General features: G+C 39.5%; 13 protein-coding genes, 2 long non-coding RNA genes and 2 pseudogenes across 32 annotated transcripts; 10 read left to right on the top strand and 7 right to left on the bottom strand.

The window, feature by feature from the left end:
• Nucleotides 1-32269: 32269 nt before the first annotated feature.
• On the bottom strand, nt 32270-32856 carry LOC129551932 (peptidyl-prolyl cis-trans isomerase A pseudogene; annotated as a pseudogene).
• Nucleotides 32857-91836: 58980 nt separating this feature from the next.
• Nucleotides 91837-194113, top strand: GSAP (gamma-secretase activating protein). 5 transcript variants are annotated; one of them, XM_055420702.2, is made up of 31 exons: nt 91837-92026; nt 102356-102432; nt 104174-104230; nt 106137-106206; nt 106481-106534; nt 112212-112300; nt 116702-116771; nt 117962-118011; nt 121183-121287; nt 121519-121578; nt 122756-122799; nt 123934-124019; nt 134008-134085; nt 135713-135790; nt 140445-140537; nt 140664-140881; nt 155184-155253; nt 155785-155867; nt 159299-159352; nt 172055-172183; nt 173240-173298; nt 173980-174011; nt 175743-175804; nt 179525-179620; nt 182139-182209; nt 182680-182774; nt 188313-188432; nt 189247-189308; nt 190845-190946; nt 191119-191218; nt 191616-194113. In XM_055420702.2, exons 1-31 carry the CDS (start codon nt 91918-91920, stop codon nt 191705-191707), a joined length of 2565 nt encoding a protein of 854 aa, XP_055276677.2. In that variant the 5' UTR covers nt 91837-91917; the 3' UTR covers nt 191708-194113. The 5 variants fall into 5 exon arrangements, with proteins under 5 accessions (XP_055276677.2, XP_055276680.2, XP_088690239.1 ...); XM_055420705.2 differs by lacking the exon at nt 172055-172183; XM_088834113.1 differs by lacking the exon at nt 134008-134085.
• Nucleotides 194114-194219: 106 nt separating this feature from the next.
• Nucleotides 194220-360161, bottom strand: CCDC146 (coiled-coil domain containing 146). 3 transcript variants are annotated; one of them, XM_055420695.2, is made up of 19 exons: nt 359970-360160; nt 326783-326952; nt 243420-243502; nt 237920-238129; nt 232944-233001; nt 230903-231079; nt 228272-228345; nt 227186-227413; nt 226077-226263; nt 212244-212339; nt 211165-211335; nt 207766-207854; nt 207513-207677; nt 206056-206280; nt 204251-204479; nt 200604-200732; nt 199935-200072; nt 195879-196127; nt 194220-194574 (listed from the first exon to the last, which is right to left on the bottom strand). In XM_055420695.2, exons 2-19 carry the CDS (start codon nt 326939-326941, stop codon nt 194371-194373), a joined length of 2871 nt encoding a protein of 956 aa, XP_055276670.2. In that variant the 5' UTR covers nt 326942-326952; nt 359970-360160; the 3' UTR covers nt 194220-194370. The 3 variants fall into 3 exon arrangements, with proteins under 3 accessions (XP_055276670.2, XP_055276671.2, XP_055276672.2); XM_055420696.2 differs by lacking the exon at nt 212244-212339 and having other exon boundaries at nt 359970-360161; XM_055420697.2 differs by lacking the exon at nt 200604-200732 and having other exon boundaries at nt 359970-360161.
• Nucleotides 194235-215165, top strand: LOC148778322 (uncharacterized). Its single transcript, XR_016036956.1, has 3 exons — nt 194235-194356; nt 194929-195115; nt 213398-215165. It is a non-coding gene; the product is annotated as an uncharacterized LOC148778322 (long non-coding RNA).
• On the top strand, nt 287492-293830 carry FGL2 (fibrinogen like 2). The gene is made up of 2 exons (XM_055420707.2): nt 287492-288209; nt 290462-293830. The coding sequence occupies exons 1-2, from the start codon at nt 287594-287596 to the stop codon at nt 291169-291171; spliced, it is 1326 nt and encodes a 441-aa protein (XP_055276682.1). The 5' UTR covers nt 287492-287593; the 3' UTR covers nt 291172-293830.
• Nucleotides 360162-360376: 215 nt separating the features above from the next.
• FAM185A (family with sequence similarity 185 member A) lies at nt 360377-436425 on the top strand. Of its 3 annotated transcripts, none has more exons than XM_055420716.2 (8): nt 360377-361044; nt 366485-366594; nt 372037-372129; nt 377842-377980; nt 395574-395615; nt 407696-407791; nt 412029-412163; nt 431072-436425. In XM_055420716.2, the coding sequence occupies exons 1-8, from the start codon at nt 360615-360617 to the stop codon at nt 431182-431184; spliced, it is 1158 nt and encodes a 385-aa protein (XP_055276691.2). In that variant the 5' UTR covers nt 360377-360614; the 3' UTR covers nt 431185-436425. The 3 variants fall into 3 exon arrangements, with proteins under 3 accessions (XP_055276691.2, XP_055276690.2, XP_055276692.2); XM_055420715.2 differs by lacking the exon at nt 431072-436425 and adding an exon at nt 427976-428729; XM_055420717.2 differs by lacking the exon at nt 431072-436425 and adding an exon at nt 423456-427771.
• Nucleotides 436426-443703: 7278 nt separating this feature from the next.
• Nucleotides 443704-681880, bottom strand: FBXL13 (F-box and leucine rich repeat protein 13). The gene is made up of 21 exons (XM_055420161.2): nt 681616-681880; nt 662595-662698; nt 661788-661878; nt 650782-650849; nt 649770-649924; nt 648302-648411; nt 646159-646323; nt 602635-602730; nt 600111-600243; nt 569615-569667; nt 564898-564998; nt 550770-550899; nt 524244-524342; nt 523574-523691; nt 523312-523474; nt 514824-514943; nt 513964-514090; nt 479015-479098; nt 458204-458338; nt 452831-452994; nt 443704-443887 (listed from the first exon to the last, which is right to left on the bottom strand). Exons 1-21 carry the CDS (start codon nt 681829-681831, stop codon nt 443704-443706), a joined length of 2616 nt encoding a protein of 871 aa, XP_055276136.2. The 5' UTR covers nt 681832-681880.
• Nucleotides 451849-536439, top strand: LOC148778323 (uncharacterized). The gene is made up of 4 exons (XR_016036961.1): nt 451849-451900; nt 452819-452949; nt 458019-458093; nt 534444-536439. It is a non-coding gene; the product is annotated as an uncharacterized LOC148778323 (long non-coding RNA).
• Nucleotides 550003-590137, top strand: LRRC17 (leucine rich repeat containing 17). Its single transcript, XM_055420714.2, has 4 exons — nt 550003-550829; nt 572300-573205; nt 583205-583360; nt 589414-590137. Exons 2-4 carry the CDS (start codon nt 572434-572436, stop codon nt 589809-589811), a joined length of 1326 nt encoding a protein of 441 aa, XP_055276689.1. The 5' UTR covers nt 550003-550829; nt 572300-572433; the 3' UTR covers nt 589812-590137.
• A 160-nt stretch (nt 681881-682040) lies between the features above and the next one.
• ARMC10 (armadillo repeat containing 10) lies at nt 682041-730962 on the top strand. Its single transcript, XM_055420718.2, has 6 exons — nt 682041-682327; nt 708422-708570; nt 711708-711842; nt 714871-715047; nt 728751-728822; nt 729953-730962. Exons 1-6 carry the CDS (start codon nt 682189-682191, stop codon nt 730202-730204), a joined length of 924 nt encoding a protein of 307 aa, XP_055276693.2. The 5' UTR covers nt 682041-682188; the 3' UTR covers nt 730205-730962.
• LOC148778324 (COX assembly mitochondrial protein homolog) lies at nt 709384-709797 on the top strand. The gene has a single exon (XM_088834149.1). The coding sequence runs from the start codon at nt 709438-709440 to the stop codon at nt 709690-709692; it is 255 nt and encodes an 84-aa protein (XP_088690275.1). The 5' UTR covers nt 709384-709437; the 3' UTR covers nt 709693-709797.
• A 1360-nt stretch (nt 730963-732322) lies between the features above and the next one.
• On the bottom strand, nt 732323-789037 carry NAPEPLD (N-acyl phosphatidylethanolamine phospholipase D). Of its 6 annotated transcripts, none has more exons than XR_008685226.2 (6): nt 788687-789037; nt 756261-756567; nt 741386-742032; nt 738426-738540; nt 733056-734137; nt 732323-733012 (listed from the first exon to the last, which is right to left on the bottom strand). XR_008685226.2 is itself a non-coding variant. In XM_055420712.2 (6 exons), exons 3-6 carry the CDS (start codon nt 756549-756551, stop codon nt 734009-734011), a joined length of 1182 nt encoding a protein of 393 aa, XP_055276687.2. In that variant the 5' UTR covers nt 756552-756567; nt 761711-761774; nt 788486-788662; the 3' UTR covers nt 732323-734008. The 6 variants fall into 6 exon arrangements, 5 of the variants coding, with proteins under 5 accessions (XP_055276687.2, XP_055276686.2, XP_055276683.2 ...); XM_055420712.2 differs by lacking the exon at nt 788687-789037 and adding exons at nt 761711-761774; nt 788486-788662 and having other exon boundaries at nt 732323-734137; XM_055420711.2 differs by lacking the exon at nt 788687-789037 and adding exons at nt 785479-785622; nt 788486-788557 and having other exon boundaries at nt 732323-734137.
• Nucleotides 789038-831238: 42201 nt separating this feature from the next.
• On the top strand, nt 831239-859038 carry PMPCB (peptidase, mitochondrial processing subunit beta). 2 transcript variants are annotated; one of them, XM_055420722.2, is made up of 14 exons: nt 831239-831377; nt 832440-832577; nt 833295-833381; nt 833761-833890; nt 835851-836049; nt 836443-836522; nt 839283-839395; nt 840210-840353; nt 843152-843312; nt 844307-844392; nt 844475-844563; nt 844724-844799; nt 844890-845785; nt 858585-859038. In XM_055420722.2, exons 1-13 carry the CDS (start codon nt 831270-831272, stop codon nt 844952-844954), a joined length of 1476 nt encoding a protein of 491 aa, XP_055276697.1. In that variant the 5' UTR covers nt 831239-831269; the 3' UTR covers nt 844955-845785; nt 858585-859038. The 2 variants fall into 2 exon arrangements, with proteins under 2 accessions (XP_055276697.1, XP_088690301.1); XM_088834175.1 differs by having other exon boundaries at nt 844890-845037.
• On the bottom strand, nt 843307-875538 carry DNAJC2 (DnaJ heat shock protein family (Hsp40) member C2). 3 transcript variants are annotated; one of them, XM_055420721.2, is made up of 18 exons: nt 875276-875538; nt 873036-873137; nt 870027-870102; nt 861839-861937; nt 860753-860894; nt 859328-859408; nt 858085-858150; nt 857671-857762; nt 857472-857593; nt 856936-857085; nt 851111-851199; nt 850969-851038; nt 849390-849574; nt 848641-848741; nt 848416-848523; nt 845546-845700; nt 845234-845297; nt 843307-844487 (listed from the first exon to the last, which is right to left on the bottom strand). In XM_055420721.2, exons 2-18 carry the CDS (start codon nt 873066-873068, stop codon nt 844435-844437), a joined length of 1686 nt encoding a protein of 561 aa, XP_055276696.1. In that variant the 5' UTR covers nt 873069-873137; nt 875276-875538; the 3' UTR covers nt 843307-844434. The 3 variants fall into 3 exon arrangements, with proteins under 3 accessions (XP_055276696.1, XP_055276694.1, XP_055276695.1); XM_055420719.2 differs by having other exon boundaries at nt 873036-873226; XM_055420720.2 differs by lacking the exon at nt 843307-844487 and having other exon boundaries at nt 845146-845297; nt 873036-873226; nt 875276-875537.
• Nucleotides 875539-879097: 3559 nt separating this feature from the next.
• PSMC2 (proteasome 26S subunit, ATPase 2) lies at nt 879098-892976 on the top strand. The gene is made up of 12 exons (XM_055420723.2): nt 879098-879258; nt 880959-880996; nt 881517-881598; nt 882719-882818; nt 887711-887842; nt 888241-888313; nt 888692-888787; nt 889463-889627; nt 890456-890543; nt 892226-892428; nt 892524-892620; nt 892708-892976. Exons 1-12 carry the CDS (start codon nt 879189-879191, stop codon nt 892863-892865), a joined length of 1302 nt encoding a protein of 433 aa, XP_055276698.1. The 5' UTR covers nt 879098-879188; the 3' UTR covers nt 892866-892976.
• Nucleotides 892977-898425: 5449 nt separating this feature from the next.
• On the bottom strand, nt 898426-936151 carry SLC26A5 (solute carrier family 26 member 5). 2 transcript variants are annotated; one of them, XM_055420237.1, is made up of 18 exons: nt 936000-936151; nt 933654-933793; nt 930431-930541; nt 929192-929358; nt 928191-928355; nt 922988-923140; nt 919438-919520; nt 914929-915076; nt 913921-914034; nt 912862-912939; nt 912084-912179; nt 911776-911882; nt 904882-904951; nt 903721-903813; nt 902608-902715; nt 901753-901953; nt 901091-901145; nt 898426-898610 (listed from the first exon to the last, which is right to left on the bottom strand). In XM_055420237.1, the coding sequence occupies exons 1-18, from the start codon at nt 936149-936151 to the stop codon at nt 898426-898428; spliced, it is 2226 nt and encodes a 741-aa protein (XP_055276212.1). The 2 variants fall into 2 exon arrangements, with proteins under 2 accessions (XP_055276212.1, XP_088688358.1); XM_088832232.1 differs by lacking the exon at nt 912084-912179.
• LOC129552058 (ragulator complex protein LAMTOR3 pseudogene) lies at nt 899506-900591 on the bottom strand (annotated as a pseudogene).
• Nucleotides 936152-965984: the final 29833 nt, after the last annotated feature.

Raw genomic sequence — 965984 nt, forward strand, 5'->3', positions numbered from 1 at the left:
TTTACGAAGAAGGCTGGGCAACTTTCCAGATTAATGGAGATTGAAAGCAATAACAACTAAGTGCAGTGAGTAATCCTTGATTGGATTCTGAATTAGGAGAAAGGTTGCCATAAATATCATTATTGGTGAAGTTTGACTATGGGCAGTATATTAGATAATAATGTAATATTGTATTAATCTTGAAACCCATGATCATGTAAAATAATAACTATAAATACATACACAGATAGATGGGCAGAGAAAGAGAGAAAGCAAATGCTAAAGCAAGTGTGACAGACTGGTAAAGCTGGTGAAACTGGATGAAGAATATCAGGAATTGTATGTCCTATTTTTACAGTTCTTATGTAAGTTTTGTAAATTACTTAATACGAAAAAGTTCAAAAATTACATATCTTGTTTTATAGAAAGTAATTGATTTCTTGATGCAACTAGTTAACTTTTTAAATAGAAGTTATTTAGAAAAGGCTTACAAGTCCAAATCACAGGTATAAGTCCTTCCTTAGCAACCTGTCAACTTGTCATAATTGATGCATTATTCTCATGAATGTGCTTAAAAGAAGTAATGAGAGTGATGAATTCTCTCTCATCCTTTTTAATATGTGGTTCCTCCAGGCTAGCATAATGACATAGATAGATCTGCAAGTAGAAGCTGCATTATTAATGTGACCAAATCGATGATTAAGTAGGAAGCAGCAGTTACAATGAACAATTTTGAAGTTTTTTAATGTATTTTTACCTTTTTACATATGAATATGTAAAAGTTGGACCTAGCAAAAAAATAAACTTCTTTTGGGAAAAATAAATCTCAATGTAGCCACTGATTTTCAGGGAAGATCATTAATATATATGTTTTAAAGAATCATTTTAAATATTTTAGATTTGTTATCTTTGAGAATCTAAGATGTCTCTCATATAACGTTCTCTGAAATCTGGAAACAAATTAAATCTTACTTTTTAGTATTTGGTATTTCAAAAGGTAAAAGAGAGTCTTGAATGTTTGATTGTTTCCTCCTCTATTAGGAATGAGAAATTCTTTGTGTGTGACAGTGAAATTATGCAGTTTTCAAACAACACAAAAATTGTACTGTTATTTGGATTAGCATCACTTCTGTATTCTCAACTTTGTGTGCATGCATTCATTTTAGGATATAATTTTAGATTCTATTTTTCTTTAAAAAACAGATATTCTTTAGAAAACTAGCAAAAAGCAAGTGCCAATTTATTTCATATATTCTCCAGTTGAGAGTGGCCACAGGATCCAAGAGGCCATGTGTCATGAGGTCAGTGTTGTGGGGACTGAGGGGCTTTTGTAAGCCCCTGGTTGGTCTGGCTAGATTTCCAGGGTGAGTTAGAACAGTCTTTTATATCATGGGATACCTTTCCCAGGTTGTGCAATGTAACCTTTAAAACCAAGCAAACCTGTTGCTCAACTACTTCAGTCCTGTTTCTTCTGTATCCAAATCAGGTTATTTCCATACAAACATGGTTCATTCAATAGGATATTTATACCACCTGACAAGAAGGACTGGAAAAATTTCTGTGGACTTCTTGAATTTTTTAAAAAATTAATTTGAAAATATGCTGTATGCCAACTGGGGCTTGGAACGCACTCTGAAAAGCAGGCTTTATTGTCTGGATAAAATTCAGGTTCAACCAAGAAAAGGTGATATCAGATGTAATTGTTGTTTATGGGTGGCTCTCCCCCTTCTCCTTTCTAACCACCCGGGCTACCACTGGGCTATCCTTTATTTCTCATCCTAGGACTATGCCACAGGTGTGGCAGGTGTGGCACTGCCAAGAGCCACTTCCCACCAAGACCTAAGACCAGGTCACTGGAGTAGGAATGGACATGCATGTTCTTGTTCTGGGGCAGAAGGTGGGAGAGAATGTGAGAAGAGTATATGAATCGTCCTGAAAAGAGAGCATACTTAATAGTTTTAATCGTTACAAATTTCTTTAGTCTTTACACAGTGACTTTAAGAGTCAGTCATCTATTCCCTTTGAAGTAGATGATTCATTTCTTATACTTTGTGTTCTGCCTTCCAAATTTATTTTGAGAAAAATGTGCATCAACCAAGTTTGAACTCAGTTTAACTGGTACTTAATTTGTTCATTCCACAAGTATCAATCCCTCAAAGAAATATAAAACAATGTGATCACAAGAAATGAATTTGAAAATTTTATTTTTAAAAAGAGGAAAAGAGATTGTGTGTGGTTCTGTGCTGTAACTTTCCACTGTCAACATCTGAAACTTCCAGAGTTGCTGTTACAAAAGCTGCTCTTGCATAAGGCTCTCTTCTTCACTTTATTCTATAGTATTTCAAGCCCACAAATACTTTGCTGCATTATGAGGATATTTCAATGTTTACCCCATGTGAAAATACATATACTATTAATTTCATCCAGGTATTCCACAAACGATTACTGAAGGCCTTGTTGTTCGGTTGCTCAGTTGTGTCCAGCTCTTTGCGATCCCATGGACTGCAACACACCAGGCTTCTCTGTCCTTCACCATCTCCCAAAGCTTGCTCAAACTCATGTCCATTGAGTCAGTGATTCCATCCAACCACCACTGTCTGTGAGCCATAGATACAAACATGAAGCCCCCAGCCTAATAGGAGAAATTATATACAGAATAATTATAGTCACAGAAATGTTAGAAAAAATACCTACAAAGTGCAACTGGGACTGGACAATGGAACAGCTAGTTGTGCCAGAGAATCAAGGAATGTGGTAATATTTTATCAAGGTCTTAAAGGATGACTAGAGATTCACCCAGTGGGTCCACCCAGTGGGAGTAGGCATTCCAATCACAGGGAACATTGTTTGCAAAAGCACGGAGGCCTGAAATGCAAAATAAATCCTGAAAGTGGCCTGGAATCACTGGAATTTAGGGTACAAAAATTAAGAATAACTTCCTTTCACTAGTTGGCTGGCTCTCTCTCAGCTGCCTCTCACATTATCCTCTTGATTTCACTTTGGCTTCTGCTCCCAATACAACAGAGCTCTTATTAGCACTCAGCATCTCTAGTCATTGAGGGTAATTTCTGAGCTAGTTTATGAGCATCAGACTCCTTTCATGAAAGGGACACACCTTGTGCCTCTGCATATATTATTCTCTTTAACAAAACCAGTCCTGCCCAGTCTAATTATTCCCCCTATTTGTTGGGGTTTTCAAGTCAAGTCTACCCTTGAAGAGTAAAGGTTTGTCATCATTTGGGATAATTAACTAAGGAATAAAATGCAAATCCTGGAAATAATCCTGAGAAGTATTCCAAAATGCTTCTAAAAAGTATTTAGAAATGCTAGCATCTTTATAGCCTTTTAAGATGGTTCTTTGGAGAGAGATACATCCAGAAATAATAAGGCAAAACTGTGGAATTCAGTGGTGGGAGGGGAGGGCAGTGTGGAGAGTTTAGATGAAATAATATTAGTGAATAGACATTTATGGTTCATTGTAATAATCCAATTTTACATATGTTTGAAACTTTTAATAATTAAAAGTTTAAAAAGTCACTTTATATTATAGTCATACTTTATCTGTTTTATAGGTTGGGAAGGAATAATCATTTTCATAAACATCAAGATATATGGTACACTTTAATGTCATCAGTTCATTACTTCCTCCACCCAAGTTGACAGAATCTAAGTTCTCTATAAGGACCTCTGGTACCTTTTGCTATAATTTTTTTTAATATCTATTCATATATAGATAAATAATCTTTTATCAATTTGAAAGATAAGTAGGAAACTAAGTATGTGCTGTAAATCCAGTAGATTGTTCAATCACGAAATCATGCCCAACTCTGTAACCATGTACACTAAAAATTCTTTTACCTCAAAGAGTATATTACTTCTTATTTTAGCTTGTCATTTTTTTTTAATTTTACATGACAACTTCACTATGAACACTAGTGAAAAATATTATCAAATGTAAAAGTAGTTATTTTCCCCTCTGTTATTTCAAGTTATATTGATTTATTTGCCCCCTTTATGATGCCCTCCTCACCTATTAAAAAAAAAATAGGTGAGAACTGCAGGCATTCTTAGAGAATACAAATCATGTTCAAATCAGACCCTATTTCAAATTGCCTAGCCTGTAAAGTAGCTTATAGATGTCTTCAGCCTACATTCAGAATATAAAATGTTTTGTTACAGGAATGGTAAAGTGACTCAGTAGGAGAACCCACAGACTCCAGAGCACAGGGCGAGCTCGCCATCCAGCTCACCTTTCTACCCCGAGAGCCTTTGGAGATGGACGATGACCGCGAGCAAGGCTGTGCTCTTCCTGTTCAAGTCAGCCCTGAACTCACAGTCTGTGCGTTCTGTCGTGGTTCTCCTTGCTCCAAATCCAGCTAAATCAACACACTCCTGGCTCTTAACTTTTCCATTTTATAAATCACCTCTACAAATTTAAATTTACATATTGTCTAGAACACTTTACCTTTAGTTGATGGTTTCCCGAAGTGTCTCACACCTAAATCTCTGGGAGTGCTGCCCCCACCACAGACGTTCTGGATCAGAAACTCTGGAGGTGGGGCCTGGGAATGGGACTCTAGTACACGTTAATGACTGACAGCTAAGTCTTTGGAGGAAGTTTTCATTTGGCTATGGAATGGCAGGACCAAGAACAATAAACCACCTCTCTGTTCCTGCCCACCCCTCATCTTGAGAAGTGTATTTCCTCAAGTTGTAAAATGCACTGTTGATTTAACACCTTTTCATGCAAAAAAAACAACAACAACAAAAAAACACCTTTTTGGGTAAAATTTTAGAAATAATTGCAAAAATATCCATCAGTTCTAGAAATGGTGACATTACACCTATATTTACCAGTTGTCAAGTCACTTAATAGTGAGCTCTTTTAAAGTACATGATTAAGAATCACTTAAACTTGAAATTTTTATTTTCAAATTGTGCGTATTTTTGGTAGTTCAGGTGGTAAAGCACCTGCCTACAATGCAGGAGACCCGGGTTCGATCCCTGGGTTGGGAAGATCCCCTGGAGAAGGAAATGGCAACCCACTCTAGTATTCTTGCCTGGAAAATCCCATGGACTGTAGCCTCAATCCACAGGGTCGCAAAGAGTCGGACACAACCGAGCGACTTCTCTTATGCCAATGAGAAGATACTACTGAGGCAAGTTGTGCTGTTTCGCAGTAGCAGTCTTCAAACTGTACCTATGCCTAAACCATGATATAAATACTTTGCAAGAAATATGAAGGCCAGAAAAAAAGAGTTTTAGAAGAATTAGGATTCTGTATATTTAGTTTCTCTTTGCACTCCTTAATAGTGATCTGAAAAAGAAATTTCTGGAGAGAGGACCAAGAAAGACAACCTAAGAGACTCCCGAGCCACCCTCCTCCCACGGATGCACTAAAAGTTGCACATGGAGCAGATACCGGTGAAAGATCCAGAAACTAGCCAAGCAACTCCTACACGCTGGATACCCACATAAAAACAAGCAGGAGAGAATGAGACATTCTCTCACCATAAATCTTACTCCTGGAATGAGCCATACAGTAAGGACTAAACCCCCACCTCCCAGTTTTCCCTTCAGTGAAAGGCTGGCACCCTACATGAAGCACCCTGAGTTTTAGGACTCCCATTTAACTAGTTCCCCAAGCACCTAGCTCTGAAAGCTGATAGGACTTACATTCACAAGGCCATAGCAAACAAAAATAATATTGTTAATAAATTGTGTTGAAAAATTGGATGCTTATCTAACATCCCACACAAAAATCAATTCAAAGTGGATTAAAGACTTGAAAACAATGATTCCATAAAATTCCTTGAAGAAATCATAAGGGGGTAAGCTTTTTGACACCTGGGCTTCCCCAGTGACTCAGCAGGTAAAGAACCCACCTACAAGGCAGGAGATACAGGAGACATGGGTTCGATCCTTGGGTCGTGAAGATTCTCTGGAGGAGGAAATGGCAACCCACTCCAGTATTCTCTCCTGAAAAAAACCCCATGGACAGAGGAGACTGGTGGTCTATAGGCCACAGGGTCACAGAGTCAGACACAACTAAGTGACTAAGCATGCATGCAAGCTCTTTGACATTGGTCTTGACAGTGATTTTTTTTGGATTTGATACCAAAAGTAAAGTTAACAAAAGCAAAAATAAAGAAACGAGGTGACATCAAACTAAAAAAGCTGCCCAGCAAAGGAAATCATCAATGAGATGAAAAGGAAATCTGTGGAGTGGAAGAAAATATTTGCACACCACATATTCATAAGGGTGCAGAATATACAAGGAACTCATAGAGCCCAGTAGCAAAAAAGGAAATAACCCAATTAAAAAACAGGCAAAGTGTCTGCATAGACGTTTTTCCAAGGAAGACATACAAATGGCCCACAGGTACATGAAAAGGTGCTCAGCAGCTAAATGCAAATCAAAATCATGATAAGGTATCACCTCACACCTAGAATGGCCATCATCTAAAAGACAAGAGATAGCAAGTACTGGCAAGGCTGTGGAGAAAAGAGAACCCTTGTGTCCTGCGGGTGGAAATGTAAATTGGTTCAGTCAGTATGGAAAACAGTATGGAGAGTCCTCAAAAAATGAAAAACAGAACTGCAGGATGATCCAGCAATCCCACTTCTGGGTATATATCTGAAGGAGCTAAATCTCTATCTCGAAGAGACAGCTGTACTCTCCTCTTCATAGCAGCAATATTCAGAGTAGCCAAGATGTGAAAACAACCTAAGTGCCTGTCCTCATGTGAATGGATAAAGAAAATGTGGTTTTATATATACACATACACATATAATGGAATTTTATCCTGCCTTAAAAAGGAAGGATATGTTGTCATATGCACTGATAAGAGTAAAGCTGGAGAGCATTATACAAAGTGAAATAACCCAGACAAAGACAAATACTGCATGGTATTACTTATATGTTGAATCTGAAGGGAAAAAAAGGGTCAAACACATAAAATCACAGAGTAGAAAGGTAGCTTCCTGTGGCAAGGGTGGGGAGCTGGGTACAGTGAAGGAAATAGGGAGAGGTTGGTAAAGTGTTGTACAAAAAAAGATAAATAACATCTGAGGATCTAAGTATAACATGACTATGGTTGTTATCAATGTATTTATTGTATGACTGAATTGGTAAAAGAGTAGAACTTAAATGTTCTCACCAAAAAAAAAAAGATGTGAGGTGCTTGATATGTTAATTAACTCAATGGGACCAATTATTTTACGATGTATACATATATCAAATCATCACATAGTACACTTTAGATGCTTTATAGTTTTATCAATTATACATAAAAAAACTGAAAAAAAATTTTTTAGCTGATCTGCCTGAGGATACATTTCCACCTCTTCTTTCACATAATGCTTCCCTATTATCTTATTTTAAAGAAGCAAGGCCTTCTCTTACTCTAATCTTTCCATAGTGTACCTCTGTAACCCACTGGGATAATATAGAATAGATATTGGTATTGTTGTTGAGAAAGGGAGTCACACTAAAGAATTAATAATACATCCTTTTCCTAGTTTTACTGTGTTTTGCATATATTTTTCTAGTTTGCTTTTAGTAAAATAAGAGGAAGATGTCAATTATTTGGTGCTAGGTTTCCCCTGATTTTTGGCATATGTTTCTAACAGAGTGCAAAGAATTGAGGGCATTGCTGTAACAAAACTCCCTTTATTCCCACCTTTTTATTTACATGAACAAATTTTTCTCAACATCTACATTAATAATAAAACACAAAATGGTGGGGAGACAATACTGAGGTTGAAGCCTATCTCAATTTAGTCATAAGTAATGCATAATTATCTCTAAATTGATAGCTGACCTAATTTTAGCAAAAGTTAAATGCTTGACCTAACTTTAACAAAACCATCCAGTCCTCATCCAGCTCATTAAGAGACATATTTAAAATACAATTTTGTTTTTTCTATTTAATAATCAAAATTTATAATATCTTTATGAATAGTACACTAGTAGTAATAGAAATGATAACTCAGTCCAGAATAATTTTTAAACACAGCTGCATGGTCACTGATATAAAAAATGCAGTTTCAACATTTATGCCTTTTGTTGTGATAATTAAGACAATTGACAAAAGACAATAATAAAAATATGTCATACTAGGATCAAAGTTTTTAATAGAAGCAGAATGAAAGTGCAAGTTCAAGGAGAAAAAAAAAAGATGCAAAATCTCATTATTAAAGAACAGCTTGTTCATGTATTTTTTAAAAAATAGATGTTGTGGTACTTAGATTCCATTGGTTATATTTTTTACAGTGCTGTATTGCTTTTTTAGAGACAATATTTATAATACACTGGAAGTTACATCCTTTGCAACTATTTTAACTTGGGATGAAAAATTTTAGATGTCAGCTTAATAATATGCAAGAGAATACAAAGCTCTGCAAGATTCTTTCGGAAATGTTTGCAAGTAAAAAGTTTGAAGACCACTATTTTAGAAAACTGTCAGCGATCAATGTGTAGAATGGAATAGAATAGGGAGAAATTGGGCAGGATACCAGTTAGGGAACAATTGATTTTTTCTAGACATAAGGAATTTGAACTGTATTAAGTTTATAGTCAGGGGCTTCCCTGGTGGCTCAGAGGTTAAAGCGTCTGCCTCCAATGCGGGAGACCTGGGTTCGATCCCTGGGTCGGGAAGATCCCCTGGCGAAGGAAACGGTAACCCACTCCAGTATTCTTGCCTGGAGACTCCCATGGACGGAGAAGCCTGGTAGGTTACAGTCCACGGGGTCGCAAAGAGTCGGACACGACTGAACGACAGAACGGAACGGAAGTTTATAGTCATGGAAATGAAGATAAACTTACTGAAATCAAAAGCTACTATGAAATAAGAATTGTTAGTGTCAGTCCCTGCTTCATTTCATCTTAAGTTTTAAATATTGTCAAAACTGAATTCCCCAGTGTTTTCCACCTATGGCTTCTGCACTACTTGGTCTTGAGCTCTTTCCTATCTTCTCTTCCCCGCCCTCCTCCTTCCTCCCTTCCTTTTCTCCTCTCTTCTTTTCTTCCTTCACCCATTGTTCATTAGATACCCTGCAAAGTGCTGGGACTTCTGAAACAGCTAAAATCCCAAGTCCCTCCCCTATAGTAGGGAAGCTTACAGCTGAGTGTGGTGGTGAGAGAGATGCCATTTGTGGCTCACATAACCCCACCTCTCTCCCGTTTGTAACACGCTGAAGGATAGGGAGCATAAGGGTCCATTTCCCAGATTTCCTGTGTGGTCCAGCCTCTACCCTAGCAGACATATGAATGTCATATTTGGAAAACAAAAGTGAGACAGAGGTGGCACATCTGCTGTGTCCAATAGCAGGCAGGGATGCGGAGGATCTGGTTTTCTCTGGCAATGTAGTGGAGGCCCCAGGGTCTGGTACCTACTTCTGTGGGTGCCAGGGACATCAATTTTGATGACGTGGACCTGGACTGACGCCATGTGCCTGGAACCAGCAACTGGGGCTCCCATTTCCTTGTTCCCCAACTTTCTGGTCATTGCCCACTTTTCTGATCATGGCACAGGCAATAGCTATCTTGGTTGACAATCATTCCTGGAAGCTCAGACTGGAGCCTGTTTCCCCAGACTTTCTAACAATTTTACTAACATCCAGTTCATTATATTAAATGTCTTTAGTTTCAATGAGCTAGAGTGGCTTCTTTTATTAGTACCCAAATTCTGAATGACACAAATGAAGCCCATCATTTCTCCCAGCCTCCTACCAGCCTCTTGTATTGTTTCCTAGGTCTCTTCTTGTTGTCAGAGCTGTTACTCTACAAGCCAGGGATAACCCTAGAATGGATACATTGTTGCCTAAGTTGCTGCTGTTCCTCTCCTGTGTATTTTAATTCTCAGAACTAGTCTCTGACATGACTTCTTGTTGATCCTCTTTTTGGTGAACTAGAGTCTCTCTTGCCCTATCCTCGTTACAGCTGTTCATGAATAGATCTGAAAGGTGACTTTGGAAGTATTAAACACTTACAGACTGTTTGTTTCTCTGTCTCTGTGTTCCACCCACCTGCTTGGGACTCCTTTACTTCCTCTTGTGCCCTTTGGACAGTATGCCTTGCTCACATGGCTGCGCCTTCATGGTGTATATTTCTATAACTGGATAATTAAATTTCTTTTAGAGCACTGATTCTGTTTAGCTCAGATGATAAAGGATCCACCCGCAATGCAAGAGACCAGGGTTCTATCCCTGGGTCGGGAAGATCCCCTGGAGAAGCGAATGGCTACCCACTCCAGTATCCTTGCCCGGAAGATTCCATGGACAGAAGCCTGGTGGTTTAGGGGCTTCCCTGGTAGCTCAACTGGTAAAGAATCTGCCAGCAATACAGGAGACCAGGGTTCAATCCCTGGGTTGGGAAGATCCCCTGTAGACGGGAACGGCTACCCACTCCAGTATTCTTGCCTGTAGAATTCCGTGGACAGAGAAGCCTGGAAGGCTACACAAAGTCTGTGGGGTCACAAAGAGTAGGACAGGACCGATCAACTTTCTGTTTAGTTGACCTAAGAAGTTCCCTGGAGAGCTTATTTAAAATGCAGATTGCCCAACCCAACTCTGATTCTGTATGTTTGAGGTGTGTCTGGTAGTCTGCATTTTAAACAAATGCAGCAGGGCTCTCTGACCCACCCTGACCTTGCATTGCACCTTGACAACTCTCTGATGTCAACCCCACTTTGAGATCAGAGAGTTGTCAAGGTGCAATGCAAGGTCAGGGTGGGTCCATTCCATTCCATTCCATTCCATCGCTCAGTCGTGTCCGACTCTATGCGACCCTGTGGACTGTAGCCTACCAGGCTTCTCCATCCATGGGATTCTCCAGGTAAGAATACTGGAGTGGGTTACCATTTCCTTCTCCAGGGGATCTTCCCGACCCAGGGATCGAACCCGGGTCTCCCGCATTGGGGGCAGAAGCTTTAACCTCTGAGCCACCAGGGTGGGTCAGAGAGCCCTATTGAGAAATCTGTATGCAGGTCAAGAAGCAACAGTTGGAACTGGACATGGAACAACAGACTGGTTCCAAATAGGAAAAGTACATCAAGGCTGTATTTAGTCACCCTGCTTATTTAACTTATATGCAGACTTTTATGAGAAATGCTGGACTGGAAGAAGCACAAGCTGGAATCAAGATTGCTGGGAGAAATATCAATAACCTCAGATATGCAGATGACACCACCCTTGTGACAGAAAGCAAAGAACTAAAGAACCTCTTGATGAAAGTGAAAGAGGAAAGTGAAAAAGTTGGCTTAAAAAGTCAACATTCAGAAGACTAAGACCATGGCATCCAGTCCCATCACTTCATGACAAATAGATGGGAAAACAATGGAAACAGTGACAGACTATTTTTGGGGGGGGGGGTTCCAAAATCACTGCAGATGGTGACTGCAGCCATGAAATTAAAAGACACTTGCTCCTTGGAAGAAAAGTTATGACCAAGCTAGACAGCATATTAAAAAGCAGAGACAGTACTTTGCCAACAAAGGCCCATTTAGTCAAACCTTGAGAGTCCCTTGTACTGCAAGGAGATCCAACCAGTCCATTCTAAAGGAGATCAATCCTGGGTGTTCATTGGAAGGACTGATGCTAAAGCTGAAACTCCAATACTTTGGCCACCTCATGCGATGAGTTGACTCACTGGAAAAGACTCCGATGCTGGGAGTGATTGGGGGTGGGAGGAGACGGGGACGACAGAGAATGAGATGGCTAGATGGCATCACCGACTCGATGGACATGAGTTTGAGTGAACTCCGGGAGTTGGTGATGGACAGGAAGGCCTGGCGTGCTGTGATTCATGGGGCTGCGAAGAGTTGGACATGACTGAGTGACTGAACTGAACTGAACTGATGGTTTTTTTAGTAGTTATGTATGGATGTGAGAGTTGGACTATAAAGAAAGCTGAATGCCGAAGAATTGATGCTTTTGAACTGTGGTGTTGGACAAGACTCTTGACAGTCCCTTGAACTGCAAAGAGATCCAACCAGTCCATCCTAAAGTAAATCAGTCCTGAATATTCATTGGAAGGACTGATGTTGAAGCTGAAATTCCAATACTTTGGCCTCCTGATGTAAAGAACTGACTTGTTGGAAAAGACCCTGATGCTGGGAAAGATTGAAGGTGGGAGGAAAAGGGGGATGACAGTGATGAGATGGCTGGATGGCATCACCGACTCAATGGACATGAGTTTGAGTAAACTCCAGGAGTTGGTGATGGACAGGGAGGCCTGGCATGCTGCAGTCCATGAGGTCGCAAAGAGTGGGACATGACTGAGCAACTCAACTCATTATCACTCACCCCACTTTAGTGGGTTAGAGCAGAGACTGGGTCCTAGCTCCTTCTCTCTTCCATGTACCATGAAGAATGAGGGAAGAGAGAGGTTAAAGGTAGCCCCTAGGTTGTAAATTTGGATGAGTAAGATTATGATGGAATACTGATTCAAACAGGGAAATGAAGAAGGAAAGCTGGTTTGTAGGGGAAATAATGAATTCCATGTGAGACATGTTGGTTTTGACATCCAATTGAAGATGGTGATTATATTGTTGGCAGCTTGTAATTGATTGATGACTCAGGTCTTGAGGTTGAGTAGTGAGATAAATTCTCTGTTGGGTGAACTTCAGAGAATTGCTGCTGTAACTAAGTTATTTCTTTAATGTGATGCAACCATGATTGTCCTGAAGATGACATACATCTATTGGTGTCATTCCCAATATGACATGGAGTCAGATGCAATGTATATTGTGTTTTCTGTTGGATTGTAGAATAGGAAAAGTGAGAGGATTCATGGTGGGAGACTCAGTGTTATATGTTGCTTGCTGCTGCTGCTAAGTCACGTCAGTCGTGTCCAACTCTGTGCGACCCCATGGACGGCAGCCCAACAGGCTCCTCTGTCCTTGGGATTCTCCAGGCAAGAATACTGGAGTGGGTTGCCATTTCCTTAGGAGATGCCTAAGGCCTAGCTCTTTCCCTTAGAGCTCTCCTCCTCTCCCTCAATCCTTCCTTTGCTTTACCCCAGCTAACTGACAGATATATCTCTGTTTTATAATTTGGGGGAGGCAAAATTACGTAGGATAATTGTAAGAGAAGAGAATAAAACCCAAAACTGCAGTTATTATTGTAAATGTTTCAACTCGGCACAAAACTAGGTAATATGAAATAATGCTTTTCCTATAGATGTCTCACAGGTCTATGTCTAGGCTCCATCCAACCTATTGTAGAAGTTCTTTTTCATCACTCCGACTTAAAGCCATTATTTAAAAGTGGCTTTCAAGCTCTCTTTTCAAGTGAAATCTTTTGTAGAAATAGTATATCAGAAATGTAACTGTACTTGACTGAGTTCAAATATATACCACTTATTCATTCTCAAGTTGTTGCCTAAGTTTCATGAAAACAGTGAGGTTATTTTGATGAAGATAAAAATTTTAAACTAGGATATATGGATGACGGTTGTATATGAGCAAACAGATTTCTTTCCACACACACACATATATATATGTATATAATAATATAGTTTAAAATCCTGATTCATTCAGAAAAGTGGATTCAAATTGAACACTTAAAAAGAAGTTTTGAAATTACAGTACACTATAGATAAACAGATATGGTACCATAACCCTAACTCTGAAATCTACCCTAAAACGATTTGACCTTGGCAGTGGGTCAGTCATAAATAGTCATTGAACACTTAGTATGTTCTAGATACTGAGACTGCATTAGAGAAAACAGACACATGGAATTTATAGCCTAACCAGGATAGTCACTAAACAAATAATTCTAAGTGATTATAAGTACTCAAATTGCAAGGTGAAAGGAATTCTAAGTATGCTGGGGATGTATGACAGGAGACCTAACCTTGTACAAAAGTGATCAGAGATGTTCTTCTTCTTCTTTTTTTTTTTTTTAGAGATGTTCTTCTTAAGGGACATGATGTTTAAGTTGAGACATGAAAAGTGAATAGGCAAAGGGGAAAGCAAAAAAAGTATTCCAGGTAGATAAGCTACTATATACGATAGCCTAAAGGTGGGAGAATCATAGTTTATATGAGAAACTAAAACTTGTCATGGCTTTTCTCCAATAAAGCTGGAGAGATTATTGAGCTGTTCATTAGAGGCTGTAGAGTATAAGACTTTCTAGCCAATGCAGTGGAATAATTTATAAACTATTAATTGATATGTTTTTAGTGCCTGTGCTATATTAACCATCAACCCTCCACCACTTGGGCTATGGGCAAAGAAGTATTTCCTGAAGATGTAAAAAGAATACCACAAAGAAAACAAAAAACAGAAACGTCAAATTTTGACTTTTAAATCTAAACAACAAAAAAATAATAGTAAGAGGTCAGAAACTAGAAGACATGGGGCACTGTAGTTGCTGAGTAAGATTGTACAGGGCCATCATAGGGTGCCTAAAAGGACTGGCAGAGACTTAGAGATAAAGATGACCTCCAGCAGGCTGTGGGGAGCCGCCAGGTACTATCCCACATGGCCAGAAAGTGACACATAAGAGTAGGTTGACCTTGAGGGTACTGGGAATGCAATGCAAACACTGATGAAGCAAGTGACTAGAGGGGGAAGGATCGGGGATCATCATGTTGGGGTGGTGTTGAAGTCCATCAGTTAATATTTCCTATATCATCCTGACATATCTATGTTAAATATTTGGGCATTATTTGAAAGATAATGGAAAGCCGCTGAAGGATTTTAAATAAAAACCTGATTTTATATTGTCTCTGTAGCTGGGTATAGAAAATGATTTGAAGGAGGTGAGGCTCATCTGGAAGGATGTTACAGTCATTTAGGTAAGAGATGATGGTAGTCTGTGCAAGAATGGTAGCAATTGGAATAAGAAGAAATGAACAGCTCACAGACATCTGTTTTAGTTGGCTCAGGCTACTGTAATAAAATACATAATAAATACTGGATGTCTTAATAGAAACGTACCTTCTCACAGTTATGGAGGCTGAAAGTCTCAGATCAAGGTCCCACCAGGGCTGGTTTCTGCTGAGAGTGCTCTTCCTGACTTTCAGATGGCCACCTTCTTACCATGCCCTCAAAGGGAAGAGAGATCTCTTTCCCTCTCTTCCTCCTCTTATAAAACCACAGTCCTAGATAGAAGAGGGCAGGAGGAATCAAAGATGACACTTAGTTTTCTTGAATAGAAATGATAGTAATGTTTATGAAGATTAGGATCACTGGAGGTAGAGAATATTTGGGGAAGAAATATCTGAACCTATTGTTAAATATTAAACAGCAGAGACATTACTTTGCCAACCAAGGTCCATCTAGGCAAGGCTATGGTTTTTCCCGTGGTCATGTATGGATGTGAGAGTTGGACTGTGAAGAAAGCTGATCGCCGAAGAATTGATGCTTTTGAAGTGTGGTGTTGGAGAAGACTCTTGAGAGTCCCTTGGACTTCAAGGAGATCCAACCAGTCCATTCTAAAGGAGATCAATCCTGGGTGTTCATTGGAAGGACTGATGCTAAAGCTGAAACTCCAATACTTTGGCCACCTCATGTGAAGAGTTGACTCACTGGAAAAGACTCTGATGTTGGGAAGGAGTGGGGGCGGGAGGAGACGGGGACGACAGAGAATGAGATGGCTGGATGGCATCACCGACTCGATGGACATGAGTCTGAGTGAACTCCGGGAGTTGGTGATGGACAGGGAGGCCTGATGTGCTGTGATTCATGGGGTCGCAAAGAGTCGGACACGACTGAGCGACTGAACTGAACTGAACTGAATGTTAAATATATTTATTTTGAAGTACTATGAGATATCAGAAAGCAAATGCCAAGAGAGTAAGTTGATTGTATGGGTTTGGAATTCAGAAAAGACATCCGGGGTACAGTTGTTGATTTAGGACTTATCTCTCTACAGATGGTCAGTAGCCATGGGAGTGGGTGAGAGCCCATAAGGCAGTGGTTCTCCATATTATACATGCATCAGAATCACTTGGTTAGCTTGTTGAGACACAGATCACTTGGCCACACCCCCCAAGTTTCTGATACCCCTATGCTTTCAGAGGCATATGAACAGTTTAAGACTTTTGAAATTTTGACTCTCAAGAGAGCTCATAGCAATTTATATTTCTAATCAGTTGAGTATGAGAAAGCCTACCCCACTGTACCCTTTATTTCATTCAATATTGTAATTCTTTGATGTTAGGGGCAAAAAATGTGAATTGCAGGTTTTTGGTGGTGGTGTTGATTTCTTGGCCACTCCACACATCATGAGGGAATCTTAGTTTCCTGACTAGGGACTGAACCATGCCTTCTGCAGTGGAAGCTTGAAGTCAACCACTGGACCACCAGGGAAGTCTCTAATTGCAACTTTATTTCACACATCTTGGGTATTTTTAAATTTTATTTATTTATTTTTTACACATATTGGGTATTTTTTTAATTGTCTTTGTTTTATTTTTTTTTAATTTTTAAATTTTATTTTTTTTAATTGGAGGCTAATTATTTTACAATGTTATATTGGTTGGTTTTGCCATACATTGACATGAATCCGCCCCAGGTGTACATGAGTTCCCCCTCCTGAACCCCCCCACCTCCCTCCTCCTCTTATCCTCCCTCTGGGTCATCCCCGCACACCAGCCCCGAGCATCCTGTAACCTGAACTGGTGATTCGTTTCACATATGACAACATACATGTTTCAATGCCATTCTCCCAAATCATCCCACCCTCACCCTCTCCCACAGAGTCCCAAAGACTGTTCTATACATCTGTGTCTCTATTGCTGTCTCGTATACAGGGTTATCATTTGCATCTTTCTAAATTCCATATATATGCGTTAGTATACTGTATTGGTGTTTTTCTTTCTAGCTTACTTCACTCTGTATAATAGGCTCTTGGGCCAAAGAACTAAACAGACATTTCTCCAAAGAAGACATAAAGATGGCTAACAAACACATGAAAAAATGCTCAACATCCCTCATAATCAGAGAAATGCAAATCAAAACCACAATGAGATACCATTTCACACCAGTCAGAATGGCTGCTATCCAGAAGTCTACATGCAAGAAATGTTGGAGAGCGTGTGGAGAGAAGGGAACCCTCTTACACTGTTGGTGGGAATGCAAACTAGTACAGCCACTATGGAGAACAGTGTGGAGATTCCTCAAAAAACTAGAAATAGAACTGCCATATGATCCAGCAATCGCACTCCTGGGCATACACACCAAGGAAACCAGAATTGAAAGAGACACATGTACTCCAATGTTCATTGCAGCACTGTTTATAGTAGCCAGGACATGGAAACAACCTAGATGTCCATCTGCAGACGAATGGATAAGAAAGCTGTGGTACATATACATAATGGAGTATTGCTGCTGCTGCTGCTGCTAAGTCACTTCAGTCGTGTCCGACTCTGTGTGACCCCATAGACGGCAGCCCACTAGGCTCCCCCGTCCCTGGGATTCTCCAGGCAAGAACACTGGAGTGGGTTGCCATTTTACTCAGCCATTAAAAAGAATGCATTTGAATCAGTTCTAATGAGGTGGATGAAACTGGAGCCTGTTATTTATTTATTTTTTAATTCTGTCAGTGAGCAACATTGTCCAGTTTTGCCTCCCCCCAAAAAAATTCTTGGTAACGTCATCAAGTGGTATTATAGGATGCCTCTGTGACGGTGAACATTTTTTTCCCCACATTTTAAAATGCTGTTTGCATGTCTTTCAGTTTTTGGTAAAAAACTTTCTGTTTTTACATATTTATCTTTTAGCACATCTATCTATTCTTTGGCCCCGTCAATACACCGTCACATTTTGTGACTGGCATATTTAGGAGATAACTCACATTGATGAAATGTACCCTAATGTGTGTGGATCGTCACAATTAGGCAGGTCTTTAATATTCATCTCTATGAATATGATGAAAATACTCTGCTACTGATACTTTTCCAAGTTGAATAATACAAAAATGTGACCTAGATGGTGCTGGAAACAGTTTCCATGTAGGGTAAGTAAAACCAAGACAGTCATTCTGACTGACCCTAGGTTGTCCTATAGCCGATTAAGGAGGTAGGGCCCAGAAAGTCTTCCTCTTCGTCTAAATGTAGATCACACTCGAGTGGCTCTGGTAAACTGGCCATGACCTAATGTTCCATTTTACACAATCCCACTGCATGTGAAAGCCAGCCCACATGCTTAGCAATTAAGCTACTGATGGCAAAACCAGATCCTGCTAGGAGCTCAGCTATCTTGTCTCTGTGGCTCTTCCAGTCAAAACTGGGTTTACTTTTCTGACAACCTCTTTTAGTCAGCCATGTTAGATGACTTGAAATTGTGCTTCAATGTATGCTTCAAACAGTTTCTGACTTTCCTGACCTGCAGCCTCCCTTGTTAATTTGTCATAACATCTGCCCAGGCTCCCTGTCATCACTTCCTTTGGCACTTGACAGTCTCAGTGCAGTGAAGCTGGGATTAGGTCTGGTTTCATGGCTGTGAAGCAAACGTTCCTGCAGTCATCATCAAGTTGCATTTCTTAACCCCCTACCCTAGTGTTAGTTAATCATAGAGATACTTTCTGGCTCTCTGAAGTGAAGGATAGTTGGCAGATTTTGCAGAAAGTGAACAGAGACATGGCCTCATAGCAAGGCCAATTCTTTCGAAATCCAAGGGAAATTGGATTTTACAATTTATTTTTACTCCAAATGGAGATTTGGAGATCCTCTACCTTCTTAGATGGAGAAAGAACAGAACATAGTGGAATGGGCTTGAATTTTGAGCTTAGCAGGTCAGTCCTCTAGCTGTATGATCTTGAGCAACTTTGCTTATTTCTTAGAACTTGTTCCTTCATTTGTGAAGTGGGGTAATACATTTCTTACAGGGCTGTTGTGAGAATGTGGAAACATGTAAAACACATTGCAGGTGCTCAGATGTTAGTTCCCTTCCCTTACTGACTAGTAATAGCTATGAATTTGTGAAACAGGTTGTCAGTACATGACTACGATTCAGAAAGTAAGTTCTTTAATAATAGCCTGAATCTTGGTTAATACTGACTCAGCCACAAGGGCTTGGGTAATTATTTTATTGCCGTGAACTTCCTTTGGCACAGGGCCCCACCCACCCCACATGAAAATGAATACTACTGAGCAGCCAAGTGTTTCTCAGTTGTAAGCATTCTCAACACAAAGGTGAACAAAAGAATTTAATGACCAGAAAGCAAAGAACTGCTATTGAGTATTGCATGTGAAGAACAAGAATCCCAATAAATCCAAGGACTCTCACATGCCATGTCCTTAGCATGACTGTCTTCCCTTCTCTTTTTATAGTCCACAATGATAGGAGGAGACAAAGAGGTAGATACAGAATGTTCCTGTCTGGGGCTCATTGAAAGCCTCTAATGCAGCTTCCTGCCAGACCGTCGCTTTCTCTTTGCTGGAGATTTTTCACAACTACAATAACACTGTAACTTGAACTTCTGAAAATCACAAATTAGATAGAAGCTGGCTGGGCTTTAGATCCCACCTATGCAGAGGGAGATGAACCATCCAACTTAGACTTGAGATATGCTGATCACTATCAACCATATCAGTTACTAAAACAGAATCTCTAATCTTTATGAGCAAGACATGCTGGACTCATAGTCTCTTGGTGGTTGTGTTTACTCCAAAGAACATATTCTTATAAATTTAAAAAAATTTCATTCTTTTGATTAATTTGGGCTATTGTCCACACAACCTTCCTTCTAATCCAAATTCAAGAGATATAATTATTTGAATATATTTTACTTTAAGCATACTGAATAAAGATATGAAAATCAGAATTTGTATAAAATATAATGTAATTTAGAGGCTGGTTATTAACTTTATATAAAAGAGTCCCTTTTCTAGTTGAAACTTCATTAGCTCAATGGGAAAGACAGGCAGGGCTACATGGGAAGAGCTCTAATCTAGATCCTAGGGCCATCACCAACTAGTTTTATCTTGTTAGTTATATCAGATAATTATTTGGCCCTCAAACAATTTCTTAATATTGGAAAGTTTAGCAAGATATTCTCCATTGTTTCTCCTGTAAATTCGAGTTACAGGAACTCATTTCTTGTGTCAATCAAGGCCCAGATTTCTTTCTTGGACATTGAGTTAGGTCCAATAACTCTTATGGAATTCTTAGTGGAGTCAGGAATTTCCCAAGCTCTATTTCCCATAATTCTTGAGTTCTACCATTAAGCATCACTGGTAATCAAGTTCTAAATATTTTAACAACAGCAATATAACATTAAATTTAATGGCCTATAGAGAAAAAAACAGTTCAAATTAAAAACGTGCTAATATGTTTCATATGATAATAAGCTTATTCAGTAAACTTGCAAAGTTTCTAACAATGTTATATGTTACAACTAATATCTGTATCTATTTGTTTCTAACTAATGCAGTATTATGTTTTACATTTGTATCTATAAAATCCATTGAGCAGTGCCTTTCCCATTTGATTAAAATGTGTGCAGGTTGACACTAGTGAGATCACTTTCCTTTAAATCACACCTGCCATAATACATGATTTGAGACCTAAATTTAAATTCATACTGTGTTACAATTCCCTTGCCTTTTTCTGATTCATTTAAGAAGGTTGATAGTATTACTCAAATTTTTTAACATTTGGATAACTCATTATTTAAAACAAATTTGAGAACCGAAACTCCACTAATCATTAGAATGACTTTAAAAGTGACTCACCGAGTTTGGTGGTCAGCCTATTTTTTAAAAACTTGGTTTGAATGGAAAATTGAAAAAGCAAAGGGCTATTAATAATAACAGGAGGTGGGTGTATGAACAGGTGTAGTAGATTGTGGTGAGAGGAATGTGAAATTGCTGCATTTCTAAAGAACCACATCCCCATCCCCATTTTTTTTTGTCACCTCTTTCGCCAATAGTGGTTTTATGATTCAGAAAAATATGTACTGAATATTGAGACTACACCATCAGAATATTTTTCATTCAAGAGGCTGAAAAGATTTCAGTATAAAGTTTTAGTACTCAAAAGTAAGAATGAGTATTACTTGTTTTAACCTGAACTTTATACCAATAAAGGAGATCAAACATTTTCATAAGTATTTATAGTGACCATGACCAGAAGGTCCTTCATTTCCCGCATCCATGCAGTTATCAGGTCTTACTGGCTCTGTGTCCCACACATCTTCAGTTTCATCCTCTTTTCTCTGTCTTTACTGTCACCACCTACGCTCATGCCATTATCATTTCTTATGATTCCATCAGCTCCCAACTATTTTATTCCAATATTGATTCTGTGAAAAACTACTGACCTTAAAAATACAAGTCTAATTATAGCTCTCTTCTGTTAAAAAGGTTTCAGTGAATTCCCATTGCCTTAAAAATAAAATTCAAACCTTCAGCATGACATGGAAGATTCTTTATGATCTGACATTTGTGCTTCTGTTCAGCCTTATCCTCTCTGTTGCACCGTCCAACTTAACTTCTTGGTCATGCTAAACCAAAATTTAGCTCCCTAAATGCACCTTGTTTTCTCACCATACTTCTCTGCACGTACTGCTCCTCTTGCTTGCAATGGCTTTCTCACTTTTTCATCTGGGAAACTCTTACTCGTACTTTAAGACTCAGCCACCATCTCCTGTCTTCACCTCTAATCACTCTTCCAGTTTGGTGTTCCTCCAGTACGTTCCCGTAGGTGCCCCACTGCCTTCTTCGTTCTGCTCTGAATTATACCTCATCACAGCACTGTAGTACAGTTGTCCATGTACTATATTGAGATCTCTTAGAGGAAGAGGATTGTATCTTGTTTATCTCAGTACTTGGCATAATGCCTGGCACAGAGTAGGCCTTCTGTAAATGTATGTTAAGATAACCAATGTATAAATACCCTGGGAAAGAAAAATTCAACATGGAGCAGCTTAAAAATGGGATAATTATGACAGTTGTTCAGATTGTTTTCAGTGCCATTGAAAGTGCTATGTTTTACAATAGAAAGGCTAAAAAAGTGTAAAAAACTCACAGTAGACTTTATTTTTACTTGACTAGAAAGAACCACGTTAAAACCTTTCTTGATACACTTTTGTTTTACTTAGAAGCTTTTTTCCCCTCCATAATTTTGTTAATTCATAATTCCCTTTCTCAAACTGCAGTTGTCACTGGCATCTTAAATCTGTGAAACCTTAACAATCCTAGTTAAAACAATAGAGGTAACTATTGTTTGCACTTCAACAACCACTCTCTAGAGTAACTAGAAATTCTTCTAGTTGTATTTTCACAGTGTAATTCTGTGAAAAACCCAAGTCCCAAAACAATGTACTTTTATAGGGAGAAACAGTAGGCACAGCAAGGATGAATCTTCATGAACTTGGGCATCCAGGAAGTATTATCTTATTATTTTTTTTAAATATGATGATCATTCTAAGAACTTAATTTCTACATAAGCAACCCATGCCAGTATTCTTGCCTGGGAAATTCCATGGGCAGAGGAACCTGGAGGGCTACAGTCCATTGGGTCGCAAGAGTTGGACACAGCTTAGTGACTAAACCACCACCATCAAGATACTGAAAACGAAAGTTGAAGCATGTAGCTTTCTCCCACAACCAAGTGATGGAAATTATTATCTAAGCTCCAAAGCACATAATATACCTTCTGGGGAGTTCAAACCAAATTCAAGTAAGTTAAGAATGTTATACAAGGTTAATGCATGTAATGAATTCTGTGTAGATTAAAATATTGTATAAGGTTCAAAGTGTGTAATATTGTGTTGAACAATAAAAATTTTCAATGTCAAAAATAAATTATTTTTAAATTGTCAGCACTGTATCTGCCAAATCAAGGATGTCTGCAGGACAGATTCCGCTTCCTGGTAACACGTTTGGACCTGTTGATCCATACTTTGATTAATCAGTTTCCAGTGTTTCCTAACATATTTGACATCAGTATACAAGTAAAAGTATGAAAATATTTGTACAGCATATTCAAAGCTTCTTGTTGCCTAGAGGTATCTCAAATGTGGCCTCCTAATGCTTAGTTCTCAGTGCCACGCCCTGCCCGAATTACTGAGAGGTTGAAGAGTTATGTTGGGTACCCCTTCATTGCATCTCTTTGCAGTGCCCACTAGGTGTGGCCCAGTCTGCAGTAGAAAGCATTGAATAGTGTTTGGAGACAATGAGATGACAGTAACTTTTGGTGATGGTGTAATAAGGAAGAGGGGATGGTGGGAGGAGAAATCCGAAAATGTGGAGAAGTATTTGGTAGGAAGCAGGGAGGGTGACTGCCTAAAGCACCTCCGTGAACAGCCTGAGCCCTGAGTGGTGGTGCAATTGAGGTCCTAATTTGAGGTCATGTAAACGACCTCAAAGGTCGTTGTATCTCTGAGGCCTGGCACAGAAGCTGACATAGTGAAAATCACTCAGTTGTGCCCGACTCTTTGCGACCCCATGGACTATATGGTCCATGGAATTCTGTAGGCCAGAGTACTGGAGTGGGTAGCCTTTCCCTTCTCCAGGGGATCTTCCCAACCCAGGGATCAAACCCAGGTCTCACACATTGCAGGCGGATTCTTTACCAGCTGAGCCACAAGGGAAACCCAAGAATACTGGAGGGGGTAGCTTATCTCACCAGCAGATCTTCCCAACTCCGGAATCAAACTGGAGTCCCCTGCATTGCAGGCAGATTCTTTACCACTGAGCTATCAGGGAAGCTGACATGAAAAGTGCCTAAAAAATGTTCGTTCAATAAATGAAATACAATACCAAAGTGTTGATTCCAGGAGTGGCCTCAACTCTACCTTGGGGGGAATAGGGTAAAAGTAGTTCCTTATCTGTCCCACGCATGAATACTTAACCTCTCCTTCCTCCTTCTCCTCACCACACCCTCTTCCCTGGAGAATTCTTTATCCTTAGGGATCAGACTCTTTTTCTATAACCCTCAAAAAATATTTCCAGATTTATGTTTTCTTTCCTCTCTCTCTCTTTTTTCCCCCCATGATAACGTAAAATGAAAGAAAGGAAATACTAGTTGGTTTAAACCAAGTAAGGGTGTGCAAAGACTTCTAAGGGATAAGAAAGCCAAAAGACAGAATTACTGGATGGACCCAGCTTCTGGATTTCAACTTCCTTCATTCTCCTTATAACTGATCTGCTCGAGGACACCCCCTCACTGCACTCCTTTCTCCTTTCTCACCTCCCCTTGCATAATCTCTATCCACTCCACCTCCCACATTAAGAAAAAAAGACTTCCCTCCCTCTGAGGTGTTACAGATCTTTGCCTTGGGGTAGAGGAACTTCTGAAGTGCCAGGCAATTCAAATTATTGCTGTGGACAGTGAGCAAGAGGAATAATTATAATAATCCTTTTGAAACTCAAGAGGTTTTCACTTCTTTACTTTCCACAAAATTAAAGGAGAAATTAATTGAGTGGTCAGTCGGTGACTCATTAAAGATAAATTTTAATTATCTATTACTACGTGATTTTAATTATATAACTCTTAGAGGTTCAAATAATTGTAGGTTATTGCTATAATAAAACTCCTTTCAGCCCCATCTTCTTATTTATGTGAATAAGTTTTTTCAGAGGTTCGCCAGTGGTACAGTGGCTGGGACTCCACACTCCCTGTGCAGGGCTCCTGGGTTCCATCCTTGCTTGGAAAACTGGATCCCACATCTGAAACTAACTCCTGACACAGTTAAATAAATTATTTTTTAAAATAGAAAAGAACAAAATATATGTCTAAATTCTGGCAATATGTAATATTAGCCCACAGATGCATGTTGTTGTACAGTCTCTTAGGTTGTGTCTGACTCTCTGTAACCCCATGGACTGTGGCACACTGGGCTTCCCTGTCCTTTACTGCCTTCCGGAGTTTGCTCAAATTCATGTCCATTGAGTCGGTGATGCTATCTAACCATCTCATCCTCTGCTGCCACAAATGCATACACTAATTGAAAAAAGGCCTCTTCATGGTAGGTGGTGGTAGTGGTGGTGGTGGTTTACTCACTAAGTTGTGTACAACTCTTGCAAACCAATGAACTGTAGCCTGCCAGGGTCCTCTGTCCGCGGGATTTCCCAGGCAAGAATACTGGAGTGGATTGCCATTTTCTTCTCCAGGGGATCTTCCCAACCCAGGGATTGAACCTGGGTCTCCTGCATTGCAGGCAGATTCTTTACCACTGAGCCACAGGGAAGCTCCTCAGGGTGTGTAGAGGGTGTTGAAATAGGTGAAGGAGATTAAGAGGTACAAATCTCAAGTTATAAAATCAATAAGCCACAAGGATGTAATATTCAGAATAAGGTATATAATCACTAATACTGTAATAACTTTGTGTGGAGAGAGATGATTCCTAGATTTATCATGGTAATCATTTTATAATGTATGCAAATGTAAAATCACTATGTAGTATACCTGAAATCAACATAATATTGTACACTAACTGTATTTCAACTTTAAAAAGTAAAACCTCATCTGCTTCAGGGGAGTATCAATAAATAATGACTAAAACTTTTTTAATCAACAAGTAGCAATATAAGTATGTTATTTGGACATATGGAGGTAAAAATAGAAGTAGTTGCCTGTTGAAAATAGGAAGTGGTGGGAAGGCACGTAATAATTTGTTATATGTCTTCTATGACAATTTGATGCTGTTTAAACCATAAAGAAGTCTTCCCTGGTAGCTCAGACGGTGAAAAACCCGCCTGTTCACCTGCAAAGCAGGAGACTTGGTTCGATCCCTGGGCTGGCAAGATTTGCTGGAGGAGGGCATGGCAACCCACTCCAGTATTCTTGCCTGGAGAATCCCCATGGACGAAGGAGCCTTGCAGGCTGCAGCCCATGGGGTCACAAAGAGTCAGACATGACTGAGCAACTAACCACGCAAACCATAAATATGTGTAACTTTAAAATTAGAAAAGCTAATAAAATAACACATGCTTATCATACCCTTATTGGAGTAGTAAATAAATAACAGAATCTTGAATTAATACACAAAAAAAGGAAAAAAGACCTATTATCTCATTAAAGCATATATTTATAATAAAATTTTAACTTTGCACATTTAACACTTATTTGTGTTATGTTCTTTGATCATTTTAATCTATTTATTAACTGTGAAAGTGAAACAGAAAGTGAAACTGAAAGTGAAATTGAAGTCCCTCAGTCGTGTCCGACTCTTTGTGACCCCATGGACTGTAGCCTACCAGGCTCCTCCCTCCAAGGGATTCTCCAGGCAAGAGTACTGGAGTGGGTTGCCATTTCCTTCTCCAGGGAATCTTCCCGACCCAGGGATCAAACCCAGGTCTCCCACATTCCAGGCAGACGCTTTAACCTCTGAACCACCTGGGAAGCCCTTTCATTTATTAACTGTCAGTTCAGTTCAGTCGTTCAGTCGTGTCCGACTCTTTGCGACCCCATGAATCACAGCACGCCAGGCCTCCCTGTCCATCACCAACTCCCGGAATTCACTCAAACTCATGTCCATCGAGTCAGTGATGCCATCCAGCCATCTCATTCTCTGTCGTCCCCGTCTCCTCCTGCCCCCAATGCCTCCCAGCATCGGAGTGTTTTCCAGTGAGTCAACTCTTCTCACGAGGTGGCCAAAGTACTGGAGTTTCAGCTTTAGCATCAGGCCTTCCAATGAACACCCAGGATTGATCTCCTTTAGAATGGACTGGTTGGATCTCCTTGCAGTCCAAGGGACTCTCAAGAGTCTTCTCCAACACCACAGTTCAAAAGCAGCAATTCTTCGGCATTCAGCTTTCTTCACAGTCCAACTCCCACATCCATACATGACCACTGGAAAAACCATAGCCTTGATAAGACGGACCTTGGTTGGCAAAGTAATGTCTCTGCTTTTTAATATGCTATCTAAGTTGGTCATAACTTTCCTTCCAAGGAGTAAGCGTCTTTTAATTTCATGGCTGCAATCAGCATCCACAGTGATTTTGGAACCCCATAAAATAAAGTCTGACACTGTTTCCACTGCTTCCCCATCTATTTCCCATGAAGTGATGGGACCAGATGCCATGATCTTTGTTTTCTGAATGTTGAGCTTTAAGCCAACTTTTTCACTCTCCTCTTTCACTTTCATCAAGAGGCTTTTGAGTTCTTCTTCACTTTCTGCCATAAGGGTGGTGTCATCTGCATATCTGAGGTTATTGATATTTCTCCCGGAAATCTTGATTCCAGCTTGTGCTTCTTCTAGCCCAGCGTTCCACATGATGTACTCCGCATATGAATTAAATAAATAGGGTGACAATAATATACAGCCTTGACGTACTCCTTTTCCTATTTGGAAGCAGTCTGTTGTTCCATGTCCAGTTCTGACTGTTGCTTCCTGACCTGCATATAGGTTTCTCAAGAGGCAGGTCAGGTGATCTGTTATTCCCATCTCTTTCAGAATGTTCCACAGTTTATTGTGATCCACACAGTCAAAGGCTTTGGCATAGTCAATAAAGCAGAAATAGATGTTTTTCTGGAATGCTTTTGCTTTTCCCATGATCTCTGGTTCCTCTGCCTTTTCTAAAACCAGCTGGAACATCTGGAAGTTCACGGTTCACATATTGCTGAAGCCTGGCTTGGAGAATTTTGAGCATGACTTTACTAGCATTAACTGTAATGATAACTAAATACAAAAGAAAAAGTAACACAGCTTTATAGAACCAGAGAATATATCAATTTGCATGCAGATTTTTATTGAAAAAAATTGATAATGATCAATCAAAGATTTTTCAAACATCAAAACATGGCACAAGGTCTTTCCTGATGGCTCAGTGGTAAAGAATCCACCTGCCAGTACAGGAGACATGGGTTCAGTCCTTGATCCAGGAAGATCCCACATACTGAGAAGCAACAAACCTGTGTGCTATAGCTATTGAGTCTGTGCTCCAGACCCAGGGAACCGCAACTACTGAGCCCACGTGCTGCAACTCCTTGCCCTAGAGCCTGTGATCTGCAACAAGAGAAGCCACCAGGATAAGAAGCTCATGCACCGCAAGTAGAGAACAAAGTCTGAGCAGCAGCAAAGACCCAGCTCAGCCAGAACAAAAGGAAATGAATAAATAAATAATTTTAAATGGTCAATTAAAAGAAACATATCAATAGTTATGATACTCCAAATCGCATCTTTTGCCATTATTTAAATTTGATGAAAAAATTTATATGCAAATTTTAAAAGATATTAGAGAATATAAAGTTTTTCAAAGTTATTTTAGGGATATTGTAAGCAAAGTCTTAAACACTGCTGTTTTAGGAGCCAGGCCCCAAATCTTGGGACCAAATAAAATCCTATGTACTTTTTTCAGTGGTTGGAGAGAATCCATGTTTAGTATTGTAATAAATGGTCTTATTTTTCACTTTGGCAGTGAAGCAGATACTAAAGAATGCTGCAAGAAAATCTCAGTAATTAACTGTTATTCAGATAGGAGAAAATGTCTAGGGTATTTAGCTTTAAATAACTTCTAAATGCAGATGATTCACAAACTTATAATTCTACCCCAGACCTCTTTCCTGAGTTCTAGATTTACATTTCTAGCTACCTGTGACATATTCACATGGTATCTTCTCACAGGCAATTTGCCAATGTCACGTCCACAGTTACAGTTCTGGCATCATGATTACCCTCCCTGGAACTCCACACTGGTTTCTCCTCTCAATAAACATCCTTTCCATCAGCATGTCAGGCACTGTCATCCCTTGCTTCTGTCACAGTGACAGCTGCCACCACTGATACTCCTAGATTACTTTTCCCCTAAAATGGGAAAAAAAGAAATGGAAAAAAAAATTAAAACACTAGGTGATTTCTTCTGTCTTCTTTGAGCATTAGAGAGCCTCTTTCTTTTTCTTGGGCCAGAACTAAACGCTTCTGGAGTCTCTCTGTCCAGGACCAGGTCCCAGTTCTGGTTTCAGCCTTCCCTGAGTCCAGACTAGGAGATACTGGAAGGGGAAAAAAGAAACCAAAACACAGGAAACTCCCTGCTGAATTAGCAGGGTTTCACATTCTCATCTTCTTTTCCAATCTAACTACTGCATTTCTTTTTAGAGCAGTCATTTATTCTGTCCATGTTATACCTCCATTCAGTGGGAAAGACAGGAGGGAGTCACTTACCCTCAACTAGAACCTCTGTATTCTGCATCTTCACTTCTTTTTCACAAGCATTTTCCATTTTATAAAATAGTTAATAGGCACCCACCACACCCTTGATCAGACATTTAAGCTGCTTTCATTTTCTCCATATTATAAACTATACTGAATGTATACTTAGAACTCAGGAAAATCTCTTTTTGTGGAGCTTAGGTCTTCCAAGCAGATTTGTATTATAATGAGACTTCTATTCACCATCAGGATCTCTCTTATATTAAATGAATCTAGTAGGTATTAATTTATAAACAAGATCAAGGAACTCTGTTATGGTGCAATAGTTTGCATTTAGGGGCAAATGTTGTATGTGACCTTTAATACCACAACTGTCTTTTTGTAATGTAATTTGAGGGTGTAGAAGTGGTCCAACTGCAAGTTTGACCATTTTTGGTAAGACCCTCGGTTGCTGGATAGTGCCATAAAAATCAGTCTCCCCCTGACTCTCTCTGTCTCTCTTGGGAAGCCTGGCGCAATAGGATGCAGGTCAGCATTATGTGTTACACCTTCTGAAACCTAGACAAAGCCCTGCTTTCCTCTCCTGTGAGTCTGAGGCAGCCCCTGTGATCTTGAGAGACATCCAGATGCTCCCAGTTCTCTCAACTGTCAGGATGCTCTGCTTCTGTTGCTGGAGTGGTAACAGTTACAGACCTTACTCTCTCGGGGTAGAGATTCTCATCTTTCCCTTCCACTGAGTCAGCCAAGGGCTAGAAGTGGCATAAAGCTTGCTTTTTCTTTTATCATATATCATGATTCTGTATTGCCCATGTAAGGACTCACTTGATAAGAGGAAAAAGAACCAGATTTTAGTTCCCACTTGAGTAGTAGGAAATTTCTCTGATTTTCTTCTGTCAGATTAATCTCTTATATGGTTAGATTTCTCTCCAGAAAGATGGTACCAACTTTTCATTTCTACTAATCATATATGAAAATGCCTGTCTCACCATACCCTTGCACATAATTATAATTTTTAATATTCATTAATTTGACAGAAGAAAGGTGGCAGTTTCTTACTTTAAATGTGTATTTCTTTAATTGCCTGTGGAATGGAACATTTTCTGATATTCATTGCCAGTTGAATTCCTTTTGTGAATTTTCTATTCTTGTTTATTGCTTGTCTATTTCTCCACATTTTTTTGTTATATTTTCAATGATTTAACACTTTATATTGATCATTCAGAAAAATCAGAGTGAAAATATAGAGAGTATAGGTGGTGCTGCTGCTGCTGCTGCTGCTAAGTAGCTTCAGTCATGTCCGACTCTGTGCGACCCCATAGACGGAAGCCCACCAGGCTCCCCCGTCCCTGGGATTCTCCAGGCAAGAACACTGGAGTGGGTTGCCACTTCCTTCTCCAATGTGTGAAAGTGAAAAGTGAAAGTGAAGTCGCTCAGTCGAATTTGCCAGACAATGCAGGAGACATAAAAGCCATGGGTTCATTCCCTGGATCAGTAAGATCCCCTGGAGGAAGTCATAGCAACCCACTCCAGCATTCTTGTCTGGAGAATCCCATGGACAGAGGAACCTGGTGAGTTACAGTCCATGGGGTTGCAAAGAGTCAGACATGACTGAAGCGACTGCGTGCAACGCAATCCTGGTCTCCAGTTCTGATCATTTTGCTGCATTGTTTATTCTGTGGTGGCAGTTTCCATTCATAACTGAAATCTAGAAGGACGCCAAAACTCTTAAGTTGAGGTAGTGGTCTAAGTTTTCTTCTTCCAACTCTTTGATCAAACAGGTTACCAATGCTCTTCTTCCCGCTCTGCCTGCCCTCTGGTGGAGGTGCCAAAGAGCAGACTAGGAGTGCAAGCCAGCTATAAAAGGGGTTGGGTGTGGGGGGAAGACCCAGTTATGCCTAAATGGCAAACCAGCCCCTGAATAATTAAAGAACCAGTGTTTAACTTAATAAACCTCTGTTCCTTGGCTTCTCTAACCTCAAATCGTGTCCCCACTATAGAATCTATCATAAGGCAGTTATTCCCAAACTGGTACTTCTCCATAGATACTGCTCTGCAACTTTGGTTTTGTTGACCTGATAACTCTCGCACAGGGAAAACATTTTCTTTCCCAATTTTATATCTGGAAAAAACCCAAGTTGGTGAATTAGCAAGAGCTAGGAAGTGAGGGTTCCGTTCCCAGCTCTGTTGTTGTTCCAGTCATGTCCAACTCTTTGCAACCCCATGGACTGCAGCATGCCAGGTCTCCCTGTCCCTCCCTATCCCCCAGAATTTGCCCAAGTTCATGTTCATTGCATTGGTGATACCGTCCAGCCATTTCATCCTCTGATGCCCTCGATCTTTTCCAGCATCAGGGACTTTTCCAATTACTCTGCTTCAGATGACCAAAATAATGGAGCTTCAGCTTCAGGATTAGTCCTTCCAGAGAATATTCAGGGTTGATCTCCATTAAGATTGACTGGTTTTACCTCCTTGCTGTCCATAGAACTTTCAGAAGCCTTCTCCAGCACCACAGTGTGAAGGCATCAATTCTTTGGCATTCTGCCTTCTTTACAGTCTGTCTCTCACAGCTGTATGTGACCACTTGGAAGACCATAGACTTGATTATATGAACCTTTGTTGGCAGAGTAATGTCTCTGCTTTTCAACATACTGTCTAGGTTTATCATCACTTTCCTGCCAAGAAGCATTTGTCTTCTGATTTCATGACTGCAGTCACCATCCACAGTGATTTTGAAGCCCAAAAAGAAGAAATCTGTCACTGCTTCCACCTTTTCCCTTTCTATTTGCCATGCAGTAATGGGGGCGGATGCTGTGATCTTAGTTTTTTTAGTATTTAGTCTTAAGCTGGCTCTTTCACTCTCCTCCTTCACCCTCATCAAGAAGCTCTTTAGTTCCTCTTCACTTTCTGTCATTTAGAGTGATATCATCTGCATATCTGAGCTTGTTGATGTTTCTCCCTCCGATCTTGATTCCAGCTTGTAACTCATCCAGCCCAGCATTTCTCATGATGTGCTCAGCATATAGGTTAAACAAACAGGATGACAGCAGAGAGCCCTGACATACTCCTTTCTTGATCTTGAACCAATCAGTTGTTCCATACAGGGTTCTAACTGTTGCTTCTTTTTTTTAATTGTTTAGTGTTTATTTCATAATCATAAATTTAACTTTGCAATCCAGCTAAACTTGGAGGGGGATGAGGAAAATATGGAACCCAAAGAACTGTAGTGAGAGCACAAAGATTATAGGATATTTCGAGCAGATGGGGGTGAAGGGATGCTCTCCTGGGGTACAGAAGGAGTGGTCTGGTGGTTAAGTAAAACACAAGTAAAATTTATTAGATTTGTCCAGTCAGTAATGGTGATCTTCTTGCTGGTCTTGCCATTCCTGGACCCAAAGCGCTCCATGGCTTCCACAATATTCATGCCCTCTTTCACCTTGCAAAGACCATATGCTTGCCATCCAACCACTCTGTCTTAGCAGTACAGATGAAAAGCCGGGAACCGTTTGTGTTTGGGCCAGCATTTGCCATGGACAAGATCCCAGGACCTGTATGCTTCAAGATGAAATTATCATCATCAAATTTCTCGCCATAGATGGACTTGCCACCAGTACCATTATGGCGTGTGAAGTCACTACCCTGGCATATAAATTCCGGAATTGTTCTGTGAAAGCAGGAACTTTTATAACCAAATCCTTTCTCCCCAGTGCTCGGAGCACGAAAGTCTTCTGCTGTCTTTGGAACTTTGCCTGCAAACAGCTCAAAAGAGATGCAGCCCAAGGGCTCACCATCAACAGTGATGTCGAGGAACACGGTGGGGTTGACCATGGCTAGACAGCATGGGAGGCTCCCGGGTGGCGGCATCTGCAAGGCCTAACTGTTGCTTCTTGACTCACATACAGGTTTCTCAGGAGACAAGTAAGATCGTCTGCTATTCCCATCTCTCTGAGAACTTTCCACAGTTTGTCATGATCCAAGGCTCCAAAATCACTGCAGATGGTAATTGCAGCCATTGCAGAAATTAAAAGACGCTTACTCCTTGGAAGGAAAGTTATGACCAAACTAGATAGCATATTAAAAAGCAGAGACATTGCTTTGCCAACCAAGGTCTGTCTAGTCAAAGCTATGGTTTTTCCAATAGTCATGTATGGATGTGAGAGTTGGACTGTGAAGAAAGCTGATCACCGAAGAATTGATGCTTTTGAACTGTGGTGTTGGAGAAGACTCTTGAGAGTTCCTTGGACTGCAAGGAGATCCAACCAGTCCATCCTAAAGGAAATCAGTCCTGAATATTCATTGGAAGGCCTGATGCTAAAGCTGAAACTCCAATACTTTGGCCACCTCATGCAACTAGTTGACTCACTGGAAAAGACTCTGATGCTGGGAGGGATTGGGGGCGGGAGGAGAAGGGGACGACAGAGGATGAGATGGCTGGATGGCATCACCGACTTGATGCATATGAGTTTGGGTGAACTCCGGGAGTTGGTGATGGACAGGGAGGCCTGGCGTGCTGCAATTCATGGGGTCACAAAGAGTCAGACACGACTGAGTGACTAAACTGAACTGAACTGAAGCATTCAAAGGCTTTAGTGTAGTCGATGGAACAGAGGTAGATGTTTTCCCTTGCTTTCTCTGTAATCCAGAAAATGTTGGCAATTTCATCTCTAATTCCTCTTTCTTTTCTAAACACAGCTTGAATGTCTGGAAGTTCTTGGTTCATATAATGCTGACGCCTAGCATACAAAATTTTAAGCATGATCTTACTAGCATGGGAGATCAGTGCAATTGTCTGATGGTTAGTACATTCTTTCACACTGCCCTTCTTGGGAATTGGAATGAAGATTGACCTTTTCCAGCCCTGTGGCCACTGCGTGGTCTTCCAGATTTGCTGATATAGTGAATGCAAAACCTTTATGGCATCAACCTTTAGGGATCTGAATAGTTCTACTGGAATTTCATTACATCCACTAGTTTTATTAACAGCAGCACTTCTTAAGGCCCACTTGACTTCACACTTCAGAATGTCTGGCTCTTGGAGACTAACCACACCATCATAGCAATCCTGTTCATGAAGATCTTTTTTCTACAGCTCTTCCGTGTATTCTTTCCATCTCTTCTTGAACTCTTCAGTGTTTACTAGGTCTGCACCATTTTTATCCTTTATTGTGTCCATCTTTGGGTGGAATACACGCTTGATGTTTCCAATTTTCCTGACGAGATCTCTAGTCTTTCGCTTTTTTGTTGTTTTCTTCTATTATTAACCATTGTTCATTGAAGAAGGCCTTCTTGTCTCTTCTGGCTGTTTTTTGGAACTTTGCATTTTAATTGAAGGTATCTTTCTCTCTCTCTCTTGCTTTTTGCTTCTCTTCATTCTTCCACCATTTGTAAAGCCTCCTCAGATAACCACTTTGCCTTCTTGTTTTTCTTTTCCTTGGTTCAGATGGTAAAGAATCCCAGCTCTAGTACTGCCAGTTAGTTGCATACTCTTGGACCAGTCCCCTGAACTCTCCTAGTCTGGGTTTCTTTATTTGTAAATTAAGAACAATGTTACTAATGGGTCTATTGTGAGGATCAAATGAGGTAATGGTAGTAAAAGTGCTTTGTAAACAATAACCGCTCCACACATCTAGGGTAATACTAATAGTGTCCACAGCTCTTCTCCTTCTGAATCAATGTTTAACTTGACTTAGTTGCCTTTGTATTTTAAAGCAAGAAAAAAATCACTTTATCCTTTTAATCTTTAGCAAATAAGTGAAGCCTTTGGGCTTAGATCCGCAGAAGAGGCAAATTGCGTGTCCTGATGTGACCCAAGGCTTTGTGTGTACTCTCTAGATCTCACGTTCATTTTGCTTTTAATTATAGCATTACAGAGTGGAAACTTTAAAATGACACCTTTTAGAACTAGTCATTATTTAGTGACTCTACATTTCAAAAATATTTCTCATGTCTTTAAAATAAATTGTCAAGTTCTTTTATTATTCAGTTCAGTTTAGTTGCTCAGTTGTGTCCAACTCTTTGCGACCCTATGAACACCAGGCTTCCCTGTCCATCACCAGTTCCCAAAGTTTGCTCAATCTCGTGTCCATTGAGTCAGTGATACCATCCAACCATCTCATCCTCTGTCATCTGCTTCTCCTTCTGCCTTCAATCTTTGTCAGCATCTGGGTCTTTTCAAATGAGTCAGTTCTTCACATCAGGTGGCTAAAGCTTTGGAACTTCAGCTTCAGCATCAGTCCTTACAGTGAATATTCAGGACTGATTTCCTTTATGATGGACTGGTTGGGTCTCCTTGCAGTACATGGGACACTCAATAGTCTTCTCCAACACCACAGTTCAGAAGAATCAATTCTTCATCACTCAGTTTTCTTTATGGTCCAACTCTCACATCCATTCATGACTAGTGAAAAAACCATAGCTTCAACTAGACGGACCTTTGTTGGGAAAATAATGTCTCTGCTTTTTAATATGCTGTCTAGGTTGAGCATAGCTTTTCTTCCAAGGAACAAGCATTTCTTTTAATTTTGTGGCTGCTGTCACCTTCTGGAGTGATTTTGAAGCCCAAGAAAATCAAGTCTGTCACTGTTTCCATTGTTTCCCCATCTGTTTGCCATGAAGTGATGGGACTGAATGTCATGATTTAGTTTTTTGAATGTTGAGTTTTAAGCCAGCTTTTTCACTTTCTTTGTTCACTTTCATCAAGAGGCTCTTTAATTCCTTTTCACTTTGGGTGGTATCATCTGCAAATCTGAGGTTACTGATATTTCCTCTGGAAATCTTGATTCTAGCTTGTGCTTCATCCAGCCCAGCATTTTGCATTATACCTGGCATAATGCCCAGCATTATTATTACCTTGGCCTAAGTATAAATTTATTGACAGAGTGATGATAATGGTTTTTAGTTTAGTTTTATTTTTTTAAATATTTCCTTGAAATTATAATAATTTAAAAGATTTACTTATTTAAACATATTACATATTTATGTTAAATTTAAATGTTTAAATTGGTTTTTTGTTTATTTATTTATTTAATTTTATTTTTATTTTTATTGGAGGCTAATTTTTTTACAATATTATATTGGTTGGTTTTGCCATACATTGACATGGATCCGCCCCAGGTGTACATGAGTAAATGTTTAAATTGTATATACACTTTGTTCTGTGTGGCTGAAGATAAATGTGAAAATATATAGAATTTAAAAAAATTTTTTAATTTATTTAATGTTGGGAGAGTGTGTAATTTCCTTGGTTCTGTCTTGCTGCAACAAAGATTTGAAAATGCAGACCAGTGTCATAGCTCCGTTATGGCTCAGAGTTTTGTTCAGTAAGCAAAGAACAGTACACCCTGGAGGCGTGAGGGCTGGCCGACCCCAAAGAAGAGGCCTCAAACCGTCTTGGCTCCTTCTTTTTATAGGTTTTGTTTCCTCCTCCCTGAGCCTGCCCAATGCAAATTAGGCCTAGCCAGGAAGGGGGCGTGTTTGTTTCACCTGAGATTCTCACTCCGGTCTGCAGATTTTCTTTTGTTCTATTTTTCGCGGACTTTTCCCTTTCTTTGTCTTTTAGCCACCGCCATTTTGGACTCCTTTTTCCTATTCTAACTACCTAACATTTAATTCGGAGAAGGCAATGGCAAGCCACTCCAGTACTCTTGCCTAGAAAATCCCATGGACGGAGGAGCCTGGTAGGCTGCAGTCCATGGGGTCGCTAAGGGTCGGACACGGCTGAGCGACTTCACTTTCACTTTTCACTTTCACACATTGGAGAAGGAAATGGCAACCCACTCCAGTGTTCTTGCCTGGAGAATCTCAGGGATGGGGGAGCCTGGTGGGCTTCCGTCTATGGGGTCACACAGAGTCAGACACGACTGAAGTGACTTAGCAGCAGCAGCAGCAGCAACATTTAATTATTTACTTTTGGCTGTGCTGGGTCTTCATTGGTGTTCTGGTTTTTCTCTCATTGCAGCGAGCAGGGGCACTCTCTAGTTGCAATACAGGTACAGCTTCTCATTGCAGTGGCCTCCTTTGTTGTGAAGTAGAGACTCTAGGGCACATAGGTTTCAGTAGCTGTGGCACATGGGCTCCATAGTTGGGGCTCCCAGACTCTAGAGCACAGGCTCAACAGTTGTTGCCCTTGGGCTTAGTTGCTCTGCGGCATGTGGAATCTTCCCAGACCAGGGTCGAAACCATGTCTCTTGCATTGGCAGGTGGATTCTTTACCACTGAGCCACCAGGGAAGCCCTGGTGGAATTATATAACTTTACGAATACCAGACCACCTGACCTGCCTCTTGAGAAACCTGTACGCAGGTCAGGAAGCAATAGTCAGAACTGTACATGGAACAACAGACTGGTTCCAAATAGGAAAAGGAGTACGTCAAGGTTGTATATTGTCACCCTGCTTATTTAACTTATATGCAGAGTACATCATGAGGAATGCTGGGCTGGAAGAAGCACAAGCTGGAATCAAGATTGCTGGGAGAAATATCAATAACCTCAGATATGCAGATGATACCACCCTTATGGCAGAAAGTGAAGAGGAACTCAAAAGCCTCTTGATGAAAGTGAAAGAGGAGAGTGAAAAGGTTGGCTTGAAGCTCAACATTCAGAAAACAAAGATCATGGCATCTGGTCCCATCACTTCATGGGAAATAGATGGGGAAACAGTGGAAACAGTGTCAGACTTTATTTTTGTGGGCTCCAAAATCACTGCAGATGCTGATTGCAGCCATGATTAAAAGACACTTACTTCTTGGAAGGAAAGTTATGACCAACATAGATAGTATATTAAAAAGCAGAGACATTACTTTGCCGACCAAGGTCCGTCTAGTCAAGGCTATGGTTTTTCCCATGGTTATGTATGGATGTGAGAGTTGGACTGTGAAGAAAGCTGATCGCCGAAGAATTGATGCTTTTGAAGTGTGGTGTTGGAGAAGACTCTTGATAGTCCCTTGGACTGCAAGGAGATCCAACCAGTCCATTCTAAAGGAGATCAATCCTGGGTGTTCATTGGAAGGACTGATGCTGAAGCTGAAACTCCAATACTTTGGCCACCTCATGTGAAGAGTTGACTCACTGGAAAAGACTCTGATGCTGGGAGGGATTGGGGGCGGGAGGAGACGGGGACAACAGAGAATGAGATGGCTGGATGGCATCACCGACTCTGTGGACATGAGTTTGAGTGAACTCTGGGAGTTGGTGATACAGGGAGGCCTGGCGTGCTGTGATTCATGGGGTCGCAAAGAGTCAGACATGACTGAGTGACTGAACTGAACTGAACTGACGTTATATATGTTATATTATATATATATAACTATTATATAACTATAATATATAACTGTATTCCATATACTATAACTATATAATATATGGAATTATATAACTAGAATAATTGGGAGTTCTGTACTCCTTTCCCTTCTATGCACACAATCTGTCCACCCTCCTGCATCATACTAGAAGAAAAACAGCAAAGGTAGTTATCTGAAAAGAGAAAACTGTCAAAGGTACCTGGTCTGAGTCACCATTATTCTTGCCTCAGTATTCACAATCGCCAACTATCTGGTTTTCCAGCTTCAATATGTTCATAAAATAGCAGCCAAATGATTTTGTTAACATCCAGGTCAAATAATGCCACTTATATGTTCAGAAACATCTGATGGCCTTTACTGCTCAGTCTTCTTTTCCTGCCCACCCCTGCGCTCCCTCAGTCCAGCCACACTGGCCTTCTTGACCCCCAGATCCACTTCAGCCTTGACCTGAAAGATGCTTCCCTCAGGTATCTGCAGGAGTGGTTTCCTCACCTCCTTCAGGTCTGTTCGCCTTGGTGGCAACTTCCTTGTCATCTCTTAAAATTCCAATTCTCACCCCACCCCTATGTTCCTTAGTTTTGTTACAGTTATTAGTGAATAACATAACAATATGTTTACTTATTTCTTTGGTTTATTATCTATCTTCCCCTCACTGTAAGTCCCAGGAGTGCAAAGAGTTTTTTGCCTGTTTCGTTAACTGTTGTATCCTCAAAACACAGAAGAGTGCCTGGCTCTTAGTAAGTGCTCGATAAATGCTCAATGAATGGATGAATAAAACAAAAATAAGTCATGATCTTACTTGATTTGCAACACTTACTTGAAAAATTGCAAGATTTTCATTAAAAACTTTTTAAAAATGACACAGAAGCTTTGAATATCTCCTGAGGATGAGACCTATGACTATAACATCCAAAGCATCAGTGTTCTTTTCCAACTATTTTGGACAGTCTATGTCTCAAGAATTAAGATCTCCTTTAATCTATCACTGTCAAGTCTAATGTAAGTATAACTATGTAAACCACTCCTAATTTGTCATGAAAGGAGGGAAGAATTATAATGAAACATCTGCCCTTTGTTTTCTTTTTTTTTTACTTTTTAAAAAAAATATTTGTTTATTTTAATTGGAGGATAATTACTTTATAGTATTGTGATGGTTTTTGCCACACGTCAGTATGAATCAGCCATAGGTGTACATGTGTCCCCTCAACCCTGATGTCCTTTGTTTTCTTTGGCTCTATAATTTCCTGATGATCTTAATTTTGGCCATCCATTTTCTGACTTCCGTTTCTCTCTTATTTCCACGATACAAATATTAACAAAGAATCTTGCTTGGATTTCTTCTCTCTCTTGGCATGCTCTTATCCATTTTTATGGCTTCTGTTACCTCCTTTTTTAGATTGCTCTCAAATGTGGAAGTCCAATCTTGACATTTCTTTTCTTTTTTCAAAAAATTTGTTTGTGTATTTATTTGGCTGTGCTGGGTCCCAGTTGTGGCAGACGGGATCTTTAGTTGCAGTATGTGGGATCTAGTTCCCTGACCAGGGATAGAACCTGGGCCCCCTGCATTGGAAGTTCAGAGTCTTGAAGTCCCCAACCTTGGCATTTCTTATTGGCTCCCAGTTCTACATTGTCCAGGGTAGTTACATTCATCTGGCCATCTTTCAAGTTCTCAAACCTCTCATATCTAAAGTCACATTTACCTTTTTCCTTTGAAACTCTTTCCTATTCCAGTAACCTGTTTCTATTAATGACTCTGCATTCTTCCAAGTTTGGAACTGTTTCCAAGTATTATAATCATTTGTGACTATTCTTTTTTCACATTGTCAGGTGTCAAGCCTTGCTGCTTATACTTTTACAATATCATTTTAAGCATCCTCTTCTTTGCTTTCAGTAGATCAGGGATGGGACCTGAGATTCTGCATTTCTAATATGCTTCTGAATCAAGCTGATGGTGCTGCTGTATTGACTGCACTTTGATAAACAAGGTCCTGCTCTAGGCTGACAGTGGCCACCTGACCTAGTTGCCCACTTCCCAGCCCATGGCCAAATCTGAGACTCAATTCTCTTTCAAAAATAGAGATCAAATATTGCCTAGTCTTGCTTGAAAAGAAAAAAGGTCTTTTCTATGTCATAGAAGATTTGGAAAGTTACAGAGTCAGAAGATAAAAAATTCAAATCAGTCATATGGTCATTAATACTTTGAGATATTAATATATATGTATTTCCTTTTAGTTGTTTCTATATTGAAAATATATGTTCAGGTTTTATCTGTGTTTTCCAAACCCTAAAAGTATTGTTTACAGCTTTCTTTTGTTTCCCAGTATAAAAATTTGCTAAGTGTATTGAATCCCCGGACTTACAAAATAGAATCTGCCTTTTCTATATGATAAAATGCTTAATGCTCCTTTGTTCAATCTCCCTTACAGCTGGGAACTGAGGACTTGGTACAGCCAAGCAGATGCATCCTCTAGGCTTTGATTCAGGACCTGGTGACTCAAAGCAGCAGGGATGACGCAGAATCCATTCTGGCCAGGGCACAGCAGTGATGGCAGCTGCATCCGGTTTCCAGTGGCAGCAGAGACAGCTGTTCTGGGGCAGTGTGCAGTGTCCGGCATCTGAAGACTTGGCAGTGCAAGCCATGGGGTCAGTGCTTGGCAGCTGCCGTGATGACTTCACAGGAACAGCTCTGCAGGGTGTGTTGGGTGTGGTTCTTGCCCCGTGGTTTGTCTTCCCACCTTTACTTCTTAAATTAGTTTAAAAGCTGAATTAATTTACTGGCAATGAGCACTAATGATATTAATATTAACTAACTCTTAGATACTAACAGTAACTGACTCTTAGATTTTAACAATAACTAGCTTTGGATAGTGCTTACTGTGTGCCAGGCAGATTTCAAAGTGCTTTATGTATATTATATACTGGTATTGTTTCCAATTTACAGATGATGAAATGAGCTGTCGATAGGACAGGTTACGTGTTCAAGGTCATATGGCTAAATAGCAGCTCTGCAACTCTAATTTAGTCAGTCTTAACCTAGCTCTTAAGAGGTCTGATACATATAACATTTCATATCCTAATGTTTTCATATAATAGAAATTTTGTGAGCATTTCCATGTTCCTCTGAATATTTACAGTAGTTGTATACTGTTCACTTATAAGGCTGATTTATGATTCATTTAACCAACTTACTGTTGTTAGACATTAAGTATATCCTGGTGGCAAAACTTTTATTTCTTGTTTCAGTTAATACCCTTGACTGTTTCTCTAAGATAAAGTTGTCTGAGTGAAATGCTTGGTCGAAGGGTATTCTGATTGCCTTCCAGAAATATTATTCCAGTTTACACATACAGCAGTGTGTGGGAGCATCCTGTTTTCCTTGAGACCTTATTAGCACTGAATATAATTAACATTTTTAAATTTGTAGTACTGAAAATGGTACATAGTTTTCTTTTAAATCCAAAATTCTTTAAATATTTAAAAATACAACAACAACAACAACAACAACAAAAATACATTTATTGACCATTTGTTCAGAGTTCTTTTTGTGAATTGACTGCCTCCATCACATGTGGGACAAAGTTGAAACTTAGACGGCAACTCAAGGCCTTTCTACTCTGACCCCAACTACTTTCCTAACTAATTCTCCTAAACATTCACCCAACACACCAGTGGGAATTATTTTGTGTTAGTTGAAACCATATGAGGATACTATGTCTGTGGACCAAAAGTGATTGACTATTGGCAGTTTTATGTGGTTAAACCTTTTAAATCTCCAAACATTTGTTCTCCCACTAGTATTTTCACAAATGTCCTCTGCCTGTCTCGGCTTGGTGAAATCCTTTGTGTTCCTGATGAGACTGAGGTCACTGGCATGCTCCCTGCTCCTTTGCCATGCGTACCCTGTTCACGTCTCACTGTAGCTGCTGCTGCTGCTAAGTCACTTCAGTCGTGTCCGACTCTGTGCGACCCCATAGGCGGAAGCCCACCAGGCTCCCCCGTCCCTGGGATTCTCTAGGCAAGAACACTGTAGCTGAGGTTACTGTAAATCACCCTTCTTCAGAATTTCCACTCTGTGTCTTTCCTGTAAGAGCTGTAGGATGGTCCCAGGGTACTGCAGCTGAATAATGTTTGCATCTGTGTGGCAGAGGCCAAGCCCTCTGCTGCTTTTTGCCAGCAGAGACTCTCTTATTTATTTTGGCAGCCACAAAGCTAGCAGAGTTTCAGGCCCATAGCAGATATACAACAAATATCTGTTGACTTGAAGAACCAGTAACACTAGGGCCCAGAAAGTGTCTTATTAGCCACATATTCACTGTGATTTCCTTCCACGTTAAGTAAGGAAGAACATGTGTAACACTCTCTAATATCTTCTAATCTGACTGGTTCATATTGTGTTTGAAATCAGTCCTCCTTATTTTGAATCCTCCATCCTTATAATATTTTTCCTGTATTTTCAGATGTGATCATTGTATTGGAAATCATTGATCATTCTATTGTAAGCAAGATTCTCAAGGATGAAAGAACACAGTTCTCTTGCTAGCTAAATAAGTAACCTATGTACTTATTTTTTTCCCTTTTAACCATATTCACCTTTTTTTCTTGGGTGAACTTTCAGGAACTTTTAGTGACTTCCAGGAAATACTAATGCTAATACTAAAGTTACTATAACAAGATTCAGGATTATCAAAAGTAAAAATGTTTTAAAATAAACATTAAAAGCATTTAAACTGAGCCTTAAGACAAAGGCTTCTGTTTATAAAAGAGATACATAGTGCATTCAGTTTGAATTGTACTTCAGGAAGAAAATCATGGAATCATATAACTTTAAAGGTAGAGAAGAACTCCCAAATGTGTACTCAATGTGTGCTGTCTGGTGCAAAAATCCAAGTGAGAGTGGAGGAGAGAAGATAACTTTGGCTCCATATTCCCCCACCCAGTTTATTGTCAAATGATGTTTCAACCTTTGTTCATCTCTTACCTACATATCCTGCTCTTGCCATTCCTTGAATAAGTTCAAGTAGAAGCAGTGTCAATGCCAGGCCTTGTGTTTTTTTGGTGTTTTTTAATTTTTATTTTATTTATTTATTTTTGGCTTTGCTCAGTCGTCGTTGCTGTGATGGGTCCTCACTGCTGTGCATGGGCTTCCTCTAGCTGGGGCAAGCAGGGGCTTCTCTCTAGTTGCGGTGCATGGGCTTCTTGCTGCGGTGGCTCCTCTTGTCGCCGGCTCTTGCGAGCTCTAGAGCATGGGCTCAGTACTTGTGGCACACAGAACTGGTTGCTCCGAGGCATGTGGAACCTTCCTGGACCAGGGATTGAACCTGCGACCCCTGCATAGGCAGGCAAATTTTTAACCATTGGACCACCAGGGAAGTCCTCCTTTGTGTTTATACTCAGGAGGGACTGGGTGCCCTGACATTGGCCTTTTCTTTCCTGCTTGGTCCTTGGAATATGTGTGTTCAGCCTTTTGCCTTTTGTAAGTGGGCTCCTCTAATCAGGGAGCTGGTTCAGTTACCAGACCCAAGGATCCAAAAGGTCTGTTTAAGATTTAAAATAGGGGATAGGATGTTACAATGAAGAAGACAGATATTAATAAAAGCAGCTACTGACAAGAGTATAGAGAAACTGGAACCCTTCTGTACTGCCGTGGGAATGAAAAATGGTACAGCTGCTTTGGAAAACAGTCTGGCAATTTATCAAATAGTTAAACATAGAGTTACCATATGATTAAATGATTCCACTTCTAGGTATACAGAAGAGAAATGAAAATATATGTCCCCACTAGTGCTTATGCTTGTACATGAATGTTCTTTGCAGTATTATTCAGAATAGCCAAAAAGTAGAAAAAAAAACTAAATAATCATTAACTAATGAACAGATAAATAAAATGTGGAATGTTATTCAGCAGTTAATAGGAATGAAGTACTGATACATGCTACAGCATGGATAAACCTTGAAAAGAGGCTGAGTGAACGAAGCCAGTCGTAAAGGGCCACACATTGTGCTATTCTATGTGAAATTTCCACATAGGCAATTCTCTACAGATAGGAAGTAGATTAGTGGTTGCCCAGAGTGCTGGCTAAGAGGGGTGGGGTTTCTTTTTTGGTATAATGGAAAGTTCTAAAATTGATTGTGGTGATAGATATACAAGTTTGTTAATATACTAAAAGTCATTACATTATATACTTTAAATAGGTGAATTGTACAGTATATGAATTTTATGTTAATAAAGTTGTAAAAAGGAAAGAATGTGTGTTCTTTTCTTTTAATTTTGTTTCCTATTACTTCTCTGACTAGCTGGACATTCCCAGCGTATTTTCACATTTGCTTTGCCCTTTAATTCTGCTTGAAGTCCAGCCAATAGCTAATGTAACAGGGTAGAAGTTTAACTCACACTACAGCTCAGACGCAAAGAGAAAATGGAAGTTCTTTATTTAGTCTGTAATTAGTCTGGCTTTCCTCCTGAAGCCCAACTAATGGATAGTGGGAAAAATGAATGGCATGTTTTGTTACCAGTCTCTGGGAGGCTGCTGGTAGGGAAGGGAAGGCAGGAGCTCATCTACCTGCTGCTAACACGTACTCTTCTTGCTGCAACTAGATCTACTCAAATGACCAGAGGACAGTGTGGTGCTCCATATGTATGATTCTGAATTCTTGTCTTGATTCTTGATTCTGTGACTTACTTTGGCCTCTGTTTTTTATGTGATTCAAGACTTGCTTTGAACTCTGGTTGTGTGTGCTCTGTAACTCATGATGGCTCTTCTGATTACTGGCTCTGTTTTGAACACAGGCTCCCGGTCAGTGCCTGTGACCTGGGTTTGCTGTAGCTGGTCACAGAGATTCATTGTTTTATTCTTCTAGTCATGGCTTCTTATGCCACCTCTATGATCAGTAGGAGCTCAGGTGATGAAATGAGCATTTTGTGGTTTTCCGAAGCATTAGAGCTTAATAGAATAGAATGTGTGAGTGCGTGCTAAGTCACTTCAGTCGTGTCTGACTCTGTGACCCCATGGATGTAGCCCGCCAGGCTCCTGTGTCCATGGGATTCTCCAGGCAAGAATATTGGAGTGGGTTGCCATGCCCTCCTCCAGGGGATTTTCCCTACCTAGGGACTGAACCCATGTCTCTTATGTCTGCTGCATTGACAGGCAGGCTCTTTACCATTAGCGCCACCTGGGAAGCCCCAATAGAATAGAATACATGCACGTATTCCCTTCTTTTGAAACTGTATTTAAAAGCACTCTAAAGTGTTTTAAATAACATTTGCCATGTTTTTGTAATTTTGTGTTAATGATGCTATGAGTACTTTTTTTTTTTTTTAGTAATCTTTCTCTCTTTATCTACATCTATATCCATATTTTTCTTTGGCAAGAGGGCTATTGCAATTTGAATGGAGGGAAGTATAGAATAGTACTATATTCGTTGGCCTGGAGGGAGATAGCCTATGATGTCCATGTGTTTTTTTGTTGTTGTTGTCCTTGCAGTATTATTTTTAAATTTATTTTTCATTGGATGTTAATTGCTTTACAATGTTGTGTTGGTTTCTGCCATAGAACAATGCAAATCAGCCATAAGTATACATATATCCCCTCCCTCTTGATTCTTGCTCCCAGCACTACCCATGCCAACCCTCTAGGTTATATGTACTTTTTTTTTTTTAATTTTATTTTGCCACCTCATGCTACGAATTGACTCACTGGAAAAGACTCTGATGCTGGGAAGGATTGGGGGCAGGAGAAGAAGGGGACAACAGAGAATGAGATGGTTGGATGGCATCACCGACTCGATGGACATGAGTCTGAGTGAACTCCGGGAGTTGGTGATGGACAGTGAGGCCTGGCATGCTGTGATTCATGGGGTCACAAAGAGTCGGATACGACTGAGCCACTGAACTGAACTGAACTGATGTACTTTAAAAATTGTTTCAACTTGGCCAACCCAAGTCAGTGATGTGACGGTTTGGAAAGCAGTTTGAAGTAATATATTAATGGAAAAAAGTGTGTGTATAAGTGGACTCAAGCAGTTCAAACCTATATTGTTCAAAGGTTAACTATTTACTGGCTATTTTGAGAAATTTTTTTTCTGAAAATTGTTATGTTATATAAACAACCAAAAGCAAAAAGGAAATAAAGAGCCTCTTGATGAAAGTGAATGAAGAGAGTGAAAAAGCTGGCTTAAAACTCAACATTCAAAAAACTAAAATCATGGCATCTGGTCCCATCACTTTATGGCAAATAGATGGGGAAACAATGGAAACAGTGACTTTATTTTCTCGGGCTCCAAAATCACTGCAGATGGTGACTATAGCCATGAAATTAAAAGATGCTTGCTCCTTGGAAGAAAAGCTATGACCAACCTAGACAGCATATTAAAAAACAGAGACATTACTTTGCCAACAAAGTTCCATCTAGTCAAATCTATGGTTTTTCCAGTAGTCATGTATGGATGTGAGAGTTAGACCAGAAAGCTGAGCACCAAAGAATTGATGCTTTTGAACTGTGGTGTTGAAGAAGACTCTTAAGAGTCCCTTCGACTGCAAGAAGATCCAGCCAGTCAATTATAAAGGAAATCAGTCCTGAATATTCATTGGAAGGACAGATGCTGAAGCTGAAATTCCAATACTCTGGCCACCTGATGGGAAGAAATGACTCCTTAGAAAAGACCCTGATGCTGGGAAAGATTGAAAGCAGGAGGAGAAGGGAACAACAGAGGATGAGGCGCTTGGATGGTATCAGTGACTCGATGGACATGAGTTTGAGAAAGCCCCGGGAATTGGTGATGGATAGGGAAGCCTGGCGTGCTGCAACCCATGGGGTCACAAAGAGTTGAATCGATTGAGGGACTGAACTAAACTGATAAACAACCAAAAATATTTGAAAATTGATATTCATTCAGGACTGAATAGTGTCCTACAGTCTGAGAGCCAATGCGAGGATAGTCTTTTTTTTTTTCTTACCAAATAATATATTGTATGGGGAAGGAAAATTCAAATTTAAAAATATTTAAGAGACTTCCCTGGAAGTTCAGTGGTTAAGACTCCATGCTTCCTCTGTAGGGGGCATGGGCTGATCTCTGGTCAGAGAACTAAGATTCCACATACCACATGGTGTATGGCCCCCCAAAAGCTAAACATTTAAAAATATATAACATATAAAAGCAATTTTTTTTGGCTGTGCTGTGCGGCATGCAGGATTTTAATTTCCCAACCAGGGATTGAACCTGCACCCCCTGCAGTGAAAGCATAGCTTTCACTTAACCACTGAACCACTAGGGAAGTCCTGCATATTGAGTTCACAAAAAGACAAACTTGGTTAAAATGTTTGATTACTAAATGAATAGGGATTTGAGAATGTACTTTTTTAGTAGTTATTTATTTATTTGGCTGTGCCATGACACATGGGATCTTAGATCTTCTTTGAAGCATGCTGGATCTTTAGTTGCAGCATGTGGGATCTAGTTCCCTGACCAGTGATCAAACCCAGGCCCCCTGCATTGGGATCATGAAGTCTTAGCCACTGAAACACCAGGGAAGTTTTGAGAATGTATTTTTTTGGAGAATGTATTTTATAAGATCTTTTATTCAATAGAAGCTATCTATGTGTCTATTATGTACCTATATGTAAATTTAAAATTCACGGATATATATGTAAAGATATAAAATATATATGCATTTATAAATAATAATAAATGCATGTATATATTCTTAGGTATATTACCTAAGATTCAACCGGACATAATTTTCACATTATTACTTAATCAAAATCATACCTGTTAATTCATAAATTATACCTGTTATTTCACACAAAAAATGAAAGATTGATAATGACAATGTAAAACAGGTGTACTCTTTTGAGTATTTATTACTTATTCAGATATTCAAAATTATTAAGTAGGTATAAAAAATGCCCAAGTCATTTCTAACAACACTAAAGCAGTTAAAAGTGATACTAATAAAACATATGAAATTACATAGGTCACTAGACCTAAAAAACTGTTATAATGGTAGACAAAGAACAGCCAAGCCAGAAAAGGAAAATTTGGAAATGAGAATAGGGAAAAGAAGGACTGAGCTAACCAAAGCCCTGGAAGGATCACTGGCAATCAGCATGGAAGAGAATAACAGGAAAAATGTGCTTATACAAGTTAACCACTGATTGCAAGGACTTTATGTACTGTTCTTGCACAGCTCATACCTCTCATTCCATTTGTATTGATTGGGATACAGATTAGACAGACTGCTGTATCCAAAGGGCCCAACATAAAATGACAGCAGGTAAAATCCAGGGTCTGTAAGGTGGCTTGACTTAGGCCTCAGTGTCTGGGCCCGAAGCTCCCTCTATTTTGTGGCTTTGCCATTCTTTAAGATGTTGCCTTTATCATTCACACCACTGAAAATGGCTCATTACCATACCAACTGAGTCCACATTCCAGCCAGTAGGAAAAGGAAAAGAGGGCAGAGAAGGCTTTATGAAACCTGGCATGGTTATTAGAAAGGGAAATGAAAGAGAAAGACACCTGACAGAGTGTCCAACACAATTTAAGAATAGTTCGATTTGGAAATTTAAACGGTCCTGGTAGGCAACACTGTATCTTTCTAGGAAAAAATTATCAATCTCTGAGGTACCCCCATCCATCCTGTTTCTCTACTGAAGGTTCCTGGTGTAAATGGAAGAGGGATGTGGTTTATGTGTCCTCATTGATGTGGGATGAATTGGCTCACCAGTTTCAGCAGGGCACAGTCATTGAGATGATCTCTTTCCAGGTCACTGTGTAACAATCAAGGACAAACTCCTCTGCCCCTGGTTTTACTTTCACTTGTTCAACACAGTGATTCCTGGACCAGCAGCCTCAGTACCACCTAGGAACTTGGGAGGAATGCAAATTATTGAGTCCTAATCTGGACTGTGAAGAAAGCTGATCGCCGAAGAATTGATGCTTTTGAACTGTGGTGCTGGAGAAGACTCTTGAGAGTCCCTTAGACTGCAAGGAGATCTAAAGGAGATCAGTCCTGGGTGTTCATTGGAAGGACTGATGCTAAATTGAAACTCCAATACTTTGGCCACCTGATGTGAAGAGCTGACTCATTTGAAAAGACCCTGATGCTGGGAAGGATTGGGGGTGGGAGGAGATGGGGACGACAGAGAATAAGATGGCTGGATGGCGTCACCGACTCAATGGACATGAGTTTGAGTGAACTCCGGGAGTTGGTGATGGACAGGGAGGCCTGGCATGCTGTGATTCATGGGGTCGCAGAGAGTCGGACACGACTGAGCGACTGAACTGAACTGAATTGAATCTAGACCTACTGAATCAGCAACTCTAGGGGTGGAGCCCAGCAACTGTGTTTTGACAAATACTCTAGGTGATTTGAGGCTTATTACAGTTTGAGAGCCATGATTTAATGCAATTCACTGAAAGGACAAATCAGAATACATGTTTAACTGACTGACTCTGTTTTTGTCTCGGTCTCTCTCTTGTTTTTACAATTCCCTGGATCTAAATGAAGTAAGCTTTTTGTTTACTAATGTAATAGGCTACTACTGTAAAGCACCAACTTTCAGAACAACATCCCACAACAAAACAAACCAACAAATAAAACTTGTGGGAATGGGCTCTTTGAGTTTGGTTGGAATAAGTTGCTTGGAAAATAACCTGTATTGTTGCATGATTCTATTTTGAGTACCAGAAGCTATTACATTTGCCTTTGCATTCCTTCTTTAAGATACATTAATTTCCAGCTCCCTCCCCTGCTGGATACCATGAACTGACCTTGCCAAGTTGTCCTGTTCTCAGAGCAGTAAGAGAAAAGCATATTATTTTTTTAAGTATTGCATTAACCAGTTGCACATACTCACTTTTGCCAGGAGTCTACACCTAAATTTGATGAGAATGATGAAGAGGACTGGCTGCCTGCTCCTACATACTCCACAGGAAGAAGTAGTACAAGGCAACAAAAGCAGAGAAATAGCCAAAATAGAGAATGTTTAATTCTGGCTCTGTTTCTGTCCCAGCATTCTCAGTGAAGTGCAGAGTTTCCCCAGATTATAAAATAGAGATAATGTTATGAATGCAACATTACATAAAAAGGCATTTGTTTTGATTCATTCTGTGCATAGGAGTAATCATTTGTCTTCCTTCTCAGTGTGAGTTAGAATTTATACTGTCTGAATAGAAAACAGTTCAGTTTTCATTCATTTAACAGTAGTATGTTTCCTTCAGAAAGAATTCTAGTAATGCCTAGTAAAGAAACAAAAAAATGGAATATTAAACTTTTATAATTATTTAAAAACAATAACTCTATGCTACATTAATATGGTTGTAAATTGGAAAGTTGTCATTTTTGTGAATTGGGGATTTAGAGAAAAAGATGATTCTTGTTTCCACCTAAGCTCTTCTCCATATCTAACCTTTTGAATAATTGTTTTAGAAATGTAAATTGCTCACTCCCCTATTTGGGGGCTTCCCATTGCATTTAGTACTCTTGCCTGGAGAATCCCAGGGACGGGGAAGCCTGGTGGGCTGCCTGTCTATGGGGTCGCACAGAGTCGGACACTACTGAGGTGACTTAGCAGCAGCATTGCATTTAGAGTCCTCTTCAGTTTTCAGGGCTCCACAGGTTCTGCCCCTGTGCTCTTTTGTGTTCCTCCCCAGCGTCACCTCAGGGATTCTCTCCTTAGCCCCCACACCCAACTCCTGCCCTTTGTTCATTTTGGCTTTCTTGCTTTTTCTTGAAGGAACCACATTCTTTCCCACCCCAGAGCTTTGGGATATTCCCTTTGCCAGGAATGTCCTTTCTCTAACCCTTCACAAGGTTAACTCTCACTTACTCTTAATTTCTCAAGAGAATTGTCTCTTAATCAGAAATGTCTCTTCCTATGTAATTTTAGGAGTCTCTCTAACTAACCCTTTGCCTTCATATTGATTGTCACAATTTGTAGTTATGAGGTAATTTGCTGCTTTTTACTGTCTAAATTAGATTATAAATCCTGTACCATCAGAGATCTTTTCCATTTTGCTTCCAGCATAGTGCCTTGCACACAGGAGGTGTTCAATAATTTTTTTTTCAAACCGTTCACTTTTATTTATTTACTTTTGGCTGTACCTCGAGGCATGTGAGATTAGTTTCCTGACCAGGGATCCAACCTGTGCTCCCTGCATTGGAAGGTGACATCTTAACCACTGGACCACCAGGAAAGTCCCTAGGAGGTGTTCAATAAATATTTGATGATTAGATTACCAAGTACAATACAGCAAAATTGACAATGTAGTTTGAAATGTAGATGATAAATTATCCATAAATTTTAACATTACAATGAGTTGAATTTGATTGTTCACAAATGGGTTGAATTTCAGAATTTGCAGACTGGTTATTTGACACTCAGATTACATTTCTCTAACGGAAAAGCTGTCATTGTCAGTTCAGGTCTGCATCCACTGAAAACAACAGTTACAGATCTTCTGCAAGATCAGGACCTTGGTTTCCAATCAGGATTCCTGGTTTTCAGCCTGTACATAATTTTTAAGGCCTTTGTTTTTGTGAAATTAAGATAAGAATGACAGGTTCAAAAGGTGATTTTTAGTTTTCTTCTCTCTCAGTGTCTCCTTCATGATCTGATTGTTGGCACAAGGAGAAATATTGCTGTCAAGCTGTGCTCAGGATAAGGGATAGCCTTAAGAAGCCAGGCAAAAGGATCACTTCCAGAAGTAGTTTGGAAGGAGATTTGTCAGCACACCACTGTAGCTCCAGGAGTAGAAATCTGTTTGTGTGTAAGTGAACGAGGGGTAGGCAGTGGGGGAGGAAGAGGACGACTGCTCCAAGGAGGGGGTGGCCCTGGAATCGGTCCCTTGTGCCGTATGGCTGGAGTATCACACTCTTTAGTCACAGTGGCAGCTGCACAGCCCTAACTACCATCGGAGTGCTGGCTCTCAAAGACCTCGCCAGTGGCACGAAACGGCCAACCCACACGTGCAGCTGTATTACTGAAAGGGCCTAATATTGCAGCTCTCTCCCCTTGAGGTCAGTTCACATCAAACTCAGTTTTGTTTTCCAGTCTGTCCCACACCTGTAGAAGCACAAGCTCACAAAGGCCTAAGTGGCTAAAAATTTCCTGATCAGAACAGGAATTTCCACTAGAAACACGCCTGACAGGTATTCCTCCAGCCTTGTTTGAATCAGTTAGTCAGTTCAGCCGCTCAGTCATATCCAGCCCTGCGACCCCATTGACTGCAGCATGCCAGGCCTCCCTGTCCATCACCAACTCCTGGAGCATACTCAAAATCGTGTCCATTGAGTCGGTGATGCCATACAACCATCTCATCCTCTGTCGTCCCCTTCTCCTACCACCTTCAATCTTTCCCAGCCTCAGGGCCTTTTCCAGTGAGTCAGTTCTTTGCATCAGGTGGCCAACGTATTGGAGTTTCAGCTTCAACATCAGTCCTTCCCATGAATATTCAGGACTGATTTCCTTTAGGATGGACTGGTTGGATCTCCTTGCAGTCCAAGGGACTCTCAAGAGTCTTCTCCAACACCACACTTCAAAAGCATCAATTCTTCGGCACTCAGTTTTCTTTACAGTCCAACTCTTACATCCATATATGACTACTGGAAAAACAACAGCTTTGACTAGAGGGACATTTGTTGGCAAAGTAATGTCACTGCTTTTTAATATGCTGTTTACGTTGGTCATAGCTTTTCTTCCAAGGAGTAAGTGTCTTTTAATTTCATGAGGTCACCATCTGCAGTGATTTTGGAGCCCAAGAAAATCAAGTCTGTCACTGTTTCCATTGTTTCCCCATCTATTTGCATGAAGTGATGGGGCTGGATACCATGATTTAGTTTTTTGAATGTTGAGTTTTAAGCCAAGTTTTTCACTCTCCTCTTTCACTTTCATCAAGAGGCTCTTTAGTTCTTCATTTTCTACCATAAGGGTGATGTCATCTGAATATCTGAGATTACTGATATTTTCCTGACAGTCTTGACTCCAGCTTATGCTTCATCCAGCCTGGCATTTTTCATGATGTACTCTGCATATAAGTTAAGTGAGCAGGGTGACAATATGCAGCCTTGACATAGACATACTCCTTTCCCGATTTGGAACCAGTCTATTGTTCCACATCCAGTTCTAACTGTTGTTTCTTGACCTGCATACAGATTTCTCAGAAGGCAGGTCATGTGGTCTGGTATTTCCATCTCTTGAAGAGTTTGCCACAGTTGGTTGTGATCCACACAATCAAAGGCTTTGGCATAGTCAATAAAGCAGAAGTAAATGTTTTTCTGGAACTCTTTTGCTTTTTTGATGATCCAATGGACGTTGGCAATTTGATCTCTGTTTCCTCTGCCTTTTCTAAATCCAGCTTGAACATCTGGAATTTCACGGTTCACGTATTGCTGAAGCCTGGCTTGGAGAATTTTGAGCATTATTTTGCTAGCATGTGAGATGAGTGCAATTGTGCGGTAGTTTGAGCATTCTTTGGCATTGCCTTTCTTTGGGATTGGAATGAAAACTGACCTTTTCCAGTCCTGTGGCCACTGCTGAGTTTTCCAAATTTGCTGGCATATTCAGTGCAGCACTTTCACAGCATCATCTTTTAGGACTTGAAACAATTCAACTGGAATTCCATTACCTCCACTAGCTTTGTTCATAGTGATGCTTTCTAAGGCCCACTTGACTTCACATTCCAGGATGTCTGGCTCTAGGTCAGTGATCACGCCATCGTGATTATCTGGGTCCTGAAGATCTTTTTTGTATAGTTCTGTGTCTTCTTGCCACCTCTTCTTAATGTCTTCTGCTTCTGTTAGGTCCATACCATTTCTGTCCTTTATTGTGCCCATCTTTGCATGAAATGTTCCCTTGGTATCTCTAATTTTCTTGAAGAGATCTCTAGTCTTTCCCATTTTATTGTTTTCCTCGATCTTTGCATTAATCACTGAGGAAGACTTTCTTATCTCTCCTTTCTCTTCTTTGGAACTCTGCACTCAAATGGGTATATCTTTCCTTTTCTCCTTTGCCTTTTGCATCTTTTCTTTTCTCAGCTATTTGTAAGTCCTCCTCAGACAACCATTTTGTCTTTTTGCATTTCTTTTTCTTGGGGACGGTCTTGATCCCTGTCTCCTGTACAATGTCACAAACCTCAGTTCATAGTTCTTCAGGCACTCTATCAGATCTAATCCCTTGAATCTATTTGTTTGAATACTCACCTCCTTTACAGTCAGTCCACTTCATATTTGGACATGTCTCATCGTTACATCTTTCACTTCCTTATACTGTAATGAAATCTGCCTCCCTGCACTTTCACCCCATTTGGCTTTGTTCTGCCCTTGGGAACTATGTGGAATATGTCTAATCGGTCTTCAACATGATCGTTCTTTAGACGTTTGAAGACAGCTGTCAGACCCTCTTCCCTAAATTCTCTTTTTACCCAGGTAAAATAGCTTTCAGATCTTTCAGGCATGCCTTTCATAAATAGTGTATTAATGTGGAAAATATTTGAGCAGTTACCCTAGGCAGAGCTGAGTTCTGTCAATTTGTTTATTCAATTATTTATTTTCTTTGCACTTATTCCCACTAATAAGTAGAATAAGCATAATAAATCCAGTAAAGAAGAGGTACACTAGGGAGGAATCTAACCACATCAGGGGAGTTCAGCTAATGTTGTTTTAGGAAGTCATGACTGATGAATGGTTAGTTGTTAACAAGGTGAACAGGAGAGAAAGTGCGTTTCTGACAGAAGGAGCCATAGGTACAAAGGCCCTGTGTGTGGGGCCTGTGATGGAGGCATCACTTATCCTCTTGATTTAAGTTCTGTATATGTGAATATAGATTAAAATAACATCTTCCCTTATTGTCTCTATGGAATCATTCATAATAAGGTAATCCGTTAACCCAGTCAGGACTGTTCACTGTTCCACCAACAGTCATTCCCACTTCTGGCCTTTTCCTTCTGTTCTTCTCTTTCTAGAAAGGTCTCTTCTTTTCTGTATATCCAGTTCTTACAATCTTTACAGTCCATCTCCAGTTCTGCTTCCTCTGGGAAGTTTCCCTGGGCTCAGCCTCAGGTCTGTTTTGTGATATTATGGTTAAATGCAGGACTTTGTAGTCCTGGGGCTTTGAGTCTGGGTTTGATTACTGACTACTTGGTGGCCTTAGGCAAATTACTTAACTTCTCTGACATTTGATTTCCATATCTGTACAAAAGAGGTAATGAGAGTAATTGCTTCATTAAAGTACTGGTGAGGATTAAGTGAGATTATATGTATATATATCTGGAAGCCCTTCCTAGTGGTTTTTACTTCCTTGTTCTGTTCTTGTTCAGTCGCCAAGTCCTGTCTGACTCTTTGTGACTCCATAGACTGCAGCACACCAGGCTTCCTTGTCCTTCACTATCTCCCAGGGTTTGCTCAAATGATGCTATCTAACCATCTTATCCTCTGCCTCCACCTTCTCCTTTTGTTAATAAGACTGACTCTAAGGCTATAGGAGTAGGGAGGAAGCCATTTGCTTTGCTCCTGGGTATTTGAAGTCTCTGGTTCCCCAGCTATCTTTGCTGCCCACCCAGTGGAAGTACTCTCGCAGTTAGCCCACAGCTACTGAGCATGCACACAGAGCCTCTGAGCTATTCACTGGCTGATCTACTTACCTTATAGCAGCCCAGGTGCAATGCCATCGTGCACAACCAAAAGAGCCCAGGAAATTACAGACGGAAGTTATATTCATGCTTTAAATGGCAAGTAAAAGTATTTATCAGAATGTCATATCTAAGACTTTCTTGATTTAATAATTCTTTTGCAGAATCTTATTTTATAAATATAGCCTGGTGATTTTTAATAACAGAAAAGCAAATTATTTAATTAATGAACAAACAAGTTTTTAAAGGACTTAAATTCAATGCTGCTGCTGCTGCTGCTAAGTCGCTTCAGTCGTGTCCGACTCTGTGCGACCCCATAGACGGCAGCCGACCAGGCTCCGCCGTCCCAGGGATTCTCCAGGCAAGAACACTGGAGTGGGTTGCCATTTCCTTCTCCAATGTGTGAAAGTGAAAAGTGAACGTGAAGTCACTCAGTCGTGTCGGACTAGTAGCGACCCCATGGACTGCAGCCCACCAGGCTCCTCTGTCCATGGGATTTTCTAGGCAAGAGTACTGGAGTGGCTTGCCATTGCCTTCTCCATCAAATGAGGTTGACTAGGTATAATTCTAGTACTATCTTTAAAAAGATAGCAACATATTTGTCAAGACTGCAGTCAAAGTTTTAGTGGAAGAATATTGAATTTTTGTCTCAAAAAAAGGAATGGAAGTATGCCAAATTGATTAAGTCCATTGATTTAAGATTTTGTCTGTTTACAGACTGCAGACAATTGTGATTCAACATTGTGAGTAATTTTCTTTGTAGAGTTAAAAGAATCTGCAAAACAGAAACTAAATCAGTGCTGCATTTGCATTTTAAAGTGCAACCCCTTACCAGTATCACTCTGCATTTATTTCATACTTAAGATATTTCTCATACCTTGCTAGGTCATGGACTATAAAAGACATTTTAATGCATGTCTAGTTCTGCAATCAATCAAGCTAATTTAAACTATCCTCTAACAGGTGAGGTAAAAGATTAGTATTAAGGTCTGGGATTAACAAGTGGAAATAACTCATTCTCTGAGATCCTCAGGGACACAGTGCAGTTCAGGGTTTAAGGCTCAAAGAAAATCTATTTTGAGAAAGGCATGAGTCAAAAACTCTGTTGTGGACAGCTTTGTGTCCTATTAAAGATTTTATCTTTAACTTTTGTTCCCAAAATATCATCTCTTTATTGTGATATAGCACATCTTTACCCCACGGCCCTCAGTTCTATCAACTGAATTTTTCTGCCCTTCCCTTTGTGAAACAGAGCCTCCAGTCCCATTTACTTCGATTATTGTTTTGACAGATACTAAAACCAAGATCAGTATGCCTGTTTTTCTGATGCAACCATTTTGAATGTAAGTATTCAAACAGTATGTAAACTCTTACTGAAGCACGTAGTTCAGAATTTGAAGCCCCAATTTTTGTTGGTCCACGTTCTTGTCAACATTTATTGTTGTCAGTCTTTTGAATATTAGCCATTTTGGCGGGTATATAATGATGTCTCATATAGGTACTCACTGGCATTTCCTAGTAACTAATAATGTTCAGTACTTTTCATATGCTTCTTGGTCATTCATAGGCCTTTATTTGTGAGATTTCTCTTTAAATCTTTGTCTACTTTTTTATTAGATGGCTTATGAATCTGTTGGTGGTATTGGGTATCTCTGTTATTTTGATGTGTGGCCTCATCAGATATACCACAATTTTTAAATTTTAATCCATTCGCCTGTTAGTGGATCTTCCCTGGTGGCTCAGACAGTAAAGCATCTGCCTACAATGCGGGAGACCTGGGTTCGATCCCTGGGTTGGGAAGATTCCCTGGAGAAGGAAATGGCAAACCACTCCAGAACTCTTGCCTGGAAAACCCCATGGACAGAGGAGCCTGGTAGGCTACAGTCCATGAGGTCACTAAGAGTCGGACATGACTGAGCGACTTCACTTTCACTTTATGTTTTTGTCACTGGGTTGTAGTTCTTTATATGTCCTGGATACCAACCCTTTGTCAGATATATGTCTGTGAACCCATTTCTTCTCTGATTTCATACATCTTGGCCTCCTTCCTGTAGCATAATTGAACCAGTGTCAAGTATTGTCTACGTATCTTGTCCAAAGACCCTTATAAGTCTGTAAAATAAACACCTGCTAGGTGGTATCCGTCTTTAATGCCATAGGAAGGCAAAAGTGGAGTTTCAGAAAACTATTGAATGTCAGGGGCTGTTTTTGCTATTTGTCAGTCTATAGTATCAATGGTTATTTTCAGAATGGAAATTAGCATTTTTACTTTCAGTTCAGTTCAGTTCAGTCAGTCAGTCGTGTCCGACTCTCCGCGACCCCATGAATCACAGCACGCCAGGCCTCCCTGTCCATCACCAACTCCCGGAGTTCACTCAAACTCATGTCCACAGAGTTGGTGATGCCATCCAGCCATCTCATTCTCGGTCGTCCCCTTCTCCACCCGCCCCCAACCTTTCCCAGCATCAGAGTCTTTTCCAGTGAGTCAACTCGTCGCATGAGGTGGCCAAAGTACTGGAGTTTCAGCTTTAGCATCAGTCCTTCCAATGAACACCCAGGATTGAACTCCTTTAGAATGAACTGGTTGGATCTCCCTGCAGTCCAAGGGACTCTCAAGAGTCTTCTCTAGCACCACAGCTCAAAAGCATCAATTCTTCGGCAATCAGATTTCTTCACAGTCCAACTCTCACATCCATACATGACCACGGGAAAAACCATAGCCTTGACTAGACACTTCCAAAAAATAATTTCCTCTAGTTTTTTTTTTCTGTTTTGGTTATTATACATATCTTTTTATTAATTTATTTGTTTTTAGTTGGAGGATAGTTGCTCTAGAATGTTGTTTTGGTTTCCGACATACATCACCATGAATCAGCCATAGTATACCTATATGCCCTCCCTCTTCAGCTCCCTTCCCACTAGTTTTCTTTTTTTTTCTGTTCATAAAGTAACACAAAGTAAAATAAATGTAAGAATAATTGTAAAAAAAATAAAACTAATGTTTTAATGTTACTTTATTCATAGTTATCTAGGGGAAAAAGTAGCTAGTGCTATTTGTGATTTCATGGTAATAAAGTTGATAATGATCTTGCAAGTTTGTGAAGACATCTTTTCCCCCCTCAAAGTACTTTCACACCTTTTTTCAAATCTTTAAAATCAAGAAATAAACTTTAGAATTAATCTTTAAGAGAGGAATTAATACTGCAACTCGTGTAACTATTATGGTAAATTATTGTATTCAGTATTTGTTCTTTTTTTTTTTTTTGAGTCTCAAACTTAACTTTATTTATTTATTATTGGAGGCTAATTATTTTACAATATTATATTGGTTGGCTTTGCCATATATTGACATGAATTCGCCCCGGGTGTACATGAGTTCCCCTCCTGAACCCCCCTCCCACCTCCCTCCTCCCTTTATCCTCCCTCTGGGTCATCCCTGCACACCAGCCCCAAGCATCCTGTAACATGCATCGACCCTGAACTGGTGATTCGTTTCACATATGACAACATACATGTTTCAATGCCATTCTCCCAAATCGTCCCACCCTCACCCTCTCCCACAGAGTCCCAAAGACTGTTCTATACATCTGTGTCTCTTTTGCTGTCTCATATACAGGGTTATCATTTTCATCTTTCTAAATTCCATATATATGCGTTAGTATGTATTCAGTATTTGTTCTTAAAACCAAGATGCAAGTGAAAATCTTAGCATGTTAAGGTACTTTTGCACCATGCATTACCACACTGATAGTAAAGCAAAAGATTAAAAACACTTCAAGCATCCCCCTATAGGAGACCAATTCAGATAAACTGTTCATGCTTATGGTGGAATACTTCCCCTTTTGTGTCTCCTCCTACTGAATATATCACTTATGTTGTTTTATTTTTTCTTCATTATTTCATAACTATAGAATTTTACAGATAGAAAGTACTTTGGGGTCTTCTGACTCTATCCCTTCATTTAATAGAGGAAGAAAAAACAGATACTTAAAAAAAAATGTCCAAAACAATAGAACTCACAATTTTGGAAGTTGGGACTAGACATAAGTCTTCTTTTGATTTCATAATAAAATCTTTTCATAATCTGAATAATCTTTTGATTTCATCTTTCTCCTCTGTTATCAAACCCTATCAGTTCAGTTCAGTCGCTCAGTCGTGTCCGACTCTCCGCGACCCCATGAATCACAGCACGCCAGGCCTCCCTGTCCATCACCAACTCCCGGAGTTCACTCAAACTCATGTCCACAGAGTCGGTGATGCCATCCAGCCATCTCATTCTCGGTCGTCCCCTTCTCCTCCTGCCCGCAATCCCTCCCAGCATCAGAGTCTTTTCCAGTGAGTCAACTCGTCGCATGAGGTGGCCAAAGTATTGCAGCTTCAGCTTTAGCATGGATTTGTGCTTTAAGATGACACTTATATTTACCCTTTTCTTTCTACTGTGTTTGCCAATATGGTGTCTAATTATATCTAAACTGGATTGTGACTCAGACTGATCTATTTTCCTCAGGTCCATCTTGCACTCTTTTGTCTCACTGATTTGCCTAATGTAGACCTTGCATCAGTTATCCTTGTACTCCAGAAACTTCAATAATTGCCATTGAATCATGTCCTAAATTCTCAAGGATCCCATCCTTCCTCTGCATCCTTATTTCCCATTTCCCCCAACCTGCACCTGCCCATCGAAATGGTCTCACTGGGCCCTGGCTGTATGTGAACTCCTCTTGCGGTTCCTGCATTGGCTTCTTACACTGGTAAACTGCCTTCTCTTCTCTCCATTTAGCTGCTTACTTATAGTTCATAGTTCAACATCTAGCTCACGCTGTACCTTCTCCAGTTTTCTAAATTTTCTCAATTGCAGTGATTTCTAACCCCTACATATACACTACAACATCCCACTTAGCAACTGATTCCTGTACTGGCTTTATAACTGATAAAACCCAACATCTCAGTGGCTTAATGTCATAGATCTATTTGTTGTTCAGTGAAGATGGTGTAAGTGTTCGTGTGTTGCTCATGTTGGTGGTAGGGGTGCTGTGCTTTTCACAGCTGTTTAGTGGTCCAGGGTGATGCAGGCTCTGTCCTACTGAATGCAAAGTTCCCAGAGTTGCCCAGGCATTGGAGAAAGAGTGGAGAAGGTAGACCTGCTTCTTAGGCACCTCAGTCAAGTAGGGACAAGTCACCACTTTTGGTAATGAGAACTAATCACCTTTGCTGGGAAATGTACCCCTTGACTGGGCAGCTGCATCCTTGGAACTACTGTACTCTTACTGTGTTGTTTGGTGGGAAGCAGGAATCTCAGAGAAGGGAGTAACCATCTGGCTTTGTTACAGTGTTATCCTGTACTGATTTTAATTGCTTGGTGTCTTTGTATTCCCAGCTGGATTTTACACTATAACTAAAATTCCACAAATGTATATAACAAAAGGAGAGTCTGGCACATAGTGTATGCTTAGTGAATGATTGTTAAATAACAGAATAATTTATGCAGTCTTCTTTTTCTTTGAGTTTCTAATTCCTAAATTAAACCAGAAAGAAAAACAAAATAACAAATCTCTAGAGGTTCTGTCTTTGTCTTTTTAAAGAACACATTTGCATTGGATTCTTCACAGGCAGAAAGTGAAATTTAGCTGAGTCCTGTGTGTTAATGGCTCAGTCGTGTAGGACTCTTTGCGACCCCATGGACTATAGCCCGCCAGGCTCCTCTGTCCATGAAATTCTCCAGGCAAGAATACCAAGTGGGTTGCCATTCCCTTCTCCAGAGGGTCTTCCTGACCCAGGGATTGAACTTGGGTCTCCTGCATTGCAGGTGGATTCTTTACTGTCTGAGTCACCAGGGAAACCTTAGTTGAGTTATCTTCATTTTAAGAATAATAAGATTCTGTCCAGCTTCAAAAACTGTTTTCAGTTGGTGTACTGTGTTTCTCTTTCTTTTCCTAAACCTGTTCTGTTATTGAAAAGTTGACACATATAAAAAATAGAGTGAATGTTATAACTAAACCCTATGTATGTGGTCATGTATGGATGTGAGAGTCGGACTGTGAAGAAAGCTGATCACCGAAGAATTGATGCTTTTGAACTGTGGTGTTGGAGAAGACTCTTGAGAGTCCATTGGACTGCAAGGAGATCCAACCAGTCCATTCTAAAGGAGATCAATCCTGGGTGTTCACTGGAAGGACTGATGCTAAAGCTGAAACTCCAATACTTTGGCCACCTCATGTGACGAGTTGACTCACTGGAAAAGACTCTGATGCTGGGAAAGGTTGGGGGCGGGAGGAGACGGGGACGACAGAGAATGAGATGGCTGGATGGCATCACCGACTCTGTGGACATGAGTTTGAGTGAACTCCGGGAGTTGGTGATGGACAGGGAGGCCTGGCGTGCTGTGATTCATGGGGTCGCAGAGAGTCGGACACGACTGAGCGACTGAACTGAACTGAACTGAACTGATGTACACACCACCTGCCTTCAGTGATGATTGAGGATCCAAACCCTACATTTTAGACATACCTTTAAAATATATATTTTTTTAAATTACAGTTCTTCTCTCTTCCTCACTTTTTTCTTGGAATTTATTTATTGAAGAAACCAACTCATTTGTCTTATAATGATTCTCACGTTCTGAGTTTGGCTGAATCCATCCTTATGGTTCCTTTCACAGTTTAGTGTACCTCTGTCCCCAGTATTTCCTGTAAACTGAAGTTAGGTCTAGAATCTTAATCAGATTCTGGTTTGATTTTTATCAGAGATGAGGTTATGTATATCCGTCAGAAAAGACATAATGTCTCATTATCTGTTTTTTTGCTGTTAATATTTGTCAGTGGGTTAAAGAGCTGTCACCCTCATCCATCCATTATAAAGTTCTCCCTTAGCTTTCACCTTTGGTCTTGGCTGCCACTGATGATCATTACCTAGATCCATTATTTCATTATGCACATCCTGTGCTTGTTTACAATAAGATCTTCCAGAATTTTGAAATGTTTTATTATTTTTTCATTTTATATTATTAAATATATTTTAGAGATTTAAACCCCACCGCCATCATAAATGTGGTAATTGAGATCTGTTTGACACAAAGTATTTTCACATACACTGTCTCACAGATACCATCTAATTATCTCAAAACACCTTGGTGCTAAGCTGGCTCTGTGACCTTGGGCAAAGGTCCTCATCTTAGAGATGAGGAAAACAATAATAGCCACCTTGAGATAATGGCATCACCGACTTGATGGAGGTGAGTTTGAGTGAACTCTGGGGAGTTGGTGATGGACAGGGAGTCCTGGCGTGTTGTGATTCATGGGGTCGCAAAGAGTCGGACACGACTGAGCGACTGAACTGAACTGAACTGAGGATTATTATGAAAATTAAACAAGTTCAATGTATTTAACTTAGAATAGTGCTCACCATATTATAATGAGTGAAATAAAATTTGCAGTTGTTATTGTTATGTTGCTATTGTCAAAATTTCTTTCAATTTTAATCTATTATGTTGCAGTTTTAACTAATGTTTCTTTGACATTTTTATTTTAGTTTTTATGAAGATTAATAGAAACAATTTAATTACTATGTTTCCATGTAGTTTCATAGCCTCTGATCTCCCAGTCATAACCTTTATTAACTTACTTGTGATAGCAACTTAGCTTTTACTGTTGCTTACTGTTAAATATTATTTAAATGCTCTGTTTTCTTCATTTATAGACCAATGAACAATCATTTTCTAGCCCCAACCACTCCCTCACCCCCCCTAAAAAAATTTTTTTTTAAAGATAATATTTAACTTGTACTATTTAGGCTATCTATACCATGTACCTATATCATTATGAGATTAAAAAAGCAGCATGCTTTCACTATTTTGTATGATAAACTTTTAGCACATTTTAGAATAACCCTTAATGAAATCGTAGTATCAGCGCTTAGAGGGTTTTGGAGAGCCTTTCATTTTCAGGTGAAGAGGCTGAGGATTCACTGGGTTAGATGACTCATCCCGATTGTCCAGCTGCAACACAACCAACCAGTGGCAGAGCCAGGACTGATATCCAGACCTTAAGTCAAAACCAGCCCAGGTCTCCAAACTCTCCGTTATGCTGCACGATGCTCAACTATTTTTACTGTTCCTCCATTAATGCTCACCATACCTTTCTACAGGCAACAGTATTAATATTTAGAGTTAAAACTGCATGCTTGAAGACACAAATGTCTGTGGAAGTTAGCAATGTAGAACCCAGAAACCCCTCTCTGTTTCGTGACAGCTGAGTGATAACAGATGGTAAATGTACGTAAGACTGAGTATAATGTGTATGTACATTAAAGCTTAGACATAAAGAGAAAGGACAGCTCCTTTCCTCCGACTCTGTGGAAAGGTGACACACTCGTGACACATAGTCATATATGAGGATAGAATTACAAGGCAGATTTTAGGTGATTTTTTGTTTTTATTTTTGGTTTTACCTTTAATTGTGGAGAATTTTAAATATACACAAAAGTAGACATAGTAGTGTAATGAATTCTTATATTCCCATCACTCAGCCCCAGTCTACATTAACCCATTAAGGTCAATCTTATCCCATTCCTTCCCTTATCCACTCCCTGTTTTGTGTTATTTTTTAGCATATTTTTCTAGAAGACAGAAACAGTTTTTTTTTAAATATTTATTTTAATTTATTTATTTGGCTGTCCTGGGTCTTAGCTGCAACATGCAGGATCTTCATTGCAGCATGAGGGAACTTTTTTTAGTTTCGGCCTGTGGGATCTAGTTCCTTGACTAGGAATTGAACCCAGGCCCCCTGCATTGAGAGCTCAGAGTCAACCGCTGGACCACCAGGGAAGTCCCCCAAAACGGTTTTAAAATAATTACCACATGACCAATCTTCATGCCTAAAATTTCTTCCTATATTAACAGGCAGTTGGTATTCAGTTTTCTCATTGTTTCATTGATACAAACATCAGCTTTCTTAGTTTGTTTTTTGAATCAGAATCTAATCCCTCACACTTATTATTTCTTTATATGTTACCTCTCTGTTTCTTTACTCTTTGCAATTTACTTGTTGAAGAAAATAGATTTTTTTTTAGCCTGTCACTTCGCTCATAGTCTGGACTTCGCTGCTTACGTGCCTGCAGTGTAGTTACAAGACAGCTTAAAACATTAAAGAAAGGTTTGCCCGTAATTATTATCAGGTTTCACCAGTTTGGTGGTAATATCTTGGGCACCGATGATGACAACCAGGGGTCTGGGCTTTGATCCTGCTGGCTGTGAGTGCCTGGTGACAGTGTGAGGTGGGCTTCTTCAAATGAGCAGCTGTGGCCAGACTGAGAAAGCTTGGCTAGTGCCCCAGTCCCTTCCTCCTCTCTAATCTGAATTGGGCAATTTTTACATAGTTTCAGAGCATCCCTTACTTTTCCTTCACAGGAGTTGTCACAATGTGTAATTGTAGTGGTCTTTAAAGATTTATAGTCAGAAAAGTCAGGGGTGCATGGATGTAACAGTGTATATAACTAAATTCTTTATAACACACAAAGCATGGTTTCTAGCTCAGCATGGGAAAATATAAATTTGACAATTCATGATAATCTTGGAACTTTTTTCTCCTGTGATTAAGCACCAAGTCAGATTCCATTCTTCCTTCCTCTTCTTTTCTTCCCAGGGTTGACTGTATTCTTAGGCCAGGTCATCCAGTGTATATGCTGTTCTTAACTTGGATCTCACCTTTAACTAAGTTTATCTGAGTTGGGGGCTATTTCTTCAGCTTTCATTTTTCCCAATTTCCTAGGCTTGTTGTAAAAACTCTATGGTGAGTCAGTCTTTCAGACAAGAAGAGGAGATTCAGAGGATACAGGAGTAGACTATAGATGCTAAGGGGCCCTGAGAAGGGTGCTGGCATCTTGTCCCCAAAACTGAGGAGGTAATTTCAATACCCAGATTTACTTAGTTTAATCTCAGGTTTGGCCACACCCAGCTAATAGGACCTGGCCAGCAAGGACTGAACGAGTCCTGGCAGATGGGCTGTGGCCACCTTTATAGAACCTTGCACATGCCAGGGTGCTGTGAGGAAAACTGTTGAGAGGTTTTAAGCCTCTCAAGGGTTTGAGGGCAGTGGCAAACTGCCAAGAGGCCCAGCTAATCAGGAGAGACTGAGTATGTGGACTTTGAGGCCGGAAGCATGGCAGGGACCAAGGCCACCAGAGTGGATGCCAAATACCGCTTGTGGTAAACTGTACCTGCTGGTGCGTGTTCGTGACCCACCAAGGACTGCATGCACAACATCACCACAGATGTCTCCAGTGCTGGAAGGTAGTTAAAATTTCTTGGGGAAGTTGGCTCATTCTCAAGAAAAAGGGAAGTAGAAGGAGGAGGAAAACTTTGAATCATAATGAATATTTGTGCTGTGCTTTGTTGCTCAGTCATGTCTGACTCTCTGCGACCGCATGGACTGTAGCCTGCCAGGCTCCTATGTCCATGGGGATTCTCTAGGCAAGAATACTGGAATGGGTTGCCTCTCTTGATGAATATTTAGTAGTTTTAAACAAAAAGGAACTGAGCTATCTTCAAGTGGCAACGTTAATTTTTTTTTTTCAGTCAGCAGAAAGGGGACTAAAAAGCTAAGTTTGAAAAAGATAGATAAAGGCAAATTCCAGCATGTCTGGGTGACTATAAATTTTATTTCTTTTTTAAAAAAATATAAATTTATTTACTTTAATTGGAGGCTAATTACTTTACAATATTGTAGTGGTTTTGCCATACATTGACATGGCTCTGCCATGGGTGCACATGTTTTCCCCAACCTGAACTCCCCTCCCACCTCCCTCCCCATCCCATCCCTCAGGGTCATCCCAGTACACCAGCCCTGAGCACCCTGTCTCATGCATCGAACCTGGATTGGCGATCCTTTTCACATATGATAATATACATGTTTCGATGCCATTCTCCCAAATCATCCCACCCTCACCCTCTCCCACAGAGTCCCAAAGACTGTTCTATACATCTGTGTCTCTTTTGCTGTCTTGCATGTGGGGTTATCGTTACCACCTTTCTAAAATTCCATATATATGCATTAGTATACTGTATTAGGGTGACTATAAATTTTAAACTCACTAGACAACTTGGATTTATGTGTTAATTTTTAAATGTCTGTCTTCACTATAATGTAAGTTTCATGAGGGTACAAACCATCCCTTTTATTCTTCTGCATTCTTAGCACCTAACCCAGTGCTCAGCACTTGACAGATACTAAAGAGGAATTTACTGTATGAATATTAGGCCCACACATCTGAGCTCCTTCCAAAGTACTTGATACAGAGCAAGCACATAATAAATGATCTTTTCTCTTCCTTCCTGGAATAATATATATTTCTTTGGGCACAGTCCATCTTGCTATTGAAAACCAATTCTGCCTTGGGTGGCTCTGAAGGTAAACCGGCTTTGGTATTGTATACGGGAGCTACTTAAGAAACTGAAGACACAGTGTTTGTGTTTTCTAACCTTTTTCTATAGCCAAAGGGTGCACTGGATATAGCAATAGCTGTAGCTACAACTATAAAGGGTCTTACCTGTGGAAGATGCTGAATACTCCATAGTAATTTCCCCCCCACAACACAGTCCTAGCCTCTTGATTCCAAAATTTGCTCTCCTTTCCCTCTCAGCCTGAGATTGGATCTGCTCTGATTTTCCTGTCCTTTTCTGTGCTTTTTTCCTCTCCTTTTTCTTGTGTGCTTTTCCCCATTTACACACCCAAGCTTCACCCCTTTACAGGGTAGAACACCCAGCCAGACAGGATATCCTGGATGCTTCACATTTCAGGAAGTCATCTTGTTCTTTGGAAGACCAACAACACATTTTATAAAATATTTCAATACATGACTTAGTATCGAAATTTTCAGTTCGATTCAGCTGCTCAGGCATGTCCGATTCTTTGCGACCCCACAGACTGCAGCACGCCAGTCTTCCTGGTCCATCAACAACTCCTGGAGCTTACTCAAACTCATGTCCATCGAGTCAGTGATACCATCCAACCATCTCATCCTCTGTTGTTCCCTTCTCCCGCCTTCAATCTTTCCCAGTATGAGGGTCTTTTCTAGTGAATCAGTTCCTTGCAGCAGGTAGCCAATACTGGGGTTTCAGCTTCAGCATCAGTCTGTGCAATGAATGTTCAGGACTGATTTCCTTTAGGATGGACTAGTTGGATCTCCTTGCAGTCCAAGGGACTCTCAAGAGTCTTCTCCAACATCATGGTTCAAAAGCATCAATTCTACGATGCTCAGCTTTCTTTCTAGTTCAACTGTTACATCCATACATGACCAGTGGAAAAACCATAGCCTTGACTAGAGGGATCTTTATGGCAAAGTAATGTCTCTGCTTTTTAATATGCTGTCTAGGTTGAGCATAGCTTTTCTTCCAAGGAGTAAGTGTCTTTTAATTTCATGGCTGCAGTCACCATCTGCAGTGATTTTGGAGCCCAAGAAAATCAAGTCTGTCACGGTTTCCATTGTTTCCCCATCTATTTGCCATGAAGTGATTGGACTGGATGCCATGATCTTAGTTTTCTGAATGTTGAGTTTTAAGCCATTTTTTTCACTCTCCTTTTTCACTTTCATCAAGAGGCTCTTTAGTCCTTCTTCACTTTCTGCCATTAGGGTGGTGTCATCTGCATATCTGAAGTTATTGATATTTCTCCCAGCAATCTTGATTCCAACTTGTGCCTCATCCAGGTCAGCATTTCGCATGATGTACTCTGCATATAAGTTAAATAAGCAGGGTGACAACATGCAGCCTTGACATACTCCTTTCCTGATTTGGAACCAGTCTATTGTTCCACATCCAGTTCTAACTATTGCTTCTTGACCTACATACAGATTTCTCAGGAAGCAGGTCAGGTAATCTGGTATTCCCATCTCTTGAAGAATTTTCCACAGTTGGTTGTGATCCACACAGTCAAAGGCTTTGGCATAGTCAATAAAGCAGAAGTAAATGTTTTTCTGGAACTCTTTTGCTTTTTTGATGATCCAATGGATGTTGGCAATTTGATCTCTGGTTCCTCTGCCTTTTCTAATACCAGCTTGGACATCTGGAAGTTCACGGTTCACGTATTGCTGAAGCCTGGCTTGGAGAATTTTGAGCATTACTTTGCTAGCATGTGAGATGAGTGCAAGTGTGCTGTAGTTTGAACATTCTTTGGCATTGCCTTTCTTTGGGATTAGAATGAAAACTGACCTTTTCCAGTCCTGTGGCCACTGCTGAGTTTTCCAAATTTGCTGATATATTGAGTTCAGCACTTTCACAGCATTATCTTTTAGGACTTAAAATAACTCAACTGGAATTCCATTACCTCCACTAGCTTTGTTCATAGTGATGCTTCCTAAGCCCACTTGACTTTGCACTCCAGGTTGTCTGGCTCTAGGTGAGTGATCACACCATCGTGATTATCTGGGTTGTGAAGATCTTTTTTGTACAGTTCTTCTGTGTCTTCTTGCCACCTCTTCTTAATATCTTCTGCTTCTGTTAGGTCCATACCATTTCTGTCCTTTATTGGGCCCATCTTTGCAAGAAATGTTCCCTTGGTATCTCTAATTTTCTTGAGGAGATCTCTAGTCTTTTCCATTCTATTGTTTTCCTTGATTTCTTTGCATTGTTCACTGAGGAAGGCTTTTGAACCATGGTGTTGGAGAAGACTCTTGAGAGTCCCTTGGATTGCAAGGAGATCCAACTAGTCCATCCTAATGGAAATCAGTCCTGAATATTCTTTGGAAGGACTGATGCTGAAGCTGAAGCTCCAATACCTGATGCAAAGAACTGACTCATTGGAAAAGACCCTGATGCTGGGAAAGATTGAAGGTGGGAGGAGAAGGGGATGACAGGATGAGATGGTTGGATGGCATCACCAACCTGATGGACATGATTTTGAGTAAGCTCTGGGAGTTGGTGATGGACAGGGAAACCTGGTGTGCTGCTGTCCATGGGGTTGCAAAGAGTGGGACAAGACTAAACAACTGATCTGACTCAACCAGTAAGAAGAAATTTATGAGCTCAGTTTTAGACTTGTAAAATATGGACCCCACTGTATAGTATTCCTGTACTTGCCTGCAGCTTGTTAAGTGTGCTGATTCCCTCAGCAATTCACCTAGAGTTCAAGTGGGTTGGTCTAAAACCTTTTAATTTTCTTTAGTTAATTCTTTGCATCTGTTAAGTTTGAGAAAAATTTCCAATGTACATAGCAAGGACTAGGAGGGTGAAGACATATGACAAGTAGGGACATAAGTGGCAGAGAGCAGAGACAAAGAAATTTTTGAGTGAAAAGGAATTTAATCCAGCACCTTTGTTCTTTCCCCAGTACTAATGTATCTGCATGAATGCTGATATGAAAAAAAAGAAAACTGGATCTTTCCTGGCAGTCCAGTGGCTGACTCCATACTGCCAGTGCAGCGGGTGGGGGTGTTCGATCATCCTTGCTCAGAGAACTGAGATCCAACATGCTGTGCAGCCTAGGGGTTTGGGGGGAACCTCATGGAATTATGGAAAATCGATAATATTGTTGGCAGCAAAAGATATTGAGCTATCCAAAAAATACTGAAAATGTTGGTCAAGCTTGCCAAACAATATTAGTTAGTCATTTCAATGACCTTCTTTTTGTTGTGTCTTACTACGATGCAGCACAAAGTGACGTATAGCATCAAATGTGTGACTAAGCTGTAAGCTTTATTTGATTAGAACAGTAACCTGCCTCCCTCTGAATACCTATTCGTATCTTTATATAGTCAGTGTTCATAGGTAGTTGTATATGAACATGTTATCTTCTCAACTGTAAAATGTTAAAAAGAACACTGCATAGATAAGGCCACTCTTTATTCTCATTTTTTGGAAATTCAGGGCAAACCCCTGTTAGAATAGTAGGTTACCCTTGTCATGATCTCTGCCTCTTTTAGGAATTTTATTTCTGCCCCATTCCACCTTGAGTAGGAGAATTTCACACTTCAGACTTACTCCACTTGGTAAAGAGCAGCACTTACAGAAAGGAAACCCTGGAGCTTTGTACAATGAGACCTCCGCCCACCCACCTTCACCTCTGAAGGCATTCAGTCATCTCTCATTCCCTGCAGTCTCAGGACCAGGGGAGGAGAGCTTTCTCCTTTCTTTGGGTGTGTGCCAGTGGCAGGTAGGGAGAAGAGTAGGGAGCGGGAGTGGGCTGGTGGTGCCTGGAGACCTCAGCGGGGGCTTGAATGGCCTTGTGGAAGCTGGAGCCATCTAGGCCTTCTGGTTCAAGATCATGCCCCTGTGTCCATTCCTTAAAATTGAGAATATTAGGCTAATAATTATTAAAGGAAACAGTTTTGTAGTATGAATCTATTCTTAACAAAGCACAAGAAAGAGGATTCATAGCGTGGGCTTTCAGGCTGTTGTAGTCTCCTCTCCCCAGAATCTGTGGCTCTGCTGTTTCATGTCAGCAATCTGGCTTGTGGCCAGAGACAGCATAATTTCCAAGCCTGTTGCTCTGAAAACTATTGTCATTCAGAAAAATTCCCCCTTGCTTCTTAAACTAGTACTTCCCAAATGTTGGATACTTTGAGAGGTTTGCAGACTAGCAATCATGTCATTTAGTTTTGTATTAGCCTCTCTTCCTGTGATATTATGCAACTAACTAAAAGCATTGTGCTAGCTGATCGGTACTGATGGAATTCAGCATTGAAGGACCTTGACTCTATTACTCAGGAAAATTAAACCTTGGTTCCCCAAGACTTACACTTCTATTCATCATTTCCTCTCTTTAGATGTCCCTGCAGAGTTGAGGACATCACTGAAGAATGAAAAAACAGTGCCTTCTGAGTTTCCCACAACCCATTTTTGTGAATCAAAGGAAAATGGCACTGATAAGGAGAGACAGGCTGTATTAGAATTATTTGAGTCCTTAGCTGGATTTCCTCTGCTTCAGTCCCTTCCTTTGTGTCTGCCTATCCGTCTGCGAAGAGGGGATAATTACACCTGTTCCTTAGAGGGATGTTACAGAGATTCGTTTTAGAAGCCTGTAAAGCTTTGTGAGCGTAGAGAGGTATAATTACGAGAAAAATATATTGTCATTGCAGTGGTCCTGGAAAGTCTTAATTCCAGTCATTAATATATCGATGCATATGTATTATTCATTTTCATTACATAGAAGTTGGCTCTTCATGCTCCATTTTTCCTGATGCATGTATGTCTAAGAGGAGGGCATTGGGAGAATGGATAATCAGCCAAAACTGTGGGTTTTAAAAGATCCATTTTCTTTTCACTCACTCATGTTCAGGCTTTAAGCTAAAGGAGATGAATTAAAGAAATGGCATGAAGAAAGTGGCAATCCTGAATGCCACTGTGCAGATTCTAATATTTTTCTAGCTTACAATCAAAAGGGATCACTTGAGTCAGAAAAGATTTCTTCAGGTCAGAAATGTTTATTCTGGAAAAAAGCATCCTGTGTAAGTCTTGGCAAATCACCTGAACCATTTTAATTGATAAGTTTCCCTAAAGATTTGAAAGAAAAAGTCAATGGACAGAATTCCTGTAATGGCAGTTGTTGATTATGCCAGAGGCAAGGCTATCACAGATATATAGAAAATGCTAGTTTCTTCCCAAACATCATTTAGCCTATTATTAAATTTCCATTGTCTTTTAAGGAGGAAAGCAACAGCTGTTTCCTGAACATTGTTAAAATTGCAGTAACAATGCTAAAATTGCATCAACAATGTGGTCAACTGAGGAAAAGGGCAAACAAATCCATCCTAACTCAGAAACCCAGAATGGAATGATTGCTCTTTTCTTCTATCCCACAGTACTCATCCCTCAACTCTCATTATGCAAATCCACAACAAATGTTGGTTAAATGCCTCCTATGTGGTGGAATGGCAGTTCTCAAGTGTGGCTCCTCAACCACAGCATCATCTGAGATCTCTCATTAGAAATGCAAATCAGAAACTCAGGCTGTGGAGCCCAGGGATCCTTATTTTAACAATCGCTGCAGGAGATGCCCATGCCCATTACCGCGAGGTAGGCTGGGCTGTGCATCATGTGGGCAGTGTGTCCTATGGGCGGTGCAGGTAGTGGCTGATCACCGGGGGCAGAGCCCATCCCTCGCACTCCTTACAGGGTGCTCCTCTGTCTGAGCGAGCTCTGAACTTGCATTTTGGGAGGGAAATTATTCTCTGGGATTCCGGTCTCATTCCAAGTAAAAAGCTCACACGGGAGCTATTCCAACTTTTGGTTAATACTGCGTACAATGAAAACCAAAGCTTTTCTCTACTGCTCTCATAACGTCGCTTACAGAGGTGGAGGAGGGGCCCATGATGAAGGAAAAAACGGATGCAAAGGCCTAAAAAGGACTTAATCCTTACCGTTACTATCTCTTATCTCTATTATTCCCTACCACAACTCTTCTCCCCTTCTCTTAACTTCCCCATGTCTAGCATGATCTCCAGTGAACATTGGGAGAGGTGAAAAAGTGACGGGGAGAAATGTTAGAGAAGGCTCAGAGAGAGAGGATGGCCAGGCCAGTCCCCTGCCTGCCCATTCACCTGGGATTCTCATTCCAAGGGGCCAGTTGCACGTTGCTAACCATAGCGATCCAGTATCCAACGCCACTTCCTTCTCCCTCTCCTCAGACAAAAAGCAGTTTCTGGAAATAGAACCTGTCTTTCACTTGAACAGGATGTGACTATGATGTATGTTCCAGTTTCAGCTCTTGGTGACCTGACTCTCAGTAGGAAGCGCCATCCCCACCCCAGGCTTTGGTGGAGAGTGGTGGACAGTGTGGCCAAATTCCTGAGGCCCATAGAGCACTTCAGTCCTCACACAGTCTTAGCAATCAGATTCAGGGGACCAATCATACTTGGAATCAATATTCCCTACAAGAAACCTTCCCTTAGGAAGCCTTTGATCTTTGCAACATCAAAGAGAGACTGGGAGAGAGCAGACTTTACTTTACACCTATGGTTTAAAATTAATATGTAAATATATGAAAGAGAGAGGGGAAATTGAGTAGATCCAGCTGTCTGAGGCATCTGGGTCTTTATTTACTCCAATCTATGTTTTTTTAATGAGATGATTATTTACAGAATACACTGCAGACTTCTGAAGGACAGGACGGCAGGGTTGGATTCCATATCATCAGTACACAGGGAGTTAGGATTTTCTTAACAATGAAAGAAACTTCAAAAAAGGCATTTTTTAATTTTCTTTTTTCTTTCAATCTTTTTTTTTTTTTTAAGATGAGGACATTTTAAAGAAAAAATTAGCAACATTGCTTGAATTTTAGAAGGGATTAACTAGCCCTAAAGGATTCTCAGGCATTTATCCAGTTCAGTTCAGTTCAGTCGCTCAGTCGTGTCCAGCTATCCACGACCCCATGAATCACAGCACGCCAGGCCTCCCTGTCCATCACCAACTCCTGGAGTTCACTCAAACTCATGTCCATCGAGTCGGTGATGCCATCCAACCATCTCATCCTCTGTCGTCCCCTTTTCCTCCTGCCCTCAATCTTTCCCAGCATCAGGGTCTTTTCAAATGAGTCAGCTCTTTGCGTCAGGAGGCCACAGTATTGGGTACTAGAGTTGCACTATTTCTCTTAAGCCTCTCTCCACTTATATACTTAGTGACAGAGGTTGGTGTGTGAATATCCTTTTTAGATTATCTTATTGCTACTACAGTTAATAATCATAGAACTGTTTATAAAAAGCGACTTTGGGGATTATGGTCCAACTTCTTTTATTTTACAAACAAGAGAACCAAGTCCAGGAAGTTTGAGTGACTCGACCAAAGTCATGGAGCCACCTGATGCCAGGGCTGTGGCAAGAATTGAGGCTTCTTGACTCAGTTGAGTACTGTGTAGGTCACCCTTTTGCTTTTTTTTTAAGTTAAGTTTTTATTGGACTATAGTTGCTTTACGGTGTTGTGTTGGTTTCTGCTGTACAGCAAAGTGAATCAACTATACGTAAGTGTGGTGGTGGTGGTGGTTTATTCGCTAAGCTCTTTGCAACCCAACAGGCTCCTCTGTCCGTGACATTTCCCAGACAAGAATACTGGAGTGAGTTGCCATTTCCTTCTCCAGGGGATCTTCCGCACCCAGGGACCCAACCCAGGTCTCCTACATTGTAGGCGGTCTCTGGCATCGCAGGCAGAAAGTGTTAGTAGCTCAGTCATGTCCAACTCTCTATGACCCCATGGACTGTAGCCTGCCACACTCCTCTGCCCATGGAGTTCTCCAGGCAAGAATACTGGAGTGAGTTGCCATTTCCTTCTCCAGGGGAATCTTCCTGACCTAGGGATTGAACCTGGGTCTCCTGAATTGCAGGCAGATTCTTTGCCATGTGAGCCACTAAGGAAGCCCATACATATGCATATATTCCCTCTTTTTTGGATTTCCTTCCTATTTAGGTCACCACTGAGCATCGAGTAGGATTGCCTGTGTTATACCTAGAGACTATCAGACAGACTGAAGTAAGTCAGAAAGAGAAAAACAAACACCGTTTGCATGTGGAATCTAGAAAAATGATACTTAGGAACTTATCTGCAAAGCAGAAATAGAGACACAGATGTAGAGAATAAACGTATGCTTTTTTTTTTTAATACCTGAAATTCTTCACCCTCTTGAAATTCAACTGAGCATTTGACCAACCTGGTGTAGATATCAGGCTTTTTCTTAAGCAGCAAGTTTTGATACTATCAGAGAATACCCTGACTGAGAACTATACTGTCTGCTCCCAAGGGTGGACACAGATTAGATGGGTGTTTGGAAGGATGGAGTCTGTGAAGGAAAAGGTGGAGCATTACAGGCTTCAGGCCGCCATTAGTACCAGGCATTCCGTGGTGTTCAATTCCACGCAGGACAAAAAGATACCTCTTTTACACTGGCTTGTATTTTTCTCTCTAGTCTCTCTTCCAGTGAAGACCCAGAGACCAGCCTTCACTATAATGACATAGATACAGATCATCTTTTTAAAGAAAAATTCTGCAGTGTGAGGGGGTATAATCTCAAAATTTGGAAAAGGTTTGGATTTTTGAGAATGAAGAGGGTTTAAATTACATATTTCAAAAAACTAAATGAACATATGGGGGAACATTCATGGACTCTTCAATAAACTTTTTTTTTAATTACCTGCAGATCTCACTGCTTCTACCTATTAAATTATTTTTGTATATAACAGGGATTTTAAAGAGGACTTATGCCTTGTCATTTTAGTGATTAAGTGCTTGGATTCTCTTTTGAATGCGCTGGGCTTGTTTCTGTTTCTCTGAAGTAATCTGTATTATTAGCATGCACACAAAGAAAGGATCAGAGGCTTCCTTTTTTTTTTTTGGCACAGTAAAATCTTTTTCAAAAAGATTTTCTATGATATGAATTTTTTCTGTCAAGTCATGTTCCCTTTGTATATTGTGATTCATGGTAAGGGGAAAAAAAAAGCCATCACCAAAATTTAAAAAGAAGCTACTTAATGAAGAAGATCTTCAAGCAGTTAATGAGTCAGTGTGTATTCATAGAACTTTGATCAATGCTTTTAGGGACTATTTTGTACTGAGAACAAAGACACTAAAGAGATAGGCCACTGGGAGGAAACTGGAGGGAGGGAAAAGGCTACCACGGAGCGCTGGAATCAGGAAATTCCCAGCCCTAATTACCAAAGCCCAGTGGAGGGGACAGTAGCAAGAATAAAAACAAAAACAAACCCAGAACCACAAACAGGTAAAAATTCTTTCATTTTAGATCACTTACAGCATATTTTCACTGTGGAATCTTGTCCAAGAAAAGAGGTTTGTCTGATTCAACATCTGAAAGACAGCCTGTCATGTCCCTTCCCCCTATAGCTGACACTTACTGGAATCCACTGAATTGGAGCTTCACATAGTACGGCAAGAACATTTCATTTTCATCAAATTTATTTTCCCAGGAACATTCAAAAGAGCACACTAAACCACCGCTTTTCGAGATGGTAATTTATTTACGTAGTTTTTATTTATTCAAGACCCTGGACTGGCTGAAGCAGTCCCTGCAGGAGTTGCCCCTCCAAAGGCGGTGACAATAGGCTTCTGTGGAGGGAATTGCAGCTTCAGTAAAGGCAGCTTTCAGGGAAACAGGAGCTGCGGGCTCTGCTGCCAAGATTTTAATGAATTGCTTCAGATATTCTCTCTAGTGGTTTCCACTGTGCTTAGAAATCTGAAGGAAAAAAAATCTACGTACTGAACACATGGCAGTTGGACATTAAAAATCTGCTGCACACACAAATATCTGTTATACATTTCTTTTTAAATGGGTAAGTGTTGTTAATGAAATTCAATGTGTGCATTTTTAGTGAAAATGTTTTTGTAATATATATTTATTCTTTTTATGTATTTATTATATTTATGCCATCAGTTTCCCTATGAAATAAAGTCATCTGATTGCTCTGAAAAAAAATGCTTAATTTAGGAATTTTTTTTTTTCCCCTGAGAATAGTTAATGGAAGATTCCTATTAAGGAAAAAAAGATAGTCATATAAGAGGTGAAAAATTTTTCATCATACTTCTCCTTTTATTTGACTGTGGTTTCTTTTCAGCTAGTTTTGAAGAATTCACTTCATAGAGCACAAGAACTACTAAGTTTAGTAGTTTTCTTTGCGTTTCTGTCAATGCAATCTAATTAGAAACCTTCACATCTGATAATTCACTGTTTTAAATCAAATCCATTCATGTCACTATTTAAAGTTTGCTCTTAAGACAATAGATGGTATTTCTTTCTATAGAAAATAATGAGACTTTTGAAACACCAATCATTCTGATAGCATTTATGCTTTTTAAAGTATTTTTCATCTTCAAAACAATCACAAACTTACAGAAAAGTTGAGAGTATCACTGAATTTTTTTTTTTTTTCTTAATCATTTGGGAGTAATTGCTGATCTGATGGGCTTCTCAGGTGGCAAAGTGGTAAAGAATCCGCCTGCAATGGAGAGAGACATAGGAGACATGGTTTCCATCCCTGCGTCGGGAAGATCCCTTGGAAGAGGAAATGGTAACCCACTCCAGTATTCTTGTCTGAAAAATCCATGGACAGAGGAGCCTGATGGGCTACAGTCCAAAATGTTGCAAGGAGTTGGACACTACTGATCGACTAAGCATGCACAAACGCTGATCTGATGTCTCATTATTCCCAAATATTTTGGTATGTATCTTCTACAAACAAGAATGTTCTCCTACATAACTACAGTACAACAATCAAAATGAGAAAATTAATTTTGAAACATCACTACTTACTAATTCTCAGACCTGTTCAAGTTTATTCAGTTGACCCAATAATGAACTCTATTTTTTTTATTGAAGTATAGTTGATTTACAATGTTGTATTAGTTTCAGGTGTAGAGTAGAGTGATTCAGTTATAATTTCATATATATGTCTTCAGTTCAGTTCAGTTTAGTCGCTCAGTCGTGTCCAACTCTTTGTGACCCCATGAATCACAGCACGCCAGGCCTCCCTGTCCATCACCAAATCCCGGAGTTCACTCAAACTCATGTCCATCAAGTCAGTGATGCCATCCAGCCATCTCATTCTCTGTCGTCCCCTTCTCTTCCTGCCCCCAATCCTTCCCAGCATCAGACTCTTTTCCAGTGAGTCAGCTCGTTGCATGAGGTGGCCAAAGTATTGGAGTTTCAGCATTAGCATATATATATATATATATGTTATTTTTCAGCTTCTTTTCCATCATAACTTCTTATATTGATTGTAGTTCCCTGTGCTATTCAGTTGGTCCTTGCTGTTTATATATTGTACACATAGTACCGTGTATCTGTTAACCCCAAACTCCTAATTTATCCCTTCCCTCTTCCCCTTTGGTAACCATAAGTTTGTTTTCTGTGAGTCTATTTCTGTTTGGTAGATAAGTTCATTTGTATCACTTTTTTTAGATTCTACATATAAGTGATAGCATATGCTATTTGTCTTCCTATGTCTGACTTCACTTATTATGATAATTTCTAAGTCCATGCATGTTGCTGCAAATGGCATTATTTGATTTTTTTTTTTTTGTATATTTGTGCCACATCTTCTTTATCCATTCATATGTCCATGCATGCTTAGGTTGCTTCCATGTCTTGGCTATTATAAACAGTGCTGCTATAAACATTTGGGGTGCATGTATCTTTTCAGATTTTCTAAATATATGCCCAGGAATGGGATTGCTGGATCATACGACCTCTATTTTTAGTTTAGTTTTTTTTTTTTTTTCTTTTTAGGAAGCTTCAGACTGCTTGCACCAATTTACATTCCCACCAACAGTGTAGGAGTGTTGCCTTTCCTTCACATCCTCTCTAGCATTTAGACCCAATGATGAATTTATAGGGAAGTATCCAGGTTACAGTCTTGTGGAGCATTTAGCTGTCATGTTTCTTCAGCCACCTGCTGTCTGGAACAGTTCCTCAGTTTTCCAGTGTTCTTCATGACTGTGACACTTTCAAAGATAACAGTCCAGCTATTTTGCAGAACGTTCTTCTATTGGGTTTGTCTGATGTTTTCTCATGATTAAAGTTATAATTTTTGGAAATGATTTTATCCTATAATTTTTGTTTTTATTATTACCGATATTGTTTAGTTTGATCCCTTGATTTCGGTGATATATTTGAGGCTTAACCAGTATTTTGTGGAGTGGTACTCAGAAACTAGATAGATATCCTGTTCTGCATCAAACTTTATTTATGTGTATTACAGTGTGTGTGTGTGTATATGCCTGCTTTATTTGATTTGTTACATTAATTAAACAGGGAGGCTATTATACTGCCGTGAATCTAATGCTGTGGCAGCCTATGTAAGCAAATCAGAATCTAAGCCCATATATCCCTCAAGATTATGAAATCAAAACCTAAGGGTTACCAGTCACAAAGAGCCAACCAAGTTGAAGCAAGAGCCAATCAATAATTTCCTTATGTTGTTCCCTAGTGGAGTGGTCTTAACCAGTTTCAATTTGCTGTTGCCCAATTCAAATGGAATTTTGTTCAAATAAACTCTTACATTTTTAATATGCCTTTTATCTTCTAACAGTTCACAATCCTTTATTATAAATATTATTTAGATGCTCAAATTGTCCCAGGTGTAGCCAGTGGGAACCTCCTTCACACTGGCTTCTATGTCCTGACATGTTGCCATCATTCTTGGAGCACATTCTTGCTTTCTGGCACTAAGAGATGTTTCCAGCTCATCTTCTTTCTTGTACCAGACAGGTAAACTGGCATTGGAAGTATTGCTGCTCCAAGGCTTTCAATGGATGGAACTAGTGTATGTGTGTGTGTAAGTCTAACACATACACACCTTTATATCACATCTACATTTCTATCTATCATCACCATCATCTCTCTAAAGAAAATTGTAAGTTTACACTAATACTTCCAAGTCCTGTCCAATACTCCAGAGTTTGCTGCTGCTGCTGCTGCTGCTGCTAAGTCACTTCAGTCGTGTCCGACTCTGTGTGACCCCATAGATGGAAGCCCACCAGGCTCCCTCATCCCTGGGATTCTCCAGGCAAGAACACTGGAGTGGGTTGCCATTTCCTTCTCCAATATGTGAAAGTGAAAAGTGAAAGTGAAGTTGCTCAGTCGTGTCCGACCCTTAACGACCCCACGGATTGCAGCCTACCAGGCTCCTCCATCCATGGGATTTTCCAGGCAAGAGTACTGGAGTGACTTCTCCGACTACAGAGTTTACTTAAGCCTTTTTCTCTTTTCTGGTGACACCCCTGCCTGCCAATGAGAAACATGACATATCATTCTTAATGTATTTACTTATCTGATACAATCCCCATGGCAAGTAGCCAGTCTCCCATCTCGGCTGCCAGACCCATCCCTGTGCAGATGCCCTCCCCAAATCACCTGAAAGCTGATATCCCATATTGAGCAACCACTCCCACCTATCTGCCCAGCTCACCTTGATTGGATTTTGACACCTCATGCTGGGTGACACCTTCCACCCACCCATGAATACCCTCTTCATCCTGCTTGGGCCCCAGATATAAATCTTGCCCGACATCCTGCCCTCAACTCTAGCTATGTGAATGCTTTGCCCCACCTGATGGTTAGAGGATGGAATTGTTTGGGATCAGAAGGGGAAAGGGCTTTGAAGGAGGAAGGGAAAAGAATAAGGAGAGAAAAGGAGGAAGAAGAAGGGAGGGAGAAAGCACATCTTTGTTTAAATAAATCACAAGTAAGCAAAAATCCCATGGATGGAGGAGCCTGGTAGGCTGCAGTCCGTGGGGTCGCTGGGGGTCGGACACGACTGAGCGACTTCACTTTCACTTTTCACTTTCACACATTGGAGAAGGAAATGGCAACCCACTCCAGTGTTCTTGCCTGGAGAATCCCAGGGACGGGGGAGCCTGGTTGGCTGTCGTCTATGGGGTCACACAGAGTCGGACACGACTGAAGTGACTTAGCAGCAGCAGCAAGCAGATTAAGTTTCTGTTAAAATGATACAGTTGAAATAAGAGAAAACTCTAAGAAGCCTCTTAGAAATGGAGTGCTTTCTGACTGAGGTAGAATGTAACAACATTTTCCCCCCCGGTCGTTACAAGTAATACCAAAGTCCAGATGTTAGAGATGGTAACCCAACTTTCACATGATTGTATACTTCTTAGATGATCTTTTTATATTTTGTACATACCACTGTTCTTCCTATTTGAGAAATAGTAATTCCACACAAAGATCATGGCATCTGGTCCCATCACTTCATGGGAAATAGATGGAAAAACAGTGGAAACAGTGTCAGACTTTATTTTTTGGGGGCTCCAAAATCACTGCAGATGCTGATTGCAGCCATGAAATTAAAAGACGCTTACTCCTTGGAAGGAAAGTTATGACCAACCTTGATAGTATATTAAAAAGCAGAGACATTACTTTGCCAACAAAGGTCCGTCTAGTCAAGGCTATGGTTTTTCCCATGGTCATGTATGGATGTGACGAGTTGACTCACTGGAAAACACTCTGATGCTAGGAAAGGTTGGGGGCGGGAGGAGAAGGGGACGACAGAGAATGAGATGGCTGGATGGCATCAGCGACTCTGTGGACATGAGTTTGAGTGAACTCCGGGAGTTGGTGATGGACAGGGAGGCCTGGCGTGCTGTGATTCATGGGGTCGCGGAGAGTCAGACATGACTGAGCGACTGAACTGAACTGACTGAATTCCACACAGATGATCTTTACTCATCAGCTAAACTTTAAAAGGGAATTGGGGAAGCATTCTTGCTGTCAGAAGTATTTAGCACCGTTCTGATGATTTCACCCCAATTCTTCCCTATGCCCTGATTAAATCAGGTATAATTCCTTTAGAATGGGTTCCAATTGTTGTCTAGTCCATCTTGTTAAATGTCAGTCTCTATATCCCTTCTAATCATAGGGCTATTATTGTCCAGAGCATTTCCTTACAAGATCTATGTCAGTCTTTTCAACAAACTGCAGGGAAATTACTCTCACACCACCAATGTAAATGATAGGCAAGCAGATTTAAACAGTTATTGTATCAATCACTGCTGTGAAACAGTGTCAGCTCTCTAAGAAAACCTGTAAAAACATATACGATGTCCCTAAGCATACAGCCATCTCCACAACACACAGGACAAAGATTTGCACATAATATCAGGAAGATGTTCCTTAAAGCTTGAACAATAATTTTATTACCAAATTCAGAGTGAAGATAATTTTTAAAAAATTTAAACTAGCTTTTTAAAATTTTTTAAACATTTAAAATTTAAACTAGCTTTTAAAATTAAAAACATTCATGTGTGGCTAAAGTTTTGAAAAAACTTTATCTAATTATATTTCCCAGAGTTAACTATTGTTTTAACAGTTGAGACAATCTTTAGAATTCCATTTGTAAATGGTAAGAAATAGGACTATGTCTTTTGTCTCTTTTTAAATACAGAGAAATAGGATTACTTTTTTAGATGAAGAAGTGTGTTGGATGTCAATGTGCTTCACTTTCTCGTTTAGGACAGAATTTTAACATGACTGCAAAAACATACTGTCATAACAGAATTTGGAATTGATTTAGGTACATACAAATTATCCACCTTGAACATCTTGTATATTTTTAAGAATTCCCCAGAAAAGCCACATCTTTGTTCATTTCCTGTTGTGTAGATCTCTAAATTTGCTTAAGCCACATTCAGTAAAACAGTGTAAAGTATGAACACAAAGAAGGAAATCCCTTTATTTCTTTCAGGGTCAGTGTGTTGTGATATGCACAGAGTAGGTGTACCTTGCAAGGAGTCTCATAATTCTGAACCACTTGTCTCCTGTTTCTTGGAGTGAGATCTCTACTTCTGCACCAAATCCACACACACTTGGAACTCAATAACTCAGTCACAAAGAAAGAAAGAAAACAACTCTTATCTAAAGCATATAGTAGCTAGAACACTGCGTCTGAAACTTTAACAGGCACGTGAATGATTCAGGGTCTTGTTAAAATGCAGTCTGATCCACGCTTTACCTCTTTTCTTGCCCGTATTTGCCTGTCCTATCTGGCTTCCTGGTGGCTCAGAGGGTAAAGCGTCTGCCTGCAATGCAGGAGGCCCGGGTTCAATGCCTGGGTCGGGAAGATCCCCTGGAGAAGGAAATGCAACCCACTCCAGTACTCTTGCCTGGAAAATCTCATGGACGGAGAAGCCTGGTAGGCTATAGTCCATGGGGTCGCAAAGAGTCGGACACGACTATGTGACTTTACTTCCAACTTTCACTTTGTGAAGTGTTAGCACTTTACTCTTTGTCCATGCTCTGCTTTCTAAAAGTCCTGGGCAAAGATCCTTTTCTGTTTCCTAAAATTTCCTCCCTTTAGTTTCTGATTTCTGCAACTTGCTGCTAGAACTTGTGGTCCATGGTCTGGTTCTAATTTATGGAATCAGTACTCACCCCCATTTAAACTTCTCTCTGGACCGAGACTTTTAGTTCTGTGATGCCACCATAGCTAAGCCATCCAAGCCTTTTCCTACCTGGCCCTCTCTCTGGTGAAAGTAAGGTAGCAGTACACAAATGGAAAGATCCTTGCATGAGGTAGCAGGACTTTGCTATTCAAAGTGTCAGCTGCGGACCACCAGCATCGGCATCACCTACGAACTTGTTAAACTGGAGACCCCAGCCTGCTGAATCAGAATCTACAGTTTCACAAGATCCTCAGGTGATTTGTATGCTCATTAAATTTAGAGAATCTCCACTTGGGGTGCTTTTAGCAGAAATAACTAAGAATTCAGTCCAAACTGGCTTACATAATAAAGGAGATGTATTGGCTCCTATAATAAAAAAAATCTGCTGAGTGAGTTTTAAGTGTGATCTGATCCAGAGGTTCTTAAGTTATTAGGGCTCTGAAACTAACTTTTTGCTTATCTGGGTTTTTTCCTCCAGCCTACTCCCTTAATATTATTTCATTTTATGTTAATAAGAACAATACAAAAATATAGGACATTGTGTCCTAATGTGTTCAAGACCTATTATGACTGTAGGATTCTTTGGTGGAAGTTATGAAAATTGCAAAATGATAGGCCTTTAAAATTGAGAGCCTTGGCCTCAAATAAAATAAAAGTCTGATTCGATTTTGTTTAAACAATAGGGAAATTTGTTATCTCTAATATCAAGAAGGCCAGAGATAGGGCTGGTATCAAGAATGAGAGGCCAAGGCCCTCTTTCTCTGCAGTTCTCTGGGCTCTACCCAGTTCTATCTGTTGACTCCCTCTTCAGACTGGTAGCAGGACTGGTGAAGTTCCAGGAATCATATCCAGGCCTTGAAATAGATAAAAGCTTTTATAGATTTCTCATGACTTTTTTTTTCTTTTTTTTAGGAATAGAGAAATCTTTCCCAGAAATACCATATTAGAGGTTTCCTTACAACCCATTGTCCAGATTCGGATTTCATGACAGAGACCTCTAGTTGCTTCTAAATATCTGTTCTCCCCATTCCCTTTAGTAATATTATCCTGATTTTTATCAGCGCTTATGACTAGTCACTTAAATTTAAATTAAATTCCTTGTAAATTATTTCCATATAAGTGTAAATAAAAATGTTATGTAGAACTTGTGGGAAGTATTTTTTAAAAGGAAGGCAGCATCCTCTTTTATCTTTCATTCTGATTTCTATAATGCAGACATGATGGCCGAAACTTTCACATTCACCTTGGACCATGATGACAAAGACATATTCAAAAATCTGGAAGAAGCCTGGGTCCCTGATGATTTCAGAGACCTGCCCTTAACGAGCATTGGACTACCTACCTCCAGATAGGTGAGAAAGTAAGACCTGTGTCTTTAATTCACTGTTAATTTGGGTTTGCATTGACTTCTGGTGAACCTAATCCTGACTAGTACACATGCCCATTCCCAATCAGTCACTGGCAACAGGAACTGTCACCACCTGACTGGGAGCAAATGGATGGGGCAGGGGTCGTGATGATTACCACAGCAAATACTACTTAAAAATATATTAAGTACTTCTGGTAGAAACAGATTACTATACGAAAGCAGCATTCTCAATATCTACACAAGAAGCCACCTTATCGTAAGTACTTTATCATCTTAGTTACAAAACTTAGATTATTATTTCCTAGAAACTTCAGAAGAATCTTCAGTTCAGTCCAATCTCTAAGTTGTGTCTGACTCTTTGTGACCCCTGGATTATAGCACTCCAAGCTTCCCAGAGCTTGTTCAAACTTATGTCCGTTGATTCGGTGATGCCATCCAACCATCTCATCCTCTGTCATCCCCTTCTCTTCCTGCCCTCACTCTTTCCCACATCAGGGTCTTTTCAAATGAGTCAGCTCTTCACATCAGGTGGCCAAAGTATTGGAGTTTCAGCTTCAACATCAGTCCTTCCAATGAACACCCAGGACTGATCTCCTTTAGAATGGACTGGTTGGATCGCCTTGCAGTCCAAGGGACTCTCAAGAGTCTTCTCCAATACCACAGTTCAAAGCATCAATTCTTCGGCACTCAGCTTTCCTAATAGTCTGACTGTCACATCCATACATGACCACTGGAAAAACCATAGCCTTGACTAGACAGACCTTTGTTGACAAAGTAATTAGGCGTCTTTTAATTTCATGGCTGCAGTCACCATCTGCAGTGATTTTGAAGCCCAAGAAAATCAAATCTATCACTGTTTTCCATTGTTTCCCCATCTATTTGCCATCAAGTGATGGGACTGGATGCCATGATCTTAGTTTTTGAATGTTGAGTTGTAAGCCAGCTTTTTCACTCTCCACTTTCATCCTCATCAAGAGAATCTTTTGTTCTTTGTTTGCTGCCATTAGGGTGGTATTATCTGCATATCTGAGATTGTTGACATTTCTCCCAGCAGTCTTGATTCCAGCTTGTCATTTATCCAGCCTGGCATTTTGCATGATGTACTTTGCATAGAAGTTCAATAAGCAGGGTGACAATATACAGCCTTGATGTACTCCTTTCCCAATTTGGAACGAGTCTGTTGTTCCATGTCTGGTTCTAACTGTGGAGGAAGAGGAACCTTACTTATGCATTACTTAGATTCTAATGGGTTTTCTGATAACCTCTATTAATTTTCATGAAAAAATTATCAGCTGTGCTTTCAAAGGATTAGCCTCCAAACTATGAGGTTTGGATTTTAGTTGATTCATTTCTACTTAATTTCACCCACTTGAACTTACAAATAAAAATGTTCTTTTAGCACATTTATTGCTCCAATGAATGCCAGTTTCAAACCTAGTATCTATAGTCCTTTCCTTAAAATCCTTGCAATTTAGAATTTTTGGTTAGATTTGTTAAATAGGCCATTTTCTAACTTCTTCAAAATCAACATATATAGTTTCCCACTTTCAGAGGTTCTTTCTTGATTAGGAGAATGGTGTGAAACTTTCAATTTTAACATCTCTATTAGATAAACTATTTTCATTTACAAATGAATCACTCATCCCACATTTCCAATTCCTTTAGTTTTCTTCAACTCTAAAACTCAAGATGAAACTACAAAGAACCTAGGCTATTTTGAGGAAGTTATATGGTTCAAATTCTGTGATTTCTCACTGTGGTCCCAGAATTCCACTCCAGTTAGGGTGTGGTATTTGTATAGCTAGGAATCCTCAGGCTGAATGATAATTTGAGTCTTCTAAGTCACTGGACTTAATCAACACAAACACCAGTTGCCGTGGACCTGTGTTCTGATCCCAACCTTGTGGTTAACTACTAGCTTTGCTTCTTGAGACCATTCACTAATTTCACCTTTTTAAGCCTGTGTCCTCATCTATAAAATAAAGGTCTTGATTATAAGATCTTTAAATCTCCAACTCTATCCTATGCTCTGATATTAAGAAAGATGATGGTTAATTCTTAAAACCCCCCAAAAGCAGAATATTCCTACTCTCTCCAAAAGACAGTTCCAGTACCTAATGATTCTGAGGCAGCTTTCTTTTCTTTTTTTGGAGGTAATATATAAAGTGTGTAATGTGAGGTTTAATGTAAATATAAATTATGAAATGATTCCCACAGTCAAGTTAACATCCATCAAAGAAGAAGCTTTTTAACTAAAGAAATAGGACATTATCCAGTTCTGCCTTCTCTAGAGCTGAAGGATAATCCATCAGCATTCTTTTCCTATTTACCTTCCACAGATTGTAAACCAGTAAGTCACCTTTCAGGGCTTCCCTGGTGGCTCAGGGGTAGAAAATCCCCCTGTCAATGCAGGAGGGTTCCATCCCTGTGTCTAGAAGATTCCCTGAAGGAGAGCATGGCAACCCACTCCAATATTCTTGCTTGGAGAATCCCACAGACTGTGGAGCCTGGTAGGGTTCACGAAAGAGTCGGACCCGCCTTAGTGACTAAGCAATTAAAAAAACCTCACCATTCACTAGGCTTTTCCTTAGTGAATTATCTCCAAAGCTCAGCTATTTGTATACTGTTTTTATGATGTTGGCTGTATCTTTCTGGTATCTTTGTTATTATTTCTCAGCTTCTTTATGGGTTTTTTTTTTTTTTTTTTTGGTGTTTTTTGCCATACATTCACATGAATCAGCCTTGGGTGTACATGTGTTTCCCATCCTGAACTCTGTGTTCTTTTTTATTTAAACTTATTTTGAGGGAAATTTTTATATAATCACTGCTTGATGAGGACTGTAAAATCAATCTTGCTTCACAAAAATAGAGGTTAACAGAAAAAAAAAAAATCAGAAACCTACTGAGTTTTTAAAATAGGAAAGTGAAGACGTTTCTGTATGACAAAGGCAACCTACTCCATTTACTATGAAAGGTTCAGTGTAGTATCTCCCCATGATTTTAGTGGTCTCACTTTTATGCACTCCCAATATTATCAGCCTGAGTAAGCATTTCTGTTAAGAGTTTCATGCACTTTAAAGGTAGGATGATTTTCTTATGAATATGGTGGTGAGAGTGGAGAACTACCAGATATCAACCACCACCTCAACTGGAGAAACAGGTCTGTATGGGAAAATAAAGAGTTTCTTTCATCTTTGTTTACAGAGGATGTTTTCAAATCTTAGCAAGCCTAAAAAATCACCTTAAAAAAAAGTGAAGCTGTTAGTTGTTCAGTCGTCTCCAACTCTTTGCAACCTAAGATCTGGTTTAAATGCACATTTTCTGTGCCTTGCCCAGGTCTAGATTAGAGCCCAGGAGTCCACATTGTAAAACAGCTTCCCAGATGACTGCAATGCAGGTATTTTCAGACCTTCACTTTGAGAAACATGTCACAGAGCTCCTTAGTCTGTTACTGCATTTACTCATTCTTCAGTAACGGACGAGCAGCTTCTGGGTGCTGCTGCAGAGAAGTGTGCCAAGAGGCAAGATTCAGTTCATGTCTCCATGTGGTATTTGACTGTCAAATGAGGTATACTAGCAACACTTCTCTCGGAGAAGGCAATGGCAACCCACTCCGGTACTCTTGCCTGGAGAATCCTATGGATGGAGGAGCCTGGTGGGCTGCAGTCTGTGGGGTCGCTAGGGGTCGGACATGACTGAGCGACTTCACTTTCACTTTTCACTTTCACACATTGGAGAAGGAAATGGCAACCCACTCCAGTGTTCTTGCCTGGAGAATCCCAGGGACAGGGGAGCCTAGTGGGTTTCCATCTATGGGGTCACACAGAGTCGGACACGACTGAAGTGACTTAGCAGCAGCAGCAGCAACATTTCTCTAGAGGTTCAGGGTTAGGAAGGTCACTGGGAACTGAAGCTGTGAGAAGACTTTGTGGATCCAGTTTGGAAGGCTCTGGTGATTTTTTTTTTTTTTGAGAGGGAAGATGGTGGTATCAGAGAGTTTCTGGAGTCAGGCCAACCTGGAACTGAAGGTCTAGGTGAAAAGGCTGGAAGGGTCAGGTAAAGCATAGGCACTTGTTCCTGGGGTCGACTTTCCTCCAGGTCTTTACATAGGGACATGAAGACAGCTTTGAGGGAGAGTAATAACTTGGCATTCATGTTCAGGATGGACTGGATCTGCAGTGCCAGAGGTACAGCAGGCAGTAGTGACAGGACACTCTCAGTTGGAAAGAAACCTGAGTGGCAAGGTTAAAAACAAAACAAACAAAAACCAATACTGGACTTGTTTGTACTTGTATGGTGGTGAGATGGTGTCCAAAGTGACAGGTGACCCTGGAGGAAGGAGAGCACTTTTAAAAGACAAAGTGCAAAGGGAGCCTTAATTCAGCTTCGTTGAGGCAGTGTATGGAACAATCCGGTATACAGGCAGAGGACCTGTTTGTGTTGAGCCAGCTGACCCTTCCAGTGTGTCTGCATCTCTCTTAAAATAGAATCATCTTCTTCACACACTCCTCGCTGCTACTGACTACCTCTGTTCAGTTCAGTCGCTCAGTCGTGTCCGACTCTTTGGAACCCCATGAATCACAGCATGCCAGGCCTCCCTGTCCATCACCAACTCCCGGAGTACACTCAAACTCATGTCCATCGAGTCAGTGATGTCATCCAACCATCTCATTCTCTGTCGTCCCCTTCTCCTCCTGCCCCCAATCCCTCCCAGCATCAGACTCTTTTCCAGTGAGTCAACTCGTCGCATGAGGTGGCCAAAGTATTGGAGTTTCAGCTTTAGCATCAGTCCTTCTAAATCAGTCCAGGACTGATCTCCTTTAGAATGGACTGGTTGGATCTCCTTGCAGTCCAAGGGACTCTCATGAGTCTTCTCCAACACCACACTTCAAAAGCATCAATTCTTCGGCGCTCAGTTTTCTTCACAGTCCAACTCTCACATCCATACATGACCACGGGAAAAGCCATAGCCTTGACTAGACGGACCTTGGTTGGCAAAGTAATGTCTCTGCTTTTTAATATGCTATCTAGGTTGGGCATAACTTTCCTTTCAAGGAGTAAGCATCTTTTAATTTCATGACTGCAATCAGCATCTGCAGTGATTTTGGAGCCCACAAAAATAAAGTCTGACACTGTTTCCACTGTTTCCCCATCTATTTCCCATGAAGTGATGGGACCAGATGCCATGATCTTTGTTTTCTGAAAGTGGAGCTTCAAGCCAACCTTTTCACTCTCCTCTTTCACTTTCATCAAGAGGCTTGAGTTCCTCTTCACTTTCTGCCATAAGGGTGGTGTCATCTGCATATCTGAGGTTATTGATATTTCTCCCAGCAATCTTGATTCCAGCTTGTGCTTCTTCCAGTCCAGCGTTCCTCATGATGTACTCTGCATATAAGTTAGATAAGCAAGGTGACAATATACAGCCTTGACGTACTCCTTTTCCTTTTTGGAACCAGTCTGTTCCATGTCCAGTTCTAACTGTTGCTTCCTGACCTGCATACAGGTTTCTCAAGAGGCAGGTCAGGTGGTCTGGTATTCCCATCTCTTTCAGAATTTTCCACAGTTGGTTGTGATCCACACAGTCAAAGGCTTTGGCGTAGTCAATGAAGCAGAAATAGATGTTTTTCTGGAACTCTCTTGCTTTCTCCATGATCCAGTGGATGTTGCCATGATCTTAGTTTTCTGAATGTTGCGCTTCAAGCCAATTTTTTCACTCTCCTCTTTCACTTTCATCAAGAGGCTTTTTAGTTCCTCTTCACTTTCTGCCATAAGGGTGGTGTCATCTGCATATCTGAAGTTATTGATTTTTCTCCCAGCAATCTTGATTCCAGCCTGTGCTTCTTCCTAAATAATACTAATAAAACACCGTCACCCTGAAATTGGGTCGAATAGGCCCAAGTCGCTACCCGCTTTGGCCCTGGCGATGAACCTGAAACTTCTCAGGTGAAACAGCTAGTATTACCTCTCTCTAGCCAACCGGTGTCTGAACTTTGTTGCACAGTGGACTTACCTGGACATTAAAAGAGACAAAAAAAAAAAAAAAAGAAAAAACCAAACCCTTAGTCCATGGGGTCTCGAAGAGTCGGACACGACTGAGAGACTTCACTTTCACTTTTCCTTTCATGCATTGGAGAAGGAAATGGCAACCCACTCCAAAATTCTTGCCTGGAGAATCCCAGGGACGGGGGAGCCTGGTGAGCTGCCATCTATGGGGTCGCACAGAGTCGGACATGACCGAAGCTACTTAGCAGCAGCAGTGCCCGCATGTAACGTGCAGCATAATTTGGAAACCATCGGTCCAGCCACATCTCCACAGCTTTTTTTTAAATTGGAGGCTAATTACTTTACAATATTGTAGTGGTTTTGCCATACATTGACACCCGCAGCTCTTAAAAGACCAAATCCTCCTTCTCTGCCTCCAGCCTGGAGGGTGCCAGCGGCGGATCTGGGGCCGGGTGGGGTCTGGTGCCCGCGCCGCAGTCTCCCTTCCCCCCAGCCGGGTGTGCAGAGCTCGAGGCTCGCGTGCGCGGCGGGGCCGGGAGGAGGCGGTGCTGGGGCCTCTCGGGCCCGGGAGGCGGCGGAACCGAAAGCAGCGGCGGCGGGGGGTGGGGGACCTGGGGCGGGGAGAGAAGGAGGGGCGGGAGTCGGGCGCGGTGGTACGCGGAGGGCCGGGCATGCCGGCGGCGCGGGGCCCCAGAGCCGCTCCGTGGCCGCGTCCCGGCGATGGCTCTCCGTCTGATCGCCGACTTCGATCTCGGGAAGGACGTGCTCCCGTGGCTGCGGGGGCAGCTGGCGGCGTCGGCGGCCGCCGGGGCCCGCGGCGGCGGCCCAGGTGCGGTGGGCGCGCGTCCGGCCGCGGGGCGGGGCGGGGGGCGCGTCCGGCCGCGGGGCCCGGGGGGCGTGGAGGCGGGACAGTCATTCATGTCTAGGGCTTCTCGGCCTGCGCCCAAGTGGTGAGCACCGACCCAAAGCGGCAGCCTGTGCCCCCTGCCAACCTGTGAAGTTTGGTCCTGAAAGGGGAAGGGTGCCCTCTTTAGAGTCTGGGCTTTGTCATCCTCACCCCGGGCCGCTGGGTGAAGGTTGGAGGGGCAGCCCCTGGGCAAAGTCTCGGCCGAGCTACATTGCTTCTTCTGGCGAGTCTTTCATCTTCTGGCTTACTGTTTGCCCACAGTAAGTCACCTTAAGCAGAAAGGCAGGGGACACTAGTGGTACCCTAAGCATCATCTCATCAGGCAGGAGAAACAGCTGCCCAGGCTCTGCTCCCCTGGCGCAAGGCTTCGGGGAGTGGGAGAAGGTGGTTCTCTATGCTTCATTCACATCTCACTTGTTTTAAAAAGATTTGTCACCCGGGTAGGGGCTCTAGCAAGACTAGGGGCTGGAAGGTCTCTATGAGAAAAAAAAGATGCTCAGGTGTCTTGCCCTACTTTCTCAGGGTGGATTGGAATACATTCCCCGCAGTTGAAGCTTTGGTTTTCATGTCTCAGAAATCCTTTGATTTTGAGGGAGTGAAAAGTGAGTTTTGAGACTTCCCAGCATTGATCAATTGAAACTTTAAAGAAGGGGAACTCCGTGATTTCTCAGGTTGTTTTGTAAGAAGAGAAGTTTGCTTCACATAATGTTGCATCTTCAGGACTTAGGTTCAGGTTCTAAGCAATGATACCCTGGAATCCCAGTTGTGCACAGGAGCTAGCCGCTTCAGTGTATTTCCCCCACTTCTGGTTTTCCTTAAGCACTGTAGACTGCTGGAAGGCATTTTTGGGAAACGGCTATCAAATTACCAGTATCTACAACTCCTTTCCCCTCATCACTGGACAAAGTCTTCTGTCCTGTGGTTTCAGAAGAATATTTGTAGGGTTCCTTGTTTTGGCATGTTGGCTCTCTTGGTTCCAAATAGAGTCATCTTTGTCTAGCTCAAGACTTGAGTTTGACTAGTGAGTTTGACTAACGACTAGTGTCATTATTAGTAAAGGCTCACTTTGGCTGGGTAGTGGGTGGGGGAGTAGGGGGGCTGGGGTTGGGAGGTGCTGCATTTTAAAAAGTCTCCTGGATGTCTAAAGAGTTTCTGAAGATTTGTGCTTTTCAACACAAAGTGGTCCTTTCTCTGGCATGTATACTCAGTCATGTCCGACTCTTTGTGACTCTGCCAGGCTCCTCTGTCCATGTAATTTTCCAGGCAAGAATATGGAGCTGGTTGCCATTTCCTATTCCAAGGGATCTTCCCAACCCAGGGGTTGAACCTGTGTCTCTTGAGTCTCCTGGATTGGCAGGCAGATTCTTTACCACTGCGCCACCTGGGAAGCCCCTTTTCTCTGGACCATCTCCTTATATAGCTAAGTGGCAGGTGCTCGAGAATGAGAAGTTAGATGAAGTGTGAAATGCCACAGTCATATGTCTCAGTAGTGTGTTGTGACTGAAAAACTGTGTGTAAACTGGTTAGATTTTGGCTTCCATTCATCTGTGTCTTTCATTCATCTGTGAAGACACATAGACTTGTGCATTGCTGCTGCTGCTAAGTCCCCAGACAGCAGTTACCCTTGGGTCCTCAGAAAGTAAACTTACTAGAAATACCAGCCTTTTCTCATATTGGTAGCATTTTGCTCCTTCAGAACAGCTTGGCAAAAATATTAACCCTGTTATCCTAAAAGACATTGTTACTTCTGAAAATCACTAGTGGTGGCAGCTTAAAAAACCCACAAGTTAATTCTTCTTCTGCTGTAATTTGTAGCTCTGGCAGAGGAATCTGGAATTCTGTTTTATCTCTAGCACGGCTCTGACGCCACACGTTTGTGTAAATTATTTTCATTTCAAAGTCTCGGCTTTTCAAATGTAAATTATGAATAATTATACCATTGTAAAGTCTCCTGTCTGCACACTTGCTCTCTAAATTTGAAGCCTTAATGTTTTTACATAAATAAATACAGTTGAAGATTTCTTAGTGGTGCTAAGTAGGACTCCTGATGTATGACATTTTTCTGGCAAAATAGCCAGAGAACTAAGCTAAGTTAGCCAGGCAGAAATTCAGTAGGATGGCATTTTAGTCAATCGGGGTTAAGAAATAAGGAGACCAGATTTGTTCACTGCCTCTGTTCCTGGTTTTGGGTTGAACTTTGGGGAAATTATTTCTCCTGAAATAAATGAAGAAAATATTTGTTCTTAAAAAAAATTAAAACAGTTATACAACATAATATTTTAACACGTGTAAGCTATAAATAATATAAAAAGAAAACCATGTGCCTGTCTTAAAAATAGAACAATAGCAAGACTTTTGTCGGTTCTTGGGTCTCCCTCTTTGATCCTATTTCTCTTCATATGCCTCATCTATATGTTGTTGCCTACAACCATTTAAACTTTTATATTTTGACATTCCTTCAATTGTATTTGTAGTTTTAACCTGTATCTATCTCCCTAAGCGAACTATCATTTCATTTTCTTGTTTGTGAACTTTTAAGTAAGTGAAAGAATATCTTATGTATTCTTTCTGCCTTTTTTTTCCTTCTCAATATTGTAAAATTTATCCATGTTGACTGGTATGTGATGTGTGATGAGTTGCTTCAGTGATGTCGGACTCTTTGCAATACCATGGACTGTAGCCTGCCAGGCTCCTCTGTCCGTGGGATTCTCCAGGCAAGAATACTGGAGTGAATTGCCATGCCTTCCTCCAGGGGGTCTTCCAAACCCAGGGATCGAACCTGGATCTCTTATATCTTGTGCATTGGCAAGTGGGTTCTTTACCACTAGTGCCATGTTGACTGCTATAGGGCATTACTTTTCACTGCTGTATAGTATTCCATTTGTGTGCCTATACAATATGATAAACATGGAGATGCAATGCTTAGATCTTTGTTTCAAGGAAGGGCTTGTCCCAAGTGCTGTGAATATGGTAGCAGAGCCCTCAGCTGTCAGCATCTTCAGGGATGGCCTCGGCAGAGGGCTGTATCACCCAAGTTTATGCCCCTTTAGGTATGCCCTCCTCTAATAAGGAGTTCAGGTAGGATATAAAAGCCTGGGCATTTTGACTCATATGGGACAACTGAGACAATCCATTTCAGTTCTAGAGCTTCCTTGATGGAGGACCCCAATGTCATCTGAGGCCACTGGACCTTTATTGCAGCTTGACTTCTTCCCCTTGCCCCAGTCCTGCTTTCTTCTCCTTCCTATTACAGACATCAATCCCACTAGCACAATCTAGTAAATATCCTGTGTACTAAAGTGTCTCAGGGTGTTTCCTAGGGAACCCAGCTTACTTACCCTTTTCCTGATAGTGACATTTGGGAGGTTTCTGGGGTTTGCTGTTATAGTCAATGCTTTTACTAACCTTGTGTGCATCACCTGGTGCAAGTTTCTCTAGGATAGATGTCTGACAGTGAGGTTGCTAAGTCACAGGCTATGCACATCTTCACTTTTCCTGCGTGCTCAATTGCTGCACTTGTGTCCAACTCTTTGCGACCCTATGGACTGTAGCCTGTCAGGCTTCTCTGTCCATGGGATTCTCCAGGCAACAATGCTGACATGGGTTGCCATGCCCCTTTCTATGGGATCTTCCTGACCCAGAGATAGAACCTGCGTCTCCTGCGTCTAAGACATTGAAGGCAGATTCTTTATCCCCGGGGTTACCTCCTGGGTAGTACCAAATTACTATCCAAAATACCTGTATCATTTGTGTTATCAAAGTATTTTTGGTACTTTATATCTTTACAAGCTCTTGATTTTTCCAGGTGTTTAATTTCTTGTCAGACTGGTGGGTCTAAATAATACTTCTTTATGGTCTGAGGTTGAACATCTCTATATACTTAACTGGCTGTTTGTGTTTCTTCTTCTGTAGGGTGTTCATCCTTTTGTCTATTTTTCTGTTGTGGGTTATTTTTTTTTTCCATATTGATTTTAAGGCATTCTTCATTCTGGATTGTAGTCCTTTGTTTATCATATATGTTGCAAGTATCTGTTGTATTTTTTTCAGTTTGTCATTACTTTTGCTAAATAAGAGTTCTTGATTATAATGTAGTCTAATCTGTGAGTGTTTTTCCTTTATGGTTTGTGCTTTTGGGATATTTTAAAGAAACTTAGAAGCCATGAAGACATTTTTATATTAATTTCTAAAAGCTTTAAAGCTTTTATTTTTGAATTTTGTTATTTTTAAAATTCATCTGGAATGTATTTATGTGTGTAATGTGATGTAGGAATCAGATAGGGGAACACTGGAACCTTTAGAAGTAGTCTTCGTATCTGTTACTTTTAAGCTGGGTGGTCATTACATGGTTTTATTTTGTTATTATCTATAGCTTGCATGTAAAAAATATTCTTTTGTAAACTTCATTGTTTTTCTATGTTAATAGCTAGTAGTTCTATGGTCACTAACCAGATAGCCCTACCTTTTCTCATTGACAGCAAAACTACTTCCTTTACACATCATGTTTCCGTATGCGTGTGAGTCTTCTTTTCTGGGTTTTTAATTTTGTTCCATTGGTCAATATAAGGTGAAGACATCTTAATAACTATCTTTCTGTTAAGTCTTGGTAACTGGTGAAATAAGTCTCCTCACCTCAGTCACTGTTGGGGTCCTCTTGGTTATTTTATGCTCCTTGTTCTTACATTTAGATTTTGGAATCAGCCTATCAGATTTCACCAAAAAGTCTGTTGGATTTTTGAGTTACATTGAATCTATAGATCAGCTAGGGGAGAAGTTGCATCTTTACAATATTAAATCTTCCCAACTATGAACAAAGTATATTCAGTTCAGTTCAGTTCAGTCGCTCAGTCGTGTCCGACTCTTTGCGACCCCATGAATCACAGCATGCCAGGCCTCCCTGTCCAACACTAACTCCCAGAGTTCACTCAAACTCATGTCCATCGAGTTGGTGATGCCATCCAGCCATCTCATTCTCTGTCGTCCCCATCTCCTCCCGCCCCCAATCCCTCCCAGCATCAGAGTCTTTTCCAGTGAGTCAACTTGGCGCATGAGGTGGCCAAAGTATTGCAGTTTCAGTTTTAGCATCAGTCCTTCCAATGAACACCCAGGATTGATCTCCTCTAGAATGGACTGGTTGGCTCTCCTTGCAGTCCAAGGGACTCTCAAGAGTCTTCTCCAGCACCACAGTTCAAAAGCATCAATTCTTCGGCGATCAGCTTTCTTCACAGTCCAACTCTCACATCCATACATGACTACGGGAAAAACCATAGCCTTGACTGCTGCTGCTGCTGCTGCTAAGTCACTTCAGTCGTGTCCGACTCTGTGTGACCCCATAGACGGAAGCCCAACAGGCTCCCCCGTCTCTGGGATTCTCCAGGCAAGAACACTGGAGTGGGTTGCCATTTCCTTCTCCAATGTGTGAAAGTGAAAAGTGAAAGTGAGGTCAGTCAGTCACGTCTGACCCTTAGCGACCCCACAGACTGCAGCCGACCAGGCTCCTCCATCCATGGGATTTTCTAGGCAAGAGTACTGGAGTGGCTTGCCATTGCCTTCTCCATAGCCTTGACTAGATGGACCCTAATAGGCAAAGTAATGTCTCTGCTTTTTAATATGCTATTAGGTTAGTCATAACTTTCCTTCCAAGGAGTAAGCGTCTTTTAATTTCCTGGCTGCAATGATTTTGGAGCCCCAAAAAATAAAAGTCTGACACTGCTTCTACTGTTTCCCCATCTATTTCCCATGAAGTGATGGGACCAGATGCCATGATCTTTGTCTTGTGAATGTTGAGCTTCAAGCCAACCTTTTCACTCTCCTCTTTCACTTTCATCAAGAGGCTTTTTAGTTCCTCTTCACTTTCTGCCCTAAGGGTGGTAAACAAAGTATATAGCATGTTATTCATTTAGAGCCTTTTTATGACTCTTAACAAGTCTTAGAATTTTCTCCATGAAGATTTGCTAGATTTACTCCTGGGCTATTATTAGTTTTTGTTGCTCTCATAAATGGTACATTTAAAAACATTATATAACTATTACTAGTATGTATCAATATAATAGATTTTGTATATTAATTTTTGTGTCTAATGCTTAATCTCTTCTTGGGATGTATCAGATCCTCAGGAAACTTAAGAAAAAGTCTGTGGTATGTGAATATTCTGAGGTTTCAATGTCACATGTATGTAAGACCAGGAAGAATGTGGTTTCCATTCCTGTCTCCTTGTCTGCTTCGATTAGTACTAGATTTGTGAATTTGTTAGAATTTAGTAATATTCCAGACTGATTATTCTTTCTAATATTGTAATTATTCATCTTTTCCAGGGAAGTGATATATTGTACCAGGTGACTGCCTCAAGGGTAGTGCTTTTGTTGTTGCCTCCTCGATACCCCCAAACAGATTTGGGGGCTAGAGGACTGGCTTTGTCACATTATTTTTGTTTATTGTTTCGGTTGTCCCTTGCCACTGTCCTTCCGGTTGACTGTTCCTCCCCCTACTTTCCTAGTCTCCTTTTCTGAATCTCTTCTCTCTTTATGGCTTCAACACCCCACCCTTGATTTTCCTCATTTTATCCAGAATATGAAATATAAATCACATAATGATGTTTACTTCATAAGTTTAGGAATTAGAGTATCTAGTCATGTTGAGCAGGAGGATTTATGTGAGTTATTTACAGAATAGAAATGTTGTAGGTATAATCATATTTTAACACTTTTTGATCTGTGTTTTAGAAACTAGTTCAAATTTTTGTATAAGGCTGTGAGACTCCCCATGCTCCCATAGTCATTAGAAAGAAAAGAAATACTTTTATATGAGATTTATCTTATTTCATAGCAATTGGAAACAAAATCTGCATACTTTGTAAACATCTTCTTTTAAAGTGAAATCACTGGTGTTTAGCAAGGATATAAGCTGGATGAGACTATGTGGCAAACCACCTTAAATTTCACATGAGCTGTGACTTTGCCAACACCTTTAGTATCTAGTTATTTTTTTTATAATAGATTTATGCAAGTATCTATCAAAATGCTACATTTTTTCTTCATGAACTCTGATTTAACTAAACTGTAAAATTAAACCACATTTCCTCATTTGAAATTGCTAAACTTCCTCCTCTGGACTTTCCAGTGATGAACTGTGGGAGAATAGTCAGAATGAATAAGCAAAGAGGTTATTGAATAAATATTTTAAAAGGGTGTGTCTAAAACATGAGCAGCTAATCTGAAGAGGAAGGGCTAGCGGGTTTATAGTGTGTGGTGAGATGCCAGTCTCTGGATTTCCAGTATTGCCAAATTTATCTAATGCAAATGCCCTAGAGATGAGAACCATGTGCTTAACTGCAGGATTATTTAAGACTGCAATCATTGCTCCCTAACAGACCCATGAAGGCATAATTTTTAGTTCCTTCAAATCTGTATATCATGATTACATTGTAAGCTGGTTATAATTGTGCTGTCTAATAAATATTGTGTAGTGTATATTAAAAAGCAGAGACATTACTTTGCCAACAAAGGTCCATCTAGTCAAGGCTATGGTTTTTCCCGTAGTCATGTATGGATGTGAGAGTTGGACTGTGAAGAAAGCTGGTCGCCGAAGAATTGTTGCTTTTGAACTGTGGTGCTGGAGAAGACTCTTGAGAGTCCCTTGGACTGCAAGGAGAGCCAACCAGTCCATTCTAAAGGAGCTCAATCCTGGGTGTTCATTGGAAGGACTGATGCTAAAGCTGAAACTGCAATACTTTGGCCACCTCATGCGCCAAGTTGACTCACTGGAAAAGAGTCTGATGCTGGGAGGGATTGGGGGTAGGAGGAGACGGGGACGACAGAGAATGAGATGGCTGGATGGCATCACCGACTCAATGGACATGAGTTTGAGTGAACTCCGGGAGTTGGTGATGGACAGGGAGGCCTGGCATGCTGTGGTTCATGGGGTCGCAAAGAGTTGGACACGACTGAGTGACTGAACTGAACTGAACTGAATGTATATTGTAAATATGTACTTCAGTGGTTCTCAGTTCTATCTGTCCATTAGAATAACAAAGCGAATTTAAAAACACACACAGGAGATAGTAGGACCTTCACCAGCTCAAAAAAATCAGAATATTTGGGGGCAGGATTTGGGGATCTATGTTCTTTTAAAATTTCCCCTGATGATTCTAACACAACCAGTCTTGAGAACCACTGATTTAATGAAATAAGCATATATCATTTGTTGTAATCTGCACTTGTTGAAGATTTATTTTCCTCTTAATATTATAGTGATTTGAAAATAGGTGTGCTTTTGCAAGGAAACAGGATTTTCTTAGCAAGATTATTATAAAGCAGTTTCTTATCTTAGTTAAAACCTTTTAAGTGTACTTTTGAGAAAGTCCCAGCATCCTTATAATCTGGAAAGAAAAAAAAAAAACTTTACAAAATATTGACACATTCCATTCCAGGAGTTTTGAGTCATATGCAGGATGAAAAATAACTCACAAAAATTCTCTTTAGATGTCTTCAAAATCTACCTTAAAGGATTTTTCAGTAATTACCCATTTTCCTATTATAAGTAGGATAGAGGAAACAGTTCATTCTGTTTACCTTTTCTTTGCTATTCAGCAGTAAGCTAACTGAATCATACTATTATCCTAAGAGACCAGGGAATTACTTTTTTTTAACCATTGTGAAGTGTTTCTGATGCCTCATTAGACATTGAAAGTTGTATATACACGTATATAAGCAACACTTGCCCCTCCCTTTGCTGTGTCTGCAGAAAATCCATGAAGTTTCTTTCTGTGAAGAGTTTGGAAGAGAGATCGCAGGTTGATTCCTGGGTTCTCAGTGAACCTGCTCTTTGCCTATGTAAATGTTTTCCACTGCCAGCTCCAGTGCAGGGATTGAGCTCACCAATTATCCTGATTTTGTATCTTGATTTTTCCTTTTTAATCCGGAATACAGGCTGAAATTTGCTCTGATTTATAGGGTATTTTGCATATTTTTTTCTGAATATTGGTATTTGTCATAATCAACATGATATTTTAACATCTAAAAACACTATTGTGTGGGTAAGATGAATCAAGTTTAAGCAATTTATTTTGAGGAAATTGGGGAAATATGCATTTCTCTCTGATTAATGATGATAATTATCGATGCTGTTTCTAACCAGTGTTTAAATCCTTTAACTGTAGAATTCAGAGGAATATCCTAAAATTTTAGAAGAAAGGTGATGATCAGTTAACTTACAAGTTAAATGTTTTGTGTAAACAATCTTTATATCCGTCATTGAAGATGGCCTTCATACAGAAAAGTATACAGATCACAGTGCACAGCTCAGTTAATTTTCACACAGTGAGGCAACTCTCTAGAACCAGCACTCAGGAAGAAGGAGAACATTAATAGACCTCAAAGAGCCCCTTCGTACTCTTTTTCAGCTGTCCTTCATCTAGCACCGTAGATTCTTTTTGCCAGTTTTTGAAACTTGTGTATAAATTAAATCATACAGTTTGTGCCTTTTTGGGGCGGAGTGAAAATATGAGTTTCTTTTGCTCAATTATTTATGTATGTATGTATGTTATAAGAGCTTCCCTTGTAGCTCAGTCAGTAAGGAATCTGCCTGCAGTGCAGGAGACCCGAGTTCGATCCCTGAGTTGGGAAAATCCCCTGGAGAAGGAAATGGCAACCCACTCCAGTATCCTTGCCTGGAAAATCCCATGGACAGAAGAGCCTGGTGGGCTACAGTCCACGGGGTCGCAAAGAGTCGGGCACGACTGAGTGACTAACACTTACTTATGTATGTTACAGCAAGTTAATTAATTCTTATTATATAACATTCCATTGTTTGGATATATCATGGTTTATTAGTTCTTTGCTTGATGAATATTTTGGGTTTCCAGTTTTGGCTATTATAAATCATAGTGCTGTACATGTCATATGTGTCATTTGCCAAACTATGTATAGACTTCTGATGAGATATAAGTACACAGACAATTGTTGAGCCGTATATATTCAGCCTTAGTAGATTCTGCTAGTTTTGTCCAATGTACACTTCCATTAGCAAGATTTCCTTGAGATACTTGCTAATCACTACTTTCCTCTTCCTTAAAGGTCATTACTAATCTGATCTCCAGTAAAATAGATTAGCTTTGCCTGTTTTTAAGCTCTATATAATGGAATTATCAGTGTTCTTTTATATTTGGCTTGTAAAATCTAACCCAGATGTATTTTTGTTAGATATGTTTTTAAACATCTCCTTCTAGATATTAACTTGTGATTATTTCTGTTTTAGGTGTTTCAGAAAACAATTATGAGTGCTTACGTGTACAAAATGTTGAAAGAAACAGAAATATTATTTATACCTATAAGGTAAGTCTATATTCTTTTTTAAATTGTGGTAGAATATACATAACACAAGGAGGGCATGGCAACCCACTCCAGTATTCTTGCCTGGAGAATCCCCATGGATAAAGGAGCAAAGCATTCATGGGATGGCAAAGCATTGAACACAAAGAACAGCTAAGCACACACACACATACTTAACATAAAATTTACTCTAACCATTTATATATATATTTTTTCAACAGAGTTTTAAACTTTATCTTTTTAAGGTGAATAAGACTTGTTGGCATTTAATCTTTAACATATGACTTTTTTTTATTTTGTGAGATTAAATAGGGTAATTGAAATTCAGTCTTATATAATATTTTTTCTTTTGTAAATAAAATAATGCTATACCCAATGTCTGATACAGTGCTCAAAGGTTTTGAATAAATGAACAGTTTCATCCTCTAGAGGAAAAATGCCAAGTAAGAGATATTTAAACTTAATCAATATGTTAAGTTTTTATCTTTGAGAAAACATTAAACATTTTTACTGTACCTCATCTGTTCGGATTTCTGTATACTCAGAGTTTTGAGGCATTATTATTTAACAGTGTGTTTCCAATGTTAACTGTTCTAAGAAAATAAAATTTGACTTCGTGGATAACTTTAGTGTAATAGTGAAACATGAAAGAATAATTGCAGTGGCCAGTTTGCTTTGCAAGTTGTATTACTGTACATTTTTTACTTAAAAAAGTTATTTTACGTTGTATCCATGAGGATGCTACATTCAAGGAATTCTATGATTCATGAAGTTTATGGCTGTTGTTCAGTCACTTAGTCATGTCTGACTCTTTGCCAAGCTTCCCTGTCTTTTACCATCTCGCGGAGTTTGCTCAAGCTCATGTTTATTGAGTTGGTGATGCCATCAAACCATCTCATCCTCTGCTGTCCCTTTCTCTTCCTGCCTTCAGTCTTTCCCAGCATCAGGGTCTTTTCTAATAAGTCAGTTCTTCTCATCAGGTGGCCAGTGTATTGGAGCTTCAGCTTCAACATCAGTCCTTCCAATGAATATTCAGGGTTGATTTCTTTTAGGATTGACTGGTTTGATCTCCTTTCAGTCCAAGGGACTCTCAAGAGTCTTCTCCAACACCACAGTTTGAAGGCATCAATTCTTTGGTGCTCAGCCTTTTTTATCATCCAGCTCTCACATCCATACATGACAACTGGAAGAACCATAGTTTTGACTGTATGGACCTTTGTCAGCAAAGTAATGTCTCTACGTTTTAATACACTGTCTAGACTTGTTATAGCTCTTCTTCTAAGGAGCAAGCATCTTTTTATTTCATGGCTGCAGTCATCATTCACAGTGATTTTGGAGCCCAGGAGAATAAAATCTGTCACTGTTTCCATTGATTTGCCATCTATTTGCCAAGAAGTTTTACTTATAAGACTATCATGGACTTATTCTACCTACTTTCTGTATCCATCGTTCATATTCTTTTACAGAAATAAATGAAAGTAGAAAAAGATTTGCTCCTTCACTATGCTGTGTCCCCTGTGACAGGCTCCCTCAAACACACTGAGCTGTATGTTCTTGGTTCCCTTTCACCGCTTGACCTGTGTTGCCATCGGAAACGTGTTCAGTCCTTCTCTGACTTGGACAGCAGGCTACCTTTAGAGTGCTTATTGCTAATACTGGTTGAATTATTGCAGATTTCTTTTAAAACTAGTAAATTCCTAAACAGTGACCTTTTATAAACATCTAGTTAATTTTTTCTTTTCAGGACGATAAGGGAAATGTCTGCTTTGGACTGTATGATTACCAAGCCAAACAAAATGAGGTAAAGTCATCATAAATTGTACATTCATCTCCAGTTACTTTACTGCCTTTAGTTTTCCTTTTTTTAAGATACAAGTTTATTTTATATTTGTCTTCCTTCTCTTTTCCTTTTATACTATCTTTAAAAAAAAAAGTGTGAAGACTCCTGGACCAAATGTCAACTGTAGTCTTTTAGTCCTTTGAGATTTAAGCTGAATAGTCCAAACCAATTATCCAGTATTCTGTAGGAATGTAGGAAGTCCAGTGGCCTCCCTAGGATGTGTGTTTCCCAGAAGCTTAGGATGTCAGAATGACCTCTGACTCTGAGTTCTGCTTCTACAGAACTTCACTGATTTTCTTCTTGTTACTTCTCAAAGATCCAGTTATAGAACCAGCCTCTTTTTCTTAAATTTCCCCAGACAGCTCATGTAAGATATTGGTTAACGTGTCAGGCTTGTCTAATTCTTGAGGCAAATGGGAGGGGATTCCTTTGTGTCTATGTAAAAATAATTTGTAAATATCAAGAGACTGAGAAGTCTATAAATGTACACTGTCACAGAGTCATTCCAAAACACATTATTACATGAAAAAGCAAGTTGCCAGAGTAATGCATTCCATTTATGTTTTAAAAAACTTGAAAGAAAATGAGATAATATATACGTGTGTAAATATATTAAAAACTCACTTTGAATGATCTGAAGGATTACAGAGTAAATTACAAAATGTTTCTTTTTCAAAAGGGGTTGAGATAGGGTGAATATAATGGAGAATTTAGACTTTTTATTTGGTAGTGTTTGTATGTTTTAAACACTTATTAGACTATGTGTGTTATTACATAATTAAAAGGATGACGCAGTTACAATTAAGTATATACATTCTTGCCTCTTCTTACTTATAAATAAGAATCCCTCAGAGCAAGAGTAAAGGAAACCATAATTTACCACGTGAATTCAGAGCCTTCTTATTAACTCAAAGTTTACTTTTCCTGATTTCTCGACATTTTTTAATCAACTTTTGGCCATTGCATTCTAGTATGTCTTCAGTGCTTTTTTAGTCTGCAAGTACTATTTACCTTTTTAATAGTTCTGCTAGTCACTGTTTCTCTTAACTTGTTCTCTCCTGAAGTCTAAGATTCTTTCTTTCCTTGTAGCCTGAATATGTTTTAACAGAGTTTGCTTAATATAACTGATTGTCTCCATTTCCTCAGTCTGCACCTCACATCCTCCTTCTGCATGACCATTTTAATTTTCTTTGATATTCCAGGAAATAGAATCTTGCAACATTTAAACAGCAAGAAAATAAAATACAGGTTAAATAAAAATAGCAGATCACTTTGCCAGTATTCTAAATATGGGCATCCTTTAGGAGATGCCCTTGTGACAGTCTCTTAGACATAGTTAATGATGTCATAGTTATGTAATTTGATTAAAGTGTTAACTTGCCTTCATAATCCTAATTGCTTACCCTTGAGTGCTTATTATGTGTGGCAAACATTGTAGTAAGTATTCTCTTATGGATTATTTAATTTAGCACTTCTAAGGATCTCCCAAGATAGGTAGTAACATGATTCCTATTTTGCTGATGGGAGGATAGAATGGTTGAGTAACTCATCCAAAGTCACACAGCTAGCAAGTGACAGAATTAGGATTTGAGCCTGGGTCTAGCTTGACTTCAAGGTCTATGCTTTTAACCACTACACTGTGTTGTCTCATGGTTAAATTTCTGTGCCAAACATGGCCTACAATAGCAAACTTTTTTCTTTAAAAATAATCTGAAACTTCTCAGTACAGATAAACTGGTTCATTGGTGGTCCTTTAATAAAATGCTTGCCACAGTGATACTTGCTAAAGAGCTGAGTGGGAATTTGCATTCATAAAATTGTTATTTAACATGAAACTCCAAATTAAAAAATACTTCTGTTTTTATAGCATCTGTATACATTTGAGAAAGATTTGCAAGTTGTCAGTTGCTCAGTCAACAGGGAGAAAACTTTGCTGGGTAAGTTTGCTACAAGTCAAGAAGTAAGCTCTATTTTTTGAGTTTTAAAGTATTGAATTTTTACAATAGTTGATTATGCTGGGAAAAGATGTACTTTTGAGATAAGATTTGAAATAAAGAATCTGTGGAGTCTACCTACAATAACATATTTTACTTTAATCATCCACTGACAGATCCTTTGAGCCCTTACTTATTCTGGGTATTATCTGGTAAACTTTAACAAGCCACTGCATAGATCATTTGCTAATGGATTTTTTTTTTCTTTTTCCATTAGCTGCAAGTTTAGTTCAAGCTGCTAAAGAAGGAAGGAGTAATGAGCTTCAACCAGGTAATGAAATTACACTTTTTAGTACTTGTTGATAGATGAAGATTTATTGAACTACTAAATAAAACTACAAGCCTATTTACAAATAGCTTTAGCTTAGAATAAAAACGCAAAGGTCATGTCAGGCATGTTCTTTGCATTTTTTCCAAGTAAACAAGAAAGTACAGAAAAAAATATAACAGTGAATAACAGAAATATTGATAATCACGATGGTGTGATCACTCACCTAGAGCCAGACATCCTGGAATGTGAAGTCAAGTGGGCCTTAGAAAGCATCACTACGAACAAAGCTAGTGGAGGTGATGAAATTCCAGTTGAGCTATTTCAAATACTGAAAGATGATGCTGTGAAAGTGCTGCACTCAATATGCCAGCAAATTTGGAAAACTCAGCAGTGGCCACTCAGCAGGACTGGAAAAGGTCAGTCTTCATTCCAATCCCAAAGAAAGGCAATGCCAAAAAATGCTCAAACTACCACACAATTGCACTCATCTCACACGCTAGTAAAGTCATGCTCAAAATTCTCCAAGTCAGGCTTCAGCAATACGTGAACTGTGAAATTCCAGATGTTCAAGCTGGATTTAGAAAAGGCAGAGGAATCAGAGATCAAATTGCCAACATCTGCTGGATCGTGGAAAAAGCAAGAGAGTTCCAGAAAAACATCTATTTCTGCTTTATTGACTATGCCAAAGCCTTTGACTGTGTGGATCACAATAAACTGTGGAAAATTCTGAAAGACATGGGAATACCAGACCACCTGACCTGCCTCTTGAGAAACCTATATGCAGGTCAGGAAGCAACAGTTAGAACTGGACTTGGAACAACAGACTGGTTCCAAATAGGAAAAGGAGTACGTCAAGGTTGTATATTGTCACCCTGCTTATTTAACTTATATGCAGAGTACATCATGAAGAACGCTGGGCTGGAAGAAGCACAGGCTGGAACCAAGATTGCCAGGAGAAATATCAATAACCTCAGATACGCAGATGACACCACCCTTATGGCAGAAAGTGAAGAGGAACTCAAAAGCCTCTTGATGAAAGTGAAAGAGGAGAGTGAAAAGGTTGGCTTGAAGCTCAACATTCAGAAAACAAAGATCATGGCATATGGCCCCATCACTTCATGGCAAATAGATGAGGAAACAGTGGAAACAGTGTCAGATTTTATTTTTTTTGGCTCCAAAATCACTGTGGATGCTGATTGCAGCCATGAAATTAAAAGAAGCTTGCTCCTTGGAAGGAAAGTTATGACCAACCTAGATAGTATATTAAAAAGCAGAGACATTACTTTGCCAACCAAGGTCTATCTAGTCAAGGCTATGGTTTTTCCAGTGGTCATGTATGGATGTGAGATTTGAACTGTGAAGAAAGCTGATCGCTGAAGAATTGATGCTTTTGAACTGTGATGCTGGAGAAGACTCTTGAGAGTCCCTTGGACTGCAAGGAGATCCAACCAGTCCATTCTAAAGGAGATCAGTCCTGGGTGTTCATTGGAAGGACTGATGCTAAAGCTGAAACTCCAATACTTTGGCCACCTCATGCGATGAATTGACTCACTGGAAAAGACTCTGATGCTGGGAGGGATTGGGGGCAGGAGGAGAAGGGGACGACAGAAAATGAGATGGCTGGATGGCATCACCGACTCGATGGACATGAGTTTGAGTGAACTCCGGGAGTTGGTGATGGACAGGGAGGCCTGGCGTGCTGTGATTCGTGGGTTCGCAAATAGTCGGACATGACTGAGCAACTGAACTATAACTATATAACTGAAATATTTAAAAAGGCAGTTAGCACCTTCAGACTAAACAGGTGCTACAGGCAGAAAGAAGCTGGTACCAAAGGTCGGGAAGAGGTTAGTATTTGAGCCCAGATAGTTTGAGGGATGATCCTAGGAAACTCCATTAAAGGAGTTTTTAAACAGAGACCTGAAAGGAGGGGGGCAGCAAGCATGCATCTATGCAATGCAAGAGATCCCAGGCTTGATCACTGGGTCAGGAAGATCCCCTGGAGGAGGGTATGGCAACCTACTCTTGCCTAGAGAATACTGTGGACAGAGGAGCCTGGCAGACCGCAGTCCATAGGGTCGCACAGAGTCGGACACCACTGAAGCGACTAAGCAGCAGCAACATGGGGAAGCACGTTTCTGGCAGAAGGAACAGCCAGCATGAAGGCCCTGAGGCCAGAGTGCTTGTAGACTCTCTGACTGTTCCAGGATAGTGAGATCAGTGAGTCTGGACTGGAGTGAACAAGGGCAGAGTGCTGGGAGATAAGGCTAGCAGGAAATGAACGTGAGCTGCAGACAGATCATGGAAGCCCTTAGGAGGTCTTTTGTTCAGCTACAATTTCAGAAATTGTGTGACCAGAAAGTACTATAGGATCTGTTTTAATGATTAGTCCTTTGAACAAATATTATGCAAATATTTTGCCTTTTGCTGAAGGCTAATTTTTTGTTTGTGAATAATTTGATAAGCCAGTTGATTATAAAATGTAGTTTGCCTCAAGGTGTTAACACTCTGTTGCTTATCATGAGATTTTTCCATTGCAAATGAGACAGACTATAATGTATCTCATATAAGCAAGATAGAGTTCTTTGGTTTACAAACTTTATGACAAAATTTTTGTCAGCATTGCTTCTCTTCTTGGCCGAGGTCATGCAAACTTGTTATATACAGGAAATGGTTTTCCATAGGAAGCCAGGCACAGCTGCCCCTTTCACCCTTCCTGGAGGTATTATGTTTTCCCTAAGGCATAGCAGGTCCCTGTGGGCAGTGTCTTGGGCCCCACTGCTGCTCCAGGACCCCAGGAGCCTTTGTAGTCAGTTAAGTGCTGCAGATGATCCATGGAGCTGCTTTGATTCCAAAGTTCTAAGAACCAGAGCTTCTAAACAACCAGACTTGACTGAACTCTTCCAACCTTTTCACTATTTCACAATATGTACCTTTACCTGCATCAGACCAGGTTCTTTCTTTATCTTGCTCTTCACCCTTCCTATGCCATGCCTATCCTTGTGCTTTTTTTTTTTTTAATTTAAATTCAGTTTAAACATTTCTCCCCTCACCTCCTACCCTCTGGTTTCTGCAACCACCAATCTGTTCTCTGTATCTATAAACCTGGTTTTGGTTTTGGTTTGATTTGGTTTTTAGATTCCACATATAAAAGAGATCATACGGTATTTGTCTTTTATTTTAGTTGATTTACTATATTGTGTTAGTTTCTGGTGTACAGAAAAGTGATTCAGTTACACACATATGTATTTTTTTTTCAGATTCTTTTCTATTATGGGTTATTATAAGGTGTTGAATATAGTTCTCTATGCTCAACACTAAGAACTTGTTACCTATTTTATATATAGTAAGTGTGTATCTGTTAATCCCAGCTCATAATTTATCCTTCCCTAACCCTTTCCCCTTTGGTAAAGTTTGTTTTCTATGTCTGTGAGTCGGTTTCTTTTATGTAAATAAGTTCATTGGTGTATATATATATATATATATATATATATATATGTTTGATTCCACATATAAATGATTTCTTGATATTTGTCTTTCTCTGACTTAACTTCATTAGGTCCATCCATGGTGCTGCAAATGGCATTATTTCATTCTTGATATGACTTGCTTCACTTAGCATAATGCCTTGAGGTCCATCCATGCTGTCCCTTTTGGTCCTGCTGCTCGGCTCCCTAGAGCATCGGTGTCCTGCCGGGTCTGTCTTGCCTTTCAGTGGTGTACTCCCAGGTTCCACTGATACCTGGATTCTCTGAATTCTTAAGACAACTTTAAGCACTTCATGGAATCACTGTGGATTTTAGGGCTGAAAGTGATTGTGGAAATAATCTGATTCTGTAGTTTTTCACTTTATTTTTTAAATAACAAAACACTGGTAATTCCCTGGCAGTCCAGTGGTTAGGACTTGGCTCTTTCACTGCTGGGGCCCGGGTTCATTCCCTGGTTGGGAAACTAAGATCCTGCAAGCTGCGCTCAGTGTGGCCAAAAAAAAAAAAAAAAAAGCAAAAATAAACTAAAAACAAAGCACCAAGTCCTAGGAAAGCTTTGTGACTTATTGAAGTATAAATATCAGGTTAGTGATAGATTTTAAACTAGAATTCATATCTCTAGAATCCTATTCGAGTGCTTCCCGTTACACTGTGAAAGCACATGGTATGTTATTGAGAGGCATTTCTGTTTGTCCAATTCCTCTTTTCATTAAGCTACTTATATTAAGTATCTGGGCTGCCCTAGAGAAATTAGTGTAGGAAGATGAATTCTGCCCTGCCCTCGATAAGCCTCCCATTTTAAAGGTAAGTGATTTTAGCTGATAATCTCACCTGGGAACAGATTCATTGACAAAAAAGCTGAATATGGGTGATTTGTTATTTTTCCAATGAGAAGATTCCCCCATCTTCCCCCTAAAAAGCTTTTTCCCCTAGTTGGAATATATAAACTTTTGGGGCAAGAGATGAAATAGTCAAATATCAACTTGTACTATTTACTGTATTAAATTAGTTATATATACTTAAGACAATAAGGAAAATTGCTTTTTTTTTTGTCATTCCCACATTTCACAGTCTATTTTTCTTCACAAGTATCTTTGACATCAATATTTCTTATTCTTAGAGCTATTTTTGAGTCATCAAGCAGACTCCCAAAGCATCTCACTTTACCTTGTCTCAGGTATTAGAAGTATACAGCCCTCTTGAATCGTGAATGACCTGTCACTGGAATTTTTATTCTAAGTACCCATCGACCAAACAACATTTGCTTTTGATTTTTTGTTTGTTGTTGTGTATTTGTGATCCCACATAATAACTCACTCACTGTTTTGCTTTCAGTAAACTCTAAAATGTATTTTTATAGAAATACCCAGTTCTTGAAAATGTGAGGCAATATCCCAGAAAATATTTTATATTCTTTACATTTTTTTCTTCTTGACATAAAACAATACTGTTAGGTTGCTTTCTTAAATAGTGAAAACTGGCATTGATTCAATTCCAGGCTGCTGTGCCATCCCCAAGTTGTAAATTATTACTCAAAGTAAAGTCATTGAGAAAGCACATGAGAATATTAGAGCTGTTTTAAGAACTCAAATATAAGGCAACTCCTTTTCTGAGGAGGGAAACTCTTGGTCTAAATTTGAATATCTGTGGTAACCCCATTCTAGCCTGTGTCCAAAGCTTCCTCCTAATTACTATCTTTAATGACATTTGCTCAGATGTGACATAAGGAAATAAGTGAGTCTGTATCCATGCAGCTCCACCCTTCCTGAGGGAAGCCCAGTCCCTGACCTAGTTGCTGTCAACCCGAACACATTCATTCATCAGAAATCTTTATATTTTCCTACACAAATAGTATTTGCCATTGTGCTACAGAATTGTAGTTACACTGAACTGAGATGTATTTGTTTAGACTTAAAAGCTGAGAGGGCCCATGAAGTGATGGTAAAAATAGCTGAGAAATGGGTGGGAACTTGTTTCTCACTCCATGTACGTTGACTTCTCCTTTATGATGTTTTCTGTATCTATTTGTGGTTTTAAGAAGTCTCAATTTTAAGATAACTGCTTTTGTTTGTGGAGTTACTAATACAGTAAGTAATGCATTTTACATTTTCAAAGTTCAGGCCTATGTGGAAGAGTAATGTGTAATATTCTGGATTTTGCTATTATTAAAAGCATCCTTTACTTTATAGGATCAAAGTGCTTAACTTTGTTGGTTGAGATCCACCCCATTAACAATGTGAAGGTTTTAAAAGCAGTGGATAGCTATATTTGGGTACAGGTAAGTGAGCATATCTTTATCCTTTATCTCTTTAATCAAAAGGCATGAAACCTAGAGACAGTGGTGTTAAAAGTGTTTTCATACACATTATGACATTTAATCCTCAGAATAATCCAGTGAATGGGTATGGCTGGAACGAACACTTCTTCCCTCTCAAACATGGAGATCAAAATTCAAACCTAGCTCTCTGTTTCTATTACATCATGGTTGTTTGATATAATAGATGTTTTTACATGATAAAATATTGACTATCAAAACACATTGAAAGGAACTTTGAAAATGGCTTATCTAATGTTTCATAGAGTTGACAGGTTAAATACCTGTGTTTAAATGACATAATTAATCCCTGAATTTCTCAACTCTATGCACTGATGCAGAAGCACTGTGTGTATAACACAAACAGACTTAGATATAGTCAGTCCTCATTACTGGTACATAGAATTTGCAAATTCTGCTACCCACTAAAATTCATTTGTAACCCCCAAATCAGTCGTTGGTACACATGTGAAAATTTGTTGCCCAATGTACATGTTCCCAGCTGAGGCAGAACAAGGTGACCCTGCCTTTCAGATTCAGTTCTCAGACTATAAACAAACATTGTTTTCATAGTCAACTTAATGCCATGTTTTTCACACTCTTTGGCAGTTGATTTCATGTTTAACATGTCCTCCAAGTGTATTGTTGAAGTAGTGTTTCATGTTTCTAAGTGCAAAAAGGCTGCTATATACTTTACAGAGAAAATATGTGTGTTCATTAGATAAACTTCAGTTAGGCATTAGTTTATAGTGCAGCTGACTGAGTTCACTGCTAGCAAATCAACAGTATCTTTAGTTGTGGCACGCCAGAGCTTTTGATCATTGATGCAGCATACGGAATCTTTTTAGTGTGCACACTCTTCGTTGCAACATGTGGGTCCTGGTTCCCTGACCAGGGATCAAACCTGGTCCCCCTATAATGGGAGCGTGGAGTCATAGCCACTGGACCACCAGGGAAGTCCCACAATGTCTTTAAATAGGGACACACATCAGACCAAGTTTTGTTTTATTTTGTTGACAAAAATGTTGTAGCTAGAGGCTCATAGGAGCTTTTATCACTATTTCCCTTGGGAACAGTGGTTCAGAGTTCAGTGTTTGTGGTGAGCTTATGGAACATAGGGCTTCCATGGTGGCTTAGAAAGTAAAGAATCCTGCAATGCAGGAGAGTCAGGCTTGATCCCAGGGTTGGGAAGATCCCCTGGAGAAGGGTATGGTTACCCACTCCAGTATTCTTGCTTGGAGAATCCCATGGACAGAGGAGCCTGGCGGACTACAGTCCATGAATTCACAAAAGAATCGAAAACAATTAAGCACTGATGCAGGCACGATGGAATGTAACGATCACTGAGAACAAGAATCGATTACCCTCGTTCCTGCTGGGTTGCATGAGCATTACCTTGTGTAGCCTCCCACTACCCTACCTGTTCTCAGCCTCTGACCTTGGGTCTCCCCCTGGCAGTCTGTGTTGGGAGAACGGGTTGTCTCTCATGTGCCTGGTTGTCCACTGGCAGCCAGTCCTTGCAGTTGTGCATTTCGCCACTACTCACTCCTGGCTTCTCTCTGGGCCGCTGCTTGCTGCCAGACGGGGCCGGGCCTGGAACTTCTAAGCTACATTCCCTCCCCCAGGAATCCACTCTGTTTATTTACACTGTCCTCAGTGCAGGGGTGACTGTGGGACACTTCCCTTTTCTGGCATGTTCTTTTGGTTTCTTTACCATTTTTATCCAGGGCTGTGTAGGCAATGATGATGTTATTGAAGGATGGGTAATCAGAGTGTAGGAAGGAAAAAGGTCTTACAAATATATAGTTGCATAACACTCTGAATATATTTTAAAAATACTGAATTGTATTATGAATAGTGAAAACTGTGAATAGTGAATGTTGTTATGTGTATTTTATCTTAATTAAAAAAATTAAAAATGCAAGGTGCATGATTGCACCCCCACCATATGAAGTAGACCCACACTCATCTTGGTCCATCCAGTCCCGAGCCCTGCTCCCTGCTCTCATGCTCAGGCCTCTGAAGAAAGAAACTCCTCCAAGCTTCCACCCATGGCAAATCCCCACCTTCACCCTCTCTCCATTCTGCTCTTCTTTAGGGAAACACCATTCGTTGTCCACAAAATTTGGTCCTACCCTGTGACCTATTTCCTTTTTCTTTCCAAAACACCCATGATGATTTCCAGTGGTACATTTTCCCTCTACCTGTGCAGCCTTCATGAAGAAATTTCTTCAGGACAGTAGTGAGTGGAGTCCGGATCTCAATCTGGGACCCTTGTAGAGTTCCCCACCGGCATGATTGTACCTTCCAGATAGTTCATTGGATAATTACATGGACACTGTCCATGTCCACATGCCTATAGTATGTACCTTCCATCAATGAATATTAATGATCACAATCTAGCTTTATATTTATAAAAATAATTATTTTTCTAATATAGTCTATATAGATTCCTACTCACAAAGCAAACAAAACAAAATCTCCAAAATCGTTGCGTGCTTTTGTAGAGCTGTGTCTGAAGCCTGTCTTATGTATATTCTCACTTGTAGGCCTTGCTCTAGGGTTGCCTCAAATTAGAAAGAAAAACAACCACCTGAGTGGAACTTTTAAAATCGTGATTGCTTCACAGAGTCCAGGCAAAGGTTTAAAACTGGTCATCACCTTAGTTTAGGTCATAGCCCTAAGCCAGAGGGTCCTGGTCACCTCTGGAGACCCAGGGGACACCAAATCTGTAGTTTTTCCTTATTTTGAGGCATTGAGTATTTGCTCTTCCATTATCTGCGTGAAAACTCATCATTGCTTCTCCACAACTCCAGGACACAAAGTATACTTTTTGATGTACACAGTTTCACAAATCAGCAGAAATAAGTTCTATATTCTTCTCTCAGCTGAATTTTGAACTGCTTTCTATTTTACAGTTTTGAGTTTATTGCTGTGAAGAATGTGTGTGTGTGTGTGCTTAGTTGCTCAGTCGTGTTTGACTCTTTGCTACCCCATGGCCTAGTAGCCCGCCAGGCTCCTCTACCCATGGGCTTTTTCCCAGGCAAGAATACTGGAGTGAGTTGCCATTTCCTCCTCCAGAAGATCTTCCCTACCCAGGGATCAAACCTGGGTCTCCTGCATTGCAGGCAGATTCTTTACCTCTGAGCCATTGGGGAAGCCCTGCTGTGAAGAATGGTATATAGTTAATGCTTTGTTTTTCTCAAAGGGAAATGACTACAAGCAGTTTTAAAAGTTAACCAATTCTAGGGACTTCCCTGGTGGTCCAGTGGTTAAAACGCCAAGCTGCCACTGCAAGGGGCACAGCTACAATGCCTGGTTGGATAAATAAGATCCTGAATGCCGCAGTGTGGCCAAAAAAAAAAAAAAGATAAATCTTTTAAAAAGTTGACGAGATCTATTCTAATTTGGCATTATGAAAAGTTAGGATACCATGTAACATATTTTGTCAAAAATTTCCCTAGTCTTTAGAAAGGCTGTAGGCTGTAAAACAGGGACTTGAAAAGTTCTGTTCTTTTATTATGCTTTCAAGTTTGGAAGGAAAACCCAAAATTAGCCAGTGGACCTAGTGAGCTGTCTTTCATGTTGCAAAGTGAAACTTCAGATTTATAGTTACTCTTATAATGATGAAGGAATTAAGTCACTGGAGTCATCCCATGGCCAGGTTCCCCTCATTATCACAGCTGATGGTGTCAGGCCTTGTGTTTCTGGCTGCCTGCTTTGTCCTGTGGGCTGACAAATAAGGGCAGGCACGGAGGAGGAGGAAGGGCTGGATCAGGCCTTTTCTTCCAGTGGCAGTCATTGAATACTTTGAGGTAAATCTTCCACCACATGCCACACTGTGACTCACTGTCCTTTCCTGGAAAGTCCCTGGTTCTGTTGTGCTTTGTCTCTCGGATGTGAGACTTTGGAAGTTGTCGTGGAGAGTTTGTTTACTTGACTCTCAAATTAAACACTAGGTTTAGCTGCTTAAGAAATTGTTATCGATCCCTCTTTTTTGGTGTTTGTGAAATGGAACTTTCTGTTCAAATGTTGTTTATTGATATTGTTTTTGATTGACTTCAGAATCACACATTCCAAATAGGAAGCACCTTCCCTAGGAATGGCTTACAGTTTAGCCTTACTGTTTAAAGGAATTGTGTCAGACCTGCCATCAATCCCCTCCTGTAAAACCGAGCTCCTGAAAGTTTTCCTTTTTCTTCCTTGTTTCCATCTATAGTGTGTGTGTATGAATGTGATTTGCCTAAACTATTTTGTGGTTCCCACTCCCTTCTATGGTATGTGGTAGCACAATAATTGAACATAACTTTTGAAATAACTGTGTAAGCAAGGTAGTTGCCTATGACTTTAATTTCCTTTTTACAGTTCCTCTACCCGCATATTGAAAGTCGCCCTCAACCAAAGAATCATCTGTTACTACTTTCAGAAGAGAAATGTAAGTGTATCTTTAGGTTTTCCATGGGGACTTCGTGAACAGCATGTCTCCTAGTGAAGCATAGAAGGTGATGAAGCTTCTAACTGTCCACTCGCCAATCCAAGAGTCCACTGACTTTGATGTGCATTGGAGATCTCGGGCTCCTGTGGAAGGACTTTCTCTCTGCCTCACTTGTTCTCTTGGGTTCTGTCTCCATATGTGATGGGCTTCTGCAAACATGGATTTCCAGGTTGGGCACACGGTAGAATGTTTGTAGAACAGTCATTTTTGTCTTCTTTAGTCCATCCTTCTTTAGGATGTCTATCACAGTTGAAACTATAATGTAAGGAAAAAGGCTTGGATGGACAGAGGGAGCGGTATTAGAAGCTAGAAGAAATCCATGGCAGAACTCGAGGATACATAGTGACTTGGTCAAATTCAGGTAGAGGGAGATAAGATTGGGACATCCTTTAATGATGATTTCAAGTAGAAGGAGGGACAGAGAAAGGACAAAATTCACTGATGCATCTTATCTAGGAAGCCATCTTTCTTGTTATGAGGTGAAGCAGCTGATTTGTAATTGGAGGGACAAGACTGAAGATTTGGTTTGTGTTCACTTCCTATACTCTTGCCCAATTATGTATCTCACATTTTTGTAACTAGAACCAACAGAAGATACATATGGCTCAATGTAAACTGGTTACGGAGAAAAATGGTCCATCTATACATCAATAAAGTGTTTATAGTGTTCTGTTAATGACCCCTGTAAAAGTACCTCCCCTAATATCTGGCATAATGAGTTTTCTATATGATGTTTTCATATAAAGAGGTATTTGGTATTTGGAAATTGAAGATAAACCCTGCCAAATGAGCCCTTATTAGCCCTATATAAGACTGATGGTATTGGGGAGGGAAACACTTGTTCAGCTAACCCAGGGGAGTAGCAGAGTTAAATGCTTCATGTGTTGTTGGTATTGGGGAGCAGAGTAAATGCTGGACTAGACAGACTGTAAAGGGAGGGTGGAGAAAGGTGGGTTTCTGTTTTGAACCTTTTTGTGAGATTGCCATCTGTGATAATACTATTTTTCAGCCATTTGTTTAATCTGCTTTGCTTTTATATATATATAAAAAGTTCATAACTGTTGGGTTGAAAAAAAGTACTCATATTTTTCATGAAGGTTAAACTGTCTTTCTGTTTTCTTTTTTAAAAGATATTGAACAATTTCATATCCAAGTTGTCCAAGAAGATGGAAATCGAGTGGTAAACATTTGAAATTCCTTTTGCTTCAGAGTTTTTCCCCATAAAGAGTAGCATTTCTAGACTATTAAGGATGTATTAATGTTATGGAAATATTCTACCTTACTTGATGTCTTTCAGGTTATAGATTGGTTGTTATAGCATGTGAAATAATATAAGATACACGAAGGAGTTGATTATCTCCTTCATACCTATCTCACCCCCACCCCGCCAATCAGTCTCCTGAGATAACTGATGACAGCCTTGTGTGATGCTTCCATGCCTTGTACCTTGCTCAGGATTCAGTGCACAGTTACTGGGATTCAGCTGCTTTTACTGCAATCGATTCATAGTATAAATATTAATTTGCTGCCTTTGCTTTTGCTTAATATATCAGGGGTATCCCTGTAGGTTTCCAAACAGAGATATGACTTCTTTCTCTTAATTTGTATACATGTATACATATTCATGCATATAATAAATGAGATAATAGCATATAAGCTGAGGTTCTATACAGTTCAGTTTTCTTTTCTTTTTTGCTTGTTTTCCACATCCCCCTTGACTCTTTACCTCTAACTTTTGTTCACAACCATGTGTATTGTGTATCTTTTCATACTTTTCTCCATACCTCTGTGTCTCACATCCCCACCCTGATACACCCAGGGGTTTGTTTATTATTCACTCTTTCCTTATTCAACTTTGTGGAATTACTGCCAAGCAACCTAGAGTAGCTTAGTTCACTGTCTTCAGAAATGCAAACAGTCCCTGGCGTGGATGTACACAATTTTGTCACCATTCTTCCATGGATGGATATTCACTTGATTGCCCTTTCCCCCCTTTTATTTGTTTACGTTACAAATCGTTTCAAATGTTTTTAACTTTATATGTTTGGTACACATGCTTCTTTGGGTTAAACCCTCAGGGATGGATAAGTGGGTTGATGGTTATATGCATTTAATAAACTTCAACACATTTTGCCAGATTAGTTTCCAGAAGACTTGTAACAATTTAGTTTTGCAAGGAAAACATAAAAGTACCATTTCCCTCTATCCATACCAGTAATAGATGTATTTCCCTTTTTAAAAAATCCAGTTTGATGGGTTTAAGTTGTTACTGAGCAACTGAACTGAACTGAACTGAACATTATTATTTGAGTTTGTATTTCCTTTAATATTGTTGAATTTGAACATTTTCTACACTTATTGGCTATGTGAATTTATTTTTCTGAAAATTGTTTAGTTATATTCTTGTGTATATTTTTGCTAGGTTGTCTTTTATCTCAACAGTTTTTGTGATGTTACTGATATTAAAATGATTTCCTTCAATATTTAAATAGTCTACATCAGAATACTCTTTCTCTGATTTTAATTTTAAATTATGTGAACAAAATTGAAATGAGAAATGGCATTTGTTAATTGTGTATCTATGATCGAAAGCCTAAAATCAAGAGGCCTGGCTGGGAAATGACCAGAAAATGTATGACTAGAGCTCTGGGCCCCAGATGGATGGGAGGGCAAAGACGAGGCCAGTGGTTGGAAGTGGTCAGGCCAGAGAGGAAGGACCAAGGTGCAAAATCCCAAAACCATCAGTGAGGATTTGGAGATAGTTAAATAAACAGATTGGAGTCAGGAACTGGAAATGGATACAGACAGAGGACTGCTGGTAAGAAGAGGGGTTGGGAGTTGTGAGAGACACTGCCAGGAGAGTGAGGCCAGGAGGCACTTGTCAGAAGCCCAGGAAGGATTCTTCTGGCCAAGATGATACAGCCCCAGCACACCTTCCTCCGCGTGTGCCCTTCTGTGAGGCACTGCTAACATCCCTATATAACAACCCTGTACCAACCTAGAACCCCTCTAACAACCCTAACATCCCTATATAAAAGTAGTGGTATTATATTTATCCCAGCATTTTCAGGAAATACAACCATGTAGACTCACACAGGTGAGGTAACTCTGGAGAGGGAAGAACTGCTATATGAACCTGGGTTTCCATCAGATGGAAACAAGATGGGTTTCCCAAAGTTAAGAGTCAGATAAGTACTCTTGGATCTTTTTCCAGCAAATGTGATGGAACCAGGCAAACAGAAATAGAGGTGTATGATTCTGCTTGCCCTGTGCCTCCCTTGAGTTCCAACTTAGCCTCAGGGGAGAAATCCCATTTGAGATTAGAGAGGGTTTAGGTACAAATATGGACCATTCTGATGGTTCATCAGACCATCAAAAAAAGGTCCATCCCTTTTTTTCCTCATTCTCCTACATCAACTTGTCTTCGTTCTTTACTTACCTGTCCCAGTATAGATGACTTTTGCTTGTTGAGCATTTTGAGGAAAATGAACTCTTAATTCCTTGTATTACATTTAGCATTTCTTCATCCATTTACCCTTGCATACCTTATTTCCTTTCCCTTCATTTGACAAGTATTTCTTGAGTACTACTGCATACTAGAAATGGTCAAGTCATTGAAAACATAAAGGTGTTGTAGAAGAGTGCATACTCATTGGGGTAGACTTATAGCATTAATTAAAGTATAAATGTGATAGAAGCGTGCCAAGGTGACATAGAAATACAGAGATGGGGAGCTTTGCCTTCATATTGGGAGGTGAAGTTAGGCTTTGTACAGGAGGCAATGCCTCAGCTGGATCTTGAAGGGTGAATAATTAAGTATTGCTGAGAAATGGGCAGTATCATCATAGTCATTGTAGAAGATGGACAGGTTAGGACCATGACCAAAGCCACATGAAGGGTTTATGGCAGGTCTAGGATTCTTGCGCAGTACTCCCCTCTCCTAGGCTTGAGTCTTCCCTTGTCCTCACAGTCAACCTTTGGTAGTAAAGCCCTCTAGACTGCAGATACTTGAGTGTGTTATGTCCAAAATAGGAAGCTTTGAATCTTCTATTTGCCTAGCTGTTGATTTGTGATAGGTGTGGCTTTGCCTTCAATAGCCCCAGCCTAACTAAGAACAAGATTAAAACTCTTTATTGAAGAGTGTTGTGAAGAGCAAGTAATGGAATGATACCTTAAATCTTTTTTGGGAAGAGTTTCTATGTGTATGTGTTGGAAGTAGGGGGCAACTAAAAATTAACTGTGGAAATATTTGCATGTATTATAAAGATAGAATATTCAAAATAATTATGAAACCCAGATATGTTCTCCTTTAAAACAGTTATTTATTTCTAAAATCTCTTTGCCTCCTTAGGTAATTAAAAATTCTGGCCATCTCCCAAAAGAGAGAGTAGCCGAAGATTTTGTTTGGGCTCAGTGGGATATGTCAGAGCAGAGATTGTACTATATTGTTCTGAAGGTAAAAACTAGTCCACTGGCTCTCTTTATTATGGGAGTGTTTTAATTTTGACATTATCATTATTGTAATTTATTAATTACTTCATTTTCATTGATGAGAGCAGTCAGTCAAAGTTTATTACAAATAATGAAGATTTTCATTAATGTTTGCTGTTTGGTTGCTTCCTTTTCTCTCTCTCTTTGGTGATTTTTTTTTCCCTTAATTTGTCACTTACTCTGTTTTCTCTTTTAGAAATCAAGGAGTGTCTTAAAATGCATCCAGTTTTATGCTGATGAGCACTTTAACTTAATGGTAAGTTTGGAAAATGACTGGGCAATATGGTGAAATTTTATACCCATTTTGTGATTTGTGTGAAAGTTGTTCAGTCATGCCTGACTCTATGACCCTGTGGACTACACAGTCCATGGAATTCTCCAGGCCAGAATACTGGACTGGATAGCCTTTCCCTTCTCCAGGGGATCTTCCCAACCCAGGGATCGAACCCAGGTCTCCCACATTGCAGGTGGATTCTTTACCAGCTGAGCCACAAGGGAAGCCCTTATACTAACCATTACTCTTTTTTAATGAAAGTTATCATAAAGAGCATTTTAGCATTCTTGATCACGTATTAATAGCTTGTAAGAGCAAGTAAAATAGTTCCTGTCAGCTCAAAGCTTCAGCTTTATAGTAAATGCAATTAATATAGCTGATTAGAAAAGCACAGACAGGGAATTTCTGCTAAGTGAATGCTTCACAATAAAGAAACATAGTAAGAGTGAGGGTTAGCAGGAGATAGTATTTAGTAGGAGGTAGTATGTGGTAGGTGTGCTCAGTAGTACATGATTACACGTCATTTGATCCAAAAGGATGTGTGAGGATGGTGGATTGAGTCTAAAGTCGATGAGAGGATATAATTTAATTAGTAAAAATCTAGAATCACTCCTGGAAAAGTATTTGGAATGTAGTGAGAAGTATCATTGTAGTGAGGAGTCATAAGTATCTTTATCTGTGATAGAACATTATTATTCTTCCTGGCTAGGATTAATATTGGTGTCTAATGCAGATTGACATCATACCATGATAAGAATTTCATTTACTTCTCCTGCCCCCCCCCCCTTTTTTTGACTCACACTCATTCTCTTTCTAAAGATTCCATTCCCTAAACAATCATCTGTGTCCTATAAAAGCCTACTCCTTGCAACTGACTTATTACACAATCCATCTACGGTAGTCAAATCTGAAGCAAAATCTTGATGTGTATTTATGATTGATAAATATACATCAAGCTTGTGATTTGTGTAGACTCCAGAATATTCCCAGTGGACTTTCTCTATGTAGATTTGTGAAATAACCTCTGAAGATAATGCTAGTTAAAGGAGCTCTTCATCATTATGTAAGCACAGTGTCGTCAGGTTTGCTCTGGTTTCCAGAACTATCATCACTTAACTAATGTCATCTTTTGCTTTGTTATCACCTGATTTTTTGACAGTTTGAAGCACCCTTGGATATATCATTAAGTGTCTCAGGATTCAAGTAGGTTACTCCTAAATTATTATTGTTTTTTATAGACATTTCTGGACAGAATGATTATATTTAAACATAATCAGTGATATACTGCTAAAAGGATAATTTGATGTTCTGTTTGTGTGAGGGAGTGTTTGTAATCTTTTCTGTTCCTGTTTTCTATAGGGAATATAAACAATGTTATCAAGTATGAACACAGGGTTTTTCCATGTAAAGGCAGTCATATTGATTTTCTTATCCATTTATTTCTATAGGGCATCTTCAGTTTTTTGATCTGTGGAAGTGCTCTGTAATTCAATAAAAAGATTCAGAGTCAGGGTCAGAGAGCTCTGTGTTTAGAATGAAGCATCTGAACCCTTTTCTTGTTGCCATCAAAGAGGATGTCTCAGGTCAACTCACTTAAAGCTCAGCTGAGTCTATTGCTTTTTTTCCCCCCCGTTTTCATTTTTATACAAAAGGCAAGACTTTTCCCCCCAGACTATTTTACATTTAGTAAAAATAGGAGATACTTTTGAAAAAATAGAATCAAGGCCATAAGTGCAAAGAAATGAAAGTCTTCCTGAATTAATGATAATTGCAAAATGCTACATTTCACTAGCTTTATTTTATCATATATGAATATTCAGTTCTGTTTATTTTGAAATGTAGCATCAACATTATTCTAAGATCAGACAAAAGTTGAAATATTGCGTATCCTTTTCCCTATTGCCAGGACCGTGCCATTTATGTACCATGTATTTTAAAAAATAATTTTATTTATTTATTTTTTGGCTGTGTTGGGTCTTCATGGCTGTGTGGACTTTTCTCTAGTTGTGGCAAGTAGCTTCTCATTATGGTGGCTTCTCTTGTGGGGCACAGACTCTAGGGCATGATGGCTTCAGTGGTTGTGGCATGAGGGCTCAGCAGTCGCGGTTCCTGGGCTCTAGACCACAAGCTCAGTATTTGTGGCGCATGGACTTAGTTGCTGTCTGCAGTGTATGGGATCTTCCTGGACCAAGGATTGAAAATTATTGTTTTACTTATTTATTTTAACAAAAAGACATATTATCTACTTAAATTTCTCAGAGACATGTGGATAAATTATAGTGGTTATGTCTTTTATGAGGGAACTTAATTGTAAATTCTTATCCTTTATGTTCTTAGACTTGTCAACTTTGGATATAGTGATCTTCAAGACCAAGAAGAATTATCCGAACACCTGACCCTATGTGTTTTTACCAACCATACAGGTAGAACCGGGTTGTACTTGTCAATTTATTTAATTTTACTTGAGTTCCATATATTTAGCCATTGTTCAGCTATATGGATCCTGAGCATAAGTGTTCATGTGAATATTTATATACCAAATTAACTTCTCCACTGTAATTTTATACATTTTCTGTCTGTATAAAAGAAGCCAGAGTCCAGCTATTGTTCTAAAAGTTTTTCTTTGCATTGTTTCTCTAGTAGAGGGGATGGGTTCATATTTAATCAAGCTACATTTTCTCACCTGCTTCATTGTAAAGAAACAACATACAATGAGAGGGATGCTTTTTGTGTCTGGCTTACTGATGTTGAAGTTCTAAACCCATGTGATTAGCTACTTTCAGAGCCATGCTATAACCTATGAGCTGACAATCAGATCTTCACATACAAGTTATGAGCGTACAGTATTCCATCTCTTAAGACCTGTTTATTATAGATAGAAAATAGGGAGGGGGGAAAATAATGCCTGAAAATGAGAGGAGAGGAGTATGATTACATTCAATGAATCTTATGAAAAAACTGCTCATTAACTTTAATAATCATCTAAGTAATCAACTCTAATAACTAAATCTAATAGCCATATTTAATACTCCAACTTGAGTGGACAGTTACTATTAGAGTTAAGTAGTGCTTGGACTAAAATTACATTTATTTGAAGCCATATTATGTGGTACTCATTCATCTGACACTTATGGAGCATTAATAGAAAGTTACTACTTAGTACGGATGTTGGACATTAAGTAAGTGAACACATAGTATTTGAATCGAATCATGGTACATTTTATGAATGAGAATTATAGGAAGCCATAAGAGCTTATAGTGGAGGTTTAATAAAAGATACTGTTATAGTATGTTCAAGTATGTTCTACTTCAGTCAATGCATTCTTAGTCCTGAAAATTGCTTCCTTTTCCTCCTCACTCTTTCAAAATGCATCCCATAGTTTTCTCTCCATTTAGGGTCTCCTTCAGGCCCGTAAGTCCCTCTATAAACCAGTCTTGGGGAATTTAGGGCAGGAAATAATATTTCCCTTGATACTTGAAGGATGTATGTGAGCTAAGAACAGGGTGACTAGTTGCAGTTGAGTGAGCAATAGGATAAGTATTGGGAGAGAGAGCTGAAGAGGAAGGCAGGGGCCAGGCCATGTAGGGCCTCGCAGACCATGGGAGGATTTTAGCAAGAGATGAGGGTGGCTTCTCTTGTGTTGTTGGAAGAGGGTGTTTGCTATGACCAGTGCGTTCTCTTGGCAAAGCTCCATTAGCCTTTGCCCTGCTTCATTCTGTACTCCAAGACCAAATTTGCCTGTTATTCCAGGTATCTCTTGACTTCCTACTTTTGCATTCCAGTCCCCTATAATGAAAAGGACATCTTTCTTGGGTGTTAGTTCTAGAAGGTCTCATAGGTCTTCAGAGAACCATTCAGCTCAGCTTCTTCAGCATTACTGGTTGGGGCATAGACTTGGATTACTGTGATATTGAATGGTTTGCCTTGGAAACGGCAGAGATCATTCTGTCTTTTTTGAGATTGCATCCAAGTATTGCATTTCAGACTCTTTTGTTGACTGTGATGGCTACTCAGTTTCTTCTGAGGGATTCTTGCCCACAGTAGTAGATATAATGGTCATCTGAGTTAAATTCACTCATTCTAGTCCATTTTAGTTCACTAATTCCTAAAATGTCAATGTTCACTTTAGCCATCTCCTGTTTGACCGCTTCCAATTTGATTCATGGAGCTAACATTCCAGATTCCTATGCAATATTGCTCTTTACAGCTTCGGACTTTACTTACATCACCAGTCACATCCACAACTGGGTGTTGTTTTTGCTTTGGCTCTGTCTCTTCATTCTTTCTGGAGTTGTTTCTCCACTGATCTCCAGGAGCATATTGGGCACCTACAGACCTGAGGAGTTCATCTTTCAGTCTCCTATCTTTTTGCCTTTTCATACTGTTCATGGGGTTCTCAAGGCAAGAATATTGAAGTGGTTTACCATTCCCTTCTCCAGTGGACCACGTTTAGTCAGAACTCTCCACCATGACCCGTCCGTCTTGGGTGGCCCTTGGGTAGCTCATAGTTTCTTTGACTTAGACAAGGCTGTGGTCCCTGTGATCAGAGTGGTTAGTTTTCTGTGACTGTGGTTTTCAGTCTGTCTGCCCTCTGATGGAGAAGGATAAGAGGCTTATGGAAGCTTCCTGATGGGAGAGACTGACTGAGGTGGAAACTGGGTCTTGTTCTGATGGGCGGAGCCATACTCAGTAAATCTTTAATCCAATTTTCTGTCAGTGGGCGGGGCTGTGTTCCCTCCCAGTTATTTGTCCTGGGCCAAACTATGGTGGAGGTAACAAAGATAATGGCGACCTCCTTCAAAAGGTCCTGTGCACACACTGCTGCACCCAGTGCCCCTAACCCTGCAGCAGGCCACAGCTGACCCACACCTCCGCCAGAGACTCCTGGATACTCACGGGCAAGTCTGGGTCAGTCTCTTGTGAGTCCATGGAATTCTCCAGGCCAGAATACCAGAATACTGGAGTGGATAGCCTTTTCTTTCTCCAGGGGATCTTCCCAACCCAGGGATCAAACCCAGGTCTCCTGCATTGCTGGCGGATTCTTTACCAACTGAGCTATCAGAGAAGCTCAAGAGAAGACACAAGAGAAGACTCTACACATGGACATCACCAGATGGTCAACACCGAAATCAGATTGATGATATTTTTTGCAGCCGAAGTTGGAGAAGCTCTATACAGTCAGCAAAAACATGACTTGGAGCTGACTGTGACTCAGATCATGAACTCCTTATTGCCAAATTCAGACTTAAATTGAAGAAAGTGGGGAAAACCACTAGACCATTCAGGTATGACCTAAATCAAATCCCTACAAGTATACAGTGGAAGTGACAAATAGATTCAAGGGATTAGATCTGATAAAGTGCCTGAAGAACTATGGATGGAGGTTCATGACATTATACAGGAGGCAGGGATCAAGACCATCCTCAAGAAAAAGAAATGCAAAAAGGCAAAATGGTTCTCTGAGGAGACCTTACAAATAGCTGAGAAAAGAAGAGAAGCAAAAGGCGAAGGAGAAAAGGAAAGATATACCCATTTGAATGCAGAATCCCAAAGAATAGCAAGGAGAGATAAGAAAGCCTTCCTCAGTGATCAGTGCAAAGAAATCAAGGAAACAATAGAAAGACTAGAGATCTTTCCAAGAAAATTAGAGATACCAGTGGAACAATAAAGGACAGAAATGGTCTGGACCTAACAAGCAGAGGATATTAAAAAGAGGTGCAAGGATACACAGAAGAGCTATATAAAAAGATCTTCATGACCCTGATAATCATGATGGTGTGATCACTCACCTGGAACCAGACATCTTGGAATGTGAAGTCGTGTGAGCCTTAGGAAGCATCACTACGAACAAAGCTAGAGGAGGTGATGGAATTCCAGTTGAGCTATTTCAAATCTTAAAAGATGATGCTGTGGAAGTGCTGCACTCAATATGCCAGCAAATTTGGAAAACTCAGCAGTGGCCACAGGACTGGAAAAGGTCAGTTTTCTTTCCAATCCCAAAGAAAGGCAATGCCAAAGAATGCTCAAACTATTGTACACTTGCACTCATCTCATGCAAGTAAAGGGTCAAAAAAAGGGAGAAGGTTTAGGAATTAGATCTGGACATAAATATACAAAGGTTATGTGGAACATCCAAAGAAAAAGGAAACAGTATGCGGAGAGAAAAGGGAAACCAAGTGAGATGTTATAGCAGCCAAGAGCTGAGGGGGTTTCATAAAAAAGAGTGACTTTTAGTAGGTGGTGAGAAATGGAGCCTATTGGGTATGGCTGTGTGGAAGTTACTGTGTGTAGTTTGTGCTGGGTGACTGAGGTAAAATCTTGATTGTGCTGGGTGAAATCTCATGTGAGAATTGAAAATTATAGCAACATGTGCATGCATAAGAGAGGCAGCAGCTGGATGGGGAAGTGGGATTGTGGAGGTATTATTTTTTGAGATGGTAGAGACTGTAGTATGTTTGAATGCTTATAGGATATTTAGTGGAAAAGAAAAGATGACAATATACAGCAGAGAGAAATAACTAGTAGAGTGAATTTGCTTAGAAGGTGGGATGTAATGGGATCCAGAGCTCATGTGGTGCCCCCAGGGTTGGTTCTTCCCTGCTGCTTACTTTAAATCTGTTGGATATAAACAATCATTTTAGGCTTTTATTCTGTGAAGATTTTATTCTGTTTTATTTTATTCCCACAGGAATTTCTCACAAATATTAGTAGTTTATAAACAGGCTATCTATGACATATCTTAAGATATGTTAAGTCAATTTGGCAAAAGATGTGAAAGAGCCTGATTTTCCTTTCTCAGTGATGTCTAGGAGCCTTGCTTTTCAGTCAGCTTTGAAACAGAAAAAATAAGCCTGTTTCAAATGGGATGCTTTCAGATTTAAGATGAAATAAACCAAGACAAGCACCCTTTTTATTTTCAACTCATAAATTGTCAGTTCATGTATTTCCTAAATTACTTTTCAAAAACAACTTTTGAAACTTTGTGATTAAAACAAACAAATACCTACTTCAGCAAATGAAGAAAGGGGCAAATAGTCTAATCCCTATATGGCTCCCTCTATAATAAGGAGCTTAGTTTTCCACTGGTGTGGAGAACAGAAAACATGGTTCGTGAAAGAAATGCCAGTAGACTCAGGACCTTTTGCACACTCTACTTATTTCAACTGTTACATTCATGCTGATGCTGTAATAACAGTTGTTTTTCAGTTGTTCCATATTGGTCATTGAGAACTACTTTGTCCTTTCACCATCACTTCTTACATTCTTGAAAGCATCTTTGTCCTGAATTTTTCTGCCCTAAGAAATGAAATCTGCTACCTTTCAGAGATGTAAATGTTAAAATCTTGATGATGAGGCTGATCATAAGAATTAGTGGTGGGCAAAAGTGCTCTGTTAATGTCAGACCACTGATAAATTAGAATTATGAGTTTCTATAGTTTTTTCTAATATATTTTTAACAATAGGAGAATGAATCAGGGACTTTCTAAAGCACTGTAGGCAAGACTGCACACCCTATCTGAGTTGCTCAGTTGTGTCCGACTCTTTGCGAGCCCATGGACTATACTGTCCATGGAATTCTCCAGGCCAGAATACTGGAGTGGGTCAGTCAGTTCAGTCACTCAGTCATGTCAGAAACTTTTTGACACCATGAACCACAGCACTACAGGCCTCCCTATCCGTCATCAAATGCCGGAGTCTACCCAAATCAATGTCCATTGAGTCGGTGATGCCATCCAACCATCTCATCCTCTGTCATCCCCTTCTCTTCCCACCCTCAATCTTTCCCAGCATCAGGGTCTTTTCCAATGAGTCAGCTGTTCACATCAGGTGGCCAAAGTATTGGAGTATCAGCTTTAGCATTGGTCCTTCCAATGAACACCCAGGGTTGATCTCCTTTAGAATGGACTGGTTGGATCTCCTTGTAGTCCAAGGGACTCTCAAGAGTCTTCTCCAACACCATAGTTCAAAAGCATCAATTCTTCAGCCCTCAGCTTTCTTTATAGTCCAACTCTCACATCCATACATGACTACTGGAAAAACTGTAGCCTTGACTAGACGGACCTTTGTTGATAAAGTAATGTCTCTGCTTTTTAATATGCTATCTAGGTTGGTCATAACTTTCCTTCCAAGGAGTAAGCGTCTTTTAATTTCATGGCTGCAGTCACCGTCTGCAATGATTTTGGAGCCCCAGAAAATAAAGTCTGACACTGTTTCTACTGTTTCCCCATCTATTTCCCATGAATGATGGGACCAGATCCATGATCTTAGTTTTCTGAATGTTGAGCTTTAAGCCAACTTTTTCACTGTCCTCTTTCACTTTCATCAAGAGGCTCTTTACTTCTTCACTTTCTGCCATAAGGATGGTGTCATCTGCATATCTGAGGTTACTGATATTTCTCCCAGCAATCTTGATTCCAGCTTGTGCTTCCTCGAGCCCAGTGTTTCTCATGATGTACTCTGCATATAAGTTAAGTAAGCAGGGTGACAATATACGGCCTTGACGTACTCCTTTTCCTATTTGGAACCAGTCTGTTGTTCCATATCCAATTCTAACTGTTGCTCCTGACCTGCATACAGGTTTCTCAAGAGGCAGGTCAGGTGGTCTGGTATTCCCATCTCTTGAAGAATTTTCCACAGTTTGTTGTGATACACATAGTCAAAGGCTTTGACATAGTCAATGAAGCAGAAATAGATGTTTTACTGTAACGATCATGCTTTTTTGATGATCCAGCTGATGTTGGCAATTTGATCTCTGGTTCCTCTGCCTTTTCTAAAACCAGCTTGAACATCTGGAAGTTCATGGTTCACGTATTGCTGAAGCCTGGCTTGGAGAATTTTGAGCATGACTTTCCTGGCGTGTGAGATGAGTGCAGTTGTGTGGTAGTTTGAGCATTCTTTGGCATTGCCTTTCTTTGGGATTGGGATGAAAACTGACCTTTTCCAGTCCTGTGGCCACTGCTGAGTTTTCCAAATTTGCTGGCATATTGAGTGCAGCACTTTCACAGCATCATCTTTCAGGATTTGAAATAGCTCAACTGGAATTCCATCACCTCCACTAGCTTTGTTTGTAGTGATGCTTCCTAAGGGCCTCTTGACTTCACATTCCAGGATATCTGACTATAGGTGAGTGTGAGTGATCACACCATCATGATTATCTGAGTCATAAAGATCTTTTTTGTACAGTTCTTCTGTGTATTCTTTCCACCTCTTCTTAATATTTTCTGCTTCTGTTAGGTCCATACCATTTCTGTCCTTTATTGTGCCCATCTTTGCATGAAATGTTCCCTTGGTATCTCTAAATTTCTTGAAGAGATCTCTAGTCTTTCCCATTCTATTGTTTTCCTCTATTTCTTTGTATTGATTACTGACAGGGATCAAACCCAGGTCTCCTGCATTGTGGATGGATTCTTTACCCACTGAGCCGCCAGGAAAGCCCAAGAATAGTGGAGTGGGTAGCCTATCCCTTCTGCAGGGGTCTTCCCAACCCAGGAATTGTACCAGGATCTCCTGCACTTCAGGCAGATTCTTTACCAGCAGAGTTGCCAGGGAAGCCCAAATCGGACTTTCTGAAGCACTAAAGGAAAGACCGCACTCCCTATCTTGAGAGTCAACCCTGAAGTGGTACCTAGAATGCTCTGTGTGTTCTGAGTCCACGGTGGCTATAATTCTTTCTTGTGCACCACCTACTGGGAGGTGGTGAGGGGTGAAAAGTGTAACTTCTCCGTCCTGCACATTTAATTATGAGTTGCCCTTCACAAGTTCCCAGAATTAGGCCTCTGTTTAGCATTTTATAGAGCTTTTTACAATGAGATAATTTCCCTTGGAAAACTTTGTCCATAATAGCTTTCATTGTCCAAATGGTTTCCCCCAGGCTAGCCAACTTTGAGATTTTATCTTCATCATTGATGAATATTCATTAAACATCACTGGATACACCATTAAGAACATGCTTTTTTTTTCCCCCCCAAACTCTGACTTCCCCCAACTCATAAATAGCAGCAAAATTATTCTGGAGTAATAATAATAGCAGCTAACCTTTATGACTACATATAACTTTTTTGCCAGAGCTTTGTACATATTATCTCATCTGACACTCAGAACCATACGAAGGAGGTGCTATGTTTTCCTTATTTACAGATGAGGAAACTGAGGCTTAGAGATTTCAATTAATATGATTCAGGCAAATTTAAAAAATACTGATGCCTGAGTATCAGTCCCAGAGATTCTGATTTAGTTGGTCTCAAATGGAGCCTAGGTATCTGTGAGCTCAGGAAGCTTTAATGTGCTTTCAGAGGTGAGAACCAGTGCTCCAGAGTTGTGTTGTCCAGTATGGTAGCCACTAGCCACGTGTGGCTATTTAAGTTGTTAAAATTAAGTAAAATTTAAAGCAAGTTTGTCAGTCACGGTAGCTGTCTTTTAAATGCTCAGTAGTCACATGTGGCTCATGGCTACCAGATTTAGAACCAGATTTAGAACATTTGCACTATCAGAGAAAATTCTAGGAGTGGGATAGGTTTGCAGACCCTGTGCACAGTCCGTTTCCCCTTGCTCTCTTTTTTCCCCCTTTGGGATTGAGAAGGGTGACTAAGCTACAACCTGTGTGGAGATACTTCCTATGAAATCTGAATATGGCTCTCAATGTATGTTTTTACGTAAGTTTATTCTACATCTCATGTTAACTTTCTTCAAAACAAGGGAAACAATAACCTTGATTCTCTAAAGAATGGTGTGTAGAGATTTTTTTCTAGAATGGAGATTATAATCTTCCTTATATTGTTTACATTTCATGCTCATTCCTCAGGACAGATTCCTAAAAGAACAGTTGCTGGGTCAACAGATGTGAATATATTTAATTCTCTGCAAAACTGTTTTTCAGAGAGGTTGTACTAGTTCACCTTTTCATTACTATTATTTGAGATTGTTCTTCCATTGGCAGAATTGATTATGATTTTTAAAACTTTGTTAATTTTAAAGGAAAAATGTGGTACCTTATTTTAATTCTTATTTCTTTATTATCAGAGAGAGGCTGAAGTTTTAACTCTTGTCTGCTAAAAATGTCTTTGTCCTTGTGATCATAGAACATAAAAGAACAGGATAAACCAGTAGGTTTACATTCTATAGTAAACATATAGAATGTTTACTATATGAAAATATTCAGAGTGGTACATGGGACTTTGGTAACTCTTAATTACTATTTTTGTTTATGCTTTAGTGTAGCATTGTTTTATTCTTAGTGAGTCTTCTATAGTTTTAAAGAAAGGTAATATTGTGTGGTCATTAAGCATAACGGTAATTTAGAATCTAACAGAATTGTTACCTTTTTTAATCTGATAAAGTTACTCTATTTTGTCATTTCATGTTGAAAATATTGCAATAAAATGAATTTCTAACAATATATTGCAATCTTAAAAATCATTCAAAGAGTCAAAACTGATAAATATTATAACAGAATGCTTAAATATGTCCTGAAATAGCCTTCTTAGGGAAAATGGACCTTTTTTCCCTACCATGATTTTTAACAAAGGAACTCTAGTGGAGTATGGTAGAGGAAATGATTCACTGAAGTAGAATAATAATAGAGTTCACATAGCTAGTTAATATTCGCTCTGGGAATAGAACCAGGTTTGTCAAGTTCCTTTCCGCCCTAGAAATCTCCTATTTCAGGTGATCACATAAATGCTAGCATTAGAATAGAATTATCAGTCTGAGCATAATGCCCTCATCTGTAAGTCACTGATGAATTTACCCAGATGTACAGGTGGCAGCAGCTGCTGGACGTGATGGACAGTTTTACACATTGAAGCGGTTGGGCAGGCTGAGGTTGTTCTGAAGGGGTGGGCTAAGTGAGGGCGGTCAGGGCTCATCAGTCTATCCCAGGAGCTCTCCTGTGACCTTGGGCCATGGACCTCAGTGACCCAAATACAGGTGGGAACAGGCTCACACACCACTTGCTCTCATAGCCTCAGTTTGCCTTCCATTGTAAATAAATAATAAGACTGGAAACTTTCTGTAAAAAGGAGACATATTTTTGATCAACTGGGGTCCATAGCTATTAGTAATGGCTGGAGAACTACTGAAAAAGAGCACAGGGGAGGATATGTATATAAGGAGAATCTCATGAAGCTTTGTAAACTTCTCCAGACTCCCATGATTTCGTATATGGAAGTCTCTCTTCATTTTCCTAGGCTTCAATAGCCTACCACAATATATTGCATATAGTGTATGCTGAGTAATTGTTGAATTGAAATTTCTTAGCAACTTGTTAATAGTTAATTTCTAGAATTTGGGAATAATCTATGAGGTAAATTGAGGCAGAACATCTAAAGGAATGGCAGTAAGGTTAAGTAGCTTAGGAAACTTTATTTGTCTGTGATTCTTTTAAGCTTTACTAAATACTTTCTTCCTTCTAGGAAGTTTGTGTGTATGTTACTGCCCGAACTTTGACTCTTGGGAACAAATCACATATTCAGTGTTTTACTTTCATAAAGGTACTTTTCATTTATTCTTTTTTTTAACATAATCATTTTTTCCAAATAGCAAAGTATATAGATTTTAAAGTTTTACCTTAAGTTTGTTACCTTATAACAAATTTGATCAGTACATCATATATCTGTATACCTATATAATACATATTTCTGGGCTTCCCTGGTGGCTCAGAGGTTAAAGCGTCTGCCTCCAATGCGGGAGACCTGGGTTCGATCCCTGGGTCGGGAAGATCCCCTGGAGAGAGAAGGAAACGGTAACCCACTCCAGTATTCTTGCCTGGAGAATCCCATGGACGGAGAAGCCTGGTAGGCTACAGTCCATGGGGTCGCAAAGAGTCGGACACGACTGAGCGACGGAACGGAACGAAAGAAATTTATGAATGATGAGTGTTGTTAGCTAATTATTTTTATATTATTTTAAAAATAATATTGTGTAATATATATTTTTTCCTGACCTATATCTTTTTACCAGGCCTATTGATCGATGCAAAGGGATGTATTTGCTGATAGTGTGTTTTTGATTTTTATATTATTACTAATTGAAAGGTACCTATAGATTTAGCTTACAAAGGTACATAAGGTTTTAGTTTAAAAAGTTTCTACCACCTTAGACTTTAACAGCTCTTAGATCTAAGATACAATTATTTCATTTCATACGTCTGTGGCCCAAGAAATTGCTATGTCAGTAGTCAGCCTGGAGGAGAGGAGTAAAGTGTCCAATCTTTTCTAGTTCTGTAGTTGACAGCAGAGTGCCCTTTAATAGTTTTAAAATTGACTTTTAATAATTTTAGCCTGAACCATGCTAAAGAGTATTTATTCTGCTTGTTTAGTTGCTTAAAATTAGTAGTTATGTATAATACTGTGGGTAGACTTAAAATTATTTAAAATTAGGATTTAAAAAAAAATTATGCCAGGTCACACCAGATTTTATTCTGTAGCCATGCCTGATGTTACATTCAGAAGTTAGAGATCAAAGTAAAATATGTTTAATAACTTAATAATGAAGAAAACAGAAGGAAATTCAGAAGACCTATATGCATGCTTTAATAATACAAGTTTGATATTTGTGGAATGTTTTCATACCTTTTTCAAATGGTTAATAATTAAAGGCAGTAAATAGAACTTTTCTGAAAGTCATACTAAGAGCTAATAACCATGATTAAGAGTTAGAAGAATGGAAAGTGACGCCCAGTACTACCCTGAGTGTACTAGATTAACAGTGGGCTTCCTCAGTGATTCAGAGAAGCCTTCAAGGGCCTTAATGACTGCAAGAGTGTGGCAGTGAGCCTTGAGGCATGAGGGCCAAAGAGCCACCTGGTCTTCTCCATCTCTTGGATTCTTAAGTAAAGTTCTTCAGATCCTTCTGTCCCAGCACAACCCACCTTTTAAGCTCTAAGATTATGTGTAAGCCCAGAACCACTGCTGGCTTGTGACTACACTCGGGTGATCCGTCTTCACTGCTGGCTTCTGGAGAATGATGGGGGAACCATGAGTTCCAGGACCCTGAATACACTTGCTTGGTCAGTTTCACAGTTAGTGTGGAGAGTGTGATGTGTAGTCACTGCCTTGGGTGGAGCTGCAGCTCTCTGTCTCTTACCATCCTTTCTCTGGCTTGGTGTTCTCTCCACAGGGCACAGCAAAACCTTCACTACTACTCTTGGGAGTGTTGACTCACGTGTGACGAAGGGCATTACTTTTCTCAACCTTGGTGAGTGAGCAGCACATGTGTCTCTCTGCTCTGACCCTACCTTCTGGTACGTTAGGCCTTGTTTTTCTTTGCACCTCATTTTCTCATGCCTCTTGGGACTCAGGTTGTAATGACTATGTCTGACCTTTTTGAAGCCAGATAGGGGAAGCTTTTCTCTGGATACAGCCCCACCACCACCAAAATGAGCTTTTTGAAAGGAGGGGCAGTGCGGGGGGAATGTATCTCCCTTCTTAGAACCTAGGATGTCAGTGTTCCTGTGTTTTTAGTAGCAATCCTAAAAGATAATTTGTTAGTATAAAAATGATGACAGTGAATGAGATGTTTCTTAAAAGCCTATGAGAAATAATACATCATGTGGTCCCTTGATTTTAGAGACAAAAACCCTTGAGAAATCATCTGTTCCCTGCTGCTGCTGCTGCTGCTAAGTCGCTTCAGTCGTGTCCCTGCTACTAATTACTAAAAGCTTCTGAGTCCAATAATCATTTATAGACAGGTCAGCTTGAGTGAGTTGTTTTTCACTGAGTAAACATGGTGAAAGGAACTTGAGTATTAGACTTAAGTATAATAAGTGAAAAAAATATATATTAAGTGAGTCTTTAATCAAGCCAATAAAGAAGGGATTTATTGTGGCTCCCAGTGGAAAGCTGCTTTTCCATGACAGTTGGGATGAGTGAACACAAACTGATTAGTTAGTACAAGACTAAACAGAATCATTGCTTGCCTGCATATGGGACATGGCACAGTATTTTTAAAAGAAAAACTTCAGGTTTAGAGCAGATGGGTTCTTTAATATTTTCTTTATCCCTGTTTCCCAGTTTGCCTACTATCATAGCAAAAGCTTGTAAAGGAACTGGGCAAAGAAAGAACCAAAATGATAAGAAAGTTTATAAATTATTTTTTTGGTCTTTTAAATTGAAGTGTAATTAACTTACAATATTATATTAATTTTGGGTGTACAACAGTGATTCATTATTTTTATAGATTATACTCCACTTAAAGTTATTACAAAATAATGACTATGTTTCCTTGTCTGTAAAATATATCTTTGTAGCTTATTTATTTTGTACATACTTTGTACCTTTTAATCTCCTACCCTTATTTTGACCTTATTCTCTCTCCTCAGTGGTAACCACTAATCTGTTCTCTATATCTGTAAGTCTGCTTTTGTTTTGTTATAGATAATTGTTTTATTTTTTTAGATTCTTCATATAAGTGATACAGAATATTTCTTACTTCTCTATCTGACTAATTTCACTAAGCATAATACTCTGTAGGTCCATCCACATTGTTGCAAAAAAAAGATTTTTATTTTGAATGATATTGTTGATGAGGGGTGATAGCCTATGCTAGGTGGGCCAATATGTGGCAGTTTTAATATGAACTCTGAACCTGTGGGAAATTGTTTTTGAGAGGCCTGATTCTCCTGCATCCTGTGGTAAGAGAGATAAATGTAAGATTTCCTGGGTCTGAGACTTGATTCTTATCAGTAAAGCTATATCAGTATCCCATCTCTAGAGTGATGTGGGAAACTTTCCACTAAAAAAAAACTTCCCATTTTGCAAGGTCAAATGTATGCTTCCTTTTTTTTTTAACCCCTAGGAATGACTCTTGATAAGGGCAGCCATGATTTAATCTATGATCTTTAGAGTGTGGAGAGTGCAAAAATAGTAGAGCTTTGTAAAAATAGGCTATCTTACATAAGTTGTCTTTCTTTCTTGAAACAGATTTTGTTACATAGGCACAAGTTTGTACCCAAGATTAAAACTATTCTAGAGGTGACTTTTATGACAACAGTATTGCTTTTTGAGTGAGGTCTTTTTGCAATTTATTGTGTTTAATTTCCCTGAAGTGTCACCCTGTTAGAAGGGGCTTATATTGATTTAAATATTAAAGAATAGAGTTTTGAGGGAAGTTTTTCAAGAACGCCAAACCACCTATATATAAGAGAGATATATTTATACATTAAAAAACTATCTTTTCTCAAATTAACACTATATTCTAAGTGTTTTGCTTAAGTTTTCTTCATCTTTACAGCAGTTCTTCTTGGTGACGCTATCTCTATTTTTAGTTCACTTCAGTTCAGTCGCTTAGTCGTGTCCAACTCTTTGCAACCCCGTGGACTGCAGCATGCCAGGCCTCCCTGTCCATCACCAACTCCTGGAGTTTACTCAGACTCATGTCCATTGAGTCAGTGATGCTATCCAACCATCTTATCCTCTGTCGTCCCCTTCTCCTCCCGCCTTCAATCTTTCCCAGCATCAGGGTCTTTTCCAATGAGTCAGTTTGCATCAGGTGGCCAAAGTATTGGGGTTTCAGCTTCAACATCAGTCTTTCCAGTGAATATTCAGGACTGATTTTCTTTAGGATGGACTGGTTGGATCTCCTTGCACTCCAAGGGACTCTCAAGAGTCTTCTCCAGCACCACAGTTCAAAAGCATCAATTTTTTTGTGCTCAGCTTTCTTTATAATCCAACTCTCACATCCATACATGACCACTGGAAAAACAATAGCCTTGACTAGACGGATCTTTGTTGTCAAAGTAATGTCTCTGCTTTTTAATATGCTGTCTAGGTTGGTCATAACTTTTCTACCAAGGAGCTAGTGTCTTTTAATTTTGTGACTGCAGTCATCATCTGCAGTGATTTTGGAGCCCCCGAAAATAAAGTCAGCCACGGTTTCCACTTTTTTCTCATCTGTTAGCCATGAAGTAATGGGACTGGATGCCAGGATCTTAGTTTTCTGAATGTTGATAGCTCAGTTGGTAAAGAATTCCTACTTTACAGATAATGAAATGGAAACTCAGAAAGTCTGTGTTGTGTGCTAAAACTTCTTTTAGTGTCTCTTATCAGGGGCACTGCTTCCCTTGTGGCTCAGCTGGTAAAGAATCCACCTGCAGTGTGGGAGACCTGGGTTCAACCCCTGGGTTGAAAAGATCCCCTGAAGATCTTAGTTTATTGCTACAATAAGAAATCACCACAAATTTATCCCTTAAATAAACAACACATTGTCTTGTGGTTCTGGAGGTTAAAATTCTAAAATGAGCAAGTCTTAAGGCATCAAGGTAGGGGCAGAAATGGTTCCTTCTGGAGATTTCAGGGAAGAGTTGATTCTTTGCCTCCTCCAGCATCTAGAGGCTAGCATCTCTTGGCTTGTGATCACATCACTCCAGTCTCTTTCATCATCTTATGGTCTTCTCTTCTGTAGTCAAATCTTCCTCTTCTTCCTTATAAAACCATTTGTGATTACACTGGGTCCAACTGGGTAATGCAGGATACTCCTATCTCAAGATCCTTAATCACATCTTCAAGGTCTCCTTTATCACTTGAGGTGACATATTCATAGGCTCTGGGGATTACCACATGAACATCTTTGGGATGTTCAGCCTACCACAGGTACTGCTGACACTTTTGGTGAGACAGTAATTTCTGTGTGCACACCAAGGGATTTGACATTCTTGGAGCCCACTCATTCATCATACGGCAGTATAAATCTCCCCTCTGCCTCAATAATTGTGACAACTTAGAACACCCTCATGTATTTCCAAATGCCCCCTTTCCCAGGGACATGGTACTGCCTTAATTAACTGGTTAAGTAAGTGGTAGGATGAGGAGTTAATTTAGGTCATGATGTCTTTCCATTGTGCCCTACCATATCATGATTTGTGTTTTTCTACTTAAGTGCTACCACAATGATAACATCACAACTACTTATGCTAAGTTCTTTAACATCACTTAATCCACAGTGACTTGAAATTATAAGTCAACTGTTTGTAGAGTTTTACATCCTCTTTCCATTCCCTTCCACAGAATACCTTTTATGCAAATAATTAGCGTGTATTTCTTTACTTCTTAGGGAGAAAAAACAAGTCCAGCTGGTTCACTTATATTAATAATCTAAATGCTTCATCTGCATGAAATTCACTCCTACTATATGAATTTTTCTGTTTCTCTAAGATCCTAGAAAAATTATTGGCAAGGACTACTTCTATCCTGCCCCCTTCTCCAGAAACCTATTTTGTATACCTTGCCTCATTCCATATACAAAAATTCTGTTCTTTGTACAAAAATATCTCATGAAGGGACTGTGAAGGTGTGAATTCTAGGCAGCTTCTTATGCAAGGAAATAAATTAGTACATCATGAAGTGTCAGAATGCCTACAGAGATTGTTTTGATGAATATCAGTTTAAAGGTTCTTTAGAGAAAATGCTGCTGATGATGATAATGGTGACAATGAGCAGTGGGCAAACATAAGAAACTAAATTTTAGAACTTCCCTCACATGTCAGAAATTATGAAGGAAATTCCCATGATAAACTATTTCCAGTCTGTCATATTAAGGAATAATTCATGTTGCTGGATAATTTTTTAAATTCTGATTTGTTCTCAGAGTTCATTCAGATTCATATAAAGCCACAATTCATAAACAAGATTACAGATATAAATTAAGATAACTATAGCTAAATATCTGAAGAAAGCTATAGGGAGAAATAAATGATATTAAACGTACTGACATCAGACAACTTTTTATTACATGGGTCAAAATTTCTGTGTTTTAAGAGGTTCAAAGAAAAATAGGGATACTGTAAAGTTGTTGACTTTAATCTGTACTGTACAGCACTTGCCACTTGGAGCTGACTTAAATTTCTCTTCCATAGACTATTATGTGGCCGTTTACTTACCCGGTCATTTCTTTCATCTCCTTAACATTCAACATCCAGACCTGATCTGCCACAGTCTATTTCTGACAGGTATGTCTGCAGTTTTTCCCTCATGAACATGGTCTGTTTGGGTTCATTTAAATGTTAATATTTATATTTGGGGGAGTGGGATTCTTTTATTTGCTGATCTACTTTTTTTTTTATTTTTTTGGCCAGAAAACAGTGAAGTGATTGATATGCTACCTCATAGTCCTTTACAGTCACTGTCAGGGTCTCTGGTCCTGGATTCGTGTTCTGGAAAGCTCTATAGGGCGTTCCTCAACCAGTCATATTTATTGGAGTTCCTGTGGAGCACCCGGCTGGACTGTGAGAGGATGGCCTTGCTTCACTGTGTGCTCTCATGTGGCCAAGACCCACAACAACTGGAAGCCAAGGTGGGAATATAGCTTATGTTTAGAAATTTGCAAATGGACAACCCCAGAAGGCAGTGGCACCCCATTCCAGTACTCTTGCCTGGAAAATCCCATGGGCAGAGGAGCCTGGTAGGCTGCAGTCCATGGGGTCCCAAAGAGTCGGACACACCTGAGCAACTTCACTTTCACTTTCATGTATTGGAGAAGGCAATGGCAACCCACTCCAGTGTTCTTGCCTGGAGAATCCCAGGGACGGGGGAACCTGGTGGGCTGCCGTCTATGGGGTCGCACAGAGTCGGACACGACTGAAGCGACTTAGCAGCAGCAGCAGATGCATATGTTTAGTGGTTGAAATGAACAGAAGTTAGGTTTATTTGGTGACAACTGAGGTTTATGGTTTTCCTCCTGACTTGAAGGTATTCTTCCCTTGTACTCTCCTTTTTTATATACACAGACCTCATACTGTGAGGCATGTCTGTTCTTTTCACTATTCTCTTTTCCATATTGTGAGTGAATATTAGCTGTATCAGTAACATTCCAAGGAAGTGCTCGGTAAAATAGAGAGTTTCTCAAATATCTACTTTTTCTCCTGGTCTGTATTTTGTGTATATCATCAAAAGGACTAAATCTATTTATTACACTTTAATTAGAGATAGCTCACATTTATATTTCACATTACAGTTTATGAAACACTTTCATACATCGTATTGCTTAATTTTACAGCTATTTGATGAAGTTGGAGAAACCCTTCATTAGACTTGATTGGGACCAATGGGTGGTTGATCAGTTGAAAAGACGATATCTTAAATATTTTATAATTTTAACCTAAAACATGTAGATGTACATTTATTTCCCTATCTTTTGATGTAGATTAAGGCCCATTCTTTGTCAGCTAATTGGAGTTAAAAATTATTTTTCTTACATAAAACCACTACTAATGTCATAGCTTTATCTGTACCTGTAAAGCTCTTCCAGTTACTTTCTTTTTCTTTTCTTTTCATTTTATTCTCTAAGGAGGTCAATAGTTTAAAGATTCTTTCAAAGCAGTTTGTACATTATCAGGCAGTTTTTCCTATTACAGTTGTCTCACATCTAGTTTTTTAATAAGTGTTTTTAGAGACATACCTTGGAGTCTTTCCCAAACATTCAACTTTATTTTTGTGTGTGTGTGTCTGAAAATATCTTTATTTGACCTTTACTTATAGCAGGAAGTGAGATTTATATTGAGAGTTTTGAGGGGAATAACAAGAGAACAAATGATGATAAGGACCATTACCAGCAGCCGTGCTAGCATCCCAGGCTTATAACTGCTGGGGAAAGCTGCTTCCTTCTTTAATGATCATTTAACTGAGTATAGATATGAAGTTGATAGTTACTTTCTCTTATTTAGAAAATAGTAGAGAAGGACCCAAGGCAAGGGAGCCCTCTAAGTGACTGAACGGGCGGAGTTATGGAGAAGGACTGGCCAAAGAGACCTTCTGATCACCAGCTACAAGTTCAGCAAAAGACTCTGATAGGGCCATAACTCCTGTGGTAGAGGCAGTCCGTGTCACTGCACACTTGGCGCCGACAGGGTCCCTGAAAGCCAAGCAGCTGCACCATCTTCGTGCTCAACCCTCATTGGGGCAGAGCTGCCACAGGCAAAAGAAACAGTCTTATGTTTGTGCGCACAGGGTCGCTTCAGTCGTTTCTGACTCTTTGCGATACTGTAGACTGTGGCCTGCCAGGCTTCTCTGTCAGAGAGGGTGTTCTCCAGGGAAGAATACTGAAGCGTATTGGCCAAGGCTGGTTGCCAGACCCTTCTAGAGCACTGTATTTCCTACTACCCTAGCCGCCAACCCCCCTGAGTACCTGGTGCTGCCAGAACCCCTGTGACCTAAGCAGCTGCACCACCTCCACACCTGGCCCTCACAGGGGCAAACCCAAGCCCTCCAGGGCAGCCTCAGGAGCTAAAAGTGGAAGACCCACTGTGTAGAGGTGGAAATAAAAGCACAATTGAAACCCAGGGGCAGTGTAACTAAGGAAGGAGATCCAAAACCTTCCCACCAGTTGTACAAGCTGCAGATTAAATCCATACAATCAACTAAGCAGACTCTGTGTCTATGGAATATATAAAAGGCCATTGAGAGTGCCCACAAAAGTCGACACACTAATTCTGATAGCTATGGACATTGGAGGCAAGAACACATAGGAGTAGGACCAGATTAGAATCTGAGCAGCCCCTACAGCAGGTCAAAAGATCAGCACAATGTTGGATAGCATCCTAGGAAGGGGACTCTGACAGCTCTTGAGTTTTTCTGACTCAGGAAAAACATTTATTGCTATTATTTTTTGACTTGTTCTGTAGATTCTTTTGGATTGTTTTTTCTTTTCCCCCCTCAGTTGTAGTTGTTGATTTTATTGGCACTAAGAAACCCAATTAAGCTTTTGAGCTTTTTATTCCCCTCAGTCACATTTTTTGTTGTTGTCATAAACCTCTGCTTCTACATTGGGCTTTTGCAGTTCTGTGGAGTTTTCCTCTTTTATTTTCACTTTTCCCTTTCTTTAATTTTAATTTTTTAAACCTATTATTATTTTCTCTACATTTATTTCTTTGTTTGCTTTTCCTACTGTTCTTTTCCCCTTGCAGTTAATCTTTAACATATATAAACATTTGTATGTTACATTTAACATATCTACATTTAACATTATCTACGTCTGTTTAACTCTGCATATCTATTCTTTCTTTCTTTTCTTTCTCTCCTTTCCTCTCAACATATTTGTTACTTTTATTTTCATTGCTTTATTTCCCAATTGGTACTTTGCTTTAGTTTTATTTCCCAGTTGTGCTTTAATTAGTGTTGTTCTGGTAGATATAATTTTTGGTTTCCTTTGTTTACCGGGTCAATCTGTTGTACTTTATTTTTGTTGAACTGTTCTGATTTTGCTTATGGGTGTATATGTATATGTGTATATTCAGTCACATTTTCTATTCTTGTTATAAACCTTTGCCTCTACAGTGGGCTTTTGCAGTTTTGTGGAGTTTTCCTTTTTGTTCACTTTTTTCTTTCTTCTTCTGTTTTTTTCTCTTTTCTCTTTTTTATATTTTTAATTTTTTAAAACCTATTTTTTTCTACATTTATTCCTTTGCTTGACTTTTCTTCTGTTCTTTCCCCCTTGCAGTTAATCTTTAATTTATATAAATGTTCTTCATCTACCTCTGTTTAACTTTGCATATCTATTCTTTCTTTCTTTCCTTTCCTCTCAATATATTGTTAGTTTTGTTTTCATTGCTTTATTCCCCACTTGGCACCTTGCTTTAGTTTTGTTTTCCAGTTTGTGCTTAAGTTAGCTTTGTTCTTAACTGGTAAATATAATATTTTATTTCCTTTGTTCACCAGATCAATCTACTGTACTTTATTTTTGTTGGACTGTTTTCACTTTGCTTATGGGTGTATATGTATATTCCATTATTTTAATTATTATTTGCCTGATTTTCTAACTGCCATTTGTCTGGGGTTCATCTTTGGTTTCTTGTTTTTGGATATTTGTTTTAATCTCACTTAATGCCATAACAAACCATTTGTGGAATCTTCATTCCTGACCAGAGATTAAGCCCTGAGCATTTGGAGTGGGAGCACTGACTCCAAGACCCTAGACTACCAGAGAACTAAACCTCAGTTGAGTTGAGTTGAGTTCAGTTCAATCGCTCAGTCGTGTCTGACTCTTTGCGACCCCATGAATCGCAGCACGCCAGGCCTCCTTTTCTATCACCAACTCCCGGAGTTCACCGAAACTCATGTCCATCGAGTCAGTGATGCCATCCAGCCATCTCATTCTCTGTCGTCCCCTTCTCCTTCTGCCCCCAATCCCTCCCAGCATCAGACTATTTTCCAGTGAGTCAACTCTTCGCATGAGGTAGCCAAAGTATTGGAGTTTCAGCTTTAGCATCAGTCCTTCCAGTGAACACCCAGGACTGATCTCTTTTAGAATGGACTGGTTGGGTCTCCTTGCAGTCCAAGGGACTCTCAAGAGTCTTCTCCAACACCACACTTCAAAAGCATCATTCTTCGGCGATCAGCTTTCTTCACAGTCCAACTCTCACATCCATACATGACCAATGGAAAAATCATAGCCTTGACTAGACGGACCTTGGTTGGCAAAGTAATGTCTCTGCTTTTTAATATGCTATCTAGGTTGGTCATAACTTTCCTTCCAAGGAATAAGCGTCTTTTAATTTCATGACTGCAATCAGCATCTGCAGTGATTTTGGAGCCCCCAAAAATAAAGTCTGACACTGTTTCCACATCTATTTGCCATGAAGTGATGGGACCAGATGCCATGATCTTAGTTTTCTGAATGTTGAGCTTCAAGCCAACTTTTTCACTCTCCTCTTTCACTTTCATCAAGAGGCTTTTGAGTTCCTCTTCACTTTCTGCCATAAGGGTGGTGTCATCTGCATATCTGAGGTTATTGATATTTCTCCTGGCAGTCTTGATTCCAGCTTGTGCTTCTTCCAGCCCAGTGTTTCTCATGATGTACTCTGCATATAAGTTAAATAAGCAGGGTGACAACATACAACCTTGACGTACTCCTTTTCCTATTTGGAACCAGTCTGTTAACCCTAGGGAGAATCATATAGTGAGAACTCACACAAAGGAAACTACTTGAATACAAGGCCCAGCATCACCCAACCACCAGTTGCACCCTGTGCAGGATGCCTCATCGAAACAATAAACAAAGCAAAAATACAAACCCAATCATCAGCCAACAGGATTACCACCTCACTCAGCCTTGCCCATCAGAGGCAAAACAAACAAACAAACAAACGAACAGAGCTCAGCAGAAATCTCACCCTATACAAAGCTCACACAAACCACTGGACCAACCTCAGGAGGGCAGAAACTAAAAGGAAGAAAGAATTCAACCTTCTTCAAGGAAAGAATTCAACTTTCCTTGAAGCCTGGGAGAAGGAGACCTCAAACACAATAACTTAAAAAAAAAATGAAAAGGCAGAGAAATACTGCGCAAATGAAGGAACAAACTAGAAATACAGAAGTCCAAATAAATGAAGAGGAAATAGGAAAATTACCTGAAAAATAATTTAGAATAATGATAGTAAAGATAATCAAAAACCTTGAAAACAAAATGGAGAAAATGCAAGAATCAATTAACAAAGACCTGGAAGAATTAAAGAATAAACATACAGGGACAAACAACTCAATTACTGAAATTAAAAATACTTAGAATCAAGAGCAGAATATCTGAAGCAGAAGAACGAATCAGTGAGCTGGAAGATAAAATGGTGGAAATAACTTCTGAAGAGCAGAATAAAGTAAAAAGAATGAAAAGAACCTAGGACAGTCTCAGATTTCTGAGACCATATCAAATGCACCAACATTCTAATTATAGGGGTTCCAGAAGAAAAAGAGAAAAATAAAGGGTATGAGAAAATTTTGGAAGAGATTATAGTTGAAAATTTCCTCAAAATGGAAAAGGAAATAGTCAGTCAAGTCCAAGAGGCAAAAAATAAAAAAATGTCTAGAAACAAATGACAATGAAAACACAACTCAAAACCTATGGGGTGAAGCAAAAACAGTCCTAAAAGGGAAGTTTATAGCAATACAATTCTACCTTAAGAAACAAGAAAAACATCAAATAGATAGCCTAACGTTACACCTAAAACAGGATAAACCCAAGGAGAAACACACCAAGATGTATACTAATTGAATTAACAAAGACTAAACACAAAGAAAGAATATTAAAAGCAGCAAAGGAGAAGCAAAAAGTAATATACAAGGGAACCCCATATGCTTAACAGCTGATCTTTCAGCAGAAACTCTGCAGGCCAGAATGGAATGACAGGATATATTTAAAGTACTGAAAGGGAAGAATATACAACCAAGATTACTGTATCAGGCAAAGATCTCATTCAAAATTGATGGAGAAATAAAAGCTTTTCAGACAAGCAAAAGTTAAGAGAATTCAGTGCCACCAAACCAGCTTTATAGCAAATGGTAAAGGGACTTATATAGTCAAGAAATACAAGAGAAGAAAAAAAGATCTACAAAATCAACCCCAAACAATTAGAAAATGGCAATAGGAACATATATATCAATAATTACTTTAAATGTAAGTCATTAAATGCTCCAATCAAAAGACACAGACTAGCTGAATTGATACAAAAACGAGACCCACATATATGCTGTCTACACGAAACCCATTTCAGACCTAAAGACACATGTAGACTGAAAGTGAGAGGATGGAAAAATATATTCCATGCAAATGGGAAGCAAAAGAAAGTTGGAGTAGCAATCCTCATATCAGACAAAATAGATCTTAAAATAAAGAACATTACGAGAGATAAGGAAGGACTTTACATAATGATCAGGGGATCAATCCAAGAAGACGTAACAATTGTAAATATCTATGCACCCAATATAGGAGCACCTCAATACATAAGACAAACACTAACAGACATAAAAGGAGAAATTGACAGTAACACAATAATAGTAGGAGTCTTTAACACCCCACTCACACCAATGGACAGACCATCAAAACAAAATTAACAAGGAAACACAAGCTTTAAATGATACAATTAGATGAGATGGATCTCATTGATATCTTTAGGACATTCCATCCAAATGCAGAAGAATACACCTTTCTCTCAACTGCACATGGAACATTCTCCAGGATAGATTACATCTTGGATCACAAATCAAACCTCAGTAAATTTAAGAAAATTGAAATCTTATCAAGCATCTCCTCCAACCACAATGCTATGGGACTGGATATCAATTACAATAAAAAAAAATTGTAGGAAACACAAGCACATGAAGATTAAACAACACGTTTCTAAATAACCAACATACTACTGAAGAAATCAAAAGGGAAATAAAAAAATGTCTAGAAACAAATGACAATGAAAACACAACTCAAAACCTATGGGGTGAAGCAAAAACAGTCCTAAAAGGGAAGTTTATAGCAATACAATCCTACTTTAAGAAACAAGAAAAACATCAAATAGATAACTGGAAAAAGAAGAACAAAAAATACCCCAAAATTAGTAGAAGGAGAGAAATCATAAAGATCCGAGCAAACATAAATGAAAAAGAAATGAAAGAAACAATAGTAAAGATTATTAAAACTAAAAGCTGATTCTTTGAGAAGATAAACAAATTTGACAAGCCCTTAGCCAGACTCATCAAGAAAAAGAGAGAGAAGAATCAAATCAACAAAATTAGAAATGAAAAAGGAGAGGTTACAACAGTCAATGCAGAAATACAAAGGATTATAAGAGACTATTATGGACAACTATATGGCAATAAAATAGATAACCTGGAAGAAATGGACAGATTCTTAGAAAAGTTCAATCTTCCAGGGCTGAACCAGGAAGAAATAGAAATTATGAACAACCCAGTTACAAGTACTGAAATTGAAGCTGTGATCAGAAATCTCCCAAAAAACAAAAGCCCAGGACTAGATGACTTCACAGGAGAATTCTGTCAAACATTTAGGGAAGAGCTAACGCCTATCCTTCTAAAACTCTTTCAAAAAATTGCAGGGGAAGGGACCCTTCCAAATTCATTCCACAAGGCCACAATCACCCAGATACCAAAACTACACAGACACCACACAAAAAGAAAACTACAGGCCAATATCACTGATGAACATAGATGCAAAAATCCTCAACAAAATTTTAGCAAACAGAATTCAGCAACACATAAAAAAACTCATACACCATGATCAAGTTGGGTTTATTCCAGGGATGCAATATACAGAAATCAATTTGATATACCATATTAACAAATTAAAAGATAAAAACCATATCATCATCTAAATAGATGCAGAAAAAGCCTTTGACAAAATTCATCAACCATTTATGATTAAAACACTTCAAAAAAGTTTGAGGAGTACATAGAAGGAAACTAACTCAACATAGTAAAGGCCATATATGATAAACCTACAGCAAACATTATTCTCAGTGGTGAAAAACTGAAAGCATTTCCCCTAAGATCAGGAGCAAGACATGGGTGTCCACTTTCGCCACTATCATTCAACATAGTTCTGGAAGTCCTAGCTACAGAAATCAGAGAAGAAAAAGAAATAAAAGGAATCCAGATAAGAAAAGAAGAAGTAAAGCTCTCACTGTTTGCAGATGACATGATAATGTACATAGAAAACCCTAAAGATAGTATCAGAAAATTACTAGAGCTAATCAGTGGATTTAGCAAAGCTGCAGGATACAAAATCAATACACAGAAATCACTTGCATTTCTGTACACTAACAATGAAAAATCAGAAAGAGAAATTAAATCAATCCAATTCACCCCTGCAACAGAAAGAATTAACTATCTAGGAATTAATTTACCTAAGGAGACAAAGCAGTATGAAAAGGCAAAATGATAGATACTGAATGAGGAATTCCCCAGGTCAGTAGGTGCCCAGTGTGCTACTGGAGATCAGTGGAGAAATAGCTCCAGAAAGAATGAAGGGATGGAGCCAAAGCAAAAACAATACCCAGTTGTGGATGTGACTGGTGATAGAAGTGAGGTCTGATGCCATAAAGAGCAATATTGTATAGGAACCTGGAATGTTAGGTCCATGAATCAAGGCAAATTGGAAGTGGTCAAACAGGAGATGGCAAGAGTGAACATAGACATTCTAGGAATCAGTGAATTAAAATGGACTAAAATGGGTGAATTTAACCCAATGACCATTATATCTACTACTGTGGGCAGGAATCCCTTAGAAGAAATGCAGCAGCCATCGTGGTCAACAAAAGAGTCTGAAATGCAGTACTTGGATGCAATCTCAAAAACAATAGAATGATCTCTGTTGGTTTCCAAGGCAAACCATTCAATATTACAGTAATTCAAGCCTATGCCCCAACCAGTAACACTGAAGAAGCCGAAGTTGAACGGTTCTATGAAGACCTACAAGACCTCTTAGAACTAACACCCAAAAAAGATGTCCTTTTCATTATAGGGGACTGGAATGCAAAAGTAGGAAGTCAAGAAACCCCTGGAGTAACAGGCAAATTTGGCTTTGGAGCACAGAATGAAGCAGGGCAAAGGCTAATAGAGTTTTGTCAAGAGAACGCACTGGTCATAGCAAACACCATCTTTCAACAACACGAGAAAAGACTCTACACAGGGACATCACCAGATGGTCAACACCGAAATCAGATTGATTATGTTCTTTGCAGCCAAAGATGGAGAAGCTGTATACAGTTAGCAAAAATAAGACCAGGAGCTGACTGTGGCTCAGATCATGAACTGCTTATTGCCAAATTCAGACTTAAATTGAAGAAAGTAGGGAAAACCACTAGACCATTCAGATATGACCTAAATCAAATCCCTTATGATTATACAGTGGAAGTGAGAAATAGATTTAAGGGACTAGATCTGATAGGCGGAGTGCCTGATGAACTATGGATGGAGGTTCGTGACATTGTACAGGAGACAGGGATGTAGACCATCCCCATGAAAAAAGAATTGCAAAAAAGCAAAATGGCTGTCTGGGGAGGCCTTATAAATAGCTGTGAAAAGAAGAGAAGCAAAAAGCAAAGGGGAAAAGGAAAGATATAAGCATCTGAATGCAGAGTTCCAAAGAATAGCAAGGAGAGATAAGAAAGCCTTCCTTAGCGATCAATGCAAAGAAATAGAGGAAAACAACAGAATAGGAAAGACAAGAGATCTCTTCAAGAAAATTAGAGATACCAAGGGAACATTTCATGCAAAGATGGGCTCGATGCACAACAGAAATGGTATGGACCTAACAGAAGCAGAAGATATTAAGAAGAGGTGGCAAGAATACACAGAAGAACTGTACAAAAAAGATCTTCATGACCAAGATATTCACGATGGTGTGATCACTCACCTAGAGCCAGACATCTTGGAATGTGAAGTCAAGTGGGCCTTAGAAAGCATCACTATGAACAAAGCTAGTGGAGGTGATGGAATTCCAATTGAGCTATTTCAAATCCTAAAAGATGATGCTGTGAAAGTGCTGCACTCAATATGCCAGCAAATTTGGAAAACTCAGCAGTGGCCACAGGACTGGAAAAGGTCAGTTTTCATTCTAATCCCAAAGAAGGGCAATGCCAAAGAATGCTCAAACTACCGCACAACTGCACTCATCTCACACGCTAGTAAATTCATGCTCAAAATTCTCCAAGCCAGGCTTCAGCAGTACATGAACCATGAACTTCCAGATGTTCAAGCTGGTTTTAGAAAGGCAGAGGAACCAGAGATCAAATTGCCAACATCCGCTGGGTCATGGAGAAAGCAAGAGAGTTCCAGAAAACCATCTATTTCTGCTTCATTGACTATGCCAAAGCCTTTGACTGTGTGGATCACAACCAACTGTGGAAAATTCTTCAAGAGATGGGAATACCAGACCACCTGACCTGCCTCTTGAGAAACCTGTATGCAGGTCAGGAAGAAACAGTCAGAACTGGACATGGAACAACAGACTTGTTCCAAATAGGAAAAGGAGTATGTCAAGGTTGTATATTGTCACCCTGCTTATTTAACTTATATGCAGAGTACATCATGAGGAACGCTGGGCTGGAAGAAGCACAAGCTGGAATCAAGACTGCCGGGAGAAATATCAATAACCTCAGAAATGCAGATGACACCACCCTTATGGCAGAAAGTGAAGAGGAACTCAAAAGCCTCTTGATGAAAGTGAAAGAGGAGAGTGAAAAGGTTGGCTTGAAGCTCAACATTCAGAAAACTAAGATCATGGCATCTGGTCCCATCACTTCATGGGAAATAGATTAGGAAACAGTGGAAACAGTGTCAGACTTTATTTTTGGGGGCTCCAAAATCACTGTGGATGCTGATTGCAGCCATGAAATTAAAAGATGCTTACTCCTTGGAAGGAAAGTTATGACCAACCTAGATAGCATAGAGATCCAACCAGTCCATTCTAAAGGAGATCAGTCCTGGGTGTTCATTGGAAGGACTGATGCTAAAGCTGAAACTCCAATCCTTTGGCCACCTCATGCGAAGAGTTGACTCACTGGAAAAGACTCTGATGCTGGGAGGGATTGGGGACAGGAGCAGAAGGGGATGACAGAGAATGAGATGGCTGGATGGCATCACCGACTTGACGGACAAGAGATTGAGTGAACTCCGGGAGTTGGTGATGGACAGGAAGGCCTGGCGTGCTGTGATTCATGGGGTCGCAAAGAGTTGGACACGACTGAGCAACTGAACTGAACTGAAGGAGACAAAAGAACTGTACACAGAAAATTATAAGACACTAATGAAAAAAATCAAAGATGACATAGACAGATGGATAGATATTCTGTTCCTGGGTAGGAAGAATCAATATTGTGAAAATGACTGTTCTACCAAATGCAATCTACAGATTTAATGTGATCCCCATCAAAGTACCAATGGCATTTTTCACAGAACTAGAACAAAAAGTTTCACAGTTCATATGGAAATACAGAATACCCTGAACAGCCAAAGCAGTCTTGAGAAAGAAGATTGGAGCTGGAAGAATCAACCTTCCTGACTTCAGATTATACTGCAAAGCTACAGTCATCAAGACAGTATGGTACTGACACAAAAACAGAAATACAGACCAATGGAACAAGATAGAAAACCCAGAGATAAACCCATGCACCTATGGGAACCTTATTTTTGACAAAGGAGGCAAGAATATACAATGGGGCAAAGACAGTCTGTTTAACAAATAGTGCTGGGAAAACTGGACAGCTACATGTAAAAGAATGAAATTAGAACATTTCTTAACACCATACAAAAAGATAAACTCAAAATGGATGAAAGTCCTAAATGTAAGACCAGAAACTATAAAACTCTTAGAGGAAAACATAAGCAGAACACTCAATGGTATAAATCAAAGCAAGATCCTCTGTGACCCACCTTCTAGAATAACAGAAATAAAAACAAAGTAAGCAAGTGGGACCTGATTAAACTTAAAAGCTTTTGCACAGCAAAGGAAAGCACATAAGCAAGGTGAAAAGACAACCCTCAGAATGGGAGAAAATAATAACAAATGAAATACCTGACAAAGGATTAATTTCCAAAATATATAAGCAGCTCATACAACTCAGTGCTTGAAAAACAAACAACCCAATCAAAAAGTGTGAGAAAAACCTAAACAGACATTTCTCCAGAGAAGACATACAGATGGTTAACAAACACATAAAAAGATGCTCAACATAGCTCATTATTAGAGAAATGCAAGTCAAAACTCAATGAGATATCACCTGACACCAGTCAGAATGGCCCTCATCAAGAAATCTACAAACAGTATATGCTGAAGAGGGTGTGGAGAACAGGGAACGCTCTTGCGTTGTTAGTGGGAATGTAAATTGATACAGCCACTATGGAAGACGGTATGGAGATTCCTTAAAAAAACTAGGAATAAAACCACCATATGACCCAGCAATCATACTCCTAGGCATATACCCTGAGTAAACCAAAATTGAAAGAGACAGATGTATCCCATTGTTCAGTGGAGCACAGTTTACAATCACTAGAACATGGCAGCAACCTAGATGTCCATCGAGAGATGAATGGATAAAGAAGTTGTTGTACATATACACAGTGAAATATTACTCAGCCATAAAAAGGAATGCATTTGTATCAGTTCTAATGAGGTGGATGAACCTGGAACCTATTATACAGAGTGAAATGAGTCAGAAAGAGAAAGATAAATACCGTATTCTAATGTATATATACGGAATCTAGAGAAATAGTACTGAAGAACTTATTTACAGGGCAAGAATGGAGAAACAGACATAGAGAATAGACTTATGGACATGGAGGTGGGGGAGAGGGTGAGATGTATGGAGAAAGTAACAAGGAAACTTACACTGCCGTATGTAAAATAGCCAACGGGAATTTGATGTATGGCTTAGGAAACGGAAACAGGGGCTTTGTGTCAGCCTATAGGGGTGGGATGGGGAGGGAGGTTAAAAGAAAAAAAAAGAAAATAGTATTTAGTCATCTGTGACATCTGTTGTAACCAGTCAAAAGTCTGCTGTCTGATTGCTGCTCCTTTTCAGATACACATTTTAAGATTTTTATATCATCTTGCATATTCTGTAGTTTCGTTGCAATGTATTAGCTGTGGATTTGTGTTATGTATCTTCTTCAGGATTTAGGGTTCTATTGCAAACTGGTCTAATGATTTTTCGTAATGGAAAATTCTCTACCAATATGTCTTTGACTATTATCTCTCCTTCATTCTATCTGTGATTTATTTCTGCAATCCTTATTAGCTGTATTTTGGAGCTTCTTGCTTTGTGTTCCTTGTCTCAATTTCTCTTTCATCTTTATACCAACTCTTTGTCTCTTTGAGTTGTATTTTGAGCATTTTATTTTTTCAGCTTTTTTTTTTTTAATTGGAGTATAATTGCTTTACAGTGTTGTGTTAGTTCCTGCTGACAACAAAGTGAATCAGCTATACATATACTCACATCTTCTCCCTCAGGAACCTTCCTCCCACTTCCTATCCCAGAACTCTAGGTCATCACAAAGCACTGAGCTGAGCTCCCTGTGCTATACAGCAGGTTCCTACTAGCTAAGCACTCAACTTTTACTGACCCACCAGTATTCTTTTTGTATCCATATCTCACTTGTCTGGGGTAATATTTTATTAATATTTAAAGATTTAAATATTATTTAAACATCTAGTTGTTTAAAGATTTAAATAATATTTAAATATTATTAATATTGTTAATATTTAAGACAACTAGCATGAGTATGTTTGGAAATAAGAACAACTTATTGGCAGGATCAGAAATGCGAGAGGCTCCATGGCTAATCAAACCTCATAGCATCAGTTCTAAGGTTCAGAAACAAAGAGTTTTGTTTCTGCAGCAGGATGTTATAGAGGTTGATTGAGAGAATCGTAGATATAACAGGGATTATACTGTCTTTGGGAAGACAGCATAGCCATGCTGACAACGATTAAATGGTGTGACTGTGCTGAAATTCAAACCCAGGTCTGCTGCCTCCAAGCTCAGTTGTTGAGTTTGGTTTTCTCCTGTATCCATAGCTCTTCATGCCATGATTTTGCTGTTATATATCTTACTCTAGCAAAAACAAATACTGGATTCAAGAAGACATATTTGAATCCCAGCCAAGGGCGTTTATTAAAACGATGTATGAAGAGGACTTCATTTATAGTGCTGTTGTACCCACCCAGCTTTGTGTTATGTAGAAGTGAGTGTATTCCTAGGCAATCTAAAATAAATATCACACTTTAAAAGATTCATACATGTCTTGTACTTCTTTGGTAGTGGGAGGGCACGGTTTAGATTTAAATACCAACGGAATTGTCTTCTTACTTTTTAAAGATTATTCAGTGGATTTCTGAGAACATCTCTGCCTGCCATTCATTTGACCTCATTCAGGAATTTATAATTGGTAGGTGTTTCTGATGGTGCATGTTAAATTGACTCTGTGATCCTTTTGCTTAAGGGAAAGCAGTAAATTGATAAGGCCTCAATATGTCAAAATGTTGGGTAGGAGCATTTTATTTTTAAACTCTATTGTAGTCAGCAGCTAATTAAACTTCATTCTCTTGTGGTTTTGCAAGAGGCTGTGACTCTTCAGAGACTGATAAAATATAAGACATGATCTTAATTCTATAACCTTGTTAGTGATTTTTTTTTCCAGTAAAAAGTAATGCTCAGCATTGTGTTGGCTGGTTCTGTGTGAAGTAATATAATGTCATTTGGACAGATGTAAATGTCAAATAATTTTTGAAATTGTTCTCAGTGTAAAAAGTAGAACCTGAACATTTTAATCAGCAGACAGAAGCATGATGATTAGCCTTTTAAGAATGAAGAATAAGGCAATGAAAACTTTTTTTGGTTTGCTTGTTTTGGTGAATTACAAAGTCTACTACCTGTTCTTCATATTAAAACATGTCTCCCCCTCCCCAAACTTACTCAGCTTCTTCATATTGGAGCATTTATCCAGAGACAAGTAACATGGATAAACTTTTGCCGTATTCCTCACTGCTCACTTGGGATACAGTAAGTTAACACTTTATATATTCCTTGTGTAATTAAAATTGATTCACAGTTGTGGGTCAGTTGTAGGACATCCTTGTCTCAGTAACCAAGGCCATGATTTCATTTCTATTTTGACTCATAAGAATCTGAAAGTGAAAGTCACTCAGTCGTGTCCGACTCTTTGAGTCCCCGTGGACTATACAGTTCATGGAATTCTTCAGGCCAGCATACTGGAGTGGGTAGCCATTCCCTTCTCCAGCAGATCTTCCCAACCCAGGGATCGAACCACATTGCAGGTGGATTCTTTACCAGCTGAGCCACAAGGGAAGCCCAGGAATACTGGAGTGGGTAGCCTACCCCTTCTCCAGCGGATCTTCCCAACCCAAGAATCAAACTGGGGTCTCCTGCATTACAGGCAGATTCTTTACTAACTGAGCTATCAGGGAAGCCCCCATAAGGATCTGAATTGGGGATTTCTGGCAGAAGAAAGACAGTGAATCATTACTGTTGGCCAAATGTATTTAACATAAAACTCTAGAATTGAAGGAGAAGATATAGTGTATGTGTTACCCTTCCTACTACCATGCAGAATGAAGCTTCTATCATCTTCAAATTGTTTTAGTTTTTAAAGATTTTTTAGCAGCGGGAGTAGATGAAAATAAATCTTATTTTATAAATGAGCAGCAGCTGGACCACTGCTATTATTCAGAGCCATTCTATTTACTTAGTAGATTAGCACCTTCATAAGCTTTTCCCCAGTCTTAGGAAGAAAAGCTGTGATAACTCTAGAGTGTCAAGATCAGTTAAAGTCAGTAATCTTAAGCAAATTCACCCCATTCATTGTTTTCTTCCTGTTGGTCCAGACTCCCTTCCTTTTAGTTGGGAAGAAGTGTTTCAGGAGAAAACATTGTTCATTTTCTCTTGAATGTGGTTCAATAAACTGAACTTTGTTGGATCAGAAGTGAAAACCATGTACAGGCTGCCCCTGAAAAAGGTTCTGCCTCTCTTCCTTTCATGTTTAGATGTTAGAACTACTGTGTGCTTACTCTTGAGGCAGAGGTTTGTATCAACAAAGCATTTAGAAAAATAAATTTATTTCAGGAGACACTGGAAAATAAGTACTAGGATAAACTGTAACACTTCCCATTTTGTTTTGAAACTATCTAAATTTAATCCTTTAAAAAGGCCTTTCAGATGTGTTTGATTTTTAATTTTTTTGGTGGTGGCCCTGTCATGCAGCATGTAGGATCCTAGTTCCCCCTACCAGGGATCGAAGCTGTGCCCCGTGCAGTGGAAGCATGGAGTCTTAACCACTAGGGAAGACTTAATCACTAGTCTTCCAGACAGTGAAGTCCCGTGTTTGATTAATTTCTAAATTTTTGACATGCACAATGGAAGTGTTTTCCCAAAGGCCCTTTCTTCTTGTCTCTCACTGTTAGAGTTGTTAAACTTTCATGCCTCATCGTGAAGTTAGAAGGTCTGAGCTTGTTTCTTCTCCAGGTCCTCACTGTTTGAAGAACAAGGGTTCTTCAAACGTGCAGACTCTGTGGTAAGGTGGCAGGAAGTTTGCAGGTTAACCCCCACCTCCACCCTGGCCAGAAGCAGGAAATGTACATTTCAGCTTCCTCCCCTCACCACCAATGCTGGCTGTCACTGTCCTGTTTTCAGTGTCTGGGAGACTAAACAGGACCTCTATTTCCCAGGGTTGAGAAAATGTTAGTTGGGATGTTGTGTGACTGTCACCCTGACAGACAGTTCTTCACATTGTGTTTCTCTATTTTGTGGGGCAGAGGAACTTTGTGGACATATAGAGTGATATCAGGAAGTCCTACAAGAAATACAATATGAAAAATATGAAAAAACCCAGTTAAACCACTGCACAGAGTTTATTTTAGGTGTACCACGTTGCTTTAAAGATCTTGCAGTTAGAGTATGTTACCTGAAAGGTCTCTTCTAGTTCTGAAATGCTATGATCCTATGATTTGATTTTAGCATTGAGCTGAAACTCCAATACTTTGGCCACCTCATGTGACGAGTTGACTCACTGGAAAAGACTGATGCTAGGAGGGATTGGGGGTGGGAGGAGACGGGGACGACAGAGAATGAGATGTCTGGATGGCATCACCGACTCTATGGACATGAGTTTGAGTGAACTCCGGGAGTTGGTGTTGGACAGGGAGGCCTGGCATGCTGTGATTCATGGGGTCGCAAAGAGTCAGAAACGACTGAGCGACTGGACTGAACTGAACTGAACTGAATCTGCATATATTCTTAATGCTATACCTTTAATAAATACTTGCCACAATAGAAAATTTTAATTCATACTTCTATTACTACATACTTCTATTACTATATGGAAATAGATTATTTCTGTAAATAGCTGAATTGGATTTTTTAAGATACTAGAAAATATTGTGCTCTTACACATAGATAATCCTGAATTATGCTTTGCAGACAATGAGGCCTGTTGTGCCTATTTTAAGATGCTATTTATAACCTAAGACTGTAGTGAAATTTCTGTTCCTGAGTAGTGATAAGTAAAGCACATATAGATTCTTAAAACAGGCTTTGTCCTATCAAGTGAAGATCTCAATTGCTTGAATGTTCTGGAAATTTATTTCTCCATCCCTGTGATGCTATTTTTCTCAGGAATAGTGTATGTCAATGAAACCCAGGACATATGAGTTCTAAACAAATACCAGATTCTATTTCTATTTTCCTGTATATCATCTACTTTCTTTTTAGGAAATGAAAGAGGAATTGAGTAGTTGAGAGATTAATATATACATAACAACAAGAAACCACTCTTTTCAAAATAAGTGGCAATTTTGGCAGTTTATCTTTTTGGTTAAATTTCTGTTGTAATGCTCATGAGTTAGAAGAATGTTATTATTTGGATTTCCTGATATGAATTGCCTCTTGCACATTTCCCGTGGTGATTTATGGAGATCTCTTACTTCTGAAATTATGCTGGAGAATGAAGTGCACAACAGTTTTCCACTGAAGTCAAAAAAGAATCCCATTAGTGAGATGGGGATCAACTATAATATATTTAAATGAAGGGGAAGAGGGAGAAAGGAGTGAAAAAAAAAAAGAAAGTGTCCACCTTATCATTATACTTAATGGGGCAAATGTAATTTGCCTCCTTTGTTCTTAAATGGAAATGTATAAATAATACATTATTCTGTGTTTCTTCATAGTAGTCTTTCTTATTCTTTCCGTTAGTGATACTGTCAACTATCATAATCCTAACTTTACAGAATATTTCCTTCCTGAGGTAAGAGATAGGCTATGCTCACTAGTATTTATAAACCCCAAGGTTTATTTAAAGTAGAGGTTAGCAAACTGGGAGCTGCCCTCAGCTTCTGTGTGCACACAAAACACTTCCTGAAGGCTCGGGCTGGTGGTAGTGATACGTTTAGCGGTTGTGTATGTGTTTCCCCCCTGCACAGGAAATTCCTGGAATAACCCTTGTGACAGAAGAGATTCCGTTGCCTCTTATGAAGGTAAGTGCTTACAGAGAGACAAAAGCCCGGGCCTGCGTGGCTTCCTTGCTGGCCTCCACGGTCACCTGCCCCAGATGTCATGGCAGTTCCAGAAGGGACTGAGACTCCTGGGAAGGGTTGGGGGAGGGGGGAGGCAGTCCTTCCTAAGCGGCAGTCTCTAAGGATGGCATCAGGGCAATTCTTAGGAGTACTCTTTAAAGAGGGAGGTTTTCTGAAGACAGAGAATATGAAGGATGTAGAAGTCATACTTTCCCCTGTGCTTGAAGCCAGTCCACGCTGGAGGAAGTCCTGTACATTTTCAATCGAGGACCCGAGAGCTGTGGTTTTTTTTTTTTCCACTTCATTTACTTTGTCACCCCCTCAACACACACACACCACAGAATCTTCAAACCATTAAGTAACCTGTGCTGGGATTATTTAGTTTCCTTCTGGTTCTGAGAACCCGCTTTCTGCTTCTTCAGTGACCTGTTCGGGCTGTCTCTGTGGCCTCAGCGCACCTTCTTCCTGCCCGCCGAGGACAGCGTTGGTGTCTCTCTACAGTCTGGTGGTTTCACGGGAGTTTCTAAGACAATGGGGAGGGTGGGGTAAGGTGGTTGAGTAGAAAAGAATGTGTATGTAGTTAAAAACTGGGGAGTATTTTAGCACAGTTTCCTTGAAGCTCCTTTGTTGTTTTTGGCACTGCCTCCTGTTAATTATAGCTTGCTGTGTGCTGGGAAATCTCAGCTTTTGGCAGCAGGCAGCCCAGTATGCCTCTTGGTATTTACATTTGATTCTTTTGAATCCATGAAGAACAGGCCAGGCCCAGGAAGCTGGGGGGAAGCTGTGGGCGTTTGAGGTCAGGGTGATGCCCTGGGGGTGAGAGGGGGCCAACTGGGGCAAGTTTAGTAGTTCTTGGTTTTGGACTTCAAGCATCCTTTAAGTGGAGATGGATAAGAGAGGTTTCTAGGCAGCAATGTGAGACAACTTTGAAGAGCTACAGAAGCAGGGAAATGATGCAAAAGAAAGGTTTGACTAATAGCTTAAAAGATTCTTATTAAGAACCTCCATCCTTTCATTTTATTGTTTTTGCTTTTACCACTAGTTCAACAAATCCAGAATGTGTTTAATGGACACACAATAAACCAGTGAAGGAATTTTTAGAAGAGAGCAATGTCACCCACAGTTCTTTAATTTCTAACCTAATTGTCTATTTGCCCCGTTTCCTCTTGTCTTTGTCATCGGTGTGCATGTTTTGCCCAGTATTACTGTCCATCTAGTGATATTTAACAAAGATTAGGAATTATAGTGTATCACACACATTTTCATGTTTACATGAACTTCATAGTTTTCATAATTATGATTTCTAATGACTCCATAGGTTTCCACTGTGTTGCTATATCTTAGTTTACTTAATCATTCTTCCATTTTGAGACAGTTTGTCTCTAGCCCCACTGAAAAAATTATTTTTGCTATTAAAATACTTTTATGCTATATTAAATACTTTTATGTAGGTTTTTTTGGGGGGTGGTGTGTGTGTGCGTGTTATGTGATTTATTCCTCTAAGGTTAAATGCCCAGGAATATTACTGAGTGAAAGGCCATGACAATTTTTAGAGCCTTTGATTTTTATTGCCAAACTCATATTCAAAAAATGTGATAATTTACAGTATTACAAGGGATTTATGAGTTTATCAGTTTTACTATAACCTGACCAACATTGTGTATTTTCATTTAAAAAAATTAAGTATAAAAGACTAATGGGAAGGTTCTCAAGATTTTTACCCATTGGTTTATTCTAATACAATTTGTCTTTGCTTGGGAACAAGCTAGCTTATTTTTGCAGTCTCTAACTTTGTGTGTGTGTGTGTGTATAAATTTTTTTTTATGTATTTCATTTTTTCCTTCTTTGTTATTCACTTTGCCTTTTCCTCACGTTTTTCTACTCTCCCCTAATTATCTTTAGCATTTGGCTCTGCAAAGAGTTATTTCCCATTAACTGTTCCCAAACATGCTTGGGAGTTCTTCCAAGACGCTACATGTTTTCATATACGAGTCAGAAGTATTACATAGGACAAGTTTGAACTGTAGATCTCTTCACTGTCCTTTCCATGCAAACATGATCCATCAGGGAAGCCATAGGAATGCTGAGGGATTTGCCCTTGGACTCAGGAGAAGATGGTACTGGGTTTGGTTTGGCCAGCTCCTGCCCCTCTCCCCCATCCCCATAACTTATCGAACCTTTCAGTTCACAAGACACTTGGCCCTCACGACTCTCATTTGTTTCCCCGTCTCTGCTTGCATAATACCTCTCACTATAAGCAGCTGCCTTTGACCTACTTCTACCGCAGGTCCCAGTCCAATTATATTGCACTGGATCTTGTTGTAGTAGCATATCCCCACTACTTTTCCTCCCTCCCTGGCCCGTTATGTGACCATTCTTGCAACTTCACTGATAGGAGTTGGCTCTGATCACCCTTAACCTGAATCACAAGTTACCTTTCGAAGGTGTGCTTGCTGCTGGATTTTCCTTGAGGCCTGAGGGACCCCTGTCTGCTCTGAGCACACTTGCTTCCATTTTGCTTGTAAGATGACTGCCCTGATAAAGAGTCTGGAGAAGGAAGGACAAAATGAAACTAGACGAGCACTGTCCTTCTGGTCTTCGTGCAAGTAATTTTAGTGTGAAGTGGAGTACTTTATAAATGTTTAATATATGGACATCGAATTTAATTGGTTTATACCAGTTTATCATCTGAAAGACAAAAGGTTTCCTTTATAGAATGGTTTCCAAAATTATTTTTAAAAATGAAACAAAAAATATATTAAAACAAGATCTGCGCCTTAAAATCTTAAAAGGAACGTCATCGAGAATGTACTTCCTAAGAATGATTTAATCCCTTACACAGGAAGTCATGTAAGAATTAAAAAAAATAAGTAGAAACAATAGCTTACTTGAATATCAAGAATGGAGAAATGGAGTATTTTTATTAAAGTATTTTTAAGCCAGACATCTTTAGTTTCATTTTATACAGTAAGGAAGGCTTTAATTTAACCATTTGTGTTGTGACTATTAACTATCTGACCCAGAGACTGGGAAGGAGAAGGACCTCAAACCCTTTCCCAGTTATGGCCACTCCAAGTGAGGGGGCTGCTGCAATGTCCATCAGGGGTCTGGATGCCCCTGAGCAATTGGAGAAAGAGTGGTTTTCACTTGATTATGCTTCTTCTCTTAAACACTTAAAAACTGATTAAAAATTACTGTTTTAATTGGGGAAAGAATGAACATAATTAAGCTTTCCAGTCAGTTCAGTCACTCAGTCGTGTCCAACTCTTTGCAACCCCATGAATCACAGCATGCCAGGCCTCCCTGTCCATCACCAACTCCCGGAGTTCACTCAAACTCACGTCCATTGAGTCGGTGATGCCATCAAGCCATCTCATTCTCTGTCGTCCCCTTCTCCTCCCGCCCCCAATTCCTCCCAGAATCAGAGTCTTTTCCAGTGAGTCGACTCTGCATGAGGTGGTCAAAGGATTGGAGTTTCAGCTTTAGCATCAGTCCTTCCAATGAACACCCAGGACTGATCTCTTTTAGAATGGACAGTTGGATCTCCTTGCAGTCCAAGGGACTCTCAAGAGTCTTCTCCAACACCACACTTCAAAAGCATCAATTCTTCGGCGATCAGCTTTCTTCACAGTCCAACTCTCACATCCATACATGACCACTGGAAAAACCATAGCCTTGACTAGACAGACCTTTGTTGGCAAAGTAATGTCTCTGCTTTTTAATATGCTGTCTAGGTTGGTCATAACTTTCCTTCCAAGGAGTAAGCGTCTTTTAATTTAAGGGCTGCAGTCAGCATCTGCAGTGATTTTGGAGCCCCAAAACATAAAGTCTGACACTGTTTCCCCATCTATTTCCCATGAAGTGAGGGGACCAGATGCCATGATCTTTGTTTTCTGAATGCTGAGCTTCAAGCCAACTTTTTCACTCTCCTCTTTCACTTTCATCAAGAGGCTTTTGAGTTCCTCTTCACTTTCTGCCATAAGGGTGGTGTCATCTGCATATCTGAGGTTATTGATATTTCTCCCAGCAATCTTGATTCCAGCTTGTGCTTCTTCCAGCCCAGCGTTTCTCATGATGTACTCTGCATATAAGTTAAATAAACAGGGTGACAATATACAGCCTTGACGTACTCCTTTTCCTACATGGAATCAGTCTGTTGTTCCATGTGCAGTTCTAACTATTTCTCAAGAGGCAGGTCAGGTGGTCTGGTATTCCTATGTCTTTCAGAATTTTCCACATTTTATTGTGATCCACATAGTCAAAGGCTTTGGCATAGTCAATAAAGCAGAAATAGATGTTTTTCTGGAACTCTCTTGCTTTCTCCATGATCCAGTGGATGTTGCCAATTTGATCTCTGGTTCCTCTGCTTTTTCTCAAACCAGCTTGAACATCTGGAAGTTCATGGTTCACGTATTGCTGAAGCCTGGCTTGGAGAATTTGGAGCATGATTTTACTAGCGTGTGAGATGAGTGCAGTTGTGCGGTAGTTTGAGCATTCTTTGGCATTGCCCTTCTTTGGGATTAGAATGAAAACTGACCTTTTCCAGTCCTGTGGCCACTGCTGAGTTTTCCAAATTTGCTGGCATATTGAGTGCAGCACTTTCACAGCATCATCTTTCAGGATTTGAAATAGCTCAACTGGAATTCCATCACTAGCTTTGTTCATAGTGATGCTTTCTAAGGCCCACTTGACTTCACATTCCAAGATGTCTGGCTCTAGGTGAGTGATCACACCATCGTGATTATCTTGGTCATGAAGATCTTTTTTGTACAGTTCTTCTGTGTATTCTTGCCACCTCTTCTTAATATCTTTTGCTTCTGTTAGGTCCATACCATTTCTGTTGTTTATCGAGCCCATCTTTGCATGAAATGTTCCCTTGGTGTCTCTAATTTTCTCGAAGAGATCTCTGCTGCTGCTACTGCTGCTAAGTCACTTCAGTCGTGTCCAACTCTGTGCGACCCTACAGACGGCAGCCCACCAGGCTCTGCCATCCCTGGGATTCTCCAGGCAAGAACACTGGAGTGGGTTGCCATTTCCTTCTCCAATGCATGAAAATGAAAAGTGAAATGAAGTGGCTCAGTCATGTCGAACTTTTAGCGACCCCATGGACTGCAGCCCACCAGGCTCCTCCATCTATGGGATTTTCCAGGCAAGAGTACTGGAGTGGGGTGCCATTGCCTTCTCCAATGAACTGTATAGTCCATTGAATTCTCCAGGCCAGAATATTGGAGTGGTAGCCTTTCCCTTCTCCAGGGTATCTTCCCAACCCAGGGATCGAACTTAGGTCTCCCACACTGCAGGCAGATTCTTTACCAGCTGAGCCACAAGGGAAGCCTGAGGACTCGAGAATCTTTTCACTGTGGCCAATGGAGAAGTTGATGACAAAGACTTCAGGACTCTCCAGATCTAGAATATTCTGTCTTCCTGTCCTCACTGTGACTCTCAACTAGAAGCTCCAGGGAAGAATCTGCTTCCAAGTTCATTCAGGTACTTGGCAGAATTCAGTTCCTTGAAACTGTAGGTTTGAGGTTGCCAAAGCCTCGCTGCCTGTGGGATGAAGATTGCTTTCAATTTCAGAAGTCTCTTCACTTCTTACGTGGCAATCTTCTTAATATCTTCTGCTTCTGTTAGGTCCCTACCATTACTGTCCTTTATCGAGCCCATCTTTGCATGAAATGTTCCCTTGGTATCTCTGATTTTCTTGAAGAGATCTCTAGTTTTTCCTATTCTGTTGTTTTCCTCTATTTCTTTGCATTGATCGCTGAGGAAGGCTTTCTTATCTCTCCTTGCTATTCTTTGGAACTCTGCATTCAGATACTTATATCTTTCCTTTTCTCCTTAGCTTTTCACTTCTCTTCTTTTCACCGCTATTTGTAAGGTCTCCCCAGACAGCCATTTTGCTTTTTTGCATTTCTTTTCCATGGGGATGGTCTAGATCTCTGTCTCCTGTACAATGTCATGAACCTCCATCCATAGTTCATCAGGCACTCTGCCTATCAGATCTAGTCCCTTAAATCTATTTCTCACTTCCACTGTATAATCATAAGGGATTTGATTTAGGTCATATCTGAATGGTTGAGTGGTTTTCCCTACTTTCTTCAATTTCAGTCTGAATTTGGCAATAAGGAGTTCATGATCTGAGCCACAGTCAGTTCCCAGTCTTGTTTTTGCTAACTGTATAGAGCTTCTCCATCCTTAGCTGCAAAGAATATAATCAATCTGATTTTGGTGTTGACCATCTGGTGATGTGCATGTGTAGAGTCTTCTCTTGTGTTGTTGAAAGATGGTGTTTGCTATGACCAGTGCTTTCTCTTGGCAAAACTCTATTAGCCTTTGCCCTGCTTCATTCTGTACTCTAAGGCCAATTTGCCTGTTACTCCAGGTGTTTCTTGACTTCCTACTTTTGCATTCCAGTCCCCTATAATGAAAAGGCTATCTATTTTGGGTGTTAGTTCTAAAAGGTCTTGTAGGTCTTCATAGAACTGTTCAGTTCAGCTTCTTCAACGTTACTGGTTGGGGCATAGGCTTGGATTACTGTCACACTGAATGGTTTGCCTTGGAAATGAACAGAGATCATTTTGTTGTGTTTGAGATTGCATCCAAGTACTGCATTTCGGACTCTTTTGTTGACCCGATGGCTACTCCATTTCTTCTAAGGGATTCCTGCCCACAGTAGTAGATATAATGGTCATCTGAGTTAAATTCACCTATTCCAGTCCATTTTAGTTCACTTATTCCTAGAATGTCTGCGTTCATTCTTGCCATCTCCTGTTTGACCACTTCCAATTTGCCTTGATTCATGGACCTAACATTCCAGGTTCCTATGCAATATTGCTCTTTATGGCATCAGACCTTGCTTCTATCACCACATCCACAGTATTGTTTTTGCTTTGGCTCCATTCCTTCATTCTTTCTGGAGTTATTTCTCCACTGATCTCCAGTAGCATATTGGGCACTTACCGACCTGGGGAATTCCTCATTTAGTATCCTATCATTTTGCCTCTTCATACTGTTCCTGGGGTTCTCAAGGCAAGAATACTGAAGTGGTTTGCCATTCCCTTCTCCAGTGGACCACATTCTGTCAGACCTCTCCACCATGACCCGCCCGTCTTGGGTGGCCCCACACAGCATGGCTTAGTTTCATTGAGTTACACAAGGCTGTGGTCCGTGTGATCAGATTGACAAATAAAGCTTTTAGTGAGGCACAAAAGACAGCTTTTTCCTTGACCCTTCCAGTGCAGATGGCCACCATCACTTGAAGAAAAGTTTTCTTAGCGATTCAAGGTGTCAACACAATCACAGCACAACAACTTACAGTTTTTAAAAATGAGAATTGTTGCTTTGACAAGTGTAGTATTACCAGAAATGTCAAATGGTTATGTGTGAGATATTGACTTTCCAAAGTTTAGTTTGTACATATGCAATCTTGTGATGTAACTGGAAATATATATTTCATCTTCTTCCATGATTCCTGGCACAGAACTCCTAAAATCTTTGTGATTTCCTAAGTGATAAGAACTATAGGGAGATCTTTTGTTATAATGTTTAGTGTTCCAGTTCCTGAAATAGCTGCAGAGCACAAAGGTGAAAAGAAGGTCTTATTATTCCTAACAAGCCCCTTTCAGCCACACCTGAGTTTGTCAATGAAGTTACTTTTGGAAAGCACCTAAGGGTGGAGCTGGTTGCCAGTAGAACCGACCATGTGATTAGAAGGTTGGCCCTTTCAGCCCTTTACCAACACCACTTTCCAGGGCTAGAGTGGCTAGAGATAGAGTTCAGCCACCGATGACCAATGGTTTAATCAATTGTATCTGTGTGATGGAGCCTTCATAAAGAACCCTAGTTGAAAGGTTTCAGAGTTTTAATGGGTTGGATGAATATATGGAGGTGCAGGAGTGGGGGTGGTGCACCCGAAGAGGACATGGAAGCTCAGAGCCCATTCCTGCCCTACGCATCTCTTCAGTCTGGCTATTACTGAGTTGTATCCATTTATGATCAACTGGCATATAGGAAGTAAACGGTATTCCTGAGTTCAGAACCCATGAAGGGGGCGCTGGGAACCTCGGATTGATAGGCAGTTGGTCAGAATCACAGGTAGCGACCTGGACTTGAGATTAGCATTTGAAAAGCGGGGGGCAGCCTTGTGGGACTGAGTCTTCAACCTGTGGGGTCTGAGACTGTCTCTGGATAATTGTAGGACATCTTGCTGGCACTGGAGAATTGATGAATGTGGAGGAAAAAACACGCACATTTGGTGACCAGAAGTGAAGAATTTTGTGAATAGACTGTTGGAGAGAAGAAACACAAGTTATTCCTATATAGTGTATTTTTAGAGGCAGAGAATTATGGCAAGTTCAATTAAGATTGTAGAAACATAATTTTATAATGGTCCAAAGAAACACAACTTGTTAGAGACAGCACACCAGGCTGGAAAATTTATTCCTGTCATTATCTGTAGAGGTGGGAGTACCTTCAGTTTACTTTCCAGATATTGAAATTGAGGAACAGACTTGATCAAGGATTCCTGTTTTTCTTTCTCTTCTGCCAGTCATTCAACTGTGCTGCTTTTGTTCAGAGTTTGGTTGAGAACATAATGTTTAATTCTTAAGGTTGAGAGTAGGAAACTATCTTAGTGTGGGCTTTCTCACGATACATGCTGATCATGAGATGTAATAGTTTAGAGCCATATTTAGGAAGTTACATTAAAAATTACATGAGTACTACCCAGCTGGGAAGAGAAGAGAGATATTTTTACTAAATGTTGGGAAGAAGAAAGTCCACTGGTAAATAGAAGAATTTGCACATACAACATGCGGTCTTCCCGGCAGGAAGCCTCAGGAGTTAAAGTCACTGTCCTCTGTATGGATGGCCCTGCTTAGAGCATCTTGGCTTAGTATGGTACCTTGCTAGCTTTATGGACACATAGATGTTTCTATTTTATTCTGTTTATACTGGAGGTAGTGGGCCACTGTGTTTCTCTGGGCTGCAAGTAAAAGCTGATACTGAGATAGTATCCACTGAAGAGCCAAGTTTTATGCTTTACCTCTGCTAGTTGAGCCCTGGCATGAAGGGTAAAGTTGGCTTCCTCTTTTGTAAAAGAAGATGCTGGTTAATCATCAGATGTAGGTTCTAAGCCAGAGGGCCTTTAAGAAATGAGAGGCAGATGTTTTTTTTTCCTGGCAGTAATTTGCAGATGAGCCAATAAGTACCACAGTGTTTTTTGTTTTTTTCCTTTCTTGGTAATTGTTTTTTAAAGAGAAAAAAATCAAATTTATTTCTCACATAAATGGGAAACAGTCTCTTAATATAACCCTTTAGTCCTTTTGTTCAATTAATATTAGTTGTGGTGGGCTACATTTGGTAATTATTTCCCGTCATCCTAAAAGTCAAATTAAGATTATTTCTCAAGAAGAGACTTGAAATAATTCTCCTTCCTTTAAAATCAAAATGTAAAACTGTCCCTTGTATAGGGAAATGCTCCTGGGTCATTCCTTAAGGATCTGATGGCTTCTAACACCAGAGTATCCCAGAAGTAGCTAAACTCATGGGTTTTTTCTTATAAAGCACTTTTGTGTATTTGAAAGCATTATAAGCTCTTTTCAAGAAGCTGGCAGTGTGCTTCTTAGATTGTTGTGGCTTTTCCTTTCCTGTTGTCCCTGATGAATATGGTGCTTAGAACTCAGCTAGTGCCATAAATGCTGGCTGACAGAGGAGTGTCTTTCTGTGCTCCCAGGTTGGCTGGTAGGGTGTGATTGTATAGCTCCCATGCCCTCTTCCCCCCAAGTTATGTAACGACAGCTGACATTTTACCTTGGTGCTTCTTTTACTCTCTGGGTCAAGGAATGTGCTGGTGTTTACTTTGGCATTTGAAGATTCTTTGAAGGTTAGATTGAACCTCCTCTCTAACCCTGTCTCCTGTTATGTCACAACACAAGTGCAAGTCTTCAGGCAGGTGGTTTTTCATCAGCCTTTAAGCCAGAGATGTAGATGAAAACCTTCGAGAGTGGGTAGGAGACTGACATGACCTGGATGTGCTCAAGCATGTTCTCAGCCCAAGCTGAACAGTAGACTTGCCTGGAGAATGTCTAAAACTCACGGGGCCCAGGTCACAGCCCACACCAGTAGGAGTCTAGGAGATGGGACCCAGGTGGTTACTGAGGTTGGCAGTCATATCCTAGGGGCAGATATCTTCACTGCAGAGATTGAAGTGCTGTGGGTTGTTTTCTCTACTTTTTCTAAAGCTCTGTCCATGGTCTGAATCTTTGCTCATTTCATAGGAGCTGCACCTGTAACATCCTCTCTTCACCCTTCACTTATGCATCCATTTTCATCTTCTGGGTCTTATCTATTTCCCAAACTTCCAAATGGGCTTCCCTGGTAGCTCAGCTGGTAAAGAATTCACCTGCAGTTCAGGAGACACCGTTGGATTCCTGGGTCGGGAAGATCCCCTGGAGAAAGGATAGGTTACCCACTCTAGTATTCTTGGGCTTCCATGGTGGCTCAGACCTGGGTTCGATACTGGGTTGGGGAGATCCCCTGGAGGAGGGCATGGCAACCTGCTCCAGTATTCTTGCCTGGAGAATCCCCATGGACAGAGGAGCGTGGCAGGCTACAGTCCATGGGATCGCAAAGAGTTGGATATGACTGAGTAATGATCTTTGTGAATTTTCATAGCTTAAAAAATTGCATCCGTATCTAGTAGATACCAAGTAGTGACATATGCCATTAACTGTGCTCTCTCAATATCTGTATCATAACATCCAGCCCAGTGACCTCCTTTAATGACCTACACATATTAAATAGACCTACAAATATTAAAATGTTTTTGGGGCTTCTGGTTATCCTTATTTAAATGTAAGTTATTGTTTTAAAACTTAATGTTTCCTTCTACCTCAGTAGTTTTAAACTATTTTAAGCTATGGATTCCTTTGAAACTGATATAAACTGTAGACCTTCATCCCAGAAAAGTGCTCATAAGAACAATACTCTGTTTTACATACAATCATTAGACTCAGGACCGCCTCTGAAGCATGCCCTTGGACTTGTTTTATCTGCTTATTCTCAACTAAGACAAGGTTATGAGGAAAGGGATTTTTTTTTTTAATGGGGCGAGGGTGAGAGGAAGGTAGTTCGGGAGAGATCTTTTCTTGGGAACCGCAGTGTGAGAATGAAAATAGGGTCTTCTGACAGAAAGATGCCTTTGGCCTGAGGGGAAGAGGGTCTTGCACAGGTAGGACATCATCATTCTTTCCTCCCGTCTCATCCCGGGCAAGGTTGAGTGGACCGAGCAGTGGGACTCCAATGCAAAGCAGGCAGAACTAATTGTACAACTGACCACTAGATGTCACCACAACACCAGTTAATTTGATGGCTTTGGGCACTAGTTGCCTAAACTCAGATGTAGAATAGCTGCAGCGAGAAAAGCTGCAGCGACTTCCTGTCAGGGTCCAAATTCTGTCAGCTGTCTACAGGGTTTGCTTTCATTATTGTTCTTTCAATATAAAGGCGACAAAATGGTGGACAAAGATATATTCACTATCCATGTATGGACAAGGAAAGAAAAGAGAGATAGGTCAGGTGGAGAGTTTCTGATTTCCTCTGGAAATAATTTCTTGGACATAGCTCTTCCTGTCTCTGTGAAAATGGGTGTTGACTGGACAGGCCTTTCAAGCTTCTAAAATAGCAAGTTCGTTTTGTTATGTAACTCACTTTCCTGATACCGGTATCCATTTGAAGCCACTTGTGACTGCGCTTTCAATAAAAATTTGGGTGATGTGCTATTACTTAACAAAGGGCATTTTTCTTGATGGGGCATTTTTTTTTAAGTTCTCTTTTTTTTCCCCTTGTAATACAGCCAAGTCTGTTGCCACTGTAGGCATTAAGCTCACTTTGTTTTCCTGGCCACACATTGCACCCTTGATCCCAGTCAAATCTTTTATAAATGCATATATTTTGGCAAGATAATAGGTGTCATGAATCTGTCTTCATTAATTTGCAAAAACAATTTTTTGTCAGGATATCCTTTAACATTAAAAATGTATTACTATAGCATTTTATTTTAAAATGAACACAATGAATATTTTTTGCTTCGGGCTAGTACAGTGATATCAGTATGTCAAAAACCTAGAGGGGGATGGTTGCCAGCTAACTCCATTTTGAAGTAGTTGACAACTGAGTGTGAAAGGAGTTCACTTCACCTTTCTGATTCTTGAGTTTTGAAAAAGACCCTTTGGAAGTAAATAAACTTAACTGGAAAGTAAGCCTATGCTTCCATGTGCTCCAAATCTTGTGACCATTCTGTTACTAATCATGACATTGTTGATATAACCTGAGTCAGAATGGGTCTCTGGGGAGGAAATGACTTGATGTGTTCAAAGCAGGCTTCCCTGCTCAGCCCTCACCCAGGGGGAGTCACACTGGTTTAGGGAAGTGAGCAGCTCTCTCTGTGTGTAAAAGGAGCTCGAAAAGAAAGGGAGGGAGGCAAGCCTCTTTGAGTCTGTTTTAGAATTCCTGTCGGGACAAGACTGCCATCCCTTGTGGGAAGTATCTGCTCAGAAATGCTGCCTCATGAGAGCTTTGTAGCAAGGCCTGCATGGGCTGTGCTATGTAGTTCAGGCCACAGGACCTGCTTCTCGAGCCCACTGATGTTTTTGTCTCTTACAGATTCATAGCTTTAAGGGCTACTGGGAAAAACTGAACTCCAACCTGGAATATGTTAAGTACTCCAAGCCACACTTACACTATAACAACAGCGTGGTCAGAAGAGAGTGGCACAACCTGATCTCAGAAGAGGTGTGTGTGGGTTCCTGAAAGGAGAGCAGGAAGCCCTGCAGATTAGGTTAGGTGAGGCCCTTAGGTCATAAGGCTGGCTTCGGTCCAGCACTCTCTGCCATTGCCAGGCCCTGTTCATTAGTGCTGCTGGTCCCCAGTAGGCAGACCAAGGTGCTTCTGTGACCTTTTTCTCTTCAAGAGGAAATTAAAGTGCAAAAAGGTTAAGGGACACAAAACACATTCAGAGTAGAAGTGAGATTCACATTTGAGTCTCAGATGTTTTCTTGCATTACTTACATAGTTAAGAAGTGATTTTAAAAAATCTCTAAGTTCCCAAATTTGTGGTTGCTAGGAGTTAGGGAGGGCTTCCCTGATGGCTTAGTGGTAAAGAATCCGCCTGCCAGTGCAGGAGACGTGGGTTTGATCCCTTGATGGGAAGGATCCCCTGGAGGAGGAAATGGCAACCCATTCCAGTATTCTTGCCTGGGAAATCCCATAGACAGAGGAGCCTGGCGGGCTACAGTCCATAGAGTGACAGAGAGTCAGACACGACTGATCAACTGAGCACAGACAGGTTAGGAATGGTTGAAAGCAAAAGAGTGAATATGACCCCTATAAAGGGGTAACACAAGGGCGATCTTGGGGGTGATAGAGCAGTTCTGTATCTGGATTATGGTTGTACATTGTCATATGTGAACCTATACATGTGATAAAATGACAGAACTGTATGCTCGCTGATTTGGGTATTGTACTATTGTTGTTTATATAAGATATGAACACTGGGAGAGACTGGGTGAAGTATATGAGCTCTCTCTGCAGCATTGTTGGATATAGTTGTAGTGTTATTGTATTGATATATAAAATATAGTTGGACTTGCAGCTCCCTGAAAACTTGTAATAGTTTCAGAATAAAGCTTTTTAAAGCCAATTTTTAAAGAATCTAGGTGTTATGATTACCTTGAAAGAAAGTCTCCTTTTTTTCTGACCTCTTAACTATATTGTATTATGACGTTAATGTGAAAAATGTCACCCACAAAACCTTCACCTTCCATACCTCTGATGTATTTTCACTCCTAGAAAACAGGAAAAAGAAGGTCTACGGTGTATGTGAGAAATATTCTTGATAATGCAATAAAGTAAGTAAAATGAAGGATTATTATAGCTGTAAGATGGCTATCTTTTGTAATTACTTTGCTGGCTGCCTTTCAGGGAAGTAGCTTATTACTTTTGTTATATTCTCAATGAGATGATGCTGTTAGCAGCCACCCGAGCCCTGTTTTGGAGATTGGAGCTAGAGTTTCTTGTGGGAAAAGTTTATGTGTTAAACCTTTTAGATTTGCATCCTGGGGATGGATGACTCAGAAGGAATAAGTGGTAATGAAAGCTCTTATTAATAGAGCACTTTAGAGGGGTACAAGTAGTGGGTTGATTTTAAATAAGAGTTAGTCGGCTGGTGAACCTGCTCTTATTTTGAAAGCATGTTTTCTGAGTAGGTGAGTCATCTTGGAGTGCTGCAAGCATAGGCCCCCTTCCAACCCCTGTTCTATTTTCTGTTCCCATTATTTCCAATAACTGAGAGCTGCAATTGTTCTAAATTACCGTCATTGTTTGCACTAAAGAGTTTTGAGATTTTATAATTGCTTAATGTGGCTTTTGCCAAGTTGATTAAAGTTTTTGAGGTTTTCAGCAGCCTGAGAACAGTTTCTGCAGTGGTTTTATGGGTTTTTAAACGACAATATCTTTGTATGGTATTGTGGGTTTTTTTTTTTATTATTAATGTTTCCTGTGTGAATAACATTGGCTAATTTTTCTTGTAGGGTGATTTCTAACCTAGAAGCAAAGAATTTGGGTAAGAAAATACCTGTAATAAGGCTTTCTGGATTTCAGTCAGTTGTTTGTTTGTAACACCATTCTTCCTCCCACTGTGGGTTGGCAGGGAAATCACTTCCACTAGCTCAGTGAAGGCAACACCCTTTACTATCTTCCTGTCAGAGCGACTCCCAGTTTCTTCCTTGTCTATCTTGGCACCAGGTCCTTTGGGAACAGCTGTTGAATGTGCTTTTGCTGTCGGACTCCCTGTCTGTAGGTTTTGCTCCTATTTCCCTGTAGAACTGATCTAATTAACATGCTCGCTGACTGTACTCGCAGGGTGTACTTGCCTTGGCCTAGAGCTATTCTCTCTCCAGCTAGCTATCTGTGGGACTCTTTCACACCTCTTAAAAGTCAGCCTCGCTTTTTTTTTTTTTAAGCTGTTATTTTTCTGTTGTTTTATGGGCTTGGATGTTTAGGTATACACTGGGTGACCCTAATGGAAATTGTTTTATACAGTGATTTGCTGCACATCCTGCAGCTGTGCACACAGCCCACGTGAGCAGTGAAGTCACTGAGCAGCCCTGGGGGAACAGGTCGTCCCGGCCTGAAGCCAGGGCTCTGCCACCAACCCCAGGCAGGATCAGTCAGCCAGGGGTGTGAGCATGCTTGCAGGCTCCCCTTCTTGCGTCGCTCAGGGATTTGTAGTATGGGAAGTGTGACTGGTCTGGCTGAGGTTTCTGTGTCCTCTGCTCCCACTCTGGTTAGAGCTTCTGCTCCTGTACTTCAGGAACATTTGCATCTGTTACTAGTCATTCTCTCTTGATGCACTTTAGAGAACTCGCTGCTTCCTCTCACATTCTTTGTTTGTGCTAGTTTCCTTGGAAGAAAGTCACTGTCAGAAGTGAACATTCTTTGTGAACTGTGGGACAACCGTGAAAACTGCTGGGCTCTAGTTTTGAATTTTTCATCATGAAGGTTGTGTAGGATCCAGTTAGGATCTATCCCAAGGGGTCAAGAAGCATCTGTGCCCTCCTGAAAGGAGTCCTCAGCTCCCTGACCAGGGCAGTTCTACCTATTGACCGGCACTGTGACTCGGGTTCTAGCAGAGGAAGATGGGGCATGAAGGTGCTCTAGGAGATCTTCCTAGAGACAGCGTTTGCCTGCCCCTCCAGCCTTGCTGGCACAGTGCAAATCACGGTGGAGAAAGTGCCATTTGGTTTAACCTTACATACCATTTTTCCATCTCAGTCTAACTACATTTTCAGTCCAATAACTTGTGCCAGCTATTATTTGCCGCAGTAATTGACTGCGGTGACTGGTCCCCTCAGTAATTCTATAAACTACAAGCTGGAGTCAGAAAGAAGGGAGTCACTTGATCCTTCCACTCAGTCCCCCTTCCTGGGTTTGTCACTCCTTAGGTTTAAGAGAGGACCTGAGATGTTTAGTCTCCTGTGAAGCAGAGGATCTCAGTGACAAGTCTCACATTGAAGAGAACTGAAGCCAGAGGGCACTGGTGTTGGGAATGTGTTCCTTGTGTTCTCTCTTTCAAGCTGTGCCTCTCTCTGGTTCACAGTGCTCCCTGCATATCACCTGAGTGAAAAGTTGCAGCGTGTAGGACAAGGTCACACTGATTGAAAAGTTTTCATCCCATCAGGAAAGTGTTATATTTTCCCAATGACTCAGAGAAGGGAAGCCCAGACTGAGGCCTCTTCCTTCTGGTCATTTCCTAAAAACCACCCTGCTTGACTATCGCTCCGTTTAATTTCAGAGCCAAGATTAACACCCCTCTTCCAGGAGGAAGACAACCACCAGCAGCTGCTTATCGGGCTGGTAAGTGGGACGTTTGGTGCTGGCAAACAGTGAGCTCCAAGGAAAGGGGAGAGGGCTAGATTGTATTTCTCATTCTGATCTTGTTTTTTATCTGTCAACACATGGTTGTTGCCATCCACTCACTGTAGGCCCTGTGTGTTCACTAGTAAGGAACACATATATGATTTCTACCCTCTTGGTCTTTATAACACAAATTAATCAGTCACCCCAATAAATGTATAATTATAAAGCATCATAAAGAAATGTATAGCACTGAGAGTATTTAAAACAGGAAAGACCAGCATCTCTGTGGCCTTTGTATTTGGGTTTAAAATACAAAGGAATAAAGTATTCTTTCTCAAGAGGTCTTACCACTAGGAAGATCAAAGATGTAAAGCAAAATAAATTAATTGAAGAGCAGAATTAGCAAATAAATCCAAAATCTTAAAAAAAAACACAACTAGTTAAACATCTAAATCTGAAAAACATCTTTAACTGAAAAATTAATTTAAAAAAATTTAATAAAATATTTTAATGCTGTGCAGGCCTAGGAATGGGATAATCTATTACCTTAGATAAGGCTAGTTTAAAAATATGAGAAAAATATGTGTAAATACATAGCCATACACTTAAAAATTCTAGTTAAACAATGTTTCCTTGGCAAATAGAAATTACAAACTTGAGCCAAGGAGAAATAGAAAACCTGAAAGTATAATAACCATAAAATAATTTGGAAAAAATGTCAAAGATTATCTCAAAAAAAAGGCCCCAAGTTATCTAATGAGTTAGTTCTTTCAAACTTTTAAAAACCAGATTATTCTCATATTATGTAAAATATTTTTGAAGAAAGATGGGAAGCTTTATACTCACTTTAAAAAGCATGATCTTTAAGCCAGAGTCTGACAATGACCACTTTTACTTCTGAATATAGATACCACAAGCTTAATTAAAATACTTTCCAATACGCTGTTTGAAAATACAACTTGGCCACATGGGCTTGTTTCCAGGAAGGCTTAATATTAGAAAATATATTAATGTAGTTCATCATATCACTGAGTCCAAGAGGCAAAAATGATTCTATGAGTGCTAAAAGTTGATGAAAGTATAATTCCACTCTTGGAATTTTAAACAAAGTTTAGTCTAATACTAGTAGCCAGCATCCTTCTTAATCTCACTTTGGAGGCATTCCTATTAAAATCAGAAAGAAGCTAAGTATACTTCCTATTTTCACTAAAATTTTACATTATTCTAAAAATTCTAGCCAATGAAAGAAGAAAAAAGAGTAAAAGGAGATGGTATAATTGTCTAATGAAACAACAAAATAATCAACTGGGAAAATGGAAAATAATAAAATTTTAAAAATAAAGAATAAAAATAATAATGTAAGTTAGTAAGCTGACAATGCTATATTTATTTTCATTTTATTAGAATTAACCAGTTGGAAAAGATGGTGAAAAACAGTATATAATTTCCAAATCCTTAGCATCTAGCTTTAATGAAATTACAAACAAAAAGCCAATGAAATTTCTGACAATTGACTAAGTGACTCACTTAACAAAATAAGAAAGAGTGGGACCAACATTACAAGATACCTAAATGTGCTTTTAATCTGCAATAATTGGAAAAATATGGCACTAACACAAAGATAGGAAATTATGATTTAATTTTGAATATTTGGTGAATGATAAATGAAATATTTAAAAATAAATGTGAAAAGAAATAATTTTTAGTCAGTTGATCAATCAGTGGTTGACAATTTTGAAAAGTCAATTAAATTAGGTTTTTCCCACCCCAAATATCACTTTATACCATAGAAATATCAGATTAAGGAATCTAATATAAAAATTAGTATAATGTATATATTATTTAAATAAAATTAACATGTAAATATAAAAAATTAAACTTAATAACTTGAATAAAATAAGTAGGCAATTAAATAATACTGAGAAAGCTTTTCAAGTGTATTATTGAATGTAAACATATTGGAGAAGATTGATTGAAATCTTGAAACAGAACAACAAAAAGGCAAGCAATAATATTTAGAAAAAAATATTTGCCACATAATGTGATTAAAGGATAGCATTTGGCATATAAATAAAGCTTATAAATCAGTAAGAGAACAATATACCAGAAAGGAAATGGACAAATACTGTTACCAGTGAATTTTCAAAAGTTAATTTAGGCTGAAAATATCTCGAGTTGGGGCAGAGAAAGAAAAACAATACTTAACATTGCTATAACCAAATGACAAACAGAATAAGTAGTTTTTTGTTTGTTTCTGCCTATCAAATTGACAAAAATTAAAAATTATATTAGGAAGGGTCAGAGTATGGGGGATTTGACAGTCTCATGCAATGGAATTTGAAATTAGTATTAATATAACCTCAGTAGAAGGCATTTCAGCAGTATTTCTGTAAGTCTAAGTACAGGACCCAAGAAATTCCATTTCTAGGAATTTAGCCTGACAAAATAATCAAGGATATGACAAACAACCCTTGTATACAGATTTTTTGGTGGTATTATTAATAGTAATAAATATTCCATGCGTATATGAAGGGAATAAATAGTTCAATTATAGTATTTTTTTATAAAATTGGTTACTGTACAACTATTTAACTAGTGTGATAAAGAATATTTAATGACAAACTATTAAATAAAAAAGCAGTTTGTAAAATATTAGAATGACTATACACACTGGAAAAAAGGAAAGTAAAAATACTGAAATGTTAATGTAAATGGTAGGATTATGAGCAATGTAAGTTTTCATATATATGATTATTATAGAAAAATTAAATGACAAGAATATGCATCATATTTTATGCAGAAAAAGATAATGTTTTTTTAAAAAAGCTTAATCATTTAATACATGCAGGAGACTGAAATTATATACCACTCTGTCTTGGCCCAGGATGCCATGGGCTTAGTTTTGCCTAGGGTGTCTGTTGTAAATCTGTTTAGATATTAATAGAAGATACATATATACATGTGTGTGTGTTGTCAGTTGTACAATTCCCATGGTGTTTATTGGTACAAAGATTTCTCTAGCCAAGAGGATCTGTTGCTAAGCAAGGCATTTAGACAAAAGAGACAAGAAAAGGTAGAAGGTAAGAGAAAAGCAAAAAGCTGGGAATGCTGCACTAATTGGGGAGCCCCAGGAATGGACCTAACAGTGCGGCTATAGAAGCAAGCCCATTTGGAGGCATTTGAATAAATTTTTCCATACCTTTGCATGTCAGGGCACTGCGTGGAATTGTTTTAGCCATTGTGCAGAGGGAGGTACCTGGGACATTTCCTTTTTATTCCAGCCTCTGTCCTTCCAAACATCCAAACCCTGTTCCTTCCCATTAGCATAGACTTTCCATGTTTAGAGTTGCTCCTGTTAGTTCTCCAGAGCCAGGAAGACTTCAATCCTTTGGTAGATCCCAAAGCTTTTGACTACTGAGCCTGGTGATTTCCACTGGCTAACTTCACTGGCTACGTTGGAGAATTCTTAACAGGACTGGCAGCCTGACTCTCAGCTGCTCACCGGGCTTTGGGTGTACCATAAGTCATTCCTCTTGAGGAAAATGGTAGTGCCACCTGATTTATGCCCATTAAAGGAAAATCATGGGTTATACATTTCTGCTAGTGGGATCTTCAGGTCCAATATTTTTCATATTGATAGTGAATGTTAATAAATGAATTCAAACCAGTTGCAGGTATGAGTGGGTAGGTTGTGACTTATCTACATTCTGTTTTCAGATGGTGTCTGAACTAAGAGACCATCTTTTGAGACATCTACAGGGTGTAGAGAAGAAAAAAATTGAACAGATGGTTCTGGACTACGTTTCGAAACTGGTTGGTTTTGCTTTATCTTCTCTACCCATGCACCCCTCCCCCAACCCATCTCCTTGGTCCCCTGGTGTATAGTTTCCAGTGGTTCAGTATGTTTTTCATATTAGGATTTTGGATCTCTCCTGTCCTCACACCTTTATATATGATGCTTTAGATTGAAGAAGGGGGAAAAAGAACAAAAAAACAAGGAGGACATGGCCTTGGAAGTGGTTTATTTTTCCCTTCCAGTAGTGGTTATATATGCTTATGGAACAGTGCATATATATGTTTACGTATGCATGGAACAGTGATGAATTCAGCATGGGTGCCAAATGTTCATGTCATCTTGGCATTTTCTAGCTCCTTGTTAAACTGTAGGTAGTAATTTCTGTACATGGAGGTTTATGCATACATGAGAGAACTTGAACTTCAATCCTTAATTAGCTCCAACAGCCAAATTAGGCAAGATTCCAGCTCAGTTATATAAATACTACCACATTAGAATCTACAGGTGAGATTGGCAGCTCATTTACCGAGTAGCCACTCATTGAAATTGTGTGATCAAACTTAATAACACTGGTCCTTGTGTAAACATAAATGATGAGGCTGGATTGAAATTTGAGCCTGTCTTGGTATCTTTCAAAATGCATGTGGAACTGAGGCCTGACCCTACTTAGAATCTAGAAATAATATGATAGATTAAAAATTTTTAAGTATTTAAATATAAAGAAAGAGAAAAAAAAAAACTCCAATACTCCATTTCTCTAGTTTGGATAGGACTAGTGTGTAAATATGAACAAATATTTTTGCATTGAACTCCAGAAGATTTAATTTATTGGATATGGCCCTGATTTAATTTCATGTTCAGTTTTTATAGTTTTCCCCTTTTATTGCAGTCACTAGTATCTGTTTTTAAATGATATATTTGAATTTCTACAGCAAAGTTTGACTTTTATAGTTTTTAATATATTAGGAGAGGTTGGTATTTGCATATACTAATGTGTACAAGCAGGGCATTGGAACTTTCTTAAATAATAATTCTTTGCGATAGAAAAGGAACTCACTTTACAAATGTGTTACTGATCTTTCTTATGTTGATACTGACTTTATTTCACTGTCCTTTTTTAAAAAAATTTTTTTTGTTTATTTATTTTTGGTTGTGCTGGGTCTTCATTGCTGTGCAAGTTTTTCTCTAATTGCGCCAAGTGGGGGCTACCCTTTGTTGCAGGGTATAAGCGTCTCATTTTGGTAACTTCTTGTTGCAAAATGCAGGCTCAAGGGTGCATGGGCTTCAGTAGTTACAGTGTGTAGGTTCAACAGTTGCTATCCCCAGGCTCTAGAGCACAGGCTCAATAGTTGTGGCATACGGGTTTAGTTGCTGTGCAGCATGTGGGATCCTTCTGGACCAGCGATCGAACCTGTGTCTTCTGCACCGGCAGCAGATTCTTTACCATTGAGCCACCAGGGAAGCCCCCTTCTTAGTCCTTTCATAATGCACAGTGATTTATCATATCATGTATCATCTTTCTTTCTGTTGACTTTAAACGTCCTCTTCCAGAGTGTTAGGGTTTTTCTTCAAGCATCAGTCTTCCCTTTAGTTAATCATATTAAAAAAAAAAAAAATGTGACACTAGTTTGTGCTAACAGCTCCTAGAACTAATAGGACCAGAAATGGTAGCAATGTAGTCTCAGAAAACTGAGACTTGGTGCCCCCTGCCTTTTCAACCCAGCAGTCACTGACTGATGCCAAAGCTGCTTGCCCTGCCCAGAAGCAAACATCTGCGTCTCCCAGTCCCCTTCTAGGAGGGTGACTGGATAGCCTTTAAAATAAATCCTGGGAAGTTGCTGCAGAACCTGATTATATTGCTTGTGTGTTATCTTACATGATTTCAGCCAGGGAGAAACTGAGAATCTATATCATTGAGAATAGTGTCTGTCTGTGCTCGTATGGAAACTGTTCCTAATTTTGCTCCCTGTCCTTTGCCTACATGTGCAGTGCATAGATTTATGGTCCTGATAACAATTCCTTGAATACTGTTGTATTGCTGACAAGCTAGTAAAATACAGAACTTGACTTGAAACTAGTTTTACTTCACAATCCATGCTTAGGACCTCCATTCTGTTCAAAATTGCCTTTCCTCTGTTAGCTGTCTACCGTGTCACCCTTGTCACATAACAGGCCTGAGGCAAAACCCTGTTGCGCTTGACCTTCACTGATGGACAAAGGCCTGTGATTGAGGGCCTGTGTTGTGAGTGGTGGGGCCGGTTAGTGGTGGGGAAGCCCAGCTGGGGCACTACCCACGATGACAGTGGATGCTCTGTTAGATGTGGCTGCACATTTTCAGTCTTTCCATTTTGAATTCCAGTGCTTCAGAATTGACCTCTGAAAGGCTGGTTCTATGTCCAGGCACAGCCTGAATGCCAGCTGCCCTGAATGCCAGCTGCCTTGAATGTGCCTGTTAGAGCTATGGAAGCAGAGCTGTAGGGGCTCCTGAGGGGAAAGGGTGTGAACGGAGGTTAACAGACTCTCTTTACCCTCTAGCTGGATCTCATTTGCCAAATACTGGAAGCCAGTTGGAGGAAACATAATCTTCACCCCTGGGCTCTCCACTTGTACGCAAGTATTTCTTGCTGTGTTTTATTCTGGTGTACAAAATGCTAAACAACTCTGCTGCCAGTATTAGCAAAGCCTTGATTAAACTTAGTAGATGAAGGTAACTTTCACAAGTTCTTACACCATCCATCCTAGTTCCTAGTTAAAGTTATGTCCCTGCTGCTTCACCCATCCTCTCTCTTTGGTATATGCTTGGTGGGGAGGGAGGGGCTCATAAGCTCAGTACTGCCAAAAAGGGGAGTTTGAGTCAACGCAATTTGTCATTTATGTGCCTAGCGTCTCGTTAGATTCTAGACATTATTACAACAATGGTCATCATCATATCTGTGAAGCTTCCCATAGGGTATTGCCTTTCACGGATAGCATAAATTTCATCTGCACGTGGCACTCAGAGCCGCTGCTTATGTGCAAATGGGGTTTTGGAAATGAGCTGCTTGGCTGAATTGCTGCTTTGTTCTTTGACCTGCAGCAATAGACAGGCGAGTGCTGCTGAATTTGCGGTCTTTCACATCATGACCAGGATTTTGGAAGCTACTAACACTTTGTTTTTACCCCTGCCTCCTGGTAAGTCTTGGCTTTTTGTTGTTGTTGTTGTAATAAATATGTTCTTTCTTCTGGACTTTGGCACATTATGAGTTTTAAGAATGAGACCTCCTGAGTCTGAGAAATTTTTGGTCTCATGTCACTGTAAGAGATGGGTTGGAGGTTCGTCTCTCCTGATCACATCTCCTCTGATTTTTTTTTTTTTTAATATTTATTTGGCTGCAACAAGTCTCAGTTGTAACGCATGCGATCTTTAGTTGCAGCACACCTGATCTTTAGTTGGGGCATTTGGGATCTAGTTCCCTGACTGGGGATAGAACTCAGGCCCCCTGTATTGGGAGCACACAGAGTCCTAGCCACTGTACCACTAGGGAAGTCCACCTTGTATATTTTAAAGAGCAGATTGAAGAAGGCCAAGAGAATAGCCAAGTCTAACTTCTGTGGAAACTTGCTGGTGCATGCTTTCTCAGTAGATGTGGGAAGCTTGGAGTCAGCTACTGTTCCTTTCTGGAAAGATGAAGTACTGGGCAGGGGAAATGGGAGAAATCTTTTAGGAGGGTGCAGACTGCAGTGATGTAATCCATCTCCTCTTTCCTGGGGGAGGATTTACGGCCTCCTGCTCCCTCTTCTTGAGTGTCAGTAACTATTACCTGGATTCAAGGCCCTATGGACGAGGGAGCTATGGTTAACCAGAAACTCTCTTCTGATTATTAAACTGTACTGTAGCTTGTCACCAACTTTAGGGGGCCAAATCTGGTCCCCTTGCAACTGTCTAGGATATTTTGAACCAGTGGGAAACTTTCGTTGGTGTCTCCAGGCCTAGTTTATCTAATCAAGAAAATTAACACTCAGAAGGAAGTGGACCTGGCTGTGTTTCAAAAATTGAGTTGATTCTTATGTGTTCCTTGGAAACTGAAAACTTCCCTTGGGATTTTGAAACAGGACCAAATCAGGTCTCAAAACACTCTTGGCACGTGTGTCTGCAATCATTCATTTAATTGGTTGTTTTTTTAATTCAATCAACAAACATTTGTTGAGCAATTACATGCCAGGTACTGGGCTGGTAATTAGAGCAGTTCCAAAAATTAACAAAAGTCTGCTAGGGCAAATATGCATACAAATCAATATTCATTTTAAGAAACAAATAAGCTCCTGTTTGCTCTAAACTGCTTAACTTATGCTGAATATGTTTAAGTTCTGATGAATTTTAAGCTTATGGTAGCTATCACTATGTAATATATATTAGCCAATTTTATTTAATTTGTTCTTTCATATACATCTATCCATCCATTCCTCATTAATTTGCTCCTTTGTCCATTCATTTTCCACTGACTGTATACGGTACCCATTTTTGTGCCAGGTACTGTTTTAAGTACTTTACATAAATTAGCACATTTAATTTTCATAATGATGCTAAGTGATAAGAACTTAAATTGAACCACATTAAATTATTTCTATACAATCAGCTTTTGACCAACAAAGGCACTTTCATACAGTTCCATTTAATATTATTCCCATTTTATAGATGGTGAAATTGAGGCACAGAAAGGAAGTAACTTGCCTAAAGTCACATAGCTATTAAGCAACAGAGCAGTGCTCAAATCCAGGGAGTTTGGCTCTAAAATCTATGCTTCTAACTACTATTCTGTGCTGCCTCTTGAATTTTATATTCCTCTTGAATTTTATATTCCAGTTGAATTAGTTGATATTGAAACATTAGCTATTTATGGTAGCAGAAAATCCCCATAGCACATCTCAGCTTCTCGGCATTTGTGAAGTATCTGATACAGTCTGGAATCCATTATACTTTCTCTATCCATACACCTTATCTTACAAGATCTGCTTGTAGTAGAGGCACAAAAGGAGTTTCTTGTGACTTTGCAGGGATCTGAAAGTGACGGTTCATGAGAAGAATGATAGGTTTTAAATGGAATATGAATTGTGAAGTACCCTCTAGAAAGAATGAAAGGATTTCATGAAAGTTATGTATGGTTTTCTGGCTTAAATTCTTAAATGCTTGTCTTTAACACAATAGACCTGGTAGAAGAATGTTCACCATGGATATCTAAGCTCCTTTTAGAAATAAATAAAACTGACTCACTGGGGATAATATTCTATCTGGGAGATCATAAAAATCCACTTTCTACGGAGCATTGCATTTCTTCACAGAGATGGATAAAGACAGAAAACAGAAAAACGTTACCCATAGTGACTGAGAATTATTACGAGTAAGACTTAAATGGCTGGTGTCCATGGATCAAGTAAGGAAGAGCAGTTTCTCTTACTTTATTTTTCTGAAATGTTTTTCTAATATGAAATGGCACTGGATTGTGTGTGTGTGTGTAAATGCAGGTTATTTTTTTGTGTTCATATGTAAATGAGCTTGCTTTTCAGGCCCCCTGGACTAATGAGAACTGTTTGAGTTCCAAGTACAGGAACTTGTAACTGGAATTAAAGATAAAAAAGTGAATGGGGACCACAGAAGGGAAGTCATAGTTTAGAGCTGGAGCATTTACAATTTAAAAGGGACCTGTGTTCCCCTTACTGCCTGGAGAAGGCCCAGAGTCCTAAAGGATGAGTACTAGAGTTGGCTGGTAGAAGAACTCTCTCTTTTGGAACTGATGTCTACTTCTGCCCAGTTTGCTCTGTTGCTTAAAGCTGACATGCTGAGAGGAAGCCAAGAACAGGCTGTTGAATTTGGCACTGTGACCTTGGGAAAGAGGATGAAAGGGCATGAGGGATCTTTAGGACATGGATGTGGGGCTAGAGAGGGATTTTGAATCCAGAGAACTATAAGATCAGTAGCCTATTATAAACTCTTTTTCAGAAATAATCTCATAACTTTTTTAATCTGGGGAAGACTGTCCAAATCCATTTGAAAAATCTCATGTTGTTAATTAGCTAGTAGAATCTTTTTTTTTTTTTGAATCAGGGCATTTGGAAGATTCATCCCATTGTTGGCCCATTAACATTTGCTCGAGGGCAGAGTCTGAACTTTCTCTGACCCTCAGTGTTGCCAGAACATGGTACTCAAGTCTCCCTCTGCTCGTGGGATTCATGTGCTTGGAGAAAGAAGCTCTACGACCTCTCTGAATCCAAGTCCCAGCTGTCTTTGGCCATCATGTCTTTGTCATGTGTGCCTTTCAGGCTAGGCAATGAATCTTCGTCGTTCCCCACCCCATCTAATCAGTTTCCAAGCCAGTTCATATCACATTGGCCTCCAGTCCCCTCCCTCCCTGTCACTATCAGTGTCCGCGATCCCTCCTGCACAGGTCCATGCACTGGCCTCCCAGCAGGCCTTCATTCCCCTGGTAGCAAACTGTCACTCCTGTCCATTCTTTGCCTGCAGAGAGTGTGCTTAGTCTCCCACTTGTGTCTGACTCTTTGTGGCCCCATGGACTGTAGTCCACCAGGCTCCTCTGTCCATGGAATTTCCCAAGCAAGAACACTGGAGTGGGTTGACATTTCCTTCTCTAGGGGATCTTCCTGACCCAGGGAGAGAACCCCCATCTTCTGTGTCTCCTGCACTGCAGGCAGATTCTTTACCTACTGAGCCATCAGGGAAGCCCATTCTTTGCCTGTTGCTATGTTAATACTCCGAAAGTAAAATTCAGAACCTCCAACCATCCTGCCCAAAAGCTTCCAGTGCCTCCCCAGAGTTTACTAAATGATCGATTCCTTGCTGTCATTCAGCATTCAATCCCTGACACCTACATTCAGAGCACCCTTTACTTTTCCTTCGTAGAACTGGTCATTAAAAAAGTGTATGTTTATTTTGTGATTATTTGATTGTCAGTCTTCCTCTTAGACTGGAAAGTGGATGGGAGCAGCAGACATGTCTGTTCTCATCACTGCACACCCAGTCCCTTTGCCTGTTTGTTGAATAAATTAACCTTTCCAGCCTTCTCTCCCACCTTTCCTCTTACACACCTGTTCTAACCCAACTGGATTGTTTACTCTTTCCTGAATGTGCCACATGCTTTCTCGCCTTTGAGCCTTTGTTCATATTATTCCGTTAATACCAGTTATTGAGGCAAGATAGCACGGTTAAAAGCCTAGACTAAAATGCTACAGCCTGGGTTCAAATGTCAGCTCTGCCACTTCCTATTTGTATGATCCTGGGAAGGTTTCTTAGCTCCTGTGAATCTTGGCTTCCCAATTTATAAAATAAGGAGTGAGTAGTACCCATCCCATGGTGTTATATGAGAATCAAGTGAGCCTGTACATGGATGAAAGACCTCAGTACACGTCTGGTATCAGTCACCGTTGTCGTACCATGTGCCAGGCTCTTCATAGACCTAGCTCGAGTCCTCACAGCAGCCCTGCAGGAAAGGTGCTGGTGATTCTGTTTGATGGATGGAGAGACAGACACCGCGAAGGCTTAGTTACCTGTAGCTAGTAAGCAGCAAAGCACGATTCTGGCCTCTGTTTACCCAGACCCACATGGCTTTTGCTGCTTCTCCAGTCTGTACGTTCTCTCACATCATTTCTACTCTCAGGAGTGGCATCAACCCTTCAAAGCACCTCTCACCTGACATCCAAGAGGGCTTTTCTGTTTCTCTTCCAGTCTGATATCTTCTTCTCCCATGGATGTTGTGTGTCTGGGTTAGTGTTAATAGTGGACTTAGAGCTCTAGCTTTGTGAGAACTAGGGTAGCCCTGCCCATGAGACTTAGATTTGAGAGTGCCTTCTTACTATTTCCTATAGATTTGCTATATAACCATATCATTTTAGTTTTTCTTTTCTATGATTTAGTTCAAGTAGACCCCAAAAGCCTTTCTCCAGGGCATACCCAGAGTTTAGTCATAAAAAGCATTCCCTTCTGGTCCAAATATTTTCCCCTTCAACAAAATGGTCCCTGGCCATCAGGGCATGTGGAGTTTGAAGCTCTTCTTTTAATTTTTCTATTTTGCAATTTTACCATAGAATTATAGACCTATTAAAAGTATAAAAAAACTACATAAAAGAGCTGTATAAAAAAAAGTCCATTTTTATGCACTCTTCTTCACTTTGGCCTAGGAAGACATACAAGGTGGAGGGAATACATGTTTATTAGGAACTTACTATATACCATACTTAGTTGTTATAATACAAAGAAGGAACCTTGGACCTTTTTTTTAAAATTTTTATTTAATAAATGGTACAAAGCACAATGCCATAAACATTAACAGTTAAAATTTCACCAAATAAAAAAAACACTATAGAATACACAGTTACAAAATGCTACATTATTTTACAACTGCCTCAAGCTGCAAAAAGAAAAAAAAACCCAATGCCATACCTAAGTTATCCCTCTCTCAAAATAATGCCATTTATATTATAAACCCTGAGCTCCCCATCAAAAGATGGGAGCTGCTTTTGTTAATTCATATATATATATGACTGTATCACTTTCTATACACCTTGGACCTTATCTTCAAGGGTCTTCAAGAAGCATTTATTTGACTCTGGGCACCAAGCAGGGAGCTGAGTGCTTTATTGCCATCACCAGATTCATTTCCTCTGGGAGACTGGAGATGCTGACTGACTGTGTTTATCATCCTGGATCTCTCTTCCCAGGTTTTCACACTCTGCACATGATCCTTGGCGTCCGCTGTCTGCCTTTGCATAACCTGTTGCATTACATTGATCATGGAGTGTTACTTCTCACAGAAGCAGCTGTCACAAGGCTCATGAAAGGTAAGGCCTCTGAGTTTGCCTCATCCCAGCCCCAGCACCCCCAGGGCTGCCTTTGTGGGTGTGCGGCTGTGTGGTCATTCCAGGCCCTGCCACACTCAGAAGGGCCCACACACAGTTTAATGTTCTGCCTTCAGTCTGTAGCTGAAGACGGGCTCCATGATTCCACAGCTGGGCCTGCTGAGTACAGTTCGTTTCCCGTAACCATCCTTGGGCCAGTGTGCCTTAGCCCTTCAAGGGCTTCTCAATCCACACACAATTATTAGATCCCTTTTCTGTACATGAGAGTACTTGAGTATAGGAGACTGAAGGCTTGTTTCTCAAGAAAAATCTCAGGCAATGGCTTGCTTTCAGCTGATTAACTCTGTCCTTTCAAAGTAAGACTTGGAATGCAAGGAAAAATGAGAGATACAGTACCTATGGGAATTTGAACTTGAAAAAAGGTCTGTAGTATAATGACTATTAAATTATTCGACTGTGGTATTTTATAGATGAGTTTTGTTAATATATATTGAAGTATTTGCCATTCCTTAAGGTGCCTTCTGTTTTAAGTTAGCAAAATTGCTTTTGTGACTGGCAGCCTGTTTCAGAACCCTGTTCCATGATATGTAGCAGTGACTTCATTAAGAAATCCCTTTTTTATTCATAGAGACACAAACTAATATTTTCATAGCGTTGTTAGACTTGTCTTGAAAACAAGGTTAGGACATGTGTTATCAGGATGAAGCACTGAAGTATTAGCTTGCTCAGGTATTAAAACGGAGATTTCTGTTTTGTTTTGTTTTATTTTGTTTGCCAATTTCCAACTTTCTTGTAGATCTGGACAATACAGAGAAAAATGAAAAACTAAAATTCAGCATCATTATGCGGCTTCCTCCGGTAAACCTGAAGTATACTTTATTTTCTAAGCCTTGGCATGTACCTTCTTCAATTTTTTTCTTGCAAGAACAGCGTTTACTTGCTTTTGGGTTGAAGTCAATTGAGTTATTTCACGCTTCGGCCTTTTCCAAGAAATCCCAACTGTCCCCACCCCTCTGTCTGCTGCCCCCGCTGGGCCTACTGAGTACTTGCCCCTCTGGCTGTGTGTGCTTCTTGGCAGAGACCACCTGGAACGTTTAACCATTTTCTCCTCTTAGGAAACCACAGTAATACTTACATCTGTGAGTCTGAGGGCAGGCAGAGGGGAAACACATGCTTTTGGCATTTAAACTGATAAGAAATTTAAATACAGGTGAGGTCAGAAGGTTCTGGAACTGCATTTCCTCCCACTGTTGTTCCTCCCATGGCAGGAAGACATTCCCGGGTTGAAGGAAAGATGAGAAACATGAGCGAAAGGGTTAAACAGGCACTCCTTGTTTTGGTGGAGGATATTAGCTCTCTGAGTCAGAAATGCTGTGAAATTAAGAAATCCCACTGCAAGGTTTCAGAGCCTCTAACTCTGTGGACTTTCTGGCCCCGAGAGCCTTGGCCAGCTCTGTGCAGTTTACATACCTTGAACACTCATATCTCTAGCATGATCCTCCCACCAAGGGGTGTCTGATGCCTTTCGGGACCTAATCATCTTGCTTTGTAATGTCTTCTCACCTTCACAGGCTTACCGAAGCAAAGGCAAGAATAGAAAACAAAGCATATTTTCCATGGCTAGATCTCTCTGGGGAATATCTCTGAACATTTAGTTTGGTTTCTGAATGTGTTTTATTTTTTTCCCCTTATACTCTTAGGGAATTGAAATTTTTGGGCAAGACATTTTCAGAGTCCATGCCTACAACCTTTAGCTTCATATTAAAATATCACTTAGGGTTGGCATGCACATACTCAGTTTTGAAGAGTAACAGATGAACTCCATTTCAAAAAAAGAGTTTGGCAACATCTGTGCACAAATTGCTTTCCACAGAGTTGCATTTAAGGGAGTGTTTATTCAAAATTCACAAGCACACCTCATAGGAAATGGCCTTTCTCCAAGGTCATTAACCATAAAGATGACATCTTTTAGACTGACTAGCTGGAATACAGCTTGTAAAATTATGAGCAGATATAAGGTAAATTTACTTATTGCTGTGAGCTATAGGCTCCTCTCTATATTTTTCCATATTTTTATTTTTTATTACTGACAATTTTTTTTTAGTGTGGAAGGTACAGAGATTTCCTACATGCCCCCATCCCCGCACATGCATGACCTCCCCCATTATCAACAGCCCCCACCAGAATGGCCCATCTTTTACAATGGATGCACCTACACTGACATGTCATGATCATCGAAGTCCATAGAAGTAACACTAGGGTTCATGCTTGGTGTTGGTCATCCTGTGAGTTTGGACAAATGTATAAGGAGATATAGCCCTCATTGTAGTATCATACAGAGTATTTTCACTGCCCTAAAAATCCTCTACATATTTTTTTAATTTGCAAAAATAGCTTACAGGTCAGAAGATCTGTCGACTTTGGGATCATCCTGTTAGTTCTAATATGATTTCCCGGAACCACGTAAAGCAACTGCTTCAGAACTACAACAAACAGGTGAGTCTGTGGAGCAGAGACCTGCTCGATGTCTTTCTGGAGCTTCTTTGTCCATTTTATGAGTGGCCTTTCTTGGTGCTGAAGTATGGACAGCAATTTATGGTTCTTACCACTGTAAGTTCGTGCTTTTTTGGAGAATCAACTGTCTTGACAGCCGTTTTTTCCCTTTTAGCCCTGGAGTTCTGTAATGGACAAGTCGTCATTCAGTGTAGAATTTCTGCCTCTGAACTACTTCATTCACATCCTGACAGACATCGAGTCCTCCAATCCAGGTAAGTCACTCCTCTGTTTCTCAGAATTTGCCTGTTTTCCCTTGTTACATCCATCAGTCTCTGTTTACTTCTGTGTACCCTTTTTTTGCCAAAATGTCCCTTACTGGTAAGTAGGGTCTTATTGCATTTGGTTTTAATTAGCAATATACAGTGTACTACCTAAATTACCAAGGGAATAACCACCTTTCAGGTTTTAAAAAAATTAAGAGTTATAACCCATTTGGTTGGGGTGAATGGCCTTTCTTGGTGCTGAAGATTAATAAATTTTAACAACACATCCTCAGAATAATACGTTTTACTAGGATATAAAATAACTATGATTTCAGTGAGTTGTAGGCACAATATTATAAATGTTCTGTGACCTCATAGTAACTCTTTTCTCTGTTTTTCCTTTCAGCTCTGTATGCTTTTGAAGGACATGACAATGTGGATGCAAAATTTGTAGAGGAAGCAGCTCTGAAACACACTGCAATGCTTTTAGGGTTATAAAGAGAAAATACAGTTATATCTACTTCCAATATTTTAATCTTGCTTATTAGCTCCATTCTCATTGAGAATTCTTTAGCAATATTTTAAATTGGTAACCAGAGTACCTTGTTGAGTCATCTGAAGGTCAGTTTGATACTTTGTTCAGCTAGAACTAAACCACGTGTTTTACCCCATTTTGAACAGCAGATGAACAGTCAAGTGTAGAGAAATGACTGATCTTCCTAGTACTCTCATAGGCCAAAAGTTAGCTTCTATTATACTCTGAAATAAAATATGCTTTAAAAATGTAGGAACAGTGAGTGCTTAGAAAAACAAAAATTAGATGTGTCATTGAAGTGAGTATGTGACAAGCAGAAAAATTAAAAGTTGCAGAAAAACTATCAGAAAGAGGATACTTTTTAAAAAAACTAAATTTAAACAAAGTGATATCTATTAATTCCAGTACAGAATAATTTGTAGAATACAACAATCTGAACATACATAGAGTAGGATATGTCTTTGTGAAGGTTCAGATGAAACTGTATTTAATATTGTAAAGTGTTTTTTTTTTATATTTATGAAAGTTTGATTTAGCAATACCTCATCATTTAAAAAAAACACTGAAAGTTTTAGCCTGACTCCTTTGTTCTTTGAACTTTGCCTTTTCATTCCTATCAAGAATCATGAGTCCATGAACATGTTTCCCCAACCCCATGAAGCCTAATGAGTTCTCCCACTTTTTTTTCCCCCTTTCTCTTCTGCAGTGACATTCTGATCATAATATAGTTGCTTCCTGTAAAAAAGCCCATGACCCTTTACTTTTGTCTCTTTACACTCTTTCCCTCAGTGAACTTGTAAAATTTTAATGATTACGAACATCACTAGCTGGTGTAATAATTCAGCTTTTCTAAAATCATCATTGTATTCTAAAAATTATCCTTTCCTACAGAATTTCCCGTTTTGGTTAAATATTTCATGGTCACTGAGGTTCAAAATCAGCAAGGCGGTGCTGATTTTTCTTCCTGATAAGGTCACTATTTTTCATTTCCTACGCTTTCCTTTTCTCACCAAGGTTGTTTCTGTGGCTTTCTGAAGTTTAATTCATCTGACGCATATTTGAGATAAACACTAGTTTGATCCTGTCACCACTTTCCTCATAATCCTTCAAGCACTTGGCATTTATTACAGGATAAATTCCAAACTCCTTGACATTCAATATCTCCCATATCCTGGCCTCATACACTTCCCTAGGACTAGTGTTCCCTTCATACCACGCTGATTCACTGGGCCTAGAGGACAGCTTTCGTCTTCTTACTTCCAAGTCTTGCTCAAGTTATTTCCCCCACCTGGAATTCCTCTCCACTTATTAAAATCTTATTTATGCTTAAGGGCCAGATAAATAGTTGCATCTGAGTGATCGATCCCTGGCCACTCCAATGCACAGTGGTATCTCACTCTCCAGACCTGTTGCATTGTTGTAATATTTAAGCATTCAAACCTTTCTGATTTTTAAAAATTATTTTTCCTTTCGATATTGTTAAACCTCTTATGTGTTTGTTTTTTGAATCCCTAATTACTGATCCTACAGCACAGCAGCTGTGTGTAAGTATGCAGTATTTTCTGGCATTAACCACAGCTTATACAGCATCACTTATAGGCACTCCCAAGGAATTGCTTTTTAATGATTTCATGAAGCAGTCAGGTAGGTTCAGGACTCCTAGATTGAGGAGGAGATTCAGTCTATCTATAGATCCAGTCTATCAGGTGGGGGCTTGGCACAGATTTTGTTTGATTTAGCAAAACAAACGAATGTGGTATTTCTCACTCCCAGAGTAGAGAAATTAAATCTGTAACTGATATCAATATGAAATTACAGTAGTTTGAGCATATTAATGAGTGAAAAGCCACAGGCTTCAAATCTACTTGTGTACTTTTATATGAGAACGTAAACAGAATCATGAAAGTATGTTTGGGTGCAGTACAATAGAGAGTAATGAAATAAGTGAAACTGGCCTCATTTTCAACTCTTTCACATGCAGAGTTTTAAATTTTTCATTGAAATTTTGAAAGATTTGGCATCAGAAGAAAGTAATCACAAGTATATTTGCCTATAATATTGTGGAAAATCTAGTTTATAAGAAAGGTAAAATAGGGCATGATTGTTTTGCACAAAAGGATTCTTTATTTGTAAACAGAATCATTTATAATGTCACTTTAAAAAAGTCAAGGTCCCTTACTGCTTTTCACTCAGTTTAGATTTACCAACATCAGCTTCCAATATAGCTATTTACTTAACAAAGTGAGTTATGCCCCTTTGGGACATAACTTGGGATATTTTTCTTTTAAACCATTTTTTCTTTCTCTTTAATGTGAGTATATTGAACAGGATCTCCTTTTCTTTCTGTAATAAAGACCACTGCCAATTTCTGTGCTTTGTTGAAAAGGTATTTATTTTTATTGCGTTTGTATAGCACTCTGACTACTATATGTTTCTGAAATGTAATCAAGAGATGGAGTGAAAAAAATCGATGAGTGTGCAAGGAAGGAAGTATATGTTGTTGTCTGTTGGGTAACTGTGGATACTGTGTTTGTAATTTAGGGCTGTTTGCTGACGTTTTCCAACTGTGGATGTGAAGAAGCCTGGTTGAAGTATCTCCTTCAGAAGCCTGGGTTGGTTCACATGTTCAGATTTCAATCGGCTTTGTAACAGGTTTCCTTATGTGTCTTATGTTGGCCCCAGGTTCACTGGGTTTGAAAGGAGCCAGAGCGCCATACGGTTTTGGCAGAGGAAGAGTGGCCTCTGCCTCTGGGATGTAGGCATTTGGACGCTGCTCCGCAGTTGTGTAAACACCATTGGGCAGCTGGCGAGTTTCAGCTTCCAAGAACTCCTGCAAAGAATGATTTATCCTTTTCAGTTTTTGAAAACAGTGGTTAAGTCGCTTCATCCCCAGGGCCCATCAGACACAGCTGGGTCTGAGCACCCGTTGGCTATGCTGGCCAACATTCCAAGGGACAAAAGGGTGTGAGGGTAGAGTCACCAAACACACACCCCCCCACACACATTTCCTCTCACTACAACGACCCATGTTGCTCAAGCATCACTCTGTTCCTGGGGTTTAGGGTTTACCATAAACTGGTTGATAGGGCCTAAAGTCACCACATTCCAAACTCAGTATCTTACGTTAAGCACTAGTTATTTCCATGTCTGTGATGAAGGCAGGATAATCTATTTCCTTTGGTAGGTCACTGGTGAGCAAGTGGTACAAAGGAAGAGATAAGGAGTAAACAGAATTAGAGGAGAGAAGTGGTCAGCAGCTTGCTTTGAGCCTCAAGATTCTGCCTGTGTTTCTGGAAAACGGGAATCTCTTACAGCATTAAAAAGAACTTGGAAAAAATGGAGACAAGTAAATGACAATTGGGACACCACAGGTAAAAATCTGAACGCCTTCGAAAATACAATCCTAGGCAGTGAGTGTGAGAATGATAAGTCAGACCCTATTTTCAAGAATTCTTGGTATGTGTTTGGGATACATATTTTTCTTGGCTTAGAGAGTGAATAGTTATCTTCTGGGGATGTCTGCCCCATAGTCAAGAGTAAGTTGTAGGTCTCTTTTGAAAGAGATGCCTAATTCCACTCTAAGATTATTAAAAGTCACGGGAGTAGGAAAAAGAACCGGACACACAGCTCCTAGGTGGGTTCAGTGATACAGTTAGGTCATTGGTGGGAGAAGAAGGGTGGCACTGGAGTCATCGGTTCTACACCAAATGCAGAGTCTTCAGAAACCTGGGATGAGCATATGCTTGAGGCCTCACAGTATGCTGTGGTGGCCACAGCAGATGGACATCGAAGAGTAAGGTATGGTCTGAGCAGGACTGCAAAGACAGAGACTAGAGATCTAAGATAAAACCAATGCCAGCATGGTCATTGCTATGCCAGTGGGAGGCCCTGGCGTGGGACTTGGTGCTTGCCAAATGTTCTCCAGGGAATAGTCTGACGCTTTGCACTGTTGTACTTTGACTACTCACATAATAGCTTAAAAAAGCAAAACTTCTCTCTAATGAGTTGTTGGGACTCTGTGTGCTGTGGAGCAGAAAAATTTCATGTATTTTGGGAGGATTGACAACTCCTGAAACAGCCCTTCCTGGCACACTTTACAAATGCAATGTAGACAATACAGAAGCCATAACTTACCCGAGACTTTTCAGTGATGGCCAGGGCATACATTTCTTCATCTCGAAGTACTTTCAACCATTCTCTCTCAATCTCTTTATTGAGGGGAAGACCCTTTTCCATCCTGGAATTGCAAGTGAAGATGAACTCTTCCTTCTCCTTGACTTCCTTTTGGAGTTCAATGGCCATAGCTTGTTTCATGGACAGCTCAGCAACAAGAGCCATCATTTTTTCAGTAGCATCTTTGATCTTTTTCTGGTAGCCATTCATCTAGGATTAAAAAGCCCAAGGCTTTATCTATGTATATACTCCATGAAGACAGGCTACTGGCTGTCTGTGATAGTGGGTGTCATTCTTGCCTGAAGAAGGGAGAGGTTAAGTGGGAATTCAGAGAGAGTAAGCACTGGAGGAGACCTCAGAGATTCAGCCCAACACTCTGGCGGTGAAATAAGGACAAGGAGCAGGGAAAAGAAAGAGATATGTTCATCTAGTCAATGGATTTCCAGGTGGGTAGAATTGAGGGGAATAGTTTAGTGTCTCCATATTTAAGAGGTGGTAAGAACAAGGGAAAGGATATCCTTGATGTCTAAGTTTTGACCTGATTTTGCCTTCTTACTAGTTTGCTACTTATCCAGGGGGAGAATCTGATAGAATGGAACTGTATTAGTTACAGGGTATTAACACTGGCTTAAATAAGATAATCAGCATCTGTGATGATTTTTAATAGAAGCTATTACCCTTCAACATGTGTGTTTTATTGATCATAGTTCCAAGGATGCATCATTATGAGGTCATAAGCAAGCATGAGCTGAACTGGCCCATCTGGACAGTAATTTGAAATGTAATATTCCTAGCTGTGTGTGTTTACATGCATGTACTTAACTTTTCATATAAGCTATTTATCATTGAATTAAAGAATCAACTAAGTGGAAAATTTGATTTTAAAGGACAGAAAAGAAGTAAAAGTTGGAATTGGTGGTTCCAATAAGCTTTCTGGCCCACTGCATGGCCTTTCAGTGGCCTTTAGCCCTGGTGGGGCAGTAAGAGATGACTCCTCCCACCTGCCAACACTCACTGTATTACTTTGCCTTAGTATTTCTTCATATCCTTTCACTACTGACATCATAGTATAAATGTATTTGGTTATAGCCTGTGACATCTCACAGGAACATATTCTTCATGGGGACAAGGTCTATTTGTTTTACTCATAATGTTCCCAGTGCTTAGAATATAGGAGGCAAAATTAAAACTGAATGTTTGTTGAATGAAGGAATTAATACGTTCTTAGTGGTTGGCTGTAGTCCGTGGGGTCACTAAGGGTCAGACACGACTGAGTGACTTCACTTTCACTTTTCACTTTCACACATTGGAGAAGGAAATGGCAACCCACTCCAGTGTTCTTGCCTGGAGAATCCCAGGGACGGGGGAGCCTGGTGGGCTTCAGTCTATGGGGTCACACAGAGTCAGACACGACTGAAGTGACGTAGTAGTAGTCTATTTTAATTGCTCAGTCCTTTGAACTAAGGTAAACTGAGACACAAATATGAGCTTCCAAAAACTACACCTTACTTCAAAACACTTTCTTCCCTAGAGTATATACTGGTCTATCTGTACATTTGTTTACAGAAACGTTGCTGCTGGTGATTTAACTTTCCTCTGAAAATAGAATGACCAATTATTATGTGCTAACTTTGTTTCTTTAATGGAATAGGGAATATACTTTTTTCTGTGTTGCGTGGGCTTCTCATTGTGGTGGTTTCTCTGTTGTGGAACAAGGGCAAGCAGGCTTCAGTAGTTGTGGCACACAGGCTTAGTTGCCCCATGGAATGTAGAATCTTCCCAGACCAGAGACTGAACCCATGTCCCCTATAGTGGCAGGCAGATTCTTAACCACTGGACCATCAGGGAAGTCTGGGAATATAAATTTTTATAACTCTTCTATGCTGCACCAATTTTCAGGAAGCATAATTTGAATAAAAATGATAGGCATTCAAAGCTTCAATGATGAGTCATTATCTCTTTTAAATGTCATTAATTAATCAGTCATTGCACACGAGTGTGTGTATGTATAAGTAATCAACCTCTCTTCTCTGTAAAAAAAAAAAAAGGATGGTGTTATTCTGGGTTCTCTAAGTCTTTGCTGAAATTTCCCATTTTCTGTTCATTTGGGAAACTTGTAAGAGGAACCATTAGCTCTCCAGGAGAGATGAGAGATGAGCTATGCCACCTTGCTGAGCACTTGCAAGGGGCCAGGTCATTTCTGCTCGACTGTGTGATGCTTGCCACCATGTTAGCTGATATCACACCCATTTCACAGATCAGTAAACTGAGTTTTAAGATTATGTATATTTCTCAAGATCACTTGCTAGTGTTGGTAAATCACAGATCTGGGATCTGAATGTCTTATCTTCCAACTCTGCCTGCTATGAAGAGGTTATTTTAAGTGGAGGAGGATGAAAGCCAGGTAGAGAGCATGGAAGGTGGGGAAAGGAAAGGGAGATGAATCATGAGGATAGGACTCAGTTCTGTTGGAACCTTCCTGGTCACGTGTATGGTCTCGACAGCTCCTATTTGTGTTACTCTGGCTTTCCAGTTGACTGCTGGAGAGGCTGCCATCAGCTTTGACAAGCAAGCCCTCAGCAAAACCAACTGCCACCACAAAAAGGGAAATTCATTTTCCAAAAGAAAGGAAAGCGACATTTAAAGAAACTCCAGATATGCTAATTCAGGCTAAGTTTATGAGCTTAAAAAAGTTTCTTAAGGTTTCTTATTTTATGAGGCAAAGCTGAGATTTGCACAAGTGCTGCAGTCCATTAGTGGAAGTGGTTAGAGCGGAAGAGAAAATACCAAATAAAAGTGGCCAAGAACGCTTCAGATTTACAATAATTTAGTGTGCCAGAACTGTTTCTCAAACAACACTGTCAACTTATTCAATAAATGTTTTTCTAGAGGTAAGTACATGCGAAGCATCCGGAAAACTAAGAATAAGAAAGAACCACTGCCCTCAGGAGCCCACAGTGGGAGGACTGGTGTCACTGTTATCTGTGGGATCTTCTTAACTGTTTCCTCCCTTCTGCAACGTGTGGACATTGGGTCCTTTGCCCTTTTGCACATAGCAGCTCGAGTAACTGTTGCTGACTGAATAAAACCCTGAGCTGTCACAGAAGGATTATCCAAGGGGCTGGGGAGGCCAGGCAGGCAGCAGACCCTCTGACTCCAGACAGTGCAAAGTTCTGCTGCAAGCTAATCACCAGCCTCGCTGCTCTTGGTGTAGCTTGCAGAGTCTCTGCCTGACCTCCAAGCTTTGGCTCAGAAGCCCTGGTATATTAAGCCTAGGGAATCAGGAAGCTCAGTGCTACTGGCCTTTCCTCACTAGTGGGGCCTGGTGGCAGCTCCACCCTGTGGTGTTGTGTGATTGTTGTTCTCTTTAATGGTTCCCTTCCATTCTGGGGGGCTTCCCTGGTGGCTAAGTGGTAAAGAATATGCCTGCCAATATAGGAGACGTGGGTTCAATCCCTGGATCAGGAAAATTCCCCTGGAGAAGGAAATGGCAACCTACTCCAGTATTCTTGCCTAGGAAATCCCACAGACAGAGGAGCTTAGCAGGCTACAATCCATGGGGTCGCAAAAGAGTCAGACACGACTTAGAGACTAAACTACAACACTATTGCTGGGATCTGGCTGCTTCTAGATTTAGGCAATTCCCATGCAAGTCGCTGGATAAGTGAGGCCCTCCCTTCACAAGGAGTAGAAAGGATTTAACATGGCACATGAAATATGAAGATAATGATGGTCATTTTTGAGTACGTACTCTGTTAAGTGAAATTTGTGTACTGTCATTGAAAGGCTTAGAATTTCCCATTATAATGAGAATTCATTCAGGGAAACAAGACTGAAACTTACCTTGGGCAATTCTCTAAGAGTCATCTTTACAGTATAAATTTTAACTCCTTGTATTTCTCTAGTCATAAAGCCTAACCTCTTCAGGGCTTTTCTCAGTAGATGAAGCCATCTATGGAAAATGGAGGGTGATAGAGGAGGAAGCGCAGAAGAGAGAGGGCAGGGACTCGGGCAGACCTTCTTGGCTAAGAGTAGTGTGTCCTGCTTGTAGGCCTGCGTCTTGCTGTAGAGCCTGTCTGTGAGCCGGGAGACCTGTTCATAGATGAAATCCTTCTCCAGCAACTTCTCCTCCTTCTTGGCCAGCTGTAGTTCCAGCTACAGTCAAAAAGAATGTCAAAGGGAGAAAAAAAAGTCAAAATCTTTCATAATTAGAGTACTGTTCCCCCTTTTCCCCAACGAAAACCCCTTGCCTTCATAACTCCAGAAGGTCTTTAGAACTGGACGAAGTCCAGAGTTACCCTCTCCAACCTCCTCCATCCCCTCCCCTCACATGCGCTATGGATTCTTCCTCCCCATGGCAAAAAACGGACCTCTCAGCTCCATCTAGCTCCCATATTGTCATTCCTCTGATATGCTCCCATCAGGAAGACTAATTCATTTAAGATGCCAAAATTGCTCCTATGGGCTGTGAGACAGAGATGGGTATCTTGAAAGCACTCAACTTTTGCTTCTTTTGGCAACATCTAAAGTCAAGCTTAGATTTTGTTACTAAATTATGATGAAAGGACTGTATTAGTGACTAGAATCATGAGGGATTAATCTGCATAGCATGAAACAGAACCACAGATATCTGTGACACTGATCAACAAAGGGATAACAGATGCTATTTTAAGAAAAGACATTTACCGCGTCCATTTTTTTGATCATTTCTTCCTCAGTCATATCTTTCCCTGGAAGTAAGCGTGTTCTGTTCTCACCCTCAGGGTTTATAAACTTTTTCTCCAGGTCTTTTATTTTGTCTGTACACTGTGAAAACTATTAAACAAGAAAGAAACATTAACTGTGCTCAGTAAATCTTACAGTCACATAGCCCAGGGTCTTTAGGGTCCTTCCAGACAAAGTTGGAAGGGAATTCTTAACAACCCTTCAGCTGGGACTTGGGGTGAGACAGTATTTCTTCTCACCCATGGTTACATGGGGAAGATGCCTGTTAATTGACTCTATTATTACAAAGCAAGGTGGTGACTTCTGGGGCATCAAAAAAAAAAAAAAGACTTTATAACCAGTCCTTTTATTACTTTCCATTTGTGTTATATTCATGAGATACTGTGTAGCTCCAGAGCTCTGACTATACACACTTGATCTCTTCATTGCATACGTTACAGGGGCCAAGGTAGACAGCACACAGGGCACATAACACACTAGACTCCAGTTTAAATCCCTTTGCTGGCAATAGGCTTAATGGCCTACCAGAGAAGAGTGAAGTTCTTATTACTAGGTGAACACAGTGTACAGTCTGTGAGGAATAGCCTGAACTATGTATTTTTTTTGGTAAACATCCAATATGTTTTTTCATGTATCAACTATATTTGTTGACCTTGAGACTTTGGAGGTAGATGAAAAATTACAGAAACTCCCAAGTGGGAGTGGCAGCTAAACCTAGCTATTTTATAGGGAGAGATGTTGAACACGATGAAAACCAAGAGTCATCACTTTTAGCTTTTCTGCTGAAAATCTGTATAATCTCAGGCAAATCATTTATCTTCTCTAAACCTTAGTTTACTCAACTGTCAAATGGGAAAATAAGTCCCAAACTCATGGGATTGATCCATTAAAAGAGATAATACATATAGAGTACTTGACAACATGTCCAAGAGAGATATAGGTAGAATTTAAAATTTTTAATTTATTCTTGTCCTTATAACAAAAAAGAATTTCAAATGGTGACATGAATATTTTTTTTCTCTCTCCACACTTCGTAATTGCCCTTAATATGGAGTTAAAGTATCCTTGTATGTGTAATTAAGCATTTGTTGTATTTGTTATTAATAATATTTAATATCTCTATGGCTAATTAGGGAATTAAATAGGAAAAAATATATGGTACTTGCTTATCAAAGTGGTACCTTGATTGATCTTATTTTCCCATGGGCTTGAAGAAAAACTGTTTCCTTTTTCTATATAAAATGCTGTTCTTACGTCCTAAAATAGTTCACATGACTTCTGAGAACCCTAAAAAGAGGCTATCATTATAAGTAAAATATTGTAGGAAAATGTGACTCATGATAATCCTTGGATTAGACTGTTGAACAATTACAAACTGTTTCAAGAAACCAAAAAATTCAAACCTTAAGAGAATTCTGAAAATGATACAAAAAAGAGGAAGATTGGGGAAAGAAAAAAATGATCACAAAACACTGTCACTGTAACAAACAACAGGACATGACGGGGATCTGAAATTACGTGGCAGGGGCTTGCCTGAAGTTCAAAATTTCACATCATATCCCTCAAAGGGCCCAAGTAATCAGTGCTGAGTATACAATTAAATAATTAGATGCAGTCTGAAGACTAATGGGAAACGTTCTATTCAACTGTTCTTTAGCTTAGAACTAACTAAGATTGCCCCTGGGGGGCAATCTGGAATGGTGAGGCTGTGGAAGGGAGATGGTGGCAAGCCTGTGAAATGGAGCTGGGCTGGGGTGCTGCATGGGTCAGTACACCTGGGGGACTGTTCCCAGTGGTGGGGTGGTCCTAAGAACTCTACTTGTCTGATACCTAATTTGAATTCCTTTGCATTTCTTTAACGTATCCTCTCGCACTGGTGTCCCAGTTCTTCAGTAAAGTCAGTTTACAGACACAGACCTCACAGGAACGGCCTTGTGTCAGTACAGGCGGAAAGAGGAGTGTGACACAGAAGTGGACCGGACACCATGTTTGCGATCTGAGGAGGGGATCCACCAAATGAACCACTGATTGGAGGCAGGAGTCAGTTTGTGGGAGACCTGGGGGAGGCCTGGGGGCTGTTGCAGCCAATCCATCTGACTCGGGGCTGCACTTATTGAAGTGAATGGGAGAATACATAGCTAAAGAGACACTGGAATCCAAACCTTAGCGTATTTGTGCAAAATGAAAGATCCTTTTGTCTATAAAGCATATTACACATTCAAATACCATGAGATAGTAGATGCATCATCATCCAATTTCATAAAGTCCTATAAATTGCCATGACATGATTAAAAAAAAAGACCCAGAATTGTATCTATAGCTTGAGCTAATGAAATCATTTGCCTGTATACCTAGAAAAAGACCAGAAGGATCTCATATAAATTTTTCATAAGTTTAATAGTAATTATATCTTAGGGATGTAATTTTTTCTTTAACTTTTTAACATGTTTTACAAAACTTCGTAAGTGGAATTTGTCTTAATTTTATAATCACAAAATCTGAAAGCAAATGTGACTTTTTAGAAAACATAGGTTAAAATGTGTTCCTGCTACATTAAATCAATGGGAAAAATTTAGCCTCAAATGTTTTAGTTTTTTTTTTTTTTCTTCTATTTTCACTAAGAAAAAAAGTACAATTATTACATAAGAAGAAAATAGCTTTATATTAAGGGTTTTATTTATTGGCTATTTTGTGTTTATGACTTTATTCTACTTTTAAAAAACCACATCAAAGTCCAAGTTATTAAATTACAGGGAAATTACAGGTGCTAACAAGGAGTCTATATATGATTATCAATGTATCAGAAACAAAAATCTTTGCTCTAGAGAACAAGAGTATCAAAAACAAGAGAGCTAGACGGTCTGCAAGATCTTCCAGTAGGCATCAAAACATAATTATGTGGGTAGTGGTGGAAGCCTGTCATCTTCCCAGGTGGTGCAGTGGTAAAATATCCACCTGCCAATGCAGAAGATATGGGGTTCAATCCCTGGGTCAGGAAGATCCCCTGGAGAAGGAAATGGTAACCCACTCCAGTTTTCTTGCCTGGGAAATCCCGTGGACAGAGGAGCCTGGTGGGCTACTGTCCATGGTGTCAGCTATAGTCTAACATAACTGATCACACACAGCAAAAGCCTGCATTACTGAAGTTTTGAGCTCTGAAGAAGCTGAGCTAGAGTTAAGGAAAAGACTCTGATGCTGGGAGGGATTGGGGGCAGGAGGAGAAGGGGACGGCAGAGGATGAGATGGCTGGATGGCATCACCGACTCGATGGACATGAGTTTGAGTGAACTCTGGGAGCTGGTGATGGACAGGAGGCCTGGCATGCAGTGATTCATGGGGTCGCAAAGAGTTGGACACGACTGAGCGACTGAACTGAACTGAAGTTCCAAGAAAGGCGGAAAGTGATTCACCAGGGATTGAAAGACAGTCTATAGTTCAGATGTCTGAAGCACAGATTGTACCCTGACATTTAACTCATGAGTTCTCCTAGGTACCAGGAGTAGCATGGCTTGATTTACAAGAAAGAACTTATATGACATACAAACAAAGGAGGGAAGAAAAAAAAAGGCAAATGATCCCAGGAATTTTGTCATGAATATATTTCCCACCTGAATCTGGAGCACTGCTAAATCAGCATCCAAAGCATTCTTGACTGGCAGTAATTTCTGGGTCACGTGAATCTGTCTTTGCTTCTCAGCAATCTTGAGTTTCAGGAATCGGATCTTTTCCTCCAGGACATGTAGTTCAATTTCTCCATTTAGCTTCATCTTCTCTTGGATATTTATTTTTTCATAAAAAATGCACACTTCCTCTTCCCGCTCTATCAGCTGAACACCACTACGGTCAAATTGAAAGGCAGAGGCTGAGAGGATTTTGAGGCCACTGTTTTACTAGCATTGTGGTTCCCTCTGGATTTGGGTGCAAAATAACACATCAACATTGCATAATTCCAGAAGACAATGGATACTCACTGTTGGCTTTCTAGTTAAACTCTTACATTTTGAAGTTTTCTGGGCATGAGACAGAGAGGGTTGTTCAGCATCTGGACACTGAACTAACTATGTTGTTGGCTGGCTGTAGTATATCTGCAAGTCCCAAAGGTTCTCTCGGGGTGGGAAAGAATGTCACTCCCCACACATGAACAACGTGATCCCAGAGTCTGATTTTCTGCAGACCCTTTTCATGGGCCAGACTCGCCAGCCAAGATCTGGCCAGAGGTACCCAGGCAGGCAGCCAGGGAATGTGTTTCTTGCAGCTATTCTGCTCTCTCGTACTTGCCAGACCCACTAGGCTCTTTCACAATTAAATATTTCTGATGCATATTTCCCCATAAGCAAAATCCTGTCTTTTGAAATCATGCCAGGGGAAAGACCCCTCCTGAGGAGACTGGGGAAAAAATAAAGTAAGAATTTACTAATTCCAGCCTCACAGAACTGACCAGGGTCTGGAACACACTGCCTACATGCTTTGATTTGTGCCAGGAGCCACATAAGAAGAATTTTTTTTCCCAGAGAGAACAGCTGCCAGGCCTTTGAAAGTTTTGTTCATCAGGACCCTGAAGTTCTCCTCTGATACTGTCTGCATCTATTATCCCAGAGTTATCCCATCTATTATCCCAAAGCAATCTTTCATTGCTTTTTCTTTCTTTCTCTCACCTCCCTCAAGACATGTGTGCACAGGGTTATATTTGGTTAATCTTAGCTCTGTTTTTTGTCTCACATGCTGTTCACTGGGTCATCTCCTGAGCTTCTTTGATCTCTTGACATCAGAAGCCAGGTGCGATGCTTTATCACCTTTCTTGTTTTCAGGGCCCGGCACTTACACAGAACACAGCCTTACACAGAACAGCAGACAATCAAGGTTTGATGGGGAAAAAAAATACATAATGCCTGACATAATTACTACAAGGTTTTAGAGTCTCAAATGCCAGATTTCTTAGAGCACAAGAAACTTGGGAATACTGTTAAGTAGTAGTCAATTAATATGATTATAGCTGGGAGAAATAATGCTTCAAGGGTAACACCTCTTGAAGGTGATACTTGCTGAGAAAATGTACTGGGTGAATCATTTAATAAATCTGTCCCCAAAGTGAATACAAGATCCAAAGACTTCTTATTTATATCAATTATTCTGAAATAATTTGATAGTATCCTAAATGGTAGCCTGAGAAAGGACTGTGATCTTTAAGCGAGCAGCTTCCCAAACCCTACTCTTGCCTGTCTCTCTTATGAGGACAAAGTGTCTCATTTTCAAGGAAAGCATACAGCTCCCCTCCCCGCCCTGCAGAGGCTAATGAGATCTAAGTGTCAAATGTCCCTCACTGTTCACTGTCAAGTCTAGATAGAAAAATGGGCAGCATTTCTAAATCAGCTCTCTGGGTTCTTTACTCTGACATCAAGTTCCTGGTTTTCACCTTTCATTTCGACGCTGAACAGCTCTTTCGTATTTCTTCCGAAGCTGTACCATCTCCTCTTCAATCATTGTGATCATGTTGGCAAGTCTGTCGATGTTATTTAACTGGGCTTCTTTCTTCTCTTTCATTTCTTGAAGTTTTGCTACAATTTTGCACACATCGTTTTGCATGCTTTCTCTGATGGTAATGTTGTTGGCATGCTTCAGCATAGAATTTTGTAGCTTTCTTTAAAAATAATGGGAAAATGGGTATGATTATAACTTCCTTTAGTTTCTTTAAAAGCAATGAAGACTTCAGAAAGATAAACTATCAAAGTAGCTCTTGCCTTAGTATGTTCCTTGAAATGACAATAGTAATAGTAATGATGATGTTCATCATGTCATACCCTTTAGGAATTTCTGTAATTTTCCAAGTCTCCAACTTCCTCTATTCTGGATTAGGACATCTTTCCTTCGTGCCCCAAGAATCTGCTGCTCCCCTTTATCAAAGCAAGAGACTACAGTGATTCATTTACTGCTCTCTTGTCCCCAGGGGACTCTGCTGTCTTGAGGGTGAAGGTGGTTATATCTGACAATCCACTGGACCTAACATAGTGCTTGACTTAAAATGACATCAGAATCAATGCCGAATGAATGCCTGGCCTCTGTAAATGACATTTGCTTTCATGTAGGATGAGAACCTGATTAGGATGTTAGTTTTGCCTTTTCATACCAGTCCCCTCCCAGCTCTACCCTCATCTCCCTTCCACTACCCCCCCACCCCCAACAAGAGCCTATTTTGTAATATCTTTAGAAAAGAAAACCGGGCAATAGTGGCCACCAGAAAAAGTTCAGGTTGAATAGATTCTATGGATCAAGGACTAAATACAGGTGGGAGAGTCCACCAGATCTTGTCACATGGTAAATAATAAAGTTTAAAAAACAACCACTGGATTAACTCATTTAATAACAAAAAGTCCTATATAAAGGACTATTTCTATGGATTAAAAAAAGTGGGCCCAGAGAGCTAGGATTGCTTGCCCAAGGTCACACAACTAGTAAGTGGCAGGACTGGGATTTGAGTCCAGTAAAGTCACCTCTCTTAACAGCTCTGCTATCCTGCCTCCCACAAGCACATTAGATGCTTCAGGACTACAATCTTGGGATGCTGGTTAATTAACATTTAAATGCAGACTGTCAAATTTGTGCTTTTATTTCTAGATGAATAAATGAAAATAAAATGAGAATAGTTACAGATTTAGTTTTCCCCTCACTTAAAAAAAATACAGCTCCCAAGTAGAAGCATAAGGAATCACATTCAAATGTTTAGCTTGTCAGCTCTAATGCAAGGTATGTGAGCAAGGGTTTTTCTAGCTTTGTGGAAGACTTGTTTTCTACTTCATCATCCCCAGGGTATTTTATCATTCAGTGACTCAGAAGAGAAACTTTTGAAAGGACAGTAGTTACTGTAAGACTTACCTTTCTTGAGTAACTGCACTATTTCTTAAAATCTCCAGTTCATTCAATGACATTTTATGCCTTTCTTTTATTTCATTGACTTTCTGGTGAGCTTTGTGAAGTAAGTTAATAAATTTGTTTCTTTCATTTCTAATAGTGTCATACAGTTTAGCAAACTCTCTGAGTCTGTGAAAACACAAAAAATTTTGAAACTTGTGAAATAAATGTTTCCCTCTTTAAACTAACTAGATAAGTCCTTGAGTAATTCTTTTACCTCCGATGAATTTCACGTTTTTTCTTCCTGTGTATCTGGATTTCAAGGTCCTTTGCTTTGATCTCCCTAACAATGTTGGTATATTTTTGCTGAAATATAAAAGTTAATTGTGAAATTTTTAAAAAGTCCACCAACAGCATGTGGATATTCCCAACCTCACCCCATCTCATAAAGTATCCAATAAAGACCATTCTATCTTCATCAGCTGGGTTGTGCAGATCACAGGGAAGAGGCCAGGTTAGGGGCTGAAAATTACCTGGCCAGCTGAACTGAATTGCATTTATTAGGACAAAGTGTTCGTTAAAGGACAGAAAGATCCAGAGAGGAGGGAAAAAGGAGCCTGCTCAGGTTGGTTTGAGGAAAAGTTCAGGGAACTTTTCAAAAGCCAAAGAATGATTACAGAAAGCCTGATTGGGTTGGGTGAGTGAGGAATTTGTGAACGATAGTTGAGGGAGGGGGTTTGGAATCAGGTTTTGTTTTTGTTTTTGCCTTTAATTAGAGGATAATTGCTTTACAATATTGTGTTTCTGCCATACATCAACATGAATCAGTCATAGGTACACATATGTCCCCTCTTGAACATCCCTCTCACCTCACCTCCCACTCATTCCACCCCTCTAGGTTGTCATAGAACTGTTGTGAGTTGAAGCCTCGATTTTTGGTGAGAGACTGAAGTCATAATTTTATTTTTATTTATTTATTTTTGGCTGTGGTGGGTCTTAGTTGTGGCAGTCAGGATCTCTGTTGCAGTGCGAAGGTTTCTCTCTAGTTGCCCGACAGGGGCTCCAGAATGTGCAGGCTCAGTATTTGGGGTGCAAGTGCTCTAGGGTGCAGGCTCCGTGGTGCATCGGTTTGGTTCCCTCCCACCCCAACCCCTCCCATGTGGAATCTTCCTGAACCAGAGCTCAAACCTGCGTCCCCTGCATTGGAAGGTGGATTCTTAACCACTGGACCACCAGGGAAGTCCCTGAAACCATGATTTTAGACCACCTTTCCATTATTTTGTACGGTGGGTGTTTTTTCCTACTGAATGAAGTGCTATGCTGAAGCAAGTCCCACAAGGAGGTAAGATTCCACACAAATATTTTAAAAGACAGCAGTTATTGTTTCCAAAGTCCTCAAGATATACCAAGTGCTAAATGAACTAATTACATCTTCAAATCTAAAGATGTAGTGTCTCTCATCTAGGGTGAGAAATGTATTCAAAGAAGTACAGAATTTTGCTAGTAGAAACCAGTTTCTGCTGGCCTTAAGGACTGTGAGAGCAATTCACATATGGCGTGAGTGATATAAAAGAAACTAGGCATCTAAGTAACTGTGTCTATGAAGAATTAAAGAGGTGTAAAATGTAGTCATGCACTCCCACTTGGAGGTGATAGCAACGTTGACTTTCTTTGTCCCTTCACCTTTTATCTTAGGGATGTAGGTGAGAGGTGAAAATAAATAATAAGATTGACTGTTCCTTATGGAAAGTATAGTGTATTACCTTTGTTTAACAGATTAATCCCCAATGCTCAGAATACTTTGGGGAAACAATATTTTTCCTTTATTGATTTCCATATTTCAAGAGAAAGAATTGATCTCCTTTGAGAGCAATTAGAGAACTAAATTAGCCAATTTAGTCATGAGATTTGGCAGACATAGATTAGTCACACATGGGTAACACATGTATCAGGTTTTGAGGTTAATTTAAAAATTGTCTAGTTCATGAAACACCCATGTTCCTTGTAACAAGTATCCTGCTCCTTATTTTGTTCCTCTTCCTCCTCACTCGGCCACGCGGTTCCCTCAGGCTGCCTTCTTTTCCCCATTCCTCCCTGTCCACTGTCTTTCCTTTCTTTACTGAAACCCTTGGACTCTACTGGGCTTTGCCTGAGCTTCTGGGACAAGGATTCAAACTGTTCAATGGGGATTAAGTGACCTTCACCACCTGACCTCTCCTCTTGGGTCTCACTATTTGACACACTTTCCCCATCCTCCCATGCCCCAACCATGCTAAACTTTTAGTTTCTCTCTCTCAAATATTCTGGGGTGGTGGGGGAAGTGGCAATAAACAGTTAAAGGGCAGTTTGAATAGTTGGCTGTGGGTTGTGTGATGCAGGTCTTTATCTTAGTTTTCTCTCATCTGTATTTCCCCTCATGGCTCACTAATGCTTTGTTGTGCATTCTTTCCGAAAAATAAGAAACGCTACCCCGTGTGAATGCTCGCTCAGACACTGGAGTGGGTTGCCATTTCCTTCTCCAATGCAGGAAAGTGAAAAGTGAAAGTGAAGCCGATCAGTCATGTCCGACTCTTAGCGACCCCATGGACTGCAGCCCACCAGGCTCCTCCATCCATGGGATTTCCCAGGCAAGAGTACTGGAGTGGGGTGCCATTGCGTTCTCCGCAGAATTAAACAAAGCTGCACTCAGAAACAGCCAGCATCTGGGTCACATGGTAAATTTAGGTATTCTACTTTAGTAACATGTCGTATCATTTTTAAGAAGAGTTATATATTTATTTTCGGTTTTTGGGGTGGTGGGTCTCCGCTGCTGTGTGTGGGCTTTCTCTAGTTGCAGCAAGTGGGAGCCTCTCTTTCTCGTGGTGCTCAGGCTTCCTCCTGCGGTGGCTTCTCTCGTTGTGGAACGCCAGCTCCAAGTGTGTCGTCAGTGGTTGCAGCACTCGGGGTTAGTTGCTCTGGGGCATGTGGGATCTTCCTGGACCAGGGATGTCTCCTGCACTGGCAGGTAGATTCTTTACCACTAGACCACCAGGGAAACTCCATAATAATTTTGAAAATAGGGTCTCTGGACACAATCCTTATGTGGCATAAATGATTGTAATGATAGGATTTTAGCTATGATAGAAAGATTGGTTTGCTGTTGTTTCATTGTTGATTTTGTTTGGGGATGTTGCGCTGGGTCAGCTCTGGTGCTTGGTCAGGAGCCCAGGAAAGGCATAGGGTGAAGCAGTTACTAAAGGTAACTGTCCTCACATTGGTTTAAGTGATGCTGACTCGATGAACTTGGGAAGGAGAGGGTCTGATGCTGTGGCTCCTGAGATGTTCTGGGTAAATCGTGATGGGCTATGGGATGGCAGGAATCACAGACACCTGTGCCTTTGTCCTGTCAGCCGTTGCCCCTGGAGCTACCCACCTTATTCTTCCTGAAATTGTCATCTGTTCAAATCCTCTGCTCATTGTCATTGATCTAATTCTTTTTCCCTCTAGATTGTTGATTGTTGCCAGCTGAATCCTGGGACTGTTTTTCAATGCATAGTTGAGTTTTGTTTACGGAAGCTGTGTAGTCACTGAACTTGAAGGGGACTTAAAGTCATAGTTTTCTAGTGAACATTGTATTAACATGAGGCTACCCTGGACTGTTGTGGTAATTAATGAATGGTTACAAAAATGCAGTTACCTGAGCTTTCAGGAAATCCTTGGATTTTTGCTCCTTCTCATCAATTTTGATTTGAGTCATACGGACAAGGTTGAATACCAGTTCTTGAATGTTTTCTTGCTCCTTTAAAAGCTTGTTTTCCTCAGCAAGTTGTTGTTCTACTAACTTAGACTCAGCTTCTGATAGGATTTTCTTTTGGAAAAACACAAATATTATAAAGTTTTTATTTGAAGGAACACACTAAGGCCCTTGGACTTCAAGAAGATCCAACAAGTACATCCTAAAGGAGATCATTCCTGAGTGTTCATTGGTAGGACTGATGTTGAAGCTGAAACTCCAATACTTTGGCCACCTGATGCGCAGAGCTGACTCATTTGAAAAGACCCTGATGCTGGGAAAGATTGAGGGCAGGAGGAGAAGGGGACGACAGAGGATGAGATGGTTGGATGGCATCACTGCCTCAATGGACATGGGTTTGGGTGAACTCCGGGAGTTGGTGATGGACAGGGAGGCCTGGCGTGCTGTGGTTCATGGGGTTGCAAAGAGTTGGACATGACTGAGTGATTGAACTGAACTGAACTAAGGCCAGTATCTCAGACTACTTTTAAAATCTTCTGTGTAGAGTTTATTTTATTAAAACACAAAAAGTAACTCTGCAGCCTTTGCACCAAGTATTTATCTTATTAAAAAAATGTGCAAACATGATAGCATAGAACTTTTTCTTATTCAGACTGTATTTTCAAGTAAAGTTTTGAAGAGAAATAAAAGCATATTTTACTTTGACAGTGGGTTTGAATAAACAAAATTTGAAATTGGATATTGGTAAAATAATGCATTTATTATTTATTTTGAATCAGTAGGCTTTTTTACTTTAAACTCTCATGAATTTGTATAATTTTTTTTGCCAGCTCAAACAATTTGTTTCCTCCTCCAAAATTTTAATGTGAGTTTGAGTGGTCTTGGAGATAAAGAAACAGACTCATATTAGGTAGGATCGTACTCTCTTTGACTTTTCTACTAATGAGGTTTCATGGAAAACAGTTTAAAACACAGTTTTGCATTAGTCATTCTTAGAAACTTAAGTGAAAGTTGATATTAACCTGCTGGGTTAAATTCCTCTTAGCTACTTCAACTTCCTTGTGGAGTTCTCGCCTTCTCTCAGATAATGTAGAATCATCTTTAGGAATAGCTTCAATCTGGAAATCAGAATTTAAAACAGGTATTATACAAGAAAGAAATTTTCAGTGTCCTGTAGTCAACCCCATCATGAACCTTTTGAAAATGGTGGGCAAATTATGATTCTCACAGGAAACTTTTTATTATGCTAAATATTCTTTGTAAAGTCATGGCAAATTGAAATATGAAGATTTGCAAGAGATTTGTAATTCACCAGCTGCAAATATCCTACTTATTCATTTGGAAATAAAAACCTTACTACTAATAGTTGCTAACATTTATAGAGCATGTGTATGTGTTAAACAAAGTTCTAAGTGCTTATGTGTATGTTGCTGTTGCTAAGTCGCTTCAGTCGTGTCCGACTCTGTGTGACCCCATAGATGGCAGCCCACCAGGCTCCGCTGTCCCTGGGATTCTCCAGGCAAGAACACTGGAGTGGGTTGCCATTTCCTTCTCCAATGCATGAAAGTGAAAAGTAAAAGTGAAGTCGCTCAGTCGTGTCCGACTCTTAGCGACCCCGTGGACTGCAGCCTACCAGGCTCCTCCATCCGTGGGATTTTCCAGGAAGGGTACTGGGGTGGGGTGCCATTGCCTACTCCAGCTTATGTGTATGGTCTTATTTAATTCTCATAATAGCACCATTAGGTAGGCACTATTATCTCCAATTGTGCAGATGAGAATGAGGAACAGAAACACTTAAGCACCTTGCGTGGTGGTAAACGTGTAAACCCAGGCACTTAGACTCGGAGCCCATGGTCTTAACACTGTATTTTACCACCTCTTTAATGATTCAGCACTCTGGAAACATGTATTCAAATGATATTTTTTATATCAATACTTACCTGAATTCATTTATGAAACACTATAAAGAAAAATAGGAATTATTAAGAACAGAAGAGCTGTCTACTCTGTAGTAGCCTGAGTACCTGGAAACTTGTTATACAAAAGAAAACTCTCTTTTTTGTTGATACTTGAGATTCCACCATTACATTTCTATTGTATTGGCTTGTGCTTTTGTCCTCTGTCAAAGTACTTTGAAGAGAGAATATCTTAATATAAGATGTTGTTCCCTTTTTAGCAATGAACTTATCGGATTCTTTACGATGGAAAAGAGAGCAGAGAAAAAGAGGACACAGGGCAGCTGACGGGGAAGGAGTACCATCCAAGGATTCAAGAAGGGTTACATTGGGGTGCTGACTGCATACTTGACTCAGAGAAGATTTAGAGTTGGATCTTCGCATCAAAAGCTCATGACTCCACTCTGATGTGGTTTATTTCCTACTGTGACAGCACACACTTCTAGGCACCAAAGTTGAATATTGGCTAAAATTTGTCCCAAGAAGAGAAGATCATATTCTTTTAGTGACTTAAACGTCACTAAACAGGATCCTTCTGAAGTTCACACTGATCTTTTAAAGTAGCTGAAATGTGTCTTTGGATGCTCCACACCCACGAACCTGTGCATTTTCAGTAGCATTTTTTTGCCCACAGAGGCCCAATGACATCCTTCTTTCCATGGTCTCTCCTACTGCAGAGAGATAGTTGCCGAGAAGCACATACTAGACTTAGGAAAATAAGACATGGTATTGTGAAATCCATGTAACAATATATAGAATTTGTGATTTGGATGAGCAGATAATTCCTACAGCAGGTCAGAAAATGGAGAGCTCCATATAGACTTGAATAATCAAGGAAGGTTTCAAGGAAGAGTTGAGAAGCCAGCGAGGAAGACTTTGATTTTTCCTTCTGGAAAGTAGAGTTAATTCTTCCTGAACAGATTGGAGTTCAGCAAGTATCTTGGTCCCTGACTATTTCTCTGCCACTGATGCCCAGGAGCAGGCTGCTCCAAATGTTGCTCCCAAGTGCAGGCAAATCTGTACATGTACGCTGACAGGGACTAGAGAATCTTATACAGTTTCTACAGAAGATACGATGAGAGCAAACTCATCAACTCCTCTGTCAACTAAAGGCTCCTGACAAGTTTTCCTGGATTCAGGTCTCAGGCATTTTAAATTTTTTCCAATGTTTTAAATTACAAACAATACTAAAGTGAATGATAATGATACTCATTTTTGAACTCTGCATAACTGCTTTTTGACATTTTCTCAATTCTCCAGAAACCCAGCCCTCTAGTTTCAGGAGGGAATTACGTGTGCTTTATTTGTGAAAGAGGTTAACAAGGTGAACCATTGGTAGCAGAGCTTCCTGGCTGCCTAGCCAATATCTATCCTCCACTTTGACCTTACTAACAGAACCCCAGTTTTGTTCAGAGCTGCAATGTATCCAAAAATATACAAACTCCTTCAAAGTTGGAGGTGATGATAAGAGCTAGGGCAGGCCAATAAAATGTAAGTGGAAATCTGGAGGGGCTCCTGGAAAAGTGACTCTTTTAGAAAGACAGTGTCAGCCAAGTCAGCTGCCATATGCATTTTGCTCTCTGCCCTTCCTCACTTCTGTATGATCTTATGCCCAAAGGCCTAATGGCCATTTTGTAACCTTGGAGAAAAAACATACATGTGAAAGATGACAGATGAGAAAGCTCAGAGGCTCTGGACTTTTCATTACGTGAAACTGCTTGGTGTGTGCCTATCTTTGGATTTTTTTTATTATTTGAATGAAGCAACCCCTATTTACTTAAGCCACTGTAATTGAGTGTCTATTTGTCCTTGAAGCCAAATTTAAAACCTGATTGATACATCTCTTCCAAAGGAAATCTTCCTAAGGTAATCTGGGGAATAGGCTGGAATTACGCTGAAGTTTCCACTAATGGAGAAGAGAAAAACTGATCAACTATCAAAGTTCTAATATTAAGTTCTAATACCGAGATAAAGTAATGGACCATTATTTTCGAGCCCCCAAGCTGTATATATAGTATATTTTGTAAGCGTATTCATTTTAGTTATTTATTTGATTTTTATAGAGTAGCATTTGATATATTTTTTAAAACTATGTGTTTATTGTATCAAAAAATGAAAAAAGTAGGTAAAGTAAGAAATTAAACATCTTCACTCCCACTTCCACATTCAGATGCTACTCATCAGGAGGCAGCATTAATAGTTTGGTGTCTGTTTTTCCTGACATTGTGAATACATGAACAAACATTTACTTTCATAAAATTAAGAAATTAGGCATGTTCTGTTGTTGTAAACATCCCATATCAGTGAACTTCAGTTTCTTTAAGGCTCTGTTGTTTTTCTAAACTATTTCAAATTTTCATGAGGTCTGTGGAATTCTGGGTGAGTCTCTACAGTCAAAGGCCTAAGAGAATCAGTTGTCCCTAGGGGGAAACGAATTTTGAAGAATAGCCTGAGCCCTTCATGCTTATCTTTTATCTTTTTTGTTTTTGGCATGCTTGCAAGTCTGAAATGTTCAGGCTGGGAGTGACTGGCCTGACCCACTCCTATTTTCAAGTACTGCCAGTCAGCGTAGGACCATGGCTGGGCTAATTATAAGTCATAAGTTCAAAGAGGAAGTTTAGTCTCTCCATGAAACTAAACTAGAACAAAAGCATAGACTTTTCTTGAAATCAGTGAAGGAAAAGGGCTTTTATTTTCATTTCTGTTCTACGCTATTTGAGTGTTATTTTATGAACTTAATAGCTAGAAGTCCAATATAAATAGCATTTCTTTACTAAAATACAAACAACTTGTGAGCATTCTACCACAATTTCTTCTTTGGTCAGGAGAAATCCCTTATTTGTTTCAAGTAAGATAAGTCTATAGTGGCAAACCTCATCATCAGAAACAGCACGCAGTTAGCTTTATAGTACTCTCACTCTTAAATATAACTTGATAGCTAAGGATTACCAGATAGATGAGAAAAATTTCTAGTAAGAGAGAGAAAAAATAAATAAGAACACAAAACACACACACACACACACACACAAAGAAAAATGTAATTTGCAGAGAAAAGAAAAAATAAAAAGCTATTATTAATATCTTTGACATTAAAAAATGATATGAAGTATGCATAAGGGTACAATAAAAAATAAGCATTAGGAGAAAAATAGCTCATGGAAATTTAAAATATAACAGAATGGAAGAAAAAGTGGAGGAAATTTCCCTTGTAGCAAGTCAGAAAAACAAAACAGTGGAAAATATGAGGGAAAAAAAGACAAGAAGATTAAAAGGATTCTTTGAGAAGGTCTAACATCTGGATAATAGAAGTCCCAGAAAGAGAATAGTAAAATAAAAGTGGACAAACTTGGAGAAATTATTTAAGATGGTGTTTCAGAAATGAAAAACGTAAGTCTCTTTATGCAAAGAACCCATTCTGTGTCCAGTATGATGGTTAAAAATAGAAGCCTCACAAGTGGGAACTTCATTGTGAAATTTTATATTTTGGGAGGCAATAAAAAATCCTACAAGTTTCCAGCATGGGAGAAAAGAAAAACTAGTTTCAAACAAAGAATCAAGCATGAGAACGGCACCAAGTGTCTTCAGTTCAGTTCAGTTCAGTCGCTCAGTCGTGTCTGACTCTACGCGACCCCATGAATCACAGCACGCCAGGCCTCCCTGTCCATCACCAACTCCTGGAGTTCACTCAAACTCATGTCCATAGAGTTGGTGATGCCATCCAGCCATCTCATTCTCTGTCGTCCCCTTTTCCTCCTGCCCCCAATCCCTCCCAGCATCAGACTCTTTTCCAGTGAGTCAACTCTTCGCATGAGGTGGCCAAAGTATTGGAGTTTCAGCTTTAGCATCAGTCTTTCCAATGAACACCCAGGACTGATCTCCTTTAGGATGGACTGGTTGGATCTCCTTGCAGTCCAAGGGACTCTCTTAGTAGTACAATAAAAGACAATTGATCTATACCTTCATTATGAGGAAAAATAATTTCCAATTAAAATGTTATATCCAGTAAAATTATTAATTATCTGTTAAACTAAAGTGAGGATAAAATATTTCCTGATATGCAAGGTGTTCTGAAAAAGGATTTTCTGACACATCGGTCTTAAAATATTACTTTCCATTCACCTTTTCTCAGGGAAAGGTGGACAATATCCCCTTCCCACAAAAAGAGAGTTAAGTCAAAAAAGAAATAGAAGAGACTCATGGAATACGGGATCCAGAATAGGAGAGAGATAAAGGGAGTCACCAAGATCATGGAGTAAGGCTCCTCAGCTGGGGAGTGTACATGTAGAGAAGTGAGACCCAATTTGCAACAGATCAGAAAGCTGAGAAGAGAAAAGCAGCTTCTAATACCTGGCAGTTGACCTGGCACTCACAGCCGGGCCTTGGTGTTCTGCTGAACACAGTTTCACAGAAAATCACCATCAGACAAGACCATTCTATGATCATAGACAAAAACACGACCACTTTGTATTTGTCTTTGGTCACAGATACAAGCAAGAACATTGTCCAAGCCACAAAATATCATGTATTCCCATCTCCTGGTCTTCCTTGCCTATTATAGCTTTAGCCTCAATCTACTTTTTTCTCTTTCTGCCATAAAATTTATTAAGATACTCAATCATAAGATTACCCTTGCTTTCTGACAATATTCAAATCTAAGGCAAAGTCCTCTTTTCTTAAACCATCCCCCAAAACCATAACACCAGCCCCAAATCTATGTGTCCTTTCTAATAGGCTACACTGAGATACCCTACTATTCTGCCTGTTGTGTAGTTTCCCTTGCTTCAGTGAGTAGTAAACTCAACTCATTCAACCATAGGTGTGTTCCTACTAGTTTCTGGCTAGAGATTACTGAAAAGTCTCAGAAGTGATTTCTATAAGAAGATTAAATGAATAGACTACCAAATGTGTTTTAACATGCTGAGAGGAAATTTACACACTAACAGGACAGTTTGGGGTTGAACTAATGATAAGTACACAGAAAACTACAAATAAAAACACAATGTATATAAATATTGGAGAATGCAATTTTGTAAGTAATTATCTAATGTGACTCAGGTGTGAATAACATTCATAATAATGCAAATATGAAACTTCAAAACTGTTAAAATTATAGCATAAAGCTATTTAGTATATGGAGGGACAAGAAATAGGTATGTACAACGGACAGGGTATAAAATAAGCTTATCCTCATTTTTATAGTGAGAAGTAAAAATAATCAGGTCTAAAACTGAAAAATGAAGGAGCAGCATTATTCACATATTACTTAAATGATGAAGATGGATCACAAGAATTAGCTAAAGGAAGAGGACTTAATTAAGAATAGGAAATAAATGGTGTATGTGCTATCATCTATCTTTCTATACCTGAGGCAGACATCACTAATCAACTATAGAGCTGATAAGTCAGTGCTGAGTCTCAGAATCCTTTGCAAAATGTTCACTATAGGGGGCTACCACCAGCTGAAGAGAATTGGCACTTGCCTTCCTTGGACCATATGATCTTTACAATTCCTTTCAGTTCTTTCATCCTATGATTATATAAAATAAAGAACATTGAATATCTTGAGTAGGTGACACATGAAAGTATCATTTAAGTTTTTTTTTATTTTATTTTTTTCATTTAAAAATATTAGTAGCAAAATGGATAGTAGATTGAACCTGGAAAAAATAGAACAAAGGGAGAATAGCTGGTGGCAGTGGCAGTCATTCAGATGGTGCAGAGTGGATACTGAAAGGCTTTCCTGAGGGTTATCAATAGGGCTTGAAAGTGCCATCCTCGCCATTGGAATGAAATAGCCATATTCAAAGTCTTATTCTGATTATAAAATTTTCTTTAGCCTTTGAAAAAGTTTATATATATACAGGAAGAAAAGCAACAGTTGTTTCTTGGTAGCGTCTTCTTGGAACCACATACTTTCACACCTGTAATCACTTTATTCCTTGCAATAAACCCAGTTCAAAGGTTGAAAATGCCAAACATCAGCAGCTGTTCAATGAATCTAGGATTTAAGCCTGACTCTGCCTGACTCAGTTCCAGAAAAACATCTATTTCTGCTTCACTGACGATGCCAAAGCCTTTGACTGCGTGGATCACAATAAACTGAGGAACATTCTGAAAGAGATGGGAATACCAGACCACCTGACCTGCCTCTTGAGAAACCTGTATGCAGGTCAGGAAGCAACAATTAGAACAGGACATGGAACAACAGACTGGTTCCAAATAGGAAAAGGAGTACGTCAAGGTTGTATATTGTCACCCTGTTTATTTAACTTATATGCAGAGTACATCATGAGGAACGCTGGGCTGGAAGAAGCTCAAGCTGGAATCAAGATTGCCGGGAGAAATATCAATAACCTCAGATATGCAGATGACACCACCCTTATGGCAGAAAGTGAAGAGGAACTCAAAAGCCTCTTGATGAAAGTGAAAGAGGAGAGTGAAAAAGTTGGCTTGAAGCTCAACATTCAGAAAACTAAGATCATGGCATCTGGTCCCATCACTTCATAGGAAATAGATGGAGAAACAGTGGAAACAGTGTCAGACTTTATTTTTGGGGGCTCCAAAATCACTGTGGATGCTGATTGCAGCCATGAAATTAAAAGATGCTTACTCCTTGGAAGGAAAGTTACGACCAACCTACATAGTATATTAAAAAGCAGAGTCATTACTTTGCCAACCAAGGTCCGTCTAGTCAAGGCTACGGTTTTTCCCGTGGTCATGTATGGATGTGAGAGTTGGACTGTGAAGAAAGCTGATCGCCGAAGATTTGATGCTTTTGAACTGTGGTGCTGGAGAAGACTCTTGAGAGTCCCTTGGACTGCAAGGAGATCCAACCAGTCCATTCTAAAGGAGATCAATCCTGGGTTATCATTGGAAGGACTGATGCTAAAGCTGAAATTCCAATACTTCGGCTACCTCATGCGAAGAGTTGACTCACTGGAAGACTCTGATGCTGGGAGGGATTGGGGGCGGGAGGAGAAGGGGACGACAGAGAATGAGATGGCTGGATGGCATCACTGACTCGATGGATATGAGTTTGAGTGAACTCTGGGAGTTGGTGATGGACAGGGAGGCCTGGCGTGCTGTGATTCATGGGGTCGCAAAGAGTCGGACACGACTGAGCGACTGAAGTGAACTGAACTGCCTGACTCAAAACTGATGCTCTCCTCCATATAGTTAAATCGTCACAATTGCCTTGAACGCTGGAAGGGAGTCACTAAGAGAAATGCAGAGTCACTTCCAAGTCAGAGCAGAGAGATGAATCTTCTAGAAAACTACAAATAAAGGAAAAGTGCTGTTGGAAAAAGCAGTCTCCTGCCTGCAGCCTTTCCACCCCAACTCAGCTACAAAAGAATGGGCTTTGGCCCTAGAACTCTTCCTTATGAAGAGATAGGGAATCCACACAGCCTGTACTGGGTTTATCACTTTGTGTGGGAATATCTTTCCCTGTTTCAGGCACAATGAGAACTCCTTGGTTCTGCTTAAGCCTATATGTCAGTGGCCCTCAGGCACACCGCCAGCTTTCAGTATTTCAGACTCTACAAGAAGGATCAACGTTCCTTTCACCGTACTGGGACAATCGTGAGCATAGGCCAGTCACCCTGAGTTGGCCATCAGGAGACTGCTGGCCGCTGGGGACCAAAGTTCATGACTGAAGCCGATCTTCCTCTGTCTCTTCTTTGCGTAGGTAGTGTTGTTCCATCCAGTGTTTTCCTTGGTGACTCCAACACCAAGATGCCACGGGCCCCCTCCCCAAGAACGGTGAGTGGTGCATGGCATTCTGCTTCCCTGGGGTTGATGACCTGTGTGGTACACGACTTGATGTGTACATACAGAAGATGACTTAGTTACTTGGTTAGAGGATTTTGTTGTTGTCACAATCTTGAGCATGTTTTTATTTTGAAAGAAAATAACCTACAAACATAATATTCCAACCCTTAAAACATGACAATGAATGTCAAAGCAAAATCCCGAGTCATTGAGGGGACTGTGTTAGAATGTAGATAAGGGGTTTTATGTCTCTTCTATATCTCAGTGGAAGTCAATAGGAGCTATGAGTAAAATCAGAAGTCTACTTTAATGTGTAGTTTGATTTCCTGAAAGTGTGATATCTTTAAGAAATTCTTTACATTTCAATTTGTCATGGTTTTCCCTAACCCTAGCAAAGTCTCTCTCCTTATGGTAGACTGGTCTTTTTCTTTTTTTAAAGCCCAATAAAAATCATATATATTTCATGAAACTGCATGATCAACTGTATTTCAACATGCACAAACAGAGCCCATTGTACTTTAGTAATATAGGTAACATGGCACTTAAGGCTTTTCTTAATTAAAAGCCAAAAATCTTATTTGCATTTCTTTGAAGGAAAAGACTGTAATAAGGATAAAGTAGTGGGCTTCCCTGGTGGCTCAGAGGTTAAAGCGTCTGCCTGGAATGTAGGAGACCAGGGTTCGATCCCTGGGTCAGGAAGATCCCCTGGAGAAGGCAATGGCAACCCACTCCAGTACTCTTGCCTGGAGAATCCCATGGAGGGAGGAGCCTGGTGGGCTACAGTCCATTGGGTCGCAAAGAGTCGGACACGACTGTGCGACTTCACTCACTCACTCACTCACTCTCAAGGATAAAGTATTGGCAAAGTGATGAACCAAACAGAGAGGAAATTCTAATTATAGACTTTAGAATTCCGTTTAAGATGTATATGTGTGTCGCTTTTTTTTTTTTAACATTTTTCACATAACTCATTATTTATTTTGGATATATTTCATTTTAAAGTATAGTTAATTTACAGTGTTATGTTAATTTCTGCTGTACAGCAAAGGGGTTCAGATATATAGAGAGACATTCTTTTTAAATATTCTTTTCCATTATGGTTTATCACAGAATACTGAATACGGTTCCCTATGCTATACAGTAGGACTTTATTGTTTATCCATTCTATATATAATAGTTTGCATCTGCTAACCCCACATTCCCACTGCATTCCTCCTCCATCTCCTCTCCCTTTTGGCAACCACAGATCTGTTCTCAATGTCTGTGATCCTGTTTCATAGATAAATTCATTTGTGTCATTTTTTTGGATTCCACATAGAAGTGATATTTGCCTGTATTTTCTCCCAGTTCATTGGTTGTCTTTTATGGTTTCCTTTGCTGTGCAAAAGCTTATATTTTTGATTGGTTTAGTCGCCAAGTTGTGTCCAACTCTTGCAAACCCATGGACTATAGCCCGCAAGGCTCCTCTGTCCATGGGATTCTCCAGGCAAGAATATTGGCGTGGGTTGCCATTTCCTTCTCCAATATGTTTGATTAGGTCCCCCATTTCTACTTTTGCTTTTATTTCTATTGCCTTGGTTAACTGACCTAAGAAAACATCAGTACAATTTATGTCAGAGAATGTTTTGCCTTTGTTTTCTTCTGGAAGTTTTATGGTTTTGCATCTTTAAGTCACTTTAGTTTATTTTTGTGTGTGGTGTCAGGCGGTGTTCTCTTATAACTTCATGAATTTTTATGAGGTTGTGTTCAACTTCCCCAACACGACTTACTGAAGAGACTGTCTTTTCTCCATTGTATATTCTTGCCTCCTTTCTCCAGGATTAACTGACCATAGATGTGTGGGTTTATTTCTGGGCTCTCTACTCTGTTGCATTGATCTATATGTTTTTGTACCACTACTATGTTATTTTGATTACTGTATCTTTATAATATTGTCTAAAGTCTGGGAGGATTATGCCTCCAGCTTTATTCCTTCTGGGCAGGCCCACCTTCTACCTGCTCATGCCGAGACTTGGCAAATGCTTCAGGGAGGAAAAAGGCTACCTGTACCTGTTCATCTAGGAAGTGTTTATACTGTTATAGAATTTACTTCCACAACTCTCATACGTCTTTTAAAAATATGTGATTTTTAGTTTATTAATATTTTTTCTGGTTCTTATGACAGGAACCATGGTCTACTCCAATGCTTTATGTCTTAACTGGAAGAGTTACATTTTATATTCTGTTTATGTGCCCTTCTATTTTAAATTTTCTGGTAAAGACAAACTTAACTCTGTTTAGTGTTTGTCATATTTTAGAACCAATATTGTGACTGTTATCAGCTTATAACTGCTTTTGAGATCACCAATACGTATTTCTCTACGTGACAAGCTATCTTACTGCTCCCATTCAACTTATCTTTCTTTCCACTTTTAAGGAGAATGTTTTGTTGAGTCAGCATTAGCAACATATTTAATAGGCTAACTTCACTTACTATTGGAATCACCATAGTAGATTACTAAAAGCAATGATAATTATTTCCTATTATTGTTTAAAGAAATCTTACTATGGTTATTTGCTTAATAAACAAGGATTGTTTTATTAATAAAAGCAACATTTACTGGTCTTAAGAACCTTCTTTCACCACATCTAGGTTTCCACCAATTCTTGGAATAAATATTTTAACTGCTCATCACTGTAGATCTCATTGTGAGTGAGGAGGAGTACCAGAAAGTCTGTGTCTATCCAAAGTTCCAACTTAACTTTCTAATGTGCAAGGCTGAAGTGGAATAGCTTACAGTAAGCCAGTACTTTGAGTAAGAATAACTTGAAAAATTGGATTAAAAAATACATTTGAAAGTATAAGAGTTGCAAAGATCTGGAGTCTTCAAAGGTTCTAACATTATCTAGGATAAAAGAATTTATACTGGACTCTAATAAGTCAAGGAAGAATGATGTAATCTTAAGGGTAGCCACTGAAAGACTGAAAAGAGAGTGCAAAACTAATGCATATCAAAAAATGGTGAAAATAGAAAAATTCATCTTTTTGATTAATTTGAAAGAAGAAAAGACAAGAGAAAAAATGGTACAAAAAATAGATAAGACAGAGAAAAAGCAATAGTAATACAGCAGCCATAAGCCCAAATGTATCTGTGCATGCTCAGTCGTGTCTGACTTTTTGTGACCCCATGGACTGCAGCCCGCCAAGCTCCTCTGTCCATGGGATTTTCCCAGTAAGAATACTACAGTGGATTGCCATTTTCTTCTCCAGCAAATGTACTTTTGGACTAAATACAAGAACTGAAAGGCAGAAAGTTTCAGACTAGATATTAAACAGTATATGCTGTGTATGAAAGACACACCTGAATAAGGACACAGAAGGAATGAAAGTAAATGGATAGATGAGGAAATAACCATGAAAACAACAACAAAAAAGTAGTGTAGTTGTTGATGTAGAAAATGTAAGTTTTTATAGAAAAAAAACATTTTTAGAGTTTAAAACTTTACACAGTTATAAAGGAATCAATCTACATGTAGGAGTTTTAATAAAACTATTAAAAATAGATGAGAAACATAAATGCTATTGTTTTAATAATAAAAATAATAAACATTCAGTTTGTTTTGTAAAAGTGTGAAAAGCACTTTTCACCCCAATGAGATATAAAAAATTCATGAGTGCCACCTGACAGCAAGATCAAGACCTAGTCATTTAGAACATTAATAACTCTACCAGTTATTTTCAAAATTTAATAAAAATTGGTCTTTCAATCATGATAGCGTAGGTTATTGAATCAGAAACAAGCCTAACTATCATTACCCAAAGGCATGAAAGCTTATCTCTTGCTCTGACAAAGGGTCTGGCCAGTCAAGGTGGTTCTCCAGGACCACAGTTGGCTCAGTATTCCTGGTTGCATTCATTTATAACATTTCCATATCATCATTGGAAGTCACCACAATGGCCATGGGAGGGGGGAAAGGGGCTAGAGGTTCTCACACTGCTCTAGGATGGAAGGAACATGTGTCATTTCTGCCCACAATCCATTGACCAGAACCAGTGATATGACCCTGCTCAATGGCAGAGGGTACAAGGAAGTATAAACCTTCTATATGCCCAGGAGAGGAGAATTAGGCTTATAGGTTAGAATTGGAAGTGTCTACCATAGCTGGAAACTCCTGTTTACGTTTCTGAGGTCATGAACCTCTATAAGGTCATGGACCATGACAATCCTGAAGAAAACAGGTATATACGATTTTTGTACCCCCAGCAGCTTCATCTCAGAGACTGATCTCTTTTTCACCAAAAGAAGCACTGGCCAAGGCCTGGGGATAGGGATGTAGTCTTTTTTATGATTCACTGCCTCTCAGCAGTGCTTGGTCGATTACATTAGCACAGGAGGTGCCATGTGAGAGAGGAGGGAATCAGAGACAATGGGACCCAAATCCCTCCATATGGAAGCACAGAGGTAGTAAGAAGGTAATAGCTATGTTGAATATTCTCTAGCTGTAGTACACCTCTGATACACACAAAATTATTCAGGGAGCTGACACTGGGTTCTGATGGGCGTTGGCTAATTGGAGGTGCAGGCTGGCTGTCTGTCTGTATTCACATGATCTGGTCTTGTTTCTGACTGTTGTAGTCTTAGTAACAGCATTCTGGATCTGACTCTTTGAAGTCTTTCAAACTTAGCGGTTCACTTGGTTCTACCGTGAAGTGAACCCATTAGCTCTTCCAGAACTGGATGGCCTAACTGCCTCCCATGGCCAGGCTGATGCGTGATCCCAATAAGACATTTCTCTAATCTTGGGATAACAAAAAGATTGAAACATACTGTACGACTGGGCCTCTATAACAGATTTGATGCATTTTAAAGCTATCTTTTATCTGTTATTTTCCTTTCCCTCTTTTCCTACTGACAGCAAAAACAAGTTCTTGAAATATTTTTGCTTCAAAAAGATGGTACTAAGGGTATTTCCTGGCTGTCTATGGTTAGGACTTTGTGCTCTCACTGCTGAGGGCCTGGATTCAATCCCTGGTCAGGGAACTAAGATCCCACAAGCTGCACCAATGCTTCCCAAAGGAAAAAAGAACAAACCAAAAAACAAAAAGATGGCACCGAGCTTGTAAACCAGATAGCAGTGTTCAGCACCCACCTCTAACAGAAGCCTTTGATGCAGTGCTTGAGTTTGATTGAGTGCATCCCAGGACACTTTCAAGAGTAGCTCCATTTTTTTTAAATTTCGAAAATCTCGTTCTTTCTCTCTTTGCTTACGAGAAAGTTCATCGTGGTAGTTATGCTTGTCAATAAGACAATTTCGTAAATTGAGATCCAGGATCCCTCTGTTTCAGGTAAAAAGAGAATATGAAAGTGATTTGTCATCAACTGCCCTTTTTCAAGGTAGCATGGTCAGCAGATATATACAGAACTATTTTCATGTTAGAATCAAATTTTAAGTAATGCCAAAAGCATTTTGTTTGCAAGTTCTTGTCAGTGTCACAGTCATAAAAACCCAAATGGAAGAGCAAATTGGCAGAGACAGAAGTTCCTAGTTTCTCTGAAATTTTACTTAAAAATGGAAATTAACACTCTCCTAGAGACTCACATCATGGAATTTCTCCCTTTAGGGAAAAATATTATGATTACCTCAGAAATGCTGTAATCTGCAGGGAAAAAAAAAATCCTTCAATTATAGCACACTCCAATGATACAATTTTCCAAAGGTACATTAGAGAAACTTTAAAAAAAATACAATAAATTGTGTCCTTAAGATTTGGTCACAAGAAATCGAGGACAATGAAGAATAAAGGATAGAAAAATACTTTGAAATGCTTTATTTAATAATATATTTTTATTAATGGTAAAATGATTTAAAATTCTATAAAAATGTTTACTGCTGCTGCTGCTAAGTTCCGTCAGTCGTGTCTGACTCTGTGCAACCCCATAGGTAGAAGCCCACCAGGCTCCCCCGTCCCTGGGATTCTCCAGGCAAGAACACTGGGGTGGGTTGCCATTTCCTTCTCCAATGCATGAAAGTGAAAAGTGAAAGTGAAGTCTCTCAGTCGTATCCGACTCTTAGTGACCCCATGGACTGTAGCCTACAAGGCTTCTCTGTCCATGGGATTTCCCAGGCAAGTACTGGAGTGGGGTGCCATTGCCTTCTCCAAAAATGTTTACTAAGTGAATATAAATCTGTTTGAGATTATTTTGAATCTTAGAAATCAAAGAAATATTTAGATGACAAAGCACATTAATATAACAAACCTTTCAGTTAGTGAACTTGCTTCATTCTCTCTAGTTAATTCTAATAGCTTGACCAATTGGTTGTATTCTCGCTCCTTAATTTCAAGTAAGGCCCGTTTGCCTTCGACTTCCTTTATTACATCCTCCTTCTCTTCCATTACAGCATTAATTTTGGTTTCAACTTTCTTTAGGGAATCATTTAGCTCTTTGAGTTCATATTCCAAGACAAGTTTTTTCTTCTCCATTTCTCTGTGGGGATACATGCACACATATATATGTATGTACACAACACATTCGCACAGACACATTTGCTTTATTTTGAGCCTTGAATGTCTTCACCGGTACTTTCTAACCAGGCAACAGCAGGTCTAGTCATAAATTCAGAAGTGAAGTGAAGACCACAGATGAGTGGGACTGAATGGGTATCTCCACTGAGGGTAAGCATTTGTCCAGCTTCCCTACTTTCTCCCCAGGTCCCTGGTGCTACCATCTCTTGGGATTCAACCCTCATCCTCCGAACTGACCTAAACTTCTCAGCATTGGTACTGGTGGGGCGTGGGTTTTAGAACCACTACTGCTGTATGTCTCCTTTTCCCCTCTTCTCCAGACTTTCCTATCTCCACTTATATATCTTTTCTCGTTCCTCTAAACTTTGAGAATTTTCTCTGTGATTTCTGCCTCCAGTCTACTCTAAATGTGTAGGGGCTTATGCACATGGATAACTGACAAGTGAAGAATTACTGTTTTTTGGGCTTCAGGCTGGCTGACATATCTAGACCATGAAATTCTATGCAGTTCAAACAACTTATTCCCTATGCAGTTCTGTTAAAGTCAGTTAGAACTCTCCATCGAGACACGATTTATATATTAGAAAGAGAATATTGTCCCAAAATTAAGACATAAATAAGTGTTAGGAATGACAGTAATGGGCTGCACTACATTCTTTTAAAGAATCTAGACAACCTAGAGAGAGCCAAAGGCAGATATTCCTAAAATTATAGCAGTAATTTGATATGTTCAGTGGCTAATATTCTTGTTTTAGCATGCATGCATAACTTGGGGAAGTGTGGGCCAGAGGGATAGAAAATAAAAAATATTAAACCATACACTTTTTTGCGTGTTGTTTTTTCTATCTCTTTTCCAATTTGTACGGGGATGGATTGATGGTGGACCACTTCATCCTAGTAAAGAAATGGAGCCGTGTTAAATGATGTACTCTTAGACGAGAAGCAGTTAAGCAAATTAAATAGGAGAGAAAGGAGCTACAAGGTGTAGAATTTTTGCTATCTGTCCTGTTCCCTGCAGTGTGCTTTAATTATTCCATTTAATTCTCATAATGACCTTTCAAGATGGTTGTGGTTACCATTTGAAAGAGGAGCTAAATGACTGTAGCGAATGCTGTGGGTGCTCTGCCCAGGTTCACTTTACAGAGATACACCCATCCCTCAGAGGTTTTGAAGGCTGCTAATAGCTTATGACCAACCTTGATAGTATATTGAATAGCAGAGACATTATTTTGCCAACCAAGGTCCGTCTAGTCAAGGCTATGGTTTTTCCCATGGTCATGTATGGATGTGAGAGTTGGACTGTGAAGAAAGCTGATCGCCGAAGAATTGATGCTTTTGAACTGTGGTGCTGGAGAAGACTCTTGAGAGTCCCTTGGACTGCAAGGAGATCCAACCAGTCCATTCTAAAGGAGCTCAATCCTTGGTGTTCATTGGAAGGACTGATGCTAAAGCTGAAACTCCAATACTTTGGCCACCTCATGCGACGAGTTGACTCATTGGAAAAGAGTCTGATGCTGGGAAAGGTTGGGGCGGGAGGAGAAGGGGACGACAGAGAATGAGATGGCTGGATGGCATCACCGACTCTGTGGACATGAGTTTGAGTGAACTCTGGGAGTTGGTGATGGACAGGGAGGCCTGGCGTGCTGTGATTCATGGGGTCGCGGAGAGTCGGACAGGACTGAGCGACTGAACTGAACTGAACAGCTTATGCCGGAGAAGGCAATGGCAAGTCACTCCAGTACTCTTGCCTAGAAAATCACATGGACGGAGGAGCCTGGTAGGCTGCAGTCCATGGGGTCGCTACTAGTCGGACACGACTGAGCTACTTCACTTTCACTTTTCACTTTCACACATTGGAGAAGGAAATGGCAACCCACTCCAGTGTTCTTGCCTGGAGAATCCCAGGGACGGTGGAGCCTGGTGGGCTGCCGTCTATGGGGTCGCACAGAGTCGGACACGACTGAAGCAACTTAGCAGCAGCAACAGCTTATGCTTGTTCTCTCCACAGAGCGCCATGGCTGTGCAGAGTTGCCTTGGCGGCGGGCAGGGGGGCGGGGGGTGGTGGTAGGGGGACGGAAGGAAGAGGGGCACAGGCTGTGAATGATGTGGAGGGACAGCCCCGAGTCAGGGTGGAGTAACTTCTGCGGTGCGATTCTTGATCTGAGTTCCCCATGGGATCAGGTTGGGGGTCTCCTGAGACCATGGTTTTGCCTGACTTCTTCTGCAGCTCTGTCCTGTTTCCCTCACTCACCTATCTGATTCTCCTAGAGCTTTACCTCCCTGAATACGCATCTTAATCTCTAAGGCTGAGGCTGAGAGAAGGTAAACGATTTTCCCAAAGTCACATAACTTCTAAGAAGCAAGGCCAAGATCAGAAGCTAACTTTGTCTAACACCGCTTTGCACTATGCTCTGTGGATTCATGGAAGATTCACTTTTAGCCTCAAGAATGGTATGTACATACATGGCAGGGTTTGTGGAAGAGCCCCTTCCCACCTGAGGATCATGCTGGACTTTGGGACCTGGGGTAACACAGATGCTTGGGGCTTGAAGACATCTCTGCAGTGTGGTATATTTCTTGGGTCTTGCTCAGTCCTGAGCAGATCTAAATTTTGTGAGGCTAAAACTTGTACAATTTGGGGAGTTCTTTTTAAGAGAAAGAATCACAAGTTACAAATGCTAAATTAGGTTCAGGGACTTGGAGGCAGTTAATGCCTGTGAAGGGCTGAAGCCTTAGCTTCACCGGGTTCCTTGTAAATCCATCTCGGCTCAGTGTCCATGTTCTAGGTGGCAGCTGGGTATGTCTTGGCTGACTGCTTCATCTCTCAAGGAGGTCAAAAGTGAATCCTAATTCTAAGCCAAGGCATCTCAGATGTATTGCTTTAAAAAATAACTCCAGGTTACTTAAATTGTTTCAAGACCTGTTGCAAAATATTTCAAAATGAAATGAACTTTAATTATTTCTTAAAACACAAATATGTTTTAGGAAAGAGTCAGGCATGACTGAGGGACTGAACTGAACTGAAAACATAAATATGGGTCTTGTATAATGATCACAGTGATAGGGAAGTGAAGTGGAATCAAACAGGCAGACAAGGATAAAGTAATAATATATAAAGAGGTTAGGACATTTGGTTGCTCTTGAAGGAAGTGATTGTGTTTGTGACACTGCTTTCTAATATTGGAAAATGCCTGACGAGGTCTAGAGAGACCTTTTCTCCCAGTCAGGGCTCCAACTTAGAGTGATGCTACTGAATATTCAGAAATCTTTCGTGAATCCCCAGGGCCCAGGTTTAGTTTGATAGGATCAATCACAACTGCATAACATTTCAGTTTGTGTGTTTTGGTTTTTGTCAAACCTATGTAGTCAATGCAAAAGTGCAATGATACCCATGCATTTTTATGTCCTTGCAGATACAATGTTTATATATGTATGAGCTGAAGTAGCACACCTTTAAGGTAACCTGATATTCAAGCAGTTCTTCTAGCTCCTTCTGCTCCTTTAGTAATTGCTTTTGCTTAGATGTCAAATCTTCCCGTAAATTTTTAATTTCTAATTTCTTCTGCATTACTTCCTTACGTAATTCTTCAGTGCTTTCTCTCAATATTCTCATCTTCTTCTCCATTTCCTTTAAAAGGCATGAAAATCATCAGGTTATACAGAGTCTGAGCAAGCATCTGTTTGGCTAAAAATCAAATTAAAAATTTTACTTACCATTTTGATTATACTTGTTTGGAGCTTCATAAATGATTTCTTACAGAGTTAAATGCAACTTTTGATTTCTGACCTCTTCAATAAACGCATAGCAATTATACTATATGTGTTAAACGTTTTATATTAGATTTGAACTCTTTTTTTAAAAAATTAATACTCTTTTCTGTCTTCCTACATTTTAAATGTTTCCTTTTTCTCAGTTAACGTTTATTTGATACCAAAAAGCATTAGTAAACATTTCCAGGCTTTTTTCTAGTAGCTTTGTGATTTGACAAATCAGATAAAAATAATGGTTGAATATCTAGGCTATGGTTAGTCTGAGTCACACATGAGAATTAAAGATTAGGGAGTTCATATTTGGAATGTCCCGTCCTTGACATTCCTTAATCCCCCACTCTCCTTAATACTACTTCTCTAATTCATGCACCTTCTCCTCAGATGCCCTCTGCCTCAGACTCCTAACAGGGCTTTGACTGTTTCCCGTGACTGATTATCTGAGGAGTGTTTAACTTACGAGAGAGAAGCCTTCTTGTACGCAGGAGGGCCACACATTACTAAAGACTAAGGGGAAGGATCTGCTTAGCCTTCTCTGGCCTTATTGCATATGGCTCTCTTCCACTGCTGTTCCTAGAGGGTAAAATTGGTGAGTGATCCTATGATGTGAAACTAAAATTCAAAATACTTTTTCCCATAGAATCTCTGTTGAAAATGGTGGTTAGGAATACTTATATGATAGTATACAATATATACATATATATGCATATATATATATATATATACATTTTTACATTCATATATAATATGTATATTCATGCTTATATATGTAATAGTATCTTACTCTATGTTTAACAGGTTTTTGTGCCTTGGAATTAAACCACCAACAACATACATTTTTAATAAAACCATTCAGAGGGTGTAATGCAGTCCCATTTAATGTGATGTGTGCTGATCTTTCCATTTACTTTCTATGATAGATTGCAAAAGAAAGGGACATAAATTCCTCCTATTCTTGTTTGCATGCCTCTTTGCAATATGGCTATGTCATATTTAGATGTAGGAGTACCTCTGCCCCTTGATTCCAGATGTGGCACTACGACTTGCTTGGACCAATGTGATGTTGCCAACAGTGATTTAAGCAAAGGCTAAAAAACTGCTTGTGTTGAGGTTTGCCCTTTCTTGAGACTATTTGTCTCTTTCTTGAGACTGGAAACCCTTCCATCATCATGAGACTAACCAGTGACATGTGACCTTAGACCAACTACACCAAAATGACCGACACGCAAATGAAGCCATCCTACCCCAACTGAGCCAGCTCAGGCTAGAAGAATTCACAACTGTTGAAAATAAGAAATGGCTGTTGTTTTAAACTAGTATGTTTTAGGGAAGTTTGTTAGGCATGAATTACTAAGTGATACATCTGTATAAAAATTTCTTATAATAAGCCTGAGACATTAAGGAAGCTAAGAGAGTAATAACTACAGCAAAAATAATGTTTTTAAGTGCCAACCATATAATCCTTTTTTCTTCTGAAAACAAAGCAGATATTGTCCAACCAAACACAACCTAAATTAGATGCCAAGTAGCTAAATCCTGTAATAGGCACACTTATGCTTATTGCAAAAGTTATACAGGTATTGCTTTCTTCATCATCCATAGTTAAGACTTCTGGGTCTTTCAAATGTTTCAGGATATGGTTTCTGTGATAAACATTAATATTTATCAAAAAAGTTGTTTTAATCCAGCTGTATTTAACAAAGTCTAGATCATCTAAGACTTACTCCTGGCTTAGGTATCTTCTCGAATTCCTTTAGTATGAGGTTTTTTTCTTCCACTAAGCTGCAAAAAAAAAAAAAAAAAACAACTTTGACAAAGTACAAAAAAGTAAACTATTTGCACAGTAATAATTTTCTACTTTCTCTTCTCAGAATGCAGTCTCAGGCGTGTTTGTTAGCCTGGTGTCCATCCTTGGTGATGGTCTTACTGACTCCCATAGGCTCATGTAGGGGCGCCCTCTCCAGTCCTCCCTAACACTGTACACACACCCATCAAAGGAGTTCTCTCACCACATTGTAACTGCTTGGGATCATGACCTTCCCTCCAGACTCACGTTCCTTCCAGGCAGGCTCTGGACTTTTTCTTTATATTATTTACAAGAAACCAGTACCTGTCTGGATTACTGATACAGCCTTTACTGGTTCCATCTAATTAGCAGATCCCACTTGCCAGTAGGTCTAAAGAGGCATGCATACCAGGTTTATTTTTATGAAACTATATTTGCAATAAAGTAAATGAAGATTTTTGCAATAACTATGTGCCACACAGAATTTTATAGGTTAGTTGTGTGGACTGTAGGCTGAACCTGAGTTTCCTCAGAGTTTTGAATACTTATACCTTTCCTTTTAGAAAGAAAGAAAGTGTGCGACCTCATGGACTGTCACCTGCCAGGCTCCTCTGTCCATTGAATTCTCCAGTAAAGAATACTGAAGTGGATAGCCATTCCCTTCTCCAGGGAATCTTCCCAACCCAGTGATCAAACCTAGACCTCCCACATTGCAGGCCAATTCTTTACCATCTGAGCTACCAGGGAAGCCCTTTCCTTTTAGAGCTTGTGTATTTAGTTCAGTTCAGTCACTCAGTCATGTCTGACTTTGTGACCACATGGACTGCAGCACGCCAGGCCTCTCTGTCCATCACCAACTCCTGGACTTTACTCAAACTCATGTCCATTGAGTTGGTGATGACATTCAACCATGTCATGCTCTCAACTTGTGTATGTATTGCTATTTTACTTCCAAGCTGTTGATCCTGCACCTCAACCATGTTGCCACCAGGGGGTGATAGTGTGCTGCCATCCCTGGGTTGCAAAGCCCACCCGAGTGTCCCTGAATTTCAAAATGGTGACATGAGACTCTCCCACAAGATAAGACTTAGTCTCTTCTTTAAATGTAAAATGTTTTTTTTTCTTGAGCAAACGTAAAATGGCTAATTCTTTTGAACATTTTAAGTTAATTAAATTTCAAGCATACATTTTCCTCTTTTTCATTAAGAAACATTGAAACTGAGGAGTTAGGCACCTCTTCCAAAGTCACCAGTCAAGGCTAAACTGACTTTCAAACTCAGCTCTATCTGACTCCAAGGCACTGTTCAGTATCAAGCTATACCTGGAATACACTATTATTGAAATATTTCACTGTTTTTTAGAATTTAGATTGCTTTAGAGTTTTTGCTTTTATGAATAATAGGCATCTTCATGCATTGTCTTTTTTCTTGTTTTGGATTCTCATTTTTGTGTGGCATTACTGGGATGAGAAAAGTTATTGTGTGTGTGCCTTTATATATATATAAACCTCTAACCTTTCAAACTGACATTAAAATCTAAAACTGACACTTTCAGCTTTCCTGACTTAGGGCTGTTTCAGCATCAAAGCCCCTCAGGATTCATTTCATTTCCACAGCAAGAGTCCTAAGTGAAACCATGTCATCAAAGGATTTTGGTTTTAAGGACTTGTAGGTGAAGAAGCAATGATGGAAGGCATGTGTGCTGCCAAGTGCACGAGGCATCATCCACCATCAGGAGTAGAACCAGCTTGACTGGGTGGAAGTTGTAAGAAGGTCGATTTCTTATCCAGTATAAGCAACAGCCATCTACGAGTCAGGCTGTCTAAAGCTGGGCTGCACTGCTATGGGAGGCTGTGAGCCCCCATAGCACACAATGAGTGGTTACTGAGAGAAGGTTTGGGTGATTCTGAGTATTCAGGGCTCTTTGGAGACCAACAGTTCTCAAACTCTGACAAGAATAAGAATCACATAGGAAGTATGTGAGCAACTCAAATGTTACCTTGGGTGGGAAGGCCTGGACAGAAAGTGGAGTCGTTAGTTTCAGAGTTGAATCTGCCTTTTAAACATGGATCTCAGGTGCTTCTCTTTCAGTTATGAGGACTATACTATATGCAGCAAAACCTGTTCTAAGCTCTTTCTGTTCTTGGTTGCCACAAGAACATTTTTTTTCTTTTTAATGTTTAGAAGGAAAAATCTGTTCCAGCTGTGAGTTTTTTTTTTTTTTCTCACTACTAATCCTGATGATCTGTGGGTCCCTCTGTCAGTCTAACTTTCTGGAATTCCAGAGACATCACTAAAATAATCTCTCTGCTCCTTTCTTATCAGATCTGTTTTTTGGTTCCAACTTTGCTATCGCTATTGGACTAAGAATGGAAAATGACTGCTAAACCCCTGGGTGAGCACCCGACAGGGAACGAGCCACGGCAGAGGAAGTAGTCACTAAGGCCATGATCACACTGCACAGTCCTTCACACGTGCAGCACACGTGTCCCCCACTCCACGTCCACACCCACAGCAGGCAGCACTGACCATGTTTCGCCAACCGACTAAGACTTGTCAGGATATTTCCGATTTAGCATGAGAGACTCAGCTGATTTGCTGTCCAGATCTTTAGGATTTCTAGGAAGCAGAGAAGCCCCCCAAAGGTAACAAAGTAAAAGCTAGAAAAACCTTGAAAAGAATACTGTAAAGTCTTTTCAGGGAAAGTTTCTAGAAAAATAATGACTTCTACTTTGTTTCAAGTATAAGTTCTCAACAGTAGTTATTTAATCACTTCATTATTTATTTGTGTTTACTTATTGAAGTAAGTTCCATATTCATTCCTGAACTGCATAGTTCCCAAGATATCAGTGAGTGTTAATCCAAAGCCAAAAACTATTGCAACAGATTTAATTATTAACCAACCATGTAATTATACTTCCCTTAGCACTTATTAAGGAGTTTATATTATTTGAAAACATAAGAAAATCAACTAAATTATAGAGGAAAAATCTTTTCTCTAGAATATTTAAACAATATATTGTTCTTACTAGTTGCCAATGATTCAGAACTTCCTGAAGATGTTGGGGTAGCGGAGTGCTAGTTATTTGGACTTCTGTTATTCAGGCCCAGAATAAAATGAGATTTTTGTTGTGCTGATCTGAAAAATATCATCTGTATATTTGGATGAATAGTTTTTTTTTTTTTTGTTCTCTCACTGGCTTGGTTTCTTTATTTTTATGTGGGGATGGAAATATCTACTTTCTTCCTAGGGAGGAAGTATTGCATGAATTTGTTTCCGTACCATGTAATACTAAGTTGTTAAGCCAATGAAATACACAGCCTGTAAGTCTTTCCTAGTATTTATTTTGATATTACCATTATTTTTATGGAAATAAGTTTGTTAATTCTTGAGCTGCTAATAGTTGAGGATGCAGGGAAGTCTGCCTAAGCTAAAGTATTGCATGTTAACAAACCCAAAAATAATACACAGAAAACATTTCTGCAAATGTTCACTTTAAATGTTCTTGTTTACTGTAGATCACTATGTACAGTCCTCACCCCCACCCCCATCCCAAGCAACTCAATGAACAATTTGCCTGTCTATACCTAAAAGGCAAGAGTTCTCGTCATTTTTTTCCTTTCCTCTTGGCAGGAATACTTGGAAATTTTAAACAATTTAAATATCAACTGACTTATGTTCCTCTTACCCTTTCATGGAAATGTCAAGCATTCATATTTTCAATACTAATGAACAACTACCAATTGTTTTAATTTCATTATTTTCTCAACTGAAAGAGTGCTTACAGAGCACAGAAATAGCTAAGCTTTCTTTTTATAGATCTCACTGGTGAGCCTGAAACAAGTTTAGATTGAAGGACAAAGAAGAACTCAGATTTTTTTTTTCCCCTGAATATAATTCTCCTGATTAAGCTAATCTTCATCCCCCAGTTGAAATAATAAGCCCCAAAGAGAGGATTCAAAAACCAGGGCGAGCAGAGTCCTCCAAAGGTCACTCAAATCATTCCCTTATCTCTTAGCAGGAAGACTGAGTTCCATCACTCTGTAGGGAATCTACCTACTCTTAAAAATAGCCAGAGAAAGTTCTGCCACTTTAAATGGTAACACATTCTAGGAGAGATGGTTTGGCTTTCTCTCTGATGGTACCCAGGCACAGCACATATCACAAAACCTGGACTGCAGTGTTTTGAAATTCTATCTAACTAGTGTGATTTGCTGAACAAACTCTTTCACTGACTTGCTACTCACAGGAGGAATGTTAGAGGAGATTCTAGGAATAGCATTTATCCCTTCCAGCAACACATTTCTGCTTTTGGTCACTGAATGACATCCCTCAGATTTGGATAAGCAAATGTGTCTTCCAAAAGGATATCACTTTTTCCTTGACCTTAAGGAATAGTCTAGTAATAGGAGAAGAGGGTTGACTATGTGGTCCCCGTCCTTGTATTAGAAGAACCAAGGGAACCACAGGCTTGTTTGGAAAGTCCTCATGGGGCACTCGCCATGCGGACACGGGATCCGGCACCACAAAAGGAAAGGGGCCACCGCCAGAGCTGAAGAGGCCAAGAGTGTAAGCCAAGTCCTTGTTCCGTGGAGTGTGTTCTTTGGTTGCAGCTCCCGATGCTTATAGTTTTCCTGACACACGGAAACCACTACAGGGATCTCCTCTTCCTAAGAGCATCTTCCTGAAACCTGAGCTTATTTTTCTAAAACTTTGTAACCTTCTTGTTCAGGGACTGCCTGTTCTAGGGAATCAAGGAAAGAACTAGGCTTGTAGTTCTCTTATCATTGCTATCTCATAATCCCTGTACCTAAAATTCCTTCTTCAGTTAGTCCAAGTTTTTTCTCTTAGTTTATGTGGAAGCAGCTTTGCTGGCATCTGTCTTCAGTGAACTTGAGAGAATCGTGTACTTACCTATTCAGTCTGTACTGATTATGGAACTCTCGTTCCTTCACTGCATTGTATTCATTTTGATACTTGAGAAGTTGTTCTCTCATTTTGGAAACTTCGGTGGTGAACGCCTGTGGAAAATCATCAGCTTGCTGCAGGTGAAACTGCTGCTCTTGTATTTGCTCAGTGAAACGTTTGGCATCCTGTAGCAGTTGGACCTCTGATTCTTGTGTGCTGGATCCCATAAAAACAGAGATTTGCATAATGAGAAGTGCATACCTTCAATACCCTTAGTAGCTCCTGTGTGGGGTCTGGTGAGGTGTGGAGGGGGTATGTCCACACTGCTGCCCCGTTCCTTCCATTCCTGGGTTCACTTCAGTTCAGTGGCATTTCTGTGCCAAGTATTGCACTAGATATTAAAGGCAAAAGGAACTCACAATCTAGCCAAGGGGAGCAGTCATGAGTAGGAAGCTGGAGTACCAGCTGACAAGTGCTGCCACTCGTGTCTAGATCAAGACGGTAGGAGATGACAGAGAAAGGATTAGTTGGATGGGAATGTGATATTTGCACTTGACTTTAAAGAATGATCATGACCTTCCAGGGGGTGAGAAGAATAATACCGAGAAGAGTGGGTTCTCCCTCCAACTGCCCTAGCAACCCTGGCTTTCTTGAATTCTTGGATTCTCATGACCTGATTAAAGGAAAATCTTTTCTTCCTTAGTGATAAGAAAAAACAATTAAATTTTCTAATGACACTTTACCAGGAAACTAGGAAGAAAAATTCTTCTGTAAAATTATGAACTTAATTTACATGTTTCTGATCATAACTTCAATGCCAGCTACAACTGAGTGTGAATGTCACAGAAAAGAGCAATTCCTACAATTCCAAGTATATTCTATGGCTTTGGCCTTATCTTGGGAAGGGGTTAAGCATGTTGCTTGAGGCAGAATTGAATGAGCATAGAAACTGGACTTGTTGGAATCTCCAGTGTCTTCAAGGAATCACTGACCTCTGGTACAAGCTAGTGTCAGATCCAGCTTTATCAGCAGATTTCTTCTTTCTCAGAAATCCTTCCTCCTTGCCTTTGCTATCTCTCCTGTTCAGAAGCAAGACCCTGCCAGTTCCTGTTTTAAAGGCAGCACTGTGTGCATGCTCCCCACCAACTTTTCTCACTAGGAGAACTCTTCAGGGTTCTGTTCATTTGCAGAGATGCCCAATGACTTAATCAAGCCTGTCTCGACTGAAGTTACCAGCCCCACCCATTTTCTCAGCCTTTACTACATCATTTACTTAACAGCAAAACATTTATTGGGATATAAGATGTTTCAGGTACTGTGTTAGGTACCAAATAGCAACAACAGCTATAAAGATACACATGTAATTTTCATTCATGGATGCTAGAGTTATTTCTTACATTTCATTTCCTTGTGTATACTGTATATATATGAAGTTACCTGATATCCTTAACGTGAGTGTTCAACTATGGAATTGTATTCTCTTGGGCCATTGAGCCCATTTTCCCTCAGAAAGTAGGCAAACACAGTGGTTATGGTTCCAGCCAGAACACAAATGGTAATTTACACACATGAACTTGAAATAGAGCATCAGCGGAAAAGAATTTAACAACTCTTGTAACATGATTTCTATGGAAACCTCATTCAATTTCAGTTCAGCATTTCCGGCCTTTATCTGTCCTGCTGCAGCCCCAGCACCAAGAATGAGGAGTCTGCATCTTCATGTCTTCCCTACCCACCAGGCATTGGGGATGAGAGAGTGGTGGGTGTTCGTTGTAATCACAAAAGAGGGAACACTTCTGTGTTCGGGGGTCAGAAGGAGGTAAAATGTGGTAGCAGAAGGGAATGGTTTTGCGACACTGCCTGGAAGAAGCGAGAAAAAATGCTATGGCCTGGGTCCTGCATGACTCTCACTGGAGTCCAGGGAGCTAAGTTTTGAGCCAGGCAAGGAGGCAGCCACATCAGCACCACACAGGACTCTGTGCGGCTCTAGGTTAGAGCTATCCAGAGGGTGAGAAGTGTTTCAGTCTGCAAGGAGGCTCAGATAACTGTGTGGAATTTCTTGCAGTAAAGTGGTGTGAAATACGTTGAAAAGATCACCCCAGACTTTCCATCTAAATCCTCCAAGTTCCTGAGTCCTGAGAGCTACGTGTTCAGTTCAGTTCAGTTCAGTCGCTTAGTCGTGTCCGACTCTTTGCGACCCCATGAATCACAGCACGCCAGGCCTCCCTGTCCATCACCAACTCCCGGAGTTCACTCAAACTCATGTCCATCGAGTCGGTGATGCCATCCAGCCATCTCATTCTCTGTCGTCCCCTTCTCCTCCCGCCCCCAACCTTTCCTAGCATCGGAGTCTTTTCCAGTGAGTCAACTCTTCGCATGAGGTGGCCAAAGTATTGCAGTTTCAGCTTTAGCATCAGTCCTTCCAATGAACACCCAGGACTGATCTCCTTTAGAATGGACTGGTTGGATCTCCTTGCAGTCCAAGGGACTCTCAAGAGTCTTCTCCAGCACCACAGTTCAAAAACATCAATTCTTCGGCGATCAGCTTTCTTCACAGTCCAACTCTCACATCCATACATGACCACGGGAAAAACCATAGCCTTGACTAGATGGACCTTTGTTGGCAAAGTAATGTCTCTGCTTTTTAATATGCTATCTAGGCTGGTCATAACTTTCCTTCCAAGGAGTAAGCGTCTTTTAATTTCCTGGCTGCAATCAGCATCTGCAGTGATTCTGGAGCCCCAGAAAATAAAGTCTGACACTGTTTCCACTGTTACCCCATCTATTTCCCATGAAGTGATGGGGCCATATGCCATGATCTTCATTTTCTGAATGTTGAGCTTCAAGCCAAACTTTTCACTCTCCTCTTTCACTTTCATCAAGAGGCTTTTTAGTTCCTCTTCACTTTCTGCCATAAGGGTGGTGTCATCTGCATATCTGAGGTTATTGATATTTCTCCTGGCAATCTTGATTCCAGCTTGTGCTTCTTTCAGCCCAGCGTTTCTCATGATGTACTCTGCATATAAGTTAAATAAGCAAGGTGACAATATACAACCTTGATGTACTCCTTTTCCTATTTGGAACCAGTCTGTTGTTCCATGTCCAGTTCTAACTGTTGCTTCCTGACCTGCACACAGGTTTCTCAAGAGGCAGGTCAGGTGGTCTAGTATTCCCATCTCTTTCAGAATGTTCCACAGTTTATTGTGATCCACACAGTCAAAGGCTTTGGCATAGTCAAGGAAGCAGAAATAGATGTTTTTCTGAAACTCTCTTGCTTTCTCCATGATCCAGCGGATGTTGGCAATTTGATCTCTGGTTCCTCTGTCTTTTCTAAAACCTGCTTGAACATCTGAAAGTTCACGGTTCACATACTGCTGAAGCCTGGCTTGGAGAATTTTGAGCATGACTTTACTGGCGTGTGAGATGAGTGCAATTGTGTGGTAGTTTGAGCATTCTTTGGCATTCCCTTTCTTTGGGATTGGAATGAAGACTGACCTTTTCCAGTCCTGTGGCCACTGCTGAGTCTTCCAAATTTGCTGGCATACTGAGTGCAGCACTTTCACAGCATCATTTTTCAGGATTTAAAATAGCTCAATTGGAATTCCATCACCTCCACTAGCTTTGTTCATAGTGATGCTTTCTAAGGCCCACTTGACTTCACATTCCAAGATGTCTGGCTCCAGGTGAGTGATCACGCCATCATGATTATCTTCGTCGTGAAGATCTTTTTTGTACAGTTCTTCTGTGTATTCTTGCCACCTCTTCTTAATATCTTCTGCTTCTGTTAGGTCCATACCATTTCTGTCCTTTATCGAGCCCATCTTTGCATGATATGTTCCCTTGATATCTCTAATTTTCTTGAAAAAATCTCTTGTTTTTCCTATTCTGTTGTTTTCCTCTATTTCTTTGCATTGATCGCTGAGGAAGGCTTTCTTATCTCTCCTTGCTATTCTTTGGAACTCTGCATTCAGATGCTTATATCTTTCCTTTTCTCCTTTGCTTTTCACTTCTCTTCTTTTCACAGCTATTTGTAAGGCCTCCTCAGACAGCCATTTTGCTTTTTTGCATTTCTTTTCCATGGGGATGGTCTTGGTCCCTGTCTCCTGTACAATGTCACGAACCTCCGTCCAGAGCTCATCAGGCACTCTATCTATCAGATCTAGTCCCTTAAATCTATTTCTCACTTCCACTGTATAATCATAAGGGATTTGATTTAGGTCATATCTGAATGGTCTAGTGGTTTTCCCTACTTTCTTCAATTTAAGTCTGAAGAGAGCTGTGTGTACATGCCGGCGTTTGGGATCAGTTGTGGGAAATGGAGTTCCTGTTATAGGGGTGAGGGTGAGAATTTGGTTTGGGGCTGGGGAGGAGCAGGAGACAAAGCTGAGGTCTCTGGAGGGTGGTTAGGAGCCAAGGATGTAGCTGAGTGTGTATGAGGTGGAGCCTAGGGGAGGGTCCAGAGGGATGCAGCTCTGCTCTCCTTCACTCCTCCCCCAGGCTCCCATCCTCAAAGTAGCCAAATACCTGGGCAAGCAAAGCAGTAGGAGTAATGGTTGGATATGGGGGAGGGGGAGGGGGAGGACGGAGTGTCTATTCACTCTGTCTCTCCTCGGACTTTCATGAAGACGTCATGCAAAGCTATGAGGCAGGAGGTGGGGAAAAGGAAGAAGGGGACTTGGGAGTAGCAGCACTACAGGATTTCCACTTCTTTCTTCAGTCTGCTTCCCCCTTGAGTCCCCGTGGCTGACTGCACATGCTTAGGAGACCTTGTTGAATTACTCTATTGTTGCCTAGTCTTCTGACCTCTGCTGATTAGAACTGGGCTAAGGTGAGTGGCTGGGGTAGAAGGAACAGCTGAGAAGTAAAGACAGAAATCTTAGCAGACGTAGACTGGAGTTGTTACAGAACCTACACCTCTTGAGTGGTGACGGTAGGGAGGAGAGACTCTTACAGGAGTGTCCTGTAGCAGAGAGTGTCAGTGCCGCAACAAAGTCACCTAGGCCCGCTCTAGGGTCACCAGTAGCTTTGGTGGACAGTTGTCATATCATACAACAGTATCTGTGTGCCTCTGCCTGAGAGCTTTCTCTGGCCATTGGAACTTATGGTTTCTAAGAGGGTAAGCTAGAAGCGTCAGGAGCTCATCTCTAAGCAATCCTAGATCAACGGGAGATGGAAATTAGTGAACAGATATACCAGTGTTCTCACCCTTCAGCGGGAGAGTTCTGAGGCATGTTCTGTAGTCACTCAGAGGGTCCTCAGTGAGACTGAGCCCCAGTTGTCTGCAGTGTTAACCTGAAGATTAACACATCCCTGGCTGAATAACTTTCTTCCCCATGTCACTTCCCCACTCCCTCATGATAATTTTTAGTATCACTTCTTAAATCACTTGAACTCAAATCTTTGTCTCAGAGTCTGCTTTGGGGAAAATGAAAAATAAGACGGGTCCCATTTCAAGTGAGAAGTAGAAGCATGAGTAAATATGTCTCCACATTGGTAAATAGCATACCTCATTACAGTATCATGCAGCAAGGTGTACTTGGCTTTTAACTCTGCCATCCTGGTTCCAGGAAGTTTCCCCAGAGCATGTAACTAGCAAAGAGAACACAAGACCACTATTATCCATAATCCTCTTTATGCTTTAAGCAAAGATAAAATGGATATGTCATAAAATCTTTCAACTAAACATTAGGAAACACGCGGCAACAAGGCATATTAGAAAGGTGGCAGGTGTTCAGAGAAAATGGTTCTAGTTCTATTCCGCTGAGTTCCTGGAAAATCTTTTACCTCTCAAGATGAATACTGTGATTTCTTCATCTGTAACCTGAGGGAAGGAATTGATTTAAATTCTTCCAACTCTAAAAAAAATTTCATATATCTAGCTTTAGCAAACAAGGTACAGAGTATAAATTACTAGGGTGGCTATTTGTAGGTTGAAAGAACTAATAATTATTGAGCATCTATTATGAGCAGCTGTTGTACATCAGCTATTTCATTCTTGAAAATGTTTTGTGAATAGGGTTTTTTTTTTCCTTTCAAACTAAAGTTTAGAGAGCTTAAGTAATGTGTGTAAAGTTACAGAGGTAGTTAACACCAGTCGTTGTTTAGTCACTAAGTCATGTCCGACTCTTTTGTGACCCTGTGGACTGTAGCCCGCCAGGCTCCTCTGTTCATGGAATTTCCCAGGCAGGAATACTGGAGTGGGTTGCCATTTCCTTCACCAAGGGATCTTCCTGACCCAGGGATTGAACTCGTGTCTCCTGCACTGACAGGCAGATTCTTTACTGCTGAGCCACTACAAATGTCCCCAAATGTATTCATATGCCACCTTAAATATAATTCATATGTAACTTTTTAACTGTTGAGTTGTTTTTGATAGGTTGACCTAATATTTGATTTTATAAACATTTAATTAAACACATTTATTTTGGTTCTGCAGTTTTCTTTCTGTGTTTCTGAGCCAATATATAATTTATTTTGAATCACAAACATTTTCATTGGCTTCAAAAAAGCGTGCAGGCCATAGGTATTGTGCCTTTAAAGTCTAATTGGTTAAAAAAATTCACATATGGGCACTCTTAAAGGAGACAAGTAACTGGGAAAATGTTATGAAAAGGTTAAGTGTGTGAATGTGGGCTTATATGATTATGTGTGTCCTAGGAAGCCCACATGGGAGCCAGCCTTGTAACTAGCAACAAACTAGCCTAGTGAGATAGTCACTGAAGTTAAGCCATTAGGTACGGTAATCATAGAATCATATGTTTAAAAACACATATAGTATTTTGTTTTAAGGCTGTAAAGACCACTGCCTCCCATCCATTGCCCTGCACCATGGAAACAAGTGAACTGACATAGGGCCTGCCCCACAGTACTCATAGTTTGAGGCGATAGGCACAAACGAAATTACTGATTGCTTAGAACTACACTCAGTAGTTTTACTGTTCATAAAAAAAAGTGTATATGATATCTTGTAATTATTTTCTTTATGTTGTAAGTTAAAGCAAATAAGTAAAATTATAAATTAGAGACCCCTTCCATGGGGTGGATCTTCTAAAATGGTGGTGTGAAGTGGTTGATGAAGCCCCTCTCTCAAAGAAACATTGATCAAGCTGATCAAAATTATCTAAGACACCCATTTATGGTCTCTGGAAATTGACCTAAGGGCATGAAAGAAATTGAGAGGTATTTATTTAATAAAATCTACTGAAACTCAGAAGGGTAAGGAGACTGTGGCATTTACCCCATGAGCTGCATCCGTCACTCTTAGCTCCCTCTTGTATAAGAAGCATTCTGGGCAGGGTTGACAGTCAATGAAAATCCCATTGCTCCACCTTTCTATTGCTGAAGATGTATTCCAGGGGGTGGGGCAGCCCCAGAAAGCTGCTGCACTTTACTTCCCCCCGCCCCAGGCTCTGTATGTGAAAGAGCTTTACTGGGTAGGTGACTGAAGCTGTTGAGGAATGCCCATCCCCACTCCCCAATCTCCTGCTGTACAGGGAGATTCTGGGTAGGCTTGGCAGCCTAAGAAGATCAGACTCCTCAGCAGATGCTGATCACCTCCTGCCTGAGGATGCTCACTTGATTTGAAACAGTGTAGACTATTCATGCCCCAAAGAATTGTCAAAAAGAATAGTTATCACAATAATTAACAGTAAAAGGAGGCTAATAGCTTAGTGATACCAGTGGAGGCAGACCAGCAGAAGTTTAACAAAGAAATTGGGGCCAGAAAGAGTCAAAGAGGGCCCTGCTAATATCACACTTGATTCAGGTGGTCCAGAAGGCTGCTGAAAAGCTTAAGGCTGTGACCTGTGAGGAGGAACCAGAGAGGATACTTCCAAGGTCCCTGAGCTAAAGGCGGGGCAGATATGTAAACTCCCTGAATCTTGAAAGCAGTCCTCAAGTCACACACAGATTCAATGGAAAAGAATGAAACCTTGAAATGGTTACTGGCTCAGGAGGCTTAAATACAATCTCTGACCAACCAGTGGTTGATCAAGCTTTGGAGAAGCCCCCACCCAAGAAGCCAAGCTTAACAACAAAAACAAGGAAAGGTTATCTACACAGAGACATCAGAGGCCGCACAATAACAAGGACTAAACAGCAACAAGAAGAAGGCTGGAGAGGATCAGAATCTGGACTTGCCCCCATGTTATCCAAAATGTCCAGTTTTTCAACAAAAAATCATGAGATATGCAAAGAAAAAAAGTCAGAAACTGCTTTGGGGTGTGTAAATGTTGGACTTAAAGACTTCAAAGCAACTACTATAATATGTTGAAAAAATGAAACAAAATCACATTTAAAGAATTAGAAGAGATTATGATGACAGTTCATCAGATAGAGACCATCAATAAGGTATCGATCTAGGTTAAGAACTAAGATATTTTAAAAATGATGTTCTTTAGGTAATAAGAATGTATAGTTTTTATATTTTTATTTTTGCTTATCTATATTTCATAATTTTCTCCAAATGGATACATACTACTTTTAATAACAAAAAGTTAAAATATGCTTGAAAACAATTGCTATAAGCAATAGGAATTCAGAACAGAATTTCAAACTGGAGAATACTGTGATCAGATCGCAGTGGCAGACACAGCCAAATTCTAGCTCAGACTTATTGAAAACTCAGCTAAATTTTCCCTAACTTGAGTCTCATCTGAAACAGCAGTAGTTTGAAGCCTGATGGCAGGTCAGCCATGGATGCCTCTTGGCAGGTTTTATGACCATAGAAAACGCAGGAAGGTGGACAGGTTTCTTTTCCTATTTGCTATTTACATCACTCCACCAGCCAGATTACCTTTGGTATCCAGAATCTGGAGGAAACCCGACAGGGCAACACTTGTGATATGTGTTTGTAGTTTCTGCATAACTTGGAAAAGGTTAAATCATAGATGTTCAGAAAAAGGACTGATAAGCTATCTTACTATGGTCTACTCTACTAAACACGAATCTCTCTTAAAAAGAGTTGGGCTTCCCTCGTGGCTCAGTGGTAAGGAATCTGCCTGCCAATGCAGGAGACAAAGATTCTATCCCTGGTCCAGGAAGATCCTACTTAGTGTAGAGCAGCTTAGTCCATGCACAACTGCTGAACCTGTGCTCTAGAGCCTAGGAGCTACAACTACTGAACCAAATGCCCTGGAGACTGTGCTCCACAAGAGGAGCCACCAAAGCGAGAAGCCTGCACACCACAGCTAGAGGAAAGTCCCCACAGCAATAAAGACCCAGCACAGCCAAAAACAAATTGAATAAATAAATAGAAATAAAAATTTAAAAAAGAAAAAGATTCAGTTCTAGTGGATGAAATTATTTGTCTGTAAACATAAACCTGGAAAAGACAGTTGCATTTTCACCCTGCCTGACACAACTGGGTACAGAAACCAATTTTGTCATGTTTTAAAAATGCATGCTCTAAGAAATAGAGCATAAAGCCCAATCTGAAGTTGTCGAAGGGTATATACAACAAAAGGTTAGATAGAATGTCAGAACTTCATAAATATGATTTCACAATAGATTCTTGTGTTACTGAATCGCCTTGTTGGTAATTGAGATTGGAAGGAAACATTTACTCTAGAGCTAAAAGTTTAACAAGGATTCATGATTCATAGATGACATGTAATAATATGGAAAAAATTTCAAAAATTGAAATTTTAGGACATTCCAAGGAAACTAATAGCTCAGTAAGAGCTTTTACCAAGTGGACTTATCTGGAAGGGGGTCAGCATGGGGAAACAATTAGGTGTCTGTGTGGGTGTCCGGAGGGCAACCAAGGTGACCATGGTTATTAACCTACTCTATTCTTGTTGCTTCTTTGACATTACCTACTGGTGGTCTCATCCTGAGAAACAGCTGCCATGCTTTGGGAGGTAGGATAAATATTTACCATCCCTCTCTCTCTCTCACCCTCTCCCTTTCACTGCTAGAAATAAAGAACATAGCTATTAAATGTAGCTCAAATGCAATCAAACTCTCAACAACAATTCATCAGTCATTTTGTTTGACTTCTCCCCTTGGTTGTCATATCAAGTTTTAGCTTTTCTGTACACCTACTGGAAAAGACCCTGACGCTGGGAGGAATTGGGGGCAGGAGGAGAAGGGGACAACAGAGAATGAGATGGCTGGATGGAATAGCTGACTCGATGGACATGAGTTTGAGTGAACTCCAGGAGTTGGTGATGGACAGGGAGGCCTGGCGTGCTGTGATTCATGGGGTCGCAAAGAGTCGGACACGACTGAGCGACTGAACTGAACTGAACTGAACTGAACCCTTTCCAAGGCATCAGTTATACCTGCTCGCCTTTCTAATAACTGCTGCTTCCCCTATTGCTGGCTCAACACATACGAGTCAAGTACATTACAAGTGGACTTTGGTTTGAATTCCAGCTCTGCTACTTTTTAACCCTGTAATCTGGAGTAATATTTAATCCATCTGTACCTCATTTATAAAAGAGAAACAAAAATAGCCCCATTTCATAAAGCTGTGAAAGTGAAAGTTGCTCAGTCATGTCCAACTCTTTGCGACCCCATGGACTATATAGTCCATGGAATTCTCCAGCCAGAATACTGGAGTGGGTGGCCTTTCTCTTCTGCAGGGGATCTTCCTAACCCAGGGATCCAACCCAGGTCTCCTGCATTGCAGGCGAATTCTTTACCAGCTGAGCCACAAGGGAAGCCCTCATAAAGCTGTAGTGAAGACCAAGGGAATCAATGTACATAAGGTATTGAGTATAGTGTCTAGAAGGGCTTTATCAATGTTAGTTATTTTATTATTATTATTATCATTAACATTATCCTCAACCTATGAATTTGCTCGTCTATCTTATAAAAACAAACAAAACATACCTTGAATGCTATGCTCCCATTCAGGTACCCCTTTCTTTGTCTCCTTCTCTTTCATTTCAGTTCTTTCTCAGCAGAGTTGGCTCTGCCCTTTAGCTCCACTCTCTCCCCTTCCAGTCACTCACCAATCCACAGTGATCAGGCTGCCGCTGTATCACCAGATTGGTAAACTGACCGATGATTTCCTTATTTCTCTGGCTGATTTTGATATTTTTCTCATTATCAATGTTTTTCAATAATTTGTTTAGGATATGCCTTGGTGTGGTTTTCTTTGGCTTGAGATTTGTTCCGTCTTTTCAACCTGTGGGTTTATCAGTCCAGTTCAGTTCAGTCGCTCAGTCGTGTCCGACTCTCCACGACCCCATGAATCACAGCACGCCAGGCCTCCCTGTCCATCACCAACTCCCGGAGTTCACTCAAAATAGTTTTCATCAAATTTGGAAAAAATTTCAAGTGTTATTTCTTCAAATATTTTTTTTCGGTTCCCTTTCCCTCTCCTTCTGTGATTCTAATTAAGCATGTTGGACCACTTGATGTCCGTCCACAGATCACTGATGTTCTGTTCATTTTTGTCCTCCAGTCTTGTTTCATTTTGGATAGTTTCTATTGTGATATCTAAAACCTCACTCATCTCCTTTTCTTTTGTATCTAATCTGCTGGTCATCCTGTCCAGTGAACTTTTCACCTCAGATGTTGGGTTTGGGTCTTTTTATAACTTCTGCCCTCTCATTACGCTCATGCTCTCCTCTCCCTTTCCCCCTACATTCAAAGTGTGTGGAAAGCTGTTTTATTGTCCTTGTCTACTAATTCTGTTTTTGTGTCTCCATTATTGGTTTTTCTCATTATAGGTCATATTTTCCTGCTTCTCTGCATGCCTACTAATGTTTGATTGGACGACAGACACTGTGACTTTTACACTGTTGTGAAATGGATTTGGGGGGGGGATATTCCTTTAAATATTTTGGGACTTTGTGAGTCACAGTTAAGTTACTTGGAAATAGTTTGATTCTTTCAAGGCTTTCTTTGAAACTTTGTTGAGGAAGTCTAGAATGATCTTTCTTCCTGGGCTAATTTGGCCCCGCTCCTGAATCAATACACTTCTACTGTGTTAAGAGGTCTTCTAATCTCCTCATGAACAATATTCTTGGCTCTGTGTAAGCTCCAGGTATTGTTCTATCCCAGTCTCTCTGGGAGTTCTTTCCCAGCCTCAGCACTGTCCTCACATGCATGCACTGATCAGCATTCCTCAGCAGATTTCTGGAGTGCTCTCTTTTTCTCTCTCTCTGTGAAACTCTCCCTTCACCTGACCTGCATAATTTAGCCAATCTGGCCTCCCTGAACCCCAAACTCTATCTGTCAAATCAGCAAGGCCAGCTGGCTCTGTTCGGAATCCCCTCCCTCTGTTATCACTTGGAGAAACACTCTCATAAGTAGTAAAATGGGGCATTTATAGTTCTCAACTTATTTATTTACCTATTCCAAGGGATCACTGCCCTGTGCTACTGTCCAAAGTCTGGAAACCATTGTTTCACCTGATTTGGTCCATCTTTTAGTTGTTTAAGGTAAAGAGGGTAAATCTAGTTTCTGTTACTCCATCTTGATTAGAAGTGGAGCCTTCAGTTCAGTTCAGTCGCTCAGTCGTGTCTGACTCTTTGCGACCCCATGAATCACAGCATACCAGGCCGCCCTGTCCATCACCAACTCCCGGAGTTCACTCAAACTCATGTCCATCGAGTCGGTGATGCCATCCAGCTATCTCATTCTCTGTCGTCCCCTTCTCCTCCTGCCCCCAATCCCTCCCAGCATCAGAGTCTTTTCCAGTGAGTCAACTCTTCGCATGAGGTGGCCAAAGTATTGCAGTTTCAGCTTTAGCATCAGTCCTTCCAATGAACACCCAGGACTGATCTCCTTTAGAATGGACTGGTTGGATCTCCTTGCAGTCCAAGGGACTCTCAAGAGTCTTCTCCAGCACCACAGTTCAAAAGCATCAATTCTTTGGCAATCAGCTTTCTTCATAGTGACCTCTTAATTATTAAATTCAAACATCCCTCTGTCCTTTTTATACTTGATAATCTTATGACATTCATTACTATTGACTTCTGACAGTTCATTGTTCTTGAACTCTTTCCTCTGGTTCCTGTGGCATATGGTCTCATGGTTCTCTCCTAATTCTTCTGTTTTTTTTCTCACCAATTTTTTGAAAGTTGGTGTTGCCCATGCTTTTGCCATGAACTTTTTTCTTTTTAAATTTATCCATTGTACCTAGTCTGAACTACCTGTATAGTCTGAACCTGCCTGTATGCCAGTGACTCTCAAACAGAGGAGCCTGCAGGTTACTGTTATTGGACAAACTAGGACTTTGTTTGGGCAAGAGCCATTCAAGACTATGGGAATTAAGAGTTCTGTTCAGTCACTCAGTCGTGTCCAACTCTTTGCTACCCCATGGACTGTAGCCTACCAGGCTTCTCCATCCATGGGATTCTCCAGGCAAGAATACTGGAGTGGGTTAACCCATTTCCTTCTCCAGGGGATCTTCCCGACCCAGGGATCAAACCCGGGTCTCCCGCATTGGAGGCAGACGCGTTAACCTCTGAGCCACCAGGGAAGCCCATGGGAATTAAGAGTAGAGAGCAATAAACATCTTCCTCTAACATTTAGAATACATGATTTACTTAAATGATATAATATCAACAATTCAAATACCATTTTTTAAGAGAGAAATTTGATATTTTGGGGCATTTCATCCATAGATTCTGTTAAACTAGATATGTCAGATAGTTTCATAGAATAGACAGAATCTATTTAGTGCTGTGCACAAGTCTTTATCACTTCTTTTTGAGAGTGTGGCAGTAGACAACTAAGCACTTTCCTGACTTCAAGTTGTGTCCCCTTGAATCTCCTTCTAGCAGCCAGCAGAGTACTCTATCTAAAATACAATTTTCCTACCTTTCCCCAGGGAGCGGTCAATCCTACTGAGGCATAGCCAGTTGGGGAAGAATGCCTGTGCCTTAAAATACAACTTTTACCTTGTTTAAAACCCTTCAAAGGATCCTATCACTTGCAGGGTGAAGTCTAAGTTCCTTTACTTGGCATACAAGGGCCTTGGTTATCTGGAGATCGCCATCCTCTCCAAACTTGGCTCTTCTCCTTATAAACCTGCTGTGACCATTTCATTCCTAGAACATGTCCTGAGGTTGGCAGAACGATGCCTCTCCCCCAGTCCCAAGATGTCCACATCATAATTCCTATTAACAGAATGGGAAAGACTAGAGACCTCTTCAAGAAAATTAGAGATACCAAGGGAACATTTCATGCAAAGATGGGCTTGATAAAGGACAGAAATGGTATGGACCTAACAGAAGCAGAAGATATTAAGAAGAGGTGGCAAGAATACACAGAACTGTACAAAAAAGATCTTCACGACCCAGATAATCACGACGGTGTGATCACTTACCTAAAGCCAGACATCCTGGAACGTGAAGTCAAGTGGGTCTTAGAGAGCATCAATACAAACAAAGCTAGTGGAGGTGATGAAATTCCAGTTGAGCTATTTCAAATCATAAATGATGATGCTGTGAAAGTGCTGCACTCAGTATGCCAGCAAATTTGGAAAACTCAGCAGTGGCCACAGGACTGGAAAAGGTCAGTCTTCATCCCAATCCCAAAGAAAGGCAATGCCAAAGAATGCTCAAACAATTGCACTCATCCACATGCTAGTAAAGTCATGCTCAAAATTCTCCAAGCCAGGCTTCAGCAATACATGAACCGTGAACTTCCAGATGTTCAAGCTGATTTTAGAAAAGGCAGAGGAACCAGAGATCAAATTGCCAACATCTGTTGGATCATCAAAAATGCAAGAGAGTTCCAGAAAAAACATCTATTTATGCTTTATTGACTATGCCAAAGTCTTTGACTGTGTGGATCACAATAAACTGTGGAAAATTCTTCAAGGGATGGGAATCCCAGACCACCTGACCTGCCTCTTGAGAAACCTATATGCAGGTCAGGAAGCAACAGTTAGAACTGGACATGAAGCAACAGACTGGTTCCAAATAGGAAAAGGAGCACATCATGTATATTCTCACCCTGCTTATTTAACTTATATGCAGAGTACATCATGAGAAACGCTGGGCTGAAAGAAGCACAAGCTGGAATCAAGATTGCCAGGAGAAATATCAATAACCTCAGATATGCACAAGATACTACCCTTATGGCAGAAAGTGAGGAGGAACTAAAAAGCCTCTTGATGAAAGTGAAAGAGGAGAGTGAAAAAGTTGGCTTAAAGCTCAACATTCAGAAAACTATATCATGGCATCTGGTCCCATCAATTCATGGGAAATAGATGGGGAAACAGTGGAAACGGTGTCAGAGTTTATTTTTTGGGGGCTCCAAAATCACTGCAGATGGTGATTGCAGCCATGAAATTAAAAGACGCTTATTCCTTGGAAGGAAAGTTATGACCAAACTAGATAGCATATTAAAAAGCAGAGACATTACTTTGCCAACAAAGGTCCGTCTAGTCCAGGCTATGGTTTTTCCCGTGGTCATGTATGGATGTGAGAGTTGGACTGTGAAGAAGGCTAAGCGCCGAAGAATTGATGCTTTTGAAGTGTGGTGTTGGAGAAGACTCTTGAGAGTCCCTTGGACTGCAAGGAGATCCAACCAGTCCATCCTAGAGAAGATCAGTCCTGGGTGTTCATTGGAAGGACTGATGTTGAAGCTGAAACTCCAATACCACCTCATGTGAAGAGTTGACTCATTGGAAAAGACCCTGATGCTGGGAGGGATTGGGGGCAGGAGGAGAAGGTGACAACAGAGGATGAGATGGCTGGATGGCATCACCGACTCGATGGACATGAGTTTGGGTAAACTCTGGGATTTGGTGATGGACAGGGAGGCCTGGTGTGCTGCGATTCATGGGGTTGCAAAGAGTTGGACACGACTGAGTGACTGAACTGAACTGATGTTACTTTTTATGGTAAACAGGACTTCGCAGATACAGACTTTAAGATGAGGACATTATTGTGGATTATCTGACTGAGTCTGGTCTAATCACATGAGTCCTTCAGAGCAGAGAATGTTTTTTGGCTGAGTTAGAGAGATGAAATGGAAGAAGAAGGAAAGATTGAAAGTGCAGAAGGACTTGACCTGCCAGAGGAAGTGGACCTCAAGACAAGAAATAAGGGCTGCTTCTAGAAGCTGGAACAGGAAGAGAACCAGATACTCCCCTAGAGCTTTCAGAAAAGAATGCAGTCCTATCAACATCTTGATTTTAGCTCATCAAGACCTGTATTGGACATCTCACCTACAGAATATAATAAATTTGTGTTGTTTAAGCCACCAAGTTTATGGTGATTGGTTATGAGAGCAGTAGAAAACGAATACCATCTCATACCATGTCTTTGTATGTTGTATTGCCCTAGCTTCAATTTCTCTCTCCTGTCCACTTGGAGAATTCTCATTCTTCTTTTGAAACATCTCATTTGTCAGCCTCTGTAGCTGACTTCCATTTCCAGGCAGATTACTTCTTTCTCTCTACTGCTTCTTTAAATTTAGATGCATATCTTATTGTACACTCGGTAAACCATTATCAACGTATGTTTAAATATGTCGCCCCTGTTAGGCTGTGTACTCCTTGATGATAGAAACCCCAGGGTGTTCATCTCTAAGCCCCAGCACATAGTTTGGTATCTTATAAGTTCTCGGTAATATTCTTCACACTGTGTTGACTTAAGCTTATCTTAAAACCAATGATGTGGCTGTAAGAAGGCTTGTTCATTCATTCACTTCCACTCCAACTTTCCCATCAGAGAGGGCAGGTGTAAAAGGAGGACAAGAGCAGGTAACTTGGCCTCAACACAAGACTTCAAAGAGCAGAGAGGGTGCCATGCAACACAGGCTGCCTCACCCACAGCTCCCCTGCTCCCTTCTGTGTGGTTGGCAAGACTCACAGGACGAGCAGAGAGCTCCGGGACTGTTTCCCACAGCTGTCTTGTTCCTCCTTTGGTGGCCGACCACAGGAATGCGGGGGAGGCCACAAATGGCAAACAGGGCCTCCCAGAGTTAAGGTATCAAAGGCAGTGGACATTGTGGGTGAGTAATGCAGGTGGCTTAGCTCTGTGTAAGACTTTACAGTTAAGTTACAATAATTTTAAGATAACATGCACAGCCAAATAAATAAAAAGCATGTCTAAGCACATACATGCTAATGAGTGGCATTCCTTTAAAATACATTTGTCCCAGTGAAACTGCAGTTGCTTGGAATTTTAACAATCATTTATCCTTTGTTTAAATGATTTTCCCCCTACTTCGAAAGATCATGGGAAAAGATGATAGCAGGTTGGAGTGGCTGTGAGCCCAGGAGGCAGGAAATGAGCCAGATTAAAATCCAGATTCCTCTTTCCGAACTTCAAAGAGCAAACTAATGGTTAAGAGTAAAGAAGCTAACTGGGCCAGAGTCCTGAGGGGTATTTACATGAGAGTCAGAACATAATGGAGTTAGGAAACAGAGTTAAAACCACGAAGGACTAAAATCACAAAAACAGGAACTAGAAGAGTAGGGGTGGGGGCAGGAATGGCGGTGGGGGGGCGGGGCAGGAAGACCGGTGTTGACTGCTGACTCTGACCAATCAGTTTTCATCCATTTACATGAAGGGGCCCCACCTCTAGGGCACCTTTACAGACCTGGAGTGCCTTTAGGCAGGGAGAGATCGAAAGTGGAGCTGGGACTCATCTCTCACACAGGGGTTACAAATGTATAAAAGATGATCAAGTATTCATCTCACTATGCAGATCACAGAGTACAGCCCTTGCACTGCTGCTGTCCTAAGGAGCCATCACTGTAAGCGTGGGGAGCCTGGAGCACAGTGGCCTGGGTCTCTGGACCTGGCTACTCTCTGCTACTGCTCCCACCTTTCAGGCTCCTCTTTATGCTAAGGACTCCTCCCCTCTCACCTGGCTGGCAGCCAATTCCTCCAGCTCTGGGCTAAGAGGTTACAGATAAAGGATATAGCCACTTCCTGCAACAAAGAAACTTGGGACCTTTGGTACCCACCTTCCTGTTTTGAAGATGCATTTGCCCACACTGCTCTTCCCGGTGTTCATAAATAACAGTGAATTTACCAGAGAGGCATCTGGGAAGCCCCGGTGCCAGCTGAGCATGCTCTGTGGCAGCATCCTCCACTTCCCCTTCTGGCAGGCAGATTGTGATGGACAGTGAAGCTTTTCGCTGCTAACCAAAGAAGTGTTCTTTGGAAAAGAACAAAAACCCGAAGTGACAGCTTGCAACTTCCTCATTGATAGCATGAAATGGAAACTCGGGAGCAGAATATGAGGATGTTTGAGTTGCATTCTTGCTAATCTCCTGGTAGGGGAGCTTTAAATCCTGGCAGCGTATTTGGGCAAGCCGTTTAAATTTTGTTCATTTTATCCCAAAGTATTTTAATCTTTTTGATTCTATTGTAAGTGGAGTTGTTTTTGCAGTTTCCTTTTTGGATTGTTTTTCTAGTGTGCAGAAGCCATTTGATTTTGATGAGTAAAATTATTAACCATGAAAATATAGGCCAATGCTTAAAACCTGCTGTAAGCTTTCCTATGTGTTCTACAGATGTTTCTGTTAAGGCAGACTCTCTCTCACTCTTTTATTCACTTGCTATAGCCCAGATATCTAGAACCTGCTGAACAGTAGAAATATTTCATGAGTGATGTTACTATAGCTCACACATTCCTCAATTAGAGTGCTTATCTTGTAATGTTGAAATCATGCTCATATGTCTGTCCACCAGATGGAAAGCTCTCTGAAGGTGGAAATCAACCTGATGTCTCAAGAACCTAGCACACAGCAGGTGCTCAGCACCTGCCTCAAGAATCCATCAGCATCTGGCAGATAGGGGTGTGGCATGAAAGGTTGCACATATCAGTAAAATTATTAACCATGGAAATAGAAGGCGATACTTAAAACTTGCTGTTTTATTTCAATATATGACCTGTCCTCTCCATGTACACATGTGAATTGGGCCAAAAGGATAAAGGACATCACTGAAATAATATAAAAGAGTCAATCTAGAAGGAACACCAACAGCCTGAAGGGTGTGCGTGCGTGTGTGTTGTATGTGTTTGTGCATGTGGGCGTGAGTGTATAAAAGTGAAGAGGATATAAGCTGGTATTATTTGTGGAAGATCTATAGATTGGTTGATTGTATGTGGAATGCACCCTCCCTATACAGGTTGGCAAACATTTTCTCTTGACAGCTTGTCAGTGGGGGAAAGTCCTCAACTCAACCTGCTCTACTTCCAGGGATGCATAGCTCAGCCCATAATTACTCAGACTTCTGTAGACTGTTAGGTCAAATTTAAGTACCAGAAATATTAAAATCCATGAATAAAGCATAAAATCCAATACCTGAATGTTTGAATCCTAACAAAAATTCTTTAAAGGAAAAGATAATAGAATTTTTATAACTAAATGGGTATTATAATGTGTTACACTTAAACTGAAAGTTAGATCCTCAGAATCTTTTGTTATGTACTTATATGAACCAATTAGTCATTTTATACATTTCTTGAAATACTATAACTTGAATGGTAACCAATGGATAGCAATTGCTCATGGTAATTATATAACAGCCTATTCTGGGATTTCCTCAGAAAAGGGTGGAATATTCAGAAATTAACACAGTTTGCCAAGAAGTCTATTTTTTTATGATATTTGAAGACATAATTTTTAGTTTTGAAAAAAGAAAACCATATAATGTCACCAAGTATAATTTTAAAACTTTTTTCAGTTGATACCAACTTTGATACCCAAGCAAAGTAAAATAAAAATACATGAAAAAAAGTTTAAAAAGTAGATTTTAACAAACATTTAACCAAACACAGCTGTTTCTGGTTCACTAAGTCAGTGATTACAAAATATTTTACTGTGCTTTCTGGCAACATAAAGAGCCTCATTTCATGGAAATGTCACATTTCCAGTTATCCTTGATAGGTTGTAAAATTTAGGGATTGATAACTATTTCTCCGTATTTCTTAATCAGGAAAAGTAGGTAAGATACTGCCTATATCTCTTAAAATATGTGAGATGGACCTTAATCCATGTCACAACAGTGTATTTTACTCCAAACACTGCAAACTAGCAGTCCCAGGTGGTGCTGGAGGTAAAAATTCCACCTGCTAATTCAGGAAATGTAAGAGACTCAGGTTCAGTCCCTGGGTTGGGAAGATCCCCTGGAGAAGGAAGTGGCAACCTACTCCAGTATTCTTGCCTGGAGAATCCCATGGACAGAGGAGCCAGGTGGACTACAGTTCATAGGGTTGCATAGAGTCGGATATGCCTGAAGCAACTTTAGCACACAGCAGTCAAAAGTATAAATCTGCAGATATTTTTAGTATTTTTTTGTATGTACAATTTTAAAAATTAGAAAATTAGCTGGTAACATCTAAAAATTTGTAGATTTTGCCATTAAAAACTGAATTTCCAGCTTCTCTTAAAAGAACTTTAGATTTGATGACACTGGATTCATATTCCAACATTACAATAGTCAATTGGCATTTAGCAGAGACTGACTTTCAGAAGTAATAAAAGAGGTTTCCCCCTTTTAAAAGGAGCCCAGTCTACCCTACCCTTTCAATGTATGTACAATGTACTAACACCTAGGCTGTTTCACTTGTTACCTTTACAGACCTTGTAGTAGCAGGCATTTAACATTGGGACACTGCTTTGTTTTATGTTTTATTAATATACATACACAAACACACACAAGTATATCATCTGAAGTTTAAAACTTAATGCTTTAAAATTTCTGAGATTTTCATACTGTTTTTCCATTTTAGTTTCTGATAATTTTATGAAAAGATTAAATAAACATTCTGATACTTTTGACTAACATTTAAAAATATTTAAATTGAGATATTTTATTATTTGGATATTGAAACATATTTTATTCAGTTTATTAAAAACTTTATACACCATGGGAAAAAATTAAGCTAAAAAGGTTCTGAGGAGAATGTGAAAAAATGTGTCAATTGGCTCAATTTTGGAGAAGGGGGCTGAAAAACAGAAAACATTCAGTTAAAATAAAGAGCTTTTCCTTATCTACAAACATTATCCTAGCAGCTAAGGATCTTTTTGGCTTTGTACATTAAGCTTTGACAAAATAGTAAATTATAATTTGTAAGAAAATTGCAGATAAATTCTGAACAACTTACCCTGACAGTTATCATTTTAGTTGAGGTTTGAGCCAAATAAGAAGTAAACACTGAGTAATGTAGTCAAATGAGAAAATTATTTCCAGGCAAGTCAAGCAGTGGAACCCTAGGGATTCTAAGAGGGGAGTCATTGGAACAAAAATATAGATTCAAAAAGAGCATAATTTATGACTTATGAAAGACTGAAAATTCCATTAAGGTAGGGACCATACTCATCTTTCCCATCACTATGTTTCCAAGGTCTAGTCCATATGGAGCTCACAAATAAATACATGCTGAGTAAGTGAAAGGAAACACACATGTGAGTGCTTAGCAAATAGCAGTCACTCAATAAGTATTTATTAAATAAATGGGTAAATCATCAAATGAATTTATTCAATAAATATCAATATTTCTGAAATAGAACCATACCATAGTGAAAGTTGCTCAGTAGTGTCTGACTCTTTGCAACCCCATGGACTATACCATTCATGGAATTCTCCAGGCCAGAATACTGGACTGGGTAGCCTTTCCTTCTCCAGGGGATCTTCCAACCCAGGGATCGAACCCAGGTCTCCTGCATTGCAGGCAGATTTTTTACCAGCTGAACCACAAGGAAAGCCCAACAATACTGATAAAAATATACAAAAAGTACAAATTAATAATTCTTCTTTTTGACATTTTTTATTGAGAGATTGTTATGTACTATGTTAGGTGCTTTGTGTATGTTATTTGGTCATCACAATAACCCTATGAAATAAATATTCCAATCTAAAATTTAAAAATAAAACTGAAGATGCTTCAGAAACTTGAACAAGGTCACAAAGCTCTTAGGAGGAATTTGACCACAATCCTATTCTGTTACTCATTTTTAAATGAATTAGAGAAGGTCAGGAATAAGTAGCATAATCTTGCTGATAGCATGGAGATAGTGTGAAACACATCTAGAGAATTAAAGGTAGTCCAGGTTGGCAGACATAAAGGACCATGTAGGGGTGGGCAGTATTTATAGAAGGACACTGTGCCAAATTGATGCTGTGAGGACGCGTAAGAGGAAGAAGATGATATTAGCTAATTTGAAATCACTTATAGTGTGAAACCAAACAACAGTAGTCAAAAATAATTATAAAAAAGGAGAAATGTTATTATGTAATAGTATGAATATAAAGGTAACTATTATAACAAAAGCACAAGCCTTCCTAAAATCCAGATGCTCTGCTATGTATAAAAAGAGACATTAATAAATATAAAGGACAAATAAACTTTGAAATAGAATTATACTATAAGAAGAGAAAAGAGGCAAGGAGCTAGGGATAAAAGCAATAATTGTTTGAATACTTTGTTTTATAGACATGATTTAGAGCAGTATAGTACCTTAATTATAAAATTAAAATCATTTCCTAAAAGCTGAAAACAGAATAAATCAATCAAACATAACTATGTATCCAGTTGTTTCATAACTGCATAATAACTTTAAAAATTATTTAAAACAGAGAAGCATGAACTGACTGGACAGCTAATATAGCAAGAAATTTTTATTAGTTGAGGAAATATGATAATGGCATCATGGTTACATTTTAAGGGAGATTTTATCTTTTAGAGATACATAATGAAATATTTATGAACAGAATTGCTTTGATATTAGGGATTTGCTTTACAGTAACCAGCCGTTCAGTGATATGGGAAATGAATGAGGGATGAATTGATGATTGCTGAAGCTGTTTTGGGTTCTTGGGGGTTCATATATTATTTTCTTTACTTTAATGTAGGTTTGGAAATTTTCTTTAAAAGGTTATATATATTTCTTGATAATCAGAAGTATCAAAATTTAGATATCCAAGAGTGTTGACCTAAAATACTTTAAAGGTCATTAATTATTCCAGTATTATTATAGTTTTAATGTATATATATAGTAATTATATGTTATGAACTTCCCTGGTATCCTATATAATTATATCTTATAATAATCAAAATTAAAATATATATTTAATCATCCATATAGTCAACATTGGGCTTCCCTGGTGGCTCAGATGTTTAAAGAATCTGCCTGCAGTGCTGGAGACCTATACCACAGAATTAGAATATACTATATTGAATATACTAGAATATACTAGACTATTTTAAACTAGAATATACTAGTTTAAAAAGAAAGCATAAAGGAATAAAATTTCCTAGAACATATTACAAAGATACTTTGAATATGTTCTGATATTCTTATCAAACATAGAGACTACATTCTATTCTACAGAGGAAAAGAGATACAGCATTGATTGGTATTTCATCAAAGTGGTTATTTATTTATTTTTTACAGAGAAAACCCTTATTTTAAGCATTTTGAGAAGTGCTGTGTGTTCATATTGAGAACAATAGAAATGTAATTAATATACAGATGAATAAAATATTAGTTATAATTGTAAAGAAATCTGGAAAAATCTGTAAATCTAAACTATAGTATTTAGATTGTGCATAATAACAATATATGCCAGAAAAGTATAATAGGAGCCTGGAATATGTTATCTCAATTAATCTTCTGATAATCCTAGGAAATAGGTATGTGTCAGAGAGTCTGTGTTCTAAGGAGAGAAGCAAGGGTTCAAATTCATGATGATTTCAGGGTTCATCTTCTTTTCACTATTGTACTCTGTCTCCTGCCATGTTGGCTAGAATCAGACAACAACAGTTACAGACTTAGTACTAACTATTGGTGTGGACCTAACAGAAGCAGAAGATATTAAGAAGAGGTGGCAAGAAAACACAGAAGAACTGTACAAAAAAGATCTTCACGACCCAGATAATCACAATGGTGTGATCACTCACCTAGAGCCAGACATCTTGGAATGTGAAGTCAAGTGGGCCTTAGACAGCATCACTATAAACAAAGCTAGTGGAGGTGATGGAATTCCAGTTGAGCTATTTCAAATACTGAAAGATGATGCTGTGAAAGTGCTGCACTCAATATGCCAGCAAATTTGGAAGACTCAGCAGTGGCCACAGGACTGGAAGAGGTCAGTCTTCATCCCAATCCCAAAGAAAGGCAATGCCAAAGAATGCTCAAACTACCGCACAATTGCACTCATCTCACACACTAGTAAAGTCATGCTCGAAATTCTCCAAGCCAGGCTTCAGCAATATGTGAACCGTGAACTTCCAGATGTTCAAGCTGGTTTTAGAAAGGCAGAGGAACCAGAGATCAAATTGCCAACAGCTGCTGGATTGTGGAAAAAGCAAGAGAGTTCCAGAAAACCATCTATTTGTGCTTCATTGACTATGCCAAAACCTTTGACTGTGTGGATCACAATAAACTGTGGAACATTCTGAAAGAGATGGGAATACCAGACCACCTGACCTGCCTCTTGAGAAACCTATAAGCAGGTCAGGAAGCAACAGTTAGAACTGGTCATGGAACAACAGACTGGTTCCAAATAGGAAAAGGAGTACGTCAAGGTTGTATATTGTCACCCTGCTTATTTAACTTATATGCAGAGTACATCATGAGAAACGCTGGGCTGGAAGAAGCACAGCTGGAATCAAGATTGCCGGGAGAATTATCAATAACCTCAGATATGCAGATGCCACCACCCTTATGGCAGAAAGTGAAGAGGAACTCAAAAGCCTCTTGATGAAAGTGAAAGAGGAGAGTGAAAAGGTTGGCTTGAAGCTCAACATTCAGAAAACTAAGGTCATGGCATCTGGTCCCATCACTTCATGGAAAATAGATGGGGAAACAGTGGAAACAGTGTCAGACTTTATTTTTTTGGACTCCAAAATCACTGCGGATGCTGATTGCAGCCATGAAATTAAAAGACGCTTACTCCTTGGAAGAAAAGTTATGACCAACCTAGATAGCATATTAAAAAGCAGAGACATTACTTTGCCAACAAAGGTCTGTCTAGTCAAGGCTATGGTTTTTCCAGTGGTCATGTATGGGTGTGAAGTTGGACTGTGAAGGAAGCTGATCACCGAAGAATTGATGCTTTTGAACTGTGGTGCTGGAGATCCAACCAGTCCATTCTAAAGGAGATCAGTCCATTCTAAAGGTGATCAGTCCTGGGTGTTCATTGGAAGGACTGATGCTAAATTGAAACTCCAATACTTTGGCCACGTCATGCGAAGAGTTGACTCATTGGAAAAGACTCTGATGCTGGGAGGGATTGGGGGAAGGAGGAGAGGGGGACAACAGAGAATGAGATGGCTGGATGGCTTCACCGACTCGATGGACATGAATTTGAGTGAACTCCGGGAGTTGGTGATGGACAGGGAGGCCTGGCGTGCTGTGATTCATGGGGTCGCAAAGAATTGGACACGACTGAGTGACTGAACTGAACTGATTGAGAATTTATTATCCCTTGAGTACTAATATCAAGCTGGCACCATATTTTAATTATGGAACTCTAGAATTTCCATTAAAATCAGAAATAAGGTAGGGAAGAGTTATAGGTGTGAATCATTAAATATAAATCAGAAAATATGTACCTGCATTTATACAGAAAATGATGTGTATATATGGCAAAGAAGGAGAAATATTCATTACTTGCAGCTGATATAAATGCATTTATACAGAAAATGATGTGTATATATGGCAAAGAAGGAGAAATATTCATTACTTGCAGCTGATATAAATGCCTACATGAAAAATAATTTTATAATGCAGTAACCATTTATAAAATAAATTTATAAAAATATAGGTTTCCAAATTAATCTGACTTAATAGTTTTAAAACATATTGAAGAGATCTAATTCATAACAACAATGGGAAAGATAAAAAAATATGGAAATACATTTAACAAGAAATGTGAAAGCTCTATACGGAAAACTATACAAAAGTGTACAGGGAAATATAAAAGAAGATTTGAACAAATGCCCCAGGCTGATATCTTTTTAAAAAGGCCAGTTATCCCCAAATTAGTCACTAGAATTTTTGGAACTTAAATGATTGCCCACTCCTAGGCATATACCCTGAGGAAATCAAAATTGAAAAAGGCACATGCACCCCAATGTTCATTGCAGCATTATTTACAATAGCTAGAACATGGAAGCAATCTAGATGTCCATTGACAGATGAATGGATAAAGAAGTTGTGGTACATATATACATTGGAATACTACTCAGCCATGAAAAGAAATGCATTTAGGAGTCAGTTCTTAAGAGGTGGACAAACCTAGAGCCTATTATACAGGGTGAACTAAGTCAAAAAGAGAAATATAAATATCAAATACTGACACATATATATGGAACCTAAAAACATGGTACTGATGAATTTATTTTTAGGGCAGCGATGGAGAAAGAGACATAGAAAACAGACCTAAGGACATGGGGGAAGGGGAGGAGGGAGAAGGTGAGATGTATGGATAGAGTAACATGGAAATTTACAATACCATATGTAAAATAGATAGTGGGAATTTACTGTATGACTCAGGAACTCGAACAGGGGCTCTGTGACTGGCTGGAAGGGTGGGATGGGGAGGGAGTAAGGAGGGAGGTTCAGGAGGAAGGGGGCATTGGTGTAACTATGGCTGATTCTTATTGATGTATGTCAGAAAGCAACAAAATTCTGTAAAGCAATTATCCTTCAATTAAAAAGTTTTTAAAAAGAATGCCCTAAAAAGATTGTACAGTGAGAATAGTAAGTTATTTAAATTTTATAAAAGTAGGACTTTTAAGTGTCCATTTTCCCTTTCAGATTTAAGATGCATTCTAGATCTACGGTATTTAAACAGTAGCACTGCTGCTGCTGCTGCTAAGTCGCTTCAGTCGTGTCCAACTCTGTGCGACCCCATAGACGGCAGCCCACCAGGCTCCCCCATCCCTGGGATTCTCCAGGCAGGAACACTGGAGTGAGTTGCCATGTCCTTCTCCAATGCATGAAAGTGAAAAGTGAAAGTGAAGTCGCTCAGTCGTGTCCGACTCCTAGTGACCCCATGGACTGCAGCCTACCAGGTTCCTCCGTCCATGGATTTACCAGGCAAGAGTACTGGAGTGGGTTGCCATTGCACCTTCGAATAGGAGCCATATCAATGTAAACAGAAAACATTTTGCTTATGGATAGGTTCAAGTCAGTGCAAGGAAAAGGTAGAATTCATTAACACATTATATTGTAAGAACTAATCAAACATTTTGGGGAAAGAGATAGCTAGGCTTCTATCTCACACTTTAAAACAAATCCTAGAGTAGTAAAATTCAAACACAAAAATTAAAACCATAAAAATAATAGAAAATATGCATGGCCTTTAGATGATTGTATTATTATGAAGCAATCATAAGTAAAAGATTAACTGATATAAAAATGAAACATCTAAAGACTTCCATATATTTAATTACCACAACTGAAATTCAAATGTCAAAGTTGAAAAAAAGTATGCAAATATTTGATATACAAAGGGTTAATAATACAAATTTATTTTTTTATTTTTATATTTTTTGGTTGAAAATTCTTTATTTGCTTTAATTCTTTTTTTAACTTCTTTTTAAAAATTTATTTATTTTAATTCAAATTTACTTTAAAAAGAACAAATACGGTTTTACAAATTAAAATAAAAATATCATGTTAGAAGAATGAAGATAATGAAAATGTAAGTTGCTTAAACCCAAATGACTAATAATTATATGAAAAATTGCCTAATTATATAAATCCTGTGACAAAACAATTCTACTCCTTGATAAATGCCCACAGAGGTGCATGCACAAGTACACCAAGAGACAAGAATGTTGAAGTTGCACTATTAGTAATATATGAAAATTAGAAACAACCTCAATATCCACTGGCAATATATTGTATAAATAATATTGTATAAACATACAGTGGAAATAGACATGAGAAAATATGAATGATTCTCATAAATATAACATAGAGTGAAATAAACACAAAATCATTTATAGGATTCTGTTTCCATCAAATTTAAAAATGGGTAAAACAAAAGTATGGTGTTTAGGGATTCATGCTGAGGTGGTACAACTGTTAAGAACAAAAAGAAAGTATTATCATAAAAGTGAGGACAGTGGCTACTACAGGGTAAATGACAGAATAGGAGGGGAATTTTGGGGAGCTGGCAGTATTTTTTTTTTTTTTTGTCTTGGATGGTGGTTGAGTATTTGGTTTGAATTGTATCTCTATATTTTGGACACTTTATGTACATTTCAGACTTTTAAAAGATTAAATTCTATGTAGAAGATGGTCTAATTTTTCAAAAGTTATACACACACGCATATGTATTTGGAAAGATGATTTGAAATATCTGAAAATGTTAATAAAAGTAGAATTTACACCGTACTCAACAACAACCAAGAATCCAAAATGGACAAAGTATCTAAATAGACATTTCTCCAAAGAAGAATACAAATGGTCAATAAGCACTCAATATCACTAATCACAAAATCAGAACGAGATACCCCTTCACATCCAATAGGATAGCCATTATCAAAAGAACAGAAAATAACAACTATTGGCAAGAGTGTGGAGGAACTGGAACCTCTGCATGGATGATCAGAATATAATATGGTACAACCTGATGTAGAAAACAGTATGGCAGTTCCTCAAAAAGTTAGAAAACCACCCAAATGTCCATCAATATATCGGCAGATAAGATGTATAAATTGGAGAAGGCAATGGCACCCCACTCCAGTACTCTTGCCTGGAAAATCCCATGGACGGAGGAGTCTGGTAGGCTGCAGTCCATGGGGTTGCGAAGAGTCAGAGGTGACTGAGCGACTTCACTTTCACTTTTCACTTTCATGCATTGGAGAAGGAAATGGCAACCCACTCCAGTGTTCTTGCCTGGAGAATCCCAGGGACAGGGGAGTCTGGTGGGCTGCCGTCTATGGGGTCGCACAGAGTCGGACACGACTGAAGCGACTTAGCAGCAGCAAGATGTATAAATATAGTGGAATATTCAGTTCAGTTCAGTTGCTCAGTCATGTTTGACTCTTTGCGACCCCGTAAACCGCAGCACACCAGGCCTCCCTGTCTATCACCAAATCCCAGAGTTCACCCAAACTCATGTCCATTGAGTCGGTGATGCCATCCAAACATCTCATCCTCTGTCATCCCCTTCTCCTCCTGCCTTCAATCTTTCCCAACATCAGGGTCTTTTCAAATGAGTCAGCTCTTCGCATAAGGTTGTCAAAATATTGCAGTTTCAGCTTCAACATCAGTCCTTCCAAGGAACAGCCAGGACTGATTTCCTTTAGGATGGACTGGTTGGATTGCCTTGCAGTCCAAGGGAATCTCAAGAGTCTTCTCCAACACCACAGTTCAAAAGCACCAATTCTTCGGTGCTCAACTTTCTTTATAGTCCAACTCTCATATCCATACATAACTACTAGAAAAACCATAACCTTGACTAGACTGACCTTTGTTGACAAAGTAATGTCTCTGTTTTTTAATATGCTATCTAGGTTGGTCATAACTTTCCTTCCAAGGAGTAAGCGTCTTTTAATTTCATGGCTGCAATCACCATCTGCAGTGATTTTGGAGCCCCCAAAAATAAAGTCTGATGCTGTTTCCACTGTTTCCCCATCTATTTGTCATGAAGTGATGGGACTGGATGCCATAATTTTTGTCTTCTGAAGGTTGAACTTTAAGCCAACCTTTTCATTCTCCTCTTTCACCTTCATCAAGAGGCTCTTTAGTTCTTCTTCACTTTTTGCCATAAGGGTGGTGTCATCTGCATATCTGAGGTTATTGATATTTCTCCCGGCAATCTTGATTCCAGCTTGTGCTTCTTCCAGTCCAGCATTTCTCATGATGTACTCTGCATATAAGTTAAATAAGCAGGGTGACAATATACAACTTTGACGTACTCCTTTTCCTATTTGGAACCAGTGTATTGTTCCATGTCCAGTTCTAACTGTTGCTTCCTGACCTGCATACAGGTTTCTCAAGAGGCAGGTCAGGTGGTCTGGTATTCTCATCTCTTTCAGAATGTTCCAAAGTTTATTGTGATCCACACAGTCAAAGGCTTTGGCATAGTCAAAGAAGCAGAAATAGATGTTTTTCTGGAACTCTCTTGCTTTTTCCATGATCCAGCGGATGTTGGCAATTTGATCTCTGGTTCCTCTGCCTTTCTAAAACCAGCTTGAACATCTGGAAGTTCACGGTTCACGAAGGGTGAAGCCTGGCTTGGAGAATTTTGAGCATTTCTTTACTAGCGTGTGAGATGAGCAATTATGCGGTAATTTGAACATTCTTTGGCATTGCCTTCCTTTGGGATTGGAATGAAACCTAACCTTTTCCATCCTGTGGCCACTGCTGAGTCTTCCAAATTTGCTGGCATATTGAGTGCAGCACTTTCACTGCATCATCTTTCAGGATTTAAAATAGTTCAACTTGAATTCCATCACCTCCACTAGCTTTGTTCATAGTGATACTTCCTAAGGCCCACTTGACTTCACATTCCAAGATGTCTGGCTCTAGGTGAGTATGAGTGATCACACCATCATGATTATCTGGGTCGTGAAGATCTTCTTTGTATAGTTTTTCTCTGTATTCTTGCCACCTCTTAATATCCTCTGCTTCTGTTAGGTTCATACCATTTTTGTCCTTTATCGAGCCCATCTTTGCATGAAATGTTCCCTTGGTATCTCTAATTTTCTTGAAGAGATCTCTAGTTCTTCCCATTCTGTTGTTTTCTTCTATTTCTTTGCGTTGATCCCGGAGAAAGGCTTTCTTATATCTCCTTGCTATTCTTTGGAACTCTGCATTCAAATGGTATGTCTTTCCTTTTCTCCTTTGCTTTTCACTTCTCTTCTTTTCACAGCTATTTGTAAGGCCTCCTCAGACAGCCATTTTGCTTTTTTTCATTTCTTTTTCTTGGGGATGGTCTTGATCCCTGTCTCCTGTACAATGTCACGAACCTCCATCCGTAGTTTATCAGGCACTCTGTCTATCAGATCTAGTCCTTTAAATCTATTTCTCACTTCCACTGTATAATCATAAGGGATTTGATTTAGGTCATTCCTGAATGGTCTAGTGGTTTTCCCCAATTTTTCTATTTAAGTGGAATATTATTCAACCTTAAAAAGGAACTATATTATGATACATGCTATACCATGAACAGAACTTAAAGACATTATACTGAGATAAGCCAGATGTAAAGGGACAAATATTGTATGATTCTGCTCATAAGAGGTACCTAGAATATTTATATCCATAGAGACAAAAGTAGAACAGTGGTTATTAGGAGTGGGGCAGCAGAGAAGGGGGGTTTATTCTTTAATGAGTACTGAGTTTCGGTATGAGTTGATGAAAAGGTCTCGAGATAGATGGTGGTAATGGTTGCATAGTAATGTGACTGTGTTTAATGCCACTGAACTGTACACTTAAAAATGATTAAAATAGTGAATTCCATGTTATGTATATTTTACCACAACAAAAAGTGATAGAAAAAAATAGATTTAAAAAAAGAAAAAAATGGTGGGAATGTAGTTTGTACATTTTCTTTTTTTCTTTTATTGAGGTATAGTAATAGTTGATTTACAGTATCATGTTAGTTTCAAGTGTTCAACATAGTGATTCAAATTTTTATAGATTATGCTCCACTTAAGATTATAGGATATTGCCTATATTCCCTGTGCTTTATGATATATCCTTGTAGCTTGTTTATTTTATACATAGTAGTTTGCCCCTCTTACAACCCTACCCCTATCTTGCCCCTCCCCATTTCCCTCTCCCCACTGATAACCAGTAGTTTGTTTTCTATTTGTGAGTTTGTTTCTGTTTTGTTATATTTGTTCATTTCATTCTTTTTGTTAGATTCCATGTGGAAGAAATGCTTTCAGCTCTTCACCCATGAATATGAATGTTAGCTGTGGGATTATCATAAATGACCCTTATTATATTGAGGTATGTTTTATCTATATTCATTTTCCAGAGTTTTATCATAAATGGATGTTGAATTTTGTTATTACTTTTTCTACATCTATTGAGATGGTCATATGATTTTTATTCTTTTATTTGTTAATATGGCATATCACATTGATTTCCAGATATTGAATCATCCTTTTATCCCTGAGCTAAATCTCTCTTAATCATGGTATATGATCTTTTAATATATTGTTGAAATTGGTTTGCTAATATTTTGTTAAGAATTTTTGCATCTATATTTGTTATTGATGTGTTATGTGTTGTTATTGATATTGTCCTATAATATTCTTTTTGTGTAATTTTCTTATCTCTGTAGAAATTTTGTATCAGGATGATGCTGGCATTGTAGAATGAGTTGGAAATGTTTCTTCCTCTGTAGTAATTTGGGACAGTTTGAGAAGGATAGGTGTTAACGCTTCTCTAAATATTTGGTATAATTCATCTGTGAAGCCAAGTGGTCCTGGACTTTTGTTTCTCGGGAGGTTTTTTCAAAAATTATTTATTTATTTATGGTTGCACTGAGTCTTGGTTGCTGTTCTCAGGCTTTCTCTAGTTACAGCAAGTGGGGGGCTACTCTTTGCTGCAGTGTGTGAGCTTCTCATTGTGGTGGCTTCTCTTGGTGCAGAGCATGGCTTCCAGGGCGTGGGCTTTAGTAGTCTCGGCACATGGGTTCCGTAGTTGTGGCACACTGGCTTAGTTGCTCTGGGGCATATGGAATCTTCCTGGACCAGGGATCAAACCCATGTTCCCTGAATTGCCAGGCGGACTTATCCACTGTACCACCAGGGAAGTCCTATTGGGAGTTTTTAAATTATTAATTCAATTGTATTACTTCTAACTGGTCTGGTCATATTTTCTATTTCTTCCTATTTCAGTCTTGGTAGATTGTACATTTATAGGAATTCATCTATTTCTTCTTGGCTGTCCACTTTATTGGTATATAATTGTTCTTGCTGCTGCTGCTGCCAAGTCGCCTCAGTCGTGTCCGACTCTGTGCGACCCCATAGACGGCAGCCGACCAGGCTCTGCCTGGGATTCTCCAGGCAAGAACATTGGAGTGGGTTGCCATTTTCTTCTGCAATGTGTGAAAGTGAAAAGTGAAAGTGAAGTCACTCAGTTGTGTCCAACTAGTAGCGACCCCATGGACTGCAGCCCACCAGGCTTCTCTGTCCATGCAATTTTCTAGGCAAGAGTACTGGAGTGGCTTGCCATTGCCTTCTCTGATAATTGTTCTTAGTAATTGCTAATGCTTCTCTGTATGTCCGTGGTGTTGGTTGTAGCTTCTCCTTTTTCATTATTGATTTTATTGTTTTGGGCCCACCTTTTTTCTTGATGAGTCTGGCTAAAGGTTTATCAATTTTGTTTATCTTTTCAAAGAACTATTAGTTTCCTTGATCTTTTCTATTTTTTAAATCTCTATTTAACTTATTTATGCTCTCATCTTTATGTGTTCTTTTCTCTTACTAACTTTGGGCTTTGTTCCTTTAGGTGTAAGGTTCTAGTTCTTTTATGTATAAGGTTAGGTTGTTTGACATTTTTCTTGCTTCCTGAGAATTTCTGTATTTTCTAATTTTTTCAATAATGAGCAAGCATTACATTTGTAATCAGAAAAATTTTCTATGAAAAGAGATTAAAAACAATTTTTTTTCACATGTCTTCTAGAATGTAGCTCTGGGCAGGGTAAGGCATAAGATGTCTTTTAAAAATTATTATTCTAAGAACTTATATTTTAAGCCAAACAACACAAACAAGCATAAAAAACAAGTGGAAAATTGTAGCAATAGATTATGTTTTATATAATTAAAAATTGTAGCGATGGATTATGGATTACATACATATGTAATATATACATAAAAGTATAAGAGAAATTGAATCATATAGCAAGACATGTGGACAGCTCATTTGGTAACTCCCAGTTATTTTGAAATATAAGGAAACTATTGCTTTCTAAAACATTTAACTAGGAAAGTTTTAATGTGGGTGGACTTTATTTTTGCAGCATATTTCTATAGTCTAGCTACAGTACTCTTGCCTAGAAAATCCCATGGATGGAGGAGCCTGGTAGGCTGCCGTCCGTGGGGTCGCTAAGGGTCGGACACGACTGAGCGACTTCACTTTCAATTTTCACTTTCACACATTGGAGAAGGAAATGGCAACCCACTCCAGTGTTCTTGCCTGGAGAATCCCAGGGACGGGGAGCCTGGTGGGCTTCCGTCTATGGGGTCACACAGAGTCGGACACGACTGAAGTGACTTAGCAGCAGCAGCAGCAGCAGCTACAAATTAAGAGTACTGGAGAGATAAGTTTTGAGTAGATGGTGTGGAATTGGGAGACTTCAGCAGCCTTGGTCAGGCATGGGCAGGACATTTAGTTGTTTTGAGACCTCCTTGCTCATCTGTAAAATGAAGCAGCTGGTCCTGATAACATGTAATGTCATTTCCTGAAGTTTTACAGCATTAGAAAAGTGTGAAATAGTTGTTTAATATTAAAGTTCACTTAATAAACTAAATGCAGTTTGTTTTAGATATTTTATATTAATTACTGGAATACATATCTAGTATATTCAACTTCCACATGATAATGTTATTATTCTGTTTGCTATAGTACTGGTATTTTAAAATATGAAAAATTCAAGAAATCACAGTGAATTAAATTGTTATGAAAGCAAATAACTCCACAATAAAACTCCTTTAAACATTGGAAGTTGGGTATGTTGGCTAAACATTTACATTGTTTGTAAAGTAAAGCTGTTTGGAACTTCTGTGTCCTAAAAGTTTATTTAACTTCATTTATATTAATATAATAATATAATCTGAAGCAATTATTAACACAACTGACCACTGTCAAAATGATGGATAAAGCATTTATCTTTGATGCCCTAATGCTTGAATGCAGTCATGTCCTCTAACTTCGTTCTCTCAATACCCATTCCGGAAAAAAAATCCTATAAAATTAGCTTTCAGTTCAGTTCAGTTCAGTCGCTCAGTCGTGTCCGACTCTCCGCGACCCCATGAATCACAGCACGCCAGGCCTCCCTGTCCATCACCAACTCCCGGAGTACACTCAAACTCATGTCCACAGAGTCGGTGATGCCATCCAGCCATCTCATTCTCCGTCGTCCCCTTCTCCTCCCGCCCCCAACCTTTCCCAGCATCAGAGTCTTTTCCAGTGAGTCAACTCGTCTCATGAGGTGGCCAAAGTATTGGAGTTTCAGCTTTAGCATCAGTCCCTCCAATGAACATCCAGGATTGATCTCCTTTAGAATGGACTGGTTGGATCTCCTTGCAGTATAAGGGACTCTCAAGAGTCTTCTCCAACACCACAGTTCAAAAGCATCGATTCTTCGGCGATCAGCTTTCTTCACAGTCCAACTCTCACATCCATACATGACCACGGGAAAAACCATTGCCTTGACTAGATGGACCTTGGTCAGCAAAGTAATGTCTCTGCTTTTTAATATACTATCAAGGTTGGTCATAACTTTCCTTCCAAGGAGCAAGCGTCTTTTAATTTCATGGCTGCAATCAGCATCTGCAGTGATTTTGGAGCCCAAAAAAACAAAGTCTGACACTGTTTCCACTGTTTTTCCATCTATTTCCCATGAAGTGATGGGACCAGATGCCATGATCTTTGTTTTCTGAATGTTGAGCTTCAAGCCAACCTTTTCACTCTCCTCTTTCACTTTCATCAAGAGGCTTTTGAGTTCCTCTTCACTTTCTGCCATAAGGGTAGTGTCATCTGCATATCTGAGGTTATTGATATTTCTCCCAGCAATCTTGATTCCAGCTTGTGCTTCTTCCAGCCCAGCGTTCCTCATGATGTACTCTGCATATAAGTTAAATAAGCAAGGTGACAATATACAACCTTGACGCACTCCTTTTCCTATTTGGAACCAGTCTGTTGTTCCATGACCGGTTCTAACTGTTGCTTCCTGACCTGCATACAGGTTTCTCAAGAGGCAGGTCAGGTGGTCTGGGATTCCCATCTCTTTCAGAATGTTCCACAGTTTATTGTGATCCACACAGTCAAAGGCTTTGGCATAGTCAATGAAGCAGAAATAGATGTTTTTCTGAAACTCTCTTGCTTTCTCCATGATCCAGCGGATGTTGGCAATTTGATCTCTGGTGCCTCTGCCTTTTCTAAAACCTGCTTGAACATCTGGGAGTTCACGGTTTACATACTGCTGAAGCCTGGCTTGGAGAATTTTGAACAAAATATTTAAACAAAATACTCTGGTACAGACCCCACCATAATTCAATTTCTCTCCCTCTTTCCCCCTTGAGTCTCTTTTCTTTGTTTCTTTGCATCTTTATCCCACCACCTTCATCTCTCTGGGCTCCACTACATTCCTCTGCACTATATTTCTGTTTTCTGTGTTTGGGTGGGAATTAGCAGGAAAATTAGAGAAGATGAGCCGCATAATAAGCAGCAGAAGTTAGCTAACTGTGGAGCAGAGAGGAAGAGCAACTTAAACTCAGCCTAGATTCTCCAAGTCAGGCTAAATCCCTCTTCTGGGTCTTGCCTTAGAAAAGAGAAAAGTAACCCGCCCCCCCAATCCACATGCTTGTAGTTGCTAAAGAACAACTTCTGCTTCATAATGCAGAATCAAAGATAAAACAGGAGGGAGAAAATAGGGAAAACAGCACATATAAAAGCAAAAGTTTTCATATGTTTACCTTCTATGCTCTTATATTTTCAGTGCTACAACTGTATCTTTATTCTGTGCATTCTGCAGAATCCATACTTTATTGAATTAATAAACCCTATGCTCATTAGGGCTTCTCAGGTGGCGCTAGTGGTAAAGAACCACCTGACAATACTGGAGACATAAGAGACGCAGGTTCAGTCCCTCGGTTGGGAAAATCCCCTGGAGGAGGGCATGAAACACAACCCACTCCAGTATTTGTGCCTGGAGAACCCCATAGACAGAGGAGCGTGGCGGGCTACAGCCCATAGGGTCCCAAAGGGTCGGACATTACTGAAGCAACTTAGCATGCACATGCTTATAAAGTAAAATTTAGACCTAGGGAAGCTATACATGCTGTTTGTATAAAACATGGCTTTCTTTTTAAAATCCCTTTCATTGCAAACACTTGTTTTTCTCTGCTTTGTAAATAGATCATTTTGGAGTGGTAGCAGTTATGGAGGTGGGTTAAGAGGCAGAGAAATAAGCCTAATAATGAAAAGAGAAAGTTCTCTTCTCTGCCAGGCAGTGTATATATCCAACATAGCCATTATTATATACAGACACTGTGCAATCTTTGTGGTCTAATTTGAAAAGAATGACTCTAAAAGTGGCTATTTTCAGAGTTAGCGAAGGGAGAAGCCAATGCCATGGCATTGAGGGAGGGGGTTAAGGGGTGCAAAAGACCTTAGTGTGCTTACTGACCCCCTCTCTAATGCCAAACATGCTGTCTTGGCCCAAGGCTGTCTCTGATTTGAACTACTTTGCAGCTTAAAGCTCCATGAAGTGAGGAATGGGTCTGTTTTTTCACTTTTGTCATCCCCAGGGTCAGTACAGAGCACGACTCAATAAATGGAAAATAAGGACTCATTGAATGAAGGAATAACTAAAATGAAGTAGATCTTTATAATTTTTCCATTGGAATTAATGATTTAATCAAAGGACCATCTGCACTTATAACTTTCTTTGCTATTACATGGCTTCTAATGATCCAACCAGTCCATTCTAAAGGAGATCAACCCTGGGTGTTCATTGGAAGGATTGACGCTAAAGCTGAAACTCCAATACTTTGGCCACCTCATGTGATGAGTTGACTCACTGGAAAAGAGTCTGATGCTGGGAGGGATTGGGGGTGGGAGGAGGTGGGAACGACAGAGAATGAGATGGCTGGATGGTATCACCAACTCGATGAACATGAGTTTGCGTGAACTCCGGGAGTTGGTGATGGACAGGGAGGCCTGGCATGCTGTGATTCATGGGGTCGCAAAGAGTTGGACACGACTGAGCAACTGAACTGAACTGAGTCATAAACTATTACACCTGAAAAGGACCTTGAGCTCTCTAATCTGACCTCATATTACAAATGAGGAAAAGTGACAAGAAAGTGGGAGTTTGCTCCCTAAGATCATGGGTTTCTTCTACCCTAAGGCTCTTTTCACCCGTCATGTCATGATGTTTTTAAGATGATAATGGTAGTAAAAATGGACACTTACTTTAAGCCTATGTTTAGACCATAACTGACTACAACTTATGCATCTATTTTGTCATCTTTTTGTGCAACAATTGTTAAAGCTGAACTTTAATATATATAAAGTATCAAAACACATGCCATATCATTGTACATGTAAACATGATTGAAATAAATACACAAGCAGAGGAAGCTGTGGTAAATAATGGTTGACACTTTAAGATAAGCAAAATAAGGGCCAAGCAATTTTACATTTGTTGATAATGATCAAGAAATGGTTTCTTATACTCTGAAAATTTTTCACTGCAAACAACAGGATATGACAGAAATCATCGATAACATCAAGCCAATAGCAGAGAAAGAAACTCAGTAAGACAGACTATATCTCAGAATGTTATAGTTTGAATCATGTTTAAAAAGATTTACTTAGAAGAATTTGGATGATAAGTTTTTGGTGTGTTCAAATGTTTACTATTAAATTACTACATTTACTCCATTTCATAAATTTTCTTTAGTTACTAGCACAGTGGAAATCAGCTTAAAATGAACATTTATTGAGCATTCATATACTGAGATGTATTTCATAAGATAAACTTGAGTCTTTTAAAAACAAGTTTTGAAGAAAATAAAGAACAAGAATTCAACAAATATACATTCAACATGAAATTATTCAAGTGGCATGGAATTACTTTAATAGTTTTGCTTTTCCATAATAATTGTTTAAGATGCACACTATGTTTATGAATGAACTGAAACAAATTCCTAAGCTAAATTTTATTATTCAGTTTAAATTTATATAGTTATATAATATAAATGTTATTGCATGATATTATATACAATTATATAAAATATAATTAGACATATGTAATATGTTATATATTATATAAATTCATATTTATATATTATTTTAAAATGCCTAGTAAAGATAAAACAAATAATACCCTAAGGAACACAAGTGATAAAACAGATAAAACCAAATTAACACTAAACTTGAAATGGCTATATAGACATTTCCAAGAATTTAAAGCCTTGGATTTTGTAACAATATACAGTGAATCTTAATTATTCATGTACTGTGTGTTTGCAAATTTGCTTACTTATTAGAATTTATCTACAACCCCAAGATAATACCTGTGGGCTTTGGGGACCGTTTGCAGACACATGCAGGGCCGTGAAAAGTTTGAGTTGCCCAGCACATACATTCCCAGCTAAGCTCAGAGATCAACACTGCTGTCTTGTTTCAACTCTCACACTGTAAACAAGTGCTCTTTTTGTGGTCTAAGTGCAGTGTTTTTCAACATTTTTGTGGTGTTTTTTTAATTGATGTTTTCACTATTTAAAATGGCCCCTGAGAATAGTTCTGAGGTGCTATCAAGTGTTCCTCAGTGCAAGAAAGTTGTGATATACCTTAAGGAGAAAATACATGGGTTAGAAAAGTTTCCTTCAGTCATTAATTATTGTTCTCTTGGCCATGAATTCTGTGTTAATGAATTAATAATATATGTTAAATAAGATGTCTTTAAACAGAAACATATTTAAAATAAGGTTATATATTGATCAGTTGACAAAAATATTATGACCAGAGAGGCTCATAGAGACCTAACCCTATATTTCCCCTAGGAGCAATGGTTTGGTATTTGCTAATTCAGTGTTTGTGGTGACTTTAGAAAATATAACTACCATAAATTATGAGAAACAATGGGAAGACGCACAAAAAAACACAATTTCATTTTTTTAATGATTTCTTTCTTCAGTTCAGTTCATTCGCTCAGTCATCTCTGACTCTGCGACACCATGAACTGCAGCACTCCAGGCCTCTCTGTCCATCACCAACTCCCAGAGTCCACCCAAACCCATGTCCATTGTGTCAGTGATGCCATCTAACCATCTCACCCTCTGTCGTCCCCTTCTCCTCTCACCCTCAATCTTTCCCAGCATCAGGGTCTTTTCAAATGAGTCAGCTCCCCATATCAGGTAGCCAAAGTATTGGAGTTTCAGCTTCAACATCAGTCCTTCCAATGAACACCCAGGGCTGATCTCCTTACGGATGGACTGGTTGGATCTCCTTGCAGTCCAAGGGACTCTCAAGAGTCTTCGCCAATACCACAGTTCAAAAAAATCAATTCTTCTGCACTCAGCTTTCTTTGTAGTCCAACTCTCACATCCATACATGACTACTGGAAAAACCATAGCCTTGACTAGATGGACCTTGGTTGGCAAAGTAATGTCTCTGCTTTTTAATATGCTGTCTAGGTTGCTCATAACTTTCCTTCCAAGGAGCAAGCATCTTTTAATTTCATGGCTGCAGTCACCATCCGCAGTGATTTGAGGAATATAAAAGGAAACTCAAGATCAATCTCTAATACAAGATACAAAAATATATTTTGTTTCCTCATTGGTTATATGAAGATTTTTAAGTCTCTGGAAATTTAGAAAAATGACGACAAAATTAGATGCCACGCCCCATGGATCTCTTGGATCCTCCATGATCCCCTTCTTGGTGTGGGATACATAGTAAAGAGATTTTGTTGATAAGGTATTAACAGATGGACATATCAAGACTCCCATAGAATATTCGTTTTATAAAATTTTAACCTGAGAATCCCTGGATACCCCACTGAAGACAGGCCATTAGTACATCAAGTGATTATATGTTCTGTAGTCTTATAAAGCCCCACTCCAGTACTCTTGCCTAGAAAATCCCATGGACGGAGGAGCCTGGGGGGCCGCAATCCATGGGGTCGCTTAGAGTCAGGCACGACTGAGCGACTTCACTTTCACTTTTCACTTTCATGCATTGGAGAAGGAAATGGCAACCCGCTCCAGTGTTCTTGCCTGGAGAATCCCAGGGACGGGGAGCCTGGTGGGCGGCTGTCTATGGGGTCGCACACAGTCAGAGATGACTGAAGCGACTTAGCAGCAGCAGTCTTATAAAGAGTGGACCTTTGGATATTTCTGTTGATCCAGAACCCCTCTAAGGACCCACATAGTGGATCTTTCATGGTAGGTCCATGCTGGAGGGATTCCTAGTCTAAATCGCTTCATCTATGCTAGTGTGAAGTACTTGCAAGACGTAACAAAGAACCTACCAACTGTTATTCTAGCTTTAACCAAAATCAGAAAATTCTTGATCTCTCTGTGGGTTGCTGAAATCAGGCTTTTGTTTAAAGTTCTTTCCATGAGATATACAATGATCCTTTAAGGAGTATTAAAATAAACAGTATTTATTGTTGACATTTCAATTCAAGTAGTTTAAAAAGTGAAAGTTTTAATTTTTATCACGAAAGCATGCACTCCCTAAAGAACCATTTAATAAGTCATAAACTACAAATATGTTAAATTAATAGGTGTAATATCAATGAAGGGATCTCAACATTACAAATATAATAATTATTAAATTTACTTACTCCCTTTGATAAAAATAGAAACATAAAGGGTTTCTTCATTTAAAAATAAACTACATTAAGGGAAATAAAAATGTGCTTTTGGAATCTGATCCAGATACAGTAAATGCAGATCCCTTCTTGAATATACTTTGAATAAAAAAAAGAAAAGAAGTTTGAATATGTTGTGAGCATGGACTGATGAAAGCACTTTTCACATAGGGCTTATAAAAACATATCTTCAGTTCAGTTCAGTCGCTCAGTCGTGTCCGACTCTCCGCGACCCCATGAATCACAGCACGCCAGGCCTCCCTGTCCATCACCAACTCCCGGAGTTCATTCAAACTCATGTCCACAGAGTCGGTGATGCCATCCAGCCATCTCATTCTCTGTCGTCCTCTTCTCCTCATGCCCCCAATCCCTCCCAGCATCAGAGTCTTTTCCAGTGAGTCAACTCGTCGCATGAGGTGGCCAAAGTATTGCAGTTTCAGCTTTAGCATCAATCCCTCCAATGAACATCCAGGATTGATCTCCTTTAGAATGGACTGGTTGGATCTCCTTGCAGTATAAGGGACTCTCAAGAGTCTTCTCCAACACCACAGTTCAAAAGCATCGATTCTTCGGCGATCAGCTTTCTTCACAGTCCAACTCTCACATCCATACATGACCACGGGAAAAACCATTGCCTTGACCAGACGGACCTTGGTTGGCAAAGTAATGTCTCTGCTTTTTAATATACTATCAAGGTTGGTCATAACTTTCCTTCCAAGGAGCAAGCGTCTTTTAATTTCATGGCTGCAATCAGCATCTGCAGTGATTTTGGAGCCCAAAAAATCAAAGTCTGACACTGTTTCCACTGTTTTTCCATCTATTTCCCATGAAGTGATGGGACCAGATGCCATGATCTTTGTTTTCTGAATGTTGAGCTTCAACCCAACCTTTTCACTCTCCTCTTTCACTTTCATCAAGAGGCTTTTGAGTTCCTCTTCACTTTCTGCCATAAGGGTAGTGTCATCTGCATATCTGAGATTATTGATATTTCTCCCAGCAATCTTGATTCCAGCTTGTGCTTCTTCCAGCCCAGCGTTCCTCATGATGTACTCTGCATATAAGTTAAATAAGCAAGGTGACAATATACAACCTTGACGTACTCCTTTTCCTATTTGGAACCAGTCTGTTGTTCCATGTCCAGTTCTAACTGTTGCTTCCTGACCTGCATACAGGTTTCTCAAGAGGCAGGTCAGGTGGTCTGGGATTCCCATCTCTTTCAGAATGTTCCACAGTTTATTGTGATCGACACAGTCAAAGGCTTTGGCATAGTCAATGAAGCAGAAATAGATGTTTTTCTGAAACTCTCTTGCTTTCTCCATGATCCAGCGGATGTTGGCAATTTGATCTCTGGTGCCTCTGCCTTTTCTAAAACCTGCTTGAACATCTGGGAGTTCACGGTTTACATACTGCTGAAGCCTGGCTTGGAGAATTTTGAGCATGACTTTACTAGCGTGTGAGATGAGTGCAATTGTGCGGTAGTTTGAGCATCCTCAAGGAAAAGCAGTCCTCAAGGAAAAGCATCCTCAAGGAAAGCAGTCATGAATATTCATTGGAAGGACTGATGCTGAAGTTGAAACTCCAATACTTTGGCCACCTGATTCAAAGAACTGACTCATTAGAAAGACCCTGATGCTTGGAAAAGATTGAGGGCAGGAGGAGAAGGGGGTGACAGAGGATGAGATGGTTGGGTGGCATCACCGACTCAATGGACGTGAGTTTGGGCAAACTCCGGGAGATAGCAAAGGACAGGGAAGCCTAGGGTGCTACGGTCCAGGGGGTTGCAAAGAGTCAGACATGACTGAGCGACTAAAGGACAACAGCTTTTATAAAAATGATTTACTATTCACGGTTGATGTGGTAGTTTAGGCATTCTGAAAAAAAGTTTATGAAAAGCACATGAACACACTGAATAATTTCCATAAGAGTAACAAAAATAAAAGATCAGAATTTGGGGATGGGAGACCATTCTGGATAAAAATATCGATGATTCTTGTCTAAGGGCTGTGTGTATGAACAGAAGAGCTTACTAGCTCTTCATTGGGGACCGCTTTGGGCTTTTTACTTAAAAAGGTAAGAGAAACCCAAATAAGACGGTAGGTATTGCTAGGGGGCACCAGAGGGCAGACAAACTGAAATCAGAATCACAGGAAACTAGCTGATCTGATCACATGGACCACAGCCGAATATGGTCCACTGGAGAAGGGAATGGCAAACCACTTCAGTATACTTGCCTTGAGAACCCCATGAACAGTGACAAAGGGCAAAATGATAGGATACTGAATGAGGAATTCCCCAGGACGGTAGGTGCCCAGTATGCTACTGGAGATCAGTGGAGAAATAACTCTAGAAAGAATGAAGGGATGGAGCAAAAGCAAAACCAATACCCAGCTGTGGATGTGACCAATGATAGAAGCAAGGTCCGGTGCTGTAAAGAGCAATATTGCGTAGGAACCTGGAATGTTAGGTCCATGAATCAAGGCAAATTGGAAGTGGTCAAACAGGAGATGGCAAGAGTGAACGTCGACATTCTAGGAATCAGTGAATTAAAATGGACTGGAATGGGTGAATTTAACTCGGATGACCATTATATCTACTACTGTGGGCAGGAATCCCTTAGAAGAAATGGAGTAGCCATCATGGTCAACAAAAGAGTCCGAAATGCAGTACTTGGATGCAATCTTAAAAATGACAGGATGATTTCTGTTCGTTTCCAAGGCAAACCATTCAATATTACAGTAATCCAGGCCTATGCCCCAACCAGTAATGCTGAAGAAGCCGAAGTTAATCGGTTCTATGAAGACCTACAAGACCTCTTAGAACTAACACCCAAAAAAGATGTCCTTTTCATTATAGGGGACTGGAATGCAAAAGTAGGAAGTCAAGAAACACCTGGAGTAACTGGCAAATTTGGCCTTGGAGCTCGGAATGAAGCAGGGCAAAGGCTAATAGAGTTTTGTCAAGAGAATGCACTGGTCATAGCAAACACCCTCTTCCAACAACACAAGAGGAGACTCTACACATGGTCATCACCAGATGGTCAACACCGAAATCAGATTGATTATATTCTTTGCAACCAAAGATGGAGAAGCTGTATACAGTTAGCGAAAACAAGACCAGGAGCTGACTGTGGCTCAGATCATGAACTCCAAAAACATATCTTACTACTTTAAAATTCTAACATATATTGGTGTTAATTTGTTTAGATATGAAAAACAAGTGGGCATAATGTGTCAGTTTTACATTGAGAGTGGATATGGGATAGAACGTTCTGACTGCCATCATCAGTAGATGATCCTAGAAGTCAGGACAGGCTGAGCATGAGAAAGTCCAGAATGGTATCATAGCAAGAGGGAGAAGACAGAGTCAAGGTCAGAGGGTGGGAATTTTGTGCAAGATGAGGACAGGAAGTCAGCTCTTCAAGATTTTGGTCATTTGATGGCTGACTCCTTGAAACCATCTCCCCTGGTCTTTTTGTGACACTGTACTCTTCTGATTCTGATATTTTACAATCCTTTTGGTTCCTGTGGTTTCAAATTGACATCCATTTCCATTCTGTGTTGTTTGTAATACTTAGATATTCAACTGTATATTAGACATTTCTACTTTGTCTTGTCACTCTATTCAAAACATAAATATTACTGCTACACTCTCCCCAATTTACTACTGCCTCTCGACTCTCATTGCCATAACATTACTTAACTTCAATTGAAGTTGTATTTCATGTGCTTTCTCAACTCTTCCTCTCCTTCCATTTTTCATCCCTTATCAGATTCTGTAGCTTCTATTACTATTTGCTAAAAATAGCTAAAAATAGGTGGCTCAGTGGTAAAGAATCTGCCTGCCAATGTAGGAGACTCAGAGACATAGGTTCTATCCCTGAGTTGGGAAGATCCCCTGGAGAAGGAAATGGCAACCCACTCCTGTATTCTTGCCTGAGAAATCCCATGGACAGGAGGGACAGAGACAAGCTATAGTCCATGAGGTCACAAAGAGCTGGATACAACTTAGTGACTAAACACACACACACACACACACACATATAACAAACAATAGCTGCTACCCCTTCACCACCCCTTCTGCCACCATGCCACCTTTCATGTGCAATAGCATTTCCTACTGGCTTCTAGCAGAAGATTCATTCTTAAAAATTGTTCTAAAGAAAAAAAAAAGATTCCCATTATCAATCATAATTTTAAAAATACAGCATATATTATTTAGTTTTTGGCCAGCTATAATGCACGCTAGCAAATGACTGATGATTTTCAGATCCACCTGACCTGGAACTCTATTTTGACACAACACTTATCAACATCTAGTCACTCATGTTCCAGAAAACACACTTTGGGAAACAATGACTTGGACTATTTAAATGGTCTCTAAACTGCTCTCCTTACCTAATCTTTCCCTTTCCAATACACCTACAGTTTCAATGATTAACTTCTCTCAGATGCTTAACTGATTAAATTATTCCTTTGCTCAGAACTTTCAGTGAGTCCACACTTATCTAAGCAGTGATTTAAATAGCAGGCTCTCCACAACATGGTACCAGTATTCCTTTCCAGTATTATCTCCCTGCCCCCCACATAACAGGATGGCATAGGAGGAAAGATATGAACTTTGGAGTCAGACCAGGTTCAAATTCCAGCTCTGCCTCTTGTCGTTGTTCAGTAGTGTCTGACTCTTTGCGACCCTGTGGACTGAAGCACGCCAGGCTTCCCTGTCCTTCACCATCCCCTGGACCTTGCTCAAACTCATGTCCATTGAGTTGGTGATGCCATCCAACCGTCTCATCCTCTGTCATCCCCTTCTCCTCCTGCCTTCAATCCCTCCCAGCATCAGGCTCTTTTCTAATGAATGGGCTCTTTGCACCAGGCGGCCAAAGTATTGGAGCTTCAGCTTCAGCATCAGTCCTTCCAGTGAATATTCATAGTTGATTTCCTGGTTTGATCTCCTTGCTGTCCAAGGGACTCTCAAGAGTCTTCTCCAACACCACAGTTCAAAAGCATCAATTCTTCAGCGCTCAGCTTTCTTTATAGTCCAACTCTCACATCCATACATGACCAGTGGAAAAACCATAGCTTTGATTATATGGACCTTTATTGGCAAAGTAATGTCTCTGCTTTTTAATACACTGTCCCATAAAAAGTATGAAACTATAGGCAAATCATTTATTTCTTTGAACTCTTTGCTCATCTGCACATTCAGGAAGTAATTTTGTGGATGGGAGGATGTACTGAAACAGTATTTGTGAAAGCTTCTTGAACAACTGTAGCAAACTCTCTTGCCCCCATGGGCTATAAATTTGCCAGTCAGGTTGAGCCTCTTTAATGTGGTATAGTCAGTGTCTGCCCCTGGTAAGTGAACAATAATCTTTTAAAATTAAGAACTCAGAATCCCACCTATTAATGTCAATAAAAATGATTAATAAAGCAATTTTCTGCCTTTATTTTGGGTATTTTCTATGGTCCTGAAGGGACAGGAGCCAGTTCCCATAGCATATCCAAACATTTTAAGTGGAACTATAACACTGGCTTTTGGCTAAGTAGGGTTTGCAGGGCCCAGGAATCAACAGCAGTGCCTGGAAAGCAAATCCCTGATTCACAGGGATGAAACAAAAGCGCAGTGCAAGAGTCAGAAAGCTGTACTTTTGTTAGATTTAGAAAAGCTGAAAACTGCTTAAGATTTCACTTGAAAGTTCGACATGAACAAAATGCAAAGTCCTCAATACTCCTTCCTAAGAAGGAAAGGGGATTTTTGTTTGATGTTTGCAGCCTAAGTGCCTGGAATAGTGTCTTGCATGTACGGGATGCTTAGTTAATATAGGATGGCTGGATCCATCTTTTATATGCTCTAGTGTACATATCTTTATGCTCAGAATATACAAATCTGAGTATTTAGATCTGTAATACTTGACTGGACTTGACTGACTAAATGTGTAGATTAAAAAAATATATACTTATTAAACCCAGCTGTGCCAGGCATTAGTTGCAGCACACAGGATCTCAGTTCCCTGACTAGGGATCGAACCTAGGCACCCTGCATTGGGAGGGTGAAGTCTTAGCCACTGTACCACCAGGGAAGTCCCTAAACATGTGGATTTATAGTCAATTCAGTCAAAGGTATTTAATAATGTACCTTAAACTAAACATTGTTCCCCTGTATTTCTACTTTATATTTTAATCTATTATTTATATCATCATCATTCTTATTCTTTTTAAAATTCCCTAATCATTCATTTATTTCTCCCCTCACAATAAGGGAGTGTCACAGCTTGAAAGTGGGTGAGGAGAGAGAAATGAAATTAGGAGATTAAATATATATATATTTAGTCAAAAAGTTAAGAGTGTATCTAAAATTTATTTGAATATATTAAATGGAATAAAGAGAAAAACAAGCTTAATTTTTTAAAAAGCTGGAAGAAGATGGAGGAAAATGAGACCTAAGTGTGTATAACATGTTTGTCAAATTTGTTTAGAAAGAATGTTACATTTTATACACTGCATTTTCCCTTCAGCACTCCAGCACTCAAGGTGTTTATAACTATCATTCCTGTAGGAGGGAAGAATAGCCAAACACCTCCTTCACAGTTACAGGAACCAAGATTAAGCAAAGCTGATGATAGATCCAATAAAAAGTAGATTCAGAGGTAGAATCTAGGTCTCCTGAGTATTCAGGAATAAATACAGTTTGTAACTGTAAAGTGAACCTGACACATTTAGAGAACATGAATAGTTAGGTTGAATAGGAGAGTTTGGCTGGGATGAAGGAGTACATAGAAAAAGAATAGGAAATCGGGTTAAAGAAATAAATAAGAGACAGATTATAGAGTACTGCAAATGATAATAGTAAGAATTTAGATTTTTAGCCATAATTTTGAAATGATTTTTAAAGCCATAAAATCCTTTTCGAATAAATCTTGTTTTAGTTGCTAAGTCATACCTGAGTCTTTGTGACCCCAAGGACTGTAGCCTGCCAGGCTCCTCTGTCCATGGGAATAGCAACCCACTCCAGCATTCTTGCGTGGGAAATCCCATGGACAGAGGAGCCTGGCAGTACATGGGGTTGCAAAAGGGTCAGACACAATTTAGCAACTAAGCCACCACAAACACCAATAAGAAATCTTGTGTGAGATGCCAATATGTAAAACAAATTAAAAGGAAGTGGTTTCTCCAATAAAAGCTGTTCCTTCTTCGTGCCCTCAACCTCTCAGGAGAAAAGTTTGAAAATGGTGGGAAAAAAGTTTGAAAAGTATGAAAAGTCAGGAATGCAGACATGTTTGGGGCAAAGTAGTGACATAGTAAGTGGCATGGAGACCAAGTGGAGGGCCCACTGTGGCGGCAGAAAGCACGAGGTGGGACTGGCAGGGCTGCCAGGAGGAAGGGAAGGCAAAGATGCTCGAGACAAAGAAGGAGCAGAACACGGATGGGACTAGCTCACAGATTCACTTGGGTGGTTGTGGAAGGACAGCACAGTCACAAAACTGCCGAAGGGCAAAGGAGGAGGCTGCTGGCTTTGATGAAAGACAATGATGTACCTTACAGTGTTTTCATCATTTAGACATTTCTCCTACACTGTGTGACTATCAAAGAAATAGAAAGCAGAACTTTGTTTCTTGACTGGTTTTCTTCCCTTTTCAAATAGATTAAACAAAAGTCCACTGCAAGAGTCAGAAAGTTGAGCTTTATTATATTTAAAATTGTGTTTAAGTGCTTGAGATTTCACTTGAAAGCCCAGTGTGAAGAAACTACAGGATTCTCGATGGCTTATGCCAAAAAGAAAAAAAGAACCATATCCATTTTGGTAACATTTCTGTCCTTCACACAATCTGGATAGCTAGCACATTCAATTTTATCTTTAAAAACTATTCCCCCCACTGGGGAGTTAAGTATCATGAAATGATTTAGTCCAAGTACAATTATTTTCTTGTGCTTCATAAAATAAACAATGAAAGTGAAACTTGTTGAATATGTGCATCTGACTGGCTGCAGGAATTCCAAAGAGGATGATTTGATTGAGAATAAATAACAGTTTTGGCAAACTGAGTTTGATGAGGACAGTGTCTTCCTCCGCGTTTCTGAGACTTGTGATGCAAAGAGCTCCCGCCCTTTCCTGAGAACGCAGAAAGCCTGACTCAGGCCAGCAGCTGGCAGCTGCCGCTCTTAAAACAGCTCCAGCCCGGCACCCTTCCCTGCTGGGGTGAGTGAGCGCCGCCGCAAAGATGAAGCTGGCGAACTGGTGCTGGCTGAGCTCAACTGTCCTTGCTACTTATGGTTTTTTGGTTGTGGCAAACAATGCAACAGAGGAAATTAAAGATGAAGCAGCCCAGGATGCCTGCCGGGTGAGACTAGAAAGCAGAGGGAGATGTGAGGAGGAAGGCGATTGTCCCTACCAGGTGAACCTGCCCCCGCTGACTATTCAGCTCCCCAAGCAGTTCAGCAGGATCGAGGAGGTGTTCAAAGAAGTTCAGAATCTCAAGGAAATTGTAAATAGCCTGAAGAAGACTTGCCAAGACTGCAAACTGCAGGCTGATGACAATCAAGCCCCGGGAAGGAGTGGATTGCTGTTACCGGGCACAGGAGCCCCAGGAGAAACTGGGGACAGCAGAGTGAGAGAATTAGAGAGCGAGGTTAACAAACTGTCCTCTGACCTTAAGAATGCCAAGGAGGAGATCAACGTGCTTCAGGGTCGCCTGCAGAAGCTGAATCTTGTGAATATGAACAACATAGAGCATTATGTTGATAGCAAAGTGGCAAACCTCACATTTGTTGTCAACAGTTTGGATGGCAAATGTTCATCTAAGTGTCCCAGGCAAGAACAAATACAATCACTCCCAGGTATGTATAATAATGTTTTCTTATCATTTGTTGATGATTGTTCTATAACTCAATAGGATCTATAAACATTAACCTGAGAAATTATGTTAAATAAAGGACAAACTAAAACTTAAGCCTTTTATTCATCTACAAGGGAAACTATTATCTTTCTAAATGTGACCACAGCAAAGAGATAGGACCTAATTACAAAAAGAGTCATAATGAATTCTGTATCCATTTTAAAGCACTTTTAAAGATCTTATTTGCTGACACCAGAGCTACACACAAACAGAAATGGAATATCTTAATGTTTCAGTGACTTTAACTTACTTATCTGTTCGCTAAAGTATTTGAAAACAATAGAGTTAAGGCAGTGTTTGTGATTGTACTCTGTTCTTCGCAAATCAGTTTTTTTGTGGTTGGGTGATTGCTCCTTATACAGCAACAAGAGACCTTTGAAAGATTTTAGCGAGTAATCTGCAGTTAATAATCCCAAACATCTAGTGGAAATGGGAGATTTTATAGAGCGGATAAAAATAGTTATATGGCTTCATGTGTGTGCAAAACTTTGTACTTTGAGACCTAGTGGCACAAAAACTATTTTATGCAGAGCTTTGGCATGCTACTAAGGAAAGGAATACATTCTTATTTCTTCCTTTCTTTTACTAGAATTCAAGCATATAGCAGTAGAATCCATCCTCTCCATCCAGATTATTTGAATCAACTTTAATAAATACATGTTAAAGACCACAAACCTAACTACCCACTATGTCCAAGAAAGAACTGCTGGCTGTGGCACTGGTTCCCCCAAACCCTGGTTTTCCACATGAGTTCCTGGGACCCTTGCTGATGGTCTTCTGAAAGCCGTCTCTGCATGAGTGTGACATTGAAGGGGTGTGGTGCCTGCGGCAGAGATCGCGTTCCTTTGAAAGAAGCACCTCATGCATGCTCCACTCCCAGAGAATCAACCCGTGAAGGTGTTTGGGAGTTTCAAGGGCCACTGTTGCTAATACTCCCAGCAGTCTGTATCTAAACGGACCGACCCTGCACATTGCAAGGCAGAGGTTCATGTCGTAGGTGGCATACCTGGGTGTGCATTAGATTGGTACTGCATGGCAATGTGTAATGACAAGAACAAGATTCTGCTATTTTTCTACTAAAGTTTTGGGGAACTGTCTGAATATTCTGAGTTCTAAATACACATGAATAGATTATTTGTGGCTCATAGTGGCTTGTATTAATGTTTTAAACTTGCCTGATCTGGCAAGGATTTTTATAAAAATTATTTTGGAGTAAATATCTCTAGTGGTTCCTACAGAGCCACATTATTGATTATTACACTTATCCTGAATGTAATCACCTATGGTTTCCTTCTAAAAACCAAACATATGAAATGCTGAATATTTTCCTGGATAATAAATTCAGAATAAGAATATTCATATATTAGTGAATTTTTTTTTAACTTGAGCTTCTTTGTCAAGCAAGTAAGATAAATGGAAATGTTGATCAATGCTGTATTTTAGAATTTTAATAAATCGTTTGGAATAATCTTGTAAAATGACCTGAAAGTGGAGTATATCAGCCTCTTTAGGTGAAAGGAAATAGAAGCCTGTGCATCCTCTGTATGCATAGAATGCAATTCTAGGAGAGTTGGAATCATCTGAATTTCAGGACTAAGGAATGAAATGATTACAAGGACAAGCTTTTCTCTGTCCTGGCTCTGACATTTAAAGATCCTATGAAGTTGAGCAAGCCAGTGATCCTTTTTGAGCCTAAATATCCTTTTTCACCAGCAGATTAGTAATACTACCTATATCATAAAGTTCACATGCAGATCAACTGTAAAAATGTCACCAAGTCTTTGGCAGAATCTCTAAGACACAGGCAGAGCCCTCACTAAATATCATTAAATTACTAAAACTATCACTTTTATTTCTTGTTATTAGTTGTTGATATTGTCAATATTATTAAACCAAGAGGGTGTTAGAGAACTTTGCCTGCTTTATAACATCAAGGTCTTGTTCTGAGGCTTTAATAAGCATTTGCTGGACAGGGAGGCCTGGTGTGCTGTGATTCATGGGGTCGCAAAGAGTCGGACACGACTGAGTGATTGAACTGAACTGAACTGAAACAGGTTCAAGTAATTTAGCAGAGCAAGGTTTCATTGTCACTGTTGATCGAATTATCAAACTGCTTTTGTGCATATCAATAATTCTTTAGATGCTTAGTTTTTATTAACAAAATCCAATGCCTTTCTTTTCTCACTCCTTCAGTTCAACAACATCTTATATATAAAGATTGCTCTGAATACTACACGATAGGCAAAAGAAGCAGTGAGCTCTATAGAGTTACACCGGATCCCAGAAATAGTAGCTTCGAAGTTTTCTGTGACATGGAGACCATGGAGGGAGGCTGGACAGTGCTGCAGGCACGTGTTGATGGAAGCACCAACTTCACCAGAACATGGCAAGACTACAAAGTAGGCTTTGGAAACCTCAGAAGAGAATTTTGGCTGGGGAACGATAAAATCCATCTTCTGACTAAGAGTAAGGACATGATTCTAAGAATAGATCTTGAAGACTTTAATGGTGTCAAACTCTATGCCTTGTATGATCACTTTTATGTGGCCAACGAGTTTCTCAAATACCGTCTACACATTGGTAACTATAATGGCACAGCTGGAGATGCCTTACGTTTCAGTAAACATTACAACCACGACCTGAAGTTTTTCACCACCCTGGATAGAGACAATGATCGATACCCCTCTGGGAACTGTGGGCTCTACTACAGTTCAGGCTGGTGGTTTGACGCCTGTCTTTCTGCAAACTTAAATGGCAAATATTATCACCAAAAATACAGAGGTGTCCGAAATGGGATTTTCTGGGGTACCTGGCCTGGCATAAGTGAGGCACAACCTGCTGGTTACAAGTCCTCCTTCAAAGAAGTCAAAATGATGATCAGACCCAAGCACTTTAAGCCATAAATCACTAATGCTAATTCTTATGGGTATTCATTATCCCATAGGGCAATTAATTCCTTCAGCACTTTGGAATATGTTTCAAACTCCTTTTCCATGGCTTAAAATTTATCTCTGAGCAATGGGTTCTTATGCCACATAGCATTTGAAATAAAGCTGAAAAATATGCCTTTTAAAGAAGTCCTTTGTCACTATTCTGCTATTATCCAAATAAACACTTGCAAGCCATTGGGAATATTAAGAATCACACATTAGACTTATAATTCTTTTAATTTCTCTTATTTAAAAAGTTTTATATTACTTACATTACTCACTCTAATTAAAAAATAATTGTTTTTTTCAACAGGCTAGATTTTACACAAGTGACCTCTATTTTGACACATCTTTTCAGGCTATAGTTATTGAGTATTTATTTGTCTCTAAATACCCTGTTCCTCATTATGAGATAAATTTACTCAGTTTATAGCATTTACGACATTTTAGTTTCCAAGAAAGGAGAAATATATATAATTAAACCTGCTCATGTACTGTTTGTGAAATGTAAAATTTTATCATTGAAAATATTTTAAAATGTGATAGTATAATGTCCCTCCAAAAAGCATTCAGAAAATTAATTTAACCTTAAAGACCATGATTTAAAGGTAATTCTTTTATAGTTTATAACTCTTTAGATGTTTGATGGTAAAAACTGCCCTAATATAAAAAATATCTTCCTTTGCTCTAATGCATAATAGTTTTTAATTTAAGACTGCTCACTGCTGTGTGAAACTACTGGTAAACTTTCTTTTGGAGAAGTAGGTGTGGGTAAGGAATGAAGCACTTATTTAGAGGCTATAACATTCTGAAAGCCAATTTTAGATCCAAAGCATTAATATTATTAAGTGATTCACTTTATACAAAGCTAAGTTTATATGACAAATAGGTAAATCTTCATATTTATAAAAAACTTGAATTTGAAATATATAGAAGAGTAGTTCAAATATGTATTTCAGCCCTAACTGGTGTATTGCTTACTTTGCTATCAGAAGATTCAAACATAGGTGTTTTTTTTTTTTAACAAAAGCAGCTAGAACGCTTATAATTCATTAATTCTAAAATGCAAGAATCATATTTAAAGGATTAGAAAAATAATTTGTTAAACTTCTCTATTATAAAAAGGAATCATTTCAGAAAGAACAGCAGTATTCTACAGCATGTTTTTAAAATGCTCTAGAATAACATTTGAAAGAATACACAATACTGTATGTGAGTCATAGACATACAGTCAGTCTTAAATTTCTAGTGTCTTTTTCTACTAAGGTAGCCAAGTTTTCAAAAATAAATTCACAAAAATGCAGCTTTAACTATTATTTGAAAATAATGGAGAATAGTATCGTTAGGTAAGAAGTTAATTTTTCAAGTATTGCCTTTTTATAAATAATTTGAATCAAAAAGCAAGACATTCTTTTAAAAATATATAATGTACAAAGTTCAGGTAAACATAATGAAAAATTATGTTATTATTAATAATTATTAAAATGCCAAAACAAGGGAAATGCAAATAGAATTAAGTGATTACCAAAATGTAAGATATCATTGTAGATTTTAACAACTTCATATCTCTCAATTGGATACTAAGTGTAAATGTTGTAACTAATTTATTCTTTACTTCTCTGTCTTTTCTGAGTTTTACAAAAATGCTAAGAAGATTTTGATATTATACAATATAATATTTCAGATAAAGGCATTTTTACTTACTATATGTAACTACTAACACGTGTATAAATTTAGGCAAATTTCTGAGATGAAAAATAGATTCCTTAAAAAATACAGTTCTAAAAAAATAGCTCACATAGCAACTATCCACTGATTTTAATAGGATGCAGGTATCATTTCAGCAGAATTTGGCAAATAATTCGTTAATCTACATAAATACTCAAAAGCCTGTCTATCTTTCCACTTTATTCAAAGAATCAAAATTTTATTTTCTATTATACATTTATGGCACCTTTCTAATAACAAATTCTATAACACAGAAATACCTTTTTGAAGTCAGTTCATGTCACTTATAAAATATATTTTAGATTTTTATAATCTTTAGCATATTGATGGGAATAGATTATATTTGAGAGAGTTTTTTGCCCTAGCAAAACTATTCACTAGTATCATGAGCTAATGTTCACAAATGTGGATTGACTACTAACAAATATTTTAGAGTCTTGTCTTGGTTCCATTTTAATGACTAATATTTGTTATCTGAGGTAACAAATTATTTCTCATCTTTATCATACTTTGAAAATATTGACTAAGATTAGGTCTTTAGAAATTCCAAATGGAATTGGTTCACTAATCACTGAGAAAAAAAATCAAATTTTTCTGATAAGTAGTAATGCTCCAAATGAAATGATGACACATTTATCCAATAAATAAAAAGCTTAAATATACAAGACAAAAGAAATCTGAGTAACAAATTTGCTGCTCCTTATTTCTGAATGTCTACCCAAGGAAAGTGTAGAAGGTTTAAAGGTAAAAAGTGATGGGTAATAGCGTCATGATAAGCTTTTGTTTAGAATTCTTATTTCCTTTATGTATAAAAGGAAATGTTTATATGTTTATATAAAACATAAAAATAGGTTTTTGTCTTATGTCTTTTAAAAACGTTGTAAAATAAAAGATTTAATCATCACATCTATTTATTTCTTCGATTTGGAAACATTAAGTACTATTGTTTGTAAAATAATTTCTATATATTTACTCTTAGCTGAAAAGTTGCATAATGTTTACCTAATTAGACAGTACCTTTGACTCACTGACGACTTTAATGAGAACTATTTCATTAAGGGAAGACAGGGGCAAATACAGGAACACCATTATCTTATTTTCCTCTTGCGTACTGTTGACACATTTGAAATATGGACGTTTCGGTTTCATTTTTGTGGCATCTAACCCCGTCTCCTCTTTCTTCCATCATTCATGTTGCTGCTCAACATCCTCTTAGGATAATGCAAGCCCTTCCTAAGTGTGGTCTGTGCCCTCAGTTTGAATCTATTATAACCTGTCCTCCACATCACTGCCAGAGGAATGATTCAAAAGTACAATCCCTGGTGGTCCAGTGGTTAACATGCATGTTCCCAATGAAGGGGGCACAGGTTTGATCTCTGATTGGGGAAATAAGATCCAGCATGCTGACTAGCGCAGCAAAAAAAAAAAAAAAAATATATATATATATATATATATAATTCTGATCGTTATTTTCCTGCTTAAAACCTTTTAACAACTCTTTTTATACAATGAAATTCAGCAAATAAGCTCCTTCATTAACTGATTTCTGCCTATCCTTTCTGCCACTGTTCACACTCCTGCCATACTGAATGCCTCGTTCTAGAATAAACCATGTTCTCTCGTATTTTCATTTCTTTGTGTTGTTGTTCCCTTGGTCGAGGTAGAATGCCATCCTTAACCCCCACTGAGTTTTGTTTTATTATCCATGATTAAGAGCAGGGATTCAGAAGCCAGAATTAAGTTTGAATTTCAACTCCATTATTTGCAAACTGTGTGAGCACAAGCAAAATCACCTAATCTCATTTTTTTTGGTTCCTTCAATTATAAAATAGGAGTTACAGTAGAATCTGACAGAGTTATTAAGAGGATTAAATGAGACAGTGTATATAAAGTACCTAGAATATACATATGTATTATCATCATTATCATCTTTCTAAATAATTATCTTTTCTGGGCAATCTTCTCTGATGACATCAAGGGGAGTTTGGTGCCTATTCCCATTGGTTTTATACCATGCTGTATATTCCTTATTATCCATTACATTATTCAATAATTGTCTATGTTCTACTCTGAAATCAATCTGTTAGACTAGAATGTAAAGGAAATTTGAGACAGAAGTGTTATTACTCAAAGTGTTTCATGAATATGTTACCACAGATGCAGAGCTATAGTGAAAAGAAGCCAGAGTTATAAATGGGGAAGGAGTGGGTATCATCAAATCTGAGAACTTAGGAGATTGTGAATACAGGTTAGCAGTGATTGACTTCAGGGGAGGATATGGCAAGACAGGATCAGATATACTATAGGGTTGGGTACTTAAAACAGTGGCAAACTTTTAGAAGGGGTTCTGGGAACGTGCTTCTGGGTATATTATCATGCAGAGAAGGATAGTTTTACCAGGCCAGTGATTGTTCTACCTGGCTGAGTTCCTAAAGAAAAAAAGTATTTTACATACTTGTAATTTTGAAATTAATTTTAATCATAAAAAATGCATGAATGCTTTAATTTCTTAAACAATCATCACTTAGACTAAAGACCCCTTTGCAAACCATCTTCAGCTCCAATCTCCCCCCTTGCCCCAGAGGTAACAAGCAGAGTTGACTAAATCCAGACTTGAATTTCATTCTGCACATTGCCAAATTGTAATGTTTATTGAGTGATAGCTTTGTCAGGTTTCTTTTGTTTATTGATTGGGACGAGTGGAAAGTAAGAATAGAAGTGAGGGAGGGAAATGGGGTGTACTTGGAGAACTCAGAGTCCCCTGAATTCCTAAATGTGACTGAGCCTCCATTGCTCCTTGAAGCAGTTCCTCCCCCACATTTAATAAGGTTTTTCTTGCTAAAGGCACTGTTGCTTTCTTTCCTGAGGGAATAATCTTTCAATAAATTTTTATATAATTGTTAAATGTTACTTTCCATTTACAATCATTACCAAATATTGGCCATGTTCCCTGTGTTGTACAATACATGCTTCAGCCTATCTTATACCTAATAGTTTACACCTTTCAGTCTTCACCCCTATATTGCCCCTTTTCCTTCCCCAATGGTAATGACTGGTGTGTTCTCTATGTCTGTGAGTCTGCTTAAATCACACATATAAGTGATATCATGAAGTATTTGTCTTTCTCTGACTTTTTTCGCTTAGCATAATACCTTCCAAGTCCATGTTTCTGAAAATGGCAAATTTTCATTTTAATGGCTGAACAGTATTCTATTATATTTATATACCACACATTTCTTTATCCATTCATCTATTGATGGATACTTAGGTTTTTTCCATGTCTTGGCAATTGTAAATAATGTTGCTATGAACATTGGGGTTCATTTGTCTTGACAGCTACATTAAAAGAATGAAATTAGAACATTCTCTAATACCATATACAAAATTAAACTCAAAATGTATTAAAGACCTAAATGTAAGACTAGACAACTTATAGAGGAAAACATTGGCAGGATACTCTTTGGCAAAAGTTGCAGCAATATTTTTTTAATGTGTCTCATAAAGTAACAAAAATAAAAGCAAAAATAAACAAATGGGACCTAATTAAACTTAACTTTTACACATCAAAGCAAACCATCAGCAAGATGAAAAGACAACCTACTGAATGGGAGAAAATATTTGCAAATGATCTGACCAAAGAGGGCTTAATAGTCAACATATATAAACAGTTCATACAACTCAATATGTATATAAAAAAAAAACAACCCACAAAAAGCCCAACTAAAAAATTGGCAGGAAATGAATAGACACTTTTCCAAAGAGGAAATACAGATGGCCAAGAGGCACATGAAAAGATGCTCAATTTTGCTAATCATCAGGAAAATACAAATCAAAACCGCAAAGAGATACCACCTCATACGTGTCAGAATGACAACCATTAAAAAAAAACACACACAAATAATAAATGTTGGCAAGGATGTGGAGAAAAGGGAAATCTTGTATACTATTGGTGGGAATATAAATTGATGCAGCCACTGTGGAAAACAGAAAAGAGTAAAAATAAAACTACCATATGACCCAGCAATTCTACTCCTGGGTATATAGCTGACAAAAACAAAAACACAAATTCTGAAGGAGTGATGTTAATCCTCCTTTAGGCTCTTCCAATCCTCCTTTAGGCTCTTCCATCTCACTCCTCAGTATCTCCAGATCTATAACCAAGGTAAGACGTGCCCTCCTGAGAATTATAAAGTCAAACTGCCAAGAAGCTTTTATACAACTTGGCTAATTTATATCAGCAGACATTTGGGGAACACACATAAAGATAGATTTTGAGGTTTTTGACCAAGAAAGAAAGAAAAAAATACCAGAATTTCATATGTGACTGAATTCATTGACAGAGGTATATTTACCAGAAATTCTGTATTCAGTAGGCTAGTTGGAGCAGATGTATTTGGTTCTAATTGTTTGATTAGTGAAAACAAACCTTGATTCAATAGCAGCTAATAGTAACTGAAGTTGAGAAATCAAAAATGTCTTGGAAATAAAAGACTTACGAAGAGAGAAATGTTGGAGTGGATTTTGCTGTAATTCATTGTTAAAGTATTTATTGAGTGTCTACCATGTGCTAGATAGTCTTCATGGAAGACAAAGATATACCAATGACTAAAACAGACAAAATTCCTGTGGCTCAGACAGGTAAAGAATCTGCATGCATGCAAAAGACCCAGGTTTGATCCCTGGTTTGGGAAGATCCCCTGGAAGAGTGAATGGCAACCCACTCCAGTATTCTTGCCTGGAGAATTCCATGGATAGAGGAGCCCAGTGGGTTCCAGCCTGTGGGGTCACAAAGAATCAGACACAACTGAGTGACTAACAGTATACTTGGGGAGTTTATATTTAATCAGAGGAGATGAATAAACAATATATGATAAGTGCCATGAAAAATTAAGCAGGGCAAGAGAGATAAGGAGTTTCAGAGGGAAGGTGTTATTTTATATAGGGAGGTCTGAGGAGACCTCCTTGAGGAAGTGACATTTGATCAGAGACATAAAAGATAAGGAAGAACAAGCCAGACAGACAACTGGGAGAAGTATGTTCCAAGCAAAGAGAGCATCAGGTACAAAAGTGCTTGGTGAATTTTAGACTCAGCAAGGAGCCTGGAAAAGCACGCAGTCTGGGGAGGAGGGGACTTAAGAGATGAGATCAGAGAGAGCTTGGGGAATTGGGCTTAAATAAGAAATGGGGGTGGGGACTGCCAACTCATGTGAGTCATGGTAAGGATTTTGCCTTTTGAGTAGGTAAGAGCCATAAAGGTTTTGATTCCAGGAGGTAGATGATCTCATCCAGTTTTAAAAGGATCACTCTTGTAGCTGGGCTTCCCTGATGGCTCAGCTGGTGAAGAATCCACCTGCAATGCTGGAGACCCCGGTTCAATTCCTGGGTCAGGAAGATCCACTGGAGAAGGGATAGGGTACCCACGCCAGTATTCCTGGGCTTCTCTGGTGGCTCAGCTGGTGAAGAATCTGCCTGCAATGTGGGAGACCTGGGTTTAATCCCTCCGTTGGGAAGATCCCCTAGAGAAGGGAACAGCTACCACTCCAGTATCCTGGCCTGGAAAATTCCATGGACTATATAGTCCATGGGGTCCCAAAGAGTCAGACACAACTGAGTGACTTTCACTTTCTTTCTTGTAGCTGAGGGAAGAGTACAGTTAGGAGAGAAGAGTGAAGCATGAACACCAGGTTGATGGTGTTTGCAATAAACTTGGAGAGTGATGGGGTAAAGGTGTGGACAGTGGAAAGATTTAGAGGTATCATAGACAACTACAGTATTTTAGTCTGAGCAACTTGAAGTAGAGAGTTGCTGTTAACTGGGATGGGGAAGATTACAAGGGGAGCCTGTCTGGAAAGTGTATGTGGGGGTGGTGGGGGAGGGGATGGGGATCAGCAGTTTTTAATATCTTAAGTTCAGATCTATAACACATTCAAGTGGATGGCATTTGGATGTTAGTGTGATGTTCAGGGAAGATATGTAGGTTGCTAAAACATAGCTGGTCACGAATCCGTGGGACTAGATGAAATAAAATAATAAACAGATGCACGTGAAGCGAAGACTTTCAGAGAAGAAGCTGGAGATAAGGAGGAACCAATATAGTTGCATCCCATCTGATCACCATGTGTCATTTGAGAAGTCCCAGGGTAGCTTCCTTATGAAGAGGGCAGAGATTTATTCCTAGTGGAACAGATACTTTCTCTGGATTATTGGAGATTTGGATGTGCTTTTTCTTGCTTCTGTCTGCCACACTGTTGTTGGCTTACTGGATGTCTCAGAAGCCATTATTTTACTGTGGATTTCTACAAGTCGTTGCTTTTGGCTTAAGCAGTCATTTCACTGTGAAGGGAGGAGGAATACCATATTGAGATATTACACAGTGCATCATCCAGGAGACGCCACCTTCTGAGGGTGGAGGGTTGTCATTCATGCAGGATATGGTGTAGGCATGTGTGTGTACACATGTGTATATAGCAAAGGAAATATGACCTAGGCTACAGACAACAAAAACATTCTTTGTTGACAGTGTAATGCCCAAATTTGAGGAATCATGTATGGACATTTTAAATCATTAGAGCACTAGTTTGCTATGATTATAAACCTTTAGTTAAGAGGAGACTTAGTTTTATTCCTTTTTATTTTTGAGACGTTAGTGATCTTAAAATTTGTTTTTTTTCACAAATATTTTCTGATAGTTTTCCAAGTCAGATGTAACCTAAGTCTTGTATTTCTAATAGCTTTCAACGTGCTTACAACAGAATGGTTATCAGTGAATGTGACTGGAAGTTTCCACTTAGGTTGGGTCCAGCAGCAGATAGAGGGTCAGGAAGACCCCCTGGAGAAGGAAATGGCAGCCCACTCCAGTATTCTTATCTGGAGAATCCCCATGGACAGAGGAGCCTGGCAGGTTGTAGTCCATGGGGTCACAGAGAGTCGGACATGACTGAGCAACTAAGCAGCAGCAGTAGCAGCTGCAGATAGCAATGAGTATAGGTCTCTGCATATGGGGAGGCTCCCCTTGTGGTGTGTAGATGCATGCACACGTGCACACCCCACATGTACATATAAGATACACATGCAGGCTTACATACGGAATTTGTGACATGCATGCTGTAACACACAAGGAAGTCTGTCCATTGAAATAAAATAGATATGCAGCTCTTACATGTAATCCGAAGTCAATGCAACAAAAATCACAATGAGCCAATAGCTAGCTTATATAATATAGCTTGTTTTATATAAACACATACAAATAGATTGCCATAACATTGAGCTTTAGGCAGCTTCTTTAAATCCTTGAAACAAATTCTATGCTCTCAGTGCTGCTGGTATTCCTTGAACTGCTCCTTCTGCGCTGCCTCTCTTCTCATCCACAATCCCGTAGCATGGCTCCTTCTACTTGGATCTTTTTACTCCTTTGCTTTGTTTACTTCTCTGTCAGGTAAGCAACCTACTGTCCTCATCATTATATTCAATTCTCCATGTGCATCTTTGCTCACCTAAAGTCCCAGGAGGGAACTCAAATTAAAACCTAGCTAACTTGTGATCAGTGTCCTCCTGGACTTCACATAGTAACTCAAAAAGATCTTTATTATTTTATTAGCTATTTTCAGAAGGAAATCTACACTATAATGCTGAGAATCTATACTCTTCTTTTGAAAGTGAAAAAAAATCACATTTTAAAATAAACAGCTTTTTTGTGTTTTAGCCCCTTTTAACAACTATTACATGTATCATTCAGTTCAGTTCAGTCACTCAGTCGTGTCCGACTCTTTGAGACCCCATGAATCACAGCACGCCAGGCCTCCCTGTCCATCACCAACTCCTGGAGTTCACTCAAACTCATGTCCATCAAGTCGGTGATGCCATCCAGCCATCTCATTCTCTGTCGTCCCCTTCTCCTCCTGCCCCCAATCCCTCCCAGAATCAGAGTCTTTTCCAGTGAGTCAACTCTTCGCATGAGATGGTCAAAGTATTGGAGTTTCAGCTTTAGCATCAGTCCTTCCAATGAACACCCAGGACTGATCTCCTTTAGAATGTATAGTTATTATTTTAATCCAGTAAATACTTATCATTTGCCTACTGTCTGTATAGCATGGTGCTATATGCTTATTAAAGTATTCTGAATAAGGTTTTTTCCAAATAATAACTTTCTGAACTCTCAGAATCTGAGTTTAATTTCTAGCATTCAGGATTTTCTCTGAGTAATTAAGGATGACACTATTAATATGCATTGCTTCTCCATTACAAAAGGCCTCATACAAAAGTCCAGCAAATTTGAAATCATGGAGAATCTGAAAACTTTCTCACTTGATATCTCTGGAAATTGGGTTTCTCATCTTCTACAAGAGGTAAGTACTTTGTGCTTACATAGTTGTGAAATCTTATCAAAGAAGGGATTCAAAACTGTTTGCTTACATTTATTTCTCATTCAGTAATGAGTATCATAATTTTTCAGTCAATTGAATTAATCTGTTTTACTTTTTGTTTAGAGATTTTGCTTCTAAATGCTCATAATAATAAGCAACTCTCACTTGCTGAGAGCCAGCCATGTGCTGGACACTTTCCTAGGAGCATTTCCAGTGTTATTTCTGTTTGGTGTGATTCATGCCACAATAAGGAGGTAATGTTTTACACTTACTAAAGTCTTCCCTGAAGGAGGGGAAAAAAAACAATCTTTGTTATCTACAAGCTATGTATCATGTGTGGGCCATTATCTATTTTCAGCTCTCTTGGCCTTCTTGGTGCTTTTCTCATGAAATGGACTAATTTTCTATGATAAATTACCTGGGATAATTCCATGGTAAAGTTTTGGGTTGGCCAAAAAAGTTATTTTGGGTCTTTCCTGTAAGATGGTATACAAAAACTTGAATGAACTTTTTGGCCAACCCAATACATACATTGTAAGCCTCAGTTATCACCCCTGTCTGACTTTTTGTGTGAATCTACAAAACAGAAAATGATTCCAAATAAATCTCAACTTAAGGTGAAATAACTCTCTTTGTATCTTCCAAAAAAACAATTACATAATATTCTGTTGACAGGAGATATTTTAAAATATATATATATTTTCAAGGGTGTTAAAGTCCTTACTTAACCTAGTAGTTAAAAATTATTTACTTCCTGTAGCTAAGTCAGAATTTATAGCAATTCTGACAGAAAAGGCAAGCAAGTTTCTGTACTCTCCAAACACTGTTTTACTTCCATGGTTACGTGGCAGGATTCACTAAGGAAAACATTCCATTTAAGTACAAAGCACTTTGTAAGTTCTTTGGGAGCCAAAAGATTTCTCTTGTAAACACTAAAGTTTTTATTTTCATTTGTTATATAATTCTTTTCAAATGCACATATCATTTAGATGAATGGTACTGGTGATGGTGACTTTGAAAATTTCTATCCTATAACAAGTTAGTGATTAAAAATCTAGAGACACACGGGGTATATCATGGGTGATGTCATTTGGATGGTTACGGGAGTTATGGTATTTACGTATGGTATTTATGGGGTTGATATTTAACAGGCTGAACCACTAGAGGAAAGGTTCTCAAACTGTGTCCCTGGTCACCCCAAAAGGTTCTGCAGACATATTTCATGAATGCTAAAGGAAGCGGGGAAGGAGAGGATGCAGGAGAATATATGATGCATGAAACACTGTTCACCTTGAATAGTTCTGGTTTTACTTTTATCTTGAATCTTGGGGCTTCACCTTCAATTTCACTTAAAAGATTTTGTTCTGTTTTCAAAAAATATTGTAAAATCATTGCCTCCCCATTGCATATCCCTTTTGGGGCTCAGTCAGCAAAAATAAAACTAAAATAGATGCACAATAGTTCTAACTTGGTATGATATTTCCAACTTTAAACATTTAAATATCTGAGAATTTTGGTGGGCTTGATGTGGAAAATTCAGAAGAAATTTCTCCTCTTTAGAGTGCCTTGTAAAATAGCCATTCAGTAGTGTGATTATTTTGGTGGAGGGCTTTACTAATTACGATATACATCTATTCCTTTGAAAGTCTATGACCATACCACCCTGAATGAGCCTGATCTCATCTGATGTCAGAAGCTAAGCAGGGTTGGACCTGGTTAGTATGTGGATAGGAAAATGGCATGGCTACACGTGCGACAGTGTAAGAATTTGCAAGGAATATCAAGAAGAATAACAGGCTTCCTGCTTTCAGAGTTTCTAAAGCTACTATAGATTAGCTTTTTTTTTTAAAAAAAAAAAAAAAGGAAAAAAATTAAGTGGCATGTGGTACAAGCACATGCAGAGAAGTTACAGCAACAGAAGTGTCTCCACTTTGTCAGGAAGTGCCATGCTTTAATAAGGTGGAATCTGAACTGTCCTGGGGGAAAATGGATAGAATTCTAAAGCACTGAAATGTGGAGGAGAGCAGTCCCAGGCTGGGTAGAGGATGAACAAAAGCAGGCTGGAAAACGAGGAGCTAGTTAGGAAAACAGTGATACGTCTAATTTGACTGAGCGTAAGGTATATAGCAGAGAACAGTTAAAAAAAAATAAAATAAAATAAAGGAAGAAAGAAATGGTGGATGAGACTGTAGAGGGATGTGACTATAAATTCACAGAAGTAATATTTGATCTTTATGTTAAAGCAGGAAAAAATTCACAATCTGAGTATCTACAGTCTCCCCCCACCACCTATTGACTGGTTTTGTGTCTGAATCTGGGGTGATGTTGGGACACTGGGTGGGGAGGAAAGCTGGAAGTAACTCTGAAGATTGTTTTATAAAATAATGAAATGGCCAAAGATATCAAGGGAAAGATGGGTGTAGATATGAAGAGGAAAACCCAGCTGGGGATGGGAAAATAAAGTTCCTGGAGGAGTTCTTAAAGTGGAAACAATAGGGGTATATGTGGTAGGGAGAGGCTTCTGCTATGCTGAGGAAGTTTCAGGCAGTTTTGCTGTATGACATGTGGTGGAGCTCCCTCCTCTCTCCCCGAAGGAAGCTTCAGCGTACTCACATTGCTTTCTACGGCTTTCTGGGACAGATCTGTGTTTCCTTTGGCTGTGCTGAGATGGGTTTTAGGGTGGGAGAGAGGCGGCTCGATTGAATTCAGTTCATAGACTTTCTGCACAGAGCATGGGGGCTTTCCCCAGCACCTCGAGGGACAGGGGCCCTAGGGCTAGTGGTGACAGGAGATGAGTGGAAAGAACAGGGGACCTTCAACTCTGCATCCACCATATCCAACTCTGTCTTACATATTGTGCTTCCGTGTAAGATTTTTTTTACTGGGAAACAAGTAATAAAAGCAGTTTAAAAGGAGGGTGAAAATCAAAATAGTAGGCAGTTTGAGGTGCCTCTGAAGATGAGAAATGTACTATTGGTGTAAAGTGAGGCTCAGGAATTGAAAGTGTGTGACTAGTGCATGCAGAGCGGCAAATCTGACCCATTTTTTACTGAACCATTTTTCCACTCCCTGCGTCTCCCAGCCACCGTGCCCTGCCAATCAGAGATTTTCTTTCCAAACCATTCAAATTTAAGATAGTTTGAGCCTGTCCATTCTTAGATGTGACAGCAAAATTCCTGTCTTCTTAATCTGTGGTTCAATATTTGGTAATTCTTATACCCACTTAATTCATATCTCTGATGCCACTCAGATATACCTATTTGCCCGCACCTAGGTATGCATGGGCTGGGAATATGTAAAGAACTTTTGCCTCAGAAGATAAGTCCAGAGGTTCTGGACTTGGCATGAGGTTCTGAGCTTGCTGTCATCTCCTTTCTGTTTCCCCTTATATCAGCATGCATGCTAGATAAAATAAAGGTTAAAATATGATGACTCAAACTATCAATATGCTAGGAGAAAACACAGGAAATAATTTATGATAACAGAGTACCAAAGGTCTTCTTGAGTATGGCATAAAATCTTGAAGTTGTAAAAGAAAAAGTCCATAAATTTAAGCACATATAAAATAAATTTTCACATGGAGAAAAACCATCTTAAGCAAACTCAAAAGAAATCCAAAATCAGAGAATAAGATTTCTGCAATGCATATTATGCACAAAGGCCTGTTTTCTATATGTATAAAGAGTTTCTATGAATCCCTAAGACAAAAACTACACACAAAAAAAATTGAAAAAAAGATGTGAACAAAATTTATCAAAGAAAGAAACAAACAAAAAAACCAAAGTACAATAGGACTTTGTATTAACCAGCTTCTGTAAATTTGATGCTTTAACATCTGCCCTGCATGCCTATGCCAGATATGCCTTGTTCTAAACAACCTGATAACGTGCCTGCGTCACCTTGCCTCCCTCATCGTCCTCCTCCCCCACATCGACAGGCGTCTTCCTCCTTGGAGGAAGACACTTGTCAAATGGAAACCAACCAATCCAGAGTCCACACCCTCACCAATCTCCTTCACTGGGCCCTCGTGCTCAGGTCACTGTACAACTGTCCTAATCATCCCAGTGCCAGGTGCCAAACAACTCAGGACATCGTCTACGCCCCAGAGTCTGCTGAAATTATTAACACTAGCCAATCCAAAGCTGCTTATCCCAAATCACCCATTCCTTCCCAGGGAAACCACAATAGAAGCTCTTATGTACTGTTCCTCCCTCTCCTCTGCTTCTGATCAACCTGGTGCTTCCCCATGTACCCCCCCATATTATGGCATGCCCCCTTTTTTTTAGGAACTGTGAGTAATAAACTATCATTTCAATGACAATTGTCTCCTGACCTTTTGGCCTTCCTATACCTCACATTTTCTATTAATACATCTTATTTATTTATGTATTAGCCATGCCTCAAAATTGTAGGTTCTCAGTTTCCCAACCAGGGGTTGAACACAGGTCACAGCAATTAATGCACCAAATACTAACCACTAGATCACTAGGGAACTTACAATATACTATATTTTAAAAGTCTTAAATGTATGAAAAGAAACTATTCATCTTAAGATAAATGTAAATAAAGACTATGATTATATAATCTTTTCTCTCATCAGAGTGACAAAGGTTGAAAAGTCACACAGTGCACAGAGCTGGTATGAGTAAAGATATATTTATTGTTGAGGGGAACATAAATGATTACAACCTTTATGGAGAGCATCTTGGCAGTAAAAAAAAAAATTTTCTTAATATACGAACTCATGACCTGGCCATTCTGCTTCAAAAAAATTGAAAATAGGATCTCAAAGAAATAGCTGGACACCATGTTCATAGCATTATATTCGTAATATCCAAGAAGTGGAAGGAACCCAAGTGTCCACTGACAGATAAATGTATAAATAAAATACGGTATTTTGGGTTGGCCAAACAAGTCTTTTGTGTTTTTCATAAGATGTTATTGAAAACCTGAATGAATTTTTTTGCCAATCCAGTATAAATGGAATATTATTCAGTCTTAAAAAGGAGGGAAATTTAGTCACATGCTATGACATGGATGCACCTTGAAGACAGTATGCTTAGTAAAATAAGCCAGTCACAAAAGACAAATACTGTGAAATATAAGGTATCTAGAGTAGGTAGCACAGGGGTAGAAGAATCTGCCTGCCAATGCATGAGACATAAGAGACATGGGTTCAATCCCTGGGTTGGGAAGATGCCCTGGAGAAGGAATTGGCAACCCACTCCAGTATTCTTGCCTGGAAAATCCCATGGACAGAGGAGCCTGACAGGCTATAGCCCACGGGTTCACAGAGTCGGACACAACTGAGTGACTGAGCACACACATATGAATGAGTAGTGAAATTCATGGAAATAGAAAGCAGAATGTGGTTGCCAGGATCTGGGAGGAGGGGCAAATGAGAAAGTGTCACTTGATACAGAGTTTCAGTTTTGCAAAATGAAAAATTCTGGAAATTGTTTGCACAACACTGTGAATATACTTAGCACTACTGAACTATACATATGAAAATGGTCAGTATGGTAGGTCTACTTTTCCACAGTTAAAAAATTTTTTTAAATGAACAAATCCATTGATCCAGCAATCCCACTATTAGGAATTTGTCCTATGATTATTTCAGTGTGAACTGATATACACATGAGGTTATTGACTCTATCATTATAATAGCAGAGGATAGAAATAATCCAAATTAATCCAAATTTTATAATAGAAATTGATTATATTATGCTCCATCCATGCACTGAAACACTATGCAAACATTAAAAAGAATGTTACAATTGTATATATGTGTATAAAAAAGGAAGTATGAATATTATGCTACCTCTTACTTATTTGTGTACAGATTTCTGCAAGACTCTCTAGGAGACTGTGAATGATGGTTGTCTCTGGGGAAGTGGACAGCAGACTGGAATGGGTGGCAGATTGGCTTAATTTTTACTGTGTACTATTCTGCATCTTTGAATTTTGTACTACATCATATTTTTTGTGTTAAAAAATGGTTAAAAAGAAAAAGATACTGATCTCATGGCTAAAAATCTTTAATACCTGGCTCTCTAATACTCTATTCTTTAATTTCCTGGCTTCTGACTCACTGGCTTCTATCTCACTACTTTACTGCTGACAATGGCTTCTATCTCACTGCTTAATTGCTGAGATCCTGATCTTGTTTGCCTAATGAAAACTATAATAATTGCCTTGTTTTAGTGGACTTTTCTGGTGTTCACTACTTCTATATGTGTGTGTGTGTGTGTGTGTTCATCACTCCATGGGCTGTAGCCTGCCAGGCTCCTCTGTCTATGGAATTCTCCAGGCATGAATACTGGAGTGGGTAGCCATTCCCTTCTCCAGGAGATCTTCCCAACCCAGGGATCAAACCCTGGTCTCCTGCATTGCAGGCAGATTCTTCACCATCTATGAGTCACCAGGGAAGCCCTCACTACTTTACTAAAGTTATCTGTAAGTCCAGTTGCTGAAGAGCGAAATTCCCAATCACACACGTCTCAGCTTTATTCCCCAAATAGTCTACCTGACGGACAAAAGTACCATCTCCCCATCCACCTATATAAAATAGATTTTAATCAAAAAGGGCATTTTAATTTTAATCCTTAAGCTTTCATCTTTAGCGCCTAATATATTCAAATAGTTCTTGGATTTTTAAAGATCCTTTTATCACAAGATGCACATACTCTACTGAGAACTACAAACTTGATGTTCAAAAGCCATCTTTCTCTCTCAAGAGATGTCTTTCTCAAAGGAGAAAACAATACAGTAAGTATTTCTCCTAATCATTATTTTAAAAAGCAACATCTGTTCACAGTGACAAAAAAGAGCATCTGATTTTACATTATTGTTTTAAATATTTAAATAAACTTGCTACAAAATAGCTAAAGAATCAATGAAAAATAGATAATTAAAACTTTGTTAAATAGATAATTAAAATAAACACACAGTCAAGCATCACACAGAGACTAGGTTCTTGTGTCAGTAAAGGAATCAAAAAAGAGAAAAGGAAATCAAGAAACATAAACCCAACAGATGAAGGAACAGATGAGCTACAGAGGGTAGAGTGCTCACTGCTGTTTGCCTCTGGTTCCGAGGCCTGAGTCCGCCATGTGGTGGATGCTCAGGAAAGGTTTTCAGAATGATAAAAGGGAGATTATCTTACCTGTGGGCTTCGCTGGTGGCTCAGACGGTCAAGAATCTGCCCACAGTGTGGGAGACCTAGGTTCGATCCCTGGATCAGGGAAGATTTCCTGGAGAAGGGAATGGCTACCCACTCCCATATTCTTGCCCAGAGAATTCCAAGGACAGAAAAGCCTGGCGGGCTACAGCCCATGGGGTCACAAAGAGTTGGACATGACTGAGCAATTAACACACACACAACTTCACTTACAGGAGGCAGAGGAACTGCCAATTCCTTTCAGTTCCCAATTTTTAACATTCTCTGACTCCCACTTGCCACTGATCACACGTTCAGATGGCAGAGTTTTTTTTTAACCACACCCCAGATTCATGTCCAGAATCATCTTTGAAGGTGCCAAGGGTGAGGATACCCTAACATGGGATCTTCTTTTATCTTTTCCTGATACAGTTTTTACTGATTGAATTGGGGGTGTTAATCACTTTGTGAAGTGGAATATGGCTTCTATTCCCATAATCCTAATGTAAATTTCCAATCTTTATAAATAGACATGAGCCATGTTAATACCCCAAATGTTTAGTGTATTCCAAGCATGATCCATGATCTTCTTCCATAGTGTAAAGATTTTTAAATTTCTATCTTGCTCTTAAAGTAAAAAACAAAACACTTTATGGGGAAAATGGAACCTATCTGTATTGTTTAATAAATTATTAGTCTGTTGAAAGTTTCTTGACAGCCAAACAAAATCCTGAAGAATTATTCTTGCAAGCCTACCTAGATGTTTGAAGGGAAAGTAAGAAGATTCTAAAAACTATAAGACTTGCAGAAACATTTTTAAAAGAAATTTATAGTTTTTTTTTTTTTTTTTTTAGTGCATATCCTCTAAGTACAACTGTTAGGTGTGATAACTCAGAAAGGATAGGAAAACAGAAGAGAAATATTTAAATGGAAAGTTAAAATATTTATCTTTATTTTTTCTTTTAATATACAGTTTACTTTAAAAGTAAATTTGTAAAATCCTAAAATAGCAGTGTTTAAATGTGTGACTGTCAAGTGAAGCATGTCAGGTGAAATGTGCACTGGAGACAGGAGACTAGGTCGCATGCCTGGCTCTGTATCTGCCTCGCGGTGCAAAGAGGGCAAGCCTCAGTCTTTCAGAGCCTTTAAGTGGAAATAATGGTATCTCAAACTTCTTTATGGGATTGTTATGAAAATTAAATTACATATTTGAAACTGCCTTGCCTGTAAGCTCCTTGGGAAGGGAGGATATCTTACATTTTCTTTTTTGTAACCAGTTACTTGATTAATTAGTTCATGTGTGAAAGAAGTAGAAAACATTATCTCAAGAAACTCATCAGTAACTCAAAGATCCAACTTTGAAAATGAAGGAAGCTTTAGTAGCATCAGAAAAATCATCAGTACTTTCAGAAATTTATAAAATTCTTATTTAAAATTCTAAACTTTATTTAATCTGTTACCAGCCTTATGAGAGCAAAGTGAATACAAAATAAGAAAGTGCCTTTTGAACATGTGAAAGAGATCATTTTAAAGGTAGGAAATTATGTAAATGATAGTAACATCTTTTTTTATAAATATGCAGTGGTAGACTATGCTGTTAAATATACATAAGAAGCAATTTTCATTCTTTTCAGAAAAGCCATCTGACTACCAAGAACTTGCTATGTCTGTATCTTCGGTCAAGGGCCTTCCCTGGTAAGCTCAAGACTCACATATTAAACACTTCCTTCAGAACGTTGCTTATTCTGAATTTTCTGTCACTTACAATACCATAATCCAGCCACTTTCCTAAATCACAAATCTAAACATCAATGTAGACTCCTTTCCCTCACTCCATCCATATCCATTCAGACAGTTAATTTAGCATTTTGTACTTCCTTACTATCTCTCCTATACGTATTCTCTCCTTTCCATCGCCACTGCTTGGTTCGGTCTCCACATCTTATCTTGATCACTGAAATGGCATTCTGGTTGGTGAGATTGTGGGAATGGAAAACAGGAAAATTTAAAGGATATTTAAGAGAGAAAATCAACTGACAGAATACAGGATGAAAATTAGGTTTGGGAGGAAAATAACAAATTTAATTTAGAGCATGTTTAGTTGGAGGTAACTTGGAATCATCCAGGTGAAGATATTCCAAGTATGTGCATATATCAGTGTGGGCAAAGCTTAAGATAGAAGAGTAGGTTCATAGTGGACACCATGGATTTGGACGAAATATTCTCTCTCATGTCCTTCTGCTTCTGAAAAGCTTTTTCCAGATCATCTCAACCAACAGTGTTTGTTTCTTGCATTTAGTTCTAATCACACTGTTTGGACCTTTGGGTTCTCAACCATCCATTGCCTTTTGTTGATGTTTACTACAAGTTTCCCAAATTAAACTTCTAAAGAATTGCATATTGTGTGCGTGCTCAGTGTGTCCAACTCTTTGCAACCCTATGGCCTGTAGCCCGCCAGGCTCCTATGTCCATCGGATTTTCCCGGCAAGAATACTGGAGTGGGTTGCCATTTCTTCCCCCAGGGGATTAGTACCCTTTAAAATACTTTATGCCTATGATTGTCCATGACATCTAGCACTGTGCAGCACATAGGAGTTTCTCACAAGAGAGGAGGAGCTGAAGGGATAAATTTGAGTAAATTTGAGTAACTTTAATAACAGTGGTAATAAATATTTCCTAACACAGAGCCTGACACATAGTGGGTGAATTAATATGTTAAATAGATTAAGATTTAACATCTCTCACTGCAATTCAAAAACTTCTTGCTATCTCAATTCTTTTCCAATTGGACATGCAACTAAAACTTGATCACAGATATATTATACATTTTTAAGGAGTCCAACAGTTGATAATTTTATATAGAATCTGTTTCAGTGAAAAGGTCACTTATCAACAAGCCTAATCCATCTCAATCTATACATCCACAATACTTGCACACCCTACACTCTAACAGAGTTTTGTATTATATACAGATTCACACTTTTACTTCCTTAGTGTTTTCCTCCAGTGTTCATACTGCCTCGTGTGTCTCCCAAATGCTCAGGGCTACTTTTTCTCTATCCCTTGGTTAAATCAGGTCAAAGACTTAAAAATGATTGGCATAAAAATTATTTTTAGGAAATAAAAAGAGTTGCTGACTAGTTCTGATGAAAAGCAAAAGAGCCAAAAGGCTCAGGCAAGATACACTCATGTTTTGGTTTTGGCTCTTGGCATTCAGACAAGAATGATTTTATGACTTCCAAAGCTTGGAAAAGTTAATATCTGACACACTGACTTTTGACAACCAAGTTGACCCTTAGAAATCAGTGCTACTTTACATAACCACGTACTGATTCAAAGTAGAAATTTTGACTTGGGGAATACCATGAAAGCTATCACTTAAATTAAGCCTGAATGTGCAGCAGACATGATGCTTTGAACAAAGAGACACTAATTTTAACAATATTTTTAAATACTAAATATTTACTACTTATCTCTGTGCAAGATCTTGAGCCAGGTGCTATTTAACACATGGTCCTTGCCATAGTGTTAGAGGAGGACAATTGCTTATAGCTCATCAGAGTGTATATTTTGGTACAGTCTTTTCAGAAAGTCATTTGAAAGTATTTCCCAGTGAGTATGACCCAGTGAGTCAGTGCTTCCCATCAGGTGGCCAAAGTATTGGAGCTTCAGCTTCAGCATCAGTCTTTCCAATAAATATTCAGGGTTGATTTCCTTTAGGATTGACTGGTTTGATCTCCTTCCTGTCCAAGGGACTCTCAAGAATCTTCTCCATGACCACAATTGGAAAGCATCAATTCTTTGGTGCTCACCCTTCTTTATGGTCCAACTCTCACATCTGTACATGATTTCTAGAAAAACCATAGCTTTGTCAGCCAAGTGATGTCTTTGTTTTTTAATGTGCTGTCTAGCATCTTTTAATTTCATAGCTACAGTCACCATCTGCAATGATTCTGGAGCCCAAGAAAATATAATCTTCCACTGTTTCAACTTTTTCCCCATCTATTTGCCTTGAAGTGATGGGACTGATTGGCATGATCTTAGTTTTTTGAATGTTGAGTTTTAAGCCAGCTTTTTCACTCTCTGCTTTCACTCTCATCAAGAAGCCCTTTAGTTCCTCTTCGCTTCTTGTCATTAGAGTGCTATTTCTCCCGGCAATCTTAATTCCAGTTTGTGATTCATCCAGCCTGGCATTTTGCATGATGTACTCTGAATGTAAGTTAAATAAGCAGGGTGACAATATACAGCTTTGATGTAACCCTTTCCCAATTTTGAACCAGTCTGTTGTTCCATGTCAGGTTCTAACTGTTGCTTCTTGGCATATAGGTTTCTCAGGACAGGTAAGGTGGCCTGGTATTCCCATCCCTTTCAGAATTTCCCCCACTGTGCTGTGATCCACACAGTCAAAGGCTTTAGCATAATCAACGAAGCAGAAGTAGATGTTTTTCTGGACTTCCCTTGCTTTCTCTGTGATACAACAGATGCTCACAATTTGATCTCTGGTTTTTCTGCCTTTTCTAAATCAGCTTGTGCATCTGGAACTTCTTGGTTTATGTACTGCTGAAGTCTTGCTTGAATGATTTTGAGCATTACCTTGCTAGCATGTGAAATGAACACAATTGTATAGTAGTTTGAACATTCTTTGACATTGCCCATCTTTGGGATTGAAATGAAAACTGATCTTGAGTTTTCCAAATTTGCTGACAAATTGATTGCAGCACTTTAACAGCATCATTTTTAGGATTTGAAATAGTTCAGCTGGAATTCATCACCTCCACTATCTTTGATGCTTCCTAAAGCCCACTTGACCTCACACGCTAGGATGTCTGGCTCTAGGTGAGTGGCTACATCATCATGGTTATCCAGATCATTAAGACCTTTTTTATACAGTTCTTCTGTGTATTCTTGTCACCTCTTCTTAATCTCTTATGCTTCTGTTAGGTCCTTGCCATTTCTGTCCTTCATTGTGCCCATCTTTGCATGAAATGTTCCCTTGGAATCACTAATTTTCTAGTCTTTCCCATTCTATTGTTTTCCTCTATTTCTTTGCATTGTTCGTTTAGGAAAGCTTTCTTATCTCTCCTTGCTATTCTTTGGAACTCTGCATTGAGTTGGGTATATCATTCCCTTTCTCCTTTGTCTTTCACTTCTTTTCTCAGCTATTTGTAAGACTTCTGCAGACAACCCCTTTGCCTTCTTGCATTTCTTTTTCTTGGGGGTGGTTTTGAGCACTGCCTCCTGTACAGTGTTACAAACCTCCATCCATAGTTCTTCAGGCACGCTCTACCAGATTTAATCCCTTGAATCTATTCATCACCTTCACTGTATAATAATAAGGGATTTGATTCAGTTCATGGCTGAATGGCTGAATGGTTTTCCATACTTCCTTCAATTTGGGCCTGAATTTTGTAATAAGGAGTTCATGATCTGAGCCACAGTCAGCTCCAGGTCTTATTTTTGCTGACTGTATAGAGGTTCTCCATCTTCAGCTGCCAAGAACATAATCAATCTGATTTCAGTACTGACTTTTTGGTTATGTCCGTGTGCATAGTCGTCTCTTGGGTTGTTGGAAAAGTGTGTTTGCTATAACCAGCATGTTCTCCTGACAAAAATCTGTTAGCCTTTGCCCTGCTTCATTTTGTACTCCCAAGTCCAAACTTGCCTGTTACTCCAGGTAACTCTTGACTTCCTACTTTTGTATTCCAATCCCCTATGATGAAAAACACATGTTTTTTTGGTGTCTTTGTGTGTCTTCATAGAACTGGTCAACTTCAGCTTCTTCTGTTTAGTGGTTGGGGCATAGATTTTGATTACTGTGATGCTGAATGGTTTGCCTTGGAAATGAACCAAGATAATTCTGTTGTTTTTGAGATTGCACCCAAGTACTGCATTCTGGACTCTTGTTGGCTTTGAGGGCTACTCCATTTCTTCTAAGGGATTCTTGCCCACAGTAGTAGATATTTGAAGATATCAACTAAAGTTGAATATAAGCCTAAACTATGACACAGGAACGCCAGTCCTAGGTACACTCCCAAGATGAATGACTTCATAAGTATAAAGCATGCACCAGAATGATCATGGTACTATGATTCCATTCATATGATTTTTAAAAGAGGCAAAACTAATATGTAGTGATAAGTCAGAAAAGTGGCTAACTTCGGTGGGAGCAATGACTTGGAAGAATTTCAAGGGACACCACTGAGTTGCAGGAAATATATTTTCATGTCAATGTAAATATGGCATGAATGAAGAGATAAATTCAAGAAATAGTTAATGGAGATATTTAAGGAATCACCGACTCAATGGACATGAGGTTGGGTGAACTCCGGGAGTTGGTGATGGACAGGGAGGCCTGGCATGCTGTGATTCATGGGGTCACAAAGAGTCGGACACGACTGAGTGACTGAACTGAACTGAACTGAACCTTCAAACTGATAAAGAGAACACAGTAGGAGAATTAGGATTGGGAGAATAATGAATTTAGTGCTGAACATGTTGGTTAATGGCATACGTATAAAAGTGCTATACCCTGAGTATTTGTGATGTTTACTGAATATATGTTACACCTTAACAAAAAAAATTTTTTAATGTTTTCAACAGGACAAGAAAAGTCTGTAGAGTGTCAGTCCTCATCATTAGGGCAGCCATGGCAGGGCTGAGGAGCAGGTGTCCAGAATTAACCCACACAATACACTGATGTGACTTCGTTTCCAAACACCACTTTGAACATTAATCCCAGAGAGTGAATTTAACACAATGTAGTCCCTGCCCTGTTAAGTCTTACTGTTTAATGTGATCATAATATCAGTGAGGAATTAAATCTGCTATGCAAAATATTGCATGATGAGAAGATATTCAATAAATATCTGTTAATGATCCTGTACCAAGTGAAAGGTACAGCCTACAAATGCCATAAGAATTGACAGGTTAGAGAAAATACTGTGCACTGGCTGCTCAGATACAGTTTCTTGAAGGACGTGCGAACTAAGCCAGGTTCTAAAAGGTTAGGAAACAATGCTGGGTTGCAAGATGTGGCCTCTGCAAGTGTCTGATCTGATTTCTTTTTAGTGGGAGCAGCATAGTCTTTCAAGAGGCAACATAAGTAGGAGGATTATGGACAGCCATGACCTTGCATCATGCTTTGTGAATATGTTGCTAGTTTCCTAGCCATCTAAATATGGGAGACTCCATACTAAGAGGAGTAACATTAACAGAAGATCATGAGGGCCTATGTGAACTGTTAGATTGCAAAAGTAGTCTGGGCCCAAATCCCAGAGTGCTATGACTGTGGAACACATTCTGTACGCAATGTTAGACGAGAGCATGACATCCATGTTTTACAATTAAGTAGCTCTGGGCCAACTGATGACTAGCATTAGCAACAATAAATGTGTAAGCAGCTTCTGGTTCTTTCAATGAGATGGATCTTTAGAAGTGGATTTCTTTTTTTTATTTTTATTTTTTATTTTTTTTTATATGTAATTTATTTTTTATTGGAGGCAAATTATTTTACAATATTATATTGGTTGGTTTTGCCATACATTGATATGAATTTGCCCCGGGTTTACATAAGTTCCCCCTCCTGAACCCCCCTCCCACCTACCTCCTCCCTTTATCCTCCCTCTGGGTCATCCCCGCATGCCAGCCCCGAGCATCCTATAACATGCATTGACCCTGAACTAGTGATTCGTTTCACATATGACAACATACGTGTTTCAATGCCATTCTCCCAAATTATCCCACCCTCACCCTCTCCCATAGAGTCCCAAAGACTGTTCTATACATCTGTGTCTCTTTTGCTGTCTCGTATACAGGGTTATCATTTGCATCTTTCTAAATTCCATATATATGTGTTAGATTACTGTATTGGTGTCTTTCTTTCTGGCTTACTTCACTCTGTATAATAGACTCTAGTTTCATCCACCTCATTAGAACTGATTCAAATGTATTCTTTTTAATGGCTGAATAATACTCCATTGTGTATATGTACCAAAGCTTTCTTATCCATTCGTCTGCAGATGGACATCTAGGTTGCTTCCATGTCCTGGCTATTATAAACAGTGCTGCAATGAACATTGGAGTACACGTGTCTCTTTCAATTCTGGTTTCCTCGGTGTGTATGCCCAGGAGTGTGATTGCTGGATCATATGGCAGTTCTATTTCCAATTTTTTGAGGAATCTCCACACTGTTCTCCATAGTGGCTGTACTAGTTTGCATTCCCACCAACAGTTTAAGAGGGTTCCTTTCTCTCCACATCCTCTCCAGCATTTATTGCATGTAGACTTTTGGATAGCAGCCATTCTGACAGGTGTGAAATGGTATCTCATTGTGGTTTTGATTTGCATCTCTCTGATTATGAGGGATGTTGAGTATTTTTTCATTTGTTTGTTAGACATCTTTATGTCTTCTTTGGAGAAATGTCTGTTTAGTTCTTTGGCCCATTTTTTGATTGGGTCATTTATTTTTCTGGAATTGAGCTGCAGGAGCTGCTTGTATAATTTGGAGATTAATCCTTTATCAGTTGCTTCATTTGCTATTATTTTCTCCCATTCTGAAGGCTGTCTTTTCACCTTACTTATAGTTTCCTTTGCTGTGCAGAAGCTTTTGATTTTAATTAGGTCCCATTTGGTTATTTTTGCTTTTATTTCCAATATTCTGGGAGGTGGGTCATGGAGGATCCTGCTGTGATTTATGTCGGAGAGTGTTTTGCCTACGTTCTCCTCTAGGAGTTTTATAGTTTCTGGTCTTACATTTAGCTCTCTAATCCATTTTGAGTTTATTTTGGTGTATGGTGTTAGGAAGTGTTCTAGTTTCATTCTTTTACAAGTGGCTGACCAGTTTTCCCAGCACCACTTGTTAAAGAGACTGTCTTTTCTCCATTTTATATTCTTGCCTCCTTTGTCAAAGATGAGGTGTCCATAGGTGCGTGGATTTATCTCTGGGCTTTCTATTTTGTTCCATTGATCTATATTTCTGTCTTTATGCCAGTACCATACTGTCTTGATGACTGTGGCTTTGTAGTAGAGCCTGAAGTCTGGCAGGTTAATTCCCCCAGTTCCATTTTTCTTCCTCAAGATTGCTTTGGCTATTCGAGGTTTTTTGTATTTCCATATAAATTGTGAGATTATTTGTTCTAGTTCTGTGAAAGATATCATTGGTAGCTTGATAGGGATTGCATTGAATGTATAAATTACTTTGGGTAGTATACTCATTTTTACAATATTTATTCTTCCAATCCATGAACATGGTATATTTCTCCATCTATTAGTGTCCTCTTTGATTGCTTTCAGTAGTGTTTTATAGTTTTCTATGTACAAGTCTTTTGTTTCCTTAGGTAGATATATTCCTAAGTATTTAATTCTTTTCGTTGCAACAGTGAATGGAATAGTTTCCTTAATTTCTCTTTCTATTTTCTCATTATTGGTGTATAGGAATGCAAGGGATTTCTGTGTGTTGATTTTATATCCTGCAACGTTACTGTAATCATTGATTAGCTCTAGTAGTTTTCTGGTAGAGTCTCTAGCGTTTTCTGTGTAGAGGATCATGTCATCAGCGAACAGTGAAAGTTTTACTTCTTCTTTTCCAATTTGGATTCCTTTTATGTCTTTTTCTGCTCTGATTGCTGTAGCCAAAACTTCCAGAACTATGTTGAATAGTAGTGGTGAGAGTGGGCACCCTTGTCTTGTTCCTGACTTGAGGGGAAATGCTTTCAGTTTTTCACCATTGAGGATAATGTTTGCTGTGGGTTTGTCATATATAGCTTTTATTATGTTGAGGTATGTCCCTTCTATTCCCACTTTCTGGAGGGTTTTTATCATAAATGGATGTTGAATTTTGTCGAAGGCTTTCTCTGCATCTATTGAGATAATCATATGATTTTTATTTTTCAGTTTGTTAATGTGGTGTATTACATTGACTGATTTGCGGATATTGAAGAATCCTTGCATTCCTGGGATAAAGCCCACTTGGTCATGATGTATGATCTTCTTAATATGCTGTTGGATTCTGATTGCTAGAATTTTGTTAAGGATTTTTGCATCTATGTTCATCAGTGATATTGGCCTGTAGTTTTCTTTTTTTGTGGGGTCTTTACCAGGTTTTGGGATTAGGGTGATGGTGGCCTCATAGAATGAGTTTGGAAGTTTCCCTTCCTCAGCAATTTTCTGGAAGAGTTTGAGTAGAATAGGTGTTAGCTCTTCTCTAAATTTTTGGTAGAATTCAGCTGTGAAGCCGTCTGGACCTGGGCTTTTGTTTGCTGGGAGATTTTTGATTACAGTTTCAATTTCCGTGCTTGTGATGGGTCTGTTCAGATTTTCTATTTCTTCCTGGTTCAGTTTTGGAAAGTTGTATTTTTCTAGGAATTTGTCCATTTCTTCCAGGTTATTCATTTTGTTGCCATATAATTCCTGATAGTATTCTCTAATAATCCTTTGTATTTCTGTGTTGTCAGTTGTGATCTCTCCATTTTCATTTCTAATTTTATTGATTTGGTTCTTCTCCCTCTGTTTCTTGATAAGTCTGGCTAGTGGTTTGTCAATTTTATTTACCTTCTCAAAGAACCAGCTTTTGGCTTTGTTGATTTTTGCTATAGTCTCTTTTGTTTCTTTTGCATTTATCTCTGCCCTAATTTTTACAATTTCTTTCCTTCTACTGACCCTGGGGTTCTTCATTTCTTCCTTTTCTAGTTGCTTTAGATGTAGAGTTAGGTTATTTAGTTGACTTTTTTCTTGTTTCTTGAGGTGTGTCTGTATTGCTATGAACTTCCCCCTTAGCACTGCTTTTACAGTGTCCCAGAGGTTTTGGGTTGTTGTGTTTTCATTTTCATTCATTTCTATGCATATTTTGATTTCTCTTTTGATTTCTTCGTTGTTCAGCAGCGTATTGTTCAGCCTCCATATGTTGGCATGTTTAATAGTTTTTCTCCCATAATTGAGATCTAATTTTACTGCATTGTGGTCAGAAAAAATGCATGGAATGATTTCAACTTTTTTGAATTTACCAAGGTTAGATTTATGGCCCAGGATGTGATCTATCCTGGAAAAGGTTCCATGTGCACTTGAGAAAAAGGTGAAATTCATTGTTTTGGGGTGAAAATGTCCTATAGATATCAATTAGGTCTAACTGGTCTATTGTATCATTTAAAGATTGTGTTTCCTTGTTAATTTTCTGTTTAGTTGATCTATCCATAGATGTAAGTGGGGTATTAAAATCTCCCACTATTATTGCATTATTGTTAATTTCCCCTTTCATACTTGTTGGTAATTGTCTTACATATTGCGGTTCTCCTATGTTTGGTGCATAAATATTTATAATTGTTATATCTTCATCTTGGATTGATCCTTTGATCATTATGTAGTTTCCTTCTTTGTCTCTTTTCACAGCCTTTGTTTTAAAGTCTATTTTATCTGATATGAGTATTGCTACTCCTGCTTTCTTTTGGTCTCTATTTGCATGGAATATCTTTTTCCAGCCCTTCACTTTCAGTCTTTATGTGTCCCTCGTTTTGAGGTGGGTCTCTTGCAGACAACATATATGGGGGTCTTGTTTTTGTATCCATTCAGCCAGCCTTTGTCTTTTGGTTGGGGCATTCAACCCATTTACGTTTAAGGTAATTATTGATAAGTACGATCCCGTAGCCATTTTCTTTATTGCTTTGGGTTCGAGTTTATACACCCTTTCTGTGTTTCCTGTCTAGAAAAGATCCTTTAGCATTTGTTGGAGAGCTGGTTTGGTGATGCTGAATTCTCTCAGCTTTTGCTTGTCTGTAAAGCTTTTGATTTCTCCTTCATATTTGTATGAGATCCTTGCTGGGTACAGTAGTCTGGGCTGTAGGTTATTTTCTTTCATCACTTTAAGTATGTCTTGCCATTCCCTCCTGGCCTGAAGAGTTTCTGTTGAAAGATCAGCTGTTATCCTTATGGGAATCCCCTTGTGTGTTATTTGCTGTTTTTCCCTTGCTGCTTTTAATATTTGTTCTTTGTGTTTGATCTTTGTTAATTTGATTAATATGTGTCTTGGAGTATTTCGCCTTGGGTTTATCCTGTTGGGGACTCTCTGGGTTTCTTGGACTTGGGTGATTATTTCTTTCCCTATTTTAGGGAAGTTTTCAACTATTATCTCCTCAAGTATTCTCTCATGGTCTTTCTTTTTGTCTTCTTCTTCTGGGATTCCTATGATTCGAATGTTGGAGCGTTTAACATTGTCCCAGAGGTCTCTAATATTGTTCTCATTTCTTTTGTTTTTCTTTTTTCCTCTCTGTTTCATTTATTTCTACAATTCTATCTTCTAGCTCACTTATCCTGTCTTCTGCCTCTGTTATTCTACTGTTTGTTCCCTCCAGAGTGTTTCTGATCTCATCTATTGTATTATTCATTGTATATTGGCTCTTTTTTATTTCCTCTAAGTCCTTATTAAACCTTTCTTCCATCTTCTCAATCCTTTTCTCCAGGTTATTTATCTGTAACTCCATTTTGCTTTCAAGATTTTGAATCATTTTCACCACCAAAATTTGAAATTCTTTTTCATGTAGATTCCCTATATCTTCCTCTTTTGTTTGTGTTGGTGGGCATTTATCTTGTTCCTTTACTTGCTGGGTATTTCTCTGCTTCTTCATCTTGCTTATAATGCTTTGCTTGGGGTGGCCTTTCCCTCTTCTGGCCATTTGTGGAGTTCTCTTTATTATGTAGTTTCCTTGCTGTGTGTGGGGTTGGACAGGTGACTTGTCAAGGTTCCCTGGTTATGGAAGCCTGTGTCGGTGTTCTGGTGGGTGGAGCTGGATTTGTTCTCTCTGGAGTGCAATGAAGTGTCCAGTAATGAGTTATGAGATGTTAGTGGGTTTGGAGTGACTTTGGGCAGCCTGTATATTGAAGCTCAGGGCTAGTTTCCTGTGTTACTGGAGAATTTGCGTGGTATGTCTTGCTGTGGAACTTGTTGACCCTTGGGTTTAGCGTAGGTATGGAGACGTTTGATGAGCTCCTATCGATTAATGTTCCCTGGAGTCAGGACTTCTCTGGTGTTCTCAGGATTCGGGCTTAAGCCTCTTGCCCCTGGTTTTGGTCTTATTCTTGGAGTAGTCTCTAGACGTCTCTATCTGTCATTTCCAAGGTGGTTCCCTCTGTTTTAGCTTCTGTCTGCTGGTATCTTCAGTGTCTAACTTCCGCCCTGATACTAGGGGGTGGGTGGACACTTTTTAAGGCTCAGTTGTTCAGTCCTGTTCTGGGAAGGGAGGAACGCTGCAGTCGATTATCTCTGGCGTCTGTGGGGAGTGCTCGCAGTGTCTCGGCCACACTGGGTTTGCCCCCGCTCACAGCACGTATGCTGTCCCTGTCTACACTGCACAGGCTCTAGGTTGCTCTGCCGGGAACTGTCCGAGGCCGGCACCGAGTTGTATGCACTTCCCAGGTCTGAGCGGCTCAAGTTCAGGTTCTCAGGTACTCCACAAAGGCGCAGACTTGGTTGGGCCTGCGTTTTGTGCCTTCCCCAGTCCGAGCAGCTCAGGGGACCAGGTGTTTGGTGAGCGCGGTCTCTGCGACTTATCACCTCCCCAGTCCCCGCCACTCAGTTTTCTGGGTGTACAACCGGTGCACCTTCTCAGGGGGATATCGACCGGCCCGAGCCCAAGAAGTCCTGATTAGCAACAAGCCTGTCTGCAGTTTGTATCGGATGCCTTTCTGGGGCCGCGGTTGCCCGCTCCGGCTCTGGCTGCGCTCCCTGCCTGTCTCGGCGGGGAATGGGGGATGGGCCGACCGCAGCCGGCTCCCTCTGCTCAGTCCTTTATTCTGTGAGCGGGGCTGGCCGAGTCTTTGGTTAGAGCTTTCCGCCTTTTCGTGGGGAAGCTATCCCACAGTCTGCTTTGCTCTCCCCAGTTCTCTCAAATTGTTCTCGCGGCATTCAAGCCCAGTCCTCTCTCTAAGCAGTTCAGCCGGCTCCTCCCTGCCCAGCCCCCGCTTGCTAATGGCGTATGCAGGCGTCTGCACTGCTTCTCCGCTGGTACTTACCGTTTGGCGGGTAATCTGTGGGTTTTAAAAAAATCTTAAAAAAAAAAGAGGGTTATGTGGCCCTCTGAGCTTCCAAGGCTCGCCACAGATTCGCCAGTGAGAATGTTTCCTGGTGTTTGGAAAGTTCTCTCTTTTTAAAGCCTCCCTTCCCGGGACGGAGCTCCGTCCTTACTTCTTTTGTCTCGCTTTTTATCTTTTATGTTTTTTCCTACCTCCTTTCGAAGACAATGGGCTGCTTTTCTGGATGCCTGACGTCCTCTGCCAGCATTCAGAAGTTGTTTTGTGGACTTGACTTGCGTTCAAAAGTTCTTTTGATGAATTTGTGGAGGAGAGAGTGGTCTCGCCGTCCTATTCCTCCGCCATCTTGTTCCTCCCTTCTAGAAGTGGATTTCTGACTGCTTTCTTTCAGAACTTTTTTTATTCTGCAGATTCAACTTCTGTTTGGATAATTTAAGGAGGAAGGCTTATATATAATAGGTTAAAAAATTGTAAGACTTGGGAATCTTTGACTTGTGAATCTTAGAAAATAAAACTGGATGCCATTAGGAATAACCTCAGGGGTGTTTATTATGGGAGTAAAGTTGTTTGAAGCCAATAATTCACTCTGCAAGATTTTGCTGGCAAAGAAAAAAAGAGTTCTCAGGCAGTAAAATCATTGGTGTAAATAGTACTCAAAACAGTTGGACAGTTCTTTGACCTTATAATCAAAGGTATCCACTGTATTAGAGGGGTCATGCCCAATGATTGATAGCTATACTTTGTGCATACATTAGTATTAACAGATTCTTGAAATATTTAATGAATCATTACCTTGAAGAGCAATATTCAGGAGAAGTTGTCCTAAGTTCTCCTTTGACATTACAAAGCAAACATTTCCTATTTCTTTATCTGTAGCTTAAAAATTTTTAATAAACTGTTCCCTTATTTGATAGAATTATTAGGAATAGTGGTATGAAAGTAGAAATACTATTTCAAAGTTAGACATATGATGGATTTTAGCAGAAATAGAGAACCCTGATCATTTGAAAATATTAATAATAGAGATATAAACTCATCATTATAAATATATAGATAGAAATATATATAAATTTGTGTAGAATAAATATATTTTTGTGCCTATTTCCTATTTCTGAGAGTAATTAGAAGCAATGACAGTCCAGTAGCAGTGAACACATCCAGCACTGAGATCTTAGTTTTCAAATATCGTTCTCTTCTGAAAAGGGAACTAAAAATCCTTTGAGAAATGGCTGATCCTAGAGTTGGAGCAAAGAAAATGCAAGCTGAACCTGCAATGACAGAAAGTTAAAAAGTACATAAAGAATCTTAGGAACATGTCAAAAGGATAAGTGAGCCTTCTTGAAAGAGTTACATTGACCAAATCTGGGACATTGAAGTATCAAAATGAATAATAGCAATGATGGATTATAACTCACTTAGTAGAATAAGAACTCATAAGTTCACCCTGATGGATGGATGGATGGATGGATTGATAGATATAGGAAAGAAGAGAACATTCTACCTTACAGTAGGAAGCCAACTAATAAATGTAGAAGAAATGATGGAATAAGAAACTTGCCATTTTGCAGCCATCATCATAATAATTAATTTTAGCAAGAATCACCAGAGATGTAAAACTAGTAGGTGAAAATTTTAGCAGAACAGGATACTTAAATGGAGGTGATGTAATCCCAGCTAAGCTACTTCAAATCCTAAAAGATGACACTGTTGAAGTGCTGCACACAATATGTCAGTAAATTTGGAAAACTCTGCAGTGACCACAGGACTGGAAAAGATCACTTTTCATTTCAATCCCAAAGAGGGGCAATGCCAAAGAATGTTCAAGCTACCATACGTTGTGCTCATTTCACATGCTAGCAAAGTAATACTCAAAATCCTTCTAGATAGACTTCAGCAGTATGTGAACTGAGAACTTCCAGATGTGTAAACTGGGTTTAGAAAAGGTGGAATAACCAGAGATCAAATTGCAAACATCTGCTGGATCATAGGAAAAGCAAGGAAATTCCAGAAAAAAAAAAATCTGCTTCTTTGACCACGCTAAAGCCTTTGACTGTGTGGATCACAACAAATGGTGGAAAATTCTGAAAAGGATGAGAATACCAGACCTGTCTCCTGAGAAACCTGTATGCAGGTCAAGAAGCAACAGTTAGAACCAGACATGGAACAACTAACTGACTGATTCCAAATTGGGAAAGGAGTACAAGTCTGTAAATTGTCACTCTGCTTATGTAACTTATATGCAGAGTACATTATGTGAAATGTTGGGCTGAAAGAATCACAAGCTGGAATCAAGACTGCCAGGAGAAACATCAACAACCTTAGATATGAAGATGATATCACTCTAATGGCAGAAAGTGAAAAGGAGCTAAGGAGCCTCTTGATGAAAGTGAAAGAAGAGAGTGAAATGGCTGGCTTAAAACTTACCATGTAAAAAACAAAGATCATAGCATCTGGTCCCATCACTTAATGTCCAATAGATGGGGAAAAAATCAAAACAGTTACAGATTTTCTTTTCTTGGGCTCCAAAATCACTGCAGACAGTGACTCAGACATGAAATTAAATGTGCCTGCTCCTTGGAAGAACAGAAGATTAAAAGGCAGAGATAACACTTTGCTGACAGAGGTTCACACAGTCAAAACTATGGTTTTTCCAGTAGTCATGTAAGGATGTGAGAGTTGGACCATAAAGAAAGCTGAGTGCCAAAGAATTGATGCTTTCGAATTATGGTGCTAGAGAAGACTCTTGAGAGTCTCTTGGACTACAGAGAGATCAAACCAGTCGATCTCAGTCCTGAATATTAATTGGAAGGATTGATGTTAAAGCTCCAATACTTTGGCCACCTGATGGGAAGAGCCAGCTCACTGGAAAAGACCCTGATGCTGGGAATGATTGAAGGCAAAAGGAGAAAAGGGCACGGAGGATGAGATGGTTAGATAGTATTACCAACTCAATGGACATGAATTTGAACAAACTCCAGGAGATAGTGAAGGGCAGGGAAGCCTGGTGTGCTGCAGTCCATGGGATTGCAAAGAGATGGACACGACTTAATGACTGAATGACAACAAAGAGGATACTTAAATAGTCTCAGATTATCTCCCCATCCGTTCCGTTCCGTCGCTCAGTCGTGTCCAACTCTTTGCGACCCCGTGGACTGTAGCCTACCAGGCTTCTCCGTCCATGGGATTCTCCAGGCAAGAATACAGGGCCTTATTAATTTCTAGAAGTAAAACAATTAACTTTATAGAAAAGAAAGCTAGAAGTCACCACCTTACCCAAGTGATAAAAGCTGAAAACATGAGTAATGGGACAAACTGACATCAGGTGTTCCTGATATGTGGTTTATGCTGCTGCTGCTGCTGCTAAGTCACTAAGCTCGACAATGCTGCTGCTGCTGAGTCACTTCAGTCGTGTCCGACTCTGTGTGACCCCATAGATGGAAGCCCACCAGGCTCCCCCGTCCCTGGGATTCTCCAGGCAAGAACATTGGAGTGGGTTGCCAAAAGCTCAACAACAGTTGTAGCAATTATTAAAAACATTTACACCAACAAAATATTTGGGTGGGGATTTACTTTTGCTTCTGGTTTAAATTAAACTCTGATTTTACCCAAAGATTTTTTTAGCTTATTTTTATTATTACTATCAAATTTCTTAGATGTTTTATTCAGTTATATTCATGTAAACTTAGGAATCCAGAATTCATCAGTCATCTAAACTCTTTTCTCAAGTACAGCTCTCAAAATTGACAAGTTGCTATGTGGTCAGTTACTATTAAAGAAAACACTTTCCTCATTTTTGGGTATTTCCTAAATGTTCATCTTATTTTTTTTTAAATCAGACAAAAATGTAACAAAAATCATATTTCCTGTTTTGCTCCTCTGCTAATAGAAAACAGTATATTTCAGTGCTCTTCTGAAGTAACTGCATTTAGTTAACTAAATGTATATTCTGTCTATCATTATAAGACAAGACCTTTTATCTTCATTTTATTGAAGTAGTCTATCCAATAATGAAAGAAATCTCTCTTAATTAATTTACCAACAGAATGTGCTTAAGTAGTTGCATGTATGTAAAGATTTATTATGCCTTCAAAGTATCAGAACTTATGCTACTACATTAGTCCAGGATTATATGATAGGCTTTTGGAAGAGATGGTAGGGACTATTTTAAAGAGTTTCAAACCGTATGTGTCACATACAGATTACATATGATAAATTATTTTGATAATGATATTAACTTCATCTGAATTTTTAAGTAGGTAAGGAGGCAAGTCTCATTGGTGTAATTTATAAAGAGAGTAATAAATAAATATATATGTACCTCATGCAGACAAATGAAAGCTGGAGTTGTAGATAAATCAACAAATCGCTCATCTTGGATATTAATTGTGGGTGCAATGGCATAAATGGGGTCTTCTTGAGCCCTTCCACTTTTCTCCTCTTCCTCTTCTTGTTCTGTGTCTGTGGTACTGTCTTCCATTTTTCACAATTCTAAAATAAAATCATTCCATATTTAGCTATTTATGGATATCTTGAGTTATAAAGTAAAATTAATGGAGGATTGGATAATAAAAGCAGTTAATCTATTCAATGAAATTATAGGTCAGGAAACTTAGCTGCAATCACACTACTATAAAAGGCTGCTTTGTTGCAAAGATGCTCTCCATTGATACACTCAAAGCAATACTTCTGATTTTAAAGAGTAGATTATTAATTGGAAAAAATAATTAGTAACTAGAATTTAGGTTCCATGAAGGCAGAAAATAAACCTAATTTTGTTCACCGAGTATTGTAGTAGGCGCTCAATTACTAGTCATTGATTGGATTAATAAACAGAACCTTTATCATCAAAATATAGCACAAAGTTAGTTCAAATTATTTTTGGAAACATAAAAAGCAACAGCCTGTGGTGTCCCACTCTGCCTTGGGCAGGCACTGGTGCATAAGGCCACCGGGCTAATTGCTCGATGCCCACACTGCCTGCTGCCGCCACTGCTCAGGCCTGTGTGCTTGTGTGCCCTGACACCTGGCCGGTCTCTGTGCTCATGTGCATATGCTCAACATGTGCATCAGACTCCACTTACAAAATAGAAGCTCAAAATAAAATTACTAGGTATTTCAAGCCGGTGACACCAGAACATTAAGCCAAGTACTTGCCCCTCCCAAAGCTGGTCATTTTATCACTGCACAGGTCACACATCCTTGAATCCAGCCCTGTTTATTGACCATTGATTTGCTCATGTAGTCAAGTGGACCTAGAGTCATTTCTAGAAGGACCCCTGTGTTGGCTAGCAAGGTCTCTATTGGTTCACTTTGGTGGCATTGGGATGGCTGCTCCGCTGAGAGCTGGTAAGAGGCCTCCATTGCATAGGAGAATGACAATCTAATCTGCTCTTTTGATCTCTGCATATGTGAATGTGCATGCAACAGAAGAGCATACCTGCTTTCTTCTCTTACTAGACAGGGTAACTTCAACTGTCATAATTTCTTTTTGTTTTAATTTTTTTAAAATTTTTATGCAATTTTTAAAAGTCACTCTCCATTTTCACTTATGACAAAATACTGGTTATATTCCTCATGTTGTATAATACATCCTTGAGCCTATGTTACACCCAACAGTTTGTACCTCCCTGCTGGTAATCACTAGTTTGTCTATGTATTTATAAGTCTATTTCTTTTATATTATATTCACTAGTTTGTTGCATTTTTTAGATTCCACATATAAGCTATATCATATAGTATTTATCTTTTTTCATTTTGACTTATTTCACTTAGTGTAATGCCCTCCAAGTCTATCCATGTTGTGACAAATGGCAAAATTTCATTCATTTTTATGACTGAGTAGTATTCCATTGAGTAGTATTCTACATCTTCTTTATCCATTCATCTGCTGATGGACATTTAGGTTGTTTTCATATCTTGGCTGTTGTAAGTAGTGCTGCAGTGAACATTGGGGTGCATGTATTTTTCTGAATTAGTGTTTTTTCAGATATATACCAAGGAATGGGATTGCTGGGTCACATGGTAGTTCTATTTTTAGTTTTTTGAGGAAGCCCCCATTCAGTTCTCCACAGTGACTGCACCGATTGACATTCCCATCAACAGTGTAGGAGGGTTCCCTGTTTTTCCACATCAATGCATGATTATGTTACTTGTGGTCTTTTTGATGTTAGCCATTCTGACAAGTGTGGTGATATCTCATTGTAGTTTCGATTTGCGTTTCCCTGATGATTAGTGATGTTGAACATCTTTTCATGTGCATTTTGGCTGGCCGTCTACATTTCCTCTTTGGTAAAATGTGTTTTCAGGTCTTCTGCCCATTTTTTGATTGATTGTTTTATTTGATGTCGAGTTGCATGAGATATTTATATATGTTGGATATTATCCCCTATTGATCATATCACTTGGATATATTTTCTCCCACTCAGTAGGCTGTCTTTTCATTTTGTTGGTGGTTTTCTTTGCTGCACAAAAGCTTTAGGTTTAATTAGGTTCCATTTGTTTATTTTTGCCTTTATTTTCTTTACTTTAGAAGAGGATCCAAAAATATATTGCTGCTTTATGTCAGAAGAGTGTTCTGCCCATGCAATTGTAAGGTTTTGTTGAGCACGTATTGCCTCTCACATCTATGTTATACCTACTCTGATGATAGGGATCCTCCTTCCTTTAATATGGAAAATATGCTCTAAAATATGAATCTAGATGGCATGGTAGGCTCTGATTCCTGAATTTATTAAAGTGGTCACAGGCATATCACTGATTCATTGTTTTCTCCTCTCTAATATGGAAGTGATAGTAGCTAATTTTTCTGTTTCATAAAGAAAATGCATATTAGATGTGATAATGCCTCTGGACTTTCTTCCACTCTACTATCTCCGGTTTTCTGCCACAGCCATTAATTGCACATGCACTTGCCTTCCTCCTCTTGCTGCAAAAACACTTCACAAGTATAGCATGCACTTCCATCATGAAGCACCAAATGTCTGGTTGTTTTTCTTAATGTGATATTAATAGTAATTGATATTGTTTGGACTGTCCCTCCTTTAACACAAACATTTTTAATGCCATAATACAGTTTTTAAAAAAATAGAACCTGTTATTATTAAGGTATCACAACCTTAGTCAGTTTATTGTTTAAGTCTTCAGGGAACTAGAAATGGCTTGATGACATATCTTGATTTGTGTTAATAAGCTAAAATATGTATGTTCAATCATTTCATGGATGAAAAATGTTTAGGGCTTTCCCAGTAAAACATTTTCTTCAGAACATCAGGTCATAACTGTTATTTTCAGCTTTTTCTTTTAGCCTTTTCTTTAAGAAATATATTAAACATAACCATAGTAACTTCAACAAATAACAATTCATGAGTAATTTTGTTTTATCTAAGCCCTTTCATTTCCCCTCTCCACTCTACATATTATTTTGAAGCAAAACCTAGACATCTAGGCTTAATAATATATACTGAAGAACTTCCTAAATATCTCTGTAGAGATAGTTCTCATTTCATTTCACAGCTGCAAGGCACCCCTTTGCATAGGTATGCCACAAGCTATTCAAATAATCCCTTATTTATAAATATATGGAATGTTTCCAGTTTTCTGCTATTACAGTTTTGCAAAGTAAAGTACACCAATTTATTTAAAAGTATATTTTCAAGGCTCTTGGAATCTTTATAATCTAGATGGCATTAACCTGCAAATGGAAGCTCAGGCTATCTTCTCAGAGCATGGCACCTTTAAATATGGGACAGCTTACCTGGGCAACGAAAGAAGATGTCATGCTGAATGTGCACAAATTCCTGAGTCTGTTGATGTTTTCAGGCTCTACTATCTTGAAAACATTCTAAATATTTTATGGCAGGTAAGACATTTTACATAGGAAAGCAACTAAAGGACACTAATGGAATTCTGATAGACGTTATCAGACAAACTTCAACCATTAGAAAAGAAAAGGAGAGTAAGAAATTAAAAAAGCACAATAAAGGCAAGTGCAAAAGTCTCATGTGAATTAAATACAAAACAGTAATCAATCTAGTTAAATATAATTAAATATAGAGAAAGGCTTTAAGTAGACATCAAAGTTTAACAGACAAAAAAATATTCAATGATTAGTTAATATAGCAAAGCCCATTGTACTAGTATTATCATGCTGCAGTCAACATGAATTGAGAGCCATAAATAAAACAACAATATATACTCATAGGCCACAGTGATATAAACAAGAGAATATTTATAAAACTTCTAAATGACTGGTGTAAGAACTACATAGCTATCAAGTACAGTGATTCTAGAGCCATATATCTCCATAATACCTAAATCAATTAAGCAAACATTTATTGAGTCATTTTATGAAGATCAAGAGTCTACAAAGGTGCAAGCGATTTACAATCTAAAGAGGAAGGAATTCAGGGAAATAATTTCTGTGTCATACAAGATAAGGTACAATCAGTCAGTTCAATTGCTCAGTCATTTTACATTCTCTGCGACCCCATGGACTGCAAAATGCCAGGCTTCCCTGTCCATCACCAACTCCCAGAGCTTGCTTAGACTCATGTCCATCAAGTCAGTGATGCCATCCAACCATCTCAGCCTCTGTCATCTCCTTCTCCTCCTGCCTTCAATCTTGCCCAGCATCAGGGTATTTTCCAGTGAGTCAGTTCCTGGCATCAGATGGCCAAAGTATTGGAGCTTCAGCTTCAACATCAGTCCTTCCAATGAATATTCAAGACTGATTTCCTTTAGGATTGACTGACTTGATCTTCTTGTAGTCCAAGCGACTGTCAAGAGTCTCCTCCAGCACCACAGTTTGAAAGCATCAGTTCTTTGGCACTCAGCTTTCTTTATGCTTCAACTCTCACATGCATACATGGCTACTGGAAAAACCATAGCTTTGACTAGATGGACCTTTGTCAGTAAAGTAATGTCTCTGCTTTTTAATATGCTGTCTCGGTTTATCGTAGATTTTCTTTCAAGGAGCAAGCATTTTTTAATTTCATGGCTGCAATGGCCATCTGCAGTGATTTTGGAAACCAAAAATATAAAGTCTGCCACTATTTGCATTGTTTCCCATCTGTTTGCCATGAAGTGATGGGACCAGATGCCATGATCTTCGTTTTTTGAATGTTGAATTTTAAGCCAACTTTTTCACACTCCTCTTTCACTTTCATCAAGAAGCTCTTTAGTTCCTCTTTGCTTTCTGCCATAAGTGTGGTGTCAGCTGCATATCTGAGGTTATTGATATTTCTCCCAGCAATCTTGATTCTAGCTTGTGATTCATCCAATCCAGCATTTCACATGATGTACGCTGCATGTAAGTTAAATAAGCAGGGTGACAATATATAGCCTTGACATACTCCTTTCCCAATTTTGAACCAGTCCATTTTTCCATATCCAGTTCTAACTGTTCCTTATTGATCTGCATACAGATTTCTCAGGAGGCAGGTAAGGTGATCTAGTATTCCCATCTATTTAAGAATTTTCCACAGTTTGTTCTGATCCACACAGTCATAGACTTTAGTCCATGAAGATAAAATAAACCTAAATAAAAAGCAATTTTCTTAGAAATGTAGCTAAGGTGTAAAAAGAAACTTGTATCCTAGAATTTAGATTTTAATCTATATGTATTGGGAGCCATTACATTTTTTGCAGAGATGAGTTATCTGCATTTGTAAAGATGTTGCTGGCAGTGAGAAGAATGGTCTGGAAAAAGTGTGAATTTGAAGGCAAGGAGACAATTTAGAGGCTCTGAGCCAGTCCCTATGCTGTGGATAGCAGATGGATGCCATAGTGAGCAAGACAAGTCCCTGACCTCAGGGGGGTTAACAGACTGGTGAGCAAGATGGCAATTAATCACAGAATCACAGAGATGAATATAAAAATTATGAGTAACTGAAAGGGGTGCTGTGAAAGCATGGATGCAGAAGCAGGGTTATGGGGCAACTACATGCTCCCAGTGAGTGCCATTCGTGGGGACAGTTCTGCCGTGAAGCAGCCCTGACTGGAAGGTTAGGCACTGAGAGCAGTACCGAGGCAGCACCGTGCTACACTGCAGGAGCGGAGGAGAGCGGCCGTGGCTGCGTGAGGCTTTCTAGAAGGGAACGGACATGCACTGAGCTTTGACACAGAGAAACGAAAGGCCACTAAAGGAGGAGAGAAGAAAAGGAAAAGCTTTAGTCCCAGTGCAGAACAACACTCAACTCCTCTATTATTCACACCTCACCTCGGGGCGAAAAGACCGAGCCAAAACAGGAAGCTTCCCAAAGAATAATTAAGCAATAAACATTGCAGGGCATGCCTTGTTTTGTAAGATACACCACTACTTCCTCTTCCCTAAAGCTAAAGAGGTGATCATTTTGTCTTGATTTTGAACTGTTCAGGAAATTTGTCTTGACATTTACAAGAAACACAGGCAAAAAACTGAAAACCCCGCACACCAGAGAATGGGCAGGATACACAAATGATATGACTTTGAAGAAAATGGCAATGCTTGTTTCAAAATAGATGTAGCAGGAAACCACCATATTGCCTTTTGATATCACTGGTCACTAAACAGGCATACATTTTGCTTATCTTAGAATAGTGAGGTGTATTGTAAAGTCAAACATAGTATTTCTTTGTCCCACACAGAACCTGGGCATTATTTTTCGTAATTTAGCATTTTTAATTGCCCTGGAAACATAATCACATGCTCCTTTCCCCATCACCCACTGCTATAAAAGGTTAGTTACATGAACATTTCTATAATAATTCAGAGCTAGACCCCTTGGACGACAGGAAAAGTCTGGGACACCTAATTTTTTGTTGTTTCAGTTTCCTATATTTATTAAAAATCATAGAAGTGTCAAAATGGGGTTAAAAAACTGTGGTATATTTAAAGTTGTAGGGCAAGTGCCTCTCAATCCTGTCAGTGTATCTCTGTGATTACACATGTATTCTCTTTTGAAGGTAACATTAAAGTCTACACTGAAGGCTTTTCTTTCTGAGAGGCCTCTGGTCCACAGTGTGACAGGCTCAGAATACTGAGCAGCCAACCCAACACGCAGCCTGCAGTCACCTTGGATCCAATTAATTCAGCAATAACAACAACAGGATCATTATCAGATATTAAGACACTGGCAGTCTTAAATGCAACAGATACAATTATTGAGCTTATTCATGTTTCGGTACTTTATGTACAATTATACAATACCCATTCAGTTCAGTTCAGTTCAGTTCCATGCAAAGACAAGATTATACTTGAAACGTTTTTTATTAATAACATATAGATACAGATTTCAGGTCATGTTTTTAAGAAGAGGGAATAGAAAATCTTTGTCATTCAAAGACCCAGCAAATCAAACCACAGCTTCTTTCTGTTCCTAAAAAAAATGAGAAAGAAAAAGAGCCACTCAAAAAAGAATCTTGAAAAAAAACCCACAAAAAACCACATTCTTGCACAGAAAATAAATAAATAAAACCACTGCAGTCAGTAGCGAAGAAGACAATGGCAACCCACTCCAGTACTGGAAAACCTGGGGGAAACCCCATGGATGGAGGAGTCTGGTAGGCTGCAGTCCATGGGGTTGCTAAGAGTCGGACACGACTGAAGCGACTTAGCAGCAGCAGCAGTCAGTAGATAAAATCTGGTTCATAAAGTGTTAAACTAACAATATGGCTTGGGCATCCTTTAATTAAAAGCATTTCATACACTTAAAAGAAAACAATACTCTTGAAAGAAAGCTCCAGTGCATACCTAAACTTTAAATGTTCACAGTATTAGAAAGTCTTAAATGATAATATATGCATGTGTAATCAATGAGGAGGGCTTCCCAGATTGCTCAGTGTAAAGAATCTGCCGGTCAACGCAGGAAACATGGGTTTGATCTCTGGGTCTGGAAGATCCCCTGGAGAAGGAAATGGCAACTCACTCCAGGATTTTTGCCTGGGAAATCCCATGGACAGAGGAACCTGGCGGGCTACAGTCCATGGGGTTGCAAAAGTCAGACATGATTCAGTGACTAAACAACCACCACGACCAGTGAGGAACCTGTTAACTTCCCATGATCATAGAGAACCCAGGACTCTTACAGGATGAGCTCCCTTCTCTGGGATGGAAAGATGCTGAGAGAGCTCTAGCTTCACTTCCAACTCATTTCACAGTCCTATCACCGCCTCCTGCACACTCCCACCCCAAACACAGATACAAGAAAAGCTATCCTTTCTTTAAGCTTTCTTAGAAATCTGCACTGCTAAAAGGAGCTCTATGTTACTCATTTCTGAGTGGATATAACATATTGGGTCGTGATGGTGAGTACCATCTATGTAGGAGAACTGTCATAGAAACAGTTCTACACAGATGTGAAACTGACATGATTTTTGTCTCTAACATATCCTCCTGATTGCCCCCATCAGCGAGCAGATACTCTTGCCCAGTGGTCACTTACCTGTGCACCTAATTACAAGAACATTTATATAATTCCTTACTGTTTAAACAAAACTTCCCCTCATGTTGTTTTACTTAATCCTTACAACAGCCATGTTCCGTAAGAATAATTATCTCCATTCATAGGTGAGGGAATTGAAGGTCAGAGAATATAAATGATGTGACTAAGATCAGACAGCAATAAACGACAGTATTTATTCAAACCCATGTTTACTGCTCTAAATCCCTTACCCTTTTGCATTTTACTCTGTGGGACACTTGCCATGGTCTTAGCAAAGCCCTTGCCCCTAGGCCTCCAGTAGTGGAAAGCAGGATCAAGAACACAGGCAGGCTGATGGAATTCAATTTCTGTCGCCACAAAGATGTAAGGCTAGGATGCCTTTCGGAAAGAGCAGGCCAGTAGAGTATAAATCGAAACAAATTAATTCTTGTAGAGGAGTGTTTGTCAGTCCGAAAGGCCTTAAGACTGATCTGTGTAAAACCATGGACTATAGAACTTGTTGTTATAGTTACAAACAAAAGGAATTCCTTTACATATACGAAGTGTGACAAGAAATGCTGGATCTTACACCTGCAATAATTTACAATCAGTCTATAAGTCCAGTCAGGCTTCAGAAATTCAAAGAGTGCCTGAGAGGTCCTATTGATTGCCCTAATAGTTTCCAAATAATTTAGTATTAAGGAGAGACTGAGTATCAAAGCCTGTGGGAGGTATGAAATGCCCAAGTATTTCTGGGCATTTCTGACATCTTCTGCCATCTTCTGCCAGTCTCCCAGAAGGTCTGTTAAATAGAGATTCTTACACATTTGCATACAATCTAAAATCTTCACATTGTAGGCCATTCCTCACTCTTGCTATGAAAATGTCCATGGTTTTCAAATTCTATTATCTTTGTTTGAATTAAAAAAAAAATGATACCAGAAAGCACATTCATAGCATTCCAACATTTGTCTATCCTGTCTAATCAGACCATCGCCTTGCATACCTCTTCTGTCATTGACACCTTTTCTCTTCCCCATGTCACAGTCAGGAGAGACTGTGGGTCTGCATGGGTCTATTTCCTTAGCAAAGATGTTCATGAAATGTGGGAGTGTCACTGCCTCTGATCTGCAAGAGCCCAGGTCTCTCCCTTCTCCCTTCTCCTTCTCTCTGTCCTCCCCCTTTTCCTGTTATTTCATCTAAGACTGGGATTAGTGTCTTTTACTTAGTCTACCAGGAAGACAGCATGGGCTAAAGGATCGACTACTTGGAAGTTCCTCAGTGTGGGCTTATCTCATTCCTCCCCACTTCCTGTATAACCTTGGGCAAGACATTCAGCCTGTAAGTGGGTGTTTCCTTAACTGAAAGATGATTTAAAAGTTGTTGCGAAGATAAAATGGGACAGTGTATGTGAAGTCTCTGCCCAGATTCAGCATATAGTCAATAAATGGGAGCCTCCTCCCATCTCTGCCTGGTTCCTCTGCTTTCATATACAATATGCCTTGGATTATTTTTATAGGAAAAAAAAAATAAACAGAGGTCAGCCTGGGACTGGACCAAATTATTTCAGGAATCTAAAGTCTGGAAAAGGCGACCTGGGTCCTCTTCAGCATGATTTTGTCCCAGAGCTCTCCTTAGGATTTGGTATGAGAGTCCTGGTAAATCTAATCTTCAAATCCCACTGTGAGATGTTTAAATCTAGGATAAGAAAGACTATGTAGGATATTGGGTACTGGAGAAGCAGAAAGGGAGCAACTAAAAAATTTAAAAGTCCTTAAAAAGAATATGTGTCAACTCTTGAGTCACAGAAGAGCGAACTTTTTTTTTCCCCTAGATTTTATTTGTATTCATTTTTGGCTGCACTGGGTCTTTGTTGCTGTATGTGGGCTTTCACTAGTAGCAGAAAGCAGGATCTGTTCTCTAGTTTGGGTGCACAGGCTTCTCATTGCAGCAGCTTCTTCTGTTGCAGAGCATGGGCTCTAGGTGTGTGGGTTTTAGAAGGCATGGTGTATGGGCTCAGTAGTTGTGGCTTGTGGGGCTTAGTTGCTCTGTGGTATGTGGGATCTTCCTGGACCAGGAATCAAACCCATGTCCCCTGCATTGGCAGGCAGATTCTTAACCACTAGACAACCATGGAAGCCCTGTGGGAAGAGCCAACTTTACAGACAGTAAGTAAAGCAAGCTAGTTCCTTCTCCCATATTTAGAAATTTCACAGATTTCTGTTTTCATTGCATGAGTATTTCCTATTCACAGGTTTCCTCTGGTCCAAAGCAGATCTCTCCTGTTGTCTTCCTCTCCCCAGGCAGCATCTCTTACTCAATTTCTTTCCTTCCTCTAAAGGCAAAGGTTTTTACATTGCGTATTATAGGGTTAGAAAAGCTGAGACATTAATTGCTAACAAAGGTCCGTCTAGTTAAAGCTATGGTTTCTCCAATTGTCATGTATGGATGTGAGAGTTGGACCATAAAGAAAGCTGAGCGCTGAAGAATTGATGCTTTTAAACCATGGTGTTGGAGAAGACTCTTGAGAGTCCTTTGGACTGCAAGGAGATCAAACCAGTCCATCCTAAAGGAGATCGGTCCTGAATATTCATTGGAAGGACCAATGCTGAAGATGAAGCTCCAATACTTTGACCATCTGATGGGAAAAGCCAACTCATTAGAAAAGACCCTGATGCTGGGAAAGATTGAAGGCAGGAGGACTAGGGGACAACAGAGAATGAGATGGTTGGATGGCATCACTGACTTGATGGACATAAGACTGAGCAAGCTCTGGGAGTTGGTGATGGACAGGGAAACCTGGAGTGCTGCAGTCCATGGGGTCGCAAAGATTCAGACTCAACTGAGCGACTGAACTGAACCAATAGGGTTAGAAGAATATTTAGCAAGACAATCTTCCTACTGTATATTGGAAGAGGAAATTAAAAATAAAATAAATCAAAACACCCTCTTTCTGAGCTGGAGAACAAGAAGAGGTGATGAGGAATCAAGCTGGCATGGTCCCCTGAGGCACTCTGTCCACCCATGATCAAGCTCAGGAAATATGACAGTGAAACTTGGACTTTCCAGGACATCAGAGGGATAATGTGCCTCTCTTGCCAAGTAGGACTTGGGGAAAGTGGCAAGTTTCCAGAGCCATCATCAGTCCTACCCTTTCATGTGATAAAGCAGAGAGGGTTGAAGAGATTTTAGAGTGGAGTAGGAGAGGTGTTGAGGTTGACTGGGAGTGCTGCACCCCAAGAGCCCTTGGTGTTATGATGAGAAAATGTTACTTCAGAAAGTTCTGTGGATCATACAATTGAGCGTTAAATGGGGATATAGGATTCTCAGAAGATGCCAGCATGGAGGCCCACATAGGGGACCCAGATGGATGCACATCTCAGGAGGAATCAGCATGGTCAGACACCACTAACTAGACAGCCACCCTGAACTATAAAGCTGCCTAACAACCCTGAACTTGGGTCTCATGCTCAGGAGTAGGAGAGGAATGGGGAAACATGAATTCAGTAAATTTTTTTTTAAAAATTCAACTTTATTGAGGTATATAATTTATGTTAAATGAAACTCATTGTAAGTATACATTTGATGAGTTTTTACAAATACGGACAGGCTGTGATCACTGCCGTGAACATTCCCCTTGCTCTAAAAATTTCCTTGTGCTCCTTTACAGTCAGTGCCCCTTCCCTTCCTGTCCCCTCCATCTCAGGCACCTGGAAACCACCAGTAGTTTTGCCTTTTCTAGAATTTCATGTATGTGGAATCATATGTTTCTGGCTTCTGCTGCTGCTGCTTCTTAGTCGCTTCAGTCATGTCTGACTCTGTGTGACCCCATAGATGGCAGCCCACCAGGCTCTGCCGTCCCTGGGATTCTCCAGGCAAGAACACTGGAGTGGATTGCCATTTCCTTCTCCAATGCATGAAAGTGAAGTCGCCCAGTCGTGTCCGACTCTTAGAGACCCCATGGACTGCAGCCTACCAGGTTCCTCCGTCCATGGGATTTTCCAGGCAAGAATACTGGAGTGGGTTGACACTGCCTTCTCCATTTCTGGCTTCTATCATTTAGCATAAGGTTTTTGAAGCTCATCTACATTGCAATGGATATCAGTATTTCATTTCTTTTATTGCTTAATGATACTCCATTGTATAAATACACCATGATTTATTTGCCATTTTCCAGTTGATAGATGTTTATTTCTCTTTCCTGGCTATTATGAATACAGTTGCTATGAATATTTAAGTACAAGTCTTCATGTGAATGTATATTTTGGGTAAATACCTAGGAATGGAATTTCTGGGTCAAATGGTAAATTATGTTTAATTCTATAAGATACAGTCAAATGGTTTTCCAAGATGGCTGTACCATTTTATACTCCTCCGAGCAATGTATGAGGGTTCCCACTGCTCTGCATCCTTGTCAATACTTGGTATTGTCAATACTTTTAGTTTTAGCCATTTTGGTAGGTTTGAATAGTATCTAATAATTTTGTGGTTCAATTTGCATTTCCATAATGACTAATTATTTTGAGCATTTTTTTGTGGGCTTAGTTGCCATTTATATATCTTCTAAGTTTAAGTGTATGTTCAATTTTTTTTTTTTGCTCATTTAAAATAGTTTTTCTTATCATTGTAAGAATGCTTTGCATATTCTGGATACAGTCCTTTTTTATTTTTAATCGGAGGATTGGATACACGTTGCTTATTAATGTCTTATAAATATTTTCTCTCAATCTTTCCTAGTCTCTTCATTCTGAAGAGCAAAACTTCTGAATTTTGAGGAAATCCAGTTTATAATTTTTTCCTTAATTCATGCTTTTTGTATCTTAAATCTTTGCCAAACTCGAGGTCACAAGATTTTCCCTATGTTTTCTTCTAGAACTTTTATAGTTGAGCTCTTCTATTTGCAAATTTTAACTATTTTTGTGTATGCTATGTTGTAAAGGTTAATGTTCTTTTGGAGGAGGGATGGAGAGCCATATGGATATTTAATGCTTCAGCACATTTGTTGGGAAAAGTATCCTCTTCCCATTGTTGTATTATAATTATAGTAGCACCTTCCTCAAAAATTAACTAACCAGATATTTTTAGGTCTATTTCTATAGTCTCTATTCTGTCCCATTGATTTAAATGTCTCTTCTTACAGTCATACAACATTGTGTTGATTATTGCAGTTTTAAAATAAGTCTTAAAATTAAGTAGGACAAGTCCTCAAACTTAGCTCTTTTTTCAAAATTATTTGGCTATACTTGGCATTTTACATTTCCATTTTAGAAGTAACTTGTCAATTTCTATTTTTTAAATAGAATTTAAAATAGAAGCCAGCTAAAATCTTTGACTGAACAATGAATCAATAATTAGTGAGTGATATGCCATCTTGAGTCTTATTTTCCTTGAACATGGTATTTCACTCCACTTAGATCTTCATTTTCTCTCAGCAGTGCTTTATCGTTTTCAGAAAATAGGTCTTGTATCTATTTCATTAAATTTATCCCTAAGTATTTCACATTTTGTATTTTATTGTAAATGGGATTGTCTTTAAATTTCAATTTCCAAATGCCATTTTTAGCCCTTAGAAATAGAATTGATTTTTGTTATTGACCTTGTTCTTGTAAACTTTTTAATTAATTCAGTTAGCTTTGTATAATAGTCCTTAAAATTTTCTCCTTAGATGATCACATCTACATATAGACAATTTTACTTCTTTCTGTCCAATGTAGATGCCTTTCATTTCCTTTTATTACCTTATTATAACATTTAGGGCCTCCAGAACAATTAAATGGTGAGAGTGCACAACTGTGCCTTGTTTGAGATCTTAAAAGGAAAAAGCATCCAGTCTGTTATGGTCAAGTATGGTACTGAGTGTGTGTTTTTCATGAATGCCTATATTGGGTGGAGGAAATTCCTTCACTTCCAGGTTTATGGAGGGTTTTTAATCAGGGCTGGGTATTGACTTTTGCTAAATGTTTTTTTTTTCAATCCATTAAGATGATCATATTTTCCAACATGATGCTGGAACAACTGATCTTTAACATCCTTATGTAAAAAAATATTCCTCACCTCATACTCAAAAACTAAGTTGAAATGAGGCATAGGCCTAAATGTAAAACCTAAAAGTAAAAAACTTCCAAAAGAAAATGTAGAGGAAAATCTTTGCAACCTTGATTTGGAGAAAGTTTTCGTTTTTTTTGTTTTATTTTATATATTTTTGTTTTTAGATGGGTGAGTTTTATTTTGTGTGAATTATACCTCAATAAACATGCGACGAGTTGACTCACTGGAAAAGATGCTGATGCTGGGAAAGGTTGGGGGCAGGAGGAGAAGGGGACGACCGAGAATGAGATGGCTGGATGGCATCACCAACTCTGTGGACATGAGTTTGAGTGAACTCCGGGAGTTGGTGATGGACAGGGAGGCCTGGCGTGCTGTGATTCATGGGGTCGCAGAGAGTCGGACACGACTGAGCGACTGAACTGAACTGAACTGAAACTTGACTTTAAAACAAACCAAAGCAAACAAAAAGATCTAAACATACACAGAATACTGAACTGTAAACTATTATAACAAAGGGAAAAAATTTAAAAATAACCAAAAATAAAAAAATAGATTCTCCACAAAGGAAGTAAATTAGACAAATAGAAGACTTCTCATTAGCAAAAACCATACTTCTCCAGAGTACTGAGAGACAGTGATTGTGTGCATGTCACTGAGTCGTGTCTGGCCCTTTCTGACCCCATGGACTGTAGCCCACCAGCCTCCTCTGTCCATGGAATTTTCCAGGCAAGAATACTGGGGTGGGTTGCCATTTCCTACTCCACTCCAGGGAATCTTCCTGACTCAGGGATAGAACCTGTGTCTCTGAGTCTCCGACATTGGCAGGCAGATTCTTTACCACTGAAGCCACCTGGCAAGCCCACTGAGAGACAGTATATGTCAACTAAGTTATTACTTAAGAGTGAGGGTAAAATAAAAACACTTCATAGTCTGAAGAAATTACTCAGAGACTCTCAAAAATAAATCTAGAAGGAAAGAGATGAGCAAATAAATTGGTAAACTTTGCTAAATTTTAAAAATATAAATAGCAATAATAATAACTACTTGCTTGGCTTCAAAAACAAGGTGGAACTGAAAAGCACAGGACAATAAATGACATGAAAGATGGAAGGGAAAAGATTTATGTTAGAGAATTCTATTACTTGAGATGAAGATAGAAATATTGATTGATTAGACATTTGCTAAGTCAAGTCAGTATGTGAAAAATTTATGGATAATGATTAGAAGAAAATAGCCTTTCAAATTACTGCAGAGGCAACAGGTGAACAAAGAAAAACATTGAAACTAAAGACATGAATGAAGAAAAGCAGGAAAAGCAAGAACAACAAAAAAGGCACAAAAAGGCAAGGTTAATAGAAAACACAAAATAAGATGGTAAGAATAAGTATAAATGTAAAAGTAATTACAAAAAAGTAGGTAGATTCAACTTACATGTTGATACAGGTTCTTGAGTTAGATTTAAAATATCTGTCTATATTCTGTTTATGAGACTCAAGTCCCAAATATAATGTCATGGGTTTGAAATAAAAGGATGAAAATATTATTATTAGATTAAAATATTCATCAAGATAGAAAGCAGTACTAGGGATAATGAGGTATATTATTTAATGACAAATATTTTATCGAGAAGTAGTATTAATCCTGACCCTGTACACAACTAACAGTATTGCCTCAAAATATGTAAAATATAAATGGAATTTCTACTCAAAGTATATGTTAATGGTACTGCAATGTGAATGGTTGCAACACTATTGCTGCTTTGTAGAAGTGCAATGAAGAGTTAACATATACAAGAACTCTAGCCTAAAGTGAGCTTTTGAAGTTTTTCTCTTATAAGTTAACTTTCTGTTTGCAATAAATATTATCTTAGACACACACACACACACACACACACACACACACACTGCTTTAATTTATACCCTGAGAATCTTCTTCAGATATTTGTAAACTAGAAATTTCTGGAAGATGGCGGAGGAATAGGACGGGGTGGCCACTTTCTCCCCCACAAAAAAACAAAAGAACATTTGAACGCTGAGTAAATCCCACAAAAAACTTCTGAATACCGGCAGAAGACATCAGGCACTCAGAAAAGCAGCCCATAGTCAACGAAAGGAGGTAGGAAATAGATAAAAAGAGAGACAAAAGAGGGAGGGACGGAACTCCATCCTGGGAAGGGAGGCTTAAAAAAAAAAAAGAGAGAGAGAGAGAGAAGTTTCCAAACACCTGGAAACACTGGCTAGTGGAACCTCAGAGGGCCGCATAACTGGGAGACAAAAGACATAAATAATTAAAACTCACAGACTAAGTGCCCAGAGGAAACTCTCAGCGGAGAAGCAGCGCAGACGCCCGCGCCCCTCACTAGCAGGTGGGGGCTGGGCAGGGAGGCACCGGTGGCGGAGGTTAGAGGGAGAACCTAAGGCTGCGCTTAGAGGGAGAACAGGGCTTGAACGCCCCAGGGCAAACTGAGGGCTCGAATTTAAGATACCAGAGCAGAGGTTGCAGCTGAAGGGTGAGAGGGCTGGAAAAAGCCTGCGAAAAGCCCCAAGCCAGCCCCGCCCACAGAACCGGGCGCTGAGCGGAGCGAGCCGGCAGCGGGCGGCCCTTCCCCCAGCCCCCGCCGACGCAGGCGGGGAGGGCAGCCCGCGCCTGGGCGGGGGCAGCCGCGGCCCCAGAGAGGCTTCCCGTGTCAAGCTGCAGGCAGGCTTCCTTGTTGGCCAGGACTTCTTGGGTTTGGGCCGGTCGATATCCACCTGAGAAAGTGCGCCGGTTGTACTCCCAGAAAACCGAGCGGCAGGGACCGGGGAGGCGATAAGTCGCAGCGACCGCGCTCGCCAAACGCCTGGTCACCTGAGCTGCTAGGACCGGGGAAGGCACAAAACGCAGGCCCAGCCAAGTCTGTACCTTTGTCGAGTACCCGAGGACCTGAACCTGAGCCGCTCAGACCTAGGAAGTGCATGCAACCCAGAGCCGGCCATGGACAGCTCGCAGCAGAGCAAACTAAAGCCTAAGCAGCATAAACAGGGAAAGCACACACACCTCGAGCGGGAGCATTCCCAGTGTAGCTGAGACACCACGAGCACTCCCCACAGACGCCAGGGATATTTGTTAGCTGTTCCTCCCTCCCCATATCTGGACTGAATAGGAGAGCCGGGGGATAAAAAAAAAAGTGTCCACCACCGCATCCTGGTGTCAGGACGGGAATTAGACACTGAGGAGACCAGAAAACAGAAGAGCTTTTTCAACAGAAGGAACTGCCTTGGAAGTAACAGAGGGAGAAGCCTTGAGCCTACTGCAAGAATAAGACTGAAAACCAGAGGCAGAGGCTTAAGGCCAGATCCTGAGAACACCAGAGATCTCCTGTTCCAGAGAACATTAATTGATAGGTACTCATCAAATGCCTCCATACATACACTGAAACCAGGCACCACCCAAGGGTCAACAAGTTTCAGTGAAAAACATACTACGCAAGCTATCCAGCAACACAGGAGAATAGTACTGAGCTTCAATATACAGGCTGCCCAAAGCCACCCCAAACCCACTGACATCTCAAACTCATTACTGGACACTTCATTGCACTCCAGAGAGAAGAAATTCAGCTCCACCCACCAGAACATTGACTCAAGCTTCCCTAACCAGGGAACCTTGACAAGTCACCCATCCAACCCCACACACAATGAGGTAACTACATAATAAAGAGAACTCCACAAACTGTCAGAAGACGGAAAGGCCACCCCGAACACAGCAATATAAGCAAGATGAAGAGGCAGAGAAATACCCAACAAGTAAAGGAACAGGATAAATGCCCACCAACACAAACAAAAGAGGAAGATATAAGGAACCTACCCGATAAAGAATTTCGAATTTTAATTGTGAAAATGATTCAAAATCTGGAAAGCAAAATGGAGTTACAGATAAATAAACTGGAGAAAAGGATTGAGAAGATGGAAGAAATGTTCAATAAGGAATTAGAGGAAATAAAAAAGAGTCAATATACAATGAATAATACAATAGATGAGATCAGAAACACTCTCGAGGGCACAAACAGTAGAATAACGGAGGCAGAAGACAGGATAAGCGAGCTAGAAGATAGAATTGTAGAAATAAATGAAACAGAGATGGAAAAAGAAAAAAGAATTTAAAAAAATGAGGACAATATTAGAGACATATGGGACAATATTAAACGCCCCAACATTCGAATCGTAGGAGTCCCAGAAGAAGAAGACAAAAAGAAAGACCATGAGAGAATACTTGAGGAGATAATAGTTGAAAATTTCCCTAAAATGGGGAAGGAAATAATCACCCAAGTCCAAGAAACACAGAGAGTCCCTAACAGGATAAACCCAAGGCGAAATACCCCAAGGCACATATTAATCAAATTAACAAAGATCAAACACAAAGAACAAATATTAAAAGCAGCAAGGGAAAAACAACAAATAACACACAAGGGGATCCCCATAAGGATAACAGCTGATCTTTCAGCAGAAACTCTACAGGCCAGGAGGGAATGGCAAGACATACTTAAAGTGATGAAAGAAAATAATCTACAGCCCAGATTACTGTACCCAGCAAGGATCTCATTCAAATATGAAGAAGAAATCAAAAGCTTTACAGACAAGCAAAAGCTGAGAGAATTCAGCATCACCAAACCAGCTCTCCAACAAATACTAAAGGATCTTTTCTAGACTGGAAACACAGAAAGGGTATATAAACTCGAACCCAAAACAATAAAGAAAATGGCAACGGGATCATACTTATCAATAATCACCTTAAACATAAATGGGTTGAATGCCCCAACCAAAAGACAAAGGCTGGCTGAATGGATACAAAAACAAGACCCCCATATATGTTGTCTACAAGAGACCCACCTCAAATCGAGGGACACATACAGACTGAAAGTGAAGAGCTGGAAAAAGATATTCCACGCAAATAGAGACCAAAAGAAAGCAGGAGTAGCAATACTCATATCAGATAAAATAGATTTTAAAACAAAGGCTGTGAAAAGAGACAAAGAAGGAAACTACATAATGATCAAAGGATCAATCCAAGAAGAATATATAACAATTATAAATATTTATGCACCCAACATAGGAGCACTGCAATATGTAAGACAATTACTAACGAGTATGAAAGGGGAAATTAACAGTAACACAATAATAGTGGGAGACTTTAATACTCCACTTACATCTATGGATAGATCAACTAAACAGAAAATTAACAAGGAAACACAAACTTTAAATGATACAATAGACCAGTTAGACCTAATAGATATCTATAGGACATTTCACCCCAAAACAATGAATTTCACCTTTTTGTCAAGCGCACACGGAACCTTTTCCAGGATAGATCACATCCTGGGCCATAAATCTAGCCTTGGTAAATTCAAAAAAATTGAAATCATTCCAAGCATCTTTTCTGACTACAATGCAGTAAGATTAGATCTCAATTACAGGAGAAAAACTATTAAAAATGCCAACATATGGAGGCTGAACAACATGCTGCTGAATAATGAACAAATCATAGAATAAATCAAAAGAGAAATAAAAATATGCATAGAAATGAATGAAAATGAAAACACAACAACCCAAAGCCTCTGGGACACTGTAAAAGCAGTGCTAAGGGGGAAGTTCATAGCAATACAGGCACACCTCAAGAAACAAGAAAAAAGTCAACTAAATAACCTAACCCTACATCTAAAGAAACTAGAAAAGGAAGAAATGAAGAACCCCAGGGTTAGCAGAAGGAAAGATATCATAAAAATTAGGGCAGAGATAAATGCAAAAGAAACAAAAGAGACCATAGCAAAAATCAACAAAGCCAAAAGCTGGTTCTTTGAGAAGGTAAATAAATGACAAACCACTATCCAGACTCAACAAGAAACAAAGGGAGAAGAACCAAATCAATAAAATTAGAAATGAAAATGGAGAGATCACAACTGACAACACAGAAATACAAAGGATTATTAGAGAATACTATCAGCAATTATATGGCAATAAAATGAATAACCTGGAAGAAATGGACAAATTCTTAGAAAAGTACAACTTTCCAAAACTGAACCAGGAAGAAATAGAAAATCTGAACAGACCCATCACAAGCACGGAAATAGAGGAAGTAATCGGAAAGCTTCCAGCAAACAAAAGCCCAGGTCCAGACGGCTTCACAGCTGAATTCTACCAAAAATTTAGTGAAGAGCTAACACCTATTCTACTCAAACTCTTCCAGAAAATTGCTGAGGAAGGAAAACTTCCAAACTCATTCTATGAGGCCACTATCACCCTAATCCCAAAACCTGGTAAAGATCCCACAAAAAAAGAAAACTACAGGCCAATATCACTGATGAACATAGATGCAAAAATCCTTAACAAAATTCTAGCACTCAGAATCCAACAACACATTAAGAACATCATACATCATGACCAAGTGGGCTTTATCCCAGGAATGCAAGGATTCTTCAATATCCGCAAATCAATCAACGTAATACACCACATTAACAAACTGAAAAATAAAAATCATAGGATTATCTCAATAGATGCAGAGAAAGCCTTCGACAAAATACAACATCCATTTATGATAAAAACCCTCCAGAAAGTGGGAATAGAAGGGGCATATCTCAACATAATAAAAGCTATATACGACAAACCCACAGCAAACATTATCCTCAATGGTGAAAAACTGAAAGCATTTCCCCTAAAGTCAGGAACAAGACAAGGGTGCCCACTCTCACCACTACTATTCAACGTAGTTCTGGAAGTTTTGGCTACAGCAATCAGAGCAGAAAAAGACATAAAAGGAATCCAAATTGGAAAAGAAGAAGTAAAACTTTCACTGTTCGCTGATGACATGATCCTCTACACAGAAAACCCTAAAGACTCTACCAGAAAACTACTAGAGCTAATCAATGAATACAGTAAAGTTGCAGGATATAAAATCAACACACAGAAATCCCTTGCATTCCTATACACTAATAATGAGAAAATAGAAAGAGAAATTAAGGAAACTATTCCATTCACTGTTGCAACGAAAAGAATTAAATACTTAGGAATATATCTACCTAAGGAAACAAAAGACTTGTACATAGAAAACTATAAAACACTAGTGAAAGTAATCAAAGAGGACACTAATAGATGGAGAAATATACCATGTTCGTGGATTGGAAGAATAAATATTGTAAAAATGAGTATACTACCCAAAGTAATTTATACATTCAATGCAATACCTATCAAGCTACCAACGATATTTTTCACAGAACTAGAACAAATAATCTTACAATTTGTATGGAAATACAAAAAACCTCAAATAGCCAAAGCAATCTTGAAGAAGAAGAATGGAACTGGAGGAATTAACCTGCCAGTCTTCAGGCTCTACTACAAAGCCACAGTCATCAAGACAGTATGGTACTGGCATAAAGACAGAAATATAGATCAATGGAACAAAATAGAAAGCCCAGAGATAAACCCACGCACCTATGGACACCTTATCTTCGACAAAGGAGGCAAGAATATAAAATGGAGAAAAGACAGTCTCTTTAACAAGTGGTGCTGGGAAAACTGGTCAGCCACTTGTAAAATAATGAAACTAGAACACTTCCTAACACCATACACCAAAATAAACTCAAAATGGATTAGAGAGCTAAATGTAAGACCAGAAACTATAAAACTCCTAAAGGAGAATGTAGGCAAAACACTCTCCGACATAAATCACAGCAGGATCCTCCAAGACCCACCTCCCAGAATATTGGAAATAAAAGCAAAAATAAACAAATGGGACCTAATTAAAATCAAAAGCTTCTGCACAGCAAAGGAAACTCTAAGCAAGGTGAAAAGACAGCCTTCAGAATGGGAGAAAATAATAGCAAATGAAGCAACTGATAAAGGATTAATCTCCAAAATATACAAGCAGCTCCTGCAGCTCAATTCCAGAAAACTAAGTGACCCAATCAAAACATGGGCCAAAGAACTAAACAGACATTTCTCCAAAGAAGACATAAAGATGTCTAACAAACACATGAAAAAATGCTCAACATTCCTCATCATCAGAGAAATGCAAATCAAAACCACAATGAGATACCATTTCACACCAGTCAGAATGGCTGCTATCCAAAAGTCTACATGCAATAAATGCTGGAGAGGGTGTGGAGAGAAGGGAACCCTCTTACACTGTTGGTGGGAATGCAAACTAGTAGAGCCACTATGGAGAACAGTGTGGAGATTCCTCAAAAACCTGGAAATAGAACTGCCATATGATCCAGCAATCGCACTCCTGGGCATGCACACAGAGGAAACCAGAATTGAAAGAGACTCATGTACTCCAATGTTCATTGCAGCACTGTTTATAATAGCCCGGACATGGAAGCAACCTAGATGTCCATCTGCAGATGAATGGATAAGAAAGCTTTGGTACATATACACAATGGAGTATTTTTCAGTCATCAAAAAGAATGCATTTGAATCAGTTTTAATGAGGTGGATGAAATTGGAGCCAATTATACAAAGTGAAGTAAGCCAGAAAGAAAAACATCAATACAGTATACTAACGCATATATATGGACTTTAGAAAGATGGTAACCTGAACCCTGTATACGAAACTGCAAAAGAGACATAGGCATATAAAACAGTCTTTGGGACTCTGTGGGAGAGGGTGAAGGTGGGATTATTGGGGAGAACGGCATTGTAGCATGTATATTATCATAAGTGACCAGTCCAGGTTTGACGCATGACACAGGATGCTTGGGGCTGGTGCACGGGGATGACATGGAGGGAGGATATGGGGAAGAGGAAGGTGGGAGGGGGGTTCAAGAAAGAGAACACATGTACACCCGGGGCGGATTCATGTCAATGTATGGCAAAACCAACCAATATTAATGTAAGGTAATTTGCCTCCAGTAAAATAAATTAAAAAAAAAAAGATATTTGTAAACTAGATGATTTCTCAAGGTGTTCAATGTGAGGGAAATTTGACTACATTAAGTAACCAGCTTTTTCTGGTACATCATCTGCATCAAAACAAATAACATGGGATTTCAAATGGGATTACCTACATATTCATTAACTATTTCTTAGTATTATAGTTATTACTCTAGATTATTGAGTTTATTAAGATTTTGTAAGAAGAACAGAAGTTGTAAGATATATTTATTTCAAAAGTTTATAATTAAGTTAGCAAATTCCTAGGGCACCCCTCACTTAAAGTGAATTACAGAATCCTCTCTGTAGGTTACTTTTTTTTTCTGAAAAGTCTCTAATGCCCTCTGCTGTTCATTTATTGAATTTTTTGTTGAAGTATCAGATGGTACCCTGTATGCTGCTGCTAAGTCACTGCAGTCGTGTCCGACTCTGTGTGACCCCATAGACGTAAGCCCACCAGGCTCCCCAGTCCCTGGGATTCTCCAGGCAAGAACACTGGAGTGGGTTGCCATTTCCTTCTCCAATGTGTGAAAGTGAAGTCGCTCAGTCGTGTCCGACCCTTAGCGACCCCATGGACTACAGCCTACCAGGCTCTTCCATCCATGGGATTTTCTAGGCAATAGTACTGGAGTGGCTTGCCATTGCCTTCTCCGGGTACCCTGTATACGAGACAGCAAAAGAGACACAGATGTATAGAACAGTCTTTGGACTCTGTGGGAGAGGGTGAGGGTGGGATGATTTGGGAGAATGGCATTGAAACATGTATATTATCATATGTGAAACGAATCGCCAATTCAGGGTCGATGCATGTTACAGGATGCTTGGGGCTGGTGTGCGGGGATGACCCAGAGGGAGGATAAGGAGAGGAGGGAAGTGGGAGGGGGGTTCAGGAAGGGGAACTCATGTTCACCCGGGGTGGATTCATGTCAATGTATGGCAAAACCAACCAATATAATATTGTAAAATAATTAGCCTCCAATAAAAAAATTTTTTTAAAATGAAGTATCAGATGGTAAAGGGAGAAGGAAATGGCAACCCACTCCAGTATTCTTGCCTGGAGAATCCTGTGGACAGGGGAGCCTGGTGGGCTGCTGTCCATAGGGTTGCACAGAGTAGGACATGACTGAAGCGACTTAGCATGCATGCATGCATGCATTGGAGAAGGAAATGGCAACCCACTCCAGCATTGTTACCTGGAGAATCCCAGGGACAGAGGAGCCTGGTGGGCTGCCATCTATGGGGTCGCACAGAGTTGGACAAGACTGAAGCAACTTAGCAGCAGCAGCAGATGGTAAAGAATCTGCCTGCAATGCAGGAGACCTGGGTTCGATCCCTGGGTCAGGAAGATCCCCTGGAGAAGGGAATGGCTACTCCAGCATTCTTGCCTGGAGAATTCCATAGACAGAGAAGCCTGGAGAGCTGCAGTTCACAGGGTTGCAAAGAGTCAGATGTGACTAAGTGACTAACGCTTGTAGTTGATAATGTGTTAATTACTGCTGTACAGCAAAGTGATTCAGTTATACATCTATATATATACATTATTGATATATATATTCTTTTCCATTATGATTATCATAGGATACTGAATATAGTTCTCTGTGTTTTACAGTAGGATCTTGTTATTTATCCATTCTTATATAAAAGTTTGCATCTGCCAACCCCAACCTCCCACTCCATCCCTCCCCCTTGGCAGCTACCAGTCTGTTCACTATGTCTGTGATTCTGTTTCTGTTTCATAGATAGTTTCATTTGTGTCATATTTTAGATTCCACATATAAGTGACATCATATGGTATTTGTCTTTCTGTATTTGACTTACTTCCCTTAGTATGATAATTTCTAGCTGCATTCATGTTGCTGCTAATGCCATTTTTTCATTCTTTTTTATGGCTGAGTAGTGTTCTTCTGTTTATATGTACCACATCTTCTTTATCCATTCATCTATTGATAGACATTTAGGGTTGTTTCCATGTCCTGGCCATCATGAATAGTGCTGCTATGAACATAGGGGTGAATGTATCTTTTTGAATTATAGTTTTGTCTGGATATATGCCCAGGAGTGGGATTGCTGGATCATATGGATAATTCTTTTCTGAGGAACTTCCATACTGTTTTCCACAGGAGCTACACCAATGTACATCCCCACTGTCAGTATAGGGTTCCCTTTTCTCCACACCCTCTCCAGCATTTGTTATTTGTAGATTTCTTAATAATGACCATTCTGACTGGTGTGAGGTGGTACCTCATTGTAGTTTTGATTTGCATTTCTCTAATTATCTGGGTTCGATCCCTGGGTCGGGAAGATCCCGGGAGAAGGAAACGGTAACCCACTCCAGTATTCTTGCCTGGAGAATCCCATGGACGGAGAAGCCTGGTAGGCTACAGTCCACGGGGTCGCAAAGAGTCAGACACGACTGAGCGACGGAACGGAACAGAACGGACGGAATTATTAGTGATGAGCACCTTCTCATGTGCCTACTGACCATCTGTATTTCTTCTTTGGAGAAATTTCTATTTAGGTCTTCTACCCAGTTTTGGATTGCATTGTTTATTTTTTTTGTTGAGTTGTGTGAGCTGCTTGTATATTTTGGAAACTAAGCCCCTTATTTGTTGCATTGTTTGCAAATATTTTGGAAACTAAGCCCTTATTGGTTGCATTGTTTGCAGATATTTTCTCCTAGCCAGTAGGTTTTCTTTTTGCTTTTGTGACAGCCTGCTGTGGCTGTCCACAGGTGCTTTTTGTGACTGATATCACTCAGAGCATCTTGTAAGATGGAAGACAGGTGCTGATTTCATTCAAGTGTCATCTGTCATTCATAGGGTGTAAGAGTTGTAGAGCTCTGAAACTAATAAAACCTAACTGGCATTTTTTAAATGCTGTAATGAAATTACTTATAACAATACTTATCCTTGTATGTGACCTTACAGTTGTGAGTTATTGGATGTTCAAGCAGAAATCTTTTAAGTTTCCTATTTCTGTAGCACGAGGAAAGTAAATTTCCCTTTTTTAAAACTTGAGAGAGATCCCTTTCTGAATAGATTCAGTCCACAGAACTTAATGTGAGGACCGTTTCCTATCATCCACAAAAAGCCTTGAATCTTCACGACTTTGTAGCCTGAGAGCCTTGGGAGCTGATGATGGGAAGGAAGGAAGTCCTCCAGGAAGGACTTTCTGTAAATCACAGCAGCTGGCCCCTGTGAAGGGGATGGAAGACACATGGAAGGGAATCTCCTGAGGGTGATCAGGACCTGGTGTACTTCAGCCAAATGCAAAGTTTAAAGAGCCCTAGGCGGACCAGGACTCCCAGCTGCAGGGGCCCCACCCTCCCTGCCCCAACACTTTAAAAGACTCAGCCACTCAATGAGAGACTCTCCTTTACTTCGCAGAATGTATTGTCCAGTATAGAATGAATTTGTTCCATTAGGCTGTCTGGAGTATGTTAAGTCTTCATCACAGAATGAGGTGTCAAAATTAATCACTAGGCTAGCTTATGAAACAGCTGCTTAAACCACGGCTTTAACTATCAGAATAGTTAAATATAAAATATCTCAGACAGAATTTCATCATGCTATATTAAATTGTACACTTACTGAATATTAATTATTAAGTAAAATATTCATGGGCATTTAGATGGTAAGAAATCCTCTACCTATTTAATTATTTGAGTCAGTCTTAGGAAACAATGCATGCTAAGAAATGCATCTAAATTGTTTTATTATAAATATAATATATATTCACTATTGAAGACTCACAAAAAAACTTAGAGATAACCATTGTTATCAAGCTGTGTTTCCCTATAATTGTCTCTATGGAATATATTTTTAAATATAGTTTTATGTTAAAATTCCTGTTATTTTTATTATAGAGCTGAGATCATACACTATACATACAATTTGATATTCTACTCACGTCCCTTAACATTATTGTGAGATAACAGAACAATATATAATCTATTAGTCTCTGCCCTTGGCTCCCAAAAAAGGTCTCCTGAGCTCTTATAATTTCCTGGGTGATAGGAGTGTCTTTTGTTTTAATGAAGTGCCTTTGGATAGACTCCTGGATGAGGTCTGGTCACTAGAAAAAACAAGACATGATTTGAAGGTTGGAACTACAGCTCTGCCCTCAAGTTTCTTGAGAAGGAAGGACTGAAAATGGAGTTGATAAGCCTACATGATGCAGCTTCCATAACAGTCAGACTGTATGCAGTTTGGAGAGCCTCTAGATTGGTAAACACATCCACACCAGGAGAGGAACACATCCTGACTCCACGGGGATAGAGGCTCCTGCAGTCCAGACCCTCCCAGGCCTCACCCTCTGTGCTTCTTCATCTGACTGTTCATCTGTATCCTTTACTAATCCTTTAGTAAAGTGGTAAATTCAAGTATTTTCCCAATTTCTGTGAGCCACGCTAGCAAATTAATTGAATCTGAGGAGGGGCTTGTGGGAATCTCCAATTTCTAGCCGAATGGGATAGAAGTTGTGGGTAACCTGAGGACCTCCTACTTGTGATTGGCATCTGAGGTGGGTGGGAGCAGTTTTGTGGAATTGAACCCCTAACCTATGGGATCTAACATTAGTGTCAGAATTGAGTTGAATTGCAGGACATCCAGCTGGTATCATAGAAATTGCTTTTTGTTGAGGGGAAAACCTCCACACATTAGATGATTGGAAGTGTCAGAAGGGAAGTTATGTGAGTGTGGTAGATGTGAGTGTAGTTCTTCCATACAAAGAAGGAGAATTATAGGTTTTTCTTTATGTTGTAGAATATTTCACATATAATTGAACAGTCTTCAAAATATAATTTTAAGTTATTGCATAATATTTCAGATGTTCACAAATTATGTAACACCCTCCTATATTTGGACATTTAAGTTGCTTCAGTTCTTTATTATCATAAGTAATTCTGTAAAAAAAATTCCTTGAATGTAAGTTTTTGTGAATATCCCTAATTGTATGTTTACGTACAATTTCTAGGTCGTGGATACACACATTTTTAAGGTGCTTTATGCATATTGCTAAACTGAACTCTGAAAGTTTTAAGAACATACTCCTATCAGCACTGCATGTTCATGACTGCAGGAATGGCTTTTAAAAAACTGACTGTGCAAAAATATTTTACAAGTAAACTCTAAATATGGGAGGAAGTTATATACAACTTTCTATTCATTTCGTAAATACTTTTTTTTTCTCCAAAGGTGTTAGGAAGATAGAAGGACCTTTTAGTAGAGTGGTGAGAGGGTCAGACCTTCTAATTGTTTCTTAATCTTTCAAAACTTGTTTCTTCATCAATAATGTAAGCATAACAATACTTGCCCTGCTAAACACAGAGTGTTTTGTGAGGATACCATGAGATGATACATGTGAACATGCTCTGAAAACTATAATGTCATAAAGGTGGAAGGTGGTACTTTTATTGGTTATTATTGATATGTGGACAGACTTGCTACATGACATCAGACTTATAAAAGTATCACTAACTTTTTAATATCTTATGTTAAACTTAATGTACATAATCTCCATTTTAAAGCTCAGATGATCCAAAAAGTAATGGTTTTGGTCAGTTTTATTTTATTTGAAAATAGTAAAGCAATGACTTTTGCCACATAGACAATTATTGTTCAGCTGCCAATTCCACTGACTTGGTGTGCATCAGAAAAATCACCGTAACAAAATTACCATACCATAATGAAATCATCTATTAGGGTTTCCTATTTAATCTAAAAATATTTGCCATGTGTAAGTTGAACGGTTCTATGAAGACCTAAAAGACCTTCTAGAACTAACACCCAAAAAAGATGTCCTTTTCATTATAGGGAAATGGAATGTAAAAGTAGGAAGTCAAGAAACACCTGGAGTAATAGACAAATTTGGCCTTGGAGCACGAAATGAAGAAGGGCAAAGGCTAATAGACTTTTGCCAAGAGAACACACTGGTCATATCAAACACCCTCTTTCAACAACACAAGAGAAGACTCTACACATGGACATCACCAGATGGTCAACACCGAAATCAGACTGATTATATTCTTTGTAGCCAAAGGTGGAGAATCTCTATACAGTCAGCAAAAACAAGACCAGGAGCTGACTGTAGCTCAGATCATGAACTCCTTATTGCCAAATTCAGATTTAAATTGAAGAAAGTGGGGAAAACTACTAGACCATTCAGATATGACCTAAATCAAATCCCTTATGATTATACAGTGGAAGTGAGAAATAGATTTAAGGGACTAGATCTGATAGACTGCCTGATGAACTATAGACATAGGTTCGTGACAGTGTACGGGAGATAGGGATCAAGACCACCCCCAAGAAAAAGAAATGCAAAAAAGCAAAATGGCTGTCTGAGGAGGCCTTACAAATAGCTGTGAATAGAAGAGAAATGAAAGGCAAAGGAGACTGTTCTATACACCTGTGTCTCTATTGCTGTCTCGTATACAGGGTTAAGGTTACCATTTTTCTAAATTCCATATATATGCGTTGCTGCTGCTGCTGCTGCTAAGTCGCTTCAGTCATATCTGACTCTGTGCGACCTCATAGACGGCAGCCCATGAGGCTCTGCCATCCCTGGGATTCTCCAGGCAATAACACTGGAGTGAGTTGCCAGTGAAGTGAAAGTGAAGTGAAAAGTGAAAGTGAAGTCACTCAGTCGTGTCCGACTAGTAGCGACCCCATGGACTGCAGCCTACCAGGCTTCTCTGTCCATGGGATTTTCTAGGCAAGAGTACTGGAGTGGCTTGCCATTGCTTTCTCCGATATATGCGTTAGTATACTATATTGGTGTTTTTCTTTCTGGCTTACTTCACTCTGTATAATAGGCTACAATAGAACAGTCTTGGGAATCTGTGGGAGAGGGTGAGGGTGGGATGATTTGGGAGAATGGCATTGAAACATGTATATTATCATATGTGAAACGAATCACCAGTCCAGGTTCAACACATGATACAGGATGCTCAGGGCTGGTGTACGGGGATGACCCAGAGGGAGGATATGGGGAGGAGGGAGGTGGGAGGGGGGTTCAAGAAGGGGAACACATGTACACCCGGGGCGGATTCATGTCAATGTATGGCAAAACCAACCAATATAATAGTGTAAGGTAATTAGCCTCCAATAAAAAAAGGAAAAAAAATGAAGTAAACATTTCAAGTTGAAAAAAAAAAGAAAGGCAAAGGAGAAAAGGAAAGATATACCCATTTGAATGCAGAGTTTCAAAGAAGAGCAAGGAGAAATAAGAAAGCCTTCCTCAGTGATCAGTGCAAAGAAATAGAGGAAAACAAGAGAATGGGAAAGACTAGATATCTCTTCAAGAAAATTATAGATACCAATGGAACTTTTCTCAAACATGGGCTCAATAAAGGACATAAATGGTATGGGCCTAACAGAAGCAGAGGTATTAAGAAGAGGTGACAAGAATACACAGAAGAACTGTACAAAAAAGATCTTCACAACTCAGATAATCACAATAGTGTGAACATCACTTTGAGCCAGATATCCTGGAATGTGAAGTCAAGTGGCCTTGGGAAACATCATTACAAATAAAGCCAGTGGAGATAATGGAATTCCAGTTGAGCTATTTCAAATCCTAAAAGATGATGCTGTGAAAGTGCTGCACTCAGTATGCCAGTAAATTTGGAAAACTCAGCAGTGGCCACTGACTGAGCGCCTTCACTTTCACTTTTCACTTTCATGCATTGGAGAAGGAAATGGCAACCCACTCCAGTGTTCTTGCCTGGAGAATCCCAGGGACGGCAGAACCTGGTGGGCTGTCATCTATGGGGTCGCACAGAGTTGGACACAACTGAAGCGACTTAGCAGAAGCAGCAGTGGCCACAGGACTGGAAAAGGTCAGTTTTTATTCCAATCCCAAAGAAAGGCAATGCCAAAGAATACTCAAACTACTGCACAATTGTACTCATCTCACAAGCTAGCAAAGTAATGATCAAAATTCTTCAAGCCAGGCTTCAATAGTATATGAACCATGAACTTCCAGTTGTTCAAGCTGGTTTTAGAAAAGGCAGAGGAACCAGAAATCAAATTGCCAACATCTGTTGGATCATCAAAAAAGCAAGAGAGTTGCAGAAAAACATCTATTTCTGCTTTATTGACTATGCCAAAGCCTTTGACTGTGTGGATCACCACAAAGTGTGGAAATTCTGAAAGAGATGGGAATACCAGACCACCTGACCTGCCTCTTGAGAAATCTGTATGCAGGTCAAGAAGGAACAGTTAGAACTGGACATGGAACAACAGACTGGTTCCAAATAGGAAAAGGAGTACATCAAGGCTGTATATTCTCACCCTGCTTATTTAACTTATATGCCTAGTACATCAAGAGAAATGCTGGACTGGATGAAGCACAAGCTAGAATCCAAGATTGCCAGGAAAAATATCAATAACATCAGATATGCAGATGACACCACCCTTATGGCAGAAAGTGAAGAAGAACTAAAGAGCTTCTTGATGAAAGTGAAAGAGGAAAGTGAAAAAGTTGGCTCAAAGCTCAACATTCAGAAAACTAAGGTCATGGCATCTGGTCCCATCACTTCATGAGAAATAGAGGGGGAAACAGTGTCAGATTTTTATTTTGGGAGGCTCCAAAATCACTGCAGATGGTGATTGCAGCCATGAAATTAAAAGACACTTACTCCTTGGAAGGAAAGTTATGACCAACCTAGATAGCATATTAAAAAGCAGAGACATTACTTTGCCAACCAAGGTCCGTCTAGTCAAAGCTATGGTTTTTCCCGTGGTCATGTATGGATGTGAGAGTTGGGCTGTGAAGAAAGCTGAGCACCAAAGAATTGATGCTTTTGAACTGTGGTATTGGAGAAGACTCTTGAGAGTCCCTTGGACTGCAAGGAGATCCAACCAGTCCATCCTAAAGGAAATCAGTCCAGAATATTGATTGGAAGGACTAATTTTGAAGCTGAAACTCCAATAGTTTGGCCACCTGATGGGAGGAGCTAACTCATTTGAAAAGACCCTGATGCTGGAAAAGATAGAAGGCAGGAGGAGAAGGGAATGAGATGGTTGGATGGCATCACCGACTCAGTGGTCATGTGTTTGAGTAAACTCCGGGAGTTGGTGATGGACAGGGAGGCCTGGTGTGCTGCTGTCCATGGGGTCGCAAAGAATCAGACATGACTGAGCGACTGAACTGAACTGAACAACTAAGTTGAGTGCATTCTCAACATGCTTAAACCAATGCCTTTTGCAAGGTTATTCCTGTGGGATTTTATTAAAAAGACAGTTTGAAGATCAGTTTGAATAATTATGATGAAGTGAAACACAAAGCCAAGGACAGTGGGAACTTGATGAACCTAAAAGCTTGCACCTATCATGCTGCTGCTGCTGCTAAGTCGCTTCAGTCATGTCCAACTCTGTGTGACCCCATAGACGGCAGCCCACCAGGCTCCCCCGCCCCTGGGATTCTCCAGGCAAGGACACTGGAGTGGGTTGCCATTTCCTTCTCCAATGCAGGAAAGTGAAAGTGAAGTCGCTCAGTCGTGTCCGACTCTTCGAGACTCCATGGACTGCAGCCTACCAGGCTCCTCTGTCCATGGGATTTTCCAGACAAGAGGACTGGAGTGGGGTGCCATTGCATTCTCCGCACCCATCATGAGTGAGCCTTTATAAGGAGGGAGATGGACTAGGACAGAAAGGAGGAAAGGATAACTTAAGAAAAACACTGTATTTTTAAACAGGTAATGGCTTGCGAAGAACTCTGTGACTTGAGCCCCTGAGGACTTTAACTCAGTTCATTAGGATTTTTAGATATAAAACTAATATAAACTGCAACTTTACTGCCTGTGTACCGGTGTTTACATCCACTATCTCATTTGATCCCTAAAAAAAAAAAAAAAAACAAAAAACAACCTTTGAGGCAAGACAAAGAAGGTGTTATTGACTTAATTTTAAGCGCAAGTAGTTAAAACTCAGATACATTCAATGACTGGCCCGAGGTCATTTAGAGTCTGAAAGGAGACAGGACGCTAATGCTATTCCTATATTTGCTCTCGAAGAGGGAGTTTCCTTTGAGAGCACTAATGAGTCTTTTACCTCTTGCAGGAGTATTCTCCATCCCAGGGTAACCCGCATTAATTTAATGACGCTTGGAGCTAACCACTCACTGAGGGTACTCCTATTTTAAATCACGTTCTCACCTTTAAAAGCGCAGTTTCTTAGCTCTTCTGTTCGTCCTGATTCTTATTTAGGCTCCTAATTTTTCTCAGTGGATGTTCCTCCGTCTCACTCCAAAGCTCCACCCTCTTCGGAGAAGTCGCGTCTTTGGTATCCAAGGAAACCAAGCAGCCTGGCCCATCTTTTGATTTCCTCGCTTTCCATTGGCCAGGGCCGGTGTAGATCCCCACCCCCAACACCGTCCTCCAATGGCTAATGGGCTTGAGGGAAAAGCGCAGGCCTTCCGAGTTCCGTCCAACACCTGCTCTAACTACCCTTAGCTTCCTGCGCATTGCCTTCTCGGAAATGTAGTTTCTCAGTTGCCCGAGCCCTTCAACATCTGGCCACCATTGGAACTACCTATCCCACCGCCCTTTGCGAAAGGGGCGGGAGTAGGCGAGGGGTTCGGGTCAGGATGGATACTTAGAACTTTAAAATTCCAGTTTGCCGCCCAGACCCGTGTAGCTGACGTTTACATTGCTGAACGAGGTGTCCAGTCTTGCTGTTGCTTCAGCAAACCCTCTTATCAAGTTCCTCCCTTTTGGCTTGGTCAGCACAGCGGCAAGCCGACTGGACGTGGGGAGACTAACCCACTTGATAAGAGGGTGGGGGAGAAAGAGGGGCACGCCATGTTCCCCTTCTCGGGATGGGGGCTGGGCTGCCTCCGGCTCTGTCTGCTCAGAGTGTGGACCGGCGACGCCACCGGGCGCTGGGCATGTGGGACATGTCAGTCCCGGCTGTACGGCTCAGGTGGGTCCCAGCCCGAGGTCTCTAGGTCTGACCCTGCGCGCGGGATTCTGAAGGAGTGGGCGCTGCTGGTGAGCCCTTTTGGCCGGCTGCGGGCGCGGCTCCCATGCCACCTGACCGTGAGGCCCCTGGACCCCCTCACCTACCCAGACGGCGATCGCGTGCTGGTCACAGTGAGCGGAGTGGAGGGCGGGGCGCGGGCCCTGGCCGGCCTGCAGGTGAACTACGACGAGGCGCAGAAGGAGGTGACCATCGTGGCTGATGTCATCGACCACCAGGCGTCCGTGGAAGTGAACGCGCCCCTGAAGTTTGGCAAGTGACTGTAAAACGGGTTTGGGGCCCGGGGCACACCCTGTGAACTTCTGAAATTAGGCCGACGTGCATTTTTAATTTGTCCCTTTGGATCTGACTTTTCAACGTAATTTACTCTTGACCCCTTCAGAAGCTATGTCTTTTTTTTCTGTTCTGCTTTGGGTTTCTGAGGAGCAGTTAGGAATTAAGTTTTAAGTTGTAGCAATTTTATAAATCTAATAGAAACATTATTTGGAATAACCTAAGCCACATAACCTTGGTTGGCAATATAATATCTCTGCTTTTTAATATACTATCTAGGTTGGTCATAACTTTCCTTCCAAGGAGTAAGCGTCTTTTAATTTCATGGCTGCAATCAGCATCTGCAGTGATTTTGGAGCCCCCAAAAATAAAGTCTGACACTGTCTCCACTGTTTTTCAATCTATTTCCCATGAAGTGATGGGACCAGATGCCATGATCTTGTTGACTCACTGGAAAAGACTCTGATGCTGGGAAAGGTTGGGGGCGGGAGGAGAAGGGCGCGACAGAGAATGAGATGGCTGGATAGCATCACTGACTCTATGGACATGAGTTTGAGTGAACTCCAGAAGTTGGTGATGGACAGGGAGGCCTGGCGTGCTGTGATTCATGGGGTCGCAGAGAGTCGGACACGACTGAGCGACTGAACTGAACTGAATTGAAGCCACATAACATTTTTTTGTCCTATCGTCCTTTGACACTTTGTTCCTATTTGTATTACTGCACTTTGTCCATAGCAAAGTGTTTTATTTTTCAGGGTTAAAGTATCTGGGTAATCCATTGAGTGGCATGGCAGGCCGTCCACATTTCCCCTTGCTCATGGCCTGGGGTCTGTTCCCCAAACAACCTTGCCTATAGTATGTTCCATGTAATCTGGACCAGTGTTTGGTTTCTAATAGGCACCCGGCTTCTTACTGGAAACATCAGCATTCATTTTGGCCTAAGTAAATTATCTGTGAGTTGCAGACTTTGAAGAAAAACACATAGTTAGATTGTCCCAGAAAGGTCAATTGATAATGGCGGCCAGATATGTTTTCTAGGTGTTTTGAGTTCCATGTTATTTCTCACATGGAAGCCACAGTTTCTGCGACACTTCTCTAGGAAAGTCTTCCCAGGTTCTCTGCCTTCCTAGGACGGAAGGAAGATACTATTAATGATCATAATAGCAGATAACACTTCTAAGATAATCTTTTCTAATTACAATTGCACTATATTATCAACACTGTTTTTGTCACCATTTTCGATAACAGAATTGAAATACAACAAGTTTGTTGACCCCCTAGTGGTAAAGAACCCACCTGTCAATGCAGGAGACTAGGGACAGTGGTTCAGTCCCCTGGATGAGAAAGATCCCCTGGAGGACAGCATGGCAACACACTGCAGTACGCTTGCCTGGAGAATCCCATGGACAGAGGAGCCTGGTGGGCTACTGTCCACAGTGTGGCAAAGAATTGGACATGACTGAAGCAACACAGTACATCACAAGTTTCATATACTGACTATTTAGTATGGGTGAACAAGTAGAGGAGATCCATGCCCTCATGAAACTTAATTTCTAGTGGGATAGATCAAAAAATATGCCTGTAGTCTCTCAGATATAAGGTGGTGGAGCTGAGATTTGAACTGACTGAAGTCTGCTGAATAACTATAACTATGCTTTATTGCTTCTCAACTTTTTTTTAAACTAACCTAGATGAGTAAGAGACCCTGATCTCAAAATATAAAAGTCTACAGTGGGGAGAAAAATTTGCTAATGCATTAGATAGTACAAAATAAACTGAATATTGAAATAGAGATAAGCAAAATTTTATGGCAGCTCAGATAAAAATGAACTACCCAAACCTCATTATTTGTGATTCCTCTTTTTAGAGCCAGAATCCCATTTCCAATTTTACTGTTTCAGTGTATGTATTCCACAGGCCCCTCAAATCAACATAGTTGTTTTCTTCATACTCAACTCATGTTCCTCCAGTTTGTCTATAACTGTTTCAATGAAAGCGTGAGAATAGCATTCAGTTCAGTCAGTTCAGTTGCTCAGTTGTGTCCGACTCTTTGCGACCCCGTGAATCGCAGCACGTCAGGTCCCCCTGTCCATCACCAACTCCCAGAGTTTACACAAACTCATGTCCATCGAGTCGGTGATGCCATCCAGCCATCTCATCCTCTGTTGTCCCCTTCTCTTCCTGCCCCCAATGCCTCCCAGCATCAGGGTCTCTTCCAATGAGTCAACTCTTCACATGAGGTGGCCAAAGTATTGGAGTTTCAGCTTTACCATCAGTCCTTCCAGTGAACACCAGGAGACTGATCTCCTTTAGGATGGACTGGTTGGACCTCCTTGCAGTCCAAGGGACTCTCAAGAGTCTTCTCCAGCACTACAGTTCAAAAACATCAATTCTTCGGCGCTCAGCTTTCTTCACAGTCCAACTCCTATATCCACACATGACCACTGGAAAAACCATAGCCTTGACTAGACAGACCTTTGTTGGCAAAGTAATGTCTCTTTTTTTTTTAATATGCTATCTAGGTTGGTTGTAACTTTCCTTCCAAGGAGTAAGAGTCTTTTAGTTTCATGGCTGCAGTCACCATCTGCATAGATTTTGGAGCCCCAAAAAATAAAGTCTGAGACTGTTTCCACTGTTTCCCCATCTATTTCCCATGAAGTGATGGGACCAGATGCCATGATCTTAGTTTTCTGAATGTTGAGCTTTAAGCCAGCTTTTTCACTCTCCTCTTTCACTTTCCTCAAGAGGCTTTTTAGTTTCTCTTCACTTTCTGCCATAAGGGTGGTGTCATCTGCATATCTGAGGTTATTGATCTTTCTCCTGGCAATCTTGATTCCAGCTTGTGCTTCTTCCAGCCGAGCATTTCTCATGATTTACTCTGCATAGAAGTTAAATAAGCAGGGTGACAATATACAGCCTTGATGTACTCCTTTTCCTATTTGGAACCAGTCTGTTGTTCCATGTCCAGTTCTAACTGTTGCTTCCTGACCTGCATATAGGTTTCTCAAGAGGCAGGTCAGGTGGTCTGGTATTCCCATCTCTTTCAGAATGTTCCACAGTTTATTGTGATCCATGCAGTCAAAGGCTTTGGCATCGTCAGTGAAGCAGAAATAGATGTTTTTCTGGAACTCTCTTGCTTTTTCCATGATCCAACAGATGTTGGTGATTTGATCTCTGGTTCCCCTGCCTTTTCTAAAACCTGCTTGAACATCTGGAAGTTCATGGTTCACGTATTGCTGAAGCCTGGCTTGGAGAATTTTGAGCATGACTTTACTAGCGTGTGAGATGAGTGCAATTGTGCGGTAGTTTGAGCATTCTTTGGCATTGCCTTTCTTTGGGATTGGAATGAAAACTGACCTTTTCCAGTCCTGTGGCCACTGCTGAGTTTTCCAAATTTGCTGGCATATTGAGTGCAGCACTTTCACAGCATCATCTTTCAGGATTTGAATAGCTCAACTGGAATTCCATCACCTCTACTAGCTTTGTTCGTAGTAATGCTTTCTAGGGCCTACTTGACTTCACATTCCTGGATGTCTGGCTCTAAGAGATTGACACACCATTGTGATTATCTGGGTCGTGAAGATCTTTTTTGTACAGTTCTTCTGTGTATTCTTGCCACCTCTTCTTAATATCTTCTGCTTCTGTTAGGTCCATACCATTTCTGTCCTTTATCAAGCCCATCTTTGCATGAAATGTTCCCTTGGTATCTCTAATTTTCTTGAAGAGATCTCTAGTCTTTCCCATTCTGTTGCTTTCCTCTATTTCTTTGCACTGATCTCTGAGGAAGGCTTTCTTATCTCTCCTTGCTATTTTTTGGAACTCTGCATTCAAAAGGGTAATGTCTTTCTTTTTCTCCTTTGCTTTTCGCTTCTCTTCTTTTCGCAGCTATTTGTAAGGCCTCCTCAGATGGCCATTTTGCTTTTTTGCATTTCTTTTCCATGGGGATGGTCTTGATCCCTGTCTCCTGTACAGAGCACGAATCTCCGTCCATAGTTCAGGCACTCTGTCTATCAGATCTAGTTCCTTAAATGTATTTCTCACTTCCACCACCACTCAATATCTAGCTTTAACTTCTCTACCCACCTGTTGAGGGTATAGTATATTTAGAATCTGTTTTCTTCTCCCCATGCCTGTCTTTACTGCCTGAGATCAAATTTCAGTGGCCTGAGATCAAGCCACTACTTAATGGCTAAAAATTTGCCAGTTACATTTGCATATTGTCTTTTATGTTTTTTATAGTAATCCAAATCAAAACATTACCTTTATAAAGACTGCCATATACACAATTGTAGAAGCTGATCTTTATACCGTAACTATTGGAATTGTAGTGTTAGGCTCCAGTCGTTTGTGTTGGGGGCAACATTACTTCGCTGGTCTGGTTTAAGGAAAATCATCAATATTTGAATTAGGTATTAAGTATTGGTGTTTTAAATTTTTATACAGAGACATCTCAGGTTACATATTAAGTTGAATTTAAGGTTAAAGTTGGGCTTCCCAGGTAATGCAGTGATAAAGAATCTGCCTGCCAGTGCAGGAGATGTAAGAGACTTGGGTTTAATCCCTGGGTCAAGAAGATCCCTAGGTGTAGGAAATGGTGGCCTGCTCCAATATTCTTGTCTGGAGATTTCCACAGACAGAGAACCTGGTGGTCTGCTGTATGTGGGGTTGCAAAGAGTCAGAGACGACTCAGCATGTACGCATACACACAAGGTTAAACTTTCAAGCTAAGGATGACTTATTTTCTAAACTTTTTTCATGTATATTACTGTTATCCACAATTTTGAGGTTTTAATATTATTCAGTACTAAATTTTTCAGAGTTGTTCTACTCTTTTTATTACTTTAGATTACCTTGTGATACAGCTGCATGATAATATGAAAGGTTAGAGGTAGGATTTGAAAACCTTAGTCATGATCATGTACACTGATACATACATTTCTTCTACAGTATGCTTTAAATTTGAGGGAGGTTTGGAAACAAATCTTTGAACTTTAAAAGAGAATTGTCTAACTGACGTATCCAGTTCACCCTAATGATGTTAAGTTGCTGTATTCTTACTCAAATTTGTGTGTGTGTATTTTCTCAGTGAGAAAGAGGCTTCTATGATCTCTCCCAGGTGTGCCTATAAGAATTTGGAATCTTGGACCTCCTTTGCTTACCTCCTATGTTACTTCCTTTCTTTAGATGATAGAGGCCAACAGAAATAACTGCTTTTTAAAAACTGGTAGAAAAGGGCTTTACATTTGGTCCTGCTGTGGTGGAGGTCCCTTACCTTTAGAGAGAGACTACTGACAACTGTGTTCTTTCCAGAATTCTGTGACGTTATGAACATGACTGAGGAACTGAGTTTCTGCGGGATACTTAAATGCTTTGGAGCCATTAGCCATAGTAACTTGGATTTTCTTTTTTCCATTTGTAGATTTGAATATCCAGTCATCAGGGTCTGGCTGTGTAAAGGTCCAAAATATTGAGTGTGATAATTGCAAAATTGAAACTGAGCAGGGGACGAGCATCTTACAGTCTGTTAAGGTATATGTATTTTTCTAATTTTGTTTTAATCTTATTTTTTAAAACACTTTAAACTGTGAACCATGGCATCTAATGAAGGCTGTTATTCTGAACATCATTTACTGAAAATATTGAGTATCATTTATTCATCACTTAGAAATTCCTTGTAAAACTTTTGTTTTAAAATCAGTTTTGTTATGACACTGTAGAGGTTCTAGCAACTTTGGAGATTTTCATCATATTACATTTAGATTTCATTTCAAACTGTACAGCAAAACTCATAATACATTCTTATTATTCTTAGATCTTAACAAGTTTTAGAAATTAAAGAATGATTTTCTTACATTTATTAAGGAGTAAGGAAAAGTCTTTAAGAATTATAAATATGCTTAAAATATTGTTAATCAAAATTATAATGTACTAGGTAGCCCATTACTTAAGGATTAAGTAGGTATTTTGCTAAACAACAAAAGCTTCATTTTGTGCTGTAACACTTTTATATTTAATTTTCTTAAAGTTAGATTTGTCTCAGCTCTGCTGCTGCTGTGTCACTTCAGTCGTGTCCGACTCTGTGTGACCCCGTAGACAGAAGCCCACCAGGGTCCCCCGTCCCTGGGATTCTCCAGGCAGGAACACTGGAGTGGGTTGCCATTTCCTTCTCCAATGTGTGAAAGTGAAAAGTGAAAGTGAAGTCGCTCAGTCGTGTCTGACCCTTAGCGACCCCACGGACTACCTACAGCCTACCAGGCTCCTCCATCCATGGGATTTTCTAGGCAAGAGTACTGGAGTGGCTTGCCATTGCCTTCTCCGTGTCTCAGCTCTAAATGATTTCAAATGCATATTGATAAACTTAGCTTATTCTTACTGGTACTTCTTATATTTGCATATTCAAAACTCAATACTTTTGTGAACTTTGTTAGTATTGTTGAAGAGAAGTCAGTCATCTCTGCTTCATAACTGCAAAACATTTTCACTTTTAGTTTCATAAGCACTAATTAGAATGATTAATTGGATGCATTAGATTTTTTTTTACATTATTTGTTTTGTTCCAGCCACCTTTGTTTACACACCTACCTTTGTCGTCTGTTCACATGTGATCCTTTTCAATACATTGAGTTGCACAAATATCAAAAAAGATTACATACCCTTTTGGAAAAATGAGATGGTTCCAGTTCTTGTGAAAGATTGCATATTGCGGTTTTCATGTTGAATGACTAACTGGATGAGAATACCATGGTTACTTTTTGTTCTTATAAACGTATTGTTCACTCATCAATGCTTGAATTTCAGAACACTCATCTAGAATATTGTCCCCTGGAGACTCAGAGTCTTAGATTTTCAGTTTCACAATCAAAGTTAGAAGCAACTGTACTACTGTACTGCTGTCTTTGTCTTTGCAATCATCTTTCGATTCATCTGAAAATTCTGAAATACCTATTTTGTAAGTTTTTCTTTTTTCTATCATTATGTGCATAACATGAAAAATGATTTTTCAGCTTTGGCACTACTGCCATTTTGGGCTGGATAAATTTTTGTTGTCAGGGGCTGACCTATGCCCTGTAGGGTGGGTAGCAGTATTCCTAGCTTCTGTAAACAAAGTGCTAAGAAACAGTCCTCATTTAGGACAGTGAAAAATATCTCCACACATTGTCCTCAGGGGGGCAAAATCACCCTTAGTTAAGAATCACCATTCAAAACTTCCCTAGTAGCTCAGTCTGTAAAGAATCCGCTGCAATGCAGGAGTCCTCCTGTAATGATGGAGACCTGGGTTCAATTCTTAGGTTGGGAAGATCCCGTTGAGAAGAAAATGGCACCCCATTCCAGTATTCTTTCCTGAGAAATCCCATGACAGAGGACCCTGGCGGGCTAGAGTACATGGGGTTGCAATAGTTGCACACAACTCAGCAACTAAACCACCACCACCAAACACCATTCAAAGCAAGGTTATCATTCTTCTGTTGTCTTATTCTTTTAGACATTTTCTGTCAGAGTTAGGAATAATTGAAAAATGATATTGAAATAACTACTCGGATAATGAAGTAGCAAAATGTTTTGAGACATATGAAAAATAAGATTACTAAGATCCCATAATGTATTTTAGATTTACAAAGGAGCCCAGTGGACCATTACAGTAATTTTAAGATAGAATATGCTTATCCTATTTAAAAAATTAGTAAATCTTCTATTTATTTTTTTAGGATACCTCTTGCTGCTAAGTCACTTCAGTCGTGTCCGACTCTGTGCGACCCCATAGACGGAAGCCCACCAGGCTCCCCCGTCCGTGGAATTCTCCAGGCAAGAACACTGGAGTGGGTTGCCATTTCCTTCTCCAATGTGTGAAAGTGAAAAGTGAAAGTGAAGTCACTCAGTCGTGTCCGACCCTTAGCGACCCCACAGACTGCAGCCCACCAGGCTCCTCTGTCCATGGGATTTTCTAGGCAATAGTACTGGAGTGGCTTGCCATTGCCTTCTCCGAGGATACCTCTTAGAAAGAATAAAAGTCATGATACATCAGTCCTGCAAATAGAATGTGTTAGTGGCTCAGTTGTGTTGTACTCTTTGTGACCCCATGGACTGTAGCCACCAGGCTCCTCTGTTCATGGAATTCTCCAGGCCAGAATATGGGTTTGGTTGCTGTTTCCTTCTATAGGGGATCTTCCCCTCCGAGGGATACAACCCAGGTCCCCTGCATTGAAGGCAGATTCTTTACCAACTGAGCCACCAGAGAAGCCCACAAATAAAATAGTTAAAAAATATTCAAAAATTAAATTTGGGTTCACTGAATCTTAGTGATTGTTAGGAGAATTGAGTTGAGAGAATCATTCTTGAGATCTCAGAATTTAACTGACTAAAATTCACAAATGGGAACGCTTCATAAAATACCTGGTTTAAAGCTTTAAATATGGTATAATATTATTTCTAGTTAGTGATTGCCTTTAAGTTTCTCTTCCACTCATTTTAAGGATTTGAGATATATTTGATCTATGTAATGAGATGTTTATAGCAATAATAATAGCTACTGGTGGCTCAGTGGTAAAATCTGCCTGTTAATGCAGGAGACGTGAAAGATACGGGTTCTGATCCCTGGGTTGGGAATATCCCCTGAAGGAGGAATTGGCAACTAACTCCAGTATTCTTGCCTGTGAAATCTCAAGGACAGAGGAGTCTGGTGGGCTACAGTCCATAGGGTCTCCAAAGAGTCATACACAACTTAGTGACTGAACAAAAACAAACAAACAACAAAACTGTCTACTGAGTTCTTATTATATATCCAGAAACTTAGCTAAGCCTTCATTTATTCCATGAATTGTCTCCTTTTTATCAAGGAAGAAACTGTCAGAATCAGAGACTGAGGAACCCATTTAGGTTCCCATAGTTAATAAATAGAGCTAAAATTTGATTGGGTCTTTCTGCATTCCAAGCTTATGCTATTTTCATCTTTCTTTATTGTCCAAGCAAAATGTCTAGCAGTAGTACATTTTTTCAGCATAATTAGGGAATAAATAAGTAAACTTTTCAAGCAAGTCTCTTACCTCATTGAATGCCACATACTTGCATTTTTAAAATGCAGTAATAATACAAAAAAATAAAAAAATAAAATGCAGTAATAGTAGTTTATATTATACTAAATAGCTTCTGACTTATTTAAACATTTTAACTATTCCATAATATTTTTGAGCTTTAGACTTCTTTGAAAATAGGATGATTATTTACTTGGAAAAAATATACATGTATATGGAATTTTGCTTACAATTTCATAACTTTTGCAGACTCTAGAATGTCATGTAAGTTTGGTTAAGAACTCTTGTTGTTGTTCAGTCCTGTCTGACTCTGTGACCCCATGGACTGCAGCACACCAGGCCTCCCTGTCCTTCAGGTATTTTGGAGATAATCTTTTTTAAAGTTCATGAGTTACTTGTCTGCTTGATAAAGACTGTATTCTTAAATACAATTGGACTTCTGACTCATGTTTCTGTGGGCATGAAGTAGTCTACCATGCTGTAACATAAATGAACTTTTTAAGAGGGGTTCATTTTGCCCTTTTTACTGAATTTTTTGAATTTCATCCCTGGGCTGTTTTTACCTAAAGTTTTACTGTTGTTTTTTTTTCCTCTGAGTAAAGCAACCAGAAAGTATATGATTGTTTTGAACTTTTTCCCCTACTTTTTAGATACTTTTCTGTTGTTTGCTGTCTTTCATTCTCTGGTATTTACCTGTTCTTTTTCTCTTATACTTGTGGTAGAACTGAAGACTTATCCAGATATTAAGGTGAAGAAAGGTACTCTGAAAAATAGATCAAACCATCTAACAGCTCACACACAGCTGTAGTTTAGTTTTCATTTGCGTGGGTGACTCATTTCTATTCATTTACTGTAGGTTCCTTTCGTCTTCTGGCTCTGTCATCTATTAAAGCCTTATTGTGATACACACTCGCCTGATGGAAGGGCCAGAGCACAGAGAAGGCACATCAGTTCTTCTAAAAGCACAAGCCTGGGTATTAAACATAGCATTTCCACTTATATTCTATGGGCAAGAACTCAGGTGGCGCTAGTGGTAAAGAACCTCGCCTTCTAGTGCAGGAGGTATAAGTTTGATTCTGTTAGTTTATAATTTGCTGTTTTCCAGTATATCACCTGATAAAGTTGTTTAACCTTTTTGATTCTTGAATTTCTTTCTCTGTAAACATAATATCGGAGAAGGCAATGGCAAGCCGCTCTAGTACTCTTACCTAGAAAATCCCATGGACAGAGGAGCCTGGTAGGCTGCAGTCCATGGGGTCGCAAAAAGTCTGACATGACTGAGCGACTTCACTTTCCTTTTTCACTTTCACACATTGGAGAAGGAAATGGCAACCCACTCCAGTGTTCTTGCCTGGAGAATCCCAGGGACGGGAGAGCCTGGTGGGCTGCCATCTATGGGGTCACACAGAGTCAGACACGACTGAAGTGACTTAGCAGCAGCAGCAGCAAACATAATATGCATCACTCTGAGTTGTGAGAATTAAATGTTAGTTTGTGTAAAGTAGCGAACACTGTTACTGATGCAAAGAGAATGTTTGCATAGATATTAGCATAGATGTCATTGTTATTAATAATATTCATATTAATAATGATGAACAGTAACATTGATTATTGTTATCATCTTCATCATTTATGTTTAGTTAGCCAGTCACAGTGTCTTTGATTCCCACCCCTTTGTTCATTTAAGCTACTGAAACCCCTGAGTGTCTTTTTTTTTCCCTTTAGTCCAAACAGCTTTATTTAAGCCCTTTAACAGCAGTTGACATTCTTTTCTCACAGATGTTATTATTCAAAGCAGTACATTTCTATTTCATTCCTAGTTCCTCTGTTACTGCTTTATTATCATTGTTTAATGTAGAAATGTATAAAATGTTAAATATTTATTAGTGTAAGTCAAATTTATGTTCTTTTTCTATATGTGTATTTTGTATTTGTCTTTCAGAGTCAAAAATTACATGTTCAAACAACAGGAGGTAAAGTGATCTGCCTGGGAACAGTTTATGGAGATATAGATATCCGTGCATCAGATAAAAGTGTAAGATTGAAATTTTCATTTTTAGTAGTTGCAGTTTTGTCTCAGGTTGGCTCACATAGAGTGTAGATTCTACAAAATTTGTGGTATAACTTCCCCTTTTTAATGCATTTTAGTTTATTAGTAAATTTAAGTTTGAAATAGAGATGATTTAATATTATACAATTTAATTTTAAATTTGTGTTTTAAAACTTTTGTTATTTAGTTCCTTATTTGGAATCAGTAATATCTTTAAATACTTAATACTTGTTTAAAAATTTTTTAAATTGAAGTAGAGTTCATTTACAGTATTGTGGTAATTTCTGCTATATAGCAAAGTGATTCAGTTATATACACATATGCATTCTTTTTTATATTCTTTTCCATTATGGTTTATCCCAAGATATTGAATATAGTTCACTGTGCTATACAGTAGGACCTTATTGTTTATCCATTCTGTATGTAATAGTTTGTGTCTAACCCCAAACTCCCAGTGCCTTCTTCCCAAATATTTAATGTTTAATTCTGATTCAAAGAGATTTTTTTTTTGATTGTGGGTTAAAATTATTCATTAAGTAATACTATGAAGAAGTGAAGTGAAGTGAAAGTTGCTCGGTTGTGCCCAACTCTTTGTGACCCCAATGGACTATACAGTCCATGGAATTGACCAGGCCAGAATACTGGAGTGGGTAGCCTTCCCTTTCTCCAGGGGATCTTCCCAACCCAGGGATCGAACCCAGGTCTCCCGGATTGCAGGTGGATTCTTTTACCAGCTGAGCCACAAGGGGAGCCCCAAGTAATACTATAATTGGAATTAAATTTTTCTTAGTGTTCAGTTCAGTTCAGTTCAGTCGCTCAGTCGTGTCCGACTCTCCACGACCCCATGAATCACAGCACGCCAGGCCTCCCTGTCCATCACCAACTCCCGGAGTTCACCCAAACTCATGTCCACAGAGTCGGTGATGCCATGCAGCCATCTCATTCTCTGTCGTCCCCTTCTCCTCCCACCCCAACCTTTCCCAGCATCAGAGTCTTTTCCAGTGAGTCAACTCGTCGCATGAGGTGGCCAAAGTATTAGGTTTGAGTATTTTTTTTTACCCAATACCTGTTTATTTTGCCTTTAGGCAATTGAAGGATATTTCAAAACTCAACTTTCTTCAGTGTTTCCCACAAGATGGTGCCATTAGATAGCATTACTGTTTCCAAACGCTTTTGTTTGCCATTGGAATTTTCATTTTTATAAGACAGTTTGCATTTTTCATTCAACTTTTGTTGCTGCTTTCTGTGGTTTAACATAGTATTAAGAATAAAGGTATGATTTTGAAGTATAAATTGTCAACACTTTTTCAGCATAATCAGTAATATACTGAATCTTTTAGAAAAGTGTAAGCCACCTTTTGGGCTTCCCAAGTGACGATAGTGGTAAAGACCCCTCTCTGCCAATGCAGGAAGCATGAGAGACTCCAGTTTCATTCCTGGGTCAGGAAGATCCCCAGGAGGAGGGCATGGCAACCCACTTCAGTATTAATGCCTAGAGAATCCCATACCCCTGGAGGGCATGGCAACCCACTCCAGTATTCTTGCCAGGAGACCCTGGTGGTCTGCAGTCAGTGGGGTTGCAGAGAGTCAGACACGACTGAAGTGACTTAGCACACAGGCACAAGCCACCTTTTGGGGCTTCCTGGTGGCTCAGCAGTAAAGAATCTACTTGCAGTACAGGAGACCAAAGAGACATAGGTTCAATTCCTGGGTCAGGAAGGTTCCCTGGAATAGGAACTAGTAACCCACTCCAGTATTTTGCCTGGAAAATTCCATGGACAGAGGAGCCTCTCAGTTACAGTCCATGGGGTTGCAGAGTCGGTCACGACTGAGCACACAAGCCATCTTTTGTTTTACACTTAGATAATTTGCATGGCTCTTTCGTCATAAATTTGTTCAGTTCTATACTCAACTTTATCCTCAGATGACTGGTAGAGAGGAACTGGAATCCTATATGTAGATTATTGTTGGCATAATTAAACAAAGCAGGTTATCACACTAATTATTCCACCTTTTTACTTTTCATCACCTTTTCCTTAGAACCTGTGGGAGACTGTTTAAACCCAAACATTCAAATATATCTTTTTAAAAAGTGTTGAAAGACACTGCCTGGCTTTATGTGGCAGTTTTGAGATGGCATTTAGCTTCACCTCTCTGATTGTCAGAGAAGGCAATGGCAAGCCACTCCAGTACTCTTGCCTAGAAAATCCCATGGATGGAGGAACCTGGTAGGCTGCAGTCCTTGGGGTCGCTAAGGGTCGGACACGATTGAGCGACTTCACTTTCACTTTTCACTTTCACACATTGGAGAAGGAAATGGCAACCCACTCCAGTGTTCTTGCCTGGAGAATCCCAGGGACGGGGGAGCTTGGTGGGCTTCCGTCTATGGGGTCACACGGAGTCGGACGGAGGTACAAAAGGGAAATTGGACAACTGCAGTTGTAGAATAGTACATACTGATGTTCAGATGTAACTATCAAAGATTTAAATCATCATAATTATTTACTGTTTTTAATATTTTGGCCACAGTTTCCACTCATCATTTATCTTTTCTGTCAGCTTTCATGGTTTATTGAATATTCATTTATTCCTACTTTCTGTTTTTTTTGTTTGTTTCCTGCCTGAGTTTTGTGTTGTGCTAACAAATCTGTTTTGATATTTCTTTTAGTTTATATTATGTATAGTGTTAATTTTTAAGACATATTTCTAAGTTTGTGGGGCTTTATATAAAAAATGCTTATAAAATATATTATTAACTTTTAATATACAGCTTTCGTGGAAATGTTTTGGATATTTGAGAGATAGCCTAGTGAATTGGTTAAGAGCACAAAATTGAGCATCAGCGTACTTGGGTTTGAATCCTGGCACAGCCACTTACTAAGCTCTTTACTTTCAGATTAGTTATTTAACCTCTATGTATTTTGGTTTTCTGGAAAATGGAATAATAATAATGGTGTTAACTTCAGATGGTTGTCATGAGGATTAAATGAGTTAAAACATACTATAGATAAACTACTTAATACAGTGTCTGGCATAGCGAACTCTGTTGTAGTGTTGATGACGATGATGTTGATAGAGGTAAATGAAATACTGGAAAGGTAATTTGTCAAGTCCTAACCCTCCCAGTTAACTTGACTGAGACTCTTTCATTATTGAAAACATAGGGATGATGGTTTGTATTTTTTTTTTGCTCAAGAAGATTGTGAGAATCAAGTGAGCATGATAAATACTCAACAGTATTCTTTATGTATCATTTTATAAATTTCAGTATCCTAAGTTTGATACAGAGAAGATAGAAATCCATTTTATCTGATTGTTAAATGAATTGATGATATAGTTATCATTTGACCTTCCTTTCTTAGTTTGGACTACAAGGCCACAATTTTCCCTTAAAACTTCATTTTAATTTGATAATGTTTATTTATAATAACTAGACTTTATGAGAAAAAGTTCTTTTTGTGTAGGAAGGCAGATTAATTTATAGCAATATCTCTCTAAGAAAGGTATTTTTGAGTCTGCTTTTTGTTCTTTCTTTAAATAGCTCCTTTTCTTAACAAGCAAGCTGTACAGTTTAAATGAGTCTATTTTTTACTGTTTGTGCTATTACCATTAATATAAATCAGACCTTCAATATTTAAACTTTGGTGCCCTAAGTTTAATTGTTCCAGTTAGTATCTGATACAATGCATTATATATGGCCCTCAGTGAATTTTATATTTCTTTAAAGTAATTTTATTGATTGGTTAAAATATTATTGTGGTGGGGAGAGTTGTATTTTTGCTTGCTTTCATTTGCTTTGAGGATATTTTTTTAGCTTCCTACAAGGGTAAAATATTTAGTGTTTAATGAACAAAGTAAATTTTTAGCTTTTTCATAAATATATAAGGAATGTCTTAAAGGCTTGATTTGATTGTGGGGAGAGTCTAATCAAAAATTCCTCCTTTGCCACTTCATTTAAATTTCAAATATTCTTTCAATATTTATCTTTTGGTATTCCCTAAAACAGCCTCACTGTTTATAAAAAGTTAGAGTATTCATACTTGTCTGCTTTATGGAAATACTCGGAGAATTTGAAGCTATGCATAAAGCAACTTTTCATAAAGAAATTTTGTAGATAAAGGATAATTTTTTTAGAAATATTAAACGTTTACTGTTACACTGAAGAATGCAAAGCATGTGTAACCTCACAGATCTGAATGTATGTAAAATATCTGTCCTTGTTTGACAGATTTATCGAAACTAGATTTAAAGTAAATCTGTGAATCCATAATTAGTGAAAAGAAACTGTAGTAGATAAGAAGTAATTGGGTGTATTTAACATATCTAATAAAAGTCCATTAAAAAAGAAAATTCTATACTTCAAATCCAGATGGCAAAGTAATTCTAGTGTACTTACCATAACAACCTCTAGGTACTTTTATTTCTCTTTTCATATTTTAGTATTCTTGAAACTCAATTCTTATTAGATAATATTTTGCACTCAACAATTTTTGAAGGAAGTGTTAAGGTTGAATAATACTGATGCCAATGTGTTGAGAAACAAAAATGTTCTGTCTTTAAATACCTCAGTGTAATGCTTGAATCTGACCCTGGGCAAAACTGTGGCATGCCTTCCTGGTGATTTAGTTTTTATGTCAGCAATTTTATATTAACAATCACTTTATGCTTATAAAATATTTGCTTAAAATACTATAAAGATAATCTGAAGTTCTTATTTAGAATCTTCATTAATTAGATATCTTCATTTTACTTTGTGCTCAGTATTTGAGACATAAATGCCTACTAAATTTTGTTAGGGAAGCTTAGACGTAAATATAAAAGTATTTCCATTTTGCTCAATGTAAAACTACTGACTTTTGATGTAAGGGGGAAAAATTCTAGAAATAATAGTTTATTTACTGCATTAACAGATGAGAGGAGAAAAATCATATCATAGTCCAATAAAATCGATAAAGTATATGCTAAAATTTTAAACCCATTCATGATTTAAACAGGAACAGCAACAAAACAGATATGAAATAAAAGGGAACTTCCTTAGTCTAACAAAATGGAATCTAGAAGATCTCTATAGCAAACATCATACTTAATGATGCAGTGTTGTAAGCTTTCCCTCTGAGAACAGGAATTAGATAAGGATGCTTACTTGTAACCTCATCACTTCTATTCACTGTTGAATTGGAGTCCTGAGCTGGATAAGCCAAGACAGAGCAAGAAAAACAATATGAGAATTGGAAAGGAAGAAATGAAACTATCACTTGTAAACAATGTAATTATACATATAGAAAAATTATTTTAATTCAGGTAAATTATTATAATTAAGTGAGTTTAGTGAGGTTTTGGATTTAAGGTCAAATACAAAAGCCAATTAGATGAAATTATGTTTAAAAAATACCTTTTATAATGATATTTAGAAAACATAAAATATGAATAAATTTAACAAAATATGAAGAACTCTACATAGAAAATGTAAAACATTATTAGGAGAAAGTAAAGAAGATCTAAATAAATGCAGGAATATAATGGGTCTGTTCCACAGAGAATACACTGTTGCTCGTAATCATGTAATTAGAGCTGGGGAGTTGAAGTCAATAAGTTGATTGCATGCTGTAAATATTAGTTGCTAACTAATTCTGTTAGTACCATTTTCACTTTTTATTAGCCTTCATTTTATACTGATTTGAATCTTTCTCTTACTAGACTGTGACTGTAGATAAACTACAGGGAAGTTCTATTAATATATCTACTGAAGATGGTTTGCTGAAAGTCAAGTATCTTTATACAGAATCATCATTTCTGTCTTCTGCTGCTGGGGATATTACATTAGGAAGTGTTCATGGTAAGATGACAAAGGCCTAATACATCTTAGATATGCCATGTAACAAATTTTAAGAGATGACTCTATTTCTTTGTAGTTGAAGGAGGATCTGCAAATTAGGAAGGTGTCCCTCTAAATAATTAATTACAAACTAATCATCTTTAAAAACCCACAAAATAGTGACTCATAATGTTCTGAATTTTATTTTGTCAAGAAATTGAATATCATGTTGTTATACATGAAGTTAAAAATAATTCTGATTTTTAATGCATTTCCTTGTAAAATAGAACAGACAACAAAGAAATGTGTGCAGGAATATTCAGAGGAAAGCATGATGAAGTGAAAGCAGTGTTAAAAATTAAAGATGGGTTCTGAGTGTTTTATGTTATGATAGGAAAGCAAAGGACGAAATAAATTAATGAAACATTTGTGTGAGAGATTATAGCAATTCAGTGATACTAATTTTGGCTAAGTACTAGCACCAGATCCTCTCAGTGCCCTGCCATTTTCAGTGTTCTTTATACAATCTTACAACTTTCAAAACATGTCTCTGCAGTTAAATAATGTTACTTAGTTAACTTTTGTGTTATTGAAAGAAGAGAACATAATGGTGAAGTATTATGACCAACCTTGATAGTAAATTAAAAAGCAGAGACATTACTTTGCCAACCAAGGTCCGTCTAGTCAAGGCAATGGTTTTTCCCGTGGTCATGTATGGATGTGAGAGTTGGACTGTGAAGAAAGCTGATCGCCGAAGAATTGATGCTTTTGAACTGTGGTGTTGGAGAAGACTCTTGAGAGTCCCTTATACTGCAAGGAGATCCAACCAGTCCATTCTGAAGGAGATCAATCCTGGATGTTCATTGGAGGGACTGATGCTAAAGCTGAAACTCCAATACTTTGGCCACCTCATGCGACGAGTTGACTCACTGGAAAAGACTCTGATGCTGGGAAAGGTTGGGGGCTGGAGGAGAAGGGGACGACGGAGAATGAGATGGCTGGATGGCATCACTGACTCTGTGGACATGAGTTTGAGTGAACTCCGGGAGTTGGTGATGGACAGGGAGGCCTGGCGTGCTGTGATTCATGGGGTCGCGGAGAGTCGGACACGACTGAGCGACTGAATTGAACTGAACTGAATATGGCAGAGGGCATGCTGGTATTTAATGTCACTCAGCACCCTTCTTAATTTCCACATAGCGGATGATTTAAGTCCAGGCATGTTTTCTGAAATATATATGGATATTAATAGAATTAAGAATCTCTTATCCTGGCAGGTAGTGTGTACACATCTGCTAAATGCCTTTTGGACCATTTTCCAGGAGTTACAAACAAACTTTTGCTGTACATAGTCCACACTCATTTAACTTCTATAGGAAAGCCGAATATTGTTATCTATATACTTTGGTGAAACTTCCAGATTTTCATAATCAACATGAATTATTAAGTAGTATTAGAAAACCTGACTAGTGCTAACCATGCAGTATAGCAAACTGGCAAGAAGTCTTACAGTTAAAAAGAAAACTAAAAAAATGAGTACTTAAATGCTTGAAATAATTCTTGAACCTCGATTGCATAGTTAAACCTTGTCAATCATTCTTGTAGGCTGAAAGTATTATTTGAGACCAGAATAGCTTGTGTCCAGTAAGTAGCTGCTGCTGCTGCTGCTAAGTTGCTTCAGTCGTGTCCAACTCTGTCGACCCCAGAGACGGCAGCCCACCAGGCTCCCCTGTCCCTAGGATTCTCCAGGCAAGAACACTAGTAGAGCTGCACCTAAATAAAGCAAATAGTTTTCTTACTTATTCATCAGGTTTTGTTTTTTTTTCTTAACTCAGTTGTGCCTTGACTAGTTCTGGTACTTTGTAACTCCATATTTGAACAATGACTTATATGTAGGCATTGCATTTCTTAACTGTCAGTTGTAACTAAAAGTGCTGTACTTAATATATTAAGTAACTTTTAGTGGAAAGTCAATTCCTTACCATATTACATGTTGATTAACACTCAGGATAAGAACAGCTCTCTTCTCTGCAGTACTTTATATCATGTTTATTCTAAATTCATTAATGTTTAATTTTTTTTGTTTTAAATTAGTCAAAAATTGAACTTGGTACAATTTAACATCAGTAGTTTGCATGATGGTAAAACAAATTTACTTTTTTGAAACAGTCCTCAAAATACTCTAGGTCTCTTGATTAGTTACAGTGGCTGATATGGAAATAGATGGCTAGGAATAAAAGAGTTCATTCTTTAGCTTTTGTAAAGTGTTTTTTATTTACTGACCTCTACTTTAAAGTCAGGTAACTTTTCTTGGGTTGTTTAAGTCTAATCAGACCTGCATCCTCTTTCAGACTTTGTCTCTGGTTGGATTTTTGAAAGGAGACTGTAAGATGGAAATTCAGAGTGCAGCAGATTTACCAGGGAGGCCTCTGGGGCCCAGTGCTATACAAAGGAAGAAAGCCTGGTTTCCACAGGAGAGATTAAACTTGATGAGTCTCAACAACCCCAAAGGATGCTGTGAAGCTGAGATGGTCCTCAGAATTGTTTCAGTTTGGGATGAGGGGAGGTGGACCTTTATGTCCCCAGTCCTAGATGCAGGCTGCCCCTGAAGCAGTATGATCCAGGATCAAAATGGCTCTCTTCAGCTAAACCAGTTCCCTAAGAGGGCAGACAGCTGAGGACTGTCTGCCAGCAGGATTCCCAGTAGATCAGAAAACAAGCCCTTCAGTTACAGAGGGGATTCTGGATGACAGCGTACAGCATCCTCTACCTTTATATGTATTGATTCACGCAGTACCTTTTTGACCACCTATTGTGTGCCAGATTTTCAGGCCCCAGGGGTATGAAGTTGGGCAGGAGATGATGTCTGTCTTTAAAGAACTCATAGTCTAGTGGGAGGATTGAGTGTCATCTTTCTTGTTTATAATACTAGTAGAGCAGAAAGAAGTAGAAGGGAAAATTGATCCAGTTGCCACGGTACAAAAGGTTCCATTTGTACAAAGGTTGTGCAAATACAAAAGGTTGTTCAGCCCTGCTTTCTCTATCTAATCCATGGCTCTCACTCTACTCGGTTTTCCAGTGGTAGTCAGTATAAGAAAGAGAGAGATTTGAAAGGAACCATTTTTGTTTTTTAGTCACACCCAGTGCCTGCCTACTTTTTAAGTCACCTTTCAGAGAGGCCCAATTTTTTGCCTTTCCCTTATATGCCATACCTAGTTCCATCCTTGTCCCAAGGGATTATATGCACATGTTCCTTGAGTCTGGAGTGTGAAGATGGGATGGGTACAGAAGAGTAGCCAATGTGCTAGCCCTACATCCTAATAAGTTTAAAGATAGAGTCATGACTGGGGGAAGGAAGTCCCTATGTTCTAGCTACTGGAGTTTAGTAGGGAGAGATACCTCCCAAGGACCACCCTAAGCTGGAATGCTAAATATATGTTGCAGTGAGTTCTTTGTTGTAAGTGATGATGGTCATATAATGCAAATTAGATCCATATTTTGGTTGTATTTAAATTAACTAGCTTGGGGATCTTTTATGGGAAAATAGATTGCTGCTTCTAAACATCTTACAGAAAACAAACTCATAAGAATATATATATTCTAAGACCTGCCTGTTCAGGATTTGTTTAGTTTGGCTTCTTTTTCATAAGGTAGATTTTGTTTTTAATTCCAACATACAAATGTTGTAAGAGCCTTTTATACCACAAACATCATAACAATAACTGTCTTCAGATATATGAATTTGGAGCCCTTGTGTCAGTAGGGGTGTGTGTGTGCACTAAATTGCTTCAGTTGTGTCTGAATCTTTGTGACCCTAGGGACCATAGCCTGCCAGATTCCTCTGTCCATGGAATTCTCCAGGCAAGAATACTAGAGTGGGTTTCCTTGCCCTCCTTCAGGAGATCTTCCCGACCCAGGGATCGAACCTATCTCTCTTATGTCTCCTGCATTGGCAGGCAGGTTCTTTACCACTGCCACTGCCTGGGGATCCCATCAGTAAGTGGGTGGGTGTTTGTGTGAAAGCGTGTTGAAAGCAAACATTTATTGTGTGCTTCAGTGAGTCTGCTTCTTTTCCTTGCTGGGTAATTGGCTGTTTACAAATGAAGAATACAAAACTTAGAAATGTCTAATTGTTTGCTCTCAGTTATAAGTTATTAATGGAAGAGCAAGTATTCAATCCAGATTTCTTGACTTTTAGGGAGATGTTTGTACATAGCCATGGTGAATTTCTTGATTGCAACCCAAATTCTATCATCGCTTTGAGGCTTCCTGGGTTGCTCTACAGATGCTTCCTCTAGGCAAACGACACAATAACACAGATGCACTGCTTCAGATAGGTTCTAAATTGTAAATTCCAGTTTCAGGGTCATTTATTATGCCTTAAATGAGTTTTTGGTGTTCCTTAGAGTGTCTGGGTTCAGCCTAGCTCTGTGGAGCCAATCAGGTACCCAGTTCATTTTATAAAAGTGTTGCTGCTATCTTCAGTGTGTGACTTCAAAGGGTTCCTTCCATAAAGGAAGAGGGAGCTTGAAATTTATTTTTTATCTATGTATTATTTTTGTTCATATACTCTGATGCAAACCAGTACTGCTGAATACTTAAAAGACGATGCTCAGTAATGAAGAAAGGGAAAATGAAAGGAGTAATAAGTCTTTCCTGGCCTTACAAATTGACTCCTATATGTAGAGAAAAGAAAAAAAAAATCTGTCTTAAAGGTTTTTTGAAATGAAAATTTTAAGAATAGCTAGCTGTATTTGCTTAATAAGAAAATGAGTAACTAACTAGTAATATTTACTATTCATAATGTTGCTGCTGCTGATAAGTCGCTTCAGTCATGTCTGACTCTGTGCGACGCCATGGACGGCAGCCCACCAGGCTCCCCCGTCTGTAGGACTATCCAGGCAAGAACACTGGAGTGGGTTCCAGTTCCTTCTCCAATGCATGAAAGTGAAAAGTGAAAGTGAAGTCGCTCAGTTGTCTCTGACTCTTAGCGACCACATGGACTGCAGCCCACCAGGCTCCTCCTTCCTTGGGATTTTCAACGCAAGAGTACTGGAGTAGGTTGCCATTGCCTTCTCCATTTGTAATGTTAAATACTGCACAGTTGCACTCATCTCACATGGTAGCAAAATAATGCTCAAAATTCTCCAAGCCAGGCTTCAGCAATAAGAGAACTGTGAACTTCCAGAGTTCAAGCTGGATTTAGAAAAGGCAAAGGAACCAAAGATCAAATCGCCACCATCCGTTGGATCATCAAAAAAGCAGGAGAGTTCCAGAAAAAATTCTACTTCTGCTTTATCAACTATGCCAAGCCTTTGACTCTGTGGATCACAACAAACTGTGGAAAATTCTTAAAGAGATGGGAATACCAGACCACCTGACTTGCCTCCTGAAAAATCTGTATGCAGGTCAAGAAGGAACAGTTAGAACTAGGCATGGAACAACAGACTGGATCCAAATCGGGACAGGAGTACGTCAAGGCTGTATATTCTCACCCTGCTTATTTAACTTATGTGCAGAGTGTGTCATGAGAAATGCCAGGCTGGATGATGCACAATAACCTCAGATATGCAGATGATGCCACCTTTATGGCAGAAGAAGAACTAAAGAGTCTCTCGATGAAAGTGAAAGAGGAGAGTGAAAAAGTTGGCTTAAAAGTCAACATTCAGAAAACTAAGATCATGGCGTCTGGTCCCATCACTTCATGGCAAATAGATGGGGAAACAATGGAAACAGTGACAGAATTTATTTTTGGGGACTCCAAAATCATTGAAGGTAGAGACTGCAGCCATGAAATTAAAAGACGCTTGCTCCTTGGAAGAAAAATTATGATCAACCTAGACAGCATATTAAAAAGCAGAGACATTGTTTTGCCAACAAAAGTCCATCTAGTCAAAGCTATGGTTTTACCAGTAGTCATGTATGGATCTGAGAGTTGGACTGTAAAAAAAGCTGAGCGCCGAAGAATTGATGCTTTTGAACTGTGGTGTTGGAGAAGACTCTTGAGATTCCCTTGGACTGCAAGGAGATCCAACCAGTCCATCCTAAAGGAAATCAGTCCTGAATATTCATTGGAAGGACTGATGCTGAAGCTGAAACTCCAATACTTTGGCTACCTGATGCGTAGAACTGACTCATTTGAAAAGACCCTGATGCTGGGAAAGATTGAAGGCAGGAGGAGAAGGAGATGACAGAGGATGAGATCGTTGGATGGCATCACCGACCCAATGGACATAAGTTTGGCTAAACTCTGGGAGTTGGTGATGGATAGGGAGGCCTGGCATGCTGCCATCCATGGGGTTGCGGAGTCAGACACGATTGAGTGACTGAACTGAACTGAATGTTGAATCACATATTAAGTATGTATGCCTTCTAATACAGAAGAAACTCGTGTATTTATTGATTCAACAAAAATTCCCTAATGTTCTGGCACTGAGAATCTAGTGGGAGAATAAGTACTTGAATAGTTTGTGTTCAGATGTAAAGTTTTATGAGTTTACTATCTTTTGATTTTCTTCTAAGTTGTTAAAAATTATATTCTTTGTATAGTTGTTGTATTCCTCTATTTGAATATTTGTGATTTTTAAATAATTCTGTATTTATATGTATTCTAGTAAATATATTTTTAGAATATTTGTAAATATATAGTATCCTGACTCAGAAAAGCTTCCTTGAAATGGTTTGCTGGGATTGATTTTACTTACAATTTAAATAAATTAATTGGGTTTATTATATAGGAGTACTCATGACAGTCATTTTAGTGTTTTATATTTAACTTATGTTATTTTTTAAAATAAATGATTAATGAATAAAACTATTTAAAATATTTAGATTCTCTGTATAACTGAGGATCTTATTTTAGGCTCTTTGGGAACATACATTAATAAATTGATGACTGTTAGTTCCCATTTTTCTGTACTTCAGAAGTCCTTTGTTGTCAAAAGATTTAGCAATATATACATGCTGAATGTTTTCTTAAATAACTTTGGATTTTAGAAACTTTCACAAAAGTAAACGTTACATAAACTATGCAAATACAATTGATAATTTTGATAGCACTCAAAACTTTATAAAGAAATGTTTCAGTTTTTCTCTAAGAAGAACGTACAAGCTCTGGTAAATTTATAAATCTGCCTTATGAATTTAGAAACTCAGAAATACAAATTCTAAAGGAAAGAAACTTTTATTAGATTAAATGGGATTCTTCATAAGGTCATGAAAATGCTTTGTTCTAATTTTAGTTTCTGTTCTTAAATTCATTAAGTTTGATTGTCATTTGACACATAATTTATGTTAATGTTGAATCTGGACACTTAAAACTTTTTTATATGAAATTATAGCTTGCTTTGTGGTACAGATAGCATAGATTTTTTCTTTTCATGATTTAGACATGTGATAAATATGCTGCTATTCCATGCAGTGTTTGGACTCTGCTCATTTCCTTGGAGGGACTGGACTCCTTCCTTAAAGGTGATAATGCCATTTTCAGGGTATAGCCTCCAAGCTTCCACTAAAGGAAGAGAGATCATAGAGGATCATGTGAGAAATTTGTTAGCCAGAATGTTTTAAAATGACTTTAACTATAGAATTCTGAGATAAAGAGCTTAGTGTGTTCTAAGAAAGGAGAAAGGCACACAAGTATTAGTGGGTACTGGCATCTGTGTCACATTTTATATTTATAATTTTTGTTCAGTCACTAAGTCGTGTCTGACTCTTTGTGAACTGCAACATGCAAGGCTCCCCAGTCCTTCATGATCACCCAGAGTTTGCTCAGGTTCGTATCCATTGAGTCGTTGATGCTGTCTAACCATCTCGTCCTCTGTTGTCCTCTTCTGTTGCCTTCAGTCTTTACTAGCATCAGGGTCTTTTCTAGTGAATCGTCTGTTCATGTCAGATGGCCAGAGTATTGGAGCTTCAGCTTCAGCATGTGTCCCTCCAGTGAATATTCAGGGTTGATTTACTTAAGGATTGATTGGTTTGATCTCCTTGCAGTCAAAGGGACTCTCAAGAGTCTTATCCAGCACCAAATTTGAAAGCATCAGTATTTAAAATTGCTCTTTCTCAAATGTCTGTGAGTTCCTCCTCTTTACACACCCCCTTGGTATTCTCCAGCATTTCATCCTGTTTCATTGTTCTTTCAGTTCTTTCTTTTCCTTGGACATCTTATACACTTTTGAGTCTCAACTACCATTGTATTCCAATAATTCAAATTTATATCTCTAGCCCTGACTTCCAACTTAGACATCCATCTGCTTAGTAGACAAAGCCATTTGGATCTTTATAGTCTTCTCTGATGACTTCATGTTTCTAACTTCTTTTCTCCTATTTTCCCACACCCCCAACCTCATCCATATTGTATTCTTCCTCTTTTATTTCCATTTACAGATTCTAATATTACCATATACGTTATTTCCTAAGCTAGAAATACAGAAGTAATCCTGAATTTCTGTCACCTTCCACATCTAGTCAACACCAAATTTAGATAGGTTTTAGGTGGCTCAGTGGTAAAGAATCTGCCTACCATTGCAGGAGTTGCAGGAGACACAGGTTTGATCCCTGGATTGGGAAGTTCTTTTAGAGGAGGAAATGGCAGCCCACTCAGTATTCTTGCCTGGAGAATCCCATGGAAAGAGGAGCCTGGCAGGTACAGTCCATGGGTTTGCAAAGAGTCAGACATGACTGAGCTGCACAGGCACAATCACCTAAATATTTCTTTCAGTCTCTCCCATCTTTTTCTTCAAAATTGCTACTCTTCTCATTAAGATGCTTGTCAGCTCTTGCCTCACCTCTAGCAATAAATTTGCTTCCAGTCTTGCCTTCTTCAAATTCATCGTTCTAACTATTGTGTGACACTGCAAGTGCTAGTCGTTCAGTCATGTCCAACTCTTTGCCACCCCAAGGACTTTACAGTCCATGGAATTCTCCAGGCCAGAATACTGGAGTGGGTAGCCTTTCCCTTCTCCAGGGGATTTTCCCAACCCAGGAATCGAACCCAGGTCTCCCACCTTGCAGGCAGATTCTTTACCAGCTGAGCCAGCAGGGAAGCCCAAGAATACTGGAGTGGGTAGCCTATGGGTCTCCTGCATTGCAGGTGGATTCTTTACCAACTGAGCTATTAGGGAACTATTATATGGTTGTTTATTAGAAAAGCACATTGAACATGGCATTGTCTTACCCAAACCCTTTCCTGCTCAGTGACTTAGCTAACATACTCCCTTTTTTTGACCTTATGCTTTGTGTTCATACATTCATACCTGTTTTATACTTCTGAGTTTTTGATCAGAGCCCTTGATCATACTGATCGGTTATAGTCTTTCTAAAATGTTTTTCCCAGCTTTATTTATCTCATTTACTTTTAGTAATCTTTTCATACTCAGCTAAAGCAGCCTTTCTCTATTTCTGGCCTTCCAATGACCCATAAATTTTTGCCTGATTATAAACTCCTCAATAGCAGGGATCATGTTTTATATACCTCTGTATGCTTTGCATTAAGCCATGTGCTTGCAGGTAGAAAATATTTTCTTTCTGCTCCCCCAATCTTCCCCTTAAAAAAGAAGCACAAAAAGGATTTAACCTTTATGGATATTTTATTTCTCTGTTTGGATAATGAGAGTATGTGTGCTATTTTTACCAAAATCTTTTTAGTGAAGAAAAATAAACCATTTTTCTTTAAATTGATAGCTAATTCTTCCTGATCCTATTAGAATGAAGTGTGGCTAGTTAAGGAGAACTGTTTATTTTCTCAAACATTGGGTTTTGTGGAAAAATTAAATAACTTGAAAGAAGAGTAAGCACACATAATTATTACAGATCATATGGCATCTGCTTTAATGAAAGGAAAGCTTTTACAAAGATCTACTCCTCTCAGATACTTGATTTGTTTATTGTTTTCACCGTCTGGTGATGGAAAAAGGTAAAACCAAATTACAGAAAACTGTGCTAGTAATGTCCATTCGGTTGATATGTGTACTTTAAAATATTCTGTCTTCTTCCACAAAGTATTTGAGGTAAGAGTTCCATGTTGTGTATTTTTATGACCTTGAAATATTTCTGTTTAGGGTAGAGATTTTCTAAACAGTTGGATGAGTTGAGAATATTTTTTTGTTTATTGTTTTAAAAGTCCTTTAGCACTAACAAAAATATTTTGATATATTCCTTATATTTACAGATATTGTTTATTTCCATAGTTTTATTATTCCTTTATGCTTTCCCTGTACAGAACTCGATAACATTCAAGAGAGATGTAGTTTGAGACTGTATCAGTTCAGTTCAGTCACTCAGTCGTGTCCGACTCTTTGTGACCCCATGAATCACAGCACGCCAGGCCTCCCTGTCCATCACCAACTCCCGGAGTTCACTCAAACTCATGTCCACAGAGTCGGTGATGCCATCCAGTCATCTCATTCTCTGTCGTCTCCTTCTCCTCCCACCCCCAATCCTTCCTAGCATCAGAGTCTTTTCTAGCGAGTCAACTCATCGCATGACGTGACCAAAGTATTGGAGTTTCAGCTTTAGCATCAGTCCTTCCAATGAACACCCAGGACTGATCTCCTTTAGGATGGACTGGTTGGATCTCCCTGCAGTCCAAGGGACTCTCAAGAGTCTTCTCCAGCACCACAGTTCAAAAGCATCAATTCTTTGGCGCTCAGCTTTCTTCACAGTCCAACTCTCACGTCCATACATGACCACTGGAAAAACTATAGCCTTGACTAGACGGACCTTTGTTGGCAAAGTAACGTCTCTGCTTTTTAATATACTATCTAGGTTGGTCATAACTTTCCTTCCAAGGAGTAAGCGTCTTTTAATTTCATGGCTGCAATCAGCATCCGCAGTGATTTTGGAGCCCCCAAAAATAAAGTCTGACACTGTATAGATTCTGCTATAATTTAACTGACTTCCCTGGTGGCTCAGACGGTAGACCGTCTGCCTACAATGTGGGAGACCCAGGTTCAATCCCCGGGTCAGGAAGATCTCCTGGAGAAGGAAATGGCAACCCACTCCAGTATTCTTGCCTGGAAAATCCCATGGACAAAGGAGCCTGGTAGGTTACAGTACATGAGGTTGTAAAGAGTCGGACACGACTGAGCGACTACACTTTATAATTTAACTAGTCCTCTCTTTTTTTTCTTTTATGAAACTAAAACTTTTTTTTTTTTGGCTCTAAAACCATTGTTTTCTTTTATCACACTAACTACTGACTGACTGTTCACTTTTATCACACTAACTACTGACTGACTTTTTGAAAAAGACCACATTTTCTATTTTTGTTTAAAAAGTAAATTTTTACTGCATTCCTTGGAGACTAGTTTACTAAAGCTCCTTTTGTCTTGCTGAATGGGTGAACTCACTAACTAAATGACTGACTATGTCATTTAGTCAGTCATAGAACTATGTCAGTTTTTATATTGTTGTTGTTTTACTAATAGTTAAATCACAAATAGCAGAGGTCTGCTTTATCTTATTTTTAAGGTGGTCATAAGGTGACAACAGTAAAGAGAATTCTGAGTGTCTGACACTAGCTTAGTTTTCCTAAAGATTAGGAAGGAATGAATACTAGATGGTTTTCTTGTGTTCTTCTCATCTTGAAAGTCTTCTTTGACTCCTTTGGTATAGGACAAAGTCAATAGACTAAACACTCTATGATTCTTCTACAAATTTGTTTTTACCTGTTTTTCCAAGCTAAATTTGAACATGGGCAATATGCTAAACTCTCAAAATATAATGCTAAGTAAGAAACACTTAATCCCTGTCCTCATGCTGCTGCTGCTGCTAAGTCACTTCAGTCGTGTCCGACTCTGTGTGACCCCATAGACGGAAGCCCACTAGGCTCCCCTGTCCCTGGGATTCTCCAGGCAAGAACACTGGAGTGGGTTGCCATTTCCTTCTCCAATGTGTGAAAGTGAAAAGTGAAAGTGAAGTCGCTCAGTCGTGTCCGACCCTTAGCGACCCCATGGACTGCAGCCTACCAGGCTCCTCCATCCATGGGATTTTCTAGGCAATAGTACTGGAGTGGCTTGCCATTGCCTTCTCCGCCCTGTCCTCATAGATTGGCCTAATTGCTCTAACCTAACTGATGAGCATGATTTAAATATAGCACGGGTAGTTACGCCTTTTTACCATTGCTTACATACCTTTTCAACAAAATCATTCCCCCTCAGCATCAAATTTTACTCATATTTCAAACATAGACTCTGATGAAATCTCCAATATGATTTTTTCCTTGTTCATGCCACATCATTTTAGTCTGCTTCCTCAGAATGATTATGGAACCTAATACATACTATTCAGTTACAACATTAACTTAAAATTATTGATAAACACTCATTTTTAACTTTTCATGTATGTATCTCCCTAGATAGCCTATAAGGTTTTGAATTGCCAGTCTATCCTCTGCACCCCCTGCAAGTGATTTGTGTCCTTCCCATATACAAAATACACTCCCTTCCTTTCAGCGTTCCCAGAGTCTCATCCTATTGCACATCTGCTTAGAGTCCAGAATGTCTACACCAAAATCAGATCCAAATGTAGATGAGCTTCCTTGGGTATAGTTGTTTAGGTCTAACTCCTCAAGTATAGTTCTCAATCTTAAGACCTGTTCTCTGACCTCCTCAAGCTATACATACCACCTGTACACTAAGCATACGGAGATGGGATACACACAGGATAATTGCTATAGACTTTCCTGTTCTAAGGGGAGAAAAATAAGGGAGTCATTCGTCCATAATGGTTTTGAAATTTAGGTAGGAAAACATTGGAGGTTCTTTGATTAGATCTCATGGCCTTGTGATAATTCTTTAGGTTTCCAGGCTTTGCCGTCTGAGCTCTTGGTTTCTTCCTTTGAGTCATCCTTCCTTTTTTATGAAATATAGCATCTGTTTGCAGCTGAGGAATTTTCTTAGTCTGCTTTCTGCCAGCAGAATTTTGGGACTCCAGTGGTCTCATTTCACTTTGTACTGTTACTGTCCCTTTTGGTCGAAGTTAGCAACGTGTTTGCTGATATAATTCTCACAAATTTTGTCAGCCTTCTATTAATCACATTGGTGTTTATTGCATTAGATGAAGGCCACATCCAAGAATGTTTTCAAAATGTGGACTTCTGCAGAGAAATTAAGATATGGTGCTCGCAAGCTTTCTAGGGGACCTGTTGCTTGATTGAGAGGAGCTGTGAGATACCCTCAGCCGGTTTAATGGACTTTTTGTATAGCTTAATTAATACTGTGAGGTATCACTCTTAATCTTTCTGGAGTCTTGACAAAAGATTTTACGGTCAATCCATCAGTTTCATTTTTAGGCCATGTTCTGGCAGTACACTGAATTCAAACTGTGTCAAAGCTATTCTTAACTTTCTCACCTTTTGCCATCTTGAGAAGCTGAGAATTTTCAAAATGATTCTTGTCCTGATTCTTTTTTTAAACAATTGTTTCTTAAGTTTATCTTACTTTGTTTGCATTTTACTGACGCTGCAAGAAAAAATAGGCAGCACCTACAACACTTTGACTCTGCTTGGCCATCTTCTTAGCTAGATCATTCAGTTCATTAGGCACATTTCCTACTTTCCACATTACTGAATGTGATAGTATTGCGAAGTTTCTAATACTGCTTAACAAAGATCTGCCTTCTTCCAGTTTCCAAAACACTTTTTTCACTTCCATTTAAGCCCTTATATGAGAAGCACTCAAAGTCCAGCTTTCTACTAACACACTGTTCAGGCAATTTAGGCTTTCTCTGCCATGCTCCTAAAAATCCTTCCAGCCTGTGCCTACTGCCAATTTCCAAAGCTGTTCCCATATTTTTAGTTATTTATTGTGGCATCACCCCACGTCCAGCTTTCAACATCTTTTCTAGTTACCTCTTCCTTTGTAACATATTTAGCAGCTGAAAACAGCAAACACTTATTTTCTTATACTTTGGGTGGTCCGGAATCTGGTATCACTTAACTGGGTCTTCTGCCTCAAGATCTCTCTTGAGGTTGTAATCAAGGTATCAGGTGGGGCCATGGGTTTATTTGAAGGTTCAGCCAAAAGTGAATCTGCTTCCTAGTTCACTCATGTTGTTGTTAGCAAGATTCAGTTCAGATTCTATTGGCTGGGGGCCTCTTTCATAAGGCAGTTAGACAACATGGCTAGCTGGCTTCCATTGCAGCAAAAGAGAACTGGCAAGACAGATGCAAGAATCGTTTGTAACCTAGTTGTGAAAGTAACATCTCATTGTCTTTGCCCTTATTCTCCTTTTTAAAAGCATCAGTAGGTCCAGCCTCCATATGAGTGAAGGAGCTCATACATGGGCATGAATACCAGGAGGCAGGGATCATTGGAAGCTATCTTAGCAGCTTTGTGATCCTTGGCTACTACTTGCATGTGAATCTGCATTTACTGGGTTTGAAAATTGGAAGAGTATCTAGAACACACCAGTGAAATAATATTTACTTAACCATGTAACAGGAAGATCTGCACATCCTTGTAAATTACTGAAACTTGAAAATAATTTTATAAGCTTAACTTCACACAAACCAAGTTTTACTCCTACACAAGTCTATCTCTTGTTCATATGCTTACGTGAAGTATGATGAAAGATAAAACTTTTTTAGAGAAATTTTTACAGTCAAAACACATTTAACTGTTGGACAAATGAATCAAGCATCTCCTTTGTTTTTCTTTTTCCCAGGTACTGATACATGTCAGTATTTACAAGATACATGAAATGAAATAAATGATTTTACTCATCCTAGATTAATTCTGAGACGAAATTTTATTCTTTTACTCTTCTTTTGTTGTTTTTGTTCAGTTGCTAAGTTGTGTCTGACTCTTTGTGACTCCATGGACTGTAGGTTGCCAGGCTCCCTATCCTTCACTGTCTCTCAGACTCATGTCCACTGAGTCGGTGATGCCATCCGACCATCTCATCCTCTGTCGCCCCTTCTCCTCCTGCCCTCAGTCATTCCCAGTTTCAGGGTCTTTACAGTGAGTCAGCTCTTCGCATCAGGTGGCCAGAGTATTGGAGCTTCAGCTTCAGCAGCAGTCCTTCCAATGAATATTCAGGACTGATTTCCCTTAGGATTGACTGGTTTGATCTCCTTGCAGTCCAAGGGACTCTCAAGAGTTTTCTCCAGTACCACAGTTCAAAAGAATCAATTCTTCAGCACTCAGCTTTCTTTATGCTCCAACTCATACATCCATACATAACTACTGGAAAAACCATAGCTTTGACTAGGCAGACCTTTGTCGGCAAACAGATGTCTCTGCTTTTGAATACATTGTCTAGGTTTGTCATAGCTTTTCTTCCAAGGATCAGGCGTCTTTTAATTTCATGGCTGCAGTCAGTGTCCACAGTGATTTTGGAGCCCAAGGAAAGGAAATCTGTCACTGTTTCTACTTTTTCCCCATCTATTTGCCATGAAATGATGGGACTGGATGCCATGTTCTTAGTTTTTTGAATGTTGAGTTTTAAGCCAGTTTTTTTCACTCTCTTCTTTCACCCTCAGCAAGAGGCCCTTTACTTCCTCTTTGCTTTCTGCCATTAGAATGGTATCAGCTACATTGCTGCTGCTGCTGCTGCTAAGTCACTTCAGTCGTGTTCGACTCTGTGCGACCCCATAGACAGCAGCCCACCAGGCTCCCCCTTCCCTGGGATTCTCCGGGCAAGAACACTGGAGTGGGTTGCCATTTTCTTCTCCAATGCATGAAAGTGAAAAGGGAAAGTGAAGTCGCTCAGTCGTGTCCGACTCTTAGCGACCCCATGGACTGCAGCCTACCAGGCTCCTCCATCCATGGGATTTTCCAGGCAAGAATACTGCAGTGGGGTGCCATTGCCTTCTCCACTACATATCTGGGGTTGTTGATATTTCTCCTGGCAATCTTGATTTCAGGTTATGATTCACCCAGCTCAGTATACCACATGATGTACTCTGCATATAAGTTAAATGAGCAGGGTGAGAATATACAACCTTGATATACTCCTTTCCCAGTTTGGAACCAGTCTGTTGTTCCATGTCCAGCTCTAACTGTTGCTTCTTGACCTACTTCACAGGTTTCCCAGGAAGCAGGTGAGATGGTCTGATATTTCATTTCTTTAAAGAATTTTCCACAGTTTGTTGTGATCCATACAGTCAAAGACTTTAGTGTAGTCAATGAAGCAGGAATAGATGTTTTTCTGAAATTTTCTTGCCTTTTCTATGACAATTTGATCTCTGGTTCCTCTGCCCGTTCTAAACCCAGCTTGTACACCTGGAAGTTCTAGTTTCATGTACTGCTGAAGCCTGGCTTGGAGAATTTTGAGGATTACCTTGCTAGCATGAGAAGTGAGTGCAGTTGTATGGTAGTTTGAACATTCGTTGGCATTGCCCTTCTTTGGGACTGGAATGAAAACTGACCTTTTTCCAGTCCTGTGGCCATTGCTGAGTTTTCCAAATTTGCTGACATATTGAGTGAAATACTTTAAAAAGCATCATCTTTTGGGATTTTAAATAGCACAGCTTCTTTTACTCTACTTGTTTCTTACCATTTTCTTTATTTACTCCTTTTTTACTCTTCACTATAGTTTTAGAATTATGATAGTGCAGTAAATATAGGTGGTATAACTCTAGGAGTAATTATCCCTTAAACACACGTGAAGAAAAATCCTGCTGTTTTTGATGCTGGAGGAAGGCACTGGGAAGAATGGTTTCAGAGTTCAATGTTTATTCTAGAAAATAGGTTTTCATTGAAAGAAGGGAATATTTGAAGTTTTTTTTCTTTGTTAGTCATATTTCAATTATTTATTATTCCTGTCCCAAACCTTTTAAACTCTTGGTAGAGAAATCACTGAAATCTCACAGATAGGTATGCCAAACTGACCTGAAAAATAACAGTAATTACTTTTTTCCATGGATTATTTTAGTGTTATTTGGTTCAAAACTTGGCTTTGTGTGGTCTGATAAATATTGTGATGTTTAGGTTGAAAATGTGTAGTCAGTACATTTAAGTAGTGGTTTTTTTTTTTTTTTACATTTTTTTAACTTTTAGAAGAATCATTATTTGTCTTCCATGTTTCCCAGAAAGTGCAGGGGTTTGTTTTTTTAGTTGTGCTGTAGTAGATTAAGTTAGAGTGGAAGAAGAGAGTTTGTATAGATGCCTAAAGCTATTTTGTAGTTGCGCCTAAATCCAACCAGTCCATTCTAAAGGAGATCAGTCCTGGGTGTTCATTGGAAGGACTGATGCTAAAGCTGAAACTCCAATACTTTGGCCACCTCATGCGAAGAGTTGACTCACTGGAAAAGACTCCGATGCTAGGAAAGGTTGGGGGCGGGAGGAGAAGGGGACGACAGAGAATGAGATGGCTGGATGGCATCACCGACTCGATGGACATGAGTTTGAGTGAATTCCGGGAGTTGGTGATGGACAGGGAGGCCTGGAGTGCTGTGATTCATGGGGTCACAAAGAGTCGGACACAACTGAGCGACTGAACTGAACTGCGCCTAAATCTCTGACTAGGATTGTGATACTGAGAAAAATCATGAATGACAATAATAATATTATTAAATATTGTGGATATCTAACCATGTTTTAGAACATTATTAATACATTTCCTTTCTAGATTATCCCTAATATGTAAAGTTGTCTTTTTCTCTCTTTTGCAGGTAATATTACATTACGAAGCAAGATGGGTAACATCACAGTAGGTATATGCTAAGTGGTTGTTGGTAAATTTTGTATTCTTTTTAAAATAGCTATATTTGTGACATATTATTAGAGTACATAAAATCTACAATTTAGCCGATGAACCTAATAGTATCCCGATATACCTGTCAGATATAGGCATACCCAATATATGAACTGAGGATGAGATAGTTAGATGGCATCACTGACTCAATGGGCATGAGTTTGAACAAACTCCGGGAGGTAGTGAAAGACAGAGAAGCCTGGTGTACTGCAGTCCATGGGGTCACAAAGAGTCAGACATGACTTAGCGACTGAGCAATAATAAATATATGAATGTGTGAAATTATTTCTAAAAGTTCATTGATTCATCATCCTATAAATACTATATAATTATAGGTTTGCTGTCAGAATACTGTTAGAATTCTAATTTCAGCACTTTCTATTCATGGAAAATTATCTAACTGCTCTGTACCTAAGCTTCTACCTCTGGAAAAAATAGAAATAACAGTAAGTACCTATCAAATGGGGTTCTTGTAAGGATTAAATGAGATATTTAAGTACTTTAGCATAGCATCTGACATATGATAAGTACTCAATAAATAATAGCCGTTTTAATTTTTGTTATTGTTCTAATCCTAAGCCAGAACTAACTAACCCTAACCCTAGTGGCTAACGATCCTTTAGACCTAATCACCACATGTGATGCTATGCCTATGGGAATAAAAGTTCAGATTCCCAGATAGCTTAGATAGAGCTCTTCTCTTTCCCTAGTTGCACCTGCTTGCCTGTTAGGTGAAGGCACATTCTGAGCTCTAAGAGCGATGGTTGATTTTTAGACCTTAGAGCATAGGGGTCAGGGGTGGGAAACCAGGATCTTTGTTGAGGAGCTAGGCTTATTGCCAGTATGAATGCCTCGGCTTCCTGTTTTGTCCTTTTGATATTTTACGTTTTCTTTTGTGTGTGCTGATTGAAATGGTAAATATACTCAATAATCCTTTTCACTATCACATCTGGATTCTCAGACTTAAGGTGCACATCCCTTTTTAAATTTTCTAGACATTGTAACCTTTATGTTCAGTGAGGGATAAATAGAAGATAAAGGCTTCCTAAGTGATAGCTGTAAATCATTTTAACTGAAAACATGACAGGGTTTAGCTTTGTCCCAGAGAGAAATCAAAATTCACTGCTGACTCTTCAGTCCATTCCATCAGAGGGTGCATCTGGGGTTAGTAGGAAAGTTTCTAGGGTGAAAAAAAGATACACTAGTAAAAAGCTGAGCTATCTGGTGGGGGAGAGAGTCCTAGACATGGGTAGAGTTTGTAGCAGTAAGGGAAGGGGAGGAAAGAAAGGGAATATTTCAAATTGGAAGGCACAGTGAGTTTCACTGCCCACTAGCAGGCCCTTTAGGCAGATGAGAATTTGAGAAATACTTATATGATAATGCTAGTAGTATTGTTGGATGGAATTGTGGGAATGTAAAGGGAAAACCATTCTTTCTAAAATTGGAAATAAATGCATTATTCAGTTCAGTCGCTCAGTCGTGTCCGACTCTCCGCGACCCCATGAATCACAGCACGCCAGGCCTCCCTGTCCATCACCAACTCCCGGAGCCCACTCAAACTCATGTCCACAGAGTCGGTGATGCCATCCAGCCATCTCATTCTCTGTCGTCCCCTTCTCCTCCCGCCCCCAACCTTTCCCAGCATCAGAGTCTTTTCCAGTGAGTCAACTCGTCGCATGAGGTGGCCAAAGTATAGTGTCAGACTTTGTTTTTTTGGGCTCCAAAATCACTGCAGATGCTGATCGCCGCCATGAAATTAAAAGACGCTTGCTCCTTGAAAGGAAAGTTATGACCATCCTTGATAGTATATTAAAAAGCAGAGACATTACTTTGCCAACAAAGGTCCGTCTAGTCAAGGCTATGGTTTTTCCCGTGGTCATGTATGGATGTGAGAGTTGGACTGTGAAGAAAGCTGATCACCGAAGAATTGATGCTTTTGAACTGTGGTGTTGGAGAAGACTCTTGAGAGTCCCTTGGACTGCAAGGAGATCCAACCAGTCCATTCTAAAGGAGATCAATCCTGGGTGTTCATTGGAAGGACTGATGCTAAAGCTGAAACTGCAAATGCATTATTACCCATACTGAAAAAGAATAGCAACAGCCAGGATGAAATGAACAGTAATTTACATCTTTGAAGATGGTTTCACACTGTATAACTGTGTAAGTTTTAAGGGCTTCCCTGGTAGTTCAGCTGGTAAAGAATCCGCCTGCAATGTGGGAGACCTGGGTTTGATCACTGGATTGGGAAGATCCCTTGGAGAAGGGAAAGTCTACCCACTGCAGTATTCTGGCCTGGAGAATTCCATGAACTGTAAAGTCCATTGGGTGGCAAAGAGTTGGATACAACTGGGTGACTTACATACACACACACACACACACACATACAAATTAATCTGGATGGGGTAGGGAGAGTGGGGAGTGTCTTTCTGTTTCCTCTTTCATTTTATTATCTCTGAGACAGTAAGTAAGCCACAGTGTTTTAACCTTAATAATAGTGTTCATTTCTTAAATTCCTTTAGTTCTTTGAATATCTCTATTAAGACTTTGGAAGAAAGTATGTTATGTCACTGTTTATATTGGTCTTAAAATTGTGTTAGCATTTGAAGACAGCCCTGAATATGGCGAAAACTAGTCCACATATATTTACCAAGTGCCTGCTCCATAGCAGGAGCTCATGTAGATACTGGGGAATATGTTGGTCAAAAGATATTGTTTTCATGCTTACGTTTGGGCTGAGAAGAAAGACAGTAAGTATGTGAATGACAAAAGATAATTTCACATAGTGTAATGAATAAATAAGAGAGGGTAACTAAGATCATGGTGTCTGGTCCCATCACTTCATGGGAAATAGATGGGGAAACAGTGGAAACAGTGTCAGACTTTATTTTTTTGGGCTCCAAAATCACTGCGGATGCTGATTGCAGCTATGAAATTAAAAGACGCTTACTCTCTGGAAGGAAAGTTATGACCAACCTAGATAGCATATTAAAAAGCAGGAGCATTACTTTGCCAACCAAAGTCCATCTAGTCAAGGCTATGCTTTTTCCCGTGGTCATGTATGGATGTGAGAGTTGGACTGTGAAGAAAGCTGATCACCGAAGAATTGGTGCTTTTGAACTGTGGTGCTGGAGAAGACTCTTGAGAGTCCCTTGGACTGCAAGGAGATCCAACCAGTCCATCCTAAAGGAGATCAATCCTGGGTGTTCATTGGAAGGATTGATGCTGAAGCTGAAACTCCAATAATTTGGCAACCTCATGCGAAGAGTTGACTCACTGGAAAAGGCTCTGATGCTGGGAGGGATTGGGGGCAGGAGGAGAAGGGGACGACAAAGAATGAGATGGCTGGATGGCATCACCGACTCGACAGACATGAGTTTGAGTGAACTCCGGGAGTTGGTGATGGACAGGGAGGCCTGGTGTGCTGTGATTCATGGGGTTGCAAAGAGTCGGACATGACTGAATGACTGAACTGAACTGAACGAATGTAATAGAGCAGAAAGAAAGCTGTCTCGTTTAGCAATCAGGAGAGTCTGTAGAAGAGATACTTGAATTAAGGTCAGAATAATGGGGAAAAGGGATGTAAAATTCTGGATGCACAGCTCCATAGATATAGAGGACAGCCAGTGCAAGCGTTTACGTGGAATGAGTTTATCAGTTTGCAGAGAAGATACATTCACAAAAATTGAATCTTTCATAAGCAAAGTGTCACTTTTCATTTATATATATCTTTAATTTCTCCTACCTTGTTTTATAGTTTCCAGTGTAGTGGTCTGAGATATCTTTGGTTAAATTTGCTTTTTTGACCCCATTATGAATGGAATTTTAGAAAGTTTCATTTTCTAATGGTCTGTTGCTGGTATATAAAAAAAAATACAACCGACCTTTATTCATGGACTATGTTTCTTGTGACCTTGCTAAATTTATTTATTTATTCTAAATAGTGTATTTTTTAGAATCCAGAATTCTTTTCTAGGTAGGCAGTCACTCCATTTGCAAATTAATACAGTTTTATCTCTTTCTTTCCAATCTGTTTTCCTTTTTTTCTCTTTTGCTTTATTAGGCTAGGAAGGTTCTACATCTCAATATTGAATAATAGTGGCAGATTGTTCCCAATCCTAGTATCCAGTATTAGAGGGAATACATTCAGTGTTTTCCCTTTTAAGTATGATGTTAGCTATGCAGGCTTTTTATTTTTTATTTTTTTTTGTAATTAATTAATTTTTTATTGGAGGCAAATTATTTTACAATATTATATTGGTTGGTTTTGCCATACATTGACATGAATTCGCCCCGGGTTTACATAAGTTCCCCCTCCTGAACCCCCCTCCCACTTCCCTCCTCCCTTTATCCTCCCTCTGAGTCATCCCCGCATGCCAGCCCTGAGCATCCTATAACATTATGCAGGCTTTTTATAGATACTCTTTATCAGACTGAGGAAATTCTTTTTATTCCTAGTTTCCTGAAAGTTCTTTTTTTTCTTTCCTTTGATCATGAATGGATGTTGAATTTTGTCAAATGTATTTTCTGTATTTATTGAAATGATTGCTTTTTCTGTTCTTTTTTTACTCTGTTAATGATCAACTGCATTGATTTTTGATGTTAACTAACCTTGTATGCATTGGAAGGACTGATGCTAAAGCTGAAACTCCAATACTTTGGCCACCTTATGCGACAAGTTGACTCACTGGAAAAGACTCTGATGCTGGGAGGGATTGGGGGTGGGAGGAGAAGGGGACAACAGAGAATGAGATGGCTGGATGGCATCACCGACTCGATGGACATGAGTTTGAGTGAACTCCGGGAGTTGGTGATGGACAGGGAGGCCTGGCGTGCTGTGATTCATGGGGTCGCAAAGATTCGGACACGACTGAGCAACTGAACTGAACTGAACCTTGTATTCCTCGGATCAACCATACCTAATCATGATGTAGTATCCTATTTATGGCAGAAAGTGAAAAGGAACTAAAGGGTCTCTTGATAAAAGTGAAAGAGGAGAGTGAAAAAGCTGGCTTAAAACTCAACATTCAAAAAACTAAGATCATGGCATCTGGTCCCCATCACTACATAGATGGGGAAATCATGGAAACAGTGGCAGACTTTATTTTCCTTGGCTCCAAAACCATTACAGGTGACTGCAGCCATGAAATTAAAAGATGCTTGTTCCTTGGAAGAAAAGCTGTGACAAGCCTAGACTGCATATTAAAAAGCAGAGACATTACTTGACTGACAAAGGTCTGTCTAGTCAAAGCTATGGTCTTTCCAGTAGTCATGTATGAATGTGAGAGTTGGACCATAAAGAAAGCTGAGCACTAGAGAATTGATGCTTTTGAACTGTGGTGCTGGAGAAGACTCTTGAGAGTCCCTTGGACTGCAAGGAGATCAAGCCAGTCAGTCCTAAAGGAAATCAGTCCTGAATATTCATTAGAAGGACTGATGCTGAAGCTGAAGCTCCAGTACTCTGGCCACCTGATGCGAACCAAGAGCTGACTCATTGTAAAAGACCCTGAAACTGGGAAGGACTGAGGGCAGGAGGAGAAGGGGGCGACAGACCAACCCAATGGACATGAGTTTCAGCAAGCTCCGGGAATTGGTGATGGACAAGGAAGCCTGGCGTGCTGCAGTCCATGGGGTCACAAAGAGTTGTACATGAGTAAGCGACTGAACTGAATTGATCCTATTTATACATGTTGGGTTGAGGTTACTAATTTTTTTTTTAAGATTTATTTTATTAATGGCTGTGCTGGGTCTTCGTTGCTGCATGTGGGCTTTCTCCAGTTATGGCAAGCGGAGGCTACTTTCTAGTTGCTGTGTGTAGGCTTCTCATTGCAGTAGTTTCTCTTATTGTGGAGCACAGGCTCCAGGGTGCGTGGGCTCAGTATTTGTGGCTTGTGGGCTTTTTGAGTACAGGCTCAGTAGTTGTGACGAATGGACTTAGTTGCTCCATGACTTGTATCTTTCCAGACCAGGGGTTGAACCCATGTCCCCAGCATTGTCAGGCAGTCTTTACTACTTAGCCACCAGGGAAGCCCAGTTGCTAATATTTTGTCAAGGATTTTATATTCATGTTTTTGATGAATGCTGATCTGTGATTTTTTATTTTTTAAAATCTGTAGGTTTTGTTATTAGGATTACACTATGCTTATAAAATGAATATATATATTCATATATAATCTCTGTCGATATGTGTGCACAACAGATGAGAGGAAAAGGAACACTTAGTGGGATGGGAACATGGATAAACATGAACAAGCAGTTCAGAGAAGAAATATTGTATATACGTGTACAGTGTTGTTTCACCTTACTGCTAATCAAAAGTATCTAAGTATAAACCATCATGATTTAAAACACTGATAATGTCCATTGTTGGGAAAGTTAGGGTGAAACAGGGATTCCCATCAATTGTTAGTTCAGATATAAATTGATCATTATGTAAGTCAGTTTGTAAATGTATATTAAAATTGGAAGCATCTACATTTGCTTTGTTCTAGCACTTCCTCTTTTACAACTTTATTTCAAGGAGAGAATCTGGTAAGGATATAAGGATATATATATGAGGATATAAAGATATGTACATGATATATGTATATATCATCTCTGTTTTTAATAGCAAAAGAAAGTATACATTTTAGGTTGTTCCCAGTAAGAGAATAACTAAATATAGTATGATACAGTCATAAAGTGAATGTTCTTCAGCCTTTAACAATATAATTACTTAGGTCTGTAGTATACATCATAGAAGGATATTCCTGACATTTAATTTAAAAAATAGCAAAACATTGTACTATTATTTCAAAATATGCTTTCATATTGAGTATTAAATCAGAAAAAATGAGGGAGGGAAGGAGAATGAGAGTGGAAGTAAGAGGAGAGCACAGCAGAATTCATCCAGAATTTATATAGAAATCAAAGTTGTTTGGATCCTGTTACAGGTTTCTTCCTTTGAATATATCTTGACCTAAGTCACTGATTTGTGGGAATAGATCCCATTTTTACTGACAAACTGAGCAGGACATGCCATACAATTTAATCAGAAGCCCACTTGAGCTCTTTTGTAAGTCAAAAGTTAGCATTGCTGATTTTTTGTTTCATAAGAGCATACTGTGTAAAAGATTAAATATATAAACAAATAAGCTGACATAATCTTTATGCAAGTCATTATAGTACTAGTTACTTACTGTGATATGCTATTTCTCACTTTAATAGATTAGATGGAAACAACTCTGTTAGTGCTAGAAAGTAATAAGCAATCAGGGTCAAAGAAGAGTCAGAACTGCCGAGACAACAGTTTTTTTCATTTCCGTAAGCAAGAGTTGTGTACCTATCTGAACATTACTGAAGTCTTAGAAAAAAGAACTGATTTTACTAAACTGATTTTACTACACTGATTTACTAAACTGATTTTACTAAATTTTACTAAATTTACTAAATCTTTGTCTTAAATAGAATCAAATATAACATTGTGATTTTTTGTGGGGATGGAAGCTCATTTTCTTAAAATGTTTTGTTTTAGGAGCAGCAGACTTTATCTGTAAAGAGCCATATAGTAAAATTTTTGGACTCTGTGAGCCACATAGATTCTATGAATAATCCGCAGCTTTCTCATTTTGATATTCTAGCAGCCATTGACAGTATACAAACAAATGGATGTGTCTGTGTTCCAGTAATACTTTATTAATAATAAGAAGAGGTGGACTGTAATTTGATGACCCTGCTATAGAATCTAAAGACCATTGTTGTTATGATTTTGGAGAAATGTTGGGTCTGGTACCTTAATCCCAAAGGTGACAAGTGGGTAATGTTTATTTGAAATTTATTGATTGGTTGATTTTTGTTTTCCTTAAATCAGAAGATTTGTTGGACAAAGTTGAGGCAGCTCAGAAAATCAAGACAGCCTAATTAAAGTCACTTCATAACTTGAGTTTTGAGAAATTGAGATCAGTAGAAGTAAAACAATTACAAAGAAACAAAAAGTGATTTAGGTACCTGAGAAGGAAATTTGTTAGTCTACCAGAGGTTTCAAAATATTGGAATGGATGTAGAGAAAAAGCTATACAATATTATCAAATTGGAATATTAAGAGACTAGAGATGATACAGGTATTATATTGTCTGATTTCAGGAAAATAGATTGTGTTATCTCCATGATTCCTTTTAAGAAGAATATGTGTAATTATGGTCCTTTAAATCTAGTTTAGATAATATAATTGATCTGCTTCTTAGATAATGTCCTCAATCACTTGGATTTTATATATACATTCTAACCTACATACAAACTGAGAAGGCAGTGGCAACCCACTCCAGTATTCCTGTCTGGAAAATCCCATGGACGGAGGAGCCTGATAGGATGTAGCCCATGGGGTCGCTAAGAGTCAGACACGATTGAGTGACTTCACTTTTACTTTTCACTTTCATGCACTGGAGAAGGAAATGGCCACTCACTCCAGTGTTCTTGCCTGGAGAATCCCAGGGATGGTGGAGCCTGGTGGGCTGTGGTCTGTGGGGTCGCACAGTCAGACTTGACTGAAGCAACTTAGCAGCAGGAGCAGCAGCTACATACAAAAACCCTGTTCTTCCTAATTTCCCTAATACATTTAGAGCTCTTTTAAAAGCTGACGTTGTATTAAAAAATTGATTATGTATATAAAAATCCTAATTTTCCCTAAGCTTATATTTTTTTAAATAGTATCTTTCTTCTGGAATACCTGGTCATCTTCCATTTTTAAAAAATCAGTAGGAGAAAGCAGGACTTGATAGTAGATAATGATGGATAAGGAGGCCTGGCGTGCTGTGATTCATGGGGTCGCAAAGAGTCAGACACGACTGAGCAACTGAACTGAACTGAACTGAATGGTGGAATAGAAGTTGCTCACCCAGCCTTACTTTGCCTGTTCTATGTTCCCTCTTTTGGAAGGCACTGCCAGAAGCTGTGTACTGGAAATTATATGTTTTAAAAAGGGATATTTTCATAGTTTTTTTTTGAGGGAGGGCTGGTAGTAGCAGTTGCCTGTGTGTTTCTTATAAGCCCAGCCTGCTATAAGCTACCTTCCTAACACAGAATACCTAGGGGCAGGACATTAATTTAGAAAATTTTCCTCAAAGTGACCTTAAAATTCTGCCTTTGCAAATCCTTTACATCCTGTATATAAAATTTGTTCCTTGTTCTTGAAATTAGTGTAGCTTTGGAAGTATAGAAATCTAATTGCGAAATCATTATCTTTTGTGTTGCTGTTCCTTAGTTATCTGCATGTTGAAATGAGGTAAAATTATAAAAATTCAGAAGAACTTTCTGAATGTGTGAACAATTTCAAGAGAATTCTCCCTTTAACTCAAAGAAAATAGAAAAGTTTGTAATGTTAGCCTTTTGAGCTTAGTTGTTATTCTTTGCTTAATAGCAGAGTATATATTACAAATATCTATTTATTTGGTTATATGTAGTGTTAGCTGGTAGCTGACATCAGTTTTTCCTTTTTGTGTGTGTAATTTTCCAGGAAGACTCAGTGGTCTCTGTCAGATGAACAAAATCTTTTTCCAAAGTTGTGGTGATAGAAAACTCTCTGTGGGATTTTATTTATTCCAGTCAGTATCTGTACTAGTAATTTTTGTTCATTTAATCTCTAATGCTTTTTTCCTTAAGGCTTCTTCCATGATCTATAATGGAATTTCTCTGTTTTGTGAATCTCCAAAAAATGAAATTCTATGAATGAAGCCTTAATTTGACTCTTGGTAATTAATTTTTAGTTCCATTCATTTGTATTAAAGTGAAAAGTGAGGTTGCTCAGTCCTGTCTGACTCTTTGCGACCTGATGGACTGTAGTCTACCAGGCTTCTCTGACCATGGGATTCTCCAGGCAAGAATACTGGAGTGGGTTGCCATTACATAGCTTTTAAAATGTTACCTTTGCTTTCTCTTTTGAAAGCACATCTTGAATTTTAATTTTTTTGACAGCCTCCAGTGGGTAGGCCAGTATTAGAGCTCAAGACTGATAACATGAGTGTATAATTTATTAATGGGTTAGGATATGATTACTTAGCTGTTGTTTATGTCCCATGTGAAGAGAAAAAGAAGTGAAAAGCATTGTTTATGAGCTATATAAAAATCTTGTGGGTTTCCCCTAGAAAAAGCAAGAAATTAAATATTGTTTCAAATATTTTACTTTGTTCAACTTGGGGTAATACAAGTTGTATTATTTTGTAGTTTATTTTTATTTTTTTTTACCATAATATATTTCTACTTGGCTTCTTTAGGATGCAGTAAGCAGTTTTTCTTTAGGATGCAGTAAGGCAGGAGAAGGGGATGACAGAGGATGAGATGGTTGGATGGCATCACTGACTTGATGGACATGAGTTTGAGCAAGCTCCGAGTGTTGGTGATGGACAGGGAAGCCTGGCGTGCTGCAGTCCATGGGGTCACAAAGAGTCGAACACTACTGAGTGATTCCATTGAATTGAATTGATTGAAGACGTTTTTATAGGAGTTTCTCTTGGTATCTGAGGAGAGAAATATTCATCTTTGTCCAGCTGCTGCTGCTGCTGCTGCTAAGTCACTTCAGTCATGTCCGACTCTGTGCGACCCCATAGATGGCAGCCCACCAGGCTCCCCCATCCCTAGGATTCTCCAGGCAAGAACACTGGAGTGGGTTGCCATTTCCTTCTCCAATGCATGAAAGTGAAAAGTGAAAGTGAAGTCACTCAGTTGTGTCCGACTTTTTGCGACCCCATGGATTGCAGCCTACCAGGCTCCTCCGTCCATGGGATTTTCCAGGCAAGAATACTGGAGTGGGTTGCCATTACTTTCTCCACCTTTGTCAAGCAACTCCATGTCATTTATCTCCAGTGGCTTAACTTCCCAACTTCAGTGTTCACTTGTGACACTTAAAAATTAAATACATTGGATCTGATAAACGGCATTTTGAATATAGGTTAGAGATAAATTATAAATTATTTTGAAGTCACATTTTAAACTATTTATTCCCAAGTTTTTGTCTTTTTTAAAGTCTTAAACATTTATTTTAAAGAAGAATGATGGTTCCTTTGTGAGTATACAAATTTTTTTCTTCACATTTTGTAAAAAGTGTATAATTTTTGGCATTATTTTCACCATACTCCCTAATTTGTTTCTACCTTGAAGTAATAAAAGCACCTAATAAAATATGCTTTTTTATGAGATCTGTCTAAAAACTATGCTTTGATCTTCAAATAGGACAATCAAATAGACAAACAGGACAGTCGAATAGAAAAAGTTCTGTGGGAAAGGATGAAAAAGGAGAAGCTACACAGCACCGACTTTTCACCACAGTTATCTTACTTCTTTATCTGACTGTCAGCTTTCCCTGAAACTTGAAATGTTGGATGATTGAAAACTGGGTTCAGTGATGACAAAGGGAAATCTGAGTGTCAAACCAGAACCATCTTAATTATGATTTTCTTCCGTTGACTTAAAGATAATCTGTCCAGTTCCCAAACTTGAAATATTTAGATATAAATGAACTTCACCCACTTTTCATGTCATTCCTTCCCTTCCACATCTCTCTAAGAAATGCAGTAAAACCTTATGTATTGTAGTCTTTCACTGTTAGCTGCACTTTTTAGTACTCGCTCATTTGCTAAAAGGAGAAAATATAAGAGTTTTCTTTTTATTAACTTTGCTACTACTTCTATGTGAGTGTGAGATAGAATTCTTTAGTAAATATTGAAAGTTGATAATAAGCTAAATGTGTCAATGATGCTTAATTGTTTGGGTTGTCATTACTTCCATAATATCTTTCCTATGAATTGGATTTTAGATTAAACATGTTTAGAGTTAAGTTTTGGAGGTTACTGCAGACATAGGGATTTTCTTATTAGTTACCTAAGTGTAGATTTGTAGACCTCTGATTCTGTTTTCATTTTTAAAGCAAAAGATGGTATGGTTACAAGGAAAATAGAAAACCTTCAGGACTCTTAGCTCCTTATCCTAATGCTGAAGTAGAGCCTTTTATTTCAAGTTTATAATTCCAGTTACTCAGATAAGAATGATTATGCTTATGGTTCTTCCTCCTAGATTCGTCTTCTGGATGTCTAAATGCCTTGGCTCAGCAGGGTGCCATCGATGTTTATGTCAGTGAGCTGGGAAAAGTGGAATTGAAAGTCCATAAAGGTTAGCCAAGTGGAATGTTTTATTTTGACATATGATATTAGGAAGATTTTATGTAACACTCAGGAAGCAGATGGTCAAATTATCTTATTTACACTGACAGAGATTTCAATAAAATTTTTCTCTATTAGAACCTGATTTAAAGACTGGAATACTGGCCCTCTAGACCAATGATCTTTGAAACTTTTGGAATAGATGGCCATGAAGACTATCTTTTTTTTTTGTATTACAAACATGATGTTGTAATTTATTGACTGTTATTTTGGAATTTTTCAGTTTAATGTCTGAAATAAATACTCTTTGGAGGAAAAGAGTTCTCATACATTCTTTTGGTAGCTTTCCTGCTCCCTTGTAAGAGGACTTTCTCAGGCCATTATGCTAGAGTAATACTTTTAAAGGTATGATCCTGAAATAAATGTGTCACCAAGAAGGTCCTCTAAAGTGATTATTAACTAAGTCTCTCGTAGCAGGGGTCGCGAACCCCTGGGCCACGGACCAATAGTGGTCCCTGGTCTGTTAGGAATTGGACTGCACAGCAGGGGGTAAACAAAAGACCAGTGAGCAAAACTTTATCTCTATTTACAGTCATTCCCTATCCCTTGTGTTTTGGCCTCATCTCAGGAAAACAAGCTCAGGGCTCTCACTGATTCTGCATTATGATGAGCTGTATAATTATTTCATTATATTATCACAATGTCATAGTAATAGAAGTAAAGTACACAATAAATGTAATGTATTTGAATCATCCTGAAACACCACTGTCTGACCCCGGTCTGTGGAAAATTTATCTTTCACAAAATCTGTCCTGGTGCCGAAAAGGTTGGGGACTGTTGTAGTATCAGACTTATGATGTGTCTCTTTCTGTAATCTTATTTCTAATACAAATAGCTTATCCTAAGAGTTCAAGGCTTTCATGAAAAATTGCATACTTTTTAATCACCTGAAGGCTGAATATACAAGTCTTTGTGTGCATGCATGCACATAGATGTACACGTGCCTGGTGATAAGTGACTTGGGTACTTGAAGTTGCTTAGCTTTAGGGCTTAAGTGATCTGGGTTCGGCAAGTTAAGAACCATACCTCTATATAAAATCTTTTTTTAGAGAAAATCTGGAAGCTCTTGCATATAGGCGAGAACATGGCTATGTTTATAACAAGGAAGAAACCTCCATAGAGACCAGTTGTTCCTGTTGTTAGTAATTTCTTTGTCATGTTGGTTTAGTACTTTTTTTGTTCAATGAGACTCTCTTCTCAGTATCAAAATGAAACTACAAGCATAAATATGTGAAACTGAAGTTATTACTGATACACAGGTATTATTTGATTTCTAAAGATCACATTTTTTCCTTTTAAATAAGATAATATTATGTTCTCACTAAATTTCTAACAGCTTCAGTAATACTATTTAGGATATTTTGTAAATGTCAAAAAATTCATATACTTGCATTCTTGTATTGTGAAGACCTAAGGAGAAAAACCATTGCTACATTTAATGTAACCAGTAACAGAGTAAAAACATTTTGGATAGCTCTTACATGGAAATCATTTACTATTTTGTATGAATGGGCAAAAAAGTAAAAGCAAACAAAAAGCATTGTTAATCTTCATCCACTTGAAGTATTTTTAACTATTATTTGGATTGTTTTTCCAGTAACTTACTGAAATAGCACATGATATTGCAAGATTTGATTAGAATTACAATTTTATGTTTTCTCCTCTTGGGACCATGATACTGGCAGGAGCGTAAAGATAACTGGAATCAAAGTTTTCTGTCTTAATTCAAGTCTCTTAATTCTCACTAGACTTGGGAGCACTAACTTTCTGGAGTGATGGAAAGTTTTCACAATTTTGTTGCTTACTAGTTAGTAAAGACATCTGGAATCCTTTCCAGTTCCATCACTGTCTTGCTGAAGGGTTTAAGAGCCAACCACTGGAGTCTCCTCTGCTGTCCTTTAAGCCCCTGTAGTCATTTTGCCAAGTGAAAAAAACTGTCACAATGCTTATTTCCTCTCTTCCTATGAAAGTTAACATGGTGACCTTATGAGTTCATTTGAAAAGGCTATGTTTATGCTTGAGAGTCAGAGTTGCATCTGGGTACTGACTTTTGCACTTAAAATTTTTCCTTGATAAAGCCTTTAGTCTTAACCATATAATATCCCTTCAATAAATGATGCTATTGTTAGTATTCACTTTTTAATTTTTAAAAAATGGTATTGATGTCAGTAGCCATGAAGCACTTTTTGAAGTGAAAAGAGGTTGAAGATATAATAGGTGCTGCCCTTTCTAAAGAAGATAGAGTTAGAGATGGCACTTAGGGTAGAGCTTTCAAAAATCGTGAAACTTCATTCACAGATAGGAATGGAGTTTTTATAGTGATAGTTTTTGCTCTTTAAGGGTGTGGAGAGATAAGGATAGAACTCTTTGCATCAGTTAACATTTTTAAGACTCCCACAGATTTACAGTCCCTTTATTTAAGCAAGGAGATCCAACCAGTCCATTCTAAAGGAGATCAATCCTGGGTGTTCATTAGAAGGAATGATGCTAAAGCTGAAACTGCAATACTTTGGCCACCTCATGTGACGAGTTGACTCACTGGAAAAGACTCTGATGCTGGGAAAGGTTGGGGGCGGGAGGAGAAGGGGACGACAGAGAATGAGATGGCTGGATGGCATCACCGACTCTGTGGACATGAGTTTGAGTGGGCTCCGGGAGTTGGTGATGGACAGGGAGGCCTGGCGTGCTGTGATTCATGGGGTCATGGAGAGTCAGACATGACTGAGCGACTGAACTGAACTGAACTGATTTAAGCACAGAAAAAAAATATATTTTTAAAATTATCACATTTGATGTATTTAGAGATAAAGTTTTAAAACCTTTAGTAAAGGTTTTTTAAATCCATTATTTTCTACATTTTAAAGTATATTTGGTAGAAGAACATGGATCTTCTATTTATCCTGACATTTTCCTAGTTTGCTTTTGAGTTTTCCTAAAGCCCTCATAATATGTTTTTATGGGCAGCTCCTATTTAAGTAGCTGACATTGAAACTCTGAAAAGCAATTTGTTTTTTAAATAAGATAAACCAGTTGTAGTAATGTGCTTTGTTCCCCCCTTTTTGAGGAGTAAATACTAAACTTCATCAGTTTTAACTCCAGATTTCCAGCTCCCATTAGAAAGGCTGCGAAGATACAGAATTACTTAGGGAAACATAAGCTGATGTTAACCAGACTGGAAAGCACACAGTGACCCGTAAACAAAAGCCTTCTAGAAGAAATCTTTACAACATTCACAACAGTTGTCATCCTGACCTTCTTTGTGGACAGAGATGAGGTTACTGTTTTATGGGACGGGCCTTTTATTTATTTGATATGTGAGACATGGAGAAAGAAAACTCTTGAAATGAGAATGTACTGGTGAATTTTCATTGCAACCCATGTAATTGTTTTGAAAAATGACTCCTCCTTAACAGGTGTTTTGTTGTTGTTTTGGTAAGATTGTAGTAGAAATAAAGTTGAGTGTCTTGCTTCAAGTACCCCAAAAGAAGTCTGTAATCACTAAAAGAAACATTAGTGAGTTTAAATCTAAATATTCCTTTTTAAATTTTTGTTATTGACCCTCCCCTCCCCCACAAACAAGGTACTATTGAAAGCATAAGAGCTCAGGGTTCTAGTTATGTTATAGTGATCAGTGAGATCACAAGTCTGGGAATACAGTGAGGTAGCAGTGTATGAAATACTGCAATGATTAACAGCACTGGTTTGTTGTCATTGCAGTGGATCTCGATTCTAGCAATAGCTATCGTGGAAACTTGAGCAAGTTCTTACCTGTAAAATTGGGAATACAGTAATACCTCATAAAGTTGAGAGGGAAATTAAAAGATAATATAATGGTGTCTGGCTCTTAGTAAATGCTCAATTAATGGTAAATTCTGTCTGTAAGCTGCATGTCTATTAAACTCACTTTTCCGGTACTGGACAAGCTAAGACTATTGGCAAAAGAAGAAATAGTAGTTCCTGATGGCCTAGTGGCTCATATTCTTGACAAAAGATACTGTGATTGCCTTGGGAATAAGAGATGTTGACCACCTGAGAGTGAGGAAAAGATAGTGCTATTTAAATCAAATATACTGATGAATAAAGACAGACTATTGGGAGCAATGCTATTCTTTAAATAATTTTTATAATAGTCTCCAGTACTTTTTATTTCTTTGCATTAAATAAACTCTCCTTTAAATTTATCACAGGCTCTATTCTTGTCAAGGTTGCATCTTCTCTTCAAGCTTATTTACAGTTATCAGGGAAAGAGATTGATGTGAACTCAGATGTCCATGTTGAAGAAATGAATGAAGCTCATAGAGATGATGGTGTGATAATTACTGGTAAGGAGACTGCATTTTGCTATGTAAGATGAATAGTCATTGTCCATCTATAAGTAGAAATATGCTATACTTAACTGCAGCTTTAGTCTTTTATTCTTTCTGTTTGACACATTTTTCTTCCAGCTGCTTATCAGTAATACAATTGCAGGCATTTAGTCCTGTTGTTGGATAAAGTAGATTTTAAAAACTTTCCTGTCAAAGAGATTTCATTTATATAGTCATCCATCAATATAAATTTGAGTTGCTTCTACCCCTTGTCTACTGTGAATAATGTTGTCATGAACATAAGTGTGCAAACTTAGCCTTTAAAAGGAAGGCAGTCTTGTTACATGCTTACAACATCAGTGCACCTTGAGGACACTATAGTAAGTGAAATAAGCCAGTCACATAAAGACAAATAATGTCTGATTACGTTTACATGGGATATGTAAAGAATCAAAATAGAGAAAGAGGAAAATGGGGCGTTGTTCAGCAGGTATAAAGTTTCAGTTTGAAAGATGAAAAAGTTCTGGAGATCTTTTGCACAACAATGTGAATATACTTAACACTACTAAACCGTAGATTTTAAAATAGTTAAAATGATTATAATTTGATAAAATGACTAATTTTTGATTATAATAAAGAACAAAATAAAATGGTAAATTTTATTTTCTGTGTTTTTTACTGTAACCAAAAATCTCTTTTTTTTTTTTTCTGGCATAGTTGCTTTCTAATTCTTGGTCTTAAAAATCAACTACAGTTGACCCTTGAATAACAGGGAAATTGTGGTCATTGGTCCCCCACCCCAGTGCAAAGTCAAAATTCCACCTGTAACTTTTCAGTCAGTCCTCCATATTAGTGGTTCCACATCTGTAGATTCAACAAACTGCAGATCATATAGTAATGTCATATGTATTATTTTTAAAAAATCTGTGTGTAAGTGCATTCACATAGTTCAAACTTGTGTTCTTCAGTTTGAACTATAAACACATATATTATATTGTAAGCTATGCAGTTAACTTTGTATAATTGTAATAAATAAACAGGAGTTTGGTGTGGTATTGTGCACATTGTAAACTTGATCTTTTAGTTTGACAAGTTCTTAATTCCAAAAATGTGTAAAGTTTTTCTACATTTTTTCTAATTACCTTTGGCTATACTGATAGCTGATACTGCTTCAAAAAAGATTTATGGTCTGGAAAATACATTTATATAGTAAAAAAAAGTAATAAGTAATGCTGGTAAACTTCTCCTTTACATCTTACCAGAGTGTAATTGAGACAGACATTGAAATCACCATGAGGTTTTGATATAATTATATATATATACACAAGATTATTTTAAATTGCTGGGCTCTTAATTTCAAATGCGTTTCCAATATCCCGCATTTGCACTCTCCTCATGGTTGCTGGTTTTGATATCATATTTATGTGTGAATGATTCCCTATCTTTATTTTATGTTTGTCTTTATTGGTGAGCTTTCCTATTTGTAATTTGTTGCTAGTTGTGGCCTTTTCTTTTCCACCTAGAGAAGTTCCTTCAGCATTTGTTTCAAAACTGATCTGGTGGTGCTAAATTCTCTTAACTTTTCCTTGTCGATAAGGCTTTTGATTTCTTCATCAAATCTGAATGAGAGCCCTGCTGGGTAGAGTATTCTTTGTTGTGGGTTTTTCCACGTTCATCACTTTAAATGTATCATGCCACTTCCTTCTGACCTGGCAAGTCTCTGCTGAAAAACTCAGCTGATAACCATATGAGGATTCTCTTATATGTTGTTTGTTGCTTTTCTTTTGTTGCTTTTAATATTTTATCTTTAATGTTTGCCAGTTTGATTAATATGTGTCTCAGTATGTTCTTCCTGGGATTAATCCTGTAATGGACTCTCTGTACTTCTTAGACTTGAATGTTTCCTTTCCCGTGTATTCTAAACTATTATCTCTTCAAATATTTTTCCTCCCTTTCTCTCTCTCTTCTCCTTCTGGGACCTTTATAATGTGAATGTTGGTGCATTTAACATTGTCCCAGAGATCTCTGAGTTTGTCTTTGTTTCTTTTCATTCTTTTTTCTCTATTCTGTTCCATAGCAGTGATTTCCACCAATCGGTCTTCGAACTCACTCACTCATTCTTCTGCCTCATTTGTTCTGCTTTGATTCCTTCTAGTGTATTTTTCATTTCAGCTATTGTACTGTTCATCTCCATTCCTTAAGGCTTCTACTTCTTTATTAACCATTTCTTGTATCCTCTCAGTCCATGTACCACTCATTTTCTGAGATCTTGGACCATCTTTACTATCATTTCTGTCAATTCTGGTAGTTTGCCTATCTTCACTTCACTTAGTTGTTTTTCTGTAGTTATATCTTGTTCCTTTGCCTGGGACATATTTTGCTGCTATCTCATTTTATCTAACTTTCCATGTTTGTGGTTTGTTTTTCTCAGAATTATAGTTCTTCTTAGTTCTATTATCTGCCTCCTGGCAGGTGAAGTTGGCCTCAGGTCTTGAGCAGGCTTCCTGGTGGGTGGAACTGGTGCCTGGCCACTGGTGGGTGGAGTTGGGACTTGTCACTCTGGTCAGGGCCGTGTCAAGGAGTGTATTTATAGGAAGCTCTTGGCTCAGGACCAAGAAACGGAGTAGCCCTCATGGTCAACAAAAGAGTCCACAATCCAGTACTTGGGTGCAAAACAACGGAATGATCTCTGTTTGTTTCCAAGACAAACCATTATAATATCACAGTAATCCAAGTCTATGCCCCAACCAGTAATGCTGAAGAAGCTGAACAGTTAGTTCTATGAAGACCTACAAGACCTTATAGAACTAACACCCAAAATAGATGTCATTTACATTATAGGGGACTGTAATGCAAAAGTAGGAAGTCAAGATCTGCCTGGAGTAACAGGCAAATTTGGCCTTGGAGTCCAAAATGAAGCAGGGCAAAGGCTAATAAGAGTTTTGCCAAGAAAATGCCCTGATCATAGCAAACACCCTCTTCCAACAGCACAAGAGAAGACTCTACACATGGACATCACCAGGTGGTCAACACTGAAATCAGATTGATTATTTTCTTTGCAGTCAAAGATGGAGAAGTTCTATACAGTCAGCAAAAACAAGACTGGGAGCTGACTTTGGCTCAGATCATGAACTCCTTATTGCCAAATTCAGGCTTAAATTGAAGAAAGTAGGGAAAAATCACTAGACCATTCAGGTATGACCTAAATCAAATCCCTTATGATTATACAGTGGAAGTGAGAAATAGATTTAAGGGACTAGATCTGATAGACAAGAGTGCCTGATGAACTATGGACATAGGTCCATGACATTGTATAGGAGACAGGGATCAAGACCATCCCCAAGAAAAAGAAATGCAAAAAAGCAAAATGGCTGTCTGAGGAGGCCTTACAAATAGCTCTGAATAGAAGAGAAGTGAAAGGCAAAGGAGAAAAGGAAAGATATACCCATTTGAATGCAGAGTTCCAAAGAATAGCAAGGAGAGATAAGAAAGCCTTCTTCTGGGATCAACGCAAAGAAATAGAGGAAAATAATAGAATGGGAAGAACTGGAGATCTCTTCAAGAACATTATAGATACCAAGGGAACATTTCATGCAAAGATGAATGCAATAAAGGACAGAAATGGTGTGGACTTAACAGAAGCAGAAGATATTAAGAAGAGGTGGCAAGAATACACAGAAGAACTATACAGAAAGATCTTCATGACCCAGATAATCATGATGGTGTGATCACTCACCTAGAGTCAGACATCCAGGAATGCAAAGTCAAGTGGGCCTTATAAAGCATCCCTATGAACAAAGCTAGCAGAGGTGATGTAATTCCAATTGAGCTAATTAAAATCCTAAAATATGATGCCCTGAAAGTGCTGCACTCAATATGCCAGCAAATCTGGAAAACTCAGCAGTGGTCACAGGACTGGAAAAGGTCAGTTTTCATTCCAATCCCAAAGAAAGGCAGTGCCAAAGAATGTTTCAAACGACTGCACAATTGCACTCATCTTACACGCTGGCAAAGTATTGCTCAAAATCCTCCAAGCCAGACTTCAAGAATATGTGAACCGTGAACTTCCAGAGGTTCAACCTAGATTTAGAAAGTAAGGCAGAGGAACCAGAGATCAAATTACCAACCTCCGCTAAATCATCGAGAAAGCAGAGAGTTCTGAAAAACATCTACTTCTGATTTATCAACTATGTCAAAGCTTTTGACAGTGTGGATCACAGCAAACTGTTGAAAATTCTGAAAGAGATGGGAATACCAGACCACCTGACCTGCCTCCTGAGAAATCTGTATACAGGTCAAGAAGCAACAGTTAGAACTGGACGTGGAACAACAGACTGTTTCCAAATTTGGAAAGGAGTACATTGTATATTTTCAACCTGTATATTGTATGTTGTAACCCAGCTTATTGAACTTCTGTGCAGAATACATCATGCGAAATGCTGGGCTGGATGAAGCACAAGCTGGAATCAGGATTACCAGAAATATCAATAAACTCAGATATGCAGATGATACCACCCTTATGGCAGAAAACGAAGAACTAAAGAGCCTCTTGATAAAAGTGAAAGAGGAGAGTGAAAAAGTTGGCTTAAAACACAACATTCAGAAAACAAAGATCATGGCAACTGGTCCCATCACCTCATGGCAAATAAATGGGGAAACAGTGAAATGGTGGCAGACTTTATTTTTTTGTGTTCCAAAATCACTGCAGATGGTGACTGCAGCCATGAAATTAAAAGACCCTTGCTCCTTGGAAGAAAAGCTATGACCAACCTAGACAGCATAATAAAAAACAGAGACATAACTTTGCCAACCAAGGTCCGTTTAGTCAAACTATGGTTTTTCCAGTAGTCATATATGGATGTGAGAGTTGGACTATAAAGAAAGCTCAGTGCTGAAGAATTGATGCTTTTGAACTGTGGTGTTGGAGAAGACTCTTGAGAGTTCCTTGGAGTGCAAGGAAATCAAACCAGTCAATTGTAAAGGAAATCAGTCCTTAATATTCATTGGAAAGACTGATTCTAAATCTAAAACTCCAATATTTTGGCCACATGATGTAAAGAACTGACTTATTGGAAAAGACCCTGATGCTGGGCAACATTGAAAATAGGAGGAGTAGGGGACGACAGAGGATGAGATGGTTGAATGGCATCACCAACTTGATGGACATGAGTTTGAGTAAGCTCCAGGAGTTGATGATGGATAGGCAAGCCTGGCGTGCTGCAGTCCATGGGGTCACAAAGAGTCTGACACAACTGAGGGACTGAACTGAACTGGCTCAGGACAACTTTATGCAGCCTATCTGCTGATGGGTATGGCTGTTTCTCTAGCCCCCACCACACCCCACACCCCTACCCACCCCCCAACCCCGCCATTAGTTGTTTGTCCTGAGGTTTCCCAGCACTGGAGCCTGTAGGCTTTTTGGTGGGGTTAGGTCTCAGTGTCAAAATGTTGACCTCCAGGAGAGTTCACGCGGATCATGATTGTTCACTGGGGCGTCCGCTACTAGTGTCCTTGCCTCCACAGTGATCCACAGCTGATCCCTGCCTTCACTGGAGCCCCTTAAAAGTCTACCAGTTGGTCTGGCCTAGGCTTCTATGGAGTCACTGGTTTTTCCTGGGTTCAGTACACATGAAACCTGTGTGCACTCTCTGAGAGTGGTTTCTGTGTTTTCCCAAATCCTGTGGAGCTCCTGTACTGCAGCCCTGCTGGCATTCAAAGCCAAATGCTCTGGGGGTTCCTCCTCTTGATGGCAGACCTCCAGACTGGGGAGCCTGATGTGGGGCTCAGAACTCTCACTCCTATGGGAGGACCTCTGTAATGTAATTATTTTCCAGTTTGTGGGTCACCCATTCAGCAGGTATGGAATTTGATTAATTGTGAAAGCTCCTCTTATACCATCTTGTTGTAGCTTCTCCGTCTTTGGGTATAGAATATTATTTTGGGTAAGTTTGAATCTTTTGTTGATGATCGCTCAGCAGTTAGTTGTGGTTTTGGTGTTTTCATGAGAAGAGGTGAACTCAAGTCCTCCTGCTGCACAATCTTGTCTCTAGCGCAGAGGACACTGAAATGAAAGTGTGTATATGCATGTATGCTGCAGGCTTACCCATGAGATATTCTTGAGAAAAAGGAAGTATTTGTGGTGGTGGTGGAGGCAGTGGGGTGTCTTCTTGAGATCAAGTTTCACAATAATTAACAGCCACTATATTAAATCTTGGCAAAGAGTAGAGATTATTTGTGGGGAGGGAGATTTTTTTTCCTCAAAAGTAAAGGAATTTATTTAATGATCAAAAAAAAAAAAAATCAAGTTTCTGTCCTAGATATTCATTTTGTATATCATAAAAGTTAAAAAGGCAGTCTTAAAATCATAAAATATTAGCAAAAAGTGTAGCAATAGTAAAAAATAACACCTGTACAATTTCAGATTAACTCTGTGCTTAATGGTCAGACTCTTGGTTACATGGAGAAAATCTGATGAAAATTTTAAGTGTTAAATGTGGCAAGAATCAATTTCTTGTGATATGATATCTTGAATTTGATAAAGAACCAATAGAGTTACCTTTTTTGGCCCTCTTAATGTAAAGTAATAATACAAATTTATTTAATAATGCTCTGAATGATAGCATAATCAAGTTATTTTGCATGTTAGAATGTTTGAATTATGAATTTTTTTCACTTTTCATTCTGTAACTCATAAAATCATGCGTTTCTGAAATTTAGATTTAAGTTCCTTTTCTCAATCCTATTCTTGTCATTTCAGCCTTTAAAAAAAAGACCGCATTATATCCTCTAAGAATACTTAGTAGTCCTGTCATTAGATGAAATCATTATTTGCAGACCTGATATCTTTTATTAGGTTCTTGCCCGTTTCCATTCCACTAAACAGGTACCACTTCAAACTTAACATATGTAAAAACAGATATTATTTTTTACTAGGCTAGTTCTTCCTCCTCCTGTCGTCTCTATTTTCCTTTTTTTGGTCATTCACTCAGCAAACATTTATTGAGTCAGGTACTGCTAGAAATTAGGAGTGCAAAGATAAGGTAATAAAGCGTGATCTCTCTGACATATGGGAAGCTTATGACCTACTGAAGCAAGATAGACAAACCAATGAATATAATAAAGTGGAATAAATGTTGTAATACAGGTATGTGTGTGGTATAGTGAGAGCATGAAAGTGGCATGTCTAAATTATATTAGCATTGTGAATTTGAGGAAGTAAGACAAATTCAATATAGTAGAGTGTGGCGAGTGAGGGGCAGAGTGGTATAAAAGGAGGCTGGAGAGTTCAAGAGGGATCAGATCATAGAGGGCTAATTTGGCTTTTATAGCAAATGCATTTCAAAGGCACTGCAAGGTTTCAATCTGAAGTTCATATAATCGGATCTGTGTATTAGAAAGATCACTGAACTTCCTAGTGGTCCAGTGGTTAAAATCCACCTGGCAGTGCAGGGAACATGAATTCAAACCGTCGTCTGGGAAGAGTCCACATGCTGCGGGGCAACTAAGTCCATGCATCACAACTAAAGAGTAGTGCCTCTCACCGCAACTAGAGAAGGCCCCTGCACAGCAGTGAAGACCCAGCACGACAACAACAACAGTATAAGAGGAAAGATTACTGAATGTTGAGTGGAGAAATATTGGAAAGGACAGTGGTGGGTGAAGGAAAAGAAAAGTTAATGATAATTAACTGGTTATCACGGTAATTCAAGGGAAAGAGTTTAGTGGTCTGGGCTCCACAATGATCTATTTTAAACCAAACAAGTGAATAAAAAGCCTTAAATAAATTTTGGTTGAAAAACATAGATACAGGTATACCTCATTTTATTGTACTTTATTGTAGTTCACAGATACTGTGTTTTTCACAAATTGAAGTTTTGTGACAATTGTGCGTGGAGCTTGTATATTGGTTCCATTTTTTCCAGAACATTTGCTTTCTTTGTGTCTCTATATCTCATTTTGGTAATTATCACAGTATTTTAATTTTTAAAATTGTTATTATATGTGTTTTGGTGATCTGTGATCTTTGATGCTACTGTTAAAATTGTTCTGGGACACCATGATGATCCCCCTATGAGACATTGAACTTAATTGATAAAGGTTCTGTATCATCTGATTGCTCCACCAATTGGCTGTTCACCCGTCTCTCTCCCTCTCCTCAGATCTCCCTATTTCCTGAGAGACAACATTATTGAAATAGGGTAGGGAAAAATTGTAGGGAAATAACCCTACAATGGCCTCTAATAAGTGTTCAAGTGAAAGGAAGAGTTCTAAGGAACTCTTGAAGTGAAAGGAAGAGTTCTAAGTGTTCAAGCGACAGGAAGAGTTCAAGTGAAAGGAAGGAACTTTCAAGTTAAAGGAAGACTCCTTGTTCAAGTGACAGGAAAAGTTGCATATTTCTCACTTTAATCAAATGCTAGAAATGATTAAGCTTAATGAGGAGCACATGTTGAAGCCAAAATAGGATGTGAACTTGGCCTCTTGCACCAAACAGGTAAAGCAAGTTATGAATGCAAAGGAAAAGTTCTTGAAGGAAACTAAAATGGTACTTCAGTGAACACATGAATGATTAGAAAGTGAAACAGCCTTATTGTTGATATGGTGAAAGTTTTAGTGGTTTGGATAGAAGATCAAGCCAGCCACAACATTCCCTGAAGCCAAAACCTAATCCACAGCAAATCCCTAATTCTCTCCAATTCTACAAAGGCTGAGAAGGATGAGGAAGCTACAAAAGAAAACTTGGAAGTTAGCAGACTTTGGTTTAAGGAAAGAAGCCCTCTCCATATCATGAAAGTGCAAAGTGAAATAGCAAATGCTAATGTACAAACTGTAGCAAGTTATCCAGAAGATCTAGCTAAGGTAATTAATCAATGTGACTACACTAAACAATAGATTTTCAGTGTAGAAGAAACAGCCTTATATTGGAAGAAAATTCCATCTAGGACTTTCATAGCTAGAGAAGTCAATGTCTGGCTTCAAAGCTTCAGAAGACTTTATTAGGGGCCAGTGCAGCTGGTGACTTAAAGTTGAAGATGGTGTTCATTTTCCATACCAAAAATCTTACACAGCTTCAGAATTATGCTCAACTTACTCTGCAGGAAAGACTAGAGATCTCTTCAAGAAAATTAGAGATACCAAGGAAACATTTCATGCAAAGATGGGCACATACAGAGCAGAAATGATATGGACTTAACAGAAGCAAAAGATATTAAGAAGAGGTGGCAAGAATACAAAGAACTATACAAAAAAGATCTTAATGACCCAGATAACCACGATGGTGGTATCACTCACCTAGAGCCAGACATCCTGGAATGTGAAGTCAAGTGGGCCTTAAAAAAAAAAAGAAAAAGCAACAGAATTCCAGAAAAACATCTACTTCTGCTTCATTGAATATGCTAAAACCTTTGACTATGTGGATCACAACAAACTAGAAAATTCTTCAAGAGATAGGAATACCAGACCACCTTACCTGCCTCCTGAGAAATCTCTATGCAGGTCAAGAAGCAATAGTTAGAACTGGACTTCAAATAACTTCAAATTGGGAAAGGAGTACATCAAGGCTGTATTTTGTCACCCTGCTTATTTAAATTGTATGCAGAGTACATCATGTGAAATGCCAGGCTGGATGAAGCACAAGCTGGAATCAAGAGTGCCAGAGAAATATCAGTAACTTCAGATATGCAGATGACACCACCCTTATTGCAGAAAGCAAAGAAAAACTATAGAGCCTCTTGATGAAACTGAAAGAAAGTGGGCTTGAAAACTCAACATTCAGAAAACTGAGATCGTGGCATCCTGTCCTACCTCTTCACTGCAGATCAATGGGGAAATAATGGGAACAGTGACAGACTTTATTTTTTGGGGCTCCAAAATCAATGCAGATGGTGACTACAGCCATGAAATTAAAAGACACTTGGTCCCTGGAAAAAAACTATGACCAACCTAGACAGCATAATAAAAAGCAGAGACATTACCTGACCGACAAAGGTCCATTTAGTCAAAACTATGGTTTTTCCAGTTGTCATGTACAGATGGGAGAGTTGGACCATAAAGAAAGCTGAGTGCCAAAGAATTGATGCTTTTGAACTGTGGTGTCGGAGAAGACTCTTGAGAGTCCCTTGGACTGCAAGGAGATCCAACCAGTCCATCCTAAAGGAAATCAGAATATTCATTGGAAGGACTGATACTAAAGCTGAAGCTCCAATACTTTGGCCACCTCATGTGAGGAACTGACTCTTTGGAAAAGATGTTGGGAAAGATTGAAGGTGGTAGGAGAAGGGGAAAATAGTGGATGAGATGGTTGGATGGATTCACCAACTCGATGGACATGAGTTTGTACAAGCTCTGGGAGGTGGTGATGGATAGGGAAACCTGGCATGCTTCAGTCCATGGTGTCACACAATTAGACAGGACTGAGCGACTGAACCTAACTGATTCTGCCTGTACTCTAGAAATGGAACAGCAAATCCTGGGTTTGTTTTGCACATCTGTTTATAACATGGTTTACTGAATATTTTAAGCCAACTGTTACTACCTACCACACAGGAAGAAAAAAAAAGAAATTCAAAATATTGCTTCTCAGACAATGTACCTGGCCACCTGAGAGCTGTGATGGAGACATACAATGGTGTTAATATTGTTTTCCTGCCTGCTGATACAACATCCAAGTTGATGTAGAGTAAATTCAACTTTCAAGTCTTACTGTTTAAGAAATAAATTTCATAAGGCTCTAGCTGCCAAAGATAGTGATTACTCTGATGGATCTGAGCAAAATGAACTGAAAATCTTCTGGAATGGATTCACCAGTATAGATGTCATTAAGAATATTTGATTTCATGGGAAGAGGTCAAAATATCAACATTGAAAAGAGTTTGGAAAAAGTTGAGTCCAACCCTCATGGATGACTCTGAGGGGTTCAAGACTTCAGTAGAGGAAGTAACTGCAGATACAGTGGAAATGCAGAAAGCTTGAATTATAAGCAGAGCACAGAAAGATACGACTAAATTACTGTAGTTTCATGATGAAACTATAATGGTGGAGGAATTGCTTCTGTGAATGAGCAAAGAGAGTGATATTTTTGAGGTGGAATATAGTCCTGGTGAAGATGCTAGCAGACTGTTGAAATTATAACAAAGGATTTAGAATATCATACAAATTTAATTGATAAGGCAGGAGCAAGATTTGAGAGGATTAGCTCCAATTTTGAAAGTTCTACTGTGGGTAAAATGGTGTCAAACAGTATTGCATGCTATGGAGAAACTGTGAAAGGAGTCAGTCAGTAGCTCAAATTTCATTGTTATTTTATTTTAGGAAATTGCCATATCCATTCCAGCCTTCAGCAACCACCACCCTAATCATTCAGCAGCCATCATCATCAAGGCAAGACCCTCTACCAGCAAGAACATTATTAATTGTTAAAGGGTCAAATAATGAGCAATTTTTAACAGTATTTTTTACTTTACAATTTACAGATTTTTATTATACTTAAAATGTATCAAATTTTAAATTATGATTATAAATGGATGCTATGAGGAAGATGTATGCTTACCTCATTCATCATTATGAAGCTCCTTAGTCCATTTAATTATTTTTTGTGTTATTATGTCTTATACTCTAGCCCCCGCTTCCTGAACCAGGAAGGACCATATTGCAGAACAAAGTTTATTTCCTGCTTACAGCCCAAGACTCAGGTTTCTTTTGGCGAGTGGCACTGTGAGATTGGGCCCCAAATGGATCTGTAGGTGGTCTCTGATATTAGATTAAATCCATGAGAGTGGTAATGCAGAGAGATTTCAGATAAAGATTTCAGCAGTCTTTTGTAGAGAGAGCTGTATGAACAAATTATTGGGTTTATAAAAACCTTTATGTTTCATCTTGATTTCAAAACTGGTGCTCAGAAGTCCACAGATGTCATTTATGAACTGGATGTAATAATTTAAGAGGTCTTGAAAAATCAAAACAGATTGTTTTTTCTGTAGAGATTTCCAGTCTGAAACCCAGTTGTGGAAATAATGAGCAGCTTTATATGGGAGTTGTTATTATAGGCAGCTGAGCTCAGCTCTTCTGGACCTTCCTTACAGAGTCTGTGAGGCATAGAAACAGAAATACCCTCGCTGCTAAGAGGTCTGGATTATATCTGTAGCATGATTTCTATAAGAAACCATGCCAGTAAACTTTAGTCCCTATTTGATTTCCTGCTCCATGGTCTCCTTTGTTGTTGCCATCACTGATAAATAAATGTATGTTGTATAATTCTTAAGGTGATTTATAAACATGTGCTATTCTAAGGTCAAAAGAAAACCTGGAACTCTTAGGCTAAAACACTTACTAAAGAGTTATGCACAGTGTATTCTTTGGGATATATTCTCTAATCCTTTTGAGATCCTTGATTCTAAAGTTTTGTGCTCTACCCATATATGGTAGGGCTTCCCTGGTATCTCAAATGGTAAAGAATCCGCCTGCAATGTGGGAGACCTGAGTTCTATCCCTGGGTTGGGAAGATTCCCCTGGCATGACAAGGGCATGGCAACCCACTCCAGTATACTTGCCTGGAGAATCCCCATGGATAGAGGAGCCTGGTGGGCTGCAGTCCAGGGGTCGCAAAGAGTCGGACACAACTGAACTACTAAGCACAGCACAGCACGTATATATAGTAAATTGGATAGGTGGTGAATAACTTAGGTTAGATATTTCTAGAAATAAATTGACTTGTCTATTAGGTTTTAAACTGGATTCACCAACTTAAATTTGAAACCTCCCCATTGTATATCAAGCCATTCTCTAAGACCAGAAGTGCATGTGGTACAAAGTTCTTTTGTCTTAAAAACGCCCCAATTTAAATGATTAGAGAGTATTAGAAATAAAGTATGTTGTCAGCCAAACAATTGTTTGTTTATTGTCTGCATGGTAGGGAGAGTGGTATTAAATATTACTGGGTTCACTTTATTTTAGTCAAACTGTAAATGTAAAGCATGATAAAAGTAAGTTCATTTGGGATCAAAATAAAGGTCAGAAAAGAGTTCTCAGCTTGTTTGTATGCCTGAAAATTATATATTTAATAGTATTGTGATTTCTATTGGAAAACTAGTTCATTGGTTGGAAAAGAGGTTGAAATGAGACTAAGCCCACAGGATGCCACTTTTAAGAGCTAGAGACAATATTTTCTCTCCAAACAAGAAAAAAAAGTCTAGTCTTTTGATATGACTCATAGGAATAACTTTTTTTTAGAACACACACGTTTTGGTTTTCTTCCAGTTTATAGGATTTGGAGAAACGTTGATTTGTCTAGTCATGTAGATGTGCTTCAGGATGACAAGAAAGAAATTTGGTAACATTGAAGAATGCAATAGGTTTATGTCTGGCTGCTTAAAAATACTTTGACAGAGAGTTAATGTAGAAACTGCCTTCAGATTATTTGTGCTTTTATGGTATTTTTATTTCTCCATTTTGTTAAAGTTTAAGATCCTGAGAGTGTAATAGATAGACATCAGCTTTGTTTGTTAAGGTTTACCAAAAAAGGAAGCTCAGGTTTTGTTTCTATTCATCTACAAACTTTACCTGTTAAGGACAGATTGTAAATGTTAGATTTTTCAGGCTACATATGGTTTCTGTTGTGTATTCTCTTTTGTTTTTTATAACCCTTTAAAAATGTAGAAGCCATTCTTAGCTCTTAGGCTATAAAAACAGGCCTCAGGCCAGATTTGGCCTGTGGGTCATAATTTGCTGACTCCCTAGAATAGAGATCAAAGTGCAGACCCCAGTCTTAGAGCATGTGAATTCTGTGTGTGATGCCTAGGTTTGTTTCTTTTTAAATTGTTTTTGTTTTTAATGTTTATTTTGGTCATTCAAGAAAGACTGAACTGTAGACAAATCTTACGCTGAGGAAATTCTTCCCAATAATGAAGAAAAAAAGATTTGTGCACATAGAAGTATAATAATGTAAAATTTAAGAAACAGTACAGCCATAGAAAATTTAAGATAGCAAATAAAAACACAAAAACATGTTCAATATCGCTAGTCAATCGTGAGATATGAATTAAAACCAGAATGAGATGCTACTACATACCTATTAGCATGGCCAAAATAAGAAATACTGATAATATCAAATACTGGCAAGGATGTGGAGAGATTGGGTCTCTCCGGCATTGCTGTTGGGTGTGTAAAATAATACAGCCACTCCTGAATTCAGTCTGGCATTTTGTTAAAAAAAACTAAGTGTGAAACTACCATATGATCCATATGACATTCCTGGGCATTTACCTTGGAGAAATGGAGCTTAGTGTTTCGCATAAAAACTTGTACACAAGTATTCATAGCTTTATTTGCAATAGCCCAAAATTGGGAATGACTGAAATATACTTCTACCAGTAAATTGTCACACACACTGTGTGATAGGTCCATACAACGGAGTACTGTTCAATAATGAAAAAGAATGATCTATTAATACAACTTTGCTAGAACCTGAAGACTGAACTGAACTGAAAGGCATTATGCTGAGTGAAAATAGCCAGACTAAAACTGAACTTCTAGAAATGAAAGCTGCATAATCTGAGATGAGAAATACAGTTGGTGGAATTAGACACAGAATAATATTTCTTGGGCAAAACTGATTAATTGTATACTTGCTCAAAGCCTAGTCTACTGTTGACTTTGTCATTATCCATGATAATTGAGAGAAAATACAATGATGGGTAGCATTAAAACTAGCTCAAAAATACTTTCTTGTAGAAATTTGTTAAGATGTCCTGGGTTGCACTTTGTCAAGGGAAGACTGTAAACAGTTTAAGAATGTTGACAACATTAAAATATTTGGTTATGTGCTTGTGTTTGGTATTAGAGCTTTTGTTTGTGAAATACATAAAATAATAGGATTTCAAAGCAATTATTTTCATGCTGTTTCTTAAGTGTATATTTTCTTAGCCAGCTGGTAAGCTTTTTGAGGATATTAGCATGTCTCTACATTGTTTAAACCTCCCTAAGATACTTAGCATGGTGCTTCCCACTTCGGGTGGTCATTAGTGTTTATAATGTAAAAGAGGGAATCTTCCAACTGTGATGCACTGGAATTTAATTGGTTCTTAATAACATAGCATCAGAATTGTTGCAGGAAAGGGGACCCCTTCCAGGGCCCAAAACTGGGCTCTTGTCTAACACTCGGAAAAGAATTGTCCGAGGAGACACGTGCTGACAAAGCAAGAAATTTTATTGGGAAAGGGCACCCGGGTGGAGAGCAGTAGGGTAAGGGAACCCAGGAGAACTGCTCTGCCACATGGCTTGCAGTCTCGGGGGGTTTTGTGGTGATGGTGGGATTAGTTTCCCGGTGGTCTTTGGCCAATCATTCTAATTCAGAGTCTTTTCTGGTGGCGCAGGCATCCCTCAGCCAAGATAGATACTAGCGAGAGGGATTCTGGGAAGTGAACGGACACCTGGTGTCTCCTTTCAGCCTTTCCCGAACTCTTCCGGTTGGTGGTGGCCTATTAGTTCTGTATTCATTATCAGGATCTCCTGTCATAAAACAACTCATGCAGATGGTTACTATGGTGCCTGGCCAGGGTGGGCGGTTTCAATCAGTGTGCTTCCCCTAACAGAAATATCCCTCTGAACCCAATGTAAATAAACAAAGTCAGTTACAGGGCTTGGAGTGGGGAGTGGTGGGGTGGGTGGCAGGCAGAAGCTCACCTTAGCCAGTATGCTTAAGCCTATTTTTAAACAAGAGACAGAAATTTTGCCAGTTACTCCTTACAGCCCTATCTTTGTCCATGGCTAGTGCAGATTAGATCAGGTTCATTTTGGGTTAAATAATGTGTTCTATTCTGTTCTGTTCTGTTCAGTCGCTCAGTCGTGTCCGACTCTTTGCCACCCCGTGGACCGTAGCCTACAGGCTTCTCCATCCATGGGATTCTCCAGGCAAGAATACTGGAGTGGGTTACCATTTCCTTCTCCAGGGGATCTTCCCGACCCAGGGATTGAACCCGGGAGGCAGACGCGTTAACCTCTGAGCCACCAGTAACACCTCTCAATTAGGTATTTGGAAATCAATCAATCATATAAATGTCCAACTTGAATATTTATATACTTGGGTAAATTTGAACATAGCAGATTTTTGAGAAAAAATGCATAAGTTTAAAAGCATCCTGAGAATAAACTTTTTTCCCAATTAATGGAAGCCAAGCCACATGGGGATAGAATAGTCATTTCCCATTTCTTGGTCAAAAAATATTGCCTGATTTTCATTGGCAAAGGGAATTTAAAAAGGAACAAAGTTTCTGCAACCCCAAGTTCCAATCCATGTTACAAGATTTTTGTAGGAAAGAATTTATAAACTTTACAAATTAGAATTAAGAGTCTCCACAGATTCAACCCAAAGTTCAGAGCTTTTAGTAAATTACTTATTGGCAAGAGAAAGCTCTTTTCCAGCAAGCTAAATGGAACTTTATAAACTGTCTTGCTTGTGAGTATTTTTCATAAGCTAAAATCACTTGTGTGTTGTTTGTTAGTAGTGATAGCACTGTGCATGGTCTATTTTGCTGCAGAAGGAAATAGGTAGATTTGGCTTCTCTTTCCATAAGCAAGCAACTCATGATTGGGGAGGTAAAAGGTCTTACTTTTTTAAAGATTTTACCTCCCCAATCATAAGTTGCTTGCTTATGGAAAGGAGGAGAAGGGGGTGACAGGCAATGAGACGGTTGGATGGCATCACTGACTCAATGGACATGAGTTTGAGCAAACCGCAGGAGATGGTGAAGGACAGGGAAAACGGGCTTGCTGCAGTCCATGGGGTCACAAAGAGTCAGACATGACTGAGCGACTGAACAACAAAAGATCTAATGTATTTGGGAAACCCTTACTATTTTTGACACTTTACTATTGTTGCTAAAATGTGTAAAAAAATAATAGTTCTGATTATTCCTGGTTGTTTTAACAACTGGTATTCAGAATTACCAAAGAATTGATGCTTTTGTACTGTGGTGTTGGAGAAGACTCTTGAGAGTCCCTTGGACTGCACGGAGATCAAATCAGTCAATCCTAAAGGAAATCAGTCCTGAATATTCATTGGAAGGACTGATGTTGAAGCTGAAGCTCCAGTACTTTGGCCACCTGATGTGAAGAATTTACTCACTGGGAAATACCCTGATACTGGGCAAGATTGAAGGTAGGAGGATAAGGGGATGACAGAGGCTGAGATGGTCGGATGGCATCACCGACTCAAGGACATGAGTTTGAGCAACCTCCGGGAGATGGTGATGGATCGGGAAGCCTGGCTTGCTGCAGTCCATGGGGTTACAAAGAGTTGGACATGACTAAGCAACTGAACTGAACTGATTCAGAATTACCAGTTCTTTCCTCTATGTTTGTTTCAATTACTAGAAAAGAAATTCTATACTATAGAAAAACTGTTGGTTATAGATACCTTGAAATCATGATCTATTAAATGCAGTACAGGCACCAAAAGATGAAGAGATTAAAATTGACAAAATTGTGAATCCCTTAATAATGAAGATTAGAGGAAAAAGAGAAACCTCATAACGCAAAGATTCACCAGTTGAATGAGAAAGATTTTAAGCAGTTTCATGAGAAATTGGGATATGATGATACTGGAAATACGGCAAAAGAAATGGAAGGAAAAATCTCCAGAGGAAGTCATTGAATACTCAACTGTCTTTTGGGAAAGATGCAATAAAGAAATAGACAAGATTATGCCTCAGATCAAAGGGGAAAGGCAAGAATTCAGAGAGTTTGTATCAAAGAAAGATACAAAGTCTTGACACAAAGACTGAATGGTACAAAGTATCTTTTCAGCAGGTGGAACCATCAAAGGAGAAAACTAGTAGAGAAGAGTTTGTTTCCTTGATTTGTGTGCTTGGATTCAACAAAGAAAATGTATATGATGAATTGAGACAGTGTATTCACAATATCCCTCAATTCAGATTTGACTGGTTTCTTAAGTCCAGAATTGCAGTGGAGCTCCAGAGGTATAACACCTTAACTACCTTGATTGAAAGAAAAAAGAGAGCTAGAAGACTAGAGATGGCAAAAAAAAAAAAAAAACAGGTGAGCACAATGATTGCCATAGCCTATTAGCTTGAGAGTTTCCAGGCTGTAGGGCAAGGAGAGGAGTAACACAGGCAAAGCCCAAGAGATTCACCACATGGTAGAGAAAAGGGCTGCTAGAGGTAACAAGAGAAAGTTCCAGAGAGAGCCAGTTTATACAGGGTGCCCATGACTATTTAGCAAAGTATGGATCAGCATGTGTGTAAGGAAACCACCTGAAACATGCTACAGTATGAACAAACCTCAAAATAATTATGCTGAAAGGACCTATTTTTTAAAAGACTACATAGGGTACATATTGTATGAGTCTATTTATTAAAATCTTAGAAAATGCAACTAATTCATAGTGACACAAAGTAGTAATTGTTGAGAGATTGGAAGAGGTGCAGATACGACAGGCATGGCAGGGCAGGAGGGAAATATTACAAAGGGACACAAGGAAACTTTTGGGAGTGATGGATATGTTCATTATCTTTTTTTTAATCGAAGGATAATTGCTTTACAGAATTTTGTTGTTTTCTGTCAAACTCTTGAGGATGGTTTTTCAGACTTTTTCATATGTAAAAGCTTATTACATTACATACTTTAAATACATGCATTATTTAGTCAGTTATACTTAAATAAAGCTCTTTTAAAAACCTGCATACAAAAATGAATAAATAAAAGAGTAGTTTCCCTTTCCGTGTTGTTTTGAGGAAAAGAAAGGAGAGAACAAGCCCAGGTAACCTCTTTGCAACTCTTCCAGTGCAGGCTATCTTTACTAAGATTTTGCTGTTTAAAACGTTTTTTAGTTTTAGAGATATATTGTTAGGCTACATGTAGTCAGTATCGCTCTTGTCAATCAGGATATAACTTTATGCAATTTTGTGTTTCAGGATTCCTGAATCAAACAAGCAAACATGAAAAATGGATTAAGGCTGATGCCCCAAAAGGAACTGTACGTTTTAGAAGCCAAAGCTGGTTTCAGTCCCTGAAGCTGCAGGACTGAATGACTTGAATTATATTTCTAATTTTTAACAATGACTAGTATATCTATGACTACAAAAAAGCAAATACTGGTGTTCATACAAATATTGAAAACAACAAATTGGAATGTCTTGGAGAAATCTTTTCAAAATTTGTACTTCGCTGTTAGTTTTCTTTTGTAACAAACTACCACAGACTTACTGACTTTAAAAAATACCTGTTTGTCCTGGGATCTCCTGGATGCTGACACTACCCAGCACTAGCCCCAAGGCCTCTACAGTCAATCACCTCATTACCTGGTTCCATCAACCAATGGCCAGCAGCCTCTGCACAAGGAAGCACCTGGCAACCAAATGGATCAGAGGCCAACCAAGCCTACCAGACCACCTGCACAGTTTGCCAAAACAGAAAGACCCATGCCCTCATAGGGGGAACTCCTAAGGCATATAGCTTTTGATGAGAGGAGAGTGCACTGCTGGAACACAGAAGATCACTTCTTCATGATTGGAAAACATAACCAACATGTCAGATACATAAAAAACAAAAACAGCTAGTTAGGCAAAATGAGGCAACAGAGGGCCATGTTCCAATAAATGATTGAGAGAAAAACCACAGATGAAGAACTAAATGAAATGGGAGATATGAAATCTAACCAAGAAAGAGTTTAAGGATATCATCATAAAAATGACCAAAGAACTTAGGAAAAGAATGGCTGCACAGACTGATAAGTTAGAAGTTTTTAACAAAGAAAAAAAGACCAACCAAACAATAACTGAAATGAAAAATACACTTAAATCAATCAGTAGTAGACTAAATAATACAGAGGAATGGATCTGAAGCTGGAAAACAGAGTAGTGGAAATCAGTGATGCTGAAGAGAAACCAATGAATAGAAATGAGGACATTTTAAGAGACTTCTGAGACAACGTCAGGCTCATTTTTATTTGCATTTTAGGATCCCCACAGAATAGAAAGAGGCTAAGAACATAATTGAAGACATGATAGCTGAAAACTTTCCTATCTTGGAAAAAACAAAACCCAAAATTAGTCAAAGGGAAGAAATCATAAAAATCGGAGCAGAAATAAATGAAATAGACTCTTAAAAAATACAATAGAAAAGATCTGTGAAGCTAAGAGCTTGTTCTTTGAAAAGATAATCTGAACTGATAAACCATTAGCCAGATTCATCAAGAAAAAAAAGATCCAAATCAATAAAGTCAGAAATGAAAAAGGAGAAGTTACAACTGATGCTACTGGAATACAAAGGACCATAAGAGACTACTGCAGACAACTATATGTCAAAAAAGGGGACAACATTGAAGAAATAGGCAAATCCTAAAAATGTATGCTAAAAGGAATCAACAGTAGACTCCCAAGACTGACTCAGAAGAAGTAGAAAATATGAACAGATCAATTATAAGTAATGAAATTGAATTAGTGACAAAAATTTCCCAGCAAACAAAAAGTCCATGACCAGATGGCTTCACAGAAGAGTCCTACCAAACATTTAGAGACTAGTTAGCATTTATGCTTCTTAAACTATTCCAAAAAATTGCAGAGGAAAGAACACTGCTGAACTCATTCTACATGGCCAGAATCACCATAAGATCAAAGCTAACAAAGATAATTATACACATATACAAATTATAGGCCATTTTAACTGATGAATACTGATGTGAAAATACTCAACAAAATATTGTCAAATCAATTCCAACAATACATCAAAAGGATCATACATGGTGATCAAGTGGGATTTATCTCAGGTATGCAAGAATTTCTCAGTATACACAAATCAATCAATGTGATACACCACATTAACAAATTGAACAATAAAAACCACATGATCATCTGCATAGATAGAGGAAAAGGTTTTCACAAAGTTTAGCATTCATTTATGTTTAAAAACGCTCTAGAAAATGGGCCTAGAGGGAACATACCTCAGCATAATAAAGGCCATATATGACAAATCAGTGCAAACATCATACTTAGTGGTCAAAAGCTAAAAACATTTACTCTTAAGATCAGAAACAAGACAAGGATGCCCCCTCTTGTCAGTTTTATTCAGCATAGTTTTGGAATTTCTTGCCACAGCAGTCAGACAAAAAAAAAAGGAATAAATGGAATCCAGATTGGAAAAGAAGAAGTAAAGCAGTCACTGTTTGCAGATGATATACTGTACACACAAAATCCTAAAGATGACACTGACAAAATTACTAGAGCTTATCACTAAATTTGTAAAGTTGCAGGATACAAAATTAATACAGAGAAATCTGTTATTTGCACACTAAAAATGAACTATCAGAGAAATTAAAACAATCCCATTTACCATCTCATCAAATATAATAAAATACTTAAGAATAAACTTACCTAAAGAGGTTAAAGGTTTGTATTTGAAAAACTGTAAGACACTGATGAATGAAATTGAAGGTAATTCAAACAGGTGGAAAGATATGCCATGTTCATTGATTGGAAAAATTAATTTTATAAAATGACCATACTAACCAGGGCAGGTTACAGATTCAATGCAATCTCTATCAAAATACCAAGGGCACTTTTTTCACACAATTAAGTATTTCTAAAATTTGTATGGAAACACAGAAGACCCTAAATAACTAAATGATCTCCAGAAAGAAGGAAGCTAGAAGAATCACATGCTCTGACTTCAGACTGTACTAAAAAGCTGAAGTAATCAAAACAGCATGGAATTGGCACAAAAACAAGGGTGTAGATCAGTGGAACAGAAAAGAGCCAAGAAATAAACCCACACACTTATGGTCAATTAATCTGTGACAGAGTAGGCAAGAAGATAGAAAAAAAACAACAATCTTTTCAATAAGTGGTGCTGGGAAAACTGGTCAGGTACATGTAAAAGAATAAAATTAGAATATTCTCAACACCATATGCAAACACAAATTAAGGATGGATTAAAGAATTAAAAGTAATAGCAGAAACAAAACTTCAAGAAGAAAGCATAGGTGGACCACTCTGACATAAATTGTAGCAATATTTTGGATGAGCTCTCCTAAAGCAAAGAAAATGGAAACAAAAATAAACAAATGGGACCTAATTAAATTTAAAAGATTTTGCACAGCATAGGAAATCATCAACAAAATAAAAAGACAACCTACTGGATGGGAGAAAATATTTGCAAATGATACAGCCAAAAGAGGCTTATATCCAAAATATATGAACAGCTCTTACAACTCAATGTAAAAAAAAAAAAAGATTAAAAAATGGGCAGAAGATCCAAATAGACATTTTTTTCCCAAACAAGTCATACCAGTGGCCATCATCACTTGAAAAGATGCTCAACATCATAATAATCAGAGAAATTCAAATTAAAAGCATAATGAGATATCACCTCACATTTGTCAAAATAGCTATCATCATAAAATACCACAAATAAAAAATATTGGCAAGGATGTGGAGGAAGGGGAATCTTCTTATACTTAGTGGGACTATAAATTGGTGCAGCCACTATGGAGAACAGTATGGAGATTTTGGAAAAAAAAAAACACAAAACCTAGAACTAACATAAGACCCAGCATTTCTACTCCTGGTTTTTTATCTGAAGAAACAAAAAACACTAATTTGAAGATACTTGAACACCAATATTAATAGCATTTACAATTGCTAAGATATGGAAGCAACCTAAGTGTCCATTAACAGGTGAATGAATAAAAAAGATGTGGTATATATAAATACAATAAGGGACTTATCTACTGATCTAGTGGCTAAGACTCCACACTCCTAATGCAGGGGCACCAGGTTCAATCCCTGGTCAGGGAACCGGATCCCATATGCTGCAACTGAGAGTTTGCATACTGCAATGAAGATTGAAGATCCTAGATGCCACAGCTAAAAGCCAGCACAGTCAGATAAATAAACAAATATTTATATGCAATGGAATACTACTCAGCCATGAAAAAGAATGAAAATTTCAGCAACTAGGATGGACCTGGAGGGTACTGTGCTAAGTGAAAGTAGTCAGAGAAATATGCATACTATATAATGTCACAGGTGGAATCGGAAAAATATAGTTAATATAATTTTTAAAAAAGAAACATACTCACAGATAACAGAGAACATGCGAGTGGTTACCAGTAGGGAGAGGAAAGTGGGGAAGAACAGGATATGGGTAGGGGATTAAGAGGTACAAACTGCTATTTATAAAATAAGCTGCAACATGGGATATAGCCAATATTTTGTAATAACTAAAATGGAATATAACCTTTAAAAATTGTCAATCACTATGTTGTATACTTTAAACTTACATAATATTATATATCAACCATACCTCATTAAATTTTTTTTTTAATATGAGTTATTAAGCTAAAGAAAACCCTGTTCATCAGCTCACTGTTCTGTAGATCAGGAGCTCAGTGTGGTTAGATTCTCTGCTCATGGTATTGCAAGTCTGGACTTAAGGCGCTGGCCAGACTGAATTCTCCTCTGGATGATCTGAGAAATAGTCTACTTCCAAACTTACTCATATTATTGGCAAACTCCAGTTCATCATGACTGTGTGACTGAGATCTATGTTTCCATTCTGTCAGTTGGCAATCATTTAAGCTTCTAGAGACCACCTGCAACCCTTCTCATGTGGCTCTCTCCATTTTCAACCCAGCAATAATGCAATTAGTCCTTCTCATACTTTGAATATCTGAGTTATTTTTCTGCAACCAGCTTGAGATAACTGCTTTTAAAGAGCTCAGAGGATTAGGTAAGGCCTACTTAGGATAATCTTTGTTTTGTCATCTAATCTAATGTAATCATAAAATGGTATTTCATCATATTCGTAGTTTCCACTTGAAGAAATTATACAAAAATAATAGGTAATAGGGGGCAGTTATTTTAAAATTCTTTACCAGGGCTCTTGTATAAAATGTTTTCTACTTAGCACTTATTATGACAACAATATAAAGTTAAGCTGTGGCTACATCACAAATACATACACAAATAAAAGACATCACAAATATAATGCAATTACTACTGATTCTTTTTTTTAACGTAATTTAAGGCATAATGCATTCTGGTGGTGGGGCAGCATTCAGCTACTTTATAGCCTGTTGTATGAAGATAGATTTTCACTTTTACAGTGACATACTATCTAAGTTATTTTATGAATTTTCTTTCTTTCAAATGTTGTTTTCCCCGGAAGATTTAAATTATACAATACTGAATAGATGTTATCTATTGGATTGTATTTCTATGCTCTTTTAATTTCTGATTTTCTAATAAACCTTTCCAAATATGACCTGTAATAGTCTCTTTTTGTTAATATTTAATTTATTTGGAGTTCTGTTTTTAACTTTTTATTTATGAAGCAAAAAGTCAGCTTTGTCAGGTGTCTCAAAGTCTCTTTTTAGTTCATACTTCATAAAATTATAATTTGTATGGTTTTGGACAACACTCACATGTTAGTATGTTTGATGTGGTTGTGGTGTGTGTGTATTAAATTATTAAGTAGAGGGAACTGGGAGGCAATAAGGCAATTTTTATCATCTTTTCCACCTTCTGCAATTATATAAATATTTTCACGACTAAAAGTTTATGAACTTGGTCAACAATAGCCAGAAAGGTGAGCATAAACAGCAGTCAACTGTATTTACAATTATTAAAGGAATGGTACATATTTGGATGACAGATTCAAGTCCAAACTGAAAGGTAAAGTCACATATTTTACTGTCTTGAACACGGACCTATATATTTCAAATGCTTAAGATCTGAAGACCTCAGTATCAATAATATGGATACCTTGAGTAATTTGCACCCAGAACTTAACAATTTCACCACTTGTTCAGTGCACTTCTTAGTCCCCTTTCATAGCCAACTTTTTCTAACCCCTACCCTTTTTCTTTCATTTCTGCTACTATAAAATCTGTCTCCCCATAAAGAACAAATGTGTCTCTTGTTTTTGTTTAGAACAGGACCTTACTCAGAGAACTGTGGAGCAAGCTTTGACAGTTAAATACCCTGCCTGGTTTCTAGAGAAACATAATGGGTGTGTTTCTCCTTACGGTGATTTTACCCAGGCAGGCATCATTCCTTTAGAAAGCAGTTGCATCTTGCATATCTTTCCAGTTATGCACTCAAAATAATTAGGGGTCAGAAGCCAGTTTCTATGCAGCTGCCAGAATCTCCAAATTTAATTAAAAATCACCCTCTGGAACAGTCATCTTATGTCTCAAGTTGGGTGTTAAAATTTCCTACTCAGTTGATTCTGCAGCAGTCCACTTCCAGGAACCATTTCACAGCTAAGTGATACTGCTTATTTCAAAAACTTTCAAAACCAACCTAAGAAAGGGGAGAATTACTAAAAGCATTTAGCTAATTTTAGTTCAGTTCAGTTCAGGTGAGTCGCTCAGTAATATCCGACACTTTATGACCCATGGACTGCAGCATGCCAGGCTTCCCTGTCCATCACCAACTCCCGGAGCCTACTCAAACTAATGTTCATCACGTCGGTAATGCCATCCAACCATCTCATCCTCTTTGTCCCCTTCTTCTCCCACCTTCAATCTTTCCCAGCATCAGGGTCTTTTCCAATGAGTTGGTTCTTCAATTACCTGGCCCAAGTATTGGAGCTTCAGCTTCAATCCTTCCAATGAACATCCAGGATTGATCTCCTTTAGAATGGACTGGTAGATCTCCTTGCAGTCCAAGGGACTCTCAAGAGTCTTCTCCAACACCACAGTTCAAAAGCATCAATTCTTTGGTGCTCAGCTTTCTTTATAATCCAACTCTCAAGTCCACACATGACTATTGGAAAAACCATAGCTCTGACTAGATGGACCTTTATTGGTAAAGTAATGTCTCTGCTTTTTAATATGCTGTATGGTTGGTCATAGCTTTTCTTCCAAGGAGCAGGCATCTTTTAATTTCATGGCTATAGTCACCATCTGCAGTGATCTCCGAGCCCCCAAAAATAAAGTCTCTCAGTTTCCACTATTGCTGCATCTATTAGCCATGAAGTGATGGGACCAGATGCCATGATCTTAGCTTTCTGAATGTTGAGTTTTAAGCCAACTTTTTCACTGTCCTCTTTCACTTTCATCACGAGGCTCTTTAGTTCTTCTTCACTTTCTGCCATAAGCGTGGTGTCATCTGCATATCTGAGGTTATTGATATTTCTCCCGGCAATCTTGATTCCAGCTTGTGCTTCATCCAACCCGGCATTTCGCATGATGTGCTCTGCATAGAAGTTCAATAAGCAGGGTGACAGTATACAGCCTTGATGTACTCCTTTCCTGATTTGGAACCAGTCTGTTGTTCCATGTCTAGTTCTAACTGTTGCTTCTTGACCTGCATACAGATTTCTCAGGAGGGAGGTCAGGTGGTCTGGTTTTCCCATCTCTTTAAGCATTTTCTAGTTTGTTGTGATCTACACAATCAAAGGCTTTGGCGTAGTTAATAAAGCAAAAGTAGATGTTTTTCTGGAACTCTCTTGCTTCCTCTATGTTCCAACGGATGCTGGTTCCTCTGCCTTTGCTGAATCCATCTTGAACATCTGGAATTTCACAGTTCATGTACTGTTGAAGCCTGGCTTAAGAATTTTGATCGTTAATTTGCTAGCTTGTGAGATGAGTGCAATTGTGCGGTAGTTTGAACTTTCTTTGATATTGCCTTTCTTTGGGATTGGAATGAAAACTGACGTTTCCAGTCCTTTGGCCACTGCTGAGTTTTCCAAATTTGGAAGCATATTGAGTGCAGCACTTTCAGGGCATCATCTTTTAGGATTTGAAATAGCTCAACTGGGATTCCATCACTTCCACCAGCTTTGTTTGTAGTGATGCTTCCTAAGGCCCACTTGACTTCACTTTCCAGGATGTCTGGCCCTAGGTGAGTGATCACACCATAGTGGTTATTTGGGTCATGAAGATCTTTTTTGTATAGTTCTTCTGTGTATTCTTGCCACCTCTTAATATTTTATGCTTCTGTTAGGTCCATACCATTTCTGTCCTTTATTGAGCCCATCTTTGCATGAAATGTTCCCTTAGTATCTCTAATTTTCTTGAAGAGATCTCAAGTCTTTCCCATTCTGTTGTTTTCCTCTATTTCTTTGCATTGATCCCAGGGGAAGGCTTTCTTATCTCTCCTTGCTACTCTTTGGAACTCTGCATTCAAATGGGTATATCTTTCCTTTTCTCCTTTGTCTTTAGCTTCTCTTCTTTTCTCAGCTATTTGTAAGGTCTCCTCAGACAACCGTTTTGCCTTTCTTCTTCTTGGGGATGGTCTTGATCACTGCCTCCTGTACAATGTCACGAAACCTCCATCCATAGTTCTTCAGGCACTCTATCAGATCTAATCCCTTGAATCTATTTGTCACTTCCACTGTATAATCGTAAGGGATTTGATTTAAGTCATACCTGAATTGTCTAGTGGTTTTCCCTACTTTCTTCAATTTAAGTCTGAATTTGGTAATAAGGAATTCATGATCTGAGCCACAGTCAGCTTCCAGTCTTCTTTTTGCTGACTGTATAGAGCTTCTCCATCTTTGGCTGCAAAGAATATAATCAATCTGATTTTGGTATTGACAATTCTGGTGATGTCCATGTATAGTCTTCTCTTGTGTTGTTGGAAGAGGGTGTTTGCTATGACCAGTGCATTCTCTTGGCAAAACTCTATTAGCCTTTCACCTGCTTCATTTTCTACCCCAAGGCCAAATTTGCCTGTTACTCCAGGTAGCACTTGACTTCCTACTTTTGCATTCCAGTCCCCTATAATGAAGAGGACATCTTTGGGGGGTGTTAGTTCTATAAGGTCTTGTAGGTCTTCATGGAACCATTCAACCTCAGCTTCTTCAGCATTACTGGTCAGGGCATAGACTTGGATTACTGTGATATTGAATGGTTTGCCTTGGAAACAGAGATCATTTTGTTGTTTTTGAGATTGCATCCAAGTACTGTGTTTTGGAATCTTTTGTTGACTATCATGGCTACTCCCATTTCTTCTTGCCCACAGTAGTAGATATACTGGTCATCTGAGTTAAATTCACCCATTCCAGTCCATTTTAATTCACCGATTCCTAAAATGTAAATGTTCACACTTGCCGTCTCCTGTTTGACCACTTCCAATTTGCCTTGATTCATGGACCTAACATTCCAAGTTCCTACGCAGTATTGCTCTTTACAGTATAAGAATTTACTTCTGTCACCTGTGAATCCACAACTGGGTGTTGTTTTTGCTTTGGCTCCGTCTCTTCATTCTTTCTGGAGTTATTTCTCTACTCTTCTCCAGTAGCATGTTGGACATCTACTGACCTGGGGAGTTCATCTTTCAGTGTCATACCATTTTGCCTTTTCATACTGTTCATGGGGTTTTCAAGCCAATACTGAAGTGGTCTGCTATTCCCTTCTCTAGTGGACCACGTACTAAGAAAGGGGAGAAATACTAAAAGCATATAGCTAATTTTAGGGAACTGTATTAAAAATACCTTATTAAAAAGTAAGACTTTTTAAAGCTTTTCAAAATAACTTTCATATCTTTTACCTAAAGTTTTATCTTTACTTTGTACTTGTGGGGTACAAAAGACAGTAACCCAATTTAAGGGACGAGTAATGGAGGAAATAGGGTAAAAGACTGATCTAATATTACAAACATTGTGGCATAACAGAGTTCTTTCTTGGACCCTATAAACCTTAGTGTTACATAGTATGAAGTAAATAATCATACACTGGCATGTGATCATTTGAATTCTGTTAAAATCTAAAGAGAGTTATTATCTTTTACCCTAATGATATAAATTCATAGGTGAAAGCTTATTAAAAACTACATGTAGATACACAACCAGTAACCCATATCTCCTAGCATAAAGTTGGAAGCTTTTTTGGTATAGCATAGTTTAAAATTTTCTCCATAGTGAAAATTTGATTAAAAGAAAATCTTTTTTTTTTTAAGTTACCTCCAAACTTTCTCCATAGTGGCTGTACCAACTTACATTTCCACCAGCTGTATGGGAGGGTTCCCTTCTCTCCATTCCCTCACCAGTATTTATTATTTGTAGCCAGTGAAGTGATACTTCATTATAATTCTGATTTGCATTTTTCTAATATTTAGTGACATTGAACGTTTTTCCATGTGCCTGTTGGCCATCTTTATGTCTTTTCTTGGAGAAATGTCTATTTAGATTTACCCATTTTTTTGATTGGGTCTTTTGGTCTTTTTTTGATATTGCTCTATATGGGCTGTTTGTAAATCCCTTGTCGGTCACATCATTTGAAAATTTTTCTTTCATTCTGTTGTCTTTTCATTTGTTTAAAGCTTCCTTTACTGTGCAAAAGCTTTTAATTAGGTCCCATTTATTTTTTATTTTATTCCCATTATTCTAGGAGATGGATACAAAAAGATCCTGCTATGATTTTTGTCACAGTGTTCTACCTATGTTTTCCTCTAGGAGTTTTATAGTACTTAGTCTTACATTCAGGTCTTTAACCTACTTTGAGTTTATTTTTATATATGGTGGTAGAGAATATTATAATTTCATTATTTTACATATAGATCTTCAGTTTCCCCAGTATCACTTATTGAAGAGACCATCTTTTCTCCATTGAATCTTTTTGTCATAGATTAATTGACCATAGAGTCCAGGTTTATTTCTGGGCTTTCTATTGTTCCATTGATCTCTAGTTCTGTTTTTTTGTGCCAGTACCATACTGTCTTGATTACTGTACCTTTGTATTATAGTCTGAAGTCAGGGAGCCTGAATAAAAATATTTTTTTGTTTAGTTCTATGGAAAATGCCATTGGTAAATTGGTGAGAATTGCATTGAATCTGTAGATTGTCTGTAGTAGTATAGTCATTTTAACAATATTGATTCTTCTAATGCAGGAACATATTACATCTTTCCATCTGTTTGTGTCATCTTCAATTTATTTCATATTATCTAGCACTCCCATCGGAGAAGGCAATGGCAAGCCACTCCAGTACTCTTGCCTAGAAAATCCCATGGATGGAGGAGCCTGGTAGGCTGCAGTCCGTAGGGTCGCTAAGGGTCAGACACGACTGAGCGACTTCACTTTCACTTTTCACTTTCACACATTGGAGAAGGAAATGGCAACCCACTCCAGTGTTCTTGCCTGGAGAATCCCAGGGACGGGGGAGCCTGGTGGGCTTCCGTCTATGGGGTCACACAGAGTCGGACACGACTGAAGTGACTCAGCAGCAGCAGCAGCAGCACTCCCATAAAAAACTATAACTTGAAAAGATACTTGCACCCCAGTGTTCATTGCAGCACTATTTACAATAGTCAGGACACACGACAGGAACTTAAGTGTCCATCAACAGATGAATGGATAAAGAAAATGTAAAATGTATATAGATATGTATATACACACACACCCCCAGAATATTGCTGCTGCTGCTGCTAAGTCGCTTCAGTCGTGTCCAACTCTGTGCGACCCCATAGACGGCAGCCCACCAGGCTCCCCCGTCCCTGGGATTCTCCAGGCAAGAACACTGGAGTGGGTTGCTTCAGTTGAGTTGCTTACTCAGTCATAAAAAGAATGAAATAATTTGGAGCAACAAGGATGGACCTAGAAATTATTACACTAAGTGAAGTAACCCAAAGACAAATATCATACCACTTATATATGGAATCTAAGAAAAAGATACAAACAAACCTATTTACAAAATAAAAATAACCCCACAGACAGCAAATTTATGGTTACCAAAGGGAGAGGGTGATGGGAGGAGGGATAAGTTAGAAGTTTGGGATTAACATGTACTCACTACTATATATAAAATAGATAACAAACAAGGATCTTCTGAAAAGCACAGGGTACTGTACTCAAGGGTCTGTAATAACTTAGAAAATAATCCAAAAAGAATATATATGTATGTGCGTGCATGTATATAACTGAATCACTGTGCTATACACCTGAATTAACACAGCATTGTAAATCAGCTATACTTCAGTAAAAAAAGATCTTTGTGAGACATTGCAGGGACAGTGCAAATTTGACTAAAAGGGACTGTTTCTTTTTAATTTGCCTCTGACTGTTAAGTCAAATGTTGAAATGAGTCCTGGGTTAATTGGCATTTAGATCTCTCTTGTTAAGTGTCTAGAAATTACTAGAAAGCTTTGTTTCTTTCAAAAATGTATATCTATATCATTTATAATAAAGCCTTACAGATCCTTAATGTCATTGCTCTCACTCAAAACCCTTACTGTTTTATATAGCCTTCTGCTTTCTTTTCTAAGAAGAAGCTTCTAAATTTCTTGTGAAAAACATCACATCTGTCAGGATTGTTTTGTATACAACTGTAACCATAGATTTGATAGTCTCATCAAAACAATTGGTTTGATTAAAGTAAATTTAAGTAGAAAAGTTACATAGTAGCAGTATTTAATTTGGCTTTTTTTAATCATGATTGTTAGATAGAAGAACTCATAGATGTATTTACAAACACATAGCTGGAATAAAAATCTGGAAATGATTTCCAGCTTGTTTACACTGTTCAGATCCAGCTAGTAAAAAAATACTTGCATTAAATGAAATTGCCAGATTCTAGATTTTTTGTTCTTGCTTGAGGTTGAAGGTCATACTGCTTCCTCTTCACTACTGTATGTTGACTCTTTTGCGGTCAATTCTGAATCTTTAAGTGATGTATTTTGTTGTTCTCTAAGAGACTTGCCTTCAGAATCATAGCCAAACCAAAGTGGAGGGTTAGAAGCGCTATATTCCTGGTGCTGAACTATAGATGACATTCTTATAGCTGCCTCCCTGTAATAACAGTGATGAGCATTAGCTAGTTGAAAAAGTAATTGCTAGTGCAGAATTTTCAAATTAGACCACATTTGGAGTCAAAGAACTCACTGTCACAACTCAAATTCACATCTCTTTTGCGTTCCTGAGGGGGAGGGTGTGGGTAAATTGTGCTAATAATCAGGATCCCAAAGCTTCAGTAGCTCAGTAGTTCTCTGGTTCAGTCAGTTCAAAGATTAACAGATACTGAAATGGGTAAGGAAATAGCATGGCCAAGGCGTGGAAACACTGAAGGCATTCTGTAGCTAGGACTCTTAAGTGAGCTTTCTGCTTGTTATTTGAGTTTCTTTGATGGAAGTATCCTAACTAGGCAACCTGTGAAAGTTAGCTGTGCACCAGAGCAGGAGCTCCTAACCTAGAGTCCACAGATCCCTGTTGGATATGTGGATGAACTTCAGGGAGGGCCCAGGGATTCCTCCTTGAAAATTCATGCAGTTTTATATCTACTATGCTTTTTTTTTTTTTTTTGAGGAGAGGGTTTGTGACTTTCATTAACGTCTCAAAGGTGTCCATGACCAAAATGATTAAAAATATGTGTTAGAAAGAAGGAAGCAAAGAAATCATCATAAAGTTATTTGGGACCCCAGTTCCAACATGGGGTGGTGGTGGTCTCCACACCACTTAACAGTTCTAAGATACCAGCTGGCCATCCTATAATTCAGCCCAATTCTGACACTATATATCCAGGTATAGCATTAGATTCTGCAAGTTAAGGGCTCAGACCCACAGACAACCTTCCAGAGTCAATCTCAAGTCCAGGTTGTTACCTGGGCTTCTGATCTACCACCTTGAGCTGCTCACAGAAAACAGAGACATTTACTTACTGAATCACTGGCTCATTAAAGGATATTACTCAAGAACAACCAGGTATCAGAGCTGCATGGGTCCAGATATGGGGAAAGGATGCCGATCTTCCTTGCTCTCTACAGGCATACCACTCGCCCCAAATCTATGCATTCAGCAACCTGGAAGATCTTCAGCCCGTTCCTTTTGGGTTTTTATGGAGGCTTCATTATGTAGGCATGATTGATTAAATCATTGGCCATTGGTGACTGAGTCAACCTCCAGTCCCTCACTTCTCCCCAGAAATCAGAGGGTGATTTTTGAAATCATCCTGAAAATGTTTCACTCCTCTATTCATGGTTGATTCCCTTGGCAACCAGCCCTCATCCTTAGGTGCTTTCCAGAAGTCACCTCCTTAACACAAACTCAGTTGTAGTAGAAAGGGACTTGTTATGAATAACAAGACACCCATATTTCACCTTGTGGCTCTGAATCAGTTTCAGAAACTGAAGACAGGAGACCAAATACTATGCTAAAAGATTCTTCCATTGCTCTTATCACTCAGGAAATTCCAAAGATTTTGGGAGCTGTGAGCCAGAAACCATGGAGGAAGACCAAATATATATATAAAAGATAAGTTTTGATCCTCTGAATGACCAAGTATATATGTCCTATAAAGCACAATATTTCAACATCAGAAAAAATATATATCTAACTTGAAAATAATGTCATTTCCAGGATAGAAGGATTTTTCTGGGAAGTTGATTTGAATGGTGAGATTGGCACTAGAAAGGATATAAGTAACTGGCAACTTCTGTAGGAACAGAGATAAGTAACAACGTTTGCCCATGTGGGGGATTCTTTGCTTGCTATTACTGTATATTACATTCAGTTATTAATTGCATAAGTTTGGAAACTGAGTCATTGATATGGAGGCTGATGTCATATACTTTAACTTAAATTTGTGTTCAGTGGCCATATGAGTTCTGGTATGGCTATGAAATTTACAAAAAAGCTGAGATACATCAGTTTTTAAAATACCGTTTCACTTCAGTCAAATCTTAGATAGTTTAAAATAACTGTAAGCAAACTCAGCAGAGAGACAGCCAAAGCATTGCCAGTTCTGTTTCTTACCACATTGCTTTTTGGCTACTATACTTGCACTGATAAAACTTATAAAAGTTTAAAGAACAGTTTAAGGAAAGAGCAGTTGTTATACTAATTTCTAGTTCTGAGCCATGTGCATTAAAACTTAGCAAACAGATGTATTCTCTTTAGAGAAATATTTATTCTCAAATTTGAAGATAAGTTTATAGTTCAATATCAATATAAAGTTTTGCATTCTGCTAATTTTTTAATCTTTTTTAAGAAGTGTGATTCTATATTTTAAATTTCTTATATAATCTTTGTTATGTCCTCTAAGTAGAATAGTATCATGAAAAAAATAATATCTTTAGCTTTCTCTGTTTTCTTCTGAAGATTTTTCTCCCTTTTCAATTCTATGTAGTTGACAAGATTGCCATGTGTTTTAAAGTGTTTCCTGTGAATTTCTTTTTTTTTTTTTAACCTCAAAAACCTGCCACAATATAATACCAAATGCTGGGGGACTCAGAAGCATGGTTAAATGGTTAAAGCACTATCCTGGGCAACAGAGATCTGTTGTTACTTAGCCTTCAGCCTGTCTCTGCCTATCTCAACTTTGCCTGTCTTTAAAGACTCCAACCCAACTGTTTCCTCCTCTAAACTTTCATAGGAAGTTGACCATAGAATTAGTTTCTTTCCAGTACATAGTTTCATGGTATTAACTGTTTATAATTTTAGACTTTGTTATTTTTCTTTCCTTTAAGAAGGTATTTAAGGGCATATTACATTTCTTTGTATCTCCTGAAATACAGCAGTAATAGCGAAATCAAGAGACTTCAGTAGTTTACTCAGGAGCCCTTTAGCTGTCTTGTCTTCTGTTGGTTTTTGGTCTAGTTTGGTTTGGTTTAAGTTGCTGTTTCCAACATCCTAACAGCAGAGCGCTGGACACACATACTATATTTCATAGTTATTGATAATGATTTAATGCCACTGATGATAACAATACTACTGAGTTTAGGCAACAAGGTCTTGACCTACAGGAAAAGGACATGCTTGGGAGTAAAAGATTTGTAAATAGTTGAGCAAATTATTTATAACCTTTGGCCTCAGAAGAGCAAGAGTTTTTGAGAATTCTAGTTAACTGGTAAGAGGATAAGTACTCTTAATGCTAAGTTTGTTCAGTCGCTAAGTCATGTCTTACTCTTTGTAACCCTGTGGATTAGAGCCTGTCAGGCTCTGTCTGTGGAATTTTCCAGGAAAGAATACTGGAATGGCTTGCCATTTGCTTCTCCAGTATTAAGTTTGGGGATACATAAATACTGGGTAATAGAGTTTCTCAAATGACTTATAAGACCCAGTAAGATAGATGGTAGGTAATGTGATATAAAAAGTTAGCAAGTAAAGGGAGTTTGAAAAAATAACAAGAAAAAGAAAGTTGGGGATTTTGACTCAATATAGACAAGAAAAATAGGGAATAAATAGGAAAACTACTCATTAAATGCACCATCATGTGACAGAATAAAAATGAACTGCATATTAAAAAATAAAAAGCTGTATATTGAGCCCTGGCCATGGATGAAGTACACAGTGGTACAAGCATTTCTTAGATCTGCAATTCCATACCGCCTCTACTTTAGCTCTTAGTGATAAGCACTGCTCTGCCTTTTACCCACAGTCAGCTTCACTGAAACTAAACATCAGAGGGTCTCCTGACCATTTAAGGTGATCCAGACAAGAGAGGAACAAAGGATCAGCTCTGAGACCCCTCTTCTCCCAATCACAAATGCCGGGAGGTTAAGGCTTCCTCAAGTCTAGAATGTCTCTAGGGCTAACTTAGTCCTACATATTTTACCAGCAAGCATGGTCCTGGGGAAAACTGAAAAATCTGAATCTGTTTAGGGCAAATTTGGCATTAGTTTTAGAGTCTGAATACTAGTGTAGACTATTTCCTAGTCTGCTTCCTCTCCACCCTTTAGAACATCTTTAGGCCTTACCACCTCATTAGGACTTTTGTCATCCTTGCATTGATTGACTGACTCCTAAGACACAGGACGTAACCAAGAGAACGGACCAGCATGGTGACCACCAGTGAGTTTCAGGGTTACTTTTCACCACATTCTGTGTAGCTGTGTGTTTGCACATCAGAACTTTTGAAAAGTATCAGGAAACTTGAAAATGTAGAAACTGAGTGCTCCTGCTAGAAACATGCTTGTCTGCTGGTTTGTCTCAAACGCCCCCTCTTTCTTTTCAATAGCCTGATGCTCTAATCTATATGGGAACTGGGAAATATTGAAAAGAAAATGTCTACTTAGGAATCACTGTGTGTTCTAAGTTCCTTCAAGTGCATATGGAATCCTTTGAGTACCTGCTACTCAGACTTGGCCTGAGCAATACCAAGACCTGGTAAGAAATGATTTGAAAACTGAAGCGGTCTACTGCAATGGTTAGTCATTACACATTTAACTTGGTGAGAGAGGTTTCTTTGGATCAGAATAGAACAAACATTTTCAAACATGATATGTCACAAACAGTTGTATTACATTAGAGGGTTTAGTTTGTAAATGACTTTTGTTTTTCATAAATTAAAAGGGATTAAGTTCAGTTCAGTCTCAGTCATGTCTGACTCTTTGTGACCCCATGACCACAGCACTCCAGGCCTCCCTGTCCATCACCAACTCCCGAAGTTTACCCAGACTCATGTCCATTGAGTCAGTGATGCCATCTAACCATCTCATCCTCTGTCGTCCCCTATTCCTCCTGCCTTCAATCTTTCCCAACATCAGGGTCTTTTCAAATGAGTCAGCTCTTTGCATCAGGTGGCCAAAATATTGGAGTTTCAGCCTCAACATCAGTCCTTCCAATGAACACCCAGGATTGATTTCCTTTAGGATGGACTGGTTGGATCTCCTTGCAGTCCAAGGGACTCTCAAAAGTCTTCTCCAAGACCACAGTTCAAAAGCATCAATTCTTTGGTGCTCAGCTTTCTTTTATAGTCCAACTTTCACATCCATACATGACTACTGGAAAAACCATAGCCTTGATTAGACGGACCTTTGTTGACAAAGTAATGTCTCTGATTAAAGGTTATCCCTATATAAACATTACTGCCCTCAAATTTCCTTCTAGTTAATTGAGTAAGCCAAAAGAAAGGAGAATTTGGAGCCTACATCAAAGACTGCTTATAATCAGCCTTTTATTTATGCATCAGCCAGTAAAGTAGGCAGAGAGTACTTATCTTCCCTTATTGATCAAATCTCTTGAATGTTAGGGCTTTAGAAAAGCTTGAAAATCACTAATCTAAAGACAAAAGAGGAACATAGCAATGATAAGACCTAGGTACAAAGTATGGCTCTTTTATTTATATGACTTTAGGCATGTTATTTAACCTGTCTAAGGTAGTTTCCTTATTCATTTTTATGGTAATAGAGTATTTGTGAGTATTAGATAATAAAATAGGATTTAGCACAGTACATGGCAAATAATAATAGTTAAGTAATATTATTTGTTCATATTGGTAATAAAATTCAGTAGGTCCAGATTACAAAGGCCTTTCCACAAAGACATTCCCATGAGCTGGAGAGGAGAACTCTGAGTTTTATTAAGATTTTCTAACAATGCAGATCTCTTAGAGTATTTAGGTGGTAATTTATGCTGCCAACAATTGCTAAATAACGTCTTCAAAGAATCTCTTTACTGCTGTTCGAAGCTCTGACAACCATCTAGATTTTCTCTGCTCATCTCTCTAATGTGTAAAATTTTGGATTCTAGACCCCAATAATGTCTTTTGCTCTTTGCCAGTTATAGACTTAATGGCTCTTCTGCTTCTTTGTGGCTCAGACCCTCCTGGATTGTGGAGACCATCGTTTGGGTCTTTCTCTGGCTTTCCCATTATGCTTTTCATTTATTCCTTTGCCTATCTTGCTTTCCTCACAAAGGTCTAAGTTGAAAGACTTGTTGAATACAACTGTTTCAAATGTACACAGCTAGATTTTCTTGTCATATTTATAATCTCAATTATTAAGAATTTCTCCTTGAATTAAAGGAGAATTATGTCTCTTACGGGCTTCCCTGGTGGTTCAGACAGTAATGAATCTGCCTGTAATTCAGGAGACCTGGGTTCAATCCCTGGATCAGGAAATCCCCTGGAAAATGGAATGGCAACCCACTCCTTGTGGACTACAGTCCACGAGGTTGCAAAGAGACACAGCTGAGCAACTTTCATTCACTTATTATGTCTCCACGTGAGACTTCTGGAATCATTTCCTGGGATCCCTTCAGGCTCTGAGGTTGTAAAATGACAGAATATCTCATGCTAGAAGCTCTCCTGCAAAGGACCTATAGATAATTTGCTCATTGACCAAAAGTTTACTACTTCCCTGGTTCAGAAAGGGTGGACTGAATAGACCTCTTTAATTTGTAAAGCTGGTGAAATATTTTCAGATTCCGTTGAGTATGGAGGAATTTGTATATAGGACAATTTCTTCTGAGGGCTATAACTAGATTTTATATGATTTCATACATTTTTATGTTCAAATGGAGTCAGATGTGTGGGAATATTTTGCTTTGTGATTCAAAGTCAGAAAACCTCTTCCCAAGAAAAATCTCATCCATCCTAATTTCCAGATGTTTCATTTCACTCAGATGAAACAAAGCTCTCACTGTTGAGGGAGCAAGAGCAAACAACTGCTTTTTTTAGACTGGACATAGGTAAGGGATTAGATACCATCATGAGCTTGTGTCTTAAAGGGTTCATATACTCTGCAGCATTTCTAGCTCCATCCAAGGATCCCATGGGTCTAAGTGAAGAAGAAAATGTTCTAGTCTTTAGATCTAAGCCCAAACAGCAAAATGAGGCCAGACCTTACACTTCTCTAATCAAAATTTTGAAACCCAAGTATCTTGGGACCTCTTTGACTGGCAAGTAGCATCCTCTCCTGGAAGCTGGATGTCAAGACAGATGCTCCTGGAGCCTTACTAGCCTAGCCACCATGCTGTGGGACAGCCCTCTCCATTGCTAGACAAGTATAGAATCAGAAAATTCTAGGCCTCTTTCTTACTGGATCTTAGCAGGAGTGGAGCTACAAGGGAAACTGAAATGGTTTGGCCTCTTTAGACAATGAGATGGGCAGACAAGCCAGCTCCCCTTTAAGCATGAGGGCCAAGTCTCTGCTCCTGGCTGATAGGGACAGTCAGGCCTGGTGGTAGAAAACAAAATAGACCTTTAACTGTCCTGGATTGGGTAAAGGAATTTTCCACAGATTCAGCTAGTTAACTAGCATTTTGCATTGGTTGGGGGGGACCAACCCCAGCTAGTAGTAAAATCTTTGTTGTTTATTTTCTTTTCATATTTTTTTTTCAATCTATGGACCTTGCAAGAGGAGTGGGTAACCATGTTTGGTTTAACAGGGACCCTAGCTAAGTCTTCCATTCATTCTACTTAACATTCTACATTTCAGAAGTTTAATAATATTACCTCCCCGAAATAATGATTGGCAAAATATAGTCAAAAGACTAAAAACTAAACTCCTTTGTGTAATACATTATCCATTGACTATCATCTTACCCAAAGGTGACATCTTGGCTGTTTTATGATATCACAAGGTCAACAGAAACTCCTAGGATCTTATTTCATGGTGTAATACTCTGAGTTAATAATATTCATGTCAGTCATCTCCAGACCTATCAAGAAAGGTTGAGTCTCTATTCTTCTTCAACCAGTTTTCAAGAACCTGCCCTCTTTTTTCTGATCCATTTTCAGTTGGCTGCCTTCTCCCCTGGCAAGTCTAGGCCCAGTGGGAGTGCTTATTCTATAAGAAATAGCTTTGTTTTTGTTTTTTCATTTCATTTTAGCACACATATCCTTAGATCAGGAATCATTTTCTTCCTCAGTTATCAAGTGACCAGATCTCATGGTTCAGCTCTTGCCAGGGCTGTTTAATTAAGAAAGTTCCTCTGTGAAATCTACATGCTTAGAACACATTATGTACTTTGTACCTTGATAATATTAATTCTTAGTATTCATTTTTCCAACTTTCAGAAAAGAACCTGACCTTCAGGGACTGGTCAAGAATTCTCATATGAATTCTCCCCGGGTTACTTTATCAGGTCAGTTAAAATACTTTCACGTTTTTATTTCCAGTCAATAGAAAAAAGAATTAGCAACAAAGAAAAAAACTGCTTTCTATCTAAAAATTATAGGGTAACACCTGATACCTTCTATGTTTATAGATTTCTTGTTTACCCAGCAGTTATTTCATTGGAAACATTTTGTAAATTGAGGAAATAGGCATTTGGCCTGTAGCACTTATCAGAATACCTTACTCTGAGCTTTAGATCTTAGTAAAATAACAAATATAGCTTTGGGGAAGATGGGACTCTTAGGATAACTGTTAGTAATTTGCTGTGATTCATGGGGTCGCGGAGAGTCGGACACGACTGAGCGACTGAACTGAACTGAACTGAACTGAATTTGTACCTAATTGTGAGCTAGCTCAAATGGTAAAGAATCTGCCTGCAATGCAGGAGACCCGGGCTCAATCCCTGGATCGGAAAGATCCTCTAGAGAAGGGAATGGCAACCTACTCCAGTATTCTTGCCTGGAGAATTCCCATGGACAGAGGAGCCTGGCGGGGTACAGTCTGTGGGATCACAAAGAGTCAGACACAACTCAGGGACTAAACTACTATTACTATGTCTGATGATTTTCTTAACCCACAGGGGAGATTAACTGAATGGTATTATTTTGAGAGGAAGTAGAGGAAGACCTAGTGATTATTCCTTGAGAAGCAGAGTTAGGGCTTTGGGCATCTGCACAGTCAAGGAAGCACTAAGAGTAGAAGGGTTACTGGAAAAGGAATATAAAACCACAGAGACCATTTTAGAGGTCAGCTCAATATATTGGCTTCAGTTAGGTGAAAAATAAAAACTTCCTAACTCTGGAAGACACTATGTATTCTATTATAAATACTGTGGTGACATAATCTGTTTTATCAGAAAGTAGTTCACAAAACTTTTCATATTCAGGTACATACTTACTTGGAAATAAGTCTGCAGTACTGCATCTTTAGGATCCGGAGTTGTTGGCAGCCCATTTCAAGGTTCTCAAGCATTTGGTCGGTAAGCAGGATACAACCAGAAACATCCAAAACATGCAGGTAATGGCATTTTGCCGATAACATCTCCATTGCTGAGTCAGTAATCTGGACATAGAACCAAAGTAACTACTGATTATTTCAACCAGCTGCATCCCAATTAAGAACAGTATATTGGGCTGTTATAACAAAATACCACAGACTAGTTGGTTTAACTAGCATACATTTATTTCTCAGAGTTTTAGAAGCTGAAAAGTCCAAGATCAAGTTGCCCACAGGTTCAGTGTCTGGTAAGGGTCCTCTTCCTGATTTGTAGATGGCTACCTTCTTGCTGTAACTGTACATGGTGGAATACTGGAATGGGTTGCCATGTCCTTTTCCAGGGGATTTTCCCAACCCAGGGATTAAACCTGGGTCTCCTGCATTGCAGACAGATTCTTTATCATCTGAACCACCAGGGAAGCCCGAAGGGAGCTCTAGTTTCTTTCCATTCTTTAAGGACACTAATTGCATCGTGGGGGTACTACCCTAGTGACTTCAATCTAAACCTAGTTACCTCCCCAGAGCCTCACCTCCTAATACTGTCACACCAGGGATGACGGTTTCAACATGTGAATTTTGGAATGACATATACTCAGTCCATAACAAATATAGTCAGAACCCTTGCATATTCTCTTATGTGGTGAGCCTATAACTCAGGTCAGTGACTTAGTCTGTTTCCAGAACAGTAAAAGGTGTCTTTCAAGTGGCACTAATAGAATTTGTGATTTTGCTGTTATTTTTATTTTAGAGTTACCTGTTTGGGATGGGAAACTTCATCAAAATTTTCCTAGTAATACTTGTCACACCAGTATGAGCAACTTAAAAAATTCTGCTGTAACAGCATTTGGCTTTAAATTTGAAATCCACTCTAAGGCATCATCAATTTGAGAAGCATAAGTTTAATAACATCACATGTTACAAAACTGTAATATATGTATTACATGAATATATATATATATATATATATAATGTATATTAACCTGCAGACAGAATCAACTTGCTATAAGAAGGGATCTGGACATCTCTGATGGTTTGTATATGGAATAATTGGTTCTGGAAAGGGACTAGTAGGTGAGAGAGATGTTTGTAGGCAGCAGAGGAAAGAAGAGCAGAAGCCACAGAGACTACATGAATCTCACACTGAGAATTTCTGCTAAGGGTTCCAACATTTTGAGGGTTTGTACAGATGTTTTGTAGAAGTAATTCAACTCCACTTCTTAGATTACTTCACTTACTCAAGGTCTAGCATTTGAATTAATAGCTGAACTGAGACTTGTTGCAGAATCAACTAGATTACTCTCCCCAAAGGAATTTTTTTCCAACTGGATTTAATTTACTTTAAATGTTTGAACATTCTAAAAAACATGCCACGAGGCTAAGCTCTTGTTTTTTACATAAAATTTAGAGAATTATACAGAAACCCCCTTTAATTTGAAATGTATACTTTTTATGTTTGGAAAGATAGATGTCATCGTCTAAGTATGCCCTGTTTCCAGAACATGCTCAGGACCAAGGTTTAACATTGCAACTGATTCTCACATAAGTGCCTTCAGACATTCCTGCCACACTCTATGGGTCTCTGAGGATCTGATATCATTGGGAGCAGGAGTTAGCCTGCCCCTAATGAATTGTAGAGAAAAGGAAAGACAATGAGATGATGGAAAAATCCCAGAGAGGTAGAGCTCAGACTACTAGGTTTTTTTGATACCGGAGGAACTGAAAAGGAGCCCACCATTTCCTGTAGATCAGAATCCCAAGTGTTCAGTGACTGAGGTGATATTTTTGGAACTTATGGGATCTGGAAACTGGAGGTCGAGGTGACTGGCCACATTCTTAACCTCCAGATACAAGGTCTTGATCTCAGTCCTATTGAGCAGAGATTATTTTATTCCCATTTTAGTGCTGGGTAGGATGAAGTCACAGTGCTACTCACTAAACATTAGGGGTGAACTGGTTATAGGGACCTACCAGGAGGTGTATAAGATGCCCATTCAAGATTAGTTCATGGACTTTTGGGAAATGTAACCTAGAATGATAAGCCAGACACTGAAGTGTATTATGGCTCATCAGAAACAATGGAACTGAAATATATGAGACAGAACCACAGCCTTATGATTTCTGAGGCTGTGGGGAGTGTTCATATTATGGTCATTACATCTTCTGAATCAGAATATTAATTTCACCTACATAGATGGTAAAGCTCAATGCTTTTCCTTTACATTGAAATTCTGAAATAATCTACTCTCCTTCCTTTTTCTCAGTCTAGATCTTCAGTGTAGAGTGATGCATTTTATAAAATGTTATTTGTATGATCCTCCTTAGTTTCTAGGCTGTAAGACAACGTCCACTGCACATTTTGTAGAAGGAACTCTGTTGGTTTTTCCTTACAAAAACAAATCAAACACAAATCCTCCGCCTCAGTTCTTGTTCTCTTTAGAATCTTTCCTTTTCTCATTCTCCTATTTCCCTCCCTTATTAGTGGAGCCTCTTAAAAACCCAGTCAACATCTGTGCTTTCTTTAGAGCAAGGGCTGTTCCCAGTGAGCCATGTGTTACCCATGTGTCTATGTGTCCGTGTGCAGTGAAAGCAAGGACCCCGCGAGCTGTGACTACCCAAGCTGCAGAGGGTTCATGGTCACTGCTGTCCTGAATACCTTGCTCCAGCATACTTCTAGAACCAGATGATGCTGACCAGAAATACCGCTGGTTTCCCTAGTTCTAAAGGCTGTTGAACAAAGAAGAATTTTATTATAAATTTTCGAGATCAATTTTGTCATGATTGACCATAGCTTTCCCACCACTGCCTCCTCCTTATTGTGGGATGGTTAATGATAGAGAAATCAGGAGATTCTAGCATCACTACTTAACATCACTACACATCACTACCCAGACTGAACAACTGAGAAGCTGAATTTTTAGACCAGTTAGAATTCAAGGAGTCTTGAAACTTCAGGTGATACTTTAATGTGTGCAACAGAAGAGGACAAAATTGTTAGTAACTTAGCAATTTCTGAGGATTTTTTGAGAGATATTTTAGTTTTCTTCCCTTTGGTATTTTACTTCCTCTAAGGTTTTTTCTGTTAATTTGTTTTGGTCTTTATCTTCTCCTTTAGAGGCTCTTTTCCTAAGTGTGGCCTCATGTCCTTGACTTTCTGCTCATGATTAATAGTGAAGAGCTAAAAACTGATTGGACTTCCCTAGAGGCTCAGCAGTAAAGAATCCACCTGCAATGCAGGAGATGCAGGTTTGATCTCTGGGTTGGGAAGATCCCCTGGAAAAGGAAATAGCAACCCACTGTGGTGTTTTTGCCTGGGAAATCCCATGGATAGAGGAGCCTGGTGGGCTACAAATAATGGTGTTGTAAAAGAGTTGGACATGACTTAGCAACTAAACAAAAACAACAACAAAAGCTGAATAGAAGGTCTGAGTGCATAATATGGGCCTTCTCTTCTTTCAGCTTCAATGGGCTAAATGAGTTATTTGTTGGAAAACCCACAGATGTCAGTATTTTTCAGTGTTTCATCTTGGACTAGTCAGAGTCCCCAGAAAAAAGGATTCCAGTCTCCTGCCTGGAGGGAAAGGTCTGGCAGCCAAATTCTGGATGCTGTGTTGGAAAAGTGCTGAGTATCTCTGCATTAAGCATTTAGTCACTTAATTCCCATTTTCACTTTTGTATCCAAGCTCTCAGTTTTACATGATGTCTCCCAGCCTAGCAACTTTCTGTTTTATTGTCTGTAGAGCAGACAGTAGAGAGATTTTACGCCCCTCCTCCATCGGAGGACATTCAACAATATATGGAGAAATTTATTATTGTTATGACTGGAGGTATGGGGGGCTAGGTGCTACTGACATGTACTGGATAGAGGACAAGGATGCAGTTAAACATCCTACAGTGCAAGAAACAATCCCCCACTATAAAGAATGATCTTGTCCAAATGTCAGTAATGCCACTTTTGAGAAATCTGGCTCTAGAAAATATCTCAAATCTGGTGAGGATGAGGAGGAGCAGTTGCCTGTAAGCATAGCATAGGGAAGGAGATCTATTGATGTACCTACTTCTCAAGAACTTTCAACCCAGTCTTCCCTATTTTAGCCATCCTCTTAACCCAGTTATAGAAGTATACTGTATTGCCAAGTTTGAAGGTTATGGTGTAAATCGATTCTTTCCCCAGCTTTCTCTACTATTGGTTTAGGATTCAAAGTTGTCTCAAATTAATTCATCTTTTTTCAGGTTTCCAAAATTTTGTTGCTTTTGTCTCCTACTGTTTTCCCTATCATTGTGGGCCCTCACCCTTCCTCTACAGTTTTGGTAGCATTTCAAGAGGGAACAAAATTATCAGGGTATATTTAATCTGCCATATTAATCCAGAAGCAGAGACCTCTATTTCTTGACCTGGTGATATTATCCATAGTATATTAAGAGAAAAGAAAGTAGGTTACAGTGTATTTTAGAAAGTATGATTCTATTCTTTAAAAAGCAAGGCAAACCTTCTTTAACTATAATCTCTGTACATAGAAAAGAATTCTAGAAGAGTAAGTATAAAATGCCAGTGGTTACATCCTGGATGGTGGTATGACTTTGAATTTTTACTTTCATAATTTTAATATATGCAGTCCAAAGATTTTCAATGAGTATATATTCCTTTCAAAGACAGATGTCAAGAAAAATTGTCAAACACTTGAAAATAAGACAAAAGATGGTTGCCTACCCTTTCAGCATTTACTGGAACATTATTTTAACAGGTCCAACTGAGAAATTCTACAAGGAATTATGCCATTTTTTGGGCATTATTATCGATTAGGGCTCAAATTCTACCTGTTGTATTTTTGTCTAAGAGAGATGCAGATTATTTCTGGTAGAAACTATAGCTCCAAGGTTATTGATTTGTTACCTTGTAGGACTTTAACCAATTTTGGATTTAACCTAACAATCATGTTCCAACATTCTTTCTTCAGTTCCTGTAAATACTTAGTTTGGTCAAATGCTGTATGAACTGACTTTATCATTTTGCTGGTTCTCTCATTAGTGAATTAAATAAATATTTGACACATTTTTATATTTGTATGAGAATTGTCTTTAACTTTTTCCAGGTACTACTTTTACACAAATGAAATCATAAAGCTATTTACAGTTTGGGGAAGAAGAACTCTTGATGAATACCTCAGGTATGTCAAAGAAAAGTTCTATTATGAGTCCAACACCTAATTGCTACCCTGCCTGTGTTCTTTGGCAGTACTTCAATCTGACATGTCTGAGCTTTAACTCCTGCACATACCTTTGGACAGCCAGCAACACTGAGAGATGTGAGATTAATACAATAAATGGCCAATGCTTTAATAATTATATCTGATAGTTGGGGGCAATAAGAAACATCCAGATGTTCCAAGGTCAGTGAGCCTTTGCAGAATACCTGCAAGAAATTCCAAAGTTAGTGGTTTTCTTTTTTTTTTTTCTTAGTCTTTATTCAAATTTTATGCCATCTTACCCCGTGGCAGTTTATTTAGTATGCATTTCAGTTCTTGAGATGTAAATGTGTTACATTTTGTTGCAAACAAAGAAGCCTTTATGTCCAAACTCTCCTTATAACAAAAGATACTCAGACACCACTTAACAGTTCAGTAATTTTCAAATTCCTGCTAACAGAATTTGGTTTTCTATCACTAATGGAATTTTACCCATATGGTTAGTAATTATTAGAGTTATATTCAGCTCAGTGAGTAGAAGAAAAGAAATCTGGAGATAAGAATTAGATGGCAAACTCTCTGGGGTTGACGCTAAAATATAATGGGAAAAGCACAGTTTTGGAATCAGACAGACTTGAGTTTTAATTTCATTCTAGCATTTTATTAGCTTTGAAACCTTAGCAAGTCACTCAATTTTTCTGAGCCTCAGTTTCTTCACGTTAGGGAAAATAATATCTACCCTCCAGCGTTGTTCTGGAATGCCAAAATGTTAATCTAAAATTTCTAGGGCTAGAAAAGGTCTGGAAATCATTGAAATTTCTTCCCTTTATCTTGGTTGTTCTGAATTTTTATTCCTACTTTCAGTAAAAGGAAAAAAAGCCTATATTAAAATTTACATACAGTGTCATTTGAGAGGCACTGAAACATATTGATTAGTTCTTAGGAAAGATTGAGGGGAGGAGGAGACCGAGTATGAGATAGTTGGATGGCATCACTGACTCAATGGACATGAGTTTAAACAAATTCTGGGAGATTGAAGGACAGGGAAGCCTGGCATGCTGCAGTCTGTGGCATCACAAAGATTCAGACACGACTTAGCGACTGAACAACAGCACTCCATATTTATTATTACTGAAATTTGCATATGATACCAGTAATAATAAAGATGCACGTTTGTGTTGTACTTTGGAGAAAACCAAAAGATATTGGTTATTTTACCCTAAGTCATCATCTTTTTCTGACCACAGTAACCATCGGTGATTCCTCTTTCATCTGACCTCATACAAAACTTGTCTTTTTCAACTGATTCAGCACTTACAATACTTGACTCATTCCTGTTTTGTAGCTCAGTTTATATGGAGATCTGTTTTCTCTAGCAACTAAGTGATGTCAGATATTGGAAGGGGCAGCTGGTAAGAAGATATTGAGGTCCCTGTTATTGGAGCTAATCAAGCATAGAGGGCACAACTAGGGAAATCTAGCTTTAAAGGATTGGAATTAGTCTTAAAACTCAGCTCACATTCAACAAGTTTTTCAGTTAGAGTGCAATAAGTCTCTCAGAGGTACTGTCTGGAACTCTGCTTGCTTCTTGTACCCCTTTCATAAGCATCATATTTAGACTACAGTAAGCAATAAATACTAGCTGCTTACTCAATCTGTGAGTATCTTCAAGGATATAAAGACTTGTGTTTTCATAACACAGGAATTCTTATGTTGCAAGGGGTAGGATAACATTGTTTTCTATTTAGAGAACGGATAGAGTTCAAGGAACTAGAGAAAATGTAAAGCAAGAAGGAATAATTGAACTATAAGAAAAACTTATTAAAAGATGAAACAAACTTCAAAGGGAAATTCAAGTCTCTGCATGTCTGCAGACTCTTTTCAGAAGCATCTGTCAGTGTCTTAGACTGCTTGAATCAGTTCTGCTTTAAGCCTTTTTAAAAGCTTTGATATTCTTTGAAGTTAAACTTTCTCAGAATTTTTAAATTAAAGAACTTATAAAAATGATTAACAAGGCCTATGATGCATTCGTGGTAGCATTCTCATTCAGGGAAAATCTGAGGCACAAAGATGAGTCCAGGGCTTTATTTTTGGCATAAATCAGTGCAGATCTAAGAAATAAGTCAGAACTTGTTCTCTCTTACAATCCATATTTTCCGTTAGAGACTGTAAGTTGTATTAAGTACTTAAGCCTGCAGGCATGTTTTTCAGCATAATCACTCATTAAATTCCATACCCCCCTGACCCATAAGATTATTTATGCTCTTCTGGCTACAGTGCTTCAGAATCACACATATATCAATGCTGTTGATTTGCTTATCTTGGAAAATGCTAGACTGAGTTTCTTCAAAGTAAAAATCTTTTATAATGAAAATGGAGAAAAAGTGCAAAAATTGTCAAGTTTGACTTTTATCCCATGTATCAACCAGTTTTGCCATGGGTTAGCAGTCTTGAGAAGGAAATGGCTACCCATTTCAGTATTCTTGCCTGGAGAATTCCATGGAGAGAGGAGTCTGGTGGGCTGTAGTCCATGGGGTCGCAGAGTCAGACACAACTGAGTAACTAACATTCACTTTCTCAACAGTCTTTAAGACAACTTCCAAATCTCTTAGTGAGTTAAATAACTTCTTTGTATTTCATGAATTGAATCACTGTGTGGGGGCTTAATGAATGCATTCCTAAATTGGATATGTGGAAGAGACTGAATCTCACTAACATTTACCGATTGTGACAATAATGTGCTTCTGTCAAAATCCTAATTTAAACCACCTCAAAAGGTGTCAGCTCCCAGTCTTAAAAAGCTCACTTCATGGTGCATACTTGTAAAACCATCTCTTGACTATTTGCCTTATTAAGTTCTGATTAATACTGCTACAAAATTCTGTGTGGGAGTAGGATAGAGTTTTCTACTTATAATTATGGAGAATTCTTTTGCTATCATGAACCATTTTCTATAATGAAGACTATTTTGGGCTAGTTGAAATACAACTTCCTCAATTCTAAGTTATAAACTGAATCCAAAATTATAGTCTCTTATAATGCTTTGTCCCCATTAGGCATCAGAACAGGTAGGAGTGGTGGTTGCCTGGGCACACTGAGCTGTGAAATCTGGGCCCTGGCACCAAAACGAAACTACCAGAGCCTAAGTGTCCACCACCACCCCTACCACCCCACTGATAAGATGCCTCCCCTGCATTCGCTTTCTCCCTGCCAGGGAAGCTAGGCTTAGCTTGGGCTCAGCGTTACAGGGTTATACCACTTTAGAGGAGCCTACTGTTTTTAAATACGAAGAGGACTGTGAAAGGGAGAAAGGGCAAGGCCAAGACCCAAAACAAATATTTCCAAAGATACTTTCACCATGAAATTTCTGTCAGTTATATAGTGATTTGAGGGAATAAGCCATAGCTTCAAACCAGCTCAAATGTACTTTATTCCATGAAGTTTTTCCCAGTTCCTCATTCTGGAAGTAATGACTCTCCAAAATTTCTGTAGCTTTAAATTTTTTGTCCTTCTCACTTTCCACTTATATTATAGCTATTTATATAACTGTATTATCTTCTGCATTGACTGTAGCTTGTTGAGGGCAGAGACCATGTCTAAATTGTCTTGTGGCCCCAACATCTGGTATACAGATGAAGTTCAAGATGAGAGTTTCCGAAGAGAATGGAAAATGTCTCTCATCAAAGGAGTGAGGAGAATGAGCTCCCATAGATTCCACTAAGCCCAATCCTACCTGGCATTCTGTTCAGTAACTGCTAGTGAATAAGAATAGTTAAGAGGACAGAGTTTGGGGTCCACTAGCCTAATTTCAAATCCTGCCACTTAGAAGCTCTGTCTCTCTAGATAAATTATCCAACTTCTCAATGTCTGAATGATCTCACTTGCAGCGTGGGAATAAAATGGTATAGTAATATGGCACCTACTTCATAGCGTTGTTAGGGGGATTAAGTGAATTAAGATGAATAAAGGAATTGAACAATGCCTGGAACATAGCAGTTAGTAAATAATAGTAATATTATTTGTACCTACTGATTCTCTATGGTTATGATTTCAAAATTTTTAAAATCATCACACCATAATAAAAATATTTTGAGCATATACTTTCAAAAATTATAAATTAAATGTACTTGTAAATTATATAGATACTCAAATATATATTATAAAGTATATAAAACTAGAAATAAAATATATGAGATAAAACTAAATCTTAATAGAAGTTCTAATATTTTCTTGTCACGCAGAAATAGATTATCTTGTTCACTTGCCAGAGTAAATGCTTTCTCTAGAGAAACCTACTCAACAGTATGCCTTTGGTTGTCAGTAAGCCTTAATGACATACTGGCTGTACAGACTCTAGGTATTTGGTATAAACAAGGGAATTACTTTTAAAGTATCCAATATGACAAGTACATAAAAAGATGTCAAATGTAAGAAAATTATAAACAGGTTGAGTGAGTGGAAGAAAATGCATATTGGAAGGAAAATCAAGAAAGATCAAAACAAAGTACCTCTGAATTATAATTTGAAATTAGGACTGTTTAAAGAAAATCCTAGCTTTTCATCTTCAAAAAAAAAATGAGCTAAGTTTGGACTACCCAAAGGTCAGTTAGGTATTTTTTTGTGGCTTGAAATATAACTGATATTTTTTTCCATTTTTAAAAAATAAAAAAGGGATATCGAGTGGCCCAGTTACCTGACACTCCAGCAGCCCTGTGGGACCAGAAGGATGAGGAAATTGCTTTTTTTTTTGCTTTAAATGATTATTAATAATATTTTTTAAATTGAAGTATGGCTGGTTTAAGTGTTGTATTGTGCTAATTTCTGCTGTAAAGTAACTCAATTATGCAATATATGCAGTAGTTTTTGTACTCTTTTTCATTATGGTTTATCCCAGGAGATCAGCTGTAGTTTCCTGTGCTATACAGTAGGACCTTGTTGTTTATCCATCCTATGTATATTAGTTTACATCTGCTAATCCCAAACTCCCAGTCCTTCCTTCTCCCAGCTCCCTCCGCTTTAGCAGCCACAAGTTTGTTCTATATATCTGTGATTCTGTTTCATAGATAGTTTCATTTGTGCCATATTTTAGATTCCATATATAAGTGATATCATATGGTATTTGTCTTTCTCTTTCTGACTTACTTCACTTAGCATGAAAATCTCTCCATGTTTCCACAAATGGCATTATTTCATTCTTTTTGTGGCTGAACATATCCCATTGTATATATGTGCCACATCTTCTTTATCTATTCATCTGTCAGTCGACATTTACTTTGTTTCCATGTCTTGGCTATTGTGAATAGTGCTGCTATGACCATAGGGTACATGTATCTTTTTTAATTAATAATTTTATCTGTGTAAATGCCCAGAAGTGGGATTGCTAGATATTATGGTAGTTCTTTTTTTTTTTTCAGTTTTCTAAGTGACCTCCATAATGGTCTCCATAGTAGTTGTACCAATTTACATTCCCACCAGCAGTGTAGGAGGGTTCCCCTTTCTCCATACCCTCCCCAGCATTTGTTATTTGTAGATTTTTTTTTTTTAGTGATGACCATTCTGACAGCTGTGAGGTTGTACCTCATTGCAGGGTTGATTGGCATTTCTCTAATTATTAGTGATGTTGAGCATCTTTTCATGTGTCATCTGTATTTATTCTTTGGATAAATGTCTATTAAGATCTTTGGGCAGGGAAATTACTTAAGTTATAGTAATCAGCTTTAAAGAATTGATGGGTTTCTATTTGCACAGTCAGCCACTCGATTTCTTATTTTTTCTCCTTCTTTCCCTAGAAAATGGCAACTCAGAACTTTAAGGACAAAGTCACTGTGTCCTCCTGTGGCCTCTTCCATTTAAGAATCTCTATTGAATGAGGAGTTCATCAACCATTATTGATGCTTTGATCTCCAATTTTGGTGCATAATGGAATAAGAGATGATGTAATCAAGGGAGGTTACTGGTCTAGAAGAAAAACAAAGGGCCAGGAATTTGAAGTTATGTCTGTGACCTTGTTACTTAACTTCAAATTTCCTCATCTTTAAGAGGAGAATGAAAACAACTGTCTATGTCTCAGGTTTATTGGAAGGTAGAGAAAAAATGTGTACTCCTGGATCCCTTAGCAGACGTAATAGCCTATGTAAATGCTGACTTTTTGTCTGTCAGCAGTGGAACCAGAGAGGCTGTAGAACAATCCTGCCTGTCAATTAAGACATGAGAACATCACCTTACCACCTTCAATGTGCTGGAGGGTTTGAGATGAAGAAATATCATGCACACAATTTAAGTTCCGTTCCATTGAGTCGCTCAGTCGTGTCCGACTCTTTGCGACCCCGTGGACTGTAGCCTACCAGGCTTCTCCGTCCATGGGATTCTCCAGGCGAGAATACTGGAGTGGGTTACCATTTCCTTCTCCAGGGGATCTTCCCGACCCAGGGATCGAACCCGGGTCTCCCGCATGGGAGGCAGACGCTTTAACCTCTGAGCCACCAGGGAAGTGGAAGTTAACAAAGAGGATTATTAGAAGTCATAACATAGAAAAATCACAGCTCCTGTGAGACATGCTTCAGTTCATGTAAGGTGAGGTGCAGTGAGTCTAGGCATGCTGCATAAAAGAGAGATCAAAAACGAATTAGCCACTTAGGCTTAAGAAGCATAAACTCATACTATTGTAGGAAAGTGAGATTCTGACATTTCTTTTTCCTGCCCTTTTATTTTTGCCTTCAGATAATCTGACTTTTGGCAAGTTTTAGCTTACATAGGATAAACTAATGTTCCAGGGACAGCTTAAATTGAGAGGCCTCCAAAGGATTAGCTTCCTTTAACATATTCTCTTATAGTTCTTTTCTGTGGATGTTGAACATCCTGTGGATGTTGAACATTCTGTGGATGATAACAGATGTGTGCATTCATTTAATGAATCCATCAGCATTTCAGTTGTTGGAGAATGGTTCTCTCCAGTGGGAGTAGGCAAGAAGCCAGGACTTGTGTGGGGTGTTCTGAGTTTCAGCTGTTTATCAGACATGAAAACATGGTACCCAAGACACCATTATGTCTTGAACAGTAGAGACTGTGGGAAAATGACAAGCTGTCAAATCCCACATCCTTTGAAGTGCTGGCAAATTTCTAATTCTACTGAATTGCCTCAACAATTGGAAACACACTAGCATAAGGAGCAGTGGAGAATTCTGAGCTTATTTCTTTTGCTCATAGCCTTTGAAAAGAAAAGAAAGCCTAGGTATCTGGGTAGGAGTTTGTCTGTGACTCAGTTGATTTCAGGTGCCTTAGGTCTTGATGAAAGTGAAAAAGGAGAGTGAAAAGGTTGGCTTGAAGCTCAACATTCAGAAGACAAAGATCATGGCATCTGGTCCCATCCCTTCATGGGAAATAGATGGGGAAACAGTGGAAACAGTGTCAGACTTTATTTTTGGGGGCTCCAAAATCGCTGCGTATGCTGATTGCAGCCATGAAATTAAAAGACACTTACACCTTGGAAGGAAAGTTATGACCAACCTAGATAGTGTGTTGAAGTGCAGAGACATTACTTTGCCAACAAAGGTCCATCTAGTAAAGGCTATGGTTTTTCCAGTGGTCATGTACGGATGTGAGAGTTGGACTGTGAAGAAAGCTGAGCGCCAAAGAATTGATGCTTTTGACTATGGTGCTGGAGAAGACTCTTGAGAGTCCCTTGGACTGCAAGGAGATCCAACCAGTCCATTCTAAAGGAGATCGATCCTGGGTGTTCATTGGAAGGACTGATGCTGAAGCTGAAACCCCAGTACTTTGGCCACCTCACGCGACGTGTTGACTCACTGGAAAAGACTCTGATGCTGGGAGGGTTTGGGGGCAGGAGGAGAAGGGGACGACAGAATGAGATGGCTGGATGGCATCACCGACTCTGTGGACATGAGTTTGAGTGAACTCCAGGAGTTGGTGATGGAAAGGGAGGCCTGGCGTGCGGTGATTCATGGGGTCACAAAGAGTCGGACACAACTGAGCGACTGAACTGAACTGAACTAGGTCTCTAAAGAGTATTTTGTTCTAGTATAAATCCTAGGAGACTGTTCTTGGCATGGGTAACCAACCATGAAGCATCAATTTCTCTAACAAAGCTCATACTTATTCCAGATTTTGTGGGAGGTGCTTTTTCCATAAGGTTTCAGATACACAATTCTTAATTCTACCAGAGGGATTCCTTAGTTCCTTCTTCTAAGACCATGTAAAATTATTTTGAACCTGGGATCTTCTGCTATCTTCATCATAGACTGTTTAGTCAGTTACTTCCTAATAATAACCTATGTTCAGTTCAGTTCACTTCAGTTGCTCAGTCGTGACCAACTCTTTGCGACCCCTTGAATCACAGCATGCCAGGCCTCCCTTTCCATCACCAACTCCCGGAGTTCACTCAAACTCATGTCCATCGAGTTGGTGATGCCATCCAGCCATCTCATTCTCTGTCGTCCCCTTCTCCTTCTGCCCCTAATCCTTCCCAGCATCAGAGTCTTTTCCAGTGAGTCAACTCTTTGCATGAGGTGGCCAAAGTATTGGAGTTTCAGCTTTAGCATCAATCCTTCCAATGAACACCCAGGATCGATCTCCTTTAAAATGGACTGGGTGGATCTCCTTGCAGTACAAGGGACTCTCAAGAGTCTTCTCCAGCACCACAGTTCAAAAGCATCAATTCTTCGGCGATCAGCTTTCTTCACAGTCCAGCTCTCACATTCATACATGACCACTGGAAAAACCATAGCCTTGACTAGATGGACCTCTGTTGGCAAAGTAATGTCTCTGCTTTTTAATATGCTGTCTAGGTTGGTCAAAACTTTCCTTCCAAGGAGTAAGCGTCTTTTAATTTCATGGCTGCAATCAGCATCCGCAGTGATTTTGGAGCCCCCAAAAATAAAGTCTGACACTGTTTCCCCATGTATTTCCCATGAAGTGATGGGACCAGATGCCATGATCTTTGTTTTCTGAACGTTGAGCTTCAAGCCAACCTTTTCACTCTCCTCTTTCACTTTCATCAAGAGGCTTTTGAGTTCCTCTTCACTTTCTGCCATAAGGGTGGTGTCATCTGCATATCTGAGGTTATTGATATTTCTCCCGGCAATCTTGATTCCAGCTTGTGCTTCTTCCAGCCCAGCATTCCTCATGATGTACTCTGCATGTAAGTTAAATAAGCAGGGTGACAATATACAACCTTGACATACTCCTTTTCCTATTTGGAACCAGTATGTTGTTAGTGGATAAGATAAAGAATTTTCCTGAGTGGTATAGCCAAGAGATAAAGTGTCCAGACGTCTGGATGCCCCATCTTCCCACATGCAGGAGATTTCAGAGCTTCCACTGCACCAGAGGCCAAGAATTGTGGCCATTTTGGAAATGGATCTTCTGTTTGTTGCTTCCCTTGTAATCAATAGACATAGCTGTGTCCCTGGGGAAGAGGTGGAGTTATTGAAATCCCATGCTTTGATAATTCTTAAATGGTTTAATCTTGGAAACCAAATATAAAGCAATGTTTTTTTTTAAACATTGTTGCCATGTGGAGACAACACATCTAATCCATCTTTGGCACTGTAAGTTATTCTGTGTGGAAGGCCACTAAAACTGATTTTGGTTTAGTACTAGGGGGTGAGGTCTATGAACTGATGAGAATGAGTGATGAGAGTCTGGTATAAACAACATTTATAACTATTCAGAAAGTTTAGTAATTCAAAGTAAGAGTTTAAGATCAGAAAAGAGTCACTGGAGAGGCATTCAGTTCTTGTTTTTAGGTCAAGAATGAATTCAGGATGAGTGCTAGGGCAAAACAAGAATCCAGTTTTTCTTAACACTTGCAGAACAGGCTGGCCATAGGCAGTTATTAAGGAGGAAGACACAGATAGGACTGTTGGGGAATGAGGTGAGTACTCCTAGGCCTTTCCAACCTGAGTAGACATGTAGATGCTCCACACTAGTTGTAAGTGTTTCAGTTTTCTAACACAGGCAGTCCAGGTTACAGGACTGAGAACCCTGAATCCTCAGTCTCCAGCTGGACTCAGCCTGGAGCAGACCCATTCAACTTACTAAACACTCCTGGGCTGAAAGCCAGATGAACAGTCACGGATCTTGTTTTGCTGTTCTCCCAGCTATGAAATAGCTTATAATTTGCCCCATATGGCCCCACTTCCCCTGTCCCCTATTCCTTGATCTCTCCTATTTTCTCCCCTTTCTGTTTGTAAGTCAAGATAAATCTGTTACTAAAGGTCGAATAAAAAGTAAAATCAAAAGTTTGTAAGTCAGGATAAAAGAGGTCAAAACACCCTGAAGATTTCCCTGAAGGGGAAAAGGAACTTGTTATCTCAAGTGTCCAAGCAGTTAGGGCAAAATTAAGGATCTCAAAAAAGAAGAGTCCCTAAGAGAACAATGAGGGATGTGGAGGTTCTAGCACCTCCACTGCTGGTTTTACCGAAAACCAAAAGTTATCAGATACCTTTGTGATCATCAGAGAATATGACATTAACCTAGACTTTATTTATTATTTTATTTTATTTTTATTGGAGGCTAATTATTTTACAATATTATATTGGTTGGTTTTGCCATACATTGACATGAATCCACCGCGGGTGTACATGAGTTCCCCCTCCCGAACCCCCCTCCCACCTCCCTCCTCCCCTTATCCTCCCTCTGGGTCATCCCCGCACACCAGCCCCGAGCATCCTGTAACCTAGACTTTAAATGGGCTCTTAAAATTCATCAGCGGTGCCATTTGCAAGATACCAGTAAACCAGCTTGCAAAGAATATAAACAACAAGCTAGACAGAAAAGACACAAGAGAATAGATGAAGCTAAACCACTACCATGTGCCTCTTACCTCTCTTATGTGGTTATAAGTCCTACCCACTGCATTCTGGTTAGAGGGTTTTAAAAGATGGATAGCCTTCTCTGTTAGAGATACTTTTTTTCATTAAAAAAATAAAGAGGAGGCCATGATTGGGTTTGAAAAACAGTGACAGTTACCTACATTTGAATCTTCCCCTCTTCCCAAAGCCATAAAATCTATTGAGAGGACAAATAAAACTACATAGGACCCATGCATTCATCATTACTAGGACACAGAGAACACCTCACGTTACCTGTACATAGAGTAAGAACAGAAACAAACTCCAGCAGAGCTCCCTTAGCCACCGTGACTCTGTGGGTAAAGAGAGTGGGAGAGCCGGTGCTTAAGACTGTCTTCAGAGTAAAGGGATGACGAGACCTGAGAGGATGCACGGACAAAATCACTCCCAAGAAAAGAAAGTGTGGCGGTAAGTGCCAAAATGCTGAATCAGACTTGGCAGTTCGTAGCCCTGGATGCCTGACTTGGCTGTGGAGAAGGGCTTGAAAATGAGGGTACCACAAACCTCCCAGGCAACCAAATCAGGATCATGGTTGTTGTTGCTATTGTTCAGTCACTCAGTCATGTCTGACTTTTTGTGAACTCCGGGACTGCAGCACGCCAGGCTTCCCTGTCCTTCACTGTCTCTGGGAGTTTGCTTAAACTCCTGTCCATTGAGTCGATAATGCCATCCAACCATCTCATCTTTTGTCTCCCCCTTCTCCTGCCCCCAGTCTTCAATCCAGAAGCATCCTTAACCAAAGCTTGACCCTGTCCCATCTAAACCATTACCATTCTATGGATTTGCTATCCAGATAGTCTCCCATTCATTCTCTTCTATTGCTGTTCAGGCTGCCATCTTCTCTCCCCTGGACTATAACAAAAACCTCTTAACATATTTCTACCTTTAATGGTGATAGCAGTTCTTTCTCCTCTCTGATCTTCAATCCATCTTCTATATTGCTTATTAAAGTGATTTTCTAACAGATAGGCTCTCATTGTCATTCCCATGCTGGATTAAGTATCTCAACTGAATCCTTCTGTAGCTTCCTTTATCACTGCATAATGGCAAGAATTGTCACTCTGGAATAAGACATATTATACTCTAGCTCACATACTTGCTTGTTTCAGTATTTGGGTTAGGATTCATAACCTCTCTGAACTTCAGTCTCCTTATCTGTAAAGTGGAATCAAAAGTATTACCTACCTTATAAAGTAGGTAATTATTTTATGGGAAATACTTAGAACAGTGTCTGGCATGTGGCAGATGCTAAATTAATGTTAGCTAACAATGACTAAGTGGTACTGGATTTTTCTAAGTCTCTTTATTCTACTAGACCCAGCCTCAATACTCTTTAAAGATTTTAGAATGATTTCCCTTTTCAAAAACAGATTATCTCAGTGTCCACTACATAGAAAGTCCAGTCCAAATGTTTTCAGTTCAGTCACTGAGCAAACTGTCACATTTTCATAAAATGAGTTAATCTGAATTAGATTATTGTCTTACATGAGGGCATGGAGCTCTTCATTCAAGTTGAACTTAATCATCTCCAATTTTGTAATTGCAAATAAAGTTCTAGTGTTGTACTAAGGAAACTGAAGATCTTTCTGGAAGAACATGACCAAAGAAAGTACTTGAACTTTGGGGCAGCCACATGCCCCATCTATATAATCACAGCCAAGCACACTGCAGAGAGCTCACAACAGCCACAGGTGCCATGCTCAACAATGACCGCCTACCTGCCCAACTTACCTATGGGTCTCTGCTCTTGGCTCCAGCGACTTTCAGTTCCTGACTTCATTGCTGGGCCTCAAGATCTGATTCAGAGCCCACTGTGCATTGGTCATCCCTTTTTGGATGCTACTAATTCAGCAAATATCCAGGGATCCAGAACTCGTGTTCCAGACTTCCAGTTTCCAGTCTGTCATGGAAGTCTGGAACTTATTAGTCCCTTCCTCAAAATAAGAAAAAAGCTGAGCAAACTGAAAATCAACTCTCCTTAGATCTGTCAGATAATTGAGGTCATAAAACAAATCACCACTGTCAAAATTGGAGAGTCAGGCAAATACAAAGAATTAGGGCTTACTAGGAGTGGAAACTTGTGGCTGGAGCCAGTACCAGTAGGAACACTGAAAGGGTAATTGACTAATAGCTGGAAACTGAGAATGGAATAGCCTGAGAGAAAAATTCCTGGTGGGCCAACCTTAGTGGGCCTATAGACTTTTGTGAGCTTTACCTCTAGGAGGGCCTCTAAGTTCTCACAGCAAAGGCTTAAGGGGAGGAATAAAATATTTAGTAACCATTTTGAAATAATGCTCTGGACATATGCAAGGCTGGTTCAAAATTCAAAAATCAACTAATGTAATTCATCACATCAATGGCCTAAAGAAGAAAAACTATATGATCATATCAAAGATTGTATTTGACAAAATCCAACACACATTACTAAAAAACACTCTCAACAAGACTAGGAATAGAGGGGAACTTCGTTCAACATGATAAAGAACATGTACGAAAAATCTATAGCTAACATACTTAGTGAAAAGAAACCTGTGGTTTCCTCGTAAGGTCAGGACTGAAACAAGGATGTTTTTCCTTTTCACTCCTATTTTACATCATACTGGAAGTCCTAACTAATTCAGTAAGAAAAAGAAATAGAAGGTATACAGATAGGGAAGAAAAAAAAAAAAGCCTGTGTTTGCAGATGGTATGACTATTAGCTAGAAAATCGCAAAGAATTAACAAAAAGCCAAAACAAAAAAAACATACCAACTACTAGAACTAATAAGCAATTATAACAAAGTTGCATGATATAAAATTAGTGTACAAAAAGGAATGTTCCATATGTCCATTTTGGCCCTGTAGACCTTCCTCCTCCAAGATTTGACAAGCCTTGCTCATCCATAGGTGGGCAGTAAGAGGGCATCATGTGTGAACATGATGCACAGTGTTATGAGATTGTAACAGAAGTAGATATGGAGTCAGGCTGAGTAAAGATGGAAAAAAAAAAAACCATCTGGGGGCTTAGGGCACATACATGTTGCCAAAAGCAAAAGGGTTAATTCAGTGCCTAAGTGTGTACATCAATATCCTGAGTATTATACTAATTTAACTGGGATGTTGGAAAATATGTCTAAAATCATAATCCTAATGAAAAACAATGATCCATTTCCTTTTTACTTTGTATATTCTCTTATAGCATTCTCAAGAATAGTAGTAATTAATTATGTAGTGTCATGGAATTGCTTAATGCTCTTATAAATACATATGTTTAATCAATTATAATTTAGGTGCCACTAAAAATGCACCCAGGGATCAAACCCACATTATCGCGCATCACAAGCAGATTCTTTACTACTGAGCCACGTGGCAAGGCCCCCAAAATGCACTGGTTCATTCATAGGAATAAAAATTTTTTAATTGTTTCTTTTAAGAGCATATTCGAAACATCTTACCATAGGAAAAGGAGTCTTGCCATTTACATAGATACTGAATTTTTAAAAGTATAAGCAAAAGATAATTCTTTTTTTTAATAGACTTTATTTTTTAGAAGAGTTTTAGGTTCGCAGCAGAATTAAGCAAAAGTTACAGAAATTCCCCTTATATCTCCTACCCCCACACATGCATAGCCTCCCCTATTATAAACATGCCCCACCAGAGTGGTATATTTGTTACAATTGATAAACCTGTATCAACACATTATAATCACCCAAAGTCCATGGTTTACATTAGGGTTCCCTCTTGGTGTTGTACATTCTATTAGTTTTGACAAATATGTAATGATATGTGCTCACCATGATAATATAAATACAGAGTAGTTTCACTGCCCTTAAAATCCTCTGTACTCTACCTGTTAATATCTTCCTCCTCTATAGATTTTGATCTTTTTACTGTCTTCATAGTTTTGCCTTTCCAGAATGTCATATAGTTGGAATCATACAGTACTTAGCCTTTTCAGATTGGCTTCTTTCACGGTAATAGCTCCTCCATGTCTTTTCTCGACTTGGTGTCTCTTTTCTTTTTATTGCTGAATAATGTTCCATTGTCTGGATGTTTATTTATCTATTTACCTATAGAAGGACATGCTGGATGCTGTCACATTTTGGTAATTATAAATAAAACTCCTATAAACATCTGCATGCAGGTTTTTTTGTGTATATATACTTTTAGCTGAACTTTGATGCTTTGAAGGATTTATCGCCCATTCCTCGAAACAAATATGTCTAGTCAAGGCTTCCAGTATACCTCCCACATTTGTTCATTGATGTAGTGAATTCTTGAGATATTGTACAGTGTGTCCAGATGTTTCACATTCTTTCACTTTGAACGGGAAGGACGGACTCTTCCGAGTTGACTTAAATTGAAGCAAGAGGGCTGGGCCTCTGCCTCATAGTATCAGCCAGCAACTGGATTAGTTCTGATCCAGGGAAAAGACCTACCCTGGGATGCAGCAGCTCCTGAGGAAGGACTCAGCTGGAGGAGTGAGTACCTTATCACTGTCCCCCCCAGCTCACCAGCTGAAACCGTGGAACTCAGGTTGGGACTTTAACCCATGATCTTTAAACCAAGGTGACACACCTGATCTCAGGAATTAAAGAATCTCAGGTTCTTGATGTCTCATTGCAGAAAGAATTCAGTGAGAGACAAAGTGGTAGGTAAGAAGCACATTTATTTAGAGAGAAACAGACTCCACAGGCAGAATGTGGGCCATCTCAGAAGGTGAGAGCAACCAAAAAGATAATTCCTTAACAAACTAATTTTTATTCACCTTGAATATTGACCACAATTTATTTGGTATTAGTTAGTTAGTTAGTTCAATCAAACAGTCGTGTCTGACTCTTTGCAACTCCACGGACTGCAGTACGCCAGGCCTCCCTGTCCATCACCAGCTCCCGGAGTTTACTCAAACTCATGTCCTTTGAGTTGGTGATGTCATCCAACCATGTTATCCTCTGTTGTCCCCTTCTCCTCCCATCTTCAATGTTTCTCAACCTCAGGGTCTTTTCAAATGAGTCAGTTCTTCGCATCAGGCGGCCAAAGTATTGGAGTTTCAGCATCAGCATCAGTCCTTCCAATGAGTATTCAGGACTGATTTCCTTTAGGATGGACTGGTTGGATATCCTTGCAGTTCAAGGGACTCTCGAGAATCTTCTCCAACGCTACAGTTCAAAAGCATTAATTCTTCGGCGATCAGCTTTCTTTATAGTCCAACTCTCACATCCATACATGACTACTGGAAAAACCATAGCTTTAACTAGATGGACCTTTGTTGGCAAAGTAATGTCTCTGCTTTTTAATATGCTCTCTAGGTTGGTCATAACTTTTCTTCCAGAGAGCAAGGGTCTTTTAATTTCATGGCTGTAGTCACCATCTGCAGTGATTTTGGACCCTAAAAAGTAAATTCTGACACTGTTTCCACTGTTTCTCCATCTATTTCCCATGAAGTGATGGGCCCATATGCCATGATCTTAGTTTTCTGAATGTTGAGCTTTAAGCCAACTTTTTCACCCTCCTCTTTCACTTTCATCGAGAGGCTTTTTAGTTCCTCTTCACTTTCTGCCATAAAGGTTGTGTTATCTGCGTATCTGAGGTTATTGATATTTCTCCCGGCAATCTTGATTCCAGCTTGTATTTCTTCCAGCCCAGTGTTCCTCATGATGTACTCTGCATATAAGTTAAATAAGCAGGGTGACAATATACAGCCCTGACGTACTCCTTTTCCTATTTGGAACCAGTCTGTTTGGTATTAGGCTAAACTAAATAATATTATAACATCCCTATGCTAGGAAGGATTGGGGGTGGGAGGAGAAGGGGGCGACAGAGAATGAGATGGCTGGATGGCATCGCCGACTCAATGGACATGAGTTTGAGTGTACTCCGGGGGTTGGTGATGGACAGGGAGGCCTGGCGTGCTGTCATTCATGGGGTCGCAAAGAGTCAGACACGACTGAGCGACTGAAATGAACTGAACTGAACTGATACACAATTTGGACATACTAAATATATGCACACATTGACATATTCATGTAATCTAACAACCACTAAGATGTATACATATATTTAATTTACACACATATACTCAACAATTGGGCTTCCCTGGTGGCTCAGCTGGTTAAGAATCTGCCTGCAGTGCAGAAAACCTGAGTTTGATCCCTGGGCTGGGAAAATCCCCTGTAGAAGGGAATGGCTACCTACTCCAGTATTTTGGCCTGGAGAATTCCATGGACTGTGTATAGTCCATGGGGTTGTAAAGAGTCAAACACGACTGAGTGACTTTCACTTTCTCCTTCATTGCAGGCAAGTTCTTCACCATCTGAGTCACCAGGTTAAGGGAATGTAAAAAGCAGTTAGACTAAATAATTTTATTTATTCCACTGGTTCTATTCAAACTTAATAGAACAAAACTTCTAATATATTTGTACCATAGCATCTCAGTTAAAGGGGCTTCCCAGGTAGTGCAAATTGTAAAGAATCTGCTGCCAAATGCAGGTGACACAGGAGATACGGGTTTGATCCCTGGGTTTGGAAGAGGAAATGGCAACCCATTCCAGTATTCTTGCCAGTAAAATTCCATGAACAGAGCAGCCTGGCGGGCTATAGTCCGTGGGGTTGCAAAGAGTTGGACATGACTGAGCGACTGAGCACACACACATATCCCAGTTAAACCAATTCTTTTGCCAAACTTGACGGTCTGTTATTTAAATTTACAAAATGCTCAGGGGAAAAAAGTTTCTTGAGAAATGCCCAGCTATGACTATATCAGACATTGCTTCCAAAATGAGTGTGTCTTTCAAGAGTACCAAATAATTTTAGTTTAATGTGATCATTGAATGTCTAATGTGCTCAGGAAAAAAACTAAAGTTGGGAAAAGTAATTAAAACCAGATCCTAAAAAGTTAATACATCTGAGGCTCCAGATACTCAAACTTCATGTGCTGTGGTTTCCAGTAAAACTGAAATGAGGTAATTTTTTATTCTTATTATGTTCATGACTCTTGCAAAACCAAGCCAGAGTAAAAATGCATATCTCCTCCTTTTTCTCATTAAATCATTATGTGGTTTTCAATGTCATATGCCAAAAAGAGAGTCCCCTACCTTCTAAATAACAAGAAATTTCCTGATAAATTTAGGATAATCTAAACATCTCAATTTAATCACATTTTTTCAAATCTAGATAAGGAATTGTGAAATTGGCTTATGTATCACTTTCTTCTCCTCCCTCTTTATTTCATCTCTTTTGGAACTTAATAATTGGGAAGGAGGAGAAAGATTACCACATGCCCATTAGTGTAAACCTTGAAACCTTGGAAGAGGTAAAAAGAGACTGAAAGTCACTGCATTACAGTGTGAGCATACAGACACACATACACACACACCACATACACTCCAAAAGCAGGGAGGAGAGGAGAAAAAAAGGGATGATGAGAAAGAGAAAAAAAAATTTTTTCATGAACTTGAATAGAACAGTCAATCTTGTGCTGTTCTATTCAAGAACAATTATCTAATAATTATTAGATACTAGCCAATCTTGTGCTGTTCTATTCAAGAACAATTATCTAATAATAATTAGATAATTAAATAATTCTGTATTTCCATGCTCCTGTATTCCCCATCTTTTGTTTTCTTTTAGATCACTGAAATCAATATATCAATAAAAGACTACATTTTTAAAAGTTATACCAAACTCAGCTATATGATCATACAGTTAGCATATAAGTAACCTTCTTCATCTAAAAACTCAGACCACCTAAAAACAGTATGATCTTCAGGCTCCCAAGAGGGAAAATAAAAAGGCCATGGCAGGAAGCACTGGCTTCCTGATACTTAGCTTCAAACTTTGGTCAGCACTCTCTTTCATTACAAGAAGCACTTTTCAATGAATAGTGATGGGTATTACGAGGTCATGTATGTCATCACCATAGGGGGTTTTAATACTTCTGAATGATTAGTAGTTATTGATCAAATGTAATGATCACCATGAAGGAAATATAACCCGATATTAGAAATGTTAATACCGTTTAATTTTAATAACCTTTATTCTGTTGCCTTATTAAAGACCTTTTGAATGCTTGACTAGATCATATTCATGAATAAAGTTTTATGTAAATTCATGTTTAATCCTTAAATGAAATGCAATACATAAGTCATGGTTTAACCTTAGAGGAACCTCTTGGCTTTTTCTTCTAGTAGGTTACACACATGATAACCCTTTTTGTTATTGTATAGTTACATTCTTGCCCTATGCAAGTTGTTGGTCCTCTCTGCGATCTTTGCTTTGAAAAATAGTGTTTGTTCTTTTTACGTACAGTTGAACGTACTACTAGGTAGATTTCTTAGGAACCTGCTAGAAATTTGGCAGCCAGGATCTGAAACTGGGAGAAATTCACATTGTTTGACATTAAGTGTGAAGTCGCTCAGTCATGTCTGACTTTTTGCAACCCCATGGACTGTAGCCTACCAGACTCCTCCATCCATGGGATTCTTCAGGCAAGAATACTAGAGTGGGTTGCTATTTCCTTCTCCAGGGGATCTTCCTGACCCAGGGATCAAACCTGGGTCTCCTGCACTGCAGGCAGACGCTTTACCCTCTGAGCCACTATTGCCTCCTAAAGGAGACTTTTTTTTTTTTTTCTTTCCCTTCCCTTCTTATTAAAGGAGACTTCTTATCGGTGTTACATTTTCCTGTTCAGTACCATTACATTGTCCCGATACAATGAAGTATAGTGAAAATCATTTGAAAACAATTTTTCCCACTAGGTTATGTTGACCATCAACCATTTAGAACAGCAGTTCTCTTTCTACTCTTCATTTCTGTAAAATTAGATTAGTTTGCTGAGAAGGCATAGGACTTTAGACTGTTTAAGCCCTCTGGGCCTTAGTTTCCTCACTTGTAAAATTACAGAGATGGTTAGATGATTCTAAGATTCCTTCAGCTTCAGAATGGTGAAATTCCATGCTAAAATCTAGAACACCATTTGACCTGGCACTCTCTGTAGCCCAACAGTTCCTATAATGTTTTAACACTCTCTTATTATGTTAGAACTTCTTGAAAAGTTCATTTCAAATTCATGGAAGACAGCTTAACTTCAGGTCTGCCATGCTCTGGTAGACTTTTCAGCTAATATTTGCATTATCTTTCTTCATGTGAGATGACTTCTTTTATGTTAATAAGAGTTTGTATTTAAATTATTTTTCTGAGTTTAATACCAGATTTTCATAAATACTGGGGTTTTTGAACTCTCAGGATACTTTAAATGGGGTTTCCAATGCATTTAACAGTTTTCCACATTCCTAGATTATTAGTTCTGTTTAAAAATGCTATCTTCCACTATTTTACTAATCAGTAACCAGATTTTGCCCTAGTTCAATACAAGTATGATATATAACTTCAGTTGTCTTCTTTTAACAGCAAATTGAGATGCTTAATATTGTGATAAACACCATGTGTGGCTTGCTTACAGTAACTACTTTATGACTTCCTATCTATCACTCAACACCAGGTCTAGGAATTTACTTCTCATAAGTTCTTAAAGTACCATTTGAGTATATAATCATTTATCTTATCCAATTACTTATCTCATGCTTTCCATCCTGGCAAAGTATACTACCAATTATGTTTGAATAACTTAGTCCCTAATGGTTAAGTATCTGGTGTAATTTTTCAGACTCCCCCAATTTTCATGGTTAGATGATATAACAATTCTTTCTACAGAACATTTCTATTATATTAATATGAAAAGACTTTTACCACATTGAAGTTGATTATTCTCCAGATAAAATGTCAGCCTATCCCTATCTATCCAATGAGTCTGACATCTGGAAGGGAGAGAGTAGACAGGGAAACATGGGAAAGCAAATCCTCTCAATCACCTCGTGCTGTGGAGACCTGACTAAAGGCAGAGTTGATCCTGGCTCAACCAAGATCACATACGTATTACTAGTTTCATTCCACTTCTTTTTTTTCCTATTGTTACCCACAAAGGTTATTCAATTTACACTTAATTTTCAATCTTAATTCTTTAACAGCAACAACAAAAAAACATAATTATCTTACCTGGATTCCAAAATCGGTGATTCTATCACACTCAGACACAGAAAGTTCCTTTAATTTTCTATGTCTGGAAAGTGTCATCAAACCCTAAAAATGTTTAATATAGAGATTATTTGATGATATATTAGTATAGAAGGTGTATGTCCAATATGATAACAACAGTTTATGGAAACTAAAAATATTTAGCTTCTGTTTTATATTTCTTTAGACTTAATCCTACAATCACTTTGGTTAGGAAACATTATTAAATAAAATTTTCAGGTTATCTCTAATGTTTTACAAAAAGTATTACAAATCCTAGAACCAGAAAACTTCTTATCTTGCCTCCTATTTTCAAGTAAATTTTATATGAATCAATGTAAGGAAATCCTCAGATGCCTAAGTTTACAGCTTTATTTTATTTGAAGACATTTCATGTGGCTAATGAATCTATTTATCAATAAATTCTTATTTATGCTTAGCCTAAAATCTGAAAATCTTTAGCTCATTTTATTATATTTAATTGCTTCGAGGGAGAAGAAACACATCTTTATATAAAGGCCCATAGACAGATAATTATTCGCTAGTAGTTCATTTCTTTTTTCAGGCTAAAAGTTTTGTTTCTTTTTATTTAAAAAAAAATGGATTTCACTTTCAGCCCTTCACTTTTTTAATGTGTAGTTTTGTTTGTGCTCAGATAATAAAGAATCTGCCTTCTATTCAGGAGACCCAGGTTCAATCCCTGGGTCGGGGAGATCCCCTGGAAAATACTGGCAACCCACCCCAGTTTTCTTGCCTGGAGAATTCCATGGACAGAGAGGCATGATGGGCTGTAGTCCATGGGGTGGCAGAGTCAGACACAACTCAGCGACTCACTTTCGCTTTCACACTCCTTGGCTGGCCCATTTCTCAGCACCTGTTCTCCTAAACTGGTACAACACTGACTGTTGTGCCTTATAGATGCCATCCTTCTGTTTTGCATTCAGGATCATGTTACTTTTCTATTTCCTAGATATGCTTCCTAGACTATGAGGACTAGAGCAATTTCTCCTCCTTTTATGGTCCCAGAGCTGGCTGGCAGGGAAAACTGCTGGAAATGGTATATGATTTGTCCTTTTTACATTTTATTTTCAGGACTGATTTACCTTTTAATCATAAAAACCACATTTGGACTATAATTGAAAATGGGTCATGCAAGTATTATATGCTGGGGTTTTTTTTATCGATTTACATATTAGGCCTTTCATTTTTCAAAAACAAAATGCATATCAAAGAGAAGAGTGCTTGAAATTCTGCTTGATTGAAGTCACTGTTAAATTACAATTTCTAATGTCATTTAACTGTTCTGTACGCCACACAAAAATAAAATGACCCCATTTATTCTTTTAATTTCATTGCAAATGTGGATTCCTTTCCTAGGAACACATTTTCTGTCTCATTGTTTTAAAATAAAGAATGGGCAAACTCGGTGATGCCATCACATGTGGTCTGGGTTCCAGATGTGGATGCTGTTTTATTCATGTTAAAAGAATTGGAATTTAGATACTCTCCAAACAGAAACTAAATTGTTTGAACAAAAATATCAAGTAAGTGATGCAGTTTTTCTCTTTGTCCTATGCTTGATAATAGCTAAACATGTTTTATTATTCTATGTGGAATTTGTTTTATGAAACTATCTCTAAATAGTTTCTCTGAAGTTTTCACTTTTTATTGCTTCTATGTAGGCCATGTTAGAAATTTTTAAAACGAACTATAATGAAGTATACTTGCTAAGTATGACATTGAACAGACTATGGACAGATAATAAGAAGCCTTGGCACTGAAATTTATAAATTCTCCAAATTGGAAGATGTTCTCTGAAGCAAATGATGGTTCCAACATTTTACAGTCTTTCTTTATACCTTAGAAGTCTTGAATCTCAGGTCTAGGCAAAATTCATTCATTCTTAATTTATTATTCATTTGATAAATATTTAATTAGCATGTATTATATTGATCAGACTCTGGGATAGAAGCTGGGAGTATAAAAGTCAGTGAGGTGCAGTGTCTACCCTCAAGGAGTTCATAGTCTGGCACTGAAGACACACTTAAAAGAGATAGTTACAGTCCTGTGAAGGTAAATATTGTGCACAGTGATTAAACCAAAGAGGAAAGATGAAGCCACTATTTTGTATGAGAGAAGATTGGGGGAGACTCATGAGTGGGGAAGTGTAATTTGCCAAGTAAACTACAGAGGGAAGGACATCCCAGGCTGAAGGAGCAGAATGCGCAAAAGCATTAAAGTATGAAATAGTATGGTGTATGTATGAAGCTATATAGTATGGCATGATTAGATTTACATGGATTTTTTAAAAATTATGTGAAAAGCTGGTCAAAGAATTTTTCTTAGGAAGAAACTACAAGGTTTTGTTTTTGTTTTGTTTAATCCCTTGTTAATTGTTTGAGGGAGGAGTCCTGGGAGTTGGCTGTGCCAAACTTACTTCTGGGAGGAATGGAAAGAGGAAAGTGGGAAGATAAGACAAAAATAAGAAGGAAAGTGGATACTTAAATTTCCAGGGTATTTGTAGTATCATGAAAATGTAAATCCTCCTTCATCTCCTTCAAAAGTAGCCAAACCCAAGAATGCTTTGCAGGAAAGGTTCTGTTTCATTTTGCCAAAACTTAGAAGGGACTGAATTTTATAATCAGTTAAAATGCAAAGGAAAGCAAATATGTGGTAGTCTGGAGAAGTCACTAGCATTGCAGGTTATATGAGAATACAGTGTATTAGGAATTCATAGGTATCCTGGGGAGCGCTTTTCTCCTCTACAGGCCATGAAATTGAGGGACCAGGAGTCCCTAGTGGAAAAGTGGCTTATATTATAACTCTGATGGCTTCTCAGGTGGCTCAGTGGTGAAGAATCTACCTGCCAATGCAGGAGATGAGGGTTTGATACCTGGGTCAGGAAGATCCCCTGGAGTAGGAAATGATAACCCACTGCTATATTATTTTTAATTTTAATTGGAGGATAATTATTCTATAATATTTTGATGGTTTCTGCCATACATCAACATGAATCAGCCATTGGTATTCATATGCCAAACTGCCTTCCCACCTCTCTCCCCATCCCCCAACTCCAGTATTCTTGCCTGGGAAATCCTATGGACAGAGAAGCCTGGAGGGCTACAGTCCATGGGATTGCAAAGAGTCAGACATGACTGCATGACAAAACATTCATAGCTCTGGTATCATGTCTACAGAATGGAGTGTCAAGACTTAACATTTGAAAGGAAGCGGGCACCACATCATGAGGGCCTTGAGCATTACTCTGGAATATAGACATTATCCTATGCAACACTATTAAAACTTTCCCTCTTCAGGGAATAAATGACAATAATGCAAAAAGGAATGAGGATGTGTTTCAAAGGAGGTATAGGGACCACAGGGCAGGGAGTGATTTATTTTAGTTGGAAGGAGGAGGTGTCAGTCTAGAAGAGACTTTCATGGAGGATGAAGAATTTGAATTAAGCCTTAAAGACTGGGTAAGATTTTGACAAGTAAAGTAATAGGAACAGTGTTTCAGACCAAGAAAGCAGCATGAACAAAGGCTTCATTTGGAAAGTGTGAGTTGTTTGGGAAGTAGTTCAGTCTGGGGTCACTGGGAGTAGTGGGAGGGAATACTGCACACTGCCAGGAAGACTTGTGTGTACACCAGATAGTTGGGAGCAGACAAAGCCTTTGAAAACTATTCTTTTTTCCCCCAGTTTTACATCTGGAATTGTTTAGCTGATGTAGATACACATCAGCAATGAACTAGTTACAAATGTTGAAATAGTTTGTGTGTTTGTATATACTTACTATATGACTGAGTCCTACTATTCCAGGCTGAGAATATCACTGATGTAAACAGAAAACATACCTCCCCCAACTCTTTATTTTGAAGATATTCAAATCTATAGACAAGTTCAAAAAATGGTATAATGTAAGAATATAGTTTATATGTGTATATGTTGTTGCTGTTGTTCAGTCACTAGGTCCTGTCTGATTTTTGCGACCCCATGGACTGTAGCCTGCCAGGCTCCTCTGTCCATGGGGTTTTCCAGGCAAGAATACTGGAGTGGGTTGCCATTTCCTTCTCCAGGGGATCTTCCTGACCCAGGGATCAAACTCATGTATCTTGCACCTCCTGCATTAACAAGCAGATTCTTTACCACTGAGTTACCAGGGAATGTATATATATATTTAAATTCATATGTGTAGCGTGAACCATTTGAAAATAAGTGTCTGCTATCATGACACTTTACTTCTAAATATTCTATATGCATCTTCCTAGGACATTTCCCTATGTAGTTATATAGTCTTATGTATATATAATATGATACCTAAGATTAACAGTAGTACCATACTGTATAATATAGTCAATATTCAGATTTTCTTTTTATCCAATCTCCAGAGTTCATGTATTGCATTTGGTTGTCATGTCTCTTTAGCCTTTCTTTTTTTTCTTTAAATTTTACCTTTTAAGATCCCAGGCCAGCCATTATATAAAATATCCTACATTCTGGATTTTTCTGATTGTTCCTTATGATTGGATTCTAGGTAAACATTTTCTGCAAAACTACTACCTAGGTACTGTTTCATTAGAACTGTATTTTTCCTATTTATTTAATAAATAATCCATGATGTGATCCTTTGAGACCACATGAGTTCCCTGTTTCTCAACATCCTTTCAGTCCATGATTTGAGCATTAATTGATGATCCTTGCCTAAATCAGTTATTTTGTTAAGAGTTGCAAAAATATTGAGTTTTCTGATTCTGTCTTTCCTTCTGAATGTAGAATCCGGTATTCATTTAAACCTTTTTTCCATTATTCTTTCTCTTACTCCCTGCTGAATAATTTGGGAAGTATTTTGAATAAAAGATTATTTTAGATATAACAATCAATTGTCCCACTTAATTTTTTGTGTCACTTATTAACAACCTTTTTTATTGAGATATAATTAACATATTATATTAGTTTCAGGTATACCACAGAGTGATTCAATATTTGTATATATTGTGAATTGATCATCACAATAAGTCTCTTTAAAATCTGTCACCATATATAGTTCCAGTTTTTTTCTTGTCATGAGAACTTCTAAGATCTACTCTCTTAGCAATTTTCAGATATACAATACATTATTATTAACAGTAATCACCATGCTGTATATTATACCCCATGACTTATTTATTTTATAACTAAAAGCTTATACCTTTTGTCCCTCTTCACCCATTTTGCCCACAGACTTAACCCCACCTCTGCCAATTACCAATCTGTTGTCTGCATTCATGATGTTTTTTGAGATCCCACATATAATTGAGATCATGTGGTATTTATCCTTCTCTGTCTGACATTTCACTTGGCATCATACCCTAAAGATCCATCCATGTTGTCACAAATGGCAAGATTTCCTTCTTTTTTATGGCTAAATACACACACACACATATAGAAAACATTTTCTTTATCCAGTCATCCATCAATGGACCCTTAGGTTGCTCCCACATTTTGGCTATTGTAAATAATGCTGCAATGAACAGGGGGGTACATATGTCTTTCTGAATTACTGTTTTCATTTCCTTTGGATAAATACCCAGAATTTGAATTGCTAGATCATATGATAGTTCTTTTTTAAATTTGCTAAGAATCCTCCATACTGTTTTCCATAGTGGCTACTCCAATTTACATTCCCAACAACAGTGCACAAACGGCCCATTTTCTCCGCATTTTCACCAACACTTGTTATTTCTTATATTTTTGATAATATTTATTTTAACAGGCAAACAATGTTTCAATTTTCCCACATTCCTGTTAAGTGTGTTTACAAAATGGAGTTACTCTTTTGCTTAGTGTAATTATGTTGTTTGTTGGCAAAAGATGACACATTGAGGAAAATAAAAAACATCAGTATTTTGCCCTGTTATAAGACTATAAACATTTGGTCATAATTTAAAAAGAACCAAGTTTTATATATGAAACCGAACTGTATGAAATCTTGTTAATCAGTTTCACAGTCTGAAAGATTTAGTCTTTACAACTTGGATGTGGCTTTTTTTTCTGAGACACGGTACTTTCAGAAGAAGTCTAGGCATTATAGAATACTAACATTAGAATAAAATATAATGTAATTTATCTGATAGCCACAATGCCACAAACCACCCTTGTTTATAGTATGTTTCAGTTTGGGAACTGTCAACAACTTAATAAGGCACACGAGAACAGTAAATAAGCACAGATAAATTTTATAATCTGTTCTGCTTTGATTAAAGAAAGTCTCTAGAAAAAAATCGTATAAAATTACATAAGATTGCATAGTTTGTCCAACTTTTAATTCATTTTTTCTTGAATATTCTTCATAAGTATAGCTTCTAGACTTTCAAGATTAAAACACTAATACAAGCCTCTCTTCCATAGTTATGAGATAAGACTTTATAAAGTAATGGTAAATATATGAAAATATGACAAATTATTAATAACTGCATTATTAAAAGGAGTTCATACAAGTTGGCAGAAATATTGAGACCCCCAATATATAAATGACTAAAAGAATATAAACATAAAATTCACATAAGAAAAAATTCAATCACGATGATAAATATACGGGGAAATTATATTACTAGAATTTTTTAAATGTAAAATCAAATGGCAATAAAGTTATAATGTATATCTATTTTTTGTTGAAATTAAAACAGCCAATATTGGTGAATGAGTATAAGGTCAGCCTACATATTTTTTTAGTTGATGGCAATAAATATTACTACAACTTATTGGGAAAGCTTTTTTTGTATTTCTTTTCCATGGGGATGGTCTTGGTCCCTGTCTCCTGTACAATGTCACGAACCTCTGTCCAGAGTTCATCAGGCACTCTATCTATCAGATCTAGTCCCTTAAATCTATTTCTCAGTTCCACTGTATAGTCATAAGAGATTTGATTTAGGTCATATCTGAATGGTCTAGTGGTTTTCCCTACTTTCTTCAATTTAAGTCTGAATTTGTCAATAAGGAGTTCATGATCTGAGCCACAGTCAGCTCCTGGTCTTGTTTTTGCTAACTGTATAGAGCGTCTCCATCTTTGGCTGCAAAGAATATAATCAATCTGATTTCGGTATTGACCATCTGGTGATGTCCATGTGTAGAGTCTTCTCTTGTGTTGTTGGAAGAGGGTGTTTGCTATGACCAGTGTGTTCTCTTGACAAAACTCTATTAGCCTTTGCCTGTGTGGATCAGAATAAACTGTGGAAAATTCTGAAAGAGATGGGAATACCAGACCACCTGACCTGCCTCTTGAGAAACCTGTACGCAGGTCAGGAAGCAACAGTCAGAACTGTATATGGAACAACAGACTGGTTCCAAATAGGAAAAGGAGTATGTCAAGACTGTATATTGTCACCTTGCTTATTTAACTTATATGCAGAGTACATCATGAGGAATGCTGGGCTGGAAGAAGCACAGGCTGAAATCAAGATTGTTGGGAGAAATATCAATAACCTCATATGCAGATGACACTACCCTTATGGCAGAAAGTGAAGAGGAACTCAAAAGCCTCTTGATGAAAGTGAAAGAGGAGAGTGAAAAAGTTGGCTTGAAGCTCAACATTCAGAAAACAAAGATCATGGCATCTGGTCCCACCACTTCATGGGAAATAGATGGAAAAACAGTGGAAACAGTGTCAGACTTTATTTTTTTAGGCTCCAAAATCACTGCGGATGCTGATTGCAGCCATGAAATTAAAAGACGCTTACTCCTTGGAAGGAAAGTTATGACCAACCTTGATAGTATATTAAAAAGCAGAGACATTACTTTGCCAACCAAGGTCCGTCTAGTCAAGGCTATGGTTTTTCCCGTGGTCATGTATGGATGTGAGAATTGGACTGTGAAGAAAGCTGATCGCCGAAGAATTGATGCTTTTGAACTGTGGTGCTGGAGAAGACTCTTGAGAGTCCCTTGTACCGCAAGGAGATCCAACCAGTCCATTCTAAATGAGATCAGTCCTGGGTGTTCATTGGAAGGACTGATGCTAAAGCTGAAGCTGCAATACTTTGGCCACCTCATGCGACGAGTTGACTCACTGGAAAAGACTCTGATGCTAGGAAAGGTTGGGGGCGGGAGGAGAAGGGGACGACCAAGAATGAGATGGCTGGATGGCATCACCGACTCTGTGGACATGAGTTTGAGTGAACTCCAGGAGTTGGTGATGGACAGGAAGGCCTGGCGTGCTGTGATTCATGGGGTCGTGGAGAGTCGGACACGACTGAGCAACTGAACTGAACTGAACTGAACTGATTGGGAAAGCAAGTGACCAAAACCAGAAGAAAACGTCCTGTTCAAAGAAGGGAAGATTTGAGGGGGAGAAAGGTTAGTAAAAACTTTGGGGCAGGTTTCTTGTCTTATTCCTATTTCTACACTGAAACCAAGAATTACTGCCTTAAATATAGTAGGGACTAGATAATTAAGTACCAAAAGAAGGAGGAAAAAAGAATGAGTGAATAAGTAAATAAAATGTCTCAATATTAAAAGTAATTTAGAATAACTTGGGGGAAAAAACCAATTCATGGGTGCATTATTAAATTCTTATATAGATCAACAAAGATTTACATAAAGTATTAACAGCATGCATATTTCCTTTATGAGACCCACAGCAGTTCTGGGAGTTTACTGTCTGTTCCAAATAAACTGTAACAGCACAAAAACACCAATATTCAAGCAAAATATTAAGCTTTGTATGTTAACATATACAAGTATGTATGTATATGAACAATTTTGTTTAGCAGAAATCAATATATCCTTCTCTGTCTTCATGTTACTTGGTCCATCTGTGAAGTGCAACCTTGCTTTCTGAAACATCACTTCCCTTAGTTCTCATGACATCACTCTTAACTCTTTCCTTATCTACTGCTCTGGATGTTCATTTTCAGCTTCCTTTTTGGGTTTATCTTCCAAATCCACCCAGAAAGTATCCAAGTTCCCTGGAGCTTTGAAGTTGACCTCTCTTCTTCTGTCTCTCATCCATAACTTCAGGCACCTCAGCCTTCTCACAGCTAGCCCAGATCACTCTTCTCAAATTAGACACCTGAACGTGCCATAAGCACCTGAAACTTAGCACTGTTACTTTCCAAGGACTAGTATTCAAACTGGAAACTACAGTGTTTAATGAGTTCTTCCTACTGCTGATTCTGATTTAAGCAAGAAGTCTGGTTAAAGTTGAATAATTCGTGGTAGACTTTTCTTCGACTTAAGTACATTGTTCCTTTCTCTGCATTTTACAACTTTTATGACTCTCTCTTTGTCTTTTTTTCTTAATTGAATATGGTTAATTTATAATGTTGTGTTAGTTTCAAACGTACAGCAATGTGATTATGTAGTCTTTTTCAGATTTATTCCATTATAGATTTTTAGATATTGAGTATAGTTCCCTGTGTTATGAAGTAGGTCCTGTTGTTTCCCTATTTTATATATCAGTTCAGTTCAGTTCAGTCGCTCAGTCGTGTCCGACTCTTTGCGACCCCATGAATCACAGCACGCCAGGCCTCCCTGTCCATCACCAACTCCCGGAGTTCACTCAAACTCATGTCCATCGAGTCGGTGATGCCAGCCAGCCATCTCATTCTCTGCCGTCCCCTTCTCCTCCCGCTCCCAATCCCTCCCAGCATCAGAGTCTTTTCCAGTGAGTCAACTCATCGCATGAGGTGGCCGAAGTATTGCAGTTTCAGCTTTAGCATCAGTCCTTCCAATGAACACCCAGGACTGATCTCCTTTAGAATGGACTGGTTGGATTTTATATAGAGTAGTGTGTATATGTTCATCCCAAACTCCTAGTTCATCACCCCCCTACCCCGCTATCCCTTTTGGTAACCATAGTTTGTTTTCCATGTATGACTGTCCCTATAGTGCCTAGATTTCTCTACCTGGGAAATCTATAAATATAATCCATACAACTTAGGATATTTAATATCTGACTACAGGATGTTGGAAAACACATCCTAAGAAATAAGATGGAATGTAGTATACAAGAGTCTAGGATGACTGACAATTTTGATGTAATTATTGGAGGTGTGAAAAGTGAAGTCACTCAATCAACTCAATGTCCAACTCTTTGCGACCCCATGGACTGTAGCCTACCAGTCTCCTCTGTCCATGGGATTTTCCAGGCAAGAGTACTGGAGTGGGTTGCTATTTCCTTCTCCAGGGGATCTTCCCAACCCAGGGATCAAAACCGGGTCTCCTGCATTGTAGGCAGACACTTTACTGTCTGAGCCACCAGGGAAGTCCATTGGAGGTGTAGATGATGATAAATCTATGAAGAACAAAAGGTCCCTAACAGCAAACGTAGGAAGCCTCCTTTCTTGTTGCTTTTTTTGAGGATAAAATGGGATCTAAATGATAGAGGGGATGGAGTTAGAAGGTATTGTTGAAAATGTTTTGGGTAAATTTTCTGCTTTCAGTAATGCTTATATTGTAATATACCTAATGCCTATGATTACTTGTCAGGCGTGCTGAGAAACAAAACAGACAAAAGTGAAGATTCTGAAGTCAAATGAAATCTCTGTCTTCTATCTGTCAACCAGGACAAAAAGAGCTCTTAGTCTAGAGAGAAGTGTCCTGGTACTGGATTGAAATGCATTGAAACAGAATTCAGCATCTTGCATCCAAGTCCTAATCTTTCTCTTCTTTCTTTGCCTCGTAATGCTACTGCTATGTCCACAACTGGTCAAATAAATACCTGGATTTTATCTGTGTTTACTCCTTGCCCCACTGCTCCGCATATCCAATTAATTAACCACCAAGCCCTACCTACACTACCTCTAAATATCTCTTATACATGCCTCTTCTGCCACTATGGTCAGAACCTCATTATTTAAGCTGTCATCACAAAAGCTCATCCTTCTTAAATAGATCTTCCTGTTATGTCTCTGTACACAAATCGTTTTGAGTCCTACTCTGAATTTTGCATTGGCTCCCTTTGTATATAGCACATATTCTGAATTGCTTTGCAAGGCACCCAAGGCCATATTCATTCTATCCTCCACCTGTTTCTCCAGCCTCATCTCCTGCCACATCCTCTATCTCAGGCCATGCTCTGACAGTACAAAGGTACCTGTGGATCCCCAACTCATAACCTTCTCTCATGTCTCTATGCCTTCCTCCCTGCTTCTTCTATCACTAAAATGATCTTCTTTTCTTCAACTTACAAACACCTACTAAAGCTCTTAGTCACACCTCAAAAGCTGAAGAGCGTCTCCTGACTCCACCACAGAGACAACAGAGACAGAAGCACTCACCTTGCAACTCATTCTTGCTGCCAAGATGCAGTGCAGTGCACATAACTCCATAACAGCAAATATACCTCATTATGTCATAGGTCTGATAAATTATTGCTAGTTTCAGTTCAGTTCAGTTCAGTTGCTCAGTCGTGTCTGACTCTTTGCAACCCCATGAATCACAGCACTCCAGGCCTCCCTGTCTATCACCAACTCCCGGAGTTCACGCAAACTCATGTCCATCGAGTCAGTGATGCCATCCAGCCACCTCATTCTCTGTCGTCCCCTTCTCCTCCTGCCCGCAATCCCTCCCAGCATCAGAGTCTTTTCCAGTGAGTCAACTTGTCGCATGAGGTGGCCAAGGTATTGGAGTTTCAGCTTCAGCATCAGTCATTCCAATGAACACCCAGGATTGATCTCCTTTAGAATGGACTGGTTGGATCTCCTTGCAGTCCAAGGGACTCTCAAGAGTCTTCTCCAACACCACAGTTCAAAAGCATCGATTCTTCGGCGATCAGCTTTCTTCACAGTCCAACTCTCACAGCCATACATGACTGCTGGAAAAACCATAGCCTTGACTAGATGGACCTTTGTTGGCAAAGTAATGTCTCTGCTTTTTAATATGCTATCTAGGTTGGTCATAACTTTCCTTCCAAGGAGCAAGCGTCTTTTAATTTCATGGCTGCAATGAGCATCTGCAGTGATTTTGGAGCCCAAAAATTAAAGTCTGATACATTCTGAAAGAGATGGGAATCCCAGACCACCTGACCTGCCTCTTGAGAAACCTGTATGCAGGTCAGGAAGCAATAGTCAGAACTGGACATGGAACAACAGACTGGTTCCAAATAAGAAAAGGTGTACGTCAAGGTTGTATATTGTCACCTTGCTTATTTAACTTATATGCAGAGTACATCATGAGGAACGCTGGGCTGGAAGAAGCACAAGCTGGAATCAAGATTGCTGGGAGAAATATCAATAACCTCAGATATGCAGATGACACTACCCTTATGGCAGAAAGTGAAGAGGAACTCAAAAGCCTCTTGATGAAAGTGAAAGAGGAGAGTGAAAAGGTTGGCTTGAAGCTCAACATTCAGAAAACAAAGATCATGGCATCTGGTCCCATCACTTCATGGGAAATAGATGGAAGAACAGTGGAAACAGTGTCAGACTTTATTTTTTTGGGCTCCAAAATCACTGCGGATGCTGATTGCAGCCATGAAATTAAAAGACGCTTGCTCCTTGGAAGGAAAGTTATGACCAACCTTGATAGTATATTAAAAAGCAGAGACATTACTTTGCCAACCAAGGTCCGTCTAGTCAAGGCAATGGTTTTTCCCGTGGTCATGTATGGATGTGCGAGTTGGACTGTGAAGAAAGCTGATCGCCGAAGAATCGATGCTTTTGAACTGTGGTGTTGGAGAAGACTCTTGAGAGTCCCTTATACTGCAAGGAGATCCAACCAGTCCATTCTAAAGGAGATCAGGAGGAACAAGATGGCGGAGGAATAGGACGGCGAGACCACTCTCTCCTCCACAAATTCATCAAAAGAACTTTTGAACGCGAGTAAAGTCCACAAAACAACTTCTGAATGCTGGCAGAGGACGTCAGGCACCCAGAAAAGCAGCCCATTGTCTTCGAAAGGAGGTAGGAAAAAACATAAAAGATAAAAAGCGAAACAAAAGAAGTAAGGACGGAGCTCCGTCCCGGGAAGGGAGGCTTTAAAAAGAGAGAAGTTTCCAAACACCAGGAAACATTCTCACTGGCGAATCTGTGGCGAGCCTTGGAAGCTCAGAGGGCCACATAACCCTCTTTTTTTTTTTAAGATTTTTTTAAAACCCACAGATTACCCGCCAAACGGTAACTCCCAGCGGAGAAGCAGCGCAGACGCCTGCATACGCCATTAGCAAGCGGGGGCTGGGCAGGGAGGAGCCGGCTGAACTGCTTAGAGAGAGGACTGGGCTTGAATGCCGCGAGAACAATTTGAGAGAACTAGGGAGAGCAAAGCAGACTGTGGGATAGCTTCCCCACGAAAAGGCGGAAAGCTCTAACCAAAGACTCGGCCAGCCCCACTCACAGAATAAAGGACTGAGCAGAGCGATCCGGCTGCGGTCGGCCCATCCCCCATTCCCCGCCGAGACAGGCAGGGAGCGCAGCCAGAGCCGGAGGGGGCAACCGCGGCCCCAGAAAGGCATCCGATACAAACTGCAGACAGGCTTGTTGCTAATCAGGACTTCTTGGGCTCGGGCCGGTCGATATCCCCCTGAGAAGGTGCGCCGGTTGTACACCCAGAAAACTGAGTGGCGGGGACTGGGGAGGCGATAAGTCGCAGAGACCGCGCTCGCCAAACACCTGATCCCCTGAACTGCTCGGACCGGGGAAGGCACAAAACGCAGGCCCAACCAAGTCTGCGCCTTTGTGGAGTACCTGAGAACCTGAACTTGAGCCGCTCAGACCTGGGAAGTGCATACAACCCGGTGCCAGCCTCGGACAGTTCCCGGCAGAGCAACCTAGAGCCTGTGCAGTGTAGACTGGGACAGCATACGTGCTGTGAGCGGGGGCAAACCCAGTGTGGCCGAGACGCTGCGAGCACTCCCCACAGATGCCAGAGATAATCGACTGCAGCGTTCCTCCCTTCCCAGAACAGGACTGAACAACTGAGCCTTAAAAAGTGTCCACCCACCCCCTAGTATCAGGGCGGAAATTAGACACTGAAGAGACCAGCAGACAGAAGCTAAAACAGAGGGAACAACCTTGGAAATGACAGATAGAGACGTCTAGAGACTACTCCAAGAATAAGACCAAAACCAGGGGCAAGAGGCTTAAGCCCGAATCCTGAGAACACCAGAGAAGTCCTGACTCCAGGGAACATTAATCGATAGGAGCTCATCAAACGTCTCCATACCTACGCTAAACCCAAGGATCAACAAGTTCCAGAGCAAGACATACCACGCAAATTCTCCAGTAACACAGGAAACTAGCCCTGAGCTTCAATATACAGGCTGCCCAAAGTCACTCCAAACCCACTGACATCTCATAACTCATTACTGGACACTTTATTGCACTCCAGAGAGAACAAATCCAGCTCCACCCACCAGAACACCGACACAGGCTTCCATAACCAGGGAACCTTGACAAGTCACCTGTCCAACCCCACACACAGCAAGGAAACTACATAATAAAGAGAACTCCACAAACGGCCAGAAGAGGGAAAGGCCACCCCAAGCAAAGCATTATAAGCAAGATGAAGAAGCAGAGAAATACCCAGCAAGTAAAGGAACAAGATAAATGCCCACCAACACAAACAAAAGAGGAAGATATAGGGAATCTACATGAAAAAGAATTTCGAATTTTGGTGGTGAAAATGATTCAAAATCTTGAAAGCAAAATGGAGTTACAGATAAATAACCTGGAGAAAAGGATTGAGAAGATGGAAGAAAGGTTTAATAAGGACTTAGAGGAAATAAAAAAGAGCCAATGTACAATGAATAATACAATAGATGAGATCAGAAACACTCTGGAGGGAACAAACAGTAGAATAACAGAGGCAGAAGACAGGATAAGCGAACTAGAAGATAGAATTGTAGAAATAAATGAAACAGAGAGGAAAAAAGAAAAACAAAAGAAATGAGAACAATATTAGAGACCTCTGGGACAATGTTAAACGCTCCAACATTCGAATCATAGGAATCCCAGAAGAAGAAGACAAAAAGAAAGACCATGAGAGAATACTTGAGGAGATAATAGTTGAAAACTTCCCTAAAATAGGGAAAGAAATAATCACCCAAGTCCAAGAAACCCAGAGAGTCCCCAACAGGATAAACCCAAGGCGAAATACTCCAAGACACATATTAATCAAATTAACAAAGATCAAACACAAAGAACAAATATTAAAAGCAGCAAGGGAAAAACAGCAAATAACACACAAGGGGATTCCCATAAGGATAACAGCTGATCTTTCAACAGAAACTCTTCAGGCCAGGAGGGAATGGCAAGACATACTTAAAGTGATGAAAGAAAATAACCTACAGCCCAGACTACTGTACCCAGCAAGGATCTCATTCAAATATGAAGGAGAAATCAAAAGCTTTACAGACAAGCAAAAGCTGAGAGAATTCAGCATTACCAAACCAGCTCTCCAACAAATGCTAAAGGATCTTTTCTAGACAGGAAACACAGAAAGGGTGTATAAACTCGAACCCAAAGCAATAAAGAAAATGGCTACGGGATCGTACTTATCAATAATTACCTTAAACGTAAATGGGTTGAATGCCCCAACCAAAAGACAAAGGCTGGCTGAATGGATACAAAAACAAGACCCCCATATATGTTGTCTGCAAGAGACCCACCTCAAAACGAGGGACACATACAGACTGAAAGTGAAGGGCTGGAAAAAGATATTCCATGCAAATAGAGACCAAAAGAAAGCAGGAGTAGCAATACTCATATCAGATAAAATAGACTTTAAAACAAAGGCTGTGAAAAGAGACAAAGAAGGAAACTACATAATGATCAAAGGATCAATCCAAGATGAAGATATAACAATTATAAATATTTATGCACCAAACATAGGAGCACCGCAATATGTAAGACAATTACCAACAAGTATGAAAGGGGAAATTAACAATAATGCAATAATAGTGGGAGATTTTAATACCCCACTTACATCTATGGATAGATCAACTAAACAGAAAATTAACAAGGAAACACAATCTTTAAATGATACAATAGACCAGTTAGACCTAATTGATATCTATAGGACATTTCACCCCAAAACAATGAATTTCACCTTTTTCTCAAGTGCACATGGAACCTTTTCCAGGATAGATCACATCCTGGGCCATAAATCTAACCTTGGTAAATTCAAAAAAGTTGAAATCATTCCATGCATTTTTTCTGACCACAATGCAGTAAAATTAGATCTCAATTATGGGAGAAAAACTATTAAACATGCCAACATATGGAGGCTGAACAATACGCTGCTGAACAACGAACAAATCCTAGAAGAAATCAAAAGAGAAATCAAAATATGCATAGAAATGAATGAAAATGAAAACACAACAACCCAAAACCTCTGGGACACTGTAAAAGCAGTGCTAAGGGGGAAGTTCATAGCAATACAGACACACCTCAAGAAACAAGAAAAAAGTCAACTAAATAACCTAACTCTACATCTAAAGCAACTAGAAAAGGAAGAAATGAAGAACCCCAGGGTCAGTAGAAGGAAAGAAATTGTAAAAATTAGGGCAGAGATAAATGCAAAAGAAACAAAAGAGACTATAGCAAAAATCAACAAAGCCAAAAGCTGGTTCTTTGAGAAGGTAAATAAAATTGACAAACCACTAGCCAGACTTATCAAGAAACAAAGGGAGAAGAACCAAATCAGTAAAATTAGAAATGAAAATGGAGAGATCACAACTGACAATACAGAAATACAAAGGATTATTAGAGAATACTATCAGGAATTATATGGCAATAAAATGAATAACCTGGAAGAAATGGACAAATTCCTAGAAAAATACAACTTTCCAAAACTGAACCAGGAAGAAATAGAAAATCTGAACAGACCCATCACAAGCACGGAAATTGAAACTGTAATCAAAAATCTCCCAGCAAACAAAAGCCCAGGTCCAGACGGCTTCACAGCTGAATTCTACCAAAAATTTAGAGAAGAGCTAACACCTATTCTACTCAAACTCTTCCAGAAAATTGCTGAGGAAGGGAAACTTCCAAACTCATTCTATGAGGCCACCATCACCCTAATCCCAAAACCTGGTAAAGACCCCACAAAAAAAGAAAACTACAGACCAATATCACTGATGAACATAGATGCAAAAATCCTTAACAAAATTCTAGCAATCAGAATCCAACAGCATATTAAGAAGATCATACATCATGACCAAGTGGGCTTTATCCCAGGAATGCAAGGATTCTTCAATATCCGCAAATCAGTCAACGTAATACACCACATTAACAAACTGAAAAATAAAAATCATATGATTATCTCAATAGATGCAGAGAAAGCCTTCGACAAAATTCAACATCCATTTATGATAAAAACCCTCCAGAAAGTGGGAATAGAAGGGACATACCTCAACATAATAAAAGCTATATATGACAAACCCACAGCAAACATTATCCTCAATGGTGAAAAACTGAAAGCATTTCCCCTCAAGTCAGGAACAAGACAAGGGTGCCCAATCTCACCACTGCTATTCAACATAGTTCTGGAAGTTTTGGCTACAGCAATCAGAGCAGAAAAAGACATAAAAGGAATCCAAATTGGAAAAGAAGAAGTAAAACTTTCACTGTTCGCTGATGACATGATCCTCTACACAGAAAACCCTAGAGACTCTACCAGAAAACTACTAGAGCTAATCAATGATTACAGTAACGTTGCAGGATATAAAATCAACACACAGAAATCCCTTGCATTCCTATACACTAATAATGAGAAAATAGAAAGAGAAATTAAGGAAACTATTCCATTCACTGTTGCAACGAAAAGAATTAAATACTTAGGAATATATCTACCTAAGGAAACAAAAGACTTGTACATAGAAAACTATAAAACACTACTGAAAGCAATCAAAGAGGACACGAATAGATGGAGAAATATACCATGTTCATGGATTGGAAGAATAAATATTGTAAAAATGAGTATACTACCCAAAATAATTTATACATTCAATGCAATCCCTATCAAGCTACCAAAGATATTTTTCACAGAACTAGAACAAACAATCTCACAATTTGTATGGAAATACAAAAAAACCTCGAATAGCCAAAGCAATCTTGAGGAAGAAAAATGGAACTGGAGGAATTAACCTGCCGGACTTCAGGCTCTACTACAAAGCCACAGTCATCAAGACAGTATGGTACTGGCATAAAGACAGAAATATAGATCAATGAAACAAAATAGAAAGCCCAGAGATAAATCCACACATCTATGGACACCTCATCTTTGACAAAGGAGGCAAGAATATAAAATGGAAAAAAGACAGTCTCTTTAACAAGTGGTGCTGGGAAAACTGGTCAGCCACTTGTAAAATAATGAAACTAGAACACTTCCTAACACCATACACCAAAATAAACTCAAAATGGATTAGAGAGCTAAATGTAAGACCAGAAACTATAAAACTCCTAGAGGAGAACGTAGGCAAAACACTCTCCGACATAAATCACAGCAGGATCCTCCATGACCCACCTCCCAGAATATTGGAAATAAAAGCAAAAATAAACAAATGGGACCTAATTAAAATCAAAAGCTTCTGCACAGCAAAGGAAACTATAAGTAAGGTGAAAAGACAGGCTTCAGAATGGGAGAAAATAATAGCAAATGAAGCAACTGATAAAGGATTAATCTCCAAATTATACAAGCAGCTCCTGCAGCTCAATTCCAGAAAAATAAATGACCCAATCAAAAAATGGGCCAAAGAACTAAACAGACATTTCTCCAAAGAAGACATAAAGATGGCTAACAAACACATGAAAAAATGCTCAACATCCCTCATAATCAGAGAGATGCAAATCAAAACCACAATGAGATACCATTTCACACCAGTCAGAATGGCTGCTATCCAAAAGTCTACATGCAATAAATGCTGGAGAGGATGTGGAGAGAAAGGAACCCTCTTACACTGTTGGTGGGAATGCAAACTAGTACAGCCACTATGGAGAACAGTGTGGAGATTCCTCAAAAAACTGGAAATAGAACTGCCATATGATCCAGCAATCGCACTCCTGGGCATACACACCGAGGAAACCAGAATTGAAAGAGACACATGTACTCCAATGTTCATTGCAGCACTGTTTATAATAGCCAGGACATGGAAGCAACCTAGATGTCCATCTGCAGACGAATGGATAAGAAAGCTTTGGTACATATACACAATGGAGTATTATTCAGCCATTAAAAAGAATACATTTAAATCAGTTCTAATGAGGTGGATGAAACTGGAGCCTATTATACAGAGTGAAGTAAGCCAGAAAGAAAAACACCAATACAGTATACTAACACATATATATGGAATTTAGAAAGATGCAAATGATAACCCTGTATACGAGACAGCAAAAGAGACACAGATGTATAGAACAGTCTTTGGGACTCTATGGGAGAGGGTGAGGGTGGGATGATTTGGGAGAATGGCATTGAAACACGTATGTTGTCATATGTGAAACGAATCACTAGTTCAGGGTCAATGCATGTTATAGGATGCTCGGGGCTGGCATGCGGGGATGACCCAGAGGGAGGATAAAGGGAGGAGGGAGGTGGGAGGGGGGTTCAGGAGGGGGAACTTATGTAAACCCGGGGCAAATTCATATCAATGTATGGCAAAACCAACCAATATAATATTGTAAAATAATTTGCCTCCAATAAAAAATAAATTAATTACCTAAAAAAATATATGCATAACATAAAAAAAAAAAAGAATGTAAAAAAAAAAATAAAGGAGATCAATCCTGGATGTTCATTGGAGGGACTGATGCTAAAGCTGAAACTACAATACTTTGGCCACCTCATGCGACGAGTTGACTCACTGGAAAAGACTCTGATGCTGGGAAAGGTTGGGGGCAGGAGGAGAAGGGGACGATGGAGAATGAGATGGCTGGCTGGCATCACCGACTCGATGGACATGAGTTTGAGTGTACTCCGGGAGTTGGTGATGGACAGGGAGGCCTGGCGTGCTATGATTCATGGGGTCGCGGAGAGTCGGACACGACTGAGCGACTGAACTGAACTGAACTGTTTCCACTGTTTCCCCATCTATTCCCCATGAAGTGGTATACGTTGGAGAAGGCAATGGCACCCACTCCAGTACTCTTGCCTGGAAAATCCCACGGATGGAGAAGCCTGGTAGGCTGCAATCCATGGGGTCGCTAGGAGTCAGACATGACTGAGCAGCTTCACTTTCACTTTTCACTTTCATGCATTGGAGAAGGAAATGGCAGCCCACTCCAGTATTCTTGCCTAGAGAATCCCAGGGACAGGGAGCCTGGTGGGCTGCCGTTTATGGGGTCACACAGAGTCGGACACGACTGAAGTGACTTAGCAGCGGCACTTAGGTTCAGCAGTTTACAAGTCTTCACAGCACTATGAGGAAAGTAATAACTCCTGCATTGAAGAGAAGGTGATGGAGGCGCAGAGAGGTTCAGTAACTTGCCCGAGCTCCCAGAGTGTGGTGACGACAGTAAGGATGTGCAGCTGCGCCCTGAGCCCCTGATTTCAGTAATTCTCAGCCGTGTAGTGCCGTTACTCTTGGTGTTCTTTGGCCCCTAGGCTGTACCTTGAGCCCAGGAGTGTGTATGTGAGTTCAGTACTCCTAGACGCTGTCACAGCCTGTGACAAACAGCTGACAGTGCATACGTATGTGTGAATGAATGAGTAATCTGTTTATAAAATTATCTATTTTTATGAACTCTCATAATTCTTGAGTGGAATCTATTTCCCTTTGTTATTGTGAGGCTTCTCTGGTGGCTCAGATGGTAAAGAATATGCCTGCAATGAGGAGACCTGAGTTCAATCCCTGGGTTGGAAGGATCCCCTGGAGAAGGGAGTGGCAACCCACTCCAATATTCTTGCCTGGAAAATCCCATCAACAGAGTAGCCTGGCAGGCTACAGTCCATGGGGTTGCAAGAAGTTGCACACAACTGAGTGACTAACAGTTTTGTAATTCTGTGAATCATGGTTTACATTTAATATGTTTCTTTCTGAAGCAGTCAGTGTATTCAGTATTGCTTACACATTCTTTTAGGAATAAAGAACAAAACTTTTATCTGAAAATACATTTTATCTAGATTAACACATCCTCTTTCTAAAATCACTGATAACACTCTCTTGTACAATGTCCATGAAAATATATCTTTAACCTCACAAGTGACCTTTTACACTCTGGTTAGCAATTACAATTTTGTAAAAATAATTTACCTTTTCTATTTAATTATTTTTATTTCTATTTACTTGATTATTAGTATGGATTTTGTAACCATACTTTTTAAAATGTGCCAACCTTTCCAACCTAATTTACCAACCTACAAGTCTAAAAGAAAGCAGGCTTTGATCAATACACAGAAATAGGTCCTCTATGTGTTTGTGGAGGGAAAGAAAATAAGCATCTCTGTTTCCTGGAAATAGAGTAAGTCACCTTGGGTCTACTTGCCTCCTACCTGGTGGAGGTTGAGAGGAAAGTTATATCAACCAAAGATTCTCCTGGAGGGAAGTGACAAGCTCAAGTTGGTCACTTCTTTTTTGCAATGATTTTAGTAGGCATTTTTCTGGAAACGGGAGAAAATTGACTACAAGCTCTATGAGGAAAACCACTATTGATAGTGATGGGACCAGCAGATTCATATAAGGCCACTGGCTGTGAAGAGGGGCCTGGAATGGACTAAGGAAAGGTCCAGCCCCATAGGAAAAAGTTCAATAGGGCAAACTTCTTATGTGTGTGCTTTTTTTTTTTAATCCAAGGCAAATCCATTTATCTCTGAGTTATTCTTTCTTTTAACTCCCATTCTTTCTGTTTCTTAAATCTTAAGTGGTTTCCTGTGCTTCCCGCTGTAGGAGTTGTGGTGCACTACACCTCAGCCTTAATTTGTGTTTGTGTTCCATGCAGATAGGTGGTCTCTTGAAAGCATATCATCAGGTTAAGACGTGCAGCTGTAAGCATTCCCACTCCAGCTCAGATCGTAGCTGAGAAGATGTGGCATTTTGAAAAATCTTGTGTTTGGTTTAGAGGAAGAAAATGGTACCAGATCCATTCATTCCCTTACTCACTGCTTACTGATCAAATATTTTACACACCTTTTATGTATTAGGTGTTATGCTGGGCATCCCAAAGATGGGACAATCCAGGTTCTGCCCTGAAGAGTCTTACAATGTTGTAAGGAGGCAGGCATGGAAAAAAATATTAAAATACATTGAGTGACTCAAAAATATATTGAGCTGATTGCTTTATTGGAGACATTATAAAGTACAGTGGAAACACAAGGTGGGGAGATCCTAAGCTTTGCCTGGGAATTGCCCAGGAATTCCAGGGGAGCTTCACACAGCTGAAACTTGAGGGATGAGCAAGAAGTCAGCAGGTAGACAAGAAGAAAGGGTGTTTCAGACAGAGAGAAGTACTCACAGAAGTGAGAAGAAAAGAAGAGCAAGACATGTCTGAGGAGCTGTAGGAGAATCATTTCTGTGTCTCTGGAGCTAAAAATGAAGGTGGAAGTTATATGGAAGTAAGGCTGCGTAGGTGGGCAGGAACCACCTTAGTAAGTCTTGGTCCCCCATACTAGACTGTTCAGATTTTATACTGAAAGCAATGTAGATCTCCTGACGATATATGAACAAAGAAGTGAAAGACTCAGATTTACGTGCTGGAAAATCACGCTACAGCAAAGTGAAGAATGGATTGAGGACAGTGATGCTTAAGGCAAAAGAGGTTAGTAAGAAGAATGATGCTTGAACTATGGCAGTGACAGCAGGGATGGAGAGCAGGCAGGGGGACAGAATTGAGAGACGTTTAGACTACACTTGGAGAAGGCAATGGCACCCCACTCCAGTACTCTTGCCTGGAAAACTCCATGGATGGAGGAGCATGGAAGGCTGCAGTCCATGGGGTCGCTGAGGGTCAGACACGACTGAGCGACTTCACTTTCACTTTTCACTTCCATGCATTGGAGAAGGAAATGGCAACCCACTCCAGTGTTCTTGCCTGAAGAATCCCAGGGATGGGGGAGCCTGGGGAGCTGGCATCTATGGGGTCGCACAGAGTCGGACACAACTGAAGTGACTTAGCAGCAGCAGTAGTTCAGTTCAGTTCAGTTCACTCACTCAGTCGTGTCCAACTCTTTGCGAGCCCATGAATCACAGCATGCCAGGCCTCCCTGTCCATCACCAACTCCCGGAGTTCACTCAGACTCATGTCCATCAAGTTGGTGATGCCATCCATCCATCTCATTCTCTGTCTTCCCTGTCTCCTCCTGCCCCCAATCCTTCCCAGCATGAGAGTCTTTTCCAGTGAGTCAACTCATTGCATGAGGTGGCCAAAGTATTGGAGTTTCAGTTTTAGCATCAGTCCTTCCAGTGAACACCCAGGATTGATCTCTTTTAGAATGGACTGGTTGGATCTCATTGCAGTCCAAAGGACTCTCAAGAGTCTTCTCCAGCACCACAGTTCAAAAGCATCAATTCTTCGGCGATCAGCTTTCTTCACAGTCCAACTCTCACATCCATACATGACCACGGGAAAAACCATAGCTTTGACTAGACGGACCTTGGTTGGCAAAGTAATGTCTCTGCTTTTTAATATTGCAGCAGTAGTAGACTACACTAATTATTGTTAAAGATCTCACACTGGCTTCTTTCTATTCTTATATATTACTTAGTCTTTGAGGTTTTTTTTTTTTTTTTCGCTAGATCTGAAATGATCTTATAATAATTACAGTTAAAATTAATATGGAAAACATGCCAATATTCAATACAGTTCAGTTCAGTTCAGTCACACAGTCGTGTCTGACTCTTTGCTTTTCCATGGACTGCAGCATGGCAAGCTTCTCTATCACCAATTCCTGGAGCTTGCTCAAACTCATGTCCATCGAGTTGGTGAAGCCATCCAACCATCTCATCTTCTGTTGTCCCCTTCTCGTCATGCCTTCAGTCTTTTCCAGCATCAGGGTCTTTTCCAGTGAGTCAACTCTTCTCATCAGGCAGCCGAAGTACAGAGCTTCGGCTTTAGCATCAGTCCTTCCAGTGAATATTCAGGACTGATTTCCTTTAGGATTGATTGGTTTGATCTCCTTGCAGTCCAAGGGATTCTCAAGAGTCCTCTCCAACACCACAGTTCAAAAGCATCAATTCTTCGGCACTCAGCTTTCTTTATAGTCCAACTCTCACATCCATACATGACTACCGGAAAAACCATAGCTTTGACTAGATGGACCTTTGTTGGCAGAGAAATGTCTCGCTTTTTAATATGCTGTCTAGGTTGGGCATAGCTTTTCTTCCAAGGAGCAAGCATCTTTTAATTTCATGGCTGCAGTCACCATCTGCAGTGATTTTGGAGCCAAAGAAAATAAAGCCTGTCACTGTTTCCATTGTTTCCCCATCTATTTCCCATGAAGTGATGGGACCAGATGCCATGATCTTTGTTTTTTGAGTGGTGAGTTTTAAGCCTGCTTTTTCACACTCCTCTTTCACTTTCATCAAGAGGTTCTTTATTTCCTTTTCACTTTCTGCAGAGTGGTGACATCTGCATATCTGAGGTTGTGTATATTTCTCCCGACAATCTTGATTCCAGCTTGTGCTTCATCCAGCCTGGCATTTTGCCTGATGTACTCTGCATACAAGTTAAATAAGCAAGGTGACAATATACAGCCTTGACATATTCCTTTCCAATTTGAAACCAGTCCATTGTTCCATGTCAAGTTCTAACTGTTGCTTCTTGACCTGTGTATGGATTTCTCAGGAGGTAGTCTGGTATTCCCATCTCTTGAAGAATTTTCCACACTTTGTTGTGATCCACGCAACGAAAGGCTTTAGCATAGTCAATGAAGAAGAAGTAGATGTTTTTCTGGAATTCTCTTGCTTTTTTTATGATCCAACGGATGTTGGCAATTTGATCTTTGATTCCTCTGTCTTTTCTAAATCCAGCTTTAACCTCTGGAAGTTCATGGTTCACTTATGAAGCCTCGCTTGGGAATTTTTGAGCATTACTTTGCTAGCATGTGAGATAAGCACAATTGTGTGGTCATTTGAACATTCTTTGGCACTGCCTTTCTTTGGGATTGGAATTAACACTGACCTTTTCCAGTCCTGTGGTCACTGCTGAGTTTTCTGAATTTGCTGGCGTATTGAGTGTAGCACTTTCACACCATCATCTTTTAGGCTTTGCAGTAGTTCAGATGGGATTCCATCACCTCCACTAGCTTTGTTTGTAGTGATGCTTCCCAAGACCCACTTGACTTTGCACTCCAGGATGTCTGGCTCTAGGTGAGTAATTACACCATCATGATTATCTGGGTTTTTTAGATCTTTTTTGTATAGTTCTTCTGTGTATTATTGTCATCTCTTCTTAATATCTTCTTCTTCTGTTATGTCCATACCATTTCTGTCCTTTATTGTGCCTTTATTGTTTCTATCCTTTATCGAGCCCATCTTTGAATGAAATGTTCCCTTGGTATCTCTAATTTTCTTGAAGAAATATCTAGTCTTTCCCATCTGTTGTTTTCCTCTACTTCATTGCATTGTTCACTTAGGAAGGCTTTCTGATCTCTCCTTGCTGTTCTTTAGAACTCTGCATTTAGATGGATATATCTTTCCTTTTCTCCTTTGCCTTTTGCTTCTTTTCTTTTCATAGCTATTTGTAAGGCCTCCTTAGACAAGCATTTTGCCTTTTTGCATTTCTTTTTCTTGGGGATAGTTTTGATCACCACCTCTGTGCAATGTTATGAACCTTCATCCATCGTTCTTCAGGCACTCTGTCTATCAGATCTAATCCATTGAATCTATTTCTCACTTCCACTGTATAATCCTAAGGGATTTGATTTAGGTCATACCTGAACGGTATAGTGGTTTACCCTACTTTCTTCAATTTAAGCCTGAATTTGGCAATAAGGAGTTCATGATCTGAGCCACAGTCAGCTCCTGGTCATTTTTTTTTTTTTGCTGATTAGATAGAGCTTCTCCTTCTTTGGCTGCAAAGAATAGTATCAATCTGATTTTGGTATTGACCATTGATAATGTCTATGTGTAGAGTCATCTCTTGTGTTGTTGGAAGAGGGTATTTGCTATGACCAGTGTGTTCTCATGGCAGAACTCTGTTAGCCTTTGCCTTGCTTCATTTTGTTCACCAAGGTCAAACTTGCCTGTTACCCCAGGTATCTCTTGACTTCCTACTTTTGCATTCCAGTCCCCTATGATGAAAAGGACACGTTTCTTTTGGTGTTAGTTCTAGAAGGTCTTGTAGTTCATCATAGAACTGTTCAACTTCAGCTTCTTCAGCAATAGTGGTTGGGGCATAGACTTGGATTACTGTGATGTTATATGGTTTGCCTTGGAAACAAACAGAGATCATTCTGTTGTTTTTGAGATTGCACCCAAGTACTGCATTGCAGACTCTTGTTGACTATGAGGGCTATTCCATTTCTTCTAAGGGATTCTTTCCCACTGTAGTAGATATAATGGTCGTCTGAATTAAATTCGCCCATTCCAGTCCATTTTAGTTCACTGATTCCGAAAATATCAATGTTCACTCTTGCCATCTCCTGTTTGACCACTTCTAATTTACCCTGATACATAGATCTAACATTCCAGGTTTGTATGCAGTATTGTTCTTTACAGCATCAGGCTTTACTTCCGTCACCAGTCACATCCACAACTGGGCGTTGTTTTCTCTCTGGCTCAGCCTCTTCATTCTTTTTGGAGCTATTTCTCTGCACTTCTCCAGTAGCATATTGGGCACCTACTGACTTGGGTAGTTCATCTTTCAGTGTCATATCTTTTTGCCTTTTCATACTGTTCATGGGATTCTCAAGACAGGAATGCTGAAGTGGTTTGTCATTCTGTTCTCCAGCGGACCTCGTTTTGTCAGAATTCTCCACCATGACCTGTCTATCTTGGGTGGCCCCACATGGCATGGCTTGTAGTTTCATTGAGTTAGAGAAGGTTATGAACCATGTGATCAGTTTGGTTAATATTCAGTTGGGGTTACTTACTTAATTTATTGTTTTACAGTTCAATTTGAAAATAATTTGGGTGCTACCAGCAATTCAAGAGTCTTTATTGCTGTGAGGCCTTCTAAAAGTATAATACGCCTTTAGGAGACTATGCTGTAATGTAGCAGAGATGAGATATCGTGTTCAGTTCAGTTCAGTCGCTCAGTCGTGTCCGACTCTTTGCGACCCCATGAATCACAGCACGCCAGGCCTCCCTGTCCATCACCAACTCCCGGAGTTCACTCAGACTCATGTCCATCGAGTCGGTGATGCCATCCAGCCATCTCATTCTGTCGTCCCCTTCTCCTCCCACCCCCAATCCTTCCCAGCATTAGAGTCTTTTCCAGTGAGTCAACTCATCGCATGAGGTGGCCAAAGTATTGCAGTTTCAGCTTTAGCATCAGTCCTTCCAATGAACACCTAGGACTGATCTCCTTTAGAATGGACTGGTTGGATCTCCTTGCAGTACAAGAGACTCTTAAGAGTCTTCTCCAGCACCACAGTTCAAAAGCATCAATTCTTCGGCGATCAGCTTTCTTCACAGTCCAGCTCTCACATCCATACATGACCACGGGAAAAACCATTGCCTTGACTAGATGGACCTTTGTTGGCAAAGTAATGTCTCTGCTTTTTAATATGCTATCTAGGTTGGTCATAACTTTCCTTCGAGATACGGTGTACTAGGAACTAAAGAATGCTAACTTATTTAGAAAGACATGTAGAGAAATTAATCTCACCATGTGATTTATGTTTTCTTAAAAAAAAAGAATGCATCAATAAAATAAAACCTATTGCTATTGCCTTGAAATGACCTACGTTGAGAGTGTGATTATCTGGTCATTATGGATAGCATGACTGATGTTTATTATAAATAAAATTACATCCAAAATATCTTAAAAGATACTATGAGCTTATGTTAGGAAGTTGCAGCTATTGTCAGAAACATCAGTGATTTCTTGCTCAGCATCTACCCACCCAGGCACAAGTATGGAAGGAGGAGCATCCGAAGCTGAAAGTACAATATGTATAAATATCCCAAGGTAGGAAAGAATTTGGCATGTTTCAGGAGCTAAAAAGTGGCAGTGGGGCTGGAGGAAAGGGAATGAGAGGAGCAGAGACATGAATGATATTGGAGGAGTCAGCAGTGATCTGTTTAATTAATGGTAAATGTTCTTTAAAACTTTGGTCTTTCTCTGATTTTATTTCTGTTTTATTAGACATGTTGCATTATCCTCTCAACATTCCGCACATGACTGCACTCTTCTGGTTCTCTTAAAAACCTTTTTCATCTTCTATCTTTAGTATACTCTGTGGATTCATCTTCTTCCCACTCTTTAAATACTGGTTTTCTGTTGTGTTCTTCCCAGGTACACATTTCTCCTTACTCCCTACGCTCCCGCAGGATCTTTGCCACATACAAACCTTCATGCTGATGACTTCTAAAAATCTGAGTCTTCCTTCAGGATCTCTCCCCCAAGCCTTTGTCCTGAATATCCCACCCACTCTAACTCATTCTAATAAAACCGAAACCACCTTTCCCTCAAAACCTGTTACTTTTCCTGCATTACCTAACTTTCTTTGAAGTAGGACCTCCATCCACCCAAAGTCAGATTTGGAATCATTCTTATCCTTTTGACCTCGAGGCCTTATCTTCCCCATCTAGTCAGTCACCAGACTCTTTCAGTTTTACCTCCTAAGTAGTCTTGACAGTGTTCTTTCCACACTACTACTCTAACGTAGTTAAAAAATTCATCTCTTTCTTTAACTACTGAAATAAGTCCCACTGCTTTCCCCTCCAGTCTATCCCCCAGAGAATTTGTTGTTGTTCAGTTGCTAAGTTGTATCCTACTCTTTGTGACCCCATGGACTGCAGCATGCCAGGCTTCCCTGTCCTTCACTCTCTCCCAGAGTTTGCTCACACTCATGTCCATTGAATCAGTAATGCCATCCAACCGTTCCATCCTCTGTTATCCCTTCTCCTCCTGCTCTCAATCCTTTCCAGCATCAGGGTCTTTTCCAAAGAGTTGGCTCTTTGCTTCAGGTGGAGAAAGTATTAGAGCTTCAGCATCAGTCCTTCCAATGAATATTCAGGGTTTATTTCCTTTAGTATTTATTGGTTTGATCTCCTTGCAGTCCAAGGGACTGTCAAGAGTCTTCTCCAGCCCCACAGTTTGAAAGCATTCATTCTTCAGCATTCATTCTTCTTTATGGTACAGCTCTCACATCCATACACGACTACTGAAAAAACTATACAGCTTTGACTGTATGGACCTTTGTCAACAAAGTGATGTCTCTGCCTTTTAATATGCTGTCTATGTTTGTCACAGCTTTTCTTCCAAGGAGCAAGTGTCTTTTAATTTCATGGCTGCAGTCACCATCCGCAATGGTTTTGGAACCCAAGCAAATAGAATAACCCAGATAATCTAAAATGGGAGGCTGACCATGACTGTGACTCCCCTTCTAGGTGCTACTTCATCATTGATTCAAGTCCAGAGTCCTTGGCATAGCGTGACATTCCGTTGGTAACATCTCCTTTTCACAGTATATTCTAGCAGTACTAAGCTGCATAAAATACCCTAAATAGGCAAGCATAGACTTGCTTTTGTGTTAGACTGGCTGAGTTAATAGATCCCTTTCTCTGCATCCTCTATCACTCCATCTTCCATACCATATTTAAATGAGTCACACTCTTCCAAATTGGGCTGCAGGGAACAAATCTTACTCATATTTGGTATTGTAGAGCTCAGCATTTGTTCCTTCATTCAGTGAGTATCAAGCATCTACTACCCTCAGGATTCTGGGAAAACAACAGTGAACAAAATTAAGTCTCAGCCTCATGGGTGTTACATTCTCATGAGGGCACGCCAGGAGATGGCCTACACAATGGACACTTAGGGTGAACATTTTTCTAGTGCTGATGGTGAAAAATTTTGAAAATCAGGCAAATGAAAGAGTCTTCTTAAACCACTGTCTAAGCATATGTCTGGAACACAGCTCTGACTCATTTTTCCTTTAAACAAGTATGGGTGGTGACTGAGACAACCTAAGCAGCAGCTTTAACTGCCCTAACTGGGGATCCTGTGGTCTTCAGTAAGTGATAATTCTCCTACCTAGCAGAAAACATGTTCCCATAATCATGGAAATATAACCTTATATTCAAACAATCCTCTGGGGTAATAGGGAATGAATAACATCCCGCTGAATTAGACATTAAGAAAAAGCTATAGAAAATTAAAGATTTTTAAAGATACCATAAAATATCATCACATTAGTAAGCTATTTCCTTCACTTGCAAATCCTATTCTCTTTATATTAGAAGATGAAAATTGATATCCTTCCTCTTTCTGTAAAATATGCTTATTAGATAACTTCCTAAACAACTTTTATTCTTGGATGATGTAACAGATTAGTCACTATTTTTCCAAAAAGGAATGGCTGAAAACAATAAAATTATTAAAAGGAATGTATAAAGTTTGAAGTAACTGTTCTCTTCCTTGCTGTCCCCATTTAAATTAGTTCTCTCAGTTAAATATATTGCTTGATTTCTAAATATCTATAGTTTTTTCTTTGCTGATTAACTTCCTCATGAGCATCCATGATTTTCCAAACATAAAATCCCATTAGCCGTGCAACCTTAAAGGCTCTTCTACCTTCGAGTAGTAAATTTCACTGATTTCCCTGCTTATTTCTAGAGCTCTTCTACATCTCTGTATAGCTGTTTTGCAGATGACTCAAACTAAACATGCCTATTTCCCCAACCTGTAGCAATCCTTCTTCTCCCACTGTGGAAAGGACACAGCTCAGTAAGGGATACCACCATATATACAGCCACTCAAGCCAAAAATCTGGCATCATCCTTGATTTTCTCCTTCTCTTCCTTACCTCCATATTCATTCTGTCTCTAGTTCCCATTGATTCTTTCTCCAAATGTCTCTCAAATCTGCTGTGCCAGCCTTACTACCATCTCGCTGGTTCTAGCCCTAAATACAGACTCTCATAATTTTTCACCTGGTTTACTGCTTTATAATCAGTCACTGACCGTTTATGCTTAGTTGCTCAGGCATGTCTGACTCTTTGTAACCCCCTGGACTGTTGCCTGCCAAACTTCTCTGTTCATGGGATTCTCCAAGCAAGAATACTGGAGTGGGTTGTCATTTCCTTCTCCAGGGGATCTTCCTGACCCAGGGATCGAACCCAGGTCTCCGGCATTACAGGTGGATTCTTTACTGCCTGAGCCACTAGAGAAGCCCTATTCCCATGTCTATCCAGCAGATAGAGTGATCGTTTCAAAATTTGAGTTTTAATATTTTGTGGCCTAATTGACAATACCGAATGTCCTTCTGTTGCCAGCAAGGCAGAGAACAAACTCCTCACTGTGACTTCTGGGCCCCTCATGACCTGGCCCCTGCCTACCTGTCAAACGTCATCTCGCACCACTGTCCTCACAGTCGCGCTATATCCAAGTGTGCAGATGTCTTTAGTGCCACCATTCTTTCAACCTCTTTATCTTTGTGCAAGCTGTTGCTTTGACCTGTCACATACCCCTTCTCCTTCTCTTGTAAAAGAAGGTCTTCTCTGACTTTGACTCAGGTTAAGTTTCCCTTCTGTTTGTTTCCCGCACCCATCTCGTTTTATGACCATTGTTCCACACCTGTCTTCCACTAGAATGTAAGGGCTAGGAGGAGGGGCCGGGTCTGTTTTGCTGATTCCGGTACCCTTAGCACTGAGCACAATGTAGTCAGAATAAATATTTGTTAACTAAATATATAGTATGATTCAAACTGAAAACTCACTATTGAAAAGAATTGTGAGTAAACATAATTATTAGAAAACATAATCTATTTTTTCCCAAAGGTATAAATGGTCACATTTGACCTCTGGACAGGGAGGCCTGGCGTGCTGTGATTCATGGGGTCGCAGAGAATCGGACACGACTGAGTGACTGAACTGAACTGAACTGAATATCTGTAACATTCCAGAGTTTAAATCCTAAGTGTTAAATCTGTAGTCATATTTGCACTTCATCAGACCTACAGTCCAGGCTGGTGTTAGCTGCCCAGTTTGACATCTGGGCTGACTCATTTTAATTTGACTGTTTGAGGTTAGCTTCCAGAGCTGTTGTACCTTGTGTTGCCAGTCATTTGCCTTTTAGATCTGAATTTAACTGACTTGAAGAAAGAAAACAATAGCCTTCAGAAGACTAATTTTTCCATCTTTTAGCAGAAAACAACTAACTTTCTTCTCCACAGGTGTTCTTTCAGATTGTTTAATTTTTTACCAGAAAATAAAAACAGTGAATGGGACTTGAGGCTATATCCCTAAATTTTAAACTTATCCTCAGTTGATAAAAGTTTTAATATATGATCTTTGAAAATAAAAACTGAGTTTTTCACAAATGCTAAAACCTAGGATAGACCTCCTTTCGTTAATTCAGCAAATGTTCACCAGATCCTTCAGGTTGTGAGGAGTCCTGTGATGGAATTATATTTTGATGTAATTTATAATGTGCTTTGATCCTTCTCATTACCCTGTGATCCTTCAGACAACAGCTGGTTGTATGTGTCAGGGAAGGGTTTTTACAGAACATCAGAGTAGAAAAACATCCTGGACTTGTAAGCTTAAAATTCCAAACCCTGAAAGACTTGGAGCATGACGTTTTTAAAAACCATGTAATCAGTTGGAACATGTCTTCCACCCCCAGATTAGATAAGTAATCTATGCCAAGAGAAAAGACAGGGAGCAAAGAAGAGAAGAGGGGAGAGGAGAAGAGAAGGGAAAGGGAGAGAGCAGCGCAGGAAGGAGGGGAGCTTGGAGGAAGAAGAGGGGAAAGGAGAGCCAGAGGGAAGCAGAAGGATGAGATGCTGGATACAGGGCCCACTTCAGACCTCGCTGGACTCTATCTCCTGATAGGTTGGCAATATAAGAGTACAGGAGAACTCATTCTATCTTTCCCTGGTATGCTTGTGAAAAGCAACAAGGGATCAGAGTTTCCCTGTGGTCATCATTGTACCAGCTAAAATCTAATGAGGAAAATAAAAACAACTCTTGTTTAAAACGGAGGAGATACAATCGTGAAAGAAAATGGACTAATAGGTATTAGACACCTTAGGAACCTAATGGAATGAGGACAAAATCTAGATATTAGCAGTAGCAGGAAGCCAGTACCACGCCTATTCTGGGAGGACAGTGGAAAGAGATGGTGTTTCTGACGGTCCAAGGTCATGTGGGAAACTGGAACCACAACAATCCTGACCAAAGGGAGTAGATCACAAAAGAAATGCAGCTGATAGTAATAATGCAGGGAAAGGTGGACAAAAACCCTGGCCTCTGCCTGCTTCTGCCCCTCCTGCTGTTCACAGATACCTTACAAGCACCAAACCCAGATGGAATCTAACAGACATAAGTCAGCCACTCTGTAGGAGAGTAAGAAGGGTGAGGCATGGGTCTGAGGACAAATGCGCCCAGATGTAAAAGTGGGAAAACGTCTGCAGGGGGTGTCTGGGACTATGGACCTAAGAAGGCCTCACAGAGTCCCCACACCTCAGGATGACCCAGAGGGGCCCAGAGCAAGGCACGTATGACAAAGGAGCCCCAAAACTTGAGGGGCCCTTGGAGCTGGGACAGGGAATATACATCTGGGATTTCCCTGGAAGGAAACCAAAGACCAAATGGGCCGTCAGACACTTCAGGGGATTCCACCTTGGACAAAAGACAGCACTGAGAAGACCAGGCTTGATTTCACCGTAATGAGTTGACTACATGTAACTATCCCAGCCTCCCCGTCTCATTCTACATTTAGACAACACTCCAACACTCCTTAGTTGGTAAAGAAGCTGCCTTCAATGCCAGAGATCTAGGTTCGATTCCTGGGTTGGGGAGATCCCCTGGAGAAGGAAATGACAAACACTCCTGTATTCTTGCCTGGAGAATCCCATGGACAGAGGACCCTGGCAGGCTACAGTCCATGGGGTCGCAAGAGTCAGACACAACTTAGCAACTAAACCACCACCACCACCAACACTCCAAGTAAGAGGAGAGAATAGCAGAATGGAGGCCAAATCTAAATTCATTCTTAGATAAAGAAGAGAAAGAACTGTACCAATAAACAGACACAGTTCTTTATTTAAAAGAGCCTACTGAATGTGTGGGGAAAGATGGACAGATAACATGGGTATCAGTAATGTGGTGAGAAAGAGGTCATGGTAAAGGACACACTGAGGCTGCAGAGGTACACAGAGAAGTTGCTCTGTTTGCCTGTACGGTAGGACTTCTCAGAGAAGGCCTCAGAGACAGTGGTGTTTGATGAGACTGAGGGATGACTAGGGATTTAGCAAGCAGATGGGGCAGAGATCCTCACCTCTGTTGTCTTCTGTCCCTCCTATTGCTCGGATATCAAGAGAAGCCAGCATATTTATTATCTAACTGCCGTCCATTAAAGTCTTTCAGAAACATGACAAATCTCTGGATTTATCTTCATTTTGAATGGAGCAGTGCTGGAATGATAGGATGGGTGTGACCTGTGTTTCAACTCTAATGAGTAGCTACAGCAGCTTGCAGGAAATTAGTTTCTTAAAATACATCCTTTTATAGATTTGAAGAGGCCATTTTTAGATTTCAGTTTTGAACTAAGGACTTGGATCTAAAAGCACTAAGGTAGTCTTTTGGAATGTGTAATCCACAATGAAAATATATTTAAGCCATCTAAAATATATCTTCACAATGAGAAAATGTCCATAGTTGAAACAAATTTCAGATCTAATAGTCTGATCTGTCAGGACTTTCCTGCAAATATTGTATTTTGCCAATTTTTGAAGAAGAAACAAAACCATTGATTTACAAATAACCTCAACCATCACTATCCCAGAAAAAAATTTCCCAAACTTACCCTTTATAATCCAATAATTTAAGAAACAAATAATTGTTGTTCTCTCCATTGTTTACAAAATGGAAAATGATTGTGTTACAGAAAACAATAGAAGTCTTTTTTTTTTTTTTTACCTCATTAGAGATGTCTGTTCCAGAGAGATCAACTGATACCAATGAAAAGATGTTTGCAATAAATTCAACTCCTTGGTCAGTCAGATGTTCACAATTTCGTAAATTCAAGTAGTTTAAATTATAGCACCTGAAAAAAGTAGCATGAAAAATTACTTTAAACTTTTCATCACCCTGTCAAATAGCAATTTCTTTGCATATAAATCATCTGGGGAAAGCAAATGCTATTGAAACAAGGATTTTATTTTTCTCATCATAATGTTAATGTTCATAGTAAGCTTAAAAATGGAAATAATTGACAATACACAGCTGAGTAAAATATTTTTTCTGTGATTTCATTTCATATTGCAATTTCTGATAAGAAAAAATTATTTCATGCATGCAAAAAAACTCATATAAATACCAAGATGAATAACCAGTAAAAGGACAAAGTTAAATCTCTCACTTTTCGTTACACATTTACTACAAGAATTGGACTTCACCCTGTACTGTACACAAGACCTTTGACAAGTGAAGAGGATCAAGAATAAATTCACCCACTAGAATATCCCTTGGGATACACTGGAGTAAAGGTTTCCATAGAGACAATGTCCTTGAAAAGGACAGGTAAGTCACCCAGGTACAGCTATTTAGAACTTCTTGAGTGATTCCATCTCAAACTTTCTCCAAGGTGAAATTAGTAATAAACAGAGATAGAAAAATATTAATCTATGACTCCAACATCTTATTTGGTTTAACTGAATATTGGACCAGCTTCTAGGCATCCCTGATGTTTCCCAAATGGCTTCAAAAGTCTATCTCTGATCTCTCATATTAACAGATATACAGTTACTAATAATATATGTAATTTTGTTTTATCATACCGTTCTGGTAGTTTTGCAATGGAGGCATCACCCAGGTGGATACAGTTACTTAAGTTTAATTCTCTTATCTTTGTGCTTGCAGGACCATCAAGCAATTGTTTTAGTCCCATATCACCAATTCTGTAGGAAAGAATAAGGAAAGCTCTATGTGTGATTTTATGTGTAAATATGTATAGTACTATTAAAATAAGAGCTATTACACCCAGTACATTCCAAAAGAGCAAGGTAATATCTGTATCTGTTATTTTGTCCACATTTGTAAACCAAATTTGGTTATATAGATTTTACTTTAATATAAAATATATAAATAATAGTAATAGAAGTATTAATAAAAATGCTATTCCTGTTCATTCGTTCATTTAATTAGGTGGCATGACTATTAATAAAACAGATGGCCTGTAAGGTTTCTTCCCTGAAGTTAAAATCTGATCATGTTAAATCGTGCCTGTTGCAATCTCCTGCAAAAGAAGAAGACCAAAACTTAGGATAGGGAGAACCAATACTTACAATCAAACTACTAACAAAATCTTGGAGGAATTTCCACTAAGTACAAGTCAGTTTTGCTGGACTAGAAAAAACCCAGTAAGTTACATATAGATCCTTTCTGAAGCAGACAAAGCCTGATGCTGTGAGACCACCTTGACCTCATTCTTCCCACACTGTCCTTAATCAGAGACACCTGTGTGTCAGTGCCCCCCCCCCCACCCTGCCATAAGTCCTCACTTATAAATGATTCTCTAAATTATAGTCAACAAGAAACACACTTTTAATAAAATGACAACAAGAAGAAAATTGTGAAGTAGCATTCAGTTCAGTCGCTCAGTCATGTCCAACTGTTTGCGACCCCATGAATCACAGTGCGCCAGGCCTCCCTGTCCATCACCAACTCCCGGAGTTCACTCAAACTCATGTCCATCGAATCGGTGATACCATCCAGCCATCTCATTCTCTGTTGTCCCCTTCTCCTCCCACCCCCAATCCCTCCCAGCATCAGAGTCTTTTCCAGTGAGTCAACTTGTCGCATGAGGTGGCCAAAGTATTGGAGTTTCAGCTTTACCATCAGTCCTTCCAATGAACACCCAGGACTGATTTCCTTTAGGATGGACTGGTTGGACCTCCTTGCAGTCCACAGGACTCTCAAGAGTCTTCTCCAGCACCACAGTTCAAAAGCATTAATTCTTCAGCGATCAGCTTTCTTCACAGTCCAACTCTCATATCCATACATGACCACTGGAAAAACCGTAGCCTTGACTAGATGGACCTTTGTAGGCAAAGTAATGTCTCTCCTTTTTAATATGATATCTAGGTTGGTCATAACTTTCCTTCCAAGGAGTAAACGTCTTTTAGTTTCATAACTGCAGTCACTATCTGCAGTGATTTTGGAGCCCAGAAAAATAAAGTCAGCCACTGTTTCCACTGTTTCCCCATCTAGTTCCCATGAAGTGATGGGACCAGATTAAATAAAATTAACACAGGAAAGGCAATTCAGTTAAAATACTATGCTAGTAAAAATATTAAACAAAACTAACAGGGTAGTTTTATATTGATTAGGATTAACCCCCAATGAAGAGAATATGGATAGGTGTGGAATTTGGAGATCATATTCTTCCCTGCCATGAAATTATGTACAGTGAAATGGTGTAATAATGTGGCAATTTAAAATATGTGTGTGTGACCTAGCAACTTACGAATATATGTTATGTGTTAAAAAAAAACCTACTATCCATAGAAATTAACACAACATTGTAAATCAACTATACTTCAATAAAATAAATTTTTAAAAAATCAGATTGGTCTTGGATTTCTTCTCTGCAAGAGAAATACCAAACATATAAATATAACAGTATAAACAGTATTGATAAAATATCAATTATAAATATATTTTCTGTTACAGAGGAAAAATTCAAGGCCAATCTGATTTTTTTTTCTGGTAATTTGATTTTTTTTTAACATTTTAAATCAATTTATTTGCTTTGTAACATTTATAGGCAATTCCGGGCTTCCTGGGTAGCTCAGCTTGTAAAGAATCCTCCTGCAATGCAGGAGACCTTGGTTTGATTCCTGGGTCAGGAAGATCCCCTGGAGGAGGGCTTGGCAATCCACTCCAGTATTCTTGCCTGGAGAATCTTCATGGACAGAGGAGCCTGGAGGGCTAGGGTTGCAAAGAGTCGGATACAACTGAGCGACTAAGCACACACACGGGCAAAATCATGTTTATGGTCATTGTAAATCAAATCTTACTCTAAATTTTGTTTGCCTTTGAATATGGATTACAAATTTCTGAATATTAAGTATATATCCTGGGTGTTCATTGGAAGGACTTATGCTAAAGCTGAAACTCCAATACTTTGGCCACCTCATGCGACGAGTTGACTCACTGGAAAAGAGTCTGATGCTAGGAGGGATTGGGGGTAGGAGGAGACGGGGACGACAGAGAATGAGATGGATGGATGTCACCACCGACTCGATGGACATGAGTTTGAGTGAACTCCGGGAGTTGGTGATGGACAGGGAGGCCTGGCGTGCTGTGGTTCATGGGGTCTCAAAGAGTCGGACACGACTAAGCGACTGAATTGAACTGAATCATAAAAAACTAAGTCATCCTACAATCTTTTAAAAAATTACCTTTTAACCAAATAATTCTTAAAAATACTACTATGAAGACAAAAATCCAAGTCATGACTTTTTATGCAACATATAGTGTTAGTCGCTCAGTCATGTCTGACTTTTTGCAAAACCATGGACTGCAGCCTGCCAGGCTCCTCTGTCCATGGAATTCTCCAGGCAAGAATACTGGAGTGGGTAGACATTCCCTTCTTTAGGGGATCTTCTGGACCCACAGATCGAACCCAGGTCTTTTGCATTACAGGCAGATTCTTAACCATCTAAACTAGCAGGGAAGCCTCTTTATGCAAACATAGTATAGCATAAATACAAACTGAAGGAAAAATAATTAGGAATTCAAATAGAACATAATTAAGGTACAATTTTATTAGACTTGGCTTTTGACAAACAAAAATGGGACATAAAAATTAACGTAATTTAAATTCCATGGACTATTAAAGTATATTCAACATGATAAACTACTTAACCATCAACCTTCCCATCAGCCTTACCCCTAAATAAAGACTCCAAAAGACGGAGGTCACATTTTTTGTACCATGATGTTATAAAACTAAAAATTAGTAACAAAATTATAATTAGATATAAACTACTTAGATATCTGAATACATTTTTAGTAAATAATTCTTGGACAAAGAAAGAGAAACTCAAGTAAGTATTATAAAACTATATATCTTTCCAAAATTTATGTATTTAACATAATTTCAATTAATATCTCAATAGGATTTTTTTCTGAAATGTGACAAAATTATTCCAACATTCATTTGGAAGAATAAACTGGCAAAATATCTAATAATTTAAAAGAAGACAACTCATGAAGAGAGTTTCAATCTGTTAGAATATATTTTGTTGTTGTTCAGTCGCCCAGTCCTGTCTGACGCTTTGCAATCCCATGGACTGCAGCATGCCAGACTTCCCCGTCCATCACTGTCTCTCTGAGTTTGCCCAAGTTCATGTTTATTGCATCGGTGATGCCATCCAGCTGTCTCATCCTCTGATGCCCTCTTCTCTTTCTGCCCTCAATCTTTCCCAGCATCAGGGACTTTTCCAATGAGTCATCTGTTCACATCAGATGACCACAATACTGGAGCTTCAGCTTCGGCATCAGTCCTTCCAGTGAATATTCAGGGTTGATCTCCGTTAAGATTGACTGGTTTGCTCTTCTTGCTGTTTGAGGGACTTTCAGGAGTCTTCCCAGCACCACAGTTCAAAGGCATCAATTCTTGGCATTCTGGCTTCTTTACGGTCCAACTCTCCCAACCATATGTGACCACTGGGAAGACCATAGCCTTGACTATATGGACCTTGTCAGCATAGTAATGTCTCTGCTTTTCAACACACTGTCTAGGTTTGTCATTGCTTTCCTGGCAAGAAGCAATCGTCTTCTGACTTCATGGACTTCCCTGGTAGCTCAGATGGTAAAGAATTTATTAAGGTATAATAATAATGACAATATTAACACTTCAGTTCAGTCGCTCAGTCGTGTCCGACTCTCCGCGACCCCACGAATCACAGCACACCAGGCCTCCCTGTCCATCACCAACTCCCGGAGTTCACTCAAACTCATGTCCACAGAGTCGGTGATGCCATCCAGCCATCTCATTCTCGGTCGTCCCCTTCTCCTCCCGCCCCCAACCTTTCCCAGCATCAGAGTCTTTTCCAGTGAGTCAACTCGTTGCATGAGGTGGCCAAAGTATTGCAGTTTCAGCTTTAGCATCAGTCCTTCCAATGAACACCCAGGATTGATCTCCTTTAGGGTGGACTGGTTGGATCTCCTTGCAGTACAAGGGACTCTCAAGAGTCTTCTCCAGCACCACAGTTCAAAAGCATCAATTCTTCGGCGATCAGCTTTCTTCACAGTCCAACTGTCACATCCATACATGACCACGGGAGAAACCATAGCCTTGACTAGACGGACCTTGGTTGGCAAAGTAATGTCTCTGCTTTTTAATATGCTATCTAGGCTGGTCATAACTTTCCTTCCAAGGAGCAAGCGTCTTTTAATATCATGGCTGCAATCATCATCTGCAGTGATTTTGGAGCCCCCAAAAACAAAGTCTGACACTGTTTCCACTGTTTTTCCATCTATTTCCCATGAAGTGATGGGACCAGATGCCATGATCTTTGTTTTCTGAATGTTGAGCTTCAAGCCAACCTTTTCACTCTCCTCTTTCACTTTCATCAAGAGGCTTTTGAGTTCCTCTTCACTTTCTGCCATAAGGGTAGTGTCATCTACATATCTGAGGTTATTGATATTTCTCCCAGCAATCTTGATTTCAGCCTGTGCTTCTTCCAGCCCAGCGTTCCTAATGATGTACTCTGCATATAAGTTAAATAAGCAAGGTGACAATATACAGCTTTGACGTACTCCTTTTCCTATTTGGAACCAGTCTGTTGTTCCATGTACAGAGTGTTTATTAAGTGCCAGACACTATTCTAAACATATGAATTGATTTATTTTATCCTCACAACAATCCTGAGTATATACTCTTTATTTTCCCCATTTTTACAGATAAAATACTGTGTAAGATTAGATAGAAGACAGATGAATGACTGAAACAAAAAATAGCCTGAAAACACACATTTATATACACACACACACACATACTGATGTGTATCTGTGTTTATATGTATGTATATTATAAATTTATATGATAATCCAGGAAGCATAAATATCAATAGAAAGGATTATTTCACATAATGGCCAAGTTGATGAGTTAATGCAGTCAGTCGTAAACCTGGCTGTGCATCAAAAGCACCCATGTTGCTTTTTTAAAAAATATGTAAGTTGGTGTTCCATCCTTAGATATTCAGATTCAGTAGCTCTGGGATAGAGCTTGGGCATGTGTAGTTTTATTCAGCTTCTTAGGTGATTCTGATGCTCTGGAATTTTCATTTTAAATCATAAATATTTTTAAAATGTAGCTTTCTATTACTGATTCCTAATATAATTGCACTGTAGTAAGAGAATATAATTTGTTGATACCAGTACTATAAAAGTTGTGAGGACTTGCTTTAAAACTTTATACACAGTCCATTTTTTGAAGGATTGATATGTGGTTGAGAAAAATATATGCTTTGATTCTCAAATTTCCCATTTTAAGTGTATCTTCTGTAGATGAATTTTTAAAAATCTAATCTAAAACGCTAATATTAAATCTCCCCTATCTTGTTATACTCTATTACATTTTTTCTTTTTATTTTTTCACTCTGCTATCATATCTTCATTTATCTTCCAACTTTGTACTTCTCTCTTCACTGAGTTCTAATCTGCTGATTAGAAATCCATTTTATTTCAATAACTATATCATATTTTTTTATTTCTAAAAGTTATTTTTTCAAGTTGTTGTTGTTCAGTCATTAAGTCATGTCTGACTCTTTGCAACCCCATGGACTGCTTCACACCAGTCTTCCCTGTCCTTCAGTATTTCCTGGAGTTTTCTCAAACTCTTATCCGTTGAATCAGTGATACCATCAAACCATCTCATCTTCTGTCGTCACCTTCTCCTCCTGCCTTCAATCCTTTCCAGCATCAGGGTCTTTTCCAAAGAGTTGGCTCTTTGTATCAAGTAGCCAAAGTATTAGAGCTTCAGCTTCAGCATTAGTCCTTCCAGTGAATATTCAGGGTTTATTTCCTTTAGGATTGACTGGTTTGATCTCCTTGCTGTCCAAGGAGCTCTTTGAGAGTATTCTATAGCACCACAGTTCAAAAGTATCAATTTTTTGGCTCTCAGCCTTCTTTATGGTCAAACTCTCATATCCATACCTGACTACTAGAAAAACCATAGCTTTGATTATATGGAACTTTGTAGGCAAAGTGATGTCTCTGCTTTTCAGTATGTTCTGTAGGTTTGTCATAGGTTTGTCACATTTTCTTCCAAGGAGCCAATGTCTTTTACTTCCATGGCTAGTCTAGTTATTTTTATCATATTTTGTTGCCTGCTCATATTTCTGGTTCCATTATCTATTTATTCAAACATTTTATACATTGTTACTTAATATTCTATGACTGATTCTTCTAATATCTGAATTACTCAGCTCAAATTTATTTTGCATATCTTTGTACACTTGATGACTCATATCTTCATACATTTAATGGTCTTTAATTGTGAACATCTATTTATTTGATCTTAACCTATGGGAATCCTGGATGCTTAAAGAGAAGATGCTTTCCTTCAAAAAAGTTTGGAGATAACTTCTTCCAGGGGCTTGGGTACTATCTACTTGAGACTATTTTGTCCTTTTTGAAGGGTCCAAACACTGCAGAAGTCTCATCCTGGCTTCCCTTTACTAAAATCGATTCTCTCAGTGCCAATGTTGAAATGAACATTTATGCTATAGCAGCTCCACCTTTTATGTTTGCTTGCCCTTCACTCTCCATCTCAGAGAGTCTGCTCATCAAGAGGATGGTGATGAATCATGAACTGGATGTTTTCCTTACTCTCTGTAGGCTCAGCAATGTATTGAAAGTATGTTTCATCAAAAATCTAAATTGTTTGTATTAATCCTTTGAAGTGTTTTGTCAACTATACTGCTAGAAGCATAAAAACCTCCATTTATTTAAAAAATTAATTAACTTACAGAAGCCTGAGTGAAATATATGAGTGCAATTTAATTTTATTTCATGTTAATACAAATAGGATTAACTGTTATGTTCTTAGTTGCTCAGTTGTGTCCGACTTTTTGCGACCCCGTGGACTACAGCCCACCAGCCTCCTCTGTCCATGGGGATTCCCCAGGCAAGAATACTGGTATGGGTTGCCTTGCCCTCCTCCAGGGGATCTTCCCAACCCAAGGATAGAACCCAGGTCTCCTGTACTGCACATGGATTCTTTACTAGCTGAGCCACCAGGGAAGTCCATTAGCTGTTGTATAGTAGCTTCCATATTGTGCTTCCATCATGATGCCAGCTTGTTCATGAGGTTACAACTACAAGCTATCAGCTGGGGCTTTAGTCATCTGCAGGATTTACTGACTGTGGAGGATCTGCTTCTAAATTCACTTACATGTCTGTTGGTAGGAGGCCTCAGTTCCTTATGGCTATTAACTAGAGGCTTCATTTCCTAATCCAGGTTTTCCCATTTCAAATCCTGTCTTTGCCTTCCGTCCCAACCCTCAGTGCCTCCCCATTTTAATAATAGGGACCATGGGTTAAGATTTTGTTTAGCTTAGCTTATTACTCTGACTTGTCTTATGTTATCCAAACTATTAACCAATTTTTTTGTAAATCACATGCTGTTTTGTTATCTTCTGGCCCCATAATATTTTAAGAAATTTACATAGGAAAGAGGCTGAGTTATCAGTTGGGGAAGAAATTTTAGCAAGAATTTTATCCTTGCCCACCTGAGAATGCCAGGTTAGAAGCCTATTTGTAACTCAGGTGAAAGAAAACGGTTTCAGTAAGAACTTGCCATCTGTGAGCAGATCCACACAGAGGAAAAATCTAACTAGTACCCAAAAGTAAACACTTCAGTAAGATTGGTTCTTCATAGGCAAGTCAGAAAATCCATTTGGGAAAAAGACCTGTGAACTGAACTAGCTGTGAGAACCTTCACTATGAACTTTCCATTTGGGAAAAGGACTTATGAACTGAACTAGCTGTGAGAGCCCACAAATGTTCTAGTGAATTCATTTAATCTTACAAGAGCCTGTGATTCCACATATCCTGAGCATTCCCTGATCATCTCCCTGTGCCCACATATAATTAGTCTGGGTTGGGTGCCCCTCCTTTGTTTTACCACAGAACTCTGCACTTACCTCTACTTAGATCCCTGACTTTCATGTTTACTATACTAACCAATGAGTATCTTGAGGAAGCTTGGAACACTGTAGATAATCAGTGTTTCTTGACTGAATGACGGTTTACCTTACACAGTTTGCCAGATTCAACACAGTGAGTTGCTTCAAAGGTGAGAGTGATTTGAGGCTACCATCTGTTATTCCCTTGCAGTCTACCATGTAAATGTGCCTGATATTTGGATAACTCTTGTCTATAAGTTTGAAGCACGCATCAGTAATCCTTTTATTTCCTGTTTAAAAAAATAAAAGAAAAAGTTAAAGATTGTATTTGAATCACCACAAGATTAAAAGTAAAAATTAATGCTAAACTACTTTTTAATATCTCACACCTTCAAATCGGATTTTTTTGATGTCACAAGTAGAAAGAGCTTTGAAAGTACTATCGGAAATATGTGGTGCACCAATGAAAACTACTGATGAAATACGATGGCATTTTTCAACTAAAGCCTTTAGAAGGAAAAAAATAAAAGATAAATCAGATTATATAGAACACATTTATCAAAGAAGTCATGAGATGATTTTTTTCTCTCAGTCTTTTCAAAAACGGACACATTAACTATTAAGTTGTCCTATTGTCAAAGAAAATGGGAACTTTTACTTTTTCCAATATACTTTACTACACTTACATTTGAGTAATACATAGGAATCAACTAAATGATATCACAAAAGATAGGAAAACATGAGACAATGGAATGCTGAAAGAAATCAGAACATTTAGAAGTTTAACATGTAGAACCAGACTTAAGGTTTATGATTAAGCTTACATATGATTTTGTAAGATTTGATTGCAATATTATTGAAATAAAAATATCCTAAATGTGAAATGAAGTTTCTTAGGGTATTTAAAGATTCAAATGTTCAAATGTGTGTATAAATTTCATAATTATATAAACATCAACTGCAATGAAAAGTCCATTCATATTTTTCAATAATTCAAGCCACTAGAAAATATGCCTACCAAATGAGACTGAGAAGAAAATGTAGTTTCCAAATACCTACTTTTACACAGTTGTCCGTCAGAGTTGGCATGTCATTGATAGTCAGATGCATTATCCCACTGCAGCTGTTTGCAATGTTCCTGAAGCCTTGGACTGAAATCTGAATTGTACAAAGTTGGTGAAAATGATGGGAGAACCCATTAGCATCACCTCTAATAAAACCCAAACATAGTAATAACCAAAGATGTGTTATGATTGGTTTACTGTGTTTTAAAATTGAAACCATAACATCTTGCAGACATAAAAAGGAAACACATATTCTAATCTTGATTTATTTTAATTTTTATATGTATGTTTTGTGAAATGATCACCATGGTAAGCCTATTTAACTTGTTATTCTATTTTGTATTGAAGTAAAATTCCTATAACATAAAATTAGTCACTTAAATTCTCTTAACTAAGGAGAAATATCAGTAACCTCCGATATGCAGACGACATCACCCTTATGGCAGAAAATGAAGAATAACTAAAGAGCCTCTTGATGAAAGTGAAAGAGGAGAGTGAAAAAGTTGGCTTAAAGCTCAACGTTCATAAAACTAAGATCATGGCATCCGGTCCCATCACTTCATGGCAAATAGATGGGGAAACAGTGGAAACAGCGGCTGACTTTATTTTGGGGGGCTGCAAAATCACTATAAATGTTGATTGCAGCCATGAAATTAAAAGACACTTACTCCTTGGAAGGAAAGCTATGACCAACCTAGACAGCATATTAAAAAGCAGAGACATCACTTTGTCAACAAAGGTCTGGTCAAGGCTATGGTTTTTCCAGTGGTCATGTATGGTTGTGAGAGTTGAACTATAAAGAAAGCTGAGTGCTGAAAAATTGATGCTTTTGAATTGTGGTGTTGGAGAAGACTCTTGAGAGTCCTTTGGACTACAGGGAGATCCAACCAGTCTGTTCTAAAGGAGATCAATCCTGGGTGTTCATTGGAAGGACTGATGCTAAAGCTGAAACTCCAATACTTTGGCCACCTGATGTGAAGAGCTGACTCATTGGAAAAGATCCTGATGCTGGGAAAGATTGAGGGCAGGAGGAGAAGGGGACGACAGAGGATGAGATGGTTGGATGGCATCACCGACTCAATGGATATGGGTTTGGGTGGACTCCGGGAGTTGGTGATGGACAGGATGCCTGGCATGCTGTGGTGCATGGGGTCGCAAAGAGTCAGACATGACTGAGCGACTGATCTGAACTGAACTGAAGTAATCATAATTTTGTATAGTCACTTCTATGTAGTTTCAAAACATATTTATCACCCTAAAAAAAATCCTTTTACTTATTAAGAAGTTGTTCCCTATACACACCTTCCCTAGCCCCTGGCAATCACTAATCTGTTTTCTGTCTCTATGGATTTACCTATTGTAAATATTTCTTACAAGTGGAATTATGCAATATGTGGTCATTTTGTGTCTAGTTTCTTTCACTTGCCCTGATGTTTTTGAAGTTCAAAATATGGTATGTGTCAGTACCTTATTCCTTTTTATGGCTGAATAATATTCTATTTTATGGATATACCACATTTTGTTTATCTACTTATCTGTTTTAGATCTTTTGGATATTTTGAATAGTGCTGCTGTGAACATACATGTACATCTATTTGTTTGAATACCAGTTTTAAATTCCTTTGGGTATACACCTAGGAGTGAGATTGCCAGATCATATGGTAATTCTACTTTTAACTTTTTAAAGAACCACCTAAATACTTTCTACAGTGGCTGTACTATTTTGCATTCTCACCGGCAATCTACAAGGGTCCTAATTTCTCCACATCTTTGCCAAAATTTAATTTTTATTTTTTCATATTTTTCTTTTTCAAAAAATTTCCTGAGTTTGAAGTAGTACTTCATTGTAATTTTGATTTGCATCCCGCTAATGACATCTGCTCGATGGACACGAGTTTGTGTGAACTCCGGGAGTTGGTGCTGGACAGGGAGGCCTGGTGTGCTATGATTCATGGGGTCGCAAAGAGTCGGACACGACTGAGTGACTGAACTGAACTGAACTGAATGACATCTGCATTGCAGGCAGATTTTTTACCATCTGGGATTCCACCAAGGAAGCCCAAGAATACTGGAGTGAGTAGCTTATCCCTTTTCCATCAGGTCTTCCCAACCCAGGAATTGAACTGGGGTCTCCTACATTGCTGGCAGATTCTTTACCAGCTGATCTACCGGCGAAGCCCAATGACTAATGAAATTGATATCTTTTCATGTGCTTATTAGTCGTTTGAATGTCTTCTTTAGGGAAATGTCTATTCACGTCCTTTGACTATTTTTTAATTGGTCATTTGTCATTTATTGAGTTATGAGTTCCTGTATATGCTGGATTCTAGAGCCTTAGATATATGACTTGGAAATATTTTGTTCATTCTTTAGGTTGTCTTTTCACTTTTTAATAATGTCCTTTGATACACAAGTTTTTATTTTGATGAAGTCCATTTTCTCAGTTTTTTCTTTTGTTGTTTATGCTTTTGATGTCATATCTAATAATCCATTGCCAAATCTAAGATCATGTATATTTATTCTCAGTGTTTTCTTCTAAGTGTTGTCATTTTAGTTCATATTTAGGTCATTGGTCCATTTTCAGTTAATTTTTGTATATAGTATGAGGTAGGGAATCTACTTCATTTTTTCATGGATAATCCAGTTGTCCAGCACCAGCTGTTGAAGAGAATATTCTTTCCCCAACTGCATGGTCTTGGCACCTGTGTTGGAAATCAGTTGGCCATAACAGTATAGATTAATGGACTCTCAATTCTACATGTCTGTCCTGTGGCAGTACCACACTGTTTTGATTACTATAGCTTTGTATGTTGATTTCTTTCAGCTATCATTATCTACATTAATAGAAGCAACAGTGGTAGAGAGTGTTCAAAAGTAGTTACTGGTCAAAAGATCAAATATATTTCCCAATGAATTATCTTAAAATAACATTGTTATTTAGACTTCATTTCCTAACAAATGGTCATGGATGGGCAATAAGATGATGCTCTGATTCAGTAATGGGAAAGTAAGACTCTTTCCAAAAACAAATATCAGGGGAACTCTCGTACCAAGTCATCTTCACAGTATAAAGGGAGATAGAGGAATAGCAGCTGTATATATTATGATCTCAATGTTGTTTTAAAAAATATATGTGTCATAGACAAATAGACCAAAAACTAGAAACATTTCAAAATATTGTTTATCTTTGGATGCTGAGCTCATGGATGATTTTTATTTTCTTTTATGTTTCTTTTATGTTTTAAAAATCTTATTTAATGAGCATATAATTCTTCTGTAATCAGAAAAAAATTAATAAAAGGAAAGAAGGAAATTCAGTCCTCTTCCTCACACAGTAGGCTTGTAGTCACATACCTAAAGAAATCTAATGTATGCTGAAAATGAGTATCTACTGAAGACTTCTGCTTCAGGACATAGTCCTTTTAACTTGTTAAAAAGCCAAGCCTCTAGGTGATATCTGGCCTAAAAGTGTCCTGTTAGATGATTTCAAAGACTTCCTGGTAAAGCTCAGGAAAACATTTGTTGAATTCCTCTTACTCCTACTCCTTAGTCATGGACTGGAAGAAAAAGTTTCTGATCATAGGATCCAAAATGTTCCATGAGAGGCTGTGGTTAGCTCTAGGAGCCTACTAGGGCTCATAATAGCTATCATTTAAGTAACGCTTATTGTTTACCAGGTACTTTTTAAGGCAGTTTTCATATTGTTGTTCAGTTACTCAAACATGTCCAACTCTGCAATTCCATGAACTTCAGCATGACAGGCTTCCCTGTCCTTCACTGTCTCCTAGAATTTGCTCAGATTCATGTCCATTGAGTCGGTGATGCTATCCAACATCTTATCCTCGGCTGCCCTTTTCTCCTTTTATGTTCAATCTTTCCTAGCATCGGGGTATTTTCCAATGAGTTGGCTCTTCGCATCAGGTGGCCAAAATATCAGAGCTTCAGCTCCAATATATTTTCACATAACTGGTCTGTGTCATCCTCACAACCATCCATTATGATGTGGATCCTAATGCTACTGTGTTAGTCTGGGTTCCCCAGAAAAACAGATCCAATAGGATATAAGTTCAGTTCAGTTCAGTCGCTCAGTCATGTCCGACTCTGCGACCCCATGAATCGCAGCACACCAGGCCTCCCTGTCCATCACCAACTCCCGGAGTTCACTCAAACTCACGTCCATCGAGTTGGTGATGCCATCCAGCCATCTCATTCTCTGTCCCCTTCTCCTCCTGCCCCCAATCCCTCCCAGCATCAGAGTCTTTTCCAGTGAGTCAACTCTTCACATGAGGTGGCCAAAGTGTTGGAGATAGGAGATGAGTAGATAGATAGACACACAAATAGATGGAAAGGGAGGAAGGAAGAAAAAGCATGCATACGTAGTTAGATAGAGTTCTTATAAGGAACTGGCTCAAACAACAATAGAGGCTAAGATGTCCCAGGATCTGCAGTTGGTAAGCTGAAGACCCAGGAGAGCTGAAGGTATTGTTTGAAGACGGGCAAAGACTGATGTCCTAGTTTGAAGACTGTCAGGCATGGAGAGCATATTTTCCCTCTCAGCCTTTTTGTTCTATTCAGACGCTCAACAGATTAGATAAGATCCACCTACGTTGAGGAAGGTAATCTGCTTTAGTCAGTCTACTATTTAAATATTGATCTCATACAGAAACATCCTCATGGACAAACCTAGAATAATATTTACCCAAAAAACTGAGCATCCATGGCCCATTCAAGTAGACACAATAAAATTAACATCACGGCTTCCTTGAATATTTTGGGCTTTGGCTTTTCCTAGACTCATGGTTAATGCTCTTTTTGCTCTTGCTGCTTTGTCCTGGTTGATCATCTAAGCTTGCCTGTCCACAGTTTTATCCAGATCGGCATCTTTGAGATCATCCACCCCATCTGGCACCACTAGCTGTTTGACTCATACACAACAAAAAAGAGCCCTAAGACCTTATTTTTGCCTCATATTTTCAAGTTAAAACACAAAGTCTCAAGTCTTAAAATTTTAATTCTAAATATTTAATTAAGGAACTTAGTCAATCATAAAAGAAATCAGTCCTGAATATTCATTGGAAGGACTGATGCTGAAGCTCCAATATTTTGGCCACCTGATGCGAAGAACTGACTCACTGGAAAAGACCCTGATGCTGGGAAAGATTGAAGGCAGGAGGAGAAAGGGACGACAGAGGATGCGATGGTTGGATGGCATCACGAACTCAACAGACATGAGTTTGAGCAAGCTCCAGGAGTTGGTGATGGCAGGGAACCCTGGCGTGCTGCAATCCATGGGGTCACAAAGAGTAGAATATGACTGAGCAACTGAACTGAACTGAGTGTCCTAAACTTAAAGTTTGAAATTGGTAGGGGAAACATTCCATTTTTTAAAATATTTTAGTGAAGTATATAGTTGATTTACAGTGTTGGGTCAATTTCTGCTGTACAGCAAAGTGATTCAGATATATATATTCTTTTTTGTTCTTTTCCATTATGATTTATTACAGTGCATTGAATATAGTTCCTTGTGCTGTACAGCAGGACCATGTTGTTTATCCATCCTATGTATACTCATTTGCATCTCCTAATCCCAAACTCCCAATCAAAAATTCCATTTTTAATGCTTGTGTATGAGTATTATTTAACTTGTATAGCCTGAATTTTATTATTTAGACTGTATAACTTAATTTTTATTATTTAACTTGTGTAGCTTTGTGACCAATCATGTTTTTCAGCACTGTGAAAGTTCTCACAGAGTATATGTGATTATACTATGATGTGAAAGGTCTCATAACTGACTGCTCACACTTAAAAGACATACTGTAAAATGTCTGGAGGCAGGAACAGTAAAAGAAGAGAGGCTGTTCTAAAGAGCTGAGACTTCTATAGACTGAGGTAGCCCTAGGAGATGAAGAAATGGAGACTTAGATCTCTTGATCGATTTTCTCTAGATTACAAATTGGTAGAGCAAGAACACAGATGTGCAAATTCTTAATCCGGTTCTCCTTCCGATTAACATTCTTCAACAATAACATCCAGTAAAACTGTTCCATCCCAGCTTCCAGAGCTCTTCAAACTTCGTCATTCCCGCAAGAAAGTCATCCAACTTCTCCAATACTCAGTGGACCTGTCTGCTCTTTGTCTGACCTTGTAACCTTTCTCCACCTCTTTCTCTTTTCATCTAATCAAGCCTTAGCTATTCTTCAAGTCCCAATGACTCCAGCCCTATCCTGCTACCTTTCTTCTCTCGTCCTTACAGGTTTATAACTATTTTAGCATATAACATTCCTATAATCTGTGCATGTTTTATATCCCCCAAGGAGATGATCTTATACTCTTTTTCTTTTAAACTTCTTACTGTGTTGAATAACTATTAGGGGATGGATGAATTAAATTTAGGAGTAAGACAAAGTCTGGGAAAAAGTACAGAATTTGGCTACAGACAAGATTGAAAATGATTCAAAGTTGAAGGTAAAGCACAAGCAGAGGCAAAGCAGTGGGAGCACTTGGCTTAGATGAAGTGGCAAGATCACCCTTGGGATGAATAAGAAAAGCTTGGTAGAGAGGGAGGAAAAACTAATGGAAGACCCATAAGACAAAAATTAGGTATTTCATATTGTACTGCCATGGATTCTTGAATAAGTTTTCCATAAATACTCGCAGGGAAAAGTCCAGGGGAGATAAATTAACATTATAAATCTGGAGAACAGAGGACAGGGAAAGAATGCTGGGCTTGGAGCCAGCAGAGAGCTGGGTTTGAGTCTGTCTCTTTCTCACTTATAACAAAAGGCAGTTCAACCTGTCTGAGGTTTAGTTGTCTCTTCTATAAAATGGGTATAATAATACTTATTTTAGGAGATTCTTGAGAAAACAGAGTCATGTATATAAAAGTGGTTAGTTAGCATAATACCTGGTATGTGTTTCGAATACCAGTTTTCCTGTTGCTGTTCTTCTGTGCATATTATGAGCTCACTGAAAAATAAAGATTCAAGAACTAGAGGTAAAAGACCTTGAAGGATCATTCTACTGTATCCCTCATACCATAAGTATGAAGAAATGGTATTTAGAGAAGTTGGGTGATTTGAGGATTTGAGAATAGATTCCTTATCTATTCCTCATTGTGTGTCCCCAGTGCTGGACATGGTGCCACACAGAGTGGGTACTCCATAAGTGCTGCATTAATGAACGAATGTTCTTAAGTCACACAGTCAACAGCAGGGCCAAAGCTATGAGACCATTTCTCCCCATAGTGAATAACTCCAGATCCAGGGATGGGAGCAGTTGTTTTTCACAACACTTCTAAATTTCTCCCCTTATCTCAGCCCTAGTGTATTTCCCTGCTTCCCCAGTGGCTAACCAGAATCTGCCTGCAATGCAGGAGACACAGGTTCAATCCCTGTGTTAGGAAGATCTCCTGGAGAAGAAAATGGCAACCCAATCCAGTATTCTTGCCTGGGAAATATTATGGATAGAGGACCCTGACAGGCTACAGTCCATGGGGTTGCAGAAGTATCAGATATAGCTTAACAACTAAATAATAACAACAACAAGTCTATTACCCTAACACTTGTATCTCCAATAATGGCTTCCCCAAAACAAGTAAAAAACTTTTTCTCTCTTGCTGTCTTGGAAACATATTCATGGCAAGATTTCCTGAACAAGGGGGAAAAAGTGATAGCAGAAATCAGCCACAGCTGAGTGGTTCCTTGTAATGCAGCCAAAAACTGGGTGCTATCAACCAATAAGACTGTATCCAGGAAAGGAAGGAGGAAGGGCAGGGAGGCCTCTGAGAAAAGCTTTTCAGTTTTGTCCTGGCATGAAATGCTTAGTTCTGTACATAGTTTATTTTAGAATATCCAAAAAGATGCTTGGCTAATATTTTATGAGTCAAATATTCCTGCCAGAATCTTTTAGGCCAGCCAACTATTAGTTGTCCTTTCTCTTCACTGAAGTAATGAGGATACAAGCCTAAAATTAAAGATTCCTCTCTAAGAGAGAAAGCAAACTATTTCACCATGATAAAATACTGGGTTTTGCCACATCTGATATCTGTGCATTTTCTGTACAGGATTCTTATAAAATTTGGGGTCGGATCTCTTTTTACTTTTGAGGTAATTTTGGCTTCAGTTTGGACAACTGGAGCCCTGCCACACTGCCATTTTCTGGTTAAGCTCCCATTGGTTGGGAACTTGGGGAAGTTGGCCACACCAGTGGTGTTCCAGTCTCAAGTCCCAGCAGACAGCTACTGCTGCTAATGGGGGCAGAGAAGCCTTGGTGCTCACAGGGAAATTCTCTCCATCTGCCTTTGGCTGGGTCTCAGCACAACAGGACAGAGTGGTCTGTGAAGGAAATGAGTTCTCAGTGAGCCACACGAAAAGAAGACCAAAAGTGCTGAGCAACACAGTCTAGCTCAGATCCCTTCTCAGTGAGGATCACATCTTACCGAACTCCCATTTTCCAGTCCTTCTTTACAAGATTGTCTCTGAATCAGTTAGCTCAACAACACAGAAAAAGAGATATATGTAGGGTGAAACCCTCGATGACAGAAATACCCATCTAGGTAGACATGGCCCATGTTGTGTTTCTGTACCATTTTCAGCTGTTCCTCTCATTCTAACCAGCACTATAACCAATGGCTAATGAGTAACATGATGACTTCAGTCATATCCACATATCCTTCATAATCTCTTGATAACCTCAAAGAAGCCTGGCTTAGCAAGTGGCATGAACTGTTGGGAAGAAAGATTTCTCCCAAAACATTATGGCACATTCTGTTTTATTGCATTCAAATGTGCCAGAGGCTTAAATAGCAACACTTCCAGGGTCTGTATTAAGAGGGCTTGACAGGCTTTCAAATATTATGTCCTCTGTGGTGATAGGACAAGAGGCCTAATTATTATCCCTACCACTCTCTTTGCATGTGCGTGCACTTTCCAGCCTATATATTCTTCATGGCCACCTCCGCCTCTGTGTTCACTAATGCACTTCTCCCAGGTAGCTCTGGAAGAAGCTTCAGGCAGAGCTTCTCTTTCTCTTGCCTCTCGGAGCACCAGCAGCCAGAGCCTCCCTTTGCATTGTGCGCCTTCTGCCTTGTAAGTAATTCCCGGTGCACGTGTGTAATATCCCTGCCCATCTATCCATCAGGCCCTGTACAGCACCGTGCTGGGAGCAAAGTATGATGCAACAGCAGCTTGTTAATAGGCCAAGTAGTTGTCAAGTAAATTGTGTATAGAATGTAAATTAGAATTAGTAGTTCTAAAGTCGGGGTGGGGGGGGCATGGTCAATATCAGCCTTTGTTAAAGATTGCCATATTTAAACATTGAACAGCCAAACATGAAAAAAAAAGAAAACCTTTCATTTTTCAGTGTGAGTAAGGAAAATAAAACTAAAACACAAGATTAGTGAAGCATGCAGATACCAGGAAGGCAAGCATGGGTGCCAACTTTGCATGTGTGTGCTCACTGCATAATGACTGAGAGCTGTGCTCTGCACAAGCGGGCTGACCCTTCCTGAGCTCTGCCATTCTTGTCTGGAGTATACCATGTTGTTCTCTTCCTCACCCACTGGCCAATTACTTACAGCTTCCCCTGTGCTATAATGGAGGCTTATCGCCTTGTAAATAAAGAAAATCACAGCTGCAATACTTTCTTCTTAAAACACAATGATCCATAGAGCTCCCTTGTCTAGATTTATTGAGTTAGATGGAGGCTTTACAGCTACAGTCCTAACCACTGGCTTCACCCAGATCCAAAGAACTAAAGTAGAGTTTTATGAGCAGTTCATGAAATTCTGTGTATAAGCCATTTGCTATGATAGGGAAGAGAGAAGAAACTAAAAGTTTAGTTTTTCAGAAAGCATTACAAGTTTTTCAAACCTATTTTCAGGAGGGGGAAATATGATCTGAGTCCCCTGAGACATCATTTTGTCATCCGATTCTTCAAGATCTAAAAATTGTTGCCAGATGTTTTATTTTTTACTACTTAATGTAATAAACATCCTTAAATACTTTGGCTACAGAGATTACATTAATCTATGGATACTAAACAATAGGCTTTTGTTTTGTTTTTTATTTCAATGCGGTTTGTATTAAGTTGCCTTCAAACTAATAATTATGACAGCCATTTAAATTTATATGAGTCTTATCTATAAGATTCGTAACATTTTTCATAATTTCTTCAATGTTTTTTCCCAATACAGGTTGAAGTGTGATTCAGAAAGGACACGAAACATTCCTTTAACAGGAAAACTGAGGCTCACGACCTGATCAAGAGAAGCAGAAATTGCATTGTGACTTTTCTGATTCATGCCTGCTTTTCCACTACAACCCCTCCTGAGTGATGACACTTAAGTTTTCTCCAATACAAAATTTAAATGCAGCAATAATTTCTTTATCATATACAGTATATAGCACTTTATAGTTTTACAAATGATAGTCTAATGGCTCAACAAAGGACAGAAATGGTATGGACCTAACAGAAGCAGAAGATGTTAAGAAGAGGTGGCAAGAATACACAGAAAAACTGTACAAAAAAGATCTTCAGGACCCAGATAATCACGATGGTGTGATCACTCACCTAGAGCCAGACATCCTGGAGTGTGAAGCCAAGTGGGCCTTAGGAAGCATCAAAGCTTAAGAACAAAGCTAGTGTAGGTGATGGAATTCCAGTTGAGCTATTTCAAATCCTAAAAGACGATGCTGTGAAAGTGCTGCACTCAATGTGTCAGCAAATTTGGAAAACTCAGCAGTGGCTACAGAACTGGAAAAGGTCAGTTTTCATCACAATCCCAAAGAAAGGCAATGCCAAAGAATGCTCAAACTACCGCACAATTGCAGTTATCTCACACGCTAGTAAAGTCATGCTCAAAATTCTCCAAGCCAGGCTTCAGCAATACGTGAACCGTGAACTTCCAGATGTTCAAGCTGGTTTTAGGAAAGGCAGAGGAACCAGAGATCAAATTGCCAGCATCCACTGGATCATGGAAAAAGCAAGAGCGTTCCAGAAAAACATCTACTTCTGCTTTATTGACTATGCCAAAGCCTTTGACTGTGTGGATCACAATAAACTGTGGAAAATTCTGAAAGAGATGGGAATACCAGACCACCTGACCTCCTCTTGAGAAACCTGTATGCAGGTCAGGAAGCAACAGTTGGAACTGGACATGGAACAACAGACTGGTTCCAAATAGGAAAAGGAGTACGTTAAGGTTGTATATTGTCACCCTGCTTATTTAACTTATATGCAGAGTACATCATGAGAAACGCTGGGCTGGATGAAGTGCAAGCTGGAATGAAGATTGCCAGGGTAAATATCAATAACCTCAGATATGCAGATGACACCACCTTTATGGCAGAAAGTGAAGAAGAACTAAAGGGCCTCTTGATGAAAGTGAAAGAGGAGAGTGAAAAAGTTGGCTTGAAGCTCAACATTCAGAAAACTAAGATCATGGCATCTGGTCCCATCACTTCATGGCAAATAGATGGAGAAACAGTGGCTGACTTTATTTTGGGGGGCTCCAAAATCACTGCAGATGGTGATTGCAGGCATGAAATTAAAAGACACTTATTCCTTGAGAGGAAAGTTATGACCAACCTAGACAGCATATTAAAAGCAGAGACATTACTTTGTCAACAACAGTCCATCTAGTCAAGGCCATTGTTTTTCCATTAGTCATGTATGGATGTGAGAGTTGGACTATAAAGAAAGCTGAGCACAGAAGAATTGATGCTTTTGAACTGTGGTGTTGGAGAAGACTCTTGAGAGTCCCTTGGACTGCAAGGAGATCCAACCAGTCCATCCTAAAGGAGACCAGTCCTGGGTGTTCTTTGGAAGAACTGATGCTGATGCTGAAACTCCAATACTTTGGCCACCTGATGTGAAGAGCTGACTCATTTGAAAAGATCTTGATGGTGGGAAAGATTGAGGATGGGAGAAGGGGACGACAGAGAATGAGATGGTCGGATGGTGTCACCGACTCAATGGACATGAGTTTGGGTAAACTCCGGGAGTTGGTGATGGACAGGGACACCTGGTATGCTGTGGTTCATGGGGTCGCACAGGGTCGGACACAACTGAGAGACTGAACTGAATGGTTAAGAGCCTGGTCTTCAGAATTAGATGGATCAAGGTTCTAATCTTTGTCCAGACATTTTCAGTGTGACTATAAGCAAGTTACTTACCCTGTTGTGGCATCATTATAAGTGGAGATAGCTTATATTAGCTTGCAAAAGCAGGTTGTTAAAATTTTAGGAACTATGCAAGCCAGTTGTTAAACGCAGTCAGCTTAAAAATTAAAACATATAAACTTAAAATTAAATAAGCTATATTAACAAATGTAGCAAACACCCAAACTCATGACTTTATAATTATTTTTCTATTATGCTTTACCATTATCTATGCTCTTGAAGATATATATGTTTATTATATCTGTATGATGACAGTGTTACATAGTGCACATTTCTTCCTGTCTCACTGTCCAGTGACCTCTGTTAGCTTGAAATGGGCCATGGTGAGAGTATCTACACCATGGAAGTTAGCAACCATTGTAATTCAGGGATTTGCCTGTTCCTTCTCAGGTGTTAGATGTTTACCAACACACTAGTGCTAAGTTTCCACATCTCAAAAATGAGAATAATGATACACACCTCATATAGTTATTTATAAATATTAAATGAGAAAATAAATGCAGAGCACATACCTCAACACCTAGTTCATAGTCAATACCCAACAAATGGTACCAATTTTTATTGTTATTGTTTAGTTGCTAAGTCATGTCCTACTGTTTCGCAACCCTATGGACTGTGGCCCGCCAGGTTCCTCTGTCCTCTGTCCAGGCAGAATTTTTTACCACTGAGTCACCAGGGAAGCCCACCAATTATTAATACTATCCATTAAAATATAGAATAAGGTAAAATATAAGTAAATTATAATTTTGAATTTAGCTGTTACCACTTCATTTTGGTACATAATCTCTTTATTCACAGCTGGCTTAGCTGGTCACATAACTCTTACTGTTCCAATTACCCTCTATTGATAAACTACCAAATCTGTACCTCCATTCCCAGCTCTGCTGCAAGGACTGGACTTCCACTTTCAAGTAGTTTCTTATCATTGATAACTAGATGTATCACAGAAAGCTCAAATTCAGCTTTTCCAAAATAAAATTCATTATTCTTTCTTCCCACTCACACTCCTTCTTTAGTTATCTTAGTTAGTCATCTTACAGAAACACAGAATCCTAAAGCTGAAAAAGATCTCAGAGTTCTAGCTTAACCTAGCCATTCTACAAAAGAGAGAACTGAAGTAGAAAAATCAAGTAACTGCCCAGGGTTGCACAGGTGCTTATGTGGCATAGCAAAGGCTAGATGGGGGTCTCTTAACTTTAGTTTGGGGCTCCATTCACCATCCCAGTGCCTTCTGCTTATGAGGGAGAGAGAATGAGATTGCTCTGCTTATTCAGTCTCTGTTCCATTAGGCTAATACATTCATCTCTGGAGGTGCCTCCACAGCTACCCCCTCTTCATCTGGATCCTTTTCCCACTCCATGTTCAGGGTTACTGGTTTCTGGATGTTTGAGTTTCAGCCTGAGATTGGCTACAGCCCAGCCTTCGTTACCATCACAACTGTGATCATTCTTTGCCTAACTTTCTATATAATGCCATAACCCACTACTAAACACAATTGGAGAGACATTAAATCTGTAGGAAAAGGCAGTATCAACATGCGAACCCTTGAAGTAACACACGGAGCAGAGGGTAAAGGAAAAGCATAACCAGTAATCTGCCCTCCTAATTGGCACTTTTTCATGTACATATAGGATAGATTTGTCCTTTCCATTAAAACTGTAAATCCTACCCATATTTCTTCTTTGAGATTTTGAAAGAAACAAGTTCACATTTTAGAGAGCTCTGATATGAACATGGAAAACTAATGTGGATCTCTTTGGAGCATTTTGGCTGACGCCTTTTAGTCACTTCTTCATTCATTAGGGGCATATATTAGATAGACTAGGGCTTCCCTGATAGCTCACTTGGTAAAGAATCTGCCTTCATTGTCTATCATTATATGTGTCTATGTGTGTGTGTGTATGTATATAAATGTACACACATATATACATGTATATTTATATATGTATATGCTGCTGCTGCTGCTAAGTCACTTCAGTCGTGTCCGACTCTATGTGACCCCATAGACAGAAGCCCACCAGGCTCCGCCGTCCCTGGGATTCTCCAGGCAAGAACACTGGAGTGGGTTGCCATTTCCTTCTCCAATGTGTGAAAGTGAAAAGTGAAAGTAAAGTCGCTCAGTCGTGTCCGACCCCTAGCGACCCCACGGACTGCAGCCTACCAGGCTCCTCCATCCATGGAATTCTCCAGGCAAGAGTACTGGAGTGGCTTGCCATTGCCTTCTCCGATATATGTATATATGCATATATAAACATACTCCTATATACATACATTACATACATGTATGTGTATATGTGCGTGTGAACATATATTTGTGTGTGAATATTATACATATATGATTTTATATCGGAGAAGGCAATGGCAAGCCACTCCAGTACTCTTGCCTGGAAAATCCCATGGATGGAGGAGCCTGGTAGGCTGCAGTCCATGGAGTCGCTAAGGGTCGGACACGACTGAGCGACTTCACTTTCACTTTTCACTTTCACACATTGGAGAAGGAAATGGCAACCCACTCCAGTGTTCTTGCCTGGAGAATCCCAGGGACGGGGGAGCCTGGTGGGCTTCTGTCTATGGGGTCACACAGAGTCTGACACGACTGAAGTGAGCAGCAGCAGCAGCAGTAGCAGCAGCAGCAGCATGATTTTATATATGTGTATGTGTGTGTGTATTTGTCATTGTAGGTGATATTTAAAGCTATAATCTGTTAATAGGTGACATCACCAAGGGTGTGATGAGAAGAAAAGTAGACCCGGACTGAACCTTGGGGTTTTCTGCGATTAAGAGGTTGAAGAGAAGAGGTGGCTGAGAGAAGCACCTTAAGAAACATTGTCAAAAAAAGAAAAAAGAGTGAGAGCTATAGCACAATATAATTTATGAGAATTAATATCCACACACAGAACCACAATATAAAAATTTAATAATACATTAATATATGTATATTAATGTATTCTTTAGTTCTAAAGCTAAAGAATACATTAATATATACATAGAACTAACACCCCCAAAAGATGTCCTTTTCCTTACAGGGGACTAGAATGCCAAAGTAGGAAGTCAAGAAACACCTGGAGTAACAGGCAAATTTGGTCTTGGAGCACGGAATGAAGCAGGGCAAAGGCTAATACAGTTTTGTCAGAAGAACGCACTGGTCATAGCAAACACCCTCTTCCAACAACAAAAGAGAAGACTCTACACATGGACATCACCAGATGATCAACACCGAAATCAGATTGATTATATTCTTTGCAGCCAAAGATGGAGAAGCTGTATAGAGTTAGCAAAAACAAGACCAGGAGCTGACTGTGGCTCAGATCATGAACTCCTTATTGCCAAATTCAGACTTAAATTGAAGAGAGTAGGGAAAACCACTAGACCATTCAGATATGACCTAAATCAAATCCCTTATGATTATACAGTGGAAGTGAGAAATAGATTTAAGGGACTAGATCTGATAGATAGAGTGCCTGATGAACTCTGGACAGAGGTTCGTGACATTGTACAGGAGACAGGGACCAAGACCATCCCCATGGAAAAGAAATGCAAAAAAGCAAAATGGCTGTCTGAGGAGGCCTTACAAATAGCTGTGAAAAGAAGAGAAGTGAAAAGCAAAGGAGAAAAGGAAAGATATAAGCATCTGAATGCAGAGTTCCAAAGAATAGCAAGGAGAGATACGAAAGCCTTCCTCAAGCGATCAATGCAAAGAAATAGAGGAAAACAACAGAATAGGAAAAACAAGAGATCGCTTCAAGAAAATTAGAGATTCCAAGGGAACATTTCATGCAAAGATGGGCTCGATAAAGGACAGAAATGGTATGGACCTAACAGAAGCAGAAGATATTAAGAAGAGGTGGCAAGAATACACAGAAGAACTGTACAAAAAAGATCTTCATGACCAAGATAGTCACGATAACGTGATCACTGACCTAAGCCAGACATCTTGGAATGTGAAGTCAAGTGGGCCTTAGAAAGCATCACTACGAACAAAGCTAGTGGAGGTGATGGAATTCCAGTTGAGCTATTTCAAATCTTGAAAGATGATGCTGTGAAAGTGCTGCACTCAATATGCCAGCAAATTTGGAAAACTCAGCAGTGGCCACAGGACTGGAAAAGGTCAGTCTTCATTCCAATCCCAAAGAAAGGGAATGCCAAAGAATGCTCAAACTACCACACAATTGCACTAATCTCACACGCTAGTAAAGTCATGCTCAAAATTCTCCAAGCCAGGCTTCAGCAATACGTGAACCGTGAACTCCCAGATGTTCAAGCAGGTTTTAGAAAAGGCAGGGGAACGAGAGATCAAATTGCCAACATCCGCTGGATCATGGAGAAAGCAAGAGAGTTCCAGAAAAACATCTATTTCTGCTTCATTGACTATGCCAAAGCCTTTGACTGTGTCGATCACAATAAACTGTGGAACATTCTGAAAGAAATGGGAATACCAGACCACCTGACCTGCCTCTTGAGAAACCTGTATGCAGGTCAGGAATCAACAGTCAGACTGTACATGGAAAAACAGACTGGTTCCAAATAGGAAAAGGAGTACATCAAGGCTGTATATTGTCACCTTGCTTATTTAATTTATATGCAGAGGAATGCTGGGCTGGAAGAAGCAACAGCTGGAATCAAGATTGCTGGGAGAAATCTCAATAACCTCAGATATGCAGATTACACTACCCTTATGGCAGAAAGTGAAGAGGAACTCAAAAGCCTCTTGATGAAAGTGAAAGAGGAGAGTGAAAAGGTTGGCTTGAAGCTCAACATTCAGAAAACAAAAATCATGGCATCTGGTCCCATCACTTCATGGAAAATAGATGGAAAAACAGTGGAAACAGTGTCAGACTTTATTTTTTGGGGCTCCAAAATCACTGCGGATGCTGATTGCAGCCATGAAATTAAAAGACGCTTACTCCTTGGAAGGAAAGTTATTACCAACCTAGATAGTATATTAAAAAGCAGAGACATTACTTTGCCAACCAAGGTCCATCTAGTCAAGGCTATGGTTTTTCCCGTGGTCATGTATGGATGTGAGAGTTGGACTGTGAAGAAAGCTGAGCACAGAAGAATTGATGCTTTTGAACTGTGGTGTTTGAGAAGACTCTTGAGAGTCCCTTGGACTGCAAGGAGATCCAACCATTCCATTCTAAAGGAGATCAATCCTGAGTGTTCATTGGAAGGACTGATGCTAAAGCTGAAACTCCAATACTTTGGCCACCTCATGCGACTAGTTGACTCACTGGAAAAGACTCTGATGCTGGGAAAGGTTGGGGGCGGGAGGAGGAGGGGACAACCGAGAATGAGATGGCTGGACGGCATCACCGACTCTGTGGACATGAGTTTGAGTGAACTCCGGGAGTTGGTGATGGACAGGGAGGCCTGGCGTGCTGTGATTCATGGGGTCGCAGAGAGTCGGACATGACTGAGCGATTGAACTGAACTGAACTGAACTGAATGTATTCTTTTTTGTTGCTAGAGGAGGACTTTCATGTTTTGCTCATTTTTTAATTGAAGTATAGTTTAATTACAGTATTGTATTAGTTTTAGGTGTATAGCATAGTGATTTAGTGTTTTTGCAGATTATATTCCATTATAGTTTATAAGATACTGGGTATAATTCCTGTGCTACACAGTAAATCCCTGTTGCTTATCTATTTTATTTATGGTAGTTTCTATCTGTTAATCCCATACTCCTAATTTGCCCCTCCTGCCCTCCCCTTCCCTTTTGTAGCCATAAGTTTGTTTTCTGTGTCTGTGAGTCTGTTTCTGTTTTGTCTATACACTTATTTTTGTTGTTTTTTTTTAGATTCCACATATAATGCTGCGATTCACGGGGTTGCAAAGAGTCAGACACAACTGAGCGACTGAACTGAACTGAACTGATAAGCCATAACATACAGATTTCTCTTTTCTCTGACTTATTTTACTACATATATATGTAATATACATATAACATATATATATGTGTGTGTGTGTGTGTATATTTGTAGACATAAAATTGTTACAGTACCTAAAGAGTTCTGAATGGGTTCTGCTAAGGTCATGTTCTTTCTGGAAAAATTGTAGCAATTGCAGATGGAACTTAACAATGTCTAGGCCTGAGCCAAATGATAGTGACCATTGGAAAACACTGTTAATAATCTAAAAATAATATTTAATAGTGGCTAAGCATTTACTATATGCAGCCATCATTGAAGCCTCTTATATGTGTCAAATCATTTAATTCATACAAAACACAGGTAATTACCATTAAAGCATTTTCCCCATCTCACAGATAAGGAACGTAAGGTATACAGAAAGATTAGGACCTGCCCCAGCCCCATACCTATCAAATAGCACACTCAGGATTAAAATGCAGGTACCCCAGAACCCATGTTCCCAATTACTGTGGTATGTTACTTTCACGATGTCATGACTGACAGCTCCTCAGAACGACAAGGGAAGGGAGAGGAGTGGTTCCTTGAAGCAGAGAATTAGATGTAAATGAAAACTACCAATATCTCATATAGTGGTTCATTAGTTTCACTTATTTAACTAAACATTAATCCAAATATTCAACAAGCATCTGATAAACATCTACCATGAGTTAGGTCACATATCGTTCCTTAAGACGTAAAAAAAGATGGATCCATTCCCTGTCACCAAATGTCTCCCAGATCATAAATTGCAAAGGAGCACAGAAAAGAGTACCTTCTTTACATGATAAAACCATTTTGTCTCCAAAGAGTCTTACCACATTATATTTAAATACGGTTTTTAAAAATCATTTTATGGTATAAGCTTAGATTTTATAATTTTGAATAAATAGTAAATATAAAACAAATTAAATTCATTTGACTGATTCAGTCAGAATCATTTTGTTAAATGAAGTAGGTTTTTTTTTTTCTTCTGAAAATACTATAAGGAAAATGTTGCACTCAGGCACTGAAGGAAATTTTTTAGAGAAATATGCTAATAGGCTTTATTTTTTAACACCAACTGTGTCAGGAATTTAAGTTACATTATCTCCAATATTCCCCATTTTGAAAGAAAAATTTTAATTACTTTGAAAAATATTTTAACAATGCAGCTTATTGAGATAAAAATGCTATCATTCAACAAATATTTATTAAGTGCCTATGTATGGTTCAACTTTGCCTGAAAATCAAAGAAATACAAATTGAAAATATAAAATAGCATATTCAATGTTGAATTGACAAGTTTTTTATATAGAATATATTTATGAAAATAAACTATTTTACATTCATCATAAATGTAAATTGAGACTCTTAGTAGAGCATGGACAACCTTAAAAATAACTTCTGATCATTTCATTTCTAAAAATTTGTTTCAAAATTGCATACATATATGCTAAGATATGGTTACAATAATTTTCCTCAGAGATTATTTATGATAGCCAAAAATGGTAGACCAGGAAACAGAATTGTAGGCTAATAATGAATGGTTAAATATAAATTGGTGTTTTGATACAATGGAATACTATATACCTATTAAAAGTAAAGTTACAGGAAAGTATTTAATGAAATAAAGACATGGAATAATGAAAGATATGTGTACTATATAATCCATTTCAATTCAAAAGAATTCTCAACATGCATGGCATAAAGACCCTGAAATTCTAGTAGTGTTGATTATTTCTGGGTGGTGAGTTTTCAGGTGATTTAATTTTTTTCTTTGCAGAGGATAGTTAGAGGGCTCACTGCAGCAGCCCTATCACAATTCAGGCCAAGAAGGAGCAGAGGTTTTTCCAAAGAGAAGAAACTGGGCAGAGGCATTACTTCAGCCACATCAAAGATGATAACATGCCGGTGAACATGTAAGTGCTAGTATTCACTAGGAAATCAGTCATATAATTTAATGCACCCTACAGTCAGCACGCCAGGCCTCCCTGTCCATCACCAACTCCTGGAGTTCACTCAAACTCATGTCCACAGAGTCGGTGATGCCATCCAGCCATCTCATTCTCTGTCGTCCCCTTCTCCTCCCGCCCCCAATCCCTCCCAGCATAAGACTCTTTTCCAGTGAGTCAACTTGTCGCATGAGGTGGCCAAAGTATTGCAGTTTCAGCTTTAGCATCAGTCCTTCCAGTGAACACCCAGGATTGCTCTCCTTCAGAATGGACTGGTTGGATCTCCTTGCAGTCCAAGGGACTCTCAAGAGTCTTCTCCAACACCACAGTTCAAAAGCATCAATTCTTCGGCGATCAGCTTTCTTCACAGTCCAACTCTCACATCCATACATGACCACTGGAAAAACCATAGCCTTGACTAGACGGACCTTTGTTGGCAAGGTAATGTCTCTGCTTTTTAATATACTATCTAGGTTGGTCATAACTTTCCTTCCAAGGAGTAAGCGTCTTTTAATTTCATGGCTGCAATCAGCATCCGCAGTGATTTTGGAGCCCCAAATAATAAAGTCTGACACTGTTTCCACTGTTTTTCCATCTATTTCCCATGAAGTGATGGGACCAGATGACATGATCTTTGTTTTCTGAATGTTGAGCTTCAAGCCAACCTTTTCACTCTCCTCTTTCACTTTCCTCAAGAGGCTTTTTAGTTCCTCTTCACTTTCTGCCATAAGGGTGGTGTCATCTGATGGACAGGGAGGCCTGGTATGCTGTGATTCATGGGGTCGCAAAGAGTCGGACACGACTGAGTGACTGAACTGAACAGTGTTTATCCAATCCCATAAGAATGTAGAATATTTCTAAAGCATATGTAATTGATTTTCACTTATCTTTGTAGTTCTCCATCATCCACTTATTTTTTTTTTCTAACAAGTATGGTTCACATACTTTCACAATATTGTATAAGTACATCTTTCCTTTTTTGGGCAGCCATGACTGCATTAACATTTAGCTTTTGACATATTTTGTTTATGTTAATCCAGAGTTTCCAAAGACAGAGATGCTATTTTACACATCACAGTGCCCAGTATGCAGCAGGCTCTCAGTGAAAAACATTTAGTCGTAAGCTTCTATTCTCAACTCTTTTTATTTTATTAGGACATTTTTCCTTGGTCAGATATATTAACACATGTCTTCATAGCGCAAAATTCCAAACATATAAAAAGAAACTACATTTTAGTTTCCAAGGGACGAACCTATAAAACCTGTGAATAGTCAGTTTTCCTTCTTTGAAACCATTTTGTATTGTCATACCAATGCAATTAGACCAGGTAGGGTGAAACAATCCTCACAGGTAGTTAGATGGAGCCAGGAAAGTAGATGAAACCTCCTCAAAAGACTTCGTAAGTCCCTCAGGCGCACAACACTGATTCGTCCTGAAGTTATAGCAGCAGCCATTATTAAAATATCTATCGTTCATAATGAGCCCATTTCTTACAAAGTTTCAAATGGTAAAATTTCCAGTGGCTGACAACTAAGGTTAAATCTCTGTTTGCTGTTAAATTATTCAGTGAACAAAGGGAAATGGAATATAGATGAATAAAAAACAAACACCCTAACATTGTTTTGCATGATGTGAAATACTAACATCACTGTGGTTTGAGAATTACAAATTAAGGATCAGTTAAGAAACAAAATCTATTCTTGATACATTCAGACCAAACTCAGACACCTACTAAGACAGGCAGGCAATGCAGTGAAGTGGTAACTGTCCCAGAGTAAGTGCATGTTTGGACATTAGTGAGTGGAGGAGAGGGTGGTAAACTGAGGAGAGGGCTCCATTTCAAGGGGGTGAGGCTGACTCTGTTCCAGCCCCTTGTTACCATGTGGGAATGCAGGCCCAAGTTTGTTAGTTCTTATGTATTTTTTTCAAGAGAAGCTTGAAGTCTAGATTTTTATTTGAAAACTCCAAAATTCTAAATGTTGACTCAAAATTTAAAGACAGATTATATCCATATGTTTTGCATAAATATCTGGCCAGAAGGTCATCAGTTTGAAACCTCTGACTTTGAGCTGTGTTTGAAAATATTTAACCTTCAGTTCAGTTCAGTTCAGTTGCTCAGTTGTGTCCGACTCTCCGCGACCCCATGAATCACAGCCCGCCAGGCCTCCCTGTCCATCACCAACTCCCGGAGTTCACTCACACTCATGTCCACAGAGTCGGTGATGCCATCCAGCCATCTCATTCTCTGTCGTCCCCTTCTCCTCCCGCCCCCAACCTTTCCCAGCATCAGAGTCTTTTCCAGTGAGTCAACTCGTCGCATGAGGTGGCCAAAGTATTGCAGTTTCAGCTTTAGCATCAGTCCTTCCAGTGAACACCCAGGATTAGTCTCCCTTAGAATGGACTGGTTGGATCTCTTTGCGGTACAAGGGACTCTCAAGAGTCTTCTCCAGCACCACAGTTCAAAAGCATCCATTCTTCTGTGCTCAGCTTTCTTCACAGTCCAACTCTCACATCCATACATGACCACGGGAAAAACCATAGCCTTGACTAGACAGACCTTTGTTGGCAAAGTAATGTCTCTGCTTTTTAATATATTATCAAGGTTGGTCATAACTTTCCTTCCAAGGAGTAAGCGTCTTTTAATTTCATGGCTGCAGTCAGCATCTGCAGTGATTTTGGAGCCCAAAAAAATAAAGTCTGACACTGTTTCCACTGTTTTTCCATCTATTTCCCATGAAGTGATGGGACCAGATGCCATGATCTTTGTTTTCTGAATGTTGAGCTTCAAGCCAACCTTTTCACTCTCCTCTTTCACTTTCATCAAGACACTTTTGAGTTCCTCTTCACTTTATGCCATAAGGGTAGTGTCATCTGCATATCTGAGGTTATTGATATTTCTCCCAGCAATCTTGATTCCAGCCTGTGCTTCTTCCAGCCCAGCGTTCCTCATGATGTACTCTGCATATAAGTTAAATAAGCAAGGTGACAATATACAGCCTTGACGTACACCTTTTCCTATTTGGAACCAGTCTATTTCACCTTAGGTCTTGTGTATGTGTGTTTGTGTGTCTATGCTTGTGTTTGTGTTGTTGCTGCAATAATTACTTGGTGGAAACTGGGAAGAAAGAGGAGTTAAGTCACACCATGAGGAGGGTTCTAAAGCATTGAGGTGAGTTAGACACTACTATATATAAAATAGGTAACTAATGAGAACCTACTGTATAGCACAGGAAACTCTACTCAATACTCTATAATGACCTATGTGGGAAAAGAATCTAAAAAAGAGTGGATACATGTATATGTATAATTGATTCACTTTGCTGTACAGCACAAACTAATACAACATTGTAAATCAACTATAGTCCAGTAAAATTTAATTTTAAAAGAAGGACTAAAGGATGTATCTTTCAGGGAGAGATTGATCAGTGGGATGTGTCTAAAGTATATTGAGTTATTTCTGAATTTGCAAATACTCTTCCTTTGTGATCAGGCCATCTGTGTTTGCTGACATTCATATCCAAGTTAGGCCCCCGGCATTCCACGGAGACTGAGAGATACAGGCGTGCTCTCTCTTGATGATTACATATCAAAGGCTGGCTCCCAGGTCCTTGAGAAGACATTCATGGATTGTAAAACAGCTAAGAAACTTTTTAAGAAGTTGACATCTCAAAGGGAGCAAAAACAGAATGTACAACTGCAAGTTTTTCTAAAGTAAGAAAAAGGAGGTCAGGGATTCAGGGTCAGAAAGAAGCCTATCTGAGGTTTTTTCTATCTGGAGGGAACATTAAGGCCATCTTGATCATAGAGTGGCAGATGTTGGTGCTTAGCAAACTATTGATATATCAGTAGATTGGATTTAAACAAATGCAAATTCTAGCCTTGCAGCCCTAGCTTAGCATCCCCCACATCCTTTCCCCTACATCCTCCCCAATGCCTAGTGTAGCAGGAAACCATGATATGCCAGTGGTGGTGGCTAAGTAAGATTCTGTCCATTCAAGAACTTGCAGGAGAAATCCATTCTGTCCCTGTATTCCTTCCAGGAATACCTGCTTAGAGCAGTACTAGTATGCTTTTACCAGCTGTGCAACCCTGAGAACCTTAGTTTTTCATCTAAATAAGCTATACTGCACAGCAATTGTATGAATAGTAAATTTGATATGTATGAAACACTCAACATGGTGCCTGGTGTATAGTAACAGTTCTCATTTGTGTCATTATATTATTTTCATAGAATGATGACCATCAGTTTCAGTTCAGTTCAGTTCATTTCAGTCGCTCAGTCGTGTCTGACTCTTTGTGACCCCATGAATCACAGCACGCCAGGCCTCCCTATCCGTCACCAACTTCCGGAGTTCACTCAAACTCATGTCCATCGAGTCGGTGATGCCATCCAGCCACCTCATTCTCTGTCATCCCCAAATCCTCCCACCCCCAATCCCTCCCAGCATCAGAGCCTTTTCCAGTGAGTCAACTCATCACATGAGGTGGCCAAAGTATTAGAGTTTCAGCTTCAGCATCAGTCCTTCCAATGAACACCCAGGATTGATCTCCTTCAGAATGGACTGGTTGGACCTCCTTGCAGTCCAAGGGACTCTCAAGAGTCTTCTCCAGCACCACAGTTCAAATGCATCAATTCTTCGGCGATCAGCTTTCTTCACAGTCCAACTCTCACATCCATACATGACCATGGGAAAAACCATAGCCTTGACTAGACGGACCTTTGTTGGCAAAGTAATGTCTCTGCTTTTTAATATACTATCAAGGTTGGTCATAGCTTTCCTTCCAAGGAGTAAGCGTCTTTTAATTTCATGGCTGCAATCAGCATCTGCAGTGATTTTGGAGCCCCCAAAAATAAAGTCTGACACTGTTTCCACTGTTTCCCCATCTATTTCCCATGAAGTGATGGGACCAGATGCCATGATCTTTGTTTTCTGAATGTTGAGCTTCAAGCCAACCTTTTCACTCTCCTCTTTCACTTTCATCAAGAGGCTTTTGAGTTCCTCTTCACTTTCTGCCATAAGGGTGGTGTCATCTGCATATCTGAGGTTATTGATATTTCTCCCGGCAATCTTGATTCCAGCCTGTGCTTCTTCCAGCCCAGCGTTCCTCATGATGTACTCTGCATATAGATTAAATAAGCAAGGTGACAATATACAGCCTTGACGTACTCCTTTTCCTATTTGGAACCAGTCTGTTGTTCCATGTCCAGTTCTAACTGTTGCTTCTTGACCTGCATAGAGGTTTCTCAAGAGGCAGGTCAGGTGGTCTGGTATTCCCATCTCTTTCAGAATCTTCCACAGTTTATTGTGATCCACACAGTCAAAGGCTTTGGCATAGTCAGTGAAGCAGAAATAGATGTTTTTCTGGAACTCTCTTGCTTTCTCCATGATCCAGCAGATGTTGGCAATTTGCTCTCTGGTGCCTCTGCCTTTTCTAAAACCTGCTTGAACATCTGGGAGTTTACGGTTCACATATTGCTGAAGCCTGGCTTGGAGAATTTTGAGCATGACTTTACTAGCGTGTGAGATGAGTGTAATTGTGCAGTAGTTTGAGAATTCTTTGACCTTGCCTTTCTTTGGGATTGGAATGAAGACTGACCTTTTCCAGTCCTGAGGCCACTGCTCAGTTTTCCAAATTTGCTGGCATATTGAGTGCAGCACTTTCACAGCATCATCCTTCAGGATTTGAAATAGCTCAATTGGAATTCCATCACCTCCACTAGCTTTGTTCGTAGTGATGCTCCCTAAGGCCTATACTATGACACTAATAGCAATACACAGAGAGGTGGAAGAAAAGTTAAATGAATGGTGACTTAAATCTAACAAAACAGAGCAGAAGAAACTATCAAGGAAGAAGGAACTGCTTCCACAGTGCCATGCCATACCCTCCACAATTCCACACTATTTTCTGCCCAAGTTTCTTGTCTTGTTCCTTTAGACTTAAATATTTCCCCATGTAGACCTCAAATCTTCATGTTATTTAGCCCAAGGATATAATGCAATTAAAAAAAATCATTATGTTTGTTGTATTTCCTCTCTTACATTTATCACTTGTAGCATTTTACCTAATACTATTTACTCTCAGAGTCCACGTGGAAGCAAACTAACTTTTCAGGAAGTTCTTTGCAAATTCTCCCCACCCTCACCCCCAAATATTTTTCTTTGTTTGTATCTTGGTAGCAATTCTAAAAAGTTTTCAGTATTTGGACTCTGCTATCATAATTGTGCACAGAGTATCTACACAGAAGTGGTCTGCTTCATCATCCAATGAGCTCTGCCTCTTCGTGGATGTGACACTCCAGTGGAGGGAAGCCAAGAGCCTATAGTAGCGATCCTGGGGAAAATTTAAGCAGCTGTGTTCATGTAATTGAAAACCTCTGAAAAGTGTGCTGCAGTCCGTGCACAGCGTCAGTATAACATGAGGGCTGGGGCTGGATGCAGCCCGTTCTCTGGAGGACTTCTTTGCCTGTTGCAGGAAAGAGAAGGCTGAAAGACAAACCTGGGTGCAGCCGGAAAGGTCCAGATAGATGAGCTTGTGGCATCCTTTCCCCAAATTCAGGTACTGTAAACCTTTGTCTGTGAACTTTCTGCAGTAAGCCAAACTAAGATTCTGTAAATTGCAGAAGTACCTGAGAAGACAGGGAGAGAGTAGAGAGGAAGGAAAGTGATTATACTTAAGCTGTTTCCTCACATCTTTGTTAAGCCACTGTGACAAAGAGAAGTAAAACTGTAAAGTAATCTTTTCTCCTTGCAGATATTCAAGAGTTGAACTTTATTGTTAATTCTCTTCCTGTTAAGGAGATTGCAGTAGCATATCAGATAATGCATAATCACATTTCAAATGAAAATAAATATTTGTCTAGATTTTTAAGAAAACCGCTTGGGATAAAGCTTTGGGGGCGGGGGAGGTTTGTGCATTCATATTGTTTGCAAGTTAGTTTGTGTTTGAAAGCAGTTTCAGTTTGTGTTGTTGCATTTAGCTTTTATATTGGAGCGTCGAAATAACAATGCAGATGTCTAGGAGGACAAACTCTTTGTAAACATTTAAATGGTGATTAACTGTTACGTGAGAGTTAGGATTTGGGGCAGAAAGGAGGCAAAGTTAAACATAATTGGCTCTTAAAATGGTCATAGTAAGCAAATGGCTTGAAAAAATAGATTTGCATATGCATGATTTTCTAAGTAACAGTTTCATTATTATAACTAAAGAAAGACTGACTGATACACAGAGCCTAAAAGTGGATTAAGAATAGTCTGCAAATATGTGGGCAACATATGAGAGGAATAAAACCATATCAGGCTATAAATCTCACTGGAGTTGCAACAGATTAACTATGGCATTACCACCATAACCAAAATGAGAGCTTTCAGGAAAAAGGAGGGTCTTTAGGACAACTCTCTGCAAGACTCACAGTTTGAGGACACTCTGGGCAACTTTCAAAGCCCTCCTAAGCCTGGCATTTTTTAAAAGTGCAAGAACTCTCACTTCTGCTCTTGTAATAGAATTTAAAACATGATCTTGGCTTGTGATCTGCAGCAGTTTAACAGTGAACTAGAAAGCATAAAGAACAAAAAGTAGGAGGAAAATGCCTTTCTGTCCCTCAAAAGCCCACAAATGACTAATAAAGTTTACTTTCACATAAATGGGAAATTAGATGTGCAAGCTTTGATCATTAATCAGATTTATTTCCGAAATCTGAAAATATCATATGATATAATTCATATGCTGTAGCAGATTATTTGACTCATACACATTTCCCTCTGGTAATGGCTATTTCCATGAGATTCAGTGGAACAGAGAGGGAAGTCTTCTGGATTCCCCAGTGGCTGGGTGGGCGGGGCTCTAAAGGAGAAAGCAGCACTAAAATCCCAAAGACACGACCCTTCTGGGGCCCCTGAGAGCATTGCCAAAGTTTTAGAAATGCTTTGTCTTCCTCTCCCTGAATTAAACCCCTGTGATTCAACTAAGTAAAGTACAGTTGTCTTGGGGGGTTGTCATTCCTAAGAACTTTTTAGCTTCCAATTTGGAGAAAGGAATATAGTGAAGCAGGCAGCATGACACAATGGAAAATACACAGGGTTTTGGAATCTGACCAAATTGGATTTGAATCCCAGCCCTGACACTTACTGCAACTGCCCCTTAACTGCTCAGAGACTGTTTCCGCATTTATTAAGTGGAGATTATAGCATTATCTTTTTTTTTAACCCTGACCAACTGTGTGGCCTCCAGCTTCCCTGAACCTTAGTTTTCTGTAACATGAACCTAACGTATCTGCTTTTTCCTCTTAATAAAGATGTGACAATTACATAAGAATGTATATATAATAGTGTTATATTGAGGGTGATTTTTGATGATTAAAATCAGCAGGAATATGGTAGAATCTTTAAAAATACATATATTGTTATTATTGCTACTACTGTCTCAAACAATACCTATGAATTATTCTTACAAAGTTTGACCTATCTTTTTTCCATTTAATGGAATAGGTACTTACCTGACAATAGTGGTGCATACAACTAATTTGAAGAGTCTGAGGGCCTCAGAGTCCATCTGCACCGTGTTTCAGTCGCGGTGGTAAAACCGCGTGTGACCCGTTAACCCCAGTGAGACTGGTAGTCCGCCGTCGTTTCTGTGCCTCTGTCTGCTGCCCGTTCTTCCTAACCCATTTTTAAGCTCTGTACCCCAGTCAGTCTTTCTTCAGGTATAATAATGAAACCATTACTTACACAGTCATGCATATTCAAATATATTCAAGTCTGGTCCAAGTCTATTTTTCAGTTTCTTTAAGTGCATGTGATCCATTCAGTTCAGTTCAGTCGCTCAGTCGTGTTCGACTCTCCGCGACCCCATCAATCACAGCACGCCAGGCCTCCCTGTCCATCACCAACTCCCGGAGTTCACTCAAACTCATGTCCACAGAGTCGGTGATGCCATCCAGCCATCTCATTCTCGGTCGTCCCCTTCTCCTCCCGCCCCCAACCTTTCCCAGCATCAGAGTCTTTTCCAGTGAGTCAAAAATGAGAATTGAACAGGCAGCTTTTAACTTTTTGTGTGTCACAGATACTTTTGGATCTATGGCCCCTTTGTCAGCATAATGTTTTTAATGTATAAAATAAAATACAATTACAAAGGCAGCCAATTTTATCCAAAGACATTATTAAAATATTTTTAGAAACCAAATGAGTGAAATAATATATGTGCTTCTTTATTAGCATGTTAAACAACAACATCTAGTGACAAGTCTATTAACTACAATGCTTTTGAAGCAGTACTGAGTACCAATGATAATTTTAAATATTTGTAACAACTATAAGAAAATACCTGTGATGAGAAAATAATTGTGATTTGTATGAGTGAAAGAGTCCCAGGGACTGCTAATACTACCCTGATTTTTTAAATCTATATTTCAGTTAGAGCTTAGTGAAAATAGAGATTTCTTTTTTCTCCTATCAAAATTTATGGAACCCCTGATTTCCATTCATGATCTTCTTGGAGGATCCACTGACCCCAGGTTTGGCAAAAGAGTCATTTAATTAAACTAAATGACTCTGAGATTAGAAGTCTAGATCTCTCTCTTCAAAGTGGAACCTCATGGGAACCATCGATTTGAAAGTAAAACACAAACCTTGAGTGGCTCTGTTAGCCTTTCTAGGCTTTTATAGTGCCGCAGACTTAGAGCTTTGGGGGATGAGAAAAATATTGGTTGACAGTGAAATCACACTTGGCAAATTTTATGCAATATTGCCACTTGTTATCCTGAATTTTGGCAAAGAAATATTTCCCTTATATGAGTAAGATCTGGTTCATCATTTTTCCAATCCAGAGATGACTTGATAATTCTAATTACACTTGAGGCAGTATTTTCAGACAATGTTTTCTTACTATTTGATAACTTTTTCTTTTGTGTGTGGGGAAGGTTCTTTTTGTGATTTATTTTTCTACTGTTACTATAATCTTTAAGACATCACAATTCTTACAGAAACTACAGAGATCACTTTTTCTTCTTTCTTTGGGTTTTTTATCCATTAAAGAATTGAGGCCCTCTGTGTTAGATCTTCAACATCTGAGGGTAGCTATTACTAGAAGGAATGTAGAATTCTGTATATAAATTAACATTTCTCTGAAAAATCTCAACACAAGGTACAGTCTGTAAAAGAGAGTATTTGCATATGGATTCTTTTGAGTTGAGTACTGGAGTTAGTCTTGCAGAGGCAATTTTTTAATAGAATTCCTGCAGAAAATCCAAATGCAGTGACTTGACCTCCTATTTACAGGGTGGACGCTAAGGATTTCCAGTCACGGCCACAGCTTACTCTGTCTACCCCACTCTGATGAACTGTGGTGAGACTATATACCATGAGAGTACTTGTCAATAAGAAGTTGCCAGTCAGTTTAAGGGTTGATTCATCTATAGGAAAAATAGACATCATGCTTCTATAGCATATAAGGCTCCATTAAGAAGCAAAGATCATAATATTAATATCTTTACTCACCACTCTGTGCCCAGAATTGGAAACAGCAGTTGATCAATAAATAAGTGAATGAATGTTGCTACTAGAACTCAGGGAGGAATCACTGTGGAGTTCTGATAGATGGTGTGACTTGAGATGTAAAGTCTGCAGATTAGCAAAGAGAGGAGAAAGGCACTCAAGCTTGTAGAGAAAGAGAAGTATGTATCAATCAACTGACCAGAGAGTTTCCTTTGGAAAATGTAGGCAGATAAGTTTGATCAGATAATGATAAAGAACAGCAAAGGAAGAGTCTAGACCTTAAGCACGTCAAAGACATGATAAGACTAAGTTCAGGATAGTACACCTCACAACATAAGGGAAGAGAGACCAAGGGTGAACCATCTGGATGCTGCGCCAAATGAGGTATTGAGAATGCCACCTCGACTGTGGCAATGGAATAAATGGACAGGGTTTAATTCAGGAAATATTTAAAAGCAAAAAATACTTTGAAATGGGCACGAGCTATGGGCAGCCCTTGTTTTCAGCTTTAGAAAACTGAGCAAGTCTCCAAAGAAGTGAGGCAAAATATTCAGATTAAAAACTGGCAAATCACTGTTGCCAAGAAAGGCAAACAAATTACATTTGTCTTTGGAAAGAAACACTAAAGGCACCAGAGAGAGAATGAGAACAGCAACAAACAACACTTCTCTAGTTATTTATAGCTTAAAAGATGTTATTACATACCCAAGCATGATTAAAGCAATAGAAAGCAGAGCAGAAATAGAGAATCATTATGAAATGTATTTTTATTATAGATAAAGTCAGTGTACATTTTTTCATATGATGAAAAACATCAGTATCAAGTAGCATTTATCCTGAATGTTGTCGTCGTCTCAATAGCAAGAACTAGAAGTTAAAATCAAAACAAAATTCTCATTTTAGGTCCTATTTTCCTACATGTTGCCCACTAAAGATAACAGCTTCATTTGTAAAATAAACATCCTTAAAAAACTATGCAGAGCTGTACTATTATTTTAAATTTCCTAGAAGAAAAAGTTATCACAAAGTATGGTTGGAAAAAATGTTTTGAGTTTTTTTTAAAAAAGTGATATATGCTACTCCCAAATTGTCTACTTTAAAGAGTTCAGATTTTCACATATGGATTTATAGATTTTTAAATATGTATCTCTCTATCCCCTCTCCAGCCCCCCCGACTCACTTTCTATCTATAGATAGATAAAATACATACATAGACATATACACATGTACTATATATATAAACACATTCATACATGCACATATATTCATTCACACACACACATATATATCTGAATGTAGAATTTCTAAAGAAAACTACTGACTGATGTTCTATATTGCAGGGCAGAGAATCCTACAGAATTCCTGAAAGAGTCAGAGGCCCTCCACAGAGGTGTTGCTGGAGCTGGCTTGCACTAGCCCATGAGAACCAATTGTTAGCATCTCTTCTCAACTCTACATTCAGTGGCATGTTGGTAGCTTAAAACTGGACATGATGGAATTATTTATGTCACAGAAATCAGTAAATCCTACAAATCAAAACATACCTTAACCCCCTACCTCAGCCAGTTATTAAACATTTACTGATACACTGCTGTCCTTGGAACACACTTTGAGAACTATTGGTACAGAGAATGCAGTATTGCTGAGAAAACAATGATGAGAGATAAGATGATAGCTTTGAAGGACAGTAATAAAAATCTGACCTGAAAATGAAAGGGGATTCTTAAGATAAAACAAATAGGGTTGAAACATTAAAAAAAAAAAAAATCCATCAGTTAACCCAAATTGAGAGATTGTTTACAAAATAAATAAACAGTATTCTTCAAGTGTCATAAATAAACGGTTTTATTCAAGTGTCAGGGTCATGAGATACAAGGAACAACTGTGGACTGGTACAAACTGGAGGGCACTAAGAAGAAATGATAGCTGAATGTAGTATGGAAGCTTACACTGGATCCTAGAGCAAAAATAAAAGAACACGAGTGGAAAACGATGAAATTTGAATAAGGACTTTAGTTAATAGAAAAGTAAAGAGAAAACTATCTCTTTTTTAGCTGAGAAAATTAGTTTTAATGTCCAAAAGGTTTACTCTGTCCCAGGAAAAATTAATTAAAAGAACACAAGTTTGGAAAATGTTTTTAATTTCTCAGAGAAAAGGAAATTCCTGCCAGCATCTTGGCAGAAAAAAAATAGATTACTAACAAAAGAAGAGAAAAATCAGGCTGGCTTTAGAATTTTCTTTAACTTGAAATAGTGAAGATTATGGAGCAGCATTTGTAGGGTTTTAAGTAGAGTAAGGGACATGATTCAAGAAGTATACCCTGAGAGAATTTGTTGTTCATCCTCTGACACAACAAAAAGTCATCTTCAGAAAGCAATGACTGAAAATCTAATATTTGCACATATTTCCAGATAAAGAGTTTGTAAAACCATGTTTCCAGTCATCATGCATGTGTCTTTGTCACTTCAGTCATGTCCGACTCTGCTCTTTGCGACTCCATGGACTGTAGCCCACCAGGCTTCTCTGTCCATGGAATTATCCAGGCAGAAATACTCTCTATATATCAGTTCAGTTCAGTTCAGTCGCTCAGTTGTGTCCGACTCTCCGCGACCCCATGAATCACAGCACGCCAGGCCTCCCTGTCCATCACCAACTCCCGGAGTTCACTCAAACTCATGTCCATCGAGTCGGTGATGCCATCCAGCCATCTCATTCTCCGTCGTCCCCTTCTCCTCCCGCCCCCAACCTTTCCCAGCATCAGAGTCTTTTCCAGTGAGTCAACTCGTCGCATGAGGTGGCCAAAGTATTGCAGTTTCAGCTTTAGCATCAGTCCCTCCAATGAACATCCAGGATTGATCTCCTCTAGAATGGACTGGTTGGATCTCCTTGCAGTATAAGGGACTCTCAAGAGTCTTCTCCAACACCACAGTTCAAAAGCATCGATTCTTCGGCGATCAGCCTTCTTCACAGTCCAACTCTCACATCCATACATGACCACGGGAAAAACCATTGCCTTGACTAGACGGACCTTGGTTGGCAAAGTAATGTCTCTGCTTTTTAATATACTATCAAGGTTGGTCATAACTTTCCTTCCAAGGAGCAAGCGTCTTTTAATTTCATGGCTGCAATCAGCATCTGCAGTGATTTTGGAGCCCAAAAAAACGAAGTCTGACACTGTTTCCACTGTTTTTCCATCTATTTCCCATGAAGTGATGGGACCAGATGCCATGATCTTTGTTTTCTGAATGTTGAGCTTCAAGCCAACCTTTTCACTCTCCTCTTTCACTTTCATCAAGAGGCTTTTGAGTTCCTCTTCACTTTCTGCCATAAGGGTAGTGTCATCTGCATATCTGAGGTTATTGATATTTCTCCCGGCAATCTTGATTCCAGCTTGTGCTTCTTCCAGCCCAGCGTTCCTCATGATGTACTCTGCATATAAGTTAAATAAGCAAGGTGACAATATACAACCTTGACGTACACCTTTCCCTATTTGGAACCAGTCTGTTGTTCCTCCTCCAGATTCCAGTCATCATAGGATGAATCAAAATCAAAATTAAAGAATAAGGAAATTGTGATACAAATAGACCATCAGTGAATGACAAAACTACAGTTGGTGGTGATGGTGGTTTACTCACTAAGTCGTGTACAACTCTTGCAACCCCATGGACTAGCCTGCCAGAGTCCTGTGTCCATGAGATTCTCCAGGCAAGAATACTGGAGTGGGTTGCCATTTCCTTCTCCCAAACTCAAGTTGCTGCTGCTGCTGCGAAGTCACCTCAGTTGTGTCTGACTCTGTGCGACCCCATAGACGGCAGCCCCCCAGGCTCTCCCATCCCTGGGATTCTCCAGGCAATAACACTGGAGTGGGTTGCCATTTCCTTCAAGTTAGGACTACCTAATCATAAATATGATTACGATATTGAGTACAGACACCAAAAATCAATATTAAAAATAAAGTTAGATGATAAAAATCACAATTAGTATGTATTTACATATAGGTGAGTCAAAGTAGAGGAACATCAAGTTCAAGGGAAAATTAGAATGTATTAGATCTCTGTTGAACACAGTTCAGTCAGTTCAGTTCAGTCGCTCAGTCATGTCCGACTCTTTGCGACCCCATGAATCACAGCACGCCAGGCCTCCCTGTCCATCACCAACTCCCGGAGTTCACTCAAACTCATGTCCATCGAGTTGGTGATGCCATCCAGCCATCTCATTCTCTGTTGTCCCCATCTCCTCCCACCCCTAATCCTTCCTAGCATCAGACTCTTTTCCAGTGAGTCAACTCATCGCATGAGGTGGCCAGAGTATTGCAGTTTCAGCTTTAGCATCAGTCCTTCCAATGAACACCCAGGATTGATCTCCTTTAGAATGGACTGGTTGGATCTCCTTGCAGTCCAAGAGACTCTCCAGAGTCTTCTCCAGCACCACAGTTCAAAAGCATCAATTCTTTGGCGATCAGCTTTCTTCACAGTCCAACTCTCACATCCATACATGACCACAGGAAAAACCATAGCCTTGACTAGACGGACCTTTGTTGTCAAAGTAATGTCGAACACAGGGGGAGCCAAAGTTAGTATTTCATTGTGACTTTGATAATTAGAGAAATGCATTATAAAGCATGTTTTTAAAAAACATGGAAATAGCCACTAGTTAGAATACACAACAAAATATGCATTTATCTAAATGCATTCAGATTATAAATATAACACATTTTATAACAAAAAGCAGAAAAGATAAGTACAGTGCAGTAACATAAAAATAAATAAAAAACATAAAGATGATAAAAATAAGACCACATACTCAGTTTTGACAAGAAATATTAGTCTTTTAAACCACTTTCTTAAAAAGGCAAAGAGATTGAAATTTTTTTAAATAGAAATTAGCTATTGCTACATGTGAAAGATAAACCTAAAATATAGCAACACAAAGGTTAAAAATTATGGGTATACAGAAAGTTATTTCACAAAGCCACAAGCAAAAGAAAACAAAGGTGAATGTGTAAATAGCATTTTAAAAGAATTTAAGACAAAGAAACATCAACCAGGATAGAGAAATATAATTTTATGTAAACACATGCTACAATTTATAGATAGATTGTATGTACAAACATACTACTTATTAATCCTTATGAGTTAAATAACATAAAAATAATAAAAACTTCATTATAATAGGCAACTACTGTATCACTATGTAAATTCTTAATGAAGAATTTACACATACACATGCATATATACATAGAAATTTTGTTTTCTGAAAGAAACTCTTGTTTTAAACATTCATGGATGATTTATTGAAATTGATTATATTAAGTAGTCCACCAAGAAATCTCCATAAATTTCAAAGAGTAGAAATAATTCTGTCCACATTTCTTGACCACAGTGTACAAAACTAGAATTAAAAACAAGTTTCTCTTCTAAATAATTATTGGGTCAAAGAGATAAGCAAATATACAACAGTTTGTTCAGAAAAGGAGAATAATACTTATCAAATCATACAAGCTTTGCCTAAGTTCTTCTTTAAAAGTAATTTCATATCTCTGTTTTCTTATTTTAGAAGGAAAGAAGTCAATTAAATCATACAAATGAAAAGTTTAAAAAGATACATGTAAATCATATCCAAATCCAAAACTATTCATTTAGAAAATATAATGAGGAATCGTAATCAGAAAGGATACCATGCACAATGGCAATTAAAAAGACACCACAAAGACTATCTTTATGAATAAAACAAAATGTTGAGACATCTAAGGCTGGATGGCATCACCGACTCGATGGACATGAGTTTGAGTGAACTCCGGGAGTTGGTGATGGATAGGGAGGCCTGGCGTGCTGTGATTCATGGGGTCGCAGAGAGTCGGACACGACTGAGCAACTGAACTGAACTGAAGAGCATTTGAAAAAGATATTTTTTTGAAGTATACTATGTTCCTGATGGGCTTCCCTGGTAGCTCCTTGGTAAAGAATCTGCCTGCCACTGCAGGAGATGCAGGTTCAATCCCTGGGTCGGGAAGATTCCCCTGGAGGAGGAAATGGCAACCCACTTCAGTATTCTTGCCTGGGAAATCCAAGGGACAGTGGGACCTAGTGGACTACAGCCCATGGAGTTGCAAAGAGTTGGACACAACTAAGCGACTGAAAAACAAAATGTTCCTGATAGGGAGACTAAATATTGTAAAAATATGGCTTAGTTTCTAATTTATTTTATCTTTCAATATTGGCATACTGGCTCTTCAAAAACATATATGCATATGTATATATGTTTACTAAAAAATTATACATCTTACTATTTTACATCAACTATTTTACAGATATAAAAGATGAATAGCCCACAAATTACAAATAGTAACATACACAATACTGTTTATTACTGATTTTGTATAGCCAGTTGATTCTTACACAATGCTTTCATTCATTGACTTTTGCCAAGCTCATAAATATAGGTGGTACTTTTGTCTTCTCCTGTATGTACTCAAAGGAAAAATAAAATTGGTCAGTCTGCTATATTTATTTTTACCAAAAAATAGAAGTAAAATTTTAAAAATTGAGGAATGAGTATAATTCCAATAGCTAAGTGAAGTCACTCAGTCTTGTCCGACTCTTTGCAACCCCATGGACTGTAGCCTACCAGGCTCCTCCGTCCATGGGATTTTCCAGGCAAGAATACTGGAGTGGGTTGCCATTTCCTTCTCCAGGGGATCTTCCCAACCCAGGGATCGAACCCAGGTCTCCTGCATTCCAGGCAGATGCTTTAACCTCTGAGCCACCAGGGAAGCCAATAATTCTAATATGAGTATATTTGTTTATATTAATGGGTAAGACAAAAGTAAAGAAAAATGTGTGTCCAGATTTCACTCAGTCATCAATGATGTGACTTCTTTGCTGATTCAGATAACAGTTTTCAAGTACTGAAAAGATACTTGCTAAACTGGGTGTTCATTGGAAGGACTGATGCTAAAGCTGAAACTCCCAATACTTTGGCCACCTCATGCGACCAGTTGACTCACTGGAAAAGAGTCTGATGCTAGGAAGGATTGGGGGTGGGAGGAGACGGGGACGACAGAGAATGAGATGGCTGGATGGCATCACCGACTCGATGGACATGAGTTTGAGTGAACTCCGGGAGTTGGTGATGGACAGGGAGGCCTGGCGTGCTGTGATTCATGGGGTCGCAAAGAGTCGGACATGACTGAGCGACTGAACTGAACTGAACTGAAACTTTTTTGTGCTATTCACAGTGTTGCAGCTACAAACATGACATGCCTTTTTTCAGTATTTTTTGTGGAAGTATAGTTGACTTACAATTCTGTGTTAATTTCTGCTGTAAAGTGATTCAGTTATACATATATTTCCATACATTCTTTTAAATATTCTTTTCCATTATGATTTGTCGTAGGATATTGAATATAATTCTCTGTGCTACACAGTAGGACCTTGCTGTTTATCCATTGTACATATAAACACTTACTTCTGCTAACCCCAACCTCTCACTCCATCCCTTCCCCTAACTCCCTCCTTCTTGGCAACCACCAGTCTGTTCTATGTCCATGATTCTGTTTCTGTTTCATAAGTAAAGTTCACTGGTGTCATATTTTAGATTCCACACATAAATGATATCATATGGTATTTGTCTTTCTCTTTTTGGCTTACTTAATTTAGTATCACAATTTATAGCTCATCCATGTTGCTGCAAATGGCATTATTTCATTCTTTTTTATGATTTTCTATCATGTATGTATATGCTACATCTTCATCCATTCTTCTGTCGATGGACATTCAGGTTGTTTCCATTGTCTTGGCTATTGTAAATAGTGCTGCTATGAATATAGGGGTACATATATCATTTTGAATTATAGTTTTGTCTGAATATATGCCCAGGAATGGATCATATGGTAATTCTATTTTTAGTTTTCTGAGGAAACCTCCATATTTTTTCCCACAGTGTCTGCACCAACTTGTATTCTCACCAAGAGTGTAAGAGAGTACCTTTTTCTCCACACCCTATCCAGCATTTGTTATTTGTAGACTTTTTAATGATGGCCATTCTGACACATGTGAGTGAGGTGGTACCTCATTGTCGTTTTGATTTGCATTTCTCTAATAATTAGCTATGTTCAGCAGCTCTTCATGTTTCTATTTGCCATTTGTATCTCTTCCTTAGAGAAATGTCTGTTTAGGTCTTCTGCCAACTTTTCACTTGGGTTCTTTGATTTTTTGTTGTTGAGTTGAGCTGTCTGTATATTTTGGAAACTAGGCCCTGTCAGTAGCCATCATTTGCAAATCTTTTCTCCCGTTCTATAATTCGTAGACATGACATACTTTTAATCTACTATATTGTTTTCTCCAGTCTAAACATCAACAGAAAAATAAACCAAGTCCTAATTTTGTATTATTTGCAATTTTCCATTCCATTTTGGCTGATTTCAAGCTATCAATGAGAGATCATTGAACATGGAGTTGGGAAGAGATGCAGAGAGCACACTATTTTATAGTATTTTCATCATACAGATACAATAGACATAAATAACCTCAAGAACATAGATAATAGTAATGTGTACAAAAACATTGGAAGGTATGAGTTTTTAGTACTACCTATATAAAAACTTTAGATATATAAGGAGATATCACACATCACTTGAGAAAAGGTTTATTCAGTAAATGATGCTGCAATAATTGGTTAGTTATTTAACAACTCTTTTTTTTAATCACTGAAGTATAGTTAATTTATAATGTTGTGTTAGGTCCCAGTGTATGGCAAAGTGATTCAGCTATACATACATGTATACATATATATATATACACACACACATATGTATATAATATATTCTTTTTCAGATTTTTTCCATTTTAGGTTATTATAAGATATTGAATATAGTTCCCTGTGCTATACAGTAGGTCCTTGTTGTTTATCTATTTTATATACAGTATTATGTATATGCTAATCTAAGACCCTTAATTTATCTCTCCCTCTCCCCTGCTCCACCCTGCTATCCCCAGGAGTTTGACAACTCTTGATGTAAAAAACAAATATTCTGAGCTCATGGACTGCACACAAACAGGCTTTGGGCCACATGGCTCAAACCTGTTAGATTGTTGTTTCATTTATCTACCAAAATAAATTCTAGCTTGGTTATAAATTTAAAAACAAATCATAGAAGAAAAAAATGTATATCAAATGCCTGGAATGGAGGAAAACTCTCTATTTTAAAAAAACTCGCAAGGAATTTCAAAGGAAAAATTTGGTAGATTTGACTGAATAGAAAGTGGCAAGTCAATTAATGAGATAAACAAATATGTCACTACCCTTTTCCTAGGCTTGCACATTTCCAGAAAATGGTTAGAGAGAAAAGGAAGAGTACCACCTAGAATTTTCTCTGTTTAAGCATCTCTAAATGCCTTATTGTCATTTTTAAAAAGATCTAAAAATAGTTACATTCTCAAAAATGATTCACTCCTTCATAGGAGTTTGAAAAATGTTTTGAATCTCTCCCAGTATGAGCATATACACTTTCCTAATTAGTTTTTCTTTGGTGAAAATAAGGAATAAATTGAATGATGTAAATTTTGGATAAAGTTGAATATCCTGTCAGCTCTTAGAAATGTATTCTTCTGTGCCTTCTCCTCCAAAGAAGTGCTAGCTTGTCAACAGTTCATAGGTCAAAAAAACCCAGCAAATATTAGGTTTCCTGGAGGTAATGAGGGGGTCCTAGCAGGTAACCAGAGCATGGCAGTAGGGAACCTAGTGCTGCAGAGTTCAGTCTGAGGAAGCAGGATATTGGCTTTCTGTTGTAGAGAAGTCTGAACACTGGACTAGAATTGAGGGGCCAGGCTTCAAAGTCCAAGAATGAGGACCACCAGAAAGAGACAGGCAGAGCTTAACTCAAGCTACTGGGCAAATTGCTACAAGAGTGACACCAAAACACCAGCCAAGGCAAAGGATCAGTTAATTATTCAGTGGATACCCAGAAAGAAGGGAGAGCATTGGCACTTGAAAGCAGTCTCCTGTTATTAGGACAGGGGTGCCACAGTTGGGGGGTGTTAGTAAAAGGAGCACTACCTTTGGGTGATACTACAGCAAGTCAGGGCCTAGAGGAGCATAACTATTTTCAGGGTAATACAGATAACACAAGCATTACCTTGGCAGTAGTCTCATTGTCCTGTTGGTGATAACTGTGTTAGATAGATTGAGATACAGGACTCCAGGGCAGCTCTCAGAGATGTATCTCATTGATTCATCCTGCATAATAGTAGAGGGAAGAATCTTATTAAAGTCTAACAGGCTTTGCTATTTCCCCATTATCTATCATCTCTCACCCTGCCCCCAGAAAAGTATATGCAAGACTTGGTCTCTTCATACTCTTTATTAGTTATAAATCAAATTAAGTAGAAGACTGCTTTGCTTGCAACTTCATTACTCCCTCCCCTTCCCTTTCTTTGGGCTTCCCTGGTGGCTCAGACGGTAAAGCGTTTGCCTGTAATGTGGGAGGCCTGAGTTCTGTCCCTGGGTCAGGAAGATCCCCTGGAGAAGGAAATGGCAACCCACTCCAGTACTCTTGCCTGGAAAATTCCATGGATGGAGGAACCTGGTAGGCTACAGTCCATGGGGTTGCAGAGTCAGACACGACTGAGCAACTTCAGTTCACTGTTCCCTTTCTTTGGAAAAGTTCCATTCCATCACAATGTTGCCATTTCAACACCATGACAGGAAATTTGAGCTCGTGTCAAAGTGTCAAACAGTCTTGATTCTTTAGATACATGAAAATGATTGAAAAGGGATCCATTTTTAAACTTACTAAAATCATTCTGAAAGATGGGTGTAGTAAACTCTTTCAACTGGACTTCATTAAAAAGTGAGTCCATATCCATACACGGATATAGAGAGAGAGAGAGAAAGAGAGAGAGAGCGAGAGAGAGATGTTTGTGTGTGGTGACATTTCTGTGGTTCCATTACTGAATATTTAAAACAGCTGAACAGATCTTTCACCAAACTTACGATGAGTTTGAGATGGCCTGAATTATAGGCTGCATACATTTTGTTGTTTGTTTGTTTTTTTTACTGATGCAAAATATTTATTCCAAGTTAGTTATTTTATGCAGTAGTTTCCCCCTCAACAGACTTGTGATAACCACATCTTTTAAATCTGTAAATAATGTTATCAAAATAATCTTAATCTTTGAAATCTCATAAAAATTTATATTTTACAATCCACCCTGAATATCAAGGCTGCAAGAATAACACAACATTTCTTATATCCAAATATTTTACAGCTGGACCCAGAAAGAAAAAAAAAAGGGAAAAAAACACATATGCTTGGTTAAGGGCTAACGTTACCCGAGCAGCCAGAAATAAAATAAAATATCTAAATTTATTAGCATTAATTTAATACAATTATAACTTCAATAGTCACTTTGTCATTGACAATGATTGCTTGAGCACAGGGGTGAGTGCCCCAAGGGCTGGTAGTAGAAGCTGCTGCTGCAGACCAGTGTCTCCTCCTCTCTGCATTGCCAGCTCCCACCTGTGCATTGCCCCGTATATACTGTGTGTATGTGTGTTTTAAAAATCTTTCCCACAACACAAAGTTCTCTCTATTAAGCAGATAACAGGGAAGAACAACAAAAGCTAAACAAGCCAATCGCTCGCTCTCTCTTTAGGATATGATTATTTCCCTTGTGCATGAAGTATTCAACAATAACATAAGAAAAGGAAAAGGAAAAGAACGATTTCTTCTGTATAACCACTAAAGACACAAGCTGAGTTTACTGGGTCAGATTTAACTGTGATAGGCTGCATGCATTTTGGACATGAAATTTAGTGTCGGGGAAACTGTGCAAGAGAATCTTAAAGATTCAGTCAGCCCTCCAGAGAGCTGAAAACCAGAACAAGAGAATGTGACTGCAACATGAGAAAGACAGAAAAACAAAGAATGATTTCAATCATGAGCCCTAAACTCAGTTTACAAAACAGATGAATTGCAAGCTTGGATTGCAATGGTGCTGCTTCTTGTGTGGGTAACTATTTGTAAAATGTTCTAGAATGAGTAGCAGTAGGTTTGTGTTTATTTAATGATGGTGGATGAGTCTTCCCAGGAATACAGAAGAGGTCTGCTAGTTTTAAATATCTGTGGTACATTGTCCTAGAAATAGGCCATTACAGGAAGAGGTAAACTGTCACTAGGCTAGCTGATGTGGTTTGGGGAGGGATTCTGCGTGGTCAGTATGGCTGCACCTAACAGCACAAACGATGGCAACGTTTAGTTTCAGCAGGACCATTGGTGCTTAATATTCTATTCCTAGCTACTTCTTGGAATCATAAATATTAAAATAACAAAATCCTACAGGTCAAAGCATCTTGCACGTGGGATAAGAACTGGTTGATTTAAGGTGCAAACCACACCTTAAAGAGAACACAAGGGTTTTTTTAAGGTGTAAAACTGTAGTTCTGCTGTAGAAAACATTCTGTGTGTCAGTAACGCCCGAGAACAAGTACAGGGCTTTTAATAAACACTGTACTTTTGCCACTGCATTCAAGATGCCAGCAAGTTTTCTAGACATTCCATCACAGAAATGTAGGATTTGGATCAGTCAGTCAGTCAGTTCAGTCGCTCAGTCGTGTCCGACTCTCCACGACCCCATGAATCACAGCACGCCAGGCCTCCCTGTCCATCACCAACTCCCGGAGTTCACTTAAACTCATGTCCACAGAGTCGGTGATGCCATCCAGCCATCTCATTCTCGGTCGTCCCCTTCTCCTCCCGCCCCCAACCTTTCCCAGCATCAGAGTCATTTCCAGTGAGTCAACTCATCGCATGAGGTGGCCAAAGTATTGCAGTTTCAGCTTTAGCATCAGTCCTTCCAATGAACACCCAGGATTGATCTCCTTTAGGACGGACTGGTTGGATCTCCTTGCAGTCCAAGGGACTCTCAAGAGTCTTCTCCAGCACCAGAGTTCAAAAGCATCAATTCTTCGGCAATCAGCTTTCTTCACAGTCCAACTCTCACATCCATACATGACCACGGGAAAAACCATAGCCTTGACTAGACGATATACGTGTATAAATTTAAAAAAGTAAACAGTATACTTTTCCCCAACAAGAATGGAGAGAACAAGCATAATGTGTGGCATTATAGTTTAATACAAAGAATCTATCTTCAAAAATATTCATGGTGTCAACTATCGAAGTGACTATGCACCTGTTGGAAGATTCCGGCAAAAATGCAGATGAAATGGTACATGGAGGAGGAGAGAAAGCTGGTTTAACACCCTTAGAGAAGTAGCTACACAGATGTAACTGTGGGAACCAGCAAGAGGAAGATGTAGTAGGCTTTCTGTAACATGGAATAATCCGATGTTCCTTTGAGACGAGGAAGCAAACCATTCTCTTCATTTTCCTGTCTGAAGGAAATTCAAACTAATTTTGTTTTCAATATTTAAAAGAACAAAAGAACTCAAGTTGCAATCCCCAAATACTTGAGCACATAAATGCAAAAACTGTTTCTGTGTTTAACACTGCAAGATGGTCTGTGGAATTTGTCCACAAAGCACTCTAATCTTTCTGGATGTAATATATTCATAAGGCAAGCTTCTTAAAAATCAAACCTTTTTGAATGAATGTTACTCAACTCCTTAAATGTAAGCCTGTCTCTTAGTCTTTGTCTCAAAACGAAAGACAATAGTAAAATGTAGCTGGATAAAATTATCAGCCCTGTATATTATTAGACTAAAACTGGAAAAAAGACTTTGATGTTCACAAATTCAACACAGATGGCCTTGTTTTGACTTTCCTATTAGAAAGCCAAATTTACAGAATATGATCTTTTTTTCAAGCAAGAACTAAAGCTCCCTGAGGGCAAGAATTGGAACCTAATTCATCTTAAATTCCCTAAAACACCTCTATTTTATAACATATAAGTTCTCTATATATCATATATCTTTAACAGAGTAGGTACTAAAAATATGCAGATAAAGAATGAAATAGAGTAGAAATCTGAAAGAAGAAACTGTAATGATGAGGCTGGGTAGATGGCAAGAAGGAGCTGATTCATGAAGTCTTTTCACCTGTACCAAGGTGCATGGACTTCAATCTGGAACTGGTGACTTATGAGGAGCACGAAGCAATCAGGCTCTTCATTCTGTTCCTCCTATCTCCAAGTCAAGAGCACAGCCTGTGCAAAGGTAGAACAGCAAGAAGAGCTTGGTGCACGCAGCAAAGAAAACATAGCAGGTTGTGGCTGCCGCAACTTACTGTGCAGCAGGACTTGGAAGAAGATGAGACTGGAGAGCGAGGCAGAGGCAAGATCACTGAGGGTCTCCAGAGTACAGTAATTTTAAAGAACTGACTTTATCCAATAGTGTGATGACAGGCATTTGTATAAATGGTGGAAGATAGTCAGATCTACCTTTTAGAAGGAATATCTGTGGTCACGCAGTGGAAGACAGATTGAAAGTAGAGGATAGCCTGGAGACAGGGACCAGGAAGGAGCTGACTAGGGTTATGTGTTCATGCACCACAGTTGACAGCCAGGAAGACTGATAAATTGACCCTCTTGTCTCTGCTGGAACCCATTTTTTTCTGTCTCATATATACTGGACCTTAAACATAAATATAACTATTTTTGTGTTATTGTTGAATAGTTTTCACTTTCCAGAGATTCCAACCTTGGGCATATCTATAGGATAAATAATAGCATTATATGAATTGGATAAAATTTTTTTGCAGTGTTTATTTCTCCATATTTAATATAAATGAGCACACAGGCATGTATTTTGGCAGAACCTCTGTGTTATTAGTACTCTAGTGGAGCAAGTCTGAATCCATATAAACAACAGTAAAATAAGCTTCTTATACTCACTGTGAGCGTTGGACAGTCAGAGACATTCAGCTCTTGCAGGTTTTTACAGAGACCTAAATCAAACAAGTTACATATTACTAAAAAACATATTACAAATATTTAAACTTAAAGTTTTTCCACCCTACATTCAATGCTGTATATTCATTAGAAAGCAAACCAATACCCCTGGTAAGTAACTTGTTCAAAGTATATGGTTTCCTTTCCTAGAAAAATGATTTCTTTGGGCTTTAAAATTAAAATACGTTTATTATTGTTTGAGGATTACAAAAGGAAAGGGGATAAGAGAAAATTACTACTTTGGGGAAAAAACTGTATATACTTAGAGCTTTTTAGCTTCGAAGCATTTGAAGAAAACCAATTTGGTTTTTTTGTGGTGTGACATTTTTGTTAATTTGAGAGGTTGTGTTTCTTTTTAACATTATGAAAATTTTCAAACATACAAAGAAAGTTGAGAGAATTGACGGATTGTACAATGAATATACCCATCACCCATATTCTACAAATCATATTTTACTATGTTTGCTTGATCACATACCCACCTGTACATCTTTCTCTCTATTCCTCAATTCATCTTAATTTCTTATGCATTTTAAAGTAAGTTGCAGAGATCGGGACACTCCTCCCCAACAAATACTTCCGCATGAATGTCATGAATAATTCACCATGCATAGTAATTGACAGAATGTTTATATTTTAGGTTAGATATCCATAAACTTTACAAAGAATTTTAGATTGATATGTGGAGAATCAGAAAGGCCAAGTGCCTGATGAGTTCTGGGACCAGAGACACCTGCCCAGCTTGTGATCTAGAAGTAAAATCAAGACATAGGTGCAAAGAGCTAAACAGCAAAGTGTTACACAATCAGCTCTCTGGGTCTAGACTGGCATGAGTAAGACTCCATATCTGAGACAGAAGAGAAACAGTGAGGTATCACACAAGAGTGAATAGAAGGAATTCTTGGGGCAAAGAGGGGAGAAGGCATTCTAAATGGAGGAGACTCCTACAATCAGGAAAACTCCAGGCAAGGGGGTGATCCTGGCATTCACACTGAGACAATGAATAGAAAACACATCTGTTGTTCGTAACCTCAGAGCCCCACGGTAATAACAACAGAAATGTTATTAATTATAAATCCATTTTGAACATTTCTTCCTCCTTACAACTATGTCCTAAGTAATAAGTGCAAACCAGAATCAATTTCAGAATTTTAAAAATGAAAAAAATTCTTTAAAATGTGCAGATTTTGGAACTCATCAGTAATAATGAAGGGAAAAATAGATTCCAAAAAGATAACTAAATTTATGAGATTATTTATATTTTCAATAGCAGTTACTTGAATTCATGCAATTCAACAAACATTTAACAAGAACCTGCTATGTACTAGAAACTCTGCAGGTGCTGGAAATACAGCAGTGAACAAAATAGAGAAAAATTCCTGTCCTTAGGAAGTTTATATCCTAGTTGGGGAAGAAGGACAATAAACAAAAGAGGCAAAATACTTATTTTGACAGATGGCGATACATGCTCTGGAGAGAAATAAAACAAGAAATGGATTAGAGAATCACCAGTGAGTGGGAAGGGGTGCTACTTTAAATAGAGCAGCCAGAAAGGGTTTTGCTGAGGTGACATTTGAGCCAAGATGTGCAGGCGATGGCAAGGACAGTTGGCAATTTACCCTGAGCATTTATAGAGCCCATATTCAACATGATTGGTGATTGGGAGACAGCAAAGGAAACAAAAAAATAAGTTCAGCAGAACATCAGTTGGAGTCCTACTCTTGTTTGCACTTATCAAAGATATAAGAAGAATCCCTTTAATTTCTTGAATCTAGTTCAGTTTTCATAATGCTAAGTCCTAACAGTTTAACTGAGTTCTTCCCCTGGACCAAGAAGTGTGAAGTATTCAATGTGCTGAGCCTATTTCATCTTCCCCCAAAATACTAGAGGTAACATCAGTCCCTCTTCACAGATGCTGAAGATGCTGCTAAGTCGCATCAGTCGTGTCCGACTCTGTGCGACCCCGTAGACAGCAGCCCACCAGGCTCCTCTGTCCCTGAGATTCTCCAGCCAAGAACATTGGAGTGGGTTGCCATTTCCTTTGGTTAATTAATTAGTCTGAGATCACACATTTAAGCAAGTAATCAAGTTAATCAAGTTAGGCCTTGATTCACATTCAGAGCCCAAACATTTAGCCATGAAACCAGGCAAGCAGGAGGGCGTGGAGCTTTGTACACTACTTTCTACATGTACCTTTATTATAATAATTGGAATGCCTTTGCCTTAAAATAAAAAATAACTTGAGTTCTGTGTCTCCTGGTTTAGAGTTTATGGGAACGTGAATAGAATTTGTATCCTGCTGTTGGGTGAAAATTGTATAAATCTTGATTATGTTGAATTGGTTCATAGTATTTTTCAGGTCTACTCTTTCCTCCTACTTTTCTGTCTATTCTATTAATTTTTGAGAGTTTGATATTGAAACCCCAACTAAAAAATCTTAATTTGCCTACTTAAAAATAATTGTAATATATAGTGGAACTATATGTAACTTTGCTTTGTATTTTCCAAGTCTCCTGTAAATGTGTTATCATACTTTCATAATTTAGAAAAAAAAACTTGAAAATTTTATTTTATTCGTCAGTTGCAGTGTTCACAAAGGTCTCTATTTTTTTTCCTTTTGCAATCTAGGGACTGCCGTACCTCAGCTGGGTCTCATTCTTCCTGAACTGCTTTATTTAAGATTACCCAAACTTGGATTTCAAAGGAATACTTTCATTGTTCCATCTGTCGCACCAAGTAATTGGGACCAGCTGGATGTTAGGATGCGGGTGGTGACCATCGTAATCCTACTTTTCTTTTGTAAAGCCTCTGAGCTCCGCAAGGCAAGCCCTGGGGGTGCAAGAAACCGAGTGAACCATGGCCGGGCTGGTGGGAGCCGGAAAATCTCCAACCCGGTCAAACGCTATGCGCCAGGCCTCCCCTGTGAAGTGTACACGTACCTTCACGAAAAATACTTAGATTGTCAAGAAAGAAAACTAGTTTATGTGCTGCCCGACTGGCCTCAGGATTTGCTGCACATGCTGTTAGCAAGAAACAAAATCCGCATACTGAAGAACAGCATGTTTTCCAAGTTTAAAAAGCTGAAAAGCTTGGATCTGCAACAGAATGAGATCTCCAAAATTGAGAGTGAGGCTTTCTTCGGTTTAAATAAACTCACCACTCTCTTACTGCAGCACAACCAGATCAAAGTCTTGACAGAGGAAGTGTTCATTTATACACCTCTCCTGAGCTACCTGCGTCTTTATGACAACCCCTGGCATTGTACTTGTGAGATGGAAACGCTTATTTCAATGCTGCAGATTCCAAGGAATCGGAATTTGGGGAACTATGCCAAGTGTGAAAGCCCACAAGAACTGAAGAATAAGAAACTGAGGCAGATAAAATCTGAACAGTTATGTAATGAAGAAGAAAATGAACAGTTGGATCCGAGACCCCAACTGTCAGGAAAACCCCCAGTCATCAAGACTGAGGTGGACTCTTCTCTTTGCCACAACTACGTATTTCCCATACAGACACTGGACTGCAGAAGAAAAGGTTTGTAAGTTGCTTACTTTTTCACTTTTGTGGACGATTAAAAATGGTTTTTGAATGTTATGAATCCCTGCACCACCACCGCCCCCCGCCCATGACTTAGAATTTCTGGTGTCATTTCCACCATGGGAGATTTTAGTGAGGCTCTTGACATATTAGTGAAGACACTGTCAAAGTGTGGCCTGAGCACTGTTAATCTACCCTAGGACAACAAACAGTTTAATTGTCTCTTTCATTTCTGGCATGGGTTAATAACTTATTTGTAATATTAAATTAAAGCCAGATGTCATTGAATTAGGGTCGTGTAGAACATGGTATTATTCCTTCCAATTACTGTAAGGTGTTTTTTTTAAGAACAGAAAGGAAAGGTTAAGATGAACCAAGAGACTCCAGCACGTCTCAAAGAAATTATAGACAGGAATCTGTTAATGTTGAAGAAACAGAAGTCAATTTGTTGATTTATCAGCAAAGTCATGCTCAAGGCTTGCCCCCCTCACTCTGAGTGTGGAAGGTGGCACCTGGTTAGATCTCACCATGACCATGTGACACCAAAAGATTTGCTTACTGTGACACTCTGTGAATTTTGATGCTAAAGTAGAGCGATTACAGCATTGTAAGCTGAGAGATGCCATCATGGGATCCTCTACGTTTGAGAGAAAGTGCTCATTAATTGAGAACCTACTATGCTCTAGGTATTCCACATACATGCTGTCCACAGCTGCCAGCAAGGTAGTAGTAATATCCCCATCTGAGAGGGGAGGAGAAGGAGAAAGAGGCTGAGGGATATTCAGACACTTGCTTGTGTTCTCACAGGTAAGCAGCAAAGCTAAGTCCACCTGAGCCTGCTGGCATCCAGAATTAATCTAATCATGTTCAAACAAGCTCCTGAACAAGGGAAGCATTAAAGAATTCGAAGAAAGTCAGTACACATAGTTTCTCTGTAGCCAGATTGGGTGGAATTTCCCTAACACTGTTCCAGTGAGTACTTGGTGCTTCACGCCAAAGAACGTGTTTTACTAGGATTTTCTTTGTAGTGCTTAAAAACTTGAATTATATATTTAAAAAAACTATTACAAAGCTACTATTCATAGACTTGAGTTAGAAAATTACTTGATATTGCTGAGGTTCTATCCTTAAGCTAAAGTTCATTTGCACTTGCAATACCAGAGAAAATAGAGTTAAACTCATTAATTATCTGAGAAAAAATGCCATCAAAACAAAATTGAAGATTTCTACAACTAGACCACACTGTAATTTAAGAAAAGATAACATAGTAGAAAAGAACTTTCTTTTTTACTGTTTTTCTACCCTTGGGCCATTCCCTCTCCAGTGAGTCTATTTCTGCCTTTGTCTTTGTTTCCATAATATTTTTGTCTCTTGGCAAAAATCAACTTAGAAAAATACAAATTTATTTTTGTTGCTTTCCTTCCTCAAGTTATTGTTGTCTAAACACAACCTTTCAGATATGCCCCATGAATGCATTATCCTTGCTTTAGAAACACATATTATTTACTGGAAAGCAAAGTTTCATGACACACACAGTTAGTACATATCATCATACACTAAAGGACAACTTAAGTACTTCCACTTATTAATAATTATGTAAATCAGAACCTGTACTTTTTAGATTATAACATGAAGGGTAGTTTTTTCTTTTAATATCATCAATATAAATCTCTCTCACTATGGTTGATATCACTGTATTGATTCAGCTGATCATTTACTTTTCATTTTTTATTATATTGTTGATTCCCATAAGTTTAAAGTCAAGAATATTGTCTTTTAAATTCCCTTTGGTACTGCCTGGCACAGGGCCATGTTCTTTACATTGATGGCAATAATTGAGCTGCTTCTTTTGCTCTTACAAAGCAGTAATTTAAGCAACTTTTAAAAATAAAAATACATAGAAATTAAAAATCATGACTAGAATTCAAGTATGACAATCTGAATTTTATCCATTGTCATTTTCCTTATTCCATTCTACAAATAGATAATAAATGTTAGCTACTAAGAATGAATGTTTAGCAGTGTTCATCTCTTAACTCTCTGCCAGAATATAGTAATATTTTTGTGCTCCACATGTTGGACACCATGTAGGATCTCTTTTTTTTTTTTTTTTTTTAAGTCGCTTAGTTGTGTCCAACTCTTTGCAGCCCCATGGACCGTAACCTGCCAGGCTCCTCTGTCCATGGAATTCTCCAGGCAAGAATACTGGAGTGGGAAGCTGTTCCCTTCTCCAGGGGATCTTCCCAACCCAGGGACTGAACCCAGGTCTCCCATATTGCAGGCAGATTTTTTACCATCTGAGTCACCAGGGAAGCCCTAAAGAAGTCAAGAGTGGAACTAGCAGTGATATTAATGAGAAGAAGTGTTAGTCGCTCAGTCATGTCCGACTCTTTACAACCCCATGAACTGTAGCCCACCAGGCTCTTCTGTCCATGGAATTCTCCAGGCAAGAATACTGTAGCGGGTAGCCATTTCCTTCTCCAGGGGATCTTCCCAAACCAGGGGTCAAACCCAGGTCTTCTGCATTACCGGCAGATTCTTTACCATCTGAGCCGCCAGGGAAGCCCATATTAATGTGAACTGCCATCTAAATGCTCTGTGTGCCCAAGATATAACAGTTTTAAGCATTGTCATTTAATCCTTGGAGATTCCCCAGTGGTTCAGTAGTAAAGAATCCACCTGCAATGCAGGAGACCTGGTTTCTGTCCCTGGGTCGGGAAGATCCTCTAGAGGAGGGCATGGCAACCCATTCCAGTATTCTTGCCTGGAAAATCCCATGGACAGAGGAGCCTGGTGGGTGATGGTCCATGGAGTCGCAAAGAATCAGACATGACTGAAGTGACTGAGCACACACACACATTTACTCCTCACAACCTTCAAAGAAATACTAGCATTATCATTTTATGAAGAAAGAAGCTGAGGAGTAGAGAAGCTAATGTGCCCTTTAAGGTCATGTAGGTAGTCCCTAAGCAATTCCCAAGCCATTGTTCACCATACAGTTCACCATATTCCATCACCTTCAAGATTTGGGGTATGCCTGTTAACGAAAAAGATTTTATAAAAGCCTTCTGGGTGCTTCCTCCCAGTATTGACTGTCTCCTTAGGCTCTATACAACACATCAACATGCAATCACACACAACATGAGTACAGATTCCCCTACCTTGGGAGTTATTCCTTCCCTAACTGACAGATGATGAGTCAGATGGTGTGAATAGGGTACCTAATACATACCAGTTTGACCACATAGACCTCAAAGATCACTATTTTTGCCTTAAACATCTGACAACAAGAAAAAGAAATAATAGCTCTATTCACTGGGAGGCAGGCACTTTGCCAGCAAAACAGTCTTTCAAAGGGAATAAATGTGAGATTAGTTAAAAGGCATATTTATGCCTTATTGAGATGGATGGATTTGGCAAAAATACGTGAAAGTAAGTTTTAAAACTTTTTAGCTTCACACTTACCAGAATAATTTGCTATTTTTAAGGATTCATTTTCCTGCTAAGATTAGGGCTGGGGAGAATTATGACCAAAAATTGCTCCCAGCTGCCTGCAAAGTTAATTTCACTATTAGTTTGAAGAGTAATTAGGAATATTTAATTGGCAATAGACAAGGTCATTTATGTCTCTTTACCTACCACTACCAAACCTTCAGAGTAGTTCTGACATTGCTGACAATCAAGATAGCCTACTAAATGGGAAATTACATGGAAAAAAATCCCAGTTTCCTCCTCAAAATCAGCAAAGTTTGGTGAGGGGAGAGGCAATGCTTGTCAGGGGTGATAATCAAGTAAATTTGGTATTTATTGAGGGTTTACCAAAATTATTGGATAGCAGCAAATAACCATGTGGTGCCTGGTCTAGAAATGGGGGCATTGACCAAATTTGACTTCTGGTCTCGGGACATTTATATTCATATAATCTTTATCAAAAGCAACCATATTTCACATCAATATTTGCAATTGTCATTTAATTTTAAAGTTAAAAACAAAGGACTATTTTTACTCATCAGTACAACAAATAAGATTTTTCAAGTGTTCTAAGCCTACTGGTAGAGGCTTTGCTTTGCCTTTACTGGTATTACTTGTGGATCCTATTTTTACCCAGAGCTGCTGGTAACAATGCCAAAGTTGGTTCTGCAATTCATATTCCTCTTCCACAGGTCTACCACAATGGTTAATCTGGGTTTCAGGGTGTTCTCATAAACATTTTTTCTACCCATTTATTTGCGGTAAACCTACTTTAGCTTGTTCTACAGTGGTTGCTTGGAAGGTCTCTTGTCATTTACTCTCATGCCCAACCCAGCAGATGTTGGTTCAGCAATCAAATCCTGATAAATAAGCTCCTTTCCAGAGCCTAGAAGATACTAACTCTGCTGGCAAGGAAGACCTCAGCCCTTAATGGCTTTGTAGGGTTTTGGTGAGGACTTGGGCTTTTATTCATACTGAGATGAGAAACAAAGGATTCTGCCATCTGGTAAAATGACAGATCTGATTTATGTTTTAAAGTCACGTGGACTTAGGACAATATTGGGATAATCCAGACAAGAGGTGATGGTGGCTTAGACCAATGTGGTCATCGTGAGGGAAGAGAGGGGAGGTGGGATCCTGGGTATTTAGAAATAAAACATTCCTCTTTTAAAAATCTGAGAAAATGCCACAACCATTCATCGTCAATAATTATTCTAAATGCTAAATGTCAAGAAATTATTTCTTCTGCCTGCCCTCAAGTGTTCTCTGCGGTTTTCACTTCTTCCTCGGGTCTCCGTCTCCTTGTTTACATGGAGTATGTAAGAGAGAATGCAGCTCTCCAGTCAAGGTCTCGCTGGTCCGAAAGGAGGATATTACCCCAGTGTTTCAACCTTATAATAAGTTCAGATCTTAAAATCTTTCACATATCTATGTGTTGGCAGACACAGCTCTAGGTCAGACAAGACAGGATCTTATCAGAGGATGGAAGTAAAGTCAATCCAAATTTTCAAAGCACTTTTACTATAAGAGGGCTCAATATTCTTATGGCTTCCCTGGTGGCTAAGATGGTAAAGAATCTGTCTGCAATGCGGGAGACCCAGGTTCGATCCCTGGGGTGGGAAGATTCCCCTGGAGAAGACAATGGCAACTTACTCCAGTGTTCTTGCCTGGAGAATTCCATGGACAAAAAGCCCGGCGGGTTACAGCCCATGGAGTCGCAAAGAGTAGGACATGATTGAGCGACTAACTTTCACTTTCACACTTTCAATATTGCTGAATCATTTTGGGCTTCAAAATCACTGCAGATGGTATCTGCAGCCATGAAATTAAAAGATCCTTGCTCCTTGGAAGAAAAGCTATGACCAACCTAGACAGCATATTAAAAAGCAGAGACATTACTTTGCCAAAAAAGGTCCATCTAGTCAAAGCTATGGTTTTTCCAGTAGTCATGTATGGATGTGAAAATTGGACTATAAAGAAAGCTGAGCGCCAAAGAATTGATAATTTTGAACTGTGGTATTGGAGAAGACTTTTGAGAGTCCCTTGGACTGCAAGGAGATCGAACCAGTCCATCCTCAAAGAGATCAGTCCTGAATATTCATTGGAAGGCCTGATGCTGAAGTTGAAGTTCCAGTACTTTGGCCACCTGATGCAAAGAGCTGACTCATTTGAAAAGACCCTAATGCTGGGAAAGATTGAAGGCAGGAGGAGAAGGGGATGACAGAGGCTGAGATGGTTGAATGGCATCACCAACTCAGTGGCCATGAGTTTGAGCAAGCTTTGGGAGTTGGTGATGGACAGGGAAGCCTGGCCTGCTGCAGTCTATGGGGTCACAAAGAGTCGGACACTACTGAGCAACTGAACTGAAACTCAACATATTTAACGAGCTCATTATTTCCCATGTGTTATTAGATAACTAATTTTGTTGCTGCCTAAAAACTACCACAAACCCTAGCAGCTTAAAATAACACACTTTGTTATCTCGCAGTTTCTGTAGGTCAGGAAGCCAGACATGGGTTAGCTAAGTCCACTGCTTCAGGATCTCTCATGAGGCTGCAATAAGGTATTGACCAGGGCTTGGGCTGTGGTCTCATCTGAAGGCTCAGCTGGAAAAGTATCTTCTTCCAAGCTCATATGGCTTGGCAGGATTCAGTTCCTTAAGGACTGAGGGCCTGAGTTCCTTGCTGGCTGTCAGCCAGAGGCCACCCTTAATTACTTGCCATGTAAGCCTCTCCAGCATGGCACCTTGCTTCATCAAAGCCACCAAAAGAGAGTCTGCTAGCCTGACAGACGTCACAGTTACTTATAACCTAATTATGAAAGTAACATCCTATCGTATTTGCTACATTCTATTGTTAGAAGCAAGTCACTAGGTTCAGCCCATAATTAGGGAGAAGAATTTACACGACAACATGAATATCAGTAGAGGGATTGTTGGGTGCCATTTTAGAAGCTGGCTTATTTATTTGTGATATATTAGGCATTGTTCTAAACCTCCTTCATGAAGCTTTCATGGCTAGGAGGGTACAAAAATGAAAAAAAATCAGTAAGATGTACACTGTGTCTGATGTTGCTATCTACTATTGAAAAAAAACAAAACACAGAAATGGTATTATTACTGTTGTCTGCTTGAGAGCAGAGAGATGTCATTTTAAATACAGAGCCAGAAAGGTCTTATAGCCGTCCCAATATATTGTTTCCACCCCTGTTGCTGCCCAACACTCACTTTACCCTACACATGCCAAGTTTGAGGATTCTAGGCAGATGGGCAGCATAAATGAGACTGAAAGGTACCATGACTAGCCAGCAGAGCATAGCAGTTAGAAGCATAGGTTTGGGGGCTAGTATGTCTGTGTTTAAATCCTAGATGTGTAACTATGAACAAGTTGTGCCTCTGTCTGTCAAATGCGGATAAATATACTTACTAGCTTATAGGATTCTTGCACATAATACTTGTTAGGACCCCTAGAAAAGTTCTTATGCAGAGATACTAAGATACCAAGATCCCATCAAGAATAAAAAGCTAATTTAATAGTAATAAGGATACCAGAGAAGGAACCATTCCATTGACCATGGATTCTAAGCTGTTAAAAGAAGGGAGGAAATAAGACTGGATCTTTATGAAGGTAAACATACTATTAGTTAAATCATATATACCAGTTCAGTTCAGTCACTCAGTCATGTCCAATTCTTTGCGACCCCATGAATCACAGCACACCAGGCCTCCCTGTCCATCACCAACTCCCGGAGTTCACTCAAACACATGTCCATAGAGTCGGTGATGCCATCCAGCCATCTCATTCTCTGTCATCCCCTTCTCCTCCTGCCCCCAATCCCTCCCAGCATCAGAGTCTTTGCCAGTGAGTCAACTCTTCACGTGAGGTGGCCAAAGTATTGGAGTTTCAGCTTTAGCATCAATCCTTCCAATGAACACCCAGGACTGATCTTTAGAATGGACTGGTTGGATCTCCTTGCAGTCCAAGGGACTCTCAAGAGTCTTCTCCAGCACCACAGTTCAAAAGCATCAATTCTTTGGCGATCAGCTTTCTTCACAGTCCAACTCTCACATCCATACATGACCACTGGAAAAACCATAGCCTTGACTAGACAGACCTTGATTGGCAAAGTAATGTCTCTACTTTTTAATATGCTATCTAGGTTGGTCATAACTTTCCAAGGAGTAAGCGTCTTTTAATTTCATGGCTGCAGTCAGCATCTGCAGTGATTTTGGAGCCCAAAAAAATAAAGTCTGACACTGTGTCCACAGTTTTTCCATCTATTTCCCATGAAGTGATGGGACCAGATGCCATGATCTTTGTTTTCTGAATGTTGAGCTTCAAGCCAACCTCTTCACTCTCCTCTTTCACTTTCATCAAGAGGCTTTTGAGTTCCTCTTCACTTTCTGCCATAAGGGTGGTGTCATCTGCATATCTGAGGTTATTGAGATTTCTCCCAGCAACCTTGGTTCCAGCTTGTGCTTCTTCCAGCCCAGCGTTCCTCATGATGTACTCTGCATATAAGTTAAATAAGCAGGGTGACAATATGCAGCCTTGATGTACTCTTTTTCTTATTTGGAACCAGTCTGTTGTTCCATGTCCAGTTCTAACTGTTGCTTCCTGACCTGCATACAGGTTTCTCAAGAGGCAGGTCAGGTGGTCTGGTACCCCCATCTCTTGAAGAATTTTCCACAGTTTGTTGTGATCCACACAGTCAAAGGCTTTGGCACAGTCAATAAAGCAGAAATAGATATTTTTCTGGAACTCTCTTGCTTTCTCCATGATCCAGCGGATGTTGGCAAATTGATCTCTGGTTCCTCTGCCTTTTCTAAAACCAGCTTGAACATCTGGAAGTTCACAATTCACGTATTGCTGAAGCCTGGCTTGGAGAATTTTGAGCATGACTTTACTAGCGTGTGAGATGAGTGCAATTGTGCGGTAGTTTGAGCATTCTTTGGCATTGCCTTTCTTTGGGATTGGAATGAAAACTGACCTTTTCCAGTCCTGTGGCCACTTGCTGAGTTTTCCAAATTTGCTGGCATATTGAGCGCAGCACTTTCACAGCTTCATCTTTCAGGATTTGGAAATAGCTCAACTGGAATTCCATCATGTCCACTAGGTTTGTTCATAGTGATGCTTTCTAAGGCCCACTTGACTTCACATTCCAAGATGTCTGGCTCTAGTTCAGTGATCAGACCATCGTAATTATCTTGGTTGTGAAGATCTTTTTTTGTACAGTTCTTCTGTGTATTCTTGCCACCTCTTCTTAATATCTTCTGCTTCTGTTAGGTCCATACCATTTCTGTCCTTTATCGAGCCCATCTTTGCATATATACCAGAGGGTTTTAAAAAATATTTGGAAGAAATTATCAGCAACTCAGTTATTCTGTAGCAAAAAAGGAATCATGGATAGATGTATACCACCTTTCATCAACTTTACTGTACCTAGTTCAAAGAATTTCTACATATTCAAGAAGTCTTTGTGTCATGCTACTTCTCAGGTATGAACTAATCTGCGTATTTTACTTGTTGCTTCTAGTTTCTTTGGTCCGAACAGGTTTGTTTCTCTTCAGAGGTTCCACTTGCTATACTTAGAATTGAGCAAAACCTCTTCAGAATATTTTGCTAAAGATTAAAATAAAGGGCAAGTATTATGCTAAAATATAAAATAAACACACTTTATAGTTTTATAAAAGCATAATTTAAAGACAAATATGAAAGATAGGTGAAACTTAATTGCCTATTAACCTATGGAAACTGGACTCTTCTTCAGAGGCGTCTCTTGTAGCACTAGTAGTGGTAGCATCATGATTGCTGTTGCTGTTCCTGAGGAGTCCAGTTACTGCAGTACCTTGGGAAGAGTTAGGGATGAGTGAGTACAACTGAGTCACAAGGATTCAGGGAGTAAATGGTGATCAGGAAGCAGGAGGAGCAGAGGAGGACTATACTTTCTCGAATTTTAGCATCCAAGGAAAGGAGAAATAAGATAACAGCTTGAGGGTCATCAAGTTCAAGGGTTTTTGCTTCTTTTTTAGGGTGGTGAAATCTGAGCTTATCTGTTGAGAGGGATGAAATGAAGATGCTGCAGAGAGGCAGTAATTAGTAGTCAAAGCTCTTAGAGGAGTAGGAAGGGAATCAGAGGGGACGCACGTGGAGTGGTTTGATTTGTAGGTTTTATTTTGTTTCAGCTTTCTGTTTTTAAAAAGCTTTCCAGGTGATTCTAACAAAGGTTAGTCTTGAGCCCAACTGGCCCACACTGCCTGTTGTCCTTCTCTTGATTTCTTGCCATCTCTAGGAAGTTTCTCAGAACATTTCAGCAATGAGCGATATCTGCTCCTCTAAGTGAGATGCACTTAGGTTGCTGGGCTTTGGTGGAATTCAGTATATTCTCAGGCTTGTTCATAGCAAAATTCTTTGGATTTAGATGGATTATCCTTTTTCCTTTCAAGAGCTGACTCTTTATCACATGAGTGATAGTCAGTGGGGTCAAGAGGAGAACTTGGTAACCTGAACATGATTTTTTTTCTAGAGTTGAAGAAAGTTCCAAACAACATTCCTCCAGATATTGTTAAACTTGACTTGTCACACAATAAAATCAACCAACTTCGACCCAAGGAGTTTGAAGATGTTCATGAGTTAAAGAAATTAAACCTCAGCAGCAATGGCATTCAATTCATAGATCCTGGTAAGTTCCACAAATAACCCTTTTAACAGGCCACAGGTATTCTCTGGCAACATTTATAGTAAATACAATTTAGTTTTTGAAAAACTAAAAAGAACTTTGAATTTAGGTTAATATGATGCTTAAATTAGAACTTGCTTGGCACTCAGAGAAATATTTGCCAAATTGTTGCTTTATGAAGTATGTAATAGCATGTAATATTACTAAGCAACAGTTATTCAATTGGTCAATTATTCAGTTGGCCCAAAGAAGTGTTTTGTAGAATATATTTTAAAAATAAGAGTATGTGGCTGATAATATGCTACACATGTTGTGATTTTTTTTTTTTAAAGGAAATTCAGATTTGGCATTCTCTTTGATATTCATTATGTCCCAACTTGTTTAAAGTAAGACTTTAACAGTAAATTTGAAACATTCTGCTAAGCAGAATAAATTAAGTTCATAAAATTAAGTATGCTCATAAATTAAGATAAAATGTGCTCAACTTAGAGCCAGATAGATTTTCACCTAATCCTAGATCAAGATCAATTATTTTTCATCCTCCAAATCTCTTCTCCATTTGCTAAGCAAAGCCTTGGACAAGAATGAACATGGTAAGTTAACACACTGAATTTAGAAAGAACTGGGAATGATTGCAATGTTGATCAGATTTGTAATGTACATAATATTTGTGTCTTCCTAATTGAGAAGCCCACTGTTTAAAAATGTGTATTAATGCATGTATGCTATCCTGAGTCACTTCAGTCATGTCCAACTCTTTGTGATCCTATGGACCGTAGCCTGCCAGGCTCCTCTGTCCATGGAATTGTCCAGGCAAGAATACTGGAGTGGATTGCCATGCCCTCCTCCAGGGGATCTTCCTGACCCAGGGATAGAACCCATGTCTCTTATGTCTCCTGCATTGGCAGGCGGGTTCTTTACCACTAGTGCCACCTTGGAATACTATTTTGTTGTTGTTGTTATTTTTCTTTTTTTTAAATTAATTTATTTTTTAAATTGAAGGATAATTGCTTTACAGAATTTTATTGTTTTCTGTCAAACTTCAACATGAATCAGCCATAGGTATACATATGTCCCCTCCCTCTTATACCTCCCTCCCATCTCCCTCCCCATTCTACCCCTCCAGGTTGATACAGAGCCCCTGTTTGAGTTCCCTGAGTTATGCAGCAAATTCCCATTGGCTATCTATTTAACATGTGGTAGTATAAGTTTCCATGTAGTCTTTCCTTACATCTCACCCTCCCCTCCCCTCCCACCCCACCTGTGTCTTTAAGTCTGTTCTCTATGTCTATTCCTCCATTGCTGCCCTGAAAATAAATTAATTGGTACCATCTTTCTAGATTCCACATATATGCGTTAGTATATGATATTTATCTGTCTCTTTCTGACATTTTCACTCTGTATAATAGGCTCTAGATTCATCCACCTCATTAGAACTGACACAAACGGGTGCCTTTTATGGCTAAGTAATATTCCATTGTATATATATGCCATAGTTTCTTTATCCATTCATCTGTCAATGGACATCTAGGTTGTTTCCATGTCCTAGCTATTGTAAATAGTGCTGCAGTGAACACTGGGGTACATGTATCTTTTTCAATTTTGGTTTCCTCAGGGTATATGATTGCTGGGTCATATGGTGGTTTTATTCCTAGTTTTTTAAGGACTCTCCATACTGTCTTTCATAGTGGCTGTATCAATTTACATTCCCAACAGTGCAAGAGGGTTCCCTTTTCTCCGTACTCTCTCCAGCGTTTGTTGTTTGAAGACTTTTTGATGATGACCATTCTGACTGGTGTGAGGTGATATTGTGGTTTTGATATGCATTTCTCTGATGATGAGCAATGTTGAGCATATTTTCATGTGTCTGTTAGCCATCTGTTTGTCTTTGGTGAAGTGTCAGTTTAGGTCTCTTTAAATTGAAGTATAGTTGATTAACAATACTGTGTTAGTTTCATTTGTACAGAAAAGTGATACAATAATACATATGTATTTTTTCAGTTTCTTTTTCATTATGAGTTATCACAAGATATTGAATGTAGTGACCTGTGCTACACAGGAAATCCTTGTTTATTTTATATATAGTAGTGTATAGTTTGACTGACTTACTCAATGATGATTTTAACCTCTAAGCCCATCCATATGGCTGCAAATGGCAATATTTCATTCTGGCTGAGTAATACTCCATTGTGTGTATGTGTATATAAACATAAACATTCATCTATCGATAGACACTTAGGTTGCTTCCGTGTCTTGGGTATTGCAAATAGTGCCTGCAGTATTATCCTTTCCCCCTTTGTTCAACTCAGTTTCAGGAAAGTATGATATTTTCTACATTAACAAATATGTACTGAGCATCTGGAAAATGTCAACCACTTTCCTTGGTAAATCTTCTGGAACAAAAAAGCATCTCAGAACTTTTAAGTGGTCATTTCAGGCTGGTCATTTAAGTCAAAATGACCTTTAAAACTTTTTAAATAAATACCTTTTAAAAAAAAAATTTTTTTTTACAATTAAAAGTCAAAATAGAGTACCTATGGTTCAGACATCCTGGGAAATAACTATTTCCCAGATATCCTGAAAAATGATATTATGGGTGTGATTTCAGATTAGACGCTATGACCTAATGTAGAACTTAATGCTCCTGTAATGCATTTTTGCTTCTGTACTTTGCTTGCTGCTCGTAAAACCAAAGTTACTCCATTTTAAGATAAGGTTGTTTTAAAGTAAAGATTCCTAAAATTGTTTTTGAAAAAATAAAAAAATAAAAATAAATGTAGAATTATGGAAATAAATGCAAGCAAAAAAAAATGAAGTAACAGTATACTTGGGATATAAAATCACTGTGAGAATCAAATGAATTTCTGTATGTCAATATGTTTTGAATAGTGACTGGCCCATGGTAAGCATGAAATCTTGATTAGCTATTATTATTATTAAAATATTAAAAAGAAAAAAAAAAGAAAATAAGGAAAAATATTTGTTTCCTAGTGTCTCTTCTAGAAATTTGCAGTCTTCTCACGTTGAGTTGTGTTTTAGCTCCTGTTAGAATATAGTAAAATCAATATATTCAGAGCACAGTAAATGGCTCTACTCACTTCATAAGAAAGTCAATGAAATATATACATTTTGTACATTTTACCCATGGAATTATATTTAGGGGATTAATTTTTGTATATGTTGTTCTCATTTGAAAATATTCTTTTAAAAAGCATATTTTCAAATTGTGTAATCAATATAAAATTTTTAAAATACACATTAAATAGTCTCTGTGAAATGCAAAAAAATAAAATAAAATAAATACCTTCTATATTTCAGGGTTTTTGAGTTGAAACACTGCCAAAGCAAACTTATTTTAATGATGTATGCTGGTAGGTATACAAATGTAGTGAAATATATCAATCTTGAAAAGGCAATGTGAATAAGTCTCATAAAATGCCAGATATTATTGCAGAAAAAGGAAAGAAGGCACCCCCATTTTAGAATCTACCTCCTTTAAGGAACAAATGAAAAGTAGCTTTCTAAAATGCCCAAATACATATGATTTAAGTAACAACTTTAGCATTTTCAAAATAAAATATAGGAATGTTTACAGATGCTTTCAATCTGAAGGGCTAACTTCTGGTAAGAAGAGTAAACAGTGAGATGATTGACTCACAAATGTTAGCAATTTTTTTTGAATGCAGTGTTTTCAGACCTATCATTGCAAGGGCTGACCTTTTGCTCCTTCGCAGCAGCCTGCTTCTCACTCCCTGCTCCTTCCCACACCCAAGTCATTGCTTTGCCCCAAAATATAATTCTTTGGGGGGCTTCCCTGGTAGTTCAGCTGGTAAAGAATCCTCCTGCAATGCAGGAGATCCCGGGTTCAATGTCCTGGGTTGAGAAGATCCCCTGGAGAAGCAATAGGCTACCCACTCCAGTATTCATGGAGTTCCCAGGTGGCTCAGAAGGTAAAGAATCCATCTGCAATGTGGGAGAACTGGGTTCAATCCCTGGGTTGGGAAGATCTCCTGGAGGAGTACATGGCAACCCACTCCAGTATTCTTGCCTGGAGAATCCCCATGGACAGAGGAGCCTGGTGGGCTACAGTCCATGGGGTTGCAAAGAGTTGGACGCAACTGAGCAACTAAGCACACATGAATTTTGTCTGAGAACAAATGATATGAAAATGGTTAATGGTATTGGCTTGAGAGTGTATTTTTGAAATTCAACATAAGGGCACTGTATACTGTAGCCAAAAGTATTTTAAAACAGCAATGAGAAAATGTTTAAAATAGAAACAAAATATTTAAAATCAGGATTGGCCTGTTATAACGTACCTGGTCTATTCACATTAACTGAAATAGGGATAATTTATGTTTAGATTTCTTTACTCTCAGAGAAGGAAAAATAGCTTTTTGTTGTATTATTTTGTGTTATGTGTTCAGTATTTGTTTTAATTATCTACCTTCTGGTGAAATTAATTACATATGAATGCAAAGCTGATAGCTACCATAGCTTGCCAAAATACAACCAAGATGTTTTCAAAATATGATACGAAAAATTTTTTTTTGGTTTTGGACAATACAAGAATATAATTCCTTCCCCATAAACTTGGAAATGACTGTTTTCTAGACATTTTCAGAGATTATTCATTTCCCAAAGAGCTGTTAGATTTCCAAACACATTTCTCATTTTTTGTGCATTTATATCTTACATTCGGAGAAGGCAATGGCAAGCCACTCCAGTACTCTTGCCTAGAAAATCCCATGGACGGAGGAGCCTGGTAGGCTGCAGTCCGTGGGGTCGCTAAGGGTCGGACACGACTGAGCGACTTCACTTTCACTTTTCACTTTCACACATTGGAGAAGGAAATGGCAACCCACTCCAGTGTTCTTGCCTGGAGAATCCCAGGGATGGGGGAGCCTGGTGGGCTTCCGTCTATGGGGTCGCACAGAGTCGGACACGACTGAAGTGACTTAGCAGCAGCATATCTTACATTGAAATATTTTCCTAATTCATGTCTTTCTGTGGCATTTTTCCAGTGAGTATTAAAAAAATGCACATGAGCACAAAATACATTTTTTAGAGAGCTAACTTAAAACTGATTTTTCAAATAAAAAATTGTACTCTAGTTAATTTAATCAAGGGGAGAGCTTTGAGTAAAAACATGTTTCAGAATTTTGCATTTAGACATGTATACTGTTAGGGAAATATAATTAAAACCAGAGTCCTCATCCAGCACAGAAATCCTCTCCACAAAGTAGTAGAGAAAGAAAATGCTTTTATTATTGAATAAGCATTAAATTGGAATGTGATGTACACAACAGGCAATCTGCTAAAGAGATTGCAGAGGCAGAAAGAAAGCTCACCCTTTATATAGCCAAGCAGACACAACCTAGCATATGTGTATTTTCAGGATACATGTTTGATCCCTGGGTAGGGAAGATCCAACCCAGAGAAGGGAAAAGGAGAAGGAAAAAGCTGCCCACTCCAGTATTCTGGCCTGGAGAATTCCAGGGACCATACAGTCCATGGGGTCGCAAGGAGTTGGACATGAAGGAATGACTTTCACTTTCAGTCCTTAAGTTAGAAGGCTTGACAGCACCACTTGCCAAATGTAGTTCATTCTAAAACCTTACCGAGCAATTGGAGTGGCCATCTGTGGTAGCTAATTGGCTTTATCAAGAAGAAAACAAACTTCTGTCTTTATGACAAGAAATAATTTTGCGCCTTAAAGGCTTCTACCCTCCCAGAGTAACTGAGAGGCAGGAGTGTTACCTCTCTTGATGTTTCCATTTCAAAGAGATTTTTCCCAGGTTTTTAAGAAGGATGTTCCTCAGAGAGCTGAGAAAGGCCTCTTTAGTCTTCTAATGGATGTGTATACATTTCAAAAAAGAAGAAAAAGTATTTGGAAGTTTTCTAAAGTAAGAACTCTGGGAAAAAGGAGGTTAAGGAAAATTTTTTCCTTTATTTTCAACAGCTAGAATTGTCTCTTACTTTTAAATTTGTCCTTATAATATACAGTGTACTTAACCTAATTACTCATTGGTTTAATAAATATTTTCTGTTTCTAGCTGCTTTTTTAGGACTTACACATTTAGAAGAGTTAGATTTATCAAACAACAGTCTGCAAAACTTTGACTATGGTGTATTAGAAGACTTGTATTTTTTGAAACTCTTGTGGCTCAGAGAGAACCCTTGGAGATGTGATTACAACATCCACTACCTCTACTACTGGTTAAAGCATCACTACAACGTGCATTATAATGGCCTGGAATGCAAAATGCCTGAAGAATACAAAGGGTGGTTTGTAGGAAAATATGTTCGGAGTTACTATGAAGAATGCCCCAAAGACAAATTACCAGCATATCCTGAAACATTTGACCAGGATATGGAAGATGATGAATGGGAAAAAATACATAAGGATCACACAGCAAAGAAGCAAAGTGTAAGAATCACTATTGTGGGATAACAGAATTGTTCTTGTTGCAACTAGTTTTGCCTTTGCTATACTGGTGTTGGAAAACCGCATGTTTACATTTTGATTAACTGTATTACTTATTTATGCAGGATTATCCAACTAAAGAAAGGTTCCCTTGATTATTATTGTTGTTGTGACAATATAGTAATCAAAGGAATACTCTTATCCTGCTTGCCTGCCTGTTTGCCGAACAGCTTTCGATGATGATCCCACACTGGTAACCTGCAGGAGTTGGGTCCTAATGATGGCATTAGATTTTTATAATGTCCTGTATAAATCTTTTTACTGCTTTTTGAAAATAAAAATTAATAAAAAGCTTGGTTCATTTGTACATGCTTTTCAAGAGCTGCGTGCACATACCTAAAGATGATCAAAATGAAGAGATACAAATGATTAGTAATAATAAAATCTTATTCTCTCCCCTCTATCCCCCTTTTTTTTCAGTAAGTCAGCTTATGCATTGAATAAATTCCCATGTTTGATTCCTGTGCACTCCAAAATCAGGTCCTGGTAAACCCAAATTCTCCACTACTTTTCACTGATCCATGCAAAAAAAAAAAAAAAAAATGTCAAGCTAAACCGGAAGAATTGTCACATGCAATAAGCCAAGAATCTGAGAATTATATTAGAGACTGGTTAGAAGACCAGACTCTGAGAAGCAATTGTACGTGGTGTGAATCATAAGCCCTGAACAGGTATAAACACTAAGTGTGGAAACAGCACTGGTGTTTTAACAGAATTTAGGCTATGGAGCCGCCTGTCAGTGGGAAGGATCTGAGCCCTTCCTGCTAAGCTAATATGTAAAGGAGCATAAAACAGGATGAAATTAGGATTCAGGGTCAGGATTTGAGATGAAAAAGAAAGAAAAAAAGAAATTGATATCAAAAGCAACTGAGGGAGTAGGTGGTATGGAAGAGAAGCCCTATGGGGTTGCAGGTTAAAATTAGCTCACCTAGAAAAACAGATCACCAGAAAGAGGAAGTAGTTGGAGACTAACCTCATCAGTTTGTATTTTGATAGTACTATTCTATTAGAAAAATAAAATGAAATATGTACATGTCATTAGAAATACAACTTTTTTATGCAGATTTCCTTTTTCATATTGAGTTGAATATATTTTCATGTCTTATATCAAGGTATTCATACAAAGTTTAGCAACTGATCTTTGATACTTGCACAGATTTCCAAAGTATAGAAATGATAAATAGCAGATAGTATTGAACATGTTTTTTTGACTGTGCCATGTGGCTTATGGGATCTTAGTTCCCTGACCAGGGACTGAACCCAGGCCATGACAACGAAAGTACCCAGTCCTAACCCCTGGACCACCTGGGAATTCCATTGAGCATTTCTGAAGCACCTACTAGAGCTCAGACACTGTGCTAAGAGCTTCACATATTCTTTTTCTAATTCTTATAAGATCCCCCTGAGGTACATAATATTATCTGCCTTTTCTAGATGAGGAATCCAAGACATAGAGTATATACTTTTTCTCCTGAAACACCTGTGAGGGCTGGAGACAATCTTTGGGTCAAGTCAGTCAAATCTGTACTAATGTGTATAGGAAACCAAGAGAGTGGGGAACAGGAAGAATTGCTGGAGCTTGTGGTTCAGGAAATGACATAGCATTGTAAGGTTCTAACCTCTATGCCCGTTTTCCTTTGGTTTGGGTCAGGGTGGAGACTTAAGAGACACTGGTTCTCCAAGCAAGTTCTCACATTATTCAACATGAGATATGTTTAACAGCAACAAAGGCAGCTGTTAAATCTGAAGTGTTACCAGAGAGATATAATAAATATAAATTTACTTATTGTTCATGAGCACTTAGAGTGGAATATTAAAGAAAGCATCCAAGATTTGACGGTGGAGAAAGTCCAGGTGGGACCATAGTAGGGGACAAAGGCACACAATGGAGATGTGAAGGTTCTGGAAAGGAATAAGGATATTAAATCTGATTCAGAGAAAGGACCCAAATTACTCTCTGGTTTAGTTTTTGGAGGCTAGTTGGGAATTTTATTGGTTGATTTTTATATTCAGGATTATCCCCAGGGATCTATTTGGAAATAAAGCTCTGGAACACATTGTGATACAAACTGATCTGGATCATCCAAAAGTAAGTTGTTTAGAATTGCTGCTATCTTCCATGGCCAAAATTTAAATATGTTTTTGAAAGCTTAAGATTGCTATTTTTGTGTATCAGAGTTCATACTTTCTCAGGGAAGCATTGCTGATCAGTGATGGAATGAACAATCAGATACTTCCTCTCCTGCCAATTCCTTACTTATCATTTAATAACTTGTCTTTGCAACTTCCTTCTGTTCAATAGGTGATGAAATTCAGGAGTTTTTTTAAAGCATATTTTATAGTAGTCAAAAATAATGCAATCCTGAGATCTCCATATTTGAACACATATGTTTAAATATCACTTGAATTTTTATTCAAATACCCAAGTGTTTGTTTTTTTCAACTAGTTCTAAATCTTTTACTTTTTTCTTTTTTTGAAGTAAATAAGATTTACTACAAGCTAAGGTCTTCTGAGTCCTAAGTGTGAGTCAGTTCTGACCTAAATCTTGACTCTTTGAGAGATATTTAATATTAAACAGTATGGCTTATTCATTTATTAAACATTCCCTCCCCTGGAGTCTTCACCATAGATCAATTAATACCCATTTCTGAGAAATCTGAACAAGGCTCCTGCTCTGGCAAATAGAAGCAATTCAGTAATAAGAATATTGAATAATAAGTAATATTCACATCTACTTGGCTAAATTCTGTGAGATTTGGGGGCTTCTTTCTGCAGGAGGCAGAGTATTTGGTGAGTGGATGGGGAGATGTAATGTGTATCAGTCAACAGTGTAACTAATCAGTGTAAATGAGAGAATCAGTAATAATAACATGAATATGGTAGGCAAAATGGAAAATTACTTCATAAATTCTATTCCAAAAAAATTAAGTATTTTATTCTATGAATTCTAGAAACATAAACATGCAACTTTGGGAGTATTTACAAGTCAAGCGTTTTCTGAACTGATCTCATCTTGCCAGTAACTGAGTCAGTATAGAAAAACTGCCGTCAAGTGGAGCCTCTCATCCCTTATGAATCTGTTTTGCTCAGGTTCAAAAATGTAACTGCTGGACTTAAAAATCACTATGTGTATCCTTCCCAAATGTATGTTCAAGTGTTTCATCATATACTCTATATCAGTTCAGTTCAGTTGCTCAGTCATGTCTGACTATTTGCGACCCTACAGACTGTAGCATGCCAGGCCTCCCTACCATCACCAACTCTTGGAGTTTACTCAAACTCATGTCCATTGCATCAGTGATGCCATCCCACCATCTCAGCCTCTGTTGTCCCCTTCTCCTCCCGCCTTCAATCTTTCCCAGCATCAGGGTCTTTTCAAATGAGTCAGCTCTTCGCATGAGGTGGCCAAGGTACTGGAGTTTCAGTTTCAGCATCAGGCCTTCCAGTGAATATTCAGGACTGATATCCTTGAGGATGGACTGGTTCGATCTCCTTGCTGTTCAAGGGATTCTCAAGAGTCTTCTCCAACACCACAATTCAAAAGGATCAATTCTTTGGCACTCAGCTTTCTTTATAGTCAATTCTCACATCCATACATGACCACTGGAAAAACCATAGCTTTGACTAAACGGCTCTTTGTTGGCAAAGTAATGTCTCTGCTTTTTAATACGCTGTCTAGGTTGATCCTAGCTTTTCTTCCAAGGGAGCAAGCATCTTTTAATTTCATGGCTGCAGTCACCATCTGCAGTGATTTTGGAGCCCCCCAAAATAAAGTCTGTCACTGTTTCCACTGTTTCCCCATTTATTTGCCATGAAGTGATGTGAGCAGATGCCATGATCTTAGTTTTCTGAATGTTGAGCTTTAAGCCAACTTTTCACTCTCCTCTTTCACTTTTTTCAAGAGACTCTTTGGTTCTCCTTCACTTTCTGCCATAAGGGTGGTATCATCTGCATATCTAATGTTATTGATATTTCTCTGGTCTATCTTGATTCCAGCTTGTGCTTCATCCAGTCCAGCATTTCTCCTGATGTACTCTACATAGAAGTTAAATAAGCTGGGTGACGATATTCAGCCTTGACATACTCCTTTCCTGATTGGAACCAGTCTGTTGTTCCATGTCCAGTTTTAACTATTGCTTCTTGACCTGCATACAAATTTCTCAGGAGGCAGGTCAGGTGGTCTGGTATTCCCATCTCTTTCAGAATTTTCCACAGTTTGTTGTGATCCACACAGTCAAAGGCTTTGGCATAGTCAATAAAGCAGAAGTAGATGTTTTTCTGGAACTCTCTTGCTTTCTCGAAGATCCAACGGATATTGGCAATTTGATCTCTGGTTCCTCTGCCTTTTCTAAATCCAGCTTGAACATCTGGAAGTTCATGATTCACGTACTGTTGAAGCCTGGCTTGGAGAATTTTGATCATTACTTTGCTAGCGTGTGAGATGAGTGCAATTGTGCAGCAGTTTGAATATTCTTTGGCATTGTCTTCCTTTGGGATTGGAATGAAAACTGACCTTTTCCAGTCCTGTGGCCACTGCTGAGTTTACCAAATTTGCTGGCATATTGAGTGCAGCACTTTCACAGCATCATCTTTTAGGATTTGAAGTAGCTCAACTGGAATTCCATCACCTCCACTAGCTTTGTTCATAGTAATGCTTCCTAAGGCCCACTTGACTTAACATTCCAGGCTCTAGAGTCTGGCTCCAGGTGAGTGATCACACCATTGTGATTATCTGAGTTGTGAAGATCTTTTTTGTACAGTTCTTCTGTGTATTCTTGCCACCTCTTCTTAACATCTGTTTCTGTTAGGTCCATACCGTGTCTGTCCTTTATTGTGCCCATCTTTGCATAAAAAGTTCCTTTGGTATCTCTAATTTTCTTGAAAATATCACTAGTCTTTCCCATTCTATTGTTTTCCTCTATTTCTTTGCATTGATCACTGAGGAAGACTTTCTTATCTCTCCTTGCTATTCTTTGGAACTCTGCATTCAAATGGGTATATCTTTCCTTTTCTCCTTTGCCTTTAGCTTCTCTCCTTTTCACAGCTGTTTGTAAGCCCTCCTCAGACAACCATTTTGCCTTTTGCATTTCTATTTCTTGGGGATGGTCTTGATCACTGCCTCCTATACAGTGTCACAAACCGCTATCCATAGTTCTTCAGGTACTCTGTCTATCAGATCTAATCCCTTGAATCTATTTCTCACTTCCACTGTATAATCTTAAGGGATTTGATTTAGGTCATACCTGAATGGTCTAGTGGTTTTCCTTGCTTTCTTCAATTTAAGTCTGAATTTGGCAATAAGGAGTTCATGATCTGAGCCACAGTCAGCTCCTGGTCTTGATTTTGCTAACAGTATAGAGCTTCTCCATCTTTGGCTGAAAAGAATATAATCAATCTGATTTCAGTATTGACCATCTGGTGATGTCCATGTGTAGAGTCTTGTGCTGTTGGACGAGGATGTTTGCTGTTTACAAGTCAAGCATTTCCTGAACTGATCTCATCTTGCCAGTCATCGAGTCGATGTAGAAAAACTGCAGTCAAGTGGAGCCTCTCATCCCTTATGAATCTGTTTTGCTCAGGTTCAAAAATGCAACTGTTGGACTTAAAAATCACTATGTGTATCCTTGCCAAATGTATGCTTAAGTGTTTCATCATATACTCTGGCTACCTATCATAATTTTAACAGGCATTTCCCAGCCTTGCTCTCATCTGTCTTTTAAACATTTAAAATAATATGTTAAAGTTAATTTTCTTCTAAAGTTTTTTGTAGATAAGGATTACAAGTCTTATGGCTGTTCAGCCAAACAGCCTAAAATATCAGCCAGTATTTATCTTCAATTTAACAAAAAGTGAGAAAGTCAAACTTCTTACCAGAAATGTGTATAACTTTAAGCACATCAATAAATCAATTGACCTCAGCTGGGGGGGGGGGCGGGGAAAAAAAGCTGAAACATCTCTGAGATTAGTTTTTTAATTTGATAGACTCAAGGTTGTTGAAATGAACAGTGATTTTATTAAATAAACTATGGCAACCAGACACTCCTCTAAGGCCTGCTGCCAGCAGCCCTGGGAACTGGCCCCATCCTTCAGCTGGTGAACACCAGCCCCAAGACCTGCCAGGCCACACAGCCAACCCAGTGGGCCAATAACCACTGAACAAGGCAGGGTCTTTCCACCAAACACACCAGGGCCCAGCCATGTCTACCAGACTGCCCACTGTCGTTGGCCCTGCCACAACAGAAGGACCCTTGCAGCCGCATTGAGGACAGCCCTAGAGCATTTAACTCTAGTGGGTAACCAGTGGGGAGTCTGCTGCTCAGCCCCATAGGGCATATCCTACATAAGACCACTCTTCCATGATTGGCAAATTTTTTACATTTCCTAAACACATAGAAATAAAAACAGAGAATTAGGCTTAATGAGATAACAGAGGAATATGTTCCAAATGAAGTAACAAGACAAAACTCCAGAAGAAGAACTAAGAGAAATAGAAATAAACAATCTATGCAATAAAGAATTCAAGGTAATGATCATAGAAGTGCTCAATTAATTGGGAGAAGAATGAATGAACACAGTGAGAAGTTTAACAAAGAGTTAGAAAAAAAACTGAGGAATATCATAACTGAAATAAAAATATGCTAGGAGAAATCAACAGTAGATGAGATGATACAGAGGAACAGAACTGGAAGAGTAGTGGAATCACCCAATCTGAAGAGAAAAAAACACTTTCTTTAAAATAAGGATACTTTTAAGAGACTCCTGGGAAAATATCAAGTGTACTAACATTGGGCTTCCCAGGTGGTAGTAGTGGTAAAGAAGCCACTTGCCAATGCAGGTAGATGTAAGAGATATGGGTTCAGTCCCTGGGTTGGGGAGATCCCCTGGAGGAGGGCACAGCAACCCAGTCCAGTATTCTCGAGTATTCTTGCCTGGAGAATCCATGGACAGAGGAGCCGGTCAGGCTGCAGTCCATAGCGTTGCACAGAGCCAGTCATGACTGAAGCAACTTAGCACATCTGCATGTACTAACATTTGCATTATAAGAAGGAGAGGAAAGGGCAAAAAACTGGAAGACATGATAGTTGAAAACTTCCCTAATCTGGGAAGGGAAACAAACATTCAGGTGCAGAAAGCACCAAGAGTCCCAAACAAGATGAACTGAGAGGTCCATACCAAGACACACTATAAAATGGCAAAAATTCAAAAGAGAATCTGAAAAGCAGCTAGGGAAAAGCAACAAGGGAACCAACATCAGCTGACTTTTCAGCAGAAACTGCATGCCAGAAGGGAGTGGCATGATATTTTTTAAATGATAAAGGGAAAAACAATACTCCACAAGGCTACCACTCTGATTCAAAGAAAAGACCAAGAGTTTTAAAGAGGAGCAAAAGCTGAAAGTAACTGGGTTTACAAGAAATGTTAAAGGGACTTCACTAAGTCGAAAAGAAAGGGCCACAACTAGAAATATGAAAATTACAAAAGGAAAAAATGTCACTGGTAAAGGCAGGTATCCAGTAAAGGTAGTATATCAACCACTTATAAAATAGTAGGAAGGTTAAACGACAAAAGTAGTAAAATCATCTATATCGACAATAAGTAGTTAAGAGATACACAAAACAAAAAGGTATGAACTGTGATGTCAAAAACAGTAAACTTGAAGGGGAGTAAAAATGCATTCAAACTTAAGAGAATAGCAACTTAAAATAATCAAATATGTATAAAGATTTCTATACATACACTTCATAATAGCCACAAAACAAAAATGTAAAACAGGTACACACATAAAAAAAGAGGAAATAAATCCAAGCAAACACTGAAGATAGTCAACAAATCAACAAAGAAAAGAGAACAAAAGAAGAAAAAGTAATAAACTGGTTTAAGATGGCAGACTAAGTACCTGTTTCAATTTTCCTTTCCTACCCAAATTACCAGAAACAAATTTTTCTGATCTATCATGTCCTTGGAAAACAACAGGGATGGTCTTGGTGGATCAAAAATTAATAGTTCCTAAAAATCAAAGACATGAAGAAAGCTGATCACCGAAGAATTGATGCTTTTGAACTGTGGTGCTGGAGAAGGCTCTTGAGAGTCCCTTGGACTGCAAGGAGATCCAACCAGTCCATTCTAGAGGAGATCAATCCTGGGTGTTCATTGGAAGGACTGATGCTAAAGCTGAAACTGCAATACTTTGGCCACCTCATGCAGCGAGTTGAGTCACTGGAAAAGACTCTGATGCTGGGAAAGGTTGGGGGCGGGAGGAGAAGGGGACGACAGAGAATGAGATGGCTGGATGGCATCACCAACTCTGTGGACATGAGTTTGAGTGAACTCCAAGAGTTGGTGAGGGACAGGGAGGCCTGGTGTGCTGTGATTCATGGGGTCGCGGAGAGTCGGACACGACTGAGCGACTGAACTGAACTGAACTGAAAAATCTAAATGCGAACATTACCAGATTGAATGAGGAACATTCAGAAGATGACTGCTGTAAAAGATGGAACAGCATTATGTCTTTGTGACGGGTGTGTCCCATAAATTAGAATATATAGTAATATTAACACCATTCTCATTAAAAATATGAGAAAAGGATTCAAGAAGAAGACAAGATAGCTGCATATCCTTGCTACCAGAAAAAGAAGTAGAAGATATAAGAATAGGAATGAATGGAAATATTTCCAGATGATATGATAGTCTACCTAGACTACCCAAAAGAATCAACTGACCAACTATTAAAACTAGGAAGGCAGTTTAACATATGATCAGATATATGACATTATATATAAAACCATCGCTTTCTGCAGCACCAGCAGTAACCAGTCAGAATAACTCCATTTTGTATTTTTCTTTTTTCAATTAAAAAAATACAGATAACTGTTGAAAGCCCTTGTGAACCTCGTCCCCATTTCATTCAACTCTCTCCATCTCAGAGGTAACCATTATCTTGCGTCTGGAGTTTTTCATTCACATGCATGCTTTTTACATTTTGCTGTGTGTGTGTGTGTGTGTGTGTGTGTGTACAAGTGACCTTAAATATATAGTATTGAAATTATTTCAAAATATAAAGTATATAATATTATTTTACACATTGAACACTTATATAAAAATGGTATTAGATTATATATATATCATTCTGCAACTTGCTTTCATCCATTAACATCTTTATCATTCATATTGATATTTTGAAATCTATTTTTTCTCTCATTTCCAGAAATATATATATGGAAACTTAAAAATGTACCTCAAAGGACATATGTTTTAATGCAATGGGCTGAATGTTTTTGTCCCCCCCAGAATTCATATGTTGGAATCCTCACCCCCAATGTAATGCTTTTAGGAGGTTGGCCCTTTGGGACATAATTAAGATGGAATTCTCATGAGTAGAATTAATGCCCTTATACAGGGGATTCCAGAGAGCTGTCTCTCCTGCTGTCTACCATATGTGGATACAGGAAGAACACGGAAGTCAATAACCAGAACAAGGCCCTCACTGGACCCCAACCGAGACTAGGCACCCTGGTCTTAGACTTCCAGGCTTCAGAACTATGAGAAATAAGTTTCTGTTGTTTATAAGCCACCCAGCCAAAATAGAACTCTATTATAGCAGCCTGAACTAAGACAGTTAAACACAAAGTTTACAAAGCAAGTTAGAAAACTTGGAAATAACATTAGTGTCCATCAGTAAGAAGAAAGTTAAATAACTATGGTATAGCCATAGTATGGTACTCCCTAAAATCAAGGAAATGATTTTAAGTACTTAAAAATAATTTAGTAGTTCTATATGTACTGACATGAAAAGATTTTCAGGATATAAAAGAAAATATAAAACAATATTATCCCTTTAATGTTAAAAATTAAAATTCTGTATTTTTAATCACAAATGCTTAAATGTATTTTAGAAAAACAGAAAAAGTGATAATGTTGAGTATCATTGGGTAAGTGAATGGGTTTGAGAGAGATGAAAGTAGATTTTTTCTTCTACTCTCTATTGTTATTATTACTTTAGTGAGAATATGTCCTTATATTGTGGATAAATTTCTGATATATAGATACACAAATGCTAGACAAAAAAATATCAATGAGAATGACCAAAGGACCAGGTCTCAGGGCATACAATCCAGGAAGAGCTGAGTGTATTATGGGATTTTAAATAGTTTTAATAGGCATTCTCATGGTCTAAGACTGTAACTGAAGTTTCCATTTTAAAATACAGGTAAGCAAAAAAATAAAATACAGGGAAGCAAGACAAAAAAGTTAATAAACATACTTACTGACAGATCTCAAAGTTTTCGATCGGAAAACACAACCACGAAAATTCAAGCGCAGCACATTTAGACGCCACCTTTGCAAAATAGACACTATATATTTATCTGTGATTATATTTTTTACTGCAGAAAAATCAATCTAGAAAGGATAAACAAAAATGTTAAGAAATGAGAAAGATCTTTGGCATGTGAAATTTTAAAATATTTTTAAAGCATCAAAGAACTAAAATTTCATCTCATCACTCTTTTTTGTTTGTTAGGGTTTTTGTGGTCATTCCCAGGTTTAATTACAAACAGATTCCAAATGTCCAGTCCAGGTTGACAGCTGGGAGGGCAAGGATCTCACATCCACCCCCCAACAAGAGTCAATTTTCATGGGGTGCCTGGATGCAGGCCCCCCATCATTCCAGGTGAGCCCCAAGGCTTCCCCTTATTTCAATGTTAATGGACCCTTCTTCATTCATCACTAATGTGTGCCTGCTTCTTTCTTCATGAGCACAAACTATGCACTGAATGCTTGACTATGGAAAGACAATATAGTATGTGGATTATAATGGCTTTTCCATAACTCATAAGTTTGTGGGGGTAGTTCTAGAGATAAGGAAAGATGATCTGAGTGCAGTGTATAAAACTGAAAAGCACAGAATTTTCTGTAACCTCTGAATGGCCAGGGCTGGTGGATAAACAACAACATAGTATTTTTTTATTGAGTATAGTTGATAACAATAACATAGTGTTAATACTACCCTTCAGCTAAAAGGTTAAGTGTACTGAACATCCCACTTCTTATTGCTTTCTGAACAAAGTTATTCTTCATGCTGAAATGTTTATTACAGTTGTGTCACATTTGAGCACTCACAAATAAAGACAGAAATAATTGCAAATGAAGGGCAACAGATAATTGTGGAAATAGAAATTTGCTGAACATAAACTAACTTCCTATTCTGGCTTTGCTCTTCGCTGCCATGTGCTCATATTTTCTCCATCTTTACCCAGTGAGGTCTCTGGGCATGAGTGCTGGCTTTTTCTGCCAGTTTTCTGTAAGATTTGTCCTGATTTAATATGGTACATATTCCTTCTTTCCCAGACCATTTGGATTCAGTTTATTCTTCTTTACGGGTTTTCCAAAGGAAAAAGTGACACCCCCTAATCTGTCACATAAGTAAGAGATTTATTATTTTAAATCAGTGGTTCTTACTGTGGTCCAGAGACAAGCAGCATCAGCATCACCCAGGAACTCATTGGAAATGCAAATTCTCAAGCCCTTCCTCAGAAAAACTGAGTCAGAAACTCTGGGGGTGGCAATCAGCAATCTTAACAATCCCTTCTGATGATTCTGATGCATTCTAAAGTTTAAGAATCCCTGCCTTCAACTAAAAATTATATCTAAGACAAGAATAATAAATTTGGTAGCTAAGAGGTGTTAATTAAGAGAAGCACATTTTTTTTAAATTACCATTGCTACATAAGGTAAGAGTAGAAGGCTATAGTCAAGAATGGAATGGTGCTCTGATGGGATGTAAAGATGCTGTGTTGATTATGGAGCTAGATTCCTTGTACCTTGCCAACTCCTCTTGGGGTCTTTGTCAAAGTTTCTGCAGAATGACCCCAATCACCTATTCATAGGTCAGTCTGAGCACATATCATTAGTCCTCCAATCAATAACAATTAAGGAGGGGTGGTAAAGCCAGCTATTAACTGGACATAGGCAACAAGGAAAATGTTGCCACTCCAACATTTGTTGATGGCATAAATGATCACAGTTATTAAGATTAAAGCAGTTATCCAAGAAAAAGAAAAGAAAGGTCATCAAGGATAATACGTGCTTATTTTTATCATTGGCTAAGACCTACCACCCAACGTTTCTTTGGAATGAAAAATAAAGCATGTTTTACTTTATGGGAATAGTACAAATATAGTGCAATGACAAGAATAATAAAAGAGGCATGAGCCTAGGAGTCCACATTAGAAAATGCCTGAGTATATATATGCATGCATGCAAACACACCAAGAATTATCAAACAAGCTTTGTTTACATGTTGTCTATTTTAGCCTGATTTCAGGCTCAGTAGTTTTTTTTTTCTTCCCTTTTACTCCATATTTTGTGCTGCTTTGTTGTATTTTTTTTTTTAACTAAGAACAGTAACTAATATTTATTGAGTGCTGCCCACATGCCAGACTCTACAATAAGCACCTTTCTTGCATTTTGCTTAGTCTATCTCTGGAGCTCCTTGAGTAAGGCAATGTTAAGCCTAACTCGGATGTAATAGAGCTTTATTTCAATCCAAAAAATAATATTCAATATATTTCTACTATTTAAATTAGAAAATACTTCTATCAAATCTCTTCAAGTAACATTTTTTATCTTTTCCTTCAGGCTGTGCCTGGATGAAAGTGAAACAAGTGTACCTCTTTTTTGTGATCCCATGTTGTGGAGCAGGAAGAAGGTAGTCCCCATTACTGCTATAAGGTGACCTATTCTCCTTTAAGAACTAGAATAAAGACATAGATTCAGGTAGTGTCTACTTACACCATTCCACAATGAGCCCATTTGTGTCATCAGCAACCAGGAGCGATTAACTTGACCACATATTACCAGATCTCTTAAACTGAGGTAGGAGAAAATCTAAACACAAAGAAAAGTAATACACAATTTTGAAAAACATGTGAATTTTGATCTAACTCTTCCATTTTCCATTTGTGTGTGTGTGTTAATAAGGGTAATGCAATCCATATATTGTGGTAGCAGGGGTTTATGTGCTTGCATTTTATCTAAAGATAGAAATTTCATCTAGAGTTCTAGAACTTATCTGATGATGCCTTTGATAGAGTGTGATCAAACTGATAGTTGCAGAAGAATGGTGAAGATAGGTAGATTTATTTTGTTTTCTGAATGAAAGTAGCATTCTGCTAGAAAGTGAATGATTTCCCTAAATGAAGTCATTCAATAATCATTTGCTGAAATAAACTGGGTTCTTTTAAAGTTACAGGATTCCTGGGAATATACTTAAAATGTATGTTGTAGTGAGTTGATATATGTATACATTGTGAAAGGATTCCTCCACCTAGTTAAACACATCCAACGCTCACATATTTATCTTTATTTTAATTAATTCATTTTTATGAGAACATTTAAGTTCTGTTCTGTTAGCAAATTTCAATTTTACAATAAGTGTTATTAGTCATAGTCACCATATATCACTTTAAATTCTCAGACCTTATTCATATTATAGCTAAACATTTATACCCTTTTTCCAAACTCTGAGTTACATAGCAAAAGAAACCCAGCTGATACAAGAAATAGCAAATTGGATTATGTAAGATAAAATTACACAGGGTAGGGCACAGAGGAAAAGATGGAAAATATGAAGGAAGTTAACTGCACATTATATAACATAAAAAGGTTATAGATAACATTATACAACATCCTATATATACCCTTATAGAATTTCCAGAAGAAAGGAGGAGAGCAAATGGAAATCAAAACAAAACTCAAAAATATTACAAATAAAAATGCTTTAGAATGATGAAAAGCAACAATTCTCAGATTTAAGAAGCACAAGAAATCCCAAACAGCATACTTATTCCATGGCTTTGTAGTGAAATTACAAAAGGCGATAAGCAAAGGAAAACCTTAAGTGCAACCAGAGACTGATTATCGACAATAGAATGTCACTTAGCAGTCTCCAAAAGCAAAAGTCATCAGAAAATACTTACCAATCTCAGATACCACATGTAAGTAAATTACACCTCAAGGATGAATATTAAGTAGACACCCTATGGCAAAGATTGAGAGAGTTTGCCTCCAATGGACCCATCACAAAAGAACTTGTAAATGATGTTTATGTAAGAAGAAAGGAGTGAGATAAAATAGTAATGAGGGGCAAAGAAACTAATAAACATAGGAGTAAACCCAATAACCTTATAAAAGCACATAATGATGATGACTAATGTGGGGGGTACAAAAAACAAGGGACAAAACCCCTAGAAAATACTAATATTCTAAGACTGGAGCCAAAGAATGCTCAAACTACCGCACAATTGCACTCATCTCACACACTAGTAAAGTCATGCTCAAAATTCTCCAAGCCAGGCTTCAGCAATATGTGAACCGTGAACTCCCAGATGTTCAAGCAGGATTTAGAAAAGGCAGAGGCACCAGAGAGCAAATTGCTAACATCCGCTGGATCATGGAGAAAGCAAGAGAGTTCCAGAAAAACATCTATTTCTGCTTCATTGACTATGCCAAAGCCTTTGACTGTGTGGATCACAATAAACTGTGGAACATTCTGAAAGAGATGGGAATCCCAGACCACCTGACCTGCCTCTTGAGAAACCTGTATGCAGGTCAGGAAGCAACAGTCAGAACTGGACATGGAACAACAGACTGGTTCCAAATAGGAAAAGGAGTACATCAAGGTTGTATATTGTCACTTTGCTTATTTAACTTATATGCTGAGTACATCATGAGGAACGCTGGGCTGGAAGAAGCACAAGCTGGAATCAAGATTGCTGGGAGATATATCAATAACCTCAGATATGCAGATGATACTACCCTTATGGCAGGAAGTGAAGAGGAACTCAAAAGCCTCTTGATGAAAGTGAAAGAGGAGAGTGAAAAGGTTGGCTTGAAGCTCAACATTCAGAAAACAAAGATCATGGCATCTGGTCCCATCACTTCATGGGAAATAGATGGAAAAACTGTGGAAACAGTGTCAGACTTTATTTTTTTGGGCTCCAAAATCACTGCAGATGCTGACTGCAGCCATGAAATTAAAAGACGCTTACTCCTTGGAAGGAAAGTTATGACCAACCTTGACAGTATATTAAAAAGCAGAAGCATTACTTTGCCAACAAAGGTCCGTCTAGTCAAGGCTATGGTTTTTCCCGTGGTCATGTATGGATGTGAGAGTTGGACTGTGAAGAAAGCTGATCGCCAAAGAATTGATGCTTTTGAACTGTGGTGTTGGAGAAGGCTCTTGAGAGTCCCTGTACTGCAAGGAGATCCAACCAGTCCATTCTAAAGGAGATCAATCCTGGGTGTTCATTGGAAGGACTGATGCTAAAGCTGAAACTGCAATACTTTGGCCACCTCATGCGACGAGTTGACTCACTGGAAAAGACTCTGATGCTGGGAAAGGTTGGAGGCGGGAGGAGACGGGGACGACAGAGAATGAGATGGCTGGATGGCATCACCGACTCTATGAACATGAGTTTGAGTGAACTCTGAGAGTTGGTGAGGGACAGGGAAGCCTGGCGTGCTGTGATTCATGGGGTCGTGGAGAGTCGGACACGACTGAGCGACTGAACTGAACTGAACTGAACTGAAGACTGGAGAGAGTAATCAGAGTTAAAATGTTCTAAATTCTGGTAATTATTCAGGAAGAAAGTTTAGATATTCATTTACTTTAAGTTTTATTAAGGTAAATGTGCATGTTAAAAATATGTAAGTGAAACCATTGAAATAGAAGAAATAGAATGGTTATCTTCTAAAATATAAAAATGGGGGATGGGAATAGCTTTTTAAATTCAACAAATAAAGTCAGGAAAGGACAAAACAAGGAAGCACATAAAAAACCAAATAGCATAAAATGAAATGAAAAATCTAAGTATATCTAGTAATAATAAATTTAACAAAATTCACCGGTGGGAATGGAGAAGGAAATGGCAACCCACTCCAGTTTTCTTGCCTAGAGAATTCCATGGACAGAGGAACCTCGTAGGCTGCTCTCCATGGGGTCGCACAGAGTCAGACGCGACTGAAGCGACTTAGCATGCATGCATGCCTTGGAGAAGGAAATGGCAACCCACTCCAGTATTCTTGCCTGGAGAAGCCCAGGGACAGAGGAGCCTGGTGGGCTGCCACCTATGGGGTCGCACAGAGTCAGACACGACTGAAGTGACAGCAGCAGCAGCACTGGTGGGAAGACAAAGATTATCCCTAATATTGTTTTTGCTTTTAAGTTTTTCCTACTTATTTAATATAGCTATCAAAAATCTCCTTTCAGTTGTGTTCATCTTGTTCAGCATTGTACTTTAGGTGGATTTTTAAAGTTTATTTGATAAAGAAGATCACTACATTATAATTAAAGTAATTCTAAGAATCTACTAAGGATATATAACAATTCTAAATGTGTAACCATCTGAAAACATAGCCACAAGGATACAAGGAGAAATTGACAAATCCACAATCATGATGAAAGGTTATATCAGAAATCTTAATTGTTGATAAATCATTCTGAGGAAATAATCTTTCCTGGATTCCTCAGTGTTCCTGCAAAAAACTCTAGCCTCTGGAGACACAGAAATCTGTATGACATAAAGGTAATGTTTTAAAAAATAAATAAAGGTAATATTTTATCTTTACTTCCTCTATAAACACTCTACTTTTCTGTAAACTACGGAGATTAGATCTGTAGCTATCTGTCTAGTTAATTCTCTGATCTGAAAGGATGATAAAAATTTTCTTTTCTCCCCAAGAATGTCAAGTGGGTATAATCCAGCCTACTTTCCTAGGTCAAGCTCCCAAAATGTCAGGAAGATCTTTACTAATTTACATTCAAGGAGATATGGGTCCCAGGACCTTGGCAACACCTCTATGTCATAAAAATCAGAGATACTGATTTTTATCTGGCCCTTAGAGAGATGTATTTAAGCCCTGCCTCCCTGATAGGTCAGTTGGTAAAGAATCCGCCTGCAAAGCAGGAGACCCCGGTTCAATACCTAGGTTGGGAAGATCTGCTGGAGAAGGGATAGGCTACCCACTCTAATATTCCTGTGCTTCCCTTGTGGCTCAACTGGTAAAGAATCTGCCTGCAATGTGGGAGACCTGGGTTCAATCCCTGGGTTGGGAAGATCCCCTGCAGAAGGGAAAGGCTACCCACTCCAGTATTCTGGCCTGGAGAATTCCATGGACTATCAGTCCATGGGGTAACAAAGAGTCTTACATGACTGAACAACTTTCATTAACTTTCATTAACTAACTAACTCCCTCTTTTATTTATAAGGACCTTGTTACTACATTGGATCCACCCAGATAAGCAAGGATAATCTCATCATCTCAATATCTTTAACTTAACATCTGCTAAGATTCTTGCCTTGTATTCACAGGTTCTGAGGATTTGGTGGGGTACAGGGGTGGAGTGGGGGAGCAATTTTTCTGCCTATCATACTATGTAAGGAAATGAAAGTGAAAGTGAATTTCCCCTAAAGTCAGGAACATGACAAGGGTGTCCACTCTCACCACTACTATTCAACATAGTTTTGGAAGATTTCATCACAGCAATCAGAGAAGAAAAAGAAATAAAAGGAATCCAGACTGGAAAAGAAGTAAAACACTGTTTGCAGATGACATGATCCTCTACATAGAAAACCCTAAAGACATCACCAGAAAATTACTAGAGCTAATTAATAATTATAGTAAAGTAGCAGGATATAAAATTAATACACAGAAATCACTTGCATTCATATACACTGACAATGAGAAAACAGAGAAATTAAGGAAACAATCCTATTCACCATTGTGACGAAAAGAACAAAATACTTAGGAATAATTTACCTAAGAAAACAAAGGACCTATATATAGAAAACTATAAAACACTGATGAAAGAAATCAAAGATGACACAAATAGATGGAGAAATATACCGTGTTCATGGATCAGAAGAATCAATATAGTGAAAATGAGTATACTACCCAATGCAATCTATAGATACAATGCAATCCCTATCAAGCTACCAATGGTATTTTTCACAGAATGAGAATAAATAAGTTCACAATTTGTATAGAAATGCAAAAAACCTTGAATAGCCAAAGCAATCTTGAGAAAGAAGAATGTAACTGGAGGAATCAACCTGCCTGACTTCAGACTATACTACAAAGCTACAGTCATCAAGACAGTATGGTACTGGCACAAAGACAAAAGTCTAGATTAATGTAACAAAATAGAAAGCCTAAAGATAAATCCACGCACCTATAAACACCTTATTTTTGACAGAGGCAAAAATATACAATGGAAAAAAGACAATCTCTTTCACAAGTGGTGCTTGGAAAACTGGTCAACCACTTGCAAAAGAATGCAATTAGAACACTTTCTAACACCATACACAAAAATAAACTCAAAATGGATTAAAGATCTAAATGTAAGATCAGAAACTATAAAACTCCTAGAGGAGAACATAGGCAGAAATCTCTCTGACATAAATCACAGCAAGATCCTCTATGACACACTTCCCAGAGTAATGGAAATTAAATAAAAAATAAACAAATGGGACCTAATTAAACTTAAAAGCTTTTGCACAATGAAAGAAACTATAAGCAAGGTGAAAAGACAGCCTTCAGAATGGGAGAAAATAATAGCAAATGAAGCAACTGACAAAGAATTAATCTCAAAAATATACAAGCAGCTCATGCAGCTCAATACCAGAAAAATAAATAACCCAATCAAAAAATGAGCCAAAGAACTAAACAGACATTTCTCCAAAGAAGGCATACAGATAACTAACAAACACATGAAAAGATGCTCAACATCACTCATTATCAGAGAAATGCAAATCAAAACCACAATGAGGTACCATCTCATGCCAGTCAGAATGGCTGCCATCAAAATGTCTACAAACAATAAATGCTGGAGAGGGTGCAGAGAAAAGGGAACCCTCTTACACTATTGTTGGGAATGCAAACTAGTACAGCCACTATGGAGAACAGTGTGGAGATTCCTTAAAAAACTGGAAATAGAACTGCCATATGACACAGCAATCCCACTGCTGGACATACACACTGAGGAAACCAGAATTGAAAGAGACGTGTGTACCCCAATGTTCATTGCAGCACTGTTTACAATAGCTAGAACATGGAAGCAACCTAGATGTCCATCAGTAGATGAATGGATAAGAAAATTGTGGTACATATACACAATGGAATATTACTCAGCTATTAAAAAGAATGCATTTGAATCCATTCTAATGAGGTGGATGAAACTGGAGCCTGTTATGCAGAGTGAAGTAAGTCAGAAAGAAAAACACCAATACAGCATATCAGTGCATGCATATGAAATTTACAATGCATGTATATGAAAGATGGTAACGATGGCCCTATATACGAGACAGCAAAAGAGACAGATATAAAGAACAGACTTTTAGACTCTGTGAGAAATGGCAAGTGTGAGATGATTTGAGAGAATAGCATTGAAATATGTATATTACCATATGTGAAACAGATGACCAATCCAAGTTTGATGCATGAAGCAGGGCACTCAAAGCTGGTGCCCTGGACCATCCAGAGGGATGGAATGAGGAGGGAGGAGGGAGGGAGGTTCCAGAATGGGGGACACGTGCACACCCATGGCTGATCCACGTCAATGTATGGCAGAAACCACCACAATATTGTGAAGTAATTAGCCTCCAATTAAAATAAATTAATTAATTTTTTGAAAAAGAAGTGGAAAAAAAGAAAAGAAAGTGAAAGTTGCTCAGTCATGTCTGACACTTTACAACCCCATGGACTATACAATCCATAGAATTCTCCAGGCCAGAATACTGGAGTGGATAGCCTTTCCCTTCCGTAGGGTATCTTCCCAACCCAGGGATCGAACTCAGGTCTCCCGCATTGCAGGCAGATTCTTTACCAGCTGAGCCACCAGGGAGGCCGAAGAATACTGGAGTGGGTAGCCTATCCCTCCTCCAGTGTATCTTCCTGACCCAGGAATTGAACCAGGGTCTCCTGCATTGCAGACAGATTCTTCACCAACTGAGCTATCAGGTATGTAAGGAAATGATCAACACTAAATTTAAGAAAGTAGTTACATCTGAGGGAGGGAAAAAAAATACAGTCAGAGAGGCTTTAATTGTATTTGTTAAATCTTATTTCTTAAGCTGAGTGGTGATTACATTCGTTATATTTTTTTGTGCATGCTTAAAATATTTTATTCTAAAAACCTAAGTTTTGACAAAAATATCTAGGAATGAATGTAACTAAGGTGAAAGACTAGTACACTGCAAGCAACAAAGCATTATTGAAAGACATTTAAGACCTAAATTAATAGGAAAATATCCCATGTTAATAGATTGGAGGACATAATAACAATAAAAGAAATTTAAACAGAATTAAAAGATGCTTACTCCTTGGAAGGAAAGTTATGACCAACCTAGATAGTACATTAAAAAGCAGAGACATTACTTTGCCAACCAAGGTCCATCTAGTCAAGGCAATGGTTTTTCCCGTGGTCATGTATGGATGTGAGAGTTGGACTGTGAAGAAAGCTGAGCGCCAAAGAATTGATGCTTTTGAACTGTGGTGCTGGAGAAGACTCTTGAGAGTCCCTTGTACTGCAAGGAGATCCAACCAGTCCATTCTAAAGGAGATCAGTTCTGGGTGTTCATTGGAAGGACTGATGCTAAAGCTGAAACTGCAATACTTTGGCCACCTCATGTGATGAGTTGACTCACTGGAAAAGACTCTGATGCTGGGAAAGGTTGGGGGCGGGAGGAGAAGGGGACGACAGAGAATGAGATGGCTGGATGGCATCACCGACTCTATGAACATGAGTTTGAGTGAACTCTGGGAGTTGGTGATGGACAGGGAGGCCTGGTGTGCTGTGATTCATGGGGTCACAGAGAGTCGGACAAGACTGAGCGACTGAACTGAACTGAAATCTGTATATGAATAAACACACACATAAACACACACACACACAAACCCTGCAGATTCAAAGAGTATTCTATCAACTATCCAAGGAATTGATAATACTAACAAGAAAAGTACTTAAGATGTCAGTATCACCCAAAGTGCTCTACAAATTCAATACAGTCTCTATCAAAATGCCAATGGTCCTAGCAGGCAAGAATATATAATGGGGCAAAGATAGCCTCTTCAATAAATGGTGCTGGGAAAACTGGACAGCTACATGTTAAAGAATGAAATTAAAACACTTTCTAACACCATACACAAAGATAAAGTCAAAATGGATGAAAGACCTAAATGTAATACCAGAAACTATAAAACTCTTAGAGGAAAACATAGGCAGAACATTCGATGACATAAATCAAAGCAAGATCCTCTATGACCCACCTCCTAGAGTAATGGAAATAAAAACAGAAGTAAACAAGTGGGACCTGATTAAACTTAAAAGCTTTTGCACAGCAAAGAAAACTATAAGCAAGGTGAAAAGACAACCCTCAGAATGGGAGAAAATAATAGCAAATGAAACAACTGACCAAGGATTCCGTTCCGTTCCGTCACTCAGTCTTGTCCGACTCTTTGTGACCCCGTGGACTGTATATAGCCTACCAGGCTTCTCCGTCCATGGGATTCTCCAGGCAAGAATACTGGAGTGGGTTACCGTTTCCTTCTCCAGGGGATCTTCCCGACCCAGGGACCGAACCCGGGTCTCCCGATTGGAGGCAGACGCTTTAACCTCTGAGCCACCAGGATTAGTTTCCAAAATATACAAGCAGCTCACACAACTCAATGCCAGAAAAACAAATAACCCAATCAAAAAGTGGGGAAAAAACCTAAACAGACATTTCTCCAAAGAAGACATACAGATGGCTAACAAACACATGAAAAGATACTCAACATCACTCATTATTAGAGAAATGCAAATCAAAACTACAATGAGCTATCTCCTCACACTGGTCAGAATGGCCCTCATCAAGAAGTCTACAAACAATAAATACCGGAGAGGGTGTGGAAAAAAGGGAACGCTCTTGCATTGTTGGTGGGAATGTAAATTGATACAGCCACCATGGAAGACGGTATGGAGATTCCTTAAAAAACTAGGAATAAAATCACCATATGAACCAGCAATCCCACTCCTAGGCATATACCCTGAGGAAACCAAAATTGAAAGAGACGCATGTATCCCATTGTTCATTGCAGCACTATTTACAATAGCTAGAACATAGAAGCAACCAGGATGTCCGCTGACAGATAAATGGATAAAGAAGTTGTGGTACATATGCAGAATGGAATATTTCTCAGCCATAAAAAAGAATGCATTTGAGCCATAATAAAGAATGCATTCTAATGTGGTGGATGAACCCAGAACCTATTATACAGAGTGAAGTGACTCAGAAACAGAAAGATAAATACTGTATTCTAATGCATATATACAGAATCAAAATGCTGTTATGTATACACTGGCCAAGTCATTCTGCAAGGACTACGTGTTCAAGTTGCTTGGTAAAGCTGAAGAAGAATGACATTCAGGTTGAGATATATGTATTTCTCAAGGTTTATACAAAAAAGAAAAGCAGGAATGAGAAAAACGTGCCTGTGAAAGGCATTGGAACTTCAGTGGGAGAGGTGGGCACCCCAAATGAGACAGGGGTGAGGGGTGGGGACTGGAAGAGGAGGGCATGGTGTGGGAGGTGAGGCGCCAGCAGCGTGAGGCTGGCTCAGCGCGCACAGGAAAGGGGTCTAGTCAAGGAGTGGGACCCTGGGGGAAGAAAGTCAGGTGGTCATACTGAGGGGTAGGGTGGAGACGGAGCTTAGTGATGTGAGAACCACATCCATTCATGAGATGAGGGACTGGCCTGTGTGGAGTATCAGAACCAGAGGGGTGTAAGGAGGGTGGTACTTGCACAGGAAACGTGGCTATGACAATTAGAGATTGGTACATATGGGGAAGAAGTAGATAGACTGAGTAAGTTAAAAGCCTAGAAAATTGGGATCCAGGTTTCTCCCTCTAGAAGGTATAATTGTGAGTGTGGAAAGGAAGAAAACTAGAATGAACTCTGTGCTGTTAGATTAGAATTGAGTATTAATGGGAAATTATGGTTTTCAGTACACAAGTAGATAAAGAGATGAGGCTAGGAGTGGGAAAATCCTCCCCTGAAGCTCATGGAGAGTGGACTCTTGAACCAAATCAAGCTTCTGTCAGCAAGAAAGAGCAGAGGGATTGAATGTTGAGCAGCAAGCATCTTGCCAGTCCACTATCCGATAGATCATCAAAGTAGGGAGTAAATGCCTTTAGCTCCAGGATGCTTTTACCACTTACTTGATTTCCTGGGTCTTACTCACTAAACTAAGTAGTATTTCTAAGTTATTGCTAGATCACACATCAACAAACATTTTTTAAAAAGGGGCAAAAAAGTATATATTTTGACTTTGTGGGCCAAGAAGAGATGTCTTCAACTCATCGAACAACAATTCACCAAGAGATAAATTGTCTTTTTTTTTATTTTACATTTGAAAATGTGAAAACTATTCTTAGTTAGAAGTTCATACGAGAAAAGGTGGTGGGGGAAGTTTTGTCCCTTAGGCCACAGTTGGCCACCCTTGCTATAGATCATCCCCATTCCTATCTCTCCCGTGATGGGCCCAGCCAAATTCTTAACCCTGTTTATTTTTTTTTTTGTCACCCCTGTCCTAAGGGCAACCTGTGTCCTGAAATACTCATTTCATCAGAACAAATAGAGCCAAATTTAGGGACAAGAAATGAAAATTCCCCAAAGATATTTTTTGGCAACACTGCTTTGCCTCAAAAAGGCCAGTTTTCACAATTCCCAGAGATTAAAAATAGAATTGTTAGAATGTGAATGTATTTAAAGACTGACTAGTAATTCAGGTCATCGTCAGACATTAAGTGTTTTTAAAAGTCAGAGTAAATGTCTTGGGTCCATTCCACCATTGATTGTGTACCAGTGGGATTGTTTAGTATTGGTTTAGTCACATTTAATATTGGTAGGCATGTTCACTTATAGATCATATCAACTTTATCCCCATTATACAAATCAGGAAACTGAAGATTGGAGAGACTAGATTACATGCTGTAGGTTATACAGTATCTCAGTCAGCTCAGGCTACTATAACAAAATACCATGGACTGAGTCACATTTCTGGAGATTGGGAAGTCCAAGATCAAAGCACTGGCAGATTTGGTTCTTGGGGGAAATCCAACCAGTCCATTCTAAAGGAGATCAGTCCTGGGTGTTCATTGGAAGTACTGATGCTAAAGCTGAAACTCCAATACTTCAGCCACCTCATGCGAAGAGTTGACTCACTGGAAAAGACTCTGATGCTGGGAGGGATTGGGGGCAGGAGGAGACGGGGACGACAGAGAGTGAGATGGCTGGATGGCATCACCGACTTGATGGACATGAGTTTGAGTGACCTCCGGGAGTTGGTGATGGACAGGGAGGCCTGGCGTGCTGTGATTCATGGGGTTGCAAAGAGTCGGACACGACTGAGCGACTGAACTGAACTGAAAGGCTCTTTTCCTGGCTTGAAGGCAGCTGCCTTCTTGCTGTTTCCTACATGGCAGAGAGGAAGCTCTGGTTTTTCTTCCTCTTTTTCTCAGGGCAATAATGCTATTATGGGGACTCTACCCACATGACCTCATCTACACCTAATTATCTCCCCAAGATCCCACCTCATAATACCATATCATCTCACTGGGAGTTCATTCTTCAACACATGAGTTTGGTGGAGGCACAAACATTCAATCCATAACACACAATTATTCAGAGCTCAGATTCATACTCTGATTTTCTACATTTAAGATTCATTTCCTTACACAATTTCCACAGAAACTTTTCCCCATTCTAGAATGATAGATTATTCTCACCCGACTGCTACCCTGCCTAGAATAGAATGAGTCACAAAACACCTTTCAGCATAAAATTTAATCCTCACCATATAAACTCTATTTTTAACATTTTTCCAAAAGCTCATAGTTACTGGACATTTTCTAATCATAAATTTCTTGACAGTATGTAATGTCTTTCATAATTTTGCTGATAAATTCTCCTAAGAGACATTTGTATCAAAATTCTGCACACACCCATTTACTTGAATAAAAAAATTGTTCAAAAGTAAACTGCAGTTGTTTAATAAAGCCATTCTCCTCATCCAAAATCAAAATGACAATTTTACCAGCACAAGGTCAAGAGTTTTCTGTTCATTGTTTAACCTTTCCTTTTAGCACAACACTGAATGTCAAAAAATATAACAACACTGTCACCTCCAAATACATAGTGGAAAATTTATATCCTCTTAGAAATAGAACTCCCAAGAATAAAACAGTTAATCTGCTTCCATGTTTTATTGATGCTTAATCTTTAAAAAAATCAAATATTAGTTCAACACCTGGACTGTTCTTAGGAACTATATTGTTCTGCTTACCCAAAGTAGAACATATAGAGAAGTTATTTTGTGTTTTTTTTTAATTGAAGGATAACTGCTTTACAATATTGTATTGATTTCTACCATACATCAACATGTACCAGCCATAGGTATACATATGTCCCCTCCCTCTTGAACCTCCCTCCCACTTCCCTCCTACCCCATCCTACCCCTCTAGATGGTCACAGAGCCCTGGTTTGAGTTCCCTGAGTCATACTGCAAATCCCCACTGGCTATCTGTTTTACATATGGTAGTGGATATGTTTCCATGCTACTCTGTCCGTTTGTCCCACCCTCTCCTTTCCCCACTGTGTCCACAAGTCTGTTCTCTATGTCTGCGCCTCCATTGCTGCCACACAAATATGTTCAATATAGATTCCATATATATGCTTTAACATACAATATTCATTTTTCTCTTTCTGACTTCACTCTGTATAATAGGTTCTAGGTTCATCCACTTCAACAGCACTGACTCAATTGTGTTCCTTTATATGGCTTAGTAATATTCCATTGTATATATGTACTTCTTTATAGCTTCTTTATCCATTCATCTGTTGATGGACATCTAGGTTGCTTCTATGTCCTAGCTATTGTAAATAGTGCTGCAATGAACACTGAGGTACATGTGTCTTTTTCAATTATGGTTTTCTCCGGGTGTATGCCCAGTAGTGGGATTGTTGAGTCTTATGGTAGTTTTATTCCTAGTTTTTTAAGGAATCTCCATATGGTCTTCCATAGTGGCTGTATCAATTTACGTTCCCACCAACAGTACAAGTGGTTTTGTTTTCTCCATACTCTCTCCAGCATTTATTATTTGCAGATTTTTTGATGATGGCCATTCTGACCAGTGGGAGATGATACTTCTTTATAGTTTTAATTTGCATTTCTCTAATAATGAGCTAACAGTGGAAACAGTGGTAGAGTTTATTTTGGGGGGCTCCAAAATCACTACAGATGGTGACTGCAGCCATGAAATTAAAAGATGCTTACTCCTTGGAAGGAAAGTTGTGACCAACCTAGACAGCTTATTAAAAAGCAGGGATATCACTTTGCCAACAAAGGTCCATCTAGTCAAAGCTACAGTTTTTCCAGTAGTCATGTATGGATGTGAGAGTTGGACTATAAAGAAAACTGAGCGTCGAAGAATTTATCCTTTTGAACTGTGGTGTTGGAGAAGACTTTTGAGAGTCCCTTGGACTGCAAGAAGATCCAACCAGTCCATCCTAAAGGAGATCAGTCTTGAGTGTTCACTGGAAGGACTGATGTTGAAGCTGAAACTTCAATACTTTGGCCACCTGATATCAAGAGCTGACTCGTTTGAAAAGACCCTGATGCTGGGAGGGATTGGTGGCAGGAGGAGAAGGGGATGACAGAGGATGAGATGGCTGGATGGCATCACCGACTCAATGGACGTGAGTTTGAGTGAACTCTGGGAGTTGGTGATGGACAGGGAGGCCTGGTGTGCTGCAGTCCATGGGGTTGCAAAGAGTTGAACATGACTGGGTGACTGAACTGAACTGAACTGAATAATGAGCAATGTTGAGCATATTTTCATGTGTTTATTAACCATCTGTATGTCTTCTTGGGAGAAATGTCAGTTTAGTTCTTTCTTCCCACTTTTTTATTGGGTTGTTTGTTTTTCTGGTTTAGAATTGCATGAGCTGCTTGTATATTTTGGAGACTAATCCTTTGTCAGCTGTTTCATTTGCTATTATTTTCTCCTATTCTGAGGATTGTCTTTTCACCTTGCTTACAGTTTCCTTTGCTGTGCAAAAACTTTTAATTAGCTCCCACTTGTTTATTTTTGTTTTTATTTCTATTACTCTAGGAGGTGGATCATAGAGGATCTTGCTCTAATTTATGTCAGAGTGTTCTGCCTACATTTTCCTGTAAGAGTTTCATAGTTGCTGGTCTTATATTTAGGTCTTTAATCCATTTTGAGTTTATCTTTGTGTTTGGTATTAGGAAGTGTTCTAATTTCATTCTTTTACAGGTAGCTGTCCAGTTTTCCCAGTACCACTTATTGAAGAGACTTTTTCCCATTTTATATTCTTCCCTCCTTTGTCAAAGATAGGGTGCCCACAGGTGCCTTGGTTTACCTCTGGGCTTTCTATCTTGGTCCATTGGTCTGTATTTCTGTTTTTGTGCCTGTACGATATTGTTTGTAGTATAGTCTAAAGTCAGGAAGGTTGATTCCTCCATCTCCATTCTTTTTCCTCCAGATTGCTTTGGCTTGTTTTTGTTTTTAATACAGTATTTCTGATGTATAAAATGGTAGATATTCTGAAAACTTTGAGTGTCTTCTCATGTACATAGAAAACTATAAAACACTACTGAAAGCAATCAAAGAGGACACTAATAGATGGAGAAATATACCATGCTCATGGATTGGAAGAATAAATATTGTAAAAATGAGTATACTACCCAAAGTAATTTATACATTCAATGCAATCCCTATCAAGCTACCAACGATATTTTTCACAGAACTAGAACAAATAATCTCACAATTTGTATGGAAATACAAAAAACCTCGAATAGCCAAAGCAATCTTGAGGAAGAAAAATGGAACTGGGGGAATTAACCTGCCAGACTTCAGGCTCTACCACAAAGCCACAGTCATCAAGACAGTATGGTACTGGCATAAAGACAGAAATATAGATCAATGGAACAAAACAGAAAGCCCAGAGATAAATCCACGCACCTATGGATACCTCATCTTTGACAAAGGAGGCAAGAATATAAAATGGAGAAAAGACAGTCTCTTTAACAAGTGGTGCTGGGAAAACTGGTCAGCCACTTGTAAAAGAATGAAACTAGAACACTTCCTAACACCATACACAAAAATAAACTCAAAATGGATTAGAGAGCTAAATGTAAGACCAGATACTATAAAACTCCTAGAGGAGAACGTAGGCAAAACACTCTCTGACATAAATCACAGCAGGATCCTCCATGACCCACCTCCCAGAATATTGGAAATAAAAGCAAAAATAAACAAATGGGACCTAATTAAAATCAAAAGCTTCTGCACAGCAAAGGAAACTATAAGCAAGGTGAAAAGACAGCCTTCAGAATGGGAGAAAATAATAGCAAATGAAGCAACTGATAAAGGATTAATCTCCAAAATATACAAGCAGCTCCTGCAGCTCAATTCCAGAAAAATAAATGACACAATCAAAAAATGGGCCAAAGAACTAAACAGAGATTTCTCCAAAGAAGACATACAGATGGCTAACAAACACATGAAAAAATGCTCAACATCCCTCATAATCAGAGAAATGCAAATCAAAACCACAATGAGATACCATTTCATACCTGTCAGAATGGCTGCTATCCAAAAGTCTGTTCTGTTCTGTCACTCAGTCGTGTCCGACTCTTTGCGACCCCGTGGACTGTAGCCTACCAGGCTTCTCCGTCCATGGGATTCTCCAGGCAAGAATACTGGAGTGGGTTACCGTTTCCTTCTCCAGGGGATCTTCCCGACCCAGGGATCGAACCTGGGTCTCCCACATTGGAGGCAGACGCTTATACCTCTGAGCCACCAGGGAAGCCCAATCCAAAAGTCTACATGCAATAAATGCTGGAGAGGATGTGGAGAGAAAGGAACCCTCTTACACTGTTGGTGGGAATGCAAACTAGTACAGCCACTATGGAGAACAGTGTGGAGATTCCTCAAAAAACTGGAAATAGAACTGCTATATGATCCAGCAATCGCACTCCTGGGCATACACACCGAGGAAACAAGAATTGAAAGAGACACATGTACTCCAATGTTCATTGCAGCACTGTTTATAATAGCCAGGACATGAAAGCAACCTAGATGTCCATCTGCAGACGAATGGATAAGAAAGCTTTGGTACATATACACAATGGAGTATTATTCAGCCATTAAAAAGAATACATTTGAATCAGTTCTAATGAGGTGGATGAAACTGGAGCCTATTATACAGAGTGAAGTAAGCCAGAAAGAAAGACACCAATACAGTATACTAACGCATATATATGGAATTTAGAAAGATGCAAATGATAACCCTGTATATGAGACAACAGAAGAGACACAGATGTATAGAACAGTCTTTGGGACTCTGTGGGAGAGGGTGAGGGTGGGATGATTTGGGAGAATGGCATTGAAACACGTATGTTGTCATATGTGAAACGAATCACTAGTTCAGGGTCAATGCATGTTATAGGATGCTCGGGGCTGGCATGCGGGGATGACCCAGAGGGAGGATAAAGGGAGGAGGGAGGTGGGAGGGGGGTTCAGGAGGGGGAACTTATGTAAACCCGGGGCGAATTCATGTCAATGTATGGCAAAACCAACCAATATAATGTAAAATAATTTGCCTCCAATAAAAAATAAATTAATTATAATAAAAAAGAAAAATAAGAATTTAATTTTTAAGCTTTTCTCTTTGTATCTTCTGTTTCTCCCTAATTTAAATTTATTCTCAAAGGAGACATATGCTCTCTAGAAGACAGTATCCTAAAAAACATTCTACTATGATTTCCAAATGCCATTATAAATCAAAAAGCTGTTTTGGACATAATAAGTTTCCTATGGGTCTGAACTATGATGGTTAGAGTCTGACATTCAAGAGTTGGGTCCCAGGGACATATAGGCCAATATTTTTATGTGTCACTTAAAATATTAAAAATATATATTTCATAGGAAAAATAATTATATGGCCAAATAAGTTTGGGAAATTCAGATCAAAACAAAGTAAAATATTATGAAATAGTTAAGCACAGAGAGAAAGAAAGAAAGTCATAAACACGAGGCTTTTTAATGGAAATTCTCTATTCTCATGCTTCCAAGATGCCACATTATCCTGGTTTTTCCCTGACTCTCCACCCCTGGTTCTCTGCTCTCTCCATTTTCCTATTACTCTAAAGAAATGATAGGATACACAAACATATACACATGCACTAAGGAATTTGCTCCCACAATTATGGAGGCTGAGAAGTCCAAGATCTGCAGCTAGTAAGCTGGAGACCTAAGAGAGCCAGTGGGGGTAGTTCCAGTGTGAGTTCAGGGTCTGAGAACCAGGAAAGGCAGGGGTGTAAGTTCCAGTTCCAATCCGAGTCAGAAGGCAGGAGATAGATGTCTCAGCTCAAAGGCAGTCAAGTATAGAGAGAATTCTTTCTTGCTTACCCTTTTATTCTACTTAGGCCTTCAGTGGCTTGGATGATATCCACCCACGCTGGGGAGGGCCTTCTGCTTTACTCAGTGCACTAGTTCAAAAGTTAATCATCCAGAAACATCCTCACAGAACACACCCAGGACTAATGATTAGCCAAATATCTGGGGACTCATGGGCCATTCAAGTTGACACATGAAATTAACCATAACAGTCCCCAGTTGGCTTCCTTGCCTTTTTTTAAATCATGAGTATTTCCCAATACTCACCCTTTGTCTCCAGCAGATTTTTAAAATTTCTCTCCCTCAAAGAGTTTATTCATTCTTAGGGCTTATATGATATTTATGATAACAACCTAATCAAATTTTTTAATGCTATACTTTCAGTAAGAAAAGAAAGGTTGTGTGGAAGTGGAAAGGGCACTTAAATTTATTGTGGACCTCCTCTGTGCTAGGCATTTCATGTCAATTCTTAGAAGACTCCTGTTATGTGTCCATTGTTATCCTATTTTAAAGATGGAGGGAACTAATTCCACATTACTTTCCAGTTCTATCTGGATTAGGCTTGACAAATAAGATACAGGATACCCAATTAAATTTGAATTTTACATAAACAGCTAATAGACTTTTAGTACAAGTATGTGCCACATATTGCATAGGACAAAGTTATACTAAAAAGGAAAGCAAATTTTACTTGACTTTTAAATTCAGTTGGGCATTCTATATTTTTACTTGCTAACTCTGGCAACCCTCAACCGGATTGGGGTCTCCCATTGCTTGTGCTTGTCCTTTAGCTCTATATATAGACTCTCAGTGTCAGCCTGGCCATCTGTCCCTGATCACTTGCCTGTCACTATGGTCGTCACATGTTGACAGCTCCCATACCCTGATCCATGTGCTGTACACACCTATAGGACTCTCATCAGGAAGGAATTCTTCCATGCTGAATACCCGGCCTAGTTGTGGCTGTTTGGGGAAATCCTCTGAAGATTATTCTCTACCACCAGCAACTATAGGACAGTCTTCCCCTCACTCCACCTAGAACTAGCACCACCCTGGCAGTCATGCTTCTGGTTGAGTGCCCCACTGGCATATAATTCACCTCCAGGAGAAAATATGGATAGAGAACTGATTTTAAAAAACAAAGCCAGAACACTTGCCTGGCAGGGGACATAACCATGATCACACACACACACACACACACAAAGGCAGAGAGGCATGTCACAGCTCAGGGCAGCATATGTGCCCCAGAAAGGGAGAGTAGACAGGATTTGTGTTAAACATTTTTTCACCATGGATAAGACTGTAAGTATCATGTTTATCAAAGCAGTGAATTCCACAGGCTGTACGACATAGCTAACTCACTGAATATTGGAACTAGTACCAAAATCAACAAGATGAAATTGAACAGAAATAACAGGAACCACTGTGTTGAGGTTGAGAATAGCAGTGACATAAAATAAAACTGCTGGCCAGCAGTTCAGATAAAGAAGACCTCAGCATTTTTGTTCAACACAAGTTCAAGGATAGGCATTATGATGTAGTAGGGGGAAATACACGGAGAAGGCAATGGCAAGCCACTCCAGTACTCTTGCCTGGAAAATCCCATGGATGGAGGAGCCTGGTGGGCTGCAGTTCATGGGGTCGCTAGGGGTCGGACACGACTGAGCGACTTCACTTTCACTTTTCACTTTCACACATTGGAGAAGGAAATGGCAACCCACTCCAGTGTTCTTGCCTGGAGAATCCCAGGGACTGGGGAGCCTGGTGGACTTCCATCTATGGGGTCACACAGAGTCGGACACGACTGAAGTGACTTAGCAGTAGCAGCAGGGGGAAATACAAGACTTAGATTCAGACATACCCTATCTCAATTCCTGATTTCACCACTTAGGGAAAGAATGGGAGCTTATGGCAGACATCTGTGCTACATTCCCATGCAAACAAGGTGACAGGCCCCCTAGTGGGAGCCCTCCGAAGGCCACAGCAACTGACCATTGAATAGCCTGCCTTGAGCACGATGGTAAAAGTCCCTGTGCCCAAGCTTGTTTCAGAAACTGTGGCGCCTCCTACCTTCAGAGGACTGAGTCAACTTAGGAAGCACAGGTGTGGTGGGCAGTGTGGGCTCAAGTGCAGTGTTCTTCTTGGGTACTTGGGCTCTAAGATTTGAACAACCAAGGAGCAGGACCCAGGGGGAATTAGGATTACAATTCATGATTGAGATTGACTTTACTGGCTGCCAAATGGGGGCATATAGCAAACCGACCTAAGGCCCTCAGGGAACACATATGAAGGGTAACTAAACAAGACTAAGGGAGAGAACAGAAGCCTTTCTGGATAACAGGACATCTGAGCTGTGCATAACAGGAGTGAGCCAGTCACAGAAAAGAAGGGGGCCCTATACAGAGAAGGCATAGTGGCTGCAGAGAGTGTCCTTGTACTTGGGTAATAGACTAAGTAATACAGTATGGCTAGAGCCGAAGATTCCTACAGAGAGATGGTGGAGAATGAAGCTGAAAGATGGTAATGGGCTAGACCAGGAAGGGCTTTGTGGGCAATGTTAGAGCCAGTGGGGAGTCAAGGAGAGATTTTTAAGCAGGAAAGTGATGTGAATAAATGTGACTTTAGAAAGACAGCTCTGGTGGACAAATGAAAAATGAGCTGGAAGGTCAAGGTCAAGAATAAGTGCTGGGAAAAAAAAAAAGAATAGATGCTGGAAGACCCAATTAAAATGCTTTGATATTAATAATGTCACTGAAAGTAATGAGTGCCAAAGAGAATGGAGAGGAGAAAGTATGAGAGATTACATGTTAAAATGGAAAGGTAGGGACTTCGCTGGTGGTCCAGTGGTTAAGAATTCACCTGCCAATGCAGGAGACATGGGTTCGATCCCTGGTCCAGGAAGATCCCACATGCCCTGGGGCAACTAAGCCTGTGTGCCACAACTGCTGAAGCCAAAGCACCCTAGAGCCCACGCTCTACAGAAAGAGAAGCCACTGCAATGAGAAGCCCACACATCACAACTAGAGTAGCCCTCACTCACTGCAACTAGAGAAAGCCCTTATGTCACAGTGAAGACACAGCATAGCCAAAAACAAATAAATATAATTTTTTTAAAAAGAGAATGTATTAATAAAAGAAAAGGAGGACAGCATATGTAGTGGGGAATAAAGGAGGGAAGTTTATTATAATTCGCAGATTCTAGTTAGATTACTGGAGTCAATGATGCTACTGTTCATTTAGAAACGGATACAGGAGAAATAGAGGGTTGGGGGAGGGAAATGATGAGTTCTACTTTGGAAATGATGAATTGGCTTGTACCTTTGGAACACCCAAGTAGAGACCATTTTAAAAGCAGCTTTTGAGTGTCTCTGTAGGTAGGTGGGAGGTAAAGTCAAGATGCTTGACAACTCTTACAAGGAGAAAACTATATTAGCTTAAGAAAGGAGGGTTGAAAAATGTTTTATAGAATAGGAATGAGTTGCATACATTTATACACACAAGGAAATAAATTAATAGAAAGAAAGAAACTAAAGGGGCCAGGGAAGAATCAGGGGAAGCAGTTCTGTCCTATTTAATTTTACCTTATAGGGCAGTAAAAGGAGAGCTGTCTTCTGAATATAGCACACAGCTTCTTGAGTTAACTGGTAAATTACCTAGTGCGAATCATAAGCCATCTAAAACAGATGGTAAACTGCTAAAATGAATTAGGTTCCACCACCCATTTCAATGGAACATTGTATAGTATGGAAAGAAAAACACTTGGCAAGGCAGAAGCATGAGTCAGGAGTAAGTGGTGAGCGGTGTGAGTCATGCATGCATTTAAGATCAGTAAGACCCTGGCTCTGCTCCTGACTTCATTACTTCTGAGCTTCTCATCCCTCTAGTTGCCCAGGCTCAGTGATGCCCTATCAGCCTCCTCACTCACTTTTTCACTCTACATACTACCTGTTTCAGAATTCTGTGAGTGCTTTGGTTCTCACATGGGCCCTTTCCTTTTCATTCTCACTAAATGTCTTTTCAAGTCTGCCATCAGGTCACTGCCCAAAGGTTTAAGCCCAACTCCTGAGTGGACACTCAAGGCCTCAACCATATGGCTCTGTCTCATTTTTCCAACTTCATATCTTGCTACTCCCAATATCATTTTCCATTCCAGTCAAACTGACCTTATTCACCCATACCTGAACTGTTTCTACCATTTTCCTGGCATTATTTTCTTTTAATTCTTCACCAAATACCCCTGTTTTTGTTGTTAGAAAAGTGTTTCCTGATGGTACTGTCCACAGCAGCACACCCCAGCCACTTTTTCTTTTTCAATTGAGATATGTTGTTCAGTCACTTAATTGTGTCTGACTCTATGCAGCCTCATGGGCTGCAGCAAGCCAGGCTTCCCTGTCCTTCACTATATCCTGGAGTTTGGTCAAACTCATGTCCCTAGAGTCAGTGATACCAACCAATCATCTCACCCTCTGTTGCCCTCTTCTCCTCTTGCCCTCAATCTTTCCCAGCATCAGGGTCTTTTCTAATGAATTGGCTCTTCACATCAGGTGGCCAAAGTATTGGAGCTTCCCTTTCAGCATGAGTCCTTCCAATGACTATTCAGGGTTGATTTCCTTTAGGATTGACTGGTTAGATCTCCTTGCAGTCCAAGGGACTCTCAAGAGTCTTCTCCAGCAACACAGTTCGAAAGCATCAATTCTTCAGTACTCAGCGATCTTTATGGTCCAACTTTCACATCTGTATGTGACTATTGGAAAAGCATAGCTTTGACTGTATGGACTTTTGTTGGCAAAGTGATGTCTCTGCTTTTAATATGCTGTCTATGTTTGTTATAGCTTTCCTTCCAAGGAGCAGGTATTTAATTTCATTTAATTTCATGAAATTAATTTTATTAATTTTAATTTGTTCATAAGTTCATTTTAAATTCATTTAATTTCATGGCTTCAGTCACCATTTACAGTGATTTTGGAGCCCAAGAAAATAAAATTAGCCACTGTTTCCATTTTTTTCCCTATCTGTTTACCATGAAGTGATAGGACTGGATGCCATGATCTTAGTTTTCTCAATGTTGAGTTTTAAGCCAGCTTTTCCACTCCGCTTTTTCACCTTTATCAAGAGGCTCTTTAGTTCCTCTTAACTTTCTACCATTAGGGTGGTGTCATCTGCATATCTGAGATTGTTGATATTTCTCCAAGCAAACTTGATTCAGTTTGTGATTCATCTAGCCCAGAATTTCGCATGATGTACTCTGCATATAAGTTATATAAGCAGGGTGACAGTATATGGCCTTAAGGTACTCCTTTCACAATTTTGAACCAGTCCATTGTTCCATATCTGGTTCTGTTGCTTCTTGACCTGCATACAGATTTCTCAGGAGGCAGGTAAGGTGGTCTGGTATTCCCATCTCTTTAAAAATTTTCTGCAGTTTGTTGTGATCCACTCAGTCAAAGGTTTTAGTGTAGTCAGTGAAGCAAAAATAAATGTCTTTCTCTGGCATTCTCCTGCTTTTTCTATGATCCAACGGATGTTGGTAATTTGATCTCTGGTTCCTCTGCCTTTCCTAAATCCAGCTCGTACATCTGGAAGTTCTCCGTTCACATACAATTGAAGTCTAGCTTGAGGGATTTTGAGCATTACTTTGCTAGTGTGTAAAATTAGCACGGTTGTACAGCAGTTTGAACATTCTTTGGCATTGCCTTTCTTTGGGATTGGAATGAAAACCGACCTTTTCCAGTGCTGTGGCTATTGCTGAGTTTTCGAAATTTGCTTGGCATATTGAGTGCAGCACTTTAACAGCATCATCTTTTAGGATGTGAAATAGCTCAGCTGGAATTCCATCACCTCCACTAGCTCTGTCCCTAGTAATGCTTCCTAAGGTCCACTTTACTTCACACTCCAGGATGTCTGGTTCTAGGTGAGTGATCACACCATCGTCGTTATCCTGATCAATTAAGACCCTTTTTCGTACAGTTCTGTGTATTCTTGCCACCTCTTCTTAATCTCTTCTGCTTCTGTTAGATCCTTACCTTTTCTGTCCTTTATTGTGCCCATCTTTGCGTGAAATGTTCCCTTGGTATCTCTAATTTTCTTGAACTGATCTCTAGTCTTTCCCATTGTACTGTTTTCTTCTATTGCTTTGCATTGTTCACTTAGGAAGGCTTTCTTGTCTCCTTGCTATTCTTTGGAACTCTGCATTCAGATGGGTATATCTTTCCTTTTCTCCTTTGCTTTCCACTTCTCTTCTTTTCTCAGTTATTTGTAAGGTCTCCTCAGACAACCATTTTGCCTTTTTGCATTTCTTTTTCTTGAGGATGGCTTGGTTATCACCTCCTATACAATGTTGCAATCCTCCATCCATAGGTCTTTAGGCATTCTGTCTATCAGATCTAATACCTTGAATCTATTTGTCACTTCCACTGTATAATCATAAGGAATTTGATTTAGGTCATTGGACTGCAAGGAGATCCAACCAGTCCATTCTAAAGGAGATTAGTCCTAGGTGTTCATTGGAAGGACTGATGCTAAAGCTGAAGCTCCAATACTTTGGCCACCTCATGCGAAGAGATGACTCACTGGAAAAGACTCTGATGCTGGGAGGGATTGGGGGCAGGAGGAGAAGGGGACGACAGAGAATGAGATGGCTGGATGGCATCACCGACTCGATGGACATGAGTTTGAGTGAACTCCGGGGGTTGGTGATGGACAGGGAGGTCTGGCGTGCTGTGATTCATGTGGTCACAAAGAGTTGGACACGACTGAGGGACTGAACTGAACTGAATTGATACCTGAATGGCCTAGTGCTTTTCCCTACTTTCTTCCATTCACATCTGAATTTTGCAATGAGGAGCTGATGATCTGAGCCACAGTCAGCTCCCGGTCTTGTTTTTGATGACTGTATAGTTCTTCTCCATCTTCGGCTACAAAGAATATATTCAATCTGATTTTGGTATTGACCACCTGGTGATGTCCATGTGTAGAGTCATCTCTTGTGTTGTTGGAAGAGGGTGTTTGACCAGTACATTCTCTTGGCAAAACTCTGTTAGCCTTTGCCCTGTTTCATTTTGTACTCCAAGGCCAAACTTGCCTGTTTTACCATGTATCTCTTGATTTTCTACTTTTGCATTCCAGTCCCCTCTGATGAAAAGGACATGTTTTTTTGGTGTTAGTTCTAGAAGGTCTTGTAGATCTTCATAGAATGATTCAACTTCAGCTTCTTGTCTTTAGTGAATATAACTGACATTAATATGTTAGTTTTAAGTATACAACATAGTGATTCAATCTGTGTATATATCACAAAATGATCACAGTAAGTCTAGTTAACATATATCACCACACAGTTACAATTTTTTTTTCATGTGATGAGAATTTTTAAGATCTACTCTTAGCAATTTTCAAATACACAATACAGTATTATTAACTATAGTCACAATACTGTATATTATAGGACTTATTTTAGAACTGAAAGTTTATACATTTTGACCACCTTTACTCATTTTACCTACCTCCACCAGTCTGTTTTCTGTATCTTTAAGTTCATTTTTTCCTCCTGTTGTCTGTTATTTTTAGATTCTACATATAAGTAAGATCATATAGTATTTGTTTTTCTCTTTATGACTTATTTCACTTAACATAATGCCTCCAAGTTCCAACCATATTGTCAAAAATGCCAAGATTTCCTTTTTTATATGACAGAATAATATTCTAATATATATTATATGTAATAATTTCACATTTTTTTATCCATTCATCTGCTGATGGATACTCAGGTTGTTTCCATGTCTTGGCTAATTGTAAATAATGCAGCAGTGAACATCCAGTATCTTTTTGAGTTAGTGTTTTTTTTCTTCAGATAAATACACAGAAGTGGAACTGCAGAATCATATGGTATTTCTCTATTAAATTTTTCTTGAGGAACTTCCATAATGTTTTCCATAGTGGCTGCACCAATTTACATCCATAATTTTGCTTTTGGCATTCCTTTTAGTAAAGGTGTTCTTCTTTTACCCTGATATATTTTCTTCATAGCATTTAATTCTGTGTAACATATCCTTTTGTATTCCCTTTTTTACTGTCTGATTCTTCACACTTCTCACACTTGCCCTCTAAGAGCAAGATATTTGTCTAATCCGTCATTATACCCTCAGTACCTAAAATGGAGCCTGTGTATTACAGTATTATAGGCACCCAACATAGTTATTAAATAAATAAAATGACATCCCTAAGTACCTGCTTGTGCCAGTCTCCTAGATACTGAGGATAAAGAAATATAAAAAATCAATAGAAACTTCAATTAAATAGAGTTGGGAGACCAGAAAGAGGATCTCTCACATCTGTAGGGATAACAGAGCCCAAGAAGGACTCCTCTTCCTCACATGGCAGAGACTCAGCCAGTGAGAAGCCATGGGCTCTTTGTTTACTTAGCCCTCACAACTTCCTTCTCCTTCCCTATGAAAGTGCTCACCTTCCTCTGCCATGGGGGGACTTGCACGTGACTCACAATGGTTATAGACCTCTGACTGCAATTCTCTGATGATTCTGAATAAACAAATCTTTGCCAGAGAACTGTCTGACAGTTAATTTGTTTTAGTTCAACAGAAGTAATCAAAACAGATGTAATCCCAGTACCCCAAAAGCATGTAATTTAGTGGGAGAGACAGACAAAAACTAAGAACACTGTTAAAAATTAATATTAATACTAATTACAGTGAGAAGTGCTATGAAGCAAAAGAACAGGGATTGATTTTAGATTAAGTAATCATTTGTAAACTTCTTGACTTAGCATTACTGATTAGGGCTAAAGCAATAAAAGTCAGGTCCATGGACAGAGCAATCTTATACCAAAAATAAACTGATCCTAAAACAATTATTAGATGTTTGGGTTCATTTGCTTTTTTATCCACACCACAAATTGAGCCAACATACACATAGTTCTTTGATGGAGCAGTGTAGTTTTGGAAGCTTCCCTTATGTGAAGTTCACACAATACTTTCCTAAGAAACCTGGAACCACTCTGCTTTGGTGAATTGAGGTCAGACTGACCCCTGAGGTTATCAAAATATGGACTCAAAAGTCATTGAGAATACTCTTTTGTTTTAGAATCCCAAGCAATTTAATCTAACAGGCTTGAACCATCTGGTTTTCCTCCTGCAACATGGTACAAGTTTTAACAGTTATCCAGTTTTTTTAAATCCCCCAAGTGAGATGAGTCATCAAACTATAAAATCTGAAGGTGATTTTGTGAATTTTTGCAAGTCCACATACTATTATCTTTTACAAACAGAAAGTTATAGGTGTTTAAGATGAAAGACAGCCCTAAGATACTACTTATATTATTAAGCTAATCAAGTGGTCTTTCATTTTAAGACAACTGAATTACTTAACTAGATTGTTTAGACTTTCCAAATTCATCAACATAAGAGGATTTTTTTCTGTATTGCTTGCCAAACTACACACATACAAAAAACCTTGCATTTTCATGGAAAATAATCTTTGCCAACCCTCTCAACTAGCTCTGAGTTTGACTGATAGTGTATGAGCTCTACCATCTGCTAACAAAGCAGCCTTTCATAATGGATAAATGATACTAAGGAAAATGACAGTGAAACAGAACCTGACTTGTTTTCATAAGTTGATGCAACTGAATATAAAAAGCAAGCCTACACTTTTCCAAGTGAAGTTCAAATTGTATCCCAATAATTGAAACTGGGTGCTGTTTGAAATTATTCCTTCAAAACATTAGGCAGTCTAAATATATAAATCTCTTTTAAAAACTAACATTTCCAAAAACTTTAAATAAATTTTAGATCCAACTCATATTACATTGTTTAAGTCCCTGAGAATTAATTGACCAGAGAAGTCACCAAATTAAATGTCATTTTAAAACTATGATTTAAAAAATTAACTCTGAAAATCTATTGTATTAATAGGCTTAATAAACCCAACTCTTCAAGACATGAGTGTTAGAATCATTAATTTCCAGTTTTACACTATAAGTTTACTCTCTTATTACCAGTACATTTTAATGGATATCCTTGACAACTTATTTGACTGTGGAAAATTTGAGAATGTCTCCAAAAATAATGCTGTGCTTTAGTGTCGTGTCAAGATTTAGTAAATTTTAAAAGTTACTCTTTATTTTTTTAAAGGTAGTACAACTAAACAGATATATAATGGCTCTTAATTATTGTTTTTTGTTTCATGTTTATTTTACTCATATGTATATTTATTATGGGGCTTCCCAGGTGGCACTAGTGGTAAAGAACCCACCTGCCTGCACAGGGGACGTAAGAGATGCAGGTTCCATCCCTGGATTGGGAAGACCCCCTGGAGGAGGGCATGGCAATCCACTCCAGTTTTCTTGCCTGAAGAATCCCATGGACAGAGGAGCCTAGCAGGCTACAGTCCATAGGGTTGCAGAGTCGGACACAACTAAAGCAACTTGGCATGCATACATATTATAAATTATTATTTTACATATATGTGAATAGCACATTCATATCTATGTGTGTGTGTTTATGTAAATATATATATATATATATATACATTCTTTTTACTTAGAATTCTCTAAGAGGAAAAACCAGAGTGATATAGAGGCTATAATTTTAGCCAAGTAGTCAGGAAAAACAAGTGCTGGTCTTAGTTTCATAGTTGTCTGGCTTTGGGAATGTCGTTTCTTAGATCCTCAGTTGTCCCTCCTGACAAAGGTAAAATCTCAGTATAAAAATCTGTTCTTTTCTAGATCATGCTATGGTTTGACTATTCTGGCAGACTCTATAAATCTATCCCCAAAGGACTCAATAGCATTCCAGACAGAGGAGGGAAGGGAATTGGAATAGAAGGAGGGACAGGAAGCCAGATCACTACCCATGACATGATGTCACAAAGCAATATTTAAAATGCAGAAACTGGCAATGATTTTCATTGTCCTCAGCAACATCCCCAGTAATTTTACATGTTTCCCATATCCTGATAGAAGTGAATCCAAATGTCAATTAATTCAACATAAATTCTATGTAAGTTTAGTTTTGTTGGGGTGATGAGCAAGGGCCAAGAGGGTGGAAACTACCAACGGTCATATCACTAGTGAGTAGCTGGACTTTTAATCACTATAATATCAAACAAAAAGACTTCTTAATAAGAAAACATGCACGCTCATATCTCCATCATAACTGCTAAAGTTTCCATGTACAAGTTTCTATTAAGGTATGGATCACATTAAAAAATGGTTTATTGGCTCCTGGGTTCTATGGTTCTTTATTAGTTGGCATTTTTAGTTTCTCTGAACTGGAAGGAAAGCTATAACAAAGAGACATCACTTTGTCAACAAAGGTCCATATTGTCAAAGCTAAGGTTTCTCCAGTAGTCATGTACGGATATGAAAGTTGGACCATAAACAAGGCTGAGCACCAAAGAATTGATGCTTTTGAATTGTGGTGCTGGAGAAGACTCTTGATAGTCCCTTGGGCTTCAGAGAGATCAAACCAGTCGATCCTAAAGGAAATCCATCCTGAGTATTCATTGGAATGACTGATGCTGAAGCTGAAGCTCCATTACTTTGGCCACCTAATACAAAGAGCCGACTCACTGGAAAAGATCCTGATGCTGGGAAAGATTGAAAGCAACAGGAAAAGAGGATGGCAGAGGAAGAGATGGTTAGATAGTATTATCGTCTCAATGGATATGAATCTGAGCAAACTATTAGAGACAGTGAAGGAGAGAGAAGACTGAAGGGCTGCAATCCATGAGGTCACGAAGAGTCAGACGTGAATTAGTGACTGAACAACAACAACAGAACTGCAAGGTGGAAGTGGCTCCTTTGCAGCCACTACATCTTCTTGTTTCTCATTTGTTGTAATTGTTGTTTTGCTTTTCACTAAAACTAACACATTTTTTTCTGACAAAGAGAAATACCCTTTTAAATACTGACTGATGAATGGCAGGTTAGATCCACCTTCAATGAGACTGACTACCTATCTCACCCAAGCCCCCACTCACAGTTCCACAGCAGTCTTGTAGTTAGATGCAGCTTCGTAGCAAAGTTCTAATCTAAGGCACATCACTGGAAGCCTTGACTGTGAAGTCTTAGGGAAACTTTGGCTTTCCTAATAATCAAAAGTAGACAACCTATTGCCTTCCACCACTGTGATTTTCCCCCTTCTTCTGGGCTGGTAAGTGGATATGAGGTTGAAAGAGGAGAACCCATATTGCAACCATGAGACAATAACCAAGAGGATACTAAGGGTTGTGAAGTGAAAAAATAGAAGAATTCCATTTTTATTAGCATTGTGGAGAAGCAGCCCTAAATGGCCTTCTTCTTTTATGGGGAAAAAACAAGTCCTTGCTTCTTTAAGCCTCACCATCAGTCATGTTTTCCTGTATTGGAAGGTGAAGACAGTATGACCTGCTACCTTACAGAATTACTAGACCCAGAGTGCTGTGCCTAAAATAGCTACTTGGAAGTACAGTGAACTGTTTGCATCCAGTCAGCATCTGAAACTAAGGACTTAAATGCTTTTATGCTCTCTGTAAGTCACCTATATGGAGGCTCATAAAAAGAAAGGTACTGTATTCTTGAGGCCTAAAGATAGTTCAGAACCTTATCCTTTTTCTCTTCTGTTTCCATCAGCACTACATTTTTTTTAATTATTGAAAACTTACTTTTTATGTCTAACCATTAATAATTGTTGACTGTCACGAGCACAAGAAATAGCCTGAGGAAAACTGTGATCCTTTTATTCTAGATCTGTATTACTTTTATAACCTTGAATTGGAGCAGCATAGTCTAATTTCTTAAATGATATATTCATTCACTTGATTAAATATTTTAAAATATTTTGTATGTTTGTAAATCAGAGAATATAATATGAATAAGACATACTCCTAGACATCCAGGAATAATTTCATATGTGTGTACCATTGAGTGCCTTGACTAACAGGCAACAAAACTATATTGAGAAACTGTCTTGTGTTTGAAGTTGTCACTTTCTGTCAACTACTCCTCATGGACTCAAAACTGACATTAATAACGGCCTGAAAATAGCTTGCATCACTACCTGTGGCAAAATTTAAAGAAAGTTATCTGGATATAAATATTCTATATTTTATACACAAAATGCCATTAGAACAGAAAAGGAAGCAAAGATGGGTATGGATGGTACATTTGAAAAGAGAGTACAAAGATTAGGAAAACAGGATTGAGGAAAGGGGTCAGGAAGTTCCTGACCTGGAAAGGAGTTCCTACCTGGTGGCATATAGTTATTCAGTGAAGAAGGATGGAAAGTGAAGGTGAAGGACAGTGAAGTAGGGTATTTAGCATGAAAAACTGAACAGTGGTAACAGTCTGTTCAGGGTGCCATAACAAAATACAATAAATTAGGTGGCTTAAACAACAAAAGTGTATTTCTCATAGTTCTGGAGGGTGGGAAGTCCAAGATCAAGTGTCTGTCCAATTGGGCTCCTGGTGGGAGCTCTCTCTTCTCTGCCTTCTTGCTGTGCACTCAAATGGCAGACAGAGAGCTCTGGTGTCTCTGCCCCATTTTATACAGGCAACTACCCTACTGGGCTAGGATCCCAACTGTATGACCTCATTTAAGCCTAATCATCTCTTCACAGGCCCTGTCTCCAATTACAGTCACATTGGAAGTAAGGGCTTCATCATAGAAATAGGGAGAAGTGGGGACACAAACATTTAGTCCATAAATAAGATCTCAAAAAGTTTCTGTAAGAAATGGAAGGAAGAGACCCAAGGAAGGATACACGGGTACTGTTTGGAGCAACTGAAGTTAAATACCATTCAGGTTCAGAAAACCATGATAGCCCAGGCTTTCTGCACGGAAGCATTTATTGGTGGCTTGTGAGAGAAAGAGTGCCAGGCAGGCTCACTAAGTCAAGGAAATAGATGATGGGGTTCAAAGATGTTGAGGTTGCTGGAATTTATTGGCAAAGTGCTGGAAAAGTGGAAGTTACACAGAAAAGAGGGCTCAAAAAGTCTGCATAGGGATCCTTGCGTCTTTGACTGCATTTTAAACAGTGTGTCTGTGCAGGGGACATGCCTTGAAGCTGAACGAGAAAACCACTCCTGGGGACAAAGCATCTACCAGGAATCTGTAAACAGTAAAACTCTAGTTCATATGCACTGGGAAATTTAAAAATTGAGACAAATCAGAGTAGAGATATGTCACAGAACACTCAGGGCATTCAATAAAGATCCAGGAAGGTCGCTTGATAAGAGTAAGGATAACCTAGCATAAAAATATGTTATTCTAATCTTTCCTCAACAAAGCTTAAGTGTAAGCTGAGAAAAGATGAAGTCTGTCTTCAAGTAAATTAACTAACTGCAAAACCCAAGTTAACGCTTCTTAAAGAAAACAGGCACTCAATAATGTAACTTACTAGACATCCAACATATAATAATTTAAAAATTATAATATCTGTAAAGAAGAAGGAAACATATAACCGAAAGAAACATTTAGACACAACACATAACCAAGAGAAAAATTTAGAACATAAATACATAAGAGAAATTACAGGGATAATAGAACTGGTAATCAAGTTCTTTAAAACAGCTATTCTGAAAATGCTCAAGGATTTCAAAGAAAAATGAAAGAGAAAGTGGAAAAATGTTTTAATGAACCAAATAACTTCTAGAGATGAATGTAACATCTATAGTGAAAAAAATCACTGGAAAGGCTTAATAGCAGATTAGACACTGCTTTTTTTTACCCTAAACAGTTCAGTTCAGTTCAGTCGCTCAGTTGTGTTCGACTCTTTGCAACCCCATGGACTTTAGCCTACCATGCTTCTCCATCCATGGGATTCTCCAGGCAAGAATACTGGAGTGGGTTACCGTTTCCTTCTCCAACCCTAAACAAGCACTGTTTAATTATTTTGAAGTTAGGCAGTCAACAATAAAAAACAAAATTAAAAATCCCTACTATAAAACTGAGGAGCTACCCCACGCCTGAGGCCAGGGCCGGCGGGCGAGAGGAGCTACCCTACGTCCAACAGGCGGTGGCTGCGCGGGCGCAGGAGGGCCGAGAGGAACTACTCCACGTTCAAGGTCAGGAGGGGCGGCCTTGAGGAGATACCCCTCACCCAAGGTAAGGTACAGCGGCTGCACTTTGCTGGAGCGGCTGTGAAGAGATTTTCCACGACCAAGGTAAGAGAAACCCAACTAAGACGGTAGGTATTGCTAGGGGGCACCAGAGGGCAGACAAACTGAAATCATAATCACAGGAAACTAGCCGATCTGATCACATGGACCACAGCCGAATGTGGTCCACTGGAGAAGGGAATGGCAAACCACTTCAGTATACTTGCCTTGAGAACCCCATGAACAGTGACAAAGGGCAAAATTATAGGATAATGAATGAGGAATTCCCCAGGTCGGTAGGTGCCCAGTATGCTACTGGAGCTCAGTGGAGAAATAACTATAGAAGGAATAAAGGGATGGAGCAAAAGCAAAACCAATACCCAGTTGTGGATGTGACCAGTGATAGAAGCAAGGTCCGGTGCTGTAAAGAACAATATTGCATAGGAACCTGGAATGTTAGGTCCATGAATCAAGGCAAATTGGAAGTGGTCAAACAGGAGATGGCAAGAGTGAACGTCGACATTCTAGGAATCAGTGAATTAAAATGGACTGGAATGGGTGAATTTAACTCAGATGACCATTATATCTACTACTGTGGGCAGGATCCCTTAGAAGAAATGGAGTAGCCATCATGGTCAACAAAAGAGTCCGAAATGCAGTACTTGGATGCAATCTTAAAAATGACAGAATGATTTCTGTTCGTTTCCAAGGCAAACCATTCAATATTACAGTAATCCAGGCCTATGCCCCAACCAGTAATGCTGAAGAAGCTGAAGTTAATCGGTTCTATGAAGACCTACAAGACCTTTTAGAACTAACACCCAAAAAAGATGTCCTTTTCATTATAGGGGGACTGGAATGCAAAAGTAGGAAGTCAAGAAACACCTGGAGTAACTGGAAAATTTGGCCTTGGAGCACGGAATGAAGCAGGGCAAAGGCTAATAGAGTTTTGTCAAGAGAATTCACTGGTCATAGCAAACACCCTCTTCCAACAACACAAGAGAAGACTCTACACATGGACATCACCAGATGGTCAACACCGAAATCAGATTGATTATATTCTTTGTAACCAAAGATGGAGAAGCTGTATACAGTTAGCGAAAACAAGACCAGGAGCTGACTGTGGCTCAGATCATGAACTCCTTATTGCAAAGTTCAGACTTAAATTGAAGAAAGTAGGGAAAACCACTAGACCATTCAGATATGACCTCAATCAAATCCCTTATGATTATACAGTGGAAGTGAGAAATAGATTTAAGGGACTAGATCTGATAGATAGAGTGCCTGATGAACTTTGGACGGAGGTTCGTGACATTGTACAGGAGACAGGGACCAAGACCATCCCCATGGAAAAGAAATGCAAAAGAGCGAAATGGCTGTCTGAGGAGGCCTTACAAATAGCTGTGAAAAGAAGAGAGGCAAAAAGCAAAGGAGAAAAGGAAAGATATAAGCATCTGAATGCAGAGTTCCAAAGAATAGCAAGGAGAGATAAGAAAGACTTCCTCAGTGATCAATGCAAAGAAATAGAGGAAAACAACAGAATAGGAAAAACAAGAGACCTCTTCAAGAAAATTAGAGATTCCAAGGGAACATTTCATGCAAAGATGGGCTCGATAAAGGACAGAAATGGTATGGACCTAACAGAAGCAGAAGATATTAAGAAGAGGTGGCAAGAATACACAGAAGAACTGTACAAAAAAGATCTTCACAACCAAGATAGTCACGATAATGTGATCACTGACCTAGAGCCAGACATCTTGGAATGTGAAGTCAAGTGGGCCTTAGAAAGCATCACTACTAACAAAGCTAGTGGAGGTGATGGAATTCCAGTTGAGCTATTTCAAGTCTTGAAAGATGATGCTGTGAAAGTGCTGCACTCAATATGCCAGCAGATTTGGAAAACTCAGCAGTGGCCACAGGACTGGAAGAGGTCAGTCTTCATTCCAATCCCAAAGAAAGGCAATGCCAAAGAATGCTCAAACTACCGGACAATTGCCCTCATCTCACACGCTAGCAAAGTCATGCTCAAAATTCTCCAAGCCAGGCTTCAGCAATATGTAAACCGTGAACTCCCAGATGTTCAAGCAGGTTTTAGAAAAGGCAGAGGCACCAGAGATCAAATTGCCAACATCCGCTGGATCATGGAGAAAGCAAGAGAGTTCCAGAAAAACATCTATTTCTGCTTCATTGACTATGCCAAAGCCTTTGACTGTGTGGATCACAATAAACTGTGGAACATTCTGAAAGAGATGGGAATCCCAGACCACCTGACCTGTCTCTTGAGAAACCTGTATGCAGGTCAGGAAGCAACAGTTAGAACCAGTCATGGAACAACAGACTGGTTCCAAATAGGAAAAGGTGTACATCAAGGTTGTATATTGTCACCTTGCTTATTTAACTTATATGCAGAGTACATCATGAGGAACGCTGGGCTGGAAGAAGCACAGGCTGGAATCAAGATTGCTGGGAGAAATATCAATAACCTCAGATATGCAGATGACACTACCCTTATGGCAGAAAGTGAAGAGGAACTCAAAAGCCTCTTGATGAAAGTGAAAGAGGAGAGTGAAAAGGTTGGTTTGAAGCTCAACATTCAGAAAACAAAGATCATGGCATCTGGTCCCATCACTTCATGGGAAATAGATGGAAAAACAGTGGAAACAGTGTCAGACTTTGTTTTTTTGGGCTCCAAAATCACTGCAGATGCTGATTGCAGCCATGAAATTAAAAGACGCTTGCTCCTTGGAAGGAAAGTTATGACCAACCTTGATAGTATATTAAAAAGCAGAGACATTACTTTGCCAACCAAGGTCCGTCTAGTCAAGGCAATGGTTTTTCCCGTGGTCATGTATGGATGTGAGAGTTGGACTGTGAAGAAGGCTGATCGCCGAAGAATCGATGCTTTTGAACTGTGGTGTTGGAGAAGACTCTTGAGAGTCCCTTATACTGCAAGGAGATCCAACCAGTCCATTCTAAAGGAGATCAATCCTGGATGTTCATTGGAGGGACTGATGCTAAAGCTGAAACTGCAATACTTTGGCCACCTCATGCGACAAGTTGACTCACTGGAAAAGACTCTGATGCTGGGAAAGGTTGGGGGCGGGAGGAGAAGGGGACGACGGAGAATGAGATGGCTGGATGGCATCACCGACTCTGTGGACATGAGTTTGAGTGTACTCCGGGAGTTGGTGATGGACAGGGAGGCCTGGCGTGCTGTGATTCATGGGGTCGTGGAGAGTCGGACACGACTGAGCGACTGAACTGAACTGAACTGAACTGAACTATAAAACTAGCCAAATGTCACTGCTGCTACTGCTGCTAAGTCACTTCAGTCGTGTCTGACTCTGTGTGACCCCATAGATGGCAGCCCACCAGGCTCCTCTGTCCCTGGGATTCTCCAGGCAAGAGTACTGGAGTGGGTTGCCATTTCCTTCTCCAATGCGTGTATGCCCTCTATGGAGTCGCACAGAGTCGGACGCAACTGAAGCAACTTAGCCAAACTAATGATCAACAATTTCCTTGCCTACATTTTGAGGAAGTTATTGTTTATTGAGGCCATCCTCTCTGTCTCTTTCTGAAAAGTTTCTAAATTCAAGATTGACTGGATGCATTTTTCCCCTTTCAAGGTAGCTGAAGAAAAAGGAGGTTAATGAAAGCTAGTAAGAATTTTAAAACATTCTATGTCCATCCTACTTCCAAAATTCAGAAGTATGTCGCAGGCCATCTATTACACGAATCATTGGTGCCTTTTTTGGCTAATTTTATGAGTAATTAAACAGAATTTAATGACTTTTTATAAAACAGTTGCATATTTACTGTGCTGAACTTGAAGACATTACAATAAATACTATTCAAAATGAAGCACAGGAGGGAAAAAAAAGTCTTAAGAAAGGAAAAGGAACTCAGTGAAATGTGGGGAAATATTAAGTTGTTTAATGTATGTATAATTGTAGTCTCAGAAAGATAAAGAAGAATGAAAAATATTTGAAGAAATAATGGCTGAAAACTTTCCAAATTTTCTGAAAAATATAAACATTTATGTCTGAGTTCAGCGAATTCCAAGAAGGACAAACACAAAGAAAACTACAAGGCATGTCAAAATTCACTTGCTAAATACTCAATAAAAAAAAAGAAAAGCCTTCAAAGCAACAAGAAAGGAAAAAGACACATGCATATAAAGAAAAATATTCCACTGACTTCTCATTTAAAACAATGATGCAGAAGATAATGGAATGACATCTTTTAAATGGAATGAATGAAATTTTTAAAAGTTGAGAAAATACAAGCTGAGAAAATGAAGCACCAACAGAAATGTGCTTCAAGAAATGTTAAAGGAGGTTCTTCATGCTGAAGAAAAATGGTTCCAGATGAAAAATCAAATCTAAACTAGAAGAAAGAACGCCACAATCAACCGATTTGTGGAAAAATAGAAAATACTTTTTTTCTGTATCTTTAATTTCTTTAAAAGATCCCTTCCACTTCCCTTTCACGTTCTTCTTTCAACGCAGTTCAGTCCCTAAGCCATTAGACTGGTCCAAGTGAAGGAAGCATCTGTGCCAAGGTGAGGGGCCCAGGGGGGCTCTGTTAGCCCAAAGCAAGGCATCAGGACTTGGAGAGTGTCCACTCAGTGGAGCTGCCTTCCTTGCACAGGGTCCTGGAGACCAAGACAGGTCAGAAGGGTGTTCCCAAGGAGGAATGGCCCACAGTAGAATATCAGAGCCTCAGTGGAAAAAGGAAGACAAATGAGGAAGCATGGCTCACTGTGGGATGTTCGAGCCCAGGAAGAGGACATCTGCTCAGCAGACTGAGACAAGCGGGATGAGAAGGGCACTAGTCCCTGTGGAAGAACACTGCAGGATATCGGAGTCTGCAAGGAACGAGGAGGAAGTCCCTAAGGAGGGACAGCCATTGTGGGATATACGAACCTGGACAAGACAAGGAGGGTGAAGTAAGGAAGTAAAACTCTGTGTAAGATACCTGGAGCAAGGGGGATGTGGAGAGCAGCTATGCTGGGGGAGAAGGTTGACGTGTGGTGACAGGGCCTATTTAGTATAAGGCAGGCACCCCCAAAGAGGGGCAGTCTATGCATGGAGATTCAGAACCTGAGTAGGGTAAGGGGGGCATCTACATAGGAAGGTACTCAGTGCAGGGCGTGTCAGCCCAAACAAAGTTAGGAAGGCAACGGCACAGGGGAAAGGGCAACTGGCATAGAATGTCATAGTCCAAGCATATGAGGAGGGCCTCTGAGTGAGTGGCAAGGGGTGTCAGAGCCTGAGCAGGATGAGGAAGCTATCCACACAGAGGGGACAGTGGCAGCCACACGTGTGACTGCTTACACACAGGGGAGTGATCAGATAAGTAAATAAATGAAGACTAATGAGAGCTGGGATTCTCACTGTTGGAGAAGGACATTGCAGATATAGAGAAGGAGAAGACTAGAATGAGCCCCATGGTGATAACTGAACTGGAAGTATTCCCATGCAGTGCAGGTTTTAAGTGCATAGGGACATGTATACATGGAGGAAATGTGTATATGTGTGTGCCTGCTGACACACTCTCTAGTTCTACCAAGAGTGCATGGGAGAAGCAACACTCCAACGGCAATGAACACAGGTAGTGTTCAAATCTTGATTTCTATGTACAATTCTCCATTCAAAAGGATTCAAAGAGTTCTAGATAAATGACCTATCCAGGATGGAGCAGGGAAAGTACAAGTGGAGACTGGAACATCATGTTGTGCTATAAAATAGGGAAGCGCTCAGAGGATGATAGTTACATGTCAGCGGGACACAGAAGGCAAATTGTTGTTGTTGTTCAGTCACTAAGTCGTGTCCGGGTCTTTGCAGCACCACGGGCTGCAGCACACCAAGCTACTCTGTCCTTCACTATCTCCTTGAGTTTGCTCAAGCTCATGTCCATGATGAGTTGGTGATACCATCCAAACCACTTTATCCTCTGTCATCCCCTTCTCCTCCTGCCTTCAGTCTTTCTAAGCATCAGGGTTTTTCCCAGTGAATCAGCTTTTCACATCACGTGGTCAGAGTATTGGAGCTTCACCTTCAGCATCAGTCCTTCCAATGAATTTTCAGGGTTGATTTAGGATTAACTGGTTCGATCTCCTTGCTGTCCGAGGGACTCTCAAGAGTCTTCTCTAGCTCCACAATTCGAAAGCATCAGTTCTTCAGCGCTCAGCCTTCTTTATGGTCCAGCTCTCACAACCATACATGACTATTGGAAAAACCATAGCTTTGGACCTTTGTTGATAAAAAGATGTCTTTGCTTTCTTAATACGCAGTCTATGTGCGTTATAGCTTTTCTTCCAAGGAGCAAGCATCTTTTAATTTCATGACTGCAGTCACCATTCACAGTGATTTTGCAGTCCAAGAAAATAAAATTCACCACTGTTTCCATTTTATCCCCATCTATTTGCCATTAAAGGATGGGATTAGATGCCATGATCTTAGTTTTTTGAATGTTGAGTTTTAAGCCATCTTTTTCACTCTTCTCTTTGACCATCATCAAGAGGCTCTTTGTTCTTCTTCTGCCATTAGGGTGGTGTCATCTGCATATCTGAGGCTGTTGATTTTTCTCCATGTAATCTTGATTCCAGCTTGTCAGTTATACAGCCTGGCATTTTCCATGACATACTCTGAATATACATTAAATAAGCAGGGTGACAATATACAAGCCTTGACATACTCCTTTCCCAATTTTGAACCAGTCTGTTGTTCCATGTCCAGTTCTTACTGTTGCTTCTTGACCTACATACAGGTTTCTCAGGAGACCAGTAAGATGGTCTGGTATCCCCATCTCTTGAAGAATTTTCCACAGTTTGTTGTGATCCACACAGTCAAAGGCTTTAACGTAGTCAATGAAGCAGAAGTAGATGTTTTTCGAAATTCCCTTGCTGCTTCTGTGATCCAGCAGATGTTGGCAATTTGATCTCCGGTTCCTCTGCCTTTTCTAAATCAAGCTTGTACACCTGGAAGTTCTCAGTTTATGTACTGTTGAAGCCTAGCTTGAAGGATTTTGAGCATTACCTTGCTAGAATATGAAATGAGCACAATTGAATGGTAGTTTGAACATTCTTGGGCTTCCCTTGTGACTCAGCTGTAAAGAATCTGCCTGCAATGCGGGCGACCTGGGTTCAGTCCCTAGGTTGCGAAGATTCCCCTAGAGAAGGTAAAGGCTACTCAACCCAGTATTCTGGCATGGAGAATTCCATGGACTGTATAGTCCATGGGGTCACAAAGAGTCGGACACGGCTGAGCGACTTTCACTTTCACCTTGAGCATTCTTTGGCATTGCCTGTTTTGGGGATTGCAATGAAAACTGATCTTTCCATGCCATTGCTGAGTTTTCCGAATTTGCTGGCATACTGATTGCAGCACTTTAACAGATTCATCTATTAGGATTTGAAATAGCTCAGCTGGAATTGCATTACCTCCATTAGCTTTGTGCCTAGTAGTGCTTCCTAATGTCCACTTGACTTCACACTTCAGGATAACCACCATCATGGTTAGCCAGGTCATTAAGACTTTTTTGTACAGATCTTCTGTGTATTCTTGTCACCTCTTCCTAATCTCTTCTGCTTCTGTTAGGTTACTGCTGTTTCTGTCTTATATTGTGCATATCTTTGCATGAAAAGCTTACCTTGGTGTCTCTTTCTTAAAGAGATCTTTAGCCTTTCCATTCTATTGTTTTCCTCTATTTTTTTGCACTGTTCACTTTAGAAGGCTTTCTTATCTCTCCTTGCTGTTTCTTTGGAACTGTGTATATATCTTTGCCTTTAGCTTCTCTTCTTTTCTCAGCTATTTGCAAGGCCTTCTCAGACAACCATTTTGCCTTCTTGCATTTCTTTTTCTCTGGAATCTTTTTGGTCACCACTTTCTGTTCAATGTTATGAACCTCCGTCCACAGTTCTTTAGGCACTCTATCAGATTTAATCTCTTGAATCTATTTGTTACTTCTACTATATAAGCATAAAGGATTTGATTTAGGTCATACCTGAATGGCCTAGTGATTTTCCCTACTTTCTTCAAGTCTGAATTTTGCAGTAAGGAGCTCAGGATCTGAGCCACAATCATCTCCAGTTCTTGTTTTTGCTGAGTATATAGAGCTTCTCCATCTTCGGCTGCATATAATCAATCTGATTTTGGTATCAACTATCCCGTGGTCATGTATGGATGTGAGAGTTGGACTGTGAAGAAAGCTGATCGCCGAAGAATTGATGCTTTTGAACTGTGGTGCTGGAGAAGACTCTTGAGAGTCCCTTGGACTGCAAGGAGATCCAACCAGTCCATTCTAAAGGAGATCAATCCTGGGTGTTCATTGGAAGGACTGATGCTAAAGCTGAAACTCCAATACTCTGGCCACCTCATGCAACAAGTTGACTCACTGGAAAAGAGTCTGATGCTGAGAGGGATTGGGGGTGGGAGGAGACGGGGACGACAGAGAATGAGATGGCTGGATGGCATCACCGACTCGATGGACATGGGTTTGAGTCAACTCCGGGAGTTGGTGATGGACAGGGAGGCCTGGCGTGCTGTGATTCATGGGGTCGCAAAGAGTCGAACACGACTGAGCGACTGAACTGAACTGATCTGGTGATATCATGTTGTGCTATAAAGTAGGGAAGTGCTCAGAGGATGATAGTTACATGTCAAAGGGACATAGAAGGCAACTTGAAAGGACTCCTACTTCTGAATCTGGAAGAATTTGAGCACCAAAATAAATAGTGATAGTAACAGATTATATCTCATTGAATAAAATAGAAAACCATGAGTCATACGGATATAAATAAACTGAAAGTTTGATGAGGAACGGGAATATTTATATAATTGTAAAGTACCTCCCCACAAAATGCATATCCATTTCAAAGATGGCAGTTGAATAGTGGAGAAGCAGACACCACCTTAAACAAGCAATCACCTGTGAAATCACCAATCCTGGGCAAATCCAAATTCTGTATCATGTAGTGAGAAGAGCACAGCCTAATGTCTGTGGTATTTCTAATAAAAATTCAGAACCTGAATCTATTCTGGAGAAAACAGAACAAGTTAAAACAAGAGGTCTTCTACAATAAAATTGGCCTGATCGTCATGTCAAGGGAATGAAAATTAAAGAAAGGCAGACTCAAGGAGATGAATGACCATGGTAATCAGCTGTTCTTGTGTGATTCTGGATTGCATCCTTTTGCATTATTGGGACAACAGGGGATACCCAAATTAGATCCAAGGATTTTGATGGCTGACTTCAAGAGGATGCCCTTGTTTATAGTGAAAACTCCTGTAATATTTAGGGGTGATAGGTTATCATGTCAGCAACTTACTCTCAAGTCGTTCAGAAAAAAAAGTACATTGTATTGCACTTGCAACCTTCCTGTTTGAGATTGTTAAACATTAAAAATACACATTGGATAAAATATAATTGACTGTTTAAAGGAAAAATAAACTCTAGTGTAGGGTTTATAAATACATAAAAATACAGTACATGGAAATAATAGCATGAAACACAGGAAGGGGAAGATGAAAGCGTACTCTTTCTAGGTTCTTACATTATATGTAAAGTGATAAAAAATATTTTAAGGCATAATCTGAAATGAATTGAAAATTCAGGTGCTTACAATGTAAATAAACATTCAGTTCTGTTCAGTTCAGTCGCTCAGTCGTGTCCGACTCTTTGCGACCCCATGAATCACAGCACGCCAGGCCTCCCTGTCCATCACCAATTCCCGGAGTTCACTCAAACTCATGTCCATCGAGTCAGTGATGCCATCCAGCCATCTCATTCTCTGTCGTCCCCGTCTCCTCCCACCCCCAATCCCTCCCAGCATCAGACTCTTTTCCAGTGAGTCAACTCGTCGCATGAGGTGGCCAAAGTATTGGAGTTTCAGCTTTAGCATCAGTCCTTCCAATGAACACCCAGGATTGATCTCCTTTAGAATGGACTGGTTGGATCCCCTTGCAGTCCAAGGGACACTCAAGAGTCTTCTCCAGTCAACACATAGGAGTTCAAAGAAAAACCAGTTGGAATTATTTCAGAGATCAGTTCAATGAGTTATAAGATATAGATACATGATTCTTGTTTTTATGAACTCACAATCTAAGGAAGAAAGATGAGTGGTATAAATATATTTAACTAACTGAAAGTTGCATTATGACAAGTCCCATTTATATTCCAGAGTGTAGCTATAACATTAAGTTTAAAGGATTAGGGATTAGCGATTAAAAGGTATGTAGTGAAGTATCTAAAATCTGTTGTACCTTAAATGACAACATGTTCTTGAATAAGGAAAGAAAGAAAGACATTTTTTTCATTCTTATTATGGCATTGGGTTTTTTTTTTTCTTTTTGCAGCTTGAGGCAGTTGTAAAATAACTTAATGTAGCTTTTTACAACTGTGTAGTCTATAGTATTTTTTCATTTGGTGAAATTTTAACTGTTAATGTTTTTGGCATTGTGCTTTGTACCATTTATTAAATAAAAAAAAGTAAAAAAAAAATAATTTCTCCATTTTTTTATTATTATAACAATTTACAGCCATCCAAATGGATGACTTCCAAATACTGAGATAGCCCAAAGGTAGTTGTAAAAACAATTTTTTTTTTCAAAATATGGTTTCCATCATTCATACAAGGTTCATAAAACCACTCTTTAAGAAAATATTATCAAAACAACTAGTTAAGACATGAATTCATACGAACCTGTAATACTGCTCTTTTGGGTAACTGTGAAATGTCAAATTCAAGAATCCCACCTACAAGAAAGCCTTCAGACACAAATTGTTCAGGAAAAAGGTGTTCTTCTTTAGAATTTGTTTTGAATTTTAACTTGGAGAATTTTTGTAATTGAAGTTCGTGCTTTAGCATCTGCCATGAAAATAATTTACAGATTGTTGTAAGGACTAAATGAGATGATACATATAAAGCGCAATGCTTGATACAATGATAGTACCAATTAAACATTATTATCATCATTGTCAGTATATAAATTATCATTGTCCAGAGCATATGTAATAGTCTCTGAATCACCAAAGCATTATAGGTCATTTCCACTAGTTGTCATACAATACTGGCATAGGCAGTCACCTTGAAGATGTGGTCCAGCCTTCTCTTGTAGAAATGAGAAAGCTGAAACCCACAGAGTCAAAGTTCTGGTAATGACAGAACTGATACTTGGGGCATGGAAGGGTAAGGGTTACCCTGGAGTTTTAAGAGGTGAGTCAGGGGACTTCTTTTCTGGTCCAATGGTTAGGACTCCACCCTCTTACTATCAAGAGCCCAGGTTTAAGGTACCTGGTTGAGGAACCTAAGATGCTAGAAACTGTGTGGCATGGCCAAAGATGAAAAAAAAAAAAAAATATATATATATATATATATAAATGTTTTTCTTTAAAAAATGTCAGAAGGAAAGAATTTTGAGAATTGCCTAATGTATCATTACAGTAAACCCCCATATTTACTTTCAATACATTCATTTAAAGTGCATAATCAAGAAAAAAACCCTAAAGGGTAAATAAGTGCTGCACCCATACACACACACAGTTTTGCTGTAATATATGTACATATCAGAGCCTAAGGAAGAGCACACGATGGAGAGCTCGCACATAGCTCTCTCCTCCCGGCAGGCACCTGCCATCCTTACTCCACCCTAATGAGCGCAGTAGTACTGTTAGGCCAAGAAATCACACAGCTAAAATAAAACATGTTCTTTAAATACTCAATTAACTATTTAATACATATCTACCCTAGTATTCTTGCCTGAAAATCCCATGGATGGAGGAGCCTGGTAGACTACAGTTCATAGGGTCGCAAAGAGTTGGACACGACTGAGCGACTTCACTTTCACTACTTTCACTTATATTAAGGATAATATTACTATGTCATATATAATATACACTATCATATATATTTATATATATATATCAATTACTACAAAACACTATGTTTAGTATATGGGGATGGTTAAAGACAACAGTGCTGCCTTCTCTCAGGGGCATTCAGTTTAAGGCAATATAAAATGGCAGCCTGGTCACACAGTTACCTTTTCACCAGGAACCATAAAACAGGGTTTAATTTCTTCCTATTTTTCTCTTTCCTATTTATCCCAACTTTATATTTCAGACTATTAGTAAAGCATTACATACTAAATAATGTAACTACAAAATATTCCAGCATGTTTTGTTTCCGTATCTGTTCCTAGTAGTTACTGTGAATATTCTAAAAAATCATTAAATGATAATTTACTATACTGATAGCTAAAGCAAACTAGAGATGTTTTTATTATTATAAGTTTGGAGGAGTTTGCTTGGATCCTCTGTTTTGACTGCTTTAATTTCTAATAGGTGTCCCAGTTAAGAATGATTCAAGTGTAGAAATTTAGTAGTTTTAAAAATAATTTAGTATTAAGATTTTAATTTACTAAACCGGATATTGAAAAGAGTAGATATAAATGTAATCTTATCTAGAAAAGAATAAATTTAGTCTTTATCATTTATTTCTATTATAATCATATCAAACCATTTCTCTTCCACTTTAAACATTTATTTCCACCTAAACACTTGCTTAAACAAAATTCTTAGTGTCTTTATCAATAAATTTAAGTGAAATGTTAAAAAGATTTTTCCTTGATGTTGAACTTCAAATGAAAGAGCAAAATTTATTAGGAAATATTTTGGGTAGGTGAGGAGGCATTTAGATTATTAAATTAAAAGAACAAGGACCCCATTAAAAGTATATAATATTCAAGTCTTTAGTGTTTTATACACATAGCATTATTATCTGAAACAACATCAATGTAACAACAAAGTTCAGTTTCTAAAAAAACTAAGTTTACAGTATGCCATACCAGCTCATCTTCTCTCTTTTTAAACTTATATCTTGCTCTATCCCTCCATTTATTTAGGGTCATTATCATCTTGTAGCAGTGGAACATCTTCTGTATCTGCAGTAGTGCATCTGAAGAAAATGCATGATTACTGTATATAATTACACAGTATTATAATTAATATTCTATCAGGTTTATAATATGAAACAATGCTGCATCTGATAGTTTTTATTTTAATTGCATCTGAAATTGATTACTTTTGACAGCAATATATAGCACTTGTAAACATCACCTTTGCCCTTATAAATTAAGATATTATAGATGTAACAAAATGTTGTTATATAGCATTCCCTTTTTAACAAATCTGTTCTTTATAAAACCAGAACTTCCAGAGTTATTCATAGAAATAGAGTCATGAGATAGTACTTAAATACCCTGTGATTAAATAGATTGCGATATATATATATATATATTTCTATGTTTAAGCAGGGGTCCAAAGTTCAAACACAGGGGCCAGGCCAGGAAGGAGGATGATTAAGGCAGGCCTTGGGGACACCATTCTTCAGTTCAGTCGCTCAGTCGTGTCCGACTCTTTGCGACCCCATGAATCACAGCACGCCAGGCCTCCCTGTCCATCATTCTTAACTATAGCTAACTGCTTCCTCTCAGAAATAGAGACCCACTACCTAGCTTAGTCGGTAAAGAACCTGCCTGCTATGTAGGAGACCTGGGTTTGATTCCTGGGTTGGGAAGATCCCCTGGAGAAGGAAATGGCAATCCACTCCAATATTCTTGCCTGGAAAATCCCATGGACAGAGGAGCCTGGTGGGCTACAGTCCATGGGGTCGCAAGAGTCGGACACCACTTAGCGACTAAACCACCACCACCACCACCCTTATGTTAAAATCATCAGAATCCACTCTGAAGTACCAACAGGAGCCAATCAAGAGGAAAGGATTTACTGATTTGCAGCAGCCATAAACAGATCAATATGTAGTTAGCTGGATGAAATCTCTATTCCTGCTCTGAAGAGCCACTGTCCACTCATTGCAACTATCAAGGGTTTAAGTCAAAGAAAATTATTTTTCTTCAAGTTTCCTCAGAAATTCATTAAATAAAATATAAAGAATAAAGAGCTGTTTATAAAAAATAGTCAATTTTGATATCCACCTGTCCATCTACCTATCTATCCCAACTCTCTATTTTGTAAAATAAAGTTAATAGTAGCTCCCTATTTATATTGAAACTTGTATATATATCACACAAATAGATATAGAATTTTATTTTAAATACGCCTGCTTTCTATTACACTAAAACTCTTTGAGACAAATCTCATTAAATACTTTAAATTAGTGACTTTACAATTCATGACAGTTTTCTAGACATAAAAATAATAAATTCTCTAGTACAAGTTATGTTTAACTGTTAAGTTCGTTGAAACTTTGGATCCATGAAAACAAAAGCCAGTTGTTACTATATAAGGATTTACCTCTAAGTTTTTCTTTTCTATTTTTCACATAAGAGTGCCAGTGATGTAATACATGTTTTTTAAGTCTGAAATTATCATATACTATTGCTGCTCCCATTTTTTCAGCCAGAAGGCCATCTTCATTTACAGTAGGTATTGCTATCTCTCTCCATGTGCTATAAGCAGAAAATACAGGAATATAATATTTTGAAGTTACAGTAATATATTAGTAAATAATATATTTACTAATAATGTATTTACTAATTTACTAATAATGTATTTACTTCACTGAGAGAGTGAAGAAGTAATATACTGGGCCTCCTTTACCTCCTCAAAAACCACAGCTTCAAAGAGGTTGTTAAATTATTTGTATTGTTTTATTTACAGTCAGTCCTTGCATTTTCTTAAGCTTGCATTTCTCTTGTCTACATTTCTAAAGCCCCCAAAGCTCTGAAATTGAAACTTTTTTTTTTCTCCCATAACCTATTTAGAGGCAAAGCTAGACCTGACCTAAACTAATTTTGCATCAAAATTTCTCAGAATCTGACACATAATGGTTCATAGTATTTCTTCATTTCACTTAGCAATATACAAATACGTTTTATTGTAGAAATACTAATGTGTTCAGATATGTTTGGTTCCAATATGCCATCCCAGACACAACTGAAGATGTTATATAATACACAGTGTGTGCAGAGAGTTCCTTTCTAAAAAAATTTTAAGAAAGGGAATCTAGATTTCCAAATATGTCTATCTTCAAGGATTTCAGATAAGGGGATTATAGACCTGTACTTTCAGTTTTGAAGTTCTATTTAAAAAAAGACAAAGTGGTACCTTGAAGAAGCAAAGACTATCTTTTAACTAAGTAAAAGCTGAATAAATATAAAAGAAATATATAATATAAAATGGTAAAAACAAGATTAAATAGATAAAATCAGTACAACTGGCCAAAAGTGAGTTGTTCTTCATATGGAGAATCTCTAGAATAAGAACACAAACAGGAGGGAATAATATATAAAACTCATGTTCTTACTAAAAGTGGGTCTTCAGTAAATGCCCAGTATAAAAAGTACATGCTTTTATCATTAATTCTGGAGTCACCTAAAATGAAGAAAGACATGAAATAACAAGCATTAGAAATAAATGGAATGCACAGGCTACCTCTGGAAGATATACAAGAGAATGAGAGCAGTGATTGCATCTGGGAAGTAGAATTGGGGAGATAGGAACAGACTTCTAGAAGAAGTATAGACCATTTATATATTTTGGAATTTTACTGTGCATGCCTATTTTTTTAAGTTAAAATCACAGCTTAAAATTTCATTATATTGTACTTATTTTAAAGCATTTTAAGGTAAACACTATGGCATTATTATATTGATAGGAGTACAGAGTTTTTGGACCGGGGTTGGCTAGTCACTATTAAGTTGAATGGTTTTGCCTTCTCAAGAGTAGAAAATGAGGGAGGGATAAACTGCGGGACTGGGATTGACATATACACACTGCTGCTGCTGCTGCTGCTAAGTCACTTCAGTCGTGTCCGACTCTGTGCGACCCCATAGATGGCAGCCCACCAGGCTCCCCCGTTCCTGGAATTCTCCAGGCAAGAACACTGGACTGGATTGCCATTTCCTTCTCCAGACATATACACACTACTATATATAAAATAGATGACTGATAAGGACCTACTGTACAACACAGAACACTTACTTAATGCTCTGTAATGGCCTATATGGGGAAAGAGTTTAAAAAGGAGTGGATATGTGTATATATAGCTGATGCACTTTGCTGTACACCTGAAACTAACACAACATTGTAAATCAATTATACTCCAATAAAATTTTTAGAATACAAATAAATAAAATTGGGGATGAAACCAAACTCAAAAAAACAAAGTAGAAAAGGAGATTCTGTGTTTTAAAAAGTAAATAAGAATGCCTCATTTAACAAGCAGGATTAGGAAAACTATGTAAGTTAAAAGTCTAAACTGTGGAATACCCTGAAAGAGACGCAAGCATCACTTCCAGTTACTCACAATAACACACATTAATGTGGGAATAGCTCTCCAAGGATTGCTGAAATTTTTTGTGCCTTCTCTGTGTTCTTAACTATTTATTATAGGTACATGGCTACTGTTAAGTGTGAATGATGGTTTTCTCTTGTTATTGCCACATGTTTACCTGTTTATTTGTTGTTGTTTACTCGCCAAGTCATGGCCAAATCTTTGCAACCACATGGCCCACAGCATGCCAGGCTTCCCTATCCTTCACTATCTCCTGGAATTTGCTCAGATTCATGTCCACTGAGTCAGTGATGCTATCTAACCATCTCATCTTCTGCTGCCCCCTTCTCCTGTTGCCTTCCATCATTCCCAGCATCAGGGTCTTTTCCAGTGAGTCAACTCTTTGTATCAGGTGACTAAAGTTTTGGAGCTTCAGCATCAGTCCTTCCAATGAATATTCATGGTTGATTTCCTTTAGGATTGACTAGTTTGATCTCTTTGCAGTCCAAGGGACTGTTATAATCATAACTATTGAGCGTAGAGATAAGTTTGGTTCAAGTATATACCAACTTCCCAGAATTCAGAATTCTACTTTTCTAAGCCAAGCATTTTTCTCCTTTGCTCATTGCTGTAAGTGCTTTGATAAGTTAATAGATACAGCATGCACATGTTGATCATGAAGTCAATTTTAGGCATATTAAGAAAGGCCTATGTGCCCCCTGATATTCTGCCTTGTGTTCAACGACATTTGAAAATTCTTGCTTTTAATGGGGATTACAAGTAAATTGTCTGTGGTGAGGGGAGAACATAAGTTATTGAAGTCTTTCTTTACTAAATTCTGATCTTCATGGGGGAAAGGAATCCAGAGGAGTCAAATCAGAGTATTGGGGTTGGTGCAGGGGGAGCTGCATGGCATCTGTCTCAGCCCCATGGATTGTGGGTCTGAGCCTTATGGAGGAAGAGACTACAGCAAAATCCAAAAACTTGCACTTATGAGGTGTACAATGCAAAATAAAGAAAGGCATTTCCCCTACTTCTGTACAGCACACACAGCACAGTGCCATCAAATTTCATGTAACTTTAAATTTTGAAAGTTGGAAATCATGTGATATAAAAGTATTCCCTACCAAAATCTTACATTATGCCAGGTTTTGAAATAATGCAGACCCTCAAAATAAAGTTTTATCATGAAGCACTTTATTTCAAAACTGGTGGGAAAATGAATGGAAGGTTTTAAGTTCTTGCTACACCATGGTACTATTTGGGCATGTAAATAAATGTGGCCTTAGTCTTGAAGTACAGGTTTGACTTACTAGACATTTTCAGAAAAGTTATAAAAGTTATCTCTTTTGAACAGTGTGACCACCAGGTATGGTTTGAGTAGAGCAAGGAATCCAGAGAAAGGAGTGCTATTTTGGCATCGTAAGGATTTGTGGTTAAAGAAGCCTGAAGTTCCAACTGAAGTTAGACATCAAAGCTCTCAGGAAGTCAAGAATAGCAGCACTATGACTCCACCTTTAGATGGTTTCACAGGTTTGGGACAGAAACAATCTTGGAATTCTTGAATTCACACAGAACAGCTTTGGGATTCCCAGGAGCAACTGATTGGAATTTTAAGGAAAAACCAACCTCTGTGTTACCCAGATAGGGGCTGGAAGCAGGGAAATTTGGGATATCAATACTGTTAGCAATGAGACGTTGAGCTTTCCTAGTGGCTTGGTAATGCAGGGGGTTTGATCCCTGGGTTGGGAAGATCCCCTGGAGAAGGAAACAGCAACCCACTTCAGTATTCTTGCCTGGTAAATCCCACAGACAGAGGAACCTGGTGGGCTACAGTCCACGCAGTTGCAAAAAGAGTCAGACATGACTTAATGACTAAACAACAACATCAAATCAGCACTCTTACTTGTATCCCAGGTTGCTGAGAGCTGGGGAAATTTTTTTAATTAATTAATTTTATGGGGAAATTTTGAAATAAATGAAAGGATAAGGAAATTCCATTACAAATCATTAATTCTAGCTTACAAACATACCAAATTCATGGCTGTTTAATGTCAGTAGTGACTGGTCCCATTAATTTTAAACTTTGGAAGACACTTACTTTATTTGTGTGTGTGCTCAGTCGCTTCAGTCATATCTGACCCTTTGTAACCCCATGCACTGTAGCCTGACAGTCTCCTCTGTCCATGGGACTATCCAAGCAAGAATACTGGAGTGGGTTGCCATGCCCTCCTCCAGGAGATCTTCCCAAACCAGGGATCGAACCCCTGTCTCTTATGTCTCCTGCATTGACAGGCAGGTTCTTTACCACTAGCAGCACACTAGGCTTCCCTATCCTTCACTATCTCGCAGAGTTTACTCAAATTCATGTCCATTGAATCAGTGATGCTATCCCACCATCTTGCCCTCTTTTGTTTTTGCTTTCAATCTTTCCCAGTATCAGGATCTTTTCCAATGAGTCAGTTCATCACCCCAGATGGCCAAAGTATTGGAGCTTAGTGTCAGTATCAATCCTTCCAATGAACATTCAGGGTTGATTTCCTTTAGGAATGACTGATTTGATCTCCTTGCAGTCCAGGACTCTTCAAGAGTCTTCTCCAGCACCACAGTTCGAAAGCATCAATTCTTCATTGTTCAGCTTTATGGTCCAACTCTCAAATCTGTACATGACAACTGGAAAAACCATAGCTTTGACTAAATGGACTCTTCTCTCTTTCACCCTTATCAACAGGTTCTTTAGTTCTCTTCACTTTCTGTCATTAGAGTGGTATCATCTGCATATCTGGGTTGTTGATATTTCTCCCTGCAATCTTGATTCCAGGCTGGGATTCATCCAGCACAGCATTTCACATGATTGGATGTTTATGTTCTCCAGAATTCATATGCTGAAACCTAATCCCCAATGTAATGGATGGTATTTAGAGGTGGGGCTTTTTGGAGATGATTAGGTCATGAAGATGGAGCTCTCATGAATAAGAAGTGTGTCTTTAGAGAAGAGACCCCAGAGGGTTCAGTCTCCCCTTGCCATGTAAGATTATAACAAGAAGATGGCAGTATATCAGCCAGGAAGCAGGCTCTCAAGACACCAGATCTACCAGCACCTTGTCTATGATATTTTCACTATAGCATCCTGAACAGACTAAGACAGGGTGGAGTGAATTAATTTAAATCCCTCCCAGTTCTAAAATATTTATTTTTCACAGGCTATGAAAGTTAATAGTGAAAACAATAATAGTAAAAAAAAAAAACCGTGCCTTTAATGAAGTGAGCAGGGTCTAACATAGGTATCATGGCATGACATAAGATGTTAGATTTCTCATGATGAGTAGTTTTATTTTTTGACCTCAATATTATTGAAATGCTATTTAATGCCCAAGGGGCTTTTGTACATGGAGGGAAACAGTGACTACTCTTTGTATTTTAGAGCTATGTTTAATAAACATATTTAATTCAGTGCCACTTGGAAAAATCCATTTTTGTTAAACATGTAAATGTCTATTGCAAATTTTATTAGGTAAACTCCTTGAATGGCATCACTGACTCAATGGGCATAGGTTTGGGTAGACTCCGAGAGTTGGTGATGGACAGGGAGGCCTGGTGTGCTGCGGTTCATGTGGTCGCAAAGAGTCGGACACGACTGACTGAACTAAAGTGAACTGAAACTCCTTGAAACAACTTAAATGAAATTAAAACCTTACAAAGATGTTCTTTAGAACTCTCAAATGCCATACATAGCAGAAAAACATACATTATGCCATATCATTAACTACTATTACTTAACTTTACACTTAAACTTATCCTAAAGTAAACAGTATGAATCTAGTTTCATATCTTCATTGGTTGTTGTTGTTCAGTTGCTAAGTCTGACTCTTTGCAACCCCATGGACTGCAGCACACCTGGCTTCCCTGTCCTTCACCATCTCCCTGAGTTTGCTCAAAGTCATGTCCATTGAGTCAGTGATGCCATCCAACAATCTCATCCTTTGTCACCCCCTTCTCTTGCCCTCAATCTTTCCCAGCATCTGGGTCTTTTACAATGAGTTGGTTGTTCGTATCAGGTGCCCAAAGTATTGGAGCTTCAGCACCAGTCCTTCCAATGAATATTCAGGGTTGATTTCCTTTAGGATTGACTGGTTTGATCTCCCTGTAGTCCAAAGGACTCTCAAGAGTCTTCTCCAGCACCACAGTTTGAAAGAATCAATTCTTTGGCGCTCAGCCTTTATGATCCAACTCTCACATCCATACATGACTACTGAAAAAACCATAGCTTTGAGTATGAGGACCTTTGTTGGCGAAGTGATGTCTCTGCTTCTTAATACACTGTCTAGGTTTGTCATAGCTATTCTTCCAAGAAGCGAGCATCTTTTAATTTTATGGCTGCAGTCACTGTCCGCATTGATTTTGGAGCCCAAGAAAATGAAATCTGACACAGTTTCCACATTTTCCTTATCTATTTACCATGAAGTGATAGGCATCAAGGATGCCATGATCTTTATTTTTTGAATGTTGAGTTTTAAGCCAGCTTTTTCACTTCCTCTTTCACCTTTATCAATAGGCTCTTTAGTTCCGCTTCATTTTCTGCCATTAAAGGAGTATCATCTCCATATCTTCATATGCATATCTGCATATCTTCATTATTTCTATACTTTTAAAATTTTTATTCCTTCCAGATTACAGTGACACTTATCTTAATGCCTGCTCAGGAAACAGTAATCCACCCACTCTCATAAGAAAACAAACACTTTTGTAAACCAGCAAGGACATGGGATATGGTTATCTCGTTTGGGCAACAAGGTCTGTCTGCTTCTCCCAAAGTAGTAAAACCCCAAATTTCCTTTTTATAGTTAAGCTTTGTTTGTTGTATCAGTAAGATTTTTTTTTTAAGTCTGTATCTTTCATTTAAAGTTTGGTAACAAAGTGCTCTCTCTGCCAGCAAGAATAAAAGACTGTATGCAGTCTGATACTTCGGTGTAAGAAGTAAAAGGGAAGGGGGGATGCAGTGTATTTGCTCACATTTTTTTAAAAAATAACAATGGGGAGATACACTCAAAGCTACTAAAATTGGTTACCTAGAGAAAGGGATGGAATAGAGCAGGTAAAGAGGCTGGAAAGGAAGCAGTACTTCCCTGAATACTCCTCATTTTATTGCTTTGATTTTGCCATCATGTAATGTTAGAAATAATTGAAAAAGCATAATTATAGCAAAGAAAGTAAAGATGACCATCAACACAAACAATTATTATTTTAAATAACAAAAAAGTATTATTTTAATGAAAATACTAGGTAGGATATATACATCTTAAAAGCAAAAAGAACTGAGTAATTTTCTTAAACTGCTTTCCATAGTTCTGTGGTTAATGGTCCTCTTGTATAGTTATTTCAAAACCATTATATAGGTATTGTATGGCAAGTCACTCCAGTACTCTTGCCTAGAAAATCCCATGGATGGAGGAGCCTGGCAGGCTGCAGTCTGTGGGGTCGCTAAGGGTCGGACACGACGGAGTGACTTCACTTTCACTTTTTACTTTCACACATTGGAGAAGGAGATGGCAACCCACTCCAGTGTTCTTGCCTGGAGAATCCCAGGGACGGGGGAACCTGGTGGGCTTCCGTCTATGGGGTCACACAGAGTCGGACACGACTGAAGTGACTTGGCAGCAGCAGCAGCAGGATGAAACTAATAACCAATTAGTTAATGTCTGTAGGAATCAAGATTCATTAAAAGTTGGTCAAGCAGACCATGGGTGCCTCCTGATGCAAGGCACTGGAAGGAACCCAACATCCACTCTGCAGTATTCTTGTTACCAGAGAACAAAAGGAAAAACAAACCTGAATATCAAGTTTGTAGCTCTACCTGCAGACTTGCAGGAAATACAAGAAACAGAACAAATGAAAGGAATTAGAGGAAATGAGAACGTGGGACCTTTTACATGACAGCTGATCTGTTTTCTTCAATAAATTAGTGGCATGGGGAAAAAAGAAGAAAGAACTACTGCAGATTACTAGAGATATTAGATATTAATACGTAACAACCAAGTATAATATGTGGACCCTGTATGGATTTCAACTTAACAGAGCCATATGTAAAAAGGCATTTTTGAGGCAATTTGGAAAACCCAAATATGGACTAAATATGGAGTCTATATATATATATCTGAATGTAGTCAGTACTAGATGATATTCAGGAGTTGTTGCTCATTTCATTACGTTTCATAGACATTTGCACTGTGCTGTGTTCTCTATCAGGGCTTTCCCGGTGGTGCAGTGGGAAAGAATCTGCTTGCCAATACGGGAGATGTGGATTCCATCCCTGGGTAGAGAAGATCCCCTTGAGTTGTTGTTGTTGTCGTTGCTCAGTGGTGTCCCCTGGAGTAGGAAATGGCAACCCACTTTGGTATTCTTGCCTGTGAAATCCCAAGGACAGAAAAGGGTGGTGGGCTCCAGTCCACTGGGTTGGACATGACTGAGTGACTGAGTACAATATTCTCTAAAAATGCCATTTCTTATTAAAGATGCACAGTGAAGTATTTACCAGTAAAAGTAATACAACTCCTGGGATTTACTTTCTAATACTCCAGACCAAAGGTGAAGAGAATAATTAAGAAAATTGGCAAAATATTGATTATTGTTTACGCTGAATGAGGAGGATTATTATATACTCTCACTTTTGAGTTATGTATAAGTAATAAAAATGTTTTAATGCTATAAATGCCTTTTCTTCTTGTAATTAGTAGACCCATCTAGAGATTTCATTTCCTAAGAAATAAGAATCAAGTCTGTGAAGTTATTTTTCCTTCTTAACAATAGACAATTATTTCATCTTGGAACACACAGTTAAACTATCTACTGTTATGAGAACAATTTTTCTATCTTTTTATAATTGTTTGGCTTATGGTTTCTTGTATTCATTCTTCTCTTGGCAAAGAATAACAAACAAATGTTTATTATTAAAATTGGCATGTAAACAGGCTGTCCTTGCTGTGCAGGACTGTGTAGTGTGAAGCCATGATAATGACTGCACCATAAAAAAATGCTGAAACCATGCAAAGCACTCTTAATTATCAACGCGGAAAAGTGCGATTGTTTGTGATCTGTAAAACGTTTTTATCAAAACATTAAAATCTCTCTGACTAGCAGTTATAACTATAGGAAAGAAAAATGAATGGGGAACAAAACTAATGTTTATTTGGTGTACTATAATTTAAAATGCCTTGGGATCGTTTAGTCGTTAAGTTGTGGCTGACTCTTGTGACCTCAAGGACTGTAGCCTGCCAGGCTCCTCCGGCCATGGAATTTTCAGGCAAGAACACTGGAGTGGGTTGCCATTTCCTTCTCCAGGGGATCTTCCCAACCCGGTGATTGAACTTCCGTCTCCTGTATGCATCTTTTGCATTGCAGGCAGATTCTTTACCACTGAGCCACCAGGGAAGCAATCACTGCAAATGGTGACTACAGTCATGAAATTAAAAGATGCTTGCTCCTTGGAGAGAAACCTACAACAAACCTAGACAATGTGTTAAAAAGCAGAGACATCATTTTACCAGTCAAAGCTGTTTTTTTCCAGTAGTCACGTATGGATGTGCGAGTTGAACCATAAAGAAGGCTAAGCGCCAAAGAATTGATGCTTGTGAATTGTGGGACTGGAGAAGACTCTTGAGAGTCCCTTGGGCTGCAAGGAGATCAAATCAGTCATTCCTAAAGGAAATCAACCCTGAATATTCATTGGAAGGACTGATGCTGAAGCTGAAGCTCCAATACTTTGGCCACCTGGTGTGAAGAGCCAATTCATTGGAAAAGACCCTGATGCTGGAAAAGACTGAAGGCAAAAGGAGAAGATGGTGGTGGATGAGATGGTTAGATAGTATCACCAACTCGAGGGACATAAATCTGAGCAAACTCCAGGAGATAGACTCTGCAAAGAGTCAGACACGACTTAGCAACTGAACAACACAGATTTACAGTTTGCAAAGTTATATCTAGTTTCTGTTTTTTCTGACTTATGAAGTGGGCATTCTTTCTATGCCTTGGTGAATTGTCATATCCCATTCTAAATCTGGATCTGCTGCCAATATTTTGTACTTTTAATGTCATGAAATATCTCTGAGAATTTCAAGTGAAACTTAAGATTTGAAGTAGCTACAGTGTCTCTTAGAATTCTGTGCAAACTTTTAAAGATTCTCTATAGGCTTTTGGCTAGACATTGGACACAATCTGATTGTGTTTTATGAGGTCAGTTTCAAAATATTGACAATGTTTACCCTTCTAGATCAGTGGTTTTTAATAATTTTGGTATCTTACAGCAGTGGTTTTCAAGCTTTTTTCATGTGACATTATTCTCAATGCAGGACTATTCTAGAGGATAAAGGGTGAGGAGGAGAGGACCAGAATGCCATCCCCTGGGTCTTTCCTCTCCAGTTCCTGAGGTTCCCCAAAACACCTCCAAGAACACACTTTGCAGATGTCTGTACTCCGTAGTAGATCTAAATTCTGTGCTTGATAAAGTCATTGAGACTCACATATCATGATGCAGATCATCTATGATCAAACAAGTGGGTTCATCCCAGTGTATTGGTGCCTCAGAATCATCCCAGCTTGACAGAAATATCCCACCCCTCTATTTCTATCTCTCGTTGCAGACACTGGTTAGGATCCAATGTTACTCTCTACCCATCCTTCTTTTTTTTTTTTTTTTAAACAAGTTTTTAAATTTGTTTTCCCTGGTGGCTCAGTGGTAAAGAATACACCCGCAGTGTAGGAGATGCAAGAGACACGCGTTTGATTCCTGGGTGGGGCAGATCCTCTAGAGAAGGGAATGGCAACCCACTCCAGTATTCTTGCCTGGAGAATTCCATGGACAGAGGAGCCTAGCAGGCTACAGTCCATGATGCAAAGAGTCAGACATGACGGAGCAACTAACACTTTATTTCTGGCTGTGCTGGGTCTTTGTTGCTGCTCGGGCTTTTCTCTAGTTGCAGCGAGCAGGGGCTACTCTGCATTGCACAGGCTTCTTACTGCAGTGGCTTCTTTTGTTGCGGAGCACAGGCTCGAGGGCACTGAGCTTCAACAGTTGCAGCACGTGGGCTCAATAGTTGTGGTTCCACAGCTCTAGAGCACTGGCTCAGTGGTTGTGGCCAATGGGCTGAGTCGCTCTGAGGCACGTGGGATGTTCCTGGATCAGGGAGCAAACTTGAGTCTCTTGCGTTGGTGGACAGATTCTTTACCACTGAGCCAACAGGGAAGCCCCTCCACCCTTTCTTCTAAATGACTCTTCAGTTCATTCCTGGCTCTCAGCACTCACTGTGACCATGACTTTGATTCCACTTTTCAATGCCTGGCTTCACCAGCAACTAGCCCTGCCTACGCTCACCGAGACACTGGTGAGGGATCTAGAGATATCACACATCTAATCCATGCTGCTGTTTCTCTCCCCACATGCCTTTGGTTATTTTAGCTTCTCTCAGTTACACAATCTTTGTTCTAAAAGTCTCCATATCCTGCAGTACTTCCTTGCCCTCTTTACAGGATCAAAACCAACTGTTGGAGCTGGTTGTTCCTCTTATTAAGTTGGTCTGGCTTTTAAGTTAGGTCTTATTAATGTTTCAGCCATATCTTTGTAGCATAATTCCTGGACAGACAGCAAAGAAAATGGAGGAGGATGGAATACAGAGGAAGTAGATTAGAATGGAAAGAAACTATCCTCCTTTAAAGATTTCCATAATGTTATTTTTTTTTTATCATCGTAAAGATGCAAGAGAGGGGCAGAAGGATAAAGGGGGAAATTTAATGGGAAGAGTTTATCAGACAGATGAATAATAACTGCCTATTCAAATGCTTCTTGGAAATTTGGGGAGGTTACTATGGGTGTTGCTTTGTGTGTGTGTTTGTATATATGTATGAAACATTCCCTCATTTTCCTGACTGTCCTCAATTTCAAAAACAATTTGACCTCATACCTCTCATGAAATCTAAAATCTATTTGAGAGCTTCCATCCAAACTTAAGACATATAGCATAGAATGTTTGGGTAATAATACTTACCAGCTGATCATCCAGTCCAAAAAGTTGTTCCAGGTAAGTTTCAGTCAGTCTCCGAATTTTTGGTTTCATTAATGGATCAATGCACATATCCCTTTAATAAAATCATAAGATGTAGTCAAAAAATCATTTCATTTCATAGTTGTTAGTTGCATAATTAAATCTGTTATTTTAAAGGATGGAGGGGAAGGGGAGGAAAAATACTTCCCCTTGGGAGAAACATGTCAGAATCACCTGGAGAACTTTTTCAAATCACTCCCCCTCACAATTCTGCTGAGCTCCCCAAGAAGACATGCCTCTGTCCTCATCCTCAAGTTGAAATGAACTGCCCTATGAGCATATGTTCTTGATAACAGTGTGCTATGTTTCTGAGTTAGGAACCAGTGGAGAAATTGCTAATATTGAAGTTTATGGGATTTAAAAGCCCATGCAAAGATTCTTTAATAATCTTAAGATTGGAAACATTCATTAGCAAGACCTCTTTGGATACTATACAATGAGTGTTTTATCTTCAAAATAAAACATCTCCCTCAGTTCAGTTCAGTTCAGTTCAGTCGCTCAGTCGTGTCCGACTCTTTGCGACCCCATGAATCACAGCATGCCAGGCCTCCCTGTCCATCACCAACTCCCGGAGTTCACTCAAACTCATGTCCATCGAGTCGGTGATGCTATCCAGCCATCTCATTCTCTGTCGTCCCCTTCTCCTCCCGCCCCCAATCCCTCCAAGCAAGACCTCTTTGGATACTATACAATGAGTGTTTTATCTTCAAAATAAAATATCTCCCTACCATTAATCAAAACATTACTCACCAGAGTAGAGTTTCAAGACCATTTTCCATTATTCCAATGATCATTTCCTCTAAATACCTCAGAGGATCCTCCGGACATGTAACAAGTAGACCACATAACAGAGCCTGGGGAAATGAAGTAGAATCAGTGTGTCTGGATATTCATGTTCCTCCTAAGCAAAAGATAGACTTTCTGTTCAGTCAATTACAAAGTCAAATAATGTGACAGTTTTTTAAGTAAATGTGCCTTATCGATACCCCCTCTATATTTATTTGGTGCTACCAAATGACCAGAACAAAATGCAGTTTACCTTTACTCTTTAAAAAAATCCATTGTAAATGGCAACAGAGTCATTGCACAGTATTTTGCATTACTTGAGAAGTACTTTACAGTCCAATTGAAGGCATAGTTGTGATTACCATAGATCAATGGTTTCTACCAATTTTAAATATGAGGAACCCTTTTTTATTGATGTATAGTTAATTTACAATGTTATGTTAGTTTCTGGTGTGCAGCAAAATGCTATATATGTGTGTGTGTGTATATACACACATATACTGTGCTGTGCTTTGTTGCTCAGTCATGTCCAACTCTTTGCGACCTCATGGATTGTTGCCCACCAGGCTCCTCTGTCCATGGCGATTCTCCAGGCAAGAATACTGGAGTGGGTTGCCATGCCCTCCTCCAGGGGATCTTCCCAACCCAGGGATTGAACCCAGGTCTCCCACGTTGCAGGCAGATACACACACACACACACACACACACACATATGGGCCTCCCCAGTGGCTCAGTGGTAAAGAAACCACTTGCAATGCAGTAGATGCAGGAGACATCATGAGTTCAGTCCCTGGGTGGGGAAGATCTCCTGGAGGAGGGCATGGTAACCCACTCCAGTATTTTTGCCTGGAGAATCCCATGGACAGAAGAGCCTGGCAGTCTACAGTCTATAGGGTCGCACAGAGTTAGACATGACTGAAGTGACTTAGCAATCATACATGCATATATCCATATGTATATAATTTTTCATTATGGTTTATTATAGGATATTGAATATAATTCTTTGTGCTATGCATTAGGACCTTGTTGTTTATCTATATTATATAGTAGTTTGTATCTGATAATCCAAACTCCTAATTTGTCTCTCTCCACTTTTCCTTTTTCCTCTGGTAACTGTTTTCTATGACTGTGAGTCTGTTTCTATTTTGTAAATAAGTTCATTTGTATCATATTTTAGATTTCACATATAAGTGATATCATATGGCATTTGTATTTCTCTTTCTGGTTTACTTCACTTAGTATGATAATATCCAGATCCATCCATGTTGCTGCAAATGGCATTATTTCATTCTTTTTTATGACCAAGTAGCTTTCCATTGGTTGTATATACTGCATCTTCCTTATCCAATTATCTGTTGGTGGACATTTGGGCTCCTTCCATGTCTTGGCTATGAGAAACTCCTTTTTAAAGTGAAAAATTCCTCAGACTCAACCATGAAAATGACTGAGAAAATTCAACATCAAAATCAAAATCTACTGTGAATTCAAAAATCCTTTTAAAAATGCTTTCAAATTTTATCGTTCATAACATTTTCAGGGTTGTATTTGAAAAACTGTAGCACAGTTCATATACTTGATAAACAAATGACTTATTGGATTATATCTAAGATAACCCTTAAGTCACATATATGGAATGTCAGAAAGTTGCTGCCATCTTATTTTCTTCTATGAGTTCCTCCCAAAAGAAGAAACTTCTTATTAAAGTATTGGTGAGACATATATAGAATATCTCTCCATTTGAGACAGAGGAAAGGGATTTGCAGCACCCATCTCACAGAAACCACCTGGAATCCTTAGACATTTCTCTTTGCCTCTTAGTTCACTGGTAGGTCTTCTGGGTGCGTGTGTATTTTTTCCTACTCTTCTCTCTTATGAACAAAATAATTCCACCTTCCAGTCAAGCAGAGTTCTTCCCACCTCCATGGGCCAAGTCAATAGATGCAGGCCTGGGGTCCTGTATTAGATCCCCAGCTGTTCTCACAGTATTCCTTCAAAGAAAAAGAGGATCATGTCTCTTGATTGAACCTGCACAACACATTTCCCCCCTTTCAGTGAATCCATGTTCCCCTCTTAGCGTGCAGCCTGCAAGTTGGGAACCTAGCCTTTAGGACTGGGGTAAGACCTCCATGTCTCTCCCTCCCCACCCCTGCCTCCTGACCTAGCCCCACCCTAGGTGCTTACAGTGAACACTCAGCCATCTGCAGACTAATTTCCTTCTCCCTCAAACCTAAAGAATATTGTGATAGAGGAGATCAGTGTTTTCACCAAAGTTGGCGAGCTGGATTTGAATAGCCTTCTATTGAAGTTGTTCCCTGGAGGCTAGACTTCAGAGCCTGGCAGGCTACAGTCCATGAAGTTGCAAAGAATCAGACACGACTTAGCAACTAAACAACAACAATAACACAAATTCAGCCAGCTCCCTAAATAGCCCTGATGAAAAGCCCATCTGCATTCTAGCACTTCTGAGCCTTGATCACTAGAGTACTGAGCTCCTCCACTCCCTGCTCCACATCCTCCCCTTCATCCTGGTCTGGTACCCAGAGGACATCTGCATCAGCCTAACCTGGGAAGTGACCTGGTCTCAGAGGATGAGACATAGGAGCCTGCATTTTGATTAGCTCCCCAGGTGATTCTTATCACACTAAATTCTAAGAACTAGTGCCTTACTGGAGATCACCTTTAAAATAAATTATTAAGGAAACTGCCATCTGATTAATGAATATGAGAAGTTCCTTATTTCTTTATATTTCCAAGCTCCACAGATCAGAAAACTACTTTTCCTGAAAAGTTATCCTGCAGAAATCAAATCAGGTTGAAAGGGTAAGTCTCTGGATTGCTAATAAAAGTCATGTAGAACTAGCATACTTCAAGTGTTCACTTTTTACATAAGAAATCTCATTGTTCATAGTTTCCCACTGGGCAAAATAAAGATCTGAGGTTCCATATATTAATGTGTGAATAGTGCATAGCTCCATATAAATAAGAAAGCATATTTCTTATGCTTATCTGTTAGTGAATCAACAGATTTTTTTTCCTGCTCAGTGAAAATAAAAACTGTAAAACCATTAACTTGGTCTTAATAAGCAGAGACAAAATATGCAAAACATGACCTCAAGATGAGTGTTTGAGTCTGAAAAACAATGAGTAGGGCTTTGTTATTGCTAGTCTTCTTAGTAAAAACTTACATGGTCAAGGACAAAAAAACACCATGACTTAGTTGTAGTCTTCAGGTTTATAAATTCACAAAGGAATTGTGCAACCCTCCACTTTCTTTTGGCTCTGCTTCCCTAATCTCAGTCCAGAATATTTCTCAGATATTCTGAAAAATGTCTGGGTACTGAGGACAAATGAGAGTTTATCCAGGACAATTGTTTCTACTCCTTTACACTACTACCCATCTTTCAAGAAGCAAGATAATGCAATAAATGGAGTCCACTGGGTTTAACTGTTGTTCTTCTGTTTCCTTAACTATACATGGGATAGTAAAAGTATATATGTTATACGGCTATCCTGATAATTAAGTGAATTCATGTATGTAAAGAACTTTAACTTGTTTCATAGCACAAAATACTCAATAGATAATAATGATAGTAAGCCATCATCATTTTTAAACCATTTCACTGCTAATTATCACTTCCATTAGAGAAAAATGACTGGACAAAGAGAAAAGAAATTTAAAAACATTCCCTCATACCATTCAAAGGCCAGTGTAATGACAGAGGAAGAGAGGCTGACTTTATACCAAGTCTACTAGAAGAAATTAAGACCAATGCATTTGGTGGGAAATGGTCAGGAGAGAGAAATTTATACAATAATAATTTAAACAGCAGATAGTAACTGTCTATTAGAACTATAAGTAGATGTAAGACACTTGAGAGAACAAATCTTGTTTATCTTTTTAGATACCCAGATAAACATAGTAGAAAAAAATGCTAAGGGCCTAAATAGCAATATAGAAGATAATTTCTTCTTGAGGGCAGAGAAGAAAATGACTGCCAAATGCTTGTGGGACACAAGCATTGTGGGACACATGAAGCTGGAGAAACTTTCAAGTGGTAAGGAAAGGGTAAGGGTCTTTCTCTTTGCAAGAGCAGAGCCTCAGGAGCACAGACCAGTTTGGCTGGAATGGAGGACCAATGTGAGAGATGAAGTCAGAGTCACTCTGTGAAGACACCAGAATTCCATACTGGGACCCAGGACTGGTTCCTCCTCACAACCGTTAGGTTATTCGTGATCAAACCCATGCAAGATCACCCATGTGTCCAAAGTCACAGATGGCCATATGTCAGAGAGTCATAGTTCAGTGTGTTTCTAAAATCCCTCTAGGGATGACCTTGGCTTTTGGCAGGTATATTCTTCCTTCAGGATTTCACAGAGGCAAAAAAGGGCCAAGTGATTCACAGAGCCAGCATATTTTTAAACTACAAACCCAAGACTCCTCCCTTGCCCGTACCATGCACTGAAACAAAATTGTGTTGCATGTGTATCTTCCTCCAGAACTTGAGGATTTTTTTTCACATTATCTATCCCCCCAAATTTTATTCATATGCAAATGCAAAAACACAGTCTTCTTTCAAACAGATCATAATCAACATATAGTCTACACCTTGTTGCTGTTTTTTTTCTTTCTTTTTTTCAGATGAGATTGCTTTTAAAATTGCAATGTGAGCATCACATACAGAAACGCCTTTATTTAGGAAGTGGCCTAAGTTCCTAAACCCTTTTCAAAGTCCCTTCTACCTCCCTACCCTCCAACCTCCCAAACAAGTCCAAAGTGACATCTCAGAAATGTTCACCATCCCCATCTGTAGTAGAGATGGTGTTGGCATGTGTTTCTATGGATGTTACTAAGTTAAAAATGTGAAAGTAAAGGGAGTTCTGTGTCTTGTGGACATTTAAGTTCAGTTCAGTTCAGTTCAGTTCAGTCACTCAGTCGTGTCCGACTCTCCGCGACCCCATGAATCACAGCACGCCAGGCCTCCCTGTCCATCACCAACTCCCGGAGTTCACTCAAACTCATGTCCACAGAGTCGGTGATGCCATCCAGCCATCTCATTCTCGGTCGTCCCCTTCTCCTCCCACCCCCAACCCTTCCCAGCATCAGAGTCTTTTCCAGTGAGTCAACTCGTCGCATGAGGTGGCGAAAGTATTGCAGTTTCAGCTTTAGCATCAGTCTTTCCAATGAACACCCAGGATCGATCTCCCTTAGAATGGACTGGTTGGATCTCCTTGCGGTACAAGGGACTCTCAAGAGTCTTCTCCAACACCACAGTTCAAAAGCATCAATTCTTCGGCGATCAGCTTTCTTCACAGTCCAACTCTCACATCTATACATGACCACGGGAAAAACCATAGCCTTGACTAGACGGACCTTTGTTGGCAAAGTAATGTCTCTTCTTTTTAATACATTATCAAGCTTGATCATAACTTTCCTTCCAAGGAGTAAGTGTCTTTTAATTTCATGGCTGCAATCAGCATCTGCAGTGATTTTGGAGCCCAAAAAAATAAGTAGAGGGTGCCAAATTTTTATTTTAGATACCCTATAACTAAAAACATATTGAAGATTATTGAAAGGGACCAACTGGCTTTAAACATTAAGGAGGGACCCCAGGGACGGGAACATGCCCCTCAAGGTCAGAACTTGAGGAGTTTTAAGGCAGACTGGACAGGTGAGGAGACAGTCTGTATAAGGTGAGAGCAAGACACTGGATCCCAGGCCCAGCAGGATTGTGCGTGGCCCAGTGGGGAGGTGGTTACCAGTCAGGTAATCCCTAGTTGTTCAAGCAGGTTTTAGAAAAGGCAGAAGCACCAGAGATCAAATTGCCAACATCCGCTGGATCATGGAGAAAGCAAGAGAGTTCCAGAAAAACATCTATTTCTGCTTCATTGACTCTGCCAAAGCCTTTGACTGTGTGGATCACAATAAACTGTGGAACAGCCTGAAAGAGATGGGAATCCCAGACCACCTGACCTGCCTCTTGAGAAACCTGTATGCAGGTCAGGAAGCAACAGTTAGAACTGGACATGGAACAACAGACTGGTTCCAAATAGGAAAAGGTGTACATCAAGGTTGTATATTGTCACCTTGCTTATTTAACTTATATGCAGAGTACATCATGAGGAACGCTGGGCTGGAAGAAGCACAAGCTGGAATCAAGATTGCTGGGAGAAATATCAATAACCTCAGATATGCAGATGACACTACCCTTATGGCAGAAAGTGAAGAGGAACTCAAAGGCCTCTTGGTGACAGTGAAAGAGGAGAGTGAAAAAGTTGGCTTGAAGCTCAACATTCAGAAAACAAAGATCATGGCATCTGGTCCCATCACTTCATGGGAAATAGATGGAAAAACAGTGGAAACAGTGTCAGACTATTTTTTTGGGCTCCAAAATCACTGCGGATGCTGATTGCAGCCATGAAATTAAAAGACGCTTACTCCTTGGAAGGAAAGTTATGCCCAACCTAGATAGTATATTAAAAAGCAGAGACATTATTTTGCCAACCAAGGTCTGTCTAGTCAAGGCTATGGTTTTTCCAATAGTCATGTATGGATGTGAGAGTTGGACTGTGAAGAAAGCTGATCGCCGAAGAATTGATGCTTTTGAACTGTGGTGCTGGAGAAGATTCTTGAGAGGCCCTTGTACTACAAGGAGATCCAACCAGTCCATTCTAAAGGAGATCAGTCCTAGGTGTTCATTGGAAGGACTGATGCTAAAGCTGAAACTCCAATACTTTGGCCACCTCATGCGACGAGTTGACTCACTGGAAAAGAGTCTGATTCTGGGAAGGATTGGGGTCGGGAGGAGAAGGGGACGACCAAGAATGAGATGACTGGATGGCATCACCGACTCGATGGACATGAGTTTGAGTGAACTCCGGGAGTTGGTGATGGACAGGGAGGCCTGGTGTGCTGTGATTCATGGGGTCGCAAAGAGTCGGACACGACTGAGTGACTGAACTGAACTGAACTGAACTGAATCCCTAGTTGAGTAGGTGAATTGCTTTTTGGTTAAGTGTCCCGTGGGTTTGTCTCTGAACTGCATCTATGAATTGGTGGGCTGGGCTCAGCAAGCACTACTGCCCCCAGGAGAAACCACAGCCTTCTAGCTCCAAGGTCTAGCAAGATGAGTTAGTATGACCAGTTCCTTCTCTTCTGCATAAGCCTGTAGTCTCTTGCTCACATATTCGGTAATCCTGATTCTTATAACTGGCAGATATTTGCAGCAATTAGTCTAAAAAAAATTCTGATAGTAGAATCTATGTGATTTAGAAATAAATATGGTATTTTTAAAATACAGGCTGGAAACTGAATCATGAAAGAAACACAAAGTTGTTGCATAAAAATTTTTAAAAACTATTTCTAAAAATGGAAAATTTTAACATAAAAACCATGATTTGTAGCTTAAACATGCCCTCTGCTGGGCATATCTAGTTTTGCAAATTCCTTTAATCTTTCTTACATGTTAAACTGAAATCTGAGCTAACACTTTTTCACTCTCAGATATAATCTCTGTACATAGCTGTTTAATAGTAGACACTATACCCTTAATATCTTGCCCGTCTTTGGTCCTTATGGGGCAGGCCTTGTTTGCAGACAGTGTGCTGACTTCTGCCTAGTTGTAGAAAACTGAGGGAGAAACAGATTTCTAAATACTTTTGATGACCTACTTTTCATAGTCTACCAACTGGGCTTCACTGTATGGACTCCTAGCTTGGTGATAGCTTTTTAAAATACAAATATCTTTTGAAAGGAATACCTCCAAGGAAGGAGATTTCAACAGTGGTAGGATGTGTATTTCAGAATTCTCAGAGAGAAAGAAATGACAAATATAGTGAGAGTGAAGAATTAGAAGGCAATATTTAGTTTCCCTACAATTATATTGAGGTGCTGGCTTTCAGTGTTGACATGTATGCAGTTTTTTTTAAGCTTTGAATTTCTAAAGTATATTTTTGCCAAATCTTAGAATAATATATAGAAAGTAAATATTTTATTGTCCAAAAATCCCCAAATCTTTGATCATTTAGATCATTTATTTCAAATCTAAAATTAAAGTTAAAAAATATTTGGCTCCAAGGTCTGAAAAAGGTCTCTATGTTTATTTCTGTTGTATAAACAAATACATCTAGGTTGCATGAATGCTGTGCTAGATGCTAACGGTCTACAAGGGAAAACACTAGCTTTCTGCAACACAGAAGATGTGAACTGTGAAGGAAGAGATTATTTCCTGTGGTTGATCACAGTGGTTTAAAATTTATTTTTTAAATCAAAAGAAAAAAATCTTAAAAAAAAATCTAAGCTTATGAGAATCCCCAAATATAATCCAGATGAAAGCAGAGTTGCTCTTGGATGTTTCTGGATGGATATAAACGGAAAAAGCAAAGCTCTTTTTTAAATTCTAGAGCATACCCTACAGGAATTCTTAGAACTAGGATTCTGATAAAAAACAACAACAACAAAACCTTTGGAAATCTATCAGTGTTCAATCAGCCACACACAGGCCTACCTGAAACCAGAGTGAGAGGATTTTATGAAAGTGCCATCGTAAACTGGAACAGAGGCTAGCCCATCTAGGGAAAGGGTGTCCAGGAGACCCCAGCTGGCCAGAGGAAAAGGATTCTCATCCCAAGGAGACCAGACAAAGGCCTGAGAACTGGCCAGCCTTCCTGACTTCCTTGGATGAAAAGCCAGCACTTCCCAGCAATTAGTGTTTTTATGCTTCCTAGGCTTTCTCTGCATGTTTTTCTGATTTGCCACCAATAAAATTCGCTTGATAATATTATGGGAAAGCAATAAAAAGGAAGGACATTTTCCTACACATAAGCCTGTTTTCATTATTTTGTTTTAATATAGGAACTCTTTCTGATTATAAAAATAGTATATATTAGATGTAATTTGGAAAATTAAAAAATACAAAGAAAATAAAAATCAACCATCATCCTGACAACCAGAAATAACCCCTAATAAAAATTTTAATTTTAGTCTTTCCTTAATACATATATTTTTTGCAAAATTAAAATTAGGATCATAATATATATAACTTATTTCTCTTTTTTTTTAATTCCTGGCTAGTTATTATATTGTGAACATTTTTCCATGCCACCAAAAATTCTTCAAGACATCATGTATTGAGATTGGTTGATAATCTATTGCATAAAAAGTGTACCATAAATATTAAAAAATTTCAAAATGATTGGACATTTGTTTCTTTTTCCATCATTAAAAATTATATGATATACATATTAACTTTCACTGCAAATGATAATGTACGTATCTTCACTCTATTTCCCTAGAAATAGAATATAGAATCAAAATGTGTATTTTGAAGCTCTTCATACATTTCTCAAAATTGCTTTTCTAAGAAGATATCATCAGTTTATACTTTCATTAGTGGCCAGTGGAAGTGTCCATTTCACCTTGCCAAATCAGAATCAAAACATTTTTAGTTTTGTTGATTTGAGAAAAAGACTTCGTTTTATCTATATTTCATTTTTGTCAGTGGAGTCAGTTTTCATACATTTCCCAACTGCTATAGACTGAATCATGTCACCAAAAAATTCATATATTGAAACTCTAATCCTCATTGTAATGGTATTTGGAGACTGGGCCTTTGGGGAGATAATAAGGTTTAGATGAGGTCATGAGGATAGGATCCTCACAATGGGATTAGCACCTTCATACAAACAGACACCAGAGAAATTTGCTCTTTCTCTGTCCAGTGAGGACACAGTGAGAAGGCAGCCGTCTGCAAGCTAGGAGGGGAACACTCGCCAGAACTCAGCCCTGTTGGCACCATGATCATAGACTTTCAGCCTTCAGAACTGAGAAAACAATTTTTTGTTATTTAAGCCACCCAGTGTATGCCATTTTATTTTAGCAGCCCAAGACAACTAAGACACTAGCCACCCATGATTTTCTATACGTTTGATATGTCCTTCATTTAGATAGGGATGCAAGATACAATAGTAACCAAAGAGAGAATCTCAAAGGGATGGTAAAATTCAGAAAGATAGCAGGACCACTTGTTGAATCGCTACTCATATCCTCAGAAGTCTCGCCTGGAGTCTTTCTCAGCTAAGGGTTTAAAGGCTTTTGTGGTTTAAGACAAGTCATGGCAACATTTAGTCCATGACTTATTCTCTGTTTTAGTCCATTTGGAATCTTAGAACACCATAGACTGGATGACTAATAAGCAACAGAAACATATTTCTCACAGTTCTAGAGACTGGGAAATCCAGGATCAAAGTGCAGGAAGATTCTGTGTCTGGTGAGCAGCACTTCATAGATGGCCATCTTCTGACAGTACCCTCATGTGATGGAAGGATCAATGGAACTCTCTGGAGTCTTCATTATAAGGACTCATACTCCATCCATGAGGGCTCCACCCTTATGATCTAATCACCTCCCAAAGGCCACACCTCCTAATACCATCACAATCGAGATTGGGTTTTAACATATGAATTTTGGGGAGAAACATGCAGTCTACAGAATGTTCATATCACTTTGTTCATTTCCACAATAAACACTAATCACTATGATTCCTGAAGATTTGAAAATAGGTATATATTTGCTTTGGTGCATGTGAGAACTGTCCCATCTGTGACACATTGCAGTGACCAACCTGACTAGATAGCCACTACACCCTCCCTGTGCTACCCAGACTCTTGCTAAATTTCCGGAAACTAGGTGCCCATGAAAACAACAACCTTCTCAGAGACACGATGATCACTTCTGGGTCAAAGGTTATTTCCTCTGGCTTATTAAATATATTAATACATTCTCAGCCTGCACTGTCTAATGTGGCAGCTACTAATTCCATGTTGCTATTGAGTCAGACACAGCTGAGCTACTGAACAACTGAGCACTTCAGATGTGGCTTGTCGAAACTGACATGTGCTGCAAGTGTAAAGTACACACTCAGTTCTGAAGACAATATGATTTTATAGTGAGTCAATATGAGTCCATATTGAAATGATTATGTTCTGGATAGATTGGTTTGTAGAGAATCTAATGTCATCTATTTCTTTTTACTTCTTTAAGGTGTCTGTAGGACACCAAAATGGATAAATGCAGAGTACTAAGGAGAAACTTTGAGCTAGAGACACCTTCAGAGTCATAGCTGCAAGTGGTTGAAGCTGTTGAGATGTTTTCTACCAGCACAGGATAGATGCCCAGCAAATGTTTGCTGATGAAAAATGGTCTAATGTACCCTTCTTAGCTGACCACTCTTGCCACTCTGTCCAAGAAAAAAAAAGATCCTAATCTGTTGTTTAAAAAAAAAGGAACCTGACTACTTGAATTGAACATAAAATCCAGCAGTCTTTAAGCTAGGGTGCAAATGTCTAGAAGCCCACAGAGGCTTTCAGAGCGGGTATCGGAGAGTGAATAGTATAAAAGACTCCCCAATCTCCAGATCCTCGCCTTCTCCATACATTCTTTCCTGAACTTAATTTGCCTCAGGACACATTTTGTGGTTTTCTTTTCCCATTCTTCCCTTTCACAATAGCTTTCTCCTAGTCTAGAAAGTGAGGGCCTGTCTCTCATTCATCTGGAATCTTAGTACAAAGAAAAACGAGTCAGAGAGATTTAGAAACTTGCTCAGACTTACACAATTAGTAATTGGCAACACCAAGAGTCAAACCTAGGCAATCTCATAATAAAATATTAATGTAATTCTCTTGCATTGCTTTAGACACTTTGCTGCTGCTAAGTCACTTCAGTCGTGTCCGACTCTGTGTGACCCCATAGACGGAAGCCCACCAGGCTCCCCCGTCCCTGGGATTCTCCAGGCAAGAACACTGGAGTGGGTTGCCATTTCCTTCTCCAATGTGTGAAAGCGAAAAGTGAAAGTGAAGTCGCTCAGTCGTGTCCGACCCATAGCGACCCCACGGACTGCAGCCTACCAGGCTCCTCCATCCATGGGATTTTTTAGGCAAGAGTACTGGAGTGGCTTGCCATTGCCTTCTCCGTTAGACACTTTAGGCTTCAGTTATAAATGTCAACTAAACATGGAGTTTATTGGGTCCTACACTAGAAATTCTAAAGGCAGATCCTGCTGTTCAGTTCAGTTCAGTTCAGTCGCTCAGTCGTGTTCAACTCTTTGCAACCCCATGAACCACAGCACGCCAGTACTCCCTGTCCATCACCAACTCCCAGAGTCCACCCAAACCCACGTCCATTGAGTCAGTGATGCCATCCAACCATCTCATCCTCTGTCGTCCCCTTCTCCTCCTGCCCTCAATCTTTCCCAGCATCAGGGTCTTTTCAAATGAGTCAGCTCTTCGCATCAGGTGGCCAAAGTATTTAATCCAGTGACTTACTGATGTCAGGAGAGACCTGATTTCTTTCCATTTTCCCACTCTACTTTCCTTCACCCTAAAACCATCTTCCCATGTGGACACAAGAAAATTGGCAATGGCTTCCAGGGCTACATGCTTCCCCACGAACATCCAGAGATGCGATATCTCTGTCCCAGCATTCCAACCAGCAACCTGATCTAAACTGGTTTAGATCACATCTTGCCCTCCCCCATGATCCTTGCTACCACCCGCCATAGTCACAAACATTATGACCAAGGGAACTTGAATGTGCTAGTTGCCATAAGTCAATCAGGGTCCAACCCCAGAGATAAGGATAATCAGCTTCCCTGAAGCACCCAGGCTATGTGGGGGAAGAGGTAGTTATGGAATAAGAATGTAAGAAATATTAGGAAGAGGGAAGCAGATGTTGTGTAAGCAACTTGTTAATGTCCAGTATACATCTGCACCTGAGGAACACAGAAAAGAAAGGAGAAGGAATATTTACAGAAGGGTTGAGACCCACTTGCTGGATGACAGTAAACTACATCTTTGTTCAGATAATACTTTGAGATCCAACTTGATCGCAGATTCTTCTTGTATGAACAAGCTGGCTGTATCTGATTATATTTCCCAAAATGGCCATTACAATATCTCCCATCCCACGAGCTCTTTTTGAATTGTGACTTTGATACACTTCCCATTAAGAAGTGGGGTCTATGTTCCCTCCTCGTGAATCAAGGTGAAAATAATGTTATGTTGACTTCCAAGCCTAGGTCATAAATGATGATATAATTTCTACTTAGTTCTCTCTGGGGACACTTGCTCTTAGAACTGAGTCTCCATACTGTGAGGCAGTCCAAGCAGCCCATGGAGAGGCACATGGAGGAACCAAGCCTCCTGGTTCACAGACCTAACCTAACTTCCAGCAAACTTCTGGCACCAACTTGCCAGGTATGTGAATGAACCATCTTAAAAGTGGATCTTTAACACTCTGCTGATCCACCCTAGATGGTATCACATGGAGCAGGGACAAGATTTCCCTAAAAATCCTTGCAAGAATTTCAGATTTTTAAGCAAACTAAATGCTTCATGTTCTTGTAGGCCATGAAGTTTTGTGGTTGTGTGGTTGTGAATAACTGATGCAGAAAACAAACAATAAATGACTGTATAGCCAGATAAAGCTTGTCATTCCATCCATCCCTAACTACATACATTAACATAGAAAACACGCAGCCATGACTATCTTTTAACATTTTATTGTGGAAAATTTCAAACATATATAAAGTAAACAATGAACCACTATGTGCCCATCACCCAGTTTCAACAGCTGTCACCAGCTGTGATTTGTGTGATTCTTTAGGTTAAATCAACATAACATTATTTTCATCTAGATTATATGTTTCCCCATTTTCCACCTGTTCTCTATTATAATATTTTAGGTAAAATCTACATGAATTCAAATGCACAAATCCTAGTTGTATAATTATGACAATGGATACACTTAAATCTCAGTCATTTTCCAACTCCCCAGAAAGTTCCCTTGTGGAGCCTTCCAGCTAAGCTTTCTGTATCAGTCAGAATCCAGTTAGGAGACAGAAATCACACCAGTAATTTGAATAAAGGACATTTATTCTATTTTAATAACTAAATTCTAATAAATAATTTAATTTAAAGTTGTTCATATTAACAATGATTTTAAATTAATAATAATTAACATGTTGAATAAAATAGGAAATGATAGATAAAAAGGATGAAAAGAGGCAGGATTTTAATTGGAATGTAAAAAAAAATAAATGGACATTCTAGAACTGAAAAATACACTATCTGAAATTAAGGACTCATTTGATGTACTTAACAGTAGACTATACTCAGCATAAAACAGAATCTGTAAACTTGAAGACAATCAATGAAAACTATCCAAACTTAAGCACAGAGGGAAAAGAGAATGGGGAAAAAACAGAAAAGAACAAAAGAGGCATAGGACCAAGTTAAAAAAAAGAAAAAGCTAACATATTTATGACGGGAGTCCCAGAAGGAGAAGAGAGAATTAGGTAGAAGCAAAATTTGAAAATGATCAAGAATTCTCTAAAACAGATGAAAAGTATGAATCAACTGATTAAGTAAGCCCAGTGAATCAAGCAGGACTAAAAGAAAAAAGACCAGTCTCTATTCAAAAGTTGGCAGGGAAATGATATCCTAAGGAGACAGCCAGGTTTTATTCAGAACAGGCAGGTGGAGTTCAGAAGAGGTTAAATATACATGGAAATCTGTGATGAAAGATGATGTATTCCAAAACTTGCAGAAGATGGGTTTTAGAAGAGTCCTAGGCATGGAAAACTGGATCAGGTGAACAGATACAAAGAAAGCAGGTAGCCAGGTTAAGGTGGTATGTGGTGCTCTCTTGCACCTGCTGGTGATGTGGTGGCAGAGGCTCCTCAGAATAGTATTGTCTGGGGCATAGGGAGCACTTCTGAGGGCTTCCTTTCTCTGGGGGCAAAGCAGGGTGGCAGACTGGTGTGGAAGAGGTGCTCTCATCCAGAGGAGGAGCCAGGGGTGTCTCCAGCAGCTGGGCAGTTTTAAGGCAAGTGGAGAGGAAGGCAAGGAGAGGTTACAGCTTCCCTGATCCTCAACTCAAGTCCACTTTGTGCTACCTGTTCCATGGCCAACTTGGACATAGCTATGGCTCATAATGACTTCATACTGAATCATAAATACAGTCAGCCCTCTGTATCTGCAGGTTCTTCATTCATGGAATCAATCAAATGCGGGTCCAAAATGACTGGGGAAAAATTCCATTGTTTCAAAAAGCAAAACTGTAATTTTCTATGTGCAGGCAATCATTTACATGGCATTTATACTGGATTAGGTACTATAAGTGATGGAGAGATGACTTATTTAGAGGTGATTTATACAGTAAGATGGATGTAGGTTGTATGTAAATACTGTGCACAGATTTCAGTATCCATGGGGGTCTTGGAACCACAGCTGAGGATACTGAGGGATGACTGTACTACGTCCTTTGAAGAGGCTCCGTCTTCCTCCAGTTCTGAGTGTGAGGATAGTTTCACCCCTCCAGGCCTACTTGGATTAATGATAGTACAAAAATGGTTTCAAAAAGGAAAAATTGATGATCCACAGATTTTTCAGGTTCTCCCTATGGAAACTAAAATTCATTTTCTTTATAAAAGTTTGAAATTGTGCATTATGAAGTCATGTGTTAATATATCTAACCAAGAAAAAGGTTTAATAGAAAAAAGATGATTCTGAGAGATAATTGTGCAAACATTCCACTTTCTGGCCCCCACCTCCTACTTTTCCAGCTCCCTCACTCAAATACTCCCTCTACACTTTTTCATTCACCTCTTACAAACTTCCATTTTCTACCCACATATCAGTATTATGTCTTCTTCTCATATCCCACCCAGTCCTTGGAGTCCTAGACCCATCACTTTCAGTTCAGTTCAGTTCAGTCGCTCAGTAGTGTCCGACTATTAGTGACCCCATGAACCACAACACGAAAGGCCTCCCTGTCCATCACCAACTCCCGGAGTTCACTCAAACTCATGTCCATCGAGTCGGTGATGCCATCCAGCCACCTCATTCTCTGTCGTCCCCATCTCCTCCTACCCCCAATTGCTCCCAGCATCAGAGTCTTTTCCAGTGAGTCAACTCGTCGCATGAGGTGGCCAAAGTATTGCAGTTTCAGCTTTAGCATCAATCCTTCCAATGAACACCCAGAATTGATCTCCTCTAGAATGGACTGGTTGGATCTCCTTGCAGTCCAAGGGACTCTCAAGAGTCTTCTCCAGCGCCACAGTTCAAAAGCATCAATTCTTCAGCGATCAGTTTTCTTCACAGTCCAACTCTCACATCCATACATGACCACGGGAAAAACCATAGCCTTGACTAGATGGACCTTGGTTGGCAAAGTAATGTCTCTGCTTTTTAATATGCTATCTAGGCTGGTCATAACTTTCCTTCCAAGGAATAAGCGTCTTTTAATTTCATGGCTGCAATCAGCATCTGCAGTGATTTTGGAGCCCAAAAAAACAAAGTCTGACACGGTTTCCACTGTTTCCCCATCTATTTCCCATGAAGTGATGGGACCAGATGCCATGATCTTCGTTTTCTGAATGTTGAGCTTCAAGCCAACCTTTTCACTCTCCTCTTTTACTTTCATCAAGAGGCCTTTGAGTTCCTCTTCACTTTCCCATAAGGGTTGTGTCATCTGCATATCTGAGGTTATTGATATTTCTCCCGGCAATCTTGATTCCAGCTTGTGCTTCTTCCAGCCCAGCGTTCCTCATGATGTACTCTGCATATAAGTTAAATAAGCAGGGTGACAATATACAACCTTGACGTACTCCTTTTCCTATTTGGAACCAGTCTGTTGTTCCATGTACAGTTCTAACTGTTGCTTCCTGACCTGCATACAGGTTTCTCAAGAGGCAGGTCAGGTGGTCTGGTATTCCCATCTCTTTCAGAATTTTCCACAGTTTATTGTGATCCACACTTTAGGCACTCTCAAAAGCTTAGCTCCCCCTCCACTGCCCTTCCATTATATATGTGTGGCAAACTCCTATCCTGGATGAAATCAACTCTTATTTGTGTACCTAAGTCTGATTTACTGAGTGCTACTTGAGAAAATCATGCAACTGGGAAGATAAGTAGCAAGCTTTCTACACATTTTCAAATATAATTGTATAGAGGTAAAACACGAATGAAACTCATCATAAAAAAAATTAAAACCATACAGATGTATATGGAGTGAAAGATTAGAGTTCTCCCCTAAAGCTATCCCCCAAAACATTTGCTGTTAATAGTTTGCCATATATTCTATGCATGTATTATTGTCTTATATATATACACACACACATAAAAACACACTTACATATACACATATGCATACAAATATGAAGTAGCTAGATTTTAGTAGACACTCTGTTAGGCAATTTGCCGGAGAAGGTAATGGCAAGCCACTCCAGTACTCTTGCCTAGAAAAATCCCATGGATGGAGGAGCCTGGTAGGCTGCAGTCCATGGGGTCGCTAAGGGTCGGACACGACTGAGCGACATCACTTTCACTTTTCACTTTCACACATTAGAGAAGGAAATGGCAACCCACTCCAGTGTTCTTGCCTGGAGAATCCCAGGGACGGGGGAGCCTGGTGGGCTGCCGTCTATGGGGTCACACAGAGTCGGACACGACTGAAGTGACTTAGCAGCAGCAGCAGCAGCAGGCAATTTGCATTTTTGTCTTAAGGCACAGGTATATATTCTTCTACATAATATCCCATTCCCTTATTTACACTTATTTACTGTGTTCACTATGTGACAATGTTACAATGAATATACTTGTACATCCTTCTGGTAACATGTGCAAGTATGTCTCTAAAGTGGATCCTCAGAAGTGGAAATGCTTGGTTAAAGGGTATTCATATTTAACATTTTAATAAATATTTGAAAATTACCCTCCCAAAAGGAGGGGGCTGTACTGAATTGCCCTCCCACTTGCGTAGGAGAGTTACTCCCCCAGCTGGGCTCTCAACACTGCCTCACCCTCCTTCTCTTTCCTTCCCTGGACTTCTAACTCTCCCTCCTTGCCTGAATAACTTAACTACTCAAAACCCCTTCTACAACTGCCATGTCCCCTCCCAAATATCCTCATTCTTGACAAACATTTCACCTTATATTTGAAAATGAGGTAGAGAAAATGGAAGTCACCAGAAGATAATTTTATTGGCTTCCTAACTTGGAGCCTACAAAGTCTATCCACCCCTTGTCCTCCTTCCTGTTACAAGGTGGATGGGGAAGGACAGTCTTTCCTCCCATTTAAGTCTTGGTTGTGTGGCTCTTCCTCTCACACAAAGGGCTGACTATCTTCTATCTAAAGATCTCAGTTTCCACTCCTCAGCTAACCTCAATCTATTTTCTGCCTTCATCACTCCACTGAAAACCCACACTTACCTTGGGCCAAGTCCACTACAACTTTTCAAGTCTTTCAGTTCAGTTCAGTCGCTCAGTCATCTCCGACTCTTTGAGACCCCATGAATCACAGCACGCCAGGCCTCCCTGTCCATCACCAACTCCCGGAGTTCACTCAAACTCAAGTCCACAGAGTCGGTGATGCCATCCAGCCATCTCATTCTCTGTCGTCCCCGTCTCCTCCTGCCCCCAATCCCTCCTAGCACCAGAGTCTTTTCCAGTGAGTCAACTCGCCGCATGAGGTGGCCAAAGTATTGGAGTTTCAGCTTTAGCATCAGTCCTTCCAATGAACACCTTCAAGTCTTTAGGTGACACTATTGCCCACTTTCTTCATAAAGCCATACTCTCCTGCTTTTCCTCCTCTATCTCCAAGGCATTTCATTCTCACTCCTCTTGTCCTTAGTTCCTCTTGTCCAAACCTGAAAAGTTGGAGTTTGGGGTTTCTGTCCTGAGGCCTTTCCCCCTTTCCCCCTGGGAGATGTCACTCATTACCCCCCTTTCAGCCACCATCACCCCTCTGTCTTCAACTCTCTGATCTGTATGTTCAGCCCAGACCGCCGTCCTGTCCAAAGCTGACTTCATCTCTTCCCTTTTCGCTCCGCTTAACCTCCACTTCCTCTCTTCGCCAAACTCCAGTCCCTCCTCTGGGCAGTCTCTGCCCATTCCTCCCTCTTTCTAACTCCGCCGCCACGTGGCTCCAGTACCTCGCAGATCTGAGGAATGTAGTTCTCCCTGAAGTACTTCCTCAGCCTGGGGCTGGCCTGGCGCAGTGAGGCCATGATCTGAGGCCCTACTGAAATCCTGCGCTGCTCGCTGGCCCTCCCCACTCCCGGAGTAGCTAGAGCCACTCCTGAGCGAGGGGCTAGCGCGTCCCGGCGTTGCCACGGCAACCGCGCGGCGTGGAAGGAGGGGCTAGGCATTGCGTGGCCTCGCGCCCTCAGTGGGCTGCCGGGAAGAGAGGCGGGCCTCGGGCCGGGGCGGGGGCAGCCTCCGCGCGTCCGGGGCGGCCCAGGGCGTGTGCTCTTGGGACGTGCAGCGCTTGCAGCGCTTCACCCAGTGTAGCTCGCCTGCAGCCGTGCCCCGCCCGTTCTCCCGGAAGCCGCCAGGAAGCGTAGGGGCTGACTCTTTCACTTTTCAGCAGGGCGGTTTCTGAAAGGCGGAGCTCAGTCCCCCATTTCCTTTCTCTCGCGGCGTGATCCCGGGCGGCGGCGCCTGGACCCGCTGGCTTCGGACGCTCCCGCGCCGGCCCCAGCGCTGTGCGCGGCCCCAGAGGCAGCATGGGCGGCGCCCGGGACGTGGGCTGGGTGGCGGCGGGCCTGGTCCTCGCGGCCGGCGCCTGCTACTGCTTCTACAAGCTGACGCGGGGCCGGAGACGAGGCGGCCGCCGGCTTCGGCTGCGCCCCTCGCGGTCCGCAGGTGAGGCCACGGGGTCCCTGGCAGGTGGCGGGGACTGGGACTGGGGCTTTCCCTGGAAGAGGGGTTGAAAAAGCTCCCCGTCATTATGTATGATCCTTTAATGTGTTTGCTTGGAAGGTCTTGGCTTCCCTGCTGCTGCTGCTGCTAAGTCGCTTCAGTCGTGTCCAACTGTGCGACCCCGCAGACGGCAGCCCATCGGGCTCTGCTGTCCCTGGGATTCCCCAGGCAAGAATACTGGAGTGGGTTGCCATTTCCTTCTCCAATGCATGCATGCACGCTAAGTCTCTTCATTCGTGTCCGACTCTGTGCGACCTCATGGACAGCAGCCCACCAGGCTCCTCTGTCCACGGAATTCTCCAGGCAAGAGTACTGGAGTGGGTTGCCATTTACTTCTCTATGGCTTCCCTGTGCTGGGAGTAAATAAGAAGCCCAGCCAGGGAGGGAGGCTGGTGAGAAGGGCGAGGTCGGGAAGCCCAGGTGCAAAAGGCGAATCTTCCTCTTAATTGGATGAGTATAGGGTTCGATTCCCTACCTTCATTTCTTTTTTTCAAAATACCAGGATGGAAAATTGCTGTAACTTTATTGCCCAAGTCTGGTGGCACAGCGGAGGATTAAGTTTTCCAGGAGTGTGTTGATTGCCTTTCGCGTCAACTCTTGCTCCTGACCTTTTTGTTACCAGAGGGTTTCTCCTGAGTGTGTGTCGGGTATTGCCCGGCCTGCAGCGATAGATGAAATTCTGCATGCTGTTAGCCTGGAAGAAGGGACACCTGAGGAGCAGCTCTGAGAGGAGGTACTTTGAAGTCACCGTGGTCTACGTATAAGCAAAGTTTGCGAGACAGGAGTTACAGATATAGCTGTGTATATCAAATTAGAACGCTTGTCTGCTTGCAGGACAACCCTCCTGGCGGACAAGTGCACCATCAAGTTTGGGTCCAGAAGTTGATTGGTCCTTTCAAGTATAACAATTTGCTGATGTTCTGAGGGAATATTTCAGGTCATGGGAGTTGTTACAGAAATTATTAAAAAATAAAATCTGCCAACCAAGAAATTTCTCTCTACAAATGTGGGAAAGAACTAAATAACTTTATTATCAAATAAGCATTTAACCAGATTGCTACACGCATCACGCGCAGAAGGCAATGGCACCCCACTCCAGTACCCTTGCCTGTAAAATCCCATGGATGGAGGAGCCTGGTGGGCTGCAGTCCATGGGGTCGCTAAGGGTCGGACACGACTGAGCGACTTCACTTTCACTTTTCACTTTCACACATTGGAGAAGGAAATGGCAACCCACTCCAGTGTTCTTGCCTGGAGAGTCCCAGGGACAGGGGAGCCTGGTGGGCTGCCGTCTATGGGGTCGCACAGAGTCAGACACGACTGAGGCGACTTAGCAGCAGCAGCAGCACACGCATCATGAGCAATCTGCTAGTGGGATTGCGAAGACTGAATTCTCACCTCTTTAAGTATCTACGCAGGTGCAGCCTATTTCATATTATGTACATACCTTCATGATAAACAGTGATTTGTCCTTAAAAGGACTTAACTGAACCATTTGCTACACATAGTTCATTCTGAATTCACTGGTAGTTGAGATGGTGTTTGTGTTAGCTCATTACTTTTATATAGAGGAAAAGATAAGACTTCTCAGTGTCTTTATAACCATGTAGTCACAACATAGAACTAAGTACCAAGCTCAGACTCAGATAAGGAGATGGGAACTCCTTACTTGATTTTTACACACAAACAGGTGACATCAAAGCCACTGAGAAAGACTTTTTTAGGTTGTAAACCAGCAAGAGGCTTAGCTTTTTAAAAGATGTACATTCATATCAAAGGGACAAAGGATTTACAGTTAGAAGTTTGCTCAAGGAAATCTTCGCACAAGAGGGAGTAGGAAAAAGGTTCCTTTCCCTTCTGGCACAAGGGGAAAAGAATCAATTTTTAAGAAGATTTGTACTTATTCTTGCTGCCAAAGCTTAATTTGTTGTCTTTGTGTCAAAGATATTTCTGTATAAGTAGTCAGGCGACCTGAACTTACTGAGAAAGATGAAACTGACAGTCTTCTGTTCCGTCGCTCAGTGGTGTCCGACTCCTTGCGACCCCGTGGACTGTAGCCTACCAGGCTTCTCTGTCCATGGGATTCTCCAGGCAAGAATACAGGAGTGGGTTACCGTTTCCTTCTCTAGGGGATCTTCCCGACCCAGGGATCGAACCCCGGTCTCCCGCATTGGAGGCAGACGCTTTAACCTCTGAGCCACCAGGGAAGCCCATGCTCCTCAAATCACCATTACCATGGTCAGACGGCTTACAAAATAAGTTGTTCACAGAACCTTCCTGAAGCTATACTTTTTCTTTCTTTGAAGAAGATTTAAGAAATACCCATTTTGTCAGCATCATCCTTATATTTTGCATGATGATCTTTTTTTTTAATTGAAATAAACATTGTATTAGTGTTAGATAAATAGCAAAATGATTTGAAATTTGTATGAATTGCAAAATGATCTCCATAAGTTTAGTTGACATCCATCACCACAAACTTTCTTCTAATGAGAGCTTTTTAGATTTATTCTCTTAGCAACTTTCAAGTGTACAACACAGTATTATTAACTATAGTCACCAAGCTGTTTATTACTGTAAGTATTTATTGCCCTTATAACTGGAAGTTTGTCCCCTTTGACCAAAATCTTCCCATTTCCTTCAGTCCTCAGCCCTCAACCCCTGGCAACCACCATGACACTCTCTGTTTCTATGAGTTAAGAATATTTTTTTAATATTCCACATCAAAGTGAGATCATTCTATACTTGCCTTTCATTTGTTTGACTTATTTCTCTGGACATCATGCCCTCAGGGTCCATCCATGTTGTCACAGTGGCAGGATTTCCATCTTTCTTTTGGGTGAATCACATGCCATTGTATGTATGTGCGAGTGTGTGTGAGTGTGTTACCATGTTTTATGTATATATTCATCCATTGATTGACACATAGGTTGTTTCCCTGTCTTGACTATTATAAATAATGCTATAGTGATCATTGGGGTGCAGATATCTTTTCAAGGTAGAGGTTTTGCGGAATCATGAAGTGGAATTGCTAGATCATGGATAGTTCTATTTTTAATCTTTTGAGGCGCCTCCATATTTCCCATAGTGGTTGGAGGTCTGCTTTCCCACCAACAGTGCACAGGCATTCTCTTTTCTTTACATCCTCAGCAGCGTGTGTTTTGTCCTTTGAGGAAAGCCATTCTGACAGGTATGAGGTGATAGGTAACTGTGGTTTTGGTTTGCATTTCCCTGAAGATTAACAATGTTGAACCCCTTTAAATGTACTTCTTGGTCGTTTGAATGTCTTTCAAAAAAGATCAATTCAGAGCCTCTGCCCATTTTGTAATCAGGTTGCTTCCTTTTGTTTTTTCTTACTGAGTTGCATGAGGATTTTAAGTCTGTTTTAGGTATTAACCATATATCAGATACATGATTTGCAAATATTTTCTCCATAATTTCATAGGTTGCCTTTTCATTTTGTTAATGGCTTCCTTTGCTGGACAGAAGATTTTTTAACGTAATTCCACTTGTTTATTTTCCTTGTGTTGCTTCTGTTGTTGTTTAGTTGCTAAGTCATGTCTGACTCTTTTGTGACCCCATGGACTGTAGGCCACCAGGCTCCACTGTCCATGAGATTTCCCAGACAAGAATGGAGTAGGTTATTTCCTTCAGGGGATCTTCCCAACCCAGCGATCAAAACTGCTTTTCCTGCATCAACAGGCAGATTCTTTACCAATGAGCCACCAGGGAAGCCCTTTGTTGCTTCTATTTTTGGTCGAATTAAAAAAATCTTGTTAAGACCAATGTTAAGAAGCTTACCATCTATGTTTTTTTTAGGAGTTTTAAGTTTTCAGGTCTTATATTCAAGGCTTTGATACATTATTAGTTGATTTTGTGTATTGTGTAAGATAATGGTCTAGTTTGATTATTTTGCACGTAGCTGTCTAGTTTGCCAAGCACCATTTATTGAAGAGACTGTTCTTTCTCCAGGTATATTCTTGGCTGCTTTATCATAAATTAATTGATCACATACATGAGGGTTTATTTCTGGGCTCTCTGTTCTCTTCTATTGATCTTTGTGTCTCTCTCCCCCACCCCAGTACCATGTTGTTTTGAGTACTACAACTTTGTAGTCTATTTTGAATTCAGGAAGCATGATGTTTACAGTTTTCGTCTTAACATTACTTTGACTATTTGCAATCTTTTTTAGTTCCATAAAGATTTGGGATTTTTTATTTCTGGAAAATTGGTGTTGGAATTTTGATAGCTATTGCTTCCTTGGTGGCTCCAGATGGTAAAGTATCCTTCTGCAATGCCGGAGACCTGGATTAGATCCGGGGTCAGGAAGATCCCCAGGAGAAGGAAATGGCAACCCACTCCAGTATTCTTGCTTGGAGAATTCTATGGACAGAGGAGCCTGGTGGGCTGTAGTCCATGGGGTTGCAAAGAGTTGGACATGACTGAGCAACTAACACACTTTGGGTAGTATGGACATTTTAGCAATACTAAATCTTCCTTTATAATAGCGAAGACATAGAAGCAACCTAGATGTCCATCTGCAGACAAATGGATAAGAAAGCTGTGGTACATATACACAAGGGAGTGTTACTCAGCAATTAAAAAGAATACATTTGAATCAGTTCTAATGAGGTGGATGAAACTGGAGCCTGTTATACAGAGTGAAGTAAGCCAGAAAGAAAAACACCAATACAGTATACTAACGCATATATATGGAATTTAGAAAGATGGCAATGATAACCCTGTATACGAGACATCAAAAGAGACACAGATGTATAGAACAGTCTTTTGGACTCTGTGGGAGAGGGCGAGGGTGGGATGGTTTGGGAGAATGGCATTGAAACATGTAAATTATCATATGTGAAATGAATCAGCAGTCCAGGTTCAATGCATGATACAGGATGCTCACGGCTGGTGCACGGGGATGGCCCAGAGGGATGGGATGGGGAGGGAGGTGGGAGGTGGGTTCAAGATGGGGAACACATGTACACCCGGGGCAGATTCATGTCAATGTATGGCAAAACCAATACAATACTGTAAAGTAATTAGCCTCCAATTAAAGTAAATAAATTAAAAATAAATAAATCTTCCTACCCCTGAGCATAAGTATTTTTGCATTTATTTGTATCTTCTTCCATTTTTTCCATCAATGTCTTATAGTTTTCAGTGCACAAGTGTGTCACCTCCTTGATTAAATTTATTCCTGAATATTTTATTCTTTTTGATGCAATTACAAATGGGATTGTTTTAAGTTCTCTTTTTTATAGTTTGCTTTTGTGCAACTGATTTATTTTTCAATTTTTATTTATTTGTTAGTTTATTTTTGGCTGTGCTTGGTCTTCCTTGCTCTGTGCAGGCTTTCTCTGGTAGTGGTGAGCAGGGGCTGCTCTCTAGCTGCAGTGCACAGGCTTCTCATTGCGGTTGCTTCTCTTGTTGCAGAGCACAGGCTCTAGGAGTGTGTGGGCTTCCGTAGTTGCAGTGCACAGGCTTAGTTGCTCTGTGGCATGTGGAATCCTCCAGGACCAAGGATCAGACCTATGTCCCCTGCATTGGCAGGCAGACTCTCAACCTCTGGACCACCAGGAAAGTCCGCAACTGATTTTTTTTTTTTAATATTGAATTTGTATCTTGCAACTGTACTGAATCCATTCATTGGTTCTAACAGTTTTTTTAGTGGAGTCTTCAGCGTTTTCTCTGTATGTCATCTGTAAACAGAGTTTTACTTCTTGCTTTCTGATTTGGACACCTTTTATTTATTTTTCTTGTTGAGTTGTCCTGGCTAGGACTTCCAGTACTGTGCTGAATAGAAGTGATGAGAGTGGGCATATTTTCTTGTTTCTCAGAAAGCTTTCAGTTTTTCACTGCTGAGTATGATGTTCGCTGTGGGCTTTTCATATATGACCTTTATTATATTAGATACATTCCTTCTATGGGGCTTCCTTGGTGGCTCAGTGGCAAAGAATCTGCCTGCCAATGCAGAAGAAGTAGGTTTGATCCTTTAGTAGGGAAGATCCCCTGGAGAAGGAAATGACAACCCACTCCAGTATTCTTGCCTGCAAAATCCCATGGACAGAGGAGCTTTGCCGGCTCCAGTCCATGGGGTTGCAAAAGAGTCAGATATGACTTAGTGACTAAACACCAACAACAACATTATCTGTGTACCCACTGTCAAGAGTTTGTATCATGAGTGAATGTTAAATATTGTCAAATGCTTTTTCTCCATCTGCTGAGATAATTATGTGATTTTTATTCTTCATTTTATTATTGTGATGTAACACAGTATTGATTTGCAGATATTGAACCACTCTTGCATATCAGGAATAAATCCCACTTGATCATTGTGTAGATCCTTTCATGTGTTTGCTGACATTTTGTTGAGAATTTCTGCATCTATATTCTGGGTATATCGACCTGTAATTTTCTTTCCTTGTGGTGTCTTTGTCTGATTTTGGTATCAGGGTAATACTGGCCTTGTAAGATAAGTTTCAAAGTGTTCTCTTCTACTTTTTTGGAAGAGTTTGAGAAGGACTTATATTCTTTAGATTTTTGGTAGAACTCACCAGTGAATCCATCTGGTCCTGAACTTCTGTTTTTAAGGCAAGTTTGTGATTACTGATTCAGTTTCCTCACTGGTAATTGGTCTGTTCAGATTTTCCATTTCTTCATGATTCAGTTTTGGTGAGTTTTATGTTTCCAGAAATGTATCTATTTCTTCTAGGTTGTCCGGTTTGCTGGTGTGTAATAGTTCTTAGTAATCTCTTACGATCCTTTGCATTCTGTGGTATCAGTTGTAGTGTCTCCTCTTTCTGATTTTGTTTGAGTCCTCGCTTTTTCTTGGTAAGCCGAGCTAAAGGTTTGTTTGTTTATCTTAAAAAAAAAAATGCAGCTCTTTATTTCATTGATCTTTTCTGTTGTCTTCCTTGTCTCTGTTTCATTCATTTCTGCTCAGAAATTTGTTATTTTCTTCCTTCGTCTAACTTGGGGCTTTGTTGTTTGTTTTTCTGGTTCCTCGAGGAGTAGTAGAGTTAGGTTGTTTGACATCTTTCTTGTTTCTTATGTAGGCATTTATTGCTATGAAATTCCATCTGAGAACTGGCTTTGGTACATCCCATATGTTTTGGTATGTTGTATTTCCATTTTATTGCTTTATTTATTTTAATTTATTTTTAATTGGAGGATAATCAGTTTACAGTGTTGTGTAGTTTTATGCCAGACAGCTGTGAATCAGCCATGTTGTAGATGTTGTTCAATCGCTCAGTAGTGTCTTGAGTCTTTGGACCTCATGGACGGTAGCATGCCAGGCTTCCCTGTCCTTCACCATCTCCCAGAGGTTGCTCAAACTGATGTCCATTGAGTCGATCATACCATCCAACCACCTTATCCTCTGTCGCCCCCTTCTTGTCCAGCCCTCAAATCTTTCCCCGGGTCTTTTCCAATGAGTCGGCTCCTCATATCAGGTGGCCAAAGTATTCGAGCTTCAGCTTCAGTCCTTCCAATGAATACTCGGGTCTAATTTCCTTTAGGATTGACTGGTTTGATCTCCTTGCTGTCCAAGGGACTTTCAAGTCTTCTCCAGCACCACAATTCCAAAGCATCAGTTCTTCAGCCGTCACCTTTCTTTGGGCTTCCCTGGTGGCTCAGCTCGTAAAGAATTTGCCTGCAGTGGGGGAGACCTGGGTTTGATCCTTGGGTTGGGAGGATCCCCTGGAGAAGAGAAAGGCTACCCACTCCAGTATTCTAGCCTGGAGAATTCCATGGACTGTGTTGTCCACGGGGTGGCAAAGAGTCAGACACAACTGAGTGACTTTGACTTTCAGCTTTCTTTATGGTCCAAATCTCATTCATACGTGACTACTGAAGAAACAATAGCTTTGACTGTATGAACCTCTGTTGGCAAAGTAATGTCTCTGCTTTTTAATACACTGTCCAGATTTATCATAGCTTTTTTTTCAAGGACCAAGCATCTTTTAATTTCATGGCTGTAGTCACCATCTTCAGATATTTTGGAGAGCCCAAGAAAATAAAATCTGTCACTATTTCCACTTTTTCCCTCTCTATTTGCCATGAAGAGATGGGATTGGATGCCATGTTCTTAGATTTTTGAAAGTTGAGTTTTAAGCCAGCCTTTTCACTCCACTCTTTCACCTTCATCAAGAGGCTCTTTAGTTCCTCTTTGCTTTCTGCCATTAGAGTGATATCATCTGCATATCTGATGTTGTTGATATTTCTCCTGGCAACTTTGATTGCAGCTTGTGATTCATCCAGTCCAGCATTTCTCATGATGTACTCTGCATAGAAGTTAAATAAGCAGGGTGACAATATACAGTACTCCTTTCCCAATTTTGAACCAGTCCGTTGTTCCATGTCTGATTCTGTTGCTTCTTGACCTCCATACAAGTTTCTCAGGAGGCCAGTAAGGTGGTCTGGTATTCCCGTCTCTTTAAGAATTTCCCACAATTTGTGGTGATCCACACAGTCAAAGGCTTTAGTGTAGTCAGTGAAGCAAAAGTAGATGTTTTTCTGGCATTCTCTTGTTTTTTGTATGATCCATTGGAGTTGACAGTTTGATCTCTGGTTCTTCTGCCTTTTCTAAATCCAGCTTGTACATCTGGGAGTTCACGTACTGTTGAAGCCTAGCTTGGAGAATTTTGAGTATTACCTTGGTAGCATGTGAAATAAGCACAGTTGTGTGGTAGTTTGAAGGTTCTTTGGCATTGCCCTTCTTTGGGCTTGGAATGAAAACTGACCTTTTCCAGTCCTGTAGCCACTGCTGAGTTTTTTAAGTTTGCTGACATACTGAATGCAGCACTTTTACAGCATCATCTTTTAGGATTTGAAATAGCTCAGCTGGAATTCCATCACCTCCACTAGCTTTGTTCATAGTAATGCTTCGTAAAACCCACTTGACTTCACACTTCAGGATGTCTGGCTGTAGGTTTGTGACCACGTCATTGTGGTTATCTGGGTCATTAAGACCTTTTTTTGTACAGTTCTTTGTATTCTTGCCACTTCTTCTTAGTCTCCTCTTCTTCTGTTAGGTCCTTGCTGTTTCTGTCCTTTATTGTGCCCATCTTTGCGTGAGATGTTCCCCTGGTGTCTCCAGTTTCCTTGAGGAGATCTCTAGTCTTTCTCAGTCTATTGTTTTCCTCTCTTTCTTTGCATATTCTCTTAAGTTGGATGTATCTTTTCCTTTCTCCTTTGCCTTTCTCTTGTTTTCTCAGCTATTTGTAAGGTTTTCTCAGACAACCACTTTGCCTTCTTGCATTTCTTTTTCTTGGGAATGGTTTGGTCACCACCTCCTGTACAGTGTTACTAACCTCCGTCCATAGTTCTTCAGGCATTCTCTTCTACCAGATCTAATCCTTTGCATCTATTCATCACCTCCACTGTATAATCATGAGGAATATGATATAGGTCATACATGAATGATCTAATGGTTTTCCCTAATTTCTTCAATTTAAGCTTGAATTTTATAATAAGAAGCTGATTATCTGAGTTTCTCCATATTCGGCTGCAAAGAATATAATCAGTCTGATTTTGGTACTGACCATCTGGTTATGTCCATGTGTAGATTCATCTCTTGTGTTGTTGGAAGAGGGTGTTTGCTATGACCAGTGTGTTCTCTTGGCAAAGCTCTGTTAGCCTTTGCCCTGCTTCGTTTTGTTCTCCCAAGGTCAAACTTGCCTGTTACCCCAGGTATCTTTTTACTTCCTACTTTTGCATTCCAGTTCCCTATGATGAAAGGATATTGTTTTTTGGTGTTAGTTCTACAACATCTTATAGGTCTTCATAGAACCTTTTGACATCAATTTCTTCAGCATTAGTGATTGGGGCATAGACTTGGGTACTGTGCTGTTGAATGGTTTGCCTTTGAAACAAACAGGGATCATTCTTTTTTGAGATTGCATCGAAGTACTGCATTTTGAACTCTTTTGTTGACTCTGAGGGCTACTCCGTTTCTTCTAAGGGATTCTTGCCCACAGTAGTAGAGATGATGGTTATCTGTATTAAATTTGCCCATCCCTGTGCATTTTAGTTCATTGAGTCCTAACATGATGTTTACTCTTGCCACCTTCTGCTTGACAACATCCAATTTACCTTGATTTATAGACCTAACATTCCAGGTTCCTATGCAATATTGTTCTTTAAAGCTGAAACTTTACTTTCACCACCAGACACATCCACAGCTGAGCATTGTTTCTGCTTTGGCCCAGCCTCTTCATTCTTTCTGGAGCTATTTCTGCTTTCTTTCCCAGGAGCATATTGGACACCTACAGATGTGGGGGGCTCATCTTCCACTGTTGTATCTTTTGATATTTCATACTGTTCATGGGGTTCTTGAGGCAAGCATACTGAAGTGGTTTGCCATTCCCTTCTCCAGTGAACCACAGTTTGTGAGAACTCTCCACTATGACCCGTCTGTCTTGGGTGGCCCTGCATGGCATGGCTCATAGCTTCGTTGAGTTACACAAGCCTATGATCAGTGTAATCATTTTGGTTAGCTTTCTGTGATTGTGGTTTTCATTCTGAAGACTGCGTTCGATTATATTTCTTGCTTCTCCTGTCTGCCCTCTGATGGCTAAGGATAAGAGGCTTGTGCAAGTTTCCTGAGGGAGGGACCTGCAGTGGGGAGAACTGGCTCTTGCTGTCTTGGGTAGGGCTATGCTCAGTAAATCTTTATTTCAATTTTCTGCTGATGGATGTGGCTGTGCTTCCTCCCAGTTAGTTGTTTGTCCTGAGGCGACCCCGTCCTGGAGTCTACAGTCTCCACAGTAGGGCTAACTAGCAACCTTCCAAAAGGACTTATGCCAACACGCACCTGCTTGGACTGCTGCCGCCAGTGACCCTATCCCCGAGGGAGGCTACTTTCAACCCGGGCCACTTCTGAGCCATTCCTCTGCAGGAGACCCTCAGACACTCACAGGCAGGTCTGACACCGTCCTTTGTGAGGTCACCGCTTCTCCCTGGCGTGCATAAGATTTTGTTTGTGCCCTCAAGAGTCTCTCCCCCAGTCCTGTGGAAGTTCCATAATCAAATCCTGCTATCCTTCAAAGTCAGTTTCCCTGGGGATTCCCTTTGCTGGATCCCAGTTAGCAAGCCTGATGTGAGACCTAGAACCTTCGCAGCAGTGTGAGAACTTCTTTGGTATTATTCTCCAGTTTGGGGGTTGCCTACCTGCAGGTATGGGATTTGATTTTGACGTGATTACATCCCTCCTACCATCTTGTTGCAGCTTCACCTTTGTCCTTGGAGATGGGATATCTTTTTTTTTTTTTTTGGTGAGTTCCAGTATCCTGTCAGTGGTCGTTCAACACTAGTTGCTCTTTTGGTATTCTCACAGGAGAAGATGTGCACACATCCCTTTACTGTGCCATCTTTTATCTGGTGACAATGACCATATCATTGTGATCATAAAAAAAAATTCTTAGTACTGTTTCAGTCTTCTTAAATTTATTAAGACTTGTTTTGTAGCCTAACATGTAAACTGTCCTGAAGAATGTTCCACGTGTGATTGAGAAGAGTTTGTATTCTTCTGCTTTTGAATGGAATGTTCTATAAATATTAAGTTCATTTGGTATAATGTGTCCATTGTTTCCTCATTGATTTTCTGTCTTGATGACCTGTCCATTGACGAAAGTAGGGTTTTGATTCCACCTACAATACAATAGGTGTATTGCCACCTGGCAAGAGGTATTGTATTGCCACCTATTTCTCACTTCGGGTTTGTTAATTTATGTGCTCCTATGTTGGGTATATAAACATTTACATATGTTATATGCTCTCGTTGGTTCAAATCCTTTATATGATGATTTTCTTTATGTCTTATTATATTATTTGTCTTAAAATCTGTTTTGTCTGATAAGTATGTCTGCCCCTGCTATTTTATTATTTCTATTTGCGTGGAATATCTTTTTTCATACCTTCACTTCAGTCTTGTGTTTGAATCTTTAAAACTGAAGTGAATCTCTTGTACACAACATATAGTTTCTGTAATATTGTGATTTATAATAAGAAATGTGTATTTGGTCTTTGGGCTTCCCGGGTGGCTCTGTGGTAAAGAATCTGCCTGCCAAGCAGAAGATGTAGGTTCAGTCTCTCGACCAGTAAGATTCCCTGGAGAAGGAAGTGGCAACCCACTCCAGTATTCTTGCTTGGGAAATCCCATGTAGAGAGCTGGTGGACCACAGTCCATGGGATTGCAAAGGAGTCAGACACAACTTAGCGACTAAACGACAACAACAAATATTTGGTCTTTATGTCCATCTCTGGCACAGAGTTCCTAAAACCCTTGGAATTTCCTAAGTGATGTGAGTGGAGAAGGTGATTTTTTAATGTTGATGTGGTGACGTTTGGAAAGCATTGAAGGTTGGGGGCTGATTGCTAGTGGAGCCAACTTTGTGATTAGAGGGTTGAAACATTCAGTCCCACTTTCCCCTGACCTCTGGGCTTGTGAGAGGGACTGGAGGTTGAATCTGTCACCAGTATCCAAAATTTAAACAATTGTGCTAATGTAAACAAGTTTCTATAAAAACCCCAAAGGAGGTAATTCCTTTGTTCCATTCTTCTTCTGTTGCTATTTTCCTTTATGATTTGATAATTTCCTGTAGTGGTTATGGGGCTTCCCTGATAGCTCAGTTGGTAAAGAATCCACCTGCAATGCAGGAAACCCCGATTTGATTCATGGGTCAGGAAGATCCTCTGGAGAAGGGAAAAGCTACCCACTCCAGTATTCTTGGGCTTCCCTTGTGACTCAGCTGGTAAAGAATCCATCGGCAATGTGGGAAACCTGGATTCAGTTTCTGAGTCGGGAAGATCCCCTGGAGAAGGGAAAGGCTCCTACTCCAGTATTCTGGCCTGGAGGATTCCATGGACTGTATAGTCTGTGAGGTTGCGAAGAGTCAAACACAACTGAGCGACTTTCACGTGGAGTGGTTATAACAGTCTATTAAGTTGATAACAACTTTCGGTGAATGCATGCATTCTAAAGCTCTGCGTTGTTACTCTCCCCACCTGCAACACACACGCTTTTGTGTTTTTGATGCCACAGTTTTCATCTTTTTATTTTGTGTATCCCTTAACAAAGGCTCCCCTGGTGGCTCAGAAGGTAAAGAATTTACCTGCAATACAGAGACCCGGGTTTGAAATTCCTATGTTGGGAAGATCCCCTGGAGAAGGGAATGGCTATCCACTCTAGTATTCTTGCCTGGAGAATCCCGTGGACAGAGGAGCCTGGCAGGCTACCACAAAGAGTTGGACAGGACTTAGTGACTAAGCATACACGAAAGGCCAGTGTAGTGGTGCTGAATTGCTTCAGTTTTTGCTTGTCTGGAAAATCCTTTATCTCCTCTTCATTTATGAAAGACAGCTTTACTGGATACAGTATTCTTAGTTGACAGTTCTTTAAGCGTTTTAAATACATGATGCTCCTCCCTTCTGGCCTCTGAGGTTTCTGCTGAAAAGTCTGCTGATATTCTAATAGGGGTTTTCCTTGGATGTAACAAGTTGTTTTTCTCCTACTGCTTTAAAAATTTTCCCCTCCTCTCTTTAATTTTTGTGTTTTAATTATAATGTGTCTTGTGGTTCTCTCGTGTTCCTCCTATTTGTAACTCTCTGCTTTATAGATCTGGTTTTCCTTCCCCAGGTTAGGGAAGCTTTCATCCATTATTTCTTCAAATAATTATTCTACCTCTTTCTCCTCTTTGGGATCCCTGTAAGGTAAATGTTGATCCACTTGATGTTATCTTAATTTTTTCCTTTTTTCATTTTTCTGTTCAGAATGGATGAGTTTCACTGCATTTAGAGTTCCATGATCCTTTTTTTTTTTAACTTCATCTAGTGTGCTGTTAAACCCCTATAGCTTCTTTTTCAGCTCATTTATTGTATTCTTCAGCTCTATGGCTTCTTTAAAACTTTATTTTAAATTGGAGGATAATTGTTTTTCAATGTTGTGTTGGTTTCTGCCATACAACATTGTGAATCTGCCATAAGTAAACTCTTTTGTTCTTTTTTATATTTCCTTTCCCTCTGTTGACATTCTTGTTGTGTTCATTCATTCTCCCAAGTTTGGTATGATCTTTATGACCATTACTTTGAACCCTCTATCAGTAAATTACTTATCTGCATTTTGTTAAGATTTTTTCTGATGTTTTATTTTGTTCTTTCCTTTGGAACATATTCCTCTGTTTCTTCATTTGGCTTGATTCTCTGTTGGTTTCTATGTATTAGATTGAAACAACCACCTTTCCCATTTTGAAGGTCTTGTGTAGGAGATGAACCTTATTGTTCAACCTTGCCCCAGCTCTTAGCTGTTTCTCAAAACTTGTGATTGTCCAAACAGCCTGTTTTATTTTTATTAGCTCCTAGTATTTGATGATGTGCCAAGAGCTGTCAGTTCCCCAAGAGGAGATTCTCAGTAAACCCCTAAGTGAAGATTGATTGGAAGCCAGACTCTAAGGTAGCAACTTTTAAAGTATGCAGATGTACTTCTTTTGGGGGAAATCTGGGAGATGGGTGTTTCTGTCTGTACCTTCTTTACTAAGCTGTGGAATGGCAGCCAGCTAAGTACCGTTTCCTTGTTTGCTACTGTCTTACTGAATCTGTGACCATAAGCCCTACTGACCACCAGAGCCAGGTGATCTAGGGGTGTCCTTTGGGTGGCAGCCCCAAACCAGAGACATACACAGACTCCTTTCTGGGAAATACCAGTGACATACAGCAAGGCAGGGAGAGAATGCAAAGATGGCACCTGTCTGATCTCCCCGTCTCTAGAGAGCCTTGCTCTTGGTTTCTTTCGCTGAAAATGTTGGTTTCGGTCTTTTGCCTCTGTTATGTCCTTGGGGGTTAGCCATGATGATTCTGTAGAAACCCTTTAGGTTGCTCTCTCTGAGTTGGGACACAAGATGGAGACCCTAAACCCCTTGCTCCTCAGGGAGAAGCTGGGAGCTGTCAGTTCCTTCCCAGTTGCGTGCCCCTGAACCAGGGGTGGGGTTGATGGTGACAGTGTCTCAGCCTGTCCTGCCTGCTTCCCAGGGAGTTGTTTTCTCATCTGCCCAGTGTATCAGAATCACTCAGTTTCAAGATTTTGTTCACAGGAAATTGTTTCATATCTAGCTGTAGATTTGGTATGTCCATATAGGAGGTGAGTTCAAGATCTTCCTATGTAACTATCTTGAACAAGAACCACGTGGTCTTTTGTTTGTCTTAAACTTTAAGAAAAATTTAATTCCTGTTCTGTTAACACTGTTTGAGAGCTTGAAAGAGATGGAAATAGTCCCAATTCATTCAACAACCTGATCCCCAACCTGACAAGAATAGCGTGAAAAGACTGTAAATCTGTCTCAGTTGTGACTAAAGATATACAAATACTAAATAAAATACTAACAAACCCATTACATGATTAAGGTAATAATATTCTGAGACCAAATTGATGTAAAGGGATGATCCAAATTGGGAAATAGATTGATGTAATTTTTTTCATAAATAGATTAAAAGCAAAAGCACATAATGACCTCATAATTAGAAAGTCATTTGATACAACCTTGTAAATAGCTATACTTCAATTTTTTTTTAAGTTGCATAGAAAGATATTTGAAGGGGAATACCCTGGTGGTCCAGTGGTTAGAGCTCTGTACTCTCACTGCCTAGGGCCTGGATTTGATCCCTGGTCAGGGAACTGAGATCCCACAAGCTGTGTGGCATAGCCAAGAAGAAATAGAGACATTTGAATATCATTATTTCTAATAAAAACAGCAAGTTAGAAATAAATAGAAGGAAATATTCTTAAGTTGTTGGGGAACATCCATCAAAAACCAAAAGCAAACATTCTATTTCATGGTGAAACACTGCTAGCATCCTTATTAAATTCAAGAGCAAGAGAAGTATGGGACTTTACTGGTGGTCCAGTGGTTAAGCCTCCACACTTCCACCACATGGGGCACAGGTTTGATCCCTGGTCAGGGAACTTTGAGATCCCACATGCTACATGGCATGGCCAAAAATAAACAAAAAGAACAGGAGAAGGGTACCTGATATCACACCTGTTATTCAGCATTGTCCTGGAGTCTTTGGTAACTTGATAAGAAAGGAAAAATTGGATGAATATTAGAAAGGAAGTGAAAGTATAATTAGTAAATGACACAATGATTTACTTGGAAAAACCAAAGAGAATAAACTGAATAATTTTAGAAACAAGAGGAGTTGAATAAAGTAATTTGAATGCAAGATAAATATACCCTATAGCTTTTTGTATATAAGCAGTAACTAATTTGAAATATAATTGAAAAGATTTTATGATAGCTATAAAATCTTTAAAAGCTAGGAACACATCTAGTAAGAAGCCACACGAAGATCATTTTTATGAAGGACATAGACTCCATAAAGAGAAAAACATTATGTTCCTGATTGGAATGATTCTGTATGGTGACAGTTATCTTGAAATTTATCTTACTATAATGTTATTATTTGGTAGTCACTTTTCTTTGAGAATTGTAATGTCTCCTCAGTTTACTTGAAGAGATGGTGAACTACTGAACGTGAAATTCTTTCAGTCTTATTAGAATAAAGCTAAGTGGAGAACTGGGACATACATACCTGACTGCCTCACCTATATAATAGCAATTCAAAAACTAATCAGTTGAAATGCTGGATATTTGATCATCACCATCCTCTAGACTTTTTAGACTTTTAAGGCTTATATTTCTTTACTAAAAAAGTAAAATGTGATTTTTATTAAAAATTCAAGCAGACACCCACCAGTGGGCTGACACCAACTTTGGGAACCCCAAGACCCTGCATCCACTCATAAGTGAGCCAGCGGTAGCTTTGGGCCTGAACTCCACCCACCAGCTGCCAGATACTTTGGACTTCTTAGCCAGCCACCCCAGAAATCAGCTCCACCAACCAGAAGACCAGCATTAGATCTGGGAACCCCAGCCCTGTGGTCACTCATCCCAGAACCAAGCTCTTCCCACCAGTGAGCCCGCACTAGGCCTGGAATCCCAGAGTTTTACAGCCAGCTATCTTATGGCCCTGGCAACCAATTGGACGAAGGGTCCTCCACACCTACCAGACCACCACAGTAGTCAACCCTCCACAATGGAAGAACCCATCCCCCCCCCCCAACGTAGGGAGCACCCCTAGGGATTATAACTCTGGTGACCAGAAGGAGTATGCTGTTGGAACCCATAGGGTGTCTCCTACACCTTTACGTTATGTTTCTTGACCTTTTCTTGATGTTTCTTGCTGTTATAGCAGATAAACAGAAATAAAGACAGTAAATCAGGCACAAATGTGACAAAGGAACATATTTCAAAGAAGAAACAAGATAAAAACCCAGAAGGACTAAATGAAGTGGAGATAGGCAGTCTGCCCAATAAAGTGTCTGAAATAACGATAAAGATGATTAAAGAACTCGGGAGAATGGATGAGTACAGTGAGAAGTTTAGCAAATTAGAAGATGTAAAGAAGACCCAAACAGAGCTGAAAAAGACAATAACTGATTTTAAAAATATACTACAAAAAAAACAAAAAACAGTAGAAGAAGAATAGATTAGTGAGCTGGAAGACAGTATAGTGGCAGTTACTGAAGCTGAACAGGGGAAAAAAAGTAGTTTGAGAGACCTCTGGGACAACATTAAGCACACTAATATTCACATTATGGCAGCAGTCCCCAAACTTTTTGGCACCAGGGACCAGTTTCATAGAAGACAATTTTTCCATGAATAGTGGGCAGTTGGTGGTTTTGGGATAATTCAGGCACATTACACTTATTGTGCACTTTATTTCTGTTACTACATCAGCTTCACCTCAATCAGGCATTAGATGCCGAAGGTTGGGCACCCCTCAATCATGGTGTCTTAGAAGGAGAAAAAGAGAAAGGGGCAAAGAACATATTTGAAGGCATAATAGTTGAAATCCCTCCTAACCTGGGAAAGGAAACAGATGTCCAAGTCCAGGAAGCAGGGAGACTTCTAAACAGGATCACCCAAGGGAGATCAGTCCTGGGTGTTCATTGGAAGGGCTGATGTTGAAGCTGAAACTCCAATACTTTGGCCACCTGATGCGAAGAACTGACTCATTTGAAAAGACCCTGATGCTGGGAAAGATTGAGGGCAGGAGGAGAAGGGGACGACAGAGGATGAGATGGTTGGATGGCATCACTAACTTAATGGACATGAGTTTGGGTGAACTCTGGGAGTTGGTGATGGACAGGGAGGCCTGGTGTGATGCAGTCCCTGGGGTAGCAAAGAGTCAGACGCAGCTGAATAACAACTGAAAGGATCACACCAAGACACATTGTAATTAAAATAGCAAAAAGTAAGATCAAGAGAGAATATTGAAAGCTCCAAGGGAAAAGCAACAAGTTCCATGCAAGTGAAGTCCAGTATGTCTATCAGCTAACTTTTCAGCACAAACTCTGCAGACCAGAGGAAAGTGGGACAATATATTTAAAGTCGTGAAAAGGAAAAACCTACTTGGCAAAGCTGTTGCTCAGATTTGATAGAAAGAATGAAAATTTTAGAAACAAGCAAAAGCTGAGTTCAGCACCATCAAATCAGCTTTATAAGATGTTTTTATTTTTTTTTTATGTTGGAGTATGGTTGATATACAATATGTGTTAGTTTCAGGTGTATAGCAAAGTGATTCAGCTATACATATATCCCTTCTTTTTCAGATTCTTTTCCTATCTAGGTTATTACAAAAGACTGAGTTCCCTATGCTAACAGTAGATCGTTGTTGATCTTCTATTTTATATATGGTAGTGTGTATATGTTAATTCCAGTCTCCCAATTTATCCCTCCTTGCCTTTCCCCTTTGGTAACCATAAATTTAATTTTTGTTGTTGTTTTTTAATTTTCCTGGCTGTGCGAAGAACACAGTCTAGGGTCTGTGTTCTTGTGGTCAGCAGTTTTCATCTGCTTTCTGTAAAAACAACTTGGGAATGTTTGTCAGGCCTTTATCTGTATATTTCAAGGAATTGGGAGTTTGGTGATTCTGTTATGTGGCAGGATTATAGTCTAAATTGTTACCAATTCCTTAGCCCAACAGCTGTTCTTTGTTTCTTCCCGTTTCCCAATCATTAACTGTTGAGTAAGCATTTTACTTCAAAAGGCAAGGACACGGGTTTGTACATGGTTTCAGAATGATCATCTATAGTCCCTCCAAAGAAATGTCAGTGCAAATGGCATTATTTCATTCTTTTTTATAGCTAAGTAATATTCCATTGTATATATGTACCACATCTTTTTCTATTCCTTTGTGGATGGGCATTTTGTTTACTTCCATGTCTTGGCTATTGTAAGTAGTGCTGCAGTGAACAGTGGGGTACATATACCTTTTTGAATTACTTTCTCCAGGTATATACCCAGGAGTGGGCTTGCTAGATCATATGGTAGCACTATTTTTAGTTTTTTAAGGAACCTCCATTCTGTTCTCCACAGTGGTTGTACCAATTTACAGTCCCACCAACAGCGTATAGGACGAGGCCCTTCCAAACCCTCTGCAGCATTTTTGTTTGTAGATTTTTTGATGATGGCCATTCTGACAAGTGTAAGGTGATACTTCCATGTAGTTTTGATTTGTATTTCTCTAATAATTAGTGATGTCGTGTAGCTTTTCATGTGCTTTTTGGCCATCTGTATGTCTTTGGAGAAATGTCTGTTTAGATCCTCCGCCCATTTTTTGGTTAGTTTTTTTTTTCTTTTTTTTAATGCTGAGCTGCATGGACTGTTTGTATATTTTGGAGACTAACCCCTTGTCAGTTGCTTTGTTTTCAAGTATTTTCTCCTATTCTGTGGGTTGTCTTCTTGTTTTCTTAATGGTTTTATTTTTTTTACTTTCATTACTCTAGGAGGTGATTCAGAAACAATATTGCTGCAGTAGGTATCAGAATTCTGCCTAGATTTTCCTCTTAGGGTTTTATAGTATCTGGACTTACATTTAGATTTTGAGTTTATTTTTGTGCATGGTGTTAAGAAGTGTTCTAATTTCATCCTTGAAGATGTTGCTGTCTAGTTTGCCCAGCACCACATGTTAGAGCAACTGTGTTTTCTCTATTGTACATCATTGCCCCCTTTTTGTAGTTGACCATTGGTGCATGGGGCTTCCCTGGTGGCTCAGACGGTAAAGAATCCACCTGCAATGTGGGAGACCTGGATTCAATCCCTGGGTCGGGAAGATCCCCTGGAGGAGGGCACAGCATCCCACTCCAACATTCTTGCCTGGAGAATCCCCATGGACCGAGAAGTCTGCTGGGCTACAGTCCATGGAGTTGCAAAGAGTCAGACGTGACTGAGCAACAAAGCAAAGCACAGCACATTGGTGCATGGGTTTATCTCTGGAGTTTTATCCTGTTCCATTGATCTATATTTCTGCTTTTGTGCCAGTAACATTGTTTCAATGACTCTAGCATTGTATATAGTCTGAAGTCAAGAAACTTGATGCCTCTAGCTCCATTTTTCTTTCTCAAGATTGGTTTGACTATTTGGGGTCTTCTGTGTTTCCATACAAATTGTAAAAAAAATTTTGTTCTAATTCTGCGAAAAATGCCATTGGTAGTTTGATAGGTATTGAATTTAATTGGTAGATTGCTTTGCTTAGTATAGTCATTTTAATGATACTGATTCATCCAACCCAAGAATATGGTTTATCTTTCCATCTGTGTCATCTTCAGTATCTTTCATCAGTCTTATACTTTTCAAAGTACAGGTCATTTTATCTCCTTACGTAGGTTTGTTTCTTGGTATTTTATTCTTTGTGGTGTGAAGGTAAATGGGATTTTTTCCTTAATTTGTTGTTCTGATCTTTCTTTGCTAGTGTATAGAAATGTGACAGATTTCTGTTTTTTAATTTTGTATCCTGCAACTTAACCAAATTCATTGATGAGCTTTAGTAGTTTTCTGGTAACGTCTTTAGGAATTTCAAAGTATAGTATCATGTCATTGACAAACAGTGAATTTTACTTCTTCTTTTCCTCTTTGAATTCCTTTCATTTCTCTTTCTTCTCTGATTGCCCATGGATATGCCTTTAAACATTATGTTGAGTAATAGTGGTGAGAGTGGGTATCTCTGTCTGGTTCCTGACCTTAAAGGAAATGCTTTTGGGTTTTCACCATTGAGAATGATGTTTACTGTGAATTTGTCATATATGGCCTTTATTATGTTGGGCTTCCCAGGTGGTACAGTGGTAAAGAATCCACCTGCCAATGCAGGAGACAGAAGAGACACAGGTTCATTCCCTAGGTCGGAAGATCCCCTGGAGTAGGAAATGGCAACCCACTCCAGTATTCTTGCCTGGAAAATTCCATGGACAGAGGAGCTGGATGGGCTGTAGTCCATGGGGTTGCAAAGAGTTAGACATAAGTGAGCCCATCCTAAATATATATATGACAGGGGGGAGGGAGTTTCCCTCTCTGCCTCCTTTCTAGAGAGTTTTTTTTTTTTATAATCACAAACAGGTATTGAATTTTATCAAAAGCTTTTTTCTGCATCTATTGAAATGTTTTTTAACTATCATAATGTTTTTATCTATCATAATGTTTTTTATTAGTCAGTTTGTTGAAGTGATGTATCACATTGATTGATTTGTGTATATTGAAGAATCCTCGCATTCCTGGGATAAATCCCACTTGGTAGAATTTGCTTATGAAGCCATCTGGTCCTGGATTTTTGTTTCCTGGGAGCTTTTTAATCACAGTGGCAATTTCAGTACTTGTGATAGGTCTATTCATATTTTTCTGTTTCTTCCTGGTTCAGTCTCGGGACATAGTACCTTTCCAAGAGGCTGTCCATTTTATTGGCATATAGTTACTTGTAGTAGTCTCTTGTGGTCCTTTGTATTTCTGTGATGTCAGTTGTAACTTCTTTTTCATTTATAATTTTATTGACTTGAGCCCATCTCCCACTTAATTGGGCAGCAAGCACATGAAAAGATACTCAACATTGCTAATTATTAGAGAAATGCCAGTTAAAACCACAGTGATATATCATCTCACACCTGTCAGAATGGCTGTCATCAAAAAGGCCACAAATTACAGATGCTGGTGAGGATGTGAGAAGAGGGAGTCATTATACACCGTTAGTGAGAGTGTAAATTGGTGCAGCCACTGTCGAAAACAGTATGGAGCTTCCTCATAAAGCTGAAAATGAGACTACCATATGATCCAGCAGTTCCACTCTTGGATATGTATCAAGAGACATAAAAATGCTTTCAGGCTGGCACCGTTGTTACTTAGTCACTGAGTCATGTCTGACTCTGCAACCGCATGGACTGCAGCACTCTGTGCTCCCCTGTTGTTCACCATCTCACAGTTTGCTCAGATTCATGTCCACTGAGTCGGTGTTGCTGTTTAACCATCTCATCCTCTGCCACCCTCTTCTCCTTTTGCTTTCAATCTTTCCCGGCATCAGGGTCTTTTCTAACGAGTCGACTCTGCATCAGATGGCAAAAGTATTGGAGCTTCAGCATCAATCCTTCCAATGAATATTCAGGGTTGATTTCCTTTAGGATTAACTGGTTTGATCTTCTTGCAGTCCAAGGGACTCTCAAGAGTCTTCTGCAGCACCACAATTTAAAAGCATCATTTCTTTGGCACTCATCTTTCTTTATGGTCCAACACTCACATCTGTACATGACTACTGGAAAAACCATAGCTTTGACTAGACGGACCTTTGTAGGCAAAGTGATGTCTTTGTTTTTTAATATGCTATCAAAGTTTGTTGTAACTTTCCTTCCAAGAAGCAAGCATCTTCTAATTTCATGGCTGCAGTCACCATCTGCAGTGATTTTAGAGCCCAAGAAAGTAAAATCTGTCACTGCTTCTACTTTTTCCTTTTCTATTTGCCATGAAGTGATGGGACTGGATGCCATGACCTTAGTTTTTTGAATGTTGAGTTTTAAGCCAGCTTTTTCACTCTCCTCTTTCACCCTCATCAAGAGACTCTTTAGTTCCTCTTTGCTTTCTGCCATTAGTGTGGTATCATCTGTGTATCTGAGGTTGTTGATATTTCTCCAGACAATCTTAATTCCAGTTTGTGATTCATCCAGCCTGGCATTTCACATGATGTACTCTGCATAGAAATTAAATAAACAGGGTGACAGTATACAGCCTTTTTGTACTTGTTTCTCAATTTGGAACCAGCCCATTGTTCCATATAAGGTTCTAACTGTTGCTTCTTGACATGAATACAGGTTTCTCAGGAAACAGTTAGGTGGTCTGGTATTCCCATCCCTTTAAGAATTTTTCACAGTTGTGATCCTACACAGCCAAAGGCTTTATCGTAGTCAGTGAAGCAAAAGTTAGATTTTTTTTTTTTGGAATTCTCATGTTTTCTCTGTGATCCAGTGATTTGCAATTTGATCTCTCGTTCTTCTGCCTTTTCTAAACCCAGCTTTAGAAATGGGTACATCTGGAATTTCTCAGTTCATGTACTGCTGAAGCCCGTTGAAGGATTTTGAGCATAAGCTTACTAGCATGCAAAATAAGCGTAGTTGTCTGGTAGTTTGAACATTTTTTGACACTGCCCTTCTTTGGAATTGGAATGAAAACTAACCTTTTCCAGTCCTGTGGCCACTGCTGAGTTTTCCAAATTTGCTGGCATATTGAGTGCAGCATTTTAACAGCATCATCTTTTAGGATTTGAAATAGCTCTGCTGAAATTTCATCACCTCCACGAGCTTGATTTGTAATAATGCTTCCTAAGTCCCACTTCACTTCACACTCCAGGATATCTGGCTCTAGGTGAGTGACCACACCATCATGGTTATCCAGGTCATTAAGAGCTTTTTTGTACACTTCTTCTGTGTATTCTTGCCCCCTCTTCTTAATCTCTTCTGCTTCTGTTAGGTCCTTACTATTTCTGTTCTTTATCGTGCCCATCCTTGTATGAAATGTCTTTTGAAGAGATCTCTCGTCTTTCCCATTCTATCGTCTTCCGGTTCTTTGCACTGTTAACTCCCTTGGAACAGATGAAGAAACTGAGGCTTGGAGAAATTATGTCTCTCAGCTGGTAAATAGCTTAGCTGGAATTTGAACTAGACTTAACCTTGGCTTACTTTTAACTACTACATTACACCTCCTCCTTTCAAGAGAAAATTTTATGCTTTAACCCTTTTCTCTATAACATTTTATTTGGCTATTCATTAATAATTTATTTATCTATAAAACTTTTTAATGGTTTGTGGGAAAATGTATGAGGAAGTTACAGACTTTGAAATAGTTTGGGGGTATGAGTAAATTAAATATATCCTTTTTATGCCATGTGTATATGTGTAAAATCACACAACTTCAGGGCTGCATAGGGACTTTTGGAAGCATTGTAGTGTTTGACCAGCCTTATTTTACATATGAGAAAACTGAGACCCCAAAGAGGTTAGGTGGTTGCCTGCAGCTTTGTGTTTTCGTTTCTCTGGTCTCTGCTGCTAACTCCTGTGTGATGTTAGGCAAATCCTTAAATGATCCTGATCTCAGTTTTCTTGTGTGTAAAAACACTTCTGAATGAACCCCCAAAAGTCTTTCCATATGACAATCTGTGCTTTTATCATTCTTTCACTTACCTTTTCAAATATTGTTTGGGTGAAATACTTGTATAAGGTGTAAATGAGGTGGGTAGTGGGTTCAGGAGTGAAAGCATACTCCAGAGGTTCTGCTTATAAGACATGGGAGTGAGAATCTGCTCCCTCTTTGGCTTTTGGATTTTCCTAATAGTTGATTTCTTATTTGGCTTCTTCAGAACATCAGATCACCTATTGATTCTCTTAATCTAAGCTTGTCCATTTACCTCATATTTGCCTGTGATTCCTCTTTAAGCAATATATTCTATTTTAATATGTTTTTATTGTTAAAAAAAAAAAGAAAAAACAAGAACTCATGAGCACAGGGCAGAAAATAAGTCATTTATAATCCCAGTATCCAAAGATGATAAATTTAATGATTTGAGACACATTGTATTTTTTAGAATTTGATGAATTATTGTGGGTGGTGAGAGAGAAGTATAAAGCAAAGATGCCCTTGGTTTGGAAAACCGGGTAGATAGCGGTCTCATTCAGTGAGGTAGAGATTTTGAAGTCTAGTAGATTTGTGTGGGAGGGCAGTGTATTCAGGATAGAGTACAGCTTGTTTGAGGTGTCTTTAAGGTACCTAAATTGAATTGCCAGTGAGTAAGTTGATTTATATAAACTAAGCTCCAGAAATAGAGTTTTAACTTGGAGATCAGGGTTGAGGACTCATCAGTATATAGATGAGCACAGCTATGATATCATACAGCAGCACCTATTGTAAATTGCAGCACACACCGCCCCCCCAACTCCACGGAGGGCAATGTATTGTGGCCACTTGTGCTGTCTGACCTGTATTCATAGCTTAATTTGGAAAGAATCATGTTCTATGTTTATAACACAATGACTGCATTATACAAATAGTTTCTGTTTTCCTGTGGAGATTTCTGTAAAGAGGATTTTTTAAAAGGTCCCATCTTTAAACTTCAGAATGTCCTGAGCAGATCCAGCATTTGACTGCTCACCCTTTTCCTTAGAGTGACAGCTGCTGTCATCACCCCCAGTTGGACTGTTCTGGCATCACAGTCGTCATGCCTTGCTCATAGAAACTGAACAAAAGCACCTCGCTAGCAGCGTGACTGTGTCCCTTGCATAGCTTTTCCTCTGGCCTGTGATCGGAGCAGTTCTCCCAAATGCAAACTCTGTTTCTTAATGAAGCCATGCCTGTGGGAAGTGTTCCACTGGACGGGTGTACCTGATTTTCAGAAAGAAGAAACAGAAAATGCTGTTGGCATGCAGTGCCTTACTAAAAGAAAAGTACCAAGACCATCGGCTAATTTCTTAATGCTTATAAGGCTCAGTATTCCATCTGTAAATTGAGAATCAGAATAGTATCTTCTTCTAAGGGATTACTTGACAATTAAATGAGTTAAGGTATACAAAGTGCTCAAAACTGTGCTTGGCATCAGAATATGATTCAGGATTGTTCCTTTAAGTCTTATATTGATTTTAAATGAACTTTAAATAACTTTATTCTTATGTAGAAGACTTAACCAGTGGATCATATGATGACACCCTAAATGCTGAACAAGTTCAGAAACTCCTTTACCTGCTTGAATCAACTGAGGATCCTGTCATTATCGAACGAGCTTTGGTCACTCTGGGTAACAATGCAGCCTTTTCAGCCAACCAAGTGAGTACCCTAGTCTCCATAAACATGCTCCTCCCATTCTCACACACAACAGTAATTGTGATTCTGATAAGTTACTTAACCTGCCAGAGCCTCAATTTTTTCATCTATGTATAGTGTGGTGTTAGATATCTACAAAATAATAATGTCTGTTTACTTCTAAAAAGCATAGCCTAATAGTAATACGATTAGCAATCAGATTGTATACATCTATGAAGTTGGTCACCAGCGTCACGTTTGTAATAAGTGTATCTAATCAACACTTAGTATTATTGCGTGGCCTTTTTAATTGTGCACAACTCAGCAGTGCTGCAGTGGAGCAACAGAAGCATCTGACATTTAAGTACCTGCTTTACATTGTACAAAGGGCTGACAAGGATGGTTCTGAAGTCGGTGCTTTCTGGACCACACTCTGACAACCTATGGACCAGTGTAAATGTAAATGGCTTCTGCTTCCCCGCAGCCTCCCATAGAGAAAGAGTAAAACAGTTTTTGTCATTATTTTCAGCTAATACCTTTTGTTAACCTTGTCATGAATGCAAAATTTTGAATTTATACTTCATTTCAGTTTGTCTTTATCCATTGTGTCAAGGTTAGCTCTCGAGATTTATAGAGAGATATAAGGAATATGTGTGTATTTTGTACATCTCCGTTATACGTGACAGACCCCAACTTGGGTTATTTTAAAATGAAAAGGGAGGGGAAGCCAGAGGCGCGGGGGCCGCCTCGCTCTGCGCAGGCCGCGCTCCTCCCCTCGCCCCTGTGCGGCCCCGCCCCCCCACGCTCGCGGGCGGCCGCGCGTGGACATGGCGCACGACCCCGCAGAGCAGCATCTGACACGTCGAAAAAGATGTTTTGATCCCTAAAATAATGAGAGAAAAGGCCCGAGAGAGATGTTCTGAACAAGTTCAAGATTTCACCAAGTGTTGCAAGGACTCTGGAGTCCTTATGGTAGTAAAATGCCGGAAAGAAAATTCTGCACTGAAAGACTGTCTGACCTCTTACTATAAAGATCCAGCCTTTTATGAAGAATGCAAAATGGAATACCTGAAGGAAAGGGAGGAATTCAGAAGAACTGGAATTCCTACCAAGAAAAGGCTACAGAAACTTCCCACAAGCATGTAGGCAAATATTCAAGATGATGCTCAGGAACATCAGTGTTCATGGAAATCAGTCACCTGAAATAATGGACTCAGGGAAGTGCGTTTCCTTTATCCTTAATTATGGAAATAACTTTATCTGAAATAAAGATTTTTTTTTAATCTCAAAAAAAAAATGAAAAGGGAAAATACTGAGCTCAGTTAACTTGGGCGTCCAAGGATAGCTTTGGTTTGAGACAGAAGTGTGACTAGAGGTCAAGGTTACAGAAAGCATTATCGGACCTCTCCCTCTCTCTCTCTGACTTTTGACTGTTTGCCCCTACTTCTTTTTGTGTAATAATTTTTGTCTCTCTGGCCACAAAGAGCTTTTCTTCACAGGGATGGAAAGACAGCTACTGGCCTCTCAAGCTTTCTCCTTTGACCCTCGTGATCTAAAAGGTGGAGTTACTCTACAAGTATCAAGTGCCAACCCTTTGGCTCGATTGTTGGGCTGGCCTGGGCCATGATTAGCAGGTCCTGGCTCACATGCAGACAAAAACAGCAGGGAGGGTGTGAACACAGTTGACCAGCAGTTTCACCAGGAACTGTTTGGGATCGAGGAGGTGCTGTGTTTCTCCCGGTGGAAAGAGGGCTGCCAGGCAGACACAAATAACAGATGGCGACTAGCTTACTAGCATGCCTATATTGAGGGTATTTCTGATGCCACAGTTTTATATTCCTTTATAAACTGTAGTCAGAGTGGGTGAGAAGCCACTGGTGAACAAGTACTTTCTTGGGTAATAGGAGTTGGTGTCCCTTGTCATCAGTCACGGTGCCTTCATCTTTTATAGTACAGTTTTGTTTGGTTTTTTTTAAGACTGTCTCCTAGTAACCACAAGTCCTTAGGAAGAACCTGAAATTGCAGAGGGAAAGCTTCTTTATCTCTTTTCTTGATAGAACAGCATGTTTTGACCTGACAGGAGTCATTTTCAGCTTATTTTTCTTGTAGGAAATGAAGCATTATGCCTCTTTCAATGTTGGGATGAAGGCACATAATATTTAGTGTTGCAGCTGGTTGTGAGAAATCCCCGGATTATTTTTTTCTTTGAAAATTTGGGCATCATTTCCAAACTGTGTGGAACTTTAATTCTTCAGGATGTTAATAAGTGTTCCTCCCTTCCCACAGTTGAAAAACAATCTTCTTTTTGGATAAAGTTTATAGAAGTACAATAGTCAATACTCCGCTCTTGGAGATTCCAATCACATGACCATAGGATTGCATCACAGTAAAGAGACATGTTTACTCTTGTTATAACCAGAGTTTCTCAAACTTATTTATCTGTGAAACCTACTTTCTTAAATGAGACCTTTGTTTGCACTTGGTCTTCGTTGCTGCCTGCAGGTTTTCTCTCTTTGCTGTGAACACGGGCTTTTCAGCGCAGTGGCTTCTCTCATTGTGGAGCACAGGCTCGAGGTGCACAGACATCAGTAGTTGCAGCATGCAGGCTCAGGAGTTGGGGCACGCGGGTGTAGTTGCTCCATGGCATGTGAATCTTCCCGACCAGGCATTGAACCTGTGTCCCCTGCATTGGCAGGTGGACTCTTAACCACTGTACCACCAGCGAAGTCCCAAATCTCCTTTTTAAAACTGGAATATCTGTTTACATCTTGAGGGATTAGTGTTCCAAAGTATTCATTTCAGCAAAACACTAGTTTTGTTCTAAATCTTAATGCATTTCCAAATTGCCCTGTGAGAGAGAGATAACTTATATCAAAGTAAAATTATTTTGTTTGTAAATTACTTTGAGATCACTGTAGTAGCTCTACAAATCTTCATTGTATATCTCCATGCTATAGTTTAAATATGACATATATTAATAATTTATTTTCAGTTAGTTTCTTTAGCTATAAAATTATGGGTAGTACACTTTTTTAAAAAATAGGAATTAGAGGTTGTATATGGGAACATTATTTCCAAAGGGTCATTAATTTGTAGATGTAAAGAATGTAATAAAGGGGAGGTTGCATATTGAAGTCATGGTTCTGTTTTTTTCCTCCTAGATTGTTATCCGTGAATTGGGTGGTATTCCAATTGTTGGAAGCAAAATCAACAATCCCAATCAGAGTATTAAAGAGAAAGCTTTAAATGCACTGAATAACCTGAGTGTGAATGTTGAAAATCAAATCAAGATAAAGGTAAGTTACCTGAAATTACAGAAGGTAAGGTTTTCTAATAAATGAGAGAGGAAAAAGGTAAGTAATGAAATTTTAGTAGACCATACTTTATAGCTTTTAGCCAAGAATTTATTATTGAATTTATTATTATAAAGCCAGATGTATTATTTCTGGCTTTATTGAGATATAATCAACATAAATATTGTATACGTTTAAGGTATAAAACATGATTTGATACACATATATATTGCAAAATGATCACCACTACTGCATAGCATTGGGCTTGCAGGTGGTGCTGGTGGTAAACAGCGTGCCTGCCAACGCAGGTAGACTTAACAAACGCAGGGTCAGTCCCTAGGTTGGAAAGATCCCCTGGAGTATGGCATGGCAACCCATTTCAGTATTCTTTCCTGGAGAAGCCCATTGACAGAGGAACCTGGTGGTCTGTGGTCCATAGGGTCACAAAGAGTTGGACATGACTGAAGCGACTTAGCATGCATGCACTATATAGCAGTAGCTATCACCTCCGTCACCTCTAATTACCTGTGTGTGTGCGTGTGGTGAGAACATTTGAGATCTACTCTCTGAGCATGCAAGTATACAATATAGTATTGTGAAGTATAGTTACCTTGCTATACATTAGACCCCAGGACGTATTCATCTTATAACTTTTAAGTTTATTACTTTGATCAGAATCTCCCCTTTCCCTTCACCTGAACATCCTACTCTTTGTTTCTATGAGTTTGACTTTTTCATGTTCCACATATAAGATTTTTGTCTTCTCTGACTTATTTCACTTAGCATAATGCCCTCAGTTCATCCATTTTTCACAAATAGCAGAATTTCCTTCCTTTTTTATAGTGAATGATATTCCATTGTATATACAGATTACATTTCCTTTATCCATTTGTCCATAAATTGACATTTAGGTTATTTCTGTGTTTTGGCTATTGTGACTCATGCTGCAATGAACCTGGGGGTACAGGTACTGCTTTGAGATAGTGATTTGTTTCCTTTGGATCTATACCCAAAAGTGGGATGCTGGACCATATAACAGTTCTATTTTTAATTTTTTGAAGAATATGCATACTGGTTCCCATAGTGGCAACAGTACACAAGGGTTCCTTTTTCTCTTCTTGCCAATACTTGTTACTTCTTGACTTTTTGATAATAACCATTCTAATAAGTGTGAGGTGATATTTCACTGTGGTTTTGATTTGCATTTCCCTGATGATTAGTGATGTTGACCATCTTTTCATAAACCATTTGTATGTCTTTGGGAAAATGTCTATTCAGGTCTTCTGCTCATTTTTTTATACAGAATAAGAGGAGGAAGGCGCCTGAACAAGCCAATAAGAAGTGCAGTGGACTTTTGAATTTGACGTTCAGTTTAATCAAAGTGTGAAAAAGGAACCAGGCCAAAGTCAGATAATATCAGCAGAAAGACAAATTAAGTTAGGAAATAACATTAATTCAACTTTTATTGAGCTCATGCTCTGTGTTGCAGAGTTTAGAAATGAACATGATTAACTGTTGTTGTAAGAAAGCTAGAAAGAGGGATAAGGAAGCTAGAAAGAGATAAGGCAAGTCCAGAAAGAATTGTAATTCAAGGCAGAACATGATGAACTACTTAAAGGAAAAATGCAAGTAAAATATTGTTGAATACACAGAAAAGAGAGTTTTCATTCAGAAGTTTCTGTAAAAGGTAGAGCCCGAGCTGGCTCATAAAACTTTCCAAGGTTTCTACCAGAGTCGAGGAATGAGGGAATCCCAAGAGAAAGGAACAAGGTGAGGTAGGCAAACTCCAGGAATAACTGAGGTGGCCTGTTTGGTAATCTTGTTGCTAGAACTGAAGTGAAGAAAAGAGCCAGTAAGGATGTAAATGCTCAGCACGTTTTAGGAAATGCTTGGAAAGACAGGAGCATCCTATGAAAATATATGATTTATAATAAGCTAAGGAAATGCCGTTTTTTAAAGGATGGATGCATAATGAAATTGTGACCCAGGACAGATTGATTTGTAAATATCACTTGGATTTTGAAACCTGATTAAAAATTTAATCTGTTTTACTTACGCAGTTTGCTTCACTGCCATCATTTTTGTTTCTGTGGTAACATGAATACATTTTTTAAGTTAGTACTGGCGTATGGGACAGTTGGTAATTCCTTAGCATTTTATATTAGGGAATTTTTCTTACCAGTTAGAACTTTTGATGAAATTCAGACTTAGGTGAATACCAATTACTTGTGAGACATAATTTTTTCAAGCTGGAAGGCTTATGGCCAGACATAGAAAATAGAGTTTCAGAAAATTCTCTGTACCCCTAGGTTTAGTCTAGATCTATCATGTGTGACATGGGCATACGACTAGCATTGCATTACTTTTAGCCAGTGGTGGTTTACAATATTATAAAGGAGTAATTCTTCTACCTATACGTCATAAATAACAACCTTGGACCAAATAGAGTTTGCCTCTGCTTACTCATAAAAGAAAGAGCTCTGAAGAAAAGCTCTATTCAGTGTCCCTCTCCAGTTCTTTACTTCTAACATGATGTGCCCTTAGATCCTACAGTTCAGGTGCGGACTATGGTACAAAATGTCCCCACAGATCTTCCTCCTTGTCCTGACATGCCCAGACACAGAAAGGTAGACAGAATTGGGAGGCCCCCAACAAGTGAGAGGCCCCCCACTGGTGTTGAGAGCATGTTCTCTGGGTCTGGACATTGCTCCACTGTCTTGTTATATTGGGCAGAGAATCCAAGCTTCTTGAACGGTTTACAGTCCTTGTCTATAAAATGACCATAATACCACTTTCTCATTAGTTGTCTGAGGACTGAAGTGAGTATATCTGTAAAATGCTCAGCGCCTGCTATTAATTAGGGAACTTTAAAAAAAAAAAAGTGACCAAGTTTGAGACCTTGATAGAAATGCCGTCTTTCTTCAAGAGTCAGTCTCATCCTAAACAGTCACCTGACTCCACTGTGCAAGAGTTACGGTTTAACAGGAAAGTTTTGGAGATTCTAAGAACATCCCCTTTTTCCCACCTCCAGGTATACATCAGTCAAGTCTGTGAGGATGTCATCTCTGGCCCCCTGAACTCTGCTGTGCAACTGGCTGGACTGAGGTTGTTAACAAACATGACAGTGACCAATGACCACCAGGACATGCTTAGCAGTTACATTACAGACCTGTTCCACGTGTTGGTCACGGGAAATGGAAGCACCAAGGTATGAAGAAAAGGGTGATTATTTGCAGTGCAAACAGCTGTTGCATCCGTGTTATTAAGATTGAAATTCATTTTACAAGTCACCTGTCTTAAGTTGATGTTCCTCAAAGAAAGAGAAAGTTTAAAGTTTATTATTAAAAACCATTCATAGGCCCAAGAAAGTATATTATTTTTATATCCTAACACTGAATTTCAAAATTAACTTATGAAAACGGTCTGTTGTTTCTCTTATCAAAAGAATGATATTCATTTGGTTTTATGAAAATCAGTTTCCTCTTTACGGAAGGAGCTAGTGTTGATTGCACCAGATGCAGGACTGTTGTGATAAAAGGAGACTTTGCGTGACAGTCTGGCAATCCCAGCCTCCTGATTATCCCTCCCACTTACCATTCCCCTTTGGTCACCGTGAGTTTGTCTCCTAAGCCTGTGGGTCTGTCTCTGTTTGGAAAATGTAGTGTATTTGTGGAAATGTTAGTTGCCATCTCTCAGTGATGTACACGGTCTCTCTCTGATGTACTTCTCGTAGTACGATCGTCTCCACGTCCATCCCTGTCGCTGCAGTTGACGCTCATTCTTTCCTCATGGCTGAGTGACAGTCCACTGTATATATTTACTTCATCTTTTTATCCACCTGTCAGTGGACATTTTGGTTGCTTGCACATCCTGACTATTGTAAACACAGCTGCAGTGAAGGTTAGGGTACATGTCTCTTTTCAAGTTACGGTTTTCTCTAGATATATGCCCATGACTGGGGTTGTGTGATCATTTGGTAGCTTTCTGTTTTAGATACTTAAGGAGCCTCCATACTGTTCTCCATAGTGGCTGTTACCAATTTAAGTTCCAGTAACAGCCTGAGAGGGTTCCCTTTGCTTAATGTCCTACAGCATGTATTCACTGTCAGCCAGTCAGTCAGTTCAGTCACTCAGTCGTGTCCGACTCTCCGCGACCCCATGAATCACAGCACGCCAGGCCTCCCTGTCCATCACCAACTCCCGGAGTTCACTCACACTCACTTCCATCGAGTCGGTGATGCCATCCAGCCATCTCATTCCCTGTCGTCCCCTTCTCCTCCGGCCCCCAATCCCTCCCAGCATCAGAGTCTTTTCTAGTGAGTCAACTCGTCGCATGAGGTGGCCAGAGTACTGGAGTTTCAGCTTTAGCATCAGTCCTTCCAATGAACACCCAGGACTGATCTCCTTTAGAATAGATTGGTTGGATCTCCTTGCAGTCCAAAGGACTCTCAAGTGTCTTCTCCAGCACCACAGTTCAAAAGCATCAATTCTTCGGCAATCAGCTTTCTTCACAGTCCAACTCTCACATCCATACATGACCACAGGAAAAACCATAGCCTTGACTAGATGGACCTTCGTTGGCAAAGTAATGTCTCTGCTTTTGAATATGCTATCTAGGTTTGTCATAACTTTCCTTCCAAGGAGTAAGCGTCTTTTAATTTCATGGCTGCAATCCTTAGGCACTTATTTTCACATTATAGTTACATGAAGTGGCCACAGGGCAGCAGGATTTCCACATATCTCACTCTGCTTACTGGGATAAGCAGAGCCTTGGTGAAAATCCTCCTTCTGGCTTGAAACTGAGAGCCCAGTGTACCAGAACTACACTAAAGCCTCTGACTGTGTGGATCACCACAAACTGTGGAAAATTCTCAAAGAGATGGGAATAACAGACCACCTGACCTGCCTCCTGAGAAACCTGTATGCAGGTCCAGAAGCAATAGTTAGAACTGGACATGAACAATGGACTGGTTCAAAATTGGGAAAGGAGTATGTCAAGTTGTCACCCTGTTGGTTTAACTTACATACAGAGAACATCATGCGAAATGCCCGGCTGGATAAACCACAAGCTGGAATAAAGACTGCAGGGGAAAATATCAATAACCTTAGATATGCAGATGACAGCATCCTAATAGCAGAAAGTGAAGAGGAACTAGAGCCTCTTGATGAGGGTGAAAGATGAGTGAAGAAGCTGGCTTAAAACTCAATATTCAAAAAACAAGATCATTGTATCCAGTCCCATCACTTCATGTCAAATAGATGTGGAGAGGGGGATGGAAACAGTGACAGATTTTATTTTCTTGGTTCCAAAATCACTGCAGATGATGACTATAGCCACGAAATTAAAAGATACTCGCTCCTTGAAGAAAAGCTATGCACCTAGAGAGTGCATTAAAAAGCAGAGACCTCACTTTGCTGACAAAGGCCCATCTAGTCAAAGCTGTGGTTTTTCCAGTAGTCATGTATGGATGTGAGAGTTGGACTATAAAGAAGGCTGAGGGCTGAAGAATTGATGTTTTCGAACCGTGGTGCTGGAGAAGACTCTTGAGAGTCCCTTGGACAGCAAGGAGATCAAATCAGTCAGTCGTAAAGGAAATCAGTGCTGAATATTCACTGCAAGGACTGATGCTAAAGCTGAAGCTCCAGTACTTTGTCTACCTGATTCAAGAGCTGACTCTTTGGAAAAGATCCTGATGCTGGAATAGACTGAGGGCAGGAGGAGAAGGGGGCAACAGAGGATGAGATGGTTGGATGGCATCACTGACTCAATGGACATGAGTTTGGGTGAGCTCTGGGAGCTGGTGATGGACAGGGAAGCGACAGAGGATGAGAGGGTTGGATAACATCATTGACTCAATGGACAGGAGTTTGAGCAAACTCTGGGAGATAGTGAAGAGTAAGGACTGCTGATGTGCTGCAGTCCATGGGCTTGCAGAGAGTCAGACCCAACTGAGCAACTGAACTACAACAGCGTCTGGACAGACACACGGGCAGACTCAGAGGGAGAGTCCCCGAGTTGCTGAGTCACACCCTTGTGGTAGTTTGCATTACTTCTGTGGGGCATTTCTTCTGGATTTCCTTTGGCCAGTCATGGTTGGCCTGGTTCACAGTCCATATTTGGTGTATCTCAGGATCCTCCCACGTGTGCACTCACATCTCAGCCAAGATTTATTCCACTGCAAAGGCATCTGGGTAGGACATCTCTTGACATGACTCACCTTGGGCCTTCACGGAGCCTTTTCTGAACGTATGTGGTCAGGGAGTTTTTCTGACTTCGGGAATGAGAAATATGTGGTCTGTGCAGGGTCCAGCCTCCTCCCTTAATTGCCCTGCTATTCTTGTCTTGGGATTTCGGTCAATAGAGAATGAATCTCCAGTTTCTTTTACCTGGGATTCCCATCTGCCTCCCGCCTCAAGGTGACTCCTTTACAGGTCTTCGGGTCTCAGGGGTCTACCATCCCACAGTCCTTGGAGTGCATTTGCCCTGGTTTAGCTGTGGGAGGTCCTGCCTTGTTCTGGACTTTGTCATCTGATCCACAGGGGAACAGGCACTAGAACTCCAAGGGACTCATTGGCTGGCGCATGCTTCACAGCTCCATCAGCCCCATGGTAGTCCAGACTTGGAACACGTCTGCCTGGGCTCCAGGAATGTGAGCCAGCCCGGGACCTTGAAGCTTGAGGGGAATGGAGTAGGCATTCCATTTTTCTAAAATTAATTTTTAGGCAATATTGGAGTACAGTGCATTGATTGAATTATATGTAGACATACCTGTCCTCGTTTTGGGGCACCTTTTTCAAGTTATTCCCGTGTTGTCTAGGTTCCTGTGCTATACGGTAGGTTCTTGTTGATTGTCTTATTTCATTTCTGTTAGTGGGTATGTTTCCGTCATAGTGCATCCTTGGCTTCTGCCTTTCCTCATTGGTTAGGACAGATTCGTTTTTTAAATCTGTGAGTGTGTTTCTGTTAGGAAAATGTTCTCCATATCAATCAGCTTTTACTTTCCAGCCATCAGTCATCATAGCCATCTTTCTCTCTGTGAGTTACATCACTTCACGTGATCATCTCCAAGTCCACTTCTGTTGCTGCAGATGGCATTACTGCATCCTGTTTTCTGTCTCTGTAATATTCCCTTCCATGTATGTAGCACAGCTTCTTTATCCATCTGTTCATGGACATATTAATTACTTGTGTGTCCTGGCTACTCTAAATAGTGCTGCAGTGAATGTGGATCGCACCTGTCTGTTCCAGGTATGGTTCACTCTACTCCAGGTGACCCAGGAGTGGGATTTCCAGATTGTGTGGTAGCTGTGTTTTTAGTATTTTTTGGAACCTCCATCCTATTCTCCATAGTGGCTCTTACCCATTTACAGTTCCAGCAGCAACGTGGGAGGTTTCCTTTTCTCCACATTTCTTTCAGTAATTTCTTTTTCTAGAGTTTTTTACGGTGGCCATTCTGTCTGTTCCCTAGTAATAACTCATTGCTGCTGTGAATTGAATTTCTCTACTAATAATTGACATTTAACTTGTTTCCAGGTGCCACTTTTTGAAATTGGTGTGAATGAGATTTACCTCTTCAAATTGGCTTCTGAAAGTCTGCCCTTTTGTGAATTATCTTTGCATTGCATACCCCAGGACTTTTGTTGAGGGCAGGTATCAGTTACAATGACAGAAGCCTTTTGAAAGTGAAGTGCCCATAGGCACTGGTTTTCCTGTTGTAGTTATGGGACGTGGCCACAAGGCGGCAGGATTTCCTCATGCTTCACTGTGGGAAATAAAGCCCACAGGCCCAAACCCACCTGGTGATGTCCATGTGTAGAGTCTTCTCTTGTGTTGTTGGAAGAGGGTGTTTGCTATGATCAGTACGTTCTCTTGGCAAAACTCTGTTAGCCTTTGCCCTGCTTCATTCTGTATTCCAAGGCCAAATTTGCCTGTTACTCCACGTATTTCTTGACTTCCTCCTTTTGCATTCCAGTCCCCTATGATGAAAAGGACATCTTTTTTTTTTTATAAAATTTAATAAATGGTACAAAACACAATGCCATAAACATTAACAGTTAAAATATCACCAAATGAAAAAAATACTATAGAATACACAGTTGCAAAAAGCTACATTAAGTTATTTTACAACTGCCTCAAGCTGCAAAAAGAAAAAAAAACCCAATGCCTTACCTAAGTTATCCCTCTCTCAAAATAATGCCATTTATATTATAAACCACGAACTCCCCATCAAAAGACGGGAACTGCTTTTGTTAATTCACATATATATATATGTGACTGTATCACTTTGCTATACACCTGAAACAAACACACTATAAATAAAATACAGTACAATATAAAATAAAAATAAGTAACAGATCTTTGGGGCTTTATACCAAGTTAGAGTTCCTATCAGAGGGATAACAGCACCACAGCCGCACTGGGTCCTCATGAAGGAGGCACACGAATGACTGGGTTACAAGAGTTACAGGAATGAGAGCTGCTCATTTCCCAGAAACTACAGCTCACAGAAAACCAAAAAAGGCACGAGATACAGACCATTCACTTATGAATGTGTAAAACTCAAGAAAGTCCACATCACTCCTACAACATGTCAAAAGTGCCTCAGAATTCACACAGTACCAACTTTCTCATGGTTCTGGTTAAATTGCATATACCAGTTTATAACAAATGGCAAAATCTGTAACTCTGTTCAAAGTTTTAAAAAATTACTTAAGAATAATTTCTAGTATTTCTATGCCACTTTTATAGTTCTGGTTTCCCATTTCTTAATTAGTAAATTCAGCGTGCAGGTTCTATCCCAGGCTAATTTATACACTTCCGGAAGAAACGGCCTCTTAAATCCACAGAGTGTTGAGGTGGGGAGCCCCCAACCACGTCAGATTCGTTTCACATATGATAATATACACGTTTCAATCCATTCTCCCAAGTTATCCCACCCTCGCCCTCTCCCACAGAGTCCAAAAGGCTGCTCCACGCATCCAAGTCTCTGCTGTTGTCTCGTATACAGGGTTATCATTATCCTCTTGCTATATTCCATATATGTGTGTTAACATACTATATTGGTGTTTTTGTTTCCGGCTTACTTCGCTTTGTATAATAGGCTCCAGTTTCGTCAACCTCATTAGAACTGATTCAAATGTATTCTTTTTAATCGCTGAGTAGTACTCCATTGTGTAAATGTACCACAGCTTTCTTATCCATTCGTCTGCTGGTGGACATCTAGGTTGCTTCCATGTCCTGGCTATTATAAACTGCTGCGATGAACATTGGAGTACATGTGTCTCTTTCAATTCTGGTTTCCTCAGTGTGTATGCCCAGGAGTGTGATTGCTGGATCATATGGCAGTTCTATTTCCAGTTTTTTAAAGAATCTCCACACTGTTCTCCATAGTGGCTCTACTAGTTTGCATTCCCACCAACAGTGTAAGAGGGTTCCCTTTTCTCCACACCCTCTCCAGCATTTATTGCTTGTAGACTTTTGGATAGCAGCCATTCTGACTGGCGTAAAATGATCCCTCATTGTGGTTTTGGTTTGCATTTCTCTGATTATGAGTGATGTTGAGCATCTTTTCATGTGTTTGTTAGCCATCTGTATTGTCTTCTCTGGAGAACTTTCTGTTTAGTTCTTTGGCCCATTTTTTTGATTGGGTCATTTATTTTTCTGGAATTGAGCTTCAGGAGTTGCTTGTATATTTCTGAGATTAATTCTCTGTCAGTTTCGTTTTCTATTATTTTCTCCTATTCTGAAGGCTGTCTTTTCACCTTGCTTATATTTTCCTTTGTTGTGCAAAAGCTTTTATGTTTAATTAGGTTCTATTTATTTTTGCTTTTATTTCCAGTACACTGGGAGGTGGGTCATGGAGGATCCTGCTGTGATTTATGTCAGAGAATGTTTTGCCTGTGTTCTCCTCTAGGAGTTTTATAGTTTCTGGTCTTACATTTTGCTCTCTAATCCATTTTGAGTTTATTTTTGTGTATGATGTTAGACGGTGTTCTAGTTGCATTCTTTTCCCAGCACCACTTGTTAAAGATATTGTCTTTTCTCCATTGAATATTCTTGCCTCCTTTGTCAAAGATAAGGTGTCCATAGTGCATGGATTTATCTCTGGGCTTTCTATTTTGTTCCATTGACCTATATTTCTGTCTTTGTGCCAGTGCCATACTGTCTTGATGACTGTAGCTTTGTAGTATGGTCTGAAGTCAGGCACGTTGATTCCTCCAGTTACATTCTTCTTTCTCAAGATTGCTTTGACTATTCGAGGTTTTTTTGTATTTCCATACAAATTGTGAAATTATTTGTTCTAGTTCTCTGAAAAATACAGTTGATAGCTTGATAAGGATTGCATTGAATCTATAGATTGCTTTGAGTAGTATACTCACTTTCACTATATTGATTCTTCCAATCCATGAAAATGGTATATTTCTCCATCTATTGGTATCATCTTTGATTTCTTTCATCAGTGTTTTATAGTTTTCCATATATAGATCTTTTGTTTCCTTTGGTAGATATATTCCTAAGTATTTTATTTTTGTTGCAATGGTGAATGGAATTGTTTCCTTAATTTCTCATTGTTAGTGTATATGAATGCAAGGAATTTCTGTGTGTTAATTTTATATTCTGCCACTTTACTATATCATTAATTAGCTCTAGTAATTTTCTGGTGGTGTCTTTAGGGTTTTCTATGTAGAGGATCATGCCATCTGCAACAGTGAGAGTTTTACTTCTTCTTCCGAATCTGGATTCCTTTTATTTCTTTTTCTTCTGTGATTGCTGTGGTAAAACTTCCAAAACTATGTTAAATAGTAGTAGTGAGAGTCGGCACCCTTGTCTTGTGCCTGACTTTAGGGGAAATGCTTTCAGTTTTTCACCATTGAGGGTGTTTGCCATATCATATATGGCTTTTATTATGTTGAGGTATGTTCCTTCTATGCTGACTTTCTGGAGGGTTTTTATCATAAAAGGAGGTTGAATTTTGTCAAAGGCTTTCTCTGCATCTATTGAGACAATCATATGGTTTTTATCTTTCAAATTGTTAATGTGGTGTATCACATTGATTGATTTGTGAATATTGAAGAATCCTTGCATCCCTGGGATAAAGCCCACTTGGTCATAATGTATAATGCATCTGTCTTTTAAAATTATAGTTTTCTCTGGATCTATGTCTAGGAATGAGATTGCTGGGTCCTACGATACTTCTCCGTTTAGTTTTTAATGAACCTTTGTCCTGTTCTCCGTGGATTTGCTGATTTTCAGTCACACCAACAGTGTAGTAGGGTTCCCTTTTCTCCACACCCTCTCTGGCATTTATTGTTGTAGATTTTTTTGATGATGACCATTCTGAACTGTGTGGTATCACATTGTACTTTTGATTTGCAGTTCTATAATAACTTAGAAATGCTGAGCATCTTTTCATGTGCTTAATGGCCATCTCTACGTCTTTGGAGAAATGTTCATCTAAATCTTGTGCCCCCATTTGATTGGGTTGTTTCTCTGATACTGAGGTGCATAAGCTGTTTGTATGTTTTGGAGATAAATTCCTCATGGGTGTCTTTGTTTGCAAATATTAGTTACATTCTAAGGGTTGTCTGTTTGTTGTATTTATGTTTTCCTCTGCTGTGCCAATACTTTCAAGTGGAATTAGGTCCCATTAGTTTATTTTTATTTTTCGTGATTCTAAGAGGTGACTCAAAAAAGAACTTTCTGAAATTTATGTCAAAGCATGTTCTGCCTGTATTTTCCTCAAGGGCTCTACATTATTCATCCTTTTGTTGAGGTCTTTAATATGTTCGGAGTTTATTTTTCTGTATGTTAGTGAATATTCTAATTTCATCCCCCTTTTCATTAAACAACCTGCACACTGTTCTCCATCGTGGCTGTTACTAATTTACCTTCTCACCAAGGGTGCAGGGAGGTTTCCATTTTTCCACACCATTTCCAGCATTGTCTTTTGGACAGTGGCCATTGTAAATGGTGTGAGGAAATCTGTTTGTAGTTTTGATTTGCACTGCTCTAATATTTAGCATTCTATCAATCAGATCTAGTCCCTTAAATCTATTTCTCACTTCCACTGTATAATCATAAGGGATTTGATTGAGGTATATCTGAATGGTCTAGTGGTTTTCCCTACTTTCTTCAATTTAAGTCTGAATTTCGCAATAAGGAGTTCATGATCTGAGCCACAGTCAGCTCCTGGTCTTGTATACAGCTTCTTCATCTTTGGTTGCAAAGAATATAATCAATCTGATTTCGGTGTTGACCATCTGGTGATGTCCACGTGTAGAGTCTTCTCTTGTGTTGTTGGAAGAGGGTGTTTGCTATGACCAGTGCATTCTCTTGACAAAACTCTATTAGCCTTTGCCCTGCTTCATTCCGTGCTCCAAGGCCAATTTGCCTGTTACTCCAGGTGTTTCTTGACTTCCTACTTTTGCATTCCAGTCCCTATAATGAAAGGGACATCTTTTTTGGGTGTTAGTTCTAAAAGGTCTTGTAGGTCTTCATAGAACCGATTAACTTCGGCTTCTTCAGCATTACTGGTTGGGGCATAGGCCTGGATTACTGTAATATTGAATGGTTTGCCTTGGAAACGAACAGAAATCATTCTGTCGTTTTTAAGATTGCATCCAAGTACTGCATTTCAGACTCTTTTGTTGACCATGATGGCTACTCAATTTCTTCTAAGGGATTCCTGCCCACAGTAGTAGATATAATGGTCATCCGAGTTAAATTCACCCATTCCAGTCCATTTTAATTCACTGATTCCTAGAATGTCTATGTTCACTCTTGCCATCTCCTGTTTGATAGTATATTAAAAAGCAGAGACATTACTTTGCCAACCAGGGTCCGTCTAGTCAAGGCAATGGTTTTTCCCGTGGTCATGTATGGATGTGAGAGTTGGACTGTGAAGAAAGCTGATCACCGAAGAATCGATGCTTTTGAACTGTGGTGTTGGAGAAGACTCTTGAGAGTCCCTTATACTGCAAGGAGATCCAACCAGTCCATTCTAAAGGAGATCAATCCTGGATGTTCATTGTTGGGACTGATGCTAAAGCTGAAACTGCAATACTTTGGCCACCTCATGTGACGAGTTGACTCACTGGAAAAGACTCTGATGCTGGGAAAGGTTGGGGGCGGGAGGAGAAGGGGACGACGGAGAATGAGATGGCTGGATGGCATCACAGACTCTGTGGACATGAGTTTGAGTGTACTCCGGGAGTTGGTGATGGACAGGGAGGCCTGGCGTGCTGTGATTCATGGGGTCACGGAGAGTCGGACACGACTGAGCGACTGAACTGAACTGAACTGAATATTTAGCAATAATGACATCTTTTCTTTTCTTTTTGTAAACAAGGTGAGTGAAACAGCTCTTGAAATTGGGTTCTTGAGCATCTGCCCTGTTTTGAAATCTTTTCTGATGTCATACCCCCAGGATATATCTTGAGGGCAGGTGTTTTTCTTGACTGCCCCTTGTGAATATTAATTGCCCATCAGCACAGATTTTTAGTTTCCCTTAGGGCAAAGAGCCACAAGGTGACAGCATTTCTTCATGGCACCCTTCCCCCCCATTTTTCTTTTTCATTGGTCTAGAGCTGATTTTCAGTGTTGTGTTTGTTTTAGGTGTACAGGACCTTGATTCAGTTATACATAGACCTGAATCTTCTTTTTTGGGTTCTTTTCCCATATAGATTATTAGTGTGTTCAGTATTGTTCACTGTGCTATTCAGTAGCTCCTTTTTATCTAGTCAATATTATGTTAATAATGAGTGATGTTCTGTATCTCCCCATGTGCTTATATTTTATGAAGTGTAAATAAAATTTACCTCTTGAAATTGGCTTCTTTAAAGTCTGCCCTGTTTTCAGTTCTCTATTGTTGATTTACCCCAGGCATTTCTTGAGAACAAGTATAGAGCCCTGCAAGCCTTGTGAAGATTATGTACACTCAACTCTGTTGTTAATGTTGTTGATCTAAACAGTGACCACAAAGTGGCAGGCTCTCCTCAGCCCAACTGTGGTTCTTTAAAGCAACCAGAGCCTCAGTGAAAGTCCTGATTCAGTGTTGAATTATAAAGTGGAAAGTATGATGACAGACTGAAATCTTGTCTCCATCCTTGTTATTTTTAATTAAATTCACTTTTTTTCTTACTGTACTAACGTTGATATACAAGGTAATGAGTGCTGTAGGTATACAAAATGTATTTTCAGTTTTGTACATATACGTATCGATTCACAATTGAATTTTTTTCCCATGTAGCTTATTAGAGTGTTGAACCCCCTTATTATAGCTAGGTCTTTGTTGATAATCTATTTCATATGGAGTCATTATATCTGTTATATCTGAACTGTATAATTTATCCTTTACCCCTTCTCATTTAGTATGTTTTTTAACTCACGTCTGCTTATATTTTCTCAAGTAATCTATGTGTATTTTTAGACTCCACTTTTAAGTGATATTTGTATTTTTCTGATTCTGACTTTCTTCACTTCTTTAATTATCCCCTAGTTTATCTATGATCCTGAAAATCACAATAATTCATTCTTTTTCTTGGCTGAGTCATATTGTATTGTGTACATGTGTCACTTCCTTATCCATTCCTCTCTCGATAAACATTTTGTTTGCTTCCATTTGTCGGATGTAAAAAATTCTTGTCCAGTGCATACTTGGCTGCATGAGATTTTTCAAAATCTGGTTTTCTCCTTAAATACCCTTTGGGGTGGTTCTGCATGAATTTTGTCTCGTTTCTTTCAGACATATATCCAGGAGTGGGATTCCAGATCAAATGTGGCTCTACTTAATTTTTTAAGAAACCTGCAGTGTCCTCCCTTGTGGCTGTCACCAGGTTACTGTCTGAGCAACAGGCTAGGAGGGTTCCTTTTCACCTCGTCCTCCCTGGCAGTTGTTGATAGTTTTTAATGATGGCCACTCTGACTGGTGCAAGGTGATCCTTCATTGTAGTGACAGTTTGCATTTCTCTACTAATGAGCGATGGTGAGCATCCTCTTATGTGTTTCATTTCTTAAAAGAATGTTGTGAGTACAACTTAACTCCTGAAGTGGCCTCAAATTTGAGCCTATTTGGAATTTTCTTTTGATTGCTTACCACAGCACATTTCTCCAGGGCAGGTTTCATTAATAGCTCTGCAGGCCTTGCAGTAAGATAGTTCCCCTCAGCCCTGGTTTTTCCCGTTGTAATTATGGGAAGTGTCCACACGGCGGCAGCATATCCTCTTTTCTCAGCAATGGTTCCATAGGGCAAGGAGATTAGGGAAAGTCCTGATCCTTAAAAAAGCTAGGAATGCATATGTACACCTATGACTGATTCATGTTGATGTTTGACAGAAAACAAAATTCTGAAAAGCAATTATCCTAAAATTGAAAAAAAGAAAACTAGGAATAAAACCACCATATAATCCAACAATCCCACTATTGGGCATATACCCTGTGGAGACCATAACTGAAATGCATTATTTACAATAGCTATAATATGGAAGCAACCTAGATGTCTGTCAGCAGATGGATAGAACAGCTGTGGTACATATGTACAATGGAATATTAGCCATAAACAGAAACACATTTGAGTCAATTCTAATGAGGTGGGTGAACCTAGAGCCTCTTATATAGAGTGAAGTAAGTCAGAGAAAAGTATCATATATTAACACATGCATATGGAATCTAGAAAGATGGTACTGATGAACCTATTTGCAGGGGAGCAGTGAAGATGGAGAAGGAAATGGCAACCCACTCCAGTGTTCTTGTCTGGAGAATCCCAGGGACGGGAGAGCCTGGTGGGCTTCCATCATGGGGTCACACAGAGTTGGAAACGACTGAAGTGACTTAGCAGCAGCAGCAGCAGCAGTGAAGATGCAGAAATAGAGAATAGACGTGTGGACACAGTGTGGAAATGAGAGAGGGGGATGAATAGAGAGGAGCATTGAAAACGTATACGTTATCATATATAAACTAGAGAGCCAGTGGGAACTGGCTGTATGATGCAGAGAGCTCAAACCCGGTGCTCTGTGACAAGCTGGGTGGGGTGGGAGGGGAGGTTCAAGACGGAGAAGCCATGTGTATACCTGTGGCTGATTCATGTTGCTGTATGGCAGAAGCCAACATAACACGGTAAAGCAATTATCCTCCAATTAAAAATGCCAAAAAAAGAATGCAAGTAGTTAGTCCAGTGTTAAGTTGTTAACATGTTTTTGCTGATTATATCATTGTCTGTTTAAAAGATTGTAAAATTTTTCATGTAACAGTATGCACCAGGAATCACAGAAAGCTAGTAAAAAAAGCACCGTTTAAGTCTTCATAACCAAACTTTCCCTACATTTTCATACTTTAAGTAGAAATAAACTGAAGTTTGACAGATGGCTTTTTTGTTCCAAAGATCACATTTTACGTGACAGTAATCATAATACCTGGTGGCTCAGAGGTTAAAGCATCTACCTGCAATGCGGGAGACCCAGGTTCAATCCCTGGGTCAGGAAGATCCCCTGGAGAAGGAAATGGCAACCCACTCCAGTATTCTTGCCTGGAGAAGCCCATGGAAGGAGGAGCCTGGTAGGCTAACAGTCCATGGGGTTGCAAAGAGTCGGACACGATTGAGCGACTTCACTTTCACTTTCAATCATAATAAAGATTATTTATGTAATATGTTAAAGTTACCCTGTGTTAGGTATTTGTGTGGGCCAGTGGTGGGAAGTGAAGACATTCACTATTTTCTCCCTATCAGTATAATTGAAAAACTGTGCTTTTTAAGTAAAGTGAATTGAGAAGAGTTCATGGAATGGAGAGAATTTGAATCAGACCTTGAAGAATAGGCAGGACTTTAAAATATGGACATGGCTGGGAGACAGCATGTCAGGTAGAGAAAATCCATGCTTGGTTGTCTGAAATAATCTGATATTTTTCTTGTTTCAGGTTCAAGTTTTGAAGCTTCTTTTGAATTTGTCTGAAAATCCAGCCATGACAGATCGACTTCTTGATGCCCAAGTAAGTACCTGCATATTTGTGCTGTCTATACGTCAGTTTGGACAGACAGATTCAGAAGGAAAGGATTTATCCCGAAATATTAACAGGAATTCTCCCTGAGGAGCAATATTAGAGGCGGTTTTTCCTTCTGTTTTGGTTCTTTTTACCTATATGAATTACCTCAATTTTCTGTAAAGACCATATTTTACTTCTGAAAACTTTTGGAAAGGTCTCCCTGCTACTGCTAAGTCACTTCAGTCGTGTCCAACTCTGTGTGACCCCATAGATGGAAGCCCACCAGGCTCCCCCGTCCCTGGGATTCTCCAGGCAAGAACACTGGAGTGGGTTGCTATTTCCTTCTCCAGTGTGTGAAAGTGAAAAGTGAAAGTGAAGTCGCTCAGTCGTGTCCGACCCTTAGCGACCCCACGGACTGCAGCCTACCAGGCTCCTCCATCCATGGGATTTTCTAGGCAAGAGTACTGGAGTGGCTTGCCATTGCCTTCTCCGAAGGTCTCCCTAGTAGTAATAATTTTTGTGTCTCTGTTCTTCACTTTGGGGTACTTAACACACCTTTCATACTTATTAATGCTCAGTGTATCTCAGTATCCAGAGACACTAGTATTCACGGAGGCCCCACCATGCGCCTGATGCCCAGCTGAGTGCTAGGATACCAGTGAGGACAGCATGACGTGGTGCTTGTCTGCTTGCGTTTACAGTCTAGGTAGAGGAGACAGAAAATGTAAGAAATGAGCAAGATAATTAAAAGCTGTGGTATTTTGAAGGAAGCATAGTTTGTACTATGATAGAATATCCTGTAGAAAAAGGACCCTGTTTATTATTCATCTGCTCAGTCCTTATACCTGGCACCTTGAATTAATGAGTTTCCATGATGACTATATATGATGGATCTTAAAGAGGAAAAATGACTACATTCTAGGATTCCAAGAAAATAGCATTTTTAAGCTAAGACACAAAGCCTCCTGTTTCCTTTGGTATATGATACAGGGGTGCTTAAGATTTTACATATTTATGTTATGCTGTCTCAGGGATAGTTTTCCACAACAGGATTTTTAAAATGTGTTCAGTACATGTGAAAAGACCCATGGAAAATGTTTTCATATATTTTTAATTCTCATTGTTTCCTATTTCAGGTGGACTCCTCATTCCTTTCACTTCTTGATGGCCATGTACCAAAGGAGATTCTTCTTCGCGTTCTCACACTGCTTCAGAATATAACAAACTGCCTCAATGAAGAGCGCCATTTAGCTACGCAGCCAACTTTCCCTGCAGGTTCACTGTTTTCCCTGTTGTATGGAAAAGAATGTGCCCAGAAAATGAAAGCTTTAGTTCATCACCATGATGCAGATGTGAAGGAAAAGGTAACAATGATACCAGAATTCTAATTGGTTGGTCGTATTTTTCCAAAGAGTAATGCAGTCCAGAAGTAGCACATAGAAATTTCTCCTTTTTCACCTTCCTCACAAAGAGATTCTTTCAGCTGCAGAATTGAAACAGTAAATATCATGTACTGTAAATACATTTCATCTTCAACACAGCTACAACTTGCCATGGTCTTCTGGTTTGTTTTGGACCATTTTATTGATAAGATGACTATAAGAGCTTATCCTGAAACTGTTCTTATTTTGCTTTTTGCTAAGCTACTTTAGCTAGGAGAGACAGTGACCTTTTGTGTGTAAGCTACCCTTCCCTTGTCCAAAGTGATTTGCAGTTACTCCACCGGAACAGCAACACTGTTTTCTAACTGCCCTAACCTTGTTCTTCTAGTAGCTGTGAGATCCTGTACTCCCAAGGCCACCTGCCACTCAGGTCTGTTCTAATCATAGAATCTGTTTTTAGTCCATGAAAACTTTTAACTGTTAGGAAAAATGTTTCCTAATACCCTCCTGTTTACTGTGTATAACATACTGGTATCAATCAAAACAATGCTTCTGTCATTCATATATAGGCATTTTGGTATATCTAGAATGAAACCCAGTCTCCTGAGAGTAGGATTGGAGAGTGAGGAAATGACTTTTCTTTGTACAGGTGCTTAGTCTAGTGTTTAAAATTTATGCTCAGAGTAAAAAATTCATAGGTTTTTTTTTTTAAGTAGAAAAAAGTGGCAAGATTATTTTCTCCCTTTAAAAGTTTTATTCATTAATTTTCATCCATATTTTACATGACTAAAATTATAAAAATTCTCAGCAGTTATTTTAAATCATATCTTTGTCCAATAAGCTACTGTAACAATTTGCTATATTTGACTTCCCCACGTTTTGTAATATTCAAGTTCATGACCACCACCATGCTTAGTTATTAAGTAAATCAGTTTGCAAGCAGAAGGTTTCCTATTCATATATTTAAGGCAAATCTTTAAGAGAAGAGTATTTTGAATTTCATTTCTAAATACATAGATTTCCATAGGAAGTTACAAATCCTCAAACAGAAAAATGTGCTTTCTCAGGGTTATACTGATACAGAAATGAAACTTTGGAGAAATATTTTTTACAGTAGAAAACATTCAGTATATGATGAAAATTCTCAACTAGCTATACATGATGAGAGCTAAGAATCATTTTCAGTGATGCAAACGTAAATATTACTTCCCCAAAAGGCACATTTCTTCATAACAATTTTGCGTAGTCTTCCTCATTTAATGAAAATATATATTCAAAATATACATACATTAAAAAGATTACATTTTAATGTGCTGTAGCAGCACTGGATTCTAAAACTCCATCTGTTCTTTTCCTCACACAAATAACATTTCCTGGAGATCAGAGCATTGAGTTTGAAATGTCAAACTGCTAGAGAAAATCAGGAGGGGGAGTCATTTTAACTATCTAGAAAGAATCACACGGTGAAAATGCACAATTAGATCTTTACCTTTGTAGGTCAGGGTACATCTTACTTTTTTAGGTGATCCTATTGGATAGCCGCACCCTCTTGGGCAATGAGTATCAAAGTGTTCCTCCAACCACAGGAGAAATGAATTTCAGTAATATCTTACATGTTGGTATGGATGCTGGCTAATCAAAGAGAAAAATGAAATTGACTTAGAGGATGAGACAAATGAAAGGTATTAAACTGACTGGAGGGAACAGAGGGGATTTGTTTAATTTTTCAAAATCTGTCTTTGCTTTGCACATAAAACCCTTCAAAATGCAGATAGGAAAGATGAAGCTCAATGTACTTAAGGAACAAAATGCCAAAGTGGAAAGAATGCTAATGTTGATAAAAATTAAAGCATGGAGCAAGCTTAGAAAAATGAGGCAGGTCCAAATACCTGAGGCAGACCCTCAGGTAAACAATGCATGCGAAAAAATTAAGGCCATTCAAGGAGAAAAAATAACTAAGCAAGATGTGCATGGCTTTGCTTCACAGAGATGAGGTAAGAGATGAATTTTCAGTCTGGCGTGCAACAGCGAGGAGGGTGACCACAGAGCACTGGCCAGTATCAGGGCAACACGTGCCAGAGCTAATCCACCAGTAAGCCCAACATCTGGACTCCTCTCTGCTTGCGAAATATTCCTTTGGAGTGAAAGTGTTGGGTTTTTTTTTTTCCTTCTGAAGGTTTATTTTAGGGGGAAATTTTATGTGCTTTAGTGCCCTCAAATCATATACATTCACCTGTACTACATATACATTTCCCCTTAACAGATTTGCTGCATCTTTGTAGCTAGAAATACTGAAATTTTTATAAATAGTTTACATTTATTTTGGCTGTAACTGCAAATTTACAAAATGCAGGAGATAAAGTTGTCAGTCCTCAATGTTTTACTGCCCCTATATATGCTTGAATATATCAAAGTATATCAAAAGCAGTAGCCTGTTTTCCACTTTCAAATCTACCTATCTGTAGTAGGCAGTGTATTTTCAAAGTGCTTTTAAAAAAACAAGCCAATTACTTCTTCAGTTTTGGAGGTAGGTGGGCGTCGTCCTCTTGTTCACGTGAGGAGGACGCTGAGGCACACAGGAGGTCCACGGTGGAAGCAGGGCTGGAGTGCAGAGCGAGCGGCTAACATGCACATGTATGTGAAAGAAATTACAGGGCTGCCTGGGCAGCATTTGGTGTCGAAAAACCTGTACTTTGACCATTTTGTATGAATAAAATTCACTTTACTGAGACTCGATCAGGAAGACAGAACAGGCTTCTGCTCGGCTCTCCCCCTTAGGAAGGGTCACAGTTACCAAGTGCCTGCAGAGCCCGTCTGTGACTAAATCACTGTCTCTTTTTAACCACGAACATTCCACACTGGCTTAATACAAGTAGAACCGTGCTTAAGGATCATTTGATATAAAAATATAAGACATCACACTCATGTAAAACATAGAATACTTATAAATCTCGCTGCCATTGGAGTTCGAGCTAAGAATCCAGAAAAAGAATGAGTATATTTACATAGAGAGGAGATGGAATAGGGAAAAAATAAAAATGCAAAGTATATGCTCTTTCAACATATAAGATGTGCATTTGTCTTTTTAAATTATTTCCTTGCAGCTGTATTTGTGCTGAGCAGGTCTGAGTTTTAAATTAAAAATAGAAAATTTCATAAGTCATGTCTTATAACCACACTTCCCAGCTCAGAGGGCTTCTGCCATAAGGATGGTAGATGTGCCATAGAATATACTGTTCCTCTCTTTAAAAAATTGTCTTTACAAATGGTAACTTAGCCAAAACTCCTATGTTTTTATGTTTAAAAAAAATAAATCACTTACCATTTGGCATAATCTTAATAGAGCACAAATTGCTATAAGCATATGGGAATCAATGTCATCATTTACTCTGACTATAAAATGTTTCTCTGTGCAGGCCTCCAAGAAAATCTAGGTAGGTACATAGCCTTGACTTACCTTGCAGAAGGCCCCCAAGAATAAAAAAAGTGAGTTTTTTAAATTGGTTTTTCATAACCTCAAAACTACCATGAAAGTAGAGTGCTTTAGTTAAAAAAAAACAAAACCCATTGCAGTGTTTATGTCACTGAGACAGGACCTTAAATAATGAGTTGGCTAATGTGGATTTTAATGACCCACCTCTGAACTCTTGTTTATATGGACCAGCAATCATATTAGTATCAGGTGATAACAGAACATAAACCTACAGAAGTTGTTTCCAAATGTAAAAAATCATAATATTCATGAATTTCTTAGTCTTTTCACATGTATATCAAATGATGCCTTTTTCATGAAAAGCTCTTATGTTCGTATTACTCAACATCTTCATCATCAGTATTAAGGTATCTTGATTCGCCATGCTTCAGGACAAGAAAATCTTCAGTCTTAAGTCCGTATCTTTCTAGAGCTTCACACAGTTTCGCTGGAGGTTCTAAATAATGCTGGCAAAGGGCAGAGAGAAACAAAAATGGAAAAAGATTAAGCATACCTATATTTGAGGGGATCGTTCAAACAAGATTTCAACTAAAATAACCAACAAAGTCTGCTTAAAATCTTTCCGTTTCATTGAAAGATTAGCAAATGAGTCAATCACTTTCTAATATATAATCATTGTTGATATAAGTGTCACACGTATCAATTTATCTAACACCATGTATGTCAACTTTGGTGCCAACTTAGATTGAACATTAGACTTCATGAACTCTGATCAATATTTTCCCTACATGAAATTCCAGTCTAAATGGAACCAGTGCTAAAGAATTAAGTGTTACCAATATTTAGGGAGACTATAGAAACTTAGATTGTAAGGAAGAGTATCTGTGTGTAAGCAAACTCTAGAGACTATTTTTGGCTGCAGAAGGGCTGTCATCCCCAAGCCCCCGCCACATACCACATCTGTAGCCTGAGAAGTGAAGAGGGAGCTGGAGAATAGATTTGACAAATGGAGTTTCATTGTGTTTCCTCACCTTTTCACTGCTTAAAAAAAAAAGGGGGGGGGGAACACAGCACACTACATAAGGATGTTTCAACCTACTCAAATGTTTTCCAAATAAATTAAAACCACTTGAATGTGTTATAATTATTAAAGTAAAAGGTATAAAAGATAAATCAGTTCATCGGTTATTTCTCTTTTGAGTTAAATCTGTACATTGGATAGTGGCTATTTATATCAAATAAAGGGGGAAAAACAGCTGTTACAGAAAAGGTTTTTATTTTCTTTTTTTCAACTTCAATCAGAAAAGCTGTAAAATGTGAAAGTTAAAGCAGGAGTAAAAATCACCCGGTCTCTACTCTGATCGCCAGCGGTTAAGTCCGTTGCTACCCTTCATGCAGTAGTGTCTCGTGAGTACCTGGAGTAGCCAGGTCAGGGAGCCGAATTAAGAGCGCTGGCCTTCCTGGGGCTAACATCCCAATACACAGACAGGTAAGAAGTGAACAAATACGAAAATATTATTGGGGTGGGTGATATGTTCTGGGGACAAAATAGTATCAGAGGTGGAGGTTTAATTTTAAATACAACCACCTAAGAAGATCTCTTGGAGATGGCAACACACACCTGACGGAGCAGACAGCGCGGGGCTTTATAGGCGGCCGTTAGAGTCACTGTGGCTTTGACTTGGCGGGGGCGGGGGGGGGAGTCTCCTGGAAGAGAAGTGTCATGATCTGATTTAGGGGTAAAGGTCACTGCCCTCTGCAGTGTGGCATTGGTGAACAGGATAAGAAGCAGTCAGGGTCCAAATACAGTCTGAAAGGTGAGCTGACTGCATTTGGAGAAAATAGGACAGAGGATATACGACAGTCAAGATTTTAGCTTGAGGAGCTGGAAGGAAGAGAAACAAGTTTGAGGAAAGAACAGGAAGTTTGGTATGAAGCTTTTTAACTTTTAGTATGAAGTTTTTGTAATCTGGTGGACATCCAAGTGGAGAAAAGTAGGTAAATGTGGACTGTAGGGAAGAACCTGGGTTAGAGAGCTTATGGTGCATAGACCGTGTTTAAAGCCACGAGACTGGTGAGAGCCCCCAGGGAGTAACCAGCTAGAGAAGAGAAGGGGCGCCCGGACTGTGGAGTCCTAACAGTCTCACTGCTGGGAGGGAGAGGAGGAACCAGCCACAGACTACGAAGGGCCAGCCAGTGACGCGGTAGGAAAACCAGGTAAGTTTTCTGTGGTTTCAGATGTACAGATCTGCTAACAGTTACTGGCCACAAGTTTTTTCCTCCCTGCTTGCTCACTTCTAGATTTATGGCTGTGTTCAGAGATGTGTTGCCACTGTCTGCTGAGCAACTGAGGTTAACTAAGCATTGGGTACCCTGTATCCCTAGAAACAGCCACTTATTAAGGTTAGTTGATAACAGAAATCTACTGTTAGTCTTATCCTTGCACATAGGATGCTAGTGTATCACCAGTAAAATATAACTTTAACAGCCCAAGGCAAGAAGCATTCCTTTGCAAAACTGTTAAGAGCTGTCAGAATGATGAAACTCTTTCCCACTTCCCCTGTGTTCTACAACTCTCAGCCAATAATAAAACAATTATCTCACACTAATAGTTTCTTTCCTAAACTGTAACTTTAGTTATAAGCTCTAACTTAGTATGGATTTTGATGTTGCAGTATCTCTGTGAGTTTCTTCACAGGTCAGTTCTTCGCTGCTTATCTAGATGATAACTTGAGAAGTAGGCAAGAAAACTGTTTTAATGCAGGCACTTTAGTCCTGCAGGGAAGATAGAAATGCCCTATAGCCCTGGGACCAAACAGTATGCATTAGTCAAGATAGTAGATTGGACATAAATATGAGTAAGTGAGTAAGTGGTGAAAACTCCCAGTAATCTGGACCCACAACCAGCCCCAGAGAACTCAAACTGTTCCCTTTCTAAGATATACTCAAAATAGAGAGCCTGGTCATTTAAAAAGTTAACATATATTATGTAGTGCCTATAGTTTGTTTCCACCAAAACTAATGACTTAAATGTTTAAATACATGTAAGAAATTCACTTAACATTCCTCAGAGAAAATGCATGTACAGCAACATCTGATTTAAGTGTTGCCAAGTCAAGGACATCCTTAAGCTGCTTATACTGTAGTAAGCAGTTATTACAACTATTTACATGTAAATCATTTAAAACTGTCTGCAAAGCATAGGCTAAATATCCTCCCTACAAATTCTTTATAATTTATTTAGCAAACTCGCAGTTGTCAGATTTAGACAACTAATGTTAAAAAGACTAAATGAGCTTGTATTTTATGTTTCATTAAGAAGTAAAGATGAAGGTTAGATTTTTAACAGGAGTAATTCCCGAAGACTGAATAATACAATAACTCTTAAAGACTGAGGCTTTTCGCTCCTCTCCTCTCCTCAAATTCCCACCTCAGTCAAGAGCATAACCATCTTTCCAATTACTTGTTAAAAATCTACGACTCATCTTTGACTCTTCTGTCTGCAGGCTTTAATAAAATACTATTACTTCATCTAAGTTGCTGAAATATATATGGAACATAAATAAGCATACTCATATCTAAATTTATATACATATGGAACACACACACACATAGAATAAGACACTGCCACTAAATACAGCAGTAAAGCTGTGTACTTGTGTTTCTCCAAATACACAGAAACACATACTCTTCCTTCACTGTTCCTATGCTCGTGGTCATTCAGCTATGGATTCTGTTGTGTCCCCACCAACAGTGAAGGTCAGGACCGCAGCACTGCAGAATGGGAATTCTGATGGGAGGGGCAGGCAGTGTGTTAATTAAGGAATAAGATGCAACCGGGGAGAAGGCAGGCCAGGGGAGAAGGCAGGCCAGACGAGAGGGACGGAAAGCTTAAAAAGCACAGGACTCCTGCAGAGAGGCCCTGGAATGGGGAAGGTGCCACAGAGAGCAAGGAGAAGCAGCCCAGTTCGCTTGTCCGTTTCTAAGTTTTGCTTAGAACAGGCCCTGGCTCCAGCAGAGGAGAGAAAGCATTTTGCTAAGCTTCTGTTTGATCCCACAACTCTGCCTAGTAGCAGAGTTCTAGGGTCCAGGTACTTTATAGGAAAATCAAGTCTTCTCTACTAGTTTAAGAATAAAACCACCATTTATTTATCCCAGTGCCTGGCACACAGCAGACACAGAATCCGTGTTTACTGGACAAATAACACTTCTGAAAAGTTCTAAGCTGTCCAGCCTTCCTTCCCCTGCTGCTCTTGACAGCATTCACACTCTGGCTGAACTCACTGCTCACCTTCTCCACGCCCACACTTTCCTCCTCTTGAGAAGCCTTCTCCCTTACCTTCTCACAGCCAAGTTTAAATGTCATCTCTTACATGAAGCTCTCCCTGATCCCTTCAATTAGTAACAGTCCTTGACTCTGAGACCCCTTTATCTGTCCCACTTTTTGTAACACTTTTAGAGTAATTCTGTACATATCTTGTATCTTCCACTGAAATAAAAGCCTGCCTTGAGAGAAATGACATGATGATTCATTTTCCTATTTCCTAAGACCACACATATTTTTGGTTATGTAAATAATTCAAAAGACCCCATGCAATGAAGAGGTTTTCTTCACTGTATATAAATATTGTTTTACTAATTAATAATTTACCACTGTAATTCATGTTGATGACTGTGATGACCACGCAGGTTCAGATTCTAGTCTGGTTTCTGCACACACTGCCAGGCACACTGATGCCTGCATCCTATCCCATGTCAGACACACGGTGAGTTACTGTGACCAGTCGTACTTACCTCATTTGCTAAGGCAAAAGTTCCCCAGTGAATTGCCACAGACTTTTTAGTCTGAACATCAATGTGGATCTTTACAGCCTCTTCTGGGTCTACATGCTGGTACTTCATAAACCACCTTAGAAAACAGTAATTTATTAAATATAGCCTTTGAAATATACACTCAGTTCTAATTACTGCTTCATCAGCCTTTAAGATTCTACACAGGAGTAAGTCACAGTAGTCAAAACAATCTCCCTCAGACCACTAAAATATTTTTTGTACAAACTGCTATACAGTAGGTAAGTCTCAAGCAAAACTCCCCTTTGACTAACATGTATTTTCATTTTACTGAGGATTTATTCTGAAGAAATGTCTTATCTTAAAAAGATATCTTGCAGTCTTGGTATTAATCAAAGAAGTAGAATAATGGGTAACAAATTAAAAATGAAAACTTCAGTTGCAAAATAACCTAACTTACAGAAACCATTTTTTTAACATGCTAAAGTGAAAAGCAAACAAAAATTACTGTATAAATTGTAATATCAGGAGCAAAAATAAAATCCAATTACTAATCAAGGATTTAATTAACATCATACAACCAAAGATGAGGTGTGTGGTTTGGTAAGAAAAAAGGGGACTTCAGGGGACTGGACAGAGTGTAGAAATGCTGGCCAGCTGCCTCAGGCCTGGGAAGAGCAGAGCTCTGGAGACAGGGGGCCTGGGCGTGAACCTGGCTCTACCAATTCCTGGGAATGCCTTGGCAGCCACTTCAAATTCTCCAGCTTGCATCTTCCTTGTCTGTGAAATAGTAGCTATTCCCACTTCACTGGGGTGTTGTGAGGAGTAAACAAGACAGTTTATTCAAAGCATCAAATACAGCACCGATTTAGTTGACAAAACCAGCACTTTAGGGACAAAGAATTATTTCTGGTAAGTAAAATATAGTGTACTATCTACAAGTAAATCCTTTGCTTTCCCAGCCACCACTTTAGAAAAACAACAGTGTCTTCACATTATTTATATCCCAGGTCTGCTACTGTCAGCTGATGCTGCAGTTTAAGCGACCTGGATCCAGCAGGGAGCTGCTCCGGTTTTTAGAGACACTATGGAAAAGCCAGTCTGTCTGCAGCGGCTCAAGGGGTGTTATTGATGGTGAGGAGCCGCAGGGCTGAGGACAGAGCCCCTGGTTCTGCTCAGCAGACGAGAGAGCACTTGCTCTGCTGTGTCTCCTGACACTCAGAGTCAGGGCCGGATGCAAACCGTTTCTACTGGTTCTACTGTGGAATCAGGTGTTTCTACTGAGTTTTTGAAACTTGTACTTCAAATCAAAGAAATACACATACTCCTTTCTACCTTCATGTCTGTCTGAAATAAATTTAAAATGTTCACTCCAGTATAAAAAATAAAGAACTTAAAATCCTACCTGTCTTGGATAGGAAACTTGATGACAGGGGATCCCAGATGTAAGGATGAAAATGTTCTAAGATCACTGAAAATCATTTTAGGTGTAATTGTCTTACATTTATAGACTTTGAAATGTTGCTGATAACATTATTTCTAAAACTTTAGTACTGACCAGATAACTGGATTGCAGAGTAGAGGCTACCATGATTTAATTATTTAGAGCAAATAGTGTCCCCTCCCCGATCCTTTTCCCATCTTAGGAACAAGACAACTACGATGCAAGCAGGAAGGGAATTATATGAGTGCATTTGTGCGCTCAGGCTGTACACATTGTATCATCACCTATATATGACACATGTATCTTGCTACATATGAAAATTTATTTTCACAATTACATATAAGAACTGTTCTAATATACTAAGAAGATACATTGAATAAGGATCAATACCATATAAAATTGATGTGTAAACAGGTTGATATTTTGAGAGATTTCGTTAGAATTCAGAATTAGATGTGGAAAAGGGAAATTCTGGCAGTGTTACTGGTTCATAATAGTTTTCAATAAGGTAAAAATGTCTAGTCCCTTAAATGAAGAAACTAGAGGAAAAAAAGGAGAAATAAGCATTAATAAAAATAGTAATGAAATGGTTTACGATGAACTTAAAGTTTTAAGTGTAACAAAATCAGAAACAAATGATCAGATTTGCTCAGTTCATCTCTGTGTCAGTGTTCTTCTCTTTGCAGGACTGCCTAAATAAAATGCCACCCTGCATGCCCTTCTGTCTGCATAACTGACCTGCACAGGCACCTCGGAAAATGAAAGCCCTTTAAAATTAGCCCTTATCGCGTTATTTTCTGTGTTTCTTTCCTCTTCACATGTAGATATCAACCACAGTCCACTGAAATCTAACCAAGTTCATTGAAATCACTTCTTTTTTTCTTTAAATAGTGTTAAGGAAAAGATAGGCCATGGATGGGTCTCAAATGCTAGCGTGACCTTTATCTGCTCTGAAGTCAGGTGACGAGTGCAGAGAGGTTGGAGGGCCAGTGAAACCTTGAGTTGTGAAACTCTGTCTTGACCCGACTGACTTCATTGCTGACTGAAGTGAGACCATCACCAGGGACTGAGGCTAAAGGCCAAGCCCTTGCTTGTTTCTGCCCTCAACACAGGGCAGGGGATGGGGGCAGTCCAGTCATGGAGCAAAAGGTGGTTCTTTCTATAAGGAGAGTACCTTCCATGTGAAAGGCAAAGCCGGGGTCAGATTTGATTATTGGCTGATGGGTTTAATTTTAGTCGGAATAGTACATGAACTCTGTGCTAGGTAAAGTAATTATTTAAACTGTGCTGTTTTTTCTTGGCAATATAACTTCTGATTTTGAATAATTATTTAACTGATATGACTAATTAAAATGTTTTAGAATTTAAAAAAAAATTTTTAACTGCGTCTGACGCACAAGCCCCTACCCAATATATAACAAAGACCACCCATAAAATCACAAATTACATGTATCATGACTACTTTGAGTCCAGCTGATTTGCCATGTAGCAGGAATGCTTTCTCTGGACACCCACATACCTTGGTTCATACGCTCCAATGGGAATAGCTGCAAGGTCAAAAGGGCCAAATCTTTTTCCTATCTCTTCAAAAGCAGAGCAATAACCAGTATCTCCTGCGAAAAAAAATCGGTTCCAAGGCCCCAAGACAGACCAGCTGCCCCAGAGAACCTTGTTGTCATCCATCAGAGTCCTTTTGCACCAGTGCTGGGAAGGCGTGAACACGAAGGTGACCCCGTCATGTCCAGGGACACAGTTCTCCTCCCACCAGTCCAGCTCGATCACATTCTCACAGCCGCATTTCTGCATCCAGTCCAGGAGCCCCAAAGGCACAAACCATCTCAGCTCGTTACCGAATCGCTCATTGAGAGCGATGACAGAATTGTAGTCCAGGTGGTCGTAGTGGTTGTGGCTGACAAGGACTGCGTCTATCCGGGGCAGCTCGTCCACAGTGCACGGGGGACGGCGAAACCGCTTGGGACCCACGTGCTGGGATGGGGAGGCCCGAGCACTGAAGATGGGATCTGTGAGCAAGATGAGCTCGTCCATTTCCACCATCACTGTCGCATGTCCCAGCCATGTGACTCTTAAGCCAGCTTCCCTCACTCCAGCTTCTTCAGGGTTATCAATAAAATATGGCTTAAGCACCGGGAGTTCTTTATCAAGCTCCTATGTATACAAAGAAAGGCAGCAGTTAATTTGAAAACAAACAGAAGGTATATATCATCATGAGCACATTTTGACCTAAATTATAGAGAGAAGGCTTATTTGAGAACTGAAGTCATTTGATAAATCTTTTTTCTTTTGCTTTTCTACTGAAAATGCATATACTTCTTTCTGAATCAGACACAGTAATCACTATATAGTAATGTAAGATCTTACTCGCAAATACAACTGACAAAGGGAAAATTAAATTTAAAACTTTGAGTACTGCTGAGTTTATTAAATATTTGTAAAGGCTCTCTTCTGTAAGTGCCAGAAGCTGACCTAGATGCAGTCCCTTTGCTCAGCTAATGCAAAACTGCCTCAGGTCAGCCTCTAGAAATAGTAAAGAAAACCTTTGACAACATAAGTGCAGATCCTGGATCTCTTATGAAGCTAACTTTCTGAGTACACAGAATTCAAAGCAGAGGACTGTGATCACTGCTGTACAATCACACGCAAAGATGATTCTCCTCATTCCTTTCCTTTGAAGTTTCCTACCACTAATCAAACCAAAGTGAAACTTGTCCTGACGTAATAAGATGATCACTTTTGGGGGTAAGCAGGTGTGAACCAGTAACTACAACAAATGTGTTAAGTACTACTCCTTAGGTTATTCTACATTTAATCCTTGGGTTAAGCAACAAGAAGCTGTGTTTTAGGATCATACATGCATGCATGCTGTTACTTCAGTCTTTTCTGACTCTTTGCGACCCTATGGACAGTAGCCCGCCAGGCTCCTCTGTCCATGGGATTCTCTGGGCATGAATACTGGAGTGGGTTGCCATTTCCTTGTCCAGGGGAATCTTCCCAACCCAGGGACTGAACTCGCATCTCCAGCAGCTCCTGCACTGCAGGTGAGTTCTTTACTGCTGAGCCACCAGGGGAGCTCATTTTAGGGTCATATTCCTGGGTTCTATAAAACTCTCACAAACTGCACTTTGCTGTTCTGCCACTGAGCTGCATTGAGGTCTCTCCCAGGAAGCCACTGGTGAAACTTGCCAAGTATATCCCATGGGGCTGTCTTTAGAACTGGGTACCCACTCAGCCTCCACCCCACCTTCCCACTCACCCCAGAAACATTTCAATTCCCTGTACCAGGAAAAGCTCTTCTTTTCCAGAGCAATTTGCCTTATTAATTTGATTGTCATTGGGAGAAAATTCATGCTTCGATTTTTGCTTGGACTAGGAAGTTCAGAGTAAAGGCTAAAGCTGTGCCATCCATGTGCAGGATGGAACAGGGAAGGACACATCAGCAGGGAGTGATGGAAAAGGTTTCTGTCCGAACTTAATCTTGAAACTTAATTGTTCTACCCTAATTGTCCACTTCCTCTTCTGTGTTTCAACCACTATGAGAACAGTATATAGAATCCTTAAAAAACTAAAATTAAAACTATCATATGACCCAGCAATCCCCCTACAGGGCATATACCCCAAGGAAACCAGAATTGAAAAAGACACATGTATGCCAATGTTCATTGCAGCACTATTTGCAATAGCTAGGATGTGGAAGCAACCTAGCTGTCCTTTGAGAGATGAATGGATAAGGAATTTATGGTACATACACAAAATGGAACATAGCTATTAAAAAAAAAAAGACCACACATTTCAGTCAGTTCTAATGAGATGGATGAACTTAAAGCCTATTATACAGTTAAGTAAGTCAGACAGAGAAAGACAGACCATATATTAAAGCACATATGGAATCCTGAAAGATAGTACCAACGATCCTACATATAGGGCAGCAAAGGAAACAGATGGAAAGCAGACACAGTCTTCTGGACTCGGTGCAGGAAGGCAAGGCTGGGATCATTTATTAGAACAGCACTGAAACACACATTATAATTTGTAAAATACATGACCACTGCAGGGTAATGTATGAAGCACGGCATGCAAAGCTGGTGCTCTGGGAAAACCTGCAGGGACAGGCTGAGAGGGAGGCGTGAGTAGGGTGCAGGATGGAGGGGACACATGCATGCCTATGGCCGATTCACAATGAAGTCTGGCAAAAAAAAAAAAATCAGAATAGTTTAATTATGCTCCAAGTAAAATGAATAAACTTTTAAAACACACAAACGTAAGAGGAACACACCAGCACTCATCAGGATAGAAATGCCACTGGTAACTGCAATGGGGGATCACCTCGGAACAGTCGAGTGTCCACTATTAAAAACTCTATGATCAATCCTAGAAAGGAGCTGGTTAAAAGGAAACATGCTAGCCATATTCTCCGAAGGGAAACCAGTAAAGCTACTGAAGGAGGACACTATGAAGTTTCCATGAATGGTAAGCAGACCTACATTGATCTGTATTCACATTCACTGCAACATGCTGTCCACACCTGGAAGCCAGCAACAAACTGGCCATCAGCACAGGATGGTTCAGGAAGACGGGGTACATAGAAGGGAAAGTTACTCAGCCATGAAACTCAAATCAGACATTTGCAACAAAAATTCTCACCTGACCAAAGATACAAACACATCAATTTCTAAAGGGAAACAGACTCACAAACGTAGATAATTAGGGTATCAAAAGGGAAATGCTGGGAGGAAAGAAGAAACAATCTATTTGGAATTAACACCTACATACTGACAGATCTAAATCAGTAAGAAACCTGGCCCAACTGGCTGGCACAGAGAAACTTCTTAACACTGGAATAACCTATATGGGACAAGACTCCAAAAAAGACTAGGTGTACACATCACGATATGTGAATCGAGAGGCTTGTCCCCTAAAGCATACACAACAGTGTTAATCAACACTAGTCTCACATGAACGAAAAACGACAATCTACAAGGGAAAGAAGCTGACTCAGTTCCCCACATGCCTGGCTCCTCGGGCCTAGTATTTCACCCCTGGCGCCTGAGCTGGCTGTATACTCATGTTGCACAATCATGGGGCTCAGGGAGCTGGGAGGCATGTGGTTAGCGAGTATCCCCCTTGGACCTGTCATGCCTGGAACCTAGGGATGGGACCAGACTGTCCTGATGCAGGAGGGTCAGTGGACTAGGGAGGTAAGCAAGGGTTGGAAAAACGACTGACTCTCTGGGCTGCATAACTTTGCAATATCACCTGGCTTCCACATGTCCTGGTGCTCCAGGGTCCCCACAGAAGCCTCCCTCCTTGGAGACCCTAGCCCAGAAGATAGAAACCTCAGCACCAGTCCTTGGCATAAGCTGACATCTGTTCAGAGGAAAGGGTAAGGGGTGGAAGTACTGAGACATTCCAGGGCATTTCTTCTGACACCAGGCATTCCCAGGGACAAGCCAGAAGCAGGGCTTTTCCTAACCTCCTGGCCCTATTAAACCAGAGATGGGACTGCAAAAATGCTGCCGCCTTGTGGACACTTCTGTAAGTACCACTGGAAAACCAGCGTTCTTTTGAATTGCACCAGAAAGCCTGCAAAGCTTTTAATCACCTGGAGAAATTTGCAGGTTCCTTGGAGGAGGAAAAGACAACCCACTTTGGTATTCCTGTGTGGAATATCCCATGGACTGAGGAACCTGGAGGGCTACAGTCCATAGGGTTGCAAAAATTCGGAGGAGTAGCATGCATGCAGGCAGGTAACTGAAAGAAAATTCAAAACAGGGCTAAATCTCAGGAAGCCAATTTAAAGAGGTAGATTTTTCTCAGGTTTTTACTAAAAGACAAATACTAAAGATGCTCAGTATCCATCATTAGTAGATAAATTCAAATGTTAACTACAATGAAGGGTCACCTCAAACCAATCAGAGGAGCCGTCATTAAAAACTCCTCACACAGTAAATGCTGGGGAAGGTGTGGGGAAAAGGAATCCTAGCCTTCTGCTCGGAAGCTAAACTGGTAATAGCCATCACAGAGGACACTATGCAGGTTTCTTAAAAAACTAATTATTGCTACATTTGATCTGTAATCACACATCTGTGCTTATATCAGAATGAAACTGTAATGAGAAGAAATTCCTTCACCTGAAGTTTCATTGCAACATGCTTTCAAGAGCTAAGAACTGGAAGCCAGGCCCCAGCCGTTCATCATCAAACAGATATGAGGAAGACATCAGATGGATATAAAAGGGGCACTCAGCCATGACACGCAGTGAGGCCAGTCCAGTCACAATGGACAGGGAAACTCATCCAAGGAGAAGCAAGTCAGAAAAGGAGCACTAGCATATGCTGTCACCCCCAAGAACAATCTAAAAACTGACACAAAACACCGATTCGTAAAACAGCAACGGACTTACAGGCTTAAAAAAAGAAATTTAGGGTTACCAAAGGGGAAAGCTGGGAAAGAGGAATAACCTTGCAGTTTGGGATGAACATCTGTACACTGACAGGTATAAAATAGGAAAAAAAGTCTGGATCTACTGTCTAGCACAGGAACTCTTCCCAACACTGTGGAGTAACTTATATGAGACAACAGTCCGAGAAAGACTAGACGTACACCTCAGTGAACTGAATCAAGCTGCTTCACACCTAAAACAAACGTGGCAGTGTTAATCAACTCTCTTCCAACATTAACTAAAAAACGACGATCTAAAAGGGAAAGAAAGTGAAGTCGCTCAGTCATGTGTGACTCTTTGTGACCCCATGGACTGTAGCCTGCCAGGCTCCTCCATCCATGGGATTCTCCAGGCAAGAATACTGGAGTGGGTTGCCATTTCCTTCTCCCGGGGATCTTCCCAACCCAGGGATCAAACCCAGGTCTTCCACACTGCAGGGAATCTCAAAAGGGAAAAAAGCTGACTTTATTTCCCACATACCTGGCTGTTTCATCCCTGGTGTCTGAGGGCTGGATCCTAAGGCAGGACTCTCATGGGGCTCAGGGAGCTGGGAAAGATGTGCCAAGAAAGCAACCCCCTTGGACCTGTGGTGCCGGGAACCTCAGACTGGGACCAGACTGTCTTGATGCAGGACAGTCATCCAACAAGTAAGCTAAGCTAAGTGCATGGAAAACAAGTCACACCCGCTGGGGTGCAAGAGCTTTGAAAAGTCAGCTAGATGCTACGTCTCCTGGTGCTCAGGGACCAAACCTCTGGTCTCCTTCCTTGGAGACCCCACAAGAGAGGACAGCAACCATCCTTGGTATAAACTGAGATGTGTCCCAGGGTTAAGGGTAAAGGGTGGAAGAATTGAGACAGCCTCTCTTCTGGCACCCGGGGTTCCCAGGAACAACCCAGGAGCAGGTCTTACCCTAGTCTTCTTGTTCCCTGTAGAACCAGTGCCTGGAATGAGCAAATACTGCTGTGCCTGGTCATGCTTCCCATAACAACTGGAAAACCAGTGCTGAGGTGAATTGCCTCATAAGACCTGCGGAACTTTTCATGAAACCTCCCCGAGAGAAATGTACTGGTAGGTAAAGACGAGAAAGTACAAAAGAGGGTGAATTTCAGGATATGCAATGAGGTAAATTTTAGTCACAACGTTCTATCGGGGGAAAAAAAAAAGCCCAAAGTCACCTCCATAGCTCATTAGTAGAGAAATGCAAATTCTAACTACAACGAGGGATCACCTCCCAACATTCAAAGCGGCCATCATTAAAACCTTTACAAATGATAAATGCTGGGGAACCATCCTAGCCTTTTCCTCAGAAAGTAAAGTGGTAAGAGCCACCAGTTAGACACTATGAAAGTTCCTTAAAAAATAATTAGAGCTAAATTATCTGTAATCCCACTCCTGGGCACATATCTGAAAGAAACTATAAAAATGTGTACACCTGAAAATTCACTGCAACATGATTTCAATAGCCCAGACTTGGAAGTCAAGACCAAACTGTCCATCAGCAAAGAGATACACAAGGAAGACAGGGTCCACATATACAAGGGAATATTACTCAGCCATGAAACAGAATGAATCAGACCATTTACGACAGTGATGCATCTGGAAAAGCTCATACTATTAGAAGCAAGTCAGATAAGGACCAATAGCATATGAAAGCACCTCCATGACCCATCGAAAAACCGATACAAATCCATCAATTTGGAAAACAGACTCACATTTCAGTATTTCTGAATCAAGGTGCTTCACACCTAAAACAAACATAACCATATTAATCAACTCTACTCCAACATGAGAACCCCATGAACAGTATAAAAAGGCAAAAAGATATGACACTGAAAGATGAGCCCCCCGGGTCGGCACATGTCCAATATGTACTGGGGAAGAGCAGAGAAACAGCTCCAGAAAGAATGAAGAGGCTGAGCCAAAGTAGAAATGATGCCCAGCTGTGGATGTGTCTGGTGGTGAAAGTAAAGTCGAATGCTGTTAAGAACAACACTGCACAGGAAACTAGAATGTTAGGTCCATGAATCAGGGTAAATTGGAAGTGGTCAAACTGCAGATGGCAAGAGTGAACATCGACATTTTAGGAATCAGTGAACTAAAATGGACTGGAATGGGTGAATTTAATTCAGATGACCGTTATATCTACTATAGTGGGCAAAAATCCCTTAGAAGAAATGAAGTAGCCCTCACAGTCAACAGGAGTCCTGAAAGTGCAACTTGGGTGCACTCTCAAAATGACAGAATAATCTTGGTTCGTTTCCAAGGTAAACCACTCAACATCACAGTAATCCAAGTCTATACCCCAACCACGGATGCCGAAGACGCTGAAGTTGAACAGTTCTATGAAGACCTACAAGACCTAGAACTAACACCAAAAAAAAGATGTCCTTTTCATCAGAGGAGATTGAAATGCAAAAGCAGGAAGTCAAAAGATACCTGGAGTAACAGGCAAGTTTAGCCTTGGAGAACAAAATGAAGCAGGGCAAAGGCTCACAGTTTCGCCAAGGGAACACACTGGTCATAGCAAATACCCTCTTCCAGCAATACAAGAGATGACTCGACACATGGATATCACCATACGGTCAATATCAAAATCTGATTATATTCTTTGCAGCCAAAGATGAAGAAACTTTATACAGCCAGCAAAAACAAGCCCTGAAATAATTGTGGCTCAGATCATGAGCTCCTTATTGCAAAATTCAGACTTAAACTGAAGAAAGGAGGGAAAAACCACTAGGGCTTCAGGTATGACCTAAATCAAATCCCTTATGATTATATAGTGGAAGTGACAAATAGATTTAAGGGATTAGATCTGGTAGACAGAGTGCCTGAAGAACTATGGGTTCATAACACTGTACAGGAGGCAGTGACACAAACCATTCCCAAGAAAAAGAATTGCAATAAAGCAAAATGGTTGTCTGAGGAGGGCTTACAAATAGCTGAGCAAAGAAGAGAAGCGACAGGCAAAGGGGAAAGGGAAAGATATACCCAACTAAATGCAGAGTTCCAAAGAATCGCAAGGAGAGATAAGAAAGTGTTCTTAAGAGAACAATGCAAAGAAATAGAGGAAAACAACAGAATGGGAAAGACTAGCGATCTCTTCTGGAGAAGGCAATGGCAACCCACTCCAGTACTCTTGCCTGGAAAATCCCATGGACGGAGGAGCCTGGTGGGCTGCGGTCCATGGGGTTGCTAAGAGTCAGACATAAGCGACTTCACTTTCACTTTTCACTTCCATGCATTGGAGAAGGAAATGGCAACCCACTCCAGTGTTCTTGCCTGGAGAATCCCAGGGACAGGGGAGCCTGGTGAGCTGCTGTCCATGGGGTCACACAGAGTCAGACACGACTGAAGTGACTTAGCAGCAGCAGCAGCAATCTCTTCAAGAAAATTAGAGATACCAAGGAACATTTCATGCAAAGATGGGCACAATAAAAGACAAATGGTATGGACCTAACAGAAGTAGAAGAGATTAAGAGGAGTTAGGAAGAATACACAGAAGAACCATACAAAAAAGATCTTAATGACCTGGATAACCACGATAGTGCAGCCTCTCACTTAGAGCCAGACATCACGGAGTGTAAAATCAAATGAGCCTTAGGTAGCATTACTACGAACAAAGCTAATGGAGGTAATGCAATTCCAGCTGAGCTTTTTTCTAAAAGATGATGCTGTTAAAGTGCTGCACTCAATATGCCAGCAAATTTGGAAAACTTAGCAGTAGCCTCAGGACTGGAAAAGGCAAGGTTTCATTCCAATCCCAAAGAAGGGCGATGCCAAAAAATGTTCAAACTACAACACAACTGCACTCATTTCACACATTAGCAAGGTAATGCTTGAAATCCTTGAAGCTAGGCTTCAACAGTACATGAAACAAGAACCTGCAAATGTACAAGCTGGATTCAGAAAAGTCAGAGGAATCAGAGATCAAATTGCCAACATCTACTGGATCATACAAAAAGCAAGGGAATTTCAGAAAAACATCTACTTCTTTCACTGACCATGTGTAGATCACAATCTATGGAAACTATGGAAAATTCTTAAAGAGATGGGAATACCACACCGCCTTACCTGCCTCCTGAGAAACCTGTATGAAGATCAAGAAGCAACAGAACCAGACACAGAACAACAGACTGGTTCAAAATTAGGAGATAAATACATTAATGCTGTATATTGTCACCCTGCTTATTTAATTTCCATGCAGAGTACATCATGCAAAATGCCAAGCTGTATGAATCACAAGCTGGAATCAAGATTGCTAGGGGAAATATCTCAGATATGCAGATGACACCACCCTTTTGGCAGAAAGTGAAGAGGAACTAAAGACCCTCTTGATGAAGGTGAAAGAATAGACTGAAAAAGCTGGTGTAAAACTCAACATTCAAAAAACTAAGATCATGGCATCCAGTTCCATCACTTCATAGCAAATGATGAGGGAAAAATGGAAACAGTGATAGACTTTATTTTCTTGGGTTCCAAACTCACTGCAGATGGTGACCACAGTCATGAAAGTAAAAGATGCTTGCCTCTTGGAAGGAAAGCTATAACAAACCTAGACAGCACATTAAAAAACAGAGATATCACTTTGCTGACAAAGGTCCGTCTAGTCAAAGCTATGGGTTTTCCAGTAGTCATGTATGGATGTGAGAGCTGGACCATAAAGAAAGCCAAAGAATTGATGCCTTTGAACTATAGCGTTGACGACTCTTCAGAGTCCCCTGGACAGCAAGATCAAACCAGTCAATCATGAAGGAAATCAACCCTGAATATTCATCAGAACGAATGATGCTAAAGCTCCAATACTTTGGCCACTTGACGCAAAGAGCCAACTCATTGGAAAAGACCCTGATTTTGCAAAAGGTTGAGGGCAGGAGGAGAAGGGGGAGACAGAGGATGGCTGGATGGCATCATCGAGTCCATGGGCGTGGGTCTGAGCAAACTCAGAGACAGTGATGGACAGGGAAGCCCTGTGTGCTGCGTTCATGGCATCACAAACAGTCAGACATGACTGAACAACTCCAACATAAACTAAAAGTTAAATGACAACCTAAACAGGGAAGCAGCAGACTCTATTCCCGCCTCACTCCTGACTTTTCAGGGCTGGTAGTTCATCCCTGGAGCCTGAGGCACCTGGATTGTAAAGCTGGACTGTCATGGGGCTCAGGGAGCTGGGAAGGACATGCCAAGACAGTAACCCCCTTGGACCTGTGGTGCCTTGAACCCTGTAATGAGACCAGAATGTCCTGATCCAGGAGGGCCATCGGAAAACTAAGCTAAGCTCAGTGCAGGGAAAACATAATAGACCCTCTGGGCTGCAACAGCTTTGAAAAGTCACCTGACCTCCATGTCTCCTGGTGCTCCAGGCATTCCCACCTACAGCCTCCTTCCTTGGAGTCCCCACCTACAGAGGACAGCAAGCTCAACACAGCGGTTTGGCAGGGGATGAGATCTGACCCAGGCTGAAGGGTAAGGGGTGAAAGTGTCGAAACATAGCCCAGGTGGGTGTTTCTTGTGGCACAGTGGGCTCCCATTAACAACCCAGGAGCAAGACTTGCCCTAATCTTCTAGCTGCCCTTTGTGACCAGTGCTGGGAAAGAAGAAATGCTGCTCCTTTGTGAACACTTCCCATAATAACAGCTGGAAAACCATGAGTGAGGAATTGCAGCGCAAGGCCTGCAGAGCTATTGTATTCATGACTTTCCCTCATGCAATGTGCTGTCCTAGGTAATCAAAAGAGAATACAATACAGGGGTGACTCTCAAGAAGCTCATTTCAACTGGTAAATATTACTCACAAGGCTCTTTTAAGGAAAAAAGCCCAGGAATAGATGCTCAACATCACTCACTATTCAGTTCAGTTCAGGTCAATCGCTCAGTAGTGTCCGACTCTTTGTGACCCCATGAATCACAGCACACCAGGCCTCCCTGTCCATCACCAACTCCCAGAGTTCACTCAAACTCATGTCCATCGAGTCAGTGATGCCATCCAGCCATCTCATTCTCTGCCGTCCCCGTCTCCTCCTGCCCCCAATCCCTCCCAGCATCAGAGTCTTTTCCAATGAGTCAAATCGTTGCATGAGGTGGCCAAAGTACTGCAGTTTCAGCTTTAGCATCAGTCCTTCCAATGAACACCCAGGATTGATCTCCTTTAGAATGACTGGTTGAATCTCCTTGCAGTACAAGGGACTCTCAAGAGTCTTCTCCAGCACCACAGTTCAAAAGCATCAATTGTTCGGCGATCAGCTTTCTTCACAGTCCAACTCTCACATCCATACATGACCACGGGAAAAACCATAGCCTTGACTAGACAGACATTTGTTGGCAAAGTAATGTCTCTGCTTTTCAATATACTATCAAGGTTGGTCATTACTTTCCTTCCAAGGGCAAATCAAAAGTATAATGAGGCATCATCTTGCACCAATCAGAATCACCAACATCAAAAATTCTACAGAGAATAAATGTTGGCGGGGGCTTCCCCGGTGGCTCAGTGGTAAAGAATCTGCCTGTGAATGAAGGACACAGGGGTTCACGCCCTGGTCCAAGAAGATCCCACATGCCTCAGAGCAACTAAACCTGTGTCCCGGGACTACTGAGTTTGAGCTCTAGAGTCCCGGAGTTGCAAATACTGACCCCACGCATCGCGACTACTGAAGCCCGCTCACCCTAGAGCCCGTGCTCCTCAAGAGAAACAGCCGCAATGAGAGGCCCACACACTGCAGCCAGAGAGGAGCCCCTCTGCTCTCTGCAACCGAGAAAAGCCTGTGCAGCAATGAAGACCCAGCACAGCCAAAACCGAATGAATGAATACATAAAATTAAAAAATAAAAAAGAATAAATGGTGGAAAGGCCATGAAGAAAAGGGAACCCTCCAATGTTAACTGGTAACAGCCTTTATGGAGAACAGTATGAAGGTTCTTTAAAAACTAACAGTAGATATACTATATACCCGGCAATACCACTCCAGCGTGTCTATCAGGGACATCCAAAATCTGAAATGACAAATGCATCCCAACAGTCACTGCAGCACTATTCACAGCAGCAGCACATGAATTCAGCCAAAATGTCCATCAATAGATGAAAAAGATAGATGAAGACAGGGAAGGAAAATGTGGTACAGATACATATAAGGGAACATATACTCAGCCATTAAAAAAGATGAAATTATGTCATCTGCAGCAATGTACATGGCCCTTCCAATGATCATATTGAGAGAAGCAAGTCAGACAGAGAAAGACAAAATCTGGTATCACTTTTAGGTACAGTTAGGGAAAAATGATACAAATGAAGTTATTTGCAAAACAGAAAGACTCACAGACTTGCAAAGCTCAGTGGTGGCTGCTGTAGGTACAAGAAAACATGGCAGTGAAGGATAAATTAGGAGTTTGGGGTTAACATATAGACACCATCAAATATAAAACAGATAATCAACATGGATCTTCTGTAAGGAATAGGGTACTCTTGTCAATATTTCGATAAAACCCTACATGGCGAGAAGCTTGTAAATCAACTATAATCCAATATAAAATAAAAATTAAATTGAAAATCAAAGAAACAAGAAACTCCTGCCTTTAAAAAATATAGGGTGGGATGGGGAGGGAGGTGGGAGGGATGTACAAGTGGGAGGGGATTATAGGTAAACCCATGGCTGATTTCATGTTGATGTTTGGTAGAAACCAACACAATTCTGTAAAGCAATTACCCTTCAATTAAAAATAAATACATTTTTTAAAATGCTTATGCTTCATCAAAGAATTCGGCTCCCAACGCCGCCCCCCATTTCCTTTTCCGCTTTGGTATTCCTCAAAGCAATAATCACTTTTCAGTATCACAACATCCTTTACTTATTTACTGTCTCTCTTCCACTAAACCTAAGGCCTCAGGAGGCAAGGGTGCTTTCTGCTTTGTTCATGGCTTGAGCTTTAGCATCTGAACAGTGGAGTTGAAGAAGCACTGGCCTGATGAGCTCGCAGAAAGTGAACCCAATCTCTAGTTATCTAAATCGTCAGTGTTCAGAGATGTATTTCTGCTTTCATGTGGTTACTTTCCTCTTTGAAAGGAAGGAAAACTAAAGACACCATTACTACTGCTGCATTTTTAGAGGCTGCGGCCCAGATACCAGGAAGGAGTTTTACCCAACAGGCAGTCTACCCGTCCTGGCCTCCTGCCCTAAGCCCTTCTCGCAGCTTGACTCCATGTTTCTCTTCACACCAGGTTCTCTAGAAGAAACAAAAATGTTCCTGTTCCTCCCATCCACAAAGTTTAAACATACAATAAGGTTTTATTTATTAATCTCCTGACTCACTCTTAAAAAGTGCTGGGAAAATATTATTCATGTTAATTCTGCTAACTAGGATTAATAGTGGGCTTCCCCGGTGGCTCAGAGGTTAATGCTTCTGCCTCCAATGCGGGAGACCCAGGTTCGATCCCTGGGTCGGGAAGATCCCCTGGAGAAGGAAACGGTAACCCATTCCAGTATTCTTGTCTGGAGAATCCCATGGATGGAGAAGCCTGGTTAGGCTACAGTCCACGGGGTCGCAAAGAGTCAGACACAACTGAGCAACGGAACCGAAACGAGGATTAATAGTATGCACATTCCTTGGCACTGAAGTGACAATATGGGTTGTGTTTTGTTTTTTAATTCCATATCCTTTAAAGGAAAATGGACACACCTAAAAGATCCAACGTCGCCACCACCCACCTACTCCCCGCCTCCTGCCTCACTGCAGATCAAGCCTTCAGGGATGTCCCCACTCTTTTCCCACCCACTTCCCACTTCCAATCCCACCCACTTCCAACGGCTACTTCCTTATCTCTCAATTCCCCACAATGTCTGGCAGGACAGGCATTGCTGGAAAAGAGAGGACAAAGTGGGCAGGAGGAAGAGCAGCCAGAAACTAAGAGAAGACAGTCCCGCTGCAATTGGGAGCCACCCACTCCCAGCCAAAGTGGAATCTCATTCACCTAAGAAACCATAGGCCAAAGTTTGTTTCATCGTAAGTATAACTGGCATATTGAAAGGCCAGGAACCTACTCTCAGTTTATAAAGGAGTGGAAGGTTATTTGATGATTTCTTTTAAAATTTTAGCAGCTTTATCCAAGAATGAAGAGCCAAGCACTCTAGGCTTAACCCTCATAATTCATATTCCAAAGCATGGGTTAGTACCATCTGGAGCACGTCATGCTCTCTCACCTTTTGTGACCTTCCTCATGCCACCATCCACTGGGAAAACCATTGCCAAATACTTTTTATCTTTCTAGGCCTACCTCAAAGATCATCTCCTCTGTAAAACCATTTCCAATCCCACCAGTCAGAATCAACAGCTTCCTTCCCTGCACTTTTAAGACATTCTGTTCATTCTACTTCCAACTGCCACCAGATCAGAGCTAGTTACACACACATGCACTTTGCTGCTCCACTATGAACGTGAAGGTACCTTATTCATGTCATCTCTCCACAACCTTATCATATAAAAGGGCTCGATTACCTAACTGGGGTGTCATGATACAATTTACAGCAGAGTTAAGGAATACAGATATTAAGAGCAAATACATGGGACTTCCCTGGTGGCTCAGTGGTAAAGAATCTGCCTGCCAATGCAGGAGACAAGGGTTTGATCCCTGGCCTGGGAAGATCCCACATGCTGCAGAGCAACGAAGTCTGTGCAACACAACTATTGAGCCTGTGTTCTAGAGCCTGGAGCTGCAACTGCTGAGCCCACATGCTGCGATTACTGAAGCCCAAATGCTCTAGAGCCTTTGCTCCGCAACAGGAGAAGCTGCTGCCAACGAGAAGCCTGGGCACCGCAACTAGAAAGTAGACCCTGCTTGACACAACTGGAGAAAAGCCCACACAGCAAAAAAGACCCAGCGCAGCCAAATAAATAAATAATTTAAAAAAAAAAGAGCAAACACACAGCACTCGGAAGACAAGCGCTACCTCTTTGGAGCATGGAACGCTGCTGTGATCTCGTTCCATTATCAGCCATCTGAGAACACTTGGAAAAGAGGGATTTTTCCACGTTGGCCAAGGGTTAACAAATCTCCCATCCTTTCCTTTCTTTGATTTAGTTACATCTTCTTCTAGTCTGTAATCCAGTTTGAAACTCTTCCTGGAAAACCTAGAAGAATCACTTCCTCCAGAATTCCGTGAATTTTGGCGCTTTCTTACTGCTTCTTTAGGATACTGGCTACTTGTCATCAGGGACTGGTTGGTTTCATTTTCATCCATGTTCTTTGGTGAAGATCTAAAAACAAAAAAAGCAGAGGGAAGAAGAATATACTGAGTTTTAACATAAAGAAGTTAAAACATACACATGCTATTATGTCTCTATTAGGCTGAAACTTTCTTCCTACAAAATATCACTTTAGAATCCACTGTTACTGCTTGCTAAATAGAAAAGGTGTTTTACTTATTACTGCCAAACATTTTAAAAATTGCTTATGTACTGTAATTCAAAACAAATCTATTTCACCAGCCAGCACTGAAATATATGAAAAATTTCCATTTCAATAAAATTCTATAGAATAAAGTATCTTCATGAATCTGTAATACTTTCATATCTGCATTTTTAAAATATCATGGTTAATAACACATAATAAGAAGAATTGTCTTAGTTCTTCCAGGATATTTCACTAATTCCAATGACTTAGTACAACCCCACAAGGCCTAGTTATTTTTACTTTGAAGACAAACTGTTACTGCTGCTGCTGCTAAGTTGCTTCAGTCGTGTCCGACTCTGTGCGACCCCATAGACGGCAGCCTGCCAGGCTCCCCCGTCCCTGGGATTCTCCAGGCAAGAACACTGGAGTGGGTTGCCATTTCCTTCTCCAATGCATGAAAGTGAAAAGTCAAAGTGAAGTTGCTCAGTCGTGTCAGACTCTTCACAACCCCATGGACTGCAGCCTACCAGGCTCCTCCGTCCATGGGATTTTCCAGGCAAGAGTACTGGAGTGGGCTGCCATTGCCTTCTCCCAGTTACTAACCCCCTCCAAAAAGTGCATTGAGTCCAAACACCAAAAAAGGAGATACACATTAGTTGAGAGACATTTCAACACTGTAACAGGTTAACAATACAAATTTCAATTAACTCAGATATAGAACTGCAAGCATGAATCCTAGCTCTATGAACTTAAGCAAGTGTCCTATCCTCTCTGTGCCTTGATTTCTTCATCTAAAAAAAGGAGATGATAATAATACCAGCCACCAAAGGGCTATTGAGAGGACTGAAAAAGCAAATGCAAGTAAAGCACTTAGAAACATGCATGCAAGATGTATATAACACAGATGTATGCACATCCTCACATGCATTAGTCACACACATCAGGCTCACCAGCTCATCAAACCCGAGCTGTTGCTGCTGCCCTCTTCATTACCGCTCCTACGCCCACTTACACGGCCTACCTCAAGGCACTGAAATCCCTGCTTCTGAGCTATACAGGATTCCAGACACATTAAAGTGAGCAACGATGCAGTAAGACTATCCATTCACCTGCCATGGATTTCATCCCGTTCCTATTCTGTTAAACAAACATTTGCTTTCTGAGAAAAATAAGCACAAATAACAGAAAGCCAAGCATCATGATTTGATTTCACTGGTGTTTAAATAGAAATATTACCGAGGAAGAAAGGGAAATAACTCAAACCCCAAGATGAACACGTACACGCAACCAAAAACTTTTCCCCCAAAACTGTCTGGAGTAAGCACTTCACGGTCCAGAGAAAAACTGTATTAAGAAACCACAGCTGACAAAAGCTGAAGCACCCGCTTCTGCTCAGGCATGGCTGCTAGTGGGAGAGCCCCACAGCTACCACTGTCTAACCAGCTTTATGTCTTGGGCAGGTGACTTAACCTTTCCAGTCCTCCATTATCTGTTAAATACCTACTTATCTCAAGTCAGGTTTCAAAGGATTAAATGACATAATATACAAAAAAGTGCCTGATTCTTTATTCCCTAATCTAGTTAACAGCTAAAGTCATTAACTTCTATCAGAAAGCAAAGGATCTGGGAGATTTATCTCAGTTCCTCCTATAGAATAGCTTTACCTGGGTTGGAATAAAGTTTGGGTCCAGGCAGAAACAAAGACCATTCATTTAAACCCTGCTTCACTGAACAGAAGAAAATACACATATATAGAGTTTAAGTCACTTCTGGACAAAATAATACATCTAACCAATGGCAGAACTGACCTCATGCCCACCCCCGGGATGACTGACAGCTTGTGAAATGGAGGAGCCTGGAAAGCTGCAGTCCGTGGGGTCGCTAAGGGTCGGACACGACTGAGCGACTTCACTTTCACTTTTCACTTTCCACTTTCACACATTGGAGAAGGAAATGGCAACCCACTCCAGTGTTCTTGCCTGGAGAATCCCAGGGACGGGGGAGCCTGGTGGGCTTCCGTCTATGGGGTCACACAGAGTCGGACACGACTGAAGTGACTTAGCAGCAGCAGCAGCAGCAGCAGCAGCAGCAGCAGACACACATATGTAATAATTCTACCAAATATATAATAAAGTATTGGCTCACTGTTTTCAACAATCAAGAGATAGGGGAGAAAAAAGAAAAGGGAACTCTGATTGAAAACCAAACACAAAAAACTCAAAGCAAGGTTTTCAGACAACACCCAGCTGTCAAATGTACCTGGAACATAAGATGCAAGAAGGGCTTTGCGAGTGGGAAAGGTGTCAGGATGCGATGAAAGGATGGACCTGGGGCTGTGATGTTAAGGAGGTCTGGCTACTCTCAGGCAGCGGGGAAACACTGCTGCTGCTGCTGCTGCTGCTAAGTCGCTTCAGTCGTGTCCAACTCTGTGCGACTCCACAGAGGGCAGCCGACCAGGCTCCCCTGTCCCTGGGATTCTCCAGGCAAGAACACTGGAGTGGGTTGCCATTTAAGGCACTTAAATAGGGCATGTCTGGGGACGACAACTCTGGGAGCAGGATAAAACCAAAAAGGGAGTGGCTAAAACCTGGAGCCAGGGACAGAAATGAATGAGTAGGACATCGAAGAAACCCAGAACGTCACTAACAGCGAGGCTCTATGCTACATGTTTCACACACTGCATTTAACTTAACATCCCCAGCAAAATTTCAAGGTAGCTATCGTAATCATACATGTTTAACCGAAGAACTAAGAGGCAGAACAGCAGACCAGGCAAAAGATGATGAGACGGTGATAGTGAGAAAGGGAAGATTAACTCGAAGAGACAATACAGAAGCTGCATCACTAAGATCTGAGAGCTGGGTGGTGGCCAACGTTGGCCACTTTGGAGGGCAGATTGGGGCTAGGAGTTAAAAATGGGATGAGTCAGAACTGGAAGCCTACTAACGCAGTAAAGGAATCGGGAAATTAAGTACATGTTTCAAGTGTGGAAGAGAAACTGGATCTGTGCCTCAGTGAATCTGAGGCAGGGTTTGAGATCACAGTGAAGGAAGGATCCAAGGTGAGCGCTGACACTCAGTGCAAACGGATCTCTGGGATCCGGGCTGCTCTGGGGGTGATGAAAGCGAGAGAGCAAAGAGGCTTCCAGGGGCCCGGAGACGGAAACAAGAGTGAAAAATGGGTTTGGTGACTGTTTTCCTCCTGGACAAGAAACTTTTTTAAAGTTGTCTAGTCACATGGAACCCATTTTTCCCCCCGACTCAGGCTTTCACCCAGATTAATCCTTAGAAGCAGGTCTCTACCAAAAACTATCCTCTTAATATACCCCACCCCTAACACATACAAAATCCAGACTTCAGAAGAGAGCTTTTTAAAGGCATCTTTTTTTTTTTTAAAGGGGAAGATGTGGTAAAAGGGACCCTCCAAAGAATGTCCTTTGTTCTCAGAACGAGGACAAAGTCAGTAAGATGGTCCGTGAGGGTATGTGCTTCTAGCTCTGCCCACACTCTCCTCTGTTCCAAACATGGGCCCTGCATCTATTTCCTTCATCTGTTTCTCCAGATGCATCCTACTCCCCCGCAGGGCCCCTGGCCATCGCAGTGCTTGTGCACATGATCCTTAAAATATCCCTGGGGTGAGAGGAGGGAGTGGCACATGGACCCCGATGAATTCACAGGACTGTGTACGCCCGCGAAAGGCGCTCAGACAACACAAAATGCTGGCTCTGTGATGCACCATTCCACACTACACACTCTAAGCAGGAGATGATCAGAAAGAACCAGAAGAACATAACCTCAACTGTGACAACCTGGACTCGTTCCTTTGGAGGAAAAGAACTAGAAGTGCGTCTGCTGAATGTAGACAATGATGAGCTTTGCCAACAGATGATCCAGCGACCAAGAGGGCACCAGCCTGCGGAGACACACAGAGCTGCTGGATGGCTGGGCCATGCGAAGGCTCTGCATCGAGGATCACCCCTGTGGTCACTCTGCAGTGGATACAGAACAATCTCACAAAGACCATCCTTAAACATCAAAGATAAAAGAACAGGACGACTAGAACTAAGGAAGGCTGGATCCTGCTCTGCTGACTAGCCTTCAGCTTTGTAAACTTAGAAAATATATCTAACTAAACATACCCAGGTTGGAGTTTCCTTTTCCAAATGTAGCAGACTTCCCAACTATTTTTTGTCATATATCTGTCTCCAAAGTTAACCATAAGTGAAAATTCTGCCTTGATTTCCGGCCAACACTGAGTACAAGGAGAGAGGCATATTCATAAAGACATGTTCACTGTCAACAACAACACTGTTACAAACGGGGTCTCAAAGCTGATGAGGATCTTTACATTATACTGATTTTCATCCAACTTAAGACACCATGGATTCTTAAAGCAGTTGTTTTAGGTGCCGCTTAGAAACTTAAAATGTTATCCTATACAACTCAGAAGAAAACATAAGGAGAACACTCTTTGACATAAATCACAGCAGTATCTTTCTGGATCAATTTCCTAAAGTTAACGAAAATAAAAAGAAACCATTGGGACCTAATTAAACTTAAAGGCTTTTGCACAGCAAAGGAAACCATAAGTAAAAAGAAAAGACAACCCACAGAGTGGGAGACAATATTATCAAACGAAGAGACCAACAAGGGATTAATCCCTAAAATGTAGAAATAGTTTACGCAGTTCAATATCAAAATAAAGAAACAATCCAGCAAAAAATGGGCAGAATATCTAAATAGACATTTAGCCAAAGAAGGCACATGGATGGCCTAAAAGGATGCCCAACATCCTGTTATTTGAGAAATGCAAAACTAAATTACAAAAAATGAGGTATCACCTTACACCAATCAGAATGGCTATTACTAAAAAAAAAAAAATCTACAAACAACATATGCTGGAGAAGGTGTGGAGAAAAGGGAACCCTCCTACACCATTGGTGGGAATGTAAATTGATACAGTTACTATGGAGAACAGTACAGAGGTTCCTTATAAAACTAGAAATACCTGGAGTAGGAACGGGCAACCTGCTCCAGTATTCTTGCCTGGAAAATGCCATGGACAGACGAACCTGTGGACAGTCCACAGGGTTACAAAGAGTTAGACACAACTGAGCACACACACGTAAAGAATACAGATTTTTCCAAACAGTGTAAAAGTAGTCCCCAACAAGCTGAATCAACTTTTCACGGAAAACAAAAAAGATTGTATATTCAGTTTTGAGTGATGGTTTTCAATTTTAATAGGAAAAGGGCCCAATGTAGAATTTGGCCATAGCCAGAAATTTCAAGATAATATGCAGTTCATGTGTTTGTTTCAATAAATGATCCCTCAAAATTCTGGCCTTTACCTCAGACTCCAGTGGATCCTCTCTCATATGGCCAGAATCTACTTTATGTTCACTGTGGCCAATCTTTGGGCAATGTTTAACTACAGTTTCAGAAATAAAGCCTTGTTCACTATATTGATCAAAGTTTTATGATCCTTTTCTAAAGCTGTGGCTTCATTTTGCCAGAATATTTCTGCAATTCTTTAAAATATTTGCTTTGGGTTTGTCAAGAACCAACAGGAACTGTGTGGTGTTCAGTTGCAATGTACACCACTTTAAACCAGCTAACATATACTGAGTACTTATTATGCACCTCCTAATTCACATATCCATTTTGACACTAAATCCAACGCTGCATTGGAAGATTACTGTTTTTTATCTGCACTATAGTTTCAAAATCAGTGTGTTCAAATATAACCATGAGAAAGTATATTATTATGTGCAATTGGGTTTGATTTGTTGAACCTTTCAAGAACTCTTTCTTTAAATATGATCTTTGAAAATTGCTCAATAAATCTATGGAAGTTTCCACAACCTACAAAAAAATATATAATAAATAAAAACAGAACTAACATATGATCCAGCAATCCCACTTCTGGGCATATATCCAAAGAAAATCATAATTCAAAAAGATGCAGGCACCCCAATGTTCACTGCAGCACTATTCACAATAACCAGGATATGGAAGCAGCATAAATGTCCATCAGCAGAGGAATGGATAAAGAAGACGTGGAATTTGATAAGATTCCATATAATAATGGAATATTCCTCAACCACTAAAAATGAAATAATGCCACTGAGAGCAACATGGGCAGACCTAGAGATGGCCATACTAACTGAAGCCAGACAGAGAAAAGATCATGTATCACTTATGCTGGTACAATGTAAAAGAACAATAGAAATGAACCTATTTACAAAACAGAAACAGACTCACAGATTTTGAAAACAAAGTTATGGTTACCAAAGGGGAAAAGCTGGTGGGAGAAGGGATAAATTAGGAGATTGGGATTAACAAATATATACTACTATATATAAAATAGATAATCAGCAAGGACCTAGCTTATAGCATACGGAACTCTACTCACTATTCTGTAATAACCTATGTGGGAAAAGAATCTGAAAAATAATAGATATATGTACATGTATAACTGAATCACTTAGCTGTACACCTAAAACATAACATTATAAATCAACTATACTGTGATATAAAATAAAAATTAAATTAAAAAAATAGTGAATTCAGTATTTTTGATATCTGAAAATACAGTTCTGAATATTTTCCAGATAAATGTTAGCATCTTTGATATGTCATGGATAGTCACTCAATTATTATTTATGAAATGTCAAATCTAGGAATGATGATTTCCAATGTTATGATTCATGAGTATGTTGAAATCTCAAACACATACTGTACTGTTATTTATTCCTTAATTTTTTAAATGATAAAGCAACACATTCAATTCCAGGCAGCTGGCAATTCTTAAATGTCAAAGAAAGAAAAGATAAAACACTTGCTTTTGAAATAAAGCATTCTTGTTTTTTGAAAGCGTTTTACCCATGTGTGCAGTTTTTGAAGTAAAATATTCATACTTGACAACCTGTCTTCACCAAATGTCGTAGTTCAGACCTCTCTTCGGTTAGAGACACAGGAATAAAAGTTTTTCTGCTATTAAGTTAGCATTTAATCTTCTAAGAAACGTAGAGAATGCAGTTGATAATTACCAGATAGAATTTATGCTGTCCTTTTGGAAACAAATTGGTCTTAAAAATTTTATATTTTATATTTATCAGTTGTCACAGAGGCTTTATTACCTCGAAATCTGCTTCTGGATTCTAGCTTTCTTTTCCAAACTTAGCTATCAATATTATTCACAAATCCATCTGTTGTTCACAAAGGAAAAGAGGGTCGGAAGATTAATACTTAATTACCAAGATCCCCTGGAGGAGGAAATGGCAACCTGCTATAGTATGCTAGCCTGGAAAATTCCAAGAACAGAGGAGCCTGGCAGCCTTGCAAAAAGCTGGACACAACTGAGCATGCACACATTGCAATGTTATTAATATACAACTCAGTAACAATTATTGTATCAAAAACACATTAGTCAGAATTTATATATATATACATGATTATACTTAGATATATGTATATATATCAGTGAGCAATTTATCTTCACAGTGGTGGGAAGTACATTAGTTGGGAATCGGGACAGGACTCAGTTCTCCCATTAACTTAGAGAGAGAGTACTTTAACCTCTCTAAACTTGGGTGTGGTAGTGGTTTAGTCTCTAAGTTGTGTCTGATTCTTGGACCCCACAGACAATAGCCCTCCAGGATCCTGTCCATGGAATTTCTCAGGTACAAACACAGGGATGGATTGCCATTTCCTTCTTAGGGGGATCTTTCTGTCCCAGGGATCAAGTCTGCATCTCCTGCACTAGCAGGCAAATTCTTTATCGCTAAGTCAACAGGGAAACCCAAATTTGGGCTTACTCAACTGCTAAATAAAGATAATACCTAACTACATCCTTAAAGGACTGTAATGAAGAGCTATGACATCATAGGTTAGTATTTCTCCTGTGTTAAGTCATTTCAGTCGTGTCCAACTCTTTGTGACCCTATGGACTGTAGCCCACGAGGTTCCTCTGTCCATGGGATTCTCCAGGCAAGAATACTGAAGTGGGTTGCCATTTCTTCCTCCAGGGGATCTTCCCAACCCAGGGATCGAACCTGTGTCCCTAATATCTCCTACACTGGTAGGCGAGTTCTTTACCACTTGTGCCACCTTTCTCACTGCTACACAAATACAAAGAGTATTACTATTATTTGTGATCAGAGGAGTAAATAGAGTAAATATGACAAATAGAACCTTAAGATCCAACTGAGCTGGGTTTTCTTTTTCAGGTGAAGGATAACATCCTAAAATTTCAGATTTTAAAATTCAGATTGCTGAAATTTTTCTTTCATTAAAAATTTCATTAAAAAATGTAATAAAAAGTTTGTGTCCTTACTCTTTATATACATCAGTTATCTTCTATGTTAAAAAAAACTTTAAATCTGTCTTATAGAGTGCTAATCTGATTATAGTCAGAAAAATTATTTTGACAAATGATAAAATTAATACACACACATACACATATATATATACATGTATGTGTGTGTGTACACCGGAGAAGGCAATGGCAAGCCACTCCAGTACTCTTGCCTGGAAAATCCCATGGATGGAGGAGCCTGGTAGGCTGCAGTCTGTGGGGTCGCTAAGGGTCGGACACGACTGAGCGACTTCACTTTCACTTTTCTCTTTCACACACTGGAGAAGGAAATGGCAACCCATTCCAGTGTTCTTGCCTGGAGAATCCCAGGGATGGGGGAGCCTGGTGGGCTTCCGTCTATGGGGTCACACAGAGTCGGACACGACTGAAGTGACTTAGCAGCAGCATGAGTGTACACACACACACACACACACACACACACACACACACACAGGGCTTCCCAGGTGGCACTAGTGGTAAAGAATCCACCTGCCAATGCAGAGACATAAGAGATGTGGGTTCGATCCCTGGGTGGGAAAGATCCCCTGGAAGAGGGCATGGCCACCCACGCTGGTATTCTTGCTTGGAGAATCTCATGTACAGAGGAGCCTAGCAGGCTACAGTCCATAGGGTCACAGAGAGTCGGACACGACTGAAGTGACTTATCACACAACATACTATATATATCAGGACCATCCTGCCACCCAGTTGCATGGCCCACATCACAAATCTGAACCCAAGTCAGCCTTCACTTAGGGGAAATACCTCTCAAGGAATCCAAACATCCACCATGCACAATCCTCCAATTGAGCTTAACTAGCTTATGACGTTACCCTAGAAAACAGGACCTGCTGGCTTTATGAGGAAATGACCAGTCTCTTGGCCAACTGAATCCTGTCTCCAGGCTGCCTCTTCTAAGGAGTTCTTTTGTAGAACTCCCTTTTGACCAAAATCCCCAGGGAGGAGCACACCACTCTTTGTGAGGCCCTGAACTCCTGCAATCCATGGGTTGTTTTCCCTTGAAAAAAGGGTTGCAAACTGGTTACTAAATTGGTTTGTCATTTGACACAAATAATTCCCAAAGAAACACTAACTTACCAAGAGCACACAGAGCTGAATAAATGGTTAAACCACATAAAAAAAAAAAAGAAATCAGAATAGGCAGTTTTGAGAAGGATGAATGCAAAATACAATCAGACTCTGCAGGATACGAATTAGAAAACATGTTTTCTTTTTATTTTTTTTTTGTTTTTTTTTTTTTGTTTTGTTTTCTTTTTAAAAAGCAATCAAGAACAACTAATATCCTTGATCATAGAATGCCAAAGGCTTTGAAAATTCTTTGCTATTGGACAAAATTCAGTATGTTGAGCTAAAAATCATTTCACAGGCTATTTATAGATTTTAAATCACCAAGATAATCTCTGTAGATGCTTCCTCTATGATAAAAGTTTTTCCTATATGAGTTAATAAGAAACCAAAGCTTTGATTAGGATTAGAAACAAAACAAAAAAGATAAAGAGCCAACTTAAGACCAAAGCCCATTCAAAAATACAACTTCCAGTATTACAACAGGAATCCTTGGGATTAACAAATTAAAATGACATGTTACCACAAATTGAGAAAACATGCATAAAGTAAGTTTAATGAAATGATATAGTCATCACCTCCTTAATATCTTGAAAATAATACCAAACCAAAAGTGCAGGTTCCTTTCTGGTATAATCAATAATGCCTAAATAATACAGAGAATTATTTAATTGAAAAGGTTGGGAAGGATGAGAAGGAAAAAGTCTAAATTGATGCCTGTGTGACTTCAAAATGTATCCATTTTGACCTCTAAATATGTTAAGAGGATCTTAAATGTTCACTTATTATTCCTTAATCCTAGGTTTCAACAAAAATACACTTATCAAAATGTGGCCTCGGGCTTCCCTGGTGGCTCAGTTGTAAAGAATATGCCTGCCAATGCAGGAGACACGGGTTCGAGGAGATCCCACATGTTTTGGAGCAACTAAGCCCACACACCACTACTACTGACCTGTGCTTCAGAGCCTGGGAGCCAGAACTACTGAAGCCTGCACACCCAAGGGCCTGTGCTCCACATCAACGAGAACCCTGAGACCACAACTACAGATTGGCCCGCGCTTGCCGCAACTAGAGAAAAGCCCTCACAGCAACAAAGACCCAGCACTACCAAAAATAAATAAAGTTATTAAAAAGAAAAATATGGCCTCTGTTTCTCCTGTCTCATAATCAATGATGGGAAAAGAAAAACTGCCTGTGTGTGTTTTTATAAGAAGATAGCTGCTTTACAATGCTGTGCTGGTTTCTGCCACACATCAATATCAATCGGCCACAGGCGTACAGGCATATGCCCCTTCAATCTTGAACCTCCCTCCCATCTCCCACGCCATCCCACCCCTCTAGGCTGTCACAGAGAACTGGGCTGAAAGCTGCCTGTTTTTAAAGCATAACTCATAAGGAAAGGAATCGAGAAATGTGTCTTCATAGCTCCTGGATAGACACAAAGGATAAAGAGGGGGAAAGTGCACTCTTTTAAAAAACTTTTGACTTCAGTTCTGGTTCCAAATTTGCCCTACTGAATTCTGCAACCTTTAAAAAGTCACTTACTATCAAGGCTCACTTTCTTCATCTGTAAAATTAGTGGACTGGACCATACCTGCAAAAGGCCAAACAGTCTTTGCACCAAACAGCCCATTTGTGCCACTCTGGAGCTGCCCCATCTAAAGCAGCCAAGAGCCCTGGGCTGCCCCTCTCCAGTGCCCCAGCCTCCTAGGAAATTTCCAGCTCAAGCAGCTCAGATGTGGCCACTTTCCCTAGGCCAAGTTAGCAAGGGATTTGGGCTTCCCTGGTGGCTCAGACAGTAAAGAATCTCCCTGCAATGCGGCAAACCTGGGTTCGATCCCTATGTCAGGAAGATCCCCTGGAGAAGGGAAAGGTGACCCACTCCAGTATTCTTGCCTAAAGAATTCCATGAACAGAGGGGCCTGGTGGGCTACAGTCCGTGGGGTAGCAAAGAGTGACACGACTGAGCGACTAGCACTTTCATTTTCAAGTAAAGTATTTTTCACCTGAGAACAGCAGAGTCAGCCACAGGGACAAGGTGTAGTTTCACAGGTTGATCAGGCAGATCAGGAGTCATTCAGAGCAGGAAGTATGTCAGAAGGCATTTCATGACAAATCTGATACATCAAACAACCCTTAAGACTTTCAACCTTAAAATAAGATTTGAGATATCATTTGTAAGGGCCTCCAGTTAAAGCATTTTTAAAGGCATATTTAACAAGCACAGTTTGTCTACTGTATCTAAATTCCAACTCTCTAGGTACAGTGGGTAATACAAGCCCCTAACCTCCAAGTATTCAAAATCCTTCAGGAGCAAAAAAATAACAAAACCCACAAGCAACCATACCATATTTACAGAAAGTGTCAGCTTTGAATAACGAAGAGTCATCTTTAGAATAAGGCACTTCCAAAATAATGGGCCCTATATCTTGAAATGGCAAGAAACACTTTTCCTTACATGCCAAGTATTAAAGTTCACACTGACAAAGTCCTTTGATTACCAGGGTCAGTAAGACTGAAAAGGCTCTTAAGCTCCTAAATGCAGACAAATTAAAGGGCCCTGATATGGACAGAGGGTGACGGAAAGCAAGAAAGTCACTAGAAGGGTTACGTGATTCACTGAACACGGCAGAATGGCAGACATCATTCTGTCCTGGGTGTCACTCTTGCTGATCCTTTGTGAGAAAAAAGTAAATGACAAAAACCAAACCAACAGTGGGAGCTTTTACAGGGAAGCAAGGCCCAGGGCAGTACTGGAGTCAAACCCTGGTCAGCCGATCTGTCAGTGTAACAGGTTCAGGGTAAAGGTCTTCAGACACCCCTAATAGAACCCTGAGGCTCAAAAGAATTTTGAGATCCCTGAGTTAATTCAATATTTAAGAATACTAGAATGTAGTAAATTATACAAGCATTATCAAAAAAAAAAAAAAGAACATAATGTACATTTTAAATCATTTATCAGGAAAAACCACATTAACAGGAAAAGACACACAGGAGATTTAAAACATTTTAAAAATAAATATTTCTCAACTTGGCACCCTTGCCATGTTTTCTAAGCCTAGTTTCCCTGTTTGATGCCTATTCATTGGATTATTGGACAAAAGGTACATAATCCTTCTGCCCTGTGTCCGGCACACAATAAGTCCTCAATAACTAAGCCACTGTTTTACTACATGCTAAACACTATTTTAGTAATAAGGGTTAGTGGAAAAAATTCCACTTTGAATTCCATTTTGACATTTCTGCACTAATAAGATGGGGGCTGAGGGCAGTGGTGTGAACAAACATGAAAGGAATAAACTCTGGACTGTTTTTATTCTTATATTTGAGGAAGAGAATTCTAGTCTTCCTAGAATTCACACAACTCAAAACAATATGAAACGATTCTCCACAGAACTCTTATGTAATCCCACAGCTCCATGTGGCCCCATCTACTCCTCCAGATTCACCAGGAGGTTCTCACAAACTTTGGCAGTTTTTGGTTCTGAAAATAACAATCCCCGCCCCCTTCATCTCCCCTTATTGTCCCTAGAGAACAAAAATGAGCAAACTCAAAATATTAATAGAAGCCACATCCACAACTCACACTCTCCCCAGAGCTTGAGCCCCAGTTACTGAGGTTCTCCAGCTCAAAAGAAATATTTCACAATCAGTTCAGTTCAGTCGTTCAGTCGTGTCCGACTCTGCGACCCCATGAATCACAGCACGCCAGGCCTCCCTGTCCATCACCAACTCCAATAGGTACAGGCAAAACAGGCAAGCAAGGCCAGCTCTAGTTAAGTGTCCCCTAAACATTTCACTGTCTCACATGTCCTATCCAGGTCCTAAATCTCTGAGCTCTTCCACATTCCCCTTCTGATGGGTCAAAACAGGTTAACAAGGAGGGCTCTGCTTGTAGGACTGACAACTGATAAGGAGCAAAGTGGGACTCCTCCCAAGAGTATTTCCAAGTCAGCTGGGTATAAATCCTCAAACTTGTGGTTCTCAGGGCTGGCTGCACATCAGAATTACCTGTGGAGCTTTTTAAACTCTACCGGAGGCTCCTGAATCCAAATGTCAGGTAGGTGTTCCCCAGGTAATTTTTCAAAGCTCTCTGGGTGATTCTGACATGCAGGCAAGGTTGAGAACCACTAGCTTCCATCAGCAATTTGTGTAAAGCCAGCGTGGTTTACATTCTCCAGCTCAAAGAAAACACATTGGCACCCTCGAATTTATGCTAGCATAGCAGTTGCCAACAACAAAGCCTATTCTTCCTCCAAAGTCTTGCACTGCAAGTTAGCAAGGTGGCCTAACCTCAAGATGGCTACACAATACTAGGACTGGGAAGCCTACACTGCTAGGGACAAGGGTTGACAGGTCACTGACTTGTACTCAACCCAGCTGAGTCACGAAGTCAACTCTATGAACCCAAGAAGCCAAACAAACAAACAAAAAATGGTAAACACACTTAGTGATAATGAACATTGTCTGTAATAACCCGCGGCAGCCTATGCATGATGAGTGCTCAATAAATACTTATTGAATGAATAAATGAACAGGAGCTTAAATCATAATTACTCTTCACTGGGATAGACTTAATTTTTCTCAGAGAATCTGGTGGGAATCAAATTACAGGAGAAGCAAAAGTAAACAAAGAACAATGAAACAAAATTCAACAAGGGGCATTCCCATTAAGACTACTAATTATAGGGATAAAAATGGAAAAATCTTTACCAAGGAATACTTAAGTAGCTGAATTCTGCGGTGGTGAAGTGGTGACAAAGAGGCAGAGACCAGAAGATGCCTACCATAAAATCTAGTCCCCATTTTCTCTTCAGTAACAGAATGCCAGTTATACTTAGGGTAGCTATGCCCCAGCTGAGAAGAAGAACTAAAGAGCCTCTTGATGAAAGTGAAAGAGGAGAGTGAACAAGTTGGCTTAAAACTCAACATTCAAAAACTGAAGATCATGGCATCCGGTCCCATCACTTCATGGCAAATAGATGGGGAAACAATGGAAACAGTGACAAACTATTTTTTTGGGCTCCAAAATCACTGCAGATGGTGACTACAGCCATGAAATTAAAAGACACTTGTTCCTTGAAGAAAATCTATGACCAACCTAGACAGCATATTCAAAAGCAGAGACATTACTTTGTCAACAAGGTCCATCTAGTCAAAGCTATGGTTTTTCCAGTGGTCATGTATGGATGTGAGAGTTGGACTGTGAAGAAAGCTGATTGCCGAAGAATTGATGCTTTTGAACTATGGTGTTGGAGAAGACTCTTGAGAGTCCCTTGGACTGCAAGGAGATCCAACCAGTGCATCCTAAAGGAGATCAGTCCTGAATATTCATTGGAAGGACTGATGCTGAAGCTCCAATACTTTGGCCACCTGATGCGAAGAACTGACTCACTGGAAAATACCCTGATTCTGGGAAAGATTGAAGGCAGGAGGAGAAGGGGACGACAGAGGATGAGATGGTTGGATTGCATCACCAAGTTGATGAACGTGAGTTTGAGCAAGCTCCGGGAGTTGGTGATGTGTAGTGGGAATTCCTAATAATGTACTTTCACAGCCTTGAGAAATTCCACAGAAAGAGCACCTGGAAAAACAGCATATATTAAGAAATTATGTTAATGATTATCTTTCATGTTTTTCTTAAGAATAATCTCCTTGTTACAAACTTCAAGGCCAGAACCAGAAGGGAGTATGATTGGGATCATAAAAGCATGGACCTTGGAACACTGGGTTGGTGCCAGGCATGAACGCTGCCTACACACTTGCTAGCTGTTCCTGAGACTAGCCCAGAAAAGAACGGCCTGAGGCAAACACAAGGAGCTCTGGACTGTGGCAGTGTAGTACATGACATTTAGGAGTACATGATTAACACAGCATGTGTCTTGAAAAAGATAAGATCTGTCAGTGTACAGCAAAACCACTAAAATATTGTAATTAGCCTCCTATTAAAAAATGAATAAATAAATAAAGTTCATATGAAAAGGAAAAAAAAAAGATAAGATCTGAGAAAATCTTGTAGTCAGCAATTAGGAATAAAAGTTGTACTCAGAGTGGACTCTGCACCTCAGTCCAATAGAGACTGCAGGTCCCCTGACCCACTGCACCAGATTTCGTATTCTGTCTTCATTCTCCTCGCTTGCTCCTGGCCCATTAGGGCAACAGTGATGGGCAGAGAAGCCTGGCGTGCTGCAGCCCGTGGGGTCGCGAAGAGTCGGACACAACTGAGCTGACTGATGCCCCAATTAATGACTACCTTTCCACACCTTCCAGCCATATTTACGACACTTTAGCGGATGCGACAGAAGCAGAAGTCTCATAGGGTGCCTCCGGGAGTCTCCTTAAGGGAAGGGAGGCATTCTTGAGTCTCCCTTCATCCTGCTGCCTCAAGCCATCTTGAGCCATGAGTATGTCAACTCACTGGGAATGGCACAGAGAGCTGGGACTTCAGACAGAGGCCATGTACCAAGCCTGGGCCTTGCAACTCTGGACCTCCCAAAACTAAGCCTAACTGACACAATGATCTTAACTAGGAAGTTTAGGGAAGCTATAAAAACATGTAAGGTAACTATCCAAAAACAGAGACTTCCTAATCCAAACATGGGTACACAGAGAGGCACATGTGACTGCTGTAAGTATATCATTTACTGAACACTGGACATGAAACAACAGACTGGTTCCAAATAGGCAAAGGAGTACGTCAAGATTGTATATTGTCACCCTGCTTATTTAACTTATATGCAGAGTACATCATGAGGAACGCTGGGCTGGAAGAAGCACAAGCTGGAATCAAGATTGCCGGGAGAAATATCAATAACCTCAGATATGCAGATGACACCACCCTTATAGCAGAAAGTGAACAGGAACTAAAAAGCCTCTTGATGAAAGTGAAAGAGGAGAGAGAAAAGGTTGGCTTGAAGCTCAACATTCAGAAAACAAAGATTATGGCATCTGGTCCCATCACTTCATGGGAAATAGATGGGGTAACAGTGGAAACAGTGTCAGACTTTATTTTTTGGGCTCCAAAATCACTGCAGATGCTGATTGCAGCCAGGAAATTAAAAGACGCTTACTCCTTGGAAGGAAAGTTATGACCAACCTAGATAGCATATTAAAAAGCAGAGACATTACTTTGTCAACCAAGGTCCGTCTAGTCAAGGCTATGGTTTTTCCTGTGGTCATGTATGGATGTGAGAGTTGGACTGTGAAGAAAGCTGATCACCGAAGAATTGATGCTTTTGAACTGTGGTGCTGGAGAAGACTCTTGAGAGTCCCTTGGACTGCTAGGAGATCCAACCAGTCCATTCTAAAGGAGATCAATCCTGGGTGTTCATTGGAAGGACTGATGCTAAAGCTGAAACTCCAATACTTTGGCCACCTCATGCGACGAGTTGACTCACTGGACAAGAGTCTGATGCTGGGAGGGATTGGGGGCGGGAGGAGACGGGGACGACAGAGAATGAGATGGCTGGATGGCATCACCGACTTGATGGACATGAGTTTGGGTGAACTCCGGGAGTTGGTGATGGACAGGGAGGCCTGGCGTGCTGTGATTCATGGGGTCGCAAAGAGTTGGACACGACTGAGCTACTGAACTGAACTGATGTGTCAGACAATTTCTATACCTTCATTATCTAGTTTAATTCTCACATTCTCACCAAACATATTATCTTCATGTAACAGGTGACACACCAGAGGTTCACAGAATTTAATAGTTTGCATAAAGTCAAAAAGCTGGTAACAGTTGGACCTGGAAATCTAACCCAAGTTGATAAGACTCCATAATCCATGCTCTTTCCACTAATCATGTTGAATATGCAAGAAAAACCCAAAAACTTTGTCTTGAACAGATATCTAGGTTCTAAAGTTCATAGCACATAGCCAACAGTATCGTCTCACAAACAAAGCTAGCCTTTCTTGCTTTCAACAATGTTTCTCAGACCCTAAAGTAAAAAGCACTTAGTAGACAATAAATAACAATTCTCTTATAACTGCCCTTTTAATTTTACATGGAGATTTTAAATAACTATTTCATTTAACTGCTAAATTATTTTTCTTTAAAGTTACATGGAAAAGAATAAATTAATCCTATATTTCAGTCGTATAAACAGAAAATATATATGAGGCCTTGAAGATATTTTCCTTGCCTTGAAAATGTCTTTGAGTATATAGATATATATACTAGTATATATATCTAGTATATAACTGGAGAAGGAAATGGCAGCCCACTCCAGTGTTCTTGCCTGGAGAATCCCAGGAACGGAGGAGCCTGGTGGGCTGCCGTCTATGGGGTCGCACAGAGTCGGACAAGACTGAAGCGACTTAGCAGCAGCAGCAGCAGTATATAACTACCTGGCATTTTATCCTCCCAACTTGAAGAATTTTTAATTAAATCCCAAGAAGAGACACTTTCAGGTAAGAGGATCAATATCCCAGGGCTTTCCTGGTTTTAGCACTGGAAGTCCTGTATCCTGGGAACTCCATCAGTCCTGGGATAATCTGAAGACTGATCACTCTGTGGCCTCAGGGTACCATATATATGCATAGTTATGTCTTCAACAAAATGTATTAGAATGTGGACAGTTTATATGAAAATGGAGATGAGCATTATTAAAAAGGGTAATTCCCTGGTGGCTCAGCAGTAAAGAGTATGCCTGCAGTGCAGGAGACGTGGGCTCGATCCCTCTGTCAGGAAGATCCTCTGGAGAAGGAAATGGCAACCCACTCCAGTATTTCTTGCCTGGGGAATCCCATGGACAGAGCGGCTTGGAGGGCTACAGTCTACAGGGTCACAAATAGTCAGACACGACTGAGTGACTAAATCACCACCGTTATTATAAAGTATGACTGCAGCCCACCAGTCTCCTATGTCCACGGGATTTCCCAGGCAAGAATACTGGAGTGGGTTGCCATGCTCTCATTGAGGGGAATCTTTCCAACCCAGAGATCAATCCCCTATCTCCTGTTTCTTCTGCATTACAGGTGGATTCTTTACCCATTGAGCCATCAGGGAAGCCCAACCTACAATGATCCAACTTATGATTTTATTGACTTTACCAATGGCACAAAAGCAAAATGCATTTAGTAGAAATCCTACTTAGAATGGTGAATTTTGATCTTTTCCTGGGCTAGTAATACGTGGACCAAAAGATTCTCTTGCCTTGATGGGCAGCAGCAAGCCACAGTTCCCAAAGGATAACTGGGGTCGCTGGCTAGCAATCACCATGGTAAATGACCCATATCCTTACAACCATTCTATTTTTCACTTTCACTGCTGCTGCTAAGTCAATTCAGTCGTGTCCGACTCTGTGCGACCCCACAGACGGCAGCCCTCCAGGCTCCACTGTCCCTGGGATTCTCCAGGCAAGAACACTGGAGTGGGTTGCCATTTTCTTCTCCAATGCATGAAAGTGAAAAGTAAAATTCACTTTCACTAGTATTCAATAAATTATATAAGATATACAACACTTTATTATAGAATAAGCTTTATTGCAGCAGATGATTTTGTCTAACTGTGGGCTAATGTAAGTGCTCCAAAGTCATTCAGTCATGTCCAACTCTGTGACCTGATAGACTGTAGCCCATCAGGCTCCTCTGTCCATGGAATTCTTCATGCAAGGATATTGGAATGGGTTGATATTCCCTTCTCCAGGGGATCTTCCTGACCCAGGGATCAAACCCACATTTCCTGCACTGCAGGCAAATTCTTAACCATCTGAGCCGCCAGGGAAGCCCAATGTTAAGTGTTCGGAGCACGCTTAAAGACAGCTAAGCTTAGCTATCATGTTCAACAGGCGTAGTAAATGGATTTTCAAATGATGATATTTTCAACTTATGTTTATGAGAATGTAACCTAGATAGTATATTAAAAAGCAGAGACATTACTTTGTCAACCAAGGTCCGTCTAGTCAAGGCTATGGTTTTTCCCGTGGTCACGTATGGATGTGAGAGTTGGACTGTGAAGAAAGCTGATTGCCGAAGAATTGATGCTTTTGAACTGCGGTGTTGGAGAAGACCCTTGAGAGTCCCTTGGACTGCAAGGAGATCCAACCAGTCCATTCTAAAGGAGATCAATCCTGGGTGTTCATTGGAAGGACTGATGCTAAAGCTGAAACTCCAATACTTTGGCCACCTCATGCGAAGAGTTGACTCACGGGAAAAGACTCTGATGCTGGGAGGGATTGGGGGCGGGAGGAGAAGGGGACGACAGAGAATGAGATGGCTGGATGGTATCACCAATTCAATGGACATGAGTTTGAGTGAACTCCACGGGTTGGTGATGGACAGGGAGGCCTGGCATGCTGTGATTTATGGGGTCGCAAAGAGTCAGACACGACTGAGTGACTGAACTGAACTGAACCCCAAAATGGACAGAGGAGCCTGATGGGCTACAGTCCATGGAGTCACAAGAGTCAGACTCAACTTAGTGACTACATCACCAACAATAACAACCCCATCATAAGTCAGGGAGTGCTGTACCTCATCTCTGTGAAATGGTTGAAAAGTCTAATTTTGATGTTTCGGTTCCATGGTATCGTAAGAGGCTTAAAACTTTCTGGGGTAGAAACAGGAAATCTGTAAGTAAAAGAGGTTGGACCCAACCATATACTTAGGTCCTTTGTAACTTGAACACTCCATGACCCAAGTCATCCCTTTGTGACCTCTTTCTTTTACAGGAGAAACAAGTTAGGCCAGAGAGTTAAATGGCACTCCAAGGGTCCAGGTTTATAAAAGTGGTTGGACTCAGCCATATACTTAGGTCCTTTGTAACTTGAACACTCCATGACCCTAGTCATTCCTTTGTAACCTCTTTCTTTTACAGGAGAAACAAGTCAGACCAGAGATTTACATGGCACTCCAAGGGTCCAGGGTTGGCTGGTGAAAGAGGCTGGACAGCTGATTAGACGTATTCTCATCAGAATTATGCTCAGAAACACTTAGAACCAACATAGCTTGTGGTCAGCATGGGGAGATAAGTAACACATTTCACTTCACCTCATGGGGGATATTTCACATAGTTTAACTCATAACCAGATAAACTTGCCTCAAGTTTTAAATAGAACTCTGAGCTCAGAAACTCTTTTATTAGTTACTTCAACCATACAATAGCACAATATGCATAGCAGTACTTTTCATGAACTCTCTAAACAAGCCTAAAGAATGAACAAAGTAATTTGAAAACAAACACCTTTGTATTCTGAAGGATCTTCAAAATACAGAAAACAATTTTCAAAATTACTGCTGTTGTCCGGTATTTCCAGCATCAGGGTCTTTTGTAAGCAAAACAAGCATCTGCCCATTATAAGCGATGCAGGAATAATGAGAAAGCTTGGTGTGTATTCTGACAATTTCATTCTTATAGCTGAGAGAGATTACAAATGAGCACAGAACTCTACAAGCATATACTGTTCAAACAGTATGTCACTGTCTCTTAATCTGGGCAGGCCCCCAAATTAGATAAATAGGAAAATCTGCTGCCTCAGAGGGGAAAGATGAATTGTTCCAGGTAGCAGGCTTGTACTGAGTTGATCTTCAATCACTTTTGAATTTATGATCCATCCAGATGCCTGCCCTGTGCCCCAATAGCCAATGGTACTACCATTTTAAGGGTACAATTTACAGCTGTGATGCTGACCAAAGCTTGCTGATCCAAATCACTTTTACCTCAGATTCAACTGGTACCCCTTTCGAATAAGCAGCAGCAGTGTATACACATACTGAGCCTAAGGCCAGGGCTACTGGGCTAAGGAACCTCGGATAAATCACTAAAATCTCCCGGGCTCTGAGTTTCCTGTTTTCCTCATCTGTGGAAGGGCATTAATAATCTCATGTATTGTACATCTCTAAAACCAAACTAAATGTAAATACATTAAGAAAAAATACTTGAAAGAGTTTTTGTAAATTATGAAGTTATACTGAAGAGGAAAAGTTAAAACTTTATGTAACCTCCTGCTCCTTCTGCCTCTATAACACAGCTCGCTCCTTGCAAAGTCTGGATCATGTAGGTCACACAGTCTCAGAAAGTGGGGACTTACCATACTAGGAACTGAAGCTTATCTCACTCACCCCTGTCCTGCTCTTTCCAACTGCCCAGCCCCTGCAAACCTGTTTATTCACACCTGTCGGTGTATAGGTCAGGCATCCCCCTCCCCATCTTGACTGCTGTTCCCACGCGAGCACAAAACCCTAGTTTAAACCAGACTGTTAGCAGCTAGTGTTCCCACTATAGTCTAAAAAACTCTGTAACCCCTTTGTTCAGGGCTCGGAGTTTATAACTCCTCTGGGCCCACCAGCATAATAAACCTGAGTTCTCCAACTCTCTAAGTGTGGTGCTTGGTTTCTTGATTACTGGTTTCTGCAATATTTCTGGAGGCCCCAGCAAGATTCCAACCATGCTGACTCCTCGAGCCGCCAGACTGGTGGCTTGGCTGGGCTGGAGCAAAGGAACCCCAAGACGAACGAGGAGTCATGCCACCTTTCCAGGTTCTCTTTCGGACTGGTGTTCCAACTCTCCAGATGGCCAAGCCCCAAATGGACTCACTGGAGGGACGGACCAACTCACCAGGAATGGCCACAGGATCAGGTAAGGTCCTGGGGCCTGTCCCCAGTCAGGTCCTACCCCAACGGGTAGAAGAGAATACTGATCACCTCAGAGCTCTCAGGAAGGAAACATCAGGGAGAACTGGAGACTCGCGAGAATGGAGGCATTGTGACTGATAACCTCCCTGGAGCTCCCAGGAAGGAAGCAACAGTCAAGGAAACCTGCAGACTCAGGAGAAGGGAAGTATTGTGATAGCCTCTGAATGATTGTGAGTGCGTAATTGCTGACTGAATGGAGTGAATTTTTCTTTTTGGAAACTGCAAAACCAATTCTTTTTGCATTTGAAATTAAAAACAACTAACTTGTTAAAAGGCTTCCCTAGGGAAAAGTTTGAAGTCAACCCTTTTCATGTCCTTGAAATACACAGGCAACTTTGCCTGAGACCTCAGTCTTTGGCAAATTAGAACTTCAAGCAAGGAAAAAAGAGGGGTCAAAGAGATATTTTAAATCTCAAACAGAAAACTGTAAGATCTCTGACTGTCTGGATTTATGTATGTCTCAGTGTATGTCTTTTGTTTTTTTTTCTGATAATATTGTTGAAGTTGTAAATGAGTTCTAATTTAACTGGCCTAAAGTAAGCACTTACAAATCAATTCTAAATACAAGAAAAATTAATCTAAATAAATTTCAGATTATTTAGTTGGCTTTTTTCTTGTTTCTTGAGGTATGCCTGTATTGCTATGAACCTTCCCCTTAGCACTGCTTTTACAGTGTCCCACAGGTTTTGGGTTGTTGTGTTTTCATTTTCATTCATTTCTATGCATATTTTGATTTCTTCAATGATTTGTTCATTATTCAGCAGCGTGTTGTTCAGTCTCCATATGTTGGAATTTTTAATAGTTTTTCTCCTGTAATTGAGATCCAGTCTTACTGCATTGTGGTCAGAAAAGATGCCTGGAATGATTTCAATTTTTTTGAATTTACCGAGGCTAGATTTATGGCCCAGGATGTGATCTATCCTGAAGAAGGTTCCGTGTGCACTTGAGAAGGTGAAATTCATTATTTTGGGGTGAAATGTCCTATAGATATCTATTAGGTCTAACTGGTCTATTGTATCATTTAACTTTTGTGTTTCCTTGTTAATTTTCTGTTTAGTTGATCTATCCATAGGTGTGAGTGGGGTATTAAAGTCTCCCACTATTACTGTGTTATTGTTGATTTCCCCTTTCATACTTGTTAGTATTAGTCTCACATATTGTGGTGCTCCTATGTTGGGTGCATATATATTTATAATTGTTATATCTTCTTCTTGGATTGAGCCTTTGATCATTATATATATTCATTGTCTCTTTTCACAGCCTTTGTTTTAAAGTCTATTTTATCTGATATGAGTATGGCTACTCCTGCTTTCTTTTGGTCTCTATTTGCGTGGAATATCTTTTTCCAGCTCTTCACTTTCAGTCTGTATGTGTCCCTCGTTTTGAGGTGGGTCTCTTGTAGACAACATATATAGGGGTCTTGTTTTTGTATGCATTCAGCCAGCCTTTGTCTTTTGGTTGGGGCATTCAACCCATTTACGTTTAAGGTAATTATTGATAAGTATGATCCTGTTGCCATTTTCTTTATTGTTTTGGGTTCGAGTTTATACACTCATTCTGTGTTTCCTGTCTAGAGAAGGCCCTTTAGCATTTGTTGGAGAGCTGGTCTGGTAATGCTGAATTCTCTCAGCTTTTGCCTGTCTGTAAAGCTTTTGATTTCACCTTCATACTTGAATGAGATCCTTGCTGGGTACAGTAATCTGGGCTGTAGGTTATTTTCTTTCATCACTTTAAATATGCCCTGCCATTCCCTCCTGGCCTGAACTAACTCTACACTAACTACTACTACTCTAACTAACCTAACTCTACACCTAAAGCAACTAGAAAAGGAAGAAATTAAGAACCCTAGGGTTAGTAGAAGGAAGAAGATTTTAAAAATTAGGGCAGAAATAAATACAAAACAAACAAAAGAGACCATAGCAAAAATCAACAAAGCCAAAAGCTGGTTCTTTGAGAAGGTAAATAAAATTGACAAACCACTAGCCAGACTCATCAAGAAACAAAGGGAGAAAAACCAAATCAATAAAATTAGAAATGAAAAGGGAGAGATCACAACAGACAATACAGAAGTACAAAAGATCATAAGAGACTATTATCAGCAATTATATGCCAATAAAATGGACAACTTGCAAGAAATATACAAATTCTTAGAAAAGTACAACTTTCCAAAACTGAACCAGGAAGATATAGAAAATCTTAACAGACCCATCACAAGCATGGAAATTGAAACTGTCCAGCAAACAAAAGCTTCACTTTTTGTTTGTCCAGATGGCTTCACAGCTGAATTCTACCAAAAATTTAGAGAAGAGCTAACACCTATCTTACTCAAACTCTTCCAGAAAATTGCAGAGGAAGGTAAACTTCCTAACTCATTCTATGAGGCCACCATCACCCTAATCCCAAAACCTGGTAAAGATCCCACAAAAAAAGAGAACTACAGGCCAATATCACTGATGAACATAGATGTAAAAATCCTTAACAAAATTCTAGCAATCAGAATCCAACAACACATTAAAAAGATCATACACCATGACCAAGTGGGCTTTATCCCAGGAATGCAAGGATTCTTCAACATCTGCAAATCAATCAATGTCAATCAATGTAATACACCATACTAACAAATTGAAAAATAAAAACCATATGATTATTTCAATAGATGCAGAGAAAGCCTTTGACAAAATTCAACATCCATTTATGATCAAAACCCTCCAGAAGGCGGGAATAAAAGGAACATTCCTCAACGTAATAAAAGCTATATAGGACAAACCCACAGCAAACATTATCCTCAATGGTGAAAAATTGAAAGCGTTTCCCCTAAAGTCAGGAACAAGACAAGGGTGCCCACTCTCACCACTACTAAAATAAATAAATAAATTTCAGAGTGACATAAACTGGGTAGTATTCAACGTTTAATATCTAGTATTAATGTTTGTTTGCTAATCTAATAAGGAAGAAGTAGGAAGTATGTTTTTAGTAAAGAAAATATAAAAAATGAAACTATATTTTATAAAGGAAAAAGAAAGTACATCTGACTTACAGGTGGCTGTTACAGAAAGTAGTTAAAAGGTATGTGAAAGGTGGACCCTGAAAAAATGTTTTGTGCATGGGTAGGACTCTTGATGAAAGTGAAAGAGAGTGGAAAAGTTGGCTTAAAGCTCAAAATTCAGAAAATGAAGATCATGGCATCTGGTCCCATCACTTCATGTCAAATAGATGGGGAAACAGTGGAAACAGTGGCAGACTTTATTTTTTTTGGGCTCCAAAAACACTGCGGATGCTGATTGCAGCCATGAAATTAAAAGATGCTTACTCCTTGGAAGGAAAGTTATGACCAGCCTAGATAGCATATTAAAAAGCAAGACACTACTTTGCCACAAAGGTCCGTCTAGTTAAGGCTATGGTTTTTCCAGTGGTCATGTATGGATGTGAGAGTTGGACTGTGAAGAAAGCTAATTGCCGAAGAATGGATGCTTCTGAACTGTGGTGCTGGAGAAGACTCTTGAGAGTCCCTTGGACTGCAAGGAGATCCAACCAGTCCATTCTAAAGGAGATCAGTCCTGGGTGTTCACTGGAAGGACTGATGCTCAAGCTGAAACTCCAATACTTTGGCCACCTCATGCGAAGAGTTGACTCACGGGAAAAGACTTTGATGCTGGGAGGGATTGGGGGCGGGAGGAGAAGGGGACGACAGAGAATGAGATGGCTAGATGGCATCACCGACTCAATGGACGTGAGTTTGAGTGAACTCCGGGGGTTGGTGATGGACAGGGAGGCCTGGTGTGCTGTGATTCATGGGGTTGCAAAGAGTTGAACAAGACTGAGCGACTAAACTGAACTGAGGACTAAGTTTAAAATAAATTTAATTAAGTTTACCTAAATGAGTTTTGGAGAAGGAAATGGCAACCCACTCCAGTGTTCTTGCCTGGAGAATCCCAGGGACGGTGGAGCCTGGTGGGCTGCCATCTATGGGGTCGCACAGAGTTGGTCACGACTGAAGCGACTTAGCAGCAGCAGCAGCAAATGAGTTTAAAGTAAGCTGGTGCAAAAACTTAAATTCGGCCTTTCTCTCTGTTAAGAGGACATACTTTGTTCAGATGTTTAACTGCTTTTAATTACAGATTTAAGTTTACCTCTTAATTGATCCGTTCTATATTTACCTTTGAAATCTTTTGTTAACTTTGGCTAAGTAAATAACTATTATTTCACAGTAACTTATATGATCCTACCTATTATAAATCCTTTTGACATTTATTGACAAAACTTCCTAAATAACTTGATTTTTAGCTAACTTTGGGATGCTTCAGAGGGTCCCTGAGACATTCCAAAGAGTTATTAAGCTACCTTGGTTCACTGGACATGTTAAATCACATGGGAAGCACTGTTAAAAGGATGATAAATATTTTCAGGTTATACTGTATGGCTGATGTTACTAATATAGATATCCTAAAATTATGTGAAATTCATATAGCTCTGATAAGCCCTGATAAAATATGGTCAATGGTAATTCTAGTTATCATATTAAAGTGTTATGACCAGGTTTCTTTGTCAATTGCAATAGAATCATATTTTAAACATCCCTTCTATGGTTTTACTCTCATGCCTTTGGAAAAATACTGCTAGTTCTTCAAGATTTATGGAAAAGATGTACTAAAATTAAGCAGATAAACAAATTTTGCTATTAACAATAAGCTGGTATCAGACTGGAATTTGGTCTTCTGTTTAGAGAACAAAGTTTTCTTAGAATGCAGCTTTCAATAACAGATTATGAATTTCTTTGCCTTTAAGTGATTAATATTTGTTTTTAAAATCTTTCTGTTACTTTGGTAAAGTAAATAAACATTATTTAAGGGTATGGTACATGTAGACAAAGCTCATTCTGCTTCAACAAAAAAAAATATAACCCCTTAGAGTTAGATTTTTGCTATCCTAATGTCCTTAAAACATGGCAATAGTCTGCTCCTAAATCAGGAAATTAAAAATGGATAAACAACAGCTGAAAATCAAAGAGCCAGGGCTATGGGAAATCTCAGCTTTTCCCGGCTCCCTGACATTTTTATTTGATGGGTTAAAGACTTACCTGGCTACAGTGTTAATGTCCTCAGAATGAGTTCTCCAAAAAAGAAAAAATTATGTCTCACTGAATTTCTAGTTTTGTTAATTAAGGTCTGTGCTTACTAAGACTCACTTCTGAGATAGTTCCTTGTTATATTGCTAAAAGGCTTAATTACATTATTAAAAAGGACACTCTAAGATTGTTTCTAAAGCTTATCTCAGTAACCAGTCTTTGGATAAAGGTCAGATGCTCCATGATGTACAACCAGGAGATTAACACTTGGCTATAATCATTTGACTGAGTCAGATGACCTGGGGTATACCAGGGTATACCCAATGAAAGTTCTTGACTTAAATTCTTGCTTGTAATCTTACTAATAACTGCAAGCTATATTATTTTCTATGTAGCTTGCTTCAGAAGATTATTTCTTAACGTTACCAAATGTGTGACTGAGCCTGTGATAAAATGCTGGTATGCAGTTCCATATGAGATCAATAACTGTAATAATGTGACTCTAGATATTGGAAGAAGCAACAGGAGGAAATATTTTCCTGGACCAAGAGGCTAGTAAGACAGGTATGGTCCAGAGACTTCTGCTACTTACCAGGCCTGGTCTAGTGACAACACATTGAGTGGCCTGTCAATGGAACCTTTGTTAGATCTGGGACTGAGACTTCCCAGCACCGTGGGACACAATGACCATGAAATGCCCCAAAACATGGTCAGTCATGTGCCTATGAAAGGGCCCTGCTGACTGGAACTTAGCCCTTGCCAGCTGTCTCTACAAAGATTAAATCATGACCACTATAAGATGCTGACCTTCAACACCCTGTTGAAAGGACTTCAGGGTGAAGACAAAAAATAAGGCACTCAGTGCTCTGGGAAAACCCCAGAAAAACAGGCTTTCAGATAGTCAGATGTTTTCAAGTAAAGATTTTTATGAGTCCAAATTCTTGCATCTTCTCATACCTAAAGAAACACTAATGTTACAAACCAGTGTCTGGACCTGGACTGGCTAGCCCCCCAGCAGCGTTCCTACTTCTATTAATCTTTTGGCCATATATCTTTAACTTTCTTGTTAAGTTTGTTTCTCCAAGTAGTAGTACGACAAGAATATCCCCCGGCCAACACCCAGCCAATGCTAGAACAAGCTGCCTTATCACTCTGTGGACTCTCATCTTCCTCCATAAATGCACCCTGAGGTCCTCAGGCTATTCCCCCCTTGAGATCTTATATGGAAGACCACCCCCAGTGATAGAAAAGCTCAAGGGAGACCACCAACAACTAGCTGACCTGGAGATGTCCCAACACCTCCAGGCCCTGGGAAAAGTCTTCCACCAAATTGCCCGAGAAACCTTAGGAAGGACACCCATTCCTTTGGGCAACTGGGTTCATCCCTATCAGCAGGAGATGAGGTATGGGTTAAAGATTGGAAAAAGGAACCACTTCAGCCAGTTTGGACAGGCCCTCACATGGTCGTCCTGGCAACCCCTACTGCTGTTAAAGTTATAGGTGTCATTCCTTGGATCCACCACACCAGAGTCAAGAAGAAAGCGACTTCCTGTGATGAGGACACTTGGAAAGTAGTTCAGGACCCCCAAAAACCTCCTCAAGGTCCGGTTCCAAAGACAACATCCCTCACCTGTGAAGGACGCCGAGCCCTGCTCTAGTCACTCCAGAAGCTGACTAGTCAACGCACGGCAGAAGCTTGAGGATTCTTCAGCCTTGCTCCAGTCATACTCCAGCAGCTGGCTGGTCAACACACAGCCGAAGCTTGAGGATCCAGCTATCAAAATATAGATGGATTTTCACTGTCAAATCTGGCCTCTATCCCTAATTGGTATTATTGCTGTTCTCTTCATTACAGGACCAACTAGACTTCCTGGCTGAGGTGGTTTTACAAAGTAGGAGAGGGCTAGGCCTACTCACAGCCAAAAAGGGAGGAACCTGCCTCTTCTTGAATGAAAAATGCTGCTTTCAAGTAACCAATCAGAAATAGTCAGGGACATGGCCCAACAGCTAAAAGGAGAAATTAGCTAATTCCTGGGATAACTGCAACAGTATCTGGAGCTGGGGCTAGTGGCTTCTCCCTTTAACAGGTCCCTCTTCATGCTCTTTGCAGTGCTCTTGTTTGGCCCTTGTATCCTCAATACAATTACCAGGATCCTCACCTTTTGGATTGAATCCATAAACTTACATATGGTAATAGCTCAATATAGCCCCCTAAACAATGGAGAGTCCTACCAAAACAAGAGATGATGCTTTCTACAATGAATGATAGAAGCATCAAGAGGGGAGAATGAAGAGGAAGTTAAAATTTTACACAATCTCCTGCTCCTTCTGCCTCTGTAACTCAGCTTGCTTGTAGGTCACACAGACTCAGAAAGTGGGGAATACTAGGAACTGGAGCTTATCTCACTCACCCTTGTCCTGCTCTTTGCACATGCACAGCCCCTGGAAACCTGCTTAATCACGCCTGTCCGTGTAAAGGTCAGGCATCCCCCTCCCCATCTTGACTGCTGTTCCTGCGTGCGCAAAAGCCCTTAGTTTAAACCAGCCTGTTAGCAGCTAGTGTTGCCCACTATAGTCTGTCTATAAAAACTCTGTAACCCCTTTGTTCAGGGCTCAGGTCTTGGAGTGTTAACTCCTCTGGGCCCGCCAGCGTAATAAACCTGAATTCTCCAACTCTCTGTATGGTGCTTGGTTTCTCGATTTCTGGTTTCTGCAGCAATACATTATTTAAACAACTGAGTTGGCAAAGACTGTATCTCTGATGTAACAATACTGCCTCTGAGATGTATAAGTTCATGCATAATCTGTCACAAAATCTGTTAATTAAAATATTTAAATACACAACTAATGGTTATTAAATTCAAAAGACAAGTCAAGGAAAGCACTATAAATATAGAAATGTAGAAGTCTTCAGTATTCTAGCATCTAGAATAGTACACTATTTGACTTAGACTGGAAATCACAAGGGTGATTATTTAAATACCAGTTTTACGCATGCCTTCAGGCTAAACTGTGTGCACATTAATTATGTGCACAGTTCATTTCCCCAGTAATACTTCAATGAAAACATTTCTTACCTGTATGCATTTCAATCTAAAATGCCCAGATCAACACAAACCACCTACAGGCATATTCTAATTTACAAAGAAAAAAAGAATAGAATGGAATGGAAAAACTTACTTTAATTACAATTGTGTGCCACTACAAAGAAAAAGCAGAATGAAACAACAAATTAAAGGCAAGCAGTACTTTTTCAAACAGACAAAAATGTTCTTAAAAATCGCCCCAATTTCCCAACTTCACTAATACTCAAAATTAACATAACACCCTTTTCATACAGGATGACTCTATCATAGAAAGCATAACTAAAACCCAAACCCTATGAAGGAATGCTTATATTAAAATGTCCTTCATATAATTAAAACTGAATTAATTTCATAATGAAATTTCACAATATGAAACCCTGCACAGTATAATGTGAGACTCTGAGTGAAAATAAGAGTATGAGAAATAAACTAAGTATTACCGTCTCTTGGAGACTACAAAATTCCTGCAGCAGGAAGACCTGCATAATGTAATTAAATAAAATCTGAAAATCGTGACTATATTTTCACTTAAAACATTTTGAAGTCAGTATCGCTCTTAAATTTTAAACAAGACCTAAATTTCTTCTCTAACAGACTGAAATTTTCTTCCAACAAAATCAGACTGCTGTGGGAAACTGGTAATCTTTTCTTTTTAAACATTACATAACTTCTTCCTCAACAATATGGATGTTTGAGGCTAAATCAAAACCAGTGAAACTGAAAATAGAAATGGAACTGCTACATATTCATTCTTAACAAAGATGGAAATTATTTCTTAATTTTCAGAGAGCTGTATTTCAGGCATCACTTTCTCAATACATTAACCAGAATTATCAACTAGCAAACACTTAATGAGCCAAAGTAAGCCAGGTGAGTCTTATTATAACATATACAGAACAACTGCAGTAAAGGAAAAACCAAAAATCAAGTGACTTCTTAAAAGTTCACTTTTCTCATACTAGTATTTTCCAGGTACAACAGAGATATGATGCATTAGACTCAGAAGCCTGTAAAAACGTATTGATCTAAACTACCAAGATTATAGCGAGTTCTAGTCAAAGGAGTGGGGGGGGAAACTATCTGAATACCTCTTTTGAAAAGCCTGCAGTAACACTCAACTTGAGAAACAAACCACCGAACAGAAAACAAGAAAGCACGGTCAAAAAACAAACAAGAAAGAAAGCACCGTCTTCTACCACCTCGCCGCACCTTGCTCCAAACTTTAGCTCTTCCTTTCCTTTCCGTGGTTAACTTTCAAAATGGGGAGAAACCTGTCGGAACTAATTTTTAGAAATAAGTACTATAGGTGAAGCAGAAACAAACTGCTCTAAGGAAGTTGTCTAACCACTCATTTACATACACCAAAAGACACCCACATATATTCCAGTCGGTGAAGATGCCACCTCGTGCACTGCAGAGAAGCCTGGACCTAGATATAACAAATCCCTGAGACGGCTCCTCTCCCAAGCTGGGGAAAACAAAAACTCTGCGGCTAGTCAAACACGCAGCTTCAGAGATGCGGGCTCCGCACAAATTCAGACGAAGCCCTACCATTCACAAGCGCAGCATCTCCGAGATGAGGCAGAGCTCGGGAGCAGGAATCCACCCACCGCGCGCTCCAGTCCGCCGAAGAGGCCAAGCACCCCACGCGGGGCGTGAGGACCGCTCCTCGCGGAGACCGGGAGGCAGCGAGCCGCGCCGCGCGGCGGACTGAGCGGAGCGCGGGGGCGGCGGCGCGCGGCGGGGGCTCACCTGGGGGGGGCGGTCGGGCGCGCGCGCCGCCGCCGCTGCTGCTGCTGGGCCACCGGCCACGGCGCCCGCGGACACAGCGCCCCCGCGCAGCGGGAGGGGCCGCGGCGGCCGGCGCCCGCGTTCCTCCGCCCCCGGCCCCGCCGCGCCGGCTCCGCCAAGGGCGCCAGCAGCTGCAGGCAGCGCCTCAGCGCTCGGCGCCTCACCATCCCAGGGCCGAGCAGGCGCCGCAGCCCGCCCGGCGGCCCGAGGCCCTGGCCGAGCTAGGTTCCGCTCCGCGGCGCCCGATCACTCACTCATCGTGACCTTCGAATCTGGCAGCCCCGGGCTGGCCGCTGCTCTGGTCTTTACCAAGATGGCCGGAGCCCGGCGGCCAGGCCGTGTTGGTAGAGGAGGTGCCGCGGCGCGCTACGCCCCTCCCGGCCGGCCCCTGTGCTTGCCCCACTCGCCCTCCGCGCAAGCCCTTCTGACACCATGCTGGCTATCCTGTCCTAGATCGGACGCTAACTTGCAGATAGCTTGAACAGCTCCCGGGTCAGCCTCCCCAATTGCTAAAATTAAATGGAATCGAGGTGGCGGTTCTTGCTTGCGCTATCAGTAGGCCAGTACCTGGTAGCAAGATACTTAGGGTGATGACCAAATACCACCAGATTACGATTCTTAGCTTTTTCCCAGGTTTTCATTTTTGAATTGCAAAATGCAATTCATGGGTTTTTTTTTTTAAAGTATTTTAAAGTATAGAGACTATGCAAATAGAATTCAACAATGAGTGTTTGGGTGTTCTCCGGCCAAAGAAATGCCTTCTGCCTGGGCCTCCGAATGCAGATACAACTGCGGGGAAATGCAAAACAAATTACTTTGCAATTTGAAAGTGAACGTGCCAAGTGCAATAGCGTAGGAATGTAAAGCAGATTATATCAGGTGTGGACTTTTACCCCCTCGGGGAGCTTGCAGCTGAATCTTATTGACTTAAGGGTGATTAAATGCTGCTTGTTCCTGGGTCACAGAGTGTTCCTCGCTGCAGCAGGGAAAAGAAACAGCGCTGCAAAACCGAACTATAAATTGAAGCTACTGATAGCTCAGGAGGTCTTCACAGTGGCCTTAGCTAAGGAACTTCTGAAAAATGCCCTCTGCTCCCCTCACCCCAATTCTTTATGATGATTTTCAAATCTATAGAAAATAGAGATGCCTTTTTATTATACTATCTGAATAAATTGCAGGTATCAAAATCAATCACACTTCAGTCTGTGTCTTCTAAAAAAATAAGAACATTCGCCTCAGAATCACAATACCAGTACCATATCTAAGACAATTCCCTGATACTATTTAACATTCAGTCCATTTTCAAGTTATGTGATTGTCCCAAGAAGGTCTTTTAAGCCTTTTTTTTTCCCTAAACAAGATATTGCCTAGGCTCATGCACTGCATTAATGTTTATGCTTTCTAAACTCTGGAATATCACACAAACTTTATGGATTGTGTTGTCATTTCTACTCTACTTATGTTGTATAAAGGGGGGACCCTCCTCCAGGACCCCAAGAGTGGGTTCTTATCTAACACTCGGAAAAGAATTGTCATAGGAGACATGTGCTGACAAAGCAAGAGAGTTTATTGGAAGAAGGCACCCGGGCAGAGAGCAACAAGGTAAGGGAACCCAGGAGAACTGCTCTGCTCTCAGGTTTTATGGGGATGGGATTAGTTTCCGGGTTGTCTTTAGCCAATCATTCTGACTCAGAGTCCTTCCTGGTGGTGCATGCCTTGTTCAACCAACATGGATGCCAGACAGAAGGATTCTGGGAGATGGTCAGACATATAGTGTCTCCTTTTGACCTCTCCTGAACCCTTCTGGTGGGTGGTGGCTTATTAGTTCCGTGTTCCTTACCAGGACCTCCTATTGTAAAACAGCTCATGCAAATAGTTACTATGGTGCCTGGCCAGGGTGGGCGGTTTCAGTCGGTGTGCTTCCCCTAACACTTCTAAAGCTTAATTTTTCTTGATGATGAAAAGTTGTTTAGTATACCAGTTTTTATCATTCCAGGCAAAACCTAGCTTGTCCTGCTTCACAGAACAGAGCAGAATGAATGCTGTGCCTCTTGCATTTCACTCATGTTTAATTTTAGATCCTGACCTGCTGAATTGGGTTTTATATGTCCTTTGCTCTTTGGTGACCCCTAGAAAGTCAGGCATTTGGCATATAATGATTTGTCTTTTAAGTTGTCACTGTTAAAAACAAGACAACAGGCCTAAAATGGAGTCACTTAATGCTCAACTCCACATCACCAAACGGAGATTTATAATGTCAGCCTCTCCCAGAACTGGAATCTTAAACCAGTCAATCAAGGAATCACCTGGTCAGCACTAGTGAGATAATCAGCCTGATATATCTAGGCCATGACACGACACACCCAGACCCACATCATCCCTTAAAGGAAAGTGACCTTGTCACAACCAACTTTCTGCTAGTATGACTTCCAGGTCCCACTCCCTTCTGCCTGTAAAGTTCTTTAATTTTGTACAATGCCTTGGAACTTCTTTCTGTCTGTGAGATGGGATGTTGCCAAATTCATGAATCATTGAATAAAGCCTTTAAGATCTGTAAAATTTACTGTTGAATTTTTTTCAAACATTACTTCTTTTTAAAATGTTAGTTAGTGCTGTAAGAAAGAGGAGCAAATTTACACAGCTCCCTTAAGTGGTTAGGTGGCCAAGGTAAAGTTTCTAGAGACTAGTATTAAATAAGTTTATTCTAAATACTTCACAAAATCTTAGGCTTTACTTAAATAACTTCTGTAAAACCACATATAGACAAATTTTAGCACAATAGCTCATCTGTAAAGTGAGTTCTGCAATCAGTATTGTCCTTTCTTCTCCCAACTCCAAGCCTAAAGGCACAGAGGACTAGAGCACCATGTGACTACTTACTGCTGCTGCTTACTACTTACTAGGGGAGTTTAATTCAATGTGTATTTATAGCAGCACCTATGGAATTAACTACTGCATTCACCTCCATTTAAATCAAAAATCGTTTGCATGAACACTTAGAATCTATAGATAACTCCAAATAGCAATGAGGCAGCTAACTTGTAAATCAGTGAGGCAGCTAACGTCTAAATCTGCCATTAACTACCTCTTTGATCTTGGAAAATACCCATCTCACATCACCAGGCCCCCACTCCTACCCTCCAAAATGACCAAGTCTCTATGGCCACTTACAGTTGAAACATTCAATGACTCTGATAAAAAAGATTGAGGGGGGGCGGGTTAAATATGTGAAGACTGCATGCTGATTACAGGGTAAGTTGGGTTACTGGAAAAGGTCAGTTTTCATTCCAATCCCAAAGAAAGGCAATGCCAAAGAATGCTTAAACAATTGCACTCATCTCACACGCTAGTAAAGTCATGCTCAAAATTCTCCAAGCCAGGCTTCAGCAATATGTGAACCGTGAACTTCCAGATGTTCAAGCAGGTTTTAGAAAAGGCAGAGGAACCAGAGACCAAATTGCCAACATCCGCTGGATCATGGAGAAAGCAAGAGAGTTCCAGAAAAACGTATATTTCTGCTTCATTGACTATGCCAAAGCCTTTGACTGTGTGGATCACAATAAACTGTGGAAAATTCTGAAAGAGATGGGAATACCAGACCACCTGACCCCCCTCTTGAGAAACCTGTATGCAGGTCAGGAAGCAACAGTCAGAACTGTACATGGAACAACAGACTGTTTCCAAATAGGAAAAGGAGTACGTCAAGGTTATATATTGTCACCCTGCTTATTTAACTTATATGCAGAGTACATCATGAGGAACGCTGGGCTGCAAGAAGCACAAGCTGGAATCAAGATTGCTGGGAGAAATATCAATAACCTCAGATATGCAATGACACCACCATTATGGCAGAAAGTGAAGAGGAACTAAAAAGCCTCTTGATGAAAGTGAAAGAGGAGTGAAAAAGTTGGCTTAAAGCTCAACATTCAGGAAACTAACATCATGGCATCTGGTCCCATTACTTCATGTCAAATAGATGGGGAAACAGTGGAAACAGTGGCAGACTTTATTTTGGGGGGCTCCAAAATCACTGCAGATGGTGACTGTAGCCATGAAATTAAAAGACGCTTACTCCTTGGAAGGAAAGTTATGACCAACCTAGATATCATATTAAAAAGCAGAGACGTTACTTTGCCAACAAAGGTCCGTCTAGTCAAGACTATGGTTTTTCTAGTGGTCATGTGTGGATGTGAGAGTTGGACTGTGAAGAAAACTGAGCACCAAAGAATTGATGCTTTTGAACTGTGGTGTTGGAGAAGACTCTTGAGAGTCCCTTGGACTGCAAGGAGATCCAACCAGTCCATTCTAGAGGAGATCAATCCTGGGTGTTCATTGGAAGGACTGATGCTAAAGCTGAAACTCCAATATTTTGGCCACCTCATGCAAAGAGTTGACTCATTGGAAAAGACCCTGATGCTGGGAGGGATTGGGGGCAGGAGGAGAAGGGGACGACAGAGAATGAGATGGCTGGATGGCATCACCAACTCGATGGACATGAGTTTGAGTGAACTCCGGGAGTTGGTGATGGACAGGGAGGCCTGGCGTGCTGCAGTTCATGGGGTCGCAAAGAGTTGGACACGACTGAGCGACTGAACTGAAGTGGATTACATTAGACCAATGATCAACCAAAGTTGACCTGAGGCCCAGGTCTAATCTTCCCCCTCATTTGTTTTGGTTCTGATTCAAACTAGTTCTCAGAATATAAAATCCTCAAAATTTACATTATAGTAATACTTTTTCATTTCTTGTATTAGGGTAAAAAACACATAACTAAAATGGTTAAGGTGGAAATTTTTAAAGGTACAGTTCTGTAGTGTTAAGTATGTTCACATTGATGGCAAACAGATCTCTAGGATGTTTTCATTGTGCAAATCTAAAATTCTATACTCATTAAACAATACTCTCTTTCCCCCGCAACTCCCAGGCCTTGGTAACCACCACTCTATTTTCTGTTTAAGTGGATTTGACTATTCAAAAACCTCATCCAAATGGAATCATCCGTGCTCCCTTCAGCAGCACATATACAAATGGAATTATCCAATATTTGTCTCTTTATCACTGCCTTCTTTTTTTAAGTCTTTATTGAATTTGTTACAATATTACTTGTTTTATGCTTTGGTTTTTTGGCCATGAGGCACGTGGGATCCTAGCTCCCAGACCAAGGATCGAATCCCCAACCCCTGCACTGGAAGGCTAAGTCTCAACACTGGACCACCAGGGAAGTCCCATGCCTTACTTCTCTTAGCGTGATTTTCTCAAGGTTCATCCTTGTTATAGCATGTGACAAGATTTTCTTCCTTTTTAAGGCTGAATAGTATTCCACTGTATGTATTTGCCATATTTTATTTATCCATTCATCCATCAGTGGATATCTGGGCTGCTCCCACAGATAAGACTGTCAGATATTTCTCCACAAAAGATGGGTTTATTTGGGGTCAGCAGAGAACTGCAATCCAAGGTCTGCAACCATAGTGAGCCATGTGCAAGTCCCAAGAGAGCAATGGAAGGAGCATGCTTTCATGGAGGAGGAAAGGGAGTTGGGAGGGCTCAGGAAACAGAGTTCATGACTTTCCATTGACTGAATCCTTGCCAGGAAAGAGGAGTCTTTCTCCTTTCCATTGGGCTCTGCTATCATTGCACGGTGTGACAGCTTCGCCTTCTGGTCTCCCAACTCTATTTAAGTGAGGTTTATTAATTTTTTTATAGTTCCCATAGTGGCTACATCATTTTACAGTTCCACCAATAGTGCACAAGTGTTTCAATATCTCCATATCCTCATCAACACTTGTCATTTCTGTTTTATTGATAGTAGCCATCCTAATGGGTATGAGGTGATATTCTGTTGTGATTTTGATCTTCATTTCTCTGATGATTAGGGATGTTGAACATCTTTTTGTATACTTGTTGGCCATTTATTAATATATACCATCTTTGGAGAAATTTCTGTTGAACTCTTGCCCATTTTTAAATTGAGTGATTTTGTTGTTGAGTTGTAGAATTCTTTATATATTCTGGATATTAACCGCTTATCAGAAATATGATTTGCAAATATTTTCTTCTATTCCATAGGTTCTTTTTACTTTATTAAATGTGTCCTTAATGCACAAAAGTTTAAGTTTGTTATAGTTCCATTTGTCTATTCTTACTTTTATTACCTGTGCTTTTAATGTCATATTTAAGAAATCACTGCCAGTCCAATGTCATGCTTTTCTTCAGTTTTCTTCAGTTTTATAGTTTTAGGTTGTAACCTGTTTTTGTATGACCTGTGAGCTAAGAATGATTTTTTTTTTTTTTACAGTTTTACATGCATGATTGGGAGGAAATTCAAAAAATAATATTTTGTGATACCTGGAAATTCTGTAAAAATCAAATTTCAGGGTCCATAAAAGTTTTATTTACATAAAGTCATATTAATTCATTTATATATCATGTGCCTACTTTTGCAATACAAAGGCGGAACTGGGTAGTTGCAACAGAGACATGACCCACAAACCCTAAAATATCTAACCTTTTACCAAAAAAGTTTGCTGACTTCTGTGTTAGGCTATTTTTAATCATGAAACTTTAGATATATTTAAAAAAAACGGTGAAAGAGGAAACTTAAAGTCACCAATACGTATGTATTTTGTGATTAAGAAAAATTATTAGACTTCAAGGGTTTTTTTAGACTTTTCTATTTGAGTTTATTTTTCATTTAACTTTCAAAACATAAGTTTTAACTTTTAAAACACAGATCATGTTGACTATACACTTCAATGTTTAATCCTTATGTTATTAGATTGTCAGGTTGAATCCACTGACAAAATAGCCAGAAGAATATGGGAAGACCCACTTTGATTTTCTCCAATGAGAGAGGACTCCTCCTACACCTAAGTGGTTGAAAGAATATGACTTGAGGGAAGTCTTCATCTGGGCACACTGCCTGTGAAAAAATCAGCCTTCTTTGTTCTCATGCTTTTCTGCTAACATTATTTTGGGTTTCCATGCAGCTGAATTACACAGTTAAAACCAAAGATTGGAATTTAGAATAAAGAATCAGACACTTTTCAAACTCTAAACAGCAAAAACTGACTGCTAACGTTGAAGACATTAAATCTTATTTATCCTCTTCACTCTAGCTAACTAAACATTTTATCTTACGAAGGTTGGACCTTAAAATAGACACTTCCCTATTGACTTGTTGGACTGATATAACTTCTTTTTACATTCAGTTCGCTGCCCAAAGAACAATACAATGTTAATCCAACTTGGATGACATTTATTATGGCAGAGAGAGAAAAGATTTCTTGCCTTCTTCCCAACAAACACCTCAGGTTATCTGATTTTTCAGAGATTGAGGACTAGTGAGGGTTACTTGTCCCATTCCTCCTCCCTAAATTCCCAAGTCCCCAGCCAGCAACAGCTGTGTGTCAACTACTTCCAATTCAAGAACAAAGAATGTGGCTCCCTGTGTTACACTAAAGAATCCTCTCTTCCCCTGAAAATATTCACCTCCTAAGCCTCATGTGATGAGTTGACTCACTGGAAAAGACTCTGATGCTGGGAAAGGTTGGGGGCGGGAGGAGAAGGGGACGACGGAGAATGAGATGGCTGGATGGCATCACCGACTCTGTGGACATGAGTTTGAGTGAACTCTGGGAGTTGGTGATGGACAGGGAGGCCTGGCGTGCTGTGATTCATGGGGTCGCGGAGAGTCGGACACGACTGAGCAACTGAACTGAACTGAACTGAAGCCCCAGAGCCTGTGAATATTACCTTATGTGGCAAAAGAGATTTACACATGTGATTAAAGATCTTAAGATGGGGAGATCAGCCTGGATTATCCACGTGGACCCTACATGTAATCACAAGAGACCTCAGAAGGAGGCAGCAAGAAGGTCAAAGAGAAGCAGGCCCTGCGGTACCAGCAGCGGGGACCCGTGTGATGCAGCCACAGCCAAGGAAGGTGGGCAGCCTCTGGAAGAAACCAGCCTTGCTGACACCATGACTTTCAGTCAGTTTTAGCCCAGGGAAAAAGACTGACTTTTGGCTTCAGAACTGTAAGAAAATACGTAAATATGTATAAACCACCAAATTTATGGTACTTTGTTACATTAGCAATGGGAAACCAATATATTCTCCTTTAAGCAGTCTTTGAAGTGTGATAACAATATATATAAAACATTTGTCAATTAGCATAATGAACGGACACATATGTCTAAACTCTATACTTTGACTTCCAAGTTGAGCTCTGAGAGACCCAATTTCCAGGCTTTGTAGGACCAATATTCCAGGTTGATGCCAGGAGTCATGGTTGCAGGATTCAGAGAAAAGAGCAGAAGACCTTGTGTGGTAGAGATTGGTAAGGAAGCAGAATTGACCAACCTAAAATGTGTCTCTTGACATGAGGAAGAAACGCAAGGTTCGAGAAGTTTTTCTTATCAACTCTCACTTACCTGCCTAAAAGAATTTAGACAGAGGGCCTATTCCAAAAAAAAAACTATCACCAGAGTTATCTAGAGCAGGTGTCCCCAACCTCTGAGCTAAGAATCAGTACCTCCTTTCAAATCAGCAGCAGCATTAAAGTGCACAATAAATATAACATGCTTGAATCACCCCAAAACCAACCCACCCTTTCCCAGTCTGAGGAAAAGTTGTCTTGCACAAAACCGGTCCCTGGTGCCAAAAAGTTTGGGGACCGCTGATCTTAGTATAATATGAACTAGGTGTGGCAGATAGGAGAGTCTGTTAAAATTCTCCTCTGTGTCCCATTGTTTGTTTGTCCCAGCAAATATGTATTTACTAAACATCTGCTCTCTTCATTCTTCTTATGAATTTTCTTCTTTATTTTTCAAGTCCCAGACTTCTACTCTCATCTCCTTGGTGCAGGATGACCTCATTTTACTCTCTGGAATCTCCTGTATTTATTTGGATTCCCTGTACATCATGGGCTTCTCTGCGGTTCAGACATTAAAGAATCCACCTGCAATGCGGGAGACCTAGGTTGAATCCCTGGGTTGGGAAGATCCCTGGAGAAGGAAATGGCAACCCACTCCAGTATTCTTGCCTGGAGAATCCCCATGGACAGAGGAGCCTGACTATAGTCCATGGGGTTGCAAAGAGTCAGACACGACTGAGCAACTAAGCACAGTACATTCATAATTAAATTTTTTTGTTTGTTCATCTGTCTTATGCTATTTTAATTATTCAACCAGCCAAAAGAATTAAGAGGGGAAGGGGAAAATATTTTCTCCTCCCAGCAGATTGCTTCTGGTTCTACTGTGTACAAGTCATTAAGTACCCTGAGCCTCTATGAGGTTAATTTACATAATCCCTAAGATCCCTTCCAATTCCAAAATTCAGAGCTGAAGCAAAACATGGTTTAACTTTGAATTTCACATTCACGTATTCCTGTTGTTACAGTCACTCTTCAGCCAACCTCTTCGGCCTCCCTGTCCACCCAGAGCCTGCATGTCAACCACACACTTATCTGCACTTGTGTACACCCTGCTTCTTCTGCTTAGAATGATCTTCCCTGGCTTCACCCCTAAGCACTCAGGCTCATCTCGCAACACTCAAATCAAGAATCACTATCTTTGAGGAGCTTTACCACCTTCTCAAAGCAGAATGGCCAACTCTACCTTCATGCGGTCAGTTCAGTTCAGTTCATTTCAGTCGCTCAGTCATGTCTGACTCTGCGACCCCATGGACTGCACCAACTCCTGGAGCTTACTCAAACTCATGTCCATCAAGTCAGTGATGCCATCCAACCATCTCATCCTCTGTCATCTCCTTCTCCTCCTGCCTTCAATTTTTCCCAGCATCAGAGTCTTTTCCAATGAGTCAACTCTTCGTATCAGGTGGCCAAAGTATTGGAGTTTCAGCCTCAACATCAGTCCTTCCAATGAACACTCAGGACTGATCTCCTTTAGGATGGACTGGTTGGACCTCCTTGCACTCCAAGGGACTCTCAAGAGTCTTCTCCAACACCACAGTTCAAAAGCATCAATTCTTTGGTGCTCAGCTTTCTCTCACATCCATACATGACTACTGGAAAAACCATAGCTTTGACTAGACGGACCTTTGTTGGCAAAGTAATGTTTCTGCTTTTAATATGCTGTCTAGGTTGGTCATAACTTTCTTCCAAGAAGCAAGCATCTTTTAATTTCATGGCTGCAGTCACCGTCTGTAGTCCCCCCGAAATAAAGTCTGTCACTGTTTCTCTTGTTTCCCCATTTATTTGCCATGAAGTGATGGGACCAGATGCCATGATCTTCATTTTTTGAATGCTGAGTTTTAAGCCAGCTTTTTCACTCTCCTCTTTCACTTTCATCAAGAGGCTCTTTGGTTCTTCACTTTCTGACAAGGGTGGTGTCATCTGTGTACCTGAGGTTATTGATATTTTTCTTGGCAATCTTGATTCCAGTTTGTGCTTCATCCAGCCCAGCATTTCACATGATGTACTCTGCATTTAAGTTAAATATGCAGGGTGACAATATACAGCCTTGACACACTCCTTCATGCTGTTCAGTTCAGTCGTTCAGTCGTGTCCAACTCTTTGCGACCCCATGAATCACAGCACGCCAGGCCTCCCTGTCCATCACCAACTCCCGGAGTTCACTCAAACTCATGTCCATCGAGTCGGTGATGCCATCCAGCCATCTCATTCTCTGTCGTCCCCTTCTCCTCCTGCCCCCAATCCCTCCCAGCATCAGAGAGCAAATTAAAAATTAAAGCAGGGAGCAAATTATAGTGTGACTATTTGTTTCCATTTCTGTTTCCCCAAACAAGGATGTGGGCTACTCATATGCAGATACTCTGCTTGATTCATATTTATACCTCTAGCACCTACTACTGTGCTTGGCACACAGCAGACACTTCTATTGTGTCTGTGGACTGAATTAAATAAATGATGATTTACTGAATTCTGAAGAATCTACTTGGGGCTGGGCAGGAGTGGGAATTGGGAGAGATGGAAGGGAAGTACAAGAGGACAGGAAATTTGTTTCTGAAAGATTTCCAGAGCCCTGGAGAAAAAAATGAGGCTGATGTGTGTGATGGCTTAATTCAAGGCTGTCCTCAGATACTCATTGTACATGCAATCTAGCATTTCTCTTGACCTTGCTTCAAAGTCAGTTTTTAAGTGGAGTTAACAGTATGAGCTGCCTCACACAGCAATCTGCTGATTAGTCTCTTAACTGAGGGGGATGGCAGGCAGCCATGCGTGATTTGTCAGCTTTGCATCCTTGTGTGCTGCGAGGCAGAGGCCACAACTTTAGAATTTTATGGTAGCTTAGTTAACGACTCTGTCCTTACAGACCATTCTGAGTAACACTCATAAAACTGTCTACATTCAGTGTTCTTTCTGAGGCATAAGAAATACCCTCCCCCTGCTCCTTGAGTGATCTGGATATGCCTTCCATTTTCTTGAAACAAAGTAAAAATGACAAATCTACTCAGAAAACCTCCTTAAAGTGAAAATGAGGTTATCATTTCCATGCTTTAGAAAACCTATGTAGTATTTTCACAATGTATAGACTGATGATGGTTTACAGTTTGTCTTTGATCATGCATTTCTCTTTATGATGTAGTCATCTCTGTATGTTCCTTTGCTGTATTATTCCATATTCTTGTGTCGGTTTAGAGTTTTAACATTTGAGATTCAGCTTATTATTTTTTGGCACCACTTATTATAAATTTTCCACATACCAGACACTATGCTAAGGGCTTTACAAATCTTTTAGTCCTCATAACAAACTCAGGCACTAAGCATTATTTTACTCTTTATTTTTTAGAGGAGGGAGCTGAGATTTTTAGAGGCTAATTAACTTTTCTGAGGGCACCAGGCTAATAAGACGTGGAAGGAAGCAAGACCCACGAGAGTTGAAGAGTTGTGTCTGTTGGAGAGTTCTCTCTGTTTCAATTCTTAGGGGGGAAAAAAAACCAGTTAATATAATAGTATATTAGTTTCAAGTGTACAGCATTGTGATTCAGTATTTTTTACAGATTATACTCCATTAAAAGTTATTACCAAATAATGGCTATAATTTCCTGTGTTGTAAGATATGTCCTTGTTGCCTCTGGTTTATGCACAGTAGTCTGTATCAATCCTGTACCCCTAGCTTGTCCCTCCCCTCTCCCCACTGGTAACTCCTAGTTTATTTTCTATGCCTGTGAGCCTGTTTCTCTTTTGCTATATACATTCATATATTTAAAGAGGTAATGAGAGAGACAGGGCTGGGGGGAGGGATTAGACAGAAGTGACTGGAAAGGTATCTTTGAAAAAATGAAATTTAAGCTCAGACTTAAATGATGAGGAGTTACTCTTGTCCAAAATCTGTTTTTTTAAAAACAAAAATCTCTGTAAGCGTATTACCACACATTCCAGAGAAGGCTAGCAAAGGCTTGAGTACTGGAATGAGGTCAGTGTTCAGGAACAGCAGAAAGAAGGCCAATGTAGTTGGACTACTGGGAGAAAGGGGAAGAGACACAGAAGATAAAATCAGAAAGGCAGATAGAGGCCAGATCATTTAGGAGCCACTTAGGAGCTTTAAATATGGAGTGTGTGTTGGGGGTAGGGAGCATGATCTGGTTTAAATGAAGAGCAGAACATGGTAACTCATAGATACTGCCTGGAGATGGCCCTATTCAAGGTGTGTGGGCCTGGAGGGCACTTAGCATATTGCGTTGCCCAGTCCACTCATCCAGAAATTTCTGTCCCTCCATCTTTCTGTCACTTATAACTTTATAAGCATATTTTTCAATGTTTCATCCAGGTTATGATACGAACATAGTTTCATAGAGAGAGGCTGAAGGCCCCAGCCATGAATGATAATCAGTTCAGTTCAGTTCAGTTCAGTCACTCAGTCGTGTCCAACTCTCCGCGACCCCATGAATCACAGCACGCCAGGCCTCCCTGTCCATCACCAACTCCCGGAGTTCACTCAAACTCATGTCCACAGAGTCGGTGATGCCATCCAGCCATCTCATTCTCCGTCGTCCCCTTCTCCTCCCGCCCCCAACCTTTCCCAGCATCAGAGTCTTTTCCAGTGAGTCAACTCGTCGCATGAGGTGGCCAAAGTATTGCAGTTTCAGCTTTAGCATCAGTCCCTCCAATGAACATCCAGGATTGATCTCCTTTAGAATGGACTGGTTGGATCCCCTTGCAGTCCAAGGGACTCTCAAGAGTCTTCTCCAGCACCTCAGTTCAAAAGCATCGATTCTTCAGCGATCAGCCTTCTTCACAGTCCAACTCTCACATCCATACATGACCACAGGAAAAACCATTGCCTTGACTAGACGGACCTTGGTTGGCAAAGTAATGTCTCTGCTTTTTAATATACTATCAAGGTTGGTCATAACTTTCCTTCCAAGGAGCAAGCGTCTTTTAATTTCATGGCTGCAATCAGCATCTGCAGTGATTTTGGAGCCCAAAAAAACAAAGTCTGACACTGTTTCCACTGTTTTTCCATCTATTTCCCATGAAGTGATGGGACCAGATGCCATGATCTTTGTTTTCTCAATGTTGAGCTTCAAGCCAACCTTTTCACTCTCCTCTTTCACTTTCATCAAGAGGCTTTTGAGTTCCTCTTCACTTTCTGCCATACGGGTAGTGTCATCTGCATATCTGAGGTTATTGATATTTCTCCCAGCAATCTTGATTCCAGCTTGTGCTTCTTCCAGCCCAGCGTTCCTCATGATGTACTCTGCATATAAGTTAAATAAGCAAGGTGACAATATACAACCTTGACGTAGAGAAATCCAAAACCAAGGTCCAGATCACAGTGCAGGAAGGTCAGCTGGAAGAGCAAGGGGATCAACTTTCCTACCCCTGTTCTCCCTCCACTCTTTCGAAAGAGGAAAATCCTATTTGGAACTAAAAGATGAAAAAACACATCTTGAACTGAAAAAGAAAAAAAAAAGTAGCCCTGCTGTCAATCAGCCAGGGAGGAGAAACAGAGAGCCAGCTGCAGAGTTAACAGAAACCATTGTTCTCCCCAGTCTGTAAAATGCCGCAACCCTCCTCTTTGAATGACTGCTTCTTTCCTTTCAAGGATGCCTCAACCCATCTTATTATTCTCATCTCTTACTGGGGATTCTTAATTGCTAAACCACCCTCCATTCCTGACAGTACCCACCACCTGGTGGTTTACTTCTCTTAAGCCCACAGCAGAAACAGCATTCAATACAAGAGCTGTAACCTGCTTCCCTTATGCTCTTCTCGGAATCCTTCAGAAGGAACCTAAGCTTTACAAAATGCTTTCCTCCTCCCTCTCTTTAATGCGCTCCCTCACTGCAGGGGATCAGTAAGTCTGGTTTTGTGGGACCTCAGGTTTGTGCCTGAGGATCTTACTACCTGGCTCATTCTGACCCCTCCTTGCTTGCTTTCCTCTAATGATTCTAAACTATGGTCATGGTGAGGTCGTGATTTAGTTTTAAACTGAGATACTGGAATTTGGAATTGTAAAAGACAAAGATGCAGCCGCTCTCATTTCTGTGCTATTTGACTAGTGGAGAAGGCAGTGACACTGTTAGTTTTCCAACAGAAGAGTGGGTAAGGAACCAGGACTCAAAGTCCTTTCAGAAACCCGTGACCCCAAACTCTCCCGCCAGAATTCCTGTTCCTATTGACAATTTCCTTCAACTTGCAGTGTCTAATCTTTTAAAAACTCCTCTAGTTTTGTATAAAAAGGCTTTCAATGCCTATCAGTTTATCTTTATTTTCAGGGTTTCCAGAATTAGCAAAATGGCCAGAAAAAATTCTGAAGCTACTACCAGGAATGTTTATGTTTTATGAAAGTAAGGACAGAGTTCACTTATTAAAATATGGAAATACAAATATATATTATTGAGACTACCAGCTCCACTCTTGACTTGATTTTCCCAAGAATAGAAATTTTACTGTTTTAACATAAATCATAGATTGCGTGTATGATGTTACCCCCAAGAACAGAAAAACTGGAGTCACCCGTGCTCAGATACAGTGAGGAGTAAATGTGTTCGTGGAGTAGAAAGATCCTGGATTAGAAGTCACACAGATTTTGGATTGCTTTTTTGTAACTCTATGACCTTGGGCTATCATACCTTCCTCACAGGGGTGTTTTGAGGAGAGTGAAAGTGCATGCAAAGTCCTAGCACAGTGAGTGACACACAGTAGGTGCTCATTGAGCAGTTGCTATTTTTATTAATATCAGGTTCCACCTAGTCCCCCAACCACTTAATTCCTGCTCCCCGCATACTGTGATAACATTCACACCCACTCCAGCCTCTATTCCACGAAGGGTGGCCCAGCTCTGGGCTAGTGTGCAGGCTAACCCTGACTGCAGTGTCCCCCCATCTCCACTGCCGACTTTCTTGCCCTCCTGCTTCTGCTTTGAGATCTGGCCCCCTGCCATGTTCCCACAGGCCTGCATCTTGGTGCACCATCCATTATCAAGCCTCCCTCTTTGGGACTCTCCTGTCAAACTTCTCAACTCTCATAATCCTCCACCAGGAGGATCAAGGACAAAAGTCCTGCTCCTGAGGCCAGTCCAGCAACATGATTCTACCATGAGCTAACAAGCCTCCTTGATGCCACTGCTTGGAGTTCCAAGTGTTATCTGTTCTGTCCTTCCAGGCCTTGCCCCTCATCAGTTGGGGGATTCCAGTTACGAGGAGCTAAATCCCCCCTCACCTGGCTTGGGCAGTGTGTCCCACCTTCTGGAATACACCTTTCTCTGAATACCTGTCCCAACCCAGCTATGAGGTCTGATTCCCAAATTCTGTTTATGTCTCCTGCCTATTCATACTGGAAAATGGTTCAGGGTAGTAGAACCATCATACTGAGGAGCACATGGAGGTGCATAAAATCTGGTTACATCCTTGACCTTTTGACCTTGCAAATGGTCATGGAGACTGCAAATATCAGGATTAAAGTACTCTGGGGATGCAGGCAAGTCACTGCATCTGTGGAGCTTTAATCTGATGTTCATATGTTAAAGAACTGGAGAGTTCAGCTGCTCCTAGCATTAATATTTACTGGGACTGAGCTTCAGTGTAGATAGTAGATTAGTGTTGTAGTATCACCAATTCTTATACAACACAGCTGTCAGTTGGTTGTTGACTGTATTTGGGAGCTTAAAAGTATTAAGAAGCAAGCAGAGCTGGTACTATTTTGCCAACACTGTTTCCTAGGTGTGCCCAATTTGGGCCAGCAGGTCACTGGGCTCAATAACCTTTATTCCTGATGAGGCACCTGGAGAAATTTCAAGCAACAATGTGTTGTTTTGAAGAACTGTTTCTCTAACGCTTCTATCTGCCTGTTGGCATTCATCTAAGTTATAAAGAAGACAATTAAAAGAGCATTTTAGATGACAAAAAGATGCATACTTGCTTTAGAAACTAAGAAAATACAATGATAAACAAAGAAGCAGATAAAAAAAATCACCATTCACCCCAGCATCTAGAGGTAAACATTGCTAACATTTTTATGCTATCATATTTGCCAGTTTAAAAATAACTCCGTTTGACTCACAGACTTACGGGATGAACTTACGGTTGCCATGGGGGAAGAACAGGGGAGAGGGATGCTTAGGGAGTTTGGGATAAACTTGGACACACTGCTATGTTTAAAATGGATGACCGACAAGGACCTACTGTATAGCACATGGAACTCTGCTCAATGTTATGCGCCAGCCTGGATGGGAGGGGAGATTGAGGGAGAATGGATACACATGTATGTACGGCTGAGTCCTTCCGCTGTTATTCATCTGAAACTATCACGACATTGTTTGTTAATCAGCTGTACTTCAATACAAAATAAAAAGTTAAAAAAAAATAAAATCCCACACCAAGAGCCTATTTACCACAGTTACTAAAGTTAATATTATTGATTTTGAAAATCATCATAAAAATAAAGCATATCATTATGTTAAAAAATAGCTCTGCATATAATAATATGTGTTTATTAGGAAGTAACATTTGGGAGAAAAATAATGACAGTAATCACCACTTACTGAGAGCACTTATGTGCCAGCTTCTGTACTAAGTGGTTTAACCTATTTAATTCTCCCAACGGCGCTGTAAGGTAAGCTGTTGAAGTAAGCAAAAGTGGATTCAAATGAGGCAGCCTGTCTGGAGTGTGTGTTCTTACCCAACACACTCCACAAAGAAAACAGAAGCTACTCATAATCCCAGTGGACTCATAGGACTGCTTTTCACATGTTACATTTCAAGAAACAAATTTCGGATGTCACCAGATGTATTTTGTGATTTAAGAAGCAAGAGCGATATTAAACAATGCATCAGTAACACTTAATAGTTCTTTTATATGGCGCTGCTCCAAACTTAGACATTTTCTCTCACAAGCAAAATGATGCCATAGAAACTAACCTTTCAATTCATTTATTTCTTAATGCATTTGATCAATTAAACTTGAGCATCAGTGACTAAAGGGGAAAAGTCTGAATAAGGAGGAAAATAAAGAAAAGCAGCTGTGCCTAAACAAGCTGGGATGGAAGACATCTCAGATAGAACCTCCTGAACCGACAATTCAAAATTAGCCTCTTCTGGACTAGATGACGCTTCCATGGACTATTGTGAGTTATTTTGCTGGTCCACCAGCACCCTCTCTGGCATGCTTTGATCCATTTTCCACAGACAGTAGCGAGAGTTTCCTTGTAAAACACAGATTTTGGCCTTCTACCTCTTAGAATGAAGACAAGCTCCTTACCTGTCTCACCGGACTCTGCAAACCTCACCCTTAAAAAAGTACCATAGATTTCCCCAGGTGCTAAGACTCCTAGCCTCTACCTCCCAGCAGTCTCCGCTGCGCCCTCTGCTGCATCGCCATCCACAGCGCATCTTCTCCTTCCTCAGCCCAAAGGACTTTCCTCACAGGAGTCTTTCCTGACTTCCCCGAATAGGACAGGTTCTCATCTACTGAGTATGTCCACGGCATTGTCCACCTCTCCTTAGCATGTCACAATCCCAGTTTTGCACTGGTGCATTTGACCATTTTTTCGATATGTCTCGCTGACTAGAGTATGAACTCCATGAGAACAGGCTCCGTGTCAGCAACAGATCCCCAAAGCCTAGCATGGTGCCCAGAGCGGAGTAGGCACCCAAAAAGTTAGTCAATGAATGTCTAAATAAATATTTACTGAGAAATTTATTATTTTTATAATAAGTTGCTATATGAATTACTGTGTAATTGAGATGTTAATATATGTAATATTAAGGAAAAAACAGACTGATACAGAGTGAACACTAAGTTGAATTTAATGTCCCAATTTGTTTTCCAGTCGCTAACTCGTGTCCAACTCTTTGTGACCTCATGGACTGCAGCACACCAGGCTTATTTAATGAATGTCTAAATAAATATTTACTGAGAAATTTATTATTTTTATAATAAGTTGCTATATGAATTACTGTGTAATTGAGATAAGTTAATATATGTAATATTAAGGAAAAAACAGACTGATACAGAGTGAAAACTAAGTTGAATTTAATGTCCCAATTTGTTTTCCAGTCGCTAACTCGTGTCCAACTCTTTGTGACCTCATGGACTGCAGCACACCAGGCTTACCTGTCTTTCACTATCTCCTGGAGTTTGCTCAAATTAATGTCCATTAAGTCGGTGATGTTATATAACCATCTCATCCTCTGTCATCCTCTTCTCTTTTTGCCTTCAATCTTTCCCAGCATCAGGTTCTTTTTGACTGAGTTGGCTCTTCACATCAGGTGGCCAAAGTCCTGGAGCATCAGCTTTAGCATCAGTCCTTCCAATGAATATTCAGGGTTTATTTCCTTTAGGATTGACTGGTTTGATCTCCTTGCAGTCCAAGGGGTTCTTAAGAATCTTCTCCATAACCACAATTCAAAAGCATCAATTCTTTGGCACTTAGCCTTTTTTATGGTCCAACTTTTATATCTGTACATGATTACTGGAAAAATCATAGCTTTGACTTACATGGACCTTTGTCAGCAAAGTGATGTCTTTGCTTTTTAATACCATGGACTACAGCCCACTGGGCTCCTCTGCCAGTGAATTTTTCAGGCAAGAATACTGAAGTGGGGGTGCCATTTCCTACTCCAAGGGATCCTCCAGATCGAGGGATCAAACCCACGTCTCTTGAGTCTCCTGCACTGGCAGGCTAATTCTTTACCACTAGCGCCACATGAGAACAAACAACTGATGGAACAGGGAAAGGATTCATCTTTGTGAGATGGAGCCTTGAGGAATGGACTTGATACAGGGTTTTAAAGCCAAATCCACAATGCCTATGATCTAATGGACTTGCTGATTGGTTGAATTCATGAAGTCCACTTGAATTCAGACAGTACAATTAGGTCACAGACAGAAAACTATTTGACCATTGGGATACTTTGCTGCTGGTTCCAACCAATATTCCAAGAAAATCTATTCCAGTTCTTTCCTCTGAAGTTCTGACTGCTTGCTATCTTACAATTTCCCCTGAACTTCAAAGCTCAGTTCTGCAGATCCTCACTTTGGGGACTCACCCAGAAAGATCATCTTTTCTTTTACCTGGTTGGTACGTTGGTTTGCATTTATCTCTCCAACAAGGCCAGTGATAACTTTCTTAAAGGATTCTCGTGGAGATTATTAAAACAACTCAAGGGTGGAAGGTAGTAAGTGTGCAATCTACTAGTTAATAAAGATTGTTAGAATTTATTGAAAATGGTGTTAGTGATTCAAATGATAAAATTGTTTTGTATGAGGACCAGTATGCCAGGCCCCACTATATTTTGCTATGTTGTAAAGACTATCTCCATTTTTCTATAGATCTTCTAAAGGAGAACAGGAAGGATATCTTATGGCGAATCTCCCTGAACAGGTTTTTCTTCATTATATTGTTGACCAAAAAATTAATAGTCAATCTGACAAAGAAACAGAAAATTTTATTCAAGTCAACCTGAAGGTTATAACCCAGGAGATAGTCTTCTAGAAAGCTCTGAGGACTGTTTCAAAGAGGTAAGGATGGGAAAATGCAAGAAACTGGATTCTTAAAATTTTCTCCTGAAAATATTTAACTATTTGAGGGCCAATCTGCCAGTTTTCCCAGAGTCCAAAATGCTTCATCCTGATCTTTGCCCTGAATTACTTTCAAGGCATATTGTAAGCAACTATAGCAGCTAATGACATGATCTTTGTAGAACTGGATGGTGGGCTATGTTCTTTATTTTACAGAGCCCTCTTTTTAGTCTCATTTTTGCTAGATTTCAGAGTCATTTCATGATCAATGTGTCCCATGGTGCTAGAAACACTCATTCTCAGATCAGGCAAGGATTTCATTGACAGGCTACTCAATGTGCTATTATTGGACTAGGCCTTGTTAACAGTAGCCAAAAGCCCACCTGTCTTACTAGTCTGTCATGGTCCAGGAAATGGTTCCTTCTTGTTGCTTCTCCCCATATCTAGAGTTGCACTATTACAATTATTGATCGTATAGAATTATATATTTCGTTAATTGTTTCAAATCACATAGTCATTATTTTTAATAAGAGAGTCAGTCATACATTTGGTAATGCAAGAAACAGTATTGTAAAATAGGCAGAATACAAATAATGAAGCTAGCAACATTAATAAGGTTATAAATAAGTAATACTATCTTCTAAGGGGTTCCATGACTGGCACCAGAAGAAAAACTGAACTTCATGGTTGAGCTGGAATTTCTGCCCTTGGGGAGGTCTCACTAATGCATAATGCAGATGTACAATGCACAGCCAGGTGGGAGGAGGCCCAAATGGGCAGAGAAAAATTTTATGTTTAAATTTTTGTCTTACCTTAAAATATGAATTTTATTTCATCAATATTAAAAGAACTCATGTCTTCAGTACCATAAAATTCAAGGCTGAGGTTGATCTGAGAAATTTCTGAGACGTCTCGTAGAAGTAAAGCCTTAGAATAATAGACGCCATGAAGCATAGAATTTGGTCAGAGTTCTAGGTTGTTTTTATAGCATCTCTCTTCTGTTTCTTCAAAGCTGTGTCATCTTAGCTTCTCAGGTCCTCAGTTTCCTCATCCATAAGGTAATCACATCAGCTGACCACCAGGTTGTTTTAAGGACTTAAGAGAAACTGTTCATGGGAAACTTAACTCCCATATACGCTGAGTAATTATTAGTTGTGTATACAATAATATCACTTTTATATACAATAATAATAATTGGCAGGACAAGAAAGGAATAAAGTTTTAGATAGAGAAGTTAATCATAAACTCAGCATGGGAACTTGATTTCAGGAGGACTCAGTTTCCTATATATATGTATGTATCTATATACATGTACATCAGTCAGTCAGTTCAGTTCAGTTGCTCAGTCGTATCCGACTCTTTGCAACCCCATGAATCAAAGCATGCCAGGCCTCCCTGTCCATCACCAACTCCCGGAGTTCACTCAAACTCATGTCCATTGGGTCGGTGATGCCATCCAGCCATCTCATTCCCTGTCATCCCCGTCTCCTCCCACCCCCAATCCCTCCCAGCATCAGAGTCTTTTCCAGTGAGTCAACTCGTCGCATGAGGTGGCCAAAGTATTGGAGTTTCAGCTTCACCATCAGTCGTTCCAATGAACACCCAGGACTGATCTCCTTAAGAATGGACTGGTTGGATCTCCTTGCAGTCCAAGGGACTCTCAAGAGTCTTCTTCAGCACCACAGTTCAAAAGCATCAATTCTTCGGCGATCAGCCTTCTTCACAGTCCAACTCTCACATCCATACATGACCACGGGAAAAACCATTGCCTTGACTAGACGGACCTTTGTGGGCAAAGTAATGCCTCTGCTTTTTAATATACTATCTAGTTTGGTCATAACTTTCCTTCCAAGGAGTGAGCGTCTTTTAATTTCATGGCTGCAATCAGCATCCACAGTGATCTTGGATCCCAAAAAAATAAAGTCTGACACTGTTTCCACTGTTTCCCCATCCATTTCCCATCAAGTGACGGGACCAGATGCCATGATCTTTGTTTTCTGAATGTTGAGCTTCAAGCCAACCTTTTCACTCTCCTCTTTCACTTTCATCAAGAGGCTTTTGAGTTCCTCTTCACTTTCTGCCATAAGGGTGGTGTCATCTGCATACCTGAGGTTATTGACATTTCTCCCAGCAATCTTGATTCTAGCTTGTGCTTCTTGCAGCCCAGCATTCCTCATGATGTACTCTGCATATAAGTTAAATAAGCAGGGTGACAATATACAACCTTGACGTACACCTTTTCCTATTTGGAACCAGTCTGTTGTTCCATGTCCAGTTCTGACTGTTGCTTCCTGACCTGCGTACAGGTTTCTCAAGAGGGAGGTCAGGTGGTCTGGTATTCCCATCTCTTTCAGAATTTTCCACAGTTTATTGTGATCCACACAGTCAAAGGCTTTGGCATAGTCAATGAAGCAGAAATATATGTTTTTCTGGAACTCTCTTGCTTTCTCCATGATCCAGCGGATGTTGGTAATTGATCTCTGGTGCCTCTGCCTTTTCTAAAACCTGCTTGAACATCTGGGAGTTCACAGTTCACATATTGCTGAAGTCTGGCTTGGAGAATTTTGAGCATGACTTTACTAGCGTGTGAGATGAGTGCAATTGTGCGGTAGTTTAAGCATTTTTTGGCATTGCCTTTCTTTGGGATTGGAATGACGACTGACCTTTTCCAGTCCTGTGGCCACTGCTGAGTTTTCCAAATTTGCTGGCATATTGAGTGCAGCACTTTCACAGCATCATCTATCAAGATTTGAAATAGCTCAACTGTAATTCTGTCACCTCCACTAGCTTTGTTTGTAGCGATGTTTTCTAAGGCCCACTGGACTTCACATTCCAAGATGTCTGGTTCTAGGTCAGTGATCACATTATCGTGATTATCTTGGTCGTGAAGATCTTTTTTGTACAGTTCTTCTGTGTATTCTTGCCACCTCTTCTTAATATCTTCTGCTTCTGTTCGGTCCATACCATTTCTGTCCTTTATCGAGCCCATCTTTGCATGAAATCTTCCCTTGGTATCTCTAATTTTCTGGAAGAGATCTCTTGTCTTTCCTATTCTGTTGTTTTCCTCTATTTCTTTGCATTGATCGCTGAGGAAGGCTTTCTTATCTCTCCTTGCTGTTCTTTGGAACTCTGCATTCAGCTGCTTATATCTTTCCTTTTCTCCTTTGCTTTTCGCTTCTCTTCTTTTCACAGCTATTTGTAAGGCCTCCTCAGACAGTCATTTTGCTTTTTTGCATTTCTTTTCCATGGGGACAGTCTTGGTCCCTGTCTCCTGTGCAATGTCACGAACCTCCATCCAGAGTTCATCAGGCACTCTATCAGATCTAGTCCCTTAAATCTATTTCTCACTTCCACTGTATAATCATAAGGGATTTGATTTAGGTCATATCTGAATGGTCTAGTGGTTTTCCCTACTTTCTTCAATTTCAGTCTGAATTTGGCAATAAGGAGTTCATGATCTGAGCCACAGTCAGCTCCTGGTCTTGTTTTTGCTAACTGTATAGAGCTTCTCCATCTTTGGTTGCAAAGAATATAATCAGTCTGATTTCGGTGTTGACCATCTGATGATGTCCATGTGCAGAGTCTTGTCTTGTGTTGTTGGAAGAGGGTGTTTGCTATGACCAGTGTGTTCTCTTGACAAAACTCTATTAGCCTTTGCCCTGCTTCATTCCGTGCTCCAAGACCAAATCTGCCTGTTACTGCAGGTGTTTCTTGACTTCCTACTTTTGCATTCCAGTCCCCTATTATGAAAAGGACATCTTTTTTGGGTGTTAGTTCTAACATACAGATAGCATATATTATCCCAAAGAAAGTTCCATTTATATGCTGTAAATGAATGAATCATTTTGTTTGTCATTCCCCTCATCATTTTATTTTTAAGGTGGAGAAATGATTTCATGAATCATTCATGCCTGAAAAGGTCTGCATCTTAGAAGCACCCTGATGAGACAAAGTGACAGATATACATTTTGTGTGTCTTCTAAAGTTCTTGGTAACTAATGTCTAGAAGCAAAAAATGTGTGTAGATATTGCAGCCTGATCCTCCCTGAAGGAAAATCCTAAATCACTCCTTTCAAAAGACTGAGCTTTGCTAATGAGGAACATTGCAATCTGCAGCCATTATATTTTACTTTAAGCCAGATTTCCTTACAATTCAAAAGTACAAAGAATCAATCTCAATGCCCTGAAGACTCTCCAGGCTATTGCTCAGCTATTAATCTGGGGAAAAAAACCCTATTTTCAACTTAATTGGTTGGAGAACAACGTATAGATATTAAAAAAAAGTGCAATTCACAGCCCACTAATGAACTGCTATTCAAGAAATGCTCACACTGTGTGAGCACTTTGTACATTATAAGAAATATATAAAGCAGCATACTGCTTAATTCACATAAATTTTTTCTGGTCTTATTTGCTTGCTTTATTTTTTCAGTTCCTATCTGCTGCTTCAGTGAGTGAAAAGAACTGCTAGGCAGAGTTTACTCTTTAAATTCTATGCTTATTTTTTACTAAACATTTCTGACTGAATCACAAATGCTGATGCTGGCGAAGCAGTCACAGTAGGACAAGCGTGCAGGGGTTTAGGTGCTTCATTTTCTCAACACTGCTTTGTTACTATTGTTATAAATCTTTGGAATCAGTTATGGTTTAACTATCTGTTTAGTCACATTTTGTTATATCTCAAAAATGAGTTGGGAAACTCTCTATCAAGGCTTAGAATGGTAGAATCTCAGATTCAGAAGAGACCTTAAATCAGGGAAGGTCCTGGGAGAAAACAGGATTCTACGCAAAGGGTTTAAGTGAAGATAATTTAGTGGCAAGATAATTTACAGGGACAAGGGCAGGGTTAAGGGATCCAAAAAGGGATGAAGAACTGAGGCAGGAGATAGATGGGCCCGGGGCTGAGCAGCTGGAGCTTGTCCCTTGTGGACAGATACTCCCAGATGAAGACAAGGAGGAACTGAGCCCTGCCCAGGTAAAAGACCACATGTTTCTCATTCTCAAGGTCAAGGAGACCTTTCCGACCTCAAATGTGAAGAAATGCTCCTTGAAGTCAAAAGGGAGGTGGTGACCCCTCATAGTAAGCGATGTCAACCTACCTATAGGCCTCTTCACAAGAATCCATCTTGGCTAAGAGATGCGTGCAGACACAGGGGAGGACCCTGAGATAAACCAAATATGGACTCAGAACCAGGCAAAGCAAGGAAACTGGTCACAGGAAGCCTGGAAGAAATGCCCCATATGAGTGATTCAAACTACCGCAGGGATGTGACTCTGAGCCTGCACATACATATTGTACTATTCATACATACTCTTTTCTCTCCTAATAAACACTTTACTTGTCTCACTATTTTCTGTCTTTGAGGGAATTCTTTTCTACAAAGGCTAAGGGCAAGGGGCCTTGTTACTGGCCACCGGTCCCTGGTGGTCTAGTGGTTAGGATTCAGCATTCTAACTGCTGCAGCCTGACTTCAATCTCTGGCTGGGAACTGAAATCCTGCTTCAAGCCTTGGGAGGCTGTGGTCGCCAGAGATCACAACCACCCAGGACTAACAGTGGGCTTGGTACTACTTTGGGAGTGAAGGGCAAGGGCAGAAGACAGTGTTGTGCGTGCTGGAGCTGTGAAGGTAGGGAGCTGTAGTCCTTCGCAGAGGAAGACAGAACCACTGCTGGAACTGAACTCTGAGGCAGGGAAGCAACAGGAAGAATTTTCATCTCCCACTCCCCATCCCTTAGCAGTGCCTCCTATTGGGTGAACCCCAGGGGAAGCCAGAGGAGGGAAGCCTGGATGATGATAAAGGCTCAGCTCCCACCTGGGTACAGAGATCAGGGTAGAGAGGAACAGAATGGATGAAGGAGAGGATATGTGGGGTAGAGGATAACCCCACAGACCCGTAGGGGCCCGCAGGTCCAGTGATTCCCAGACCTGGACAGGCAGCAAAGCATGTGGAGATTGGCTTATTCCTTACATAATACTTCAGTCCAGCCAACTTTACACGCCTAACACATGCCAAGCCCTACTAAAAGCAGGTAAATTCGGAGATGCATAAAGCATCATTTCCTGCCTCAGAGGAACTTAGAGCCTAAGTCAAGATAGACCATAGGGAGATAAGTTCAATATAATATGATGTGTGTATGTAGTCATCTACTGCGGCACTGTTTTATAATAGCAAGAGATGAGGAGAAAGTTACGAGAGTCAGACATGACTTAGCGACTGAACAAATAAATCCATCACTGGGGATTGGTTAAATAATGACACATCAATTCAGTAGAATCCTATGCAATTGTATATTTATAATTTAAAATTGTATATTTAAAACTATATTAAAAGATATTTAAAAATTTAAGATCTTGATGCAGTGCTGTACAATGATCTCTGAGATATATTGTTTTAAAAAAACAGTTGAATGTTGTATATAATATACTGCCATATGTATTTTAAAAAGGAAGGGAGAAAGGAGAAAAAAAGACTATAGAGTGGATATATATGTTCCCCAATGTTCACAGCAGCGCTATTCATAATAGTCAAAATAAGGAAGCTACCTAAATCTTGACTGATAGATAAATGGATGGATAGAAGTGATGTATTCTGCACACAATGGAATACTACCCAGCCATTAAAAAGAACAAAATAAAGTCATCTGCAGCAACACGGATGGACCTGGAGATTATCATACTAAGTGAAATCAGAAAGAGATATATCAGTTCAGTTCAGTTCAGTCGCTCAGTCGTGTCCGACTCTCCGCGACCCCATGAATCACAGCACGCCAGGCCTCCCTGTCCATCACCAACTCCCGGAGTACACTCAAACTCATGTCCACAGAGTCGGTGATGCCATCCAGCCATCTCATTCTCCGTCGTCCCCTTCTCCTCCCGCCCCCAACCTTTCCCAGCATCAGAGTCTTTTCCAGTGAGTCAACTCGTCTCATGAGGTGGCCAAAGTATTGGAGTTTCAGCTTTAGCATCAGTCCCTCCAATGAACATCCAGGATTGATCTCCTTTAGAATGGACTGGTTGGATCTCCTTGCAGTATAAGGGACTCTCAAGAGTCTTCTTCAACACCACAGTTCAAAAGCATCGATTCTTTGGCGATCAGCTTTCTTCACAGTCCAACTCTCACATCCATACATGACCACGGGAAAAACCATTGCCTTGACTAGACGGACCTTGGTCGGCAAAGTAATGTCTCTGCTTTTTAATATACTATCAAGGTTGGTCATAACTTTCCTTCCAAGGAGCAAGCGTCTTTTAATTTCATGGCTGCAATCAGCATCTGCAGTGATTTTGGAGCCCCAAAAAACAAAGTCTGACACTGTTTCCACTGTTTTTCCATCTATTTCCCATGAAGTGATGGGACCAGATGCCATGATCTTTGTTTTCTGAATGTTGAGCTTCAAGCTAACCTTTTCACTCTCCTCTTTCACTTTCATCAAGAGGCTTTTGAGTTCCTCTTCACTTTCTGCCCTAAGGGTAGTGTCATCTGCATATCTGAGGTTATTGATATTTCTCCCAGCAATCTTGATTCCAGCTTGTGCTTCTTCCAGCCCAGCATTCCTCATGATGTACTCTGCATATAAGTTAAATAAGCAAGGTGACAATATACAACCTTGACGCACTCCTTTTCCTATTTGGAACCAGTCTGTTGTTCCATGACCGGTTCTAACTGTTGCTTCCTGACCTGCATACAGGTTTCTCAAGAGGCAGGTCAGGTGGTCTGGGATTCCCATCTCTTTCAGAATGTTCCACAGTTTATTGTGATCCACACAGTCAAAGGCTTTGGCATAGTCAATGAAGCAGAAATAGATGTTTTTCTGAAACTCTCTTGTTAGTAACTAAAATATGGCACTAATGAACCCACCTACCCCTCCTCATGTGTAAGAGCTGACTCACCGGAAAAGACTCTGATGCCGGGAGGGATTGGGGGCAGGAGGAGAAGAGGACGACAGAGAATGAGATGGATGGATGGCATCACCAACTTGATGGACACGAGTTTGAGTGAACTCCGGGAGTTGGTGATGGACAGGGAGGCCTGGCGTGCTGTGATTCATGGGGTAGCAAAGAGTCGGACACGACTGAGCGACTGAACTAACTAACAAGACAGAAACAGACTCAGACGTAGAAATCAGACTTGTGGTTGCCAAGGGGGAAGAGGGAGGGGCAGAGGGATAGACTGGGAGTATGGGGTAGGTAGATGCTAACTGTTATACTTAGACTGGATAAACAACAAACTTTTACTGTACAGCACAAGCAACTCTATCCAGTCTCCTGGGATAAACTATAATGGAAAAGACTATTAAAAAAAAAGAATATGCATGTGTGTATAACTGACTCATTTTGCTGTACAGCAGAGGTTGGCACAACATTGTAAATCAACTATAATTCAATTAAAAAAACACTCTGGGGTTAAGCATGGCTTTGAGGGAGATGAAACTGGAGATACAGAGGCTATGCTACTGTTCCAGTACTTGAAACACAGGTACATTTAATAAACACAGGTACATTTAATTCCATCAGGTGACCTTGGAACAACTGGGCCAGCAGCAAATTCAAAATCAAAATCATCTCTACTTATAAAGAAGGTGTGGTGCACAATATAATACTGCTACTGCTGCTGCTAAGTCACTTCAGTCGTGTCCGACTCTGTGTGACCCCATAGACGGAAGCCCACCAGGCTCCCCCGTCCCTGGGATTCTCCAGGCAAGAACACTGGAGTGGGTTGCCATTTCCTTCTACTCAGTCATAAAAAAGAATGAAATATTGCCATTTGCACAATATGGATGGATATGGAGAATATCATACTAAGCAAAGTCAGAGAAAGACAAATATATGAAATCACCTATATATGGAATCTAAAAAGTAATACAAATGAATACAAAACAGAAACAGACATAGAAAACAAATTTATGGTTCCCAAAGAGAAAGGGGACAGGATCATTAGAATGGGATTAACAGATACACACCACTATATATAAAATAGATAAACAACAAGGATTTACTATATAGGACAGGGAACTATATTCAACGTCTTGTAATAACCTAGAATGGAAAAGGATCTGAAATTATATACATATATATGTGTATGTATATATATATAAACTGAATCACTTTTCTGTACACCTGAAACTAGCACAATATTATAAATCAATTGTACTTTAATTTTAAAAATCATCTCTGATTAATTTCCCTTTTTCATCATGATGAGATCAATGTTTAACATATTTTAGATGTTCAATACATTATTATAGATTGACTAATGGCAGTTCATAAGACTAAGAGGATTTTAAGATTTATATCCAGTTTTAATATTAACTCAAAGTGCATATATTTAAACCTTTACTTATACTTGGTCCAGGATAATTTAATTACATAAGCTAGTAGGTTGAGCGGAGAAGGCAATGGCACCCCACTCCAGTACTTTTGCCTGGAAAATCCCATGGATGGAGGAGCCTGGTGGGCTGCAGTCCATGGGGTCGCTAAGAGTCGGACACGACTGAGAGACTTCACTTTCACTTTTCCCTTTCATGCATTGGAGAAGGAAATGGCAACCCACTCCAGTGTTCTTGCCTGGAGAATCCCAGGGACGGGGGAGCCTGGTGGGCTGCCGTCTATGTGGTCGCACAGAGTCGGACACGACTGAAGCGACTTAGCAGCAGCAGCAGCAGTAGGTTGAGAGAGAAAGAAACCCTTGGAGGAGGAAAGCATGGGTTTTAGAGTCAGAAAGCCTGAGATTAGAGTCAAAGTTTAGACTTTCATTCATTTTGTACCTTGGCAAGTGGCCTAATCCCCTTGAACCTCAGTTTTTTCACCTCTCTAATGAGAATAAAGAAACACCACCATCTGCCATTCTATTTTCTACCCCTCTACCTTCCTCCTCCTGAGCAAAGAATGTAAATTAGTGAAGTTTAGTTTTCTAAGTGCTTCCACTTCGAAACACATAAAGGAGCCCCATACAACTTCCAAGTCATAGTCCAAGGTACCATGTATGCATTTTATCCATTACCAGCTACACTCATTTTGAAGACAGACACCAAAATCACAAATTCATTCATCTGTTCAACAACTTATGAGCTCCCCCACGGGACTAGACATGGTGCAACTTGGGGTAAAACAGAGGTGGGTAAAACAGGCCACGGTCCTCACTCTCACAGTGGTCAGGGAAACAGGTACAATGAATTAATCCACAAACAAAGCAGAAAACTGATATTTGTGAAAAGTGCAGTGAAGGAAAAGAAGGTGGACATGAGACAGAAAACGAGGAATGTCACTGCTACTGTGGGCATCTAGGGCAAGTTCTCTAGAAGCAGAGCCTGAAGTGGGGATGCCTGTGCAAGTGATTCATTGAGAGTGCATCCCAGGAGTCCCGAAGGGAGGGACAGCAGCAGAGCGAGGGCAGGGGGAGAATCTGGGCAAAGGTGGGGTTTCGGGGGAGCTTCAGCTACAGCCTGATCCCACCAGGAGCTCTGAAGCTTCAGTTCAGAACCAAATCCGTCCTGCTCAGAGGCAAGAGGCCTGAGCTGCTTTACTCCTGCTTCAATTGACAGTTGGTTAAGGTCACCCTCTTGGGGGAGAATAACCTCCCAAGCATCTTCCAGCCAGGCAGTTCTCATCAGTCAAAGGCAGTGCTCTAGAGAAAGGTGCAGCTGTGAGCAGTTAGCAGCAGCCACACCTGCAGTGGCTAAGGGCTGTCCACTACCGGGTACCCAGGATGAGGTGGGGCATCGGCAGCAACTGCTATAGGGTGTCTGGGAAGAAGTGACTTTCGAGTGAAGACTTGAAGCATGAGGGAGAGTTAGCCCAAAAACGTGTATCCCAGGCTCAAGAGACAACATGTGTCTGATGAAAAACAGAAAGATCAGCAGGGCTGGAGAACTGTGCTGCAGAAGAAAGTGAATCTAGATTATTTTGGGGAAAGCCCAGGTCATTTTGGATTTTATCCTAAGGACAATGAAAAAACATTGAAAGGCATTAAGTGGGGAAGAGACATAATTCTGCCCGCAGTGTTTTTATAGCTCTTTGGACTGGTCAGGAATGAGTGAGAAGGAAAGGGGAGAAGCTAGGAAACCAGATAGGAGGCTGGTTTATAGACGTCTGGGCTACAAGGGAGAGTGGTTTTGACTACAGTGGAATGGGAATTGAAAGGAAAAGATGGACTCAGGATATATTTTGATCATAGAACCAACAGAATTTGGTAATGACTAGTCTGTGATGAGAGAAGTTTTATGTCCTGATGGAAGATGAAAATAAGAATTTATATTTCTATTATTTCCTCCTCTTTTGACTATAATAAGCAAAATACAGGCTTAAAGCCTGGTCTTGGGGATGCTTTTTTTTCCTGGTGGTTGGTAGGGCATACTGAAAGAAACTGACAATAAAGCAAGGAAACAAAATAGCCATTCTCCAACAGCTAACTAAACTTCTGGAGATTACACTGTGTATTAGTTTTCTATGGCGGCACAAGTCAACACAAATGTAGGGGCTTAGCACGAACATCTGTGATTTAACAGGTTTCAAAGGAGGCTGAGCATAGCTTACCTGAGTAAGCTTACCTGAGTTCTCTGCTCCAGGGTCTCACAAAGCTACAATCAAAATGTCAGTTCAGGGCTGGGGTCTCACCTGAGGCTTGGGGTCCTCTTTGAAGTATACACGGTTGTTAGAAGAATTCAATTCTTTGTGGCTGCAGAACTTTTCTTACTTCTTCAAGGCTAGCAGTAGAATGTCTTACCTCCAGACCCTGTGAAAGGGCTCACCTATTAGGTGAAGTCTTCCCAGGGTTATCTGATTAACTTAAACTCAACTAACTAGGAGCTTTAATTCCTTCTGAAAAATCCCTTCAGGCTTGCCATATAATGTAATCTAATCACAGGAATGAGAGTCAACGGGAGGGGATTATATAAGGGCATGGGTTACTGGGGGTCATCTTAGAATTCTGGCCACCACATACTGAAACTAAAAAGAGATCAACAGAAAAAATTTCATGCCAGCTCATGGATTTAGTAGGGATTTTAAAAAATACTTTTATATTAAATTATACTTCAGGGTTAGCTATCTCTGGTAGCTCAGACGGTAAAGAATCCACCTGCAAACCGGGAGACCCAGGTTTGATAACTGGGTTGGGAAGATCCCCTGGAGAAGTGTATGGCAACCCACTCCAGTATTCTTGCCTGAAGAATTCCATGGACATAGGAGCCTGGCAGGCTATAGTCCATGAGGTCACAAAGAGTCAGACATGACAGAGTGACTAACAATACTACTAGCTATCTCTATACAAACTTGGTAAAATCAGCCAGGGTTAAGAGAGGGATGCATACAAGAGATCCTGATAGACAGAAAACCAAACTGACTTGACTAGCTTCTCTCCCTGGAAACCTAAAGTTTTATTTATTTATTTTTGGTTGTGCTGCGTCTTTCTTGCTATGTGCTGGCTTTCTCTAATTGCAGCAAGCGGGGTCTACTCTTCGTTTCGGTACGTGGGCTTCTCATTGCAGTAGCTTCTCTTGTTGCAGAGCATGGGCTGTTAAGTGCAGTGGGCTTTCGTATTTGCAGTGCAGGGGCTCAGTAATTGTGGCTCATAGGCTTTAGAGCACTGGCTCAGTAGCTGCGGCGCAGGGGGCTTAGTTGTTCCGTGGCATGCGGGAACTTCCTGAAACAGGGATTGAACTCTTGACCCCTGCATTGGCAGGCAGATTCTCAACCACTAGACACCAGGTGAGCCCCTCCCTGGAAATCTAAATTACTTAATTGGCAGATCATCATTCCTATAGTTTCTGAATTGCCTATTCTTTTCTCGGGTACCAGATAATGGAAAGAATGTTGAAAATCGGTTCAATTCTCATTTTTGTAAGAATCTTATATTCATGACTGATGAATAGCATCCTGTGACCCAGGTGATTTCATATTCCTGTGTATCTGTTTTGAGATCTTTATAAAAGCTTCTCCAATATTAAATTAGAACCTATACTCTGTCTTCTACATTCCTTCTCGACCAGACCGTTGGATGCTTCCCGTGAAGATTTAATAAGTTTAAGTCTATTCTAAAGATGTGACTTACTGACTGAGCACATACACTCACACACACACACCCCACTAGAGTCATCCACAGCAGAATATCTTTTTAGAAGGTACTGTAGGTCTTCACTACAAAAAAGACAGAGTCTCTGGGAAGGTTTGTGGAGTAAATGGAGCCCAGGGGAAGAAACATTTAGTACATATCAATCCAATGTGAGTCAAGGAGCCGTGAACGGATAATCAGTGGAGAACAAGATGAGGAGGCGATTCATGATTTCAGAGTCCCAGAAAGACCACAGGGTATGCAAAGATCCTCGAAATTTGGAGTCATCTAGACTAGCAGAAAATGAACGTGAGAAAGACAGAAAATCAGATTTTGCTATCATCATAAATGCTGGACTTAATTTCCTATAGAAGAGACATAGTGGCCGGAGTGGATATAAGTGGGAGTTGAGATTTTTCAGCAATTATTTTTCATCTACCACACTTGTCTATAATTGATTCCTAGTTAATAAACACAAACCAGAACTTTGAAGGATGTGAAACTGTTTGTATAAAGTACCCTACATTTTCCTCTGCCTCTGTTCTCAAGGACAAATCAGGTAATCTATAAGAATGACAAACATAGACACACTTGCACGCACTCACTCAAACTCAGAAACATTCAGGACATAGAAAAAATGCCTAAGAAGGCCTTTGATAATAGTCACGTGGGGGGTCATGAGCTACATTCCCAGGGATTAACTGTGGCCTCTGTTCCCATGGTGATTATACATTCAACTCAGGGCCTCCTTCCCACTCAGTGTAACCTTCATTAAGAGGCGAAAAACAAAAGGAAATAAAGCTAAAGCACTTCAGTGAGTCCACACTGGGCACAAAGGCGGCCAGTACCATAGCCAGATGCAGGGAGCTGCTCCAACTGTCACATTGCACACCTCATAGTTTGCTAATAGCCCCCTCCTCATTAGAGGGCCACTGTAGAAAATGCTGGACCAGGAAAGCTTTGTGAAACATGCAAAGATTTTTTTACTCCAATTCATTTGCAATTTGCTTTATTATCTTATTAGTTATGCCCAGATGAACAATTCTAAATTTATCTTCCTATATCAATTTGTAAGAACCTCTGTGACTAATGTGTGTGTGTGTGAGTGTGTGTGTGTATGGGTGCTTGACTGTGATACGTGATGATCAGTAGAAACAGTACTTTTCCCACATGGTTCTTCTCCCACAATAAAAAAATTTTTTGGAACTGTAACTGCTTTTTCTCCTAAAATTCAACTTTTTATTTTGAAGTAATTATAGATTCACATGCAATTGTAAGAAATAATACAGAGAGATCTCATGTACCCTTTATCTTTCTTGTCCAACAGTAATAGTGTTCATAACTGTAATACAATATCACACACAGGAAATTAACTTTTGATATCAAGTCTAAAAATTCTTCACCTAGCCCTACATCCCAGAGATTTTATGTTATGTGTTTTTCTAAAAGTTTTATACTTTTACGTTTAAGTCTACGATTCAATTTTAGTTGATTTTTATATAAGGTGTGTGATTTAGGCTAAGGTTCACTGAGGGAAGTGGGGAGGGTATCTAGAAATATCCAATTGCTCCAGCACCATTTGTGGGAAAGGGTATCCTTTGACCATTAAATTACTTTCTCATATTTGACAAAAATTAGTTGGCTAGATGTGTGTGGGTCTATTTCTGGCTTGAGATAATCACAAAAGATTGAGATAAAAATGACAAAGCTTCAAGAACTTGGAGATATGCTAATAAACATGGAAGACAGATAAAGTAATTCATCAGAAAGAGAACTGTTATCCCCAATAAAGAACTCACTGAGTGGAATGCCAGAAGATGTAATCAAAGAGAATTTTCCTAAAATGAAGAAAGATGTGAATCTACAGATTGAAAAAATATATTGTGTTCCCTGAAATTTTGATGAAAATCACTGAACACAAAAATTACTCAAAAAAAATTACTCAATATTAAGATATATCCATAGTTAAGTTATTAGACTTCAAAAATAAACTTTTTTTTTTTTCTTTACATTTTCAAACAGATAAAGTGAGCCATATTTAGGGTGAATGAAGTGAGTGAGTGAAGTCATTCAGTCGTTTCTGACTCTTTACGACCCCATGGACTGTAGGAGCCTACCATGCTCCTCCGTCCATGGGATGTTCCAGGAAAGAGTACTGGAGTGGGTTGCCATTTCCTTCTCCAGAGGATCTTCCCAACCCAGGGATTGAACCCAGGTCTTCCACATTGCAGGCAGACGCTTTACCATCTGAGCCATTAGGGAAAACAAATTTGGTTAACCTCTGTTTCTCCAAAGCAATATTGAAGAAAATAATGGAGCTGTGTTTATGAAATTCTGAGCAAATGAAAATGTGACCCAAGAATATCAAGCCCAGATAAAATATTGCTCAAGGATAAAGACAAAAGCAGATTCTCAAACATGAAAAGCTTAAAGGAATCTGACATCCCTAAGGAAACAACTTTCAAAACAACAAAACTAGCAAAAACTATTTGACAATGAAATTCAGTCAAAAGATTAATCAGTTTAGAAAAGCCACATAAAAGGACTGGTGATAAACATCAACCCATTTAAATATTATGACCATACCAACAAATAGTGCTGAGACAATTAGATATCCATGCAGAAGAACAAAGTTGGATATCCTATCTCATATGATATTATAAAAATTAACTCAAAATGGATCAAGGACGTAAATGAAAGAACTAAAATTATAAAACTCTTAGAGGAAAACACAGATGTAAATCTTCACAATCTTTGTGCATATTTTTTTTAATATGACACCTAAAACACAAGCAACTAAAGAAAAAAAAAATACACTGGACTTCATCAAATAAAAACATTTGTGCTTCACAGACTCAGTGGAAAGACTGGAGAAGCAAGGTCTGAAAATGAGTAGGAACAGAGGCCAGGCAGGATGCCCACAACACTGGAGTTCAGTGCCTCCATCACTCCTAGGCTCTCCAAAGGCCACTTCTGCTATGTCATTTCCCCACCTCCCCTACACTCCCTCAGACATCAAAGTCAAACTCAAAATCCCAGTGAGATACCATTTCACCTCCACTAGGATGGCTGAAGTTTTAAAAAGAGACAATAACAAGTAGGTATGGATGTGGAGACGTTAGAACCCTGACGTGCTGCTAGCGGAAATGAAAAGTGGTACAGCACTTTGGAAAACAATATGATGGTTCCTCAAAAAGTTACGTGTAGAGTCACCATCTGACACAGCAATTCTACTCCTAGATATATACCTGAGAAATGGAAACAGATGTCCACTTGTATACTGATGTTCACAGCAGCATAAGTCACAAGGACAAAAAGGTGGCAATGACCCACAGGTGTATATCCATGAAACAGAATATTATTCAGCAGTAAAATGGATGAAGGACTTACATGTTTGACGACATGGATGAACCCTGAAAATATTATGTAAAGTGAAAGAAGTATAGTCCTTGATTATAAGAAACATGTATACTCAATGATTATATGAAAGACTATACATTCTATTATGCCGCTATTAGAAATGTCTAGAAAAGGCAAAACTGTCAAGAAACAAAGTAAATTTTTTTGGTAGTTATCTAGGGTTGGGGGGAGGAGAAGGCAATGGCAAGCCACTCCAGTACTCTTGCCTAGAAAATCGCATGGACAGAGGAGCCTGGTGGGCTGCAGTCCATGGGGTCGCTAAGAGTCGGACACGACTGAGTGACTTCACTTTCACTTTTCACTTTCACACATTGGAGAAGGAAATGGCAACCCACTCCAGTGTTCTTGCCTGGAGAATCCCAGGGACGGCGGAGCCTGGTCGGCTGCCGTCTATGGGGTCGCACAGAGTCAGACACGACTGAAGTGACTTAGCAGCAGCAGCAGGGTTGGGGGGAAAGGTAAGAGTGGAGGTTGACAGCAAAGGGTATGGGTTTCTTTTGTGAGGTAATTAAAATGTTCTGGAATTGGTGGTGATGGTGACCCAAATCTGTGAATATACTGAAAGTCACTGAACTGTATAATTTAAGTGGCAGAATTACATGATGTGTGAATCATTTCAAAATTGTTACCAAGACTTGGATAAAGGATTTGAATAGATATCTTAGTTGTTCTGCTTTTAAGATTTTCTCTGTCTTTCTATAGTTTCATTTTTATATGTCAAGGTGTAGATGTCTTAGAGTTTATTCTACTTCGAATTTGTTCAGATGTTTAGACATGTAGATTAGTGTTTTCTATCAAATTTGGGTGTTTTGGATCATTATTTCTTCAAAGATACTTTCTCTCCCTTTCTGTACTTTCTGTCTGGAACTCCCATTATGTGCATGTTGGAATGCATGAAGGTATCTCAAAGAAATCTGAGGCTCTGTTCATTTCACTTCATTTTTTTTCTCTTTAGTATATGTGCTGCCGAAGCTAGCACCATTTTTTTTCTCTTAAACCCACAGACTGTTAATCTCAGTTGATCTATCTTCACTTTCTGGCTCTTTCTTCTACCTGTTTATAGCTGCTATCGAGTCCATCTAATGAATTTTCCATTTCATTTATTATATCTTTTAATTCCAGGATTTTGATTTAAAGATAATTACTCACTGGAAAAGACTCTGATGCTGGGAAAGGTTGGGGGTGAGAGGAGAAGGGAACGACTGAGAATGAGATGGCTGGATGGCATCACCGACTCTGTGGACATGAGTTTGAGTGAACTCCGGGAGTTAGTGATGGACAGGGAGGCCTGGCGTGCTGTGATTCATGGGGTCACGGAGAGTTGGACACGACTGAGCGACTGAACTGACTGACTGACTGACTGACTATCTCTTTGTTGATATTCTGTATTTGATGAGACATAATTCTCATATCTTCCTTTAGTTGTTTCCTTTAGTTTTGTGAACATTTTAAAAACATCTTATTTTAAAAGGTCTTTGTCTTTTTAAGTCCAATGTCTTGGCTTCCTCAGGGACATTTTCTTTGATGTTTTTTTTCCTGTGTATGACTGTATTTTCTTAGTCCTTTGAATTGTAATTTTTTTGTTGAGAACTTGACACTTAAAATAATATAATGTGTCAGTTCTGGATATCAGATTCCACTTTCTCCCAGATATAGTCGCCGCTGTTTGCTATAGTGACTTTTCTAAATGAATTCCTTAAAGTCATGTGTTACCACTGAAGTTTCTGCTCAAATAGCTTAATGGTCAGCTAACAATTATACAGATACTTCCATGAATGCCTGGATCCAATGAACTTCTCAGTCATTGCAAAGAAGCTCTGTGTATTCCTTCAACACTTAGCCAGGCAGTTGACAACTCTGCCTTAGCCTTTTCTTCCTGCTTGCACAGAGCCTCAGGGTCAGTCAGTGGGTTCTCAGGTCTCTCCTGGGCATGTGTACAGCCCTGAGTATGCACATAGCTATAGACATGTGCATGGCTTTCCACACTCCCAGAAACATGTCTGGGCTTTTCAAAGCCTCTATAGGTAGACCTCAGAGATCTTGTAGGTTCAGTTCTAGACTACTACAATAAAGTAAATATTGTAATAAAGTGAGTCACATGAATTTTTCAGTTTCCCACTTTACATAAATGTTATGTTTATACTATACTGCAATGTGTGATAGCATTATGTCTAAAAAGTCAATGTACAGACCTTAATTTAAAAATTATCTCTTGCTAAAAAGTGCTACCCATCATCTGGGCCTTAGTAACATTCAAGGTCACTGACATCACAGATCATCATAACAAATATAATAATAATGAAGAAAGTTTGGAATACTGTGAGAATTTCCAAAATGTGACATAGAGACACAAAGTGAGCAAATGACCCAGGAGAAAATGGTGCCAATAGGGTTGCCGCAAAATTTCAATTTTTAAAAGTTACAACATTTGTGAGGCACAAAAGGTATAGAGCAGTAAAACGGGGTATCCTTCTATGGACAACTGAGGCCCTAGCTTTTTCTTTTAAGCTTCTTGGTTTGCCTATTGTTTGCCCTTATTATCTGCTACCTCCAAGCAGCCACCTAAAGTTAGACAGCTGCCTCTAAATATTTTCGACAAACATCTCCAGAAGAAGGCTTCTGGCCTCAAGTCAGGTCAAATAAAGGCAAACTTTCAAGTGAGGTCATCCAGAAAAGCATAAAAAGTGAAAAAAGTGAAAATGTTAGTCGCTCAGTCATGTCAACTCTTTGCAACGCCATGGACTGTAGCCTACCATGCTCCTCTGTCCATGCAATTTTCCAGGCAAGAATACTGGAGTGAGTTTCCATTTCCTTCTTCAGGGGCCTTCCTGACTCAGGGGTCAAACCCACATCTCCTGCCTTGGCAGGCAGATTCTTTACCACCGAGTCACCAGGGAAGCCCCAGCGGAGCATGAGACAGGTCAAATAATTTAGATTCTCTGGATTTGAAGCCCTGAAGGAATTCCAACCCAATTTTGCCCTCTCTGGTGGCTGCCAGGCTGCTGATTTTCACCTTGGTTGTGGGATAATGGTTTTCAAGGGTACCATGGAGTTAGGGGCAAGAGGCTAAAGACAGAGTTAAACACTATAATTTTAAACCCTTAAGTTAGAACAGTATGAAGCTCAGTATTCTTACTGAGATTTCGGTGTTTTTACTGGATAAAAAAAAAAAATAGCACCCCAGATTATTGCAAGCCTTGTTTAATTTTCAGAGTTTTGAAAATGTTGATTCTGGCTGTTTTTATTTTTCATTTATTTATTTAGGCATGTGGCGTAGCATGTGGGATCTTAGTTCCCTGACCATGGCTCAAACCCAAGCCCTCTGCAGTGGAAGTCTGAAGTCTTAACCACTAGACCACCAGAGAAGTCTCATATTTTGGCAAATTTTAAAAGCAGTTTTCTCATTTATTTTATGAAAAGAAGAGAGAATTTTCAGAGGTCTTTATTCTGTCATTTTCCCTGAGATCTTAAACTAAGTTTGAATTAGGATGCACTGAAATTTCCCAGGTGCTTCCTGTGATTATACCTAAATAATTTTGTATATATGTATGATGTTTGTATTTTTTTATTGTTAACACACATTTGTTTTAGAAACCTGAAGGAATAAACTTGGCTGTCTTTATTATATAATAAATCCTGGAGGCTGAACCTGTGGATCATAGCAGAAGGGAGAGGTGGAGAGAGATGAGTCTGGAAAGATAAGTAGGAATCAGCTCATGAAGGGACCTATCTTCCATACTAAGGAGCCTTCACTTTATCCTGACCAAGGGAAGTTACTGGGGGGTTCTTCACAATGGGACTATCATACTAAAAGTTGCAATCAAAAAAGACTCCTTGTTCCAAACACTATGACAGCTGGGCTGGAGTAGATTGAAAAGGCTGGAAAGGGGTGTATTAAGTGTATGTTGAGAATGAGAAAAAGGGAGGAGCTGAGGATGAAATCCAGGTTTCTGGTTTGGATGTCTAGTGAATGGAGATATCATTGGCTGTTTTCATTGACTATACAAGAATAGACTTAGGAGCAAGCCAGTGAAGTGCATTCTGGACAAGTTGATACTGAGGTGCCAATGGGATATTCAAGTGCAGTTGTCTAGTCACTGAATGGTTAAGTGGGCCTGGTCTCAAAAGAAAGACAAACAGGGAAGGCCTCAAGTGAAAGTGGAAACCATCAGAGACAGTGTGCAGTAGAAGAGGCCCAGGTCGAGGTCCAAAACCCTGGGGAACACCAACTTTCAGGGTAGGATGATGTGGTGTTTAAGTGCAAAGGCTTTGGAGCTACGTAGCTTATTATTAGTATCCTGAACTTTAGTCATGTATGGATGTGAGAGATGGACCATAAAGAAGGTTGAGTGCTGAATTATTGACGCTTTTGAACTGTGGTGTTGAAGGAGACTCTTGAAAGTCCCTTGAACTGCAAAGAGATCCAACCAATCCATCCTAAAAGAAATCAGTCCTGAATATTCATTGGAAGGACTGACGCTGAAGCTGAAACTCCAATACTTTGGCCACCTGATGTGAAGAACTGACTCATTTGAAAAGACCCTGATGCTGGGAAAGATTGAGGGTGGGAGGAGAAGGGGACGACAGAAGATGAGATGGTCGGATGGCATCATGGATTCAATGGACATGAGTTTGAGTAAGCTCTGGGAGTTGGTGTTGGACGGGGAAGCCTGGGGTGCTGCACTCCATGGGGTTGTAGAGTTGGACAGACTGAGTGACTGAACTGAACTAAACTGAACTCAGGTGAGTTATTTATACCAGTTTCTACATCTATAAAAAAGCACAGGAATAGTATAGTTAGTACAGTACTGGCTATTTTTAGTCTCACTAAGAGATATGTGCATAAAGAAGGTAAAGAAGAAGGGACTAGAAGAAACAGCAGCTCTTAAAATACAATGAGGAGGATTTTCCTGGTGCCTCAGTGGCAACTAGAGAGTAGCCTTTGCTACTGCAACAAGAGAAAAGCCTGCACAGCAACCAAGACCCAGCACTGCCAAAATAGATAAAGTAAAATAAAATGATACAATGAGGAAAGTGGACTTCCTGGGTGGTCCAGTGGTTGAGACTCCTCTTCCAGGGCTTCGCTGGTTGTCTGGTGATTAAGAATCTGCCTGCCAATGCACTGGACACAGTTCTATCCCTGGTCCAGGGAAGATCCCACATACCTCAGAGCAACTAAGCCTTGTGCGCCACAACTACTGAGCCCAAGAGAAGCCACTGCAACGAGAAGCCCTTGCAAGATAACAGAACAGAAGCACCGTTCTCTCTGCAAGTAGAGAAAGCCCCACTGCCACAGCAAGGGAGACCCAGCACAGCCAAATAAACAAACAAATCTCAAAAGAAAGAATCCTCTTCCAACACAGGGGATATGGGTTTGATCCCTGGTTATGGTAACTAAGATCCCACATGCCACAGAGAACTACACCCACCGCGGGCAATTACTGAGCTAGAGCAGTTCATAGTCAACCACAGGCGCCCAAACTAGAGAGCCCCTGTGCTCTGGAGCCCCACCACCACTAGAAAACTCTGCGCTTTGCAAGGAAGAACCCCGTGTGCGGCAACTAAGGCCCCATGCAGGAAAATAAACAAATATTCTTAAACAGAATGAAGAAAGAAATCCATGTCAAGGAACGTATGTCCATCTTTCAGCAGTTAGTGGCTTCACCAACAATTTCTGTGGAATGGGATGAGCCAGACTGTAAGGTGCTGAAGAGTGAATAGGTGTCAACACTGACACTTGCTTCTCTCCCCTCACCACGCCCGTCCCTTGCACTGGAGACTTCCTCTAAGGACAGTGAGGAATCACGTTCCTCATTACGGATCAAATCCCCCCATTTCCAATCAATTTTACCCACCACTGGGATAATATGTTGCCCCAAGTTACCGTTAACCCTTCTACATTTGTGCCTTGCACGTCGTAGGAGAGAAAAATACCCGCTGATACAGGGGCTTCTGCAGACTCCCTAATTCGTGTTCTTCAGTCAGCACCACGTCCAGGAAGATTCCAAGACCGCTTACAGGACTGTCATTCCCATCATGGTCACTAGGTGGGGTCCGCCCTCTCGCCTGGGACCTCAGGTCATGACCCCGGAAGCACATCCTTCCTACAGTCCAGACTGAGACGATGGCGGCGGCGGCGGCGGCCGTGGCCCGAGCGGTGCTGTTTTCTGCGGCGCGGCGGCGGCTCTGCGGTTTCACCGAGAGGCTCCTGATCGGAGGCGCTGCTGGGCAGGTGAGCTTCCGTCTACTTGTCTGGGTGCCACCTGGAATCAGGCTAGACCGGGCCTCACCCGCAGGACCCCGTGCGGCGAACCCGAGTTAACGGGCGCCCGGGCGGGCCGCGGGCGTCAGCCCCACACACCTCCAGCTGCGGATCGGGCCTTAGCTGGGACCAGTGGGGCATCCGGCCGCCGGGGACGCTTATTTCCGTCGGCGCTGGACTGGCTCTGGTCACCCGCAGCGCGTGACCTGCGAGGGACGTGTGGGATGACCCTCGTTTACTAACCCCCCCTCCCCAGTTACTCATAAGCCATTATAAAGAGTGCGTGTTGATTACTAAAATCGCAGTGGTTACAATGGGGGGTGAGGCACTGTTAAAAACTGAGTACCCACCCCATCTGCTCCGAGTTCTCTTTTGCCTAAAACTGGCTCTCGTCCTGAGCTTCAGCTCTGCTTCCTGTGAACCATGGGGCAGCTAAAGGAGAAGTTTGTCTGTATGTGTATTTTTCTCCTAAGAGACTAGCTTTCTCTAGAGTTCGTGGGACTTTCAACATATGTGTATAAAGAAGAAAACATGTGGGACCTGCGAATAGTCCGTAGTCAATAAATCAGTCAGCCAGAGTGTATCTTGAGTGATTACCCTTCTTCCTACCCTCTCTTTTTCTGTCCTTTTCAAAACTGCTTTTCTTGAACAGTGGAAGCTAAGCATTTCTATACTGTGCGTGTATTTTTATATTTTTCTCTCCCTTTCTTGACTTTTTTCTCCCCTTCTTGTTCCTTTTATGAATACTAAACATTTCTAGAAGTATTGAAATAAAAGTAGTTTCTTTTAGGATAATGACAAAAACTGTTCATTTTTCTTCAGGAAAGGGCATGTTTGTAGACTTGTTGCTGGCTTTAGGAAAGTAGTTGGTTGAGGAATGTTCTTAGGGTAGGCAAAGGGGTGGATCTAGTGAAGTAAAAGTTAAGGAGGAAAGAGTACTTTAGAGTCTTTTTGAGATAGATTTGGTTTTCTAATCAGTAATTTGTATTAAGACTAGTAATATGTTTTGCTGCTTCCTTTCTCCCCAACCAGTCATATTTTGGAGGAAACAGATTGAGAAGTACACAGGCTGCTACACAAGTTGTTCTGAATGTTCCTGAAACGCGAGTAACCTGTTTGGAGAATGGACTCAGGGTGGCCTCTGAAGACTCTGGGCTCTCAACATGCACAGTAAGTGATTTAGTTTGACCCCTCATTAGGAGAGAGCAGACTGTAGGTGTAAAGCTTTTCAGTAAGTTGGCAGGTAGTTGAAAGTAGCAGCAGTTATTTTGCCTTCACAAGTGATTGTCACTTGTGAAGCTTTTCTTGTAATACTTCCATACTGGGTGCATGTGTGCTTAGTTTAAGTGACTGCATCTTGTAGCAGGTTGTATTGTGCAGTGTTGATAATAATGAGAGCAGTACATTTGCTGGACTGCTGTGTGCTAAATGTTTTGACATATCTTGTCTTATGTGATCTTTAAAATACTTCTTTGTAGCAGGGATCATTGCATCCATTTTATAGTTGAAAAACAAGATTCGAGAAATTAAATGGTTTTGTCCAAGGTCACAACAACTAATACATGACAGAACCAGGATCTTAACCTAGAATTTCTGACAGTCTCTTCTGATGTTCTTTATCCTATATTTGATAATTGACTGTAGTAACACATTGGGCTAACAATCTGGGTCCTCAGTAAACCTGGCACCCAGTAGACTGACAACTAAAATTTTTAAATATGATAATTCATAGGATTATATTGTCAATCCAGTCAAGTCAAGAAAACTTTAATGTTAAGACTGGAAAGCATTTGTGAGAAAAAGGAAGAATACTGCCCCCACCCCTACCTTATCCCCTCAAAAGAAAGAAGGTGATGTCTTATCTAATTCTTACCTGACTGTATTAAGGTTGGGCTCTGGATTGATGCTGGAAGTCGATATGAAAATGAGAAGAATAATGGAACAGCTCACTTTCTGGAGCATATGGCTTTCAAGGCAAGTTATAAAGATTATTTTTTAAATGCATTTTAAGAGACAGTAAACACAAAGTCTTATTCTAAGGTAAAGAGGACTACTTCAAAAGTATAGCATGTCTTACTTTTATTGTTTTTTAGAATCTTTCTTTTTTCAGGATAATTACCTGAAATAATTACTGATAATTGCTCTGTAGAGGTGAAACAAAGATTTTCTCTTAGGATGTAAATGTCATCTGAAAGTATGTCACTATTTCTGAAGCAAATTTGGTCCTTACACCAAACTGTATATAGGCTTCTGTCCTCATTGTCTGAACTGTGTAGAACAAATGAGGGATAATGGGAGAGATTTTATATATATATATATATATATTTTTTTCCCCCTCTCTCTTTTATTTCAGGGCACCAAAAAGAGATCCCAATTAGATCTGGAGCTTGAAATTGAAAATATGGGTGCTCATCTCAATGCCTATACCTCCAGAGAGCAGACTGTATATTATGCCAAAGCATTCTCTAAAGATTTGCCAAGAGGTATTATTATTTATGCTGCAGATATGTAATTTTCACAGGCATTCAGAAATAATTTAGTACTGTTTTCATTATGTTTCTTGAGAAAGAGTAAACCCCAGAAATGTGAAAATAAGTGAATCATACTCTGGGTGAGGGGGCACCTATTTTTCCTACAAATATGACAAATGATATTAAATATTTATAGACTGCAAGACTTGTACAAACCAGGTCCTAACACTTGATTCAAATACTAATTCCTCCAGAGTCATTCCTGGGTAGTAAACAATTTTTAATTGTTTTATTATATATTCAGTTTTACTGTCTACTTTTTATTTTTGTTTTTCTCTGTTATCTGAATTTTTCATTTCTGTTACAAGCCAGAACATGTTTTATATCTTCTGACTGCCGGGCTTTGTTTTTGAACAGAACGTGCTTGCTTCTTTATTGCATTTGCACATTCTGGTTCCTCCTCCTGGAGTGCCTTCTTTCTTAGCTTCCTTTCCATTATTTTTTTTTTTTCAAAATTCAATTTATTTAAACTAAAACCAAAAAAATTAAACCTACCTAAAACAGCTCACTTATTTTTTCCCTCCCCCATCTCTGGTGATGACCAATCTGAATAAAACTGTATCATTAGAATACTTAAACAATAGTTTGCCCCACCTAACTCCCAGGTTGTCTGGGTTTGTAGCTACTTCTGGAATAAACAAGTGATGGTATTAAATTATATATGTATATGTGTGTGTGTGTGTATATATATATAAATTCTTTGATACTTGTATATATCCTATTTCTGACTGCATTTGACTTAGAATATCTTTAAAGTCCAATTTAATTTCAGGTATGTTATTGAGGATCTATGCTTTTAAATTTCAGTATTAAATATACATTAGAAAGAAGATTCTGATTAAAACATAAATATTGGGAAGTATGAATCCCCAGTTTTAGGTACCAGTCTAGACTACTACTTCCAAATAGAGGAGGCTCTTCATACAGGATCTCTCATTTTCCGTCCTTGGGCTCTTCCTTACCCATCTGGGCCTTTACTTGTCTGGACAGATGGGATTTTATTGTTTTTAAATTTTACTGGAGCGTTTTTGATTTGATTCACAACATGGTGTTAGATGGACAGATAGCTTTAATTTGGTTTTACAAATTATTTTTTTGGTCATAATCTCGGTCCCAGCTTATTCTTACAGTCTGTTTTGTCATTTTGGGCAATATAGAGGTAATTAATTACAGGAGGTCCTTGGTACTGGAACATTATTGCTTCTGAAACAAGTCCACTTTAAGTGAACTTAAGGAACAGAAGTTTACAGCAGGATAACAACATGAAAGTTGATAAATTTGTTTTCTATTTACTAAAATTTAGATTGTGATTACAACTGTATACTGATTCGTCAAGGATAGTTGAGGTTTCTCTTTTTTGGAGAAGTATATACTTTGATAAAATTGCTTAATAGCATGATGTATCCTTTAGTTTACTTGTGACTTTTTACAAATTAGGGTCATTTTTGTATAAATATTTGAAGGTTTTATCAGTTTTCCCCAAGGGTCACTTAATTATCCTTTGATAGTTACATGTATGTCTTTTGGGGTAATTATCCTTTTCTTCAGCTGTTAACTGTTTCAGCTCTGTTGAATCATCATTTATCAGAGACTTTGATAAACAGTCAGAATCTAACCAACACTGGCCATTAATTGGAATTAAGTGGGGAAAGAAAGATGTTTGAGATGACACTAATTCTGGCAAATTTAGAAATTTTCTCCAAGCCCCTGTACCACAGGGGATTATATTTTTCATTTTAATTTATTCCTTTTAGGTATATCATATGTACAGAAACATTTATTTCTTCCAGTTTAATCATTTATTCAATATTGAGTGCTGGTCACTATCTTGCTTTCTGATGCTAATTTAATAGATATTAATAGTAAAAATTAAGACTCTTAGTGTTTCTTCCTGTGTTTTATTTTCAATTAGCTGTAGAAATTCTTGCTGATATAATACAAAACAGCACATTGGGAGAAGCAGAGATTGAACGTGAACGTGGAGTAATCCTTAGAGAGATGCAGGAAGTTGAAACCAATTTACAAGAAGTTGTTTTTGATTATCTTCATGCCACAGCTTATCAAAATACTGCACTTGGACGGACAATTTTGGGACCAACTGAAAATATCAAGTAGGTATAATTCTCAGATTTTTTCTTTTTTTTTGAGAAAAAATTTGAATTGTGAAAATTAACATTCACAAAAGTATGTTTCAGAAAGTAATTTTTTACCCCCAATAATATGAATGAAATTGTATCATTACAGTACTTGAACGACCCTTTAGCCCCACTTGACTTCCAGGTATCTGTGTTTATACCTATTTCTGCAGATGATATTACATTTTATATATACATATATATATGTTGAAATTCTTTGATACTTGTTGCATATATCCTGTTTCTGACTGCATTTAACTTAGAATAACTTTAAGATCCAATTTAATTGGATATTATGTGACGTATATTATGTGAGGATCTATGCTTTTAAATTTCCCTTTAGTACTGCTTTTCTTACTCTATTTACAGATCTATAAATCGTAAGGACTTAGTGGATTATATAACCACACATTATAAGGGGCCAAGAATAGTACTTGCTGCTGCTGGAGGTAAGTTTAAATTTCTATGAGTGTTTTAAACAGAGTGATATGCTTATCAGTTTGATCCTGTTGGGAGGTATCTTTTAGAGTTTTCATTTACAGAGCAAATTTTTTAGTGTGCTGGGTAAGGGCAGTGTGGAACACTGAAACTGGATTTGCCCCATCTTCTCTTTACTTAGTAGAGTTTTTTAATAGGAAAACTTGGTGACCCTCTAGGACATAAGTGAACACACATAATGGAAGTTACCTGCAAGGAAAGGGCAGATGGGTGAGCTGGAAGATATCGACAGTTGGAAGATAGTGTTCAACAGTTTGGGAATCTCTTGAGATTTTAAATTATTTCTTGAGAACTAGCTTCATCCTTGGTCAGGCATGGCCTGAGTATGTTACATTGTTTATTCATTCTTTGATTTGTTCCTTCATTCATTCAGTCAGTCAGTTCAGTCGCTCAGTCGTGTCCGACTCTCCGTGACCCCATGAATCACAGCACGCCAGGCCTCCCTGTCCATCACCAACTCCCGGAGTTCACTCAAACCCATGTCCACAGAGTCGGTGATGCCATCCAGCCATCTCATTCTCCGTCGTCCCCTTCTCCTCCCGCCCCCAACCTTTCCCAGCATCAGTAGATCTGCTTATTACTGAGAAGGGGAAGTATATAAGGGATTTTGAGACTATTTAATGGGAATTTGAACACGAAAGTGGCATGAGGACAAGGCCTCCTTGGAGGAACATGTTTGAAGCCAGTGAAAGAAAGTAAGTTGAGGTTAGATTTTGCTAGATTTCCTGGTAGTCTGAATTTAGGCAAATAGTACATTTTATTGGTTTCCAGTTTTATTTTCTCGTTTTAAGACAAAATGAAGATCTACATGGAATGTACTTTTGTGTAAATTTTCCTTTAGAAATGACAATAATTTAAAATTCTAGTTGGCCTGGATAGACTTTGAGCAGAGGCGGGAGGAGAAGGGGACGACAGAGAATGAGATGGCTGGATGGCATCACCGACTCTGTGGACATGAGTTTGAGTGAACTCCGGGAGTTGGTGCTGGACAGGGAGGCCTGGCGTGCTGTGATTCATGGGGTCGCAGAGAGTCGGACACGACTGAGCAACTGAACTGAACTGAACTGAATGAAGATGAAAATGAGGTTAACTGTCAGAAACATTCTCTTGAGTTAGTAACACTGTTTCTAAAATGGCTGGTGCTGACTGGAGTTCCACAATGAAACTGCCTTGGAAAGGGGACCCTGTTGGTTGGATAGGGCCTCAACAACTAAGTTGTCTAGGAGATTCTGCCATGGATGCAGTGAGTTTTGTCACACAGTTCATTGGTTCATTTTGACATTGTCAGAGTTGGGATATCTTACAATTAATTAATGGCCTATCCTAGATTAATTAGCATATTGTCTTATTGGTACATAAGCGATGGTGTTTCTTATAAACAGTGGCATTATAAATTCAGTGAAATAGGCCAGACCCAGCTTCATTTAAAAAAAAAAAGAAATTATTGGCTTCCCTGCCTTTTGGATAGAGGTAAGTAGAGGTGGTATTGGGACAGGAGCTGAATGTCTGGAACATCCAACCAGGAGGGCTGCAGATAAAGGTAGTAAAACAGTGGAGGTGGTTGCCAGGTGCTGAGAATTGTGTCCATGCTCATGGGTCTACACTCTCTGCTGACATCTTTGTACCACCAAGGTCTTCCTATTGTTTTGTCACTGTCTAGACTGATATCCAAGGTGGCTCTCCTATGTAGTGATTGTGAAAAGAACGTGTATATAATCATTCACTGTCTTGTTTTATACCAGAGATTGTTTGGAAAATATGGGTGTAAGTTGTGCCTTTATGTTCTAATGGAATGTTTCATTAAAAAAAAAAATCTTGTGGCGATATTTTTTACGGCACTTACCTATGCCTGAATTTGTCTTGTAAGTTTAAGAATCTTTCACTGAATCTCTTTAGGCTCAAGTTTGGAAAATAGGGCTATAGAATCCAAGTACTTAAATTTTGGATGGCAAATAGTATTTGATTAGCTATGAATTGACTCAGGAATCTATATGAGGTTATTTTAGTCCTGAATTTTGATAACAGAGCACAGAGAATAAAACATGTCTTATGTCCAGCTTTCTTTAAATGATACAGAGCTCGTATTCTTTTCTACTTTAAAAATTTATTAAAAAGTGACCCTTTGTTGCTAGTTTGCAGCTAGGACTTTTGGGGGCTTACCTAGTGGCTCAGTTGGTAAAGAATTCACTTGTAATGCAGGAGACTGCCTACATTGCAGGAGACCTGACTTGGATTCATGAGTCATGAACATGCCCTGGAGAAGGAAATGGCAACCCACTCCAGTATTCTTGTGTGGGAAATCCTATGGGCAGAGGAGCCTGGTTGGCTACTGTCCATGGGTTTGCAAGAGTTGGACATGACTTAGCAATTCAACCACCACCACCACCATTCTAGGACTTTTACTTAATATAACATGATTTTGTATGGAAAGTAATATCTTCAAGCTATCTTATCTTTATCTTTGAATCAGTGGATGAAAACTGATTGTTCTTCAGAATGAGAAATCTGTGCAGCCACAAGTCTTATCACCAGGGATAAAATGTGCCTTGTGAGCTTACTCTTGAAAAGGCTTTTACTGACTGCAAGCGGTCCTTGTGTAACCTGTATCAGTTTACCCCCTTAAGCTCATTGTAAACAGAAGCACTGGCAGTTAATTGTGTGCTTTACGTTGTATTGCTGCTGGATATATGAAATATTTTCCTTCAATATAGGAGTTTCCCATGATGAGCTGCTTGAGTTAGCAAAATTTCATTTTGGTGAATCTTTGTCCACACACAAAGGAGAAATACCAGCTCTGCCTCCGTGCAAGTTCACAGGAAGTGAGGTAGGCCAAGCCTCCTAAACTCGCATTTAACCCTTTTGGTTTCTTGTGTTGTGTTTATGACCGTTTGTACCAAATGTGCCTGTTCCTAGCAGTAAAATGGAGGAAACCAAAGGAGTCCAAATGCACATGGACTCAGTTGCTTATATTTCTTCCTGTTCCATATATTTATATATTTAACCACCTATTTTTCTAAGGAAAATATTATTTGGTCTTTTTGTGCTTTTTGACATTATGCCTATTTTCCTATTGGCAGGGCATAAAAGTAATCTTTTATTTTAAAAACATCCCACATTTTGACACTATTAGATTTATTCCGGACTAAGTCTACCCACAGTACATTTCTGGGCGTAGCTTTAGACAAATCTACTCTCTATCAGCTATTTCTTTAAGCCTCATTAGAAGCTTTTTTTGCCACATTAGGGATGATACTCATATATTATATCTGGAAAGAAGCCTGATGTTGGCAGTTACATGAGACTAGCATTGGCAGTACGAAAATAAGCCGGTTAAGATTAGCCTAAATTTAGACAGAAAAATTCAGACTGATGATTATTTCTGCCAGTTAAATAATGCAAAGCTTTTTGACCATGTAATTATCTGGTGGCTGTGTCTGTAGTATTTCAACTGGAGATCTTTTGGTGAAATCCTTCTGAACTATGGAGTATAAATAATGAGGCCTGACTTTTTAAAAAACAAGAGTGTCATGGTGAGCATTTTAAGTTTGCAATCAATAGAACTGGTGAATTAGTTTCTTGTCAAGCTTGTTATAGAGTGGTAATCTTAACTAGAGCTTTGCATCCTTTATCCCAACTAGATTCGAGTGAGGGATGACAAGATGCCTTTGGCACACCTTGCAGTAGCTGTTGAAGCTGTTGGTTGGGCACATCCAGATACAATCTGTCTCATGGTTGCAAACACACTGATTGGCAACTGGGATCGCTCTTTTGGAGGAGGAATGGTATGTGATTTTAAAATAAATTTCCATAATAAATGAGAAGATCAAACTGAATTTTGACTTACGTATGAACTGATCCTGGATTGCTCCTAGGCAAGAAAAAAAACAATATTTTTCTTTTGCTGTATTGTTAAATTTTGATTAAGGATAGAAGGATTCATTGATAGTACTATACCAATGTTAATATCCTAATTTTATAACTGTAGTGAGGTTAAATTCATTGTTTTTCAGAAGTGTGTATTAACAAGTATTTGGGGGTAAAAAGGATATCTGCACTATATTCTAAACAGTTGAAAAATATGTTAAAGAGAATGATAAAGGAAAAAAAGTAACAGTTGTTAAGGAATTTGGATAAAGGTAATTCTTTGTACTGTTTTTGTTCCTATTCTGTCTGAAATTACTTCAAAATTATTATTGTTGTTCATTTGCTGTGTCTGACTCTCTGCAACCCTATGGACTGCAGCACACCAGGTTCCTCTCTCCTCCCGTATCTCCTGGAGTTTGTTGAGATTCATGTCCATTGAGTTGGTGATTTCATCCAGTTATCTCATCCTCTGCTGCCCCCTTCTCCTCTTGCCCTCCATCTTTCCCACCATCAGGATCTTTTCCAGTGAGCTGAGCCTTCACATCCAAGTATGGTGGCCAAAGTATTGGAGCTTCACTTCAGCATCAGTCCTTCCAATGAATATTCAGGGTTGATTTCCTTTACCATTGAGTAGTTTGATCTCCTGGCAGTCTAAGGGACTCTCAGGAGTCTTCTCCAGCACAATTTGAAAGCATCAATTCTTTGGTGCTCAGTCTTTTTATGGTCCAACTCTCGTATCAGTATTTGACTACTGGAAGAACCGTAGCTTTGACCATATGGATGTTTCTCAGCAAAGTGATTTCTCTGCTTTTTAATACACCGTAGGTTTGTCATAGTTTTTCGTCCAAGGAGCAAGCATCTTAATTTCATGGCTGCAGTCACCATCCACAGATTTTGCAGCCGAAGAAAATAAATCTGTCACTGCTTCCACTTATTCCCCTTCTATTTGCCATGAAGTGATGGAACTGGATGCCATGATCTTAGTTTTTTGAATGTTGAGTCTTAAGCCAGCTTTTTCACTCTACTCTTTTACCCTGAACAAGAGTTCTTTAGTTCATCTTCATTTTTTGCCATTAGAGTGGTATCCTCTGCGTGTCCGAGGTTATTGATATTTCTCCCGGCAGTCTTGATTCCAGCCTGTGATTCATCCAGCCTGGCATTTTGCATGATGTACTCTGCATACAAGTTAAATAAGCAGGGTGACAATATATAGCCTTCTCATACTGGTTTCCTAATTTGGAACCAGTCTGTTGTTCCATGTCTGGTTCTAACTGTTGCTTCTTGACCCGTGTACAGGTTTCTCAGGAGACAGGTAAGGTAGTCTGGTATTCCTATCTCTTTAAGAATATTCCAGTCTGTTGTGATCCACACTGTAAAAGGCTTTAGCATAGTCAGTGAAGCAGATGTTTTCCTGAAATTCCCTTGCTTTCTCTATGATCCAGTGAATGTTGGCCATTTGATCACTGGTTCCTCTGCCTTTAGTCTCAACACAGTTTGTACACCTAGAAGTTCTTGATTAACATACTGCTGACACCTAGCTTGACAGATTTGGATTTTGAGCATAAGCTTACTTGCATATGAAGTGAGTGCAATTGTATGACAGTTTGAACATTCTTTGGCATTTCCCTTGGAATGAAAACTGACCTTTTCCAGTCCTGTGGCCACTGCTGAGTTTTCCAAATTTCCTGACATATTGAGTGCAGCACCTTAACAGCATCATTTTAGGATGTTAAATAGCAGTGTATATATTTGTACTCAAAGACTTGATAAAATATATTTCATAAGATAATCTTAGGTTCACATGCTGTATGTATTTCAATTTTTAAGCAAACTGCCAAAAGCTCTACAAAGTATGTTGGTAATAGCAGTGCATTATTTTACTTTTTAAATTAACATTTTTTAACTTTTTTGTTGGCAAAGCATATTGGTATAGTTCATTCAGTTTTTTGGTTGATATGGTTATAAATGATTATTCAACAAAGCTGGAACACATACATAATTAATAACCATATCCCATGTCAGTCAGTGGTAGAAGAGGAATGCGCTGGGTTGGATAAGCCAAGGATCCTGAGAATGTGCCCCAACTACAGTATATGAGGTCATCCCATTTTTAATTTTAGGGATAGCTCTGTCCTGACAGGATTTGTCACTTCTTTTTTTGGTTTTAATTTTTGTATTGTAGTTGACTTATAATGTAGTTGTGTTAGTTTTGGATATATAGCTAAGTGATATATAAATCCATTCACAGAGTATTAAGTAGAGTTCCCTGTGGCATGCATAGGTCCTTGTTGATTATTTTATATATAGTGGTCTGTATATGTTAATCCTAAACTCAAAGTCTGTGAGTCTGTTTCTCTTTTTGTAAATAGGTTCACTTGTATCTTTTTTTGTTTTTTAAGATTCTACATATAAGTGATATATTTGCTTTTCTCTTAGTATGATAATCTCTCAGTATGATAATGTATTATTTTAGAAGTGGGTGCAGCTTTTAAGGATTAACCCTTTTAACATTATGAGTTTCTCTGGGGATGATACATTGGGCTGGTGAGGTAACTATAATTCTTAGTTTCATTGAGTTGTAGCTTTTTATTGAGATACTGCTGAATAAAACTGAGAAACTCAGCTTTTTTGGGCAGTTACTATTTCTACATTTTTCTTTCTAGTAGTCTACACATGTATACCTACAGTTCTCTTGGACAATTTCTTTTCCTTACAGAATTTATCTAGCAAGCTGGCCCAGCTTACCTGTCATGGCAACCTCTGCCATAGCTTCCAGTCTTTCAACACTTCCTACACAGATACAGGATTGTGGGGAATCTATATGGTTTGTGAACCAGCCACTGTTGCAGATATGCTACATGTTGTTCAAAAAGAATGGTGAGAAAATAATTTAAATCTTGCTTAAGAATTACCAATTTAGACTAGTTTCTTCTTTTACACTGTTGACAGTGATTAATTTTTTATGGTGATAGCATTTTATTAAGAGAACAAGACTAAGTACTGTTCAATAGTAGCAATTATTGCAGTGTTTTAAATATCACATTTCTTCTGGGTTTTATGTGACGCTGATTTATGTTATAGAAAGTTCTTAATCATTAAGTAACATATTACTTCAGAAAGATCTTTAAAATGTTTAAACGCCAACTAGACTTTTAGGTAATATTTCTAAACCTATCTGGCTTGGAAGGGCTGAAGTTGCCATTGCTAAAAGAAATGTCGTGTTTTAGTCAAAACTAGTACCTTGAGACAGGCAGAAGGCCCCACGACTTCTTGGAAAACTGTTATCTAGCTCTGGTCCCTTTCCTACACCATTTGTAAATGGTTTACACCCTAGCCAGATGTGAAGTGAAGTAGCTCAGTCATGTCCGACTCTTTGTGATCCCATGGACTGTAGCCTTCCAGGCTCCTCCGTCCATGAGATTTTCCAGGCAAGAGTACTGGAGTGGGTTGCCATTTCCTTCTCAAGGGGCTCTTCCTGACCCAGTGATTGAACCTGGGTCTCCCACATTGCAGGCACATGCTTTATTGTCTGAGCCAGACTTAAAGAGATGTAATCATTCAGAAATTTTCAAAATGACTGTAGAATTTCTCAAAATGCAGTCAGCCTATTTTTATATTGTAGTGAATCTCTGCTAACCATATCACTTTTGAGAAATTAACCCTACCAGGAAATAACCAGTAATATTTTAACTTTTGTGTAAGACTTGGGATCAGTAGTAATTTCAACTTTTTACTAAACTGAATTCATAATCACCTGTACATTGTGGTGTAACAGAGAATATAGCATCCTTTCTTTCTTTAGGTCATTAACTCATAAAACATCTAACATTTTCAAATTACTTGACCTTTGATTTTTCCAAATGGTTTTTAGGATGCGACTGTGTACAAGTGTCACTGAAAGTGAAGTTGCACGAGCCAAAAATCTTCTGAAAACAAACATGTTGCTGCAACTTGATGGTAAAAGAATAAAGACTTAGGTCTTATTTTCACATGGTTGATCTATATTCCAGTCCTTAGTTTTCCTTTTTCTTTCAAACAGGTTCCACTCCCATCTGTGAAGATATAGGTAGGCAAATGTTATGCTATAATCGAAGAATTCCCATCCCTGAGCTTGAAGCAAGAATTGATGTAAGTAGTCCTTAGATACTGTTGGATCGTGTGTAAAACAATGTTATTAATACAATAGCTGAAGATAGGTATCATAAAATTTGCTTTAGCTCTAAAACATTCCAGGTATACAATGTCTACTACTAAAAAAAACAGAATGCTTGTATCTTCAATTTTTCAGGCTGTAAATGCTGAGATAATTCAAGAAGTGTGTACCAAATATATTTATGATAAGAGTCCAGCTGTTGCTGCTGTTGGTAAGCCTGACTCCTAGTCTCCCATGCAGAAAGTTGGCTAAGGACTTTCCTTCTATTTAGTTATAACTGTCTTTTCTTTTAAATCCTTAGGTCCTATTGAGCAACTACCAGATTTTAACCAGATATGCAGTAACATGCGCTGGCTTCATGATTAAAAATGCTAATAAACATTTGGAACATTGTACAACTGAGACCCTCAAGTCGTAAAGAAAAAAAAAAAAAAAACACTTCTATACTGGTAAATATGAATAAAATACTGTATGTCAGACTTTGAATTGATAAGACCACCACAATGAATGGTAGATCTCTGAACTCTGAGAAATTATGCTGAGACACACTTTAAGTATAATTTTAAGAATGAAAATTTGTATGGTATTTTCGGTTTTATTATAAAAATGCACACACAACAAAGATTGTCATAAGTCATTTCTTGCCTCTACTTGCATTCAGCACTTGCTCTTGAGCAGCTTTCTTTGCTTTTACCATTTCAACCAGTTCCTAGGAAGAGACAAATATTTTACTTAGACAAAGAAGTCGTCAGGATTTGCAGACATTTCTGGTGTTTGATACAAATACATAAAACATTCAAATTGGATGTTTATACTGTACTGAAAAGGTTGATTTTTTAAACTAACTGCGAGAGCTAGGAAATTTCTAATACTGGCCCCACAACTATGGTGGTATTGAAATAAGCACAAAAACATAATTTAAATGATAATGGAATCTATAAACTAAAGATCTACAACCTTGTATCGTTTCATGCAGTCCTTCTTTGTCCTGCCAGGCACTGCTTCTGCTATTTTTTCCCATCTTTCAGGTGTATTTACTGGGTATGTTTTCAAAGCTTGTTCCAAAAGCTTCTGTTCTTCTGTTGTCCAAGGGGTGAAATCTGTGCATGGACCTGTTTAAGAAACAAATTTTATTTGAAACACTTATCCTAATTGATAGAAAACTGTTTCAGAACACCTTCTCAGATGAATCATTTGGTAAGTGCCCATCTGAATCTGGTGTGTAATCTTGAACTTTGAGATTAGACACACATATACCAGTATTGAGTTGACCACAAAGTTTTTCCATCTTATGGAAAACCCAAACAAACTTTGTGGCCAACCCAATATTAAGTGGCGAAAAAAAACTTTAGATAGCTCACATCCCAGAAAATTATCTGAGACAAAAGGAAAGAAATGTATTTTCTGGTCTCAAAATATACTTACCAGACATTTTTTAAAAATCAGATTTAAAATATACAGTTGGACTGTTGAGTCAAAAACACAATCATAAATCATTTTAGATTTCTGATAAATCTAGTTCCTTATAGCATAGAGAAAAGAGCTGCCTAACTACAAAACTTTTAGCTGGATGAGAGCCTGTAAACTACTCTCATTTTACACTGGAAAAAACAATTTTAACAAAATTAAGGCAGGTGACCAATGCTGTAGAGGCAATGTGAGATTAGATTCCATGTTCCAGAGTGCCACTGTCAGCACGTCCCCTAAGGCCTATGCTGTGCATCTCTACTAAACCAAATCTGTATGTCTGATAGAACACTTCACAGATGCATCACAAATACATTCCTTCCTAAGGATATAAGAAGTGCACATCCCACTTTTGTAGGAAAATTAAAATGGTTAAAAAGCTGACTTGGTTTAGTAGTAGGTCTAAGTTAATGGACTGATAGCTTAAGTTATTTCAGACCGTGCAATAAGAACACAGTGGCACCTATCCTGCCAAATAATGAGACGACTGCTTCAAATGGTATCTGGGTGTGAAGTCTGGAAATCTAAGTTATTTCCCAACTAAAAAATACTCATAGGCACAGTGAACAAGTTAAAAAACAATACACCTCAAAACAAGGCAGAGAACTTCCATTTAAAGACAAGATTAAAGACTTCTGGCTTTTTTGAAGTCAGTTTTTAAGTTCCAGAAAGCCCTTAAGTGGAATTTTGTTTTATTAGTTTGAAGAACCGTTTAGCATCATAGATTTAACTCGCTTTCTCTCTCTCAGAAAAAAAATGGAACTGGCATGTAATTATTATCTCCTATTATTAGCCAAGTATTGGGTTGGCCAAAAGTTCATTCAAGTTTTTATTTTTTAACATTTTCTGGAAAAACATGAATGAACTTTTTGGCTAACCCAGTACTTCACAATACCAAAATGAATGAAATGTAAAATTTCTATGAGAAATCACCATTCCAAAAAATGCAGCCAACTTGCTGTTTACTGGTACAGTTGGAGAGGGGGGGCCTGCCATAGAAGAGAAAAAGGAGTCGGGCCCACACACCACATCACCGCCAATCACTCCTGCCCTCACAGGGTCACCTACTTGCCAGAAAACAACCGTCAGTGTCTGCTTCAAGCATGTAAATTAGAACCACAAGAAAGGGCTGAGAATAACAGTAATATCTGAACATGTCTGCATTTTGTAGAGGGCATAAGGAAGCGAGAGCATTATCTCCTTTAGACGTGCCCTCCAAGTGTCCTGAAATGTCCACTTTGTTACTTATCTTTCTTGTGCTCAACTGCTCAGTGGTTTCTGGCTTTTTGTGGCCCTATGGACTGTAGCCTGTCAGGCTCATCTGTCCATGGAATTTTCCAAGCAAGAATAATGGAGTAGTTGTCACTTCTACTCCAGGTAACATTCTTAAAAGAGCCAAAATAACACTCAGCCTAGACAAAAGCCACCCTTGATTTTGCAAATGCATCGAGCAAACAATGTTTTTTTGCTCTTTATAGAGAACATTCTAAGTCTCTTCTATTAATATATTTGAAATACCGGATAATAAATCAGACTAAGAATATAGGAAAAGTGGCACTGTTAAGATAGGGACAGGAGATCACGAAGAGTCAAAGCTGTTAATTAATCCCAAAACAGATTTGGCACTGTGATCTGGAAAGTGTATCCAAGATTAGCTTAGTTAGGGAGAAAGGACTGGTGGCTCACAAATGCATGAAGTGAAAGAGAACTTTTCAAACGTTTGTCAACAACACACAGTAAGGAAAAATGTATCACATCCCAAACACATATACACATGAATAAAAGTTTCACAAATACCCACTTGTATAACAGATGTAATGCGCTCTGATATTTTCTCTTCATGACGCATTAAACTGATTTCATGACCCACTTCTGAGTCATAATTTGAATTTGAAACACACTAGTCCAGAGTAATCAGATTAGCTAGAACACTCAAGACAACGTCAGCATAACAAATTGTGTAACTTGTTCTGAACATGTGATTTGTAGGCATCCTGCCCCTCCACTCCTGTCTTCTCTTAAAAACTAGGACATTTCCTTATATATAGTGTATTTTTCAAAATTAGGAAATTAACCTTGATAAAAAGTTACAGACCTTAAATTTCAATCGTTGTAATATCCTTTAATACTGATTTGCAAAATCTGATGAACAAAACAAACACACCCCTCCCCTCATGGCATATGAAATGGAAGAACGGCAGTTTTCAGTGGTGTTGAAATCAGTCAGTTCTAAAGATTACACCTTCCAGTCTGCTAAATGCTTTATTTTCCAGTCATTCTGCATGTAGGCCCTAGATCTTATATATTCTCATCAGACACAAGATTAGTATTTTCTACTCAGAAGAATGAAATTTCATTACCTTCAAATCGTTCTGAAGGTGTTGCATTGTCTGCCTGAGGCACCACACCATGTTCTTTCTTAAATTTATCAAAAGCCTTTTTATTTATGTCATCCTTTTGATGAGGGTCTGAGAAGGGAAAAAATATAATACAGTTCATATCAGTCTTGCATTAAATTGCATAGATTACTTTTAAAATATGTATCTAATGTAGCAAAGAAACTGATTTGACAAAAACTAACTCACCAAGTTTTTGAAGGCTCTTTGCTTTGCCAATAACATCTTTGGCAGTTCTCTTAACTCCAGAAGAAGAATGTATGTTCATGTAATTAGCAATAACTTCCCATCTAGAAAAATGGATATAATAATGAGAAAAAAAAATCAAAACTCAAAATGATCCTACATTTTTACTGCAGAAGGGTTAGCTGTAATATCTAAAGAATTAGTTCTAAATTGGTGCTCTAATTATTACTACTGCCTGGACTTGAGCATTTAAATCAGCTGTATATAATCTTGGTTTCAAGTCTGTATAAAATCTTACAGATTGTGTAAAAAATCAACAGAAATAAAAGCACACATTTGTGTACACTGCCATTTGGACACATACTTTTAAGCTCCAGGTTGAGGTGGGAAGTAATAAAGGAGAATTAAGACTAAAGAGAAACCATAGAAAATAAAACCTAGTGCCTAGTATAAGCCACAATGGAACAGGCCAACATGACAGTCAAGGTTTATGTCTCATGATCCTTAATTTCCTGAGAAACTGATGAAGCATCCTGCTGTACATATGGATCTTTATATGTGTGCTGGTATTAGCTGTTAAGACTAGCAGGTTCAAAATGCACTCTGCTTTTTACATTTTCCACCGTGACACAGAATTTAGCATCTAGACCCAAGCACATCTTTGGAAACTTGCTGTAATATGCTGCTATTTCAGATGTCTGTCTACATAATCCTTAGGCTCCAGTGAAGAGAAGCTTCATTAGAACCAATACCTTGAATTTGTTCCAGCAGGGAAGAGATTCACAGCTTTAATGAGTAATTGCAGATCATCTTCTGACCAATGTTTACTTCCGTTTCCACCTCCGCCAGCTGACTTCTCTGCATTCTTAGATGCTTGTCGCATACGAGCCTCAGCTTCCTCTTTCTCTTTTCTAATTTGCTCATTTATTTCTTCTATCTATACAAATATCATAGGTAAGTCAGGGACTTAAAGCATCTTACTACTCTGAGTGCTCTTTCTGGCTGGACCCCTGTGGTTCTCTACCCTCAGCATCATCCAGACAAGGACCCTACACTGCCCCAGCCAGGCTGCATATCTGCTTCAAGGAACCAAGAACCAGCCTCAGCCTAACCTACACTGTATTCCTGTTACATGATATCTATTTGCTGTGGACACTACTTGTTAAGTTTACAGTTAGTGGGTTACTCACCCACAAGGCAATTTCAAAGCTCGTATCTATCCACTCTTTTGCAGACAGTATCATTTATTTTCTACAAAAAGCAGCACAGCAAAGTGCCCTTTGTTTAATCTTTAAGTTCTACCTTTTACACTGTCACTTCCAGTGTACCTTCAAACAAGTGAAACAACAAAAACATGCCTGTACTTGATGCTGCTTCTGCTATCTTGGAGTCATCTTTGACTCGTTTTCCCACTTCAGTCCCTTAGAACAAGTCACCAAGTCCCAAAGATTTCAGTGATTCCCATCATCACTCATAGTCCAAGTCCTCCAAGTGAGACTCTTACACTAGTCACTTACACTCATCCAATGCCTCTTGTCTACAAATGCCAGATTAATAGCAGTGTTAACCCTGTGCTTTTCAAAAGATGTCATCTTGGTATTCAAATCTTGCTTAATTTGGCTTTACTCTTCTTAACCAACTAAATCTTTCACACACAACCCCCCCCCCCACCAACTTTCTATTCCTACCTGTATTTTATGGTTCATGCTGCTCCCCTGACCTTCATTTAACAATGTCGTCCTTCAAAACTGGCTCAAACCCTTCACTGAGCTTCCCTGACAGCTCCAACCTAGTGTTGGCACTTCCTTTCTAAGCTACAGACAGTATTTACTGGGGGTCATTTTGATCCTTAGGCCTTTTCTCTTTAGTGTAACTGTTCCTGAACTTTGTGGTAGCAATAAATAGCATAAGACTTTCTCCACATCACCTAAGCACAGGGTTATATATAGCAGGTACTAACACTTGTTGCACTGAATTGAATTTCTGGGCCTGTTTCCTCATCTGTAAAATAAAAGGTGTAGACTAGACAGAATAAAAATCTCTTTTGGTTCTAAATGTTATTATCCTACAAAAATGCTCAAGGAATTAATCGACACAATTTTTTTTAACAGTGATTCTGAAAAATCTATGATTAATGTGCTAGATGACCACAAATCAAACAAATATATATGATAGTAAGCATAAATACTTAAATCCAGTTTATATCAACCCAAACAGAGATGAGACACTTTCTGCCCCTCCAGTAACTTCCATGCTGGCTGGGGAAATGCTGAGGCGAAAGCAGTACTGAGGCAGAGGGGCGTGTAACACAGGGAGAAGTGGTGCGATGACCTGTTTTTCCAGAGCAGCCTTTCCTGCTTCTTTAGTAGACGATGTGAGTGTTTCATTCAAGCACTGTAAACTTAAAAGAAAACGGGATGAAACTTTACCCTAAGCCCAACAAAAGACTTCAACAGCAGCTCTATAGTTATACCTTGCTAATTCAAGCCGGTCACAAAGTTTTTCCACTTCTTCCATCATTTTAACACGTTCTGCCTCACTGTCAGAAAAGTGATTCCAGGTCTAGAAGTATAAACACAAACATTTTCATCTTTTATCTACTGGCACTCAAGACATCCATAAGCACAAAGCTTGAAGTTTTCAAGAAGTTCTTAAGTTGAACATGTTGCCTTCTGACCACCAAAAACCACATTCCCAGGGCACCTCGCAAGGCTCTCCCTGGCCAGCCAGCAATAAAGAGGCGTCAGCAAATGGATGGAGGAACAAAACAGAAACAACATGATGGTGCAGAAGACCTCCGGATGTTATAAAACAATGATTCCTCACAGAACCACTGAAGAATCAAGAAACTCCTTTTTAGGCTGCCTGTTCTATCTAGTGTGTGCGCCGAACTATAAAAAAAATAATGTGTTAAGGAATAGGAAGTCCAGCAACATCTGTTGACTAGAGATGATACTTAGAATGGAATGTCATGATGTGCCTGGATGAACAAGAATTGGAAAGTACTTCTCATGCTTCTTTAAGCTGCTGCTGACACATCTCCCATTCCTCGCTTTTCCTTGCTGTCTTACTCCATGCAACCTGGTGCTAAGGTTCCAATGCTTCTTTTACTGGGACACTTCCCTAGGCTTTCGCTTCCTCTCAGTTAAGTCACTTAGTAATGTACAACTCTTTGCGACCCCATGGACTGCAGCATGCCAGGCTTCCCTGTCGATCACCAACTCCTGGAGCTTACTCAACTCATGTCCATCGAGTCGGTGATGCCATCCAACCTCTGTTGTCCCCTTCTCCTGCCTTCGATCTTTCCCAGCATCAGGGTCTTTCCCAATGAGTCAATTCTTTGCATCAGGTGGCCAAAGTATTGGAGCTTCAGCCTCAGCGTCAGTCCTTCCAATGAACATTCAGGATTGATTTCCTTTAGGATTGACTGGTTGAATCCCCTTGCAGTCCAAGGGACTCTCCAGAGCCTTCTCCAATACCACCGTTCAAAAGCATCAATTCTTCGGTGCTCAGCTTTCTTTATAGTTCAACTCTCGAAACAAACATGACTACTGAAAAAACCATAGCTTTGACTAGATGGACCTTTGTTGGCAAAGTAATGTTTTTGCGTTTTAATATGCTGTCTAGGTTGGTCATAGCTTCTTCCAAGGAGCAAGCATCTTTTAATTTCATGGCTGCAACCAACATCTGCAGTGATTTTGGAGCCCAAGAAAATAAAGTCTGTCACTGTTTCCCTTGTTTCCCCATCTATTTGCCATGAATTAATGGGACCGGATGCCATGATCTTAAGTTTTTTGAATGCTGAGTTTTAAGCCAACTTTTTCACTCTCCTCTTTCACTTTCATCAAAAGGCTCAGTTCCTCTTTGCTTTCTGCCGTAAGAGTGGTGTCATCTGCATATGTGAGTTATTGGTATTTCTCCTGGCAATCTTGATTCCAGCTTGTGCTTCACCCAGCTTGGCATTTTGCATGATGTACTCTGCATATAACTTAAATAAGCAGGGTGACAATATACAGCCTTGATGTACGCCTTTCCCAATTTGGAACAAGTCTGTTGTTCCATGTCCAGTTCTAATTTGCTTCTTGACCTGCATACAGATTTCTCAGAAGGCAGGTAAGATGGTCTGGTATTCCCATCTCTTTAATAATGTTCCAGTTTGCTGTGATCCACACTGTCAAAGGCTTTGGCGTAGTCAGTAAACAGAAGTAGATGTCTTTCTGGGACTCTTTTGCTTTTTCTATGATCCAACAGATGTTGGCAACTTAATCTCTGGTTCCTCTGCCTTTTCTAAATCCAGCTTGAACATCTGGAATTTTTTGGTTCATGTTCTGTTGAAGCGTCACTTGGAGAATTTTGAACATTACTTTGCTAGTGTGAGAGATGAGTGCAGTTGTGCAGTTTGAACATTCTTTGGCACTGCCTTTCTTTGAGATTGGAATGAAAACTGGTCTTTTCCAGTCCTGTGGCTACTGCTGAGTTTTCCAAATTTGCTGGCATATTGAGTGCAGCACTTTTGCAGCATCATCTTTTAGGATTTAAAATAGCTCAGCTGGAAATCCATCACCTCCACTAGCTTTGTTCGTAGTGATGCTTCCTAAGGCCACTTGACTACGCGTTCCAGGATGCCTGGCTCTAGGGGAGTGATCACACCATTGTGATTATCTGGGTCATGAAGATCTTTTTTTGTATAGTTCTTCTGTGTATTTTTGCCACCTTTTCTTAGTATCTAATGCTTCCGTTAGGTCCATATCGTTTCTGTCCTTTATTGTGCCCATCTTTGCATGAAGTGTTCCCTTGGTATCTCAAATTTTCTTGAAGAGATCTCTAGTCTTTCCCATTCTACTGTTTTTCCTCTCTTTGCATTGATCACTAAGGAAGGCGTTCTTACCTCTCCTTGCTGTTCTTTAGAACTCTGCATTCAGATGGGTATGTCTTTCTTTCACCCTTTGCCTTTCGCTTCTCTTTTCTCAGCAATTTTTAAGGCCTCCTCAGACAACCATTTGCCTTTTCTTTTTTGGGGGATGGTCTTGATCACTGCTTTCTGTATAGTATCACGAACCTCTGTCCATAGTTCTTCAGGCACCCTTATCATATCTAATCCCTTGAATCTATTTGTCACTTCATCTGTATAATCATAAGGGATTTGATTTAGATCATACCTGAATGGTCTAGTGGTTTTCCCTGTGTGTGTGTGTGTGTGTGTGTTGCTCAGTCGTGTCTGACTCTTCGCGATCCTATGGACTATAGTTCACCAGGTTCCTCTGTCCGTGGGATTCTCTGGGCAAGAATACTGGAGTGGGTTGCTATTTCCTTCTCCATTTAAGTGTGAATTGTGCAATAAGGAATTCATGATCTGATCCACAGTCAGCTCCCAGTCTTTTTTTTGCTGACCATATAGAGCTTTTCCATCTTTGGCTGCAAGGAATATAATCAATCTGATTTTGGTATTGACCATCTGGTTATGTACATGTGTAGAGATGTCTCTTGTGTTGTTGGAAGAGTGTGTTTGCCACGACCAGTGCATTCTCATGGCAAAACTCTGTTAGCCTTTGCCCTGCTTCATTTTGTACTCCAAGGCCAAACTTGCCTGATACTCCAGGTATCTCTTGACTTCCTACTTTTGTATTCCAGTTCCCTATGATGCAAAGGACATCTTTTTTGGGTGTTAGTTCTAGAAGCTCTTGTAAGTCATCATAGAACCGTTAAACTTTAGATTCTTGGCATTAGTGGTTGGGGCTTAGACTTGGATTACTGTGATACTGAATCATTTGCCTTGGAAACAAACAGAGATCATTCTGTCATTTTTGAGACAGAACCCAAGTACTGAATTTTGGACTCTTTTGTTGACTATGAGGGTTAGTCTATTTCTTCTAAGGGATTCTTACCCACAGCAGTAGATAATAATGGTCATCTGAATTAAATTCACCCATTCCCATCCATTTTATTTAGTTCACTGATTCCTAAAATGTTGACCTTCACTCTTGGCATCTCTTGTGTGACCACTTTCAATCCACCTTGATTCATGGACCTAACATTCCATGTTCCTATGCAATATTGTTCTTTACAGCATCAGACTTTACTTCCAAAACCAGTCACATCCACAACTGGGTGTGTTTTTGCTTTGGCTCTGTCTCTTCAATCTTTCTGGAGTTATTTCTCTGCTCTTCTCCAGTAGCATATTGGGCACCTACTGACCTGGGGAGTTCATCTTTCATTGTTGTATCTTTTTGCCTTTTCATACTGTTCATGGGCTTCTCAAGGCAAGAATACTGAAGTGGTTTGCCATTCCCTTCTCCAGTGGAACATGTTTTGTTAGAACTCTCCATCATGATCTGTCCATCTTGGGTGGCCCTACAAGGCATGGCTCAGTTTCACTGAGTTAGACAAGGCCGTGGTCCACGTGATCGGTTTGGTTAATTTTCTGTGATTATGGTTTTCATTCTGTCTGCCCTCTGGTGAATAAGGATAAGAGGCTTATGAAAGCTTTCTGACAGGAGATTGACTTGGGGCAGGGCCGGGGCGGGCGGGGGTGGGAAGACTGGGTCTGCTTCTGATGGGCAGGGCTATGCTCAGTCAATCTTTATTTATTTATTTTTAAACAGTTTTCATATTTATTTATTTAATTTGAAGATCTATTAACAATTTATCAATCTTTAATCCAATTTTCTGTTGATGGGCAGGGCTGTGTTTCCTCCCTGTTGTTTGTTCCCTACCTTCAAATGGCAACCCACTGCAGTAAATCCCATGGACGGAGAAGCCTGGTAGGCTACAGTCCATGGGGTCGCAAACAGTTGGACGCGACTGAGCGACTTCACTTTCACTTTCTTCCTTAACACCACCTGTTTGGTACTTTCTCAACCTAGTACTCATCTTTAAGGAGCAATAATATAAAGTTACCAAAGGCCAGAACTTTAACCCTCTTTTATGTACCATCTTTAAGAACCATTTAAATTTTCTATTTTCTAACTAACTTTTAAAGTTTTTGATTCAGTTCTCCTTATGCCAAATCTAACAAATGCTACATGTGGATGATCTCCTCTCATCTTCACAACTCTTTCTAGGTATTATTTCAGTTACTGTAAAGGTGAGGAAATTGAGACACAAATAGGTTGAGGGAACCTCCTGAGAACCACAGCCAGGACCTAGGAAGTAGAGAATGACTTCAAATCTAAGCTGCTAGCCCTGAGCCATGCTCTCAACAACTATAATACACTGCATTCTTCTCAATATAATTTTCTAGGTGAAATCTGAGGAAAATATTTCATTTTTTCTATTTAGATTTTCCGCTTTTCAAAAGTCTGAAGAGACAGATTGTGTTTTTATTAAATGTCTTTCAAAGCCTAGTGATGGGGCAGTTTTAATTTCAGTTTTATTAAGTAAAGATTTAAGATGCCATACATTAGAATACATATTCTAGTGTCTGGAGCCTCTGGACAATTACATGAAAGAGTTTTCTGTACATAGTAAGCATGAACATACTTGTTGAATTAAACTGCAATGGTGTAGTATATGCTGTGGCAATCTCTAGCTTGGAATTTCATTAATTTATCCATTTGATGCTGTATGATATGAAATAATACTGGCCTCTAATTTTACCAGTTTAAAACCTAAGACCGTCTCTTGGACAAAACTACATTTGAAAACTTTTGGGCCTTTTTAGTCAATATTTTTAGTAAAATCTATATTTGCACACAAACTACCAGCACTGAACTAAATAATATCCCTTTATTTAGACAAAAATGAAAGTTTTTATATCCTTAAAAGTTTAACTTCTAAAAGAACTTTTTATGTGATAAAAATTAATTTTACATATTAAAGAAGCAACCAGACAAAACCAATTTGTGGCGCATTCTTAGAATAAATGATCTGATTTCTCCATCTGGGGGAAGGGGGCGAGATAGTGATGGTAGGACACAACCAGAAGATAAACAGACACAACCAGAAGATAAACAGCTGTCACTGTTGCACTTATTTAGATCCTAATTTGAACAATTCAAGTATAAAAAGATGTTAAGATAATCAAGACGATCTGAATATGAAACATGTATTAAAATAATAAGCCTTCTTCTTTTTGAAGGTTTAAAAAGGTTATTTTTAAAAGATGGTTATTTTAAGAACAAAACACGACCCTATCAGAGTTGCATACTGAATATGCATGTGTGAAATTTTTAAAAAGTGAATTTTAAAACATTTATGTTTTGAGGTAAAATGCAGATAGTAGTTTAATTATATTTTTATCGTACAGAAACCGCAACCTGATTTACTTGTATGTAGTGCTTATTCAATCAGTCGACGTACCTTGCATGAGTTTCGAAGTTTTTGCCTTTCTTTCTTAATGGCTTTTTTCTGGATATCTTTTTCCTTCTTTGCCAATAATGCTTGTTGTCTAACTTCCTCCTCTTCTTTCTCCTTTGCTAACCGAGCAGCTTCTAATTCAGCTTGTCTTTGCTTTAATAAATTATTTAGTAATAAAATTAGAATTCTTAAATGCTCTATAACCTTACTAAAAAAATACAATTTTTAGTAACTTATATTACAGAAAGGTAAACAACTTATCAAAGTAGAAGGAAAATCAGATGGCAAAGTTCTACAAAAATTTATAGAAATGTAAACAGACATATTAGAAATAAGTGTAGTATTAAGAAATTTATATGACATCATGTTTTTGCCCAGTAAGAATTTGGTGGTAAAGAATATCCTTCTGTCAACTGTGCCAAGTGTTATGATTCATTCGTAGCACCTAGTTCTTTACTGACAGATTCAGTGTTTAAAATAGACCTGAAGACTGACTATTATGAACATTTGCAGTCCAACTTTATCAAATGTCATCTTACTTTCTCTTTAGCCTCTTGCTCCTTTCGTTTTGCGTCTGCTTTTGCTTTCTTTTCTGCTTCTTTCTTGGCTTTTTCCTCTTCCTTAAATTTTTTTATCCTTGGGTCACAGCTATATGCATTATCTACCAAAAAAAAATTAAATCTTTTGAATGTCTAACATATAATTAAAGAACTCTAAAAACCCATCAGTTACACTTACCAACTAATGTTCTTATTCTGTTCATTTCTTCTTTTTTCCTTTGGGCCCTTGTTGCTCTGTTCTGCTTTTCAATCCATCTCCTTTCGTCACGGCTATTAAATAGGAAATATTGGAAACTATTGCTTATAGATTGTATGATAGGAAAATGTAATGCTTTATAAGTAAAACTAGTTAAGCAACCAGAAGAAAAAGAATTTGCTGACTTGAGCTTTATTGACAATTGCATAAGTAATTTCATTAGCATATCATATTTAGCACTATTAAGCTTGTGAGATAGGATCTCAAAATATCAAAAAAACTCATTTACAATGGATATACAGAAAAATGTGAAAGAAAATACACACAGTGCATTTTTATATCATCACAAATACCAAAGAACCAAATAAATGTTTTATCAATGATTTACATACATACCATTCTGCTTTTTCTTTTTCTTCTTCATCTAAATAAGAAAATTCTCTCCAAGAATCAAAATTATACCTAATAAAAACAGAAATAAAATAAAGTCAAGCCAAAACAAATGAAAAATATCTTCCTTTTAAAATTAAGTTAGGAGCATAAAATTTTAAGAAACGTTAATGACAAGTGGATGAGTTTAATAGATCCCTCTTTTCTGATACTGAAATCACACTATACTCAAGTCTTTTTCTTCTTCTTTTTAAAATGATGCTGTATTTGGAATGGAAGTCTAAAATACTTATCAGCCCTAAATCAAAATCCAGCTTCCTGTATCTCTTCTGAATATCAGGTTTTACTCTTGACTGGGACTTGTTACAAGTTGTCCCTGCCTTCACCTCTACTAGTTTGTCAAGTTTTAAGGTCACCTAGTAATGGTCACTTTATCTGGTTTGTATTCTCTGAAGGTAAGAGCAACTACAACTGACAGAGCTAAATTTGTCATTTCTCTTTTATAGTGATTTGGTTTTCATATTTACTACATGCTGCTGCTGCTAAGTCACTTCAGTCGTGTCCGACTCTGTGCGACCCCATAGACGGAAGCCCACCAGGCTCCCCCGTCCCTGGGATTCTCCAGGCAAGAACACTGGAGTGGGTTGCCATTTCCTTCTCCAATGTGTGAAAGAGGAAAGTGAAAAGTGAAAGTGAAGTCGCTCAGTCGTGTCCGACCCTTAGCGACCTCACGGACTGCAGCCTACCAGGCTCCTCCATCCATGGGATTTTCTAGGCAATAGTACTGGAGTGGCTTGCCATTGCCTTCTCCATTTACTACATACTTAATGAGAAAATATAGCACACATAAAAGTAGAAAATGAGTAATATGTATTAAAATTAATGAACCAGTTAGAGACTGCAGTCTTGTCATATATTCAAATAACTTTAAAAATAAATGAAAAATTATTTTTTACTGAATTCAAATGACTCCTTATTTTTTTTTTTTAATTGCTATAGTGTGCTTGACATCTAGAAATCTGGTTGATAGAAAACAGATTGAAAAAACAATCATAAAAGCCTAAATATTACACAGGAGATGACACAGCATTCTGTGGAAACTTTGATTTCTTAAAAGAGGTCCTCCTTTTGTTCAGTGAGGGCTCTGTGATTTTCCCATCCATCAATGAATTTATAAAAGTCAATCAAGTACTTATTGAATACTTTTCTTAAAAAATGAAAGCATTGGAGAAACAATGTATTCACTCACCAGAAAGAATAAAATGCATCTACATCTTCAAATGATGAATTCATATCACCAAGTTTAGGGACATTTTTTTTATTTGACCACCTGAAATATTGAAAAAAAGCTAAAAACATTTTGTACAAACGTTCAACAACTGATTTGTTAAAAAAGTTTTTATCAATCCCTTACAACCTCCCTGCCCTACGTCCTCCATGACTAAGAGATAGAGCAGGGGGATCAGGAATGCTGTGATGAGCAATACTGGTGCAGTAAAAGGGAGGGCAAGGGGACGATGGGGGTGCAGGAGAAAACAATGGAACAGTGTTCTAACTCTCAGCTTATCTTCAGTTCTGTAAATTACAAGGTTGTGGAAGATGCCAGGGTGGCCAGGAAAAAGACTCTAGCGCCGTTTCAAGCTCACTTAGTCCTGCAGTACAGGCAGTACAGAAGTGACCTGCAGGCTGAACCTTTTAAGAAACGTGAATCCTCAGAGGGAACAGATTTCCACCTCCTCATCTCTACCACCTCCCCCTTAAAAATCAGACTTGTAGGTTTAGCACTTCACCCACTATCTCTGAAAGGATCCTGAGACTGCTACTGACCTGTTTTTCCAACTTGATGCACTGTTCCACAACACAGAAGACAATACACTATTTTTTTTTTTTACAACCTTAATTTTTATTTTTTTAAACCACAAAACAAAGGTTAGGAGAAAGGGTGTAAGAAATAGTAGGCTGTATCAAACCACTAATAACAGTGCTTCTCAAACTTAGCTACTCATCAAAATCTCCTGAGAGCATTAAAAAACCTATAGGCATTCCAAACCACTTAAATTAAAATCACAGTTTCTCCAGGTGGAACCCAGGCATCAGGAACTGTTCAAGCCTCCCCAGCTGATTCCAATATGCAGCTAAGATATACTCTAAGGAAACCTTCCAATACAGACGGAAGCAAAAAAATGTAGATAACTGGTTCACACAATTTGAAACTGATTTTAATTAAATAAATTACATATGACTTAATCTTAAAAATAAATTCACCCTTTGTCAGAGAACCTTATGATAATCAGATGCTCAAAAATAGAATAAAAGTTTTTCCTAAATGAAAACTGACCAAATGTAGTAGTGTATCTGTTAACAAAGGGGAAGGAGAAAATGGGAAATCACTGTCACCTAAGTATCAGCATCACACTACATAAAGTCAACCATTATTCTTTCCCCCAAAGGAAATTTAAAAGAAAAATGTCTTGGGAGTTAATTAACTAAAGGAAGGAAGAACTGTTTAGAGAATAAAATAAACAATTATAGTAAGTTCACCAGAGGAGCTCAATATTGTAAAGGAGGAGGAAGAAGAGAACCAAACTATTACCAGAGGAAAAAAACAGAAACCTGGAACTATAAGAAGCCAGCCAGTAGAGCATTATGATCACAAGGGGATGCCATAACTCACCTGGAATTCCTTTCAAACACTGGGGAAAACACTTCGAAGAAATTGTCCTTTGCTTCACTTTTAGAAGGAACTGAGTTATCAAAAGTAGGATCTACACTGTTAAATGCTCGTCTTTTCACTGGATCAGATAACATTTCATAGGCTGAAGAAAAAATAAAATCAAAGGTCACATCACCATAATGCTATATTTTTTTCCTTAAAAAAATTATTTTTTGTACTTAAAAATTGTGTGTGCTTATGGGGAGGGGAGGACTTCAGTAATAGCTCGAGCTCTACTAGTTACAAACTGGACTTAAAAACTTCTGTAAGTATCTCTTCTGGAAAAGAAAGGACAAAACAATGAACACTCAATCTTGAAGAAAGCATGACTGAGGAAAAAGAAATGGCTAGAAAATTAACTGTTAGATCCCAAGGTTGTTAAAAAAAAAAATCAAAGGATCTTTGGCATCCTGAGCACTGAGTAAGAGTGAGCCAATAAAGAGTAAGTTTGAAAAGTGTGTATACAGTTTTAAAAAAATTAGCATCAAAATTAAAAATCACATTTAAGGAACATTTAGAAACGGTGGTTGTCTCTATTAATTTGCTTATGAGGATATGGCTATATAAATGGCCACTGACAGTTGTGGGTCCTTTACTAGGAAAGAATCAACTTCTTGATTTAAATAAGCAAAATATCTGAGGAACAATTTAATTCCATAAAGTGTCTGAAACTGAAAAAGATCTTAGTAGTCTCAACATTAAACACAGCACTTATATAAAGTAATTCCAGGATAAGCTTCTCATAAAAATCACTTGCAGATCTTGTTAAAAATGCAGATTCAGATTCAGTAGGTCTGGGGCAGGGCCAAAGCTTCTGCATTTCTGACAAGCTGCATTTCTGGTATTGCTGATGTCGTTGGTTGGGAGAACCTCACTTTATAAAGTGAGGCTCTGGGGGAGATGACCACAAATAACCAGATATTAACTAAAAATGTTTTTAAATGTTATGGTATAAGTGAACTACAGTATACATAGGAAACCCAATCCAAAGAATTATTAAATAATCTTCACTATTAAAAATTCCCAACTGTTAACACACTTTCTTACCTTTAGTTATGCAAGTGAAGTAGTCATTATCTCCTTCTTTTATTGGTTCACCAGCTGCTTTCCGTTTGTCTGGGTGATGTTTTAAAACCATTGCTTTATCTACAAAGTAAGATTTAGGTAACTTGTCCTTTTAGTCATCAAAATTAAAGAAAAAGATCAGTTAAGCAGAGCCATTTTTAAAAGCATAATATTAGTTTAAAAATATTTTCTCTCATAGTAAAACATGCTTATTAAAAAGAAATTACAGAGAAATAATTTTAGTGTGTGTGTGCTCAGTCATGTCCAACTCTGTGCAACCCCATGGACTGCACCCTGCCAGGCTCCTCTGTCCATGGGACTTTCCAGCAAGATTATTAGAGTGGGTTGCCATTTCCTCTTCCAGGGGATCTTCCTGATCCAGAAACCCAAGTCTCTTGTGTCTCCCACATTGGCAGACAGATTCTTTACCACTGGGCCACCTGAGAAACCCTGAAATAACTTCAAGAACTGGCCAAAGTGCCAGCACCCAAAAAGACAACTGCCATTAATATTTTGGTGTACTTCCACACAGACTTTTTCCCCCTTAAGCATATATACCTTTAAAAATGTAGGTATAATCATATTATATATACCAATTTAAGTTGTGATTTTTTTCAACTAAGCATTACAGCAGTTCCATTTTCCAGGCAGTTGCAAACGCTTCAGAAAATTTTAACAACTACTTAGTACAGTATTTCAAGTAGATTTATCATAATTTATTGAACTATTTCCCTACTGTTGGGTATTTACTATAGATTGTTTCCAATTCTTCACTACTATAAGCTATTTCAATATGAATCATTTTGTACAGAATTATTTTTTCATATTTATGACTCTTTCTTCTCAGTATATACTTAGAGAAGTATATCAGTGAGTGAAATGTATGAACAAGTCCCTTTCTAAAAGTTATACCACTGCAACCCCTATGTTAACATTCTTTTTACCACAACCTCAAGAGCACTGGATCCAATCGTTTAAAATATGATTATCACTGGTGCTCAAGGAGATCAAAAAAATTTTTGTGGTTGTTTCTATCTTTCATTCCTTACTTATGGAGTAATAGAGAGCTATCTTAGTTTTTCTTCTTAGTTTGTGAGTCATTTTACAATGAATAATGGCTAGCTGTTAATATCTATAGGTGCCAGCACTATTTATCAATTAATCTTTTCAGTAACTCTCTAAGAAAAGTACTATTAGTTTCTCCATTTTACAGATGAGGAAATAAGGTACAAGGAGGTTAAATAACCACTTACTTTACCTCTATGCAACCTGTCCAAAGTCCTGGCCAAATTGGGCTCCAATCCAGGCAGCCTGACTCCAGAGCCTGTGCTTGTATGCTGCCTCTCCTAGTCCATCATGTTTGATGCTAATGCTTTTCCCAGCTGCTGTGGCCATTCTTGTGTTTTTTTTTAAAACATTCAGTTCATTAATTCATATTTACTGATCATTTCCTTTATACTGTATTCTAGTACTTATAAAGGAGGTCCTTCTTTCTTCAGAAGTTTGATATGTTTCTATCTGTGTATCTTCTATGGTCAAAATTGAAAAGCTTATTTAATTTTCAAAGTCCTAACATTATCTAATAATCCTTCCCTTCTCTATTAATTTGTGAGGCTTCCTTTATCTCAGTAAATTTTACCAAGGTCTGTTTCTGGCTACCTATTCTTATCGCAGGATTATCTTTAAAATGACTCTATCTTTCTAATATATTTGATGATACCTTCCAGAAACTATTATTTTTGTTTATTTTTCCTGCACTTAGCTACTTAATTCACCTCTTTTAGTTTTTAGGTAGATCCTGTTACCTACAGCTTCCCTTTTGACTCAGCTGGTAAAGAATCCGCCTGCAATGCGGGAGACCTGGGTTCAATCCCTGGGTTGGGAAGCTCCCCTGGAGAAGGGAAAGGCTACCCACTCCGGTATTCTGGCCTAGAGAAGTCCATGGACTGTATAGTCAGTCCATGGGGTCGCAAAGAGTTGGACACGACTGAGCGACTTTCACTTTCACATATTACCTACAAATAATATATTTCTTTATTTCTAATAGTTCTCTCTCCTTTAATATCTTAATTCACTGAACCAAACTCCCAAATAGCATAAAAGTCATTGGCAGACTCCCTCATGGGTTTTTATGAGAATATTACTAAGTCACACAGTTAAGTTTGTTGGCAGTGAAATCTGAAATATGTGGGAATTAATTATATTTCTTTTCAAAGTTCTATTCATCAAAAAGGAGTAAATATTAAATTGTACTGTATGTACTTTATCTTCTTAGGACATCACATTGATATATTGATAATATTATGTAAAATGTAAGCAGATTTAGCTTTGTTAATGTATTTCTTAAGAGTAATATTCATTGGCAGTATTCTTTTAACATATTGTTGAATTCATTTTGCTATTAACTGTTTTTGTTTGTTTTTGGTATTATTCAATACATTCATGGATGATATTTGTAGTTTTTTTTTTTAAAGCTTTTCTGGCCACATTTTAAAAATTAGAGTAGCTTTAAGATTCACAACAAAATTAAGAGGATGATTAACAGATCTATAGACCCTCTGCCCTTCCTTATCAACTCCCCCCACCAGAGCAGTCCATTTGTTACTTTTTTCTCATCTAGCTTTTTTTTTTCTTCAAATTTGGCTGCACCATGTGGCTTGTGGGATCTCAGTTCCCTAACCAGAGATCAAACCCAGGTCCTGGCAATCAAAGTGCTGAGTCCTAACCACTGGACTAGCAGGGAATGCCCACTATTTGCTACAATTGATGACCCTACACTGACACATCATAATCACCTAACCACCATAGTTTTCACTTCTGGTAGTGGACATTCTGTGGGTTTGGATGAGTGCATGACAACACGTATCCACCATAATATACAGAGTATTTTCACTGCCCCAAATCCTCTGCGCTCTACCTATTCATCTCTCCTCAATCCCTCAACGCCGGGCAACCAAGAACTTTTCACTGACTTTTCCATAATCTTGCCTTTCAATGCCAGGTTTTCATACTAGGATTACATTAACGGTCATGAAATGAATTGTTCCTAAAACAGTTTATGTTCAGCATGAGAACTTTCAATTCCTTAAGCATTTAAAAAAAAATTCACTTAAGAAATCACCTAGGCCTAAAACATTTTCAGGAGATAATTCTGGGTAACTCTTTAAAAATTTCTTCAATTCCAAAAAAAGCCAATTTTATAAAAAATTTCAAATTCCCTGCATTTAACTGTGGCTTCAGTTAAAAATATCTTCTATAATTGTTTTTATTCCTTTTGTACTCTACTATGTTTTTTCCTTCTTATAAATCCATTTTAAGATATTGTTTTATCTTTTTTCCCTCCATATCTTCCTCCGTGATATTCTTTTAAATATCTGAATTGAATGTTTTATTTTTTCTCTCCTTTAGAAAAGGTAACAGAGGTATTCTCTGGTGGTCTAGTGGTTAAGATTCCACGCTTCCACTGCAAGGGACCTGGGTTCGAAGACTGATCAGAGGACTAAGATGCCACATGCCTTGCAGTGCAGCAAAAAAAAAAAAAAAAAAAAAATGGGGAATCGGGGGGTGGGGGGTGGGAGGAGGAGAAGGTAACATGATAGCTTTGCAGGCAATGAACTTACTGATGATAGGGCTCTAGCTGCCAACCGTCTGTTCTGATAGTCAGTGATCTTGCTCTCACATCTATTAATACAATTTTTATTTCTGTCCAGGTTCAAGTGTGTACATACAAATACTCAAGTGATTTTTTTTTTGGTTTGTTGAATCAGATCTACTTTATTACATAGAATAAAGTGTTCATATTTTAAGTACTCCATTCAAAAGGTTGTGACAATTGTATAAAGTTGTTTAACAACCACTCAAAGGAAAATACAGATTGTTTCGATCACTCAGAGTTCCCCTGTACCCCCTTTTCCAGTCAAGTCCCACCCCCCCACCACTTGGGCAACCTTTCTGATTTCTCTCATGAGAGATTATGTTTGTAGGCTCTTGAAGTTCATCTAAATGGAATCAAACAGTATGTCTTTGTATCTGACATAATGTTTTAAGATTCACCCCCTTTTGTGTATCAGCAATTTTTAAAAAACTGCTAAACACTACTCTATTTTATGAATACAAGCAGTTTGCTTATCCATCATCCTGTTGGTGAACATTTGGGTGGCTTCCGGTTTTTGGACACTCTGAATAAGGCTGTTATGAATATTTCTGTACAAATCTTTTTATGGCATATTTAGTGATTTTTGTATACACTGCAAGAGTTCAGAAACTTTGATAAATACACTTTTGTTTTTTTGAGCTACAGTCAGAAAACAAAACCTGTATTATCAGTTTTTCCACTAACACTCAAGAGGAGACATTTTCACCTTCTAGCTGGTTTAAGAAGAAAAGGAATTTACTGAAGGTTATTAGGCACCTCACAGGAACTAAGAGTCTAACTATTAGGCGTGGAAGCTTACTAGCCAGGAACAACAATCACATCATATAGGATAGTTCAGAGGTGTGATGGTCCCACTATTATCGGGCAGTGCAGGAAGGGAGCATTGGCTTTTCCCACGGCCAGTGCTTGGGGAAAACCATAGCTTCTCTAGTCACCACTCAGGGCTCTTCCACCCTGACTGGCAAAATGGATGCTGTGCAGCTTGGCATAACTCACACTGTTCTCCTTTGAAATCCAAGTGTGTGCTGAGGAGTACCCTAATGGCCACCCACTCCAGTATTCCTGCCTGGAAAATTCCATGGAGAGAGGAGGCTGGCAGGCTACAGTCCTAGGAGTCACAAAGAGTTGGACACAACTAACCACACGCATGCATGCACACATACCTACAAATATTCTCAATCTCAAGTCACAGCTCTTTATAAATCAGGTAAGTTTTCTTCTTTATTTGCAATTACTGTCTCTGTTACATTTATTCTGACCTGTTCTTTAGGGAAATCTGACATCTTTTTATTCTTTCCTTCTGCATCTTGGGAACATTCCTCTAGGCTGTCCTCTGCTTTCCTCTTTTCTAATTGTATGTCAGCCTTTGTAATTCTAAATCCTGCTCTCCTATTTTGAGCTTCCAGGCAATTCTATTTTTTTTTCTTTTGAGTCTCTTTCTGCAATGCATATGCCGCCCCCCCTTACCCCAATACAACATCTTCCTATAGCACTGACAAGGTGGAGTAAGGCTTCTTTTGAACCTTATGGTAAAGTCTGAGATAGGGATGCCTGTTTTTTGTTAATAGTCTCCTTTTATGCTACACTGTTTTTCCCTTCATTGACTTTTCCACCTAGTCACCTCTAGTCATTTATGTACAGTATACTCTGCCCAGAGGTGGGGCTGAAGGAGGCAAAAGATGTCCTCCAATATTAAAAATGAGACAACGGAAGGCAAAGAACATCTTTCAGTTTGAAAAAGAGACAAGGGTAATTTTTGAGGAGCTGTTGTGCATGTTTATTGTAATTTCAGACTTCTCTCTCCTCCTTTCCTCACCAAAGACAGTTTCTGGAGTTTTGAAGGTACATTACTAAATGGGCTTTTACTGTACATTCATATTGCTATTATCAGAAAAAGCATCTATGATTTTTTTATATAGAAGTACAGCTGATTTACAATATTGTATTAGTTGCAGTTTATAGCAAAGTGATTCAGATATATTTTTTTCCCAATTCTTTTCCATTATAGATTATTACAAAAAGTCTCTATTATTTCTAATTTTAAGAGGCATTCTATGAAACAGCTTTCAGCTTAAAATATGAGAATTACTTTTCAAATATTTATTTATTTATATTTATTTGGTTGCAATGGGCCTTAGTTGTGGCCTGTGGGATCTTCAGTTGCGCCTATCGGATCCAGCTCCCTGACCAGGGATTCAACCTGGGTCTCCTTCACTGGAGCACAGAGTTCTAGCCACTGGACCACCCAGGAAGTCCCCCATGAGAAGTATTTTAAGCTAAAATTATTAAATTTAGAAAATTCAAATCAAAGACTTTATTTCCAAGCAGAGACTATCAAACCCACATGCATCATTTGCCAGTGTGGCAGTTTTTCTTCAAGAAAAAAATGGAAATACTTTTAGTATGCAAGTACTTTCTCTTAATCCATCATTTAACTTTCCTAGCAATTTATTCTTTTCAGATAATGCAGAAAAGAATAAAAAAAGACCACTTACTTTATCCACTCATGAATGAATCTATAATTTTCATCATAGCCATTCAAAAAATTTTAAAAATTAAAACTTTCAACAAACTATTATGTACAAAATATGCTATAAGGATATATTATACAACACAGGGAATATAACCAATATTTTACAGTAACTATAAGTGGAGAATAACTTTTAAAAATTGTGATTTATATAATATTATACATTAATTATAATTTAAAAATTAAATAAAATGTAAAAAAAGCCTACAACCTCCTTTATGTGTTGGTAATAGGATTCAAGAACTAGAAGGGTCTCAAATGTAATCAGACTCGTATTAGGTTTGTCTATGCTAATAATTACAAACTTGGAAACAATTAACTTTGCATTTTTACTTTTGGACTAGATTCCAGGGAGCAGTAAGTAGCAGCCATCTATTTTACAGTGACAGAGGAAAGAGAATGTCAGTCTTCTGAATAAATACTGAGAATATACAATAAGGAGGCAGAGAGTTAATAGTAAATCCACACAATGTTAATAATCTGTACATTGGGGACACAAAACTTTTGGCAACAGAATATTCAAAAATTAATTTCTATTATCCCAATAAAATGAATGGACTTAACAAAAGTAAATAGATGTTTCTTTTATAATTATTACATATTTTTCTATCTTTAGAGAAACAATTCCCTCATCTTAAAACATAAAATTACTTTCACAGTTCTAAATCACTGCCAGTTCTTTCACAAATTTCTATGTGTCAGCACATTTACAGTATTTGTATGCTTTTCTTTCAGTTATGTATATTGCAATGACTATTCACAAGCATTAACATATGCTTATTCTAAAATCATGCCATCCTTTAAAATAGGTCTTAAATAATCTCATAAATTCCTTCAACTAACAAAATGAAGAAGATACTTCCTGTGACTTTCTTAAATACAAGCAATAATGGGAAAACTTTGAGTTTATTTATCATAGTTGTGTGTGCTTTGTGCTCAGTCATATTTGACTCTTTGTGAACCCCTTGGACTATAGTCCACAAGGTATCTCTGTCCATGGAATTTTCCAGGCAATAAAATGAGTGGGTTGCCATTTCCTGCTTCAGGGGATCTTCCCGACCCAGCGATTGAACCCATGTCTCCTGCATTCACAGGTGGATTCTTTACCACTGCATCACCTGGGAAGCCCCATTTACCGTACTTAGGCTCAACCAGTATTTTTCAACATGAGGTAGGTCTCATTCAGTCATCTTTCTCCAAGTACAATACCTTCTCTTCTTGACTGACCCTGATTCCCTGCTCCTTTTTCATATGGCCACAATTTTACCTCCTCTTATCTCAATATCCATTCTCTAGAGTAGAAGGTAGAATACTGTTCTAAGATAAAAGAGAAAACTGATCACCTTCACTTCTTTCATGAAGCTTTACTAATTAGGTGACCAAGTGGTGTGTAAGAAATTACATCCACAAGACGTCAGACGACAGAACAGTTTAGAGCACTAAATGGACAGTGACTCTTAAGCCGATGAAGACTGGTTTGCCAACGATTTCTGCCCCCGCACCTGTACCCCACCAATTTTTAACCTTGTCAATAAAAAGAACAATGAACTATCAGATACCTCTTTCTTGGACAGAAGAGATAAGATGATATCAACAGAGATGTGACCTAAGATCACAAATGAGCACCAACAAACTGAAGTTATCAAGGCAATTTCCACTAAGCACAACTGGCCAAACTTCCAAAGGGAGGTGAAATACTATTTTTAAAAAGCATGCCATTAGAAGAATGTTGTTTATTTTGTCACAAATACACCCAATACACAAATACACCGATTTCTTGACCCTAATGAGACTATCCATTCAGGAGACTTATTGCTTATTTTTGATTTAGAAGGTAAGGAGACTGTGGTTATACACTGGTATACTACAAGACTTACATTAAATCTAGAGTTATGCCTAGAAACTGTAATCATACAACACTTTTTCAAGAGGATAACATTGCCTATAGCAGATATTTGATGATTCCAAAATAACCAAGTACTTACGAGCTGCTTTAATCTGTCTCTGTGTAGCTTTGTATCTTACATGGCCAAGTCCAAGTACTGCATAATGATCTTGGTTCTGATAAAGACACAAAAGGGAGTCATATTTGAAATGAAGCCATATATCCTATCCCTTGTGTTGCTATCCTAATACAGTGTTTCCCAAAATGAGACTCTCGTAATAGAAGTCTAGCGAGATATTCCACATGAGTCCTGAGGTCACAGAAGTTTAGAAAACGTGGACCACTGTATATATAGTCTTCTTGATAATTTGTATACACAGAAAGCAAACAAAGGCTCTGAGAAGCCCTGCAGTTAAAAAAACAACAAACCAAAAAACCCAAAACAAAAACAAGCAGACAGAAACTTATAACGTCTAGTATTTTTTGAAATTACTTGACCAAATAACTCTTTTTCTATTAATACAAATTAATATCCTATGGCTATCCTTAAATCAAGGTATAGCCAGAAACATTTCAGAACTGAGGGGAGCATTACAGAAGCCCCAGTAGGTTGGGCCAGTGGCAATGACAGGATAGGAACCATGTGGAGCAAAGAAGGTTGGATGAACATTTTGAGAAACGGGGATTTCTTTGGATAGGAAGCACCTGCTTTCATTTTCCTTGCAAGTTTAGAGTTTGAGGCAGCACTTGAACGAAGGCTCCTGACAGAACTCAAAGGGTGTATCTAGTATCAGAGAGTGGGAAGAAAAGGGAGTTGAAGGTATAAAACATAAATTCAGGACTGCAAACTCCCAATGGATGGGTTCCTTTATTATGCCTGGCACTCACACTTCATTCCAATAGTTCTCTAGTCTTTCCTTAAGCTTCATAGACCCTGCTCCACCCTCTCATCAATGGCCTTGTTTCCTGCTTAAAGAAAACTATGTAAATTATCATACTCAAATTCCTGCATCTTTTTGCCATTGTCCTGCATCCATGTATCTTTTCCCTTTCCCTCAACACTGAGAATGCCTGTCCTACTAAGACAAATTACTCCATTCCTCTTCTTGGTTCTAAACACCACCTTCTCTGCGTCTCTCAAATGCTACCATCTTTCAGCCGTCTTCTAAATTTCAACTGAACTATTTTCATCAGTATTAGAAGATGCTCTGTTATCGCTCCTCATTCAGACCTTGCTTCCATTTCTTTGCTTCCCATCAAAATTACTTCTCGAAAAAGCTGTCCTCCTTTAGCTTTCCATTCTCTAGAATTTACTTTTCAAGTCGCTCCAGTCTAGTTCTACTCTGTCCATTCTCGGCCCTGGGGTTATGAAGCTGTTCTCTTCAGAATCAATTTCCAACTGCCAAATACAAGATCACCCAACTGCCTTTACTTGACTTCAGCTTTCACTGGCAGCACAGGTGACTCTTTTCTTGAAACATTATCTTGCTTTAGTTTCTCTGAATCCACTGTTTTTCTCCCATCTTTCAGTAGCTTTTCCAGTTACTCTGACTGCCTTCTCAATGCCCTACAAAGCTCAGTCCTGGGGTTTCTCTCTGTCTCTCTCTATACCTTGATCCAAGCTGATCTGATCTGATGCCAGCGTTGAAGATAGTAAGTGCCCTGTAAATGCTCATGACTCCCTAGTTCACTCCAGTACAGATGTCTGAGTTCCAGATGCAGAGCAACACAACACCATGCCCCCCACAAACTTCCTTTTCCTGCAATGCTGTGCTGGGGACCAACACCACAGGCTAACAGGTGACTCAAGCTGGGGTGATCTGGGGTCTTCCAAATACATCCCCTTCTCTTGGGCAGCACAACCAAGTTCTCCAAGACTCGTGAAGTCTGCTGCTGCTGCTGCTAAGTCACTTCAGTCGTGTCCGACTCTGTGTGACCCGATAGACGGAAGCCCACCAGGCTCCCCTGTCCTTGGGATTCTCCAGGCAAGAACACTGGGGTGGGCCGCCATTTCCTTCTCCAATGTGTGAAAGCGGAAAGTGAAAAGTGAAAGTGAAGTCGCTCAGTCATTTCCGACCCTTAGCGATCCCAGGGACTGCAGCCTACCAGGCTCCTCCATCCATGGATTTTCTAGGCAAGAGTACTGGAGTGGCTTGCCATTGCCTTCTCCGTCGTGAAGTCTATCTCCCCCAAAAGCAAATCTTTCTCCTTTGTCTCAAAACTTGGCTAAATTTAGTTCAAGCACCAAGCATTCACTTGTACACTAGCCCTCTAACAGCAAACTATTCCCTTCCCCTCTCATCCTACTCTCCCTTTTCAAGCAAATTTCTGTACTACCAGAAATTACTTTTCTGAAATTAGCTCAGAAACTTCTGATGATGTCTTACTGTCCTGAAAACAAAATATAAATTCCTTCCTTAGTATGGCATAAAAAGTACACTACAGAGTTCATTTAGATTCTGTCTTCAGTCTGATTTCTCACCACCACCCTTTCATGTGCTACTCTGCTGCCAAGTCACTTCAGTCGTGTCTGACTCTGTGCGACCCCATAGACGGCAGCCCACCAGGCTCCCCCGTCCCTGGGATTCTCCAGGCAAGAACACCGGAGTGGGTTGCCATTTCCTTCTCCAATGTGTGAAAGTGAAAAATGAAACTGAAGTCGCTCAGTCGTGTCCGACTCGTAGCGACCCCATGGACTGCAGCCTACCAGGCTCCTCCATCCATGGGATTTTCCAGGCAAGAGTACTGGAGTGGCTTGCCATTGCCTTCTCCGATGTGCTACTCTATCCTTCACCAAGTCCTGAAGAGGCAGCACATATTCTCTTACTCCTTTGTATTTTGCATATCTATTCCTTCTGCCCAGAACACCTTTTCTCCCTCTTGCTTCAAAGACTGTCTCTTAACCGTTTAAGTACACTCAGACATTACCTCTTCCGTGAAACCTTTCTGGATTTCTCCAGTAGAGACAGTATCCTGTGGCTAGTGCTGTCCCACTCAGGATTTGACCATAAACAGGTGCTAAATTATGATTATTTTGTTGAATCATTTTAAAACATGATTTAATAATGGAAAACTGCACCTGACTGAACAAGAGTCAGATATTAAATACCTTCCAGTCTTTGGGATCAAGTGTTTTCAGCATGGGAAACTCTTCTAACTGCAATTCTTCATCTTCCGATTCCTCTGATAACTCTTTCTTATCCTCCAGTTCCTGAAAAGAGGCAGAAGCATTTCTGTTTCTCCTCTTAACAAAAGCTTCAAACCATCTTCCCACAGGTTCAACTTGACAAAGTGTTGAGGCTGTGATTGAAAGTGTTGAGAGAGGCTTCAGTGTACTGCACAGAATAAATCTGTTCCAACGCAATAAATAATATCAAATCACTGACACCATAAATACATAATTTTAAAACCATCAACTGAGAAACTAACTGCAGTAATCCAGTTAACATGAGGATAGGCAATAAATAATCATTTCCTAGTATTTACAGAGTTAATCAACATCTTCCAATTATCCGATAAGACATTCAGCAATGTCAATAAATCGATACTTTTTTGAGGAAATGAGAGGAAGATGAGGGACAGGGAGAGATGTTTCTAACTGCCTTCTTTTTAGACTAATAATTGTAATAAAGCAACAAATAATTATAAACTCATAAAGAGCCTCATCAAAAAAATCTTTAAAAACAACTCAAAATATTTTAATTATTAAAACCTGAATTTAGATCTTTCAAACATTTTAAGAATTCACTAGCAATGATTTTTTCTCAAAGACAATTTTCAAGCAGCTAACAGGAATTTGCTAATGAAACTGTGCTTTAGTGGAACAGCTCTGAAATCAAAAGCTCTGAATTTCAGCGTGGGTCTAACTATTAGTAGCTATGTGAAATAAGTCAGAGATGCCTTCAACTGTAAAACAGGAATACTTATCTGCTTCCTTGTAAATATGGATGTCAAACTATGAAAGCACTTTGAAAATCAAAGAAAGAAAGAAAAGTGAAGTCATTCAGTCGTGTCTGACTCTTTGCCACCCCATGGACTGTGGCCTACCAGACTCCTCCATCCATGGAATTTTCCAAGCAAGAGTACTGGAGTGGGTTGCCATTTCCTTCTCCAGGGAATTTTTCCCACCCAGGGATCGAAACCAGGTTTCCCGCATTGCAGGCAGACGCTTTACCATCTGAGCCACGAGGGAAGACCCAAACTGTTAAATAAAAGTTAGTCTTTATCATTATTCCTGGGAAGTGCGGGTAAGTCACTATACCTTTGCACATTAACAATTCAAGAAAGGTTAATTTGGGTCAGGAAAAAAGTGAGCATCTTGATTTTAATTTTATATTTCAAATGAAAGCAAAAAGCTGTATAGTCTAATAATAACTCAGATTTAAGTCTTTCTTTGTACCGAATGGTCATACTTTTGTAAAACTAGTTCCGCTTTTCATGTTTTACTTGGGTAGGAAAATTGAGGTTTCTTCTACCATTCACAGGAGATTCCAAACCACTATGTTCAAGAAGTACGAGCTGTGTAGTGCAAGTGTGGCTTTCAAGCCTTTCTATTTGCGAGATTACAGAGAAATCTCTGTAAGCAGGAACACAACATATGCCGTGAAATATGTCTGAAATCACAAACAAGCGTATGTAAACGTGGTTCTGATAATCAATTAAATCATTGAAACTAGAGACTCTTTAAATTTACAATACCATGACTGTCCTAGGCTATAAATCTCAGCTGCTGCAGCAGCAGGGGAACTTTCTCTCCCTTAAAAAAAACCCCCAAAACTGAAGACAGTTGATTTACATAGGACGTTTCACTGAATGACTGCCTGTAAAAGTTTGTCTACACGGGTCTTACCTCCACCACACAGTGGTCTTTTCTTATCGAATATAAGGAGCACTGTTTGGGTTGGGTTATCTAAAAAACAAAGCCGGAGGAAATGTACAGAGGGAGAGAGGTGTTTAAGTGAGCGCCAGCAGCAAAGCTTTGAAGGGGCTCAGGCACGTGGGGAACTCGCTGCGGGCAGTTTCTTGCCTTAGGCAAGAAGATGCTTGTAAGAACCTTTCTAGGGTACTGAAGGGTTCGGTTCCGAACTGCTCCGACTGATCCATGAGTCAGCAGCAGCGACACGAGGAAGAAACTGTGGGGGCAGAAGGAAGACGCCCCCCTCCCTCCTTCGTTCCAATCTGGGGAAGGACTTCTGTGTACAAGGGAGCAAAAAGACACTCGTGACGTCGCAGCCCCGCACTCGATAAGCTAGTTGCCACGGGCAAGGATAGCTTACGGGGTCGCCAAGGTGGAGGACCGAGAGAGGGGCGGCTGAGGCTAGACGGAGCCAGAGCTGAGTGGCCACGTACCAGAGGTCAGAGCGTGGGTGATGGCGGTGCCCTGGCCGTCTGCAGCGCTTGGCAGGAGCAGCATGATGACGCCGGAGCCAGCCCCGCGGGCGCAGCAGCTCGCGTCCCAGGAGGAGGGCGCTTAGAGTCCCTCCAGTTCTACCTCCCTGTCCGAGCCTCGCGCCTTGGCTCTACGAGGTCCAGGAACCGGCGCATGGAGACGGCCAATAACTACTTCCGGGATGAATCCTTCGTGGTGCGTAGGCCAATCCCACCCCCACTCCCCTCAGCCAACGTGTGCGGCTGCCTAGGTCCTCTACTGACTAATATCCGGCTGGGGACCAAGATTCACGAATGAAAGGTTCCTAGAATTATCGGTTCCCGCTTTAAAAAAAAAAAAAAAGGATTAATTTCCACTTCCAGTGCAATACATAGAACATGATTTTCTAAAGCAGCTCTTAATATATTCTTTTCCTTTTTAACTTACTACTACTTTATTAGTCTGAATATAACCGTTCCTTTTTGTAGTAGCTCTACTTGTATAAAAAGTGAAAAGATGTGTACAAATTAGTATTGAGAATAACTGTTACAGCCTACACGTTTACAGAGAATTCTGTACATACAATTCTAATGCGATTATGTTTACCTAAATAATAATAGGAAGTGAAAGTTTCTCAGTCACGTCTGACTCTTTGCGACCCCCATGGACTATACAGTCCATGGAATTCTCCAGGTCAGAATACTGGAGTGGGTAGCCTTTCCCTTCTCCAGAAATAATAGAAGCTAATGTTTGTTGTGCTATTACTAGTTTACCTGTAGTATCTCATTTAACACTCCTATCATTTGCAGAAGAAACCCCTCTTCAGTGTTAGATCCTAATCCAAGGCCAACAATCATTTTACACTGCTCTAGCAGCATCAAGTTTTCTTTCGGGATAGTCCCAATTACAGGACTCTGGGACTAAATTGTTCATTAAAGACATTTATACTTCAGCTGCATGATTCCTTCTAGGACTGAAGTAAAAAGCAAGAATTAGCAAAAGGAAAACAGTGGGTGAAAATACACAGATCCTCCCACCCCCCAACTCCCACTCCATTACCCCTGCCAGAGTATCTGGATTAGTTTGTGCAAAAGAAAAGACTTGATGTACCCACTCTTCTGCAAAGAGAACAGAAATAAGCAAATTATTATTAGGAATTAATTTTCATTGTTAAAGTACATTGACTTTATCTGTATATGTTGCATGACAAAACTGGTATTTCAAAAACTAAGCTAATCAATCTCCCACAAAAACTCTTATTGATCCCTTTCTTTATTAATTTTCAGTTCAGTTCACCTGCTCAATCGTGTCCGACACTTTGCAACCCCATGGACTGCATAGGCCTCCCTGTCCATCACCAACTCTTGGAGCTTACTCAAACTCATGTTCATCGAGTCGGTGATGCCATCCAACCATCTCATCCTCTACTGTCCCCTTCTCCTCCCTCCTTCAATCTTTCCCAGCATCAGCGTCTTTTCAAATGAGTCAGTTCTTTGAATGAGGTGGCCAAAGTATTAGAGTTTCAGCTTCAGCATCAGTCCTTCCAACGAATATTCAGGATTGATTTCTTTTAGGATGGACTGGTTGGATTTCCTTACAGTCCAAGGGACTCTCAAGAATCTTCTCCAACATCACAGTTCAAAAGCATCAATTCTTCGGCACTCAGCTTTCTTTATACTCCAACTCTCACATCCATACATGATTCCTGGAAAAACCATAAAATTGACTAGACAGACCTTTGTTGGCAAAGTAATGTCTCTGCTTTTTAATATGCTGTCCTAGGTTGGTCATAACTTTTCTTCCAAGGAGCAAGCGTCTTTTAATTTCATGGCTGCAAGCACCATCTGCACTGATTTTGGAGCCCAAGAATATAAAGTCTGTCACTGTTTCCATTGTTTCCCCATCTATTTGCCATGAAGTGATGGGACTGGATGCCATGATCTTAGTTTTCTGAATGTTAAGCTTTAAACCAACTTTTTCACTCTCCTCTTTCACTTTCATCAAGAGGCTCTTTATTAATGTAACCACTGTTAAAACAATCTTCAAGGTTCAAGGTAACCTAACTCCATTTTCTTAATATTAATAATTTTTTCTCACACCTCTTCCATCCATTCTCATAACCTTTAAATTGTAGTGAAATCACATAAAATTCTCACCTTAACTATTTTAAAGTGTGCAGTTCAGTAGTGTTAAGTACATTCACCCAATCTCCAGTACTCTTTTCATCTTGTAAAACTGAAACTCATGGTGTTAAATAACAACTCCCCATTTTCACCACCCCTGTGCCCCCGTAGGTACCTCCTATAAGTGGAATCATACACTATTTGTCTTCTTGTGACTATTCCCTTAGCATAATTTCCTCGCAAGTGGTTATGTGTCAGATTTTTTCTTTTTAGGGCTGAATAATAGTCTATTGTATGTACATCTTATTTATGCATTCATCTGTTGACTGGGTTGCTTCCACCTTTCAGGTATCATGAATAATGTTGCCAGGAATATGGAGTACAACTATCTCTCTGAGACTTCCTGCTTGTGTGTATTCTTTTGTGTATATACCCAGAACTGGAATTGCTGGGTCCTTTGACCATTCCATTTTTAACTTTCTGAGGTAATGCCATACTGTTTTCAATTGTAGTTACACCATTTTAATATTTCCATAGCTATACACAAGGTTTCCATTTTCTCCACATCCTCACCAACACTTTCCCGCCCCCCCTTTTCATGATAATAATCATTCTAATTTCCTCAGGGCCTAATGATGCTGAATCTTTTCCTGTGCTTGTTGACCATTTGTAGAAGTTCTTTGGAGAGCTATCCATTCAAGTACATTTTCTATTGAAAGAATCAGGTTTCGTCCTGAGTTTTTTAGTTTTTTCTATTCTCTTTTGAAGACACCACATAGCTTACAGGATCTTAGTTCTCCCACCAGGGATTGAACCTTGGCTCCCACAGTGAAAAAGCTCTGCATCCCAACTTCTGGACCTCCAATTCTAACCTTTAGACCAAGTTTTAGTCCTTTATATATTCTATATATTAACCCCTTGTTAGATACATGACTTAAAAGTATTTTCTCCCATTCTGTAGGTTAACCCCTTATTAGATACATGACTTAAAAGTATTTTCTCCCATTCTGTAGGTTAACCCCCTATTAGATACATGACTTAAAAGTATTTTCTCCCATTCTGTAGGTTGCCTTTTCACTGCTGTGTACAGAAGGCTCAAGCTTTTTTTTTTCTAAATTCGACAATTGTCTCCTAACTGCTCTCTTCTGTTCCTCGTCTCCAGAATTCATTTCTTTCAAAACCTGTTTTCCCTGACTTCCCTGTATCTGAAGACGGTACCACTCCTTAGCAGCGAGCTCAATAATGGAAACAATTTACCTCCCCATCCGTCGTTAACATCAAATTAATGAACAACTCCTATTTACCTTCACTCTATAAAACAAGCCACCACTCACCGCGTATCTAATAAGCCAGGTACTTTACATACGTCGTTGTTTAATGCCTCCACAATACTCTGAAGTCAAGAGGAAAATTAAAGCACAGAGATTAAAGAAGTCACGCCAAAGTATAGCGTAAATGACTAAAGCAGGATTTAAACTCAGCAACCTGAGCCTGTGTTGGTCTTGAAATCTGTTGCTGAGGGACCTCGCCACAGTGAGAGGCTGAAGGAGAGCGACGTTCGCCCTCAAACTGGGACATCTTCCCGCTTTCCCGCTTCGCCGGGTGCAATGCCGGCGTGTGACCGCCGGGGCGCTCTTCTGCCCGGCGCCGCATAAGAAGGCCCGCGGAGCCGGCTTTACTTCCGGTGAGGAAGGGGAAGGTGGGGGCACCGCCGGAAGCGAGGAAGGTGCTGTGTAATCACCGAGGAGCTGGGGTATTTGGCGCCGTTAAAATGCCTGATTACCTCGGTGCTGATCAGAGGAAAACTAAAGAAGATGAGAAGGACGACAAGCCCATCCGAGGTCAGTCGGCCAGGCAGGGGCTCCGGGCCGCGTCAGGACCCGTCTTGGCCCGGCGTGGGGGCAGGGGAGTGGGTTCCGGGCTTTGGTGCCGCTGGTGATTTAGTCTGGTGCGGCAGCCGGGGTAACCGGCTGGTCTTCTCTGGGCCCTCCTTCTGCCCCACGTCCTGGGTTCATCTTTCGCTGATCGAACTTTTTATTCCCATGCAGCTCTCAGGTCTTGAAGAAATCACCCACTCCACTTGGTCTTGCAGGCCTTGAAAAGTTCCCCGCCTGGCTTACCTGGACCCTCTTTTCCGTTCCTCCGCTCCCTCAAGTGACAACTTGCTGCTTTCACTGCATAGCCAGGATCCTGAGACATAACTGTAAAAAAAAAAAATTCTTTGACTAGGTATCGCATTCACATGATTCAAAACCCCAAAGAGAAAAAGATAAACTGAAAAGCGTCATCCTTGACCGCAGCCATCTCTCCACAGAGGAAGCTGATGTTGCCATTTTGCCTCATCTTTCTATACATTTTCTGTGTACATACAAGCAAGTGTGCTTATATATTCCTTTTCTTTTTTAAAAAAGAAAAAGCATAAATGTAACTTTCTGTATATCTTGCTTTTATAAAAAAAATGTTAGTATGTTTTAGGAGTTAGTTTACATCATTATATAGAGTCAGTGTGAACTGTATAGAATCCAAATTATTGGACTTTCAGTCTCGTATGAATTAATCATCATTGATGGACATTTCCTTTTCTTCTAATCCGTTGGCCATTATAGAACAATGAATAACCTTGTTCATGTAAGTCTTACTACATGCACACACACACAAGCTGTAGGGTAAATTTTAGAAATGCAGTTGAATTTTTTTCTTTTTTGACATTTTTATAGATAGTGCTGGATTACTCTCCTTAGAGACCATACCACTTGACCCTTTACCCGCAACACTTGTGTTCATGATTTTTTTGCTTTTGTACTCATGTTTATGCTGTTTTGTTTCTTATAGGTTATTTTAAAATGTTCTTATGGTGGTTTTTTGTTTTTTTTTTTTTTCTCTTAACTCTGTCCTTTCTGAACAAGTTCAGCCTCTCCTAGCACCCTTTCTTCTTAATAGTCACCCACCCCTCAAAGAAGCATTTCCTCTCCACTTTCATCTCACTCTTTTTCCTTGAAAGAGGTGCTCAGTCACCCAGTGGAAAACTTAGTCGTTAATTTAACATTTCATTTGTGTATTTCTCTGGATAAGTTATAATTCTATAAACATTAACAGGTTTATCCCTTGGATACAGTTATAACATATGTGTGGAATTTTTTGTGTTTCTAAATCCATGTCTTACTTGATCTTAAAGAAACACCGAGGCTAACATTCTTTCAGGTGAGAACTCAGAGAAATTAAGTGGTTTTTCCAAGGTAACTTAGCAAATGCATGACCCTGCTGGGACTAGTGCTCAAGTCGTTTTGATTCTTAAAAGTCTTTGGGCTCTCAGTTCTTTTTATGTCATATCACTCTGAAGCTATTTTATATAATGTTAAGAATCTGCCTTCGCCCAGTTAGATAAAAGTTCCTTGAGTCCAGGAACTAATAGATGGTTATATTTATATTACTACAACTTTTCACAGTTCTTCTCATTTGGTGTGGTTTGAATTGAACAGAAAAAAATTGTGAGCTCAAGTTTCTTTTGTTTGAATTTCATGTATTATCTCTCTTCTTTTAGCGCTGGATGAAGGGGATATTGCCTTGCTGAAAACTTATGTAAGTCCTTTCAGTATCTACAAAATACAGATGTTTTGTGTTGAAGTAAGGACTCTTGTTGGTATTGTCTTTCCAGAATAGTTAGAAGAGACTTTCAGCAGTTTAATCTTCACTGAAAAATGTTACATATCTGCAGTTTCTATCTAGAATAAATCAGAAGGTTATACATTATTTTTATACTATTTGTAATTAAAGTGTGATACTATATGAAAAGATATTTGAAATAATTTACACAAATATTTACTGTATTGAAAATGTGTGAAAATGAATTAGCTGAAATGGTAAGTTTTAAAGCATAGGAATGGGCCTCAATTTTAGATAATTTCAGGCATCATATTCATTTGTTATCTTGCACTATGGTGTGTTGCCTGCTTGGGGTGTATAGGTTGGTTCAGGAATTGTTCTGAAAATGAGAAACTCTACTTTTACAAGCTTTAGGACAATAATAACTATTACAAGTGTAACTTAAAAGTTTTTGTTAATATACTTTAATAAATTGTTGATATCCTTTATCTCCTAGGGTCAGAGCACTTACTCTAGGCAGATCAAACAGGTGGAAGATGACATTCAACAACTTCTCAAGAAAATTAATGAGCTCACCGGTATAAATATATTTTATTCCTGTTTTCTTTCTTTATGTGTAATGGTTTAATTATATCAAAGGAGCAGAAATACAAATGTTACTCTTTAATCATCCATTTAAAAAAAGTCGTCCTTTACCAAAAACGATTTTATTTGCTAAAATAAATGTGCTATTACTCTTATAAATAGTTTGTTTTCACTTTAAAAGCCAAAATAGAAGAGATTTCTTCCATAGAATCAGGGCCAAAGTTCCATATTAACCACAAAAATCCATTAGTGAATATAATGGATATGCACAAATAACTAATACACTCTAATTTTTTATTACTGTTTCCTTCCTTTTTTCTTTCACTTTTTAAAGTTTTTTATGAAAAAAAAAATAATAAAGTTTTTTATGTCTACTGTTCATCATCCCTATTCTACTGTTAATTGCTAACAAGGAGTATTATAAAATCCAGTCTTCCAGATTTAAATTATGTATTATTTCTGCCCACGTGTGTAAAGCAGTATATGTAACTTTATTTTCACAGCGAATAAACTAAAAAATGAAATGTAAAAAAAAAATTCCCCTTATCTGTTAAGAAAGTGCATGTCATTTAATAATCTCTTTCACTATTTCTACAAGCAAGTTTAACGCTTAGCAATTAAGAAACATCATCCTTTAAGTAAGTAATGTTTCTGTTGGTCAAGGCCAAGTTCAATAGACTCTAATAAACACGTCAGAATTTCTTGAATAAAAATATAATCTTACATGGTATTTATTGCTTGAAGTAAGCAGACTGCGGCCTAGTAGGTGGAAACTTTTCTTCTTGAGAACTTGAATGGTAAAGTTTTATAGTTTTTGACCTGCACAAAAAAATGTCAAACATGGCATTACATTTTTGGCCTATGTGTACTTTGGGGCAGTAGTTTTCACTTGGGGTGATCCCCCTAGGACATTCGGCAATATCTGGACTCTCTTGATTATCCTGTCTTGAGGGGGAAGTGATGTAGTGACTAGAGGCCAGGGATGCTCCCAGCCATTCTGGAATGCACAGGACCACGCCAGCAACCTGATACTCAGTCCGAAATGTTAGTATTGCTGAGGTTGAGAAAGCTTGCAGTACATTTCAGTGAGTTCTGTGATCTTTGTTTATGTAGGTATTAAAGAGTCTGACACTGGCCTGGCCCCACCAGCACTCTGGGATTTGGCTGCGGATAAGCAAACACTCCAGAGTGAACAGCCTTTGCAGGTTGCGAGGTATGCATAGTGGTGTCTGGAAATTTATTTTTTATCTGTACTTTTGCGTATAAGGCAGTAGTTCATAAAAAGTTTTTATTCCATATTCCAAGTAAATAAAGCTTTCTCCAAAAGTATCTGGGGTTAAAATTTTTGCTTTTAAAAATAATTCAAGAAATAGGCAAATAAATAATCATATAAAAGATTTAAATGATATAGGAAAATACAGAGCAAAATACAAAAACCTCCCTTTCCCTCCTCGCTGTTCATAAGTGATGATGTTCAGACATCAGCGCTCCTTTGAACTCTCATGTTAAATATTTTTCTGTGTATGTGCATACATGTCTAAATATTAGCTTACTAGAAGTGGAACGGGGACAGAGGTACTTACCATTTAGAAATGTGTAGAGAAAAAAATGGTTCGACCAGTTTAAACTCTTAATCAAAAGGTTTTGAGGGAAATGTTTATTTGCCTGATCAGTGTTAAGATACATGATTATTGATATTTACACTTTTGCCATTTGGGCGAAAAACCCAGCTCACTTTAATTTGTATTGTGCTCCAATACTTTGGCCACCTCATGCGAAGAGTTGACTCACTGGAAAAGACTCTGATGCTGGGAGGGATTGGGGGCAGGAGGAGAAGGGGACGACAGAGAATGAGATGGCTGGATGGCATCACCGACTCGATGGATGTGGGTTTGAGTGAACTCCGGGAGTTGGTGATGGACAGGGAGGCCTGGCGTGCTGTGATTCATGGGGTCGCGGAGAGTCGGACACGACTGAGCGACTGAACTGAACTGAATGACTAGTATGATACTTACTTCTTATTATTAGACTTTTTTTTAATCTGTGGTGCTGGGGTCTCATGTCCTTCAGTGTGTAGATTTTCTTGAAACTATTTGCAAATGATTTTTTTCCATTTTCTTGGTCCTCTGTTCTGGACTTTTGTTACTGATACTGGATTGTTTGGATATGCTAATCTTTCTTTCCTGCTTTTCTGTGTCTTTTTGCTCTACTTTTTCATGATCTTTTCTTAACTTTGAGTCCATGTATGATTTTGTTCCCCCTCTCACTTCACTTAAGTTTTTAATTTCTGAGCTTTTCTTTCTTTCAGTGTATATGTTTTGTTGCTGTTTGAATGTCCTGTTCTCATATCATGGTCATAATACATTGTTGTCCTCTCTAAGGAAGCTAAGGCTAAACTGGAAGGTTTCTGTTTCCTCTAAGATGGTTTTTCTTTCTTTTCTTGCTTGGTGTCTTTTTTTTTAAATTTATTTATTTTAATTGGAAGCTAATTTCTTTACAATATTGTGGTGTTTTTTGCTATACATTGACATGAATCAGCTACAGGTGTACATGTGTCCCCCTGTCCCAAACCCCTCTCCCACCTCCCTCCCCATCCCATCCATCTGAGTTGTCCCAGTGCATCGGCTTTGCCCTGTTTCAAACTTGGACTGGTCATCTGTTTCACATATGGTAATATACATGTTTTAATGCTATTTTCTCAAATCATCCCACCCTTGCCTTCTACAGAGTCCAAAAGTCTGTCCTTTACATCTGTGTCTCTTGCTGTCTTGCATATAGGGTTGTCGTTACCATCTTTCTAAATTCCATATATATGTGTATTAATATACACATATTATATGATACAGAATTAATATATTGTATTGGTATGTATGTATTTCTGACTTATTTCACTGTATAATAGGCTCCAGTTTCATCCACCTCATTAGAACTGACTCAAATGTGTTCTTTTTTTATAGCTGAGTAATATTCCATTATATATACGTACCACAACTTTCTTATCCATTCGTCTGCTGATGGACGTCTAGGTTGCTTCCATGTCCTACCTATTGTACATGGTGCTTCAGTGAGCACTGGGGTACACATGTCTCTTTCAATTCTGGTTTTCTTGGTGTGTGTGCCGACCAGTGGGATTGCTGGGTTGTGTGGCAGTTCTGTTTACAGTTTTTTAAGGAATCTCCACACTGTTCTTCCATAGTGGCTGCACTGGTTTGCATGGTGTGTGTCTTTTATGCTAGATGTCTGATAATCTTTGGAGTTCTGTTTTAGTGAGAGGCAAAAAAGCTGATAGATGCTCTAGATTCAGTAGTGAAGCATGTCTGTCCTAAACATCACTGTAGCTTATATAATTGAATTTTTAGTTGGGGAGCCTTCAATGTCAGTATCTTTAGATCTTTTCATTTGGATGGTCATTTTTCCTAGAGAAGTTGTCTTCTGTCTCCTGTTTTTTCCAGTCTCCAATATTTTGGAAGAACAGTGGAGGTAGGGGTCTAGGGAATGTCAGCAGCAGGTTCTCTTATGTTTAATCACCCTTTCGCTCTCACCGCCACACCTGCCTCATTTTCAGCAAGTTAGCACCACCACTACCACCATCCTACCCCTTGCCCTAGCATTTCTTGGTACCTTCTGTTTTACTCTCTGCCGAATATTTTCACCACCTCCAAATGAAACCCCAAACACATTACCTGTCCCTATTCCCCTTTCTCTTTGGACATGGCAGCTACTAGTCTACTCTGTTCTGTTCTGTTCAGTCACTCAGTCATGTCTGACTCTTTGCGACCCCGTGGACTGTAGCCTACCAGGCTTCTCCATCCATGGGATTCTCCAGGAAAGAATACTGGAGTGGGTTACCATTTCCTTCTCCAGGGGATCTTCCCGACCCAGGGATCGAACCCGGCTCTCCCGCACTGGAGGCAGACGCGTTAACCTCTGAGCCATCTACTCTATCTGTATGGATTTGCCTATCCTGGATATTTCATGTAAACGTAATCATGTAATATATCACCCTTTGTTTTTGACCTTAGCTTCACATAATGTTTTAAGCTTCATTCATGTTGTAGCTTGTATCAGAACATCATTCTTTATAGCCAAATAATATTCCAGTCCAATTTCTTTCTTCATTGGTATTCTCAGTTTGGTGAGACATTGTTCTCACACTTCCCACTAATTCTTTAGACATGGTTTCCTTTGGTTTTCGAAAAAAAAACATTTATGACACGAATTAAAGATTCTGCTTAGTAAGACCAGTGTCTTCCCTTGGACTGCCTTTCCCCTGTGTATAGGCCGTATCTTCTCTTTGTGTCTCATAACTGTTTGATGGAAACTGGACGTCAGTTTTGGAACTCAGATTTCTCCTTTCCCCAGGGTTTGTTCCTGTTTTTTTGAAGTTTTTTGGTCAGCCTTTTGTTATCCCCACCTGGTAAATGCCGTTTCAGACAGTTGATGTTAAATAACTGCCACTGATTGTTTCCAATAAGTGCCCTGTGGGGAGGGTGTCTGTAAACAGTGAACTCTGAGTCAGGTCAGATAAAAACAAATCCTGAGAATGGGGCTTTTTAGCTAGCTGTTGGAGAGGTCAGGAGTTCTCTGAGACTGGGCTTTTGGAGGAGCTCCATTTCTTCATCCCTGCCTTCCCTCAGGGAGGCTGCTTGTTTCCACCTTTACCATGGCTGGGAGGCTGTTGGCTTTCAAGTCTTCCGCAGAGGTGGGGAGAAGCTATGGGATTAAAGTGAGTTTAAATGCAAAACACTCACTGTTCTTACTGGGATTTAGCCTTTTTTTTTCCAAACCTGTAGTTAATTTCCAGAATTCTGAGAATGTTGATTTGGACTGTTTTTGCCAGTGTTTTGTTTGCTTTTAAGGATGAGCAGGTTTTCAAAACTCTTTACTTCAGTGGTCTGCAAGTTGAGGTCCCTGTTTATATACTTTCTCAGCCGAGGATTAAAAAAATCTGTATCTGTGTTGGCAAGGTAAAGTAGTGATGGATACTTTATATAAAATTATACTTCCTGGTAGACTTTGGCTAATAACAGAAAATGGAGTCCTGTCCACAATTTATGTTGCAAGGACAAAGCATTCTTTACCTTACTCTTAAAAAGTTAAAGTAAGTCACACAGTTGTGTCTGACTTTTTGTGATCCCATGGACTGTAGCCCACCAGGCTCCTCCGTCCATGGAATTCTCCAGGCAAGAGTACTGGAGTGGGTTGCCATTTCCTTCTCCAGGGGATCTTCCCAACCCAGGGATCAAACCTGGGTCTCCTGCATTGCAGGCGGATTCTTTACCATCTAAGCTACTAGGGAAGCCTGCCTAAATGCACATTCCAGAGACTATTTTGTATTTCCCTGTATTTATTGTGGTAGCTTATAAGCTTTTTCTCATATGAGTTCTGTTTGTTTTTGTGTTTCTTCTGTAAGCAGATAGTATAGCAAATAGGCAATAGATTACTTTCTCCTGTGATGTATGTTGCTGCTGCTGCTGCTGCTAAGTAAGTCGCTTCAGTCGTGTCCGACTCTGTGCGACCCCATAGACGGCAGCCCACTAGGCTCCTCCATCCCTGGGATTCTCAGGCAAGAACACTGGAGTAGGTTGCCATTTCCTTCTCCACCTGTGATGTATGTGGGATAGCAAATTCACCTTCAGCATAACCCATAGGAAGAAATATATTTAAGTTAAAAATAGCTGCAAGAGTAAAAATGGGTTTGAAATATAAACTCAGGGAAAAATGAAAACACATTTATTACATGATATAAGACAAGATGACTTTTAATAAGAAAAATAAAAAGGAGAATACCTGAAGATACAGAGGAGTATCACTAATAAAGGGATATAGTTATGAAAATCAAGAAAGGGAACTTCCTAATGATGAACTGTTTGGGTTTAATTTTCCAGGGGAATATATCTTCTGAAATTTTACTGGCTTGACTAAAACTGAGCAGACCCTTGGGATTGAGCATATTCTGTAGAGAAGAATCGTTAACAGTGGCCCAGTTTCTGCAGTTTACACCTGCTCAGTAGTGTACTGCTTGTCCAGGAGAGAATCCAGTTACTTCAGTTCATTATTAGTGGTTCAGTTTCCTTACTCTAATCAAGCCTTTTGCCATGTTAGATGCACAAAGATAATCAATGCTGACTCAGAGGACCCGAAGTACATTATCAATGTGAAGCAGTTTGCCAAGTTTGTGGTGGACCTCAGTGATCAGGTAGCACCTACCGACATTGAAGAAGGGATGAGAGTTGGGTAAGATTTCTATCTACAGTAAATACTCATCTTTCATTAAAACTGCCATGTCACATTCACGTCCTTGACTTTCTTTTGAGTAAATGAACTGGGTGTCATGGAATACCAAGGGGTAATCTAGTAGAGGACTATGGTTGAACATCTTTTCTTCTGCATTTGCTTCCTGACCTCCCACCCCTACTTAGCCTTTCATGGCCTAAATGTCAGGACTAAAGTAACTACAGAATTTTAGAGTTGAGTTTGCTGGGCTATTTAAGGTAACATGGTGTAGGTGGAGGAAGCACTTGCCCTAGAATGGTTGTAAGGACTAAGTGAGTTAATGTAATGTATATAGAACACATGATAATTCAGTATATTTTTTTGTATGTATTAGTGAGGATATTTTTTTACCTCTTCAGTGTGGACAGAAATAAATATCAGATTCACATTCCATTGCCTCCTAAGATTGACCCAACAGTTACCATGATGCAGGTAAGAAACTGCGGGAGGGGAAAGGAATGGCATGAATTTGAATACAATTGCATTCATCTCAAAAAGTGTTGAAAGTTTTAACTAATAAAATACATTAATGTGTGCATGTATACTGAAGAGTTGCCAACATCTTAAAAATAATTTTTCAGATGAGACAGTCTTTGCCAGTCTTTTACTAGTTTGCCTCTCACTCAGTGTTATAACAGGTAGGACAGCTTGTGCGTCTAGGACACTGGCAGTTGATTCAATTTTTATTAAAATTCTTACTTGGCGTAAATCTTGACTTTTCTTTAGGGTATTGGGTCTACTCTACTGGATAGAACAGTTAGTATTCAAAAGCGTGTGGCTCTATGTTGTACATTTTCATCCTTCTCATAGGTGGAGGAAAAACCTGATGTTACATACAGTGATGTGGGTGGCTGTAAGGAACAGATTGAGAAACTTCGAGAAGTAGTTGAGACCCCACTGCTTCATGTAAGTGACTGAGACTGTTGCTCTTTACATTTCTTTGCACAAAGATATGACAGCCTTTTGCCTGCTGTGCACTAAAATTCTGCCTGTATATTCGTTTAAAATATTTTTATTTTCCTAAATAGAAAATTTTGATGGGTTAGAGAGTAAAGGTGTGGAGAATTGGTATGTTCCAGTTGAGAAAGCAATAGAATTGAGCAGCCAACCCTATTCAAAAAAGAAAAATCTATTTAGAGTGACAAGGGAGGTTGAGATACAATCTTTATAAATATGGTAAATGTGTTATAGGTAGGTTATTATAAAAGAAGCAGTGTGTTTTAATGATATCAAGAAGAAATGGGCTTAAATTGAATCAAATTAAGCTTAGGGGATAATGCAAAAAACCAAGATATTAAATATGAGATAATAACTTTTGTTATTTAAACACTTTTTTTTTTTAATTAGGGGAAAAAAGTGTTTTTGTTAACCCTGGATAGCAGGATATCTTTAAAAGCCATTCAGCCTTGGGTATTAATGAAATGAGTCTGGATCTTATGTCATAGAATAAGTAAAATTCTTATTTAGATCAAATACATAAATTGTGGACTTAATAATTTTGGTTTAAAATTACTGATGTAGAGATAGTCCTGTTTTTATTATAGAGAAGTGGTAAGTGTAAAAATTATGTCTCCATCACAGCCAGAGAGATTTGTTAACCTTGGCATTGAGCCTCCCAAGGGTGTGCTGCTCTTTGGTCCACCGGGTACTGGCAAGACACTCTGTGCTCGGGCAGTTGCCAATAGGACTGATGCTTGCTTCATTCGAGTTATTGGATCTGAACTTGTACAGAAGTATGTCGGTGAGGTAAAGTAAATTGATCATAATCAAGGAATATGTAGCTCTATGAAAGATTTGTAAAGCATAGGTGAAATTAAAATGGTGATTCCACATCGAAAGCTTGAGACCTGATAGTTAGAAGTCTAGAAGCCACTAGTCTTCCCTTGTTGTTATTTGGAAATAAACAACTGCTTAACATTTTTAATCAGTATGCTCCTTACTGAAGGGTACCATTTTCTACAGATTTGGTTTATAAGATAAATACCCCAGTAATGCCCAGAGAATGTACTAGAAAGTGTATTCACTTCAGGGGCTGTATTTTATGTTCTTTTGATAAAGAGACCAGAGATTATATATGTGTGTGGGGGGTGGTGTATGTACAGACATGTTTTTTTTCATTAGGGAGTAAGTTTAGGGCTGAATATATTACATTGAAACATTAATGATTAGTATACTTAAAATGAGAATTAGAAAAGGATCTTTATATGTGGACATATACTTTGATTCTTTGATCAAAACTTACAAATCAAATTCAGTGATCAGAAATGCCAAGTGATCAGATTCTTTTATTTCTTCAAGTTTTATTGATTGAAATGGTGCCTTTATTTAATTGTGTTAATTTGATCTCTTCAAGTCTTAAAATTATTGACTATTTAATAAGTACAGAATCATGAAATTACTTAATAGTGCTTTAAACCTAGTGAGATTAATTTGATGGAATAGGTAACACACTTTAATATTTGTGAAAAAATTTTAGGTAATGACAGTTGAGGATACTTGTAGGAAATACTGAAGCATAACTTATTAAGAAGATTTTAAACCAGGTCTGAATTAACAAATAATTTTTTTCATTAGGGGGCTCGAATGGTTCGAGAGCTCTTTGAAATGGCCAGAACAAAGAAAGCCTGCCTTATCTTTTTTGATGAAATTGATGCTATTGGAGGTATGAATGGTATCTCAGAGAACTTTAGGACTGACTTTCATGAGGATTCTATAGTAGTATGTGTGGAGGTCCCTGATAATGATAATCTTGTAGGAAATTTTAATTCCAACTCTTTCATGAGCTTTGGCACATGAGAGCTACAGATCTAATAGCAGGACTATACCATAAAGGGGAAAAGCATTAAATAGCATTGGTATTTCTCAAAGTCTTTATCTTTGAACTTCCCCAATTTCATTCACAGAACTCATATTTTCACACTTTGGCAACTCCTTACTTGAGATACAGCTTCATTTAATTGGATCAGAAAGCAGTTGAGGCATAATTTAATTGGTAGTATGGCAACCCACTCCAGTGTTCTTGCCTGGAGAATCCCAGGGATGGGGGAGCCTGGTGGGCTTCCGTCTATGGGGTCACACAGAGTCAGACACGACTGAAGTGACTTAGCAGCAGCAGCAGTTCATTAAATGTACATAAAATATTACTACAGGCTTCATAGATTTGATGAAATACAATATTAGCTGTGCGATCTAAACAAGTTGTCTTAACTAACTCTGAGCTCCAGTTTGTTTCTCTTATAAAAAGAATAATTACAACTTTATTTCATGGGTTTTTGAGAAGTTTGAAGTAAGTAAGAAATAATAGACTTTGAAAACTCTATACTGTTCCATTGTTCCTTGGCTGTTGTTACAGTCTATACAAGTAATAGTCCCTGTTAGCTGCAGAAGTGTTATATCACTAGACAATTGTGATTTAATGAACTCAGTGACAAAAAAAATATAGTGGACACTGTAACACTGGTTGGGGACTGTGGTTGTTAGCCTTGCTTTTAGACTCAACGGGTGTTGTCGGCTTTGGACATTCTTCAGTAAATGTTCAAGGGCTGTAATTTGACCAGGCTATAGATGTGGTGTGGTGACCCTGATGTCATTTTTGTAATACCTTTGGAATAAGCCTTACGAAGTAAGGATGCTCTGAATCTGTGGTTTCCAAAGTGGATTTTATATAAAAATGTATTAAGGTACAGTTTTGTATAAAGCTGTATTAGGGTACTGGAAGAAAATACTGGGATTTTGGTTCATATTTAATCTCATTTAACAATTTTTCATTTTGGTGTTTGATACTGTGCATAATACATTAATGCAGCAGTATGTATTTGTACAATTTTAAAATGAAAATATATATATTTGAAGGTATTTTTTTGTGCTATGCTGATTGAAATGAAGGCGAGTGTTGACACGAGTATTCTAGTATATCCAAATTGGTGTGATAGGAAGCTGTTACAGTTCTACTGTATTATGGATTTAGCCATATTTTTGACAGTTTTGAGAATTTTAAAAGAGCATGGCATTTTCTTACATATAATCAAATACCATTATAGTGCTAAAGTTTGCATGTATTTTTGTTACCTAGTCCAGATGTATATTGTGTCAAACAAAGGAGGTGTTCTTAAGTGACTTAAAAAACAAAATTGCTTAAAAAAGATTTAAAAAAATACTTATTTAAAGGAACCTATGTTAAACCTATGATGAACCCTTTCTAATTAATTTTGTGTAAAGCAGGCTGTTCTTAAAGAATTTACTTGTAACTGAGAGGTTCCTTTGGGCTGGAGGGCATGCTATTCACCAGACAGAGTGCTTCTCTGAGTGAATGTGAAGACCATGTCTTTCCTCCTGTCTTCTCAGGGGCTCGTTTTGACGATGGTGCTGGGGGTGACAATGAAGTGCAGAGGACCATGTTGGAACTGATCAATCAGCTGGATGGGTTTGATCCTCGAGGCAACATTAAAGTGCTGATGGCTACAAACAGACCTGACACTCTGGACCCAGCACTCATGAGGCCAGGGAGACTGGACAGGAAGATTGAGTTTAGCTTACCTGATCTAGAGGTGGGAACATCATTTTACTGTAGAAAAGGGATTTTTGAGATTTTTTCCTTCCTGTGCTATTTCCATTTTAACATTGTCAATTTCCCTGTTTTCAGGGTCGGACTCACATTTTTAAGATTCATGCCCGTTCAATGAGTGTTGAAAGAGATATCAGATTTGAATTGTTAGCACGACTGTGTCCAAATAGCACTGGTAGGTGGAAAGGTCTTGCTTCTGTTTTTTTGGTTTGTCTGTCTGGGCTGCTTTATTTAAGCCTGTTATTTTCTTTTTGTTTGAAAGGTGCTGAGATCAGAAGCGTCTGCACAGAAGCTGGTATGTTTGCCATCCGAGCACGGCGAAAAATTGCTACTGAGAAGGATTTCTTAGAAGCGGTAAATAAGGTCATTAAGTCCTATGCCAAGTTCAGTGCTACTCCCCGCTATATGACATACAACTGAGCCCTGGAGGTGTTTGTGAAAACATTTCTTTTCTTTTCATTGGAATCCTAACCTTATACAGGTTTCTTAATAACCATTTCACACACAAAATAAATGGTTTTCAAAATTGTATGCTTTCTTACCAGATGTCTTTTTTTTTCTCTGCAGTACAATAAAGGGTGATATCTGATGCCATTAGACAGAAAAGCTGTTTTCTGACTCACTAACCATTTAAAGGTTCCAAATTGTAAAGTGCTCACTTTGACCATAGCAGGGTGCTGTACCTGTATTATCTCATTGTGTCTGCCACTGTATCTGCCCAGTGAGGTGGATTTAACAGATGCAGAATTTTCCTACCTTGTTTCCTTGTCCCAGAGCTGAGATTCGAGTCCAAGTTTAACTGCTCCAGTGCTGATACTTTTATCCATAATACTCTTCTTCCCTCATCACAGTGGCCCATCAAGGCACATGATCACATGTGTTTCAATAGTTTTTTTTTCCTACCATGTTGAATAATAAAGCTTTGGCTAAACTTTGTTTAAATTGTAAGAAGCATCTTATGTAATGTGTTTTGCTTTGCCATTTAAGTCGATTTCAAATTAATTAAGGATTATTGATATTAATGACTAGCAAAGTAGTAAAGTAGAAAGAATAATATATAATACATATTATTATGTGTATTATAATAATCTCATTTAGAAAGTCCAGAATTGGCTTTATACAGAAAAGAACTTATTTTCATTTTATAAATTAATGGTTTAAAATTTTGGTAAAGCTCCCATAAGAATTCTGGTCTACACTGAAGTATTTCTAAAATAAAAGTTGTATTAGAATCCTAAACAAAGCTCTTTAAAATTATTTCATGTACCGCCACCACCAAATTCCCTCCCTCTTTCACCACAATAACCCCCTCCTATGCCCCTCCCAAACATTGAGACCCAAACACAATAAAGAATATTTTTATTGTAGTTCAGTATTCATAGGTAATGCAAATAGAGATGGATACATTGTACATTGTAATTCACAAAAAAAGTTGACAACATAGAAAATGCTCTAAGTGTTGCATTGAAATCTTTAAATAAGAAAATTTTTAAGCAGAAAAATTAAAGCCATTCATTCATAAAATCTAACCAACATCCTTTTTCTTTTCATTATTGTGAACTTGATCAGAAAAGCTTTTTTTCCCTAAACCTACTACAGTCTTTCAAGAAGTATGAAGTAAAGTGAACCATTTCCAAGTGATGCTTGTAAGTGAATACTAAAGATTTATGTTTTTGTACTGTTTTGAACAACGTATGCATTTAGAACACACTCTTTAAAGTCTTAGCACTTGTTCATATCACCATATACATCAGATGCACCAATCTGAAACAGCTCAAGTTGGATATGTCATACTCAGGCCGAACCTGTTATAGGTTCTGAATAATCTTGACATCTCCATTACAATAATCTACTGGCCACACACCAAATCAGTACACAATGAATTATTTGAAAAATATGGGTGTCTCTGCCCAGACACATGCATGCAGATAGCATCAACACTAACTAGAGTACCATGTCTGTATTCCATTTAAAAAGAAGAAAATACACATTCACTGGTAATTCCCTCCATGTAAAGTATGTATTTGTGTGTACAGACACGTTTACACATGTATCAGCATGCTGATAGAATACAAAGGATTTCTGACTTCAGAAAAATACTGTAGTGACCTTTTAAACAACATTTTAAAAACATGATTAGATTTATAAAACTTAATTTCCACAAAGCTCAGGTTCATTGGTTAACATAAAGCTGAAATGCTATACACCAGTACAGTGAAAAACCTGGTAAGGCAAAGTGGATTTTTGAGATGCTCAAACTATATAAAACCCAAGTCAGAGAGCAGGCAAGTTACCTGGTGGAGTCCTGGCTTTTGAACGTTTTGCTGTGGGATTTGAAGGAATTAAGAACCATTGTATGCATTTGATCAGCTGTGTTTGGAGAATTAGATACTTTTGTAAGTCCTCAAACCAACTTTTATCAGCACTCAAACCACATTATCAAGAATCTACACAATCCTAAAAGCAGTCCTAAAAGGTACACTAAAAAAGGACCAACAGCAATTTTGCACTCACTAAAGCATACAGTCTAACACCAAGGAAGTTGTGTTTGATTTTAGGATTTAAACTGATTAAGAGGGTGGGCTTCTGCACCATCATAACCTTCCTTCCTCCCTCATTCCCACCCAAGGGCACCTCCCAACATCAATACACACCTGCCCCCTGGGGGGCAGACTCTAGGTTTGCTACCCTCTCCAGTCACACAAGAGGGCGGTCTCATTTTCTCAACATGGACCTTTGTAGGCAGGCATCTCCTTTGTTAGACAGGTAAGGATGCAGGATCAAATACAGGGAGTAGATATTTTAGATGTTACCTAAAAACTACAAAATGAGCTCGCAGGGCTTGCGGAGGATCCATTCCCTTCACTGTTTCTCTGAGTCCCACTGCAGATGAGAGGCATTGAGATCCCACTCAGCTGCTGTATCATTGTACAGTCAGTGTCTATGACACGAATGAGAAGTTTCCTGGGTCCTGGTGCACAATTGTTTGCAAATGTATTCCACCCAACTGTGAGACAGAGATAAACCATGGTCATGTTGGCAGAAGATTTGAGAAAGACAACTTCACTATTTGGGACTCTCCTGAAAGCAAGGTGTTCCCGTACTGCCATAAAGTAGCCTAGTCCCTATATCTATCAGTATGGATTATGCTCTTTGATAGGGCAATAAGAATCTGAATTTGAACCTGGGCTGAAAACAGTTATACATACAAACACAGAAGGATACACAGCTTTTAAGGTCCAGAGAGAATGAGGTAGAGATAAAACTTGATTGTAAGTATAAAAAGGAAACGTTCCACTATATGAAATAATTCAAAAGATACCAAAATATTTACATATAGATAGAATACATTTTGAAATGCATTCTTACGTTATCAGAGACATGCAGAAAACACACTTTTCCTCAGTAAGACTTACGTGTTTTTTTATGTACATGGTAGAATTCTCTTCAGAATAGGTTAAAAATTAAAGGGCAGAAAAGTTAAATACAAACTTGTAAGCTATGGATGGTACTTTTCCTGTATACTACTTTTCAGTCTATCACCAATCAAGACTTGAGTATATGCTGTGTGTAAAGCATTTATTGATAATTAAGATTATGCAATAAAATATTGTATAACATTATTTAAAATCCTTGAGCTCTACTTTAATGGCTGAAATGATCAAGCCCTTATACAAAAGTTTCCAGTGTAAGCTGAGGTCCTACAACTACATGCTCTTTCAGAAGGCCGATGTATCTTGTGTGTGATAAGTGCAAAGGAAACAACTCGATGCAAATTTAATTTCACTCTAGATCTAGATACAGTATCGGTTATAAAGGAGGAGGACTACTTTGATTAAATTAGTAAAGTCATTGAGAAACCTGATAGGAGTTAAAGTAACAAACCACAGGGTTTGGTTGGTCACACAGAGTCGGACACGACTGAAGTGACTTAGCAGCAGCAGCATGTTAATCTAGTCCTTTCCTGATGTAGTTTTCTCCTCAAAGTGTTTTCGGCCTGAAAACTAAAATAAGGAGTCAGTAAGGAAACTCATAAAAAAGACAAAACATTAGCAGGAAATCTTAGCAGATGAGGCTTTAAGCAGATTGGCTAATACTTGTGCTGTGGTTTGGAGTGACCTCATGATTGGAATTACAGGAGCAAGAACTTGTGATGACATATATTGGCTTAAAGGTCTCCTTTTGAACAGCTATAAAGAAAAATGCTTGAAATAGCTTTTTACTCACTCATTGACTTAAAACTGAGTTTGATGAAGAATTAACTGATAATTCTATGGACTTAGAAGGATAATACTCAGTTATCTGTATGGTTATAAATAACTATACAAATCTAACCAGGATTTGGTTAGATTTCTAAAATACATGGTCCTGAAGGCTATTTCACTATTAGCAGCAACAACAAAACTTCTGGGGGGGCTCCTACTGGCCACAGGTGTGATTTGAACACCAAAAAGAATAATAGACTGAAACACATTAAAACTACAAAAATTCATGAATCTATAATTATACCAAAAAAGAGGAACCTAAAAGAACTTAACCTGTCATCATCTATTAAACCAATTCCTTACTTTGAAGTTGATAATTAAGCATAAAAAATAAAACATTTAACCTGGCTTTCAAGTAAGAACTGTATTTAAGGATGATCAAATAATTCAAGTTGAGAGAAAACTATAGGAGAGAATTAGAGAAAAAAAATTCACAAACCCTTAATAAAATTGCTGATTAAGGCAAGAACTATTACTAAACATTAAAAATCCTGGGTGAATGGCTATTGGAGAACTGAGCATTCATTCAACGCTAAAGGAACCATACAGATAACTCACTAGTCACAAAGGAGAAAATGTAATTGGGGGATGGTTGTCACATTAATCCCGTGATTTATTTTAACATCGTTAATGGTAGATCAACAAGATATTTGTTTTCTGTTGTGATTTGAAGCATGTGTCTCATCTATGATATGTTCTAGCAAAAAAAAAATGTTTTATTCAAATTCGTGAAGCCTCTAGTTAGATACAACTTTTAGATTATAGGTAGTTCAGAAGATGGAGGGACAAGCTAAATAACACCTTGAAAAAAGCAGGTGGACATATTCACAAGATGGGATTCTATAAGACAGCTGCTCCAACTCCCTTTAACAAGTCCTTGTCATAAATAAAGGGACAGTACTAGGTTAAGATAGACTTCTGAGACTTAGAGGGATGTGACCATTCGTAGTGTAAGGTCACAGACTGAATACTAGCTTGGATAAACCAACTACAAATGTGGGGACACTTGGGGAACTTTGAATATGGTCTGAGGTAAATAAACGTGTTTCAGAATGAGAAAGCAGAGATTGTGGACTGAAAGAAAATAGGTTACAGAACACTACATAGAGTATAACCTTATTTTGGTTAAAAGATGTAAATTACATGAACAGAAAACGATCTGGAAGAATATGCATTAAAGTGTTAGCAATAATCTTTGGTGGTAATGTAAGGTTTTCTTTATTTTTGTTTGTCTATCTTTTCTAATTTTCCCCAATGTACTTATACTGCTTCTATAACAACAAATAGTTATTTTAAAAGAAGAACTTCTAAAAAATTGTGAGTTCGCCACTTCTGTGAGGTAACTGATTACAGAATGTCTGTAGATCAACAAGAAGAGAAACTAAGTACTACTACCCATCTGGTGACAGCATATCTGATTTGTGGATAAAGTACTTAAATTTTTAAGTGCTTGGCTCACAAAGATAATACTAAAAAGTAACAGAAATGCCACTGAACAATAAAGGCAGGCAAGAGGCTAACATTTTTGAAATAGTCAATTAAAAAAAATACAAGTAAGATACATCTTGCTGTGTGTCATTCACCCTCCAAATCAAGCCTTGACTACTAGTATTTACCCTTGGGAAAAAAAAAAACCAACTTAGAGTCTAATATTTAAAGCATGTAGGTTAATAATCACGAGAGGCTCATACCCCATGGCAGGCTGAATTCCTCACCTAGGCCTCGGGAGTGGCGTTGGGCTCGGAGTCCTCCTGGGGAGGAACAGCAGAGCCTTCCTGTTCTGCAAGCGCTTCCCGGGCTTGGCTGCCTAAGACTGCGTCATGAATGCTGTGAAACAGCAGCTCCAGTAAGGCAGGATTTTCAAAGAATCGATTTCGAGTGAGGTCATTCACAACTTGGGCTATAAAAGAAAAAGGGAAAGTTAGCCCACACTCTGGGTGTCAGTCTTAAACATTAAAAAAATAACATTTTCACATAAAATATTAAAATGATACAAAGTAAAAAATCTCACCCCAATACTTGTCCTCATGACATCACTCCCCTGGTCAAGGAAGCCACTTTTATTATTTTCTTGTGTATTATTTCAGTATGTTTTTATGCAGATGTAAATATAAGTATATATTTATTTTATTTTCCATTACCTAAAAGATAGCATTATCTTTTGGTGTGTATGTGTACATATATATATAATTTGGGATTTTTTTTTTTTACTTTTCACTTTTTTTTTTTTAATCATTACACAGTGTTCTATGTACAGTTTATTTAACTGACCCCTTCTGTTTGACACAAATTGAATTTGGCCTTTTGTTTTTGTATACTGTGATGATTAATCACGTAATGTGTCATTTTGGGTGTGTGGAGCATATTGCTGGATTTTCTGGGTTAAAGGTAAAAATGAATTTGTAATTTGGAAACAAAATGCTGGTCTGCTCTCCATAGAGACTGCTGCAGTTTGCACTCTCACCAGCAATATCAGGGTTCCTATCCTCCCACAGTGAGCCTACAGAGCCTGCTGTCAGACATTTCCAATTTTTGCCATTTTGGTAGGTGAAAAGTGAAGCCTTTATGTGAATTTAATTTTCTTTTTTTTTTTTACTTTAAAAAATACTATTTTATTTATCCTCATGTATGAAAAAAGGGATAAACTACCATGTGTACACACATACCAATATTGGAAACAGAATTCAATAATGGATCCCACCTAAATTTTACAAAGAACAAACAAACAGTAAAAAAACACTGATTGGTTATAGAAAGCAGAGTGGAAGAAAAAAAACATTAGCTATCATCTTCATTTCCATTAAAGAGCAGCACCCTCTGAGGAGAAACAAATTCGTTAGTAGGACTCACCTACAGCGCACAGTAATATATACAAATGAAAGTTAGTGATTGTACTGGTTTCATTCACTTTTCCTAAGCCACTTTCTCCTCCTCACACTCAATGCAAAGAAAATAATATGAAGAAAAATATGGCCTCATTATTCACAATAAAAAGAGTCTGCCTCATTCTGCAGGCCTGGCATATGGTATAAAAGGGAGCACTTCATGGCTCAAGGGGATCAAAGTATCATTTTGATTCTGAGCCACCAAATAGGATCTCATGCATATTTGGTGACCGGACTAACTCCACAGGAGCTGTGATAGACTGAACCACTTCTGTGGTATCCCCAGATCTCACTAAATAAGAAACAGCCCTACCCAAAAAAAGATAACCATCAACCTGTCCATAAATTCTATCTCTTAGGCTCTTTTTCTAGAGTAAAGTGGAAAAAGGGGTCCTTGAGTACATGGATACAAGTGTCACTGTGGCCTAAAGATTGCTGGATTGATATTGTGTCTGATATGATGAAGAAAATTCCAGATTAAGAAACTTCCACAACTTGTCTCAATTCTTCAAATAATGGAGCAAGTTCCTTTTCCAGGCTGACAATTAGTCCTGTATTAGCACTGCTGCTGGCTATGAAACTCACTACCAAAGGTAAACGATTGAATTGAACCACCTGGTAGGTGTTATAGTAACAGATGATACTTTTATTTTTTGAAAGTCCGAGTTTGCTCCCTTGGTCTGTTGCAAGGGCAAAAGTTGATAAGAAACCAGGTCTCAAAGCATGCTCTGGAGCATTATCATTGGCCACTTTGATGACAGGCACGCCATCTCTATCGGACACAACAATAGCATGGAGCCCCTCAACACTCGGTAATTTTTTATGCAGGAATCGTTTTAGATCATCCGCCATGATGAACCCCTTTCTCCCGCGGGATCAATCTCCACGCCTGGGTTTCTGGGCTGCCTGGTTCTCTGAACTGTCAATTCAGGGACAACTTCTGGGACAGGTTCCTCTAAAATCCGCACTCACATGATTTGTGTCTGGATTTAATTTTCGAGTACTGTTTTAACCAAAATTTATATTAAAAATAGCAGGCATTGCATGGTAAAACACTTAAATGATTTTATATAACTTTGTTATGGCAGCCATTAAATCCATGATTACTAAAAAAATCACAACTGCCTCACAATGGTTTACTAGCTCCTTTCCTCAAACTCCAGTGCAAGAGGCCTGCCACAAGTAACCCAGGAATGTGAATGCCTGTTAAATGGCTAATTTCAAAGCTTAGCTTCAGAGTAATTTTCAGAAGAACAATTTTCATTTTCACCAAAACTAAAATTAAGGGAAAATTCTTCCAAGTGTAGTTATTAAAAAAAAGAAACAAAACCAAAATGTTAAAATGCCTCCCCCAAGGATGCAGAGAGAAGAAAATTTCTCTTCTTGGATGCTGTTTAGTTTTTTTATAACAAAAATTATTATAAATAAATGTAATATAAATTCTGTTTTAGAAATAAATAAATAAAATGCCTCCCCCTTCTAAAATTGTACTCACCACTGCATCCTGCTAAATACACGTAAATACCGACATCTCCATATTCTTTCACAATCTGTAAGAATGTTGAAATAAAGCTTAGTTTCTCTTGACACTGTGAGGTGTCAAGAGACTTTTCTTTCTATCAATATGTATTTAGTAATATAAGATGCTCTGGTTCATTCACTTGAGCAATTTTGCTTCAAAAATTATGCATTTTGAACTAATCATTTAAAATTTGCCTTTTGTTTGATTTTTACATCAACAGTGATGATTTGGAACATTGAAGAATTCTTGTTAAATTTTATTCAAGTGTAATAAAATCCTTATGGTAATGACTTAAAAAAAACCTTCTTGAAGAGATATATACTAAAATATTTAGATTATATGATGACTGAGATGTGCTTCAAAATAAGAGGAGGGGAAAGTGGGTGTGGGAGATAAACGAAACAAAATTGACCATGAATTGATAATTGTTGAAGCTGAGTGATAGTTACAGGGGGTTCATTACACTCTGCTCTTTACTTTTGTATATTTTTGCTCTTTTTAACAACAAAAAGTTGAAAACCCAAAGCAACAGCAACCAAATTTTAAGAACCCTAGTTCAGTTTTCTGATTTAACTGATGGTGATACTGGGCACAGAGATATGATCCTTAAAAGACTCCTTGAAGATGATGCTTACCCCTGCCAGAGTTTTTACACCAACTGAATCAATAAAATTGACTTGCGTAAAATCCAGAATGACGGTGTGGATGTTATCCCCTGGGGGCATAAATCTTTGCAGTTCCTCAGGAAGTGTGCTCTTGATGACTATTGGTGGGTATTTTATTTCATTCTCGTCTTCCTCGGGCTTGGTGCCATCTTCTCCATCTACTTCGGCATCCTAGGTCAAAATCAAACCAAACCAGAATTCTATAAATAACTCATATTTTGGTTCTGAGAAAGATTTGTGAGAGAAAAATTAGTCCTTATATTCTCCAGTTTCTGATTATAGCAGATCTCTTCTAAATTACTATATTCCAGCCTTGTATATGACAAAAAAGGATATGTACACAATATTCAATTTTAGCTGTTTCTTTTTTCTTCCTTCTCTTCCTCTATTGTCCAGTGAAACCACTTTCTTTAGTATTCATATGCATTTTCCTCTCACTTCTAAAATAGTCTTATTAATTTCAACATGACAGATCACAGTTACCATAAGATCAAACAGCAAAAACCAGTCTTTGAGGTTTTTCCCACTATTAGCTGAATGAATTTCTGACAAAGTAATAACAGTAACATTTATTAAGGTGTTATGTGATTTTTGTTTCTAAAAATCATGTTTTCCTGGCTCCTATCACTACTTATTTCAGAAGCATTCTCATAACTGACCTTATTATGTATTTTTAATATATAAAGGATACTTACCTTATTTCTAAGCTTTCCTATTTTAGGAACTTCATGCTGTGTTAAAAGGTGAGGGGCATGCAGATCAAGAGTAAAGGGGGAGCACGCAGATCAAGAGACAAAGGAAAATTACAACGAAGGGACTGCTCACCACTTTGACTATGGTTGCATTGGCCATGTTGGCATTTCCAACTTCCTTAGCATACTTCCTCATCGCCTTTCTTCTTGCTCCCATTATGAAGGCTGGGTTCACTCCAGTCTTTACAGAGGGCAATAAATGCAAAAATCACTTCTTGCTCCCAGAATCCACCCAAAGCAATTAATCTTTAATTCTCTCCATCTGATTGTTTCCTATGCCAAGTTATCACCCTAACTCTTGCTCTGCTGCTGCTGCTAAGTCACATCAGTCGTGTCCGACTCTGTGTGACCCCATAGGCGGCAGCCCACCAGGCTCCCCCGTCCCTGGGACTCTCCAGGCAAGAACACTGGAGTGGGTTGCCATTTCCTTCTCCAAACCTCTCCCTCAAATGCCCTGAACTGGGTTACTCCCTCATTAAAAGAACATTGGTAACTTTTCTTATTCTTGGTCTTGATTCCAGACAGCCAGAAGCTAAATATTAAAGAGAATTTTAATGTGGACCATTCTTTTAAGGTCTTTATTCAATTTGTTACAATACTACTTCTGTTGTAAGCTTTGGTTTTTGGCTACGAGGCATGTGGGATATCTTTACTTCCCGACCAGGAATCGAACCCACACCCCCAGCACTGGAAAGCAAAGTCTTAACCCACTGGACCACCAGGGAAGTCCCTAAAAAGAATTTTAAAGTAGTGTTTTTCAAACTTAGATCTCTCAGATTTTTATATTTAAGATACTGTATGGGTTGACTGGGAGGTTTTCCTCTTTAGTGGATAGCGTGGTGTGGAGTACTAATCATGACAATAGGAATCCATGTGATCCCAAGAATAAGAAGCTTAATTTTTTTCTAAATATTTCTGAAACAACTATATGCATATATTAAAAGAGAAAGAATAGTAGTGTTGGTTACCCAATGATTGAAAAGTACTTAATTCCATCCACTGACTTGTATAATTGCAAATCATTAAAATGATAAATTTTAAGTTATATTTTACTATAATTAAAAAAGAGATGGAGAGAATCAAACAGTATAAATGGTATATAGAGACATGTAAGTGACCCTCACATGCTTATCAATCTTTAGATTCCTTCCTCAGAAATAATCACTCTTAATTTCTCGTGACTCACCTTTCTTTTTAATGCATTGCTATATAAGTCACTATTTGCATAGTAAATTGGGGCATTTATTTGGAATATTTTTATTCCAGGAATTTCTTTCACCTGAAAAATAAAATGTTAGTGAATTTAATATATGGAAATATTTCAGAATCAAAACTTCAACTGCCTCTCTTTTCCAACTTGAAAATTAATACAGATGTTGCCAAGGACCCTTTGACAGTGTTTAAATAAAATAATGTCAGTTTAGCTGACCTACTCATGTTCTGAAGGAAGGCATGTTGAATGGAAGGCCTTTAAAAATGCACATCTTCCCATTTCTTTTAAAAGTTTTTGTTTCTTTTTTTTTTTTTTTACCATAAAATACAAAGAAGAAACTGAAAAACATTAAAAAATCGAATCTAGGAGAGGGGAGCTGCCACTCAAACTATGAGACGCAGTCACATAAAATGAACAGAAGTTTATATTGGTTTATTCATAGTATATAGGTAGGAGTCAAAACAGACTCAGGTGAAAATTTTATCAAGAAGCCTCATGAAATTCTGGAATGCAGTTGGAAACGTAATTAAGCACATAACTCTTTGGAAGGGGGAAAATATACCAATCCTACCACCAGTCTAATTTATTAATATCTTACAGTGAGTCTGAGAACTTCTTCCCAAACACAAAACAAACAGATAAAACTAGTTTAAGAAGACTTTGTAAAAGATTCTACATAAGAGATTCCACATCAGAAAAGAAAATTCAAAGTCAAGGATATTTTAAGCCATAAGTTTTTTTTAACCATTAAAAATTAAGCAGAAAAAAAAATGAAGTAGGAAAATTCCACAACTCCACCACCTACATTGTACATGGCTAATATTAGAATTTTATCACCCATTTGAATTCATCAGAAGGAAATCATGCACATACAGATCACCCTGGCAAATAGTCTTGGTATTCTGTAAACATATACTTTAAGTCCAAGAATATTTATAATATTAAGAGGCTGTGTAACTGATGTGTAGTATAAACTATAAAACTGAATCCAGACAGTAAATGGAAGTTCAGACTTTTCACTCTGACCACTACACTTCCCATATCTCCACCCCTAACTATCCTGAGTAAAAATAATAATTAGCCAATCAAATCATATGCTTACAACCATTTAAAATGATAGAAAAAAGGACCTACCTCCTCATATGCATCTATATCAATGTACACATCAGTGTCAGGAAGCTGCCCAAGGACTTTGTAGCTTGGACTGCAGACAGAGAGCGAGTATGTTAAAATATTATCATGCTGATGCTCAGGAAGTGATGGAAACACAAGATTCTGCACATCTGCAAATCTTGTATGGATTTGCTAGTGACTTCAGGGATACTTGGTTCTTTCTCTTTTTGTTTATTTGGTCCTTTTATGGTCCCTTTTCAGAAGGGCCCCACTTATATTTGCATTCCCAGTACCATCCCAAACCTAACACAGCCCACACCCCCCACCTACATACACCTCTGCTACTGCTGCTACTGCTAAGTCACTTCAGTCGTGTCCGACTCTGTGTGACCCCATAGACGTAAGCCCACCAGGCTCCCCTGTCCCTGGGATTCTCCAGGCAAGAACACTGGAGTGGGTTGCCATTTCCTTCTCCAATGTGTGAAAGTGAAAAGTGAAAGTGAAGTCGCTCAGTCGTGTCCGACCCTTAGCGACCCCACGCACTGCAGCCTACCAGGCTCCTCCATCCATGGGATTTTCTAGGCAAGAGTACTGGAGTGGCTTGCCATTGCCTTCTCACATACACCTCACACATACACAATATACATACACAGCACATATGCCTCACAACACATACACACATATAACACCACACACCTGCTCGTACATACCATCCACATATCACAAACACAATCTGTTCCAGACAAAAGACTTAAGGATTTAAAGATGGGAGGAAAAATTAACTGTGCAGAGTTCAAACCATGCTTAGGACATGATCTCATGTCACTTGGTAGACGAAATTATCTTCCTGCTCTAATTCTAAAGCAGGAGAGGGGATTTTCATTTTATTTGAAATAAGAGAACTGACTTGTGGAGCAAGAGATTGGAGGATCAACAGAAGGTGTGGGGAGAAAACAAAAGTCTCAAATAAGCATAGGAGTTTCCTTAAGTGAGAATAGATTTTTAAAAAATTTATATTTAATTGAAGGACAATTGCTTTACAATATTGTGTTGGTTTCTGCCGTGTATCAACATATATCAGCCATAGGTATACGTATCTCTCCTCCCTCTTGAACCTCCCTCCTACCTCCCACCTCCCACCCCATCCCACCCTTCTAGGTTGTCACAGAGCCCTGGTTTGAGTTCCCTGAGTCATATAGCAAATTCTCACTGGCTATCTATTTTACATATGGAAGTGTGTATGTTTCCATGCTACTCTCTCGATCTGTCCCACCCTCTCCTCCCCGCCACTCTGTGTCCACAAGTCTGTTCTTTATGTATGCGTCTTAACTGCTGTCCTGCAAATAGGCTCATCAGTACCACTTTTGTAGATTCCATGTATATGTGTTAATATCTGTTTTTCTCTTTCTGCTTACTCCACTCTGTATAATAGGCTCTAGGTTCATCCACTTCTTTAAAACTGACTCAAATATGTTCCTTTTTACAGCTGAGTTACATTCCACTGTATATGTGTACCACAGCTTCTTTATCCATTCATCTATTTATGAACATCTAGGTTGCTTCCATGTCCTAGCTATTGTAAATAGCTGGGGTACTTGTGTCTTTTTCAATTATGGTTTTCTCAGGGTATATGCTCAGAAGTGGGGTTGTCGAGTCATATGGTAGTTTTATTCCTAGTTTTTTAAGGGATCTCCGCACTGTATTCCATAGTTGCTGTATCAATTTACATTCCTACCAATAGTGAAAGAAGGTTCTTTTTTCTCCATACCCTCTCCAGCATTTACTGTTTGTAGATTTTTTGATGATGGCCATTCTGACCAGTGTGAGGTGGTATCTCATTGTAGTTTTGATTTGCATTTCTCTAATAATGAGTGATGTTGAGCATGTTTTCATGTGTTTATCAGCCATGCGTATGTCTTCTTTGGAGAAATGTCAGTTTAGGTTGTCTTCTGCCTACTTTTTGATTGGGGTGCTTGTTTTTCTGGTGTTGGGTTGCATGAGCTGCTTGTATAATTTGGAAATTAATGCTTCATCAGTTGTTTCATTTGCTATTATTTGTATTCCTACACACTAACAACAAAAAATCAGAAAATTATTGCAACAAAAAGAATAAAATACCTAGCAGTAAACCCACCTACAGAATCAAAGAGTTGTACACAGAAAACTATTAAGACACTGATGAAAGAAATCAAAGGTGATGTAAAACAGATGGAAAGATATTCCATGTTCCTGGGTTGGAAGAATCAATATTGTAAAACCAACTATACTACCAAATGCAGTCTACAGATTCAATGCAATCCCTGTCAAATTACCAATGGCATTTTTCACAGAACTAGAACAAAAAATTTCACAATTTGTATAGAAACACAAAAGACTTCGAATAGGCAAAGCAATCTTGAAAAAGAAGAATGAAGTGGAGGAATCAACCTTCCTGACCTCAGACTATACTACGAAGCTACAGTCACCAAGACAACATGGTACTGGCACAAAAACAGAAACATAGACCAACGGAACAAGATAGAAAGCCCAGAGATAAACCCATGCAACTATGGGCACCTTATTTTTGACAAAGGAGGCAAAAATATACAATGGGGAAAAGACAGTCTCTTCAATAAGTTGCACTGGGAAAACTGGACAGCTATGTGTAAAAGAATGAAATTAGAATGCTTCCTAACACCATACACAAAGATAAACTCAAAATGGATTAAAGACCTAAACATAAGACCGGAAACTATAAAACTCATAGAGGAAAACATAGGCAGAACACTCTATGACATAAATCACAGCAAGATCCTCTACGACCCACCTTCTAGAATAAAGGAGATAAAAATTAACAAGTGGGACCTACTTAAACGTAAAGGCTTTTGCACAGCAAAGGAAACTATAAACAAGGTGAAAAGACAACCCTCAGAATGGGAGAAAATAATAGCAAATGAGTACATTAAAAAAAATTACTTATTGATTTATTTGGCTGTGTTGGGTCTTAGTTATGGGATGTGGGATCTTTCATCTTCATAGTGGTATGTGAGATCTTTAGTTGCTGCATGTGAACTCTCACTCACAGCATGTGAGATTTTGTGTTCTTGACCAGGAATTGAACCCGGGGTCCTTGCATTGGGAGTTTGGAGTCTTAGCTACTGGACTGCCAAGAAAGTCCCAAATGAATAGATTTTAAACATTATTTTTCAAGAACACAAATTCCTATATCTTTACAGTCTGGCTCAAAGTAGACAGTGAAATGATGATAGGTACTATTTCTTAAACACCTGCTATTACCTTATTATAGCCCATTAAAAATATACTGGGTTTATTTCTGCCATCATGTGGAAGAGAAACTGAAGTCCAGTGGGGTTAGGTGAGTTGTTCAAGTTAGGGAGCTCAGCAGACCCAGAATATGACTCAAGGTCTTTTCTTTGACATTTCATGTCCTTGTTATCATGCTCTGGTATTCCTCAGCATGTATGTACAACTGCTTTGTGAGTTAGAATCTATAGCAGAAATGTCACAGGTTTTTTTAGGTGGGTTCCCTCAACAAACATTCAGAGAACACACAACCATGTGCTGGTTCTGGGCTCCAGGAATCTCACCTCTACGATTAAGTTGCTCATGCTCACAGTCTAGTGATGACTGTGGACAAATATAACACCAAGGACTGATACTGTAGACAAGCAGAAAGGTTCTCAGCTGAGTTCACAATTATGAGAAAACCTTTTAAAAGAGATTCAAAATGTTGTCCATATGTTGCAATCTAGTTGCCAGGGGGCAGGGGTGAGTAGGGGTTAACACAGGGACCATAGGTGGCAACAGTGGTAAAGCACCTGCCTGCCAAAGCAGGAGACATAAGAGAGGAGGGTTTGATCCCAGGGTCGGGAATATGCCCTGGAGGAGGAAATGGCAACTCATTCCAGTATTCTTGCCTGGAGAATCCCATGTACAGAGGAGCCTGGAGATTTACAGTCCACGGGGTCGCAAACAGTTGGACATAACTGAAGTGACTTAGCATATGGACCACACAAAACACAAGTAACCCGGAGACATGTGAGGTGCTGGAAGACCAAAGCACTGTTGTGGGCACACAGGGGAGGATGAGAGCTCTCTGGCTGGGTGAGTGGGGTCTCAGTGTATGAGGATTTCAACAGACAGATGCGGAAAAGGTCTTCCTGACCAGCTGGAGTGCACTGAAAACCCTCAGGTCTAAATGCTCCTTGTTTCTTTTCTAATCACCCCAAGGAGCAATAAAGTCTCTCTTTATGAACTCTGATGGGGTTTTATCTGGCCAATTCTTATGCTTATTATCACTTGTACCATGCTTATGGTTACTGAAGCACTTATAACCATGTATTTCAATTTCTTATAGATGGATTATAAAATGCTCTTTAAGAATTAGCCTCTGGATTTACAAAAACTCATATTTGAATCATTGTCTACCACTTGCTGTATGATCTTAATCAATCTAGGCCCAAGTTTCCACATCTGTGAAATGGGGATGCTAATAGTCACCGGTCTATAAGGATGAAATGATACAAAGCACGGATCTTTGCACAGAGCCAGGCACATAACCACACTAATTTAATGCCACCATTACTTCATTACCATGATTAGCATCATCATCATCATCATTATGAATCTATCATTCTTAGGAGAATGAAGGCTTTTTGAAGGGAAGGGCCATGTTTTATCTACCGCAATATCCTTAGAGTCTAGCATCTCGATGAGAACACAGGACTGCCTGAAAAAAATTTATCCAGTTTATAATTTTTAAGAAAAGCTTAAAATTATTTTAATATGTCTCCCACCCACCTCAGTTGTGGGGGGGAAAGCTTAATTTCCGTCACATTTTTATCATTGCCCACATCGCCTGCAGGAAGGAGGCATCCGGAACTATTTGCTGATGAACTGACTGTCCCTTAACCTTGTTGGCTGTGAGGGAATCTGGGTGTTTGGAAAACAAGCAAAGCCAGTGAAGCACTAGCCCTCTCTGGACAGCCTGCTCCAATTACAGAAAAAGCAGCAGCTGAAAATAAATAAGCAGCCTGAGTACTGGCTCCCCAAACTCTAACTGACAAAGACCCAGCCCAATCACCAACAGGGACAAAACATAAAAAATGAACTTTACTAAATCATATGGGAGAGAAAAAGAAGCAGAGCATTTAAAAACAACCTAACTTTAAAATTTATGATAAGAAATCACAAACTACTATTTGGGTGAAAAAAAAAGTGAAAAATCTTGAATTCTATACCATGGCTTCTTAAAGGGTATTCATTGTTGTTGTTTAGTTGCTAAGTCACATCTGACTCTTTGGGACCTCATGGACTGTAGCATGCCAGGCTTCCCTGTCTTTCACTATCTCCCAGAGTTTGTTCAAATTCATGCCCGTTGAGTCAGCGATGCCATCCAACCATCTCATTCTGTCACCCCCTTCTCCTCCTGCCCTCAAGTTTTCCCAGCATCAGGGGCTTTTCCAATGAGTCAGTTCTTCACATCAGGTGGCCACAGTATTGGAGTTTCAGCTGCAGCATCAGTCCTTCCAGTGAATATTCAGGGTTGATTTCCTTTAGGATTGACTGGTTTGATCTCCTTGCTGTTCAAGGGACTCTCAAGAGTCTTCTCCAGAACCATTGTTCGAAAGCATCAATTCATTGGCACTCAGCCTTCTGTATGGTCCAACTCTCACATCCATACATGACTGCTGGAGAAACCATAGTTTTGGCTATATGGACCTTTGTCTATATCTATATCATAAAGGATATAGATATTTTTAAACCATGATGTTCACTAAAGCTCTGAGATAAAGAAATCTTGCATGTACTAATAATGTTCTGATTAAAACAAGTGGGGGACTTCTTTTTACATAAAAATGAGTGACAGGGTAGAGTTTGTTATTAAAAACAGTGTAATTCTTATCTTGAGTTTAGATTCCACATGTTAACATTTCCCTTTATGTAGTTTTTGATGAGGAAAATGCTTATTTCCTTAATTCAGAGTGGCAAGCATCCCACCATTCTCCATCTAGCAGCTCTTCAATAAACCACAATCAAAACTTGAAGAACCATCATGTGATTTGCAACTAGAGGCGAAAGCAGACCAACCTCATTTTCATTCCTCCTGTGTTGAGTTTGTTGGGTACATAGTATGAGTCAGGCACTGTGCTAGGCTCTTCACATGCATTATCCTCATCTGAACCTCACTGTGACTCTCTGAGGGAGCAAGTATTAGACTCATTTTATGGAGGCAGAGACCGAGGCTATCATGTAAAATGACAGAGTATATAGAGGATGAAAGCAGGGACTTGAGTCCAGGGTTGTCTGACACAAAAGTCAGGCTATTTGGAAACAATATTTCTTTTTCTTTGTAGTGAGTTATCTATTTATCATGAACACACTATTTTTTTTAAAAAAAAGTTCTTTTATACCTTCTCTATTGGGCTCAGCTTCCTGCTAGAAGGGATGACAGGTCATAATAGTTCAGGGTGGAGGAAGGAACAGCTGAAGCCCCACATATGGTAACTTGGTGTCAGAGTCTGCTCCATGTCATCAAACCCTATCTCAGCACTCAGTGCCAAAGACTGCAAGAATACATAGTTCATTCAGAAGAGCGTATGTAAGACAGGGTGCCACAGGGGCTAGAATGGCATGAACCATGAGACAAATTAAAAAAGTCACTAATGTAATTATCTGGGCTTCCTTGGTAATTATAAACTGTGACAGAATAGAGCATCTACAAAGATCCTATTGAGTTTTTCATTTGTCATTTAGATTATTTAGCCAGCAAGCCCCGTGAGTCCTCAACTCCCTCTCATGCAGACCAGAAGTAATCAAAGAGCTTTCTTTGACCAGGTTGAGCTTTGGTCTGTATCTAAAGTCACTGTTGAATTGTCAGGCAGGAAACACACCCAAGCCAATCTGCACTCTCACCTCTGTGTTCTGTAAATCACAGTCAGCAGTGCGATGATCACAGCAGTAATCAAACCATAGTCCAGGCCCAGGAACAAGGAGGAAACAAAAGTGGTAAGCCAGATGGTCTAAACAAAAGACATAGAGCTTTAGGTAGAATCATGTGAAAAACTTCCTGAATCACACACACACACAGAGTACTTAGCCTTGCTTAACTGGATACTGCATATAATAACTGGCCACAGTAACTTATCTTTCTCACATTTTTACCAGCAACAATTCATTTGCTGCTATGACATACTCACCTAACAATCACCTTTGTTACTTACCAGCTCTATTTTGCTGGTTCTCCAGAAAAAGGGGAGATCTGAGAATTGCATAAACATTCCTTTCAGGTTGACAATCACAATGGCCGACAGCACAGCCTGAAACACAGCACATCCACACATGCCTCTACTCTTGTGTCCAGAGACCCCCTGGACACACTGTGTCCTCAGGAGCCTTGCTGGCTCCTCACTGTCCTCCTGCTGCCCTCTCCACAAACTCTCTCCACTCACTTCCTACACAGCAGTGATGGTGCGTTTGGAGCCAAGAACACCTGGATTTTCAGGACTTGGTTAGCTAAAATGGGCCCTGGAAAACCAGTTTTATATCCTAGTAGCAAACCTGTATGGTGGCCAAGAGGTTTAGAATTAAATGGTACTCAGGGAATGATTTCCCCCATGGTCTTCCTGCATCATGAGTTTTCTACTCTATATCGTCCCTAAGTTCTACTAGATTAAATGTTTTATGAGTGTAGGCCATCTCAAATTTTTAATAGAAGTATAAGGTCATAGAATATCAGAGAGAAGGGACCTTGGAGATAAGCCAAACCCAAACCTCCACTTTGCAGATAAGGAAACAGAACCAGAGATGTTGAGAAGGCTTCGCATAGGTCCCAGGTATTGGCAGATTGTGGAAGAGGATATTGACCCTAGTGTTGACCCTTTTTGCTACTACCCTACTAGGGTTATAGTAAAAACCCACGAGAGTCACAAAAATATCAACTAATAAAACTGTAAAATCTCTACACATGGAAAAACCTCTCACCAAATCCAAGGTACACACCTGAGGTAGTGATTCAAAGAGAAATCCAGTGGCTAATATGACCAGCAGAATCATTAATGAAGCCAAACAACCTGCAAGCTGGATGAGAAAAGACACGTGGAAGGGGCTTTTAGGAAACTTGAGTGAGAAGTGGGACATAGGTTGCTCTTAGTCTCTTGAAAATCACTATGGAAAGATATGACTTCACATAAATCATCCATACCATTACATAAACCTGTAACTGTTTCCCACTCCGTTTTCGAGGTTTTGGTTCCTCTCACAGCCTTCAGGTGAAGGTCGCTCAGTCATGTCCAACTCTTTGTGACCCCACAGACTATACAGTACATGAAATTCTCCTGGCTAGAATACTGGAGTGGGTAGCTGTTCCCTTCTCCAGGGGATCTTCCTAACCCAGGGATTGAACCCAGGTCTACCGCAATGCAGGCAGATTCTTTACCAGCTGAGCCACCAGGAAGTCTTTCAGCCTTTAAACAGAAGCTGAAATGCTTAAATACTCTGAATGAAATGCCCATGCCAGTGGTGGAGAAAAGGAGGTATATGGTGCAGACCTAAGACACACAGGGGCCAGAAGAGTTCAGACATGGCTTTGTTGTTCATTTGCAGTAGCCACGTGTGGTTATTTCAGTTGTAAAAAGTAAATTAAATAAAATTAAAAATTCAGGTCTTGGTTGCACTAGCCACATTTCAAGAGCTCAAGAAGGCCATGTGACTAGTGGCTGCCATACTGGACAGCACAAATATTGAACATTTCCATCACTGCAGAAAGTTCTATGGAACGGGGCTGGCAATCTGCCCACTCTCACTGTCAGGCTTTCATGACAACATCCTATGTCTGAACCTTGAAGTTTACTGGTAGCCAGGAGTGTTAATTTTTTTTTATTTGACTGGCGAATATACTCCTTTTCTGTAGATTCAGTTCCTTGTGATTTGCTTCAACCAATTATGCCTTTCTCTGATTCATACACAGCTCACTGGAGCATGGATCTTCAGGCAGAATACAATCAGGAGATTAGTTTATCATCCAAATCACCAGACCTTAGAGGCCAGCTGCATACAAACCTGTGTCTTCCCTCCAGTTCCCTCCTGAACAAGGCTTCGAGACAAGGAGCATGAAATTGAAAAAGTCTGGAAGAGTGAGCCAATGGAATTGCACAGTCCCAGGGCAATGAGCTCCTTTTCCATGTGGAAGGAAAGCACAAAAGAGATCAGTTATTTTTCAGGAATAGGCATGATGACCCATTTAATGGACATCTTCAACAGTACAGGCTATCTATTCATTCTCTTTCCAGATATAAAAATTTGTTTAGCATGAGTTCAAAATAGGAATTATTGCATAATTTAAGGTGGGAGAAAAACACTTTGAATTTTTATGGCGTTAGAGATTAATGCTGTGATCATCACCTAACCTCCTCTTTCTTAAACACACTCTCTACACAATTAATATTTTTGTTTTTTAAAGAAAACTGCAGTAACAAGGACAAAATACTTTTGATGTTTAAGAGAAAATTATTGGTGGATAGGACTACTGGCATCTTTTAAATACCTGGGCTGATGTTCATACAGGAACCCATGCCAGTGTCCTCTGAACCAGTGAGTGAGTCCTTATCTCAGGGCAACTTCTGGTCTTCTAGTTGGATCACTGTCTCATACAAACATGGAACATCTAGTCTCCTCTTAGAACTACACAGTGTTACAGTAACACTTCAAGCCAAACTAATGGCTCATGGTATTCAGATTAAATAATTTATCTGCAGCTATCTTATAAAAGAAGGCAGCAAATAATATATTTGAGTGAAGAATCATAAACTCAAAGTTTAATGAACAAAGAGAAAGCTTCCAAGTAAAAATGGTTCTGGAAAAATATTAGATTCTCAAGCTGTGAGCTTTAAATTAGGGACAGCACCTAGAGGAGTTTGGCAAACTGTAAACTTCAGAGTGGAGATTTCACCTACTGATGAGGTGAAGCAGGATTCAATACCTCAGTGTTCTGATGATTTAATGCCTCCCACAGTAGAGTAAGATGACCATACCGCTAGGAAGCATCTGCAGGAAATTAATTATTTTTACCTGATTGCCATCAACCTGGTAGCCATGCTTATTTGCCAAGGTCTTGGCCATTGAGATGGTGACTGAAAATCCAACGATGGCTATGGCAATGGCATCCACGTACACAAGGTGGAAGAGGCTGGTGTCTGGATTGGCTGGAGGTAGCAGCCTGAAAAGTGAAGCTGACTTTAACCTGGGTGTTGTGACCACTGGAAAAAACCATGCAGCTAGAGGGGAGCATTTTAGTGGGGGGAGGCGCATTATCTGCACATGAGGTAATCAGCACTTGAGTACCTGTTTCGGCAAAAAGCAGGGCCCTCTTTGACGGCACAGGTTCTTTCCAGGCCCCATCCCCAGAGTGTCAGCTTTCAACCTGAATGGGTTATCAGCAGAGATCCAATGCCATTTTATTTAGAAAAGGAGTAACCCCACACCGCACGGCTCCCCGTACGGCAGGTGTAAGTAAGACTCAAGAGTGGGAAGAAGAGAGGGTCAGTGAAGCGCTCAAATGCCACAAGACATTCAAACCAAAACTGAGGTGAGGAGGGAGCTGGACAAGGCTATCTTATTGGAGAATTACTACTGTCTAGGCAGCACTGCTCTCCCTTGCTATTTGATGTAAGGACTCTGCTTTTTTCTCCACATCCCTTTCGGTGAGTTTCTAACATGGGAAAGGAGCAGCAGCAGATTATACTTCTTGGGTCTCACCTGGGAACCCTAGGAGTCTGGAGGGGCCATAAATGTGACTCCTGGAGCTTTCTAATGGGGAACATAATTTTGTTGTCCATTCCTATAGTTTAGAACCTTTGTCCTAAAAGAACAGTATAGGTATTTCTTGGAATCGTATGGGGGAAAGGGCAATAGAGGTTTTCAAAGGCACCTGCTCCAATTCAAGGCATTGGGCTAAATAATAATAACATCAATTAACTGATACACAGATTTATATTTTTCCAGTCATTTATTAGGTGCTTCTTTTTGTGCCAGGTTCTGTGTTTACCTATCTCTAATAGCACTGTGAGCTAGGCACCATTATAATCCCCATTTTACAGATGAGGAAAATGAAGCATAGTGAGGTCAAGCAATTTGTCCAAGATCAAATGACTCATCTACCAAGTTCAACAAAAACTGTGAAGAACCTGCCTCTCCATGTTATTTCTCATACTGTGTCATATCACAATGATGAAGGGGTTATCTCAGGTTCTGGGGTAAGGGAAAGGGAGGGGAGAAAAGGAAAGGAAGCTAGCATTTATTAAACTCAAGTTATGTGCTACATGCTTGACATATGTCATCTCATTTGTCCTTACAACAATCCTTTTACATAGGTGTCATTATTATCCCAATTTATAGGTGAAAAAAATGAATATTTGCAGAGTTAAATGATCTGCTGAAGACAGAGCTGGGATCAGACTCAGGAGGACTGACTATAGAACTTACTGTCTTTCCCTGCAACTTTGCTGCATAAGCATTAATCAGGAGAGAAGGCATGGCAGCTGGTTTGGGTCTGAGGAATAAGAATATGAGAAAAGAATGTATGTGGCAATGAATTAAGAGATGTAAATCAAGGAATGTGATACATTGCCATGACTGGGATCTTTTAACAGTCATCTATCAATTTCTGGACCCTGCATTGTGTATTTAAGTGTGTGTGTGTGTGTGTGTAGGTAAGCGTGGTAGTTACAGCAGTGTTTTCAAATACAATCACTAACGATTCCTCGCTTGTGTGTGTGTGCTGCTCCCATATTGAGATGTCGTCTGTTTCCCCTCTAGTTGAATCCGGGCTGGCCATTTGATTTGCTTTGATCAGAACGTGGTGGGAGTGATGCTGAGTGAGTGTGGTAAGCCACTTGGCAGCTTCTGCTCTTCTGTCCTGTTGCCCTGAGCCGACACACAGAGACCCTGGCTACCCTGCTGGAGACCCGTGTGGGGAGAAGATGCCAGCTAGCCCTCAGCTGTTCCAGCCACAGAAGCTGAGCTGTCAGACAGAGGTCCTCTTGGTTCCTCCAGCCCCAGTCATCCCTTTAGAGTCTGTGGCTGCCTGAGAGACCCCAAGTGAGACGATCACTCAGTTAAGCCTCATCTACATGGACAAACTGTGAGCAAATAAACTACTGTTGTTTGGCTCATATATCACTGAAATGGTATGACTGTACATATATAGGACGTTAGACAGGCATTATTGGTTTCCAGCCTGGTTTTGAGCAAAGTTCCATAAAGATAAGTTTTCTGGGAAGTCAAGTTTCAAAATGGTACTTTTTTTTTTTTTTTAAGGTTTAGCTTTTACTAATAGAGGGAAAGCATATTTGGGTATAATGCAATAGGGAAAGGAAGGGATTAGGTAGGAATTATGGTGGCATGTGAATTTTAAAAAGGAGAAATCTAAGTGTAAAAATTCACCATGTAAATTACTTGTGATTATTGAATAGGGTTATCTATTGGATCCAAAGACTCGTGTTTATCACATGACTAACTAAGTTAGCGACTCAGGTGTGAGGTAATGGAAAGATCACACAACTGGGTATCAGAAGACTGAGTTCTGACTCCAGGCTGGGACTCACCGAACCGCACTCACATCTCTCAAATGTCACCTTCCCTGACACCCTACCTAAAAGAGCAACCCCAGACCCTCCTGTCTCTTACCTGGCTTCCCCTGCCTTACGGCATGTCTCACTACTGATGTATTGCCTATTTCTCCTAGTAGAATATCAGCTCCATGAGAGCAAAGACTTTTTTGCTTCCATGTTCACTTCTGTTTTTAACTGCTGTGTCCCTAGCACGTAATAGGCACTGAATAAATATATGTTGAATAAGTGAGAATAAATGAACTTTTTAATCTGTTAAGTGAGGATAACACACGTCAACAGTGTTATTGTGAGCCATCATTGACATGGTGGGTATGAAAGTACTTAAAAAATTATAAGTGCAATAGAAAAGCAAGGATTATCACTGTGTTATACTTTTAAATGAATCATAAGTAACACATTTATGATAGCAATTCATTGAAGCTGAGTGCAGGCTTCCTCCTTCAACACTTGCTCCCTGGGTGAACTTTGGCTTGGAGAGCAACTCCTCCTCCCTGGGCTTTTCTGGGGATTCTTAGCTGGTCCCTGGAGCAAGCCCTGATGGAATATGCCAGGTTCTTTCAATATCCAACATCTGGGCAAATGTCTGACTCTGTTCTTTTGCAAGGAGAGGAGAGGGTGGCAAGAAACAGACGGTACCAGGGACAAAAAGACAGAGACACACAGAGAGATACAGAGAGAGCCAGAGATGATCAGAGAGGGACAGATGAGACCGGGAGAGGCTCGTAGTCACTCTTACTCCTTTAAATATAAAAAATAATAGTAAAATTTTGAAAATGTAGAATTAGATAAGAGAAAAACAGATGAAGCAAAGCAGCAATATGTAGTCTAAAACAAGAAAACTGGTTGAAATAATGAGCCACAGAACTTTCAATTAACACGTCTAGACCATGCACTGTGTGCCAGGTGCTACATGGACTGCTTTACCCGCACTGTTTCCCATAGGTCTCACCTCTGCCCCTCAGATAGTCATTAATTTCCATGCTTACTTGGCAGAGGAGGAAACTGAGGCTTTGAGATGGTATATGACTTGCCCAAGGTCACAAAGCTAGTAAGTGACAGGCTAGATTTAGGTCATTTTGCTTTTAACTCCTATGCTACTCAGGAAGAGATCTATTAATAAAAAATTGGTAAGTGCTATATAGGAAAAAAAAAAAGAAAAACCACATGTCATTGTTGGTGGGACTGTAAAATGGTGCAACAATTATGGAAAACAGTATGGAGGTTCTCAAAAAGTTAAACTAGAACTGTCATATGATCTAACATTCCCACGTATATGTGTATATCCAAAACAACTAAAAACAGGGTCTTGAAGAGATATTTGTATACTCATGCTCAGAGCAGGATCAGTCACAATAGCTAAGACGTGGAAGCAACCCAAATGTCCATCAATGAATGAATGGATAAACAAAGAGTGGTACAGACACACTGTGAAATTTTATTCCACTTTAAAGAGGAAGGAAATCCTGTCACATGCTATAACATGAACCTTGATGATATTATGCTAAATGAAATAAGCCAATCACAAAAAAGGCAAATAGTATATGATTACACTTATGAGTACTAAAATAATCAGATTCATAGAGATAGAGAGTAGGGGCTGGAGGGAAAGCAGAAAGGAGAGTTATTGTTTAACAGTACAGACTTTCAGATTTGCAAGGTGAAAAAGTTCTGGAGATCTGTTTCACAACAGCGTGACTGTACTTAGTATACTGAACTATGCACTTAATGATTAAAACGGTGAATTTTATGTTATTATTATTATTTTTACCACAATAACCTCTGCCACACATACACATGCTAAAAACCCAAAAACCAAAAAACCCCAAACACTTAGCTATTTGATATATAGGAGAAAATGATTTTTCATTTCAAGAACTAAAGCAGGAGATATAAGATATCCATCTACTGATTATTCAAGTCATACTGTTACTTATAACTATTTTCCTACCCCAGAGGAAGTGTGCCAACGACATCCACATTGTACGATTCGTGAAGGTTAAACCCAGCCGAAATGCCAGTTCCCATAACCACCTGAAAGAGACAGAAACCTGAATGCACTTTGAGAAATAAACATTCAAACATCACAAAAATAAGCTTCAAAGAACTTGTTAGCTAAGCCAAATCTATTCTCACACTTTCAGTTTTAAAAAGAAAAATTACAGTCAGCTCCCAGCATTTCTAACTTCTCCTAATGACCCTTCTCCACAACATTAAAGTGGACTCTACAGTCTCCTTGTGACCTGGAATTCTTTCCTCTTTACTTTGCTCTGCTTCATCCTGAGGCATTTGGCTAGTTGGCTACAAAGAGAAAGAAGCTGTAAAACCTTCTAGGAGTTGGCTTTGCATTTAGGGCAAGTAAGATGAGGCTCTGGCCAAGGTGGTACAAACAAAGGACATGAAATATGTCTTGTGAGGGTGATACAGTGACAGTATATCATTGTAAAAGGTATGTTTGGATCTACAATTGTGGATCAGTGTCCTGTGGACTCTGTCTCCAGGACAGCAGCACCAAGGTGGTTAGAGGTGCCCACCAGCACTTCCAGAAGCATGGCTGTCTTCTCCCATGTCTGTGGCAAAGTTGAAGCAAAACCGACTGTCGTTGAGTGTCCTTATATATAAGGTTTTCTGGATTTAGTCTGTGTGTGAAGTACAAGCCTCAGTGAGCTACAAGAAGAGAAAATAACAGAAGAGATGGCAACTTTCTTCATCCTAAAGAATGACTGCCTGTAGAATTTTCTGACTGGGTTACTCAGGAGCAAAGGAATAGGGATAGCCAGAGAAGGGAGCCAGTCCCCCACAGAGGGGCCTGCTGCAGGGAACCAACAAGAAGGTAAGCTCATGATCAGACACAGCAGCCTGCGAGGTCAAGGGCATGGCTGCTTCTGGCCCCATGATGAAATGCCTCTTCTTTGTTGGTGGTAATGTCTGCCACCCTTAACTGCATCTGTTGTACATCTCGAACTGGGGGCTGCTGCTGCTGCTGCTAAGTCGCTTCAGTCGTGTCCGACTCTGTGCGACCCCACCAATGTTACCCCAACAGGCTCCCCCGTCCCTGGGATTTTCCAGGCAAGAACACAGGAGTGGGTTGCCATTTCCTTAGTGCCCCCAAATTCAAATCCACAGGATACACATGGCTCAAGTTTCTGGAGCATCAACTTTATGCAGTGGTAAATAATTTAAACCACAGCTTTCCTACCAACACACACAGATGCATTCTGAAACAATACAAAACCCCAAACAATTTTAGGATAAGAAAGAAATTTTACGTTTAAAGAGAGTCATGCAGATACTGTTCCCAATTTTCCAGCATGGCTTCCTTCTTCCTTGTTCTGAGGAACACACAAATAAGTAAAAAACCCAAAAACCCAAAACCAAAAAAACACAGGTTCACCATAATTACAATGAAAGAATTCCGGAGAACCACTGCTCTGGGAAACATGAAGGAAACTTTAAAGGGAATCTGGAAAGTGGATAGAACTAGGAACCTCGGCCAGGAAAAACAATCTTCATTATTTACTTCATGATTAAGGCTTGTCCTTCTCCTTTGCCATGCAAGGGAGCTGAGAACCTCCTTTTGTTTTCCAAGAGGAAACAGGAACTCTGTGTCAAACCCCAGTGATAGAATAGGTCTTGAGATGATGAGAAACAGTCCTATTTGTGTGTAGATGAGATGAAAGCAAGGAAGAGAATCAAAGGCACTGGCTTCCTTGTGAGCTATACCAGCTGGCAGGTTTTGGGGCTGGAACTTCTTGCTAAATTTGGATCAGATACCTATCCTTTTTATTTTTTCTCCTGTGGGTTCCCAAACTATACACCAAAGTGCCCCAGAGTCCCAAGGAGAGCTCACTGGGTCTGTGAGACTTTCATGGGAAATAGGGACACCTGTCAGATACCATGCATACGTCTAGTTTGAGTAGTTCACAGTTTCCACATTAGTTCCTACTACACTGGTTTCAGTCATACCAAGAAGGTTTGCAAAGCCTTTGGTCACTGTGATTTAGAAAACAAGTACTACACAAAAATCAAAAGTGAACAGGAAATGAGGGTAGTGGAGTCTGATTCCCAGGTCCAAGGGGTTGTGCAATGTCCACAAGCCACACAAATTCATTAATAAACTGCTGTGGTTATTTAAGAATGTAATAACACTTTATTTCAATTTATATGCATTATTTTGATGGTGATTGCAGCCATGAAATTAAAAGACGCTTACTCCTTGGAAGGAAAGTTATGACCAACCTAGATAGTATATTAAAAAGCAGAGACATTACTTTGCCAACCAAGGTCCGTCTAGTCAAGGCTATGGTTTTTCCAGTGGTCATGTATGGATGTGAGAATTGGACTGTGAAGAAAGCTGAGCGCTGAAGAATTGATGCTTTTGAACTGTGGTGTTGGAGAAGACTCTTGAGAGTCCCTTGGACTGCAAGGAGATCCAACCAGTCCATTCTAAAGGAGATCAATCCTGGGTGTTCATTGGAAGGACTGATGCTAAAGCTGAAACTCCAATACTTTGGCCACCTCATGCGACGAGTTGACTCACTGGAAAAGACGCTTATGCTGGGAGGAATTGGGGGCAGGAGGAGAAGGGAACTACAGAGGATGAGATGGCTGGATGGTATCACCGACTCAATGGACATGAGTTTGAGTGAACTCTGGGAGTTGGTGATGAACTGGGAGGCCTGATGTGCTGCAATTCATGGGGTCGCAAAGAGTTGGACACGACTGAGCGACTGAACTGAACTGAACTGAAGCATTATTTTTACAGACAGTTCTTAAGTTGTTAGACATAAATATACATTAAATTGTTTGGACTTGATTACTTAGCAAATGGAACTATTAGGCATTTTTTTTGACCTATGAGTGCCAAGAATTAACAAAGTTTGGGAACCTTTGTCTTTTGCTCTTTCCAAACTAGAAACAGCTTGTTTTTTCACTTCAGTCATGTCCGACTCTGTGCAACCCCATAGACGGCAGCCCACCAGGCTCCGCCATCCCTGGGATTCTCCAGGCAAGAACACTGGAGTGGGTTGCCATTTCCTTCTCCAATGTGTGAAAGTGAAAAGTGAAAGTGAAGTCGCTCAGTCGTGTCCGACTAGTAGCGACCCCATGGACTGTAGCCCACCAGGCTACTCTGTACATGAGATTTTCTAGGCAAGAGTACTAGAGTGGCTTTCCATTTTTTCAAGTCATTAAAGTATTACATATTCACTATAAAACAATTAGACAATAAAAACTCCGAGAAAGAAAAATCTCCATAATTTCACTCAGATAATTTACATCACATTTTTATGGATAGTCTTCATCTATGTTTTAAAAGTCACCCATGCCTATATTTTGACGCTTTTCTTTTTTTGTCACTGTATTTGTAAAAGTTCCCCTTGACAAACTCCAACCTTCTTTTAGAGGAACAGAGAGAAAAAATGTCTAACTTCTCTCTCCCCGTCCCACTTCGAAACCCTTCACAGAAACAGCTAGGTGAATGTAGCTGGAAGTTGACTTACCGCAAAGAATTCTAAAGGAATGGGTGCTGGCAATTTCTCTTTAAATCTCTCATTAAACTCCTTGCCACCCAACAGCAAACCAAAAACCATCAGCCCAACGCCTAGGGAACACACGTTGAGGTTTTTAACATTCTGCAACACAGCAACTGTACTCTGTAACACAGTGAACACTGGATGTTACATCAAGCAATAGCCCCTGAATAGACAATCTAGTGCTCTAATTCACACTAGCCATCCCAGTAGTGGATATTTCCAGTTAACAGTTCTTAGCCTGAAATCTTTCTCTCTGCAGCTTTCACCACTAGGAGTCATTTTTACCCAGCTGTACAACTTTGTAGTTGTAATACCTACCCAACAATCATATGTTATAGTGTTTTTTGCTATACTAACGTCTCAATGTAGAACTGTAAAATTCAGGAGAGTCACCATGAAGCTGAGTCCTGAGCATTAGGAAAGGACCATGGGTTATATCAGCATAATAATCTGAAAGCAAATATACAGGAAAGCTTTTAGGACCTGAAAGCAGGAGAAATCATTTTTAGCAGATGAAAGAGGAATCAGGTGAGCTTCGAAGGCAAGAGAGTAGCTGAAACTTAGAAGGAAGCCCAGGAAACTTAAGAGAAGAAAGCCACTTAATTGTCTCCTAAGGCTGCAGTCTTGGCACCCCACGTGTAGTCAGTACTCATCTGGACACTGGGCAAGTAGATAACCACCGAGCCCAGGCTACAAACCTTTCCTGTCAATACCTAGAGCATTCTCTGGTGTGCCTCTCTGTCCTATTTCCTTTGTGTAAAGGCACTTGGAGAAATCTCAGAGTAAGAAGCATGTTACCAGCTATTAGAGGAAATGAAGAATTTAGTTATTTAGGAACTATTCCCACACTTGGAGGCTTCTCAAGTGACACAGTGGTAAAGAATTTGTCTGACAATGCAGGAGATGCAGGAGCTGTGGGTTTGATCCCGGCTCGGGAAGATCCCCTGGAGAAGGAAACGGCAATCCACTCCAGAATTGTTGCCTGGGAAATCCCATGGACAGAGGAGCCTGGTGGGCTACAGTCCATGGGGTAACAAAGAGTTGGATATGACTGAGCATGCATGGACACACACAGTTGGACTCCATTTTAATCAATGAAATACTCAATTTAATTGTCACTTTCTTAAAGCTACTTTCCTAGATCCCTAATCTAGTCAGTCAGTTCAATCGCTTAGTCCTGTCCGACTCCCAGAGCTTGCTCAAACTCATGTCCATTGAGTTGTGATGCCATCCAACCATCTCATCCTCTGTTGTCCCCATCTCCTCCTGCCTTCAATCTTTCCCAGCATCAGGGTCTCTTCCAATGAATCAGTTTTTTGCATCAGGTGGCCAAAATAACAAAGGTTCAGCTCCAGCATCAGTCCTTCCAATGAATATTCAGGACTGATTTCCTTTAGGATGGACTGGTTGGATCTCCTTGCAGTCCAAGGGATTCTTAAGAGCCTTCTCCAACACTTTTGATGTTCAAAAGCATCAATTCTTCAGCACTCAGCTTTCTTTATAGTCCAACTCTCACATCCATACATGACTACTGGAAAAATCAAAGCTTTGACTAGACAGACCTATGTTGGCGAAGTAATGTCTCTGCTTTTTAATATACTGTCTAGGTTGGTCCTAGCTTTTCTTCCAAGGAGTAAGCATCTTTTAATTTCATGGCTGCAGTCACCATCTGCAGTGATTTTGGGGCCCCCCAAAATAAAGTCTCTGACTGTTTCCATTGTTTCCCCATCTATCTGCCATGAAGTGATGGGACAGGATGCCATGATCATTGTTTTTTGAGTGTTGAGTTTTAAGCCAGCATTTTTCACTCTTCTCCTTCACTTTCATCAAGAGGCTCTTTAGTTCTTTGTTTTCTGCCATAAGGATGGTTTCATCTGCATATCTGAACTTACTGATATTTCTCCTGGCAATTGTGATTCCAGCTTGTGCTTCATCCAGATCGGCATTTCGCATGATGTACTCCGCATATAACTTAAATAAGCAGGGTGACAACATATAGCCTTGACGTACTCCTTTCCCATTTTGGAACCAATCTGTTGTTCCATGTCTGGTTCTAACTGTTGCTTCTTGACCTGCATACACATTTCTCAAGAGGCAGGTAAGGTGGTCTGGTATTCCCATCTCTTGAAGAATTTTCCACATTTTGTTGTGATCCACATAGTCAAAGGCTTTGGCATAGTCAATAAAGCAGAAGTAGATGTTTTTCTGGAATCTCTTGCTTTTTCTATCATCCAATGGATGCCTGCAATTTGATCTCTGGTTCCTCTGCCTTTTCTAAAACCAGCTTGAACATCTGGAAGTCCACGGTTCACATACTGTTGAAGTCTCACTTGGGGAATTTTCAGCATTACTTTGCTAACATGTGAGATGAGTGCAATTGTGTGGTAGTTTGAACATTCTTTGGCATTGCCTTTCTTTGGGATTGGAATGAAAACTGACTTTTCCAGTCCTGTGGCCACTGCTGAGTTTTCCAAAGTTGCTGGCATATTGAGTGAAGCACTTTCACAGCGTCATCTTTTAGGATTTGAAATAGCTCAACTGGAATTCCATCACCTCCAGTAGCTTTGTTTGTAGTGATGCTTCCTAAGGCGCACTTGACTTCGCACTCCAGTGATGCTTCCTAAGGCCCAGTTGTCTAGCTTGAGATGAGTAATCACACCATCGTGGTTATCTGGGTCATGAAGATCTTTTTTGTATAGTTCTTCTGTGTATTCTTGCCACCTCTTCTTAATATCTTCTGCTTCTGTTAGGTCCATACCATTTCTGTCCTTTATTGTGCCCATCTTTGCACAAAATGTTCCCTTGTTATCTCTAATTTTCTTGAAGAGATCTCTAGTCTTTCCCATTCTATCGTTTTCCTTTCTTTCTTTGCATTGATCACTGAAGAAGGCTTTCTTATCTCTCCTTGCTATTCTTTGGAACTCAGAATTCAGATGGGTATATCTTTCCTTTTCTCCTTTGCCTTTAGCTTCTCTTCTTTTCTTAGCTATTTGTAAGGCCTTGTCAGACAATCATTCCGCCTTTTTGCATTTCTTTTTCTTGGGGATGATCTTGATCCCTGTCTCCTGTACAATTTCATGAACCTCTGTCCATAGTTCTTCAGGCACTCTATCAGATCTAATCCCTAGAATCTATTTGTCACTCCCATTGTATAATCATAAGGGATCTGATTTAGGTCATACCTGAATGGTCTAGTGGTTTTCCCTACTTTCTTCAATTTAAGTCTGAATTTGGCAATAAGGAGTTCATGCTCTGAGTCACAGTCAGCTCCTAGTCTTGTTTTTGCTGACTGTATAGAGCTTCTTCATCTTTGGTTGCAAAGAACATAATCAATCTGATTTCGGTATTGACCAGTTGTAACTGGAGTTCTCACAGGAGAAGATGAGTGCACGTTCTTCTACTCCACCATCTTGTGTGTATGAATTATAGATCCCTAATCTAAAGGCCTCCCTATTCAATTTTCATAGCAGCCTGATTTTTCCTTCATAGCATTTAACACAATTTATACTTAATTACACATTTATGTGACTTGTTTTGGTTGCTAAGTCAAGTCTGACCCTTTTGCGACCCCATGGACTGTAGTCTACCAGGTTCCTCTGTCCATGGAATTCTCCAGATAGGAATACTGGAGTGGATTGCCATTTTCATTTCCAGGGGATCTTCCTGACTCAGGGATCAAACCTGCATTTCCTGCAATAGCAGGCAGATTCTTTACCACTGAGTCACCTGGGCAGCCCATTTATGTAATTCTGTTCCATTCCGTTCCGTCACTCAGTCATGTCCGACTCTTTGTGACCCCATGGACTGTAGCCTACCAGGCTTCTCCGTCCATGAGATTCTCCAGGCAAGAATACTGGAGTGGGTTACCGTTTCCTTCTCCTTCTTCTTCTTTTATGTGATTAGTGGTTTACTATTTGTCTTCCCATTGTACTGGGGACTTTCCTATAGCTCAGAAGGTAAACAGTTTGCCTGCAATGCAGGCAACCTGGGTTCGATTGCTGGGTCAGGAAGATACCCTGGAGATGAAAATGGCAATCCACTCCAGTATTCTTGCCTGGAGAATTCCATAGACAGAGGAGCCTGGCGGGCTACAGTCTATGAAGTCGCAAAGAGTCAGACACAACTAAGCAACTAATACATTTGTCTTCCCATTGAACGGTAAGCTCACTGCTCTGCCTAACACCGTGTGTGACACATGAATTCTTACAAAGGCCATATAGGTCTTTCATTCCAAAAATATCTTTAGCAGCATTTCAGAAGTTTTGATAAGTAGCAGTTCCACTTGTCATTTGGTTCTAATTACTTCATAATTTTCTTTTTATCCATGGGCTACTTAGAAATCTGTTTTTAGTTTCCAAATGTATGGAGGTTTTAAGCCATCTTTAGTTATTGATTTCTAATTATATTGCACCATGTGAAATTGAATTTTTAGAAGTTGTGGTCAGCTGTACACTTTCAACATGATCAGTTATTACCATTGTTACCTACATGCTTGTAAATAATTTATATTTTCTCTGAGTTGGGTGGAAGGGTCTATGTACATTGTATTAGATTAAACTGGTTAGGTGTGTTAGTCAAATGCTTTATAGACTTCCAATTTTTGCCTGCTTGAGCAAGCAGTTTTTGAGAGAATGTTATCCCAGAATGACTTTAAATTGGCTTCCCTGGTGGCTCAGACTGTAAAGAACCTGCTTGTAATGCAGGAGAACATAAGAGACTCAGGTTCAATCTTGGGTTGGGAAGATCCTCTGGAGGAGGATATGCCAACCCGCTCTGGTATTGTTGCCTGGAAAATTCCATGGGCAGAGGAGCCTAGTGGACTACTGTCCATGGGGTTGCAGTCAGACACGAATAAGCAACTTTCACTTTCACTTTCCCGAAGAGAACCTAATCTGATCTTATGAAAAAGCTGTCTCTGGAGCTAATTAAGCTAAAGGTGTAGCCACCAAATAAAGACCTGACAAAAAATTCCTTGTGAGGTAGATAGCATCACATATTAATGAAATAATTCTTGTAATGCTCGTCTCAGAAAAGCCTTAGAATGACTAAATCTTCTCCCTTCTACTGAAATTCTTAGAAATAAGCAAAGTGAGCCTTGAGATACAGGAGAGAAGGAAGAAAAATAAAGAAGGGAAACAAACACCAGTAAGTTGGGAAGTTGCTTACTTACATACACCACTGAAAAGATCCCACTGTACCGCTTTGTTTTAACTCCAAACAGGTATTTTAACATGGAAGTGAAGACATGCACAGCTGCAGCGGTGGTAAACCCACGGACCAGGGGCTCCGTGAGATATATGGCCACAAATCCAAATCTACAGACACCTAGGCAAAACTTTTTTTTTTTAATGACAAAGAGACAAATAAATCATATGATAGGTCAGGAAGTTAAATCCAACAGAAAACATCCCAAAGTTTTTTCTGGACCACTTTCTAACACTACAAATTTGTATCTATAGCAGGTAAGTAGCCAACAAATCAGTCAGTGGTTATTCAGAAAACAACAACATTTGGAGGGGCCTGGAGCCCCACGAAGCACTGGGCACCCTTTCTATGCTCCCTATCCCTCAGAAGTGGGGGCACACTTAATCATGTCATTGCCTGCTCCTTCCAGGCAGATAAGAAATGCCTTTTCCCATTACCAACCCACCCTGCTTAAAGCTAGTCTTGCTTTTAGAACCTCTAAAGTACCCAACTGAAGCTAGCTAGTTCCTGCTGCTGCTGCTGCTAAGTCACTTCAGTCGTATCCGACTCTGTGTGACCCCATAGACGGAAGCCCACCAGGCTCCCCCGTCCCTGGGATTCTCCAGGCAAGAACACTGGAGTGGGTTGCCATTTCCTTCTCCAATGCGTGAAAGTGAAAAGTGAAAGTGAAGTCGCTCAGTCGTGTCCGACCCTTAGCGACCCCACGGACTGCAGCCTACCAGGCTCCTCCATCCATGGGATTTTCTAGACAACAGTACTGGAGTGGCTTGCCATTGCCTTCTCCATAGCTAGTTCCTACTCAATATCAATTTAAGTAAAGCATGCAGTGGGACTGTTGTTCCTGAGCTACAAACCCCAAGCTCTGGAGTTTTGCTGGCTGACCCTGCCCATGACCAGCCAGGAGTGCTCAAAAGATATTTATTAAATGAGCAAATGAGAGCTTATTTCCACATCTGTGAGTCTTACCTGAATGATTCCTGAAAGTAAGGTCACAGACATGGCGACTTTTACTCTCAAGGCGTCTCTTGCCTCTGTACCGTTGGTTGCATTTACTCCTCCTGGAATGACTATATCATCTGGTACTAATCGAACAGCCACACCGCCTATCATCAGGCTAATAACTGCAAATGGACCTGAAATAATGAAGTATTAATCAGATAAATGATTTTCAGCATATCTGATGTGATTGTTGCCAGTATCCCAGAGAGACAGGTGAGGTCAATAAATCCTCACTGAAATAACACTGCACAGTGACAGAATCTTCCATTCCATACACTCTTCTAGAACTTTGACATTTTCCCATGAAGAGGTGGCCTAACTGCTCCTTGTAACTGGGTGGACTTGTGGCACGCTAGTAACCAAAAGAATGCAGCAGAAGAGATACTGTGTGACCTGTGAGGCTACGTAAGAAAAGATGATATGGCTTCTGCCTGAGAGCTGTGCTGCTTGCTTGTGCTTCAACCTTGTGTGTAAGAAAGCCCCAGAAAGGACCCCATGGAGAGAGGGTGGAGTGAGAGGGAAGAAGAGAGGGAGAGGGTGAGGGAGACCAGCTTCCTGAAGCTGCTCTGGCTCCAGCTCCCACCTGACTCTCAGCTGCTTGAGAGATGCTGATCCAAAACCGTCCAGTTGAGCCCTTCCCAAATCCTGACCCAGAGAAACTATGAGAGCTAATCAAATGATTGTTTTTAGCTGCTAAATTTTGGGTGTGTTTGTTACCCAGCAATGAACATCTGAGACGTGTGTGTGTTGGCTGGTAGCACCCTCAGGCAGCACCAGCACTATTATGAAACCCATATAAACCTGATCCTAAATACACTAAAGACAAACCATGTACAATTCAGTGTCTAAAATAAGATGCAAATGCAATGTATACATACCAGTAGGAACTTGAAGTAACATTAATAAAATAAATAAAAAGAAAACACAGATGCAAGCAAATTGTATTATGAACTGAAATACTTACATCACAGATTTCAACAACTACTCTTTTTAGACAAGAAAACTGTCTTTTTCTGTTATGCCCATATTATAAGAAAAATATTAATTCTAGAAATCTTGAGGGGGAGTGTATTTTTTAAAAGCACCTATTGGGCATACAGTAACAAAAGTTTGATATCCGAATAACAAACATGCTATTTCTTCGGCACATTGCAAAGCTGGGAAATCCAAAAGGAAAGGTAGTAAAACATCAACTATAAGGTTTACCTATGGATACGTGTCTGGAGGTTCCAAAAAAACAATACATGATAACGGGGTAAAATGACGAGTATAGGCCAAACACTGGAGGCACAGCTGCCAACATTGCAAAGGCTAAACCTGTGGGATTAAGACCAAACAGAAATGGGGAGATCGTTAGAAAACAGCAGGCTCTGTGTATTTTTCTCTTGGTTCTTTATCTATGACGAACAAATGAAAACCATGTTAATTTAAGCTGATGTGTCTTAACATGCCCACACTTCTGTCCCACTCCTACACAGAAACTTGTATTTGTGCTCAGAGAGTCCAGGCTGAGACAGTTTTCCTTGTCATTCCCTCCTTACCAGGAGTAGATTTTTTTCTGCTTTCAGTTCATTTCAGTTCAGTTCAGTCACTCAGTCGTGTCCGACTCTTTGCGACCCCATGAATCACAGCATGCCAGGCCTCCCTGTCCATCACCAACTCCCGGAGTTCACTCAAACTCATGTCCATCGAGTTGGTGATGCCATCCAGACACCTCATTCTCTGTCATCCCCTTCTCCTCCCACCCCAATCCCTCCCAGCATCAGAGTCTTCCAGTGAGTCAACTCGTCGCATAAGGTGGCCAAAGTATTGGAGTTTCAGCTTTAGCATCAGTCCTTCCAATGAACACCCAGGACTGATCTCCTTTAGAATGGTCTGGTTGGATCTCCTTGCAGTCCAAGGGACTCTCAAGAGTCTTCTCCAGCACCACAGTTCAAAAGCATCAATTCTTCGGTGATCAGCTTTCTTCTTTCCCAAATTAGATACGGGCAGAAAGTCTTACTTGACTGGCACAGCTGTAATCTGCTGTTAATTCCGAAATGCTGGCTGCTTCTCCAGTGGGGAGCTTTGAGGGTTCTCCGGAGACCCCTTTCCAATGAGGAACTCCCAGTGTAGCATCCTCTGGCAGATGTAACACCCCTCCCCCTAATCTTGGCCCCTTCCAGGTTCCAGGTCTTACACCTCTTCTAGGTTCTTTCTGCTGGCAGCTGCTTATGCTGTAGGCAGTCTTCTTGGGCAGGTTACTTTCAAAAGGCCAAGCCTGGTTACCTCCCAAAGCACCTTGTAATGCTTTAGCCCCAGGAAACTTTGCAAGTGTAGGCCACATTCTGCTGTTCTAGGTGGTTCACACCATTCCACCTGTAGATTTACTTTTCCTGCAACAGTGCCCACAAACTTCAAGGGACACATGTCCAGTGCTCCAAGTGGTTCTGTTGCAGTCCTTCTTTCCCTCTTTGGCTTTAGGTGGAGGGTAAATGCATAAGGCTTTTCACCTTTCTCTAGAAAATTCTCATTCCTAATCTAATGTCAGTCTCCTGTCCCTCACATGCCCAGCTTCCTCATTCTCCTCCAAATCAGTCCAACAGCCAGTCCTGCTGATTTTACTTATAAAACACAGCATGTATGTTTCCAGTTCTTTCCATTTTATTCTTTACTTTATCAAGATGGAAGAAGGTCCAAAAAATGTTGCAGAATGGCATTTTAGTGAAAACACAACTATGCAAAATCCTAGAATTTCTCTCAAGCGTTTGTCTACATGTGCTCACTGCAACCATTTCCTGAAGCTCTGTCAGTCCAACTTGACTGAACGTCAGTCTAGATCCTATTTCCCACTTCAGATGCTGAGTTTATGTTTGCTCCTTCCCCCACCCTCACCTCTGCCTTTAAATATGTCCCTTTCTCTGTCTTCTGGTGCTAAAATGGTTATGGAGAATGGTCCTAAACCTGATTTAAAGCTTTAACAGATTTAATAGATTCAACAACTCAGTTACTTGGCAAATTGAAAATTCAACTAATTAATCACTGGGGAATTTTATTTTTTTTAATTTATCATCTGGTAATTACTTTTCAGGAAACTGGAGAGGGAATAGCTTTTCCGGCCAGCTAACCTAGAGGCTTGTCAAGCCTTTGTCCCCTTTTGATTATACTGAGTCACTGCTGCCTCTAACTGGTTTCCCTACGTTCATTCTGGTGCACTCCCATCAACCAAGTCCCTTCCCCACACAACAGTCCCAGAGATCTCTTAGCAAAAAAAAAAAAAAAACAAACCCAAGGGGAAAGCAAGCTGACAAGCTTTCACTGGACTCAGAATGGAACCCAAAAGAGCCTATCAAGGCTATGCAGACCTGCTGCTGCTCACCTGGCCAACCACTGGCCCCTCACTCCCCACACTCCTAGCACACTGCCTTTCTCAGAATTCTTCAAACACCCAATTCTTTTCCTGCTAACTGCCTTCACACATGCTATTGCTTCTTCTTGAAATGTACCTATTCTCATTCTTTATCTGCCTCATACTCATCCTTCAGGTCTCAGCTCAATCTCACCTTTTATCCCCGCTATGTGGAAGTATGAAGTATTAATTTTTTAGATATCAGACAAGAACAGAGCTAAATAATCCAATTTTATTGCAGCACTGTAAAAAACATCCCTTTATCACAGTGTAAGATTTAAATGCATATGCACAAGGGTACAAATGATATAAAATGTAGTAAGGTGGCTGCAGCCCTGCCAAGTACTTCTAGTCCCTACTTAGGTCCTATTGCAATACGGTCAATCTCACTTTCTTAATGGGGTTCTGTGACTTACCTACTTAAATTAGGTCCTCATATTATTATCATGTCAGAGTGCCCTGTATCTTCTTTCATAGTGTTTACCATCATTTGTACTTAAACATTTATGTGTATTTTTATTTATTTCATGCTTCTCTCCCTAACTGGATAGTTCCGTGAAGACAGTGAGGGCCAGGTTACATACATGTGAACCGGTGAATAAATCAGTGAGCATTTTCTTAAATTCTTGGATCTCTATAAAATCATACAACTGCAGAGGAATTCAGTATACCATGGTACCTTATAATTAGATATGGACTTAGTCAAGAAATTTTTTTTAAATGGAGTATAGTTGATTTAAGGACAGCCCCTAACAACATGTTCATGGAGTTAGAAATTAACTTAGGAAAGGAAAGGCAATGCCCCACCAGTTCCTAAATGTATTGATCTGTAAGTGTATCACCATATTCTGAAACTAAAAGTTCTGAGGCTTTTAAAGGGTAAAATGTTACTGAAGAATTACTCCAGACAGGAAAAGGTGCTAGAACAATGTGATAAAAATTATAAATTTAAAATCATGATGAAATTAAACAGAAAAAAGTTAACACAATTGTTTGAGATGATATCAGAGGAAGAAAAAAAAAGAAATACATTCTACTGACCTTGAGGAAGCTGCAGCACCCCTGTGCTTATGCCTGAGACCAAGTCACCTAACACATACTCCTTGAATTTATATGCAGGCAACCACTTGGTTATGGGGAGGAACATGTAAATGATATTTCGTATTTTCTTAGGAGTACATCTGGAAGGACAAAGAAATAGATAAATGAGAACCATTTCTGTATAATTCACATCAAGGCATTTCCCTTCCTTATATTTTGGAACAAAAAGGAAAAATTCAAACTGGTGATGAGGGTGATTTTCCTGTTCTGCAGAGGTCAGAGAGAACAGCTGCTTATTATTTTTTTAGAAAATAGGAACATCTGAATTGGCTCCACTCTGATGCTCCATAACTGACCATGAAAAATAAGAAAAAGTTAGCTTCAAAATAGTTGAGATATCCCAGAAGCCATTATTTCAATAGGTGAAATCTTTAATGTGGTTTCTGTATTGATATAAAGTATGGGAAGTACTTACCAATTGAGTTAACTTTTGATTGTGGAACCACTGACCAGTACCTGCACACTTAGTTTTCCCTTTTTTTTTCAAAAACATTTTTATTTTGTATTGGGGTATAACCGATTAACAATGTGGTGATAGTTTCAGGTGAACAGCAAAGAGACTCAGTCATACAAATATATGTAAGTTTTCCCTTATAAAATGACAGGAATTCACACAGGTATTATGAGCTTTATAAACATGTGTTCAATGCTTTTAGGGTCTTTGATTAGGTAAACTCAAAACACAATCTGTTACTGTAACTGAGTCTATGCCTGGCTGTCTTGGTTAGGAGGAACACCATGGTAATAAAACCAAGGCATTGTATTTAATCCCTGGATATTTTAATTAACTTTGATACAGAGACTATATTCTGGGCTTTGACCAGTCCTCTTGCTGGTCGACGCCTATAAGAGGAGAGACAGATGATTTCCATTACCACTGTGACAGTCTCAAGTCCTCTTGGTGACGAGGAAGCAATTTATTCCATTTAAAAGGATAATGCATTATTGTGAAGTGTTAGTTGCTCAGTCGTGTCTGACTCTTTGGGACCCCACGGACTGGAGCCCACCAGGTTCCTCTGTCCATGGGATTCTCCAGGCATGAATATTGGAGTGGGTTGCCATGCACTTCTCCATGGGATCTTCCCTACCCAGGGATCAAACCTGAGTCTATTGCATCTCCTGCATTGGCAGGTGGGTTCTTTACCACTAGTGCCACCTAGGAAGCCCATGCATGGTATTTTATATAGTGTCTTTAGTGATTAAAAGTACTTGGTAATTAGATATAGAAAGATATTGGAAGCAAAAACGTAAGGCAACTATGACAAGAGCAATGAATCTGAGTAAAACAAACTAGATTTGATAGTAGTCTCCCTGTTTAGAAAACTGAGATATTAATAATAGCTACGTTTATATAGTGCTTCCCATGTGCCTTGCACTGTGTATAAGTTAATAGATTTTTAAACCCTGTAACCCAATGATGTAAACACTATTACTATTCCCATTTTTCAGAGGAGGAAACCAGTGCACAGCTGATAGGTGGTTGGGATTAGGATTAAAACTCAGATAGTCTTGACTCCAGTGTATGTATTTTTAATCTCTCATGATGTCATACCTAGGGCACACGGTCACTGCGAAGCTTAAATGAACACAGCACAGGAGCTGTGGTCTCAGTGGTTCAGGAGGCAGCAATCAGATAGTTTGCACAATGAGGTGTGCAACCAGGCACCAAGGTATTATCAGTCCTAGGCCTGCCACATTACTGTATCCGTGTTTTCAAAATGAAGAGTCACAAGACACTGAATGTCTTTGATAGCTTCAGTTGGAGACTTACATTTCATAGATTCAAGGTGCTGGCACGTAGAATAGAAGCAGGAAAAAGACTAGAGTGGTTGGAACATTCCTGAAATGGAAGAGGTGGATATTTTTTCAGTAGGGGGAAGAATCAAGCCATTTTATTGAGGGGCTTTGGAGGAGAGTTGACAGGAAAAGAATAAGATCCTATGTCCTTCTGGCTGGGATCTCCCCAGCTTCACAGTCACTGAAAGCAGTGGATATTTTAAAGGTGTGTGGAGAACTGAAAAGTGGATTGTTTATATAAACCTTTATATGACATAAAGCATAGTTGGAATTTCATATGGTGAAATGCATAATAAAGCTTGTGTTCCATCAAATATCTACCACTGAATGTAGATGTGGACATCTGAATGAACTATGTGGACAGCTCTGCAAATCACGAGTGCTCATCATTTGTTTTTTCCTCCACATCACAGATTCTGTTTGTACATTTGACCTTGCTTCTCTCGTAACTAAATGACAGAATAAAGGAAACAGGCTGAAAGAACATACGTGAATGCCTGTTTCAGCTTATCCCCGATGGAATCCGAAACCTTATCCTTCTTGTGCAATCTTTCTTGGAGGACCGGATGACTAAAGATAGGTCTTTCCACATAGTACCGCTGGGTTGCTCCAAGGATTTCACTTTCTTCAGCATGATCCATAGTACTCTGAAATTATTCATCAACAGCAGGAGACAAGCATTTCCTGAGTGTCACTAAGGGAGAAAATAAAAACTCTACTTCAGATGCCAAAATCTTACAGTTGATTGTTTCCTACTATCTCTTTCTGGCAGTGTTACTGTAAGTTCTCTAATGATTTTTTCATCTTTGAATACCTAGAGCACCAAACCTAGTGATCTGGACAGGGTAGGCACAAATAAATGAAAGGAAATTAAGGTCAATAAAAAACATATGACATTTCTTCCCAGGGCAATTAGTGGGTAATGTGTATACTTTAAACAAAGGATTGTATTAAATTCAGTGAACAAATATTGCAGCAATTGGCTCTAAGTCAATATTAAGGAAACAGTGAATTAGGCTGACTCTAACAACTTACGTGTCAAAGAAACAGAAAAAGGAGCAAGACCAGCCCTTAAACTGACTCCAAGTTTCTTGAAGGTACATTAGCCTCCTTCCCAGTTCTGTACTCACATATGGTTACTCCTTACATTATTCTGTGGTTCAGTGTTGAGGCTTATATGCGTAAGACTATAAGGATGACTGATATTACTATACCTACATCTATCTACCTACTTATCCACATAATGAATACTACTCATATGAGTAAAAGAAATGTTTAAGGAACAAAAACCCAATATGCTTCTGCACAGAGGAATATATTAACTGCAGCTTTATGACAGTGAAAAATCAGAAAAAAACTTAAATGTCTACATAAATTTTTGTATAGTCATAAATTGAACACTACACAGTAATTTTAATAAATGAACTAAATCTATATATGCCATCATCATAAACCTCAAAAACATGATTTTCAATAAAAGTGTAAGGCACAGATGGGTACTTCAAGAATGCAATTACTTAAAGTTTAAAAAACTTACAGAGCAATTATGTATTTTATTTATGTGCACACATATATGTAGTAAATGTATAAAAGCATGCATGACAATGATACACACTAAGATCAGATGGTGTCGCTTCTGGAGAGGAGGGGAACAGACAGGGAACTTCAACTGACAGTATCTGCAATGTTTAGTTTGTAAAAAAAAAACTGGCACAAATAGAGCAAAATGTTAAGATTTGACAAAGTTATGTGGTAAGTAAACTGGTGATAGTGGTTGGTACATGATTCTTTGCAGTTGTAAATTTGAAAGATATATTTTATAATAAAAAATAAGTGCACAACAACTAAAGCCACGGGTCCCAACTGAAGGAAGTTAAGGGCAGAGGAGTTGGGGGTTAGCATGCTTATGTTTAGTCGCTTCAGTTATGTTTGACTCTTTGTGACCCCACAGACTGTAGCCCACCAGGCTCCTCTGTCCATGGGTTTCCCAGGCAAGAATACTGGAGTGGGTTGACATTTCCCTCCCCAGGGGTTAGCATGAGTTAACGGTTAGGTGCTGGTGTGGTAACTGCAGGTGGGTGCTGGATTACTGATGCTGATCAATACAATTTGCTCATGGTGAAAAGTTCAATATTCAACAAACTGAAATTACACTCAAATTTAAATCATGTTTGTGTGACCAACCAGAAAACATCACACAAAACAAAAGCCTATGTCCAAGGAGGTTGAAAATTTAAAAGTCTAGAATAAAGAGGAATTCTAGCAGCAAATGCAACCAAGTATCAGTACTGATGATATGAAAAGATAAGCCTGAAGAAAGAGGATTCTGCAGCGCAATTTGACTAAGACTGTACATCTTTTGTTTTAGAGTTAGCAAGACTGGCTTACCATCTAAAACTTTGTATTTACTATTCCAGGAACTCATCATAATACACAAGAATGGCTGGGCTGAGGTATGTGGGTGGGTTAACAGAAACACTGCCACTCTGCCTCCCTTCTGCCCCCAGCTCCTCCAGAACATCATGCAATGGCAACAGAATCATCTGTAGTTCACGCAACCTACCAAGCTGCTTCCAGCCTCTGGGCCTGTGCCCAGAATTCCATTCACTCTGACAAGGAATTCTGTTTCTTTTCCCTCACTCTCCTTCCATTTTCCCTACATCCTAATCATCTTTCAAAAGCCAGGTTTTGTTCTTTGCTTTCCTGAGTCCCTGCTCACCTCTAATCTTCCATGAAGTGGGTCTCTACTCACTGTTATGTATAATATCCTATCTCTCCCCACTATATAATTATCGGTTTCCTCTTCTAGACTGTAAATCCCTCGAGACAATACCCTGAATTCCCAGGACCCAGCTCAGTCCTTGTCTCCGGGATGAACACACACAGTCTTTGTACAGGTGCATCATGATTATTGATAGTGTATGTCATGCTTCCTCTCTGTACTTCACATTATAGAAGACTAAGATTACTCTGACATTTTTCTTTAATTATTTTTCTGGAAACCTCTTCCTTGATCGTCTTCTAGCCAGTCATAGAAAGATAACTTCTTCCTTCACATCAGTTCAAGTTCAGTTCAGACGCTCAGTCGTGTCCGACTCTTTGCGACCCCATGAATCACAGCACTCCAGGCCTCCCTGTCCATCACCAACTCCTGGAGTTCACTCAAACTCATGTCCATCGAGTTGGTGATGCCATCCAGCCATCTCATTCTCTGTCGTCCCCTTCTCCTCCCGCCCCCAATCCTTCCCAGCATCAGAGACTTTTCCAGTGAGTCAACTCGTCGCATGAGGTGGCCAAAGTATTGGAGTTTCAGCTTTAGCATCAGTCCTTCCAATGAACACCCAGGATTGATCTCCTTTAGAATGGACTGGTTGGATCTCCTTGCAGTCCGAGGGACTCTCAAGAGTCTTCTCCAACACCACAGTTCAAAAGCATCAGTTCTTTGGCGATCAGCTTTCTTCACAGTCCAACTCTCACATCCATACATGACCATGGGAAAAACCATAAAGAGAAAAAGACCAGGTAGATCTGAGCGACATCTCATAATATGAATCCCTGTTGCAAAAATCTAGTTTTACCATTGATTTTACTGTTACTCTTCTTGAGTTTGCCCAGTTGTCAATGGGATGAATTGCAATGAATTGGGATGTGTTATCGTAAAGTGCAGTAGTCACCAAACCTGCCCTCTCACCACAGTGCTCTGGGCAAGGTTTTAAAGGATTGGTGTCTGGCCTTACTCTGAGCCTCCTGAATTACAGTCCCATAGGTGGGGTCTGGACAGTGAGCATTTATTTCATATGGGTGTGGGCATGCATCCCTGTACCTGAGTACAGCAAACTGCTTTGAAGCTTTCATGCAACACAATCAGTTCAGTTCAGTTCAGTTCATTTCAGTCGCTCAGTCGTGTCTGACTCTTTGCGACCCCATGAATCACAGCACGCCAGGCCTCCCTGTCCATCACCAACCCCCGGAGTTCACTCAAACTCATGTCCACACAATAGGTCATGTTAAAGTGTAGCAGAAGAAATAAAACATTTCTAAAATATTAGACATCCTTATTTTTATTCTCAAAAGTCCTTTGGCTCCCCCAACAGAAATTCCCCATTTACACCTATTACTATGAAGGTCATTTATCATTCCCTCATTTCTCTTCCTCCTAGAACCTCAAAATTCTTTCTACCTCCTTAAGCATGGACAGAGGAGCCTGGTGGGTTACAGTCCATGGGATCGCAAAGAGTCAGACACAACTGAGCACATGTATGCAGGTTCAGGTTCATTAAGCAGGGCAATTATGTGCATGTTTTAAATGTCCCCAGGAAGATTCAAAACATCTTTTCAATCTGGCTTTCAATTCTCCCTAACCCTGGAATCTCCTCAGGTGCTTTTTAAAAACTTCAATGCTTGGGCTTTATGCCAGACCAATTAGCACAGAGCCTCTGGGAGGTGGGGTCCAGGCATCTTTTTTAGAGCATCGTAAAATGAATCTAATGAGCGGATAAAGTTAAGAACTACTGGTTTATAACCTAAGAGAAATATGCATATGAAAAAGACATCGGAAAATCACAAAGAAATATTTGAAAACAAAGCCAATTATAAGCTTTTAGGAAATTAATAATGAATCAGTGACATGATTAAAGACAGATAAGATTTTTTTAATTTTATAAAATGACAGGTGTGCTATAATTAAACTTAACATTTTATATATATATATATATATATATACACACACCATGATATACTTGCTGAAAAATACATGAAGTAAGCTTTGAAGAGGAATGTGAAATATATGGAGATGATTTAGCAGCAAAAAATGTTTCTCTGCATTTGCCATATTTGTTCTGGGCACTGGTTCTCAGCCTTGACTGCACACTGGAATCATCTGACTCATCTAAATCAGCGATTCTGATTTAACTGGTCTAGGAGGCAGGCAAGGATTGAGATTTAAAAGCTCCCCAGGTGATTCTTAATGCACAGTCAAGGTTCAAAACCACTGACTCAGGGGATGGCAATATATACACTCACACCTAACTATCAAACCAGACAAAAAGAAGGAAACTGAAGAGGGTATAAATAAACTGTGTGCAATGCATTATATTACTATCTTTGCTTATGTGTATCTTTGAAATATTTAATAAAAACTTACAAAGAGAATTATCAAGCTTAGGTTTCTACAGAAAAGTCTTATTTCTATTCTTATATTCTCACAACAAAAGGAAATTGTGTGTAGGTGGGCAGTGCAAATGCTACACTTTATGAAAATGCTAAAGAAAACTGAAATCTTAGTTATTACAAACATTCCATTCAAGTTTTAAATTAAGAGCAAATATTAAAAAAATTTAGACCCCAAAACATTAGAAGAACTAGGAAAGCCTTAGGGTATGCACTCTCTGCAGAGTTGCCAAGTAAATTATAGGATGTCTAGTTAAATGTGAATGTCAGAGAAGTAACAAATGGTTAATATAAGTATGTTCCAAATATTGCATACTTAAATTAAAATTTTATTCTTTATCCCAGTTTAGTTACAGTTGAGTATCTTATATTGTCCTTTGCTAAATCTGGTAACAATAATAACTCTCTGTAAGTCAGGAAGAGACACAGAAAAGGGAATTCTCAAACTCTTTTGAGGTTTTAGGATCCTGGCTACAATTTTTGTCCTCCTAAAGATATCTATTCTGAAGTTCATCCTAGAGATATCTATTTGGAAGTTCAAAGATGTCTCAACTAAGAAAGGAAAGGACTGGTGGGAAGAGTAAAGGAGAATAGGATGTCATAGTGAAAGATTGTCCTTTGGGGGAACTTTGTATGCTCATCACAATAATTAAATAACTAAAGCCTTGAAGGCTATCAATAACCATTTTATCAGAAAAAGAGATTATATATCAGAAGAGAGGCAAAGTAACCAAGGGACCAAGGCAGGAGATCAAATGACCAGATGATTATCTGACAGATAATGAGCTTCCAATATGTGGATTGCCATTGTAAATCACCAAGTTGTAAAACTAAGTACATAAACCCTCACATGAGAAAAGTCTTCTGGATGGATCTAAGGAACAAGTCTTCCGACAGAGTCTCCAACAAAAATACTAATGACAGAAAAGCAAATTGATCTGGATATAGAAGCCCTGTTTTTCAAAGCTATGAAAGAAGGGATTTAAAAACAGTTTAGAATACCTTTCAACATTGATTTCTAGATCTGAAAGTAATTTTGTAAACCATCCAGTTTAACCTCCTCACTGTGTAAATGTGAAAATGAACTCATCTACACTCACTTGACTTATCCCAAAATATTCTCAACATGCAAACTGTGCTTCCTATTCAAAGTAGTTTCAAAAAGCACACATATTTATAAATAAAAATGTAGCAGCAACATTTTTAACTTCAAACTAAAAGCAAGAATTAGTAGCTTGCCAATAATGAAGGTTCACTATGGTTTTGTGGAAGATGCTCCAAACTGAAGGTTGGGGTAAGGGTCTGGCCCTAGTTCTGCCTCTCAAGCATGCTGAGCTGTTCTATGCTATTATCACAGGGTCAACTAGAGCAGTCACAACAAACTTGGAAGCACATGGAAATGACAAGGAGAGCTTAAAAGACCACAGATTTCTCCTTGAAATCACAAGGAGAGCTTAAAATACTTCTATAGATTCTGATTTAGTAATTCTGGAGTCTGTATTTTTCAGAGCTCACAGAGAAAGATTATAGTTCAGAAAAAATTTTTCTTTTACTTACAACTTTCGCAATCTTTAAAGGAATTTTGAAAAGCTGCTTCCTCTTTTCTATACCTCTGGGACTTTTAGCATAACCAAGATAAACTCCCTGCTTTTCCTTATTAATGATCATGGATTTTTTGAAGTGGCCCATCATGTGGAAAGAGCCAAAGGCCCAATAATCCCTGCAAGCTGGTCCTGAATGCAGACTGTAAACTCTGTGAGGACAGCATGATTGTCTGATCACCTAACACAAAGCAACATGCAGCTTGTGGCCTGAATGCTCTCGGAGTGTTTGTGTGTGGTGGGGGCCAAGGATATAGCCTGCAGCTCTTCCCATCCTTTCTCTGTTCTTTTATAATTATCCACCTCCCATTCAATTCTTGCTGCTGCTGCTGCTAAGTCGCTTCAGTCGTGTCCAACTCTGTGAGACCCCATAGATGGCAGCCCACTAGGCTCCTCTGTCCATGGGATTCTCCAGGCAAGAATACTGGAGTGGGTTGCCATTTCCTTCTCCAATGCATGAAAGTGAAAAGTGAAAGTGAAGTCGCTCAGTTGTGCCCAATTCCTAGCAACCAGCCTACCAGGCTCCTCCGTCCATGGGATTTTCCAGGCAAGAGTACTGAAGTGGGTTGCCATTGCCTTTTCCTAGGCCAAAGGATTCTTAGATTCTCATTCTGACAGGCAACACCATACGGTAGGCTTTGGGTTCAGAAGGACTGTGTTGGAGGCTGGAACTGTTATTTCATAGGTGTGTGCATTCTGCAAGCCTTCATTTGCTTATCCATAAGTGGCAGTCAGGAGCACAGGCTGTAGATTCTCTCAGACCAGAGTTTCAGTCCTGGTGTTCCCTCTTGCTGGGACATCTAGCAAGTTACCTGACCTCTCTAAATAGAGTGACCCTAGTCCTGGTTTATGCTTGCTGTCCCAGAGTAATTGTCACTTCCAAATTGTCCTGAGCTGGAAAATAAATTACGTTTCCTTCAGCTTCTTTAGCTATACCACTAGGATAAAATCATTATAGATCTGTGAAAATAAATTAGAAAAAGTTTTGGGCTTCCCTGGTGGCTCAGTGGTAAAGAATCTGCCTACCAGTGCAGACTGATTAATGCAGACCAATGCAGACCAATTCAGACCAGACTGAACCCTGATCTGGGAGGATCCCACATGCTGATGAGCAACTAAGCCTGTGTACCACAACTACTCAGCCTGTGCTGTAAGAGCCCAGGAGCTGCAACTACTGAACTCATGAAGTTCAAGACCTAGAGTTCGTTCTCCACAACAAGAGAACTCATCACAGTGAGAAGCCTGCTCATAGGAAGAGTAGCCCCCACAAGCCACATATGGAAAAAGCCCGCTCAGCAACTAAGACCCAGTAAAGTGAAAAATAAATAAATAATAAAATTATAAAAGAAAATGTTTCTAAAGTACTTCAACTGGGGCCTGGCACATACTAAGTGCTCAGTAAATGTGACCATGATTATTGCTACTTTGAGCAGTGTCCCTAATTTCCTTTAATCTCTGTTGCTCATTTGTACATGGGGATAATGATTTTCTTCTGTCTGCATTTAACTTGTCATTTTGAATCACCAACACATTCACAAGGTTCAAAAATTCATGTGTAAGAAGCATTAAAATGACGTTATGCTACCATTCTATGGCTGGGAGGCACTCATGGTGTCAGCTTCTTGGGTCTTCCCCGGGATATTTTCTACACAAGCAGATATAAGTATACGGTCTTCTTCCTATAAACAGTAACACGACTTACACCATTCTGCACCTTGCTTTTTCCACTTACTATATCTTGGTGACTTTTCCATATCAATACAAAAGAGCTTCCTCACTCTCACGTTTAAGTCACAGAGTGTGCTGTTACGTGGATGCTCCATAATTTGCTTGGCCAGCCCTTGTAGTGGTGCACTGAAGCTTAATGTAAGAATTATGAAACACTTACAGTAAGACACTCAATATTTATTATTTATAATTACTATTATATTTTAAATTTTATTTATTTTTAAATTGAAGGATAATTGATTTACAGAATTTTGTTGTTTTCTATCAAACATCAACATGAATCAGCCATAGGTATTACATATGTCCCCACCTCTTGAATCTCCCTCCCTTTTCCCTCCCCACTGCACCCCTCTAGGTTGATACAGAGCTCCTGTTTGAGTTCCCTGAATCATATAGCAAATTCACATTGGCTATCTATTTTATACTATTACCTTTTAACTGAACCTCACTCACATTTACTTCATATGTTTCATTTCTCAAGTCCTTGGGTCTCCATCTATTAATTTGCTCAACACAAATCTACTTGCTGCTGCTAAGTCACTTCAGTCGTGTCTGACTCTGTGCGACCCCATAGACGGAAGCCCACCAGGCTCCCCCGTCCCTGGGATTCTCCAGGCAAGAACACTGGAATGGGTTGCCATTTCCTTCTCCAATGTGTGAAAGTGAAAAGTGAAAGTGAAGTTGCTCAGTCGTGTCCGACCCTTAGCGACCCCACGGACTGCAGCCTACCAGGCTGCTCCACCCATGGGATTTTCTAGGCAAGAGTACTGGAGTGGCTTGCCATTGCCTTCTCTGGCAAATCTACTTAGTCCCTATTTATATGTTTGGCTAATATTTACCAATTGGCTATGCTTGGAGAAGGCAATGGCAAGCCACTCCAGTACTCTTGCCTAGAAAATCCCATGGATGGAGCAGCCTGGTAGGCTGCAGTCCGTGGGGTCGCTAAGAGTCGGACACGACTGAGCAACTTCACTTTCACTTTTCACTTTCACACATTGGAGAAGGAAATGGCAACCCATTCCAGTGTTCTTGCCTGGAGAATCCCAGGGACGGGGGAGCCTGGTGGGCTTCCGTCTATGGAGTTGCACAGAGTCGGACATGACTTAAGTGACTTAGCAGCAGCAGCAGTGGTAATAAAATATAGTCTATATTTAAATAATATTAATGCTCTATTTAAGTATTGGACAACTTACAAAGTGGGTATATAAAAACTACAAACTGATTTAAAATATTATAAATGAGAGACATTTATGTGAGCTCCTTATACATACACAATAATAGTCAATATAGTATAACATTTATTGAGATTGAAACTGAAGAATCTCAGCATCTATGTAAGGCAGGAATTATCCACGTTTTTCAGATGAAGTAATAACAGCCCGGATTGGAATCTAGGACTGCTCACTGCAGAAACCACGCTCTTATGCTATGTTGCTTCATTAACTGTGTATCAGACTAATCATATCAAAATATTTATCTACTTCTAAGTTATATTAATTACATGCATATGCTCCCACTTGTGATATGTTGCTTATGAAGCATTATGGTCTTAACCAAATTAGAAGCAAGACTAGAGCTCAAGGAAGGCTTCAGAGAGGATACTATCTGGAAGTAGCTCTTGTGGGATGGATTGCTGTTCAGTTGCTCAGTCATGTCCAACTCTTTGCAACCCCATGGATGGCAGCACACTGGGCTTCCCTGTCCTTCATCATCTCCCAGAGCTTGCTCAAACTCATGTCCATTGAGCTGGTGATGCCATCCAACCATAGCATCCTCTGTCATCCCCTTCTCCTCCCGCCTTCAATCTTTCCCAGCATCAGGGTCTTATCCAGTGAGTCAGCTCTTCACATCAGGTGGCCAAAGTATTGGAGCTTCAGCTTCAGCATCAGTCCTTCCAATGAATATTCAGGGTTGATTTCTTTAGGACTGATTGGTTTGATCTCCTTGCAGTCCAAAGGACCCTCCAGAGTTTTCTCCAACACCACTGTCCAAAAGCATAAATTCTTTGGCACTCAGTCTTCTTTATGGTCCAACTCTCACAACCATACATGACTATTGGAAAAACCATAGTTTGACTATATGGACCTTTGTTGGCAAAGTAATGTCTCTGCTTCTTAATACACTGTCTAGGTTTGTCACAGCTTTTCTTCCAAGGAGCAAGCATCTTTAAATTTCATTGCTGAAGTCACTGTCTTCAGTGATTTTGGAGCCCCCCAAAATAAAGTCTGTTACTGTCTCCATTGTTTCCCTATCTATTTGCCATGAAGCAATGGGACTGGATGCCATGATCTTCATTTTTTGAATGTTGAGTTTTAAGCCACTTTTTTCACTCTCCACTTTCACCATCATCAAAAGTCTCTTTAGTTCGTCTTCGCTAAATGCCATAAGGGTGGTGTCATCTGCCTATCTGAGGTTATTGATATTTTCCCCAGCAATCTTGATTCCAGCTTGTGCTTCATCCAGCCCAGCATTTCGCATGATGCCCTCTGCATATAACTTAAATAAGCAGGGAGACAATATACAGCCTTGACATACTCCTTTCTCAATTTGGAACCAGTCCATTGTTTCATGTCTGGTTGTAACTATTGTTTTTTGACCTGCATACAGGTTTCTCAGGAGACAGGTAATGTGGTCTGGTATTCCCATCTCTCTAGGAGAAGGCAGTGGCACCCCACTCCAGTACTCTTGCCTGGAAAATCCCATGGACAGAGAAGCCTGGTAGGCTGCAGTCCATGGGGTTGCGAAGAGTCGGACACGACTGAGCGACTTCACTTTCACTTTTATGCATTGGAGAAGGAAGTGGCAACCCACTCCAGTGTTCTTGCCTGGAGAATCCCAGGGACGGGGTAGCCTGATGGGCTGCTGTCTATGGGGTCGCACAGAGTCAGACACGACTGAAGTGATTTAGTGGTAGCAGCAGCAGCAGCATTCCCATCTCTCTAGGAATTTTCCACAGTTGGTTGTTATCCACACAATCAAAGTCTTTAGCTTGTCAATGAAGCAGAAATATGTATGGCAAAACCAACCAATATATTAATGTAAGGTAATTTGCCTCCAATAAAATAAATTTAAAAAAAATGAAGCAGAAATAGATGTTTTTCTGGAATTCTCTTGCTTTTTCTATGATTCAACAGATGCCTGCAATTTGATCTCTGGTTCCTCTGCCTTTTCCAAATCTAGCTTGAACATCTGGAAGTTCTCAGTTCATGTATTGTTGAAGCCTGGCTTGGAGAATTTTGAGCATTATTTTGCTAGTGTGTGAAATGAGTGCAATCGTGTGGTAGTTTGAACACTCTTTGGCATTGCCTTTCTTTGGGATTGGAATGAAAACTGACCTTTAAGTGAGGCATGTGATTATGCACAGAGAAGTGAAATGTAAAAATTAATGGGATCTAGTCACAGAATGGGCTTCCCTGGTAACTCAGCTGGTAAAGAATCTGCCTGCAACGCAGGAGACGGTGGTTCGATTCCTGGGTCTGGAAGTTTCCCTGAAGAAGGGATATGCTACCCACTCCAGTATTTTTGGACTTCCCTAGTGGCTCAGATGGGAAAGAATCTGTCTGTAATGCAGGAGACCTGGATTCGACCTCTGGGTTGGGAAGATTGTCTGGAGGAGGGTATGGCAACCTACTCCAGTATTCTTGCCTGGAGAATCCCCATGGAGTGAGGAGCCTGGTGGGCTATAGTCCATGGGATCGAAGAGTTGGACATGATTGAGCAACAAAGCACAGCACAGCACAGTCAAAGAATACCAAAAGTACTGGTAGAAACTTTTTTTTAGGTGGTCAGTGAAAATGAAACTGGAGCGTTGAACAGGATGTGGTCTTAAAGGATCATAAAAAGCAGGCTACACATTCCAATTTGAAGCCATGTGCTCTAGCTATTTGACCATATTCCCATCGTTCTTTGTCCTATACAGAACTACTGATCAAAAGCACCTATGAGAGAATTAGTCAACTCCACTAAAGATAATAATCATCCCAGCACTAATTTTCTATAACTCCTTAAGGTGATAAATTGCAAGATTTATTTTCCAACTAGGAACACATGAAAGATCATTAATACTCAGAAGATATGCCTCTAGAATATTCTTTGGGATAAAAAGCTCAGTAATTCATACTGGTGCTTACGTTTGAATGACAGATATTTTAATAAGAAAGAGTTCTCTTAAAGTGAAAATGGAAGAACAATATACTGGATTACCAGTCTTCTTTAATAAACATAATACAGACATGGTAAAAATACAAGTATTATGGAAGGACTGATCACAAAAATGGTTTTCCACCCCTCTTCTCCCGAACTCCAGGTCTATTCCCTAAAGCAAACTTTTTCTTAAAATGGTTTTTTGCTTTTAGTTCTGGTGGGCTTATTTTTAACTCTAAATTAGCTTTTCTCAAAAAGAGTGTTATTAGTATTAATATTTTGGGGGGACATATGTGGAACGGTGCTGTGCATTTAGCATGTTCATCCCTGATACTAAATGCTAGTAGCACCCTCCAGTTACTACATTTCCAAATCTCCTTTAGGATTGAGAACTACTGCTCTAAGTAATATATGGCTATCTTTTGATTTATTGAATTTAGATATTATCTATGAGTGTTTACCATGAAAAATGAATATTTAAGTCTCCTTACTCCCTACTATTTTTTTCTAGATTGTATTACATTTTAATTTGTTTACTTATGTAACCAATCTAGGCTAAAACATTCTCTCTGTTCTTTCCTTCTGAAATTTCTATTAGACATCTATTGGAGCTCCTCATTATACCAATGTGTCTTTCAACCTATGACATTTTTCATTTTTTAATCTCAATGGGTTGATCTTAGGCAGTTTTCTCAGATTTGACTTCTAGTTCACTAATCTTCCTTTAGGTAATATATTGTTTAGTTAATACATTCACTGAAAATAATCAATGTCTGTATTTTTCATCTCTTTTTTTCTTTTTGAAATATGCTGTTCTTTTTATGCACTGTTTTTTTTTAATTTTGTTTTCTATTCTTTTTATCCCTTTAACAATTTTTAACACAATTATAACTTTTTTCATATATTTCTATTATTTTTGATTCTTTGGAATCTGATTCTTCTATTTGTTTGCTCAAACTCCCTTACGATTGTTTATAGGTTTTTTAAATTGTGAGCTCATACTAAGTGGGGGGAGGTGAGAAGAGGTTCCATGTTTCCTTGTGCCTGAGGTCTCGTCTTCCTTCCAGATTTAAATGGCATAATCCCATCTCTATATCTCAGGATCTGTATCCTCCAGAGAAACTGCTATGGTTGTGCTGGGTATAAACTTGCACTAACTGCTCTTCTAAATGATTTTCTGCATTTTTATGGTAGTCTTTATTTTAAAGTTGACTATTTCCAAATGGGAAAAGGAGTACAACAAGGCTGCATATTGTCACCATGCTTATTTAACTCATATGCAGAGTACATCGTGAGAAACGCTGGGCTGGATGAAGCACAAAATGGAATCAAGATTGCTGGGAGAAATATCAATAACCTCAGATACGCAGATGACACCACCCTTATGGCAGAAAGTGAAGAGGAACTAAAAAGCCTCTTGATGAAAGTGAAAGAGGAGAGTGAAAAAGTTGACTTAAAACTCAACATTCAGAAAACTAAGATCATGGCATCTGGTCCCATCACTTGATGGGAAATAGACGGGGAAACAGTGGAAACAGTGGCAGACTTTATTTTTGGGGGGCTCCAAAATCATTGCAGATGGTGACTGCAGCCATGAAATTAAAAGACACTTACTTCTTGGGAGGAAAGTTATGATCAACCTAGATAGCCTATTAAAAAGCAGAGACATTACTTTGCCAACCAAGGTCTGTCTAGTCAAGGCTATGGTTTTTCCAGTGGTCATGTATGGATGTGAGAGTAGGACTATAAAGAAAGCTGAGCACCTAAGAATTGATGCTTCTGAACTATGGTGTTGGAGAAGACTCTTGAGAGTCTCTTGGACTGCAAGGAGATCCAACCAGTCCATCCTAAAGGAGATCAGTCCTGGGTGTTCACTGGAAGGACTGATGTTGAAGCTGAAACTCCAATACTTTGGCCACCTGATGCGAAGAGCTGACTCATTTGAAAAGACCCTGATGCTGGGAAGGTTTGGGGGCGGGAGGAGAAGGGGACGACAGAGGATGAGATGGTTGGATGGCATCACCGATGCAATGGGCATGAGTTTGAGTAAACTCTGGGAGTTGGTGATGGACAGGGAGGCCTGGCATGCTGCCGTCCATAGAGTTGCAAAGAGTTGGACATGACTGAGTGACTGAACTGACTGACTGATTTACTTATACATTTCATTGTGTCTTATTCTTTATTTTTGTGTGTTTGTACTGAAGAGAGCTCTTCATGAGTTAGTTTAATACCCCAGGTTGCTAGATGCCCTCTTATTATAACTATGTGAATACAGTTCATTACGGGCTCTATCTATTGAACAGAAGTTACTTAGTTCTTCTTAAAGTCATTATTCTTAGAGTTTATTGACTATTATTGTTTTTAATTTGCATCACTTTTTTTTCCCCTAAGTCTGGTACAAATCTGCCAGCCTAGGATTATACTGTGGGAATAACACTCTTATTTCACATCTTCCTCCTTCTTACTTTCTGCTCTCATGTTGCTGGAGCACATCCTTAGGTAATTGTTTAAGAAAGGGTACTTGGAAGCAAATTGCCTGAGTCTTTGAAGATCTGAAAATGTCCTCAGTTTACTTTCACACTTAATAATTTAATTTGCAACAGAATTTTAGGTTCAAAATCATTTTCCCTCATAACTTTGAAGGCACTGTTCCATTGTAGTTTATGTCCTATTCAGTGATGAGAAGCTTAACATCAATCTTAAGTGACCTTATTTTCTCTTTCTAGAGCCCCAATAGATTGAAGTTGGACATAATGAACTGTTTTCTATGTTTCTTATCTTTTCTAGTATATATATTCTCCATCTCTTTGACATTTGGTTGTTCATTCCAGGAGATTGCTTAAACTTTATCTTTCAGCTGCTCTACTAAATTGATTTCAGTAATTACTTTTTAAAATTTCAAGATCTTTTTTGTCTGTTTTCTGATTATTACTCCTTCTTTATAGAATTATACTTTTGTTGTATGGAAACAATATATTTTTAATCATTCTGAGGGTACTCAGCTTTTTTATTTTTAAAAGCTATTTTATATATATTTTTCTTTTTTTGATAGTCCTTATATATACATTTTTAAATTGAATTATAGTGATTTACAATGCTGTGCTAGTTTCAGGTATATGGTAAAGTGATTCAGTTAAACATATATGTGTGTGTATATGTGTATATATATATATATATATGTATTCTTTTTTACATTCTTTCCCATTATAGATTATTACAATTATTGAATACAGTTCCCTTTGCTATACAGTAGATTCTTATTATTTATCTAGTTTGAATAACACATTGGGTGGGACAAAAATTTTGTTTAGGTTTTCTGTAAAATATTATGGAGAACCTGAACGAACCTTTGGGCCAATCCAATAATAGTGTCTATCTGTTAATCCTAAACTTCTAATTTATCCCTCCCCTCCTGCTTCCCCTTTGGTAACTCTAAGTTAAAAATATTTTAAACAGTCTCCCCTCTGACATTAATAACTGTTTATCTTGGGGTTGTTTTTTTCATACTCCTTCATATGTCAGGTTATTCTTGGTTTTATAAATATATGTGTGTGTGTGTACATGTGTGTATATGTGTGTGTATATATAAAAAGACCTCATTGACTTTTCTGATTATATATAAAGACCTCATTGACTTTTCTGATTATATATAAAGACCTCATTGACTTTTCTGATTAACTGGGGTTACTTTCCTCCACTATCTTGTACACAAGTGTTTCAGAACAGGATTCTTCCCTGAATGGAATGGTGATCAGGAACCTCTGTACAGCAGAGTAGGCTCTTCAACTTCTAGTTTGACTTTCACATGAGGAGGCAAGAGCTGGCCTTCAGACTAGGGTTCACTCTCTTTTCAAATGTCAGAAAGAGAAAGGATTTATTCCACAATGCCAAACTCAATTAGAAGCACTGGTTCACCTTAGCTAACCCATAAAGACTTTCCATCAAGCTCTCTGTTTTCAGGCCCCCTTGCTCATGCGTGCTCTCTGTCCTTGTTGACTCCATGCCCTGAGCTTCTTTCTAGAAGGTCACTCTCCCTCCCATGGTGGTCCTTCCTGCACCAATTTCCTGGTTTTGTTTCATCAATAACTTGCCCCCACTCTCTTCAAGTTCTTTCTATTATCTGCAAAATGTCACAGCTATTTAAAAAGAGTTATAGGATAGAGGGAAGGCAAATGCCTGTGCCTATGGGGTGGCAAAGAGTTGGACACCACTGAGCGACTGAACTGAACTGAGGATGTTATCTTTCATCTTTAACTTGTTTTTTTTTTAATTTGCAAATTTGGTGACTGTGCGCTAAATTTTATATAGTAAATATATTTTAATATAAAATATATAGACATATTTTATATTATGACATTATGAAGAAAAATTTGAAAGCATTTACCACAAAATGGTAAACAGATGTTATGTTCAGAATTGTGGGTAATTTTATTTTCCTTTTGCCGTACTTTCCAAGATTTCTATGGTAGACACATAACAAATAACAAAACACATAAGAAACATAATAAAAGTAAGTTTTAAGTGCTGGTAATAGGAGCCAAATGTACTCTCTGTTATCCTTTCAGAGGAGGAGTCTGCAAGCACAGGAGATATTTGCATTTGAGAGGAAAGCTGAGACTTATGTTTAGAGACCTCAGAGAATCCCACATTTGAGAATACCGCTAACTGAGAGACGGACATAGGTGAGCTCTTTGACTGATCCAAGCTACCAAGATTATGTTTCTGTTATCTGCTTCACATACAACCCTAGGAGGCAGGTACTAATTTCTCTACTGCCAATTAAAAATATCAGGCCTCTTCAGGTTTGTTCTCTATTGATAGCTGAAATCAAAACCACTACTACATAAATCACACACCAATATCACCTACAGGATCCTGGTGAAAGTGAAAGTCGCTCATTTGTGTCCTACTCTTTGAGACCCCATGGATTATACAGTCCATGAAATTCTCCAGGCCAGAATACTGGAGTAGGTAGCCTTTCCCTTCTCCAGGGGATCTTCCCAATCCAGGGATTGAACCCAGGTCTCTCGCATTGCAGGCAGATTCTTCACCAGCTGAGCCAGCAGGGAAACCCAGGTATGTAATGACAATTATTGAAGTGAACCAGGTAATAAGTCTGTGCCAATCTTGAGAGCACATGCCAAGCTTGAAGTGGTCAGCACTAGTCAGCTCTTACTGAAGGTTGGCTTCCATTTTAAACTTCCTTCACAGTGAGGTGCATCTGACATATAGTCAACTGTATAGACCAGTGCACTGTACATTAAACAGTGTTTTACCAGGCAAGAAGATCTAATCAGTCAATCCGAAAGGAAACCAACCCTGAATATTCATTGGAAGGACTGTGCTGAACTCCAATACTTTGACCATCTGATGCAAAGAGCTGACTCATTAGAAAAGACCCTGTTGCTGGGAAAGATAGAAGGCGGGAGGAGAAGGGTACGACAGAGGATGAGATAGTTGGATGGCATCACCGACTCAATGGACATGAGTCTGAGCAAAGTCTGGGAGATGGTGAAGGACAGGGAAGCTTGGCATACTGTAGTCCACGGGGTGGCAAAGAGTCAGACACGACCGAGCGACTGAACAACAACAACCATGCATTTCAGACTACTATGCACAGAACCATTTCATCATTGAAAATTTTGTCCGGTGGCCCTACCAAGTCAGTTTCTACCACATTCCCATGTCAGGCAGCCTCAGTTCTGATTTCCATCATCATGGATTATTTTTGTCTGTTCTAGAGCCTCATATAAATAGAATGTCCAATTTTTAAAGAACACTTGAAACTATATTTTAATGAAAATTTCCCTTAATTAAAAAAAATTTTAATGTTGGAAATCAACACAAATTTTTTAGAAAACAACATGCGGACCCAACAAAACACAGGCTAAATTCCATTCACCAGTAGTGTAACCATTTTGTGTCTGGGCTATAGTATAAACCAAGAATATATTTTGTATAGGTTTATTAATTTCCCTCATGATTACTGGTTTTGGTACTGACAGTTTTTTTTTCTTTAGTGACTAGTGGTACATTCTTTAAAAATGAAGGGCAAGTCTTATCTTTGGGGCATCAAGAAAGCAACCATTAGGAGACGAATCCCATTCTAGAGTCAGCTTTGGGGATAAAGGATAAAGGCGAAGGATGGGAAGAGACTGATCTGGCGACAAAACAAAAAACTGGGGAACATCCAAAGCGTGTAACAAAGGAGATCACAGGACTTCTGCTATTTTGACTAAATACTAAGAAACTGCATTACTAAATACTAAAAAACTTACTAAAAACTAAGAAATCATTTCACTTTATAAGCATCCCACTGAAAAGGCCCTACAAGGACCTACAAGATCTTTCACAGCCTCCCAAACTCTCTCTCTCAGCTGCCCCTTTCTTAAATGATTTCATTTCCTCTACTTACCCCTCATCACTCTGCTCCAGCCATTCAAACCTCCCTGTTGTTATACCAGGCACATAACTGCTTCAGGACCTTTGTGTTGGCCAGAAAGCTCCACTCCCAGAAAGCTTCATAACTTTTTCCACCACCTTTTCAGGCCACTTTATTTTAAATATTGTGCAACTCCTTCATGGCCTTCTTCCCGGCTTTATTTTTCTCCACAGCATGTATCACCATCTAACCCACACTGTATTTTACTTTATTTTCTGTCTTCCCTCCTCTCTTCACAAAAATGAAAGTTACATTACTGTCATTTGTAACTACCATGAGGATAGGTACGTGGTAGGAACTCACTAGACATCTGCTGAAGGGCTGAATGAATCAAGGAAGGAAGGAAGGAAGAAAACAAGGAAGAAATGAAAACCCCTGCTAGCTTTGGAGACCATTGTTGAGTGTTCAGTAAAACAGGAACCAGTTAAGAAAATATTATCATTTCTAATTACCTTACAATATTCAGGTGTTTTGAGGAATAAAAGATTAAAAAGCAAACTAGTGATGATCCTAAGAACCCTGACTATACTTACTATCTTCAAATATTAGATTTTTGTAGGAGGACAAGACTTCCTTTGTGGCTCAGATGGTAAAGAATCTGCCTGTGATGTGGATCGAACTCAGGTTCAATCCCTGAGTCAGAAAGATCCCTTGGAGAAGGGAATGGCGATCCACTCTAGCACTATTGCCTAGAGAATTCCACAGAGAGAGAAGCCTGGTGGGCTACACAGTCCATGGGGTTGCAAAGAGTCAGACATGACTGAGTAACTACACTTTCTTTCACTTTCAAACGCTTATATATAAACACATAACTGGGTGTTAGAGTTTAGCAAGAATAAACTTGGTTGTTAGATTTAAAGTTACGATGATAAAATCATCTTTTTCCTAGTACATTTATTCCTAGGTTAATTGATTTTGAGAAGTAGACAAAGAAAAAATTACAAAATAACAAAAGAGTATGTACCCAGTATCACTAAATCTTTGGCAACAATGATCAGCAATAAACACATAAAATGAATCCAACCTTAGAGATTTTTTTGAGTGAGTGCATAGCTCTAGGTAGCAGAGACATTACTTTGCCAACAAAGGTCCATCTAGTCAAGGCTATGGTTTTTCCAATGGTCATGTATGGATGTGAAAGTTGGACTTTATAAAGAAAGCTGAGTGCCGAAGAATTGATGCTTTTGAACTGTGGTGTTGGAGAAGACTCTTGAGAGTCCCTTGGACTGCAAGGAGATCCAACTAGTCCATCCTAAAGGAGATCAGTCCTGGGTGTTCATTGGAAGGACTGATGTTGAAGCTGAAACTCCAATACTTTGGCCACCTGATGCGAAGAGCTGATTCATTGGAAAAGACCTTGAAGCTGAGAAAGATTGAGGGCAGGAGGAAAAGGGGACGACAGAGGATGAGATGGTTGGATGGCATCATTGACTCGATGGGCATGGGTTTGGGTGGACTCAGGGAGTTGGTGATGGACAGGGAGGCCTGGCATGCTGCGGTTCATGGGGTCACAAAGAGTCAGACACAACTGAGCGACTGAACTGAACTGATAGTTTTAAGTGGATAGAAAGGTGAGGGCTGAGTTGGGTCTGTGGTTCTCCATCAGATTTTTGACACCAGGTAAGGGCAGCTCTGAGACACAAAGAGCTCTGGAGTCAGTAGCTTTCCACTTCAGAAAAAAATACTGCCTAACTTAAGATATTATTTAGGATTAAGACAGGCCCTGGGACTAGTCAATGCTGAATTTAGACCAAGTTGGGTTTCCCTGGTGGCTCGGGAATAAAGAATCAGCCTGCCAATGTGGGTTAGATCCCTGGGTAGGGAAGATCCCCTGTTGAAGGAAATGGCAACCCACTCCAGTATTCTTGCCTGGGAAATCCCATGGACAGAGGAGCATGGTGGGTCCATGGAGTTGCAAAAGAGTCGGACAAAACTTGGTGACTAAACAACAACATGTCCAGGCTGCACCCCATTAAGATAGCACTCAATGCACCATGTATGGGAGATGCACGCAACACAGGATCATGGGCTGCAAGCCCACATTTACTAACACATAGCAGTTGGGATACAATTTGCTTAAACTTCAGAAAATTTGAGAATAAATGTATAGCAGCTCTAAGCCCAAAAGCAGAGAGAAAAGAAAAAAATTTAGTGATCCATGGGACTCTTTCCTCCTTAATGCCTTTCCATCTTTTGTCAATTCATGTCTGTTTCTCTTTACTGATCTGACAGTCACACATACACACTGTGTTTTTCTTTGTGATTCATGGGTCGTAAAGAGTCGGACACGACTGAGCGACTGAACTGAACTGAAGTATTTTGGAATATGAAGGGCAGTGGGAAGGAAAAAGAGAGAAAGATAAATAGAAATTTCATGGATTACAGTAACTTCTATCTTTAACTTGAAGAATAATTTTCAAAGTGTGAACCTGAATTGAATTTATGATATAATGGCAACAAGATTAGGTCCCAAAAAATGATGACGGTAAACAATGTGCTCTTTTTTCCCTATCCCAGTTCTGGTAACTCGATAGTCTACAACTACTTGAGAAGGTGTGAGGATCTTTTTTTTTTTTTTTATCTCAGTTTGGTCACAGAAGCTCAGATTTCAGCAACAATCAATGTGCTCATCCTTACCCCTTGCTGACACCTTCTCCTCAACCCCAGAAAGTCACAGATCACCTCTAGAGAAACTTTCACTAGGCTAGTAAACACTGGCATGGACACCAAGAGAAGAGAGATAATTGTCCCTGGGGACCTCAGGAACAGCTAATCATTTTAGAGGGGCAGAGTTATATCTAATTCAGTCCATCAAAATGTACAAGGTGCTGAGAACTTGCAAAGCATTGTGGGAATACTGAAATGGTGAGAAGGCACAGACTCTTCCTTGAATAAATTTAAATTGCTTGATTTGGACTGCTTCTTAGAAAACTGTGTGCAGGCTTGGTTACTGTGGAGTGTATGTAATGCTGGGCTAAGCCACACATGAAATAGGTTTTACCAGTCTGCTTTTCTGTCTTTAAGTTACATCATTTTAGAATCAGTTCTTAATGTTGATTTAACTCAGGGATTCTCAACCTTGGCTGGATATTAGTATTTCTTGGGGGGTGGGGTGGGGTGGGGTGGAGGCAGGCTTTTAAAAAACAGATGTCTGGCCCTGCCCCAGTCCAATTAAATCAGAATCTCTGACCCAGTGTATATACATATTTTAAGTAAATTCTACATGTGACTCAGACGTGCGGGACTACATAGTAGTAGTTGAAAACCACTGATCCCTTATGACACCCTCATTTTATACAAGAAAAATATGGTCCAAGGAATTTAATTTGTTATTCACCCAAGATCATGTACCTAGTTAAGGGCAGAGCTTGGATTAAAACCATGATGTCCATTAATTTACTAATCTAATTAATGTGTATCAGTGACATTCTAAGGGGTCCCCAAGTGGCACTAGTGGTAAAGAATCAGTCTGCCAATGAAGGAGATGCGAGAGACGTGGGTTCAATACCTGGGTTGGGAAGATCCCCTGGAGTAGAAAATGGCAACCCTACCCAGTATTCTTGCCTGGAAAATTCCATGAGCAGAGAACCCTGGCGGGCTATAGTCCATGGGGCCACAAAGAGTTGGACATGACTGAGCACATCCATCATTGACGTTGTAGGGGTGTGACCAGCTACCTAGTTGTCACTCAACAATAAGGTTAAGTCAAGGGACTTCCCTGGTGGTCCAGTGGTTAAGAATCCACTTTCCATGGTGGACATGGGTTTGATCCCTGCTTGGGGGACTAAGATCCCACATGCAACTAAACCCGTGCGCTGCAACTACTGAGCCTGCGTGCAGCAGACAGATCCCGCCTGATGCAACTAAGATCCAGAGTGCCACAACTAAGACCCAATGCAACCAAATAAAGAAATAATAAAAAAATACAAGGTAAGTAAAAACTGGTTCATATCTAAAGATCGACTGGGTTGGTCTTGGTCCAAGTTAAAAAGAGACAGTAAGCAGTGATGCTTCTGGCATTCTGTGTCTTACTATTTTCTTCCAAATAGTGCAATGTGATATTGGTTTCTGGAAATGTTAAGAATCGTAGTCCAGGTAAACTCCATCACTACCTATGATTCACTCTACCATTTACTAGTTCCGGGGGCCTCTACTTAGCCAGATCCAACATGCAGCACACAGAGCAGGGGGCAGGGTACCCAGACGGCCGGTCTAGTGCAGTTCAATGAAACCCTGATCCATGGGGCTGAGAGCTGGAGAAGAGAGAGCTCACTCCTTGGCCCTAGGGATAGAAGAAGGAAAGTTAATCCAGAGGTTGCTGGTTCTGCAAAAGAAGCTACATCCAAGATATTCTTAATGTTCTCCACTCACTTCTAATACCAACCAACTCTCTCCAAGACACAACTACTGCTGTTAGTGGTTCAAACTGAATATGGTCATTATGTGACATACATATCCTTCCTTTACGAACTGTGCGAGTGAGCAAGTTCAAATTTTGAACTCAGCCATTCCCATATTACAAAAGTTGGCACATGAGAAACCATCCTGAATGAGGCATCAGTGCTGAGAGAAAAATAATCTCAGAAACATTTCCTTGAGAAGAATGACAAAAATTGAAAAACCAGATTCATAATGCTCAAGATAAAAGCTGATCTTGATCAACTAAAAAATTAATAGGACTAACTTGCCTTTAGCATTTTATAAATAATAGTTTTTACTTCCCATTCACAGAACACTAACTCAAAAAGCCAGGTATTATTCCATTTGAAGTAAATTAAATTATATCCACATCCTTTATAGATTTACCCACATCCCTGCTTCATTTCCACACTCCCCCTGTTCTTGAGCAAGGCACCATGAATCCTTCAAGAGATATACAATATTCTGAATGCCTGTGCATTTTTTCCAAAGATAAAGTCCTAGCTTTGACCAGATTTTAAAATTGACCTGTTTCCTCCCTAAAGTCCCGTAGAATACAACTGTTTTCAAGGGTAAAACTGGGAAGAAGATGATGTGATGATGCTGATGGCTTCTGGTATCTAAAGGTTTTGTGACATTGGCCTCTGGAACTGTCTTCCAAAAGAAGGATTGAAAGATTTCATGAAGGTGGATCATCCTCCAAAAGAAAATGGACTTAGATAAAACAGTTTGGGAGGCAACAGACTATTAAACTTATTCATGCTGACTTTGTCTTACTAGATTGAAATAAAAGGAAAAGAAAGTAATCATCTCCTAATTTTTCTTGTTGATTTTGACTTCATTAACTTAATGATAATGCAAACACTAGGGAAAATGGACTTATATTCTTATTTAGTTGTATTTCCTAGAAAACCTTTTACTTTGGAATTACTAAAATGCAGACCACTGGCAATGATAGGAAAAATAAATTACCACATGATTAGGATATCAGGGGCTACACATGGCATTTAGAATAAATAAAAGCCCAACTGGTTTTGATTTTAAATTGAATAGGCAATGCACTCCTGCATCTACTCTTTACAAATCACCCTACTGTTGTTGCTACTGCTGTTTTAATTGCAAAGTTCCCGCATCTTTCATCCTTCTGTAGCTCTTAGCAAAGTGCCTCACAGGAAAGGAGCTCAAATTCTTGTTGCATTGAGTCAATTCTTTTGGTATCACTCATAAATTAATGAGGGACGTGTAACTCTGTATAGTTTCGGAGTAGTTAAAGAGAAAAAAAAAAAAAAAAGAAAGAAAAGAACCCTACGTAACAGAATTGGGGCTTCAGGTGTTACTTACAGGCTAGAATGCTTTCCAGCAGTGCACTTAAGGTATCAGCCATAGCAACCTTACCTAGGAATTCTTCACCCCAAGTTTCTTTCTAATGTAAATTAGATTGAATTTCTCTCTCCTGCTTCCTGTCCCCTGCCAGAAAGTCTTCAGAAACAGAAAAACTACGTAAGCAATTATGATTGCGTGGCATGAAACTATTTCAAATTTCACTTCAAGAAGGCATGCGCTTCCTATTGCATCCAATTCCCCTGCATTTGCCAAGCTTACCTTAAATGATACGTTTATATAATAGACATTGTTTCCACTTTTCAGATAAGAAAACGCTGAATCTCAGTGCACCCTCCACCCTGAACCTGACACATCTGTTGTGTTTCCTTATGTGTTTTGAAAATTTTAGACCTCGGATTGATACACAGTACTCATCCCAGGGAGGAAAATCTCCCCACCTTCCTCACAGCCTGACTGCTGCCTTCCCTACAGCGAAGGTCCTTGCACAGCTTCCAGCATGCTTCCTCGTGGGTCTTGCCCAGAGTGACCCCAACGAGGCAGTCGACACAAGTAAACTGATTTCCTGATCAACTATTTTATTAAATATAAGTCAGAGGCCCTCGTATCAGAACCCCTATTGCGGTTGAACGCCCATCACCGCAAGTGTTTAGAAGCGTTTTTAGGCAGGAGGCTATCACTACCCAATTTTGGGGCAGGAAGGCCCTCAGCAAGCTCTCCGCTCATGGAGAAGCCAGGGACTCCAGGTACAAGCTTCCTCTGGGCGCGGAGGGGAGCCGTCCCGACTCCGAACTACAGACCCTCTCGGGTAACTCTGGCCGTCCAAGCGGCAGAACCCACCCCGACTCCCGGCTGGACTAGGGGCGGCGCTCGGCTCCAGAGAGCAGGCGAAGGCAACCCCGGGGCTGGGGGACGCGCGGGCTGCAGTAAGTAAGAAGGTGTCTTGAGGCTGCGCACAGCGCGGCAAGGCTGAGAACGTTCTGGGCACCTGAGAAGCTATGAAAGCAAAGTTGTGAACAGCAAAGGGTTGGGTCAGAACCAGAGTTGCGCACGTCTAGTAAAGACGCAAACGTCTGGGAAAAAAGAAAAAATCTGTGCGGCCTCTGCAGACAGGGAGACCTGAGCCGGAGGTTTGCAAAGGAAGGCGCTTCTTAAGACTTTCCTGTCAGGGGCAAGAGACAGGCAAGCTGTGGGCAAGTCAAATGTTGAATTCACTCTAGGAAAAGCAGTTTCAGGAGAGCCCAAGAGAGATGCCGGGAGAGGTGGCGACGCGGGAACCCCGTGGGTCCCCGAGGGCCTGGCGGCGGGCGCTCCGTGCGCGCCGCAGCAGCTCCTCCCCGGCCCCGGCCCGCGCGCGCCCACCCGGCCCCGGCCCCGGCCCCGGCCCGCGAGCTCTCACCGGCCGGCGCTGCCCCGCGCGGAGCCGCCGCCCCGCCGCGCTCCGGAGCCGCCGCCGCCGCCGCCGCCGTCTCGAAGCCTCGCGCTGCTTCCCTGACGGGCTGTGGAGGCGCGCCGTCCCGCGGGACGCGTAACCCGAGCCCGCCCCGCCCCCGCCGCGCGACCCCTGCGACCCAGAGGTCTCTTCTCCACCTTCTAGAACTTTTAGGGTGTGCTGGAAATTATACCCGCCCGTCCAGCCCCCCAACGCCACGGAGACAACACCCCCGTTTGTCTCCCGCTGCTCACGGGGTCTTGATGGGATTCATGGAGCAAACACGGTAAATAAAGCGGTAGTATTCAAGTGGGAAACATACGTTACTATTTTTTTAAAATGAAAATAAGTTAATATATATTTTCAAAATACACGCCTTATGGAGAATCATGTTGACACAGGAACAATGACAAAACTGAATGACAGTGTTTTTTTGTTTTTAAAGCTTCGAGGAGTTGCCGCGGATAAACCCTTGAACATATGCGCCACGGATTCTTTCCCAGGCATTCTAGTTAGAATGTACAAATCAGTTTTTGTTTTTTATTAAGTTGGAGAAGACTCTCGAGAGTCCCGTGGACTGCAAGGAGATCCAACCAGTCCATCCTAAAGGAGATCAGTCCTGGGTGTTCACTGGAAGGACTGATGCTAAAGCTGAAACTGCAATACTTTGGCCACCTGATGCGACGAGCTGACTCACTGGAAAAGACTGTGATGCTGGGAGGGATTGAGGGCGGGAGGAGAAGGGGACGACAGAGGATGAGATGGCTGGATGGCATCACCGACTCTGTGGACATGAGTTTGAGTGAACTCCGGGAGTTGGTGATGGACAGGGAGGCCTGGCGTGCTGTGATTCATGGGGTCGCGGAGAGTCGGACACGACTGAGCGACTGAACTGAACTGAACTGAATGCGACCTGATATTCAGTTTAGCAGACAGGAAGGTAAATGGAGGGAAAATGGACTATGGAAAGAAGGAAGGGATAAAATAAGGAGGAAGGAGGGAAGGAAAGAGCCTGTTTTGCTTTTAATGCCTAATAAGAGAGCACTGAACTGAACTGAAGAGAGCACCATGGCCAGAGTGGTCCAATCTAAGAAGAGGAACGGCAGAAATGATTTCTGTATAAAAACTTTCCTATGGCCTTATCTTCGGAGAAGGCAATGGCAAGCCACTCCAGTACTCTTGCCTAGAAAATCCCATGGATGGAGGAGCCTGGTAGGCTGCAGTCCTTGGGGTCGCTAGCGGTCGGACACGACTGAGCGACTTCACTTTCACACATTGGAGAAGGAAATGGCAACCCACTCCAGTGTTCTTGCCTGGAGAATCCCAGGGACGGGGGAGCCTGGTGGGCTTCCGTCTATGGGGTCACACAGAGTCGGACACGACTGAAGTGACTTAGCAGCAGCAGCATGGCCTTATCTTAGCAAGGATTATGGTTGGTTCATTAGAGTCACTGCTCCCTCCCCCCTCTCCCCCGCTTTTTGCATTTCCAAAGCGACGGTATAAGCTAGTTACTTAGTGGCGGCTCTTAAAGCTGAAAAGTGCGCCTGGAGAACTAGTACCATCCCCTCAGAGGCCGAGCATCACCTTCACATCTCTGCCCGGGAGGAAGCGCTGGAAATTCCTCTGTCTCCACACGAGGGCACTCAAAGTACCACACTAGCCTGAGAGTCCGGTGATGAACTTACTGACATCTCGGTGTGTGTACTTTTCTTCAGACTTTGATCATCTCTGAATAAATCCTACCAGTGAGGTACTGAGGAGGAATTGGGTACCTGTGACACACATTTCCGGTGTTATCCATTTGACACTTTGTCATATTATGAGATTACCTTCTCAGTCCTTGAGCCCAGCACTTAAACTATAATGTACATAGGAGATCTTGTTAAAAATGCAGATTCTGACTGAGTCTGTCTGGGTTGGAGCCTGAGATAGGCACTTCTAACAGGTTCCTGGGTGAGACTGGTGGGCCGACTGGAGGGCCAGATTTTGAGCAGTAACACTGTAGACAGGTAGATTATAAACTGTTTTTGGAAGTAACAGGTGACTTAATCTGACAACAATTTTAACAGTAATACTATCGCTCAGTATTTGGCACATGTGCTTGTCATTGTTCTAAGCATGGTACCTGTATTAACTCATATTAGGACAGCTTTGTGAGTTAGATATTGCCACTGTTTCTAGTTTATTTTCCTTTTGGTGGCTTGATTTAATTTTTAAATTTGTAGAAGATTAACATTGATTCCCAAAGTGAAAGCTATAAAAATGTAGTCAGAGAAATGTCTACCCCCCTTTGTTCCATTGTACCCAGTCCCCCCAGGAGTAAACAACTTCATGGTTTCCTGGCTTATTCTTCCTGTTTCTCATCACAAAGCTAGGCAGAAATAGGTATATGTTCTAGTTTCCTTTCTCAAACAATGGTGACTGTAAATGCTTTTTTCCTCAGCTTTTTTTCATGTCTCAATATCTCTGGAAATCACTGTATATCACTTCACAGAGATTTTCATTCATTCTTTTTAACAGTTATATAATACTTCATTGTGTGTATGTACCACACTGTGTTCACTCACTCACCTATGTTTGGATATTTATGTAGTTTCCAATATTTTATAAATATTTTATTACAGATAGAAAATTTAGAGGAAGACCAAATAATTAACTTCAAATCACTTAAAATATGAATGTGAGAGAAATTACATTAGAATTAGTAAGGATTGACTTTAGTCTTTAATGTTTAAGGGAGTTGTTTAGTTTTTGTTAAGATAATTGTAGAGGTGGTCAAAAGTGCCTCATTTATCACAGTATGTCTGTTTTCTATGGATAGTAATATTCAGGAATTTCTGTAATAATTTTGGTGTTAGTTTACTGTCTTTAGATTTACTGAGGCAATATTTCTTACACAGTTTCTACCTTTTTATTATTCATATGTATTTCCACAAATTATTCTACCAGTATTCTCTCCATAAAAAATTACATTTCCAGACTTCTCTTTCTCTGCTGTATTGGCATGGTTTCTAGACAATGGATCCAGAGGTTGGAATGAGGTAATGAGGCCACTGGAGAGAGGCAGACTTTCCCACTGTCATTGCATGGTCTCCCACTTCTATAAAGACAGCATCCATTTCCATCCATGTTGGATTTTAAAAATACTGTAAAAATTCATTTATAATAAGCACCCAAAGGACTAAATGGAAGATACAGTAATGATGACAAGACTGTCTCACCTCTGAACTGGAATTCTTGCACTATCAGCTGTTTTTTTTCCCTTCTGCACAATAAGTAAATGCATAGTTACTTTTTATATTTACTACTGTGTTTTGTATGTGAAGCAGTTTGTAGTTTCTCTGGAGAAGTGTGAATCCTTAGCAAAATTCTTGTCAGAAACTTAAAATTATTCCTCAGCTGTTGTCCCAAATCTACCTATTAATTGTAATCTTCCAGCTTCTTTCCTTAACTTACTCTAGCCCCTCTCTACACCTTGGTCAGAGTGGACTTATCCCCGTTCCCCCTGAGAAAAGCTGAATTTTGTTAGTTTGAGCAAATACTTGCTTGCTTCCCTCCCTCCTGATGCTGCCAACAACGCTGGCCCCTGGCATCTTTCCACACTGCTCCCTAGCTGCCCCTCCTCAAATTCAAATGAGCTGCGACTCCCCTAAGGAGGCAAGCTGCTTCCCATCTTTGGTTTTTGCACATGCTGCTTTATTCTTAGAATATATTTCCCCATTGAATTTGTCTGACAAAGCCTATTTATTATTTTCTCTTTTTTTTGACATGTTTTACAGCTTGCAGGATATTAGTTCCCTGACCAGGGATTGAACCCAGGCCCCTTGAAGTGTAAGCTCCAAGTCCTAGCCACTGGACTGCCAGGGAATTCCCTATTCTATTTTTTTTGGAACAGTATTTAGATCCTCACTTGAGAACAGAAATATGACAAGCCTATTTGTAAACATAACTCATTCAAGCCTTAACATTGTATTATGTTTAATTTTGGCTTTTAAAGACATGAAATGTTTTAGACACAGTCACTGTCTTCCACATATCCTGCTCTGATCCTATTTCCTCACCCGAGGTAACGGCCATTATGAATTTGTATGTACCAGTAGCACACATGCTTTTATATTTTTGCCATTTATGCATGTGTTCATATGCAACATGTGGTATTTGTTAGCAAATTTTAAGATCCGATGAATGGCATTAAACCA

This window comes from Moschus berezovskii, chromosome 3 (assembly GCF_049115385.1).
Source record: "Moschus berezovskii isolate FMDL1 chromosome 3, NW_MosBer_1.0, whole genome shotgun sequence".
In the NCBI taxonomy this organism is placed as follows: domain Eukaryota; kingdom Metazoa; phylum Chordata; class Mammalia; order Artiodactyla; family Moschidae; genus Moschus; species Moschus berezovskii.

Excerpts from the sequence above, each read along its gene's own strand:
- GSAP (XM_055420702.2), top strand. The coding sequence starts at position 91,918 with ATGGCTCTCCGTCTGATCGCCGACTTCGATCTCGGGAAGGACGTGCTC. Across the intron at positions 155,868-159,298 it reads CACTGCTCACTTGGGATACA|GAAATTCCTGGAATAACCCT; the intron begins GTAAGTTAACAC and ends CCCCCTGCACAG. Across the intron at positions 175,805-179,524 it reads AGCAGCTGCTTATCGGGCTG|ATGGTGTCTGAACTAAGAGA; the intron begins GTAAGTGGGACG and ends TTCTGTTTTCAG.
- FGL2 (XM_055420707.2), top strand. The coding sequence starts at position 287,594 with ATGAAGCTGGCGAACTGGTGCTGGCTGAGCTCAACTGTCCTTGCTACT. Across the intron at positions 288,210-290,461 it reads ACAAATACAATCACTCCCAG|TTCAACAACATCTTATATAT; the intron begins GTATGTATAATA and ends TCACTCCTTCAG.
- CCDC146 (XM_055420695.2), bottom strand. The coding sequence starts at position 326,941 with ATGGAAGACAGTACCACAGACACAGAACAAGAAGAGGAAGAGGAGAAA. Across the intron at positions 231,080-232,943 it reads AGAAGATACCTAAGCCAGGA|GAAATGGAGAAGAAGATGAG; the intron begins GTAAGTCTTAGA and ends TGCCTTTTAAAG. Across the intron at positions 212,340-226,076 it reads ATCAAAGGCTTCTGTTAGAG|ATTGAAGCTATTCCTAAAGA; the intron begins GTGGGTGCTGAA and ends TCTGATTTCCAG.
- FAM185A (XM_055420715.2), top strand. The coding sequence starts at position 360,615 with ATGTTCCCCTTCTCGGGATGGGGGCTGGGCTGCCTCCGGCTCTGTCTG. Across the intron at positions 361,045-366,484 it reads GAACGCGCCCCTGAAGTTTG|ATTTGAATATCCAGTCATCA; the intron begins GCAAGTGACTGT and ends TTCCATTTGTAG. Across the intron at positions 407,792-412,028 it reads GGAATTGAAAGTCCATAAAG|GCTCTATTCTTGTCAAGGTT; the intron begins GTTAGCCAAGTG and ends AATTTATCACAG.
- LRRC17 (XM_055420714.2), top strand. The coding sequence starts at position 572,434 with ATGCGGGTGGTGACCATCGTAATCCTACTTTTCTTTTGTAAAGCCTCT. Across the intron at positions 573,206-583,204 it reads ACTGGACTGCAGAAGAAAAG|AGTTGAAGAAAGTTCCAAAC; the intron begins GTTTGTAAGTTG and ends TTTTTTTTCTAG. Across the intron at positions 583,361-589,413 it reads CATTCAATTCATAGATCCTG|CTGCTTTTTTAGGACTTACA; the intron begins GTAAGTTCCACA and ends TTCTGTTTCTAG.
- FBXL13 (XM_055420161.2), bottom strand. The coding sequence starts at position 681,831 with ATGCCTAGCCCCTCCTTCCACGCCGCGCGGTTGCCGTGGCAACGCCGG. Across the intron at positions 602,731-646,158 it reads CCAAAAGAGCAGTATTACAG|ATTTTCTCCTACCTCAGTTT; the intron begins GTTCGTATGAAT and ends CTTTGTGTTTAG. Across the intron at positions 514,944-523,311 it reads AATCTGGCAAACTGTGTAAG|AATTGGTGATATGGGACTAA; the intron begins GTAAACCGTCAT and ends TCTTTCCTACAG.
- ARMC10 (XM_055420718.2), top strand. The coding sequence starts at position 682,189 with ATGGGCGGCGCCCGGGACGTGGGCTGGGTGGCGGCGGGCCTGGTCCTC. Across the intron at positions 682,328-708,421 it reads GCGCCCCTCGCGGTCCGCAG|AAGACTTAACCAGTGGATCA; the intron begins GTGAGGCCACGG and ends ATTCTTATGTAG. Across the intron at positions 708,571-711,707 it reads CAGCCTTTTCAGCCAACCAA|ATTGTTATCCGTGAATTGGG; the intron begins GTGAGTACCCTA and ends TTTTCCTCCTAG.
- LOC148778324 (XM_088834149.1), top strand. The coding sequence starts at position 709,438 with ATGAGAGAAAAGGCCCGAGAGAGATGTTCTGAACAAGTTCAAGATTTC.
- NAPEPLD (XM_055420708.2), bottom strand. The coding sequence starts at position 788,892 with ATGGTGAGGCGCCGAGCGCTGAGGCGCTGCCTGCAGCTGCTGGCGCCC. Across the intron at positions 756,568-788,686 it reads CGCCCGACCGCCCCCCCCAG|ATCTTCACCAAAGAACATGG; the intron begins GTGAGCCCCCGC and ends TTTTGTTTTTAG. Across the intron at positions 738,541-741,385 it reads ATTGGAGCGTATGAACCAAG|GTGGTTTATGAAGTACCAGC; the intron begins GTATGTGGGTGT and ends CTGTTTTCTAAG.
- PMPCB (XM_055420722.2), top strand. The coding sequence starts at position 831,270 with ATGGCGGCGGCGGCGGCGGCCGTGGCCCGAGCGGTGCTGTTTTCTGCG. Across the intron at positions 832,578-833,294 it reads CTGGGCTCTCAACATGCACA|GTTGGGCTCTGGATTGATGC; the intron begins GTAAGTGATTTA and ends GACTGTATTAAG. Across the intron at positions 844,564-844,723 it reads AGCTTGAAGCAAGAATTGAT|GCTGTAAATGCTGAGATAAT; the intron begins GTAAGTAGTCCT and ends TCAATTTTTCAG.
- DNAJC2 (XM_055420719.2), bottom strand. The coding sequence starts at position 875,339 with ATGCTGCTCCTGCCAAGCGCTGCAGACGGCCAGGGCACCGCCATCACC. Across the intron at positions 873,227-875,275 it reads CACCCACGCTCTGACCTCTG|CCTCAACACTTTGTCAAGTT; the intron begins GTACGTGGCCAC and ends TTTCAATCACAG. Across the intron at positions 851,039-851,110 it reads GACCGGCTTGAATTAGCAAG|TTTACAGTGCTTGAATGAAA; the intron begins GTATAACTATAG and ends TTTTCTTTTAAG.
- PSMC2 (XM_055420723.2), top strand. The coding sequence starts at position 879,189 with ATGCCTGATTACCTCGGTGCTGATCAGAGGAAAACTAAAGAAGATGAG. Across the intron at positions 889,628-890,455 it reads TACAGAAGTATGTCGGTGAG|GGGGCTCGAATGGTTCGAGA; the intron begins GTAAAGTAAATT and ends TTTTTTCATTAG. Across the intron at positions 892,429-892,523 it reads TTAGCTTACCTGATCTAGAG|GGTCGGACTCACATTTTTAA; the intron begins GTGGGAACATCA and ends CCCTGTTTTCAG.
- SLC26A5 (XM_055420237.1), bottom strand. The coding sequence starts at position 936,151 with ATGGATCATGCTGAAGAAAGTGAAATCCTTGGAGCAACCCAGCGGTAC. Across the intron at positions 929,359-930,430 it reads CTCCAGACACGTATCCATAG|GTCCATTTGCAGTTATTAGC; the intron begins GTAAACCTTATA and ends TCATTATTTCAG. Across the intron at positions 901,954-902,607 it reads ATGCAACCATAGTCAAAGTG|GATGCCGAAGTAGATGGAGA; the intron begins GTGAGCAGTCCC and ends ATTTTGACCTAG.